General features: G+C 44.7%; 3 protein-coding genes and 6 non-coding genes across 14 annotated transcripts; 4 read left to right on the top strand and 5 right to left on the bottom strand.

The window, feature by feature from the left end:
* Nucleotides 1–37421: 37421 nt before the first annotated feature.
* On the top strand, nucleotides 37422–56478 carry TNFRSF9 (TNF receptor superfamily member 9). The gene is made up of 7 exons (XM_038746996.1): nucleotides 37422–37551; nucleotides 44016–44141; nucleotides 48362–48499; nucleotides 49768–49834; nucleotides 53993–54120; nucleotides 55226–55360; nucleotides 55927–56478. The coding sequence occupies exons 1-7, from the start codon at nucleotides 37458–37460 to the stop codon at nucleotides 56067–56069; spliced, it is 831 nt and encodes a 276-aa protein (XP_038602924.1). The 5' UTR covers nucleotides 37422–37457; the 3' UTR covers nucleotides 56070–56478.
* Nucleotides 56479–190716: 134238 nt separating this feature from the next.
* Nucleotides 190717–203366, bottom strand: VAMP3 (vesicle associated membrane protein 3). Its single transcript, XM_038746924.1, has 5 exons — nucleotides 203221–203366; nucleotides 195664–195745; nucleotides 195146–195304; nucleotides 193242–193293; nucleotides 190717–192649 (listed from the first exon to the last, which is right to left on the bottom strand). Coding segments are annotated over exons 1-5 (315 nt in total). The 5' UTR covers nucleotides 203223–203366; the 3' UTR covers nucleotides 190717–192629.
* Nucleotides 203367–220854: 17488 nt separating this feature from the next.
* CAMTA1 (calmodulin binding transcription activator 1) lies at nucleotides 220855–1089780 on the bottom strand. Of its 6 annotated transcripts, XM_038747474.1 has the most exons (22): nucleotides 1089717–1089780; nucleotides 935714–935849; nucleotides 689840–689911; nucleotides 423701–423854; nucleotides 386183–386323; nucleotides 379217–381072; nucleotides 367205–367331; nucleotides 360577–360711; nucleotides 275029–275180; nucleotides 267764–267960; nucleotides 267193–267271; nucleotides 264082–264397; nucleotides 263197–263720; nucleotides 255167–255354; nucleotides 253423–253669; nucleotides 252475–252546; nucleotides 248363–248383; nucleotides 246000–246193; nucleotides 245088–245162; nucleotides 241150–241180; nucleotides 236195–236220; nucleotides 220855–224239 (listed from the first exon to the last, which is right to left on the bottom strand). In XM_038747474.1, the coding sequence occupies exons 2-22, from the start codon at nucleotides 935831–935833 to the stop codon at nucleotides 224176–224178; spliced, it is 4791 nt and encodes a 1596-aa protein (XP_038603402.1). In that variant the 5' UTR covers nucleotides 935834–935849; nucleotides 1089717–1089780; the 3' UTR covers nucleotides 220855–224175. The 6 variants fall into 6 exon arrangements, with proteins under 6 accessions (XP_038603402.1, XP_038603404.1, XP_038603403.1 ...); XM_038747476.1 differs by lacking the exon at nucleotides 236195–236220; XM_038747475.1 differs by lacking the exon at nucleotides 248363–248383.
* On the bottom strand, nucleotides 523407–523544 carry LOC119928988. The gene has a single exon (XR_005451132.1). It is a non-coding gene; the product is annotated as a small nucleolar RNA SNORA7 (small nucleolar RNA).
* On the top strand, nucleotides 537050–537181 carry LOC119929398. The gene has a single exon (XR_005451524.1). It is a non-coding gene; the product is annotated as a small nucleolar RNA SNORA7 (small nucleolar RNA).
* LOC119929051 lies at nucleotides 556635–556826 on the top strand. Its single transcript, XR_005451196.1, has one exon. It is a non-coding gene; the product is annotated as a U2 spliceosomal RNA (small nuclear RNA).
* LOC119929388 lies at nucleotides 995669–995807 on the bottom strand. Its single transcript, XR_005451514.1, has one exon. It is a non-coding gene; the product is annotated as a small nucleolar RNA SNORA7 (small nucleolar RNA).
* On the bottom strand, nucleotides 1021905–1022046 carry LOC119929362. The gene has a single exon (XR_005451489.1). It is a non-coding gene; the product is annotated as a small nucleolar RNA SNORA7 (small nucleolar RNA).
* Nucleotides 1089781–1122890: 33110 nt separating the features above from the next.
* LOC119929318 lies at nucleotides 1122891–1123022 on the top strand. The gene has a single exon (XR_005451448.1). It is a non-coding gene; the product is annotated as a small nucleolar RNA SNORA7 (small nucleolar RNA).
* The last annotated feature ends 30411 nt before the right edge of the window (nucleotides 1123023–1153433 follow it).

The raw sequence follows: 1153433 nt of genomic DNA, 5'->3' as shown, positions 1-1153433 counted from the left end.
GGTGATCAGGTTTTTTTTTTTAAAAATTTAATGGCATTTATTAAGCGCTTACTATGTGCAATGCACTGTTCTAAGCGCTGAGGTTACAAGCTGATCAGGTTGTCCCATGGGGGGGCTCACAGTCTTCATCCCCATTTTACAGATGAGGTAACTGAGGCCAAGAGAAGTGAAGTGGCTTGACCAAAGTCACACAGCTGACAAGTGGTGGAGCAGGATTAGAACCCATGACCTCTGACTCCCAAACCTGTGCTCTTTGCACTGTCACGCTGCTTCTCAATAGGGGTCCTGCTGAGGATTTTCACCACCAAGTTGTGAGTAGAAAGTTTAGTTTAATCGTAGTTTGAAGGACTTGGGGGCGAACCCTAGACTGTGAGCCCATTGCTGGGTAGGGACCGTCTCTATATGTTGCTGACTTGTACTTCCCAAGCGCTTAGTCCAGTGCTTTGCACATAGTAAGCACTCAATAAATACGACTGAATGAATGAGAAGCAGCGTGGCTCAGTGGAAAGAGCACGGGTTTAGGAGTCAGAGGTCATGGGTTCAAATTCTGACTCCACCCCTTGTCACCTGTGAGTCACTTTACTTCTCTGTGCCTCAGTTACCTCCTCTGTAAAATGGGGATTAAGACTGTGAGCCCCACATGGGACAACCCTGATTGCCTTGTATCCCCCCCAGCGCTTAGAACAGTGCTTGGTACATAGTAAGCACTTAACAAATACTACTACTACTACTAATGGCATTTGTTAATTGCTTACTACATTCATTCCGTTGTATTTATTGAGTGCTTACTGTGTGCACAGCACTGTACTAAGCGCTTGGGAAGTACAAGTTGGCAACATATAGAGACGGTCCCTACCCAACAGTTGGCTCACAGTTTAGAAGCAAAGCACTGTTCTAAGCACTGGGGAGGTTACAGGGTGATCAGCTTGTCCCACGTGGGGCTCACAGTCTTAATCCCCATTTTACAGATGAGGTCACTGAGGCCCAGAGAAGTTAAGTGACTTGCCTGAAGTCACACAGGTGGCAATTGGTGGAGCCGGGATTAGAACACACGACCTCCGACTCCCAAGCCCGTGCTCTTCCCATTGAGCCATGCTGCTTCTTATTATTAATTATTATTAATGAACTCCGACACTCGAGACTGTAGTGGGTACAAAGTATGGAGGCGGGGAGGGACCGTGCCATTCGGGCCTGAATGTTGGGTTCGCCTCTCCTCAGGTGATTCATTCATTCATTCATTCAATCACCTCCTCCAGGAGGCCTTCCCAGACTGAACCCCTTCCTTCCTCTCCCCTTCATCCCCCTCTCCATCCCCCCATCTTATCTCCTTCCCTTCCCCACAACACCTGTATATATGTCTGTACATATTTATTACTCTATTTATTTATTTATTTTACTTGTACATATCTATTCTATTTATTTTATTTTGTTAGTATGTTTGGTTTTGTTCTCTGTCTCCCGCTTTTAGACCGTGAGCCCACTGTTCGGTAGGGACTGTCTCCATATGTTGCCAACTTGTACTTCCCAAGTGCTTAGTCCAGTGCTCTGCACACAGTAAGCGCTCAATACACACGATCGATTGATTGTCAGCACTCAATAAATACGATTGGATGAATGAGTGATGGTATTGACGCCTGTCTACTTCTGCTTTGTTGTCTGGTTCCCCCTTCTAGGTTGGGAGCCCGTTGTTGGGTAGGGACCGTCTCTATGTGTTGCTGACTTTGTACTTCCCAAGCGCTTAGTACAGTGCTCAGCACACAGTAAGCGCTCAATAAATACAATGGAATGAATGAATGAATGAATATTTATTACTCTATTTATTTATGCTGACCGTCTCTATGTGTTGCTGACTTTGTACTTCCCAAGCGCTTAGTACAGTGCTCTGCACACAGTAAGCGCTCAATAAATACAATTGAATGAATGAATAAATGAATATTTATTACTCTATTTCTTTATTTATGCTGACCGTCTCTGTGTTGCTGACTTTGTACTTCCCAAGCGCTTAGTCCAGTGCTCTGCACACAGTAAGCGCTCAATAAATACAATTGAATGAGTGAATGAATGAATATTTATTACTCCATTTATTTATTTTACTTGTACATATCTATTCTACTTATTTTATTTTGTTAGTATGTTTGGTTTTGTTCTCTGTCTCCCCCTTTTAGACCATGAGCCCACCGTTGGGTAGGGACTGTCTCCATATGTTGCCAACTTGTACTTCCCAAGCGCTTAGTCCAGTGCTCTGCACACAGTAAGCACTCAATAAATACAATTGATTGATTGATTGATTGTCAGCGCTCAATAAATACGATTGGATGAATGAGTGATGGTATTGACGCCTGTCTACTTCTGCTTTGTTGTCTGGCCTCCCCTTCTAGGTTGGGAGCCCGTTGTTGGGTAGGGACCGTCTCTATGTGTTGCTGACTTTGTACTTCCCAAGCGCTTAGTACAGTGCTCTGCACATAGTAAGCGCTCAATACCATTGAATGAATGAATATTTATTACTCTATTTATTTATTTATGCTGACCGTCTCGTGTTGCTGACTTTGTACTTCCCGAGCGCTTAGTACAGTGCTCTGCACACAGTAAGCACTCAATAAATACAATTGAATGAATGAATGTTTATTACTCTATTTATGCTGACCGTCTCTATGTGTTGCTGACTTTGTACTTCCCAAGTGCTTAGTACAGTGCTCTGCACACAGTAAGCGCTCAATAAATACAATTGAATGAATGAATGAACGAATATTTATTACTCTATTTATCTTCCTTGTACATATCTAGTCTATTTTATTTTGTTAGTATGTTTGGTTTTGTTCTCTGTCTTCCCCTTTTAGACTGTGAGCCCACTGTTGGGTAGGGACTGTCTCTATATGTTACCAACTTGTACTTCCCAAGTGCTTAGTCCAGTGCTCTGCACACAGTAAGCGCCCAATAAATACGATTGATTGATTGACCTCCGACTCCCAAGCCCTTGCTCTTCCCATTGAGCCACGCTGCTTCTTATTATTAATTATTATTAATGAACTCCGACACTCGAGACTGAAGTGGGTACAAAGTATGGAGGCGGGGAGGGACCATGCCATTCGGGGCCTGAATGTTGGGTTCACCTCTCCTCAGGCGATTCATTCATTCATTCATTTATTCAATCGTATTTATTGAGCGTTTACTGTGTGCAGAGCACTGTACTAAGCGCTTGGGAAGTGCAAGTTACACTGCTCTGCTTAGAACAGTGCTTTGCACATAGTAAGCGCTTAACAAATGCCATCATTATTATTAACAGTTGGCTCTACTGTTAGGGGAAGGACCCCGTTGGCCGACCACCCACACCTCTCCTCAGGTCGGGTGAGGCGTGGGGAGGGCCTTCTTTGACACCTTCTTTAACACCCACAGCGATCTTTAATGATCGACCTTCTTTAACACCCCCAGCGCCCTTCAGACGCTGCGCAAAATGGAGGCGGGCGGGGAGAGGGAACGTACTGCCCCACCACCTCCTCCTTCCCTCAGGTGGGCGGGCCCTACGTCATCGGGCGAGCCTAACGGCCGCAGCGCGCGCCCCGACGGCCAGCGGGGTCCCCGTGACGCAAGAGCCGAGGGCGCCTCGGGATTGGCTGGATCCGGCTGCAGTGGGCGGGGCCGGAGAGCGCGCGGGCGCGCGCGCCCCTACAGCCAGCGGGGTCCCCGTGACGCAAGAGCGGAGGGCGCCTCGGGATTGGCTGGATCCGGGCTGCAGGGGGCGGGGCCTGAGAGAGCGAGCGCGAGGCGGGGGCGGCGCGCGCGGAGGCGGTTGGCCGCCTCACCCGCCTTTGCGCGGGAGGTGTGAAGTCAGGCCTGTGGCGGTCGTTCGTCTTTTGACCCCGAATAATAATAATAATGATGGCATTTATTAAGCGCTTACTAGGTGTTAAGCACTGTTCTAAGCACCGGGAGGGGGATACAAGATAACTAGGTTGCCCCACATGAGGCTCCCAGTCTTCATCCCCATTGTACAGATGAGGTCACTGAGGCACAGCGAACAATCAATCAATCAATCGTATTTATTGAGCGCTTACTGTGTGCAAAGCACTGTACTAAGCACTTGGGAAGTACAAGTTGGCAACATATGGAGACAGTCCCTACCCAACAGTGGGCATACAGTCTAAAAGGGGAGACAGAGCAAAACCAAACACACTGATGAAATAAAATAAATAGATATGTACAAGTAAAATAAATAGAGTAATAAATATGTACAAGCATATATACATATATACAGGTGCTGTGGGGAAGGGAAGGAGGTAAGATGGTGGGGATGGAGATCAATCAATCGTATTTATTGAGCGCTTACTGTGTGCAGAGCACTGTACTAAGCGCTTGGGAAGTACAAGTTGGCAACATATAGAGACAGTCCCTACCCAACAGTGGGCGCACAGTCTAAAAGGGGGAAACAGAGAACAAAACGAAACGCACTGACAAAATAAAATAAATAGAATAGATAGGTACAAGTAAAATAAATAAATAAATAAATAGAGTAATAAATATGTACAAACATATGCATATATACAGGTGCTGTGGGGAAGGGAAGGAGGTAAGATGGTGGGGATGGAGATCAATCAATCGTATTTATTGAGCGCTTACTGTGTGCAAAGCACTGTACTAAGCGCTTGGGAAGTACAAGTTGGCAACATATAGAGACAGTCCCTACCCAACAGTGGGCGCACAGTCTAAAAGGGGGAGACAGAGAACAAAACCAAACACACTGATAAAATAAAATAAATAGAATAGATAGGTACAAGTAAAATAAATAAATGAATAGAGTAATAAATATGTACAAACATATATACAGGTGCTGTGGGGAAGGGAAGGAGGTAAGATGAGGGGGACGAGGGGGAGCGGAAGGAAGGGGCTCAGTCTGGGAAGGCCTCCTGGAGGAGGTGAGCTCTCAGCAGGGCCTTGAAGGGAGGAAGAGAGCTAGCTTGGCGGATGGGCAGAGGGAGGGCATTCCAGGCCCCGGGGAGGACGTGGGCCGGGGGTCGATGGCGGGACAGGCGAGAACGAAGTACGGTGAGGAGATTGATAATGACGGCATTTGTTAAGCGCTTACTATGTTCTAAACGCTGGGGAGGCTACAAGGTGATCAGCGTGGCTCAGTGGACTGAGCCCCCTCCTTCCTCTCCCCCTCCCCATCCCCCCCCCCGCCCTACCTCCTTCCCCTCCCCACAGCACCTGTAATAAATAAAAAAATAAATAATTATGGCATTTGTTAAGCGCTTACTATGGGCAAAGCATCATCATCATCATCAGTCGTATTTACTGAGCGCTGTGTGCAGAGCACTGTACTAAGCGCTTGGGAAGTACAAGTTGGCAACATATAGAGACAGTCCCTACCCAACAGTGGGCTCACAGTCTAAAAGAAGCGCTGGGGAGGGGGGGATACAAGGTGATCAGGTTGTCCCACGGGGGGCTCACAGTCTTAATCCCCATTTTACAGATGAGGTCACTGAGGCTCAGAGAAGTTAAGCGACTTACCCAAGGTCACACAGCGGATGTGGTGGAGCCTGTATATATGTTTGTACAGATTTATTACTCTATTTTACTTGTACATATTTACTATTCTATTTATTTTATTTTGTTAATATGTTTTGTTTTGTTGTCTGTCTCCCCCTTCTAGACTGTGAGCCCGTTGTTGGGTAGGGACCGTCTCCATTTGTTTCCAACTTGTACTTCCCAAGCGCTTAGTAATAATAATAATAATAATGATGGCATTTGTTAAGCGCTTACTATGTGCAAAGCACTGTTCTAAGCGCTGTACAGTGCTCTGCACACAGTAAGCGCTCAATAAATACGATTGAATGAATGAAAGAGCCTGGGCTTTGGAGAGTGAGGTCATGGGTTCGAATTCCAGGACTCTGCCACATATCTGCTGTGTGACCTTGGGCAAGTCACTTAACTTCTCTGAGCCACAGTTGCCTCATCTGTAAAATGGGGATTAAGACTGAGCCCCACATGGGATAACTTGATCACCTTGCATCCCCCCCAGCGCTTAGAACAGTGCTCTGCACATAGTAAGGGCTTAACAAATGCCATCATTATTATCAGGTTGTCCCACGGGGGGCTCACAGTCAATCCCCATTTTACAGATAAGGTAACAGAGGCACAGAGAAGAAGTGACTTGCCCAAAGTCACACAGCTGGCAATTGGCGGAGCTGGGATTTGAACCCATGAACACTGACTCCAAAGCCCGTGCTCTTTCCACTGAGCCACGCTGCTTCTCAAACAAGTAGACAGGTGTCAATACCATCAGAATACCATTTGTTAAGCGCTTACTATGTGCCAAGCACTGTTCTAAGCGCTGGGGTAGATGCAAGGTAGTCAGGTTGTCCCACGTGGGGCTCACAGTCTTCACCCCCATTCTGCAGATAAGGTAACCGAGGCACGGAGAAGTGAAGTGACTTGCCCAAAGTCACACAGCTGGCAATTGGTGGAGCCGGGATTTGAACCCATGACCTCTGACTCCAAAGCCCGTGCTTTTTCCACTGAGCCACGCCAAATGATCTTTTGGTTGTAGTGTTCGCCCAGAGTTTTGGAAAAATGTACAGCGGCCCCGGCCCCCCAATGGAACGCTTTCAAAGCTCTCTTGGTCAGAAGCAGCGTGGCTTAGTAATAATAATAATAATAATGGTATTTGTTCATTCATTCAGTCATATTTATTGAGCGCTTAATGTGTGCAGAGCACTGTACTAAGCGCTTGGGAAGTACAAATCGGCAACATATAGAGACGGTCCCTATCCAACAACAGGTTCCCAGTCTAGAAGAGGGAGGCAGACAACCAAACAAAACAAGTAGACAGGTGTCAGTACCATAAGAATGCCATTTGTTAAAGCACTTACTATGTGCCAAGCACTGTTCTAAGCGCTGGGGTAGATACAAGGTAGTCAGGTTGTCCCACGTGGGGCTCACAGTCTTCACCCCCATTTTACAGATGAGGTAACTGAGGCACGGAGAAGTGAAGGTACTTGCCCAAAGTCACACAGTTGACAAGTGGTGGAACCGGAATTGGAACCCATGACCTCTGACTCCCAAGCCCGCACTCTTTCCACTAAGCCACGCTGCTTGACTTCGGGCCTGGGAATCCGAAGGACGTGGGTTCTAATCCCTGCCCTGCCACTTGTCTGCTGGGTGACCTGAGGAAAGGCACTTCATTTCTCTGGGCCTCAGTTACCTCATCTGTAAAATGGGGATTGAGACTGTGAGCCCCGCATGGGACAACGGACTGCGTCCAATTGCTTGGATCCACCCCAGCACTTAGTACAGTGTCTACATTGGCACATAATAAGGGCTTAATAAATACCATAATAACAATAATAATAATAGTAGAAAGAGCAGGGGTCTGGTTGTAAGAAGACCTGAGTTCTAATCTATCCTCTGCCAACTTGCTACGTGACCCTGGGCAAGTTACTTAACTTCCCTGTGCCTCAGTTTCCTCAACTGTAAAATGGGGATTCAATTAGTGATCTCCCCACGACTTAGGATTGTGAGCCCCATACCAGTCAAGAGTATTTATTGAGCGCTTACTGTGTGCAGAGCGCTACATTAAATGCTGGGAAGAGTACAGTACGCTTGCAGGAGAAGCAGCGTGGCTCAGTGGAAAGAGCATGGTCTTGGGAGTCAGAGGGCACGGGTTCTAATCCAGCTCCCCCACATGTCTGCTGCGTGACCTTGGACAAGTCAATTAACTTCTCTGAGCCTTAGTTACCTCATCTGTAAAATGGGGATTAAGACTATGAGTCCCATGTTGGACAACGTGATCACCTTGTATCCCCCCCAGCGCTTAGAACAGTGCTTTGCACATAGTAAGCACTTAACAAATGCCATCATTGTTATTACAGTATAACAATAAATGGATATATTCCCTGCCCGCAACGAGTTTATAGTCTAGAAAGGAAGACAGACAATAATATAATGTATAACGGTCACCCAGCAGACAAGTGGCAGGGCAGAAATTAGAACCCACGTCCTTCAGATTCCCAGGCCCGAAGTCAAGCAGAGTGGCTCAGTGGAAAGAGCGCGGGCTTGGGAGTCAGAGGTCATGGGTTCCAATCCCCGCTCCACCACTTGTCAGCTGTGTGACTTTGGGCAAGTCGCTTCACTTCTCTGTGCCTCGGTTACCTCATCTGTAAAATGGGGGTGAAGACAGTGAGTCCCACGTGGGACAACCTACCTTGTCAGGAGGCCTTATAATAATAGTAATAATAATGGCATTTGTTAAGCGCTTATAAATGTATATATGTTTGTACATATTTATTACTCTATGTATTTATTTTACTTGTACATATCTATTCTATTCATTTTATTTTGTTAATATGTTTGGTTTTGTTCTCTGTCTCCCCCTTCTAGACTGTGAGCCCACTGTTGGGTAGGGACCGTCTCTATATGTTGCCGACTTGGACTTCCCAAGAGCTTAGTACAGTGCTCTGTGCACAGTAAGCGCTCAATAAATACGATTGATTGATTACCGCCTGTGAGCCCACTGTTGGGTAGGGACCGTCTCTATATGTTGCCAACTTGTACTTCCCAAGCGCTTACTACAGTGCTCTAAACATAGTAAGTGCTCAATAAGTACGATTGATTGATTGAGCCCCCTCCTTCCTTTCCCCCTCCTCCCCCTCCCCATCCCCCCACCTTACCTCCTTCCCTTCCCCACAGCACCTGTATATATGTACATATGTTTGAACGTATTTATTACTCTATTTATTTATTTCTTTATTTTACTTGTACATATTTATTCTATTTATTTTATTTTGTTAATATGTTTGGTTTTGTTGTCTGTCTCCCCCTTCTAGACTGTGAGCCCAGTTGGGTAGGGATCGTCCCTATATGTTGCCAACTTGTACTTCCCCAGCGCTTAGTACAGTGCTCTGCACACAGTAAGCGCTCAATGAATACGATGGAATGAATGAATAAACAAATAAATAAATAGGATAAAGGACAGTGTCGAACCTGATTAACTTGTATCTGCCCCCGTGCTTAGAACAGTGCTTGACACATCATCATCATCAATCGTATTTATTGAGCGCTTACTATGTGCAGAGCACTGTACTAAGCGCTTGGGAAGTACAAATTGGCAACATATAGAGACAGTCCCTACCCAACAGTGGGCTCACAGTCTAATAGTAAACACTTAACAAGTATCAAAAAAAGAAAAAAAAATCTGGAATGTGCTTGAGGCAAATGTGCCCATGAACCAGCCAGCAGGTATCTACAGTTGTCATCTCCACCCTCGTATAACCTTAGGTGGTCAAACATTTTTGACAGTGGTTTTGATTTTTGAAAACAAGATTTTCCATGTGGAAAAAATGAAGGGTAACAGACCAGAGTTGGTTGCGGCGTAGACTTGAGTCTGATGGCCTCAGGCTCCCACCCATCCAAGGGGGGGCACAGCAGCTATCAATCAGTGCTATTTATGGAGCGCTTACTATGTACAGAGCACTGTACTAAGGGCTTGGGAGAGTACAACAGAATTAGCAATGTTCAAATCAACCTGGGTATGTGAGCAAGTAACACAGCGTAAGTTTTTCATTTGCTCTGCTGACTGACAAAGCACTCAATTATTCATTCACTCAATTTTATTTATTGAGTGTTTACTCTGTGCAGAGCACGGCACTAAGCGCTTGGAAAGTACCATTCAGCAATAAAGAGAGACAATCCCTGCCCACACCTGGCTTACAGTCTAGAAGGGGGGAGACAGACATCAAAACAAGTAAACAGGCTTCAAATATCCTGTATCCTAAGGAAAATCCCTAAGCATTTTCTATGTTTTTATGGTATTTGTTAAGTAATAATAATAATAATAATAATGGCATTTGTTAAGCGCTTACTATGTGCAAAGCATTGTTCTAAGCACTGGGGGGGTACAAGGTGATCAGGTTGTCCCACGCGGGGCTCACAGTCTTAATCCCCATTTTACAGATGAGGTAGCTGAGGCTCAGAGAAGTGACTTGCCCAAGCTCACACAGCAGGCATGTGGCGGAGCTGGGATTCGAACCCACGACCTCTGACTCCAAAGCCCGTGCTCTTTCCACTGAGCCTCTCTGCTTCTCATAAGTGCTTCCTATGTGCCAGGCACTGTAGTCAGCAAGTTGAACACAGTCCATATCCCACATGGGGCTCATAGTCTTAATCCCCCTTTTACCATCATCATCATCAATCGTATTTATTGAGCGCTTACTGTGTGCAGAGCACTGTACTAAGCGCTTGGGAAGTACAAGTTGGCAACATATAGAGACAGTCCCTACCCAACAGTGGGCTCACAGTCTAAAAGTCTCACAGTCTCACAGCTCACAGTCTAAAAGATGAGCAACTAAGGTACTGAGAAGTTGAGTGACTTTCTCAAGGTCACACAGCAAACAAATGGCGGAGCCGGGCTTAGACCCCAAGTCCTTCTGATTCCCAGGCCTCTGGTCTATCCACTAGATCACGCTGCTTCTTGACACTTGTATTTTGGTGACGGAGTGAGGTCTCTATTTGCCATAACAAGGGAAGGGCTAGGAAAACTGAAGTGTCCATACACTTTCATGTAGAGGAGAAAGTGGATGGTTTCATTCTTGAGCAGAACTCCAGAGTCGTGGCCCTGACAAAGCTCCGTAGATGGAAGGAAAGTTGCTATCACCAAGTTTTTTTCAAGGAGAAAAGGATTCCAATGGAAACTTCCAGCGCCTCAAAAGCTTCCAGAATGAGTGAGTGTGAGAAAAATATTCATTTGATATTTATTGAGTGCTTACCGTGTGCAGAGCACTGTACTAAGCACTCGTTTGGATTCCTTAGTGTTTTTCCTCTGAAGGTGTCGAACATATAAATTCTAATTGGTGATCGGTGTGCCATGCAAAATCCTTTTTTAACGTTTAAATTGGCTTTCAGTTCTGGGTGTTTGTACAGGTAGAGGAGACCAAATGAGATCTTTGATATTTTACCCACATCTCTGACGTTATTTCATTAACTCGCAAGCCACGGGTTCCTGTAACCTCAGAGCTCAAATGTACTCATCAATAAAGATGAAATACATTTTGATTTATTCATAATGAACACCTTTATCTTAATGGAAGATCATGTCTTTTTTTTTCTTTTTAAAAAACATTTGTTAAGCGCTTACTATGTGCCAAGCACTGTTCTAAGCACTGGGGTAGATACAAGGTTATCAGTTTGTCCCGTCTGGGGTTCATAGTCTTAGTCCCCATTTTGCAGATGAGGTAACTGAGCCACAGAGAATAACAATAATAATAATAATAGCATTTATTAAGTGCTTACTATGTGCAAAGCACTGTTCTAAGCGCTGGGGAGGTTACAAGGTGATCAGGTTGTCCCATGGGGGGTTCACAGTCTTAATCCCCATTTTACAGGTGAGGTAACTGAGGCACAGAGAAGTGAAGTGACTATCCCAAAGTCACACAGCTGACAAGTGACAGAGCAGGGATTCAAACCCATGACCTCTGACTCCCAAGCCCATGCTTTTGCCACTAAGCCATGCTGCTTTTTGGTCAATGTAAAACCAAAGTACTATTAAAGATTTTTAGAATGTTGTCAATTAATATCAAAATCGGTAGAATGAAAGTTTCATGTGGGCAGGGAATGGGCTTCGAACTCTTAGTACTTTTCCAAATGCTTAGTACAGTGCTCTGCACACAGTAAGTAGCTGGTTGATTGAAAACCTTTCTAAATTAAATGGAGAATGAGAGGAGGGAAGACTGTGTGTTAGATACCACCCCCTCTAGACTGGAAGCTCAATGTGGGCAGGGAACTTGTCTGCCAATTCTGTTAGATTGTACTCTCCCAAGAGTCTCGTACAGTGCTCTGCACATAGTGAGTACTTAATAAATACCACTGATGATGATGATGATGATGACGATGCTCAAATCAGGCCACTGGTATGCCAGGAAAATGGCAAATTTGTTGGACAATTCTGAATAACTAAATGCCAAATTTTAGTATTCCTTTCTTCCTCTCCTTAATGACTTTTTCCAGGTCTATCACAATTTCTCAGTCTACTAGAATAGGCAAAAATGGGGTTGTAATATTATTGTTGCAATATTGTCTATTCATCTGATTTATTACTTTGTTAATGTGTCCCCAGGCATGCAGATACTGGATAGAACCTCAAGATAAATGTTTAAAAGTACAACTCTAAGTTGTAAGAAGTTACGTTGCCAACTTGTACCAAGTGCAGTGCTCTGCACACGATAAGCGCTCAATAAATACGATTGAATTAATGAATGAATGAACTCTATGGTATTTTTAAACAAAGGCAGGTAGAACTCAGAAATCCAAGCATGGAGTAGGTTGAAGTTCTAAAAAAGTTATTCACTTTGTACACTCAGCCAAGCTCCCTCTATGGAGACTATAGGTGATGATCTGTGTCTAGAAATCACTATACTCATCTGAAGATTTTCATCAGTGCTACAGTGCTTAATGTTGTTATTGAATTCTGCTCTGTAAGAAGCAAACCATCCACAGATGCACAAATAGAAAAAAAAATGTAGAAAATAGAATCAAGAAAGCTAGTATATCTTTCGGGCTGGATAGTGTGTCACCAACAACCTTTAAATTTTGCACCAACTACAATGCGTGGAATTGGAATTGGTCAATCAGTGGTATTTATTGAGCGCTTTCTGTGTGCAGAGCACTGTACTAAGTGCTTGGGGGTACAGTAGAAGATAGCTGGTAGGCACATTCCCTGCCCAAGAGGAGCTCCCATTCTAGAGTAGGAGACAGATATTAATATAAATAAATAAATAACGGATATGAATAAGTGCTGTGGGGCTGAGGGTGGGATGAATGTCAAGTGCTCAGAGAGTACAGATCTAACTGTTACAAACATAACTGATATGTTTGTACATATTTTTTACTCTATTTATTTATTTATTTTATTTGTACATATCTATTCTATTTATTTTATTTTGTTAGTATGTTTGGTTTTGTTCTCTGTCTCCCCCTTTTAGACTGTGAGCCCACTGTTGGGTAGGGACTGTCTCTGTATGTTGCCAATTTGTACTTCCCAAGCGCTTAGTACAGTGCTCTGCACATAGTAAGCGCTCAATAAATACGATTGATGATGATGATGATAACTGCATAGGCACTGAATGGAGAGGAGTCAGGGAAAAGAGGGCTCAGTCGGGTAACGCCTCATGGGGAAAACTTGAGCCTCTGCCATATGACATCTATAACTTATGGAGTACACCTGACTGACCATCCTTACATAAAGTATGATATTTTAGCCTTCCTTTACCTCATCGTCCAAATTTACTGAGTCCTTATTATGGTTCATTGTCCTGCTCTTCCACTCATCCTCTGATCGTCCTTCTCCTTCCTCGAATTGGCTCGTTCCCCCATCTGCCTTTAACCAGTATTTTCCTCAATCAGTCAACGGTATTTATTGACCACTTATTGTGTGCAGAACACCGTACTACACGCTTGGGAGAGTACAGTACAACATGTTGGTAGACTGTATCCCCGCCCACAAGGAACATTCAGTCTACCACGGGAGACAGACATTAAAATGAATTACAGATAGGGGAAATAGTAGAGTATAAGAATATGTACAATAGTGCTGTGGTGCTGGAGTATCAAAGTGTTTAAGGGAACACAGCCAAATGCATAGGCATCGCAGAGGAGAAGGTGGGTAGAGGGATTTCTGCATAATGATAATACCCAGTGCTTTGTTTAGCACTTACTATGTGCCAAGCACTCTGATAAATATAAGACAGTCAGGTCGGACAGAATCCCTGATCCTCATGGGGATCACAGTCTAAGGGGAATGGAGAACATATATTTAATCTCCATTTTACAAATGAGGAAACTGAGACCCAGGGAAGTTAGGTAACTTGCCCAAGGTCACAAAGTAGGCAAGTGGCAGAGCTGGGATTAGAACCCAGGTCCTCCTGACTCCCAGCCCCATGCTCTTTCCACTAGGCCACACTGGCTGGGGAAATTGGGGCCTAGTAGGGGAAGGGCTGTTGGAGGAGATGTGATTTTAATAAGACTTTGAAAGTGGGAAAGGTGGGGTGAGTGTCCGCCCCCCACCTCCCCAATCGCTTGACCCCAATGATTTGGCCACCTACTTTATTAAGAAAATCGACACTATCAGGTGTGAGCTCCCTAAAATCACCCCTGCCCTTCCTCAGTCCTCCCCGTCCCAACCCCCTCTTCAACCTTCCCAGCAGTATCTTTAGAGGAGATCTCCTGCCTCCTCTCAAAATCCACACCCTCCACTTGCACATCCGACCCCCTTCCTTCACACCTTACCAAAACTCTTGCCCTTCCTTTATTCCCTCCCTAGCAGCCATCTTCAACTCCAGTGGTTTCTTCCCCAGTGTTTTCAAACATGCCCATGTCTCCCTTATCCTAAAAAAACCCTCTCTTTACTCCACAGCTCCTTCAAGTTATCCCCCATCTCCCTCCTACCATTCCTCTCCAAACTCCTTGAGCGAGATGTCTAAACCCGCTGTCTCGAATTCCTCTCCTCCAATTCTCTACTCGACCCCCTGCAATCTGGCTTCCGTCCCCTTCAATCCACAGAAACCGCCCTCTCAAATGGCCTGTACTCCATTCTAATCCTCCTTGACCTCTCAGCTGTCTTTGACACTGTGGACCACGCCCTTCTCTTGGAAATGTTATCCAACCTTGGCTTCAGTGACTCTACCCACTCCTAATTCTCCTCTTATCTCGCTGGCAGTTCATTCTCAGTCTCCTTTGCCGTCTTCTCTTCCTCCCACCCCCTGACTGTGGGGGTCCCTTAAGGTTCAGTTCTGAGTCCCCTTCTATTCTCCAACTGCACCCACTCCTTTGGAGAACTCATTCGCTCCCATGGCTTCAACTACCACTTCTATGTGGATGGTACCCAAATCTATATCTTCAGCCCTGATATCTTTCCCTCTCTGCAATCTCGCATTTCCTCTTGCCTTCAAGACATGTCTACCTGGATGTCTTCCTGTCACCTCAAGCTTAACATGTCCAAAACAGAACTCCTTATCTTTCCACCCAAACCCTGTCCTCCCTCTGACTTTCCCATCACTGTACATGGCACCACAATCGACCCTGTCTCACAAAACCCGTAACCTTGGCAATATCCTTGACTCCTCTCTCCTATTCAACTCACATATCCAATCCATCATTAAATCCTGTCGGTCCCTTCACAATATCACTAAAATCCATCCTTTCCTCTCCAGCCAAACTGCTACCACGTTAATATAGTCGCTCATCCCAACCTGCCTGGATTACTGCATCAGCCTCCTTGCTGACCTCCCAGCCTCCTGCCTCTCCCCACTCCAGTCCTTACTTCAATCTGCTGCCCGGATCATTTTTCTACAAAAACGTTCAGGACGTGTCACCTGACTCCTCAAAAAACAGCAGTGGTTGCCCGTCCACCTCCACGTTAAATAAAAACAGAGAAGCAGCGTGGCCCAGTGGAAAGAGCATGGGCTTTGGAGTCAGAGGTCATGGGTTCAAATCCCAGTTCCGCCAATTTTCAGCTGTGTGACTTTGAGCAAGTCACTTAACTTCTCTGTGCCTCATCTGTAAAATGGGGATTAAAACTGTGAGCCCCCCCGTGGGGCAAGCTGATCATCACCTTGTAACCACCCCAGCACTTGGAACAGTGCTTTGCACATAGTAAGCGCTTAATAAATGCCATAAAAAACCCCAAACTCCTCACCTTTGGCTTTAAAGCACTCCACCATCTTGCCCCCTCCTACTTCACCTCACTATTTTCCTATATTCAACCCAGCCTGCACACTTTGCTCCTCTAATGCTAACCTTCTCACTATACCTTGATCTCGCCACGGATCCTTCGCCAACATCCTGACTCTGGCCTGGAGTGCCCTCCCTCCTCAAATCTGACAGAAAATTACTCTCCCTCTCTTCAAAGCCTTATTGAAGGCACATCTCCTCCAGGAGGCCTTCCCTGACTAAGCCCCCCAACTTCTCCCAATCCCTTCTGCACCACCCTGACTCCCTCCCTTTGTTCTTCTACCCTCCCAGCCCCACCATACTTATGTAAATATCTGTAATTTATTTATGTTAACGCCTGTCTCCTCAACTCAAGACAATAAGCTCCTTGTGGGCAGGGAATGTGTCTATTGTTTTATTGTACTCTCCCAAGCGCTCAGTACAGTGCTCTGCACACAGTAAGCACTCAATAAGTACAATCGAATGAATGAATGAATTTATGAAGGTGAGGGAGTTACTTTGGGTACACTGCTGACATCCATTCTCCTCTCATGTCTCCCTCAGAGAAGCTGTATTGTTGTGTGACCTTGGGCAAGTCACTTAACTTCTCTGTGCCTCAGTTCCCTCATCTGTAAAATGGGGATGAAGACCGTGAGCCCCCTTTGGGACAATCTGATCACCTTGTATCCTCCCCAGCTCTTAGAAGAGTGCTTTGCACATAGTAAGCGCTTAACAAATGCCATCATTATTATTATTATTATTATTATCCACAAAACAGGGATTCAGAACTCAATATCTGTGCTCCCTCCTACTTAGAATGTGAGCCCCTTGTAGGACCTGATTATTTTATATCTACTCCAATGCTTAGTACAGTGCTAGCCACAAAGCAAGTGCCTAAAAATATTATTATTATTATTATTCATTCATTCATTCAATCGCATTTATTGAGTGCTTACTGCATGCAGAGCACTGTACTAAGTGCTTGGGAAGTACAAGTATTATTATTCTGCACTGACTATGCACTTTGATCCGCACCCTTTAAACACTTTAAACACTTGATATTCACCCAATCCTCAGCCCCACAGCACTTCTGAACATAAGCATAATTTATTTTAATGCCTGGTTCTTGCTTCCCAAGACTGCGAGCTTCTTGCGGGCAGGGGACATGTCTACCACCTCTGTGTCCCAGTGCTTGGCATGTAGTAAGTGCTTAACAAATACCATAATTATCATTGTGTTATATTCTCCCAAACGCTTAGTACAATGCTCAATAAAGATCGCCGACTAATTGATTGAACTGCTGGGGCATCTGAAGTGGAGAGAGTCCATGAAAGGCACATAGAAGAAATGTTATAATGGTAAAAGCTATGCCAGGAGATAAAACATAATTAAGGCAGGTCTGTGGCAGTCAGGGATGGTGCCGTTCTTTTAGTGGAGAGATTGCCAATAGATCAGAATAAGAAGAGGAGCTTATTGTGGGCAGGGAACATTTCTACCAACTCTGTCATATTGTACTCTCTCAACTGCTTAGTAAACTGCTCTGCTCCCGGTAAGTGCTAAATTTATATGATTGATTCATCGATATGGAGGCCTTCCCAGACTGAGCGCCTTCCTTCCTCTCCCCCTCGTTCCCCTCTCCATCGCCCCCATCTTACCTCCTTCCCTTCCCCACAGCACCTGTACATATGTATATATGTTTGTACATATTTATTACTCTATTTATTTATTCATTTTACTTGTACATATCTATTCTATTTATTTTATTTTGTTAGTATGTTTGGTTTTGTTCTCTGTCTCCCCCTTTTAGACTGTGAGCCCACTGTTGGGTAGGGACTGTCTCTATATGTTGCCAATTTGTACTTCCCAAGCGCTTAGTACAGTGCTCTGCACACAGTAAGCGCTCAATAAATACGATTGATGATGATGATGATGATGATGAGTGAACGCAAAGCCAAGTACTGCCATAGCAAATGTGAGAGCCACGCAGTTTCTTTTTGATGCAAGTGAGGAAACGACTGTCGGTTACGCAGCAATCTCTACAGCCAAATTCGCACACTCAGATAAATCACACAATCATCTTTAAACCCATAGGACAGAGTCTGTACAGTTCCCTGAATATGTATTTAGAATCAACAGATCACCGAGTTTGATTTAAAGTATTACTGCCAGGCCACTAGCCAGTGGGCAAGTTAGATGTTTTCCAGGGCCCAGGTCAGAAGGGGATTTCCTCAAGATATCTTCAAGAGGTCTCCCATGACAATCAGGAGGGCATCTGCTGCTGATCTGTCTAGTGCTGGCCTGTCTACACATCCATTCAATTATTCAATCGTATTTATTGAGCGCTTACCGTGTGCAGAGCACTGTATTAAGCGCTTGGAAAAGCACAATACAGCCATAAAGAGAGACAATCCCTGCCCACAACGATACACATGCCATTACCTCCTCCTCCACCACCTAGTTGCCTCTACCTAGTTGCCTGCCCCGTCTCAAAGCAGCCCTTGAAAATTCCAGGTTGTGTAGGGTGTGGATGGAGGAACTAGGGGAATCAATCAATCAATCGTATCTATTGAGCGCTTACTGTGTGCAGAGCACTGTACTAAGTGCTTGGGAAGTACAAGTTGGCAACATATCAAGACAGTCCCTACCCAACAGTGGGCTCACAGTCTAAAATGTATATTAATAATATCTATGGTATTTGTTAAGCACTTAGTATGTGCCAAGCACTGTTCTAAGCACTGGGGTAGATTCAAGGTTATCAGGTTGGGTGCAGTCTCTGTCCCACGTGGGGCTCCCAGTCTGTCCCTGTCCCATGTAGGTGATCATTTTACAGACGAGGTAACTGAGGCCTAGAGAAGTGAAGTGACTTGACCAAAATCATACAGCAGACAAGTGGCGAGCTGTGCTCTATCCACTACACTACATTCTTTCATTCAATCGTATTTATTGAGCGCTTTACTGTGTGCAGAGCACTGTACTAAGCTCTTGGGAAGTACAAGTTGGCAACATATCGAGACGGTCCCTACCCAACAACGGGCTCACAGTCTAGAAGGGGGAGACAGACAACAACTGAGAAGGACTGGAATTCAGCGGAGTCTTATTGATAATAATAATAATCATAATATTTATTAAGCACTTACTATATGCCAAGCACTGCACTAAGCCCTGAAGTAGATACAAGATAATCAGATCCCACATGGAGCTCACAGTCTAACTAGGGGTATTGAATCCCCATTTTACAGACGCGGAAACTGAAGCGAAGAGACGTCAAGTGATGTGCCCAAGATCGCACAGCAGGTAAGTGGCGGAGCCGGGATTAGAACCCAAGTCCTCTGGCTCCCGAGCCTGGGCTCTTTCCACTAGGCCACACGGCTCCCCTTCTTAAATGATCCCTGAATGAAAGATATAATAGCTGAATCATCAATTAAACTGGATTCTAGGAAGGGAAAGGCCTGATGGAGCTGGGGGTTTCTAGTAGGCGGAAGGAGGAGGGTCATGATATGTTGGATAGGAAATAGTTGGGAATTCTTTGCAGGAGAGTTAGTATGTGTGATTTGATTTTGAAGGGAAGTGTAACAAAAAAATACATCCATAGATCTAGAAACACATGTAAAATGGGGATTGAGATTGTGAGTCCCATGTGTGTCCAGAACCATGTGGGACAGGGAACTGTGTCCAAAACCAATTTGCTTGTATCCACTCCAGTGCTTAGAACAGTGCCTGGCACATACAAAGCGCTTATCAAATACCATTATTATTATATGAACTCAGTATTGAATTAAGATTCAGTTGACAAGGGACTATTACAATCTTCTCATCAGATATTCATAAAATTAAACATTACCAATATTAACGCCTTTCTAGAATAGTTGATTCTATCTCATTTTTTGACTAGCCAAGTCGATCTTAGTAAACCATGTTGTGGTCTAACTAGAAAGGTATGTTAAATATAGTACTGGGAAAACCTGATGACATCTCTTCAAAGGCGGTAAGATTACAGCCCACAGAATGTCAGAAACTTAGATTCCTGGTGTTTAGCTCAGTGAAAATTTGCTAAAATGTCACGGTGACCATGGGTTGATAGTATAGGACTGAGTTTAATTAGGGCATGGCTTAGAGAGATGATTTTCAAGCAGAATGAAGGGGGCAGTAAGCCGCATAATATTATGGTGTAACACTCCTACACTACATTTGCTGCGATGAACCCGGGGGGATTTCCAGTTACTATAGCTATTTAATTTGCTCTTAGTCACCCCGGGGACATTTCTGCAGCTGTGGACTACCCAGGATTGCCTCTCGCAGACCGAGTTCGACTTCCATCCTGGAAGCAGGCAAGGAAAATTTTCCCAATGCCAGGTCATAGGAAGGGCGAGGCTGTGAGGGGGGCAATCTCAGTAATAAACCCAATCTTTTCATTCATTCATTCAATCGTATTTATTGAGCACTTACAGTGTGCCTTCTACCTCACCTCAATTCTCTCTTTCTGCAACCCAGCACGCACATTTCACTCCTCTGGTGCTAACCTTCTCACTGTGCCTCCATCTCGCCTGTCTCACCGCCCACCGCTGGCCCATGTCCTGCCTCTGGCCTGGAATGCTCTCCCTCCTCAAATTATCATCATCATCATCATCATCAATCGTATTTATTGAGCACTTACTATGTGCAGAGCACTGTACTAAGCGCTTGGGAAGTACAAATTGGCAACATATAGAGACAGTCCCTACCTAACAGTGGGCTCACAGTCTAAAACAGACAATTACTCTCCCCACCTTTAAAGCCTTATTGAAGGCACATCTCCACTTTTCCTCATCTCCCACTCCCCTCTGCGTCACCCTGACTTGCTCCCTTTGCTCTTCCCCCCGCCTCCCAGCCCCACTGCACTTATGTATCTGTCATTTTATTTATTTGTATTGGTGTCTGTCTCCCCCTCCTCTAGACTGTGAGCTCGCTGTGGGCAGGGAATGCCACTGTTTATTGTTGCATTGTACTTTCCCAAGCACTTAGTACAATGCTCTTTACACAGTAAATGCTTAATAAATACAATTGAATGAACAAATGAATAATAATAATGGCATTTATTAAGCACTTACTATGTGCAAAGCACTGTTCTAAGCGCTGGGGAGGTTACAAGATGATCAGGTTGCCCCACAGGAGGCTCACAGTCTTAATCCCCATTTTACAGATGAGGTAACTGAGGCACAGAGAAGTTAAGTGACTTGCCCAAAGTCACACAGCTGGCAACTGGCAGAGCCGGGATTGAACCCACGACCTCTGACTCCAAAGCCCGTGCTCTTTCCACTGAACCACACTAAGCACTTGGCCCTAAACTTTCCTCCTATCCCTAATCACCAGGGAATTCCCAGATATTTCTCAAAGCCATAGCAAAGGCTCAAGACAGTCCCCAGGTTCTGTTTTGATCAGTCTATGTCTGGTTTGGAAGGCACTGGATTCCTCCAGTAACCTTCCCCGCCTCTTTAGAGCTGGGTCCAGGTAAAAATAGTAATGATAATGATGATGGCATTTTTTAAAAGCTTACTATGTGCCTGGGGTAGATAAAAGATAATAATAATAATAATAATGATGGCATTTGTTAAGCGCTTACTATGTGCAAAGCACTGTTCTAAGCGCTGGGGAGGATACAAGGTGATCAGGTTATCTCCCGAGGGGCTCACAGTCTTAATCCCCATTTTACAGATGAGGGAACTGAGGCACAGAGAATTCAAGTGACTTGCCCAAGGTCACACAGCTGACAAGTGGTGGAGCCAGGATTAGAACCCATGACCTCTGACTCCCAAGCCCGGGCTCTTTCCACTGAGCCACTCCTCATGGGGCATCACAGTCTGAGAAGGAAGGAGAACGGGTATTTCACCCTCATTTTATAGATGAGAAAACCAAGGCACAGAGAGGTTAAGTGATTTGCCCAGGGTCACAGAGCGGGTAAGTGGTGGAGCTGGGACTGGAACCTGAGGCTACGTCTGACTCCTCTAGGCTGTAAGCCAGTTGTGGGCAGGAAACATATCTACCGTCTCTGTTATACTCTTTTGTTGTATTCATTCATTCATTCATTCGGTCAATCGTATTTATTGAGCACTTACCGTGTACAGAGCACTGTACTAAGCGCCTGGGAGAGTACAATATAACAATAAACAGACACATTCCTGTCCCACAACGAGCTGACAGTCTGGAGGGGGAGACAGACATTAATATATAGTGGACTCTCCCAAGAGCTTAGTATAGTGTTCTGCACATAAAAAGCACTCAATAAATACAATTGATTGATGGATCGACTGATTGATCTCAAGTGATCTCAGTGTGCCATTTAGCGTGTTGATGTAAGTGCAAGCCTGGTGCATTTACACTGTGGTACTTGGGCTATCAGAATTACAAACCACTGTGAAGGCATGACAGGAATCCCCTTCACCGTGAAAGTACGGTCTGGACCTAATCCTGGCCCTGGCCAGCTCAGGATGAACCAGGATGCTTCAAGTGTCCTACAGCGCTGACTGTAATTGAAGTTTAATAATAATAATAATAATAATAATAATAATAATAATAATTCTTGTCGGTGTAGACTCTGGTTTGCACCCCTTTGGCAGGTTGGTTGAAGTTGAGGCATACTCTAGGTATCATGAGTTCAGATTTCACGGGAAGAGGATTTCAAGGCTGGGGCAGAGGAAGATGTAGGGTGAACTGTGCAGGTAAATGGAGAGGAAAAGGACCAAAAGGTGGCTGGAATAAAAACAAAGAAAGACGTGATTCTGGAGTAAATTAATAACCTTGACCTACCCTCAACAGTGGACCAGTCAGTCAGTTGTATTTATTGAGCACTTACTATGTGCAAAGCACTGTAGGAAGTACCTGGGCAAGTACAATACAACAATAAAGAGACGCATTCCCTGCTCACAACGAGATGAAAAATACTGTCTCCCTACAGTGCTGTGAGCCAAATGCCCAGGGAAATAATTCCTGGCACAAAGAAAATCTTCTCTCTGTCACAGTGGACTGGCAGACTACTAACTTTCAGGAACTAATGCCGGACTGATCAAAGCAATTAGTCAATCAGTGGTATTTATTGAGCACTTACTGTATGCAGAGCAATGTTCTAAGTGCTTGGGAGAATACAATACAGCAGAGTTGATAGACACATCCCCAGTCCACAGGGAGCTTACAGTCAAGAGGGGGAAAAGAGAAACACAGCAGAATGTGAGCTGGTTCCTAGGTATATATATGTATTTATAAATACAGTGAGCTTGTTGTTATAAAATTGTGTGGAGATAGCTAGCTGTGTCCTAGGGGATATATGTATTTTATGGTATTTGTTAATCACTTATGTTCCAGGTACCATACTAAGCACTGGGGTAGATACAAGCTAATCAGGATGGACATAGTCCATGCCCCACATAGGGCTCACAATCTTAATCCCCATTTTACAGATGAGGTGACTGAGGCACAGAGGAGTTAAGTGACTTGCCCAAGGTCATACAGACAAAGTATGGAGCCAGGAGTAGAACCCAGGACCTTCTGACTCCCAGATCGGTGCTTGATCCACTAGGCCACGCTGCCGCAGGAATTGTTGAAGTGTCAAATACCAAAAGAAAGTTTGCAAAATAAAAATGACAAATGCATATAATAATAATGATGATGATGGTATTTGTTTAAGCGCTTACTATGTGCCAATCACTGTTCTAAGCACTGGGGGTAGATACAAGGTAATCAGGTTGTCCCACATGGGGCTCACAGTCTTAATCCCCATTTTACAGATGAGGTGACCGAGGCCCAGAGAAGTTAAGTGACTTGCCCAGAGTCACACAGCTGACAAGTGGAGGAGCTGGGATTAGAACCCACGACCTCCGACTCCCAAGCCCGGGCTCTTTCCACTAAGCCACGCTGCTTCTCTATCCCTCTTGTACAATGAAACAAATTCTGTAAGCCACAGCAAAGAGCCAGAAACAGATATCTGAAGATGGGTCAAGCCACAGAGCATCAACAGAGTTCTCTCTCACTAACTGGATGCCGTCCAAGAGATTCAGAAGGAGAGAATCTCTTCAAAGCTTTATCGTCAAATATCTGGGGTTTCTTAGTTTTAGCTAACGTGCTAGGAGCCTTCCACCAATTTGTTTCTTTTTTACCTAACCGTGATCAGTTCTGACTCGGCCCCACAGCCCCTCTCCTTTCGTAACTATTGTTGCATACATAACAAAAAGGGAAACAGTACTTTCAGACGCTATATTTCACTGGGCTCAAAATGAATTTATTATGAAAATAGCTGTATTTTATTTATTTGTATTATTATTATTGTCTCTCTCCCCATCTAGACTCTAAACTCAGTGTGAGAGCTTGTCTACCAACTCTGCAGTATCACACATTCCCAAGTACTTAGTACAGTGCTCTGCATCCAGTAAGTGCTCAATAAATCCCATAGATGGATTGATTGATTCCCAGAGGACTCACAATCTCGCTGTCTGTGTGCCCTTCCCTCCCTAGCATTTCCGGGGCTATTTTTACTCAAAGCAGGTGGCTTGATAGAGTAAGAGCAGTGGGCTTATAATTGAGTCATTTATAGAGGGTCTCCTGAGAGCAAATGGGGGTTGGGAGGCTGCGGGCTTATTTCTGGGGTTCCTGTCTGTGCGAAACCTCAGGCGAATGCTCAGTTCATTGAATATGAATACTGTGAAGCAGCGTGGCTTAATGGAAAGAGCACGGGCCTGGGAGTTGGAGGTTGTGGGTTCTAATCCTGGCTCCACCACTTGTGGACCTTGGGAAAGACGATTCACTTCTCTGGGCCTCAGTTCCCTCATCTGGAAAATGGGGATTAAGACTGGGAGCCCCACGTGGGACAACCTGATTACCTTGTATCTACCCCCGCCCCAGGCTTAGAACAGTATTTGGCACATAGTAAGCGCTTAACAAATACCATCATTATTCCTCTAGACTGTAAACCCATCCTCTAGACTGTAAGCCCGTTTGGGGCAGGGATTGTCTCTCTTTATTGCCGTATTGTAATTTCCAAGCACTTAGTACAGTGCTCTGCACACAGTAAGCGCTCAATTTAATACGATCGAATGAATGAACTTCTTGACTTGTCTGCTGTGTGACCTTGGACAAGTCACTTCTCTTTGCCTCAGTTACGTCATTGGTAAAATGGGAATTAAGACTGTGGGACATGGACTATGTCCAACCTGTTTTTTTAGTGGTATTTGTTAAGCGTTTATTATGTGCCAGGCAATAAACTTGGCGTTATATTCCCGGATAGAGGCAACAGTGTTTCCGTGAATACAAAGGGCATGAAGAGAAGTGGCATCAGGAGTCAGGGGAAAAGAATGTGGGATGGGGCTTGGGAATGGAGGCAGGCTTATAAAAGCTAACAAAAGACCCAATCTGGGATCTACTTAGCCCTGCTCAGAAACTCAGCCCTTCTCTGATGCTTTCAGATCTTGTTGAAGGCCAGGAATGAATAAGGCCAGCCCAGAGAAGCGGGGTGGTCTTATGGAAAGAGCACTGGCCCGGAAGTCAGAGGACCTGGGTTCTAATCCTCCCTCTGCTACTTGTCTGTTATGCAATCTTAAGTCACGTAACTTCTCTGTGCTCCAGTTCCCTCATCTGCAAAAATGGGGAGTCAATACCTGTTCTCCCTCTTCCTTAGACTCTGAGCCCCATATGGAATCTGATTATCTTGTATCTACCCCAACGCTTAGTACAGTGCTTCAGTCACATTTATTGAGCACTTACTGTGTGCAGAACATTGTACTAAGGGCTTGGGAGAGTTCAATATAACAGAGTTTGTTCAATCGTATTTATTGAGTGCTTACTGTGTGCCGAGCATTATACTAATCACTTGGGAGAGTACAACAATAAACAGATACATTCCCTGCCCACAATGAGCTCACAATCTAGAGGAGGAGACAGACATTAATATAAATAAATAAATCACTGAAGCATTCATGGTTCAGCTAACCGGTCCTGCAATCAGTCAATCAATCAATTGTATTTATTGAGTGCATACTGCGTGCAGAGCACTGTACCAAGTGCTTGGGAGCGTGCCATGCAACAGGGTTGGTAAACACATTCAGCGCTTAGTACAGTGCTCTGCACACAGTAAGCGCTCAATAAGTACGATTGATTGATTGATTGATTCCCTGCCCACAATGAGTTTACAGTCTAGAGGGTGCTTGTAGTGTAGAGACTGCAGGCCAGCTGTTAAGATGCCAAATTCCCTGTGTCCTTCCTGTGATAGACGGTCTATTGGAATTAGCAGGTTCACCCCACTCACACAACACTTCCCTCTTTGGTTGAATCAATCAATGGTATTTACTGAGTGCTTACTGTGTGCAGAGCCCTTGGAAAGTACAATATAACAGAGTTGGTAGACACGTTTTCTGTCAAGGAGCTTACAGTCTAGAGAGGGAAATGGACATTAAAACAAATTACGGATAGGTACATAGAGAAGCAGCATGACCCAGTGGATAAAACACGGGGTTGGGAGAGACAGGAGGATCTGGATTCTAATCCCTGTGCTGCCACTTCTCTGCTGGGTGACCTTGGGTCAGTCACTTCACGTCTCTGTGCCTCATCTGTAAAATGGGGATTAAGACTGTGAGCCCCATGGAGACATGGACTATGCCCAATCTGATTAATTTATATCTAACCCACTGCTTAGTATAGTACCTGGCACGTAATAAGTGCTTAATAAATACCATTAAAAAAACAAAAGTATTGTGGGGTTGAGGATAGGGTAAATATAGGGTACAAATCCAAGTGCAAGAGTGATGCAGAAGGAAGAGGGAGACTGCTTATTGTTATATCTTACTCCAAGCACTTAGTACAGTGCTCTGTACACAGTAAGCCTTTAAGAGCTATGATTGATTAACTATAGGAAATGAGGGCTTAGGTCGGTTATATTCAGATGAATGAGTATTTTCTTGGTATAAAAATTGCATCAGTAACGGTAACTGTAGAATGGTACTTAAACCGAACCAGGAATAAGTACACTCTCCTGGGTGTTATGTATTGGTCTAAACACCAAGCCAACCTTGTTCACTTTAAATTAATCCTTTCCCGCCTTAACTCTGCCCTCTCCTCTGCTAGGCAAAACCATTTTTTCTCCCTTATTGACACCCATGCCCATCACCCCTGTCAGCTGTTCTGGACATTTAACTCCCTCCTCAGGCTTCTTGATCCTCCCCCTCCTCCATCCCTCACCCCCAACGATCTGGCCTCCTACTTCATTAGTAAAATTAACACCATCAGATCTGAGCTCCCCAAAGTCACCCCTCCCCTTTCTTCATCCCCCCAGCAGCTCTCAACCCTCTCTGCTACTCTCCCATCCTTCCCAGCAGTATCTTCAGATGAGATCTCCTCTCTCCTCTCAAGTGCCACTCCTTCCACCTGTGTTTCAGACCCCATTCCCTCTCATCTTATGAAAACTCTCACCCTTGCCTCCTCCCCTCCTTAACTTCCACCTTCAACCGCTCACTCTCCACTGGCTCCTTCCCCTCTGCCTTCCAAGCATGCCCACATCTCCCCCATCCTAAAAAAAACCCTCTCTTGACTCTTGTTTTGTTATCTGTCTCCCCCTTCTAGATTGTGAGCCTGTTGTTGGGTAGGGACCGGCTCTATATGTTGCCGACTTGTACTTTCCAAGAGATTAGTACAGTGTTCTGCACACAGTAAGCGCTCAATACATAAGATTGAATGAATAAGTAAATGAATTTATTCTAGACTGTGAGCTCGTCGTGGGCAGGGAATGTCACTGTTTATTGTATTGTACTTTCCCAAGCACTTACTACAGTGCTCTGCACACAGTAAGCACCTAATAAATATGACTGAATGAATGGATTTATTCTTCTAAACCCAGGACTTCCCAATTCTCCTTAATACTGCTAAATTCCCTTAGCAGCTCACTTGGGGGAGACACAGTGCACAGGTTCTTCCTTGGTAGTTTCATTTTCTTCTGGAAGTTACTTCCTGGTTCCAGACTTTTTCTCTACTTTTCTACCTGACACTTACTTGGCCAATACCTTCTCTGCAATTGGCTGACATCCAGCTTGATGTCATCAGGTGAGTGATAGACTGCCCCTTCTAGTTATCGCCCCATCTCCCTCCTAACCTTCCTTTCCAAACTCCTAAAATGAGTCATCTACACCCGCTGCCTCGAATTCCTCAACTCCAACTCTCTCCTAGACCCCCTCCAATCTGGCTTCTGTCCCCCTCACTCCACCAAAACTGCCCCTCAAAGGTCCTCCTTCTTGCCAAATCCAATTGCTCCTACTCTATCCTAATCCTCCTCAACCTCTCAGCTGCCTTCGACACTGTGGACCACCCTCTTCTCCTCAACACGCTAACCAACCTTGGCTTCACTGACTCCATCCCCTCCTGGTTCTCCTCTTATCTCTCTGGCCGTTCATTCCCAGTCTCCTTCGCGGGCTCCCCCTCCCCTCTCCCATCCCCTTACTGTAGGGGTTCCTCAAGGGTCAGTTCTTGGTCCCCTCTATTCTCCATCTATACTCACTCCCCTGGTGAACTCGTTCACTCCCACGGCTTCAACTATCATCACTTCATTGATGACACCCAAATCTACATCTCCACCCCACTCTCTCTCTCTCCCTCCCTCCAGGCTCGGATCTCCTTCTGCCTTCAGGACAGCTCCATCTGGATGTCTGCTCTTCATCTAAAACTCAACATGTCCAAGACTGAGCTCCTTATCTTCCCTCCCAAACCCTGTCCTCTCTCTGACTTTCCCGTCACTGTGGACGGCACTACCATCCTTCCCGTCTCACAAGCCTGCAACCTTGGTGTCATCCTTGACTCCGCTCTCTCATTCACCCCAGATATCCAATCCGTCACCAAAACCTGCCAGTCTCCCCTCCACATCACCAAGATCCGCCCTTTCCTCTTCATCCAAACCGCTACCTTGCTGGTTCAATCTCTCATCCTATCCCAACTGGATAGCCTCCTTTCTGATCTCCCATCCTCCTGTCTCTCCCTGCTTCAGTCTATACTTCACTCTGCTGCCCACATTATCTTTGTAAAGAAACACTCTGGGCATGTCACTCCCCTCCTCAAAAATCTCCAGTGGTTGCCTATCAACCTTCGAATCAAGCAAAAACTCCTTATTCTCGGCTTCAAGGCTCACCTCGCCCCCTCCTACCTCACCTCCCTTCTCTCCTTCTACAGCCCAGCCCGCACACTCCACTCTTCTGCCGCTAACCTCCTCACTGTGCCTCGTTCTTGCCTGTCCCGCCGTCGACCCCCGGCCCACGTCCTATCTCTGGCCTGGAGTGCCCTCCCTCCACACATCCTCCAAGCTAGCTCTCTTCCTCCCTTCAAAGCACTACTGAGAGCTCACCTCCTCCAGGAGGCCTTCCCAGACTGAGCCCCCACTTCTCCCCTCCCCATCACCCCCACTCCCTCCCTCTGTCCTACCCCCTTCCCCTCCCCACAGCACTTGTGTATATTTGTTCATATTACTCTATTTATTTTATTAATGATGTGTATATAACTTTAATTCTATTTATTCTGATGGTATTGACACCTGTTTACTTGTTTTGTTTTGTTGTCCGTCTGTCTCCCCCTTCTAGACTGTGAGCCCGTTGATGGGTAGGGACTGTCTCTATATGTTGCCGATTTGTACTTCCCAAGCGCTTAGTACAGTGCTCTGCACACAGTAAGCGCTCAGTAAATACGACTGAATGAATGAATGAATGCTCTGCACACAGTAAGCGCTCAATAAATATGAATGAATGAATGAATGAACGAATGACAGCCGATGAAAAATCTCTCTCACTGAAAAGCATCCTGGGGAGTCAGCAGATTGCCAGTTTGGGAGGTTTCTGGGAATGTCTGGGAATTTCCAATTGTCCTGTTGCATTGTGCTCTACCAAGCACTTAGTTCAGTGCTCTGCATATAATAAGTACTCAATAAATACCATTGATTGATTGATTGATTGATTAATCTTTGTGCGGGGCTTGACTTCTCATGACACCAGCTCTTCTCATCATACCTTACTTTTGACTTTTCTGCTACTTCCTCCTCCCCAGCACTAATATACATATCATAATTTATTTTATTGTCTGTCTCCCCCCTAGACTGTAAGCTACTAATTGGGCAGGGAATGTGTCCACCACCACTCTCCCAAGTGCTTAGAAGAGTGTTCTGCACACATTAAGCGCTCAAGAAATAACATTGATTGATCGATTCTGACCCTTGGCTCATTCCCTTCCGGTCTCCCCATCTTCAAAGCCCTCCTCCTCCAAGAAGCCTTCCCTATTTAATTTTCTTCTCCCCAGATCCTATCCTCCCAATTACCACATTGGTATTTACATCCCCGCAGCCACCCATAACACTTTTGTTCTTATGGGTTTGTATAACTGTACTATTTAAGTACTTTTATGTTTATCCATCTCTCTTATTTTGTACCTATCACTAGACTGGAAGCTCATTGTGGGTAGAGAACATGCCTACCAACTCTGTTATTATGTACTCTCTCAAGCACTTAATACAGTGTTCTGCACACTGTAGGTACTCAATAAATATGATCGATTGATTATTAGACTGTAAATGACTTGACGATGGGAATTGTGCCTTCTACCTTTATAATACCCAATTTCTCTTCATACAGTAGGTGCTCACGAAAATGCTATTGATTGATAGATTGATAGAAATACATTCAACCCTTTACCCCTGTTTTTGTTTTTCTTTCCTTGTTTGTAGTTTGGCTCACTGCTCTGCTAAATGCGGAACTGCCCTTCCTCAAATTCCTTCCCTTAGTTCCCACAAATTCCTTCCATAAAGTTCTTTTTATGGGAAGCTTTCTGCCCTTTTCTTGTCACAAATCAATCAATCAATCGTATTTATTGAGCGCTTACTGTGTGCAGAGCACTGTACTAAGCGCTTGGGAAGTACAAGTTCAAGTCAATTTCATTTCATCTGAGATGAGTCCACAGCAGCCAAATAGTCTTTGGACGCTGACAGGCGGGTATCATCAGTCGTATTTATTGAGCGCTTACTGTGTGCAGAGCACTGTACTAAGCACTTGGGAAGTACAAGTTGGAAACATATAGAGACAGTCCCTACCCAACAGTGGGCTCACAGTCTAAAAGGGGGAGACAGAGAACAAAACCAAACATACTAACAAAATAAAATAAATAGAATAGATATGTACAAGTAAAATAAATAAATAAAAAGAGTAACAAATATCATCATCATCATCATCAGTCGTATTTATTGAGCGCTTACTATGTGCAGAGCAGTGTACTAAGCGCTTGGGAAGTACAAATTGGCAACATATAGAGACAGCCCCTACCCAACAGTGGGCTCAGTCTAAAAGGGGGAGACAGAGAACAAAACCAAACATACCAACAAAATAAAATAAATAGAATAGATATGTACAAGTAAAATAAATAAATAGAGTAACAAATATCATCATCATCATCATCAATCGTATTTATTGAGCGCTTACTATGTGCAGAGCACTGTACTAAGCGCTTGGGAAGTACAAATTGGCAACATATAGAGACAGTCCCTACCCAACAGTGGGCTCACAGTCTACAAGGGGGAGACAGAGAACAAAACCAAACATAGTAACAAAATAAAATAAATAGAATAGATAAGTACAAGTAAAATAAATAAATAAATAAATAAATAAATAGAGTAACAAATATCATCATCATCATCATCAATCATATTTATTGAGCGCTTACTATGTGCAGAGCACTGTACTAAGCGCTTGGGAAGTACAAATTGGCAACATAATATGTACATAACATAACATATAACAAATATGTACAAACATATACATATAGACTGTGAGCCCACTGTTGGGTAGGGACTGTCTCTATATGTTGCCGATTTGTACTTCCCAAGCGCTTAGTACAGTGCTCTGCACATAGTAAGCGCTCAATAAATACGATTGATGATGATATATGCAGGATGGGCTAAGTGCATGTGGTTTGGGGATTCACCCAAGTTTTGGGGAACCAACCCTTGTCTTTTAGGAATTTAAGTGGTGTATTCCGCAGATCAATCTAGATTTTAACCCTTACCAACTTTTAACGTCGAAACAAAAAATTCCGGACAGAGGACTCCAGTGACTAGAATTAAAGGGATGTCATGTGGCTAACGTATTAGTAGTCCTAGTACCGAAATGTAGTTTCACTCAAGCCTCGGAAGAGCTGAGGATGATCCATGGGATTCCTTGAAATGATTCAATCCTGTTTTTTTTTTTTTTTCCCGAAGAAAGCTGAGTGTCTTAAGGGGTCACAAGTGACTTACCAGAAAGCAGTATTGGTGGTGTTACTGGGGATTTTGGGGGGGTGTTCTAAGGCACGTTTCGACTCCCCTGTAATAAAAAAAAGTCATTTTAGGGGGATTTCCCATAGAGGCCCCTCCCCCGCTGACTCACGAGCACTGGAGGAGATGAATGATGAGCAGAGATAGAGTCGCTGGGGACCCAGGAGTTCGAGCCCGGGACATCGCCTGCATCACTGCAACCTAAAGGTTTGATTTGGAGGATTTTTTCCTTTGCTCCTTTCCTCATTTCCTTTTCCATCCGAGCTTCCAGATCCTGAGCAACAGGCAGCCCCCTCCCCCCTCCTGGTCCAGCCCCCAGGGACGTTGTGCTAAACGATCCCCCCTAATTTGGCTGGCAGTTTTAGGACGGGCCCACGGGGAGAGGTTGCAAGAGGTGGGATGGAGGGAAGCCACCCCTTGTCTCCTGGGAATTGCCTGGTGCCCAGTGGATGTGGAAGCTGGATCTCTTTCCCTATCAATCAATCAATCAATCGTATTTATTGAGCGCTTACTATGTGCAGAGCACTGGACTAAGCTCTTGGGAAGTACAAATTGGCAACATATAGAGACAGTCCCATCTTACCCTTCCTTCCTCTCCCCCTCGTCCCCCTCTCCATCCCCCCATCTTACCTCCTTCCCTTCCCCACAGCACCTGTATATATGTATATATGGTTGTACATATTTATTACTCTATTTATTTATTTATTTTACTTGTACATTTCTATCCTATTTATTTTCTTTTGTTGGTATGTTTGGTTCTGTTCTCTGTCTCCCCCTTTTAGACTGTGAGCCCACTGTTGGGTAGGGACTGTCTCTATGTGTTGCCAATTTGTACTTCCCAAGCGCTTAGTCCAGTGCTCTGCACATAGGAAGCGCTCAATAAATACGATTGATTGATCGATTGATAAAAGGGGGAGACAGAGAACAAAACCAAATATACTAACAAAAGAAAATAAATAGAATATGCCCCCAAGCCTTTAAGGGAACGGTCGGGGTGGCCTAAGAGGCCGGGGGCGGAGGGGAGATAATCCTATAATAATAATGATGATGATGATGATGATGGCATTTATTTATTTTATTTACAAGGTGGTCAGGTTGTCCCCCGTGGGGCTCACAGTCTTAATCCCCATTTTATAGATGAGGAAGCTGAGGCACAGAGAATAATAATAATAATGGTGGCATTTGTTAAGCGCTTACTATGTGCAAAGCACTGTTCTAAGCGCTGAGGGGGGGGATACAAGGTGATCAGGTTGTCCCACGCGGGGCTCACAGTCTTAATCCCCATTTTCCAGATGAGGTAACTGAGGCTCCGAGGAGTGAAGTGACGTGCCCAAGGTCGCACAGCAGACGTGGCGGAGTCATCATCAATCGTATTTATTGAGCGCTTACTATGTGCAGAGCACTGGACTAAGCGCTTGGGAAGTACAAATTGGCAACATATAGAGACAGTCCCGACCCAACAGTGGGCTCACAGTCTAATCACAGTCGGGATTCGAACCCACGACCTCCGACTCCAAAGCCCGTGATCTTTCCAGTTAGCCAGGCTGCTTCTCTGATGGTATTTGCTAAGTGGCTCAGTGGAAAGAGCCCGGGCTTTGGAGTCAGAGGCTGTGGGTTCAAATCCCAGCTCTGCCAATTGTCAGCTGTGTGACTTTGGGCAAGTCACCTCGCTTCTCTATGCCTCAGTTGCCTCGTCTGTAAAATGGGGATTAAGGCTGTAAATCCCCCCGTGGGTCAACCTGATCACCTTGTAATGGCCCCAGCAATTAGAACAGTGCTTTGCACATAGTAAGCGCTTAATAAATGCCATTAAAAAAAACACCAAAAAGCCAGTGCTTTGCACTTAGTAAGCGCTTAATAAATGCCATTAAAAACAACAACAACAAAAAAACAGTGCTTTGCACGTAGTAAGCGCTTAATAAATGCCATTATTATTATTATTATTATTGCCTATGTGCCAAGCACTGTTCTAAGCGCTGGGGGAGATACAAGCTAATCAGGTTATCCCACGTGGGGCTCACAAATCTTCATCCCCGTAATAATGACGGTATTTAAGCGCCTTTTATGTGCCAAGCACTGTTCTAAACGCTGGGGTAGATACGAGGTAATCAGGTTGTCCCATGCGGGGCTCACAGTCTTCCTTCCTCTCCCCCTCGTCCCCCTCTCCATCCCCCCATCTTACCTCCTTCCCTTCCCCACAGCACCTGTATATATGTATATATGTTTGTACATATTTATTACTCTATTTATTTATTTATTTTATTTGTACATATCTATTCTATTTATTTTATTTTGTTAGTATGTTTGGTTTTGTTCTCTGTCTCCCCCTTTTAGACTGTGAGCCCACTGTTGGGTAGGGACTGTCTCTATATGTTGCCAATTTGTACTTCCCAAGCGCTTAGTACAGTGCTCTGCACATAGTAAACGCTCAATAAATACAATTGATGATGATGATGATGATGATGATCCCGGCTCCGCCACTTGTAAACTGTGTGACTTCGGGCAAGTCACTTAACTCCCAGCTCCGCCACGTCTGCTGTGTGACCTTGGGCAAGTCACTTCACTTCTCTGAGCCTCAGCTTCCTCATCTGGAAAATGGGGATTAAGACTGTGAGCCCCACGTGGGACAACCTGATCACCTTGTATCCCCCCCAGCGCTTAGAACAGTGCTTTGCACATAGTAAGCGCTTAACAAATGCCACCGTTATTATTATTATTCTCTGTGCCTCAGCTACCTCATCAGGAAAATGGGGATTAAGGCTGCGAGCCCCATGTGGAACAATCTGATAAACTTGACTACACCCGGTGCTTTGAACGGTGCTTGGCACAGAGTAAGCGCTCAGAGGTCATGGGTTCAAATCCCGGCTCTGCCAACTGTCAGCTGTGTGACTTTGGGCAAGTCACTTGACTTCTCTGGGCCTCAGTTCCCTCATCTGTAAAATGGGGATGAAGACTGTGAGCCCCCCGTGGGACCACCTGATCACTTGTAACCTCCCCATTGCTTAGAACAGTGCTTTGCACATAATAAGTGCTTCATAAATACCATTATTATTATTATTATTATTAACGTCTCTGTGCCTAAGTTACCTCATCTGTAAAATGGGGATTAAGACTGCGAGCCCCCCGTGGGACAACCTGATCACCTTGTAACCTTCCCAGCGCTTAGAACAGTGCTTTGCACATAGTAAGCGCTTAACGAATACCATTATTATTATTATTCATTCAATCGTATTTATTGAGCACTTTCTGTGTGCAGAGCACTGTACTAAGCGCTTGGGAAGTACAAGTTGGCAACATATAGAGACGTTCCCTACCAGACAGTGGGCTCACAGTCTAGAAGTATTATTATTATTAGTGCTGTGCACATAGTAAGCGCTTAACAAATACCATTATTATTATTATTATTACTTCCCAAGCGCTTAGTACAGTGCTCTGCACACAGTAAGCACTCACGTGGCTCAGTGAAAAGAGCCCGGGCTTTGGAGTCAGAGGTCATGGGTTCGAATCCCGACTCCACCACATGACGGCTGTGTGACCTTGGGCAAGTCATTTAACTTCTCCGAGCCTCAGTTACCTCATCTGTAAAATGGGGATTAAGACTGTGAGCCCTACGTGGGACAACCTGATCACCTTGTAACCTCCCCAGCGCTTAGAACAGTGCTTTGCACATAGTAAGCGCTTAATAAATGCTATTATTATTATTATTATTATTATTATTATTATGACGGCTGTGTGACCTTGGGCAAGTCATTTAACTTCTCCGAGCCTCAGTTACCTCATCTGTAAAATGGGGATTGTGAGCCCCACATGGGGCAACTTGATCACCTTGTATCCCCCCCCCCCCCCGCAGCGCTTAGAACGGTGCTCTGCACATAGCAAGCACTTAAATGCCATTATTATTATTATTAATAATAAATACGATTGACTGATTGACAGTCTTTTAGACTGTGAGCCCACTGTTGGGTAGGGACTGTCTCTATACGTTGCCAACTTGTACTTCCCAAGCGCTTAGTCCAGTGCTCTGCACACAGTAAGCGCTCAATAAATACGAATAATTGATTGATTGATTGATATGATTGCGACTAGTTACACGACCCCCCGAAGACTGAGCCCCTTCCTTCCTCTCCCCCTCGTCCCCCCGCATCCCCCCACTTACCTCCTTCCCTTCCCCACAGCACCTGTATATATGTATATATGTTTGTACATATTTATCACTCTATTTATTTATTTATTTTACTTGTCCATATCCATTCTATTTATTTTATTTTATTAGTATGTTTGGTTTTGTTCTCTGTCTCCCCCTTCTAGACTGTGAGCCCACTGTTGGGTAGGGACTGTCTCTCAATGGTGCCAACTTGGACTTCCCAAGCACTTAGTCCAGTGCTCTGCACACAGTAAGCGCTCAATAAATACGACTGATGATGATGATGATGACTCCACCACATGACGGCTGTGTGACCTTGGGCAAGTCATTTAACCTCTCCGCGCCTCAGTTACCTCGTCTGTAAAATGGGGATTGATTGTGAGCCCCACGTGGGGCAACTGGATTCCCCCCCAGCGCTTAGAACAGTGCTCTGCACATAGTAAGCGCTTAACAATTGCCGTCATTATTATTATTAATAAATACGATCGATTGATTGACAATCTTTTAGACTGTGAGCCCACTGTGGGGTAGGGACTGTCTCTCTATGGTGCCAACTTGGACTTCCCAAGCGCTTAGTCCAGTGCTCTGCACACAGTAAGAGCTCAATAAATACGATTGATTGATTGACTGTCTCTATATGTTGCCAACTTGTACTTCCCAAGCGCTTAGTCCAGTGCTCTGCACACAGTAAGAGCTCAATAAATACGATTGATTGATTGACTGTCTCTATATGTTGCCAACTTGTACTTCCCAAGCGCTTAGTCCAGTGCTCTGCACACAGTAAGAGCTCAATAAATACGATTGATTGATTGACTGTCTCTATATGTTGCCAACTTGTACTTCCCAAGCGCTTAGTCCAGTGCTCTGCACACAGTAAGAGCTCAATAAATACGATTGATTGATTGACTGTCTCTATATGTTGCCAACTTGTACTTCCCAAGCGCTTAGTCCAGTGCTCTGCACACAGTAAGAGCTCAATAAATACGACTGATTGATTGATTGATTGATTGACTGACTGAGGAAGGTCTGTTGGGTTCGCCCCCCGCAGGACTGACCGGCAGAGGCCTCCTGAGGGCGCCCCCTCCTGGATGGGCAAGGCGGGCCCCGCCCCTCGAGCCCACGTGACCGACGAGGCCACGCCCACCAGCACCACGTGACCCTCGGTTCGGGAGTCTTCGGCGGACCACGTGACCCCCTGGGTTCGGGATTCTTCGGCGACGAGGTCGGGCGAGCCGCGAGGGGAGGGGCCTGCGAGGCTGCGACACCGCCCCCTCCCGGCGGAGGGCGGAGCCGCGGCTTGGTAGCCCAGCGCCGCCGGCCTCGGCGGGCGTCACCATGGGAACGGCCTGCTGGAAGCAGGCCGCAGCCATCCTGCTGCTCATCCATTTCGTGGGGACGAAAGCCACCCAAGGCTGCAGCTGTCCGCCAGGTAAGGACCTAACAATCATCATCATCATCATAATGACGGCATTTGTTAAGTGCTGTGTGACCTTGGGCAAGTCACTTAACTTCTCTGAGCCTCAGTTCTCTTATCTGTAAAATGGGGATTAAGACTGTGAGCCCCCAGTGGGACAACCTGATCACCTTGTATCCCCCCCCCCCAGCGCTTAGAACAGTGCCTTGCATATAGTAAGCGCTTAACAAATGCCATCATTATTATTATATTATATCTCCCTTTGCATATAGTAAGCACTTAACAAATGCCATCATTATTATTATATTATATCCCCCTCATCCCCCTCTCCATCCCCCCCATCTTACCTCCTTCCCTTCCCCACAGCACCTGCATATATGTTTGTACATATTTATTACTCTATTTTACTTGTGCATATCTATTCTATTTATTTTATTTTGTTAGTATGTTCGGTTTTGTTCTCTGTCTCCCCCTTTTAGACTGTGAGCCCACTGTTGGGTAGCGACTGTCTCTATATGTTGCCAACTTGGACTTCCCAAGTGCTTAGTCCAGTGCTCTGCACACAGTAAGCGCTCAATAAATACGACTGATTGATTGATTATTATTATGTGCAAAGCACTGTTCTAAGCCCTGGGGGGACACAGTGGGATCAAGTTGCCCCACGTGGGGCTCACAGTCTTAATCCTCATTTTACAGATGAGGTAACTGAGGCTCAGAGAAGTCAAGTGACTTGCCCAAGGTCACACAGCAGACATGTGGCGGAGCCGGAATTCGAACCCATGACCTCTGACTCCAAAGCCCGGGATCTTTCCACTGAGCCACGCTGCTTCTCAATCAATCAATCAATCAATCAATCAATCGTATTTATTGAGTGCTTACTGTATGCAGAGCACTGTACTAAGCGCTTGGGAAGTACAAGTCGGCAACACATAGAGACAGTCCCTACCCAACAGTGGGCTCACAGTCTAGAAGGACTTTCATTCATTCAATCATATTTATTGAGCGCTTACTGTGTGCAGAGCATTGTACTAAGCGCTTGGGAAGTACAAGTCAGCGTGGCTCAGTAGAAAGAGCCCGGGCTTTGGAGTCAGAGGTCGTGGGTTCAAATCCTGGCTCTGCCAATTGTCAGCTGTGTGACTTTGGGCAAGCCACTTAACTTCTCTGTGCCTGTTACCTAATCTGTAAAATGGGGATTAAGACTGTGAGCCCCCCGTGGGACAACCTGATCACCTTCTCAGCACTTAGAACAGTGCTTTGCACATAGTAAGCGCTTAATAAACCCCATCATTATTATTACCGTGTGCAGAGCACTGTACTAAGCGCTGGGGAAGTACAAGTCAGCGTGGCTCAGTGGAAAGAGCACGGGCTTTGGAGTCAGAGGTCATGGGTTCAAATCCCGGCTCTGCCAATTGTCAGCCGGGTGACTTTGGGCAAGTCACTTAACTTCTCTGGGCCTCATCTGTAAAATGGGAACTAAGACTGTGAGCCCCATGTGGGACAACCTGATCACCCTGCATTCCCCCAGCGCTTAGAACAGCGCTTTGCACATAGCAAGTGCTTAACAAATACCATCATTATTATTATTATTATTATTATTACAAGTCGGCAACATAGAGAGACGGTCCCTACCCAACAGCGGGATCACAGTCTAGAAGGGGGAGACAGACAACAAAACAAAACATATTAACAAAATGAAATAAAGATGCCCCTCGGCTTTCTTTTGGACTCCGACTTCCTTGACCGGTTTTTAACCCCTTTTTTTCTTGTGTGTGTGTGGTCCTTACTGTGTGCTAGGCGCTGGGGTAGATACAAGCTAATCAGGTTCATTCATTCATTCAGTCGTATTTATTGAGCACTTACTGTGTGCAGAGCACTGTACTAAGCGCTTGGGAAGTACAAGTTGGCAACACATAGAGACGGTTCCTACCCAACAGTGGGCTCACAGTCTAGAAGGTTGGACACAGTCCATATAATAATAATAATTGTGGTACTTGTTATGCGCTTACAATGTGCCAGGAACTGCACTAGGTGCTGGGGTAGATACAAGCTAATCAGGTTGGACACAGTCCATATGATAATAATAATTGTGGTACTTGTTAAGCGCTTACAGTGTGCCAGGAACTGTACTAGGCGGTGGGGTAGAGACAAGCTAATCAGGTTGGACACAGTCCATATAATAATAATAATTGTGGTACTTGTTAAGCACTTACAGTGTGCCAGGAACTGTACTAGGCGGTGGGGTAGAGACAAGCTAATCAGGTTGGACACAGTCCATATAATAATAATAATTGTGGTACTTGTTAAGCGCTTACAGTGTGCCAGGAGCTGTACTAGGCGCTGGGGTAGATACAAGCTAATCAGGTTGGACACAGTCCATATAATAATAATAATTGTGGTACTTGTTAAGCACTTACAGTGTGCCAGGAACTGTACTAGGCGGTGGGGTAGAGACAAGCTAATCAGGTTGGACACAGTCCATATAATAATAATAATTGTGGTACTTGTTAAGCGCTTACAGTGTGCCAGGAGCTGTACTAGGCGCTGGGGTAGATACAAGCTAATCAGGTTGGACACAGTCCGTATAATAATAATAATTGTGGTACTTGTTAAGCGCTTAGAGTGTGCCAGGAGCTGTACTAGGCGCTGGGGTGGATACAAGCTAATCAGGTTGGACACAGTCCGTATAATAATAATAATTGTGGTACTTGTTAAGCGCTTACAGTGTGCCAGGAACTGTACTAGGCGCTGCGGTAGAGACAAGCTAATCAGGTTGGACACAGTCCATATAATAATAATAATTGTGGTACTTGTTAAGCGCTTACAGTGTGCCAGGAACTGTACTAGGCGCTGGGGTAGGTACAAGCTAATCAGGTTGGACACAGTCCATATAATAATAATAATTGTGGTACTTGTTAAGCGCTTACAGTGTGCCAGGAACTGTACTAGGCGCTGGGGTAGATACAAGCTAATCAGGTTGGACACAGTCCATATAATAATAATAATTGTGGTACTTGTTAAGCGCTTACAGTGTGCCAGGAACTGTACTAGGCGCTGGGGTAGAGACAAGCTAATCAGGTTGGACACAGTCCATATAATAATAATAATTGTGGTACTTGTTAAGCGCTTACAGTGTGCCAGGAACTGTACTAGGCGCTGGGATAGATACAGGCTAATCAGGTTGGACACAGTCCATATAATAATAATAATAATTGTGGTACTTGTTATGCGCTTACAGTGTGCCAGGAACTGTACTAGGCGCTGGGGTAGGTACAAGCTAATCAGGTTGGACACAGTCCATATAATAATAATAATTGTGGTACTTGTTAAGCGCTTACAGTGTGCCAGGAACTGTACTAGGCGCTGGGGTAGATACAAGCTAATCAGGTTGGACACAGTCCATATAATAATAATAATTGTGGTACTTGTTAAGCGCTTACAGTGTGCCAGGAACTGTACTAGGCGCTGGGGTAGAGACAAGCTAATCAGGTTGGACACAGTCCATATAATAATAATAATTGTGGTACTTGTTATGCGCTTACAGTGTGCCAGGAACTTTACTAGGCGCTGGGGTAGATACAAGCTAATCAGGTTGGACACAGTCCATATAATAATAATAATAATTGTGGTACTTGTTATGCACTTACAGTGTGCCAGGAACTGTACTAGGCGCTGGGGTAGATACAAGCTAATCAGGTTGGACACAGTCCATATAATAATAATAATTGTGGTACTTGTTATGCGCTTACAGTGTGCCAGGAACTTTACTAGGCGCTGGGGTAGATACAAGCTAATCAGGTTGGACACAGTCCAAATAATAATAATAATAATAATAATAATAATTGTGGTACTTGTTAAGCACTTACAGTGTGCCAGGAACTGTACTAGGCGCTGGAGTAGATACAGAGAAGCAGCGTGGCTCAGTGGAAAAGAGCACCGGCTTTGGAGTCAGAGGTCATGGGTTCAAATCCCGGCCCTGCCAATTGTCAGCTGTGTGACTTTGGGCAAGCCACTTAACTTCTCTGTGCCTGTTACCTAATCTGTAAAATGGGGATTAAGACTGTGAGCCCCCCCCATGGACAACCTGATCACCTTGTAACCTCCGCAGCGCTTGGAACAGTGCTGTGCACATAGTAAGCGCTTAATAAATGCCATCATCATCATTATTATTACAAGCTAATCAGGTTGGGCACAGTCCATATAATAATAATAATAATAATTGTGGTACTTGTTAAGCGCTGTCAGTGTGCCAGGAAATGTACTAGGCGCTGGGGTAATTACAAGCTAATCAGGTTGGACACAGTCCACATAATAATAACTGTGGTATTTCCCCCTCTCCATCCCCCCCATCTTTCCTCCTTCCCTTCCCCACAGCACCTATATATATGTATATATGTTTGTACATATTTATTACTCTATTTTACCTGTGCATATCTATTCTATTTATTTTATTTTGTTAGTATGTTTGGTTTTGTTCTCCGTCTCCCCCTTTTAGACTGTGAGCCCACTGTTGGGTAGGGACTGTCTCTATATGTTGCCAACTTGTACTTCCCAAGCGCTTAGTCCAGTGCTCTGCACACAGTAAGCGCTCAATAAATAGGATTGATTGATTGATTGATTGAAGCACTTACTGTGTACCCGGCACTGTACTAGGCACTGGGGTCGAAGCAAGCTAATCAGGTTGGGCACAATCCCTATAATAATAGTGGTGCTTAATAATAATGATGGCATTTGTTAATCGCTCACTATGTGCAAGGCACTGTTCTAAACTCTGGGTGAGATACGAGCTAATCAGGTCGGACACAGTCCATATGATAATAATAATGATGATTGTGGTACTTCTTAAGCACTTACTATGTTCCAGGCACTGTTCTAAACTCTGAGGTAGATATAAGCTAATCAGGTTGGACACAGTCCATGTAATAATAATAATTGTGGTACTTATTAAGCACTTACTACGTACCAGGCACTGTTTAAACTCTGCGGGAGAGACAAACTAATCATAGACACAGTCCCACATGGGGCTCACGGTCTTCATCAGAAGCAGCGTGGCTCAGTGGAATGAGCACGGGCTTTGGAGTCAGAGGTCCTGGGTTCAAATCCCGGCTCCGCCAACCGCCAGCTGTGTGACTTTGGGCAAGCCACTTCTCTAGGCCTCGGTTACCTCATCTGTAAAGTGGGGATTAAGACCGTGAGCCCCACGTGGGACAACTTGATCACCTTGTCTCTTCCCCAGCGCTTCGACCATTACTTGTACATATTGTTATTGTTATTACTTACTACTTGTACATATCTATTCTATTTATTTTATTTTGTTAGTATGTTTGGTTTTGTTCTCCGTCTCCCCCTTTTAGACTGTGAGCCCACTGTTGGGTAGGGACCGCCTCTATATGTTGCCAACTTGTACTTCCCAAGCGCTTAGTCCAGTGCTCTGCACACAGTAAGCGCTCAATAAATACGATTGATGATGATGACCAGCGCGTGACACATAGTAAGTGCTTATCAAATACGATTATTATTATTATCATCTTCTTTTTAAAGATGAGGTAACTGAGGCACAGGGAAGTGAAGGGACTTGCCCGAGGTCACACAGCAGCCAAGTGGGATTAGAACACAGGTCCTTCTGGCTCTCCCAGCCCTGGGTTCTAGTCACTGCGTTGTGCTGCTCCTCAGCAAAGCCTTTGCATTGGCCTCTTTTTAGATGTGGAGGGGAATAATGTACCCGGCAGATGGAAATTCTCTTTTGCCCAGATGCAGCCATTGGTTCTCTCAGCTCTTCTGTTCTATTCTAGTTGCACGACCCCACTAAAATCACATCTCCTCCGAGAAGCCTTCCCTGATTAACCTCTCTTCTCCCCACTCTAGTCTCCCTCCCTCATGGGGTGTCTTTGCCTTCGGGTACCAAAGCCCTACAGCGCTGATGTACATACTTAACTTCTCTGTGCCTCAGTTACCTCATCTGTAAAACGGGGATTGAGACTGTGAGCCCCACGTGGGACAACCTGATCACCTTGTAACATCCCCAGCGCTTAGAACAGTGCTTTGCACATAGTAAGCGCGTAATAAATGCCATCATTATAATTATTATTATTATTATATCCTTATATTCTGCCACTTCCCCTCCCTGTAATTGAACATCTGTCTTTCCCACTAGATTACAAACTCCTTGGTAGGAATTGTGACTACCAACTTTTATCACATTGTACCCTCCTAAGCACTTTGAACAGAATTCTGCACAAAGTGCTGGATAAATCCCACTGACTGATTCAGCCATGTTCCCCAACTTGGATTTTCTTTCCATTACCTTAATTCCGGGTTTTGCCCTCAGGGATCTCGAGCGAAAAACTCATCTTAAAATCAGACTGACGATGATGTTGCTGATGCTTATTTCTTCCTGTTGACTTAAATGCTCTACCATGCGTGCATATAATACAAATAGGATCGATGGCTCTTGTCTTGATTTTTGTTTGTTTTTTCCCCAGGTACTTTCCTGAATGACACAAACTGTGGGAAAAACAAGCCCCAGGCTTGCCTCCCTTGCCCTCCAAACAGTTTCTCCAGCGCAACCGGCCAACAGACAACGTGTGACAGATGCAAGAAATGCCAAGGTGCAATGACAATTTGCAATCAAATGGGGGTTGATGAACTCTGCATTTGTTCCATAGGGCTCTAGTGTGGGCCTGCGGATGTTACTGATTTTTTTTAAGGAAAAAGTCAGACAAGTGCAATCTGAACTATTACACGTGGTCATTTTTCATTTAAAGCAAGGCATGTATCCTGCCTGTGAACTGTTCAATCAGTCAGTGGTATTTAGTGAGGGCTTAGTATGTGTTTGGTCTCTGCTTGTGGCCCGTTTCAATCGTGCAGCTGGTTCCTTTCTGAAACCAGGCCCTATTTGGAAGCTTTTCGAGTCCATTTTCCCTCCGACCGCAGCAGAGAGCCTCTACTTCGGGACTGGAAGTCCAGAGTCTGGGAGATGCGGACTTCTTGGTGGGTGGCAAAGGTGTCTAACAACTCTGTTGTACTCTCTCAAGTGTCTTAGCATGGTGCTGTGCACACAGTAAGCGCTCAATAAATACCCCTGATTGATTGGCATTCCAAGTGGGGCTGGGAGATGGTACCTCCTAGCATTGGTTATTGCAGTCAGTTTGGAAAGCAAGGTCCCGCCAGCTTCTTGGGCTTCCAGCTAAAGTATGGTTAAATATATTCTTTCTTATGCAACCTACAATGAAACTTGAGTTGTACACCTTTGCCCTCATCGGAGCTGATCACTCCCCAGTCATTATTAATAGTATAACATTATTAACTCTATAATAATTAAAGAGTATGTTTAATCATCCTTTAGCTGGACTCCCAGGAAGCTGCCCGGACCTAGCTTTCAGCACTGACTGCTGTAGCAATGCCAGGAGGCTCTGTTTCCCGGTTCTACTTAGAATGTTAATCAATCAATCAATGGTATTTATTGATATTTTGGTATTCTTTCAATAAATAACCGGTTTGTATTATTTTTAGTAATAATAATAATATCCAGCGCTTAGAACAGTGCTTTGCACATAGTAAGCACTTAACAAATGCCATCATTATAATAGGAGAGTGACCTGTTCCAGTTAGGGCAAAAGTGCACGACTCAAGTTTCATTGTATTACTATTAGTGTCATTATTAGTGTTATTAATATAACTATAATAGCATAGCATACAATATAATAATTATATAATAATAATGATGGTATTTGTTAAGCACTTACTATGTGCCAAGCACTGTTTTAAGCGCTGGGATAGATACAAGGTAATCAGATTGTCCCACATAGGGCTCAAATTTTTAATCCCCATTTTACAGTTGAGGTAACTGAGGCCCAGGGAAGTGAAGTGACTTGCCCAAGGTCACACAGCAGACAAGTGGCAGAGTCAGGACTAGAACCCACGTCCTCTGACTCCCAAGCCTGCGCTCTTTCCGCTAAGCCCCTATAATTAATAATATAATTATAATAATACTGTCGATGGATTGATAAAGACTTCTGGATGATCTTATTCTGATCTTTTCTTACAGTCATGATAAGAATATAATAATGCATTATTATAGATTAAGATAGTAATATAATTATCATCATCAATTGTATTTATTGAGCGCTTACTGTGCTTAGCACTGTACTAATTATAATAATACCGCTTTACGACAAAGACTTCCAGACTCTCTCATTCCTATCTTTTCTTTTCTCTCACTATACCCAAGCTAAGGCTCTTCCCTTGCCTTAGCAAACCGTCTATCTGTTGATGGATTGATAAAGACTTTTCTCATTCAATAATACTGTCGATGGATTGATAAAGACTTCTGGATGATCTTATTCTGATCTTTTCTTACAGTCATGATAAGAATATAATAATGCATTATCATAGATTAAGATAGTAATATGATTATCATCATCAATTGTATTTATTGAGCACTTACTGGGCTTAGCACTGTACTAATTATAATAATACCGCTTATCGACAAAGACTTCCAGACTCTCTCATTCCTATCTTTTCTTTTCTCTCACTATACCCAAGCTCAGGCTCTTCCCTTGCCTTAGCAAACCTTCTATCTGTTGATGGATTGATAAAGACTTTTCTCATTCAATAATACTGTCGGATTGATAAAGACTTCTGGATGATCTTATTCTGATCTTTTCTTACAGTCATGATAAGAATATAATAATGCATTATCATAGATTAAGATAGTAATCTAATTATCATCATCAATCGTATTTATTGAGCGCTTACTGTGCTTAGCACTGTACTAATTATAATAATACCGCTTTACGACAAAGACTTCCAGACTCTCTCATTCCTATCTTTTCTTTTCTCTCACTATACTCAAGCTCAGGCTCTTCCCTTGCCTTAGCAAACCTTCTATCTGTTGATGGACTGATAAAGACTTTTCTCATTCAATAATACTGTTGATGGATTGATAAAGACTTCTGGATGATCTTATTCTGATCTTTTCTTACAGTCATGATAAGAATATAATAATGCATTATCATAGATTAAGATAGTAATATAATTATCATAATCAATCGTATTTATTGAGCGCTTACTGTGCTTAGCACTGTACTAATTATAATAATACCGCTTATCGACAAAGACTTCCAGACTCTCTCATTCCTATGTTTTCTTTTCTCTCGCTATACCCAAGCTCAGGCTCTTCCCTTGCCTTAGCAAACCTTCTATCTGTTGATGGACTGATAAAGACTTTTCTCATTCAATAATACTGTTGATGGATTGATAAAGACTTCTGGATGATCTTATTCTGATTTTTTCTTACAGTCATGAGAAGAATATAATAATGCATTATCATAGATTAAGATAGTAATATAATTATCATAATCAATCGTTTTTATTGAGCGCTTACTGTGCTTAGCACTGTACTAATTATAATAATACCGCTTATCGACAAAGACTTCCAGACTCTCTCATTCCTATCTTTTCTTTTCTCTCGCTATACCCAAGCTCAGGCTCTTCCCTTGCCTTAGCAAACCTTCTATCTGTTGATGGATTGATAAAGACTTTTCTCATTCAATAATACTGTTGATGGATTGATAAAGACTTCTGGATGATCTTATTCTGATCTTTTCTTACAGTCATGATAAGAATATAATAATGCATTATCATAGATTAAGATAGTAATATAATTATCATCATCAATCGTATTTATTGAGCGCTTACTGGGCTTAGCACTGTACTAATTATAATAATACCGCTTATCGACAAAGACTTCCAGACTCTCTCATTCCTATCTTTTCTTTTCTCTCACTATACCCAAGCTCAGGCTCTTCCCTTGCCTTAGCAAACCTTCTATCTGTTCTCCGCTCTTGAGCCTTCTGCCTCTAATTACTCATATCGTCCCCCCAGAGTGAATCATGCTGCCCATTCGGTACTCATACACCCATATGTTCGTTATTGAGGTATTTCACTTCAATTAATGCCTACATCTTCATTTAATCGTAAGCCACTTGAGGGCAGGGATCATGTCTTTTTACAGAGACGGGTTCTATTTCTCTCTTGTATATTATTTCCCACTGCCTAGTGCAGTCCTCAGCACACAGTAAGAACGTAATACTAATAACTCTATTAGGAGAAGCAGCGTGGCTCAGTGGAAAGAGCCCGGGCTTTGGAGTCAGAGGTCATGGGTTCAAATCCCGGCTCCGCCACTTATCAGCCGTGTGACTTTGGGCAAGTCACTTCTCTGGGCCTCAGTTTCCTCATCTGTAAAATGGGGATGAAGACTGCGAGCCCCCCGTGGGACAACCTGATCACCTTGTTAACCTCCCCAGCGCTTAGAACAGTGCTGTGCACATAGTAAGCGCTTAATAAATGCTATCATCATTATTATTATTATTACCACTTTTACTTTGTAGGTCCTTCAAGTTCCTGGTGTACTGCTATAAAAGGCATTCGGTAATTGCTGATGATAGTAATGTTTAGAAGAAAGTATGGATTTAGAAGCAAGAAAACTGTCCCAAGAGCTTTTAAATGGCCTGTCTATAAGCCCCTCTATTTGTGGGAAGGTTCTCTTATAGTCAAAATCATGGCCTGTACTGCAGAGGCAATGGAGTAAAAGACTAGCTGAGTTAAATTTAGCGTGTGTATGGCCAAATTTACTCAGATTGATTAAAGTGAAAGTCATTCCCATTGAGAATCTCAAGACGATAACAGGGACCTCTATCCTCTACAAACTTGAGCTAACCTAGCGTGTAACTCTCAGATATGGTTTTTCAAAGCAGAATCTCAAACTAGGAAGGGAGTATCACTAGATTTGATCACCAGATGTTAATAAAACCCTTTCTTCTTTAAGGTATTTTCCAACTTAAGAGGGCGTGCACTGCAACACAAAATGCAGAATGTGTCTGCATAAACGGATATCATTGCTCCGGGAATGAATGTTCAATGTGTGAAAAAGACTGTAAAGAAGGTCAAGAACTAACCAAAAAAGGTAGGATTGCATTTTTAAGTCCTGGGCCTGGGGGTCAGAAGGTCACGGGTTCAAATTCCAGCTCCCCCACTTGTCTGCTGTGTGGCCTTGGGCAAGCCACTTCACTTCTCTGTGCCTCAGTTACCTCATCTGTAAAATGGGGATGAAGCCTGTGAGCCCTGTGCAGAACAGGGACTGTGTCCAACCTGATTTGCTGATATCCACCCCAGCGCTTAGTGCAGTGTCTGGCACAGTGAGTGCTTAACAAATATCATAATTATTATTATCATTGTTATAACCTATCATTAGTACAAGATTCCAGAATACACATGCCTTAAAAAGATGCTTATGACTTCCCTCTAAACTATAAGCTCGTTATGGGCAGGGAACATGACTGCTAATTCCATTGTCTTGTGCTCTTCCCACGCGTTTAGTACACTACTCTGCACATAGGAAGCGCTCCATAAATACTAATATTGATTGATGGATGCCAAGTGACAAGCGCAAGAATCCCTGAAACGGCCTATTATCACAGAAGGGATCTTCCAGTAGACAAACATGTGAAACACTTTCTTCTTAAAAGGGCACAAATTTTTATTTAAAACCTGGCCAACCTAAATGGTTTAATCAAATAACAAGGGATAGCAGAAGAGGCCAGAGGTGCAGTGATGCAGAGGGGCATCAGGGGTGGCACCTGACCTGAGCTAGAAACCAAAGCTAGGTTCTCATCATCATCATCATCATCAATCGTATTTATTAAGCGCTTACTGTGTGCAGAGCACTGGACTAAGCGCTTGGGAAGTACAAGTCGGCAACATATAGAGACAGTCCCTTCCGAACGGTGGGCTCACAGTCTAGAAGGGGGAGACAAAACCAAACATATTAACAAAATAAAATAAATAGAATAGATATGTACAGGTAAAATAAATAAATAGAGTAATAAATATGTACAAACATATATACAGGTTCTCCCCATGGCCCCTCGACTCTCAGACCTCTTCTCTTTCTCTCTCATCACTCCTCTTTGAAGCTCCCTCTGGCCATCCCGATTATCCAGGACCTCCTGATCTATATGCAGGAATTTCCTGTGATCATCCAGGTTTCTTGCTGCATTAACATAGTAGATAATCTCCTATTTATGTTCAGCTGAGCAGCGTTTTGATCGTCTCACAGTTAGACACCAACCTGGAGTTTTGTTATTTTGGTTGCTCTTTAAAATCTGACTCAGGAGGTGTTTTAAAATGATGAAAGTACTGAAGTTCTTCACTGTTTTCTCGTTCTTGTGAAAGGTTGTAAAGATTGTGGCTATGGGACATTTAACAATCAGTCATATGGGATGTGCAGAGAATGGACAAAGTAAGTATCCTATTCATTCACTTTTTAACCAGTTGGATTTAACGTGTGGTTTAAATGTATTGTAAAAAAATATGCATGCTTTGCTTGTAAAGTATTCTTGTTTTTTTTCATTCATTTATTCAATCGTATTTATTGAGCGCTTACTAGGTGCAGAGCACTGTACTAAGCGCTTGGGAAGTACAAGTTGGCAACATATCGAGACGGTCCCTACCCAACAGTGGGCTCGCAGTCTAGAAGGGGTCTCAGTCTAGACAGAGAACAAAACAAAACATATTAACAAAATAAAATAAATAGAATAAATATGTACAAATAAAATAGAGTAATAAATACGTACAAACATATGTACAATTAATCAATCATATTTATTGAGCGCTTACTATGTGCAGAGCACTGTACTAAGCACTTGGGAAGTACAAATTGGCAACATCTAGAGACAGTCCCTACCCAACAGTGGGCCCACAGTCTAAAAGGGGGAGACAGAGAACAAAACCAAACATGCTAACAAAATAAAATAAATAGAATAGATATGTACAAGTAAAATGTAAAATGTACATATATCCAGCAAGTGCAGGTGGATTAAACTAAGCTTTCATTATAACATGGTAGGGTCAATCCTCACTGATAGTCAGGCATCAGCGTGATCCCGGCTGCACTACTTGTCTGCTGTGTGGCCTGGGCAAATCACTTCACTTCTCTGTGCCTCAGTTACCTCATCAGTAAAATGGGGATTAAGACTGTGAGCCCGATGCGGGACAGGGACTGTGTCCAACCCGACTTGCTTGTATCCACCCCAGCGCTTAGTGCAGTGCCTGGTGCTGCCCAGATACCATAATAATAATTATTATTATCCTAGCTTTTGATGATGGTGGTGTTTCCCACTGTAAATGGCAGCTGAGCCTTGATCCAGTCAGACTTTGGGATCGAAAGCCCATGTGAAGGAATTGATTTGAGGAATTGATTGATTGATTTTGATTCGATTTGAGCTTAGCTTCGGACATTAAATGACCCCTACCTCACCCCGCTATGTTCCACTGGACACTATCACATCACACTGCATACTGGACGTGTTGATATTACGTCCCCATATACACACAGTGGATAAGGCAAGGGATGGGGAGTCAGAAGGTCACGAGTTCTAATCCCAGCTCCTCCACTTGTCTGCTGGGTGACCTTGGGCAAGTGACTTCCCTTCTCTGTGCCTCAGTTACCTCCTCTGTAAAATGGGGATTGAGACCCGATTTGCTTTTGTCCATCCCAGCACTTAGGACATAGTAAGTGCTTAACAAATATCACAATTATTATTATTATTATTATTATTACATCCAATAAGGTTTTGCTGTTCTGAATCCCTCAACATTGCAGGTGGCAAGACTCTGATTTACACTCTGCTAACAGATCACATCTGCCTCGCCACCAGTGCTTAGAAAAGTGCCCAGCGCTTAGAACAGTGCTTGGCACATAGTAAGCACTTAACAGATCCCATCATTATTATTATTATTATTACTAAGAAAGGCAGGGCTTAACTCTGGGCTTATTTATTTATTTTACTTGTACATACCTATTCTATTTTATTTTGTTAGTATGTTTCGTTTTGTTCTCTGTCTCCCCCTTTTAGACTGTGAGCCCACTGTTGGGTAGGGACTGTCTCTGTATGTTGCCAACTTGTACTTCCCAAGCGCTTAGTACAGTGCTCTGCACACAGTAAGCGCGCAATAAATACGATTGATGATGATGAGGGTTATGGACATAGCCATATTTGAGAAAAGCCAAGCGGCGACCTCATCATCATCGTCAAAATCATCCGTGGTATTTATTGGAGAAGCAGCGTGGCTCAGTGGAAGGAGCACGGGCTTGGGAGCCAGAGGTCATGGGTTCAAATCCCTGCTCCTCCACTTGTCAGCTGGGTGACTGTGGGCAAGTCACTTAACTTCTCTGTGCCTCAGTTACCTCATCGGTAAAGTGGGGATTAAGATTGTGAGCCCCACATGGAACAATCCGATCACCTTGTATCCTCCCCAGCGCTTAGAACAGTGCTTGGCAGATAGTAAGTGCTTAACAAATACCAAAATAATAAGAATAATAATAATAACTTTTAGACTGTGAGCCCACTGTTGGGTAGGCACTGTCTCTCTATGTTGCCAACTTGTACTTCCCAAGCGCTTAGTACAGTGCTCTGCACACAGTAAGCACTCAATAAATACGATTGATGATGATGATGATCATCATCTCATCTCCCTTCAAGGCCCTGCTGAGAGCTCACCTCCTCCAGGAGGCCTTCCCAGACTGAGCCCCTTCCTTCCTCTCCCCCTCGTCCCCCTCTCCATCCCCCGCATCTTACCTCCTTCCCTTCCCCACAGCACCTGTATATATGTATATATGTTTGTACATATTTTTTACTCTATATTTATTTATTTTATTTGTACATATCTATTCTATTTATTTTATTTTGTTAGTATGTTTGGTTTTGTTCTCTGTCTCCCCCTTTTAGACTGTGAGCCCACTGTTGGGTAGGGACTGTCTCTATATGTTGCCAATTTGTGCTTCCCAAGCGCTTAGTACAGTGCTCTGCACATAGTAAGCGCTCAATAAATACGATTGATGATGATGATGATGATTATTGAGTACTTACTCTGTGGCAGAGCACTATACTAAGTGCTTAACTATCTTTGAGGTTACAACAGTTTTTGGCACATAGTAAGCACTCAACAAATGCCGTCATTATTATTTGAGAAGGGACAAGTGGCTGCCACCTTATGGAGCGCCTCACCACTTGGTACCCTGACAGTTTACCTCAGTTTCCATCTGAAGAAGGTCCGAATGTTAGTAGTTTGCAGAGCGCCTCTTGCCCCCTTATCTCCTGTCAGTCATGTCCCTGCTGGGGCAGTGGTTGAAACAGGCAACTAGGCATGCAGGGCTGGAGCACCTTGCAATAGGCACCCGAGCCTTTTATGTACAAAATCCATTTCTCATCATCAATCGTATTTATTGAGCGCTTACTATGTGCAGAGCACTGTACTAAGCGCTTGGGAAGTATTTCTCGCTGCGGTGACCACAGCATGGTAGTCCTGTTCTCTTTAGAACTAGATTTTACCCCCGTCCCCTACTGGATTTAGGATAATGTTGGAAAATCTTACCTAAAATGTGAATGGGCTTGGCCACGTCCCTTACCCTGCATGCACCATATTTACATTTTCCACCTATTGCCATCGTTTGTACATATTTGTTACTCTATTTATTTATTTATTTTACTTGTACATATCTATTCTATTTATTGTATTTTGTTAGTATGTTCGGTTTTGTTCTCTGTCTCCCCCTTTTAGACTGGGAGCCCACTGTTGGGTAGGGACTGTCTCTATATGTTGCCAACTTGTACTTCCCAAGCACTTGGTACAGTGCTCTGCACACAGTAAGCGCTCAATAAATACGATTGATGATGATGATGATGACTTTATTTTGTTAGTATGTTTGGTTTTGTTCTCTGTCTCCCCCTTTTAGACTGGGAGCCCACTGTTGGGTAGGGACTGTCTCTATATGTTGCCAACTTGTACTTCCCAAGCACTTGGTACAGTGCTCTGCACACAGTAAGCGCTCAATAAATACGATTGATGATGATGATGATGACTTTATTTTGTTAGTATGTTTGGTTTTGTTCTCTGTCTCCCCCTTTTAGACTGGGAGCCCACTGTTGGGTAGGGACTGTCTCTATATGTTGCCAACTTGTACTTCCCAAGCGCTTAGTACAGTGCTCTGCACACAGTAAGCGCTCAATAAATGCGATTGATGATGATGATGATGACTTTATTTTGTTAGTATGTTTGGTTTTGTTCTCTGTCTCCCCCTTTTAGACTGGGAGCCCACTGTTGGGTAGGGACTGTCTCTATATGTTGCCAACTTGTACTTCCCAAGCGCTCGGTACAGTGCTCTGCACACAGTAAGCGCTCAATAAATACGATTGATGATGATGATGATTCCCCCAAAATAGGAAACTAAGAGAATACAACTACCTGGCTTTATTTTTATGCTCCTGCAAACCTTAATAGAGACAATTATTTTTCAGTTTTTATTAACTGTGCAAATCAATTATTATATACAGTTATAATTATAGCAATTGCATTCACCTATATGCATATCAATTATTAACTTCCTTACCCAATTAAGCTGTTCCCTGGATGGAAAGGTTGTACTCGAAAACGGAACACAAACGAGCGATGTTGTATGTGGAAAAGTTTCAACGGACTTCTCTCCGGACACATTCTCAGTCACCATCCCATCTGTCTTTGTAGCAGGTGAGCTGCTGTTCATTATTTTCTAGTTAAAGTGAATTGGTCTCGGATGGGGTTCTTGGGGGGCTTAGATAAAAATGAGGGAAGCATTCTGGAGGAACCCCGATGTTTTTGAAAACTTACATTGCGTTCACGCTGCGTCCGCTGTGCACTTGCGCACAACCATGCCTTCTGACGCAAATCTCATTCTCTCCCGACAGACACAAGTTGTCGGAAAAACATTCCCTAATTTTGCTATTTCATTTGATTCAAAACCCATTTGGCAGAGTTGACTGGAATGACCAATGAAACAGTAATAAGAGGAGGCGATAAGTAGTGATTGCTCTTTGAGGGCAGGGAACAGGAGTCTTGCTTTTTTTACACTATTTCAGCTCTTTAGTATAGAGCTTAGCACACTGGTGTTCTACATATATCACTGGTAGTGGCTTCTACAAATCCCTCGGAGAACATCTTTTTTAGCTTTGTGCTATAAAACTTCTCTCACTGCCCCAGTACTCTGACCATCTCTTTTATTATTATTATTCTTACTATTCTAAGCACCTCAAAATGTTCACTGATGGAAATACAAGATAAACACTTAAGCACAATCCTGTCCCCCAAAGGCCTATAAGATATTTAAAAGGCAGGTTCCCTGGCCATACTCAGTTGTTTTAAAAGGCAGAATGGGGTTTGAGCAGGCCAGATAATCAAATTATTGTTATCCCGTGTCAAGGAGACAAACTCCAGCCACTATTTCAAAATCTCAGACTGGAAATCATGGGTAGGAGCTATCTAGTTGGCCCACCTACAGGATCGCACCAAAACTATTACAGCAAGTTGGGCATCTCTTCTGTTTCAGATCTTTCTATGAAAAGCATACAATTTCCATGGGAAACAGTGACTTGGCTAGAAATGACAAACCATTCTACTGTTTAGGGGATGAGGAAAACCATGTATTTTTCATTAAATTCTTTGTTTTCCATTGTTTGCCCAAGTACCTTACTCCCAAAGCTAGTAGGGGGAAACGTGTCAAAATATTTTTTGTAGCTCGTTCCTGTGATAGCATGTTTCCCCATTTCAGGGATAGTGCACCTTTTGCTTATTTCCTGAATCTGTTTTTGTATCGCAGACAAGGATATCCAGGTATTCACCATTACCCTCGCTCTCATCATGGCTGCAACAGTGTTCTTAGTTCTGCTCATCACGTTTTGCTTCTGTATCACAGTGTGGAGCAAAAAGAAGCTACCAGATATCTTCAAGCAAAGTAAGATCAATAAGTCCTTTTCCTTTTTTGAGTGGACTCCGTCCATGGATTTAAAGATTTCTTTAAAAATCTACCGACGTTGATTTTAGACCTCTCTCAAAATGGGAAGAAAGTTCACAGATTTCGGTTTAAGGATTTTGGGGGGCTACCTTCATCAGGAGTTTATTTTCTCCCTCCAGTACACATCAAAATCTAAGGGACTGTAGTGAAATACAACACGAATCTATCAGCAAAAATGCTGTGAAAAATGCCAACAAGCACTGTTCACACTTCCTAGTCTGTGACAATATATTGGTTTTGGGCACACAATTTTGAGAATAGAGAGCTGGCAAAGTTTGGAAAATAGAATTAAAGATGAAAAGATTGATAAGTTGTACTTATGAAGAAAGTTTACATTAATAGATATCAGTTACTTTTATTCTAAATAACGAAATATAAAATCACAAAGTGAGGCAGCCCGGGGCTGTCATGTAGTAATGCTCTCTGGAAACGTGTGCTGCGATACTCCAGATTAGGGAAGGGCATTAACGAGAATCAAAAACTCATGATATTCTTTTCCGTTTTAGCGTTTATAAGACCAGTGCAAACTGCACAAGAAGAAGATGCCTGTAGTTGCCGCTTCCCAGAAGAAGAACAAGGAGAATGCAGTGACTGCAGTGAATCCTTAAGACTGAAATCAGACTCGCAATTAAAGCTTCCGGATCCTTGAAGACTAAACTTCTTTTAGGAAATGGGACAGAAGTATTACAATATTTTCAGAGAGAATGGGACATTCTTACCATTTTTCTTCCTAATGTTCATTCCACCAGTCTTCATCTGTGGCTATGAACATTGCTAGTTTAGTGTTATAAAGTATTTTACATGATTCATTTTTTTGTATACGAATTTAAGGCATAGTGTAACTGATTTTTAGCAACAAAAGCAGTATTTAGCACAAGTATTTTTTTAAGAACTGTCCAGCAAGCAATTGGACTTAATATTTCCATTTAGTTACGTGTTCAATGAAATGTGTTTAACCTTTTGAACTTTTAAATGGGCTAGTTTGATACCTTGTAGAGGTTTAATATATTAATATAGAGTAGTAGTAAAAGTATTTATTAAGCACTTACTGTGTGCAGGGCACTGTACTAAGTGCCAGGGGTGAGGGGGAAGGGGGGAAACAGGGACATGGGAAGGGGGGAACCCATCAATGAGTTAGAATATAATATAAAAACTTGGATTAAAAATGCATGAATTATTTTCTATAAATGTCTTTGTGTATGGTTTCTTACTTCTTCACTTAATTTTGTAATACCAAAAACTGAAATGGATTGCAGCAATTTAGTCTGCTTTCTCAACTGACACTCTCTCTGTGTTCTATCTTTGTAGCAACTTGATTTTTTTCTAGAATGCTTAAATGGAACATGGCCAATTTTTCCCTTAGATTGTTAAAATTGGTAAATAAAACAGTCAGGTCTCACAACTGTGAAATGAATATGAAAGCCAAAGTGAACTTCACAGCCTCATCTATTTTCTGGATGGCTTCCATCTTACCGAATGCAAATTAATTTGCACTGGAATGGCTTTGAAAGGAGCCAGTTATTTTTCTAATTGTCAAAGAAAAATAACCGCACGCAGAAACTCTTACACGTAATTTTATTGAAGAGTAGCACAACCATGCTACATAGATCAGGAAAGCTCAAAACCTTCAAGCCTTTTCTAAAAGGAACAGAACTTGACAAAAAACAAAAGCCAGAAGAAAATTAAGATACCAAAAGAGATGGAAGAAGAGTAAAATGACAACAACAGCAGAACAACATAAAAGAACAAGAACCATTAGGTAAGCAACCATTAGAGGAGCAGCGTGGCTCAGTGGAAAAGAGCCCGGGCTTTGGAGTCAGAGGTCATGGGTTCAAAGCCCGGCTCCGCCAATTGTCAGCTGCGTGACTTTGGGCAAGTCACTTAACTTCTCTGTGCCTCAGTTACCTCATCTGTAAAATCAATCAATCAATCGTATTTATTGAGCGCTTACTGTGTGCAGAGCACTGTACTAAGCGCTTGGGAAGTCCAAGTTGGCAACACAGAGAGACAGTCCCTACCCAACAGTGGGCTCACAGTCTACAAGGGGGAGACAGAGAACAAAACCAAACATACTAACAAAATAAAATAAATAAAATAGACATGTACAAGTAAAATAATAGAGTAATAAACCTGTACAAATATGTATACATCTATACAGGTGCTGTGGGGAAGGGAAGGAAGTAAGATGGGGGGATGGAGAGGAAGGAAGGGGCTCAGTCAGGGAAGGCCTCCTGGAGGAGGTGAGCTCTCAGTAGGGCCTTGATGGGAATAAATATAGCACATAAAACAGCACATAAATATAGCACATAAAAAATGTACATAGTAAGCGCTTAATAAATGCCATCTTAAAATGGGGCTTAAGACTGTGAGCCCCCCGTGGGACAACCTGATCACCTTGTAATCTCCCCAGCGCTTAGAACAGTGCTTTGCACATAGTAAGCGCTTAATAAATGCCATTATTATTATTATTATGGAGAGTATCAGGAAGTGCAAAACATATTTACTTTTCACTTAGGGAATGGCTCCACCTTCTCTTTCAGTGTTTAGAGCACTGCTTGGAACATAGTAAGCGCTTAGCAAATATCATTATTATTAAAGAAAATAAATTACCCAATGGGAATTGAGTCTCTCTCAAAGTGACAATCCCTCAGGCGTAGTTTCCCCTTGTGGGTGATCTGTCCACCTTTAAGGAATAAAATCCCTGGTCACGGGCAGACTAAGATAGACCCATTGCAATACCAGCAAAAGTCCCCGTTGGCTACATCTAGAATTTCAAATCTCCATCCCTGCTCTCCAGTGTTTACCCTGGGATTTCCCAGGCGTGATTTGAGTCAGTCTTGTCCTGTTCAGAGGTCAAATTCTGTGTAACAAGCCTCTCTCAAAAGTACCTTGGCTACCATATGTGCCACACTGGAGCTATGAGGAATCTTTGTTTTTAAAGGTCTCTGAAAGCCTCAGCCCTCCTCAGAATGGCCTGAGAGAACTGTTAGGGGGAAGGTTCAAGCCGTCTTAGATAAGAACAGGGAGAAGGTTGAAGGCAAGGGCAAAAACTGTAAACTTTTAGTACACTGGACAGGTTATGCCTGTTGGACTGTGGACTGGCTTGCAGAGACACAGTGACTGGGTCCAAAACTGCTCCACTAACCTTAACTGTACTTTGGCTCTTATTGCTTACCTAATCAATCAATCAATCAATCAATCGTATTTATTGAGCGCTTACTATGTGCAGAGCACTGTACTAAGCGCTTGGGAAGTACAAATTGGCATCACATAGAGACAGTCCCTACCCAACAGTGGGCTCACAGTCTAAAAGGGGGAGACAGAGAACAGAACCAAACCTAATGGTTCTTGTTCTTTTATGTTGTTCAGCTGTTGTTGTCATTTTACTCTTCTGGGTAACCAATCCGTTGAAAATAATAATAATAATAACAACAATAATTACTATGGTACTTGTTACGTGCTTACAAGGTGCCGAGCACTATCTTACCTCCTTCCCTTCCCCACCAGCACCTGTATATATGTATATATGTTTGTACATATTTATTACTCTAATTTATTTTACTTGTACATAGCTATTCTATTTATTTTATTTTGTTAATATGTTTGGTTTTGTTCTCTGTCTCCCCCTTTTAGACTGTGAGCCCACTGTCTTTGTGTATGGTTTCTTACTTCTTCACTTAATTTTGTAATACCAAAAACTGAAATGGATTGCAGCAATTTAGTCTGCTTCTTCAACTGACACTCTCTCTGTGTTCTTTGTAGCAACTTGATTTTTTTCTAGAATGCTTAAATGGAACATGGCCATTTTTTTCCCTTAGATTGTTGGGTAGGGACTGTCTCTCTATGTTGCCAATTTGTACTTCCCAAGCGCTTAGTACAGTGCTCTGCACATAGTAAGCGCTCAATAAATATGATTGATGATGATGATGATGTGCAGGGGAAGATATGTTATTCATTCATTCATTCAATCGTATTTATTGAGTGCTTACTGTGTGCAGAGCACTGTACTATCAATCAATCGTATTTATTGAGCGCTTACTGTGTGCGGAGCACTGTACTAAGCGCTTGGGTACTAAAAGTTGGCGACATATAGAGACGGTCCCTACCCAACAATGGTCTCACAGTCTAGAAGGGGGAGACAGACCAAAACAAAACATGTAGACGGGTGTCAAAATAATCAGAATAAATAGAATTATGGCTGTATGTGCATCATAAACAAAATAAATAGAATAGTAAATATGTACAAGTAAAATAATCAGGTTGGACACAATCTCTGTCCTACATGGGGCTCACACCATCCCCATTTTACAAATGAGGTAACTGAGGCTCAGAGGAGTGAAGTGACTTGCTCAAAGTCACCTAGCAGACACCTGGCAGAGCTGGGATTAGAACCCAGGTCCTCCTGACATCTAGGACCAAGCTCTATCTACTAAGCCATGCTGCTTCAGGGCTTGAGGGTTCTGCAGAGACCTGTATTAAATAATAATAATAATAATGGTATTTGTTAAGCACTTACTATGTGCAAGGCACTGTTCTAAGCGCTGGAGAGATACAAGGTGAGGGATACAAGGTTATCTATATGTAACTATACTGTTAAGGAGAGTATAATAAAGTAAATCCCATCCCTGCCCTCAATCAATCCATCATATTTATTGAGTGCTTACTTTGTGCGGAGCATTGTATAGAGGGATGCAAGAGAGTTTAAAGATTTGACCGTAAGTTTTAAGGGGACGAGTATCCATATGCATAGGTGATGTGATATTTAGTAGGACTTTGATGGGGAGCGTAATGTCACAGATATGAAGGGGAAGGGCAGGAGGTATGAGGAAGGGCAAAAGAAAGAGATGAGAGCAGGTTGGCAACAGAGGAGTGAAGTGTGTGGGTTGGGTTGTAGTGAGAGAGGAGTGGAGGCTCTCCCCTGCTAGACTGTAAGCTCATTGTGGGCAGGGAATGTGTCTCTATTATGATATTGTACTCTCCCAAGCTCTTAGTACAGTGCTTTGCACACAGAATAAATACAACTGAATGATAAGTAGGGAGGAGAGACCCGACTGAGTGATTTAAAGCTGATGGTCAGGAGTTTCTGCTTGATGTAAAGAGGAGCAGTGTGCAAACATTGGAGGTTTTTGAGAAATGGGAAGACATGCACAGAATAGTTTCAGGAAAATGATTGAGGCAGCAGGATGAACTGTGGGCTGGAGAGACAAAGAGGCTGATAGAGTAGTTAAGGCAAGATATGATAAGTGCTTGGACCAGAATGGTTGCAGTTTGAGAGGAAGGGATGGATTTTGGAGACATTATGAAGATGGAATCAATGGGATTTGGTGACTGAATATGTGGGTTGAATGGGAGATAGGTTGAGGATAATGCTAAGGTTCTGGACTTGGGAAACAGGGAGTGCGGTGGTACTGTCAATGGTGATGGGAAAGTCAGGGTGGAATGCTTGGAAGCGAAGACGCGTTCAGTTTTGCACACCCTGAGTTTGAAAGGTGTGCAGCATATTCCTGTAGAGATGGAGAAGGAAGATTGCAATAAAGGAGAGAGACTGGGGCTTCTGACGTACATGTGGGAGAGTCAGGGTGGAATGTTTGGAAGCGAAGACGCGTTCAGTTTTGCACACCCTGAGTTTGAAAGGTGTGCAGCATATTCCCGTAGAGATGGAGAAGTAAGATTGCAATAAAGGAGAGAGACTGGGGCTTCTGAGGTAGATGTGGGAGTCATCTGCATAGAGAAGATAGTTGAAGCCCTGGGAGCAGATGAGCTCTCCCAGGGAACGGGTGGATATTGAGAATGGGAGCCCATAATTGAACCTTGAGGGATACCCCCCACCCGCCGCCCCCCACCTCAGAGTTAAGGGGGTGGAAGGCAGAGAAGGAACTGGTGAAAGCAGAGAGGAAGAAGAATCAGGAGAGGACAGTGTCAGAGAAACCAACATACACGGCCAATTCCTTCTTACTCCTTAGATTGTGAACTCCCTGAGGGCCAAGCATTCATTCAATCATATTTATTGAGCACTTGCTGTGTGCAGAGCACTGAACTAAGCACCTGGGAGAGTACAATATAACAATAAACAGACACATTCGCTGCCCAAGTGAGCTTAGTCTACAGCATCATGTCTGACCCTTCTCTTTGTACCTTTTCCCAAGGTACATAACCCTCTCTTTCTACAAAGTATACCACAAACACATTCAATTCTTACATAACACAAGTTTTCACTACGCATTCGGGATAGAACGTGTTAGTCAAATTATAGAATGGTCTTCCGGCACACTTATCTAACTGGATGCAGTGTGAAGTGGTGGTGAATATTACAATGTGAGCTTCCCTTAATGCGGTGTTCTGAAAAACAGAACTCCTGCATTTTAGAACTCTTCCTCACTATATATATATAGTGATATATATATATATATATACCTAATTATATATGTATTTATAATATATATGTATCTTTCCTACACAGACACATATGTATATACGTGTGTGTGTGTGTGTCTGTGTGTATATATGTATATATAATACATCTCAATCAATGGTATTTATTGAGCCCTTGCTATGTGCAGAGCATTGTAATGTGTGTGTGTGTGTGTGTGTGTGTGTGTGTATGCACACATTACAATGCTCTGCACATCATCATCATCAACATCAATCGTATTTATTGAGCACTTACTAAGTGCAGAGCACTGTGCTAAGCGCTTGGGAAGTACAAATTGGCAACATATAGAGACAGTCCCTACCCAACAGTGGGCTCACAGTCTAAAAGGGGCTCACAGTCTAAAAGCATAGCAAGGGCTCAATAAATACCATTGATTGAGATGTATTATATATATATATATATATATATATATATATACACACACACATATATATATATACACACACACACATATATATATATATATACATACACACAGACACACACACACATATATACATATGTGTCTGTATAGGAAAGATACATATATATTATAAATACATATATAATTAGGTAAGAGAGATATATTAGTCAATCAATCAATGGTATTGACTGAGAGCTTACCACATGCAGATCACTATACTAAGTGCTTGGGAGACTAAAATAGAGCAGAATTAGCAGACACATTAGGGAGAGGGAGAGATGGGTGTCTGGCTTGCAACCTCAATGTCCTAAGCGTCTTTTTTTTTTTTTAACTAAAAAGCTACTCTCTCATGTGATTTTTTTTTTTTAATTTTGGAAATCCTTTACAGAAATATCTCTATATCCAATTCCAAAGGTTCCTCCTAGAGAATGCACTGAAGTAATTATATTATGAAATACTTGATGCATTTTGCACACAGAAGTAAAATGGTCACAAGTTTTCTCTGGAACTATACTAGGCATTAATCTAGAAAATGCAGAGAAACTAAATTTTATTGGTAAGGCAAAATGCATAGGACAATTCAGTAACACAATGTTTCTATATAATAGCAGCTATTTCCCTTTATTTTCATTACATTTTCCCTAAATCCTTAAACTTCCAACTCTATATGGCGACCAGAGCATCAGGTTCATCCTTGCCTTGTACCATATGACAGGTTACGCATTATTTCATTCGAAACCATCATAATTTCAAAAACCAGGCCTATCCCAAATCATTTTTAAAATTATACTTCTCTAGTCTAGTCTACAATGACTTGGAGGGAAAAAAAATGGAAGCAAAGTTAAGGAACCGGCGGGATATACATTCAGTTTTCTGATGAGAAGCAGTGTGGCTCAGTGGAAAGAGCCCGGGCTTTGGAGTCAGAGGTCAAGGGTTCAAATCCCAGTTCCGCCAACTGTCGACTGTGTGACTTTGGGCAAGTCACTTAACTTCTCTGGGCCTCAGTTACCTCAGCTGTAAAATGGGGATGAAGACTGTGAGCCCCCCATGGGACAACCTGATCACCTTGTAACCTCCCCAGCACTTAGAACAGTGCTTTGCACATAGTAAGCGTTTAATAAATGCTACTATTATTATTATTATTGTTATTATTATTATTATGGAGCAACTCACTGTTGCTTGCAGGCTTCCTTCTTGTCTCTGGATTTCTGGCGCCCAGACTTTTCAGATTGACTTTTCGTTGGCGAAATAAAAGTAGGCTCAGTATTTTCTTCTGCATACTCAGAAAGACCTCTGAAGGGAACAGTACGTGAGGGTCACTATGAGAAAAAGAGATTAATGGCGGTTATACTGAACACTTGGATCTGTGACCTTTGGGCATTTAATATTCACTGTGGGCAGGGAACATGTCTGTTTATTGTTATATTGTCCTCTCTCAAGTGTTTAGTAAAGTGCTTTGCACACAGAAACTGCTCAATAAATACCATTCAATGAATGAATTCACCCCACCCTCAACATCACAGCCCCTATGTATGTATCTTTAAATAAATTTATGATGTCTGTCTCCCCCTCTAGACCTTAAGCTATCTGTGGGCAGGGAACATGTCTGTTTATTGTTATATTGTCCTCTCTCAAGTGTTTAGTAAAGTGCTTTGCACACAGTAAGTGCTCAATAAATACCATTCAATGCATGAATTCACCCCACCCTCAACACCGCAGCCACTATGTATGTATCTTTAAATAAATTTATAATGTCTGTCTCCCCCTCTAAACCGTAAGCTATCTGTGGGCAGGGAACATGTCTGCTAACTGTTGTGTTGTAATCTACCAATCAATTAATCAATCAGTCGTATTTATTGAGCGCTTACTGTGTGCAGAGCACTGTACTAAGCGCTTGGGAAGCTTAATGCAGTGCTCTGCACATAGTACGCAGCATGGCGTAGTGGATAGAGCATAGGCCTGGGCGTCAGAAGGTCATGGGTTCTAACCCCAGCTCCACCACTTGTCTGCTGGGTGACCTTGGGCAAATCACTTTACTTCTCTGGGCCTCAGTTCCATCATCTGTAAAATGGGGATTGAGACTGCGAGCCCCATGTGGGACAGGGACTGTGTCCAACCCGTCTTGCTCGTATCCACCCCAGCCCTTAGAACAGTGCCTAGCACACAGTAAACTCTTAACAAGCAGCGTGACTCAGTGGAAAGAGCCTGGGCTTTGGAGTCAGAGGTTCAGAGGTTATGGGTTCAAATCCCGGCTCCGCCAATTGTCAGCTGTGTGACTTTGGGCAAGTCACTTAACTTCTCTGGGCCTCAGTTACCTCATCTGTAAAATGGGGATTAAGACTGTGAGCCCCCCATGGGACAACCTGATCAGCCTGTAACCTCCCCAGCGTTTTGCACATGGTAAGCGCTTAATAAAACTCATTATTATTATTAACAAATACCATAATAATAATAAAGTACTCAATAAATATCATCGATTGAGGAGGACAGGAAACTAGCCAATGGTTAAAATCTTGTTCCTGAACCAGAACAATGGCCAATCCCAGGCCACAACCTTGACATCATTTTGACTCCTTACTGTTTTTCAGCCCTCACAACCAGTCATCTTTAAAATCCCACCGATTCTTCCTACATAACATCTCCTGGCTCTACCCCTTCCTCTCCATTAAGCCAACACCCTCACTCACTTCGGATTAACCCTCATCCTTAACACTTGAACATTTCAGTCCTACCCTACCTACTCTTGAAGCTATGAATAATTTATTTAAAAATTCATTTTATACTTTCTGAACATTCACTTGAACTACATCTTTTTCTACTCTGTGCCAGGCACTGCGTTAAAGAGACAAGCTAATCTGAGTGGACACAGTCCCTGTCCCACGTGGGGCTTGCAGTCTCAATCTCCGTTTCACAGATGAGGTAACTGAGACCCAGAGAAGTTAAGTGACTCACCAAGGTCACACAGCAGACATGTGGCAGAGCTGGGATTAGAACCCAGGTCCTTTGACTCCCAAACCCATGCTGTTTCCACTAGGTCACACTGCTTCTCTGTTACATCATGGTATGTTTATAGCTCTTCTTGCTTTATGTTTCCCCTGGACTTCACTATCTGTAAATTATTTTTGTCTATTTCCCCCATTAGATCAAGAGCCCTTTAAGGACAGGGGACTCTGTTGCCGAATTGTACTTTCCAAGCGCTTAGTGCAGTGCTCTGCACACAGTAAGTGCTCATTAAATACCATTGAATAAATGAATGAATGAATACATACCTGACTATTGCTCTTCCACATGCTCAGGACAGTATCTGGCATTAAGCAAATGCCGCTGGTTAATTTATTGTAGCCACTTTATTGTAATTTTAAAAAGATGGCTGGCAAAATTTAGAATGTGATTCTCTATAAGCAGTTATAATCCTTCAGGACAAAGATTTTAATGTCATTTTTTTTCTCTCTAAGGCAACAAAACCCGACCTCACGGGGTAGCGCTCATAAATAATAATAATAATAATGTTGGCATTTGTTAAGCACTTACTGTGTGCAAAGCACTGTTCTAAGCGCTGGGGGGGATACAAAGTGATCAGGTTGTCCCATGTGGGGTTCACAGTCTTAATCCCCATTTTACAGATGAGGTAACTGAGGCTCAGAGAAGTTAAGTGATTTGCCCAAGGTCACACAGCAATACTAATTCAATCAATCAATCATAGTTATTGAATGCTTCTTGCGTGCAGAGCACTGTACTAAGCAGTTGGGAGAGTAGAATATAACTCTATGACAGAGTTGGTAGACACTTTCCCTGCCCATAATGAGCTAATTGTACAGGGGACGAAGGAGAGATATAGGGGCAATGGCTATATAAGTAACTATCTGATGTCACATTGGATCAATGTCCTCTGAAAATCCAAATGTCAGAAGCTGTCAGTCTTTATGAATTGGACCTTGTCCAGGGGATCCACAGGAAGGCTTGCCTAGTAAAGAGATGAACTAATATGTGACATTAAAAAAAAAGTTTAGTGAGTGTTGAGCCTGCCAGAAAGGAATTTTGGTTTGGTTTTATAGCCCATTTGGTTCCTTGATTTTAGTTGTTACTTGATATGAGTTAAGAGTTTCTCTCTGAGACCCTCTAGAAAAATTCCCTTGCCTAGATTGAGTTTCGAATATTAGAAAGTACCGGGAAGCTTTCCAAATCTGAGTTTCTCCTATTTGCTTTTATTTGAGAAGCGGCGTGGCCTAGTGGAAAGAGCACGGGCCAGGAGGCCAGAGGATGTGCGTTCTAATCCCTGCTCCACCACATAGCTACTGTGCGACCTTGGGCAAGTCACTTTGCTTCTCTGTGCCTCAGTTACCTCATCTGTAACATGGGGATTAAGACTATGAGCTCCATATGGGACAGGGACTGGGTCCAACCTGATTACCTTGGATCTACCCCAGTGCTTAGAACAATGCTTAGTACATGGTAAGTGCTTAATAAATGCCACAATTATTATTATTATTACTATTGCTATTATTATTGGCAAAACTATACCACTCAAGTCTATTTGACAAAGGATTAATAGACTACATTTGTGGCATGTTTAGTATTAAACTAAAGCATCCTGCAATAAAGTGTCACCCCTCTAAGGGCCGTAGTCAGAGGAAAACCAAACCCCATAGAAAACCACTTGAAGCGGAACCAGGATCCTATTCATGCCATTATCATTATGAACAAGGAATGTGTCGGTTAATTCTTTTATATCGTACCATCCCAAGCACTTAGTGCAGAGCTCTGACCAAAGCATGTACTCAATAAATACTGTTGATTGTTTAATTATGGGGTTATCACATTTCCAAATGAACATCTCACAATAGAAATGGACTCCAGTTTCCAACTCCCCAAATATAAATGCATGGTTGTGAGATTAAATACATCTTTAGGGATCCTCCCCTGAAAAAGGCATTTAAATGGTAGTAATAATAATTATTATTATTGTGGTATTTGTTAAGCGCTTACTTTGTGCAGGGCATTGTACCAAGTGAAGGGATAGATATGAGTCAATTGGGTTGGACACAGTCCCTGTCCCATGTGGGGCTCACGCTCTCAATCCCCACTTTACAGATCATCATCAATCGTATTTATTGAGTGCTTACTGTGTGCAGAGCACTGTACTAAGCGCTTGGGAAGTACAAATTGGCAACATATAGAGACAGTCCCTACCCAACAGTGGGCTCACAGTCTAAAAGATGTTACAGATGAGGTAACAGACACAGAGAAGTGAAGTGACTTGTCCATGGTCACAAAACCAGAGAAGTGATGGAGTCAGGATTAGAACCCATGACCTTCTAAGTCCCAGGCCCATGCTCCATCCACTACGCCAAGCTACTTCTCTAATGCTATAACTATTGAAATACATAGTAAGCACTCTATAAATGCATTTGATGGTGGTGAAACGACCGCAGTTTGCTTCGCCTGCTTCACTATAATAATGGGGGCCCTACTCCATACTGAAGTACGGTTAACACAAGTATTACCTTGTGACAGACTCCAAACTCTTCCAAAGCTGGTTCTGCCCTCTTTGGTATAAATGTCGGGTCCAAATCTTCAGCAATATTCTTGAGAGAATGGTCGTCTGCAAACAATTTGAACAATACAGAAGAGGCTACAGGTTTTTAAAACATTCAATCTGATTTGAACAGAGGGCTAGTGATAATGGAGGACGTGATTGGAAAGATTATCATAATTTAGAAAGATGAGCACACTCCGAGCTGCTTCTTTGCTTAACTTCTAACCCCTCTGAACCTGGTCATTATTATTCGAAAGACTGAATAATGGGTGGAGAAAACCGCCCTAGCCGAGAACGAGCTTTCTCACAAGGAAATGTAAAAATATTCCTGGATGGAAGTGTGGAAGGGGGAGGGCGATAACACCTCAGACAGATGAAGGAAACTTTAGAGTGAGTAAAAATACCTACTTCGTAAGGTTCAGAGTAGATTCTGGAGTCTGATTCCTAGCAAGGGACACATCCTTATTAGAATCCAGCTGCACTTTGCTCTGGTCAGAAAAACAAGACTTATTGTCCTCCTTGGCAAACAAGAAGAAAGAAATGGAGATGCAGCTGCTTCGCTAGCGGATTTTGAAAACCAGGGTGGTTCTTGGCACTCTTCCTTTTAAATCCCATTTGGTCCCCAGTCTAAGAGAAACATTTCATCTGCACTTTGAATTAACCAAGAGCTTATTTTTATTTTTTATTGTTTGGTATTTGTTAACCACTTGCTATGTGCCAGGCATGGAACTGAGCACTGAGGTGTAGAGACAAGATAATCAGACTGGACACGGTCCATGTCCGGGGCTCACGGTCTTAATCTCCATTTTATAGATGAGGTAATTGAGACACAGCAAACTTAAGTGACTTGCCCAGGGTCACACAGCAGGCAAGTGGCGGAGCTGGGATTAGACCTCAGGTCCTCTGACTCCAAGGCCACAAACAAGCCACTTCACCAACAATTACCAGGGAAACTCCACAATTACTTGGCTATTCAGACTAAGGAGGCAATTGGTCATAAGCTCCTTGTGGGCAGGGGATGTGTTGGCCAACTTTATTGTATTGTACTTTCCCAAGGGCCTGGTACAAGCGCTCTGCACACATTATCTAAATAACATTGATCGACGGATTAATTGATTGCTCCTGGGACTATAATGGAGCTCATTGTGAGGAGGGTACATATTTACCAACTGTGTTATGGTACAAGTGCTCTGCACACATTATCTAAATAACATTGATCGACGGATTAATTCATTGCTCCTGGGACTAAAATGGAGCTCATTGTGAGCAGGGTACGTATTTACCAACCGTGTTATATTGTACTCCCATTACCATAATAATAATAATAATAATGATGGCATTTGTTAAGTGCTTACTATGTGCAAAGCACTGTTCTAAGCACATCATTATTATTATTATTACAACTCTCCCAAGTACTTAGAACAGTGCTCTGCCTACAGTATGCACTCAATAAATATGATTGATTGATTCACTTAGCATCTTAATAATAATAATGATAATAATAATGGCATTTGTTAAGCACTATGTGCCAGACACTGTACTAAGTACTGGGGAGGATACAAGCAAATCACGTTGTCCCATTTAAATCATCCTAATAAAGACGAAAGTTTGGAAATACTGGAAAATTATTGGCAGTCTCAAAATGGCAGTCTAAATTGCCATTTTACAGATGAGGTAACTGAGGCACAGAGAAGAGAAGCGAATTGCCCAAGGTCATGCAGCAGGCAAGCGGTGGAGCCGGGATTAGAAACCATCTCTTGGTTTAATGAGAAAGTTATAAATGGAAAAAAACATGGGCTTTAGAGCATATCATCCTTCCTCAAGAATATTAGTCAAAAGGTAAAAAGGAACCAAAAGACTCGCCCTATACGCTAAGATAATTTAAAAGACCCAAGGAGTTTTTTTGGAACAAATATTTGGAACAGACAATTTGAGGAAACATGAATCTGGCTCTACTCTGAATTAGGTTCCCCAATACAAAGTCTTTGAACTTTTAGACTGTGAGCCCACTGTTTTAGACTGTGAGCTCACTGTTGGGTAGGGACTGTCTCTATATGTTGCCAACTTGTACTTCCCAAGCACTTAGTACAGTGCTCTGCACACAGTAAGCGCTCAATAAATACGACTGATTGATTGATTGATTGAACTGTTTCTTCTCCAGTGAAATAGAGCCATCTAGAATGGAAATTACAGAGGGCTGCCTTTCCCCACACCTTTTTGAATGAGGGGGTTTGACTACTCAGTGGGTGTTGCTCAACAGCAAAAATGATTAAATATTTCCGTTTGTGTGTGGGATCAGGCATACGCAGCTCGTCTAATTGCCACAACTAAAATTAGCCCAAGCATTTGAGGGGCTGCCAAACCACCACCCTGATGACATCGATTCCAGACCTCCATTTTACACTGCAATAAAAGTCCTCCAGCTAGAGGCCCACAGTCACAACATGCGTGATGCTGCAGAAATCGAAAAATGCGGCCAAACACTGTACAAGAAAAGATCCACGGATTTTTGTGTAATGTGTGTTGACTAACAGTATCTTTTTAGGGCATGGGGGAGGTGGAAGTACAGCAAAGAAACTCACGTGATGCTGTGAGCTCAACCTAATTTTCCAGTATTTCCAAACTTTCTTCTTTATTAGGATGATCTCAAAACCACGTCACATGTCGTATCTGAACAGCTTAGAGCCAGAGCAGAAATTGAGAAGGTTGCCTAGGCACTAGGGCACCAGGGCAAGGGGTGGGTTGGTGCCCAGACAAGGGAAATCCCAATACTTTTGTAGCCTCGCTACAACTAAAGAATTGCTAAAGTTGGGCAACAGGGAAGATCAGCAGGGAAGGAAAACAAACACCAGCCATGACAGCTGGTTTCTTATTTTTATTCCCCCTGTAGGAGCTTTGTTTGCTCTTGTGACCCTATTCTACTGCATAGCTTGCTTCAAGACCCTGATGCAAAGAGATTAAATCTATTCTTTTCAGAGAGAAGTTACAACACTACCTGCGGAACGTGTGTGACAATCCTTGGAGCAGAATTTTATTACTACTATTATTATCTGAGTATATCTTTTAAAACGGTTGACTGTGCTCTAATGCGGTCAGTCCCTAATGGGAGCCAGTGCCACCAAACTAGGATAGTTTCCCTTGCCCAAAGGAGAAGGTTTTGGGCTTCTTCCAGGCATTCATCTGGAAAAAAACTTGATTTTCTGGTGGCCGGTTGTAAGGCAGCACCTTGAGACTATGAAGAGTCTTTTTGCCTTTGTTCCCAATAGAAAAATGAAAAGCACTTGCTAACCAACCTGCTTTGAAATAAATTGAGGAAAGAAAGTATATTATCTCTAGCATTTGAAAGAGTTTCATATATGCACTTGAGGCAATGCCTAAAATCAATTTAATTTTCCTGGGCGATGCTTGGCAAGGTCGCTAGTTGTCCTTATTAGTGTCATGAATAGGACCCAATAACATCCTAAATTTGCCCAGAAAGTAAAATTAAAGTCGGTCAGTTTTCAGCACAGACGCCTTCATTATTGAGAAGCAGCATGGCTTAGTGGAAAGAGCTTGGGCTTGGGAGACAGACATCATGGGTTCTAATCCTGGCTCTGCCGGTTGTCTGCTGTGTGACCCGGGGCAAGTCGCTTCACTTCTCTGGGCCTCAGTTCGCTCATCTGTAACACGGGGATTAAGACCGTGAGCCCCACGTGTGGGACAACCTGATTACCTTGTATCTAACCAAATGCTTAGAAGAGTGCTTGGCAGAGAGTAAGCACTAAATGTACTTCCCAAGCGCTTAGTACAGTGCTCTGCACACAGTAAGCGCTCAATAAATACGATTGATGATGATGACTTAACAAATGCCGTCATTATTATTATAATAATAATGATAATTATGGCACTTGTTAAGCACTTACTATATGGCAAGCACTGTTCTAAACTCGGAGGTAAATACAAGTTAATCGGATTGGACACAGTCCCTGTCCCACACAGGGTTCACACTCTTGATCCCCATTTTACAGATGAGGTAACCGAGACTCAGAGAAGTTAAGCAACTTGTCCAAAGTCACACAGCGGACGTGTGGCGGAGCCAGGATTAGAACCCAGGTCCTTCGGACTCCCAGGCTGGTGCTCTATCCACTAAGCCATGCTGCTTCACTAGCAAGCAATGGAGAATTTACAGCTTTTTTTCTAATGTACTTATTATTCAATCATATTTATTGAGCACTTCTGTATGCAGAGCACTGTACTAAGCACTTGGAAAGTACAACTCGGCATCAAATAGAGACAATCCTTACCCAACAATGGGCTCACAGCCTAGAAAGGGGGAGGCAGACAACAAAATAAAACAAGTACACAGGCATCAACAGCATCGATGTAAATAAACAGAATTATAGATATATACACATTATTACTATTCTATTTATTCTGTTAATGATGTGCATTTAGCTTTAATTCTATTTGTTCTGATGACTTGACACCTGTCCACATGTTTTATTTTGTTGTCCGTCTCCCCCTTCTAGATTGTGAGCTCGCTGTTGGGTCGGGACCTTCTGTATATGGTGCCAACTTGTACTTCCCAAGCGCTTAGTACAGTGCTCTGCACACAGTAAGTGCTCAATAAATATGATTGAATGAATGAATGAATCCAACTTGTACTTCCCAAGCGCTTAGTACAGTGCTCTGCACACAGTAAGTGCTTAATAAATACGATTGATTGATTCATTCATTCATTAATAAAATAAATAGAATAATAAATAGGTACATATGTAAATACGTAAAGGAGCCATTTTGCTTCTTTATCATCTATCATTTGCATTTATTGAGGTTTCACTTCAAATCAATTACCTTTAAAACCCTTAAAATAGTCATTTCATTCATCCAATCATATTTATTGAGCGCTTACTGTGTGCAGAGCACTGTACTAAGCACCTGGGAAGTGCAATTCGGCAACATATAGAGATGGTCCTTACCCAACAACGGGCTCACAGTCTAGAAAACATGTATACTTTGGATATAATATCTTTAACCATCTTATTATGAAAATCCAATCCAGATTGGCTTTTGGAAGCCAGAATACTAACCTCTGGCATCTAAAGCAGTTTTAAGACTTACCTGTTAATTTTGGAGAATTACAATCGTTCAGAATCACTTAAATCATCATCATCATCAATCGTATTTATTGAGCGCTTACTATGTGCAGAGCACTATACTAAGCGCTTGGGAAGTACAAGTTGGCAACATATAGAGACAGTCCCTACCCAACAGGGGGCTCACAGTCTAAAAGGGGGAGACAGAGAACAAAACCAAACATACAAAATAAAATAGAATAGATATGTACAAGTAAAACAAATAAATAAATAAATAAATAAATAAATAAATAAATAAATAAATAAATAGAGTAATAAATATGTACAAACATATATACATATATACAGGTGCTGTGGGGAAGGGAAGGAGGTAAGATGGGGGGATGGAGAGGGGGACGAGGGGGAGAGGAAGGAAGGGGCTCAGTTTGGGAAGGCCTCCTGGAGGAGGTAAATGAAATGTCAGATTCATCCAAATCACTTCAAATCATAATGATAAAATGACTTCTGAGATGGGGAGGCTGAAGATCAGACAGGGTGTGCCCATAGTCCCCCAGAGAGGCCATGGCAGAAGAGGAACTGGGAGGACGGGGCACATACTCACTTTGACCCCTCTTCTCTATTGTTTTTCGTTTCCTCAGTTAGATGCAGGCTACCCTACCGGGGCATAAATGTTATGAGCACAGGCCTGGGTGTCAGAAGGACCTGGATTCTAATCCTGACTCCGCCACGTTTGCTGCGGGACCTTGGGCAAGTCACGTAACTTCTCTGCGCCTCAGTTACCTCATCTGTAAAATGGGGATGAGGAGCATGAGCACCATATGGGACAGGGACTGTGTCCATCCTGTATAACATGAATCTACCCCCGTGCTTAGAACAGTGCTTGGCACTTAGTAAGTGTTTTACAAGTAATATAATAATAATAATAATGATGATGGCATATATTAAGTGCTTACTATGTGCAAAGCACTGTTGTAAGCGCTGGGGTGGATACACGTGGGGTGTCCCACGTGGGGCTCACAGTCTTAATCCCCATTTTACAGATGAGGTAACAGAGAAGTGAAGTGACTTGCCCAAGGTCACACAGCAGACATGTGGTGGAGCCGGGATTTGAACCCATGACCTCTGACTCCAAAGCCCCTGCTCTTTCCACCGAGCCACGCTGCTTCTCCCGAGCCACGGCCTCGTGGATAGAACACAGGCCTGGGAGTCGGAGGTCATGGGTTCTAATCCCACCTTGGCCACTTGTCTGCTGTGTGACTTTGGGCAAGTCACTTCACTGGGCCTCAGTTACCTCATCTGTAAAATGGGGATTGAGACTGTGAGCCCCACATGGGACAAGGCTCGATTTGCTTGTAACCACCCCAGGGTACAATGCCTGGCACATAGTAAACACTTAACACATACTATTATTATTATTATTATTAGTATCTCCTCAAGTAGGGGGAACCGGCTTCCTTACCTCTCTGTTCTTGCTTTGCCTCATCTCAGAGAAAATGCTATTTTCAATGCTCTTTTCAGTCCCATGGTCTGTTTCTTGGATCTGTCTTTCACGGGACTTCAGCTCTTGATCTTGCATATATCTGGCAATCTCCTGCAGAGGAAACCGTTCATTTGAACTCGGAGTGGCAAGGGTGTCCGGGGAGGCCAACGATGGAGAGATGTGATGAAGAGATTCAAAAGCAGTTATTTATTCGAAGGATAAGCAGTCTTCTTTATGGTGCTACATCTTTGTCTCCTGGATCTCCTCATCCTTTCTGAAATCACATCTACCCTAAGAGGGCTTCCCTGACTTGGCCCCCATCTCTCTTCTGCATCACCCTCTCATCTGGATTTGTTCCCTCGATTCACCCCACCCTCAACCCCACAGCGTTTATATACGTACCCCAAATTGATTTTAATGTCTGTTTCCCTCTCTAGACTGCAAATTCCTGGTAGGCAGGGAACATATTTACCAACTCGGTTATACTGCACCCCCTTCAAGTGCTTAATACAGTGCTCTGAACATAGTAAGCATTCAATAAATACAACTGATGGATTAATAAAGGATTTGAAACTGAAACTATTCATTCAGTTGGCATCTCCCTTACCAAGAAAAAGAATGTGTGCATTTACTTGGGCCCTAGGTCAATCAAGTACGAAAGGGGGCTTTAGAACTGCTTAGTACAGTGCTCTGCACATAGTGGATGCTCGGTAAATACCATAGATTGATTTAACTGGCCAACCCGGTTCCCTCTGGCTCTCCTCTCCCTCTCCTGCTGCTTCTGTGGTCAAGGGTGCGGTGGAAGGCCCGGGGTGGGGGCCCGGCCGCTCCCACATCTCCTCCAAGAGGCCTTCCCTGACTTCCCTTCCTCTTCTCCCACTCCCTTCTGCATCACCTGGACTTGCTCCCTTTATTCATCCCCCCTCACAGCCTCTCGGTCCTTAAGTACATATCTGTAATTTATTGAATTATATTAATATCTTCCTCCCCCTCTAGACTGCAAACTCACTGTAGGCAAGGAATGTATCTGTTATTGTTATATTGTACTCGGAGTCCACTGCTCTGCACACAATAAGCGCTCAATAAATACGATTGAATGAATGAATGAATACTTCAGTTAAGGAATAACTGATCAAGCCAGTCTTTTAATGCTTCTCAACTATTTAAACTCCACTGCGGTGTCTGAAAGGAGAAAAGCTGTTGGTTTACTCTTTTTCGGTTGGGGGGTGATGTGCCAGGAGGGTGGTAGGCCTTGGGGGTTCTCAGGGAGTGAAAGCATTTATGGGTTGACTAGATCAATCAATAGTATTTATTGAGCACTTACTGTGTGCAGGGCACTGTACTAAGCGCTTGGGAGAGTACAACACAATAACAGACACATTCCCTGCTCACAATGAGATGGTAGGGTTTCCTCACACAAACTGGAATTCTGGCACCCATAAGCTCAGCAGTGGCCCTCGGGCTCCAAGGAAAGGAAGTACGGAATAAGTCTAAAGAGAGCTGATACCCGTAGTTGATGACCTTACCTCATCCTGAGCCACTGCGCAGCCTGATAATCATCACTGCGCTCCCGAATCCGTCTTGTTTTCTGCCAAAAACATCAGAAACTTCCCGGAGTGTGGAGTCCCTTTTAATTAATAGCATCCCATTTATAAAAGATCAGAAATGAATTTCACACTTGTGGCAAACAATCGCCTTATCATCTTCAATTTGGACTATTGTGAGATATGACCTCTCTAAGGTCGGCTAAGTCGACGACAGTTTGGACACACGTTTCCTTGGATAGAGGGGCAGTTGGACAGTAGGAAGCTTCTAAAAGCTGGATTCCTTTGTTACATTACTCCTCCGTGGGGAATAATCAATTGGCCAAGACCTCTCAAGATGCAATATTTGTTTCACAGATTAAGCTAATAGATATCTTGTCTCAGTTCTCAGGTGTTTCCCTTGGTTTAAATGAGAGTTCAGCCGTTGCTCTGGGAGCCTAGAGTTGGACATTTGGATCCCTTGCCGTGTTCCATATAGGTAGCACTTAATTATCTCCTCAAAACTTGGGTTGGCCTACGAGATTACTACATTAGGGCATCTGTCCTCCCAATTGTCTCAAAATATTTTTCTCATTCAGTAATGATGGCATTTTCCCAACATTTTAAGATGACTTTGGCACGTTGCCCATTTTAGTGGGTGGAGAGCACCAAGAGTTTAATTTCATACCTAAGGACAAAGACCTCCAACACCTCATTTCTTCCCTTGTCCAAGGGTCGGGCTTACACGCCGAAGGCGATGTCGAATTTCACCAGTAACGGGTTACTGGGAGATGACTGTCTAAGTGTGGTAAATCGTCTCTATCCTCTGGAGTCTCACTTTGAATCTGAAATGCCAGTGATGAAGTACGCTCATTAAGACTTTTGTGTCTGCGTGGCTTACTCCTTTAGATGGTGGGCAAAGATTTCACTTTTCACACACCTCAGTAAAAGCACTGATGACTGCTTTGGAGATCTTCTTCTGAATGAGCGTACAACTATGGTATCGTCAGTTCATTGCAAGTCAGTGACTAACTGTTGTTGGTTATAGCTCAAAACTGGCTGTGGCTATAAGTCGCACATCTTAGAAAGCAATCTTTGGGAAGGCAAATGTGTCCGTTTACTGTTATAATGTACTTTCCCAAGCACTTAGTACAGTGCTCTGCACACAGAAAGCACTCAATAAATCTGAGGGAATGAACCTTACAGGAGCTACTGTTTCCTAGCTCCAAAGCAGGATGCACAAAGGGCCGGGTGTGACCACGAGGCGACGGGAATAACGCCTGCACACCTGCTGAGAAAGATGCAAAAGGAAGGGTGAGGATTGTGTGAAGATCTTTCCTCCTGCCTCCTATTTGCACATGTCACAGCTGAAAATCCAAGAGAGGCCTATAAGGGAAGCAGCATGGCATAATGGCTAGATCATATCCTGGGAGTCAGAAGGTCATGAGTTCCAATCCCAGCTCTGCCACCTGTTTGCTGTGTGGCCTTGGGCAACTCACTTCACTTCTCTGTGCCTCAGCTAGTTCGTCTGTAAAATGGGGATTAAGACTGTGAGCCCCATGATGGACAGGGACTGTGTCCAACCCGATTTCCCTGTATCCACCCCAGCACTTAGTACAGTGCCTGGCACACAAATAGCATTTAACAAATACCATTATTATTATTACTATTATCATGTCATCACCGGTACCAGATTTAAGACTTTAGAATGAATAATAATAATAAAAAAACCCTTCATCCTCTCCCATACCTATCCCGGTCTTTTTGTGTTACAGTGTTTCAATATTCCAAGCACATTGTCAGTATTACCACCTGACAATGTGGTAATACTGACAACGACCACCTCAGACTGAGCCCCCTCCATCCTCTCCCCCTTGTCCCCCTCTCCATCCCCCTGTTTTACCTCCTTCCCTTCCCCACAGCACCTGTATATATGTATATATGTTTGTACATATTTATTACTCTATTTATTTATTTTACTTGTACATATCTATTCTATTTATTTTATTTTGTTAATATGTTTGGTTTTTTTCCTCTGTCTCCCCCTTCGAGACTGTGAGCCCACTGTTGGGTAGGGACTGTCTCTATATGTTGACAACTTGTACTTCCCAAGCGCTTAGTACAGTGCTCTGCACACAGTAAGCTCTCAATAAATACAATTGATGATGATGATGATGCTCTGCACACAGTAAGCGCTCAGTAAATACGATTGATTGATTGATTTAATGCCGGCATGGCCCCTGTCCAGATTGAATGCAATCAACAGTGGAAACTGGAACCCGTGTGCAGAAGGCAGGGGCGTGCACGTGGATAGGAGGAGGCAACCACTAGTGGTTTTCGGGGTTCTAATCCCGGCTCTGCCACTTGTCTGCTGTGTGACCTTGGCCAAGTCACTTCACTTCTCTGGGCCTCAGTTACCTCATCTGTAAAATGGGGATTAAGACTGTGAGCCCCATGCTGGCCAGGGACTGTGTCCAACCTGATTTCCCTGTATCCACCCCAGCACTTAGTACAGTGCCTGGCACACAATAAGCATTTAACAAATACCATTATTATACTATTATCATCTCCTCACTTGTACCAGATTTAAGACTTTAGAATGAATATTAATTAAATAAAAAACCTTCATCCTCTCCCATATCTATCTCAGTGTTTTTGTGTTACAGTGTTTCAATATTCCAAGCACATCATCAGTACTAATCTCCAAAACCCCTGCTGACTGCCCCATGAAATATCACTGGACTTGCGCTTTCTCTGTCCTTTCACCTCAGCCCAGTGAGGCACTTGATGGCTCTTCCCAAGAGCTTAGTACAGTGCTCTGCACACAGTAAGCGCTCAATAAATACGATTGATTGATTGATTGATTTAATGCCGGCATGCCCCCTGTCCTGATTGAATGCAATCAACAGTGGAAACTTGAACCCGTGTGCAGAAGGCAGGGGCGTGCACACGGATAGGAGGAGGCAACCACTGGTTCTTTTCGGAGTACTAATCCCGGCTCGGCCACTCGTCTGCTATGTGACCTTGGCCAAGTCACTTCACTTCTCTGGGCCTCAGTTACCTCATCTGTAAAATGGGGATTAAGACTGTGAGCCCCATGCCGGACAGGGACTGCGTCCAACTTGATTTCCCTGTACCCACCCCAGCGCTTAGTACAGTGCCTGGCACATAATGCTCGGCACATAGTAAGCGCTTAACAAATGCCATCATTATTATTACCTAACCCAGCTATTATTACAGTGCCTGGCACACAGTAAGCACTTAACAAGTATCACAGTTATTATTATTGGGGTTTTTTGGTATTTGTTAAGCACTTATACTATGCCAGACACTGTTCGAAGTGCTAAGGTAGATACAAAGTAACCAGGCAGGACATAGTCCATGTCCCACATGGGGCACACAGGCTTAATCCCCATTTTACAGATGAAGTAACTGAGCCACAGAGAAGTTAAGTGACTTGCCCAAAGTCACACAGCAGAAAAGTGGCAGGGCCAGGATTAGAACCCAGGTCCTTCTGGCTCCCAGGCCTGTGCTCTATCCACTAGTCCATGCTGCTTGTTGAGACCTGCTTCTACCTGCTTGCCATGCCCTGGCTAGGAAAGGGACAAAAGGAATGAGAAATGAAAGCTAGTCCTAAAGAAAGAGAGGCATCCTGAAGACCCAGACAGACTCCCTCTCTATCCCATCTAACTAACCTGGGCAAAAATTAGTGTTTTGTTGATAATAATTTAATAAACAACGGTTCTTCATTAGAAAAGGGATTCCCTACTGTGTTCTTTCATATAATCTAGACTGTGAGCCCACCTTCTAGACAGTGAGCCCGCTGTTGGGTAGGGACCGTCTCTCTATGGTGCCAACTTGTACTTCCCAAGCGCTTAGTACAGTGCTCTGCACACAGTAAGCGCTCAATAAATACGATTGAATGAATGAATGAATGAATAATCTTCAGTTTCACCACCATAGGGTGTACTAGGATAAAGTCACGTGAAAAGAAAAAGAATAGAGAAACAATACGGCCTAAGTGTATAGAATTTGGGCCTGGGGGTCAGAAGGTCCTGGATTTTAATCCCGGCTTTGCTGCTTGTCTGCTGTGTGATCTCGGGCAAGTCACTTAACTTCCTGTACCTCAGTTTCCTCATCTTTAAAATGGGGATTAGGATGGTTAAGTCCCATGTGGACTGTGTCCAATCTGATTATCTTGCATATACCTTGGCACCTGGCTTATAGTAAGTTCTTTACAAATACCGTAAAAAAAATCTGTAGAAGCATTTTGAATTTACACTTTTCTCAAAAAGGTCATTTTCTATACTGATTAATTCACATCTCTTACAAAAATTGAGAAAAGGGAAATTGAATATGCTTTGAAAAGATAAATACAGAATCTGGATAAGGTATTTTAGAGAGAAACAGATTCTGTAGGAATCTACAATATTCTGGTGCTATGCTGTAGTTTTTAAGCATAAGACTGAGTTCAGGTAGAATGGATGAAAGCAAGAGTATTTTTGGAAAATCTATTTTACAGGGGGACTGATTAGCTGGATATTTATGCATTTCCCATAGGTGGCCTTGCTCTAGAATATAAATGGTGTGACTAATATTCCACTATCTGTATATGGAACTCCAATTCTCCATATTTTGTAACTGGGGCAACCAAGAGAAGTTGTGACTTTCGTAGGTTAGAGAAAAAATGAACACTGTTCGCGCATTGTTTCAGAAATAGGAGCTATTAAAGCAGATTTCACAAAGTTACACTTCTTGACATCTACATTAAAACTATATAGGCTCTAATGTGCACTTAGCAGCAGAGGTGACATGCAAAGGCAGGAGAAAGAATGTGTTTATTATAAAAGATTGCTGGTGAAGGATTTTTAACATTAAACTTAGCCTGTAGGGAAGTATTTGCAGGGCAAGAATTTTTCTGCACTTACTATGGGAGACTCCTCTTAACCTTGAAGCCTCCAAGCCAGTTCTTCATCTTGCAGGAGTTGTTCATTCTGGAGTTTCAGCTCAGCTACCTGCATGGCTAGAGAATCACGGCTGCCGAGCTGTAGGGAATTAGATTCTGGCAGAACCACAAATATCACTAATGGAGTTTCAAAGGAGAAAATGCACAGGAGATCAGCAACACTTCCTGATTTCAGTGCTATGACTATAGGAACACATGACCCAAGACTTCTAGGGAAAGCTTTCAACTGTTCGAAGCAATTTTATGAAGCTTAGAAAAGGATTCCAAAGTAATTCCCTTTGTCTTAAAAGGAACTTCAATTTCAGACCTAGAGCTTGTCTCGTAAACCCTTGCATAGTAAAGGAAAGTTTCCACCGAAGAAATGCATTCAGCAATGGCATTCTTGTAAATGGGCTATATCACCAGAATTGTAATCCCTCTCCCAACACCCCCTCCTCCAATTACTAAAGGAAAGAGAAAAAGATCTTTTAAAATATATCATTTTTCTGGTAAGGTTTGGTCTGAGTGTTTAACCTACTCTTCATAAATGCTCTGAGAAGTTAAAAGATCATTCATTCTTCTTCTCCTCCTTAATTCTTGCCTAGAGAAAAGAAAAGCAATCTTTAGGAGGCAAAGATTTTCCATGTCAATAATCAGACATGGCAACACCTATCAATCAATCAATCGTATTTATTGAGCGCTTACTGTGTGCAGAGCACTGTACTAAGCGCTTGGGAAGTACAAGCTGGCAACATATAGAGACAGTCCCTACCCAACAGTGGGCTCACAGTCTAGAATGAATTTGAGCTCAAAAACTGAGGCTCACTCCGAAATTTTTCAACCTAAATTACAGTATTAATCAATCAAAGGTATTTATTGAGCATTTACTGTGTGCAAAGCACTGCACTAAGTGCTTGTCAAGTGCTTATTTATGTACCAAGCCCTGGGGTAAATACAAGATAATTAAGTTGGACACAGTCCCGGTCCCACATGGGGTTTACGGTCTTAATCCCACTTTATAGGTGAGGTAACTGAGGCACAGAGACGTGAAATGACTTGCCCAAGTTCACACAGCAGACAAGTGGCCAAGCCAAGGTTAGAAGCTAGGCCCTCTGTCTTCCAGGCCCTTGATCTTTTTTCCACTAGGCTACACTGCTTCTCAGTTATTAGTGAGAAGCACTAATAACTCTCTCTTCCTCCCTTCAAGGCCCTACTAAGAGCTCACCTCCTCCAGGAGGCCTTCCCAGACTGAGCCCCTTCCTTCCTCTCCCCCTCGTCCCCCTGTCCATCCCCCCATCTTACCTCCTTCCCTTCCCCACAGCACCTGTATATATGTATATATGTTTGTACATATTTATTACTCTATTTATTTATTTTACTTGTACATATCTATTCTATTTATTTTATTTTGTTAGTATGTTCGGTTTTGTTCTCTGTCTCCCCCTTTTAGACTGTGAGCTCACTGTTGGGTAGGGACTGTCTCTATATGTTGCTAATTTGTACTTCCCAAGCGCTTAGTACAGTGCTCTGCACATAGTAAGCGCTCAATAAATACGATTGATGATGACGATTAGTGAGGGTACTCTCGTTGAGGTTTCAGTTTCAGTTTTAGAAAGCAGAAGTCAAAATCTAACATAACTAGCATCTGATCCAAACTTGGAGGAGTGACGGGAGGGATGTGTCCTGTTAGGACTCGGGAACACTACCAAAAGTCTTTGAAGCCTTTTGCAGGACCAGACTGAGCTCTCCCTGCTCACTGACAGGAGAAGTAGAGAAACGAACCGGGGAGTCAGAAGGACCTGGGTTCTAATCCCTGTTCTGCCACTTGGCTGCTGTGTGACCTTGGGCAAGGCACTTCGCTTCTCTGTTCCTCAGTTCCCTCATCTGTAAAATGTGGATTAAGACTGTGAGCCCTATGTGGGACAGGGACTACGTCCAACCTGATTACCTCGTATCTACCCCAGTGTTTAGAACAGTGCCCTGGCACATAGTAAGCACTTATCAAATACCGCCATAATAATAATTATAATTATTAAAAATGTACCATAGGTGCCTTTTCCATCTGGGTTGTACTATGTCTTGATCTACGATGTTCATCATCATCATCATCATCATCAATCGTATTTATTGAGCGCTTCTGTGTGCAGAGCATTGTACTAAGCGCTTGGGAAGTATAAGTTGGCAACATATAGAGACAGTCCCTACCCAACTTTCCCATAATAATTTTCGAGTCTTCGGTTCAGAAACTACTCCAAATTCTTGAGGAGTCTCCTGAGTGCCTTACTGCTTGGATTCCTGTTTACGGCATAGCAATAGTTTACCTTTCAAAGGCTCTGCCAATTGTTAGCTGTGTGACTTTGGGCAAGTCACTTAACTTCTCCGTGCCTCAGTTACCTCATCTGTAAAATGGGGATTAAGACTGTGAGCCCCCCTGTGGGACAACCTGATCACCTTGTGCTAAGGGACAACCTCCCTTAGTGCTTAGAACAGCGCTTTGCACATAGTAAACTGTACGCTCTTTCAATCCAGGAGAAAATCCATAGGAATGCATAGGAGTGTCAGTAAGTAGATAAGTGTCATCATTATTATTACTATTATTATTATTAAAAGGCTTTGAGTTTCTGTTATTTATAGCCCCCCTTGACTATTTCTTACAAGATCCTTGCCATTTTGCCCAAATAAGCAAGAGTCTTGCTGTTAAGGTTTGGGCTGCTGGTGCTAGCTTTAGATTAGAAGCAAAATTCTTTCCCTTTGCTGTCCTTTGCTCCCACAATTTATCAATAAAATTGATAAGAAGCTCACATTTCTACCTCTTCAACAGTGCCACCATCTGTTCTTCACTTCAGTGTTTTAAGAGATTAGCTTGTCTCAATGATCTTTTAGCCTTGTGCTAATTATACCGGGAAACATGGACAAGGCCTTGATAAACTAATTCGTTTATTAGTTCAAATAAACTAATATTTGAATTTAGTTCTTAAAAAAAAACTTGTTAGACACAGACTAGAAGATTTAAAAGAATGAGTACTATTTCTGTTAAAACAGCACTAATGTCACTTAATTTGCCTGGTACACAGAGTGGAAAGAACATCCCAGCTCTGCCAATTGTCAGCTGTGTGACTTTGGACAAGTCACTTAATTTCTCTGTGCCTCAGTTACCTCATCTGGAAAATGGGGATGAAGACTGTGAGCCCCCCGTTGGACAACCTAATCACCTTGTAATCTCCCCAGTGCTTAGAACAGTGCTTTGCACATAGTAAGCACTTAATAAATGCCATTATTATTATTATTATTAACATGGGCCTGGGAATTGAGAAAGACCTGCGTTCTAAAACCCTGGCTCTGCCACTGGTCTGCTGTGTGACCCTGGGCAAGTCACTTAACTTGTCTGTGCCTCAGTTACCTCATCTGTAAAACAGGGATTTACACTGAAATCTCCATGTGGGACATGGACTGTGTCCAACCTGATTAGCTTGTATCTATCTCAGTGCTTAGAACAGTGCTTGGCACATAGTAAGTGCTTAACAAATACCATTTAAAAAAAAAGTCACTAAAGTTCTCTGAGCTTCTATTCCCCACATGTAAAACAGGAATATCTGCTCTCCCTCCCTCTCCCTCTCTCTCAGATTGGGAGTCCCATATGGGACAGTTTTTCTTGAATCTACCCCAGGACTTACCACAGTGTTTAATAAATAGTACTACTACTGTTAATATTATTATTGTTATTATTAATTTTAGGGTAGCTGAAGGGTTTCCATAAAAATAAAATTTAAGCATTAAGTACTAGATATATTTTAACCCACAATATGCAGTATCTCTTGTTGTGTAGGAGCTGTGAAGAACCTAGGCCTGGCTCTGAATTTTCTCTTCCAACTTCTGCAACCGCTTAGTCATTTCCTGAAATGAGAAAAAGAGAAGGAACTACTCAAATAAAATCTAAAAGTTGTAAACTGAAACAATATTGATTTAGGAAACATTCTGAAATCAAAACTATGGGGAAAATCTTCTAGTACTAAGTACATTTGATTTTTTAGGAATGAAGGCAACTTAACCTAGTCTAATATTTCTGTTTCAGAGCTATGGAAACCAGGGTCACATGATCTAAAAACCATGCATATAGTATAATAATAATAATAATAATAATAATAATAATGGCATTTATTAAATGCTTACTATGTGCAAAGCACTATTCTAAGCACTGGGGAGGTTATAAGGTGATCAGGTTGTCCCATGTGGGGCTCACAGTCTTAGTGCCCATTTTACAGATGAGGTAACTGAGGCACAGAGAAGTTAAGTGACTTGCCCAAAGTCACACAGCTGACAATTGGTGGAGCCGAGGTTTGAACCCATGACCTCTGACTCCAAAGCCCGTGCTCTTCTCCACCGAGCCACGCTGCTGCAATACTGTTAAGCTTCCATAACCCAAATCTTTCCCAATGATAATTTCATTACCACCTTGTTGCAAGGCAGTATCAATGGTTATGGCATTTGTGTTACTTTTCAAAATAATGTCTCTATGAATGCTGTTTCTTAAAATCAAAATTTGGAGAATAATAATAATAATAACTATGTTATTTGTTAAGCACTTACTATGTGCCAGGCACTGTTCCAAGGGCTGGAGTTGATACAAGGTAATCAGGTTGGACACAGTCCCTACCCACATGGGGCTCACAGTCTCATTCCCCTTTTTACAGATGAGGGAACTGAGGCACAGGGAAGTGACTTGCCCAAGGTCACACAGCAGATAAGAGGCAGAGCCAAGATTAGACTCTAGGTCCTTCTGAATCCCAGGCCCGTGCTCTATCCACTAGGCCACACTGCTTCTCCAGCTGGGGAGCCTATCACCCTCCAAAGCCCAGATCATCATCATCAATCGTATTTATTGAGCGCTTACTGTGTGCAGAGCACTGTACTAAGCGCTTGGGAAGTACAAGTTGGAAACATATAGAGACGGTCCCTACCCAACAGTGGGCTCACAGTCTAGAAAGGGGAGACAGAGAACAAAACCAAACATATGCCAGGAGAGATACTGAAAAGGCCTTCTGGAGTCAAACCTCACGAATATAAGATAGCCACTCAGAAATAACCATTCATTAACACCCTTTGACTTTGTCTTGCATCACAGTCATCGTCATCATTTGATCTGATGCTGCAAACTAGTTATCTCTGCAGAACTTCATTATGAATAAAAAGATTACGCCAAAAGAGAGTCAGTTTTTCCACCAACACCCACTTTCACTACATGTTTTAGACAGAAGGCGATGGGAGAATTCAGAAATATTCCTTTGACAGTGTGCAGCTACAGGATACAGAAGGGACAGCCGTGCATCTGTGCCTAGCGTTGGACACAAGGGTTTTCCTTAAGAGGGATTCTTATTGCAACCCATGTATTATTTTAGACTGTGAGCCCACTGTTGGGTAGGGACTGTCTCTATATGTTGCCAATTTGTACTTCCCAAGCGCTTAGTACAGTGCTCTCCATATAGTAAGCGCTCAATAAATACGATTGATGATGATGATTGGAGAACTGAATGTATGCTCACCAAAAAAAACCCAAACTAATTTACCTCCTTTTACCATAAGAGGGCAGTGAAAACGAATCTGATCTCATTAAGACATTCTAGAAGCCTTAATGCGCATAAAACTAAAATTCAACAATGCAAAATAAGGTATAAAGTTGGAAATATTTTCATAAATTATTACATAACAATGATACACAGCTCCTCATGTAGTGCAGGTTTATTGGGCCTTTTAATGAAAACAAAGGGTGGGGGGTAGCGTGGCTCAGTCAGTGGAAAGAGCACGGGCTTTGGAGTCAGAGGTCATGGGTTCAAATCCCGGCTCCACCACATGTCTGCTGTGTGACCTTGGGCAAGTCAATTCACTTCTCTGTGCCTCAGTTCCCTCATCTGTAAAATGGGGATGAAGACTGTGAGCCCCCCGTGGGACAACCTGATCACCTTGTATCCTCCCCAGCGCTTAGAACAGTGCTTTGCACATAGTAAGCGCTTAATAAATGCTATTATTATTATTACTTTCTTATTTTCTAAGGGTCTTTATTTTTATGGAACTAGAACTGCTTATTTTGAAAATTTGTGTGATCTGATACAAAAAAGATAGCATATTATTCATTTAAACAATCTGTTCTCATCGTAGCTTTTAAGAGCAAATCCACTCTGAGGTTTAGTAAGGCAAATCCAATCACCACCTCCATTGATACATTTCTTTTCAAGTTAACTAGCCAGCTAGAGTCTAATCATCATCATCATCATCAATCGTATTTATTGAGCGCTTACTGTGTGCAGAGCACTGTACTAAGCGCTTAGGAAGTACAAATTGGCAACATATAGAGACAGTCCCTACCCAACAGTGGGCTCACAGTCTAAAAGGGGGAGACAATAATTCTGGATAATTCCTAGAAAAATAATTATAAAATTATAATTATAATATACAATAATAATATATAAAATAATATTATAATTATAAAATAATTATTCCTAGAAGAATAATTCTGGATAATCCCTAGAAAAAATATATCAGAAAATAGTGAGAATTACCACCTGCTCATTGATTCCCCTACCCTTGAATCACTAAAACAGCACCAGAGGAGAGGAATCTGAGATGACAAATATTAAGTAATTCATTCAATCATATTTATTGAGTGCTTACTGTGCACAGAGCATTGTACTGAGCACTTGAGGAAGGACAATATAACAATAAACAGATACATTCCTTGCCCTTAACGAGCTTCCAAGACTAGAGGGGGAGAGATGGGTTGAGAAGCAGCTTGGATTAGCCGGTAAAGCATGGGCCTGTGAGTCCGAAGAAGCTGGGTTCTAATCCCAGCTCTGCTACTTGTCTGCTGTGTGACCTTGGGCCAGTCACTTAACTTCTCTAAGCCTCAGTTACCTCATCTGTAAAATGGGGATTAAGACTGTGAACCCTATGTGGGACGGGGAATTCGTCCAAACTGATTAGCTTGTACCTAGCCCAGTGCTTTGAACGGTGCTTAACAGATAGTAAGTGCTTAACAAATACCATCACTATTATGTGTTTAGTGACTTCGTAATGGGTGGTTGGAGCATCAAACAGTGTCTAATAGTTATTCATTTCAAAAACCACAGTGGAATTTTGTAACAAAAGTACAACATTCTGAGTGGAAACCACAACCCTTTACCCCTTTTAAAGGGGTGCATTCTGAGCTGACTCACATACGAAGTTAAATTTACTATCAAAAGGTTAATAAAGCCAAAGGTTAATAAAATCTTCTGTGATGACATAATTGGGCATTAGGGGTTACTCACAGTCCTAGGTAAATATGTCTTCATTCCTATTAGACTAACTGCTGATGCTCTCTTTCTGGACAAAACTTTCTTTTGGAACAGCTAATTTTGTATTTTTAGGGTTTTCACTAAAAACTTAATTACTTTCACTTTTCCTTTTTCAGATAAAAGTGATGTGTTACGAGCTACAGTCTTTCCAGGAAGAGGAAGTTCATGGGTAGTGTTTTGCAAAGGATAAAAAGATTAAAAAGTTTTTTTTATTCCCACACAGAGGTGAAGTAAAATACAAATGCACTCAACACTTGTGAAGTAGAAATCATATATAATCACCTAGCAGTCAGAAGTAAAATTCAAATGAAAAATTTTAGACACATATAGTTAATATACCTTCCTTCTTGAGTGTCTATGTTCTCTGGTGAAACCCAATCCACCTCACAAGGAGAATCTGAAAGGATACAAATCTAGTTCAAACAGGGTTTTAACTCTGTAGTTCTGTACACCTGAACCATCATAAGAAATGCAGGTTTGACAATTACAGTCCTGCTTCTCACGAGTAGTAGTTCACACTGGGTTCGACCAAACGACAAGGATGTTTCAATTAATAGTTCAGTAACAGCTGACTAGTAACTGAGGCATACCTGGTCATTTTCTTCCCTCTGCTGACGCCCCTATGCCTTCCTATGGATTTTCTCCTGGATTGAACAAGCAAGTTCTGAGTCACTCTCATCCCTTAATGTAAAAATGGGGAAGGTGTAATGAGGAGAATCAATAAATATTATTTCCTGATCACTTGACTAAAAGCTTGGGGGAGTAAAGCAGAGGAAGAAGAAATGAGCTCTGCCCACAGGGATCTTAACGATCAAATTGAGCATTCAAATTCCTATCCCGGCAGCACACTTCCTTAGTCCCAGTAGTGGAGGCTATACCCAAAGTAAAAACAGGGTTATTTATAAATAACAACATAAAATATAGAAGACAGCTAGTAAAGAGTCACATAGAATGCTCAGATTGAAGTGTATAGTGTCTTCCTTAAGTACATGCCTAGCAATTGGGTTTTAATATTCAAATGAACAGATTTCACAGTTATCTACTGAATCATTTATATGCAGTTCCACTTCTACATTTTTTTCCTGAAATAACTAAATTGGGCTGGTTAAGAAGTGACTAATTTCAGGAAATTGTCATAAAATAGATTCCTACTGTGCTTCAATGATTTTTTTCCTAATCTGGTAAAGGTATAGAAGGGTTGGACACTGAATCAATTAATCTACTAATCAATCATATTTATTGAGTGCTTACGGTGTGCAGAGCACTATAATAAGTGCTTGAGAGACTACAATATAACAAGGGTTGGCAGCCATGTTCCCTGACCACTCCAGCTTACAGTCTAGAGGGAGACACAGACATTTATATAAATAAATACATAATAGATATGTACATAAGTGTTGTGGGACTGAAGGAGGGGGGAATAAAGGATGCAAACCCAAATGCAAGGGTGATGCACAGGGGAGTAAGAAACCCTATTTAAGGGGGTGGGGGAGAGGGGGCTATGGAGCTGTTAGTCTCCAATCCTTAAGTTTATAATAAGAATTAAAGTTAATAATATTCTAAAAACTCTTCCATAACTTATACTATTGCAAATTCTGAAGTATGACAAGTGCTTAATATAATGCACTCCACCAAATGGGCACTCAACAAAAGCTACGACTACCCCTCTTAAGTATGACAAATCCACTTTATAAGTGGTGAAACCCATTACCGTCATTCATTCAATCGTATTTATTGAGCGCTTACTGTGTGCAGAGCACTGTACTAAGCGCTTGGGAAGTACAAGTAGGCAACATATAGTGACGGTCCCTACCCAACAGTGGGCTCACAGTCTAGAAGGGGGAGACAGAGAACAAAACAAAACATATTAACAGAATAAAATAAATAGAATAATAATAATAATAATAATAATGGCATTTATTAAGCGCTTACTATGTGCAAAGCACTGTTCTAAGTGCTGGGGAGGTTACAAGGTGATCAGATTGTCCCACCGGGGGCTCACAGTCTTCATCCCCATTTTACAGATGAGGTAACTGAGGCCCAGAGAAGTTGTGACTTGCCCAAAGTCACACAGCTGACAATTGGCAGAGCCTGGATTTGAACCCTTGACCTCTGACTCCAAAGCCTGGGCTCTTTCCACTGAGCCATGCTGCTCCTCAATTAGAATAAATCAATTAGAATAAATACGCACTTTTAAAAAAATGGTATTTTAATTTTTTTTATTGTTAAGAGCTTACTATATGCCAGGCCCTGAATTCAGCACCAGGGTAGATACAAGATAATCAGGTGGGACACAGTTTCTGTCCTACATAGGGCTCACAGTCTTAATCCCCATTTTACAGATGAGGTAACTGAGGCCCAGAGAAGTGAAGTGACTTGCCCAAGGCCATACAGCTGACAAGTGGCAGAGGCAGCACTAGAGCCCAGGTCCTTCTGACTCCTAGGCTTATACTTTAACCATTAGGCCACAGTCAGTCAATCAATCAATCGTATTTATTGAGCGCTTACTGTGTGCAGAGCACTGTACTAAGTGCTTGGGAAGTACAAGTCGGCAACACATAGAGACAGTCCCTACCCAACAGTGGGCTCACAGTCTAAAAGGGGGAGACAGAGAACAAAACCAAACATACTAACAAAATAAAATAAATAGAATAGATATGTACAAGTAAAATGAATAAATAGAGTAATAAATATGTACAAACATGTATACATATATACAGGTTAACGGCAAAATTCTCTTCCCTCCTCTCACCAGCATTACCATGCTACTGGGTATCTGGTTTATTTTGTTCTTGTAAGTCCCTGCCCACTGTTGGGCAGGGACTGTCTCTATATGTTGCCAATTTGTACTTCCCAAGTGCTTAGTACAGTGCTCTGCACACAGTAAGCGCTCAATAAATACAATGAAGATGATGATGATGATGAAAGAACACAGGTCTGGGAGCCAGAGGATCTGAGTTCGGATACCAGCTTTGCCACTTATCTGCTATGTACCTTGGGCAAATGACCTTGGGTTGTAGAAGGAGAGAAGTGAGGGGAGGTAGGAGGGGGCAAAGTGATGGAGTGCTTTAAAGCCAAAGGTGAGGAGTCTTTGTTTGATGCAGAAGTGGATGGGCAACCACTAGAGTTTTTTGAGGAGGAGGGTGACATGTCCTGAACGTTTTTGTAGAAAAACGATCCAGACAGCAGAGTGAAGTATGGGCTGCGGTGGGGAGAGACAAGAGGCTGGGAGGCCAGCAAGGAGGCAGATGCAGTAATCCAGGCTTGGAGAGGATGAGTGGCTGTATTAATGTGGTAGCAGTTTGGATAGAGAGGAATGGACGGATTTTAGCTATGTTGTGAGGATGGGACCAACAGGATTTAGGGATGGATTGAATGTGTGGGTCAAATAAGAGAGAGGAGTCAACGATAATGCCGTGGTCACAGGCTTGGGAGACAGGAAGGATGGTGGTGCCATCTACAGCGATGGAAAAGTCAGGGGAAGGACAGAGTTTGGGTGGGAAGACAAGGAGTCAAGAAAATGGAGTTAGAAGAAAATGAGAGAAAAATTTGAAATATTAAAAAAAAAATCAGAAAAACAAAGTTTACTCAGAGATGCTTACATTTGTTTCTGTTGGTTAGGGTTACAAAGGTTCCTTTCCTGGTTGCAGCTTCCTGCCTATTTGAATGTCCTTCTGAACAAGTTGGTAGTTCTTGATGTTAAAGACATAATGCTCTAACTGTACCAGGAATTAAAAAAATAGACAGAAAAAACACTTATTGTTTAAATAGTAAATAACCAGTTTGTTAGCCTGTGGTGGCCCCACAAGGGCCAGACAAACTCTTGTGGGGCTGGGGTTGTTCAATTTTGCTTCAGTTTTGGGCCCCCATAAGAGATGAATGACTCCATTACATCATGTTCTAATTCCCTGTGAACTCACAAAAAGCAGCAGATCTGGAAGCTTAACAGTTTAGATTCCAAAGATTATTTGGGCAAGAGGAGTCCCCCGCCCTTCTGGACTAGGGGTCCAGGGTGGGCACACATTGCATTTTCAATTCTGGGGGGGAGGTCTGGGGTCGGAGCACCCGGTCCTGAGAGGTGAGTCGCACAAGTGTCCCTCTGCCATACATCCAAAGAGCCCTCAGAGTAGAGTCACTGTTTCTCAGGTTAAAAAAACAAATACATAAAAATAATGGCTCCCTCTATTTCTCCTTCTCCCCAGGGGATGGAGGCTGTAACCTCTCACTGCTGCAGGTTCTACAGTGTCAACGTGTAATAATATTTTTCTTAGCCAGGTCCCCATAAATCTGTCCTGTTTCCCCACAGAGACCTTCGAGCTTCTGACCCCATCCAATTTTCTCAAGTCATAATGCTCCATTTAGCCTTCATACCTAAACTACCTTCTCTTGTTGACCAAATTGACACTCTCAACACCCACCTCCCTACTGGACTCAACTCACTCTCTCCCCTATCCCTTCGTCGATCACGTACCACTGACCTCACAGTCCTGGATCACCTCCACGGTCTGCTTCTTTCACTCCTGTGCACAAGCCACAGGAGCTAGTAGGAATACTGATATTGGACGAACCTCGTCCACTTCAAATCCATCCTTGTCTGCTTTAACTCTGCCAAGAAACATTATTTCCCCATCCTTATTGACTCCCATGACCATTGCCCTTGCCACTTGTTTTAGACTTTTAACTCCTTCCTCAAACGCCCTGTCTCCCCTCCTCCCCCATCTCTTGCCCCTAATGACCTGGCCACATACTTTATAGAGAAAATTGAAACCACCAGGTGTGATCTCCCAGAATTTTCTCATGCTCCTCTCCAGTCCCTCTCCCTCTCTCCTCCTGCCCTTTCTTCTACTCTCCCATCTTTCCCAGCAGCACCTCAAGTGGGGATAGCCTGCTTCCTCTCAAAATCCACCCGCTCCATAACCCCATCCCTTCGCATCTTCTCAAAGTGCTTGTCCCCTCTCTTCTTCCCTCCTTGCTAGCCATCTTCAATTATTCACTCTCTAATGACTTTTTCCCCCACTGCTTTCAAGCATGCTCATGTCTCCCCTCTCCTAAAAAAACCCTCCCTTGACCCCATGTCTCCCTTCAGTTATCGCCCCATCTCTCTCCTTCCGTTCCTCTCCAAACTCCTTGAATGAGTTGTCTACACCCACTGCCTCCAGTTCCTCTCCTCCAACTCTCTCTTTGTCTCCCTCCAATCTGGCTTCCCTCCACCCCCAACCACCCTTTAACTGGGAGAATCCCTCAAAGATCAGTTCTGGGCCCCCTTATATTCTACATCTACATCTACTCTCTTGGAGAACTCAATCACTCCCATGGCTTCAACCACCATCTCTATGTGGATGATTCCCAAATCTACACCTCTAGCTCTGATCTCTCACCTCTGTACTTTTGTATTTCCTCCTGCCTCCAGGAAATCTCTCCTTGGATGTTCCACTGATACCTCAAATTTAACATGTCCAAACAGAACTCTTTATCTTTCCACCCAAATCCTGTCCCCCACTTTCAATTTTTCCATCCATGCTTACTGCATCACCCTCCTTGCTGACCTCCCTCTCTCCTGTCTCACTCCATTCCAGTCCATACTTCACTCTGCTGTTCAGATCATTTTTCTACTAAAAATGTTCAGTCCATGTTTCTCCACTCCTCAAAAACCTCCAGTGGTTACCCATCTACCTATCAATTGATTGTATTTATTGAGCACATATTGTGTGCAGAGCCATGTACTAAGCGATTGGCAGAATACAATATAACAGTTGGTAGACACATTCCCTGCTCACAAGTTTAATGTTTGTCTTCTGCTGTAGACTGTAATTTCAAGAAATAAATTACAGATAATAATTTTGGTATTTGTTAAGCGCTTACTATGTGCCAAGCACTGTTCTAGGCATTGGGGGAGATACAAGGTAATCAGGTTGTCCCACGTGGGGCTGACAGTCTTAATCCCCATTTTCCAGATGAGGTAACTGAGGCATAGAGAAGTTAAGTGATTTGCCCAAAGTCACACAGCTGATAAGGGGCGGAGCTGGGATTAGAACCCATGACCTCTGACTCCCAAGCCCCTGCTCTTTCCACTGAGCCACACTGCTTATCTAAGGATATGCACCTAAGTGCTGTGGGGCCAAGGAAGAAGTGAATAAAGGGAGAAAATCCAAGTTCAAGGGGGATGCAGGAGGGAATGGGAGAACAGGAAATGAGGACTTAGTCACGGAAGGCTTCTTGAAGGAGATATACCTTCAATAAGGCTTTAAAGGTGGGAAGAGTAACTGTCCACAGAATTTGAAGAGGGTGGGGGTTCCAGGGTTGCAGGCAGGGCATGGGCGAGAGGTCAGTCAATCAATCAATCATACATATTGAGCACTTACTATGTTCAGAGCACTGTACTAGGTAATAATAATGGTATTTGTTAAGTGCTTGGGAGAGTCCAAAACAATGGAATTAGCAGACACATTCCCAGCCCATAATGAGCTTGCTGCCTAGAGGGGGAGGTAGACACTAATATCAATAAACAAGTAATTTATAATATATAATTTAAAGATATGAATATAAATGCTGTGGGGTTGGGGGGTGGGACAAATATCAAACATCCAAAGGTCACAGATCTAACTGCATAGGTGACACAGCAGGGAGAGCAAGACAGTGAGAAAAGGGCTTAAATGTGGAAGGCCTCTTGAAGGAGATGTGACCTTAGAGAAGCAGCATGGCTCAGTGGAAAAATCACAGGCTTTGGAGTCAGAGGTCAAGGGTTCAAATCCCGGCTCCACCAATTTTCGGCTGTGTGACTTTGGGCAAGTCACTTAACTTCTCTGTGCCTCAGTTACCTCATCTGTAAAATGGGGATTAAGACTGTGAGGCCCCCTGTGGGACAACCCGATCACCTTGTAACCTCTCCAGCGCTTAAAACAGTGCTTTGCACATAATAAGCGCTTAAAAATGCCATTATCATTATTATTATTAATAATGATGCTTTGAAGATGGAGAGAGTGCTGGTCTGGCATATATGGAGCAGGGAGGGAGTTCCAACCTGGGGGAGGACGTAGGAAGGGGGTTGACGGTGAGATAAACGTGTTGGGGACACTAAGTAAGCTGGAGCTAGAGGAGCAGAGTGTGCGGACTGGGTGTAGTAAGAAAGTATTGAGGTAAGGCAGGGTTGGTGAGTTAATTGAATGCTTTAAAGTCAACGGTAAGGAGCTTCTTTTTGATTTGGAGGTGGATGGGCAGCCACTGGAGATCTTTGAAGGGTAGGGAAACCTGGACTGAACATTTTTGTTGATAAATGATCTGCGCAGCACAGTGAAGTGCAGACTAGAGTGGGGAGAGACAGAAGGCCAGGAGGTCAGCAACAAAACAGATATAGTAGTCATGACAGGATAGGGTAAGTGCTTGGATCAGCATGGTAACAGTTTGGATGGAGAGAAAGGGCAGATTTTAGCCATGTTGTGAGGGTGGAACCAACAGTATTTAGTGACAGAAAATGTGGGTGGAATGAGAGAGATGAAGAATATGTGTTTGTGAGATAGGGAGGATAGTAGTGTTGACAACAGGGATGGGAAAGATAGCAGAAGGACGGGATTTGGGTGGAAACAAAAGGAGTTCTGTTTTGGACATGTTAAGTTTGAGGCGTCAGCGGAACATCCACAGAGAAATATCCTGAAGGCAGGAGGAAATGCGAGACTGCAGAGAAGGAGAGAGATCAGGGCTGGAGATGTAGATACGGGAATTATCTGCTTAGAGATGGTTGCTAACCTCCCCCTTTTAGACTGTGAGCCCACTGTTGGGTAGGGACTGTCTCTATATATTGCCAACTTGTACTTCCCAAGTGCTTAGTACAGTGCTCTGCACACAGTAAGCACTCAATAAATATGATTGATTTGATTTGATTCAAGGGAACAAATGAGTTCTCCAAGGGAGTGGGTGCAGACGGAGAACAGAAGGGGACCAAGAATTGAGCCTTGAGGGACTCCAATAATTAGGGGTGGGAAGTAAAGGAGGAGCCTGCAAAAGAGACTGAAAATGAGCACCCAGAGAGAGAGGAGGAGAACTAGCAGAGGACAGTGTCAGCCAGGCCAAAGTTGGATAATGTTTCCAGAAAGGGATGGTTGACAGTGTCAAAGGCAGCTGAGGTTCAAGGAAGATTAGGATGGAATGGAGGCCACTGGATTTGGCAAAAAGGCTATCATTTGTGACCTTTGAGAGGCTGGTTTCTGTGGAGCAAAGGGGAGGAAGCCAGGTTGGAGGGGGTCAAGGACCAAGGGTCACCTCCTCATCATACAGAAACTCCTTGCCATCAGTTTTAAAGCAATCACCTTGCCCCCTCCTACCTTAACTGGCTGCTTTCCTACTACAACCCAGCCCACCCACTTTGCTCCATTAATGCCAGCCTACTCACTGTACCTCAGTCTCATCTATCTCACCCCCAACCTTTTGCCCACATCCTGCCTCTGGCCTGGAACATCCTCCCTCTTCATTTCCAACAGACAATCACTCTCCCTCCTTCAAAACCTTATTAAAAGCACATCTCCCCCAAGAGGCCTTCCTCTATTAAGCCCTCATTTCCTCCTCTCCCACTCCCTTCTGCCACACCCTTGCACTTGGATTTGCATCCTTTATTCACCCCTCCCCCGGCCCCACAGCACTTATACATAGTCATAATTGATTTATTTATATTAATGCCTGTCTCCCTCACTGGACTGTAAGCTCGATGTGGGCAGGGAATGCATTTATCAATTATGCTCCATTATACTATCCCAAGTGCTCAGTACAGTGCTCTGCACACAAAAACACTCAATAAATACGACTGATACAGGGGAACTCAGCTCCGGCTGCCATAGGTAGCATCCCTGGCCAGGCTGTGACTGTGGGGCAGCTAGGCTCCAGTCTCCCTTTAAGTAGGGGTGCCAGGATCTCCAAGTTTGTTTTAGAGAAGCAGCACTGTGTAGTGGATAGAGCATGAGCCTGGAGTCAGAAGGTCATGAGTTCTAATCCAGATGCTGCCACATGTCTGCTGTGTGACCTTGGGCAAGTAATTTTACTTCTCTGTGCCTCAGTTACCTCATCTGTAAAATGGGGATTGAGACTATGAGCCCCACGTGGGACAGGGACTGTGTCTGACCCAATTTGCAGGTATCCGAGCTAGTGTTTAATACAGGCTCTGGCACACAGTAAGGGCTTAACAAATACCACTGTTATTATTGTTATCATGAATCCCATTGGAAGGCAAACCTTGGGAAGGCCACTCTATTTGTTACCACCAGATGACACTGGACTTGAAAATTTGGAATTATGAGAATCCCAGAGAGAAATTATCTTCTAAGGGTAGTCATTTCAGACTAATGATTTTTCCTTATAATATCATCTTGTGGGCATGGAATGTGTCTGTTTATTGTTATATTGTACTCTTCCAAGCACTTAGTACAGTGCTCAGCAAACCATAAGCACTCAATAACTATGATTAACTGACTGGTTGGTACTTTTTTAGTAATGTGCAGAGCACTGTATTAAGTGCTTGAGCGAGTACAATACAACAGAGTTGGCAGCTACATTCCCTGTCCACAAGCTTAGTATCTGTATTATCATTATTATTATTATTATTATGGCATTTATTAAGCACTTACTATGTGCAAAGCACTGTTCCAAGAGCTGGGGAGGTTACAAGGAGAGCAGGTTGTCCCACAGGGGGCTCACAGTCTTCATTCCCATTTTACAGATGAGGGAACTGAGGCACAGAGAAGTTATATGACTTGCCCAAAGTCACACAGCTGACAATTGGCAGAGCCGGGATTCAAACACCTGACTCCAAAGCCCGTGCTCTTTCCACTGAGCCACGCCGAAACTGTCCTTGAAATGTGATATTTTTCAAAGTGATTTTTTTGTGTATTTGCTAAGCACTTACTATGTGCCTGACACTGTACTAAGCCCTGGAGTAGATACAAGCTAATCAGGTTGGCTACAGCCCCTGCCCTATATGGGTCTTAAACCCCATTTTACAGATGAGGTAACTGAGGCACAGAGACGTGATGTGACTTGCCTAGGGTCTCACAGCAGACAAGTGTTGGAGGAGGAATTAGAACCCAGGTCCTTCTCACTCCAGGCCAATGCTCTATCCACTAGGCCATGCTACTTCTCGGGGAGATTCAAACTCGGGGAGCCCAATGGGGAGGTTTTGCTTAAAGATTTGTCTAACTCGTTGAGCAAATGATCTGTATGTCTTTCATATATCCTAAATTTTGAGTCATTACATCCCAATTGGTGACATGAAGAAATAAAGGATGTTTCTATATCATTTGGAATATTCATCCGGTTAAAGTTTTTTAATTCCAGCATTTCTCTGCGTATTATTGTTAGTTAGTGGACATCTTTGAGGACTTTACATGTACTTCCTACATAGCATTGTGGACTTGCATTAATAACCAGATGAAAGTTAACATTGTCTTTAAGATTTAGTTTAGCATAATAGAGATCGGGTCAGGTAAGTAAATAATAGTTTGAAAATCCTCCTTTCAATTACTAGGAAAATACCTGAGGTTTTGAAATGCCAGTTGTTCTCTGCAACAATTAAAAGACTATGCAGAGAAATTATTTTTCATCCGGCGGTAGAACAGCTACATCCCAGTGACCATTTTTAAGACTTTTGCATTTGTCATGGGCTCTGGTCCAACTATTGCCTCAAAACCTCTTTACAATTAGCTCTAAATGCATCCCAGGCTAACACAGTACTTTATTCCAAACATCAACTATAATGGAGTTAGAGAGGAGCAACAGAAACATTATTTGATCAGAAGACAGATTTATAAGGAGAAGTTTAAAGCTTGTCTATGCTAACAATTCAGGAAGAATTCAGGAGAGGCTAAATGAATCACTCAATAAAATCTTGTGAAGGCCCCTGACTTACTTTGAGCCATCGGGAAAAAAGACAATACTAGCAGCCGTACAGCTTAGGTTCTTCAAGTGTAAAACGGAGATACTAATTGGGATTATCCCTGGGATAATACAAATACTGAGAGAATGAAGATAATGTTTATGAAAGACTTTAAGCTACTAAAGTATTTTATTGTCAGTATTTGAAGGCTGTGAACACCAAAGATGGACAAGAAGAATTTAAGGCAGAGTGAGGATATAAATTCACCTATGATTATTCCTGTCACCATGATATCCAAGGTGTGAGCAAACAGCCTGCGATTAGGAGAAATAGGAGATGCACTGCTCAGAGGACAGCTTCTGGGTTAATTAATCAATCAATCGTATTTATTGAGCGCTTACTGTGTGCAGAGCACTGTACTAAGCGCTTGGGAAGTACAAGTTGGCAACATATAGAGACAGTCCCTACCTAACAGTGGGCTCACAGTCTAAAAGGGGGAGACAGAGAACAAAACCAAACATACTAACAAAATAAAATAAATAGAATAGATATGTCCAAGTAAAATGAATAAATAGAGTAATAAGTATGTACAAACATATATACATGTTAACTGCAAAATTCTCTTCCCTCCTCTCACCAGCATTACCATGCTACTGGGTATCTGGTTTATTTTGTTCTTGTGAGGGTGTTTTACTGGTAGAATTAAGTCTAAGCTCTTACTTCCTTGTTCCTATAAGCAATGAGCCAAGGCTCCTTCTTCCAGAACCGCAAAATCTTGCCAAACTGACAAAAAAAAGATAAAAAAGCTATTAACCCAGGAATGAAACCCCTGTTTTTAGTAAGTACCACCAATTTTCTTATAACCTGGGTATTACATTACTGATGAACCCCGCATTAAGGAAAACATGTATTACTGCTTGCTTGCCTTAATCAGTGCTGCATGCATGCACGTCTATTTCTTTTCAGACCACATCATGTACTATCCAGGTAAGGCAAACATTTTTGGATGAACATTCCCTAATTTCGAACAGAATTTGAGCCAAAACACAGTGTGAAAAGCGTTTTAAAGACAACTGACATAAATAGGGAAAATGATTGGGATTTGTTTAACCCCTGTCTACATTACTATCTTTGACCATTAAAGACAGCAACGTATGTTACGTCTGTACTAAATATTGAATCAGGATGAAATAAACTTTGGAAATTCTGGGAAGACAACAGCTGCTTCCAAGCCTCTTGAGCAAACTGAGCTTATTTGATCTTTTCCCATTTATCAGCCTCAGTACTAACAATTTTTATTGAACACTCACTGTGTGCAAAATGCTGTTGTAAGCACAGCAAAAACAGACCATCTACTGTGGAAGAAGAGCACTTGTGAGTTGATGAATATACAACAGTTAAAATAATGGGAGACTAGGGGAAAAAAAATGGATAGATTAATAAAAAGTGAACATAAATGAGTGCTGAGGGGGCTGTGGAAGTCATAACTGGGAATGTGGCATGGATAAATCAGGGAATTTCTTCTGAAGAAAGCAGTTTTTCGGAAGGGCTCTGAAGGAGGAGTGAGTTGTTCAAGGCAAGAAGAATGGTGTGAATGTGGATTGGGGTGGGATTTGAGAGCAAGTGAGGATAGGAGATTTTTTGGGGAGCATTATAGCAGGTGGAGAGAGAAATTCAGTCCATTCAATCATATTGATTGCATGCCTACTGCGTGCAGAGCACTGTACTAAGCCCTTGGGAGAGTACACTCTAAAAATAAACAGACACATTCCCTGCCCACAAGGAGCTTACAATCTAGAGGAGGTGATGCATGAAACCAACGATTCAGGGCTTTGGCGGGGACAAGATTCAAGGCAGGGAATATTGTACCTCAATTGTTGTTTTGCTAACACGATAAGTAAATGACTGAAAGTGGAAGAAAGTAGAGGCAAGAAGACCAATAAAGAGGCTTTCATAGTAGTTCTGCTAGGAGGTGATGAGGGATATTAGCAGGTTGGTAGTTGTAAGGGTGAAGAAGAGGGGATGCATCAAGGAAATATTACTAAGGAGGAACTGGCATATTTTAGAGTTAAACTGAGAAAGTCGAAGAAGTCAGGAAGTCAGAAGTTATGTAGTTGTGGTCAGAAAAGATGGCGTACCCTTCACCTTCAAAGCTGATATAACTGATGACCTCTAGCCCATATAAAGTTGTTTCTGAAGGCCAATGATCCTTCCACAAGGCATATGCAAAACAAACCAAAAATTATAGCTAATATTTCTAGTACATTTTCTCAACCTCCCTCCACAGTTTGCAAAGGAAAACCAAAAAAAGTTTTGCCCACCTTTTACACCACTTTGTAAAAGCACAGAGATTGTCACAGTTCCCTGTATATATATTTTTAATGTTATTTATTAAGCGCTTACTATATGTCAAACACTGTTCTAAGCACTGAGGTAGATAGAAGCGAATTAGGTTGGTTACCGTCCCTGTCCCACATGGGGCTCACAATCTAAACAGGAGTGAGAACAGGAGAACTGAGGCAGGGAGAAGTTAAGTGACTTGCCCAAGGTCACACTGCAAGCATTTGACAGAACTGGGATTAGAAGTCAGGACCTCTGTCTCCCAGTCCCATGTTCTTCCCACTAGACCATGCTGTTTCTCTTTTTTAAGACCCATTCAAGCAGAATGGGTCTTTAAAAGTTTCAACAACTATCTATTCTCTTCTATCCTCCATCTACACCCACTCCATTGGAAAACTCAATCTGTCCTACTACTTGAATCAATCACTAAATCATTCATATTTATTGAGCACTTACTATGTGCAGAGCACTGTACTAACTACTTGGGAGAGGAGTACAATACAACTACCATCTCTATGTGGATGATTCCCAAATCTACTTCTTTAACCCTGACTTCTCTCCTCGGCAGTCTTACAATTCCTCCCGCCTCCAGGACATCTCTACTTGTATGTCCCACCGACTCCTCAAACTAAATATATCCAAAACAGAATTCCTCATCTTCCCACCCAAACCTTTCCCATCACCACAGACAACACCCCTATCCTCCCTATCTCCGAAGCCCATCTCTTGGCATTATCCCAAACTCATTTCTCTCATTCAGCCTGCACATTCAGTCTGTCACCAAATCCTGTCAATTCTACCTTGAAGACAACTGTAGAATCTGACTTTCCCTCTCCATCTATGCTCATCGAAGCACCTCCTCCAGGAGGCCTTCCCAGACTGAGCCCCTTCCTTCCTCTCCCCCTCGTCCCCCTCTCCATCCCCCCATCTTACCTCCCTCCCTTCCCCACAGCACCCGTATATATGTATATATGTTTGTACATATTTTTTTACTCTATTTATTTATTTAATTTATTTGTACATATCTATTCTATTTATTTTATTTTGTTAGTATGTTTGGTCTCTGTCTCCCCCTTCTAGACTGTGAGCCCACTGTTGGGTAGGGACTGTCTCTATATGTTGCCAATTTGTACTTCCCAAGCGCCTAGTACAGTGCTCTGCACATAGAAAGCGCTCAATAAATACGATTGATGATGATGATGATCGAAGCACATAACCTAACCCGCCTTGACTACTGCATCAGCCTTCTGGGTGACCTCCTATTTTTTCTTTCCAGTGACATTTGCTAAGCACTTACTATGTGCCAGGCACTGTTCTGAATGCTGGGGTAGATATAAAATAACCAGGTTGAACAGTCTTTGTCCCACGTGGGACTTGCAATCTAAATCCCCATTTTACAGATGAGGTAACAGGCCCAAAGAAGTGAAGTGACTTGCCTAAGATCGCAGTTGCCTCCGCTCTCTCCCTTCCCCAGTCCCTACTTCAGTCTGCTGCCTGGATCGCTTTTCCAAAACACCATTCAGTCCATATTTCCCCACTCCTCAAAAACCTGCATAGGTAGCTCATCCACTTCTGCACTGAAAAGCAACTCCTTTCCATCGGCTTTCAGGAACTCAATCAGCTCTCCCCCTCCTACTGATGGCTGATCTCCTACAACAACCCTAATCCAAACCTCTAATGCCAACCTACTCACTGTACTTCATTCCCACCATTCCTGCTGCTGATCCCAAGCCCGCGTCCTCTCTGGAAGCAAGGTTCTGCATTTGCCCACCTTTCCCCCTGCCTAGGCACCCGCTTTGGGTGTGCCTGATGGGTTAATTGACTCCAGCCTTGGTTACTTGATTCAATCAAGTAAGCCCAGCAGTTTGATTAGCCCAGACTACATCATTACTTGATTTACTCAAAGCCACGCCCAGACATTTGACTAACTCAAAAAACTTGGTCATTTGCCTGACTCAAAATAACTTGGTTTCATAACTGACTCAAATCGAGTAGCCAAGCTCAATCTGAGTCAAGCACATTATAACATGGTAAAACCATGTCCTTGAACTAATCGAGCCCCGGCCCTGCTTATCACCGTATCAAAGGAGATCCAGGGCTAAGCAGAAAACACCCCAGGAATTCACTGCTTTCTATCCTAAAGTATTTTTAATAATAATAACGATGACATTTGTTAAGCACTTACTATGTGCAAAGCACTGTTCTAGGTGGTGGGTGGGGTGGGGGGAATCAGGTTGTCCCACGTGGTGGCTCGCAGTCTTAATCCCCATTTTACAGATGAGGTAACTAAGGCTCAGAGAAGTTAAGTGACTTGCCCAAAGTCACACAGCTGACAAGTGACGGAGCCAGGATAGAACCCAAAACCTCTGACTCCCAAACCCGTGCTCTTTCCACTGAGCCATGCTACTTCCCTAATTTTTCTTACTGCATTGTTCTGAACATTATAAATGCTGTACTAATGGTAAATACAAAAACTGTGTATTGCTTGAAGTTGAGCCGGCCTTGACTAATAATAATAATAATAATGATGGCATTAATTAAGCGCTTACTATGTGCAAAGCACTGTTCTAAGCACTGGGAAGGTTACAAGGTGAGCAGGTTTGCTTGAAGTTGAGCTGGCCTTGACTAATAATAATAATAATGATGGCATTAATTAAACGCTTACTATGTGCAAAGCACTGGGAAGGTTACAAGGTGATCAGGTTGTCCCACAGGGGGCTCACAGTCTTAATCCCCATTTTACAGATGAGGGAACTGAGGCATAGAGAAGTGAAGTGACTTGCCCAAAGTCACACAGCTGACAATTGGCAGAGCTGGGATTTGAACCCATGACCTCTGACTCCAAAGCCCGGGCTCTTTCCACTGAACCATGCTGCTTCTCAAATAGCAGGGGAATCTCTGCTCCTCAACGTCTCTCCCTAATTGTGCTGGAGGAAGCGTTAGTAGTAATAAAACTGGTCTCTGACATACCCTTTTCTAAACACAACACAGTGTGTAAAATTTTTTTCTTCCACATCCCTCTGGCCTGGAACTTCCTTCCCTCTGACCCAGCCCCTCTCCCCACTGACAAAGCTCTACGAAAAGTATAACTCCTCCAAAAAGGCTTTTCCTGACTAAATTCCCTTTCCCCCTATTGCCCACCTTTCTGCATCTTGGATCTATATCCTTTGTGCACCTGACTGTCACCCCACCCTCAGTCCCACAGCACTTATGCACATATCTTCACTTTCTGCCATTTCCCCTATCTGTAATTTATTTTAGTGTTTTGTCTCCCCCTCCAGACCTTAAGTTCCTCACATGGAGGAACTGTGTTTATTGCATCATAGTCTCCCAAAGTGCTCAGAATAGGGCTCTGCACCTGGTAAGTGCTCAATAAATACCACTGATTGATTTGATCCCTTCCACTTACATAAAATGGAATTTTACCCACAATTTTGCCTATTTGCATATTCTAGGGAGAAAATACTCGGTTTTAAGTTTAATTCAATTTACTGTTAGTGTTTTTTAATTCCAGCATTTCTCGGCATAGTCTTTTAATTTTTGCAGGGAAAAACTGGCATTTCAAGACCTCTAGCATTTTCCTAGTAATCGAAAGGAGGATTTTCAAACTATTATTTACATACCTGACCCGATCTCTATTATGCTAAACTAAATCTTAAAGACAATGTTAACTTTCTTCTGGCTGTTAATGCAAGTACACAGTGCTATGTAGAAAGTACATGTAAAGTCCTCAAAGATTCATTCATTCATTCATTCAATCGTATTTATTGAGCGCTTACTGTGTGCAGAGCCCTGTACTAAGCGCTTGGGAAGTACAAGTTTGCAAAAGATGTCCACTAGCTAACAATAATAATTATGGTAGAGAAGCAGTGTGGCTCAGTAGAAAAGAGCATGGGCTTTGGAGTCAGAGGTCATGGGTTCAAATCCCGACTCCGCCAATTGTCAGCTGTGTGACTTTGGGCAAGTCACTTCACTTCTCTGGGCCTCAGTTACCTCATCTGTAAAATGGGGATGAAGACTGTGAGCCCTCCGTGGGACAACCTGATCACCTTGTAACCTCCCCAGCGCTTAGAACAGTGCTTTGCACATAGTTCCAATTGTCAGCTGTGTGACTTTGGGCAAGTCACTTCACTTCTCTGGGCCTCAGTTACCTCATCTGTAAAATGGGGATGAAGACTGTGAGCCCTCCGTGGGACAACTTGATCGCCTTGTAACCTCCCCAGCGCTTAGAACAGTGCTTTGCACATAGTAAGTGCTTAATAAATGCCATCATTATTATTATTATTATTAAGCACTCACTAGGTGCCAAGCACTGTATTAAGCACTGGGGCAGATACAAGATAATCAGGTCAGATATAGTTACTGTCCACATGGGCTCACAGTCTAAGAGGAGGGGGAGGTCTGGTATTTAATCCTCATTTTACAAATGAAGAAACTGAGGTACAGAGACATTTAGTGACCTGCTCAAGTGACAGAACTGGGATTAGAACCCAGGTCCTCTGACTTCGAGGCCTATATTTTTTCCACTACGTCATGCTGCTTCTCACACGGCTAAATAGGAAGTGACAAAGTACATGCACCCTGAATAGCAACTCTTTAATGGAAATTATTATTGGGACAAAAAGCTGTTGAGATGTTGCCTTAACTATGGCAGTTACTGCTAAGATGACCTATGGTGATAAAGAACCGTGTGACAGGAAAGAGAACTTGTACTATCAAGGGGAGAAACTGGTAGAAGTTTCCCACCAATTTGAAGTTATTTTGGAAAATTTCTTCGGCTAAAATTGTAGAAGTCCTAGATGAGTTGTTCTCTAATGCCCTGTTTTGATTGCAGGATAAGGTAAAATATCAGTGACATCAGATCCCCAGTGGAAAAGAGTTATGCTCTAGGTTATAGTCAGAGTCCTGAAAACCCAATTTATAATTTGACAATTACTTCAATAAGCCTTCTGCTCTCTTCCACCTGCCAAGACAGCTCTCCCAAGCTCTCCAGAAGCCCAGCTACATTAAGAGGATAATGTTCTAGTCGGTTATCTAGTTCCCTGCATCAATTATTTCCCATTGGAATGGAAAATATAAAAACCCACACAAGTAGTGGAAGAGACCTTGTGATATCAATCCATCATTTTTCTTCTGATAAAATTGTAAAAGTCCTAGGTGAGTTGTTCTCTAATGCCCTGTTTCGATTACAGGATAAGGTAAAAGATCAGTGGCATCAGATCCCCAGTGAAGAGTTATGCTCTAGGTTATAGCCAGGGTCCTGAAAACCCAATTTATAATTTGACAATTACTTCAATAAGCCTTCCGCTCTCTTCTACCTGCAAAGACAGCTCACCCAAGCTCTCCAGAAGCCCAGCTGCATTAAGAGGATAATGTTCTAATTGGTTTTCTAGTTCCCTGCATCAATTATTTTCCATTGGAATGGAAAATATAAAACCCACACAAGTAGTGCAAGAGACCTTGTGATATCAGTCCATCAATTTATTGAGCACTTACTGTATGCAGAGCATCGTACTAAGAGCTTGGGAGAGTACAATATAATAATGATGGTATTTGTTAAGCGCTTACTATGTGCCAAACACTGATCTAAGCACGGGGTAGATACAAGATAATCAGGTAGGACACAGTCCCTGTCCCATTTGGGGCTCACAGTTTCATCCCCATTTTACAGGTAAGATAACAGAGGCAGAGAGCAGTGAAGCATCTTGCCCAAGGTCACATAGACAAGTGGGGGGGCAGGATTAGAACCCATGACCTCCTGACTCCTAGGATCTTGCTCTATCCACTACGCCATGCTGCTTCTCAATATAACAGAGTTGGTAGACACGTTCTCGGCCCACAAGGAGTTTATGAGTCTAGTGGGGTGGGAACGACATTAATATAAATGAATATAAATGAATTCATTTCATTTATTAATATAAATGAATTATGGGATAGGATAAGTGCTTGGATTAATGCAGATCCTGAAGAAAAGCAGCGTGGCTTAGTGATAGAGTACAGGCCTGGGGAGTCAGAAGGACCTGGGTTCTAATCCCAACTCCATCACTTATCTGCTGTGTGACCTTGGGCAAGTCTCTTCACATCTCTGTACCTCAATTACCTCATCTGTAAAATGGAGATTGAGACCGTGAGTCCTATGTGGGACAGGGACTGTGTTCAACCCGATTATCTCATATCTACCCCAGTGCTTAGTAGAGTGCCTGGCACATAGTAAGCACTTTACAAATACCACAATTATTATTATCATTATTATTGAGTTACAATAAGATCCCTGCAACTAGGACTCTTTCCCCAGTACTTGCTACCTATGAGTAAGATAGTTATAGTTATATGGGGCCCAAAATGAATGGGAGGGTGTTTGTTTGACCTCTGATTGACTCACAAGCCTCAGCCTGGCCCAGCCCATGGAAAAGGCTAGACAAAGTTGGACTGAGTAGGGCATACTTGGACCAGGGGGGTGACAGCCGTGGGGCCGGGGCTCATTTATAAGTGTGTGGTCACACAGAAATGGGTCATGAGGAAATCGTGCATGCACAGAAGTACCCCCAGATGTGTTTCCTATGGAAATAATTTAAGATACTGGTAGCTCCAGCTGGGTGTTTGAATAAGCCAGTCTCTCCTTCCAGCCCCCAAATTCTGAGACCCAGTCAGAGCTTCACACTGGGCTCGTGTGTGTATATAGGTTGGGAAACACGTGGAAGAGAAAGAAGGAAAATAAGCCTCAAAATTTAGTAGAAAGATTTTTGCTAGCTCCTGATGGAAGACTAGACCCTCAATAGTCCATACAATTGATTTAATCCATTTATTCTTTTTTGGGGGGCTGGGGTCCTAACCAGTTTGGATTATGTCTGTCTTGCCCTCTAGACTGCAAGCTCGTTGTGGGCAGGGAATATGTCCATTTATTATTATATTGTAGTCCCCCAAGCACTTAGTATGTGTTTTGTACACAGTAAGGGTTCAATAAATATTATTGAATGAATGAATAATAGCTCTTCTTAATATTCTAATTGACATTTGTTAATAGCCTCCACATTATCAGGTCCTGCAAAAAACAAATAAAAAAAATGACAACCATCCTAAAGAAACCTGCATTTTTTTTTCCTTTCAGGTTGTTAGAGATTTCTGTTTCCTTCCCAAACTTCCTCTGGGGTGCATCGCAGCTTGCTCCCTTCCTGGCCACTATAAAGACGCTGAACTAACAATTACATTCACGCTTGTCAACAACTTGCCTGGTTACTTGTCTTTTTTTATTTTGTGAGATTCCCAAATTCCTGAACTACGTTTTGCTCTATGAACAAAGGAAATTCATGAGTGGAGACGAATGCATCTGACCAGTTTTCTTATTCCTTTCATATTTTTCCACCAGTAGTGCATGCGTTTGGAATCAGTATTTACACAGCAGCGTTCTGTATTCTGAATCAAGCATTCAGTGGTATTTACTGAGCACCTACACGGAGCAGAATACTGTACTAAGGACTTGGGAGAGTAAGCAGCAGGAAAACACAGATTTCTTGCCCTCAAGGAGCTTACAAGCTAATGGGAGAGACCTAAAGCAGCAGCAGCGTGGCAAGAAGCAAGAAGCAGCAAGAAGCAGCATGGATCAGTGGAAAGAGCAAGGGCTTTGGAGTCAGGGGTCAGGGGTTCGAATCCCAGCTCCACCATATGTCTGCTGTGTGACCTTGGGCAAGTCACTTAACTTCTCGGAGCCTCAGTTACCTCATCTGTAAAATGGGGATGATGACTGTAAGCCCCACACAGGACAACCTGATCACCTTGTATCCCCCAGCGCTTAGAACAGTGCTTTGCACATAGTAAGCGCTTAACAAATGCCATCATTATTATTATTATTATTAAAGGAGTGGGAGCAGAAAGAACTAGGGTGAGATAGATAGTAGTGCAGATGTCAGAATAAAATAGCTGAATAAACAATTGAATGTACACACCAACACACACATAAGTACTGAGGATGGTTATAGATTATTAAATGCAAAGGGTGACTGTTGGATTATTAGGAATCAACTGGTAAACGTTTCCTGGGGAAGGAGGGATTTTAGAAAGGGTTCGAAGATGAGGTGTGTAGGATGTGAAGTGGGGCGAAAGTTTCAGGCCAAGACAACCATGGGAAACAGGGGGTCAAAGGTGAGGGAATTGAGCCCAAAGTACAGCTAGAAGATGAGTCTGGGAGAAGCAAAGAGGGCATGCTGGGAAGCACTCAATATATTTGTGCATTCAATGATTTATTCAACATATATATATGCATATACATATATCTATAGTCCATTCATTTATATATATTAATGTCTACCTCCCCCTCTAAACTGTGAGCTCATTGTGAGCAGGGAATGCATCTGCGTATTGTTATACTGTACTCTCCCAAGCACTTAGTACAGTGCTTTGCACACAGTAAGCGCTCAATAAATATGATTGAATGAATATGTCTGTTTCTAACTGTGCTGTTATTCTTCCTCCTTTCGTAAACAAAAAAATTTAATTTATCTTTCGCGGTAAACCGAACCTCCCTGAGGTCAGGGACTGTGTGTATTGCTACAGTTGTACTCTCTCAAGCAGCCAGTGTTGTGCTAATCACTCAGCAGGTGCTTGATAAATACCACAGATTGATTGGGAGTAGTGGGTGAAATATAATAATCATAATCATGGTAATAGTATTTGTTAAGTGCTGTGCCAAGCACTGTTCTAAGTACTGGGGTAGATACAATAATCAATCAATCGTATTTATTGAGCGCTTACTGTGTGCAGAGCACTGTACTAAGTGCTTAGGAAGTACAAGTTGGCAACATATAGAGATGGTCCCTACCCAACAGTGGGCTCACAGTCTAGAAGGGGGAGACAGAGAACAAAACCAAACATACTAACAAAATAAAATAGAATAGATATGTACAAGTAAAATAAATAAATAAATAAATAGAGTAATGAATATGTACAAACATATATATATATATACAGATACAAGTTAATTGAGTTGGATACAATCCCTGTCCCACATAGGGCTCACAGTTTTAATCCCCATTTTACAGATGAGGGAACTGAGGCACAGATAAGTGAAGTGACTTGCCTAAAGTCATGTACTAGATAAGCGGTAGAAGTGGGATTAGAATCCAGGTCCTTCTGACTCCCAGGGCTGTGCTCTCTCCACTAGACCATGCTGCTTCTCTTAATGAGGGGTGGAAGATGGGGAAAACTGATGGAAAACCTGGAAGCCCACGATAGGATTTTTGGCTTAATGCAGAGGAAGAAGGGTAGCTCTTGGAGGCTTCTGAGTGGGAAGAGAGGTGATGAGAGACAGTTCAGGAAGATGGCCAAGGCAGCAGCAAGAAGTATATATACACTGACGTGGAGAGGGGCTGGAAGAAGAAAGACCAGAGAGGAAACTGATTCAATAGTCTAACATGGCAGGAGGTGGGCTTTGGCCAAATTTATGGCTGTTTGGGTGGAGAGCATGGGGCGGATTTGGGAAATGTTATGGAGGAAAAACCAGCAGGGTTTAGCAGTTACATAAATGTGAGAGCTGAACGATTGTGAGGGGTTGACGATTACACCAAGGTTGTGGAGAAAGAGGAGGAGGGAAGATGAGAAGTTCAGTTTTAAAGATCATATTTCTCTTATTTAACACTCTTTTGTAACTCTGCCCTGAAAATGCCTGCTTTGCTCGGTTTATGATGTCACCTGTATACGGTTTCATTATATACTTTCGATCTGTGACCTTTGGACATTTGATTGTTGTCCAACCCCACAGCACTTGTGTGCATATCTTTAAATTATTATAAATTATTTATATTAATGTTTGTCTCCCCCTCTAGACTGTAAGCTTGTTATGGGCAGGGATCTATCTGCTGATTCTGTGGTGTTGTACTCTCCCAGGTGCTTAGTACAGTGCTCTGCACACAGTAAGCACTCAGTAAGTAAAGACTAGAAATGAAGCCAACCATCACGTTTTCCAGAAATGGAGTCATTTTGACCTCCTTTTCCAGCAGAGAGCAATAAAGGAGGCTTTGATAGTTAGGAGCAGCTGTCGCAGATGAGGAGAGATAAGGAGAAAGGCCACCGGGACAAAAACACATTTCCAAGACTGAAGTTATGAAGCTGATGTCATGGAGTTGCTTCAAAGTTTACATTCCGAAAGGAAATTGGACAATGACTCCTAAATGGGTTTTTAGAGGGAAATCTTTTATGATCAAGAGGGTTTAAATAGTTTCATAATTACATTCCAAGACAGGTTATTAAAAGGAAAAGTTATGGACGTTAAAGGGATCAAGAAGAAATTAATAATGATAGTCCATGATGCGCTATTAGATGGAAAAATTGGGGATGTTAGATGGTTGGTTCCTTATCAGGAGGATGGGATCAGACTCTTCCTTTGGTGTTACTGTCGGAGATGGAATGCTGGGATAGATGGAGTATTGATTTAATTAAGTATGGCATCGTCGTTATGCTTAGGAAATCCTATAGGGTAAAATGAAGATGTTATAGGGCAAACCAAACTTCATTTTTTAAAGTTTTATTCAGCAACTCTGGAGTGTCTGATGTACACCTGTACTATAGAATAGGAGATAAAAAAGGCCTTCTTATTAGCAGTATTTACAATCAAATCTAAGATCAGTAATGACAGAATAGACCCGTATAGATTAAAAGTTGCCTAGAGTTTGAAGATGCTAGACAATATGCCATATGCTATGTGTCTAGATGCTATGCTTGATGCTAGATAAGATGCTAGATGCTAGACTTTGGACAAGTCACTTCACTCCTCTGGGCCTCAGTTACCTCATCTGTAAAATGGGGATTGAGACTATGAGCTGTGTGACTTTTGGTAAGTCACTTTACTTCTCTGGGCCTAAGTTACCTCATCTATAAATTGGGGATTAAGACTGTGAGCCCCACGTGGGACAACCTGATTACCTTGTATCTATCCCAACTCTTAGAACAGTGCTTGGCACATAGTAAGCACTTAACAAATACCATAATTATTATTATTATTATATTACGGCAAATAAACTGATCTGCTATGCTTCAGCGTATGCACTGGAACCAGTTTAGATATGAAGTCACATCTATTTTCTAAAAGGAAATAAATCAATTTTTGTGGTGTCCCAACTCTTGTACTGGAAACAGTCCCAGGCACTGAGGTTTTCCCGTGGAAATGTGGCACTGAGTTACCCACCGTGAAAGAAAGGATCAGGCTATGGGGTTACAGTTTGGTTTGCAAACGGTCTTGACTTTGGTGACCATGAATAGAAACATCTTTTTAAGTATCTATTCCTATGGGGGAAAAATGGAAAGATATCAAGGTCAAATACTGCATCATAATTATGGCATTTGTTAAGTACTTACTATGTGCCAAGCACCGTTCTAAGTGCTGGGGTGGATACAAGGTAATCAGGTTGTCCCATGTGGGGCTCACAGTCTTAATCCCCATTTTACAGATGAGGTCACTGAAGCATAGAGAAGTTAAGTGGCTTGACAAGTGGTGGAGCCAGGATTAGAACCCACATCCTCTGGTTCCCAAGCCCAGGCCCTTTCCACTAAGCCACGCTGCTTCTCTATTTCTGCTGCTTCTTTACTGCATCAGAAAGAAACAAATTAAAAGTGGGAGTGTACATATTCCTAGAGATTTCCGTCACTCATTTCGAACAGTCATACAGTAGGAAATCTATCTAAAAAATCTGTGTTCAAAATTGCGGCAGGGGGGGTCAATGTATTTTTAAAAGAAGTCTGAAGGCAACGTGCTGCAAAAGATTAGAGAAGCAGCATGGTTTAGTGGATTAAGCACGGGCCTGCGAGTCAGAAGGACCTGAGTTCTAATCCCAGCTCTGCCAATTGTCTGCTGTGAGACCTTGGGCAAGTTATGTAACTTCTGTCCCCCATTTACTTCATTTGTAAAATGGGGATTTGGGGATTAAGACTGGGAAGCCTCACATGGGACATGGACTGTGTCCAACCCTATTGGTATCCATCTCAGTGCTTAGAACAGTGCCTGCACACAGTAAGCACTCAATAAATACGATTGATTGAATGAATGAATATAAACACAGGGTATCCCCACCATCCTATTCGGCAAATTCAAAGCCTTTCTAATATCCCACCTCAAATAAGCCTTACCTGATAAACTCCCAACCCTCCAGGTTACACCAACCCATATAATACATAATTAATTTATATGCTCCCAAATCTCTTATGTATATGTGTATACTTGTACAGTCAAAGTACTTATACTGATTACCCTAGTTGTAAATATTTCTTTGTCTCCAATAGAGTGAAAGCTTCCTGTGGGCAGGGGCTGTGTCTCATGTTTCCTCTTGTACTTTCCTGAATGCCGAAGTACAGTACGTTGAACTCAGTGGATGCTTAATAAATACCTTCATTACTATTCCTACTATCAATCAATCATTCATATTTTCTGAGTGCTTACTGTGTACAGAGCACTATACTAACAGCTTGGGAGAGTACTACCGCTAAGCATTCCTCTGTATCTACCCCACTAGGATAAGGGGTAAACCAAATCACAAACAGTGAATGGAGGAAAGAGAGGAGGAGAGCAGAGAGAATAAGAGAGGGAAAGGTCATCTTTCCCAAGTAAAGATCGGTTATTTCTGCTAAATTTACTCAAGAATATGGTCTGTGTGATTTCGCCCAGGAATATTTTGCTTTTGGTACACCAAACTTTCTCTTTCTCTCTGTTAACATGCTTGCTTTTTCCTCTTCTGTTATTTTGAGGTTAATTATAAATACAACATTTTCCCGAGAAAACAGTGCTTCAAACTATCTCCCGACTGATACTTCAGTAACTTCATTTGTTGGATTTTTACATTTCACATTGGTGTAACCACAGCATGGGAACTAGCACATACACAAAGCATTTTTTAGCTTAGCGTTCTTTAAAACACATTCTTATTGCTGAAAAACCTGTCTTTCGTACAAGTGCCCTTTGACAAAGCATGAATTTTCTCTTCCCATTTCTTTAAATTTATATTCATAGGACATCCGTTTAGCAATATTAGTTAAATACAATAGTATAGTATAATGTCAGAAAAATCTCTGTAAAAAGCAACACGTGCATCTCCCATTCCGTTCTCTAGGGAACATTAGTATGATTTCGTTTACCTTCTTACTCATATAACAACATCATTAGTAACTATTAGTTCTGCTAGCCAATTTCTGTTTGGAGTCAAAAAAGAACTCGCTAAGTAAATACCTAAAATTGAAAAATTAAGTGCCCTCTTCTGTTCTGCTTCAGCTTTTTGCACTACAGTGATGAATTAGGAAAGCATCTGACAAATTCCCTGTGGGGTGGGATTATGTCTTCCAACTCAGTGCTCTATATGCAGTAAGCACTCCATAAATATTACAAATTAAAATACCATTGATTTGCTCAGTTTAACATTAGTTTTGAAGTAAGCGCAACTGAGATCTTCACAGCTTTTAAATCCATTAAAACAGGCTGCATTAAATTCACTTATGCTCACCAGAGAATATGAAAAAACTCAAGAGATGTCATTATTCTCATCTCAGCCCCACAACACAACCCATTAGTAGTTTCCACTGTAAATACCCATGGGACAAAGTTCTCTTAGTTTGGATTTGGAAACAGTCTATTATAGGTATTAATACCCTTCAAGAAATTGGAGTTTTCCATACAAGTTAAATGGAAAGGGCTTTTTCCATTCATTCATTCATTCATTCAGTTGTATTTATTGAGTGCTTACTGTGTGCAGAGCACTGTACTAAGCGCTTGGGAAGTACAAATAGGCAACATATAGAGACAGTCCCTACCCAACAACGGGTTCACAGCTCTTCAGTCTGGGCAGAGTTAGGTAGGTTAGGTGCTGCCCTGCTTTGAGGCAGGGGATGGTGTAAAATCGGTACCTCTTGAAATGGCTGAAGGGGATACTCCAAACTATCTTTTCTGGGTTATTTATTTTAATGTGAATGCATTAGGAGGCAAAGGAAACTATTAGATATACTTAAAATAATAAGAAAATAATAATAATTGTGGTATTTGTTAAGCACGGACTATGTAACAGGCACCGTTCTAAGCGCTGGGGAGGATACAGGGTGATCAGGTTGTCCCATATGGGGCTCACAATCTTAATCCCCCGTTTACAGATGAGGTAACTGAGGCACAGAGAACTTAAGCGACTTGCCCAAAGTCACACAGCAGACATTTGGCGGAGCCGGGATTTGAACCCATGAACTCCGACTCCAAAGCCCGTGCTCTTTCCACTGAGCCACGTTGCTAGGTACAAGATGATTGGGTTTGGGTTGGATGCAGTCCCTGTTCCACTTAGGGCTCACAGTCTTAATCCTGTTTTACAGATGAAGTAACTGAGGGACAGAGAAGTGAAGTGATTTGTCCAAGGCACACAGCAGACAAGGGGTGGAGCGGGATTAGAACCCGGGTCCTTCTGACTCTCAGGCCTGTGCTCTATCCACTAGGCCATCCGCTTCAAATGGTCACCCCAGAACCGGCTGCAGCAGATACTGTGATGGTGACAGGTAGTGGTGGGGGCTTTGAGGGTATGAGAGAATCTAAGAAATGGGTGGATTGGATGGAAAAGAAGCAATGAAGCCTACAGGAAACATTTCAGGCCTGGGACACAGAGAAGGGTTGTTGTCCGGGTCTGCCACTTGCCTTCTGTGTGCTCTTGGGCAAGTCACTTAACTTCCCTGGGCCTCAGTTTCCTCACCTGTATAATGGGTATTCAATACCCGTTCTCCCACTTGGACTGTGTGGCTCAGGGGCCGTGTCCAATCCAATTAGCTCGCATGTACCCCAGTTCTTAGAAGCACATAGTAAGTGCTTAATACATCATCACGGCCTAGTAGATAGAGCATGGGCCTGCTAATCAGAAGGTCATGGGTTCTAATCCCGGCTCCACCACTTGTCTGCTGTGTGACCTTGGGCAAGTCACTTGACTTCTCTGTGCCTCTGTTCCCTTGTCTGTAAAATGGGGATTAAGACTGTGAGCCCACATGGGACAGGGACTGTGTCTAACCTGATTAGCAGATATCTATCCCAGTGCTTAGAACAGTGCCTAGCATATAGTAAGCACTTAACAAATACCATTATCATTATCATCATCATTATTATTACTGTTATTATTGTTGTCTGCTGTGTGACCTTGGGCAAGTCACTTCACTTCTCTGTGCCTCTGTTCCCTCATCTTTAAAATAAGGATCGAGACTGCAAGCCCCATGTGGAACAGGGACTGTGTCCAACTTCATTAGCTTATATCCACCCCAGTGCTTAGAACAATGCTTGGCACATTGTAAGCGCTTAACAAATGCCATCATTATTATTAAGGGAGGGGGTCTGATGCTGGGGGTGAAGGAGGGACTTCAGACGGGGCAGGGCAGAGGGTAGAAGGCCAAAGCTGGGGCCCAGCACAGGCCCGGAGGGCAGGTGGAGAGGGGAGAGGCCACTCCTCACAGGATGCTGAGAAACTGGACGGGAGACCACGTCAGCTCTGGTCTTTGCCTTGGGTCAGGGGATTTTTTTTTTCCACCTGAGCTATAAGGACGCCCCTTAAAACACACACACACACAGAGAGAGAGAGAGAGAGAGAGAGAGAGAGAGAGAGAGAGACCCGGCCTACATTCATTCATTAAATCGTATTTATTGAGCACTTACTGTGTGCAGAGCACTGTACTAAGCACTTGGGAAGTACAACTTTGCAACATATAGAGACGGTCCCTACCTAACAGCAGGCTCACCTACAGCCCTCCCTGGACCCCTCGGGATTTCAGCTGGGCAACTTGGCAAACGGGCACTTGGGCAAAAGGACAGGTGTGACAGCGGGCCCTGTGGGTGGGTGACCCGAGCCGCTCTTACCCTCCTGCAGTCTGCTCATCCTGCCTCAGCTGCCGGGAGGGGCCCAGTCCTTTCTGCCGGGCCGCTGGATGGGTTTGGCTCCGTTCTGCGAGCTCGGGTCCTCCGGGCCACGGGCCCGGCTCTGCCACTTGCCTGTGTGTGACTCTGGGGAAGTCACTCACTTCTCTAGGCCTTAGTTCCCTCATCTGTAAAATGGGAGATTGAGACTGTGAGCCCCACGTGGGACGGGGACTGAGTCCAACCTGATTAGCTTATACCCACCCAGCGCTTAGTACAGTGCCTGGCAGAGAGAAAGTGCTTAACAAATATTATTATTATTATTATCATTATTATCCTTCCTTTCCATCTCACAAGCCCACATCCTGCCTCTGGCTTGGAACGCCTCTCTCAAATCCAACAGAAATTACTCTCCCCCTCTTCAAAGCTTTATTCAAGGCACATCTCCCCCACGAGGGCTTCCCAGAGTAAGCCCCACTTTTCCTCAACTCCCACTTCCTTCTGCATCACCCTACCTTGTTCCCTTTGCTCACTTTCCCTGCCTGCCAAAACCCCACAGCATGAATTTACATATCTGTAATTTTATTTATTTGTATTAATGTTTGTCTAGACCGTGAGCTCTTTGGGGGCAGGGGTTGTCACTGTTTATTGTTGTATTGTTTTTTCCCAAGTGCTTAGTACAGTGCTTACACAGTAAGTGCTTAATAAATATGATTGAATGAATGAATGATTATTATTTCTCCCTCTGCCCCACCTCAGCCCAGCAGAACTGGCCGCCCGCTGCTGCTACTCTTCAGCCCAAAGAAGCCTCTTCAGCCAGGCGCCTTTCTCCTGCCCCGCCTAATAGGTGTTTTTTAAGGATAGGAGAGACATAGACATGTTTGAAAGCAGTGGGGAAGAAGCCATTGGAGAATGAACAGATGAAGAAAGTGCTAAGGGAGGGGGAAAGTATTTTGATAAGGTGCGAAGGGATGGGGTCGGCTGCTCAGGTGGAGGGGGTGGATTTTAAGAGAAAACAGATTCCCTTTTGAGATACTTCTGAGAAAGATAGGAGAGTTGAAGGAGGGGCAGGAGAGAATTTAGGGAGATCATGCCTGAGAGCTCTGATTTTCTCAATTAAGTAGGTGGCCAGGTCATTAGGGATAAGAGATGGGGGGAAGAAGGGTCGAGGGGACTGGGGTTTTAAGGAGGGAGTTAAAAATCTGGAATAACTGGTGAGGGCAGTGGGCATGGGAGCCAGTAAGGATGGGGAAATCATTTTGCTGGGCAGAGGAGAGAGCAGAGTTAAAGCACACAAGGATAAACTTGAAGAGGACAAGTTCCGCCTGATATGTGGATTTCCACCAGCAGCGCTCTGTGGCCCGAGCACAAGAGTGAAGGAAACAGACTGTGGATTTGCCCATTGAAATTTTAATGAAAACAGAACCAAATGAATTTCAGATTCTCATTTTGGGGCCGGCGTGGGGTAAAATGAAGCAAACTAATGAATAATCAATCAATCAATGGTATTTACTGAGCACTTACAATGTGCAGAACATTGTACTAAGCACTTGGGAGAGTAGACTTCAACAGATTTAGTAGACACGTTTCCTGCCCACAATGAGTTTAAGCTCTGTTACTGCTCTGGGGGCAAACAGGTCATCATTCTTAGGTGCCTGGGCTAGGAACGTCCTTTAAGAAAACCTGATGTAAGCAAAATCATGCACAGTTACTTTTAGACCGTTTTCCAGTTATGTAACATATATCACTTTTCTGGGGTTGGATTTTAAATGGGATTCAAGTCCAGAACAAAAGCAAACTGGCAGGATATGTCTATGATAGAAAGGAGACAGAACATTGCTTGTAAAAATTAGCCAATAAAATGGTTAACTATTCAACTCTATACACAGGATCAGCCTCTGTTGTAAAAGCAAATTTTTCCATCCCCTTTTAACTTTACATACAGAATTCTCCAGACAGTAGAGTTCTTTGTTTCAGAGGACTTTCTTTAATAGCGGTTCTTTATGGCTGCTTTCAAGCTGCTCATGACAAAAGCAGAAGGTAGTTATACAAATGAAGTTTGTCATTCCCTTAATCTCCTCTAAAACAGTGTACTGCATTACTTGATTAATCAAATCAATTTATAGTTCGGATGTCAATATTTTACCCTTCTTCACCCACTCATCGTTATTCACTTGATGTGTGATGCATCAATTCATGGATGAAATCCAAGCCCTGAATGTTTTTTTTTTCTTTTCTAACTCATCTTTCTTGGCTGAAATGACCTTTCAGTCACCATTTTCCATTAGAAAAATGATTCGCTGGAAGATCAGTGTCATCACCTGAGAATTTGCAAAGAATCTGTCACTTTAAAAGCATTTGTATGGAATTTCATATTTGCAAAGATCTGGGTTTTTTTCTTAATAATTCAAAGGGAAGCCAGAAGGTAAGGAGAAATCTTCTTCTAAGTGGGACAGAAAGCGCCTTTCTCTTCTGGCAGACCTCAAGCAGTGTATTTATTGAGCACTTACTGTGTGCAGAGCACTGTACTAAGTGCTTAGGAGACTAGCGTATTGGTAGAAACATTGCCTGCTTAGTTATCTTACAGTTTTAGAGCTACAGTCTAGAGCTTATGGTCTACTACTCCTCGAAATCTCCAGTGGTTGCCAATCCCCCTCTGTATCAAACAGAAATTCTTCCCTGTCAGCTGAAGGCATTCAATCACCTCTCCCTCCCCTAACATACCCTTTTACCTCTCCTCTACAACCCACCCTTTTAGACTGTGAGCCCACTCTTTTAGATTGTGAGCCCACTGTTGGGTAGGGACTGTCTCTATATGTTGCCAGTTTGTACTTCCCAAGCGCTTAGTACAGTGCTCTGCACATAGTAAGCGCTCAATAAATACGATTGATGATTGATGATGATGATCCTGCACAGTTTGCTCCTCTAATGCCAACCAATTCACTGGGCTTCACTCTCATCTCCCTGGCAACAACCTCTTGTTCACACCGTCCTCCCTCTCTGGAATTCCCACTGCCTCCACATCTGACAGACCACCACTTTCTCCATCATTCATTCATTCAATCATATTTGTTGAGCACCTACTGTGTGCAGAGCACTGTACTAAGCACTCGGAAAGTACAATTCGGTAACAGGTAAAGACAGTCCCTACCCAACACGAGGCTCACAGCATCAAAGTGCTACTTAAAATACATCTCCAGAAAATCATCCTTGACTAATCTCACTTATCCCCCATCCTATTTTCCCTCCCTACTGGTCATCTTTGCACTTAGGTATTTATCATCATCATCAATCGTATTTATTGAGCGCTTACTATGTGCAGAGCACTGTACTAAGCGCTTGGGAAGTACAAATTGGCAACATATAGAGACAGTACCTACCCAACAGTGGGCTCACAGTCTAAAAGGGGGAGACAGAGAACAAAACCAAACATACTAACAAAATAAAATAAATAGAATAGATCTGTACAAGATAAATAAATAAATAAATAAATAGAGTAATAAATATGTACAAACTCCTTAAGCACTTGGGGTACTCACCTCACCCTTACCCTCCAACCCTCACAACACCTACATACATGTTTTTATACTACCTGTAATTTATTTTACTATTTGTCTCTCACACTAGACTGAAGCTCCTTGAGGGCAGGGTGGTGTATACTTACCCTACTGTACTCTCCCAAAAAGCAGCATGGCTAGGAGAAGCAGCGTGGCTCAGTGGAAAGAGCACGGGCTTTGGAGTCAGGGGTCATGGGTTCAAATGCCAGCTCTACCAACTGTCAGCTGTGTGACTTTGGGCAAGTCACTTCACTTCTCTGTGCTTGTTACCTCATCTGTAAAATGGGGATTTAAACTGTGAGGCCCCCGTGGGACAACCTGATCACCTTGTAGCCTCTCCAGCGCTTAGAACAGTGCTTCGCACATAGTAAGCATTTAACAAATACCATTATTATTATTATTCTGCACACAATAAATATCAATCAATCAATGGTAATTATTGAGTGCTAACTCTGGGCAGAACTCTGTGCTAAACACTTGGGAGAGTACAAATATAATAGAGTTGGTAGACATGAACCCTGCTCTCAAGGAATCTAATGAGGGAGACAGGTGTTAAAATCAATTACAGATTGAGGAAGTGGCAGAGTATAAGGATTTGCACATAAGTTCTGGAGGGCTGGGGGTGGAGAGAGTGTGAAAATAAGAAGCAGCGTGGCTCAGTGGAAAGAGCCCGGGCTTTGGAGTCAGAGTTCATGGGTTCAAATCCCTGCTCCGCCAATTGTCAGCTGTGTGACTTTGGGCAAGTCACTTAACTTCTCTGTGCCTCAGTTACCTCATCTGAAAAATGGGGATTAAAACTGTGAGCCCTATGTGGGACAACCTGATCACCTTGTATCCTCCCCAGCGCTTAGAACAGTGCTTCGCACATAGTAAGTGCTTAACAAATGCCATTATTATTATTATTATTATTATCAGTCAATCATTCAATGGTATTTATTGAGCATTTACTATGTGCAGAGCATTGTGCTAAGCACTCAGGAGAGTATGATACAACAGGATTAGCAGGCATATTCCCTTCCCATCACGAGTCTCATGGGAGAGATAAGACCAGCATAAATATACAACAAACATACACAAATGTGTTACACAAGGGTAGGGACTGTCTCTATATGTTGCCAATTTGTTCTTCCCAAGCGCTTAGTACAGTGCTCTGCACATAGTAAGCGCTCAATAAATACGATTGATGATGATGATGATGAAAGAGATACAGAACATTAAAGATCTTTAAGGACATATAAAAAATATAATAGCTGTATTGGAGTCCATTCATTCGTTAAATCATATTTATTGAGTGCTTACCTTGTGTAGAGCATTGTACTAAGCTCTTGGGAGATGACAACATAACAATAAACAGGCACACTCCCTGCCCACAATGAGCTTACAGTATTCACTTTAATGTAACTATATCTTGATTTCCCTCCCTCTGTCCCCCACAGTTCTTAATGCCTGTTACCTGGGCATTTCACAGTCTGTTTCACAGACTTTTGATTTGAGTGGGTAAGTTTAGGGGTGGCCTCCCCAAAATCTCTCCCTCACCTCCCCAGCTCCCCCTTAAACCTGCCTCAACATCCACTCACTCATCCTTTTGGGTGGTCTCTCAGTACAGACTGGTCTCTCAATAGAGACTGCGGCTCCAAACCTATCCCTTCACAACTCATAAAAACTCTCCTTCCCTCACCGACCATCATCCTTCAATTCCTGTGTATCTGAGGCTACTTCCCCCTTACCTTCAAACATGCTTTCAGTTCCCCATCTAAAAAAAAAAACTACCCTTCTTTGTATCCCATTGCACCATTAAGATTTAGCCCCATCTCCTCCTTCCAATCCTGTCCTAACTCCTTGAACAGGAAGTCCCTTTGGGGAGGGAACGTGTCAACCAACTCTCATATTCTATTCTCCCAGGTGCTGAGTGCAGTGTTTTGCACACAGTAAGCACTCAATTAACACTATTATTGATTTCCTCTCCTTTCCTCTCCATCCAAACCGCTGCCTTGCTGGTTCAATTTCTCATCCTATCCCGACTTGATTACTGCATCAGCCTCCTCTCTGATCTCCCATCCTCCTGTCTCTCCACACTTCAGTCTATACTTTATTCTGCTGCTCGGATTATCTTTGTGCAGAAACACTCTGGGCATGTTACTCCCCTCCTCAAAAATCTCCAGTGGCTGCCTGTCAACCTATGCATCAAGCAAAAACTCCTCACTCTCGGCTTCAAGGCTGTCCATCACCTCACCCCCTCCTACCTCACCTCCCTTCTCTCCTTCTACAGCCCAGCCCATACCCTCTGTTCCTCTGCCACTAACCTTTTCACTGCACCTCCTTCTCACCTGTCCCGCCATTGACCCCCAGCCCACGTCCTTCCCTTGGCCTGGAATTCATTCATTCATTCATTCAATTGTATTTATTGAGCGCTTACTGTGTGCAGAGCACTGTACTAAGTGCTTGGGAAGTACAAGTTGGCAACATATAGAGACGGTCCCTACCCAACAGCGGGCTCACAGTCTAGAAGGGGGAGACAGACAACAAAACAAAACCTCCCTCCACACATCCGCCAAACTAGCTCTCTTCCTCCCTTCAAAGCCCTACTGAGAGCTCACCTCCTTCAAGAGGCCTTCCCAGATTGAGCCCCCTTTGTCCTCTCCTCCTCCCCATCCCCCCCGCCCTACCTCCTTCCCCTCCCCACAACAGTTGTATATATATTTGTACAGATTTATTACTCTATTTATTTTACTTGTACATATTTACTATTCTATTTATCTTGTTAATGATGTGCACATAGCTTTAATTCTATTTGTTCTGACGACTTTGACACCTGTCTACATGTTTTTTTTTGTTGTCTGTCTCCCCCTTCTAGACTGTGAGCCCACTGTTGGGTAGGGACTGTCTCTATATGTTGCCAGCTTGTACTTCCCAAGCACTTAGTACACTGCTCTGCACACAGTAAGTGCTCAATAAATATGATTGTTTGATTAGTACAGTGCTCTCCACAGAGTAAGCGCTCATTAAATACGATTGAATGAATGAATTAATTTATTTATATACATATGCAGCCTTCACTTCTCCAACGCTCTCCTTGACCTTCTTTAATCTGTCTATCACCCCCTTCTCTACACTGAGACTCCTCTCTCCAATCAATCAGTGGTAGTTTATTGGGTGTTTGCTATTTGCAGAACACTGTATTAAGTCTTGGGAAAAGACAATACAACAGAGTGGGTAGATGTGATCCTCACAAGAAGTGTGCAGTTTACAGGAAGAGACACACATTAACATAGATTAAGGATAACATAAATAACAGGGTATAACAGCGCTTTGCACATAGTAAGCGCTTAACAAATGCCATTATTATTATTATTATTATTATTATAAGAATAGTTATGTAAGTATGGTGGGGCTGGGGTGAGTATCAAAGTGCTTGAGGGGTATACAGCCAAGAGCATAATCGACACAGAGGGAGGATGAATAGGTGAAATAGAGGGCTTAGGCTAGGAAAGCCTCTTGGCAAAGATGTGATTTTAAGAGGGTTTTAAAGCTGGGAAGAGTGGTGGATTGATGGATAGAAAATAAATAAATGATGGTACTTGTTAAGTGCTTATTATGTACCAAGCACTGTTCTAAGCGCTGGTATAGATATGAGTTAATCAGATCATCCCACATCGGACTCACAGTCTGAATCCTCATTTTACAGATGAGGTAACTGAGGCACAGAGAAGTTAAGTGACTTGCCCCAAATCCCACAACTGATGAGTGGTAGAGTCGACATTAGAACTCACAGCCTCTGACTCCCAAGCCCGTGCTCTTTCCACTAAGCCACGCTGCTTCTCAAGGGGGTAGGGAGTTCCAAGCCTGTGGGAGATCATGAGCAAGGGGTCAGTGGTAGTATAGACAAGATTGAGGTACAGGCAGTAGGTTGGTGTCAGAGGAGTGAAGTATGTGGGTTGGATTGTAGCAGGAGATCAGTAAGGTCAGATAGGAGGGAGATTGCTGAAGGATTGTCTTAAAGCTGATGGTAAGCAGTTTGATACAGAGGTGGTTAGGCAGTGAGTAGATATGAACTGCTTTTAGGCTATGAGCCCACTGTTGGGTAGGGACTGTCTCTATATGTTGTCAATTTGTACTTCCCAAGTGCTTAGTACAGTGCTCTGCACATAGTAAGCGCTCAATAAATACGATTGATGATGAACTGTTTTTCAGAAAAATGATCCAGGCATCACAATAAAGCATGGACTGGACAAGGGAGAGATAGGATGGAGGGAGGTCAAGCAAGGAGGATGATGCAGCAAAGGCGGGATCAGTATGGATCAGTATGGAACCAGTTTGGAGAGGACAGGGTGGATTCTCGAGATGCTGAGAAGAGAAAACTAACAGGATTTTGTGGCCCCTCCACTATCCCCAATGACCTCCTTGCCAAATCTACTGGACTCTACTCTGTCCCTAATCCTCCTCGACCTCTCAGCTGTCTCTAACACTGTGGACTCCTCCTTTTTCCTGGAAACAGACTCTGGTTTTTTGACACATTTCTCCCTAGTTCGCTTTCTACTGCTCTGGCTTATCCTTCTCTGTCTCTTTTACAGTTTCTTCTTCTGTCTCCCATTATGGGCATCCTTCAAGGCTTAGTTTCTGATTCTCTTCTCTACTCAATCTACACTCACTCCTTTAAGTCTTGACCACTAGGTTTAAAGGATTCAATCAGTTCTCTCCCCTCTACTTTATCCTCACTTTTCTCCCATTACCCTTCAGTTTGCACTCTTCGTTTCTCTAAAGTCAACCTACTGACCGCGCCTCATTCTCATTCATGACTGCTCGTCCCATATTCAGAGTGCTTCTGAAAATACATCTCCCCTAGGAGTACTTCCCTAATTCACGTCTAATTAGTCCACCTTTTATTCTCCTTGACAGACCCCAAAGCATCGGCCATATATTGGGCCATTCCCACAGACCCCCTTAGCCTTATTCTCCATTGCATCCTCCTACTTCTAATTAATTTTAGTGTCTGTCTCGCTTACTAGATTGTAAACTCCTAAATGGTGAGGTTCATCTCTACTAATTCTATTATACTCTCTCAGCATTTAGTACAGTGCTCTGCACAAAGTAGGTGTTCAATTAATTCTGGAGGCAAAAGTATATACTGAGAAGCAGCATGGCCTAGTGGAAAGAACACGGGCTTGGGAGTTAGAGGTTGTGGGTTCTAATCCCGGCTCACCCACTAATCAGTTGTGTGACATTGGGCAAGTCACTTAACTTCTCTGTGCCTCAATTACCTCACCTGTAAAATGGGGATTGAGACTGTGAGCCCCACATTGGCAAGCTGACAACCTTGTATCTACCTCAGTGCTTAGAATAGTCCTTGGCACATAGTACGCACTTAACAAATACCATTATCATTATTATTTTTATTATTATTATTACTGAGTGTAATCTCAGTCCTAAATTGAAATAGTCATACTTTGTTACTTGATGAAACGGCTTTAGGTTGACATATTAGCCTCTGCTGTAACTGATGTGTTCTGTGAATTGAATGTCAGGATTAGCCACCTTAAAAATATCAAAATCTTCTAGTGGTAGGCAATTTGCTTCTAGTCTTGAAACCTGGGCAGCCACAAATGCAAGAGCGGTAAAAACATTATGCCCAGATCTTTCTTTTCTCTTATTCTGTCCAGTCCTTTCTGTTTTATTTGGCACCATTCTTCCTGTGATTCATCATTATTTTACTACCCAGGTCTCAAGATGTGGCACAGGGCAAGTCATTTAAGTTCTCTGTGCCTCAATTACCTCATCTGTAAAATGGGAATTAAGACTGTGAACCCCATGAGGGACGTGATTTTGTTCAACCTGATTAGCTTGTATCTACCCCAGAATTTAATAGTGCCTGGCACACAGTAAATGCTTTACAAATACCATTAAAAAAAAAGATGGAAGACCTTTTCCCCTAATTTGAATAAATGAGCTTTCATTTACGGAGTTGTGCTTCCTGATAAGCATTTCTCAAAAAGTGTTTAACTTCTCCAGGGTGGTTTACTTCTCTAAAAGAACAGCAATCTAGTGACATTTTATGTGAAGCAAGTTTCAGTAGTCTCAGTGAGAGCTGGTCTCAGGCTAAATCTCAAGATCTAGTTCTTCATTTGATTCCTCCTAACGATAGAATCTGAAATCCCTAGTGGGTAAGGCTCTACTTGGGTTATTATAACTAATAATAACAATAATTATAATGGTACTTATTAAGGCTTATCAGAGAAGCAGTGTGGCTCAGTGGAAAGAGCACGGGCTTCGTAGTCAGAGGTCATGGGTTCAAATCCTGGCTCCTCCAATTGTCAGCTGTGTGACTTGGGGCAAGTCACTTAACTTCTCTATGCCTCAGTTCCCTCATCTGTAAAATGAAGATTAAGATTGTGAGCTCCCCCAGGACAACCTGATCACCGTATAACCTTCCAGTGCTTAGAACAGTGCTCTGCACATAGTAAGCACTTAATAAATGTCATCATTATTATTATTATTATTATTATTATTATTATTATTATTATTATTACTAAGCACTGGGGAAAATACAAGATAATCAGGTTGGTCACAGTCGTTGTCCCACATAGGGCTCACAATCTTAACCCCCAATGAATTTTGCAGATGAGGGAACTGAGGCACAGAGAAGTTATTAGACTGCCCAAGGTCACCCAGCAGACTAGTGGCAGAGCCAGAATTTGAACCCAGGTTCTCTGACTCCTAGGCCTGTGCCCTTTCCACTAGGCCACAATGTTCTTGTACTCATAGGGCTGCAAACCCTGCGATGCGTACATGAAAGCACTCATTTATGCAAACCATTTCATCCTTCGGTGAATGGAAGAAACTCAGCCTTATCCTTTATTACGTTTGCATACATTTCTGGAATTTGCAAATGAAAAACACTTCACTACTCATTTAAACACAATATATTTTCACTTACTGCATCTTTTCACCTCTTATGCAATGGACTGGCTCGCTCTACTGTCTCTTTCTCAAGTCCAGAGCATTTGCACTCACTCATGTTCACAGGCATTCTATCTTTCTGAATCATCTCATGCCTCTGACTGCTAGATGTTTAATATCAAATGTCCTGGACTCTGCCCATGGGTAAAATACAGGAACTAATCTGAATCTGTGCCGCCTATAGCATCTACAGTGGGGAGCGGATTGAAAGTGGCAGTACCCCAATCCTTTACTACTACTTCCCTGTACAATCTTGTGTTCTTGGAAAATGGTGTGTTTTATAGAATCTCAATAGTGATCAAATTCCAGTCAAACTGACTTTAGTTGCCCAGTGATACCAGAGAGGTTGGCAACAGTTGGAATCTGAGAGGCAAAAACTATTTCTTCTTCCAAAACTATTTCTTCCAATTCCAAAAACACCGTTCTAGGAGAAGTGGCATTTTCCAAGTATGTGACTTCACTCTTATGTGGGGTTTCACTGCTTTGATTGAGGGCCCATAGTCTGCAAAACATTGTGCTAGGACCCTGAGGCGATCAGAGAAGAGATGGTTCAGAGGAAATCGGAGCCGTGCGGGTCCGGGGAGATCTGACATTTAGTAAGAAAGAAAAATGCTGAGAGAGGAACTGATGGGAAGGCAGCTGTGTGGGGAGGCAGCAGTTCATCCAGAGGAAGAGGAGAACTGGGGATGTCCGGCTAAGGATCAGTGAAAGATAAACTGGGAAGTTCTGAACGGAGACTCACCTTGACTTCCCAAATAGAATTTCTCCTTTGCCCTAAGTAAATTGCTATAATTCAAAGTCCTATGCAAATGACAGGGTGGTGTGGTGGGCCTGGGGTCAAAAGGTCATGGTTTCTAATCCCTGCTCTGCCACTTGTCTGCTGTGTGACTGTGGGCAAGTCACTTAACTTCTCAGTTACCTCATCTGTATAATGGGGTTGAAGACTGTGAGTCCCAAATGGACGGTGTCCGAACTGATTATCTTATATCTACCCCAGTGCTTAGAACAGTGCCTGGCATATAGTAAGTGCTTAACATGTACCATTATTATTATGACATCTGGAAAAATGGTGATAGGCAATAAAACATTTAGAATAAATAGACTATTTTTCCGCTACTTTGGCCTCTAGATGAATTCAATTCTATGGAATTGCATGAGGCAAAAATAAGCACTACATTACAGTTAACAATACAGGAGTCCCACCCAATTATGTGTCTTCAAGAATAAAAAGAGAATCAGATTTCATGAAACTGAAAAACTATTTCCTACTGAATCAGTAGGCTTTTAAGTTGATCGCCTCTTTGTGTAGCTACTTCAGTATAGGTTCTTCTACTCAAAGATACCCATAAACCCATGAACACAGGCACCCATAAATTTAATCTGTGTTCTTTTGATTAATTGATTCATTCGGTCAATAGTTATTTATTAAACATCTACACTGTCCAGAGTACTGTACTAAAGGCTTAGGGGAGTACAACGGGGTTAATAGAAACAATCCCTGCACTTAAGATACTTCCAGTACAGCAGGCAGATGGACACAAAATTATTTACAGAAAGAAGAAAAGGAAAATGAATCCCTAGATGAGTAAGATCTTAAATAATAAAGTAAGTTAAGTCCATAAGTGCTATAGTGCAAGCGTACTGAGATGGTAGAAGGGGATATGATCTGGGGAGAAGATAACTGATCAGAGCTAAGCGCTTAGTACAGTGGTCTGCACACAGGAAGCGCTCAATAAATACGATTGATTGATTGATTGATTGATCAGAGAAGACATGCTGAAGGACACATGATTTCAGAAAGACTTTGAAGATGTGACTGACTGAACTGTGGACCGACCGATCTGTAGGGGAGAGACTTCCCGCCTCTGATGGGGAGAAAGGAGCTATGGGAAAATACGGAGGGTCTTGGAGGGAAAATGATTAGATCTAGGGAAAGGCAGTGGGGACTGGATTTTTGTTTGATTGTAATAATACTTGCAAGAAGACTATTAAACATTATCAAGATCTCTGATCGCGGTGTCCGCCTGCGGTAGGGCTGGAGGAGAAGATCTGGGTGCTGGGGAGATGTGGGGACTGGGAAAACCGTCAGAGGGAATGCTTCTTCCGCAAGTTTCCTATAACTAGCCCTGGAAGGGGAACTGTAGTGGAGGTCTTGATGATCCCCCTAATCTTCAAAAGGGTGCCTGGGTTTAAGAAGGGGGTGGTGGCAGCAATGGAGGTGCAGGGATTTGGGGAAGGGGGGTGTTTGGCAGAGATCCCCAACCCTACAATCCCACTAGACTGCAACTTCAGTTTGGGCAGGGAATGTGTCTATTGATTCTGTTGTATTGTACTCTCCCAAGAGCTCAGTACAGTGTTCTTTACACAGTTAAGCACTCAATAGATACCACTGATTGATTGACTGAGGTGAGCTTGTTGTGGGCAGGGAATCATCATCATCATCAATCGTATTTATTGAGTGCTTACTGTGTGCAGAGCACTGTACTAAGCGCTTGGGAAGTACAAGTTGGCAACATATAGAGACCGTCCCTACCCAACAGTGGGCTCACAGTCTAAAAGGGAATGTGTCCACCAACTCGGTAGTACTGTACTCTCCCAAGTGATTAATACAGTATTCTGCACACATCAAGTGTACAATAAATAAACGAGAAGCAACGTGGCTCAGTGGGAAGGGCACGGGCTTTGGAGTCAGAGGTCATGGGTTCGAATCCCATCTCCACCACATGCCTGCTGTGTGATCTTGGGCAAGTCACTTAACTTCTCTGGGCCTCAGTTCCCTCATCTGTAAAATGGGGATGAAGACTGTGAGCCCCACCTGGGACAACCTGATCACCCTGTATCCTCCCCAGTGCTTAGAACAGTGCTTTGCACATAGTAAGCACTTAACAAATGCCAATTATTATTATTATTATTAAATATGATTGATTGATTGATGAGGAAAGGACTGTAGGGCTCTAGGACCCAGCAGGGGCTAACTGGGGCCTGAACAATCCTTAAAGGATTCCAAACCCTATTTAGCCTGAATTTAGGGCTGAGAAACCTTGGTAATTTCACAGTAAAAGTTAGGGCCAGGCTCAATATAGGGGATGAAAGCGTGGAAGGAGCCCAAGGAAATGCCAAGATTGTAGACTTCAGGGACAGAAAGGATGATGGGGTTGCAGTGTGGCTCAGTGGAAAGAGCCCGGATTTGGGAGTCAGACTGGGTCATGGATTCTAATCCTGGCTTCACCACTTATCAGCTGTGTGACTTTGGGCAAGTCACTTCACTTCTCTGTGCCTCAGTTACCTCATCTGGAAAATGGGGATTAAGACTGTGAACACCATGTGGGACAACCTGATTACCTTGCATCTACCCAGTGCTTAGAACAGTACTTGGCACATAGTAAGCGCTTAACAAATACCAAAATTATCATTACTATTGTATTGATGGGCAAATTAGGTGGAAGAGAAGATTTTGGAGGAAGGACGAGGGGTTCGGTTTTTGTCATATTGAACTAAAGGTAATCAATCAATTATATGTATTGAATACTTACTGTGTGTAGAGCACCGTACTAAGCACTTGGGAGAGTACAATATAACAGAATTGGTGACATATCCCCTGCCCACAACGAGCTTACCATGTAGAGAGGGAGACAGATATTAATTCAAATAAATAAATTATGGCTATAATAATAATTATCCTGGTATTAGTTAAGCACTCACTGTGTGCCAAGCACTGTTCAAAGCACTGGGGTAGATACAAGGTAATTGGGTTGTCACACGTGGGGCTCACAGTCTCAATCCCCATTTTACAGATGTGGTAACTGAGGCACAGAGAAGTTGAGTGGCTTACCCAATGTCACACAGCACAAGCGGCAGAGCTGGGATTAGAACCCACGTCCTCCTACTCCCAAGCCTGTGCTCTTGCCTCTAAGCCACACTGCTTCTCAATGTATACGCATATAACTATACATACATAAGTATATACATAAGTATAGGGATATGTATATAAGTGTTGTACGGCTGAGGGAAGGATAAATAAAATGTGCAAATCCAAGTGCAAGGATGATGCAGAGGGAGTGGGAGAAGAAGACATTTGGGGTTAGTTGGAGAAGGCTTTTTGAAGGAGATGTGCTTTTAATAAGGCTTTGAAGGTGGGGAGAGTCAGCCATTCGGTGGTTGTATTTACTGAGCACTTACTGTGTGCAAAACACTGTACTAAGCCCTTGAGAGAGTACAATATAACAATAAAACAGACACATTCCCTGCCCACAACCAGCTTTCAGTCTAGTCATTCAATCATATTTATTGAACACTTACTGTGTGCAGAGCACTGTACTAAGCGCTTATACTGTACTAAGTCTAGTGATCAGTATCGGGGAACAATCATGTAGAAATGTCCTGGAGGCTGAGGGAAATGCAAGATTGTAAAGGAGCTAAGAAGTCAGGGATAGGGAGATAGATTTGATGGTCATTTTCATGCAAGTAGTGATTGCACCCGTGGGAGTGGGTTAGCTTCCCAAGGAAGTGAGTGAAAAAGTGGGAAGAGAAGAGAATCTTGAGAGTAAGAGATGGAAGAAGAGCCAATGAAAGTGACTGAGAAAAAGTGATCAGAGAGGTAAGAGGAGAGTCAAGAGAACTGTGGTAGTAAAAGCGTAATTAGAAAGTGTTTCCAGGGGAAGGGAAATTATTTATGATATTTTAATCAATCAATCAATCAATCAATCAGTCGCATTTATTGAGCACTTACTGTGTGCAGAGCACTGTACTAAGCACTTTTGAAGTACAAGATGGCAACATATAGAGACAGTCCCTACCCAACAGTGGGCTCACAGTCTAAAAGGGGGAGACAGAGAACAAAACCAAACATACTAACAAAATAAAATAAATAGAATAGATACGTACAAGTAAAATAAATAAATAAATAGAGTAATAAATATGTACAAACATATATACATATATACAGGTGCTGTGGGGAAGGGAAGGAGGTAAGATGGGGGGGGTGGAGAGGGGGACGAGGGGGAGAGGAAGGAAGGCGACCTCTCATCAAACTTTTGCAGCATTTAGTAAGAATAAGATCAGTGACCTAACAGAATAAGAGTGGATGACATTTACTGTTGAGTGAGGTCACAACCTCACAACTAAATGCAGACAGAAAATCTCTCTGTCTGCCTTGGACTTTCAAGGTCCCTCCAGACGGTCTCAATGACAAAAGTGAAACAAAGGATAGCAAGCTAACCTGTTACAGTCAAAGCTTTCATCTACTGTCCCTTATCATGATTGTTGCTTAGTGCTTACTGATCATCAAACAGGTAACAAATGTTCAACACAACATTGCATTATTATCCTCATCAACTATAATTTATATGCATTAAGCACGTAGACAGAAAACAGCAGAGAACAGGTAAACAGAGAACATAAGAAAGTATGGTCATGTACTATCAATTAGTGGTGTTTAGTTAGTACTTACTGTAAGTTCTAACTTAGTATAGTTCTCTGCACATAGTAAGCACTCAATAAATGCCATTGATTCATCTATTGACTTTGCAGAGCACTGTATTAAGACCTTGAGAGAGTAAACACAACAGAGTTTATTGACACATTCCATGCCCCCAACAAATCTGCAGTCTAGAGGATGAGGATGAGAGGAAAGAGAGAGTGGAGGTGAGACCCAAGTGAATTATTAGAGAGATCTGGCAATCCTGAGGAGTCAAAAAAAATTGGGACATTTCATGTGTTTTTCCCTTCTCCATAGTCTTTTGTCCATTAGCAAAGGTATTGCAGAGTGAATTAAAAATATTGCAAATATATTTTTTCTTCTTCTACATATCTCACTATAAAAGGAGTTTTTAGTGGGTAAAAAGACTTCTCTCCTGTGGAAGGGAATCATTAGAAGTATATTCTTGAACTGTTTTAAGACGGTGTGTCTCAGCAAGGGCTTGGGATACTGGGGTTAGTGTGCAGATTTATGGGACGTGATGGTTGAAGTGCACATTTTGCTAGGCAAAGCATTCAGCACCAACTGAAGTCGTTAGAACAGACAATAATATCACTAATTGGGGTCTGGAGTCCCCACTGCTTTGAGAAGCAGAAGATCCATGAATAACTTAAATAGGAAGGCCAAGTGTGGCAAATTGCGCTAATAGGAGAGAAGACAAAGGGGATTACATGAGTAGAGAGAAAATCAGTGATGCAGACAAATAAGTCACCGTCTTTAAACCAAAACTATGCAACCTGTGGTTCAGAAGCTCTTCCCCACTCACTTTCCTTCCCCCTCTTTCTTCTCCCACTGGCAGCAACAGCATTTATAATGAGGCTTGAGTGTGGTGCAGTGACATTGTCACCTGCTGCCATGAACACCCTTTGTCTTGTCAATCAATCAATCAATCAATCGTATTTATTGAGCGCTTACTGTGTGCAGAGCACTGTACTAAGCGCTTGGGAAGGACAAGTTGGCAACACATAGAGACAGTCCCTACCCAACAGTGGGCTCACAGTCTAAAAGGGGGAGTCAGAGAACAAAACCAAACCTACTAACAAAATAAAATAAATAGAATAGATATGTACAAGTAAAATAGAGTAATAAATATGTACAAACATATATACATATATACAGGTGCTGTGGGGAAGGGAAGGAGGTATGCTGTTGAGTCATCTCTCCCTCTCGTCCCCCTCTCCATCCCCCCATCTTACCTCCTTCCCTTCCCCACAGCACCTGTATATATGTATATATGGTTGTACATATTTATTACTCTATTTATTTATTTATTTTTTATTTTACTTGTACATATCTATCCTATTTATTTTATTTTGTTGGTATGTTTGGTTTTGTTCTCTGTCTCCCCCTTTTAGACTGTGAGCCCACTGTTGGGTAGGGACTGTCTCTATGTGTTGCCAATTTGTACTTCCCAAGCGCTTAGTACAGTGCTCTGCACATAGTAAGCGCTCAATAAATACGATTGATGATGATGATGATGATCTCTGACCCATAGTGACTCTCTGGACACATCTCTCGCAGAATTCTCTACCCCCACCTGCAATCATTCTGGTAGTGTATCCATAGAGTTTTCTTGGTAAAAATACAGAAGTGGTTTGCCATTGCCTTCTTCCACACAGAAAACTTGAGTCTCCACCCTCTACTCTCTCCCATTATACTGCTGCCCAACGTGGGTGAGTTTTGACTTGTAGCGGATTGCCTTGCAATTGCTAGCCACTGCCCAAGCTAGGAATGGATTGGGTATACCTCTGTTTGACTCTCCCTCTCGTAGCCGAGACTGGAAGAGTACTGGAAACTATCCAGATGCTATCCCGAGAGGGGGATGAATAGCCCTCCTGAAGGCACATCTCTAAGAGCCCTTCCCTGCCTAAACCCTCATTTCCTCTTCTCTCAATCTCTTCTGCATCACCCTTGCAGTTGGATTTGCTCCCTTTATTCATCCCTCCCTCAGCCCCACAGCACTTAAGTACATGTTCGTAATTCCTTTCGATTAATGTCCGTCTCCCCTTCCGGACTGTGAAATCGTTGTGGGCAGGGAAAGTGCAAACCAACTCCGTTATATTGCTATACTGTACTCTCCCAAGTGTGCTCTGAACCCAGTAAGCGCTCAATAAATTTGATTGATTGATTGAACTTTTAGACTGTGAGCCCACTGTTGGGTAGGGACTGTCTCTATATGTTGCCAACTTGTACTTCCCAAGCGCTTAGTACAGTGCTCTGCACACAGTAAGCGCTCAATAAATACGATTGATGATGACTAAACATTGTCACGTGTCACATGGGGAAGCCAAGAAACTCAAGGAAACAATCCCTTCTCCCCCAAGTTGGTTATCTGGTCCAGTTGCTTCAAACCACTACTACTACTAAAAATAACGATGGTATTTGTTAAGCGCTTACTATGTCCCAGGCATTGTTCTAAGTGCTGGACCATGCAGGGTGGGAGGTGGAGCATTTTAAACCAGTGATTCACAATGAACTCTGTTAATAATAATAATGATGGCATTTGTTAAGCGCTTACTATGTGCAAAGCACTGTTCTAAGCGCTGGGGAGGATACAAGGTGATCAGGTTGTCCCACGGGGGGCTCACAGTCTTAATCCCCATTTTACAGATGAGGTAACTGAGGCCCAGAGAAATTAAGTGATTTGCCCAAAGTCACACAGCTGACAATTGGCGGAGCCGGGATTTGAACCCATGACCTCTGACCCCAAAGCCCGTGCTCTTTCCAATGAGCCACGCTGCTTCTCTAATGTGTATTGTTATGTGTAATGTGTAATGTTAATGTGTTAATGTGTAATGTGTAATGTTAATGTGTATTTTAATTGTACGTTAGGTTCTTTAGCACCGACTGAAATGTTTCATTGTGTTCGGCTCTTCTGCACAGAAAGGTTACTGACCCCTGGCCTTAGCATTTATACTAGTCTTTTTACAATTGAAAATATAGTCAGAAATAAGATTTAGGATTCTTTTTAATGTCTTATTGGGATCTTATGCAGTATTCTTAACACTGACACTCGGAGAATATTTACTGTACCTGTGTCTTTGTGCTTTCTTGTGTCCTCCCCGCCCCCCGCCCCACCTCCTCCCAACTATATTTTGTTCCTTGTGGGTACAAACCACATATTAATATTCCTTTGTAATTCTCCTCAGCATCTAGTACCACACTTTGCACAAACAGACATTCAACTACATAGTGTTGACTGTGAAAATATGAGAAGAAAATCACACCTTTGGAAGGACAAAGAAGATAACGTCTGATTATACCCTGCGCTGATTTTGGAATGCTTTGGTTTTCCCTGGTTCAAATTAGAAGTGGAGAGTGTGCAAGGGGCAAGAGTGAGGGAGGCCCTCCTTATTTTCTGTTTCAGTTTGTTGGGACTTTCCATTGTCTGGGGCCCAGGAAACAGATGAAATGGTGAATGAACAAGTGAATGAATTAATCAATATTATTCATCAGGCTGCTAACCCTTCGGAGAGTACAGTGGCATTAGAAGGCACAATCTTTCTAATGGAGAGGCAGACATAAATTTACTTACAGAGAGAAGAAAAGGAAAAATGGATATGTAGAAAAGTAAGTTCTTAAATAGTTGGGTAAATTGATACGTATGGTGGGCTTCAGGCTGGTATGAGTGCACTTAGAGAAGCAGTGTGGCTCAGTGGAAAGAGCCTGGGCTTTGGAATCAGAGGTCATGGGTTCAAATCCCGGCTCCCCACTTGTCAGCTGTGTGATTTTGGACAAGTCACTTCACTTCTCTGGGCCTCAGTGACCTCATCTGTAAAATGGGGATTAAGACTGTGAGCCCCCCCGTGGGACAACCTGATCACTTTGTAACCTCCCCAGTGCTTAGAAAAGTGCTTTGCACATAGTAAATGCTCAATAAATGCCATTGTTATTATTATTATTATTAGTGCATAGCTTGTACAGAAGGGCTGAAGTGATCATTGAGGAGAGATGACCTAAGGAGAAGAAAAATTAATCAGGAATGGCCTCCTGGAGGAGGTGTAAGCTCCTGGAGGGCAGGGAATGGTTCATTTCATTATCTGTATTTCCCAAGCACACAGTACAATGCACCACTCCAAGTAGATGCTTGAGAATCTCTGACCAAGAGTATTTGAGGGGAATATGTTTATTAGAAATGCTCACTTTTACCGAGAGTCCTAGTGAGACACTTCTAATTCTCAGGGAGAGGGCTTTGCTGACAGGAAGTACTTTAACTTGAAGAGGTTATGTACTGTTAGTCCCACCACAGATTTTACCTCAGGATCATGTTTCCTTCATGAACAGGGAGAATTCTGAACTTATCCAGCCCCGTAGCTATCCGTCCGCCCCACGGAATTCCTGCAGTCCAGGAAGGCTGGCAGTAGGAAGAGAGCAGCAACAAGGAACTACCTGTGCCCCCAAATAAGTGTGGTATTTGTTAAGTATTTACTACGTGCCAACACTGTACTAAGCACTGGGGTAGATACAAGATCGTCGGGTTCCCACTTGGGGCTCACACTGAAAGTGAGGAGGGAGACCAGGGATTGAATCTCCATTTTACAGATGAGGGAACTGAGGCCCAGAGAAGTGAAGTGTCCTGCCCAAGGTCCCACAGAAGGTGAGTGTCAGAGCCAGAATTAGAACCCAGGTCCTCTGACTCCCAGTCCTTTGCTCTATCTACTAGGCAATGCTGCTTCTCAGCTGGACTTTCAGCCATTCAGAAAGCCCACAAAGACACCCTTCTCATCTCATAGGCCTTCTTTGTAAAATCTCAAATAAATATATTTAGATATGACAAAGACAACCATTTGCTAATACACTCTGGAAATTAAAGTGTCACTCAAACCACATCGACTCAGGAAATTATTATTATTATTATTATTATTTTTACTTTTCGAGCATGCATTGGTTTTGCCTAATCTAGGCCCAGACATTGTGAAAATGCAGCCTTCCAGAGTGTTTGGAAAGGGGAACTTTAACACATGTATTTGCTTATCGGGCCTGGGAATCAGAAGGACCTGGGTTCTAATTCCTTCTCCACCACTGTCTGCTGTGTGACCCTGGGCAAGTCACTTCACTTCTGTATGCCTCAGTTCCCTCATCTTAAAATGGGGATTAAGACTGTGAGCCCCATATGGGACAGGGACTGTGTCTAACCCAATTACTTTGTATTCCCCCCAGGGCTTAGTACAGTGCCTGGCACATAGTAAGCACTTAACCAATACCACATATTATATATATGTACATTTATATATATATACATGTATATATATATACATACACACACATTGTATACATATGTATGTATATATGTATACATATGTATGTATATATGTATACAATGTGTGTGTGTGTGTGTGTGTGTGTATATTAGAGAAGCAGCGTGGCTCAGTGGGAAGAGCACGGGATTTGGAGTCAGAGGTCATGGGTTCAAATCTCAGCTCTGCCAATTGTCAGCTGTGTGACTTTGGGCAAGTCACTTAACTTCTCTGGGCCTCAGTTCCCTCATCTGTAAAATGAGGATTAAGACTGTGAGCCCTACGTGGGACAACCTGATCACCTTGTAACCTCCCTAGCGCTTAGAACAGTGCTTTGCACATAGTAAGCACTTAATAAATGTCATCATTATTATTATTATATGTGCACATGTACATATATATATAGTGTGTGGTATTGGTTAAGTGCTTACTATGTGCCAGATATACATGTGTGTGTTCATGTGTATATATATTTAAGGGATAGCTGGTTGAAAATTTTTATCTCCATCTTGTTATTCTCCCAACTTGGGAGCACTGAACAGAACGCAACATGACAATTCATTTATCTACCTCATGAAATTAAAAAAAACAGAGCATCTCACATTATGTTTGGCCTTAGTTCTGCTAGGACTTATAAATCATCTGTCTCACTACTCTGGTCATTTTAACCAATATCTGACCCTTTCTTTAACTCATAATTTATAACTGGGAGTGACTTTTTTTGTTCTGGATTTATAAACTTTACAGTGTCCCCTTAGACATAATTTCTACTTTGTACACCAGGCAATGAGACAGTAAATTTATTGTCTATGAACTGTTACCTTGAAAAATTACATCAATGCAAAGTGGTTTCCATTTAGGCTCTCTGAGTTATAAAGTCATTTGATTGCGGGGGGTAGGGGGGGAATGATGAGGATATTTATGAGTTCATGAGAAGATATATAAGGGGTGATCTGAGAATAAGACCCACTGGTGAGTTAGGAGTTCTCAGCTATAGGAATCAAGACAGTGTACTTATATTTCTACAGCAGTCATGAACAAACCAATATACTGTTGCTTGATTTTCATTAGCTTCTTTTTTTCTCTCTTTTCTCTCCCCATCCTGGACTCCAGCGAGACATCCTATCAGCTCTCAGGTAAGACACATTTTGAAAAATATTGGTCAAGAGTCCTTCTAGGGTCCCCAAAGATGAGTAGATATCATGGTACCCAAGAATTTTACCCATTACTAATTGTCGGCTACAAGAAATCGGTTTCTGTGTCAGTTTAGAGTCAATAATAAGAACAGTTCCTTGTCCAGATGAAGGAGGTGGGAGGTATCATGAGGTAACGGGACCCATCTTCAGAACTGAAGCCCTTTGTTTTATATAACACCAAAATGTCATTGGCAGTGAATCTTTCGGTTTTAAAAGTTGTTCCTTTTTTTACTGTAAGGCTTAGGTAGTAGATTGTAGGATCAGCTGCTCCCATATTATGTTTTTTTAAAAAAATGGTATTTGTTAAGCTCTTACAATTTGCCAGGCACTGTACTAAGCACTGGGATTGATACGAGCTAATCAGGTTGGACACAGTCTATGTCCCATGTGGGGCTCACAGTCTTTATCCCCATTTTGCAGATGAGGTAACTTAGGCACAGAGAAGTTAAGTGACTTACCCAAAGTCACACACCAGAAAAGTGGTGGAACTGAGGTTAGAACTCAGGTCCTTCTGAATCCCAGGCAAATGCTCTATTCATTTGGCCACACTGCCTCTCACAATATGTTAACATAATATGTTCATTTGTGCCCTTAGTACAGTGCTGCTGGCACAAAGGAAGTGCTCAATAAATACCATTGATTGATTTTAGAGTTAAAAATTCACTTTTGGAAGGTTGGAACCTTTCACTACTTCCAATTCAATCCACTTAAGGAAATCAATCAATCCATGGTACTTATTGAACACTTACTATGTGCAGAGTATCAGATATCAACATGAATAAATAAGTAATTTATGATCTATAATTCAAAGATATGTACCTAAGTGCTGTGGTGTTGTGGGTGGGGAGAATATCAAGTGTCCAAAGGTCACAGATTGAAGTGCGTAGATGACGCAAAAGGGAGAGCGAGCTGGGAAAAAGAGGGCTTAATAGGGAAAGGCCCCTTGGGGGAGATAATAATAATAATGATGGCATTTATTAAGCGCTTACTATGTGCAAAGCACTGTTCTAAGCGCTGGGGAGGTTACAAGGTAATCAGGTTGTCCCACGTGGGGCTCACAGTCTTCATCCCTATTTTACAGATGAGGTAACTGAGGCACAGAGAAGTTAAGTGACTTGCCCAAAGTCACACAGCTGACAATTGGCAGAGCTGGGATTTGAACCCATGACCTCTGACTCCAAAGCCCGGGCTCTTTTCCATTGAGCCCCGCTGCTTCAGGAGATGTGACCTTAGTAATGCTTTGAAGGTTGAGAGAGTAGTGGTCTGGAATACATGGAGGGAGATGAAGTTCCAGGCTAGGGGGATTACTTGGGAAAGGCGTCAGTGGTGAGATAGATGAGACAGATTGAATATGTAGGTAGAATGAGAGAGATGAGTTGAGGACAACGTCAAGATTATGGGCTTGTGAGGTAGGGAGGATAGTGGTGTTGTCTACAGGGATGGGAAAGACAGGAGGAAGGTAGGGTTTGGGTGGGAAGATAAGGAGTTCGGTTTTGGACGTGTTTAATTTGAGAAGTCGGCGGGACAACCAAGTAGATCTATCTCGAAGGCAGGAGGAAATGCGAGAATACAAGGAAGGAGAGCGGTCAAGGCTGGAGATGTGGATTTAGGAATGATCTGCGTAGAGATGGTTATTGAAGCCACGAGAGCGAATGAGTTCTCCAAGGGAATAGGTGCAGAGGGAGAATAGAAGGGGATCTGAAACTGAGCCTTGAGGGACCCCTACTTAAAGATTGGGTGGCAGAGGAGGAGCCAGCGAAAGAGATTGAGAAGGAGCAGAGAGATAGGAGGAGAACCAAGACAGGACAGTGCCAGTGAATCCAGGGTTGGATAAGGTTTCAAGGAGAAGCGGGTGGTCTACAGTGTCAAAGGCAGAGTCTGACCTTTAGGTCCGGTCTGAATAAGGGAAAATTGCATTATGCTCACCGGGGCATTACCTCCTTCCCTTCCCCACAGCACCTGTATATGTGTATATATGTTTGTACATATTTATTACTCTATTTATTGATTGATTTATTTTACTTGTACATATCTATTCTATTTATTTTATTTTGTTAGTCTGTTTGGTTTTGTTCTCTGTCTCCCCCTTTTAGACTGTGAGCCCAATGTTGGGTAGGGACTGTATATGTTGCCAATTTGTACTTCCCAAGCGCTTAGTACAGTGCTCTGCACATAGTAAGTGCTCAATAAATACGATTGATGATGATGATGATGATGGGGGCTATTAACATGAGCAAAATGTTCTTAATAATGAAAATGCGAAGACCTAGATATCAGTGTTGCTAAGAAGATTAAGTGCATATTCTTCTGATGGATTTCCGTTATTTTTGACACCATTTTCCAAAGCATGGCATCTGTAGAAACTCAGAAATGGCAACCACCTGCCTGAAACCACAATTTATCTAAATTTCTAAACTTTTAGGACAGAATAATATATGTTGCCAATTTGTACTTCCCAAGCGCTTAGTACAGTGCTCTGCACACAGTAAGCACTCAATAAATACGATTGATGATGATGATGATGAATACCTGGGACACAGTATCGAATGATACCCAATAGCTGCTAACCCCTCAATCAACATTCATCAGCTTCTCTAATTACCGAGCTCATACATGGCAGTAATTTTAACAGTCTGAGATATCCATTAAATTATTAAATCTCCACTGATGAAAAGAAACCATCGAAGAACAAAATTCTAAATCAAGAAACCATCTTGAAATGTAATTGTCATTCTAAACCAAAGATCAACATTTAAAATGGTAGTTAGCCCGCACCCAAGCAAAATGGGACTATTGTCATTGATAAATTCCATGTCTTTGTCCTTCATGAGGAAGTTTTTTCTGTTTCTAGTATCCTTGTGTTTCTCTCTGAGCTGTCCATCAAGAGTTTATCCTCATTTACATTCGGTGAAATTTTGCAAGTCGCTATCAGTATCCTTCAGAGATACTGGGAACATGCTAATAGAGTTCTAACAATTTTAATTCCAGGAGTCTACCTGTTGCCAAGATTTGGGGTAGTTTTTCACCATTAAAGCCGGTTCCCAAGCAAACTTCCATTACCTTACTGCAATTGTTACTTCTGCCTCCAGAGAATTCTTTTAATATTGTTATAAGCATGCTTGTGGCCTACTTCTATTTGTATTTTCTAAATCTTACCATGTGAAAATTAGATTGCCTGAAATGTTTATTACATAACTTTCGAAAGACATTGGTACCTGACTATAATTCTGAATAGTGTTTGGAACTTTTTCTAACCTTCATCCTTCTACATATCCAGTGAGGGAACATGATTTAGGGAAAGGCATCACAGAATAAAAATGAATTTGGAATAGGAGTTTTTAACTCAACCCTGCCCACACAATTCAACTCAGCCCATGTAATTTGCTCTTCTAAAGCCAACATCCTCACTGTACCTCAATCTCATCTTTCTTGCCACCAATTCCTTGCCCAAATCCTCCCTCTGGTGTGGACCTTCCTCTGTTTTGTTTAAAATGGTTTTTAAGCACTTTAAATAGTATTTAAGTGCTTCGTATGTGCCAGGCACTGTACTTAGCAGCAGTATTGATACAAGGTAATCAACTTGGATGCAGTCCCTGTCCCACATGGCGCTCACAGTCTTAATCTCCATTTTACAGATGAGGCACAGAGAAGTGAAATGAGTTGCCCAAGGTCACACAACAGATAAGTGGCCGAATCAGGATTAGAACTCAGGTCCTTCTGACTTCCGGGCTTGCGGTTTCCACTAGGCCACGTTGCTTCCTCCCCCTTCATATCTGACAGACTACAACTATCCCCACTCTCAAAGCCTCATTAAAATCACATCTCCTCCAAGGGGCCTTCCCTGACTAAGCTGAATTCTACTTTCCAAGTGCTTAGTACAGTGCTTTGCACACAGTAAGCGCTCAATAAATATGATTGAATGAATGAATGAATAAGCTCGCACTTCCCTGCCTAAGCCTTTCACTGCGTCATCTATGCATTTGAGTCTGTACCACTTGAGCATTTTGCTATGCACCCCATCTCCAGCCCCACAGCACTTAAAGTAAATGTTCATCTCTATTTGATTTTCATTCATTCATTCAATCGTATTTATTGAGCACTTACTGTGTGCAGAGCACTGTGCTAAGCGCCTGGGAAGTACAAGTCGGCAATATATAGAGATGGCCCCTACCCAACGACAGGCTGACAGTCTAGAAGGGGGAGACAGGCAACAAAACAAAACATGTAGACAGGTGTCAAAACAGAATAAATAGAATTATAGCCATATGCACATCATTAATAAAATAGAGTAGTAAATATGTACAAGTAAAATAGAGTAACAAATCTGTACAAATATACACAAGTGCTGTGGGGAGGGGAAGGAGGTGGGGCGGGGGGATGGGGAGGAGGAGAAGAAAAAGGGGGCTCAGTCTGGGAAGGCCTCCTGGAGGAGGTGATGGACAGCCTTGAAGCTGAGAGTGAGGACTTTTTGCTTGATTCATAAGGTTAACAGGCAACCACTGGAGATTTTTGAGGAGGGGAGCGACATGCCCGGAGCATTTCTGTACAAAAATAATCCAGGCAGCAGAGTGAAGTATAATTTTAATGTCTGTCTCCCCCTCTAGTCTGAAGCTCCTTGAGAGCATGGATCGACTCTAACTACTCTAGTACACTGTATTTTCCTAAGCACTTAGTACAGTGTTCTACACACAGTAAGCACTCAATACCATTGATTGATTGACTGAACTGTTCTCCTGGCCTTCTGTATAGCCGCGGATGAAGATGCAAATTTAAATTTGAAGGAACTGGACAGAGACTCCCTCTTGCAAGCACTCTCAGAGCTTCTGGATACAAAGAAAGATGATGGTCTCAGGAAAACAGGTAAAATTCCCTTGTCCTGACTTCTTATTGCCAATATCTCCGCTCCCCCTCCCCCCGACTGTGAGCCTGTTGAGGGCTGAGATTGTCTCTATTTGTTGCTGAATTGTACTTTCCAAGTGCTTAGTACAATGCTCTACATACAGTAAGCGCTCAATAAATACAATTGAATGAATGAATAAATGAATGAAATTCTAGACTCCTCTTTCATCCCACTTAATTTATTTATATTAATGTCTGTTTCCCCCTGTGCAATGTAAGCTCACTGTGGACAGGGAATGTGTCTGTTTATTGTTACATTGTACTCTCCCAAGTGCTTAGTATGGTCATTCATTCATTCAATCATATTTATTGAGTGCTTACTGTGTGCAGAGCACTGTACTAAGTGCTTGGGAAGTACAAGTTGGCAACATATAGAGATGGTCCCTACGCAACAGCGGGTTCGCAGTCTAGAAGGGGGGAGACAGACAACAAAACAAAACATATTAACAAAATAAAATCAATAGAATAGTAAATATTCTATTACTGTAATTATTTATTACAAAATAGAGAAGCAGCATGGCTCAGTAGAAAGAACCCGGGCTTTGGAGTCAGAGGTCATGGGTTCGAATCCCAGCTCCACCACGTCTGCTGTGTGACCTTGGGCAAGTCACTTAACTTCTCTGTGTCTCAGTTACCTCATCTGTATAATGGGGATGATGACTGGGAGCCCCACGCGGGACAACCTGATCACCTTGCATCCCTCCCAGCGCTTAGAACAGTGCTTTGCACATAGTAAGTGCTTAACAAATGCCATCATTATTATTATTATTAAATATGTCCTCTGCACACAGTGAGTACTCAATAAATAGGATTTAATGAATGAATGAATCCCACATTGCTCAATTCTAGATGAGATGAAAATGCATTCCAGAAAAATGGGCATTCCCCTGCTTGGCGCTTCTCTGGCTCTCAGCCTGCTATCCTCCAGCTCACCTCAGTTTCTGCATTGATCAGATCATCAGACGGGCTTTGGAGTCAGTGGTCGTGGGTTCAAATCCCGGCTCTGCCACTTGTCAGCTGTGTGACCTTGGGCAAGTCACTTAACTTCTCTGGGCCTCAGTTCCCTCATCTGTAAAATGGGGGTTGACTGTGAGCCCCCCGTGGGACAACCTGATCACCTTGTAACCCCCCAGTGCTTAGAACAGTGCTTTGCACATAGTAAGTGCTTAATAAATCCCATTATCATTATTATTATTATTATTATTATTATCTGGTCTGCCATCATTGAGAAGCAGCATGGCCTAGTGGATAGAGCAAGGGTCTAGGACTTGGGTTCCCAGAAGGACTGGGGTTCTAATCTCAGCTCCACCACATGTCTGCAAGTCACTTCACTTCTCTGGGCCTCAATTACCTCATCTAGTCACTCATTCATTCATTCATTCATTCATTCAATCAATCATATTTATTATGATTCTGTACAAAGATAATCCGGGCAGCAGAGTGAAGTATAATTTTAATGTCTGTCTCCCCCTCTAGTCTGAAGCTCCTTGAGGGCATGGATTGACTCCGTGCCCTTAACAGCGGGCTCAGTAAATATATCCTTTGCACACAGTAAGTGCTCAATAAATAGGATTTAATGAATGAATGAATCCCACATTGCTCAATTCTAGATGAGCAATCTAGAATTGATATGCATATTGATATACATATTTGAAATTTATTCATTTATTCATTTATATTAATGTCTATCCCCCCCTCTAGACCGTGAGCTCATTGTGGGCAGGAATGTGTCTATTTGTTGCTATACTGTACTCTTCCAAGTGTTTAGTACAGTGCTTAGCACAGAGTAAGCTCTCAATAAATACAATTGAATGAATGAATTTGCTTGCATTAATCCCAGCGCTTAGTACAGTGACTGGACTAAGTCCAGGAAAGTGTCTATTTGTTGCTATACTGCACTCTTCCAAGTGCTTGGTACAGTGCTTAGCACAGAGTAAGCTCTCAATAAATACAATTGAATGAATGAATTTGCTTGCATTAATCCCAGCGCTTAGTACAGTGACTGGACTAAGTCCTTGGGAAGTACAAGTCGGCAACACATAGAGACGGTCCCTACCCAACAACGGGCTCACAGTCTAGAAGTCACAGTCTCCCTTCAAAGCCCTACTGAGAGCTCACCTCCTCCGGGAGGCCTTCCCAGATTGAGCCCCCTCCTTCCTCTCCCCTTTCCCATCCCCCCCACCCTACCTCCTCCCCCTCCCCACAGCACCTGGGGGGTAGGGGGATAGACATTAATATAAATGAATAGATGAATAAATTTCAAATATGTACATATGTGCTATGGGGATGGGAAGGAAGATGAATGAAGAAGCAAGTAAGAGCGGCACAGAAGGGAGTGGGAGAAGAGGAGAGGAGGGCTGGAGGGCTTATTAAATGATGGCATTGGTGAAGCACTTACTATGAGCTAAGCACCGTTCTAAGGGCTGGGGTACAAACAAGGTAATCAGGTTGTCCCACATGGGGCTCACAGTCTGACACCCATTTTCCAGCTGAGGGAACTGAAGCCCAGAGAAGTGAAGCGACTTGCCCAAGGTCACACAGCAGACAAGTACATATACATATGTACTTTTTTGTACATATGTACATATTTATTACTCTATTTATTTTAGTTGTACATATCTGTTCTATTTATTTTATTTTGTTGGTACGTTTGGTTTTGTTCTCCGTCTCCCCCTTTTAGACCGTGAGCCCACTGTTGGGTAGGGACTGTCTCTATATGTTGCCAACTTGTACTTCCCAAGCGCTTAGTACAGTGCTCTGCACACAGTAAGTGCTCAATAAATACGATTGATTGATTGATTGATTGATTGATTGATTGATTGATTGAAGTAGCGGAGCTAGGATTAGAACGCATGACCTTCTGAATCCCAGGCCTGTTCTCTATCCACTATGCTCCACTATGCCATGCTGCATGGGAGGGAATGTATCCAACATGACTGACTTGTTTCTACTCCAATGCTTAGAACAGAGCTTGGCACACAAGGAGCACTTAACAAGCATCGTAATTATTATTATTACATCGCTCTGCTTTGCTGCACTGTCCCTGGTACATCCTTAATTCTTTTCTCCCTGATTAGTCTTCTATCACTTTTCTCTGGAGTTATCAAATTGCACTTTCCAAGTGCTTAGTACAGTGCTCTGCACACAGTAAGCGCTCAATAAATATGACTGAATGACTGACTTGCCATACAAAAGTGCAGTAAGTTCAGAATAATTTAAACCCGATATTTTGTCCTTTTAAATATTGGCACAGATTTTAGGATTTCCCGGAAATTTTTGGAAAAAAAATCAAAACGGAAACATTTTTCCTAAAGGAATGAATAACAGAGAAATGGCTGAGAACTTGAAATCAAATTCCGCTAAGCAAAGTCGTCCTTCTGCGCTCATTACACTGTATACTAGAATAATGCTTTATTATCTGAGGTCATTGCTGCCTTGTTTCAGAGTTCCTGAGCAAGAATATCTGGATCGAAAGGGTTGGTAAGTCCCTGCAGAAGATCATGGGTTACTGGAGTGGATCAATAAAATACCTGAGACTCTATAAGTCATTTCTTTTTTTATGTTTTGAAGAAGATATTCAGGAAACAGTGGCAATTCAGTTTAAGAAAATAAAGTCGTATAGAGCCTCCATTTCTAAATCAGTATATATATTTTTTTTTCAGATCTTGGATCCAGCATTTATAACCCAAGAGAAAGTACCAAAGAGGTAAGTTATGGAGTAGGGAAAACCAGGTGGTGTGTTAAAAAGGAAAAGTTAGGCATTTAAGACACTTTCTTCTGTATCCAACCAGCTCAGTTTCAATACACATCCAGGTTTCAATCAATCAATCAATGGTATTTGTTGAGTGCTGTGTGCAGAGCACTATACTAAACACTTGGGAGACAACAATAAAACAGAGTTGGTAGAATGTTCCCTGCCCTCAGTGAGCTTACCGTCTAGAGGACGAGTTTAAATCTAGAACTTATAGTCAAGGCCAGAAAGTCTTGGTAATAACACACAAAAAGGGCACACACAGATGCCACCAGCTACTCAGCACAATTTCTTAACTGCTTTATTGTTAAAAACATTGGAAGTCAAGTCGGATGTACTCTAGAAGCAACAGTCCACTCCAGAAAAGAACATCTCCAAATTCAATGAGACTCACAGTCTCAATCCCCATTTTCCAGATGAGGAAACTGAGGCCCAGAGAGGTGACTTGCCCAAAGTCACCCAGCTGACAATTGGAAGAGCTGGGATTCGAACCCGTGACCCCTGACTACAAAGCCTGTGCTCTTTCCACTGAGCCACGCTGCTTCTCTAAGCCACTTAGAGAAGGCTCTATTTATTTTATTTTGTTAGTATGTTTGGTTTTGTTCTCTGTCTCCTCCTTTTAGACTGTGAGCCCACCGTTGGGTAGGGACTGTCTCTAGATGTTGCCAACTTGTACTTCCCAAGCGCTTAGTACAGTGCTCCGCACACGGTAAGCGCTCAATAAATACGATTGATGATGATGATGATCTCCAAATTCAATGACCTCGGTAGGGAGCCAAATGCTACTTATCCTCCAGACTGTAAGCGCGTTGTGGGCAGGTAACATATCTGCATATCTGCATAACTATGTGCTACGCACATAGTAAGTGCCCAATAAATACCACTGATAATGATAGTGCTCTGCACACAGTAAGCGCTCAATAAATACTATTGATGATGATGATGATGATATGGTATTCCCAGAAAGCTTCCTTTACTTTCCCAGTCCCCCCTTCCAGTTTCTGTTATTGACCCATCTCCCTGAATTGAACATAACTTTATATAAGGCAAGTAGACATGCTTCCTAGTGAAAGGTTCCTGTTAAGAGGAGGCCTGAACTGAAATTTACTTTGCCTGCTTCGTGCATCAGAGTTTAATTTTCTTATGCAAATGGAACACAAGGGCCATATTACCACACGAGCCAGCCCAGAGTTAATGCCTAGCTATACCTCCGAGAGCATTGCATGCTGAGATTTTCTGGAACGATCTGGATGAAGAGAGCCTTAATACATCCAATTATGTTTTGTCTCAGACTTTCGATGAAAAAGACCCCACCGCCTCACTGTTGAGTCGTCTACTAACCCAAACCAGGAAACAATCTAAGAAACATGTGACCTCCTCCAACTGCTTCTGGAAATACTGCGTGTAGAGTGAGACTTAGCCTTTCATTTCGTTGTGCAGCTTCCATTTCGACTCGCAACCAACCTGAAGAGATGGGAATAGATTTGCTTTATTGAAAGTAACAGCATAAAAGTGAAAAAGCTACAGTACTGACTGTTGGGAAACAAATAAATCCTCTATGTTTGGCAACTGTGATACATGTCTTGACTATTTATTTATTTAAAGCAAATAACACCCTCTCCCAAGGCTTACTTTCTGGTAATTTCCAAGGAAAACAATTTTTATTAAAATATTGAAGATTACAAAATATGTAACATGGATCTATTATATTTTTAAAAAAACAGGAAAATAGCTTAAGAACCAGTATTATCTTTTAATGAATACCATTAAAAACCAGTGAAACAAAGGTGCTGGACAATTTCTGGACAGGTAGGAAGACCGCAGATAATCTAGACGGAACAAAAATACTTCCAAAGACTACAGGAAACATCATTACTGGGTTAGGCCAATGACCCACCCAGCCCAGTGTTTAGTCTCTGATAAAGGGACCAGACAGTTCATTCAATCATATATATTGAGCACTTACTGTGTGCAGAGTACTGTACTAAGTGCTTCGGAAAATACAACAGTTAACAGACACGTTTTGTTGGCTGGAAGAACATTCGGTTGGAAGAACAGTATGATAGTTCCCGTCCTGGTCAAAAATATTAAAGTTTCTCCATGGACCATCTAACATCTATTCCCCCCCTTTTAGACTGTGAGCCCACTGTTGGGTAGAGACTGTCTCTATATGTTGCCAATTTGTGCTTCCCAAGCGCTTAGTACAGTGCTCTGCACATAGTAAGCGCTCAATAAATACGATTGATTGATTGATTGATCTATAACATTTCCTCTCTGCCAACCCTAACTTTCCTTTTAGTAGCCTCTCACCATCTGGTGTGGCTGGAACAGAACAAACCCTGTGAAGCCAGTGAGCCCTCCCTGAACTGATGCCTCTGCTAATAATAGTAATAATAACAATAATAATACTTGGCTTACTATGTGCCAAGTACTGTTCTGAGCTCTGGGGTAGATACAAATTAATCAGCTTGGACTCAGTCCCTGGCCCACATGGGGCTCATACTCTTAATCTCCATTTTACAGATGAGGTAACTGAGGCCCAGAGAAATGAAATAACTTGCCCTAAGATCACACAATAGGCATGTGATGGAGCCAGGATTAGAACCCAGGTCCTCCTCACTCCCAGGCCCGTGCTCTATCCACTAAACCATGCCGCTACTTCCAACTAACTTTGTGGTGTTTGCCAAACTGTGATAAACAGAGGCTACCAGACTCTCTCCTGGAATTTCATTTCTCTAGAACAGTACCTAGTCTCCTTACCTGGAGACAAACCAGGGTGCATATGGTAGGAGAAATTGCCACCATTTCTTCAGGCCTAGTCTTTATCCATAAACAGTCCGATACTGAAGTTAAGCACTAAGATCAATTGGATTTAATAGAAAGAGTTAAGATGAGAACATGACTGTGAAATATGCCATTTATTTTTATTATTATTAATAGTAGTAATATCATCATCATCAATCGTATTTATTGAGCGCTTACTATGTGCAGAGCACTGTACTAAGCGCGTGGGAAGTACAAATTGGCAACATATAGAGACAGTCCCTACCCAACAGTGGGCTCACAGTCTAAACGGGGGAGACAGAGAACAAAACCAAACATACTAACAAAATAAAATAAATAGAATAGATATGTACAAGTAAAATAAATAAATAAATAAATAAATAGAGTAATAAATATGTACAAACATATATACAGGTATATATACCCGTATACATATATATATGTAACAATAACAATGGTATTTTGTTAGGTGCTTACTATGTGCCAAGCACTGTTCTAAGCACTGGGGGAGATACAAGGTTATCAGGTTGTCCCAGGTGGGGCTCACAGTCTTAATCCCCATTTTACAGATGAGGTAATGGAGGCACCAAAAGCACCCGGCTGGCAAGTGGCAGAGCCGGGATTAGAACCAAGGCCCTGCTGAGAGCTCACCTCCTCCAGGAGGCCTTCCCAGACTGAGCCCCTTCCTTCCTCTCCCCCTCATCCCCCTCTCCATCCCCCATCTTACCTCCTTCCCTACCCCAAAACACCTGTATATATGTATATATGTTTGTACATATTTATTACTCTATTTATTTATTTATTTATTTTACTTGTACATATCTATTCTATTTATTTCATTTTGTTAGTACGTTTGGTTTTGTTCTCTGTCTCCCCCTTTTAGACTGCGAGCCCACTGTTGGGCAGGGACTGTCTCCACATGTTGCCAATTTGTACTTCCCAAGCGCTTAGTACAGTGCTCTGCACATAGTAAGCGCTCAGTAAATACAATTGAGGATGATGATGATGAAGTGGCAGAGCCGGGATGAGAACCGCCACCTCTGACTCCCAAACCCGGGCTCTTTCCACTAAGCCACGTGAAGAAATCTATCATGAGGGACAAAGTTGGCCCTTCCAGAAACACCCTTCCTTTGAGCCTTTCTGCATTGTATTTGTCTGGGGATTCAGTCACCTAAACTGAGAGGAGGCAGCAGGTAGTTGTGAATCAATCAATCAATCAATCAATCAATCGTATTTATTGAGCGCTTACTATGTGCAGAGCACTGTACTAAGCGCTTGGGAAGTACAAATTGGCATCACATAGAGACAGTCCCTACCCAACAGTGGGCTCACAGTCTAAAAGGGGGAGACAGAGAACAGAACCAAACATACCAACAAAATAAAATAAGTAGGATAGAAATGTACAAGTAAAATAAATAAATAGAGTAATAAATATGTACAACCATATATACATATATACAGGTGCTGTGGGGAAGGGAAGGAGGTAAGACGGGGGGATGGAGAGGGGGACGAGGGGGAGAGGAAAGAAGGGGCTCAGTCTGGGAAGGCCTCCTGGAGGAGGTGAGCTCTCAGCAGGGCCTTGAAGGGAGGAAGAGAGCTAGCTTGGCGGGTGGGCAGAGGGAGGGCATTCCAGGCCCGGGGGAGGACGTGGGCCGGGGGTCGATGGCGGGACAGGCGAGAGCGAGGTACTCTGGGCAAGAAGGGCTGAAAACTACAATGAAGGTGACCCCCTTCCACTCCCAACCCCTGCCTCCAGTTAAAAGGTACCTTTCTCTGAGGCCAACTACCCCTTCCACTCTTCAGATCTTCCGCATGAACGTGAAAATCCTCCCTAAACTTGGATATTATACATTATTATAGAACATTAATAATATTGTAATTATTGTATTGTGATATTGTAATTATGTATTATAAATTACATATTATGTACTATGTAATATAATATGTATATAATATTATGTGATATAATAATATTACATATAATATGTAATATAATGTATAAATTACATATTATGTAATTTATGCATTATGTATTGCTGTCTGCCTCCCCCTCTAGACTGCAAGTCTGTTGTGGGCAGGGAACGATGTTGTAGTCTATTCTCCCAAGCACTCAGTACAGTGCTCTGCATCCCGTAAGTGCTCATTAAATACCCTGATAATGATAATCTCAGCTCCGGATAGGCCACTGACTACAGCTTAGTGACACAAACATGGCAATAAGGCTCCTCTACCTCAGTAATACTTTAGATCAATGTTCATTCGATCGTATTTATCAATCAATCAATCAATTGTATTTATTGAGCGCTTACTGTGTGCAGAGCACTGTACTAAGCACTTGGGAAGTACAAATTGGCAACATACAGAGACAGTCCCTGCCCAACAGTGGGCTCACAGTCTAAAAGGGGGAGACAGAGAACAAAACCAAACATACTAACAAAATAAAATAAATAGAATAGATATGTACAGTGCTTACTGTGTGCAGAGCACTGTACTCAGCACTTGGGAGAAGCAGCGTGGCTCATTGGAAAGAGTCAGAGGTCGTGGGTTCAAATCCCAACTCCGCCAACTGTCAGCTGTGTGACTTTGGGCAAGTCACTTAACTTCTCTGTGCCTCAGTTCCCTCATCTGTAAAATGGGGATGAAGACTGTGAGCCCCCCATGGGACAACCTGATCACCTTGTATCCTCCCCAGCTCTTAGAACAGTGCTTTGCACATAGTAAGCGCTTAATAAATGGCATTATTATTATTATTATTATTACAGTACAACGATAAACAGAAACATTCCCTTCCTACAGTGAGTTTACCATCTATTTGACCTGCGGGAATAAAGAAATGTTGGGGCAGGATTCAGTGTGGAAAACTAGGAATCTGAAAGGCCTTCTGATGAGAGGCTCTTAAAGGACAAGAAAAGAAGAATTGTGGTCTAGTGGCTAGAACATGGGTTTGGGAATCAAAAGGACCTGGATTCTAATCCCAACTCTGCCACTTGTCTGCTCTGTGACCTTGGGCAAGTCACTTTACTTCTCTGTGCCTCAGTGACTAAAACTGTGAGCCCCATGTGGGATGTGGACTTACCTCCTTCCCTTCCCCACAGCACCTGTATATATGTTTGTACAGATTTATTACTCTATTTATTTTACTTGTACATATTTACTATTCTATTTATCTTGTTAATGATGTGCATCTAGCTTTACTTCTATTTATTCTGATGACTTGACACCTGTCCACATGTTTTGTTGTCTGTCTCCCCCTTCTAGACTGTGAGCCCGTTGTTGCATAGGGACCGTCTCTATATGTTGCCAACTTGTACTTCCCAAGCGCTTAGTACAGTGCTCTGAACACAGTAAGTGCTCAATAAATACGATTGAATGAATGAATGAATGAATGAATGTGGACTTGTATCTACGCCAGTGCCTGACACAGAGTAAGTGCTCATCAAATACCCTAAAAAAACAGAGAAGGAAAGGCCTGCCTTTTTTTTTCAAAGTGCTGGCAATAAGCTATTTACAAGCAGTCATAGTGCTTATGAAGTTCATTTGAGCCTTGTTCAAGTCATCAATCATTGAGTCAATACAGCAATATATTTGTTTTGATCTTACCAGTTTCATATGCTCATCACTTGCATTATGAAAATGACTCCTGTTTGTCAGAATTTGGAAGGTTGTGATTCCAAAGAATATGAGTCAACCTTATGGCACACTCTAGATACTTGATCATAGAAAAGATCACAATAATGATAAGAATGGGCTATGCTCACCCAGATCAACAGAATATGCTTTGCCAATAAACCGGCATAATATCCTAGATAAAACTGGGATTGTAGAAACCATCATATCATCATTAATAGCATTTATTGATCACCCCTCACATCCAAGCCGTCACCAAAACCTGCCGGTCTCAGCTCCGCAACATTGCCAAGATCCGCCCTTTCCTCTCCATCCAAACCGCTACCCTGCTAATTCAAGCTCTCATCCTATCCCGTCTGGACTACTGCACTAGCCTTCTCTCTGATCTCCCATCCTCGTGTCTCTCTCCACTTCAATCCATACTTCATGCTGCTGCCCGGATTATCTTTGTCCAGAAACGCTCTGGACATATCACTCCCCTCCTCAAAAACCTCCAATGGCTACCGATCAATCTGCGCATCAGGCAGAAACTCCTCACCCTGGGCTTCAAGGCTGTCCATCACCTCGCCCCCTCCTACCTCACCTCCCTTCTCTCCTTCTACTGCCCAGCCCGCACCCTCCGCTCCTCCACCACTAATCTCCTCACTGTACCTCGCTCTCGCCTGTCCCGCCATCGACCCCCGGCCCACGTCATCCCCCGGGCCTGGAATGCCCTCCCTCTGCCCATCCGCCAAGCTAGCTCTCTTCCTCCCTTCAAGGCCCTGCTGAGAGCTCACCTCCTCCAGGAGGCCTTCCCAGATTGAGCCCCTTCTTTCCTCTCCCCCTCGTCCCCCTCTCCATCCCCCCCGCCTTACCGCCTTCCCCTCCCCACAGCACCTGTATATATGTATATATGGTTGTACATATTTATTACTCTGTTTATTTATTTATTTATTTATTTTACTTGTACATTTCTATCCTACTTATTTTATTTTGTTGGTATGTTTGGTTCTGTTCTCTGTCTCCCCCTTTTAGACTGTGAGCCCACTATCGGGTAGGGACTGTCTCTATGTGATGCCAATTTGTACTTTCCAAGCGCTTAGTACAGTGCTCTGCACATAGTAAGCGCTCAATAAATACGATTGATTGATTGATTGATTATTATTGTTATTATTATTATAAACAAGTAGCGAGATCCATTAGTGGAAAGAACTTGGGCCTTTGGAGTCAGAGGACCTCGATTCTAATCGCATCTTCGTTGCTTCCCTTCTGTGTCACCTTGGGCAAACCCCTTCCCTTAATACAATATAACAATAAACAGACACATTCCCTCCCCAGAGCCCTATAATTTCAGATTGTGAATGACCTTGTATCTACCCAGTGTTCAGAACAGTGACTGACATAGTGATTAACAAATACCACAATTATTATCATTATTATTATCAGGAGGAATCGTGCCTACCTATGATAGCGTGTTCTCCCAAGTACTTAGTCCAGTGCTCTTCTAACAGTAATTGCTCAATAATAATAATAATAATGGCATTTATTAAGTGCTTACTATGTGCAAAGCACTGTTCTAAGCGCTGAGGAGGTTACAAGGTGATCAGGTAGTCCCACGGGGGGCTCACAGTCTTAATCCCCATTTTACAGATGAGGTAACTAAGGCACAGAGAAGTTAAATGACTGGCCCAAAGTCACACATCTGCCCACTGTTGGGTAGAGACCGTCTCTATATGTTGCCAACTTGTACTTCCCAAGCGCTTAGTACAGTGCTCTGCACACAATAAGCGCTCAATAAATATGATTGAATGAATGAATGACAGTTGGCGGAGCCAGAATTTGAACCCATGACCTCTGACTCCAAAGCCCACGTTCTTTCCACTGAGCCACACTGCTTCTCTAACTACCACTGATTGATAGGTCATTCTGCCCATTTTTAAGTCTTAAGGAAGAAGAAATCTGAGAAAGCTACTTCCTTTTCTTGCCCTTCTCACATTTTAGACTGAATGATTAGCTCTTGCCCAAAGGGTGCCACATGTTTAATATTCTAACTATTTCACAGATTTCCTTTCAATTCATATATGACAACACTGTACCTCAGTCAGTAAGCTCGCTAAAGCTTTTTACTCTAAATGCAAAAAACTTCTTTGAATAGAGGTCTGAAAAAAATAGCCGAGAAGAATCCCGGCTATCGTCCTTTTTTATTAGGTTTATTTCACATTTCATTGGCGCTTCTCCTCAAAATTGAGTAAGCAATTTTACAATATGTTAATATCTAATAAAGTCAACATAAATCCCTAAAGATTCCATTATAGCCCTGATAAAATGTTGCCACTATTTTTTTTACTTCAGTTAAAACGGAATAAAACCAGATTTAAACTAAGATCATTTCTACAAAACAGAAGTTTCAGTATGTGGAGTTAGATTAATTTCAGCATCCCCTGACTTGAAGTAGTCTCAGAGAATAGACTCAGAAATGAATATGGGGGAAAATGATCAATGGAATGCAAAGCATTCCTTCCTGCGGCTCTGGACTTAGGATCACAGCTTGTCCGCTTGGAAGTTTGGCTCTTGAATCAATCAATCAATCAATCAATAAATTGTATTTACTGAGCGCTTACTGTGTGCAGAGCACTGTACTAAGCGCTTGAATCAATTTATTTATTTATTTAATTTATTTGTACATATCTATTCTATTTATTTTATTTTGTTAGTATGTTTGGTTTTGTTCTCTGTCTCCCCCTTTTAGACTGTGAGCCCACTGTTGGGTAGGGACTGTCTCTATATGTTGCCAATTTGTACTTCCCAAGCGCTTAGTACAGTGCTCGGCACATAGTAAGCGCTCAATAAATACGATTGATGATGATGATGATGATGTAAAGCTGTTGACCCAAATTCTCTTTTGACATTGGCACAGACCTGCTGCCATGTCCCCCTACAAAAGAGGAAGGAAACGAAAATGGCACAATGTGTCCGGAAAGGACATAGGTGGACAAAACAACACATTTGTAAAAGTGAGGCTCCAAATAATGCATTCAAATTCTCCTCTACTATAAATTGTACTTTCCAGGTGCTTAGTACAATGCTCTGCACACAGTAAGCGCTCAATAAATACGATTGAATGAATGAATACTATGACTTCACTAAAGGACACAAAATAGTATTTTATTCATTTCATCCATTCATAATAAAGTAATCTTTGGACAGTGCCGATATAGCAAATACATGCTTTCTGCAAGAGAATGAACTGTAGATGTGCTTTGGTTAGTATATACACTCAGTTCTTTCAGGATGCATGCTTTAAAAAAATGGTATTTATTAAGCGATTACTATGTATCAAGCACTGTTCTAAGTGTTGGTGTAGGTACATATTAATTAGATTGGACACAATCCCTTACTTGCATGAGGCTCACAGTTTAAATAATAATAATAATAATAATGATGGCATTTGTTAAGTGCTTACTATGTGCAGAGCACTGTTCTAAGCACTGGGGGTGGATACAAGGTGATCAAGTTGTCCCACATGGGGCTCACAGTCTTAATCCCCATTTTACAGATGAGGTAACTGAGGCTCAGAGAAGTTAAGTGACTTGCCCAAGGTCACACAGCAGATGTGCGGCGGAGCCGGGATTTGAATCCATGACCTCTGACTCCAAAGCCCGTGCTCTTCTCCACTGAGCCACGCTGCTCCTCCAAGTAGCCACGCTGCTCCTCCCTCCTCCTCCTTTAAGTAGGAGGGAGACCAGGTATTGAATCCCCATTTTACAAGTGAGGAAACTGAGGCACAGAGAAGTTAAGTGACTTGCTCAAGGTCCCATAGCAAGCATTGGCCTAGCTCAAATTAGAACCCAAGTCCTCTGAGTCCCAGGCCCGTTCTCTTCCCACTAGGCCATATTGATTTCACTACCTGTTTGGGATAGCGCTCTGGTAAGAAATTAGGGAGCGTTCTTTGGACCACACGAGCCATCTCTCTGCGTAGAACATGAGATGAGAAACTGGAAAAATCAAATGTAAGCATTCACACAGCATTAAACAAGGCATACCGACTGGAAAGTGAGATTTATTGAAGGTGGAATTCATTAAGGAAATAACAGCTGTGTTATAGAGGAGCTGAGCATATTTGTTTATATAAGCAATTTGGACAACTTTGTTGGTTTTTGAAAAGAAAGCACTATAAAGATGAAACTCCATATTATACGTCCCATTATAACTTTAAAAATGGCAGCATTTGTAAAGTGCTTACTATGTGCCAGGCACTGTACTAAGCGGTGGGGTGGATGCAAGCAAATTAGGTAGAACACAGTCCCAGTCCCACATGGGGCTCACAGTCTTAATCTCCATTTTCCAGATGAGGTAACTGAGACCTAGAGAAGTAAAGTGACTTGCCCAAGGTCACACAGCAGACAAGTAGCAGAGTCAGAATTAGAACACATGACCTTCTAACTCCCAGGCCTGTGTTCTATCTGCTACGCCATGCTGATTCTCTATTATTATTATTTTTTATTTTTTATTATTTTATTTATTATTATTTATTATTTTTTATTTTTTCTCTATAATTTATTTATTTTACTATTTTATTTATTTATTTTATTTATTAATTATATTTTATTTATTATTTATTATTATTATTTATTATTTTTTATTATTTTTTATTTTTTTCTCTATTATTTATTTATTTTACTTGTACATTTCTATCCTATTTATTTTATTTTCTTGGTATGTTTGGTTCTGTTCTCTGTCTCCCCCTTTTAGACTGTGAGCCCACTGTTGGGTAGGGACTGTCTCTATGTGTTGCCAATTTGTACTTCCCAAGCGCTTAGTACAGTGCTCTGCACATAGTAAGTGCTCAATAAATACGATTGATTGATTGATTGATTATTATTATTATTTAATGCATTCTGCAACTCCCTTATTGTATTGAATTCTCTTAGGCACTTAGTACAGTGCTGTGCACACAGTAAACGCTCAATAAACAGAGAAGCAGCATGGCCCAGTGGAAAGAGCCCGGGCTTTGGAGTCAGAGGTCACGGGTTCAAATCCCAGCTCCGCCAATTGGCAGCTGTGTGACTTTGGGCAAGTCACTTAACTTCTCTGTGCCCCAGTTACCTCATCTGGAAAATGGGGATTAAGACTGTGAGCCCCCCATGGGACAACCTGATAACCTTGTAACTTCCCCAGTGCTTAGAACAGGGCTTTGCACATAGTGAGCGCTTAATAAATGCCATTAAAAAAAATAAATAAATACGATTGAATGAATGAATGAATGAAATGGGTCAGGAACAACTCAAAGGCAAAGACAAGTTGCTTAACAAAAACGAGGTTCAATATTGAAATGATTAAGGTTATCTTGAATTTCGATCTCATTAGGGAAGATGTGGCTTCGACATAAGTAACTGCCAAGTTGAGTACTTCTTTTATTTTGGTATTTATTAAGTGCTTACTATGTGCTAAACACTGTGGTAAGTCCTGGGGTAGGTGAAAGTTAATTAGGTCAGACACAGTCCCTGACCTGCTAAGGGCTCACAGTCTGAGGGAGTACACGAGAGAGAAGTACATGAGAGAGAAGCAGCGTGGCTCAGTGGAAAGAGCCCGGGCTTTGGAGTCAGAGGTCATGGGTTCGAATCCCGGCTCCGCCACATGTCTGCTTTGTGACCTTGGGCAAGTCACTTAACTTCTCTGTGCCTCAGTTCCCTCATCTGCAAAATGGGGATTAAGACTGTGAGCCCCACGTGGGACAACTTGATCACCTTGTATCCCCCCCAGCGCTTAGAACAGTGCTCTGCACATAGTAAGCGCTTAACAAATGCCATCATCATTCTTATTATTATTATTACACATATTCCCAATTTACAGTTGAGGAAACTGAGGCACAGAGAAGTTAAATGACTTGCCCAAGGTCACACAGCAAGCAATTGGCAGAACCTAGAATTAGAACCCAGGTCCTTCTGACTCCGAGGCCTCTGCTCTCTCCACGAGGCCAAGCTCCATTCCTATTCCATTCCAAGTTCACAAACCTGTGTCCAACCAGATTAACTTGTATCTACCCCAGAGTTTAGAATAGTGCTTGGCACAGAGTAAGGGCTTAACAAATATAATAATAATAATAATAATAATAATAATTTTATATGCAATCAAGGCAATGCAATAATCACCTCTAAAAAAAGGCCAACCCACTTTCAGAATTCTGTACACAGTAAGTGCTCAATAAATACGATTGACTGAATGAATGAACTGATTTAAGCAATTTATTTTTTTGAATCACAGAGTAGCTGGCAAAGCAGAAAGTGTGTCAGGCACTGAGGAGCTGCCTGGCTTAGTGGCAAGAGCCCAGGCTTGGGGGTCAGAGGTCGTGGGTTCTAATCCCAGCTCTGCCACTTGTCTGCTGTGTGACCTTGGGCAAGTCACTTAACTTCTCTGTGCTTCAATTCCCTCTTCTGTAAAACGGGGATTAAGACTGTGAGCCCCTCGAGTGGCAACCTGATTACCTTGTATATACCCCAGTGCTTACAACAGTGCTTGGCACATAGCAAGCCAACTATATGTTGCCGACTTGTACTTCCCAAGCACTTAGAACGGTGCTCTGCACACAGTAAGCGCTCAATAAATACGATTGAATGAATGAATGAATAGTAAGCACTTAATAAGTACCATAATAATAATTCCAGATGCCAATTCAACCTCATGTAAAGCATTCATTCATTCATTCAATCATATTTACTGAGTGCTTACTGAATGCACAGCACTGTACTAAGTGCTTGGGAAGTACAAATCAGCAACATATAGAGGTGGTCCCTACCCAACAACGGGCTCACAGTCTAGAAGGGGGAGACGGACAACGACAAAAAAAAATCAGTAAAAGCGGTAAGGAGTAATTGTTTGTCCACAGAATGCTCATTAATTGAGAATGTTCATTAGTAGCAGACTACATAGAGTAGGCCAAGGAGCTAGCACACTATTAATCTATATCAGTTTGATTTTCATTCAGTTAATCAATCAATCATACCTATTGTACGCTTACTGTGTTCAGAGCATTATACTAAGCACTTGGAAGAGTACAGTATAATAGAGTTGGTAGAAATGTTCCCTGCCTATAATGAGCTTACAGTCTACAGGGGGGGAAAAACTGTAATATAATAATAATAATAATAATAATAATGACATTTATTAAGTGCTTACTATGTGCAAAGCACTGTTCTAAGCGCTGGGGAGGTTACATCTGGTCGCTCTTGGCCTTGCCCTCCTGCTCCATCTCTCCCTGTCACTGTCCATCAGTCCTCCTGCTCCCTCTCCAAAAGCTGCCTTTTTTCAGTGGTATTTGTTAAGCACTTACTACGTGCCAGGCACTGTACTAAGTGCTGGGGTAATAATAATAATAATAATGAAGGCATTTATTAAGTGCTTACCAAGTGCAAAACACTGTGAGCCCCACTTGGGACATCCTGATCACCTTGCATCTCCCCCAGCGCTTAGAACGTGTTTGTACAGATATGTTTGTACAGATTTATTACTCTATTTTACTTGTACATATGTACTATTCCATTTATTTTATTAATGATGTGCACTTAGCTTTAATTCTATTTGTTCTGACGACTTGACACCTGTCCACGTGTTTTGTTTTGTTGTCTGTCTCCCCCTTCTAGGCTGTGAGCCCGTCGTTGGGCAGGGACCGTCTCTATGCGTTGCCGACTTGTACTTCCCAAGCGCTTAGTACAGTGCTCTGCATGCAGTAAGTGCTCAATAAATACGACTGAATGAATGAATGAATGAATGAATGAATATTTATCCCCATTTTACAGATGAAGGAACTGAGGCCCAGAGGAGTTAAGTGACTTGCCCAAAGTCACACAGCTGACAAGTGGCAGAGCCAGGATCAGAACCTGTGACCTCTGAATCCCAAACTCATGCTCGTTCCACTAAGCCACGCTTGCTTCTCCAATGATAAGTGCTTGGATCGGCATAATAGCATTTTGGATGGAGAGGAAAGGGCAGATTTTATTGATCTTGGGAAGGCAGAGCCAACGGAATTCGGTAACACTGAATATGTGGTTTGCATGAGAGAGATGATTCTAGGATAATGCCAAGGTTACAGGTATATGAAGTAGGGAGGGTAGTGGTGTTGTCTAAGGAGAAGGGAAAGACAGGAGGAGGACAGAATTTGGGTGGGAAGATGAGGAGTTCCGTTTGGGACATATATAGTTTGAGGTGTGGGTGGAAGATGCAGAAAGAGATGTCCTGAAGGAAGGAGGAAATCAAAGAGTGCAGTGTTCAGGGCTGGAGAGGTAAATGCGAAACAGCATGGCCCGGCTCTTCCACTCCTCTGCTGTGTGAACTTGCACAAATCATCATCAATCGTATGTATTGAGCGCTTACTATGTGCAGAGCACTGTACTAAGCACTTGGGAAGTACAAATTGGCAACATATAGAGACAGTCCCTACCCAACAGTGGGCTCACAGTCTAGAAGGGGGAGACAGAGAACAAAACAAACATACTAACAAAATAAAATAAATAGGATAGATATGTACAAGTAAAAAATAAATAGAGTAATAAATATGTACAAACATATATACATATATACAGGTGCTGTGGGGAAGGGAAGGAGGTAAGATGGGGGGGTGGAGAGGGGGACGAGGGGGAGAGGAAGGAAGGGGCTCAGTCTGGGAAGGCCTCCTGGAGGAGGTGAGCTCTCAGTAGGGCCTTGCGATTTGTGATTTGCACAAATCACTTCACTTCTCTGTGTCTCGGTTACCTCATCTGTAAAATGGGTATTAAGACTGTGAGCCCTGTGTGGCACATAGGTTGAGTCCAACCTGAATACCTGGTATCTGCCCCAGTGCTTAGAACAGTGCTCAGCATGTAGTAAGGGCTTAGTTAATATTATAATAAATAATAATAACAACAACAACAACAATAATAAATCTGGGAATCATCCATGTATCTTTGTTTTGTTTTGTTTTGTTGTCTGTCTCCCCCTTCTAGACTGTGAGCCCGTTGTCGGGTAGGGACCGTCTGTATATGTTGCCGATTTGTACTTCCCAAGCTCTTAGTACAGTGCTCTGCAGACAGTAAGAGCTCAATAAATACAGTTGAATGAATGAACGAATGAATGAATCTTTGCCAATTTCTCTGATCGCAGGTGTAGTTTACCATGAATTTTAAGATATAGGCATTTGGACATTTTGGGGGCTATCTGTCGAGAAAATTCCATTCTGTTTGGCCATTATTGTGAAAAGACTCAAATTGCTTTTCTTTAAGAAAATTAAATAGCTACCCAAGTCACAGGCATTCCATTCTGGAATTTGGACACCTAGGCTATGTGTGAGTAGAAGATATTCACATACTGAGGGGAGGATTTCCATTTTTTAAATATAATTTATGATAAAATCTCCCTGTTCAGAAACATGCAACATTCTCCCAGACAGAAATTTAAAAACTGGCACAAAGGTATCCTTCAGAGCCAAAGACATTTTAAAATGTCAACATTCAACTCCTTTATAAGCAACATTTACTTAAAGATCACTCTCCTCTAACAAGATCAAATGGCTATAAAATTACAAGAAAGCTATAAAATCACAACAATTACAATTTACAAAAGGTAAATTGTTTATTCATAAACAGAAATTCTGTAATGACATACACAATGTCGATTTCATTTTCCTTGATAGCTTGATGTTCCCTCAAAATTTGCCTTTTCTATCAGGTTAATCCAGGGGTAATAACTTAAAATAGGTACTGTGAACAATAAGACTATTACTAGTACTATTGTTGTCATTATTATTGTTATTATCAAAGATGAATATGCACAGAAAGGAAGGCCTAAGATTATTTTTCCAAATGAAGGCAGGTTGAAGAGAAGTGCAATATTGTACTCAAGAACACTTGAGAGGCTGTGAAATGCATTCTATATGAAATAATCACATTTTCCTTTGCTACTGATCTAGGAGCTACAAAAATACATTTTTTAAACACATCCAAGAGGAAACTAGCCTGAGATCATAATGTTTCAACCAATGTTAGAGAGAAAACTGAAATCTTTCTGTGGTTTTGGAAGTGTGTTCTGATTCAGTGACTGCCCTTTCCTCAAGGCTGTACATATTTACAACTGTCAGATGTGGTTCTCTTCGACTAAGAATCTGGAAGAATAACTGTTTGCTGAGAAAGATAAGAAAATAAATTAAAAATTCAATGACCACAGTGCTTTCAAAAATAATGCTTACAACCTATTACTCTGAACAACATTTTACTTATTTTGGGAGGAGGATCATTCGGAGTCATACTGAACTAGACTCATGTGAACTATAATACTTTCAAAATTATATTAGATGTTTTTATGTTACCCAAGACTTTTTTGGGTGTCTTCATTAGAGACTTTTCTTGGTAAACTTTACAGTTGAACAATCAGAAATAGAAAACACACTAACATTTACAAGATCAACCACAATGTTTCCAGAGAAGTGAGTATTCTAACCAAAATCTAAAGGTCAGGCTGAAGAAATCTGCAGAATTTCTGATGTTTGAGCTAGATAAAACAGCTATCTAATTCTAACTTTCCTCATCCTAAGGTACACTAAATTCGTGATTTTTACTAACTTTGTTGTACTGTACTCTCCCAAATGCTTAGTGCAGTATGCGGTAAGTGCTCAAAATACCAGTGATTAGTTGACTAATTTATGAGTACCTTCCAAAGCACACTAATCCGTAGTAAGTGAGGGGTAACGGACACTTTCACAGATCATTTAAGAGAGAAGCAGCATGGCCTAGTGGATACAGCCTGGGAATCAGTAGGACCTGGGTTCGAAAATCATGGCTCTGCCACTTGTCTATCGTGTGACCTTGGGCAAGTTATTCCACCTCTCTGTGCCTCAGTTACCTCATTTGTAAAATGGGGATTAAGACTGTGAGCCCCACGTGAGACACGGACTACGTCCAACCTGATTAGCTTGCGTATTTACCCCCGTGCTAAGCACAATGCCTGGCACATAGAAAGTGCGTAATAAATATCATTTTTTAAAAATGGATAAAACCTTCTAGACTGTGAACCCACTGTTGGGTAGGGACCGTCTCTATATTGCCAACTTGTACTTCCCAAGCGCTTAGTACAGTGCTTTGCACACAGTAAGCGCTCAATAAATACGATTGAATGAATGAACTTTCACCCCCGGAGCTCCTGCATGTATGTGTGCACACATGAGCATAGTTATACACATTCAGTTGAATTCAAATATATGTACTGCATGTCTTGCCATGAAAACTTGTCACATTACACATATTTCACAATGCAGTACTGAGAAGCCCTAAACTACAGAACACATTTACTTTGGGAATAAACGTTGAAAGAAAAGATAGGCGAGGAAAGAACAAACACTAGAATGGTGACACATTTCGTTCGTTTTAGAGTATGAAAAGAATCATGATAAATTCTTAATCTGGCACTTTACTAAATATGTCTTTTTTAAACATCGATTCTAGGAAGTCAGTTTCATGGCAAACTAGATGATTCACAGAAACGAAATCCTTGTTTAAAGCCCAGTCTTCTTTCATAAATCAGACCGGGCACTTCACGCCTGCCATCACACCGCGTGGCCCCCGCTGCTCCTGGAAGGATCCTCTTCTCAGATCACCCCTATAGAAACCCCCTGCTTCCCCCCCCCCCCCCCCACTTAAGCGACCTTCCTTAAAGTGCCCCCCATCCCCACCTTCCCGGTCCGGACCTGACTGACTCTCCCCCCCCTGCCTCACCCGGGAAAAAGGCCCTTGTTATCACCAAGGTACATTAACGACAACCTCATTTGCACCTCCTCAATCAATCAATCAATCAATCGTATTTATTGAGCGCTTACTATGTGCAGAGCACTGTACTAAGCGCTCCTCAGCCCTCCCATGTTATTTGGCTGTTCACTCCTCTCCCCAGGTATCTCTGCTCCCTGACCCCCTTAACAGGTCCACCCTACTCCAGCACATAATACTTTGCATCTGCTCTCTGTGACATCATTATCTGCCAATTTTATTATTGCCATAGCATGTTAATCGTTAACTATCCCCTGTGATGCCATTGCCTACTTATATCATTGCTACTGTTTTATCGCTTCTGCATCTCAATTGTTAACCTCCCGCTGGACTGTCACTCGCCCTGCTGACCTCACCATGAACTTTCAGTTCCCTTGCTCCCAACTGCCATTCCCATTCCTCACCTTCCCCTTCCCCTCTCCCACCCAGCTGTTTCCCTCCCTCTCCCCCACCAAGACCACTCCCCCTCACCCCCTACCAAGGATCCCTCTGTACCAGCGCAGGTCCTCCGCCCCTCCCTCCCGGCCCTCCCCGCCCCCACCCCATCCCAGTTCTCCTTTCCCATCGCCACCCCTCTTCCCATTCTCCCCGCCCAGGCCCCCGCCAACTCATCCCAATCCAAACCCTCCCCACCCCTCGCACCCTTCCCCCTCCCTCCCCTCCCTCGACAGCTACTGCCAAGTGTGGCCTCTGGAACCCCCGCTCTGTTATAAGTAAGATCCCTTTCATCCTGGACCTATTCCTTTCCAGCTCTCTACTCCTCCTTGCCCTAACTGAAACATGGCTGTCTCCGGATGACACAGTCTCTTCTGCTGGTCTCTCCAGTGGAGGCCTCTTCTTCTCCCACTCCCCCAGACTCACCGGAAAAGGAGGAGGTGTCGGTTTCCTCTCGTCCCCCAATGTCGCTTTCGCACTATCCCTCCTCCCCCTTCCCTTTCCTTCCCTTCCTTTGAAGCCCACATTATTTGCCTCTACCATCCGCTCCAGATTCTTGTAGCCATCATCTACCGCCCCCTCGGCCCCACCTCCAACTTCTTTAACGATTTTGACCCCTTCCTCACCTTCCTTCTCTCCTTTTCCATGCCCACTCTGATCCTCGGAGACTTCAACATCCACATGGATATCCCTGTTGACTCCTCTGCCGCCCGCCTTCTATTTCTCCTTGACGCTGCCAACCTCTTGCTCCACCCCACCTTGCCCACTCACCAACTTGGTCATACCCTCGACATCATCATCTCCTACCGCTGCACTGTGTCCACCCTCACCAACTCTGAAATCCCTCTCTCTGATCATAATCTTCTCACCTGCCTCCTCACTCACACTCCTTTCCCCTGTAAGTCCATATTACTCCCTCACAGAGATCTCCACTCTCTTGACCCCATCCATCTTTCTGAGCACCTCATACCCCACCTCGCCTCCCTCTCCTCTCTACCCAATCTTGATGATCATATTACTGCTCTCAACTCTACCCTTTCTAATCAGCTAGACTCACTCACTCCCCTTTCCCTTCGCCGCTCTCGTACCACTAACCCACAGCCCTGGATCACTGCCACTGTCTGCCTCCTTCGCTCTTATGCTCGAGCTGCCAAACGCTGCTGGCACAAGTCTAAACACCATGCCAACCTCGTTCACTTCAGGTTTATCCTTTCCTGCCTTAACACAGCCCTCTCCTCTGCCAGACAAAACTATTTCTCCTCCCTTATTGACACCCATGCCCATCATCCCAGTCAGCTCTTCCATACATTCAACCCCCTTCTCAGGCCCCCGGTTCCTCCCCCTCCTCCTTCCCTCACCCCCAACGATCTGGCCTCCTATTTAATTAATAAAATTAAATCCATCAGGTCTGACCTCCCCAAAGTCACTTCCCCCCCTTCTCCAGCCCCCCGGCTCTCAACACTCTCTGCTACTCTCCCATCCTTCCCAGCAGTATCCTCAGAGGAGCTCTCCTCCCTCTCTCAAGTGCTACTCCGGCACTTGCTAGTCTGGCCACCTGTGCTTCTGACCCCATTCCCTCTCATCTCATGAAATCTCTCGCTCCGTCCCTTCTCCCCTCCTTAACTTCCATCTTCAACCACTCACTCTCCACTGGTTCCTTCCCCTCTGCCTTCAAACATGCCCATGTCTCTCCCATCCTAAAAAAACCCTCTCTTGACCCCATCTCACCTTCTAGTTATCGCCCCACCTCCCCCCTACCATTCCTTTCCAAACTCCTTGAACAAGTCGTCTACATGCGCTGCCTTGAACTCCTCAACATCAACTCTCTCCTCGACCCCCTCCAGTCTGGCTTCTGTCCCCTACATTCCACGGAAACTGTCCTCTCAAAGGTCACCAATGACCTCCTGCTTGCCAAATCCAATGGCTCCTACTCTATCCTAATCCTCCTCGACCTCTCAGCTGCCTTCGACACTGTGGACCACCCCCTTCTCCTCAACGTGCTATCCAACCTTGGCTTCACAGACTCCGTCCTCTCCTGATTCTCCTCTTATCTCTCCGGTCATTCATTCTCAGTCTCTTTTGCAGACTCCTCCTCCACCTCCCATCCCCTTACTGTAGGGGTTCCTCAAGGTTCAGTTCTTGGTCCCTTTCTGTTCTCGATCTACACTCATTCCCTTGGTGACCTCATTCACTCCCACGGCTTCAATTATTATCTCTACACTGACGACACCCAAATCTACATCTCTGCCCCTGCTCTCTCTCCCTCCCTCCAGGGTCGCATCTCCTCCTGCCTTCAGGACATCTCCATCTGAATGTCTGCCCACCACCTAACACTCAACATGTCCAAGACTAAACTCCTTGTCTTCCCTCCCAAACCTTGCCCTCTCCCTGACTTTCCCATCACTGTTGACGGCACTACCATCCTTCCCGTCTCACAAGCCCGCAACCTTGGTGTCATACTCGACTCCGCTCTCTCGTTCACCCCTCACATCCAAGTCGTCACCAAAACCTGCCGGTCTCAGCTCCGCAACATTGCCAAGATCCGCCCTTTCCTCTCCATCCAAACCACTACCCTGCTCGTTCAAGCTCTATCCTATCCCGTCTGGACTACTGTATCAGCCTCCTCTCCGATCTCCCATCCTCTTGTCTCTCCCCACTTCAATCCATACTTCACGCCGCTGCCCGGATTGTCTTTGTCCAGAAACGCTCTGGGCATGTTACTTCCCTCCTCAAAAATCTCCAGTGGCTACCAATCAATCTGCGCATCAGGCAGAAACTGCTCACCCTGGGCTTCAAGACTCGCCACCCCCTCACCCCCTCCTACCTCACCTCCCTTCTCTCCTTCTCCAGCCCAGCCCTCACCCTCCGCTCCTCTGCCGCTAATCTCCTCACCGTGCCTCGTTCTCGCCTGTCCCGCCGTCGACCCCGGGCCCACATCATCCCCCGGGCCTGGAATGCCCTCCCTCTGTCCATCCGCCAAGCTAGCTCTCTTCCTCCCTTCAAGGCCCTGCTGAGAGCTCACCTCCTCCAGGAGGCCTTCCCAGACTGAGCCCCCTCCTTCCTCTCCCGCTCTTCCCCCTCTCCATCCCCCCGTCTTCCCTCCTTCCCTTCCCCACAGCACCTGTATATATGTATATATGTTTGTACATATTTATTACTCTATTTATTTATTTATTTTACTTGTACATATCTATTCTATTTATTTTATTTTGTTAATATGTTTTGTTTTGCTCTCTGTCTCCCCCTTCTAGATTGTGAGCCCACTGTTGGGTAGGGACCGTCTCTATATGTTGCCAACTTGTACTTCCCAAGAACTTAGTACAGTGCTGTGCACACAGTAAGTGCTCAATAAATATGATTGATTGATTGATCTTTCAATTATATAAGTTACTCAACATTGCTTAGTTCAGATAATTATCATGCTATTGAAATCTGAGGGAAATGTGCTCATTTAGAATGATTTGAGGTTTTTTGCAAAGCTCAAAGTAAGACTTCATCTAAATTAAAGCAGTGACAGGATATTAATTGATCATATTTACTGAGAGCCTACAGTATGCAGAGCTCTGTACTAAGGGTTTACTGAAGTAGTAAAGTTGGACCTATTAACTAGGCTAAGGTGTTTCAAGTAATGTATCCTAGTCAGGATACCTAGATCACTGAGCACACCATGACTGTAATCTCGCTGTGGACAGGGAACATGTTCCCTGTCTACCAACTCTGTTGTATGAGAAGCAGCATGGTGTAGTGACTAGAGCACAGGCTGGGAGTCAGGACATGGATTCTAATCCTGACTCTGCCACTTGTCTGCTGTGTGACCTTGGGCAAGTCACTTCACTTCTCTGGGCCTCACTTACCTCATCTGTAAAATGGGGATTGAGACTGCGAGCCCCACATGGAACAGGGACCGCGTCTGACCCGATTTGCTTGTATCCCCCCCAGCGATTAATACGGTGCCTGGCACAAAATAAGTGCTTAACAGATACCACAATTATTATTACTATTATTGTACTCTCCAAGTGCTTAGTGCAGTGCTCTGCGAACAGTAGGTATTCAATAAATACCACTGATTGATTAATTGATAATTGAGGGTATCAATAGTATTGGCTTTACGGTATCATTCTGATGGGAAATATTGCTTTATTTCCTGGTCCACCATCATGAATATTCCAATCTTCCTGAGCCCTCCCCGTCCTAGACTATGAGCCCGTTGTTGGGTAGGGATTGTCTCTATATGTTGCTGACTTGTACTTCCCAAGCGCTTAGTACAGTGCTCTGCACACATTAAGTGCTCAATAAATACGATTGAATGAGTGAATGAATGAATGAACATGGCCTAGTGGATAGAGCACAGCCCTGGGAGTCAGAGGACCTGGATTCAAGCTCCAACTCCACCACTTATCTGCTCTACGACCTTGGGCAAGTCACTCAACTTCTCTGTGCTTCAGTCACCTCATTTCTAAAAATGGGGATTAAATCTTACTCCCTCCTACATAGACTGGGACACTTATGAGTGACAGGGTCGGTGTCCAATTGTACTGTCTTGAGTCTACCACAGCGATTAGACCCATAGTAAGTGCCTAACAAGAATCAAAAAACAAAAAAGGCAAAGATTTCATTTTCATAAGAAACATGAGCCTTGCCCTGGATAGATTCTAATGAACAATTATGCTTCTCCCGATCTTCCCATCAATGCATTAAGAAAAGTGAATTTCAAAATTTTCCATTATTCCATTATTCTATTTTGATAATCCCTGGTTATCACTTTTTACATATTCTCTGTCTCCCCCTTCTAGACTGTGAGCCCACTGTTGGGTAGGGACTGTCTCTATATGTTGCCAACTTGTGCTTCCCAAGCGCTTAGCACAGTGCTCTGCACACAGTAAGCGCTCAATAAATACGATTGATTGATTGATTGATTGATTGATTCTGGAGGAACATGATTGACTGGGACAAGAGAGTACAAGTGGTGTTGCACAAATCACATGCAGTATAATTCCTGCAACCAAGTTCTTTATCCCGAAGTTTTACTTCAGGAAAACTTTCCTATTTTTAGGGTACAAGCTCAAATTTCTTTTTTTTTTTAAATCAAGTCTTCTTCCCCTTTTCTATACAGTTCTCTTGGGTGGTGAAGACAGCAAAATCTTTCATTTTTCAAAATCATCCTGAGAATTATCACCTGTGCTGCAACCTAAGGATTTGTTTTACTTCCTGAAATTTTTGCTCCTTTCTCTTTCAGACTTCTGTACATGAGAATCAATCCCACTAGATTGTTTTGGTTCAAATTGATTTTCAATGGAATCACACTTATTAAAGTGCCTTTCTAGATCTTCCCAGAAGTCCTTTTGTGGCTTCCCCATATTGAAAAATGCTATACCACTTTGTTGGACTATTCTTTATTTCCCCACACTTGTTGTGTGCAAGGAATGTATCTGTTTATTATTGTATTGAACCATTGCTCAGTACTTGTTGCTTAGTACAGTGCTCTGCACACAGTAAGCACTCACTAAATACGATTGAATGAACTGAAATCTATTTCTTATTGCAGGTCATCATTTGGTAAATTTCAGTCATAGCAGATTTGTGAATATAAGAGAAGCAATTCCACTTTTCTAAAAAATGAAGCGATTACATCCCATTTATAGACAAGCTTCTTACCCTGATCACAACCTTCCACAATACTTAAATTTCCGACTCACATGGAATAAAAACTTCAATCGAGAAAAAAGGGGAAAGTTAACAAATGTCAAGAGAAGAATCTGTTTAAAACTTGTAGTTCTGATTTAAATATCAGATTCCTATCAGACATATACAGTAATCTCTCAAGAACTTTGCTTTGCCACAGATACAAACTTCAAAGGGGTACTGATTTTATATTTGTTTTGGGGTTCAGGGACGTTACGAAATTATTCATTTTGCAAGGAAGTGATCAAGTCAAATTTTGCGGTGGACTAATCTAAATTTATCTTTTCGTGAGAGAACACCCAATGCCCACAATGCAGAGATAAATGGTATTTTGTGAAAAGGGTTTTTCCCCCCATTCAAAAATTTTTAAGTATCCCATGAAGACACATGGTTAAAGTAAGTTTTCAAAAATATCCTTAGGTTTATACCACAGACCACGTGGGAGGGTGTAGCTAAACCTCAAATTCACACATTCTACTTGTAGGCAATAGAGTAACTCAGTCCTTTCTTCTGGGACAACACTTTTTCTCCCCACCTATGTGGCAAAAAACTTAATTAGGAGTACTCCTCCTAATTAATCTTTTGCTCTCAGGCAGAATTTTCCCTAAGAGCAAGCGAAGGCTTAAGCGCTGAGGGGTTTTGAGTGCTAACTTCTCTGCATTGCAATGTCCCAGATGCCATATACATATTTTTAATGGTATTTATTAAGTGCTTACTATGTGCGGATCAAGACTGTGAGCCCCACGTGAGACAGTCTAAATGCAATTCTATTTATTTATATTGATGCCGGACTACTTGTTTTGTTTTATTTTGTTGTCTGTCTTCCCCCTTCTGGACTGTGAGCCTGTTGTTGGGAAGGGGTTGCATCTATCTGTTGCCGAATTGTACTTTCCAAGTGCTTAGTACAGTGCTCTGTACATAGTAAGCACTCAATAAATATGATTGAATGAATGAATGCGCCAGGCACTCTACTAAGCATTGGGGTAGGTACAAGTTAATCAGGTGGGACACGGTCAATGTCATCAGTCAACCGTATTTATTGAGCATTTACTGTGTGCAGAGCACTGTACTAGCACTTGCCAGAGTATAATATAACAAAATAACAAACACATTCCCTGCCGACATGGGGCTCGCATTCTTAACCCCCATTTTACAGATGCCATTGTCTCCTCAAACTCAACATATCCAAAAGTGAACTTTTCATATTCCCACCCCAATTCGCTCCTCCTGATTTTCTCATCACTGTAGCCATCACCACTCTTCCTCTCTCACAAGCCTACTACAAGCCTAAAGAGGCAGCGTAGCTCAGTAGGAAAGAGCCTGGGCTTTGGAGTCAGAGGTCATGGGTTCAAATCCCAGCTCCGCCAATTGTCAGCTGTGTGACTTTGGGCAAGTCACTTAACTTCTCTGTGCCTCAGTTACCTCATCTGTAAAATGGGGATTGAGACTGTGAGCCCCATGAGGGACAACCCGGTAATCTTGTAGCCTCCCCAGTGCTTAGAACAGTGCTTTGCACATAGTAAGCGCTTAATAAATGCCACTATTATTATTATTACCACCTTGACATTTTTCTTGGCCCATTTTTCTTCTTCAACCATACATGCAGTCACTATATTACGTCGATTCTAGCTCTACAACATCTCCAGAATTCTCCCCTTCCCACCTACATCTCCAGTCCTCATCTCTCTTCCTCTCTGCAGTTTCACATTTCCTCCTGCCTTCAAGACACGTCTCCTTGGATGCCCTCCCGTCACCTCAACCTTAACATGTCCAAAACGGAATTCCTTATTGTCCACCCAAGCCCTGCCCTCCCCCTGACTTTCCCATCACTGTAGATAGCACCGCCATCCTTCTAGTCTCACAAGCCTGTAACCTTGGCATTATCCTTGACTCCTCTTCTCTCTCATTCAACCGCATAGTCAATCCATCACAAAATCCTGTCGGTCCCACCTTCACAACCTCACTAAAATCCACCCTTCCCGCTCCACCCAAAACTGCTACCATGTTAATCCTATTACTCATCCTAATCCGCCTGGATTACTGAATCAGCCTCCTTGATGATCTCCCAGCCTCCTACCTCTCCCCACTCCAGGCCATACTTCACTCTGCAACCTGGATCTTTTTTCTACAAAAATGTTCAGGACGTGTTTCCCTACTCCTCACAGAGACTCCAGTGGTTGCCCATCCATCTCTGTATCAAACAAAAAACACCTCACCATTGGCTTTAAAGCACTCCATTATCTTGCCCCCTCCTACCTCACCTAGGTGATCTCCTATTATAACCAGTCCGCACACTTTGCTCCTCTAATGCTAACCTTCTTACAGTGCCTCGATCTCATCTATCTCTCATCTGACCCCTTGGCCATGTCCTGCCTCTGGCCTGTCCTCCCTCCTCAAATCCGACAATTACTCTCCCACTCCTTCAAAGCCTCACTGAGGGCACATCTCCTCCAAGAGGCCTCCCCTAAGCCCCCCTTTCCTCTTCTCCCACTCCCTTCTGTGTTGCCCTGACTAGCTCCCTTTATTGATCCCCCCTCCCAACTCCACAGCATTTATCTACATATCTGTAGTTTATTCATTTACATTAATGTGTCCCCCCCTACTCAAGACAATAAGGTGCTCTGCACACAGTAAACGCTCCATAAATACAATTGAATGGATTAAATGAAAGAGGGAGCATCACTTCAAAACACTCTGCTATACCTAGTACTAACATTTTTAGGGATCAAAAAATGAAAGAGGGAGCATCACTTCAAAACACTCTGCTATACCTAGTACTAACATTTTTAGGGATCAAAAAATGAAAGAGGGAGCATCACTTCAAAACACTCTGCTATACCTAGTACTAACATTTTTAGGGATCAAAAAATGAAAGAGGGAGCATCACTTCAAAACACTCTGCTATACCTAGTACTAACATTTTTAGGGATCAAAAAATGAAAGAGGGAGCATCACTTCAAAACACTCTGCTATACCTAGCACTAACATTTTTAGGGATCAAAAAATGAAAATCACTTCTTTTCCAAAAATTGATAAATATCAATCAATCAACAAATCATATTTATTGAGGGCTTCCTATGTGCAGAGCACTGTATTTAGTGCTTGGGTGAGTACAATATAACAGAGTTAGTAGTAATAATAATTATTATTATTATTATTATGGCATTGGTTAAGTGCTTACTCTGTGCCAGGCACTATACTAAGCGCTGGGGTGGATACAAGCCAATCAGGTTGGACATAGTCCCTGTCCTGCAAAGGGTTAGCAGTCCTTACTCCCCAATTTACAGATGAGGTAACTGAGGCACAGAGAAGTCAAGTGACTTGCCCAAGGCCACACAGCAGACAAGTGGCAGAGCTGGAAGTACAACCCATGATCTTCTGACTCTCCATATCCACTATGCCATGAAACACAGTCCCTTCCCACAAGGAGCTTGCAGTCTAGGTTCCTACTTTATTTCAGCTTCTCGTCCCAATTGATAGTTACAACTAACTAAAAAGATGAAAACCTCCCCATAAGCTACCCCTTGCCTTGAGCAGCAGCACTTTCTGCTTTTGAAACATTGTTCGCTTCAGGAAGATATAGAAGGGACACCCAAGAACAGTGTCCCATAAAGTGAGAAGAGCCACCCAGATATTTGCCTTTCCCCCCCAAACTCCCACCTCACCCATGTGGGACAGGGGAACCAAGTTCAGCAGGAACATCGCTTCTCCTGAGCCAGCAGGCCGAGGCACTGGAAATCAATCAATCAATCAATCAATCAATCGTATTTATTGAGCGCTTACTGTGTGCAGAGCACTGTACTGAGCGCTTGGGAGGTACAAGTCGACAACACGTAGAGACAGTCCCTACCCAACAGCGGGCTCACAGTCTAGAAGGGGGAGACAGAGAACAAAACCAAACATACTAACGAAATAAAATTAATAGAATAGATATGTACAAGTAAGATAAATAAATAGAGTAATCAATCAATCAATCGTATTTATTGAGCACTTACTGTGTGCAGAGCACTGTACTAAGCGTTTGGGAAGTACAAGTTGGCAACATGTAGAGACAGTCCCTACCCAACAGTGGGCTCACAGTCTAAAAGATTGATTAATTGATTGATTGATTGACTATGTACCAACATATATACATATATACATGTATGGAAAGGGTGCAGAGGAGGCCGCAGGGACCAACCCAAGAGCGGCTTTGCTGAACTCGGCCGGCTCCACGGACACAGAGCCTTGGGGAAGCGGGGGCTCGCCTCTTTACCAGGAGAAGACCTGGCTCAGGGGGTTTTTCATTCACTGTCTCTATATGTTGCCAACTTGTACTTCCTAAGCGCTTAGTACAGTGCTCTGCACACAGTAAGCACTCAATAAATACGATTGATTGATTGATTGATTGAGTGCAGGGCACTGTACTAAGTGCTTGGGAGAGTACAACATAACAATAAATGGACATACTCCCTGCGCTTGCAGTCTAGAGGGGGAGACAGACATTAACATAAATAAATAAATGACAGATATGGACATAAGCGCTGTGGGGTTGGGATGAGGGATGAATAAAGGGAGCGAATCAGGGTGATGCAGAAGGGAGTGGGAGAAGAGTGGCCCATCCGCCCAGCTCGCTCTCTTCCTCCCTTCAAGGCCCTACTGAGAGCTCACCTCCTCCAGGAGGCCTTCCCAGACTGAGCCCCCTCCTTCCTCCCCCCCTCGTCCCCCTCTCCATCCCCCCATCTTACCTCCTTCCCTTCCCCACATCACCTGTATATATGTATATATGTTTGTACATATTTATTACTCTATTTATTTATTTTACTTGTACATATCTATTCTATTTATTTTATTTTGTTAGTAGGTTTGGTTTTGTTCTCTGTCTCCCCCTTTTAGACTGTGAGCCCACTGTTGGGTAGGGACTGTCTCTATGTGTTGCTAACTTGTGCTTCCCAAGCGCTTAGTCCAGTGCTCTGCACACAGTAAGCACTCAATAAACACGATTGATTGATTGATTGATTGATTGAAAGGGGTGCTTAGTGAGGGAAGGTCTCTTGGAGGAGTTGGGCCTTCAATAAGGCTTTGAAAAGGTGGCGGGGGGGGTCATCGTCTGCTGGATTTGGGGAAGGAAAGAAGGCAAGAAGCAGGACATGTGAGAGAGGTGGGCGGAGAGATAGATGAGTGTGAGGTACAGTGAGAAGGTTAGCGTTAGAGGAGCGAAGGGTGAGTTACTGATTACGATTGATTGATTGATTGATTGATTGATTGCAGGCTGGGTGGTAGTAGGAGAATGGCAAGGTGAGGTAAAAGAGGGAAGGTGATGGGGCTCCAGGGGGGCCTGGGGAGCCCAGCCCTGAGGTAACCCAACCCGTCAGTCCCCGCCTGAGAAGCAGGGGACGATAATAAGACTAATAGTAATGATGGTATTTGTTAAGCACTTACCATATGCCCAGCACTGTTCTAAGCGCTGGGGTAAACACGCTGTCATCGGGTTGTCCCACGTGGGGCTCCCAGTCTCAATCCCCAGTTGACAGATGAGGTACCTGAGGCCCAGAGCAGTGAAGTGACTTGCCCAAGGTCACACAGCAGACAAGTGGAGAAAGCGGGATTAGAACGCACGACCCAAGATGCGCCGGGAGGGAGGGAAAGGGAATGACTCCGGCCGGCCCCATAGAGGCGCGCCCACGGAGCGAGGAGGTTGGGCCTTGTTCTCACCTGTCAATCAATCAATCAATCAATCAATCGTATTTATTGAGCGCTTACTGTGTGCAGAGCACTGTACTAAGGCCTGTCCCGCCTTTAACCTCCAGCACACATCCTAATCCTGGCCTGGAATGCCCTCCCTCCACACATCCACCAAACTAGCTCTCTTCCTCCCTTCAATCAATCAGTCAATCAATCAATCGTATTTATTGAGCGCTTACTATGTGCAGAGCACTGTACTAAGCGCTTGGGAAGTACAAATTGGCAACACATAGAGACAGTCCCTACCCAACAGTGGGCTCACAGTCTAAAAGGGGGAGACAGAGAACAGAACCAAACATACCAAAGCCCTACTGAGAGCTCACCTCCTCCAGGAGGCCTTCCCAGACTGAGCCCCCTTTTTCCTCTCCTCCTCCCCATCCCCCCGCCCTACCTCCTTCCCCTCCCCACAGCACCTGTATATATTTCTACATATTTATTACTCGATTTATTTTACTTGTAAATATTAACTACAATATTTATTTTGTTAATGATGTGCATATAGCTGTAATTCTAGTTATTCTGACAGTTTTGACGCCTGTCTACATGCTTTGTTTTGTTGTCTGTCTCCCCCTTCTAGACTGTGAGCCCGTTGTTGGGTAGGGACCGTATCTATATGTTGCCAACTTGTACTTCCCAAGCGCTTAGTACAGTGCTCTGCACACAGTAAGCGCTCAATAAATACGATTGATTAAATGAATGCCTCCCCTATCTAGACAGTGAGCCCGTTGTTGGGTAGGGATTGTCTCTGTTGCTGAATTGTACTTTCCAAGCACTTAATCCAGTGCTCTGCACACAGTAAGCGCTCAATAAATACGATTGAATGAATGAATGCTGAATTGTACTTTCCAAGCATTTAGTCCAGTGCTCTGCACACAGTAAGCGCTCCATAAATACGATTGAATGAATGCCGAATTGTACTTCACAAGCACTTAGTCCAGTGCTCTGCACACAGTAAGCGCTCAATAAATACGATTGAATGAATGAATGCTTAATTGTACTTTCCAAGCGCTTAGTCTAGTGCTCTTCACACAGTAAGCGCTCAATAAATACGATTCAATGAATGCCGAATTGTACTTCACAAGCGCTTAGTCCAGTGCTCTGCACACAGGAAGCGCTCAATAAATGCGATTGAATGAATGCCGAATTATACTTCACAAGCGCTTAGTCCAGTGCTCTGCACACAATAAGTGCTCAATAAATACGATTGAATGAATGAATGCTGAATTGTACTTTCCAAGCGCTTAGTCCAGTGCTCTGCACACAGTAAGCGCTCAATAAATGCGATTGAATGAATGCCGAATTATACTTCACAAGCGCTTAGTCCAGTGCTCTGCACACAGTAAGTGCTCAATAAATATGATTGAATGAATGAATGCTGAATTCTACTTTCCAAGCGCTTAGTCCAGTGCTCTGCACACAGTAAGTGCTCAATAAATGCGATTGAATGAATGCCGAATTATACTTCCCAAGCGCTTAGTCCAGTGCTCTGCACACAGTAAGGGCTCAATAAATACGATTGAATGAATGCTGAATTGTACTTTCCAAGCGCTTAAGTTCAGTGCTCTGCACACAGTAAGCGCTCAGCGTGGCTCAGTGGAAAGAGCCCGGGCTTTGGAGGCAGAGGTCATGGGTTCAAATCCCGACTCTGCCACTTACTGGCTGTGTGACTCTGGGCAAGTCACCTAACTTCTCTGGGCCTCAGTTCCCTTATCTGTAAAATGGGGATTAAGACTGTGAGCCCCCAGTGGGACAGCCTGATCACCTTGTAACCTCCCCAGCGCTTAGAACAGTGCTTTGCACATAGTAAGCACTTGACAAATACCATCATTATTATTATTAATAAATACGATTAAATGAATGAATGAATGCTGAATTATACTTCCCAAGCGCTGAGTCCAGTGCTCTGCACACAGTAAGCGCTCAATAAGTGCGATTGAATGAATGCCGAATTATGCTTCCCAAGCGCTTAGTCCAGTGCTCTGCACACAAGCGCTCAATAAATGTGATTGAATGAATGCCAAATTATGCTTCCCAAGCACTTAGTCCAGTGCTGTGCACACATTAAGCGCTCAATAAATACGAATGACTGAATGAATGAATGACTGAATGACTGACTGAATGAATGAATGAATGACTGAATGACTGACTGAATGAGTTAATGAATGACTGAATGAATGAGTGAGTGACGGAGTGAATGAATGACTGAATGAATGAGTGACTGAGTGAATGAATGACTGAATGAATGAATGAATGAGTGAATGAGTGAATGAATGACTGAGTGAATGAATGACTGAATGATTGAATGACTGAGTGAATGAGTGAATGAATGAGTGAGTGATTGACTGACTGAATGAATGAATGAATGAATGCGTGAGTGACTGACTGACTGACTGACTGAATGAATGAATGAGACAGTGGGCAGACGGCAGGGCGGCCCCCTCCCCCCGGCCTGACAGGGCCGGGCGGAGAACCCGACTAAGCCCCGCCCCTCCCACGCCATTGGCTGCCGGACCCCACCGCGTCTCCCCATTGGTCCGCCATTCGGGGCGGGGCGCCTATCGGAAGCCTGCTGCGTGATTGACGGGCGCGCTCTCGGCCTGACCCCGCCCATTTCGTCAGAGAAAGGGCGGGCCTCAGGGCGGGCCTCAGGGCCGCCATCAACTCCTCCTCATTCATTCATTCATTCATTCATTCATTCATTCATTCATTCATTCATTCATTCAATCGTACTTATTGAGCGCTTACTGTGTGGTGATGATGATGATGGCATTTATTAAGCGCTTGCTACGTGCAGAGCACTGTACTAAGCGCTTGGGAAGTCCAAGTTGGCAACACCTAGAGACGGTCCCTACCCAACAGCGGGCTCCACAGTCTAGAAGGGGGAGACAGACAACAAAACCAAACATATTCACAAAATAAAATAAATAGAATAAATACGTACAAGTAAAATAAATAGAGTAATAAATACGTACAAACATATGCTTCTCTGCGTGAGAAGCAGTGTGGCTCAGTGGAAAGAGACTCGGCTTTGGAGTCAGAGGTCATGGGTTCAAACCCCGGCTCCGCCAACTGTCAGCTGTGTGACTTTGGGCAAGTCACTTCACTTCTCCGTGCCTCAGTTACCTCATCTGTAAAATGGGGGTGATGACTGTGAGCCCCACGGGGGACAACCTGATCACCTTGCATCCCTCCCAGCGCTTAGAACAGTGCTTTGCACATAGTAAGCGCTTGGGCAAGTCACTTCACTTCTCTGTGCCTCAGTTCCCTCATCTGTAAAATGTGGATTACAACTGCGAGCCCCAGGTGGGACAACCTGATCACCTTGTAACCTCCCCAGCGCTTAGAACAGTGCTTTGCACATAGTAAGCGCTTGGGCAAGTCACTTCACTTCTCTGTGCCTCAGTTCCCTCATCTGTAAAATGTGGATTACAACTGCGAGCCCCAGGTGGGACAACCTGATCACCTTGTAACCTCCCCAGCGCTTAAAACAGTGCTTTGCACATAGTAAGCGCTTAACAAATATCATTATTATTATTAAAATAAATAGAATAGTAAATGTGTACAAGTAAAATAGAGTAATAAATATGTACCAACATATATACATATGTACAGGTGCTGTGGGGAGGGGAAGGAGGTAAGGCAGAGGGGATGGGGAGGGGGAGAAGGGGCAGTTGCCCTCACACATGGCTCGGTGGAAAGAGCCTGGGCTTGGGAGGCGGAGGGCCTGGGTTCTAACTCTGCCACTTGTCAGCTGTGTGACCTTGGGCAAGTCATTTCACTTCTCTGGGCCTCAGTTACCTCACCTGTAAAATGGGGAGGAATAATAATAATGGCATTTATTAAGCGCTTACTATGCGCAAAGCACTGTTCTAAGTACTGGGGTAGATACAAGGTAATCACGTTATCCCAGGTGGGGCTCACAGACTTAATCCCCATTTTCCACATGAGGTAACTGAGGCCCAGAGAAGTTAAGTGACTTGCCCAAAGTCACACAGCTGACAATTGGCGGAGCCGGGGTTTGAACCCATGACCTCTGAATCCAAAGCCCGGGCTCTTTTCCACTGAGCCACCCTGCTTCTCTGCTATATATGCTACTTCTATATATTCTGATGACTTGACAGCTGTTCACGTTTTGTTTTGTTCTCTGTCTCCCCCTTCTAGACTGTGAGCCCATTTTTGGGTAGGGACCATCTCTATATGTTGCCAGCTTGTACTTCCCAAGCACTTAGTACGGTGCTCGGCACACAGTAAGCGCTCAATAAATACAATCGAATGAAAAATGAATGAATAAGCACTTAATAATAATAATGGTATTTGTTAAGCACTTACTATGTGCGAAGCACTGTTCTAAGAGCTGGGGAGGATACAAGGTAATCAGGTTGTCCCATGTGGGGCTCACAGTCTGGGGATGTTCCTCCCCTCCTCAAAAATCTCCAGTGGCTACCAATCAACCTACGCATCAGGCAGAAACTCCTCACCCTGGGCTTCAAGGCTCTCCATCACCTCGCCCCCTCCTCCCTCACCTCCCTTCTGTCCTTCTCCAGCCCAGCCCGCACCCTCCACTCCTCCGCCACTAATCTCCTCACCATACCTCGTTCTCGCCTGTCCCGCCATCGACCCCCGGCCCACATCATCCCCCGGGCCTGGAATGCCCTCCCTCTGCCCATCCGCCCAGCTAGCTCTCTTCCTCCCTTCAAGGCCCTACTGAGAGCTCACCTCCTCCAGGAGGCCTTCCCAGATTGAGCCTCCTTCCTCTCCCCTTCCTCCCCATCCCACCTTACTTCCTTCCCTTCCCCACAGCACCTGTATATATGTTTGTACCTATTTATTACTCTATTTATTTTACTTGTACATATTTATTCTATGTATTTTATTTTGTTAATATGCTTTGTTTTGTTGTCTGTCTCCCCCTTCTAGACTGTGAGCCCGCTATTGGGTAGGGACCATCTCTATATGTTGCCAACTTGTACTTCCCAAGCGCTTAGTACAGTGCTCTGCACACAGTAAGCACTCAATAAATACGATTGAATGAATGAATGAATGTATGTATGAATAGTCCCCATTTTACAGATGAGGGAACTGAGGCTCAGAGAAGTTAAGTGACTTGCCCAAGGTCACACAGCAGACATGTGGGGGAGCCTGGATTATAACCCATGACCTCTGACTCCCAAGCCCGGGCTCTTTCCACTGAGCCATGCTGCTTCTTTAATAATAATGTTAGTATTTGTTAAGCGCTTACTATGTTCTAAGCACTGGGGGAGATACAAGGGAATCAGATTGTAGGGCTCACAGGCTTCCTCCCCATTTTACAGGTGAGGTAACTGAGGCACAGAGAAGTTAAGTGACTTGCCCAAAGTCACACAGCTGACAAGCGGCTGAGCTGGGATTAGAACCCACAACCTCTGACTCCCAAGCCCAGGTGTGGGACAACCTGCTTACCTTGTATCTACCCCAGCTTTCAGAACAGTGCTTGGCACCTAAGTACTTAATAATAATAATAATAATAATAATAATGGTATTTGTTAAGCGCTTACTATGTGTGAAGCACTGTTCTAAGCGCTGGGGGGATTACAAGGTGATCAGGTTGTCCCCCGTGGGGCTCACAGTCTTAATCCCCATTTTACAGATGAGGTCACTGAGGCACAGAGAAGTGAAGTGACCTGCCCAAAGTCACACAGCTGACAAGTGGAGGAAGTGGGATTAGAACCCATGACCTCTGACTCTCAAGTCCAGGCTCTTTCCACTGAGCCATGCTGCTTAACAAATATCATTATTATTATTATTCTTATTATTATTCTTCTTATTATTATTATTATTATTATTCACAGCCTGAGAACGTGAAGGCCTCAAGAATAAAAACGGTGGTATTAAGCGTTTGCTATTTTTTTTAAATGGCACATGTTAAGTGCTTAGTACATGCCAAGCGTTGTACTGAGCGCCAGGGTAGATGCTAAACAATTGGCCTGGGCACAGTCCCTGCCCTACATAGGGTTCACCGTCTTCATCCCCATTTTAAAGATGAGGTGACTGAGGCTCAGAGAAGCGGAGCCCAAGGTCATATAGCAGATGAGTGACAGAGCCGGGATGCTGAACCCGAGTAATAATAATAATAATGATAATAATACTTGTTAAGCACTTACTGTGTGCCAAGCACTGTGGCAAATACAAGATAGGCAGGTCAGACCTAGTCCCTGTCCACATGGGACTCACGGTCTAAATGGGAGTAGGATTTAATCCCCATTTTCAAAATGAGGAAACTGAGGCACAGAGAAGTTAAGTGTCTTGCCCAAGGTCACACAGCAGATAAGTGAGGTATTCTGTCTGTCAGGCCCATGCTCTTTCCACTAAACCATGCTGCTCCTTTGCCAAAGGACTGTAGTAAGCCCTGGGATAGATGAGAAGCAGTGTGGCTCAGTGGAAAGAGCCCGGGCTTTGGAGTCAGAGGTCATGGGTTCGAGCCCCGGCTCCACCGTGTGTCTGCTGTGTGACCTTGGGCAAGTCACTTAACTTCCCAGAGCCTCAGTTACCTCACCTGTAAAATGGGGATGAAGCCTGTGAGCCCCATGCGGGACAACCTGACCTTGTATCCCCCCCCAGCGCTTAGAACAGTGCTTTGCACATAGTAAGCGCTTAACAAATGCCATTATTATCATTATTATTATTATTCAACATAATCAGGGCAAAAACAGTCTCCCAGGGCCCACATCACGCTCCCAATCCAAGTAGGAGGGAGGACAGGTTTTCAAGAACTAGGCCTGCCTACTTATAAGGAAAACCACTACACCAATTTTTAAATATAAAAGGTAGGGTAGTTACAAAACAACAAATTCAACAAAGAGAACAGAAATGGGTACTTAAAACAGAAGAAACACATTTTATAAAGCGCTACGTTACTTGAGTCATTAGTGTGAGAAATTAATCAGTATTGAGAACCTACTAGATGTACAGTACGGTGCTCTGTACATAGTAGGCTCTTAATGTAGTTGATTAATTGGAGTGAATTCTCTACAAATTCTGAATGCAGTACCCGGAATCTGATTTGGGAGGTTTAAAGGGGAGGGTTGTGGGGAGGAGTCAAGAATAGTGTTATGGCTACACGCCCAATAAATATAAAAAGGTAGGGTATTTACAAAACAAATTCAACAAAGAGAACAGAAATGGGTACTTAGAAGAAACAAATTTTGTAAAGCGCTACATTACTTGAGTCATTACTGTGAGAAATTAATCAGTATTGAGAACCTACTAGATGTACAGTACGGTGCTCTGTACATAGTAGGTTCTTAATATAGTTGATTAATTGGAGTGAATTCTCTACATATTCTGAAGGCAGTACCCGGAATCTGATTTGGGAGGTTTAAAGGGGAGGGTTGCGGGGAGGAGTCAAGAATAGTGTTATGGCTACGCGCCCAATAAATATAAAAGGTAGGGTATTTACAAAACAACAAATTCAACAAAGAGAACAGAAATGGGTACTTAGAAGAAACAAATTTTGTAAAGCGCTACATTACTTGAGTCATTACTGCGAGAAATTAATCAGTATTGAGAACCTACTAGATGTACAGTACGGTGCTCTGTACATGGTAGGTTCTTAATATAGTTGATTAATTGGAGTGAATTCTCTACATATTCTGAAGGCAGTACCCGGAATCTGATTTGGGAGGTTTAAAGGGGAGGGTTGTGGGGAAGAGTCAAGAATAGTGTTATAGCTACATGCCCAATAAATATAAAAGGTAGGGTATTTACAAAACAACAAATTCAACAAAGAGAACAGAAATGGGTACTTAGAAGAAACAAATTTTGTAAAGCGCTACATTACTTGAGTCATTACTGCGAGAAATTAATCAGTATTGAGAACCTACTAGATGTACAGTACGGTGCTCTGTACATAGTAGGCTCTTAATATATTTAATTGGAGTGAATTCTCTACATATTCTGGAGGCAGTACCAGGAATCTGATTTGGGAGGTTTAAAGGGGAGGGTTGTGGGGAGGAGTCAAGAATAGTGTTATGGCTACGCGCCCAATAAATATAAAAGGTAGGGTATTTACAAAACAACAAATTCAACAAAGAGAACAGAAATGGGTACTTAGAAGAAACAAATTTTGTAAAGCGCTACATTACTTGAGTCATTACTGTGACAAATTAATCAGTATTGAGAACCTACTAGAGGTACAGTACAGTGCTCTGTACATAGTAGGCTCTTAATATAGTTGATTAATTGGAGTGAATTCTCTACATATTCTGAAGGCAGTACCCGGAATCTGATTTGGGAGGTTTAAAGGGGAGGGTTGTGGGGAGGAGTCAAGAATAGTGTTATGGCTACATGCCCAATAAATTGGGAGGCAGAAACTCCTCACCCTGGGCTTCAAGGCTGTCCATCCCCTGGCCCCCTCCTACCTCACCTCCCTTCTCTCCTTCTCCAGCCCAGCCCGCACCCTCCGCTCCTCCACTGCTAATCTCCTCACCGTACCTCGTTCTCGCCTGTCCCGCCATCGACCCCCGGCCCACGTCATGCCCCTGGCCTGGAATGCCCTCCCTCCGCCCACCCGCCAAGCTAGCTCTCTTCCTCCCTTCAAGGCCCTGCTGAGAGCTCACCTCCTCCAGGAGGCCTTCCCAGACTGAGCCCCTTCCTTCCTCTCCCCCTCATCCCCCTCTCCATCCCCCCATCTTACCTCCTTCCCTTCCCCACAGCACCTGTATATATGTATATATGTTTGTACATATTTATTACTCTATTTCACTTGTACATATCTATTCTATTTATTTTATTTTGTTAGTATGTTTGGTTTTTTTTCTCTGTCTCCCCCTTTTAGACTGTGAGCCCAATGTTGGGTAGGGACTGTCTCTATATGTTGCCAATTTGTACTTCCCAAGTGCTTAGTACAGTGCTCTGCACATAGTAAGCGCTCAATAAATATGATTGATTGATTGATGGACGTTGGAATCTAGGATGAGAAAATTGGGTTGCCCATCCACCTCCACATCAAACAAAAACTCACCACTGGCTTTAAAGCACTTCATCACCTTTCCTCCCTCCTACCTCACTTGCTTATTTCCTTCTACAACCCAGCCCGCACACTTTGCTCTTCTACTGCTAACCTTCTCATAGTGCCTCAGTTTCATCCATCTCGCCGCCGACCCCTCGCCCATATCCTGCCTCTGGCCTGGACCACTCTCTCTCCTCAAATCTGACGGGCAATGACTCTCCCCCGCTTCAAAGCCTTATTGAAGGCACAACTCCTCCAAGAGGCCTTCCCTGCCTAAGCTGCCCTATCCTAGAGAAGCAGCGTGGCTCAGTGGAAAGAGCACAGGCTTTGGAATCGGAGGTCGTGGGTTCAAACCCTGGCTCCGTCAATCAATCAATCAATCAATCGTATTTATTGAGCACTTCCTGTGTGCAGAGCACTGTACTAAGTGCTTGTCAGCTGTGTGACTGGGCAAGTCACTTAACTTCTCTGTGCCTCATCTGTAAAATGGGGATGAAAAATGTGAGCCCCCGGGTGGGATGACCTGATCACCTTGTCACCTCCCCAGCGCTTAGAACAGTGCTCTGCATATAGTAAGCACTTAATAAATGCCATTATTAATATTATTATCCTCTTCTCCCACTCCCTTCTGCTTTGCCCTGACCTGCTCCCTTTTTTCTTCCCCGCTCCCGGCCCTACAGCACTTATGTACATATCTGTAATTGATTTATATTATCTGTCTCCCCCGCCTAGACTGCAAGCTCAATGCGGGTAGGGAATGTGGCCTGTTTATTGTTCATTCATTCAGGCATTCAATCATTTCAATCGTATTTACTGAGCGCTTACTGTGTGCACAGCACTGTACTAAGTGCTTGGGAAAAGTACAACAATAAAATGACACTCCCTGCCTACAACAAACTCACGGTCTAAAGTGGGGGAGAGACATCAATACAAATAAATGAAATTACAGATATGTCCATAAGTGCTTTGGGGTTGGGAGGTCAGGGGGAGAGCAAAGGGAGCAAATTAAGGTGATGCAGGAGTGGGAAATGAGGAAAAGGGGGGCTTGCCGGGAAGGCTTCTTGGAGGAGATGTGACTTCAATAAGGCTTTGAAGCAGGGGAGAGGGGTTGTCTGTCAGATAAGAGGTCCCAGGCCAGAGGCGGGATCATCATCATCATCATCAATCGTATTTATTGAGCGCTTACTATGTGCAGAGCACTGTACTAAGCGCTTGGGAAGTACAAATTGGCAACATATAGAGACAGTCCCTACCCAACAGTGGGCTCACAGTCTAAAAGGGGGAGACAGAGAACAAAACCAAACATACTAATAAAATAAAATAAATAGAATAGATATGTACAAATAAAATAAATAAATAAATAGAGTAAAAAAATGTGGATGTGGGCGAGGGGTCAGCAGCGATACAGGCGAAGTGGAGGCACAGTGAGAAGGTTAGCACTAGAGGAGGAAAGTGTGGAGGCTGGGTTGGAGGAGGAGAGAAGTGAGGTGAGGTAGGAGGGGGCAAGGTGAAGGAGTGCTTTAAAGCCAAAGGAGAGGAGTTTTGCTTTGATACAGAGGTGGATGGGCAACCACTGGAGTTTTTTGAGGAGCGGAGCGACGTGTCCAGGACGTTTTTTTGCAGAAAAATGATCCAAGCGGCCGAATGAAGTTTGGACTGGAGTGGGGAGAGACAGGAGGCCGATGCAGTATCTAGGTGGGATAGGATGAGTGATTGTCTTAACGTGGTAGCAGTTTGGATGGAGAGGAAAGAGCAGATTTTATTCATTCATTCGATCGTATTTATTGAGTACTTACTGCGTGCAGAGCGCTGTACTGCTTCGGAAGTACAAATCGGCAACATATAGAGATGGTCCCTACCCAACAACGGGCTCACAGTCTAGAAGGGGGAGACAGACACCAAAACAAGTAGACAGGTGGCAGTACTGTAGGAATGGAATTATAGTTATATACACATCATTAATAAAATATAGTAAATATGTAGAAATAAAAGTCATAAATATGTAGAAATATATACAAGTGCTGTGGGGAGGGGAAGGGGGTAGGGCGGGGGGGCGATGGGGAGGGGAGGAGAAAGGGGGGCTCAGTCTGGGAAGGCCTCCTGGAGGAGGTGAGCTCTCAGTAGGGCTTTGAAGGGAGGAAGAGGGAAGAGGGAGGGCATTCCAGGTCAGAAGAAGGATGTGGGCCAGGAGTCAACGGCAGGATAGGTGAGAACAAGGCACGGTGAGGAGGCTGGCGGCAGGGGAGCGGAGGGTGCGGGCTGGGCTGTAGAAGGAGAGAAGGGAGGTGAGGGAGGAGGGGGCGAGGTGATGGACAGCCTTGAAGTCGAGAGTGAGGAGATTTTGCTTGATTCGAAGGTTGATAGGCAACCACTGGAGATTTTTGAGGGGAGTGATATGCCCAGAGCATTTCTGTACACATTTGGGCAGCAGAGCAAAGTATAGACTGAGGCAGGATGACAGACCAGAAAGGAGGCTGATGCCGTAATCCAGTCGGGATAGGATGAGAGATTGAATTAGCAAGGTAGCAGTTTTTGACAGGATTTAATGAGGGATTGAATTTGTGGGTTGAACAAGAGAGAGGAGTCAAGGATACTGCCAAGGTTTCAGGCTTGTGAGACAGGAGGGATGGTGGTACCATCTACAGGATGGGAAAGTCAGAGGGAGGACAGAGTTTGGGTGGGAAGATAAGTACTATTTAGGACATGTTAAGCTTGAGGTGATGGGAGGACAGCCAAGTAGAGACGTCTTGAAGGCAGGAGGAGATGCGAGACTGTAGGGAGGGAGAGAGAGATCAGGGCCGGAGATGGAGATTTGGGTATCAACCACATAGAAGTGGTAGTTGAAGCCATGGGAGCGAATGAGTTCTCCAAGGGAGTGGGTGTAGATGGAGAATAGAAGGGGACCCAGAAGTGAGCTTTGAGGGACCCCCACAGTTAGGGGATGGGAGGCTGAGGAGGGGCCTGCGAAGGAGACTGAGAATGAACAGTGAGAGAGATAAGAGGAGAACCAGGAGAGGACCGAGTCAGGGAAGCCAAGGTTGGATAGCGTTTCCAGAAGGTGGTGGTTCAGTGTCGATGGCAGCTGAGAGCTCGAGGAGGATTAGGATTGTGGTATTGTACTCTCCCAAGTGCTTAGTACAGTGCTCTGCTCACAGTGAGCGCTCAATAAATATGCCTGAATGATGAAGCATGTCGAGGTGGGAGAAAAGGGTGTACCTGGTGGAGCTTGCTCCTGTTGGTTCTTGTTGTGAAGAAGGTTGTGAGGCTACTACTGGCAGGGATGTGTGAGGACAAAATGAAATAATCCAAATGCCTTTTTGGCAGGGGGAGGTGTCATACAAATTCAAGGTTCTACTTAAGGAGTTGGGAGGTAAAAGGACTGAGAGTTTAAGGAAGGAGCTGACTTTTGAAACCGGTAATGCGAACTGGAAGCCGGGAAATCAATAAGCGCGCAGGCACCGAGGTAATGTCCACAAACATTTTATTCAGCGCCTTATTACAGTAGGGGTTGGGAGGTGAGGCCCAGCAACACATTGTCAGAGACCAGTGGGGTATGACCGGGGGAACGCGACAGTTGGAGGGCTACATGGGGCTGGTGACAAGGCCACGGAGAAAGCACCACAGTTTCAGAATTACAACCAGGTGGGGAGGTGGGTGATGCCCGTTTCATGGGCGGCTCTTCTCCCACTCCAGCTGTATCCACTGACTGGTTTCCATTCAAGCATATATCATTTTATTGGTATTTGAGGAACAGATATTATCATGAAACCAAATCCACACCTTACTCTCCAGTTTGAAAATGGAATAAATTACCTAAATAAAACCTTAAGGTTGTTCCAAGCAACAGGTGACAACGGTATTTGGGGACTGCAGTATTTCTCTCTAACTACTCATATGGCCTTTATGTCTAGATGATGTACTTTTTCTTTCTCAACCCAAGTGCCCTGACATACATGCAAACAGCCTCCGCAAACTTTGGAGGAGCAGACAAAATGACAAAATAGTTACTGCTAAAGACACACTTTACACACAAAGCCAAATGTACAGGAAAAAAAAAGTGCAGTTTCCTTTTTTTACAGCTCTTCTGTATGAAAAGTGCTACCCCTTTAGGGGCCCAAAAACAAAAAGACAATTAGAGAAGGCTCCACTGGCAAGTGGAAGTCAGAAAACAAAAGAGAGATGGGAGAGTGGAGGTGCGGGTTGGTGAAGGCATAGTCGACAAGGCATGGTGGTTGAATTTGGGTGTCAAAATTATTTTCCATACAACCCATAGCGACACACCGAAATTGATACTTGATCCTCGACAAGCTATAGGATAATATGTTTTCTACCTAAGGAGTGGAAGGAGGAGGAAGAGAGGGAATGGGAAGTGAGACTGTTTTACAGGCTTTCATGTCACGCCTCTCATGGCTAAGTAGAAAAACCAACAAACAACGGATTAAGAGGCACAGGGAGAGATCTATAGTATTTCAAAGGGGATAAAAAGGCCTGTAAAGGTATACAAAGTATGCCCTCAATATTGAAATTTTCATTTCCAGAGGACCCTGAATTCCATTTGGCACTTTAATCTGATGCAACAGTTGACAGAACTAGCTGGAACAAACTGAACGAGCTTTCTCGGGGCTTTCACTTTTTGGCAAAATAAGAAACTTTGGTAAACGTCCACAGTGTGAAAACAACCAAGCATTTAAAAGGTTCTGTTATTTCTGAGTAATTACAAGTCACAAATCAGAAAACATAAACATCTCGACATCTTCGATTTAAATGACCTGGCAGAGTACGGCCTCTTACCGCAGGTTTTAACTTAGGTCTGTCTTATTTAACCAGCCTCATCTGGGAAATAAAGTGGAAAAAACTCAAGAGGGCTTACCAAGGAGAGTGGGTTCTTTTACAAAGAATAAGAAAAATATCAAAATAAGGCACAGATGTGCTAGGCAATAGTGTTTTTCCAAGAAGGCACAAGTTAGAGATCTGATTACTCATCAGTTTACAAATCGGGGTGAGGGATCAGTACAAGAATAAAAAAAGCATTAATAAATCTTCTAAATTCTGTGTCTAGAAAAGTTACTAGCAACTTCATTTCTATGCCGAGAAACTCTGGAACATAAGAAATCCTATTCACCAGCCCAACTGTACGCTTACAGAGGTGCTAGGCAAAATGAAGGCTGTGCTCATAGCATTTTAGTTAGGAGTGTATTAAGAATCAAAAACAAGAAAACCAAAGGCACGTTTCCTACAAACCACATTTAACATTAACTAACAAAAATAATTTTGCTTTAGGTATACCAGTAGGAGAGCTTGATAATAGAGCAGGATCAAAGTCAGAAGACTGATCGAAGTTTCTAGTCCAACTGCAGGTTTGAATTTCTCTGGTTGTTCATGAAGAGACATTCCACACTGTGACAAACCAAGAGTTTGGGGGTCGGGGTAGGGAGGGGAGGTGAGGAAGAAGAGTGCAGAAAGAACAAAAAAAATGTTTTAAAATTTCAGTGCAAATCTAAAAATGCTATTTGGACAACAAAATTCGATTCTAAGATATGTTCGCTGCTTAATGTAAAGTTGTAAGCACAAACAATGGTGCTGGTTATGGAGGAGTGGGAATTTCCGGAGGAAAGATCTCAGTTCCCTTTCTTCTCACTACAGGACTACAGGAAACATCCACTGACTGTAACATAATAAAGAGTTCCTCTGAAACCTGATTTTCTAAACAGATCCAAACCACAGGCTAAAAACAATTGCAGTTCACCTAGTAAAACAAAGAGACACTAGCCTTAATGTAAATAAGTCCAAAGAAGTGGGGGTGCCTGGTCGGATCCAGGGAGCATATCTGGTTGCAAATCATTCTTCTGTCAAATACCCAGAACATAAAAACTCAATCCCATAAAACTGGAGAGGTTATATAGCTAAGATTCATCAAATACAGTTCAATACTTCTACTTCCTGTAGCAAAGTTAATTGCAAAAGATTGCCAGGGCACCCATATACTCACCAATTATGATGATGATAATGATGACCACCACGGCAATCAATATAGCCCACATCTGTAAAGAAACATATTCATTCAATCGTATTTATTGAGCGCTTACTGTGTGCAGAGCACTGTGCTCTGCATACATATATGTATATGTTAGTACATATTTTTTACTCTATTTATTTATTTATTTTATTTGTACATATCTATTCTATTTTATTTTGTTAGTATGTTTGGTTTTGTTCTCTGTCTCCCCCTTTTAGACTGTGAGCCCACTGTTGAGTAGGGACTGTCTCTATATGTTGCCAATTTGTACTTCCCAAGCGCTTAGTACAGTGCTCTGCACATAGTAAGCGCTCAATAAATATGATTGATGATGATGATGATGATGTGCTAAGCGCCTGAGAAGTACAAGTCGGCAACACATAGAGACGGTCCCTACCCACATGCTCTCATTCATCAATTTTCCCCCCCGAACGAAGACAATGTGTAACCTTAGCTTCTCAAGGGAAATAAGAGCATGCTTTACTCACAGAATTGAAAACTACTGGTTAGTACCTGAGCATTCAAAACCACTGCAATTTTACTGTTCACTACAATTTAGAGCTAACGCCGTGTAGCTCAGTAAACAGGAAACCAACTGTTCCCAGCAAACCAGTGTTCATTGAGTTTTTTCCCTACGGGATTAAACAAACCCACGCCCCGTCCGGCTATAAGGAGTCACCACTTCATTTCCCGTAACCCATCTCTGTCCTCGCTCCCGGGGGCAGCCGGGGAGGAGAAGGGTAGGGATGCATGGAATTTTTCACATCAGTGCCCTCTTTCTTCACTGAGGGCAACCTGTGAGGTGTTGGATGCAGGGGTGAAGGGATGGATTCCAGCCAAAGGCACTTCACTTCAACCCTCCACAAATGGTTTAACCCTGTCAAGCAAGAGCAGAGAGGACACGCGAGACAGACGGGGAGACGAAGGTCGACAGAGGTGGAGGGGACGGAGGGCTGCTGGGGAAAGGAGAGAAAAGTAGCTGCAGATCCTTAAAGTTTATCATATTTTGTCCTTATTCTTCTTCAAAGATGGCCCGAGACTGCAATTAAGACAACAAGCATTTTGGCTGAAAATCGCCTCACTGTTCTTTAAAAGTAACCTGTCTTACTTGTCGTTTCCAAAGACTAGAAAATGAGCTTCTGAGGCTGGTGAAAAGGAGCTGTGTTTCCAAGAAAGGACAAATCCAGGGATGTGCTAAAACTGTGGGTTTCTAGGATGAAACTCATTCAGAAAAGACTTGCAATAAAATTTTGGCTCAATCTAGTGATGGCCACATCCAATTCATTCATCCGGTCATTCATTCATTCACTCAATTGCATTTATTGAGTGCTTACTGCGCACTGTGCTAAGCGCTTGGGAAGTACGAGTTGGAAACATTTAGAGACGGTCCCTACCCAACAAAGGGCTCACAGTCTAGAAGGGGGAGACAGACAACAAAACAAAACGTGGACAGGTGTCAAGTCATCAGAACACACAGAATTAAAGCTAAATGCACATCATTGACAAAATAAATAAAATAGTAGATATGTACAAGTAAAATAAATAGAGCAATACATCTGTACAAACATATATACAGGTGCTGTGGGGAGGGGAAGGAGGTAGGGCGGAGGGATGGGGAGGAGGAGAGGAAAAATTCATTGAGTCATATTTATTGAGTGCTTACTGTGCACTGTAGTAAGCACTCGGGATTGTACAATACAATAACCAGACATTCCCTGCCCACAAGTTCACAGTCCAGCGGAGGAGAGGGACATTAATAAAGTGCAATGACTCCAAACTTAATTTACCCAGGAGTTGTCTAGCAGGGTCCGCATCTATTCCCTAGATGTACTAGAAAAAACATGCGTAGAAAAGTTTTTCTAAACAATCGATTTTACCTTGCAATTCTTCCACCAGTATTTTCTCTTCAGTTTGGCGGCACTTGTCTCGAATTGGGACGCACCCGCTTGCAGCGCATCTGCTCGGTCATCTAACTCTGCCAGCTTCTGATCTCTCTCCAGGACCTTGTCCACGTTCACCCTCATAATGTCCACCACCTAAACGACCATATTCACAGTGAGCTTCACCAATATCAATCAGTGGTACTTAATGAGCCCTTACTGTGCGCAGAGCACTGTACTAAGTTCTTGGGAGAGAACAATATAACAGAGTTGGTAGACATGTTCCCTGCCCTTAGATGACTGCCCTTCTCTTATTTTTGCCCTTTGTAAATGAATTGCTCATTTAAAAACCAAACACAAAAAGCCCTCTCTTTCAGGATTTTCATTCAATCACATTTTATGCCACATGTCTTCTGATTCAGTCTTATTTCCAGAGGATGCCCGAGCCAGAATGGCTGGCTGAAGGTTCTTATTTCTGTGACACAGTTGCAGTTTTCAGGGAACCAGAGTCATACCTCATCTACTTGGTTTTGAGCCTGCTGAAGTCGGCGATTACTGCCAGAGGCAGCGCTTGAGCTTCCAGGCCCGCTTGCTGACCTGCAGAAGTCAAAGTTATTAAAATCAGTTTCAGATGAAGGCACCAAGTTAAAGACTAGACTCTCCAGACACCGCAGCTACAGCAGTAGTAATAGCAATGCTATTTACTGAGTGTCCATGGTGTGCAATGTACTCTACTAAGTGCTTGAGAAAATACAATAGACAAATGAGTCATCACCTGCCCATAGGGAGCTTAACTTTACAAAAATGTTTACAAATAGGCAGTCAGAATAGATAATGGACTGTACAATTGATTATACACAGAGGCAAGTACTGAGGAAGGTGATAAATATATGTAGGTACTAGAGGACACTGGTGGGTTGATAGGACTCAGTACTGAAAGTTAATTGGGGACGGCTTTTTGGAGGAGGTGAGTTTTTAGGAGGACTTGGAATGCGAAAAGGGCTTTCTGGCAGATTTTTAGGAGAGGGGGCTGCAGCCAGAGAAGCAGCGTGGCTTAGTGGCAAGAGCCTGGGCTTGGGAGTCGGAGGTCGTGGGTTCTAATCCCGGCTCCGCCACTTAGCAACTGTGCGACTTTGGGCAAGCCACTTAACTTCTCTGTGCCTCAGATACCTCATCTGTAAAATGGGGATGAAGACTGTGAGCCCCATGTGGGACAACCTGATTACCTTGTATCTACCCAGTGCTTAGAACAGTGCTCAGCACACAGTAAGCACTTAAAAGATACCATCATTATTATTTTTATTACTGTACTAGTGAGGAGGCTGGTGGGAAAGTCGAGAGAGAGCTGGGGAGAGTGAAGAGAGGTGTTATTTCCGGGGCACATTGTTGTTGGAGAGCCTTGAAGCTCATCACTGAGGAATTTTTGCTCAGTGCATATGGAAATGGGAGGCCACTGGAGAGTTCTGAGGCAAGGAGATATGTGAAATGATGATCCATATTTACTGCTGTGCGTATTTATGCTATATTTACGTATTGAGAGAGTGAGAATGAGAGAGAGAGAGAGAGAGAGACTGCATGCATAATGCAGCATATAATAGAGATTGGAAGGGAGGGAGGCTGGAAGCCAGGAGACAAGTAAAAGTCTAACTGCAGTATGACCAGATATTAGACCAAGTTGGCAGCAGTTTGGGTGACGAGGAAATGCTGAGCAGGCAGAACCAGCAGAATTTTAACACAGGCTGAAGGTATGAGCTGAAAGGAGATAGTGAGGATTCAAGAATTACACCAAGGTTGCTGAGCCAGGGATGGAGAGGATGGTGGGCTCATCAACAGAGGTGGATAAGAGCAGTGGATTTAGAAAGGAAGATGAATAGTTCAGTTTTAGACATGCTCATGAAGATGTCCTGGAGGCAAGAGATAAAGAATTGTAGGTTGGGGTTGCAGAGATAGATCTGTAAGCCAATCACATTAAGTGTAACAGCTGAAGCCAGGGGAATAGATGAGCTCTCTGAGTGGATGCAGAAGAAGAACAGGGGCCCAGAAGAGAGCCTTGTAGGGCACCAAAGTTAAGGGAGGAGGGGTGGGAGAAGAACTAGTGAACTAAACTAACAAGGAGTGGTCATAAAAATAGGAGAACCAGGTCAGCAAAATACCGTCAGCAAAACTGAGGCCTTATAGTGTTACCAAGAGGAGGGAGCAATCCAATGTACACGGCAGCTGAGGAGTCAAGAAGAATTACAAGTGTAGAGTCCACTGAACTTGGCTAAAGATGGTCACTGGTGACCTCAGGGAGTGGAAATTTTAGTGAAGGGAAAACATGATTGCGGGTTAAGAAGGGAACTGGTGAAGGGGAAATGAAGGTAGTGGATGTAAATGACCTCTTCCAAGAGTGTGGAAAGGATCTGGAGGAGGGAGCTCCGGAAACAACTGAAGGGGGCTGAGAAAATGAGATGGGGCTTTTTTACAATGGGGAAGGACTGAGCATGTTCTAGAGTTTAACACCTAATAACCCTGAAATGGGAAGGAAGAGAAAAATGGGAATTGAATCTTGTAGTATCACAGTGGAAACATCTGATTTGGCCTCGGGAGTTTTTTTCCTACTTGCCTTTGGGATCAAGAACATTGGTTAACATACTTCTTTCCCTCACTGATGTTTTTGAGCTTAAAACAGTATATAGGATGCTCCTGAAGAAGTTAACTTTAGGGAAAAACTTTCCTGAAGCACTTCCTCCCTAACATTTAACACCAAAGTCAATAAATAAATCCTTCATAAAGGAAGACCCAGAACACAGTTCTTGATTCATGGATTACCTTGATAAATAAATGAAGCAACACACAGATCCTTGGAGAGAGTTTCCCCACCCTTTTACCTTCTTGCCCAAGTTTTCAGTCCCATAAACAATTCCTACCAATATGCAACTGGTACTGGCTCCACTCATATTTACATATCCCCCTATCTTCTACAGTTGTGTAATCTGTGTCCTTTGTCCAACTAGATTAAGAATACAGGCATCCACCTGCTGCAAATTCACTCAATTCCCTGGCCCACACATCTATCCAATTTCTTTCAGGCTTAGGGTACACAGGGTACATACCTGAACAATTAGTTCCTTCACATTATCTTTCCCAATCCAAATCTGAATGCACCTGCTGACTATAAACAGTAAAATGGCTCCAAAATTGAACCCTGAAGTTAAGGCCCAAAGGAAGCACTCTTTCTATGGAGTTTAGTATTCAAGTCATTCAACCACATCACCTCAGCTATATTAACATTTAGAAGTTCACTTTTTTAAAGAACTTGTAAAGGTTGAAAGTAATTCCTGAGAGACAACAGACATTTTCATCCGCTCTAATTTATCATGCCATTTTAGATGCAGCCTTTTCAAACTGTCAAGGCATAAAGTCCCCTTTATAACCCACAAATCCCCTGAGAAGTCAAGACAAGATACTGAAGCAGCATGGTCTAGTGGATAGGGCACAGGTCTGGGGGCAGAAGGACCTGGGTTCTAATCCCGGTTTTGCCACTTGCCAGCTGTGTGACCTTGGCCAAGTCACTTAACTTCTCTGAGCCTCAGTTACACCTGTACAATGGGGAATGAGACTGTGAGCCCCATGTGGGACAAGAACTGTGTCCAACCTGGTAAGACTATATCTACCCCAGCACTTAGTACTGTGCCTGGCACAGAGTCAGTGCTTAATGAATACCACATTATTATTTATTGTTATTAATACCACATTAATATTATTATTAATATTTGAGGCAGGGGCTCTCAAAGTCATCCACTGGACAGCTGCATGGGGCAAACCGCTTCTCCGGTCCCCACCCCCAGAAATTTATTCCTCTCCACAGAATGCAGGTGGGAAACAAAAGGGAAATGTAGTTGTGTGCTGATGATTGTAATTTAGCTTCTTTTGCCCCTCTGCCCACCAGATTGCACACAAGGGAGATGGCGATTGGGGGAAAGGCATAGGGCAGAGTGTGAGGCTGGATTAATAGTAATAATGATGGTATTTGTTAAGCGCTTACCATGTAACAAGTACTGTTCTAAGCGCTGGGGTAGATATAAGGTGATTAGGCTGTCCCACGTCGGGCTCACAGTCTTAATCCCCATTTTACAAATGAGGTAACAGGCACAGAGAAGTTAAGTGACTTGGCCAAAGTCACACAACTGATAAATGGCGGAGCCGAGATTAGAAGCTATCGATCACCAGGATTACATCTCTTCGGGAAGCCCCCCCTAACTAATCTTTCATCACCTCAACCTATCTTCCCTTCCATACTGTGCCACCCATGCACTTGAACCTTACCCCACCACCCAATCTCACGGCATTTATGTACATATCTTTAAACTTGGTTGCCTCCCCTACATGTAATTTATTTTAATGTCTGTCTTCCCCATTAGAGTGTAAGATCCTTGAGTGGGGATTGTGTCTACTTACTCCATTATACTCTCCTGGGAGGGTGTTCTGCACAGTACACACAATCAATTACTGATTACTGAGTGCCTACTATGTGCAAAACACTGTATTAAACCTCTGGGAGGGTACAAGAGAATCATTAGACACGATCCCTACCCTCAAGGGGCTTACAATCTGGCTGGGTAGTCAGGCAATTTAACACATTTCAGATGGGAGAAAAATGGAGTACATCCAATAGATACATCGGGGGCTGTGGGAATATCATCAATGATACCTATTGAGCACTGTACCAAGCACTTGGTAGTGTACAATACAACAGACTTTTGGGTGGCACTTGGGGCCTGACGTGGGAGTTGGGGGATGTTAGTCAATCGCATTTATTGACCGCTTACTATGTACAGAGCACTGTACTAAGAGCTTGGGAGGGTCAGCCAGCGTCAATCGTATTTATTGTGTCCTTACTGTGCGCAGAGCACTGTGCTAAGAGGTTGGGAGAGTACAATACAATGATAAACAGATATGGTCTCTGCTCACAATGAGTTTACAGTCTATACTATATTATTATGTTATAAAGCAGAGATTATTTGAGGAAGGTCTCCTGGAGGAGATGAGATGTCAGAAAGGCTTTCAAGACGGGGTTGCTCTCAGCTTCTTGGGCTCTGAAGGGGGAGGGAGGCCCCCATGGCCCCCGGGTCGCCCCAAGTTGGGCGAGGGAGGAAGAGGTCGCTGGCAGGGCTGAGGGCGACTGTGAACAGGATGGACAAGCCCAAATGCCATAAAAGTTCTTGCAGCCTTACTTCCCAGATGCCCTCTCCCCCTTCTAGACTGTGAGCCCACTGTTGGGTAGGGACCGTCTCTGTATGTTGCCAACTTGTACTTCCCAAGCGCTTAGTACAGTGCTCTGCACACAGTAAGCGCTCAATAGATACGACTGATTGATTGATACAAGGTGATCAGGTTTCCCATGTGGGGCTCACAGTCTTAAAACACATTTTACAGATGAGGTAACTGAGGCCCAAGGAAGTGAAGTGACTTGCCCAAAGTCACACAGCTGACAGGTGGCGGGGCCGGGATTTGAACCCATCAATCAATCATATTTATTGAGCGCTTACTGTGTGCAGAGCACTGGACTAAGCGCTTGGGAAGTACAAGTTGGCAACATATAGCGACAGTCCCTACCCAACAGGGGGCTCACAGTCTAAAAAGGGGAGACAGAGAACAAAACCGAACATACTAACAAAATAAAATAAATAGAATAGATATGTACAAGTAAAATAAATAGAGTAATAAATATGTACAAACATATATACAGGTGCTGTGGGGAAGGGAAGGAGGTAAGATCATTCAATCATTCATTCAAAGAATTGAATGAATTGAGCACTTCATTCAATGAATGAAGATTCATTCAATCAATAAATACGATTAAATGAATGAATATGCTTTGTTGTCTGTCTCCCCCTTCTAGACTGTGAGCCCGCTGTTGGGTAGGGACCGTCTCTATATGTTGCCAACTTGTAATAATAATAATCATAACAATGGCATTTGTTAAGCGCTTACTATGTGCAAAGCCCTGTTCTAAACGCTGGAGAAGGATACAAGGTGATCAGGTTTCCCATGTGGGGCTCACAGTCTTAAAATCTTTTAAGGTTTTAAGTCTTTTAGATTGTGAGCCCACTGTCTTTCAGACTGTGAGCCCACTGTTGGGTAGGGACTGTCTCTATATGTTGCTAACTTGTACTTCCCAAGCGCTTATTCCAGTGCTCTGCACACAGTAAGCGCTCAATAAATACGACAATGAATGAATGAATATGTTTTGTTTTGTTGTCTGTCTCCCCCTCCTAGCCTGTGAGCCCGCTGTTGGGTAGGGACCGTCTCTATACGTTGCCAACTTGTAGTAATAAGAATAATAATAATGATGGCATTTGTTAAGCGCTTACTATGTGCAAAGCACAGTTCTAAACGCTGGAGAAGGATACAAGGTGATCAGGTTTCCCATGTGGGGCTCACAGTCTTAAAACCCATTTTCCAGATGAGGGAACTGAGGCCCAGGGCAGTGAAGTGACTCGCCCAAAGTCACAAAGCTGACAAGTGGCGGGGCTGGGATTTGAACCCATCAATCAATCGTATTTATTGTGTGTGCAGAGCTATTCTATTTATTTTATTTTGTTAGTATGTTTGGTTTTGTTCTCTGTCTTCCCCCATTTAGACTGTGAGCCCACTGGTGGGTAGGGACTGTCTCTATGTGTTGCCAACTTGTACTTCCCAAGCGCTTAGTCCAGTGCTCTGCACACAGTAAGCGCTCAATAAATACGATTGATTGAATTAATGAATGTTTTGTTTTGTTGTCTGTCTCCCCCTCCTAGCCTGTGAGCCCGCTGTTGGGTAGGGACCGTCTCTATACGTTGCCAACTTGTAGTAATAATAATAATGATAATAATAATGATGGCATTTGTTAAGCGCTTACTATGTGCAAAGCACTGTTCTAAACGCTGGAGAAGGATACAAGGTGATCAGGTTTCCCATGTGGGGCTCACAGTTTTAAAACCCATTTTCCAGATGAGCTAACTGAGGCCCAGGGCAGTGAAGTGACTGGCCCAAAGTCACACAGCTGACAAGTGGTGGGGCCGGGATTTGAACCCATCAATCACTCACATTTATTGAGTGCTTACTGTGTGCAGAGCACTGTACTAAGCGCTTGGGAAGTACAAGTCGGCACCATACAGAGACAGTCCCTACCCAACAGGGGGTTCACAGTCTAAAAGGGGGAGACAGGGAACAAAACCAAACATACTAACAAAACCCAAGCCCGGGCTCTTTCCACTGAGCCATGCTCCCAGGCGCCTAGTACAGCGCTCTGCATCATCATCATCAATCGCATTTACTGAGCGCTTACTATGTGCAGAGCACTGTATTAAGCGCTTGGGAAGTCCAAGATGGCACCATATAGAGGCAGTCCCTACCCAACAGTGGGCTCACAGTCTAAAAGGGGGAGACAGAGAACAAAACCAAACATACTAACAAAACCCAAGCCCGGGCTCTTTCCACAGAGCCATGCTCCCACCATCATCATCAATCGTATTTATTGAGCGCCTACTATGTGCAGAGCACTGTACTAAACGCTTGGGAAGTACAAGTTGGCAACATAGAGAGACAGTCCCTACCCAACAGTGGGCTCACAGTCTAAAAGGGGGAGACAGAGAACAAAACCAAACATACTAACAAAATAAAATAAATAGAATAGATATGTACAAGTAAAATAAATAAATAAATAGAGTAAAAAATATGTACAAACATATATACGTATATACAGGTGCTGTGGGGAAGGGAAGGGGGTAAAATGGGGGGGATGGAGAGGGGGACGAGAAGGAGAGGAAGGAAGGGGCTCAGTCTGGGAAGGCCTCCTGGAGGAGGTGAGCTCTCAGCAGGGCCTTGAAGGGGGGAAGAGAGCTAGCTTGGCGCCTAGTACAGCGCCCTGAACACAGTAAGCGCTCAATACGACTGACTGACTGAATGCTGAATGAATGAATGAATGAATGAATGAGTGAATGAATGAATGAATGGGAGTGGGGAGCTTCCTGCTGCCCTTTGACCCCGGCGAGGATGGGAAGGGAGGGGAGAGGAGGGGAGGGGAGAGCCGGGCCGGTGACACTCACATGTCGGCGGTGTAGGGGTCTGTATAGGGGTCGATGTAGGGTCTGTATAGGGGTCGATGTAGGGGTCTGTATAGGGGCCGGTCCCGGGCAGAATCAGCTGACAGGAGCAGAGCGGCTCGCTGAGGAGACTGACAGGGCAGGGCGGGGCGGGCGGCACTCCCTCAGGCCGCGGCCCCTCGGCGCATGCGCGGCCCCCTCGGCGCATGCGCCCCCCGACGCCGCCGGGCGGGGCCGGCCGGGCGCACGCGCACTCGGAAGGAGAGGCGCGAGGCCGGGCCGAGAACGCCCGCCGCGCATGCGCACCACCCTTTCGCGCCTCACGTCAGTAACGGCCGACTGAGGCCCGCCTGTCCTGGCGGCCTTTCAGTTCATTCATTCAGTCAGTCGTATTTATTGAGCGCCTACAGTGGGCGGTGCACTGTACTGAGCGCTTGGGAAGTACAAGTTGGCAACATTATAGAGACGGTCCCTTCCCAGTTAAATAATAATAATCATGATGGCCTTTGTTAAACACCCACTGTGCGCGAAGCACTGTTCTAAGCGCTGGGGGGAGGGATACAATCAATCAATCGTATTCATATATGTATAAATATATGTATATATATTTATAAATAAGTACAAACATATATATGTATATATCATCATCATCAATCGTATTTATTGAGCGCTTACTGTGTGCAGAGCACTGTACTAAGCGCTTGGGAAGTACAAGTTGGCAACATGTAGAGACAGTCCCTACCCAACAGTGGGCTCACAGTCTAAAAGGGGGAGACAGAGAACAAAACCAAACCTACTAACAAAATAAAATAAATAGAATAGATACGTACAAGTAAAATAAATAAATAAATAGAGTAATAAATACGTACAAACATATATACATATATACAGGTGCCTCCCTCCGAGCCCACGGCCAGTGAGCCCCGTGTAGGCCCTCATAATAATCACGGTATTTGTTAAGCCCTTACTATGTGCCGAGCACTGCTCTAAGCGCTGGGGAGGTTACAAGATGATCAGGCTGTCCCATGTGGGGCTCACAGGCTTCATCCCCATTTTACAGATGAGGGGACTGAGGCCCAGAGAAGTGAAGTGGCTTGCCCCAGGTTGCCCAGCGGACAGGTGGCGGAGGGGGGATTAGAACCCACATCCTCTGCTTCCCCAGCCCGGGCTCTTGCCACTAAGCCATGCTGCTTCTCATCCTCATTGTCAGCTGTGTGACTTTGGGCAAGTCAGTTAACTTCTCTGTGCCTCGGTTACCTCATCCGGAAAATGGGGGTTAAGACTGTGAGCCCCCCGTGGGTCTAACTGATCACCCTGTAACCTCCCCAGCGCCTAGAACAGTGCTTTGCACATAGTTAGCATTCAATAAATGCCATCATTATTATTATTAGAACAGTGCTTTGCACATAGTAAGCACTTTATACTTATTTATTACTCTATTTACTTAGAGAAGCAGCGTGGCTCAGTGGAAAAGAACACGGGCTTTGGAGTCAGAGGTCATGGGTTCGAATCCCGGCTCCACCAATTGCCAGCTGTGTGACTTTGGGCAAGTCGCTTAACTTCTCTGGGCCTCAGTTACCTCATCTGTAAAATGGGGATTAAGACTGTGAGCCCCCCCAGGGGACAACCTGATCACCTTGTAACCTTCCCCGCACTTAGAACAGTGCTTTGCACATAGTAAGCGCTTAATAAATGCCATTATTATTATTTATTTATTTATTTTACCTGTACATATCTATTCTATTTATTTTATTTTGTTAGTATGTTTGGTTTTGTTCTCTGTCTCCCCCTTTTAGACTGTGAGCCCACTGTTGGGTAGGGACTGTCTCTATATGTTGCCAACTTGGACTTCCCAAACGCTTAGTCCAGTGCTCTGCACACAGTAAGCGCTCAATAAATACGATTGATTTAATCGTATTTATTAATACGATTAAATTAATAGGGGTAATCAATCAATCAATCAATCAATCGTATTTATTGAGTGCTTACTGTGTGCAGTGCACTGTACTGAGCGCTTGGGAAGTCCAAGTTGGCAACATTATAGAGACGGCCCCTACCCAGTTAAATAATAATAATCATGATGGCCTTTGTTAAGCACCCACTATGCACGAAGCACTGTTCTAAGCGTTGGGGGGGAGGGATACAATCAAGCAATCAATCAATCGTATTTATTGAGCGCTTACTGAGTGCAGAGCACTGGACTGAGCGCTTGGGAAGTACAAGTTGGCACCATATAGAGACGGTCCCTACCCAACAGCAGGCTCCCAGTCTAAAAGGGGGAGACGGAGAACAAAACCAAACATACTAACAAAATAAAATAAATAGAATAGATATGTACAAGTAAAATAAATAAATGAATAAATAGAGTAATTAATATGTACAAACATATATACATATATGCAGGTGCTGTGGGGAAGGGAAGGAGGTAAGATGGGGGGATGGAGAGGGGGTATTTATTGAGCGTTTACAGTGTGCAGTGCACTGTACTAAGCGCTTGGGAAGTACAAGTTGGCAACATATAGAGACGGTCACTACCCAGTTAAATAATAATAATCATGATGGCCTTTGTTAAGCACCCACTATGCGCAAAGCACTGTTCTAAGCGCTGGGGGGGGGGGGGGGGAGGGATACAAGGTGAGCAGTTTGTCCCCCGTGGGGCCCACAGTCTTCATCCCCGTTTTACAGATGAGGTCACTGAGGCTCAGAGAAGTAAGTGACTTGCCCAAAGTCACACAGCTGACAAGTGGTGGAGCCGGGATAAATAATAATAATGGCCTTTGTTAAGCACTTACTATGTGCAAATCACTGTTCTAAGCGCTTGGGGTGGGGGGGGGAATACAAGGTGATCAGGCTGTCCCCCGTGGGGCCCACAGTCTTCATCCCCGTTTTACAGATGAGGTCACTGAGGCTCAGAGAAGTTAAGTGACTTGCCCAAGGTCACATAGCTGACAAGTCCAAGTTGGCAACATATAGAGACGATCTCTACCCAACAGCGGGCTCACAGTCTAGAAGGGGGAGACAGACAACAAAACAAAACATATTAACAAAATAAAATAGAATAGAATAGTAAATATGTACAAGTAAAATAGGGTAACAAATACGTACAAACATATATACAGGTGCTGTGGGGATGGGAAGGAGGTAAGGCGAGGGGGAGGAAGGGGTAAATAATAATAATAATAATAATGGTCTTTGTTAAGCACTTACTATGCGCGAAGCACTGTTCTAAGCACTGGGGGGGAGGGATTCAAGGTGATCAGGTTGTCCCCCGTGGGGCCCACAGTCTTCATCCCCGTTTTACAGATGAGGTCACTGAGGCTCAGAGAAGTTAAGTGACTTGCCCAAAGTCACACAGCTGACAAGTGGCGGAGCCGGGATAAATAATAATAATAATAATGGCCTTTGTTAAGCACTTACTATGCGCAAACCACTGTTCTGAGCGCTGGGGGCAGGGGGATACAAGGTGATCATGTTGTCCCCCGTGGGGCCCACAGTCTTCATTCCCATTTTACAGATGAGGTCACTGAGGCTCAGAGAAGTTTAATGACTTGCCCAAAGTCACACAGCTGACAAGTGGCGGAGCCGGGATTCATTCATTCATTTATTCAATCGTATTTATTGAGCGCTTACTGTGTGCAGAGCACTGTACTAAGCGCTTGGGAAGTACAAGTTGGCAACATATAGAGATACTCTCCACCCGACAGCGGGCTCACAGTCTAGAAGGGGGAGACAGACAACAAAACAAAACATATTAACAAAATAAAATAAATAGAATAAATTTGTACAAATAAAATAAATAGAGTAATAAATACGTACAAACATATATACATATATACAGGTGCTGTGGGGAGGGGAAGGAGGTAAGGCCAGGGGCATGGAGAGGTAAGACAGGGGGGATCATCCCCGTTTTACAGATGAGGTCTCTGAGGCTCAGAGAAGTTAAGTGACTTGCCCAAAGTCACACAGCTGACAGTTGCGGAGCCGGGATAAATAATAATAATAACAATGGCCTTTGTTAAGCGCTTACTATGCGCGAAGCGCTGTTCTAACGCGGGGGGTGGGGGGAGGAAGGTGATCAGGTTGTCCCCCGTGGGGCCCACAGTCTTCATCCCTGTTTTACAGATGAGGTTTCTGAGGCTCAGAGAAGTTAAGCGATTTGCCCAAAGTCACACAGCTGACAACTGGTGGAGCTGGAATAAATAATAATAGTAATAATGGCTTTTGTTAAGCACTTACTATGCGCGATGCACTATTCTAAGCACTGGGTTGGGGGGATACAAGGTGATCAGGTTGTCCCCCGTGGGGCCCACAGTCTTCATCCCCGTTTTACAGATGAGGTCTCTGAGGCCCAGAGAAGTTAAGTGACTTGCCCAAAGTCACACAGCTGACAAGTGGCGGAGCCGGGATAAATAATAATAATGGCCTTTGTTTAGCACTTACTATGCACGAAGCACTGTTTTAAGCGCTGGGGGGGGGATACAAGATGATCAGGTTGTCCCCTGTGGGGCCCACAGTCTTCATCCCCGTTTTACAGATGAGGTCACTGAGGCTCAGAGAAGTTAAGTGACTTGCCCAAAGTCACACAGCTGACAAGTGGTGGAGCCGGGATAAATAATAATAATAATAATGGCCTTTGTTAAGCACTTACTATGCGCGAAGCACTGTTCTAAGCGCTGGGGGGGATACAAGGTGATCTGGTTGTCCCCCGTGGGGCCCATTGTCTTCATCCCCATTTTCCAGATGAGGTCATTGAGGCCCAGAGAAGTTAAATGACTCACCCAAAGTCACACAGCTAAGTGGCGGAGCCCGGATAAATAATAATAATAATAATGGCCTTTGTTAAGCACTTACTATGTGCAAAACACTTCAAAGCACTGGGGGGATACAATAATAATGATGGCATTTATTAAGCGCTTACTATGTGCAAAGTACCATTCTAAGCTCTGGGGAGGTTACAAGGTGATCGGGTTGTCCCACGGGGGGGCTCTCAGTATTAATCCCCATTTTACAGATGAGGTAACTGAGGCACAGAGAAGTGAAGTGAGTTGCCCAAAGTCACCCAGCTGACAATTGGCGGAGCTGGGATTCGAACCCATGACCTCTGAGTTCAAAGCCCGTGGTCTTTCCACTGAGCCACGCTACTTCTTGATGAGATTGTCCCCCGTGGGGCCCACAGTCTTCATCCCCATTTTCCAGATGAGGTAACTGAGGCCCAGAGGAAGTGGAGTAACTTCATTCATTCTGTCAATCGTATTTATTAAGCGCTTACTGTGTGCAGAGCACTTGGCTAAGCACTTGGGAAGTACAAATTGGCAACATATAGAGATAGTCCCTACCCCACAACAGGCTCCCAATAGCGTGGCTCAGTGGAAAGAGCTTTGGAGTGAAAGGTCATGGGTTCAAATCCCGGCTCCTCCAATTGTCAGCTGTGTGACTTCGGGCAAGTCACTTCACTTCTCTGAGCCTCAGTGACCTCATCTCGAAAATGGGGATGAAGACTATGGACTGTGGAAGGAGCATGGCTCAGTGGAAAGAGCACGGGCTTTGAAGTCAGAGGTCATGGGTCATTCCTCTGGGCCTCAGTTACCTCATCTGTAAAATGGGGATTAAGACTATGAGCCCCCTGTGGGACAACCTGATCACCCTGTAACCTCCCCAGTGCTTAGAATAGTGCTTTGCATATAGTAAGCACTTAATAAATGCCATAAAAATAATAATAATTATTATTATTATTACAAGGTGATCAGGTTGTCCCACATGGGGCCCAGTCTTCATCCCCATTTACCAGATGAGGTAATTGAGGCCCAGAGAAGTTGACTTCATTCAATCATTCATTCAGTCGTAATTATTGAGAGCTTACTGTGTGCAGAGCACTGTACTAAGCGCTTGGGAAGTACAAATTGGCAACATATAGAGGCAGTCCCTATCCAACAATGGGCTCACAGTCTAGAAGGGGGAAAGCCCAAAGTCACACAGATGACAAGTGGGAGAGCTGGGATTAGAACCCATGACCTCTCCTCTCCCCCTCGTCCCCCTCTCCATCCCCCCCATCTTACCTCCTTCCCTTCCCCACAGCACCTGTATATATGTATATATGTTTGTACATATTTATTACTCTATTTATTTATTCATTTATTTATTTTACTTGTACATAGCTCTTCTATTTATTTGATTTTGTTAGTACGTTTGGTTTTGTTCTCCGTCTCCCCCTTTTAGACTGTGAGCCCACTGGTGGGTAGGGACTGTCTCTATATGTTGCCAATTTGTACTTCCCAAGCGCTTAGTACAGTGCTCTGCACATAGTAAGCGCTCAATAAATACGATTGATGATGATGATGATGATGATGATGACCTCTGACTCCCAAGCCCGGACTTTTTCCCCTCAGCCACACTGCCGGGTTGGCCCACCTTCCGAGGCTGAGGGTGGCGGGACGGGTTCCATGGTTTTTTAGCAGCCAGGGCAAAGTTGGTGTCCAGGCCACGTAGCCATTGGACACTTTTATTTCATTAGAGAAGCGGCGTGGCATAGCGGAAAGAGCCCGGGCTTGGGAGTCAGAGGACATGGGTTCCAATTCCGGCTCAGCCGCGCGTCTGCCGTGTAATCTTGGGCAAGCCACTTCAACTTCTCTGTACCTTACCTCATCTGTAAAATGAGAATTGACTTTGAGCCCAACATGGGACAACCTGATTACCTTGTATCTACCCCAGAGCTCAGAACAGTACTCGGCACTTAACAAATACCATAATTATTATTTTCCAGCTCCCCAAAGTCGCCCTTTACTACATTAGTGCAGGGGTTACTAGTAATAATAATAATAATTGTGGTATTTGTTAAGCGCTTACTATGTGCCGGGCATTGCTCTGAGTGCTGGGGTGGATACAAGCAAGTCAGATTGGACACAGTCCCTGTCCCACGTGGGGCTCACAATCCCAACCCCCATTTTACAGGGGAGGGAACTGAGGCTCAGAGAAGTCAAGTGACTTGCCCAAGGTCACATAGCAGACAAGTAGTGGAGCTGGGATTAGAACCCATGACCTTCTGACTCCCAAGCCCGTGCTCTATCCACTATGCATGCTGCTTCTCATTAGTCATCATCATCATCATCAATTGTATTTATTGAGCGCTTACTATGTGCAGAGCACTGTACTAAGCGCTTGGGAAGTACAAATTGGCAACATATAGAGACAGTCCCTACCCAACATTGGGCTCACCGTCTAAAAGGGGGAGACAGAGAACAAAACCAAACATACTAACAAAATAAAATAAATAGAATAGATATGTACAGGTAAAATAAATAAATAAATAGAGTAATAATTCATTATTAGTCATTATTTTATTATTCATTATTAATTCATTATTATCATTAATTCATTACTAATTCATTATTAGTCATTATTAGTCATTATTAGTCATTATTCATTTATTAAATAATATTTATTGAGTTCTTACTGTGGGCAAAGAACTGTCCTAAGCGCTTGAGAGGGTACAATATAGCAGCAAACAGACATATTCCTGCCCACAGTGAGCTCACAGTCTAGAGGGGGAGACATACATTGATATAATTTAATATATTTAATATTTAATATATTAACTATTTAATATAATTTAATATACATGTGTGCTATGGGTGGGGGAGGGAGGATGGACAAAGGAGCAAGTCAGAGCGGCGCAGAAGGAAGTGGGAGAAGAGGAGAGCTTAGGTAGGGAAGGCTCCTTGGAGGAGATGTGCCTTCAAATAAGGCTTTGAAGTGGGGGAGAGCAATTATCATCATTAATCGTATTTATTGAGCGCTTACTGTGTGCAGAGCACTGCACTAAGCGCTTGGGAAGTACAAATTGGCAACATATAGAGACAGTCCCTACCCGAGGGAGGGCCTTGCAGGACTGAGGTGGGATGTGGGCCAGAGGTAGGCGGCGAGATAGACAAGATGGAGGTACAGTGAGAAGGTTAATATTAGAGGAACCAACTGTGCAGGCTGGGTTGTTGTAGGATTATAGGAAGTCGGTAGTAAGGTTATGCCATCTGTCTGCCAGAGTCAGGGGCTATGCCATCAGTCGGACAGGTTTCTGACCAAAGAATCAGTCAATGGTATTTAATAATAATAATAATGGCATTTATTAAGTGCTTACTATGTGCAAAGCGCTGTTCTAAGCGCTGGGGAGGTTACCAGGTGATCGGGTTGTTCCCCCCCGGGTGGGGGGTGGCGCTCACAGTCTTCATCCCCATTTTACAGGTAAGGTAACTGAGGCACAGAGAATCAATCAATCAATCAATCATATTTATTGAGCGCTTACTGTGTGCAGAGTACTAGACTAAGCGCTTGGGAAGTACAAGTTGGCAATGTATAGAGACAGTCCCTACCCAACAGTGGGCTCACAGTCTAAAAGGGGGAGACGGGGAACAAAACCAAACAAAATAACAAAATAAAATAAATAGAATAGATATGTACAAGCAAAATAAATAAATAAATAAATAGAGTAATAAATATGTACAAACATATATACATATATACAGGTGCTGTGGGGAAGGGAAGGAGGTAAGATGGGGGGGATGGAGAGGGGGACGAGGGGGAGAGGAAGGAAGGGGCTCAGTGTGGGAAGGCCTCCTGGAGGAGGTGAGCTCTCAGTAGGGCCTTGAAGGGAGGAAGAGAGCGAGCTTGGCGGATGGGCGGAGGAAGGGCATTCCAGGCCCGGGGGATGACGTGGGCCGGGGGTCGATGGCAGGACAAGCGAGAACGAGGTACGGTGAGGAAGTGAAGTGACTTGCCCAAAGTCACACCGCTGGCAATTGGCGGAGCCGGGGTTTGAACCCATGACCTCTGACTCCAAAGCCTGTGCTCTTTCCACTGAGCCACGCTGCTTCTCTTAAGCATTTGAGGGCACTTACTGTGTATAGAGGACTGGGCTAAGCACTTGGAAGAGTACAGTACAACAGAGTCTGTGTCATGTTCCCTGCCCACAGTAAGATGCTAAATAAATAAACCCCTGGGAGGCTCATCATGAAGGTAGCAGGCTATCCTGAGTAGCAAAGCGTGCAGCAGAGTCCACGCACCAGCGTGGCTCAGTGAAAAGAGCCTGGGCTTTGGAGTCAGAGGTCATGGGTTCAAATCCCGGCTCTGCCAATTGTCAGCTGAGTGACTCTGGGCAAGTTACTTAACTTCTCTGTGCCTCAGTTACCTCTTCTGTAAAACGGGGATTAAGACTGTGAGCCCCACGTGGGACAACCTGATCACCTTGTAACCTCCCCAGTGCTTAGAACATTGCTTTGCACAGAGTAAGTGCTTAATAAATGCCATTATTACTATTATTACCCAGTTAACAGCTGCTGGCCTATGATGCTATATCAATGATACTTATTTAGTACAGAGCACCGTACTAAGCAGCTGGGTGAATACAAAGCCATGGAGTTTTTTCACATGTTCCCTTCCCGTAAGAGCTTATAGCATAGCATTGGTTCTAAGTTGCAGTTGTTTCGACTATAATAGGTTCATTGTGTGCATTCTTTTTTTTTTTTTGAGAAAAATCGTCTGTATATCAGAGTGAATTATGGACTGGAGTGGAGGAGAGGCAGAAGGCAGGTGCAGTACTCAAGATGGGATAGGAGAAGTATTTGGATCAGCATAATAGCTGTTTGGATAGAGAGGAAAAGACAGATTTTAGTGATGTTGTGAAGGTAGAACTGATAGGGCCTACTTAGGCAGAAGTTGCATTAGTGGGAAGCAGCTTGGCTTATTGGAAAGAGCTCAGGCCTGGAAATCAGGGGACCTGGGTTCTTATCCCAATTCTGCCACTTGTCTACAGGGTGACCTTGGACAAGTCACTTAATATCCCTGTGCTTCAGTTTTCTCATCTGTAAAATGGGTTTAGATCCTACTCCCTCCTATTTAGACTGAGAGCCTCATGTGGAACCTGATTATCTTGTATCTACTTTTCTTTATTTCTTTATGGCATTTGTTAAGTGCTTACTATGCTCCAGGCACTGTATTAAGCTTCCAGTTGGACACACCCCACGTCCCACGTGGGGCTCACAGCCTCAATCTCCATTTTACAGAGGAGATAACAGGTACAGAGAAGTGAAGTGACTTGCCCAACGTCACACAGCAGGTAGATAAGAGACCTGGGATTAGAACCCAGGTTCACTAACTCCCAAGCTATCCACTAGACTATGCTGCTTCTATACCCCAGTACAGAGTTTGGCGCATAGTAAGCACTTAAATACCATTATTATTGTTATAATTAAGTAAACACTTGTTAGGCCTCAGGATAAGACCTTGTGAGGGAGGTTGATTTATAAATGTCCCCCTTCCCCCAACAACTAGGTCGCTAAGAACAGTGCTTGGCACATAGTAAGCGCTTAACAAATGCCATTATTATTATTATTATTATCTGTGAGCAACATCAATCAATCAAAGGTATTTGAGCATTTACTGTGTATAGAGCACTGAACTAAGCACTTGTGAGAGTACCATACAACAAAGACATGTTCCCTGCCCACAACAAGTGATTTTCAAAATCCTGACAAGGGTGAAGGGGACTGTTTAAATCCCTGGAGGATAAAGATCTTTCAACCTTTGTCATGGATCAAGTTTCTTGTTTATTCACTTAGTTGCTTTAATGTTTTTACCACAGGTAATCAGGCTTCGGTTACTAAGAGCTTGGGAGAATACAATAGAGTAAATCAATGCTATTTACTCAGCACTTACTATACTAATAATGACATTTGTTAATCACCTACTATGTGCAGAGCAGAAGCAGCGTGGCTCAGTGGAAAGAGCACGGGCTTTGGAGTCAGAGGTCATGGGTTCAAATCCCAGCTCCATCAGCTGTCAGCTATGTGACTTTGGGCAAATCACTTAACTTCTCTGGGCCTCAGTTCCCTCATCTGTAAAATGGGGATTAAAACTGTGAGCCCCCTGTGAGACAACCTGATAATAATAATAATGATGGCATTTATTAAGCGCTTACTATGTGCAAAGCACCGTTCTAAGCGCTGGGGAGGATACAAGGTGATCAGGTTGTCCCATGGGGGGCTCACAGTCTTCACCCCCATTTTACAGATGAGGGAACTGAGGCCCGGAGAAGTTAAGTGACTTGCCCACAATCACACGGCTGACAAGTGGTACAGCCAGGATTTGAACCCACAACCTCTGACTCCAAAGCCCGGGCTCTTTCCACTGAGCCACGCTGCTTCTCCTCTTCTTCTCCTCTTCTCTCCTCTTTTCTGATCACCTTGTTGTAACCTTCCCAGCGCTTAGAACTGTGCCTTGCACATAGTAAGTGCTTAACAAATACCATTATTTGTAGTAGTAGTAGTAAGTGCTTGGGAGAGTACAATATACAACAGAACTATTATTAACAGATACATTTCCTGACCAAAAGGAGCTTCCAGTCTAAAACCACTGCATACTTCCCCGACTGTTTGCCTTTTAGACCCTGTTAACTGGTAGAACCCTTTCTTTGAACAGATAGGGGAGCTGAGGCTAACTGGAGTGTGAGAGGGGAAGTTTAATAATCGGGTTTCACCGTGTTCAGAATCTGAGAGCTGCTGGTAAGCGGTTTCTGTATCCATTCTTGGACTGCGATACCCTGGAGGGACAGGGACCGAGTCCAAGCTGATGCTTCCTATCTGCTGCAGCAGCTTTGGAACATAGAAAGTGTTTAATTATTAATTAGAGGGGCCTGCGGGTCATTTCCATTAGTAGGTTTTCTCTGAAGGTTAGGAAGGTATTCTCAAAGACCCAGAGGAGGCCTCTCAGGGAATCTGAACTGGTTCAGATTCAACCAAATGTGAGAACAGGGCCAACTTTTCTTTCGAAGGCTAAAAGCTGGGTTAGCTTTCTTTCGAAGGCTAAAAGCTGAGTTATTGCAACCGACAGTGGGCTGGGCCTTCACGTTTAATAATAATAATAACGTTGGCATTTGTTATGCGCTTACTATGTGCAAAGCACTGTTCTAAGCGCTGGGGGGCGGGTACAAAGTGATCAGGTTGTCCCACGTGGGGCTCACAGTCTTAATCCCCGTTTTACAGATGAGGTAACTGAGGCTCAGAGAAGTTAAGTGACTTGCCCAAGGTCACACAGCAGGCATGTGGCGGAGCCGGGATTCGAACCCATGACCTCTGGCTCCAAAGCCCGGGCTCTTTCCACTGAGCCACGCTGCTTCTCCAAGGGGAACCACAAAGCCTTAACCCTGCCCTGGGTGTACCCCCTATGTTACCCCCTACCCCACAACACCTGATAGCAAGCAAACCCTACATTGCAACTTTGAACTCAGATTACCACGGACCCATTTAGAAAATTGCTGTACGTTTAAGCCATCCATGCTATAGCCTCAAGTGGTTTTAAAATTGGCCCATTCTATTATCCAAAGTCTTCTGCTTCCCCATGCACTACACTTGCATTTCTAAAATGTCACAGTGGAATTGGAGATATAAATTCTCTTAGAAAACAAACGACTAAGACACTGAACAATCAATATTCCAGAATATAACTTTGAGCTTTCAGCTGGAGCTCCTGGAGCCAATCTAAAGATTTAGTTAGAGTCTGGGGCCTCTATTCCAAACATCTGAAATCTAGGAAAGCTTTATGGGTTATTTTAAAATGGTTTTTAAGTCCCTGGTGTGTGCCAGGCACTGTACAAAGCACCAGGGTAGATAGAAGCTAATCAGATTGGACATAGTCCATGAACCATGTGGGCCTCAGTCTTTATCTCCATTTTACAGATGAGGGAACTTAAGTGACTTCCCAAGATCACACGGCGGGCAAGTGATGGAGCCGGAATTAGAATCCAGGTCCTCTTACTCCCAGGCCCGTGCCCTTTCCACCAGGCCACACTGCTCCTCATAACAAGGAGGGTCACGTTTCCTCCTTGTGGCTCCCTTAAGAGGTGAGGAAAATTCTGATATCTCTGCCCTCTCACCCACCCAGCTTCTGTACTTCTCCATCTTTATTGACTCCCATGCCCATTGACTCCGCTGGCCATCTCAGACTTTTAAATCTCTCCTAAAACCCCCTCCTCCCATGCCCTTCACCTCTAGCCCCTAATGACCTAGCCACTTTCTTTCATTCATTCATCCAATTGTATTTATTGAGCACTTACTGTGTACAGAATAGTGGACTAAGCACTTGGGAAGTACAAATCAGCAACATATAGAGGCGGTCCCTACCCAACAACGGGCTCACAGTCTAGAAGGGGGAGACAGACAACAAAACAAAACAAGTAGACAGCGTAAATATCATCAAAATCAATAGAATTATAGCTATGTATGCATCATCAATAAAATAAATAGAGTAATAGATATGTACAAATATACACATGTGCTGTGGGGAGGGGAAGGGGGCAGGGCAGAAGGAGGGAGGGGGCAGTGGAGGTAGGGCAGATAACACTGAAAGCATTAGGCATGGTCTCCTCAAAATTTCCTTTGCTCACCTCAAGTTCCTTCTTCTTCCCATCCTTTCAACTCACCCATCCTTCGCAGCAGAACCTCAGGAAATTACCTGTTTCCTCTCAACTTATATCCCTTCATCTGTGCCTCTAACCTCATCCCTTCCCACTTCATCAAAACATGCCTCTTCCTTTTCCCCCTCCCTCACCACAATCTTCAACCACTCATTTTCCAATGGCTTTTCCCCCCACCTCCTCTAAACACGTTCATATATACCTTATCCTAAAAAAAACCCGTTCCTTGACTCCCCATGTCTCCCTCCAGTTATAGCCCCATCTCCCTCATCATTATCATCACAATTAGTATTTATTGAATGCTTACTGGGTGCAGAGTACTAAGTGCTTGGGAGAGTATAAGGCAACAGAGTTAGTAGATATATTCCCTGCCCACAGTGAGCTTACAGTCTAGAGGGGGAGACAGACATTAATAAAAATTGAATAATTTATAATATACACCTCCTACTGTTCCTCTCCAAACTCTCTGAGCAAGTACACTGGCTGCCTCCACTCCCTCTCTTCCAATTCCGCGGTCCCCTGCAATCCAGATTCTCCCCCCACACACTCTTCATATCGCGGAAATGGCCCTTTCACATCATGGAAATGGCACAGAGGAGTTGAGTGGCTTGCCCTAAGGTCACATAACAGACAAGTGGCAGAGCCGGGATTAGAACCTATGTCTTCCGACTTCCAAACCCTTGCTCTTTTGACTGAACCACTTTGCTTCTCTGTCATTCTTCTCTGACATTCAACCTGTCACTAAATACTGTTGGTTCTTCCCTCACAAGATCTCCAGAATTCACCCTTGCCTCTCCATCCAACTGCTATCGTGCTGATCTTAACATTTACATCCCATTTTAACTACTGCATTGGCCTTCTCACTGACCTGCCTGCCTCCTGTCTTTCAATGGAGAGCCCCATCGTCTGGCCGCAACACTTCTTCATTGAGGTACTGAATTTTTTCAAAGTGAGAATAGCAGATCTGAGTTGCGAGAGAGGACCTCTGGAATAGAAAGATCTGGCTTTTAATTCCCTTCCTCAGCAACCTGCCATAAATCCAAGCTAAGCATTTTCAATCAATCATATTTAATCATTCATTCAATTGTATTTATTGAGCACTTACTATGTACTGAGTTTTTTCAAAGTGAGAATAGCAGATCTGAGTTGCAAGAGAGGACCTCTGGAATAGAAAGATCTGGCTTTTAATTCCTTTCCTCAGCAACCTGTTATAAATCCAAGCTAAGCATTTTCAGTCAATCATATTTATTCATTCATTCAATTGTATTTATTGAGCACTTACTATGTGCAGACCACGGTACTAAGCGCTTGGGAGGGTTCAGTACACGTGAACTAGAGGGGCAGCCTGTAACTGCCATCCCACAGATAATCCTGGGAATTACAGGCTGGTGTATTTGTACTCTCCCAAGTGCTTAGAACAGTGCTCAGAAGAACCCGAGTTCTAATCTCGCTCCGCCACTTGTCTGCTGTGTGACCTTGGGGAAGTCACTTTACTTCCTCTGTGCCTCATTTACCTCATCTGTAAAATGGGAATTAAGACTGAGAGCCCAACGTGGGACAGGGACTACGTCCAACCCACTTTGCTTGTTATCTACCCCAGCACTTTGTACAGTGCCTGGCACATAGTAAGCACTTAAATATTGTGATTATTGTTATTATTATTATTATTGGTGCTCTGCATTCAGTAAGCGCTCGGTAAATAGGATTGATTAATTGGTGAGTCTCATTGCACACCTAGCACATAGAAATCAAGTTTGGGCCCGGGGAATTCTTAGATTCATACATACTCTGACTGGTGCTTCTCTAGGGGGAATTCAATCCTAATTTATCTTCTAGGGTTCTTTGATATGGGGGGATGGAGGAAGGGACATGCAGATCTTGGAGAAACAGTGAGTACTGTTTATATTTTTAAGAACCTTTTTTTTTTTTTTAAATCAGGTTCCAAACCTGAGACTTTTTTTAAGGGGTGAATAATCTTGGGACTGGAGGGAATGTTTTGTCATGAGTTGAATACTATCTTGGAGAGGAAGTAAAGCTTAGTGGTAAACAGCCAGTTCTTAGGATGGGAGTGTAAATAGGGTCTCCCAGTTGTAACTTTGTTTTACTGATCGGTTTTGTTTAATGTTTTCATAAATCAACTAGAAGAGGGAGTGTACCCAGATATAGTCCAAGTTGACATGAAATTCTAAATTCTCTGGGCAGTGCAATGTGGTACGGCAGGGCAGAAATTAGGAAGAGCTCAGAAAGCTGAGTGTGTAGTTAGAAGAGTGCCAGAAGGGTTTCATTGGGAGGAACGGCAGTAATACACTGGGGGAACATGATCATGAACATGATCATTACATGATCACAGGATAAGAGCTATCCTTTCAGAATTCAAGAAAGAGATGGTAGTAGTAATAATAATAATAATGATTGTGGTATTTAAGTTCTTACTATCTTCCAAGGACTGTACTAACTAGCACTGGGGTAGATAGGGAAGCAGCATGGCCTAGTGGATAGAGGATGGGCTTGGGAGTCAGGAGGACATGGGTTCTAATCCCAGCTCTGCCACTCGCCTGCTGTGTGACCTTGGGCAAGTGATTAACTTCTCTGGGCCTCAATTTCCTCATCTGTAAAATGGGGACTAAGCCTGGGAGTCCCATATGCGACAGAGACTGTCCAACCTGATTAGCTTGTATCTACCCCAGCACTTGGTACAATGCCTGGCACATAGTAAATGCTTAACATATACTGTAAAAAAAATACAAGATCATCAGGTCCCACCTTGTTTCTCCGCAGGCCCAGTGCCACTGGTGTGTCTTTGTCTGTGCACTTGGATCTCTACCCTTTGGGCGTTTGGTATTCGCCCCACAGCACTTGTGTATGTTTCCTGAATTATTTATATTGACATCTGTCTCCACCTCTAGACTACATTCTTGTTGTGGGCAGGGAACGTGTCTGCCAGCCCTGTTGTACTGTGCTATCCCAAGCTCTCAGTACCCTGCTCTGCACAGAGTAAGCACCCAATAAATGCCATTGATTGACTGACTGTTGGAGGCAGAGCACAGTGCTGAAGTGAATTGTTCTGAGGCAATACGTACATTTTTTGAGACACTAATCTGCATCTCCAGACTGAAAGCTCCTTGTGCCACCTTTGTGTTGTTTTCTCAGAGTAATTGTATTCATTGAGCACTTAATACAGTGCTCTGCATACAGTAATTGTTCAATAAATAACCACTGCTTAAAACCAAAATCAGAGACGCCCACTGTCTTCCTTCTGCTGGAAAACTATGGAAACCACCTGGTCTGTTGCGCTTTTTTTCCTCCTGAAGTTCAAATTATCCTCCCAGAGCTCTCAGCCCAAGGCCATTCTCAAGGAGGAGCAGTCATCTTGTAAGGTCTCTGTGGGCAGGGAACAGGTCTACTAACCCTGTTATATTGTACTCTTCCAAGTGCTTAGTACAGTGACCTGCACACAGTAAGCATCGATAAACACCATTTATTGAAGGACCACAATGGTAACTGGCAGGTAGCAGGGCCTCAGATGATTCGCATTCAGATAAAGATGGCAAATTTCTGGACAACAGGTTATAATGTATAAATTGGAAGGCCAAGGGTGTAAAATGTACCCCAAACTGCTCCTAAAGCTCTATCATCCTTAAAAACCTGAATGTAAACTAGCATCCGACAGCTGCTTGAACTTCTAGATTGTGAGCCCGCTGTTGGGTAGGGACCGTCTCTATATGTTGCCAACTTGTATTTCCCAAGCACTTAGTACAGTGCTCTGCACATAATAAGTGCTCAATAAATACGATTGAATGAATGAATGAAGTATTTGGTGGATTAACACAACCTCCTGGGAAGCATTCAGGTAGGTAGCATAGATCAATCAATCAGTTGTATTTACTGAGTGCTTATTGGGTGCAGAACACTGTACTAAGGGCTTGGGAGAGGACCATATAGCAGAGTTGGTAGACACCTTCCCTGCCCACGATGAGCTTACAGTCTAGAGGGGAATCATGGGCTTAATGAGCTGGGTGTGGACTTGGCATACCTTTTTTTCTTTATCAATGCAAACGCATTGTTTTGAGCCAAATCAGAAGAAATTCTGCAAGGCTATTTCCGATTTTACCTCGGATCGAACTGGCAAAGTTCATTTGGGCAGAGGGGATTTTAAAAAAGCACACACACCCTTAGTATGGGGAAATTTTCTTCATTTTTAATTTACAGCAGAAAGAATATAAAGCATTCAGAAAACATTTTCCATATTTTAAGGGCAATTCAAAACATTTTGCATGGTTCCAGCAGCTGAGTTCTTCAACAGATCCATTGATTCAGTGATGCTTTACATGCACAATTACAAAAATAAAACTTACAAAAAGGAGACATCTAGACTAGTTTTACATGCAAGTCTTGGGGACCCCCCGTTGGGCGCCAACTACTGTGTGGAACTGCCATAAGCGACCGTGCAACCAGAGAGGGGGTTCATGTTATAGTCTTTATTTCGTTCACACAGTACAGCTGATTTCAAATGTGTAACAAGAATAGCAATTCGATTTTCAGGAGACAGAATAAGATTAGCTATTAATTTTATAATGAAATCCTACTCCTGGCACTTGGGAATTCAGATTATCCAAGAAAGCTGCGCTTACTTATCTTCTACTCAAAACTAAGATCCACCACCGAGGAAAGGGCGATCAGAAATGCTTCGTTGCAGTGGAAGTGCGTTTTTAGTTCACTCAGCTGTCGCTGTTAACACTACCGAGGGGGTACGCCGGCAGGCCTCGCGAGGCCTACCTTCTGTCCCTTCCACGAGGACCCACCGAGCTGGAAGAGTAACATTAAATAGTTTTACATCTTATGGAATCTTATAACTTATCCATCTTAATAATGTAGTATGTGAAATTTCTCTTTTTTCCTTTTGTAGAAACGTGAGGGTTAAAACATGTCCACTGAGGTCATTACTCTTGTTTAAAAAGATCAGTTCTTTTCATCATAACAAATGGAATTAAACATGTCTCTTCAGGGTGCTAATACCGACCGTTCTAAAAGAGCTGGCTTTCCCATTCCATTCCCATTTGCGTGTAAATGTTTGAGTGTGTGTGTTTTTGTGTGTCTGTGGTATGTGAGAGCGTGTCCGTGTGTGTGTGTGTTTGTGGCATGTGAGGTCGTGTGCGGCGTGTGAGATTGTATGTGTGCGTAAAATACTTAGAGAAATACTTTTTGAAAGACATTTTGGGACTGCCACCGCTGCAGCACACGGCCCAAACGCTTTTCCAAAAATTGAGTTGTCAGGTCAGTTTACAAACGGACTAGGTGTGGGACTGTCACTGGTGACAGAGCTGATCCAGAGCGAGCGGTAAAGACATAAGACTGTACAGTCATTCAAGGTTGGCAGTGAAAGGAAGGAATTAAAAAACAAGTACAATTATAGAAAAGGCACCAAGAGCACTGACCCCAGTTCTACCACACTTCTTACTCTTTCTTCTATCGACACCAGTTTAAAAGCTTCTGATTTTGTGAATATTTTTAGGCTTCACAACAAGCCTTGCATTTAAACTTCCAGTTGGTGGCCGAAATCAAGTAAGCATAGACCATTTGCCGCATAAACTTTACACCAACTGCTCTTCAGACTCAGCTTGGAAATTTTAAACTGGCATCAGCAAACACACACTTACCCTCCCATAATTTGACATTAGTAGTTCATATTTGAAAACGTTATCTGATTTCTTTGGCTCCTCATTATGTGGAAATAGTAATATACCATGACACCCCTACAAGACCAGTTTGCATCTTTTTCATTTTTAGATTTTTTTTGTTTTTTTTTGTGCAATTTTTATAACATTTTCTGACTTCCAGCAGGAGATATGAAAATGTGAAACGTATTTTTCTACTTTCATACTATTTCTTTTGTCAGTTTATGTTCATTCTAAGGTGTTCTTTATTGGAGTGAGTGGATGGTGTTAAGCTATATACTGGTTTGTTTTCTTATGATTATCTGCTTTGCAAAAGTAACTTAATTTTCTTAAGCAATATTAGCATTCACATTACTTGGCACCATTGGCAAAAAAAGTGAAAAATAAAATAAACTAAACTCCTGGTAGCCAAAATTAAATGTAAACATATCCTTTTTTTTTTTAGTAATGTTACTCTGCCTTTTTTTTCCTAAGTCTAAATACAGTAGCTCTTTTTTTTTGCAGTTTAGTCATGCTTTAGCAAAATGTTCTTCTAAAGAACATTTAAAATAAAGTACTCTTATAGTGAAATAAAGTTTTTGTTTCATTTTACAGACCATAGCCACTAATGCTTTGCTTTTTTCATTTCTTTTTTCTTGAATTCATGCACATATCTCTGTTTTAATATATACAATATGTACAAACAATACATCCACACTTCTCGCTCATTCAGACAAAACTATACAAATAATAATTTTATCTTGCCATGTTATTGACCCTTTGTGAATAAAATATTTAGCAATTAATCAATATAATCCCTTTCAAATATTATTTCTCATTTTCCATTTCTACCTTCTATATATACAGAAACTGCTCAGTTTTGATGAGATAGAGCCAAAAATGGAATTTACTGGCCAGAACGCAGCACCACACTGATCTTTCGGTGGTATAAATGTCCAGGCAATGCTTGTGACCCTCAGAATGACTAGAGTTTCCAAGGTTACTAAAACCCCCCCCCTAAAATAAAAACAAAAACTACATGCTTTATCAATTACTTGACGTAATTCTCATCATGAAAGTAAGGCAAAAAATAAAGTGCTGACCATGATAAAAAGGACATGACAACTGATATACTTGCAGGTTCTAGAAAGAAAAACACTACAAACTTTTTAAAACTCTCCTCTAGCTGCTCCTCATATTTCCCATGCGTTACCCGTTTGCTTCCCACACCCTCCCCTTTGCAAATTTCCGTAAGACATATTAAAAACCTGCAGATTTAAAAAGTTGCATTAAGTGTGCTGTAGAGCGATTAAAGGAAAAAAAAAATGAAGAAAAGAAGAGCAAAGGAAATGAGAACACATGGACCCAATAAAGATTTCTATGATCTAAGCCCTCCACCAAGAATCCCAAAGATTCAGCTTCTTGGAAATGATTGACAGGTGCAGGAATAGCTTTTTTTTGTTGCTTGTGCATTCCCACCTTTTCTTTACTATATTTTTGGTATAATATTTGTACAGTTCCACACGATGTTTGTTTGAATACAGCCCTATATGAGAAGGATAACTGCTTCGTCTGGAGAATGAAGCATCTCACAAATTCCTCCTGGTGTCTTGTTTTCCCATGATCCAACAGAAGATTGAGTTCCAAGATGTCTTGCTGAACAAATTAAAAGTTGTCCATGAAAGTGCAAATGCAATGACCAAACCATTACTGTTAAAATCCTGCAGCTGATCTTCCGAAAACTGCAGTGGGTTTTGTTTTTTTTTGTTTTTTTTTTTTGTTTGTTTTGTTGTTGTTGCATGTCTCTGCTAAAAACAGAAAATGAAAACAGTCTGAAAAGCAATGTCACATTGCTACGGGATGCTGCTGTGTATCTTCAAGTTCCTTGGCCTTTTTCAATTCTTTCACTCTGTAAAAACAAGAGACAATTACATCACTTATGCTTCTGGAGGGGAAAATGTCAAGAGTCACCGCCACGCTCTCTAACTTAAAACACTTAGCAACACCCGGAGGCTTGGATCAACAATTCAAGGTGATCTTTTAAAAATAGTTGGGAAATGTGTGTGTGTGGTGCATCTGAACTGCTGAAAATTGAGAGAGAAAATTACATTCAAAAGGAAGAAATCACTTCTTGCGAACTTTCTGCTTATTTTGAAAATATCTCACTTCACTTAGAGTGCTATTATCCATTCTGGATTGATTCATCTTTAAAGTTCTTCCTTTCAGTATGTAGCTGGATTGTGGGGATTTCACATTCTGGGGTCGCTTTGCAAATTCTTACTCCACTGCTCTCTACTGCAGTACATACATATAACCCCAGTGATGCTATTGGAAAGACTGAGGTTGTTCAAGGAGATTTTCCACTCGCTTGGTGGCCCCTCATACTTCAAACTCTCCACACCCAGGCAGTCAACCAATGTTACATTTTCACTAGTGGTGTAAGCCAGCGGATTAAACTAGTTGTTTAATCCGCTAGTTAAACATGTCCCTAAAGATTGAACTACTTTCTCTCCCCAGTGGTCCTCACTGCTTTGTCTGTACTTTTCTGTCTTAAACACAAGGTCATAACTGCCACAACATTAGTGGTCTTTGGCGCACATGACGTGCTCTCTGTTATGAGACTCAGTTGAACTTTCAACCCATGAGTTACAGAAGGAAGATGGGGATTTTAGGGCTATGCTAATTAGCAGTGACATCTCTCTGTTTTGGCTCCCACAGACCTCTAAGCCTCCTTCCAAAATGCTCATATTTGGGCAAGAAAAAATTAAGTTATCCCTCCTTTCAAACACTTCCTAAAATCCAACCACCTTTAATAAACATTTCCTGATTAACTTCCCAGCCCCCTGAGCTATATCATCACTTCGGCCAACTTTATGAACTAGTTTACAACCTCAATCATTTTTATTGAGCACTTACTGTGTGCAGAGCACTTGGCAGAGTACAATATAATGGAGTTGGTAAAGATGTTCCCTGTCCACAAAGAGCTTACCTTGGCATTCATGAATATATATATCTGATCAATGCATTTATTGTGATCATTCTAGTTACAAATATTTTTATGTTTGTCTCCCCCACTGGAGTATATGCTCCTGCTGAACAGGATACATAACCCTCGATTATTCTGAATCTCCCAAGTGCCCTAGTATAATGGACTCAATAAATGTGACAACTGGAAGTTTTAACACATTTGTAGTGACCATTTTTCCTCTCATGGGATCGATAATCAATAAGGGAACTAGTAGTTGAGAAATATGCCGAAGAGTAACTTTAGGAAGACTTGCCTTGAAGAGCCTGGAAAAAAATCATGAAATGTGCTAATGTAACAACTGTCACAAAAATACAAACTGTCAATTCAATGGTGTTTCCAGTAACAGTGTATGGCACCGAAAGCTGGGCAGTGGAAAAAAACAGGATAAAAAGAGCATCGATTCTTTTGAAATGTGGTGCTGGAGAAGGCTTTTGCGAACACCACTGACTGCCCGAAAGACAAACAAGGGGATTTTGGAGCAAATTAAGCCAAAGTCTCCTTGGAAAGCCAAATGACTCCACTTAGACTAGCATATTTTGGATACATGATCAGGGGGACTAATTCTCTGGAGAAGACACTAATGCTAGGAAAAGTCCAGGTAAAACATGGAAGAGGCAGACCAGCTGCTAGATGGAGAGATACCATAACAATGATAATGGAAGAACTGTTAGAAAGGTTACCGATTATGGCAGAAGACAGAGGATGTTCTGGAGAAAATATAGCCATAGTGTCACTGTGAATCAGAAACGACTTGACTTAGTGGAAGGAGCACAGGCCCGGGAGTCAAAGGTCCTGCGTTTTAATGTGGGTTCTGCCACTTGCCGGCTGTGTGACCTCGGACGAGTCAACTTCTCTGTGCCTCAGTTACCTCATCTGTCAAATGGGGGTTAAGACTGTATCCAACCTCATTATCTTGTATCTACCCAAGTGCTTAGTACAGCACTGGCACGTAGTAAGTGTTGAAGAAATGCCATAAAAAACCCGAAAACAAAACAACCGACATGGCAGCCAGAGAGTGTCACTGTGGCCTTTTCTCAACTGCAAAAGCAGAGAGGGGAGTCCTATCTAGGTTTCCAGGCTGCTAGCAAAGTATGGAATACATGGAAATCACCAAGGAACAGGCCCTGTTTACATCCATGCTCCGGGGCTGAGCAAATGTGTTAATTGGGTCTCAGTCAAAAGTGGGTCTGGAGGAAATGCTAAGGGCAACTAGCTAGTGTGCCCTTAGCTTGACGCTATCGACACACTAGCTAGTTGAGCATCCTAATTATGGAATTTTCATGCACAAAAGCTGCCTATTCATTCATTCAATCGTATTTATTGAGCGCTTACTGTGTGCAAAGCACTGTACTAAGCGCTTGGGAAGTACAGGTTGGCAACATATAGAGACAGTCCCTACCCAACAGCGGGCTCACACATCCACATTCTTACAATGTCTTAGTCATCGAAAGCAGCTGCAAATACAATGGTGGGTGGAGGGAACAGGGACCATTTGTGGTCCTCAGATGCCATAAGGAGAGGAGAAGTATGAAGGGCCCAGTTCTCTTCTTAGAAAAGCCCCGGATAATTTATTCAGGAGAGGAGCTGGAACATGAATATCCAACTAGTTTTGAATCATGACACCTTGATTGACCTTTTCTCCCTAATAGTAATAATAATAATAATAATAATGATGGCATTTGTTAAGCGCTCACTATGTGCAAAGCACTGTTCTAAGCTCTGGGGACGATACAAGGTGATCAGGTTGTCCCACGTGGGGCTCACAGTCTTAATCCCCATTTTACAGATGAGGGAACTGAAGCACAGAGAAGGTAAGTGACTTGCCCAAAGTCACACAGCTGACATTTGGCGGAGCTGGGATTTGAACCCATAACCTCTGACTCCCAAGCCCACGCTCTTTCCATTGAGCCACGCTGCTTCTCCCTACCTGAGATCGATATCTATCTTCCCAGGCTAAAATGGGAAGATTTCACATTAAAGCCTCCTATTGTGGGGTGGGGAGGCACAGTCTTCGAAAATAAGGAACATAGCACATGCCTTGGCATGTGTTGTAGCAGTGTTTGACTAAAGAGATGGGTAATTAAGATTGTTTGACTGTCTTTCAGCTAGCCCTGGAAGGTCCAACTTCCATAATCAATGTCTGGATCTTAAGATCCATATTTTTTTATAAAACATTCCATTCAAGAACACTTTCAGCCTTAGGCTTTTCTTGATTTAAAAAGAGTGATGATTAAATGGAATGGAAACTGCACTTTTTCAGAACCTACTACGTTCCTCCACCTAGCAGAAAGTCACGATCTTCTAGAAATACACCTGTGCACGGGCTAGCGGATACATTTGGAGGTTTTCCTCATTTAATTATAAGCACGATCATTTTCCTGTCACGAAGACCTTTGCTCTCTTCGGGAGGCAGGTTGTTTCCAAATTTTCAAGGATCAATCAGTGACTGGAAGTTTTATGAGTGCTTACCATGTGCAGAGCATCGTACTAAGCACTTGGGAGAGTACAAATATGAAAAGAGTTGGCAGACAATTTCTCCTCCTACCAGGAGCTTACATCTAGAGGAGGAGATACACAATAAAATAAATTATGGATATGTACCGAAGTGTTTTGAGCCTGAAGGTGGGGTGAATATCAGGTGCATAAAGGGTTTTGATGTCCCGGTGGTCATCATATCCCAGTTGGAACACTGAGGTGGCTTCCTTACTCATCTCCTTGCTTCCAGCTTCTCCCCTACTTTTTACACTTCACTTTACTGTTCAGATCATCGTTCTCTAACATTGTTCTATACAAACCACTCCACACATCAACAAAGTCCAATGGCTATGTATTCATTTTCACTTCAAACAGAATCTCCTGACCATTGGCTTTAAAGATACTCCATGAAATCTCTCCTTCTTACCTGGCTACTCTTTCATTCATTCATTCATTCATTCAATCGTATTTACTGAGCGCTTACTTTCATCATTATTTTATTTGTTAAGTGCTTACTGTGTGTCAAGCACAGGTCTAAGCACTGGGGTAGATACAAGTTAACCAGGTTAGACACAGTCCCTGTCCCACATGGAGCTCACAGTCTAAGTAGGAGGGAGAACAGGTTTTGAATCCCCATTTTACAGTTGAAACTGAGGCACAGCAAAGTTAAGCAACTTGCCTAAGGTTACACGGCAAGCAATTGGCAAAGTTGGGATTACAATCTTGACCCTCGGATTCCCACGCCTATGCTCTTTTCACTAGGCCATGTTGCTTCTATCCTTTCTTCTATTAATCTCTAGATCACGCCCTCTGTACCTCCCAAATTTACCAGCTTAATGTGTCTCATCATCAACTGCTCTGCCTTTGACCCCTGGCTCATGCCCCACCTCCCTCCCGGAACTCCCTCCGTCTTTGAATCCATCAGCCTTCTTATTAAGGCCACACCTCCTCCAAGAAGCCTTCCCTGATTTATCCCTCTTTCCCTCACTCCCCTTTCCTTCTGCATCGCTGGATCTGAACCAATACGGCACTTGACAGTCACTTCAACTCCACAGAACTTATGACCGTATCAGTCACTAATTTATTAATATTAATGTCCCCCCCCCCCCCCCCAATGTAAGCTTGTTGTGGGCAGGGAACATGTCTACCCACTGTTTTACTCTTCCAGGTGCTTAGTACAGTGCTCTGCACATAGTAAGCGTGCAAATCAGCATCAGCATTTGTTGAACACTTATGTGGGAGCACTGTACTGAATGCTTGGGAGAGTGCAATACAACAGAACTGGAAGACATGTTCCCTGCCCAAAACTAGTTTAACATCTAGAGGGATATCATTGTTTGACTGATCTCCAAAATCCTACTTACTCCACTCAATTAATTTCCCCTTCTTCCCAGGTCCCCTTTACTGTCCGTTTAACATTTGCATGTATTGTTTTACTTACTCTTCTATTTGAATGCTTCTTTCTCCTAATTGTAAATGACTTTATGTCTTTCTCCCCCAGTAAATATAAGCTCCTTGCGGGCAGGGAATGTGTCTGCTAATTTGTTGAGTGTACTCTCCCAAGTGCTTCGTTTAATGCTCTGCACATGGTAAGTGCTCAATAAATATAATTGATTAATTGACTCCTTCTCTATTGTGCTCTTTCAAGGCTTAGGACAGTCCTGTGCACACAACAGGCAATCAAAAAAATGCTTGATTGCTTTATAATTTTGATTACGATTGCTTCTAACTAGAGCTATTTGGTGCAGTGCTTGAGTGTTGTCAGTTTAATTACAGGACATGAAAAAATAAATCATATTTATTGAGCGCTTACTCTGTGCAGAGCACTGTACTAAGCACTTGGAAAGTACAGTACAGCAATAGAGACAGTTCCTACCCACAACTGGCTTACAGTCTAAAGGGGGGTGGAGACAGATATCAAAACAAGTAAACAGGCATCAATATAAATAGAATTTTATATACACACACATACATAAGTGCTGTGGGGCGGGGAGGGGGGGAAGAGCAAAGGGAGCGAGTCAAGGCAATGTGGAAGCGAGGGGGAACTGAGGAAAGGGGGCTTAGTCTTTGAAGACATATCATTTACTGAAAGATAAAATGATAAAATAATCTATGTCCCTGGTTCGTCAATGGACTCTACAAAGATCTTTCAGTTGTAATAATAATAAAAATAATGGTATTTGTTAAGCACTTATCTGGTCAATGGCAACAGTAGTAGTAGTAATATTGCTAATTAAATGCCCAGTGTGCGCAAAGCGATATACTAAGAGCTGGAAAAAAGTTTGGATGAGGTGAATGACCTCATCTATTTCATGATCAATCCCTTTCCCATGACCTCCCTCTGTCCCATGTCCTCCCTCTGGCCTGGAATTCCCTCCCCCTCCATACACACCAAATCGCCACTCTTCCCGCCTTCAAACCCTTATTAAGGTCACATCTCCTCCAAGAGACCTTCTCCTGTCAAGCCCATTTCCACTGGCTTCCTCTCCCTCTTCCTCCTGTGTTGTCTACGCACTTGGATCTCTGAATTTTCAGCATTTCTGGCAGTTGATATTTGCCCCACCCTCCGACCCATAGTACTTATGTAAAAATGAACAACTTATATAAGTTATTTATATTAATGTCTGTCTCTCTTTCTAGACTGTAAGCTTGTTGTGGGCAGGGAACATGTCTACCCACTCTGTTATACTGTGCTCTCCGAAGTACAGTACAGTGCTCTGCACACAGTAAGCACTCAATTACTGATGATAATGGTGACTAATGACCTTCTTCTTACAAAATCCTATGGCCTCTCCTCCATCCTAATCCTCCTTGACTTTTCACTCTTCTTAGACACTGTGGACCACCCTTTCTCCTTGAAACATTATCTATCCTTAACTCCTGGTTTTACTGTCTCTCTGATCACTCCTTCTCAGTCTCTTTTGCAGGCTCCTCCTCTGTCTCTCACCCTTTGACTGTGGAAGTCCTTCAGGGCTTAGATCTGGGCACCATTCTATTCTCTTTCTACAACCATTCCCTTGGAGAGCTCGCTTATTCCCATGACCTTAACTACCGTATCTATGCAGGTGATTCCCAAATTTATCTTTCCAGCCCTGTTGCCCACAACTAGTTTACCATCTAAAGGGATATCATTGTTTGACTGATCTCCAAAATCCTACTTACTCCAGGAGGCTCTCCTCAATTAATTTCCTCTTCTTCCCAGGTCCCCTTTACTATCCGTTTAACATCTGCACGTATTGTTTTACTTACTCTTCTATTTGAATGCTTCTTCCTCCTAATTGTAAATGACTTTATGTCTTTCTCCCCCAGTAGATGTAAGCTCCTTGCGGGCAGGGAATGTGTCTGCTAATTTGTTGTAGTGTACTCTCTCAAGTGCTTAGTATAATGCTCTGCACATGCTAAGTGCTCAATAAATACAATTGATTAATCGATTCCTTTTCTATTGTGCTCTTTCAAGGGCTTAGGATAGTCGTGTGCACACAATAGGCAATCGAAAAATGCTTGATTGATTCATAATTTTGATTACGATTGCTTCTATCACTCTCTCTCCTCTCTACTTCTCTACAGTCTTGCATTTCCTCCTGCCTTTGGGATATCTCTACTTTGTTGTCCCACCAAAGCCTCAAACTTAAAATGTCTAAAGCAGAACTCATCTTCCCACCCAAATCCGAGCCTCCCCATGTCTTGCCCATCACTGTAGACCACACCACCACCCTCCCGTTTCACAAGCCTGTATCCTTGGCGTTATCCTCAACTCATCTTTCTCATTCAGACCACATAGTCAATCTGTCATCAAGTCCTGTTGGTTTTATCCCTACATCTTGTCACTCCACCCGTTCCTCTCTATCCAATTTGCTACCACGTTGATCCAAACTTTGTAATATCCCACCTTGACTACTGCTGCAGCCTCCTTGCTGACTTCCCTGCCACCTGCCTCTCCTCACTCCAGTCCATACTTCACTCTGCTGCCTTTTTTCTCAAAAAGCGTTCAGTACATCTCTCCTCACTCAAGAACCTCCAGCGGTTGCCCACCCGGCTCTGCATCAAACAGAAACTCCTTATCATCGACTTCAAAGTACTCAATCAGCTCTCCCCACACTACCTTTACCTCACCGATTTCTTATTGCAACCTCTAATGCTAATCTCATTCTTTTTTTTTAAAAAAAGGTATTTGTTAAGTGCTTACTATGTGCCAGGCACTGGGGTAGATACAGCCTGACACAGTTCATGTTCTACATGGGGCTCACCTTCTTAACCCCATCTTACATATGAGGAATCTACAGTGCTTAAATACCACAATTAATATTATTTAAGGCACAGAGAAGTTAGGTGACTTGCCCAAGGCCACACAGCAGACAAGTGGCAGAGCCAGGATTAGAACCCAGGTTGTCCCATTCTCAGGCTCATGCTCTTTCTATTAGGCCACGCTGGGTCTGCCACACTACTTATTGAACCTTGATCTTGTCTATCTCACCAGTGAGGACTTGTCCAAATCCTGCCTTTGGTGTGGAACACCTTCCCCTTTCACATCCAACAGACCACCATTTTCCTCCCCTTTGTGGCTCAGTGGAAAGAGCCTGGGCTTTGGAGTCAGAGGTCATGGGTTCAAATCCTGGCTCTGCCAATTGTCAGCTGTGTGACTTTGGGCAAGTCACTTCACTTCTCTGTGCCTCAGTTCCCTCATCTGTAAAATGGGGATTAAGACTGTGAGCCCCACATGGGACAACTTGATTACCTTCTAACCTCCCCAGTGTTTAGAACAGTGCTTTGCACAAAGTAAGCGCTTAATAAACACCATTATTATTATTATTATTATTATTACTCAAAGCCCTACTAAATTACATTCCTTCCAATCCTTCCAATAATAACGTTGGTGTTTGTTAAGCGCTTACTATGTGCCAAGCACTGTTCTAAGCGTTGGGGTAGATATAAGGTAATCAGATTGTCCCACGTGGGGCTCACAGTCTTCATCCCCATTTTACAGATGAGGTAACTGAGGCCCTGGGAAGTGAAATGACTTGCCTAAAGTCACACAGCTGATAAACGGTGGAGCCGGGATTCGAACCCAAGACCTCTGACTCACAAGCCCGTGCTCTTGCCACTAAGCCATGCTGCCTCCCAATCCTTCATTTCTCCTACCACCTTGCCCTTCTGCATCATGAATTCAATTGGAGCCATACTTTCTAAGCATTTGATAGTCACCCCTCCCACAGCCCCACAGCACTTATGAACATATCCATAATTAATTAATTCTAGGTTCCCCTCTAGACTGCAAGCTTTCCGTGGGCAGGGATCATGTTTACCAACTCTATTTGTACTCTTCCAAATTCTCTGTACCTAGAATGCCTCAATATCATTGATTGATTGAGAATTAGATGCTGTTCCTCCCCCTGTTTGCAGGGGACTTCACAATCTAAGAACAAGGGGGATGGGGTGACAATAAATGCACAAGTAAAAATGATACAATATCAGAAACCAGGATGACAATAAATATGAGAGAAGGGTACTGTGGTTCGAGGAGCAGAGTTTCAGGGTCCTTGCCTCGGCAATGTCAAACAATTTATTTCCAGAACAGTTAAAACTCAAGTTCATTTCACACAAGGAAAGTCCCGAGAATATTTCTCCCTGTAACTGCGGTTGATTCAGATTTAATGCCAAGGCTTTTTAAATTCACATTTATCGATACCAAATGGCAACTTCTGTATGTTGTGAAATCAGAGATCCTGTACTGGTCTCTCCTTCTAGTCATGCACATTTGGATCAGTTTTTTTGGTAACTGTAACATGCCAAGTAGTGTTCAGTACTTCATCATGCAATGGTCCACTACACTACCAGATATTTTAGAAAAGTGCAAGGCATGCATGGCTGCCAACTCTTACCCAAGAACATGCATGATCTGTACTAGAAAAGAACTATTTGCTAGATTTCTGTAAAATACATGCAATGGCAAGTTAATTAGGCATTGCGTGATTCCTCCTCTGGTACAGATCCTGTTCAATAATATACAATATTTGCCTGGGCCACGTGACTCTTTAAAAGACCACAAGACTTCCAGGATTTTAAGAACCCTAGAATTAGAATCTGGGAATAACATGAACAAGAGATGTGCCATTAGTTACTTTATCCCTAATGGCAACAGCAGTTTAGCAAAAAAAAGAAACCCCCAAAACCCAAAAAAAACAGTGACAAAAAAACCCCTACTAGGTTTATCACTCAGAAATGCTAGAGAACAAAGCTCATTTTAAATTAAAAACCACTTTCCAACTACTATGCCACAGATATAACATGAGGAGAAAATGTCTAACTTTGTTTTGCTTAGTTGAACGGTTCACTCTTTGGGGCATAAGCTTTTTACCGTCCCTCTGATTATCTCTTTAAATGTTGAATAAGAGTTTGTTGCCGTGAGTTGAATCACATGATACTTTTTGTTGTGACAACCATACAAATCGGGGAGTTAAATGTTAGCTGTAGTATACATAAACATGTACACACACGCTTCAGAGACTGACACAAGAAGAGGAGAGATCACCGTTTTTCAGTTATTTTTCTAAGCTTTTTGTAATGTAGGGTTATGTCACAGAATTAACGAGACAGGAAATTTTGGTCCTTTGTTACATGTACCTAAAGTTTGTAAAAACTGTACACTAACACATTTTCTGCTTCATATAACCTAGGGGATCTTGCAGAATGAAAGGGAGAAAGAAAGGAAATGAAAAACACCAACCTAAGAATACCTCCACTGGATCCAATTTGGGAAATTTTTAAAAAAACATACAGTATGACTAAAAACGGTTATTCTCTATATTCACGAATTCCTCTGAGATGGCTATTCATTCCCCGACAGAAGATCCTTAGCACACAATTCAAGTCTCCTGAAATGCTCTTGGAAATTAATGGCTGCTAACACAATACGCTTGAAAGGTTGCCAGATAAATACAAGCCCTTTCTCTATCAAATATCATTTTTGCAAATGAGATTTTTACACCCCCAAATGAACGAGTCTTACCATCTGCCAACTCATTTCTGAAACATTTCGTAACACTGAATTCTAGAACGATACCTTGGCCAAGTCACAAATCTCTAGGAACAGATATCCTAAACGTAAAAGTTGACGACGGCTTTCTAGGTAGCGACAGAGTAGGGCTGAATTTTGGCAAATCACACGCAAACCCTACTTGAATCCTCTTTGGAGCTCTGACGGGCGGCTACGACCCAGGCATGTTTTTCCAACTCTTGCTTCTCCTTCTGAGAGCTCGATAAGAGCTGGGTGGCAGGCTGCTTCTAAGGTGGGTTAAGGCCTAACACATCACTGAACGGTTCAGTGTTTCAGGACATGCACCGCTCTGCAGGGAGGGCCACTGCAAGGCTGATGCCCATCCTAAAGGGCTTCGCCGTCAACATGCCTCGTGACTCGTGACATGCCTTTGCGTAAATGGAACCACTGCAGCTGCCCTCCCATTTGAGGTTTCAGCATGCAATGCAGAGAGAGAACCCCAGGTCTCAGCAAGCAATGCACCACGAGAACATTAGATGCTGGGAACTGCAGTTTCTGCCAGTAGATGACAAGAGTAAGGATGGAGGTAGCACGGGGTCACATTTCTGAATCACATTTTTGGTAACTACTGGAACACAGTATCGTTTCTTTCCTAGAGAGAAAAGGGGAGCTGGCTGAGACGGTCTAATCTAGTTTCATTTTTAGTCCCGGGGCTCCGTCCCCTCCCCCTGCCCCCTTCCCTCCCCCCTCAGGGCAATTAGGTAGGAAAGTAAATCCCTTCAAACTGCGACCATTCAACGGTTAAAAGTACAAATAATCCCAGAATTCCCCAAGCGTTCCAGACGGAAAATGATCGCATCGTTGGGAACTCTGTTGCAGTGATCACCAACCACGTTGCATTTTAATGCACTAAAGCGATGTAGTAAGCAACAGCACTGAAAGCCAGCAGAAGCCCACGTGGTGTTACTTCCCTTAGACGTCCAATGGGAGTTTATGAACACATGAAGTAGGCCTAGTTTGGAAACTTGAGGCAAACAATGGTTTCATGATTAAAGCATAAGGCAAAGCTGCTTCATTACATTTACTCAGGAACGCTCAGCCAGGGAGATGTTTAATGAGTCAGTGAGTTTCAGCGGGTAGGTTCTCGCAATGCTGGACGTCAGTAAGTAATATATGGGGCAAGCCACACGCGGCTTTCTATAGTCAGTTACCTGTTGCTCTGAGAGCTGAAATGGCTTGTGGGAAATTTAGGAAATGGGAGATCTTGCCATTTTCCAGAAATCTCATTTGGGTTGCAAAACAAAAAAGACAGAAAGGCCCAATAAGAATGACACCCCAGAGCATGCTGTCTGCAATTTAACACACACCTCTGTGTTCCAAAAACTTTCAGTCCCTGCAAGAGGTAAATGAAACAGAATTACTTCGGAAACCTTCGTCGCACCCACACTGACGCATCCCACATCCGTTTGTATGCGGGGTCAATTGAAATCCGTTTAGGGTCTTCTATCTGTAGGTTTCCTAACTAATCCCAGACTTAATTGAAAGAAGGACTGTGGTGGAAAAGAAATGTGGGAACTTGGAATACTGTTTATTTTGCCACTTAAAAAAGCTCCCTTCCAGGTATTGTTGGAACACTGTTCCCAGAAACACGTGACAGTGGGAAGGCAAGGATTTGGAGCTCATCTTCTGGACACTGGGACAGACCATCTGAGAACGTTTTCAGGGGTTGCTCTTTGTGCAGAAAGGAGTAGGTACTTACCACGGTAACTGAAGGCAACTAGCCCCGATCCTCGTTCAGAGGCAAGGTAATACCCTGGACCGTCATTAAGCACACTGTGCCCCTCTCACTGATTTAGATGTCGTAGGTCCCTGGAGGTATTTGCAAACCCCACCTCCAACTCATTGCTGGTGCTTGTTTCCGGGGCTCATTCTGTTCTATGGGTGGGGAATGTGTCTGCTCATTCTGTGGTACTGTACTCTCCCAAGTGCGTAGTACAGTGCTCTGCACATAGTAAGTGCTCAATAAACACCTCTGATGGATGTTTGCGGCACCCATCTTTTCTGAAATTGCATCGGCGCCAACTGCCCGGGAGCGATGGGGGAGGGTGGCCCTCAGGGGTTTGGGAGCTGGACTGTCAGCCTCACTTTAACAAGACCTGAGAGTTCCTAGTCAGGACTGAAAAAATTCAAAATGGTGGCTTTCCCATCTGTTGGTTCTTTGGAAGCTAAAAATCCCAGGGTCTTCCTCTCCCATAGAATCCCTGGCCCTTTCCACCCGGGCACCTAAAATGAAAAGTTGGCACCTGTGGTGACAGTGAAATGAGGATCTGAATGATCCCCCTTAACTCCAGGCTGAAGGGAGATAGGAATAATTCTGCGACTGATCTCTCCAACCCCCTTCTCGAGCTTACTCCTTAATGCCCAACAGGTCACTCTAAGAGTGTATACGGTGAAGGATGTGGAGACGGACTGGGGAAACCGCTTATCTCTTCAGAGGCCAGGGTAGAGTCCCAGGCCAACTGCTATCTTGGTACCTTCAGGATAAAGAGGGCTGTAGAATGCATATTAGGTCCCATTGGTGGAGATTTACTTTTTCTTGATGTGGGTCTGTTAAATTCATGACATTTTATTTATTCCGCGTGGACCCCTAGAGTTTCTGTACATAAAGAGAAGCAGCATGGCTCAGTGGAAAAAAGGCCGGGCTTTGGAGTCAGAGGTCATGGGTTTGAATCTCGGCTCAGCCAATTGTCAGCTGTGTGACTTTGGGCAAGTCGCTTAGCTTCTCTGTGCCTCAGTTACCTCATCTGTAAAATGGGGGTTAAGACTGTGAGCCCCCCGTGGGACAACCTGATCGCCTTGTAACCTCCCCAGTGCTTAGAACAGTGCTTTGCACATAGTAAGCGCTTAATAAATGCCATCACTATAAAGTATCTTCTAAACCTGCACATATTCTGCTCAGAATCACTTAACTCCCAGCTCAGCCTCCTAAGAGAAAAAAAACCTAAGAGTTAAAGAGTTTTCCTGTTTTACCTAAAAAGTACTCTTAAGAAGACTCAGTTCTGAAACTGGGATTCAACTTATATTTCACCTGGTGAAAAAAAAAAAGTCTTTATGATTGACTAGAGTCTTCTTGGAAGACCTTTGTATCTGGAATCGACCCTCTCATATACACTGGAGATATGTTCTGTTGGTCTTCAGCTACAAGGGCTGAATTTTAGGGAGTCTTTCGTTTTGCCAAAGGCAGATGCAATCAGTGACAATTTTCAAACCCAATTACTTAAATATTTTGTAAATACTGCTTTCCAGTGAGTGGGCCCTATGTTTCTTATCCACAAGGTAGAACAAATAAATCGGAAAGGATAGAGATTTTTATTTCAGAGCAATGGCTCCTTCATAGAGAATAAATATCCCGTCTTCAAATTCGAATTTCATCCTAGGAACCAAAATCAGATCTCGGGGGTAACCAGCCCTAGCCCCTGATGAAAGTTGTTCTCTTATTCGCAGATTTGCTTGGGTGGGGAACCAATGGGCTAAATTCTCTTTAGAAACTAAGGAGTCCAAGGTACACAGATGCTACAAAATTCCAAATTTCCATGCATAATTGTTTTTGGAGTTCACAACAGAATGCAGCAGGCAATAAAGAGAGTTTTTCAGTTGGTACTGATAAGCATTTCCAGAATGTTCATTCTTCATGATGATCATTAACATACCAGATCAGCAAGCTTCCAAAATGCATCTGCAACCCCATTAGATGTTGATTTTTTTTTGCAACAGCCTCCTTCAACTGCATAGACCATGCAAAACACTATCAGTACCAGCTCAACTGAATATTGTAGCATGCATCTGTCCCCTTGGAGTCCCGCTCTTAAATGGAAATGTGCTCTGCCATATTTGATTTGAAAATTTCAGCTTCAGGCCACTGTGACCTAAACAGCCAGACGCCCGATCTAAGCAGTATGGATGTAAACAGGAGTGCAGTGTCAAGCATTTGGCACTAATGCTTCACAAGATAGACTGTAACCTTGTTATGGACAGGGAATATGTCTGTTTATTGTTATACTGTACTCTCCCAAGTGCTTAGTACATTGCTCTGCGCACAATAAGTCCTCAATAAATACGACTGACTGATTTACTGCAGCCCTTCTTAGGTATCACACAGGTAAGAGGGATCATGTTTCTTTTCTGCAGTCTGCTTAGACCATCTTTTCCACATCACGTGAAATGTAAGGGCCTGAGGCTTCCACTTTGCATCAGAGTAAATGTGGGCTGGCTGGTAATTCCATTTCCACACAAGAAATTCCCTAAAATTTAGCATCCAAAAGCCTGTTCATCTGAAATTTTAAAGTGGTTTGGTAAAGATATTATACTTTCCCAAGCACCTAGTACAGTGCTCTGCACACAGTAAGTGCTCAATAAATATGATTGAATGAATGAATGAATATAGCCTTTCTGGTTAACATAAAGAAGGGCCCAGATCAGTGTTTTGAAAGGTAATACATAAAGATAAATAAATAAGAAGCAATGTGGCCTAGTGGAAAGACCAGTGGGCCTGGGAGTCGGAGGACCTGGGTTCTAATCCTGGCTTCACCACTTGCCCACTGTGTGCTCTTGTGAAAGTCACTTAATTTCTCTGTGCCTCAGTTTCCTCATCTGTAAACTGGGGATTAAGTACCCGTTCTTTCTCCCATTAGCTTGTGAGCCCCAAACGGGAGAGAGACTGTGACCACTCTGATCATTTTTCATCTATTTCAGCACTTAGTACCATGTTCAGCACACAGTAAGAACTTAAATGCCATTATTATTATTATCATTTATTATAAAGAGTAGAAAATAAAATGGGAATAAATATCTAGTTTAAAAGGCTTTAGTTTCCCCCCACATGTAGGATCATCATCATTTGCACTGGGACTCAATGTGCTTCAGTTCTGGATTTCATCTGAGTCTTGGTAACAATTTTTTGATGAAAGGAAGGCCATTGATGTTTATATTAATTCAATCAATCACTTAATGAATGGCATTTATTGAGCGCTTACCATGAGTAGAGCACTGAACTAGGTGCTTGATTCAAATAGGATTCAAAGAATGAACTCCTAAATTCATTTTGAATTAATTTTGAAAATAAATTCATTTTGAATTTGAAAATAAATTCATTTTGAAAATAAACTTTCAACCCACTAAAAAAATTCCATTCAGATTTTGGTTGATCCTATTTTCATTCAAAAAATACCATTTTACTGATCAGCTGTCTTACATTAACTGAATCTTAATATCTCTGAAGTCAATTGTATTCTCTCTGGCTGAAAGCTTTTCATTCATGTGTGTTTTTAAAAGATATTAATGTTGTCTGTCATTTCCGCCTTACTGGCTGTCTCTTTCAATCTAAATATCCTTCCTCATGTCACACACCTGTTCATTTCATGGTTCACTAAAGTAGTATAAAGCTCTGCACAGAGTAAGAGCTCAACAGAGTCCATCGTTTGATGACAACAATTATTGGAATATTTTTTCTTTAATAACTGAAGGAACCTAAAGCGTGTGTGTGTACAACATTTATTCAGAGGTTCTATTCTTGGATCCTCTCAGTGTATTTTAATGTAATTTTAAAATGGAAGTCTCATTCCTTCATGTTTTAACAAGTCTGTTGAGCTCTAGGGAGCTATTTTTGAAAGAGCTACTAGATGTGTTGACTTACCTCATACTGCAAGGGAAAGCAGAGAGCTAAAGGATGCAAGGCTTCTAAGTACAGGGAAATGGGGAGACTAATTTGGGTCGCAATAATTCTGAACAAGGAAAAAAATTAACAGGAAAATTTCTTCATAACTTTTGGGGACATAATAGGATGTAAACATTAAACGCGGTAGCTAAAGTTCTTATAACAAATTGCCACTTAGCATTCTTTTGGAGCAGACCCATTAAGTTCCCAAGACCTACTTGTATTAAATCAGCCATTTTTTATACTGAAGGTTCCTACCACCACTTTCTAAGCATGCCTAGCGGTGGTTTCAGAAAGTCCCTTCTTACTTATTCATGCATTGTAACATCTACTGCATGTGATCTTTTCCCCCTGTTGTATAGAAACAGCAGTGTTAGTAATTGCAGTAGGGTTAGTTTTTTTAAAAAATTTGTATTTCACAGAATTAATGGATGTGAAACTTACTGGCATACCTAGGCTGCAGCCCCATGCAAGCAAGCAGAAAGCAAAGTATTTAAAATGGAAGAGGAAGGGAGAGAGAGAGAGAAAGAGGGAGAGAGGGGGGCAAGAGAAAGAGGGGGGAGAGAGAGAGAGGAAAGGATAAACTGGCTAGCAGGCAGCTAAACTCACCCTTTTGTACAGCCTATGGTCCACCAGAGGGCTTTAGATAGCAAAACAATACCAAACAGCTATTAGCACACAAATGTCACAACAGAAACCTTTACAAATTGCTTTAGTTCAACAAAGGGAATACAAAGTAGTTCCATTTTCTGAGGAGGGGAAAAAAAAAAAGGGGGAGAGGGGAGGGGAGACTCACCAGCTGCCAAGAACCAGGAAGGAACATTTTTTTTCAGCTTCCTAATTTATCCAGGGAAAGGAGCAGTTTATCTTAGAGTTGAGGACATATTGGGCTGGAAACCTCCATTCCTAATGAATGTTTGAAAGACCACTTCCTATACAGTTTCCAAAGCCACCTCAGAACCTTCTGCTTATTTTTCTCTTTTGGTGTGGAATGCTTTCCTAACTCAGAATAATTTTACTGGCTGCTGGAAGAATAAGCACAGCACTTTCTCCTGAATAAAGGTAACCCACTAAGACAATGGATTTAAAAACAACGGTGAGTAAAAAAACATCTGGGTAGATGCAGTAACATTTTTCCAAATTTCCAGTGCCAAAATATAGGTGGACAGAGTCTCAAAAACAGTAAGTGGTATCTGATAAGCACTTAGTATGTACCGGGTTGTCACACCTGATTCTGTGATTCCTACCTCTTACTAATTAGCATCGGAGCACCTAAATATGAATATATTGGCCAAACTAGAGAAGTGACCTGAAGTGTCAAACACATCACACTACTGAATATTGGAAACCAATTCCCCACTGTCCCACTACAAACAGAGAACAGGCATTTAGAGTCAACAGGTTACTGTGTCCCTTTTCCGGGGCTGGGGAAGACACGATTATTCCTATAAGAATTCCTTTGATATTTATAATTACTTGGGATGTAGGTTCCTCCTGCCTATTGGTAATTAATATAACTCCAAAGAAGAGAGGAAATGATTCTACTGTCCAACTCTACTTGTACTTGTGAGGTCACTTTTCCTCTCTCAATTCAGGTTGAGCAGCAGATGCATTTTTCTATTTCTTCGGTATTTCATCATCACTCTCTCAGTCTTGCTAAGGTTCAGTCACGGGACATATCATGGGCAGAAGCAAAACTGAATGAGGGACATTTAAGGGTGGGATCAGCTGCCTTTCCTTTGAGGTCTGAGAGAGAAATCCAGCCTAAAGTGAAGGGGAAAGGGAAGTGCATTTTAATGTGTTAAAATGCTAGTCTGAAAACAAGCATTGTTAGGCAAGTCACATTACCCTAAAAGATATCGAATATGGTCACATAAAAGAAGAGCATGTGATTTCATTTAAGAAGATGCACACCTATAATTTTCCATGCCCATATTGGAACTGAGAGGGAATGAAGGTGCCTTTAGTAGCTGTAAGGAAAGGGCCAGTACAACAAAACCTCAGCAAGATGAGATAATAATGGTTTCACCAAACTGAGGAAACATTTTTAACGCAAAGTCTCTTTTAAGACTTTTCTCCTTTTAGTATCAAAATTGATCTCTCATTGCTTCTCTCACTGTGTGGCACTACAACACAAACCACACTTGAAAGAATATAAAGATTTTCAGAATAAACAGATCACAGTTAGGGCAGTTACAGAAGCTAACCAACTTTGTATACAACAGACCTGCTGGAAAATTGAATGGATTTAAAATACTCAGGGTTTCTGGGCCTTCTGCATCAGAAGTGTCAAGTAGTCATTAGAAAGATTGGCCCCACTAACAGTACGTAAAATAAATTCCAATGGGATTGAGAAAGACTGAGCCTTAATCTCTAGGCCTGGTTCTACATGTTTTCGGGGGCCAAGGAATTCTTTATTCTCTGATGAAAATAGAATGATGCCTGGTTGGAGCAGAGAACTCTTGTCAAAGCTCAGGAGCCTCTCCAGCTGACAGCAATATCTTCCAGCTTGCTTCTCAAAGATTGCATGGACCATTTTAGGGGCAACACAAATAGATGTATAGGGGCCACCATAGGAACTGTGCTGCTGCTGACATCCTATCCCCAGCACTTCTGCATGCTAGCATTTCATCCCAAGTAGCAAAGCACTTGGGAATTCTTTAGGATTTGTCCTCCTGTGCCAGGCTCCTAGAATAGGGCCTCACTTCCATGCAAAAGTAAATCCCTCCTGTAAAGCTACTGAAGGATACAATTAAAAGCAACCCCAATCAGACAAGCTCTACCGCGTAGCTGCTAGATCACTAGAATCAGGATCTCAAAAGAAAAGTTTCTTGAAGGAAATAAAATGTAGATCTTCCAGGGCCCAACCCAAGGGGGATTTTACATAACTGACAGTGAAGCGGAACAATTGTCTCTGGGCCTCAGGAGGAGTAAAAACCTATGGGGGGGAGGGGGACCACAATCGATCAATCGCTGATTGATGGGGGACACAGTCACCCTTTTCACCTGCCAAGCCTTCTCTATGCAACTGAACCTACCCCTAAAACCTAAACTGACCAGGCTTCTGACTTGTTCAGTTTGACAATAACAAGTCTTTTTCATCTCAGGGAAGCAGCGTGGCTCAGTGGAAAGAGCCTGGGCTTGGGAGTCAGCGGTCGTGGGTTCTAATCCCGGCTCCACCACTTGTCAGCCGTGTGACTCTGGGCAAGTCACTTCAGTTCTCTGTGCCTCAGTGACCTCATCTGTCAAATGGGGATGAAGACTGTGAGCCCCCCGTGGGACAACCTGATTATCCCGTATCTCCCCCAGTGCTTAGAACAGTGCTTGGCACATAGTAAGCGCTTAACAAATACCATCATCATCATCCAGTGAGGGGAAGAGAGTTTGGATCAAGGATCCCCAGCGTGGCCCGCTGCCCTCTCAGACCCAAAAGTCTGGGCCGCACCAGACCAGCTGTAGAAAGGCAGTGAAGTGAAAAGCTAGTTCAGATCCCTGCATTTCAGTTATCTTTTTGTACCCCAGCCTTTAAGCTTTAATTGACCACACACTGAGCAACTCAGATATTTTATCCAGCAGGGGTCAGCTGGACACCGGCTATTTCAAAGTAAATCACTGTCAAACAATAAAAACAAAAAAACTGGAAACAAAACAAAAATTAGGATGGCTCCTTCTCTCCTTACCTGGAAACTGGAGAATCTATGTACTATTCTACTACAGTGTGGGTACCAGTTAGGGAAAAAAGGTGTGTAGTTGGGTGTGAACAGGAGGAAAAATGCTACTTGGGAAAAAAATTTGGGCCCAGCTATGGGCTGCCGGGTTGTGGCACAGAGAAGGCTCACACTCATTTCTGGGAATAGTGGGTAGTAGAAGGGAGAGGAGAGAGTGGGACAGAAGAGGAGTTATGGCCCAATCACTGGGATGAATTCTTCCATGTGCATTATTCCTATGGGCATTTGGGATACAACAGACACTCGCCCTGGCTGGGGAAAAGCAGTGATAGCCTATCCTTAGTCCAAGCCATGCCTGTTTCTCTTTTGGATATACTAGCTCTAGCCTCTAACCCGAATCCAAGCCCGCACAGGTATTTGAGGTCTCTCCCCGTTTTAGACTGTGAGCCCACTGTTGGGTAGGGACTGTCTCTATATGTTGCCAACTTGTACTTCCCAAGCGCTTAGTACAGTGCTCTGCACACAGTAAGTGCTCAATAAATACGATTGATTGATTGATTGATGTGCGAGCAAAGTACATATAAACAGCAAAATGAAAATACAAAGTCAGGTCAAGCAGCCTAAAGCCTCAGACCTAATTTAAGCAGCAACACAGGAGTCGATGCTCAGGCCTTACTGTTCTCCTCTCAGCTAAGCCTAGAGTTCCCATCTTTTTAGTGAAGACACTTACTCCCTACCTCAACACTTCAATTCTTCCAGTGTCCTGGAAAGAGCTCAGCCCAAGATCTTCCGGGAGGGTTAAGATAGGGGTTGGGATTAAAGGCTGAGGTTGTTCTGCTGCTTTTGATCTGTTAAATGTGAGGATGAGAGTCACTGTACCTGTGGCGACAGCGGCGTAGAAACCTCATAATCTTGCGAGCAGCTTGATCCTGCTTCTTGGTTAGCAGACTGCTCCTGAAAAAAACAAAGCTTTGGGTGATGGGAAGCACACTGCAGATTGTGATGCTCAGTGTTTACTAAAAAGCAGAATCGATCAGCAACAAGGCAGCAATTTTAAAGATGAGGACACAGTTCCAGGGTTGGCATGTGAGATGAACTAGAGCCCAGGCCTGGGACCGGGAAAAGGAAAAAGAGGACTCTCCAAGTAACTGAAGTCTCAAGGAGAAACTAAAGAAGTGATTGTTCCTAGAGGATTTCTTTTGAGTTCGTTTTGCCACAGAGAACAATGATCCGCTCTTTTCAGTAAGTCTGTATCTTTGTTTGGAAATTCTTTTAAGTTTCCGAGAACCCTTGAAGTGTTCAATTATCTTCTCTAAACCGACAGGTTTCATTTCCAGCTGACAGGATAGCCTTACTGACCATTTTTCTCAATGCTTGAGATCAAACTGTCAAAGCCTAGAAAACTCCAACTGAGATCTTATTTTTCTGGCTCTTTGTGGGCAGGAATTGCGCCTATCGACTCTACTGTATTGTTATTTTCCCAAGAGCTTAGTACAGTGCTCTGCACCCAGTAAATGCTCAGTAAATAACTTGGATGGCAGTTTGATTATTAAGGAGTAACTCATCGGATTCGCTCAGGAAGCTTGGCGATAAAACATAAATTAAAAAAATCAAAAGCACTCAACCCATCCTTGTAAATTCCACACACCCAAAAAATAAGTTTGGAGGGAGAAAACCCAGGAAAATGTGTATTGGGTCATTCTCCTTGATTAAGGAAGCTTTTTGCTCCACACTCTAGCCTGGTTCACACCTCCTCTTTGGGGTCAAGGACAGGGACCTCTTGGCACCCACCTGAGTTTCTGTTGTACAATTGCAGCTGCTCGGCGGGTTTGCCTTCTTTTGCCACACTCCTTGTAACTCCGGTAGTACTGTTGGATCAGCACAGCGGCCCGTCGGCTCTGCTGGAATTTTTTCTGCTCGTAATAGCTTCGGAATTTGCTCTGGATGAGGATTGCAGCCTGTGTCATCTTTTTATAAAGTGCATACTGCAGGGAAAATGAAAAGAACAGTTAAGACAAGGCTCACTACCATACAAAGCAACTGGAATAATGATAGGCTCCCTACTTTACCAAGTAGAGCTTTGTTCCTTGTTCCCCTTAAACAGGGATATTGGGGGGAGAAATACTGCCATTCTACCTTCATTTTGCAAGTTGCTCTCTTCTTGCATTCATCAATGCCAAAGTGAAAGAGGGGGCTTTTCATCTAGTTTTCTGAAACCCAAATCCACCAGGTGGTAACTCTCCCCACCTTCAGTGCCCTCCTGAAAACTTGCCTTCTCTAGGAGGGATTCCCTGATTCCGTTCCAACAACCCAGGTCATGCCCAAACCAAAGGCACTCGGGTTAGAATGTATGAATATTCTTGAATTGATATTTACCGGTTTACCCATCAGTACTTTTACTTACAACAGCAATAGCATTTTGGGACTAGCTTGCCTTCTGTAACTATCTCCCCCTGTTAGGTTGTAAGCTCTGTGAGGGCAGTGACTCATTCAACTGAACTCTCCCAAGTGTTTAGTACAGTCTTCTGCATGCGCTAGGTGCTTGGTACATACATTTGATTGATTGACAGACCCAATCAAGATCCATGTATTGTTTAAAATGGAGTTTCCCCAAAGTCAAAGCTGTAACACATCAGTCTTAACAGTCAATCAATCAGTCAGTGGTATTTATTGAGTGCTTACTAGGTGCAGGGCATGGTTCTAAGAGCTTCGGAGAGGGAATTAGAATTACAAGAGAATTAGCAGACACTTTCCCTGCCCATAATGACGACAAGGTAGGGCATTTATTAATTTTTGAAATGACACCCAGAAGGAAAACAAATTCTAAACATTAACATTTGAAAAATTTAGCAACCAAATTTTAATTTCAACCTCTCCTTCCTGCTAGGTTTTCTGTTTCCCAACAATTCACACAGACACAATCAACTCCTCATGCATCACTTAGTTTCTATCATCCTACCCCGAGAAATTCTGTTGGCTGAGTAACAAGGTCCCACATACAAGGTCTTATCATGAAACGCTGACACCTTCAATACAGCCATTTGTACCTGCAGCCATTGATATCTATAACAGCACTTGTAGGGGGCTGCCCTCCCTTCTTGCTGTGGGCTTACTAACAAGGGCAAGAAGTGGATACAAAGGGGAAGTTTTCTTTACTTTAAAAATGCAACCCCTGGTCATTTCAGGCCAATCTTTAAAGGATGCCACTATGAAACTTTCTTTCTACCAAAATCCAACCCTACATTGCAAGCAAAGCAAATCCGTATTAGAAAATCACCTAATAATTAATAACTTAAAACAAGAATAACTGTGGTACTTGTTAAGTGCTTACTATGTGCCAGGCACTACTGTACTAAGCGCTGGGGTTGATACAAACAAATCGGGTTGGACACAGTCCCTGTCCCACGTGGGGATCACAGTCTCAATCCCCATTTTACAGATGAGGTACCTGAGGCCCAGAGAAGTGAAGTGACTTACCCAAAGTCACACAGCAGACTAGTGGCAGAGCCGGGATTTAGAACCCATGACCTCTAGGCTCGCAGGCCCGTGCTCTACTCACTACCCCATGCTGCTTCTCAATGGACCAGGTCTCTCTAAAGTTTGCTAAGGAAGGAGGAGGAGGAATAGGTGGAGACAGGCTTTTGAGATGTCAGGAATATTCTGAAAGACCCTTTTCAGCTCCAGATATAATGTTGGATCTACTCTGACTCAGGGCCCAATTCCGGTTTCTTTAGAGCAGAAGTCACTTTTTATTGTTCCGGTTTTGTCATTTTATTGCAGTCCACACTGTGCACTGTTTTACATATTTAGAAGCATGAGGGTAGGAAATAATTTACACATTTAATTCACAGGTGAGGCAAAGCTTTCTGAATGGCTCACTGAGATACCAATCAAAGGCCCCGAAGAACCTTATGGACAGAGAATCCCCTTCATACAACATCAGTCTATTTACAGATTCGTCGGAAGGGCCACGTGTATCCACAAAAGAGGTATGGTTACTCTGAGGGGGCCTGTGTGGAGCAGTGGGACTACATCAGGCATGCTATACTTCTATTTGAGCTCACTCAGTAACTCCTTTTCTCTAATCGATGATGAATGTGAAGTTTTTGATTCAGGTGGGATGATTGGTAAGAGTATTTGGGTTCGTTCATTACCTTCAAGGCTATCCATGTCAGCTTGGAGGAGAAACAGAAAATACAAGATTAAAGTTAGGTATGTGAATAGGAATAAATGAAAAAAAATCAGAATAACCTCTCCCTCCCAACAGAGGCAGTTTCAGTTGCTCTCAGAAATCACGTGTTCAAAAATTGTATGTAATCTTCTTTAACATCTTTAGGAAAGTCACCTTGAATTTTAAAATAAATGTTTCCGAAACAAATACGGCTATGCACTTTCAGAAGGCGTCAGTTTGGAAAAACAGTGCAGTCACAATTCTAGGGTGCTACAGGTTGAATGGTGTCAGCGTTTACACAATAAACCTTTATTTCCTGGGATTGTGAACTCAGCGGGAATATCGGTTTGAGACTGGGGTTTCCAAAATGTCTCACCCTAGGATAGTCTGAAATAATAGCCACTGATAGCAGAAACCAAAACATGGGACTGAAGCTATTTAGATCTTCAGGAGTATTCACCAATTTCTGATATCAAGCAAAAACAGAAGCACACACTAATGCCCAATTCAATCACCCACCTAAGCCACAGCACTTTGCTTCACAGGAAGAAAGGCCTAGCTAGAATAAACAATACATCTGAGCTTTACAACTACCTGACATCATAAAAGGCCTAATCTTTATCTACTTCAGTGAGTCTCAAAGTCACCAAGTTGCTTCACAAGGAAATTCTTTGTCAATTAAATAAAGTTAAGATTGTAATTAAAAGAACAAAAATCATTAGTATGGACTTCACTTCGGCGAGCTCGGGCTCTTGTATCCTCTCCAAGGGGACCAGTAAAGGATTAGTTCTAGCTTACAACTCAAATTAAACAGCATATTGGAGTTTCATTAAGCCTCTTCCAAAAGCTTTTAGGAACATAAATGGTGTATAGAGGGAAGATAAATTTGCTGCTTCAGCAATGGATTATTCGTGGCTAAATGTTAACACCATTTGATTTGCTTTATGGGTGGACAGCAAAGCCTAACGAACCCTGAGCAAAAAGCTGAATTTCTCCCTTTTGGGGAGGGTGAAACAACACACTTTCTGAGGGTCAGATGGGAGAAAGGAGTACGGTGCTTTGCACACAGTAAGCACTCAATAAACACGATTGAATGAATGAACTGCCCTTCCACTCTGGTCCCGGATTCTCTTCTAGAACTAAGTTTAAGCAAGGGCCCGGCAAGATTTGCAGCTGAAGGAATCAATAACCTTCATGCTCTCTGGGATTATAGCTCCCTTATGCATCTCCAACACGTGTAAGGAATTGCCATTGAGGCAGAAAGGCAGAAAAAGAAGCAGTGTGGTCTAATGGATAGTGTATGGGCCTGGGAGCTAGAAGGACATGGGTTCTAATTCTGACTCTGCCACTTGTCTGTTGTGTGATGTTGGGCAAGTCTCTTCACTTCTCTGTAAACTCGTTGTGGGCAGGGAATGTGTTATACTATTGTGCTCTCCCAAGGTCTTAGTACAGTCCTTTGCACACAGTAAGTGCTCAATAAATATGATTGATTGACTGATTGTGCCTCAGTTTCCTCACCTGTAAAACAGGGATTAAGGCTGTGAGCCCCAAGTGGGACATGGACTATGCCCAATGTAATTAGCTCCCGTGGTTTAGTGGAAAGAACCCGGGTTTGAGAGTCAGAGGTCGTGGGTTCTAATCCCAGCTCCGCCGCTTGCCGGCTGTGTGACTTTGGGCAAGTCACATAACTTCTCTTGGCCTCAGTTACCTCGTCTGTAAAATGGGGACTAAGACTGTGAGTCCCACATGGGACAACCTGATCACCTTGTATCCCCCCTCCGTGCTTAGAACAGTGCTTTGCACATAGTAAGCACTTAACAAGTTCCATCATTATTATATTTACCCCAGCACTTAGTACAGTGCCTTGTTCATAGTAAGCACTGAACAAATCCATTTAAAAAGACCAAAACAGATCAGTAGAACAGTGCTGCCAGCATCACCTTCAAATGGTGATGGCCAGTGACAAACCCTCATTTACAAAGGTGACCTAAGGCCCTGTTGCTCAACTTTAAACTTCCATTGTAGCGAGCGAGGCATCCTTCTCTACCACATAAACCCAGTCTTGAACGGGAGGCTATGTATTACATGAAAATGATGGATTTTCTTGGCAGTTACAGATCAAGGAGAAGCAGCGTGGTCTAGTGGAAATAGCATGGGTCTACAAGTCAGAGGACCTGGGTTCTAATCCCAGATCTGCTACTTGTCTGCTGTGTGACCTTGACAAGTCACTACTCTGGGCCTCAATTCCCTCATCTGCAAAATGGGGATTCAAAACCTGTTCTCCCTCCTACTTAGGCTGGAGGCCCCAAGTGGGGACCTGATGATCCTGTAACTACACCAGCGCTTAGTGCAGTGCTTGGCACATAGTAAGCGCTTAACAAATACCACAGTTATTATTATCATAGCATTCAGGCATGTAATACTGGATGCCACTGACCTCACCAAAGGCTACAACAATATACCCAGGGCCTTATCTCCAAGCCAATTACAAGAAAACAGAAAAGATGCACATAATCAAATCTCTCTGCTGAAACTGAGTTGCAGTGTTCACTTTGGGCAGGCATGAGATTTCTCTCAAAGACTGCTTTTCAGTATCTATTCGGAACAGGAAGAAAACTCTGTTTGGAAAAGCAGAGCCCATCTACATTACAGGGTAGTGAAACAAAGATTACTTGGAAGGAGTCCATCAAGTCATGGATTAAAGTAAATAATGATGATTATTTTAGGGTTCATTTTCTGATCAAGTGCTCAGAGGAGAATCTCTTCTCTCTGAATGGTTAGTTTGCACATTTAAAAAATGCTGCACTTCTGTGCAATCCTAAAATACAACAGTATATCTGTTTATCTATTGAAGTGACAAGATTCTGGAGCAGAAGCCCTCCATTTCTGAGTGAAATGATCTCTGACTTCATACTTTGAGGGTTTTGTGGCTAAAGGTTGCTTATTTCACTTTGAAGATACCAAGCTGTTCTTCCAATTCAGATGAATTTCAGGTAATTATCACATGTTTAGAGCTGAAAGGATTTTCGGTTCTGCGTAACAGCACCCTACTGCACCATTTGGAAAGAGTTACCTGTGGAACAGAACCACTGCACTCGATATTAATCTTGTGCCTTTTATTCAAGAAATTCAAAGTACTTTGAGACCTTCGAGCCATGAATTCTCACAAAACCCACTTGAGGCTGGTAGAAAGCAAGCAATAATATTTTCATTTTGTAGCTGGAGGAACTAAGAAGGAATGTGTGCCCAGCGTGAAATATACCAGTGTCAGTGCTGGCGACAGTCCTTCATCTCATTCGACAGACTGTAAGCTCATTATGGACAGGGAATGTGTCTGCTAATTCTGTTGTAGTGAACTCGCCTGAGTGCTTAGTACGATGCTCTGAACGTACATAGTGCTCAATAAATACCATCGATTGATTGACTTCTCTGCAAATTCTTGGGCTAAAAGTCAAAGTACAGAGTTCTCTTACTATTAATTAGAATTCACTGAGAAAGCTGAAGCTCTGATTCCTTCTCTAATGCCTCACTTTATATCCAGAGCTCCACACACCAATTTTTATTAGAGTTAAGGTCTAAAGAGATGCAAATAGAATATTTGCTATTATTAAAAACTACATTAAGGAGAATGAAAATGATCTTGGAGAAAGAGTTTGAAGATGAGACATTTTTATTTTCCCTCTTTATATCTGTCTAGACAGTGCAAATGACGTTTTCATTTTTTTTTGAAGGTTTTTTTTTTTAAATGGCATTTGTTAAGCACGTTATGCCAGGCACTGTACTAAGCATTGGGGTAGTTACAAGCTAATCAAGTTGGACACTGTCCCACGTTTCATTTGGGACTCACAGTCTTAATCCCCTTTTTACAGATGAGGTAACTGAGGCCCAGAGAAGTGAAGTGACTTGCCCAATGTCACACAGCAGACAAGTGGTAGAGCTGGGACTAGAAGCCAGGTCCTCCGATTCCCAGGCCCATGTTCTTTCCCCTAGGCCACAATGCTTCTGAATTGGAAAATAACACCACTCTCCTGGACCTTCTTAGGTGGCTTGAACTCAGATTTCATTTTCCATTTGAAAACAAACCTTCCACTTTACCTGTTTGTATTTTCTGTAACAACGCTGGATGACAGCAGCAGCAACTTCCTGCTGTTCGCGCAAGGGCCGACCCTATGTAAAAAATGCACAGGAAATGAATACTGATGAATGTAGATCAGAAGAAAGGTCTCAACTTCAAAGTCTCCTGCAGACTGATGTGGGCTTTCCTGAGTAGGACTGGAATTCTCCATCCATTTCAAGCCCCAATAGAGCCAGGGTAACCAAAGTCTTGAAAAACTGAGGAAAGGTAGTTTGCAAACAGAATTTCCATCAACTCTTAAAATGGAAACACGAGTTTTGGCTGGTGGAAGATATGGAAATAAAGACATGCTTTACACAAATTTCAAAAGATTGAAGAAGGGTTTAGGTAAACTCATGGAAGGCAGGATCCTGAAATATTTCTGGAGGGAAGTCAGAGAAGTTGGAAGGCCCACTCCTGACCATGAGGACAACGTACTATTATACTGTTCCTTGGAGGCTCCTTGGTGTTTACTAACAGATACGGAACACTGGTCTAATCCAATGCAGCAATTCAAATATTCCACATATTTTAACAAAATGTGTTCCAATTTCAACCAAAAGTTTTTAGAATATCTGATCCTAAATGTCCTTCTTCCTAAAGCTTCGAGGTCTCTTCTGAATTTGGATTATGAGACTTCTACGAAGGCCCTAGGTTTTCATCTGGCTTTGTACGGAGTCCTCACTCATTATATGTCTGTTATTCTTAACCACCTGGAAAATACCATTTCGGGAATAATTGCTTATTTTCCATCCTACAGTTCAAAAATACGATCCCTAAACTGAAGAAGAACAAGGAGGAATGGCTCTATTTTTGGTTATAAAATGTGTCTATGGCAAACATTTGCATCCAAGAACACTGATTCGAAGGACCTCCCACCACAACATTCTATTTTAAGGACAACTGGTTTACCTTTCAGTTTATATTACCTTATATTTCCGGAAAGCTGTCTGGACGAGTTTGGCAGCTTCATAGAGTTCTCTCTGTTCGTGATCAGACAGAGTTAGCTGAGCAAACTCGTTTTCTACCTTCTCACTGGTGGATGCACTCAGAAATTCAGACCAATCTGCTGCTGAGGGAAGGCTAGGTTTCTCAAAAGCTATTTCACTGATTGGTGAGCCTACAGGGCTCAAGCTGGTGTTAGAAGAAGGGGTCAGGGGTTCACTATACAGACTTCTGAAACAAGAGGCAAAGAGAAGCGGGAGGTGAAAGAGGAGAAAAGGGTGATTTATTCATTTCTCTGCATTTTCACTTGGGAGAGTCAAAGATCTGAATGGGTAAACATCACTGAGCCTTTCAAAGTTCTATAGTGGGTTGAAAATGTGGCTAATTGAACCTGAATTGAACCTCACCTAGGTATGAGGAATTCTGTATTCTATATTCATGGCTAGACATGGACATCTCTCCTTGGATGTCCCACCAACACATTGAACTTATGTCTGAAACAGTACTTCTTGTCTTCCCACCTATACCTTCTCCTTTCTCTGACTCCCCCAAGACCATAGACATCACCACCATCCGTCCTTTCTCCCAAACCCATAACCTTGGCTTTATCCTAGACTCATTTCTCTCACTCAACACACATATTCAATCTGTCACCAGATCCTGTTGGTTTGATCTTCACAGCATCTCAGGAATCCACCCCTTCTTCTCCATCCACTTCTGGGCTGCTCCATGCCCTTATATTAACCTGCCACAACTACTACATCAGCCTCCTCGCTGAGCTCCCTGCCTCCGGTCTCTCCCCACTCGAGTCTATTCTTCACTCTATTTTCCAGATGATTTTTCTAAAAATTGGCACAAATCTCCCCTCTCCTCAAACACCCCCAGTAGTTGCCAACCCATTTCTGCCTCCAACAGAAACACCTTACCATCAGCGTTAGGGCACACAATCATGTCTCCCCTGCCTTCCTAAGCCTCACTAACCTTCTACTATCACCCAGTCCATACATGTTGCTAGGCTACACCAACCTACCTGTGAACTGATCTCATCTCTCTTACAGCTGACCTCTTGTTCACATCTCCCACTGGCCTACCTCCCCTTTCATGCAAAACAGACCAACATATTCGATATTTTCAAAGCCCTACTGAAATTATGTTTCCTCCAAAAAACTTACCTTGATTAACCTCGTTTCCCCACCCTTTTGGGTCACCTCTGCCCTTGGGTCTGTACTTCTTAAGCACTCTGTCATGCCCTCCCACCCTCAACCCCACAACATTTGCATACATCATTGTGGGCACGGAATGCTTCTGTTTATTGTTGTATTGTGTTGTACTCCCCCAAGCACTTAGTACAGTGTTCTGCACACAGTAAGCGCTCAATAAATACCACTAAATGAATGAATGAATACATCATCTTTATACTCTGCTGCTTTCTCTATTTGTAATTTACTTTAATGTCTGTCTCCCTCACTAGAATGTAAGCTCCTTGAGGGCAGGGATCGTATCTACCAACTCTCTTGTACTCTCCCAAGTGCTTAGTAAATTGCTCTGCACAAAGTAAGTGGTCAGTAAATACCATCGATTGACTGGATTTACTCTATCAACCATTTGGTCCTGGATTCTAGTATTTTCATTGATCCTCTCTGAATTTGTTCCAATATTAGAACATCCTCTGACACATTTCCTGCCCCCGACGAGTTTACAGCCTACAGTCTAGTGAGTTTTAGTCACCTGATCTGTGCAGCACTTGGTAAGTGATCGACATCAGCAAGGTAACTGGCCAGCCAGCTCATTGTGGTGCTAATGGCAGCAGCATCTGTCCTTTCCACCAGTGTGGACTCCAGGGGTACAAAATTCTCCCGCTTGATCCGGTCAGGCGTTGCTTCAATAATGTGTTCTGCCAGGGTCATCATGTTCACCTTGGAAGGAGAAGACAAGAGAAACTTGGTCCTTATATACACCTGTTTAAGGGACTCAAGCTACATTTTAAATGATTTTACTGGAAGCAGCCTGGTCTAGTAGAATCAGAGGAACTGATTTCTGATCCCGCTGTATGACTTCGGGCAAGTCACTTAACTTCTCTGTGTCTCAGTTTCCTCATCTGTAAATCAGAGATTCAATACCTATTTCCCTCCTATTTGGACTGTGGGTCCCACGTGGCACCTGATTATCTTATATATACCCAAGCGCTTAGCACAGTGCTTGGCACATAGTAAGCGCTTAACAAATAGCCCAATTTGTTTTTTTAATGTTCAGTGGTGCCAAAGCCCGGCACGTTCCAGGGCCAAGAAAATTAGCCGAAATCTGATCCCGCTATCAGACTGGGTGGTCACTACAGACTACTTTCTTCAGAGGACTACTTTCCTCATCAAAGAATTAGTGGATGTAAAGGAGGGGATTAAGCAAAACAGGGGATTCTAGGGAAATTGCAAGTCAAAGTCTAGGTAAAGAGCATTAGTAAAGAGTAGGTAAAGGTAAAGGGTCTAGGAATCAGCATGGCCTAGTGGATAGAGCACAGGAATGGGAATCAGAAGGACCTGGGTTCTAGCTCTGACTCCACCCTTTGTCAGCTGTGTGTCCCTGGGCAAGTCACTTCACTGTGCCTCAGTTACCTCAACTTTAAAAACGGGATAGATACCGAGAGCCCCAAGTAGGACATGAACTGTGTCCAACCTGATTACCTAATTAGCTTGTATCTATTCCAGCACTTAGTACAGTGCCTGGCACACAGAAAACGGTTAACAAATACCATAAAAAAAATAGACAGTCAGTAGGCAAAGGGGGCCCCAAGACCAAGCAAGACCCCGTCCCCTGAGCAGCAGGAACAGAGTTCAGCTCCCTTCCAAAGAAAGAGGAAAGACACATGAAACTTGGACCAAGTACAAAATAGATAACCACCTCGCAAAAGAGTTCCTCCACATGAGCAAGAGAAGATTCCTCCCTTCAAAATGGGGTAGAAGATCCCCTTCAATGGAGGAAGGACAGAGGTGAAATCATATAAGGATTGACCAACTAGCAATGAAAGGCCAAGGTGTGGTAATGACAGAAAAATTGTATAAAAATAGCCCAAAACGCCAAGATGCAGCTCCAGAACTCTGTTCCTCTGGAAAGATTAACGCCGGCCTCGCATGGCTGAAAACGCAGCGTTCTGGGCCTCGGCTGCCCATGCAGGTTAGTGAAACTCCTGGGAACTGGGTTATCCAGTCTGTTTCCTGCAGCACCTACTGCATGTTGGGTGGCCTGTGTGACCAATCTCCAATAAAGTTTGCCCTACGATGACAATTGGTGATGATTTTTGATGTTCCTTGAGGTCAGTGTGGTAAGCATACCCGGGACTTGCACTGGTGGAGGGGAGGCAGGCCAACAGAGAGGTTCTCCTTAGGGGCTGGATGTAGGCGGGAACTAGACACCCCTGGACACAGTCACTGAAAATGGGAGTTTGGAGTTGGCCACAGGCAAGGCATGAATTAAAAGGGATCAGACAACTGGACTAACTCTGGTATGGACAGTTGAGAATGTGGAAACAGAGTGGTCTAGGACTTGCATTAGCCCCTTTCTCAACCAACCGTTCCCTCTGAGGTGTTTTATTTCTAGGCCCCTTTGACTGTCTCCTAACACCTCTTTTAAGTGAACAAGAGTAACCTTAGTGACTAGAGTCCCTAGGAGTGGGAGAATATCAAGGGATGGATCGTGATGGACTGGACTCCATTTTGCTGGCCGAGCCTCCATTTACTCAAAGCGGGCACATCACTTATCCTCCTCTCGCCTGTTTCTTCCTAAGTGTCTTATCGGGAAGTTTGGTATGTCAAGGTCTTGAGAGAGGATGAAGCCAGGTCAGGCTTCCTAACCTGCTTATTGATAGTGTTTACCCACCAGATCCCTATAAAGGAGAGAACCAGGCAGAACCTAGTAATTACCCCAAGTAGCATTTATTGCAGTTTGTCTTAAGGCACATACAATATATCGGGCTCCTCAATCACAGGTAAAGGTGGGATGATGTGTCAACTGTATATAAAGCAACTTGGTACTGCTTCAAATCGAGCTGGCCCTGCATAGTAGGAGAAACTCTGTCTGTCAATCACCACTCTGTACAAGTACTAGAAGAAGCATTAATACTAATAACTTCTCTGTATGTCAAGGACAAGTTGAAGTGACTCGCCCAAGATCACATGGCTGCTGTGGGACCCGTTAAGGGCAAGTCACTTAATTTTGCTAAGGGCAAGTCACAATTTTTCTGTGCCTCAGTTACCTCATCTATAAAAAAATGGGGACTAGGAATGTGAGCCCAGTGTGGGACGGGGATGGTATTCAACCTAACTTGTACTTCCCAAGTGCTTAGAACAGTGCTTGGCACATAGTAAGTGCTTAGCAAGTACCATTATCATTATTACTCTTTTGAAACAACGCAGAGTCTGCGAAATTTTCTTTCACAAGAGCAATATCTTCTCTCAACTCATACATACCGGCTGTTGGGTAGGGACTGTCTCTATATGTTGCCAACCTGTACTTCCCAAGCGCTTAGTACAGTGCTCTGCAGACAGTAAGCGCTCAATAAATATGATTGAATGAATGAATGAAATACTACATACTGATACTACACTCGGAAAGTTACACTCTACCAACGAGTTACAGTGTAGGGTCTGATTTGAGAGAGATACTTGCTAAATATCGGGATAATGACAAGGGAGCTGTGATAAAGGAGGATTCTGTACAGACAATTGTAGAGTACGAGTCAAATAAAACACCAATACAGTCAAAAATACTGCTTGCGTTGGCTAATTGCGTGGCTCGGTCTGAACCCAGTGACCTCGCGGTCACTCCTGACTCAGCTTGGACCAGTTCAACATGTGAGATGATTCCAGCAGGATGGGAGAAAACTCCCTACATGGATGGCCTCAGAGAGGGCGGAGGGATCTATGATTGCAGCTGATAATCCTATTGCCTGGCTCAGAAAGAAGAGGCAACGACAAAAGGAGGCCATTTGAGTGAACTGGACCTCAGAAAATCAATCAGAATAACCATAGAACAACTAGAGGCAGCACTGCCTAGTGGCAAGAGCACGGGCTTGGAAGTTGAGGACAGAGGTTCTAATCCCGGCTCTGACACTTGTCTGCTGCGTGACCTCGGGCAAGTCACTTAACTTCTCTGTGCCTCAGTTATCTCATCTGTAAAATGGGGATTAAGACTGTAAGGCCCATGTGGGACAAACTGATTACCTTGTATCTACCCCAGGGCTTGGAACAGTGCTTGGCACATAGTAAGTGCTTAATAAATATTATTATTATTATTTACAGTGGGTGGAGGTGGGGGATACTGATGGGATGTGTAAAAGACAGGAAAAGGAATATGTCTTTCAGTCAAGATGTGACTTGCGACCATGCAACCAGAACGGCTGTATAAAGAGCCCTTCCCTTGACCTCCCGATAAAACTTCTGGGAAACCTAACACTGATTAATATTACCATGTTTTCCACATATCTTGCTAGGTTTTTTTTGTTTGTTTGTCTTTCTACTACAAACTCTGTCTGACCTACTTTCAGAAATGCAGCCCTGGCCTAGAGGAAAGAGATTGGAGCTGGGGGGTCAGGAGACCCGATTCAACTTCTGGCCTGCTGGGAGACCTTGGACAACTCACTTAACCTCTCTGTGCCTCAGATTCCTCATCAGCAAAATCGAGATAAGATACCAGCTCTTCCTACCTCTTTGACTGCTGTGAGGGACAGTGACTATCTGATCTGATAATCTTGCATGTACCCAGAGCTAAGAATAGTGCTTTGGCTTAATACCATAACCATTTTTTAATTACTCCTGTGCTATCTGGCCTTTCTGGTTTAAAACCAAAACACTACAAAAACTTCCCTTTTGCCAAAACCTCTTGCAAGTTATCATTTCCTTAAAAACACCCCAAAGTGCATACTTGGATGGTAGGATCATTTTCTAGTCAGTTCCAAGGATATTTTCTACCAATTTGTAAACTGAAATATCAACATCACAGTCACTAAAAACAAAACATCTTGATGCTGAAGTGAATCCATCTCGCTGGGAATTACCAAGGTTCCAGATGGCATATTGTATCAGCCCCTGACACAAAATGGCCCTGATTTTCCCCAGGCTTTTCATGCCTTAACTATGAAAGGCATTGAAACTGAAATGGCTCCACACAAAGGATATTCTAATAAGACATTCTCATGAAAATTTGCTCTCACAATGTTCTCTTACAGTTTTCCAACTTCACTTCCAAAGACTGGTGAAAGAAGCATTTCCTATAGTCCAAATTTTTAGGTGCATTTTTAAAATGGCATTTGTTAAATACTTATTATATGCCAGGCACCGTACTAAGCACTAGGGTAGATACAAGCTAATCAGGTTGGACACAGTCCATGTCTTACATGGGGCTCACAGTCTTAATCTCTGTTTTATAGATGAGATAGCTGAGGCCCAGAGATATTAAGTGACTTGCCCAAGATCACAGAGCAGACAAAAGGAAGAGCTGGGATTAGAACTTACGTCCTTCTGACTCAGGCCTGAGTTCTATCCACTAGGCCATACCGCTTCTCTGGTTCATTCCCACCAACTGTACTCCCTAATACACTTGATGGTGCAATCCTTCAGGAAAAACACTGGGAAGAGGGAGGAAAACTCCCCTCTTCCTTTTATAGCAAATAATAATAATAATAATAATAACAGTATTTGTTAAGCGCTTACTATGTACCAAGCACTGTTCTAAGTGCTGAGCATTAGACTCCCGCCAAGGTGCCTTTAGGGTAAACTTTGCCTTTAGGTGCTTCAGGAACTAGTAGAAAGAGCAGGGACCTTGGAGTTGGACAACCCTGGATTCTAGTCCCATTTCTGCCACTTCTCTGCTGTTTAGCCTTGGGCAAATCACTTAACTTCTCAATGCCTCCGTTTCCTCATCTGTTAAATGGGGATTAAATATCCATTTTCCCTCATCCCTAGTCTGAGGGCCCCGTGTGGAGCAGGGGCTGTATACAACCTGAGCATCTTGTATCTAATCCAGCATTTAGCACAGGGCTGGCACAAAGTAAACACTTATCAAATAATTATCATTATCATTATGACATTATTATGATCATTCTCCTGATCTGTGACAAGAAGCAACAAGACAGAAACTCTTCTATTCCCTTCACTAGGTACCATGGATTTTCCAATTGATAAGCTATTCATTTCATTTACTCAGAAAGAAAAGAACTGGGTAATGAAGCTGCCTCATTTCCATTAAGCTGCAAATCAAGCTGTGCAGAGAGTAAATGAGCCCTCGGGCATGGGTATTGCTTTCTTCTGCTCTTCAAAGTTTCCTGGACTTGAAAAGCAGGAAAGGTCACCCAGCTTATTAGGAGCATAATGTGTTTAGTCCTTGAACTGCTGGGGTTCTCTTCTCTCTTGTCTTAGAGGGTGGCATTGCAAACTTATTAAAGCCTACCAACACTCTCTGAACTCTTATGGCATTTTCAACTTCTCTGCCACCTCTGAAAAGGATGATGAAAAAAAATCAGTGACAGTCTGTTAAACACAGAAATAAAAGGGAACACGTAATCCTTCTACAGGGTTTTAACAACAGACCAAATCCACAGCTGATTGTTTGAGCATTAGACCTGGAGTACATTTTCAACGCATTTAAAGGTTTCGACAATTATAAATCGCTGCCCCTGACCACCAGAACTCAGGCTTGCTACACATATGTTAGGCTAAATAAGAGATAAGCATGACCGCCAGTTAAACAAATAGTTCAAGACTGAAGATATTAGTTCAAAAATAAACTTTTTGTAAACTGCAAACTCACAACCTATGGTTCACAGCAAAAATATTCTTAATGCAGTATTATAACGAGGTGTGGGGTAATGAGATTCACATAATGACATCCTGTAGCTATGGAAGCCGGATTTAATAGTCTTATATCCCATTACCTGCAGTCTTAAAATATACTCCCTGGGACTAACAACAACCCTACAATAATACTTTGAGTTTATGTACCACCTTTCACCCAAAGTGCTCAAGGCACTTGGCAAATAATAAAACCATTAACATCTAGGTGGAGGGCATCATTCTCCCAAATGAACTCTTGGGAGATCATAACATTGTCATTAGGAAAAAAAATAACTTGGCTAGCAAAATAAGCCAGAGATGTGAGTGAATATTAGGGAAGTGACTAATGTTTTAGAGAGCACAATGCATTCTTACTCTCCCACATGTTGGTCCCCAGAAGGCTTTGTTAATTTGAGTGATGCTTGTTTCATTGTTCTCTCTCAAGAACTCTTTAACAACAAAAAAAATTAAAATCCAGAGCACGCAAAATTTGAGAAACTGAGACCGAGGTCACTTCATTAGATGAATTTTCACCTCCATCATTTTTTCATTTAAAAACAAGACAATCTTCTTGAAAGCCACCCACCTGCTGGTTCACATTTGTCCAGATTCCCAGGACCCCAGGAGGAAGTTCGGGTATTGGCTGGATTTTTGGTTTGCTTAGACTCACTGTCAGAGGAGGAGTTCAGCATTGGCAGCAATAAATCCTATAATTCCTGCTCTGACAGATTGGACTGCCCTCCTCCTCCTTTTACAGTGGCTAGATGACAACTGCACCATTTAAAGCCAATAGCTAATTCAAACTTACACGGATTTTTACACCGGCACGAAGACTTCCTGTTATTTATTTATAGCTTTCCCCGGGGCTGCGACCTTAAAGTAACTTGCGGTCAAGTGCCCGTTACTATGAAATCAGATGTGCTGGCGGCCGCCCTACATCTCTGTCAGAAACGTTCTGCGGCATTGCTTTCAGAGAAATTAAGGGGCAGACGCAGGCACGTGTGAGGCGCTGCAGGAGCTTAAATGGTGAGAGGGAAGAGCTTCTCGGAAAACTGCATCAGTGGCATTAAGGCACCATCTGGAATGCTCAACTCACAAAGTGCAGCAAAAAAAAAAAAAAAGAATCTCCATGGCAAGAACCAAAGGAATGTGTGGACCCTCCCCAAGTGCTTAGTACAGCACTCTGCACAGCATTAATATCAATCAATTCCATCTCTTGAGCACTTACTGTGAGCAGAGTTATGTACTATGTGATTGGGAGACCAATCATTCATTCAAATATACTTATTGAGCGCTTACTGTGTGCAGAGCACTGTACTAATAGAGTTGGTAGAAAGCTTCCCTGCCCAAAGCAATCTTACAGTCTAGAGGCAGAGACAGACATTAATATAAATAAATTACGGGTCTGTACGTAAGTGCTGTGGGGACTGCCAAATACGATTGATTGAGTGGACCGTAAGTCTGATTTCATCATCATCAATGTTATCTATTGGTCTCTTACTCAGCACAGAGCACTGTACTAAGCACTGTTCTCATATACCCAAACCCACTTGACCGCTAGAATTTCCCGCCTGGAAACCGCAGCACGGCATAGTGGATACAGCACGAGCCTGGGAGTCCGAAGGCCATGGGTTCTAATCCCAGCTCCATTTGCTGTGTGGTCTTGGGCAAGTCACTTGACTTCCCTGTGCCTCGCTTACCTCATCTGTAAAATGGGGATTACGACTGTGAGCCCCAGGCGGGAAAGGGACTTTAGCCAATGTTGGATTCACTCCAGCACCGTGCCTGGCACATAGTAAGCGCTTAACAAATACCACAATTATTATTATTATTAATAAATACATGACACTGGTGAGCTGGATGGAGTGGGAGTGGCATCCAGGAGGGCACTTAGCCCTGGTCTTGGCAGGCCACTGCTCCTGACCTGGCAGTGTTTACCTGTAAATCATCCATGTGGTGTAAGCAGTCCTCGTTCTCCACACTGTCTCTGTAGGACAGCAACTCCGCATCCACCATCTCCCTGTCGGCCACCATCAGGACACTCATCTGCTCTCGTGAACGGAGCCGGGATGCTGCCGGGTCTTTCCCCAGGCTGGTCCCCTTCTGGCTTCCCGTCACCTGCACTGCAGACACGCCAATATAAAGGTCTTTGGGGCTCCACTTCACTCCGCCCTGAGCCCCAGAGCCACGGAATCCTGCGGCCTCTGGAGTGTGCGGGGAGAAATCCTGGCTGTAGTCCCTTATCCCTTCGCTGGGGCTGATTGTCTCAGGGATGGATTGCTTGGAACTGGGATTCTGTTTCCTGGCACTGGGCTGCTCCAGACTCAGCGCTGTGGAAAGCAGCTTTTCCTGCCTCGTCTGAAAGTACTCGGGGTTCAACTTATGTTTCTTGGGCGCTGGGTAATCTTTGTGGGTCTCACTGCTGTAGTAACTGGAAGGCTCAGATCTAGGTCTTCTCAACTCTGCAAGTCAAATCAAGAAGCCAGTGAGGACAGAGAAAGAAGAGATCAGAAGAGTTCCAAGCCACCCTCCTTGGGAAGCTCAAATCCTGAGACATTTCTCCCCGCTCCCCACATAAATCTCAACTGCCCCCTCCCTTTGGAAACTTGAAATTCCCACATCCGGGGAGTGTGGCTTCCTGCTACCTTTTGGATGGTCCCAATAGCTATAGGGAAGACAGAATCAGAAAACATATGAATATTGGAGAATAATTCAGAGTTGCTTGACCACGACAGGAAAACTGCACAAGGGAGGAGGAGGGGAATAGCGAATTCGGAGAACTAAGGACTTGAATCGGAGCGAGGGGACGGTTTTGTTTCTTACCTGGATTTGAACTTGATATAACAGTGATTCCCTTTTGTGACTCTGGAGAGGTAAGTGCTTCTCCATGCCACTGGGCTAACCAGCTGTCTGGGTTGGGCTCACCGCTTGCAGGGCAGTGGATCCTGGGGTTCTGTCCAAGCTGGGCCTGCTCATCTCTCTGCAGTTGCTCCAGACACTCTGCCAGTTTCACGTGACCCCTTGACCGGGCGATTGCCAGGGGCAACCTCCCCAGGGAGTCAGGGATTGAAATGGCTCGGCGGTCCCACTTATAGAGCACGACAGCGGCCTCCATGTGCCCCAGAGCGCAGGCCCACATCTAGGAGAATGACAGAACGATGCTTTTTCAAATGGCATTCTGGCCCCTGTTTTATTTCTATCAGGTCATCAGCAGCCTGGTCAAGACAAACAGCATTTACTGAGCACCTTTTCTGAAATGAGCACTTTATGAGGCAGTGACAGAGTTGCTGAAGAACAAGTTACTGGGGAAGCAGTGTGGCCTTATGGAAAGAGCAAGGGCCTGGGGGTCAGAGGACCTGGGTTCTAATCCCAGCTCTGCCATTCGTCTGCTTCTCTGGGTCTCGGTTACCTTATCTGTAAAATGGGGATTAAGACTGTGAGCTCCATGTGGGACATGAACTATGTCCAATCTGATTAGCTCAGACTGATAATCTTTTAGACTGCGAGCCTACTGTTGGGTAGGGACTGTCTCTATATGTTGCCAACTTGTACTTCCCAAGCGCTTAGTACAGTGCTCTGCACACAGTAAGCGCTCAATAAATACGATTGACTGATTGATTGATTGATTAGCTCGTATCTACTGCAGTGCTCAGTACACTGCCTGGCGCATCGTCAGCATCATAAAAAACACACCCAAAGAAACAAAAACAAAAAACAAGACACTGTCCTTACTTCTGTCATATCTTTCTCCCATTAGACAAAGGAAAAGACACAAACCTAAATTAAAGACTCCCTTTTAGGTCCCAGTCTCCTCTATGCTTACAGAGAAATAGCTTTTATTTGACAACTTAATTTGACCAGAAAACATGTGAGGGCCTTGAGCTAACTTTTAAAGGTAGCGAGTATTTGGAGGCAACGAAGACTACTGTCCCCAAAGGTTTCCAGCTGTGGGTCAGTGCCTTCAGAGATTTTTGGGATGACTCCCGGGATCACCCATCCCAACTATCCAGGGGGACCAGAGAATTTCTTCACAGGACTGAAGAACCAGGCTGGGGGACTATCAACATCAGAACTACCATCTGTTCCTTGCCAGGATATGAAGGTCCCTGGTTTGAGGTGAAAGTATCAGTTGTAGCCCAGAACCCAGAGCCCTAAACAACCGGTCCAGGGATTATCAACACTGGTACCACTGTCAAGATGGTTGCCAGGACACAGAGATCTCTCAAACACAGAGATTGCTGGGACATGGATGCCTCTGACCCCAAGGTGCTGGAGTATTCTTCAGCCCCTAACCCTGCCCCCCTCTCCACGGAAGCTCCCCTCTCCAAATTACCAATGATCTCCTTGTTAACAAATCCAATGGACTCAACTCGCATCTGCCTCTGACACCATGGACCATCCCCTGATCCTGGAAACCCAATCTAACCTTCGCCAACACCTCAGACTTAACACACGTCCATTACAGAACTCATCTTCTGCAGAGAAGCAGATAAAGAAGTAGCGTGGCTCAGTGGAAAGAGCATGGGCTTTGGAGTCAGAGGTCATGGGTTCAAATCCCCACTCCACCAATTGTCAGCTGTGAGACTTTGGGCAAGTCACTTAACTTCTCTGTGCCTCAGTTCCCTTATCTGTAAAATGGGGATTAAGACTGAGCCCCCCGTGGGACAACCTGATCGCTTTGTGACCTCCCCAGCGCTTAAAACACTGCTTTGCAAATAGTAAGTGCTTAATAAATGCCATCACTATTATTATTATCTTCCCATCCAAACTTTCTCATCTTCACAACTTTCCCATTATCTTTGACACCACCACCACCATCCACCCAGTCTAAAATGCCTGCAACTTTGGTATTATCCTTGAATTATTTCTCTTTCCACCCACATATCCAGTCAGCCACCAAATCCTATCAGTTTTACTGTTACAATATCTCTAGAACCCACCTCTACACCCAGCTGCCACCAGGCTGGTCCAAGCACTTGCCATATCCCGCCTCGACTATTGCATCAGCCTCCTCGCTAACTTCCCTGCCTCCAGCCTTTTCCCTCCCCAGTCCATGCTTCACTTTGGTGCCCTGATCGTTTTTCTAGTCTGTGCATGTCTCTCCGCTCCTTAAAAACCTCCAGTGGTTGCAATTCCATCTCTGCATCAAGCAGAAATGCCTCACCACCACTTTTAAAGCATTTACACAGCTCTCTTCTTCCTACCCACCCCTGCTCATCTCCCACTACAAATTAGCCTGTACACTTCGCTTCCCTAACACCAACCTACTTACTGAGCTTCAGTCTCACGTTTCTAGTGACCCCTTGCTTGTGTCCTCACTCCTGCCTGGAATTCCGACCCCCTTCATATTTGAAGGGTCATCACCCTTCCCATCTTTAAAGCTCTACTAAAATCATATCTCCTCCAGGGAGCCACCCCTGACTAACCTCTCATCTCCTCCTATTCTCCCTTCTGTGTCACCATTGCACTTGCGTTCCTTGGGCAAGTCACTGCACTTCTCTGGGCCTCAGTTACCTGGTCTGAAAAATGGGGATTAAGAGACTGAACCCCATGTGGGACAGGGACTGTCTCTAACATGATTATCTTGTATCCATCCCAGCACTTAAAACAGTGCTTGGTGCACAGTCAGTGCTTAACAAGTACCATTACTATTATTATTTTTATTAATAATGAATACCACTAATTGGAAAGACCTAAGAGCAGTTCCTGGAAAACTCCAACGTTCAGCCAGACCCATTGGCTCTTTGAAGCCTGCTTTACCATGGCAAAGTCCCATTTTACTTGCTTCCCTCTGAAAGCCCACTTTTCCCAAAACTAAATAAAATGTCAGCACCTATGATAGCTTTACTAAATGTGAAACTCGACTGAATTCCAATTGTGGAGAACTGAGCAAATTTCTCTTTATTAAAAGTAATAAGAGAGTCCATTTCCTACCAGAGGTGTGCAGGAGAAGTGATCCACATTCAAAGGGTCAACCTCCAGTTCCAAATCAATGCTGTCTGCATGTTTCGTGCTGTAAAGGCAATCAACCACACATTTGCAGTTTATTCGGTGTGGTTAAACCAAATAAAAGCTTTAACAAAGTATCACAAAAAATGAAATTGGACCGGCACCTAACATCCCCGGAATAAACGAAGGAGAAACCAGGGATTCCATAGCTTTAGTGGTGTGAGCTCTTTTGCAGCTGGCTAGTGGTTCCTAAGAAATTGGAGAGTTCCACCTTAGTGCTTCAAAGAACCTTGAAGGTCACTTGAAGGTCTGTTGCGTTGTACTCTCCCAACCGCTTAATACAGTGCTCTGCACATAGTAAGCGCTCAATAAATCGCACTGATTGCTTGACTAAGAAACTGCCCTGGGCTCCAAGGCTGGAAAGTTTTACGAGCAGCTCCAGATGGAGCTCTCTCCCTACCCTCCGAGAAGATCAAGGGAAAGAAATCTACCAAGTCGCCAGGACCACCCGAGGTTCCCTCTCCCCCCGATATGTACCTTGGGCTCAGGGCCTTACCGCCATTTGATGAGGGTCTGGATCAGGGTGGCATAACCCTGGGCAGCAGCCAGGTGCAAGAGGGTCATTCCACGAAAAGTCTTTGAATGGATCAGATGCTTGGACTTTGCCCAGCAGGCCCGGCTCATCATCTTTTCACACACAACCACCACACGGCTTTCAAAGCAGCTCCCCATTGTCCCAGTCCCGGTTGCACACTATGACGAAGACACACACACCGGTTAGAACCTGGCATGGCACAACACGTGGCGGGAGTCGTGGACCCCGGTCTGGCTCTCTGCAGCACAGCATTTCCACTCAAAGGAAATGCTTAATGAGGAGGAGCGAGGTGGGGGAAACGCAAAACTGGAAATAAAAGCATTGTCAAGAACCAAACTATCGACTTGGCTTGAGCTCAGTAACATTTCTCTGCAGGAGTGTGCTCGGTAATTTTCCATATCACCAAGTCTGTCAGAATCAATTACATCTGACACTCTATGAAATCACAGCCATTCATTTCAGGGAGGAATTCCACTACAGCCCTCCTAGGTGAGGTACACATGATAATGGACTTTTCTGAGGAAGAAGAGTGTAGCAAGTCTTCCTAATGATCTCTGTAGTGAGGATATGTAGGACTTCAGTCTCTTCTCGTTTGAAGAACAATTACAACATTTTGATCAAGGCTCCTTCCGTGATGAAACTCTAGGAAGGACACACAACGGGATAGCTCTCCATTCCCCTAGACTGTAAAAGCTCATTGTGGGCAGGGAATGGATCCACTAATTCTGTTGTATTGTACTCTCTCAAGCATGTGGTACAGTACTCTGCACACAGTAAGTGCTCAATAAATATTAGTGATTGACTGATTGACTGAATGATGAACAGGGGTGATAATACCATGTAAAGCAACAGGGGCCCTGAAATGTAGAATAGCCCTCTAGACTGTAAACTCTTTTTTATAAAAAATAGTATTTAAGCACTTACTATCGGTGCCTCAGTGGAAAGAGCACGGGCTTGGGAGTCAGAGGTCATGGGTTCTAATCCCAGCTCTGCCACTTGTCAGCTGTGTAACTTTGGGCAAGTGACTTAACTTCTCTGTGCCTCAGTTACCTCTTGTGCAAAATGGGGATTAAGACTGTGAGCCCCACGTGGGACAATCTGATCACGCTGTATCCCCCCCAGGGCTTGGAACAGTGCTTTGCACATAGTAAGCGCTTAACAAATGCCATCATTATTATTATTATGTCCCAGACACTGTACTACTACAAGCTAATTTGATTGGACACAGTCCAGGTCCCACATGGGGCTCACATTCTTAATTCCTATTTTACAGATGAGGTAACTGAGGCCCAGAGAAATGAAGTGACTTGTCCAAGGTCAAAGAGCAAACAAGTGTCAGAGCCAGAAGTGGAACTCTGGCCCTTCTGACTACGAGGCCCACGCCCTAGCCGCTAGACCACACTGCTTCTCAATAAGCAAGTTGGACACAGTCCCTGTCCCACAAGGGGCACAGTCTTAATCTCCATTTTACAGAAGATATAACTGAGGCACAGGGAAATTAGACTTGTCCAAGGCCACGCAGCAGCCAAGAAGCAAAGCAGGGAGGACAATCCAGGTCCTCTGACTCCCAAGCCTGTGCTCTTTCCGCTAGGCCAGGCTGCTTCTCGCTGTGGGCAGGGAATGTTGTCTACCAACTCTGTTATATTGTACTCTCTCCACCTCTTAGGATGGTGCTCTGCACACAGTAAGCGTTCAATAAATACGACTGAATGAATGAATGATGGTGCTCTGCACACAGAGAGTGCTCAATAAATGTGATCGATCGATTGAAGAGTCATCAGTAATGAAAAGGGAATTCGGAAACACCAGGGACTGCCTATTTCTAGAATCGGTTTGAGGACTAAGAAGAGCAAAAGCAAATTGGGATCTGAGCTGCTTAGCAGCAGCTTTGAGATGCCACTGCAATGCAAAATGCTCACAAATTACTCGGCCATGCCACCCTAGTTTCATTCCTCAGTTGTTTTAAAAATACTTTCTCAGGGGCTGAACTTCACAAATTGCAATTACTATCATAATACTGCTTCTCTTTAGTCTCTTGACTGAATCGTTTGAAAAGAATTTGTCTCTGAAGAAAGGCTTAAGATAATGAATGCAATGTCATCTCCATCAGCACCGTGAAAGCTTCATTAAGAAACTCAGCTGGGTGTCCATAATCTGCAGTGCCTCGAACCCCAGACTCAGGGACAGTCATCTCCTCCTTGTCTTCTCCTCCCAAAGGAGAGATGGATCTGCTTATGCTCACGGAAAGAGTTTTCATTCTCACAGCAACTGGAGAAGGCTTTCCCTTGCTATTTGTTTTAGAGTTTCACCATCAGTGGCGTCTTCTTTGGACATGAAGTACAACTAGATATTAAGGTAAGATTTTCAAAAATGAATCACTCACCAGTGTTCATCGTACAAGATGGACAGATCCTGGCTGGTCCTCCTAACTACCAGCAATTTTAAGTGGTTGTTAAATCCAAATGCTGGGCAGCAGGAGGTCAGACTGACTCCTCTAGACTGTAAGCTCATTGCGGGCAGGGGATGTGTCTGTTTATTGTTCTATTGTACTCTCCCAAGCATTTAGCACAGTGCTCTGCACACAGTAAGCGCTCAATAAAGAGGGTTGAATTGAACGAATGACTCCTGATTTCTAAAGTTCCAGCTGACGCAGCTGCTTGCAGTGCCACCAAGACTAGGCAACCTGCTACACGATTCAGTGGGTTAGGCTGAAGGTGAGCACAGTTGCCTCTTTTATAATAATAATGATTTTTGTGATATTTGTTCATTCATTCAATCGTATTTCTTGAGCGCTTACTGTGTGCAGAGAATTTACTAAGCGCTTGGGAAGTACAAGTTGGCAACATATAGAGACGGTCCCTACCCAACAATGCGCTCACAATCTAGAAGTGCTATGTGCCAGGCATTGTATTAAACGCTGGGGTAGATATAAGGTAAACAAGTTGGACACCGTCCCTGTCCCACGTGGGGCTCACAGTCCTAATCCCCATTTTACAGATGAGGGAACTGAAGCACAGAGAAGTTAAGTGACAAGTGGCAGAGCTGGGATTAGAACCCAAGTCCTGATTCCCAGGCCCGTGCCCTATCCACTAGCCCACACTGCTTCTCTACCTGAGCATTTTCTCCAACCTGAGCATTCAGAGTACTTCAGGGTGTGTGCAAAAGATGATTTCCAGTGCTTAGAACACTGCTTTGCACGTAGTAAGCACTTAATATATGCCATGATTATTATTATTATATTATTTCCTCCAGTCAATTCTGTAAAACAGACAGGAAATTAGGAAAACAGAACCATACTGGAAATGTGAGGTTAGGATTTCTTGTGTACTCTGTTCTGTTTCGTGCCCATCTATTATTTATAATGTTAGTGGTACTAATGACTCTTGGTATTTAAGAGATCTAAGGATCTCAAAGTCCCTACTTCATAGATTGAGTTTTCCATGGGCAAAGAACCCCTGTTCTCTCATTATTGAAAGGAAATGGACACAGAGAGGTGGAATGAATCGTACCACCATCACCGATTTAAGTGGTTATGGAAGGCTCATTAGACGCCTAGTACTGTGCCAGGTCCTACAACTGAATTTATTCAAATAGGGAATCGGTGCTATTGGAAACACAATTCGGGTCCCTACACCCAATTTTATTATCTCTTTGCTCACCTGTGTTGCTTCCCTTTACAAGCTTTTTACGAAGCATGAAAATTCATGGTTAGGGACACCAAAAAGTGGATTATTTGATCAGGCAAACCCTTGTCAAAAAAGGGGTTTAAATGCAGTATTTTGTTTTCCCCTTCCACTTGGTATACCATCATTTCTGGAATTTAGGAAAATGCAAATCGAGCAGCAGAGTTAAATTCCACAAAGACTAATTATTGAACATTTTCTGCAAGCAATTTCTATGTTTAACACCTTGGGGGTGGGAGGGTAGTGACGGGGGTCTGGGTGTGTTTTAACAAATGAATCAATTGCCCTATAATGGCTTGCACTTATATTTGAAAAAGATAGGACTACCCAATCTGGAAAGAGTCTAGATTAAATCTCAATTATAATAAAACAGTGAAGCTATTTAACTTCTATTTTCAGTGATTCTCCAAATTTTGGCTGCTGTGCCCAACCTGATCCTTTTGTCTCTACCCCAGCACTTAGTACAGTGTTTACCACATAGTAAGCACTTAATGGGACCTCAACTAGTCTAAAATGAAGGGACCCACCTTTTCACAGGAATGAACTGCCCAGAGTATATTACATCCATGCTTCAGAATCTCATTTACTTTCAGCTACAGTACAAAATTCTGCCTTTTGGTTATACACCCCGCTATGACACGGGTCATAGCTACCACAGAGAGTTTTAAGGACAGCCGATCTAAATAGTTACTTTAAAATCTTACCAAAGTAGTTACTGACTTTGGTACTCTTTGAAGGGAGCTGCATTAACCCTTTCAGAAGACAACGGCATTACATAAATAGCTGACTTTCATATCTGTAGGCACCATCCTTGATAATGAATTTTACCCCTGGCTGAAAAAGCCTAATAGGGGTCTGACAATTTCTATCCCTCTAGACTCTAAGCTCATTATGGGCAGGGAACATGTCTACCAACTCTGTTGTATTATCCTCTCCCAAGCTCTCCATCCAGTGTTCTGCATACAGTAAGCATTCAATAAGTACAATTGATTGATTGATTGAAGCAATGGAGACCCTTAATTGGATGAAGCGCTTTGCTGGTTGTGGTGCTTGGCCTCCTCTCGAAGTTTTGGCTCAGAAAGAGCCACTTCTTGATGACAGTGTGAAAGGCTACTCTAAGTCACAGTTTCCCCCACATTGTGTCATCTGGCCTCATTGTCTGGATTGGCATCACATCCTTGAAGCATTTCTTCTGTTCCCTTTGCTTTTGGTTCTCCCATTTAACACATCACAAGCAGCAAACTGGGTATCTTTTCATTCATTCTCTGCTCGGGTTCCATCCAATGGAGTTGAGCTGAGTTCAGCAAAGTTTCAATTCAGTAAGACTGGCTGCTAAAGCGCTTTAATGGAGAGCGAGCACAGGATTGGGTTCTAATCCCAGCTCTGCCACTTGTCTTCTAGATGATCTTGGGCAAGTAACAACTTCTCTTACCTCGGTTACCTCATCTGTAAAATGGGGATTGAGACTGTGAGCCCTAAGTGGGACAGGGACTATTTCCAAGCTTATTAGCTTGTATCTACCCCAGCGCTTAGTACAGGGCCTGGTACACAGTAAGCACTTAAATACCACAATTATTATTTAATGTTGCTGATCCAGTGTTGCTATTTAGGGTTGAATTTGGTTCATGGTGACCTCTGGAGCAGCTCAAGAAGTCAGATGTGGTATGTGTGGTACGTTTTCTACATAGTGCAAGGTCACGAATGACTCACTCATGTTAATTCGGGGACCAGAAGCATTTGTGTACAAAATGGTCTTCAGTGACCTGGAAGAGATTATGCAACTCCCCAAAGCACTGAACTTTCAACCGGAAAAGATGAGACTTCATCTGAGGAGAATTCAGCTCAAAATGTTTTTTTTTGTTAGTGTTTCCTACAGTTTAATATCTTAGGTTAGTGTTTCCTACAGTTTAATATCTTAGGTTATGTTCTATGATCTATTAAATGAATTATCTTACTCCATGCCAAATATTTAATTGCCTTTCTTTTTAAACCAGGGCAGGAAGGAGGGATTCCTAATGATGAGTGCATTCTTACTGCTTTTACTAAGGTCACAGTGTTGCTCAATGTTGCTGACTTCTTCCATAGGTCTTTCTGGTCTCATTTCTCCAGCACGGGAAAGCAGCGTGGCTCAGTGGAAAGAGCACGGGCTTTGGAGTCAGAGGTCATGGGTTCAAATCCCGGCTCCGCCACCTGTCAGCTGTGTGACTTTGGGCAAGTCACTTCACTTCTCTGGGCCTCAGTTACCTCATCTGTAAAATGGGGATTAAGACTGTGAGCCCCACGTGGGACAACCTGATCACCTTGTAACCTCCCCAGCGCTTAGAACAGTGCTTTGCACATAAGAGCTTGATAAATGCCATTATTATTATTATTATTTCTCGTGTGTTGGAGTTTGCCTCCTTTATTCACCCCTCCCTCAGCCCCACAGCACTGATGTACGTATGCACTCTTCTAGACTGTGAGCCCACTGTTGGGTAGGGACCGTCTCTATATGTTGCGAACTTGTACTTCCCAAGCGCTTAGTACAGTGCTCTGCACACAGCAAGTGCTCAATAAATACGATTGAATGAATATGCATAATTTATTTATTTATGAGAATGTCTCCCCCTCTCACCTGTAAGCTCGCTGTGAGCAGGGAACATTTTTACAAACTCTGTTATACTGTACTCTCCTAAATGCTTAGTACAGTGCTCTGCACACAGTAAGCACTCAAGAAAAACGACCGATTGAGTCACTTATTACATGACTCCATACCTGAACAGCTCCCAAGTGCTCTCATTAAGCACTCAATAAACACAATCGAGTGATCGATTGTTTGATAGTCGCCTATTACACAACTCCATAACTCAGCAGCTCCCAGGTGTTTCCATTAAGCACTCAATAAATACTATTGATAGATCAATTAATTGATTGAGTCGCCTTTTACATGAATCCGTACCTGAGCAACTCCCAGGTGTTCCCAGTTACTCAACTCCAAGAGTAATAGACCCAACCTACAACTAAAGAGTCACTAATTCAGGAAACTATTTAAAGCCCTTATTGGGTGGCACACCACTGAAAGGCCCAAACTGTCTTCTGTTTAGAGCCCCGGTATTGACCGAGGGGAGCCCACTCCTCCAATGTCCTCTCCATTTCAAGCCTCATCAGTCCAGGCTGGGAGATAAACTGCTAGCCACGGCAATGGCTACTGCTGAAATGTACACGTAGCGACTCAGACATGGGCTGAGACTACGCCTCCCAGTAGTCCACAAGGACAACTACACAAATATAGCCTTACTCCCCTCCCCTCTGAAGGACAGGTTCGTCCTATTAGGCCTAGCCAGATTTCAAATTGGGCACACGGGTCCATACTTGGATCTGACTGGATGGGTTCCCAGGATTTTGCCCCGAGGCCTTAGAACTCATCCTAATATAGAGGCTGGTTTGTACTTCTGCCCTATTTTAGGGTCTCCACCGCATCATGTCGGCCTTGAGGGGAGGTGTTGGTGATTAAATGCAAAATGGATGGAGACAGAATGATTCAGTGTGTGCAGGGGTTCATACTTGGGCCTGGCTTCCTCCATTTCCGCTCCCGTTGCCACCTCCACTGCCCCCTCCTCCAACGCCCTGTTTGTGCTGCTGGGATCCCGTCATCTCAGCCATCCTCCTTTCCATCTGCTCCAGTCGTTCCAGGATGGACATCCTGAACTGGTTATCTAGGGTAGAACAAGACAGATCATGAGGTTGCATCCGAAGGTAGCAGCAGTCAAATGAAACTCCTCGGACTGTCGGGAACGAGGGAGGGGAAAGATTTCCTCAGTATCACTTCGGCCCTTCGCCAAATATTTCATATTTCCCAGGACAACACAGACCCCACAGAGGTTCTCCCCTTTGCTAATAGGACTGCCATATTATCTCCCATCTATGCACGCTGGGTTATTATTCAAACGTTTAAAAATATGTTTGACCCAACCTTTAGGATCAAGGTATTGCTTTTGCTACTGAAACCCACTGTGATGATACTAGTGGCAGAACTAGGAGGGAAGCAAAGAGATAAAAGGTTCACTATTAAATATTACTGCCTTAACGTATGATATATATATATCCATATACAGTATGGTACCTGAACATATTGTATGGTTTGCTTTGAGCTAGACTAGAAACGTTTTTCTACATTTGGTGAAATAACTTCTGTCTGATGCCTTCTACATTTCCACTCGGATGTCCCGCCGATACCTCAAACTCAGCATGTACATAAGTGAACTCCTCATTTTCCCTCCCAAACACATTCCTTCCCGTGACTTTCCCCATCACTGTATATAACACCATCATCCTCTCTGTCTTACACACCCACAACCTGGGCATTATCCTTGACTCATCCAGCTCCTTCAGCCTTTATATTCAGTCAGTCACCAAATCCTTTTGGTTTATCTTTGCAACATCTCCAGAATCCACCCTTTCCTCAAGCGGTCACTGTGATTGTCCAAGCTCTTGTCCTATCCCACCTCAACTACTGCGTTAGCCTCGTCACTGACCTCCCACTCTCCAGCCTGTACTTCAATCTACTGCCTGTGCCATTTTTCTAACATATCGTTCTGTGGAAGTCTCCCCACTCCTCAAAGACCTCCAATGGTCGCCCATACACCTATTCTTCAAGAAGAAATTCCTCACCATCAACTTTAAAGTCTCAATCGGCTCTCTTCCTCCTACCTACAATTACACTACAACTACTACAACCACTACCTCCCACTACAACTCAGACCACACACTTTGTTCATCTAACATCAACATACACACTGTGCCTTGATCTTCTTCTCTTTCATAATAATAATAATAATGATGGCATTTGTTAAGCGCTTACTATGTGCAAAGCACTGTTCTAACTGCAGAGGAGGTTACAAGGTGATCGGATTGTCCCACTGGGGGCTCACAGTCTTGATCCCCATTTTCCAGATGAGGTAACTGAGGCACAGAGAAGTTAAGTGACTTGCCCAAAGTCACACAGCTGACAATTGGCAGAGCCGGGATTTGAACCCATGACCTCTGACTCCAAAGCCCGTGCTCTTTCCACTGAGCCACGCTGCTTCTCATGCTTTTCATGACTGAGCCCTGGCTCACATCTTCCCCCCCACCTCACAAATGACAGACCACCAGTCTCTCCATCTTCAAAGCTCTGTTAAAAATCACATCTCCTCCTAGAAGACTTCCCTGACTAATTTCTGCTGAATGATCTTTCTTCTGCATCACTTCAGCACTGAAGTCATCAATGTCTAAGTCCTTAGGTACTCACCCTAACCTCTATCCCTACATCACTTCTGTACATATTTTTATACTCAGTTGCTTCCCCCACATGAAATGTATGTTTAATGTCCATTTCCCGTTAGACTGTAAGCTTCTCGAAGGCAGGGTTGGAGCCTAGTTCCTCAGCTGTGTTCTCTACACAGCCAAGTACCGTACTCTGCATAGAGTAAGTGCTCAGTAAACACCGTATTTGGATTGAATGATCAATAACTTAGTTTCCATCACCTTAGATACAAGTTGAATAGCGAGGGCTACCACTTTTCCTCAAAGGTAGATAACATTTGTTGAGTCATTTCAGACACTGAATCGGTGTGAATTAACATAGAAGAAAAGTATTTTATTAGCTTTTAATAGTCCTGCTGTCCAGAGGTTATCCTGATTTGGGTCAACCCCAGTTATAATCTGGCTCTGCTTCTTGTCTGCTCTGTGACTTTGGGCAAGTAACAACTTCTCTGTGCCTCAGTTAACTCACCTGTAAAATGGGGAGTAAGACCCTGAGCCCCAGTTGGGACAGGGACTGTGTGCAACCGGATTAGCTCATCTCTACTCCAGTGCTTAGTACAGTGCCTGGCCCATAGTAAGTGCTTGACAAACACCATAAAAAAAAATCAAACAATGCAGGGGGAGTGCACTGGAGTCAGAGGTCAGGGGTTCAAATCCCGGCTCCGCCAATTGTCAACTGTGTGACTTTGGGTAAGTCACTTAACTTCTCTGTGCCTCAGTTCCCTCATCTGTAAAATGTGGATTAAGACTGTGAGCCCCACGTGGGACAACCTGATCACCTTGTTTCGTCCCCAGAGCTTAGAACAGTGTTTTACACATAGTAAGCACTTAAATACCATTATTATTATTAATATTATTATTATTATTATGACGCTTGTTTTGCTGGTGTTAAATGTGATCTTGGTCTTGTCCCAGGAACATAATCAGCTGATATAAATTGTGGGCAGGGAGAAAAATGGGAGGGGAAAGTGTGTTAGCAGATTTACCCAAGAAAATACAATGCTCAAACTCTCTAGGAATTGTATCAGTACAATTTCTCTATTCTCTATTTCTCTAGTACAAATTACTCTATTTATTTATTTATTTTACTTGTACATTTCTATCCTATTTATTTAATTTTGTTGGTATGTTTGGTTCTGTTCTCTGTCTCCCCCTTTTAGACTGTGAGCCCACTGTTGGGTAGGGACTGTCTCTATGTGTTGCCAATTTGTACTTCCCAAGCGCTTAGTACAGTGCTCTGCACATAGTAAGCGCTCAATAAATATGATTGATTGATTGATTGATTGATTGAATTTCAGGGCATGATGTTAACATGACCATGTTGACCGTTTTCCAGCTTCCCTACCACTCCAAATCACTACTAACAGTGGTTTTTGAAGACTCTCAAGGCTCCTTTCTAAGCTATCAGTTACGTGTAGCAAGGAAAAAATTATTCTTTCAGCAGAAAGATGCCAAATCCCTATTTCTCTGCCCACTTCAGATGAATGACAGATGTGCATGTCTGCTGAGTGTGCTGCCACTACGGAGCAAACACAAGGAGGCAACGCTCCTCAGGACGGCAGTAAAACTGAACAACAAGCTTACCGTTTTTGCTAAACTGAGCAAAAGACGATTTTACACTTGCCGATCAAGAATGAGAAGTGCAAAATAATTAGCTAGAATGTTAATTCTCATGTTTATAAAACAAAATTATCCTGTCAGTGGAAAATTGTCTGAGCCTTTAAAAAGAATGTGGGATTTCTCTGACACCTTCTTGAAGAGGTGTCAATATTTAGAATCAGCAGTAGAGCTCAGTTATCACTTAGAACTCTTCTGCTTATCCCATACCCCGATAGGTATGGCCACCCATTCACCTCTAAATCTGCCTGACCTCCTTTTTCTTTTCCAGAACAGGTTTGCTCTCAAGATTAAACCTCCATCAATTCATTTCAAGCCCGCAAAACTTACATGCGTACAATTAGAGGCTCGGTAGCGATTTCACTTGTTTCAAATCATTCCAAACCCTCGGGGCTGGGAATTAGTATCATATGAAATGAGACGCATGTTCTGATAATGCTCCCCCAACCCTGATCAGTGCAGAGTGCCTATTGCAGTCATGTTTTCCTACCAAGTCTTTGTTCTGGCAGTGCTGCAGTGTGCTGCAGTGCAGTCGGTGTCATTCCCTCCTCCCGGCCCATTACCATGCCGAGCACGCACACTGCAGAGACTGACAAGTCCCTGACATCACTGAGCCAGCCCCTTCCCGCGGCGTCCCCGTGTCAAACATTACAATGTCTACAGCCCTCTTGCTCTGAAAAGGAGCCACATATTTGCCGCAGAGGTTAACGGCTCTCCCTCTGTTTGCGCGTCCAACACCATTCCCTAGCGCCGAACTGTGTCAACTCTTTCATATTATTAAGCCGCTCGGTGAAATGGCCTCGTGAAGATGCTCAGGAGCAATTATTTGCCTCTTAACAAAATGATATCATGCTTAATAGCATCTCGGAGTCTCTCACTTCTATAACGGGAAAGTAATGACAATTAAAAGGAGAAAACACTGATAAATACACACTGAAATGATTGAGCCGGGAGCCTTCTGAGCAGCCCAGACTGAGAAGGGTCTACTAGAAATCAAAGTCATTCTTTCTTAGCCCCACTTTCTTCTTTGCAAGGACAATTTATAGTGGGGTGAAGCAACTGTTCTTCTGCTTGTTACTCAGTTGGATGGAAGGTTCACGTTCCTCTCTCAGTAACTGACAACGAATTCAAAAGAAAAGTGACAACTGTACTTGCTTAGGTTTGACAGCTTTATCACGCTCACAGATAAATGCTATTGTCAGACACATTCAAACAAATTCAAAGTAATACGACGCACGCATCATCAGTAATGAAGATTAATCGGTTGTGGGGCTAGTAACTGTTTTTAACAACAAAAAAACTAGATCACTTCACACTAGCCTACAAAGATAGAGATATCCTATTTGCCACAAAATAGCTCTGTTGGAGTAATGGGCTATGGTCCCGGGAGGCTGATGGATTTTGACCCTAGTTTTGCTCCATTGCTTTTTCTCCCAGCATTTTCTTTGCAAAACGGTATTTACTTTGGGGTCAGAAGTGCCAAGAGACTTTGGGCCTCCTCAACTGCTCTTTTCCTAAGGGAGGACATAGCTTGGAACAAGGGCAAAAATTAAAATGACCACAAGGTTTGTGTGCTATTCTTTGGGGTGATTTAAAGTCAAAGCACCCTGAGATTGGCTCATCGCCAGCAGCAGTCTTACTCTGACCAATACACAAACATAATTCCTTGGCTACAGTACTTTTTTAGGTTCCCTCAGAGGGGTCAAGAAATACCAAATAATCTGTAAAATACACTACTTCTTTGCCACATAATAGTGAATCTTAATCTGCTTTAATAAAGGTCTTTTTACAGGGAGTAAAGTCAGTGCTGGACTGAAAGCGTTGAGAAGAAAGATGCTAGAGAAACCAGAGGCTTTGGCTACTGGAATCATGCTGCTTTCTCACTGATGATAAACAATCAGCAGAGAAATTGAACCTGGTGTCCCGAGAAAACCATCCTAAGCCTTTAGCTTTAGTAACACAATACAGAACTTTAAAAATGGCATTATTGTTTCAGACCCCTAAAAATGGCATGGAAAGATTAAGTCAAAAACGGTCAATTCTGCTCTAAAAATGACCAAAAAGGGAAATAAAAAAGATACAATAACAATGTTAACTCCTCTTTTACTTAGAAAAGAGAGTATTTTTTTTAGCCTAGAGATCATGAATATGCATACTGTGCATGTAGGAACTTAACTTCTCCATTTCCATGACTTAAAACTTGCATATTTTAAAAATGATGGGGGGGGGGGGGTATACCATATATCTGAACAAAGGCAGATCACATAATAATGATAGCATCTATTAAGCACTTATGTGCAAAGCACTGTTCTAAGCGCTGGGGAGGTTACAAGGTGATCAGGTTGTCCCACGGGGGGCTCACAATCTTAATCCCTATTTTACAGATGAGGTAACTGAGGTACAGAGAAGTTAAGTGACTTGCCCAAAGTCACACAGCTGACAACTGGAAGAGCCGGGATTTGAACCCATGATCTCTGACTGCAAAGCCTTTGCTCTTTCCACTGAGCCATGCTGCTTCTCTTTTCATTAGGCCTCACTGCTAATCCACCTTAATCCAACAGCGGGCAGGAAAACTATGCAACCCACTCCCCAGTTTCCATGCTTCCTGTCATCCCTCTCTCTTCAATCCAAGAGCTCCCTTTACTGTCTTCTGCTGAGACCTGGCAAATCCCCATCCCGCTGTGGACATATTCTATCTCTCAGTCCGCTTCCTCACAATTAAACCTTTATCTCTCCAAAGATTACTGGTGTTTTTCTCCATGGGAGTGCTCCACTCACAGCCTTCAGCCCTAGGGAAGTGGCAGGGGTGAAGGACCGCTTCATGTCTAGCCCCACCATGCCACTTCTTCACCCTCATATAGTTCCCATTTCTTGTGTTCTCATCATCTGAAACGGCATGGCCTAGTGGAAAGAGAAGAAGACAGGGTATCAGGAAACTAAGGTTCTAGTCCCAGCTCTGCCACTTGCGGTGTGACCTTATATAAATCTTTTAACTTCTCTGGGCCTCAGTATCCTCATCTGCAAAATGGGGGTAAAATATATTTCTACCTTCACTCACACTCTGAGCCCTGTATGTCCGATTTGTTTGTTTTGTTACTATTACAGGGCACAGCACTTGGCATGTAGTAAATGCTTAATAAACTCTCATTATTTGAATCATTATTATGCTTCTTCGGAATCATGCCATCTACCTCTCTTGTTTCCCACAGATTCTGCTGTCTTTTGCCTACCAGTCAGGGGATCTACCTCCATCTTTCTGCATGACCAAGGCACTTGGTTTTCCTTCTTTCTTTCCAACCAGTGACCACATTCCTCTTCCATAATGTAAATAGTCAACATCAATAATCCCACGGACATTTCTTCCTCCAAATTCCTCTTTATTGGCTTATACTTCCACCTCTTTTCTATCAATAACATATACCGAACTCCAACTGAGGGCAGAACAGGTTACTACACAGTGGGTTCATCAGCATGGAAATTCAGTAGTGTACTTTGGAGCCCGTTATTATCAATGCTGCCCTGGCCTTGAGCTGATCAAGAGGATATCCACCTCCAGTTCTTTTCCAACCACAAGCCCCTCTCAATCCCACATCATTTCACTCCCATTAAGCCTGCCACATTCCTTTTATCAATCAGCCAATCAATGGTATTCATTGAACACTATGTGCAGAGCACTGCAATAAGCACTTGGGAGAGTACAATACAACAGAATTAGCAGCCACATTTCCTGCTCGTAACAAGCTTTACCCCAACTTCCATTACCTTTCTCTTTTCACACCTGACCTTCCTTGGCATCCTAGATTCGAGAGTCAGTTCTCTCTCATTTTAGTCATCACCAATATCCCAAACTTCTTTATTCCCCTCTCAGTTCCCTGCATTTGGGTCCATAACCTCCACTCTTGGTTCATCCCTGGAACACTTTTTCTTTTCTCATTCAATTAATTAATCAGTGATATTAATTGAGCATTTACAGTTTGCAGAGCACTGTATAAGCATTTGGGAGAGTACATTGGGGTCATTCATTCTCAGTCTCTTATGCAGGCTTCTCCCCCCTCCCCCCCCCCCATCCCCTTACTGTGGGGGTTCCTCAAGGTTCAGTTCTTGGTCCCCTTCTGTTCTCGATCTACACTCACTCCCTTGGTAACCTCATTCACTCCCATGGCTTCAGCTATCATCTCTACGCTGATGACACCCAAATCTACATCTCTGCCCCTGCTCTCTCCCCATCCCTCCAGGCTCGTATCTCCATCTGGATGTCTGCCCGCCACCGAAAACTCAACATGTCCAAGACTGAACTCCTTGTCTTCCCTCCCAAACCCTGCCCTCTCCCTGACTTTCCCATCACTGTTGATGGCACTACCATCCTTCCCGTCTCACAAGCCTGCAACCTCCGTGTCATCCTTGACTCCGCTCTCTCGTTCACCTCTCACATCCAAGCCGTCACAAAAACCTGCCGGTCTCAGCTCCGCACCATTGCCAAGATCCGCCCTTTCCTCTCCATCCAAACTGCTACCCTGCTCGTTCAAGCTCTCATCCTATCCCGTCTGGACTACTGTATCAGCTTCCTCTCCGATCTCCCATCCTCTTGTCTCTCCCCACTTCAATCCATACTTCACGCCGCTGCCCGGATTGTCTTTGTCCAGAAACGCTCTGGGCATGATACTCCCCTCCTCAAAAATCTCCAGTGGCTACCAATCAACCTACGCATGAGGCAGAAACTCCTCACCCTGGGCTTCAAGGCTCTCCATCACCTCGCCCCCTTCTACCTCACCTTCCTTCTCTCCTACAGCCCAGCCCACACCCTCCACTCCTCTGCTGCTAATCTCCTCACCGGGCCTCGTTCTCGCCTGTCCCGCTGTCGACCCCTGGTCCACATCATCCCCCTGGCCTGGAATGCCCTCCCTATGCACATCTGCCAAGCTAGCTCTCTTCCCCACTTCAAGGCCCTACTGAGAGCTCACCTCCTCCAGGAGGCCTTCCCAGACTGAGCCCCCTCCTTCCTCTCCCCCTCCTCCCCCTCCCAATCCCCCCACCTTACCTCCTTCCCTTCCCCACAGCACCTGTACATATGTTTGTTCGTATTTATTACTCTATTCTATTTGTACATATCTATTCTATTTATTTTATTAATATGTTTTGTTTTGTTCTCTGTCTCCCCCTTCTAGACTGTGAGCCCACTGTTGGGTAGGTACCGTCTCTATATGTTGCCAACTTGTACTTCCCAAGCGCTTAGTACAGTGCTCTGCACACAGTAAGCACTCAATAAATATGATTGATTGATTGATTGACTGATTGATACAAGGCAAAAGAGTTTTCTCTGCTCTTGTGCCCTTAAATCAGTATGAGAGGAGAAAAACCTGAGAACTGTGGCGTGCTAGATCAGCCTATTACAAATTCATTCTTGGACGCCTCAATGATCACTTAGATCCTGAGCCCCCACAAGGGTCAGGGACCATATCTAATTCCCACTTCTGTATTCTTTCCCAAAACTTGGTACAATGCTCTGCACACAGTAAATGCTTAAAAAATACTATCACTACTATGACTATTTTCTTCTGCTGACCTCTCCGCTATTATGTTCTTCCTTTTTTTATTGATTTTCTAGTCCACAATTCATGCTGGGTTTTTTTTTGGCACTCAGCACCATCCTAAAGTTCGCTATCCTCTCCTCTGCTCCCTTTCAAGTGTTGAGGACCCCCAAACTACTGAGTTGATTGTATCCTTTCCAACCCAGACAACAGTCTCTCTCTCCCTACTCATTTTCATCTATCCCACAAACGACCACCTTGGGCCAAATCTAAAAGCTTCAATCAGTCTTGTCTACTTTACATTTACTCTTCTTGTTGATATGCTCAAACTATTTCCCGCCATAGCCACCGAAGCCCACTATTTGTAAATATTTTTTTCTCCATCTCCCCCTTTAGAATGTGAGCTCCTTGAGAGTAGCTCCTTCCCCCTCTCCATCCCCCCATCTTACCTCCTTCCCTTCCCCACAGCACCTGTATATATGTATATATTTGTACATATTTATTACTCTATTTATTTATTTCACTTGTACATATCTATTCTATTTCTTTTATTTTGTTAGTATGTTTGGTTTTTTTCTCTGTCTCCCCCTTTTAGACTGTGAGCCCACTGTTGGGTAGGGACTGTCTCTATATGTTGCCAACTTGTACTTCCCAAGTGCTTAGTACAGTGCTCTGCGCACAGTAAGCGCTCAATAAATACGATTGATTGATTGATTGTGAATGTGGGTTTTGTTTCTGCTCTACTCTCCCAAGTGCTTAGCACAGTACTTCACATTCAGCAGATGCTCAATACCACCAGTTGACTTTTGTGTCCAACCTGATTAGCTTGTATCTAGCCCAGCGCTTAGAACAGTGCTTGACACATAGTAAGTGCTTAACAAATACATTATTATTATTATTATTATTATTATTATTATTCTGTATGTCAGGTACACTTCCATGATTATTTTTATACATCTCAAGCTTCTTTGTCTCCTTTTCTGATTAATCCATTTTCTCCCAACCAATAACCGTGGGGTCCCTGAATACATGCTCTATTCTACCAACTTTCCAATAAATGATAGTGGTAACAATCATAGACTGGGAGCTAGGAAACACAGGGTAGTTTGGTTCTATAAATTGCTTTTGGTCTTTCCCCCTGCCAATATTATTCATTCATTCATTCAATCAATCGTATTTATTGAGCATTTACTGTGTGCAGAGCAGTGTACTAAGAGTTTGGAAAGTACAATATAGCAATGGAGACAATTCCTGCCGACAACAGGCTTACAGTCTAGAGGGGAAGACAGACATTAAAATAAGTAAACAGGCATCAGTATAAAGAGAATTATAGATATATACATATATACATAAGTGCTGTGGGGCAGGGGGCGGAGAGCAAAGGGAGTGAGTCAAGGTGACGCGGAAGAGAGGGGGAGCTGAGGAAAGGTGTCAGTCTTAGAAGACATACCATTTACTGATCGATAAAATGATAGTCTTTATGTCACGGGTTCATAAATGGACTCTACAAAGATCTTTCAGTTGTAATAACAATAATAATAATGGTATTTGTTACACACTTACTATTTACAAGGCACTGTACTACGCACTGGGGTGGATACAAGCAAATCGGGTTGGACACAATCACTTTCCCATGTGGGGCTCACAGTCTCAAGACTCATTTTACAGGTGAGGTAACTGGTCCCCAGAGAAGTGATTTGATTTGCCCAAGGTCACAGAGCAGACAAGTGGCAGAGCCGGGATTAGAACCCACGATCCTTCTGAGTCTCAGGCCTGTGCTTTATTTACTATGCCATCACAGTTTTGAATCCTTTCCTCATCACTACATTTAGCAGACCTGGCGCTTGAGCCAACTCAGGTCTTACAGCCTCCTTTTGGACACGGTGGTAGTAAAGAAGCATGGCTTAATGGAAAGAGCCCGGGCTTGGGAGTCAGAGGACACGGGTTCTAATCCCAGCTCTGCCACTTATCTGCTGTGTGACCATGGGCAAGCTACTTCACTGCTCTGGGCCACAGTTACCTTATCTGTAAAATGGGGATGAAAACTGTGAGCCCCACGTGGGATTTTGATGGCACTGACACCTGTTTACTTGTTCTGTTTTGCTGTCTGTCTCCCCCTTCTAGACTGTGAGCCCGTTGTTGGGTAGGGACTGTCTCTATTTGTTGCCCAATTGTACTTTACAAGTGCTTAGTACAGTGCTCTGCACACAAGCGCTCAATAAATATGATTGAATGAATAAATGAATGAACAATTTGATTACCCCGTATCTAACTCCAGCCCTTAGAACAGTGCTTGGCACATAGTAAGCGCTGAACAAATACCATAATTATTATTATTTAAGAGGAAAACTGCTCTGAGCCCCACAGTACAGACAGAGCCCTTTATAGGCAACTCTATGGGAAACAGCGTGGCCCAAAAGATAGAGCACAAGCCTGGGAGTCGGAAGGATCTGAGTTCTAATCCCGGCTCTGCCACTTGTCTGCTGTGTGGCCTTGGGCAAGCCACTTAACTTCTCTGTGCCTCAGTTACCTCATCTGTAAAATGGGGAGTAAGACTGTGAGCCTCATGTGGGAAATGGACTTTGTCCAGCTGGACCAGCTTGTATCTACCCTAGTGCTTATTACTGTGATGGGTACATAGTAAGTACTTAAATAACCATAAAAAATATCAAAACAACAACAACAAAAAAACTCTACCCCTCCTGGAGCTCAGGTGTGACACTTCTGGCCTTCTCTCCTCTGCCACAACAATCATGAGGAGGAGGGTTGCCATGCCAATAAATTTGGAACCCATTGCTTTATGTCTTATCTAATACATTTCTTATAAAGTTAACAAAGACATGTTCAAATTATTGTCTGTGAAACTTCTGTACCTGAAATAGTAAAAACAACCACTTACTGTTGTATTTTGTTAAGCACTTACTCTGTGCCAGGCACTGTACCTATTAAAACCAAAACGCAGTAAAAGGAACATATCACCACCTCTATCTACTTTCTTTAAATTCAAGTTCTTATTCTATGGTGACAGTCTCTTGAAGGGTTATAACTCTTTACCAACTCCTTTGTGGGTTTTGAAACTAACAAATCCAGACCATCATAATGAATTAGTGTTTCCTGGGCAGTGCATTTCAAATTTTAATCACGTAAAAATGGTGAAATGTTTGCAAAATCAAGAAAACTGTTTTAAAATATTTGGTTAGCCAAACCTGAACCAGAGGTTACTCAACACATTCATGGCAGGCTGGGGGTGGAATACTGCTTAAAAGGACTAAATATCATTGAATGTGTCTAGAAGAGGCATGATAGCATGCTAGGCTTCTCGTTTTCCCCCTTCACTTTTCATACAACAACAACAACAACATATTAGCTCAGTGGAAAACATGCTCATCCATCTCAGGTTCCAGCCCACTTCTCTTCTGGTACCCCTTTACCTCATTTTCTGTTGTATACACATAAGCGTGAAAGGATTGGAAATGGCAAAAACTCAAATTACCTTCATCTCCATTTCCCTAACATACCTAAGCCAAAAGAAGTCAGTTGGAGGGAGTGGACCAAGAGAAGGAAATATTCTTTTATTATAGAAGCTAGGGACCAAGCGTATCAGCAGAAGCCATTAGACTCCCCCTTCTTGAAAGATGGATGCATCTCCCAAGTGTTGAGAGGTGGGAAACAAACACGACTTTTCCCTTGGGATGTATTTTCTAGTTGGATCTCAGCACTCACCTGCCTCTGTTCTATCCTCATGACAATTTATGCTCCTCATCCAGCTGAAAGTCTTACCCGACTAATTACCAGTTAATTCTTATGGCTCCTCCATGCAATACCTGGAAGGTCTCCATTTTCCTGCCCTGGGAATATCTTCTGTTGCAAACTCATTTCTTGGATAAATGGAATGAACTCTAAAACTTGCCACAAGACTTCTGAGAGGCTGCTTCAGCCTTCCACACTGTATACTAAATGGGCTCTCAAGTACTAATTAGCAGTCGCAGCATCCTTTTAATGAAGAAATGATCTTTAGGATGATCACAATCCAATGGAGCAAACTTGAAAATAACTGGGAAACTTAGCTCATTGGGGCTCTCTTGGATGTTTGCCATTTCCTGTCAGACCAGGTATGAAATTATGAAACTACAGTATGCGTGTGAGGGAATCTGGCAGAAAACCTGTGAGGAAATTTGATTTCTTCACAGGCATGGATTTAATTTTCACACCTAAGTAATGAGACTCTTCTTCATCCACTGAACATTACATATAAAATGGGATTCACTGAATAGAAAAGTTCCCCCTTTACTTCCCCACAACACAGCTGATCATCTGGACTCTACATGTCCAACTCTACAGCTTTATTATAGGAATGTGTAGGGACCGTCTCTATATGTTGCCAACTTGTACTTCCCAAGCTCTTAGTACAGTGCTCTGCACACAGTAAGCGCTCAATAAATACAACTGAATGAATGAATGAATTCAGAAAGAGACTGTTTTCAACAAAGATGAACTTTGATCAAAAGCGATAAATGATCAAAACATTCAAAAGTTCTGACCAGCATAAGACTGTAAGCTCGTTATGGACAGGGAACGTGTCTGCTTGTCTTGTTGTATCGTACTCTCACAGGTGTTTGGTACAGAGCTCTGCATGTAATCATGTAATAAGCGCTCAATAAATATCACTGATTGAGCCAACACTGGAAAAATCAGTCCCTTTATTTTGCTCATCAAGGCCTGAGCCCCTGACCTTGTATTCACAAATGGTCGGTGCCAATACAACAATCCAAAAGACCAGGAAACTGATCTCCTTCAGGTTTAGCAATAACTGTGACTGTTGCCAAAGAATGGGGAAAATGCAGACCTTGGCCGGTAAATGACTGATTGTCAAACATCATCTGGTATTTTAAAACCAGTTTATTTGTAGCTAAGTGCATATGTGCCCTCCTGCTACTCTCTGGATGAGGAACTGGAGTCTTTCTCACATCCTGTTTTGCAGCCCTTGACTGCCCAGGCAGGAAAAGTTGGTGAGGAAAACGAGGGCACCATTTCAATTATTTCTGTTAATAACTGTAATCACTGCTTAGGAAGCCTCTTGAAATTTTCAGGAAGTTCCAAGAAAAATCCTGGTAAAGCCACTTCATTCTTTCTTGGAATGGTCATGGCTTCAGGAGAGCTAATTACACCAATTGGAAAGAAGCTGTCACTCCTCTTTCAAGTCCTTCAGGATGCCGGAGAGGAGAGGTACAAATAATAAGAAGGCTGAGAAAAGTATATCTTCTCTCCTTTCTCATCATTCTAAAGCAAGACTGAGTTTACACCTGAAACACACCTTTTCACCTACTCATTTGCCAGACCTTTCTCTGAACACTGACATTACAAATTCCATCCTTGGAGAACTTTTTAGGGGGTGGAGGATAATTAAATAGCTCTGAGCAATGTCTTTTCTGGGATGCACATGCTTGTCTCTCTGTCTTTGCCAAAAGCCACTCAGAAACTCAGAGTCGGGATGTTCCGTTGCAGAGGAAATACCTTCAGCAAATGGTTTATGATGCCAGCAAGGTGCAATCCGATACCAGCATTATTGTTAGGGTGAGCTACTCAGGAGGGGACAACAAATTGAGAAGCCCCTGCAGAATCATTTCTAGAAGTAAGTGACATTGAGAAATTCAGACAATCTCCAAGGACACTAGGACACGTAATTGCAAAGCCACTGGAGAGGTGAAGATAACCCAGCATTAACGAGGTAAGAGGATTCCAAGTTACTAAGATGATTTGCTTGTATTATTGCATCAGCCTCCTTGCAGACCTCCCTGCCTCCAGCCTCTCCAGTCCACACTTCACTTTGCTGCCCAGATCATTTTTCTAAAACATCAGTTTTTGTTATGTCTCACACTTCTCAGACACCTTCAATGGCCCATTCCTCTCTGCATCAAGCAGAAACTCCTGATCATCAGCTTTGAGGTACTCCATCGGCTCTCTCCCTCCTGCCTATTCTCATACTTCTCCAGCACCTCCCAGCTCACTCTCCTCACTCTCTCACGCCAAGTTACTCACTGTGCCTTGTTCTTGTCTCTCTTGCCTCCAACTTCTTGCTCACCCTGTCCCTTCTGCAAGATTCATATCAGGCAGACCATGGCTCTCCCTATTTTCAAAGCCCTTCTGAAATCACCTCTCGACTAGGGGGTCTTCCCTGACTACTCTCTCATTTCCCCACATTATTTCTCGCACTACTACCAGCACAGGTGCTCATCCCACTCTTCCCACTATCTTTAAATGTTGTTGCTCCCCTCTATCTGTAATTTATTTTAGTATCTGCCTCTCCCACTAGATCGTAACTCCTTAAGGGCGGAAACCATGTACATTCGTTCTATGGTACTCTCCCAGGTGCTTAATGCACTGCTCTGCACAAAGGAAGCACTCAATAAATACTATTGGGATTGACTGATTGTTGATTCCTCAACAAGGATTTCAATTTACTGCCAGGAAGAGGAATCATATAGGGAAAAAAGCAGATTGGTCCAGCATTAGCCCACTGTTGGGTAGGGACTGTCTCTATACGTTGCCAACTTGTACTTCCCAAGCGCTTAGTACAGTGCTCTGCACACAGTAAGCGCTCAATAAATACTACTGATGATCATGAACTAACAGGAAGAGTCTACACAGCCCAGTGTTTCAAGCCAAATTAGCTGTCAAGAAAGTAAGTTTGGGAGAATTTACCTATCTTGTCAGGATAGTCTTTAAGAAAATAATTAAAATACACAAGTGTAGAAAAAAAAAAACAACCTTTGGGACCTTAAGGAATACAAGCACAAAGAATAGTGGATTACAAGTCTGGAAAGAAAGGAAAGGAAAAACCACAAAACCACCAATAAGGAATAAAAAGGAAGGATGGAAACAATTAAAAATGTCCAGCAAAGGGGAATGAAGAACAGAAAGCTCGATATTAAATTAGTAATGAAAATATTTCAAAGATTGCTACAGACAAAAAGTATAGCAATGCTCAGAAAATTTGAGGAATTTCATCAACAAATTATTCCTTGGACAGCTAAGGACATTTTCAGGTAAACATGTTAAGCCACTTAAAAATATTTTCGAAGAAACTCTGCATACTGAGGGTCAGCACAGAACGTTAATAGGAGAGCCACTAAGGGTGGGAGGGAATAGACAGATGACTCTGGAAAAGTGTCCAACCATGTTAACAGTTATTAAAATAAAGAAACAAATGTTAAATTAAAAATACTAACAACATGATTGCTCTTAAGAGCTTATGCAGAACAAATCATTCTCCACCCCCACCCCCACCTCATTTTTATGATATACTGATTTGCGTCTTGAGATGCTGATAGCGACTGCCCCATCCCTTCAAGTCCTGAGATTTATGAAGGTCTGTGAGGAAGGAATGTCAAGATCAGATTGGTGCATGATGGACAGCGCCCAGGTAACACATACTCGGGATCAGCACGAGAACAGAAATGAACAAGAATCTGAAAGAAGAGAAATTCTGTGCATTTGGTTAAAATGATGAGTGCCAGAAAATATTCACAGCTTCTAATAATATTAAAAGAGAGTAGAGCTTCCAAGCTTTTTCCTCCACAATTTTCCTGGAATTACGGGAAGTGAAACACATGGTGATAGGGTTACCCACACCATTCATTACAGACTGACCATGAGAGGGAAAACTGCCATGTCTTGTGAATTCTGATGGACAGCAATATCTATCTGCTTGGGGAAAATCAGTTTTAAATATTAGGACACAAATGACAATTTTGATCCGAACTGGAATGGATGGAGTTTAAACTATGGTTTCTGTATCCTGGAAGAGAAATATCCTAGCGTGCTCCACAACAACATGCAGCCTTCTTTTCAAAAATTGAAAATAAGTAAGCTTTGTTCTTTAAACAAAAATCAATTGAAAAGAATTGTGCATGGATAATTAGGCAGTGAAGATAATTTCTTCCTTTCCATTCTGCTTTCGCTTTTGAGCAAGCAGCCAATGGATACCACGATTCTGCTTCTATATCCTCTGTTGGAAGACTTCTTCAATACAAACATGTTTATGGTTTCAACTTGTCCAATTAAACTACTGTCATGGAAAATCTTACCAGGATATCAGTGACTATTAAATGACATTTTTACTTTCATTTTGACAAGTCCAAGGCACAAAAAAATGTGTGTGTTTAGGCTTACTCTACAACGAAAACAACCTCTCAATCTGTCAAATCAATTTGGCTGCCACGAAATAAGCCTAGATAAGAACCCTAGACCATCTGAGGGAAAAGATACAGCGAAGCTGTTGGCCCTGGAAGTTAATATCCCTTTAAACAATATTTATGCTGGTCTCAATGGGAAACAGCCACTGACAAAATATGTAGCTGTCTAGAAATGAATGGCTAGAGGAGTGAAGCTGAAAGAAGTCTGACGGACAAAAATGATGGTTACTCAAAATAGAAGGGAGAGTGTGTGATGATGAGTCAAGTGACGCCTTGAGTTTACAATCTGGCTCAATCATTAGAGGATCCCTTGCTTACATCCTAATACACCCCAGTCCACAAATCTGATTCATTTCTCCACAAATGGCAGAAAGCAAAGTGGGGGTCTCCTCCCTGTCTCCCACTCACCCCTTTACTCTCAATCCCGTTTTAGGTTCCAGTTCTTCAAGCAGGACACGGTCAAAGAGATGAAGCTGACACAGAGGCTCTTCCTTGAATTGTCATCTTTTTACTTAATCCAGGAGAGGCCCATCACCAAAGGGGGTCATCATACCACAGATTTGTATACCATGCGTGCAGGCCCCAGTTTATTGGGGATGGGTGTCTTGATCCATTAGTGGGTCTACATACCTCAGGCAGCCTAAAGGGCAGAGTTAATGTTGTCTCATGAAATGAGAATTATCATGAGCTTCCACTGAAGCTCTTCCTTCCTTCCAAACACCAGGTGACACTCGGGAAGTTCTTTCAGGGAGGGAAGGAGGTTCTGATTGTTGCAGCAGTGTCATTGGCGGCTGCCTCCATTTGCAACATCTGAAATCTATTGGGGTCGTCATCACCATTTCCACCATCTAACACGGAGGCAGTGCAAGTGGTGGTTTTTACACCAGGTTATCTTCCCGGGAGAAGACACTTAACCTGCCTCTGGGCAGGGCAAAGGAAACAGAAAAGGGCAGGGCAGGTCGGGGCGAGCTCAAAACCAAACCAAAATCCAGGAACTCTCTTCTAAGGAAAGGTTACATGGTACCTGAAAAGCGGATGTAAAAATAATCCTGGCTGCTGGCCTTATTGCAACTACTATCCATAATAGATGTTATTTGCCTGGGTTATTGGTGGCCCAGACAGACAAAACCCAGGCTTGGGCTGCAGTCTGGAAAGGACCCTGACAATGAGTTGCTGCAGCACTCACTTAACCATCCATTATTTAGAGGATTGTGTTGGCACTGTTTTGCTCTTAAAGCTAATTGTAAAAATTCCATCTGTATAGATGGTCACAACTGTTTTGCTAACTTGTCAGGGAGTCGCGGTCTAGGATAACCCAGCAGAATTGATTTTCTGAGAAATGGGTCCTGTTTGTAGAGGCTCCAGTTCTTGCATTTGAACCTGAGCCCTGAGATTTCTCCTTAATTGTGTAATTAGTACGAACGAAATCCCTTTGCACTCACTTGCTAAAGTAACTGAGATGGTACAGAATCTTCCTCTCTCTAGGATTTAGGAACTAAGGTATCTCAAGTGATAGCCACCAAAGAGTTATTTTTAACAGGCCTTGGCAGGGAAGAAAGTTAGCCACTTAGCAGTTAATAATCTCCTCCTGAGGCTGCAATACAATGACCTGTCCTAATCAAATGACTGGTTAGTTGTCTATTTACATCTTGGCTATTAGAATACCTTAGGGTAATACGGAGTCAGTAAAAGGGGCTTTAGGAAGCATGCTGACTACCATTTTCCAGTGGCTAATAATGTATCATTCCTACAAAAGAATAAATTACAACTCTGGTAACCTGGAATGATAAAAAAAAAACACAATGTTGATTGCTGATCTTTGAAGCTCTACAAAGCTCCTTTCCAGTACTCTGTTTTTACAAAGAGAACTTCCCTGCATTAAACAACAGCAAAAAGCCCTGACGGATAGCAGTCATCCTGGCCAGGATGTAGCTCTTCAGTTTGCCATATGGGAAAATAATCCAGAGAACCGTTTCACTAAGAGAAATGCATACTTTAATCTTTACTGATTAATTTCAATAGGATAATAATAATAATAATAATAATTTTGGTATTTGTTAAGCACTTACTATGTGCAAAGCACTGTTCTAAGCTCTGGAGAGGATACAAGGTGATCAGGTTGTCCCATGTGGGGCTCACAATCTTAATCCCCATTTTGCAGATGAGGTAAGTGAGGCACAGAGAAGTTAAGTGACTTGCCCAAAATCACACAGCTGACAAGTGGCGGGGCAGGGATTTGAACCCATGACCTCTGACTCCAAAGCCCGTGCTCTTTCCACTGAGCCACACTGCTTCTCTACTTTCTGGAATCAAACAACCTTCCCCAAACCCCGATCTGGGAATTTAGCTATTAGTCGGTGTTCAATCAAAAAGTTAAATGAACTTTGTGGATTTTTCTAGTTCTATATGTTTTCTTAACGAGAAAAATTAGAGGTGCTGAAATGGGATATAAGCCAATTTATTTGAGCCTGTAATTTCTGGGTGGATGAAGTTGTAATTTAGTAAAACTGGCTAGCTGCAAAGACCAATCAATAACATGACAACAAAGCCCCAACATCAAAACTTAATCATAAACACCATGCTAGTATCCACTTTGTGTTCAAGTAATAATAACTGTGGTATTTATTAAGCTCTTACTATGTGCTAGGTAGTGTGTTAAGCACTGGAGTAGATACAAGCAAATCGGATTGGACACCATCCCTGTCCCATGTGGGGCTCAAGATGTCAGAAGACAAAAATAATAATGACATTTATTAAGCACTTACTATGTGCAAAGCACTGTTCTAAGTGCTGGGGAGGTTACAAGGTAATCAGGTTGTCCCATAGGGGGCTCACAGTCTTAATCCCCATTTTACAGATGAGGTAACTGAGGCACAGAGAAGTTAAGTGACTTACCCAAAGTCACACAGCTGACAATTGGCAGAGCCGGGATTTGAACCCATGACCTCTGACTCCAAAGCCTTTGCTCTTTCCACTGAGCCCCGCTACTGCTCCGAAGAATGGAGAAAGGTATACTGAACCTAATTCTTCTCCAGAAGAATGGAGAAAGGTATAATGAACCCAATTCTCCCTAGAGAAAGGTAAAATCCCAGCTGAAAGCGAGGCACAATTTTGGAAACTGGATAGAAAGTGGATAGGATTTTATAGTCTACTCCTATGTCAGACCTATTACTTATCTATTCCATTATTAGCCTTTTCTCTGCTAACATATTTCTTGACAAGTTCTTTTCATTTTTGCCTTCCTTATGTCTGCTGGCATACATTTTCCAAACCAAGTTAATTTCATTATTCTCTCTCATCTTCAGGACCTCTTGAATACCTTATCATTAGATTAGAAACTTCTCAAGGGCAGAGAGCTTATCTTTTAATTCTTTTTGATAATTCTCCAAGCATTCAGTTTAGCGCTCTGAACACAGTGAGTCTCTGATGGATGATGTTGATACTTCTGAATAAGACTTCTGATGCCTGCCAAATTTCAATAATTTACCACAACACCATTTCCATTTCATTAATGAAGATTTTTAAATATGTCTATTATTAATACAAATCTTTGCTCAACTCAAACAAGTATCCCCAAAGCAGATACTTACTTCTCCCCTCCAGTTGCAGTCTATAGACTACAGTTCAAGTCGAAAGAAATTCTCACATACCAAGCCGGGCTATAATTACCTCAGGTGCATGATGGCAGTTCTCGGGTTTGTGAAGAATATTCTTTGTTTATTTATTCTTAATATTCAAAGAAAAAACATTCTATATTCAAATAAATATTCAACTCAACGAGATAAGACAAAACCCTTCAAAAGTGAGAGAACACAGCACAAAGAACCGAGGGCCAGGAAAATGCACATTGTATGGAAATAACTATTCAGAGTGAGCAAAAGGATTTCTGGAAAACATATTTCCACTGCACCAGTTCTAGGACAGTGCCAAGTTTGATAGTTTTTAAATATGGTCTTTGTTGGGTTCCTTCTGCAAAGCCTGTGTATAACTGAAGGTGTATTTCAAAGAGTTGTTTTTATCAACTACCCCTTTTTATTCTAGAAAAGGTTCCTTTTAAAAAGATAGGGTATCAGCAAAACAAAGTAATGGCAAACGAGGACAGTTGCACCTTCTGAAAAATATTACACTTTCCAAGATTCACAACTGGAACAGTGACAACAAAGAAAACTACCAAGATGCTACCTAGAGGAGAAATAGGGTGCTCAAACATCTACATTCTGCATATTCCTGAAAACCAACTGGGTACTGAACTGAGCCTCAGCCACTATAATGAAATGTCCCTTACAAACATATTCCTGTATAGGAAAAAAAAGTCTCTTTGTATAGGCCCTACATTAATCCAAGACCAACTAGCCTGAACTTTTAGCCTTGCTCTCTAAATTCATCATTTTACCTGATTTGGCTTAAGTCAAGAGTCTTTTTTCTGTGAGTTACAGCTCTATACATTATATCCATATGTCCCCATATAACCAAGTACTAATGTAATGACAGATGTCACAGAGGTAAAGGGAATGCAGTACTAGCTTAAAGGAACCCCATACTGTTAGAAGTTACCTTGAAAGATAGAAACATATAGAAAAAACAGACACTGCATTCAGACACTCATTACTTCTTTGGTATGTCACTTCCTCACTCAATTTTAGTTAATATTCTCTTTCAAGAGAAATATCCACTTGAGATGCTATTTTCAGATTTAAAAAAAATCCAAATTAGACATTATGATCATCTGCGATTTCAAGACCCTTTTAACTCCAAAGGCTCCCTGCTTGCTCACAATGGTAGATGAATTTTTATTTGGAAAAGGAATGTCCTGCTAATAAATACATTTCCTGTCCAGGAAAGGAACTCCCCAAACTCAGGACTACTAAATCAGCAATACGCCTGAACGAATTTGCTAAACAGAACCAAATTCATCTCTTAAAATAAGGATTTTCCTCTTAAAAATACACCACGAAACTGTTATTGCTATAAACATATCCATTCATTCATCCATTCGGTCTATTTACTGAGTGCTTACCGTGTGCAGAGCACTGTACTAAGTGCTTGGAAAGTACAATTGAGCAATAGAGACAAACCCTGCCCATATGGCTGTCCACAAGGTTACCAGACAGTCCTCATTCCACATAACGGTTGTTGTGTGGGAAGAATCCGACTGATTCTATCAGAAGGTAAGAGAAAAGGGCTCATTTGTACAATACAAATCTCATTCTCTACTATATGACAAAATATATAATAATATATTTATAATATATGACAAAATTGACTTTTACGGCCTTCCTGGTGAGACAGGATGCATTCATCAAATACAACACAGGAGTCATTTCTTAACTTACAACCAGTTTGAGAGTATCTCCTGTACCAGCTTGTGAACTCCTTATTCTGAGTCCCTTCTTTAGAGTTAGAAGCGGAATTCATAAAACATAAAATAGAGGGAATACTTAAAGAGTGGGGGGGAGGGTTTCCAAAATGCCCCTTTTCCCTAGTGAAATGATCACTGAGGATGGTGATTTGCAACAGTATGTGAGCCCGCTGTTGGGTAGGGTCTGTCTCTATGTGTTGCCGACTTGTACTTCCCAAGCGCTTAGTAGAGTGCTCTGCACACAGTAAGCGCTCAATAAATACGATTGACTGATTGATTTCGGAACTAAGTTTTTGCTCCCGGACAAGCAAAGGAAAAAAATCCTCCAACAGTTCCGGTGGCATCAGAGCTGCCTCCACAGCACAACTGGGGAGTCCGAAAAACCAAGGAACACACCAGGGGAAAAAATTGACAGGAAACAACAAAAGAGAGCATTTAAACTTGAAACGGCGCAAAAGTGGTGTCTGCCCACTCAATAAACCTCAACCTCCTAAGGAAGTTCTCCCAAACATTCAATCGAGCCCAGAATAATACTAATGATGGTATTTGTTAAGTGCTATGTGCCCAGCACTGTTCTAAGCCCTGGGGTAGATCAGTTTGGACACAGTCCCTGTCTCACATGGGGCACACGCTCTTAATCCTCCTTTTATAGATGAGAGAAGGGACTTGCCCAACTCACACAGCTGAATGAGGTCACTGAAGCCCAGAGAAGTGAAGGGACTTGCCCAAAGTCACACAGCTGAATGAGGTCACCGAAGCCCAGAGAAGTGAAGGGACTGGACCAAAGTTACACAGCTGAATGAGGTAACTGAGGCCCAGGGCAGTGAAGTGACTTACCCAAGGTCACCCAGCAGACAAGTGGTGGAGCTGGGATTAGAGGGGCGGCATGGTTTAGTGGCAAAATCCCGAGTTTGGGAGTCACAGGTCGTGGGTTTTAATCCCAGCTCCGCCACTTGTCAGCTGTGTGACTCTGGGCCAGTCCTTTCACTTCTCTGGGCCTCAGTTGCCTCATCTGTCAAATGGGGATGAAGCCTGGGAGCCCCACGGGGGACAACCTGATTAACCAGTATCTCCCTCAACGCTTAGAACAGTGGTTGGCACAAAGTGAGCGCTTAACAAAGACCATCATCCAGCCAGGTCCTCCCAGGTGCCAGTGAGCCCGTAGTTGGGTAGAGACCATCTCTATCTGTTGCCGACTTGTACTTCCCAAGCGCTTAGTCCAGTGCTCTGAACTCAGTAAGCGCTCAATAAATACGATTGAATGAATGAACCTCGGCTCTTCCCAACCAAGTGGGCCAACTTCGGGGGACGGCTCTTGACCGGCGATGGACAACGAACTTGGGAGGCTTGGGGGGTCGATGCCGGCGGCAGCGGAGAGGGAGAGATGCCGGGGTATCCGGCGGGGCGGGTGGCTGGGGGTACCAGCCGGTGGGCGCGAGCACACACATTCATTCACTCAATTGTATTTATTGAGCACTTACTGTGTGCGGAGCACTGTCCTAAGCGCTTGGAAAGTACAATTCAGCAACAGAGATACTCCCTGCCCACATTCATTCATTCAATCATATTTACTGAGTGCTTACTGTGTGCAGAGCACTGTCCTAAGCGCTTGGAAAGTACAATTCAGCAACAGAGATACTCCCTGCCCACATTCATTCATTCAACCATATTTATTGAGCACTTAATGTGTGCAGAGCACTGTCCTAAGCGCTTGGGAAGTACAATTCAGCAATAGAGATACTCCCTGCCCACATTCATTCATTTAATTGTATTTACCGAGTGCTATGTGCAGAGCACTGTCCTAAGCGCTTGGGAAGTACAATTCAGCAATAGAGATACACCCTGCCCACATTCATTCATTCAATTGCCTTTACGTAGCGCTTACTATGTGCAGAGCACTGTCCTAAGCGCTTGGAAAGTACAATTCGGCAGCCGAGAGAGAGACCACCCCTGTCTACATTCATTCATTCAATTGTATTTATTGAGCGCTTACAGTGTGCACAGCACTGTCCTAGGCGCTTGGAAAGTACAATTCAGCAATAGAGACCACCCCTGCCCACATTCATTCATTAAATTGTATTTATTCAGCGCTTACTGTGTGCAGAGCACTGTACTAAGCGTTTGGGAAGTACAATTCAGCAATAAAGATACTCCCTGCCCACATTCACACATTCAATTGTATTTATTGACCGCTTACTATGTGCAGAGCACTGTCCTAAGCGCTTGGGAAGTACAATTCAGCAATAGAGATACTCCCTGCCCACATTCGTTCATTTAATTGCATGAATTGAGCGCTGTGTGAAGAGCACTGTCCTAAGCGCTAGGAAAGTACAATTCAGCAATAAAGAGAGATACTCCCTGCCCACATTCACACGTATTTATTGACCGCTTACTGTGTGCGGAGCACTGTCCTAAGCGCTTGGGAAGTACAATTCAGCAATAGAGATACTCCCTGCCCACATTCATTCATTTAATTGTATTTATTGAGCGCTGTGTGCAGAGCACTGTCCTAAGCGCTTGGAAAGTACAATTCAGCAATAGAGACCTCCCCTGCCCACATTCATTCATTCAATTGTATTTATGGAGCGCTTACTGTGTGCAGAGCACTGTACCAAGCTCTAGTTGTCCCCGAGGGTCTCTCAACCCTGACACACACACACACACAAAAGCACACAACGAGTCACACACACTCCACATCCCCCCTGCCCCCACCGCTTCACACAACACCCCACTGACACCCCACTCTAGTGCTCCACGTTCATTCATTCATTCAATCGTATTATTGAGCACTGACTGTGTGCAGAGCACTGTACTAAGCGCTTGGGAAGTCCAAGTCGGCAACATATAGAGATGATCCCTACCCAACACCGGGCTCCCCGTCTAGAAGGGGGAGACAGACAACAAAACAAAACATGCAGACAGGAGACAATACCATCAATATAAATATTAGAATTATAGATTCATTCACTCAATCACATTGATTGGGCGCTTCCTGTGTGCACAGCACTGGATTAAGCGCTTGGGAAGTTCAAGTTGGCAACATATAGAGACAACCCCTGCCCAACACTGGGCACCCAGTCTATAAAGGGGAGACAGACAACAAAACAAAACATGCAGACAGGAGACAATACCATCAATATAAATATGAGAATTATACACATTCATTCAATTGGATTGATTGAGCGCTTCCTATGTGCAGGGGACTGGACTAAGCGCTTGGGAAGTACAAGTCGGCAACATATAGAGACAACCCCTTCCCAACAACAGCCTCCCAGTCTAGAAGAGGGAGACAGACAACAAAACAAAACATGCAGACAGGACATGCAGACATGCCGACAAAACATGCAATCCAATTCAATCAATTGGATTGATTGAGCGCTTCCTATGTGCAGGGCACTGGACTAAGCGCTTGGGAAGTACAAGTCGGCAACACATAGAGACAGTCCCTGCCCAACAACAGGCTCCGTCTAGAAGGGGGAGACAGACAACAAAACTAAACATGTAGGCAGGCGTCAATACCATCAATATAAATTCATTCAATCGTATTTATTGAGCGCTTACTGTGTGCAGAGCACTGGACTAAGCGCTTGGGAAGTACAAGTTGGCAACACAGTCATAGAATTATAGATTCATTCAGTCATATTTACCGAGCGCTGATTGGGTGCAGAGCACTGGACTAAGCGCTTGGGAAGTACAAATTGGCAACATAGTCATAGAATTATAGATTCAGTCAGTCGTATTTACTGAGCGCTGATTGTGTGCAGGGCACTGGACTAAGCGCTTGGGAAGTACAAGTTGGCAACACACAGAGACAACCCCTGCCCAACAACGGGCTCACAGTCTAGAAAGGGGAGACAGACAACAAAACTAAACAGGCAGGCGTCAATACCATCAATATAAATAACAGAATTATACATTCATTCAGTCGTATTTATTGAGCACTGATTGTGTGCAGAGCACTGGACTAAGCGCTTGGGAAGTACAAGTCGGCAACAACGGGCTCACAGTCTAGAAGGGGGAGTCAGACAACAAAACAAAACATGCAGACAGGCGTCAATACCATCAATATAAATAACAGAATTATACATTCATTCAGTCGTATTTATTGAGCGCTGATTGTGTGCAGGGCACTGGCCTAAGCGCTTGGGAAGTACAAGTCGACAACAACCCCTGCCCAACAACGGACTCACAGTCTAGAAGGGGTAGCCAGACAACAAAACTAAACATGCAGGCAGGCGTCAATACCATCAATATAAATAAAAGAATTATAGATTCATTCAGTCGTATTTACTGAGCGCTAATTGTGTGCAGGGCACTGGCCTAAGCGCTTGGGAAGTACAACGGGCTCACAGTCTAGAAGGGGGAGACAAGAAAACTAAACATGCAGGCAGGCAACAATACCATCAATATAAATAACAGAATTATAGATCCATTCAGTCGTATTTACTGAGCGCTGATTGTGTGCAGAGCACTGGCCTAAGCGCTTGGGAAGTACAAGTCGGCAACAACGGGCTCACAGTCTAGAAGGGGGGAGCCAGACAACAAAACTAAGCATGCAGGCAGGCGTCAATACCATCAATATAAATAATAGAATTATACATTCATTCAGTCATCATCAATCGTATTTTTTGAGCGCTTACTGGGTGCAGAGCACTGGACTAAGCGCTTGGGAAGTCCAAGTTGGCAACATAGAGAGCCAACAGTCCCTCCCCAACAGTGGGCTCACAGTCTGAAAAGGGGGAGAGGGAGAACAAAACCAAACATACTAACAAAATAAAATAAACAGAATAGATAGGTACAAGTAAAATAAAAGTAATAAATCTGTACAAACATATATACAACTCAACATGCAGGCAGGCGTCAATACCATCAATATAATAGAATTATACATTCATTCAGTCGTATTTACTGAGCGCTGACTGTGTGCAGGGCACTGGCCTAAGCGCTTGGGAAGTACAAGTCGGCAACAACGGGCTCACAATCAACCAATCAATCGTATTTATTGAGCGCTTACTGGGTGCAGAGCACTGTACTAAGCGCTTGGGAAGTCCAAGTTGGCAACATAGAGAGCCAACAGTCCCTCCCCACCAGTGGGCTCACAGTCTGAAAAGGGGGAGACAGAGAACAGAACCATACTAACAAAATAAAACAAATAGACTAGATACGTACAAGTAAAATAGAGTAATAAATATGTACAAACAAAAAATAAACAGAATCGATATGTACAAGTAAAATAGAGAGTTATAAATCTGTACAAACATATATACAACTCAACATGCAGGCAGGCGTCAATACCATCAATATAATAGAATTATACATTCATTCAGTCGTATTTATTGAGCGCTTACTGTGTGCAAAGCACTGGACTAAGCGCTTGGGAAGTCCAAGTTGGCGACATATAGAGCCAACAGTCCCTCCCCAACAGTGGGCTCCCAGTCTGAAAAGGGGGAGACGGAGAACAGAACCAAACATACTAACAAAATAAATAGAATAGATATGTACAAGTAAAATACAGAGTAATAAATATGTACAAACAAAAAATAACCAGAATCGATATGTACAAGTAAAATAAACAGAGAGTAACAAATCTGTACAAACATATATACAACTCAACCTGCAGGCAGGCGTCAATCCCATCAATATAAATAATAGAATTATACATTCATTCAGTCGTATTTATTGAGCGCTTACTGTGTGCACAGCACTGGACTAAGCGCTTGGGAAGTCCAAGTTGGCGACATATAGAGCCAACAGTCCCTCCCCAACAGTGGGCTCCCAGTCTGAAAAGGGGGAGACGGAGAACAGAACCATACTAACAAAATAAAATGAATAGACTAGATATGTACAAGTAAAATAAAGAGTAATAAACATGTACAAACAAAAAATAAACAGAATCGATATGTACAAGTAAAATAAACAGAGAGCAATAAATCTGTACAAACATATATACAACTCAACATGCAGGCAGGCGTCAATCCCATCAATATAAATAATAGAATTATACATTCATTCAATCGTATTTATTGAGCGCTTACTGTGTGCAGGGCACGGGCTTGGGAAGTACAAGTCGGCAACAGAGAGAGACGGTTCCTATCCGGGAAAGGGCTCCAGGTTGACACAGCTGTCCAGGCCGGCCCCCACAATCAATCGTATTTATTGAGCGCTTACAGGGTGCAGAGCACTGTACTAAGCGCCCCCCACGCCCCCAGGCGGTGCCATCGCCTCCCCGCTCCCCCCGCCCCGTCCGTCCCGCTCACTTTCCGCCCCCCAGCCGCGGCCGCGCGCGCGCGCGCGGACCGGGCGCGCGCCCCCCACTCCGGCCCCTCTTTCTGGCTCTCGGCCGCGCGCGCCCGCGCGCGCCCGCACTCCCCGGGCTTCCGCTGCGGGCCAATGGCGGAGCGCGGCGGTGACCTCACCCGAACAAGCCACGCCCCCCGGGCGGGCCCGACCAATGGTAGAGCGTGACGTCACCGCCCCCTCCCGGGCAGGCGGAGAAAGGCGCGCCCCCCAGCCGCGGCCGGACAGCAAGGCGCGGGAGCGCGCGCCCCGGGGAGGGTGGGAAAATGATGATGATCAATCAGCAATCAATCAGTCGTATTTATTGAGCGCTTACTGTGTGCAGAGCACTGTACTATTAATCAATCGTATTTATTGAGCGCTTACTGTGTGCAGAGCACTGTACAATCTATCAATCGTATTTATTGAGCACTTACTGTGTGCAGAGCACTGGACTATCTATCAATCAATCAATCGTATTTACTGAGCGCTTACTGTGTGCAGAACACTGTACTATCAATCAATCAATCAAATGTACTGAGCGCTGTGTGCAGAGCACTGTACTATCAATCAATCAGTCGTATTTATTGAGCGCTTACTGTGTGCAGAGCACTGGACTATCTATCAATCAATCAATCGTATTTACTGAGCGCTTACTGTGTGCAGAGCACTGTACTATCAATCAGTCAATCAATCATAATTATTGAGCGCTTACTGTGTGCAGAGCACTGTACTAAGCGCCCCCCACACCCCCAGGCGGTGCCATCGCCTCCCTGATCCTCCCGCCCCGTCCGTCCCGCTCACTTTCCGCCCCCGTGCGCGGACCGGGCGCGCGCCCCCCACTCCGGCCCCTTTCTGGCTCTCGGCCGCGCGCCCCCGCGCGCCCCCGCGCGCCCGCACTCCCCGGGCTTCCGCGGCGGGCCAATGGCGGAGCGCGGCGGTGACCTCACCCGGCTAGGCCACGCCCCCCGGGCGGTCCCGACCAATGGGAGAGCGTGACGTCACCGCCCCCCGGGCCGGCGGAGAAAGGCGCGCCCCCAAGCCCCGGCCGGACTGCGCGGCGCGGGAGCGCGCTCCCCGGGGAGGGCGGGAAGATCCCTCCCGGGATGATGATGATCATCAATCAGTCAATCAATCGTATTTATTGAGCGCTCACTGTGTGCAGAGCACTGTACTATCAATCAATCAATCGTATTTACTGAGTGCTTACTGTGTGCAGAGCACTGTACTATCAATCAATCAGTCGTATTTATTGAGCACTTACTGTGTGCAGAGCAGTGGACTATCAATCAATCGTATTTATTGAGCGCTTACTGTGTGCAGAGCACTGGACTATTAATCAATCAATCGTATTGAGCACTTACTGTGTGCAGAGCACTGGACTATCAATCAATCCATCAATCAATCAATCGTATTTATTGAGCGCTTACTGTGTGCAGAGCACTGGACTATCAATCAATCAGTCGTATTTATTGAGCGCTTACTGTGGGCAGAGCACTGTACTATCAATCAATCAATCAAATTTACTGAGCGCTGTGTGCAGAGCACTGTACTATCAATCAATCAATCAATCGTATTTATTGAGCGCTTACTGTGTGAGAGCACTGGAATATCAATCAATCAGTCGTATTTATTGAGCACTTACTGTGTGCAGAGCACTGTACTATCAATCAATCAATCGTATTTACTGAGCGCTTACTGTGTGCAGAGCACTGTACTATCAATCAATCAATCAATCGTATTTATTGAGTGCTTACTGTGTGCAGAGCACTGGACTAAGCGCTTGGGCAGTACAAGTCAACACATAGCGACAGTCCCTACCCAACAGCAGGCTCACAGTCTAGAAGGGGGAGACGGAGAACAAAACCAAACATACTAACAAAATAAAATTAATAGAATAGATATGTACAAAGTCAGATAAATAAATAAATAAATAAATAGAGTAATAAGTATGTACATACATATGTACATATATTGGGAAGTACAAGTTGGCAACATAGAGAGACAGTCCCTACCCAACAGTGGGCTCACGGGCTAGATGATGATGGCATTTGTTAAGCGCTTACTATGTGCAAAGCACTGTTCTAATAATAATAATAATAATAATAATAATAATAATGATGGCATTTGTTAATCAATCAATCAATCGTATTTATTGAGCGCTTACTGTGTGCAGAGCACTGGACTAAGCGCTTGGGAAGGACAAGTTGGCAACATATAGAGACAGTCCCTACCCAACAGTGGGCTCACAGTCTAGAGGATGATGCTGATGGCATTTGTTAAGCGCTTACTATGTGCAAAGCACTGTTCTAATAATAAAAATAATAATGATGGCATTTGTTAATCAATCAATCAATCAATCGTATTTATTGAGCGCTTACTGTGTGCAGAGCACTGTACTAACCGCTTGGGAAGTACAAGTTGGCAACATAGAGAGACAGTCCCTACCCAACAGTGGGCTCACAGTCTAGATGATGATGATGATGATGGCATTTGTTAAGCGCTTACTATGTGCAAAGCACTGTTCTAATAATAATGATAATAATGATGATGGCATTTGTTAATCAATCAATCAATCAATCGTATTTATTGAGGGCTTACTGTGTGCAGAGCACTGTACTAAGCGCTTGGGAAGTACAAGTTGGCAACACAGAGAGACAGTCCCTACCCAACAGTGGGCTCACAGTCTAGAGGATGATGCTGATGGCATTTGTTAAACGCTTACTATGTGCAAAGCACTGTTCTAATAATAATAATAATAATAATGATGGCATTTGTTAATCAATCAATCAATCAATTGATTGTATTTATTGAGTGCTTACTGTGTGCAGAGCACTGTACTAAGCGCTTGGGAAGTACAAGTTGGCAACACAGAGAGACAGTCCCTACCCAACAGTGGGCTCACAGTCTAGAGGATGATGCTGATGGCATTTGTTAAACGCTTACTATGTGCAAAGCACTGTTCTAATAATAATAATAATAATAATGATGGCATTTGTAATCAATCAATCAATCAATTGATTGTATTTATTGAGTGCTTACTGTGTGCAGAGCACTGTACTAAGCGCTTGGGAAGTACAAGTTGGCAACATAGAGAGACAGTCCCTACCCAACAGTGGGCTCACAGTCTAGATGATGATGGCATTTGTTAAGCGCTTACTATGTGCAAAGCACTGTCCTAATAATAATAATAATAATAATGATAATGGCATTTGTTAAGCGCTTACTATGTGCAGAGCTCTGTTCTAAGCGCTGGGGGGGGGACACAAGGCGATCAAGTTGTCCCACGTGGGGCTCACAGCCTTAATCCCCATTTTACAGATGAGGTAACTGAGGCTCAGAGTAGTTAAGTGACTTGCCCAAGGTCACACAGCAGACATGGTGGAGTCGGGATTCAAACCCATAACCCCTTACTCCAAAGCCCGGGCTCTTTCCACTGAGCCACGCTGCTTCTAGGCGCTGGGGGGGATACAAGGTGATTAAGTTGTCCCACGTGGGGCTCACAGTCTTAATCCCCGTTTTACAGATGAGGTAACTGAGGCTCAGAGAAGTTAAGTGACTTGCCCAAGGTCACACAACAGACATGTGGTGGAGCCGGGATTCGAACCCATGACCTCTGACTTCAAAGCCCGGAGACCTTCACTGTCCCTGCCTGCTCGAGTCCTGCCTCGCCTTGCCCTCCAAGACCCATTCGTTCATCCAGCCAGCCAACAATCAATCAATCAATCGTATTTATTGAGTGCTTACTGTGTGCAGAGCACTGGACTAAGCGCTTGATAAGTGCAAGTTGGCAACATAGAGAGACGGTCCCTACCCAACAGTGGGCTCACAGTCTAGAAGGGGGAGATAGAGAACAAAACCAAACATAGTAACAAAATAAAATAAATAGAATAGATATGTACAAGTAAAATAAATAAATAGAGGAATAAATATGCACAAACATATATACATATATACAGGTGCTGTGGGGAAGGGAAGGAGGTAAGGTGGGGGGGATGGAGAGGGGGAGGAGGGGGAGAGGCAGGGAAGCCATCCACCCATCCATCCATTCTTCATTCATTCATTCCTTCAATCATATTTATTGAGCGCTTACTGTGTGCAGAGCACTGTACTAAGCCCTTGGGAAGTGCATCCATCCATCCATTCATTCATCCTTCATTCATTCCTTCAATTGTATTTATTGAGCGCTTACTGTGTGCAGAGCACTGTACTAAGCCCTTGGGAAGTGCATCCATCCATCCCTTCATTCAATTCATTCATTCCTTCAATTGTATTTATTGAGCACTTACTGTGTGCAGAGCACTGTACTAAGCCCTTGGGAAGTGCATCCATCCATCCATCCATTCATTCAATTCATTCATTCATTCATTCAATTAATTAATTCATTCCTTCAATCGTATTTATTGAGTGCCTACTGTGTGCACAGCACTGTACTAAGCCCTTAGGAATTGCATTCATCCATCCATCCATTCATTCTTCATTCATTCATTCAATTCATTCATTCATTCCTTCAGTAGTATTTATTGAGCGCTTACTGTGTGCAGAGCACTGCACTAAGCCCTTGGGAAGTGCACCCATCCATCCATCCATCCATTCAATTCATTCATTCATTCCTTCGTATTTATCGAGCGCTTACTCTGTGTAGAGCACTGTACTAAGCCCTTGGGAAGTGCATCCATCCATCCATTCATTCATTCTTCATTCATTCATTCACCCAATTCACTCATTCATTCCTTCAATTGTATTTATTGAGTGCTTACTGTGTGCAGAGCACTGCACTAAGCCCTTGGGAAGTGCACCCATCCATCCATCCATTCAATCATTCATTCATTCCTTCAATCGTATTTATTGAGCGCTTACTCTGTGTACAGCACTGTACTAAGCTCTTGGGAAATACATCCATCCATCCATTCATTCATTCTTCATTCATTCATTCACCCAATTCATTCAATCATTCAGTCATATTTATTGAGCACTTACTGTGTGCAGAGCACTGTACTAAGCCCTTGGGAAGTGCATCCATCCATCCATTCATTCAATTCATTCATTCATTCATTCAATTCATTCATTCATTCCTTCAATCGTATTTATTGAGCGCTTACTGTGTGCAGAGCACTGTACTAAGCCCTTGGGAAGTGCATCCATCCATCCATTCATTCTTCATTCATTCATTCATTCATTCATTCAATCGTATTTGTTGAGCGCTTACTGTGTGCAGAACACTGTACTAAGCGCTTGGGAAGTACAAGTTGGCAACATATAGAGACGGTCCCTACCCAACAATGGGCTCACAGTCTACAGTGGGAAGACAGACAACCAAACAAAACATGTGGACAGATGTCAAGTCATCAGAATAAATGGAAATAAAGCTAGAAGCACATCATTAACAAAATAGTGTAGTAAATATTATCACAGTTATTGTTATTATTGTTCATTCATTCATTCAATCGTATTTATTGAGCGCTTACTGTGTGCAGAGCACTGTACTAAGCGCTTGGGAAGTGCATCCATCCATCCATTCATTCTTCATTCATTCATTCATTCAATCGTATTTATTGAGCACTTACTGTGTGCAGAGCACTGTAATAAGCGCTTTGGAAGTACATTCATTCATTCATTCAATGGTATTTATTGAGCGCTTACTGTGTGCAGAGCACTGTACTAAGCGCTTGGGAAGTACATCCATCCATCCATTCATTCTTCATTCATTCATTCAATCATATTTATTGAGCGTTTACTATGTGCAGAGCACTGTACTAAGAGCTTGGGAAGTACATCCAACCCACAGCACCTGTATATATGTTTGTACATATTTATTACTCTATTTTACTTGTACATATTTACTATTCTAGTGACTTTATTTTGTTAATATGTTTTGTTTTGTTGTCTGTCTCCCTTCTAGACTGTTAGCCCGCTGTTGGGTAGGAACCATCTCTATATGTTGCCAACTTGTACTTCCCAAGCACTTAGTACAGTGCTCTGCACACAGTAAGCGCTCAATAAATACGATTGAATGAATGAATCCAACCATCCATTCATTCTTCATTCATTCATTCATTAATCGTATTTATTGAGTGCTTACTGTGTGCAGAGCACTGTACTAAGTGCTTGGGAAGTACATCCATCCATTCATTCTTCATTCATTCATTCAATTGTATTTATTGAGCGCTTACTGTGCACAGAGCACTGTACTAAGCGCTTGGGAAGTACATCCATCCACCCATTCATTCATTCATTCAATCGTATTTATTGAGCGCTTACTGTGTGCAGAACACTGTACTAAGCACTTGGGAAGTATTCATTCTTCATTTATAAGGGAAGCAGCGTGGCTCAGTGGAAAGAGCGCGGGCTTGGGAGTCAGAGGTCAGGGGTTTTAATCCCGGCTCCGCCACTTGTCCTCTGTGTGACTTTGGATGAGTCACTTCACTTCTCTGGGCCTCAGTTCCCTCATCTGGAAAATGGGGATTAAGCCTGTGAGCCCCCCATAGGACAACCTGATCACCTTTTTACCTCCCCAGAGCTTAGAACAGTGCTTTGCACATAGTAAGCGCTTAAAAAATGACATCATTATTACTACTATTCATTCATCCATTCTTCATTTATTCATTCATGGAAAAGCAGTGTGGCTCAGTGGAAAGAGCGCGGGCTTTGGAGTCAGAGGTCATGGGTTCAAATCCCGGCTCCGCCACTTAGCTGTGTGACTTTGAACCAGTCACTTAACTTCTCCGTGCCTCAGTTACCTCATCTGTAAAATGGGGATTAGGATTGTGAGCCCCACATGGGACAACATGATCACCTTGTATCCTCCCCAGCTCTTAGAACAGTGCTTTGCACATAGTAAGCACTTAACAAATGCCGTTATTATTCTCCATTTATTCATTTATCCATCCATAGAGAAGCAGCATGGCTCAGTGGAAAGAGCCCGGACTTTGGAGTCAGAGGTCGTGGGTTCAAATCCCGACTCTGCCAATAGCCAGCTGTGTGACTTTGGGCAAGTCACTTAACTTCTCTGGGCCTCAGTTACCTCATCTGTAAAATGGGGATTAAGACTGTGAGCCCCCCGTGGGACAACCTGATCACCTTGTAACCTCCCCAGCGCTTAGAACAGTGCTTTGCACATAGTAAGCGCTTAATAAATGCTACCATTATTATTATTATTATCATTATCCATTCTTCATTTATTCATTCATTCATTCATCCATTCTTCATTTATAAGGGAAGCAGCGTGGCTCAGTGGAAAGAGCACGGGCTTGGGAGTCAGAGGTCATGGGTTCAAATCCCAGCTCCGCCACTTAACTGTGTGACTTTGGACCAGTCACTTAACTTCTCCGTGCCTCAGTTACCTCATCTGTAAAATGGGGATTTAAGATTGTGAGCCCCACATGGGACAACATGATCACCTTGTATGCTCCCCAGCTCTTAGAACAGTGCTTTGCACATAGTAAGCGCTTAACAAATGCCATTATTATTCTCCATTTATTCATTCATCCATCCATCCATTCTTCATTTATTCATTCATTCATTCATCCATTCTTCATTTATAAGGGAAGCAGGGTGGCTCAGTGGAAAGAGCACGGGCTTGGGAGTCGGAGGTCATGGGTTTGAACCCCGGCTCCGCCACTTGTCAGCTGTGTGACCTTGGGCAAGCCACTTAACTTCTCTGGGCCTCAGTCCCCTCATCTGGAAAATGAGGACTAAGACTGTGAGCCCCACTTGGGACAACCTGATGACCTTGTCCTTGTATCTACCCCAGCGCTTAGAACAGTGCTTTGCACATAGTAAGCACTTAACAAATGCCATTATTATTATTATTATTTATTCATTCAATCGTTCATTCATGCAATCATATTTATTGAGCGCTTACTGTGTGCAGACCAGACTAAGCACCTGGGAAGTCCAAATCGGCAACATATAGACTGTGGACCCATTGTTGGGGAGGGACCGTCTCTATATAATGATGGTATTTGTTAAGCGCTTACTACGTGCAAAGCACTGTTCTAAGCACTGGGGAGGTTACAAGGTGATGAGGTTGTCCCACCGGGGGCTTACAGTTTTAATCCCCATTTTACAGATGAGGGAACTGAGGCCCAGAGAAGTGAAGTGACTTGCCTAAAGTCACACGGCTGACAGTTGGTGGAGCGGGGATTTGAACCCATGACCTTTGACTCCAAAGCCCGGGCTCTTTCCACTGAGAGTATGTTGCCGACTTGAACTTCCCAAGCGCTTAGTCCAGTGCTCTGCACACAGTAAGCGCTCAATAAATACGATTGAGTGAATGAATGGAGACGGTCCCTAACCAGCAACGTGCTCACAGTCTAGAAGGGGGGAGACGGACAACAAACCAAGTATCGTCTGTATTGAGTGCTTGCTGTGTGCAGAGCACTGTACTAAACGCTGGGAATGTACAACACAGAAATAAAAAGAGAGACGTTCCCTGCCGATCGATGGCAAGGCCCCTCGGAGTCCGACTCCCACATCTGGGAAGATAGGGAGTCCTGGTCCGGCCCGGCGCTGGGGTCAAAGGGCGGTCAGGGGCGCTTGGAACAGCGCTTGGCACAACGTAAGCGCTCAACGAATACCATCATTATTAGTATTTATTATCATTTCGGGTCACTCCGGGATGAGGACCCGAGCCAGCTCCACTCCCGTTCCGCTTCTCCACCTCTCCCAAGTCCCTCCGGGTTCAAGCCCTACTGAGAGCTCACCTCCTCCAGGAGGCCTTCCCAGACTGAGCCCCTTCCTTCCTCTCCCCCTCGTCCCCCTCTCCATCCCCCCCATCTTACCTCCTTCCCTTCCCCACAGCACCTGTATATATGTATATATGTTTGCACATATTTATTACTCTACTTATTTATTTTACTTGTACCTATCTATTCCATTTATTTTCTTTTGTTAGTATGTTTGGTTTTGTTCTCCGTCTCCCCCTTCTAGACTGCGAGCCCACTGTTGGGTAGGGACCGTCTCTCTATGTTGCCAGCTTGGACTTCCGAAGCGCTCAGTCCAGTGCTCTGCACACAGTAAGCGCTCAGTAAATACGATTGATGATGATGTTGATGATATTTATTACTCCATTTATTTTACTTGTACCTATCTATTCTATTTATTTTATTTTGTTAGTATGTTTGGTTTTGTTCTCTGTCTCGCGCTTCTAGACTGCGAGCCCACTGTTGGGTGGGGACCGTCTCTCTATGTTGCCAGCTTGGACTTCCCAAGCGCTCAGTCCAGTGCTCTGCACACAGTAAGCGCTCAATAAATACGATTGATGATGATGATATTTATAACTCCATTTATTTTACTTGTACCTATCTATTCTATTTATTTTATTTTGTTAGTATGTTTGGTTTTGTTCTCCGTCTCCCCCTTCTAGAGTGCGAGCCCACTGTTGGGTAGGGACCGTCTCTCTATGTTGCCAGCTTGGACTTCCCAAGCGCTCAGTCCAGTGCTCTGCACACAGTAAGCGCTCGATAAATACGATTGATTGATTGATCCCCAGTTCATTCATTATTCAATCGTATTTATCGAGCGCTTACTGTGTGCAGAGCACTGGACTGAGCGCTTGGGAAGTCCAAGTTGGCAGCATGTAGAGACGGTCCCTACCCAACAGCGGGCTCACAGTCTCCCGTTTGATTCTTCCATCTCCCTTTGTCTCCGAAGACATTCCTTCTTCTCCCCCGTTTCCTTCGCTCGCTACTGATTTCCATGCCAGGGGCTCCGGAGTCGCTCCGGTCCCTCTGGGGCCTTTCCCCCCCCCGCCCCCCGTCCCTTGGCGCCCCCATTCTTCCCCGCTCCAGGCCCTCGGGCTGCCCGGCTCCGGGCCTCCCCGCCCGGGCCCGGGCTCCGGCTGCGGGAATCCCCTGGGCGGCTCGGCCGCCCTCCTGCCCGGGCCCGCGACGCCCGCAATGCAGCCGGCCGCGGGAGGAGCCCGCCGCTGCGGGCGGGGGGGGCGGGATGGGGGCGCGGGGGGGGCGCGGGCACCGACGGGGAGGGAAGTGGGAGGGAGGGAGGGAGGGAGGGGGAGAGAGAGAAGGGGGAGAGAGAGGGACGGAGAGAAGAGAGAAGGGGGAGAGAGAAAAGGAGAGAGCGAGGGAGGGAGGGAAAGAAGAGAGAGAAGGGGGAGACAAGAGAGGGAAGGGGAGAGAGAGAGGGAAGGACAGAAGAGAGAGGGAGGGAGGGAGAGAAGAGAGAAGGGAGAGAGAAAGGGAGAGAGAGAAGGAGGGAGAGAAGAGAGAGAAGGGGGAGAGAGGGAGGGAGAGAAGAGAGAAGGGGAGAAAGGGAGAAAGAGAGGGAAGGAGAGAAGAAAGAGAAAGGGGAGAAAGAGGGAGAGAAGAGAGAAGGGGAAAGGGAGAGAGGGAGGGAGAGAAGGGGAGAAGGGGAGAAAGGGAGAGGGAGGGGGAGAGAGAAAAGGGGGAGAAAGAGGAAGGGAGAGAAGAGAGAAGGGAGAGAGAAAAGGAGAGAGAGGGAGAGAGGGAGAGAAAGAAGAGAGAGAAGGGGGAGACAAGAGAGGGAAGGGGAGAGAGGGAAGGAGAGAAGGGGAGAAAGGGAGAAAGAGAGGGAGGGAGAGAAGAGAGAGAAAGGGGAGAAAGAGGGAGGGAGAGAAGGGGAGAAGGGGAGAAAGGGAGAGAGAGGGGGAGGGAGAGAAGATAGAGAAAGGGGAGAGAGAGGGAGGGAGAGAAGAGAGAAGGGGAAAGGGAGAGAGGGAGGGAGAGAAGAGAGAGAAGGGAAGAAAGGGAGAGAGAGAAGAGAAAAGGGGAAATGGAGGGAGAGGGAAAGAGGAAGGGAGGGAAAGAAGAGAGAGAAACGGGAGAAAGGAAGAGAGGGAGGAAGAGAAGAGAAAGGAAGAGAGAGGGAGAGAAGAGAGAAGGGAGAGAGAGAAAAGAGAGAGAGCGAGAGATGGAGGGGGAGAGACAGAAGGGGGAGAAAGAGGGAGGGAGAGAAGAGAGAAGGGGAGAAAGGGAGAAAGAGAGGGAAGGAGAGAAGAAAGAGAAAGGGGAGAGAGAGGGAGGGAGGGAAGAGAGAGAGGGAAGGACAGAAGAGAGAAGGGGGAGAAAGGGAGAGAGAGGGAGGGAGAGAAGAGAGAAGGGAGACAGAAAGGGAGAGAGAGAGAAGGAGGGAGAGAAGAGAGAGAAGGGGGAGAGAGGGAGGGAGAGAAGAGAGAGAAAGGGGAGAGAGGGAGGGAGAGAAGAGAGAAGGGGAAAGGGAGAGAGGGAGGGAGAGAAGAGAGAGAAGTGGAGAAAGGGAGAGAGAGAGGGAGGGAGAGAAGAGAGAGAAAGGGGAGAGAGAGAGGGAGGGAGAGAAGAGAGAAGGGAAAGTGAGAGAGGGAGGGAGAGAAGAGAGAGAAGGGGAGAAAGGGAGAGAGAGAAGAGAGAAGGGGAAAGGGAGGGAGAGAGAAAGAGGGAGGGAGAGAAGAGAGAGAAAGGGGAGAAAGGGAGAGAGGGAGGAAGAGAAGAGAAAGGAAGAGAGAGGGAGGGAGAGAAGAGAGAGGGGGAGAAAGGGAGAGAGAGGGGAGGGAGAGAGAAAGGGAGGGAGAGAAGAGAACGAAGGGGAGAAAGGAAGAGAGAGAGGGAGGGAGAGAAGAGAGACGGGGGAGAAAGGGAGAGAGAGGGGAGGGAGAGAGAAAGGGAGGGAGAGAAGAGAGAGAAGGGGAGAAAGGGAAAGGGAGAGAGAAGAAAAGAGAGAGAAAGGAAGAGAGAGTGAAAGGAAGAGAGAGGGAGAGAAGAGAGAAGGGAGAGAGAGAAAAAGAGAGAGAGTGAGAGAGGGAGGGGAGAAAGAGGGAGGGAGAGAAGAGAGAAGGGAGAGAAGAGGAGAGAGCGAGAGAGGGAGGGAAAGAAGAGAGAGAAGGGGAAGACAAGAGAGGGAAGGGGAGAGAGAGAGGGAAGGACAGAAGAGAGAAGGGGGAGAAAGGGAGGGAGGGAGGGAGAGAAGAGAGAAGGGAGAGAGAAAGGGAGAGAGAGAAGGAGGGAGAGAAGAGAGAGAAGGGGAGAGAGGGAGGGAGAGAAAAGAGAAGGAGAGAAAGGGAGAGAGAGGGAGGGAGAGAAGAGAGAAAGGGAGAGAGAGAAGGAGGGAGAGAAGAGAGAGAAGGGGGAGAGAGGGAAGGACAGAAAAGAGAAGGGGAGAAAGGGAGAAAGAGAGGGAAGGAGAGAAGAAAGAGAAAGGGGAGAGAGAGGGAGGGAGAGAAGAGAGAAGGGGAAAGGGAGAGAGGGAGGGAGAGAAGGGGAGAAGCGGAGAAAGGGAGAGAGAGAGGGAGGGAGAGAAGAGAGAAGGGAAAGTGAGAGAGGGAGGGAGAGAAGAGAGAGAAGGGGAGAAAGGGAGAGAGAGAAGACAGAAGGGGAAAGGGAGGGAGAGAGAAAGAGGGAGGGAGGGAGGGAGAGAAGAGAGAAAGGGGAGAAAGGGAGAGAGGGAGGAAGAGAAGGGAAAGGAAGAGAGAGAGGGAGGGAGAGAAGAGAGGGGGGGAGAAAGGGAGAGAGAGGGGAGGGAGAGAGAAAGGGAGGGAGAGAAGAGAGAGAAGGGGAGAAAGGGAAATGGAGAGAGAAGAAGAGAAGAGAGAGAAAGGAAGAGAGAGGGAGAGAAGAGAGAAAAAGAGAGAGAGTGAGAGAGGGAGGAGAGAAAGAGGGAGGGAGAGAAGAGAGAAGGGAGAGAAAAGGAGAGAGTGAGAGAGGGAGGGAAAGAAGAGAGAGAAGAGGGAGACAAGAGAGGGAAGGGGAGAGAGAGGGAAGGACAGAAGAGAGAAGGGGGAGAAAGGGAGAGAGAGGGGGAGAGAGAGAAGAGAGAAGGGAGAGAGAAAGGGAGAGAGAGAAGAGAAGGAGGGAGAGAAGAGAGAGAGGGGAGAAAGGGAGAGAGAGGGGAGGGAGAGAGAAAGGGAGGGAGAGAAGAGAGAGAAGGGGGAGAAAGGGAAAGGGAGAGGGAGGAAGAGAAGAGAAAGGAAGAGAGATAAAGGAAGAGAAGGGGAGAGAGAGAAGAGAGGGAGGGAGGGAGAGAAAAGAGGGGAGAAAGGGAGAGAGAGGGGAGGGAGAGAGAAAGGGAGGGAGAGAAGAGAGAGAAGGGGGAGAAAGGGAAAGGGAGAGGGAGGAAGAGAAGAGAGAGAAAGGAAGAGAGATAAAGGAAGAGAAGGGGAGAGAGAGAAGAGAGAGAGGGAGGGAGGGAGAGGAGAAGAAACAGAGAAGAGAGGAGGAGGGAGGGTGAGAAAGAGGGAGAAAAGAGAAAAGAGAGAAAGTGAAGGAGGGATAGAGAAAGAGGTTGGGGTAAGGGAGACAGAGACAGAGATAAAGAAACAAGAGAGAAAAGAGGGAAGGGGAGGGAGTAAGAGAAAGAGAGGATGAGAGAAATGAGAGGAAAGAAAGGCTTAAGCCAGTCCTCTAGACTGTAAGCCTGTTGTGAGCAGGGATTGTCTCTCTTAATTGCTGTGTTGTACTTTCCAAGCGTTTTGTACAGTGTTGTGCACACAGTAAGCGCTCAGTAAATACGATTAAATAAATGAATGAAGTGGTGGGCTGTAACGGGAAATGTCCCAGCAGCGAATTTAGATAATTTCAGGACCTTGGGCAGCGCACGGAAGGCAGGCACTAGACCGGAAAGTTTAGACGTCGAGACAAAGAAACCATCTGATGGGCCACGCCCCAGATATACTGCTACCCTCTTGAGTCTTAAAGGGAAGGTAGGGTGGAGGCAGAGCCCAGAGAGAAGTAATAAAGACATGCGGCCTTCTTGCCGACATGTCTAGTTTGATGTTTTAAGGAGCTTTATCCTAGTCAAGACCCTGGTTATCCCTGTGTATTAATACGCAACAATTTGGCCACTTTTCCATAAGGCGACTATAGAATCTTCAGTGGCAGGGAGCCAAGACTCTGTCAGTTGCAACTCTCTCCAAATGAGATCTGCAATCCTTAGATTATGGGATTGTTAACAGGGGGAGTTGAACCAAGTCTTTTGGCTTCAAAGCTCTCCATCACCTTGCCCCCTCCTACCTCACCTCCCTTCTCTCCTTCTACAGCCCAGCCCGCACACTCTGCTCCTCTGCTGCTAACTTCCTCACTGTGCCTCGTTCTCTCCTGTCCCGCCGTCGATCCCTGGCCCACGTCCTACCTCTGACCTGGAATGCCCTCTCTCCTCACATCTGCCAAACCAGCTCTCTCCCCCCCTCCTTCAAAGCCCTACTGAGAGCTCACCTCCTCCAGGAGGCCTTCCCAGACTGATCCCCCCCTTTCCTCTGCTCCTCTTCCCCTCCCCATCACCCCTACTCCCTCCCTCTGCTCTACCCCCTTCCCTGCCCCACAGCACTTGTGTACATTTGTATATATTTATTATTCTAGTAATTTTATTAATGACATGCATATATCTATAATTCTATTTATCGATTTTGATGCTATTGACGACTGTCTACTTGTTTTGTTTTGTTGTCTGTCTCCCCCTTCTAGACTGGGAGCCCGTTGTTGGGTAGGGATCGTCTCTGTTACCAAATTGTACTTTCCAAGTGCCTGGTACAGTGCTCTGCACGCAGTAAGTGCTCAATAAATATGATTGAATGAATAAATGAATGAAGTCTAGAGAACCAGCCTCTTGTTGGGACCTCCCCCGAACACACACACACACACACACACACACACACACACACACACACACACGTGTGTAAATATATATATATAATCTGGGATGGGATTTAGTTAGACTAGGCTCCTTGCAAAAACCCAAGAATTAGCCAATAAGGTCCTCAATCTATCCTATGGGAATCCAACATTAACAGGAGAAAGTGGCCCAGTGTAGCTCATAGATTGAGAAAACGTTGCCCAACAGATCCTGGAATGTTATTCTGCAATTTGAGGACCACTTCTAGAGGATTCAGGGACTATCTCCAGAAGAGGCGGCTTCTTTGGCCATATTTTAAAGAGGACTTTCCCCCCTTCATTTTGCTCCGAAGGTAGTGCAGTGTTTGGCACTGTCCAAACCATTTCATCATTCTGAAGGTCATTTCTAGGGACTATGCCTAGTGACACTGGATTAGAGAACCCCCAAAACTCCTGAATCTTGTCCTCTCAATTCCGGGGTGACTGCATCAATTTCTGTTCATTCATTACAGGGGTGTCTGCCAACAGATCCTGCTCTTACTACTTCCACCTGCCAAATCCATGAACAATCTTTATCTTCTAATTGCACAGGTATGGTAGAAATTATATGATAATTCACTACAATCATTTGCTTGAATCCCCCAGATACCTTTATGGTCATTTACTATCTGTTAAAAACTTTTCTAGCAAAAAGATCAGAAAATAACCTTCTAATTTCAAGAGATGTCTGTGAAAATACACCATCATTAGGAAGCAGCATGGTCTCGAAGAAAGAGTACAGGCCTGAGGGTCAGAAAGTTATGGGTTTTAATCCTGCTTCCACCACTTGTCTGCTGGGTGACCTTGGGCATGTCACTTCAATTCTCTGGCCTAGTACAGAAGCAGCATGGCCTAGTGGAAAGAACATGGGCCTACGAGTCATAAGTTGTGGGTTCTAATCCTGGCTCTGCCCCACATCTGCTGTATGACCTTGGGCAAGTCACTTAACTTTTCTGTGCCTCAGTTACCTCATCTGTAAAATGGGGATCAAGCTTGTGAGCCCCATAAGGAACATGGCCTGTGTCCAACCTGATTACCTTATATCTACCCCAGTGCTTAGAACGATGTTTGTCACATAGTAAGTGCTTAACAAATACCACAACTATTCTTCTTCTTCTTTGTGCCTCAGTTACCTCATCTGTACAATGGGAATTAAGACTGTGAGTGCATGTGGGACATAGACTGTGTCCAATCGGATTATCTTGTCTCTACCCTACCCCAGAGATTAGTACAGTGCCTGGCATGTAGTAAGCGCTTAACAAATACCGTAAAAATACTGTGATTAAAAGGCTTCACTCAAGCCTTGTCCGATTGCCTTCTGCTCCCCCTTCTCTCCAGGACAGTCAAGCCACCTGAGGAATAGACATAATGGATGGCTGTCCCTGCAATAGTCATCAAAATAACACTAACAATAATCATTATTAGAATTGTATTTAAATATCATGTCAGTTGTCTAATGATAAAACTGCATCTGTAGAGGAGTGTATGTTAATAAACTTAGTTAAGGCAGCTGGTCATATAATGCACCTCTACACAAACAACTTGAATTAGTCACAGACGCTCACTTTATTTCTTCTTTCAGTGCCATTAAATTTCTAGAGCAGACAGCAAATAATGTGGGGATCAACAACCATTTAGAAACCATTTGTTTAAGATACCAGTATGGAAAATTCCCTTAATTGTTTGTTTTTTTTTTAGGATGACCATTTAATGTCTGAGACACACCACAGAAAGTCCAAATCAGGTCACCATGGCTCATTACATAGAACGCTCTAAAGATTGAACTCTGGATTTGGAGAAGAGAGAGCAACAGTTTTCAAAACAAGCAAGTTTGTGAAATTGTAATGTCTGGTAAATAAATCTGTTTCACTATTAGAACACCAAAACCTTGATTCGTTAATTTATCAATGCACCCACACAAAGCAAAAACAAGATATAATTGCAATAATTGCAGTATTAAAAAATGCTTACGATGTTCCAACCACTGTTCAAAGAGCTGGGGTAGATACAGGATAATCAGGTCAAATATAGTCCCTGTCCCACACATGGTTGACAGTCTAAGAAGAGGGAAAACATGCATTGAGTCTACATTGTACAGATGAGGAAACTGAGGCACCAAGAAGTTAAATGACTTGCCCAAGGTCACTCACAGCAGCCAAGTGGTGGAGTCGGAATTAGAACCCAGGTCATATGATGAGAATTTCTCAAAATGTGGGACAGTAAAGTAAAGGAGGACAATCCAGTCCTATGTACCATTAGAGCCTAATTAAGGAATAGGGAAATCACATATTACTAGGAGAAGTTGAAAAGTACACTTTAAATAAGAAGAATGGTAATGGTTTTAGGATTGCAGGGTGAGAAGGAAGGGAAAGGCAAACAAACAAACAAACAAAAAAACCCAGTGGAAATACTGAGGCATTATTCAGTTTTGTTTCTGAACATACTTCGTGTAGGGCACAGTACTAGGTGCTTGGAAACGTACAATATGATGGAACAGCACGAACAGGGAAGGGCCTGTAAGGTTAGAAAACACATTACCAGAGAGCTCAAAAGGGAAAAGTTATCTTTTTTTTCCTTTATCTTTTTAATGCTTTTTACAGGTTGGCCCAAGATAAGCAGTGTGGCTCAGTGGAAAGAGCAAGGGCTTGGGAGTCAGAGGACTCTGCCACTTGTCAGCTGTGTGACTTTGGGCAAGTGACTTAACTTCTCTGTGCCTCAGTTACCTCATCTGTAAAGTGGGGAATAAGACTGTGAGCCCCATGTGGGACAATCTGATCCCCTTATATCCCCCCAGCGCTTAGAACAGTGCTTAGCACAAGTAAGCACGTAACAAATACCATTATTATTATTATTATAAAAGCTCTACTTGGTTTTTCATTGCTCGGGAGCTACTCCCTTAGACTGTAAGGTCCTTGAAGGTAAGGATCACATTCACCAACTTTACTTGATTTGCCCAAGCTCTTAGTTTAGTAGTCTGCACAAGTGCTCAATAAATGCCACTGTTTGATTAATTGATTGACAGCTGCATAATAAAACACTGATCCTTAATGCATGGCATTCACAACCCAAATGAATACTAGATGCAAAATAACCAAACAGACTTGTTTAATCTTTACACTTGTGTAAACTTACGCTCACCACTTCTGAGTTTCTGAGTTGTATTTCTTTTTTCTTTTTTCCAAAAAGTACCCAAATGAATGGGATTTCTTGGGTTATCCTGACCCTTCTGGACTTTGTCAGAGGAGATCAATCAATCAATATTTATTGAGCACTCACTCTGTACCGAGCACTGTCTGAAGTGCTAAGGAAAGAATAATACAGTAGAGTTGATAGATGCATTCCCTGCCCACAGGGACCTTACAGTCTAAAGTGAGGAGGTGAATGAATTGAGGCTGAGCTGTGTCCATTAATTCTTGAATGAGACGAGTCTCTCAAGCAACAGGCATGGACGTTGGAAGAAGAGTTCTTGGGATCTGCTCTCAGTTGTATTCTCCCAAGTGCTTAGCTCAGTGCGCTGCACACAGTATGCACTCAACAAATACGATTGACTGACTCGTTGGTGAGAATTGCGGGGAGAGGATCTTCCTGGACAGGCCCCTCCACAAAACATGTATATTAGATTCTCCCAACCTGGAGGCTCAGACCTAGAATTAGGATGTCCTGCCTTTCCGGGAAATTAACTGTTTATTTTTTATTCAAATGAGTGAGTGTATGCCTCCTATTGAAATCAGGGGACTGCGGTTGCATCAGACTTTTCCTTTGACCTAATTAGTGACAAACTGATTAAGGACAACAGCTTTTTTCACAGAGCCCCAGAACGGTAGCAGGTAGAGAAGCAGTGTCGCCTAGTGGAAAGAGCACAGGCTTGGGAATCAAAGGACCTGGGTTCTAATCCCAGTTCCACCACTTATCAGCTGTGTGACCTTAGGCAAGTCACTTAACTTCTCTGTGCCTCAGTTCCCTCATCTCAAAAAAATGGGAATTCAATATATCTTTTCCCTCCTATTTAGACTGCGAGCCCCATGTGGGACCTGATTATCTTGTATCTACCCCAGAATTTAGTACAGTGCTTGGCACATAGTAAGGACTTCACAAATACTACTGGAATCATTATTATTAATAGTAGTAGTACTAGAGAAGCAGCATGGCCTAGTGGGAAGAGTATGGATTTAGGAGTCAGGTGACATGGGTTATAATCCCAGTTCTGCTACTTGTCTGTTGTGTGACTTTGGACAAGTCATTTTAACTTCTCTGTGCCTCAGTTTCCACACCTGTAAAATGGGGATTAAATCATACTCCATCATAGTTAGACTGTGAGCCCATGTGGACAGGGACTATGTCCAACCTGATTATCTAGAATGTACCCCAGTGCTTAGTACAGTTATTGGCACATAGTAAGCATTTAAGAGAAGCAGCATGGCATAATGAATAGAACACAGGCCTGAGAGTCAGAAGGTCAAGGATTCTAATCCCGGCTCTGCCACTTGTTTGCTGTGTGACCTTGGGCAAGTCACTTAACTTCTCTGGGCTTCAGTTACCTCATCTATAGAATGGGGATTGAGACTGGGAGCCCTATATGGGACAGGGACTGTGTCCAGCCCGATTTGCTTGAATCCACCCAGTGCTTAATATAGTGCTTGGCACATACTAAATCCTTAACAAATACCACAGTTATTATTATTAATAAATACCACCACTATAATTTTTATAAGATTAAAAATGGAAGCTCCTTGTTCTTGCTTCATTTGATCAAAGGAAAATAAGTGATAGGGTGGCCGCTTTCTCTTTTAAAGACCCTTACCTCAACTTTTGCTCCTTACTGTCTGCCAAAATAATAATAATAATAATAATAATAATAATGATAATAATGTATTTGTTAAGTGCTTATTATTTGCCAAGCCCTGTTCTAAGCGCTGGGGTAGATACAAGATAATCGGGTTGGACACAGTCCCTGTCCCACATGGGGTTCCGGGTCTTAATCCTCATTTTGCCGATGAAGTAACTGAGGCACAGAGGCATTAAGTGACTTGCCCAAGGTCACACAGCAGACATCTGTCACACAGAGTCAGGATTAGAACCCATGATCTCTTACTCCCAGGCCCGTGCTCTTTCCACTAGGCCATGCTGCTTCTCTACTAGGGGAACTCAGCTCATCTTCACCAGAAAGCTCTTGTCCTGACCTCTATCATGGTAGTTTTCACTTTCCCTGAACTGATACTGCCAGATCCTGCTGGTCTGAGGAGTAAGGGTAGATCATTGGTACTATGCTGTGGTTGCTTTGGTGGTACATGGGTTTTTTTGACTTCATGATGTGCTGTCACCTTGGCAGCCTACTTGCCCAAGATACCCATTGCCCCATAGTGTACGTAACTGGCAGGGAGGAGAGCAAGCAAGAGGTACTTCCAAACCACTAACACTATAATTAGTTGCTGTGTGCAGGGCCTCAGTCCCAAAGTCTTTGCGAACAAGGCTCATCAGTCATTTGTGATGGAAGATGCTATTATCATCATCTGCTCAATAATAATGATAATTATAATAATAATAATTGCATTTGTTAAGTGCTTACTCTGCACCAGGCACTGTGCTAAACTCGGGGGTAGATATGAGACAATCGGGTTGGACACAGTCCCTGTCCCACGTAGAGCTCACAGTCTTAATCCCCATTTTAGAGGTGAGGTAACTCGGGCACAGAAATGTTAAGTGAATTGCCCAAGATCACAGAGCAGACAAGTGGCAGAGCTGGGATCAGAACCTAGGTCCTGAGCAACTATCCACCGTTCCCCCCAATCCTGCCGGCACTTGGAGGACATCATGGAAAAAACATTCTTTATACGTTCTGCTCCACTTCAACATGCCCCAAACTCATCTACCCTTTGCTGACCATCACTGCTCATATGTTGACTCATAGACCTACTCTTTTGGAGAGTATAGCCTAGGTGATCTCCCCAGTGATCATTTCTCTGACAGGGACAAGCTTCCATTTAATTAGTAATGTAATCAATTATATTAATTAAGCAATTACTCGGTGCAAAGTACTTACTAAGTGCTTGGGAGAGTACAGTAGAATTAGTAGTCATAATCCCTCCCTTTAAGGAGCTTACAAAATAGCAGGGAGACAAACACTAAAATATATTACAGACAGGAAGAAGTAATAATAGAGTAATAATGAGAATATTGATGGTATTTATTAAGTGCTCGTTATGTGCCAAGCACTTTACTGAGTTCTGAGGTGAATACAATGCAATGAGATTAGACTCAGTCCCTGTCCCACTTGGGATTCACAGCCTTAGGAGGGAGAACAGGTGCTTTAGCCCCATTTTCAGATGAGAAAGTTGAGGCCTAGAACAGTTAAGTGACACAGAAGACAATGGGGCAGTAGGGACTAGAACAGTATCTCCTGAGTCCCAGCGTCATGGCTTAGTGGATAAATCACAGCCCTGGAAGTCAGAAAGACCTGGGTTCTAACTCTGCCACCTGTCTGTTGTGTGACTTTAGGCAAGTCACTTCAACTCTCTGTCCTCATCTGTAAAATGGGGATTAAGAGTATAAACCCCATGTGGGACAGGGACTGTGTCCAATCTGATTAACTTGTACCTACCTCAATGATTAGAACAGCGCTTGGCACATAGTAAGTGCTTAATAAATACCATAATCATTATGAAAATAACATTTCTTCTAGGCCACACTAAATGCAATGGGAGTGTGAGTACCTAAGTGGTCAGGTGACACTGATGTGTTTGATGGGGATATAAGCAATTGACCAGTGATATTTATTGAGCACTTACTAAGAGCAGAACACTGCACTAGGGGCTTTGGAGAGTACGATGCAAGAGAATTAGCAAATATGTTCCCTGCTCATAATGAACTTACGGTCTAGAGGGTAGAGGATGGGAAGATGAGAGATTAGGTCTGAGGTATATTCTGGATCCCCAAAATAACTTTTAGAGTAAGACAAGGCACAGTGAGGCACCATCCAGTCTCAGCTCCTCAGCTCCAGTTTGGGTAGTGCCTGATTTGCCACTGGCTGGGAACTAAGCACATATTTCTGAGAGGAAACCCAATCCTAGAATAGCAAGTCTGATGCATATTGCCCAGACTCATGAGGAATCCAGGGAAGCAGATGAAAGATCCCCTCGCCAAATATTTGGCTCCAGCTTGCTCCAGATTCAGAAAAGGTGACTCAGAAAGTTCCATCACAGCAACGACGTATTAGAGAAGATGATAGCCAGGCTTCCAAAAACTGCAAGAGGAAGCTGACAGTCCCTGAGTTGCTAAAATGTCCACTGACAGGGAGTGCTCCTGGTGAAAAATACATGTGAAGCTCCTTTCGCATCAGCGCAATACCATACAAGCTGATAGAGGGTGAATAGTTCCTGGAACACACGGTTGTGACAGCTGAGTCTCCATCACAGGAAGCCCCTCAAACTCAGGGTAACTTTGATTCTGAAAGCTGCCACTGATAATAACTGTGGTATTTGTTAAGGGCTTACTATGTGCTAAGCTCTGTACAAAGTGCTGCGGTAGATACAATGCAATCTGATCAGATACAGTCCCTATCCCACATGGGGCTCACAATCAAAGTCGGGGAGGAAAACAATGTTAATACTCATTCTATCCCACCTGGATTAGTGCATCAGCTTCCTTGCTGACCTCCCAGCCTCCTGTCTCTCCCCACTCCAGTCCATACCTCACTCTGCTGCCTGGATCATTCTTCTACAATAAGGTTCAGGACATGTCATGCCGCTCCTCAAAAAACTCCAGTGGTTGCCCATCCACCTCCACATCAAACAAAAACTTCTCGCCAATGACTTCAAAGCACTCCATCACCTTGCCTCCTCCTACTTCACCTCGCTTCTTTCCTACAACCCAGCCTGCATACTCTGTTCCTCTGGTGCTAACCTTCTCACTGTGCCTTGATCTCGTCTGTCTCGCCACTGATTCCCAGCTCACATCCTGTCTCTGGCCTGGAACTCCCTCCCTCCTCAAATTCAACAGACAATTATTCTTCCCTGCTTCAAAGCCTTATTGAAAACACATTGCCTTCAAGATGCCTTCCCAGACTATGTCCCACTTTTCCTCATCTCCTACTCCCTTCTGTGTCACCTTGACTTGCTCTCTTTGCTCTTCCCCCCTCCCAGCCCCACAACACTAATGTACATATCTGTGATTTTATTTATTTGTATTGATGTCTTTCTCCCTGGCTCCTAGACTGTGAGCTCGTTGTGGGCAGGGAATGTCACTGTTTATTGTTATAGTGTACTCTCCCAAGCACTTACACAGTGCTCTGCACACAGTAAGGGACTCGATAAATATAACTGAATGAATGAATGAAGGCCTTTAGATCCTATCCTATTTTACAACTGAGGGAACTGAGGCACAGATAGGTTAAGTGACTTACCCAGGATCATACAGCAAGCAAATGGAGGGGCTAGGAATATAACCCAATTCTCATGACTCACAGTTCTATGCCCTTTCCACTAGGCCTCACTACTTCTGAAACCCTTCAGTCAATCAGTCAATGGTATTCATTCAATCGTATTTATTGACTGCTGTACTGTGTACAGAGCAGGGTTGGAGAGTACAATACAATAGCATTGGTGTATGTGATTCCTGCCCACAAGACGCCTACAGTCTAGCAGGGTAGAAGGCATTAATATAAATTCAGATAGGGGAAATGGCAGGGTACAAGTATATGCACAAAGGTGTTGTGATCTGAGGGTGAGGTGGCTATTAGAGAAGCAGCGTGGCTCAGTGGAAAGAGCACAGGCTTTGGAGTCAGAGGTCATGGGTTCAAATCCCGGCTCCGCCACTTGTCAGCTATGTGACTCTGGGCAAGTCACTTCACTTCTCTGTGCCTCAGTTACCTCATCTGTAAAATGGGGATTAAGAATGTGAGCCCCCCATGGGACACCTTGATCACCTTGTAACCTCCCCAGAGCTTAGAACAGTGCTTTGCACATAGTAAGCACTTAATAAATGCCATCATCATTATTATTAACCACTTCAAGGGTACAGATGAAAGTACCCATAGGTGACACAGAAGGGAGAGCAAGTAGGGAAAATGAGGGTTTAGTTGAGTCAGAGGTGTAATTTTAGGATGGCTTCAAAGGTGGGGGGAGTCATAGTCAGATATCAGAGCTTTGCACATAGTAAGCGCTTAACAAATACCATCATTATTATATGAAGGGGGAGGGAGTTCCAGGCTAGAGGGAGGCTGTGAGCAAGGGGTCAGCGGGGAGATAGATGAGATCAAGGTACAGAATTAGGATGGTGTTAGATGAGCAAAGTGTGCAGGCTGGGTTTATAGTAGGAAATCAGCAAGGAAGGTAGGAGGGGGAGAGCTTATTGAATACCTTAAAGCCAATGATAAGGGGTATCTGATGTGGCGATGGATGGGCAACCATTGGAGATTTTTGAGGAGAGGGGAGACATGGACTGAACTTTCTTTAGAAAAATGATATGGGCAGCAGAGTGAAGAATTGACTGGATGGGGGAGAGACAGGAGGCAGGGAGGTCAGCAAGGAAGTTCATACAGTAGTCAAGGCAGTGCTTGGATTGGTGCTGCAGCGGTTTGAATGGCGGGGGGGAAAGAGCAGATTCTAGAGATGTTGAGAACGTAGAAATGACAGAATTTGGTGACAGATTGAATACGTGGATTGAATGAGAGAGATTAGTCAAGGATAATGTTGAGGTAATGGACTTGTGAGATGGGAGATGGTGGTGTCTACAGTGTTGGGAAAATCTGGAGGAGGACAGGGTTTGGTTGGAAGGATTAGGAGCTCTGTTTTGCACATGTTAAGTCTGAGGTGTCAGCAGGACATCCAAGTAGAGATGTCCTGAAGGCAGGCAGAGGTGTGAGACTGCAGAGTAGAGAGGTCAGGGCAGGAGATGTAGATTTGGGAATCACCAGTGGAAGAGTACAATACACAAATAAACAGACACATTCCTTGCCCAAAACTAGCTCACAGTCTAGAGGGATGAGCTTAGAACAGTGCTTGGCATGTAGTAAGTGATTAATCAGTATCATAAATATTATTAATTGAAGAAGATTTCCTGGAGGATTGGGGTTTTGAGAGGGCTTAGTGGTAGTGGTAAATGCCATTTATTCAGCACCCACTGATGTTACATACTGTAATAAATGCTTGGGAAATCACAACAGAAGCACAAATTAAGGGGCTTACACTCTAAATGGGGAGGTAGTCACAAAAATATTTACAAGAGTGGATTCAGAATAAATGATTGCATATACATGTATCTTCCAATTCCAATTCTGAGGATGGGTAGAAATGAACCCAAAATACAAAAGGGGACCATCTATGCTGCACCATAGCTGGATGCACCTAGACACCATCCTCAGGTTAAATGGTCAGAGATACCAGTAGGGGCTCATAAAGGGTGACATACTAAGAATCAGGAGAAGGCCAAGACAGGCTATGAATCCCCATGATCAACAACGTCACATTAGAGGATATAATCTGCTGGATTCTAGTCACAGAACAGTGTGTCTATGCACTGATCTAATAATAAGAAATATTGTGGTATTCGTTAGGTGCTTACTATGTGCCAAGTACTTTATTAAGCCTGGGGGTAGATACAAGCTAGTGAGGACAGACACAGTCTCTGTCCCACAGGAGGTTCATAGTCTCCTGGAGTAACTGGAGATTGCATTCTCTACATTGAAAACAAATAAACAAATAAAAGAGAAACCGTGTGGCCTAGTGGAAAGAGCACAGGCCTGGGAATCAGAGAACCTGTGTTCTAATCCCCACTCTGCCTCTTGTCTGCTATGTGACCTTGGGCAAGTCACTTCACTTCTCTGGGCCCCTGTTCCCTCACTTGTAAAATGCGGATTCAATATCTGTTCTCGTGCCTTCTTAGAATGTGAGCCCCATGTGGGAGAGGGACCATGTCCAATCTTTATATCTTGTACCTACCCCAAGTGCTTAATAAATACTATAATTATAATCTTTATTATTACTTAGACTGTGAACTTCTTGTGGGACAGGGACTGAGTTTGACCCTATTAAGTTGTCTCTACCCTAGTGCTTAGTACAGTACTTGACACTAGACATTACAGTCCTAGATTGTGAGCCCGTTGTTTGGTAGGGATTGTCTCTATTGCTGAATTGTACTTTCCAAGTACTTAGTACAGTGCTCTGCAAACGGTAAGCACTCAATAAATATGACTGAATTAGTGAATTGACACATAACAAATGCTTAGCAAATACCACTGTTATTATATGTACAGGCCTAAAAAAAATTTGACCACTATAATGCCGAAGAGCCTGGAATTCTATTTGATCTCAACCAATGGTGCATTCACCGTATAGAGTACAATATACTCTACAACGTTTCTGCAAACATTATTAAAGATGCGGCCTTCACCTGTTCATAGCTGTTATGGCCATCCAAACCCTACAGAAAATAATACTGGTAAGGATAAAACACATCCTTCCAATATATTTCATATAAGAATAACTATCTAAGCCATTCTGTGTGCTATAAATTAGCACTTATATCTGAAAGGACCTTAATACATACCTGAACATTCATTTTATTAAGACTGTCACTCCCTGGTTTTTTAATCTTCTTATCTGTATTCAAGAATGAATGAGTAGTACTCCTTTTTATTTAGGGATTTGATTGAATAACAAAAAGGAGTGGATTTGTCTCTCCTAGATGCCAGGTGACACTGAAGCCCCAGAAGTATACACTGAAAACCCTTTTCAAATCCACCCACTTGACAGAGGCCGTCTATCAAAACCTGAAGGTCAAGCGCTTGTGTAAATGAATCACTGAAATTTCCCTTTTCAAGGAATTGAGTAGCTGTGATCTACGAATAATAAAAGCTGTGGTCATCATGAATGGAATTATACCTATCAAGTCAAAATTGTTTTCCTTTCTGTCAGCGTTTAAAAGGGGAAATAGAAAGGAAAGCACAATCATCTTCAAGTGTTTCTTAAAATTATAAACATTGTGGGCATTCCGCAGATGGGGGAATCTAACACATTCAGCTCAGAGCAAATTGTTATGCGGTGTTTCTTTTTTTTTTCTTTCTTTTGGTCTGGTACAAGCACCAACGTGCTACAGATGCCTTTCTTTCCCAGCATACCCAGTATTGAATGCCACTGGGTCACCTAGTCACGCGATATTAAAACTAGATCTATAAAAGGTCAATAACTCTGGGCTCCTAAAATCATACGTTTCACTTTACTGTCTATGCAGCCACAAGGAATTTATTTAATAAACAAGTGTGAATAACCCTGCTGGATTTTGTTTTTCATTTATTCCCAAATGCATTATTCATTAAAATTGACGAACACCACTCAAAGAACATTTCCAAAAGAGGATCAAGTCAATTGAGACAGTTTGTAGTTTGTTTATGAATTCAACTTCAAGGAACATGGATCAACATTAGGGATCTTTTCTGACTAGCATGAAGCAAACGAGACTGAAAAGGAATGATTTTTTTGTGTTAATTTTTTATATGCTCAAAGGCTACCTGTCACTTCTTGAGTCCTCCAGAAGTGTACACCCCACCCCCAATCATCCTTTACTTTGGTATGATATATCACGAGTTTCTGGGATCCATACAAGCTGGGCTTGGACCTGTTATTATCACCATGTTGCAGTAGTGGTTTTTGCTCTTATCTCCTAGAATTTGCATTCTACTTGAATATTTGGAAACAGCCCTAATCGGTGCCAGTTTATAGGCCCTGCTGAAGTTTGCACCCTTTCTTTCGCTGGTCTTGTCAAGATTCTGGGTTACCTACACCCAGGTCTTCAGGTGTGCCAGAAAACAGGTTCTAGTGTATAAAATAAGAAAGCTCATGCATTTTTTATACCATAAGAATTATACTGAATTATTAATGCCTTGAATGACACGGCTGCAAGTTGTCTTCCATTTTTCATATCTTTAAAATTTAAATGATTGCTCTCTACGCTCTTGCCTCAGCCTCCATTTTCACATGGAGCCGTATTTCCCCTGGCAGAATAGTTCCGCTTCCATTCCAAGAGCCGGGCAGGGCCTTTTTGTTCAGGCAGGCAAGAGACCCCCGTGGTAATTAGCACGGTGTAGTGGATAGAACAGGAGCCTGAAAGTCAGAAGGTCACTGGTCTAATTCTGACTCCGCCACTTGTCTGCTGGTGACCTTGGGCATTTCACTTTACTTCTCTGTGCCTCAGTTACCTCATCTGTAAAGTGGGGATTGAGACTGTGAGCCCCACGAGGGAGAGGGACTATGTCCAACCCAATTTGCTTGTATCCACCCCAGCGCTTAGCACGGTGCCTAGCATATAGTAATAATAATAATAATAAGTAAGGGATTTGTTAAGTGCTTACTATGTGCCAAGCACTGTCCTAAATGCTGGGAGAGATACAAGTTTATCAGGTTGTCCCAAGTGGGGTTTACAGTCTTAATCCCCATTTTACAGGCAAGGTAACAGGCATAGAGAAGTTGAGTGTCTTGCCCAAAGTTACACAGCTGACATGGCAGAGGTGGGATAAGATCCCACGACTTCTGACTCCCAAGCCCACACTCTTTCCACTAAGCCACGCTGCCTCTCTAGTAAGCCCGTATCAAATGCCACAATTATTATTATTTATGTCCGGCCTGGGAGCGCTGCCCCCGGCAATACAGCCTGGACCTAAACAAGGCAAAGGGGTAGAGGACAAGGCTTGGGCTACTCTGAAATGCCCCTTCTGCCTTCAGAGTCACTTACAGTTCTGATCATGTGAACATGAAAGACACCAGGAGAATGCTCCTCTGTCTTCAGCAAAGAACATTGCCTGAGTCAGGGGGGCAGTTTGCTAGATGGAGATTGGAAGCAGTTTAGTTTTTCTAGAGCTCCACAATCAGGAGCAGAAGTGAGTAATTTAACAGGGTAATTGAAATAATATTTTAGGGTGACAACCTGAGCGGTCTAGTTCACTTGGAATTTCTCATTTAATTTCACATCCTATTGGACTGATCCTCAATCCAGTCAATTTAATACCTCTGCCCAGGAAAACGTGAGCGGAACGCAATGTTCTTAGTCAGAGATGAAGCATTTCCTCAAACCATTTTTCATAATAAAATGTGTTTTTTTCTGACACGAAGAATTACCGAATAGTTAACAAGACACCTTTAGAGGGTTGGAGAAGCACCCCCCAAATCTTGTTCCTTCTCTCTGACTAAGGGTCAAAGCAGGGAGGGTAGGCATCAGAGGTAGGGGGATTCCAAGTTAATCAAGCAACACAGATATCTAGTCTTCTCATAACTATAATAATAATAACAATAATAATGCTGGCATTTATTAAGTGCTTACTATGTGCAAAGCACTGTTCTAAGCACTGGGGAGGTTACAAGGTGATCAGGTTGTCCCAGGGGAGGCTCACAGTCTTAATCCCTATTTTACAGATCAGGTAACTGAGGCCCAGAGAAGTTAAGGGACTTGCCCAAAGTCACACAGCTGACAGGTGGCAGAGCCAGGATTCAAACCCATGACCTCTGACTCCAAAGCCCATGCTCTTTCCACCGAGCCACGCTGCTTCTCATAATCTCATAATGCTTCTCATTATGCTTCTCATAACTATCAATATTTGCTATAAACACAGGCTGCCCAGGGAACTCTTTGTGAATAATAACTATGATATTAATGATGGTTTTTTGGAAGTGTTTACTATGTGTCAAACACCGTTCTAAGACTGTGAGCCCGTTGCTGGGTAGGGACCGTCTCTATATGTTGCCGATTTGTACTTCACAAGCACTTAGTACAATGCTCTGCATACAGTAAGCGCTCAATAAATACGATTGAATGAATGAATGATAGGATAGATACAGGCTAATCAGGTTGTGAACCCTCCAGTAACTCGTCGGACAGAAGCAGGTAGGCAACAAATTACTTTGGTGGCCTGTAACGACTTTCCTGATTTGGAACAATTAAAGAGGAGGGGCCGGAATCTCTCTTCACTCCCTGCCCTGCCCCTAATAACAGTGGTGGTATTTGTTAAGCGCTTACTGTGTTCCAAGCACTGTGCTAAGCGCTGGGGTGGATACGAGCAAATCAGGTTGGACACAGTCCCTGCCTCACATGGGACTCTCACTCTCAATCCCCATTTTACAGATGAGGCAACTGAGGCACAGAGAAATGAAGTGATTTGCCCAAGGACACACAGCAGACAACTGGCAAAGTCGGAATTAGAACTCACAACCTTCTGACTCCAAGGCCCGTGCTCTATCCACTATGCCAGGGGCAGTGTAGGTTAAACAAGAATCCCTCACACATGCCATGACATTTCTTTCTTTAATCAATAAATCATATTTATTGAGCACCTCCTAAATGTTAGGCACCATACTAGGTGCCTGAGAGAATACAACAGTAGCAAGAGACATTTTTCCTGACCTCAGAGAATATACAACCTAATGGCTGGGGCAGCAAAAAAATATTTTATTTTCCTTAGATTGGGAGCTCCGTGTGGGACAGGGACTGTGTCCAATCTGATTTGCTAGTAACAACCCCAGTACTTAGTATAGTGCCTGGCATACAGTAAGCCAAATACCATTATTATTATTAAATACCATTGGTGATGATGATAATGATGATGATAACATCAACAGACATAATGGGCTTATTATGTGAGGAGCTAGTATGCTAGGACCTATTGCCCTGGAAAAAACAGAAAACCTTGGAGGTCCTTTCCCCACATTAATGACACTGAATCAGCAAAGAGAAATGTTTCTAAAAAATGAGATGTAAGCTCCCTCAGAGTGAGAGGTCAGAATCCCATTCTTATTGCCCCCTGGTGAGGTTCAGAACCCTAACTCAAACATCTGGGTGACTGAGAGAAGCAGCATGGCCTAGTGGCAAGAGCACGTGCTTAGGAGTCAAAGGTTATGGGTTCTAATTCTGGCTCTGCCGCTTGTCTGCTGTTTGACCTCGGGCAAGCCACTTCACTTCTCTGGGCCTCAGTTACCTCATCTGTAAACTGGGGATGAAGACTGTGAGCCCCCCGTGAGACATCGTGATTATCTTGTATCTAAGCACTTAACAAATACCATAATTATTATTAATTATTACTGAGAGGTAAAGGAGTTATAGTCCTCCCTTAACTTAAGGGAACTTCTCCATACACATATATAGCTATTAGGCCAATCACTGGGTGCATAGCAACTGTACTAAGCACTTGGGAGACTATAATACATTGGAACCAAACATGATGCTAGCTGTCCCTTCATCCTCGGACAAACCTGTAAAGATGATGATTATCGCATTTATTCAGCATGCCTGCTGTGGGCTGAGTGCTTTAAAAGGTGCTGAGCTTGATAGAAATGAACAGTTCAAACACACTGAGCTGTCACATCTCCTACCTCAAGGGACGGGAGTTGCTTTCAATTTTGCATTTTGCTTCCAAGATCTTCCGAATAGAGCCACCTGATTTCTGATAGCTGCAGGCCAGACTGGTCTCCCCAGTGTCGTCTGCCGACTATTCATTTGAGGTTATGCTTCATTGCATTTTTTCCAGGACTTCTTCTGCCTTTCTTGCTTATTCTGGTCATCTCCTCCCCTTAAAATCATTCCACAGCTTCACCTTATCAACTCTGCTCCTATGTGCCCTCATCTTAATAATAATAATAATCATCATCATCATAATTGTGGTATTTGTTAAGTGCTTACTATGTGCCAGACACTGTATTAAGTGCTGGGGGAGATGCAAGCAAATCAGGTTGGGCACAGTCCCTGCCCCAAATGGGGCTCACAGTCTTCATCCCCATTTCACAGATGAGGTAACTGAGGCCCAGAGAATAATAATAATAATACTGTTGGTATTTGTTAAGCACTGTTCAAAGCGTTGGGATAGATACAAGGTTATTAGGTTGTCCCACTTGGGGCTTACAGTCTTAATCTCCATTTTACAGATGAGGCAACTGAGGCACAGATAAGTTAGGTGACTTGCCCAACGTTAAACAGTTGACAAGTGGCGGAGCTGGGATTAGAACCCAAGACCTCCGACTCCCAAGCCTGGGCTCATTCCACTAAGCCACGCGGCTTCTCAAGAAAAGTCAAGTGACTTGCCCAAGGTCACCCAGCAGACAAGTGGTGGACCCAGGATTAGAACCCAGGTCCTTCTGATTTCCAGGTCTGTGCTCTATCCACTAGGATATGCTGCTTCTCCATCTTTTTTGAAGATGGATGGTGTCAAGCATCATTTTGATGCTAGTAAAATGACCAAATTCCAGGGCAGAATTCTTTGCGACCCCATCATTCCAGCTGACAATAGGTATGGCACATAGGGGATGCTGATGAAACTGCTCAAAAGGTGGGTTCTTATGTCCGTGGTGGGTCCGGGTCTTCAGGTCACAAAGGAAGCAAACATATCGCCGGCTTCCCAAGTCTTCCTTTTGTTCTAAAACGTGACACTTGGTTGGCACCACCCTCTGCCTTAGTTTCCCGAAGGGCATGCTGGTCTCCTTAGACAATAAATGAAAGGTGATGTCACACCGCCCCAGAAGCACCCGCAGGCCTTCAAGCTTAAGACGACATTTGATAAATGTCACAGCTCATCTGAGGACGGGGAAGAGCTGCTGAGCTGCTCAGAAGGGATCGGGATCAAATGTAAAGTATTTGTCCGTCCTTGTGAAGGGAGAACCCTAACCCTTCCCACCAAGCATAATGGTTTAAATGGCCTCAGCTTGGCAGGACCTGGAGCTGGTGCTGTGTCCACCTGTTCTCTGGTGTGAAGCTGGAAACAGACTGTGAGCCCACCGTTGGGTAGGGACTGTCTCTATATGTTGCCAACTTGTACTTCCCAAGCGCTTAGTACAGTGCTCTGCACACAGTAAGCGCTCAATAAATACGATTGATGATGATGATCTCATGGGTCAAGGGAGGAAATTTCAGTGAAGAGGTCTATTGGTAGAAAGGAGCCTTTGCCCCTCCTCCACTCCTATCCCATCCAGAAATGAGCTTTGACCTCCAGCTCTCTCTCGTTTCCTGAGACTTTTCTCTCTTTCATGGGCCTGTTCAAGAGAGGACACTTTTCTTTTTCCTTTGCTATGGAAACAGGCTCAATTACCACTCCCTCCAGGAAGGGTGTCTAATAAATTCCCTTCATCAAACGTCTGGTTTCCAAGAGGGCTCTGGGGTTGGATCCCAGAAGTCATGACCCACCAGAGCTTCTTGGGGTGAAAACACAGGCCCCTTCACCTCATCCCTAAGACTGTAAGCTCCTTGTGGGCAGGGAATGTGACTACCACCCATGACAGACATCGGAGGCCACCTTTGGAGCGGTTTCATGAGAAGTAGCATGGCGTAGTGGAGAGAGCAAAGGCCTGGAAATCAGAAGGCCATGGGTTCTAATGCCGGCTCCACCACTTGTCTGCTATATGACCTTGGGCAAATCACTTCACTTCTCTGTGCCTCAGTTACCTCATCTGTAAAATGGGGGTTGAGACCATAAGCCCTCCATGGGATAGGGACTGTGTCCAACCCAATTTGCTTGGATCCACCTCAGCTTTTAGTATAGTGTCTGGCACAAAATATGTGCTCAAAAATACCACAATTATTATTATTCTTATTACCAACTCTGCTATATTATGCTCTCCCCAGTGCTCAGTACAGTGCTCCCCTCACAGAAAGCACTCAATCAATATGATTGATTGGCTGATCCTGATTTGCAGAGGGCTTTCTTGGGATCTGTGGTCCCTGATTAGTTACAGTCCCAAATCACAGTGACGCAGGCAAGGATAATTAGAGTCAAATTTAATTCACTTAGGAGCTAAGGCATAATTACACAGACTATGTCTTTTAGGCAGGGGTTCCTGCCCTTCTGGACTCATCCCTTTTATTCCTTATATTAGCAACCAGTAATTAGTGAGCACAGAAGCCCATCTCTCTTGTATTTCTCACTGATACATCATTCTGGGATGAATCACAACTTGCTCTTCTCCTGGAAGCATGTTTCCAAATCCACTGCATTCCCATGAGATACAGTGGGGACTCTGTCCCAGAACATAGAGCTGAATGAGGGCAAGCTGTAATAATGGTGGTGGCATTTATTAAGTGCTGACACTGTGCCAAGCACTGTACTAAGAGTTGGGGCAGATACAAGATCATCAGGCCCCACTTGGGGCTCACAGTCTAAGTCAGAGGGAGAACAGGTATTGAATCCCCATTTTGCAGATGAGAGAACCAAGGAAGAGAGAAGTGAAGTGACTGGACCAAGGCCACCAAGAGGACAAGCGGCAGGGCCGGGATTAGAATCCAGGACCTGTGACTCTCAGGTCAGTGCTCTTTCCCACTAGGCCACGTTGCTTCCCTATACCAAGGATATGGCAAGCCCAGCCGCTGCCATTGGGAGTCACAGTCACTAATCCTCTCCCCAGCTGCTACAACAAGAAGGGACAAGAATGAGCAAATGTCTCCCCACTCACTGTCAGTTCCTATCCTGTTCCTTGACCACTTCTCCTTAAGTCATCATCTGAGCCCTGGGGAAAACAGAGGGCTGGGAAGAAGGGAGTCAGGGCCAGTTTTTTCTATAAGCCCAGATGGGCCAGGTTTATGGGCCCCTTCCGGAAGGGTTCACCTCACGGGAGAGGCCACAGAGGAAGATGGTGCCTTAGGGCTGTCCCCTTGTGCAGGAAATAATAATCATATTTATGGTATTTGTTAAGCGCTTACTGTGTGCCGAGCACTGTACTAAATGCTGCGGTGGATACAAGCAAATCGGGATGGACACAATCCCTGTCCCATGTGGGTCTCACAGTCTCAATCCCCATCTTACAGATGAGGTAACTGAGGTGCAGAGAAGAATAATAATAACATTTGCTAAGTGCTTACTATGTGCTGAGCACTGTTCCAAGATAATCAGTTTGGACACAGTCCCTGTCCCACGTGGGGCTCGCAGTCTTAATCCCCATTTTACAGATGATGTAACTGAGGCACAGTGAAGTGAACTGATTTCCCCAAGGTCACATAGCAGACAAGCGACAAAGCTGGAATTAGAATCCTGGTCCTCCGAACTCCGGGGCCCATGCTCTCTCTACTAGGCTAAGATGCTTCTATGGGATTAGAAGTGTCCTTTTATGGCCATTCAATTCCAAGCAAAGTGCTTCTCTTTCTGAACCATCTCAGCCACCTGAAAATATGGCACAGACCAAGGACTTCCCGCCTTCACACGGACAGGTCATACTCTTTTATATGGCTAGATAGAGTAAGGTTGAAATCATCATCATCATCAATCGTATTTATTGAGCGCTTACTATGTGCAGAGCACTGTACTAAGTGCTTGGGAAGTACAAATTGGCAACATATAGAGACAGTCCCTACCCAACAGTGGGCTCACAGTCTAAAAGGGGGAGAAAGAGAACAAAACCAAACATACTAACAAAATAAAATAAATAGAATAGATATGTACAAGTAAAATAAATAAATAAATAGAGTAATAAATATGTACAAACATATATACATATATACAGGTGCTGTGGGGAAGGGAAGGAGGTAAGATGGGGGGAGGAGGTAAGATGGGGGGGGAAATGACTTGCCCAAGGTCACACAGCAGACAAGTGGTGGAGCCAGGATTGGAACCCATGACCTTATGACTCTCAGGCCTGTGCTCTATCCACTATGCTGGGCTGCTTCTTGAGAAACAGATATGAGAGTCGGGCACCTGATAACTTCAGTGTGGGGAAGGGTCACTTTGGGCCCCAAGCCGGATGATCCCTTTAGCTTTGCGCAGGAGAACAGGATGCCTCTAAATTAAACTTCTAATAATCCCATCTAAATTCCTTGGAGGCTTTAGGTGGCCCAGGGCTTTTCCATTTCCCACCTGTAAGCTCCAGGAATGGGAATTTCACTAGTACTCTAACCCTGCCAAAGGGATTCAAGGACTAAGCAGTCTCTGGCAGCATGGCTTAGTGGAAAGAGCCCAGGCTTGGGAGTCAGAAGATGTGAGTTCTAATCCTGGCTCTGACACTTGTCTGCTGTGTGATCTTTGGCAAGCCATTTCACTTCTCTGGCCCTCAGTTACCTCATCTGTAAAATGGGGATGAAGACTGTGAGCCCCATGTGGGACAAACTGATTAATCAATCAATCAATCAATCGCATTTATTGAGTGCTTACTGTGTGCAGAGCACTGTACTAAGCGCTTGGGAAGTACAAGTTGGCAACATATAGAGACAGTCCCTACCCAACAGTGGGCTCACAGTCTAGAAGGGGGAACCTTGTATCTTGTATCTACCCCACACATAGTAAACACTTAACAAATACCATTATTATTATTATTATTATTACTAATAGTAAATATCTGCTGGAGAGTTTTACCATTATTTGGTTTTTCCTTCAGTCAGTCAATTGTATTTACTGAGCACTTACTGTATGCAGAGCACTGTACTAAGTGCTTGGGAGAGTACAAAATATAACAACAGACACATTCTACAGCATGGCGTAGTGGAGAGAGCAGAGGCCTGGGAATCAGAAGGTCATGGGTTCTAATCCTGGCTCTGCCACGAGTCTGCTGTGTGACCCTGGGCAAGTCACTTCACTTCTACGTACCTCAGTTCCCTCATCTGTAAAGTGGGGATTGAGTCTGTGAGCCCCATATGGGACAGGGACTGTGTCCAACTCGATTTGCTTGCATCCAGCCTAGCACTTAGTACAGTGCCTAGCACATAGTAAGTGCTTAACAAATACCACCATTATTATTATTATTATTATTATTATTACAAAAAAAATCGTTTCTGAAGTCGACCTTCAGATTTCCCATTGATGTTCAGCCTCCCTTCAGTCTTTATGGGCACCTTTTTCCACTACAAGAAAATTCTTCCTACAGCCATCATCTTGGTTCTGCACTGGCTCTGAGGTTGCACTGCCTGCTAAACAAGAGTCGTGGATGGAGGGATCACACCTCTGAACCCTAGACCCATCTCCTTCACCTTTAGTACAGGCATATTTTATTCCTATTCTCAGCATTTATGCACATACACACACATGTATATACTTTTCTATTTGTATATTCAATTATTTTTTTATTCATTCAAGCATTACTTGATTATTCGTGGAGCTATTCATTCTGATATAGTTGAACTGTATGAATAAGCCCTCATTTTCCCTTCTCGGCCTCCCTTCCTTGTCATCTGTACTTTTTAAGCACTTGATATTCACTCTACCCTCTGTCCCATTTCCCCTACCTTGCCTTGCCATTTCCCCTACTTTTAATTTATTTTCCTGTCTGTCTCCCCCATTAGACTGTAAGTTCCTTGTGGACATGGATTATGTCTACCAACTCCATTGTCCTGCACTCTCCCAAGTACAGTGCTCTGCACACAATAAGCGCTTAATAAATACCATCAATCGATTGATTGAATTATTTCCTGTTACATCCTTCTTATTATTCTTGCTTTCACTGTCTGTAAATAATTTTTTACTGGCTTCCCCGATTATGGCATAAATCCTGAGGACAGGAAATATTTGTATTGCTTCTGAGGCACTAACTCAACTGCTGAGTACAATGCCTCGAACATGATAGGCCCTCAATAAATACCACTCATTGACTGAGCCACACAAAATACTTTTATCCCCAAGGCTTATTCCCTTTGCTAAGGGTAAATAGTTGCTGATGCTGACCATGGCTTGCTTGAAGTTTTTGGGGATCCAGAAAAGCCAATTCAAGAGTCCTCAGTTTTCAGTAAAAGACAATTAAAAGAAGTATCAGCACCACTTGGATGGTGTAAAACAATAATTTGGTCCTGTAATCACCCAACGGTCTGATCAAAGAAATCACCCATCCCTAGCAGCCTTAGTCCTAAATGAACTCACTGGAAAACTTAAATTGCTTCCTATGGTCTGAGGGATATCTGGCTTGGCTTTGGACTCTGGGGGAACTATTTGGTTTCAAGTCATTCATTTAGACTGTGAGCCCCATGTGGGACAGGGACTGTGTCCAACTTGATACACTTGTATCTAACCCAGCGCTTAGAAGGGTGCTTGGCACATAATAAGTGCTCAACGAACACTGTAATTATTGTTCCCTATGAGATCATTTGCCATTTTTCAGGGCAATAGCTTCATTCACAGTTTTCCCACTGCTGGGCATCCGTCTGAGCCTGAATATCAGTGACGAGTCAGGGAGGGCAAGAAAAGGAAAATTTACAAGCCATCCAAACTTTCAGCAGTGGTTGTCTCTGCAGAGCTACCTAAATGACAGCAGGAAGGAAGCTGTAGGTGTTACAAACTCAAATAAATCTGAATTTTGAGCCACCTGTGGGTGCCACCTCTGGGCTGGCTACACAGATAAGTGACAGCATTTGGCCAGAAAAGGGGAATTGATTTAATAATAATAATAATGGCAATTATGGTACTTGTTAAGTGCTTACTGTGTGTGAAGTACTGTTCTAAGAACTGGGGTAGGTACAAATAAATCAGGTTGAACACAGTCCCTGTCCCACCTGTGGCTCAGACTCGTAATCCCCATTTTACAGATCCTTCCTCTCCCCCTTGTCCCCCCCTCCATCCCCCCGTCTTACCTCCTTCCCTTCCCCACAGCACCTGTATATATGTATATATGTTTGTACATATTTATTACTCTATGTATTTATTTTACTTGTACATATCTATTCTATTTATTTTATTTTGTTAATATGTTTGGTTTTGTTCTCTGTCTCCCCCTTCTATCAATCAATCAATCAATCGTATTTATTGAGCGCTTACTGTGTGCAGAGCACTGTACTAAGCGCTTGGGAAGTACAAGTTGGCAACATATAGAGACTGTGAGCCCACTGTTGGGTAGGGACTGTCTCTATATGTTGCCAACTTGTACTTCCCAAGCGCTTAGTACAGTTCTGTGCACACAGTAAGCACTCAATAAATACGATTGATTGATTTTAGATGAGGTAACTGAGGCCCAGAGAAGTGAAGTGATTTGCCCAAGAACACAGAGCAGACAAGCGGCGGAGTCAGAATTAGAACCCAGGTCCTTTGGACACCCAGGCCCGTGCTCTATCCATTAAGCTACACTGCTTGATCTGACTGCATCTCAGATGAAGTCATAGAAGAAACAAGTTTAGCTTTTCTAGAAAGTGTCTACGTCATCCCCCGGGCCTGGAATGCCCTCCCTCTGCCCATCCGCCAAGCTAGCTCTCTTCCTCCCTTCAAGGCCCTGCTGAGAGCTCACCTCCTCCAGGAGGCCTTCCCAGACTGAGCCCCTTCCTTCCTCTCCCCCTCGTCCCCCTCTCCATCCCCCCAACTTACCTCCTTCCCTTCCCCACAGCACCTGTATATATGTATATATGTTTGTACATATTTATTACTTTATTTATTTATTTATTTATTTTACTTGTACATTTCTATCCTACTTATTTTATTTTGTTAGTATGCTTGGTTTTGTTCTCTGTCTCCCCCTTTTAGACTGTGAGCCCACTGTTGGGTAGGGACTGTCTCTATTTGTTGCCAACTTGTACTTTCCTAGCGCTTAGTACAGTGCTCTGCACACAATAAGCGCTCAATAAATATGATTGATTGATTGATTGATTGATTGACTTTGGATGACAGAGATTCTGACCAAGAGGATGGGAGAAGAAATGGAAAGAATTGGAGATAGAGAGGTGGCAACCTGATTGCTTACCTGAGGGAGTCACCTGGGAAAGTCAACATATCTATTTTATTTCAAATGAGGTGAAAAAAACCCACCTAAGCTATCAGGAAACCTCTCTGACTCAATAAAATACATTCTCCCTCCCACTTAGACTATGAGCTCCTTGTTGTTCAGGGACTGTGTCCAACCTGATTATCTTGTAACTCCCTCAGAATTTAGTACAGTGCTTGGCACATAGTAAAAGCTTAGCAAATACCATTATTATAATGGTACATTAATGCAACTAAATTATTCACTCCTAACATTGAGCATGCAATTCTGGAAAATTTCTAGAGCTGTGTGCCCCGTAATAATGTCTTTAATATTTATTAAGTTTTTACTATGAGCCAAATACACTCCAGTGCCAGGATTATCTTTATACAGACACATTTAGAGCATGTTATTACGCACCTCCTCAAAAATCTCCAGTGGTTGCCTATCCACCTCCATATCAAACAAAAACTCCTCACTACTGGCTTTAAAGCCCTCCATCACCTTGCCCCTTCCTACCTCATTTCCCTTCTCTCCTTTTACATAATTCTATTTGTTCTGACCATTTTGACACCTGTCTACATGTTTTGTTTTGTTGTCTGTCTCCCCCTTCTAGACTGTGAGTCCGTTGTTGGGTGGATACCGTCTCTATCTGTTGCCGACTTGTACTTCCCAAGCGCTTAGTACAGTGCTCTGCACACAGTAAGTGCTGAATAAATACAATTGAATGAATGAATGAAAGAATGAATCCCAGCCCACACACTCCGCTCCTCTGGTGCTAACCTCCTCATTGTGCCTCCATCTCAGCAATCTCACCATTGACCCCTAGCCCACATCCTACCTCTGGCCAGGAACACCCTCCCTCATCAAATCCAACAGTTACTCTCCCCCAATTCAAAGCCTTATTGAGGCACATCTCTTCCCCGACTAAGCCCCCTCACTCCTCTCCTCCCACTCCCTTCTGTATCACCCTGATTTGCCCCCTCTGTTCTTCCCCCATCCCAGCCCCTCAGAACTTACGTACACTTCTGAAATTTATTTTCATATTGATAATAATAACAATAATAATAACTGTATTTGTTACAATGTGTCAGGCACTGTACTAAGCGCTGGGGCAGATACAAGCAAATCAGGTGGAAAAAGTCCCCTGTCCCACTTGGGGCTCGCAGTCTCAATCCCCATTTTACAGATGAGGTAACTGAGACAAAGAGAAGTTAAGTGACTTGCTCAAGGTCATACAGCAGACAAGTGGTGGAGCCACTTAAATTAGAACCCATGACCTTCTGACTCTCAGCCCCGTGCTCTTTCCACTACACCATGCTGTGTCTCGCAATTATTAATATCAATGTTTGCCTCCACCCCTCTAGACTGCAAGCTTGTTGTGGTCAGAGAATATGTCTGTTTATTGTTGTACTCTCCCAAATGCTTAGTACAGTGCTTTGCACACAGTAAGCGTTCAATAGATATGATTGATTGAATGAATGAATGAATGCATTTTCAGTTCAAGAGCCATTGCCCCATTTATGGCATTGTTTCTATGATAAACTTACTTCCAATTCACAATGTTTGACTTTAGATTCAGGGATTGACTGAATTGTAAGTCTGAGGACAGCCTGTATTTTTGAAATGGTTATTTGCTACAGATACTATGGCTCTATGACAGGCTTAATGCCACACAGCTTCAAGCCCCAAGTGCAAGTAGAAGGCCATCTTAACCTGGAAGACTGTGTGGCCTAGTGGGAAGAACATGGGACCTGGAGTCAGAAGACCCAGTTCTGGGTCCCAGCTAGCTTTTCCCAGCTCTGTTATTGGCCTGCTGGGTGACACTGGACAAATCGCTTAGTGATAATAATAACAATAATGATGATGGTAATTGTTAAGTGCTTACTATGTGCCACATTCTGTACTAAGTCCTGGGGTGAATACAAGTAAATTGGGTTGGACACATTAGCCATCCCTCATGGGGCTCACAGACTTGATCCCCACTTTACTGATGAAGTAACTGAGGCGCAAAGAAATGAAGTGACTTGTCCAAGGCCACACATCAGACACATGGCAGAGACAGGATTAGAACCCACGACCTTCTGACTCTGAGCCCTATCCACTACACCATGTTGCTTCCAGCTTCCCCTAATCTCTTTGGATCTGTTTACTCATTTGCTTTTTCTCAGTAAGCCAAAATTCCCAAATGTGTCAGTGGCAGAGCAAGTCCCTAGTGGATAGAGCACCAGCCTGGGAGTCAGAAGGAGCTGCGTTTGAATACCGGCTCCACCACAAGTCTGCTGTGTGACCTCGGGCAAGCCATTTAACTTTTCTGGGCCTCAGTTACCTCATCTGTAAAACAGGGATGAAGAGTGAGAGTCCCATGTGTGACAGGGACTCTGTTCAACCTGATTAGCTTGTAACTATCCCAGCCCTTAGAGCAATGCTTGGCTTGCCTGTAAGTGCTTAACAGGTACCAAAATTATTATTATCAGCCTCATCAGTCTCTTTCTCAATAGGAAGGCTTCTCTCTTCTCAAGCCAACCTCCTCTCTGTGACCTCTTGCTCAGACCCTCCCTCCTGCCTGGGACTCCCTCCCACTTCACATCCATAGAACCCCTCTCTCTTCATCCTCAAAGCCCTTCTGAAATCGCAACCCCTCTGGAGCCTTGCTAATCTCTCAACTCCCCATCGTATTTCCCTGTCAACCACCACTGCAGCAGTCTGCATCCCCCCCTCCCCTTTAGCACATATGTACAAATCTTTAAACTCTTGTGCTTCTCCCTAGCTGTACTTGATTTTAGTGTCTGTCTCCCCTGCTAAATTAGAGGCCCCTTCCACTGTTCTAAACACTTGAAGGGTACCACAGAATTAGTAACTGTGAGCCCTGTCTTCAAGGAACTTAAATCTACTAACTCTATTGTCCTCTGCCATACTCTTAGAACAGTGTTGATGATGATGATGATGGTATTTGTTAAGCACTTACTATGTGCCAAGCCCTGTTCTAAGCTCTGGGATAGACATAAGGTTATCAGGTTGTCCCACGTGGGGCTTACAGTCTTAATCCCCATTTTACAGATGAGGTAACCGAAGCACAGAGAAGTTAAGTGACTTGTCCACAGTCACCCCGCTGACAAGCGGCAGAGCAGGGATTAGAACCCATGACCTCTGACTCCCAAGCCCATGCTCTTTCCACTAGGCCATGCTGCTTCCCCATCTACCCAGTAAGTGCTCAATAATGATCAACTATTGATTGAGTCCTTCTGCTGAATGTGTCACAACTGGGTCCCTGCCCAGCTGATTTCCAGTAATTCTGAGATTTCCAGGGAAAAGAGCTTTGGGGAAGCTGGAGTGTGGGAAAGTGTAACATCACTGAAACCTGGGGCTCAAAGGACACACTTCTCAAAGGAGACTAGGAGGCAGCTTGGCACACGGAAAAGAACATGGGGTTAGGAATCAGAAGACTCAGACTGTCATTCCAGCTCTGCCACTGGCCTCTTGTGAGACCTTGGCTAAGTCACTTAATCTCCCTCCACCTCTTAGACCATGAGTCCCCTATGAAGATCACTGTGAGCAGGACCGTGTTTAGCAACTCTGTTATATTGCACACTCCCCAGTGCTTGGTACAGTGCTCTGCACATAGTAAGTGCTCAATAAATACAATTGATTGATCAAACAGGGATGGTACCTAATCTCTCTCCCCCTCTAGACTCTAAATTCGTTCATTCATTCATTCAATCATATTTATTGAGTGCTTAATGTGTGCACAGCACTGTACTAAGCACTTGGGAGTACAAGTTGGCAACATACAGAGACGGTCCCTACCCAACAACGGGCTCACAGTCTAGAAGTTCGTTGTGGGCACGGAATGTGTCTACCATCTCTCTTATATTGTACACTCCCAAGCACTTAGGATAGTGCTCTGCACACAGCATTTGCTCAATAAATATGGTCGATTGATTGTTATCTTGTATCTACCCAAGTGCTGAGCATAATGCCCGGGCCATAGTAAGTAATTTATAAATGGAGTAACTAGTGTCTGACTGCACTGTCAAACTGCCTCCTAAATTCATCTTTACTTTTAAACAATTTCCCCAAGAAAGGCACCCAAAGTGTCCCAGGATGGCCAGTACAAGACCAGGCACTCCAGTGGATGCATTAAAAGCTCACTGGTGGCAGTCCTGGGTGCCAGTGAAGGGCAGCCATGCCACAAGAACCTGCTGTGCCTAGATTCCAGCAGGTTGATGTACCTGGGATGTACTCTCCTGAAGTGCAGGCTGTCCTGATGGCCAGGTTGTCCCTCCAGGAAAGGGATAGGAGAGCCATGAGAAGCAGTGTGATTAGTGGATAGAGCATGGGCGTGGGAGTATGAAGAACATGAGCGCTAATCCCGCCTCCTTTATATGTCTGCTGTGTGACCTTGAGCAAGTCACTTAACTTCTCTAGGTCTCAGTAACCTCATCTGTAAAAGGGGTATTAAGGGTGTGAGTCCCATGTGGAACAGGGATTGTTTCCAACATGCTTAACTTGTATCAACCTCATTGCTTAAAACAGTGCTTGGCACATAGGAAGTGCTTAACAAGTACCATAATTATGAGGCACCCCAACGGCAGGTCCTGAGCAATCTTGTGGTCCGAAGGTGAAAGCAGAATTGGGCTGCAAGAAGACCAAGGAGAGTGAGCCCACTGTTGGGTAGGGACTGTCTCTATGTGTTACCAACTTGTACTTCCCAAGCGCTTAGTACAGTGCTCTGCACAGAGTAAGCACTCAATAAATACGATTGATTGATTGACTGATTAGTGAGCCTGTAGCAGAGGGTTTTCTCTGACCTTGGCAGGGTTGAGCGCATTAGGGTTGGGGACATAAGGAGCATTCCAAATCAAGCAGCTAAGTGTAAGCTTCTTAGTGAGGATCTGGGCAGAGAGGGATGCAGAGCTGGGGGAGGGTGGGTTGGGAAGGAAGACCTGGGATAGTCTCCTCCCTAAGTCATCAAATAAGGCTGGGTTGGGTTTTTTTTAATGGTATTTGTTTTGAGCTCACTATGTTCCAAGCACTGTTCTGAGCACTGGAGTAGATATAAGTTAATCAATTTGGACACAGTCCTTGTCCCACAGTCTTAATCCCCACTTTACAGAAGAGATAACTGAGGCCCGGAGAAGTTAAGGGACTTGCCCGAGGAAACACAGCAGACAAATGGCAGAGCCGGGATTAAAACCCAGGTCCTTCTGACTCCCAGGTATGAGCTTTAATCACTAAGCCCCACTATTTCTCAACAGCTGCTAGGCTGGCCTGTTTGGAGGAACAGGCTACAGTAAGCATGAGAGCTCCCCATGCATTTATCTGCCAAATTCTGTTCCTGAGGAGTCTTGGGGAGACCTCCCTGTCCAACCCCCATGAGCCTTGGGGCCTTCCAGACCAAACCGTAGTCCTATGAAAGGGGAATGTGGTGAAAAGAACCATTTGCAGGGTTTTTCTTTTTCCATTAAACAAAGTAACCGATCAGAAAGTCTGACCGAGAGCAGATGGTCCCTGCCGCTCAGTGCTGTTTGGCTTCCCCATCCCTGAGGTCCACCTCAGGATAAAGTGACAGTTATCAGGTCCTAGTCCCAAAACAAGATCCAGACCAGTGCCCAGATGCTCCCTACATAGCACAGAGTTTACACGGTGGCTTGATGGAGGTGGGGCATGCTGGGCAGAAATGGGACAGTATCAGACCCAAGATCAAATTAGTCCCTGTTCTCCTGACACCTTCCTCTCAACTCTAGTTTCTTCCTCTGGCCACGACATAGGTCCTGCCCTATGGAACCATACCTTCTCTTACTTTTCCCATCTTCTAAAAGAGGAGGTTGACAATGATAATAATATTGGTGATGATAATTTTGGTTCTTTTTAAGCATTTACTATGTGTCAAGCATTAAGTCCTGGGGTACAAGTTAGTCAGGTTGGACACAGTCTGTGTCTCACATGGGGCTCAAACTCTTATTCCCCATTTTACAGATGAGGTAACTGAGGTCCAGAGAAGTGAAGTGACTTGCCCAAGGTCACATAGCAGACATGTGGCAGAGGTGGGCCCAGGGTCTTCTGACCCCCAGGCCCGTGATGTGGTTCTTAGCTCTCTGGGCACTTTGTGGCCCTTCTTCAGGTTGAATCCTTCTTTCAAACAGCTCTGGGCAGGAAGGAGCCCAAATATTTCCAGGGATGTACCCGGTATTTCTTGGGAGCAGCCATTTATGTTTATAGGTGGTGCCCTTCCATTCAATTATATTTATTAAGCACTTACTGTGTGTGCAGAGCACTGTACTAAGTGTTTGGGAGAGTACAATACAACAATAAATGGACACATTTCCTGCCCACAATAATAATAATGATAATATTAATATTAATGGCATTTATTAAGCACTTATTATGTGCAAAGCACTGTTCTAACTGCTGGGGAGTTTACAACGTGATCAGGTTGTCAGGGCTCACCGTCTTAGTCCCCATTTTACAGATGAGGTAACTGAGGCCCAGAGAAGTTAAGTGACTTGCCCAAAGTCACATAGATGACAAGTGGCGGAGCTGGGATTTGAACCCACGACCTCTGACTCGAAAGCCCGTGGTCTTTCCACTGAGCCATGCACAATGAGCTTACAGTCTAGAGGGGGGAGACAGACCTAAATATAAATAAATAAATTACAGATATGTACATAAGTACTGTGGGGCTAGGAGGGAGGATGAATATAGGGAGCAAGTCAGGATGACAGAGAAAGGAGTGGGAAAAGAGGAAAGGAGGACTTAGTCAGGGAAGGCCTTTTGGAGGAGATGTGCCTGGTATCTGTGCATTGGACAGAGCAGAACAGAGACTGTAATTTGTCCCCCACTGAGGGGTCCCCAAAGATCACAATGGATACATTCAAACAGTCTTGATTCAGAGAGACTCCAGGAGCACTGATCTAGGTCAAGACATGTTTTTCTGGACTATGGGAATCATGTGAGCTTCTCACTGGACATGGGCAGAGCCATTGGAAAAGAAACACCTATGAAGGAGTTTTCTTCCTGGGGCTTTGGAGATGAAAATGCCAAAATTCCAGTTCCCCAAAAGTTGCAGCACAGTCTTGGGGGCTGAAACTCCCAGAAAAAACAAAGAAACTTGAAATTACTTCCCTTCCATCCCCCACCAGTATAGGGAACCCTGGATCATGCGATAAAGGAAGGTGGAGAAACCTTTCCTGTGGTTGGTCAGAATTGGGAACACAAATATCTGGGAAATTTGGGAACATCCCTACCTGGGAATGAAGGGATGGACATCTTAAGGTCCCTACCAGCCTGATAATACAATTAATTTGCTACTACTACTACTATTACTACAGCTATTACAATTAAACTTTATAACTGATTAAACAAGAACAAAGGCCAAGGTACAGGTCACATTTCCTCCAAGAGGTCTTCCCTGATTATGCCTTCTTTTCCCAGGCTCCCTCTCCCTTTTGTGTTGTCTACGCACTTGGATCTATGACCTTTGGACATTTGCTATTTGCCCCAACTCCACAGTATTTATACACATATCTTTAAATTATATATTATACATTACTTCTTTATATTGATGTCTGTCTCCCTCTCTAGACTGTAAGATCACCGTGGTCAGAGAAACTGTCTGCTAACTCTGCTGTATGGTACTCTCCCAAGTGCTTAGCACACTGCTCTGCACGTAGTAAGTGCTCAGTAAATACCATTGATTGTTTGATTGCTTAATATAGGGGAATCTGGGAGCTGTTTTTTCCTCTCACCCTGCTTTCCCACCAATGCCATAATTGTAGTAGAGCGGTACTTCGGTTCAAAGATGATGCTACTGATGGTGGCCATTAAGACTCGGGTTCCTGAGAATGGCTACCCTTAGCCCATGCAGAGGGTTCCAGGAATGTGAAAAAAAGCTGCTTCTTTACCAGATCGGCTAACTGCCTAGTCCCAGTTCTCAGAATGCTGGTCCCCAGGCTGGATCTGTGGAGCTTCCTTCCTCACAGCTATGTGGATCCACACCTTGTGTGGATCCAAAGCCCCATGGTGTGTTCACTGAGAATTGAATGGAATTTGAAAATCAAATGAGCCAGGCTAAACCAGGTCTTCTCTTTGAAACTGCTTTTCCTTTTCTGCCTATGTGGAAGGCAGAGAGATTCAAGGATTTTGAGCTGTGCACAGTGAATGAAGAAGAATGTAAAGAAATGTTCCAAGCCCCAAAGATACAGACCAGATTCTAAAACCATTTAGTTTGCCCTGGGAAGAGATACTGGCCCTTTAAATAAACTGGTGTTTTGCTACAATCGGAGTTCTGTGCATGAAGGTAGAGACCTCCGATAAGCCCGGGTTAGTACAATTATTCAGTCTTGTTCCCTGAAGGGCCTCTGCATTGCAGCTGTCCTTTTTTTTTTTTTTTTTTTTTTTGCTGTTAGCAATGCCCTAGTTTGGTCTGTGCTGCAGTCTCCCATGTCTTCTCCTCCTCTTTCTCCTCCTCTTCCTCCCCCTTCTCCTCGTCCCCACCGCCCCCTGCCACCACCTCACACCCATTTCACTCTGTAATAAGCTCTAATTGAGAGTTTGCCCACTGAAGAGCAGCCTGGACTGAAAGATGGGCGGCAGGGATGGGAGAGTCTGGATTCCACCAGCGCTGCGATGGCAGGCAGCATTTCTTCCCTGCGGACAGAGTTTAGTGGCAGTCGAGGAAGATGGGGCAGGGGGCTCAGGAAACCCCTTCCCTCCCCTGAGCTCGATGGAGAGGTACTTAGTGTCTGTGGGAGCAGCAGCTTCTGCCTGCAAATCCCTGGGCAATCCTCACACCACAGCTGGGCATTCAAATCTTCCCTCAGTCCTCAGGGAACCATCTGGCTTTATACTTCAGCGTCAGCAGTACTATTGGCTGAGGTAGCCCACAAGGGACCATTTCCCATTGCTCAAAGGGGGTGTGTGGGAGGAGGGAATGAGGGGAGGGGTGGGTGAGAAAGTGATGGTCTGTGTGGGACTGGGGAAGCCTAAGGGGATGAGCTCGATTTGCTGTGCCCAAACCAAGAGATGATTCAGATTTTCTACTCAGCCAGGGTAGGAGACGGGGTCCTCTGCCTGGCAAAGCTAGTTCTGTTTCTGTGGCTTTGTGTTCCACTTTCTTCTCGCGACATGTCCCGAGGGACTTGTTGGGAGAGGGAATGCTCATCCCAACCCTAGAATGGGCTTTCTCTTCTCTCTCTTCCAAGAGAATCACTCTCCCTGTCTGGGGAATTGAGGGTATGTGGTTAGGGCTTGGAAGGTCCACTGTAACCTAATGCCTGCCCTATAGGAACTCAGAATCACTGTACACCAATGGAGGTATGAGGACGCTCTTTGACGCAGAGGCTGGTCTCTCTTCTTGGTAAAGGGATGGGAGATTGCAGTGGGGAAGTTTGTGGAGCAGCTCAAAGCCCTGTGCCGGGCTTTGAAGGCCATAGTTTGGGCATCTGGTACTTACAAAACCCATGGTAAGTAAGAGGACCTAGCTTAGTCTGGCCATGTTGTTGAAGTAGAATCAATCAATGAATCAATCAGTTGGTATTTACTGAGTGCTTACTATAGGCAGAGCACTGTACCAAGCACTCTACCACAGAGTTGGTCGACAGGTTTCCTGCCCACATCAATCAGTCAATCAAATTTAAAGAGGACAAACTGTGTGCAGGGTACTGTACTAAGTGCTTGGGAGAGTACAACACAACAGACACAATCCCTGCACACAGTGAGATTACAGTCTAGAGAAAGAGACAGACATTAATATAAATGAATTACGGATATATACATAAGGGTTGAAGGGGTTGGTGAGTACAGCGAGCAAGTCAGGGTGACAGAAGGGAGTGGAAGAAAAGGCAAAGAGGGCTTAGAGAAGATCTCTTGGAGGAGACATGCCTTCAATAAGGCTTTTGGTGGGGAGAGTAATTGTCTGTTGGACATGAAAAGGGAGGGCGTTCCAGGCCTGAGGCAAGACCTCAGTGAGGTCACTCACTCTGGGTGAGTGATCAGTGGCGAGATAGACAAGATTGAGGTAAAGTGAATGTTAGCATTGGAGGAGCAAAGTGTGTGGGCTGGGTTAGCAAGGTGAGATAAGAGGGGGCAAGGTGATTGAGTGCTCTTTGATATGAAGGTGGAGGGACAACCACTGGAGGTTCTTGAGGAGTGGGGAAACATGGGCTGAATTTTTTTTGTAGAAAAATGAACCGGGCAGCAGAGTGAAGAATGGACTGGAGTGGGGAGAGACAGAAGGCAGGGAGGTCAGCAAGGAGGCTGATTCAATAATCAAGGTGGGATAGGCTAAGTGCTTGGAATAACGTGGTAGCAGTTTGGATGGAGAGGAAAGGGAGGACTTTAGTGATGTGGTGAAGGTTGAACCGACAGGATTTAGGGATAGATTGAGTATGTTCATTGAATAAGAGAGAGGAGTCAAGGATAACTACAGGGTTTGGGCTTGTTTATTCATTTGAACGCATTTATTGAGTGCTTACTGTGTGTAAAGCACTGTACTAAGTGCTTGTGAAACAGGAAGGGTGGTGATGTTGTCTACAGTTATGGGAAAGTCAGTGGGGTGACAGGGTTTGGGTGGCAAGATAAGGAATTCTGTTTTGGGCATGCTAAGTTTTAGGTGATGGCAGGACATCCAAGTAGAGATGTCTTGAAGGCAGGAGGAGATGTGAGTCTGGAAAGAGGGAGAGAAATCAGGGCCGGAGATGTAGATTTGGGAATCACCTGCACAGAGGTGGTAATTGAAGCCATGGGAGTGAATGAGTTCTCCTAGGGAGTGGGTGTACATGGAGAATAGAAGGGAATCTAGAACTGAATCTTGAGGAACACCCATAGTCGGGGGTGGGAGGCAGGGGAGGAGCTCATGAAAGAGACTGAGAATGAGTGAGCAGAGAGATAGGAGGAGAACCAGGAGAGGACAGTGTCAGTGGACAGTGAGCACACATGGAGCTTACATTCTACAGGAGGAGTTTACAATGTAGAGGCCTAACTTCTGATTCCCTGTTTCAGGGTTCTGAAACTCCCCGAACCCACATATCAGTGCCACATGATTCAGTCTCACCTCTGGACACCATAGGTGATGTTACCGGGAACTCTCAGGGTTGGGATATCTAGGAGGTGAGGTGCCTCTGTGTGGGGCAGCATATCAGAATAGGTCACACTGGGGGTGAGGCAGCAGTTTACACTTTCTGCAGGACTCTAGGCTCCAGGTTCCACCATCTGAAAATCTCCAGCTGGGCCAAGCACAGCCCACTATGATCCCAGGCCCTGTCTGATCCGAGCAGAGCCCTGAACTGCAGCATCCAAGGCCAGACCTGACTGCAAACAGGATGGGAAATGAACCGGTTGGATCAAGCAGAAACTCTGGCCTTGCTTCAGGGCCTTTCCAGGTGTGCACAGGCCCCCAGAGGCCACAGGTATTGTAGTTCCTAGCAGCTCAGGGCAATTGGTGCATATGCAAAATAGTATATGCAACTTACAGGAGCCTCTGGAAGTGTGGTCTGAGACACCATTTGGGCTAGAGCACACCAGAGGCTCACATTCTGGGTTGGTACAGGAGAATCAGGGGGACAAGTAAACCAGGCCTGAGGCCATCTTATCTCAGCTTTGTTCTGGGCCCCTTGGCTCAGGTCCTGGATGATGCGACCAACCCAGTTCCTCTTTACAATGTGGCAGTTCAGCATGCCCTAGTGTATCCAGTCCGGGCCTGGTAGTGAGAAGGACCTGGGTTCTAATCTCAACTCCGCCACTTATTTGCTATGTGACTTTGGGCAAGGCACTTCACTTCTCTGTGCCTCAGTTACCTCATCTGTAATATGGGGATTAAGACTGTGGGACGGGGACACTGTCCAACCTGATTAGGTTGTATCTACCCCAACTCTTAGAACAGTGTTTGACATGGAGCAGGTGTTTTAGAAATACCATTATTACTATTATTGTTGTTATTATTATTATCCCTTCATTTACACTCTTTGACCGCAGCCTCTGTTCTCTCCCACTTCACCAATAGTTTTGTCAGCTTCCTAACCTGGGGAACTAGGGAACAGTATCTCAACTTCCTATCCAGAAGTGAATTAGATTCTTCTTGTCCAGATTCCAATGATCACTTTCAATTTCCTCTTGAATTATTCATGAGGATGTGAGATGAAGGCTAGTCTAAATGAAGCACCGAACACCCCTGGGATGCACAGCAATGTAGTAGATGAATGATGCACTAAACACACATGGGATGCACAGCAATGTATTAGATGATGGCGGAGCAAGAAAAAGAATAGACACTGTCCCTCCCCCAGGTAATTTAAATCCAGATACTCAGGGTGACCAGATTTCCAGGTAGCAAAACAGAGATACTGAGGTTCTTGGGGCTAAGGCTTCCCTGCCCAGGGGAAGGCAGGAGAGGAATGAAGAGGGAGAGAGGGAGGCTGGCCTCAGTAGAGTCCTGCACAGATCTGAGCTACTCCAGAGGTGCTGGTCCTGACCAGCTGGTGGTTCAGATCCATCTCATATCCAGCTGGGTCTGGAGTAGCCTTCAAATTAGGTCTGGACTCAGGAGATGAAGGGCCACCCTCATAACTCCACAGTCCCCACTTAAAAGCCTTGAGGGTTGTAATGGCAGCAGCTAGGGCTGCCATGTATGAATTCCCAACAGTCCCAGGCAGGGCTGCAGATGTATAGATGTATAGAGAAGCAGCGTGGCTCAGTGGAAAGAGCACGGGCTTTGGAGTCCGAGGTCAGAGGTTCAAATCCCGGCTCTGCCAATTACCAGCTGTGTGACTTTGGGAAAGTCATTTCACTTCTCTGGGCCTCAGTTCCCTCATCTGTAAAATGGGGATGAAGACTGTGAGCTCCCCGTGGGACAACCTGATCGCCTTGTAACCTCCCCAGCACTTAGAACAGTGCTTTGCACACAGTAAGTGCTTAATAAATGTCATTATTATTATTATTATTACAGATACACCACACATATGGGGCTGTATCTCCCGTGAGACCTGAAAGTCACTTTCAATGTAGCCAGGATGCTGGGCCCCGGCTGTGTAAACTGGAAGAGTTTGTGGTTCTCAAGAACTTTCTTCAGACCATAACTGGGAAAGTTCAGACATACCCCCTGGAGTGGAGGTCCAGTTTCCAAAATATGATCAGGGGAGAGAGGGGAACAAGAGATGACTGGGGTGCAACCCTTTCTGAAACCTACCGATGGGATCCTCTTCCCTCAATATTCCATGAAACTCACTCTGCTTGGGTTACTTACAGTGGTGGCTTCAAGAGCACCCCATGACTCTCAGGTCTGTGCTTTTGAATAACCACTTGAAGAATGTACCTCCCCAAGCAGCTAAGAGCCAGAGGGAACCATCAATCTGTATTTGGCATTTGGCAGTGACCAAATCGCATAGCTTTTATCTTCCCCCCAAATCCAACCAGCAATTCAAAGCTGGTGAGCAGCTCCGACAAATCTCATTAGTGCACCCCAGGTTTGACCAGGAGCACTGCCTTAGCAACCCTTCTCAGTTCCACCCTCCTGAATTTTTCCAGGACACTTAATTTCTGATTATCTTTCACAGGAGAGTTCAGGAGCTAGAACTCTCCAAAGACTGAGTGTTTGGCTACTTTGTGAACAGATGCTAAACCTCTTTAGGATCCTTACCAGGGGAGAAGCCTGTCAATAGCCAGTGAAGCAGGACCTGTGTTCAAAGGGATGATGCATTTTTATTGACACAGGAAATGGCTATCCTCCCCTACATCTGTCTCTCACAGGCCCCTCAAAGGCTCTTTCCTAGAATCCTCACAACTCCCTTTCCTTGATTCTGTCATTCAGTCATTCAATCATATTTATTGAGCACTTACTGTGTGCAGAGCACTGTACTAAGCACTTGGAAAGTACAAGTACAGACAACTATCCTGTTCTCACACTTGCACTTTGACCTCTAGGTTGAGTTTGCCTCTGTGGGTTTTATTAGCTCAGCATTTTTATGTAGAGAAGGATGAGAGAGTTTCTAACTGCTAGTCCTTAAGTTCCTCTCTTTTAGGGACATCAATCTGATCGAGAGATGACATGCCCAAAGAAACTTCAAAAGGGAATCAAGGCCATCAGGAAAGGACCCTCTCTCTCCCACTCCATTTCCAAGAGTTATAAGAAATTTAAGCTTCCTAACCATCTGGTTGAAGTGTTCTTGCAGGTTTTCATCCTGAACATATGAAATCAATATCCTGTCTGGCTCACTCCCTTATCCGAGGCCACGCTCATTCACATGTGTCTGGCCCCTCTCATTTCCTCAGGCTGGAGCATCTTAGCAAACCTGCCCCAAATCCCTTGCTATGTCCTGAAAATGCTGGTATTGTGCAAGAAGGCTGGAACAGCCCAGGGACAGTCTGAGAAATGAGGAAGAGGAAAAGTTCATCTTGATATGGACAAGTAACCTGAGGGCTCATACCAGATCCCAAATAACCCAAAGTCACTTTGAGGGCTCAATGAGTCCTGGACAGTCTCACCTCAAATCCCCAAACCATGTGGCTCCCCACTTTCAAAGATTCCTAAAATGTGGTTCCAACAAGAAGACCTTACCTGAATAATTTCCATCTTCCAAGACATATCAACCCAGGACATCTTAGCATTTATATGGCATCTATTCATCTAATTATTTAATTGTTTACTCTTTTTATCATTTGTAAGTATGCTCTTATTCTTTCCGTGATATCATCATCAAACGCAGTCAAGTCATTTCTGATCCATAGCGAATCTATGAACATATTTACTTACTCTTTTTTACTGCTTGTCTCCCACATTTTATTTTAAACTTCTTTAGAGCCGGGATCTAATCTTTAACATCTGTTGGATGTTTCCAATAAAAGTAATATTGTCTTTTTTTAAAATGGTATTTGCTAACGGCTTACTATATGTCAAGCACTGTTCTAAGCACAGGGCTAGATACAAGTTAATCAGGTCAGCACAGTTCCTGTCCCACATTGGGGCCACGGTCTAAATAGATGGGAGAACGGGGTTTTCATCTCCATTTTACAGTTGAGGAAACTAAAGCACAGAGAAGTAAAGTAACTTGCCCAAGGTCCCACACTGCAAGCAAATGGAGGAGCTGGGATTTGGATGCATGTCCTGTAACTTCCAGACCAGAATTCCAGCATATGGTTTCCAGCTCAGCAAATTCCAGACCACATCGGGCACCTCTAACGGTGCCTTTGGTGCTTACCCGACTTGGGATGAGCGAGGCCCATGAGCCAACATGAAACACATCTATACTCTCATTGTGGATTTTAGGCCCTGCCCACTACACTTCTCCTCCCTATCCAGCAGTTTACCCTTTCCAAACCCTAAACAAAAAGAGTAGCATCCTGCCCCAGGATTGTTAACCAGGTAGCACATGGGTCTACCAATCAATGAGCAGCTGCTGTGACCACAGCACCTACTGAAGAAGCAGCATGATCTAGTGGATAGAGCAGAGGTCTGGGAATCATCAGGACCTGGGTTCTAATCCCGGTGCTGCCACTTGTCTAGTGGGTCACCTTGGGCAAGTCACTTAATTTCTGTGTGCCTCAGTCTATCTCATCTATAAAATGGGGATTAAGATTGTGAACCACATATGGGGTGTGGACTGTATCTAAGCTGATCAGCTTGTATCTAGCCTAGCACTCAGTACAGTGCCTGGCTCATAGTAAGCACTTAACAAATACCATTAAAACAAATAAACAAAACAGAGCTCCGTACTAAGTGCATGTGAACTACGTTCTCAGTGTTTTGTGGTAAAAGCGCAAATGTTCCCAGATTCACAGCCTCTGTACTCATAGAGCTGTTAGTTTTGGGACCTCATCTGTCTGGCTAAACAATAATAATAATATTAATGGTACTTGTTAATAATAATAACAATAATGGTGGTATTTGTTAAGCACTTACTATCTGCAAATCACTGTTCTAAGTGCTGGGGGGGATACAAGGTGATCAAGTTGTCCCAGGTTGTCTGTTAAGAACTTACTATGTGTCAAGCACTGTTCCCAGTGCTGGGGTACAAGTTAATCAGGTTGGACACAGTACCTGTCCCACATGGGGCTCAAACTCTTAATCCCCATTTTATAGATGAGGTAACTGAGGCCCAGAGAAGTGAAGTGGCTTGCCTAAGGTCACACAGCAGACAAGTGGTGGAGCCAGAATTAGAACCCAAGTCCTTCTGACTCCCAGAAACATGCTTTATCCACTAAGCCACACTGCTTCTCATGACGTAGCCCTTCCCATCTCTGACCAGACTGGGGTCACATTACTTCTCTCAATATTATCGGAAATGCTAAATTTCCGTGTTTTGAGATGCTAGGCGATTGCAGTCATGAAAAGTCAGCCCACCCTGAAGCCAAGATAGATTTCAAAATCCAGACTCTACCTGCCCTTCTAGAAAAAGGGGAAAAAACCATGCAGAGTTGGAATTTGGACCATTCCCAAGCTGCCACCACTAACACAGATCAGACACTCTTTTCGGCTGTGTGGAGAGGTTCAGCTCTCCAGCCATAACTGATAGTGAAAGGCTGCCCTACTGGTTAACTCCAGTGTTAGGTCTGATGCTGAACTCTGTCCGTGAACCTCTAGTCAGCAATGTTCTACCTAAATCACCCAGCCCAAAGGGGCTGCAGAACTTGAAACCTCACCCTTTCCTCTGAAAGGCAGAATCCTGGTCACTCTGTCTCAGCTCTTTCTGCTTCTATGGCCATTAGTTCATCATTCATTCATTCATTCATTCATTCAATTGTATTGAGCGCTTACTGTGTGCTGAGCACTGCACTGAGCGCTTGGAAAGTACAATTAGGCAACAAAATAAAGGCAATCCCTTCCCAACAATGGGCTTACAGTCTAGAAGTGGGGAGACAGACAACAAAACAAAACAAGTAGACAGGCATCAATAGCATCAATATAAATAAAAATAATTATAGATATATACACATTATTAATAAAATAAATAGAATAATAAATATGTACATATATACACAAGTGCTGTGGGGTGGGGAGGGAGGTAGAGCAGAGGGAGGGAGTAGGGGTGATGGGGAGTGGAGAAAGGGCAGAGGAAAAGTGGGGGGGGCCCAGTCTCCAAATGCCCTTTTTCAACTTCTGCAAACCCTGGGGATGAGCACTGAAAGGAATGCTTATCCTGAAGGGCTGGCTACAATATTGTTCTGTTGTGGTTTCCTTTCTGAAAAACATTGCTGATGGAACTGGAGAAATCAGGGAAATCCAAGGGGTAAAAGCCTACATTTCAGGAAATGGCTGACAATTCATCACCTCCAAAAATAACCCAGAAAACCCCCTAAGTAAAAAGAAGGTGGCCAGATACCTTCTCTTCTTTATAACAAGACAGAACTGAGAGGTGGTGGCAGCCAAAATGATGACCACATTACAGCACTGAACTGCACAGATATCAACCAACTTCTGAACCAGAGTGCATCCAATGAAAGGAAAGGTCCTCCCCCAAGAGGAGAAGACATAATCACAGATGCCCAGTCTCAGTCTCTCCATCTTGAAACATTTCTGTTTTCTGAGAACCAACTAAAGGTTAATCCCTGGATACCTGCTCCCAGAGCTGAAGCATCAACAGGACAGCCCCAAACCGACCCCTCCATCTCCCTCACATGGCCCTGCCCTCCATGCCCCAACCTTACCATCCAATGACAGCCAGTCGTGCTGGGAGGACGGGAGCGTGGGCAGAGCCCGAGCTTTGTATTCAAACACCACGGAATTGGAGATGATCTGGTTGTTGAAGGCAACTTGCAGGGTCACAAGGCCAGTGTCATGAGCTGAAAACAAAGAACAGTAGGTCAGAGTCAGAGGTTGGAATTGAGCACATTTCAGCCCGGGACCTACGAATTTTCATGTATGCGTCGTTCTCTAGGTTAGATATAAGGGCCCAGATTCCTCTCCAGCCCATTAGAATCAGGGCCGAGTTTCACCTCAGGGACTGTTCGTTGTTTGTAGAATTGCTGGTCCATTGGTAAGGCCACTGGAGTTCACTTGTTCACTGGAGTTCGCGCAAGAAACGCGTCATCCACCACAACAATAGAGACCCCTTCTGTGTGCCGACGGCTCTGCTTTTGTTTCCCAGTGAATTGAGAGATGTCCAAAATGGGTCAAACATATTGTCCTCAACTACAATCCCTCACTTTCCACCTTGTCCTTTTGGCTTTCAGACTTGAGAGTTTTTCGGGCCAGGGGAGGTGTCTGAGTCAGCTAGCCCTCCGACTGAGACGTTTTTTCAATTTCCCTCTGTCTAGACTCTAAACTGATCCCATTTCCAACTTTGAGACTAGCGGGGGGAAAAGAATCCCCAAATACCTCACTCAACTGTGGAGTCTGTCTAGACCATTTAAATGGAGTAAAAGCAACAGCTCTGGTTCCTGCCAGAAACTCATCTCCTACAGGTAGCCCTGGGTTCAATCTGCACTGCTTGCCTTGTCCGAGGTACTGATACAGAAGACCCAAAAGGGAGTCATCCAGCCAATTGAAAACCACTGCTCTCAAAGCCTTTTTGTTTTTAAACTGCCTAGGGACCACTCCTCAGCTCTCTCCCTGTGGACATGGGGAACTCCTCTCCTGGGTTCTTTCTAGGGAGTTCAGAAGGTCTCCTTCTTTTTCCAAGGCGTCCTGGAAAGTCACCTAGAGTTGGAAATGGGATCAGTCACCTAGGTTTCTACTGATTCAAAGAAAGAACCCCTGTCTTCAAAGGAATTGGAGATGGAAAGGACCCATCATCATTATTCTGCCCTGCTGACTGTCTCCACAGGCCAGAACTTCCATTGCAATAGCAGCAGGGCTATTTTTGCAAAGGGCAGGGCTCTTTGATCTTGTTTTGGTTTTTAATTTTATCTTTTGCCTTAATGTCCTCCTGGGAATCTTGGCTCCTGATAGCAGCTTGAAAGGCTGAGAAGGAAAAAGGCTTCTCCCCACCCCATCATCCCAATTTTAACTTCCCTCCTTTAGGCATCTCTTGATGTTCATGGAGATTTTATTCTTAGCTTAGTAAGTATCCTTTACTGTGTCAAATCCCTCTGTGACCTTTCAACATCGTTAATGTCTTTTTAAAGTCTCTTTCCACTTGCTGTGCGTGTGTTTTTATACCCCTTAGTTCCATGCCCTGTTTGGAAGTTTGTATTTTAAGTCACTCGTATAGCTGTATTTTAAATCATTGCAGGCACTGCCCATTTAGAATATTTGCAGTATACACACAGTCTGCTTTCTATTGTCAGTTTCAAATCGTGGCCCAGTTAGAGTTCACTTAATTCCTTGGAATTCTTTTTAATCTGATATTTTGGTCTATTCCTGCTTGAAATCAGATCGAGTGAACTCTGGAACATCCTGTATTTACTTTCGGAGAAAACCAGAGATTGGGCTGCACCTCTATTTATCCACCTCAGTCTCTTCTCAGGGAGAGGAAGGAGCAGACTGGATCCTTATGTGGAAATCTGCCTCCGTATGTTTATCAAGGGCCCTGGTCAACTGTCCACTTTCTGCGTTGTTTATTTCCCATGGTTGACCCCACACACCTCCAATGCAGCCTCCATCCCCGACCAGCAAATCCCTTTTAAAATTCTCTCATAACGCCTGCTTCTATTTTATGTTTACAAATATTTATACATGATTGTCTTTGCCCCCCCCCCCCCCCCCCCCCCAGGCCTACTAGAGTGTAAATTACCAAGGGCAGGAACTGGGTATGTAACAAATGTTCTGTGCTCCTAATTCAGTACTCTGCATTATGGGAGGTGCTCCGTTAAGGCCCATTGACTGGAGGATCACTGGGACCATCCATCAGTGCAACAGGAATGCCATGGGGGGTGGGGAGTGTTACTGGATGGGCTGGCCAACACTCACTAAACCCACTGGAAGAAGAGCGGAAATCCTTCAGCAAGGCAACCTCGGTTCCCAGTGACTGGAGGAAAGGATCAGTGGGTAAAACCTTGCCAGGAACACCAAATGAGGGTTTAAGAGCACAGAGTACCCCAGGAGGGCTTGAAAAGATAGGTGGCTTGTTTGGGATACAGAGATGTGACCAGCCAGGGTCTGCGTTTTAAATCAGGAAAAAAAAACAGACCAAGCAAGCAGCTTCTATTAATAGTGCAAGCAATATCCGTTCCAGCAGCAGGTGATAAGTAGGTAGTTTAATAACAGTGCAGCAGTCAGGGGAGAGGATCAGGGCAGCTGCCCTCATCCCTGATTTCCTAGAGCCACGCACCCAGGAGCAGGCATGGTTGAGAACCAAGCATTTGCAGGGCTGTTTGGAGCTGCCTGGGGATAGGCTAACCTGAAAGGATTTAACTGGGTTGACCCATCCCAATAATAATGATAGCATTTATGAAGCGCTTACTATGTGCAAAGCACTGTTCTAAGCGCTGGGGAGGTTACAAGGTGATCAGGTTGTCCCATGGGGGGCTCACAGTCTTAATCCCCATTTTACAGATGAGGTAACTGAGGCCCAGAGAAGTGAAGTGACTTTCCCAAAGTCACACAGCTGGCAATTGGTGGAGTCGGGATACGAACCCATGACCTCTGACTCCAAAGCCCGTGCTCCTTCTACTGAGCCACGCTGCTTCTCTGTGCTAAGTGCTTACCGTGTGCAGAGCACTGTACTAAGTGCTTGGGAAAGAACAATATAATTAACACTAACAATCCCTGACCCCATCGAGCTCACAGTCTAGAGAGGGGGAAACAGTCATCAATACAAAGAAATAAAATTACAGATATATAAGTAAGTGCTATACGGCTGGCAGGGGCGAGGTGAGTAAGGGCAAAGGGAGCAAATCAGGGCTACTCAGAAGGGAATGGGAGATGAGGAAAAGTAGTGCTTAGTGTGGGAAGGCCTCTTGGAGGAGATGTGCCTTCAATAAGGCTTTGAAGGAGGGGAGAGTAATTTTCTTTAGGTGTCAAACCATGAGCTAAACAGCCTGAAAGTGTTTATGCCAAACTTATTAATCAGAATAGACCTGGGTCCTGAAAGTCAGGGTTTATTTTAAAACTAAACCTCAGAAGTGGTGCATCATTTAATAACTGAAAATATGCACTTCTGATTTCTTCACTTTCATCCAAACTTCTTAACTTATAGATATGAAGGAAGGGATGTTTCAGCCTTTAAAATGAAATCATGTTTAGAATAAGGAGGACTGCGTTGAGATGAAGAACTGTGTCAAATCCTTCTAACTCTAGCCTAAGGATTTCATCAACTAATTCAGCAGATTTGCCATAAAGCAGAGGAGTCACTATAAGACCAATGAAGGCCAACAATTAGCATTTCTCTTATTTCTGCACGTATTATCCCAATGGCTCTGAGGTATGGCACAGTGGATAAAGAACAGGCCTGAGAGTCAGAAGGTCATGGGTTCTAATCCCAGCTCTACCACTTTTCTGCTGTGTGACCTCAGGCAAATCACTTCACTTCTCTGTGCCTCAGTTACCTCATCTGGAAAATGGGGATTGACACTATGAGCCCCAGATGGGACAGGGACTGTGTCCATCCTGATTTGCTTGTATTCACCCCAGTGCTTAGTACAATGTCTGGCATATAGAAAGCGCTGAACAAATATCACAATTACTTTTATTATTATTCCTCTTTTCTGTAATGGCACTTGCCCATGATCTTGCTGAAGGATCGACTGATTAATTAATCACTTGTACTTATTATTATTATTGTACTTGTAAACACTTAGTATGTGCCAAGAACTGTTCTAAACACTGGGGTAGTTACAAGCTAATCAGGTTGGACAGAGTCTTTGTCCCACATGGGACTCACACTTTACCGAAGAGGTAATTGAACCACAGAGATGTTAAGTAACTTCCCCAAGGACAAACAGCAGACAAGTGGCGGAGCTGGGATTAGAATTCAGATCCTTCTGACTCTCAGGCCGTGCTCTATCCACTCAGCCATGCTGCTATGTGCTGAGCTCTGGACTAAGCATTTGGGAGAGTATAATACAACAGAATTAGCAGATACGTCCTCTGCCCATAATGACCTTACAGTCTAGAGGGGGAGACAGACAGTAATATGAATAAGTAATTTATAATATATACTTTCAAGATATATGCATATAAGTACTGTGGGGCTGAGGGTGTGGAAAATATCAAATGTCCAAGGGTCACAAGATCCAAGTGCCATAAGGGAGAGCAACCTGGGATGCATGTAAACACTCAATAAATACCACTGATCAATTTTTTGATTGATTGATTGAACAGGTGTAAGTTTCTGTGTGGGCATGGTTTCAGTGGTTGTGGGGCAGGAGGGGGAGTGAAGCAGAGAGGGATGCGGAGAGTAGGAAGAGCTACCCACCCCTCCTTAATTCCGTTTAATTCAATCACATTTATTGAGCGCTTACTGAGTGCAGAGCAGTGTACTAAGTGCTTGGGAGAGTACAATACAACAATAAACAGGTACATTCCCTGCCCACAATGAGCTTATAGTCCAGAGAGGGGAGAGACAGACATCAATACAAATAAATAAATTACAGAAATGTAAACAGGTGCTGTAGGGCTGGAAGAGCAAAGAAAACAGCTTGGTCTCAGCAGGCCCAACTGCCAGACTTGACCTCTCTGGGGATATTTCTGAGTAAAGGGGAGCCAACCGGCTCCAGGGGAAGAACAAAGCAACTGCAGTAGCTCTGGAGAGAGGAGGAGAGGTATACCATGAAAATAAGGTAAGAGCAGTTTCCAGGAATGGAAGGGCACCTGGCCCAGATGGAAGTTTAGAGAAATACTTCCAACTCCAAGTGGACTCAGTTTCTTCCTCTTTATTCCAGTAAAGCATCTTGCAATCTCACCAAGGGACATATCTCCTCCAAGAGGGATTCTCTAAGTCCTCTTTTCCGCTCTCCCCCCTCACTTCTGCATCATCTGTGCATTTGGAGCTGTGTGGCTTAGTGGAAAGAGCATGGGCTTGGGCGTCAGAGGATGCGGATTCTAATCCTGGATCCAACACTTGTCTGCTGTGTGATTTTGAGCAAGCTGCTTAACTCTCTGTGCCTCAGTTACCTCCTTGGTAAAATGGGGATTAAGACTGTGAGCCCCACGTGGGACAACCTTATTATGTTGTATCCATCCCAGTGCTTAGAACAGTGCTGGGCACATAGTAAGTACTTAACAAATACCATAATAATAATAGTAATTATTATTATCTGTATCCCTTAAGCAGTTGATATCCACCCAGCCACTGGCCCCTCAGTACTTATGGACAAATCCATATACTCTGCATCTTCGCCATCATTTTTAGTTTATTGTCTGTCTCCTCCTTTATTCTACAAGCTCCTCATGGGCAGGGGTTATGTCTATCAACTCTATCGCACTGTAATCAATAAATTAATGGCATTCATTGAAAGCTTACTCTATGTAGAGCGGTGAACTAAGTGCTTGGGAGAAAATAATACATTAGAATTAGTGGAATTAGTTCACTGCCCATAATGAGTTTACAGTCTAAAGGGGGAGATGGACATTAATAGAAATAAATAATTTAAAATATAAAATTTAAAGATACATACATAAATGTTGTGGGGATGGGGTGAATATCAAATGTCTACAGCACACAGAGCCAAGTGTGTAGATGATGCAGAAGGGAGAGAGAGCCAGGGAAAAAGGGCTAAATTGTGGAGATGTGACCTATGCTCTCTCAAGCACATAGTACAGTGCTCTGCATAAAGTAAGCATTTAATAAATGCAACTAATTGATTTACTGATTGATGACTGATCCCTTGATTTCCTGCCCTATGGTCCGGAAGATTTTGTTGCCATTCAGAGAATTTAATTGGCTGACTGCGGGTGTGCCCTTTTATATCATGTCCCTCGTAGCACCTAGTTGCTTGAATACCAGACAATTGAACTGTGCCATGAAGAGAAGCAGAGTGGCCCTATAGATAGAGCACAGGCCTGTAGGTCAGAGCCTGGGTTCTAATCCCGGCTCTGCTGTTTGTCTGCCGTGTGATTTGGGGCAAGTCACTTTACTCCTCTGGGCCTCAGTTACCTCATCTGTAAAATGAGGATTAAGATAAAATGGTGATTAAGATTGTGAGCCCCATGTGGAACAGGGTCTGTGTCCAACCTGATTAGCTTTTATCTACCCCAGCGCTTAGTACAGTGCCTGGCACATAGTGCGTGCTTAACTAATACCACAAAAAAACCCGGCCTTATGACCCTTACGTCCAGCCCCGGCTGGCCTCAGGGCAGTTTTGGTGGACACTGTGGATTCTTGGCTGTGGGAGGTGGGGGGGATGGAGGGGTGGGGGCAGAGGTGCCGGGCTCTCCAGAGAGACCACTCCTTACCTGGACAGTAGCAGCGCAGCACCCCTGGCTGAATCAAAGACGCAGGCACTGAGATCTGATCAAACAGGCAGCTGTAGTTATTGCTGGCTTCTTGCCATGGACCCGTGATCAGGACTTTCACTCCTCCCTGGAAGAAAGAGACAGAGGGGAGTCCCAGGGAAGCCAACACCGAAGAGGACACTGAAGATCCCCAACTTTGAGGTGAGGTAGGTTTGAGGGGTCACCCGGAAGCCTGCGGTGATAATGGGAGGTTGAAAAGCAGATAGATGTGGTTGCCTCAGGTTGGGCTTACAGTGGGAGGGTTGGTGGATCAGGGCCCCACCCGCAGCCCTGATCCGGGAGAGACGTGACTGGTGGGTAATGGGGACTCTGGTTCCCAAACTTATATCATATCATATCATAGAGAAGCAGAGTGGCTCAGTGGAAAGAGCCCAGGCTTTGGAGTCAGAGGTCACGGGTTCAAATCCCAGCTCTGCCAATTGTCAGCTATGTGACTTTGGACAAGTCACTTAACTTCTCTGTGCCTCAGTTACCTCATCTGTAAAATGGGGATTAAGATGGTGAGCCCCCTGTGGGACAACCTGATCACCTTGTAACCTCCCCAGCACTTAGAACAGTGCTTTGCTCATAGTAAGCACCTAATCAATGTCATCATTATTATTATTATTATTATATCACACTGTTCAGGGACGTTTCTCCTGGTTCTCATGGAGGCCAGGGGAGCAGGGCCTGCCCTCTGGAACCTTCCTTGGAGGATTAGCTGGATCGGGGCTCCCTGCTCCTCCGGCAGGTCAGGTCCGGGTCAGGGGTCAGGCCCGGGTCAGAGGTCAGGCCCGGGTCAGAGGTCAGGCCCCAGGCAGGCCCCAGGCCACTGATCTTTTAGACTGTGAGCCCACTGTTGGGTAGGGACCGTCTCTATATGTTGCCAACTTGTACTTCCCAAGCGCTTAGTACAGTGCTCTGCACACAGTAAGCGCTCAATAAATATGATTGATTGATTGATTCCTGATCATCCCCGCTCTTCAGCCCATAGTCCATCTCCCTCTCTCTAAGAGGTCTAAAGTTATTCCTTCTGCATTCCTGCCTCCCTGCCCTGTCTCTCTGGCTTGGGCTGTCCTGCAGATAACAGGCAGAGTGGGGCGATTCTCCCCTTCCCTGACAAATGGAGAGCACCCTCAGGACACTCAGCCCCTGCTCTGGATGGTGGCGGGAGTGAAAGAGCAGGAAAGCGGGGACCGATGTAGGTCCGGGAGTCAAACACAGTTGTTTCTGGATCCCTACCTGTCCCCGCTGCCTCTGAGCTGGGGAGAGTGGGGGACAGGGAGGAGGGTTGGCTCCAGATCCAATCATCCTCATGTCTCGACACTTTTGGGAGCTGCACCTGGGCTCTTGGCTTCTGTCAGCCAGATGGGGTCAGACACTGAGCCACATCAGAAGCAGCGTGACTCAGTGGAAAGAGCATGGGCTTTGAAGTCAGAGGTCATGGGTTCAAATCCCGGCTTTGCCAATTGTCAGCTGTGTAACTTTGAGCAAGTCACTTAACTTCTCTGTGCCTCAGTTACCTCATCTGTAAAATAGGGATTAAGACTGTGAGCCCCCTGTGGGACAACCTGATCACCTTGTAACCTCCCCAGTGCTTAGAACAGTGCTTTGCACATAGTAAGTACTTAATAAACGCCATCATCATCATCATCATTATTACTATTGTTATTATTATCATTTATGGCTGACAGAGGTCCCCTGGGGTCTGCGGCTGCTATCCCAACCAGGCCGGAAGCCTGCGCTGATCTCCCTGGGAGAGGACTCAGACGAGCCCCAGCCCAGGCAACAGTGTTGCCGGGAAAGTGATAGCTTTTTGTTGCGTCAGACAAAGTAATGGCAGCGGGACTGCAGGAGTGAACCCTCATCAGAGGTCCAGGAGACCACCCTGAGATTGGGATCTGAGACAGGACTGGGTTGGATGGGGGTGCAGAGGGGAGGCCTGGCAGAGAGAGTCTATGACTGGGATGAGATTGAGTTTAGGGGTCCCAGGGGCAGCCTATTCTGGGTTGTGCTGCCTATAGGGGGTGAATTTATCCTGGTATCTCCCATAGACACCAAGCATAGTACCTCCCCTAGGCATTATGGCCGCCCCTTCGATTATTAAGAACAAGTATCTCATAAGTATTCACTCATCCTACTCCTAAAGCAAGCACACATCTGGACCCCTGCGGTCATACAATGAAGCCCACCGCTCTGCGCCCTACAAACTATCTGGGTTACAATGAGCTTAGATGGTTTGTAGGACACAAACCACAATGGAAAAAACACCGACAGGTGCCTTGACTTATTAATGTAAAGGCTTTTAGTTCTCCCCCCCCCCCCCCCCCGGAAAAAACTGCTCCCCCATTTAGCCCTCCCCACAGTTTTGCCTCTCTAGGCTGGGTCCTTTAGGGAAATCTGCTAACTGTAACAACCCCATTCTCTGCTGACACCTCTCTCCCCGGGAGACAGGGTGGGGTTGGGGCACACTCCCTTGAATCCATCCTGTCCCCCAAAAGTGGGGGAAAACGCACTGCTGGCGGTGACTTAGATTCGGCGACGTCTCGGGGGGTCTTAGACCCAGCAAAAGATCTGAACAAGGCGATCTTCGGGGACTAAAGAACCCCTCTTATTACAAGGCCCAAAACCTGACAATATCAGAAGTTGAGTCCTACGTCAAAGGGCATCCCGGGCCCACATATCCGGTGCTTCCTGCCTATGGTCAGCAGGAAATTCAAACTTTTCGCTATTCCCGGTCTGCAAATCTCCAAGGCCCAACAGAGATAAATCTGGTTCAAAAGCTGGGTGAGATCACCATCTAGTGCTCAAGCTTCAAAAAGCAGGCCACAGTCCCCCTGTGGCTGCTTAAAACCTGTTCTTTCATCATAATAATAATAATAATAATAATAATAATAATAATAATAATAATAACATGTCAAGCGCTATGTGCAAAGCACTGTTTAAAGCGCTGGTGATACAAAGTGATCAGGTTGTCCCTCGGGAGGCCCACAATCTTACTCCCCATTTGACAGATGGGGTAACTGAGTCACAGAGAAGTGACTTGCCCAAAGTCTCACAGCTGACAAGCGGCCGAACCGGGATTAGAACCTCCCAAGCCCGGGCTCCTTCCACTGAGCCATGCTGCTTAAACCTCCAGGGCCTAGGAACTTTCTGGGGGTGGTCTGTTGGGTCTAAGCCGGGCAAAACTCCTGTTTTAATCTGGCAGAGCTAGATATTTTAGTTCAGCTTTGGTGGCACAGTCTGCACTCCCGGAGTAAGGTCGGTCTCTCTGGAGAGCAGTGACATGGCCCCGGTTCTTTCTTCTCTTGCATGTTCCTCATGGAATCCCTGGCCTTCCTCCGGAGCTGGTCTGACTGAACCTCATGGACAAAGGCTGGGACCCCTGACACCTGGACAAGGCCACATGGAACCACAGTTGTCTGGGCCAAAATGGGGCTTTGGAGCAACTTCTCTGTGCAATGTTCCCACAGTCCCTGGATAGGGACCCTAAACCTACCGTTGCCCCTGGGTCCTTCACCCTGGAAACAACTATGGCATATATGTATATATGTATATATGTTTATACATACTTTTTACTCTATTTATTTATTTATTTATTTTATTTGTACATATCTATTCTATTTATTTTATTTTGTTAGTATGTTTGGTTTTGTTCTCTGTCTCCCCCTTTTAGACTGTGAACCCACTGTTGGGTAGGGACTGTCTCTATATGTTGCCAATTTGTACTTCCCAAGCGCTTAGTACAGTGCTCTGCACATAGTAAGCGCTCAATAAATACGATTGATGATGATGATGATGATGGCATCTTCTGCTCCAAGGTAGCCCTCCGCTGTCCAGTGCAGCGGGGTCAGGAGACTGACTGAGAGCAAAGCTCTGAGGTTAATAATAATAATGTTGGCATTTGTTAAGCGCTTACTATGTGCAAAGCACTGTTCTAAGTGCTGGGGGGGGGGTACAAAGTGATCAGGTTGTCCCACTTGGGGCTCACAGTCTTAATCCCTATTTTACAGATGAGGTAACTGAGGCTCAGAGAAGTGACTTGCCCAAGGTCACACAGCAGACATGTGGCGGAGCCGCTATTCAAACCCATGACCTCGGACTCCAAAGCCCGTGCTCTTTCCACCGAGCCACGCTGGGCCTCACTCGAGAAGCAGCGTGGCTTACTGGAAAGAGCTCAGGCTTTCATTCATTCTTTCAATCGTATTTATTGGTGCTTACTGTGTGCAGAAAATCAATCAATCAATCGTATTTATTGAGCGCTTACTGTGTGCAGAGCACTGTGCTAAGCGCTTGGGAAGTACAAGTTGGCAACATATAGAGACAGTCCCTACCCAACAGTGGGCTCACAGTCTAAAAGAAAACTTTCCTAAGCGCTTGGAAAGTACAGTTTGGCAACAGATAGAGACAATCCCCACCGGTAGTGGGGTCTAACCCAGGCTCTGCCACTTACCAGCTGTGTGGCTTCGGGAAAGTCACTTAACTTCTCTGTGCCTCAGTAACCTCATCTGTGAAATGGGGATTAAGTCTGTTGGCCCATGTGCGACAACCTGATTGCCTTGTATCTACTGCAGTGCTTAGAACAGTACTGGGCACATAATAAGTGCTTAACAAATACCATTTTTATTATTACTATTATTGTTACCCAGAAGTCACATGGCGACCCACAGAAACAGGGCTGTGTGTGTGTGAACGCGTACAGCATGGCATAGTGGATGCAGCACAGGCTTGGAAGTCATAGGTCATGGGTGCTAATCCTGACTCTGCCACTTGTTTGCTGTGTGACCTTGAGCAAGTCACTTTACTGCTCCGTGCCTCAGTTGGCTCATCTGTAAAATGACGATTGAGACTGCGAGCCCCAAATAGGACGGGGACTGTGTCCAATCTGATTTGCTTGTATACACCTCAGTGCTTAGTACGGTACCTGGCGCACAATAAGAGCTAAGCATATACCATAATAATTACTATTTTTATTATTCCACTTGTGTGTCGCCGTAGCAGGAATAACAGCTGGCTCCAGTAAGCAGCTTGAGAAGGCACCAGGACAACCAAATGGTCAGTTTATGGGCAGCACCTGAACTTTCTTCCCCGGCTGCCCTCCTCAGGGCCCAGATCTACAGAACTGGATTATACGTCCAGAACTTGCTACAGAGAAGACTGTGAAGACCGGTCTGGTGTAGCTCCCTGGAGGATTTGATTTCTGGGAGGGTCCCAGTGGGCACCCAATCTCCCAGGGCTCACGGATTCAGAGATGTCCGGGATTTTATTCCCATTCCTCTTTTCTGCTCTCTCCTGATTTCCCCCGCAATGGTGAACATGAGAGTGTTCATTCATTCATTCAATTCATTCAATCGTATTTATTGAGCACTTACTGTGTGCAGAGCACTGTACTTAGCGCTTGGGAAGTCCAAGTTGGCAACATATAGAGACGGTCCCTACCCAACAGCGGGCTCACAGTCTAGAAGGGGGAGACAGACAACAAAACAAAACATATTAACAACATAAAATAAATAGAATAAATTCATTCAATCGTATTTATTGAGCGCTTACTGAGGGGGCTCATTCATTCATTCATTCCTTCAATCGTATTTATTGAGCGCTTACTGTGTGCAGAGCAGTGGACTAAGCGCTTGGGAAGTCCAAGTTGGCAACGTAGAAAGACGGTCCCTACCCAACAGCGGGAGCCAGACAACAAAACAAAACACATTAACAAAATAAAATAGAATAACTATGTACAGGTAAAATAGAGTAATAAATACGTACAAACATATATACAGGTGCTGTGGGGAGGGGAAGGAGGTAAGTTATGTTGCCAACTTGGACTTCCCAAGCGCCCAGTACAGTGCTCTGTACACAGTAAGCCCTCAACAAATACGACTGAATTAATGAATGAATGGAGAGGGGGAGGAGAGGGAGAGGAATCAATCAATCAATGGCATTTATTGAGCGCTTACTGTGTGCAGAGCACTGTACCAAGCGCTTGGGAAGTCCAAGTTGGCAACATAGAGGGAGGAAAGAGGGGGCTGAGTCTGTGAAGGAGAGTGGGAAGAAGAGGGCTGGGAGAGAAAGAACCACAGCACTTAGGCACATATCTGTAATTTATTTATATTAATGTCTGTCTCCCCCTCTAGACTGTAAACTCATTACTGGCCAGGAATGTGTCTGTTTATTGTTATACTGTACTATCCCAAGTGCTTAGTACAGTGCTCTGCACATAGTAAGCACTCAATAAATATGACTGACTGACTCCCAGAAGGTTTATTTATTTATCAAGTGCCTTCGTGTCATTTCTGATTCATAGCCACTCTATGGAGCGACTCAGAGAGCAGTGTGACCTAGTGGATACAGCATGGGCATGGGAGTCAGTAGGTTATGGGTTCTAATCCCAGCTCCACCACTTGTCACTTCTCTGTGCCTCAGTTACCTCATCTGTAAAATGGGGATCAATCAATCATATTTATTGAGTGCTTACTATGTGCAGAGCACTGTACTAAGCGCTTGGGAAGTACAAATTGGCAACATATAGAGACAGTCCCTACCCAACATTGGGCTCACAGTCTAAAAGGGGGATCAAGACTGTGAGCCCTGTGCAGGACAGGGACCGTGTCCAACCCGAATATCTTGCATCAAACCTAGCACTTAGAAGAGTGTCTGGCTTATAGTAAGCCCTTAACAACTAGCATAATTATCAAGTATCATTATTCTTTTATGGATCTATTTTCTCCAGAACGTCCTACCTTCTGCCATAACCCGCAACTTTGCTAACGGTTCTTCCGCGATTGTCGTTCTGGTTTCTATCAATCTAGTGGCTGGTCTGACTCTTCCACATCTTCCCTGGCCTTTTCCTAGCATCAGTGTCTTCTGAGAAGTATCCAATTATGTATCCAAAATATGCTAATCCAAGTCGAGTCATTTGGCCTTCCAAAAACCCACCCAGAGGGTTGTCCCGGGGCTAATGTGGCCCCTGCTCAGTGCTCAGCCCTCTGTGAGTTTTCCTTATGAGGAAGCCACCCCAGCAGGAGCCTGATTCCGTGATCCCTGGCTGGCCACTCTTCCCTCCTGAGTGAGTTGTGACAGCACAAGCCCAGGCCCACAGTCCAGGGTGCTCTCCCTGCATATCTGGCTGACGGCATAGCTGGCCTACAGCCAGCGTCCTTCTTTGGAAGCAGAACAGGGCTGATCCTTCCAATGGAAAGGAGCCGGGTTCTCCAGGAATCTCACCTGACTGGAATTGGACCTGGAAGGAACCTTGCCCCCCCCCCTCAGCGCTTGGGACAGTGCTTGGTACATGGTGAGCGCTTAACAAATACCATTATTATTATTAATAACAAATAACACAACTCCAGTAGAGTAAGCAGAGACGATTCAGAGTAGTAATATTTATTGATGCCTCAATCAATCAATCAATCAATCGTATTTATTGAGCGCTTACTATGTGCAGAGCACTGTACTAAGTGCTTGGGAAGTACAAATTGGCAACACATAGAGACAGTCCCTACCCAACAGTGGGCTCACAGTCTAAAAGGGGGAGACAGAGAACAAAACCAAACATACCAACAAAATAAAATAAATAGGATAGATATGTACAAGTAAAATAAATAAATAGAGTGCCTCCTTCCTTGGGGTCTAGACATTTAATTGAACCATGGGCAAAGTAGACTGTGAGCCCACTGTTGGGTAGGGACCGTCTCTATATGTTGCCAACTTGTACTTCCCAAGCGCTTAGTCCAGTGCTCTGCAAACAGTAAGCGCTCAATAAATACGATTGAATGAATGAATGAATGAAGTCACGGCCTTTCCCCTCCTTGTTCCTCTGCTGCCCCCCTGTGGTAAAATGTGAATTAATCTCTCCAGGATTGAGCACCATCCTGATAGTTTTCAGAGCCTGATAAGGGAAGAAGGGGAGCTCCGTAGGTAATAATAATAATAATAATGATAATAATAATAATAATAATAGCATTTATTAAGCGATTACTATGTCCACAGCACTGTTCTAACCACTGGAGATCCTGACCACCCTGCTCCTAAGTCATTAGACTTAGTAATGACTAAGTAATGTAGTAGTAAGAGTAAGAGTAAGTAAGTAAGAGTAGCTCTCCCTCTTTTCAAGGCCCTACTGAGAGCTCACCTCCTCCAGGAGGCCTTCCCAGACTGAGCCCCCTCCTTCCTCTCCCCCTCTCCATCCCCCCATCTTACCTCCTTCCCTTCCCCACAGCACCTGTATATATGTATATATGTTTGTACATATTTGTTACTCTATTTATTTATTTTACTCGTACATATCTCCTCTATTTATTTTATTTTGTTAGTATGTCTGGTTTTGTTCTGTCTCCCCCTTTTAGACTGTGAGCCCACTGTTGGGTAGGGACTGTCTCTATATGTTGCCAACTTGTACTTCCCAAGCGCTTAGTACAGTGCGCTGCACACAGTAAGCGCTCAATAAATACGATTGATGATGATGATGATGATAATGACTTAGTCCCCTTAGTCTCCCGGGCTTGGGAGTCAGAGGATGTGGGTTCTAACCCTGGCTCCCCCACTTGTTTGCTGTGTGACCTTGGGCAGGTGACTTCACTTCTCTGTGCCTCAGTTAACCTCATCTGAAAAATGGGGATTAAGACTGCGAGCCCCATGTGGGGCAACCTGATTCCGTGGCTCAGTGGAAAGAGCACGGGCTTTGGAGTCAGAGGTCATGGGTTCAAATCCCGGCTTCACCGATTGTCAGCTGTGTAACCTTGGGCAAGTCACTTAAAATTCTCTGTGCCTTGTGGCTCTGCCAATTGTCAGCTTTGTAACTTTGGGCAACTCACTCAAACTTCTCTGTGCCTCAGTTACCTCATCTGTAAAATGGGGATTAAGACTGTGAACCCCACAAGGGACAACCTGATCACCTTATAACCTCCCCAGTGCTTAGAACAGTGCTTTGCACATAGTAAGCGCTTAATAAATTCCATCACTATTATTTTTACCCCAGTGCTTAGAACAGTGCTAGGCACATAGTAAGCGCTTAATAAATACCATTATTATTATTGTCCCTTAGGCAGAAATGGGTCTCACTGCCTCCCTCCAGAGCTAACCTAGCGGGGAAAAAGCGCTTAGTACAGTGCTCTGCACACAGTAAGCGCTCAATAAATACAATTGAATGAAGACTGAAGAGAAGCCAAGTAGTTTGGCCTAATGGAAAGAGCACGGGTCTGGGAGTTGGAGGATCTGGGTTCTAATCTCCATCTGCCACTTGACTGCTGTATGTCCTAGGGCAGGTCTCTTAACCTTTCTGTGCCTCAGTTTCCTCATCTGTAAAATCCTGCTCTCTCCCAGCTAGATTGTGAGCTCCATGTGGGCCGGGATCTGTGTCCAAACTGATAATCTTGCATCTACCCCAGGACTTAGAATAGTGCTTGGCACATAGCAGGTGCTTAACGAATACTACTGCTATAATTAATATTGTAATATAATAGTAGTGATAATAGTAGTAGTATTGTACTTGTAATACAAGTATTTGAATAGTAATAATGAGGAACAAGGAAGGAAGGACCTTTCCAGCCACCATTTCCTGGTCATCGTGTCACTCTTTTTGAATTCTGCCCCCAACCCTTGACCCTTGGGTTCTCTGATTGTCCCCTTGAGGGGCCCCAGCTCTTTCCCTATAAAAGACATGATCCAGAATCTCACAATCCTTGTGCTGGGAGGGACCTGGAGAGACCACCTGGTCAAGCCCTCTTCCATCAAGCAGGTGAATCCGTAAACCACCCAAAATGCTACTAATGAGTCACACTCTTCTTATGATTTGGATTAGGAGATCAAGAAACACATTTTCTGGGCCAAACTGCTCCTCAGATAACAGATTGATGGAGAAGAGAACAGGAAGCAATGATCTTACCCAGGGAATACAACTGCCCCATAGAGAAGAGGCTCCTAGACCCCTGGTAGCCCAGAAGGCCGACCCTAAGGTGCCAACCCCACGGTCACGGAACTCAATCTTCAAACACTGTAGAGCAGGCAGTACTGGAGGAACAATCCCTCCCTGGCTAATGAGGTGGATGGATGAAGGAGCCTCATACAGATGCTATCTTCACAACATGCACTGAAGTGCAGGAAGATGGTTTCCTGGAGTCTGGGTCGTCACTTCTGAGGTGCTAAATGTTGGGGAGAGGAAGCCCAGCTCCCTCTCTGGCTCATTGATCTGTTCCCTTGATTTCTGGTTTCCTCTGAGATTTGGTGGTATCCCTAACTCAGCTAACCAGAGCCGCCTGGTAATAAATTACCAATGGCTCCTGTGACTGCTGGGCTTAGGAGGGAGACTAAGTTATGAGTGGGTGGGCTGGAGTGTGAGATTTCAAAGGCTCAGCTGCAATGCCAGGAGTTACTAACAAAGCTTTTGGAAGGCAGGATTCTCAGTCCAGGTCCTGTCTGGTTGTCACCAAAAAAAAAAACCCACTCTAGTGTTCTATGCCCCCTTTCTTCTGGACTGTCACTCGTCTGTTCCCCCTGGCTCCCCACTGCCACGTCTCTCCTCAGACTTGAAGTGTTCTCACCCTTCCACCTCCCCAGGCAGCTTTCTCTTCAGCTCTTCTATATCTTCATCATCATCAATCATCAATCGTATTGAGCGCTTACTATGTGCACAGCACTGTACTAAGCGCTTGGGAAGTACAAATTGGCAACATATAGAGACAGTTCCTACCCAACAGTGGGCTCATAGTCTAAAATATCTTCTCAGGAAGTAGCATGCACCAGGAATTTGGGATGACTAACCGAATCCCTACTTTGTTAATATAGTAGATCCCCATGAGGGAGGAACAGGTATGATTCTCCCCATTTTCCAGGTGGGAAAACAGAGCCGGGGAGACTAAGAAACAAGCCGAAGTTCACAAAGCAAAATCAATGGGAGAAAGGAAGATGAAACTGATCTGGTGGCCTGCCTTCGAGGACCCTCGCTGTTCCCCTTCCATGACAGCCCACCTAAGGGGCTCTCGTATGGTGGCATCGTGACAGCCGGATTAGAGAAAGGGGGGTTGGAGGGGGAATGTTCCTGCCACAGGACCACCCGTAAAAGCGGTGGAAATGGACGGGAGCCATGAGCACTGCTTGTTCTTGGCGCAGGAGGAAATGGTCTCAGGGAAGTCGAAGACATGAAAACCAGCGTGGAGAGAAACTGCTTCCCGCCAGACAAACTGCTCAGTGATAGTCACAACAAGACATTCCTCGGGTCCCCACCTTTCTGGGTTCTGCCGATGAGCTGGTGGAGTCAGGGACTCCAGAAGGTGAGCTTCACAGGGGTGAGTCCTTGGGTTGGCCTGGAGCCTAGTTCTACAGCCTGGGGAATTTAAGTGTGGCCAACATTCCTGGACAGACAACTCAGTCTGGGCAACAACTAGAGTTGCTGGAAGCTTGTCCCTGCTGGAACCAATGACAGGGAAGCACTGCTGTCTGTGCTCAATAGGACGGCATGGAAGGGCAACAGAGGGAAACCCTTTAGGTGTGGGAAGGCCTTGAGCTATTGGAGATCAGCTCTCTCAGGACGGAAGAAGATGTAGCATGGCACAGTGGATTCAGCACAGGCTGAGGAGTCAGGAGTTCATGGGTTCTAATCCCGGTTCTGCCACTGTCTGCTGTGTGACTTCGGGCAAGTCACGTCACTTCTCTGACCCTCAGCTCCCTCATCTGCAAAATGTAAGCCCCACGTGGGACAGGGACTGTGTCCAACCTGATTTTCCTGTGTCCACTCCAGGGCTCAGTACAGCACCTGGTACGTAGTAAGGGCTTAACAAATACCTCAATTATTATTAAAGAGCTTCAGGCCAAGCACCCACCCACCCACCCGCCAGCAGCCAAGCCCCACAGCCGCTTGCCCGAGAAAAACACGGCCGGAGTCCCCAGCAGGCTGACCCAGGAAGGTGCCAAGCGTTGTGCTACGACAAGGCCATAGGCGCTGACCCGGTCATCGGCGATGATCGGGAGGTGAGAGCTTACCTCCGGGTACGACCACTCCGGGGAGTAGTCGGTGACCATGAAGACCCGTCCGCTCTGCTGCAGCATCCCCAGGGTGCCTTGGGCCGCGGCGGCCGAGACCACCTCGGCCACGTGCATGTACGCCATGGTGTTGGCCCCGTTCTCGGCACTGCCGAGCTGCAGGGTGCCTTGCTGCGGGCTGCAGCAGGGGATGCACATCTCGGCCTGGTTGTAGGAGGCCCGGTTGCCATCTTCGGCCTGCGAGAGCCCCGCGCTGTCCCCCGACACGAGCTGGTGGCCGTAGATGGCACTGCTCCCCCCTTCTACCGATATGAAATCGTTAATAAGGTCCGAGAACTGGTTGCTAAAGGAGATGTCGAAGTGGTCGAGGTTGAGCTCCATGTTGGAGGAGTTATTGAGGCTGGGGTGGGCCACGGGGTAGAGTCCCTGCACCATATTGCCCTGGAGGATGGGGAGGTTGGTCCCACTCCTGATCCCTCCGTTGGCCTCGGGGGGCATGTAGTGCTCCGTGCTGCAGGCCTGGAGCTCCCCCGACTTGAGGAGGCCCTCGCTCCCCTCGGCCGGCTGGGAGGTCTCCATGGGCACCTCCGCCTCCGCGGTCATGGCCTGGAAGTTGGCTTGGAACTGCATGAGCTGGAGGGAGGAGGTGGACTCTATCCGGGTCTCCACGGTGCCGTTGCAGTTGGAGGGGGTCTGGGCTGAGGATTCCGTCTTCACGGTGGGGACCCCCAGGGGGTTGCCAAAGGAGCTGCCGGAGTCGCTTAGGTTGCTGTGGGCATTCGGCTCGAGGGGGAGAGGCTTGCTGGCATCCTGCAGGAAGAAGCTAGGGGAGGGGGTCTGGTGGACATGGGGGCTCTGGACGGCCTGGCTGAACCCAGAAGAATAGTCCTTGTTGGAGTCGATCGCGCTGAAGTCCATCTGCTCCAGGGTGGTGCTGGGACTGAGCCCTCCGCCGGACGGGAGCAGGCCGGACCCCGCCGTCAGGGTGAGGGAATTGGACGTCGAGGAGGAGGAGAACGCTTCTTTGGACATCTGCTGCTCGAAGGACGTGTCCTCGGTCTTGATCTCCTTCGTCAGCGTCGTGCCGAAGCCGAAGCCGCGCTCGGCGGTGGGCGACTGCCGGATGTTGGTGCCCACCGAGTCCCCCTTCAGGCCCCCGCCCCCGTAGGTCTGCCCCTGCTTGGGGTTGTTGAGGAAACAGTCCGGGTCGAAGTTCATGGTGGTTTCCGGGATCTTCCGGCCGCCGTCGAGGGTGGTGGAGAGGACCAGCTCTTCGGAGACGTTGGCGGGCAGCATGGACAGGCTCTCCGTGCTTCCCGTGGTGGGGAAGGCGAACTTGTGCCCGTCGGAGCTCACGGCCAGGACCAGGCCCTGGGCGGTGGCGTCGGACGAGAGGAGGTGTTGGTTGGGCCCGGCGGTGGGAGACATCGTGTACACGGCTTCGTTGGTGACTTCCGACATGAACACGGTGGCGCTCTGCGACAGGCTCCCCATCACGGAGGCGACCGCCATGCTGGACACCCCGGTCACGACGGGGCTGTCGGCCATATCCGGGTCGCTGTTCAATCCGCTGCTGATGGACACCGGAGAATTCTGGGTGGTGTCCGGCACCTCCACCTGATTCGTGGAGGAGACCTCCGTGCTGTTCTGATGCAGCAGGACGGGCTTGGCCACTTTGCCGTTCCTCTTCTCGCGGCTCGAGGTCTTGCCGTGGCTGTGGTCGTTCTTGCCTTCAGAGACATCGTTATTTTGTACCTCTGAGTGAGCGCTGTACCCACCTGTCCTTGGTTCGACCTTTGGAGATATGATGCGGTGTTTGGCACTGTTACACTTGTGATGCACACTGCTACCTGCTCCTGTGGCAATGACAAAACGCAACACAAACACCAAGAGGGCGATTAGAATTGCGACGCTTGGTGGGCTACATTGATCACGCTAGTGTGTGAAACCGACCTGGCCCTCAGGGAACATGTCTGCTAATTCTGTTGCATTGTACTCTCCTAAGCACTTAGTACAGTGCTCTGCACGTAGTAAACGCTTAACAAAACCCATCGTCATTACTAGTAAATGCCACCGATTGATTATTTCCCCTTTAGTTGACTGTTACGGACATGGTGCCTTGCTGCTGCGGGATGGTCATTTCACAGTAATATTAATAATAATAGTTAAGTGCTTACTAGGTGCGGAGCACTGTACTAAGTGCTGGGGTACATACAAGATAATCAGGTCCCATATGGGACTCACAGTCCAAGTAGCTGGGAGAATAGGTTTTGAATCCCAATTTTACAGATCAGGGAACTGAGGCACAGAGAAGTGTAGTTATTTGCCCAAGGTCAAACTGCAGACAAAAGGCAGAACCAGGATTAGAACCCAGGTCCTCGGACTCCAAGACCTGGGCTCTTTCCATTTGGCCATACTGCCTCTCAGTAGAGATTCCTTTTTGGTTTAATAATAATAATCTATAATGACATTTATGTTTAAATACTATATCTATAATTGTAATAATAACTCATGATCTAAGTTAGCCTGACTTGGCAGGGATGATCTTTAAAACTGAAAATTCTTACACAACCCAATCCCGAATGCTTTTAATGTCCAATGGGATAGAGAATCCTTTCATTATCCTTTCACTAGATAACCTCAGGGGAATGCATCCTTTCTTAGGTTCACCCCATTCACCTTGATATCAATCAGTGCTATTTACTGAGTGCTTATTGTGTGCCGAGCACTGCACTAAGCGCTTGAGAGAATACAACAAAGTAAGTAAACACATTCTCTGCCCACAAAAAGCTTACAGACTATAGGACAAGCTTACAGTCTAGATACTCGCTGTCGTCCAAGTGGGCGGCCAAAACTGGCAGCTGATTGGCATTTGGCTGCTATTTTAGTCCGGCTGGATGCTGAGGGGGTACGGTCTGGCTCTTTTTAACCCTACAGCTCAGGTCGGAATCAATCTGTTCTGGAGCTAGTTTGGCCGGTGCGGTGAATCCATACCTACAATGGTGAATGCTAAGAGGTCTGGATAAATCCAGGTGCTGAGGACCTTTGTGAAAGAAGGGTGATTCCTGGTCCCCTTGGCAGGGGGTTGGAATGGTTCCACTTCCATAGGCCTGTGGTTGTCTTGTGAGAGGATGCTGAGGGATCACGTGGACTGAATTGGGAAACTCTACTGAGATGCCCGGGGGTGCCTAGAATCACTAGGAGACTTCAGAGTGTTTGAGTATGGTGTCTCCTGCGAGGAGTCTGGATTCCCAGAATCTGGCTTCTCAGGAAATAAGCTCATTGGCTTTAAGGCACTAGATCAGCTCTCCCCCTTCTACCTCATCTCGCTGATGTACTACTACAACTCAATCTGCAAACTTCGCTCTTCCAACGCTCTGTATCTCAGTCTCATCTGGGTTGCTACCAATTTCTTGCCCATGTCCTACCTCTGGCCTTGAATTCCCTCCCCCTTCATATTTGGCAGTCTACTACACTCCCCACCTTCAAGACCTCCTAAAATCTCTTCTCTTCCAAGAAGCCTTCCCTGACTAAGCCCTGATTTCCTCTACCCACCTGCCCCTCTGCGTCACCTATACACTTGGCTGTTTACCCCTTAAACTGCTTTGATACTCACCCCAGCCCCGTAGCACATAAACTCTATTACTTCCCTCATTTGCAATGTCATTTAATGTCTGTCTTCCTGAGTAGACCATAAATTCCTTCTGACAAGGTATCATAACTAACCACTATATTGTATTGTACTTTCCCAAGTGCTTAGTACAGTGCTCTGCACCCAGTAAGCACTTAATAATTACCATTTATTGATCGACTGATTGATTGAATCTGAAAATCCAGGGCTATTTGCTCCCTGGTTCCAACTTGAGGAATGTTTGCCACTCATTTCAGGCCCCAACCAGCAAGCTCAGGGAAAGACAACTGCCACTGGCTGTCCCAATCCCCTGAGCCTCTTCACCCTTTTCCCATTCTGCTTGTCTGTCTTCAGGTTATTGCTCATTCTTGCCTCAAAGCAAAATAAAAAAGCGGGTTTGAAAGGAATATTTAATCCTTCATTTCAGCTCTTCGCCATTTTCTTTCACATGAGGACCGCCACTAACCTATTTGATTACTTGAACTGGCTCCATTCTCAAAGAAGTCCCCTTGCCCTTTTCAAAAGGCTGTCTCTCTTGAAACAGCTTTTCTGATAGGATCGATTTTCCATGGCCCTGGAGAAATGCCCTCCCACACCTGAAGAGCAATCACTGTCAGTAGCATCTCTTTAACTTGAAGGATGGTTATCTATTTCCATACTGAGGTCCCATCATAGTGATGTTACCATTTAAAGACACTCCCTTCGAGAAGAAGGGATAATAGAACCAGAATTAGAAGATGGTCCCTAAAATGGAGGAACAAAAATTAGCCTTCTGTAATGAAGGCCACTACATGCAAGTCTCAATTAAAGTTGTGGCTCTCTCATCATAAGCGTCTGTGATTACTGAACCCAGAGATCATTACACCAACCTTCATTTTGAGGCAGTTGAGTGATCAAATAGTAGCACAAACCTCTCTCTGCAGTGAATGAGGGCCATTAGAGCTGCCATTTTCTGGGCACCAAAATGTAGCAGGAGAGTTGTGATAATGGACTAAGGGTTTTTTTTAATCTTTTATTTCCTGGCCCTGAATAAGAACTTTGCTAATGCAAGTTTAAGATCTGAATCGGTTCTCTTATGTTCATTTGGGAAAATTCTTGGAAGCTAAATGTTGCTATTTGAATTTATAATTGCACAATCTATAGGCTCAGCAATTGCAAATAATGATCATTTCCCCAACTGTCTTGAAATTGAACATCCCAGAGCAGAACAGGAGATGCTTTGCCCTTCCTTTAAAGCACAAGTGAAGCCAGTAAAAATAGTACCTTTCCTCCCGGAGGCCTGAATCAGGCAGCCTTCCCCAGGAAGACGGTGACAATGATGGCTCTATACTCCCATTTGGGCACTCAAAAAGATTGCTGATCTTTCTGCATGGGATTTTAAACCAAACCACAGTATTTCAGTTGCCATCTGTTTCAGGCTTAAACAATAGGTGAAAGCACTCTCAAAGAAAGTGCTGGAGCCTAGGAAGGGTTTGCTTTTGGGGATCTTCTCTATGTATCGTGATACACAACTGGCATCTTTCACAGCCTGAGCATTGAAAATGATAGGTTTGGGCTGGAAAAACTATGAGGGGGAATCCTGGGTATTCTCTGTATTACGAAAAGTCTTGACAGCAATTTATCCGATCTTGCTCTTCCAAGCAGGGAGGACCAAAAATAATTCAGGAAATCCACTGCCATTAGAAAGCCAAGGTCTATCTGTCATGAGGAATCCTGCTTCCCTAGTGGGGCACTGTGCCCAGGTGGAATTTGAAAGAGGAAAGTTGGGTGGCATATAATAATAATAGTAATGTACTTGTTATACTCTTATTGTGTGCCAAGTGTTCTTAGAGCTGGGGTACATACAAGTTAATCAGGTTGGACACAGTCCCTGTCCCACAGGGGGCTCACACTCCTAATCCCCATTTTATAGATGAGGTAACTGAGACCCAGAGAAGTGAAATGGATTGCCCAAGGTCACACAGCAGGCATGGGGCAGAGCTGGTATTAGAACCCAGGTCCTTAAGACTCTCAGGCCTGTGTTCTATCCACAAAACCACATGGTCCACTCTGGGTGTCAACGTGCAATTGTTTAATGCCCGCCCAAGTTCCAGGGGGAAATGGACCTGCTAGATCCGGGGCAAGGTCTTTGTCTTGACTTGTGGGAGCCGATAGGAAAAGTGGGTATAAAATCCAGACAGCTCTGCCCTTTGACCTTGACCAAAAATTTTGACCGGCTACCTGAGGATTAGCCAGCCACTCATTTGGTGGCAAAAGACCTTGAACTGCAAAAGCTTCATCCAAGCCTAGAGCAGGGACAAAGCTGCAACCCACAAGCTCCCAGGCAGTTAAGAAAAGAATAAGGGAAAGTTCAGCATTTCAGAGGTTTTAAAGTCTCATTTAGAGATTTCCCTCCAAAGACTCTGGACTCAGCAGGAGGGATGACTTCTTTCCCCCATCCAGTCATTATTTTTATTCCATCAGATAAGGGTCACTTTACTTGTGAGGAAAGGGTGAATTCTCACAAGATTTAGTAACAGTTTTCAACATCAAGACTCCTAAATTCATGAGGACTGAACAGATAAGTGACAAGACCCTTTAATGAAAATACCTAATTAAGGCAGCGAAGGGAGTTTAGCATCCCCATTTCAAAGAGCAAATACGATTATGCGAAAACCAGACCCATTAGAAGGAGAGCAGCATACTTTACATTCTTGAAGGAGACAAAGGTTAAAACGGAGGTTTTAGCTTGGCTCGTCAAATTTACTCTCTGTTTGATCTTTCTACAAAACTGCAGAGCTCCAGGGCTGGGTCTCCTTTCATTATTGTTTCTTTTCCGTGATGGGTGGCTGGTGAGCCTATTGTGGGGGTGGATTGTGGTGGTGGTGGGGAGGAGTGAGGAGGCAAAAAAAGGTAGGTGAGAAGACAGGGCTTGGAGAGGGGCCCAAGAAAGTACTGCAGAGCCCTCCACTCTGTCTGAGAGCTCCGACATCCTGCCTCCCTCTTCAGAGAACGCACCTGATGAACGAAGCAGGCTTTCTAGAGATTACGAGACCTCTTTATAAAACACTTGGCTTGATCCGTGGGATCACATTCTGTGGGCAGGGAATGTGTTTGTTTACTGCTGTATTGTACTCTCTGCAGCACTTAGTTCAGTGCTCTGCACACAGTAAGCACTCAATAAATATGACTGACCGACCCTCCGGCTAATTCCCTCCCTCTCACTGGAAAGGGATGCAGAGCCGGATGGAGCGAGGAGCAAGAGGGCCATAAGCCACTTACCTAACTGGTCCTTGGCAGGGTGAGGAGACAGTGGCCCCCTCTGTCCACCCTTGGCCTCCCCTCACCCCACTTACCCAAGTTGCCAGTGCAGAGGCAGTTGTGTGTCCGAGGCTGGGGCTTGGTCTGGTGACTGTCCAGAATCTGCTGTACGAGCTGCTCTACGGAGAACCCTGAACTGCTGTTGCCATTGCTGCACGTCCACTTGATGCCATGGACTGTGGAGAAAGAGAGAAGCAGATTCGCCCATCAGAGGTCGGGAGGTACTGGGTGGGATTCTGGACCTCCCCGCGGACCCCTAGGGCAGGGGCCGCTGGGTCTCCTTCCAGTGACCAGTCCAATGGGTGAACAGAATCAATCGATGACATTCACTGAGTGCTTAATTCATTCATTCATTCAATAAATCATATTTATTGAGCGCTTACTGTGTGCAGAGCACTGTACTAAGCGCTTGGGAAGTACAAGTTGGCAACATATAGAGACGGTCCCTACCCAACAGTGGGCTCACAGTCTAGAAGGGGGAGACAGACAACAAAACAAAACATATTAACAAAATAAAATAAACAGAATAGTAAATATGTACAAGTAAAATACAGTAATATGTACAAACATATATACAGGTGCTGTGGGGAGGGGAAGGAGGTAAGGTGGGGGGGGATGGGGAGGGGGAGGAGGGAGAGAGGAAGGAGGGGGCTCAGTCTGGCCCGTGCACTGTACTAAGTGCTTGGGAAAGTACTATACCACAGAGAAGTAGACACAAACCCTGCCTGGAGGGGCTTACAGCCTGAAGAAAATGACATGAGGGAGAGGGAGAAGATGGAAGCCAGGTATAAATGCACTCATTCCCTCATAGAGGATAGAGGCAGGTCGCTCCACTGTTGCCCCAAGTCTCTCTGGAAAGTGGGTGGGCAATGGTACCCTCACTCACTTCAATGAGGTGCTTGAATACCAGGGTAAGGGAGGGTTACTGAAACGTGGTTTCTCTCCATGGGAAATTTCTCCCATCGGGATCTCCTACACTCAGGAAGCATTTGAACATCGGCAGTGCTGTTCTGTAGGCTTCCACCCTACAACACCATCCCACAGCCCTCCCTCCACATAGCATGGTGGAGTGGATAGACAACAGGCCTGGGAGTCAGAAGGTCATGGGTTCTAATCCCAGCTCCACTGCTGGGTGACCTTGGGCAAGTCACTTCCCTTCTCTATGCCTCAGTTACCTCACCTATAAAATGGGGATTGAGACTGTGAGCCCCACGTGGGACACATGTCCAACCTGATTTGCTTGTATCCACCCCAGTGCTTAAGCGCTCAACAAATACCACAGTCATTGTTATATTCCTTGGACTTCTCTCCTGATCTGTCTGGAATTAATAATAATAATAATGTTGGTGTTTGTTAAGCACTTACTATGTGCCAAGCACTGTTCTAAGAGCTGGGGTATATACAGTGTAATCAGGTTGTCCCACGTGGAGCTCACAGTCTTAATCCCCATTTTACAGATGAGGTAAATGAGACACGGAGAAGTTAAGTGACTTGCCCAAAGTCACACAGCCGACGAGTGCTGGAGCCCCCTCTCCATCCCCCCAATCTTACCTCCTTCCCTTCCCACAGCACCTGTATATATGTATACATATTTGTACATATTTATTATTCTATTTATTTATTTATTTATTTTACTTGTACATATCTATTCTATTTATTTTATTTTGTTAGTATGTTTGGTTTTGTTCTCTGTCTCCCCCTTTTAGACTGTGAGCCCACTGTTGGGTAGGGACTGTCTCTATATGTTGCCAATTTGTACTTCCCAAGCGCTTAGTACAGTGCTCTGCACATAGTACGCACTCAATAAATACGATTGATGATGATGATGATGACGAGTGGCAGAGCCGGGGTTAGAACCCACTACCTAATTGTGGGTTCCCACGGCTGGGAAAATTGAACATTGACAGCACGCCACCTCAGAAGTTTAGACTGTTGGGAAGGGTGTTGCTGTGGCTGTGGCGGGGGACCATTGTGAATTTTGGGCTCTGAACTGTGAGGAGCCTGTAACTCCATTCATCTAGCCATAGTACCACGTTGCTCTTGTGCTTATCTTTATCCTTGTCTTCCATGTTGTTTTTGTGTTTTTATTGTTTCATCTTCCTTATGTGTCGGTTGCCAACATGCCCTCACTCTTTCTTAGATTATAAACTCCTTGGGGGTTAAGGACTATGTCTAATTCTCACCTACTTATTTGTTCCAAGTACTTAGTAAGGTACTTAATACTTAATAAATACTGTTATTACTACTACTAGAAAAGCCTGAGGGGGTGCGGTAGACAAGGCAAAACCAAGTGGACTGAGCTTTTTCCACTGCTGAAAGGCTTGTGGGGAAAGTAACGTTTGTAAAACGAGAGTATTTCCAAGGACTCCTCTGCTTCACCCAAATGCCATCTCTCCCTTGGCTTTTTCCCACAGTAAAGCAGAGAGAAGCATCATGGCTCAGTGGAAAAGAGCAGGGGCTTTGGAGTCAGAGGTCATGGGTTCAAATCCTGGCTTTGCCAATTGTCAGCTGTGTGACTTTGGGCAAGTCACTTCACTTCTCTGTGCCTCAGTTACCTCATCTGTAAAATGGGGATTAAGACTGTGAGCCCCCTGTGGGACAACCTTATCACCTTGTAACCTCCCCAGCGCTTAGAACAGTTCTTTGCACACAGTAAGCGCTTAACAAATGCCATCATTATTATTAATAAGGGACACTTGAACAACTCTGCCTTTTATCTCCACTCCTGAATACATTCAGTTGTTCATTTGTTCATTCATTCTTTCATTCATTCATTCAAAAAATTTCTATAACTACTGTATGCAGGGTTCTATACTACACAGTTGGAAGAACAAAGTAGATGAGAGGGCCCATGGAGCTCACGGTCTGTGGAGGAGACATAATCCCTGTTTGGTCAGTCAGTCAATCATATTTATTGAATGCCAACTGGGTACAGAACACCCTACTAAGTGCTTGGGAGACTACGATACAAGGGCATTCTAGGCCAGCAGCAGGCATCCCAGGAGTTCCAGACATTTGCAAATGAGGAAAGTGAGGCACAGGGAAGTTAAGTGACTTGCCCGAGGTAACAAAACAGACAGGTACTGGAGTAAACACTAGAAATCAGGTCCTCTTAATTCCAGGCCTGTGCTCTTTCCACTAGGCCAAGCTACTCCTTGCAGATTGTATAGAGCCTGAGGTTGATTGCGAACTGCCAGCTTCCCAAGGACCTTACTGCCAAGGTCTGGGTTGCCTTGGGAAGAGACTGGGTCATGTCTAGGTTGTGAGTTAATTGTGGTATTTGTTAAGTGCTTACTATGTGCCAGGCACTTCACTAAGCACAAGGTAATTGGGTTGGACACAGTCCCCATCCCACATGGGGCTCACAGTCTTAATTCCCATTTTACAGATGAGATCACTGAGGCACAGAGAGGTGAAGTGACTTGCCCAAGGTCACACAGCAGACAAGTGGCAGAGCTGGGATTAGAACCCAGATCCTTCTGAACCCCAGGCCTGTGTTCTATCCACTAAGCCATGCTGCTTCACGATCTGGATTGCTCAAGAGTAGGAGACTCAGAGTACACAGACCCATTAGGTCCCTACTTCGAGGTGTAAGTGCTAATGCCCTTAAGCCTTCCTTTGGGGCTTTAATGGTTACAGAAAGAGTTCCAGATTCTGCCCTAGGAGAGAACTGCCTGCCTTCTGTGCCAACACAATCCACCTTTTATCAGAGCTGTCACTACAAAGCACCAGCTCTTCAGGTATTAGATCACGTTCCTCACTCTGCTCTGATACTAGTATTTATTTTGGCTGGATGACTCCTGCTAGCATTACTCTTACAATTCCCCCAATCTTGTCATTAGTCATTTGTTCACTCCTTTGGCAGAAACCTGCTCATTGGATCACACACTCCAGAGAACATAGACCTTGGACCTAACTTTGAATATTCGAATGCTAGAGGGAATGTAAAGGGAGACTGAACCTCTAGGCTCTCAATGCTTTGAAACCTGCCATTGGAGTAGCACTTAGTTTTCTAGAGCCTTTCTAGATGAACTGGAAGGCTTTTGTGGTGCTGTTAAGATGCCACCAGCTTCTGCTGGACAACGTCTCCAAGCCATCTGGGCAAGTGAAAGGCAATGGAGCAAGTGTCACTGCTGCCCCATTTTTTCCACAGTGGATCATCCGACATTTTCTGGACTCTGTGCAAGGCAGAACCTCCTCTCTGCCCTCTTCTGTAGTAATGATGATGTTTATTGTGTACCCACTAGATGCAATGCTTGGGTAAATCAAAGTACAAGACATGTTCCTGACCCCAAGGAGTTTATACTCCAATAGGGGACGCAGACATAAAAGCACTTACAAATAGAGAAATCAGAATAAATAAATTGAATGGGCAGTTGATTATACCAATATACATAATGGCTGAGGAAGGGTATAAATAAATATGCAAAGTTCTTCTGCCAGGAGAAAATTTGGAGAGGTACTTCCCCATCCTCTATAGCCTGGGTTTTCTCTCTGCCATTTGGTCCAGTGACTCCTGGGCATCTCCTCAGAGAATTCACAGCAGGTTTTTTCCTGAGCTTGAATACAGAAACGAAGTGGTCACCTCTGAATACAGTTAGGTCCAAGTTGTCCCAGTAACCTAGCCATTTTCTCATGAGCAAAAAACAAGCCGATGGCTCTTGCTTTTATCTGTGCCTGTTTTCTTTAGGAAGGCTTGGGAACTTAGTCCCCAGGAAAAGATTCACAATTCAAGGTAGCACAGGAGAACAGATTCATTCAATCGTATTTATTGAGCACTTACTGTGTGCAGAACACTGTACTAAGCGCTTGGGAAGTACAAGTTGGCAACATAGAGACGGTCCCTACCCAACAGCGGGCTCACAGTCTAGAAGGGGGAAGATCCCTAGGAGATCAATCAATCAATCAATCGTATTGAGCGCTTACTGTGTGCAGAGCACTGTACTAAGCGCTTGGGAAATACAAGTTGGAAACATATAGAGACAGTCCCTACCCAACAGTGGGCTCACAGTCTAGAAGGGGGTGACAGAGAACAAAACCAAATATATTAACAAAATAAAATAAATAGAATAGATACGTACAAGTAAAATAAATAAATAAATAGAGTAATAAATATGTACAAACATATATATATATATATATAGGTGCTGTGGGGAAGGGAAGGAGGTAAGAGGAAGGGAAGGAGGGAAGGAGATGAAAGGGGAAGTGGAGGGAGGTGGGTTTTTAAAGGAGTCACCAGTTCTAGCTGCTGGCACCAACGTAATTGAGCTGAATTTCAATCTTCAACAATTAAGGGACAACTTTGATAATAAACAAGAATTTGGATAAAGAACATAAGATCATAAGCCAGCCCATATCGGGTCAGGTCCATAGTCCAGCCAGACAGGTATTGAGCGCAAAGGATCCCGGGAGAAGCAGTGTGATGGGAACTCATCCTGGTTTTGGAAGCGCTAATAACTTGCTTCTTCCTTTGTGTTAGCATCCACTGAGTGCTTATGTTAGAATGCCCGAGCGCTTAGTTCAGTGCCCTACCCACAGTGAGCACTCAATAAAAGCTACTGATTGATCGCTCCAACTACTCCAAGAATACTCTCTTCCCTTACCACACCTCTGTTTCAGAGTGTCCCTGTCACACCAGTCCCGCTCCCTGCAGGGTGCCCCTACCCCCTTCCCTTGGGGCAGTGGTTGGGGGAGGCGAGGTGATTCCGGGGGAGAGGGAGGATGGACCATCTCCCTGGTCAGTGGAAGTTGGCAGTTCTCCAACTCGATTCTGCTCTCGCTGGGCTCTCTGACAAGGTTATTTCTCCAGGCCCCCTCCGCGGGTTGCGATGGTGTGCTTTCTGCTGCTTGTTCTCCTCCTTATGTTGTGAAGGTTATAAAATGAAAACCCAGTGAAGGGTGACAGATTGCAAGCAGAGAATTTCTGGATGCTAAATGCAAATTACCTACTGTCTTGGCACATCCAATATGCAGATTGCCTCCCTCACCCCTTTAAAGGAAAAAAAAAAACCCTTCCTATGAGCTGGTGCGTTGTTAGTACTGAATATCAAATACTATCAAGACGGCTTTTAACATGTCACGCTCTGCTTCCCGACACATAATGAATCAGCGGGAAAAGAGATTTCTATAGGGAAAAAAACTGCATTATGAAGGGAAAGGTTAACAAACATCCCCCTCCAGACCCCTCCTACCTTTTGTTAAAGTCTGCAGAAGTGAAACGGCTTTAAAAGTACATTTGATTAAATTTAAGGTCATAACCCAGAACTAAAAAAAGTGGAAGATAAGAGGGAATTCCCGGTAAGAATCATCTCCTGAATGACTCTGCTTAGCAGACTCAATGATCATCTGCCCTTCTGCATACACACGCACACTTGTACACTCACACACACACACACACACACACACACGACCCCTTTCCCCCTTACCTTACACACACTCAGACACCAACAGAACTCTTACTCTCAAGCAGACAGACTCTCCTTAGCAAATCCAAGACTTCTGGTTGCTTTCCAGACTTTCTGAGGGAGGCTGACTGAGGACCTGTGATGGACCCAAGAAGATTCCTCTCCCATGAGCCATCAACATCATTTGGTCCCCACTTTATCATCCCTCACTAAAGTTTCCCAGGGCCTCTGGCAGTCACAGCATAAGGGGGCTAATCTGGCAGTCACAGCACAAGGGGGCTAAAAAGGAGCCAGGGAAAATCCCTGGGGAGAAATGAGACGTACAAAAGTCACCACAAATGAAGGACAGTGGGGCTGTTGTTCTTTGGACGAGAGCTGGGCAGGGGGAAAATGGAGGGGAGATTGGGTTGAGGACCTCTTGACGGTTTATGGGAACCAGATGTCCTCCCTCCTCAAATCTGCCAAACAATCACACTTCCCCCCTTCAAAGCCAGACTTCTGACTAAGCCTCCCCTTTCTTCTGCTCTGCTCCTCCTCCCCTCCCCATCACCCCAACTTGCTCCTTTTGCTCTACCACCCCCACCACAGCACTTGTGTATATATGTACATATTTATAATTCTACTTATTTATATTAATGATGTGCATATAGCCTTAATTCTATTCATTTATATTGATGCTATTGATGTCTGTTTACTTGTTTTGATAACTGTCTCCCCCCTTCTAGACTGTGAGCCCATTGTGGGCAGCAATTGTCTCTACTTATTGCTGAATTTTACTTTACAAGCGCTTAGTACAGTGCTCTGCACACAGTAAGTGCTCAATAAATACGATTGATTGATTGATTGATTGATTTACTATTCTATTTTGTTAATGATGTGCATAGAGCTTTAATTCTATTTGTTCTGACAATTCTAGACTGTGAGCCCATTGTTGGGTAGGGACTGTTTCTATATGTTGCTGACTTGTACTTCCCAAGCGCTTAGTACAGTGCTCTGCACACAGTAAGTGCTCAATAAATACAATTGAATGAATGAATGAATGCTCTGTACACAGTAAGCGCTCAATAAATATGATTGAATGAATGAATAGGAAGTCTGGGTCAGTTCAAACTTCATAGCTGAGTCCTCGCACATGAACCTATGTGTCATCTGAAATTAGAAAGAGGAGACAGAGAGAGACGCAGAGGCACACATAAAAACACACACAGGAAGACCTAGGCTCCACTGAGCCTTTTATCCTCTGATAGCAGAAAGTGGAGACAGAGAGAGGCTTGCGTGTGCGCGTGCACACACACACACACTCACATGTCTTGGGCTCTACCTGGGCCTGTGTGTCCTCTGATAATAGAGAGAAGAGACAGAGAGAAGCAGACACACACACAAAAAAACCCACACAGAAGTGCACACTGAGAAAAAGAGAAAGTCCTGGGGTCCACTGGAACCACTCAGCAGCTACATGGGAAGTTGAACATGAGGAAGGGTACAAGGGTAGGGATGAGAGGCACAAAAGCGAGGGAAACTGGCAACAAAGGAGGCCAGATTTCTGTTTTCTTCCAGAAAATCCTCTCTGCCAACTCTATGTGGAGCATCCACTGCTCTTGGACAAAACCTGGCTTGATGCTCTAATCTTCTACTGCCAGGATGCTTGGGATGTGTACTTCAGGGTCAGGGCGGCCTTTAGTGAACAGAAATGAATGGGAGGATGAAGCACGCTTGGCGGGGAGGGGGCTGCTGTGGGTGGCAGGCGCCTCCGCCGAGCCCAGCTCCGGGCCTGACCTCACATGTAGAGGATCTTTATCCTAATTATCAGACCTAGCAAAGCAGCGGCACTTTCAGTAATATGAATAATCAGAATCAAATTGATGACACCAGCATGAGGCCCAACCTTCAGAGAGCCGCTTCTGATGGACAAATTAACCATGAGTGAGTCCGAGGCGGCCGGCTGCCGGAAGGATGGTAATTGGGATCCAGAGGAGGCTCACGGCTCAGCCCGCATGCTGTTTAGGCCAGGGAAAGAGAGGCCTGGGACCTCCGCAGACTCTCCGCTCGCTGAGGACAAAAGCTGAAAGAGGAGAGTGGAGTCTTCTTGTTACTCCTCTTGGGGGAGTCTCCTCTGGAGGTGGAGATTCTGTCCTCTTGACCAGAGGGGAGGAGGGTGCATGGATCAGTGGAAAGAGCACAGGCTTTGGAGTCAGAGGTCATGGGTTCAAATCCCAGCTCTGCCAATTGTCAGCTGTGTGACTTTGGGCAAGTCACTTAACTTCTCTATGCCTCAGTTACCTCATCTGAAAAATGGGGATTAAGACTGTGAGCCCCCTGTGGGACAACCTGATCACCTTGCAACCTCCCCAGAGCTTAGAACAGTGCCTTGCACATAGTAAGCGCTGAATAAATGCCATCATTATTATTATTATTAGCAAGTCCAGGCCTGAGAGTTTCAGAATTAACTGGGGTGGATTTAAGCTCACTGTGGGCAGGGAACGTACTCTCCCAAGGGCTTAGTACAGTGCTCTGCACACAACAAATACTCAATAAATATGATTGATTGATTGATTCCATCACCAAACTGCAAAGGTCGAGGCTGGCCTCAGAACAATTCTTCCAACCTGCTCCATCCCCTCATTTCCTCTACTCACTCTCCCTTCTGCATCACCCTTACCCTTGGATTTGCAGGCTCATTCACCCACCCTCAGCCTCACAGAACTTATGTGCACTTCCATAATTTATTAATTTATATCAATGTCTGTCTCTCTGGACTGTAGACTCCTTGCGGGCAGGGAATATGTCTAAGAAATCTGTTATACTGCATTCTCCCAAGCGCTTAGTATAGTGCTCTGGACAATAAGTGCTCAATAAGTTTGTTATGGGCAGGGAACGTGCCTGCTAATTCTCTTGCACTGTACTCTCCCAACTGCTTAACACAGTGCTCTGCACATAATAAGTGCTTCATAAATATGGGTGACTGATTGAACGTTCTAACGACTTGACACCTGTCCACACGTTTTGTTTTGTTGTCTATCTCCCCCTTCTAGACTGTGAGCCCGTTGTTGGGTAGGGACCATCTCTATATGTTGCCAACTTGTACTTCCCAAGCGCTTAGTACAGTGCTCTGCACACAGTAAGTGCTCAATAAATACAATTGAATGAATGAATGAATGATTGATTGAATTCAGTACAGTTCGCTTGTTGAATTCAATTCAGTTCACTGTAGATTCAAAAGTTCTGGATTCAATGAAAGAATATTCAGAAGCGCATTCAGCCATTGAGACTCTCCGGGGATAGCCCGAGACACCCAGGGAAAAAGGGCAGATACTGGGGCCAGACTACCCATGGAGCTATCTCCATCCACTGGAGAACCGCTTTTGCTCCTGCAAGTCCAGGGGAAGATGCAAAAGAATCAGAGGAACTGGAATTATGTGTTCTTAGCGGGAACCTAGGAAGGGTCTTGCTTCCCCTCCTTGCCGGTTGCCCCAAACACACCCTTTATTTTCTGGAAAGATAAAGAGACAGACAGAGGAAGAGAGAAAGAACAAATGAGCCCTGCAGTTTCCTTGCTCTGTTTTGTGGCTGCCTTGGAGCCCTGAGCTGACTGGGTCATTTTGGGGCACAGCTGGGCCCCCACATCTGGTTGGCTGTCAATCCATCAATCAATCAATCAACTGTACTTATTGAGTGCTTACTTTGTGCAGAACGCTGTATTAAGCACTTGGGAGAGTACAATATAACAGAGTTGGTAGACACATTCCCTGGCCACAAGGTCTAGTGGGAGAGACAGATAGACATTAATATAAATATAATATTTGTCAAACAGGGATAACTATCCAAATCTAGCAGGCAGGTTTGGGTTCATGACCTCAGGGGACTGACTGGCAAAGGATAGTCACCAAGACAAAACAGTAGGAAACAGAAACTAACCCATCTCTGGCCCCGGAGGTGGAAATCTGTTGAGGTTTTCAAGCAGGCTTTAGGAAAGGGGAGCAGGAAGCAGAAGACCTCTCCCTTGCCCAGGGCTAGAGGTGTGGGAGAGGGAGAGGAGCAGGAGGGGGACTGGAAAAGTAGGAAAATCTCTTGCTAGATAGTCCCTGTGAATTGGAGGGGGGAATAATCACCCACTCTTCTAATCAGTCAATCATATTTATTGACCGCTTACTGTGTGTAAAGCAGTGTACTAACCTCTTGGGAGAGTACAATATAGCAATAAACACATTCCCTGATCGAGGGTGCACTGGGTATAAAACTCTAGACTGCAAGTGCAGTATGGGCAGAGAACATGTCTGCCAACTCTATTGTATCGTAATAATAATGATGGCATTTGTTAAACACTTACTATGTGCTGAGCACCGTTCTAAGTGCTGGGGAGGTTATAAGATGATCAGGTTGTCCCACAGGGGGCCTCACAGTCTTAATCCCCATTTTACAGATGAGGTAACTGAGGCACAGAGAAGTTAAGTGACTTGCCCAAAGTCACACAACTGACATGTGGCAGAGCTGGGATTTGAACCCATGACCTCTGACTCCAAAGCCCGTGCTCTTTCCACTGAGCCACACTGCTTCGTACTCTCCCGAGTGCCCAGTACAGTACTCGGCACATAGTAAGCGCTCAATAATACCACTGATGATGATGATAAGACTTCAGGAAATGTTGGCCATGGCCGCGCTGCTCCATGTCACAAAGAAGAGGGGGCTCATCCCTGAGACTTGGTGGGCCAGCGCTCTCCTGGAAAAGGGAGGTATAGGGGCCCAGTGGCTTCTGAACCACTCTCAGCGGGCAAGGAGGAAGGAGGGGAAGGGTATGTTCCACAGATATTTTGCTTCACTGGCAGCATTCTAGCCTGGAAGTCCTCCACCAAATCCCTAAAGAACTCCCTGACTCACAGGAGCTTCCATTATGGGGGAGGAAGAGGGTGAGAGAAGAGGAGCAGGGGCATCATCATCATCATCATCAATCGTATCTATTGAGCGCTTACTGTGTGCAGAGCACTGTACTAAGCGCTTGGGAAGTACAAGTTGGCAACATCCCCTCCCTCACCCCCCAAGATTTTTCAGCATCAGTGGCTATACCCTGGATCCCAAGCATCTCTGCTCCCTCACCCAGCTCTTGAGCCCTCCTGCCCCTTCAGCAGCTCCCCAGGCCCTACTGGATGTCAAAAACCAGGCCAGAAGCATGAGTGTGTGTGGCTGCACAACCTGTGCACAAACTGACGATCAAAAATTTCTAGGAGACAGCTGAGTGAGGTAGTGAGAGGCAGGACTGGGAGCTGGGACTGGGTCTGGGGGCCTCTGAGGTAGCTCACTGGCCACGGGCACCCTTGGGGACTGGATTGGGGCACCGACCTAAAGAGCAAAATGGAAGAAAGAACCAAACTTTTCTCCCGGCACAGATGGTTGCCTGCCCAGGATATGTTGAAAAGCAGCTTTTCCAAGGCTGCTCTAAGGGACAGGCACCTGAACCCAGGAGAACATAATCATTAGTGATTAGTAAGAGGAGCGGCATGACCTAATGTCCTTGGGAGTCAGAGGTTATGGACTCTAATTCCGGCTCCACCACTTGTCTGCTGTGTGACCTTGGGCAAGTCACTTAACTTCTCTGTGCCTCAGTTACCTCATCTGTAAAATGGGGATTGAGACTATGAGCCCCACCTGATTACCTTGTATTTACTCCTGTGCTTATAACAGTGCTTTGCACATAGTAAGCATTTAACAAATACCATTATTATTATTATTATTTGTGATGAAGTTTGGAGAGGAAATCTAGAGAAGAGTCTTAGTTTAATTTAAAACATGCAACGGGGCTTTACTAGGAAAAATAGGTGGTATCTAGGGCAGGGAAGACAAGAAGGGATGGAAGGGAAAGTCCCTGTGGGGATTCCCTGCTCAGGAATGGTGGCCAAACTCCCAGCTCTGAAACATCTTCCGGAAACAGGAATCCAAGCAACAGCTTCCATCGACTAATTGTCTGATTGGAGGAATGGGACGGACAGGTCTCCCAAGCACTTAGTACAGTCTCTGCACTCAGTAAGTGCTCAATAAATATGATTGATTGGAGGAACAGGATGGACAGCGCTCCCAAGTTCTTAGTATGGTGCTCTGCAGGAAGCGCTCAATAAATACCATTGATTGACTGATTGGAAGAACGGGATGGACAGAACTCCAAAGCACTTAGTACAGTACTCTGCACGCAGTACACACTCAATAAATACCACTGATCGATCGATTTAGTCTTTCTCATCTCTGCACTCCAACTTGGTGACCCCCGGGGGGAAGCTTGGAGGCTGGAAGGCACAACAGTCGCCAAGGTAACAGTGGATGGGCCCCTGCAGGAATCGCCACTCGGCCTTCCTTAGCAAGGAAAGATTTCTCGGAGCTGCGACTGACAGGAATAATGAGAAATGGGGGCGGGGGACAAGTCGGATTCGTAGGTTCAGGGGTCTGGCAGGCCTCTCCGGTTACGGCGCTGAAGTCAGACCTGTGTTAAACCGAGGTATTATTGAGCCAGGTATTGTTTGTCGGCTACTGAACACCCACAGCTGCTGCATGACCCTTGAGCCCCGTTGTGGAGGCAGGCGGGGAGCAGCAGCGCCGCTCTCTCGCTGAGTGAATAAAAGCCCCCCTTGGTTTCCTTCGTCCTACTCTACAAGTTGTTGACACAAGAAGCCTGTCTCCATAGAAACCGGGTCAATGGGGAATGGCAGCCTTGTGGGTTTAATTTTCACTGCATTCTTGACGTCGGAAATAAAGCCCCCTCTCACCCCCCGCCACACAGGCACACACACTTCTGATTCCTTGTTTCAACTGGGAGAAATTTTCATTGGCTTTATCTTCTCCTAACCAGACACCCACATACTATTCGATTTTCTAACCCACCACTCTATTCCATTCTCTTGTTGGCTCTGAAGACAAGATTTTCCCGAAATTTCATTTCTAAGATTGCTGAGGTAGGGGAGGTTGGCGAGGGGTGGGGGCGGGTGTGTGTGTGTTTCTAAGTCACAGGCCTGAGTCTCTTTAATTCTGATTATTTTCTGAGAAGAGGTGTAATGGTTTCACCCTCTCTGAGGCTAAGTGTGTGGCGTCTTCACTCCAGCATTAAAAATTCCCTTGAAAAGCAGGCGTAACAGGGAATTCAATAGAATGCTGTGTGGTTGAGAAGTCAATTTTAGTTGTACTATGTTCAGGAGTATCAGGCAGAGAATGGGGAGATGGGAAATTCTGGAATCTCAAAATCACCCAGACAATTTTGACATTTAACTATCTGAGCCTCAGGAACATCTCACACACGTGAAAGCCTGGCATCTCAGATAATTCACTTAAACTGTCTTCATAAGCAATCTCCAAGACACTTAGCTATAATAAAAAGTAGCTCTCACTGAGGATTCCTGCCTTCATCCATGCTAATCAGGACAGAGCCATTGCATCATTGGGTCATTCCCTAGCCCTCCGAATCTCTTATCTGATTTGCTAAATGGCCTGGTTATTGAGTTCGGGAATTGTGTGTACTGTAATAAAAGTGTAAAGGTGCTTGACTCTGATTGTATTTCAGCTAGGTAGTGTCTGAAACATGATTTGGCAGGGAGAGAATGAGGTTTTAACATATAAGGAGCCATGTGCACTCTTGAATATTCTCACTGAATCTGGAACTTTGGGTTTACAGCAACAAATGAACCAGAATGAATTCAATCTATCAAACGTATTTATTGGGCACTTACTTTGGGCAGAGCATGTACTAAGTTCTTGGGAGTGTACAATGCAACAGAGTTGGGAGACACGTTTCTTTCTCACAATAAGCTGAATTCCTTCTCTTGCTGTTTCTCTTGAGGAAGGAAGGGAGCCCAGGGCTGGGGAAGAATTAGATTCTCTATCATAAAACTGATGAAGCAGCATAGCCTAATGGATAGAGCATGGGTCTGGGAGACAGAGGCCCTGAGTTCTAATTCTGCCTTTGCCACTTGTCTGCTCTGTGACCTTGAGCAAGTCACTTAACTTTATACCTCCGTTACCTCAGCTGTAAAGTGGGGATTAAGACTGTGAACCCCAAGTAGGACGGGAAGTGTGCCCAACCCGATTATCTCGAATCTATCCCAGCGCTTAGTACAGTGTCTGGCACAGAGTAAGTACTTAACAAATTCCATAAAAAAAAAGAAGCACTTGGGTTTAGGCCTAAAATCTCTATGGTGTTCCTCTGAGGCTGAAAGCTTTGGATAGAAACAGGATTTTGCACCAGCAGAGAAAGCGTGGAGCAACTCAAGTTCTGAAGAAGGAAATCACAGGAAGATTTAGTCTTTCCATTTGCTTTTTGGGGGCCATAAAGGTTAATTGGAATTAGCCCAACGGGGAAAGATGCATTTGCAAAAACAAACTTGGATCCTTCTTACCAGGGCAAAGCAGCAATTCCCTTAAATTAAAGTGAACCCCTTCCCACCTCCCCAGCTGCTCTCCTGCGGGCTCTCGGCCAGGAGTTGCTGAGCGGAAATTGTGGTCAGCGCCCAGGGCTACAAGCCCACAGTGTCTGAAAAGAAGCTGCCCGTGCCCTCTCTGCCCCTCAGAATTAACGGGAAACATCAGCCTTGAATGGATTCAATTACTTAAACTTCCTGGTCAAAGCGGAGCATAACCAGTGATAAGGGAGGAATTCCCATGTCGTCTCCCAACCTTTGAAAAAAGCATTTTTCTCCACCTCCTGAAGGGATTCTGTATGGAAGAGTAGAATGTTTTGGACCCCACAGAGGCCCTGGTAGTAACAGAGGTTTCCTAGAATGTCACCAGTCATTACCCTGCAGTCTTTTCATTCATTCAATCGTATTTGAGAGCTTATTGTGTACGGAGCACTGTACTAAGTGCCTGGAAGGTACAATTTAGCAATAGAGAGGCAATCCCTGCCCACACCGGGCTTACAGTCTAGAGTAGGGGGAGACCCACATCAAAACAAGGCAGTCTTTGGCTTTTGGTGGAAGCAAGAGTGCTCCCCTCAGTATTCCTCAGTTGTAACCCTTGAGCTCATGATGCCTCCAGATTGAACAGGCTTTTCCTTCAGGTATGCTTAGTTCTTTCTCACAAATGCAAAGGGGCCTGGAGGCCGCCTCTTTCTAGCTCTCTGCTGGCACTACACAAACACAAATCAAAGGGCATATCTTTGTCTCTTTTATGGGAACTGTACCACTCTTAGCCCCACAACCCTTCTGTGCATATGCTTACCCTACCATTTCCCCTATCTACAATGTATTTCAATGACTGTCTCCCCCTCTAAACTATAAGCTTCTTATGGGTAGGGATGGTGTTTGCCAACTATATTTTACTGTATTCACCCATGCACTCGGTAAGTGCCCCGTAAAAACCATTAATCAAATGACAGCACTTACTACGTGCAAAGCACTAGTACTCGGAAGAGTTCAATACAACAGAGATGGTAGAAACGTTCCCTGCCAGGAGCAGGCAGTTTTGAGAAGGAGCATACAGCCTAGAGAAGGAGCTTACAATCTAGTATTCAGCAGTATTTACTGAGCACTGTGAGCACTGCACTGAGAGCTTGGGAGAGTACAAAGGAGTACACAATCTCTACCCTCAGGATCCCATACTGGGAGGGGGAAACAGACACTGAAATAAATCATATGTAGGGGAAAGCAACAGTTTAGAGGTCTGTACACAGGTGCTATGTTGGGGCGGAAGGCTCTGAGAGCCCAAGTGCTGAGAAGATGCAAAAGTGCTTAATTGGGGGGGGGGAGGGGGGGATAAGCTCCACAGACTTTGCCCCTCATTAATGAGAGGGTCTTAAATGAATTTGGCCACAATTGGACTGCCTGGACTGTTTCATCACAGGGTGAAACTGCACTCTAGCATATCTTAAGCAGAGAAATGCCCACATGGAATTTGGAGAGGTTTGGAATAGGCAACTGTCCCTCTTAAGTCTCAAGTCTTTTATTATGGTGAAGGTGGGGATAAACCATTCTGGTTTTTCCTCTCTCTCCTCACAGCCTGCATTCAGGCCCCTCAGAAAATGGCATCAATGACTTTCTGACCTTAATCCCTTTCACCAGGTCAGAGATCCTGTGTTCTAATCCCGGCTATGTGTCTGCTGTGTGATCTTGGGCAAGTCACTTAACTTCTCTTTGTCTCAGTTCCCTCATCTGCAGAATGGGGATTCAATAATGGAAAGAGCATGGGCCTAGGAGTAAGAGGAACTGGGTTCTAAACATGGCTCCGCCGCCTGTCGGCTATGTGACCTTGGACAGGTCACTTTACTTCTCTGTGCCTCAGTTCCCTCATCTGCAAAATGAGGATTAAGACTGTGAGCGCCAGGTGGGACATGGACCGTGTCCAATCAGATTATCTTTTATCTTTGCCAGTGCTTAGTACTGAGCTTGGCACCCATAGTAAGCACTTATCAAATACCACAATCTGTGCCCACAAAGCCGACAGACTTGCTTTGGAGATCTCTGGTGATGACGCAAAGTCAATCAAATACGATTAAATACGACTGAATGAATCACTGGGCGATAAATATGACCGTGGTGTGAAGACCTCTTCTGTGTGTCCCACACAGGGACAGCTTGCCTTGGCTATGTTGGGAGGGTGAGAGAAGTCTGGAATATCCCGGGGATGGCTGTCCCTGACTGGGAGAGACCCCCGTTAGAGAATGGCACTCGGCATTTTTCCGGGACTGATTCTCTTATGGAATTTCTATCCGGGGTCCTTCCCTGAGAAGGACTCGACTTTTCCCTGGATTGCTTCTTAAAAGAGGCCTCACAGAACGAGCCAACTTTTTAATTTCTCCCGTCCTCAGGTGTGATTTCCCCCACCGCCACCAGGTGGCGATGGCTGACCAGGAAACCGGTGGCTGAAGCAAAATGAAAGCCTTTGTTGATTTTTCTCCTTGATATTCTATAATCACCAAGATTACAATCTAAGCAAAAAAGCAAAACAAACAAACAACCCGCCCCCCCCCAGCCCCCCAAACGGATCGTTGGTCTTTGTCTGAATAATTAGGAGAAAACAAAAGGCTCATCTGAAAACACAGCTCAGAGACTGAGTGGCAACAGGGCCTTGCAGGGGCCAGCATGGCTGTCAAAGTGGGTAAGGGATCTACCCACAGCCGAGGGGAGTCAATCGTAGGTTTTTCGGCCCTCAGAGAGTGACCAATCGCAACCAGTGGTCCAGCTGGTTCTCTCCCGCCTAAGGAAGTCCATAAAACGGAAAAAGGACAAAAGGTAGCTCTGGATGGCCCAGTGGGTCCCTGGTCCCCAGCTCTGCGTGACCCCAGGGTTTAAACTATACAGGCCCTCAGCTGGTTGCGCTGTCCACTCTAATCCGGGAAGCACCGAGCACTGAGAAATGTTTTCAGGTCGCAGGCCATTGGTAAGGCACTGAAGGGGCACTGAAGGGGCATTCCTATTTACTGAGTGCCTACTGTGTGCAAAGCACTGTTCTAAGCTCTTGGAAGAGTACAATATAACAATAAACAGACACATTCTCTACCCACAGTGAGCTTACAGTCTCCAAGATGCTAGTTGCCTTTGGCTTCCTGGATGAGAAAAATGACCCAGAGAGGGAAGGAGGCCCCTTGGGCTGCCAAGGTTATCCTGGCTAGGGGGATTTTTTCCCAATTTCCGCTCTAGAAGTTCACCCTGGGCCTTCTACCAAGGGGAAGCCTTGGTGATACATCCCTTCTATCCTCCTCTCAGAGTAGGTGTTCAAAAAATACTGTTGACTGATTGAATGACCTCAGCAAAGGCAGCATGGCCTAATGGAAAGAGCATGGGCTGGGAGTCAGAAAGAACTGGGTTCTAATTCCAGCTCTGCTGCAAGTCTACTCTGTGACCTTGGGCGAGTCACCCAAGTTTTCTGTGCCTCAGTTACCTCATCTGTAAAATGGAGATTAAGACTCTGATCCCCAGGTGGGACAGGGACTGTGTCCAACCTGATTAGCTTGTATCTACCCTAGTACTTAGTAGAGTGCTTGGCACATAGTAAGCGCTTAACAAAATACCATATTAAAAAAAGCCCCAGGGCCCCATGTCCTGTTCAGTTGAGAAATGAGATTCTGTTACCTAAGAAGGGAGAAGCTCGCCACATGCTGTGTACTTGTGGGAATGTCTGGTGGGGATGCCTTAGGAAATCTGTCGGATATATTAAGAGCTTACTGTGTGCAAAGCACTGTACTAAGTGCTTGGGAGAGTACAGTACAGTTGGTAGAGAGCACATATGCTTAAAAGTAGTTTACAACCTAGTGGGGGAGATACATTAAAATAAACTTCAGAGAGGGGAAGCAGCATAGTATAATATATACATAAGTGTTGGGGGGAATGGGGATGAGTATCAAAGTGCTTAGAAGGTAAAAGAAATATTTGATAGAAATGCTAGTTTGACCCATTCATCATCCCGAGGATAGAAGTCAGGGATGATAACCACACAGTTCTTCTACAGGTCCTGTTGTCACTCCCAGGGACAGAATATTGGACTGGTGGGTCCACAGGCCTGACCCAGCGTGGTACTGCATATGGCTTTTTGTCTCTGATCACGATAGTTCTCTAGGCCACCACAACCTATTAAATAGACTGCTCAGAACACAACTGCTCAAAGGGCTTTGGCCTCTTACCATGTGCTTTCCTAGAGAAAGCACCACAGAGGAACAGGGAAGCCTATGGGTATTAACAATGAACGTGTGCTCACTTCCTGCCCTCTAGTAATAATAATAATTGTGGTATTTGTTCAGCACTTAATATGTGCCAGGCATGTACTAAGCACTGGGGGAAAAATACAAGAAAATCAGGTTGGACACAGTCCCTGGCCAACACTGGGCTCACAGTCTTAATTCCCATTTTATAGATGAGGTAAATGAGGCTCAGGAAAGTGAAGTGAATTGCCCAGGGTCACCCAGCAGAAAAATGGCAAGCCAGGATTACAACCTTGACATTTAGGTCTTCTTATAAATAATAATAATGATAGCAAGTATGGTATCTGTTAAGTGCTTACTATGTGCCAGGCGCTGTACTAAGTGCTTGGGTATACGAGGCAAGTGGGTTGGGTCTAGTCCCTGTTCCATATTGGGCTCACATTCTTAATCCCCATTTTACAGATGAGGTATTAGAGGCACAGAGAAGTGAAGTGACTTGCCTAAGGTCATACAGAGGTTGTGAGGTCTCAATCCCTGATGCTTTTTCAGTGTAGGATGGACAGCTCTCTTCTAGGTATGGTTGGAAAGCAGTCCTGCCTGGAGGATGAAGGATGGATGAAATGACCTCTCAAGACTCTCGGCTAAACTCCTCACTCTCGGCTTCAAGGCTGTCCATCACCTCGCCTCCTCCTACCTCGCCTACCTTCTCTCCTTCTACAGCCCAGCCTGCACCCTCCGCTCTTCTGCCGCTAACTTCCTCCCTGTGCCTCGTTCTCATCTGTCCCATGGTCGACCCCCGGCCCATGTCTTTCTTCTGGCCTGGAATGCCCTCCCTCCACACATCCACCAAACTAGCTCTCTTCCTCCCTTCAAAGCCCTACTAAGAGCTCACTATGAGGCCTTCCCAGACTAAGCCCCCCCTTTTTCCTCTCCTCCTCCTCCTCCCCTCCCCATCACCACCCCTCCCTCCCTCTGCCCTACCCCCTTCCCCTCTCCACAGCACTTGTATATATTTGTACATAATTATTACTCTATTTGTAGATATTTACATTTATTTTATTAATGATGTATATACAGCTATAATTTTATTTATTCTCATGGTATTGACACCTATCTACTTGTTTTGTTGTCTATCCCCCCGCCCTTCTAGACTGTGAACCCGTTGTTGGGTAGGGACTGTCTCTATATGTTGCCAATTTGTACTTCCCAAGCTCTTAGTACAGTGCTCTGCACAAAGTAAGCGCTCAATAAATACGACTGAATGAATGAAGATCTCTTTTCAGTACGGAGACTGTACAGTCCTGGTAGAGCTAAAGGGAATGATAGAGTCCCTCCTAAGAGAGCAAGGTCCACAGGGTGAGCATCAGGGAGCCACAGAGGTCATCATCATCATCATCAATCATATTTATTGAGCGCTTACTATGTGCAGAGCACTGTACTGAGTGCTTGGGAAGTACAAATTGGCAACATATAGAGACAGTCCCTACCCAACAGTGGGCTCACAGTCTAAAAAGGTCATTTCTGAGAAGTAGCATGGCCTCTTGGGAGTCAGAGGACCTGGGTTCTGCCACTGGCCTGCTGGGTGACTTTGGGCAAGTCACTTAGCATCTCTGTGCCTCAGATTCTTAATTTGTAAAATGGGAGAATAATACCTTCCTCTCCCCACCTCACAGGGATGCTGAGAGGATAAAAGAGCTCTGGAAAAATAAAAGCATTCTACAAAAAAACAAAATATTATTATATTACATAATGTGTCTGAGGAATGTATCTTTGGCTGCCTTAGCCACTCTGACATTTTGCTGGGCCATGAGGTTCTGGTCCTCTCCAAGCAGTGGAAACCTGTGACTATTCCCCCCTCTCCTCCCCACCTCAGCTCTGGGCCGGGGAAAGGGTCCTGTGGGGGCTGGAAAGGTGGAGAGTGAATTCCACCTTCTATCTGGGAGGGTTTGGGGTTGTCCAGTGAAACGGCTTGACAGGGAATACCTCTGGATATCCCAGATTTTGCCGGGCCCTGCCTGAGTCCTTGGGGCCTTTTTGCTCCAGGGTAAAATCAATAAGTTCATCTTGAAAGGAAATCACAAACCAACCCTCATTGAAATGTCAAACAGAACACTGTGTGGCTCACTGGCATAGGCCGGGCTGGAACGGTTTGAGAGGAGCTAGAGTTTCCTGCCTAGGTTTCTAATGGGATAAGATTGTGAGCCCTATGCTGGGCAAGGACTGTGTCCAACCCGACTTGCTTGTGTCCACCCAGTGCTTAGTACACAGCCTGGCACATATAGTAAGCACCTAACAAATGCCACAGTAATTATTATTTGTTCCAGTTGAGGAAGGGTGATGCCGGGACTTTTAGACTGTGAGCCCACTGTTGGGTAGGGACTGTCTCTATACGTTGCCAACTTGTACTTCCCAAGCGCTTAGTACAGTGCTCTGCACACAGTAAGCGCTCAATAAATACGATTGATGATGATGATGATGATGACTGGGAAACAAGTCACCTAATCATCCTTTCCCGGTTGTATAGAAGTAGCTGCTCCTCACTCCCCTCAATAGAGACTGATGGCACATTCCAGGGAAGCCCCAAGAGGGAGGGAATGTCAGGAATAATACTTATAATACTGCTACTAGTATTGAGAAGTAGCGTGGCTCAGTGGAAAGACCACGGGCTTTGGAGTCAGAGGTCAAGGGTTCAAATCCTGGCTCTGCCAATTGTCAGCTGGGTGACTCTGGGCAAGTCACTTAACTTCTCTGTGCCTCAGCTACCTCATCTGTAAAATGGGGATTAAGAGTGTGAGCCCCCCGTGGGACAACCTGATCACCTTGTACCCTCCCCAGCGCTTAGAACAGTGCTTTGCACATAGTAAGTGCTTAATAAATGCCATAATTACTACTAATAATAACTGCGGTATTTGCTAAGCGCTTACTATGTACCAAGCACTGTACTAAGCACTGGGGCAGTACAAGATAATTAGCAGCACGGCCTAGTGGATAGAGCGGACCTGAAAGTGAGAAAGATCTGGATTCTAATGCCAGATCTTTCACTCGTCTATTGTGTGGCCTTAAGCAAGTCACTTTATTAATAATAATAATGATAATAATAATAATTATGGCATATGTTAAGTGCTTACTATGTGCCAGGCACTGTACTAAGTGCTGGGGCGTAGACAAGCAAATGGAATTGGACACAGTCCCTGTTCCATGTCGGGCTCACTGTCTCAATCCCCACTTTACAGATGAGGTAACTGAGGCACAGAAAAGTGAACTGACTTGCCCGAGGTCACACAGCAGAGAAGTGGTAGAACCGGGATTAGACCCCATGACCTTCTGACTCCCACATCTGTGCTCTAGTCACCACGCCACGCTGCTGCTCCATTTCTCTGTGGCTCGGTTACCTCGTCTGTAAAATGGGGTTGAAGACCGTGAGCCCCATGTGGGACATGGACCTCGTCCTACCTCATTGGTTGGTATATACCCCAGCGCTTAGTACAGTGCCTGACTCACAGTAAGCACTTAATAAACACTCTAAAGAAAGAACAAACAAGTTCCACATGGGGCTCACGGTCTAAGTAGGAGGGAGACCAGGAAGCTATCTGACCCAGCCTCCTAGAAAGACCTCACTTCCCGAAGATAAGAGAAAGCCCCTCTAATACCCAACATCACCAGGGAAGGAATGCCCACCCTCGTCCAAGGAAACCCGTGCCAGGGACCCAGTGGCCCCTATCTCTGGGAAATCCTCCCACAGGCCTCCTGCAAAGATAGTTCCTGCTGCAATTGTGGGCCCTTTCCCCACTTCCTGAAAGGCGCAGATACGGTTTGCTCTGGCCAAAGCAAAAGCTGTTTCAGCTTGCTGTTTATGTCTCACTGCTAAGCCAACAGAGCCATCTCCGGGGCCGGGTGCCATGTGCTCACCACAAAGTCCACGGATTCTGCTTCTATCGGCCTGCTGAATGGTGGGGCCATCTGCTTTTAGGCACTGGAGTTAAGTGTCCCAGCTGGGAACCTCTCAGGAGGGACCTTTGGGCAAGCAGGGGAAGGGAAGAGGAGGAAACCCAAAGGAAGGAAGCATCAAGATCCTTTTGTAGTGAGCTGGTTCCGTGCTTCCCGACCGAACGGTGCAGAGAGGCCAGCCCACCTTGCCCACAGATGCCTCTGACTGCATCTGATGCTCTGGGCCGAACAGACTGGGGGCAAGGAGAAGGGGGCCGGGGGCAAAAACGGTGATGGGCCAGGGAAGCCCAGGGCCAGCCCAGACAGCAGGAAGGGGGGAGCTGGTTCCAGGTCCCCGGGAGATGGAGGTTTTAGGGAAGGTGTTCCCGCTGAAGCAGCTGCAGGAACAGCTGGTGTGCCCAGGACCGCCAGAAGGAAAATCCCCCGCAATGACCCTGCCAGGGCTGGAGGGGGATGTGACCTGGGCAGGGATTATTATGGAAGCTGAAATGATGGCTTAAAGCTTAAGCAGCGTGGCTCAGTGGAAAGAGCACAGGCTTTGGAGTCAGAGGTCATGGGTTCAAATCCCGGCTCCACCAATTGTCAGCTGTGTGACTTTGGGCAAGTCACTTCACTTCTCTGGGCCTCAGTTCCCTCATCTGTAAAATGGGGATTAAGACTGTGAGCCCCCCATGGGACAACCAGATCACCTTGTACCCTCCCCAGCGCTTAGAACAGTGCTTTGCACATAGTAAGCACTTAACAAATGCCATTATTATTATTATTATTATTATTATTATTATTATTATTATTATCACCTGAGGGGACGCTTAAGCCCCACTCCACCTCACCAGCCTAGGGTGGCATTGCCATTCTGGGAAAACAGCTACTGAGTGTGGCCCCTAGGTCACAATCTTTTAGATTGTGAGCCCACTGTTGGGTAGGGACTGTCTCTATATGTTGCCAACTTGTACTTCCCAAGCGCTTAGTACAGTGTTCTGCACACAGTAAGCGCTCAATAAAGACGATTGATGATGATGATGATGATTCTACAAATTCTAGAAAATGGGACTTGTCCCTGGGCCCTGTTCTCTCCTTCTTCTTCCTTCTGCTCCCACTATTTGTAAATCATTTAAATCAATGTATCAGTCATATTTATTGAGCACTTAATGTGTGCAGAGCACTGTCCTAAGTGCTTGGGAGAGCACAAGAGTTGGTAGACACAAGGAGCCCACAAGGAGTTTACAATCTAGAAAATGGGTTTACGATCAGAGGAGGAGCTTACAGCATAGAGGAAGAGTTTACAGTCTAGACGGCCTGGGCTCTATAGATCGTTTCTGTCTGTCTGCTTCTCCCATTAGATTGTAAGCTCCTTGAGGGTTAGGAACATATGCCTCACTTCTATCGCACTCTCCCAAGTGCTGAGTACAGTCCTTGGCACTCCATAAGTTCTCAGTCAATATCACTGACTAATTGTTCTTTAGTTCTCCCTCTAAATGCCTTTTAGACTGTGAGCCCACTGTTGGGTAGGGACTGTCTCTATATGTTGCCAACTTGTACTTCCCAAGCGCTTAGTACAGTGCTCTGCACACAGCAAGCGCTCAATAAATACGATTGATGTTGATAAATGCCAGACAGCAGGAGTCTATCTCATGATTCCCAGGCTCAAACAAATTTCCCATTAGTAAGCATGGTCTAGTCAATAGAACATGGGCCTAGGAGCCATAAGGACCTGGGTTCTAATTCCAGCTCCACCACTGGTCTGCAGTGTGACCTTGGGCAAGTCACTTAAACTTCTCTGTGCCTAAATTTCCTCATCTGTAAAATGGGGATTGTGACTGTGATCCCCAAGTGGGACAGGAACTTTGTTCAACCCAATTTCCTTGAATAATAATGATGGTATTTGTTAAGCGCTTACTATCTGCCAAAGCACTGTTCTAAGCACTGGGGTAGATACAAGGTAATCAGGGTGTCCCATTTGGGGCTCACAGTCTTAATCCCCACTTTACAGATGAGGTAAATGAGGCACAGAGAAATTAAGTGACTTGCCCAAAGTCACACAGCTGGTAAGTGGTGGAGCCGGGATTAGAACCCATAACCTCTGACTCTCAAGCCCGTGCCCTTTATGCACGAAGCCATGCTGCTTCTCAGACTGCTTAGACAGCTTCTTAGACTGCTTCTTGTATCTACTATAGCACTTAGTATAGTGCTTGGCACAGAGTAAGCACTTAACAAATACAATGATTATTATTATTATTCATTCATTCAACAGTATTTATTGAGTGCTTACCATGTGCAAAGTACTATTATTGAGTGCTATTGGACAGGACTAGCTGGATGATTTAATGATTCACCCCAGCTCCACAATACTTCTGTAAATATTCTTATACTCTATTAATGGGAGTCTACTTTAATATCTGTTTTCCCCTGAGGACTGTAAACTTTTGGTGGGCAAGGATTATGCCTATAAATTCTGCTGGATTGTACTTTCCTAAGCACTTATACAGTGCTCTGCATGCAGTCAGTGCTCAATCAATCAATCATATTTATTGAGTGTTTACTGTGTGCAGAGCACTATACTAAGCACTTGGGAGAGTACAATATAAGAGAGTTGATAGATATGTTCCCTGCCCACAGCAAAATATTCTTGATTGATGATTGATTTAGCCATTAAAAAGGGAATGACGACCGTAGCCAATCTGGCTGTGCTCCTGTTTACAGCTCCATCTTGGCAGCTTTAATAGAGGGAAACCAGCTAAAAAGTTTTCAGTATGACTTGGCAGGCACTTCCTCAGAGAATTTGCGTGGAGAAGCAGAATGACTTACTGGATAGAGTGCAGGCCTGGGGCTCAGAGGACTTGGATTCTAGCTCTGGCTCTGCCATTTGCCTGTTATGTGACCTTGGAAGCATCATTTAACTTCCCCGTGCCTCCATTTCCCCATCTGTCAAATGAGGATGCAATAATTGTTCTCCCTCCTTCTTAGACTGGGAGTCCCAGGAGAACAGGGACCATGTCCAACCTGATTATCTTGTACTTACTCCAGTGCTTAGTACAGTGTTTGGCAATTATAAGCACTTAAATACCACAATTTGTATTTGCAATCCATCAGTGGTATTTATTGACCACTTACTATTTTCAGAGCACTGTTTGGGAGGGTAGCTTGCAGTGAGTGTTTTGGCCTTCATAAATGTTCACTCAGTTTTATTTCAGTTCCCGGAAGGAGGAGGAGGAAGAGGGCCATGAGGGGAAGCATTCCAAACTTGACCACACACTGAGTATAGTGCTCTGCACACATTAAGCACTCAATAAATATCATTGACTGACTGATTCCCAAGAAGCATGGCCTAGTGGGTAGAGGCACGGATTAGTGCCACCTTCACAACATCGCTAAAATCTGCCCTTTCCTTTCCATCCAAACTGCTACCACGTTAATACAATCACTCATCCTCTCCCACCTTGATTACTGAATCAGCCTCCTTGCTGATCTCCCAGCCTCCTGTCTCTCCCCAGTCCAGTCCCTATTTCACTCTCCTGCATGAATCAATTTTCTACAAAAACATTCAGTTTCTCCACTCCTCAAGAAACTCCAGCTGTTGCCCATCCACCTCCACATCAAACAAAAACTTCTTGCCAATGGCTTTTAAGCAGTCAATCACCTTGCCTTCTCCTATCTCACCTCACTACTCTCCTACTACAACCCAGACAGCACACTTTGCTCCTTTAATGTTAACCTTCTCACTACACCTCAAACTCGTCTGTCTTTCCACCGACCCCTCACCCACATTTTGCCTCTGGCCTGGAACGCCCTCCCTCCTCAAATCCGACAGAAAATTATTCTCCCCACCTTCAAAGCCTTATTGAAGACAAAGTTCCAAGAGCCTTCCCTGACTGCGCCCTCCTTTCCTCTTCTCCCACTCCTTTCTGCATCACCCTGACTTATTCCCTTTATTCACCCCCCCTCCCAGCCCCACAGCACATATGTCCACATCTGTCATTTGTTTTTATTAATGTCTCTCTCCCCCTCTAGACTGTAAGCTCGCTGTGGGCGGGGAATGCGTCTATTTACTGTTATATTGTACTCTCCCAAGCACTTAGTGCAATGCTCTGCACATAATAAGTGCTCAATAAATATGATTGAATGAATGAATGAATGAAAGAGGAACCTACTTTCTAATCCCGACTCCCTCACTTGTCTGCTGTGTGACCTTGGTCAAGTCACTTAATGTCTCTGTGCCTCAATTTTCTCATTTGTAAAATAGGGATTAAGACTCTGAGCTCTATGCAAGATAGGGACTGCATCCAACCTGATTACCTTGTATCTACTCCAGTGCTTAGTACAGTGCCTGGCACACAGTAAGCACTTAAATATTTTATTTAAATATTTATTTACATACTTATTTTATTAATGATGTGCATATATCAATAATTCTATTCTGTTCATTTATATTGATGCTATTGATGCTTGTTTACTTGTTTTGATGTCTGTATCCCCCTTTCTAGACTGTGAGTCTGCTGCTGGGTAGGGATTGTTTCTATCTGTTGCTGAACAGTACTTTCCAAGCTCTTGGTACAGTGCTCTGCACACAGTAAGTGCTCAATACATATGACTGACTGAATGAATTAGCACAGTTACTTTATTATTATTATTATTACCCCTGTGTCCTGGCCCAATGGAGGTTGGTGGGGAAAGGAGGCGTGGGGGGGTGGAAGATGCGTCACGCTGGGCCTTGAGAATGTGTAGCAAGATGCAGGCCTCCCAGCTGGCAGGGGCCAAATCAATCAATCAAGTGTATTTGTTGAGCAGTTACTGGATGCAGAACATTGTACTAAGTGCTGGGGAGAGTACAGTGCAATCTAATTGTCCACTAGGTAACCCCATTTTGCTCCGTAAAGGGCTCATTCATTCATTCAATCGTATTTATTGAGCACTTACTGTGTGCAGAGCACTGTACTAAGCACTTGGAAAGTACAATTCGGCAACAGATGGAGACAATCCCTACCCAACAATGGGCTCACAGACAACAAAACAAAGCAAGTAGACAGGCATCAATAGCATCAAAATAGATGAATAGTGTTATAGATATATACACATCATTAATAAAATAAATAGAATAATAAATATGTACAAATATACACAAATGCTGTGGGGTGGGGAAGGGGGTAGAGCAGAGGGAGGGAGTCGGGGCAATGGGGAGGGGAGGAGGAGCAGAGAAAAAGGGGGGCTCAGTCTGGGAAGGCCTCCTGGGGGAGGTGAGCTCTCAGCAGGCCTTTGAAGAGGGGAAGAGAGCTAGAGCAAGTCACTTAACTTCTCTGGGCCTTGGTTTCCTCATTTATAAAGTGGGGATTAAATACCTATTCTCTCCCCACCTTAGACTGTGAGCTTCATGCCGGAACAGGACTGTGTCCGACCTGATTAACTTGTATCTATCCCAGCACTTAGAACAGTGCTTGATGTATAGTAAGTGCTTAATAAATACCATAGTAATAATAATTGTGCCAAGAACTATGTCAAGTGGTGGGGCATATACAATTCTGGGTTTTTTGTACTTTCCCAAGCACTTAGTACAGTGCTGTGCTCACAGTAAGCACTCTAGAAATACCACTGATGGATCGACACAAGATAATCAAGTTGGACCCAGTCCATGTCCCAAATGGGGTGCACAGTCTAAGGAGGAAGAACACACATTTTCATGCCCATTTTACAGATTAGGAAACTGAGAAACAGAGAAGTTGAGTGACTCACCCAAGGTCACACATCAATCAGTCAATCAATCACATTTACTGAGCATTTACTGGGTGCAGAGCACTGTACTAAGAACTTGGGAGGGTATACCATAACGGAGTTGGCAGAAACATTCCCTACCCACAAGGACCTTACAGTTTAGAGGAGCGGCAGAGCCGGGATTAGAATCCAGGTCCTCTGTCTCCCAGGCCCGTGCTCTTTCTGCTAGGCCACACTGGAATAAAGAATTCACTTCTTTCAGAGGAGGAGACACCCAAGAAGGCCAGTGGTGGTGGACTTGATTTCTTTGGCCTCAAGGCCAGACTGTTGCAGACAGAGCATCAAGTAAGTGCGGTGGGGTGGTTATGATTGGACTGAATGTGGGATTCTCAGGGAATCAAAATCTGGCTTGAAAGCCAGGACTCCCAAAGATTCCGAGGAATTAGACGATGAGCGCTGCATTATGCAACAGGTGAAAAGATGACTGCAGATTAGAGTTTCACTTCACCACTGATATGCACAACATTTTGATTAAATCACTGACAAATCTGCTGCAGGGCAGAGAAATTTGGAAACATCAGGAAATCAAACTGTGAAGTCTGAAAGAATGTGATTTATGTGAAAATGTGATGGAGCTAATGTGTTTGGCTCCAGAGCTTAGTGGCAGGCTTGATTTTGGAACCAAATCTGATGCCTTTTTGGCTTCCAGAGAACCTCCTTTTTCCCCAAATACGGTTAGCTTGTGTCCTATATGTGTTCCAAATCTGATCGGAATCTAAAGCCTTTATTTGAGTGATCTTTCCAGAGATGCACATCTATAAACAGAGGCATGTACGCGCATACACACTTTGAATAATTGTGCAGCTCTCCACTCATCCCTCCTGAGGCAGGAAAGAGCCAAGTGTTAGTAGATTTATGGGTAGTTTGTTGTAGTTTTACATAATTTTCTTGATGCACTGCAGATTTTTGAGCAGGCCTACTCATTCTCCTCCAGCTGCGCATCAGAACACCTTCCTGATCTCTGTCCCACCTTCCCCAACTCAGATTTCACTGGGATTAATTGGTCAGGTTGGAAGGTCATATGGATTTACAGGCTGCCTAGGGATCTCTCTTTCTCTTTTTTTAATGGTATTTCTTAAGTGCTTACTATGTGCCAGGCACTGTACTAAGTACTGCGGTAGATACGTGTTAATCAGGTTGGACACTGTCCATGTTCCACCAGGGGCTCACGGTCTTAATCCCCATTTTACAGATGAGGTAACTAAGGCATAGAGAAGTGAAGTGACCTACCCAAGGTCACACAGGAGACAAGTGACAGAGATGGGATCAGAACCCAGGTCCTCTAACTGCAAGGCCCATGCTCTATCCACTAGGCCATGCGATTTCCATGCTCTTTTCCCCTTCGTTTTCCGTATTGGGGGCAGATGTGAGGGAATTTTCATAGAGAGAAGGAAGGGAGGTGGGAGGAAGGAAGATGAAAATGACACTAAAAATGAGGGCAAATGGGAAATGGGGAAGAGACCTGGCTTCTAATCCTGACTTGACCACTTGTCTGCTGCGTGACCTTGGGCCAGTCTCTGGGTCTCAATTTCCTCACATTTTTCTCTGCTCAATGTGCGGGACTGTAGATCGCACATTGGCCCTTTCAGCCATACCCATACTGCCACAGGTAAACTTCACTGGAAGTGGTGGCTTCTTGTAGTATGAAGGACAACTATATGCCTGCAAAATGGTGTTTTTTTTTCTCCCCCTTAGACTGTGATCCTCATGTGAGCAGGGACTTTATCTGGCCTGATCATCTTGAATCCACCCCAGCTCTTAGTATGGTGTTTGGCACTTAGTAAGAGCTTAAGTTATGAAAAGCAGACTGCTGAGTTCCCTGGAAATTCTGGACAAGGGAAGAAGAAGTGTTACCAGGCCTGAGAGGTGCTCAGACAAATCTTGGGCTGAGCAGAAGCTGCCTCTTCCGTTGAATGAGTTTTCTTTCGTAATGTCCCTGGCCACAAGCTCTAGGGTCACTGAGCCTCACCCTAGGATGGCCAAGGACACACACTCGCCCCATCTGAATACGGGCCATCTCCCTGGGCAGCTAACATTTCCGAGTCAGCACGGGCTGCCAGATTTCTGGCCAGACCAGGCCAGGACAGAAGCAATCACGCAGCTTGTGGTTGTTGTATTTGTTAAGTGCTTACCACAAGCCTCGCACTATTTTAAGCACCAGGGAACATACAAGTTAATGAGTTTGGACACAGTCCCTGTCCCATATGGGGTTCACAGTCTAAATAGGAGGGAGGAGGGTTTAATCCCCATTTCACAGATAAGGGAACAGAGGCCCAGAGAAGTGAAGCGACTTGCCCATGGACATACAGCAGGCAGTGTGGCAGAGCCAGGGTTAGAACCCAGGTCCTCTGACTCCCGGGCTTGTGCTCTACCCACTGGGCAACTCTGCTTCTCAGCTGTCTGTGATGGTCCAGTGAGAAGACGCCTTAAAAGGTTAACTTGAGAACCGCTCCTCGGCCAGATTCAGTTGTTGGTTCCTGGGAATTCCACTACAGAATGCGAAACCAAATTCAAAACTTAATCCATACATTGGGAAGCTCACTGAAAAGGGATGTTGGGTGTCAAGCTCGAAGGAGAGCAGAACAAAGGCAGCGGGGAGACACTAATTCTCTTCTTGAGATCAGAAACCCTGAGAGTTTGGGAAGAACCCAAAGGGGCCAAGATCTCTGTCAACAAATATCTCTCAAAGAGCACGGAACGCGGAAGGTCCTGAGTTCTAATCCCAGTTTTGCCAATTGTCTGCTGGGTAACCTTGGCAAGTCACTTCACTCCTCAGTGCCTCAGTTAGCTCATCTATAAAATGGGGATTAAGACTGTGAGCCCCATGTACGACATGGTCTGTGTCCAACCTGATTAGCTTGTATCTACCCCAGTGCTTAGCACAGTGCATGGCACATAGTAAGTGTTTTAAAAATACCTTAAAAGTAGAAGAAAGAAGATAAGGCTGCGTCATGAGATCTTTGATCAAAGTAAAAATGTCATCTTACATGCTCAGCTCCCATGATACGATTCACCAAGTCTGATTCAGTCCAGACATCAATCCGGAAGGAGTGAAGGAGCAGAATGGACCCAGATTCTTGCTAGGAAAGTGGTGTCCTCACTTCTTCCCCAGGTGACTCCACACATGCATGCCCCATATCAGTAGGAAACAAAATAGCCTAATTGTCCCCTACTGAGTCAGCTATTAGTTGCTAGTCTTTCTGTGTTGACAGGTGGGTTCATGTGGCTATAATAGTAATTATGGTATTTGTTAAGCACTTACTATGTGCCAAGCACTGTTCTAAGTGCTGAGCACTGTTCTAAGCACCGTGGTACTGCAGTAGTATTGCATTCTCATTTCTGACTGCAAGTAAGATGTTCGAACGAATATTATGATGAGAGTCAGAGGACCTAGGTTCTAATCTCAGCTCTGCCACTTGTCTGCTGTGTGACCTTGGTCAAGTCATTTAACTTTGCTGTACTTCAGTTTCCTTATCTGTAAAATGGGGTCTAAGTTCTACTCCCTTCTACTCAGACTGAGCCCTATGTGGACAGGGACTATGTCCAACCTGATTATCTTGTATCTACCCCATCACTTAATACAGTACATGACACATAATAAGCAATTAACAAATACCACAATGATTACTCTTTTTATAATTGTTATTATTGGCCTCCAGTAAGCTCCTAACAAAACCCACCACCATTATCACTTCTTGGCTTCATTGACTCTATCTTCTCCTGGTTCTTCTCTTATGTCTCTGGCTGCTCATTCTCAGTCTCTTTCATAGGCACCTCCTCTGCCTCCCACCCCCTAAATGTGGGGGGCTCCCTCGGTTCTGGGTCCCCTTCTATTCTCCATCTACACCCACTCCCTTGGAGACCTTATTTGCTTCCATGGCTTCAACTACTACCTCTAAGCAGATGACTCCCACATCTACATTTCCAGCTCTGATCTCTCCATCCTCTCTGCAGTCACACAATTCCTCCTGCCTTCAAGACATCTCTACATGGATGTTTTGCCATCACCTCAAATTTAACGTGTTCAAAACAGACTCCTTATCTTCTCACCCAAAACCTGTCCGCCCCGTGACCTTCCTATCACTGTAGACAGCACCACAGTCCTTCCTGTCTCACAAGCCCGTGACTTTGGCGTTATCCTTGACTCCTCTTTCATTCAACCCGCATATTCAAACTATTACTAAATCTGGTTGGTTCAGCCTTCATAACATCGCTAAAATCCATCCTTTCCTCTCATCCAAACTGCTACCATGGTAATCCAAGCACTTTACCCTATCTCACTTTGATTACTGAATCAGTCTCCTTGCTTACCATCCAGTCCATACTTCACTTTGCTGCCTGGGATCATTTTTCTACAAAAACATCAGGCCACATTCCCCACTCCTCGAGAACCTCCAGTGGGTGCTCATCTAATAATAATAAAAGAATAATGATGGCATTTATTAAGCGCTTATTATGTGCAAAGCACTGTTCTAAGCGCTGGAATCTACCTCTGGATCTACCTCTGCATCAAACAGACTCCTTACCATCAGCTTTAGAGCACTCAATCACCTTTCCCCCTCTTACCTCCCCTCGCTACTCTCCTTCCATGATCCAGCCCACACACTTCACTCCTCTAATGCTAACCTTCTCACTGTACCTCGATCTCGTCTATCTCGCCTACATCCTGCCTCTGGACTGGGACACACTCCCTCCTCAATTACTCACCCCGGACTTCAAAGTCTTACTGAAGGCACATCTCCTCCAAGAGGCCTTCCCTGACTAAGCCCTCTTTTCCTCTTCTCCCACTCCCTTCTGCATCACCCTGACTTATTCCCTTTATTCATCCCTCCTCCCAGTCCCACAACACTTAGGTATTTATCTGTAATTTATTTATTTTAATGTCTGTCTTCCCCACTAGACTGTAAACTCACTGTTGGTAGGGAATGTGTCGGTTTTATTGTACTCTCCCAAGCGCTTAGTGCTCGTCACACAGTAAGCGCTCAATAAATATGACTGACCAAATGACTGACTAAAGAAGATACCATGTTTCCTGGGGATTGAAAGAACTGGGCCTGGCTGAGGTCAGTCTGCGATTGCAAACACGCACGCTGTCTTTGCACTGTCATCCCCTAATAAATATTCAACAGCTCCTCCGGTGTAATCTCGGGTGTCAGGCAGCTCCAGCACTTCGGCGGACACGAGATGTTATAGGATCTGACTGGCAAACACACACAACTCATTTTGAACAAATCTGTCCGACGGGAAGGAACGAGAACGGTTAACTCCTTTTCTGCTTCTGGGGAGCTGAGGGTCTCTGTGAATTAGGAACAATCACGGGGCTGCTTCCTGGGGAAAGGCTCCCCTGACTCACTTGGGGTTTTGTGCTCGGTCGCTTCGCACCTGACAGATGCTTCAGGAAGAATTGCTTTGCTGACCAAATGAAATTTGACTCATTTACAGTCTCCTGCAATTGCCGGCTCCTTAGCGCTTAATGCATATTCTCGACATGTCAACACACGCTGTCTTATTTATCCAATTTCTCTTTCAGGCTTGGGTCCCCAAATCCATAGCATTTTGTGAATATTTCACATTTGTCAGTGTACCTGGATGGAGTGTAAACTCCTTGAGTAAGTCAGTCAGTCAATCGTATTTATTGAGTGCTTACTGTGTGCAGAGCACTGTACTAAGTGCTTGGGAGAGTACAATACAACAATAAACAGAGACAATCCCTGCCCACAATGAGCTTAAAGTCTAGAGGATTTGGTTGTCCTCTAGACTATCCTTGAGGGCAAAGACAATCAATCACTCAACTGATCCACAGTCTTTGTTGAGCACCTATTGCATGCAGAGCACTGTACTAAAGGTTTGCAAGAGTAAAACAGTTTAGGAGCAAGGGCCTCAAGGAATTTACAGTCAAGTGAGGGAGACAGACACAAATAATTTAAAGTTAGGAAAAAGATAACAGAAAGATGCAAATGTGCACGAGTAGGTGATAGAATAACAGATATGTAAGTAGCTATGCACAGAAGTGCTACCGTTGGTTAGGAGTGCATAAGTGGTGCATATGTGCTGAGGTGGTAGTTAGGAGAACATTATTATTAATAATAATAATAATAGGAGAACATGTCCTGGGGAGAAATAAACTAATGTGGAAAGGCCTCCTAAAGATGGTGAGGTTGCAGAAGAGCCTGGCCAATGGGGAGAGCTGAATTTGATGAATTTGAACCTAGATTGTAAGCTTGTTGTGGTCAGGGAATGTGTTTACCAACTCCATTGTATTGCACTCTCCAAGTGCTTAGTACAGTGCTCTGCACAAAATAAATGCTTAATAAATACCACTGATGATGATGATGATTTGAAGGGGGAGGGAATTTCAGGCAGGATAAAGGACTTCAAAAATAATGATGTCATTTGTTAAGCACTTACTATGTGCGAAGCACTGTTCTAAGCACTGAGAGGGATACAAGGTGATCAGGTTGTCCCATGTGGAGCTCCCAGTCTTAATCCCCATTTTAAAGATGAGGTAACTGAGGCTCAGAGAAGTTAAGTGACTTGCCCAAGGTCACACAGCAGACATGTGGCAGAGCAGGGATTAGAGCCCATGACCTCTGACTCCCAAGCCTGGGCTCTTTCCACTTAGCCACACTGCTTCCTTCAATTGGAGGGTGGAAAGGTGAAAATGAGGCACAGGGAGAAGGTGAGCTTGAGAGGCTCAAAGATTGTGAGCTGGGGTCCAGTGGGAGAAGAGAGTGGATAAGGTGGAGGGAAAGAGCTGATGGAGTGGCTCACAGTTAACAAACAGAAGTTTCTGTAGGAAAGAAGAATGGGTAACCACTGAGGGTTTTTCAGGAGAGGGGAGATGTGTAGAATGATGTTTTAGAAAAATTCACCTCGAGCAGCAGGAAAAATAATGCGGAGGCTGATGCAATAGTTTATTCAGGATATACAGGAATCTGGACCGGGGTGGCGGCCCTCTGAATGGAGAGGAAGGGGCAGTTCTGGGAAATGATGTGGAGGAAAAGCCAACAGAATTTAGCCTCAGACTGAATGGGAGGGTTGAAAGAGAGGAAGATGAGAAAGGAGTCAGAACTACTCAGGGAAGAGGAAGTGATGCTATAGGGGTGGTAGGTAACAGCAGCTAATAGTCAAAGTGTGTGGTAGAGGGGGTTAACAAAGACTTCAAAAGAGGTGAGAGGTGGAGGGCATGGGACAGTACAAAGGGGACTCTGTCTGACCCTATTTGTTCTCATCTCCCTCAGAGCGTAGAACAGTGCTTGACACTATAGTAAGTGCTTAACAAATACATTAATAATAATAATGATAATGATAATAAAGTGGTACTGAGGAGGAATCTCTTTTCCCCTTTCCCCCAAGTCCCTTTCCCCCTGATTCAGGTGTTGGGGGGAGGGATAAGGTGAGGTCCCCTTGGCAGAGAGTGATGGGAGACATGGTATCTTTTGGAGGGAGCCAGGTCTGGGTGACAGTGTAGAGCTGGACTGCATAGGCCAGATGGTGGTTGGGGATGAAGGGAGTTGGCCCATAATGGAGTGGGGGTTCCCCAGGTGGCATGTAGTTGAGGTTGTTGAGTGGGAGATTGGAGAGAGGCTGGTGTGAGGGGCAGAGGCTGATTGGATAGGAGCGATCCAGGAGCAATGATGAGGGTGGGTGGTTTCAAGTACCAGCGTGAGAGGAGCAGTGCTTAGTCATGTATACTGTAGGTGCTCCATCAATACCATGGATTGAATGATTGATTGACTGAATACTCGCACATCCCCCAGTTGGCACGGGGCAGTCTGGGGCGACTCAAACAAGTACTGGAGCCAGCAGTGGTAATATAGGGCTGGAGCAAGAGAAAGAGGAGACTAGGAAGGAAAGGGGAGAGAAGAGGGGTGGGGAGAAGGGTAAGAGCCTGGGTGGGACAGGAGGCCCCAGAGAGAGAAGCCCAAACTGGCACTTGAGAACCCACCCTGGGATTAGGTTCATTCACTTTCCACGTTTCCTCTCCAATCTAATCTCCCAACCTCAAAGACCACAGCATGAATTAGTAGATGGGACTGGGAGTCCGAAAGTCATGGGTTCTAATCCCAGCCTCGCCATTTGTCTGCTGTGTGGCCTCGGGCAAATCATTTCATTTCTCTGTCCCTCAGTTACCTCATCCGTATAATGAGGATTGAGACCGTGAGCCACATGGAACAGGAACTGTGTCCAACCCAATTTGCCTGTATCCATCCCAGCGCTTAGTAATAATAATAATAATAATGATGATGGCATTTATTAAGCGCTTACTATGTGCAAAGCACTGTTTTAAGCACTGGGGGGGATACAAGGTGATTAGGTTGTCCCACATGGGGCTCACAGTCTTCATCCCCATTTTACAGATGAGGTAACTGAGGCCCAGAGAAGTTAAGTGACTTGCCCAAGGTCATACAGCTGACATGTTGTGGAGCCGGGATTTGAACCCATGACCTCTGACTCCAAAGCCCATGCTCTTTCCAATGAGCCATGCTGCTTCTCCAGTGCCTGGCACATAGTAAGCACTTAACAAATACCACAGTTATTATTCAATACTACCCCAGAATGGGAGGACCAAGTTTTACTCAACTGACTGGCTGCTCTGTATTGGAGAGCCACCTGAAATTCACAACTGGTGTGCTTCTTCCTCATTAATTCGTTACCGAGGGCAGAACTGGCCTTTGGCTTTGGGGCCAGCCATGCCAACCTGACCAAACGGCCATATAGATGAGCCTGGTCCTAGCAGCTGTGACTCCTCCTACGGGGAGCCACTCACACCCCACACCACCTCTTCCCCTTGAGGCCGTAGCAGAGCCCGGATGGGCCTGGTCGATACTCACACATCGGCTTTAGCTGCCCGATCAGCTCCTCTTTTGTCCATTTTGCCCACTCCTTCTTGTCGGTGTTGATGGAGCAGAGGATAGGGCCGCAGGGCTTGCCGCAGTCTTCGATGGCCGGGACGTTCAAGTAGTGCACCAATACGATGTCGGGGTTCTGGGGAGACAACACAAGGAGAAGCCGTGAGGCACCCACAAGCCGGGCAACACCCCAGCCTGGTTTGCAGCCCCAAGTTCCTTCCTTACTTTGAGGGAGACCCTACTCCTTGGTACCGCTTCAAAACATGGTAGCAAACTTCCAGAAGAAGCAGCATGGCCTAGTGTAAAGAGCACAGGCCTAGGAGTCAGAGGACCTGGGTTCTCATCCCAGCTCTGCCAATTTCTGGCTGGGTGACCTTGGGAAAGTCACTTAACTTCTCTGTCCCTCAGTTCTCCTTTTCTCCCTCCTACTTAGACTGTGAGCCCCATGCGGGATGAGGACTGTGTCCAACAAAATTAACTTGTACATAACCTTAGAACAGTGTTTGGCATAGTAAGCACTTACTGATTACCGTTAAAAAAATAAAATAAAATAAAATAAAAATGGAGAGAAGCAGGTCGTAGAGACACCTCTCTCCCACTGGCTTCTCCTTAGCCCCTTTGACTTGGATTTCTTCTAGGTTCTGGGTTAGGTTGGTACTAAATCCCTTTGACCTTGCCCCTGCAGTGACCCTTCTGGACACATGTACAAGGCTCCAAAATATCAACCATGACAGGGACCCTCTTGGATTGAAGGGAGCCCACTCTCTATGCCTGGCTCAGCCTTTTCAGCCCCTCAGGTCCCTAGAGATACAGTCTCTCCAAGGAGCAGAGGGGCCACTGGGCAGCCATCATGAGAAGCAGTGTAGTCTACAGTGTACAGTGTACACTGGCAGTGTACAGCCCAGGCTTGGAAGTCAGAAGGAACTGAGCTCTAATCTTGGTTCCGCCACCTGTCTGGTGTGTGACCTTGGGCGAGTCACTTAACTTTTCTGTGCCTCAGTTCCCTCATCTGTAAAATAGGGATTAAAACCGTGAGCTCCATGTGAGACAGGGACTGTTTCTACCGGATAAGCTTGTATCTAGGTGCTTTTTAAAGTGCCTGACACAAGGTAAGTACCTAACAAATACCATAAAAAAAATCACGGGGCTCCTTTTTCTGAGTTAGTAGCTAGGCAGTGGGAAGCCTGGCAAGAGGCAGCTTGAAACCCAGAAAGGAGTCTCCCAAAAGGGTCTCTCTGGACCAGACCTATCCTCTGCCAAAAGTGGGCAACAGAGATGGGAAATTTGCTCACCAAAGGTGCTGCTGAGTTCCTGTTATTTGGGGCATATCTGGAAACCCTCTCCCCCCATCCCGTAAGGAACTCCTTATGCTTTCCAAACGTTTTCCAGATAAGAAATGGACAAGAAGGCAATCTACACCTGGGAACAAAATTTATAAAGACCTCTGTGGAGGATGGCCCTTCCTCACCTCCATGGCAAGGACTTGGGAATGGGTCCACTAGTCTTCTCCCAGATTCCTGGCCTCTGGTTCTTTCCCTACTAGCCTTTTTAGACAGCTATGTCTCCCTGCTCTCATCAGCAAGTCCTGCCCTGGCTCTGGGGTCTCTGCCCTTCCCCCTGACTGATATGCCCCCTGCTCCTGCTAGAGCATGTGACCTGAATGGAGGAGCAGACTCCGCCCTCTTACAGGAGCAGATGGCACCCACCAGCTTGGGTTGACAAACGTCCCTGGGACACGAGCTATAACACTGCCCTGTCTTGGTCGAGAGATTTCACTTTTCCAAAATGTTTTTACTTCGATGGTCTCATTTCATCCTTACAACATTCCCTGGGATGTAGGGACAGGGAGGTTTTATAATTCCCATTTCATAGATGAGGAAACTGAAGTACAGTGCTCTGCACATAGTAAGCGCTCAATAAATACGATTGATTGATTGAAGCCCAGAGAGGTAAAGGTACTTGCCCGAGGTCTCACAGCAAGACCAGGACCCCCACCTCTGGACTCATTGGCCCATGCTTGAGGAGACACTTCTTTTCCACTTGAGGGTCCAGCCTGCCAGGCCTGGGAACTGCAGTGACATCAACCAGCAACTGCCTAAGTTTCAGAAGCTCAACCCAAATCCCTTCACCCAAGAGAGACCCCTTTTCCCTTGGGTTTTCCATGCTCTCCTCAAATTCCCTGCTACCCACACATCTTCCATAGAAACAAGAAGATTGTTTGCTTTAATCAAGCTTCTTAATTATTGTTTTTAATAATTACATCGACTCATTTGTTCAGGGTTATTGTGACCCAAACGAAGCAGCCGTCTGCTTGTCCTAATGGAACTGATTGAGTTTAATTTAATTTCATCTCTGAGGAACACACATTTTTTTCTAGGTAAATTAGGGTCGGCCCCACACTTCTAAAGTTGTCTGACCAATGACCTGGTTCAAGGGCCGTAGGTTTCAACAGAATATTTTCTAGGCATTTGGGACAGAGACCAGGTTTTACAAAATGTAAAACCTGTTCAAAATGGAATTTCATTGGTATGCTTCAGTTAACTGCAATCACATAATTAAGAGAGAGAGAGAGAGAGAGAGAGAGAGAGAGAGAGAAGGAGGAAAAGAGGGAGGAAGAGGGATGGAGAGAGGGAGTTGGGAATGGGAGGGTGTGGAAGAGAAGGAAGAGTACAGAGGGAGAGATGGAGGGAAGGAGAAGGAGAGAGAGAGATGCAGTGAGGTAGAAAGGGGGCAAAGGAGGCAGAAAAAGAAAGGGGGCAAAGGAGGGAGAAGAAAAAAGGAGAAATGAAGAGAGAAAGGGAGGGAAAAAGAACATGAAAGATATGGGGAGAGACTAGCAACTCTGTTCTACCGTTCTCTCCCAAGTGCTTAGTACAGTGCTCTGAATACAGTAAGTGCTCATCATATACCACACTGATTGACTGAAAGAGAGGGAGAGAAAAAGAAAAGTGGAGGAGGCAATAGTGCATCAGCAAGTGTCAGTTCTCTGCATCTCCTCCACTCCCATTTTAGGGAAAGCGTGGTTTTGACACATGTTCCCTCAAGATAGACAGTCAAAGGGCAATATTTACTCATCATTAATCTTGATTTTAATAGTTTGGAATCAGTCTCAGAGACAGGATTTTTTTCAATGTCCCTATTAGCAATTGTTACAGTTTGCCTGCAAGTGAACTTCAACCTCCTCACTCACTCCCAAGCTCTTTCTCACAGCTGGACCTCTAAGCACCAAAGAAGATAACAAGAATCACATCCCCAACCCAGCCCAAAAGGCACGTTCTATTATCACTCCTTCAGAATGAATCAAGCTTGTTTAGCTTTTTATCTTCTTATGTTTCCCATTAAGTTCTCCCCTTAGCCTGGAACTCCCTCTTTCTCCAAATACACCAGACCACCACTCTCCCCACCTTCATACCATTAATTAAGGTCACAGCTCCTCCAAGAGGCCTTCCATGATTAAGCCCTCTCTTCCTTGACAGGCATTTCCTTTGATCGTGGATCTGTGACTTTTGAACATCTGATATTCACTCCACCCTCAACCCCACAGCATTTATGTGCATATCTTTAAAACATATTTTATAAATGCAGAAAGAGCTCAGGCTTGTACTCAAAGGACCTGAGTTCTAATCCCACCCTTGTTTCTTGCCTCCTGTGTGAACATGGGCAAGTCCCTATAAACCTTTCTGTGATTCAGTTTCTTCAGGTGTAAAATGGAGATTAAATGCCTGGTTATTCCTACCCCTTAGACTGCCAGATCCACTTAGGGTCTGGTCTGATCTGATTGTAACTGCCCCAGTCCATAGCACAGGACTTGGTACATAGTAATCGCTGACCAAACACCACAATCATTATTATTATTATTATTATTATTATTATTATTATTATTATTATTATTATTATTATTATTTCTCAGTCTGCCCTGGGAAACTTCAGGGAACAAACAAGAATTCCAGAACTCTAGAATCTTAGAGCTGTGAGAACCTTCAGAGTTGATAATCCATTCCCCTGCCTCCACACAGGACCCCACATGCTCAGAGAGGGAGATATGCCTCTGTGTCACCCAAAGCTGGAGGACACCCAGCAGCCCATGCCTTCCTCGAGCACATCTCCCTCATGCTTCCTGAGACTGAAAGCTTGTTTTGGGCAGGGAATGTGTCTACCAACTTGGTTGTATTGTACTCTCTTTAGCACTTAGTAATAATAATAATAATAATGATAGCGTTTATTAAGCGCTTACTATGTGCAAAGCACTGTTCTAAGTGCTGGGGAGGTTACAAGGTGATCAGGTTGTCCCACGGGGAGCTCACAGTCTTAATCCTCATTTTACAGATGAAGGAACTGAGGCACAGAGAAGTTAAGTGACTTGCCCAAAGTCACACAGCTGACAAGTGGCAGAGCCGGGATTTGAACCCATGACCTCTGACTCCAAAGCCCGTGCTCTTTCCACTGAGCCACGCTAGTACAGGGCTTTGCACACAGTAAAAGCTCAGTAAATACCACTGATTGATTAACTGATGACAGATCTGATCCTTGCCATGTTGGGAGCCAGTTCCAGATGAGCTGCCCAGTTTCAGAAGCCCAGGGTAAAGATCAAGATCAAATTATCCTATTAGGAAAGGACTGTTTGCTGTGATTAGTCAGAACACAGCAGGCTTGCTCCTGATTCCCTATGATTCCCTCCCTCCACAGGCTCCAAGGCAGCAGGGAGCAGGGTGTCAGACATCTCTGGAGATGAAAGTGAGGCAGTAGGGTATCTTCTAGACCACTGAGAGCAGCCACTACAGCTTAGGAAAATCCAGTTTTGGAGTTAGGCAAGAAACTTGTCAGAGCAGGATTTGGGGAGAATGCAGCTTCCAGGTCAGTCTTTGGGATTTGGATGCCAGGGCTTAGAAATAAACCATCAACAGAAAATGGTAATTTTTGGCATTCATTCATTTATTCAATCATATTCATTGAGCACTTACTGTGAGCAGAGCACTGTACTAAGTGCTTAGAAAGTACAATTTGGCAACAGAGACAATCCCTACCCAAAAACGGGCTCACATTCTAGATTTATTGCATGTTTACTGTGTGCAAAGCACTGTATTAAGCTCTTGGGAGAGTACCATACAAAAACACACACATTCCCTGCCCACAGTGTTGTCCTGAAATGACTCTACCCTCTTCGTTCTTCCTGGGGTCTGTTTTAATCTCTTCCAACATTCTCTTGGGTTTAGGAAAGCTCTATACCATCAGCCACTTTGCATTCTATCATCAATTCCCTAGGGATTCTTTGGATAGGGATCCTCGTAGGTTTCAGCAAGATGTTAGGGTTTTTCTAAAACAAGCAGCAACGCCAATAGTGGGTCATATTAATAGTCCATTCAGCCCAGGATTCTATCTTGGACAGGATGTTTGGAGGTCAGGAAGAGAACTGTTCTGAACAACCATCCCCATCATTTTACATTGTACTCTCCGGAACACTTAGTACAGTGCTCTGCACATGATAAGCAATCAATAAATACCACTGATTGATCGATTAATCATTAGGGATGGACAACCTAGCATCCCTAACTTATCCTCTATCCTGTATTACGGTTCCTTCGACGATGAATCTCCTCTGAGGATGAAGATGGGGATACGTGGCAAAGAATTGCACTATGCTTTCTTTCCACTCTGAGGCTTCCTGAGACAGCCTAACTTCTGAAAAGTTGATCCAATCCCAAGGTCTGGTGAATTGGAGCAGTTTAGCTGGTGGAGCTTTGAGCAGCACTTTAAATAACTGCTGAGTGGCCCAGAACGGATCGCAAGATGTACAATGATTCAAAGTAATTTTGGAAATTTGGGGCATCCATCACTTCTTGGCAACTTTGAGCTTTTATTCATTAGCTGTGAGTTTTACTGGGTCTTGCAGAAACATTTATTAGCTTTAAATTTCTGATTTATCAGCTTCATGGAAGTGTCAGAATAGCATCCCTAGCCCTCAAAATCTATTGCTCTGTGGGTTACCCAACTCACAGGCCTCTCAAGGTGGAGGATGAAGACTGGAGGTGGATGCCAGGGATGCAGCAGGCTTCGCAAACAGACTCCTCTCCATCTGTGGCTTCCCTCAGGGGGCACCTCCCCGAAAACCCCAGGTTAGGTACAGTCGAGTGGGCACCTATTTTTTTAAAATGGTATTTGTTAAGCACTTACTGTGTACCAGGCACTGTACAAAGCACTAGGGTTGATATAAACTAATCTGAATGGACCCAGTCCCTGCCTCTCCCACATGGAGCTCGCAATCTTAATCCCCGTTTTACAGATGAGGTAAATGAGGCATAAAGAAGTTGTGACTTTTTAAAAAATGGTATTTGTTAAGCACTTACTATGTGCCAGGCAGAAACTCCTCACCCTGGGCTTCAAGGCTGTCCATCACCTCGCCCCCTCCTAACTCACCTCCCTTCTCTCCTTCTACGGCCCACCCCGCACCCTCCGCTCCTCCGCCGCTAATCTCCTCACCGTACCTCGTTCTTGCCTGTCCCGCCATCGACCCCCGGCCCACATCATCCCCCGGGCCTGGAATACCCTCCCTCTGCCCATCCGCCAAGCTCATTCTCTTCCTCCCTTCAAGGCCCTACTGAGAGCTCACCTCCTCCAGGAGGCCTTCCCAGACTGAGCCCCTTCCTTCCTCTCCCCCTCGTACCCCTCTCCATCCCCCCTATCTTACCTCCATCCCTTCCCCACAGCACCTGTATATATGTATATATGTTTGTACATATTTATTACTCTATTTATTTATTTATTTTACTTGTACATATCTATTCTATTTATTTTATTTTGTTAGTATGTTTGGTTTTGTCTCCCCCTTTTAGACTGTGAGCCCACTGTTGGGTAGGGACTGTCTCTATATGTTGCCAATTTGTACTTCCCAAGCGCTTAGTACAGTGCTCTGCACACAGTAAGCACTCAATAAATACGATTGATGATGATGATGATGCCAGGAACTGTACTAAGTGCTGGGGTAGATACAAGCAAATCGGGCTGGACACAGTCCCTGTCCCACACGGGGCTCACAGTCTCAATCCCCATTTCACAGATGAGGTAACTGAGGCACAGAGAAGTAAAGTGACTTGCCCAAGGTCACGCAGAAGAGAAGTGGCTGAGTCAGTATTAGAACCCATGACCTTCTGACGCCCAGGCCCGTGTTCTATCCCCCACCATTTTTCCTCTCCTCCTCCCCTCCCTCTGCCCTACCCCCTTCCCTCCCCACAGCACTTGTATATATTTGTACATATTTATTACTCTGTTTATTTTATTTGTACATATTTACTATATTTATTTTATTAATGGTGTGTATATAGCTATAATTCTATTTATTCTGATGGTATTGACACCTGTCTACTTGTTTAGTTTTGTTGTCTGTCTCCTCCTTCTTGACTGTGAGCCTGTTGTTGGATAGGGACCATCTCTATATTTTGCTGACTTGTAGTTCCTAAGCGCTTAGTACAGTGCTCTGCACACAGTAAGTGCTCAATAAATACGAATGAATGAATGAATGAATCCACCATGCCATGCTGTTTCAAGTGACTTGCCCAAGGTCTCACATAGCAGACAAATGGCAGAATCCAGGTCCTTTTGACTTCAGGCCCGTGCTCTGACCATCAGTCAATTTAACAGACTGATTGTTCGCCCTGCCTGAAGAATTCTTAGAGGTGGCCCATGGGCTATTGAACAGGAACAAGGCAAAATCTTTTTTTTTTCTGTAGGAACCCTCTGAAAGGGCTTCCCATTACTTTTGTTATCTTTGTTACTATAGAGGTGAAGAGGGGACAGAAAAACCCAGGACAGGGGCTCTAGAAATGTCAACAGGAGCAGTAAGAGGGCAAACATGGAGGCTGGGGAAAGATACATTTGCAGAAGAAAGGACTTATAACAAGCTCCTTGCTCTTGACGGTCCATAGCAGTGGTTCAATGTTCCCTGACTCTAGTCTTCAGGCCAAATGGGAAGCAGACACTGTCGAATGAGGAGTAGTCAAGAGGAGAGAGGGAGAAGGGGGAATATTAAGAGGATAGAAAGATCACAGGTCAATGAAAACTTCCAGAAAGCAACAGCGGGTGATCGGTTCCCTGTTGTATTTCCAGAATTGTGTCCTTCAGAAGAAACACTGGCAGAAAAAAGGCCCTAAAGCTGCCCTAGGCAGGGCCTCCAAGCATCGTCTGGCACATTTAGAGTTTGCCCCAGCTCATCCTCTGCCACTTGTCTGCTATGTGACCTAGGGTAAGTCACTTAACTTCTGCGTGCCTCAGTTAACTCGTCTGTAAAATGGAAATTAAGACTGATCTCTCTGTGGGACATGGACTGGGCCCAACCTGATTATCTTGTATCTTCCCCGGCGCTTAGGACAGTCTCCGGGACACAGTAAGCACTTAACAAATATCATAAAAAAAGTCCAAAGGGCAGGATGTCTGCAGGGAGAAGAGAGCACCTCGGCTGGAGAGAGAGGCTGATGATGATCCTTAAAGATATCGGACTCACAGGCACAGGTGACATCACAGGCGTTATACCAGACCTGCAGCATGACATAATGATGTCATACCTACCATTCTGTAGAACATCATTCAAGGCCACCCAGTCCTGGAGTGCTCCTCTAGGAGCATCCTGACCCCCTCCCTCCCTCAATCCAGAACCAGTGCATTTCCTTCCCAGGCCCTGATCATCATCATTATCATCATCAATCGTATTTATTGAGCACTTACTGTGTGCAGAGCACTGTACTAAGTGCTTGGGAAGTACAAGTTGGTAACATATAGAGACAGTCCCTACCCAGCAGTGGGCTCACAGATCTCCCACAGTGTTCTGCTCAGTCCCAGGCACTTGAGTTGGGCATGGGTTGATGCTACCAATGGGGACAACCAGGAGGAGAGAGGAGATTTTTCCATTTCTACTGTAAAGGACACAGGCCTCCCCAAGTCCCAGAGAGCTCCATCTGGGAGGAAGTGGCCCAGCTCATTCCCTCCCTTAGGAGCCATCAGTTTTCCTCCCCGGCCAGAGGAGCAGAGGGGCAGGAGCTGCCTGAGAGCCAAGTGCCTCAGTGTGATTTAATTTTCCTAATTACGAGGGACTGGGGACTTGAGAAAATAAAATCACTTTCAACAACAAAGTAGCACCAACTCAATGAGTGTTCCTATTTGTTCAAATCTTTGACAGCTGCAGGTGGAAGGAGAGCGGAATGCCAAGGGCAGCTGGCCTCAGCCACCTGTGATCTGGAAGGATAGACAGCGGCTTCCACGGAAAGCACTACCAGTTTATGGAAATTTGGTGCCTGGGGCTAACTCAGCTGAAAATAAGAGGCATAGGAGCACTGGAAAGGATTTCCTTGTTTTGCCGAAGTAAGCCTCTTCTGTTCCAAGAGTGGGGAATCTCTCCCAGTCAGACTCCAGAGAGCTCATGGAGACAGCTCACTGCCACCAGGCAACAGCAAGAGGCAGAAAGAGAGAGAGAGTGTGCACAGTGCATGTGTAAGTCAATGTGTGTGTATGTGTGTAGGGTATGTGTGGGTCAAAGGTTGTGTGTGTCTGGTTGGGGGGTGGCAGTTATAGTTTAGGGGGACCCCTTGGAAATTTCCCCCACTTAACTTGCCCCTCTCCTTTTGGATCTCAAAATACAATCTGGTCAAGACCGTCAGCAAGGAATAACTGAGAGTTCATAGGGGCCAAGCATTGGAGTTGGGATACCCCAGAAAGAAACTGGCAGAGGAATCAAGATCTCTCTCTCTCTCTCTCTCTCCTCTCACTCCCTCCTCTCTCAAGCTTTTAGTGGATGAGAATGTGAAACTAGGAGAACAAAACAAGGCCATTCTTGGGTCAGACCATCCATCCCAATATTGTGCCTTGGATGCTTGGAGGAACAGTGGGATGACTGTCTTACTGGATATTCACCCTCATCGTTAGGGACAGACCAGCTAACATCCCTAATTGTCCTCTTGACAACCGTCATGGACTGCTCAACCATTAATTCACCCACACCCCCTTCTACCTGCTCATATTTCTGATCTGCAACCATCCTGTCTGATCCACCTGTTAGAGAGGTGTTGTCTTTCGTTTGTTCTTACCCTACCACCCTCAGGTTACAGTGATCTCCCTGTGCACATGTCCTGACCACCCCCTGGCCAGGGATTTGGTGAGAAGCAATTCCCTCCTCCTCCTGTCTACTTCAAGGGCTCCTCCTGCAATGCTAGGGAGCCAGACAAGCCACCTCCTCTGTTCTTAGGGTGAGAAGTCAGAGTGGCCATGGATCAATGACAGTCCTCTGGAGCCCATCCAGAACAATAATCCAGCACTCCCAGCATGCCACCCTGGGTAAGCTGGGGAGAGTGGCAACCAGCCAGAATACGTCAGCTCCCGTAGTCCTCCCGTCCACCCCAGTTGGGAAGTCACTAGCATCAAGAGAGATCAGCAAGGTTTCGTAGATGACTATGAAATGCCCTACTTTGGGGTGGGAGTTGGGCACACCTTCCTCATGGGTCTATAGCACCACTCCCTCAGGAAGCCTGGAGCAATCTGCTGCCAGTTTCCTGTTTCGTGGAGTAAGCAAGACTTTGGGTCAAGAAGTGGTTAAAAATGCAAAAAGCTGCTAGTTTTGATAAAGAAAAATGCAGCTGCAACATCTGTTTGACTCTTGTTTGCAGCTTCATCAACGCTAAGTGGTCAATAAATCAGACTGGCATGGCGTTCCGTTTCTTCTGGGGCTCGGTCATTAATCTAGTGCCAGTTCTCATGAAAAATGAAGGAGACAGGCCATGTGATAGTGAAAATGTATACATTATCCAGAAAGTAATAATAGCATGTAATAGTGCCGTGGACCTCCCTATACGCAGCCTGAAAGAGAGGTCCAGCATTCTACGCTGCCAGTTATATAAAATGTAAATTAGCCAAGTAAATCAGCTATTGTTTGTGTCATCAGCCTATTTTATTATTGTATTTTTCATATTAGCACCATTTATGCAGATTCTGAAGGCTGCCACAAGCCGCGCTGGAGCCAGCCAAGCTTTCCTGGTACCTGGGTTTTCAATCAACAACGAGGGCAGGAGCACATGAAACAGGAGTGCAAAGCTGGCAGAAAAGGCAGGATTTATTAGAGAATGAATAAATGATGGCGACAAAAGCAGTTCAAAGCTATCTGTGTCATAGGCCCGGGAGAGAAGGAGAGAAATCTCGCCTCCCAACCACCTCCCTTCTCGCCCCTCTGAATCCCACCCCAAACGCGGGCCCTAGTTTGCTCTGGTCATGTTGCTCATCAGACCGACTGACCATCAGGATAAATACATGAGGTTGGAGGCTCTAGGCTCCTCAGAGAGGGGATCAGAGCTGTTTGGGGAAGAAGGAGCAGCAGAAATGTCTTCTGACTGTCCCCCAGATGCCATGTGAGAGGCTTCTGAGAGGCCTCTGTGATCTGAGAGGCTGCCTCATTCAATCCTCCTGCCATGCTAAGACAGCCAGCATTCTTTGGATCAGGGTCAGCTGGTCTCTGGCAGTAGAGTTGAGCTGGAGGGGAGAGTGCTGCTTTAGAGAAGATGGGGGATCAGCATAGTTCAGTGAAAACAGCATGAGATTGGGAGTCAGAGGACCTGGGTTCTAATCTTGGCTCTGCCAGGCGCCTGCTCTGGGAATAATAATACTAATGATGGCATTTATTAAGCGCTTACTATGTGCAAAGCACTGTTCTAAGCGCTGGGGAGGTTACAAGGCGATCAGGTTGTCCCACGGGGGGCTCACAGTCTTAATCCCCATTTTACAGATGAGGTCACTGAGGCCCAGAGAAGTTAAGTGACTTGCCCAAAGTCACACAGCTGACAATTGGCAGAGCCGGAATTTGAACCCATGACCTCTGACTCCAAAGCCCGTGCTCTTTCCTACTGAGCCACGCTGCTTCTCTGATAATAATGGCGATAGTAATAATGATGGCATTTATTAAGCGCCTACTATGTGCAAAGCACTGTTCCAAGCGCTGAGTACAGTGCTCTGCACAGAGTAAGTGCTCAATAAATACAATTTGATTTTGTTAATTTGTTTTGTTGTCTGTCTCCCCCTTCTAGACTGTGAGCCCGCTGTTGGGTAGGGACCGTCTCTATGTGTTGCCAACTTGTACTTCCCAAGCGCTTAGTACAGTGCTCTGCACACAGTAAGCGCTAAATAAATACGATTGATTGAATGAATAATTGACTGGATGAAGGAATGAATGAATGAATGAATGACCTTGAACGCCAGCACTTAGAACAGTGCTTTGCACATAGTAAGCGCTTAACAAATGCCATTATTATTACTATTATTAACTTCTCTGGGCCTCAGTCTCCTCATCTGTAAGACGGGGATTCAATGTCTATTCTCCTTCCTACTTGGCCTGTGAGTCTCATGTGGGACAGGGATTGTGTCCAATCTGATTATCTCGTATTTAGTGCTTAGGATAGCGCTTGACTCACAGTATCATCTTAGTCCTCTGGACTGAAAGCTCCTTGTGAGCAGTCAGTCTATCAGTAACATTTATTGAGTGCTTACTACGCACAGAGCACTGTACTAAGGACTTGGGAGAGTAGAGTATAACAATATGTTGCCCACTTGTACTTCCCAAGTGCTTAGTTCAGTGCTCTACACACAGTAAGCGCTCAATAAATACGATTGAATGAATGAACTAACACACTCCCTTCCCACAAGGAGCTTACTGTCCAGAGGAGGAGACAGACACTAATAAAAATAATTTACAGATTTAGGGAACATGTCTGCCAACTCTGCTGTCACTGGAAAGAGCCCGGGCTTTGGAGTCAGAGGTCATGGGTTCAAATCTCTGCTCCACCAGTTGTCAGCTGTGTGACTTTGGGAAAGTCACTTCACTTCTCTGCGCCTCAGTTCCCTCATCTGTAAAATGGGGATGAAGACTGTGAGCCCCTTGTGGGACAACCTGATCACCTTGTAACCTCCCCAGCGCTTAGAACAGTGCTTTGCACATAGTAAGTACTTAATCAATGCTATTATTATTATTATTATTATTACTCAGGTGCTTAGTAATAATAATAACGGCACTTATTAAGCGCTTACTATGTGCAAAGCACTGTTCTAAGTGCTGAATAGTACAGTGCTCTGCAAACAGTAAGTGCTCAAAAATATGATCTAGTGATCAAAAATACAATAATAATAAAGATATTAATAATTATAACAATAATAACAACAATAATAATGATGATGAGTGCAACTCCCAGCCAGGACAAGCACCAATGAGGCCAGTCCCTTTGGGAAGGATGGAGCCCGATTTTGGGGAGAAGCCTGATTCATTTCTTGCTGTCTTTGGGTGGGCTGCCCTTGCTTCTGAGCTTCTCTAAGCTGGTCTAGGTTTCTCTAGGATGCATTTGGGTTTGTGACCTTTGGGCATTTTGTATTTGTTCCACTCTCAGCCCCAGAGCATTTATACATAAATCTATAAATTATATTATAAATTACTTACTAAATGTCTGTCTCCCACAATAGATTATAAACTCGTTGCAGGCAGGGAACGTGTCAGTTGACTCTGTTGTACTCTGCTCTTCCAAACACAAACACTTAGAATAGTGCTCTGCACACAGTAAGCACTCAATAAATATCATTGATTGATTGATTGATTAGTCCCAAGATCACTGGCTACCCCTTTCTCACACTGTGGTGTCTTCTGCTCTCCCTCTCCACATAGAGGTTTTTTGCTTCTTTCAAAGTGGTAGTTGTTAATCTTCAATTGGATTAATTCTTTGGAGAAGAGATTAATGCTAGGAAAAGTCCAGGGAAAACGTGGAAGAGGCAGACCACCAGCTAGACGGACAGAAACCATAACAACAATAACGGAAGAACCGTTAGCAAGGTTATGGATTTTGGCAGAAGATAGGACGTTCTGGAGAAAATTTATCCATAGAGCTGCCATAAATCGGAAATGACTCGATGGCATTTGATAATAATAATAACAATTTGTTAAGGAGTTATTATGTGCCAAGTACTGTACTAAGCACTGAGTTCTCCTACCCTTCTCCTTCATCAAAATGGAGAATGTAGAACAAAACAGGGCAGATGCCACCTAGTCTGCTGTGGTCAAGTATGTCTGGTCAGAGACATCTCCTCTGGGGACAAAGCTTCCATCTGCATGTTATCCACCTTAAACACTCCTCCCCTCTTGCTATGTATCAGATGGATCCTCAGTCCATAGCTATCTGTTGCCAGATTACATGATCCTGCCGCTCTGGGCATGGTAGTACTCAACTTTTACTTAAGACTATTGCTACTACTACTCTATTAATAATAATAGTGGTATTAGTTAAGCACTTACTATATGTCAAGCACTATACTAAGCGCTGGGGTAGATATAAGTTGAAAAGGTCCCACATGGGGCTCAAAGTCAAAGTAGGAGGGAGAACAGGTACTGTAGTCCCCATTTTGCAGATGAGGGAACTGAGGCACAGAGAAGTTAAGTGACTTACGCAAGGTCACACAGTTGGTAAGTGGTGGAGCCGGTATTAGAACACAGGTCCTCTGACACCCCAGCTCACGCTTTGCCCACTTGGCCATGATGCTTCTCAAAGCCACATTACCTCCAAAATCCCAGCAGGATTCAGAAAGTGCTGCTCTTCATTCATTCATTCATTGACTCACTCACTGTACTCACTAACTCTCTCATCATTCATTAATTCATTCAAGTCATCCCATTCAAAATATATATCGAGCACCTATGTGTCAAGCACTGTTCTAGGAAGTTGGGAAAAAACAATAAAAGTAAAAGACAAAGTCCCTGCCCTTGAAAGTTAACAATTTAAGGGTGACTATTCCTTTAGCCATAGTCCCTACTGGTTGACACTGGAAGGATAGTACAAGACCCTGTATCCTGGGAATGTAAATTTAGTCATCATTGCCATCAGTGGTATTGAGCACTTAAAAAAGAAATGGGTATCAACTGCTCCGAATTCAAGCTGAGATCTGAAGTTCAGATCTGTCTTGTAAATAGCCCCCATTAGTACTGAGGTTGGAATTTCAGCCTGTTAAAAAAGAATGTTGAATTTCTTTCCATTATTCCATGAGTTTCTCAAAAGGATAATAATAATAATGATGGCATTTTTTAAGCGCTTACTATGTGCAAAGCACTGTTCTAAGTTCTGGGGAGGTTACAAGGTGATCAGGTTATCGCAAAGGGGGCTCACAGTCTTAATCCTCATTATACAGATGAGGTGACTGAAGCACAGAGAAGTTGTGACTTGCCCGAAATCACACAGCTGACAATTGGCGGAGCTGGGATTTGAACCCATTACCTCTGACTCCAAAGCCCGTGCTCTTTCCACTGAACCGTGTCACTGGAGGGCAGGAAGTGGGGTGGGGTGGAGGGGAAGAGGAAGAAGAGAGGAAAAGAAGAGAGAAAGGGTGGCAGGATCATAAAACTGATAACCGCTCTGTCCTTTTAGGTCTAACCTACAATCCTCTGAGAGTTGATATGCAAAATGTAAATGAGCAACACTATTCACTGGTCCTAGATTGGAAAGTTACATGCTCTTTAAGTATTTATTTTCTACCTCCCATGGACACAGAGGCCACACTTGCTCAAGTGGCAGCCGAGGACACCGGATAAACAATGGGGTCTCCCATGAAAGTCAGTACAGCAAGATTCTAGGGGAACCAACAGCACTTAACTCCCTCCCAGGGAGGCTGGAAGGGCTAATTAGTTAATCCTGGTAAAGTGCTCTGAAGATGAAAAGCCTTAGATAAGAGCCTAGGGTTGTTATTGTCATCATTACCTAATTACCACAAATTTCCAAATCCCCTGGAAATGGTTAAAGAGTTTCCACTAGGCAGGAGGCACCAGGTGGGCCTTGAGAGGCCCTCAACCCAGGCCTCACTCAGTGCAACTACTGAAAGGCTCAATCAAAGGGGCAGGTAGAGAATTGACTCAGGAGGCTGGTGAGAAAGCAGAAAGTATTCCCCCAGAGACACCTGCTGCTGCTGCTTTGGGTTCTGGTTTAGGTTCTAATCCCAGCTCCACCACCTGTGTGACCTTGGGCAAGTCATTTAATTTCTCTGTGCCTCAGTTTCTTCATCAGTAAAATGGGAATTCAAAGCCTGTGCTCCCTCCAACTTAGACTTTGAACCCCATGTGGCACAGGGACTATGTCCAACCTGATAACTTGCATCTATCCCAGTACTTAGAACAGTGATTGTCACATAGTAAGCACTTAACAAAAGAATAACAATAATAATAATAATAATAAAATGATAAATAGAGTTCTTGGGTTCTGGCGGGTATCTCAAAAGACTTGTTCCCTGTAGGCAGGAAAAGAAATGAGGGTAGAGAGGCAGTCTTTATCAATCAATCAATTGTATTTCAATCAATTATATTTATTTAGAGCTTACTGTGTGCACAACACTGTACTAAACCCTTGAGAGACTGCATTATAACAATGTAACAGAGTTGGTAGAAGCTTTCCCTTAATGTATCTCCATTCCTGCAGACACACCAGAGGGGCACTATTTCACCTTGGCTGACTGTGCCCTGGGTTTGGATGTGAGCTTAGTACAGTGCCTCTGCGTACTTGGTAGAAAGTCAATAAATATCACTGGTTGAATGACAGATGGATTGGTTGAGTGATGCCTGGATTGGATGAATGGAATTGCTGATTTACATCTATCCTACATCTGACTTTAACCTGGAACTAATTTTCATGAAACTGTCACTCCAGAGAGTCATCTGGCCTAGGGCCTGTCTTCAAAGACCCCAGATCTTTCTCTGACCTGGAAAACAGTGTGTCCCTAGAAGTCACCATGGTTCAAACATACATAATATGTGCCTGGCACATATTAAGCACTTTAACCAATACAGCAATTATTATAACAGAGTCGGTATACACATTCTCTGCCCACTAGGCCCACTCCTGATCTGTGGGTGTCAGAGAGAGTCCAGATGTTTTCAGGTGGGAGAAGCAGGAAGGAAGAAGTAGAGCTGCTTTGTGGTCTGGGGTTGGCCTAGGGATTGTTTTTATTAGGTGGAACAGAGAGAGAGCAACAGAAAGGGAGAGAGTGAGGGAATACGGAATACTAGCCCTCAAGAGGCTGCACTGCTTGCTTCAATATTCAGAGGAGCCAGAGCAACATCTAGAAAAGAGGCAAGGTGGTGAGAACCAGCATGGCCCAATGGAAAACGCCCAGCCCTAGGAGTCAGGGACCTTGGGTTCTAATCCCAGTTCTGACACTTGCCTGCTGTATGACCTTGGGGAAAATCACTTAATTTCTCTGGTTCCCCGTTTCCTCCTTTGTAAAAATGAGGTTTAGAGACCCTCCTCCTTAAAGTGTGAGCCTGTGTGGGCCAGGGACTCCATCCCACTTGATTACCTTGCATCTACTACAGCGTTTGGCACAAAGTAAGTGCTTAATGAAGACCACAATTACTACTATTATCCTTATTGTTGGGGGTTGGGGTGAGGAGGCGGTGGGTTTGAGGGATCAGTTTTCTCTCAGTGGATGTTGGAGCATGTGAACTTGCTCCCTGTCTGGACACAGAGAGGGCCACTGGGTTGGGGTGGTGGTGTTGTTCTGCTAAAATCCATCCAAACCCCAGTTGCTGGGCCCCTCACACCCCTGGCAGATGGCCGGACAGCCATTGCAGCAAAGGATGAGTTGTGTCGCGCTTAGAGGGCCTCTAACGGATTTTTATGCTACAGGAATGGTATCGTGGAAATCCCCAGCAATTGTTTTAGAGGGAATCATGATTAAATTGGGCTGTACATTTTTTTAATGTGTTCCCTCGCTTCTCTTTAATACCTTGGTAGGACAAGATAAAGTGTAATCACTAAAGTAATTGTGGCTCGCTACATTTTATATCTCCAAAGACTGATTGGGGGTTAACAGAGACACTGCGGGGCAAGGTTTGGATTAGAAAATACAGTTTTTCTTTTTGTTATTTTCGTTTTAAATCCTTCTATATCTTTTTCCATTCTCCAGCGACTCCTGGTGCACACTGATAACCTGAAAGACTCTTTCAGTAATAACCGTACCTGTTCCGCTAATGACAGGGGGATATTCCGGAGACGCCTTCCAGCCCAGCTCCCCCGGTTCCATCCCTCTCCCCAGGCGGGGAAACGGCAAAGCTGTGTCCTTGCTGTAAAGACCGAGTTGTCCCCCAAACCCGCCTGGGTTGACAGGCTGAATATCAACATGAATCAAGTCTCAATCTTCCCCGCTTCATCCTCTGTGGCTGTAAAGGCAGCGGCAGGCGATCAGACGCCCCGCAGCCCCTCCTGACGGCCCAACAGAGATGACAAGGGGGATCGGGGAGAGGTCTTGAGTTCTCCACTCTCCTTGAAACTTTCCGGGCAGATGCCAAAGGCACAGCGCCGACGGGAGCTGGTCCCCGCCAGAGAGACAGAGAGGATGTTTTGTCACGTGCACATTGCCAGGAATTTTAAGTCCCTGTGGGTCTGATCAGGGACTACGAGCTTTGTCTATCCATCAACCAACAGGTCTACCAACTCCGTCGTAATGTATTTCCCCCCAGTGTTTAGCACAGTGCCTGGTACATAATAAGCATTTAACAAATACCACAATTATTATTATTATTATTACAGTGCTCTGCACACGGTAAGCGCTCAGTAATAATAATGAAAATAAGCGCACAGTAATAATGATGGAATTTATTAAGTGCTTACTATATGCAAAGCACTGTTCTAAGCGCTGGGGAGGTTACAAAGTGATCAGGTTGTCCCACAGGAGGCTCACAGTCTTAATCCCCATTTTACAGATGAGGTAACTGAGGCACAGAGAAGTTCAAGTGACTTGCCCAAAGTCACACAGCTGACAATTGGCAGAGCCGGGATTTGAACCCAAGACCTTTCATAAATACAATGTATTGATTGATTGGGACTGCCTTAGGTCGCCTTGAGCCTGAATCCACCCCCATGCCAGGGGAAGTTACCACATCCAGAGGAGGAGGGGGCTGGAATCAGAGTCCAACGCCTGATCAGCATGCATATCTGTGAGCTGCTCATGGCAGCCTTGCAATCACATGGTCAGCAGAACTTGCAAAATAAGGGCACGTTTAATTTAAACCCAGAGGTCTGCTGAGGTTCTCTGCCCACCCCCAGGCCCACCAGCCTCTCCATGAGGTCAGAGAGAGGCGTGTGTTGTATTATATTTTCCTAAGTGCTCATCTCATCTATCCCCCGCTGACCCCTTTCCCATATTTTCCCTCTATCCCGACCTCCCTCCCCCTCTATATATGCTAGACCACTTTCAAAGACCCATTAAGGTCACATCTCCTTCAAGAGGCCTTCCCCATTTGAGCCCTCTTTTCTCAGCCTCCTCTCCATTCTGCTTTGTCTATGCACGTGTATATTTATTCATCATTCTTTCATTCAATTGTATTTATTGAGCACTTACTGTATACAGAGCATTGTACTAAGCACTTGGAAAGTACAATAAAGAGGGAGATAATCCCTGCCCTCCCTGGGTTTACAGACTAGAGAAGGGAAGACAGACATCAGAACAAGTAAACAGACATCAATATAAATGAATAGAATTATAGATATATACACATCAAAACAAGTACCCTTTGGACACTTGGTATTCACCCACACTCAGCCACACAGCACTTCTGTACATATCTGTCATTTATTTATTTACATGAATGTCTGTCACCCCTTCTAGACTGTAAGCTTATTGTGCACAGGGAATGTATCTTTCAACTCTGCTGTATTATAACTCTCCCAGGCACATAGAACAGTGCTCTGCATGCAGTAAGTTCTCAATAATAGTAATAATAATAATGATAGCATTTATTAAGCGCTTACTATGTGCAATGCCCTGTTCTAAGTGCTGGGGAGGTTTCAAGGTGATCAGGTTGTCCCACGGGGGGCTCACAGTCTTAATCCCCATTGTACAGATGAGGGAACTGAGGCCCAGAGAATTTAAGTGACTTGCCCAAAGTCACACAGCTGACAATTGGCGGAGCTGGAATTTGAACCCATGACCTCTGACTCCAAAGCCCCTGCTCTTTCCACTGAGCCACGTTGCTTCTCAATAAATACTATTGATTGATCGAGTGCACATATAAAACACTAAATAAATACCATTGACTGATCCATTGATTACACACTGTAAGTACTCAATACATACCACTGATTGACTGATCGAATGTACACAGTAAGAGGTCTATAAATACCATTGATAGATTGAGTGAGTGGCATAGCGGGAGGGGCCAACAGAGCCCTGGAACCTAAGTCATATCTGCTCAGTGGGGTATGCAGTCCGCAAAAAGCAGCATGGCCTAGGGGTTACAGTATGGGCTCAGGAGTCAGAAGCACCTGGGTTCTAATTCCGGCTCTTCCACATGTCTGCTGTGTGACCTTGGGCAAGTCACTTCACTTCTCCGGTCCTCAGTTACCTCATCTGTAAAATGGGAATAAGAGTGTGAGCCCCATGTGGGGCAGGGACTGTGCCCAACCTGATGACCTTGTATCTACTCCAGGGCTTAGACTAGTGCCTGGCTCATAGTAAATGCTTAACAAGTACCATGATTATTATTATTTGGATTGAGCCACTGCCCTGCAGGACCTCAAACTGGAGGGGGAAATGGAAGACACGGAAGGAGGGGCAGGGAGTGTTTTAGCAGACCTCTGGATCAATCAATCAATGGTATTTATAGAATAGGAAGACACATTCCCTGCCCATAATGAGTTTACAGTCTAGATGGTATGTAGATGTCCCGGAAACCCTCCAACGGGCCTGGAGCTCAGTGTTATTCACATTTACTTTGTGGTGGTCCTGGTCTTCTCTTTTGCTAACTGACATTCTCTACTATTTGTGGTTTTGTGAGACTGAGTGATATCAGCCTTTCTGCCCGATGGACACTGATTTCCCAACAAAGCCCCGGGGACTCAACACTGGCAACATCCCTTCACATGACTGGCTCTGGCAGACAGTTCTCTTTTCCCCCAGCTCACCCCAGAGTACACAGTTTCTCTGAAAGGAGTCCATCCCTTCCATTCTCCACCGTGGAGGTATTCCTGGCCACAGCTGGAAGGGAAGGGGAAATAATGTGACCTAGTGGATAGAGCACAGGCCTGGGACTCTGAAGGACCTGGGTTCTAATTCCAGCTCTGCCACTTGCTTGCTGTGTGACCTGGGGCAATTCACTTCACTTCTCTGTGCTTCAGTTACCTCATCTGGAAAATGGGGATTAAGACTGTGCACCGCATGTGGGACAGGGACTGTGTCCAACTTGAATAGCTTGTATCTACCTCAGTGCTTAGTACAGTGCCTGGCATAAAGTGCTTAAGTGCTTATGAGAAGCAGCATGGTGTAGCATGAGAAGCAGCATGGTGTAGCATGAGGAGCAGCATGGCATAGTGGATAGAGCAGAGGCCTGGGGGTCAAGGGTTCTAATTTCAGCTCCACCATTCATTCATTAACTCATTCAGTCCTATTTATTCAGTGCCTACAGTGTGCAGAGCACTGTAGTAAGTGCTTGGGAGAGTATAATACAACAATAAACAGTCCCTGCCCACAACAAGCTTACAGTCTAGAAGGGGGAAGGCAGACATCAATACAAATACATAAAATCACATATATGTACATAAGTCCTGTGGGGTTAGAGGCAGGGGAAGAGAAAGGGGAGGAGGTCAGGGTGATGCAGAAGGGAGGGGGAGATGAGGAAAAGTGGGGCTTAGTCTGGGAAAGCCCTTTGGAGGAGATGTGTCTTCAATAAGGCTTTGAATGGGGGAAGAGTTTTTGTCAGATTTGAGGAGGAAGGGTTTTCCAGTCCAAAGGCAAGATGTGGGCTAGGGGTTGGCAGGGAGACAGGCGAGATCAAGGAACAGTGAGAAAGTTAGCACTAGAGGAGTGAAGTGTGCGTGCTGGTTTGTAGAAGGAGACAAGCGAGTTGAGGTAGGAAGGGGAAAGGCGGTGGAGTGCTTTAAAGCCAATGGTGAGGAGTCTTTGATGTGGACATGGATGGGCAACCATTTGAGTCTTCTGTGTGGTCTTGGGCAAATCACTTCACTTCTCTGTGCCTCAGTTACCTCATCTGGAAAATGGGGATTGAGACTGTGAGTCCCATGTGGGACAGACCTGTGTCCAACCCAATCTGCTTGTATCCACCCCAGAGCTTAGTATAGTGTCTTGCATAGAGTAAGCATTTAACAAATGCCATTAACAGTACTTATGATGGTATTTATTAAGCACTTATTATGTGCCAAGCACTGTTCTAAGCACTGGGGTAGATACAAGGTTATCAGGTTGTCCCACGTGCGGCTCACAGTCTTAATCCCCATTTTACAGATGAAGTAACTGAGGCACAGAGAAGTTAAGTGATTTGCCCAAAGTCACACAGCTGACAAGTGGCAGATCCAGGGTTAGAACCCACGACCTCTGAGTCTCAAGCCCATGCTCTTACCACTACGTCACACTGCTTCACTATTATCATTATTATTATTAACAAATACTATTAAAACAAAACAGAAAGGAGGGCCTTAGTTCAGAAAGCTGTGAAGGATTTGATACGCTAGGGCTCCAAGTCAGCAGGGAAGGACAGGTGTTTTGCCCCAGAAGAAATTAACTGTTTCAAAGAGTTTTTGAAGTTTCTCACTTTGGACTGCTTTTTGTGTAAGTTTTATGTTGAATGTTTTCCACATCATCTCTCCTCCCAACCTCTAGGGTGTAGCGTCCTTGACGGCTGGGATCTTTTTGAAGATATTCCTGATTAACATCTCCAGCGCTTCCCACAGTGTTCTACATCAAGCAGTGCACTTGCACAGAACTGCTTGAGGAAGAGGGCAGTAATAGGAGGAAGTTATGAAGGGGAAGGTGGTTGTTCTGCTCTCCCTTAGGAGAGGCAATCTACAGCACAAGCTTTGAATTCCATCTTTCAGGACCTCAACCTCAGAAGGGTAGATCCCTGGAGAGTGGAAAGAGAACAATACACCTTCTAGTTCTCACCTGCAAGAGGAGCAGCGTGTCCTAGTGAGGAGCAGCTTAGCCTAGTGGACAGAGCCCAGGTCCGAGAGTCTAAGGACCTGGGTTCTAAATCCGGCTCCGACACCTGCCTACTGTGTGACTTTGGGCAGGTCACTTCACTTCTTGGTGCCTCAGTTGCCTCATCTGTAAAATGGGGATTCAATACCTGTTCTCCCTCCTATCTAAATTGTGAGCCCCGTGTAGAACAGGGACTGTATCCAACTTGATCACCCTGAATCCTCCCCAGCACTTAGAAGAGTAGTTGACACGCAGTAAATGCTTACCAGATTCCACAAGTGTTATTATTATCATCTCCCCTCTCCACCTCGGGCAGTTTCTAAGTTTCTCCACCTCAAACATCTGAGGGCATTGTTCCAGTGTCCCAAAGCAGGAAAGGTGCAGCCCCAAGCCCTGCTGGTCCCTTTCAGGCCCCGGGGCACCCCCAACGGCATAGGAAGTAGGTGAGACGTCTCCACCCCAAAGAGATTCAGCCTCCCTAGTTTTCTTCTGTCCTCCAGCCATTAGGAGAGTCCAGCTGGGCCAAGGGAACCTGTGGAAGCTTTTGGAACTTGCATTCCACACAGGGTGAGGGGAAACTACCAGAGTGACCTTCCAAGAATAGCTCCTTCTGGGAAAATTCAGCATCAGCCCCCACCCTACCCGTCTCCCAAGCCTTATCATCCACTACTTCAAAGTCCTGCAAGCCAAACCCATTTCCAGTAAATACAAAGGAAGGGTTGGCACTACACTTGGCATCAATTTAATTCCCCTCCCTTCTTTCTTTATTTAAATGCACTAAGGATGGCGACGAACAGAGGGCCATCACTGCTGGATACGGACATGTGACAGGAAATTAATTTCTTCATTTCTTATTAACTTAGAAGGAAGGATTGCCCAAGCCTTGAGTGACTACAACAAGGTTCAGCGAGACTTCCAGCAATTTTAATATTGGAAATTGGAGCCACAACGCAACACAGGGAACTCTGCTGCTTTCCCAGGCTGGCATCTGCAAAGACTTCAGCAAAAGGAACTTTCCTTTCATCTGTGTCAGTATCCCCAGTTGGAAACGCTTGCTGACACTGATGGGGGACGGCGACAGGCTATTTTTGTTGCAGTGTGTAATTGGAAAGGGCCAAGAATGGAGGGCTCGGCGAATGCCCATCTCTGTGGTTCCCAGAGGCCTGCTGTGTCTGGGGCTGGCCTCCGCCCAACCACAATGCTCCTTTGTGTAGTCAACAGAGACGCTTCCTTTCAGCCACTTGACGGTTCCTCCTTCCTCATTTTCTCTGACCTCTGCTCAGTCTCTGTGACTGTCCCCTTTTCCTTCCGTCTGGACCAACTCCAGAGCCGAGCAGGTGTCTGAACGCCGTCATGTCATCCGGTTCCTTCCAAAGTCATTGAGCTTTGTTCGGCTTCTGGCGACGGCTCTCCTTCCTCATCTAGATCCAGTGCTTCAGGAAGTTCAGTTTCTCGCAGTGGATGCCTTCTTACGTTCCTGGCCTGCATCTCAGTGGCTTCATTGATGCTATGTAGACACTTTATTTTATCTGCTGAATCCTCTATTATCTTCTCTCCCTCCATCTCTCTCCCTGTCAGTTACCCCAGGGCCTTGTCAGAACTACTATCTCCTTGATGTCCAGAATTTACGGAGCATCTTTTAGCCTCTTCTTTTCCTCCTCCTGCTGATCCTCAACAGCAGAATTTATTGAGTGACTGTTATGTGCCAGCACTGTACAAAGAAGCTGGGGGTTGAGGTACATAAGAAGTAAAGGATGCAATCCCTGTTCTTAAGAAGCTTTGGGTGGAGGTACATAAAGAATTAAAAGATGTGATCCCTGTCCTTAAGAAACTTCCAACTTCCATGTGTTCCATGCTTGCAAATGTCCATCACCCCTTTTGCCTAGTGGCTACTATGGGTCTCTTTCATAACGGCATCTTGATTCTTCTCTACAGTTTCCCCTATTCCTGGCAAAGAACACCGCACACTTTGGACAGACATTAAATGCCTAGGGGAATGACGATGACAAGACCATTGATTCTATGTCTGGTCTTCCTTTCTCCTGTATCTCCTGGGATGCAGATTCCCACAATTCCCCTCACACTGTAGGATGGTTCCTGCACAGAGCAGCAGGAACAAAACAGCATATTGGGAACACAAATCCCACTCTGGAAAGTTGTGGATCACTCTGGGTGATCAGCACTCCAAAAGCCTTCCTTTAGGAAGGTCTTTGGTTAGAGGAAACAAACTCCCTCCCATTCACTTTCCAGCCCACCAGTTATGCATTGTGTCTTACAAACCTGAGACATAAACAAGGCTCAGGGGAGGCAGAGTCTGTTCTTGGAAGATTTTTAATAGTCCTCGGTCTACAGTTGGTAGAAATCTCAGAAAATCATTCTTCAGCAGCTTGATTGTCACTGCAGGATGGGTTCAAGGAAGGGGAGGTAGGAAGGAGAAAGGGCTGCATTTCTCTTCCTCCAAAATGTGATCTTTAAACCAACTCATGGTATTCTGCTAGGACTCTTTGCCTTTGGGGGGTACTGGGTACCCCTTTTCAATCAATCAATCAATCACATTTATTGAGCATTTACTGTGGGAAGTGCTCTGTATTAAGTGGTTGGGAGAGAACAATATAACAATACAACAGATACATTACCTGCTGACAATGAGCTTACAGTCTAGAGTGGGAGACAGACATTAATATAAATAAATTATGGATATGTACATAAGAGCTGTAGTTCTGGGAGATGAATAAAAGGAGCAAGTCAGGGTGACACAGAGGGGAATGGAAGAAAAGAAAAAGAGAGCTTAGTCAGGGAAGGCCCCTTGGAGAAGATGTACCTTCAATAACACTTTGAAAGTGGGGACAGTAATTGTTGTTCAGGTATGAAAAGAGAGGGTGTTCCAGACCAGAGGCAAGACATGGGTGAGAGGTCAGTGGTGAGATAGGATTGAGGAACAGTGAGTAACTTGCCATTAGAGGAGGGAAGTGTTTGGGCTGGGTTGTAATAGGAGAGTAGTGAGGTGAGGTAGGAAGAGGCAAGGTGATTGAGTGCTTTAAAGCCAATGGTAAGGAGTTTCTGTTTGATGCAGAGATGGATGGACAATGACTGGAGGTTTTTGAGGAGTGGGGAAGCATGGCCTGAACGTTTTTGTAGAAAAATGATCCAGGCAGCAGAGTGAAGTATGGACTGGATTGGGGAGAGACAGAAGGCAGGGAGGTGACCAAGGAGGCTGATACAGTGATCAAGATGGGGTAGGATAAGTGCTTGAATTAACATAGTAGCAGTTTAGATGAATGGACAGGGCAGTTTTTAGCAACGTTGTGGAGATTCAATATGTGGATTGAATGAGAGAGAGAGGAATGAAGGATAACACCAAGGTTATGAGCTTGTGAGACAGGAAGGATGGTGGTGCCGTCTACAGTGAGGGGAACATCAGAGGAAGGACAGGGGTTGGGGAGCAAGAAGGTCTGTTTTGGACATGTTAAGTTTGAAGTGATGTCAGGATATCCAAGTAGAGGTGTCTTGAAGGAAGGAGGAAATGCAAGACTTCAGAGAGGGAGAGAGATCAGGTTTGGAGATGCAGATTTAAGAATCATCTGCATAGAGGTGGTAGTTGAAGCCATGGGAGTGAATGAGTTCTCCAAGGGAGTAGTGTAGACAGAGAATAAAAGCAGACCTAGTGCTGAATCTTGAGGTACACCCACAGTTAGGGGGTGGGAGGTAGAGGAGGAGCCCACAAAAGAGGATGAGAATAAGCGGCCAGAGAGATAGGAGGAGAATCAGGAGAGGACCGTGTCAGTGAGGCTGAGTTCAGATAAACATGTCCAGGAGAAGGGGGTGGTCAGCGGTGTCAAAGACAACTGAGTGGTCAAAGAGGATTAGGATGGAGAAGAAGCCATTGGATTTGGCAAGAAGGAGATCATCTGTGACCGTTGAGAGGGTGGTTTCTGTGGTGTGAAGGGAATGGAAGCCTGATTGGAGATGGTCAAGAAGAGAATAAGAGGAGAGAAACTTGAGAGACCAAGTGTAAGCAATTCACTCAAGGAGTTTGGAGAGGAATGGCAAGGAGGGAGATGGGGTGATAACTGGAGGGAGCTGTGAGGTCAATGGAAGATTTTTTGTTTGAATAGGGGAGACATGTGCATGCTTGGAAGCAATGGGGAAGAAGCTGTTGGAGGGCAAACAGTTGAAGATGACTGTTAGGGAGGGAAGAAGGAAGGGACCAAGGGTTCTGATAAGGTGTGAAGGGATAGGGTTGGATGCGTAGGTGGATGGGGTGTATTTTGAGAGAAGACAGGAGATCTCCTTTTGAGATACTGCTGGAAAAGATGGGAAGGTTGAAGGAGAAGTGGGAAAAGGGAGGGACTGGGGATGGGCAGGGGAGATTTTTGGGAGATCACACCCAATAGTTTCAAATTTATCAATAAAATAAGCAGCCAGGTCATTAGGATCAAGAGATGGGGGAAGAGGAGGGATGGGGTTGAGGAGGGAATTAAATATCTGGAACAATTGGCAAGGGCAATGGGCATGGGGGTCAATAAGGATGGAGAAATAATTTTGCCAGGCAGAGGAGAGGGCAATGTTTAAGCATGTAAGGACAAACTTGAAGTGGATGAGGTCAGCCTGTTACCTAGATTTCTACCAGCAGCACACTGTGGCTTGTGAACAGGGCAAAGGAAGTGAACTATGGAGGTGATCCAGGCTTGGGGGTTAGTGGTACCAACTTATGTTATATGTTGCCAACTTGTACTTCCCATGCGCTTAGTACAGTGCTCTGCACACAGTAAGTGCTCAATAAATACGATTGAATGAATGGTACAAGATTGACAAGGGGTAGGGAAGCCAGTGAGTTGAGTTCAGTAGAGAAGGTGGTGTTGAGAGCATCAATTTGGTCATCCAGTCTCTGTGGCTACCTGACTTGGGTGATTTATAGCGTCCGCCAACGTCAGGCTCAATGCAAATTTGCTGACTGAGGCTGAACAAATCCCTCACCTTCGACCTCCGGCCCCCGAACCTCCCATCTCAGGATCAGGAGCTGAGAAAACGAGTAACCTTTAAAAAGAAATGGGAGGCCTTACCCGGCACCTCTGATAACTGAACAGTTTTCACGATGGCATATGCAGCTGGGCTGAGCCCAGGTTAATTCCATATCCCAAGGAAACGGGAATGTTTTAATTATCTCGTTCTGGTAATGGGCAAAGCAACTGGTTCCATGGGAGGTAAGCACCCTAAGCCACAAGGTTTTCATGTAAATTACAATGCTCAACTTGAGCTGACAGGGAGAAAGGAAGTTTCTTCGTCTTTGATGGCATTTCCTGATGTGTGGCCTTTTACTACAGTCATAAAGAGGCAGTAAATTAGGAAGGCGCTGTAAAATACCAAAGGAAACTGCTGGAATCAGCCATAAGGAGCCAAACTTCCAGCAGAAGCACTTCAAATGAGGGAGAAGTAAACATGATAATAATGCCAATCCTGGGGGCAGAGCCTAGAGTCACTGGAAAGGCAAGGAACTTTCTCCCTGAGGGCTGCAGAACAGGTGCTGGCTATAAATCAGGCTGAAAGGTCACCACTGACTTTCCCAGGGCCCTGTAGTACAGAGGGTTTGAGATTTCTAGTGGAGGTCAGCAGAAGCTCAGTGATGAGTTCAGTCTGACTCAAATATTGCAGAGTTCATCCCAGACCCAGATTAGGGTTTCTCTTTCCTGCTTTGGCTTTCACCCACACATAATAATAATAACAACAACAATAATATGGTATTTGTTAAGCGCTTGTTATGTTCCAAGCACTGTCTTAAGTGCTGGAATAGGTAAGAGATAACCAGGTCCTTCATGGGACTCGCGGTCTAAGCGGGAGAGGGAACAGGTACTGAATCTCGATTTTGCAGATGAGGGAACTGAGGCACAGAGAAGTTAAGTGGCTTCTCCAAAATCATACAGCAGGTATGTGATGGAGTCAGGATTAGAATCCAGGGCTTGTGACTCGCTGGTGCTTGCTCTTTCCACCAGGCCACACTGCTTCATCTGGGAGTGGTGTGGCCTACTAGAAAGAGCATGGGTCTAGAAGCCAAGAGGCCCAGATTCTAGCCCAGCTTCTAGCCTTCTGTGTAATGTTAGGTAATTCATTTAACCTCTTTGGTTTCCTCATTGGTATAATGGGGACATGATACGATCTCCCTCTATTCCTTAGATTATGAGCCCCATAAGGAACAGCATGGCTTAGTGGAAAGAGCACGGGCTTGGGAGTCAGAAGTCATGGCTCAGTGGAAGGAGTATGAGCTCTGGAGTCTGAGGTCATGGGTTCGAATCCCGGCTCCACTTGTCTGCTATGTGACTTTGGGCAAGTCACTTAACTTCTCTGTGCCTCCGTTACCTCATCTGGAAAATGGGGATTAAGACTGTGAGCCCCATGTGGGACAACCTAATCACCTTGTATCCCCCCCCAGCACTTAGAACAGTGCTTTGCACATAGTAAGCGCTTAACAAGTACCATTATTATTATTATTATTATTAAAATGGGGATTAAGACTGTGAGCCCCACTTGGAACAACCTGATTACCTTGTATCTATCCCAGTGCTTAGAATAATGTTCAGCACATAGTAAGCACTTAACAAATGCCATTATTATTATTATTATTATTATGGGATGGAGACTGTGCCCATTTGGATTATTTTGTATCCAACCAATGTTCTACTATTTAATAATCATTCAATCAATCAATCAATTACATTTATTGAGTGCTTACTGTGTTCAGAGCACTGTACTAAGCTCTTGAGAGAGTACAATAAACAGAGTTGACAGTCACCTTCTTTCCAACAAGGAGGTTTCAGTCTAGCTGATTAATGAAATATCAATTAATTAAATATCAAACAATCAATGGTATTTATTGAGCGATTACTATGTGCAGAATATTGTACTAAGCACTTGGGAAAACATAAAACCATAGAGTTGGTAGACCTGGTCCCTGCCCACAAGTAGCTTAGGATCTATCAATCAATCAATCAATGGTATTTACTGAGTGATTACTATGTGCAGGGTACTGTTCTAAGTACCCGGGAGAGTACAATACTAGAGAAGTAGCAGACAGGTTCCCTGCCCATAATGAGCTTACTGTCCAGAGAGAGAGATGGCCATTGAAATAAATTAGAGGTTATAGGCATTATTATAAGCAGTGCGACTGAAGATGGGATGAATAACAAGTGCTTATTGGGAGGCCTTCCCAGACTGAGCCCCCTCCTTCCTCTTCCCCTCCTCCCCCACCCCCTCCCCCTGCCTTACCTCCTTCCCCTTCCCACAGCACCTGTATATACCTATATATGTTTGTACATATTTATTACTCTATTTATTTTACTTGTACATATTTATTCTATTTTATTTTGTTAATATGTTTTGTTTTGTTGTCTGTCTCCCCCTTCTAGACTGTGACCCTGCTGTTGGGTAGGGACCTTCTCTATATGTTGCCAACTTGTACTTCCCAAGCACTTAGTACAGTGCTGTGCACACAGTAAGCGCTCAATAAATATGATTGAATGAATGAATGAATGAATGAAGTGCTTAAATGGTACAAGGCAAGGCAGAAGGGAGAGTAAGTAGGGGAAACGAGGCTCAGATGGGGAAAGCCTCTTGAAGGAGATGTGATTTTAGGAGGGCTTGGAAGATGGGGAGAGAGGTGGTCCGTCAGATATGAAGGGGGAGGGAGTTCTATCTCAGCATTGATATAGATGAGATCGAGGTCCGGTGAATAGCTTGGCGTTAGAAAAGCAAAGTGCGTGGGCTGGGTTGTGGCAGGGGATCAGCAAGGTAAGACAGGAAGGGAAAGAAGAGCTGAGTGAGTGCTTTAAAGGTGATGGTATCTAGTCAGTGCTTTGACACAAAGTAAAGCATTTAATAAAAACCGTTGTTATTATATATGTTTGTACATATTTATTACTCTATTTTACTTGTACATATTTATTCTATTTATTTTATTTTGTTAATATGTTTTGTTTTGTTGTCTGTCTCCCCTTTCTAGACTGTGAGCCCGCTGTTGGGTAGGGACTGTCTCTATATGTTGCCAACTTGTACTTCCCAAGCACTTAGTACAGTGCTCTGCAAACAGTAAGCGCTCAATAAATACGACTGAATGAATGAATGAATGAATTAATTATTACATCTCAAAGTCCCAAACCTGAGGTGAGACCAGGTTTCTTTGGGAATACAAAGTTCAGCAACAGTCACACCCACTCCTCATCCTCAACACTGACTTGCTTCCTGACTTGTATTTGGACTGTTTTCCCAATCTGGAATAAGGGATCCAATAAGCGATCCAATAAACCTCATCTCCCTGCTTTTCTGCAGGTGGCAGACATTCCTTCATTCATTCAATCGTATTTATTGAGTGCTTACTGTGTGCAGAGCACTGTACTAAGCGCTTGGGAAGTACAAGCTGGCAACATATAGTTGGCAACAGACAGTGTTCTGCAGTTGGCAATGGTCACAAACAATGACTGTGACTTAGCAAGTAGCCGTCTGCCCACTTGCTGGTGGCAAATGATTGTGTTTGCTGGGTGGGGAGTAAAGGACTCTGCATTCATTTCCACGGAAGAGTGACCTGAACGATGAAAGTAATTGGGATTGTTTAGCTCTGGGAAGTGGTGGTTGAGGAGGGGCTTAATAATGGCCTTCGAGAGCAAGGAGTATTTTATGGGGCAAAATCCACTGAGCCTTGAACAAAAAAGAGGAAAGGGGCTACAATTAAAGGAGAGCTTTGGGTTGGACAGAACGAAGAACTTCCTGGTTCTCAGAGAAGCAGTATGGCCCTGTGGATGGCTGGAAGTCAGAGGTTGTGGGTTCTGATCACGGCTCTGCCATTTCTCTGCAGTGTGACTTTAGGCAAATTACTTAACTTCTCGGTGCCTCAGTTTCCTCAAGGGTAAAATGGGAATTAAATATATTCCCGTCCTCTTAGTCTGTGAGCCTCATGGGGGTCAGAAGCTCCGTCCAATATGATTATCTTGGAGCTACCCCAGTGCTTAGGACAGTGCTTGGCATATAGTGTTTAAAAATACCAAAATCATTATCAATAATTCTAAGAGTAGAGTAGGGTTCCAGATGAAGTTGTGGAGTCCCCTCTCTCTGGAGATCTTTGAGAAAGAACAGACTTCCTTCTGTCCTGAAAAGTTCGGTCATTCCCCATCTTGAAGGCAGGAGGCTTTATAATTCTCTGATTAATTTTTTATTTTTTAAAATTTATGATACTTAAGTGCTTACTGTGTGTCAAGCACTGTTCGAAGAGCTGGGGTAGATGCAAGTTTATCAGGACAGAGCCCCCGTCCCATGCAGGGCTCACAGTCTAAGTAGGAACTAGACCATTCATTCATTCATTCATTCATTCAATCATATTTATTGAGTAGGTATTGAATCTTCAGTTTCAGTTGAAGAAACTGAGGCACAGAGAATCAATCAATCAATCGTATTTATTGAGCGCTTACTGTGTGCAGAGCACTGTACTAAGCACTTGGGAAGTACAAGTTGGCAACATATAGAGACAGTCCCTACCCAACAGTGGGCTCACAAAGTTAAGTGATTTGCCCAAGGTCACACAGTCGGCAACTGGCAGAGCCAGGATTAGAATCCACATCCTCTGATTTATGGGCCCGTGCTTCTTCCACCAGGCCACGCTGCTTTCCTTAGCCAGGTCCCTCCCGGGGAAGAGGGAGAGCTGGTAAACATCTTGTACTTATATGAACAGGTGATTTAACAGCAGCCAGAAAATAGGGCGTGACCACCGGGTCAGAGAAACCATGGGACGCACAAATCCTCCATTCTCTGCCTCCAGGAAATTGGTGCTTCTCCATAGGACCTTGGGGATGAAGATGTCACATGTTTGTTTGATAACTCATCTCTAGTACCGCACCCCTCTTATTTGTATAGTCAGGGGGTTCTCAATCTTACGAACCCTGATCGAGCCCTTCACTACCCCCCAAGACCCAGAAATTGGTAGCAGAGCCCGCCCCCCAAGACCCAGAAATTGGTAGCAGAGCCCAGATCTCAAAACACAATTCAGGCCTGCTTCACTCGCTTGCTTCCCAGCAGCAAACAGTCACCCAGGGGGCTGTACTATTTATAAAACAGAAATAACAGCTAGAACTGCACTTTACCTCAGGAGCTAAACTTTCTAGGTCTTGTAGGGACAACTTCACTGCAGGTGTCACCTGCATGTCCTTTTCTGGAGACAGATTGATCATAAACAGCCTTATTTTATAGAGCCCCAAATATTTGCACAAAAATGAGCCCTTCACATAACCTGCTCCATGTATCTTCCTGCTGTCACCTGCTGCATCTTTCTATTTTATTACTTTATTTCCCTGCCCCTCCAGCTTCAACCCTCCCTCGTCTGCTCTCATTTCAACCGCAGCTGTCACTTTGTTCAACCTTGACTTTTCTCGCCTCTTCCTGTCACCCTCTTGCCCGGCTATCCTGAGGCTGAACTCCACCCCGAGGCCCCGGCTCTTCTAAACACCAGCTCCTGAGAAAAGTATAGTGGCTTTCTTTCCCCCACAGCCCCCACAAGACTGCTGAGGGCCAAGTTTGCTACTTTCTGCCAAGTGATGGACTCCTTTCTCCCACCCCCTGCCCCCACTGACCCCCCCAACCCTGCCCCTTCCACAAGGATCTTATCAAACCAGAGCCCCTAGACCACACCTCTCTCCTTAGAACCCACAGGGAAATCTCTATTAGCTACGCTGTCTGGAATAAAAACCCGCCGTTCGGAACCATTCTGATAGACACAGATAAATTCAAAATATTTCCACTCTTCTACTCGCTTAGAATTTCTAACGTTATAAAGTTTGTCCCAAGTGGATTCTCTCCTTCCATGACTCACCCAAGACACAGACACAACAGTAGAGTGAAGAGTGTATGAGAAAGGAGCTATTTTAATTTCAAAGCTAACTGACATTCACCGTGTGCTCTCAAGGTTTATATCAACAGAATTTGTGGCTTGAAATATCACTTTGGATTCAGTTTGTGCAATCTCTTTTCTAATATGCTGCTGTTTTTGTTTCTCTCAGAATGTTAACCTTTATATTTTAATATTCAGGGACATGAAGAAGCATCAACAATGCTGATAGAGATACTCTCTTTCTGCCCTCCCCTGCCCATGTCAAACCCAGACAAAAGAAGAGGGGAGCCAATTGCAAATGAAAAAGGAGAATCACAGAGGCTTGGCACATAGCAAATGCTTAACAAATACCACAATTATTATTCCCTCTAGACTGTAAGCTCATTATGGACAGGGAACGTATCCACTAATTCTGTCATAATGCACTCTCCTAAGTATTTAGTACAGTGCTCTGTACCTCGTAAGCACTCAAATACCATTGATTGATTGATTGATAAATTCAAATTAATTCATTAATATTTTCCATAGGGCCAGGGTGAGCCTGTGGATGACACAAGCCTGCCCTTCACAATTACAGCAATTCAATTGTAAAAAATAATGGCATTCTCTTGTGCATTCCCCATTCATTCCCGAACTGAAACCCACATCATTAGAGGAAAGGGGGATAGGAAACTGTTCTGGTACCTGGTGTGGGCAGATCTGGCTAGAGACATTTGATGATAATGATAATAATAATAATGAAAATAATAACAATAATGGTATTTATTAAGCAGTTAGTATGTGTCAAGCACTGTTCTAAGTGTCGGGGTCAATACAAGCTAATCAGGTTGAACACAGTCTCTGTCCCAAACAAGGAACCATAGTCTTAATCCCCATTTCACAGATGATGTAACTGAGGCACAACGAAGTGAAGTGACTTGCCCAAGGTCACACAGCAGACAAGTGGCGGAGCCAGGATTTGAACCCAGGTCCTTCTGAATCCCAGGCCCGAGCTCTATCCACTAGGCCACGCTGCTTCTTCCAGGTATATGTCCTATGGTGTGACCCTGGGTAAGTCACTTAACCTTCTTTGTGCTTCTGTTTGCCCATCCGTAAAATGGGCTTAAAGCCTGCTCTCTTCCTCCTGTCAGCCCCAGCTTTGTCAGTGAGCTCCAAATGGGACAGAGACCATGTATAACCATGCCTTTTTTATGGTATTTGTTAAGTGCTTACTATATGTCAAGAACTATTCTAGGTGCTGGGATAGATGCAAGACAATCAAGTTGGACACAGTCCTTGTCCTGTACAGGTTTCACAGTCTAAATCAAAGGGAGAAGGATTTAATCCTGTTTTATGGATGAGTTAACTGAGGCACAGAGAAGTCAAGTGACTTGTCAAGGTCACACAGCAGATGACAAGTAGCGGAGCCAGAATTAGAACCCTGGTCCTCTGACTCGTAGGTCTGAGCTCTTTCCATTAGGCCATGCTGCTTTCCTGACCTGATTATCTTGAATTTATCTCAGTGCTTGGACCAATCCTTGGAACATTGTAAGCATCTAACAAACACCACAATTATGATTATGATCATGATTACAATTTAGATTATAATATGCTTTTTAAATCCCACCCCTCCCTATTTGAGACCCTGACACATTGGTTCCGGGGACCCGTCTCGCTGTTTGGCTCCTGATGGGTAGCCTCTTACGACTGATGATCCCACAGCTCACCCACCCCTAAAACCAGTCAGCCTCTGGGGTCCTTCGGACAGAGAAGACCAAAATGAGCTATTTATCCCCGCAACCCTTCATTTATTATTATATGAGAAGCAGCATGGCCTACTGGATAGACCACCAGGCTGGGAGTCACAAGGACCTGGATTCTAATCCAAGTTCCACCACTTATCTACTGTGTCACTTTGGGCAAGTCAGTGCACTTCTCTATGCCTCAGTTTCCTCATCTGTAAAATGGGGATTAAGACTGTGAACCCATATGGGACAGGGACTGTGTCCGACCTTATTAATTTAGATCTACCCCAGCACTTTGTACAGTGCCTGGCACATAGTAAGGGTTTAACAAATACCATTAAAAAAAATATTGAATAAGGGGTTTAAGGACAGCTGGGGAGAGGGACAGAGGGGCATTCAACACCTCTAATTATGTTAGCTAGCACTGTTTGTGGAAGCCAAGTACCTGGGTGCCTGTACCTTGAGAAACCGAGGAACTGAGGACCTGGGAGAGGATGGCCTATTGGATAGAGCACGGGCTTGGGAGTCAGAGGACATGAGTTCTAATCACTGCTCTGCCACTTGTCTGCTGTGTGATCTTAGCAAATCATTCGTTCATTCACATTCAATCATTTATTGAGCGCTTACTGTGTGCAGAGCACTGTACTAAGCGCTTGGGAAGCACAATTCGGCAACAAATAGAGATGATCCCTACCCAACAACGGGCTCGTAGGGCCGGGGGTGACCTCTCATCCCTCCAGGGCCCCACACCCTCTGCCCATGCTCCCACTGTGGCCGCCGGTCCCAATGGAGTTTATCCCAGCTCCCTCCTACTGCACCGGCCCCGAGCACCTCACTTCACTTCTCTGTGCCTCAGTTACCTCATCTATAAAATGGAGATTAAGACTGTGAGCCTCATGTGGGACAACCTGATTACCTTGTATCTACCCCAGTGCTTGGCATGTAGTAAATGTTTACAAGTATCATAATTATTTGGCTGCTGGGAAATCCACCCAGCCTGTCAGTAAGTGAGAGCTCTGTGGCAGATGGTTCCTGAGAAGTCTATTTGTGAGATACCCTGAATTAACCTGCTTTAGCCTCTGCTGCCTGGCCTTCTATGCTGGGAAACCAAAGGAAAAAATGTTTATTGAAGATTTTCCCACCAACCTCCATCCAAATCTGATCTCTTGTCCCCAGCTGTCTCTATTTTCTAGATTCATGCTTTAGGTCTGATTTACTCATGGGAAGTTTGGGGAAAATCGTCCCAAGAAAATGAAATATCATGGCCTAGTGGAAAGAGCCCAGGCCTGGTTTTAATCCTGGCTCCACCACTTGTCTGCTATGTGACTTTGGGAAAATCATCATCATCATCATCATCAATCGTATTTATTGAGCGCTTACTATGTGCAGAGCACTGTACTAAGCGCTTGGGAAGTACAAATTGGCAACATATAGAGACAGTCCCTACCCAACAGTGGGCTCACAGTCTAAAAGGGGGAGACAGAGAACAAAACCAAACATACTAACAAAATAAAATAAATAGAATAGATATGTACAAATAAAATAAATAAATAAATAAATAGAGTAATAAATATGTACAAACATACATACATATATACAGGTGCTGTGGGGAAGGGAAGGAGGTAAGATGGGGGGAAGGAGAGGGGGACGAGAGGGAGAGGAAGGAAGGGGAAAATCACCTAACTTCTCTGTGCCTCAGTTACCCTTATCTGTTAAGTAGGGATTACGACTAAGAGCCCTATGTGGGATAGGGACTGTGTCCAACCTGATTGTCTTGTATCTACCCCAGCACTTAATATGGCCTGGCACATAATAAGGGCTTTTTTGCTATTGTTTGGTGTTTTTTGAGTTTTTTTCCCTTTTTTTATGGTGTTTACTATGTGCCAGGCACCGTACTAAGTGCTGGGGTAGATACAAGCTAATCAGGTTGGACACAGTCCATGTCCCTCATGGGGAACACAGTCTTAATCTCCATTTTACAGACAAGGTAACTGAGGCACAGAGAAGTTAATACCGTTTCAAAAAAAGTGCCATGAGAAAGCCAAAGTTTTGATGGTTAGAAAGAGTGTGCAGTTTACCTAAGTGTCAGATCGCAAGTGGGGATCTTAAGTCCCGGGAGAGTATGTCTCAGTTTAGCTCCTATCTGGTTTGCTGACTTCTAATAAGGCTCTGAGGAGGGAGTCAATCACATTTCATGTGGTAGTGAGTATAGGGAAAGTGTGCCTAAGGAAGTTGAAGACACCTAAGGTAAAAAGAAAAGAAATGCTCAGATGCCTCTCAGACCTGCTCACCTCACTCATGCTTCCTACCCTGCCCATCCAAGATCATCCATTCCTGGTCCTCCATTCTGTCTCAGAAATCCTTGGGAATAAAATGAAACCAGATAGCACATTGTCTGGACTTCCAGGGGTTCAAGGTGACTGCGAAGAAGGTGCACTTCTGAAGAGGAGCCCTGGGACCCATCAGATAAACCTCTTTTGATGTTTATTATTCCCCTTGCTGTGTACCACAAGACAATGCACCATTGTTCTGGGCTCTATCTCTCAGGACCATGTCATTTATGGGTTCTTTAAATTTGTTACTGTTGATATCAGTGACTAGTCATAAAAATCCGCAAGTGGAGGAATGTTAATAACAAGGGAGACATTTTTTAAATGGTGGAGCTTTTTGGGAGTCTTCTGAGTGTCAGTTCCAATAGGGTAACGTTGTCACTGTCATATATCTGGGAAATTATTCTGGGAAGGTCAGACGGTGACTCCATTGTCATTATGCACAAAATATTTCAATTTTCCAGAATAGAATGGGTTCTGACATCGATGAATCTTAATCTGTTTCTCTGTTTATAAACCTTCTCTGTTTGTCTTGAGGGTCCAGCCTCATGTGAGCAGGAGAGAAGTAGAGTGATAAACACCCTGGGGTTTTGGGACCTGTTGAAGGAGCTGCAGGGAACTATTCATTAGTGGCTCACCTGAGCAATTCCCAGCTTGGGAGGCCCAGGTGGTGACAGACAGGGGAGGCTGAAAATCCTTCTAGTCAAATAGCCAGCAGAGGGTTTGTGGGGAGCCCATTCAACCTCTCCTCACTGCTGATCCCAGCCCTGGCTTTGTAAGTTCCCCATCATCATTATGGTGTTCATTAAGTGCTTACGTTTTGTCCAACACTGTGCTAAGTGATGGGGTAGATCAAACAATCAGTGGTATGTATTGATTACTTACAGTGTGCAGAGCACTGTACTAAGCATTTGGGAGAATACAATACAGGAGTTGTTAGACACATTCCCTGTCCACAGTGAGATACAAGATAATCAGTTCGGACACAATCCTTGATCTAATAATAATAATGATGGCATGTGTTAAGCGCTTACTATGTACCAAGCACTGTTCTAAGCACTGGGGGGGATACAAAGTGATCACGTTGTCCCACTTGGGGCTCACAGTCTTAATCCCCATTTTACAGGTGAGATAACGGAGGCTCAGAGAAGTAAAGTGACTTTCTCAAGGTCACACAGCAGACATGTGGGGGAGCCGGGATTAGAATCCATGACCTCTGACTCCTAAACCCGTGCTCTTTCCATTGAGCCACGCTGAGGACTCTCAGTTTAAGAGGTAGGAAGAGCTGAAATCTCATCCTCATTTTACACAGAAGGAAACGGTGATAAATAGAGGTCAAGTGACTCACCCAAGGTCACACAATAGGCCAGTGGGATTAGTTGGGATTAGAACCCAGGTCACCCAGGCTGACTCCTAGTGCCACGCTCTTTCCTCTCTTTCCATTAGCCTACACTGCTTCCCACACAGAGCCAAGCACTAAACACTTGGAAGAAAATGTAAGAAGCAGAACTCACTTCCCTGCCTTCAAGGAGCTGATAATTTAATGGGGGGAGACAGGCATTATTTTACATATAGTGGGAGGAGGAAGAACAAAGATGTAACAAATAGTAGCACAAATGTGTCAGGGTGAGACAGCTGAATAAAAAATTGAATGTGTAACTGAATATGCATAAGTGCCAAGGATGGATATAAATACAAAAATGCTAAGGGTAGCTGTTGAATTGACACGAACTGGGGCGTTGAAAATTAATCAGAGGCGGTTTGTGGAAAGGTGGGATTTTAGGATGCCTTTGAAGATGGGAAGATTTGTGGCATATTTGAAGGGAAAGGGAATTGCAGGCAGTGGGAACAGTGTGAAAAACAGCTGGCCTAGTGGAAAAAACCCAGACCTGGGAGTTGGGGCACCTGGGTTCTAATCCCTGCTCCCCCACTTGCCTGCTGTGTGACAAATCACTTAACTTCACTGTGCCTCAGTTTCCTCATCTGTAAAATGAGGATTAAATAAGTGTTCTCTCTCCCTCTAAGACTGGGATCACCCTTGTGGGTCAGGAACTGTGTCCAATCTGATTATCTTGTATCTACCCCAGAGTTTAGAACAGTGCTTTGCATATAGTAAACACCTAACAAATACCACAATTAGGGAGAGAGTGGTTAAAAGTGGGAGGGTCAAAAAGTAGAGTTCAGTTAGAAGGTGAGGTTAGGAGGAACAAGAAGAGAGATCTGGGGAGAGTAGGTAAAAAGAACTGATTTTCAATGGAGAAAGGTGGTAAAGAACATGGATGCCAACAGTAAGAATTTCCTCATCCTCCTCTGAATATAAAACCCACACTAGTAGGGTGATGGTGGTGGTGGTTGTGGGCTGTGGGGGCTGGCAGGGGAACCCCAGCTCATTCAAGGGGCTGGGTTGAAAAGCAAGAGCAAGGCCTGGGGGGAAAGGTGGAAGAGAGGAAAGATCACTCTGCCCCGAAATCTAGAAACCAGGCCTCACCAGGATGACCAGTTAAGCCCTTTAGGAGAGCAAACAAAGCCAACGCCTCCCCATCTACACAGCCCCCTTCCACTCTCTCTACAGAGTGCTTACACCCAATTCCACTCACATCACCACTTCCTTGATATTCTATTTACTGTAAACCAGATTGTCCAGTCAGGGTGACTGCCCAGAGGTCCTTCTCCCCCAAGGTGATGCCCTAACTACCCAGGGAATGATGGGATGCAGGAATTCAGTTTGGGAAAGCTGAGAGGGTCCCCTCCCCCACCACTTTGGCAGCTCAATCCCCTGGATCTGATGCTCCAATGCGGCTTTGATTTTCTGTTAATAACGAAAGTCGAGCGGGGTCCTTATGAATGATTCACAGAGGCGGCTCGAGCAGGATCATTATTTTGGGTGGCGCGTGTCAAGAAAACAGCATCTGACTGGTAAACACGATTTCTGATGACAGAACCGACAACGGGATGACCTGGCAGGCAGCCGTCATCCTGCTGGAGTGAAAGTTGAAACTTGAAATTAAAAAAAAAATCAAACTGGGATGTACCAGCACACGCTAATCAGAAAGGCAACTTCTGGTTACCCAGACTGAGCTTTATAGGAGGGAGGGAGAAATGATCAGCTGTCTCTGTATTCTTGGACCAAAGCAGAGAATAGGCCCGGGAGTCAGAAGGTATTGGGCTCTAATCCCAGCTCTGCCACTTGTCTGCTGTGTGACCTTGGGTGAGTCACTTAACTTCTCTAGGCCTCAGTTCCCTCATCTGTAAAATGGGGATTAAGACTGTAAACCCTATGTGGGACAGGGACTGTGTCCCACCGGATTATTTTGTAACTACCCCAGTGTTTAGAACAGTGCTTGGCACATAGTAAGTGCTTAACAAATACCACAATGATTAATTGTTATTATTCTGTCTGCCTGACAACTGGCACAACTCCTAGTTTGGGGTTCAGCTATTGTGTCAGGGGTCTCTCCGCCCCCATCACCCAAGCATTCTTAGGTGATGCTTCCAGGCTTAATCCTGTTTGAGGCAGAAACAGGATTGATGTGATTGCTGCTACTCCCCCACTAGGTTGTAAAATCCCGGAGGGCAGGGACTGAATCTGTTTATTGTATTCTCCCAGGAACTTAGTACAGAGCTCTGCACACAGTAAGCATTCAATAAATGCCATTGATTGACTGATTGATTGAAATTAAATAACATTTGAGTATGAGGTCAATTGTGCCAGCCAATTTTTTTTGGCAGGTCAAACTCGAGTGGGCCTTTTTCTCAGAGGTGTCCCCCATAGCCATACCACATGGCATGTGGGTGCAGTGTTACTCCAAAATCAACAAAAAGCTCCCATCATTGGGGTGCAAAATAAGAAGATTTTTTTTTATTTCACCTCCAAGCTTTCAGGCCCCCATACAATTGAGATTTAAGGTTGCCTCCAAGTGTGTAACACAAAGCAGCATGATCTAATGGAAAGAGCAAAGGGTCTCCTGACTCTGGGACCTAATCCCAGATCTGCTGCGTAACTCCTCTGGAATCCTGAGCAAGTCACTTCTCTGTGCCTTAGTTTCCTCATCTGCAGATGGGGAGTTAATACTTGTTCTTCCTCCCCTTTAGACTGTGAGCCAAATGTGGAACTGGGACTGGTACTCTGATCTGAATGCATCACATCTTCCCTAGAGCTTAGCACAGTGCTTGGCACATAGTAAGTGCTTAAGAAATACCACAATTTTATTATTGTGGGTGTAGCATCACCTCAGAACCAATGAAACCCAAAATGCCTCCACTAACCAGAGTCAATAGTAATTATGGCACATATTAAGTGCTTACTATATGCTAAATGCTTGGGATAGGTACAGATAATCGGATCCATGTGGGACTCAAAGTCTCCCTGTCTTTTCCAGCCTGAGGCAGACCTGGGATGACCGTCAGGGTGAACTCAAGAACCCCGGGCCCCCTTGCTGAGGGGCCCAGGCAGACAGGAGGCATCGTTGTCCTCCCCTCCCAGCGTGGGTGATGATTTTCTATCCCACCATCAGCTCTTAGTGAGCAGCAGCCGGGGAGGGGTTCTTGCCCTTCAGCAAGTTCTCCTCGTCCCCAGCCCATCACGGGGAAGCAGCATGGTAATTTTCTAACAGATGACAGGACATCAATAGCCTTGCTACCTGCATTATTTAAGCAGAACAAGGTGAGCCTCTGTTTAGCCCTTGAGCTGAGATCAAATTGATGGCCAGCGTGGAAGCCACAACCAATTAGAGTTTTTTTTTTTAAAGAGAAAGAGAATCCATCTGGGCTCGTCTGGAGGTGACGCCCTGCCAGTTCGGTCTGCGGCAGGATGCCACCTGCCTGTTCCTCCTCCTCTTCCCCTTGCATGTCTCTGACCCCTGGATTTCTCCTGGGGAAGGTGGGAGTGGGATGTTTCTTCCAGCACCTTCCGCCATAGGTGAATCCAGCTGCCCCCACTGACTTGCTCCAGGTTGACGATGCCATTACTGAGAAGGGATTCCCAGGATTTTTGTCAGTGGGGACAGATGGAGTGAGCAGCGAGTGTGTCAATGCTCCAGACTTGAGGAATGTACCAGATTCTGCCCTCACAGTCAAGTAGCCCCTTGCCTCTTTCCGTTGCTCGGACAGGACTTGCCTACCTAGCATCTCATCATTCCCACGCCTCTGTGGTCTTTCCTTCTGCCTTATATATCCTTCCCTCACTGCCAACTGATAGACCCCTGCCACAGTCATCATTGGCCAAGGTCAGAGGCCACAAGGCCTGATTGGTTCCTACCCCGCCTGAGCTCGACTGAACAAATCAATCAATCAATCAATCAATCGTATTTATTGAGCACTTACTGTGTGCAGGGCACTGTAATAAGCGCTTGGGAAGTACAAGTTGGCAACATATAGAGACAGTCCCTACCCAACAGTGGGCTCACAGTCTGAACCAGCATGGCTTAGTGGATCGAGCACAGGCCAAGGAGTTGGAAGGACCTGGGTTCTAATCCTGGCTACCCCCCCTTGTCTGCTGTGTGACCCTGGGCAGGCCACTTCACTTCTCTGTGCTTCAGTTACCTGATCTGTAAAATGGGGATTGAGACTACGAACCCCGTGTGGGACAGGGACTGTGTCTACCCTGATTAGATTGTATCTATCCCAGAGCTTAGAACAGTGCTTGGCTTTCATTCATTCAACTGTATTCATTCATTCAGTCGTATTTACTGAGTGCAGAGCACTGTACTAAGTGCTTGGAAAATACAATTCAGCAACAAATAGAGACAATCCCTGCCCACAGTGGGCTCACAGTCTAGAACGGGGGAGATAGACATTAAAACAAGAAAACAGGGATCAATAGCATCAATATGAATGAACAGAATTATAGATAGATACACATCATTAATAAATAGAATTATAAATATGCACAGATATACACACTAGTGTTTAGGAGCGGGGAGAGGGGTAGAGCAGAGGGAGCAAGTCGGGATGATGGGAAGGGGAGGGGGAGCAGAAGAAAAGGGGGGTTTAGTCCAAGAAGCCTCTTGGAGGAGGTAAGCTTTCAATAGGGACACACAGTAAGTGCTTAACAAATACCATCGTCATTACTATTATTAACTGCTTCAGAGGCAAGACAGGAGTCTCCCAAATTTCCTTTGGCCACCCTACCCCTGATTTTCCTGGTTTTGTTTCTTTTTCCTTTTCTCTAGCATTTCATTCCAGGGGCAGTGAGGAAGGAGTATTGGCTGAATGCTCAGTGGTGGTGGTGGTGGGTTGCTTCCCCTTGTAAGCATGAAGTAAGAAAGGGCTTGGGCAACACAAACCTTATCCCTGGGTTTTGCCTTTCTGGCCTTCCTCATGGCTCTTTGCATTCCCTGCTCTGAGTCTGTTTATTGTTGACTGTACTTTCCCAAGCACTTAGTACAGTGCTCTGCACACAGTAAGCACTCAATAAATATGAGTGAATGACTGAATGAGTCCTCAGTAGTAGCTCAGATGGAGCAAGGATAGGTGTCATGTACTTTCTGTTCTCCAGGAGAGTCTGTGTCTGGTTGGCTGGCAGCCTAGGCTGGATTGGAAGGGAGACTCTCCGCATGGAAGTTTCCACTCAGTGGCTAAACTTCCAATAGCCTCCTCCCCATCCAGCTCCTTCCCCCATTGCCGGGCCTTTGATTTTTCAAATGTTTATCTCTACCCAGAGATGAAGCAGTCACTAATGCCTGGTCCTGACCAGTCTGGGAGTGATTGAAGTTTAACAAAGACTCTTTTGAAGTTGACAAACACTAAGGGAATGGAGAGGACATCAAATGCCCAGACTAGCTAGGGAGTCACCAAATCTGCAGAGCAAGGGAGCACGAGGGCAGGGGACGGGAGATGCTTGCTGATGGAGGAGGGGAAGGAGGAACCCAACCGATCACTTTCCATTGATAGGTGGGCTAGAGGGAGATGGCAAGCACAGATGGCCCTTTCCTTTAGGATCACCCCGGTGGTCATTAGCTCTGCAGGGCTCCTTCCGTTCTCAATCCTCACCACGACTGCAAAAATGGGCTGGGAAAACCCACAGAAAAGTGTTCGCCAGGGAAGATCTTCTAAAATCCCCCAGCCTGCTTTACCCCATTACATTATTTTTTAAATGATATTAGTTAAGCACTTATTATGGGGTCAGGCACGGTACTAAGTGCTGGGTTAGATATCAGCTAATCAGATTGGACACAGTTCATAATCATTCATTCATTCCATCATATTTACTGAGTGCTTACTGTGTGCAGAGCACTGTACTAAGTGTTTGGGAGATTACAATACAGCATTAAGCAGACACATTCCCTGCCCACAACGAGTTTACAGTCTGGAGCGAGGGAGACAGACATGAATACAAATAAATAAAACTACAGATAGGCACATAAGTTCTGTGGGGCTGGGAGGGGGGAAGAGCAAAGGGAACAAGACAGGGAGATGCAGAAGGGAGTGGGAGTTAAGGAAATGCGGGGCTTAGTCTGGGTAGGCCTCTTAGAGGAGATGTACCTTCAAAAAGGCTTCGAATAAGGCTTACTGTGTGCAGAGCACTGTACTAAGCACTTGGGGGAGTACAGTATAACAATAAACAGACACATTCCCTGCCCACAACGAACTTACAGTCTTGAGGAATGATTTTACAGTCCCACATGCGGATCAAAGTTTTAATCCCCATTTTACAGATGAGGCAACTGAGGCACAGAGAAGTTGTGACTTGCCCAAGGTCACACAGCAGACAACTGGGTTCTTCTTTCTCCCAGACCTGGGCTCTTTCCACTAGGCCACAGTGCTCCTCAAGCTACATTCTTCTAACAGGGCCAGAAATGGGGTTCTCTTAGAAAACGGAGGAGGACTGAGAAAAACCAATCAATCAGTCAATCAATGGTAGTTATTCATTCATTCAGTCATTCACTCAATCGTATTTATTGAGCACTTACTGTGTGCAGAGCACTGTACTAAGCGCTTGGGAAGTACAAGTTAGACTGTGTCTCCCCCTTCTAGACTGTGTCTCCCCCTTCTAGACTGTAAGCCCGCTGTTGGGTAGGGACCGTCTCTATATGTTGCCAACTTGTACTTCCCAAGCACTTAATACAGTGCTCTGCACACAGTAAGCGCTCAATAAATACGATTGAATGAATATAGAGATGGTTCCTACCCAACAACGGGCTCACAGTCTAGAAGGGGGAGACAGACAACAAAACAAAACATGTGGACAGGTGTCAAGTCATTAGAATAAATAGAAGTAAAGCTAGATGCACACCATTAACAAAATAAATAGAATAGTAAATATGTACAAGTAAAATAGAGTAATAAAACTGTACAAATATATATACAGGTGCTGTGGGGAGGGGAAGGGGGTAGGGCAGGGGAATGGGGAGGGGGAGAGGAAGGAGGGGGCTCAGTCTATTGAGTGGTTACAGTGTGCAGAGCACAGTGTACTAAACACTTGCAAGAGTTTAATACTACAGAGTTGGTAGACATGTCTCCTGTTCACAATGAGCAGCACTGTCTAGGGAAGCGGTGTGGCCTAGTGGATAAAGCATGGGCCTAGGAGCCAGTGGTTCTAGGTTCTAATCCTCACCCTCGGCTTCAAGGCTGTCCATCACCTCGCCCCCTCCTACCTCACCTCCCTTCTCTCCTTCTCCAGCTCAGCCCGCACCCTCCGCTCCTCCGCAGCTAATCTCCTCACCGTACCTCGTTCTCGCCTGTCCCGCCGTCGACCCCCGGCCCACGTCATCCCCCAGGCCTGGAATGGCCTCCCTCCACCCATCCGCCAAGCTAGCTCTCTTCCTCCCTTCAAGGCCCTACTGAGAGCTCACCTCCTCCAGGAGGCCTTCCCCTTCCTTCCTCTCCCCCTCGTCCCCCTCTCCATCCCCCCCATCTTACCTCCTTCCCTTCCCCACAGCACCTGTATATATGTATATATGTTTGTACATATTTATTACTCTATTTATTTATTTTACTTGTACATATCTATTCTATTTATTTTATTTTGTTAGTATGTTTGGTTTTGTTCTCTGTCTCCCCCTTTTAGACTGTGAGCCCACTGTTGGGTAGGGACTGTCTCTATATGTTGCCAATTTGTACTTCCCAAGCACTTAGTACAGTGCTCTGCACATAGTAAGCGCTCAATAAATACGATTGATGATGATGATGATGATGATAATCCCAGCTCTGCCACTTGCCTGCTGTGTGACTTTGGGCAAACCACTCAACTTTTCTATGCCTAAGTTTCCTCAACAGCAAAATGGGAATTCAATACCTGTTCTCCCTCCTACTTAGATGGCCAGGCCCACGTGGGACAGGGACTATATCCAGCCTGATTAACTGGTATCTACCACAGCTTGACACAAAGTATGCGCTTAACAAATAGCACAAAAATGAGTTTACTGTATAGAGAGGGAGACAGATATTAATATAAATAAATAAAACCCTACATTTCCTCCCACGGACTGTCATTTTAATCCTCCACCCCAATCCTCCTCTTGTGGAATCTTCTCTTCCCCACGCTCTGCCAAGCATCTTCCTCACTGAGCCCTCTGTCCTGGAAGGTGGTAAGGATAACCTGGGTGAGGGGGGTGCGGGGTGGGGGGGGGGGAGCAGATGGATCTCTAAGTCCAGTTTTTTTTTTTAATGGTATTTGTTAAGTGCTCACTATGTGCCAGGCATTGTTCTAAGCGCTGGGGTTGCTACAAGATAATCAGGTTGGACACAGACCCCGTCCCACAGTCTTAATCCCCATTTTACAGGTGAGGTAACTGAGGCCCCGAGAAGTGAAGTGACTTGTCCAAGGTCACCCAGCAGTGGGCAGGGAATATGTCTCTTATATTTTTATACTGTACACTCCCAGGCACATAGTACAGTGCTCTGCACACAGTAAGTGCTCAATAAATACAATGACTGACTGATTGAAAGTGGTGGAGCCAGGATAAAAACCCAGGTTCTTCTGACTTTCATGCCCATGCTCTATCCAGTAGCCCACGCTGCTTGAAAAAGAAAGCCTCAAGAAGAAGTCCCATAATCTGAGGGCCACAAATTGAAACCTCCAATCTCTTCTCCCAATGTATGTCCTTAGATTACTAGCCTGCCGAGGTACAGGGACCGTGTCTAATTCCTACCTGTGTATTCTCTCCCTGTACTTTGTGCAGTGCTCTGCACACAGTAAGAGCTTAAGAAATACGATTACTGCTACTCTTCCCTGTAGCAGTGGAAGGTGCAGAAAACCAAGAATTCAGGGTGAGTCCAGCAATTTCACTATCAAGATCAATCAACCAGTAGCACCTGTTGAGTGTTTACCATATGCAGAGCACTGGATTAAGGATTTGGGAGAGTTAGTAGACATGATCCGTCTTCAGGGAGTTTACAATCTAGCAAGGGAGTCAGACAGATAATAGTAACAGTAGTAATAATAATAAAAATGGTAATCATAATAATAATAGTGGTCTTTGTTAAGTGCTTACTATGTGCCAGGCACTGCACTAACTGTTGAGGTAGATATAAGCTAATCAGGCTGGACCCAGTCCCTGTCCCGAATGGGGCTCACAGTCTTAATCTTCATTTTGCAGATGAGGTAACTGGGGCACAGAGGAAGTGAAGAGACCTGTTCTAGGTCACACAGCAGACGAGTAACAGAGCCACAATTAGAACCCAGGTCCTTCTGACTCCCAGGACAATGCTTTACCCACTAGGCCACGTAGACAGATGCAATTGAGTCTAAAAAGAAGTACTTAAGTGTCACAGGTGTGGGGGCTTGAGTAACCAAGAAGAAGAGAAAACTCTTACTGCTTTAGTAATGGGAAATAACCTGCTTCAACTCCCAATCAAGGAGTCGTTAGATCTTCTAGGTGTTGGAACCTGAGAATGCTTCAAACTAGTCCCCATAGTGTCTGGCTGGAAAGGTCTGACCCCCCAGACTCTGACTGTGCCGCAAGCCAGCCGTAATTGTTCCAGAAAATCAAATGAAAGCAGATACAGCAAGTTTCTGGCTATTTATCAGCAGTGTATATGGGGCCACTTTTCCTCACGCTGAGCATCAAGAAAAGATAAAAGCAAGAAAATTGATTTGAGCCTCTATTGTTAAGAGTGTCACCCGTTTCTGGCATATGAATTACCTCTTAAAGGCACCGTTCCCTCGCCACGTGACTTTTCAGACCTAGAAGAGTGGGTATTCAGACTCTAGGCCAGTCACCGTCTCATCCCCTTTGTGGGTGAGATCTGGCCCGGTATAGATGGTGTCTGGCTTTTGTTCATCTTTGATCTCTCCTTCCATCACTCCCCCGGTCCAATCGAAGGCTATTGTTTGTCCCGGGCTGTGCAGGGTGTATTTGCATTTATTGTAACTTGGAGAACAAGTGTCAGGGCTGCTTATGGGTTTATCAATTCCCTCCTCTGGCTAAATTGCCCACTTATCTCCCCAGACAACTGCTTTGTTGGCAGACACGTGGTCCGCCCCTCCTGTCTGTTTTCCACAGCTGGCCTCCAAAATCGCCAGCCGCACATCCCAGAATCCCACCCGCTCCACAGACGGTGGGTGTCCAGATGGACTGACTCAGCCCGGAGGGACACGATAATTATACTTAGGGTATTTGTTAAATGCTCACCAAGTGCCAAGCACTGTTCTAAGTGCTAGGTTACACAGTCAAGTCCAGCCTGATTATCTTGCATGTACCCCAACACTTAGAGCCGTGCCTGTCGCAGAGTAAGGGCTTAACAAGTACCATTAAAAAAATAAATAAATGAAAGGTTGGGCATAGTCCCTGTGCCACATGGGGCTCATAGTCTAAGTAGGAGGAAGAACAGTTATTTAATCCCTGTTTCACAGATGGTGGAACTGAGAAACAGAGGATAGAGCCTGGGGGTCAGAAGGTCATGGATTCTAATCCTGATTCCTCCGCTTGTCTGCTGTGTGACCTTGGGCAAGTCACTTAACTTCTCTGGGCCTCAGTTACTTCATCTGTAAAATGGGGATGGGGACCATGAGCCCCTTGTGTTTTACAGACTGTGTCCAACCTGATAAACTTATATCCACCCCAGTGCTTAGTACAGTGCCTGGCACGTACTAAGTGCTTCACGAAAATCACAATTATTATTACTATTTTTGGGACATGCCCAAGGTTACACAGGAGATAAGTGGTGGAGCTGGTATTAGACCCATGACCTCTGACTCTCAGGCCTTTGCTCTTTCTACTAGGTCACATCACTTCTACCAGAGGTGGCATGAAGTTTCCATGTTCAGTACATCCAACTCTGGCTGAAGCTGCCATGATTAAAACTGAGCTGGGTTTGGGTGAATGGTCAGGGTGGGAGAGGTTGGTTGAGGTCTCCTTGCTTCAGTTAAGTCAATCAATGGTAATTAGTGAGCACTTACTCTGTGCAGAGCACAATATACTAAACACTTGGGAGAGAGTACAATACCATAGAGTTGGTTGAAATGATCCCCGCCTCCTAGGAGCTTATTGAGTGAGCCCGAGCTGGGCTACGCTCATCATTCATTCATACGATCGTATTTATTGAGTGCTTACTGTGTGCAGAGCACTGTACTAAGTGCTTTTGGAAGAAAGGCAAACAATGTGGTGACTCAACCCTCCCCTGATCTGTTCTTCCTTGTGCTGGGTTGGCCAGCAGTGTCCTTCAGAGGAACAAGCCCAGAAAGTCAGAGGCAGAAGGCTGGCATCTGACCCGACCCCTCTGCTACCTTAAGGGCAGGAATCACAGAATGAGCTGAGAGAGACTTTTCTGCAGCTCTTCCAAAAGGAACCATCTATCCTCCAAACCCTGCTAGGCTACCAGAAGCAACTGGCAGCCTGACGAGAGGCAAAGGGACTCCAAGGGGTTTCAATGGCTTGGTGCGTCTGGGCCAGCGGAATTCTTCAAAGGAAATTTTCCTGTTGAAAATTCCACTTTGGGCCTGAAAATCCTGGCCCCAAACCCTAAACCGCAAACCAGGCACCAACTTAACAATGGAAGGTTCACATCTTCTGGACAGGAAGTCTCCTCCCTCCGGCTCTGTCTCCAAACCACTATGGGGACACTGATGGCAGCTTACCCATCTGACTGACAGTTGGGCTTTCCCACCCCCTAGCCCTGTCTCTTCACTCAGCTGTTGCTCTAGGGGCCTCTCAGGGCAGCAGGCAAAGGAAGACGTCACTGAGGAAATTTCTAGGGGCAATCAGGAGGATGCCCAAGATCACCATTTGACAGAAAAATCACTCTGCCTGCATTTTAATCTTTCCATTCCTTGCGGGTTGAACTGCACCAGAAAGTGCGGGGTTCCAATTTCCCTGGTGCCAGGTGGGCTACGGGTCCGATGTTGATTTGTTACGATTCCACTTCAGCTTAGTCCATGAAGACACAACCAATGTATCTTCAGTTCTTCTGTTTTCCCTCTCCAGTGCCTGGGGTGAGTGCTAAACCCCCCCGCATTGGTCCTTGCTGGTGAAAGCCCAGCCTGGAGCCATCTCTTCGGGGAGTTTTGTAGCTGGAAGTAGGCTCTACCTGCTCTTTTTTTAAACGGCATTTGTTAAACGCTTATTATGTGTCAAACAGTGTTTTAAGTGCTGGGGTAGACACAAGTTAACTGGGTTGGACACAGTCCCTGTCCTGCATGAGGCTCACTGTCTAAGTAGGAGAGAGAACAGGAGAACTGAGGTGCAGAGAAAATAAGTGACTTAGCCAAGGTCACACATAAGCAGTTGGCAGAGGCAGGATTAGAACCCAGGTCCTCTGACCCACAGGCCCATGTTATTTCCACGAGGTCATGCTTCTTCTCCAGCAGCATGTCAGATGAGCACAGGGAGGTGTATTTGTCAGCCCGTCTCTGCCCATCCACCAACTGAGAGAGATGTTGAAATCACAGTAGCAGAAACGGCCACCCAGGCAAGCTCCCACCACCCCACCCCTCCCCCAAGGACACAACACACATCCACCAAACTAGCTCTCTTCCTCCCTTCAAAGCCCTACTGAGAGCTCACCTCCTCCAAGAGGCCTTCCCAGACTGAACCCCCCCATTTCCTCTCCTCCTCCCCATCCCCCGTCCTACCTCCTTCCCCTCCCCACAGCACCTGTATATATGTTTGTACAGATTTATTACTCTATTTATTTTACTTGTAGATATTTACTTTTCTATTTATTTTGTTAATGATGTGCATCTAGCTTTATTTCTATTTGTTCTGATGACTTGACACCTGACCTCCATAAGAGGAGATGTCTCCCCCTTCTAGACTGTGAGCCCACTGTTGGGTAGGGACTCTCTCTATATGTTACCAACTTGTACTTCCCAAGCGCTTAGTACAGTGCTCTGCACACATTAAGCGCTCAATAAATATGATTGATTGATTGACTGATTGTCCACATGTTATGTTTTGTGGTTAAGCGCTTAGTACAGTGCTCTGCACACAGTAAGCGCTCAATAAATACGATTGATGATGTTGTCTGTCTCCCCCTTCTAGACTGTGAGCCCGTTGTTGGGTAGGGACCGTCTCTATATGTCACCAGCTTGCACTTCCCAAGTGCTTAGTACAGTGCTCTGCACACAGTAAGCACTCAGTAAATACGATTGAATGGAAATGAATGAATGACTCTCCTGCATCAGCCGCCCACTCTACCATTTGCTCTCTGGGCTATAATGAGGACAAAGGTTCTGGAGCGGGGAGGTAAGTTAATAATAATAATAACTGTGGTATTTGTTAAGCACTTACTATGTGCCAAGTGCCATACTAAGCTCTGGAGAGGATGGGCTGTACACAGTCCCTGTCCCACATGAGGCTCACAGACTCAATCCCCATTTTTACAGATAAGGTAACTGAGGCCCAGAGAAGTGAAGTGACTTGCCCGAAATCACACATCAGACAAGTGGCAGAGCCGGGATAAGAACCCCTAATCTTCTGACTCCCAGGCATGTGCTCTATCCACTAGGCCACGTTGTCAGGAGCTGTTCACCTAGTTCGTTGTGTCTCCTTGCTACTCTTTCCCACAGATAGAGACACAGGGGTAAAAAATGAAATCTAAAAAGTATTGTCAATTTGAGTGATTCTCCAGCCAGCAGTCGCCCCTCTGTGCTCTGAGAAAGGCAATAAAACCAATGGGACCAATAAAAGCAAATAGCGCAGGACTTGATGGATCCTGGCTGTCCCTGGCGGGTGACAGCCAATTCCACCAAGGGGGAAAATTGACACCACATCCGACGTGTCTGGGGAGTGGGTGACCCTGAGGAAACCAAGACACCCATAAAGGCTTGATTCAAAAGGCATTTATCTACCCAAACTGGGCAGGAGAAACACCAAAACACTGAAAGACTCAAACAAGTAAAATAAAACCTCAAACAATGTGCCCTAGCTGAGGATGACCAGCAGACAGTTCTGCTTGGTGAACGGCAGCAGTGTAGCCTAATTCTGGGTTCTAGTCCCGGCTCTAAGACTTGTCCGCTATGTGATCTTGGGCAAGTCACTCCACTTCTCTGTTCCTCAGTTACCTCATCTGCAAAATGGGGATTAAGACTATGAGCCCCATGTAGGACTGGGATTGTGTCTGACCTGATTACCTTGTAACTACCCTAGCCCTGAGACAAGTGTCTGGCACATAGTAAGTGCATAACAGATACCACAATTATTATTATACAGGATGGGTTAGAATTTAATGGGAATGATTTGGAATGGATTGTTTACGGTTTGATCTTATCCATATGATTCATTCATTCACTCATTCGTATTTATTGAGCACTTTCTGTGCGCAGAGTGGTATACTAAGCACTTGGAAAGTACAGTATAGCAATAGAGACAATCCCTGCCTACAGTGGGCTCACAGTCTAGACGGGGGGGCGGGCAGACATCAATATAAGGAAACAGGCATGACTATAAATAAACAGAATTATAGCTATATACATGTACACATAAGTGCTGTGGGGCCGGGAGAGGGGGGAAGACCAAAGGGAGTGAGTCAGGGTGACATGGAAGGGAGGGGGAGTGGAGGATCACCCAGACCAAGCCCACCTTTTCGTCAGCTCTCCCTCCTCCCCACTGTCCCAACTTGCTCCCTTTCCTCTACCCCCATCCCCGCCCCACATCACTTATATATATATGTACATATCTATAATTCTATTCATTTATATTAATGCCTGTTTACTTATTTTTTTTGTGTGTATATATATGATTCTACTCATTTATATTGATGCCATTGATGCCTGTTTACTTGTTTTGATGTCTGTCTCCCCCTGTTCTGGACTGTGAGCCCGCTGTGGGCAGGGATTGTCTCTCTTTGTTGCTGAATTGTACTTTTCAAGCACTTAGTGCATGCTCTGCATACAGGAAGTGCTCAATAAATATGACTGACTGAATGAATGAATGACCCAGGCCCGTGATCCTTTACACCTTCACAGTCTGAGGCAACACACAGTGGTGGGTGAGGTGCTACAAATGGGTAGTAGCACTGAAATGGCTGGAGGGCAAGGCTGTCCCAGGAACAACTAGTCCTAATGGTACATATCAAGTTACAATGAATGGTCCTTACACCATTTCTAAATTTACACCCTCTTGCAACGTTAGAACATTTTGCTTACACTACTGGCCTCATTTACACCGCTAGTTTGGGTTGCCAGCTACCTTATTTTGTTGGGGATGAGGGGGGCACACAGGAGCCCCAGGGAATGGGGGAACAACTTTAAAAGTTGGGTTGGAGGGTAGAGAAAGAGTGCAGCGGTGAATGGAGGGAAAGGATGAAGGCTGGGGAAAGGGCAGAAGTGAACTGTGGGAAAGGATCAAGGTTGGGGAAGGAGGGCAGAGGTACATGGTGGGAAAGGAGAGAGGGTAGGAGGTATTACCTGATCTTCAGGTAGGTTGTAAGCAAGTACAAGTTGACTCTTCTGTAACCTCTCTGACTCAATATCAATTCATTAACAGTTATATTTCTCAACTATAATTGATGGAATAATTCTAGGTAACTTTGATAAAAATTGGGTATGTGACCTAGGTTCACAAATCAAGCGCCATTTATAATACCGCTGCCAAGAGAAAATTGGTTCTGACTTAGGATGCTTCCACTTAAGCTGCAGTTTTCAGGAACCAATTTTGTGAAAAGTCTAGGACAGCCTGTAACATGAATTTCGTTAGCCTAAGCCTGCAGTTAATGCCCAGCAGGGCTACACTGTGTGGAAGCCCGAGGGGCAGGCAACCTAGATGTATTTAGTACTGGCTCCAAGACTAAATTTTTCGACCTTGAATTGGAGCAGAAAATATTTCAGCGGGTCCAAAGGAAGAACTTCTTGTCTGTAAGGATGAGAAAATGCTGGAATGAGCCAGGAAAAGATGGTTCTTTCTCCTTGAACATGAATGGAGACAGGGGATTGGATGAGATGATCTCTCAAGGTACTTTCCAATTCTAGGATTCAGATTCCAAGATTCCTTGTACAAGTCATCTCATCCAGAGCTATTTCCATAGTGAAAGATGTCCAACTTATTCCTCCTTGCTGATTTACTCTATTACATCTCTATAAACTACGTTCATGTTTAAATTTCATTTTTATTATTATTAATAGTATTTATTGAGCACTTACTGTGTGTAAAGAACTGTACTAAGCACTTGGGAGAGTACAATATAACATGAGACAAATTCCTTGTCCACTACGAGCTCAAAGTCTAGAGTTAATGATGGCATTTATTAAGTGATTATTATGTGCAAAGCATTGTTCTAAGCACTGGGGAGTTTACAAGGTGATCAAGTTGTCCCACGGGGGGCTCACAGTCTTAACCCCCCATTTTACAAATGAGGTAACTGAGGCTCAGAGAAGTGAAGTGACTTGCCCAAAGTCACACAACTGACAATTGGCGGAGCTGGGATTTGAACCCATGACCTCTGACTCCAAAGATGAGCTCATAGTCTAGAATATATACATGCACGCGCGCGCGCACACACACACACACACACACAGAGCATATATATGTATAGTTGTCCTTTGTCTTCAAGAAAATGCCATTGATGGCAAAGTTCCCCATTACAGATGTGAGATATACTGCTCTCAGCAGGAATTGAGCTTGAGTTGCCTTTCATTAGTGGTGGTGGTTTGCACTGTCATCAACATGCTCTTTCCTATTCCCCTCTAGGCAACAGTTGGTTAGAGTATGGGCACAGAGCAGCCGATCTCTATGTGCCCTCTCAGCAGCAGGACTGGCTGTGCCCTCACCTGATTTTTTACAAGATTGCTGAGTGAGACAAATCTCCCATACCCCTTTCCCATCAGACTGTGGCCAAGGGACCTGCTGAAAATTACTGCTACTGGGAAGGCTGTCATTTCTTGATTTCTCCCCCAACCACTCCTTCTTCCTCATCCATCAACATCAGCCCAGATCCCGTCCACCAGAGGCTTCTGACAGAGTGAGGAGTCCCACAGAATCTGGGATGAGGGGTGGTGGGACCCCAATGTGTTACCGCTACTTCAATCTGGAGAACCCAAGTTTCACCTCTCCCGATCTCAATTTCTCTCCCTGAGAGGTTGAGAATGCATCAGCTTCCCTCTGCTTACCTCATGAGGAATGCAAGGCAGATAAGTGTGCTAATAATGTGAGCGGTGCTTTAAGCTTTTAGAAGAAAGGTGCTACATAAATTCAGGGGGTTATTAGTGCTGCCTGACTGGTCCTGTGCTCGCCTGGTACATGTGTCTTCTAGGAGACGGAATAGCCAACTATTTATTAAAACTGGTGTCTGTTTAAAATCCATTGATAAAATACTGCCCTCTCCTCTATGAACTGTCTTCTTCCAGGGGTATCTTTTGAGGTGACTTTGAAAACATCCGACTGAAGGCCTCTCCTGTCCCTGAACATGGAAGCGTTTCTTTGTAACTCTGGGTAACTTGGGAATGTGTCCAAATCCTGTTCTGTTTTCTTTTTTTCTGGAATTCTGCACAGTGACAATCTGTGAATCGCCAGGTGGCTGAAGCAGAGATCCACGGCTTCTCTGGACTCCCAGCACCCGCTGCAGCTCTGTAATTCCCAGGCCAGGGGCTATGAATCACGCAGTTATTGATGAAGGCAAACGGGCACCATAAAAAGGGGCAATAATACCTACAGGTATTTGGTACCCTAAGGTGTATGTTATGGACACTGGCCAGCTGTTTGGAAGCTATTAAATCTGTTAGTTATAAGAAAAGAAAGAATTATAATGAAAAAGAATGATAGCTATTCATGGATGACTGGGAAATCACATAAAGAACTAAAAATGCACATAAATGCTGAATTTAAAACTGTGAAAACAAGAGGAAACTATACATCAACCAATCAATACTTTTTATCAAGCACCTACTGTGTGCAGAGTACTGTGCTAAGTGCTTGGGAGAGTACAAAAGAGTACAAGACATTCTGTGTCCTCAAGAAGCTTACAATCGAATCAGGAAGCTAAACTTAGTTACCACTTAAATAAAAAAACACATACACAAACACACAATCCCCTCAGAGTACTGAATCTTGTAGGCATCTCTGGTTGCTACACCTCAAGGAGGATTCAAGGAAACTCAGGACAAAAGTACCGAAAACAGCAACCACAATTTCTAATGGACAAAGGATTGCTTCAGTTCAAGAAGAGAAGGCTGAGATGGGGCCTGGCACTGTTTGTTACATCTTGAGAAGGAAGACAAACTTTCTCCAGCACTCCTGAGGCTAGATTGCGGGAAAATGGGCTGACATTGCCACTATAATATCTTACATGGTGACTCCGCTGATTAACCTCAAATTAAATTGCAGTCATCAATTTCCATTCATTCTCCAAACAGTCCTGGAAAGAGGGCAGGGTATTCTCTTCTGTCCCATTTTACAGATGGGAAAACTGACAGTAGAGAGAAGAGTCTTGCTCAAGATCAGCAGTGCCACTGATACTGCTATCAGGGTCTTTTCACAACTGTGTCCACACCAGTCTCCATGAGCCAATGGTATCCCTTTTCTTTGGGAACCCATAGAATGTCTGTCTCCCCCTCTAGACTGTAAGCTCTTTGTGGGCAGGGAGCATGTCTGCCATCACTGAAACATTACATTATCCCAAATGCTTAGTACAGTGCTCTGCCTATCCACACACAATAAGTGCCCAGTAAATACCACTGATTGAATGATAGGTTCTTCCCTGCCTGGAGATAGTGGGGAGGGATGAAGTGACCTCTGGAAGTTCTTTCCTCTGCAAGATGTCTACTGAAAAGGAGAGAAAGGTAAGGAAGGTTTGTTCAGCTCAGAATGCCCAATTGTATCGGGGGAACGGATCAGCTTGAAAGATCTAAGCCCCGGGCCTTTGAGTCCCCCTCTGAGATGGCCTAGTGACACAAGAAGCAAGAGCATTCTCGAAGACCATCCAGGTCTGGGATGTCATTGGCTCCTGCAGGATCCAGAATTCAGTGCCTGATGGAGAGACCCAAAAGGAAATAGTTTTCCTGCTTCTTATTTTAAAGAGGAACCAATTAAAATGCTAAATTTATACATTAATTTTGTTACAGACTGGAGGATTTAAATAGCTTTCTAAAAGGTATTTTTTTTTATAAACAGCTTTTCTCTGCTTCATTAGAGCTCTCTTCCCCTTCTCTCTTCTGCCTTGGATGGAGCTTTCCTCAGCAGCAAAATACTATGAAAATGACTAAAATTGAACCAACATTGGATCCAAAAGGGTTTTCTTCCTGACTTCAAAATGAATCTCAAATGAAGCTGCATCTGATCTGAAATAGAAATCTTTCTTCTCCTTTCTCCTCTTCCAGATGGGTTTCCCGGCTGGGAGGGTCAGAGGCTTTGAAATAATTGAGCTCAGGGTTTTCTTTCCAAGGAACCTGATGGGTTGGTACTCTCGGTGACATCTGCCAGGCACTGGGCGTGAAGGTCGCAGGGGGCAGGTGGGGTGGGGAGATGAGATGGAGTCAACGTCTACTGCCCTTCCCCTAGTTAGAGGGCACATCGTTGTGACTTGGCTGGTCAGTCCCAGATAGGCCATCAGAGGTCATTCTCTGAACCCCAATCTGGCCTGGAATAATTTTCTTAAAAGGCCCCAGGGTGCCCAATAAACCCCAGACACCATCCAGAGTTAGGTCTCTCATTGCATGGGCCAATTTCAAAATGGTGAAATGTCGTGATCCCCTCAGCCTGTATGCATCCAGGGGAACTCTGGACCTCCCAACTGGAGTGCCCTTTGCCAACCCAACTCCAAATCCCTCCTTCGCTATTCACGTTTCTTTAAACAATGAAGAACTGATTAGAAGTTTTAATTGTTTCTGGAAACTTTGAAGTCTTTAAGCTGTATGAAAGGCCTACTTTAAATGTTTTACAATAACAGTCTGTTAACAAATTCCAGACTTAATTTATCCAAGAACTTGTTAAAATTCCCTCTGTGCAGTCACTGAACGAATGCGCTTTTGAAGTCATTTACTTACCAATAAATTACAATGGTCTGAAATCATTAGCAACAAAGTAAATTGTTTTAATTGATCTGAACTTCGTTACGACCCAGGAACTTCGTTTCTATGCAACTGCTCTTTCTAAAGGTCTAAAATAACAGATGAATCCAAAGGAATCCCCTGGAAGAGTTTAGACCAATGTTGGCAGGGCAGGGATGCCTCTGTGGGGATGCCATTTCTCTGGAGCTGATCAATATGTTGCAAATCGCCCCCTCATTAAGAAAGCTGCTGGTAAGGAAGAATGGTAGCCAGTAGCTCCTATCTACCTCAGCTCCCAGTACAGTTCCTGACACATCCAAGCCGTCACCAAAACCTGCCGGTCTCAGCTCCGCAACATTGCCAAGATCCGCCCTTTCCTCTCCATCCCAACCGCTACCCTGCTCATTCAAGCTCTCATCCTATCCTGTCTGGACTACTGCATCAGCCTTCTCTCTGATCTCCCATCCTCGTGTCTCTCTCCACTTCAATCCATACTTCTTGCTGCTGCCCGGATTATCTTTGTCCAGAAACGCTCTGGCCATATCACTCCCCTCCTCAAAAATCTCCACCAATCAATCTGCGCATCAGGCAGAAACTCCTCACCCTGGGCTTCAAGGCTGTCCATCACCTCGCCCCCTCCTACCTCACCTCCCTTCTCTCCTTCTACAGCCCAGTCCGCACCCTCCGCTCTTCCACCGCTGATCTCCTCACCGTACCTCGCTCTCGCCTGTCCCGCCATCGACCCCCGGCCCACGTCATCCCCGGGCCTGGAATGCCCTCCCTCTGCCCATCCGCCAAGCTAGCTCTCTTCCTCCCTTCAAGGCCCTGCTGAGAGCTCACCTCCTCCAGGAGGCCTTCCCAGACTGAGCCCCTTCCTTCCTCTCCCCCTCATCCCCCTCTCCATCCCCCCCATCTTACCTCCTTCCCTTCCCCACAGCACCTGTATATATGTTTGTACATATTTTTTACTCTATTTATTTATTTATTTTATTTGTACATATCTATTCTATTTATTTTATTTTGTTAGTATGTTTGGTTTTGTTCTCTGTCTCCCCCTTTTAGACTGTGAGCCCACTGTTGGGTAGGGACTGTCTCTATATGTTGCCAATTTGTACTTCCCAAGCACTTAGTACAGTGCTCTGCACATAGTAAGTGCTCAATAAATACGATTGATGATGATGATGATGATGATAAAGAGCTATCTTTTAGGGACTGTCTCTATTTGTTGCCCAATTGTACTTTCCAAGCACTTAGTACAGTGCTCTGCACACAGTAAGCGCTCAATAAGTACAACTGAATGAATGACCAGGCTTGGCCACCTCTGCTGCCCCCCATGGAGACTGAAACATCCAGCTGCTCCAGCATTTCCATGTAGGGTCAATCAATAGGTGGAATTTATTGAGCCTCTAATAAGTATTTATAATAATAATGATGGTATTTGTTCAGCGCTTACTATGTGCAAAGCACTGTTCTAAGCGCTGGGGGGGATACAAGGTGATCAGGTTGTCCCACGTGGGGCTCACAGTCTTAATCCCCATTTTACAGATGAGGGAACTGAGGCACAGAGAAGTTTAGTGACTTGCCCAAAGTCACATGCCCACTGTTGGATAGGGACTGTCTCTATATGTTGCCAACTTGTACTTCCCAAGCGCTTAGTACAGTGCTCTACACACAGTAAGCGCTCAATAAATACGATTGATGATGACGATGATGACAGTTGGCAGAGCCGGGATTTGAACCCATGACGTCTGACTCCAAAGCCCGGGCTCTTTCCACTGAGCCATGCTGCTTCTCTATTAGGCACTGTAGTCAGTGTTTCGAGGATTGCCAGGGGCAAAAACTACATTCCTCACTCCCAAGGAGCTTCAATCAATTGTATTTATTGAGCACTTACTGCGCACAGAACACTGTACTAAGCACTTGGGAGAGTACAATAATTTTATATTGTTAAACGGCCATTGTTGGCATTTACAGGACGACTGCTGACAAAGCCAATGAATTCCAGACACCCTTTGCCAACCCAGTAACCTAACATACACAAGTAACGGTGTCACAAGGACAAACACAAGAAAGTTCTTTGTAGATGTTTGCAAAATCTACAGGGTAGGTGAATTTATCCCTAGAGGGACCCTTGATTCCCTCCTTTGCTCCAGAGCCATTAGATTGTGCTGTCAAACTCTGACCAATCAAGTCTCATTCCCAACCTCTATCAAATAAGACATAAATTAGTGGGGAAACTGGAAGTCCCCATGAGTACCTTGCTGGGGGTGAGGGGGACACAGCTTCCCTAGTAAACTTCCCGCATCCTGTATCTCTCATGGAACGGGCCACAGAGATGGCTTCACTGGAGTGAGACTCTGGCACAGCTAGTAGACTGAGGAGCTGGGGTTGGGTCTTTCAATTTTTCAATCATTCATTTATTCACTCGTATTTACTGAGCACTTACTGTGTGCAGAACACTGTACTAAGTGCTTGAGAGAGTACGATTCAACAATAAACTGACACATTCCTGCCCACCTTGAGTTTACAATCAATCTAGAGGGGAGATAAGTGGGTTGGACACAGTTCCTATCCCACATGGGGCTCAGAGTCTCCATCCCCATTTTGCAGATGAGGGAACTGAGGTACAGAGAAGTGAAGTGACTTGCCCTAGGTCACATAGCAGACAAGAGGCGGGGCTGGGGTTAGAACATGGGTCCTCCAGACATAAAATATTCACCAGGGACCCATTTGCCCTGGAGGGGGTCACGTTGAATTTTGGGCCCTGAACCACCCCCGCACAGTTATAGCCCCAGGATCTGTTTGGGCACGGTTCCACCTAGTAGTCTGAGCCAGGGCCGCACCAAATGCCAGGCCCAAACCTGTTCAGGTTTTTTGCCCTGGGACATCTCCTGGGACAGCCTTCCTGCAGCTGGGCTTGCTGCCGTTACTGTCCAAGGGAATTTTCTTCTTCGTTTTTAATGTGTTGCTCCTGCCTTATGGTTTACAGTGCTATGAAGGCACTGTGACACCAGGCTCTGCAGACAGTACCTGCCGAGATGGTGATGACTATATTTAAGTTTCTGTGTTCATTCCACTCTGTCTGTTTATGACCAGAGCCTGTCAAGCGTGCTTAAATCCTCTGAAATAAGCCATGCTTTTCTGGCAGGACCTGCAGGGAAGGGGAGCTGGGAGACGGCAGCCTCTGAACTTGGGAAGCATACAATTTGGGGAGTCAATGAGGCTGGAAAGGGGGTGATTCTGCATGAGATGGAAAGGAAGAGGGCTTGGGGAGGGGTTCAAAGGTGGGGAATTTGAGCAGAAGCCCAAGTCTGGACCGATTTTTCCCAGACTCTCCTTGGGCAGGGTAATCTCATGACAGAAATCCCATCCGCACCCAGTAACAGAATAGCACCAGAGTTTATCTATATGGCACTTTTAGAGAGTACCTGGAAGCAAATGTTTGTGGATGTCAGAATGCCGTTGGCATCTTTGGCTGATCTTTAGGGGAAAGATTGTGAGCCCCTTACTTAGCTATATCTATCCCAGCGTTTAATACCGTGCCTGGCACATAAGTGCCTAACAAAAGCCATAAAAAAAAAGAGCCAGGGTAAAATTTCTGGATTTGGGAAAAATTCAGCTGCCTTGACTTGGAAACCAGACACAATCTGACTGAAAGCAGTAAATGCTTTGTCCTCAGAACAGACACAAAGTCACAGGTTGGGGGAACTCATTCATCCCAATGGGAGCAAATCAGAAAAAGGCACAAGGATTCATAGGGGTGCAGGTGAGACAGGAATCACATTGTATCCAGTTAGTCAGTCAATTGTATTTATTGAGTGCTTACTGTGTGCACTGCACTGTACTAAGCACTTGGGAGAGTACAACAATAAACAGACACATTCCCTGCCCTCAATGAGCTTACAGTTTAGAAGAGAAGATAGACATTAATATAAATAAATAAAGGACAGATAGATACATAACTGCTGTTGGGCTGGGGCGGGGGGATGAATAAGGGGAACAAGTTAGGGCAACTCAGAAGGGAGTGGGAGAAGAGGAAAGGAGGGGATAGCCAGGGAAGGCTTGAGCCTCTTGACGGAGGCAGAGAACTAGACTGTGCCCATGTGGGGCAAGGACAGTGTCTTGTTTATTTGTTTGATGATACTTCTTAATTGCTTACTATGTGCAAAAACTGTTCTAAGTGCCAGGATAGGTACAAGTTAACTAGGTTGGACACAGTCCCTATCCCACATGGGGCTCACAGTGGAAGGAAGAATAGGTATTGTATCCCCATTTAGCAGTTGAGGAAGGTGAGGCCCAGAGAAGTTAAGTGATCTACCCAAGGTCACACAGCTAACAACTGGCAGAGCAGAGATTAAAACCCAGGTCCTCTGACTCCCAGGCGCAAGCTCTTTGGCCACGTTGCTTCCCAGTGTCCAACCTGATTACATTGTATCTACCCCAGTACTTGACACATAGTAGGCATTTAACAATTATAAAATTATTATTGTTACTAATAATGATAATATTAATAATGATATTATGTAGATGGATCAGTAGACCCTGGGCCCTGTGCTCCAGAGCCACCCAGCTCCAGCAACTTGGGGGTCAAATGATAGCCTCTAGAAACAGCAGAAGGAAAGACGATATGCAGGTGGGGTGGAGGGGCTATTTCACCCCTCTCCCCCACTCTACCCTCCCCTTCCCAGTTCATTCCACTGACACTAGCTAAGAAAATCATTCTGGCCATGCCTGGAGGGAAGGAATCCCTTCTCTTCTGAGGAAATGGAAGCCGAATCCCCCCAGCCAGATCCACTAATCTCACAGAGGAAACACATGCTAATGGACAGCACTTAAAATGGAGAGGGAGTCTATTTCTCCTTAACTGTCTCTTGCTGCACAAAATTCTGAGAAGCTATTGAAGGTAAATTGCTTGGTTTTCAATTTTAAAGCTGCACTTATCCAAGCACAATCAGTCTTTGCCTATAGTGGCAGAAAATGACAAGAAGCTGATGCTGAGTTGCAATAGTGTGTGATAGAGCTGGGGCCACAGCACCCCCCCCCCCCCCAAACCCAAATTTCCCTTGCTCCACTGCATTTTGGGAAGGGAAAATACATGTGAAACACATTTCTTGGTAGAGCAGGTTACCCCAATCACTTCCCTTTGCTTGAATCCCCTTTGGACGTAGTATTTAACCCCGGAAATTCCTTCTCCATTTTCCCAAGAACTGGGAGAATCCTGAGTTGTCAAAACAAGGAATCGGATAATGACTATGGTATTTATTAAGGGCTCATTATGTGCCAAGCACTGCACTAAGCACTGGGGATGATCCAAGACAACCAACTTGGGCACAGTCCCTGCCCCACGTCGACCTCACAATCTAAATAGGAAGGAGAACAGCTATTGAATCCCTGTTTTACAGATGAGGAATCCGAGGGTTAAGTGACCTGCCCAAGGTCACCGACAAGCAAGTGGTAGAGCTGGGTTTAGAACCCATGTCCTCTGACACCCAGGCTCATGCTTTTTTACCAGTAGGCCAAGCTGATACATGGTGAATAGGAGACAGAGGAAGGTGGGGAGTTTTGTCTTTTCAGTTCCATTCCAGAAGGGAACAAGACATTCAGGGAAATGAATAATAATAGTCACTGTGGTATTTGTTCAGTGCTTATTGTGTGTCACATGAAGCTCATGGCCTAAGGGAAAGGGAGAACAGTTATTTAACCTTCATTCAGATCCTTAAAAACGTGGCGTGTGAATCAGAGCCTCAGAAAGGGACTCGAAAAACTCCCTGCACACTGGCCAATTTCTCCCAATCCCCCTCTGCCTTGAAGGGTCTCTGGTAGAGACTCAGCAAAGCACCCCTTTCTCAGATTGTTCATCTGTCAGACTGTCAAGGGAAGGTATTTAAACCACTGTCCCTAACCTCTGTCTATCTGGGAGGCGGTTCTCAAACATATAAAGCAGCCTGCTGGAGTTGGCCCAAATCTCCCTCCCCTCAAATTCATCCCATTGTCCCCCTCATCCCCTCTGGAGTACTGAGGCCTAGGACATAGCAGAGGGATCACTACCTTCTCAGAAAGCCGTGGTCCGACAGGATTGGGCCCGACCAGTTCCTGGAGGCTGGAAGGAGGATTCCCAGAGAGTGTACTGGATACATCAGGAGAGACTGTTCCGATTTTCCAGGCTCAGAGAAGTCTGAGCCCGAGTTGCTGAAATTCGAGCCCGGAAGATTCCCAATTCTCCTCAACACCACCACAATCATATTTGATTTTCAAGTCACCCGACTCCCTCCCTGTTGACATGAACACTTAGCCCCTTGTTTCTACAGCCCTGACTCCGTGCAAGGAGCAGTGGGGTTGGGGAAGGGGGGGAGGGCATTGCCAAAGTGTGATGTGGAGCTTGTCATGGCCAGAAGATTTTATTTCTTGTTGAGGAAGAGACACGTCTCCAAAATGAAGATGACAGGTGGCACCTGCTGATTCAAATGTGGCTGGTTTGCTGAAATGGTGCCCGGTAGGACATGGAAACGGACACACACACACACACACACACACACACACACACACACACGCGCGCGCGCGCGGATACATATAGACACACTACTCTGGGGTAATAAGAGGGTGCTGAGACACCAGAAAAATGAATAGCATAAACTCTCTCTGTCCCGAGCCTTGGCCTCTCTCCACCCATGCGGCCCTACTGATCGGAGTGGGAGCGTCGGGCGGCTGTGGTGCGAGTCACATGGCAGGGCCCACTGGGGTTGGAGGGCTCAGAGAGGGGACTCTGGAAATGAACAGGCCTGCTAAGGGCAGAGAAGGAGGCTAACACTTTCCCACCTCACCAGAAAGACATTTACTTGCTGGTTGCAAACCATGTCGGGAGAAACATCACCCTTAGACCAGTTATAGCAACCGCGTCTGTGGCTTGGCCCCATTTCGGAAATCTCTGCCTCCCCAACAGAGGGATCATTTGTACAGATTTATATAAGAGAGTCAGATTTCCAGCCAGTTTGTCTTCTGATTGGTATCAACATAGTGCTGGAAGCCTTTGTTTCCAGAATTTTGATTTTCAGCACCCAGCCTGCCACTCGGTCCTGCAATTTGGAAGAGGTGTCTAGGTCTACAGGGATTTGGGAAAGGGGATTCCACAGTTCTGGAATGAGGGAGAGTGTCATTGAATGAATGATACATTCTTGGGTCTGTGGAGTTCCACTGTGGGTTCCGTTTTGACATCTCTATGTTATGTTGCATAACCTTCATAACACTTCATCTAAAACACCTCTGTTATTTCTAAGTCAGAAAAGTCACATCTGGTATTGACAAGTACTCTCAGGGACAACCCTGCTCCTCCTCTAGATTGTAAACTCCGGGTTGGAAGGGATCATATCTACCAACTCCTTTGTACTGTACTCTTCCAAGGACTTAGAACAGTGCCCTTCACATGGGAATGCGCTCAGTAAATACCAATGATTGATTGAATGATTGATTAATAAGGTGTGTTCTGCAGCCTGCTCTCTGAGTCGGAGGGACTGGCGTGAGTCAAAGTTATAATAATAATTGTACTTGTTAAATGCTATGTGTCAAGCACTGCTCTAAGCACTGGGGTAGACACAAGTTAATCAGGTTGGACACAGTCCCTGTCCCACATGGGGCTCACAGTCTTAATCCCCATTCTACTGATGAGGTAACTGAGGCCCAGAGAAGTGAAGTGACTTGCCCAGAGACACATAGCTGACAGGTGGCAGAGCTGGGATTACAACCCAGATCCTTCTGACACTCAGGCCCGTGCTTTATGCACTAAATCACACTGCTTCACATGGGTATGAGCCAAACCCAGAGCAGGCCTAGCTGAATCCAGCATGGGGTGGCTAACCGGAGCAGGAGACACATCCACGGAAAGCGTAGATTGCAGGGAGAACAGGGAGCCCAGGTGTCCCTATCACGTCCGTGGTTTTCATCTCTCAACACTTAGTGTGAAGATAAATGGATCTGAAAGGAGCGGTTCCCCCTCAACCATGTAAACATGAAGCTGCAGACAAGTAAGTAACATTAGGTCTGACACGGAGAAGCTGCGAGGCATTACTCACCCTGATAAGTTTAATGTATAATTTAGAAACATATCATCAAAATGGAAAAAAAGGAGAAGAACCTCTTAAATAACTCTGAAGGATATTCAGCTCTGAAATCACAGGCATTTACTGTTTAGGATGGGCGGCTAGCCCAACGACAGGAATTTTCCCCACTCTTTGAATAATTTGATTTAGACACATTTTGGAGCTGAAGCACTTTAGTGAGAATGCAGCCGTTCTCTCTGATCACATGGAGGGCTTTTAGTGACAGAGGAGCAGGCTGGCTGCTTGCTTCTCCGAACAAAGGGAGGCCAGGCCCTGAGAGGGCCTCTCTCCAGCCATCGCTTGATATAGAGAATGGAGGAGGTCAAAGCCCCTTCACAGGATTATGAAATCAAAGGCCAGAAAGCACTTGACAAAAATCATTTTAAGCCTCCGGGCAGAGTCAGACCTAAACCATTCCAAATAAAAGGGACTCTTCTGTGACCTTCCGGGGAGCTTATTTTAGTTCTTCTCCTTTCCCCCTGGGAAGTTCTTCCTCTTATCTATCCTTATTCCATCCTGTTGAAGGGGTAATCCTTCACCTGATATCGCCTTCAATAGTTGGACTGTGTCCAACCTGATTAACTTGTATCTATCCCAGTGTTTAGAGCAGTGCCTGGCACGTAGTAAGAACTTAACAAGTACCATAATTATTATTATTATTACGGACTCCCTGTATTTACCAAGTCACCGTGTGGGGAGCCGAGAACTTTACTGGAGCTGGTTGGACTGAATTCTGGTTTGGCAGAAGTTTAAGGAGGTGGGAAGCCAGAGGAGGACCCCATAGAGGCTTTCGTGCCAAAACCCTAGAGGGTCATGGCTGAAAGGGCGACTGAGAGACCTCGGCTTGGGTCTGGGGACTCAAACTGTGTGCAAGGAATTCATTCTGAGTTGACAACTGAAAGCATTTCCAAGTAGCCCATAGCCTGGAGGGGCTAGGACCCAGGGATTAGGGCAACCACCTTGAAGATTTGGGATATTACCCCTGAAATGGTGAAGCCCAGAGAAGTTTCCTTCTCAAGTTGTGGTGAGCAGTCTTGTCGTGGGCTCAGGACCCTTCAGATTCAGTCTAACTGTGGAAGGTGGGACACCCTTGTTGGGGCCAAGGGATGGAAAAAAGGTTTGGAATGCATAAAGGGAAGGAGAGAAGGGGGAGAGTAGAAAAATCACTGTCCAGGGCAGGTAGTGGTAGTAGTACTGGTAGTAACAGAGTCCATCCTTGCCCCCTGCTCGAGCAATTTCGTGGCATACTGGATAGAGAACAGACCTGGGAATCAGAAGGACCTGGGTTTTAAACCCAGCTCTGCTACTGTCTGCTGTTTGACCCTGGGAAAGTCACTTAATTTCTCTGTGCCTCAGTTACCTTCTCTGTAAAATGGGGATTCAGATTGTGAGCCCCATTTGGGACAGGGGCTCTATCCAATCCAACTAGCTTGGATCTACCCCAGCACTTGGCACACAGTAAGCACTTAACAAATATCATAAACAAACAAAACCTGAAACTGAGTCTAAATTCCCACCAGTTTATTCTTTCCCAGTACTTAGTACAGTGCTAAGCACACAGTGTGCACTTAATAAAAACTACTGCTATTTATTAAGCACTTTCTATGTGCTTAACACTTCACTAGTAGTAAGCAACAATCGTGGTGAAGTGGCAGAGATCCGGACTAGGATCCAGAGGACCCATGTTCGAGTCGACCTGTGCTCCTAACATGCCATGTGACTGTATCTCAGTTTTCCCATCTGTAAAATGGGGATAATGATGATACCTGCCCTCTCTCCCTAAATCACAGGGTTGTTGTGAGGGCTGAAATGAACTAATTAATGTGAGAACACTTGGCAATAAAAGTGCTATAGAAAACCAAAGTATGATTAATAGTTGTAATGATATTTATTGAGTACCTGTCACTCCCTTCTGTGTCACCCTGGCACTTGGATTTGCTCCCTTTATTCACCCCTCCCTGAGCCCCGCAGTACTTATGTACATAGCCATAATTTATTTATTTGTATCAACATCTGCCTCTCCCTCTAGACTGTAAGCTCACTGTGGGCAAGGAATGTGTCTATCAACTGTTATATTGTACTCTCCAAAATGCTCAATACAGTGCTTAGTACACTGTAAGCGCTTAATAAATATGATTGAGGGCAGGGAACATGTCTACCAAATCTGTTATATTGTACTTTTCTAAATGCTTAGTACAATGCTCTGCACACAGTAAATGCTTAATAGATTTGATTGACTGATTATCCCCTTATCCCCTTGTTTCTCAAGGATATGCCAGGAAGATTCAAGATCACTGATAAAGCAAGAAAACCCTAAAAGACACAAGCAAGAGAAGAAGGAAGAAGAGAACTAAGAGAGAGAGAGAGAGAAACGTGCTGTGCTAATGGTACTCTGATTTATTGAGTCCAGTGAAAGCTTAAAGGGAGAAGAATCCAGGGGCAGGGGAAGGAAGACAAAGAAACAGAGACAGAGACAACCTACAAAGAGAGACAGAAGGCAGAGTGAATTCAAGAGACCCACAGCAAGAGACAGATGGAGTAAGAATATGAGAGAAAGGCAAACAGGTAAAAAGAGGAAGAGATCTCTTAGGCCCCAAATCTTGTTGGACTGAGGCCGGGAGTGGTGGGGGCCCTGAGATATGGGGGATTGACCAGATTGATGCTGGGCTACCAGCATGGTCCTGGGGTCAGGGAGCTGGTCATTCATTCATTCAATTGTATTGAGTGCCTACTGTGTTCAGAGCACTGTACATAGTACTTGGGAGAGTACAATATAACAATAAACAGACACATTCCCTGCCCACAATGAGCTCCCTGTCCGTAGAAGATGAAAATGTCACAGAGACTCAACGAGCAGGGAACCCCGATCAGCTGCAGCTCTGGTCACGATGGCTGGGAAAGGGACACTGACTCAATGTGGTCCACTAACCTGCTACAGACCGGGCTCAAACCAATGAGTCACAGGAAACCTCAGGGTCTGGGGGACAGGGGCGAGGCGTGCACCCTCCAGCAGTGGCTACCACTTCCCCTTCCTGCAGGTTTTCAGCTGCGGTAGAGAAAGTCAAGTAGAGACCAAGTCCAGGAGAGACTCCCAACAGGTGTTCTGGCTGGGCTGAGATTCCAGATAACCCAGGCAGGAAACCAGCCTGCTTCCTCCTACCCTGTTAGTAGGGAGCCAGCTGCTGTGGACAAAGGGCCTTCTTTCCCTGAACTTTCCCAGAAAAGAGATGCTGCCGGGTCCAGGCTCTCCTGGTCTCTGGGGTTCCCCGTGAGATGGGCCCTACTCCCACTCCTTCACTTTTTCTGTGCTTCAGGATTTCCTTGGTCTAGAAGCAGCATGGCTAGGGAATCTGGGACCAGGACGGGCACTGTCCCTGTCCCTGGAAGCTCCACGGGAGGGTGGCCCCTTTCTTGGCCACACTGTCATAGGGAAGGCTCTGAAATCCAAAATAGCAACTCTGCTGGGGATGAGCACTCATCAGCTTTCTGCTCTATCCATCAATCAATCAATGGTATTTATTAAGAGATTACTGTGTGCACAGCATTGCAATAAGCACTTAAGTACAATAGAACAGAGCTGGTAGACTCTTTCTCTGTCCACAGCAAGCTTACAGTCTAGAGCTTACACTCTTGATGCCAAAGCAACTCTGGTGGCAGCGCCTGGGGATTCAGACCATCCTGATTGGTGGTGATGGGTCAAAGTCACACTGAGAATGAGCCCCGGGGGGATGGGCACTGTGACCCGATTATGTTGCGTTTATAAATAATAATAATAATTTTGGTACTTGCTAAGCATTTACTATTCATTCATTCATTCAATCGTATTTATTGAGCGCTTACTGTGTGCAGAGCACTGTACTAAGCGTTTGGGAAGTACAAGTTGGCAACATATAGAGACGGTCCCTACCCAACAGTGGGCTCAAAGTCTAGAAGGGGGAGACAGAGAACAAAACAAAACATATTGACAAAATAAAATAAATAGAATACATATGTACAAACAAAATAAATAGAGTAATAAATACGTACAAACATATATACATATATACAGGTGCTGTTGGGAAGGGAAGGAGGTAAGGTGGGGGGGATAGAAAGGGGTAGGAGGGGGAGATGAAGGAGGGGGCTCAGTCTGGGAAGGCCTCCTGGAGGAGGTGAGCTCTCAGTAGGGCCTTGAAGGGAGGAAGAGAGCTAGCTTGGCGGATGTGGGGAGGGAGGGCATTCCAGGCCAGGGGGATGATGTGGGCTGGGGGTCGACAGTGGGACAGGCGAGAACGAGGCATGGTGAGGAGATTAGCGGCAGAGGAGTAGAGGGTGCAGGCTGGGCTGTAGAAGGAGAGAAGGGAGGTGAGGTAGGAGGGGGCGAGGTGATGGACAGCCTTGAAGCTGAGGGTAAGGAGTTTCTGCCTGATGCGTAGGTTGATTGGTAGCCACTGGAGATTTTTGAGGAGGGGAGCAACATGCCCAGAGCATTTCTGGACAAAGACAATCCAGGCAGCGGCCTGAAGTATGGATTGAAGTGGGGAGAGACAGGAGGATGGGAGATCGAAGAGAAGGCTGATACAGTAATCCACACGGGATAGGATGAGAGCTTGAACAAGCAGGGTAGCGGTTTGGATGGAGAGGAAAGGGTGGATCTTGGCAATGTTGTGGAGGTGTTACTAGGTGCTAAGCACTGGGGTAGGGACAAGTTAATCAGGTTGGACACAGTCCCTGTCCCTCATGGGGCTCACATTCTTATCCCCATTTATGGATGAAGTAACTGAGGCACAGAGAAGTTAAGTGACTTGCCCAAGAAGATATGAGGCAGAGTCAGGATTAGAACACAGTTCCTCCGGACTCCCAGGCCTGTGTTCTATCCATTAAGCCACACTGCTTCTAAGAGCTTAGCACAGTGCACCTGGCACATGCTCAATAAATACTAAGAGTACTACTGAGGTGCCCTGAGAGTCCCTCGGTCTCATGTGGCATTGCTCACCTATTTGGTGCTTCACAAATTTGACATTCTGCCCAGTGTTGCCTAGCTGGTCACGCCAGGCCTTTAGATTGCCACACTGAGCCCCCCTAGCCTCAAGGCGATTCCTGACCTTTACTCTCATGACCCAGCCAGGGTGGCATGTACTACATGCCACCTTTTAGACTGTGAGCCCACTTTTGGGTAGGGACTGTCTCTATATGTTGCCAACTTGTGCTTCCCAAGCACTTAGTTCAGTGCTCTGCACACAGTAAGTGCTCAATAAATACGATTGATGATGATGATGATGATATGTGGGTAGGAACTCTTCCATCTTGTCCTTACAGGGGCACATGATGCAATTCAGGTTTAGGTTTTTTTATGGCATTTGCTAAGCGCTTACTATGTGTCAAACACTGTTCTAAACACTGGGATAGGTACAAGCTAATTAGGTCTGACAGTCTGGGGCTCACAGTCTAAATAGGAGGGAGGCTGGGTACCTCCATTTTACAGTTTAGGAAATTGAGGCATAGAGAAGTTAAGTGACTTGCCCAAGGTCATGCAGCAGACAATTGGCAGAGCCAGGATTAGAACCTAGGTCTTTCTGACTCCCAGGCCGTGCTGTATCCAATAGGCCTTGCAAGTTCTCCAGTTGGTAGTTCACACAGCCTGATTCCCTGTCAGACGAAGCTGTGGACCAGCTCTTGACTCCCTTGACCTCCCACCTCCCCTGTCCTCTATGAGGCAATGTCAGCCATATTATAGACCCTGTTGTTGTCTCTCCGGACAACCAATCCTGGAAATAACCTTCCACTTCCTTGTTTCCCTCCCTCTAGGGGCACGCTGGCTCTGCTCCCTGGGACCTTTCGGGAAGGAGACAGAAGCTATTTGCCGCTGCTTTGCTTAAGTGCATTTTAATAATACATCTCGCCTGGCAGAAGGGCCATGGGAGGGAGCTGGCTGAGGTGGAGGCTCGCTCTGAAAACAGGCGGCGAGAGGAGGGAAGCATTGCAGCCGAAGATTTGAAAGACCCTTTGTTACCGCAGTCTTCCTGCTCTGGTGGTTGGGTTTTAATGAGAAAACGTCCCTTCTGCTGGGTTGACGGGGTTTAACTTTCAAGGAGCCTGATCAATAGTGGCTGAGGCCAGCTAATTTATTAAACTGGGCAGTTCACGCCTTCCATTCGTGCCCACTTCTCTCTCCTCCTCTGTTTGCCTTAAATTTTCAGTCTTTTTTTGGCAGGCAGGATGGTGCTGGATGTTATGCTGAGTTTATCTTCACTTTTCCAGGGAGAGATGGAGGAAGCAGCAACATTTTTTTGGATGTTTTTTCATGTTTTTTAAGCACTTACTATGTGCCAGGTATTGTACTAAGCATTGGGGTAGATACAAGCTAATCAGGCTGGACCCTGTATATGTCTCACTTTCATTCATTCAATTGTATTTATTGAGCGCTTACTGTGTGCAAAGCACTCTACTAAACACTTATGAGAGTACATTACAATTAAGAGACACATTCCCTGCTCACAATGAGTTTACATGGGGCTCATGGTCTTAATCACCATTTTACTGATGAGGTGACTGAGGCACAGAGAAGTGAAGTGACTTGCCCAAAGTCACACAGCAGACAAGTGGTTTAATCCAAGTCCTTCTGACTCCCAGGCCTATCAACTAGACTACGCTACTACACAACATCACTGGCTTGTCCTAATCACACCTAATGATGTCACAAAGGATGTCACCAAGCCTCAGCTGCCCTGCCCCTGGGAGCTCCGCCCAGTTAGGCAGAGGATCAGTTCCATTAAGAAATATTCCTTGGAACATTTGGCTTGCCAACCAAATGACCAAATTCAGCTTCCTAGATTTAACTGGATGAATAAGGAGACTAAGAATAATCACATCCTCCCCCTACGCTGGAACTCCTTCCTCCTTCATATATGCTAGACTATCACTCTCCCTACCTTCAAAGTTTTATTAAGATCACATTTCCTTCAAGAGGCCTTCCCTGATCAAGTTCTTTTCCTCAGCTCCCTCTCCCTTCTACAACATCTCTGAACTTGAGTCGGTGTCGTTTGGGCACTTGATATTTGCCCCACTCGCAACACCACAGCACTTAAAATTTTTTGAAGATTATAAATTATTTACTCATATTAATGTCTGTTTCCCTCTCTAGACTGTAAACTCATTATGGTCAGGAAGCATGTCGGACATCTCTGTTATATTTTCCCAAGTGCTTACTACAGTGCTGTGCACACAATAAGTGCTCAATAAATACTATTGATGATGGAGACGATGAAGTGCTTACTATGTGCCAAGTTCAGTATTAAAGGCTGGGATAGAAACAAGATAATCACCCTTCCCCACATTTGGCTCACAGTCTAAGTGGGATGAGGATTGTTCTTCCTGATTTGTAAGTTCCTTTCATTAATCAATCCATCAATAGCATTTATTGATCACTCACTGTATGCCGAACACTGCACTAAGCACTTAATGAAAAGAAGCTATACATCCATACATCTTGAAGGCAATTTGCACATATTGAATGATGATATGGAAGAGGAAGAGCAGAAGCAGAAGAAAAAGCACCTACGCTTTTGGAAACCAATCAAATAATCAATTATATTTATTCAGCACCCACTATGTGCAGAACACTACACTAGCAGCTTGGAAGAGAGCAATTAATATGAGATTCAGTCTCCAACCTCAAGTATACAGTGTAAAGTGGAGCGGGGGCAGGATGGGACTGACAGACATAAACCTTTCACAAACATAGTGCTGAAAAAGTGTGGAAAGACAACTAAATAAATACCATAATATGCCAGACTATGTACAAGGGCAAAGATGCATAATTATAAATGCTAAGAGTGACTGTTGGATAGATGGGACTTGGGAAGATGAAGCCTAATCAGGGAATGCCTCCTGGGGGACGTGGCATTTCAGGAGAGCTTTGGATTTGAAGGGTAAGGTCATTAACAAACCACCAAGGGGAGGAGGTAGCCTATGCTTACTAATCAAAGAGCACCTGCTTTTCCACAGATCCCACAACCCTAATCCCGTTGACCAGGATGGGGAGAACTTTATCGATTGCCACGTGAAGATTTCAAGGAGAAATACACTGATGGGAGAGAATAACTTCAGGAAAGAGAAAAACTCCCCAGTGAAAACACTTCCTACAGACTATGAAAACAAGCACTGCCCAAAGAATCTGAAAACAAAAAAAAAATCAGGCCAGGCCTAATGAAAATTAGACAGACAGCCAAAAGGAATTCAACTTTACAAACCCCGCATGGATGTTGATTTGGTCATCAGAAACTTGGCATTTATTGAGCATTTACTGAGGGCAAAGCACTGTACTAAGTGTTTGGGGGCTACAACAATAGAGCGAGCAGACCCGATCCCTGACCTTGAGGAGCTTATAGTCTAGCAGGAGAGACAGACATGAAAAAAGAATTACAGGCAGGAGGGATGTCAAAAGCAAGGAACTCAACCGCTATCCACAGGGAATTTACAATGTAACCACTCTCTCTCTGAGTCTGAAGAAACCTGCGGAGGAATACCAAGAAAAAGGGGAAAAGCCCACAGGGGAAAGCTAGCTGTAAGGAGCTGGGGAAAGGCTAGCCCATCACTTCTGCCCCCAGTACTTGACCGAGCACAGTTATCTGTTTCCCCTTTTGCATTGGTTTTGCTGAGGATTTGTGCTTATGAGGGATTGAAGAGGATGGACTTTGCCTGGATCTTCCACAAGTATTAGTTCTGTTTTTTGCTGTCAATATATCCTACTGCTGCTGATGAGTAAAAATTGTGGCATTTGTTAAGCACTTACTATGTGCCAAGCATTGTAGAACAGTGATCGGCACATAGTAAGTGCTTAACAAATACCATTATTATTAATAATAATAATAATTGTGGTATTTATTAAGAACTTACTATGTGCCAGGCACTGTTCTTAGTGCTGGAGTACGCACAAGATAATGAGGTTGGACATAGTCCCTGTCCCTCATCGGGCTCACAGTCTTAATACCCATTTTACAGATGAGGGAACTGAGGCACAGAGAAGTTAAGTGACTTGCCCAAAGTCAAATAGCTGGCAAGCTGTGGAGCTGGGATTAGAACCCAAGCCCATGCTCTTTCCACTGAGCCATGCTGCTTCTCACTTCACTGGGAATCAAACCCAGGCCATGGCAGTGAGAATGCTGCACTTTAACCACTAGACCACTTGGGAAGCTATTAATAATAATAATATTAATGGCATTTGTTAAGCGCTATGTGTGAAGCACTGTTCTAAGCGCTGGGGAGGATACAAGGTGATCAGGTTGTCCCGCATGGGGCTCACAGTCTTCATCCCCATTTTACAGACGAGGTAACTGAGGCACAGAGAAGTGAAGTGACTTGCCCCAAATCACACAGCTGACAAGCGGCGGAACCGGGATTTGAACCCATGACCTCTGACTCCCAAGCCCGTGATCTTTCCACTGAGCCACGCTGCTTCTCAGCATTGTATTATACTCTCCCAAGCACTTCAAACAGCACTCTGCACAGTGGGTTACTGGAAACTGCTTTGTTCTTGGCTCCTTTCCTCAAGCAAAGCTAGGGGGGAGAGGGGAAGGCCAGTGTAATATATTCAATCATTCATTCATTCATTCAATCATATTTATTGAGCATTTACTGTGTGCAGAGCACTGTGCTAAGCACTTAAGAGAGTACAATAAAAGATTAAATGGACACATTCCCAGCCCACAATGAGCTTAGAGTCTATGACCTTCAGTAGTTCCAGTGGACTTTGTCCAGCCCAGGAGAGGACTTCCTGTCTGAATGAATCTCTTTCAGGGGAGATTCTAAGCTCCTCCTCATGTAAGGTACGGTCTTTTACCCCTATTGCTCAGTACAGTGCTTTGCACATGATAGATTCTTAGTGCAATGCTATTGTTGGTATGATGATGATGATTATGATGGGATAAGGGACCGCAGGAGGGGGATTCTGATTCAACACACTCATTATGAAAAGGAAAAAGAAACAAACACTCTTTAAAGACAGAGGATAATTAGAAGCCAACAGCACAAGCTTCCTGAATGGATATGAAAGAGCCCTCTATTCCCCAGACACATTTGATAATTCAGCAAACCAGAATGCTAGGAAGATTCTCCGTAATTCTGGATGGGGAGGGATGATTCCCAAGGAGATATCCTTCAAGATGAACTGAGCAAACCACTCATACATAAGGGGGTTTGGAGCTACCTTTCCCGAGAGGAGGCCCAAGTTGCCACTCTCGGACAGTTGAGCAACTCAAAAGATTGAAGGAAAGAAGAACATGGAACTGGGTCTCTAGAAAACCAAACTTATAAGCAATCTGTCAGGGGGAGGCTCACCCCAAGCAGCCTGGCTCAGTGGATAGAGAGCTTGGGAATCGTAGGTCATGGGTTCTAATCCCGGCTCTGCCACATGTCTGCTGTGTGACCTTGGGCAAGTCACAACTTCTCTGAGCCTCAACTACCTCATCTGTAAAATGGGGATTAAGACTGTGAGCCCCATGCGGGACAACCTGATCACCTCGTATCCCCCCAGCGCTTAGAACAGTGCTTTGCACGTGGTAAGCACTTAACAAATGCCATTATTATTATTATTATTATTATCAACCCCCTTCTAGCCCAGGCCTTGTCACCACTGGCCGCGGTGATAAATAACCCGCATTGGCAACTCCTGAGAAAACTGGGTTCTGATACCTTTGGGACACTGGGGCAATTTGCCCAGGACAGTACTTGCCCATCCATGCCCATTCTTGGCAAATGCCAGCCGTGCTCCAGGCTCGCCTGCCACAAGCAAGGTTCCAGAAAGATACTAGGGTTTCGGCGCTCTCCAAATTAAAAACAAATCCCGGCGTGTTCCTAGGTAAAAAGAGTTAATTTTCAATTCAAACGTGTGGGAGGGTGTCCCTGGGGAACCGAGTAATGAAGCCACTAGTGCTAGTTGCAAAACAAATAGATAAATCAATGTTTCAATTTGCTCCATGTGAGGGAATGGGCTGCCGTTGCTTAGCAATTCAAAGAACATTACTGCAGGCTCCTCATGCACAGCTATAAATGCTACCAAAGTTACCGGGTTTTGTGCCATCTTAGAATGACAACAAAACTTACATTCTAATGACGGCGGCAGTTTGAGGGCCAAAGAATGATGTGATTTCCACGATAAATCCTTTCAGATCCTTTCGGGCCACTCTGCCAATTCCCAGCTACCAGAATTATAAATCTGTGTGGCTGGAGCAGTGCGGGAAAACTACTGAGGGGATGGGACCTCCACTCCCTTGCTACAGGTGTCTGCCAGGAGGGGGGAGATCCAGCCATTTCCACACCCTATTTGTCCTCTCATTCATTCATTTATTCAATTGTATTGATTGAGCGCTTACTGTATGCAGAGCACTGTACTAAGTGCTTGGGAAGTACAGGTTGGCAACATATAGAGACGGTCCTTACCCAACAATGGGCTCACAGTCTAGAAGGGGGAGACAAGACAACAAAACAAGTGGACAGGTGTCAAGATGTCAGAACAAATAGGATTAAAGCTAAATGCACATCATTAACAAAATAAATAGAATAGTAAATATATACAAGTAAAATAAATAGAGTAATAAATCTTTACAAACATTTATACAGGTGCTGTGGGGAGGGGAAGGAGGTAGGGAGGGGGGATGGGGAGGAGGAGAGGAAATAGGGAGCTCAGTCTGGGAAGGCCTCTTGGAAGAGGTGAGCTCTCAGGAGGGCTTTGAAGGGAGGAAGAGAGCCAGCTTGGTGGATGTGTGGAGGGAGGGCATTCCAGGCCAGGGGGAGGTCATGGGCTGGGGGTCGAGAGCGGGACAGGCGAGACATGTCTCTTATGTGACATCTATGCACTTAGGCCTGTGCCCCCTTAAGCACAAAGAAGCAGCATGGCGTTGTGTACAGAGCATGGGCTTGGGAGTCAGAAGGCCATATGTTCTAATCCCACTCTGCCACTTGTCTGCTGTGTGGCCTTGGGCAAGTCACTTCACTTTTCTGTGCCTCAGTTCCCTCATCTGTAAAACAGGGATTAAGACTGTGAGCCCTAAGTGTGACAGGGACTGTGTCTAATCCAATTTACTCATATCCCCCCAGCGCCTGGCAAATAGTAATTGCTTAACAAATACCATAATAATAATAATTATTATTATTATTATTAAGAAGCACTCTGATACCCTACCCCCAGCCCTATGGCGCTTATATACTCCACTGCTTTCCCCTAACTGTAATTTATTTTAAACTCTGTCTCCCCAACTAGATTGCAAGCTTCTTGAAGGAACAGAATGTGTCTACCAACTCTATTGTATTGTACTTTCCCAAGTGCTCAGAATAGTGCTCAATAAATACAACTGATTGAATGTCTGCCTCTGACCTCTGACCCAGCATCACCAGAGCCCTTGGGGATGGGGTAGTGATTGAGAGGCTGTTGACCTGGAACGAAACTGGGTAACTGGATTGTGAGTCTTATCCGCGGCTGCAAGGGTTGAGTCAGTTTGGGGTGCTCAGTATTGGCAAAATGCCAGTCTCCTCCTGGGCCCTCTCCAGGAAAATCTTCTGAATCTTTTTGCTCTCGCAAACTCCAGTTTGCATCCGGACCCCATCCCAGTTGCCCTTGTCATTCCCACTTCACTTCCTTTCCCATAAAGAGGAAAGCTGGAGTTTCCCTGGGAAGGGACGTCATCACAGACACTTAACATGTCAATGGGGTTAAGATAGTAACTATTATCCTGCAATTAATAATTAGTGCCCTTTAGCAAAACTCAAAAGGGGAAGGGCAGAATAAGGGCATGGTGGCAGGAGTCTTCCAGTTGAAGCGGGAAGGGAATGAATGGGGAGAGGGCAAAAAGCCCATTGTTGGGTAGGGACCATTTCTGTATGTTGCCAACTTGTACTTCCCAAGTGCTTAGTACAGTGCTCTGCACACAGTAAGCGCTCAATAAATATGATTGAATGAATGAATGAATGAAAAGGACAAAAGGGAAATGGGAGTCTGCGGCATCAGCTTAGGAAATGGGTTGTCCCATGATGGCCTCCCCCCACCAAACAGACCCTGAGTTGCATGTGACACCACACATCTGACATTTTTGTAGACGATGGACCGATTCTGTACAAGTTCTCTCAAACCTAGAGCTTTCTTCCCACTCACCTCAAGTTGCTCCAGAGCCATTTTGTTCCCTTCCCGGATATGTAAGAACCCAGGCGCTGTGTCTGTGTGCGGAACCTGGGGGTGGGAGCTGTGGGGGCAGGGGGAAGGGACGGCAGTGAGAACCACACAGCAACAAAGCTGAAACTGAAAATTAAAATACAAGACAAAAAGGCATCTGGTTCTATACCCATACCAGCCAGGGGATCGTTGCAAAACTGGACAACTGGACACCCTACCAGAAAGTCAGGAATTCTCTTGATTGCACCAGGAGAGAAAGGGGCAAAGAGTGGAACATGAACCAGGGACTCCATAGTCAGTGCATTAAGGGGCAGAAATGGGTGTTCCTGTGTCAGTCCAGGGAGATGGGGAAGATTCATTCATTCATTCATATTTATTGAGCGCTTACTGTGTGCAGAGCACTGTACTAAGAGCTTGGAAAGTACAATTCCGCAACAGATAGAGACAGTCCCTACCCAACAATAGGCTCACAGTCTAGAAGGGGGAGACAGACAACAAAACAAAACAAGTAGACGGGTATCAGTAGCATCAAAATATATAGAATATATGTTCCTAGAAGGTAAACCCCAGTTTATAGTAAATAGAAGATAAACCCCAGTAACCAGGAAAAAGGAACCCCTTAGTTATTTGCATCTCATGGGTATGTTGGAGCCCTTCTAGGGGGAGCGAAAATAAACAAGGCTACTTCCAACTTATACCTGAGTGAATACCTTCCAGAATTGGCTCTGATAATAGTTTAGTCTTGACACTGTCCCTTGTTTCCCCATTTCAGAATCCCAGGGACTTGATTGGCGTTCCCTCCTGCTTCAGGGCACTCCTAACCACACTTGGGCCCCCTCCCACCTCAGACCCATCGGCCTCCCCAGCAAATGAGCATTCCCCTTCCCCTCATTCATGGTCACTCTCCTCCTCATCGGCTCCTAGGCTTGGGAGAGCCTAGGCTTGGTCTTCAGTGATTTCAAAGATAATCCTGATGGATGACCAGCCCTTTAAGAGCCTAGCCAGACTCTTCCCGTTGCCCTATCATTTCCCCTAGAATTAGGAGATGTCCCTTTCCATTTCCTCCCTGCAGGAAATGGACTCTCCGCCCTCCTCCCCCAAGCTGGGCCAGATTAATGCAGTGGCTTTAGGTGCTGCAGTGCAGTGCCCGGGCTAAGAGGGCCCCCCCTGGCAAAAATAAATCCATAATTACCTACATGAAAAAAATACGTATAAAATGTATGCTCTATGGTCTGGAGTAGAACAAATCTATTTTCCAGCATATATTATTAAAACAACTTCCTGTGATGCCCAAATTGTTATCATTTTATTTGAAATTATAAAAAAAGACGTATACAGGAACCCTCGAAAATCCAAGAGCCTGGGCTTCACAGGAGAGTTAATTTGATGCTACCCCCACAGGGGTTGAAGACCTGTCCCAGGAGGAGCAGAACCTAAGGAATGGCAGGTAGGGAGTTTGTCTGTTGATTGCTATATTGTAATAATAATAATAATGATGATGGCATTTATTAAGCACTTATAGTGCAAAGCACTGTTCTAAGCACTGTGAAGGTTACAAGGTGATCAGATTGTCCCACAGGAGGCTTACAGTCTTAATCCCCATTAAGGTAACTGAGGCCCAGAGAAGTTAAGTGACTTGCCCAAAGTCACACAGCTGACAATTGGCAGAGCCGGGATTTGAACCCCTGACCTCTGACTCCAAAGCCCATGCTCTTTCCACTGAGCCACGCTGCTTCCCCAAGCAGCATACTCTCTCAAGCCCTTAGTGCTCTGCACACAGTAAGTGCTCAATAAATACAACTGAATGAATGGAAAGTGCCATCTCTCCCATGAGCTCACCCTATTTCTTCTAGAGCAGGTGGCCTACTCAACAGTTCAGATGAAGGGCAGCACCTTTCTTATCTTAAAGAGCTGCTCTGTGGTTCCCTGGACTCACTTATGCCTCCCCTGGTGCCTCAAGGCCCTTCCTGGCTCTACCAAGGGGCCTGGGGCTATGAGCTGTGCCCCTTCCTTCCTCTCCCCCTCGTCCCCCTCTCCATCCCCCCATCTTACCTCCTTCCCTTCCCCACAGCACCTGTATATATGTTTGTACATATTTATTACTCTATTTATTTATTTTACTTGTACATAGCTATTCTATTTATTTCATTTTGTTAGTATGTTTGGTTTTGTTCTCTATCTCCCCCTTTTAGACTGTGAGCCCACTGTTGGGTAGGGACTGTCTCTATATGTTGCCAATTTGTACTTCCCAAGCGCTTAGTACAGTGCTCTGCACATAGGAAGTGCTCAATAAATACGATTGATGATGATGATGATGATGATGATGATGAGCTGTGAGCCAAGGTTGCCACCGGTCACCCCACAGGGATCTCGCATGAACTAGTTCCCGGGGCTGACCAGAGTGATTTCCTCTTTGAGGCCTGAAAGGTTAATCCCGGGACTATTGGAGGACTGGGGGTCATAGAGGAATCTGTGCAGCGGGCTTCGCAGCAGTAGTTGAAATTCCCTTCTGGGAAATGGCTGGGGCCTGAGCCTGCAGAGAGGAGCAGAAGGCTAACCAGCCCAACCCGGGCTGTCTGTGAGCAGCCAGGATGTGGGGGGAACAGGATAGACTTCCAGCTCCTGGAAGGGACCATGTCACAACCACTATCATCCCGAGGACCTGGAAGCCAGAGCACAGGGTGTGTGGGACTCACAAAAGGGATGGCCTGGTGGTTAGGGTCTGGAGGCCTATGCTTAGAAGGCCCATCACTGACCATTCATTCATTCATTTATTCAGTCACATTTATTGAGCGCTTACTGAATGTGGGCATTGTACTAAGCACTTGGGAGAGTACAATAGAGAGTACAATTAGAGAAGCAGCATCGCTCAGTGGAAAGAGCATGGGCTTGGGACTCAGAGGTCATGGGTTCTAATCCCGGCTCTGCCACTTATCGGCTACATGATTTTGGAGAAGTCACTCAACTTCTCGGTGCCTCAGTTACCTCATCTGTAAAATGGGGATTATGATTGCGAGCCTCATGTGGAACAACTTGATCACCTTGTATCACCCCAGTGCTTAGAACAGTGCTTTGCACGTAGTAAGCACTTAACAAATACCATCATTACTATTACAATACAACAATAAACAAACACATTCCCTCCCCACAACAAGCTAGGCTGCTCTGTCAGCTCGGTTCCTAAGAGCAGGTCAGGTTCACTGGCTGTGGTTTTGGGAGCTGGATTGTAGGGGCGGGTGGAGACGGACCATCCATCACAGGGACAATTTTAAGCCCTCTGCCCCATTTCTGTCGCTCTGACATCTGTTGCCATGGAAACAGGGATAGCACCGGCAGCCAAGTTGCTAGCCTGCTTGTAAATTTCAGTGGTGGCGGCCGGCCGAGCCGACGAGGGCTTCTGGCCCAGCTGGGACCCTAGCAGTGCCACGTGAGTCACGGGGCCTCAGCTGAGAAGAGACACCTAGGAGCATCACGGCATTGGGAGACACGGCCATATCTAGGCAGGACCGTTGATTCACCTGGGGCTGTAAACAACTCAGCTGCTCTTTCCCTCAGTTTCCCCCCCTGCACAATGGCGCTTTGGCCCCGCTGCCTCTTCCCTTCCTCATTAGACATAAGGGAGAACCAAATGGGTGAGGTGTGATAAAAATTACAAGGATAGTTATGTTTTTGTTAAGCATTTACTATGCACCAAGCACTACACTAGGAGCTGGGATAGATACAACATAGGTTCCACATGGGGCTCACATTCTAATTACATTCTAATAATAATAATAGTGTTCATCATCATCATCAATCGCATTTATTGAGTGCTTACTATGTGCAGAGCACTGTACTACGCACTTGGGAAGTACAAATTGGCAACATATAGAGACAGTCCCTACCCAACAGTGGGCTCACAGTCTAAAAGGGGGAGACAGAGAACAAAACCAAACATACTAACAAAATAAAATAAATAGAATAGATATGTACAAATAAAATAAATAAATAAACAAATAGAGTAATAAATATGTACAAACATATATACATATATACAAGTGCTGTGGGGAAGGGAAGGAGGTAAGATGGGGGGATGGAGAGGGGGACGAGGGGGAGAGGGGGAGAGCTAAGTACTTGCTGTGTGTCCAACACTGATCTAAGCGCTGGGGTAGATATAAGTTAATCTTATCGGACACAATCCTTGTCTCATGTGGGGCTCACATTCTAAGTAGGAGGGAGAACAGGGATCGAATTCCCAATTCACAGGTGAGGAAACTGAGGCACAGAGAAGTTAAGGGACTTGGCCAAGGTCACATAGCAGGCAGGTGGTGGAACTGGGATTAAAACCCAGGTCCTCTAACTCCCAAGCCCATACTATTTCACTAGGGCATGCTCCTTCCCATTTCTGATGAGTCTGGAGCTTTTCCAAAAGATACCTTACTCATCTGAATATACAGGCTGCTGTTTAGAAGTGTAATGAGCACCTAGAATACCATTCTGATGCAGGGGTGGAGACTGGACTTGGAAGTCAGGAAACTTGGGTTCGAGCCCCTGCTCTGCCATTGGACAGCTGTGTGACCTTGGGTAAGTTAGTTAACCTCTCTGGGCCTCAGCTTTCACATATTTAAAATTGGGATGTTACCTGCTCTCTCTACTTTAAGATAGAAAGTACCAGGTGGGACAGGGATTGCATCTGCTCTGATTACCCTTTTTATACCCTAGTCCTTAGCACAGTGCTGGGCACATAATAAGCACTTAATAGATACAATAATAATAATAATAACAATAATAATTATAATGCCTACCCCTTTCTCTACCCAATCTCTTCAGACTCTTTCTAAAGTTATTTCCTCGCCCCTTCCACCCAAAGAGATTTTCTGCCCTTTTGTAGGAGATGGCTAAGGCCCAGATCACCAGTAACAGGTTGCTTGGTGGGCGCTAGCCGAAGGGACTAAGTAAAGGGTGTTTCCCCTCCATAAAACTCACTCTCTAATCTTGGAGTTAAAAATAGAGTGGTGTTATTGATTGGGTGGGGTCTGTATAAGCAGTCAGGTTATCAGTGCTCCATTGGCAAAATGACTAGGTTCAAGTCAATCCCTCAGATAATTAATTTTTCCACGGCCTGGAGACCAGGCACTGCTGAAAGAGGGGTACAGACCAGCTCCAAGCACCGGCCTGCATGGTGCAAATGACTCACAGTGAGTTTTACAGCACCGTAATTCATCTGCCAATCAAGCCCTAACCCCCGATACGCCATTCCCTCCAGGTTCGGTGAAAACGCTGAGCCGTTCCCCGGGTAATTAATAATGTATGCAAATGGACTCCTCTGAAGGAATATTACTGTGGTTTACATGACAAGCTCAGGGTCCTAATACTCCACGTGGTCCCCAGCCCCCAGCTCAGACCAGCCACGCTCCGATTCACAGTAATTACATACCTGGAAGTGGCCAATTCCTTGGGGCTTCCACCCACCCACTCCACGGCCCTCACCTGGGCTCAGCACATAGCGACAGTCAGAGTTAGCTTCCTGCTTTCCCGGGGAGGTTGGTGGGGAGGGGGCTTCCCACCCTTGGGTTAGTGCTTGGGGAAGGCCCTATTGCCTAAGGACATGCTAAGAGCTGGTATCCCCTCTGCCCCAAGAGCTCTCCCTGCTCTGTTATTATTATTATCTTCATTATTATTAATAATACTTATAGCTGCTATTATTATTATTGCATCTGTTAAGTGCTCAGGCTCCATTCCCACTCGGTGATGCTGTGAGTCAGCCAGAAGGAGTAATGATGATAATAACTGTGGTACTTGTAAAATGCCTACTGTGTGCCAAGCACTGCATTAAGCACTGGGGTAAGGTGATCAGATCTGGGCATGGGCCCTGCCCCACACCGGGCTCAAGGTGGAAGGGCTTGGAACCTGTCCGGACTCCATCTGCGGCAGCAGCAACAATTCCTGGCCTGGCTGGAAAGCACATCTCAGAAGTTCCTGGGCTGGTGACAGGCTAGGCTGGTGACAACCTCCATCGTCACAATAACTCGGGGGCAGGATAATTCCTGCTCTTGTTAACGGAAAGTTCTTCTCACTTTGCGACAGAATCAGAATCATCGGTATGTTCCATATTTAGGGAGGCAGTGTGACCTAGTAGAAAACGCATGTGACGGAGTCAGGAGACCCAGATTCTAACCCAGCTCTGCCAAAAGACAGCTGTGTGACCTTGGGTAAGTCCCTTAACCTCTCCGTACTTTTGTTACTCTTCTGCAAAATGAGGATAAGATACCTACTCTTGCTACCTCTCAGATTGTTCCCAGGTGTTACAAGGGCTATGCCCAGTCTGACAATCTTGTATCTGCCTCTGTATTCAGCACAATATTTGACATTAAGGTAAGCCCTTAATAAACGCCATAATAAATAAATCTTTGTACTGAGTGTTACATAGATGTTGGAGAAACACATAGAAGGATAAAAAGTTACAAACCCTGCCTTCTAGGGGTTTGCAATCTAAGGGGTGAGACAGTGCTTTTTTATAGTATTTGTTAAGCACTTACTATGTGCCAGGCACTGTTCGAAACTCTGGGGTAGATACAAGCTAATCGGGTTGGACACAGTTCCTGTCCCATGTCCCATGTCCCAGTCTCATACATATATATATATATGAATATATATATTCACTCACATAATATTTATATATTTATATATGATTCACATAATATATATGATTGAAATTGTGAGCCCCCCATGGGACAGGGACTGTATCCAATCTAATTTGCTTGTATCCACCTCAGCACTTAGTACAGTGCCTGGCACATAGTAAGTGCTTAACAAATACCATAATTATTATTTATATATATATATATATATATGTATATACATATTCATGAGTGCTGACAGGAATAAAGTACACAAGCTCTAAGGGCAGGTGATGAACTGATGTAACTGGGATTTTGTGAATTAATTGGGAAAGGTATACTAGAGGAGGTGGTTTTGTAGGAGATGCTTTGAAGATGGGAACATCCTTCTGAAGGATTTGGTGGGGGATAGAATTCCAGATTGGGGGAACAGCATGAGTAAGGAGGTTGAGGAGGAAGAATCAAGAGCAGGTAGGCCTAGGAGGAGTGATGGGTGAGAGATGGGAAAGAACTTCTGGTGCCTTGAATCAATCAATCAATCAATCAATCGTATTTATTGAGCGCTTACTATGTGCAGAGCACTGTACTAAGCGCTTGGGAAGTACAAATTGGCATCACATAGAGACAGTCCCTACCCAACAGTGGGCTCACAGTCTAAAAGGGGGAGACAGAGAACAGAACCAAACATACCAACAAAATAAAATAAGTAGGATAGAAATGTACAAGTAAAATAAATAAATAAATAGATAAATAGAGTAATAAATATGTACAACCATATATACATATATACAGGTGCTGTGGGGAAGGGAAGGAGGTAAGACGGGAGGATGGAGAGGGGGACGAGGGGGAGAGGAAAGAAGGGGCTCAGTCTGGGAAGGCCTCCTGGAGGAGGTGAGCTCTCAGCAGGGCCTTGAAGGGAGGAAGAGAGCTAGCTTGGCGGATGGGCAGAGGGAGGGCATTCCAGGCCCGGGGGAGGACGTGGGCCGGGGGTCGATGGCGGGACAGGCGAGAGCGAGGTACAGTGAGGAGATTAGTGGTGGAGGAGCGGAGGGTGCGGGCTGGGCAGTAGAAGGAGAGAAGGGAGGTGAGGTAGGAGATCAGAATAGCTGATGCAGAGGATCATGGATAATTTAATATGTACAAAAGAGTTACCAGTGATTGTAAGTCCATAAATGTTGTAGCGGCACTTAAATGTAGAGGTGGTAATTGGAAGACTGTATCCTGGGTTAAAGAAAAATGAATCAGATAAATCATACGGATTTCAAGAGGGCTTTGAATATGAGCAGATTGGTGATATGGTGGATTTGAAGGGAGGAGAGAGTTCCAGGCAGGAGGAAGTGTGTGAAGAAAAGGACAGGGGAGAACAAGAATAGGGCACGGTAAGATAGGGAGCCTGGAAGGAACAAGCTGGAGTGTAGTAGAAGAGTGTGGTGAGGTAAAGGGAGAGAGCTGGTGAAGTGCTTGATGCTGAAGAGAGCAGGCAACCATAGCAGATTCTGGAGTAGTGGAGAGACATGTGCACACACAGATTTAGAAAGAAGATCAAGGTAGCAAAGTGAATTATAAACTGGAGAGGGAACTGGCTGGAGGCAGGCAGACCAAGGGAAGGAGCTAATAAAGTAGTCTATCCAGAATATGATGAATCCCTGGACCAGGGTGGTGGTCATTTTGATGAGGAGGAAGGGGTTGGAGGAAACTCCTGCATGATTTAATGACAGACATTATGAGAGCTGAAAGAGAGCAAAGACTCAAAGCAGGGTTGGGAGTTTGAGAGACAGGGAAGATGATGGTAGTGATGACTGTGATGGAAAATTTACTTGGAGTGGGTTGGGAGGGAAGTTGAGGAGTTCAGATTAAGACATACTGAGTTAGAGAAGCAGCATGGCTCAGTGGAAAGAGCACAAGCTTTGGAGTCAGAGGTCAGGGGTTTAAATTCCGGCTCCGCCAATTGTCAGCTGTGTGACTTTGGGCAAGTCACTTACTTCTCTGTGCCTCAGTTACCTCATCTGTAAAATGGGGATTAAGACTGTGAGCCCCACGTGGGACAACCTGATCACCTTGTATCCCCCCAGCACTTAGAACAGTGGTTGGCACATAGTAAGTGCTTAACAAATACCATTATTATTATTATTATTATTAGGATGTTGGCAAGGCATCATGATTATTATTATTATCATCATCATCATATTTGTCAAGTGCTTACTATGTGTCAAGCACTGTTCTAAGTACTGGGGTAAATACAAGCCAATCAGGTCAGACACAGTTCCTTTGGCCCACTTGGGCTCAAAGTTTAAGTAGGAGGCAGAACAGGTATTGAATCTCCATTTTACAGTTGGGGAAACTGAGGAACAGAGAAGTGAAGTGACTTGCCCAAGGTCACAGAGCAAGCAACTGACAGAGCAGGAATCAGAACCCAGGTTCTCTGATTCCCAGGCCTGTGCTTTTTTCACTAGGCCTTGTTGCCTCTCATATGCAGATGCCCTGGAACTAGAAGAAATGTGAGATTGCAGAGGAGGTGAGAGGCTGGGGCTAGAGAGGTAAATTTGGGAGACATCCACATAGAGGTGATAGCTGAAGCCATGGGAGTGAATGAGCCCTCAAGGGAGTGTAAATTGAGAAGAGTAAGGAACACAGAAGAGACTCTTCAGTGATACTCTCCACTGGGGGATGAGAGGGGAAAGTCAATTGAGAAAAGAGACTGAAATGCAGTGGCCAGAAAGGTGGGAAGGTAATCAGGACTGTGTCAGTAAAACCAAGGTTAGAGAGCATTTCCAGAAGGGTGTAGTTAATTATGACCAAAGTATAAGATTAGGACAGGGTAGGGTTTAGGGTGGAGACTCAGGTTTACTGCTCAGAAGGAGGCAATGGTAAATCACTTCTGTATTTTTACCATGAAAACTCTGTGGATACACTACCAGAATGATTGCAGACGGAGGTGAGGCATTCTGGGAGAGATCCATCTATGGCGTCACTAAGCGTGGGAGATGACTGGGAAGCATAAAACAAGACAAGAGCTTATTAGATAGGGCAAGGAGAGGGGTCACCGGTGATCTTGGAGAAGGTGGGCTCAGCAGAGCGAAGGGGCCAGGAAATCAGATTGTAGTGGGTCAAGAAGGGAGTGGGAGGGAGGAATTGGTACCGGTAGCCCTCTTTTGGAGGAGTTTGAAGAGAAGTGGGAGCAGAGAGATGGGGCAGTAATTGGAGGAGGCTGTTGGATCCACAGAAGGCATTTTTAGTAGAGGGGAGACAAGCACGCTTGAAGATAGAGGGACTCATTCATTTACTCATTCATTCATTCAATTGTATTTATCGAGCTCTTACTGTGTGCACAGCACTATACTAAGTGCTTGGGAAAGTATGATAAAACAATAAACAGTCGCATTCCCTGGCCACAAAAAGCTTACACTCTAGAGGGCTCCGCAGTCACCTCCACAATCTTGCATTATCTCTTCATTTCATTCATATCTATTTTCTCACTCATAACTATGGGATATTTGTCAGTTTATGACTACTCTGTTTCCCATTCAATGGTAAGTTCCTTGAGGTCAGGGGATCACACATTTTCCTTTTATCGAATGTTCCCAAGTGCCTAATTCAGTGCTCTGCACACGTGTCCAATCAATACTCTTGTTTATAGAAAATACATTCCATTATCAGTGAGCGGCCACTGATTTGAGAAGCAGCATGGCCTAGCGGCCACTTGTAGATTCCCATGAACTTGCCAAAAAGAGGGGTTCCCCGAGGGTCAGTTCTTGGTCCCCTTTTGTTCTCTATCTACACTCACTCCCTTGGTGAACTCATTCTATCCCACGGCTTCAACTATCATCTCTACGCTGATGACCCCCAAATCTACATCTCTGCCCCTGCTTTTTCTCCCTCCCTTCAGGCTCGTGTCTCCTCCTGCCTTCAAGCTCCATCTGGATGTCTGCCTGCCATCTAAAACTCAACATGTCCAAGACTGAACTCCTCATCTTCCCTACCAAATCCTGCCCTCTCCCTGACTTTCCCATCACTATTGACGGCACTACCATCCTTCCCGTCACACAAGCCCGCAACCTTGGTGTCATCCTTGACTCCATTCTCTCATTCACCCCTCACATCCAAGCCGTCACCAAAACCTGCCGGTCTCACCTCTGCAACATTGCCAAGATCCACCCTTTCCTCTCCATCCAAACCGCTACCCTGCTCATTCAATTGCTCATCCTATCCCGACTGGATTACTGCATCAGCCTCCTCTCCGATCTCCCATCCTCCTGTCTCTCCCCACTTCAATCCATACTTCACGCCGCTGCCTGGATCGTCTTTGTGCAGAAACGCTCTGGGCATGTTACTCCCCTCCTCAAAAATCTCCAGTGGCTACCAATCAACCTACGCATCAGGCAAAAACTCCTCACCCTTGGCTTCAAGGCTCTCCATCACCTTGCCCCCTCCTACCTCACCTCCCTTCTCTCTTTCTACAGCCCAGCCTGCACCCTCCACTCCTCTGCCGCTAATCTCCTCACTGTGTCTCATTCTCGCCTGTCCCACCATCGACCCCCAGCCCATGTCCTCCCCCTGGCCTGGAATGCCCTCCCTGCGCACATCCACCAAGCTAGCTCTCTTCCTCCCTTCAAAGCCCTACTGAGAGCTCACCTCCTCCAGGAGGCCGTCCCAGACTGAGCCCCCTCCTTCCTCTCCCCCTACTCCCCCTCCCCATCCCCTCCGCCTTACCTCCTTCCCCTCTCCACAGCACCTATATATATGTATATATGTTCGTACGTATTAATTACTCTATTTTATTTGTACATATTTACTCTATTTTATTTTGTTAATATGTTTTGTTTTGTTGTCTGTCTCCCCCTTCTAGACTGTGAGCCCACTGTTGGGTAGGGACCGTCTCTATACGGGAAGCAGCGTGGCTCAGTGGAAAGAGCACGGGCTTTGGAGTCAGAGGCCATGGGTTCAAATCCCGGCTCCACCACTTGTCAGCTTTGTGACTTTGGGCAAGTCACTTCACTTCTCTGGGCCTCAGTTCCCTCATCTGTAAAATGGGGATGAAGACTGTGAGCCCCTCGTGGGACAACCTGATTACCTTGTATCTACCCCAGCACTTAGAACAGTGTTTTGCACATAGTAAGCACTTAACAAATACCAACATTATCATTATTATTATTATTATATGTTGCCAACATGTACTTCCCAAGCGCTTAGTACAGTGCTCTGCACACAGTAAGCACTCAATAAATACGACTGAATGAATGAAAAAGAGAGGTCTGGAAGAGGGCTTACGGTGGGGAAGCAGAGCAGGCTTCCTGGAACAGCAGGGATAGATGTAGAAGGGGACGCACTCGAAGCTTTGTAAGTCCTTCTCTCCTTCCCACTTTTCCAAAAACCAGCAGCCCTCGGCTTAGTGTCAGAGATTTTTAGACGCAGTCACAGTCACCTAGGAAATTCCAGGCTGTTCCCAGGGTTGGCGAGGGGAGTGGGAGGCAGGGAGAGCATCCTAGTCGGAGACACCCAGGGAAAAAGGGTCACCAAGGCTCGCTTCAGTGTTTTTCAGGAGGATCCTGGGATTTGAGAAGCAGCATGGCCTAGTGGCAAGAGCGTGGATTCGGGAGTCAGAGGATGTGGGTTCTAATTCTGGCTCCGTCACGCGTGCTGTGTGACCTTGGGCAAGTCACTTCACTTCTCTGAAAATGGGGATCAAGACTGTGAGTCCCAAGTGGGACAGGGACTGTGTCCAACTTGATTACCTTGTATTTATCCTACCGCTTGGAACAGTATGTGGCACCTAGTAAGCACTTAATACCATGATCATTGTTATTATTATTATTATTTGACTCAGACACTCAAAGGGCTAATTATAAATCTGGATTACTACTGCCTCAAACCTCCTAACCTTCCCCCTTTCTCTCATACCCCTACCTGTAAAACCATCCTCTCCCTGTCACAGAGAGCTGCATTGTCAATGCATTGCATTGTCCGAGGCCATCTTGCCCAATTTGGACTCCCAACCCAACCTCCCCTCTCTAAATGCACAGCAATCAGCCCTCAACTCTGCCTTCTTCCCTCCCTAATCCCATCTCTCCACTGATCTCTCAGCACCTAATCCCCAGCCATGGATCAGATCCGCAATACACTTCCTCCGCTCCTCGATTCTTGCCACAGAGAACTTGGGAAGAAGAATCTTGGGAGGTAGACAGAGGGGACAGGTAAGAGAGAGCTGATCGAGAGTTGATAAAGCCAACAGTCAGGAGTTTCTCTTGATGGGACTGGGCCACCCTCTCCCTTCATATCCAACAGATCAATCAATCAATCAATGGTATTTATTGAGCACTTACAGTGTGCAGAGTACTGTACTAAGCACTTGGGAGAGAACAATATGGAGGAGTTGGTAGTCCCACCTTTTCTCATCTTCAAAGTCCTTCTGAAATCATATCTCCTCCAGTAGGCCTTTCCTGTTTAATTTCTATTCTCTCCATCCCTTAAGTACCCCAATTTCACATCACCATTTTCATGCTACCTAAATACTTTCACAACCAAGCACTGTTCTAAGCACTGGGGGAAATACAAGTTAATCAGGTTGGATACAGCCCGTTCCACGTGGGGCTCACATTCCAAGTAGGAGGAAGAACAGGAATTGAATCCCCATTTTACAGTTGAGGTAACTGAGGCACAGAGAAGTTAAGTGACTTGTCCAACATCACACAGCAGGTAAGTGGCAGAGTCAGGATTAAAACCCAAGTCTGCTGACTTTCATCTCTCCCCACAGACTGCAAGCTCTTTCAGAACATTGTTCAGGTCTACTAATTCTATTGTACTCTCCCAGGCGCTTAATACAGTGTTTTGCCCAGAGTGGTCACAGTAGGAGCATTTGATTAGCTGGTCCTTACAGATTTCCACCTTTCAGTTTCTGATAGATCTTCAAAGCAATAATCATCTGCTGCTTTCAGGCCTTCCATTAAGCTTGCTCTGATAACAGTTTTTGAGACTTGATCAGGAATTAAGTCCTGCCAGAAATTACACTTATGAAAAGAGTTTAAAGTGAGGACATTGATTCTTGGCTCTAGGTGATCAGTCAGTATTGGAAGGAGAACCCAAGCCTAGATCAATCAGTCAATCAATTGTATTTATTATGTGCTTACTGTGTGCTACATACCCAGCTACTTAGTTCTTGCAAAGATGTAATAATAATAATAATTGGGGTATTTGTTAAGAGCATACTATATGCAAGGCACTGTACTAAATGATGGGGGGAACACAAGTAAATTGGGTTGGACACAGTCCCTGTCCCACATCGGCTCATAATTTTACAGATGAGTTAACTCGAGACACCAAAAACTAAAGTGATTTGCCCAAGGTCACTCAGCAGACACATGGTAGAGCCAGGACTAGTATCCATGACCATCTGAATCTCAGGCCCATGCTCTATCCACTAGGCCAAAACATGATCTGTTGTTACCTGCAACCTTAAGAAAAACCTGTTCAGGTTCATGAGCAGAGATCCAAATTCATCTTCAAGTGAGACAATCTCACACATTTAATGTTTCCCTCCCTTTAATGCTATTAAACACCAAGGCAAGATGATGCCTGGTCTCTTATTGATTCTGATGACTTCTCTTCCCCACTCCTGGAATGCTGACATCATAGCCTGTTTCTATGGCAACAGCTGTGATATCACCCAGTGGATGAGTTTCTGGAAGAGCAGCAGTATATGAATATCTTGCTGCTAAGAGGTTAGTTAGATTTTCTCAGCTTGTTCTCTCAAATCCCAAAGAATCAAGTGGTCAAGAATTGGCACGTTTGAGCATCAGAAAGGAAGTAAAGGAAGTCACCAGCCCATCAAAAACCACTTAAGCCAATTACTGACGTGTGAAGGCATTGATCATCAAGCTTGTTATTTTGCTGTTGGGAAAAGCTAGAGCACTGGACTTCTTGGAAGTCCTACGGCTGCAGGGCGTGGGTCTTCTGGTGGGTGGGGGAGACAGACTGTTAGTTTGGGTCGCCACATTGGAAAGGGGCTGTTCTGGGTGACTGGAAGGTCGGGATCCCCCAGGTTTTACTAATAATAATGGTATTTATTAAGCACTTACTATGTGTCAAGCACTATTCTAAGCACTAGGGTAGATACAAGTTAGTCTGATTGGACACAGTCAGCCCCTGTCCCATATGAGGCTCATAGCCTAAGCAGGAGTGAGAACACGTATTGAATCCCCATCTTGCAGATGAGGAAAATAAGGCACTGAGAAGTTGTGACTTGCCCAAGGTCACCCAGCAAGAAATTGTTAGAGTGGGGATTAGAACCCAGGTTCTCTGAGTCCCAAGCCCTTGGACCTTCCACTAGGCCAGGCTGTTTCTCACCATGGTTTTGAGCAAACAGTGACATGACAAAATAATAATAATGATGATGATGATGGTATTTGTTAAGCACTTACTATGTACAAAGCACTGTTCTAAGTGCTGGGGGGGTACAAAGTGATCAGGTTGTCCCACATGGGGCTCACAATCTTAATCCCCATTTTACAGATGAGATAACTGAGGCCCAGAGAAGTGATGTGACTTGCCCAAAGTCACACAGCTGACAAGTGGTGGAGCTGGCATTTGAACCCATGACCTCTGACTCCTAAGCCTGGGCTCTGTCCACCGAGCCACACTAACATGCCTGAAGCTCCCCAAAGACAAGGCCTGGAGCTTGTCTTCCCTCTCCTCTGTGTCTTAGTTATCTCATCTATAAAATGGGGAATAAGACTGTGAGCTCCAAGTAGGACAGGGACTGTGTTCAACTTGATTAGCTTGTGTCTCCCAGCACTTAGTACAGTGCCTGACACATAGTAAAGCACTTAACCCAGGCCATAAAAACAAATTGGGAGAGTACTTTATAATGGAGTTAGTAGATGAGTTCCCCGTTCAAAAGGATCTTACATTCTAGCGGGGGAGACAGACATTAAAATATATTATAGTTACGGACATAAGTGCTATGGGCCTGAGGGTGGGGTGAATGAAGGGTACAAATCCAAGTGCAAGGGGGACACGGAAGGGAGGGAGTAGGGGAAATGAGGGCTTAGTCAGGGAAACTGCACAGTGAAGTGGATAGAGCATGGGCCTGGGACTCAGAAGGTCATGGGTTCTAATCCCAGCTCCACCACTTGTCTTCTGTGTGACCTAGGGCAAGTCACTTCACTTCTCTGTGCCTCAGTTACCTCATCAGTATAAAATAGGGATTAGGAGTACGAGCCCATTGTGAGACAGGGACTGTGTCCAACCAGATTAGTTTACATCTACTTCAGCGCTTAGAACCGTGCTTGGCACATAGTAAGCGCTTAACAAGCACCATAATTATCATTATTACCTGGGAGGAGATGTGATTTGAATAAGGATTTGAAGGCGGGGAGAGTGATCGTGTGTTGTATATGAAGTGGGAGGGAGTTCCAGGCTAGAGGGAGGATGTGGGCAAGGGGTTAGCAGTGAGATAGATGAGATCCCGGCTCCGCCAATTGTCAGCTGTGTGACTTTGGGCAAGTCACTTAACTTCTCTATGCCTCAGTTACCTCATCTGTAAAATGGGGATTGACTGTGATCGCCCCATGGGACAACCTGATCACCTTGTAGCCTCCCCAGTGCTTTGAACAGTGCTTTGTACGTAGTAAGCGCTTAACAAATGCCATCATCATCATCATCATCAAGGTACAGTGGGGCCATGGTGGGACTCCATAGAGGAAGTGATCCAAGGATACACTCACTGCCACCAAACTGAAGTCTCTACTCATCACTTAAAGATGCTCCATGGGCCCCAACTACACTACTAACGGCCCAAAGGACAATGCTAATGCCATCGCCCAGGTAAGGCCAAAGAGGGATTTCTACCCATAGGGAAAGAGCATTATAATGAACTCCCCCAGAGTCAGTCAATCTCCCCCGCTGTGAGGAGAAAAATACAGAAAAGCATTCTGAGCCAGTGGTTGGTATGTCTGTCATCATCATCAATGGTATTTAATGAGTGTTTACTGTGTTCAAAGCACTTCACTAAGCACTTAGGAGAATACAGAGGCTGTCAAACATTTTATAAAGCTCTGACAGACTGGTTTTGGAGCCATTTCTTTTCAGCACTGTCTTCGAGCTACATTTAACATCAAAGGGCAGGACAGGAACACCAGAACTGAGGTTCTGGAATCAATCGATTGACGATATTGTTGAGCACCCACCGTCATGTCAAGTCACACCCCGTCATGTTAAATCATGGGAAAGCACAACACAACCGAGTTGGTAGATGTGATCTTGCCCACAGGGAATTTACAATCTACAGGGCAAATGGAGTCTGGGATTGAGTCAGCTCAGCAAAGGCACTGACAGCAACTGACTATAAGCTCAGTGTGTGCAGGGAATGTGACTGCTATATTGTTATAGTGTACTCTCCCAAGCGCTTAGTACTGGCATACTGGATAGAATATGGGCCCTGGGAGTCAGAAGGTCATGGGTTCCAGTCCTGGCTCTGTCACTTTCATTCATTCATTCATTCAATCGTATTTATTGAGCGCTTACTGTGTGCAGAGCACTGTACTAAGCGCTTGGGAAGTAGAAGTCGGCCACATATAGAGACAGTCCCTACCCAACAACAGGCTCACAGTCTAGAAGGGGGAGACAGACAACAAAACAGAACATACTAACAAAATAAAATAAATAAAATAAATATGTACAAATAAAATAAATAAATATTGTAATAAATACGTACAAACACATATACATATATACAGGTGCTGTGGGGAGGGGAAGGAGGTAAGGCATGGGGGATGGGGGGAGGGGGAGGAAGGGGGGGACTCAGTCTGGGAAGGCCTCCTGGAGGAGGTGAGCTCTCAGTAGGGCTTTGAAGGGAGGAATCAATCAATCAATCGTATTTATTGAGCACTTACTGTGTGCAGAGCACTGTACTAAGCGCTTGGGAATTACAAGTTGGCAACATATAGAGACAGTCCCTACCCAACAGTGGGCTCACAGTCTAAAAAGGAAAAGGAGGAAGAGAGCTAGCTTGGCGGATGTGTGGAGGGAGGGCATTCCAGGCCAGGGGGAGGACGTGGGCCGGGGGACGACGGCGGGACAGGCGAGAACGAGGCACAGTGAGGAGATTAGCGGCAGAGGAGCAGAGGGTGCGGGCTGGGCTGTAGAAGGAGAGAAGGGAGGCGAGGTAGGAGGGGGCAAGGTGATGGAGAGCCTTGAAGCCGAGGGTGAGGAGTTTTTGCCTGATGCGCAGGTTGATTGGTAGCCACTGGAGATTTTGTCTGCTATGTGGCCTTGGGCAAGTCACTTAACTCCTTGTGCCTCAGTTACCTCATCTGTAAAAAGACTTTGAGCCCCATGTGGGACATGGACTGTGTCCAACCTGATTTACTTGTACCCACCCTAACTCCTGGCACATAGCATTTAACAAATACCATAATTATTATTGATTATTATTACAGTGCTCTGCCCAGAGTAAGCACTCAATAAATACAATTGACTGACTGCCTGACTGACTGACTGACTGACCTAGGGTCGCTGGGGAGCACATGTATGGAGAATGGGTGGAGGCAGAATATCCAAGCAGTTTCTGTATGGGGCATGCACAGCCCAGAGAGCAGGAAACAATTATTTAGAGACACAGCAGCATGGCAGGGGACAGACCAGCTTGGACAGAAGCAATCAGAAGAAGGATTGCTCTTCTCAAGGAAATGCTCTGTGAAGATTAGGGTGTCAGGAGGCATATTCAAAGACAGGCCCGGTGGGGAACAAACCCATTAGTAAACTGCAGATAGCGTGGGAGGCAGCATCAGCCTGGCTTTTCAGTTCCGCTGGCACAGACTGGTGGGATCTTACCGTCGGTAGCATCATCTTGGCAAACCAAGAACAGTCATCTCAATCATCATCACTATTAGCAAAAAATAATTTCCAAACAAACCACTTGAGGGGATCAAGTTTAACAAAAACCTCCCAACAAAAACCTCCCACGGCTACCCAAATGTGTGCAGCAAACTGAAACTTTGACTACCCATATCTCCTGTAGATTGCAAACTCCTTTTCCTTTTTTTGATGGTATTTGTTAAGCGCTTAATATGGACCAGGCACTATACTAAGCGCTGGGATAGATACAAGCTAATCATGTTGCACACAGTCTATGTCCCACATGAGGCTCACAAACTTGATTTTACTTTTTCCTCTCCCTACCACTTCATTCACTCACTGATGACTTCTTCCTCTCTGCCTTCAAAAATGCTTGTCTCTCCTGTACTAAAATTAATACTTTTGATATTTGTTAAGCGTTTACTATGTGCCAAGCACTGTACTAAGATCTGGGGTGTATATAAGATAATCAGCCCAGACACAGTCCCTGACCCATATGAGGCTCACAGACTAAGTAGAAATGAGTTTTGTCTTGTCTTATGCTGTCGAGTCATCTCCGACCCAGAGCAACGCCATGGACACATCTCTCTCGGAAGACCCCATCTCCATATGCAATCATTCTGGTAGTGTACCCAAAGAGTTTTCTTGGTAAAAATACATAAGTGGTTTACCATTGCCTCCTTCTGTGTGGTAAACTTGAGTCTCCTCCCTCGACTCTCTCCCATGATATTGCTGCCCAGCACAGGTGAGTTTTGACTTGTAGCTGATTGCCTTCCACTCGCTAACCACTGCCCAAGCTAGGAATGGAATGGGTATGCCTCCGCTTGACTCTCCCTCCTTTAGTCGAGACTGGCAGAGTACTGGAAACTCTCCAGGTGCGACCCTGAGAGGGGAGGAGGGAGTATAAGTATTGAATTACCATTTTACAGAAGAAGAAACTGAAGCACAGAGAAGCGATTTGCCCAAGGTCACACAACAGGCGAGTGGCAGAGCTGGGATTAGAAGCCAGGTCCTCTGACTTCCAGGTTTCAGTTCTTTCCATTAGGCCTTCCATGGGCCTTCTCCCTTTCCACTTCTCCTTCCAGCTAAAGGCCCATTACCTTGCTCTCATTCAGGACCAAAGACCCCTAATGAACTTGCATACTCATAATACCTCCACTTCCTCTCTCCCAACTCTCTTCTTGCCCCACTACAGTCTGATTTCCACCACTTTCAGTCCACTGATGCAGTAATCTCGAAGGTCACCATTGACCTCCAAGTCTCCTTTGACATCAAAGACCACACCCTCCCTGTGAGAGGCTTGCTATTCTAGGTTTCATTCATTCATTCATTCATTTAATCACATTTATTGAGCACTTGCTGTGGGCAGAGCACTGTACTAAGCGCTTGGAAGAGTACAATCCAACAATAAACAGACACATTCCCTGCCCACAGTGAGCTTACAGTCCAGTGGGGGGTGTTGGGGAGATGGACATTAATACAAATAAATAAATTACAGATTTGTACTTAAGTGCTGAGGGGCTGGGAGGGGAGAAGAACAAAGAGAGCATGTCAGAGTGATGCAGAAGGGAATGGGAGAAGAGGAAGGAGGGGCTTAGTCAGGGAAGGCCTTCTGGAGGAGATGTGCCTTCAATGAGGCCTTGAAGTGTGAGAGAAGTAATTGTCTGTTGGATGTGAGGAGGGAGGGCATTCTAGGCCAGAATCTACACAGTTTCCACCTGATTTGCCTCATACTTGGCAGACTGCTGTTTCTCAGTTTATTGTGCTGGCTGCATTCTGGTTCCTAGCCTTCTCACTTTATACTCATGCCTTCGGAGATGCCAGGGCTTCAGATTCCACTGCTAAGCAGATGATCCCTAAATCTATCTTGCTAAACCCGGCCTCTCAACTTCTCTCCCCATCTGTTTGCCTGAATTTCCTCTTTCATTTTTTTTAAATGTTAAGTGCTTACTATGTGCCAAGGACTGTACTAAATGCTGGGGTACATACAAGATAATTTGGTTGGACATGGTCCATGTGTCACATGGGGCTCACAGTCTTAATTCCCATTTTATAGATGAGGTAAGTGAGGCACAGAAAGTTAAATGACTTGCCCAAGGTCACACAGCAGGCAAGTGGCAGAGCTGGGGTTAGAATTCAATTAATCAATCAGTGCTATTTATTGAGCACTTACTGGGTGCCGAGCTTGGGAGAGTAGTACAGTGCTCCGCACATAGTAAGCGTTCAATAAATATGATTGAATGAATAATAATAATTATATTTGAGAAGCACTTACTATGTGTTGAAGACTGTACTAAGCACTGGGAGTACAACAAAAGAAATTAGGTAGACATGATCCTGCCCACAAGGAGTTTACAGCCTAGAGGGGGTGACAGGCATTGTTCACAGTTGGGTGTGAACATTAGGGCTGTTTGGGGTGGGATGAAAATTAAAGTGCTAAATAATAATAATAATAATGATGGCATTTGTTAAGCACTTACAAAGTGCAAAGCACTGTTCTAAGTGCTGGGGACTTGATCACCTTGTATCCTCCCCTGTGCTTAGAACGGTGCTTTGCACATAGTAAGCGCTTAACAAATGCCATCATCATTATTATTATATAAGGTGATCAGGTTGTCCCATGTGAGGCTCACAGTCTTAATCCCCATTTTACAGATAAGGTAACTGAGGCACAGAGAAGTTAAGTGACTTGCCCAAAATCACACAGCTGACAATTGGCAGAGCCGGGATTTGAACAGACCCAAATGCAAAGGTGACACACTTTCACTTCAGTATAGACGTTCCACCAGGACCTCAAGTTGAACAAGTCAAAAACTGAACTCCTCATCTTCCCTCCCAAATCCTCTTCTCCACCTAACTTTCCCATTAAAATTGACAACACCACTATCCCACAACTGCGGCGTTGTCCCTTGACACCTTCTGCTCTTTTAGCTTTCACATTCAGTCTGAGGATAAATCCTATCTTTTCCCCCCAGATTATTTCCCACATCTGCCCCTTCCTCTCCATCCAAACAGCCACCACCTTGTTCTGGTCACTCAATATATCCTAGCTTTTCTACTGCATCAGCCTCCTCACTGATCTCCACGCCTCCAGTCTCTCCCCAGTCCAGAACATATTTCATTCTGCTTCTCGGTTTATCCTCTAGACTAAGCTCACTGTGGGCAGGGAACACGTCTACCAACTCTGTTATGATGTACTCTTCCAAGCTCTTAGTACAGTGCTCTCTACACAGCAAGCACTCAATAAATACGATTGATCTTGCTAAAATGTCACTCTACACCTCAAAAACCTCCATTTACCTATTTTTCATCACATTAAGAGGAACTCCTGACCATCTGCTTAATCACCTCTCTCTTACCTATCCAATCTTCTACCACCCTCTAGCTCACACTTTCTGTTCCTCTCTCGCTTACCTTCTCCTTGTGCCTTCCCAATTGTGTTCTCAATTCCCAATTCTCTGGGAATTGGGATTCATTCAATCACATTTCCCAATTCCCAATTCTCTGGCCTCTAACCCTCGGTGCATGCCTTTCCTCCATTCCAGAACACCCTCCTCCTTGAAATCTACCAGACTACTAATCTCTCCATCTTCAAAGCCCTTCTAAAAACCTTACCTTCCCCAGGAGGCCTTCCCCAGTTTTCTTTTTCCCAGATTCTAGCCCCACCAGACTGTAAGCTCCTTGCAGGGAAGGATCATGTCTACCAACTCTACAGCATTGTATTCTCCCAAAGCACTTAGTACAGAACTCTGTACACAATAAGTGCTCAATATATATCACTGATTCATTATCCTCTCAACTACAAGTTCAGCACTTTTGCCTCACATTCTCATTTTCGCACCGACAACCTCTCGCCACACTATTGTTAATGATATTCATAATAATATCAGTAATTATACTGATGGTATTTGTTAAGCTGGGGTAGATGCAAGGTAATCAGGTTGTCCCAGATGGGGCCCACAGTTCTTAATCCCCATTTTAGAGATGAGGTAACTGAGGCCCAGAGAAGTTAAGTGACTTGCTCAAAGTCACATAGCTGACAAGTGGCGGGGCCGGCATTAGAACCCAAGACCTCTGACTCCCAAGCCCGTGCTCTTTCCACTGAGCCGCACTGCTCCTTGATTTACCATTCTTTGCTAAGTGAGCATTTTTTCCTTCTGTCTTCCCCTTTAGACTGCAAGCTCCCTCTGGGCAGGGATAATTCTGTCTACCTTTACTGTACTTTCCCAAGCATTTAGTATACCATTCTGCACACAGTAGGTATTCAATTAATACTACTGATTGTCTGAGGCATTGCGATTTAAAAAGATAAAACCAAAACTCTGAATTAACCTTCACAACATCCTGGAGACGAGGTAGGAGTCTGTCTTTCCTTGTTATAGACAGGGATCCTGAGGCCCAGCCAGAGGGAGCTCGCTGTCCACTCTGTGCATTCTAATTGATCAATTTCCTGTCAAATATAAGGGGATTGGTCATCTTTCAAAACTGGTTTTGCCCCCAGCAAACTTCCTTGGTTTCAATTCATGGTATGAGTTGAGTCTCCACCCCTTTATCAGCAGCAGGGATTCATGAACTCCTGTTGATCTTTTCCCACATTCCGAGGGAGCAGATGGGGCGAGACACCTCGAGATGAGGGGTGGGAGGGTAGGGGGAGCTTGGTGTCAGAAAACTTACAGCTGTTTTCTTGCCATGCTCCAGCCTCATCACCTGCCTCTCTTCCAGCCCTGGCTCCCACAGTGCTACTTCCATAATCACTCAATATGTGCACATACATGCACAGACAACACACACACACCCGCACCAGCTTGAACAGTTCTTGCCCTTATCCTCGTATGGTTCTAAGCAGAGCCCTCTCCCCGACCCCCAATCTGCTGAGGTGGTGGTGTTGCTGCTCTGGCACCAGAGAGGGTGGGGATTTACAAAAGTCACACAGCAATGGAATGAATGAGAAAACGGAGAGCACGTTGGTGACTGGGTGTAATCAGAACTCAGGTCTCTTGATTCCACCGAGCTAAGGAAAAAAAAAAAGTCTTTGTTTCCTGGTGAGATTCTTGAAGGCAAAAGGAAAGCAAGAAATGGGGCCTCTTCTCTCAGAACCCTTGCCCTTCCATCTCAGAGACTCTCAGGTATGGCAAAGAACAACAAAGAACAGTTCCTATTTCACCCTTGCAAGTGAATTCCACTAGACCCTCTAGGTCCTCTTCTAGCTTGTAAGCTCCCCCTCTAGACTGTCTCACCCCGCTTTAGACTGCAAGTTTCCCCCACTAGACTGTAACATCCCCCTTTAGACTGTAAGCTTCCTCCACTAGACTGTAAAGTCCACTTCTCGACTGCAAAGTCCCTCTTCTAGACTGTAATCGTCCCCTCTAGTCCACAAACATCTTGAGGGCAGAGATCGTATCTACCAACTCTATTGTACTGTAGAGCACTTAGTTTAGAGCTCTGCACATAGCAGGTGTTCAAATACCATTAATTGATGGACCCCCGTCAAACCCGCTCCAAGTCATTTTGTCCCCCTCCCTCATCCCAGAGGTTGTCATTCAACAGGTGTGGGGCTGAGGGCCTTTCACACCTTAGCTAAAGTGGTGGAGGTAGTCTTGGCTTCTGTGGAAAATCGTAACCCTCAGTCATTCAATCACTGATATTTACTGAGCACCAAATGAGCGTGAGGTACCTTAAATACTTGGGAGAATACCGCTGTAGCAAGACATCTGTTCCCTGACTAAGGAGCTTACATCTAATTATCATTATCAATAGCATTTATTGAGCATTTAATGTGTGCAGAGCACTGTACTAAGTGCTTGAGAGAATTCAATACAACAAAGTAGGTAGACACTTTCCCTGCCCACATCGAGCTTACAGTAATGAAAGAACACAAATGAAGCAGGAAACAGTACAACACAAGAAGAAGAAGCAAGTGAACAAATAATTGAATGTATAGCTATAGATGAATACCATAGTAATAAAAATATGCACATGCACAAAAATTGGACTATAGGACTGGAGCACTTGAACGGTCAGTGAGAAGCAGCTTGGCTTAGTGGATAGGGCACAGACCCGGGAGTCCGAAAGACCTGGGTTCTAATCCCAGCTCTGCCATGGGTCTGCTATGTGACTTTGGGCAAGTCACTTCACTTCTCTAGGCCTCAGTTTCCTCATCTGTAAAATGGGGATCAAGACTGTGGTCCCCAGGTGGGCCAGGGACTGTATCCAACCTGATTAGCTTCTATCTACACCAGTGCTTAGGACAGTGATTGACACATAGCAGGAGCATAACAAATGCCCTCATCATCATCAGCCCAGGTGCCAGAGTGCTGGAATTGGCACCTTCTTAGGGCCAGCTAAAAGACAGAGTCCCAAGATGAGTCATCCTGCTGGAGAAAGCTCTCATTTCCTCCCCAGGGTTTATCATTCATTCAATCGTATTTATTGAGCGCTTACTGTGTGCAGAGCACTGTACTAAGTGCTTGGAAAATACAATTCAGCAACAGATAGAGACAATCCTACCTAACAACGGGCTCACTGTCTAGAAGGGGGAGACATTCATTCATTCATTCAATCGTATTTATTGAGCCCTTACTGTGTGCAGAGCACTGTACTAAGCGCTTGGAAAGTACAAGTCAGCAACGTATAGAGACGGTCCCTACCCAACAACAGGCTCACAGTCTAAAAGGGGGAGACAGACAACAAAACAAAACATGTAGCCAGGTGTCAAAATCGTCAGAACAAATAGAACTGACCTGAGAGGAAGAGGGGGTATTTCATTCAATCAATCAATCAATCGTATTTATTGAGCGCTTACTGTGTGCAGAGCACTGTACTAAGCGCTTGGGAAGTACAAGTTGGCAAAATACAGAGACAATCCCTACCCAACAGTGGGCTCACAGTCTAAAAGGGGGAGACAGAGAACAAAACCAAACATACTAACAAAATAAAATAAATAGAATAGATATGTACAAGTAAAATAAACAAATAAATAAATGAGTAATAAATATGTACAAACATATATACATATATACAGGTGCTGTGGGGAAGGGAAGGAGGTAAGATGGGGGGGATGGAGAGGGGGACGAGGGGGAGAGGAAGGAAGGGGCTCAGTCTGGGAAGGCCTCCTGGAGGAGGTGAGCTCTCAGTAGGGCCTTGAAGGGAGGAAGAGAGCTAGCTTGGCGGATGGGCAGAGGGAGGGCATTCCAGGCCGGGGGGATGACGTGGGCCTGGGGTCAATGGCGGAACAGGCGAGAACGAGGTACGGTGAGGAGATTAGCGGCAGAGGAGCGGAGGGTGCGGGCCGGGCTGTAGAAGGAGAGAAGGGAGGTGAGGTAGGAGGGGTCGAGGTGATGGAGAGCCTTGAAGCCGAGGGTGAGGAGTTTCTGCCTGATGCGCAGATTGATTGGTAGCCACTGGAGATTTTTGAGGAGGGGAGTAACATGCCCAGAGCGTTTCTGGACAAAGACATTCATTCATTCAGTTATATCTACTGAGTGTTTACTGTGTGCAGAGCACTGTGCTAAGCGCTTGAGAAATACAAGTCAGCAACATATACAGACGGTCCGTACCCAACAACAGGCTCACAATATTTGGGGTCCCAACTGCAGACCTAGATCAGGCTAGAGCTGGGAACTGCAGTCAGAGCGCACCCACCACATAGGAAGGAGAAAATCCAGGCAGGTAAACCTGGGAGCTGGGCAGCTTTTTCCTCCTGCAGGTATTTGAGGAAGGGGTTTCCCCTCCACTAGCTCCATCTCCTCCGTGTTGTACTTTCAGGAGGCACACAGGGGCAGTGTCTCCAAATGGACACCAGAGGGCGCTGCATCTTCTCTTTCCCGACAAGCTGGGAAAGAAAAGGTTTTCCTTTTATTTATTTATTTTTGGACACATAATGGCACCTTTCTAAAATGAAAAAAGACAGAAAGATTTCCCTTCTTGCCTGGCTGAAGAACGCCTGGCAGAAGGCCGGGGTGGCCTGTCTCAGCTTGCTCCTTAGGTCACCTTGAGGCCGAGATGGTGCACAGTTCTGCTCCTGATGGAATTGGATTTCCCTCAAACCAGCCAATCTCAATCTCCCTCTCTCCGCTTATTTCTCCCTGTGCTTCTTCCCACCTCTCCTCTTTTCTTCACTCTTCCTCCAAAGACATGGACGTTTTAAATCTTGAATGGACAGGAAATGCGTCTGTTATGCTGTACTCTCCCAAGCACTTAGTACACTGATACACACACAGTAAGCACTCAATAAATGCAATTGATTGAATGGGGCTGGAAAAGAGGAAAGGGCTTTTGGCTGCTAAATTAGTTTGGAAATTATATATTTTTTTAATTTGTTGAAAGTTCTGGGGCTCATTAAACACACTGGAAAACAGAATGGGATGCATGATGACGATTTTAGTTGGTGAACAGTCACTACTGGTTCTTCTGGGAATCCTTTGGGTGCCCTGCTGGAGATTGAACACTGGGCTGTACAGGCTGATGGATGGTGTGACCAGGGTGGCAGCACCCACAGTCTTAGATTAGGAACTAGTGAAATCCTGGAGCCTGGCATTAGGAATTCACTCTCACACCCAGGAAGTGAGATCCTTAAAATTCAAGCTTTAAGTTTCCTCCCCACAGCCCACTCTGGTTCCCCTCACAGAATCACATTCGCTGCCTGAATCCGACACAAGCTATCAGATGCAGAAATGAGAAGGTGGCTAATAATAATAATAATAGTATGCACAGTCGAACCCAGGATTTCCCAGGGGAAATGTGAGGCAGCATTGCAGGCCAAGAGGGGCTGAGTTGAGGTGGGGAGGGACACTGGGCTGATGGGACTGAGCTTGAAGACCTGACACCTTGTTTACTTACAAGTCACTCAGTTCCACAGTGGCCACAGAGCCCAGGGCCAGACCCTGCCCAAAGCTGGCATTGAACAGATATGGTAGGTAACAGGGATAATAATAATAATGATATTTGTTAAGCGCTTACTATGTGCCAAGTACCGTTCTAAGTGCTGGAGTAGATACAAGGTAATCAGGTTGTCCCACATGGGGCTCACAGTCTTAATCCCCATTTTACAGATGAGGGAACTGAGGCACAGAGAAGTTAAGTGACTTGCCCAAGGTTACACAGCAGAGAAGTGGCAGAGCCGGTATTAGAACCCATGTCCTCTGACTCCCCAATCTGGGCTCTTGCCAATAGGCATGACGAAACTATGAGGCACAAAGGGAATCCCAGGCCTGAGGAGGAAAACTTCCATCTGAGGAGGCCGAGAACTTCTGGGTGGCCTTCTCCTTTAGCTGCTCATCTCCCAAGATGGAGGTTATCCACACACATCTATCTGCTTTGGTCCCCTGAGAGGGGCCAGACTGCTTCTAAAAGGCCTCTTTTGAAACTAACCAATAATGAATTCCATCAGAGCAGTTTGCAGCTTCTCCCTTTCTTACTTAGCCTGGGTTACCCATGTGTCCAACCTAATTGTCTTATAAGCTCGCTGTGGGCAAGGAACATGTCTACCAACTCTGTTATAGTGTACTCTCTCAAGTGCTTAGTACCAAGCTCTGTGCACAATAAGCAGTCAGTAAATACCATTGATTGATGAACTGACTGTACCTACTTCATCACTTAGTATCGTGCTCGGCACACAGTAAGCACCGTGAGAAGCAGCATGGCCTAGTGGATTGAGCTCAGGCCTTGAAATCAGTAGGATCTGGGTTCTAATACTGACTTCACCTCTTGCCTCTTGTGTGACCTTGGGCAAGTCACTTAACTTCTCTGTGCCTCAGTTTCCCCATCTGTAAAATGGGGATGAAGACTATGAACCCCATGTGGGACATGGTCTGTGTCCAACCGGATTATCTTGTATCTACCCCAGTGCTTAGTACAGTGCCAGGCACAAAGTGCTTAACAAATAGTATTATGATGATGGTGATGCATTTAAAGTTCCATTAACAACAGCATATGCCAACCCTGGGTGAGGGGGTGAGTGATAATAATTGTGGTATTTGTTCAATGCTTACTGTGGGACAGGCACTGTCCTAAGCACTGGGGTGGAGACAAGCAAATTGGGTTGGACACAGTCCCTGGCCCCACATGGGGCTCACGTTCTCAATCTTCATTTTACAGATGAGGTAACTGAGGCACAGAGAAGTCAAGAGACTTACCCAAGGTCAGGCAGCAGACATGCAGTGGAGCCGGAATTAGAACCCATGATCTTCTGACTCTTAGGCCTGTGCTCTATCCACTACGTCACGCTGCTTCTTTCTCGTGCTCTACCAAATGAGAAGAGCTGCAGAGCTAAGGAGACCTACTGCCAGAGTTGCGGGGGCAGCCAGAACCCCACTCATGGGCTTCCTGCCAGCCTCTGTGCACTGGGTCTTGATTGGCACGTTGGCACGTTGGGGAGGAGGGAGATCAGGCAGCATCCTGACCAACGACGCAAGGAAAGACAAGGAAACAGAAAAACAAATCAAGAAGGCCAGCACTTCTTTTGGGATACTATCGAATAAAAGGTAGAGCTTTATGGTATCAGATTCCAGGATAAACTAAAAATCTACAGAGCTGTAGTGCTGCCCAGTCTTCTCTAAGGCCAGGAGACTAGGACTCCCCAAAGACCCCTTGAGCAGTTGGATTTTTTAGTGGTAATTTTTCAAGAGCTATGTGCCAGGCACTGTATTAAGCGCTGGGGCAGATACAAGCCAATCAGGTTGGACACAGTCCATGTCCTACATAGGACTCAGTCTTTATCCCCATTTTACAGATGAGGTAAATGAGCCCCAGAGAAGTTAAGTGACTTGCCCATGGTCACACAGCAGACACATGGTGGAGCTGGGATTAGAACCCAGGTCTTCTGATTCCCAAGCCTGTGCTCTTTCCATTAGGCCATGCCGCTTCTCAAGCAGTTTCACCAGGGTCACTCCCAGGTCATATTCAGTATCTAATGGCAAGGCAGGACTACATATGATGAAGTTCTGGAATGAACCTATGCTCGCCACAAAACAGCTACACTGGATGGGATATGCGAGGAATGGGTGAGAGCAGGATATCGAAAAAGCTGCTCTAAGTTGAGCTAAAATTGAAAAGCAGGCAGCAAGGAGGGTAGGGGACACTTCTTGAGGATAGAGTAAAACAAAGCCCCAGACGATGTTGGATTCCAGCTGGAAACGGAGAGTCGATTCCTGTAGGTAGATCGGCAAGGTGCACTACCAACATGAAAAAAGGAACCCTTTTCAAAGACACCTTTCTTAAGGATTGTGAGACAAGGAAACCAAAGCAAAAAAAGCAGCAGACACCACAAACCTCAAACTCCCTGAATGGTGGACAGGCCACCTCCTGCCCTTTGGGGGGTGGCCTTGAGGACAGGAAGAATTAAGGAAGCAGAAGTTGGCATCTTGGTTCTTCTTCAGTTTACAACAGGATGTGCTTCTGGGAAAAAAAAAATAGATCATCCTGTTGTGAAGGACAAGGTGCTGGCTTCCTCAAGCGCCGGGGGGTTCCAAACCAGTTTGGCATTGCTAGGGTGCTCTCCTCTTTCCTGGGGACTCTGTGGACTCCCAAAGCCCATTGACAAGACTCCAAGCAATACATTCAACAGGATGTGAGTGGCACCAAGGGAAAACTGGCCAGGAAGTGGGTACCTCAATATTCCCCTGGTCTTCTCTTTTCCCTGAGTCGGGGGTGCCCACAGCACACCCTCTTTGGTCAATCCTGGGCTTCCATTTGTCCAGGAGCCCTTAAAAGGCAAATAAGAGGTTATTTTCATTAACCCTCTTGCTAAGGGGAAGAAATCAGCCCTTCCTGGCCAAACCTAGACAAAAATAGGGATCCAAAGAGAGTTCCCAGAGTCCCTTTTTCCTTGCTAAATCTACTTTTCTGGCTCTGCCACTTGTCTGCTGTGTGACCTTGGGCAAGTCACTTAATGTCCCTGTACCTCAGTTGCCCCATCCGTAAAATGGGGACTAAGATTGTAAGCCCTGTGTGGAACAGAGCCTGGGGTCAACCAGATCAGCTTATTTCTACCCCAATACATTGCTGGGCACTTAGTAAATGCTTAACAAATACTTTGCACATAGTAAGCACTTAACAAATACCATCATTATTATTATTATTTAAAAAAAATTCTAAAAAAACCCCCAAAACCCTTGCAGGGAGGCTGGGCTCTGACATTAAGCCAGCTGGTCTCCCCTGATTGGAGGACTTTCAACAAAAAACCCTTTCAGGGAGAAGTTAGTGAGACATTCACGGGTAAATGGTAAACTGCAGAAAAATCAGGTTGGTCTCCACAGGCATGGAGTCCCAGTGCCAACCGAAGTTAGATAAGACGTCTAAGTAACATCGAAGAACAACTCGGATATCTTTTCAAATGACTGTAGGTGACATCTCAGAAAGGAAGTAGATAACATTTCTGGAAAGTGTAGGGAACATGACAGAGGGATTACAGCAACTTGTCAGTCTAGTACAGGTAGCTGTCAGAGCTCCCAAAGAGAGGCAGGGACGGCACTCCATAGCAGAGCTAAGCAATTCGGCTAACTTGCTGGATGAATGTTGATACTGCGGCTGAAGTTTCTGTGTCTGTAGCAAACAAAGCTTAAATTACCCAAACTGCCACGGCTTTCCCATGCTCTTGATCCATGCAGCTGAAATCAAACTGAGTTATGCCTTTGGACTATGCAGAAAAAGTGCTGAATTAAACAGCTTAGTGTCTTTATATATTCAAACCAAGGCAAAATACCATAAAATATGCTGAGTAACAGTTGCCTAATGTACATTCCTTAAAAAAAATGGCTAAAACAGCAGATCACTGAGAACCCAAAACCCAGGGTTTACTTTCCCAGGTCCGCGGGTAGCTCCCTCATCTAAACAAGGACGTGGAGACAAACAGACTGTAGATGGCTCGGGAGGAGCTTAGAAGCTCTAGTCGGCTTTTTATGGTTTATTCAGTGTTATGTCCTGAGGCATAAAAGCTTCCTGTTCCTCTACAGGGTGGGTGTAGTGGTTGCAATCGTACTACTTTTCACACTGAGAGAAACAATAACAATAACTGTGGTATTTAAGAGCTTACTATGTGCCAAGCCCTGAACTAAGCCCTGGAATAGATACAAAATAATCGGGTTGACCACAGTCCCTGTCCCTCATGGGGCTCAGAGTGTAATGGGAAAGGAGAACAGCTATTGAATTCTTGTTTCAAAGATGATACAGAGGCACAGAGAACTGAAGTGACTTGCCCAGGATGACACAGCAGGAAAATGGCAGAGATGGGATCAGAATCCAGGTCCTCTGACTTTTAGGACAGTGCTTTTTCCATTAGACTTCTAGACTGTGAGCCCGCTGTTAGGTAGGGACCGTCTCTATATGTTGCCAACTTGTACTTCCCAAGCACTTAGTACAGTGCTCTGCAAACAGTAAGTGCTCAATAAATACGATTGAATGAATTAGACCATGTTGCTTCTCCCCCACACTCTGCATGCTTTAGGGAAGTAGCAGTCTGACAGTGGCAATCAATCAATCAACCAATGGTATTTACTGAGTGCTGACTGTGTGCAGAGCACTATACTAAGTGCTTGGAAGAGTACAGTACGAGAGTTGGTAGACATATCCCTGCTCACAAGGGGCTTACAGTATAGAAGGGGAGAAAGACACCATTATAAATAAATCAGTTATGTACACAAGTACTGTGGAGTTGAGGGTGGCATCAATATTAAGTGCTTAAAGACTACAGATCCAAATGCATAGGCAATGCAGAAGAGAGAGGGAGTAAGAGAAAAGAGGGGCTAGTCGGGGAAGCCCTCTTGTTAGAGATGAGATTTTAACGTGGCTTTGAAGGAGGAGAGGGTTTTAGTCCGCAGCATATGGAAGGAGAGAGAGTTCCAGTCTATTGAAAGGTCATGCGCAAGGGGTTGGTGGTAAGATAGATGAGAATGATGCACAGCAAAATAGGTTGGCTTTGGAGAGGGTTGAAGTAGGAAATCAACAAGGTAAGGCAGGAGGGGACAAGCTGATTGAGTGCTTTAAAGCCAGTGGTAAGGACTTTCTGTTTGATGCGGAGGTGGATGGGGAACCATTGGAGGTCCTTGAGGAGTGTACGTATCCTTAACTTATGTATTTATTTATATTAATGTCTGTCTCCTCCTTTAGACTCTAAGCTTGTGGTAGGGAGGGAATGTGTCTATCATATTGTTGTATTGCACTTTCCCAAATTCTTAATACAGTGCTCTGCACACAGTAAGCACTCAATTGATTGGCAAGATATGAACTGAACTTTTTTTAGAAAACTGATCTGGCCAGCAGAGTGAAGTATGGCCTGGAGTTGGGAGAGCTTGGAATGGAAATCGGGAAACCTGTGTCCTAATCCCACCTCAGCCAGTGATCTGGTCTGTGGCCTTGGGCAAATCGCTTCAGTAGTAGTAATAGCAGTAGTAGCATTTACATTGTCCTCTCAGGGTCACACCTGGAGAGTTTCCAGTACTCTACCAGTCTCGACTACAGGAGGAAGAGCCAAGCAGAGGCATACCCATTCCATTCCTAGCTTGGGCTAGCATGTGGAAGGCAATCTGCTGCAAGTCAAAACCCCCCTGTGCTGGGCAGCAGCGGCAAGGGAGAGAGTCTAGGGAGGAGACTCAAGTTTACTGTGTGGAAGGAGGCAATGGTAAACCACTTCTGTATTTTTACCAAGAAAATTCTATGGATACACTATAGGAATGATTGCAGATGGAGGTGGGGCATTCTGGGAGAGATGTGTCCATGGTGCCACTATGGGTCGGAGACGACTCGACAGCGTAAGACAAGTAAAAACATTACTCGCTCACTCATTTGGTGAGGTGCACTGTACTATGCCCACAAGGATGTTGCTTTCCAACAAGGGAGACAAACGTAAAAATCTTCACAATTTAGAGAGGTCAAAAATACATGAACCCAACCTATATCAAGCAATCAATCAAATATTCATACTTATTGAGTGTAAAGGCTATGGAGGGTGTAACCAAACAATCAATAGTATTTACTGAGCACTTGCCATGTGGTAATTATAATAATTATGGTATTTGCTAAGTGCTTGCTATGTGTCAGGCACTGAAGAAAGCACTAGGGTGGATAAAAGCAAACCGGGTTGGCTACAGTCCGTGTCCCATATGGGACTCAGAGTCTTAATCCCCATTTTAAAGATAAGGTAACTGAGGCACAGAGAAGTGAAGTGACTTGCCCAAGGTCTCACAGCAGATGAGTGGCAGAGCCACGATTAGAACCTATGCTTTTCTTACTTCCAGTCCTGTGCTCTATCCACGCGCTTCTCTATGTGCTCTCCACCTCTAGACTGTGAGCTCGTTGTGGGCAGGGATTATCTCTATTGCTTTATTGTACTTTCCCAAGCTCTTAGTATGGTGCTCTGCACACAGTAAGCACTCAATAAATACAATAGACTGAATGAAAGAATGAATGAATGAATGCATAGTAATAATAATAATAATGATGGCTTTTGTTAAGTGCTTACCATGTGCCAAGCCACTGTTCTAAGCGCTGGGGGGGGATATAAGGTAATCAGGTAGTCCCAGTCTTCACCCCCATTTTACAGATGAGGAAACTGAGGCCCAGAAAAGTTAAGTGACTTGCCCAAGGTCACGCAGCACACAAGTGGCGTACCCGGAATTAGAACCCATGACCTCTGACTCCCAAGCCCGGGATCTTTCCATTCAGCCACGCTGTACTAACTACTTGGAAGAGTACAATATAACAGAGTTGGTAGACATGTTTCCTGCCCACAATAAGTTTGCAGTCTAGAGAGTGAGCTTAGTACTTTCAGAGTGCTGTGTCTTTTCTGTGCCTCAGTTTCTCATCTGAGGCAGCTGGGATAGCTCTTTGATTGTGAGTACCAGATAAGACAAAGACTGAATCTGATCTGATTATTTTTAATCTAACCTAGTGTTTAGTAAGCACAGTGCTGGGCACATAGAAAGAAAGCACTTAATGCCATAATAATTAATAATAATAATGGCATTTGTTAAGTGCTTACTATGTGGAAAGCACTGTTCTAAGCACTGGGGAGGTTACAAGGTGATCAGGTTGTCCCATGGGGGCTCACAGTTTTAATCCCCATTTTACAGATGGCATAACTGAGGCACAGAGAAGTGACTTGCCCAAAGTCACACAGCTGACAATTGGCAGAGCAGGGATTTGAACCCATGACCTCTGACTCCAAAGCCTGTGCTCTTTCCACTGAGCCACACTGATTATTAGTATAGTCATCAATCGGTGGTATTTACTGAGCACTGACTGAATGCTGAGTCCTATACTAAGCACTTGGAAGAGTACCAGAGAAGAAAACACACATATTCCCTGCTCTCAAGGAGTTTACCATCTATAGTAGTAATATTCATCTGCCTGGAGGCGGAAGGCCAAGTGACTGAGTTCTAAAATTCTGAGATTCTACTCGATAAGGGGAGAAGGAAGGAGACTGGTGGGAATTTGTGCCTAGGGTAGGCTGCTTGGGCTTGCACTTAACCAAACAAGGCAGCTTCACCCTTGAATGGGATGGGGATGAGGAGCAGAGTCTCTCAGTGTTGGTCTCGGAGAGCAATTTTCTCTCATCAGCTTGTGTCTCTTCCTCCTCCCATAAATCACAACGTTCCCTGGACCCGGTAGATGAGTTATCATGCCAGGAGTCCCTTTTTTTCCCCCCCCGGCTTTTATCCTAGAAGATGCAGAATGTATTAATACTGTTTGTGTGCTCCCTGCAGATGACGGGAGCCCCTGTGCCATCCATATGCTGGATTGCTCCCGTAAGAGGAGAATTAACGTTCCTGCCTGTTGCTGCCAGCCCTGCTCTCCATTCCCCAGTCCCCAGCTTTCATCACGCTGATAGTAGGATCTCTGGAGCCACTCAGATGGAGCTCCCAGCACTGGGGAATCCCCAGGGGGAAGTGGGGAGCTGGGGAGGGGTCTGAGCTCAAGGCTGCCTGGCTAAGAGAATGATTGGGTAACAGGAGCTGAATCCCCTTGGCCATTAGTAGCCACTGCTGACCCCCTTTGACACAGACAGTCCCACTTCCTCCCACTCATGCTATGCAGGATTTGTGTGTCTAATGCAGTATTTTTACATTAATATGTACCAAAAGAACACTCTGGGTGTCCCTGTCTTACACTATATGCTCCTGTTCTGGAAAAGCAGGCCCTGGTCACCCTCACCACACCCATCCCCTGTCCCCCCTGCCCCAAAGAACAGCTGAGGCCTCCGGTGGAGGGTGGGGAGACCACCCCAACCCCCTCAGTGGGTGTTTTGGTGGGGACCACTCCCACTCCCTACTGCAGTGCCCTGACTTGCTCCCTTTGTTCTTCCCCCATCTCAGCCCCACAGCTCTTATGTGATCTGTAATTCATTTATTTGTATTGATGTCTGTCTCCCCATCTCTAGACTGTAACCTGGTCATGGGCAGAGAATGTGTCTATCGTTGTATTGTACTCTCTCAAGCTTTTAGTATAGTGGTCTACACACAGTAAGTGCTCAATAAATACGATTAAATGAATGAATGGAGGGCAGACATTTGCCTGGTGAGTTTGGGCATGGTTTAATAACTTCAAGCAGCAGTGCACTTTATGCCCTCAAAGACCTGACTTGCAACCATATTCAAACATGCATACACCATCATCTCCCTATAAACACACACCCCTCCTCACATACCTCCCCACCAAGATTCAGGAGCTTCCCCGCCCGACGGCCCCCGGCTTCAATTCCTCTTGCCTAGACACTCCTTTCTCCAAAGAGAATTTTCTGCCAGAGAGAGTATCTAGATTGACAGCCCCAGAGACAGAAGGTACAGCGGTGGCGGTGACAGTGTGAGCTGTGCCAAACATATATCTGTTGTCAACACAGATTTCTCCATCCAATGTTTCATTAGGGTTCTCTTTTCTTTCTTTTTCTTTTTTTGGAACAAGAAACAAAGAGTCCAAGTGATTCCCGGCATGCCTGATTGAGGGAGGGACCCGGGTCCAAGGGACCCTAACAGCCAGGCCTGGTGTCTGTGCCACCATTTCACCCAAGCAAAATTCAAATTGGAAAATGCTGAAAAACGCAAGGCCCAGCCTGATCCCCCTCCCCACTCCCAACCCCCCGCGACTCTCCCTGGCAAACCCCAGGAAGCTGGGAAGTCTCTGCCCCTTCCAGCCATGCCAAGTGAGGAGGGCCCTTCCGTCTCCAGCGAGGCTTGCCAGCGTCAGAAGGATCCAGCACTGACAAGGCCCCCTGTGGCCGCATCACAATGAATTCACTTATTACAGATGCAAGATTTAAATTCTCTTGTAGGAAGCCAAGGGTGAGCGTGTTGAAGCGGCTTGTGAAGCAGGTCGTGGGAGCCACTGATTTCAGCTTCTCCATGGTGCTGCCATGGGATGTACCTGCTGAGGACAGAGCCAGGGGAGTGGGGAAGAGGGGAGATGGAAAGTAGAGATTCTGCCATCCCACTAGCCCCTAGACGCCAACAGCAGGGATGCCCTCCTTCTTTTATTGGATCATTTCCACAGGGAAGTCCCCAGTGGAAGGCAGTGTACCCTAAAGGAGAGAGCACGAGACCAGGAGTCGGAAGACCTGGGTTCTAAAGCCAGCTCTGCCACTGATCTGCTGTGTGACCATAGGCAAGTTTCTTTACCTCTCGGAGCCTCAGTTTTCACCTTTGTAAAGTGGGAATAAGATACCCACTCTCCCTCTTCGACTGTGAGCCCCATGTGAGACAAGGGCAGTGTTCAATATGATTATCTTGGATCTATAATGCAGTGCTTAGTGTGGTGCCTTGCCCTCGTAAGCTTTTAATAAATACCATAACTGGGGGCCTGGAAATCTGGTTCTTCCTCCGAATTCACCTATTTATAAGCAGGTTTCAGCAAGCTGTTATCTACTTACATATTGTCCCTGGCACTTGAAAACCTGGAGCTTTGAGAACAGCTGAGAGAAAGGATGGCAGAGAGGCACTTGGCGAGGGGAACCAAACTGTGGAAGGGGCTTCCATAGTTGTGTCTAATCCTGGCTCCCCCAATTGTCTGCTGTGTGACCTTGGATTAGTCACTTAACTTTTCTATGCCTCAGTTACCTCATATATGATATGAGAATCAGCATGGCATAGTGGATAGAGCACTGGCCTGAGAGTCAGAAGGTCATGGGTTCTAACCCCAGTTCCACCACATGTCTGCTGTGTGACTTTGGACAAGTCACTTTATTTCTCTGTGCCTCAGTTTCCTCATCTGTAAAGTGGGGATTAAGACTGTGAGCCCCATGTGAGACAGGGACTATGTCCAGCCCAGTGCTTAGTACAGTGCTCTGCACATAGTAAGCACTTAACAAATACCACAATACGGGGATTAAAGCTCTGAGCCCCACATGGCACATGGGCTATCTCCAACCTGATTATCTTGTATCTACCCCAGCTCTTAGTCCAGTGCCTGGCACATAGTAAGTACTCAGCAAATAGCATAAAATGTTTGGGGGGCAGTTGCATCTGGCCACGGATGGGGTGTTTCTGAGTCTATGCATCTAATTAGCTGTCCTTAGTGTGGTATTCCTAGTCTCAGGATTTATAGTTATAACATATATTGATTTATTTGTACATTCAATTACTTATTCAGCTATTTCATTTGGGCATACGTATACTACTGTCTCTTAGATCCTTATTCTTTCTCCTGTTCCCTCTGTAGGTAAAGAACACCTGTCCTGGACCAGGGGTCTTTTTTAATGGTATTTGTTAAGCACCTACTATATGTCTGGTTTGGTATTAAGTGCTGGGGTGGATTACAAGATTGAACCCAGTCCATGATCCTCTTGGGGCTCACAGTCTTAATCCCCATTTTACAAATGAGATAACTGAGGCACAGAGAAGTTAAGCGGCTTGTCCAAGGTCAAGCAGCAAACAAGTGGTGGAGCCAGGATTAGAATCCAGGTCCTTCTGACGCCCAGGCCCATGCTATTTCAACTAGGCCATGCTGCCTACTGTTGGGGTCTTGTTCCTGTTATCCTCTCAAGAGCTTATTATAGCACTTCACACATCAATACGATTGATGACAAGGATAGTATTTAATGTTCTATTCATTTTGTTAATGATGTGCATCTAGCTTTAATTCTATTTGTTCTGTCGACTTGACACCTGTCCACATGGTTTGTTTTGTTGTCTGTCGCCCCCTTCTAGACTGTGAGCCCGATGTTGGGTTGGGACCGTCTCTATATGTTTCCAACTTGTACTTCCCAAGCACTTAGTACAGTGCTCAGCACACAGTAAGCACTCAATAAATACAATTGAATGAATGAATGAATTGACAAGATGTACCTCATTCAGTTGCTGAGGCCTATTTAGCCTTGACACATATTTACTGCATACTACTGAGCCTCAGTCACCTCATCTGTAAAATGGGGATTGAAACTGTGATCTCCACATGGAACAGGGATTGTGTGCAACCCTATTGGCTTGTATCCACCCCAGTGCTTAGTACAGTGCCTGGCACATAGTAAGTGCGTAACAAAAACTACAATTATTATTCCCCACGGCCACTGGAATACTGCTCCGGTGTCTCAGCCACATGTTCAGGATAATTTCTCTGGTGGTGGCCGGTCCCTGGGGACCAGAGATGAGAGTCCCACTGTGACACTCAGGGTGAAAGACAGCTTCAGCTAACAGGTAACTGGTAACCCACTTCGTTTCTCCAGTAAAACCAGCTGAAGAACAGAGGGGTGCCGAGATCCAGCTGCAACAGGGGGTCACCCCCACTCACAGCTACGCCCTGGTCAGTGTATTAAGCTGGAAGACAACAGAGCCTGCATGCTGCACCCCTGCCCTGGCTGGCCACCCATTACAGGTTTGAGGGAGACTTTTACCTGGTCAGAAAACTGACAGCCAGACTCAGGGATTCCCACTACAGGCCCAATCTATCTTAAGCTTTCTGCTGGCAGGGTCAGTCTGTGGAGGTTGGGTGGGAGGGAGTGGGTGCGAGGGGATGAAAAGCACTGATTCATAAAATAATCCCCCAAATGATTGAAAGATCACGTTTTCCTAAGACCAGAGGGGAATTAATCTCTCCACAAAGACCCAAGCCGTGTCGTTCAGGATGCAGCTGGTCCACTCTCCGGTCATCCTGCTCACCACGGTATCCTTCTGAAACCCTTTCCCGGTCAGGAACAACCAAGGGACGTGGCAGGGAATAAGACTCACTGTGGCAAGTGCTGGAGGTCCCAGTTGGGGGGATTCTGGGGGGATGCCACCCTCATTGCTGATGCTCAAGCAAATATTCAGTCTCCAGCACAGCTCCCCTGGCTCTCCATTTGGGATCTCCATTTCCTCTCAGGATGGTCATCTGGAGGCCTGGAAGTGGGTAAGCCACATCCAAGTGGGCATTACAGCTGTGGGCAGGCTTCTGCTGCCAATGGAGGTCTGTGCTACCCAGTGAGCTTTCTAAACTGGGCTCACCCGGAAGCGCTGAGGCTCTGAATGGGCCCTGGCTAAATTATTATAAATTGTGAGCCCACACTTGACGCACACTACAAAAGCCAGAAACAGCCTTTCCGGACCCTTTGGCTCTCTGATCCTTTAATCTGAGACTATTAAAACTTCATTCCATTCCTATTGGTAAACCATCCATCACTTTCACAAGCAGCCCCAGAGCTGGAAAGGGATTGGCAGGAAAGAGCGGCGAGTGAGGGGGGGTGGTGGGTGAGGGAGAGGAGCTTGGGATCTGGTTGGCAGGGGTCGGATTGAGGAAGCATATTCCACAGCCAAGGCTCCTCTGATCACTAGGGAGCAATGGAGGTCGGGTGAGGGGTCATGGGAGGTGGGAGCGGGAGGAGGGTTTGAGTTGGGCAGTGGCAGGGGGGAACTTGCCTGCTCTAGTGAGATCTGCAGAGACCTGGTAAAGTGGGGGATCATGCCACAGGGCACAGGAGGGAAGGGATGGGAGGAGGAGTATCTAAATCGGTTCCTGAATGGGAAGCAGCATGGCCTAGTGGATAACACACAGGCCAGGAAGGAAGAAGGACCTGGGTTCTAATCCCAGCTCCATCACTTGTCTACTGTGTGACCTTGGGTAAGTCACTTCATTTCTCTGTGCCTCAGTTACCTAATCTGTACAATGGGGATTAAGGCTGTGAGCCTCATGTGGGACAGGGTCTGTGTCCAACCTGATTAGCTTGTATCTAACCCACTACTTAGAACAGTGCTTGACACATAATAGGAGCTTAACAAATACCATCAGCATCATTATTATTATTGAGTCCTGCTGAGGTTCTGGCTGGCATGATGGGAACCAGGAAAATGAGGGCACGCAAGCAAGTTTTCTGAATACTTTGAATCCTTCCCGATCTTTGGCCTCAGTTAAATAGATATTTCCAGGGGGTAGAGTTACTTGGGAATGAAAAGTCTGGAAAATTCTGGCTGAAGGGCATTCCTAGCCTTCACTCATTGGTTAGATTTACATTCTCCTACCCCCAGGCCCCCAACTGATTCTGGTTTGGTGCCTGAGGAACAAAGTTTAGATGCGGGAAGGGACTTCTGGGTTGGCTCCTGAGCCAGAGCTGCCAATGCCCATTCCATGCAGCAGGACAGGGGATCTGTGCCAAGGGTGCCCATTAACCAGTTAATAATGGGGAGTGTTGCCAAATCATTCATTCATTCATTCAATCGTATTTATTGAGCACTAACTGTAGGCAGAGCACTGTACTAAGCACTTGGGAAGTACAAGTTGGCAACATATAGAGACGGTCCCTACCCAACAGCGTGGTCACAGTCTAGAAGGGGGCGAAAGACAACAAAACAAAACATATTAACAAAATAAAATAAATAGAATATGTACAAGTAAAATAAATAAATAAATAGAATAATAAATACGTACAAACATATATACATATATACAGGTGCTGTGAGAAGGGGAAGGAGGTAAGGCGGGGGGACGGGGAGGGGAAAATGTGCAAAGCACTGTTCTGAGTGCTGGGGAGGTTACAAGGTGATCAGGTTGTCCCACGGGGGGCTCACAGTCTTCACCCCTGTTTTATAGATGAGATAACTGAGGCACAGAGAAGTGAAGTGACTTGCCCAAAGTCACACAGGTCAAAGTCTCACTGCCGGGGAAGCCTGCTCTTTCCCTGTATTGCTAAACCCAAAGGGGAAACTTTGCTCCTAGACTATCTGCATCATGTAGAGCAAAGATGATCTGGTCCCCTGGTCTGCCACAACCCCTGAGACTCTCTTTCCGAGGTGATGATCTCGCTGGCACCAAAAACTGGCTCCCTTAAGACTAGGGGGAGAAGAGCTGAAACCAACTCAATGTTCGCAGGATTAGGATTCTTTTTCTTAATTAAAAAAATCCAATTAAATTAAGATATCAGAACTAAATAACATTCTAGTCATTAACACGACTTTTATCTTAATGACTACAGCTGCTAAAATTATTCTTTCATTCTGACTGCACGATTCCACCGCCTTTTGCTGTCCCAGGAAACATTTATTTCGCCGGGTGACAATAAGTGCCCCGGGCGGCTCTTGAGACGGGCACGGTACAGCACAGCACGTGGCCCTCACTGATATCCCAGCCACCTGGAAGCCATTCCTGGCTGGAATTGGGGGAGGGGGAGAGGCGGGGGCTCCAAGCCTACCCCACTCCCAGGCAGGCTGGACGTGCCCCTCTATCTCTGAATGAGAAGCCTCTTATCCTAGGGCCCAGATGGAGTTAATGCCATATGGAGGAGCAACTGCCCCTAAATATATTTTTATGAGTTTCCTTAAAGGAAAGGAACAGCAACCTAAATTTGAGAGGCAGAAGGACTGAATTCATTGCTCGTGTCTTAGTAAAAAACAGTTCAATCCATTTCTGCTTGGTGCCGGCTATCTCTTCCAGAAGAGAGGATAAGGAGGAAAGAAAGGCTTTATTTCACAAGGATGAAGGTGAACATTTCTTAAAGCCACACACACCTACACCTACTCACATCCACACCCACACACATTTGCTTCTCCTTTAAATCCTCAAGCTTAAAAATACAACACGTCCAGAGTGAATCTATCTCCCCCGTTCTCCGCTGCTCTATTGCAGGAAGCAATGGAGAAAGAGCTGGGGGCACAGAGAGAAGCTTCCTGGGTCCTGAATATGAACGATCCACATACAGGCCTCGAGGAGGGGCCCGGCTCCACAGAGGGAAAACAGAGTTCTGGGGTGTTGGCGATAAGCCACTGCCTGAAAATGAAGGGGTTGATGAGAGAAATCTGGGTGCCCACAGGTGTCTAAGGGAGGCAGCCAAACAGACCAAGTGAGGCGGTTTTACCCGACACTGGTTATCACCGCTATTCAGAATTAATCATGAATAGAAAGTGAGAGATACAGAAATTCAAGCCCACACACTTCCGCCCACACAATGGATGTTATGGGAAATATAATTAGGATTGAGGGAAGGATGAGGCTCAGCTTTCCAAAGAAGCAGCATGGCCTAGTGGAGAGAGCATGGGCCTGGAGTCAGTGGATCTGGGTTCTAATCCTGCTGCACCACTTGGTTGTTGTGTGACCTTGGACAAGTCACTTTACTTCTCTGAGCCTCAGTTTCCTTAACTGTAAAAAGAGAATTCAATACCTATACTACCCTACTATTTAGACTGTAGCCCCAGGTGGGACAGGGACCGTGTCTGACCTGATCATCTTGTGCCTACCCCAGCGTGTAGGACAATGCTTGGCACATAGTAAATCTGTAACAAATACTATTATTACTATTGTTGTTATTAATGAATAATGTTTTCCTTCCTATTTGTTCCTAATCTCCTGGATGAATCGAATCATTCAATAGTATTTACTTAGCACCTATTGTGTACAGAGCACTGTGCTAAGTTACAACAGAACAACAGAAGAGAGAGAGAACAACAGAATTAGTAGACTTGATCCCTGACCTCGAGGAGTTTACAATCAGTCAATCAAATGTACTGGGAGTTCAATATATGCAGAGCACTGTACTGAGCAATTGGGAGAATACAATACAATGGAGTTGGTAGGCACAATCCCTGCCTACAATTCTCACTCTTTATTGCTATACTGTACTTTCCCAAATGCTTTAGTACAGTGCTGTGTACCCAGTAAGTGCTTAAAAAATAAGATTGAATGAAGCAGCTTCCATTGTACTGGAAGAAACAGACAATAAAATTAATTACAGGTAGAAAGAAGCAATAAAGTATAAAGATATATACGTAAGTACTATGGGGAAAATGGGAGAGAGGAATCTATCTTTGTTGGGAAAGGGGAGATAACACTGAAATACTCCATCAGATCACCTTAGATTGTGAACTCCCTGTAGAACAGGGACCATCTATCAGTGGCTTTTATTGAGCACTTACTGTGTGCAGAGCACTGTAGTAAGTGCATAAGAATAACAATAATAATTATGGTATTTGTAAAGTGCTCACTATGTGCCTAGCACTGTACTAAGTGCTGGTGTAGATACAAAGTAATTCCGTTGAACCCAGTCCTTTGTCCCACATAGGGCTTACAGTCTTAATCCTCCCTTTACAGATGAGGTAACTAAGGCAGCGAAGTGAAGTAACTTGTCCAAGTTCACACAGAAGACAAGTGGTGAAGCCGGAATTAGAACTCAGGTCCTTCTGATTCCCAGGCCTGTCTTCTATCCACTAGGCCATGCTGCTTGCGAGAGTACAGTAAACAGAGTTAACAGACATGTTCCCTGGCCACAATGAGCTTACAGTCTAGAGACCATATCTAATTCTCATCTATATATTCTTTGCCAGGGCTTAGTACAATTCTCTGCACAAAGTAAGTGCTTAATATAGTCTATTACTATTAGATCTGTGAGGTAAGGCATTCCTGGTCTAGCCATTTAGCCAAGCCTATTTCTGAAAGGATTTTCCCAGAAGTCTACAAATGATGAAAGTAACATGACTCCAATAGGTCTTCCAGAAATGTCTACAGTCATGGAGGTAGGGCCAACCCTTAGGCTAAGGAAAGACCAACTGAGGGAAGGGGGCTTTCAAGACCCATCCTGCCCCTGCTGACATTAAACAGTGTGGAAACCTCAGTCCTGAGATCCAGGATAAACAGGAATTTTCCAGCCTCTCCACTCCCTCCTCCAACCGCGTGACCAGATGAGGAAGTGGAAATCTAGTCCATGGAACTTTTTTTTTGGAAAATGCTACAGATCCTCAGTACTCTCATATTTTGTTATCATTCTCATTAGAATGTTCTGCTTCTAGACATGACTGACCTGACTCGTTACTGAGAGCTCCTCAATCTTGTTTCCTTAGGGAACAAATACTGCTCCAAGGCAAGGGGAAGAGCTGGAATGCTACTTTAAATATATAAGAGGTTTCTTGACCCTTACGTTTGTCCAACACCAGAATGGGATATTGAGGGAGGCTTTATTTTGCAATTCCCTGCTTTGCCCCCCCTCCCTGAAGAATTTCAACTCCTCTGACAATGGCAGTGTCCTCTCACACTTGCAATCTGTTGCCCTGGGGATTATTAAAAATAAGATACATTTTCATCTATCTGTGATGGTTCTGGGGGATGGACTAAATGACTTCTTAGGGTCTGTCCTTCTGGAGGGCGATTCTCTGACTACAGGAAGAGTTCCACCAAGCCCCAACTTCCATAGGATCCTCTGGAATCAGCGAGAAATGAGAGACCATATGGTAGTGGGAGTGTAGCGGGGAGCTTTGGGAGAAGGAATAATAGCAGTAGCTGCAAGAAAGATGGAGAGAGGAAGTGACAGGGAACAGACAGGAGAGCAGGGAATGCTGAGAGGCTTTCTTTTGGGGTTGGAGATGCCTCGGTTTGGGGGAGGAGGTTGACAGACACAGATTGGTGGAGATGGAAACCCAACCGTGGAGTGACACTAGCTGAGATGATGAGGGGAAGGCGGTGTGTCATTCTGACACACAGCAGTTCTGACATCAGACACTAAGAGCTGACACTGTGACTCCTGACTTTCTCATGCTATCCCAGCTCCGGCCCCACTGAAGAGGTTCAACGATTCTAAGGACGGTGGCCTTCTCCCTGTTGCTTCTCCTGGAACAAAGTGTCAATCAAAACAGACAGGTTTCTGCCATTCTAAATAAGTGTATGTCTTTTTTATCGTCCTTTAAATAGAAGTCTAAGGCTGGTTCCAGAACAGATTTCTGGCCCTTGGCTGGCCAATAGAAGGTTTCCTAATCAGAGCTCCACTCCTGGCTCCATCACCATTTGCTAAGGTTCACAGTTTATTATAAGGTGAGATCTTTTCCTACAACATTATCCAATGTTGACAGAGGCGGCTGATGATACTGTAGTCCTCATTCTCAACTCAGAGTTTCCAGATTGCTTGATAACCATCCCCTTTCTCCCCCAACAAAATGAAAAGCTCTCCTGAAAATGCAGCTCAGAAATCTGGTGCCAAAACTCAGACTAGGAGCCAAGTTTAAAAAACCTAGAGTGCACTGGGAGCAGAGGGTGGGCTCTTCTCTGAAAAGACCAGAAGCACCAGATCAACACCAACAAATGAAGGTGAAATCTGACTGGTGTTAGCCCCTTGAAGGTAGGGATTTGCTCAGCGCATACCAACTCTTCTAAAGACAGTCCATCATGACTTTTTAATGGGGACTCACCCAGCTTGCCACTTTCTAGCACTAGATGACATTACTACAGTGATGTTTCCCTCTCCAGGAGGCTTTGAATGAACACTCAGTTTGGCCATGCAGGTTTTCATTGTTTGGGGTAAAAATGTGTTGCACAATGAGGCAACATTCTTCTGGTGTAGCGGATGGAGCCCAGTCCTGGGAGTCAGAAGGTCATGGGTTCTAATTCCGGCTCTGCCACATGTCTGCTTTGAGACCTTGGGCAAGTCACTTCACTTCTCTGGGCCTCAGTTACCTCCTCTGAAAATAGGGATTGAGACTGTGAGTCCTACGTGGGACAGGGACAGTGCCTGGCACATAGTAAGCCCTCAACAAATACCATAATTATTATTATTAATGCTGTGCACTTGTCTGGTTATGATGCAGTGTGATGTTGGAAGAGATGGCTGGGCACATACGCCCAAGGAGACAGACATAAAGGGAGAAATACCTGGTGAGTTTTCACCACTGTGAGGTTCTTCAGGGTCACAAACTCCATGTTATAGAAGAATTGGGTGTTTAATCAAGACTGGGGAAGCTAGCAAACCTGTCTTCTCTCTGTCAACTAGCAAACATTTGGAGCTGCTAACAGACCAGAGCAAGATCAGTCAATAGCATTTGTTGCCTGCTTACTGGATGTAGAGCATTGTAATAAATGCTTGGGAGAGTACAATACAATGATCCCTGCCTTCAAGGAGCTTACAGTCCAGTGGAGAAGACAGACATTAAAATAAATTGTGGCTAGGGGAAGCAACAGAGTATATATATACTCTATATATACTATAAAGATATATATATATATACACACATGCATACATATATATATATATATATTTACATGCACACTGTGGGGCTTGAGTGAGTATTAAAATCTTTAAGTGATGCAGACCCAAGGGCATAGGTGAAGTAGAGAGGAGGGAAAATAGGGAGGGGAAATAACAGGTTAGTCAGAGAAGGCCTTTTGGAGGAGACATGATCTTAGCAGGGCTTTGAAGATGGGGTGAGTGGTAGACTGGTGGATAAAAAGGAAAAGGGAGTTCCAGGCTAGAGGGCATTAGAGGATCCTAAGCAGGTCAAAGAGCCAAGGGTCACTGCACAGGAAGAATTTTCAGAGCCCGAGATGTGACTGGGAAAGGATCTGCTAGCAACCTCTCAAGAAGCAGTGCGGGGTGTCGTTCTGACTTCACGTCTGTCTGGGCGGCTGATTTTTCTTCCTTCCCTCCTGCTATCCTATTGACCAGTTCCGTGCATGGATCCCCCCGTCGCTTATGTCACTCCCCCAGAGTTGTCAGGTTACACTGGATCTGCTACTCTATCAAAAGCGAATTTCAGTCTGAGGGCCCAGCGAAGAGAAGCACACTTCACAGAAATTATTGACTGTTTCAAGTGAAAAATACTGGAGGCTGCTCTCTGGAGGGTTGGGGAAATTGGGCCATTATTTGCCTGCCTTTCTTTGATGGACACCCTACATGATTTATTTTACGCTGCAGAAGGCTCCGGCCTTGTATCCTGCTGCAGGAGTTGGCTGGGACGGCAAAGGGGGCTCATGGGCTGTTCTCATCAACACCTTGAGGCTGATGCCAGATTTATGGAATCTTCAGTGGCCCCAGGAATGAAAGAGGACAACCCCAAATTTTCTCTGAGCCTTTCTTCTCATTGGCTGTCACCATACACCAGCTGGCAAGGAAATTCATCACTGAGGACCATGCCATAATAATAATAACTATGATGATTATTTTGTGGTATTTATTATTCATTCATTCAATCAATCATATTTATTAAGCACTTACTGAGTGCAGAGTTCTGTACTAAACACTTGGGAAAGTATAATACAGCAATAAAGAGTGAAAATTTCTGCCCACACCAAGCTCACAGCTCTGTGTAAGATCTAGGAGAGATACAAGATAACTGGATGTGACATAGTCCATATCTAACGCACATCTCATACTTTCAGAGGAAGGGAAAGCCAATGTGTTACTCCTCTTACAGATGAGAAAACTGAGGCTTAGAGAGGGTAAGTGACTTGCCCAAGAGCATACAGCAGCTCAAGTGCAGAGCCAGAATTAGAACCCGGGTTTCCTGACCCCCAGCCTGTGCTTCTTCCACTAGTCCAACACTGTTTCCCATGGCCATAGTTAAGCCACTGCTTAGGACTCCTGTAGACTGTACGTTCTTTGTGGGCTATTAACTCTGTTTTACTATACTTTCCCAAACATTTAGTACTGTACTCTGAACACATTAAGGACTCAATACCATTGACTGATTGTCTCCTCTTTCCAGGTTCGACTCCCAGGATGATGCCAAGAGTCTAGATCCCAGGGCTGGGGCCTTTGAGAGGAAAGTAAGGGGAGGGGACACAGAAACAGCCCAGGAAAGGCCAGCCATTGGGAACCCAATGGGTAATCCTGAAGTCTAGACAGGCAGGTGGGCTCAACTCCAACTGTCCTCACGACTACCGGATCTTCAGACCAGTCTTCAGGCCAGAGGGACTGGGCAGCGTTGGGCCGGGCTGTGGGGAACACTAGACTCGTATTCAACCAAGCAATGGTATTGGTATTTATTGAATGCTTACTGTGTGCAGAACACTGTACTCAGCACATTGGGGAGTTCAGTAGAATTGGTAGACACCTCCCCTGCCCACAACAAACGTAGGATGCTCTTTTAAGGCTGTGTCAGAGTGGCTGAGCAATTCCTGGGACCCACATTGCTCAGTGACCCTAGCCCCAGAATAATAATAATAATAATAATAATGGCATTTATTAAGTGCTTACTATGTGCAAAGCACTGTTCTAAGCACTGGGGAGGTTATCAGGTGATCAGGTTGTCCCATGGGGGGCTCACAGTCTTCATCCCCATTTTACAGATGAGGTAACTGAGGCACAGAGAAGTTAAGTGACTTGCCCAAAGTCACAGAAGGGACAATTGGCAAAGATTTGAACCCATGACCTCTGACTCCAAAGCCTGTGCTCTTTCCATTGAGCCACGCTGCTTCTCTGCAGCTGGCTCAGGAAGAGGCTGGCTAGGATGGCTGTGGATCCTTGCAGCTTGGACAGAAACTTCCCACCATCAGCTCTAAGGCATTCAATTGGCTCTACCTCTCCTATCTTCCCTGCTAATCTCCTACTACAATCCAACCCACACACTTTGCCCAGCTAATGCCAACCTACTCACTTGTGCCTCAATCTCAACTGTCTCGCCACCAATCCCCTGCCTATGTCCCCCCTCTGGCTTGGAACTCCCTTTCTTCATAGCCAAGAGTCTAACACTCTCCCTGCTCCCAAAGCCATCCCAAAATTGCACCTCCTCCATGAAGCCTTCCCTGGCTGACCCCTATTTCCCCTATTCACACTTGTGTCTGTATTGCCTATCAATCAATTGTATTTATTGAGTGTCCATGCACTCAGGTCTGTACCCCTTACACATTTGATATTCACCTCCCACTGCCAGCCCTGCTTTACATACATATTCTCTTACTTTATCTATCTATCTATCTATCTATCCTCTTTCCCAGAAGTGCTCCCATTCTCCTATCAGTAATTTATTTTAATATCTGTCTTCCCCTCTAGAATGTAAGCTCTTTGTGGGCAGGGATTGTGTGTACCAACTCTGCCGCATTATTGTTTTCCAAGCACTTAGTAATCTGTAACGTACTCAGTAAGCACACAATACATACCATCTATTGATTGATGGATTTAATGTTCTCATTCTGCCGGTGGTGGTTGTGGGGGCACGATGGGGAGTGCTGCTTTACTTTTTGAGCATACTGGGATTGTTAGGCGAGTTCAGCAGCTGTCAGCAGGGTTTTTACTACCACCAGACCCAGACTGCCCATCGAGGCGTCCACTGAGACTGACTCCATCTTCCCTTCATGACCCAAATCCTGTCCCAAACCAGCACCAACACAGCCAGAGATGGAAAGGTGGGCACATTCATTCAATCAATCATATTTATTGAGCGCTTACTGTGTGCAGAGCACTGTACTAAGCGCTTGGAAAGTACAATTAGGCAACAGAATAAGACAATCCCTACCCAACAACAGGCTCACATGCCCTCTTAGGAGAGGTGAAGGAGGGGGAACTCTTTGATTTTGGGGTCTACCACAACTTAAAATGGTCTGTTCCTCCTCCTTGCCCTGGTCATGTCCCTGATCCTGGCCTAACCCATCCTTGCCCCTACCTTTAGCCTGTCCTTGCCTCTGCCCCTGAACTGGCCTGGCTTGTCCCTGCTCCTGGTCTTTCCTGTTCCTGGCTTGTCCCGCCCTTGCCCCCGGATTTTCATTTGAGAACTGGATAAGCACCCCCACTCAGCTGGGGCCAGAGCTGGATGAGGAAGTACCAGCAGGACTGATCAGGAGGAAAAGAACACATTAAGATATTGCCCATTACTAATTATACCTTGATGTTTTTCACCATTTAAGTGTTTAAATCACAATTGACATTTCCACATCAATCCTACTCTTTCCTGGAGACCTTTAAATGAAATATTCAGGCTCAGACAGCACTTGCATTTATTCTGATTGGTAATTTGACAAGAATTCATTAAAAGGAACTGGGGGGTTGCCGGAACCCCTGAGGACTTCGTTTAGTCCAAGAAGTGTTTTTTTTTTTTTCCCATTCTTCAATCTGGAGTGAACTATACATGGAAACTTATTTTGGAGGCACAGCAAAAAGCATAATTAGCTAGCCCCAAAATGCTAATTGCATTCGGCACTGTTTTGCATACACCTAATTACATGCCATTCTCTGGACTCTCAAAGGAAGAACTGCTTGGCCAGTTCTCCTATTTCTAGCCTGCAGAGAGACTTCCCTGCAGAGAGATTTCCCTCCCCTGAGCCCTGAGAACCACAATACCCTTCCCCCGTCCATGCCAGCTCCTCTGGGAGCTGCAACACCGATCTTTAGCACCTTTTTACCTTGATTTTTTTTCTTTAGCACTTATGTACATTGGCAATGATTTATTCAGCTATTTCCTCCCAATATATCTGTTCCACTTCCTGTTATCTCCTTGTACTTCTCACAGCTCTCCCCCTTTATAAACAATTTTTATCTATCTTTCCCCTTAGATGGTAAACTCCTTTAGGGCAGGCATCATGTGTCAGAAGCAACATGGCATAGTGGATAGAGAACAGTGCTTCACACATAGTAAGCGCTTAACAAATACCATTATTATTATTATTATTATTATAGAGCACAAGCCTGGGAGTCAGAAGGTCCTGGGTTATATGACTAGCTCCACCACTTGTCTGTTCTGTTATCTTGGGCAAGTCACTTCACTTCTCTGTGCCTCAGTTACCTCATCTGTAAAATGGGGATTGAGAATGTGAGCCTCATGTGGAACAGGGACTGTGTCCAACTTGGTTTGCTTTGATTTGCTTGATTTGATTTGCTTGTCTATCTACTTGTTTTGTTTTGTTGTCTGTATCCCCCTTCTAGACTGTGAGCCTGTTGTTGGGTAGGGATTGTCTCTATCTGTGGCCGAATTGTACTTTCCAAGAGCTTAGTACAGTGTTCTGCACACAGTAAGTGCTCAATAAATACAAGTGAATGAATGAATTTGCTTGTATCCACCCCGGCACTTAGTACAGTGCCTGGCACACAGTAAGCTCATGACAAATACTATTATTATTATTATTATTATTATTATCATTATTATTATTATTATTATTTTCTCCCAAGTTCTCAGTTCAGTGCTTGGCATTCAATATGGTGATCATCAAATACCACTGGTACTGAAAATAATGCGGACAATGAAATCAATCAATCAATCGTATTTATTGAGCGCTTACTGTGTGCAGACCACTGTACTAAGCGCTTGGGAAGTACAAGTCGGCAACACATAGAGACAGTCCCTACCCAACAGCGGGCTCACAGTCTAGAAGGGGAGACAGAGAACAAAACCAAACATACTAACAAAATAAAATAAATAGAATAGATATGTACAAGTAAGATAAATAAATAAATAGAGTAATAAATATATACGGGGCTAGAAGTCAGGAGACCTGACTTGCCCCACTGTGCTACTGGTTGCTGTATGACTTTGGGCAAGTCATTAAACCTCTCTGGGCCTCAGCCTCCTCATTTGTAGAATTGGTAAAAGATCCCTATTCTTCCAACTTCTTAAATTGTGAGCCCCTTGTGGAACAAGGACTGGTTCTGATCTGATTCTATTATTCTACCCCAGTACTGAGCAAAATGCTTAACACCAAACCTAATACATACCACAGGTAACTGCTAGACAGCACCCCTGAGTTCCAGTCCCAATTTTAGCCCTGGTCTGCCTTGTGACAGTGAACCATATGTCATGTGACAGACTGAAGAATAAAAGCAGCATGGCCTAGTGGAAAGAGCACGGGCCTGGGACACAGAAGGACCTAATCCCGGCTGTGCCATATATCTGCTGTGTGATCTTGGGCAAGTCACTTCACTTATCTTGGCCTTTTGGCTAAGATCAAGTGTAGTATCTGTTCTTATCAGTTTAATATCTGATATGTCCTCGATGTGAGGATGCTGTATTAATCGCCTTTTTGGAGTAGGGAGGTGGGTTGGGAGCTTGCTCAGTCCCCTCCATGTGTCAGCCTGGTATTGCAGTGCTTCCAGGACAGGTGACTTTCCCCCACTGAAAATTGGGTTCTAGTGGCTTAGTGAAAAGAGTACGGGCTTGGGAGTCAGAGGTCATGGGTTCTAATCCCAGCTCCACCACTTGTCAGCTGTGTAACTTGGGGCAAGTCACTTAAATTCTCTGTGCCTCAGCTACCTCATCTGTAAAATGGGGTTTAAGACTGTGAGCCCCGCATGGGACTACCTGATTACCTTGTATCTACCCCTGAACGTAGAATAGTACTTGGCACATAGTAAGCGCTTAACAAATAGCATCATTATTATTATTATCTGTGCCTCAATTCCATCACCTGAAAAATGGGGATTAAGATTGTAAACCCTATGTGGGGCAGGGATCGTGTCCAATCTGATTACCTTGTATCTACCCCAGGGCTTAGAACAGTGCTTGGCACGTAGTAAGCACTTAATAAATACCATTTATTATTATTATTATTATTAGTGGGCAAATCACTTAACCTGGGCTTTGGTTTTCTCCAGTGCCTTTCTTCACCACACATGTTGCAAGGACAAAATGAGCTAAATGATGTGAGCGTGCTTCAGAAACATTTAAGCACCATAGCCAACCAAGATCTCATCCCCTTCGTTATGATTAATTTAGTTAACTATTATTATTATTATCACTAATAATAATAAGCATGCCTGAGAGGCGAGACCAGGGCCTATTCAGTCTTTGCCTAGTGGGCTAGAGGGCATGGATCCTGACAAGCAAGTACACATGTGGAGATTTGCCAAGGTGTGGACGGATATCAGGCAGCACTGACCCAGTGCTCACAAGTAGAGAAGCACATATTTAACACATCCGGATGTCATTTCCACCATCTGGCATAGAAAAAGAAGCCCTGTGAATTTCCCCAAGCAGCAGGAACTTTCTGTGGTCTAACCTCCACAAGACGTGTATTGATCCCACTTCTCACTTTAACTATGATCCATTGGCAAGGATCATAGAGTAAAGGGACCCAATGCAAGTCCCTTTGGATGGTGCGGAAGCTGATCTGGAGATAAGAGAATCAGTAGCCTGATGGGAAGAGGGTGAGGAAAGTGAAAGAATTAGGAAGGTCTTGGGTGACCTTTTGGACTGATTTATGAAACATCCACTGGAGCGGAGAGGCACGTGTTCAGGACGACACAAAATAATACTAGTTATTTCTGCTGATGAGAATGATGCTGATGATTTTATGGTTGTACTGCTGCTGCAGTAGACCATTCAGGACCAGGGAATTTAGTTATTTTATTGACCACTTCATGAGGGATTGGGAGAATTTCTTAGACAAGCAGAACTCATTGGAGAACCGATTACAGCAAACAACCACCGGGACTTGAGAGACGAGGGGCTGGACGCATGGAGAGATGTGGTAACAATGTGTATATAGTCCCCCTCTATGGATTTCATTGGTGTGCAAAGTGGAAAATATTTGTTAAACATATTACCCATTAATAAAATATCACTTAAAAAGCAATGGCAGGTTCAGAGTAATCAATAACCCATTGTAATAATTCCTAGCAAAAGGGGATTTATATTCCGTTCACCTCAGACTGCAATTACTTTATTCTTCTAACACACTTGCGAACACTGCTCTATTCTCACTTAAACCAATTTGCTTTATTGACTAGATCCAGTCCTGTGGCCCAAATATCCACCCTTCTCCCATCCTCCAACTCAGCACATTCCCAGTCCTCATCAATAATTATGACAAGGGTTGTGATTTCTCCCTTAAAGGAAAGATGGTTACTGATCAGGTGGCCCCAGATGGATCACTTCATTTGGCCAGAGAGTGGCCAGAGAGATAATAATAACAATAATAATCATGGTATTGGTTAAGCGCTTACCATATACTAGGCACTGTACTAAGCACTGGGGTAGATACAAGATTATCAGGTTGGACACGGTCCCTGTCCACATGGGGCTCCTAATCTCGACCCTCATTTTACAGATGAGGTAACTGCGGCATAGAGAAGTGAAGTGACTTGCCCAAGATCACACTGCAGACAAGTGCTGGAGATGGGTTTAGAACCTTTGGACTCCCAGGCCAATGTTCTACCCACTAGACTACACTGCTTCTACAGCTACCTGCAGGGGGGCTGTCCCTGGGTGGGAGCACTTCCCTAGTAGCCAGATACAGAAACCAAAGGAAGGAGTAAATCGGAATTTTTGAGCACAGACGGCCATGTCCCTTTGAGGGCTCCGGCGCTGATTCCTGTACTTTGATTTGACCCAGGTCCCGGGGCCTCTTCCGCCCCAGATTTCAAAGGAAGATCATTCCAAAACATGCTTTGTAGAGGTTGAATCTACGCTGCTCACGGAGGCCTGCTGGTTTCTGCAAGACCAATGACCTTCTTCCTTTCAGTGGAAAAACAACTTCATGCAACTAATCAACTAATTCATTAAACTTCAGAGAGGTAGGTCAAAGCCTCTGTGATCTCTTCAATTAATCAAGTCGCTATGCTTCCACTTGAGTCTAGGTCTTACCGATAGTTTTCTTGACCTTCCTGGACTTTATAACTATCCCTTGGAAGCCGCTAACCCACTGCATTGTTCATTTACAACTGACCCACTGGTTGTCACCAGCTCAGTATGGATAGCCCACTGTTAACTCTGTATACTCAAATTGGTGCTGAGGAGATCTGGAACCAGAGAGGAATCCATTGACTGGGGCATGGATTTACCATTACTATGAGATTTTTTTTTTCATGGTACTTGTTAAACCCTTATTATGTGCCAGGCACTTGTATGAAGCGCTGGGGTAGTTACAGGCTAATGAAGTTGGACACAGTCCCTGTTCCACATTCATTCATTCAATCGTATTCATTGAGCACTTACTGTGTGCAAAGCACATGGAAGAGTACAATATCATAATAAACTGACACATTTCCTGCCCACAATGTGCCATATGGAGCTCACATTCTATATCCCCATTTTACAGATGAGGTAACTGAGGCACAGAGAAGGTAAGAGACTTGCCTAAGGACACACAGCAGACAAGTCATAGAGCTGGGATTGGAACCCAGGTCCTTCTGACACCCAGGCCCGGGCTCTATTCACTAGTCCATGTTACTTCTCTATAGCTACCTCTAAGATAGCTCAAGCCTCCCTTACTGCTGCCCTGATCAAATCACCAACACTGTACTTTGTGACCCAGAGAGTACAGCGGCGTGGACCTAAAACATGAGGCGGGCAAGCACAGCTCCTGGGATCTAATCTCAGCTTAAAGGAGAGGTGGAACTGCTCATTCAAACAGTCACTGATATTTATTGTATGCTTCCTGGCTGCAGAGCACTTGGGTGAGTACAATCCAATCCAATCCCTGCCCACAAGAAACTTAGAATTCAGTGCTTCTTTCATTTTTTAGCTCACTGAAACTTCCAATACCACAAAACCTCCATTGATTCACTGATCTTGCTAAGATTTGCATTCCAGAAGGGTACCCTGTAACAGGAAGAGGCTCTTACTTTAATTTTCAGATCGATGCTCGTGAAATCCTAAACACTCCCTCACACAGACAGGTTGAGTATGTCCTTTGGATTGACTGTAGGAAGAGGGCACACTGCCTACGTTCCACATTTATGTAAATGGAGGGTCTCTTGAAACAGCTTTTTTCACTGCTGAGGCAAGGGTCAGAATCAGGCTCAATAGTTTTCACTTTGAACCTGCAACAATCTGGTGGTATGATCACTTTCTCTTGGACCTCCTCTTCCTGCGGCATGCAAGTGCTTAGCACCGAAATCCACATCCCATCCAGCCAGAGCCTAGCAGCTTCTCGGGTTGTCTTATGACCTCACCAGAAACACAAGTCATGTCCAGGAACTTCCTTTGGGAATACAAGAGCCAAAAGACCCTTCTTTCATGCCTGGAAGCAACTCCTCTCCCCAGGTAACCTGTCAATTAGTAGAGGGAGACAGTGGGGCCTAGAGGATGTGCCTGGGAGTAAAGAGATCTGAGTTCTAATCCCAGCCCTACCACTTACCTGCTAGGTCACCATGGGCAAAGCACTTAACTAGTCTTTGCCTCAGTTTTCTCATCTGCAAATTGGGGATAATAATGCTTGCTCTCCCTGTCTCAGTTTGAGAGCCCCATGTATGATGGAGACTGGGTCTGATATGAATCTACTGAATCTAACCCCAGTGTTTAACACACAGTGTGCACTTAATAAATCCCACTGTTGTGAAAGGAGATTTGATCATCTAGATCACTAAAGGAAAACTTTCTGAGACATCACAGACACCAAAATGATAATAACTGTGGCACTTGTACAGTACTTAGTATGTGTCAGTGCCATACTAAGCAATGGGGTAGGTTCAAGATAGTCAAGTTGGACACAGTCACTGCCTCATAAGAGGCTCACAGTTTCAGTAAATGGGAGAAGAGGTATTGAAACCCCATTTTACAGATGAAAAAACTGAGGTCCAGATAATAATAATAATAATAATGACATTTGTTAAGCGCTTACTAGGTGCCAAGCACTGTACTAAGCACTGCAGGAGATACAAGGTTATCAGGTTGTCCCATATGGGGCTCACAGTATTAATCCCCATTTTACAGATGAGGTAACTGAGGCACAGAGAAGTTGAGTGACTTGCCCAAAGTTGCACAGCTGACAAATGGTGGAGCCAGGATTAGAATCCATGACCTCTGACTCCCAAGCCTGTGTTCTTTCCACTAAACCACACTATTCTAAGCACTGGGGTCAATGCAAGCTAATTAGGTTGGGCACAGTCCTTGCCCTACATTGGGGCTCACAGTCCTAATCCCCACTTTACAGTTGAGGTAACTGAGGCACAGAGAAGTTAAGTGACTTGCCCATGGTCACATAGCAGTCAAGTGTCAGAGTCGGCATTAGAACCCAGGTTCTTCCAACTCTCAGGTCCATGCTCTTATCCACTAGGCCATGCTGAAGTGACTTGTCCAAAGTCACATAGTAGGGAAGTAGCAGAGCTGGAATTAGGTTCCAGATCCTTTGACTCCTGGGCCCATGTTTTTCCACTTGGCCACATTGTTTCCCCTAAATCCAGGCCCTTTCAGTCAAAGTGGGTCCAGGATGTGATGGGGCCTATAAAGGTAATGCAGGCTAAAAATCCTTGTGGGTTGAAACTATCCAGATAATGACAGCTCTGGACTACTAAGATTCATGGAGTCCAAAAATTTAAAGTGAGACAGTCAATCCATTTGTCTCCTACCCTTTCCTACCACTGAAACACTTGTGTTAATCTCCAGGAAGCCGATGCCCTGGCCTGGCCACATCAAGGTTCTGGGTTCCTTTCATTTTTGAGCCTGGGAGAGACCTGCCGTTTCTGCTATCGGCCTCTTTAATAAAACACTACCACCTCATCATGATAAATTCATTTAGCAGAAAACCACTGTAGGGTAGGGGAGGGGAAAAAATCAGAATGGTTATATCAAAGCTAAAATACGTGACTTTTTTTCAGACAGGGTAGAGAATTTCTTTGGAAAATAGGAAACGATTCTTCTGAGGGGATAAGGTTTTTCACTCTTGGTTTCAGCTGAAGAGAGGGGAGGAAGAAAAAGATTTTTTTTCTATTCCCAAAGGGTTCGAGCAAATCTGCAGTTGCCTTTTGAAAAGTGCAAGGTTTTGGGGCATTTGCTGAATAAAATCATCCAAATTAAAATCTCATTTCTTTCGCAGGGCTGGAGAATGTGTCTATTTGTCTGGGAATAAAGTGTTTAAATTCATTTTAAGTGATAAAATTCATCAAGGAGGACAGGTTGAAAAGTTTAAGGCGAAAGAATAGGACTAACCGGTGCCTCTTGATGCCCTGCAGCAGAACTGGGGTCTGCATCTCATCCGTCTTTGACAGGGAGCTGGGGAGGGTGGGGATGTGGGGAAGATGTTCAGGAGGATGCAAACATTTTCCTAAGGATGCGCCAAAGTTCAAACTGCTGAAGCTTCTTCACGAAGCTCATTAGCATAAGGCAAAGCCGTATGCTGCCTCTCAGGCCAGGCTGGGCTGGGCCGAACCGGGCCAGGCCAACTCTGTGCGGGGAGCCAGCCTCTGTGCGGGGACTCTGTTTATCAGCCCCCCAGATTCAATGCCAGGGGGCACAATCTTGAGCTTGAAAATGTAAATACTTACCCTGGTCCTCCCTAGAGTTTCCAGAATCAGGGCAGATGGTAATAATAATAATAATACTGCAGTACTTACTATGTGCCAAATACTGTTCTAAGCACTGGGGTAGATACAAGGTAATCAGGTTGGACACAGTCCCTGTCCCACCCGAGGCTCACAATCTTGATCCCCATTTCACAGATGAGATAACTGAAGGACAGAGAAGTTAAGTGACTTGCTCGAGGTCACACAGTGGACATGTGGTAAAGCTAGGATTAGAACCCATGTCCTCTGACCCCCAGGCCAATGCTCTTTCCACTAAGCCAAGCTGCTCTCTGACCTCTCCTCTACTGACACCTGCAGGGGTGCCCAAAGCCACAAAAAGGAATAGAGTTGGCTTCCCTGAATCCCAGCTCACCACTGAATTCAAAAGCAGGGCTTCTGGTTGCCTGCTTTGCTTGTGGGAAACCGCATGGCCTAGTGGAAAGAGTACAGGCTTGGAAGTTGGAGAACCTGGGTTCTAATCCCAGGTCTACCACTTGTCTGTTGGGCTAGTCACTTCACTTCTCTGTGCCTCAGTTACCTTAGCTGTCAAATGGAGGTAAAGACTGTGAGCCTTCTGTGGGACGGGGACTGTGTCCAGCCTGCTTACCTTGTATCTACCCCAGTGTTTCGTACAGTGCCTGGCACATAGTAAATGCTTAAGAAATACCACACACACACACAAAAAAAAAAATGGTCAGAAGAGGAGACACATCAACTCCATGAATTTTGGAGACAACATGCCTGCCCAAATGGCCCCCTGGCTTTCTCACACACACACACCCCACAAACACTCACACTTATTATGGGCAGGGAATGTGTCGTCATTTACTGTCATACTGTATCCTCACTGGAGTTTAGTACAGAGCTCTGCACACAGTAAGCATTCAATACAACTGACTGACACACAACTTAGATATACACCATATACTGTATATTCTATACATAACTTGTAAATTAAGAATTCAGGATTGGGAGTCAGTGGATGTGGGTTCTAATCCTGACTCCCCCTTACCATTCCACTTCCTCAGTTACCTTATCTGTATAATGGGGATCCATTCACTCATTCAATCGTATTTATTGATCACTTACTGTGTGCAGAGCACTGTACTAAGCGCTTGGAAAGTACAAATCAGCAACAAATAGATACAATCCCTGCCCACAATGGGCTCAGTCTAAAAGGGGGGAGACAGACATCAAAACAAGTAAACAGGCATCAACAGCATCAATATAAATAAACAGAATTATAGATATATACACATCATTAATATAAATAAATAGAAAAATATGGAACGCTTCAAGAATTTGCGTGTCATCCTTGACTGTGAACCCCATACGGGACAGGGACAGGGAGGGGGAAAGACCATTTCTGCTGACTCCTGACTGACATATGGGCCCCTCTTACAACACTGCAAATGAAATCCATCTGACTCAACAACAACAAAGCATCGCCTAGAGCCCGTATGACTCAGCCCCTCATCCCACATGCTCCCTTGCATCGACTTCACCTTCTTCACCGAGCATCTCCCCACAGTAGGGAGCGAGGGATTAAACTCAGAAAACCCGGTCGGCTTGGCGACCCTGAGTTCCGGGCAGCAAATTAGCCCAATGGCTGTGAGCAGGGGGAAAAGCCGAGTGGACACTGCAGGATAATTGCTCGTTCAGCTCTCCTGATCGGGAAGTCCGTTCTAGGGTCATTAACGAGCAGCTTCAGGGAACCAATTCATGAGTTCTGCTCAGGAGCAGATCTGGGACTCACCTGTGCTCAAGGTGACTTGTCGAAGGGGCTGAAATTCTTTGATGCCTTCTCTGGTTAGGTCAGATAGTTGTTTTAGGGGTGAAGACACCAAAGTGTATGATCAGTCTCTCCTTATTTCCAAATAGATTATACACAATGAGCTCCTTTCTGGCACGCTGTACATATATTTCAGCAGGCAGAAGGGGATCTGTCGAATACTAGCCACATTTGTGTATAATAATAGAATCATCTTTAAAACCTCAGGGCAGATATATGCCTAGTAGGTAGTAAATATCTAGATATTTAAGGTAGACAGTGTATTTTTATAAATGGTATTTGTTTAGTTTTACTATGTGCAAGACACTGTACTAAGTGCTGGGGTAGAAACAAAATAATCATGTGGGACACAGTCCCAATCCCACATAGGGGTCACAGTCTTAATCCCCATTTTACAGATAAGGTAATTGAGGCACAAAGTTACTTGCCCAAGATCACATAGCAGACAAGTGGCAGAGCTGGGACTAGAACCCAGTTCTTCTGACCCCGAGTCCTTTGCTCTTTATTTACAAGAGATGTAAGTACATAACTTGTATATAGTGTATATCTAGCAAATCCAGTAGATATCCAGTAATGTGTGTATATATATATACCATATATACATATATATGTATATGTATATATGGTATATACTGTGTGGGCATGTGTTTGTGTGTCTGAGACTTAGTGAGAGTAGTGTACTAATTTCATGGTCAGTGGTGTCTTCTTCAAATGCGAAAGACACACACACACATATGGTGTGATAGTGGAATAACTGCCAATTTGTACTTATATAGCTCTCTGATCCTTTTTAAAGAAAGTATTGCCTAAGGCCTGATGCCAGAAGATAGGAATTATAGGAGACTTGGGAGAATTTATAGAACTTGCAGTAGGGGAAGGGAGGGAGGGAAATTTCTCCAGTTTTTCTTTGATGGAATATAATTCTCTGAATCATCAGTTGCAGTGTGAGTCTGGTTTCTCCTCCAGAAAACAGATCCTGAGTTATGTGCATTTTTGCATGGCCCTTTCTATAAAAATGGACAGCCTGCACAAGGAATTGTCATACAATGTAGCCATAAATTGCCCTCTGTGTCTTGCAGAGGAAAATATTCCAGCATATGACAACAAGATCGCTCCATGGAAATCACCACTCAGCATTTTATCATTTAAGAAAAGATTTGACAGACTCGCCTTCCAGCAGGACGCTGCAGCCTGACAGCCAAATGCAAACTTGGAAGAAAAAGAGCACAAAAGCCCTCAGAAGCTAAAGTTAGGAAGTCAGAGGGCTAATCTTGGGTGATGATCAGAAAGGCATACAAGGGCAGATGAGCACCTTAGTTCCTGCTCCCAAGTGTTTATGAGGGTACTTTGCCCTCGGGAAAGGCTCAATCAATACCACTGATTGACTGAGTCACTATTCTTTTTTTATGGTATTTGTTAAGTGCTTACTATGTGCCAGCCACTGTTCTAAATGCTGGGGTAGATACCAGCTAATCAGGTTGGACCCAGTCCATTGTCCCACGTGGGGCTGACCATCTTGATCCCCATGTTATAGATGAGGTAACTGAGTGATAGAGAAGTTACTTGTCCAAGGTCATTCAGCAGACAAATGGCAGAGTCAGGATTTAGAACCTAGGTCCTTCTGAATCCCAGGCCCACGCTCATGCTCATACAAAACTGACAAGAATTTGGGTGGCAATTTTAAGGGGAATAGGAAGGGAGAGGAATGGGAAAGACACATTAAAATTAATAATTAATAATGGTAGCTGCTAAATGTTAATCCAGCCATATACAGTTCCTATCTCACATGGGATTCCCAGTCTAAGGGTGAGTGGGAATAGGTACTGAATTCCCATTTGATGGAGGAGGAAACTGAGGCACACAGATGCTAAGTGACTTGCCCAAGGTCATGAAGCAGGCAAGTGGTGGAGCAAGTGTTAAAACCCAAGTCCCCTGACTCCCAGGGCCATGCTCTTTGAACGAGGCCTTGGATATCCCCAGGACTCTCCATTCCCCCCTCTGTGAAGGAGGAAAACACAAAGCGATGCTCTGCAAGGACTGGACAAGGTCTTGACAGAGAGCTCCTTGTGGGCCAGGATGGCATCTACCAACTCTGTTGCACTGTACTCTCCCAAGAACTTTGTACAATGCTCTGCACACAGTAAGCACTCAGTAAGTATCATTGATTGATTGAAGAAGAGGCCAGACCCCAGACACCACACCTCAGGAAACCACAGGGCCCTGACTATGGCACTGGGAAGGCCCAATCTATGGGTCTGCCTGTGTGATAATACCGTATTTCCAACCTGTGGGGCTGAGGAGACCCGGGCTTTAATTGGTGGATAACTCTTCCAAGCTTGGAGGTCCCAGTTGGGTTAATCAAATTGCGTTTCTTGCATACATTTTATAACTGCAGCAGGTGTTAGACTGAGGTACATATTTTATTTTCTCTATGCACATTATGGCGGTGTGGAAATTCTCCCTGGAGGGCAGTGAGAAGCTTCGGCCCAATTAGCTAGCCACTGGTCATCTCAGTCCTGAGACCATCTCCACCTGGGGTGTTTTGGCAATAGAGGGGGAGGGAGAGAGGAGGAAGGCAGGATGGGGGGAGCCATGTGCATCCAGAAAACATCCTGGGGGCCGGCGAGGAAGGCGGAATTTGATCAGCGTTCCCCATCTCGGACATTCACCCCCAGTGCTCTCCCTTCTTTCCTCTCACCACCCCCCACGATTCTGAGCCATCGACACCATCTTCCTAAGTCGTTCTCCCACCCCCTGAATCAGCATTTCATTTAATACCACATGGAGGTTCTCGAAGCCAAAGTCTATAAATAAAGGATTTGCCATTAAGGTTATTAGCACCAGGTGAAATCCAAAGCAGTAAAACCCACATTTCACATTCAGAAATGATCACCAGGCTGGAAAGTTTCTCTTCATAAAAACAGAAGCAGGAAAAAAACCTCAAGTCCAAGTCAATGTGAGAAACTAAAATCTCAGTGCAGACGCAGCAACCTCCCTTTATCAGCATAACAGGATCTTTGAAAATAGCTGTCAGGGGGTCTCCAATAATTAATTACTTATTGTGGCATCGTTAGCCTTGTGCCTAGGCAAGTTAAGTATAAAAAGAGTGTAAGTCATTGGGTAATTAAGGGATGAAACTGGCATCAATCTTTCGGCACTGAAACCTGGCACCTTCAGCGGGGACGGCCTCTGCCGACTCAGCTTCATTAGGTATTGTCTAGAGCCCAAACCTCATTTGTTTGCATCAATAATACATTCAAAGGATTTATCTAACTTGCAAATGTGAATTCATTTATCGGTCCCATAAACAAGAAAGCCCTGTGACCAGAGATGCGTTGCTATTCACAGGTTGGTTGGTGATCTGGGGACAGCTTACTGAAATCTGGACAATTAAACTTCATCAAAATTGTTTACATTAGTATAATTTCTTTAAGCAGGCCGTGTTTTCCATAAATTTGGATGTCAAAATCAGTCGACAGTGGCAACAACGTGCATCTCTTTAGAAAAATGATTGGCACGTGAATGCAAAGAGAACATTCTCTTTCCAGAATCCATGCAGACCCTCTCCCTTTCCAGTGAACAAGACACCTCGATTCCCCACAAGGCTAAGATGACAAACTCTGGTTTCCCCAGGCTTCTTGGCAAGGCTTAGGCTATGCGACGGGGACTGATGATGGAGGTGGAGTCGTCCATCGAGAACAACAGATGACTCTCAGTTCTGAGACTTCAGGACAGAGAATCTGCACTAAGGACATGCTTATAGTTCTAGTCCCTCCTCACATCCGACAGGCAATTACTCTCCCTCCCTTCAAAGCCTTCTTTGAAGGCGCATCTCCTCCAAGAGGTCTCCCCTGAATAAGCCCCCTTTACCTTTTCTTCCACTCCCTTCTGTGTTGCCCTGACTTCCTCCCCCTTCCAGCCTCACAGCACTTACATACATATCTGTACTCTATTTTTTCATACTACTACTACTAATAATGATGATGGTGTTTGTTAAGCGCTTACTATGTGCCAAGCACTGTTCTAAGCACTGGGGTAGATAGAAGGTAATCAGGTTGTCCCACATGGGGCTCACAGTCTTAATCCCCATTTTATAGATGAGGTAAATGAGGCACAGAGAAGTTAAGTGACTTGCCCAGAGTCACACATCTGATAAGTGGTGGAGCCGGGATTAGACCCCATGACCTATAACTCCCAAGCCGTGGTCTTTCCACTAAGTCATTAATGTCTGTTTGCCTGTCTAGACTGTAAGCTCATTGTGAGCAGTGAATATGTCTGTTATACTATACTCCCCCAACCACTTAGTACAGTGCTCTGCACAGAGTAAGTGCTCAGTAAATACGACTGACTGACTGACTGGCTAGTGGTTTGGGGAGGGGCCCCTCACTCTCTCACTCAGTCACGCTCCTGCTGTGGTGTAAAGTTCAGCGAATTAGTTCTTGCAAAGATTTCTTTAGACCTTAAGTTCGTTGTGGGAAGGGATCATGTCTGTCGACTCTCTGAAGTGCCTAGTTCAGTGCTCTGCACACAGTAAGCATTCAAAAAATACCATAGATGAGAATGATGATATGTAGGACCCATTTATGATTAAAGTGACTTCAGCACAGTGATGATGATGATGATAGCATTTATTAAGTGCTTACTATGTGCAAAGCACTGTTCTAAGCGCTGGGGGAGGTTACAAGGAGATCAGGTTGTCCTACAGAGGGCTCACAGTCTTAATCCCCATTTTACAGATGAGATAACTGAGGCCCAGAGAAGTTGTCACACAGCTGACAATTGGTGGAGCCGGGATTTGAACCCATGACCTCTGATTCCAAAGCCCATGCTCTTTCCACTGAGCCATGCTGCTTCTCAGCATGCTGACACTGTGCCATGAAGCCATGACCCAGGAGGTGGTTGCCTTGGTAGCCACTCTAGTCTCTGCTGCCCATGTTAGCACCCTAATTTTTAGGATTCTTACTAGGCTTGTCCATTTTGCACAACAGCTTGAGAGCAGGAATTCATCTCCTTGTACAGCTGGGACTAAATTGTGGGTCTCCTGATTCTCAGAGCTGTGCCCTTTCTACTGAAGGTAGACTATCACTACTTAAAAGACATTGAACTGTACAGGCAGTGTGATTTAGCTCTTGTAGATTATGAAAACCCATTAACTTCCCCATTCCACCACCTCCCACCTCTTCCAGGATGTTAATTTTGAGCTTGGATTTGGACTCCAGAAATAGAAATCTGCATTCTAGCAGTCTAAGGGCTCTTGATTGTGAAGGGTTGGATGCTTGCAATTGGGAAAGCACTATATGGATTTGTTAGTGAAGTCCTTCTCGAATCTTCAGATAATCAAGATCTCTGCTTCCGCTTCCAAATTTTCCTTTGGGTGCATCTGTGTGGGTGCTGGTTGGGGAGAGGGTAGGCCCTGGGAGTTTGGAGCCATCATCCCTTACCACTCTCTTCCCTCCAACTCCTCAAAGGTACTGTGGAAGGTGTAAGGATGGGCATCTCAGAACTAGCCTGCACCTTTTCTAATGTAGTGAAGCAGAGGAGCCTAGTGAATAGAACACAGTTCTGGGAGTCAGAAGGACCTGGGTTCTAATCCCAGCTCTGCTACTTGTCTTCTGTGTGACTTTGGACAAGTCACTTCACCACTTCTCTGTGCCCCAGTTACCTCATCTGCAAAATGTGGATTAAGACTGTGAGTCCCAAGTGGGACAACCTGATTACCTGGTATCTACCCCAGCGCTTAATTCAGCACTTGGCACATGGTAAGCGCTTAACAAATACCATCATTGATATTCTCTGTGCCTCAGTTCCCTCATCTGTAAAATGGGGATTAAGACTGTGAGCCCTGTGTGGGACAGGGACTATATAGACTGTGAGCCCGTTGTTGGGTAGGGACAGTCTCTATATGTTGCCAACTTCCCCTTCCCAAGCACTTAGTACAGTGCTCTGCAAACAGTAAGCGCTCAATAAATATGACTGACTGACTGAATGAATGATTACCTTGTATTTAACCCAGCACTTAGAACAGTGCCTGGCACATAGTAAATGCTTAACAAATACTATGATTATTATTATTATCATTATTAAGTGTAGAAGCAGTGTGACCTAGTGAAGAGAGCACTAGATTGGGAGTCAGGAATCCCAGGTTCTAATGCCTGCTGTATGACCTGGGGGCTGTGGGACCTCTCTGATGCTCAGTTTCCTCATCTGCAAAAGGGGGATTAACTATCTATTCTCCCTTCCATATAGACTGTGAGCCTGAGCTGGACAAAGACTGTGTCCAACCGGTATCTACCCCAGCACTTAGCACAGTGCTTAGCACATATAAAGTGCTTAACAAATACAACTGCCCACATCATTAAGTGCTACAGGTGGCTGTTGGTTTGAAGGTTTAGTTTAGTGATAAATCACTGCGGACTTTGGTTTAGTAGAGAAGTGGTTCAAATCGAAGTGATTCTCAAGCAGGGAAAAGGATTTTGGTCTTAATTTACAAAAAATCTGTGAAAAACGATATATCAACCTCTGGGAGAATAAACTCCCAAGTTACACACCTCTGACAGTCCCTGGAACTTTAATATTCTTCTCCTTCTTATTCAGCATTTTAGAGTACCTGTAACCATTGTTGGATAGGCAAGTGATGTCAAAACTCACCCCCGAAAGCCCCTCTAGTGGACTGGGTTTCACCATTAGCCAGGTTTCTTTGATTTGGGATACAAAGCACAGCTCATGACAGAGAATTTCCAGATCCCATCTGCAGTGACCATCAGCTGTCATTACCACAGGCAGCTGCTGACATTTAGGGGGAGAGACAGCTCTGAAGCTCTCTGCCACAGACACGAGGCTTAAATGAAGATGGAGGTCGGTAAATTACCAGTGAGAAGAGCTGAGGGATTTCCTACCAAAGGGGCAGGAAGGCGAGCAGTAGTGAGGGAGCAGGCAGGCATCCAGGGGAGTCCAAGCTTCAGATCTGTTCAGCTGGTTAGAAGGGTGATGACTGGAACTTGTTTGAGAGGAAATGGATTTTGCTAGAAACGTGACACAAATTCATCGGCACAATTAAAATGCCATTTTAAGGCTGTGCTCCCCTGCCTGTGGCCCTTGGCTCCTTTCCAACCCAGGCTGGCAGAACTTGGGGATGTCTGGGATGATCCAATTCCTACCCATCGAAAAGGAATGCTCTGAGCTGGACACTGGTGCAGTCTAAAAATAGCACCAGGGCTCTCAGCCTCGGAATCCACCCAGCTCATGTTTTGCAGAATATTATGATTATTCTCACGTACAGGAAAGACTAATGGATTTCTTCCTTGAGGCAATTAAAAAGTGATTTGTCACACACCAAGATGTATGGCTTTGTATTGGCAGATATTACTCTGCTGAGAGGGAGGAGGCCGGGGAGTGTGCGTGGGAGGAGGGAAGAGGGATGATGGAGGTGGGAGGATGGGGGCCTGCAAGGACTTTGGGGAGCTCTGCTTGGTCTGAAGGGGAGCAGATTTTGACTGGAGGGCCACAACTCTCTTTGAGCCTCCTTTCCCACAGTTTCAAGGATCGTTTTTCAAAAAAAACATTCAGTTCATAACTCCTCACTCCTCAAAACCCTCCCAGGGGTTACCCATCCGCCTTCATATCAAACAAAAACACCTCAGCATCAGCTTACGATGTGCCAGTACTGTGTTAAGCGATCGGGTAGATACAAAATAATCAGATTGGACACAGTAATTGCTCTACATAGGGCTCACAGTCTTAATCCCCACTTTACGGATGAAGTAACTGAGGCACAGAGAAGTTACGTGCGTTGCCAAGGTCACACAGGAGATGAGTGGCAGAAGCCAGGATTAGAACCCAGGTCCTTCTGACTCCCAGGCCTGTGCTTTCCCCCTCGTACTTTACCTCGCTGATTTCCTACTGCAACACAACTGGCACAGTCTACTCCTCTAACATCAACCTAGTCTCTGGGCTCTGCACACAGTAAGCGCTCAATAAATACGATTGAATGAACGTTCCTTGATCTCATCTATCCAGCCACTGATCCCTTGGCCTACATCCTCCCTTGGACCTTGAATCCCTTCCCCTTCCTATCTGGCAATCCACCACTCTCCTCACCTTCAAATCTCTCCTAAAATCACAACCCCTCTTAGAGGCCTTCCCTGACTACGCACTTAATTTCTCCTATCTATCCTCCCCTCTGTGTCAACCATGCACTTGACTGTGTAGTTCCATAAGCACTTTGATACTCACCCCAAACCCACAGAACTTATTTAAATATTATTATACCTTACTAACTCTCCAATCACTAATCTATTTTAAGGTCCACCTCCCTCAGTAGATTGTGAGCTCCCTGTGGGCAGGGATTATGTCTTCCAACTCTGCTATAGTATATTTTCCCAAGGGTTAAGTTCAGAGCTCTGCATACAGTAAGCATTCAATGAATATCACTGGACTGTAAGCCCATTGTAGGCAGGGAATGTATCTGTTGTACTCTCCCAAGTGCTGAGTATAGTGTTCTGCACACAGTAAGTGCTCAATAAATACGACTGACTGCTTAATTGATTGGCATTCATGTGGGGATCCCGAGAGAGGGGAGGTAGGGAGTAACTGAGTTTGAGAAACCTTGCAGAGACAGGTTTACCATGATGGTTATGGAGGTTTCTGGGACTTGCCCACTCCCTGGGTAAAAGCTAAACCCAAGGGATTAGATGGTTTTGCCAGCCATCTCTGCCCTCATCGATTAGGTAGGGAGAGAGAGACTACAGGGCTGGGGAGAAGGCTGTGGACATCAAACATTCAGTGGTATTTACTGAGCACTTACAGAGTGAGGTACAGTGAGTAGGTTGGAATTAGAGGAGCCAAGTGTGGGGGCTGGGTTGAATAGTATATTAGTGAAGTAAGAAGGGAAGAGCTGATTGAATGACCAAGGTGTTGGTGAGGAGTTTGTGTAAGCTCTCCCTCTAGACTGGAACTCCTGGTGCGCAGGGTATGCGTCAACCAACTCCGTTGAATTGCATTTTTCCAAGTGTTTAGCATGGTATTCTACACACAGTAAGTGCTCAATAAATATGACTGACTGATGCAGAGATGGATGGTCAACCACTGGCATTTTAGAGGACTTGGGAGACATGGCCTGAACAGTTTTTAAGAAAATGATGCAGGCAATAGAGTGGACTGGAGAAGGAGGGAGGCAGGGAACAGAGGAACAGCAAGGAGGCTGATGCAGTAGTCAAGGTGACATAGGATAGGTGCTTGGATCAGTGAGGTAGCGGCTTGAATGGAGAGAAAGGGGTGGATTCAAGAGACAGACAGGTTTTGGTGACAGACCAAATATGAGGGTTGAATGAGAGGGATGAATCAATGGTAATGCCAAGGTTATAAGCTTGCAAGAGAGGGAGGATTATGGTGCTGTCTACAGTGACTGAAAAGACAGGGTTCTGGGGAAAACATAAGGGATTCTGTTCTAGACATGTTAAGTTTGGGGTGTTGGGGGCACATTCAAGTAGTATTTATTGAGAACTTAGTGTATGCACAGCACTGTACTAACAGCTTGGGAGAATACAGTACAGAGTTGGTAGACACAGTCCCTACCCCCAGTGAACTTACAGTCTAGAAGGGCAGACAGACATTACTATACATGATTTATTAATTTATATTAATGTGACATCAGAGGTTACATTTATTTCTATTAGAGTGACTTCAGCGATCACAATAACCTAGTACAGAAGCACCAGCACCAGAAGGTAAAGAGGAGTGAAGTGACATGTCCAAGGTCACACAGCAGATAAGTGGCGGAGCCAAGATTAAATCCAAAATGTTCTGATTCCCAGGCCCATTCTCCTTCCACTAGGCAATGCTGCTTTGTAAAGAGATGACTATCTAAAATGATGCCTGATAATTGGTCAGGTGGGGGGATTAATCAGGGAAGGCTTCCTGGATGTTACCTTTAGGAGGTTTGAAAAGCAGAGAGGGAGGTGGTTTGACAGAGGGAGGGAGGGTGTTCATGCAGGGAAGAAGGTATGAGCAATGAGTTGGAGACTGGAGAGTGAGGGGTAGTTTTGATGATTTCTTGCAGGGAATAAAGAACCTCAGCTGGGATGTGGAGAAAGAAGGGAGAAGGTAGTTGAGGGACCCAGCTGATGGATGACTTTCTCTCTTTGTGACTCAGTTTCTTCCCCTCTAAAATGGTCATAAAACCATTTGACTTTATCCACCACTCTGGTATGGTGTGTGGGCTGGCCAGACAGGGTCCGAGAATCATTTTCTGCTCCCTGGCAAAGAGCACTTATAAATAAATGTGTATCATCTACATCTCGTAAACAAACATATCTCCTCTTCTGTCAGTGACCGGAGCACTGCTTTGCATCTAATCAATGGAGTAAATATTTAATAATAATCTGCTGAAAGGCACTTTGGTCAGCTCAACGTACCAGCACCACACTAATAACAAATTACTTCTTCAATTATTGGGCCCTAGGCCTTTCCAGGGCCTCTGGTTAAGTTTATTATGATGAGAAGGATCAACTCGGGGGCTTCTGGATGCAAGTCGTCAGTGCCTTGTGTTCATTACACATTCACTCAGTTCCGTGGGCCATTATTTGGCAGGTGACTCCAGCCTTTCCCAGGAGCATGGTCTGGCAGCTATAGCATGGGCTTGGGAGTCAGAAAGACCTGGGTTCTAATCCCAGCTCTGCCAGTTTGCTGTGTGACCTTGGGCAAATAACTTTACTTCTCTGTGCCTGTTATCTCAACTGTAAAATGGGGATTAAAATGGTGAGCCTCATGTGGGACATGGACTTTGTCCAACCTGATTACCTTGTATCTAACCCAGCACTTAGAACAGTACCTGGCACATAGAATGGCTTAACAAATACCATTAAAAATAAATTTTAAAAAATTAAACAAAGGAGCTGCCATGCCCTCTGTGACACTGTAGGCACAAATGGCAGGTTGATAAACCCCAGCAGGATCAACAACTGCTGATTGTTAATTGACAGAAGGGCGATCCCCAACCTCCTTCCTGTTTAAACCAGGATGGGAGGTAGCAAAGGAAGCACTCTTCCTTATGGAAAATGATCCACCTGCCCTGTTTCCTGGGAAGAGAGGAATACTTATGGGGCCAACCAAATAGTGCCCCCCACTCAGGCATCTGAAGGGCATCATGTAGAGTGATGGCTTTTTTGTCTGTATCATTTTGGAAATGCTCTCAGATGTCTGAGACAGCACTTGGGAACAATAACCAATTTATTGAATTTGTTTAGCCTGTTGCATCAAAGGGCTACCTGGGAAGATGGGAAAGAGCCAACATGGCATTTCCCATTGTCCATTTGGAGAAATGGGGGGTGGGGGGGGGAAAGAAGAAGGGAGAAGGGAAGAAATGTTTTGACCACAATTTCTCCAGCAACTGGGAGACAGAGACTAATTCAAACTTGGAAGCTTTGACTTTTGAGGGAATGCCAAGGGGCTGGACCAACTCTGAAGGACCTGTCCAACTGTTGCATCCCATGGCACCATCATTCCCATGAGGAACAACAGGAGGAGAAAATACCGTTCTGTGAAGAGAACAGAGATTGTGAAACCAGAGTCCTTTGGCTTTAGTACCAAGCCCACCTGATGGCTCATTGGGTGACCTTGAGCAGGTTTCCTGATCTCTCTGAACCAGTGAACTGATCAGTGTCTCAATCCCTCTGGGTAGCTGGGGGGAAATGCTGTGGTATATAATAGGAATCAAATCCAGAGTCGCTCACTGAAAGTGGGACCCTAAAACAATTGCTGTTTTTCCTGTGCCATTTTCACAACAGACATTCAGAATTCCAGGAGAGGGTTCCCAGAGACCGAGACAAAAACACTGGCCAAATTCCCCAATAAAGAAAATGCACCCATCCCACTCCGATAACTTCCCCTCCCCCTTCCATACTCCCTTTTTTCACAACGAAAAGGATAAAGAAACCGAGGAGAGTTACCTTCAACAGGCTGGGTTGAGAATTACAAATCTCAACAGTTACTACTCCCATTCTATTATCCTCAGACCAGGTCATTATACTGATATCTCGGATTATTGATAGTACATTTGTGGCATTTTTATAGCATTAGAACATTGTATCTTAACTGCTGCGCGTGGAAACCATTATACTCTATTACTCTACCTAAGGCTTCCCGAGTTAAATAAATAATGGTAAGGACTCAAGTTGGTCCTCTCTGGAAGTTGTATAAATATAGCTTGTCAGAATGAGACTGAAAGGTAGACCAATTTGGGGAGGTGGGGAGGTCACAGGGAGGGAGGGTCTGTTCTCAGTTTAATTATAGTTGAGAACTGAGCCGTTGAAGCCAGGCTGATGATTCTAGTAAGGTGCAATAGGAGCCTGGAAGGTCATGGGTAGACGTTTGTTTTGATCTTAGGGTGTTGTGTATACTTAATCAGTTCATGCACCAGGAGAGTTTCTCTCTGGTAGGCAGGCCCAGGCCTGCCCAGAAACATGGGAATGGGAGAGTCCAATTTGTTCATTTTCATTTTCCCTGGGGGATTTTGTCCTGAACCGGAGTTACAGCCCGACATGAAAGCTCTCCACATCCTGCCTCCTCCTCCCCTTCCTTAATTCTCAGAGAGCCCCTTTACCTCACTCCACTCCTGGGGATAATTTCAGCATTTCTGCTGCTGACAAACCCTTGGAAAATTTCAGAAAGAGAGAACTTCTGGGGCATGTTGGGAGCTGCCAGGGAAGGGTTAAACTGCACAGGCAAAACTTTAAACGTGATTTAGTGCCTATATAATTTTAGGTTACCCATTAAAGTATACTAATCCCCTTAAGTGCTCTGGGGTGTTCAGCATATGTCTAACGGAGTGGAACTCTTCGGGCCCCATGACATATGCTGAACATTATACCATCCCACTCGTTTTAATGGCTCCATCTAAAAAACTCTGTGGCCCTGGGCATGCCAAGGACCATCACACTCAAGAGCTTAATCATAAACACAATAATGAAGTGGCAATTCATCGATGCCATGGAAGCCAGGCACAGGCAGAATGCTGGCCTCTAAATACGAGAGAGACGGGCGGTATAAGCAGGCAGCAATCTTCCAGTTGCCTCCCTCCTTTAGTCTGGAGCCTCACTGATTACTGCCTTCAGGAAGGTGGCCAGGGAAGGGTCAGATCTCTTGCTCCCCTTTCCCCTTCCAGGAAAACTCATCTTTTCCCCGACTCTCCCCCCACCTGCCAGCCCTCTGAAGAAGGACCCAGCAAGAGCAGCCCATTGGTTGAGTGGTGGAGAGACTGCCCCCAAAGTCACTCTGGCCTTGATTTTGACCATTGTTCTCTTCCCAAAGGACAGACTCTGCTTTGTATTTTTGCTTAGAAACATGTTGTTTTAAAAGGAACACAGTGCAGAGAGAGGAAGTACACCACTTTTTCACTGCAGCAATAGGCACTTCATGCATAATTTATAACTTGGAAACCACGAGTCTCTGGATTTGCTTGGTAGTCTTACTCTCTGTTTTCCTCCACTCACCTGGCCAAAATGTTCTGTCCTGTCCATCATTAGCAGAATGCTTTACCCCCTTGCCACTCACTGTTATATGACTATGTCAAATACCATAAAGCTGCAAAAGCACTAAAGCAGCACTAAGTAGTGAATCGGGGAAGTGTAGCCACAACGTGCGTGGCCTAGTGGATAGAACACAGGCCTGGAAATCAGAAGGACCTAGGTTCTAATCCCAGCTCCCATGCTTGTCTGCTGTGTGATCTTGGGCAAATCACTTCACTACTCTGTGCCTCAATTACTTCATCTGTAAAATGGAGATTAGGATTGTAAACCTCAGGAGGGAGAGGGGTTACACCTGGCACATAGTAAGCACTTATACAAATACCTTAAAAAAATGCCTCCACTCACCCTACATGCACCCACAAAGATTTTTTCCTACAACCAATTTATCTACCTGAAACAGTGGATTTTATCATACTGGAACATATTTGTATTGCCTGAAGAACTTTCCTTACTTCTTCCATTGTGCAGACAACTCCAGAGGATTCTGGCTCTGTTCAAAAGAGGCCCCTGGATCATCTTCCTTTTTCTCTGATTTCATACTGATCCAGCCCCTACCCACGAGCTGCCAACTAATAATAATAATAATGATGGTACTTGTTAAGCACTGTTCTAAGTGCTCTGTGCATGGATGATTCCCAAATCATCTCCTCATGGTGGACAGGTAATCTCTGTTTCAATTCTGTTTTGGGTTTTTTTTTATGGTATTTGTTAAGTGCTTACTATGTGCCAGGCACTGTTCTAAGCACTGGGGTAGATACAAGGTAATCAGATTGGACACAGCCCACGTCCCACATGGGGCTCACAGTCTTAATCCCCATTTTACATATGAGCTACCTGAGGCACAGAGAATTGAAGTGACTTGCCCAAGGTCACACAGCAGACAAGTGGTGGAGCTGGAATTAGAGCCCAGGTCCTTCTAATTCCTAGGCCATTGCTCTAACCACCAGACCACTTTGTTTTCCCAGCACTGTACTCTCCAAAGCATTAAGTACAGGATTCTTGACACAGTAAGCACTCAATGAATACTATTATTCGATTGACTGATTGCTGTGACCCAGAATCCATGAGTAGAGGTCCTAAAATAATAATGACAACAACAATTGTGGTGTTTTTTAAGTGCTTATTAGATGCCAAATAGTTTACTAAATCCTGGGGTAGATACAAGATCATCAGGCCCCATAGGGGCTCCTTGTCTATGTAGGAGGGAGACTAGGTACTGAATCCCATTTTACAGAAAAGGGAACTGAGGCACAGGAAAGCAACATGGCTTAGTGGACAGAGCATGGGTCTGGGAATCAGAAGGACTGGGGTTCTAATTCTGTTTCTGTCACTTGTCTGCTGTGTGACCTTGGGTAAGTCATTCAACTTCTCTGGGCCTCAGTTATCTCATCTGTAAAATGGGGATTAAGACTGTGAGCCCCATGGGGGACAGGGACTGTGTCAAACCTGTTTAGCTTGTACCTACCCCAGTACTTAGCACAGTGTCTGGCACATGGTAAACACTTAACAGAGACCATAAAAGAAAAAGTGAAGTCACTTGCCTTAGGTCACACAGCAGAGACACGGTGGAGCCAAGATTAGAACCCAGGTTCTCTGATTCCCAGGCCCATGCTCTGTCCACTAGGCCATGCTAGTGTATCTGGGCTAGTGCATCTGCACACCCAGGGTCCCTCTTGCTGCATGGAGGCCTCGGCATTCATTTCAGCTGAAGTTCCCTGCCTCTACCTCCCATTCCATGACATCTATTGCTTCCAGTCTTGGTCCGAGCTGTCATCAGAGATGGTAAGCATCGAGCAGCTCCCAAAACTTCCCCAGAAGTTTTAGTCCCTTTTGATTAATGCATTTCACGAATCTCATCGCAGCTGAGTTGCCATGCAAACCCTTCCCTGTGGCCCCAGGCATTTATGAATGGCCTGAAATAACGAGTACTCTCATTTTCTCCATGAATGAACAGGTCGGGCAACACTTCTTTCTTGGATGTGGGGAAGCACAGCTGAGTGGGCCTGGCCAGGAGGTGCTGTCCAGAGGGTGACACTGTGTGACATCCCTCACTCCCAAGACACACGGCCCCTCCTTCCTGGGAAGGAGACCATATCAGCAATCTGGGGGAATGGACAGGGATTTCAGCTGCTAGGCACACTTTCCATAAAAGCCACATTATTTTTTAATGGTATTTTTTAAGAGCTCACTATTTGTCAAATGCTGTCCTAAGCGCTGGGGTAGATACAAATTAATTAGGTTGGACAAAATCCCTGTCCCACATGGGGCTCACAGTCTAATACAAGACAGAATAGGAGAACTGAAGCATAGAGAATTTAAGGAACTTGCCCAGGCTCATATAGCAAGCAATTGGCAGAGCTGAGATTAGCTCCCAGTTCCCCTGACTTCTAGGCCCATATATTTTCCAATAGGCTAGGCTATACTGTTTCTAACTTAATTTCTTGCTGCCCTGGCCCCTGGTCATACCTCTACTGTCTCTGAGCCTTTACTCAAGTCATGCCCCCACCTCTATCCACCCCTCTAAATCAGTCCTCAAGGACACTTCCTCAATCAATCAGTGCTATTATTGAGTGCTTACTGTGTGCAGAGCACTGTACTAAGCACTTGGGAAAGGCAAAATGGCATAATGGGTACAGCGTGGGCCTGGGAATCAGAAGGACTGGGGTTCTAATCCCCATTCTGCCATTTGTCTGCTGTGTGACCTTGGGTAAGTCACTTCACTTCTCTGGGCCTCACTTACTTCATCTGTAAAATGGGGATTGAGATTGTGAGCTCCACGTGGGACAGGGACTGTGTTCAACCTGATTGGCTTGTATCCACCCCAGCGCTTAGTACAGTGTCTGGCACATAGTAAGCACTTAACAAATACCATAATAATAATAATATAATGCAATAGAGTAGGTAGACATGAGTCCTGTTCTCAAAGATCTTTAAATTCAGCAGAGGAGACAGACATTAAAATCAACTGTAGATAGAGAAAATGGTAGGGTTTAAGGAAACAAACATAAATATCGTGGGGCTGAGGTTGGGGTAAGTAGCAAAATGCTTAAGGGGTACAGACCTGAGTCCATGGGAGAGGCAAAGGGAGGGTGAATAGGGGAAGTGAATGCTTAGTCAGGGAGGGCCTCTTGGTGGAGTTGTGATTTTAGGTGGGCTTTGAAGGTGGGGAGACTGGTGGTCTGTCAGATACAAGTGCAGTGCGAGTTCCAAGACAGGAGGGAGAATATAAGCAAGGGATCAGTTTTGAGACAGATTGCATTGAGTGAGGTACAGTACATACGTTGGTATTAGAGGAGTCAAGTGTGGGGACCGGACGGAAATAGAAGATTAGTGAGGTAAGTAAGAAGGGGAGAGCTGATTGAGTGACTTACAGTTGATGGTGAGGAGTTTCTGTTAGCTCTCCCTCTAGACTAGAAGCTCCCGGTGGGCAGGGAATGTGTCAACCAACTCCACTGAATTGCATTTTCCCAAGCGTTTAGTATAGTACTCTGCACACAGTAAGTGTTCAATAAATACGACTGATTGACTGATGCAGAGACGGATAGGCAACAATTGGTGGTTTTAGAGGACTTGGGAGATGTGGCCTGAGCAGTTTTTAAGAAATATGATCCGGGCAACAGAGTGAAGTATGGACTGGAGAGTGGAAGAGAAAGGAAAGAAGGAGGACAACAAGGAGGCTGATGCAGCAGTCAAGATGACATATGATAGGTGCTTGGATCAGTGAGGTAGAAGTTTGGATGGAGAGAAAGGGTGGATTCAAGAGATGTTGGGAAGGTAGAACTGGCAGGATTTAGTGACAGACCCAGACTAAGCCCCCCTTTTCCTCCTCTCCCCTTCCCCTCCCCATTGCCTTGACTCTCTCTCTTAGCTCTACCCTCCCTCCCCTTCCCCACAGCACTTGTGTATATATGTACGTTACTATAACTCTATTTATAGTAATGCCTGTTTACTTGTTTTGGTGTGTACATATCCATAATTCTATTTATTTGTATTGTTGCTATTGATGTCTGTTTACTTGTTTTGATGTCTGTCTCTCCCCTTCTAGACTGTGAGCCCATTGTGGGCAGGGATTGTCTCTCTTTGTTGCTGAATTGTACTTTCCAAGTGCTTAGGACAGTGCTCTGCACACAGTAAGTGCTCAATAAATATGACTGAATGAATTGAATTAATGAAATATGTGGGCTGAATGAGAGGGATGAGTCAAAGGTAATGCCAAAGTTACAAACTTGTGAGATAAGGAGGATGGTGTTACTGTCTCCAGTGATGGGAAAGTCTGGAGGACAGGGTTTTGGGGAAAACAAGGGATTCTGTTCGGGACATTGTAAGTTTAAGGTGTTGAGGGCACATCCAGGTGGAGATGTCCTGAAGACAGGAGGAAATGAGAGACTGCAGAGAAGGAGAGAAGTAGGGTCTGGAGAGGTAGATTTGGGAATCATCTATGTAGACATTCATTCATTCAATCATATTTATTGAGTGCTTACTGTGTGCAAAGCACTGTACTAAGTGCTTGGGAAACACAAGTCGGCAACACATACAGACATATATGAAATAAATAGACATGATAGTTGAAGCCTGGGTTCTAATTCTGGCTCTGCCACATGACTTCTCTGTGACCTCGGGCAAGTCCCATCACTTCTCTGTACCTCAGTTACCTCACCTGTAAAATGGGGATTAAGACTGTGAGCCTTATGTGGGACAGGGACTGTGTCCAACCAGATTACCTAGTATCTACTCCAGAGCTTAGTACAGTGCCTAGCACATAGTAACCACTTAACAAATACAATAATTAACAACAACAACAAAAAATCCATGGGAGTGAATAAATTCTATACAGGAGTAGGTGTAGATGGAGACTAGAAGGGCACCCAGAACTAAATCTTGGGGGATTCCCACAGTTAAGGGGTGGGAGACAGAGGAAGACTCTGAAAAGGAGCAGCAGAGTGATAGGAGGAGAATTAGGCAAGGTCCATGTCAGTGAAGCCTCGGTTAGTTTTTCCAGGAGAATGGAGTGATCCATAGTGTTAATAATAATAATAATAATGGTATTTATTAAGTGCTTACTATGTGCAAAGCACTGTTCTAAGCACTGGGGAGGTTACAAGGTGATCAGGTTGTCCCACAGGGGGCTCACAATCTTAATCCCTATTTTACAGATGAGGTAACTGAGGCACAGAGAAGTGAAGTGACTTGCCCAGAGTCACACAGCTGACACAGTGTTGAAGGCAGTTAAGCAGTTGAGGAGGATTATGAAGGAATAGAAGTCACTGGATTTGGCAAGAAGGAGGTCACCAGTTAGCTTAGAAAGGGCAGTGTCCATGGAGAGGAGGAGGAGGAAGCCAGATTGCTGGGGTTCAAGGAGAGAATTGGAGGTATTGGAAGTGGAGTCATCAGGTGTAAACAGCCTACTAGAGGAGTTTGGGAAGGGATGGTAGGAGGTAGATGGGGTGATAATTAGATGGTAAACATCTTCAGATTGTAAACTCATTATGGGCAGGGATCATATCTGTTAATTCTGTTGTATTGTACTCTTGCAAGAGCTTATTATATGGTTTAGTGAATAGAGCCCTGGGCTTTGAGTCAGAAGGTTCTAATCCCGGCTCTTGTCTGCTGTGTGACTTTGGGCAAGAAACTTCACGTCTCTGGGCCTCAGTTCCCTCATCTGGAAAATGGGGTTGGAGACTTGAAGCCCCATCTGGGACCAGCACTTAGTACAGTGTCTGGCAAATAGTAAGTACTGAACAAATACCACAATTATTAATACAGTGATATGCTCATAGTAAGCACTCAATAAATACTGTAGACTGATTGATGACTTGAGGGTGCCATGGGGTCATGGGAGAGTTTTCAGGATAAGGGATTCGTGGGCATATTTGAATGCAATGGGGAATGCTAAAATTGGAAAATTGAAGGAGGTAGAGAGACTGGAAGACTCTGTGGGAGACTAAGACAGGTTTGTGGGGAAGGGGTTTGTGGTAGAGAAAGCAGGCGAGAAGGCTGTGATTAGAAAGTGGAATTTCAGAGTTGGTGAGGTTAGAGATTTGTACAGTGACTAAAGTTGATGAGATCAAGCGTGTGTCTGTGATGAATGGGTGAGGCAGGGTGGAGCAGAAGGTCGGTGGAGTAGAGGAGTGAGAGGAAGCATGCAGCAGGAAGGTCATCGGAAACATCTGCATGGATGCTGAAGTCCCCGAGGATGAGTGAGGGAATGGAGAAAGAGAGATGGAATGCGAGAAAGTGCTCAAAATGGTTCAGACAGATGGAGATGGAGTCTTCAGGGTGGTAGATGATGACTTCCTCCAAGAAGTTTTATCTCCACAACCCCACCTATCTGCCAAACCAATCTGTAACCTTGCTAGATAGTTCCTACATGGCAAAGATCATATACACTAATTATGTTGTACTCCCCAAAGTGCTTAGAACAGTGTTCTGCACAAAGTATGGGCTCAATTAATATATAAAATGATCTCATTGTTACCATTATTATATTAAAGGAGTCATCAATGAGTGAATGAATGAAAGAATGAAATTCACTGAAACTTTTGAGCATTCGGTGTGCAAAGAGCTAATCATACAATTTAAACATAGACTACGGTAGTTTACTTCATCGTGAATCTAACAGTTTTAAATGCCTTGTCCTCCACCCCACACTGCTGGTTGGCAGTGGCTCGACTGGATTAGCAACGTGGTCCTCCACTAGGCCAAGGACCACTAAATTTTATGGAGCTCCTTTTTGGTGCATGACATCACTGGATCATATTGTGCACAGCACAATGTGATGACACTATTGTGCCACCTGACTGCTTCATAACAACAGCAGGTGCTGCCAGCAGGAATTGAAAGTGGGAAAAGGAAGGGTACAATAGGTAAGGGAAAGAGTAGGGGGGAGAGGAGCGAAGGGAAAAGAAGGAGAAGGGAAGAAAATGTGAGGGAAGAGAAGGGGAAAGGAAGGAGGAGCAGGGAAAGGACAGAGGGGGAAGAGAGGGGAAGGGACAGGGAGAGAAGGGAAGGGAGGAGAAAGAAGAGAAAGGAAAAGAGGAAGGGAAGGGGAGGGATGAATCAGAAAAGGAAGGGAGAGGAAGTGAAGGAAGGGGGTGGGACTGGGAGAGAGAGGTAGAGATGCAGTGTTATGTTTATTTCTTCCCCCTTCCAACCCCTCTCCTACTGTAAAAGATGCAAGAGGCCATTACCCATGTGTCTGGGCATGGGCAATAGTGGAGAGGCCCCTCCCCTTCAGCCTGCAGCAAGGTCTCTGGGCACAGATGGGTCTCTTTCCTTGCCTCACAGCCAGAGACAGATTTCGGCTAAACTGCTTGGGTGAGGATGGCGGGTAGTGGGTGGGTGAGAAGACAGAAGGCTTCCCCAGCTGTGTGGAAGGTGTCCAAGACTAGCTCCTATTCTTGTCCCACCTTCGGTTCCTTCCAAAAGCCCACCCCTCCCTGTTTCCTGCCCATGGGAGCTTCCATGGTGGGTGGGGATTCCCCATTGCAAAGGGACAGGGTCTCCCTCCCTCGGTCAGTCAATGAACGATGATGGTATTTGTTAAGCACTTACTATACAGGCATTCTTCTAAGCTCTGGGGTAGATTCAAGGTAATCAGGTTGGACACAGTCCCTGTCCCACATGGGGCTCGCAATCTTAATTCCCATTTTACAGATGAGGTACCAAACACAGAGAAGTTAAGTGATTTGCCCAAGGTCACATAGCAGACAAGTGGTGAAGACAGGATTAGAACCCAGATCCTCCTGACTCCCAGATCTGTGCTCTATCCACTACACCAAGCTGCTTCTCAACTGGGTAGTGGGTGAAGAGTCCCTGGTCCAAACAGTGAAGGGCGATCAGCCCGAGCTGCCAGGAGCTGGCCCTACCCCGTACCTTTGGCTCCAGTGGCTACCAATCAATCTGCGCATCAGGCAGAAACTCCTCACCCTGGGCTTCAAGGCTGTCCATCACCTCTCCCCCTCCTACCTCACCTCCCTTCTCTCCTTCTCCAGCCCAGCCCGCACCCTCCGCTCCTCCGCCGCTAATCTCCTCACTGTGCCTCGTTCTCGCCTGTCCCACCGTCAACCCCCGGCCCACGTCATCCCCCTGGCCTGGAATGCCCTCCCTCTGCCCATCCGCCAAGATAGCTCTCTTCCTCCCTTCAAGGCCCTACTGAGAGCTCACCTCCTCCAGGAGGCCTTCCCAGACTGAGCCCCCTCCTTCCTCTCCCCCACCTTCCCCTCTCCATCCGCCCCGCCTTACCTCCTTCCCTTCCCCACAGCACCTGTATATAAGTATATATGTTTGTACATATTTATTACTCTATTTATTTATTTATTTTACTTGTACATATCTATTCTATTTATTTTATTTTGTTAATATGTTTTGTTTTGTTGTCTGTCTCCCCCTTCTAGACTGTGAGCCCGCTGTTGGGTAGGGACCGTCTGTATATGTTGCCAACTTGTACTTCCCAAGCGCTTAGTACAGTGCTCTGCACACAGTAAGCGCTCAATAAATACGATTGATTGATTGATTGATTTGGCTGGGATCTGAAATCCCCTGGGGTCCCTCAGGCAAGGAACCCAAACGGAAGCCTTCTGGAGGGACCCCACCCATTCACCGAGCCCCAGGCCTGCCTGTGACTAACTGGTGCTGAGGGCTGCCTGTTCTCTGATTACCCCCAACCCTCCTTTCTCCAACCTCTGCAGCCCAATGCCATCTTGTCTTGCCTTATGCTGCTGAGTTGTTCCCGACCCACAGCGACGCCATGGACACATCTCTCCCAGATCGCCCCACCTCACCTACTGGAGAGAAATTCTCTTGATACATGAACCGATCAAAATAAATTTCTACCCATGACCTTCCAGGCTCCTATTTCACTTTTCTAGAATCATCAGCCTGGCCTCAATGTCTCAGATTTCAACTATTACAACTTGGCTTCAAAGCTCTCCATCATCTTGCTCCCTCCTACCTCACCTCCCTTCTCACCTTCTCCATCCCAGCCCACACACTCCGCTCCTCTGGTGCTTTCTCACAGTGCCTCGTTTTCGCCTGTCCTGCCATCGACCCCTGGCTCACGTCCTACGTCTGGCCTGGAATGCCCTCCCTCCTCAAAGCTGCCAAACAATCACACTTGCCCCCTTCAAAGCCTTACTGAAGCCTCACCTCATCCAAGAGGCCTTCCCAGAGTAAGCCCCACTTTTCCTCAGCTCCTCCTCCCCTCCCCATTGCCCCGACTTGCTCGCTTTGCTCTACCCTCCCTCCCCGCCCCATAGCACTTGTGTATATATGCATTCATATCTGTAATTCTATGTACTTATATTAATGCTTGTTTACTTGTTTTGATGTGTACATATTTATAATTCTATTTATTTATATTGAAACTACTGATGCCTTTTACATGTTTTCATTCATTCATTCAATCATATTTATTGAGTGCTTACTGTATACAGAGCACCGTACTAAGTGCTTGGGAAGGACGAATCGGCAACATATAGAGACAGTGATGTCTGTCTCCCCTCTTCTAGACTGTATGCCCAATGTGGGCTGGGATTGTCTCTCTTTATTGCTGAATTGTACTTCCAAGTGCTTAGTACAATGCTCTGCACACAGTAAGCATTCAATAAATTGAATGAATGAATGAACTATTATTCATTATTGAGAAGCAGCGTAGCTCAATGGAAAGAGCACGGGCTTGGGAGTCAGAGGTCATGGGTTCTAATCCCAGCTCCTCCATTTGTCAGCTGTGTGACTTTGGGGAAGCCACTTAACTTCTCTGTGCCTCATTTATGTCATCTGTAAAATGGGGATTAAGACTGGGAGTCCCATGTGGGACAATCTGATTACTTTGTATACCCCCAGCTCTTAGACAAGTGCTTGGCACACAGTAAGCACTTAGCAAATGCCATTATCATTATTATTGTTATTATTATTCATAAAGTGAGAACAGTCCCTCTCTCCCTCCGACCCACCTACCTCCCCAAATTGGTCTGCCTTGCAGTCCCATGCTGACAAGCTATATTTATACAACTTCCAGAGAGGATCAACTTGGGTGTTTACCATTATTTTACTCGTTCTGGTAGTGTATCCACAGTAGTGTATCCACAGAGATTTCTTGATAAAAATAGAGAAGTGGTTTACCATTACCTCCTTCCTAGTAGTAAACTTGAATCTCCACCTTTGATTCCCTCCCATGCCGCTGCCCAAGCTAGGAATGGAATGGATATGCCTCTGCTTGACTCTCCCTCCTGTAGTCGAGACTGATAGAGTACTGGAAACTCTCCAGGTGTGACCCTGAAAGGGAACCATGCCATCTACCACTGCTTTTAGGCAGGTTTCAGCAGGGGTGTCATGCCTGGTGGCAGCACCCAACCCAATACTTTGGTCCACAGCCATAAGTGGCAGTTTTAATAATAATAATAATGGTATTTGTTAAGCATTTACTATGTTCCAGGCACCGTACTAAGCACTGGGATGGATACAAGCAAATCGGGTTGGACACAGTCCCTGTCCCACGTGGGGCTCCCAGGCTCAATCCTCATTTTACAGATGAGGTAGCTGAGGCCCAGAGAAGTAAAGTGACTTACCCAAGGTCACACAGCAGATAAGTGGCGGAGCCGGGATTAGAAACCAACCATGACAGTCTGACCCCCAGACCCATGCTCTATCCACTACGTCATGCTGCTTCCCTGTCTTAGATACCTCACTGTCCTTGTTCCCACCTGGAAAGTCACATTTGGTTCCAAGAAAAGTCAGAGAGAGCTCCCAAGCCATAGATGGCCAATCTCTGCTATGCAATCCACTGTAATTACTGAGCATTTACTGTGTGGAGAGCAGTGCACTAAGGCTTGGAAGACTACAATATAACCAAGTTATTATTATTGCTATATGCTGTTTGTCCTATCTCCCCTTGAGGGCAGGAGCTGTGTCTATTCTCCATACTGATTCCCTAATAGAGTACTCTGTAATTAATCAGAGTAGGATTTACTGAGGACCTTTTGTGACAGAGCAGTGTTCTAAGTGCTCAGGAGAGTTTGTGTTAATCTAAGTGTTCACGAATGATCATGTGGGAGAGAGGTGCCAAGAGGAGTACTTCCCGAGTGCTTAGTACAGTGCTCTGCACACAGTAAGTACTAAATAAATATGATTGAATGAATGAAGAGGAGAGGAGGACTTTGGCCTAAGGGTGTGCTCCAGCTCTCTGCCAACATTCCTTTTGCAAACACTGGGTCTTGGGCCTTCCACTTGGCAGTGTGGGTTGGGGGGCAAGGGACACTCTACCATGCTCCCTCATGTGCGGTTGGGAAAGTGGCTGACTTAGAGCTGGCCCCAGTCTGAGCCCCCTTTTTCCTCTCCTCCTCCCCCTCGCCTGCCCTACCTCCTTCCTCTCCCCACAGCACCTGTATATATATTTGTATAGATTTATTACTCTATTTATTTTACTTGCACATATTTACTATTCTATTTATTTTGTTAATGATGTGCATTTAGCTATAATTCTATTTGTTCTGATGACTTGACACCTGTACACATGTTTTGTTTTGTTGTCTGTCTCCCCCTTCTAGACTGTGAGCCTGTTGTTGGGTAGGGACCGTCTCTATATGTTGCCAATTTGTACTTCCCAAGTGCTTAGTACAGTGCTCTGCACATACTAAGTGCTCAATAAATATGATTGAATAAATGAATGAATGAATGAATGAATGTCTGCTTTCACCAGCTTCATGGACCTGGATTTTGCGAAGCGGCAATCTATAGCAAAATTGAGGTGTGTGGAGGGAGACGGTGAGAGTCCAGGGTGTCTGAACTGTTGTCGTTGGCTGGTAGTTCTGGAAGGAAGGACTAAAAGGGAGTGGGAGATGACATCTTAGATACCTCCCCACCTCTCTCCAGCTCACCACAGCTTACTTTTGCTCCCAGGAGGAGCAAAGAAAAGAAAAGAGGCTTTGGAGCAGGGCCTGTGCTGACAGGGAGCAGGAGGAGCGGGTAGAGAGGAGCAGGGTCTTTCCTGGCATTTTGAGCCCCCATCCGAGAGCCTGGTTTCTGGGAAAGACGGGCCCAGGTGGCTGAGGAGGAAGGGAAGCTTTCTTGCGCCCAATGCTGGAAACTGGGTGGATGGTTCACAAACAGCTCATCCTGGTGGAAGCCAGCCAAGACCCCGGAGAATGGAGCCAACTTGACGACTGAGGCAGACGATGGAGGGGAAGAGGGGAGGGAGAGCCGGGGGGGGGGGGGGGGGAGAGAGAGAGAGAGAACACAACAAATCTCCTAAAAACTGGGAATGCTCTTTGCTGGGGACAAAGACTCCACAAGTGTTGAGTGGAGGCACTCAGAAATCAGAAGAGAAGCATTTTCAGGCTGTTGCTTCCCTCCTTCAGGGGATTGATTGATTTGGTGGATGGTTGGGCCAGGAGCATCACTATTGTCCTGAGGCCTTTCTGGCATGTCCTGCCTAAATTGCCACACTTTTGGAGTCTCCCAACCAGAGTGCTATGGCTGGACACACCCTGTAGAAGGCATTTGGAGACACTAGGGCAACTTCCCAGAATGCAAGTGGATGCCTCACTCAAGCCCGCTGGGTATACCACCAAAGTGATTGCTTTGTGAGGAGAGAGTAAGAGAAGTTTTTTCACTGATTTGCTATAGATATGCTGAGGCTCCTCAGAAGGGGGTTTATTTTCTGTTAAGGCTTGCTATGTCCCTGTAATTATTGTTTTGGTTCTCCATTTGGGTTCTACAAGTTGTTTCTCCCACTCACTGTAGGGCCTTGAAACACTTGAACTAAATTCTCAAAAAACCTGATGAAAAGCACTGATGTATTCATCATCAACATCATACATGGGACGCTGACCTTGGAAAGCACTTGGAAACATAGAACAGAAGTATGTGTCATGGTCTTTGCCTCTGAGGAGTCTACAATGTAATGGGGCCACCAAGCAGACATAAACTGCCACAAATTCAGGAAGTAAAAGAGTGTGGGTAGAAGAGACAGCCAAAAAAGAAAGCAATTCAGTATAATCAAGTTAACAAATAAAAGAGTGAGCAAGGAGATATGAGAAGCAGCATGGCTTAGTGGAAAAAGCATGGGCTTGGGAGTCAGAGGACATGGGTTCTAATTCCAGGTGTGCCACTTGTCTGCTGTATGACCCTAGGCAAGTCACTTAACTTCTCATGGGTCATGGTCATGGATTCAAATCCCGGCTCCGCCAATTGTCAGCTGTGTGACTTTGGGCAAGTCTCTTAACTTCTCTGTGCCTCAGTTACCTCATCTGTAAAATGGGGATTAAGACTGTGAGCCCCCCGTGGGACAACCTGATCACCTTGTAATCTCCCCAGTGCTTAGAACAGTGCTTTGCACATAGTAAATGCTTAATAAATGCCATTATTATTATTATTATTATTATTATTATTATTATTATTATTATTCTCTGTGCCTCAGTTACCTCATCTGTAAAATGGGGATTAGGACTGTGATCCCCACGTGGGACAACCTGATTACATTGAATCAGCATTTAGAACAAACAGTGCTTGGCACATAGTAAGTGCTAAACAAATACCATAATTGTCATTATTATTATTACATGAGGGAATGCTCCCTGGAAGAGGTGTCTTTCTAGGAGGGCTTTGAAGATGGGGAGGGAGGTAGTTTGACAGATGTGAAGGAGACAGGCAGGAGCAACGGTTGGGAAGCAGGAGGATGGTAAGCGAGGTGCAGTCAGTGAAAAGCACAAATCTTCTGACTAGCTGGCTCACAATTCTTCTGGGAAGAATTGGGGAGGAGCGGGACGAAAGAGGGAGATGCTGGTGGGGAGCACCCTCAGTGTTATTGAAAAGTTGGGTGCAAAATAGGTTAACCAGTGTAAATCGGCCACAGGGTTCGAGAACCCAAGGTGGTGATGCAGATAGGAAAAATGACTCAGAGACATGAGTTCAGATACAGCAGGAAAGGTAGGAGGGTTGACTACCTGCCCGTTCACTTCCTGGGAGAGGTATGAGTGTTAGGCAGCCCCAATCCCAGCCACACAAAATGAAGGGTTACTGTTGGTATGCACAAGATGGAGTCAGTCATGCCAAGTTCGCTGGTGGACAACACTCAGCCATCAAGCTGCACCTGAGCTTGGCCATAAGGACAGTTACTGTATTTATGAAGGCTCCTGGAAAGGAGCAGCCTGAAATTTGAGATCCGCATCCTGTGTCATCCTTCTCACCTGGGACCCAAGAACCCCAGCAACTTAGAAAACCAGTGCAGCCTAACAGAAAGAGCATGGATCTGGGAGCCAGGGGACCTGGGTTCTAATCCCCACTTGACTATTTGCTTCCTCTGTAACTTCCGACAGGTCACAACCTCTATACCTGTAAATTGGGGATTCAATACCTATTCCCCCTCCTACTCAGACTGTGAATCCAGTGTGAGACAGGGACTGGGTCCAACTTGATTATCTTGAATCTACCACAGCACTTAGTCCAGTGCTTGGCACATGGAAAGCATTTTATAAATACCACAGTAGTTGTTATTGCTATTATTGTTATTATTAAGTCTCAGGCTCCTGACAACTGACTCAACTTGCAAGGGCAACCAAGTCCAGACTGGGCATGCTGGGGATTGCCTGAGATGGCCAAACCCAATTCTGTCCGATTACCTGAACCCCCAATGAGACCAGACCTGCCTGGACAATTGGCTTCCTACTGAGCAAGAGCTTGGTAAATCAAGACCCAGTACTCTCCAAGTCAGGCTAATTTGCACATCTCCCTAGGGTAACCAAGGAGCACTGTGAGCTCCAGTGTACTTCAGACTTTAATTATTTGTTACCCCCAACACGTCTAGTTAATAAATGAGCTCAAAATATGAATTAGGTATGAACAAGTACAAAAATCAATGCACTGAAAGTATACTTTAAGTAACTAAAATTGATATACAGTGCCACGCTTTGGGTAAACGACTGTAAATTTATACACTTTTAATAAGCCTGGGATCTGTTTTTTCATTTTTCTTTTCTACGCAAAATGTCAATGCAGGGATATACAGTTGGTCTCTCAAACATGCAGCAGCTGGAGAGTACCAGACCTGCTGAATTGGGCCCCCAGAATGAAAATCCAGCTAGCTCGACCACTCTAGGGAAAACGAAATCCTGGCAATGTCACAGGGAGAGCTAAATCGGGGGAAATCTGTCCCCTGCCAGTCAAGAAAATCCCTGGCAGTCCCCTCTCCCCACTGCTGTCCTGGCCCACATCGGTGACGTGGTTAAATGCCAGAGATTACCAAAGAGCAGTCCTCAGTGAACTCAGGATGGATCAGGCTCTGCCGTATGAACTCTAGACTGTAAGTTTAATGTGGACAAAGAATGTGTCTGTTCACTGTTATATTGTACTCTCCCAGCACTTAGTACAGTGCTCTGCAGTAAGTGCTCAATAAATACGATTGACCGACTGACTTCAGCAAGACTTTAGGCCAGAAGTCCCTTGGAAAGGCAATTTCAGAAGCCAGATATTTTTTTAATGGTATTTGTTAAGCACTTACTATGTGCCAGGTACAATACAGTTGTATTGGAGTAGATACAAGCTAGTCAGATAGGACACAGTTCATGTCCCATGCGGGGCTCACAATATTAATTCCCATTTTACAGATGAGGTAGCTGAGGCACAAAGAAGTTGAGTGACTGGCCCAAGGTCATACAGCGGACAAGTGGTGAGAAGCAGTGTGGTATAGTGGATAGAGCACAGGCCTGGGAGTCAGAAGGTCATGGGTTCTAATCCCAGCTCTGCCACCTGTCCGCTGTATGACCAGTGCCTCACACATATGGGTGTCCCTCAACAGTGCTTGGCACATAGTAAGCGCTTACTATGTAGAGAAGCAGTGTGGCTCAGTGGAAAGAGCACGGGCTTTGGAGTCAGTGGTCATGGGTTCAAATCCTGACTCTGCCACTTGTCAGCTGTGTGACTTTGGGCAAGTCACTTAACTTCTCCGTGCCTCAGTTTCCTCATCTGTAAAATGGGGATTGACTGTGAGCCCCCCGTGGGACAACCTGATCACCTTGTATCCCCCCAGCGCTTAGAACAGTGCTTTGCACATAGTAAGCGCTTAATAAATGCCATCATCATCATCATCAAATCCCGGCTCCACCAATTGTCAGCTGTGTGACCTTGGGCAAGTCACTTAACTTCTCTGGGCCTCAGTTACCTCATCTGTAAAATGGGGATTAAGATTGTGAGCCACCTGTGGGACAACCTGATCACCTTGTAACCTCCCCAGCGCTTAGAACAGTGCTTTGCACATTGTAAGTGATTAATAAATGCCATCATTATTATCATTATTATTATTAATAATAAATACTATTAAAAAAAGTGGTGGAGCTGGGATTGGAACCCAGGTCCTCTGACTCCCAGGTCCCATGCTCTATCCACTAAGCAACAACACTTCTCGGTGCTGCCCCTCCTTTGTCCCCCCCACCTTCCTCCGCTCCCAGCTTCTATTCCATCTCACCCTGGACCAGGTAAATTCAGCATTGAGGATCCTGTTACAAAGATGACAAAGAGGAGAAAGAAGAGTGGGGGCAGAGGAAGAGAAGTAGGAGAAAGAAGAGGAAGATGAGGAGGAGCAGGGGGATAGCAGAAAAAATGGTCAATCTGGCCATGTGAGAGATCAGAATATGGCCCTTGCTGCAACTGTAATAATAATGATGTCAAGAATTTCTGTGCGGAAGCAGGGGACCCATCCACTTGGGCATCACAGCCTCCAGCTGAGCCCCAGGGAGACATTTGGGAGACATTGGCTCATCCAGCAACATCCTCATGCCCCTTACTCCCGTCACGCAAATATGCATACCTATATGCACCTGCCCTCCCCACTTTCTCTTCGCTAAAGCCAGGGGAATCCAGTGACTCCAAGCCTGTTTAGAGGATTTTCAAATCCAGACTCCACTCCCAAATGGAGCCCGCTCAGGCTCGATTTTCCCCAGAACTCTCCATTTGGTGTTTCTCAGGAGCCCTGATGGGAAAACTAATTAAAAGTTCATTCATTCATACAATCATATTTATTGAGCACTTACTGTGGGCAGAGAACCATACTAAGCACTTGGGAAAGCACAATATAACAATAAACAGACACATTCCCTGCCCACAACGAGTTTACAGTCCAGACTGTAAATCCAATCATAATCATTCCTGGAACATGAGAGTCTGCAAAGCTCAAACTGAACAGCTCAGTGTTTCTGGGATTTCTTTTTGTTGTGATTAAGCACTTTCTAGGTGCCAAGGACAGTGCAGTCAAAGATCATCAGACTGGATTCTGCCCCTGACTCCTCTCAGAAAAATTATTTGTCGCTCCTTATTGACTCCCATGCTCACTACCCTTGCCACTGTTAACTGATGTTTAACTCCCTCCTCTAGCTCCCTGTCTCCCTGCCTTCCCATCTTTGCCCCTAATGGCCACGTACTTTATTGAGGAAACTGAAACCATGAGGGGCAATCTTCCTAAAATCTCCCCTGCTCCTCTTCAGTTCCTCCCAGCCCCATCTTCAACTCTTCCATTTTTCCCAGCAGTATCTCAAGAGGACATCGCCTGCCTCCCTTCAAAATCCACCCCCTCCACCTTCACTTCCAATCTTATCTCTTCACACCTTATCAAAACACTTAACCGCCCCCCCATTCTTCCCTCTCTGATTTCCATCTTCAACTGTTCACTCTTCAGTAGCCTCTTCCCCATTGCTTTCAAACATGCTCAGGTATCTCCCTCCTAAAAAATCCCTCCCTTGACCCCACCACTCTCTCCAGCTATTAACCCATCTCCTCCCTCCTATCATTCCTCTCTGAACTTCTTCAGTGCATTTTCTACACTCACTGCCTCCACTTCCTCTCCTCCAATTTTCTCCTTGACTCCCTCCAAACTGGCTTCCACCCCCTTCACTCCACCCAAACTGCCCTCTCTAAAGTCACCAATAATATCCTTCTTGCCAAATCCAATGGCCTCTACTCAATTCTAATCCTCCTCAATCTCTCAGATGACTTTAAACACTGTGGCCCACCCCCTTCTCCTGGAAACATTATCCAACCTTGGCTTCACTGACACTGTCTTCTCCTGGTTCTCCTGCTATCTCTCTGGCTGCTGATTCTCAGTCTCTTTCACAGGCTACTCTTCTTCATTTCCCTCCCCACCCACCCAACTCTGGGTGCCCCTCAATGGTAAATTCTGGGTCCCCTTCTATTCTCCATCTACACCCACTTCCTTGAAGAACTCATTCGCTTCCATGGCTTCAACTACTGTCTCAGTGTGGATAATCCCCAAATCTACATCTCCAGCCCTTACCTCTCTCCTCTGTCATCTCATATTTCCTCATTCATTCAATCATATTTATTGAGCACATACTGTGTGCGGAACACTGTACTACGTGCTTGAAAAGTACAATTCAGCAACAGAGACAACCCCTGCCAACACAGAGTTGACAGTCTAAAAGGGGAGACAGATATCAAAGCAAGTAAACAGGCATCAATATAAATAAATGGAATTATAGATATATGCACATCAAAACAACAGGCATTAATACAAATTAACATCATTAAAGATATGGACATATATACACAAGTACTCTGGGGCCGGGAGGGGAGGGGGAGCTGAGGAAAAGGGGCTTAGTCTGGGAATTTTTATTTGGATATCCTGCTGACACCTCAAACCTAACATGTCCAAAACAGAACTCATGTTCACACCTAAACCCTGCCCTCCCTGTGACATTCCCATCACTATAGACAGCATTACAACCCTCCCTTTGTCACAAGCCTGAAACTTTGGTGTCATCTTCAACTCATCTCTCTTTCAACCCACATATTCAATTTGTCACTGAATTATGTCCATTTAACCTTCACAACATTGCTAAAATCCTCCCTTCTCCATGTAAACTGTTACAGCGTCAATCCAAGTACTTATCCTATCCCCCCCCTACCCCGCTGACCTCCCTACCTCTTATCTCTCCCCACTCCAGTGCATACTTCACTCTGCTGCCCAAATCATTTTTCTGCAAAACTGTTCAGTCCATGTTTTTCCACTCCCCAAGAACCTCCAGTGGTTGCCAATCCATCTCCACATCAAACAGAAACTCCTTACCATTTGCTTTAAAGCACTCTATCACCTTCCCCCCTTCTACCCTACCTCTCTAATTTACTACTACACTACTAATTCACTACTACAACCCTCTAATGTCAACCTACTCACTGTACCTCGATCTCATCTATCTCGCTGCCAACCCCTCACCCAACTCCCACCCACTTCATAACAGACCACCACTCTCCCTACTTTCAAACTACTATTAAAAATCACAACTCCATCAAGCGACCTTCCTTAAGTCCTTATTTACTCTTTTTCCACTCCCTTCTGAGTCATCCTCGCACTTAGATTTGCACCCTTTATTCACCCCATCCTCAATCCCAAGGACTTTAAGTACATATTTGTAATTTATTCATATCTATGTCTGTCTCCCCCTCTACACTTGTAGCTCCTTTTGGGCAAGGAATATGTGTACCACGTCTTCTACACTGTAGTCAGTCAAGCATACTTATTGAATGCTTACTGTGTGCAGAGCACTGTACTAAGCATTTGGGAGAGTACAATACAACAATAGAACAACACATTCTCTGCCCACAATGAGCTTACAGTCTAGAGGGGGAGACCAATGTTAATATAAACACATATATTACAGATATGCACATAAGTGTTGTGGAGCTGGGGGAAGGGATGAGTAAAGAGATAAAGTCAGGGTGAAGCCGAAGGCAGTTGAAAAAAAGATAAGGGCTCTTAATCAGGGAATGCCTCTTAGAAGAGATATGCCTTCAATGGGAACTTGGTTGGGGCAGCATAGAGAGTCCCTGACTCAGAAAATGTCATGCCCTAAGTAATCAATCAATCAATCATATTTATTGAGCACTTACTGTGTGCAGAGCACTGTACTAAGTGCTTGGGAAGTACAAGTTGGCAACATAAGTAAGGCCATAAGTAAATATGATTGATTAATTGGACCAGACCCTTGCCCCACCCAGGGCTCAAGATCTAAGAGATAGAGAAAACAGATGTCTTATCCTAATTTACAGCTGTGGAAACCAAGACTTGTCTCATAGCGGCCATTAGAAAAAAAACTAGATCTCATGATAACCAGACTAGGGCTTTGACGACTAGACCACACCATCTCCCAACCCACCTGGCCTGCTTTCAAGCAGGAAACAAGAGAGGGGAAATCCCAAACCCTCCAGCTACTAAAGGGGTCATGAGAGCTATTAAAACTTTGTTTTGTTTGTTTGGTTTTATGGTACTTACCAGTACTTACTATGTGTCAAGCACAGTTCTAAGCTCAAGTAGGTTGGACACATTCCCTGTCCCAGATGGGGCTCACAGCCAGAAGAATTATTATTATTATGGTATTTGTTAAGCGCTTACTATGTGCCAGGCACTGCACTAAGCACTGGGGTAGACAGAATGAAATCAGGTTGGACACAGTCCCTGTCCCACGTGGGGCTCACAGTTACAATCCCCATTTTACAGATGAGGCAACTGAGGCAGAGAGAAGTGAAGTGATTTGTCCAAGGTCACACAGCAGACAAGTGGCAGAGCTGGGATTAGAACCCATGACCTCCTGACTCCCAGACCTGTGCTGTATCCACTACTCCATGCTGGGGGAACAGGTATTGAATTCCCATTCTACAGTTGAAGAAACTGAGGCACAGAGAAGTTTAAGCGACTCGCCACAGCAGGCACAACAATCGGAAAAGCCGGAATTAGTACCCAGGTTCTATGACTCCCAGCCCGTGCTCTTTCCACTAGGCCACACTGCTTCTCAAGGCAGGGGGTCTTCATCTGTGAGCCTCAGAGAACCCAACTCCATTCAGGACCAGCCCAGCAGATGGAAAGACTGAGGCAATTTGCTCTGCTCACCCCACGTGCTTAGCACAGGGAGACCCTCTCACCCTCCACCATGGAGGAAAGACCTGTCTGTGAGTTACCCTGGCAGGAGGTCGACATCCCTCCCGCTTCCCTTGTTTGCAAACGGGAGCTCCAGGTAGAGCTCTCAGGACTAATATAGGCTCAGACCTAAAAGCATCCCCATGCAGCGTTCATAAGCTGAAAGTGAATTGAAATCTCTAGTGAGCTTTTCACTGGAGCTCTTATAAAAAAAAAAAATCCATTTTAATTTTAAAGCCACAGCGGTAAGTAACCCAGAATCTCACACAGGGGAGGGAGGCGAGAGGGCAGGAGAGGGAAGCCATTTATAGACACTAGTAACCTCACGGACACTGACCCCCCTCCTCCCCACAATGAGAATTCCCTTCTTTCCGGTATTGGCTGGCCACAATAGCTAATGCTGTTTTTTAGGATTGCCTGGACCTGATAGTGTGCTGGGCTCTGCACAAAGAATACATATGGCCTGTATCGTGCTCTTAAGGGACAGGTACAACTCTCCATATCCTTTCAGCACTTATGTACAGATCCGTATATTAATGTCTGTCTCCCCCTCTACACTGTAAGCTCATTGTGGGCAAGGAGTAGGGAACATGCCTACCAATTTTGTTGTATTGAACTCTTCCAAGCTCTTCGAACAGTGCTCTACATATATTAAACACTCAATAAATGTAAACCCCAACGACTGATTAATTGATTCCACTCTAATGTGACCTACTGCTCACCACATGCACAGAACATAAAATCAACAAACCTGGGACACAAAGCATGCCAACAAAATTACTAAAAAATCTCTCTAGTCGAAACAATTCTCTGACAATACGAGTCCCTCATTAAAGGAACTACTGTTATAATTTTTACAAATATTCTGTTAGGACTTTTTCGGGGGTGAGGGAGGAAAGCAGCTCTGTCAGTGATTTCTCTTTGCTAGAGAGGCAGCATGGTTTACTGGAAAGAGCATGGTATCAGGAGTCAGGAAAACTCTGCTCTAATCTCAGTATTTTTTGCCATCTTTATGGTATTCGTTAAGTGCTTACTATGTGCCAGGTTTTGTAGTAAGTGCTGGGGTAGATGCAAGACAATCAGGTTGGATACAGTCACAGTCCCACATGGGGCCAAAGTCTTAATCCCCATTTTACAGATGAGATAACAGACACAGAGAAGTGAAGTGACTTGCCTAAGGTCACACAGCAGACAAGGGGATAAACTGGAATTCGAACCCAGGAGACCTGGGTTCTAAATCTCAGTTGTTTTGTTTTTTCTGCCCCTGTCCTCCTGTGTGACTTTGGTCAGAAACTGCTTGGGAGGCCAAGCAGTTGTGGAAGGAGTGAATAGGAGTCACCACCAAAGATTCACAGAGAAGCAGGCAGGATGGAAAGTGAATGATAACAATGGTATTTATTAAAGTGCTTACCATGTGTCAAGCACTGTACTAAGCACTGCAGTAGATACAAGATAATCGACTGAACACAGTCCCCATCCCACACAATAATAATGATGATGGCATTTATTAAGTGCTTACTATGTGCAAAGCACTGCTCTAAGCGCTGGGGACGTTACAAGGTGATCAGGTTGTCCCTCGGGGGGCTCACAGTCAATTCCCATTTTACAGATGAGGTAACTGAGGCACAGAGAAGTGAAGTGACTTGCCCAAAGTCACACAGCTGACAATTGGTGGAGCCGGGGTTTGGCATGTGGCTGACAATCCAAAGGTGGAGACAGGAGGAGGCACTGAACTAGTAAGGAGCTACCGCTCACTAAAAAACAAAAGCTAGTGAGTTTCCACAGGCCAGGTGATTGCTGGGTGGGTCTCTAATCGGGATGAAAAGACACAGTCTGTCCCTCACAGATTTAGAAGCTGAAGTCATGTTCACATCAAAGAGAGTTTGTTACCCAAGCCAGACAGAGCCCTGGACTGTGGCCTCTAATTGAGGAAGAAATGAATGACTCGGGCACTATTTCTACCCTTTTGTACCACAAATTGGCTCCCATTTATTTAATGGTAATTAGTTAAGCATTTACCATGTGCCATGCACTGTACTTAGCACCAGGGTACATACAAGCTAATCAGGTTGGATCCAGTCCAACAAAGGGCTCACTATCTGAATCTCCATTTTACAGTTGAGGTAATTTAGGCACAAAGAAGTTAAGTGACTTGTCCAGGTCACACAGCAGACAAGTGGCTGAGTCAGAATTAGAACCTGGGTTCTTCTGACTCCCAGTCCCATGCTCTATTCATTAGGCCACACTACTCCTCCTTTTCCAACCCCATCACGTCACTTATATTCAAGGCAGGGCATTTACATTTCAAAATACCACACATATCTTATTCCAGTGCCATGTCAGTACCAGCCAGATGATCCAGTACAAAACCAGACCAAGACCTTCTCGACCACCTGTTTTAGGTGGGGAATCCAAAGAAATGCAGACCAGGAAGTGTTTTGGGGAGTGGCAATTTAGGACAGAAAGGTCACAGGTTCAATCCCAGTTCTGCCACATGTCTGTTCTGTGGTCTTGGGCAAATCACTTCACTTCTCTGGGCCGTAGTTACCTCATCTGTCAAACAGGGATTAAGACTGTGAGCCCAGTGTGGGACAGGTACTGGTCCAACCTGACTACCCTGTATCTCCCCCAACGTTTATAACAATGCATGGCACATAGTGAGTGTTGAACAAGTACTATTATTATTATTATCATTAATAACAGGAAGGGCATGGGACTGAAATGGTACTCTCTCCCTTCCCAAATCCAACAGACTACTGCCCTTTTCAGATTCAAAATCTTCCTAAAATCCTACATCCTCCAACAAGCCTTCCTAGGTTGATTTCCAAGACCCTTATAACCCTATCAGACAACTTTAAAACTTATGAATTCATTTACACCCATCTTCAACCCTCTTACCCATTCAATTGTACATTAAATTATTTATTTTGAGCACTTAAAATATTTTTGTGTTTGCCTCCGCCATTAGAATTTAAGCTTGTATTAGGGAGAGAATGTATCACTTCTTTATTCTATATTTGGCCAGCATCTAAGACATTTCACTGAACCTAGTGGGTAGTAAATAAAACACTACTCCTGCTACTGCTAGAAAAGGAAATGCTTGTGGCTGTGGCAGTGCAGAATGGAAAGAGATTGGGTGAAGACCCTGGGCTAGTGGAAGTTTTCTCTCTGGCTTCTGGTCTGTCTGAGCTGGCCTGGAAGGGTTTGGATATAGACAAGGTCCAGGGCAGGCCCTGTAGACTGTAAGCTCATTGAGAGCAGGGAATGTGTCTGCTTATTGCTGCACTGTACTTTCTCAAGTGCTTAATACAGTGTCCTGCACACAGTAAGCACTCAATAAAAATGATGGAATGAATGAGGGCAGGACTCTACATTTCTGATCCATGCAATGTTCCGTGGGGAGGTGGAGCTGTGAAATAGGCATCAGAAAAAGTGGTGAGAATAGGGATAGATTTAAAACTAATTTATTTTAAAGCAAATGCAGTAGTGTCACAGATACCTACTCCCCTCTACCCTTTTCTGTATTTTGCAGGAGGATCCCCATGAGATTCCCTCTTTATCATGAATATTTTTCTACAGAGATTAATTGTTTGAGATTGTGTGGGAAAGAAATCTGGAAGGGGGTGTGAAAGGATCTGGAGGAAGACAGAGAAAGAACGAGCTAGAGAGACAGATCATCCTCAACTTCAGGGAATCTCTCATTACACAATGCTGTGTCTTGTTTTATAGTCATTATAAACTAATCTAGACATGCCACTATTATTTTACATTACTCTTTACATTACTCTTCCCCAGCACAAGTTTAATTAGAATGTAACTTAAACTAATGTTTCCTCCAGAGACCTGGGGTCAATGTGTGCACGTGGGGAATTTATGAGCTGGTTAGTCAGGAGGGAGTGAGAACTATTTCGAGTAGTTGGGCCTGTGTGGGAAGACACAATAATGTCCTTGCTCCACACCAGCTGCGAGTGGAGAAAGGAAAAAGTGTCACGTTGTTAATGAAGCTAAGTGCACCAAATTGTCATAACAGTAGGAAGCTCTGTCCACCCAGCTAATAAGCAGCAGGAATTCCACTAACAGGCTGCCATCCCATACTGCTCTGAAGCAGAGCAGCCTCAGGAAATGAGGAAGGACTCGGAATGCAGTTCCACAGGGTGCCCTTTGGAGTAGTGGATTTCACATTTCACAATGGGAGGAGAGTAGGGGTTTCCCCTGGCAGCCACTGGGGAAAGGATTCTGCCAGTACCAGTGCAGCTCTGTCTGGAAAAAGGGTTGCCAGCAGGAGGGCCTTTGGGTAGTTTCTCAAGAATCACAATAGAGGTAAAGACAATGGCCCAAGCCACGACACTGATAATAATAATGATGGCATTCATTAAGCGCTTACTATGTGCAAAGCACTGCTCTAAGCACTGGGGAGGTTACAACGTGATCAAGTTGTCCCACGGGGAGCTCACAGTCTTAATCCCCATTTACAGATGAGGTAACTGAGGCACAGAGAAATTAAGTGACTTACCCAAAGTCACACAGCTGACAATTGGCAGAGCCTAGATTTGAACCCATGACCTCTGACTCCAAAGCCCATGCTCTGTCCATTGAGCCATTGGGGAAGGGCTCGGCTGAGACTAGAACCAATGGATCAATCGATCAATCATATTTATTGAGCACCTACTGTGTGCAGAGTACTGTGCTGAGCATTGGGGAAGTACAGTATAAATCAACCCGATCTTAGGGACACTATCTTGTCTACTCTGGTTTGGTTCTTACACAGGAGGTGTAAAGAAAGCCAGCACAGGGAGACTATCAAATAGAGTGCGGTCGGCAATGTAGAACAAATTCAAGATAATAATAATAATAAGAAGAAGAATAGTGGCATTTGTTCAGTGCTTATTTTGTGCCAGGCTTTGTACTAAGTGGCAAGGTGGTTACAAGCAAATCGGGTTAGACACAGTCCCTGTTTCACACGGAGCTCACAGTCCAAATCCCCATTTTACAGCTGATGTAACTGAGGCACAAAGAAGTGATATCACTTGCCCAAGGTCACATAGCAGAGCTGTATTATTGACCCACCTTACCCACCTTCTCTATGGCTGTGAGATCTGCACTCCCACACAGGAGCCACATCTGGCTCCTTGAGCAGTTCCACTGACATCATTTGTGGGCTATAATCAATATCAAATGGCAAGACAAGGTCACGGGCAATGAACTACTGGAATGAGGTCAGTCTTCTAGCATCGAAGTTATGCTCGCCTCAACCTGGCTTTGTCGGATGGGAATGGGAGGAGAATGAGTGATAGCAGGATACCCAATGGCTGCTGTATAGAGAGCTGAAATTGGGAAATGGAAAGCAAGGAGAGCAGAGGACGTGTATTAAAGTCATGGTAAAACAAAGCCTCAGACAATGCTGCAACTCAGCCGAAAACTAGGAGCCAGTTGCTGAGAACAGATCAGCACAGTGCCTTGTCATTGAGAAAGGAGTGGCTGTCTTTAAGCAAAAGCTTCCTATGGAAAGAGAGACAAGGAGGCGAAAGAGAAAACTGTAGAAGGTAAAACAAACAATAAGCACCACCATACAGCAAGAGACAAACTTTTCATGAGCCCAGTGTGGCCAAGACTGGGGATTCATTTAGTCATTCAATCATATTTTTATTGAGCACTTACTGTGTGCACAGCACTATACTCGGCATCACCAAAACCTGCCGGTCTCATCTCCGCAACATCGCCAAGATCCGCCCTTTCTTCTCCATCTAAACCGCTACCTTGCTGGTTCAATCTCTCATTCTGTCCCAACTGGATTACTGTATCAGCCTTCTCTCTGATCTCCCATCCTCCTGTCTCTCCCCGCTACAGTCTATACTTCACGCAGCTGCCCAGATCATCTTTCTGCAGAAACGCTCTGGGCATTTTACTCCCCTACTCAAAAATCTCCAGTGGCTACCAGTCAATCTATGCATCAAGCAAAAACTCCTCACTCTCGGCTTCAAGGCCCTCCATCACCTCGCCCCCTCCTACCTCACCTCCCTTCTCTCCTTCTACAGCCCCACCCGCACCCTCTGCTCCTCTGCCACTAACCTCCTCACTGTGCCTTGTTCTCGCCTGTCCTGCCGTCAACCCCGGCTCACGTCCTTCCCCTGGCCTGGAATGCCCTCCCTCCACACACCTGCCAAACTAGCTCTCTTCCTCCCTTCAGAGCCCTACTGAGAAATCACCTCCTCCAGGAGGCCTTCCCAGAATGAGCCCCCTTTTTCCTCTCCTCCTCCCCATCCTCCCACTCTGCCCTACCTCCTTCCCCTCCTCACAGCACTTGTATATGTTTGTACAGATTTATTACTCTATTTTACTTGTACATATTTACTATTCTATTTATGTTGTTGATGATGTGCATATAGCTATAATTCTATTTATTCTGACAATTTTGAAACCTGTCTACATGTTTTGTTTTGTTGTCTGAGCCCGTTGTTGGGTAGGGACCGTCTCTATATGTTGCCGACTTGTACTTCCCAAGCACACACAGTAAGCGCTCAATAAAATACGATTGAATGAATGAATGAGTACAACATCACAACGAGCTTACAGTCTAGATGGGGGCTTACAGTCTAGACCATTGGCTTTTTCAGCCCCACATGTGCTCCTAGGTGAACTGCATCATCAGTGGTATCTTTGAAATTGAAAGGCAACTCTTTACACAGGAGGGACACTATGAGCCTATACTGGGGAAACTGGATGTCAGATTGGAAAAGGGTCATGGATTTCATGGCCTGAATCAATAGCAAGCTAATAAAAGGAGACTGGGTAATTGGCATAAGAACCAGCTAGGGCTAGCCAGTCCTAGGTAGGGCTAGTGGAGACACACAGAGGGGTCCAGGATTACATGCTCAAGTGGGGGTCCTGATTGGTTCATCCTCCCAATTGACAGGTGCTACCTCTTGTCAGCTGTCATTACCTGAGTGATGTGGTAAGGGCAGGGCTCCTGGAGTGGGTTTAGAGGTTGGATGAGTGGCCTATGGCTGGGCTGATCTTGGTTTAGTCTTCAGGGCTCAACATTAATAGTCACTTCACTTCTCTATACCTCAGTTACTTCATCTGTAAAAGCCTGTGGTGGGCAGGGATTGTCTCTCTTTATTGCTGAATTGTACTTTCCAAATGGTTAGTACAGTGATCTGCACTCAGTAAGCTCTCAGTAAATATGACTGAATGAATGAATAAATGAAAATGAGGATGAAGACTGTAAGCCCCACGTGGGATATGGACCTGATTATCTTATATCTACCCCAGTGCTTAGTACAGTGCCTGGCACGTAGTAAACACTTAACAAATACCGTAAACAAAACAAAACAAATGTTTCTCATGATACAACCTTCAGGCTGATGGCTTTGCCCCTGCATGCATACCCCAGAATAGAGTGAAATGGAAATGTAGATAGCTAGTCCAGACCATTTGGGATTTTTCTGGCTCTCTGCAAGGCAGCACATTAGCCAGGTAATTGACCAATCCTCCACTTTGTGGGTGAGGACCAGGCCACAATATGGGCATTGAGGGAGTCAGGGGAAATGGAGGGTGGGAAAGGGAGTGCAATAAGAGAAAGCTTTCAAAGGCATTCAAATTAGAAATTAATAGCCAGGTAGCTTTTTATGCTTGTTATCATGTTCCTGGGTTCTCATTGTTCCAGCGTAAACGAGTCTACCTTTCCTCCTTGGAGCATGTACTGATGAAGCTTAAATCCATTATGCTGAAAACTATAAAACTAGCTCCTCTCTGATTCAGCTCGGATGTGCCTGAGGCCAGACTGATAATAATATTATTATTATTATCGAAGACGTTTGCATAAGAAGAAATTGTTCCTTTGATAAAAAGGGACTTTCAATATTTTGTCACTTCTTGGGGAGAAAAGAACTCTAGAGGTTTCATGACTATGCAAATTGCTCTGACAACAGAGACTTGCACCCAGGGAGCCAGTAGGGAATCTTGTGACAAAATTAACAACACTCCTACGGCACCGTTCAGGGCTCGGGGAAAGCACCATAGTCGACCACAAATTGTCTGCTGGGAGACGGCCCAAATATCCAAGGATGGATAATAATAACAATAATAATGATGACATTTGTTAAGCGCTTACTATGTGTGAAGCACTGTTCTAAACACTGGGGGGGATACAAGGTGATCTGGTTGTCCCATGTGAGGCTTATAGTCTTAATCCCCATTTTACAGATGAGGTAAATGAGGCTCAGAGAAGTTAAGTGACTTGCCCAAAGTCACACAGCTGACAAGCGGTGGACCCCGTGAAAAACTAGGGGAGGCTCTCTTTGCGCCAGAAAGATACAGAAATTCAGCCAGTCGGTCTATCGGGTCTCCGCTGGTTGCAGAGGCAAGTGATGAGGCTCTTGGGGTTCAGGGTGTAGAATCGATTCGTTGCCTGACCTTGAGAGTATTACAGATGAATAGTGGAGTCCTTGAGAGAGATACATATTATTATTATTATGGTACTTGTTAAGCACATGTTTTGATGTCTGTCTCCCCCCTTCAACACTGTAAGCTTGGTGTGGGCAGGGATTATCTCTCTTCATTGTTGAATTGTACTTTCCAAGCACTTAGTACAGTGCTCTGAATACAGCAAGCACTCAATAAATACAATTGAATGAGTCAATGAATTTATTAATTGATTGATTGATTTTTACCAACCCACCAGAAGCTGAACCTGGAAATCTCTCCCAACTCCCTTCTAAACTGTGAGCCTGTTGTTGAGTACGGACTGTCTCTGTATGTTACCAAATTGTACTTTCCAAGTGCTTAGTACAGTGCTCTGCATACAGTAAGCGCTCAATAAATACGATTGAATGAATGAATGAACTCAAGTACTGTTAGATGAAGAAGAGATCAGGTGGTGTTAGACAAGGAAGGGAGAAATCTGTCCACCTAATCAATTTAGAATGTGGGCCCTCAGAGACTGGGGATCAGGCTGGCCCCAGTCAGTGGGTGCTCAGAAAATGTTCATCACCCAAGATGTCGTTCTCCATACGCTCCACCGGGGCTGGGAATCCAATCTGCAGCAAGAACCCCAGCAGTGTGCTTTCACATTCTGCTTCGCTCTGCCCTTTCCCTCTCCCAAAGCCATGAAGAAGCTTTCAGTTAAACCACTTTGCTGCATCTCTATACAATCACCGCAGCTACCTCCCACTACTCCGGTGATTAATGGCCCGATTTGATTGAAAACCTGGTGCTCTGCCCTGTTCTCTCCAACCTCACTGTCAAGAACTCCTTATTCGGCTCTTTTGAGAACGGGCCCTCACCTTCCCGCCTGGGCTATTAATTGAATAACTCTCAGCTCCAATTTATTCCATTTGGCTAGGAATTAGATTTCGGCCAGCTATTTCTAGGCCCCATTTCAACAGAACCTTATAAAGAAGAGCCCGTTGGCCGACGCCACTGCAAACCTGCATCTGTTCCTAGTGGTCTGACAGACAACAAAGCCGGACGATAGCCCGTCTCCCAGCCAACAGAACACAGTGGATGTGCCTTCACTCTGAAGTAACTGTCACTCTAATGGAAGTGCCAGAAGTGGTTTTCTCCTGCCTCTCTATCTCTTCATTTAGAAAAGGCACAGTAAAAGGGTGTACCTGAGTCCTGGGGCTCGGACCCTGTTTCCTGGGCATGGAGTACCCAAGATATAAGCAAATTTGTCCCAAATGTTTGTAGTGTTTCTTTCTCCCACACTGGGAGGCAGGCTGACCTTCTCCCTAACACCCAAACCTGAAAAACCCAGAACGTCCCTTGCACTGATGGCTGGTGGGAGGAAGGAGGAGGATTGGAATAAAAGCTCATTAAAACTCCCAGGACACATGGCTTTACAAAGAGCTGCTGCTCCTCACACCTTAGCAGGCACAAGATTCCAAGACAGGATTGTCTCTTTGGACCAGCAGCACTCTCATGGTACATCAGTTGTCTCCCAGTCACAACCGTAATTCTTTTAAGGGGCAAAAATCCCAGGGGACTGACCCTTCCATCTCATAACATCCACATTCATCCTGTCCTCCTCAAGGATAAAGATTCTGCCTTTGGCAATCCCCACATTTAGGGCTCTGCACACAGGGAGCACATAACATGCTTAGAACAGTGCTTTGCACACAGTAAGTGCTCAATAAATATGATTGATGAATGAAAGAGAGCACTCAATGTATTGTCAAATGCCTATCCATTCTTTTGAATGACCATTGAGAGATACAAGTTTTCTTTGAGATCTGATCTGCCCCAGACGGAATTTACCTACCAGTGTTTGCACCCTTGGTGGGCTCTCAGCAGAGGATAGGCTTCCAAAAGGGATGACAGGAAAATCAATTAACCAATCATATTTATTCAGTGCTTACTATGTGCGGAGCACTGTACTAAGCACTTGGGAGAGTACAGTACAACAAAATTAGCAGAAAAGGAAGGAAGCTGCGGATTTCCTTCCTACCAACTGCTCTTGAAGTGGGGATGGGGAATTCGGTTGAACATTTTTTTTATGATATCTGTTAGGCATTTACTAGGTGTCAGGCACCGTAGTAAGCATTGGGGTAGACACAAGCTAATCAGGTTGTACAGTCTTAATCCCCATTTTACAGCTGAGGTAACTGAGGCACAGAAAAATGAAGTGACTTCCCCAAGGTTACACAGAGGACATGTGATAGAGCCAGAATTTGAACCCAGGTCCTTCTGACTCCTAGGCTGTGCTCTTTCCACTAAACTATGTTGTTTCCCTAAATGAGCCCTGTCCTCTCGGGCCTAGCTTAGCCAGAAGTAGACCAGACACCTTCTGCTGAGAAAAGGCCATCCTTCATCCCAGGGATAGTGGGTGCACCCACCCAACTTGCAAATCAAGATGAGGATTCCATTAAAGAAAGCGCACATCAAATCTTCAGGAAGTGAAAGTTCTAGGAGGGAGGAAGCCTGATTAAACCTGAAACTCAAACATAAGAACGTAGAAGACCACTCTGTACACTGAGTGCTTGCTGTGGGCAGGGAATATGTCTGCCAACTCTGTTGTGTTGTAGTTTCCCAAGCATTTAGCACAGTGCTCTGCATATAGCAAGCACTCAATAAATACCATTGATGGTGACGATGATGAGAAGTTCCATTATTGGGTCTGATAGATGCTTCTCCATTTGGGCTGTAGGATCTTTGTGGGCAGGGCATGTGTCTACCAACTCAGATGTATTGTATTTTCCCAAGTGCTTAGTACAGTACTCTTCACAGAGTAAGTGCTCAATAAATACCATATCAATTGATTGATTTATTCATTAAGTCCAGGATTGTTTCTGGTAATGGCAATGGGAGACCTGAAGGATCAGTGGATTGGCGAGCCTCCTTGTCATAGTAATAAAAATTGGGGTATTTGTTAAGCACTGATTATGTGTCAACCACTTGGGTGGATATAAGATAATCAAGTTTTACATGGGGATCATTGTCTGAGTAAGAGGGAGTACAGGTACTGAATCCCCATTTTTCAGATTAGGGAACTGAGGCACAGATAAATTAAGTGATTTGCCCAGGGTCATTTAGCAGACAAGTGGTGGAGGTGGGATTAGAACCCAGGACCTTTGACTTCTGGGCCCACGCTCTTTCCACTAGACCATGCTGCTTCTCATTTCCACAGTTTCCCCTTTCACTGTTTCAGATGTTTCATTGAAAATCCCCACGCTTTACCTTTAGTAACCCACCATGGACTCATAGACTGGGCTTCTACGTAACCCATCACATTTCTGTTTTATCAGGTCTGAAGCTGAAACCTATGGAAATCCTAGCCTCTCCTCTAATATCTCTAGCATTACCTCTAACAATCCATTCCAGAGTTCTTGTCTTTGAATTTATCCAATCCCTACTGAAATCCACTGACATGTTCTTTCTGGACAACTTCTTGAGGGAATGAATTCTGTATGTTTAGCTCTCACTGGGTGAAGAAGTGTTTCCTTTTGTTTGTTCTGAAGCTACTATCTTCAGGCATTAAAGTTGGATTTGGTGAAGAACAACTCCATGCTGACCCTGCCTACACTTTTCATAATTCTGCAGATCACAATCATGTCTCCTACTCATCTCTGTCTTCTCAGATACTTTTCATCTCTTTCTAGTGTATTCATCCTCACCACCACCAACATCATCAATATTTATCAAGCTCCTTGTAGGCAGAGATGATATTTACCAACTCTATTACAGAGTACTCTCCCCAGGGCTCGGTATGTGCTCTTGACACAGTAAGCTCCCGGTAAATGCCATTGATTCATTGATTATCGAGGCCCTAATGCAAAAAAAAAAAAACCATTGGGCTAGGTGGGTGAGAACTACAATAATACTAAAAAAAGAAGACACATGGTCCCAGTCTTTGAGAAGCCAACAGTCTAGTAGAGGAAAGAGGTAGCTACAGATCGTGTACAAACTATTGCTACAACTGGTAGCAACAGTAAAAGCAAAAAATGATTACATGAGGGAATCTTAATAATCACTGTGGTGTTTAAGTGCTTATTCTTTGTCAAACACTGTACTAAGCACTAGGGCAGATACAAAATAATCAGGTTCCACATGAGGCTCACAGTCTGAGTAGGAGAGAAGAGGGATTGAATCCCATGGTGCAGATGACAGAACTGAGGCACAGAGAAGCTTAAGTGAGTTGCCCAAGGTCACACAGCAGGCAAGTGGCAGAGTTTGGCTAGAGAGGATAACCTGATCTAGGAGGGGAGAATTAGTAAGGAAGTAACATTTGGAAGGAGTGAGGTTTTTGGAGAATTTTGAAGAAGAGAGGGACATGGTTTGGGGGACTTGTAGAGGGGAAGTGTGCACAGGGGTTCTCTCATGGAAGCGTCTCCATTTCCCCTGACAACTTGGTTGTCCCTTCTCTGTATAATAATTAATAATGATAATAACAATAATAATAATGGTATTTGTTAAGCACTTACTATGTGTCAGGTATTGTACTAAGCACTGTAGTGAATTCAAGAAAATCAGTTTGGACACAGTCCCTGTACCACGTGCGGCTCACAGTTTCAATCCCCATTTTACAGATGAGGTAACTGAGGCCCAGAGAAGTGAAGTTACTTGCCCAAGGTCACACAGCAGACAAGTGGCGAAGCTGGGATTAGGACACATGACCTTCCGACTCCCATGCCTGTGCTCTATCCGCTTTGTCTTCTCCAGCTCCATTATGTCCTTCCTCAACTGGAGCAGCACCCAGAATTCCAGGTGTGGGCACCCCAATAGTGTCATCCAGAGAAGCAGCGTGGCTCAGTGGAAAGATCACGGGCTTTGGAGTCACAGGTCATGGGTTCAAATCCCATCTCCGCCAATTGTCAGCTGTGTGACTTTGAGCAAGTCACTTAACTTCTCTGTGCCTCAGTTACCTCATCTGTAAAATGGGGATTAAGACTGTGAGCCCCCCGTGGGACAAACTGATCACCTTGTAACCTCCCCAGCATTTAGAATGGTGCTTTGCACATAGTAAGTGCTTAATAAATGCCATTATTATTATTATTATTATTATCCATCCAACCATCCAGTTGTCCTATGTATTCCAAGTGGCAGAACTCTGCCTTTGGTTTTGTCTTCTCTTTGCTTCCCAATGATACCCAGCCCCCGACCCTGTCCTATTCCAAAAAGAGGCAACCCTGTTCTGATGGCTTTTTTGATTATGGTGCAATGCCATAAATGCTAAATCTGGATGCCACCCTGCTGTGCACTCTCCTCACTTCCACAGAGCTAAACGCCGTTGGAACACCTCTGGCATATCACCTTCTAAATGAGCTTTTGATGATTTGAGGAGACTTTTAATTAAAGCATCTGTTTATTATCTCAACTTTAATTACATATTAACAATTTTTCTTCATTTTCGTTTTTCATTTAGAGCAAAGCTTGTCTGGAGCTGCTGATGGGCTTAAGAGGGAGAAACAAAAACTCACCAAAAAAAACCCACTCTCATTTCTATAAAGGTAGTCTCCCGTGTAGGTACTGGAGTTCAAGATGATCAAATAGTAAGGAGGAGAACTGAAATTGAAATCTAGTCTACTCGTTGCTCTGAGCCAGTCAAGGGTCCTTTCACAGGCACCAACACATCTCGGCTGCCCCAGCTCAGGCAGCGAGATCACTGGCTGTTTTTCTCCTACATTTAATGAGTGTTTTGCCGAGTACAATACCAGAAAGGAGATTTGTATTCTCACCGCTCTCTGAAGCCAATGGGATGCTCGTTTTTTCATGAATTTTTGTAACAACATTTGGCTTCCAAAGAGTAGGAGACAAAGAGTAATGGCGTTTGAATCTTTCCATTTAAGGGAGAACAATCTGGAGGGAGCTGGTGCCTCCTTGTTAATCCCCCTCTGCTTCTCTGAGGTAAAGTGCCAAAAGTGGTTGTTTGTGGACCCACAGTCACCATTTTGCTGCTCCTTTCTCCTCTCCCTTGGGGAATTCAGAATTCTAGAATTCAAACTGTCTCAGAATCACAGTCGTCTGTCCTTTTTTTGAATAGCTTGAGAAGCTCCACCCTGTCCCTCCTTGTGGGTCCCAAGTCTTACTGAGGGGAGACAGAATACCAGGCCGGGTGGATTTTTGTTCCAACCTAGGAAATTCTTTCTGTTGTTCTCTGCCAAACCCTTCTGCTGCTGTTGATACATATTCCCTCTTGCACCTTGAGTGGACTTGAGCAGCTTCCTCCCTGCCCCTTTCAGACAGCCAAACACCGTTTGTAAATCCTTCCTGAGCTTTCTCACCTTCAGGTTGCCAGTATCATGGGACACTCTAAATCCACCATCCTAAATTTGGATGTTTCTCCAAGAGCTCTCATTCTGAGCTTGCCCTGCTATGTGGGGTTGTGGGAAAGCAAGTGTCTCAGTCTCCACGTGTGCTGGCTCCACTGTCATTCGATCCCCTTCCCCACATTTCGTTTGTCAGGATTGACCCCCATGGGCCCTAGGTGAGCTCTCTGGAAACTTGACTAGGCCTAACTCTGGACATTGGCAGAGGTTAGGAGTTAAAGGGAACAAATCCATTCTGATGGCTCCTGCCCCCAAATATCAGCTCTTTCTCACCCAGAGCTCAAACAAGAGGTTCTGTGACTGCAGAGCAATCCAACTCCTATTACAGTATAAAAATTAATAACATTAAAATCTCATGATCATCCCACACTAATTATGCATCTAATGAATAATTAGCTGTGGACACATTGACATTTTTGGTCATTAATTTGAGCAAGTGTTTTTGGTGCCGAACAAAACTCCTCTGTGGCTATGCCTGCAACTTTGTGTTAAATGGCAGAGACTTACAGAATCAACACTCGTTCTGAAGCCTGTCGGGAGAATTGGTGTTGAATGCATTAGGAGGGGAGCTCACGTCCGAGCCCTGTCGGCCAGAAAGCAATGAGTCGAGCTCACTAAACCTCACGCACCTCATCTCCCCAGTCGGTGAGACCCCGCTTGCCAAACCGCAGACGAAAGGGGCCAGGAAACTCCTCCATGTCACCTGCATTCATTAGCACCGTAAAAAATTTGGAAAACAAGTAATATCCGCTTCATAAACTGCTCCGTTCAGCTCCGTGTCAACTGTTTAAATTAGGTTGCTATAACAACATGAATCATCTCTGTCACCTTCTCAACCATCTACAATTGTTGCCCCATTTCTGTCTGTGGCAAGGATCTCACGTGAAAGGAAAATCTCATCATTTTAAGAAAAGGTAAGGAGCCGGGCCTGGGAGTCAGAAGACCTGGGTTCTAATCCCTGCTCCACTACATGTCTACTGAGTGACCTTGGGCAAGATATTTAACTTCTCTGCGCCTCAGTTTCCTCACCTATAAAATGGAGATTAAATCCTCCACCCTTCAACTTAGATTGGGAACCCCATTTGGGACAGGGACTGTGCCCAACCTTATTTTCTTCTATCTACCCCAGCACTTAGTACAGTGCCTGACAAATAGTAAGCTCTTAACAAGTACCATTTAGGGGGTAAAAAAAGGAAAAACAAGAATTCTATCTTTCTCAGGAGGGGCAGCTTATCTCTTGGTAGACCTGAGCCAGAATCCATGGTGAGTCTGTCATTCAGGGTCATAAAAATTTGGGACAGGAATGTTTGGGTAGAGGAATGAATACTGAAGAAATGAATTTCAGCTTCTATTTGGGAACATAAATAAGAGTTTTAACTAGTTTATCAGTAGAGACTCGAGCTCCATGGAACCATCCCCCTAAAAGCTCTTACAGCTGACCTTCAGGTCTTCCCCCAGAGAGGAAAGGGGAGAGGCACTTACAAGCGAGCTTATAGCTCTCTCCTGTTATATTTCAGGGGCGGCAAAATATCCCTTGACATCTCATTTGCTTTTGAATAATCAACGTTCTGAAAATAATCAAACTCATCTATTTCCTGGGTTTTTACAGGACTCTGGGGAGCCCCTAGGAAGAATGGGAAGGGGGTTTGTGGCAGGATGGCAGAGACCAGAGTTCAGATCGGAGATGGGAAATTTATTCCTAGCTGCTGCCCAACCCTCCCTAAGACTGGCTGTGTCTGCTGATGGCTGGAGGCCCCTGAAATCGGAGGCCTCTTTCCCAATGACAGGGGTGATCTCAGAGCCAGGCCAGACAGAAGGTGCAGTGCCATAGTCATTAGTGGACAAAACCTGACTAATATTTCAGACGAGGGGACACAGAGAAGGGCAGGGAGGGTGGCAATTAACACCAGACTGAGCACTAAAACAAAGACAGAAAGCAACAGATGTTTCTCTCTTAATTTACTCCTTTAGGATCTTCTCCAGATTCAAGACAAATCTGCCAGCTAATGAAACATTTCCATCTCTTTGCACTACAGCCCATAAATGAGTATCCCCAAGGCCTGAGACCCACCGCAATGTAGGGGGTCCTGTTCTCTAAGCTCGCCTGGCAGGCAGGATGCTGAGTCCAGCCAGGTCAGTCTCCCGGCCTCACAAATTCTGCCCCAGCGGCACTGTGGCTGTGGCCTCGGCTTCATTTTTCAACCTGTTTCCCAACTAAGTGTCCCATCTGCACTGTGCCATGTTCCCAAGGACATTCTCATAGTTCTCCTTCCCCTGGTAATAATGAAAAGGGTATTTATTAAGACCTTACTACATGCCAAACATGGTGCTAAGCACTGGAATAGACAATAATAATGATAATATTGGCATTTGTTAAGTACCAAGCACTGTACTATGTACAGGAGTAGATACAAGATAATCAGGGCCCTCACAGGGTTCACAGTCTAAGTAGGGGGAAGAACAGGTAAGAAATCTCCATTTTGCAGATGAACTGAGGCAAAGAGAAGTTGAGTGACTTACCCAACGTCACACAGCAGACAAATGGTGGAGCAGAGGTTAGAATCCAAGCCCTCTGAACTCCCAGGTCCGATCTCTTTCCCCTAAGCCAGACTACTTCAGTATAATACAGTATAATCAGTTTGGACACAGACCCTGTTCCATACAGAGTTCACAATCTAAGGGGAAAGGAGAACGGGGATCTTATCTCCAAATGACAGCTGAGGAAACACGCAGGGCCAGAGAGGATTGGTGTCTTGCCTTAAGTCATACAGCTGGCTAGGGGCAGAGCTAAGCCTAGACCCCAGGTCTGCTGATTTTTTTTTATGGTATTTCTCAAGCGAATGCTAAGCACTGGGGTGGATGTGAGATAATGAGGTTGGACATAGTCCATGTCTCATGTGGGACTCATCATCTTAATCTCAATTTTACAGAGGAGGTAACTGAAGCACAGAGAAGTGCTTCTCCAAGGTCACACAGCAGACAAGTGGCTGAGCTCAGATGAGAATCCAGGTTGTTCTGACTCTCAGGCCCTTGCTTTTTCCACTAGGCCTTGCTGCTACTCTGATTCCTAAAGACATGCTCATTCAACTAAACCATTCTGCCTCACTAATTTCAGGTGGTTCCTAATATGTCCGGATCCTGCTGGGCTTATCATTTCAAGCCCAAGGAATCTTGCTTTCTTCACCGACTTAGGTCACCTGATGAGACTCCCCCATCTTTTCTAGTGAGTATCAAATCAGACCTCCAGCACCGAAAAGCTTTGTTAAAGGGAATGGAAGACCCCAGCAGGATTTAATAACAGGACAGGTGAACTGATAAAAAGATTCACAGCTCCAATTCACCTTCAGGAGGATATGGGTAAGATTAACATGAGTGACATCATCATAGGTAGGTGTTGTGTCTAAGAGTCTACCTTTGGGAACATGAGTAAGGCCAAGCTAGGCCAGAGATGAGAAACCCTGGGTAGTCAGAGAGGATAAGAAAAAGAGGAGGGAGAATTCTACTCCTCCCAGAATACAATCCACTTTGGCATGTGAAACAAAATCCACGTCATATGTATTCTTGGGACTGTGGTACTTAGAGATCTTTACCGGGTCCTTCTTTTCAGAAGAGGTTTAGGGGAAACACTGGAGGCACAGCAGGAATGAGAAAATGAAAACTATTTTTCCCGATTGGTGCCTCAGCCACAGCCAAAGTTGTGCCACATCTGGGTCTCAGGGTAGTTGTCCTCCCAAAAATCACCACCCAAAGAGAAATATTAAGGTCATAAGATGGTTCTAGGGAGACAAAGAGCAGCAGAAGCAAGGAGTGAGGGGGAGAGACAGCTCAACCGTGTCATTTTCTGAGAGTTTGTTCGATGGGTCACTGGGAAATGTGTAGGCCAAAGCTGACATGGTGCTTCCTCGAAGTCCTCTCCCTAGTATCCATTTTATTCTGATTTCTTCAAAGACCAGAGGAAGGAGAGGAGAAGAGAACGGATGAGGAGAGGAGCATACTAGAAGTGCTCGCCTCCCAAATACAACAGGGATTTTCTGAACACTTCTCCCAGACAAGTGGATTGCCACCTCAATTTGGAGAGCTTTGTGGAAAATAACCTAGGACTTTGAGGGATATTCAAAACCATGTGTGGTGGCCTAAGGGGAAGGCCCAGTCTTCCCAGACCCTGGGCAGTGAAGCCTCAGCTTTTCAAATAAGCATCTTGCATTGTATCAGCGCCCAAAGGCACCGTGGACCAGCAAACACATAAAAATTTATCATGTGCAGTAGGTCGGACCTCAACTGCCTAGTTGGTGAAGAGATTCATCCCTGTATCCCCATAAAAAGCACTTTTGGATTCATAAATATATAACCTGGGTGTCTGCACCACCTTAACTCTGACAAGATAGTCTGAACACACAACCAGGCCACATGATGCCCTAGAAAGGGACACCCTGCAGCAGCACGTGGTACAGTCTGAACTCCAGTCCACAGTGAATTTTTATGGCCATGATATAAACCTCTGAGAAATGGGGTTTATAATAGAAACTCTGACACCACCGAAAATATAGCTACCCTTTTGGGTGCTGCTGCAGTAGGGGCCTAATTTATAAACCACTCAGGATTCCTGTTCCATTTTGAAGCTGATAGACAATAATCCAGAAATAGAGTAAACTGGGAGAAAAAAAATGGTACAAGTGTCCATGGACCATAAAGCTTAGTCTATCTAACAGTTCAGAAATCAAACTAGATGTCACAATGTTTGGTCTTTTCACTGAATCCTGGGCCCCCACAAAAATAAAATCCATGGCAGCTCATGGCATGTTCGTATTTTTCATACGGCTGCGTGCCTGTTTATTCACCTCACAGCAGTATTTTTAGAGTGGAGATTTGATATAGGAACAGAGCAGGGGGGAAGAAACCCACTATTTGGTTTGACATAATAGATGTTTTTGCAAGAGGGCTCCAATGTACTCTCGTTGAAATTGAAAAAAGTGGTAAAGGAAGCAAATTGTTTACTCACTGGAGACAAAAGTTTATCACTAAATGTTGGTAAAAAGCTCTCAATGTTTGCAGCCTGCAGCTCTGTGTTAAGATGTATTGAAAAGACAATAACTCATGGAAGCAGCTTTCCATCTCGTTGTTCAGGACCCAACACATCATATTACTTTTGGGAACAACAAAATCAGTTTTTCTCACACACCGTATGAGAATCTGGTTACAGATTTAAAAATAAGACACATATATACACAGATGAAGGATAATGTTATTTATTAACATCTTACCAAAGCACTGTGTTAAGCACTGAGGAAAATACAAGACAATTAGAGTGAACACAGTCCCTGTCCCTCATGGGGGACACAGACTGAGAGGAAGGGAAAGGAGACATTATCCCTGTTAGATAGAGGAGTAAACTGAGGCCCAAAGAAGTCCTATGACTTGCCCAAGATCACTCAACAGAACACTGACAGAGCTGAGTCTCCTGGATCTCAGACCTTTGCTCTCTCCACATGAGATCTGGGTTCTCATCCTGTTATGTGACCTTGGCCAATTCACTTAACCTCTCTGTTCCTGTTTCCTCCTTCATAAAATAAGAACTAAACACCCTTCATCAGTGCGCCCAATGTGGGAAAGGGACTATGCCCAATCTACCCCAGTGCCTAGGACAGTGGTTGGCATAGAGTGACTGCTTAACAAATACCACAAATTATTACCGTATTATTATTATTACTATGGTATGCTGCCTGTCATGAACTATGTCATTTCTAAAAGATTTTCATCCAACAATCAACTTGCCTCATACTGTATCACTATTTTTCACTCTGCTACTTCTCAGTCTTGTGCATTCCAGAACCCCAGGTTGACACTAGGTTCCCTAAATGGCAAGAGATGCAAAACGATTGTGCCATGGAGGAGAAATGGATGGGAGAAGCAGCATGGCATAGCGGATAGAACACAGGCCTGGGAGACAGAAGCTCGTGTGTTCTAATCCCGACAAAAGCTCATGGGTTCTAATCCCGACTCAGCTACTTCTCTGCTATATGTCCTTGGGCAAGTCACTTAACTTCTCTGGGCCTCAGTTACCTAATCTGTAAAATGGGGATCGAGACTGTGAGCCCCACATGGGACAGGGATTGTGTCCAACTCAATTTGCTTGTATCCACCCCAGCGCTTAGTACAGTGTCTAGCACATATTATGGCATCATAATAAATGGATGCCTGCTTTCTTTCTGTTTGGGGGGTAAATGTTTATTTCCCTCATGTTTCTTTCCTGCTCAGAAGCCTGTGACGGTTTTGCTGGGAAATGGCCTTAAATCAACATCTCAACTGGGTGGGATATTATGGGAATGTAGTGGCAGGTACCAGGTGGAGCCTGGCCAGTGCACTGAACTGAATGTTTCTGTCTTGGAGGCTGGAGGAATTACACATACACATACACACACATATACATACACACACAGCCAGACACATACACACACACATACCTTCCCTCCACCTCTCCTTTCCTCTCCTTCCCTCCCACCCTCCAACCTTTTTTTCTCCTTCTTGGAAAATGTAATGTGAGTCAAGCCGCTTTCAATTCCCTCCACGCAATGTTCGAAGCCTCCGGTGTAATGCAAAGGGCCCATCTTCACTTGCTGGAATGTTTAGCGCTTGCCAGAAGCATAAAGGAACAGAGATAAAAGATGAAGCTGTGTTATTTTAAAGCACAAGAGGCCCTGAGATAGGATGGCCAGTCAACCAGTTTTATACCAGATAGTCCAGCTGTCAGATGTCCCGTCCCCTCTCCGGTACTGATATGGCACGGGACAACTTCCTATCTGGTATTTATGTTTTCAGCACCCAGCTTCTCCATCTTAGTTCTTGCTGCTGAGTTTCATGGCTTGGACATGGTGTTGGTGTCCATACAGACCTGGTCTCCCTCCAGGGAAATTCTCTAGGATAGGGTGAATCCAGTGTATTTCAGCAAAATGGCACAGATGATGTCATTACATTACACATGTAATGTGTGTGATTTTTTGTCTTACAGATCTGTTTAGCACTTACTATGTGCCAGGCACTGTACTAAGCGCTGGGGGTAGATACAAGTTGATCAAGTTGGACACAGTCTCTGTCCCACGGGGGGCCCACAGTCTTAATCCCCATCTTACAGATGAGGTAAATGAGGCCCAGAGAAGTGAAGTGACTTGCCCAAGGTCACACAGCAGACCCGTGGCAGAGCTGGGATTAGAACCCAGGTCCTTCTGACCCCCAGGTCCATGCTGCATTCACTAGACCACACTGCTTCCCCTCATCTTGGGTGATGTCACCTGAGTCTGCTTATTTAGAATCCTCAAGGATCATCGGTGGCCATCTTACATTGAGATATAGACCAACCAGGATATTTCATGCTCGAGGCACGACAGGCACGTTGGATGTCAACACGATTCGGGGTGCAGCTGCCTTTTGCTATGGAGTGAACACAGAAGCGGCAGGGAACTACATGCTAAAATAACTCTAGGCAGCCCAAAAACCAGGGGAAACAAAATCTTCAGAAGGTGCCTTCCCTAAAAATTCACTCTTCTCAAGTAGGCATAGGTAGTTTTGTAAAACAATGATAAGTTAGGTGATATGGAAAATGATAAATGACACAGAAACAGAGAATGTATTGTACTTTCTCAAGTGTTTGGAACAATGGTTTGCACACAGTAAGTGCCTAATAAGTACCACCGATTGATGGATAGTGGTTCGCTTATCCCAAGTACCCCATTGAAAGCTACTCCTGCTTCATAGGGTTTTGGGACAAGGGATAGAAGCAGCTGGCAGGACCTCCATGGATCCAAACCCTTAATAGAACAATAAGCACCTGAGAAAGGAGAAGACTGGATGATGAATTAGATGAAGCACACACATCCGGCTCTCTGCTGCAAGGACTGAAATCTTCCCTTCCCTAGTGAGCCACATAAGCGCACATTAAGATTTCAACTTCAACTATGAAGGGCAACAACATAAATATACGAATATAACCATGCTTACTTTGTGCCAGACACTGTCCTAAATGCTGGGGGAGATACAAAAGTGACTTGCCCAAGGTCACACAGCAGACAAGTGGCAGAGGTGGGCACCTGTATAAATGTTTGTACAGATTTATTACTCTATTTATTTTACTTGTACATATTTACTATTCTATTTATTCTGTTAATGATGTGCATTTAGCTTTAGTTCTATTTGTTCTGACGACTTGCCACCTGTCCACATGTTATGTTGTCTGTCTCCCCCTTCTAGACTGTGAGCCCGTTGTTGGGTAGGGACCGTCTCCATATGTTACCAACTTGTACTTCCCAAGTGCTTAGTACAGTGCTCTGCACACAGTAAGCGCTCAATAAATATGATTGAATGAATGAATAAATGAATTAGAACCCAGGTCACTTTGACTCTCAGGCCCATGCTGTATCCACTAGGCCATGCTGATACTATTGACAGAGAGAGTCTCTCTACTATTCAGTGAAATCAGTAAGCCCTCAATAAATATTATTGATTGTGCGTGTGTGTGTGTGTGTCTGTCTGTCCCAAGAGATAAAGATGTGCCAGCTTCCCAGATATGCATGTATACGGGAATCAGCATGACCTAGTAGAAAGAGCATAGGCCTGGGAATCTAAGGTGTGGGTTCTAATCCCAGCTCTTCACTTTCCTGCCCCGGCGGAGTAGCTTAACTTCTTGGTAGCTTACTTTCCCAATCTGTAATGTGGGGGATTCAATACATGAATCCTTCTTAGAGGGCTTCCTCAACTAAGCCCTTAGTTTCTCTTCTCCCCACCCCTCCCCTTCTGCATTGCCCTTGCACTTGGATTTCTACCCTTTATTCATCACATCCTCAGCCCCACAGTGTTATTCTTATCATTCTATTTGTAAAGCACTTACTAGGTGTCAACCACTATTCTAAGCGCTGGGGTAGATACTAGTTAATCACATGAGGCTCATCATCTAAGTAGGAAGGAGAACAGATGTTGAATCCCATTTTTTACAGTTGAGGAAACTGAGGCACAGAGAAGATAAGTGACCTGCCCAAGGTCAAACAACAACCAATTGGCACAATCGGAATTAGAACATAGGTCCTCTGACTCCCAGACTCCCTGCAGTGTGAGCAGGGAATGTGTCTGTTATTATGCTGTACTCTCTCAAGTGCTCAGTACAGTGCTCTGCACATGGTAAGTGCTCAATAAATTCGACTGACTGACTGGATGTGCTTCTTCTCAATACACATCCCTAATTTACTTATTCATATTAATGCCTGTCTAGCATGGCTCAGTGGAAAGAACATGGGCTTTGGAGTCAGAGGTCATGGGTTCAAATCCCAGCTCCGCCAACTGTCAGCTGTGTGACTTTGGGCAAGTCACTTCACTTCTCTGTGCCTCAGTTACCTCATCTGTAAAATGGGGATTAAAACTGTGAGCCCCCCATGGGACAACCTGATCACCTTGTAACTCCCCAGCACTTAGCACATAGTAAGCGCATAGCAAATACCATTATCAGCGCTTAGAACAGTGCCTCAGCGCTTAGAACAGTGCCTTGCACATAATAAGCACTTAATAAATGTCATCATTATTATTATTACCCTTCTAGGCTCTAAGCTCTCTTTGTGGACAGGACAGGGACCATTTTACACACGTTGAGTTTGAGGTGTCAGCAGGATAGTTCACTGCTGACCCCTTTCCCATATCCTCTCTCTGGCCTACAGCTCCCTCCTGTTTCATCCATGACAGACCAACACTCTCCCCACTTTCAAAACCTTCTAAAATCATAAGTCCTCCAAGAGGCCTTCCCCTTCTAAGCCCTCATCTTCTCTACCCCCTCTCCCTTGTGCGTCACCTATACATTTGGCTCTGCCCCCTTTAAGCATTTGATATTCACCCCACCTTCAGCTCCACAGCACTTATGTACAGATCTGTAATTTATTTTACTATCTCCATTTCTAGAGTATAAACGTCTTGTAGGTAGGGAATGTGCCTGCCTACTCTGTTGTATCATACTCTCCCAAGTGTTCAGAACAGTGCTCTGCACACAGTAAGTGTTCAATAAATATCGGTCATTGATCGGTTGAGGAGGAATGGACTTAAGTGGGAAGATAAGAAATTAAGTTTTAGACATTTTTGGTTTGAAGGGCCAGTAGGGCATCTAATCAGAGGGAAAAGAAAATGTGGGAATGTGGATTAAATGAGAGGGAAGAGACTGAGTCTGCGAAAGCCCATCCTATGCTACCCTGCTCCCGGCCAGCTCCAGATTGGACAGGCTCTGACCTCTTCTTTCCTTTCAACCAATAGGCAGGCAGGTGTCTGGCAATCCCAAGGCCACATACCCAAAATCTCTCCCAAAGTCCACTTGCATACTGACCATATAAGCTGGGATGGAGGGGGTGTCTCGCTCTTGCTTCTGGTTCTTGGCTTTAACATTAGATGACAACTATTGCTTTGCTGAACAGTGAATGAAGCTGAATTAATGAGATAGCGTCCTATGTGATCACCAAATCCAAAGCCCCCATTAGATTGGTAATCGAAATGATCATGGGAGGAGGTGAGTAGGGGAAATGGGAGGTCAGTCAGTGAGTTGTCCCAGTCCTGCCCTGGGGCCAAGCTGTGATCCCCGTGATATCACCGTCCTCTCATGGCCAATGCGGCACTGTGGAAGGTCACTAAGGGTGCTGGAAATCTAGATTACTCCTCAACCACATTTTTTAAATGGTATTTGTTAAGTACCTACTAGGTGCCAGGCACAAAGCGCTGGGGTAGATATATAAGCTAATCAGGTTGGACACAGTTCCCATCCCACATGGGGCTCACAGTCTTAATCCCTATTTTACAATGCAAAAAAAATAGCACCTGGGGCTGATCACGCAATCCAGCCAATAGGCTAGATCTAAAGCCAGAGGTTGCGACCAGGGAACAGACGTCTGTTGGTTGTAACAGGGCTGTAAATGAGGATTTTGGGGTACTGTTCTTGTCATGGCCTAAGGAAGCCACAACCCATCCAAACCCTTCCAGCCTCCCACACAACCCAGCTTACTTTAGGTGTTTGGGGTGAGTAAGGAGAAGCTTTGAACTCCATCCCTGCGGGCATGAGCCAGACAGCCCTGGCTGTCTGGGGATAAGAATAATAATTGTGGTATTTGTTGAATGCTTATTATATGCCAGGCACTGTTCTCAGTGCTGGGGTAGGTACAAAGTAATCAGGTTAGGCACAGGTAATGGAGGTAAGGAGAAGTGACTTGCTCAAGGAGACATAACAGACAAGTAGTAGAGTCAGGAATAGAACCCAGGTCCTTCTAACTCCCAGACCTGTGCTCTATCCATTAAGCCACATTGCTTCTTTAATGAGTGACAGACTCCCTTTTGCCCCCACTCTCCCTTCTCTCCTCCCACCTCTCCTATCCAGGTTCTCTTTATTGACGACTTGCCACCTGGCAGCTTCCTTGGAATAAAAGTGGTTGGCAAGGAAACGCCTGCCCAGAGCAGATCAATAATCTAATTTACTTTGGAAATCTCTGCAGACAGGGCAAACCCAATATGCCAGCACACCCTGCAGTCCCAGAGTTATTTTAGGAGAAGGGCAGCAGGGCTTTCTAGACCTAGACCTCCTCTAGCCCATAAATGACCGTTCTTCTTGGAAACAGGCTTCCTACAAGACTGAGGGAGCCTTGTGGCCCTCCCACTTCTGCCAGGCCCATTTTCTCTCTGAAGAACTATCTCCCGAGAGAGACACCTGCTCCGTGCTTTGGAAAGAGCAGTGATGTGGTCTGGAAGACACAGGGTAACAGCATCAAACTTGGATAAGCCCTTGGGGGAGGCGGTTTCCACTCCTCACATGACCCTCTCACCAGTCCACTATCCCACTATTCTTACAACATGGAAGCCATGTTCCAACATGGGCAAATTCTCCTAGATCTTTTACTCTCTTTCTAACACAGCCCCTACAGCTCCTCTCCATTCCTGAGGCCCGACTCCCTCTGGGGGATATTGCTTTTCTTGCCACTGTCCCCCAAGAGGGCCCCACCTTCTCCTATTCCTTGTGACACCCAGGGAAAAAGAAGGAGTGGGCCTGATCCTTACCCCCTTAATGTCACTGGACCCTCCATCCTCCACCTTCTCTTCTTTTGAAGCCCATGTCATCCAACTTCCACCTGCCCATTTCAATTACTGGTTTCAGTTATTTTCTGCCACCCAAACCCCAGCCCCTACCTCCAATTTAGGGTGATTCGGATGTTTCTCACCTTTCTTATCTCCTTCTCCTGTGCCTCATTATTTACTCACTATGCCTTTGTCATTTCCATCTCTTTTACTTTTCCCTCCCTCCTGTCTGCAATGCCTTCCTGCTTTGCATCCAGGAGACCACCCCTCTACCCTTCTTTAAAGCCTTTCTTAAATCACATCTCCCCCAGGAGGCCTTCCGTGACTAATTTCTCATCTCCCCACCATATTTCCCTTCTTGACATGTATTTTCTGAAGTTGTTGGAAGCCTCTTAGTCAATCAATCAATGGTATTTATTGAGTGCTTACCATGTGCACAGCACTGTACTAAGTGATTGGGAGAGTACAATATAACAGAGTTGGTAGATACATTCCCTAGAGGCAGGGTAGGGTGGGTTGAGGTGAGGCTGGAGGAGGGAGGTCACTGAGGATTCCTGGGGTCAGCTGACTGCAGCCCCATAATAATTGTGCTATTTGTTCAGCTCTTACTGTGGGTCAAGCACTGTACTAAGCACTGGGGTAGATGTGATATAAGCAGATTGGTCACAGTCCCTGTCCCACAAGGTCTCAAATTCTAAGAGGGAGGGGGAAACAGGTATTTTATTCCCATTTTACAGATGTGGTAACTGAGGTAGGGAGAAGTTAGGGAAGCAGCATGGCATAGTGGAAAAAGCATGGGCCTGGTAGCCAAAGGACTTGAGTTCTAATTCTGGCTTTAACACTTGCTTGCTGTGTGACCTTCTAGACTGTGAGCCTGTTGTTGGGTAGGGACCATCTCTATATGTTGTCAACTTGTACTTCCCAAGCGCTTAGTACAGTGCTCTGCACACAGTAAGTGCTCAATAAATACGATTGAATGAATGAATGACCTGGGACAAACCCTTGATTTCCTTATGCCTCAGTTTCCTCAGCTTGCAAAATGGGGAGTCAATTTCTGTTCTCTCTCTTTAGACCATGAGTCCCATGTGGGAGAGGGACTGTATCCAGCCTAATTAAATTGTATCTACCCCAGTGCTTAGAACAGTGCTTGACACAAAGTAAGCGCTTAACAAGTACCACCCATATATGTATTTTTTAAAAAGTTAAGTGACTTGTCTAGGGTCACATATCAGAGATGTGGTGGAGCCCAGATTAGAAACCAGGTCCTCAGGCTCCTTGGTCCATGCTCGATCCATTAGGCAACACTGCTTCTCATAATAAAAATAATAATAATAATAATGGCATTTATTAAGCACTTACTATGTGTAAAGCACTGTTCTAAGTGCTGGGGAGTGTACAAGGTGATCAGGTTGTTCCACGTGGGGTTCACAGTCAATCCCCATTTTACAGATGAGGAAACTGAGGCCCAGAGAAGTGATTTGACTTGCCCAAAGTCACACAACCGACAATTGGCGGAGCTGGGATTTGAATCCATGACTTCTGACCCAAAGCCCGGGCTCTTTCCACTGAGCCACGCTGCTTCTCATCCTTCCGGATCCCCGGGAATAGTACCTGCACAAACAAGGGGCCCCCACCACAGCAGGGAAGGAAGCTGTGATACTGAGAGCAGTGGGTTTGGCCAGAAGACTATTTTCAGACTTCCCTTGAATTCCTGAAACTTGGTCCGGACCCAGAAACTCCTGAACCACAGCTGTGCATACCAAGGACCACACTAAGGACCCCATAAACTGAACCACACCCAGAATCCCAGGGCACCCATGTGACAGGAAAAACACAACCCTGGTTTGGGGAACATCCTTCCAGGACCTTGACCAGCATGGCTCTCGACTTACCCTCACACCTGAAAATTCTCTGAAGGAGCCTGGCCTTTGATCAATCAATCAATGAATGGATTGTCAGGCCCATTTGGGACAGGAACCGTGTCCAACCTGATTAACGTGTATCTATCCCAGCACTTAGAACAGTGCTGGCTCAGTGGAAAGAGCATGGGCTTTAGAGTCAGAGGTCATGGGTTCAAATCCCGGCTCCGCTACTTGTCAGCTGTGTGACTTTGGGCAAGTCACTTAACTTCTCTGGGACTCAGTTCCCTCACCTGTAAAATGGGGATTAAGACTGTGAGCCCCCCATGGGACAACCTGATCACCTTGTATCCCCCTAGCGCTTAGAACAGTGCTTTGCACATAGTAAGTGCTTAATAAATGCCATTATTATCATTATTATTGACACAGTAAATGCTTAAGAAATATTATTATTATTATGTTATGTGCTTACTGAGTCAGTCGTATTTATTGAGCGCTGACTGTGTGCAGAACACTGTAATAATGACTTGGGACAGTATGGTACAACAGAGGTGGTAAACACAATCCCTGCCAACAAGGTGCTTACAGTCTAGAGGGGGAGACCAGGACTCTTGGGTAAGCAGGTTAACAGCTTGGGCTGGGGGTGCAGAGGATGTCCGGGAGAGGGGATTAGACTGTAAAATCATCCCCTAGACTGTACACCCGATATGGGCATGGAACATGCCTGCTAATTCTGTTTTATTTTACTCTCCCAAGCACTTAGCAGAGTACTTGCCACATAAAAAGTCCTTAATAAATACCCTTAATTGATTGATAGGGGAGAAAAGTGAAAGGCAGATGCTATGCTTGCCTGAATTCCCCAGGCTGGTTCCTGCAGGATGAAGGTTTCCAGGATGTCAACTCTCTCCCCGGGGAAAGGAGATAATAATAATAATGATGGCATTGTTAAGCACCGAGGAGGCTACAAGGTGATCAGGTTTAGACTGTGAGCCCACTGTTGGGTAGGGACTGTCTCTATGTGATGCCAATTTGTACTTCCCAAGCGCTTAGTACAGTGCTCTGCACATAGTAAGCGCTCAATAAATACGATTGATTGATTGATTGATCAGGTTGTCCCACGGGGGCTCACAGTCAATCCCCATTTTACAGATGAGGTAACTGAGGCACAGAACAGTTAAGTGGCTTGCCCAAAGTCACACTGCTGACAATTGGAGGAGCCAGGATTTGAACCCAAGACCACTGACTCCAAAGCCTGTGCTCTTTCCGCTGAGCCATGCTGCTTCTCTAATGCTTCCTCTAGTCTGGGAAGGGATGCATCTGTCCATTTTTACCACCACTCCATTTCACCCATCACAATCCCAGAGACTTCCCATGTGAACCAGGAGCCCAGGAACCCCACCAGCTCTTGGGGAATTTAACCGTCAGGCTGGGGCAGGGTGCAGAAATCCAGACAAACTTCATTTCCCTCTTCTCCACTGAAGAAATCTCATCCTGATGAAGGTCTGCTGGTGCAGGGAAATTACTCTGTGCATAGGGACCTGAAAAGCCAGTCTGCCAGCACACCTCTCCCTTAAATAGTTGTGTCTTCTCACTTTACAATCTGCATTGTTTTTTGAACAAGGACAGCCAGGGTCAAGGAATGGTATGCAAATGAGGGTCGGCTTTCTAATCTACAAGGAATGTGTCAAATAGGAGGATCGCTGTTCATAAAGTTGGACTAATTTCATGGATTCCTCTGGGAGACCTGAAGAGTTTCTGTTTGTCACCTTCCAACTTCATCCCCATGACCAACCTCCTTCCTGCTGCTCCTCCTCCTCTTCCTCCCAGATTTCTTCTTGACTGTAAGCTCCTTGAGGGCAGGGAATGTGTCTACCAACTCTGTTGTACTGTACTTTCGCAATCAAATAGTCAGTGCTCAATGTACGGTAAACACTCAATAAATACCATTGATTGATTGATTGCTCTGCGCACAGTTATTTCTTATATCATCGATTGATTGAAAGGAGTAAATATATCAGCTCCCAGGACTGAAGGGGTTTGAACTGAGCAGCTGCAAAGGACCACTCAGCTAAGATCATCATCACCATCATCATTGTTAATGGCATTTATTGAGCACCTTCTGAGAACAGAGCAAAGGGCGAGTACAACAGAAATAAGCAGACATTCCCTGTCTTCACGGAGCTTACAATCTAATAAGAGTAGACAGGCTAGACAGAAACTATTTACAAATAGTGGGAGTAGGAAACAAAGCCTGTTTCCTGGCCTGTGAGATCTGCTGCTCCGCTCCGGTCTGGTCTGTTCTGGAATTGTATGGAGAGTGTCACCCGTGACTGCTTAGAGAAGCAGTGTGCCCTGGTGGAAACATCCCAGATTTGGGAGTTAGAGGACCTGGAGGACTAAACTTCTCTGGATCTCGTGGAGAGAAGCGGCATGGCGTAGTGGATAGAGCATGGACCTTAGTTCTAATCCTGCCTTCGCCACTTCTCTGCTGTGTGACCTTGGGCAAGTTACTTCACTTCTCTGTGCCTCAGTTACCTACTTCATCTCTAAAATAGGCATAGGGACTGTGTCTAACCCAATTTGCTTGTATCCACTCCAGCACTTAGTTCAGTGCCTCACACGTAGTAAGTGCTTAACAAATACCATAACTATCATTATTATGTTTTCTCCTGATATTAAATTGTGAGCCCCCTGAGGGACAGGGACCATGTCTAATTCCCACATCTGTACTCTCCCAGAGCTTAGTTCAGTATTCTGCACGCAGTAAGCGTTTAATAAATATTACTACAACTAGTCCTGGTGTTGAAATCGGAGGTTTATGTGCTCTCCTTGTAGCTCAGACTTGTTACCTCTGGATCCATATTTCTGAAGGAAATAGGGGGAAATCCCAGGGATCATCCATCCATCCATCAATTAATCAACTGAGTGCTTAGTGTGTGCAGAGCTCTGTATTAAATGCTGTCTTCCCCATCAGGAGACTCCAAGCCTTTCCAGGCATGAACAGAACTATATTAGCATTCTCAGGGCAGAGAAGCAGCATGGCTCACTGGAAAGAGCCCAGGCTTGGGAGTCAGAAGTCATGGGTTCAAATCCTGGCTCCACCGCTTGTCAGCTGTGTGATTTTGGGCAAGTCACTTCACTTCCCTGTGCCTCAGTTCCCTCATCTGGAAAATGGGGATTAAGATTGTGAGCCCCACATGGGACAACCTCATCACCTTGTATCCACCCCAGCACTTAGAACAGTGCTTTGCGCATAGTAAGCATTTAACAAATACCAAAATTATTATTATTATCCCAAGGAAATGCAACTGAGGATGCAGGATCCAGCTTCCCATGACTTGACACAATTGGTCAATTCTCTGCAGTCCAGGACACACTTTCAGCCTCCTGGGCTGAGGGATTTTCCACAATCAGCAAAGCTGGGCAAAACCAGTGGCTCGACCAGGGCTGCTCTTGATGCCTTAACTGTTCCTTTGCCATGTTTCAATATGTATTTCATAAATACAAATGAATGAATGAATGACAATGTCTCCACTCCCTGATTCCAGTTGCTCTGCCACGGAGGAGGAGAGGAGGGTGACCTTAAATGAATCAGTTATATTTATTGAGCACCTGGTGTGTGCAAGGCACTGCACTAAGATTTCAGGCCTCAGTTTTCCCCTCTCCACCGAACACACTTTTCCCTAAAACTAAAGTTCAGTTCTGGGGCTAAACATCTGGCTCTTTGGGAAGGACTGAAAGGGCTGAACACTGTGAGCCCATTGTTAGGTAGGGATTGTCTCTATCTGTTGCCGAATTGTACTTTCCAAGTGTTTAGTACAGTGCTCTGCACACAGTAAGCTCTCAATAAATACGACTGAATGAACAAGATGAGAAGAGGAGAAGGAGCAGAGAAAGAAGAACAGAAGGGCTGTGGTTACTCAACAGACATTCCAGTAAACAATGAACAGCTGAACAGTTCCTTGTGTCCTCCAGAGTTGTACATTAGTGGCAGTAAGCTCCTTGAGGACAGAAAACTTGCATCTTGCTTTTGTCACACTCTCTGAAATTCCCTGCCCTCAATAGGCACTTTACAAACACCACTGATTGATACATGTTGCCAACTTGTACTTCCCAAGCGCTTAGTTCAGTGCTCTGCACACAGTAAGTGCTCAATAAATACGATTGAATGAATACATCAGTGTCTTGCTTCTGTCACGTTCTCTGAAATTCTCTGCCCTTAATAGGCACTCAGTAAACACCACTGATTGATATGTCTAATTGATCACCACAGGACCCCAGGTGGATAATCCAGAACAGCAACCAACCAAACATCAGAGGAAGAGAAATAATAATTGCAGTATTTGGTAAGTGCTTAATATGTGCTAAGCACTGAACTAAGCCGTGGGTAATAATAATAACAATAGTATTTGTTAAGCGTTGTTTGCCAAGCACTGTTCTAAGTGCTGGAGTAAAGACAAGGCAATCGGGTTGTCCCATGTGGGGCTCACAGTCTTAATCCCCATTTTACAGATGAGGTAACTGTGGCAAATAGAAGTGAAGTGATTTGCCCAAGGTCACACAGCAGACCAGTGGTGGAGCCGGGATTAGAACCCACGTCCTCTGACTCCCAAGCCCGTGCTCTTCCCACTTAAGCCACACAATTAGGTCAGACAGTTCCTTGCCCCACATGGGACTCACAGTCTAAGTAGGAGGGAGAACAGGTACTGAATTCCCAATTTACAGATGAGGAAACTGAGGCCCAGAGAAGTTAAGTGACTGGCTCAAGGTCATACAGTGGAGAAATCTGGATTAGAACCCACATCCTCTGATTCCAAGGACCAGGCTCTCTCCAACTGCGAACACTGCCTTCTTATCTCCTTCCCCTCCCCACAGCACCTGTATATATGTACATATGTTTGTACATATTTATTACTCTATTTATTAATTTTACTTGTACATATTCTATTTATTTTATTTTGTTAATATGTTTTGTTTTGTTGTCTGTCTCCCCTTCTAGACTGTGAGCCCGCTGTTGGGTAGGGACCGTCTCTAAATGTTGCCAACTTGTACTTCCCAAGTACTTAGTACAGTGCTCTGCACACAGTAAGTGCTCAATAAATACAATTGAATGAATGAAGGCCTCTCTAAGTAGTCACAGGTGGCACTCTTCTGCCTGTTCAATAACAGATCCAGCTAGAGGGAAGCAGCTTATCACCTAGGCCACTGCCCTTCCATTCAAGCCAATTGAGCCAAAGAATGTGGAGAAGATGCAACCTCTCCTCCCCACCAGACACAAATTGGGTTTTGGGGCATTTCAGAAAGCCAAATTTGGGGGGATGATGACATCTGTGCTCCTGGTGGGCTCAGGCTTCTCTAGAGTCCAAGAGACATAGGGAGTGTTGCCTTGGCTGGATTGGGCTTCCCATTTCCAGCCTGGCCCCACTCAACCCGACCCTCCCATCCCTCCACATTTCAGCCAATGCCTCTCCCCCGCATACCGATCTCTGCTTTTCTTTGCCCCTGGTTGGCTTGGCATTTGCATGCTGAGCGAATGAGAGCATCAGAGGATAATAAATCAAAATTTACTGCACTTTCCATACTATAACTTGGTAAATCCATTTCTATTTCTCTAAAGACTTCACAACTTAATATAAATCAAGTGCCCTGTCGTCTCAGGGCCCCAGCACTGCCCACCAAGTTGATAGCATTTTACTAATGTCCTAATTCACTCCACTCCAATGAGCACCAAGACCCCATGGCCCTCATTAGCGCACAGGGTGAAGGGGTTGGTAGCCCAACTGTGGCTCTCTCTTTGCATCTGTGGCTTTTCTCAGATGCTTGGCGAAGCCCCAGACTCCAGAAACACCACTCAGAAGAGGGCCATTCAGGACAATTTATAGGTGAGGGCGACTCAGCCTTTCCTCCAGGAAAGGGCCAGCAGGATAATGAGGACATTTGCAGAGAGAAGGGATACTCAAATCACAGCCTGCGCCTGAATGAACACTTGGAATTCTTAAGAAGATTCTGCTGTGCTACTGTAGCCCATCAAATTTTTACTGAATACATTTTCTGCCAAGAACTTGTGTACTAAATCCAACCAGAGTTGTGCTTGAGGAATAAATAGTCCAGGTGGAGATTTCACCCCAATTTCCCTTTTCTGCAAGGGGGACCGGCAAGTTTAGAATTTACCTACTTTCTAGGCTTGGGGCAACCCCAGGCCCGAGTCTGCTCTGGACCTAAAGGCAGAGAGAATGGCTATTTCAGGAGCTGGTGCCCCTTCTGGGTCACAATCGGGTAGCAAGATGGCCTAGTGGATAAAGCACAGGCCTGGGAGCCAGAGGACTTGGTTCTAAACCCGGCTCTACCACTTGCCTCTTGTGTGACCTTGGGCAAGTCACTTAACTTCTCTGTGCCTCAGTTAGCTCATCTGCAAATGGGGATTCATTACTTGTTCTCCCTTCTAATTAGACTGTGAGCCCCATGTGGGACAGGGATTGTGCCTGACCTGATTGACTTGTGTCTACCCCAGATCTTAGAACAGCACTTGACACATGGTAAGCATTTAAATAATAAAAGATGAAATTTAAAAAAACCTGGGGCTTGGTCTGAGATGAAGGTCAGAGGGTGTGGAGCTCAGAGGGACCCTGATTCTATTCCTGTGGGTGACAAGACAGTGGTGTCTGTGGAGGGAGGCCCTGAGCTGAAACTGTCTCAACAGAACCCAGGGATGACATTGATGCCTTGGGTGAGTTGGTAACTGCTACCTGGTGCAGTTCACAAGGGGCACAAAACAGGGCTTCATGGACTACCCCCCAACTCCTGCCAAATAATAACAACAATGGTGGCATTTGTTAAGTGTTTATTATGTGCCAAATACTATACGTTGGGGTGGATACAAAATGATCACGTTGGACAGTATCAGTGGGAGAAAGTTACTCTGGTCTTTATCATTTGAGGAGAAAAACTAGGTTTTTCCCACAGTCGTTGTTTCAGTCCAAACCCTTCTTGCTCATGTTAGCTGAGATCACCCATGCTGTGTAAATGGATTCCTGCCACATTGTTGTGGTTCAAATTGTACTTTCCAAGCACTTAGAACAGTGCTCTGCACACAGTAAGCACTCAATAAATACGACTGAATGAATGAGTGAAAGTTCTAAATTATAATAATGGTGGCATCTGTTAAGTGGTTACTATGTGCCAAACATTAAACTAAGGGCTGAGGTAGATAAAATTCAGTCACATTAGACGTAGTCCCTGTCCCACATAGGATTTACAGTCTAGGATTGGAGGGGAGAGCAGATATTTGATCTCCTGGAAACTGAGGCACTGAACAGTTGTTTGATTTAACCTTGGTCACACAGCAGACAAAAAGAGGAGTTGGAATTAGAACTCAGGTTTCCTATCTCCCAGTTGTGTGCGTTTTCCGAGAGACCATGCGGTTTCTCACTACTATTCTGATGAGAAGTTGGAGACTTGGCTGCAGGCGTCTAAGCAGAATGAGGCAGGGCATTTAAAAATTAAAACACAGGACATAAATTCGCCCAGTGGTGAAGTCATACTGATCAGGGGCCAGACCACATGACAACTGAATGGGCAGCCTGTACGTAACAGGGACTCAGGAGAACAACCCAAACATCAACTTCATCCCTTATTAGAAGCCAAAACTTTTTTTTAATGGTATGAAAGTAATAAGTAATAGGCACTGTAATAAGTGCTGGGGCTGATTCAACATAATCAGGCTGGACACAGTCCCTGTCCCACATGCGGCTCACAGTCTAAGTGAAGAACAAGTATAGTCTTAACAGACTTCACAATTTATATAAATCAAGTGCCCTGTCCACTCAGGGCCCCAGCACTGCCCACCAAGTTTACGGCATTTTACTAATGTCCTAATTCATGCAACTCCAGCAAGCACCAAGACTCTGTGGCCCTCATTAGCACACGGGGAAATGAGGTTGGTAGCCCATTACTTGAGAAAACTAAGGCCTAAAAAAGTGAAGTTCCCAGTTTCTCACTGCAGACTAGTGGCAGAGCCGGGATTAGGATCCCGGTCCTCTGATTCCCAGGTTCTCACTCTTTCCAGTAGGCCATGCTTCTTCAGTCCCCCTTGACTCATCAATGCCATTTAGAGGAGAGCTTCTATAACCTCCCCCAGATGGGAATATCTTCCATGTGATTCCTTCCCTTTAGGGGCCCCTGGATCCTGCAGATACTATCCTAACAGCTCTAGAAGGTGAGATGACCCACTTGGGAAACAGACTTTAATATTTAGGACCCTGAATGATGGAAATAAAAAAAAATCAGCTTTCTCATTTTAATTCCATCAACCCTCTGATACCCCACCCCCATTGACAACTCCATAAAGTTTGGGGTTTTTAAAAAAACATAATCCTTGTTTTGTTATTTAAACCACCTCTCAGAAGATTTCTCAACAACAGGAATCTGAAATAGCAAAGCAGAAATCAAACAACTGGAAGGGCACATCTGGTCAGGTGACATTTGTAACAAATCACAGTGCTCAGATCTCTCCTTTCATCTTCTGCTCCAGACACATTGGGCCTGGGCTTCTAATTTACTTCAACAAACAAATTTACACTTTTTTTTCCCTCTGTTAACCTTTTCTCAGATTGATGCCCGCCTCCGGAATTATTGCTGACTGCAAAGGTAAGGGCGCAGGGCGGCGTTCCAGGGAGACACCCCCAGCTCTAGCCAGGGAGGGTCTCACAAGGACGTCTGGGATTTGTTTATTCAGCTCCTTTGCCATCTAACAGCTCTAGGGGCAGGTAAATCTGCCCACATCAAGGACAGACAAAAGGACACGGAAACAGGTGGGTAATAAGTGGCTATATAGCCGCCAGGGTCACTTATTCCAGAAGCCTTCTCTCTGGGTGTTGTTTGTTAGAGGTCATTCTGTTTGGGAGTGGGACATGGCAGAGTCTATATTTTTGAGGAATTGGCTCAAAGGCTAGCCTGAGTTATTCATTCATTCATTCAATCATATTTATTGAGCACTTGCTGTGTGCAGAGCACTGTACTAAGCACTTGCGAAGTACAAGTTGGCAACATATAGAGACGGTCCCTACCCAACAAGAAAGACAACAAAACGAAACATGTAGACAGGTGTCAAAGTTACCACCTCTTCCTATCAGATCAGAAGGGGTCCAAGGAGTTAGCATTGCCCCTGCGGACACATCAGTTAATCCACCAATCAGTAGTGTTTATTGAGCACTTATGATGAGAAGCAGCAAGCCTAGTGGTTGGAGCACCGGCCTGGGAGTCGGAAAGATCTGGGTTCTAATTCCAGCTCGGTCACTTGTTTGCTGTGTGACCTTGGGAAAGTTTCTTCACTTTTCTGTGCCTCAATCTCTTAATCTATAAAATGGGGATTAAGGCCTTGAGCGCAATGTGGGACATGGACTATTTCCAACTCATGGCTTAGTGGATAGAGCATAGGTCTGGGAGGCAGAATAATAATAAAAATAATAATTACAGTATTTTTAAGTGCTTATACTTTGTGCCAGACACTGTACTAAGTGTTGGGGTGCTTACAAGCAAATTAGGTTGGATATCATCCCTGTCCCACTGGGGCACATGGCCTTAATCCCCATTTTATAGATGATGTAAGTGAGGCACAGATAAGTGAAGTGATTTCCCCAAGGCCACACAGGAAACAAGTGGCAGAGATGGGATTAGAACCCATGACCTTTGGATTCTGAAGCCCATGTTTTATCCACTAAACCATACTGCTTCTGGACCTGGGTTCTAATCCCGGCTCTGCCCCATGTCCACTGTGTGACCTTGGGCAAGTCACTTAACCTCAGGTACCTCAACTGTAAAATGGGGATAAGAGTGTGAGTCCCATATTGGATAGGTACTGTGTCCTACCTCATTAACTTGCATCAACCCCAGTGCTTAGAACATTGTTTGGCATATGTTAAGTGCTTAACAAGTACCATTATTATTATTATTATTATTATTATTAGCATGTATCTACCCCACTACTTATTATTATTATTGTTAGCATGTATCTACCCCACCACTTAGTACAGTGCCTGGCACATAGTAAGTGCTTAGCAAATACCATAAAAAAAAAGCACCTGGGAAAGTACATTACAACAGGGTTGGTAAACACTTTTCCTGCCCACAAGGAGCTTACACACCCATTCCTGCAGGTCAGAAGGGCTTGGGAATTCCCTGAATTAATAAGTTAACTGGTTCCTTTAGGGATCAATATCTGACTTGCTCCTGAACCACTAGCCACAAATGGTTCAAGAGCCATCCTCTCTCCTGGAGGATGGGGAGAGAGAATTCTTGGCCTCTGCGGTCAGATTCTGACCCATAGCTGACGGCGGCTAGCCCCAAAGGGTTCTGGGAGTCATCAGTGGGCATTGAAAGGGCATTCCCAGGATGAAGAGCCCTGCGCCATGCAAAAGGGGTGCACTTGGAAGGACAGCTGGTGATCCCCATCTGCAAGCAATTTACAATTTAATAGAACAGAAGAACTTGCTTAGCCCTGTAGAATGTCCCAGGCAACAAGACACATGCAAAATCATTAGCAATGCCTTCACTGAGTCAAACCCACCCTGTTCCTGTCCTCTGGAGTGTCTTTGCCCTCCTTGAAGAGTCTCTTTTGAGATGTGTCCAGGCTTCCTAGGAAGGACAGTAGAACCAAAAGATTTCAGTGAGGTCCTGAGAGGGACAGTTCCGGGCCTTTGGCTGCTGGACGGGGCACACCCATGCATTGCCCTCCTCCTCCTGGTTCCCCTCTTGCTCTAGTGAAGCTACTCAAGTAGGTGACCTTGAAGGTTATTGCCTTCATTTTCCTTCCTCTGTATTTTTGGTGATGGATTGATCACCCAATAAAGCTGAAGGGGCAGACACATTTGTAACCCAAGCTATTTGCACAGGTGTTCAGGGCTGCTCAGAAGGTTTAAGGTGGATTTTTTCACCATGCTTGTTCTATCTGCAGCAAAAACCATACTTAGGGGCAGAGTCCTCCTGGACTCACCTACTGAAGGGGCTGATGGGACATGCGAGGCACAAGATATACATCCTGCTTGTAAGCAGCGTGAGGATAAGGGGTTTTGTTTTTTTATGGTATTTGTTAAGAACTTACTTTGTACCAAGCACTGTACTAAGCACTGGGGTAGATACAAGGTAATCAGGTTGGACACAGTCCCTGTCCTACATGGGGCTCACAGTCTTAATCCCCATTTTACAGATGAGGTAACTGAGGCCCAGAGAATTAAGTGACTTGTCCAGGGGCACACAGCACGCAAATGGTGGAGCTGAGATTAGAACCCAGGTCCTCCTGACTGCCAGGCCCGTGCTCTATCCACTAGCCCACGCTGCTGAGTGGGCATCACCCTCTTTGGAGAGGTGGAAGAAAGGCGTAGACAGTGGTGGTCTGAATGCCAGCCTCTCTGGAGCTCCGAGAAGGATGACCTTGATGACCTCTGGAGTTCCTTTGCAACTCCAGGATTCTATGGTGGATAAGAACAGTCAACAGAAGAGGATGCAGCAACATACACGAGGCTTAACTCTTTCCTTGTTTTCCGATACGACTCCTTTCTAATTACTGTCGGAAAAAGATGGGCAAGACCTGACTTCAGATGGATGACAATTAAATCCCCCAAGAAAATGCTGCTTTAGCAGCAGCATTTAAGATTGGCGGCCGGTACCAGTGATATAAAGCAGCTGATCTAGGGATTCTGTGCACAAATCTCTTCCACACTACTGAAGAGTTTCTCTTGTTTCAGTACACACTCCCACCTGCACCTCAAAAGCATTGAAACACCTTTTTCTGCAAAACCTTTTGTTGTCAGTGGAAAGTGAAGTTATCAGTCATGTCACAAAGCATCAGCCAAATAGAGTTATGGACATATCTCAAAACCGCACCGCCTTCGGCCTCAAAGAGACTATCCTAACATGGAAATGGCAGACAACAGAGATGCTTCAGCTCTGCTTAAAGGAAAATGAAAAAGACGTCCCATGTACCTGGGGTTAAATCATGGCAAGCTTGCATCCTTGTATGAGGCGAATGCAACCCAGAAAATGGGAATCTTAACAGGGAAACAATCTGAACTGCAACACGAATCCTCTACATTGGTGATATTCTCTGAGCTAGCAGATGCTGGTTGAACAGACTCTGGGGGCTCTCAGAAAAATGCTCGGTCAAACTAGCCACCGGGGTTACTGGAATAGCCATTTCAGAGAAGCAGCATGGCTCAGTGGAAAGAGCCTGGGTTTTGGAGTCAGAGGTCATGGATTCAAATCCTGACTCCACCAATTGTCAGCTGTGTGACTTTGAGCAAGTCACTTAACTGCTCTGTGTCTCAGTTACTTCATCTGTAAAATGGGGATTAAGACTGTGAGCCCCCTATGGGGCAACCTGATCACCTTGTAACCTCCCCAGCGCTTAGAACAGTGCTTTGCACATGGTAAGTGCTTAATAAATGCCATCATTATTATCAACAAACACTATGAAATATGAAACATCCCAGCTGCCCAAAGGGAAGGCACTAAAAGGCTCCTTCCTTGGAATTTTGGGAAATGGAGAGACATTCACCTGTCCTGGATGGGTTGGGTGTAATCCTGCTGAGAGGCAGGAGATGGGTCAAATGACCTCTGCAGAATCTGGGATCTATGGCAAACCCAGTGGACACTTTGCTCTACGAGGACTAGTGGACTCCACGGAAAATAATCTAAGCAAACCCAGGCCCAAGCTTGATGCATCTGCAGACTCAAACATAAGCGCCATACAGCTGCAGCACACCTGCAGCGGTCTGTGGTGATGGCCAGGCTGAAGAACTTCCATAAGAATTTGCACCGTGTGCCAACAACCTGGAATTTGGACCCCAGCTAAGCCTCTGACAGTCTAATTCATTCAGGAAACCCGCCCCTGGTGAATGATTCAAATGGACAGGGCAGGGTGGTAGTTCAAGAACAGTGTCCAGCCCATAGCAAGCCATTCTGTTTAATTTTTTTTATGGCATTTATTAGGCACTTACTACATGCCAGGCACTGTACTAAGCACTGAGATAGATAATAATAATGATGACATGATGATATGATGATATTTGTTAAGAGCTTACTATGTGCCAAACACTGTTCTAAGCACTGTGGGGGCGATACAAGGTAATCAGGTTGTCCCACGTGGGGCTCACAGTCTTAATTCCTATTTTACAGATGAGGGAACTGAGGCACAGAGACGTTAAGTGACTTGCCCAAACTCACACAGCTGACAAGTGGCGGAACTGGAATTAGAACCCATGACCTCTAACTCCAAAGCCTGTGCTCTTTCCATGGAGCCATGCAGCTTCTCTGAGCCACGCTACTTCTCTTAGATGCAAGCTAATCAGGTTGGACACAGTTCTTGACCCACATGGGGCTCACAGTCTTAATCCCCATTTTACTGATGAGGTAACTAAGGCAGAGACAGTAAGTGATTTGCCCAAGGTCACACAGCAGAGAAGTGGCAGAGTTGGGATTAGAACCTAAGTTCTTCTGAGTCCCTGGCCCATGCTCTATCCACTAGACCACACTGTGTCTCAGTATTAATAAAGAATTCCCCCCAAACTCCTTTATCCCTGAAAGCCCCAAGCCGCAGAACCCAACTGCAGGAACATGCAGAATCGTAATTACAATTATCAGGGAATGAGGAAAGAGCTAAATAACGGATTTTCAATACTGCTCAATGAAACCTGCCCCAAATCCTCTGCCATTCACAAGCCTGGGAGCTAGCCATCTGGGAGGAAACAATTATTAGATTTTCAATTATTTATAAACCTATATCTTTCCCTTCACTGCAGCAGCAGCAGAGTAGAAGTACAACAAGTTTTTTTCAGGCATCTTGAAAGAGGGGACAGGAATTCTATTTGACAGGCTCAGAAAAGCGCTATAAAGGCATAACCCAGCTTACAAGCACCCCATGTTACACACATAAAACACAAGGACACTGTCTATGCTATTTTTTAAGTGCTGCTTAAAATCAGGCCTGCTGATTTCTTTTTTGTGGTATTTATTAAATGCTTACTATGTGCTAGGCACTGCAGTAAGCACTGGGGTAGGTCCGAGATAATCAGGTTGGATGATCACAGTTTTAATCCCCATTTTACAGATGAGGTAACTGAGGCACAGAGAAGTGAAGAGGCTTTCCCAAGGTCCCACAGCAGACAAGTGGAGGAGAGGGGATCAGAATCCAGGTCCTCTGATTCCCAGGTCCGTGCTCTCGTTGTGGACAGGGAATGTGTCTGTTTATTGCTATAATGCGATCTTCCAAATGCTTAGTACAGTGCTCTTCATGCAGTAAGGGCTCAATACATACGATTGACTGACTGACTGTTCTGTCTACTAGGTCATGCTGCTTCTCACTCTGCTGTTGGATGATTCACCCCAGGGCATGTACACTCCACCCAAGCCATCACATCCAAATCTATTCCCTCCCTGACCCCTCCTCTCCTATTCTCCTTGGCTTTTTTGTCCCATCTGCATTTTGGGTTTTCTTTAATTTTAACACTGAGTTGGTGGCTGTCACAGCCCCACTTCTACTCTCCTCCCACCCCACCGCTTCCTATTCAGCAGGCTGGCTTCCCCACCGAAATCCATGGGGACAAAGATTGGGTCAGATCAGGGTGGGATTATAGCAGGGACAGAGTGACAGGGACTTGGGAGGGAAAGATCTTACCCCCAGCTTCACATTTCAGAAAGGCCGTAGAGGTTGGAGAAGGTACAGAGGGACCAGGAAGGGGAAGGCAGGGGCTAGTGGTTCTATTTTCCAAAAAATTACATGAGGAGCTTCCTCTGCAAAATCTGGTTCACTCTTGTTCTTTATAGATTGAGGGTTGATGGTGAGAATTCAAACTTCAGCAGGAAAAAGAACCCAGGAACCCTGGCGTCTAGGGTCACAGAAACCTGTCTGACCCTAAGTGATGAACAGGCGTGGTAAGGAGCTCAAAGGTGCTGAGGTGTTTAGAAGAAGTTGGCCAGCTTCGAGGTACTTTAGGGAGAAGAGAAAAAGGCAGCTGTTCAAACTAAGTTGGACAAATTTTTCACTAAAGTAGAAAAAGCACTACCAGTCAGCTAAATAAGCTTCTCCTACTGCAGCCTCCTGCAAAGACTCAAAATCATATTATAATTCTCCATTTAGTTAATGTAGGGATGTTATGTTTGAAATTACTTTAACGAGGATTAAACAATAGTTTAGTGATGCCTACCGTTAACAGTATCAAGCACGTAAAGAAGTATCCTATTATTTTTCCAGGGGTTCTGGTTTGCATCCTAAATTACAACGTCCCACAGTATATATAGTCATTCATTATACCACTACAGTTTCAAGGAACATAAATAACCCCATTGTAATGTACTGTCTGTACCTAATTATGCTCCTATCCTCTTCTTCCCGGATTTTTGAAGCTTCCTGGATTTTTTTGGTACTTGAGGTATTATTTATTTAGCACATCCTGTATGCCACGCACTAGTTGCCAACTTGCACTTTCCAAGCGCTTAGTACAGTGCTCTGCACACAGTAAGCACTCAATAAATACGATTGAATGAATGAATAGAAACAAGAAAGAGGATGAGTAGATGCAGATGGTCTCTGTCCCACAATCTAAGAAGTTCAGGACATAGATCTCTTCTCTGAATTTTATTGATGAGAAAATTGAGGCTCAGAGAGGTTAAGTGATTTGCTGGAGATCACAACAGCAGGCCAGTGGCAGAGCTAGATTTCTCAATAACCAGTCCCATGGCCTTTCCACTAGCCATTCTGTCCCTGCTGAAATGTGCTGTCCACTCAGACTCCAAGATTCAGACTAATTCATAGTTGCAGCTGCTGAATTTCCTAGAACATCATGCCCTACAGGAATGAATATTTCTGACCTAGAGCAAATGTTTCTTTTCTTTAGCCAACATCTTGATCAGTGAGTACACGGATCCTCCAGGAAGTCTGGGAACTGAATATTAAGCAGCCTTTTTTTCCAGCAAATTAAAGTTTCAATAGCTTTTGCAAAGAGTTTTTTTTTTTAATGAGATCGGGAGAAAAATCCCACTCACTTAAAACTGCAGTGAATGGAAAGCTACGCAGTGACTGGGTGGCTGGGCCAAGCTGAAGCTCTGGAGATGTGTGCCACCGGGTCACGCTGCTTTCCTACATCACACACACAAAAAACTCCTTAGAGAGAGGATGTCCCTGGAACCGAAGTAAAGCAGCCACCTCACAAACTCTTCAAAGTCCTTGATGATCCTGGATCTCCTTCATCTCTCTGCCAGATGGGGGACAGAGAAGGGGCCAGCTTGGCCAGAGAGGCACTCTTAGGGAGCATCTGGGCAGGGCAGGAAGGCCACAGCTCCTCCTCAGAGGAGATTTCCCTCAGGCCATTCTAACCCAAGTGCAGCTAAACTTCAAATGTGGTGGGGCAACCGGCTAGGTGACCTGCAAAGCTGCAGCTAGGAGATGATTTTGGAAATCAGGACTGGAGGTCTAGCTGGTAGCTGACCAGAGACTGGACAGGGCTGTCCAAGACCATCACCTCATCTGTTTCTTGGCACGTCCCGGCCCACTGAGTTGGCCTATTGGTCAGTCAGCTCAGTGAGTATGAAATGCTTTCTCTGGGTTTGCCTGGCATAGTTCTCCAATTAGACAGGATTTCTTTACTTGATTAACCCAAATTGAGGGTGGTGAGACAGATCAAACATATTCAGAACATTACCTCAAGTTGTTTGTTTACTTTCAGGCACAAAACACAAATCACATTTCTCTTCATTTATTCTAGACAAGGGGGTTACTGCAAAAACAAAAGTATCATCATAGAGACAGTCTCTGTAAGAGCACAGAGCTGTCAAGACTATGAGTCCCATCCTGGGCTTTTCAGTCACACACTCACCCATAGGTGAGATTTCATCATATGTAGCCCAGTGGGAAGAGCTTGGGTCAAGGAGTCAGAAGACCTGGGTTCTAATCCTGGCTCCATCACTTGTCTGCTATGTGATCTTGGGCTAGTCACTTAACTTCTCTGTGCCTCAGTTCCCTCCTCTATCATTTGAGGATTAAATTTCTGTTCCCTCTTCTCTTTAGACTCTGAGCCTCATTTGGTATAGGGATTGGGTGTCTCCTATTTTTTTTTTTTTGTATCTAGCCCAGAGCTTAGAAAAGTGCTTGGCACATATTAAGTGTTTTACAAAAACCACAATCATTTCTCTCCAAGTATGAAGGACATCTTATGTATACAACTCCACACAAAAAATGAAAGAGAAAAAAAACTAGCTCAGGGAGCAATAGTAATAATGACTGTGGTATAAGTCCCTACTATGTGCCAAACTATATATGAAGCACTAGGTTAGACACAAAATAATCATGTCAGACAGAGTCCCTGTCCCACATGGAGCTCCCATTCTAACAGGGGAAGGCTAACAGGTATTGAATTACCATCTTAAAGATGAGGAAACTAAGGATAAGAGAAGTGAAGAGACTTGACAAATAATAATAATAATGATGATATTTGTTAAGTGCTTACTATGTGCAAAGCACTGTTCTAAGCACTGGGGGGGATACAAGGTGATCAGGTTGTCCCACAGGGGGCTTACAGTCTTAATCCCCATTTTACAGATGAGGTAACTGAGGCACAGAGAAGTTAAGTGACTTGCCCAAAGTCACATAGCTGACAATTGGAAGAGCTGGGATTTGAACCCATAACCTCTGACTCCAAAGCCCGGGCTCTTTCCACTGAGCCATGCTGCTTCTCTATAGTATTCATTGAGTGCTTACCATATGCAGAGAACTGTACTAAGTGCTTGGGAGAGTATAATACAACAGAGTTGGTAGACATTCCCTGCCCACATGGAGCTTACAATCTAGAGGGGGAGACAAATATTAATATAAATAAATGAACAATTTATAGATATGTGCAAATGTGTTATGAGGCTGAGGGTGGAGTGACTACCAAATGCCCAAAGAATATTGATCCAAGTGCAGAGACAATGCAGAAGGGAGAAGGAGTAGGGGAAAAGAGGGCTTAATCTGGGAAAACTTCTTGGAGGAGATGTGGTATTAATAAGGCTTCAAAGGTGGGGAGAATGGTGGTCTGGAGTATATGGAGGAGGAGGGTATTTCGGGCCAGATGGTGGACTTGGGGAAGGGGTTGGCAGTGAAATAGGCGAGATCGGGGTACAGTGAGCAAGCTGGCACTAGAGAAGTCAAGTGTGTGGACTGGGCTACCAACAGGAGATCAGTGATTTAAGGTAGGAGGGGGAAAGCTAATTGAGTGCTTTAAAGCCAATGAAAGGGAGCTTCTGTTTGATGTGGAGGTGGATGGAGAACAACTGGAGATTCTTGAGGAGTGGGGAGATTCTTGAGGAGTGGGGAGATTCTTGAGGAGTGGGGAGATGTGGACTGAACATTTTTCTAGAAAAATGATCCAGGCATGTTTCCAGACAAGTGACAGAGCCAAGATTAGAGAGCTCAGGTCTTCTGATTCGCAGATGCATGCTCTTTCCATTAGACCAGACTGCTTCTTTAGTACCCATTTACACTCCTTCACACCTAACCTGACCTTTATTTCCTCATCAAAGGGGCCATATGCCCCAGAAAAAGCTATAGCATTGGGAAATTTGGAAATAAACCCCAAGGAAGCATAGCCTGTTCTGGAGAATCAGCTGGTAGTCAAAGACACAGTGGGGCTCATCCAAGATGCTTTGCTTTGTCTTAATACAAAAAGCTTCACTGAGGCGATCCTATTAAGTTTGCATTTTCCCTTGTGGAGCAAACAAATAAACCTAGAGGAAGCACTGCCCATCACGGGGCTAACTTCCACACAGAAAATCACACGAGTGACTTCTCTTTTAAACATTATTATCCTCTCGAATGCTAAAGATAAAAGACCGATACGTGCAGCCAAATTGCTCTGGCTCAAAAATCGTTTTAAATCCCCTTCCCTTTAACAAGCCTCCTTCCTGGGAGACAGCTCAGCACTATTCATTTTAGCCCCTGCCGGTTTTAGAAAATCACTGAAGTGCTTGCCATTATTTAGCTCCCCCTACCCGCCCCCACAAGATACGTCGAGTAATGGCCAAAAGCAACATAACGCCCAAGTAGCATTTTAAATAATTGAAAATTCAATACTATACACCCAAATTAAAATCAACTAGCTTTCCTAGTTGTCTACTGTAAATTAGAACAGTGTGCCCTAAAATTGGAAGCTGGGCTGAATACACTGAGCATGGCCCAGGATACAATTTAGGGACATTATCCAATGCTACCTGATTATCACTCCTTTTTCTCCTTCCAGAATAAATGAACATTTGTGAGTTTTCTTGCCTTGGAGGAAGGCTTTACCGAATCTGGATTCTCAATGGCCTCGGCTGGATTTGGTGTGGTACCTTCTGAAGGTTCCTCTAGACTTATCTAGCCTCTATCTTCTACCTCCTCTGGACAGTAAGCTCCGCTCTAGATTGTAAGCTCCTTGTGAGCAGGAAACATTTCTACCAACTCTGCTATATTGAACTCTTCTACTACTAATAATAATTGTGATATTTGTGAAGTGATAGGTGCCAGGCACTGTACTAAGCACTGGGATGGATACAAGTAAATTGGGTTGGACACAAGCCCCTGTAGTCTCAACCCCCATTTTACAGATGAGGGTAACTGAGGGACAGAAAAGTAAAGTGGCTTGCTCAAAGGCACACGTCAGACAAATGGTGGGGCCGGGATTAGAACCCATGACCTTCTGACTCCCAGGCCTGTGCTCTAACCATTACACCATCCTGCTTCTCATACACCATGATGCTATGCACTTAGTGCAGTGCATAGCACACAGTAAGTTCTCGATAAATGCAATTGATTGATTGATTGATTGGAGGTAGGGAGAGAGACAGGAAAATTTCCACAAGACCTTCTGGGCTTCCCTGAAAACACCCTCAAGTCCTTAGATGGTGATCATCTTCGGGGTCAAATTTCTTTTGATGCTTATTCCCTCCGAGCATTACTCAGTTAATTGGTTTCAACCATCATCTCTCTGCAGATGGCTCCCATGTCCCAAGCAGAGGTATCTCTCTCATGCTACAATCTCTTATTTCCTCTTGCCTTCTGGACAACTCCATTTGGAGGCCCTCCTGATGCTTTCAATTTAATTTGTATAAAATTGAACTCATCCTCTTCTCCCCTAAATCCTCTCTTCTTCCTAACTCTCTCATCCCGTCTGACCCAGGCCTATAAGCTCACATCTTTAGTGTCATTTTTTTAAATTTGTTTTCCACATTCAATTCATCTTGCGCAGAACTTCACCAACCCATCTTATTCCCTGCCTTCAAAATCCTTTTAAAATGACACCTTTTCCTAGATTGTGGTTCCCTACATTCTGGTTGATTTATCAATTTCTCCATCATAGCTGTCATTTCTTATAAGTTTATTTATTCATTTGTGTTTGGTAACTTCATCTGTGCTCTCATGCTCCTGATGACTGTATATCAACTAATCAATCAAATTTATTGAGTGCTCACCGTTTGCTGAGCACTGTACTGAGCACTTGGGAGAGTACAATATAACAAAGTTGGTAAACACGTTGCCTGTCCACAACAAGCTTGCAGTCTATTGCGTGCTACTGAGTGCAGTTATAAACATTTGGGAATATATAACAGAAGCAGAAGACATCCCATCCCCACAAGGGGCATACACTCTAATTGGGGATCCAGACATAAACATATTTATTAGTATTATGATGCAACATAACAATTTACAAACGATTGTTCATACAAGAACTAAAGATGGATGTAAACATATAGGTAAGAGGTAGAGGTGATTATTGACTTCCCCATTGAACTGAATCTCTTAATTCAATATTAGGGGACTTAGTCTTAATATTTTTGTTGTCTTTCCTTAAATGTCCAATGTAGTGCTCTCCACATTGCATTCACTGAAATACTGTTGTTGATGATATTAATGATGAATGAAGTATTTAACATGTATATTCTTAATTAAATGTAGACACCAACCCTAAATGATATGACTTTACTCAGTTTCCAATTTATTGCTTTGAAACATGGTTCTAAGTCTTGAGGAGAGGGTTCTAATTGAGAAACAGAAGCCCTAGTAGAAAGAGCACAGGCCTGGGAATCAGAGGATCTGGGTTAATCCCAGCTCTGTCACTTGCCTGCTGTGTGAGACCTTGGGCAAGTCACTTAACTTCTCTACCTCAATATAGCAGGGTGGATAGAGCATGGGTTGGACAGGAACAGGGAGTCAGAAGGCCATGGGTTTTAATCCTGGCTCTGCCACTTGTCTGTTGTGTGACCTTGGCCAAGTTACTTTACTTCTCTGTGACTCAGTTACCTTATCTGTAAAATGGGGGTTGAGACTGTGAGCCCCACATGGGAGAAGGACTGTGTCCAACCTGATATGCTTGTATCCGCCCCAGAACTTAGTACAGTGCCTGGCACATAGTAAGTGCTTAACAAATACCATGATTATTATTATTATTAAAAGGGGAAAAAGGGAAAAAAACCTGTTCTCCAAACTATACTGTGGGCCTCATATGGGCCAGGGACTGTACCTGACTTTATCATCTTGTATCTACCCTAGGATTAGTGTGGTGCTTGGCACACAATAAGCACTTACCAAGTACCATTATTATTAGAATTGAAGGTCTGTGTCCAGTAGATTTAGTTCTGCCATAACTCCCAATTTCAATGTGCAGTGGGAATAGAACATAATTATGGAATTTCTGTCCAAAAATGCTATTCTGTGGTGCAGAAAGAAACAGTTTGAGGATGTGCACTTGTGTGCCTGCACAGGGCTTAGAAATGGGAGAGTACTGCAGTGCGAGTTTCCCTTTAAAACAGGGGTTTGCAAGCACATAGCCCCTGCCTGATAGATCTGTGAATCTCTGATTTGGAAAGAAGCTCTCCCCTCAACCAAACCCAGCCACAAGCAGCATTATCTTTCAACCTGGAGGCCAGTAAGCAATTTGACTTTGTGATCTCAGAAGCATTCTTTTTCTTGGTGGCATCAGTCACCTGACTGATGCAGGATCATGTTTCAATTTCAGAGCTGTTAATCATGGTGTCGATTCTGCAGAAGCCTAACAAACGGGTTTCCTAGGCAAATCGATACCCAAAGCAGTAACCCTGCATTTTTTATCAGGTCTCCTAAGGCAGGGATTCTGGAAGCTACGCGAAGATAAGCTATTAAAACAGGCACCAATCTGGGGAATGTTTGGCTTCGAGAGAAATCTATGATGAGAAATGTTGAGGGCTTTTTGCTTGCGTCAGAAAACTACGCCCTTGGGCCCACTGCCCAGTCTGGAAGGAAAACCATCCACTCCTTTCTCTTTGCAACTTTTGCCCTTAACCTGGGACAGTACCCAGAACATTCACTCTCCCTCTGGAGGATTAAGCTGGCACGTGGATTTCAGAGCCAAGGTGTGAACCAAGAAGGCTTGATTTCTGTCTACATTTGTTGAGCAGAAGGAGGCCTGGTGAGTGAGATAAAGAATTCAACCAGGTGGGGATCCTTATGTTTTCTGGTCATCACTGAAAGTCACACAGAACAACTGAGCGACCAAACCACATGATGGCTATAATGACTTACTGCCATGTCTCTGACCAAGGAACGGTGTGGTGAGTCTGCTTTGGGAATGAGGAGTTTGAATTATCAATTGATCAATCAATGGTATTTATTGAGCCCTTACTGAGTGCAGAGCACTATTCTAAGCACTTGGGAAAGTACAAGAGTTGGTAGATGTGATCCCTGCCCACAAGAAGCTTACAGTCTACAAGGGTAGTCAGGCCATTAAAAAAGATTTCAGATAGGGGAAATAGTAGTGTGTTAGAACTTTTACAGAAGTGCTGTGGGGTTGGGGTGAGAATCAAAGTGCTTAAGGGGAACACAGCCAAGTTCATAGTTCATTCATTCAAGCGTATTTATTGAGTGCTTACTGTGTGCACAGCACTGTACTAAGCGCTTGGGAAGTACAAGTTGGCAACATATAGAGACGGTCCCTACCCAACAGCGGGCTCACAGCCTAGAAGCTCATAGTTGACACAAGCTGGGGGCTGGGGGTCACCCCCCGGGGGAGGAGGGGGTCGCCCGGGGCCTGGGGGGTCTCCGCCCCCCGCCTCCTCCGAGCTCCAGGCTGAACTCCCCAGCTTTGATGCCCCCAACCCTAAGCTCGCCATCACTGACCCCCCCCCAACTCCAAGCTCCCACATTCGACCCTCCCGAGCTCCTCATCTTTGACCCCTCCCCAGTCTGAGTCCCCCATCTATGACCCCCCAGCCCAAGCCCCCCCATCTTCGAGCCCCTCGGTCCGAGTCCTCCATCTTCGAGCCCCTCATCCGGAGTCCTCCATCTTTGATTCCCCCCAGCCCCAGTCCCCCGCCTTTGCTTCTCCAGCCTGAGCCCCCCACTCTTTGATTCCCCCCCAGCCCGAGTCCCCCATCTTTCACCCCTCCTGCCCAAGCTCCCCATCTTTGATTCCCCCCAGCCCCAGTCCCCCATCTTTGAGCACCTCAGTCCGAGCCCTCCATCTCTGATTCCCCCCAACCCGAGTCCATCTTTGACCCCTCCAACCCAAGCTCCCCATCTCTGATTCCCCCCAGCCCCAGTCCCCCATCTTTGAGCCCCTCAGTCCGAGTCCTCCATCTTTGATTCCCCCGAGCCCGAACTCCCCATCTTTGACCCCCAAGCCTGAGTCCCCCATCTTTGATCCCCATACTCCGAGTCCTCTATCTTTGAGCCCCTCAGTCAGAGTCCCCCATCTTTTATGACCCTCCCAATTCAGAGCTGCCCATCTTTGACCCAGCCCTGCCCCTCCACCATTAAGTAGAAGGGGCCAGGCATTAGGGATTCTGGGTCCGTCGCCCCCCAACCCAACGCATTCCTCTTGTGCAACCCCTCAGCTGGCTAGTGGGGATAGAAATGGTCCCAGACTGAATGCGCTGCCCCACATCCCACTTCTTCCCCCTTTATATGCTTCCCTTGCCTCAGTACCCCATGTGAACCCCGCTGTTGGGTAGGGACCATCTCTATATGTTGCCAACTTGTACTTCCCAAGTGCTTAGTACAGTGCTCTTCACACAGTAAGCGCTCAATAAATACGACTGAATGAATGAATGAATGAATGAGAGGGAGGATAGCGGAAATAAAGGGTTTAGTCTGGGAAGGCCTCTTGAATACCACATAACTCATAGTGGAAAGCTAAGGGCACATATAGCCCTCCCTTGGCCTGATTTCATTTCCAAATGTTGGCGCCCTCTCTAAATACTAGCTGAATTTTAAGTCTAGGATCACTTCCACATTTATGAACAAAGGAGCAAAACAGAAAGCAGCATAGTCTAGTGTAGAAAGCACACGCCTGTGAGTCAGAGAACCGGGCTTCTAACCCTAGGCTCGCCACTTGCCTGTTATGTGACTTGGGCAAGTCACAGTGAAGTTAAATGCTACTCCTCTGTGCCTCAGTTACCTCAACTATAAAATGGGGATTCAATAGCTGTGCTCTCTCCCACTAAGACTGTGAGCCCCTTGTGGGTCAGGGACTGTGTCTTACCTGAGTAACCTGAATCTACCTCAGTGCTCAGAACAGTGCTTGATGCATAATAAGCATTTAAAGAATACCATAAAAAAAGAGAGAGATGGATGCCTGCAGATGATGAGTGGGAAGGACAGGCTCCCAAATTTGGTGGCAGAATTTCAGAATAGAAGATTTGATCCTCGCCCTTCATCGCAACACTTAGCAGTTTGATCCACTTTACATACCTGCTGAGCATCACTGGCTATTCTCCTGCTCCCCACTCTTCCTTCCTCCCAAATGCAATTCCTAACTGAACCACACTCTCAACTCACCTACCTCTGGCCCTTTGCTCACACTGTGACTTGGCTGGGAATTCCCTCCCCTTTCAAATCTGTCAGTCAGCCAATCATATTTACTAAGCACAGAGCACTATACTAAGCACCAAAGACATTGTTATATATTGTTATAACAACATAACAGACACATTCCCTGACCACAATGAGCTCACAATATAGAGGGGGAGACAGACATTAATATAAATTATAAATATGTGCATGTTATATAGTGGTATTTATGGTATTTAAATGCTTATTATGTTCCAGGCACTGTTCTAAGTGCTGGGGTGGATACAAGCAAATCAGGTTGGACACAGTCCCTGTCCCATGAGGGGTTCACAGTCTGTGAGGCTGGGAGAGGAGGATGAAAAAAGGGAATAAATCAGGGTAAAACAGGAAGGAGTTGAAGAAAAGGACCAGAGGGCTCCCTTCAAAGTCCTTCTAAAATCCCACCTCCTCCAACAAAAGCCTTCCTTGACTATCATCACCCCAAATCACATCAACCAAGCAGACACATCTAGTATTCATATATTTATACTCCTCCTCTGCATTTGTTTGATTTGTTTGTATATATCTAATTTAATTTTCAGTTAATGGATTCTTATTCCACTGCTTATACTATTTTTATGCCTGTCTGTCCCACTGGAGTCTAAGGTTCTTTTAGATTGGGCATGTGTCTTGTTCTTCTGTTGTAACTTGTTAAAGCACTTATTACAGTGCAATCATCATCATCAATCGTATTTATTGAGCACTTACTGTGTGCAGAGCACTGTACTAAGCTCTTGGGAAGTACAAGTTGGCAACATATAGAGACAGGCCCTACCCAATAGTGGGCTCACAGTCTAAAAGGGGGAGACGGAGAACAAACCCAAACATACTAACAAAATAAAATAAATAGAATAGATATGTACAAGTAAAATAAATAAATAGAGTAATAAATATGTACAAACATATATACATATATACAGGTGCTGTGGGGAAGGGAAGGAGGTAAGATGTGGGGGATGGAGAGGGGGATGAGGGGGAGAGGAAGGACTGCAATCTACTCAGTAGGCACTCCATTAACACCTTGACTATCATTACAGCTTCCTTTTACTGCATCAGACGAATTTACCAGCAAGCACCTCAGAAACACCCAGATAGAAATGAGGAGTCCCTGTGCTAGTTCTGAGAGCTGCAGAGAAAAGGAATGTCTAAAGCCAGTCTTCCAGACAAGGCTATGAACCTGAGCAGTTTTTTGAAACTTTGATGAGAAAAAGGCTGAGTCAAATGAACCTGAATCTCTTTTCTACCCCTAAAGTTTCTTGACCTTCAGGTTCTATGCACAGACTATTGATTCCTCTCCTCTTGGGGCAAGGCAGCTTTGAGAAAAGCACAGGAAAACCATCTGATTTGCAGAATATGGAATCCACATTCAATTTTTAAAGATTTTTTTGTAGTTTATATAAAGGAAGAGGCAGGAGGGGAGAGGAAGCAATTTGTGGCGTGATAATCAGACTAGCTATTAAAAAAAATCCATCCTTCGGTGGACAAAGTGCTGGGTAGACCCTGCAGGGGGTGTGGAAGGCATGATTTCTTCCTTTTAGTCCAATTATAGAGAACTGTAACTGCTCGAAGTGGAGGTGGGTGAATATCCTTGGTGGGTTCTCAGAATCCTTGGCCAGGAGCAATATATGGTGGGGTGGCTTGCTGATTATGGGGGCGGTGAAGTCTCCTCAAAACCCGTGAGTAGGATCCCAGGAGAGTCACCTTCCTGCCAAGTCTCCCCCAAGCCAATAATGCACTTCGAGATTTCTGATTTGTCCCTGCGCTGTAGGCCGCCAAAAAGACGTTATCATTAGCAAGTTTGAAAAATGTCCAAATGACTTTACACAGCTGAGTTAAGCCAGTTTGACTGATTGGGGTGTGGTGGGGCTGAGGGGGTTGAATTCATTTCTAGGAGCCTAGGCTGCTGGTCTGGCTCAGACCAAGCCCTGGTGCTTAGAACAGTGCTTGGCACGTAGTAAGTGCTTAACAAATACCATCATTATTATTATTATAACCCTGCTGGAAGTCCCCCCACCAGAGAAGATGGTAGCCAAGGGCTATGGTGATCCTATTGGTTTGACGGTAGGGGATGCTGAAGTGCAATTGATGCAGGGGGAGTCAGGAGACCTCAGGTGACTTCAAACGTGTCAGAGGCCAAACCCTCCTCCTTTGAGTCACTGGGAGTGGTAATAATAATGCTAATATTATTTGTTAAGTGTTTATTATGCACCAAACACTACGCTAAATGCTGGGGTAAATGCAAGATAATCAGGTTAGACACAGTCCCTGTCCCACCTGGAGCACACAGTCTATATAGAGGGAGAACAAGAAGTGAATTCCCCTTGGATAGATGAGGAAACTGAGGCCCAGAGAAGAGAAGTGACTTGCCCAAGGTCACACAGCAGAGAGTTGGTGAAGCCAAGATTAGAACTCAGGACCTCTGACTCTGAAGTCTTTCCATGAGGCCATGCTGCTTCTTAACAAAATACAAATATAGTAATCTTCTTTCCAAAGCCCCCTCACATTACATGGGTGGGCTCCTCATCCCTGGGGACTACCTTAAAATGCCTTTCATGTGGTGACCAGGAAACCCTCACTTCATTCCCTATGGGGAGCCGGGCCTGGGGAACCGAGGCAGAGGAAGGCCAGTGAAGCTCATTCTGGGCAGGACACAGGGCAGACGCCAGATCTGTTGTATGGTACTCTCCTAAGCACTTATTACAGTGCTCTGCACATAGTAAGCCTTCAATAAATGCCATTGATGATGAAGAGGAAAGTAAGGCCTTGGCCACCCCTCCTTCATGTGCTGAGGGAGCACAGACATCCTCCTGCCTGGATCAGTGTCTCTTCCAGTCACGTCCACGATGCAGTCAGCCAGCCGATGACTTTTGCCGAGCTCTTTCCCCAGGCAGGGCCAGGACCTGCTCCGCAGGGAGGCCATTCCTCCGGAAGAGTCAGTAAACAGAGCCCTCCCGATCGGTAGTCCCAGCCCCCTCTGGCACGATTGCAATCTGAGCTCTTAGGATTCTCCACCTTCATCCGGTTCTCCTGACAAAGCTGAACGAATCCCGTTTCCTGTTCTCTTCACGGCCACCAAATCCAAAACGCCGTGAGATAATGTAGGTGTTCACGGTGTGAGTTACTGAAAATAGATTCGGAGCAGCCTGCATTCATGAGGCCAATGTCAAATCTCTCCTACCAGAATGCTAAACTAGCTCCTGTCTGGTGGGCTTTTCCTGCCTTCTCCCTCTCTCGTCTTCTGCCCCCCCACACCTCTCTCTCTTCTTTTCTGTCTCTGGTAAATTCCCATTCATACACAGTCTTACTCTGTAGCGTTAAATGGGCCAGCGGCACATGGCAACATTACAGTGCCTATAAAGTGACAGACATGCTGCATTCAGTCCCCCAAGTCCGATTTAAAGTGTAAATGGGGCATCATTACCACAAAAAGCCAAAAGCATAAAAAATCCTTTCTCCAATTTTGTCAAAATGGGCCACATTTTGGACCCTTTTTTATAATAATTTACCTCCATTAGTAACAACCACACGTCCAGAAGCAGTTTGCTAAATTTGTCTCTTCTTCTATAAATGCCTCCAGATTATTTAAGCCTCAGCTAAAGCACTTTGATTGCTTTTTAGTTTGCTTGCATTAATGTCCGTCTTCCTCGTATTTCTCAGCAATGAATCGTCGATTTAGAAGAAAACACAGGGAGTGAAATAAAACTAGCAGAAAGCCTCAGTGAAATAAAGTTTGCATTTTCGAAAGAGCTAGAACTTGTTTTATAACCACTGAGCCAGCCTCTCCCCCCATCAATGCTGCACTGGGCCCCACCATACATTTGAGTTTTTCTAGCCTATTTCGGAGAAAAATGCCACCCGTGTATTAATAAATAATTTATAAAAAGCATTACAAAAGATAAAGCACTTGCTCTCTGAAATGCTTCCAGTCTTAGAGGTAACGGTTCATTTGTAATCCTCTCTGTCTCCTCTTGGCTGGAAGATCAGAGAGGGTTACTGCTGAATTTCTTTGCTGTCCCAATTTCACTCATCCTAGAGGTGTCAACACTCATCTGGTACTGGGGAAGAATTGTGATTTATCAAAGGTTGGGGCTCTGCACAGCTGAATTGCAAGTCCTGCTGTATCCAACATTCACTGGATTGGACAACAGGGTACATGTAACTCTTCTCAGGGGCCTGCTCCATTCCCAACCACGTCTCAGACCCTAAACTTCCATGCTTTCACTTCTGAGTTGGTTGATGTCAAGCATACAGTAACCAGAATCCTCCAAGGGCATTGCAACCCTGGCTAACCACGCCATAAACAATGGATTCTCAAGTCAGTCAGTCAATCACATTTACTGAGTGCTTACTGCGTGCAGAGCAGTGTACTAAGTGGTTGGGAGAGTACAATACAACAATAAATAGACACATTCCCTGCCCAAGAGCTTACAGTCTAGAGGAGGACTTTACATTGAGTTCCTGGAGTTGGTCTAACTGAGGATGCTTAATGCTAAGGAATATATTAGGTAATACTAAGGTATTCATTAGGCACTTACTCCATGCCAAGCATTATGCTAAGGACTAGGGCAGGTACAAGATAATCAGATCAGATGCCATCTCTGTCCCTTGGAAGACTTACAGTTTAAGAGAGATAGACAGAGTTTCTATCTTATCTCCATTTTACAGGGATGGAAGCTGAAGCACAGAGAGGTTAAGTGGCTTCCCGGGTTTACACAGCAGGTCGGTGATAAAGATGGGATTAGATCTCAGGTCTCCTGACCCCCAGTCCTATGCTCTTTCCACTAGGTTAGATATTAACCAAGTACCTATTGTATGCAGAGCACTGTACAAATCCCTTGAGCAAGTTAAAGAAGCAGTGTTTGCTTAGAGGAAAGAACATGGGGCTGGGAGTCAGAGGACCTGAGTTTCAGAAGTTTCTAGACTGTGACTTCTAGACTAGAAGTCTAGACTGTGAGCCCGTTGTTGGGTAGGGACCATCTCTACATGTTGCCAATTTGTGCTTCCCAAGCACTTAGTACAGTGCTCTGCACACAGTAAGTGCTCAATAACAATTGAATGAGTGAATTCCAGCTCTGACAGTTGTCTGCTGTGTGACCTTGGGCAAGTCAATTAACTTCTCTGTGCCTCAGCTACTTCATGTGTAAAATACGAATTAAATCCTTCTTCCTCCTACTTGGACTGTGAGACCCATGTGGGACAAGGACTGTGTCCAACCTGATTATCTCATATCTACACCAGCGCTTTGAATGGGATTTGGCACATCATAAGCACTTAATCGTTCACTGGATGGTATTTATTGAGAGCTTATCTGTGTGTAGAGCACTGTACTAACATAACTAATGTTAAGAAGTAGTGGCATTTAAAAAATACCATTAAAAAAAATTGAAATAGAGGTTAAAGATCCAGTCCCTGCCTCTAATGGGGAAGACAGGCATACACAGATAAATTACAATTAGTGAGAGGGAGAAGGAGGATGAAGAGCCAATTGGAAAAGAAAGAGTAAGAAGAGATGGATAGCAAATAATTAAGGGAATTGAATGAGAGAACACAGACCACATCAATCAAGCAATGGTATTCATTAAGCACTATGTGCAGGGCACTGTACTATGCGCTGGTAGAGTACAATCCAATAGACTTAGTGGAAACATCCCCAGCCCAAAATGAGCTAATAGTCTGGAGGGGGAGACAGATGCTAATATGAATGAATAATTTATAATATATAATTTGCATAAGTACTGAGGTGGATGTTGGGGTGATATGACCTGTGGTGGTGGAATTCAATTAGGTAATATGTGTGTTAGCTACCTGTGAGGCTAAAGAAAATGGAAAAATAAAAAAACACAATATTCATGTAGGTGTCTTTGGGAAAATGCCATGTCAACCCCACACAATAAATAATAATAAACCAGGCCCATTCTATCAGTATTCCGTACGATATGTTTTGGGTAGGAAAATCCAGATGGAGAAGAGCATTTTGTCCGAACCGGAGTCTGGGAAAACTAGAACACTTGGCTACTTCAAACTCTACCATCAATCTGACTTTTGAGGGAGTTCCCCCTCTCCCAAAGCCAGATGAGGTGGTAAACCTGCCGAGATTTCCAAGCAGGTTGGGGGTGCACCCTACTCCCTCCTACCTCACCTCCCTTCTCTCTTTCTACAGCCCAGCCCACACCCTCCATTCCTCTGCCGCTAACCTCCTCACTGTGCCTCGTTCTCGCCTCTTCTGCCATCGACCCCCGGCCCACGTCCTTCCCCTGGCCTGGAATGCCCTCTCTCGACACATCCACCAAGCTAGCTCTCTTCCTCCCTTCAAAGCCCTACTGAGAGCTCACCTACTGAGAGCTTCAGGAGGCCTTTCCAGACTGAGACCCCTTTTTCCTCTCCTCCTCCCCATCCCCCCGCCCTACCTCCTTCCCCTCCCCACAGTATTTGTAGATATTTGTACAGATTTATTACTCTATTTTACTTGTACATATTTACTATTCTATTTATTTTGGTAATGATGTGCATATAGCTTTAATTCTATTTGCTCTGATGATTTTGACACCTGTCTACATGTTTTGTTTTGTGGTCTGTCTCCCCATTCTAGACTGTGAGCCCGTTGTTGGGTAGGATCATCTCTATATGTTGCCGACTTGTACTTCCCAAGTGATTAGTACAGTGCTCTGCACACAGTAAACACTCAATAAATACGATTGAATGAATGAATGAATACCCAAGAACACTGAGGAAATGCCACAAGATTTCAGAGTTGCCTAAATCAGAACCGTGTTCAATCAGCCAATCAATCAATAGTATTTATTGAGTGCTTACTATGTGCAGAGCACTGTACTAAGCGCTTGGGGGACTACAATACAATCAATCAATTGTATTTATTGAGTGCTTACTGTGTGCAGAGCACTGTACTAAGCGCTTGGGAAGTACAAGTTGGCAACATATAGAGACAGTCCCTACCCAACAGTGGGCTCACAGTCTAGAAGGGGGAACAACAGAGATGGTACACATGATCCCTGTCTTTAAGGGGTATGCAGTCAGTGCAGTGGGGAAGATAGACATGAAAATAAATTACAGATAGGGAAAGCAGCATAGCCTAAATACATGTACATATGTACATAAGTGCTATGGGTAGGGTGAGTATCAAAGTTCTTAAGGGGAACAGACCCAAGTGCATCGGTGAAACAGAAGGGAGGGCAAATAGGGTGAGAAAAACTTTAGTCAGGGAGGTCTTCTTGGAAGAGATTTGATTTTATTAGAGCTTTGAAGATGGGGAGAGCTGCGGTCAGTTGGATATGACTGGGGAAGGAGTTCCAGATCAGAGGGAGGATGTGAGCAAAGGGTTGGTGACAAGAGAGATGAGACTGAGGCACAGTGAGTAGATTGGTGTTGGAGGAGTGAAAGGTGCAGGCTCACCTGTAGTAGGAGATTAGTGAGTTAGGTAGGACAGTGAGAGCTGATTAAGTGCCTTAAAGCTGTTGGCGAGGACTTTCTATTTGATGCAGGGATGGATGGATAGCCATTGGAAGTATCTGAGGACTTGGGAGACATTTCATTCATTCATGTCTGCCGAGCAGGGCAGACAGGCCAGCCAGATGCACAGCAGACCCAAAGACTGAAGTGGCTTTAAGAAGATCCTGATGGCTGTGAGAAAGACCCAAAAATAGTGGATCCACAGACAGACACGTGTTTATAATCTGCTCCAAGATTTCCCAAGGCCACAGGATAGGGCAACTGGAGAGGCAGCCTTGGCATTGTCCACCTAATCCCTGCTGTCGAATCAAACGGATCATCAGCCACTCAACAGTAGTCCTTGGGCACTTACTGTATGTAAAGCGGAGAGTATTACTGCTATTACTACAAAAAACAATAATAATCATAATAATAGTGGTATGGGTTAAGCTCTTACCATGTGCCATGCACTGTATTAAGCACTGGGATACAAAATAGCCGGGTTGGACACAGTCCTTATCCCATATTCAATTCATTCATTCTTTCAATCGTATTTATTGAGCACTTACTGTGTGCAGAGCACTGTACTAAGTGCTTGGGAAGTACAAATCAGCAACATATAGAGATGGTCCCTGCCCAACAATGGGCTCACAGTCTAGAAGGGGGAGACAAACAACAAAACAAAACAAGTAGACAGGTATCAATACCATCAGAATAGGGTTATAGCTATATGTACATCATTAATAAAATATAGTAAATATGTACAAATAAAATAGAGTAATAAATATGTACAAATATATACAAGTGCTGTGGGGAGGAGAAGGGAGTAGGGCAGAGGGAGGGAGGGGGGAGATGGGGAGGGGAGGAGGAGGAGGAGAGGAAAAGGGGGGGCTCAGTCTGGGAAGGCCTCCTGAAGGAGGTGAGCTTCCAGCAGGGCCCTGAAGGGAGGAAGAGAGCTAGCTTAGGTGGATGTGTGAAGGGAGGGCATTCCAGGCCAGTGGAAGGACGTGGGCCAGGGGTCGATGGTGGGACAGGTGAGAACACGGCACAGTGAGGAGGTTAGCGGCAGAGGAGCGGATGGTGCAGGCTGGGCTGTTGAAGGAGAGAAGGGGGTGAGGTAGTAGGGGGCGAGGTAATGGAGAGCCTTGAAGCTGAGAGTGAGGAGTTTTTGCTTGATTCGAAGGTTGACAGGCAACCACTGGAGATTTTTGCAGGTTACCTCTGAAGACCCCAGAGCTCTCTCAGAGCTGCCTGGTGAGGTTTACAATCTACGTAGGAGGGAGAACAGGTATCTTTGCTTTAAAGATGAGGAAACTGAGGCACAGAAATGTTAAGTGACTAGTTTAAGGTCCAACAGCGGGCAAATGGCAGAAGTGAGATTAGAATCTGGGTCTCCTGACTCCCAGGCCCCTGCTCTTTTAACTTTGCTTCCTTCCTCCTGAATAAGTAGACACAATCTCTGTCCTGAAGGAGACCTGACCCTCAGCATATCTCTACTTGGGTGTCCTGCCATCATCCTACATAAACCCTGTCCTCTCAGGACTTTCCTCTCACTGTAGACACCACCACTACTCTCCCTGTCTCATAAGCCCGCAACCTGGATATTATCCTCAACTCATCTCTCTCATTCAACCCCGACACTCAATCTGTCATGAAATCCTTTCGGTTCTACCTTCACAAAATCTCTAGAATCTGCCTTTTCTCTCTATTTAAATTGCTATCTCACTGTTCCAAGTGCTTATTTCCTAACTTGAGTACTGCATCAGCCTCCTTGCTGACCTCCCTGCACCCCATCTCTTCCCTCTCCAGTCCATACATCACTGTGCGGCTCAGGACGCTTTACTGAAAAAAATCACTCAGTCCATATCTGCCCACTCCTCTAAAGCCTCCGATCATTGTCCACCCACCTCCACATCAAACAGAAACTCCTATTGACTTTAAAGGATAAGAAACAGCATGGCCTAGTGGGAAGAGTATGGGCCAGAAAATCAGAGGACCTAAATTCTAATCCTAGCTCTGTCAATTGCTTGTTGTACGACCTTGGGAAAGTCACTTAACTTTTCCTTGCCTCAGGTCTCTTGTTTGCCCTCCTTCAGACTGCGAGCCCCATGTGAGACAGGAACTATGTCCAATCTAATTAACTTGTATCTACCCCAGCGTTTATAACAGCTTTTGACACATAGCAAGCTCTTAAAAAACACCATTAAAAAAGCACTCAATCAGCTCTCTTCCACACAAACACAACCTACACAACCTTAACACCAACTTACTCTCTGTACCTCTATCTCATCTATCCACCACCAACACCTTGCCCATGTTGTCCTTCAGGCTTGGAACTCCTGCCCACTTTATATCTGACAATCCACCACTCTCCCCATCTTCAAAACCCTCCTGAAAGCACCTCTCTTTCAAAAGGCCTTCCCATCTTATGATTGTTATTATTTTATTATTATTATGGCATTTGTTAAGTGTTTACTATGTTTCAAGCACTGTTCTAAGTGCTTGGGGAGATACAAGTTAATCACAATGGACACCAGTCCCCATCCCACATGGAGATGAGTAGGAAGGAGAATGGGTATTTAATTACTATTTTATAGTTGAGGAAACTGAGGCACAGAGAAGTTGAGTGATTTACCCAAGATCACACAGCAGGCAATTGGCAGAGCCAGGATTATAACCCAATTCCTCTGACTCCCAGGGCAGTGCTCTTTCTACTAGGCCATAAAGCTTCATTATTTCTCCTATCCTCCCTTCCTTTTGCATTAATTATGTGCTTGGCTGTGAATCCCTTGAGCAATTGGATACTCATTCCAGGCCCACAGTACCTTTATAAATATTATTATACTCTACTATTTCCCCTACCCATAATCTTTTTTTAATGCCTATCTCCCCCTGTAGACTGTAAGCTCCTTGTGGAGAGAGATCACATTGATCTTAACCTTGTATTTTAACCTTATTAACCTATTAACCTTGTATTTTACCTTCCTAAGCATTTAGTATAGTGGCCTGCATATAGGAAGCACTCAATAAATGTGATTGATTGATTGAATAAATACCATTAACTGATTGCTTGAATGAGTATACAGTATAGTGGGAGAAACAGATAAATTACAGGTAGGAGATATAATAATAATGATGGCATTTGTTAAGCGCTTACTATGTGCAAACCACTGTTCAAAGCACTGAGGGGATACCAGGTGATCATGTTGTCCCACGTGGGGCTCACAGTCTTAATCCCCAATTTACAGATGAGGGAGCTGAGGCCCAGAGAAGTTAAGTGACTTGCCTAAAGTCACACAGCTGACAATTGGCAGAGCCGGGATTTGAACCCAGGATCTCTGGCTCCAAAGCCCAGGCTCTTTCCACTGAGCCATGCCGCTTCTCTAAGATATGTAAGTATCCAAGTGCTTGGGGGACACGGACGTGCTGAAATGGCAGTAGGGGGTGAAATAACAATAATAATAATAGTACTTGTTAAGCACTTATTCTGTATCAAGCACTGTTCTAAGCACTGGGGTAGATACAAGATAATCAGGTTGGACACAGTCCCTGTCCCACATGGGGCTCACAGTCTTTATCCCCATTTTACAGATGAGGTAAGTCAAGTGACTTGCCCAAGGTCACACAGCAGACAAGTGGTGGATCCAGGATTAGAGCCCATGGCATTCTGATTCCCAGGCTCATGATCTATACATTACGTCACACTGCTTCTATGACATATAAGATAAGGAGATTAGAAGGGTCACTGTGAGACAGATCTGGGCTAAGATCAAGGTGGCTGTGATGGGAATTCTAGACTTCTAGACTCTGAGCCCACTGTTGGGTAGGGACAATCTCTATATGTTGCCAACTTGTACTTCCCAAGCGCTTAGTACAGTGCTCTGCACCAGTAAGCGCTCAATAAATACGACTGAATGAATGAATTCCCTCTAGGGCCTATGACTAAAAAGCCATCTCAATCCCAGCCAGAAAATTGGACTCATGGTTTTGGGCATGAATACATGTCTTTGTACAGCCAGTGACCCAGATCAGCCTAGAAGGTTGGACTCAACCCCGTGGACAGGATTGCTAACCCACCAGTGGGGAATACTCATCCACTGATGGGGACCTCTACCCAATGGGTCAGGAAGGCTATCCCATTGGTGGGGAACAATAGCCTGCAGATTGGGAAATCTAAACCACTGGTCAGAAACCCTACACACACTGCCTCACTATGTATGACCCATGTCCAGTCTAGGACAGGTCAAGGAACTGCTCCTCCCAATCAAAAAGGCCAAGATGAGCTGTGGGGGTGGGTGGCGGGAAGATGAGCTGTGTGTTGGGGGTAAGGTGGTCCCAATTCCTGTGTGCCCAGCATGGTCAGAGGTGGCCCTGGGCACCCAGTCCCCTCCAGACCTGATGGCTGCCAAATCCTCTAGGCTGCCAGCTCGTTGTGGACAGGGAAAGTCACCACCAATTATTATATTGTTCTCTCCGAAGTGCTTAGTACAATGCTCTGCACATAGTAAGTGCTCAATAAATCCAATTGATTGATTGAGATTCCCCAGGCAGGAATTAGGAGAGCTAATGACCAAGAGAAGAGGAGCTGTTGTTGAAGAGGATGGACTCTACACCAATTAGGAGGCGTTGGCCAAGACAAGGCACCTTCCTTCCTTATCATTCTGTCCAGAGCTGCGATGGCTCTGACTCACCTAGGGGAGATAGGAGATGGGGTGGAGAGGGAGGATGACAAACAGCAGCCATTCTGCTGCTGAATCTTTTTATGGGAAAGGCATCAGTTTTCCTCTCTGTCTGTGCTTATGGCAATTGTAAGCAGGGCTTTGGGCCTGGGAAGGGGGTAGAGGGTGGGAGAGTGGGAGAGGAATAGGGTTGAGCTTCAGGTTTTATTTTTAAGCTACTTGGTGGGGAGCGATGATCCAGCAAAGCACAGTCCTGCCAGGAAATATCAGTAGAGATAGAGCTGATATGGGATGGACACAAGATTCCCTGCCTCAGCACCTTTTCTCAACCTCAGGATGACCTCCCTACAGCCCCGCCCCTCTCCCACTTCTCAGGCTGCTGAACTGAGCCTGAAGACTGGAGGTGCCTAGAGGGAAAAGGGAGAGGAAATCCTGGAACACTCCAAGGCATGTCACAAATGGGCAACTCAAAAGCAAAAAAGGCCAAGTGGCAGAGTACTAGTTCCTTGATTCTTTTTTCCCCCAGGGAATTCTTCCAGAACCATCCATCCAAGACCCAAAAGCAATTGTTCTCTCTCCCTCTTCCTCCTACCTCCATTCAGGTGGAGGCATTCCCACTGTCCTGCCCTTTCCTCTCCTCCCTCAGGAGCAAAGTGAAGAATGTTTTTGTCAGAGTGGAGGAACCTCCCACTGAGCGGCCCAGAGGCCTTGGCCAGTCCAATCTATGGCTAGGAGGTAGTGGAATACAAAGCTAACTAAGCAAACTAATTGGGTCTGAGAGTAGTTCAGCTCATCAAAGGTTTGCACAACTGAACCAATATGGGTGTACTCAGTCTACCCTGCTCCAGCTGGGAATAGCACAAAACCAGTTGGCTCAGTTTACCATGTGTGGATTGCCAGGCTTCCACCAAAGAAAATTAAGGAGGCAACCAGCTCTTCCAAGCTCCCAGTCCACTGTGGACACAAATTCCAACTGAGTGCTAAAAGCTATGCTAAGCACCTGGAGAGTACAACACAAGTAAGAAACAGGTTCTTTGCCCTCAAGGAGCTAACAATGTATTGGCTGTTAGGAAGTACCACTGCTCAGGGCTTCAATACCAGGGTAAATCCTTGCTGTCTCATTTCATTCATTCATTCAGTCATATTTACTGTGCATTAACTGTGTGCAGAGCACTGTACTAAGCGCTTGGGAAAGTACAATACAACAATAAATAGTGACATTCCCTGCCCACAACAAGCTCACAGTCTTATTTCTCCTATCTGCCCTCACCCCTGCATCGATTAGGTAGTTGGCTGGGTACCCCTTAAGCACTTTGACACTCATCCCAGCCCTATAGCTCTTATATGTACATATACATCCTTATATTCTACTATTTCCCCTATGTGGAATTTATTTTAATGTCCACCTCCCCCTGTAGACTCTAAGCTCCTTATGGACAGGAACCGCATCTACGAATTCTATTGTACCGTGCTTTCCTAAGCGGTTAGTACAGTGCTCGCTCTGCACACAGCAAGCACTCAACAAATACCATCGACTGATCGATCAATTGTCCCTGCCACCAGGAAGTCCCTTGAAGTGGGGGGTGAACTTTTCTGAAGCTTAGCACAGTGCACTGCACTCAGTAGGCACTCAATAAATACCATTACTGGAGGAGCCATGCTTAGGGGCGGATGACCCAAACTCCACTCCTCCTCAGAACGTGAAGGGGTTACCAGCCCCAAGTAACAGCCCTTGCTCGGGCTAATACATTGCACCTCTCAGGCTCTCTTGTCATTTGTGTACATTTCTAGATCGTGAGCTGCTGGAGGGACATGGACCAAGCCTTATTCTCACCTGTGTATTCTCCCCCAGCACTTAGTACAGTGCTCTATGTGCATTAAGTGCTTAATAAATACTATTACTACTACTACTGAGCTACAGGAATGCATCTCACCTGGTCCTGGGCTCACAGTCATTGTCATGGGGCCCCAGAGTTTGCTGGCTTTTGGAGAAGCTTCATCTCTGCCCTTGTCCTCAAAGACAGCAGCACAATTTCTCTTTAAAAAAAAAATCCACAAACTCAGCCTTTCATTCCCTGTCCCTGGGAGTATTTTTTGAGATCTAGTTTTCTCTTATCTTTCTGCTTATGGAAGCTTTTATGGTTAATCAAGGGCTCAATTTCACCCTAATTCCCTCTTTTCTTCTCTAGCTGTGGGACTCTGCACACCAATGATCGCTGCCATTTTCACTTGGTATGTTCAGAAACTCACCATTGGCTTTAAAGCATTCAATCACCTTGCCCCCTTCTACCTCACCTTGCTACTCTCCTTCTACAAACCAGTCTGCACACTTTGCTCCTCTAATCCTAGCCTTCTTGCTGTACCTCGCTCTCTTCTATCTCACCACTGACATCTTGCCCACGTCCTGGCTCTGGCCTGGAATGTCCTCCCTCCTTATACCTGACAGATAATTACTCTCCTCCCCTTCAAAGCCTTATTGAAGGCATCCTTCCTCCCAAAGGCCTTTCCTGACTAAACCCTCCTTTCCTCTTCTCCCACTCCTTTCTGCATTGCCCTGACTTGCTCCCTTTATTCACCCCCACTCCCAGCCCCACAGCACTTATGTACATATTTGCAATTTATTAATTTACTCATATTAACATCTGTCTTCCCTTTGAAACTCTAAGCTCATTGTGGGCAGGGAATGTGTCTGTTTATTGTAATTTTGTACTCTCCCAAGCATTTAGTACAGTGCTCTGCACACAGTAAATACTCAATAAATATGATTGACTGACTGACTAACTCAACTAAACCATTGAACCTTCTCCTGCCCTGGCTCACTGGGTTACTTTTCCTGGGTGTGGTGGCCACAGACAAAAAAATGCCTCCTTCGGGTTGGATTTAGAGCTGGTGCTTGCCTCTGAATTTGGATGCTGACATGAGCCATTACTACTTGAGACACAGGCTGAGTGATTGTTGCCCTGGGGCAGGGATGTCCTGGGCTGGCACTGGCACTGTACTAAGCACTAGGGTGACTACATGCAAACTGGGTTGGAAGAAAAGGGGGGTGTGAATGGAAATATGTCATGCACCGAGGATCCTGGGAGTGCCTCTCTGATGCCCAGTGAGGGCTATCTGGTCACATTTTCTCTCACCTGAGCTGCTGCTGGCACCCTGTTGAAAGAGCAAGGAAGAGGGAAAAAGGGGTCTTGCGGAGAATATGGATTTGTGGTGTCAAGTACAATTTTAGTTCAGATCATCCTCATCATGCATTATCAACGCTCCAGCCCAACAAAGAGGAAATAACTTTTTCCATTCAGAAATGAGTGATGAAAATAACCTTTATCCTTTAATCTCGCTTCAGAGTTTAATCCATATGAGCAACCCTGAGAACGCGCCTGCCCAATAAGACCCTCATTGTGCCTTTCATTCCAATTTCAGAGTGACAGGAAGCAAAATTGAGGCTGAAATTCGACCGTGCTTGAACTTGGGAGCTTTTTGTCTGGTACAGTAAAGTACCTAGGATTTTCACTTCAAAGGTAGGAACACCCAAGGAAGCTGGAAAGTGGTAGTTTCCAAATAAACAAAAGGTGGAAAGCAGACAGAATCCGTTATTGCACAAAGTAGCTCAGGTAGTAAATAACAATAGGCTAAGGAAAGGAACAGATAAATTCAAGGATGAGAGATCCATAATGGGTTATTAATGGAAAAGATAGGGATTGATCAATCGATCATATTTACTGTGTGGTTACTTTATGCAGAACACTGTACTAAGTGCTTGGAAAAGTACAATAGAGTTGGTAGACCCAATCCCAGCCTTCCAAGAGCTTGCAGTCTGGAGGGGAAGACAGGCATGAAAATAAACTACAGATAGGGGAAGCTGCAAAGTATAAGGATATTGACCTAAGTGCCCGGGTGCTGGGGGTGGAGTGAATACCAAGTGTTTAAGGGGTATAGGGATGGCAGAAGCTCCATTTTCAGTCACAAGGATGAATGTCTATACTTTACTCTGCTGCCCAGATTATCTTTCTAGAGAAATGCTCTGGGCATGTCACCCCACTCCTCAAAATTCTCCAGTGGTTGCCTATCAACCTTCACATAAAGCAAAAACTCCTCACTATTGGCTTCAAAGCTCTCCACCCCCTTGCCCCCTCCTTCCTCACACCTTCCTTCCCTCCTTCTACAGCCCAGCCTGCACACTCCGCTCCTCTGGTGCCGCTAACCTCCTCACTGGGCCTCGTTATCACCTGTCCCACCCTCGACACCTGGCCCACGTCCTACCACTGGCCTGGAATGCCCTCCCTCCTCACATCTAGCCAAACTAGCTCTCTTCCCCTCTTCAAAGCCCTACTGAGAGCTCACCTCCTCCAGGAGGCCTTCCCAGACTGAGCCCGCCTTTTCTTCTGCTTCTCCTCCCCTCCCCATTGCCCCATTCCCTCCCTCTGCTCTACCCCCTTCCCCGCCCCACAGCACCTGTGTATATTTGTACTTATTTATTATTCTAATTATTTTATTAATGATGTGAATATATCTATAATTCTATTTGTCTATTTTGATGCTATTGATGCCTGTCTACTTGTTTTGTTTTGTTGTCTGTTTCCCCCTTGTGGACTATGAGCCCATTGTTGAGTAGGGATTGTCTCTATCTGTTGCCGAATTGTACTTTCCAAATGCTTAGTACAATGCTCTGCACACAGTAAGCACTCAATAAATACGATTGAATGAATGAATGAATGTCAAGGAGAGAAACCATAATACAGTCTTCCAAGCACGCTCGCCACTGTCCAAGGTAGAATTCTGGGATGGGTCATCATTGATTGGATCCATATATATCATGTGTAAATCTCCAAAATGAACAGATGAATACACTAGACAGCTCATCGGTACAGAACTATATCCCTATCTATCTATAAATAGATTACAGCTATAGAGCTATTCTTGGTTTCAAAAATGATGCTACTGACAGTGAGATTCGATCCATGTGTATGTGAGTGTGACTGAAAAGGCTGATGTGTGACTGACACTTCCTTCCTCATTGTTTGTAGGTAAAGATAGATTCCCGCTGTGCTAATGGGTTTTTCCCACACACAGCTTGTCTCCCAATCTTCTTGAAGCTTTTGCTCGAAGAGAGCAATTTTTCTCCCAATTCTAGCCCCAGGTTCATCAGCTCTGAAGTCACTAACAGTTGAGCATCTTTCTTCACCAAACTATCCTCCCTGGGTCAAGATGATACCCTCAATGTTTCCATCAAATAGAAAGGTTCCGTTCCCCTCCAATGAGTCCAGCCTCAGGGATCATTTTCCATGCCCTTATCAGGGTAGCAACAGGCAGAAGGGGACTATAATCCAGTCTGAGCTTGAAGAACAATTAGGGTCATGAGGCTGGGCAGACCTGGAGTGGAAGACAGGGCCATAGAGTGGGGATGCTCCCCCAAATCAGCCAACAGAGAGCAGCCGGAACCTTTTTTTTCATTTCAGTACTCTGACCTTTTATTAGCAGTAGTATTTGTTAAGTACCTACTATGGGCCAAGCCCTGTAGAAACAGAAAATTACTCACGTGCTTCAAAAGCCTTATTGAGAATGTGTCTCCTCCAAGAGGACTTCTCAGACTAAGCCCCTCCTTTTCTCTTGTCCCACTCCCTTCTGCATTGCCCTGACTTGCTCCCTTTATTCTTTCCCCCTCCCAGCCCCCACAGCAACTATGTACATATCTGTAATTTATTTCATTCATTCATTCCATCATATTTATTGAGTGCTTACTGTGTGCAGAGCACTGTACTAAGCGCTTGGGAAGTACAAGTTGGCAACATATAGAGATGGCCCCTATCCAACAGTTGGATCACAGTCTAGAAGGGGGAGACAGAGAACAAAACAAAACATATTAACAAAATAGAATAAATATGTACAAATAAAATAAATAATCAATCAATCAATCGTACTTATTGAGCACTTACTGTGTGCAGAGCACTGTACTAAGCACATGGGAAGTACAAGTTGGCAACATATAGAGATGGTCCCTACCCAACAGTGGGCTCACAGTCTAGAAGGGGGAGACAGAGAACAAAACCAAACATATTAACAAAATAAAATAAATAGAATAGATATGTACAAGTAAAATAAATCAATAAATATAGTAATAAATATGTACAAACATATATACATATGTACAGGTGCTGTGGGGAAGTGAAGGAGGTAAGGCGGGAGGGATGGAGAGGGGAAGGAGGGTGAGAGGAAGGAGGGGGCTCAGTCTGGGAAGGCCACCTGGAGGAGGTGAGCTCTCAGTAGGGCCTTGAAGGGAGGAAGAGAGCTAGCTTGGCGGATGTGCAGAAGGAGGGCATTCCAGGCCAGGGGAATGACGTGGGCCGGGGGTCGACAGCAGGACAGGCGAGAATGAGGCAGGGTGAGGAGATTAGCAGCAGAGGAGCGGAGGGTGCAGGCTGGGCTGTAGAAGGAAAGAAGGGAGGTGAGGTAGGAGGGGGTTAGATGATGGAGAGCCTTGAAGCCGAGGGTGAGGAGTTTCTGCCTGATGCGTAGATTGACTGGTAGCCACTGGAGATTTTTGAGGAGGGGAGTAACATGCCCAGAGCGCTTCTGCACAAAGATGATCCGGGTAGCAGCGTGAAGTATAGATTGAAGTGGGGAGAGGCAAGAGGATGGGAGATCAGAGAGGAGGCTGATGGAGTAATCCAGTTGGGTAATCAAGCCCTTAGTACAGTGCTCTGCACACAGTAAGTGTTCAATAAATACAACTGAATGAATGAATGACCCTTAGCACAGGGGTGGGAACAAGATAATCAGATCAAAAACAATCTCTGTCTCAGTCGGCAAGCAAGCATCTTATTGAGAACAGGTTCTAGTGCCGGCTCTGCCACTTGTCTGCTTTGCAACCTTGGGCAAGTCACTTTATTTTTCTGCACCTCAGTTACCTCATCTGTAAAATGGGGATTATGACTGTGAGCCGCCTGTGGGACACAGACTGTGACAAACCTATTTACCTTGTATCTACCCCAGCAGTTAGAACAGTGCCTGGCACATAGTAAGTGTTTAACAAATACCATTTTTTTAAAAAAAGGTATCTAATCCTCAATTTGAAGTTAAGCAATCTTCCCAAGGTCACACAGCAGGCTAGGGGGAGATCTGGGATTAGAACTCAGGTCTCTTGACTCAGTCCCATGCCTTTTCCACTAGGCTACACTGTTCCATCACCACTAGGCCTTGATCCCCTCTGTCCCTGGAAAGGACTTGTCCAAGATAGACTCATGTCACCCTTGCGTTCCTCTGCTAGCCATGCAGCTAATGTAAATAGCTTTTCTTCTCTCTAGTCGTAGCTGGGGAAGAAAACTGTGATGGGAGGAAGACTTGATCCCCACCTAATATTTGTGGTATTCGTTGAGTGCTTACTATGCACTAGAAGCAGCATGGCTCAGTGGAAAGAGCATGGGCTTGGGAGTCAGAGGTCATGGGTTCAAATCCTGACCTCGCCAATTGTCAGCTGTGTGACTTTGGGGAAGTCACTTAACTTCTCTGTGCCTCAGTTACCTCATCTGTAAAATGGGGATTAAGATTGTGAGCCCCCTGTGGGACAATCTGATCACCTTGAACCTCTCCAGTGCTTAGAACAGTGTTTTGCACATAGTAAGTGCTTAATAAATGCCATCATTATTATTATTATTACTGAGCACTGGGGTAGATACAGTTAATCAGGTCAGGCACTGGCCTTATTCCAAATGAGGCTCACAGGCTAAATAGGAAGGAGTAGCAATTAATCCCCATTTTACAGATAAGGAAACTGAAGTACAGAGAAGTTAAGTGACTTGTCCAAGGCCTCCAGCAGGCAAGTAGCAGATCTGGGATTAGAATCCAGCTCCTCTGACTCCCAGACCGGTGCTCCTTCCTCTAGGCCACACTGCTTCCCACTTGCTGAAGGAAAGGAGGGAATCTAGCCTAATTGACCTAATATGTATTCTCTAGATGCTAAATAAACATTGAAACACGGAAACTAAGGATAAGACACTTCAGATATTGAATTGTGTTTTGGTTTTTTAGTTCACGTTGGCACAGAAAAACTTCATCAGCACAATTGCAATGAGAAGAAATGTGCTAGATTTCTACATTTACATCAGGAGTTATTCTCCCCAAATGCATTTTCCATCATAATATATCAAATTATATCTGAATTTCATTCCTGGCACTTTCAGATTCTTCAGAGGCAAAACAAAAGTGTTTCCTTGAGGCAAACTTTTGTCTTTTCCTCTGAAAATACCACTTTCTCCTTTGGTCTAAAGGAGATTATGATATTAGGGACACAAAGTCAGCCGAAGATTACATGAAAAGGATAATTACACCAAAGCCCCACATTATAAGCAATCTAGAAGGGAAATTAAGCAGCTTTTGCATTCTTTCTGGCTTTTAAGGATGTCATGTACAAGGGGAGCAGGGATTTGGGACTTGATAAATAAAGATTGTAACTAAACCGTGTCCCTGACTGTTCTTTTATATTAAAAGCAATTGTTTAGCCAATCTGACAGCCCCTACCTTCAGAGGCATTAAACACGCTGCATATGGCAGGACCAGGAGACTGACAAGCCCTGGATAATATGACTAATTAATAATTTCCATCTCTAAGGAACTCCGTCCCTTTCAGCTTCATCTGTCTTTTGTCTTCATCTCCGGATTTACCAGCCAGGCCCTGTAAATTATGAAGGACGGTGGCACATTTTTGCAGCCCAGGCTGAGAACACAGACGGCCCATCTCATAACTTGTCAGGAAGAATGGTGGGAGAGGAGGATGCCCAAGGCGGTGTCTGCCTCCACTGTGTAGGGAGGAGATTTTGAAGGTGTGGAGGTTTCCTTTTCAAACGGACATGAATAAACCAGCAGTGCCAGGGCTTTTCAGGCACTTGGAGAAGGAAATCCAGAATTGAGAGGGGGCGGGGGTGCTCCTCAGAAGGGTTTCATGAAGTGAGCCAGTCTTGGCAGTGGAAAGCCAGTGGAACCATAGCCAGATTCCTGCACCACCCAGGGATCCCATCCCTTGCCCCGCCACCCCCCAATTAATACACTTTAACTGAGACAATATAGTTGAGAAGCAGTGTGGACTACTGGAATGAGCACGGGCCTGAGAGTCAAAGTACATGGGTTCTAATCCTGGCTCTGCCAGGGTTTGTTTTGTTTTTTAATGTTTTTGTTAAGTGCTTATTTTGTCCCAGGCACTGTTCTAAGTGCTAGGGTAGATACAAGATCATTGCATTGGAAACAGTCCCTGTCCCACCTGGGGCTCACATCAATCCTCATTTTACAAATGAGGTAACTGAGACACAGAGAAGTGGAGTGACTTGCTCCAGGTCACACAGCAGACAGGTGGCAGAGCCAGGATTAGAATGTGACCTTGGGCAAGTCACTTTAATTCTCTGTGCCTCAGTTACCTCCTCTGTAAAATGGGGATTAAGACTGTGAGCCCTACTTGGAACAGGGACTATGTCCAACCCTATAATTTTGTATCTAGCCCAGCATTTAATACAGGGCCTGGCATATAGCAAGTGCTTAACAGATGACTTAAAAAAACCAAAACTGCGGCTGACAGCTATTGCCTTTCTGGTTTTAGAGCTGGCAAGGATGTTCTAAAGGGAGGAAGGATTCAAACTCAAAGATTACAGATATACAGCTCTGTGACTCTTACTGTCTGATCGAAGGTGACACCACACAATGCTAGATCCTGGAATGATGCTGGGAGAGAAGCCCAGGTTAGTGAGATGCTAGGAGCAAACCTCTGCCTGCCCAAAACACTAAAGCAAGCAAGTCTCCCACTTCAAGTCCACAAGACCTCTGATCTCCCCATTCTCAAAGCCCTTCAGCAATTCCACCCCCTTGGGGAGGTTTCCTCAATTGAACTTTTCTTTTCCTCAAGTCTTGTCCTACCAATTACCACTTCAGCAACTCCTCACCATCTCAGGATTTAGGCACTCACAATCACTCATAGCACTTCTGTTCACATTGTTCACATTCTTGGTTATTTAAGCATTTAGTCATCTACATATCTATCTTTCCTTTCTCTTTTTTCTCCTCCGTTTAAATCATTTTTTGTCTTTCCCCTCCACTAGACTGAAAGCTCTTTAGGGACAGAGATAGTGTTTAACCCCAGTACACTCTCAAGTGCTTAACAGGGTGCTCTGCACATAGTAGTTGTTCGATCAATATTAACAATGGATAGGTTCAGCACACTGACCTAGAATTACAATGGACAAACAAGAACTCTAGATTGTAAAATCCCCAACTAAATTGTAAAATCCTCCACTAGACAGTAAATTCCGTGAGGGCAGGAATCATGTCTACCAACTCTTTTGAGTTGTTCACTACCAAGTGCTTGGAACCGTGTTCTGCACACAGTAAGTGTTCAATACTATTGATTGATTGACTGATGATTGCCTGAGGCATTTTAAGAAACAGCCCAGTGACTTTCCTCTTAAAGGTTCAGAGCCCTCTCTGGGTGCAAAACTGCATTTCTCTGAATGCTTCAGGTGAGAGCAATGGCAGACTTTGTGCTTTAAATTGCAATCAAGAACAGATGCATAAGACGATGGAAATAATATTGGTCATGCTGAGGAGGCCTGGCGAGCATCCTGAAATCTTAATGGGATTGAGCAAATTTTCTGCCTAGCTCCATAAATTTCTAGTGTCTCCTGTATCTTCTCATCGTGTTATTCAAGGGACATTAAATAGAGAAAGAAGTAGAAGCTGTGATGGGAGGAAAAAAAACTGGCTCATGAATGTAGCATAAGTATTAACTCAATCAATTGTATTTATTGAGAGCTTACTGTGCGTAGAACGCTGTACTAAGTGCTTGAGAGAGTACAATATAATGGAGATGGTAGACACATAACCTGCCCTCAACGAATTTACAGTCTAGACGGAGCTTACAGTCTCTGCCCCTCATGAGTCCCTGACAAATTTCTAGTTTTGTTTTGTAACATAAAAAAAGATAGCAACACCAAAGCGAATACCCAGAAAGTGGAGAAGGGGTCTAAAAGGTCTCCAGTTCCTGATTTTCTTAGTGAGACAATCCATCTGGTCTGACCAGGTCTTGCTGCTTTCATTCTTACACTAAAATCAGCATTCAATAAATCCCCTTTGCACCACCCATGGACACCCTATCATCTGGCTTCGGAAAGCGACAGAGGTTAAAATGCGCGTGGCTTCAAGTGAGAGAACATATGCTCATCTGGACACGGTCAGTCACCCTAGCCCCGATGCCCAAACCAGAAACCCCATACATTCTTGGATGGTCTTGTTCTCCCAGCCGTCCCCATTTCAGCCAACCTTCTTCTGCCGGCTTCGGGGAACGAAGCCGTCCACACGTCGGCTGGCGGTGGGGGCATATGCGGTCTGGTGCTGAGACTCTTCCTTAGATCCTGTTTCCTGTCCTCTTTATCTGATCATAGAGGTCAAAACGTGCACCGAGGGAAAACCTGTTAGCTTAATGGCAGTGGTTTTCATTCCTCTAACCAAAACGCAAAGCTTCATTATATGGGGAGTTTCACGGGGTCCCTCACCATTTCCATTAATGTACGGCATACTTAAAGTGCCCACATCCAGAACATGTTCTTTAATGCTTTATTGCCCTGCCTACTCTATTTTACCCCAATGAAACATAAAATCAGTTCCTGAGCCAAAAGCCTCGGGTGTTTTTATGAAGTCATAATGCTCCCCTTTTAAGAAGAAGAGGAAAGAGACTCACTAAACTGCCTTTTGTTTCTCAGGATGGCAAAGAGTAAGTAGGATGCTGCTGTTTGCTCAGCACGCAGGAAGCTCTAATTATAATTATGGGATATTCATTTGTGAGCACTCCAAGCTATAGATGGAGGTATCGATCAGTGGCTCATCTCCAAGGTGCTGGGACGGGGGGACCCGATGCCGATGTGGTGGGGGAAGCCAGATGAGCCTTTCCAGGAGGGAACCAGCCACTGACTTCCCAGCCTGGGTCTCCCGGCTGTGGTGGCTCAGCTGACACCAGGGGAGGTCCAGAGGGAGAACAGAATGATCCCAGGAAAAATGCACACTCAGTCAAAGGCGGGAGGAGGGGAGGAGAAACAGGTCACAAAATGCTAATTTAGAGTTTCCCCAAATTAATTAAAAACCCATTAGCACTATTACGGGTGGTTGATAATGACATTTGTAATGGGAGGACCCCGGGATGAAATAGTGTTGTTTGGATGGCATTCTGCTTCCTCAACAGCAGCCCTTCTCAGAGCCTGGACTAGGGTAGCCCCCAATTCCCAGGAGACTCCACTGCTGGGCTCTCCGTAAAACTGCCTACTCCTGGCAGGGGAGGGGAGGAGGGAAGAAAGGAGGAAGGGAGGGGCTGCCCCTTCACAGAGTGAGTCCTCATTTTTCCAGCCATGGCCGGCAAAAAAATGGATCCATGCCTCTCCCATAGCCACCTTAATTTTGATAAACAGTGTGGACTCACACGCACAGGCCTGTAAGTCAGAAGGACCTGGGGTTAATCTTGGCTCTTCCAACTTGTCTGCTGTGTGACCTTGGGGAAATCACTTTACTTCTTTGTGCCTCAGTTACCTCATCTATATAATGGGGGATAAGACTGTGAGCCCCAGGTGGGACAGAGATGGTTTCCAACCTGATGAGCTTGTATCTACTCCAGGGCTTGGTAATAATAATAATAATGATGGCATTTGTTAAGCACTTACTATGTGCCAAGCACTGTTCTAAGTGCTGAGCACTGTTTTAAGCAAGTGCCTGGCTTAACAAATACCATGGAAAGAAAAAAAAACAGCCTGGAGACCTTACCCAGTGGGGAAGGGCCAGTAAACTCCTGCTCTTCTTCCCTTGTTTTTCTCATTTTGTTGTTTTTTAATGATATTTGTTACTATGAGGCAGGCACTATTGGAAGCATTGGGGTAGATACAAGATAATCTGGTTGAACACACTTCCTGTCCCACATGGGGCTCACAGTTTTAAACCCCATTTTTACAGATGAGGTAAGGGAGGCATAAGGAAGTGATTTGCCCAAGGTCACGCAGCAGACAAGTGGCAAAGCCACTATCAGAACCCAGGTCCTTCTGACTCCCAGGACACGTTCATTCATTCATTCATTCAATTGTAATTATTGAGTGCTTACTGTGTGCAGAACACTGTACTGAGTACTTGGGAGAGTGCAATATAAAAATAGACACATTCCCTGCTTTATCCAATAGGCACACTGCTTCTCCACGTTGTTATAAGAGGAAATGGGGAATTACAGGTGAAACAGAGTTAAAATTGAGATCTTGAGAGAACCCCCTATTGAGATTTTGAGAGAACCCCCTATTGAGATCTTGAGAGAACCCCCTGGGCCTGCCACTGCTCCCTGATGCCTGCGTCCTTCCCTGATTTATTTATTTTATTTTGTTAGTATGTTTGGTTTTGTTCTCTGTCTCCCCCTTTTAGACTGTGAGCCCACTGTTGGGTAGGGACTGTCTCTATATGTAGCCAATTTGTACTTCCCAAGCGCTTAGTACAGTGCTCTGCACATAGCAAGCGCTCAATAAATACGATTGATGATGATGATGATGTTGAACATGTGGCCCTGACTGTAAACACAGGGGAGCACTGAAGCTGGGGTGACAGAAAACATACCACAGCCTCAACAATTCCAACGGGACAGGACTACCCACACAGGAAAGAGGGAGAGGAAACAGAACCCTGGAAAGGAGCACCGGGAAACACTTCCAGGCTTCCAAAGACTCCCGCCAGGACCCAGGAAAAGTCTGAAAGGAAAAACCTGGCAGGGCTGGTCACTGCGACGCAACTCCCTTCCGAGAATGTTTTCGGGTAGGTGCTTGCCACAGCCAGCCCATCCAGAAACAGGCTTCAAGTTTCCGCTGATGAGTCCTGGCTTGACGGGAAATAATGCTATAAACCAGCCCACTCTGACAGCAGTTGTGCTTCTACACATCTCCTTTCAGGTCCATTAAAACATGAGTACTGTTACGTGTCAAAATCTTGCCAGGGGTGAGGCAGGGGCCTGATGTCTGATTTCAGGCTCGGGGAGAGCTCCCAGCCCTCTGTTCGATGAACTGAGAGCAGCTGGGATTCTGATGCTCTCAGTGCACCAAAGGGCACTGCCAGGGAGTGATTCATTACAGTCTTGGGGGAACCCATCTTGGCATGCAGAAAGCTAAAAGCTGTGAGGATGGTTCTGAGGAAAGAGAGCAGGGCTCTGTGCAAGATCGGACAGCATTTCTCACAGAGCCTCACCCAGGCCGGGTGAATTTCCAGGAAGGCCTCCAGGAAGGGTGGCCACCAATGGCTGTGGAAAACTGAGGACAGACAATCACTCTCCATCTCTTCCCTAAGACATAGCTCATCCAAGAGGCCTTCCCTAAGCCCTCCTTTCCACTTCTACCATTCCCTTCTGCATTGCCCGACTTGCTCCCTTTATTCATCCCCCCCCGCAGCCCAACAGTACTTATACATACTTGTAAATATTTATTTATAATAATGTCTGTCTCCTCTGCTAGAATGTCAGCTCGTTGGGGGCAGGGAATATGTCTGTTGATTGTTCTATTTTATTCTCCCAAGTGCTTAGTACAGTGCTTTGCACACAGTAAATGCTCAATAAATATGACTGACTGACTGAATGAATGAATCAAAGGCCGGCCCCTTATTGACACTGGTTATGTTACGTAAGAGCACCAGTGAGACAACATGAAAAGTTCTGGGCAGAAGTTGGCAGAATCTCCAAAATTGCTGTGGGCCTTGATTGTGTGGGTTCTGATCCCTTCCACAGTTACCGAGCCATTACATTCCTCTCCAGGGTCTCTGGTTCCTGTGAAACCTGGCAGCAGGGAGGAGATGGAGTGGGGCTGAAGATTTACAATAAAAACCCCAAACAAAAAGGCTCCTGGTATCATATCAGTCAGGGAGAGTGGACACCTAGTGTAAAATCAGGCAAATGGCCAGAGCTTGCAGGACAGTCTGGTCTGAGGTTGGATTTGATGGCTAAGGATTCTCTCAGGTCCAGCACTTGGCTAGCTTTTCCGGGTCAGCTTCACACTGCTTCACAAGGATGAATCCCCTCAGACAGACCGTAACCCCCAGAGGTAGCCCAGGAATGAGAAAAATGCCCACCATGGAAAATCTGTGGGTTTTCACAGTTCCCTTCCGATTACATAAGGAGCAGTTGTGCTCTCAAACTGCAGGGTACCAAGGGTTAGCTCGAGCATAACTGGGTCAAAACTCAGTTGTCTTTCTTGTGCCCCAAACTCAGCAAGGCTGATTTGTTTTCTTCTCCCTTTTGGCACCAGTAGGCCGGATGAGGCTGCGGGGTCTAGCAAAATTTACTTTAATGTATGTTGCCTCTTGCAGGCTGTAAGTTCCTTTGGGCAGGGATCAAGTCTACCAACTCTATTAATACTGTACTTTCCCAAATGCTTAGTACAGTGCTCTGCACACAATAAGCACTCAATAAATACCATTGACTGATTTGTTGGAAAGGCACTGGTCTGCAAATCAGAAGTCCCAGCTCCCAGTCGCAGCTCTACCACTGATCAGCTGTGTGACCTTAGGCAAGTCATTTTACCTCCCTATGCTTCAATTTCCTCCTATATAAATCCAGGTAAATGCTCTCCCACCCTCTTAGACTGTGAGCCCCATGGGGGACAGGGACTTTGTCTGATTTGAAGTAGTATTGGTATGTGTCTGGTTATTGTTATATTGTACCCTCCCAAGCACTCAGTACAGTGCTTCGCATACAGTAATTGCTTAATAAATAAAATTGAATTTATTCTGTGTCCACTGGGTGCAATGCACTGTAGTAAGCTGATGAGCCTGAATCTGTCCCCAGCATATAGCACAGTGCTTGGGCACGTAGTGTTTAAAACCACTATTATATTATTGTTATTATCATTAGAATTATTATTATGAGGGGGCTGCAGAGAAGGCAAATATTTTGATTCCCTTTCCCTTTATGCTGCTTCTATGTATTCCATCAGAAAAATTGAAATTGCAGCAGCAGGACCCACTGGGCAGGACAGGTCAGAGAACTGGGGAGTCAACAGCTGCTTCTCTGAGTTTGTTTTCCAATCAGAAATCTGCCATTTAAAAATGATGGCTGGAGTGTCGGGGGTAGTGGGGAGGTGAGGGGGGAGATGAAAAACCTCCGAATTCATTATCCCCAGGAATTCTTATAATCTGCGGAAGGCAAAGTTTGTTCCTGTCGGAACCAGGAAAAAAAAAGAGAGAGAAAAGCTTTGGTTCCAAGCTGAGTATTTAATCGGCAGCGATTGCGGGAGACAGGAGCACCTGCTCTCGCATTCATTCCAGGCCATTTTATAATAACAAGGCAGTTTCCCTGAAAATAAGCAGGCGCCATATCTCCTGGGCAAACAGCTACCGCTGAAAACATTTGTTAGGAGGAAACTGCTGGACTAGCTCAGGGGAGCAAATGCCCAGGCAGATGAAACAGACTCGTTTGCTAGGATTTTATTCAGTTTAACATCACTCATCCTTCCGTTTGGAGCTTCCTGCCACTCAACCCTGCAGGTTCCCTGGAAAGTTCCAGTCACAGACAAATGCCCGCTCCCAGCTTCGATTTCTATTCCTGCCCAAATCCCACATACCGGGCACCTGGAGGTTGGGCCTGGACAGGGCCAGAGCGTTGGAAGCAACCCCCAGAGGTCATCTGATCTAGCCCCCTGTTTCCAGTTAGGTGGGTGCCTCTGTGGTCCAGGATGGACATCTGTCAGTTATTTTCCCTCAAAACTCCTGGGATGAAGGGTGGGCCTAGGATAGACTTGGGGCTTCAGAATGAGGGGTGTTCCAAACAACATGGGAAACAAAGGGAGGGAATGTCTCTGACTGAGGAACAGGAGTGGCTGAGCAGGAAGTCCCTTTCAGAGCGCTGCCTCCAACAGCGATTGGGGTCCCACCACTCCTCGGGGATTCTCTCCCAGATGAGAGGAACAGTTGCTTCTGGGGCTACATTCTGATTCAGTGTATAGCTGCCTCACTCCCCTCCTTGCACCCCTCCTCCCCCACCACCATCTCCCTCGACAGGTAGGATAATTCTCTAGGCACATAAGGACAAGAGGAAGAAGGAACTTGCTAATTAGAAGGAGAAAGGGTTTCAGAGTCGGTTAGCCAACAAGGACAGATTGTGCACTAATGGCCAGGAGAGCACTGTGCCTAATGCTGGGGCTTAGAGAACAGACAGGGTCCTTACCCTCAAGGGGCTTACAGTTCAATAGTGGAGACAATAAAAGCACAACACAAATATGTCAATCTAAAGAGAATGTTCCCCGCAACACACCAGGAAGCCTAAGATATAGCAGGGGGCTGGTTTTATTCCACTAATGCACCCCTGACTTCAGGTATGTGGTGCTGAGGATGGGTGTTTGGGATGGTGTGTGTAGGAAGGGGGCAGCTGGGGAGGATCAGGGTAAAATTGGCGGGGAATGGTTATAGGTGGGAGTTTATGAGAGTTTTCAGAGGAAACACAGGTCAGTGTCCACTCTCCCTGTCCTTTAAGAAGGGGAGTTCTATGAGGACTGGGGCTCTGCTCTCTATGTGAAGGCTACATCACCAGGAAACCAAATCAAGCATCTGTCTGGTAATGATGATGATGGCATTTGTTAAGCGCTTTTATGTGCAAAGCACTGTTCTAAGCGCTGGGGAGGATACAAGGTGATCAGGTTGTCCCACGGGGGGCTCACAGTCTTAATCCCTATTTTAGAGATGAGGTAACTGAGGCACAGAGTAGTTAAGTGACCTGCCCAAGGTCACACAGCTAACAATTGGTGGAGCTGGGATGATGACAGTGATGGTTCAGGATCTGTGTTTGCAGGGCTAGGGCATGTTTTACTCTGTGTGTGTGTGTGTGTGTGTGTGTGTGTGTGTGTGTGTGTGTGTGCACACACACGCACATTTGGGTGTGTGGCTGGGACTCAAGGTCTCTGGTCCAGCATCCTGCTGCACACCACCAAGAATCACAGGGGCTGTGAGCTATGGCAGGCCTGCTGGAGCGTGGGAGGATCAGCTACCCTCAGGCTATGCCGTCTTCAACACTCTCTGTCGAGGGGGGATTTTCATCCTCATTCTTCTCGTTGAGCACTCCATCATAAAATATTTATCAGCAGCAGGCAAAGAGAGATAGAAAGCAGCAGTGTCCTCCGCTGAGGACCGAATGACTTTGAAACTTTATGTTCCAAGTGCATGGCCTCGTTTGTCTCCCTAGACTTTCTAAGCAGGGGGCCCACTGTCTCCTACGGCTGATGAATTGCACCCAGAATAACACCAAATCTAAAGGGAAGAACTCCCTGAACAGAGGAATTTCCAAATAGGCCATGCCTCCAAACAGCTCTCGGCTCCAGCCTGCACATCTGGGACCTCTGAGCTGCCCACAGGACCCTCTGAGCCCCAAACACAAACACCTCTCTCAGCCCACAGCAAACACAAACGTGTATGAGCCGATGTAGATTGTAGAGGGCAGTACTGAGAGGTCTTGGCAATGTCTGCAGGAGGAAGTTAGTGAAATGGCGCATCCCTCATGCACATTTGAGACTTGGAAGAGGTGAAGTTTCCGAACAGACGGGCTAGCCCAGCCTGGCCCTCCCATTTGATCTCAGTGGAAGGGCTGGTGATTGATTTAATCTTCTCCCTTCCAAAGGTTCATGCTGAGAAAATCTCCTGCTGACAACAGACTCCACCTGCTGAGCCATGGGGACAATAGAAGTCAAACAACAACATATCACATACCCTTAGAACCTCAGGAACAACAGTGGGGGCAGGAACTGCTGGCCCTGGAATGGGTTGGGATCAGGGCCTAACAGTCTCATCTCAAACCAAGCTTCTTCCTCCTCCTTCACTGCTCCCACCCACCTAGAACCTCCCACCCAGCCAAACCTTCCTGCCCTCACCCCTGCCAACAATCTCCTTCTGTGTGCCTGGGGTAGGGGAAAGGGCTGGGTAGAGAGCAAAGGGCAGCTGCTCCATCCCAAGGACATACACAGTGATACTCCCCCTGACCAGTTCAGTATAACGGGTTTCAATGACGGGTGCCAGGTCAGAAGGTCACTACTCTGGGCCAGAAGATAAGAGGCAGCACGGCCTAGTGGAAACAGCCTGGGGCCTGAGAGTCACAGGAGCTGGGTTTTAATCCCAGCTCTGCCACCTGCCTGCTGTGTGACTTCGGGCAAGTTACCAAACTTTTCTGCACCTCAGTTTCCTCACCTATAAAATAGGAATTAAATTTAGTCCCATTTAGACTGTGAGTCCTGTGTGGGACCGGGACTGCATCCAACTGGATTATCTTGTATCCACACCAGTGGTTAGTATGTTGCTTAGCGGCTAGTAAATGCTTCACAAAAAACACAACTATATTGGCACCCTTGTTCCTATAGAACAGCCCCCTACATTCCCACGCTGAATCCAGCTCTATTGGTGGTCCCACAGGAGAGACCTCCAGCAAACAGTCTCGACTGCAATTCATTCTTATTCTGATGGCGTCCCAAAGGAAGACATGAATGTTCGTAAGTAGAGTTGAGATTTTAGAATTGATTCCCACCTCTGATCTCTCGGCCAGTACTTGGTGACCTCTTTCAAATCCAATTCCAATGTACAGAAAGTCTCTTTGTTTGCGACTGGTGCTAAAGACAAACTTTTACCCATTTCTATCATGCTCGGGTCTCAGGACTTCTCTCCTCTTTAATATCAAAGAAATTAAACCTGGCCCCACAGTAATTTATTCTTGTGCTGCAATTAGCACCCTAACAAATTGCTGTGTGCCTGCTGCCTGACTGTAGCATTGGGTCCTTGGGCTCCTGTGTACGAGGTTGGCTGCACTAATTGTTTCAGCTCCTGCTCCTTAACCTTCTCTATCAAAGCTGTTAGAGGGAGCAGAGAAGCCCACCAACTTTCCTTTTTCATCTCTTCCCATAGTGAAAGGAGTCATATTTCAGGGAATTTGTGTGACGGGATGAGACGGATCCATCCAGGATTGGGATATTCCCAGAAAGAGCACGGGGCTGGAAGTCAGAAGACCCAGGATCTAATCCCAGCTCCATCACACAACTTTGTGTGACCTTGGGCAATTCACTCAACAACTGTGGATTTTAGTTTCCTCATCTGTAATATGGGGATGAGATTCCTCATCTTAGATTGTGAGCACCTTGTGGGCAGGAACTATTTTCAAATTGATTATCTTGTACACACCCCAGTATTTAGCACAGTGCTTGGCCCATAGTAATAACTTACTAAATACCATAGTGATAATGATGATGATGATGATTCATTCATTCATTCAATCGAATTTATTAAGTGCTTGCCATGTGGCAGAGCACGGTGCTAAGATCTTGGGAAAGTACAATACAACAATAAAGAGTGACAATCCCAAAACAGCCACCATGAAATTAGCTCATCTGGGAATGGATGATCTATCTTATACTGGTGGGAAAACCCATGGGAAGGGAAGTGAAAGGAGGACCCAGATGGGAAAAAGGAACAAGAGTGAGGAAATGAAAAAGGAAAATGAGCAAATAAAGAGGATGTCAACTATAGTATAAAGAGGAGCAGCATGGATGCCCCATTTCAAACACAGAAGTCAATTTTCTGAAAAACTGTGGATGGCAAGCCAGAGGTGTAATGTGGCAAAGGGAGTTAAAACTCCTCAGTTTCCTCCCTGATGGAAGATACTCCACCCTGAGGGGCAGAGAGGGGATGTGACAGCCACAAATGAGTGTTTTAGGCCTGCACAAAACACCACAGTTATGAAAAATAACACAGAGGGTGAAAGTCAACTTAACTTGTCCTTAATTTGGTAAGTGTGTTTCAACACCAGCACACCTTTTCTAGATACATTAAAATAGCATCACTGTTAAATAAGTTCACTCTCCTTTCCCTCTTCACAAATTGCTCCCTAATGATTTTGTGCTGAAGCCAGTATTACGGGGAGAAAAACTAAAAGAATTACAATGACCTTTGGAGAAAACTAGTGGAGGTCTGAGATTGGCTCATAATGACCCGAAGCATAATGTGAGAAGACTGTGTGTTCCCCAGCGTTTAGTACAGTGCTCCTCCCTCAGAGGGCACTGAATACATGTTTCTGTTAATAATGATGGCAGGCACCTCCATGGGAGCTGGATCGACTCAGAAGGTCCATCTGATTTTCACTGTGGGAGATGAGGGGGCTGACCGTATGGGCGATCTGAAACATCAGACTGATGCACCCCAAGAAAAGTTGTGGCTCTTCAAAATTGCACCACGGTAGCCAAAATAGCATTCAATTCTTGAGCCCAGATACTCAAAACCATTGCCAGGGGAGGAAAAACAGTGTGCCCTAGTGGAAAGAGCACAGGCCTGGGAGTCAGAAGACCTAAGTTCTAATCCCAGCTCTGCCACTTGCCCGCTGTGTGACTTTGGGCAAGTCACCTAACTTCTCTGTGCCTCAGTTAATCTCATCTGTAAAATGGGGATTAAGACTGTGAGCCCCATGTGGAACAACCTGGAAACTTTGTATCTATCCCAGTGCTTAGAACACTGCTTGGCATATAGTAAGCACCTAATAAATACCATTATTATTATTATTATTCTCTGTGCCTCAGTTCCTTCATCTGAAAAATGGCGATTAAGTCAGGTGAGCTCTTTGTGGAACAGGGACTGTGTCCAACGCCATTATCTTCTATCTATTCCAGCACTTGGTAAAATGACTGGCACATAGTATGTGCTTCACAAATACAATTTAAAAAGCAGTATATTACCTAGTGAGAGGAGAGGACATTGGAAAGTCAACAGACCCACGATGGGTGAAGGGTTGCTGTATTCATACTCAATCTGTCACCAAATCTTGTCAGTTCTACCTTCATAAAATCTCTAAAATCCACCCTTCCGTCTCTATCTAAACTGCTACTACACTCATCGAAGCACTTATTCTATCTCACCTTACAAAGGCATCAGCCTCCTTGCTGACCTCCTTGCCTTCTCTCTCTCCCCACTCCAGGCCTTACTACACTGATGTCCAGATCATTTAAAAGAAAAAAATTCAGTACTTGTCTCTCCATTCCTCAAGAACTTCCAGTGGTTGCCCATCCATCTCTGCATCAAGCAGAGATTCCTGACCATCAGCTTTAAAGCGTCTAAACATCTCTGCCCTTCCTACATTACTTCACTGATTTCCTTAACCCAGGCTGCACACTTTGAGCCTCCAATGCCAATTTATTCAATGTACCTCAATCTCATTTATCTCACCACTGACCCCATGTCAACCCTCTGCTCTGGCACGTCCTCCCCATTCATATATACAAGACTGCCGTCCTTCCCACCTTCAAAATCCTTCTAAAACCACATCTCCTTAAAGAGGCCTTCCTCAACTAAGCCCTTTTTTCCCCTACTCCCTTTCCCTTCTGCATCACCTATGCATTTGGATCTGTACCCTTTAAGCAGTTGATATTCAGCCCCTCTTCAACCCTACATTACTCATGCACATATACATAATTTATTTTAATGTCTGTCTCCCCCTTTGGACTGTACGCTTCTTGTGGACAGGGAATGTGTCTACCAGCTCAGTTGTACTGTACTTTCCCAAGTGCTTAGTACAGTGGTCTGCTCACAGTAAACATTCACTAAATACCACTGATTGACAGATGGATTGATCAACTGCAGGACACTTTGATTTGCTATGTGCTTTCCTATTGGCCCAAATTCATTCATTCATTCAATTATATTTACTGAGCATTTACTGTTTGCAAAGCACTGTACTAGGTGCTTGGAAAGTACAATTTGGCAACAGATAGAGACAATCCCTACCCTTGCACCCTGCTGAAGTCTAAAAGCCTTTTTGAAATACCTCCTGAAATCTATGGATCGCTCAGTCAATCAATCAATGGTATTTATTGAGTGCTTACTATGTGCAGAGCAGTGAATTAAGTGCTTAATATGAATAAGTATTGTAAAAGCATTTTATCTGTTGTAGAAGCAGCATGGCTTAGTGGAAAGAGCCTGGGCTTGGGAGTCAGAGGTCATGGGTTCTAATCCCAGCTCCGCCACTTGTCTGCTGTGTGACCTTGGGCAAGTCATTTAACTTCTCCGTGACTCAGTTCCCTCATCTGTAAAATGGGGATTAAGATTGTGAGCCCCATGTGGGACAACCTGATTACCTTGTACCTACCCCAATGCTTACAACAATGCCTGGCACATAGTAAGTGCTTAACAAATGCCATCATTATCATTAAGATAATATATATTTTAAAGATATGTACATAAGTGCTGTGAGATCAAGGGTGGAACATAGATCAAATGCCCAAAGGTCAAAGATCCAAGTGCATAGATGATAAAATAATAATAATAATAATGATAGCATTTACTAAACGCTTACTATGTGCAAAGCACAGTTCTAAGTGCTAGGGTAGAAACAAGGTAATCAAGTTGTCCCACATGGGGCTCACAGACTTAATCCCCATTTTACAGATGAGGTAACTGAGGCCCAGAGACGTTCAGTGACTTGCCCAAAGTCACACAGCTGACAAGTTGGGGAGCATGGTTTTGAACCCGTGACCTCTGACTCCAAAGCCCGGGCTCTTTCCACTGAGCCACACTGCTTCTCCAGTAAAAGGGAGAGCGAGGCAGGGAAAAGAGGGCTTAATTAGGGAAGGAGGAGATGTAACCTTAATAGTGCTCTGAAGGTGAGGAGAGTGGTGGTCTACCATATATAGATGTGGAAGGAGTTCCAGGATGAAAGTATGGCTGAAAGGAAGACAAATCGCAGCCCTTCACAGTGATGATGGGGTCAGTAAGCTTCCCAAGTCTGAACTCTGAAACTGACCCATTCCCATTGCCAGAAAAGTTTTTCATCAGAAAACCCAGCTTGAGCTATTAGAAAGAGAGAGAGTTCCACGTCACCACCAAATGGAGATGGTGTAAAGGGAGCTAGTGATAGAGAGGGGACTGAAGGGAGCAGGCAAATGGAATATATCTGCACATCAGACTATCTTGGGACAGTCATGGGAGTTATTAGTTATTAGCTAATGAATTTGATGAACCACTGACAATTATTTTTGGGAACTCAGGGAGAACCAAAGGGGCTGGGGAGGGCCACAGGGGAGGACAGGCAAGCGTGACAGCGGCGGCATACACCAAGTTAATCCCGGAGCTTTTTGGAATTCTATCTCAGATATGAGACCCTCCCAGTAGAAATGCTCTGCTGCTCATGAAGATTCTACTGACTCCCACTGGCTTCCCTCTATATCAGCAAGTGTCTGCAGGGTACCTCACCCCATCTTGACCTGATATTTCTGGTGGCTTTCTGCTCTCCCAATCCATAAACTGCCATTTTGTAGGTTTAGTCTTCTGTTCTCACAACAGCCACAAATTCCAACCAGTGAGGACACCCAGAACTTCTCAATCGCTCTTCAGGGCAGTCCATATTCAAAGTCCAGCTCTCTGACACAAATGAGGCCTGATGGAGCCAACACAACCATTCAGGTGGAAGGAGTTCAGTTCCTAACTTCCATAAAGTTCCATCCTGACAGAAAAGGAGACACAGACCGAGCATTCGAATGGTAGGATTCCTTGCCCAGAGGGACCCTTCTGAAGCAAAGGAGCAACCTTCTCAACCTTCCCTCACAAGTTCTGCACCAAATGACTTTCCAAAAGGAAACCTGAATCTAGGAGCCTGGTGTTTGCCTGCTGAGGCATTTCCAATGCACAGGACATCTGGTAATCCTTTGTTTTTTATTGCGTGAGAATCCCTTTTGAGTGTGGAACTGTACAAATTGCCAGAAAACCTATTCCTTACATATAACTTTGGGTGGTAAAAGAACGGAAAACAAACCTGTCCAGGATCCTATCGCTGCTCAAGTCATCCCGACTAAAAACCAACAAACCACATCCCTGCACAAATCCAGCAAGACATCCTTGGATTCTTCAGAAAAAATCTCACCCAAACCACTCAGTTTCCAACATACTGAAGTAAAATCTCCATTAAACTGTAAAAATAGAAAAAAATCCAGATCCTTACCTGAAGGAGCCAGTAGCACCTCCGATGGAAGGTGGGGATGATAGAGGAATGGACGTAACAGCCGTACAAGCACTAGGGAGAGAGGAAAACAAGAAAACCTGGTTGAAACACAGAAAAATCACAAATAGGCTTGGAGTAAGGGCACAGTCACACTTAACACAGCACCATATCTGACCTTCCTGAGTCCATGCAACTGTACATGCCAGGAAAAAAAGAAAAAGCATGTTCTCATCTACACTCCATGCTAACAAATTTATGAGTAGGAATAAATCCACATTTTTTTCAACCTTATCCAGGAACCCATAGTTGGCTGAGTCCTGTAACTACTTGGTTTCAAGGGGCATTTTTGTGGGATTTGATGTTTTTGTTTCATCTGAAGGAAACAGTTCCGGTAAGGTAACTGAAATTCTGGAGGGCATTAAGAGAATTGAGTTGGAACCCTGATTACTGCAGAGCGGAAATTCAGATCTTAATCCATATTGAACATTCATTCATGTCATAACATGATTCTAAAACCCTTTCTGGGGGAGTCCAGAATCTGGAATAGTGTGGGATCAGAATAGAGGGGGGAACTCTGCATGGGAGGGGTTTTGGAAAGGTAGCAGGGCAGCTGGTTAGGAGTTGGACGGCACGACACTCATATTGAGGGTTGCCCGGGCAGAAGCTTGAACATACTTGGCACAAAACACTCTGCCTTTCAATTTCTGGGCACCCCACCTCTCAACCACCCAGCTGGAATTCATGCTTAGGGAAAGCCAACAGCAAAGACTGTCAATCAGGTTCTCCCAACAGCTCAAGAACAGAAACCCCTGTCCACCTGTGGTAATTGTTAATGGAGACCATTCAAATGTCAATGCGAACTCAATCACAGTCACAGTCAATCTATAGTATCACTGAGCCTCCAACTGACTGCATGCAGAGCACTAGAATGGATGCCTGTGTGCCAAGCACTGTACTGGACACCTATTGTGTACAGAACACTATACTAGAAGCTTAGGAATGTACGATAGAAAAAAAAAGAGGCAGACCATGCCCTCAGGAAGCTTGCAATCTATCGTGAGCCCCCCACTATCATTCTGGTCATCAGCTCCGCCAAAATCATTTCACGGGCACTGACTTTGTATGAAAATCTAAACCCATCATTTAATCAACCATATTTACTAGGCGCTTACATGTGTGCAGTGTACCATACTAAGGGCTTGGGAAAGTATGATATAACAGTTTTGGTAGACACGTTCCAGGCCCACAACGAGCTTACAGTCTACAGTCCGCTAACCTCCTCACTGTACCTTGTTCTCTCCTGTCCAGCTGTCGACCCCGGCCCATGTCCTCCCCCGGCCTGGAATCCCCTCCCTCCACACATCCGCCAAGCTAGCTCTCTTCCTCCCTTCAAAGCCCTACTGAGAGCTCACCTTCTCCAGGAGGCCTTCCCAGACTGAGCCCCCTTTTTTTCTCTCCTCCTCCCCATCCACCCACCCTACCTCCTTCCCCTCCCCAAAGAACTTGTATATATGTTTGTACAGATTTATTACTCTATTTATTTTACTTGTACATCTTTACTATTCTATTTATTTTGTTAATAACGTGCATCTAGCTTTATTTTTATTTATTCTGGTGACCTGACACCTGTCCACATGTTTTGTTTTGTTGTCTGTCTTCCCCTTCTAGACTGTAAGCCCGTTGTTGGGTAGGGACCGTCTCTATATGTTGCCAAATTGTACTTCTCAAGCGCTTAGTACAGTTCTCTGCACACAGTAAGCACTCAATAAATAAGATTGAATGAATGAATGAATGGAGGGGGAGACAGACATAAATATAAATAAAAGATATGTACATAAGGGCTGTGGTTCTAAATGAGGGGTGAATAAAGGATGTAAATCTGGCTCTGACCTCAAAAGAAGATGACCTCAGGTGTAGTGGTGATTTAGTCCCCAGTACTACCCCCATTCTCCCATTGTTGACACCATATCTATTTACTCCTTAGCAGGGGTTCAGTATGGAGGTATGGGTTGTCAAGTGGCTGCCCTTTCAGCTCCCAGGCGACCAGTTCCAAAGCCTTTTCGATGTGGGCTACTGGAACCTTTTCCTTCCAAATCCATTGCTTCAGAGATTCTCTGATTGGCTGATTGTTTAATCTCCATGCCCAACCCTCACTCCCAGCCCCAAAACATCTTCCCCTGGCTCAGCCTGGGGGCCGGAGATTCCCCCCTCTGCCCCCCCCCCCCCAACAACCAAACGGCCAAGCAGTTAATGAAGAGGGCCACGTACTTTCCGTCTTCCTCACACAATCTCTCATTTTAATTTAATTCATCCTCCCTGCCTCTAAATCCACAGAGGAGAAATGTTCATCGGCTTTAGATTTAAAGGTTTGATTAGATATTATTTACGCCAAAAAAGGTCCAAATACGATTTTGTTAGAGGAGTCGATTTGAACCCTGCCTGTCTGATTAGCGGGGCTGAAAGAGAAATCATTCTGGGCTATGGGATTTCAGCTGCAAGAAAATCAGATTTCCAATATGTTAGAACTTTTACAGACTGCTGTCAGCTGGGATTTAAGCCCAGGACAAACCAAACAAACAAAGCTGAAATTAATTTAAACGATCCCCTTGCAATTCCTGCCCACAAAATGTATTTATTATTAAGAAGGCAATATTCTTTCCTGACTTTTTTGGTTTCCAATATACTGTCTGTGTTCTTGATAATTCACTCTCGCTTACCAAAGTAGATTCCTGCACAGATATTTTCCGTAAGTGCTTGGTTGCAATAGATGAGCAACTCACCTGCAACTTTAATCAGCTCCTTTCCCCTGGAGTTTGTTCGCTCTCATTGGTCATTTCATTACTTTCTCCATTCCGATGAGAAAAATCTTGGGAACCACAAATGACTTAAAGGGAGGCATTTGTTGAGTCACTTAAAAAAAAAGGCAGTGTGCCTTCTACTTTTCATTGTTTATTAAGCCCTTTTAAATGTTTGCAGTGATTTCTTATCTTCACCAATCTCTTTTTTCTATTGCTTCCTCCCAGGCTTGAAATAAATAAGGCCATTCTGCTTACAAGAGAAGAGCCTCGAAGATTCCCCCCTCCTCACCTCTATTATTCCTTCTTAATTTAGGGTGCAGAAACACAGCTGTCAGTGTTTGCGTGCGGTTAACTGGAGTCATTTAGACACCCAAAACAGGACTTCGGGGTTGAAGACCACATTTGTTTCAGTTTGGTCTTCAACCACAACAAAGCAGCTTGGCCAGAGGGAAAGGGCACAGGCCTGGGAGTCGGAGGACCTTGGTTCTAATACTGCTCTGCCACTTGTCCACTGCATGACCTTGGATAAGTCACTTCTCTGTGCCTCAGTTCCCTCATCTGCAAAATGAGGATTCAATACCCAATCTCCATTTTACATGGACTGTGAACCCCACATATACAGGTACTGTTGTCCAACCTGATTATCTTGTGTCTACCCCAGCACTTAGTACATACTAGGCACACAGAAAACACTTAAAAATTGCCACCATTATTATTATTATTATTATTCTTTCAGAAGGAACCTTGCCTCTGGCTCTGTCAAGCACACTGTTTCCCTCACTAAACTCTTTGCCACCTAGACAGATTATGTTCTACTGTTTCAGGAGACTGGTGACGTAGGACATTTTGTGCAGAGTGTGCCCAATCATTCACATGGCCCTCATGACTCCTTCTTGAGTTTTCCCTCCATTGTCAACACTTGCAGGGACGTTCTAAAAAATTACCAGTCTGTGACATGGCTCAATGGAAAGAGCCCGGGCTTGGGAGTCAGAGATCAGGGGTTCTAATCCTGGCTCTGCCACTTGTCAGCTGTGTGACTTTGGGCAAGTCACTTAACTTCTCTGTGTGTCAGTTACCTCATCTGTAAAATGGGGATTAAGACTGTGAGCCCCATGTGGGACAACCTGATTACCTTGTATCCCCCAGTGCTTAGAACAGTGCTTGGCACATAGTAAGCACTTAACAAATGCTATTATTATTATTATTATTATTATTATTATTATTATTATTATTTTCTCCAAATGCTTTTCTTTTATGAGTGTCCCAGTGATGCTGCAGGGAACTCCAGGGAAAGAAACTAATGATGGTAGTTGTATTTGTAAAGCTCTTACTATGTACCAGACACTGAACTAAGCACTTGGGTGGATTCAAGCAAAGCAGGTTGGACACAGTCCCTGTCCCACACTGGGCTCACAGTCTCAGTCCCCATTTTACAGATGAGGTAAATGTGGCAAGAAAAGTTAAATGACTTGCCCCAGGTCACACAACAGAGAAGTGGTGGAGCCAGGATTAGAACCCATGACTTCTGACTCCCAAGTCCATGCTCTATCCACTACATCATGCTGCTTAGTCATCTCCTTCACTGTTTCTTCCTTGCAGCCTGATTTCCTTCGGTCTGGCCTAATTTCTTTCAGCTTGTAGTGTATTTGCCTAATTCACTCTTCAAGGAGAGTTTCTACTCATTCTCAAAATGGTGCAATTGAGCGGGAATGTCACGGAATTCCAGATTTTCCTCCCTTCCCTATTAATAATTGCCATGAGTCTAAATCTACCTCGGACATCTTCAGCAGCCAACCAGGAAACACCCCCCAATTCAGTTCATCGCTTCTTAGCATCACTCTCACTTTGCATTCTTTCAACCCGTTTTCAATCCATAAGACAATATCATTACCACGCCATTTGGGAATTCACTGTGCAATATTTCATGAAGCAATGTATCAAATCCATTCTCTTCACCTACTAATCAAAAAAGCAATCAAGTTTGTCTGGTGGCGATTTGAGCTTTACAAACTCCTGGTGCTTATTGATCAGGATTCTGCTGCCCTCCAGGTGTACAGGGGGGTGTCCTCTGGATATTTGCAAGACTGGAGAACAGAACCAAGATATGTGTTTTGTACAGATCATCGAACCAATATGTGGGGTAGCTGCGATCTCTGGGCCAACCGGGCCTTGCCCTGTGCCCCTTAATAAGTGCATTCCTTCTTCACCTCACCTGCTGTCTCTGGGGGACCACTGAAGACATAAGGAGGCCCATCAGGGCTGATATATTGACAACCTTCCTTCCTATCCCACACCCCATCCTGATCTTCCCTTCTCAATACTTCCTGCCAGATAAACTGGCAGAGAGGGTAGGGAATGCCAAGAATGAGGGGGAGCATTACTCCACCAAAGGCAGAAAAGGGGAAAACTTTGGTCCCCATTAAATTGTGAACTTCTTGAGGGTACAGAACATGTGCACTGCTTCTTTTGCACTTTGCCAGGTGCTTAGTACAGTGCCTAGCACTCAATAGGCTCTCAACAAATACCACTGATTAATTGATTTGGCCTGCCAGAACAAGAGCCCACCAGAACCTTGTACTGACCCTGCCCTATTTGTTTTAGCTCTCAGCCCTGCAGTTCCAGATCAAAAGTAAAAGGAAACGAAACAAAGTAGGTATTTACCAAAGACTCAGGAGAACACTCCTGATCAGATGGAAGCAACTTTCAGATCAGTCACATCTGGGGAATAAAGGCTTGACAGCCTCCCTTTAACATGACAGTAGAGCAAGGAAGATTTTTTCTTTAACAAATAAATACTCAAAATTGCTTTTGTGGTGCTGTGGGGGCTTTCATTTAAGGAAAAGAGATACAATTACAGGGAAAAACGGGCCAGCTAGAGCCCACTTCAATTCTAAGGAAATGTATCAAAGTGATAAAAGCTAAGCAGTAGCAAAAATGATCACCCAGATTGAAAATGAAAAAAGGTTTAATCCCTCAAACTTCTCCAGCTGATACAACTCCCAGTTTCCCAATGAACCTGAGGGCCAGTCATTAGAATAAAACCCTGAGTGGGTACTGCAAAGGCCAAATGTTTGTGCTTGACATCCCAGGGGGCACTTGGGGGTCTCAGAAGGCCAGTCTCATAGGAAATAAGATTCCCAGGTAGGTAGGGTAATCCAAGGTCAGAGGTAAAGGGGAAAACTCAGACCCAGGGGGCTCTCATCCCTACTCCACCTGTGGTTTGGTGTGTAGTGGAAAGAGCAGGGTCTTGGGAGTTGGGGGACCTGGGTTCTATTCCAAATCATCATCATCATCAATGGTATTTATTGAGTGCTCACTGTATACAGAGTACTGTACTAAGTCCTTGGGAGAGTACAACAGAGTTGGTAGACATGCTCCCTGCCCACAAGGAGCTCACAGTCTAGACAGGGAGAAAGACATTAATATTAATAATAAATTAAGGCTATATACATAAGTAATAATTATGGTGCTTGTTAAGCACTTACTACGTGCCTAGCACTGTTCTAAACACTGGAGTAGATACAGGGTAATCAGGTTGTCCCACGTGGGGCTCACAGTCTTAATACCCATTTTACAGATGAGGTAACAAAGACACAGAGAAGTTAACTGGCTTGCCCAAGGTCACACAGCAGATAAGCGGTGGAGCCGGGATTAGAACCCATGTCCTCTGACGCCCAGGCCCATGCTCTTTCCACTGAGCCACGCAGCTTCTCAAGTGCTGTAATGCCGAGGATGGAGTGAATACCAAGTGTTCAAAGGGTACAAATCCAGGTACATAGATGACACAGAAGGGAAAAGGAATCAGGGAAAGAGAGCTTCTGGAGAAGATGTTACCTTAATAAGGCTTTGAAGCTGGGGAGAATCTTGGTCTGGCCTATATGGAGGGGGAGTGAGCTCCAGGCAAGAGGGAGGACATGGGAAAGGGGTCATCAGCAAGATCGGGGCACAGTGAGCAAGTTGGAGCTAGAGGATTGAAATATGCAGTCTGGGCTGTAGTAGATGAGGGAGGTAAAGGAGGAAGGGGCAAGCTTATTGAGTACTTTAAAGCTGATGGTGGAGTTTCTTTTTGATAAGGAGGTGGATGGACAATCACTGGATATTCTTTAGGAGTAGGGAAATGTAGAATGAACCTTTTTAGAAACATAATCTGGGAAGCAGAATGAAAAAAAATTACTGGAATGGGGGAAGACAGGAGGCAGGGAGGTCAGCTAGGAGGCAGATGCAGAAGTCAAGTTGTGATAGGATAAGTGCTGGAACAGCATAGTAACCACTTGGAAGAAGAGGAAAGGGAAGATTTTAGTGACTTGAAGGTAGACTTCACAGGGTTTGGTCACAGACTGAATATGTGGGCTGAATGGGAGAGATGAGAGGAGGATAACACCAACGGTTTAAACTTGTGAGATAGGGAGGATAGTGGTATTGCCTACTGAGATGTGAAAGAAAAAGAGAGAAGGGTTTGGGTGGGAAAATAAGGAGTTCTCTTTTGAATATGTTTAGTTAGAAGTGTCAGTGGGACATCCAGATAGAAATAACCTAACAGCAGAAGGAAATGTAAGACTGCGGAGAAGGAGAGTGGTCAGGGAGTTTGGAAACCTGTCCCCTCCCCACAGCACCTGTATATATGTTTGTACAGATTTATTACTCTATTCCTTTTACTTGTACATATTTGCTATTCTATTTATTTTGTTAATGATGTGCATCTAGCTTTATTTCTATTTGTTCTGATGACATGACACCTGTCCACGTGTTTTGTTTTGTTGTCTGTCTCTCCCTTCTAGACTGTGAGCCCGTTGTTGGATAGGGACCCTCTCTATATGTTGCCAACTTGTACTTCCCAAGCGCTTAGTACAGTGCTCTGCACACAGTAAGTGCTCAATAAATATGATTGAATGAATGAATGAAATTACCCGCATAAAGATGATAGTTGAAACCATGGGAGTGAAAGAATTCTCCAAGAGAGTTGATGAAGATGGAAAACAGAAAGGGGACCCAAGAACTGAGCCTTGAGGGACTCCCAAACTTAGAGGGTGGGAAGAATTAGAGGAGCCCACAAAAAAGAATGAGAATGAGAGGTCAGAGAGACAGGAGGAGAACCAAGCAAGAAAAGTGTCAGTGAAACCAAGGTAAGATAATGTTTCCAAGAGAAGGGAGTGCTGAACAGTGTTGAAAGCTGCTGAGAGGTTGAACAGGATTGGATTTGGCAGGAAGGAGATCACTGGTGACCTCAGAGAGGCCAGTTTCTGTGGAATGAAGTGGGTGGAAGCCAGACAGGAAGGGATCGAGGAGAAAATTGGAGGAGAGGAAGTGGAGACAGTGGGTGTAATAAATTCTCAAGGAGTTTGGAGAGGAATCAGCATTGATTCATGGAGTGCTTACTGTGGGCAGAACACTGTACTAAACTCTTGGGAGAGTACAATATAACAATATAATAGACATAGTCCCTACCCACAGCAAGCTTACAGTCTAGAGGGGGAGACAGATATATACATAAGGGCTGTGGGGCTGGGAGGGGGGATCAATGATGGGAGCAAGTCAAGGTTATGCAGAAGGGAGTGGGAGAAGAGGAAAGGAGGGCTTAGTCAGGGAAGGCCTCTTAGAGAAGAGGTGCTCAGCGAAGGCCTCTTGGAGATATGCCTTCAGTAAGGCTTTGAAGGTGGGGGAATCAGGAGACCTGGGTTTTAGTCCCAGTTCTACCATTTGCTTGCTGTGTACCCTTTGCCAAGTCACTTAACCCCCTGACTCTCAGTTTTTTCATCTTTAAAATGGGGATGTTACCTGCTCTCCCTCCACTTAGATTCTGAACCCCATGTTGGACAGGGACTGTGTGATCTGACTGTCTTGCTATCTGCTCTAGGGCTTAGGACAATGATTGAGACTTAGTAGGTGTGTAATAAATACTAAATATCATATTAGTTAAATGTATTCTTCCAAGCCCCTATGAACACTGCTGAGGATGAAGGAGCGGGTTCTAAATACCCACGTCTTCTCATTCCTTTGCCTGTGATACGTGACCTTGGATAAGTCACTTAACTTCTCTGGGCCTCAGTTACCTCATCTATAAAATGGGTATTAAGAGTGTAAATTCAATCTGAGACAGGGACTGTGTCCAACCTGATTAACTTGTATCTACCCCAGTGCTTAGAACAGTACTTGGCACATAGTAAGTGATTAACAGTACTATCATTATTATATTCTCTGAGGAGGCTCTACTTGGAAAATCCTCACAGTCATCTAGCTGTGCCCTTCCCTTGGCCACAAAAAGACAAGGTGAGACTGTCCCAGGTCGCACCCAGAAAATGGGAAGATGAACAAGGGGTTTCCTAGGCACTCCCTGCGAGGGAAAAGTAGTTTCAGGCACGACTCTCCCCAATTCCTGAACTCGCCTATAGATGGGAAGAGGAGGGAACCTGAGTTCAATCATAACTGAATCTAAAATTACTCTGGTGTGACATCTGCATATTGTTGTATTGAACTCTACCAAGCACTTAGTACAGTGCTCTGCACACAGTAAGCTTTCAATAAATACAATTGAATGAATGAACATCAGGCACGCTGCCTTTCCAAGCATCAGAGGGCTAGGTTGGTACAGTGTAGCTGGCCACCATGAGCTCGGAATAGAGATGACAATGCACCTAACGGCCCTTTACAGGTCAGAAACAGTTAACACTCTTTCAAAAGGACTTGACTTCCGTTACAGAACTTGAGCACTAGGAGAATTGAAAGTACAATAATGATGATGACAACAACCATAACAATAATAGTCTCAGTAGCCTTATTTAAGTCATATTTCCTCTGAGAGGCACTCCCTAATTAAGTCCCCTCTTCCCATCTCCCTTTCCCTTCTGTGTCATCTATGCACTTGAATTTATACCCTTTGAGCATGTGGTATTCACCCTACCTCCCGCACCATGGCATTTATGTACACAACTATAAATTGTGTGGTATAAATTATTTACTTATATTAATGTCTATCCCCCCTCTCTAAGACTGTAAGTTCATTCATCATCATTATCATAATTTATATCATCAGTGGTATTTATTTAGTGCATACTATGTCCAGAACATTGTATTAAGCACTTGGAAGACTACAATGCAAAAGAGTTGGCAGACACATTCCTGGACAACAATGAGCTTACAGTCTAGACAGGGAAACAGTCATTAATATAAAAGTGTTTAGCAATCTGTTGTACTGTACTCTTCCATGTTCTATGTGCCAAGCACTGTACTAAGCACTGTGATAGATACGAGATAAGTCAAACAATGTTCCTGCCCCACAGTGGGACTCACAGTCCAAGACGAAGGAAAAAACAGATATAGAATCCCCATTTACAGATGAAAAAGCTGAAGCAAAGAGAAGTAACTTGTCCAAGATCACACAGCAGGCAGACAGCAGAAGAGAGATTAGAACCCAGATCCTCTGACTCCCAGTCCTGTGCTCTTTCCACAAGGACATGTAATAATAGAGATTATTAGTCCTCTGATGGAATGAGACTTGAAGAGTTTGTGAGACTCTCTCAGAGGCCTTGCTCTAGTGCAGCAACACTGAGCTCCCTGTTCACTTGCAGTGAGACTCATTTCAGTCGCATATAAATGGATTTTAATTCCACGAAGGAAAAGCACCTACCTGGACAATGATGCTGCTTCTTGGAGAATCCCTTAAAATTTGGCGACCATAATAATAATAATTTTCGTAGTTGTTAAATGCTTATTATTGCAAAGCGACCATGAGGCTGGGATAACAGGCTAATTCAACCTTTGCCCAGGTCAGGTTTCTTAAAATATGAATAGTGGAAACTTTTCAGTCCAACTTGTTGTGGGTGGAGAACTAGCACCGTTCTGACTCAAAGCTCATTTCCAACATAGTCCATTTAACCACATTCACAGTTTAGCAAGGCACAAACTTCTCATACACCTTCTATTTTCTCTCTAAATATGTTTTATAGAGAGAGATGTCTTTTGTAGTCAAAGAACACACTGCCGGTGTTCACCAGTGAATGTAGGCGTAACTGTGGGAAGTCCACAGACCTGGCCTCATCTCGAGACACAAAATAGCCATCCTATGCCAATGAGAGCCACCCAATTTGGCCAAAATTGGCCTGAAATTAGAGTATTTCTCTGGGGGGACACTGACTCCCACAGTGCTTCTGAGTCATTGTCTTCTCCCAGATATCTGTGAAGTCAGAGGGCACACCTGTGCCTTGGGATATGGAAGCCAGAGCTTCAGCAGAGGGAAGTTGGATGCTGAAAGTTTGCAGATGGAAAAGCATCTGGTACCAGACAAGGAACAGGCTGACTGAAAACCAGGCTTTCTCGTACCTTGAAAGCAGGGATTGGGCATGCCAATCCAGGGTCAACCTCAAGCACCTGACAATAAACCCTTCATGATTTCTCTCTTCCCCTCTGTCCCCAAGACCTATTCTCTCTAAAACATAACTCTACTTTAGAGAGTTTGAGACAAGTTACTATTTTTATTATTATTATTGTTGTTGTTATATTTGGTAAGCATTTATTATGTACCAATGTCAGTACTCACCACTGCGGTAGATGCAAGTTAATAATAATAATAATTATAATGGCATTTGTTAAGTGCTTACTATGTGCGAAGCACTATTCCAAGCACTTGGGGAGGGGGGGGATACAAGATGATCAGATCGTCCCACATGGGGCTCACAGTCTTAATCCCCATTTTACAGATGAGGTAACTGAGGCACCGAGAAGTTAAGTGACTTGCCTAAAGTCACACAGCTGACAAGTGGCAGAGCCGGGATTAGATCCCATGACCTCTGGCTCCCAAGTCCGTACTCTTTTTCACTGAGATAAGGTGCTTCTCGGACACAGTTTCTGTCTCAAATGGGCTCACAGTCTTAATCCCAATTTCCAGATGAGGTAACTGAGGCACAGAGAAGTGAAGTGACTTGACCGAGGTCACACAGCGGACAAGTGGTGGAGCCGTGTCCTTCTGACTCCTAGGCCTATGATCTAGGCAACACTAGGCAACACTGCTCCTGTAGATTTTAGAATACTGCCCACCCCTGGCCAAGAAGAGGCTCCCTGACACACATCAATCAATCAATCGTATTTATTGAGCGCTTACTGTGTGCAGAGCACTGTACTAAGCGCTTGGGAAGTACAAGTCGGACACATGAGTTCAGCCATCATTAGCAAGGTATGAAACGGGTTTATGGTGAGCCAGATGCCCACTGTTCCACGTGGGCCACCGGCCGTGCTCCCTAGTCGGCCACCATCCGCCCCTCCCTGCCTCCCTGCAGCTCTCTCTGTAGCGAGATAATCATTCTCACAAGGTCGACTTGAATTAGAAAGGATTTTCAGGGCTGTTGGTTTCCATCACACACTCATTTCTGAGACACAAATGCCAAAGATTAATAGTGCTAAAAAAAATGTGTCAAGGGTAAATTTGACTAAGGCAGGGGGAGAAAGAGAGAGGAAAAGAGAGAGAAAAGAAGAAAAGAAAAATTGTGCCAAGAAAATAATCCAAGGAAAAGCTTAGCATTTTAATCCTGCTATTCAAGGGGACAATGAAGCAGATACTGCTTATTCATAATAATCTCCACCAGCTAGTTCAAAGAAGTGTTAGAGTCCCGGGTGCTACCAGGAGGTGTTAGATAGGAAGTAAAATGGTGGCTCTCACAGAGTTTGGGAGAGTAGCAGACGGGTATGGCAGGATTGCAAAAGGCTTCCTTAATCAAAGGCATTCTTTTGAGCACTAACTGTGTGCAGAGCACGTTAAAATGCTTTGCCCACCTAGAAATGCTCTCTATCATCAGTTGGAAGGAAAGGGGAGAGGAGCGGTCCACTACTGCCTCTCAGACACTTGTCTGCTGTGTGAATTTGGGCACGTCTCTTAATTTCTCTGTACCTTATTTACCTCATCTGTAAAATGGGGATTGAGACTGTGAGCCCCATGTGGGACAACCTGATTACCTTGTACCCACCCCAGTGTTTAGAATAGTGCTTGGCACATAGTAAGCACTTAACCAATATCATCATTATTATACCAAAAGGGTTTGAGAAGTCCCTCTCAGCGGACCAGTTTGCTCTCATGGAGATGGTGGTCCTGCTAGTCCAACCATTCTGAATGATGGGGGCGTTGGGGGCGTCTCAATCTGGGTTCCCAGTGACTCCTCCAACTGCAATACAAACAATACAATACAATGGCATTTGTTAAGTGCCTGACTATATGTCAGACACTGTAATAAGCGCTGGAGTGGATATAAGCAAATCGAGTTGGATGTGGGGTTTACAGTCTCAATCCCCATTTTACAGATGAGGTAACAGGCATAGAGAAGTGAAGTGACTTACCCAAGGTCACGCAGCAGACAAATGGCAGAGTGGGATTAGAACCCATGACCTTCTGACTCCCAAGCCTGTGCTCTATCCACTACACCATGCTGATTCTCACACGCGTTGGGTACCATCCGACGACACTAATGCTCACCCTTGAGGGATCGTGTCCACCAACTCGTGTCCACCAACTCTATTGTATTGTACTCTCCCAAGTGCCCAGTACATGCTCAATACACATAAAGTACTCAATTTGCTCTTCCCCCGACCCAGCCCCACAACACTTTTGCACATATCTGTAATTTGTTTGTTTGTATTGATGTCTGTCTCCCCTCCTCTAGACTGTAAGCTCGTTGTGGGCAGGGAATGTGCCTCATTGTTGTACTGTATTCCCCAAGCATTTAGAACAGTGTTCTGCGCACAGTTAGTGCTCAATAAATTTGATTGAATGAATGAACGAATAAATGCCATTGATCAAGTGTTGATTGGAGACCATTCCAGGAAGCCCACAAAGCTCCCTCCTTTATCTGCACAGATGCTGATAGGGTTGTCCAACACCAAGAGTGAAAGTAAACATTTTTGATAATAATAATAATTATAATGGCACTTATTAAGCGCTTACTATGTGCAAAGCACTGTTCTAAGCACTGGGGTACATACAAGGTAATCAAGTTGTCTCATGTGGGGCTCACAGACTTAATCCCCATTTTCCAGATGAGGTAACTGAGGCACAGAGAAGTTAAGTGACTTGCCCAGAGTCACACAGCAAACAAGTGGTGGAGCTGGGATTTGAACCCATGACCTCCGACTCCAAAGCCCAGGCTCTTTCCATTTATCTCCCCAAGATGGCAGACATTTAAAACTTCTTCTGGGTGGGTGGGGGACGGTGCCAGAGCTTCTCCAGCTCCTTTAATAGTGTTAAAAAAACGTGTCAAGGGTAAATTTGACTAAGGCGGGGGAAAAAAGGAATAACTATGGAAATTTCACTGGTCTCCTGACCGGGCCAGGGGCCATGTTCTGCCAACCTATAGAGTTGGAAGAGCTGGAGCAGTTGGAGCAAAGTTCGACTTTCTCACCAGCCTCCACCCAAATGCCCACATGTGCCATGGGGAGCCAGGCCCTCGGCCTAACCAGGAGTGGAGGGAGGAAGGAGGGGTGCAGATAATGGCTTAGTGGATAGAGCACAGGCCTGGAAATCAGAAGAACCTGGGTTCTAATTCTGGCTCTACCACACGTCTGCTGCGTGACCTTGGTCTGTAAAATGGGGATTAAGAGAGTGAGTCCCATGTGGAATAGGGACTTTGTCCAACCTGATTAGCTTGTATCTACTCGAGCACTTAGAACAGCGCTTGGCACATACTAAGAACTTAAACTTATCAAGTACCATAATAATTATTATTACTATTATGGTGCTGCTAGTGGACAGCTGACCTTGGCATTCTGCCACCAGGCCCCAAAGCAGGGACCTCAGGTAGAGCCTCTACCATGACAGGGCCGATGCCACCTCAGGACCAAATCCACTCCCTAGGAATAAAAAACAAAAAGTGTTTGCTTCAAAATCATTCAGCCTGGAGTGATCGCACCTGCACTTATTTGCTATTCTGGTGTGTAGCTCTGGGTGGGCTGGCTTACTCGGTCCAGTGAGCGCCTCAACGAGACCAGCATTGCTGCTTCTGGGGCATCCACCCAGGGACCTCTCCCGCCCGGCTGGGTTCCCAGATCGATATCACTTGCATAAAGACCGGCCCTGCAGTCCTGCCATCATCACCGGTGGAGGAGTCAGAGGGCTGGGAAAATGGGAGAAGAGGAAAAAAGGGCAGGCAAGCGAAAATCAAAGAACCACAGCTTTAGTCAATGAATTTGGTTAGTGTTAACCTGAGATTAGACAAACTGATTAAACTCGAATTTTCCCAGCAAAGAGACCAGTCCTCAGAACTTGTTAAATAGCAAATTGCTTTAAAATTAGTTTGAACTAAATGGATTGCAATCTGATTCTGCCTGGGGTGTTCAACGATAGCAGTGATTCCAAATATTAGCCCATCCACTGACCAAGGTTTTGGCAAAGAGCTTATCTCTTACAGATCATGTGAAATAGCTCCCACGGCTGCCCACTCTGGGCTGAGGAATGGATGTCTGAGCCTCAGAATGAAGCAACTATATCTGGACTTCTAAATGTCCTGAGCCGTCTCTTCCAGAGCAACGCTTTGTCGGTTAGAACAGCTCAACTTTGCCATCTCTTTAAGGAAAATCTTGGTTCTGAAGAATCTTGTCTCTTGGTACGATGCCTTCCTTTGGGTGATTATGGGGCATAATTCCCTTGAATAGCTCATTGAAAAATTCAAATAACACAGAAGAATCTGAAATGACCACAAATATAAGAAAAGTGGGGCTCACAGGCACATCCAGGACCTGTTTCAGATGACAAGTCAAGTAAGCTGTCACCTCAGGTCATCATGCAGCCGGAGGAGGTCCTCAGGGACTTTTTGTAGATGGCAACTGCCCGCCCTTCTCAAAGATGGGCACGGGTGGCAGTGATCCATTGATTGATCGTAAATCAGGGTCTCAAAGCCGAGCTCCCTGGGGTACTCGATCAAAGGCCAGGAGTGAACCATCATCAGAAAAATGCTCCTTTGTAAAATGTTGCCTTTGATGTCATTATGTTATGCTGAGTGCACAGAGAGCATGATGTAATGGCAGCATGTGGAACAACAGTAATTATAATCGTATTTAAGTGTTTATTCTGTGCTAAGCATTGTGCTAAGTGCTTTGGTAGACACAAGATAATCAGAACTAGACACAGTCCCTCAGAGGAGCTCCATAGCTCGGTACGAGGGAGAACGGGTATTTAATTCCCATTTTACAGATGAAGTAAAGTGACTTGCCCAAGGTCACTCAGCAGGCAAGTGACGGAGGTGGGATCGTAACCCAGGTTTCCTGATTTCCAGCCTTGTACTCTTGGCACCGGCCAACTTTGGAGGGATAGGCCTCCTGGCCCTGCTTCTGCAGCAGAGAAGAGCCAAATGCAAATAGTAGGGTTCATGAAATGGCCAGAGCACCCACCTGGGCTAAGGATGGCAAGGAAAGAGGGAAGGGGATGGTGGGAGGTCAGACTCCTCAGGAATGTTCGACCCCCGAAAATGGAGCCAGCTGGGGGAGGTATAAACCATTGCTGCATGGTCAGATGAGACTCCCACAGGCTGGCTCTTGAACGCACCCGGACTAAGGAAGGCAAGGGGAGGGAAGAGGTTTTTTCACCTCCAGGTTGGGGCCTAGAAGTCAATAGCTTGTGGGCCTTTTGTCGAGGCTGACAGCAGTGACTGAGACCAGGGAAAGAAAGCTCGCAGAGAGTAATCTCGGGATACGATTGAATAAATTATATCTTCTGGACGTTTGGGCCAGAGCCAGATGAAGGCTTCAAAGCGCTCCCTGTTGTCAGCAGACTTTCATCGAGCCAGCTGCGGACTCGTCACCGAAGCACCACCCACGCTCAACACATTCGCTTTTCCAGGGAAGAATTCCAGGAGCGAGAGAGAATCCTAAGGGCGTCAAGCCCTGAGAACGGGTTTGCCAAGCTCTCTGGGTAACTCAGGCCTGGCTCTGGGATGAATCCGGTACCTCGTGGATGTGGGGTGCTGTGGGGTAACCCCCCACCCCAACCTTGGGGCAAACCTCACTTTTCTGCAGAGGTTGGAGGCTGTGCCAACAGCGGCCCTCAACAGCCCCAGCTGGGGCACCCCTCCGAACTGGAAGCTGCCCAGGAGAAGGAGAAGCCCCTCTGAATGAATTCAATTGCCAGCGTAACGATGACATGAGTGAAGGCGTCCATAAAAATTAAATGAATTTTTAGATAAAAAGGCATAAAAATCAGGTTTAAAGAGATAAATAAAAAGCTTTTATTGTTTTTGGGGGGTTCCAGTGTTAATAAATTAGATGCCATAAAATGGAATAATAGCTAAAAATTGATAATAAGGTAAATTTAGATTTAGAGTGGGCGGGGATCCAGGCCATGAATCTCAGCCCAGAAAAAGATGGAATCATCCAGAGAAGACGATTTTTAACTGATTGTGGTAAGGGAGCCTCTTCTTAGCCCACTTGCAGTGGTTGAAAATGGGACCAGTCCAAGCTGGCTTCCACTTCTTTGTTCTCTTGAAATGGTTTTTGCCAAGATCATCATCATTATCATCATCAATCATATTTATTGAGCGCTTACTATGTGCAGAGCACTGTACTAAGCGCTTGGGAAGTTCAAATTGGCAACATATAGAGACAGTCCCTACCCAACAGTGGGCTCACAGTCTAAAAGGGGGAGATATCCAGTAACAGCCAGGAATGAAATCCTAAGGCCTGACCCTCCTCATTCTTCTCTTCTCTTGATAGGCTTTTGGACCTTGAGCCCCTAAATAATTGCAGTTTTTGTTGAGCACTCACTATGTGCCGAGCACTGTATGAACTGCTGGGGTAGGTACATGATAATCAGATCCCACACAAGGCTCACAGTCTAAATAAGAGGGAGAACAGGTACTGAATCCCCATTTTGCCCATGAGGGAACTAAGCCACAGAGTAGCAAAGTGACTTGTCCAAGGTCACCCAGCAGACAAGTGATGGTGCTTGGATTAGAACCCAGATCCTCTGACTCCCGGGCCCATGGTCTTTCCACTATCAATCAATGTTATTATTGGGCAGTTACTATGTGCAGAGTAGTGTACTACACACTTGAGAGAGTACAGTACCATCTCCTCTCCACCTTAAATTTCATGTGCGCAATCCTTGAAACCCATAGAGCACTTTGTTTTTCCAAAGTTCATTCACATCAGTAATCTCAGTTTACCCCCCTTCCACAAGGCTGTGAGGAGGGAGGGACAGGTGTTATTCTCCAACCATTTTACAGATGAGAAAATTGAGGCATCAAGAAGTTAACATCATCCAGGGAACCAGTAACAGAACTAGAGTCTAGAGAACCCAGACCTCCCGACACTCTGGCCAGTGCTATTTCCACGATACCAAGCTGTAGCGCTATCTTTCTGTGGGCCTGCCATGTCCAACCCTCCATGTCTCTTTCTGTGATTTCATCTCCACATTTCTTTGGAGTGATTCCCAAGGCTCTGACCTGCTTGCCACACTTTTCTCCCTCAAAACTGCTCTGTCAGGAGCTCTTGATTTCTCAGATGCTTTTAATTATCATCTCTTTGTGGAAGACTCTCAGCTCAACTGTTCTCCAAACTGTCTCCATCTGTTCTCTCTCTCTCTCTCTCTCTCTCTCTCTCTCTCTTCCTGACTGGGTGTCTCACAGTTACCCCTCTTCGCAATCTTTGGCATAGCTTCAGCTATCACCTCTGCAAAGACTGCCAAATCTACCTTTTGGCTCTCAGGCCCGTGATCTACCCTCTAGGGCATGCTGCTTTTCTAACATATAATTTATAGATATGCTTATGGGTGCTATGGGGTTGAGGGTAAGGCGAATTCCAAATCTCCAAAAGACACAGATCGAAGTCTTACAGAATAAACCCAGTTCTACCATCTTGGCATGCAGCTTCACACTTTACCCCACTGCTCCCCTGCCCTGCCTCAATCTCGCTTCTCTGCCACCTCAGGACTCATCCTGCCTCCAGGACAACTCGCTATGGATGTCTTGCTGGCACTTCAAGCTCAACTTGACGAAAACTGAACTCCTCATCCTCCCTCCTAGATCCTCTTCTCCGCCTAAACTTTTCCATCAAAGGTGACAACACCAACCCTTCCCAACAAAACTTCTCTTCCCTAGCATTGCAGAAGATATCAGTCTCTCCCTTGTCTTCCAAGATCATCATTATCTCCTCATGCCCAAAACATCATCAATCTTGTAGCTTCCTCCTCCATATTATTTCTAAAACTCATTGCTAGGTAAAACAAAACAAAGACACTTTCTCTACACCAATCTCCTGGCCTCTGGGCATCAGGAAGTTTGATGCATAAAAGTAAGTTTAAGTACTCAGCTGGGCTCCATTTATCTCACCCCAACCAAGGTTTCCAGGGTTCACACATTCAACTCACCCTTTCCATGGTTGCAGGCTCTAGGTTCCCCCGGAATCATGTGACCTCACTGAGTGAACATGCCATCCTTGCCCATCTTAGTCTTAATCAACAAATATATGGTATTTATTGAGTGCTTAGTGTGTGCAGAGAAATATACTAAGCGTTTGGGAGAGTCAAATGCAACAGAGTTGACAGACACATTCCCTGCCCACAGTGAGCTTACAGTATAGAGAGGACAGATATTAATTTAAATGATTTTTTTAAAATGGTTTTCTTAAGTGCTTACAACATGCCAGACACTATACTAAACAATAGGGTAGATACAAAGTAATGAGGCTGGACACAATCCCTGTCCCACACAGCGCTCACAGTCTAATCCCCCTTTTATCTTAATCCTCATTTTACAGATGAGACAACTGAAGCACAGAGAAGTGAAGTGATTTGCCCAAGGTCACACAGCAGACAAGTGGCAGAGCCAGATTAGAATTCAGGTTCTTTTGGTTCTCAGGCCCTTGCTCTATCCTCTAGGGCATGCTGCTTCTCTAACATATAATTTATAGATATGTATATGGGTGCTATGGGGTTGAGGGTAAGGCAAATTACAAATCTCCAAAAGACACAGATCGAAATCTTATAGAGGAAACCCAATTCTACCACCTTGGCATGCAGCTTTACACTTTTCCCCATTGCTCTCCTGCCCCTCTCCTGCTTCACCAAGCAGACAGGCATGCATTCGAGGAAGCACACTTTCTCCCCTCTTCCATCCACACGCCAACGGGGATTCCGTTCCCTGGTGCCTCGGGGACCCAGGTAACAATGACAGGTTTAGCTCCCTTAGTTCGATGGGCCTTGAAAAGGAATTCTTGCTTAAAACACGTAAAGGCAGTTTCATTAACCGTTCCTTTACTGGAGTAGTAGAAAAGAAAAATGCCAAAGCCTGTGTCTGTGGCTATGTTAATGCTGGGCTGGGCTCCATGCCAACACATTAAGTGAAATCGAATTCCTGAAACCAGCTTTAATCAGCAGATTTTTAAGGTTAGAATTACTCTCTCCTCTAGAAGCCTCGTCAAGGTTAATTCAGTCCTGAACACGCAGAATTAATGGGCTGGACGGAGGGAACCAGCTTTTGCCTGGTTCTTCTGAAAGTTTACAGAAATGCCCCCTAAATAGGAGAAAGAGACCATGGAGCTGGGGCCCCCGACAGAGGGAGAAGCCCTCTCCAGGACATCAGCAATTTCTCATGTGGAAGGTGAATGCAGATGTGAAAACATGGACCTGGAAATTGGCTGGAGAGGAGCTCTATGAGGTAGCAATTCTAGGGGAAGGCCAGGCGGTATCCTCCAGGGCACAAGGCTGACCTCGCCAATCCCCATATCATCCCAGGAGGGTCACAGTTAGGGCTATGCTGATCACAGGAGCTCCAGAGCCCACTGCTACTGGGGTTTCTGCTCATTCCATGCAAGAATGGGGTGAGAGAGGAGACGATTTTGGTGCCGGGAGAAGGAGCTGATTCATTCTCAGTCTCCATCGTGGGCTCCTCCTCTGCCTCCCACCCCCTAACTGTGGGGGTCCCTCAAGGTTCAGTTCTCGGTGCCCTTCTTTTCTCCATCTACACTCACTCCCTTGGAGAACTCAATCGCTCCCATGGCTTCGACTACCATCTCTATGCAGATGATACCCACATCTACATGAGAAGCAGTGTGGCTCAGTGGAAAGAGCACGGACCTGGGAGTCAGAGGTCATGGGTTCTAATCCCGGCTCTGCCACTTAGCTGTGTGACTTTGGGCAAGTCACTTAACTTCTCTGTGCCTCAGTTCCCTCATCTGCAAAATGGAGATTAAGACTGTGAGCCCCACGTGGGACAACCTTGATTACCTTGCATCCCCCCCAGCGCTTAGAACAATGCTTGGCACATAGTAAGCGCTTAACAAATACCAACATTATCATTATTATTACATCTCCAGACCTGATCTCTCTCCCTCTCTCCAGGCTCGCATCTCCTCCTGCCTTCAAGACATCTCATCTTGGAAATCCTCCCTTCACCTCAAGCTTAACATGTCCAAAACAGCTCCTTTTATCTTCCCACCCAAACCCTGTCCTCTACTGTACTTTTCTATCACTGTGGACAGCACCGCCACCCTTCCCATCTCACAAGCCCATACCTTGGCATTAGCCTTGACTCCTCTCTCTCATTCAACCCACATATTCAAACTGCCACCAAATCCTGTTGGTCCCACCTTCATAATATCCCTAAAATCTGCTCTTTCCTCTCCTTCCAAACTGCCACTACGTTAACATAGTCACTCAAACTATCACGCCTAGATTACTGTATCAGCCTCCTTGCTGACCTCCCAACCTCCTGCCTCTCCCTACTCTAGTCCATACTTCACTCTGTTGCCTGGATCATCTTTCTATAGAAACGTTCAGGATATGTCTCTTGTTCCTCAAAAATCTTCAGTGGTTGGTTGCCTATCCACCTCTGTATCAAACTAAAACTCCTCACCATTGTTGTTAAAGTACTCCATCTCCTTGCCCCCTCCTACTTCATCTCATTTCTCTCCTTCTACAACCCAGTCTGCACACTTCGCTTCTCTGGTGATAATCTTCTCACTGTGCCTCCATCTCACCTGTCTCGGCACCGACACTTGGCCCACGTCCTGCCTCTGGCTTGGAACACCCTCCTCAAATCGTCCAGACAATTACTCTCCCCCCCTTCAAAGGCTTACTGAAGGCATATCTCCTCCAAGAGGTCTTTCCAAACTAAGCCGCACTTTTCCTCATCTCCCACTCCCTCTTTTGTCACCCTGACTTGCTCCTTTCCTCCTCCTCCTCTACCAGCCCCACAGCACTTATGTATATATCTGTAATTTTATTTATTTGTATTGATGTCTGTTAATTTCTATTGATATCTGTCTCCACCCATCCACCCAGACTGCGGGCTCGTTTTGTGGGCAGGGATTGCCATTTTTTATTGCTGTATTGTACTTTCCCAAGAGTTTAATACGGTGCTCGGCACACAGTAAGCACTTAATAAATATGATTGAATGAATAAAAGGGACAACAGTGGACTCTTCCAAATACTCTGGCTCAAAAGGGCAGATAATTCCAGGAACTGAAAGACCCACTTTGAGATGGTTTGGAATCACATTGACCCACATCCTTCACTCTCTACTCCAGCCTCCTCAGTCAGTCATGTTTATTGGGTACTTACTGTGTGTTGAGCATTGTACTAAGCATTTGGGAGACTACAATACAATAGAGTTGGTAGGCACCATCATTACCCTCAAGAAGTTTACAGTCTAGAAGGACAGCAGCAGTAGCAGAGGCTGGAAAGGCAAGAAGGAGAAAACTACAGGAGACCAGAGAGGCAGAAGCAGGGATTCCAGCCCTTTTAATAATGATGGTATTTGTTAAGCGCTTCTAAGTGCTGGGGTAGACACCAGATTATCAGGTTGTCCCATGTGGGGCTCACAGTATTAATCCCCATTTTACAGATGAGGTAACTGAGGCACAGAAAAGTTAAGTGACTTGCCCAAAGTCACACAGCTGACAAGTGGCGGAGCCAGGATTAGAACCCACGACCTCTGATTCCCAAGCCCGTGCTCTTGCCACTGTGCCATGCTCCTTATCTGTGCATGATGACTCCAAGGGGCTCACAGATGGTATCAAATTACACAAATTACCCAGAAAATCAAGTTCCCAAAATACACTTTGACCAGATTTCTATGACCTTTCAGTAAGGGCTATTTTGGGCTTGAAATTCTCAGTCCATTCAGGCCAAAGAGCGACAGGGGGCCTAGTGGAAAGAACATACAACTAAGAACCAGAAGACCAGGGTTTTAGATCTAGTTCTTCAACTGGCTTGCTGTAATAATAATAATAATGATGGCATTTGTTAAGCACTTACTATGTGCAAAGCACTGTTCTAAGCGCTGGGGAGGATACAAAGTGATCAGATTATCCAAAGCAGGGCTCACAGTCTTCATACCCATTTTACAGATGAGGTAACTGTGGCACAGAGAAGTTAAGTGATTGCCCAAAGTCACACAGCTGACAATTGGCAGAGCCGGGATTTGAACCCATGACCTCTGACTCCCAAGCCCGTGCTCTTTCCATTGAGACACGCTACTTCCCTAGAATAATAGGCAAGTCATCTAAGCATGCAATATTTAAGAACAGGTAAATAATGATGATGATGAAAATAATAATAGTAATATTATTATTACTACTACTAATAATAAAACAAATAAATAAAAATATAAAATGATTGAGGTATCTGTTAAGCACTTACTATATGCTAAACACTGTACTGAGAACTGAGGTAGGCACAAGTTAATCAGGTGCCCCATGGGGCTCCCAGGGCCAACTTGTACTTCCCAAGTGCTTAGTATAGTGCTCTGCACACAGTAAGCGCTCAATAAATATGATTGAATGAATACCCATTTTGCAGATGAGATAACTGAGATGTCAAGTTCAGTCACTTGCCCAAGATTACACAGCAGCAATTGGCAGAGTTAGGATCAGAACCCAGGTCCTCTGACCCCCAGGCCTATGTTCTTTCCACTAGGACACATTGCTTCTCAAATATTTTCAAATATTATAAATATCTTGTGCTCTACTTCCCCTATCCATAATCTATTTTAATGTCTGTCTCTCCTGCCTAGATTTGCAAACTCCTTGTGGGCAGGAATCACGCCTACCAACTCTGTGGAATTCTACTTTCCCAAGGGCTAAGTACAGTGCTCTGCACACAGTGAGTGCTCAATAAATGCCACGGATTGGTTGACTGAAATTTAACTTCTCTGGGCATCAGATTTCTCATTTGTAAAACTGGGATAAGACACCTGCTCTCCCCATCTCTTTAGTTGTGAGATCTGTGTGGGTTGGGAAACTGCAATCTGATGATCTTGAATCAACCCGGAGTTTAGTATAGGGCTCAGCATATAGGAAAATCTGATAACTACCACTAAAAAGTGTACTTTTTGGTTCCAAATTTCCATATAATTTCTAAGTATGGGCCCAGACAGAGTGATTATGACATCATCACTACAAGGGTTATCAGAGATACACTCCTATGAGTTTCTAGGTTAAGAATCCCTGCCCTCTAGGAATCCAGACATTGCAGAAGCCATTTTGCTTATCAACTTCCTCTGAAATCTTGCAGCTGTTGAGGGAGAGACTTTCCAGAAAGGCAGGGAATTTGCCCACAATTAGAACCCTTTCTCTCGACCTCAGTAGCCCTCCCAAGCACAGCTCTGAATAGGAGGGACGAAACTTTCAAGTACTGGGTGACTTCTCCCCTCCCAACCACCTTTCGTCTGAGCTTCTTAAAGTTTTTGTGGCTCATTTAAAAATAATCAGATGCTGTCAAGGTGCTCTAAGACTGCTTCCTGAATGTAAATGATAAGAGAGAGAATCAAAAACCTCTGGCTAGGGTTTACGAGCTTTGAAATTCTTCTCCCTGCTGAATTACTCCTGAAGAGATTTAAAAATAAATAAAATCCTTCTGGATTTGGTTCAGGGTTTTTCCTTTTTTTCCATTTTTTTTCTTTTCCCTACATCAAATTCCCAGTTTGCCTCATAAACAGCCAAATCAATCTTTAAAGAACCAATCACATAAAAACCCAGGACTATAGAACGTTAAAAATAGACGCAGCTGATTTTCCTGGCACCCAGCCTGCCTTGGGCTCTCACCCAACCTAGGCTGAGATTCTCCCAAGGCCTAGGAGGTAAGGGGGTTAGGGGGGAAGGGAGTGGGAAGGGGAGGAGTGGGTTTCTGTAGGAGGTGTTCATGGAGATGATTCACCCAGACTTCTGAGGAGGCCACAGAGGGTCCTGGTCAGGAGCAATATTCTCCTGATCACCAGTGGGCAATTTCTCTCCACATCCCATTCCTTCTAACTGGCCATTGATTGATTGATTGATTTACTGATTTGCCTGCTTGGCTGCCTCTACCCTCCTCCAAGACTAGGATGGGGAAGAAGAGAGAAGGGGGTGAGGTCACCATCCCCATACTACCAAGAAAGGGATTTCCACAGAAGTCCTCCCACAAAAAAGTCCCACCAAGGGGAAACATCTCTGACTGGCTAGAGAGCAACAAGGCCAAGGCAGGTTGGGGCATTTTGGTGCAGGTGCCACACCTGAGAAAACTCCAAGTCAGATGAACAAACACGCAGAAGAGGTAACCCAGGAAGAATACCCGCGTAGCCCAGGTACCAGTAGTAGTAAGAGTAGTAGTTGTAGTAGGAGTAATGGCATTTATTGAGCATTTATTAATAATAATAATTATTATTATGGTACTTGTTAAGCACTTATTATATGCCAAGCACAGTTCTAAGTGCTGCAGTAGATACAAGGTAATCAGGTTGGACACAGTCCCTGTCCCTAATAGAGCTCATACTCTGAATCCCTATTTTACAGATGAGGGAACCGAGGCCCAGAGAAATGAAGTGACTTGCCTAAGGTCACACAGCAGACATGTGGTGGAGCCGGGATCAGAACCAATGACCTTCCGACTCCCAAGCCTGGGCTTTAGCCACTACATCATGATGCTTCTCCATACCGTGCACTGTACTAAACACTTGGGAAAGTACAACAGAAGCACAAGATGTTTTCCTGCCCACAAGGATCTTACATTCTTTGTGAAATAGTCATCTGGGGCTTTCTCAATTATATAGTAATGATAATAATAATAATACAATAATTAAGGTATTTGTTAAACACTATGTGCAAAGCATTGTACTCAGCATCAGAATAGACACAAGACAATCAGGTCAGACACAGTCCGTGGCCCATATGGGGCTCACAGTCTAAGGAGGAGGGAGAACAACTTTTAATGCCCATTGTGCATATAAGAAAGCTTAGTACAGAGTCACAAAGCAGTGAAGGGACTTGCCTAACGTCATTTAGGATGCAAGTGGCAGAGCTGAGATTATAACCAGGTCCTTTGACTCCCAGGCTCTTTCTACTAAGCCATGCTGCTTCCCCAATCAATGAGCACTTACTGTGTGCAGAGCAATACTATACTAAACACACCTGCATATATGTTCGTACAGATTTATTACTCCATTTCTTTTACTTGTACATATTTACTATTCTATTTATTTTGTTAATGATGTGCATCTAGCTTTATTTCTATTTATTCTGATGACTTGATACCTGTCCACGTTTGGTTGTCTACCTCCCCCTTCTAGACTGTGAGTCCATTGTTGGGTAGTGACCGCCTCTATATGTTGCCAATTTGTACTTCCTAAGCACTTAGTACAGTGTTCTGCACAAAGTAAGCACTCAATAAATACAACTGAATGAATGAATGAACGCTTGGAAGAGTATAAGAGTAGATATGATCCCTGCCCATAAGGGATCTACAATCCAGGAACAGAGAGCCAAGAAGGAGAGAGGAAAAGGGAAACTGAGATATGAGAAAAAGCTAACTATACCTAAGGGACCCCTTTATGGTGCTTAGAACAGTGCTTGGCACATAGTAAGCACTTGACAAATACCGTAATTGGGTTTTTTTAAGGAAGCTTTAGAAACAGAACAAAGTAGATGGCATTCTCCAGCCCAGTGAAAGATGAATAACTGTGTTTATACCTACCATTTTTTGTCTAAAGCTATCCAATCTCCAATGGCAAGTGCCACTGACACTGAATAAATGGATAATATGGATCAGAGAGGTCAAGTGATTTGGCCAAGGTTGCACAGAAATTCTAGCCTGGATTTCCTCAGTTCTAATTTTCTTCCTTCAACCCCGCTCCACACCTGCTTCTGGGAGAAAATCACCTAGATTTTCCATCTGGACTCTATTTCTGACAGTTTCAACGTCAAACCCACTCACCCAGTCCTAACAGGAACAGACGAAAATGTCTTTATGTAAGCTGGGGAGGTGGGAGACCAAGAGGTGAAATACAAGTAGCAGTCTCCACTATCAGGTCTTTCAACATCTCTAGCCCTACCCCAATCATGTTGTGCTGTATTCAGGTTCAGAGGTTCTCTTTAGTAGTAGTAGTAGTACTAGTAATAGAAGTTGGGGCATTCATTGAATACCTTTTGAATACAATGCACTGCCCTCTTCTTCCTAACTTTCCCTTATCGGTCAATAATTCCACCATAACTCCCTATCCCAGAAGCCTGCAACCTCAACATCATTTTCAACCCCTTAATCAACCAATGTAATTTTTTGCGCATTTACTGTGAATGGAACACTGTACTAAGCACTTGGGAGAGTATGATACGACAGAGTTGGTAGACAAGTTTTCTGCCCACCAGGAGTTTACGATCTACAGGAGGAGGCAGACATTAAAACAGATTAGGGATAGGGGAAATAGAAATAGTTGAAATAACTTTCAATTCTCACACCCAAACATCTGTCAATTCCTTCCAGTTCATCTTACAGATCTTTCTGATCTGGCCCTTCTCCATTTGAACAGCTATCATCCAGAGCCAAGTTGTGATCAGATCATGGGTAGATAGCCTCCATTTTGGTCTCCCTGACTCCAACCTCTTCCCATTCCAATCAATATTACGCCACACAGATTATTTTGAAATGTCACCCAGCAAACATCTCTCCTCAAAACTCTCATTGGCCTGCCACATTCCTCCACATCAAGCAGAAATCTCTCATGACTGGCTTAGTGGCTGTCCACCAAAGCCACTCCAACTGATCTATCTGCTCTCTTCACCCTCTACATTCCAGCTAGCTCTCTTCATTCCTTCCAAGCCAACCTTCTAACTGTACCTTATTCTTGCCTCTCCTGCTTCCATCCTCTAGTTTAATCAATCACTCATATTTATTGAGCACTTCCTGTGGGCAGAGCACTTTACTAAGTGCGTGGGAGTGTACAATATAATAATAATAATAATGATATTTGTTAAGTGCTTACTATATGCAAAGCACTGTTCTAAGCACTGGGAGGTTACAAGGAGTTCAGGTTGTTCCATGGGTGCTCACAGTTTTAAATCCCCATTTACAGATGAGGTAACTGAGGCACAGAGAAGTTAAGTGACTTGCCCAAAGTCACACAGCTGATAGTTGACGGAGCCGGGATTTGAACCCATGAGCTCTGACTCCAAAGCCCATGTTCTGTTCACTGAGCCACGCTGCTTCTATAATAATGATGGCACTTATTAAGCATTTACTATGTGCAAAGCACTGTTCTAATCGCTGGGGAAGTTACAAGGTGATCAGGTTGCCCCATGGGGGACTCACAGTCTTAATCCCCATTTTACAGATGAGGTAACTGAGACACAGAGAAGTTAAGTGACTTGCCCAAGGTCACACAGCTGACAACTAGTGGAGCCGGGATTCGAACCCATAAGCTCTGACTCCCAAGCCCATGCTCTTTCCATTAAGCCACAATGCTTCTCAATATAGCAGAGTTGGTGGACATGTTCCCTGCCCATAATGTGCTTACAGTCTAAAGGGGTTCACACTTTTTCCCTGGCTTGAAACGTCCTCCCTCCCCAAATATGACAGACAGTAGCTTTCAACATATTCAAAACCCTCCTAAAATCCCCCCTCCTTCAATAAGCCTCCCCTGAATAATTCCCAGCACCTTAAGTAGTATAAGCCAATCAGCCACCTCTGGAAACTATGTTCTTATTATACTCATCCTCAGCACTTTTGTCTACGTGCTTTTTCCCTTGTACACAATTATTTATTTGGATTCTGTTTGAAAGTATTTTAATGTCTGTCTCTCCTGGTGGAGTGAAGCTCCTCGAGGGCAAGGAATGTGTCACTACTTTGTTCTTTAATTCCCAAATGCTTAGCACAGAACATTGCTCCCAGTGGTCGCTCAATAAATACTACCACTACCACTACTACTACCACTATTACTAAGTTGGGAAGTTTAACAGAGCCCAAGATGCATTCCCTGCCCACTAGGTGCTTACACTCTAATGTATGACGGACATTGAAATATTCATAAGCGGGGAATTAACCCTCCAAAATGATTCCTAGTTTTGGATTCCCAAGTGAAAAGTTTAAAGGGCAGATTCAACCCAATTCAAATGTTTCAGGAATGGGGAACAGGGGAGCAGTACAGAAGCAGCGTGGCCAGAGAAGCAGTGTGGCCTAGTGGATAGAGCATAGGCCTGGGAGTCAGCAAGACCTGGGTTCTAGTCTTGGCTCCACCACTTATCTTCTGTGTGACCTTGGGCAACTCACTTTACCTCTCTGTGCCCCAGTTCCCTCATCTGTAAAATGGTGTTTAAGACTAAGCCCCTTGTGAGACATGGACTGTGTATAACCTGATTACTTTGCATCCACCCCAGTGCTTAGAACAGTGCATTGCACACAGTAAGTGCTTAACAAATACCATAAAAAAAAGAAGAAAAAGAGGAAGGGCAAGACCAAAACCTAGTGGAAAAAGGATGGGGGCTGAGAGTCAGGGGATTAAGGTTTAGGTCCGGGCATCGCACCTTGTGGGCTGGGTGCCCTTGGGCAAGTCACTTAATTTGTTTAGTGCCTCAGCTTCTTCACCTGTAAAATGAGGTTGAAATTCTTGTCCTCCCTCTACAACTGTGAGCACCATTTTGGAGAGTGACTGTGCCCAATCTGATTAACTCCTATCTATCTATCTCTCCCAGTGCTTAATACAGGATTTGGCACATTAGAAGCATTTAATAAATGCCATCATTAGGAAGAGGGTACAGGGAAGCCTCATCGCTTTGATGGCTCCTTGCAAAATAAAAACATGGATAGACACCCTTCTTGGGCCTCATGATGCTCAGCGATGTGTACTTAAGCCTAGCAACTAATCATACTTCCATTAAACAACTGCACTGAATATCCTTCTTTAATTATACCTGCATTTCCTGAGCTCTTCCTCAGTCATGCATCAGGGAATAACGTCTGGCCTCATAGTCATCGCCAAGCACAATCCTCTCAGGTGAAGAGTGGAGGGAGAGACTGAGGCTCTAAACTTTATTTTAATGATAGGCTATGTGTCTCTCAAACTAACTGCCCTATCTGGGTCTAATCTCCCCAGCGCTTAGAACAGTGCTTTGCACATAGTAAGTGCTTAACAAATGCTATTATTATTATTATTATTATTATTATTATTAATCAGTTGCTGCTCTTCACCTCTGCCCTGTGTTTTATCTACTTTGCTCACTACCAGAACCCGGGAAGATAGAATGCAGTATTTTAAAGCATGTAATGACATGCAGGCTGCATGTGGTACAAATTTTCAGGATGCATAAAATAGGAAAGAAACAGGCTTTCTGTCGCCTGCAACTATTCTGCAGCTTTAAAATATGAGCAGTCAGAATCCAATAGGCCGCTCACTTGCACGGTGCCGGTATTGAACCTCGCAGGCAGAATGTGAAAGTTGGGCAGCTCCAAGCCCTCAGGCACCTTAGGCTAATTCAATCCAGCCTCCCTCGAATTTTGAAATTCCGTGATGTTTACCCGAGAGGCTGGTCCTTCCCTCTCCCCACTTCCCCGCTCTCGGTCTCCTCAGATAGGAACAGGAGGGGGCCCGCTGAGTTTCCATTATTTCAACTCTTTCATTTGGCTTTGAAGTACAGCGCACTGACCTCTAGTTTGAAGTCTCCCTCACTAAACCTCAAGAGAAACCTCCCCACAGCCTTTTCCAATCCTTCAAATCTTTTGTTTATCCAGACCTGGCCTGTTTTTGTGTTTATACCCATCATGGCCACTCCTGGTTTTTAATTGGTGTCTGTGGAGTTGTTTCCCTTCAGATCGACGCTCCCCCGCACGTACCCCCCAAGCCAACCAACCCACCAACCAATGCCAACTGGAGCAGCATGACAGAGATGGCCACCCAGTGCCAGTCTTCTGGATGCAGCAATCTTCCGACCAAAACTCCCGGACCACATGCTTGGTCCTGTTGATCAATATTCACAACAGGTTGCCTGTTGTTTGCAGTAAAATTTTTTTGGTTTTATACCTAGGAGCAATTTTCCATCTGTGTTTGCAGAGTGAGCCGGGGAAGAGCAGGCGAGCAGATCGTGCAGGGAGGCAGTGGGGTTAAAATGCGGTTGGACACAAGCCCACCAACGACAGAGACAACGGCCATAATGAAGTGCCAGTGGGGTGGGGGTGGGGGAGGAGGGCATCTGAAGGTAGGCTACCATCTCCTCCCAAATTATCAAACATTAAAAACACCCTGAACTCTATAGAAGTGTCATCTGCCTTTACAAACAGATCTGAAATAAGTGCCCTCTGAGATCAGGTTATCTTGGAGCAGATGGTCTTTCCTTCAGGACACAGAGGCTAAAACCACAGACACGTTCCAAATCCATTTAAACATCAGATTACTCTCATTCCTGTCAGCTAAAGGAGCTGGGAGACATCAGCAGTTCCAGCTTGCTCCATTAATCAAAATTCAGCGCGAGAAGCCAGCATGCTGCTATAAAATCCCTCGACTCGATGCCAACACCATACACCAGGAAGGTAACGCCATCAATCTTGCTTCTTTTCCCCCCCTAACAGTCGAATGTGCCTCAGGCACTGGGGGCACCTAAAGGGGTGGGAGGGAGGGAGGGGGCAGCGTGGCAAAGGCAAATACTACAACAGGGGCTTCAAAGCACCACTGAGAGGCACAGTCACTAGACCGTATTTATTGAGCTCTTACTGGGTGCTGAGCACTGTACTAAGCTCTGGGGTAGCAGAGAGGAACACTACTGGGTTGGTGGAGAGAGGCCATTTGGGGGCTTGGTTTGTGGGGCCGTGGGGCACCCTGAAGATTAGGGAAACAGTGTTGCCCGGGCCTGGGAGTCAGAAGGACCTGGGTTCTAATCCCAGCCCCACCACTTATCTGCTGTGTGACCCTGGGCAAATCATTTCATTTCTTCTGTGTCTCAGTTACCTCATCTGTAAAATGGGGATTAGGACTGTGAGCTCCAAGTGGGAAAGGGACTGTGTCCAACCCGATTTTCTTGTATCCACCCCAGGGCTCAGTACAGTGCCTGGCACATAGTAAGCACTTAATAAATACCACAATTGTTATTATTATTATTCCATTAGGTCCCTTTGGGAGCCTTTGGCTGTACCTGAAGAGCTGATCCTTCTTCAAGGTCTGAGTTGGGATCCCCTCTCACCAGGGCCTTTCTAGCATTGGACTCTAGAGGGATGCACATACCCAATCCACGTCAGTTCCCACCACAGGCCTGCAATGATGGTTGTCTTTCATTTAGAGTTTGAAGAAGATACCAACAATGGTGGAAGCAGCTTGGCTTAGTGAATAGAGAATGGGCCTAAGAGTCACAAGACCTGGATTCTAATCCCAGCTGCGCCAATTGTCTGCTGGATGATCTTGGGCAAGTCATTTCTCTGTGATCAGTTACCTCATCTGTAAAATGGGGATTAAGACTGGGAGCTCCATGTGGAGCATAGACTGTGTCCAATCTGATTAACTTGTATCCACCCCAATGCTTAGCAGAGTGCTTGGCACCGGGGGCTTAACAAATATCAGTATTATGAGTGCGTGTGTGTGACTGAAAAACCAATGCAGGATCTGGAGTTCTGGCCACAATGGAAACACAAAATAAGTTGTGTCTTGTAGTAACATTGTACTTGATGCTTTTACTGCCTGGCATTGTTTTTGCTTTTCTCTCCTGTCTTTTTTTCCATAAAAAGCTTTTGCTCCAGGAGACCCTCCACTACAATCAGACAAAACTACTTCATATGCTCCTCGCTTTCCATGCTTCAGTGTTTTTCTTTTTTCTGATGATATTTATTGATTGCTTAACTGTGTGCGGAACACTGTGCTACGCACTAGGGGAAGTGCAGTACAACAGAGCTGGTAGACACATTCCCTACCCACAATGAGTTTACAATCTAAAGGTGAGTTTACAGCCTGGAGGGGTGTTCTTCTCAATCAATCAATAGATGATGGTATTTAATGTTATCAGGGGTATCACACAAACCCTCTACTCCAATATTTTACGCTCTTCCAACCTCCTAGAACATAGTTAAGTCTCTCCCTTCCAGGATGTATTTTCTGATTAATTTATAACTACCTATCCCCTTAACCATCAATACACCCAACCTACTCTCAATCATTCATTCGATCATATTTATTGAACTCTTGTGTGCAGAGCACTGTACTAAGCACATAGAGTATGGGACTAGGAGCATGGGACTAGGACTATGTTGCCAATTTGTACTTCCCAAGCGCTTAGTACAGTGCTCTGCACACAGTAAGCGCTCAATAAATACGATTGATTGATTGATTGAGTCAGAAAACCTGGCTTCTAATTCCAGCTCTGCTATTGACTTTCTGGCTGATCTTGGGCAAGTCACCTAACCTCTCTGAACCTCAGGTCCCTCATCTGTAAAATGGGTATAAGAAACCTGTTCTTTCCACCCCTTAGATTCTGAGACCCATATAGAGCAGGAAGTGGGTCAGATCTGACTATCTTTACTTACTCCAGTGCTAAGCACAGTGCTTTGGCACATAGGCAGCACTTAATGAATACTATGTGTTCTCAGATAAATCCTTCAGAAAACACTCATTACATCTCTGAATCCAATATTTATGTTTCTCTTGTTTGTTCTTTTGTGTGTGTCTAAGGGGGAAAGAGAAGACGTTCTTACAGATGAGGAAAATGAGGTGAGGCACAGAGAAGTGAAGTGACTTGCCCAAGGTCACACATCAGGCAAGTGGCAAAGCTGGGACTAGAACCCAGGTCCCCTGACTCATTCATTCATTCAATCTTATTTATTGAGTGCTTACTGTATGCAGAGCACTGTACTAAGCGCTTGGGAGAGTACAGTACACAACAAATGACACATTCCTGCCCACAGCGAGCTCCCAGTTTATAGGGGGAGAGAAACATTTATATAAATAAATAGATGAATAAATTACAGATATATACAGATGTGCTGTGGACCTATGGTCATCGCACTAGGCCTTGCTGTTTCTCTAACCCGGGTACAGCTGCCAGTGGGGAGGACTAAACTCCAAGGAGTTTGGGGGTTATCAGGGCTCAGTTTGGATGGACCTCTGAGACTGTACCAGCCCCAGCCCCACTGATGTCATTTTTTCATCTCCCACTCTGGGAGAAAAATCAATCTCCCCCGTTGTGGCTGAAGTTGAGCCGGAGTTTCCGACCAAATTTTACCACTTATAAGTCTTTGTCAGAGAGAGCAGCTTTCGTTATCAAATATTGCTATATTTACCTAAGGATCTGTTAGGAAGCAATTTTTGAAATGATTAATATTTAATGAAATATTTAAATCTTTAATGGGAACTTTTTCAAACCCGACTTAATAATCCATATCATAGGAAGAGGAAACCAGGCATGGCATTCTAACTTTTTAACTTGCCCTGGTATCAATAATTTTCTTTAAACAGCAGAATTTTAATTATACTCAATTTTCCAGATCGAAATCATTCTCTCATTAAAACTTCGCTTCTTGCCAGTAGCAGGATAGGCACACATCACAGGGGAAGGACACGTGTTCCCAAGCTTCAGGCTGCAATCCTGTTCACAGCCAGGTGCACAGCAGTGAAGTTGCACCCATGAGGGCCCCTCATTCCTCAGATGACTCCAGGAGGGAGAGGAAAGGAGTCAGAGCCGGGTCGAGGAGAGGAACGTCGGGACTACACACCACCTCAGGGAAGCATCTCTCTCTCTCTCTCTCTCCTCAGACAGTGGAGGCAATAAGAGTTTTGCCTTGATGGTTTTGAACATTTCAAAGGGAGTTTCCTATGCCCTCGGGTTTCCAATTTCCAAAGCAAGAGCTGGATCACTGACTTGGATAACTAAACCCAAGAGGAACTGCTAAGGCGCAGCACTGTTCCCTTTCCCTCTCCCCCTCTCCCACAGACACATACACATTCCACGGTCCATTCTATCTCCAGCCCGAGGTGACGGCGGCACTGCAGATGTCTAATCGCAGAAGGCCAGAGGGTTTTTCAGCAGTATTCTCTGGTTGGCCGGAGGGGTTGCCGAGACAGTGGTGCTCTTGGCATCCCAGGCACCAGTTCCCAGAGTCAGTGTCACTAACAGAGACTGAGAGGGTGGCAAGGCTAAATAGGGAAAGGATCAGGTACTGGGAGGGAAGGGGACACATTATGGGTAAAATTTTGAGTGCCAAACTGTGGGGAAACTGCCAGAGATCTTGGGGGAAGGCCTTCCTGAGCAGGCTCACTGGATTTTCTTTCTCCCTTGCCCTATTCCTTGGTTTTCTTTTCTGTTTCAGAGAACCAGCTGGCTTTTCCCAAGCTCAAGGTAGCTAACTGATTTCCTTTATGCAGGCTTTGATCTGCATTCACCCCAGCACTTAGTACAGTGCTTGGCACAAAGTAAACACATAATGAATACTACACATTTCATTTTTTTAGGCCCCCACCTCACATTCTCAGGGCCTTAAAAAAACTGTCTGTCTTCCCCACTGGATTGTAAGCTCCTTAAGGGCAGGTATCAAGCATTTTAATTCTATTTCATTTTCCCAAGTGCTTAGTACAGTGCTCTGGACAGAGTGGGCACTCAACCAAAGATTGATTGCTAGGACAGGCCTATACACAAGAGTAACAGACCCACCCAGGGGGAGGCAGAGAGATACTCAGAGAGGGACAGATATGCATACCACCAAAGACATGGTTTTGGTATTTCTCAAGTTTTTACAGTGTGCTAAGTACTGTACTAAGCACTGTGGTAGATACAGGATAATCTGGTTGGACAAAGTCCCTGTCCACATGGGGCTCACAATCTAAGTAGGAGGGCATAGGATTTAATCCCCATTTTGCATGTGAGGAAACTGAGGCACAAAGAAGTGAAGTGACTTGCCTCAGAGAGAAAGCAGGATTAGAACCCAGGTCCTCTGACTCCCAGGACCATGGTATTTCCACTGGGCAACACTGCTTCTCTGGGTGTAGAAGGCAGTAAGAAACAACACAGCCCAGTAGTTGCCAGTGGCTTCCCAGAGCTCCCAGCACAGCTGCCCCTTTTCAGCCTATAAACATCCTGTTACTGGGGCCCACAGAGGTGGGAAATTGGGGTATGGTCTCTGAGGAACCAGCAGACTCAGCTATCTCTCTTCCAATTTGCTGTAACTTACTTTCTCTTGCTGCTGGTACCTGGCTCTTTGCTGCCATTGGTACTTGCTGCCACCATCACCGTGGTAACAAAAAACAGGACATCTTCCTGACGCCATCCTCAAACCCCACTGGGCTGCTGTGCATGGTAACTGTATTGAGAGTGGGACATCTGGTCACCCTATCCTTCCTGATCCCTTGTCTCCCATCACTTCTCTTGTTCTTTCACTTCTGCCTTTTCTTGCTCCTCTCTGCTCTGCCTCCCCTTCCATTCATCCACTCGTCCTCCCTGTTCCACTTCCTCTTTTTCTCCAGCTCCTTGGTTGGTCATAGTTTGCCTCCTTCTTTGCCCCCTCTACTGGGATCCCTTCCTGGATAGGGTGGGGAATAGAGCTCAAACTGTTTAAGAATGAGTCTTCTTTGCATCTTTAAGGCTTCTTCCCTTATCCTCTCAGCAGAAGGCACTTTTCCCACCTTCTTCTCCCAGATCCACCAGGAAATGGCTCCAAAGCTGGGATATCTTACTGGGGTCCCACACCTCACCGGTGGATCCAGAAAATGGAATAAAACTGAGGGATGGGGTGGGCAATGAATGAGCAGACTGAGGGGAGTGCCATCCCCAGACTGCTAAGGAAGCAGCTGGCATGACCTAGCCCAGCACCAAGACTCCAGGAGAGGAGACTGATATCCAGGGGGTGGGGCTGAAGATTTATCAGAAAACAAATCACAGTCACCAAGAAAGAGGGGTTTTGACGACCCATTTTGTATCCAAATCCGCACCCTCTCTTTGACCAGGAGAGCTCGGGAACAAGAAGGAACCATTACAGTGTTTAGGACGAGATCCATCAAACTCTTAAATGTTTATGATGGTAATTCTTTTAATAAGAGTTCTTTAACTATTTACGAAAATGAAGTAAGAGGCCAGTTCCCCCAAGAAGTGATAGTTTTAATCTCACCAAGCACCAGAAAACCTCCTTGGGAGCTGGGGGCCAGTTTTTAAGAGGTAGGATATCTCACTTCCTGGTGGAACCAAAAAGGCCAACTCCACAATTTCCGGCTGAGGGAAAAAGCCACTTGTTTTCATGCCCACAGCCGTTTGGGCTGGGCTTCCAGCCATGCTCATCCCAAGTGTCCGACAAAACCTGAGAGTTCCTGAGGAGGATTGAGCAGACTGCAAGAACCACACATCTGGACTTGATGTCTCTGTAGTTCAAAGCCCACTGTGAGCAGGGAGCATATCTACTAGTGCTTTTATATTATACTCTCTGAAGTGTATAGTAAAGTGCTCTGCACACAGTAAGCACTCAATAAGTACCATTGATTGATTGTCACTCCCAAGCCCTGGCCCAAGGCTCACAACACCACTCACACACATGGCATCATCTGTGAACAAGAAGAGTGAGGTGCTTTAACTACAAGCTCCACGAGGACATATACCATGTCTTTCTCAAATGCTCTCCATCAAGCACTTAGTATGCATTGACCTAGAAGAAAGTGCACAGGCCTGGGAGTCAGAGGACCTGGGTTCTAATCCTGCCTCTGCCACTTGTCTGCTCTGTAGTTTTAGGCAACTCACTTCGCTTTAAACAATTACTCTACCCTCCTTCACAACTTTATTGAAGGCACAGCTCCTCCATGAGGCCTTCCTTGACTATACCCTCCTCTCCTCTTCTCCCACTCCCTTCTGCATCACCTTGACTTGCTCCCTTTATTCAACCTCCCTTTGGTCCCCATAGCACTTATGTACATATCTGTAATTTTATTTATTTATATTAATGTTTGCCATCCCTCTAGACTGTAAGCTCATTATGGGCAGGGAGTGTGTCTCCCACTTAGTACAGTGCTCTGCACACAGTAAGTGCTCAATGGTAAAAGTTGACTGACTTCTCTAGGTCTTAGTTTTCTCACCTGCAAAATGAAGGTTCAGTGCCTGTTCTCCCACTTAGACTACAAGCCCCACGTGGGACAGGTTCTGTGTTCAACCTGATAATCTTCTTTGTACCTCAGCCTTAATACATTGTTTGGCACATAAATGCTTAAATACCATAATGATGATGATGATATTTGCTAAGTGCTTATGTTCTGAGCACTGTTCTAAGCACGGGGTATTCATTCATTCATTCAATCGTATTTATTGAGCGCTTACTGTGTGCAGAACATTGTACTAAGCACTTGGGAAGTACAAGTTGGCAACATATAGAGATGGTCCCTACCCAACGATGGGCTCACAGTCTAGAAGGGGAAGACAGACAACAAAACAAAACATGTGGACAGGTGTCAAGTCATCAGAATAAATAGAAATAAAGCTAGATGCACATCATTAAGAAAATAAATAGAATAGTAAATATGTACAAGTAAGATAAATAGAGTAATAAATCTGTACAAACATATATACAGGTGCTGTGGGGAGGGGAAGGAGGCAGGGCTGGGGGGGATGGGGAGGAGGAGAGGAAAAAGGGGGCTCAGTCTGGGAAGGCCTCCTGGAGGAGATGAGCTCTCAGTAGGGCTTTGAAGGGAAGAAGAGAGCTAGCTTGGCGGATGTTCAGAGGGAGGGCATTCCAGGCCAGGGGGAGGACGTGGGCCGGGGGTCGACCGCGGGATAGGTGAGAACGAGGCACAGTGAGGATAGTGGCAGAGAAGCGGAGGGTGTGGGCTGGGCTGTAGAAGGAGAGAAGGGAGGTGAGGTAGGAGGGGGCGAGCTGATGGAGAGCATTGAAGCCGAGAGTGAGGAGTTTTTGCTTGATGCATAGGTTGACCGGTAGCCACTGGAGATTTTTGAGGAGGGGAGTAACATGCCCAGAGCATTTCTGCACAAAGATGATCCAGGCAGCAGCGTGAAGTATAGACTGAAGCGGGGAGAGACAGGAGGATGGGAGATCAGAGAGGAGGCTGATGCAGTAATCCAGTCGGGATAGGATGAGAGATTGAACCAGCAGGGTAGCGGTTTGGATGGGGACAAAAGGGCGGATGTTGGCGATGTTGTGGAGGTGAGACTGGCAGGCTTTGGTGTTGGACTGGATGTGAGGGGTGAACGAGGGAGTGGAGTTGAGGATGACACCAAGGTTGTGTGCTTGTGAGATGGGAAGGATGGTAGTGCTGTCTACAGTGACAGGAAAGTCAAGGAGAGGGCAGGGTAGATATAAGATTATCAGGTTGGACACAGTCCCAGTCCTATGTCGAGCTCAGTCTCAACCCTCATTTTACAGACAAGGTAACTGAGGCACAGAGAAATAGTGGCATGCCCAAGGTCACACAGCAGACAAGTGGTGGAGCCAGGATTAGAACCCCGATACTTCTGACTCCCAGGCCTTGGCGCTATTCTCTAGGCCTTGCTGTTATTATGTGCTCTCGAAATGTCCCTGATTGAAGAATAGACTGATTTGCTAGATCCTATGTATGTATATATATATATATATATATATATATATATATATATATATATATATAAAATGCTGCAGAAAACATGCTTAATAAATAAGCAATTCCTGGTATTTTTCATTTGCTTAAATTATGATTACTATTTGTGTTTTTCCCCTGCGTCAGCTGCCTAGAGAAGAACATCTGGCAAACATGTTCGGAGAACCGAGGATGTGAAGGTGTAACATTCGAACCTGCTAAGTCAAAGAAGGCTTACAGGAGGAGATGGTATGGGAAATGTTTGAATGAGAATGAAAGGAAGGCAGTGTGTCTTAGTGGAAAAAGAATGGAACTGATTATCAGGAAATCTGGGTTCTAGTCCCCACTCTGTCCCTGACCTTGCAACCTAGAGTAAATCACTTAATTTTTCTCTGTCTCAGTTCCTGCATCTGGTGGAGAAGCAGCATGGCTCAGTGGATAGAGAACGGGCCTGGGAGTCAGAGGTCCTGAGTTCTAATCCCGAGAATGCCACTTGCCTGCTGGTTACCATGAACAAGTCACTTAGCTTCTCTGTGCCTCCGTTTCCTCACCTGTAAAAAAGGGATTCAATACCCATTCTCCCTTCCTTATTAGACTATGAGCCCCATGTGGGACAAGGACCTTGTTCATTCTATTTATGCTGTATCAATCCCAACACTTAGTACAGTGCTTTGCACATAGCAAGCACTTAACAAATAACAGTATTATTATTACTGTTGTTATTACTACTTTAATAATAATAATAAAAATGATGGCATCTTTAAGCGCTTACTATGTGCCAAGCACTGTTCTAAGTGCTAGGTTAGATACAAGGTAATCAGGTTGTCCCATGTAGGGCTCACAGTCTTAATCCCCATTTTACAGATGAGGTAACTGAGGCACACAGAAGTTGTTACTTGCCCAAAGTCACACAGCTGACAAGCAGCAGAAGTGGGATTAGAACCCACGACCTCTGACTCCCAAGCCTGGGCTCTTTCCACTAGGCCATGCTGCTTCCCCAACAGAGAAGCTACTTATGAAACAGAGATAAAATACCAGTTCTCCCTTCCTCTTAGATTGTGGGTCCCATGTTGGATAGGGATTCCCTTGGATTTGATGATCTTTTATCTACCCCAGTCCTTAGCACAGTACTTCGGCATATAGTAAGCATTTAACAAATACCAATGTCATTTTTATGAATCGTGGAGTATCTCAAGATAAAGGAATTGGGAAGGAGAGCAGAAGATAAGAGGGATGGAGTAAACTTCAGCTCATGCTGCGGGCGCTCAGATATTTAGACTTCCTTGGTCAGGTCTTCTTCTCCAACATCCCTTTGCAGCATCGTCTCCTCAGCCTGTCAGCCCTCCCTGACCCACTCCCCATTCTCAGATAAAAGAAACAGGTCCAATCCTAGACAGCTCAGGCCTTCTCAATGGCTTGGGGATGTGGAATGAAGAATGTTCTTGTGATGAAAGAGACAAACCTCTTCTACCCGCCCCAGTGTCATGAGTATCATAGTGTCATGAGTATCATAGCTGGCAGTGCCTCCGCCAACACCATCACCACTAAGAGCCAAAAATCCATTGGCATGCAAACCTGTGGCCTCACCTCCAGTAGCTGCCCATTCTTAAATGAATATTTCTTTATTAAAATGGGGGATACTTTAATCTCAGCCTAATTTTATCTTCAAGGAAACTAAATCTCCAGACTGCCTAAAGCTAGAGGCCTCTGGATGCATCACTGTGATTGGTATTCAGACCGGCAGGCCTATCTGTCAACATGTTTGTCTCCTGTATCTGCCATCTCTTATTTATAATCCCGCTCAGATTAATGAATGACAGTAGTTCTCATCACAGGAAATTTGATTAATCAATTTAAGTGCTTAATCACCAGAGCCTTGGTGAGAACAGTACATAAGGGATCTCACTTTGATGTAGATGAATTTAGAAGAAGTGGGAAAAAAAACGAGAGAGTTAAAAAGGAATAAAGGCAGAGCTTCTCCCCGAGAATGACGAGAGACAGAGAACACAGCCTGAGGGAATCCAAACGGGGTCCCCGCGAGGCATGGCGGCTAAAGGCTGTTCTCCCCAGAGGTTGCTGGGGCTGGCTGATAACGTGCTAGCTCAGAGAGCCCTTTTCAACTCCTTAATCTAACCCAAGTGTCCTCAATCGCCTCCTAATTTTGTAGCAGGTTTCCCTGTCACCCATGGTATCTGAGCCGGCAGGTTTGATGTCTGTGTTACAGTTGATTTCGCTCCAAGAGCCCCGGAGGGGCAGAGAACTCATTAGCTAAACTCCAGCCGGCCCAGGGCCTTCCTCCAGCACTTCCCAAAATCTGCCATCAAGTTCCCTTCCGACTAATCCATCCTCCTGCTTGGTAGCTTGAGATAGATGGGGCTGTTCTTACCTCCTAGGCTCGATTCAGAGACAACATGGCCACTGATCTCATTCAGACATTCGACAGGGAGATGTCAAAGGGAGTAGGAGAAAAGGAAAAGAGGGCCCAGTCATGGAAGGCCTTCTGGTGGAGATGCGCCCCCAACAAGGCAGTGAAGGTGGAGAGAGCAATTGTCTGTCGGATATGAAAAGGGATGGCATTTCAGGCCAGAGACAGTGGGTGGGGAGAATTGGCAGTGAGTTAGATGAGTACGAGGTACAGTAGGCTGGCATTAGAGGATCGAAATGTGAGAGCTTCGTTGCAGTAGGAGAGTAGGGAGATGAAAGTGGGAGGGGCCAAGATGACTGCGTGCTTTAAAGCCAATAGTAAGGAGTTTCTGTTTGATGCTGAGGTGGATGGGTAACCAATGGAGGTTCTTGAAGAGTGGGGAAATATGGACTGAACGTTTCTGTAGAAAAATGATCTAGGCAGCAGAGTGAAGTATGGACTGGAGTGAGGTGAGAGAGGAAGCAGGGAGGTCAGCAAGAAGGCTGATACAGTAATCTGGGGAGGACAAGACAAAAGTTTGGATTAATGAGGTAGCAGTTTGGATGGAGAGGAAAGGATGGGTTTTAATGATGTACTGAAGGTTGAGCCAACAGGATTTAGTGATATACTGAATATAAGGGTTGAACGAGCAAGAGGAGTCAAAGATAACGTCAAGGTTATGGGCTTGTGAGACAGAAAGAATGGTGGTACTGTCTACAGTGGTGGAAAGGTCAAGGGGAGGACTGATTTGGGTGGGAAGATAAGGAGTTCTGTTTTGGACATGTTAAATTTAAGGTGACCACAGGACATACAAGTAGAGATGCCTTGAAGGCAGGAGGAAATGCAGGACTGCAAAGAGGGAGAGCGATCAGGGCTGGAGATGTAGATTTAAGAATCATCTGCATAGAGGTGGTAGTTGAATCCATGGGAGCAAATTACTTCTCCGAGGGAGTGGGTGTAGAGGGAGAATAGAAGGGAACACAGAACTGAACCTTGAGGTACACCCACAGTTACGGGATGGGAGGCAGAGGAGGAGCCCAGAAAAAGGACTGAGAATGAGCAACCAGAGAGATAGGAGGAGAACCAGGAAAGGACAGTGTCAGTGAAGCTGAGGTTGGGTATTGTTTCCAGAAAAAAGGGGTGGACAACAGTGTCGAAGGCAGCTGAGAGGTAGAGGATTAGGATGGAGTAGAGTCCATTGGATTTGGCATTTAGGAGATCATTTGTGACCTTTGAGAGGGAGGTTTCTGTGGAGTGAAGGGGAAGGAACCAGATTTGGGGCCGGGGGTGGGGGGGAGGTCAAAGAGAGAAATGAAGGAGAGGAACTTAAGAGAGTGGGTGTAGACAACTCCCTCAAGGAGTTTGGGGAGGAAAGGTAAGAAAGAGGTGGGGCAATAACTGGAGGGAACCGTGGGGTCAAGGGAGGAATATTTTAGGATAGAGCAGACATGAGCATGTTTGAAAGCAGTGGGGAAGAAGCCATGGGACAGTGAACAGTTGAAGATGGCAGTTAGGGAGGGAAGAAAGGAGGGGACAAGCGTTTTGATGATGCTCTGGTGGAGGGGGTGGATTTTGAGAGATGGTAGGAAAACTTGAGATACTGCTGGGAAGGATGTGCATAATATATAACTATTATTATTATTACTATTATTTCCCGCCACATTGTTCTGGCCTGATGAGTTTTCGGAAATGGAACATAACACAGGACTGAACCAGTATGGGGGTGGCCCTACCCAAATGAAAATCATCTCCAGGTTGTCTGGACACGATTGAAGACACAGATTTCCACAATGATGGTCTCCACCCCCTGGTCTTTGGTGTTCAAAGTTGCAATATCTTAGACATGTTGTGCTAGTGTTCTTGCTCTGCACGCAATAAGCACTCAAATACAATTGATTGATTGATTGATTAATTGATAGAAAGCACTCCAGCCCCCCTACTGGTCAGTCAATGAAATGTCTTTGCATTGGCAGTACTTCCCTTGATCAAGACGGCTTGCATCAATCAATCCATGGTAATAAGAATAGTAATAATAATGATGGCACTTGTTAAGCGCTTACTATGTGCCAAGCGCTGGGGGGATACAAGGTAATCAGGTTGTCCCACATGGGGCTCACAGTCTTAATCCTCATTTTCCAGACGAGGGAACTGAGGCACAGAGAAGTTAACTGAATTGCCCAAAGTCACATAGCTGACAAGTGGCAGAGCGGAATTAGAACCCATGACCTCTGACTCCCAAGCCTGTGCTCTTTCCTCTGAGCCACGCTGCTTCTACAGTGGTATTTATTAAGCCCCTAGAGTATGCCAAGCACAGTACTAAGTGCTTAAAAGAGTACAGTTATAAGAACTAGACATGATTCCTGCCCTCAGGGAGCCAGGATTTTTAAAAGGAAAGGGTTGACCAACCAATATCCTCTCTTCATTGAGGGCAGATGTGGGAAAGAGCTTGCAAAAGCCTGAGAGGCTTGAATTACCCCAAAGGAATTCCTAGACCTTCCCAGTTGTGACCGCATTGTGATGTGGAAATGATTAATGTGTGAGAGGGGGATGGATCTGGGAGTTTGAGTTGGCTCCATTACCAGGAATTTTTAAGAGCAGGACCCACCTTCTCAATACCTTCTTGCCCTTCTCCCTTTCCCTCCCCCATAAAGTGGGGTTATTCTTCACAAACCCCCTAGTTGTTTGGGGAGCCTCCTTGCAGTTTCTCCTGTGGTCTCTTTAAGGGGGAAAAATAGTAACAGATAAAAGGGAGCCCTTCTGATCCTGCTTTTGGTGGTGAGTGTACAGATAAATTCTAATTAAAATAGGAAATAATCATTCAAAGATGTATCTACTCTGAGCAGGGTAATTAATCAAGCACTCATAATACATATTCATATTCTGTTGTATTCAGAATTCCGGTTGGGAGGGGGAACCGTGGGGTAAACTCTTGTTCCGAACTGAGCCAGGGCTAGGCAGCCCTGTCCTGGGCCCATCTCCAAATGAGCTTGGCTTTTCCTAGTTTCTCTTGAACTCTAACGGTCTGAAGTCCTAAGGTGGTGGGAGGCAGCCACTTTGATCCTTAGAAGTCCCTCCCTCCCTCCTGAGAGGGGGCCATCATCGTTATTATTATTATCATCATCACCTTCCTGTTTCTTTGTGCTAAGCCCTCTGCACACATGTACTGGTTCACTAGATTAAGTTTAGAAATGACTGAGTCAGATTTTTAAGCATGAATAACATCTCTTCCCCTCATTGCCCTTTCCCCCACTCCCTCCAATCTCACTCCAACCCACCAGCTGCTCTTGGTTGAATATAAAAACCTCAAATGCCGGCTGGAGCCTAGGGAGGGGACAGAGGAGTGTTAGGAGTTAAGGATGAAAAGATAGATCTCTGGGTAGAAGTGATTCCGGTTCACATGCCCATAGGAATGCAAGCCTGGAAAATGCGGCTGACCAGGCTTCAGACACCCAGAAGTCACTTAATAATATTATAATAGTAATGATGGCATTTATTAAGTGCTTACTATGTGCAAAGCACTGTTCTAAGCGCTGGGGTGGTTACAAGGTGATCAGGTTGTTCCACGGGGGGCTCACAGTCTTAATCCCCATTTTACAGATGAGGGAACTAAGGCTCAGAGAAGTTAAGTGACTTGCCCAAAGTCACACAGCTGACAAATGGCAGAGCTGGGATTTGAACCCATGACCTCTGACTCCAAAGCCTGTGCTCTTTCCACTGAGACACACTGCTTACAGTAGTACTTGTTAAGCACTTTCTATGTGCCAAGGACTGCATTAAGTGATACATTAAGGGATTGATAGGACATTAGCAAGACTAAAAGAGAGGGGAAATGTGCATTTTATCCTCATTTTCTAGATGAAGAACCTGAGGCACAAGGCAGTCAAGTGAATTGCCCAAGATCACACACAGGCAAGGGGGGCAGAGCAAAGATTAAAACCCTGGTCCCCTGATACCCAGGCCCATACTCTTTCCACTAGGCCACTCTTCTTCATGAACAACAGCAATAATAATAATAATGATGATGACAGTACTTAAGTGCTTACTATGTAGCAGGCACTGTACTAAGCACTGAGGTGGATACAAGCAAATCGGGTTGGACACAGTCTCTTGTCATTCATTCATTCATTCAATCGTATTTATTGAGCGCTTACGGTGTGCAGAGCACTGTACTAAGCGTTTGGGAAGTACAAGTTGGCAATATATAGAGATGGTCCGTACCCAACAACAGGTTCACAGTGTAGAAGGGGGAGACAGACAACAAAACAAAACATGTGGGCAGGTATCAAGTTGTCAGAACACGTTGGGCCACTTGGGGCTCACAGTCTCAATCCCCATTTTACAGATGAGGTAACTGAGGCCTAGAGAAGTGACTTGCCAATGGTCACACAGCAGACAAGTGATGGAGCTGGGATTAGAACCCACGAGGAAGAGCAAGGGCCTAGGACTCATTGGACCAGGGTGGTAATCCTGGTTCATTCATTCATTCATTCAATCAATCATATTTATTGAGTGCTTACTGTGTGTAGAAAGCACTGTACTAATGGCTTGGAAGAGTACAATAGAATATTAAACAGACACATTGCTGTGTGAACTTGGGCAGGTCACTTCACTTCTCTGGGCCTCAGTTTCTTTATCTACAAAATGGGGATTCAATATCTGCTCTCCCTCCTAGACTGTGAGCCCCATATGGGACCTGATTATCTTGTATCTGCCCCAGCACTTAGTATGGTGCTTGGCAGGAGCACAGATACCATAATAATTATTATTATCATTACTTCTAGGCCAAGGACCATCAAATGCATCCTATGCCAAGCTAATTCCTGCCTTCTGTGGGTTTACCCTAGCACAGGTCCTACTCCTACAACATCCCTATCTCTTAGGTGCCTTTCCTAAATCACCTCCAGATCATTCAGTGCTATCCTAACCATTCAATGCCACTGCATGTTTGTAATCCCCTGACACAAATGGACCCCCTGAAGGGCTTACTATGGTGCTCTGTACTAAGATGTGGGATGGTCTAATGGAAAGAGCATGGAAATGGGAGTAAGAGAACTTGGGTTCTAATCCTGGTTCTGCCACTGTTCTGCTGTGTGACCATGAACAAGTCACTTAGCTTCCCTATCAATCAAATCAATGGTAGGATTGAGCACTTATTATGTGCACAGCACTGTACTAAGCACTTGAGAGAGTACAATACAACAGAATTAGCAGACACATTCCCTGCTAATAATGAGCTTACAGTATTGGGTGGGGGGGGGACAGACACTAATAATAATAATAATGATGGCATTTATTAAGCACTTAGTATGTGCAAAGCACTGTTCTAAGAGCTGATAATACATAATTAAAAGATATCTACATAAGTGCTGTGAGGTTAGGGGTGGGGTGAATATCAAATGTGCAAAGGTTACAGATTCAAGTGCATAGGTGACGCAGAAGGGAGAGTGAGCCAGGAAAAAGAGGGCTTAGCTGGGGAAGACCACTTGGAGAAGATGTGACCTTAATAATGCTTTGAATGTGGAAAGAGTGGTGGTCTGGTGTATATGAAGGGGGAGAAAGTTACAGAGAGTGGTGGTCTGGTGTATATGAAGGGAGAGGGAGTTACAAGCTAGGGGGAGGATGTGGAAAGGGGGTCAGCAGTGAGAAAGACAAGATTGGGGCACAGTTAATAAACTGGTGCTAGAGGAGTGGAGTGAGAGGGCTGGGCTGTAGTAGGAGATTACTGAGATGAGGTAGGATGTGGCAAGCTGATTTGGTGCTTTAAAGTCCATGGTAAAGAGTTTCTGTTTGATACAATGGTGGACGGGAAGCCATTAGAGGGTCTTGAGGAGTAGGGAGACATGGACTGTGCCTCAGTTCCCTCATCTGCTAAATGGGAAATCAATACCTGTTCTCCCTCCTACTTTGACTGTGAGCCCCAGGTCAGGGCTGATTTTCTTGTACTTACCCCAGTGTTTAAGTACAGTGCTTGACACACAGTAAATGCTTAACAAATACCACAATTATGATGATGATGATGATGCTCTGCCCGGAGTAGATACTCAACAAATATTAGTGAGAAGCAATTTTGACTCCCTGGATTACCTGCTGGGTGACCTTGGACACATCATTCAACTTCTCTATGCTTAATTCCCTCATTTGCAAAATAAGGATTCAATACCTATGGTCACTCCTACTTTTTTTTTTAGTGGTATTTTTTATGACATTTGTTAAGTATTTACTATGTGCCAGGCACTGTACTAAGGGCTGGGGTAGACATAAGCTAATCAGATTGGACACAGTCCATGTCTCATATGGGGCTCACAGTCTTAATTCTCATTTTACAGATGAGGTAACAGGCACAGAGAAGTTAAGTGATTTTCCCAATCCCACACAGCAGGTTGAGTCCAGAATTAGGACCCGGATTCTTCTGTTTCCCAGGCCCATATTCTATCCACCAGGCCACACAGCTTCTTTTAGAAGCTGGTTCTACTTAGAATGTGACCTGATTATTTTGTATCTGCCCCAGTGCTTAGTGTAGTGCTTGGTACATACTAAACACTTAAATATCACAATTATTAGCATTATTATTATTACTAATCATTACACCCTCCTGCCCAAGGGTGCTTGTTTTTCCTTTCCTCAGTTTGGGGTCTCAGTTCTTCTGAATTTAGGCAGTGAAAGAACACAATGAAGTAGGATCTGGTTCTGTCCAGCTCACAGAACTGTATCTGTGCTCAATAGGTAAGAGATAAGAAACCAGTAAACCTCATCTAAAGCAAGGGAAGCCCATCATTGCAAACGGTGAGCAATAAATAGGTAGCCCACATGTTCCTACTGAATGACATATAATTAGTAGGGGGTGCTTTTGCAAGGAACCACTGGAGAGCTCTGCATAACTCTGAAATATCTAGACAAATGCTAAGAAGCAATTAAGAAAGCAAACAGTATTAGGCTCTATCACTGCAGCCAGGATGGTGAAGCCGGACACCCGGCAGTTGTGAAGGTGTTGGAAAGAAAAGCCAAATTAATCCCTGGATTAAGTGCTGAAAACTAGGAGGAGAGCCTATTAGAATGTTTTATCTACACATCTCGAATAAAGGACAAAATAGGAAAGATTTAATCAGGCGGAATCAATGTTACCTCAATTGCTTTTTTTGGATCCTGGCAGAGATTCACGGGGAAAAAAAAAAAACAGTCACAGGTCAAAACAAAAGGTCTGATTAAAGATTAGGTCACAAACTATCCTGGTTTTGGACTAAGGTAGATATGGTCAGACCTGACAAAGCCTGTGCATTGAAATGGTCCAGGAAAGGAAAAGAATAAGAAGAAGAATAATTATGAAGTGGATGAAAAAGATTACTAAATGTCCAAACTTTGCCCTTTACATGAAGCACCTGGAGAGGTGGAAATGGAAATGCTCCCGGTGCCATTTTTGCACATGGCAATGGCCCAAAGGCCCAAAGAGTCGTCCATAACCCTTACAGCCCCAAAGGTTTGATTAATGAGACTCAGGCCACCATTGCTTGAGCTACAGATGGAACCACTGGTAGGTTTTCTACCTTCTTGGCAATGATGCAGTGTAACCTAAAGGGTTAGGTGAATGGGAATAAGATCTGGGAAGGAGAAACGATCCCAACCCAATGCACTGTTTGCAGGTTCACTGGGCCTGGTCTTTTCTGCCCACTAGGGAAACACTGATGGCAATGACAGATCTTTGGTCACGGGGTACTCTAGTGATTAGGATGGATAAATAACTTTGAGAGATTGAGCTATGCAAATCTCCATCTCCCATCACTCCTAGCCTGGCCCAAGATCATAATCTAAAATTAAAACTTGGCTTCCTCCTTCTGCATCAGCAGGCTCCACTCAATGGCATCTGGAAGGCCTGGAAGGAAGTGGTTCAGAGTCCAGGACAGACTTAACCTGCTTTTGCTTAAAAGATGTGTTTATATCCCAGACCTCTAACCTGGGAAATTTGGGCCAGTCCTGGAGTCAGTGGCATCTCTGAGGGTCTCATATTGAGTTCTAGAAACCTCACGGGATCTTAGGGGACTGAGACTGTGGGGAGCCCAAAGGGATCAGTGCAGTTGGTGGAATCAAGATTGGGCTTGATGTTCACCAGTTTACCCATTCCTTTCACTCAGGGGCGAGATCTGTGGGATTTTCCTGCCATTTGCATTCTTCTAAAGTTACCTTCCAGCTCATTAGCCTTTTCCCTTCTCCTCTAAATGGAATGACAGCAGAGCTCCTCATGTGTGTATGTGTGTGTGTGTGTGTGTAGGGTGGGAGATGGGGGTGAGGGGGAAGGGGATTTTAAAAATCAGTATTCCTCCCAGTGCACCACTTGAGCTGCCAACGAGCTGTTAGTCTCTCCAATAAATAATGTGCCGAAAAAAGCCAGAACATTCACTCTCTGGATTACAAATTGGGAAGATTCCCTGCAGTTACAAAGGTCCCCATCAGCAGCTCAGGGTGCTGGCTTCGGCACCAATGCACCTTTAAAAAATGTCATCAAAAAACCAACAATGAGGAAATTTGCAGGAAAGGATAAGGCAAGAGAGACTCTGACTGAGTGTGTGATTGTGGAAGGTCGGGGGGAGACATGGGGGAGGCTTGCGGGCATGAGGCTGAGAAAGCCAGGCTGACAGAAAATGAAAGGGTAAGGACACTTCACCTGCAATGCCCTCTGAAACCCTGGGCAGAGCCGGAAAGAGCAGGTTAATGGAGGTTTGGAGCCCAGGGTGGGAATGTGGAGTCTCTCTCATCCTCTATGCTGACTCTTCCCCTTTAGGGGAAAGGAAAGGGCAAAGGTTCCAGATGACTCTTCTCAGGGACACTAGCGAGAATCAAACAGATTGCAAGGTGTTTCCCAAACAGCACTGGCAATTAATGGGCTGTTGCTGAATAGCAGGAGGAAAAGCAGAAAGCAGGAAACCTGAAAGAGGGAGCCTGGTGTGGAGAAGTCTTGGGGCTGGGAGCTGGGAATCGGGAGCTGTACATGCCAGCCCTCTCACTGGCTACCTGGAGCACAAGAACCACGGGAGGCACTTCTCTCCCAGAAGCTGGGGGAGAGAGCAGTAGTGATATCAATCAATCAATCATATTTATTGAGCGCTTACTGTGTGCAGAGCACTGTACTAAGCACTTGGGAAGTACAAGTTGACAACATATAGAGACAGTCCCTACCCAACAGTGGGCTCACAGTCTAAAAGGGGGAGACAGAGAACAAAACCAAACATACTAACAAAATAAAATACATAGAATAGATATGTACAAGCAAAATAAATAAATAAATGATATGATCTGTTTTTCAGAACAACAGAGTAAGTTAAGCAATCACTCTCCTCGTCCCTTCCTGAAAGGAGAGTCAGTCAAATCAGCAGTATTTACTGAGAGCCTACTGTATGCAGAGCACTGTACTGGGTGCTTGGAAGGGTTCAAGATGATGATGATGATGATTATGGAATTTGTTAAGTGCTTACTATGTGCCAAACACTGTACTAAGCACTGGGGTGGATACAAGCAAATGGGGTTGGACACAGCCCCTTGTCCCACATGGGGCTCACAGTCTCAATCCCCATTTTACAGATGAGGTAACTGAGGAACAGAGAAGTGAAGTGACTTGCCCAAGGTCACACAGCAGACAAGTGGCAGAACCGGGATTAGAACCCATGACCTTCTGACTCCCGGGCCCGTGTTCTATCCACTAACACCATGGAAGAGGGCAGGTAGACATGACCCCTGCTCTCAAGGAGCTTACGATCCAGTGGGAGTGACAATGCTAAAATAAATTACAAATGGGAAAGAGAATGGTGTATGCGCTTAGAGCTTAAGAGGATTTGGAATGCACCACCAAAGCACCAGGGAAGCTGTCAACCTTGAAGTGTGGAGAGGCAGTAGAGGGAGGGGGCAGATATAAACAGGTGACATTAGAAATAATCAGGGAAGGCTTTGTGGAGGAAATGATATTTCGGGAGAGCTTTGAACATAGAGATGGGACTGTTCTGTTGGATTTGAAGGGGGAAGAAGTCCCAGGAAGCAGGGCATAAGCAAAAGATTGGCAGCAGAAGAGAAAATAACGAGGCACAGTGAGTAGTTAAACTTGATTGGAACAAAGGTGGGAGCTCAAGTGGAGTGAAATGAAAATGGAAAAGTAGGGAACGGAGAATTTATTGAGTGGTTTAAAGCCAACGAGTTTCTGCTCGATGAGGGGAAGAATGAGCTTTTTTGAAGGGTGGGCAAATGTGCAGAACAAGGTTTTAGAAAAATGATCTGGGTAGCAGAGTGTACAATGGACTGAAGAGGAGAGACTAGAAGCATTTCCTCTACTCCCTCCACCTTCTGTGTCATTTTTGTACTTGGATTTGTACCCTTTATTCACCCCACCCACAGCCCCACAGTACTTATGTACATATCCATCATTTATTTTAAAGTCTGTTTTCCTCCTCTAGACTGTAGCTCTTTGTGGGTAGGGAACATCTCTAACAATTCTGTTGTACTCTCCCAAGTGCTGACAATAAGCCCTCAATAATACAACTGATTTATTGATTAATCAAAATGGATCTTATCCTTGTCCCACACAGGCTTTATTTTCTTTGGGGAGGGATAATAGGTATTTTCCCCCATTTAACTGATGAGGAAACTGAGGCACAGAGGTGTTAGGTGACTTCTCTGGGATCGGACAGCAGGCAAGTAGCAGAACCTGAACAAGAACCCAAGTCTCCTGACTCCCAGGCCCGAGCTTTTTCCACTGGGCTATGCTGCACCTCTTTGAAGAAGACTTCCGTATCTATCTTGCCAGCCCTGATCTCTCTCTCTCCTATGCATTCTTGCATCTCTTCCGGCCCCCAGAACATCTCTGCATGTATGTCCTGCTAGCACCGAAAACTCAGTTCATAACTGAGCTCCCCATTGTCTTTCCAAACTATATACAGTCTTGTACCTTCCCCAGTGTTTAATATAATACTTGACACAAAAGAAGTGTTTCATAAATACCATTATTATGTTACAGTGATGAGTTCCCTATGGGGGTGAATGTAAAGTGAGGAGAGACGAGGACCCAGAAAGGGCCTTGACAGACAGCCACAGTTAGGGAGTGGGACCAAAATTGCTCATCCATGTCTCTAATCTGCTTGCCTCGCTTTCAGGGGTGCGCTGCAGTCATTAAAATATCCCCAATCCACCCTGCACTAGACTTCACTGAAGCCAGGTTACTTCTGAAGAGAATCAGGTGGTGGGCAAAATGAGAGACTGTACATCTATCTGTTTTTCCTTTTAATTTCCCTTGATTGTGGTTTTCCTGAGGATCTAGGTTTGTGGGGGAAATTCTTGAGAGCATTTGTGGCCAGCAGATACTTGGGACCCTTATGTAGACTGAGGGGGTGGGTGAAAGAAAGAAGGGTGGTTAGGAGGTGTAAGGGGCAAAGAAACATGTGGGAAAATTTTACAAACCTGAGGAACGGCCAAAATATTTGGGAGATAGGGTGACCTGTGACAGCTCTTGTGTGCATTATGTCAGGTACAGTGTTGCATAATCATGTCACAGGGAACATTGTGCAGAAGTTCATCCTAACCTAGAATATTTCTCTGGTGGCAGCTCTAACCATGTTCCCAGATTCCTACCCTCACCCCAGAACCACTGTGTTCCCCTCCCAGGTCAGAGGAGGAGAACTGGCAGCAGGAGCCAAGGTGGAGCAAGGTTGGGTACATAAAATACAAATTACAGACATAATAAAGGCTCTGGTACTGTATCCAGTCCCAGAAGGGAAATGTACAGCTGAAAATGGCATAAAATCAGACAAATAGCCACCCTGTTGACAGAAATGCCTTGCATAGGCTTGGATTAACCCAAGGGGCCTGCAGTACATGAGTCTGAACAGCCAGGTACTAAGATGAGCCCAAAATGGCAGGCCAGACTCTGGCAGATTCCCTCAAGATTAATCATTCAATCTTAGCCCTTCCTGTTGGATTGCAGGTTTTCAGTCATTGGCATTTATTGAGTGCTTACTGTGTACAGAGCACTGTACTAAGCACTTGGAAGAGTGTAATACAAGAGAGTTGGTGGCTAGGTTCCCTGCCCATACCAACGGGTTTTCAAAATGGAAACACTCAGGGCATCTTAAGGCTACATCAGCCAATTGGAAGGCAAGGAGGGGCAATGCATTCTGAGGTTTTTTAGTTGTAGCCAAATTCATAGAGTTGGCAGACAAAGCAGCGTGGCTCAGTGGAAAGAGCCCGGGCTTTGGAGTCAGAGGTCATGGGTTCAAAGCCCGACTCCGCCAATTGCCGGCTGTGTGACTTTGGGCAAGTCACTTCACTTTCTCTGGGCCTCAGTTACCTCATCTGTAAAATGGGGATTAAGACTGAGCCCCCCGTGGGACAACCTGATCACCTTGTAACCACCCCAGTGCTTAGAACAGTGCATTGCACATAGTAAGCGCTTAATAAATGCTATCATTATTATTATTATTATTATTATTATTATTGACTCTAATGAAGATGGTAGCAGAATGTTTTAGGCTGGGTGCACTGCTAGCGCTGTGTAGCAGACATTCGAGGGGCTGCAGGCCTCTTCAGGGAGTCAGCTATGCTACCTCAGGTGCTGAAAGTCCTCTAGAAATTCTGGGTTTCAGGCAGAATGAACTCCAGATTTTACCAAGACTGTTGGGTTTGGTGCGGGAAGCGATAAATGGGCCCTAAAAATCTAGCCCATGTAGAGCTCCACCTTGAATTTGCACAGCACTTTTGTTTCATTGGCTTCAAGACTCCCCCCTGCCTTCTAACTTATCTATTGTCTCTCTTCACCCACTACTTCCTAGGTAGTACTCTCATCCCTCATCTCACTTTTGGCTCACCCTTCCTCTCGCTCATGTTGTTCCCTTTGACTTGAATTCCCTCCTCTCTCAATCAACCAGACTTCACCTTTCCCATCTTCAATGCCCTCCCCAAATCCCATCTCCTCCAGGAAGTCTTCTCTGAATAATTCACAGTCCCCCAGGCATGCCAGCCCAGCACCCAACCTTAGCACTTCCTTATCCTATTCTTTATTCCTAGCCTCAGCACTTATGCACACATGTATATTTTTACTTATTTGTATATTAAATTATTCATTAAGCAATTTCTTCCCGATATATTTGTATTACTTCCTGCTCTCCCAATTGCAATAATTTTTTTCTGTCTATATTCCTGTAAGAAAGGGCAGGAGATTGTCTTCCTTCTGTGGTACTTTCCCAAGTGCTTAGCACAGTGCTTTACAATCAGTAGTCTCAGTAAAAACCACTAAGTGATTTTCTTTCCCCAGCATTTTCACATGGGTTACCTCATTTCATCTTTACAATATCCCCTTGAAGTCGGGAGAGACGGGTATATTATCCCCATTTTAAAGATGAGGCCCAGAAAGGTTAGGTAGCTCAGCCAAGATCACACAGCAGGCTAGGGGCAGAGGAAGGGTCGGAACCCAGATCTCTTGATCCTTGCTCTTTTTGCTAGCCCACACTGCATCTCATACCCATTGGTGTTCAAGGAAGAGGGTGTGCTGCTCAGTCACCCTTGGGTGAATCCAAGTGAGCGAAGGGCAGGGCGGGAGTATTCATTCATTCATTCATTCAATCGTATTTATTGAGCGCCTACTGTATGCAGAGCACTGTGCTAAGCACTTGGAAAGTACAATTCAGCAACAGAGACAGTCCCTACCCAACAATGGGCTCACAGTCTAGAAAGGGGAGATAGACAACAAAATAAGTAGACAGATGTCAATATCTGTTGAGTTACCTCCTGGTAAACAACCAACAGGGCAACAGCCTAGTAGCCAGAGGAAGGCAAACTCGACCTCCACTACTGGGAAACACCTAATTGAGCCAATGAGCCCATCATTCTGATCTGCCTGGCAGATCCCTAGAAACGGGCAAAACCTGTTAGCCAAAGTGAAGCCCTGTGAAGCAGTAATGGCCTTCTTGAATGGCTTGAATCTTTTTTTTTCTATTATTTTTTATGATGTTCATCAAGCACCTATGTGCCAGAAACTATATGAAGCACTGAGGTAGATGCAAGCTAATCAGATTGGACACAGTCCATGTCCCACGTGGGGCTCACAGTCTTAATCCCCATTTTACAGGCGAGGTAACTGAGACACAGACAAACTGATTTGCCTAAGGTCACACAGCAGACAAGGGGCAGAACTGAGATTAGAACCCAGGTTCTTCAGACACCCAGACCCATGCCCTATCCTTGCTGCTTTTAATCTTGCCCATATCCTCTTTCTTCCACTTTTTTTTGTTTTAAATGCTATTTTTTAAGCACTTACTCTGTGCCAGGCACTGTACTAAGTGCTGGGGTAGATAAAAGCTAATCAGGTTGGACACAGCCGCTATCCAATGTGGGGCTTCCAGTCTTAATTGCCATTTTACATATGAGGTAACTGAGGTTCAGAGAAGTGAAGTGACTTGCCAAGGTCACACAGCTGACTTATGGCAGAGTTGGGATTAAGAATGAAGTCCTTCTGACTTCCAAGTCCATGCTCAATCCATTAAACCATGCTGCTGCTCCCTCTAATCTTCCACCCCACCAACTAGGGATGCCCATTAATTGGGGGCTAACTTGCTGGCCAAGGTTTATTCTGGGGTAAAGCCTGTAAATAAACAAAATACAGCCAGATCTCCTACAGTTCCACCTGCTCGGCAGCTACCTGTCTCCCCAGTGGCTCTGTTTGGGCACTTTCAGCAAAGAATGGAATAAACAACGTAATAAATAATTCTCTCCTGGTAAGCTGAAAAGCTGAAGGGCCCTGGATAGAGATAACAGGAGATGCAGAGCCATGTGGGAGACAGCAAATTTTGTTTCGCTGAGTGGAACTTGAAACCACAGAAAGTTTGGTGTTTTATAGGAGTTTTGTAGCCCTTCTTTGTTGGTATGTTTGGTTCTGTTCTCTGTCTCCCCCTTTTAGACTGTGAGCCCACTGTTGGGTAGGGACTGTCTCTATGTGTTGCCAATTTGTACTTCCCAAGCGCTTAGTACAGTGCTCTGCACATAGTAAGCGCTCAATAAATACGATTGATTGATTGATTGATTGATTGATTGATTAAGGACATTGTTTCCTTTTCTTCCCCTATGATAAAATTCTGTAGTGCCACAAAAGAAAATAGAAATGTTCTAGGCTTCAGCAATACACACTCTCAGCTGCACAGACAGGCACACGCAACCAAAGTGACCGCCTTCTACATCGCACCGAGCTGAAACTGGGCCAAGGGTACTATCTGGAGGGAATGAGGCAGATTATAACTGCAAACCTCTGAAGGATAGTTAGTGCACAGTGGAATTCCTTCTCCCAGTAAAATCCTCCAAAGCCACTTACCCAATTCAACCCTATGGTAGCCACCAATCCCAACCAGATGAGAGAGGAATCCTAATTTAATTTAATTATCAGATGGAGTACATCCTGGGGTCAGGGCAAGCTTCGTGGGGTCAGTGAGGTGGCTGACCATAGGTTATGTGCCGAGACCAGAAAACTGAAGCCACATGGAAGGGGCCTGGGAATATGTCCCAATGTCAGGCTTTTCTCAGAGCTGCCCACCCCGGCATGTTCTCAGGGGAGAGATGCATCGTGTAACTTTCTACAGGGGGAGAGCAGGACTCCCGACAAAATGCGCCGAGTTGCCAGTAACTCATTGATCGGTACATTTTCCCGAGACTGAAGATTTCTTAACTGTCATCACAAGGTTAGAAGAATTGTGAGTTGGAAAATCACCCAGCATATTAAAGTCAGACTGAAATATTGCCCCAATACAGAGAAATATTTTATATTTATTCTCTTTTAGAAATTGTTATAAAGGGAACGTAATGAGAATGTTGCATACGAGTCGACTGTTTTATTCTAACCTGACAATAAAAATATGTCAGGGGGCTGTCTGGAGCCCTAATAGGAAACAACTGATGGATCTCAGATGTGCAGGGATTTAACAGGGATTTGGTTGGGCGGCTTTAATCGTTTCCTCAGAGAATGTGGAAAGAACCATACGAACTGACCAGAACCATGAGGATCTGCCTCAAATGGAAGATATCGGGCAGGAAATCGAAAGGGTCAGCAGAGGGCATAACTAGGAGAACAGGAGGTCTTGGGGGTGGGAGGAGGGGTGGCCCTCACTTAAGGCACTTTAGCAAAGGCTAGGGACTTTGAAACCTAAGAAATAGGAGGAATGGCAGCAGGGATCTGATTTAGACAAAAGCAGGGCCAGAGAGAATCCTTATGGCGAAGACCTTTAAAAATAAAGCAGAATGCCCTTCTGACCCTACTGAAGGTAGGAGAGCTGGTCTGAATGACCTCTCGAGGCCCCCTTAAGGCTCAAGGACTTTCAAGTAGGATAACTGTCCCACTGCCATGGTGACCCATTAAGGTCTCTTAGGTCTGAAGATCTCTGGCTGGCCCAAGCCCTTACAGCCTTTTAAAATTCCAAGTGTCATTATTGCTATAGCAACTATTAAGCTAGTCTCCCTCCTCCAGCACCAAAATCCAGAGAGACTCGGGAGCCAACTCCAGGGGGATGTAACTGAACTCAAAGGTCATTAAATTGCCCAAAACCCTCCAGGCTTTCAAATACAACCTCCTGGGGTGGGCGTGTCAGCCAGAAAGATCATGGCAACTCCTAGGTCTTAAAGGGCTGAACCATTTTATTGCCAGTTACATCCCCTGCATCTGGGAAAGGGTTGCAGAGTCCGGCTTACTGTTGCTATGTGGCATCTCATTGCTTTGAGGATGGACGGACAGCCCTGGGGCAAAACTTGTGGGCTGATGAGATTTCTCTGAAGCTTCCTGCATGGCTGACAGTGAGAATCCCAGGCCTTGGCTTCGCCTGCTCACAAAAGCAGCAGGGCAAGTGACAGACTCCTTGGCTAGAACGTCAGCTCTTTGAGGGCCAGGATCACATCTACCAACCCCACTGCCCACTTCCTCGGTACAATGATCGGCCTGGAGTAAGCATCTGACAGATACTAATGATTGAGGAGATGGCGAGAGGCAGGGTGGCCTCAAGGAAAAAGCATGGACATGGAAGTCAGGGGACCTGCTTCTGCCACTGGTCTGCTACGTGACCTTGGGCAAATCAAAACCTCTCTGGGCCTCAGTTTATAAATCCGAGAAACACGGAAATTCCTGCCCTTCTTCTTCCTCCTTAGATTGTGAGCTCTGGATAGAGAAGCAGTGTGGCTCAGGGGAGAGAGCACAGGCTTTGGAGTCAGAGGTCATGGGTTCAAATTCCGGCTCTGCCAATTGTCCGCTGGGTGACTTTCGGCAAGTCACTTAACTTCTCTGGGCCTCAGTTACCTCATCTGTAAAATGGGGATGAAGACTGTGAGCCCCCCGTGGGACAAACTGATCACCTTTTAATCTCCCCAGCGCTTAGAACAGTGCTTTGCACATAATAAGTGCTTAATAAATGCCATTATTATTATTATTATTATTATGGGGAAGGGACAGTCTGGTTTAGTAGATAGAGCATGAGCACTGGAGTCAGAAGAACCTGAGTTCTAACCCCAGTTCTGCCACATGTCTGCTGTGTGATCTTGGGCAAGTTTGTACATATTTATTACTCTATTTATTTATTTTATTTGTACACATTTATTCTATTTATTTTATTTTGTTAATATGTTTTGTTTTGTTCTCTGTCCCCCCCTTCTAGACTGAGAGCCCACTGTTGGGTAGGGACTGTCTCTATATGTTGCCAACTTGTACTTCCCAAGTGCTTAGTACAGTGCTCTGCACACAGTAAGGGATCAATAAATACGATTGAATGAATGAATGAATGAATGAATTTACCTGGGTTTCAGTTACCTCATCTGTAAAATGGGGATTAAGAGTGTGAGCTCCATGGGGAACAGGGTCTGTATCCAACCTGATTAACTTGTTCCTACCCCAGCACTTGGAACAGTACTTGGCACATAGTAAGCACTTAACAAGTAGCATAAAAATAATAATAATTATCATTATTATCCTGGCTCTACCTCAGAGCCTGGTGTGTCTAAGTGCTTAAGACCATAGCACTTTGCTCCACCTACCACCTCAATGAGGAGCAAAGATGATCATTTCCAGATTGAACTCCTTTATAGTGACCCAGCCCACTAAGTGACAAGGGTCAAGAACAATGACACAGCAGTCCAATGGGAGAGGAGGAGGAGGAAATGGAGAGGAGAAAGGATATGGATCTGGATCTGGCTAACTTCTAACCTGGATCTGGTTCTGGAATCCTAGGGCAGGGGTCCCGGGCTTCTCCCACAGAAGACCAGGACTGTGGGCCCGTTGTTGGGTAGGGATTGTCTCTTTCTGTTGCCAAACTGTACTTTCCAACCACTTAGTACAGTGCTCTACACACAGTGAGCGCTCAATAAATATAATTGAATAAATGAATGAATGAGGAACCTGAAGCCCCGGAGGAAGGAAACAGAAGTGATGACAGCAAGGCCAGTGCGTGAAGAAGACTCCTCTGAGGGAGGGAGGGGGAAGGACAGGAGGGGGAGAGCAGGAGTGAGGAATTTCGTGGGAGGGCTTCTCAAATTGACATCCAATTTCCCAACACTAAAAAATATTCCAGCTGTCGAGCCACTCAGGATTAGAAAAGAGACCTAAGACTCTGGAAATTAAATACAAATGCACTCAAAGTTGGAAGGATCTGACCTTCAAACCTCCTTTCAATGAATCCCTGAATAAAATACTATTTATACAGCTTAAAGCAAATTATTGTGTATACCAGTACTAAATCTTCCCTTTCCAATTTAAAATCCTGAGACCTTCACCATAGCTCATACGCAACGGCAGAAAATACAGTAAGTATGAATTTAAGAATGTCTTTCTGAACGAACTGTTGTAGAAATATCAAGTTTGTATTGCTCACAATCAATTTATAAATATTACATTCATGTCCCCAAAACCTGTGCGGCCCGGCATTAATCTCTGAAGATTAGTGTGGCTAAATTTGCTGAAGTTCAAATGAGCAAACAGAGCTGGGCTATTCTGACATTCACAGGACACTCAATAAGCAGCCAAAAGGTCGACATTTTACTTGTATTAATTTTTTATCAAAGATGGAAAAGCTCATTTTTAAGGGCCAATGATAAACCCAGAAGGGGATTTTCTGAACAGGACTGACCGCATCTCCACACTATACCACCAGGATCTGTCTTGTCTTGCAAACATGACATTATCTTCTAAGATCTCTAAGTTTCTGCTCTGCCCTCCAAAGAGTTGCCAGAGTCCTTCTGAGAGTTCATGATGCTTTGAATTTGCATGAGGGAAAATACGAGACTAAAAGGCATCCAGGAGGGTAACTCTCATTGCTGCCCTGACAACTGACAGTCAACGTGGGCAAGGATTAAAGATCAAGACTAAATTTACTCTTGGGCCGACTCCCTAGAGAAACACAATATGGGCCCTTTCCTCCTCTAATTCTTGTAATTTTATGATTTGCCTTATTTATAAATCACATTTAAGTTAATACACTCCAACTAAACACAAATCTGATTAAATTCCAAAGACCCGTCTCTTCAAATCCCAAATTTCCACGATACAAATGGGTTGAGTGAGGGAATTTTCTCCCTTTTTTCGCCTTTACAGGGCTGTCACTGGCATCCAATTATAGCGTCTCTGAGCTTGGCTGATTAATTATGGATTACCCAAACCTTGAAGCTTTCACTAAAGTTAATCTTTCAAACTCTTTCCATGCACATCAGATCTTCCCCAGCTCTGTTCGAACCCTTATGTTTTATAAACTCGGAGGGAGAAAACCCAAAAAATAGTATCAATTGAATCAATACAATTATTTAGCAGGGAATGGGCTGCCGGGCAGAAACCTCCATGTCTGCAGTTCTCGGTGTATCACCGCAGCTCTTCAGACATCAGAGTGGAGGTGGGAATCGATACTGCATGGAGCTGGCCTGCTGGTCTGCCTTCCTGCTCTCTGGACTGGCTGCTTCTGGCAGCCCTGAATTCTTTCCACCTAGGAAGGGACAGGCAAAGAAACTGAGGAAGGAGCTTGCCTCTTCTGACCTGAAGCTACTGGCCAGGTTCTGACCAGAGTTGAAATATGTGGTCAGTAGATTTGTTTGAGAGAGTAATGATTAATAATGGTATTTGTAAAGCACTTACAATGTGCCAGGCACTGTACTAAGTGCTAGGTGGATACAAGCAAATCGGGTTGGGCATAGTCCTTGTCCCATGTGGGGCCCACAATCTCATTCACCATTTTACTGATGAGGGAACTGAGACTCAGAGAAGTGATCTAATAATAATAATAATAATAATGTTGGTGTTTGTCAAGCGCTTACTTATGCCAAGCACTGTTCTAAGCGCTGGGGGGATACAAGGTAATTAAGGTTGTCCCACATGGGGCTCACAGTCTTAATCCCCATTTTACATATGAGGGAACTGAGGCACAGAGAAGTTAAGTGACTTGCCCAGTGTCACAGACAGACAAGTGGTGGAGCTGGGTTTAGAACCCATGACCTTCTGAATCCCAGGCCCATGCTCTACTATGCCATGCTGAACAGTCGGGGAAGAAGCATCTGCTCCCAGGTGCAGAACCAGGACCACATAGACCTGGGTGGGTCTGGAATATGCCTGAGGGAATATGGACATTTTTTCAGAGATTGTGAAAGCATCTGATTGGGAATAGCAGTAATAATCACAATGTTATTTGGTAAGAATCATATCAGACACAGTCCTTGTCATATTTGGGCTCCCAATCTAGGAGGGAGGGGGATCAGGTAACTTATTTTCATTTTACAGATGAGGAAACTGTGGTGCAGAGATGTTGTAGGGGATAGAGCACAGGCCCGGGGGGTCAGAAGGCCATGAGTTCTAATCCTGGCTCTGCCACTTATTTGCTGTGTGACCTTGGGCAAGTTACTTCACTTCTCTGTGCCTCAGTTACCTCATCTGTAAAATGGGGATTGAGACTGAGCCCTACATAGGACAGGGACTGTGTCCAACCAGATTTGCTTGTATCCACCCCAGTGCTTAATAAAGTGGCTGGCACATAGTAAGCACTTAACAAATGCCATAATTATTATTATTCAGTGACTCAGTAGAGATCACACGGCAAGCTAGGTGCAGAGATGGGAATAGAACCCAAGTGGCCACACCAATGTTTTCCAGGGGATAGTTACTGGGTAGGACCAGAGATTCCTGATGACTATCTTTCAGTGATATTTACTGAACACCTACTGTGTGCAGGGAATGGTATTAAATGCTTGGAGAGTCAGAAGCAGCATGGTCTAGTGTGAAGAGTATGTGCACAGGGGTCAGAGGACTTGGGTTCTAATCCTGGGTCCGTCACTTGTCTGCTGTGTGACTTTAGACAAGTCAGTTCACTTCTCTGTGCCTCAGTTTCCTCATCTTTAAAATGGGGATTCAATACTGTCCTTTGTTTTACTTCAATTGTGAGCCACCGGTGGGACAGGTACTATGTCCAACCTAATTAATTTGCATTTATCCCAGCACTTAGAATAATGCTTGGCAAGTAGTAACAGATGCCATAAAAAAAGCAAAAGACATGTTACCTCTCCTCCAAGAGCTTACAATCAAATGGGAGCCAGGCAATCACAAATTATTTGCAAATGTTTTGTACTGGAGAAAGAACAGGGATATAACAGATTAGGCATTTCAGCATGTAAGGATGGCATTGTTGAATAAATAACTGAATGTATAATTGACTAAATCTATGTACATAAGTGCTGAGGAATAGGGAGCTTAAAGGCTAATGCTTCTAAGTGCCAAGCCCACTGATCTGGTCTTTTGAGAATAAACCGGAAGCATCGTTGGTCTGCATGGGGCTGAGGACCAGATCCCAAATGCCACCATGGTACCTCTGCTCCAGTCTGTATGAGCCCAGTTCTCCAGGGACGATAGGTGCCAGTCAGTCAATCCCCCATGGTATTCACTGAGCATATGCTAAGAGCAACATACTGTACTAAGGACTTAGGGAAGAAAAATAGAAGCAAACCCCAAGATCCCTGCCCATAAGGAACTTACAGTCTCAGTAAGCACCCTATAAACACCACTGATGATGATGATGGAGTGTAAGTGGCACGGGTCTTGCCCCTCTCCTATCCATCTCCTATTGGGCAAGTAATTCAGTCTGGCTCCCACAGACCCCAGAGAAGGGGAGCTGAGTTCTCTCCCATTGGCCCCTTCTCACCTTGATGCAACTTTATTAAGAGGCAAGGATGGAGGAGCACTCCCTTTCCTAAACCTATTTTCAGCAACCTTGGAAGGGGCTCTATTCACAGCGGCTCAGGGCCCAGCCCTTACTGACAATCCTCTTCCCCTCCAAACTTTTCTAACAGGCATCCCTCCTCCCTTTCCTTCTGCTAGATCACTCCCACCTTGTCTACTAACAATACTCCTAAACATAGTTTGTCCCTAGAGGGCATCTGGCTCATCCACTTGTCAGCTGTGTGACTTTAGGCAAGTCACTTAATTTCTCTGTGCTTCAGTTACCTCATCTGTAAAATGGGAATTAAGACTGAGAGCTCCACGTGGGACAGCCTGATAACCTTGTACCTACCCCAGTGCTTAGAACAGTGCTTGGCACATAGTAAGCGCTTAACAAATATCATCATTATTATTACTATTATATTTGGAAAGCTCTTTAGCATTTAATTTTGTCCCCAGAACATCCCTAGTGGGGCAGGAAGGAGGGTAGAATAAGGATTACTCCTCCCCGCAGGGAAACTGAGGCCCAATTTCTAGATTGTGAGAACAGTGGCAGAACCAATGATGGGAGTTGTCGCTCCTGGCTCCCAATAATAATAATAATGATGGTATCTGTTAAACACTTACTATAAGTCAAGCACTGTTCTAAGCACTGGGATAGACACAAGGTAATTGGGTTGAACACAGTCCCTGTCCCACATGGGGCTCACAGTCTCAATCCCCATTTTACAGATGAGGGAACTGAGGCTCAGAGAGGTTAAGTGACTTGCTCAAGGTCACACAGCAAACAAGTGGCAGAGCGGGGATTAGAATCCACGACCTTCTGATTCCCAGCCCCGTGCTCTATCCATTAAGCCATGCTACTTCCAACCCATGCTGCTCCCAACCCAGAGACCTTCGCTCTTCTTTTTTTTTTAATGGCATTTATTAAGCACTTACTATGTGCAAAGCACTGTTCTAAGCGCTGGGGAGGTTACAAGGTGATCAGGTTGTCCCACGGGGGCTCACAGTCTTAATCCTCATTTTACAGATGAGGTAACTGAGGCACAGAGAAGTTAAGTGACTTGCCTGAAGTCACACAGCTGACAATTGGCAGAGCCAGGATTTGAACCCACGACCTCTGACTCCAAAGCCCAGGCTCTTTTCCACTGAGCCATGCTGCTTCTGCTCTTTCCACCATGCTGCTGCTCCCATTGCTACTGAGGACCTTGGGCAACTCCAAACCCAAACAGGCTATTCACCATGCTCTAGCATCCTCAACTGTACAATTCTCCTCTCCAGAATGACAGAATATTTTCCAAACAGATTTCCAAACCAAAGTCCTGTTTCTACAGTTCTGCCATTCCAGTAATCTTGAACTCAACCCCACTTCTACCTGCAGCTTTAATCCCTCTAAACCTCCTCCCAGCCTCACACTCTCTGCTTTCCTGACTCCTGCCTTTACCTGGAATACTCTCTTTCCACCTTGATCAAAATCTGTCCCTTCTCCAATTTCAAAATTCTCCTAAAATATCATCTCCTCTATGATCTGTTTATTTGTAATTGATGTATTTGTTATTATATTTACCCTCTAGACTGTAAGCTCTTTGTGGGCAGAGTCTACTAACTCTGTTATACTGTCCTCTCCCAAGCACTTAGTTCAGTGCTCTGCACATAGTAAGCCCTTAATAAATACAATTGATTGATTTGTCCCTGACACTTTTATTCATTCAATCATATTTATCGAGCACTTACTGTGTGCACAGCACTGTACTAAGTGCTTGGAAAGTACACTACAGCAACAGAGACAATCCCTGCCCACAACGGGCTTACAGTCTAGAGGTGGGGAAAATATTGTATCTTGTTCTATTTGTGTCTTCCCCATTTGATTGGGAGCTCTTTGAGGGTAGGGATCTTGACGAAAATGTCTTCTAAATGTACACCTCCTACCCCCAAGCACCTAGAGTGGAGCTCTGCAAACATCTCAGTAAAGTCTTGCTGGAGTTGGTAGTAGTGATGATGAGGAGGAGGACAATTATGGTGATGATGGGGACAATGATTGCCCTGGGGTTTAGGGAAAGATGTGCATTTGCAAGTTGAGTATTTTCTTTTTTTTTCTCTGAAAAGAGCAGTCTATCAGGATCCAGGGGAGAGGAAAGAATATCTACTCAAATACTCTACCGTCAAGTGAAAATATTTTATTGAGATGGACCATGTCCTGAGCTTTAGTTAGGTGAGCCACAGCAGTAAATCAAAAAGCAATATTTTTTTTGTCATGAAAATCATCTCACATAAGGTGGAGAGGGAGTTTCTGGTGGGGGGATGGGAAGACACGGGGGCATTTCTCCGGTCAAATCTAGGCAGGGGAAGATAAACAGGATGCCAAACCCCAAGGGGACGATTCAAGATGGCTCCTCAGGGAGAAATCAGAGGCCTATTCCTCTATTCCTCCAGTTCATCAATTGATTCCCATTGGCCGCCTGCAATTTTTCAAGTCACAGGGAGTTCCCAGGCCTGCTTTCATATTAACAGACGTTGAACTGGAACCTTAGCATAACTCAATCCTGGCTCTGAGCCTCTTGTTCCAGGCTCTGTCCCAGGCACTGCCCAACATGAGATTCGTTCCTGAGCTGCCTAGGACTCAGAGGAAAAAGTGCTCACCTGGAACATTCTTCCTGCTGAAGTCCCATATCCCCCTCAATCCATCAATCAGTTGTATTTATTGAGTGTTTATTGAGAAGCAGCATGGCCTAGTGGCAAGACCCCGGGCTTGAGAGTCAGAGATCATGGGTTCTAATCCTGGCTCCATCACTTGTCTGCTGGGTGAACTTGAGCAAATCACTTAACTTCTCTGTGCCTCAGTTACCTCATCTGTAAAATGGAGATTGAAGCTGTGTCCAACTTGCTTACCTTGTATATCTCCCAGCATTTAAAACAGTGCTTGGCACATAATGCTTAACAAATACCATCATTATTATCATCATCATTATTATTATCATTATGCAGAGCACCATACTAAAATGCTTGGGAGAGTAAAATATAACAGAGTTGGTAGATATGGTCCTGCCCACAATGAGCTTACAGTCTAAAGGGGGATCCAGACATTAACAGCAGCCTTTGGGGTGCAGGGATGGGGTCCCAGCTCCTAGGATCAGCCGCTTCCACTCTGAATACATCAAGACAGTTCTGAGGGATGTTCTTGGGGAGAGCTAAAGATAGATGGCAGGGAATTCTGCAAATTCCTCTGATTTGCCTTCCCCATCTGCCCTGAAGATCCCATAAGGAAATAAATCTGTGGACATGGTCTAGTGGGAAGAACATGGGACTGGGAGTCAGGAGACCTAAATTCCAATCCCACCTGTGCTACTTGCCAATTGGATGACTTTGGGCAGGTCATTTGATGTCTCTGTGTCTCAGTTTTCTCAGCTACAAAAATGGGGATAAGATACCTATTCTCCCTCCCCATTAGACTCTGAGCCCCATGTGGGACAGGGTCTGTGTTAGATCTGCTTTTATTCTATTTATCCCAGTGCTCAGCACAGTGCTGGGCACATAGAAAGCACTTAATATAATCATTATCATCATTATCATCATTATAATTAGAAAAATCCCATGCATGGGGATCAGCTCTGTGACTTCGGCTGGCACACAGTAAGCACTTAAATTTTTTATTATCAAAGACTTAAAAATCAAGCCACCTGTGGCAAGCAGTGTGGCCTAGTGGAAAGTACATGGGCCTGAGAATCAGAGGACCTACATTCTAATCCCATCTCTGCCACATGTCTGCTGTGTGACCTTGGGCAAGTCACTATGCCTTAGTTACCCCATCTGTAAAACGGGGAGTAAGTCCTACTCTCTCATACTTAGATTCTGAGCCCCATGTGGGACAGCAACTGTGTCCACCTGATTAAATTGGATCTACCACAGTGCTTAGCAAGTACAATAATCATCATCATAATAATGATGGTATTTGTTAAGAGCTTACTATGTGCCAAGCACCGTTCTAAGCACTGAGCACTGTTCTAAGCACCAATCATCAGGTTCATTCAGTCACCCAGTGAGTGGCATTTGCTGCCAGTCCATGGTGTGCAGGATGTGCACTTGGCAACATGGGGAGATAGAAAGACAGAAAGAACAAGTTACTGTCTTTGTCCTTGAAGACTAGAATGACCCAATAGATATTATACAGTAGGAGTAGAAGTAGCAATAGCTCCTATAGCAAGGACAGACTAAAAGGAATAGTAGCATTCATTGAGGATCCCAGTGGGAACTAAGCACTAGATTAAGTGCTTGGGTAGTACAAAACAAGCAAGTGGTGGGATTAAAACTGTGAGCAACACAGCTGTATCCCACCTTACAACCCTGTACCCACCCCAGCGCTTAGTACAGTGCCTGGCACATAGTAAGGCCTTAACAAATACCATAAAAAATGCACCTGTAAAAGAGGGAAAGCAACAGGAACATGAAAATATACAATTTACAGAGACCAACATTAGGGTTTGGTTTTCCCTGGAATCAATGGAGTGGCAGGAGCCAGGCAAGCTTCATCTCAAAAGGCTTCTTGGAATCTGCCACTGAAATACAGTCTGAAGGAGGGAGCATGATTTCTTCTAACACAGAGGAGTGGAGAGGGACAGTCTGGGAGGGACAGAATGACATTACTTCCTGGGTGAGGAAGTCCTACAGCAGGTACATATTGTACTCTCCCAAGCATTTAGCACAATGCTCTGCATACAGTAAGCACTCAGTAAATACTTTTGACTGACTGATTAACTGCCATGCCTGAGAACAACAACCTTGAAAACAGGGATTTCTGGCCTAGGAATTATGAAGCTGCATTTGCATATATCAGTCTAAATCCTGCAGGTTGTTGTTGTGGCTGCAAACAGTGAAAAGGTCCCCTTTGCATTCCTCTAATAATAATAATTATAGTACTTGTTAAGCACTTACTATGTGCCAAGTACTGTTCTAAGCACTGTAGTTGATACACACTAATCAGATTGGACACAGTCCCTGTCCCACACGGGGCTCACTGTCTCAATCTCCATTTTAGGGATGAGGTAACTGAGCCCCAGAGAAGTTTAAGTGACTTGCCCAAGGTCACACAACAGACATGTGGTGGAGCTGCGATTCAAAACCAGGTTCTTCTGACTCTCAGCCCATGCTCTATCCACTAAGCCACACTGCTTCTCTAGACACCTAGGAATCCCTGTTTTCTTGGAAAGAAAAAGAAGAGGGGTGAAGGTTGCAGGGAAAGAGCCCCCCAAAACTAAATATTTGTGAATCAGTTCTGAACTACTAAACGTCATTATGTATCTCCCTGGAAATAAGATGGCTGACAGACCTATCCTCTCACAGGAGCCTGGGAAAACTGAGGCCCAGTTCCTTCTCGCCGTGCTTTTGCCTGAATAATAAAACATATTCATTAGCCTCATTGGCAGTAATCTGCTACTGATTGAGATTAATAGAGAAAATATTTTCTAAACACTTAATCGCGCATTTTCATTAATCTGCATTCAGAAAATTAATCTTCTGGGGTGACCTGCAAAAGGTGTTAATTGCAGTTTCAGGTACAAATCTATCAAAAGTTTGAAGAGGGGCAAGCCTGATGGTAAACAACCTTCAGAGTTTCCAGGGAAATCTTCTCTGGTTCCTTCCAGGAAAGGGGAAAGGAATACCTAAGGGTTGACGAGGGGAGAAACATCTAAGCCAGGACTGGATCCCCTAAATCATTATGGTCCCTAACCTTGTTAGCCTGCTAATCGGAGTAGAAGTATCTGCAGCTCATGTAGATTATTTTTGTCCCTTACAGAGGGAAGAATTCAAAAGTATGTATGCAGGTCTGAGTAGGAGCAGTGACTTTTGGTGATTTAGATTTGGCTGGACATTTCAGGGAGAATTTAGCAATCAATCACTGGTATTTATTGAGTGCTTACTGTACTAAGCGCGGGAAAGAGTATATAATAGAATCGGCAGGCATGATCCCTGCCCTCGAGGAGTTACAAGCTAGTAGGGAAGACATTCAAATGAACAACAGATAGCAGAAGGGGTACAGTATAAGGGTAAGTACATAAGTGCTGGAGTTGTGGGGTGCATATAAAGATGATTAGGGGGTACAGTCCCAAGTTCACAGGCAATTTAGAAGAGAGGAAGAATAGGGTGGGGAGATGAGAAGCTAGTCAGGGAAAGCTTCTTAGAGGAGATCTGATTTTATGAGGGCATTGAAGATGGGAGAGCACTGGTCTGTCAGATAGGAATGCAGAATGCAAGACAGTGGCACAAATGTCTAGACTGGACTAAATGCATAGGCTCCCTCCCACTGGTTTCCCCTGAGAGGGAGTCGAGTTTCTGGAAGCCACACGGGGTCTTCTCAGTGGTCTCTGCCTCCCAGGAGCCCCCTGTTGTAGAGGATGCACTTCTGTGAGAGTGGATCCCTTTATTGAGCTACAGAGCAAATAAAGAAGTTGGTCATGCCCCAGCTGGAGTCTGCAAGAGGATGAGGTGACCTTGACTCTGGTCCAGCGGAGGGTGCAAAGCGAGAGCTCAACACTGGAAATCTGTTTGTGTTCCAAACTGCTCTTCCCTGGCAACTCGTAGGCCCTGAACAAGTGTCCATTGCCAATGACAAAAATGAGAATGGATTTGCTGGCAAAAGGTCCCAGATCCAGATTGGATGACGTGCCCTATAATCAGCACAGTTAACTCTCAACAGACAGAGGCATCTTGGAAGAGCCTTGGTTAGAGTCTCTCTTTCTACCTCTGTGCATCCCATCTTCCTTTCCGTCCCTCTCCAACCCCCCACCCCCAACACACGCACACGCATACCCTTTCTGGGGACCTGCTAACATCACCTGCTCTGAGATGAGCTTCCTCTTGGTCCTTAGAGGACACCAGAAGAAGTCCTGCTGTAGAACTATTTTTTTAAAACTCTATGGTTTTGCCTCCTCTACCACCCAACTGGGGATTTTGGTGTTAAACTGAAGCCTGGGAAACACCGATATCTGGACATGTCAGACACTGCAGGCAGTATTGAACGGACAGGCTGGGGAGCATGTTCACAGATTTTTGATGTCCAGCAGACACAGTGGCCGATAGCCCATTTCGGACCCGTCATAATTGGGGCATTAAAAGCTTTGTGGGGTTCTTAGCTTCCAAGCAGCAGCCATGTCTGGCTGGTGCCGGTTCTCCCCACCTCCTCAACAACTAGTTTTCTTAACACAGCTCCCCGGAAGACAGGATGCTCAAAGTACTTCATTTTCTTAAGCCTTGGTGTCTCCTGACAAATCTGCCCCAGAGAAGCCAAGTGGACTGGTGACCTGTTCAGGGAGGCCGGGAAAAGAAGAGATAATGATACTGCCAACCCATAACTTATAAACGAGAGAATGCCAAGCAGATTCATTTTTCTGAATTATTTTGGAGGAGGGAGGGTGGCATAGACGCTACAGGCTCTGTGAATCTAGCCCTTAAGTGGCTGCCTAAAAAGATTCTGACTTGTTATCGCCCCTGCACCAATTCTGAATTGCTATTGCACTGCCAAACTCTTAGGATTCATTGTGGTATAATGGAAACTGAGATCTCGTCTGCCAGAGTGAAATATGAAGGGCTTTCTTCAGAATGACTGAAATTACTGTCATCGGGTCACAGACTTTGCCCCTTATGAATGCTTATTGATTGCTTAGACAGCAAAGAATTTGAGAGATCTGTTCTTAACCAGAGCTGTCCCCTTATCCTGATGAAGAGAACAAGATAAACTTCTTAGAAAACCAATCTTATGTTGTGAGCATATATCACGGAGTCTCGATAAAACAAACACAAGTGCAAACACCCACCCACTCTGAATTAAGGCTCAAACTCCTACAAGATACTGAAAAAGGTTCTCATTTGAATACCGGGCACAGCAAACTAGCGAAGGCCTCTCAGCGGGGCATTCTGTTATGGTTTGGACATGCAACCATATTTTACACAAAATCTATGATTCTGTGACATTAAGGAGCCTGCCACCTCCCGAGTACCCTTATTTATAGTAGCCCGACTCTGTCCATAGAAACACAGCAGAATGTCACCCAGTCAAGGACTCTCAGGACTTGAGTTCCCCAATCTGTGCTGAATAATAATAGTCATAATAACAATGGTATTTATTAAATCCTTGCTTTGTACCAGGCACTGTACTAAGTGCTGTGTTAGATACAAGCTTATTGAGTGGGACACAATCCATGTCCCACATGGGACTCACAGTTTTAATCCCCATTTTACAGATGAGGGAACTGAGGCATAGAGAAGTGACTTCCCCAAAGTCATGCAGCAGACAAGCAATGGAGCCAGAATTAGAATCCAGGTCCTTCTGAATTCCAGGCCCAGTTTCTTTCCACCAGGCCATGCTGCTACCCTTCTGTGTCTGTATTAGAACAATCTGGTGTCTTCACTGGACACCAGATCTTTTACAATAACATTTTGAAGGGAGTTTAATATCTTACCTCTTCCAAGCTTTCACTTAAAGGACTGGGACGATGGGGCTATATTCCGTGAGTGATCAAGTAAAAATTTCACTTTTAGGAAGTAAATCTTTGGCAATTTCCCTGTTCTTCCTTAAGAAAGACAGTATCCGATTGCCCGGCTCACTTTAAAATCAATTGTAATGTTTCCTTAATACTTTTAAGGGAAAGGGAGAGGAGTAGGATAAAACGCACACACGGCATCGCCTGCCCTTTGTCTGGAACACAAAGCTGTACCCTTCACTGTACCCTTCAGAGCACCTCACCCTCCCCAGCTGACAGCAAACAATTACAGTGCTGCCCAGCTTCCTCCGTGGTGATGTACCTGTCCTAGTACAGTTACCCTGAGCCAGCACACGGCTCCCACATCCACAATGAAGGCTTTCTTTAGCTCAATTCCAACAGTGCTGATTTGATTTGATACCCAAGCAAGCTGCATGGCACTGACCTGACTCCAATTCTGTGGGAAGAAACATGCTTCGCTCTCCCCTCAGAAGGGGGCTTAAAAAAATGAAGCAAAAAGAAGCAGGACTGCACATTTTCCCCATACCTGTGGGTCACAGCTCCACGTATAACAGGCTGAGAGATGAGGTAGTGGAAGAACTGCATTCACTGCCCTCACTCCTCTCTACCTGCTCCAGATTATTATTAACAATCATCATCATTATTATTATTAATCTGGTAATTGTGAAGTACTTACTAGATGCCAAGCACTGTGCGAAGTGCAGGGATAGATGCAAGATGAACAAGTCAGACACAGTACCCATTTTACAGATGAGGAACCCGAGGCACCCAGAAGTTAAGTGAATTGCCTTGAATCACACGTGATGGAGCCAGATTTAGAACCCAGGTCCTCTGACTTCCAAGCCCGGGATCTTTCCACTAATGATAATAACTGTTGCATTTGTTAAGTGCTTAGTATGTGTATTAGCTCTGAAATAGATTCAAGATAATCAAGCCCCAAATGGAACTTACAGTTTAAGTAGAACGGAGAACAGGTATCGAATTCCCATTTTACAGATGAGGGAACTGAGGCACAGGGAAGTTAAGTGAGTTGCTGAAGGTCACATAGCAGACAAAAAGTGGCAAACCTGGAATTAGAACCCAGGTCTTTTGTCTCTCAGGCTCTTTCCACTAGGCAACATTGCTTCTCAGAATCCCCTCTGATGGCCTCCATCCCCAATCTAAAGAGTTAGCTGCCAAGGTAATGATGATAGTGATGATGATAATGATGATGATGATGATGATGGTATTTGTTAAGCGCTTACTATATGCCAAGCACTGTTCTAAGAACTGGGGTAGATACAAGGTTATTAGGTTGTCCCACGTGGGGCTCACAATCTTAATCCCCATTTTACAGATGAGGTAACAGGAACAGAGAAGTTGTTACTTGTCTAAAGTCACACAGCTAACAAGTGGTGGATCAGAATTAGAACCCATGCCCTCTGACTTCCAAAGCCTGTGCTCTTTCCACTAAGCCATAGGGAGTTAATTTTGGAGCTCCCATCAGTAACAGCAGGAGTGAAGGGCCAGCCTATCGCTTTCTCATATCCCTCACTCAAATTTGTCATTTGAGATTCACTGAAGCTTTTGTCCTTCATCCTTCATCAAAGAAAGGATAAAGCAGAGATGGAGATCCAGGTTCCAGTTCCAGCTCTAGCTTTCTGCTGTGTGACTTTGGGTAAGGCACTTAACATCTCTGTGCCTCAGTTTCATCATCAGTAAAATGGGAATAAAATACCTGTTCTCCCTCCCCCCTTTGACTGTGAGCCCCCCGTGGAACAGACAGGGTGTCAGATCTGATTATCTTGCATCTTACCCAGCCCATAGCCCAGAATTTGGCACACAGTAAGTGCTTAATAAGTTATAATCATCATTATTATGATGATAATTAGAAAAACCCATGCAAGGGGATCAACTCACTGCTCTTAGCTGGCAGATAGCCCAGGGCACCAGGAGGGGTCTCTTACTAATTAACACTGAGAATGTGAGGGCAGAGGTAGGCATCATGGATGCTCCAGAGGGCCACCTTTCACCTGACAATCCCAAAGGGCCAAATCAACTTGGATGTCTGATCTGTTAACTCCTGCTGTTTGTTCAGTGATAACCAACACAGCTTGAGAAAAGTGCCCCAGAGAAGGGGAAAAGAAGAGACAAGTACGAAGAAATGGGGGTGGAGGGGAGAGGAGGGAGAGGAGAGAGAGGGGAGAGAGGAGAGACACTGATTGATTCCATACAAATTCAGGAAATTTTGGTGGTTCAATCCCTGACTTGCCCAGAACCTCACCAGGATTAACTTGATTTCATTTCCTCCACAATCTGACGAGAAAGGTACATAAACCATGAACAGGGCTGGGTCTTGAGAGATTAAAAAAATCTCCAGTGGCTACCAATCTGCGCAGCAGGCAGAAACTCCTCACCCTGGGCTTCAAGGCTGTCCATCACCTCGCCCCCTCCTACCTCCCCTCCCTTCTCTCCTTCTACAGCCCACCCCGCACCCTCCGCTCCTCTGCTGCTAATCTCCTCACCGTACCTCGTTCTCGCCTGTCCCGCCATCGACCCCCGGCCCACGTCATCCCCCTGGCCTGGAATGCCCTCCCTCTGCCCATTGGCCAAGCTAGCTCTCTTCCTTCCTTCAAGGCCCTACTGAGAGCTCACCTCCTCCAGGAGGCCTTCCCAACCTGAGCCCCTTCCTTCCTCTCCCCCTTGCCCCCCTCTCCATCCCCCATCTTACCTCCTTCCCTTCCCCACAGCACCTGTATATATGTATATGTTTGTACATATTTATTACTCTATTTATTTATTTTACTTGTATATATCTATTCTATTTATTTTATTTTGTTAGTATGTTTGGTTTTGTCTCCCCCTTTTAGACTGTGAGCCCACTGTTGGGTAGGGACTGTCTCTATATGTTGCCAATTTGTACTTCCCAAGCGCTTAGTACAGTGCTCTGTACACAGTAAGCGCTCAATAAATACGAATGATGATGATGATGATGATTAGAACCCAGCGGGAGACAGCCTTCTGAGGAGGGAATTTCCCATTTCCCCAACAGATTTCTTCCCCTGGCCCACGCTCTCCCCTATTCACTAGTTCCTACCCAGCTTGTGTATCTAAGAGATCTGAGGAGACCGCAGTCAGAAGGGGAAGCTGGAAGCCACCTCTGTCAGAAAGCACCATCTCCCTTGCTCAAAGTAAAGCCAGCCACCTCTTTATACATCAGTACAATAATGAGTTTTCATTTCTAGGTGAAACCATCCAGACAAGAAAGGCTTTTTCTCTCAGATCTCATGGCCAGCTAAGCAGCTGAAACTTGAGGTCCCTGGCCTTCTGTCCAATTCTACAGACTTGAAGTATCTTATCTCCTTTGAATAAATTAGTTCTTCCTGTACACTGATTATTTCTGGAAGGTCAGCATTGTTACTTTAAAACTACCGCAGCTCCTTACAACCATAAATGTCACTGCTTCCCAAACAGGTGCTTTGAGGAGCCCCTAATTATATCACCCGACTGACCTCGGAACTCTCTTCCAGGGGTATCCCTAGCTGTCTTCCCTGCTGCAGCAGCCTTCTTTCTCCTCATGACTAACTAGCCTGAACCAGCTGCTGCCAAAATGCTCAGTCCCTCTGGAGAGGCAGGAAAACAAAGAGAGACAGAGCTCTCCTTCCCTAAATTTGCGGTTAGTGGCATCAGCTACAGATTTTCTTTGCTGGTAGAAAAAAAAAAACTCACCTGCCCCTGGGGGGAGGGGGGCGCAGGGGATGACAGGGAAGTTTAATGCAATAGACTCATTGAGGGCTGCCAGGTTTCATTAATGTCAAGGTTTATTCGGAGATGTTCAGTTCTTTGGGGGATTTCAATGGGTCATTAGCAGGTAAGAAAACGTGAGCAGGGGGCAACTGAAGGCTGTAGGGATGTGGGGGAGAGGAGGACAGAGGCTCTAGTGGGGACTCTTCATTGGCTTGTCAGCCTGGCCTGGAGAAAGAGCAGGATGGTGGTCCTGACTTCAGTTTCACTGGATCTATGCACGGCTAGGTTGGATGGAGGGCAGATAAAGGGTAACTGCTATGTGACCTTGGGCCAGTCACTTCATTTTTCTGTGTCTCAGTTCCCTCACCTGCAAAATGAGGATTCAATATCTATTCCCCTTGCTACTTAGATGAAGAGCTCTGTGTGGGAACTGATTATCTTGGGAGGCAAAGGGGGGGGGGGTTATAGTTATTTAGTAGTATTTGATAGGCACTTACTATATGCCAGGCCCTTTACTAAGCACTGAGGTAGATACAAGTTCATCAGGTTGGGCACAGTACTTATGCCCCATGGGACTCACTGCTTTAATCCTCATTTTACAGATGGGGTAACTGAGGCACAAAGAAGTTAAGTGACTTACCCAAATTCACACAGCAGAAATGTGGCAAAGCTGGGATTAGAACCCAAGTCCTCTGAATCCCAAGTCCGTATTCTTTCCATGTGGCCACGCTGCTTGTATCTTGTATCTCCCCCAGCACCAAGAACAGTGCTTAGCATATAGTAAGTGCTTAACAAATGCCACAATTATTGTTAATATTAGTACACCTCTCCCCACAGAGGGAATGGGTAGGTGAAATCTGTGATGATCACTCCAGCCTCTTCCAGTACTCTTTGTACTTCTATTGAGAAGCAGCATGGCCTAGTGGAAAGAGCTTAGGCCTAGGAGTCGTCAGAGGAGCTGGGTTCTAATCCTGCCTCCTCTACGTTACTGCTGTGTGACCTTGGGTGAGTCATTTAACTTCTCTATGCCTCAGTTACCTCATTTTTAAAATGGCAATTCAGTATCTATTCTCCTTCATATTTCACGTCCTCAATGTTTTGTAGAAAAATGATCCGGGTAGCCAAGTGAAGTATGGACAAGAGTGGGGAAAGACAGAAGGCTGGGAGGTCACCAAGGAGGTTGATGCACTAATCCAGGTGGGATAGGATGAGTGATTGTATTAACGTGGTAGCAGTTTGGATGGAGAGGAAAGAGTGGATTTTAGCGATGTTGTGAAGGTGGGACCGACATAATTAAGTGATGGATTGAATATATGGGTTAAATGAGAGAAGGGTGTCAAGGATAATGCCAAGGCTATGGGTCTGTGAGACATGAAGGATGGTGGTACTGTCTACAGTGATGGGAAAATCAAGGGAAGGACAGGGGAGGACAGGAGCACTCACCCACATCCTACCTCTGGACTGATATCCCTCCCTCTTCATATCTGACAGATGATCACTCTCCCCACCTTCAAAGCCTTATTAAAAGCACATCTCCTCCAAGAGGCCTTCCCTAAGTGCTCATTTCCTCATCTCCCGCTCCCTCCTATATCACCCTTGCACTTGGATTTGTACTCTTTATTCACTCCACCCTCAGCCTCACAGCATTTATGGACATATCCCTAATTTACATTAATGTCTGTTTCCCTCTCTAGACTGTAAAGCTCCTTGTGGATAGAGAATATGTCTACCAATTCTGTTCTCCTGGACTCTCCCAAGAGCTTAGAATAATGTTCTGCACACAATAAGCACTCAATAGCTATGATTGATTGATTCATTGATTGGATGTCCTCGCACAAAGAATGGGATCTGGCCAGTTCTAAGGGGGCTCACTTTCAGGGATGAGGTTCATAAGTGATGAGCACCTACTTCTAGTCCTAGAACACCAGAGAATATGACAGCAGCAGTAACCGAGATCTGAGTCAGACTACTGGAGCCTGAGTTTTTGTGTTGGGTTTTTAGAGCCCTAAGGGCCACGGTAAAGGTGAAACCTGCTACTGGCACTCAAGAAGATAGGACAAGTTATTCTAGTCACTTGTCTGCTGTGACCTTGGGAAAGTCACTTTACTTCTCTAGGCCTCAGTTTCCTCACCTGTAAAATGGGGATGGAGACTGTGAGCCCCATGTGGGCTAGGGACTGCCTCCAACGTGATTTGCTTGTATGTACTCCAGTTCTTAGTACAATACTTCCAAGAGATCTTCCCAGACTAAGCTCCATTTTCCCTCATCTCCCACTCCTTTCTGCATCTCACTGACCTTCTCCCTTTGTTTTCATCCTGCCTCCCAGTCCCACAACACTTATGTATATGTCTGTAATTTTATTCATTTGTATTGATGTTTGTCTCCCCCACTCTTGACTGTGAGCTTGTTGAGGGCAGGGAATGTCACTGTTCATTGTTATATTGTATTTTCCCAAGTGCTTAGTACAATTCTCTGCACACAATAAGCGCTTAACATGTTTGAATGAATGAATGAATTGAATGAATGAATGATTGGCACATAGTAAGTGCTTAACAACTACCACAATTATTATAATTACTGTTGGTGCCTTCTCTCTTGGGACTGGAGAGGCTGAAAACAACCTCCCCCTGCACCCCTCTTTCACTGTACAACTCCACCAACAATTCAGAACTACTTCCAGATAACTTGGCAATAATGGTGTCCTCAGTCTTTCACCTCCATTATTACTGCAGAAGAAGAAAGTCCCCCTCAAGTTATCATCTCCAGAACCACTGCCAGCAGACATGTCCCTTTATGGTAATTAAACATGAGCGTATTATTGAAAACCTATGCATTGGGATTTAGCAGCACTGTCACAGAAATCCATTTCAGGAGGTTTTGCTCAACCAATCTGTCTTGAGTTAATCGAATGGTGTTTAGCAACCATATAATAACTATCTTACTAAATGCAAATTGAATGCCTTGCTGGGTGGAGGGCACTTGGTTTAAAGTGGATCCCCTAAGCCCCGGAGATGGCTGGTTTGAGATTGAGGTATGAAACTGATGAGGGATTCTAATCAAGGTAGAACTCTCCCTGCCTGTTTCCATATATGCAGGAAATGTGTAGATTCCTAGAGCTCAGAAATGAAATTGGGAAAAATTCCAGGTTAAGAAAAAGCCCAAGTATGTATATCCATACCCCGAGGGAAAGTCAGTCAATCGTATTTTTTGAATGCTTACTGTGTGCAGAGCACTGGAGTAAGTGTTTGGAAGAGTACAATGTAACAGGTACATTTTCTGCCCACAATAAGCTACTAGTCTAGAGGACTAAAGGCTCCACAGAAGGGTTCTGGGTAGAGCACCATTCATTCATTCAATCATATTTATTGAGCGCTTACTGTGTGCAGAGCACTGTACTAAGCACTTAGCACCAGCAGTGTAGCGAAGGCTCCTCCTTGCCCTAGATAAGATCTGCATCAACCAAGATGAAAGACACCCTCCTGGATCCTTGGAAAACAATAAGGAAAGGAAAATATCCAGGCATTGTGGATCCCTGGTCAGTTCATGTCATTGCAAAACCAACTGAATGCTGAGAGGAACATGTTAAAAAAAAAAGTAAAAATCACCCATCAAACTTTTTGAACTGCACTTGGTCTTAGCCAGGGATCAGGTAGGAGCAGGAGTTCCCATCAACAAAATCAGAATTTATTGAGTGCCTATTGTGCGCAGAGCACTGTACTGGGTTGCTACTGTGTGCCAAGCACTGTATGGGGCATCTACTATCTGCAGAGCATTGTTCTAGGAGGTACTATGTACAGCAAAGTACTGGACTGGGCATTTACTGGTTGCAGAGCACTTTACTGGGTGTCTACAATGTGCAGCATCTTGTATTTGGGATCATCTGTGTGCAATGCTCTAAATGAGGAATTTGGGAGCAAACAGTAAGAATTTTGCCATGTGGCTTGCAGTTGAAATCTCTGCCTTCCCTAAACACAGTCACCTGCTCTTAGAAGCCTCTCAAATTAGGAGTTGATTTCCAAAGGATGATCTAAAACAGCCTCATCTTGGGTCTTGGTGCTTCAGTCCCTGACTTTTGAAAGACTGTACATTCTCATTGCATGGGAAAGAAGATAGCCTGAATTGCTCTACAAAGGGAGAAGCCTGGGTGTCACAGTTGAAGCACAAAATTACTGACCCTCAGTGGATTAGCACCCCCCTGCCCTACCACCCTGGATGTCTGGACCTCTGCTTTCCCTCTCTGCTAGAACATTTTCCGCTCACCCAGCATCTGCATGGCACAGCAGGAGGGAGCCAACTGAGGTAGAATTGGCCAGACTTTCTGCCCCTGCTGATAATCTTCTTCCTGCCAAACCAATGGCTTAAGCCAACATAGTCCCAGGGATGTAGGGTAGAGAGCATGGGTGGTAAATAATAATTATTATTATGGTACTTGCTAAGCATTTACTATGTGTCAGGCACATCTAAACACTGGGGTAGATACAATCTAATTAGGTTGGACACAGTCCCTGTCCCACACGGGGCTCACATGCTTAAGCCCCATTTTACAGATGCTGTATCTGAAGAACGGAGAAATGAAGTCCTAATCCTCCTCGACCTCTCAGCTGCCTTCAACACTGTGGACCACCCCCTTCTCCTCAACACGCTATCTGACCTTGGCTTCAGAGACTCCGTCCTCTCCTGGTTCTCCTCTTACCTCTCCGGTTGTTCATTCTCAGTCTCTTTTGCAGGCTCCTCCTCCCCCTCCCATCCTCTTACTGTGGGGGTTCCCCAAGGTTCAGTGCTTGGTCCCCTTCTGTTCTCGATCTACACGCACTCCCTTGTGACCTCATTCGCTCCCACGGCTTCAACTATCATCTCTACGCTGATGACACCCAGATCTACATCTCTGCTCCTGCTCTCTCCCCCTCTCTCCAGGCTCGCATCTCCTCCTGCCTTCAGGACATCTCCATCTGGATGTCTGCCCACCACCTAAAGTTCAACATGTCGAAGACTGAACTCCTTGTCTTCCCTCCCAAACCTTGCCCTCTCCCTGACTTTCCCATCTCTGTTGACGGCACTACCATCCTTCCCGTCTCACAAGCCCGCAACCTTGGTGTCATCGTTGACTCTGCTCTCTCATTCACCCCTCACATCCAAGCCGTCACCAAAACCTGCCAGTCTTGGCTCCGCAACATTGCCAAGATCCGCCCTTTCCTCTCCATCCATACCGCTACCCTGCTCATTCAAGCTCTCATCCTATCCCGTCTGGACTACTGCATCAGCCTTCTCTCTGATCTCCCATCCTCGTGTCTCTCTCCACTTTAATCCATACTTCATGCTGCTGCCCAGATTATCTTTGTCCAGAAACGCTCTGGGCATATTACTCCCCTCCTCAAAAATCTCCAGTGGCTACCAATCAATCTGCACATCAGGCTGAAACTCCTCACCCTGGGCTTCAAGGCTCTCCATCACCTCGCCCTCTCCTACCTCACCTCCCTTCTCTCCTTCTACAGCCCACCCCACACCCTCCGCTCCTCCGCCGCTAATCTCCTCACCGTACCTCATTCTCGTCTGTCCCGCCATCGACCCCCGGCCCACGTCATCCCCCGGGCCTGGAATGCCCTCCCTCTGCCCCTCCGCCAAGCTAGCTCTCTTCCTCCCTTCAAGGCCCTGCTGAGAGCTCACCTCCTCCAAGAGGCCTTCCCAGACTGAGCCCCTTCCTTCCTCTCCCCCTCGTCCCCCTCTCCATCCCCCCATCTTACCTCCTTCCCTTCCCCACAGCACCTGTATATATGTATATATGTTTGTACATATTTATTACTCTTTATTTATTTATTTATTTTACTTGTACATATCTATTCTATTTATTTTATTTTGTTAGTATGTTTGGTTTTATTCTCTGTCTCCCCCTTTTAGACTGTGAGCCCACTGTTGGGTAGGGACTGTCTCTATATGTTGCCAATTTGTACTTCCCAAGCGCTTAGTACAGTGTTCTGCACATTGTAAGCGCTCAATAAATACGATTGATGATGATGATGAAGTAACTTCCCCAAGGTCACGTGGCAGACAAGTGGCAGAGCTGGGATTAGAACCCAGATCCTTCTGACTCCAAGGCCCATGCCCTCTCCACTGAGCCACACAGGTAAAGCCTCCAGGAAACCATCCCTGCAACAAAAGTCGTCCACCCCGAGGCCCTGCGATGCAGAAGAGTCCAGCCCTTTTTAGGGCCCCCGTTCACCGTGTCCCTTTTCAAGGACAATGACATAAAACGCCCATTACACTTTCCAATTACAACGGTCTCTGAGGCCTCTAATGGGACTGTGACTTTCCCCGCGGGCACACCAGGCAATGAGGCAGCTCATGTTTGTTATCACATCTGGCAAGCACGGGGAGGGTGCGAGCAGAGTCGGGGAACACCCCCTCGGCACTCATAGAGAGCTGAGCGGTGGGCCCCAGTGATCCCCTCAAAACAAGCTTGAAATGGCAAATTCTTATCTCTTTTGCACAGAGTGCACCTGGTACAATAGGGATAAAGTTTAATGCTGTCCCCATCTTAATGATATTTTCACTTCAACTCAACTGTAAAATTAACTGAGAACTTATAGTTATACTAAAAAGACCTTTATTTTATGCTGATCATTAAGTAAGGAGGGTTCATGCTAGAGACTGGTTATATTAGAGGGAACTAAAATTGCTTATATCAATTTCCTAGTTCTGTATGGACCAAATTTCTTATCAAATATTAAAATTGTTTCCCAGCTGCAAAACAAAAGGAAGGAATCCTACACCATCACCTAGAAAACGGAGGTGGTGCTAAGCCTTCCTGTTGATGCCGTGGGCCAGACTGACTATGCTCCCTAGACTAGCTTCACCTGATACCCCAGACTGGAGACTGGGGATTGGAGTTTTTGACCTGAAGAGAAAAATCCAAACAGACCCTAATAGAATCTCCCCAGTAAGGCAGATAAATTGGCACTGGACAAACAGAATCCTATTTAGACTGTGAGCCCCATGTGGGGCAGAGATGATGTCCAACCTGATTTTCTTGTATAATTATAGTAATAATAATAATTGTGATATTTATTTAGTGCTTACTAGTATTAAGCACTGGGGTTGATCTAAACAAATTAGGTTGGACACAGTCCCTGACCCTCCTGTGGCTCATAGTTTCAATCCCCATTTTACAGATGAGGTAACTTGGGCACAGTGAAATGACTTGCCTAAGGTCACACACCAGACAAGTGGCACAGCCAGGATTAGAACCCATGGCTTTCTGACTCCCAGGACCATGTTCTATCCACTATGCCACACTGCTTCTGTAAGTCCTGCTGCTTCTCTGTATCTATCTCAGTGCTTTAGCACACAGTAAGTGCTTACTAAATAACATAATTATCATTATCATTAGGAGAAATTGCTACCTCAGCTAGAGGGGTTAAATAAAGGGGTTAAAGCTGGCCAAGAGCTTGAGGTTCCAGCCACTGGCATCAACAGTATCAGTGGAGGACCTCCTGTGCAGCGATGCTCAAAGGAAAGATCACTGCTCAGGGAACCTGGAAATCTGGGCCTGCCTACTCAATTGCTACATTCCAGACCTCAGCAAGAATGCAATTGGCTGGGGCAAGAGAAGATGAGTGTTGTTGGTCAAGCCATTAGCACTATAATCAATTCCTCTGCATGGGTTCTTGGTCCTGAAATCTCCGGTCTGAAGCTCGTTCACCCATCCTGATGGGAAACTTTGAGCAAGTCACTTAACCTCTTGGTTCTTTGCTTTATTCATCTGTAAAATGTGGTTATCTGCTTTCCCTACCTCTTAGACTGTGAGCCCCAGACAGGACAAGGACAGGAACTGTGTCTGATCTGATTATTTTATATCTACCCTAGCTCTCTGCATAGTGTTTTCCGTGCAAAGCTTTGGTTACCTGACTCTTCTCCTGGATCCCTGGACTTATTCTATCTATAAAATGGGCAGAAAAATTTAGATCTGGGTGATCTCAAGATGTATGACATCTTGGGCTATTGGAAAAAGCACTTGGCTGGCAATAGCAGGCCTATGGGTTACAGGCATGTCACCATCCCACAGATCAATCAGTGGTATTTACTGAGCACAACTGTGAGCAGAGTACTGTACTAAACATTTGGGAAAGTACAATACAACAGAGTTGTTAGAGGCAATTCCTGCCCACAAGTAGCAATGCTGCCTAGTGGTTAGAGCAAGAGCCTGGGTATCAGAAGGACCTGGGTTCTAATGCCGGCTCTGCCACTTGTCTGTTTTCTGACCTTGGGCATGTTATTTAACTTCTATGTGACTCAGTTACTTCATCTGTAAAATGAGGACTAAGTCCTACGTGAGACATGGACTGCTTCCAACTTCATTTAGCTTAGTGTTTAGTACACTGCCTGGCACATAGGAAGAACTTCACAAATACCATACAAAAATAGTTCAGAATCTACAGGGGGATAGGGAAAATAGTAGAGTGTATCACTAATTTCACTAGGTGGTCTTGGGAAAATCACTTATTCCCCCTGCCCAGGATAAGTTCTTTGGTCCACCTTTACATAGAATGAAGTGAAAGGTACAATTTTTGCCCACAAGATATTTACATTGTGGTGGGGAAGGCAAACAGACCTGAATGATAAGCATTATTCTTAAAGTATTTCCTATGTGGTAAATCATTGTGCTAAGAGCTAGAGTAGATATAAAATAATCAGAGCAGACCCAGTTCCTGTCCATGCCTGTCCTTCCTGAGGGTCACAATCTAAGGAGGTAGGAAGAGCCAATAACCACACTTTACAGATGAAGAAATTGAAGTCCTGTGAGGTTAAATTACTTGCCCAAGGTCACAAAGCAGGCCAGTGATGGACCTGGGGCTATAAACCCAGGTCTTCTGATTCCCAGAGCCATGGTCTTTCCACTGGGCCCCACTGCCTCTTTGTGAAATGCTAATGTAGATGACTAAAAGAGTGTGGGGAGATATAAATAGTAAAAGCAAGAGGGTAACTAAATCAATAACACATGAGCAGAGAAACACATAAGAGGACTGAGATGGTGGATGTGCCTGAGAGGGTGGAACAACTACGAAGAGGAGAGGATTGATCTGGGAATGAGATGTAAGAATATGAGCAAGGCCATTTCTAGGTCAGTCCAATGGTTCATCGAACCCAATAATCTGACTCTGACAGTAGCAACAGGATGCTCAAATGAACTGTGGGATGGTTGCTCTTTTAGACTCTGATTAGGGATGTGCTAAATAACATCCCTAATCAATTGTATTTATGGAGAGTTTACTAATATCTCCTTATCTACATTTCTAACATTCCCAGATGGACTACTCCTCCATAAATTAATCCCAACTCTTTTAAACCTGCCTTGGGGAGAGGTGAGGAGCAGCATGATTTATTTTTATTATCATTATTATTATTATTATTGTTATTATTATTATTATTGTACTTGTTAAGTGCTTACTATGTGCCAAGCACTGTTCTAAGCACTGGAGTAGATACAGGATAATCAGGTTGTCCCATGTGGGGCTCACACTTTTAATCCCCATTTTACAGATGAGGTAATTGAGACACAGTGAAGTTAAGCGACTTGCCCAAGGTCACACAGCAGACAAGCAGCAGAGGCAGGATTAGAACCTATGTGCTTTGACTCCCAAGCCCTTGCTCTTTCCACTAAGCCACGCTGCTTCTCAGCATGGAAAGAGCACCGATTTAGTGGAAAGAGCACAGGCCTGGGAGTCAGAGGAACTGAGTATTAATCCCAACTCTGCCAATTGCTTGCTGTGTGACCTTGGACAAGTTACTTAACTTGTCTGTGCCTCAGTTCTCCGGTGTTCCCTCCTACTTAGACTGTGAGCCCCATGAGGGACAGTGACTGTGTCTAACCTATTCAATCAATCAATCAATCGTATTTATTGAGCGCTTACTGTGTGCAGAGCACTGTACTAAGCGCTGGGAAGTACAAGTTGGCAACATATAGAGACAGTACCTACCCAACAGTGGGCTCACAGTCTAAAAGGGGGAGACAGAGAACAAAACCAAACATACTAACAAAATAAAATAAATAGAATAGATATGTACAAGTAAAATAAATAGAGTAATAAATAGGTACAGACATATATACATATATACAGGTGCTGTGGGGAAAGGAAGGAGGTAAGATGGGGGGATGGAGAGGGGGGCGAGGGGGAGAGGAAGGAAGGGGCTCAGTCTGGGAAGGTCTCCTGGAGGAAGTGAGCTCTCAGTAGGGCCTTGAAGGGAGGAAGAGAGCTAGCTTGGCAGATGGGCAGAGGGAGGGCATTCCAGGCCCGGGGGATGACGTGGGCCGGGGGTCGATGGCGGGACAGACGAGAACAAGGCACGGTGAGGAGATTAGCGGCAGAGGAGCGGAGGGTGCGGGCTGGGCTGGAGAAGGAGAGAAGGGAGGTGAGGTAGGAGGGGCGAGGTGATGGAGAGCTTTGAAGCCCAGGGAGAGGAGTTTCTGCCTGATGCGCAGATTGATTGGTAGCCACTGGAGATTTTTGAGGAGGGGAGTAAAATGTCCAGAGCGTTTCTGGACAAAGACAATCCGGGCAGCGGCATGAAGTATGGATTGAAGTGGGGAGAGACATGAGGATGGGAGATCAGAGATAAGGCTGATACAGTAGTCCAGACGGGATAAGATGAGAGCTTGAATGAGCAGGGTAGCGGTTTGGATGGAGAGGAAAGGGCGGATCTTGGCAATGTTACAGAGCTGAGACCGGCAGGTTTTGGCGATGGCTTGGATGTGAGGGGTGAATGAGAGAGCAGAGTCGAGGATGACACCAAGGTTGCGGGCTTGTGAGACGGGAAGGATGGTAGTGCCGTCAACAGAGATGGGAAAGTCAGGGAGAGGGCACGGTTTGGGAGGGAAGACAAGGAGTTCAGTCTTGGACATGTAACCTATTTGTCTTGTATCCACCCCAGTGCTTAGAACAATGTATGACATCTAGTAAGTGCTTAATGAATACCATAAAGTCAGAAGACCTGTGTTCTAATACCTGCTCTGCCATTTGCCTGCTGTGAAAACTTGGGCAGGTCACTTTTCTATTTCTCAATTCCCTCACTGATACAATAAGGATTAGATATTGATCCTTACTTTTACCACAGAGTAAGAGACAGCCACTGTGTCTAAACTGATTATTTTGTATCAACTTCAGTGCTTAATATAGTGCTTGGGATACAGTAAGGGCTTAACTAAAGCTATTATTATTATCAGGTGACTTTTTGGATGGGCTTTGGAGGAGGGGAAGGACATTGTTAGATGATACTGAGAAGGGGAAGACATTTCTACAAGGGAAAAATCATGAGCAATGAGTGAGAGGGAAGGAGAGTTGTGTATAAGGAACAGTTAGGAGGTCCTGGTGCTGGGGAGGAACCAACAGTGTTAGCTGGAGCGAAAAGGAAGAGTAGAGCAGATAGTTAAGGAGTTGATAGGGAGTGAGATAGCAAAAACCCAGGTTAATTGGTGGCTGAAGAGAAAAGCACTCCCTCTTCCTTCTTCATCTCCTGTGTACTTGGATCTGTACCCCTTAAGCACTAGGTATTCACCCTAATCAGTCCCATAAAACATAGGTGCATATCCAAAATTTATTACAATATCTGTCTCCCCCTGCAGACTGTAAGCTCTCCATGAGCCGGGATCATGTCTACCACCTCTATCGTACATTGTCCTCTCCCAAGCTCTTAATACAGTGTTCAGCATACAATAAGTGCTCCATAAATGCCACTGATGATGGACAACTGATGGACACCCTTGAAAACTGATATTCAGGAGTTTCTGTTATATGCAAGGAGTAATGGAGAGCCGTTTGCTGAAGGTTTTTGAGGAGGGGGTGAGGTGCCTAAGTTTGACATTTTAGAAGGGAAATACATGCAATTGTATGAAAGATAAACTATTTGCCCTGACCCAAGGTTGGGATAAGAGTTGGCCACTTTCAGCACTGTCCAACCCTCATGGCTCATTCTCAGCAATGCTGGGAGGGTCAGGAGGGGGAGAGAGGGGATTTCTAGTTTCCAGGTGGGGAGATCATGGTCCAGCTGCATTAGATGTCTTCCTCAATATGACTAAGTAGCAAGGAGTTATCCACACCCAAGTTCTGTCCCTAGACCCAGCAACTCACACAGTGTGAATAATTGCATTGAAAATGAAGATGATTCCCCACAGCCCCATTGCAATCTGGGTGCCCCTGGGAGTCGGGCACAGGGTTCTGACACCCTCCCTGCAATGACATCCAAGAGGAACCACCACCTTAAGAGGAGGGGGAAGGCTGGCCTTTGATCTGGCCTCCTGTGGACAGTGTCTGGCTTTGCGCCACCCAATGACCCCAGCAAAGCCACATGGGTCTTCCTAGCCTATCTTCTTCCCATTCTTTGGTATTCCAAGTCCTTCCATGCCAGCACCAGCCATGCTCAGGACAAGACTGCCCGCTGGTCCATCAGTCAGCTGGTCAATCATATTTATTAGGTGCTTGCTGTGTGTGGAGCAGTGTACTAGGCGCTTGGGAGAGTACAATATAGCAGTAGATACATTCTCTGCCCACAGTGAGCTTACAGTCTAGATTGGGAGACAGGCATCAATACAAATAAACAAATCACAGATATGTACATAAGTGCTGTGGGGCTGGGATGGGAGAAGAGGAAAGGAGGGCTTAGTCAGGGGAGGCCTCTTGGAGAAGATGTGCCTTCAGTAAGGTGTGGGGGGGAGGAGAGAGAGAGAGACAGAGAGAGAGAGAGAGAGAGAGACAGAGAGAGACAGAGAGAGAGACAGAGAGAGAGAGAGAGAGAGAGAGAGAGAGAGAGATATCATTCTCATGCATATCCAGGCTCAGGAGCAATGGATGCTCCCCTTCCCATTCACTTCCCCTGCGTGCTAACTCAATGCTTCATCTCATTCAGTGCCATCCCCACCAGAAGAGCCTGCTGGTCACACTGCCATGGCTCTCATTTCTATTGCCTCCTGAAGGCTCGCCAGCTTGAGGCTGCCTCAGAGCAGAGCTCTTGGGAGGGCACGGGTGGGAAGTCACTGCTGCACCTTTCCTTGGGCAATTAAATCAGAGGAAGAGCTCAGTGGTGGGGAGAGTCTCTACCTGGTCCCTCTGGGGTCCTTCCCTGTCCCAGCTGCTGTGTGGAAGCAACGGGTGAACAGTTATTAAATCACAGGACTGCAGGCAAGGGATATGTCCATAAAAGTTATTATATAGATAATAAAATAGCGGACAGTAATAAATACTGTGGAAGTGCTAAATTAATTCCTTGCGCTGGGAGTACACACCTTGTAGCCTAGATCAAATCCCAAGGCTCACCTCATCTGACCCTACTCCAGGCTTCCACGCTGAGAAGCAGTGTGGCCTAGGAGAAAGAGCATGGTCCTGGGAGTCGGAGGGCCTGGTTTCTAATCCCAGCTCCACCAATTGCTTGCTGTGTGACCTGGGGCAAGTTACTTAGCTTCTCTGTTCCTTAACTTAACTGTAAAATGAAATTAAAGACCTGTTCTCCTTCCTACTTAGACTGTGAGCCCCAAGCAGAATGGGGACTGTGTCTGACCTAATTGGCTTGTAATAATAATAATAATAATTATAGTAGTATTTGTTAAATGCATACTATGTGTCAAGCACTGTTCTAAGTGCTGGGCTAGATCCAAGCTAATAAGGTTGGACACAGTCCCTGTCCTACATGGGGCTCACAGTATTTCTCCCCATTTTACAGATGACAGGTAACAGAAGCCCAGAAAAGTTAAGTCATTTGCTCAAGGTCACAGAGCAGACAAGTGGCAGAGCCGCAATTAGAACGCAGGCCTTTCTGATTTCCAGGCTGTGCTCTATCCAGTAGGCCATGACTCCAGCACTTTAAACAGGGTTTGACAAGTAAAAAGTGTTTAACAAATAGCATTAAAAAAAATCTTGTCTCCTCCACCTGGGCCCCTCAGAGGAGAGCAAAGAGCTAGCACATAATAATCATAATAATGATGGCATTTGTTAAGCGCTTACTATGTGCAAAACAGTGTTCTAAGTCCTGGAGGGGGATACAAGGTGATCAGGTTGTCCCATAGGGGGTTCACAGTCTTAATCCCCATTTTACAGATGAGGTAACTGAGGCACAGAGAAGTTAAGTGACTTGCCCAAGGTCACACAGCTGACAATTGGTGGAGCCTGGATTTGAACCCATGACCTCTGACTCCCAAGCCCATGCTCTTTCTGCTTCTCTTTCTTCCCACAAGCCACCTACTCTGCCTCCCAGGCTCCCACTCACACCTTCATTCCATATCTCATTCCCAAACCCCCTCCTCTGTAGGTTCCTATTCCAGGCTGGCTGTACCAGCAGGAGAGAGTAGGTGCCACCCGCAGACTCTCTGGGATGCTACTCCACTCCCAACCAAATTGAAATTCTTTCCCAAATCCCAGCTGGCTCCAGGAGCGAGGCAAGCTTCAGCTGCATGCTTCTCCACACACTTCTTTCCCTTCCCTTGTAGCAGTCCTAATAACTAAGATAAATCACCTGCATGCGATCTGCCCATGCAGAGCTACCGTTGAAGCCCCAACCATTTTCAGAGCCGCCTATGTCTGTGTCTGAGGGATCACTCAAGGGTAAATCAGTGGAGCAAGAGGTGCTCCTTGCTTATTAATAACCATCGCCGAGCCTCCCCCTGAGGCTACCTTTCTCTCCTGGGCCAGGGAGCAGTGCCTGGAGCCCAAAAAGAGCAACTTGGGGATGCTGGGTGGGAGAGGGGCCTGGGTGGGCTGGTGTGGGGCTGGTCTGGAGACTCCTGGGCTGGAAAGGAAGGTCTCCAGGACCTCCAGGTGGTGGGATGAGGGAGGAACCAGACCTTCCTGAAAGTATGGGAGCTCAAACTATTTCCAGGGTGGAGGGAAGATAATAATAGGACTGGGGAGGTTACAAGGTGAACAGGTTGTCCCACGTGGGGCTCACAGTCTTAATCCCCATTTTACAGATGAGGTAACTGAGGCGCAGAGAAGTTAACTGACTTGCCCAAAGTCACACAGCTGACAAGTGGCAGAGCCGGGATTTGAACCCATGACCTCTGACTCCAAAGCCCGTGCTCTTTCCACTGAGCCATGCTGCTTCTCTAAGATGCCAAGGATGGGCCCAGCGAGGCAGACCTGATTTCACATTAGGGCTGAGAATAAGCTGGTTTGACCAGCTCTAGACCTTAGACTGTAATAATAATAGCAATAATAACTGTGGCATTTGTTGAGTGCTTACTATTTTCCAGGCACTGTACTAAGGGCTGGTGTGGATATGAGCAAATTGGGTTGGTCAGAGTCCCTGTCCCACATGGGGCTCATAGTCTCAATCCCCATTTCCCAGGTGAGGCAACTGAGGCACAGGGAAATGAAGTGACTTGTCCAAGGTCACACAGCAGGTAAGTGGTAGAGCAGGATTAGAACTCAGGTCCTTCTAATTACCAGGTTTGTGCTCTATCCACTAAGCCACACTGCCTTCTAGACTGTAAGCTTGTTGTGGGCAGGGAATGCATCAGTTATACTGTTATTGTATTTTCTCAAGCAGTTAGTACAGTGCTCTGGACACAGTAAGTGCTCAATAAACACGATTGACTGGTATCCTCCCAGAATTTCTCTTCCAGTGGAAAGGATCATGCAGAGCATTGTACTAAGCACCTGAGAAAAATCCAAAATGATAGAGATGGTAAACATGATCTCTGTCCCGAAGGAGCTTATAGTCTAGACATAAAGGAGACTGTAAGCTCCTTGTGGGCAGAAATCACATCTCCCAACAGTGGGGCTTTTTTAAGGCATTCGTTAAGTGCTTACTGTGTGCCAGGCACTGCCCTAAGCTCTGCAGTGTATTTTATACTGTTATATTGTATTTTCCCCAAATGCTTAATACAACACTCTGCACACAGTAAGTGCTCAATAAATACCATTGGCTAATGGACTGAGACATAAATACGTATTTTCTTTGCTGGAAAATAGCTTTTACCACCTCTCTTTTCAAACTGATTTGAAAGAACAAATTAGAAATTATTGATGGGGGAAAGATGGATACATAATTCTAGTCTGCCCAGCCTGAATGCATCCGTTAATTGTCAAATGGCTGCTCAGGCATATTTAATGAAACTTTGTTTTAACCAAGGACACCACCACCCTCTGCATCCTCCCCATCACAGCAACAGATAAGGGAGCTCTGCCAATGGAGCCGCCAGCAGTAATGGGAAAGTGACAACATGGGGACACATTTTCAGCTTTACTGCTCTCATTCATAGACTCTCCAAGACTAACAAGTCATAAACAAACTCATCTCTCTACTCTGACCTGGGAGGGAGGAGAAAATTAGGATTTGCATGAACTCTGAGTGCCCTCCCAGGTAAATCTGAATGGAAAATTGTGCCAATAAACAGCTACTCTCCATGCACTTCCTCCACGGGAAAGGTGGAGGAGAGGAAAAAAAGCAATAAAAGAGAAGATCAATTGTGTTGAAAACATGTCAGGAAGACAAATCAACGTGGAAATTCCATCTGACTGGATTCCGTCTGGATCGGAGGATTTTTCACTCAAAGATTAAGCAGAATCTTTCTCAGTCATAACCTCCTACCCATCTGTAGCCAATCTCTTGCTATCATTTTTACACCATCCACATTTTAAAATCTATTTTGCAATTTTCTTCCCATGTGCATTAGCCGGTTGACGCTGCCTCAAGTTTGAAGATGAGAAAAGAAATATATGAGGCAACAAAAAGCTTATTACTGTGGGAGGAGGGGTCTCGGAGCCAGAGAATCACAGCAACAAGAAGCTGCCCGCTAAAGTCAGCAGTGTAGGAGTGTTGCGGTTCCCTGGGCCTTTGGTCACTGAGCACTGAGACAAGAGAAGTCTTCCCTCAGTCCCAAGATGGGCAGTAAGATTCGATGAACTGGAGATAAGCCCATAATACTGGACTGGGCAGAATCACATTTTCCCACACTCAGATCCCCATCATCTGTTTATACTATTTCCTGCCCTGCTAGTGGAAGAACTCAGCAGTGATGAAGAACTAGACTGGTGACCAGAGGGAGGCTGTGTGAATTCAGGAAAAGCTGGCCACCTTTCTCTGGGGATGAACAGGAAAGCTTAATTTTAGAAGTCTCCACTCCATCCCCAATTTACAGAACTACAAATTATAAAAATCCAGAGGGCGAGGGGTGGCCCACTTCAGTTTCATAAGTGTTTCAAAGTCTTCCCCGTGCTAGGAAGGAAATTCCATTGTACCTGGCACACTTTCTCTGTTCTTGCAACCAAACCCAAGGCCAGGGAGTTGGGGACCTAGAAGCCCAGTTATTTCTGCACCTATGTGGGACTATAAAGCTCACTGTAGGCAAGTAATGTGTCTGTTTATTGTTGAATTCTCCCAAGCACTTAGTACAGTGCTCTGCACACAGCAAGCACTCAATAAATACGTCTGACTGCCTGACTGACAAAGCAGGATCTCCAGGGAGCGACACATAACCACTGATATTCAAACTACCATACCCACCTGATGTATACACCATCCCCCCCGGCCCCCACCCCCAATCGGTACTGCTGCTGGCGTCACTGCTGCCCACACTGTAAATATTACTGGTGGGGCTCTAGGTAAGTGACAGTGACTAACAATAATAACAATTATAGTATCTTTTAAGTGCTTACTATGTGCCAAGTGTTAGGATAGATGCAAGGTAACTAGGTTGGACAAGTCTCCTGTCCTACAATCTAAGTAGGTGGGAGAACAGGTATTTATTCCCCATTTTACAGAGGAGGAAACAGAAGCACAGAGAAGTGACATGACTTGGCCAGGCTATCCTGGAAGCAACAACATGGGGACACATGTTCAGCTTTACTGCTCTCATTCATAGACTCTCCAAGTCTAAGACATAAACAAACTCATCTCTCTGACCTGGGGGCAGGAGGAATTAGGATTTGCATGAACTCTGAGTGTCTTCCCAGGTAAATCTGAATGGCGCCAATAAAGAGGTACTCTCCATACATTACCTCCATGGGAAAGGTGGAAGAGACAAAAAAAAAAGTAATAAAAGAGAAGATCAATAGTGTTGAAAACAACGTCAGGAAGACGAATCAACATGGAGCCAGAATTAGAATCCAGGATGTCTGATTCATGGATCTGTCTTATTTCCACTGTATCACACTACCTCCATGGTGGCTCCACTGAAAATTACTAAGAAACACTTTAGGAAGGTCCAGATTGGCTATGGGGAGAACAATCAATAATACTGATGAGTGCTTACTCTACTTACTCCAAGCCTGGGAGAGTATAATAGAGTTAATAGACACAATCCCATGTGTCCAGAAGTCTCTCCCTCCTCACGTGAGCCAGACCACTGCTCCCCTTGATCTTCAAGGTCTCCCTGAGATCACATCTTCTCCAAGAGGCCTTCTCTGATTATTCTCTCATCTCCCAATCAATGGTGTTTGAGCACCTACTGTGTGCAGAGAACTGTACTAAGTGCTTGTGAGAGTACAGTACAACAGAGTTGGTAGACACATTCTCTGCCCACCAGGAGCTTACAGTCTTGAGGACTCCCCACTCTATTCCTCCCATGTCAACTAAGCACTTGGGCAGTCACCTGCCAAACACTCCCATGATCACTCATGTCCATATCATTTTAGCCTACTGTTTCCAATATTGCAGTCGCTCTCCTGCCCAGACTAGCCAGTGGAAAAGAATGTCAAGTATACTTATTGTACCTCTCATTATGCTCCACTGTTTCCTTCTATCTGAAATTCCTTTTAGTTTCTGCCTTCTCCACCAGACTGTAAGCTCCTTAAGGGCAGGGATCATGTCTACTAACTGTTGTACTGTTCCCAGTTCTTAATTCAATGCTCTGCACAGTTTAAGCACTCAATAAATAAATACTGACTAATTTACCTTGAGGCAGTCCTCAGACTTTACAACCACAGAGCAGGACTGATGTATTGGCTTCTGATTTTTTTTTTTTCTTGGCCTTGCTCACTGGGGGACGAGTGCCATTCCCTTGTGGAGCATTTTTTTCCCAGGATGTCTGTCTCACTTCACTTAGAGACTTGGCATGTGAGCAGAAAATCTAAATGCTCCAAACATCCCTACGGAGATGCTGTTCAAATATGAAAGTTGAAATGAATATATTCAAACCGAAAAGTAAAAATCCTAAAGCAAATGTCTAGTCAGCTTTATTTGCTCAGGAAATATTGTTTTCCATTGCTCAGCTAAGATTAAGCAACCTATTAATAGCCAACAAATAGGAAGTAGCAGAGTGGCTCAATGGAAAGAGCACGGGCTTGGGAGTCAGAGGTCATGGGTTCAAATCCCAACTCTGCCAATTGTCAGCTGTGTGAGGGCAAGTCACTTAGCTTCTCTGTGCCTCAGTTACCTCATTTGTAAAATGGGGATGGAGAATGTGAGCCCCACGTGGGGCAATCTGATCATCTTGTATCCTCCTCAGCATTTAGAACAGTGCTTTGCACACAGTAAGCACTTAACAAATGCCATTTTTTAAAAAAAGTAATGCTGCAACCGGGTGGGGGAGGGGCGGGGGCAGATCTTATCCAGAGAGGCCTGGTCTCCCCTTCCACAATGAGCCACTTTCTCTCCATGAGGCCACCAGTCACCATCTGGAATGCCTGAGCACCCCCCTTCACTCCCCCACCCCACCCGCCCACCGGCATCAGAACTGGGTTTCAGAATCTGACCTGCCACAGAGGTGAGACCTGCTGGCACTTGAACCCAGCCCCCCAGGGCCAGACAAATCAGACTAAGGTCAAGGAAGAAATTGAGTAGAAACAAAAACGCTGATCTAGCATATTTGGTTTTAGATATTGTCAGGCTACGGATAGTCCCATCTGGCTAATGAGTCCATGTTAAGACCTGAAAGTATAAAATGGTTAGAGCCTAAGAAGTAACCTATTGGGTTAGAACCAATGGTTCATTTGGCCTAGTATTCCACCAGTCAGAGGGGCACCAAAAAGATGCCTGAATTGAACTCTCCCCATGTCACGTGCTTGAGTGTTTCCTCTCAACGCTGCACAAATGAATAGCATCGATCGACTGATAGATATATAGGAGAATGGTTGCCAGTTGTCCTTCTGTACAGTTGAGCATGGAAATGGGCAAAAAATATTTAACAGTGTCTTAGCCACACAGAGTTATAGATATCACATTGCCTCCAAGAGCCCTTCTCTAAGCCCTTATTTCCCCTAATCTCTCTCCCTTCTGCATCACCTATGCACTTGAATCAGAACCCTTTAAGCACTTATGTAGTCATCTATTCATCTATCAATAGTCATCTATTTTCATGTCTGTCTCCTCCTCTAGACTTTAAGATCCTTGTGGTCAGGAACATGTCTACCAACTCTGTTGTATCTTATTCTCCCAAGGACTTAGTAGTATTAAGAATACTACCAACAGTAATTATGGTATTCATTATGTGCCAAGAACTGTACTAAGCAATGGGATAGAAACGAGATAATCAGGTCCCACATGGAGCTTACAGCGTAAGTAGTTGGGAGAACAGGCATTGAATCCCCACTTTGCAGATGAGGGAACTGCAGAGGCAGAGACACATCACATAGCACGTATGTGGTAGAGCTGAGATTAGAACCTAGGACCTCTGACTCCGAGGTCTGTGCTCTTTACTAGGTCATGCTGCTTCTCACAGTAATAATAATAATGATGGTATTTGTTAAGCGCTTACTACACACAAAGCACTGTTCTAAGTGCTTAGTAGGTTACAAGGTGATCAGGTTGTCCCACGGGGGGCTCACAGTTTTAATCCCCATTTTACAGATGAAGTAACTGAGGCACAGAGAAGTTAAGTGACTTGCCCAAATTCACACAGCTGACAATTGGCAGAGACGATACTTGAACCCATGACTTCCGACTCCAAAGCCCAGGCTCTTTCCACTGAGCCACGCTGCTTCTCTGCACACATTAAGTACTCAGTACTCATTGATTAATTGATTTATTGATTGCCCCTGCCAAAACAGTACTGGAGCTCAGAACCACCAGCTCGCCAAAGCCCAGGGGAGCCTGGAAGCTCTTCCTGGCCAGGTCAATCAATCAATAGAATTTATTGCATGCTCACTATGTAAAGTGCACTGAACTAAGCACTTAATAATAATAATAATGATGATGATGGTAATTGTTAAGCGCTTAATGGGAGAGTATGACATAACAGAGTTGGTAGATATGCTTCTTGTCTACAGGAGCTTAGATTCTAACTGGAGGAGACACATTAAAATAAAATATGGATAAGGGAAGTGGCAGAGAATAAGGATAAGTATAAGGATTGGGGGTGGGGTGAGTATCAAAGTGAATTAGAGAACTGGTCCCTTCACACTTATCCTGCTAGGGACATTTGGGAGTTTAGTACAGTGCATGCCATATAGTATACACTTAAAAAATACCACAGTTATTATTAGTAGCAATAGCAGTAGTATTTGTAGTTTGGTTGAAGTTTCAGTTGGATTTTCTCTGACTCACCCAGAGCAGTGAGCTGGGGTAACTGCTGGGCCACCAGCCAAATGAGAGGTGGGTCACATAGAGAAAGGGGCAGATCCAGTGCTTAGAACAGTGCTTTGCACATAGTAAGTGCTTAATAAATGCCATTATTATTATTATTAGAACTCGGACCTCCCATCCTGGAACCTGGGAACCAGCCACCTTTCCCGATGAAAGAATGCTCCACGAGCCAGATGAATTGGTGATCTACTGAGTTTTGCTGTGTGTTATTTAAAACACCTAAAATTGACGATCACCTCTATTCTAACTGAATTAACAAAAATTAAAAGTGACAAAGAGCCGATGATTCACAAATTCCATCCACCGCTCCGAACCCTGAGTGAGAAGCTGCGGCGCAGCTCCACATCACATGTCCCTTCTTCTATTTTAGGGGAAATTAAGGGGGCGATTGGGCACTTTATCTGCTATTTGCCAAAAAATATTAATAATTGTTTTGCCGAAGACCTGTCAGGCAGGAAACATTTGCTTTTATAAATCATCGTTCACAAGTGCAGTTGGGTTGCTAGGCCCTTCACATTAAGAATTTGTGATGAATAGAACTAAATTTATATTAATTAGAGTGTATCCGAGCCTTGTCCCCTGGAATGCCAGTAGACATACTTTCCCCCTTTTTAAGGGGATTCTTTGCATCAACCCAGAATGACACACAGATCAGTCTTAAAGCAATTTAGGAAAACACAAAGAACTGATGTAAGCAAATATAAAATATTCCTGATGTATTATTAAGCTGCCACCGCTTTAAAAGCTCCACAAGAAGCAATTAGAACAAATTCATTTGGAGGTGGCTCTACCAGAAGGTCTGACGGAATGGCTACCCCTCCCTTCAATCTGTTCCTCCCTTTCCCGAGATTATTTTCAGACAATGCCTTTGCGCTGAGATTTTCATCAAGAAGAGCTGAGTGACGTGCCTTGGTCCTCGCACCCCTCCCCATGTCAACCAGCTCTTCCCTGCCCTGCAGACGTCACTCAGCGAGTCGGCAATGCATTTGGGGCAGCTGACAACAAGAAGGTGACTGTGCGAGACAGAATGGGTAGGCAGTGGGGCCAATTGATCAACCAATAGTACTCATTTACTGATTTATTTGTACAGTATTTGTTTACTCTGTGCCAGACACTGTACTAAGCACTGGGGTAGAGACAGACAAGGAAATCAAGTTGGACCCCGTCCATGTCCCACATGAGAATCACACTATTAATCCCCATCATACAGATGAGATAACTGGGGCACAGAGAAGCTAAGTGTCTTGCCCGAGGTCTCACAGCAGATAAGTGGAGGAAGCCGGGATTAGAACCCAGGTCCTTCTGACCCCCAGACCTTTGCTCTGTCCACTAGGCCATGATGCTTACTGAGCATCTACTGAGTGTTAACCACTGTACTGGGTGCTGGGGAGAGTACAGAAGAGGCAAGATACAGGGTCCCTACCCTTAAGGTGCTTACAAACAATTTCAGGAGTCTTCCTTAGCTTCCTTTGCTCCAACATGGCTCATCTTGCATATCTAAATCCCCTGCTTTTGGTCTGGGCTCTTTTCGTTTTGTGAATAGACTCAAGCAGGTCCTCTCCTCCACCTCACATTCCCATCACTGTTGACGAAATTATCATGCTTTCTACCTCAGGCCCATAACCTTGGCATTACCCTTGAATCCTCTCTCTCATTATGTCACCAAGTCTTGTCAGTCTTCCTTCACAATGTTTACAGGATTTGCCGATTCCATGTCCATCCAAACTGCTACCATGCTGGTCCAAACACATACAAAAGCTCATCCTAACTACTGTATCAGTCCCCTTGAAGACCTCCCTGCCTCCAGTCCATACTTTGCTCTGCTGACCATATCATTTCCCTAAAAACTGACCTGCACATGTCTACCTACTCTTCAAAAACATCCAGTAGTTGTCCATTCCTCTCTGCATCAGGCAAAAATTCCTGACCATTGCCTTTAAAGTACCCAATCATCTCTGGTCCCCATACTTATCCTGATCCCTCTCCAGTAGATTCAGGCTTGCCTACTTCATACCTCTCTTGTCAACCTACTGAGAGAACCTCAATCTTATCTCTCTTGCCATCAACTTCTTGTAAGTGCGCTTCCTTCTGCCTATAAATCCCAACTCCTTCACATTTGGCAAATCACTGCTCTCTCCGTATTCAATGCCCTCCCTCAGGCCTTCCCTGATTAATCTCATTTGTTCACCCTATTTCCTCCCCAATAGCCAGTTCAGCAACTAAGCATTTGGGTGCCCTGCTCCATTCCCCTACTCCATTTTATATACAGGTTTTTTTTACACTCTATTGCGTTCTACTACTTGTAATTTTAGTGTCTGTCTCCCCAACTGGACAATAAGCCCCTTGAGGGCAGGGATGTCTACTAAATCTACTGAACTTTCCCAAATATTTACTTCATTACTTTATACAGAATAAGCACTCATTAAATCCTATGATTGAATGGAAAGATGAAGATTGAGAAGGGACCTGATTCGGGTTTTTTAAAGAAGTAAGGGTTTTACGGGGTATATTCAGAATTGTTGTACACAGGATAATAATAATTATAGTATTTGTTAAATGTTTATTATATGCCAAGCTCTAGACTAAGCGCAAGGGTGGATTCAAAATAATCAGGTAAGATACATTCACTGTCCTACATGGGGCTCCCAGTCTAGGGGGAATGGAGAATGGATGCTTTTATCACCATTTTACAGATGAGGAAACTGGGGCACAAAGAAGTTAAATGACTTGCCCAAGGTCACACAGCAGGCAAGTAGCAGAGCTGGGATGAAGGAGTGCCCAATGAATCTGGTAGATGGTAGCTAAAAGCTAACAAAAGAAAACCCTTCACACAGTGAATGGAAATACATGGCATCAGTTACTTCAGGAAGCTGTGCTTATAGCAAAAATTGGTAGACTGAAGAGGGTTTGGGATATGTTCGTCAACAAGCAGTCTGCAATGGGTTATTAGAAGGAAAGTTGCAGATGCAGTTGGGATGTTAGAATACATATCAATCATCATGAGGACACTACCCAGGATTGAGGGCAGCATCACACTGAGTTGTGAAGCACCATATTAAGGGCTTGGGAAACTACAACAGAAGCAAGACAAACATAACCTGCCTTCAACGAGCTTAAAATCTACTGGGAAAGAAATACAGACCAATTTTTTAATATAATATTATTACAAATATCCCCTCTAACACAACACAATTCATACACTCACACTGGAACATCCTCTTCTCTAACTTTCGAGTGAAATGCTTATCTCTTAGGAACCTCTTTAGAAAAAGCCAGATTTCCATATAAATAATAGACTTGTCAAAACATAAGATGTCAGGATTTGGTATTTATTCTACAAGTAGCGCACACAATTTCTAATAATTTCCTTAAATTCCAGTGTAACTATGCCAGGTTCCCTCATCGGCACCGGCATTATTCAATTAATTAAATTACCATTCTATTTACTGAAGTTATGACTACTGATTAACAACTGCCCTTTTCAGCTATGCATCTTTTCTGCATCCCATTTCAGTCTTGCCTCGGCTAGTAACTTTTCTCCTTAGGCAGAGTAGGTCTTCCTTGTCCTTCAGCACAGCAGCTGGAGAATGGACACACGGGAAAGGAATTCTTGAAGAGAAAGAGGGGGAAACCACTGGAGGCAATCACATAAAAGAGCAATGACTCACAGAGCAGAGCAGAATTAATATCAACCTCTTTTCTACGTCCCGCCCCCCCAGCCCCTCAAGGTATCCTTCTCTTGGATCCCATTCCTTCCAAGAGAGAAAGAAATTCAGAGTCTCTGCTCAGAAGAGTTCAGGGTTCCTCTGGAAGCCTCAGAGGAACATCGGAAAGGAAATGGTCATATAGAGCAACTCTGTCATCCAGTGTCCATGTGGTTTCATCTTTTCTGACTACTACTAGAAATGTGATCAGTTGAGTGTTTTTTGGGTTTTTTTTTCCAGCTCCTTGAATTTAAATTACATCACCCAAGAAGAAGCTTCCTGGGGGAAACTAATCTCCATAGATAATGATCCCCCACAATGGATTTCAAATTGTAATAAAAATATAACCTGAATGTTAAAGGTGAATTTCAATTAGGGATTCCACTGCACATATTGCTCCACACCACAATAAAAAAAAACTTATTTCACTGCCAACAGCCAGTCTCCTGTGATTTCCCCTTGAAAACAAACTATTTCTGAAAGCCAAGTTAGAAAAACACATGTGCTCTAGGGTATAAAGAAAGCAGCATTGTGTATAAAATGTAATGCTGAGCGGTAGATCTTAGTATATTGACATTATAAAAACTGGGGAGCGATGGGAAATAATATTTTTACAAAGGTTGCAAACATAAACATGAGACCTAAAGGAAATGTTATAGCTGCTGCTGCGTAACCTGCCATTTACAGTTGGCCAGGAGACTGGGACATTAAAGAGAGTCAAGACCTGAGGGCATCTGCTAACTCTCCTTGGGATAGAAGACGAGCATCTGGCTGTTGCTTGGAAAGTGAAATGTTGGGCTGATGGAGCTCTGGGATCTATCCTGGAACCGAGAGACCGTGGAGTGTAAATACCCAGCATCTACTGTTATTGGTACTGGTTGAATATGTAAATTCAGTTTCTAAATTGGTCTTGCCTGTTAGAGGGTAAGCTCCTCATATCTTGTGTTTCTGTGTGTACTTTCTCAAGTGCTTAGTATGATGCTTGACAAACAGGGTATGGTGGTAGCAGTGTATTAGGCTCCAGCAGCATGGCCTAGTCAATAGAGCACGGGTTTGGGAAATGGAAGGACCTGGTTTCTAATTTCTGCTCCACCACTTGTCTGCTGTGTGACCTTAAGCAAGTCACTTGACTTCTCTGGGTCTCAGTTACCTCATCTGTAAAATGGGTATTAAGACTGTGAGCCCCATGAACGACGTGGACTTTGTACAACCAGACTGAGCCCCCCTTTTTTTCCTCTCCTCCTCCTCCCCTCACCATCGCCCCCCCACCCTACCCTCTTCATCGTCCCCACAGCACTTGTATATATTTGTACATATTTATTACTCTTTATTTTATTTGTACATATTTATTGCTCTATTGATTTTATTAATGATATGTGTATAGCTATAATTCTATTTATTCTGATGGTATTGATGCCTGTTTTGTTCTGTTGTCCGTCTCCCCCTTGTAGACTGTGAACCCGTTGTTGGGTAGGGACCGCTTCTATATGTGGATGATTTGTACTTCCCAAGCACTTAGTAGAGTGCTCTGCACACAGTAAGCGCTCAATAAATGATTGAATGAATGAATGAATGGTACCTACCCCAGCACTTACAAAGTGTCTGACACACAGTAAGTGCTTAACAAGCACCATTATCATTATTATTAGATGTTGGATTAGATTAGCCTGTGAGCACCACGTGGGGCCTGATTATCTTGTCTCATAATTACTACCCCACCACTTACTAGAGTGCTTCACATATAGTATGCACTTAACAAATACCTCAATTATTATTATTATTATTATTAGACCAAGCTGAAGGTCTACAGAGATCGAAGTGTTGTCCAACTTCCTCTACAACTGAGACCCAAAATCCACACCACCGACTCCTTGAGCAGTTCCTCCAGATTCAGCTACAGGCCAAACAATATCAAATGGCAGGGTAAAGTCACAAACAATGAAGTTCTGGGACATAGTCTCCTAGCATCGAAAATGTGCTTACTATAACAGAGCTAAGCTGGGTGAGACCCATAAAGAGAATAAGACTCAAACAGCGGCTGTAAGGAGAGCTGAAACTAGGAAACCAAAAGCAAGGAAGTATAGGAAGTGTTTTAAGGACACAGTAAAACAAAGGCTCAGGCAATGTTGCATCCCAGTGGAAAACCAGGAGTCAGTTGCCGAGGACAGACCCGTACGGCATACTGCCATTGAGAAGGAGGTGGCTCTCTTGGAGCCAAAGCTTCGTGTGGAAAGAGATTCGAGGAGGCAAAAGAGAAAACAGCTGCAGGTGCTGCAAGCATTAAGCACAGTAACAAAACAAGCAGCAACCATTTTGTGTGCCCAGTGAGGCCAGGACTGTGGATTTCACGTGGGCTTTTTCAAGCCCCTCATACACCTACAGACTTGTACATATTTACTATTCTATTTATTTTGTTAATGATGTGCATATAGCTTTAATTCTATTTGTTCTGACAATTTTGATACCTATCTACATGCTTTGTTTTGTTGTCTGTCTCCCCCTTCTAGACTGTGAGCCCGTTGTTGGGTAGGGACCGTCTCTATATGTTGCCAACTTGTACTTCCCAAGTGCTTAGTACAGTGCTCTGCACATAGTAAGCGCTCAATAAATACGACTGAATGAATGAGTGAATGAACTTCACTATCAGTGGTGTCTTTGAATATGAGGGACAACTATTTACATACGATATGATGCAGTGCATTTCATTGAGTAAACAATGAAGCAGCATGGCCTGGTGGAAAGAGCACAGGCTTGGGAGTCAGAGGACCTGGGCTCTAATCCCAGCTTTGCTACTTGTCTGCTGTGTGACTTAGGCAAATCACTTGCCCTCCCTGTGCCTCAGTTACCTCATCTGTAAAATGGAGATTAAGACTGTCAGCCCCATGTGGGACATGGCTGTGTACAACCTGATTAGCTTCTTACCAACTGACCTTGGAGGAGGGGCTTCTAAAGACTGCCCTGTGGGTCCAACCTCCCCCAACTCTCCCGTCCCTCGGTAAGGGTTCAGTGAAGCTGCATCTAATGACTATGAGGCAACAGCAGAGCATCAAGGACACCAAGTCATAGCCTTTGTTTTTATTATTCATTCATTCATTCAATCGTATTTATTGAGCGCTTACTGTGTGCAGAGCACTGTACTACGCGCTTGGGAAGTACAAGTTGGCAACATATAGAGATGGTCCCTACCCAACAACGGGCTCACAGTCTAGAAGGGGCTCACAGTTTATTATCAGTCCTACTTTCCCACGGCCTGCTTTCTTTTCATCTGGATCTAATACATTTCAGGCCCTGACCAAGACACCCATTCCATGAGATCCATCATCTGTCAGGAGGTCCGAAAAACCTGCAGCACCACCGACAGAAGGACAGCTTTATGCTTCCCCACCTCCTCAGGAAGATGAGAAAAATCGGGCTCCCTCGTGTGAGCAACCCACGTCCGTATTTTGAGGAACTGACTGAAATGCAAAACCCCCAGGGGCTGCCTGCTCCGAGTGGCGATCGCGGGTGCCCGTTCACACTTCCTGGCAGCAGCTCGCACGCTTCGCACCCCTCGGCTGCCTCTCGCACCTCGCACCCGCGCGTGGAGCCTGGGAGTGTCAACACCGCTCCATCTGGGCCGAACGGGAGCCTCGGCAGATGGCTGCATGCAAACTGGCGGCAGAGTGATCGGCGCGCCTGACTGCGGCGGGTTCGTTTGCTAAATGTTTGTGCCCAGGCAAATCTGGGCACGCACGCTGGAAAACAAAACAAAATCCAAAACAAACCGGAAAAAATGTCTGGGTTTTTGGTGTTTCTTACTCCTCGCGTGGGAAACCCTGGGAGTCCTGGGGGTGGCCGGAAGATGGGAAATGAACAGGCTCCTCAAGAGTGCTCCCGTGACCTTAAAATATTTACTTGCTTCTTCTATCAACTTGCTAGCTGCCTCAATAGCTAGAAGGACAATGGGGGTGGGGGGTGGAAAAGGAGGAGTGAAGTCGGGCTCCAGGCGAGGCTGTATCTCTGTCCAGTGCCCCAGCTAGTTCATGTGTTTTGGGGAGCAGGCAAAGGCCCAACTTCAAGGGCAAATGAGATGCTTTGACCCCAGCCTGATTGGGAGGGGTCTGGGTTGATCCCAGATCTGACTGACACAGGGTTTGATCCCATCAGGCCTCGGGGCCCCCTGCCCATGTAACAGTACAAATCCTGGCTTTTTTCACTCCTGACCAGGGTCTCCAGGTCTTCTTAGAAGTGGGGCAATCAATCAATAGAAGGCATTTGTAGAACATCACCTAAGCACTATGCTAAGTGTCTGGGAGAGCATGACAGAAGCAAAGCATATATGTCTCCTGCTCTCAAGGCACTTACAATCAAATGGGAAAACAGACAGGATTTACCAATAGTGGGAGCAGGGGGGAAAAACAAAGGGAGGGAGCTGGCTTGACAATGTTCTATCCAGTGGTCTAACCTCCAGAAAATCAAGCACATGACTGAGTGCCACTGGAGGAAGTGCCCCAACACTGGCTTTTAGAGCTGGGTCTAAGAGGAGTCACCTCAGCCCTAGTTCTTTACTCAGAAACAGCTCATTCTTGTACCCCTCCAACTCCAGCCATGCCAGAAACACTTCCCACCCTGTCTCTACCTGCTCTCCTGCCTGAGCCATTCACCATTCCTCGCTACCCTCATACACTGGTGTTTGGGCTGACAAAGGGGAATCTTGCAGGGGATCAACTGTATGAATCTTCTATGGTTGGCTTAATCAATTGAAGAGCCATTATAACAGGAAGCATCAGCACCCCAGGCAGCAAAGCACATTGAGGTTTCTCTGCTCTCCTGCCTGGAATTGGTGCTTGCCCATCATGCTCCAGGTATTTATAAGTTTACCTCACGCTCCCACCACCCAACCACACACCTCCATGGGAATGTCTAAAACCATCTAAGCCAGAGTCGGTTCAGGATCCAAGAATCTCAGGTAGCCCATCTTGACAACTAAGTCTGAAGTGGAAAGTAAGCAGGGGCCCCCACAAAGTCCTAATGCCCCTTCTGTGTGTGTGTGCGTGGAGGGAGGTGGTGTAGGAGAGGAGACAGCTGGTGACTTTTCCTCACCCTCTCCACAAGCTCACGCGAGCTCTGACTTAGGCCCATAGGTGCCAGGTTGGAAGCTCCTATGTCACGGTTTCCATAGCAACAGTTACTCCTCGCAACAGATTTCTCTTCTGCCCATTGAGGTGGTCAAAGTTCCCCATTAGAAGCTACTGTGGGGTCTCAGATTTGTGGTGGGTAGTGGAGCTGGCCGAATCAGTGAGCAAGTCCGCACACACGTGCACACACACAAGCTCATACTATTCCACCAGCTTCTCTGAACAGGTTTGGAAATTGTTGGCACCAGCAGCAGAAGCCTAAGTTTGCTTACAAGTTAGAATTATTGTTAGAACCCCCGGGGTTCTGAGCAAGATCTTGCAGAAAATTACTCCAGATATGAACTGCTCCCCGAAAGTCACCTTTGCAATCTAGTGCTGAGGCAGAAAAATCAGTCAGTTGTATTAATTGAGCACTTACTATGTGCAGAGTACTGTACTAAGCCCTTGGGAAAGTACAATTCACAGAATTAGAAGGTTCCCTGCCCAAACAAGCACCTGGTACAGTGCTTTGCCCACAGTAAGCACTCAGTAAGTACGAATGAATGAATAACAAGCTAACAGTCTAAACCAAGGCCTCTCTGTGTACTGACTTTTCTCCGCTTCTCAGTTATGAGTAGATTTACAGGATTTACAAATGTGCAAGGGAAAGAATGCCCAGTTTACCCAACTCCTAAATGGAATACTGCTAGTAAAATGAAGAATCAATCAATTAACAGTATTTATTGAGTGCCTACAGAGCTCGGTAGGCACTTGATAAATACTACTAACTGATTAATTGTACTAAGCACTTGGGAGAGTACACTAGAATTAGTAGACATGATCCCTGCCCTTAAGGAACTTACAATCTAGTCAGGAAGACAGATATTGAAATAAATTTTCAGTTAAGAGAAAGAAATGGAGTACAGAGATATGTATAATAAGTAAAATTTATATTCTTTTCCACTGGCCTGGCAGGACAGGAGAATGACTGTTTGCAAGGCAGGTTTAAAATGAGGAAGCAATGATTTAAACCAGGTGTAATGAGGGGCTCTGGCTTTTTATCTGCATCTATGTCACCTGTTTTATGTGCTGAAGCCTCCAGAGAACCTAGCTCCTTCCCCAATTCCCCTCCCACATCTTCCATCCTCTCAATCCTCATCTCAATTGGCCGCAACTATCTTCTGATGTTTGACTGTTTTCAAAAGCTAATTTAAACAGTGTGTCATCAGTGCCCCCCTGATCTCCATAGAGATAAGCCAAGCCAAAAGGCATTCCAAAAGAGTTTTAAAACCATCCAATGGGCATAAGGCTTTCGTGGATACAGTGTGACTGGTCTCCGAGTTTCTGCAGAGCAGCTATTTAGGTTATATTTTACTACCCACCTAGCTCTCTCATTATACAGTCACATATTCTATTTGGCAATATAACGTCATCTGCATTCCCCCCCAAATGGCCAACAATTTCCTTTTATGTCTAAAGGGAAACTTTTGCCTTCCAATTTCAGACTCCCACTCTACTTCCACCCTTCTGAGCTGTGTGCAAATTTTCTAAAACTAAGTTCTCAAAGGGAACATAGGCAGAAGGGGCATGCACATACACAATACTCTCCCCTCCTTCAAGCCCTTATTTAAGGCACAGCTCCTCCAAGAGACCTTCCTTCCCTAAGCCCTCCTTTCCTCTTCTCCCACTCCATTCTGCTTCACCTTGACTTACTCCCTTTATTCATCCCCTTTCCCATCCCCATAGCACTTACATACATATCTGTGATTTTATTTATTTATATTAATGTCTGCCTCCACCTCTAGACTGTAAACTTGTTGTGGGCAGGGAATGTGTCTGTTATACTCTCCCAAACGCTGAGTACAGTGCTCTGCACAGAGTAAGCAACCAACTTCTAGACTGTGAGCCCACTGTTGGGTAGGGACTGTCTCTATATGTTGCCAACTTGTACTTCCCAAGCGCTTAGTATAGTGCCCTGCACACAGTAAGCGCTCAATAAATATGATTGAATGAATGAATGAAATACAATCGAATGAATGAACAAATGTGATTGACTGACTGACACATCCACCTTCTCTCTTTTCATGCTGCAGTACTTCCCGACGGAGACTCTCGAACCTCTGTACAGGAACAATCGGTTGAGAGAAGTCGAGCCGCCGCCATTGAGGAGGGCTGCTTTCCATCCCAGGCAGAGAGGCAGCTGCTTCCCCTAGCAATTTTTACATTACGTTGGTTAACTTTTGAGCTTAAACTGCCGGCCAGCGGGGAGTCCGACGCTCCTCCTGAAGCGTCTCCTGCAGCTAGAGTCTGTTCTCTCTCCGCCTCTGCCAGGCAGAGGGCAACCATTCTCCCCCATTCATTTCATCGGTGTGGGAGTTCTTTATTACCCAAGGAAATTGAGGATGTCCAATAGTGAGGGAGGAATAAATCATTGTTCTCAGCTAAATGGAGTAGGGCAGATCCGCTAAAAATGCTGCCTTTTATCAACAGTGCGGATAATGAAGATTCCATGCGCTGAGGGCAATGAAATGAGCCGATCTACTATTGATGGGGTATTTGTACAACTCCATGAGTTATGTTTCAAAATCAGGCTCTATTAAAGATGCAGAACCCTTTCTCAGAAGCAAAAAGACTAATATTGCTCTCCAAATAATTCATGTTTCCCCACAAGGCCTAATGGGCAGAGAGGGCTAAAAGCCAAAGGTGGTGGTTTTATTCTTCTGGAGGCCCCCCAGACCATCTCTATCAACTGGCCTTAAAGTCTCCTAGGCAACAGAGTTTCCCTAGACTCAAAGGAGCACAACATCATCACCATCTTCACCATCATCATCATTAAAATTGACTGGATGGGACCACGGCACTGTACTTGATGCTTGGGTATACTACAACAAAAGAGAGGTGGTCCTCAACCTCCAGAAGCATATAATCAAACTCATGAGAGCAAAGCTGAACCTGAAGAGTATTTCAGTGTTGAAGGGAGAGAGATGCATAAATAAGGTGAAGGTTTCCCATGGTCTGAGTCCCTCATTCTATAGAATAACTGGTCTTGGACTCTGGAGCAGTCCATCCAACTAGCCCCCAGCCTCAGGATGGGGAAGAAGAAGCCAGGAGAGTCACTCTGGGGTGCCTCTCCCTGAAAGAAGTGTAATTAACACTTTATATGACAATATTTGGGCCAAATCACTCAGAGGAAAGTTTTGGGAAGGAGGTTGGGGGGGGCCAGGTAGTTAGGAACGAAGACCCTTTGGCCATCTTGAGGTGAGAGGTGATCAGCTGTGTACCTGGGACAGCTCGTTGCTGTCATCCTGGACAAACTCAGGGCTCAGTGAGGGATCGGAGATGATCCTGGCTGAGAGTTTGAATACACTGAAAATTCAGGGTTCAGTGGCTAGGACTCCAGAAGGGTGAAGCTCTTAGTACAGTGCTCTGCACACAGGAAGCACTCAATAAATACAATTGAATAAATGAATGAAGCTCCTGCTCCTGAGAGAGATAAAAAAAGGATGCAGAGACTCTAGCAGCCAAAGGAGTAGCAGCATAGCACAGTGGATAGAGCACAGGCCTGGGAGTCAGAAGGATCTGTGTTCTAGTTCTAACTCCACCATTTGTCAGCTGTATGACCTTGGGCAAGTCACTTAACTTCTCTGTGCCTCAGTTACCTAATCTGTAAACTGGGGAATAAAACTGTGAGCCCCACAGGGGACATGGACTGTTGTCCAACCTGATTGTCTTGTACCTACTCCAGTGTTTATTAAAGTACCTGGCACATAGTAAGCACTTACCAAATACCAGAAAAGAAAAGACTCGGATACGGTGCGGCTGGAAGCTAACAGAGTGCCCTAAGGGAAGAGAGGAAAGGACCAGTGGAACGCGAGACCCAAGATGCCTACAGGAAAGTACTAAGGTACCTGGGGTGAAAAGTGTTAGAGCTGGGGAAAGGTGGTTTGAAGTGGAACTCTTTACAGTGTTACCAAATTAAGAATACTATCAAACTTAATGAGGTTTCCAATCTTGGTATCTGCCGGTGGTAGGGGCTGGACGAGGAGTTCTGGGTGCCAGGGAGACATGTGCAACTGGGAAGCCATGGAAGGAGAAGGAGAAGAAGAGCTTTCTCTGTAGCTTCCCACATTCAGCCCCAGGATGGGCCAGGTAGACTAGTCTCCATTGACGCCCTCACCTTTAGGGAGATACTGGGGCTTCTTAACTCTTGAACATTAAGAAGATGAAAATACAAGGACTCTCGGAGGAACTATGTGATGTTTGTCTTTGTTGGCTTCGTCGCTAATGATTAGGTTTGGACCAGCTAATTTATTTAGCATTTCTTTCTAAGCCTCAGAGGAGTCTTGTCTGTGAGTTTAACTCAGCCCCTTTTGATTCTTATCTATGTATTTTGGCCAGCACCTTTTTTTGTGGTAACAAATTCCATTGATCTAACATCTGCTATGGGAAGAAACGTTTCTTTGTCTTGAATATCTCATCATTTTGCTTGTTATTTCTTCTGTTAGGCTGTAAGTTCCCCAAGGAAATACATCATACTTATACTGACCAGTGTGCCTGGTACAGTGCTCTGCCCAAAGCAGAAGTTCAATATACTCAATGTTGGTGATCTTAAAGCCAAGAGAGACAAACACTGTTACCGCTGAATTCTCTGCAGCCATTTCTAGATGCGGATGCCATTGAGAAGATTTGATTAGGGTTGTGGTGAGCCGTCAAGAGCAGAATAATAAAAAATAGAGTGATAAAGCTCACTCCTCCACTACATTTTTCTTCCTAACTTTGCATTATGTTAATCCTTGAACAATAACACGTGTCAATAAATAACCATCTATGAAACATGAAATGTTAAAAGCTTTTCCTGTAATGTGTCTCTTCCCTCGAATTCGACCTGAACTATAATGGATTCTTTTATTCCATTTCCGTATATGCACGTTTCTTACATATATTTTAAAACCCTTGGGTTCAAATGTACCTTATTACATTTTAAAGCCTTTGGATTGTAGCAGAAAAATGTTCTGCACTATAAAACATAGAGCATAGTTGAGGTTTGATGGGTCTGCTTCTATTTTCTACCCCACAAAACGCTTTCTAAATGCCATTAAAATTTAGCATACACCATAATAACCAAGCGGCATTTGTTCCATGTTTAAGTCAATTGACTTCTGAGTTTTATCTCTTCATATACATCAAATCAAATAAAGTTGTTTCTGCAGCCCAAGATAAGAAACAGGGAAGCCCTCCTACTACTGAGAGATTAGCACCCCACCTTGTGAGGTTTGGGGGGATGGGGGGGGACAGGAAGTGCCTTGGTTTGTTTTAGAGAAGTCGATATGGATCAGAGAGAGAATAAAGGCTCCAGAAACCAATCAGCTCTTCCTTCTAGTCAAGTAGAGATGGCACATGGGTGAGAGAAGCAAGGCATGATGGTAGAGGCACTCAAGGAATGATTCAGCAGCCTCCTGAAGACAGTGCAAAAACTCAATTAAGTGAAGTCTTTTTTTCTGCATTCAGTTTGCTCCCACAGGCTTAGGGTCAGTAGCTTCTTCTTGCTACCCGGAGAGCAGGGCTAACATCTGGCTCTGTGCAGTCCTGCTTTGAAGGGTGGCAGAGCCGTCACAGAGATCTGGACTCTGGCTGGCTTGGCTGCTATGGTGGGGTTTTGGGCCTGAGGAGGTGGCTCAGTCCCTGGGGAGGTGATGTATAAGAGAAGCCAATCCAGGGAGCCATCTGAATCTTCCTCAAACTGCTCAACCCTCACTTCTGCACACCTCTATCTGAAAAAGCAGACCATCCAAAAGGCACAATGTTGGTAACAGAGCTTGAAATGAAATGGTACCCAGGGCCCCGGCAATTATGGAATTTTACATTTTTAATTTGCAATGACTTTGAATGGGTGGCTGTATTTTTGCCGTTATGTCCAAGGATGATCATTTCCCCACACATTCAGCCATGACACATTTACTTTAAAGAGCCGCCTACTAATATCTTCCTGTATTTGTCAGTTAATCGTATTTATTGAGCGCTTATTGTGCTCAGAGCACTTAGATGTTTAAAAACCAAAAATTTAGATTTTGTTTTTACACTCGGAGCTGAAACAATAATCCCAGAAGTGCTAGGGCTCAGTCTTGGCATGAATTGAGTCCACTGGTAACCTGGGGTTTAAAGAACAGCTTTAGCCTCTAAACTGCTTTTCCTCTATGTCCTCGAATAGAATCACTCCATCAGGTCACTCCTTTCACCTCCCCCAGTTGGCTTCTGTGCCTCGGATTCCACTGACTATTTGTGGTGGGAGAGAGGGGACTGCAGGGTGGGAAAGGACGGAAGTCTCCGTGGTTTCGCTCAGTGAGAATTCTGCGCAGTCAAGGTCGTGACCCAGGCCCAAGGGTCAAGCTGTGGCCTAGAGCCTGGGGGCTAGGATTCAAGGACCAGTGTTGTCTACAGTTCTGCAAATTCTGCCCCGGTGAACCACAGAACCTCTAGCCTAGAGTGTAAACACCCTAATGTGATCTGACAGAGGGGGCAGAACAAACAAACATAATAAATCAGACTGAACAGCTATTATGATGTAAAGTCTGAACTGAGGTTGGGGGGCGGAGGAGGGGGCTGGGGAAGGGTTGTGCCTCATGTCAAGGGAGCTTACAGCTCGCTCTCTCATTTTACCTGGGGCTCTGTTCTTTACAGCAAATTGGACCTTTCGCTCTGAAAGAAATAATTACTCTCTGAGGAGAAGGGAACTGGCCATGAATGCTGATATGACACACAATGTCACCTTGCCAGTCAAAGGAGGGCTATAGCTCCTCAGCTTGGGCCTCGTCCAAATTCCCATTTCTTTCTCATAATGGAGGTCACCTCTCTATAGAATTTGTTGATGATCTCCAAAATGACAAGTCAGAAAGCTCCTGTCAGCAGTTTGTTTTTTTTTTAAGAGGGCAGGATGGCAAAGAGACAACCAAAATGGGAGGGGGGCAGCGGGGAGCAATGCCTGGGGAGGGAGAGAAGGAGAAGGAGGGGAGAGACAGAGGCAAAGGTCACGTTTGGAACAAACTGAAACATGGACAGATGGGTGGCTACCGCCCAAATTAACTACTGGAGCCACTGAGCCAGACAAGATCAGTTGCATCAAAATATAGATTCTCTCCATTTTCCATTTCAGGGAGGGAAACCTGCAGATAAAGTTCAGTGATCCGGCAGCTAAGCTGGTTGGACGTCACGGTCTAATTTCATCACTAAAAAAATTGCAGTCTGTGTACTGTGAGTAGCTTATACTCCAAGAGCCTTTATTTTTAAATCAATAGACTCAGAGCCATCTCACCTGAGAAAATAAAAATATCCACTCTGACACAATTTAAGAAACATATTGGTGGGGGGTGGGGTGGATGAGGGATGGCGGTTTTCTTTTCTGAGCTGTAAAGCTGAATATTGTAATTGGCTCATGGTGAAGGACGTGGCAGCTTGGAATCACCTGCTGCAAGACGCCTGAGCAGCGGGGAAATATCGGAGTTCGTTATTGTAAATAATTCCATGTAACAGCCCAGAAAATAAAAATGTGGCTGTGAGAGCACCCAACCAGAATCTACTGGTGAGGGGGGCAAAGGGGGGCAGTTGATCCAGCTTCTTTCCCTGAGGTAAATAGAGAGACTTTCCCAGCCATAAAGAGGCTGGAAGGCAGAATTCACCATCAGCATCAATCAATCAGTGCTATTTACTGAGCACTTACTGTGTGCTGAGCAGTGTATTAAATGCTTGCAACAGTACAATAATGATGGTGTTTGTTAATCACTTACTATGTGCAAAGCACTGTTCTAAGCACTGGGGCAAATAGGCCTGATCTTTGCCCTTGAAGTTCTTAAAACCTAGTGGAATATTGTGGTATTCGTTAAGTGCTCATTTTGTGCTGAGCACTGTGCTAAGCACTGGGGTAGATACACAACAGTCACGTCAGACCCAGTCTCTGTTCTATGATAGGGTTTGCAGACTAAGGATCAGCCTAGGCAAGGAAATTTTGTGTCCCCCAGCCCTCCCAGTCAGTCAGTCATTTAGTGAGTGCTTACTGTGTGCAGAACACTGTACTAAGAGCTTGGAAGAGAGCAATACAATAATAAACAGACACAATCCCTGGCCACAATGATCTTACAGTCTAGAAGGAGCTTAGAGTCTAGAGTCTCCAGACCATCCCCTGGAACATTCCATCCACCCCTTTTATCATCATCATCAATCATATTTATTGAGCGCTTACTATGTGCAGAGCACTGTACTAAGCGCTTGGGAAGTACAAATTGGCAACATATAGAGACAGTCCCTACCCAACAGTGGGCTCACAGTCTAAAAGGGGGAGACAGAGAACAAAACCAAACATACTAACAAAATAAAATAAATAGAATAGATATGTACAAATAAAATAAATAGAGTAATAAATATGTACAAACATATATACATATATACAGGTGCTGTGGGGAAGGGAAGGAGGTAAGATGAGGGGGGTGGAGAGGGGGACGAGGGGGAGAGGAAGGAAGGGGCTCAGTCTGGGAAGACCTCCTGGAGGAGGTGAGCTCTCAGCAGGGCCTTGAAGGGAGGAAGAGAGCTAGCTTGGCGGATGGGCAGAGGGAGGGCATTCCAGGCCCGGGGGATGACGTGGGCCGGGGGTCGATGGCGGGACAGGCGAGAGCGAGGTACGGTGAGGAGATTAGCGGCGGAGGAGCAGAAGGTGCGGGCTGGGCTGTAGAAGGAGAGAAGGGAGGTGAGGTAGGAGTGGGTGAGGTGATGGAGAGCCTTGAAGCCCAGGGTGAGGAGTTTCTGCCTGATGCGCAGATTGATTGGTAGCCACTGGAGATTTTTGAGGAGGGGAGTAATATGTCCAGAGCGTTTCTGGACAAAGATAATCCGGGCAGCAGCATGAAGTATGGAGTGAAGTGGAGAGAGACACGAGGATGGGAGATCAGAGAGAAGGCTGATGCAGTTCTATCAAGCTCGTGGACTATTTCTGAGGCTCAGCCCACATCACCTGAGGTCTGCCATAGCATCGAGTACAGGGATCATGTTCAATAGTGTCGGGAAATGGATGGCCAGAAAGGCTCTCCTTGGCCAAATGGTGGTGGCGCCACATCTACAGTAATAATAACACCATTTACTGAGCACACACTAGAGGAAATGCACCTTATTAAGCACTTGTGAAAGTAAAATCAGAACACAAGTTATGTTCCCTGCCCACAAGGAGCTTACACTTTAAACATAATAAGATTCAGGTGCTGGCAGGACACCTAGATGGAGACGTCCTGGGGACAAAGGAAGATGAGGATTATTTGTGATAACTTGTGAACTGTGTTTTACTAAAATAGCCGCATGGTAGGGTAAGAAAATGGCATAACACGCGTATTGTGTAATATCCGAATTGCATAATGAAACACTGGTTATAAAAGGGAGAATTTGGGGGTCACAGAGGACAGGGAGGAGCATGAGCTCCTCGAATTCCTCAACACCAGCTCTCTCCTCGACTCCCTCCAATCTGGCTTCTGTTCCCCTACATTCCATGAAAACTGCCCTCTCAAAGGTCACCAATGACCTCCTGCTTGCCAATTCCAACGGCTCATACTCTATCCTAATCCTCCTCGACCTCTCAGCTGCCTTCGACACTGTGGACCGCCCCCTTCTCCTCAACACGCTATCCAACCTTGGCTTCACAGACTCTGTCCTCTCCTGGTTCTCCTCTTATCTCTCCAGCCGTTCATTCTCAGTCTCTTTTGTGGGCTCCTCCTCCCCCTCCCATCCCCTTACTATAGGGGTTCCTCAAGGGTCAGTTCTTGGTCCCCTTCTGTTCTCTATCTACACTCACTCCCTTGGTGAACTCATTCGCTCCCACAGCTTCAACTATCATCTCTACGCTGATGACACCCAAATCTACAACTCTGCCCCTGCTCTCTCTCCCTCCCTCCAGGCTTGCATCTCCTCCTGCCTTCAGGACATCTCCATCTGGATGTCTGCCTGCCACCTAAAACTCAACATGTCCAATACTGAACTCCTTCTCTTCCCTCTCAAACCCTGCCCTCTCCCTGACTTTCCCATCACTGTTGACGGCACTACCATCCTTCCCGTCTCACAAGCCCACAACCTTGGTGTCATCCTCGACTCCACTCTCTCGTTCACCCCACGCATCCAATCCGTCACCAAAGCCTGCCGGTCTCACCTCCACAACATTGCCAAGATCTGCCCTTTCCTCTCCATCCAAACCGATACCCTGCTCGTTCAATCTCTCATCCTATCCCGACTGGATTACTGCATCAGACTCCTCTCTGATCTCCCATCCTCCTGTCTCTCCCCACTTCAAGCCATACTTCACGATGCTGCCTGGATCATCTTTGTGCAGAAACACTCTGGGCATGTTACTCCCCTCCTCAAAAATCTCCAGTGACTACCAATCAACCTATGCATCAGGCAAAAACTCCTCACCCTCGGCTTCAAGGCTCTCCATCACCTTGCCCCCTCCTACCTCACCTCACTTCTCTCCTTCTACAGCCCAGCCTGCACCCTTCACTCCTCTGCCACTAATCTCCTCACCGTGCCTTGTTCTTGCCTGTCTTGCCGTCGACCCCCGGCCCACGTCATCCCCTGTCCTGGAATGCCCTCCCTCCGCACATCCGCCAAGGTAGCCCTCTTCCTCCCTTCAAAGCCCTACTGAGAGCTCACCTTCTCCAGGAGGCCTTCCCAGACTGAGCCCCCTCCTTCCTCTCCCCCTCCTCCCCATCCCCCACCTTACCTCCTTCCCCTCCCCACAGCACATGTATAAATGTTTGTACGTATTTATTACTCCATTAATTTATTTTATTTGTACATATTTATTCTATTGATTTTATTTTGTTAGTATGCTTTGTTTTGTTGTCTGTCTCCCTCTTCTAGACTGTGAGCACGCTGTTGGGTAGGGATCATCTCTATATGTTGCCAACTTGTACTGCCCAAGCGCTTAGAACAGTGCTCTGCACACAGTAAGTGCTCAATAAATATGATTGAATGAATGAATGAATGAGCTCGGCAGGATGCTCTTTGCCATAAATCAGTCAGTCAATCATGTTTATTGAGCGCTTACTGAGTGCAGAGCACTCTACTGAGCACTTGGGAAAGTACAATATAACAATAAACAATCTCATCTCGGCAATAACAGATGAATTTTTTTGAGTGATACAATCCTCTTTGGTTAGCAGTTGATATGCCATTAAGTTACCTCATCTATAAAATGAGAATAAGGGTATGAGCCCCTTGTGGGACAGGATCTGTGTCCAACCTGGTTAACTTGTATCTAGCCCAGTGCTTAGAACACTGGCACAAAGTGCTTTACAAATACCATAATTATTATTATTATTATTATTATTATTATTTCAGCTCTCCCTCAAATTGCTTTAGCCATATGCTTTAAATTCCACCTATTTTATAGAGAGCTAATGCCCAGGCTGAAGCACTACAGCCCAGGGGAAAGCACACCAATCCAGGAGCCAGGGGACCTGGGTTCTAATCTCAGCCCCCACTCTTACCTGCTGTGTGGACTTGGTCAAGTCGCTTACCTTCTCTGTGCCTCAGATTTCTCAATAGTAAAATGGGGATTTAATACCTAGTTCCCCTCTTACTTAGACTTGTGAGCTCAACGTAGGTCAGGAACTGTGTCTGTTCTGATTATCTTGCATCTACCCCAGTGTTAAGTAGAATAATATCTGATAAATAGTAAGTGCTTAACAAATACCACAATCATCAAATGATATAACCAGGATTCCTGTAGAAAGAGGAGCCCACCAGGGCTAGAAATGTTAACTTTGGACTATGCAACTTATTTGGCTTGTACAACTGATCTATTTATTTTATTTTCTTAATATGTTTTGCTTTGTTGCCTGTCTCCCCCTTCTAGACTGTGAGCCCGCTGTTGGGTAGGGACTGTCTCTATATGCTGCCAACTTGTACTTCCCAGTACAGTGCTCTGCACACAGTAAGCTCTCAATAAATACGATTGAATGAATGAATGAATTTGGGGGCTTCACTTCCTCTATGGGGCGGGCGATGTTCTAAGCAAGCAGTGATGAATCAATCAATAGCGCTTATTTTGTGCAGAACACTTTACTGAGCGCTTGGGAGAAAAAAACACAACAGAATTGGCAGGTATATTACAGTCTATATGGGAGGACTAACATAGAAATAAATTATGGATATGTACATAAGTGCTGTGGGGCTGAGGGTGGAGTGAATGCCAAGCACTTATAGGATACAGATCCAAGTATGCAGAGGGAGTGGGGGAAAATGAGGGCTTGTTTGGGGAAGAACTATTGGTGGAGATGTGATTTTAGTAAGGCTTTGAAGGTAGATTTATCGTATATGAAGGGGAAGGGAGTTCTAGGGTACAGGGAAGGCATGGGCAAGGAGTCAGCAGTGCGATGGATGAGACTGAAGTACAATGAGTAGGTTGGTGTTTATGCTATTATCCACACAACTCCCAGAGGGAATTAATCCACAGTATGTATTGAGTGTCTATTGTACTGAGTGTTTGGAAGAGTGCAACAGAATTGTTATACAATATCCCCGCTTTCAAGGAGTTTACAATCTAGAGTCACCTAGATAGACACTAGGGGACTAGGAGCAGAATGGCCTAGTGGCAAGATCCTGGGCTTGGGAGTCAGAGGTCATGAGTTCTAATCCCGCTCCCCCACTTGTCTACTGTGTGACCTTGGGCAAGTCACTTTATTTCTCTGTGCCTCAGTTACCTCATCTGTAAAATGGGGATTGAGACTGTGAGCCCGACGTGGGGCAGCCTGATTACCTTGTATTTACCCCAGTGCTTAGAACAGTGTTTGGCACATAGTAAGCAGTTAACAAATACCATAATTATAATTATTATTACACTAAAATGAAATAAAATACAGATAGAAGAGAAGCAGCACAGCATAGTGGATAGAGCACAGGCTCAGGAGTCAGAAGGTCATGGTTTCTAATCCTGGCTCTGCCACTTGTCTGCTGTGTGACAAGTGAAGTCACTTCACTTCTCTGTGCCTCAGTTCCTCATTTGTAAAATGGGGACTGAGACTGTGAGCCCCATTTGGGACAGGGATGTGTCCAACCCAATTTTCCTGTACCCATTCCAGCACTTAGTACCGTGTACAGAGCACTGGACTAAGTGCTTGGGAAACCACAATACAGCAGTAAACGGTGACATTCCCTGCCCACAATGAGTATTTGTCAAGCGCTTACTGTTTTCCAGGTCCTGTACTAAGTGCTGGGGTAGATAGCGTGGCTCAGTGGAAAGAGCATGGGCTTTGGAGTCAGAGGTCATGGGTTTAAATGCCGGTTCCACCAATTGTCAGCTGTGTGACTTTAGGCAAGTCACTTAACTTCTCTGTGCCTCAGTTCCCTCATCTGTGAAGTGGGGGTTAGGGCTGTGAGCCCCCCGTGGGATAACCTGATCACCTTGTAACCTTCCCAGCACTTAGAATAGTGCTTTGCACATAGTAAGCGCTTAACAAATATCATTATTATCATTATTATTATAGTAAGTGCTTAACAAATACCACAATTATAATTATTATTAGTATAGTACAAAGATTTGTATATGTGTGCTATGTTGGGTTATTGTTATAATATAGTATTTGTAAAGTCCTTACTGTTTGACGGAGTACTAAGTCCTGGGTTAGATACAAGATAATCAGGTCGATACAATCCCTTTCCCACATGGGACTCATGGTCTCAGAGTTTCACCCCCCTTTTAAAGATGAAAAAGCTGAGACAGAGAAATTGAGTGACTTTCCCAAGGTCACCAAGTCAATTTTAAAATGAGAGATGGCATTCTAGAGAGATGCAGGTTCAGGTCAGATTGCAGGAGCCTGAGAAATCCACACTTTTGCCCATAAGTGCTTAGGGGGGGGCGTGAAAGTGCTGTGGTGGCAGATGGGGGATATAAGATGGGGAGGTGAGAAATTAATCAGAGAATATACCTCTAGCAGAAGGTGTAATTTCAAAAGGGCTTTGAAGATGGGGAGAACAGCAGTCTGTCAAATGTAAAGGGGGAGGAAGTTCCAGACAGGGGGGAGAGCATAGGGACGGTTTTGGTGGTAAGGAAGATGAGAACAAGGCCCAGTGGTAGGTTAACTAGGGAGAAAGCATTCCCTGACTAATCTCTCATCTGCTCACCCTATTTTCTCTCTCTTTTGTGTCATCTAGGCATTTGGGTCTGTGCTGTTTAATCACTTTGATAGTCACCCCTCCCTTACCCCCACAGTAATTATGTTCATATCCTTAAACTCTGCTGCTTCCCCTACCTGTAATTTAGGGGAAGCAGCATGGCTCAGTGGAAAGAGCATGGGCTTTGGAGTCAGATGTCATGGGTTCAAATCCTGGCTCTGCCAATTATCAGCTGTGTGACTTTGGGCAAGTCACTTAACTTTTCTGTGCCTCAGTTACCTCATCTGTAAAATGGGGATTAAGACTGTGAGCCCGCTGTGGGACAACCTGCTCATCTTGTAAATTCCCCAGTGCTTAGTACAGTGCTTTGCACATAGTAAGCACTTAATAAATGCCATTATTATTATTATTATTATTATTATTATTATTATTATTTCCATGTCTGTCTCCACAACTGGACAACACTATTGAGGGCAACAACCCTGTCTACCAACTCAATTGTACTGTACACTCCTAAGAGCTTAATACAGTGCTCTAGACAAGGACTTAAGACAGTGCTCTGCACACTGTAGGCATTCAGAGAAGCAGCATGGCTCAGTGGAAGGAGCACGGGCTTTGGAGTCAGAGGTCATGGGTTCAAATCCCAACTCCACCAATTGTCAGCTGTGTGACTTTGGGCAAGTCACTTAACTTCTCTGTGCCTCAGTTACCTTCATCTGTAAAATGGGGATTAAAACTGTGAGCCCCCCATGGTACAACCTGATCACCTTGTAACCTCCCCAGCGCTTAGAACAGTGCTTTGCACATGGTAAGCACTTAACAAATACCATTATTATTATTCAATAAATAGCATTGATTGACTGACCGATAAGAACAGAAAGTGTGAGCTGGGGAGTAGTGGGAGAAGAGAGTGGATAAGTAGGAGGGAAAGAGCTGCCTGAGTGACTTCAAACAAAAGCATCTAGGGTCTGTAATTTTATTTAGTAATATCAATGTCTGTCTCTCTGGTAAGTTTGTTGGGAGGAGGGACTGTGTCTGTTATATTGCACTTTCCCAAGCACATAGTACAGTGTTCTGTACGCAGTAAGTGCTCAAGAAATATGACTGACTGACTGATGGAGAGCAGAGATCAAAACCAGTACAGCATTCAGGTGGGACTGATTTTAAACATTTGGCAGCCCTGAGGGTGAGGACAAGTGGTTTCCCCTCTTGTCCTGTATGATGTTGCATTAACTGTACACATACTACAACCTGGTGGTGTCTTTCAATTTCCCCAGTCCCCCCATTTCTCCAAGGGGATCTCTGACTCTCCTCTGTTGCTTCAGATCTACAGTACTTCCTTCTGGGTCCGCCAACATATGGGCAGCTCCGATGACTCGGGAAGAAAGAAGCAGGGCACTTTCAGATGTTTTAAAACATCTGAATCCTGTCTCCCAAGCAAGTTCCATCTCCATTCATTCATTCATTTGATCATATGTATTCAGAGCTTACTGTATGCAAAGCACTGTACTAAGCACTTGGGAGAGTACGAAATAACATTAAACATACACATTCCCAGCCCAAGCCACTCTGCCTGTGTCCCACCACCCCAAAAACCAGAGGAGTTGGCAGGTACAAGGATGTTCACTTGAAACACCTATTTTCAGGAAAGAGGGAAGGTCTGAGATGATGCTTTAACATGAAACAGGATGTTTTAATCAGAGAAGATGATAGGTATTTCTTTCTAGTAGTAGTCCAGTAATAGCACTCCCTAAAGTAATGAGATTTCAGTATTCAACAATAAAATGGAAATTCTACAAGGAGCTAAGAAAATACAACTCTGCAGATTGTGCTGAGGTGATTCTCTGGGTCTCACAAGGCACTGAACATTTAATCCCAGTCAAATCTAGTGCTGCTAAAGCCCCAGAGTCTCAGCTGACAGAAAGTCCAGAGACTTGAGGGCAACAAAAGCGAGAGCACCGTCCCCTCATTTCTGCTTGGAAGCTGTGATCCACACAGCTGCATCCTTTCCCTGGGCCCTGATGGTTCCCAACCCAGAGAGGAGCTCCCTGCCACCGATACCCCAAATCCACCATTCATTCATTCAATCGTATTTATTGAGCACTTACTGCACACTGGTGGTATCCAGGAAGGACACATCCTATAGGAAGTGGCATTAGCCCATGGGAAACATCATGGTCTGGTGGAAAGAGTTCAGGCTTAAGAGTCAGAGGATCTGGGTTCTAATTCTGTCACCACCACCTGCCTGCTATGGGACCTTAGACAAGTCACTTATCTTTGTTGGGTCTCAGTTTCTTCAACAATAGAATGGGGATTCTATCCCTTTTTGCCCGTCTACTTAGACTGTGAGCCCCATGTGGGGCAGGGATAGCGACCAACTTGGATCTTCCCCAGGGTTTACAAAAGTGCTTGACATTTGGGACACCAGTGTCAAAAGTGCTTGACACTAAATTATTGTTGTTGTTATGTAGGTTGTAGTTCCCCTGGGGGCCAAGCTGCCACTTACCCAATCCTAGTTTTGTGTTTCTCTCCTTTCACTGACAGCTCCATCCCTGGGTGAGATTCCCATTTGATCTTCCCCATTTCTTTCATTCATTCAACTGTATCTATTGAGCACTTACTGTGTGCAAAACACTGCACTATGCGCTTGGAAGAGTACAATATAACAATAAACACATACATTCCCTGCCACAACGAATTTGCCCACCACAGTGAGCCAGGTCCCAAATAAAAATAATAATGGCATTTATTAAGCACTTACTATGTGCAAAGCACCGCTCTAAGTGCTGGGGAGGTTACAGGGTGATCAGGTTGTCCCACGGGGGGTTCACAGTCTTAATCCCCATTTTACAGATGAGGTAACTGAGGCATAGAGAAGTTAAGTGACTTGCTCAGAGTCACACAGCTGACAATTGGTGGAGCCGGGATTTGAACCCCTGACCTCTGACTCCAAAGCCTGTGCTCTTTCCATTGAGCCACACTCAATGGAGTTATTCTCCAAAAAACTAACCACTGCCCTCAGAACACCACTTGTCAGGACTCAAAAACACCAAGGGCATGTCTAGACTGCAAAACAACCAAATGTCAGTAGAGCATAGTGTCTGAAAAGGTCACGGCAGCATTTACCGAGTACCTCATGTGTGCTGAGCACTGTACTAGGACAAAGAAACTGCAAGACAGGGTCCCTGCCTTTGAGGGGGCTACAGTCTAGGATTGGCTATTCTGAGAGATCCTAAATTCTTAGGACAAGGTTAGTATCACTTCCTAGGCTTCATACACACAAACCTTCCTTTGGGCCGCTGAATTAAGTCACTTGGAGGAGAAGACTGGAGATGTGGGTTGGAGGAAGACGTGCGGGCCTGGGGGTGGGAAATAAAGGAGAGAAATCAGCCATCTCTGCGCTACCTCACTCAGCAGGCCCTAACAGACCTGCTGATAATAATTGTTAAAACTCCCTGAGGGGCACAAAGAGATGATAATCGCCTTCGCTTGACAGTTCATACCTCACCCATTCCTCTAAAATATTGCTCACCAGCAAGAGTAAAACCACCTGGTCTGAAACCACAGTATCCTGAAAGCTAGAAATCAACGTAAAAGAAAAGATCAAGTGAAGCTCTGTTGACAGATGGTGTTCCACGAAAGGTCAATCCTTGGCTCTTTCTTCTATTCATTATTTATTAACAATCTTGGAGACATTAGCGTTATATCAAGTGTCCAGCATCATGAAGATGATAAAGTAATATTTTATAGCTCCAGGCCTCTTACAGGTGTTAACAAAAACGCTTACAAAGTGATTTCAGGATGATACAAAATAATTTATTAAGAATTTGCTGCAGCTGAGCATTAAAAATGATATTAATCACCACTTGAAAGTGAGTCAAGAAAAACAGCCCACTATGCCCCAGTAAGGAATGCAATGAGTGAATATGCTGCTTGCATTGATTTAAAGCTTCCATTGAGCAAGGTCAGTTTACACAGTCAACACAATGCAGCTTGACTTCGAACTTGGCAATACTCTCTAAATCAAAAACCCTCCTCAATCCCCCACTGGCAGGAAGCCTTCTCAGATCAGATGGGCTGGGTGACAGCTCACTCCAATCCCAAAAGGACAGGTTTAGCAGTGGACTTCTCCAGATCCTAGAACTGTTGACTTTCACCAGGTTAATTGTATCCTGAGAGATGGGTGGCTGAGACAGAGGAAAGAAGGAATGGAGAGCAATAAGATTCCTTAATTCAGGACCAGAATTGCTCCATACAGCTACTTCATGGTGGCAAGAATACCTTATAAACTCTCCATTCTCAGTTTCTTCTAAGGGTTTGTCCTATGACTGTTTGTATTTATTGAGCACTTGATTTTTTTCTTTTAATCTCCCCAATTCCTCATGTTTCTATCAATCATTCAATCTATGATATTTATTGAGCGCTTACTACATGCAGAGCACTGTCCTAAGAGATTGGGAGAGTACAATACAACAGAATTAGCAGACACATTCCCTGCCTAAAACGAGAGTCCTGATCTTTACCAATAATTTACATAAAATCAACTGAGGAAAGAAATGAAAACAATGATAGAAAAGCTCAACCCGAAACAAAATGCTAAAACAACCATTAAAAAAGGCCACTTTGTCATCTGATATTTGTATTTTGTTCTACACAAATAGGTTATACCACCCTGAAGTATTATCCTTAGAAGAACCAAGTTTAAAGACTACTTAATCTTGTGGATATGCTTATACTGGTCTCCATCTTTTCAAGCTAGGCTTTCACATCAGTGCAAAGTAATCCAAGTTTTACACTGAAAAATGAGGTTAGGATCCAGATCGCTCTGGGTTCCACTGAGCTAACGGCCACTAAAATGGAGAAAAAAGGTAGAACCTCTTGAACCTGAAGACCACCTCACTGTACCTATGCCATCAGTTGAGCTGTTACTTGGAGTTAACAATAATAATAATCATCGTTGTTGTGGTATTTCTTATGCACTTACTATGTACCACACACTGTACTAACTCCTGGGATAGGGAGAACAGGTACTTAATCCCCATTTTACTACTGAGATACTGAGGCCCACAGAAGTTAAGTGACTGGCCCAAGGTCACAAAGCAGGCAAGAGACAGAGCTGGGATTAGAACCCAGGTCCCCCAACTCCCAGATCTGTGCTCTTTCCACCAGGTCTTATTGCTTGTCTCTAGAGATCACTTAAGAGCCCTCCCTCATTTCAGCAACACAGCAGATTAACACTAATAAACCCACTCAGTCACACAATCCATCTCTCTGAGCTGTAGTCAAATGTCACTCTACTGAACTAACCTCCTGGATATGTCTTGCAGGAGAAGCCACTTAAAATGAGAGGAATCCAGCCAGTACTGTAGAAGGGAGAGGTGGAGAAAGTGTTTATTTCCTGAGATACATTATTGATATACATAACAGTGTTTTGTCCTCACCCTTTTTAAACTAACATCTCAACAATACATGCCCTCCCCCAAGTCTTGCCCATTAGAAGGTAAGCCCCTCAAGGACAAGGATGATGGCTTGTTGGTCTACTGTGCATTTCCCCTCGCCTTTAATAATGGCTCTATCCCAATAATTGCTCAATCAGTACTGTTGATGATGAAAGAAACCACATGATAAATGTACATAGATCAGCCTGGAACCTGCTTCTCTCTCATAAGTGTACCCCCCTGCCCCCATCTTGGCAGCCTTTGGTAGGGCCCAGGGCCAGATTTCCCATCCTATCTATTTTCCCTCAAATTAAGACCAGTGAGTTCAGAGAAGACAGATCCACCAACAAACCCAGGCCACAGCCAGCAAACAGACCTTGAGGAATGAAAGCAAACTCTCCTCATAAAATCCTCCTTTAAAATAACCATCCTGAATCCTCAGGGGCTTTAGTCCATTCTCAGCAAGATAAGAAATGCCCTCACCCACGCATTCCCATTATTCAGGGGCCCGGTCCCATTAACAATGGTTTCTGCTCCGGCCGGCCGAGAACCTCAGCAAACCACTGGCAGATTTATGTGCTGGAGCAAACGACCCTATTAAGTTCAGCAGTAAACTTCCTCCAACCAAACCCTCGTGTGCCCGGACTGCCAAGTGACTTAAAACAAATACAGCAGAAAGAAGTCAGAGCACCAAGCAGGATTCAGTGTGACCTCAAGTTTCTATTCCTACCTTCCTACCCTCAGGGTGAGCCATCCCACCCAAAATTTGTAGAGTGTTGCCTAGTAGAAAAAGCATGGGTGGCGGTGTCAGAGGACCTGGGTTCTAATCCTAGATCTGCCACTTGTTTCTTGTGTGGCTTTGTGGAACTTCTCTGGGCCTCAGTTTCTTCATGCAAAATGGGGGCTCAATACCTGGCTTCCCTTCTATTTAGACTGTGAGCCCCATACAGAACAGGAATTTTGTCTGACCTAATTATATTTTATTTGCCTCAGTGCTTAGTTTAGTGCTTGGTACATTGTAAGCACTTAATACCATAATAATAGGAGTTTTTATTATTATTCATTCAATCATATTTATTGAGAGCTTTACTGTGTGCACAGCACTAATATAAGCTCTTGGGAGTGTACAATAGAATAATATAAAAAACCCATTCCCTTCCCACAATGAACTTACAGTCTAGAGGGGGAGACAAACATTAATATAAATAAATTACAGATGCGTACATTATTATTATTAGGAGACTCACCCAGTACCTCAGCTTCCTGCCCCTCATCTATCTGGGGCCAAGGACATAATAATAATAATGATGACGGTATTTGTTAAGCACATATTATGTGCCAGACACTGTTCTAAGCACTGGACATGGGACTAGTTGATCATAAGAAGGAACTAGGTTGCTGCTCCACCCAAGTAAGGAGCTGGATAAAGCTAGGTCAGAATGCCACCTGCAAGACTCAAGCATCATTCGAGTCATGGATTTTTGGATTGATTTGAATTTCCTCCCCCAAAGCCCCTCAATCCAATCCCTGTCTGAGGGGAGCATTCAAACAGTGGCATTTCTCTCTGGCCCTCCCTACTCAAATGCCTTTCCAGCCCCTGCTTTCTTCTGAATTAGCTGCTCCACTGCATTATGTCTACCTGTCTGATTTAGCCCTGTAACACATTAACAAGTAATAATAATAATAACTGTGGTATTTGTTAGGCGCTTACTATGTGCCAGGCACTGTTCTAAGCTCTGGGGTAAATACAAGTTAATCAGATTGGACACAGTCCCTGTTCCACACAGGGCTCACAGTCTTAATCCCCATTTTACAGATGAGGGAACGGATGCCCAGAGAAGTGACTTGTTCAAGGTCACACAGCAGACAGGAGGCAGAGCTGGGATTAAAACCCAGGTCCTTCGGACTCCTAGGCCAGGGCTCTATCCAATAACCATGCTGCTTAGTCTTACAGACATTAAATGGGAAATGATGGATGGAAGATGGAGGGATGACCAATCTCTGCAAATCCCCAACCCACTACTTGCAGCTTGGAACAAGGTCTTTAAAGCTCCCTTCAGAGAGATTCACAACTCAAATCTGGAAGATGCTATCCATGGCCTAGAGGATATAGCACGGCCCTGGGGGGTCAAAAGCACCTGGTTTCTAATCCCTGCCCTGCCACTGGTCTGGTGTGTGACCTTAGGCAAGTCACTTAACTTCTCTGTGCCCCAGTTCTTTCATCTGTAAAGTGGGGATTAAGACTTTGAGCTCCATATGGGACAGAGACTGTGTGCAACCTGATTAACTTGTAACAACCCCAGTGCTTAGAACAGTTCTTGACACATAGTAAGTGCTTAACAAATACCATTATTATTATTATTATCATCATTATTACAGTCTGAGTGTGGGCCCAGCAGAACTTCTATGGCTTTCTGGGGAGTCGGAATTCAAGTCCTTCATCTGTCTTTCTGGTGTGTATCCCTTTAAGAAACAACATGACTGTAAGCTCCTTGAGAGCAAGGATCAGGAACTACAGAAGGACTGTGTCTCATCCGATTATCTTGAAGTTGGCATTTGAGAAAGCATGACAAAATAAAAATACAGATGACATTCTGTTCACCTGCCTATAGAAGAACTTTTCTGTGAAGTGAAGTGGTGGGAAGAGAGAGACCGTCTGGTCAGCCCTCATGACATATTTTGCAAGCTCGAGAAGATGGCTCAGTCTAGACTCTGTTTATTGTGATTAAACAATGGCAGGAGAAAAATAGAGAGATATTAAGACATTAAAGGGACAATTGTGCCACGAGTTGGAATATGAACTCGGCATTATAAACGATTCCACATTTGTGATTTTAAATGATAGCTACCTAAGCATGACTACATCAATAAAAAATATAAACACTGTAAAAAGTAGTCAAGCGGAGATAAGTTTATTACTAATTATGAGCAGCTTGACATGCTCCAAGTCCTAGTAAAATAAATGAAGTCCATTTTTAATATCTGCTTCCGTGACTTCTAGATAATAGGCGAATTTACTTCAAGGTCACATCTCATTTCTCAAGTCAGGTTTTTAGCTAAACGTTCAGAAGACCACAAAAGGACCCAGATCCTCTGGAGTGGGATAGTCGATAGATTAGAATTCGCCTGCCCTGTTCCCGTGACACTCTGTCCCGAAGCTTTTCAATTAGACACACTTCCTGGAGGCTGCAAGGGGTTCGAGGAGCCCCTGGAAGGGAAGGAGACCTTGCTTTGTGCCTGCTCAGCTCTTTCAAGACCTCAGGCGCTCTGATGTTTGCCTTCGAATGAGCTAATTGGCCTTTATTTTGGGTATCTTTCAGCTCAGGAAAGGGCACCTCAAAAAGTTTGAAAGTCCAGCACTTTTTCACAAATAACTCCAAATGTTAGACCCCATTTCTAACCAGCTATCAGAAAACCTAGAAAAATTCTTTTGAGAAGTCTCATAAGCAAAGCCCTGGAGTTACAGGCCTTCTTACAGAATGATGCTTTCTTGAGTTAGAAGCAAACAGTCTCTGATATATCTGAGCTAGTGCTCAGGATCATGAATGAAAATCTTACCTGGGGAGGCACACATTAAGGAGTCAAATGATAATAACAGTTGTAGAATTTCTGAAGCTATCGTGATGTACTAAACAATGTATTAAGCTCTGGCGTAGATTTAAGATAATCAGATAGGAAACAGCCCCAGTCCCAGTCTAGTAGGGAGGGTGAACAGGTACTGAATCCCCATTTCACAGGTGAGAAAACTGAGACACAGGAAGTGAAGTGATTTATCCAAGTTCACACAGCAGGCAAGTGACAAAGCTCAGATGAGAACTCAGGTCTCCTGACCCGTGCTCTTTCCACTAGAAGGTGCTGCTTCTAAAGGGTCACACTAACTCACAGGGCCCTAAGGACTTGAAAGAGGATAAAATCAAGTCTGCTTTTGTGAGGAGAGGACCGCACGGCCTTGCGGGAACTCTATGTGATCATTTATTATTAGCTCATTATTAGCTCTATTATTAGATATTAATTATTATATTAGATTATTAGATTTATTATTCTATTATTATTATTATTATTATTTGAGAAGCAGCATGGCATAGTGGAAAGAGCCCAGGCTTTGGAGTCAGAGGTCATGGGTTCAAATCCCAGCTCTGCCACTTGTCAGCTGTGTGACTTTGGGCAAGTCACTTCATTTCTCTGGGCCTCAGTTACCTCATCTGTAAAATGGGGATGAACACTGTAAGCCCCCCGTGGGACAACCTGATCACCTTGTAACCTCCCCAGCACTTAGAACAGTGCTTTGCACATAGTAAGCGCTTAATAAATGCCATTATTATTATTATTATTATTATTTATATGAATGTCTGTCTTCCCCTGTGGACTATAAACTCAATTTGGGCAGGGAACATGAATACTACCTCTGTTGAATCGTACTCTCCCAAGCGCTGAGTACACTGCTCTGCACACAGTAAACACTCAATAAATACCACTGATTGGTGGATTGATTATCTTGTACTTGCTCTAGTGCTTAGTCCATAGCTGATGCTTTATAAATACAACACTGATAATTATAAAGGTCCAAAGTACCAAACAGGAAGCCCCAGATCCCAAACACGCATCAGCATTCTTCACTAGCAGAGGACTGTGGCTTGCTCTCTTCAAAAAGAAGAGATGGGTTCCCATTTGGGAATCAGAAAGCAGAAGTGCCTTTGTGGAAGATGACATTGGACTGTCTTCCCTGGACAAGTCTGGAAATAAGATAGCAAAACAGGCACGAGCCTACACAGGGATCCATGCCGGGCGTGTGAGGTTGCGAGTATATGTGTGTGTATGTGTGCGTGTATACCTCCCCTATCCTGGCCACGCACGCACACACACCTACTCCATAATAATCCAGGGGTGAACAAATATAGGCACCACCCTTCAATTTCTGATAATTCCTCTGCCATTGCATTTACTCAGCACGTTTATGTCAGTCACTGACACATAAGGAACATTTTTTTTTTAAGTTTATCTCATTTAGACTCAGCTTTGTAAAGTGCCTTCTTTCTTTGTGACTGGGTTTACCTAATCGTAGGTGACATGTTTACTTGCCCACACAGTCAGTCACTTGGAAGAATAAGGCATCAGTGGCTTGTACGGAATGCAAAAATCGCCAGGGCTGAGCAAAAAAGAATGTAAAATCAAACAACAATATTTATTGCTTTTTGTGTGCACAGCACTGTAATAAACTCTTGGGAGAGTAAAATACAACAGTGTTGGTAGGCACATTCCCTGCCCACAACAAGCTTACAGTCTAGAGAAGAACCTGTACTTGTCCTTGAGAAGCTTTTACCCTGATGCATTCACACTTGGATCCAGGCCTGATTCAAAGGACAGAAATGGGGCTTACTGGAAGGAATTTGCTCCCTTTGGAATGCAGCTGATAGGTGATTATATCTTTGGCAGGTGATTACTCTTTCCCAGTTTGGATTCATGGAATGCACTCCCATCATGACATCATAAAGCCACATTTCCCTGCAGCCAGCAAGTATCCTTCCAGACCAGGCTGCAATGGCACCTCAAAGCAGTATCCTTTACCTGGACTCAGAGGGAACCTCATAGGAACCATTCTTGTTAAAGCAACAGGAAACGGAAAACATCCTGGATAGATTCCATCAGAACTAAAGCTCGCACCCAAATACGCCCCATTTTCTTCACCCAAACTTCTATCACCCAGCTCCAAGCTCTGGTCTTGCCAAAGCTAGAGTACTGCATTAGCCTTCTCATTGATCTCCCAGCCATCAGCCTCCCCCCACTCCATCTATGCTCCATGCTAATGCACAAATCAAGCACTCAGTACAGTGCTGTGCACACAGTAAGCACTTAATAAATGATTGAATGAATCTCTCTGAAGTATCACTTGGCCCACATCTCTCCCATCCTTAAAAACTCTCCCCTAGCTTCCTGTGTCTCTTTACATCAGACAAAAAAATCACAATAGGCTTGAAGGGGGTACTTGATAGGTCTGTTACTTGCTTATCTACTACTCCCCAGAGAAATTAAAGCCTTCCGGAAAAACCTTGTTGTCTGGATTTTTCCAATTAAAATACTGTTTTACGTTGTGCCTCTCCTGAACCCTACTCTGATTGCTTCCCCCAGGCAGGATCTGAATGGTGGGCTAATATGCCTGTTGAAGGTTTGCCATGATTTGATTGATGTGAAAATCTGCTAATTGAGTCCCTTTTGCCAATCAGTCAATGGTATTTATTGACTGTTTATTGTGTGCAGAGCACTGTATTAAGTGCTTGGTAGAGTGCAATACAGTAAAGTTATCAGGCACGTTCCCTATCCATACAGGGGGAGACAAACATGAATATAAATAAATAATATAAAATATACAATTCATATGTACATAAGTGCTGTGAGAATGAGGGTGAGGAGAATACAGATTGCTTACAGATCACAAACAGATCCAAGTACATAGATGATACAGCTGGTAACCCCCTAAGCCTGAACCCGAGGCAGTTTGGAAGCCATCTCTGGAGTTTGGGATGGAAGGGAGAAAGGTGATTTTTCTCCTCTTATAAACCTGGAGGAGTTTCAGTACCTTTTGAAATCCAATGATAAACTGCAAACAAGTAAGAGGGAAAGCAGAAAATATTCTTTTCTCCCGTTTTCCCACAAACACTGGCAGCTTTTTTCCTTGCTGGAACCAGGGACGTGGGAGACAGGGAGAGGGGAGCAAACAAACTGCAAACAAGTAGGAGGGAAAGCAGAAAATATTATATTTTCCTGCTTCCTTGAGAATCTTCACAAGAAATCTGGGCAGAACACTGATCCAGCCTACCTGCTTCCCCTGCCCCCGACCCACTCTTTATGAGTAGTACCAAATCTAAGCCTTAGTGCACTTGAGAAAGGCAATAATTGCTCTGAAAAGCCATCTCTACAATGGTCAATTTGGGGGAACTTTGCCAAACAGGAGGATCTCTGTCCATAAAGTAGAATCGGCTTCGTGGTGCCCATTAAGCCTCTTTACCGATTGGCCTCACTATACCCATTCCTCCCTACTCCCAGCCCAACAGAACTTCTGTACATATCTGTAATCAATTTTTTTTTATTATATTAATGTGCATCTTCCCCTCTAGACTGTAAGCTCATTGTGGGCAAGGAATGTGTCTGTTTACTGTTATATTGTACTCTCCCAAGTGCTTAGTAACAGTGCTCTGAACACAGCAAAAGCTAAATAAATATTATTGAGCGACTATCTGCTCTCTTCACCCACTGTTCTACTACTCAAGAATGTACTTTGCTCTGGATCTCCTGCCTCCATCACCTTGGCTTACACTATTCTCCAGCTTGGAACACCCTCCCTCCCCATATCAAATAGACCCCCATCTCTCCCCACCCCAAAACCCTCTTCAAATCTCACCTCCAAAAACAAGCTTTCTCCAATTAATCTTCCAGCACCCTGAGCCATATCATTCCTTCAGCCATTTGTAACACTTACAAATTTATTTACACCCTCCTTAATGTCCATACATTTTTGTCTACTCAATTTTTTTTTATTTTGACGACTCATTGTAAATATCTTTATATTTGTCTTCTCTATTGAATGCAAGCTCCATGTGGGCAGGAAATGTATCACTTGGTCATTCTGTACTTCCCAGTGCCTAATACAGGATAATTCACCAACTTCTTTCTTTCCAATTTGACCTAACATTAAATCCAGTGTGTCCTTGTGGAAAGAGCACGAGCCTGGATGACAGAGGACCTGAATTATAATCCTGGCTCTTCCACTTGTCTGCTGTGTCACCTTGGGCAAAATGCTTAACTTATCTGTGCCTCAGCTTCCTCATTTGTAAAATGGAGATTCAAAACCTGTTCTCCCTAATAGAAGGAGCAGCATGGCTTAGTGGAAAGACCATGGGCTTGGGAGTCAGAGGACGTGGGTTCTAATCCCAGTTCTGCCACTTGTCCGCTGTTGGAGCTTGGGCAAGCCACTTAACTTCTGTGTCCCCCGGTTAACTTATCTGTAAAAGGGGATTAAGACTGTGAGCCCCATGTGGGACAACATGATTACCTTGTATCTACCCCAGTGCTTGGAACAGTGCTTGACACATAGTAAGCGCTTAACAAATTGCATAATTATTATTATTATCATTAACAGCTAGACCACATGCCCCATGAGGGACAGGAACTAGGTCCAACCTGATTATCTTTTATCTATCCTACAGCTTAGTTCCGTGTTTGGCAGCAAGGCTTAGAGGAAAGAGCACAGGATTGGGAGTCAAAGGATGTGGGTTCTAATCCCGGCTCCACCACTTGTCTGCTGTGTGACCTTGGGCAAGTCACTTAACTTCTCTGTGCCTCAGTTACCTCATCTGTAAAATGAGGATTAATACCGTGACACTGATTACCTTGTATCTACCCCAGCACTTAGAACAGTGCTTGGCACATAGTAAACGTTTAACAAATACCATTGTTATTATTAGTAGTAGTAGTACTTAACAATAATAATAATGATTGTTGTTGTTGTCATTATCATTATCATCATTATTCATTTGGGGAAAGGAAAAGAGTTAGAGGCCTAAAGATGGGTTTGCCCTGAGCCAAGAATGGGACATTCCAGCAACCAACTGATAAGCAGAGAAGGTGGAAAAACCAGGCAGGATTTTGAGAAAGTTGCAGCCCTCACTGTCATCTAGTTGGTAGGCAAGAAGTAGGGCCAAAAATCATCTGGGTGTCCCTCGGACACAGGAGAGCTTTAGAGGGCTGGAAGTAATGGTATTTTCTGAATGATCACTGGTAGTAATACACTGTCCGGCGCACTTAAGGAAAGTCCAATTGAAGTACATTCACTGCTGACAAGTAGCTTACAAGTACTTACAAGTACTGGGGGAGACAGAAATAAAAGTATTTACCAAAAGTGTGGCATCGCAAGAAGTGAATTAATGTTCAAAATGAATACATATTCACATCCAAGAGCTGAGGAGGGGTTAGTGCCAAAGCTGATGCTGGGAATTAGTTGGGGAAGGCTTGTTGGAGGAGGTAGAATTTTGGGTTGGCGTTGAAAGTGGGAAGGGGAGAGGACTGGCTGATTTAGGGGAGAATGAGTCCCACATCACAGCTGAGTTCCAGATGAGGGAACCACCAGGTCTAGGATTCCATTATGCAGTTTCTTGTGGCAGCAGGACTCCACCTTCCAGGTAGCCCCACTGCTCCGGGAGGGTGGGAATGTGGATGGAAAAACTCCCCAAGCCTCCTTGTTCAAGCTGTACTCCCAGCACAGAGCCTGCTCTGAAGATGGGCAGCCAAGTACGGACCACAGGAAGTCAGAGATTAATTCCAGGGTTTGGGGCTCAGGGAAGGGGTGAAGCCTGCATTCACAAATCCTGAATCCCAGTAGAAAAATCCCTCAGCAAGGGCAGGGGATGGCCTACAGCCACACCTCTGTTTTTTGATATCCTGCTTAATTCAGTACTTGAGAAGAAATGGTCGGAGCTGGCTGGAGCCAAGGGTACTCTCAAGGTCATTATGCCCCCACTGGGAAAGGGAGATGAATGGATGGTAAGAGTGGAGAATCGACCTTTTCCTATTTGGTTGTAGACCAGCGAGAAACTGTCGGGGAGGAGCAGGGCCTGCTTCAGGCCCTGGAAGATGCAAAGGAAAAAAAAAAGCAGCAACCCAGCCAGGGGGAGAAAAGGATGCTTAGGGATTTGACCCCAGCCGGTTGTACCATTCTGCCCCTCCAATCCAGCACCTAACTGGAAAATGGGAATTCAAAACATCTTCTCCCTCCTCCATAGTCCTTAGACTGATGAGGGACAGGGATTTGGTCCCACCTCATCATCATCAATCGTATTTATTGAGCGCTTACTGTGTGCAGAGCACTGTAGTAAGCGGTTGGGAAGTACAAGTTGGCAACATATAGAGACAGTCCCTACCCAACAGTGGGCTCACAGTCTAAAAGGGGACTGATCATCTTATCATCTTATATCACCCCATGTGCTTAGTACAGTGCTTAGCACATAGTAAGTGCTTAACAAATACCACCATGTTATTATTACTACCAGGAAGAACTTATCAAGCTGAAACAGGCTTCATAGCCCCGAGAGCGCTGAGTCTAATAATAAATACATGAACATGCCTGCAAAGAAACCATCAAACAGCTAGTCAAAGACCATGTCCTCCAGGTCTTGTTCTGATAGCCTGCAGCTCTCTGGATTCTACTCAATTACCCTTTTTAAGAGGTGTCAGTTCACATGTGAGAAAGAACCTCTGAGATAACCAAAAGTCATGTTCCCTCCCCATTAAAAGGACCCAGCAAGCCCAGGTTTGCAGTAACCCTACAACACAATCGATATTGACAGAGCTCACCGCGCTAACCCCATCTTCTCTTATGCCTTTCCCCCACGTCTTCTTGCCAGAAATCACATGCTGATTCATGGTATTGAGAGTCAGCACACCGATCTCATCAGCGAAGACTTTTGTCTCTACTGCCCCTGGTCCTGTCACTTCCATGATGGTTTCAATTTTCTGCTCTTCGCTTTTCTGTTTTATAGCCGGTAGCATTAAAAGCTGGGGCACATCACTTTGTTCTCTTTTGTATAAAAACTCCTCTCTCACTTGCGTGTGCTCTCAACTCTGCTTTTTTCTTGGTCTAAGCCTGATGATTTGGCAGTAATAACACTCTGTTTATACTTGCCATAAATGTCAACCCCAAACAATACACCACAATCGCATTTTATCCCGCCACATGAGGATTTATTCTCCACTCTAGATGTGGAGTTAAAAGGCTCCCCAAATGATGACAGTTCTCGGTATCCCTAAGACAGCTCCACGCTGAATGGACAAGTGTTTGGGAGCCTGGGGCAGGAGAAGAAGAGAAGGAAAGGAGAAAGAAGAGGAGGAGGAAGAAGAAGAGAGAAGTGGGAGGAAGAATGGGTTCATCTGGTAGAAAAACAAGCATGGCAGTGTCTAATTTCCAATTTTCCAGTTCACCCCAGGCAGAATGGATATTGTTCACTCCAGGGAGAACGGATACTGAAGAGGGTGAAGTCCCATCCATAGCCAATGGACAAGTGCCATAATAATAATGATGGCATTTATTAAGTGCTTACTATGTGCATAGCACTGTTCTAAGTGCTGGGGAGGTTACAAGGTGATCAGGTTGTCCCACGGGGCGTTCACAGTCTTAATCCCCATTTTACAGATGAGGTAACTGAGGCCCAGAGAAGTTATGTGACTTGCCCAAAGTCACACAGCTGACCATTGGTGGAGCCAGGATTTGAACCCATGACCTCAGACTCCAAAGCCCAGGCTCTTTCCACTGAGCCACGCTGCTCTCGTGGCCACCAAACCAATGCTTCCGATCTGCCCTCTGACCTGGCTATTGTGCAGCGGGGGGTTTGTGCCCCTCATTGAAGAGGGAGACAATCGTGACAAAAGGCATTTTAGCTTCTCATGAAAAGTGCAGACCTGGGTCACATCAGAGTTTGGCTCAAGTCAGCTGGTGTGAAAAATGTTAAAAATGGGCAGGGGGAATAACCCCCTAGATTATCAGAAAGATGCCCCTCATGCCAATTACGTCTTTGTCAAAGCAGGGGTGGGGAGGAGATCCTGACTGTAATTCTGGCGACATGGCTGGAAGCTCATAGCTGGCTATTCTGAATTCCCAGAATGCATAAGCCTTCCTCGAGGTTAAGGAGATGGCCCTAATTACCAAGCGCTGCACATTTTCCACATGGAAGTGATCTTTCAGCCACCATAATTCATGTCTGTGGAAATTTAATGATATATGGATCTTCTCCCTGAGAAAATACTAGCTTTGGCAGGTACCTGTCCTGAATTAGTCCAGAAGTTTGCATAGCACAGAGTTGTTCCTTCAATTGTGTTTACTGAGTGCTTACTGTGTGCAAAGGACTGTACTAAGCACTTGAGAGAGTACAATATAACCACAGTTACATTCCTTCCCACAACCAGCTGACAGTCTAGAGCAGTGTGGCTCAGTGGAAAGAGGACGGGCTTTGAAGTCAGAGGTCATGGGTTCAAATCCCAGCTCCACCAACTGTCAGCTGTCTGACCTTGGGCAAGTCACTTAACTTCTCTGTGCCTCAGTTCTCTCATCTGTAAAATGGGGATTAAGATGGTGAGCCCCATGTGGGACAACCTGATCACCTTGTATCCCCCCAGAGCTTAGAACAGTGCTTTACACATAGTAAGTGCTTAACAAGTACCATCATTATTACCTATGCAATTTCTGGCTTTCCTAAGACTTAGCTGCTTGACAATTCTCAGATATATATGAAAAGAAACATAAGAATACCAAGTAGAGAGTGAGCATTTTTGCCTGCATGACATTTTGGAAAATCTACTGTGCTGCTTTCATAGAATTACAACAATTACAGAAACAATTAGTCGACATGTCAACACTGATGCAAAAAAGAAGTGTGATGTCTGAGAGGAGGCAAATGAACTGATTCAGAGTCAGAAAACATATCTTTCAAAGAGAATGATCCACCTACCTTGTCATCTCAGAGCTTGCAAATCCAGATCGATTCCTAAAATTTGGTTCTCCAGAGAAAAATCATCCCCTAAATTCTCAGCCCCAACCTCGGCCCTTTTTAAGGTTGATGGAACCTCAAAATACCTTCCTGCCTCCCCATCTCTGTCCCTGTTTGAGTCTCTCAGAAGCACAGTCCTATCCCCATCTACTCTGTGGAAGATCTGAAAACAAGCATAATGAAAAGTCCACAGGTAGAGGTTGATTGAAACGATGAAGAGTTCAATCTCTTCAAGAAAAAGGAATCAGAAATCAATCAGGAATCAGGAATCAAAAAAAAAGGAATCAGAAATTTCTGGGGTTCAGTTGTGGTTTCCTAATAACATGGTCTAGATGGGGAGGCCTATAAGCCTTTATCCCAATTCCTCCTTCCTCCTCTGTCCACCCCCAGCCCCACCCCTCACTGCCCACACACAGTGAGGGGAAAGTTCTGAAATCACAAGATCAACACAGAGCTATCTTGCAGGCCTAGAGGGCAACATCAAGGGATTTTGGAAAAAACAGTCACCATTGTGAAGAGTATCTATTGAACATCTGCCATGAATAGAACTCTCTACAAGGTTCAGTCAATCCATCAATGGTATTTATTGAGAGCTTACTATGTGCAGAGCAAGACATGGTTCTTTCTCTTAGGAAGCTTATAGTTGAATGCCTGACAGTCTACACTTCTTACAGATCAGCCAACAACTGGAGACAGAAGCAGCTGCTGCACCCAAGACCAAAACTACCTGTGTGCTAGTTGAATGTTCCTCTCACTGTTTGTGCCATCTTCCTCTCACCAGATCCCCCTGCTTCTCTGGCATTAAGCTCAGCAATAAGACCAGCTGGACATTTCATCTTAGTCATTTAGAAGGAAAACTAAGGTCCAAGACAGGGAGTGATTTGGCTTAGAAAACACAGTAAATTGAATGTGGGAATAGGATTAGAACTCAGAACCTCAAGCATCCAGGCTGCTCTAAAAACCACTGAATCCACCTAACATCGCCCTTCAAATCCAAACCACCGTGCTAACTCAGTCTTAAAGAAGCACATCTGTCCCTGGGGAAAAATCAAAGTTCCTTTCCCTATGCTCTGATGACTTTCTATCAACCTGATGGCGGGGAGAATGTGATGGAATGAAGCATGTTCCTCACAGCCTAGTAATTCACTCCATCTGACTCAAGTTCTCGACTGTAAAAGCAATTCTGAGTCCTCAATCAATCAATCGTATTTATTGAGCGCTTACTGTGTGCAGAGCACTGTCCTCCATGGTAAGACCTCAGGAACTCAGTCAGACAAACTCAGGTCACTGAAGGGAGAAGCTGTTAGACACCCACCCCCCTCCCCTTTCCCCTCCCCAGCCCTCACCTTCTCCACTTTCCCAGGACTTTCCACCAAACATTTCCGACAGGACCCATGGCTCTGCCTAATTCTGCCAGATGCCTGGGGGTAGAGATCCGACAGACAAAGTCATAACAGTGAAAGCTTGGAGGAACCTGTTTCAATAACTGTGGTATTTGAGAAGGGCTTAAGGTGTGCCAAGCACTGTACAAAGCCCTGGACAATCAGATTACAAGATAATTAGGTTGGACACATAGGGCTCACGGTACGAGGGAGAACAGGCACTGAATTCCCATTCTACAGATAAGGAAAATGAGGCACAGAGAAGTTTCGTGACTTGCTCAAGGTCACACCAACAGCAAGTGATGGAGCCAGGATCGGAGACTAGGTTCTCTGACTCCCAAGCTCGAGCTCTCTCCACTAAGTCACATTGCTTCCCCACAGCAAGATGGAAATAATAATAATAATGATAATAATAATAATAATAATAATGATAATGGTATTTGTTAAGCCCTTACTATGTACCAAAAACTGTTCTAAACGCTGGGGTAGATACAAGGTAATCAGGTTCTCCCACGTGGGGCTCACAGTCTTAATCCCCATTTTACAGATGAGGTAAGTGAGGCACAGAGAAGTTCAGTGACTTGCCCAAAGTCACACATCTGATAAGTGACAGGTGCAGGGTGAAGCCAGACAAAACAGAACTGAGAGAGACTGGAAGACTCAGATTTGCTAATGGGCTTCTCTCTCGGTAGACCTGGAGGTCAGCATCGTGGATTAGAAAACTCATAAACCAATAATTAACAACCATGGGATATTCCACTTATCAGATGCTTTGGAATAGTTGACGTACCGGCTGCTTTTCCGAGTTTCCATTTTGCTGACTTTAGAGAAAAGAATGGCATATAAATAAATGTAAAGTACACTGGTGATGATGGTAAATGATGCTTCATCTAATTATCACTATTCCATGGTGTCATTAACATGCACGCAAAGAGAATGGTAATGACTTTTAAGTTGATATCACAGCTCAGATTTGTTGTTGAAAGCCCACAGCATGTGAACCCAATCAATCTACCAAAGGATACGGCGACTGGCTAGGCGGGGGTCAGATTACCAAGGACTCTAACCGCTACTTCAGCCCAGTAGCGACGGCTAGTCCAAAAATGGTTTAAAAAAATATGAAGCACCACGTCCAAACCCTAGCTTTGAACACCCTCCCCATTCCACATGTGCCAGGCTCCCCTGGAAACAGCTGTTCTAATGAGGATGGTGAGATGATAGAGTGGATGAATTCTAGAACTCTTTCTTACAACCATTAGCAGCTTATTCTTAATTAGCCCGTCGCTCTTCTCACTGAGGAATATTACTCATAATTAGTATTAGAAGGTAATTGAACATTTCCTGCCATAAATAGCTCTGAGTCTTTTCGCCAACTCCAGTTCTTGGAATTTGGGGAGGGGAACCTGGCTGAGGCACCCATTTTAAATTTTGTGCTGCGACCACTCACCACAGATTCCATTTTCAGAGTTCAATTTGGAGCAGAAGAAACAAAATCCTTTGGGTTTTGGATCAGAATCCTACACAAAGTATCCACAGCAGGTCCTGGCCTCCAACATTCAATAGGGAGACTTGGATACAGTACTTTCCAGCCCACTATTTAGAAATAGTATTAATTGAGCTCTTACTGACTGTGATTCACTGAACTCTCACACAGCACATTCTTTTCAGAGGATTATGGATTTCAGGATCACCTTGCTCCTATCCCGAGGCATTCAGGTTGGGATTACGGGACCACTTTATTTCTGACTCTCATTTCACAGTCTCCATTTTTAACCCCCCCCCCCCCAACCGCTTTTTAAATGGCATTTATTAAGCACTTACTATGTGCCAGGCACTGTACTGAGGAGCTGGAGTAGATACACGATAATCAGGTTAGACACAGTCCATGTCTCACATGGGGCTCACAGCCTTAATTCTCATTTTACAGATTAGGGAACTGAGGCACAGAGGAGTTAAGTGACTTGACCAAGGTCAAGCAGTAGACAAGTGGCAGAGCCAGGTATTAATCATTCATTCATTCAATCATATTTATTGAGCGCTTACTGTGTGCAGAGCACTGTACTAACTGCTTGGGAAGTACAAATTGGCAACATATAGAGATGGTCCCTACCCAACAATGGGCTCACAGTCTAGAATAGAACTGACTCCCAGGCCAGTGCTCCTTTCATTAGGCCAAAATCTTGTGATTGGCAATCCTTAAAATCATTTTAATTTCAAAAACCCCTAATTTACAGATTGAAAGCCCAACTTTAAGATTGAAAGGTCTTAGTGGGCAGGGACCCTATGTCTTGTTTCTATGGCTCTCTCAAAGACACTTTGTGTGGTTCCTCTAGACAGTGAGCTCATTGTGGGCTGGAATGTGTCTGTTTATTGCTATTTTGTACTCTCCCAAGCAGTTAGTACAATGCTTTGCAAACAATAAGCTTTCGAAAAATACGATTGAATGAACGAATGAAGTGCCTTGCATACCATAGGTGATGGACTGAAATGAGAGCTTTTGACTGCATACAGAATTGTCCAAGGGTTAGTAGATGACACGAAGGATAGTGACACTTTATCTGTGAGCATGGGTGTTCATCATTCATTCATTCATTCGTATTTATTGAGCGCTTACTGTGTGCAGAGCACTGTACTAAGCACTTGGGAAGTACAAGTTGGCAACATATAGAGACAGTCTCTACCCAACAACGGGCTCACAGGCTAAAAAGGGGAGACAGACAACAAAACAAAACATGTGAACAGGTGTCAAGTCATCAGAATAAATGGAAGTAAAGTTAGATGCACATCATTAACAAAATAAATAGAATAGTAAATATGTACAAGTAAAATAAATAGAGTAATAAATCTGTACAAACATATACACAGGTGCTGTGGGGAGGGGAAGGAGGTAGGGCAGGGGGGATGGGGAGGGGGAGAGGAAGGAGGGGGCTCTAGACTTGTAAATTCCTTATGGGCAGGGAACATGTCTACCAACAATACTGCACTGTACTCTCACAAGTGCTTAGTGCAGTGCTCTGTGTACAGTCCTGAAATAGTAGGGATGCACATAGGTTATAGACAAAATTGCTATGGTTGACTGTGCGTACCTAAGTACTTAAGGGTGAGGAAAATTTTTTGGAGAGGGCCTCTTGGAAAGTGTGGGATTTCAAGAAGGACTCAAAGATGGAGAGAGCTGTGGTTTGTTACATTTTAAAGGGGAAGGAGGTCCAGGCAAGGGGCAGGGCATAACAAGAGGCTGGAGGTGGGAGAGGGAGAGTTAGAAGGGTCAGTGAGAAATTCACATGGGAGAAGCATAAATCATGAGCTGAAGACTACCAAGGCAAAAGCTGGCAGGTAGACTTGAAGCTAATGGTCAGGAGGTTTTCCTTGATGTGGAGGGAAATGAATAGCCACTAGAGGATTGTATGTAGGAGAGAAATATGAGCAGAATGCTGTTTTAGGAAAATGACTCCTAGTATCTCCTATTACAGCCCAGCCTGCACACTTCAATCCTCTAGCTCACTGTTCCTCCATCTCATCTACCACGCTACTGACCTCTTTTCCACCCCTTCCATATATGCCAGACAACCACTCTCCTCAATTTCAAACCATTATTAAAGTCACATCTCCTCCAAGAGGCCTTCCCTGATTAGCCCTTCCTTTCCCTGACTCCTTCTCCCTTCTGCCTTGTCTTTGTACTTGGATCTATATCTTTTGGGCACTTTTTTTTATCACATTTGTTAAGTGCTTACTAGATGTCAAGCACTGTTCTAAGTGCTGGGTAGATAAAAGAATCAGGCTGGATACAGTGCCTGTTCCACAAGAGGCTAACAGTCTAAGTAAGGGGGAGAACAAGTATTGAACCCCCATTCTGCAGTTGAAGGAACTGAGGCACAGAGAAGTTAGATGAAGTCTCCAAGGTCACACAGCAGACAAGTGGTGGAGTCGGGATTAGAACCTAGGTCTTCAGGCTCCCAGGCTCAGGTTTTAGCCACTAGGCCACACTACTTCCTCAATGCAATTCTCATGTTGTAGAACTGGGTGAACCTAATAATTACAGCATAGCCTCTGAATATCAGTGACCTTCCCCAGAAAGAAGATAATATTAAAATAAAATTCAAATATTGAAAAATGCAGAAACTATCACATAAAGACCTCAGGGGTGAGTGGTGGACAGAAGGCACAGTCCTAAGCATAAATCCACATTTTCTCTAGATGTATACCAGAACACCCTTTATCCCTCCAAAAATATTAATGCTATGTATTGAGTGTGATGCAATTTATTTATATTGGCTGTCTCTCCTTATAGACTGTAAGCTCACTTTTGAATCATACTCTCCCAAGTACTTAGTACCGTACACTGAATACAATAACGGCTCAATAAATACGACTGATTGATGATCCAAACTGTAGAATGTGCTATACAGTGAAGAGGAAAGTGGCTTGCAAGAGAGATGTTCCCCAATGGCAGGGGTCTGGACCTGACTTCCCCGATGTTTCTTCCTTTAAACCCAGTGCAGAACCACCAAACCTGTATTAAACCAAGATCTGGACCTTGACTAACTTTGTGATGGGCCGGGGGAAGGAGGAGAGAAAAATTCAGTTCTAGAACACCTGTCAGCTAGCCTCTGCTACTTCTGCAGACACGAATCAGAAGTGTGGCTCAGTGGAAAGAGCACGGGCTTTGGAGTCAGAGGTCATGGGTTCAAATTCCGGCTCCGCCAACTGTCAGTTGTGTGATTTTAGGCAAGTCACAACTTTTCTGGGCCTCAGTTACCTCATCTGTAAAATGGGGATTAAAACTGTGAGCTCCCCGTGGGACAACCTGATCAACTTGTAACCTCCCCAGCGCTTAGAACAGTGCTTTGCACATAGTAAGTGCTTAACAAATATCATCATTATTATTATTATTAAATCGGATGGTGTTGTCTGCATGGAGGCATTCCTGTCTTTCTCTACATACTCAAATCATCATCATCATCATCATCATTCATTATGGTATTTCTTAAGCGCCTACTATGTGCCAAGCACTGTACTAAGTGCTGGGGTAGATAAAAGGTAATTAGGTTGTTCCACTTGGGGCTCACGGTGTCAAATCCCATTTTACAAATGAGGTAACTGCGGCACAGAGAAGGTAAGCGGCTTGCCCAAGGTCACACAGCAGATAAGTGGCAGAGCAGGGATTAGAACCCACAACCTCTGACTCCCAAGCCCGTGCTCTTTCCACTAAGCCATGCTGCTTTTCCAGAGACAGGGAGGTTGGCAAAAGCTTTTCACGCTTCTGATTTCAGGCTCCAATGGCATTCTGGGGATGGCTTGAACCTTCATATAAATGCTCACTACTTGGCACTAAATCTTGGTCTTTAGACGTCAGCCTAGTTTCATTTGTTTTTTTACTTTCTGCTTGCTCTGGCATCATTTGTTTTTACTTTCCGTTTGACCTTAGAGATCAAGAGCCCACCATTTCTTTAAAATCACCTCTAAGGCTAGTGTTCTGTGATCAATACTTGCACTGTGGAGCCTGGTGATCACTGCCTCATATCTGTCAATATTAATTAATGGAAAGCTTTGAGAACCCTTGCCCTCCCCACCCAGAGACATCTTCTTCATAGAATCGATGAGGTTGGGTGGAGGGGAGGGGCCAGGCCCAACTGAATAACATAGAGACCACTTAACTCAAATGGCAGACACACCAACACATCCAGAACTTATTTGAGGAAGGACGGTATGGTTCTCGAGATGCTGAATAGCCCAATGCTTACATGTAGTAGTAACAGTAATACTAGTAGTATTTGTTAAGTGCCTACCTAATAATAATAATAATAATGGCATTTATTAAGCGCTTACTGTGTGCAAAGCACTGTTCTAAGCGATGGGGAGGTTACAAAGTGATCAGGTTGTCCCACGTGGGGCTCACAGTCTTTAGGAGGCCTTCCCAGACTGAGCCCCCTCCTTTCTCTCCCCCTCCTCCCCTTCTCCATCCCCCCGCCTTAACGCCTTCCCTTTCCCACAGCACCTGTATATATGTATATATGTTTTTACATATTTATTACTCTATTTTACTTGTACATATTCTATTTATTTTATTTTGTTAATATGCTTTGTTTTGTTCTCTGTCTCCCCCTTCTAGACTGTGAGCCCACTGCTGGGTAGGGACCGTCTCTATATGTTGCCAACTTGTACTTCCCAAGCGCTTAGTACAGTGCTCTGCACACAGTAAGCACTCAATAAATACGATTGAATGAATGAATGAATGAATCCCCATTTTACAGATGAGGTAACTGAGGCACAGAGAAGTTAAGTGAATTGCCCAAAGTCACACAGCTGACGAGTGGCAGAGCCAGGATTTGAACCCATGACATCTGACTCCCAAGCCCGGGCTTTTCCCACTAAGCCATGCTGCTTCTCTACCTGTGTAGAGCACTGTATTAAGCATTGGGAGAGAATCCTCAAGTGGAAATTAAACATGGCCTCTGTCCCTCCTGGGCCTCATGATCTCAAAAAAAAAAAAAGGAGGGAGATGGAGAGGAGAGAGGTATCAATAATACTTGTGGTATTTGTTGAGGGTCTACTACTTGCCAATCACAAGGACAGATGTAATACATACAATCAGATCTAATGCTGCCTGTGTCCCACTATAGGAAAGAATTGGATCAAAGTGCCAAGTTTCCATGGCAGAAATAGGATCCCCCTCCCTGCCCCTGGGCCAAGGTTGAAAGAGGTTAACTAGAGCAGAAAGCCTCTACTCATTTTATCAACTGCCTTGACCCCATGACCAAGCGTCTCACAAAACAGACAGCACTTGGATCCAACACCATCCTGGTCATGCCATCCCATCAGCCACCTCAGCACTCTCTTCGCCTGGCTCTATTATTTATAGTTACCCTCTCACTGTTTAAACTTTGGCACAGTCATTCATTCTCATGTCTCCTCCTTTAGATTGTCAGCTCCTTAAGGGCAGGGCTCATGTCTTTTACTTTTTTTGAATGTTTCTTACGTGCCTGGTAGAGTACGCTGGCACAGAGGAAGTGCTCGATCAATAATGTTGGTACTTATACAGACACTCTTCCACATTTGATTCAATTCCTTCACCCTGTAGTTTCATCAACAATACTTACCGATTCCTTGCGGGCCTCGCTGTCAGCCCATCTGTACCGATTACAGCCACACTCTGCCGCCATCTCCAAACCACCCTCCCTGCATTCCATTCTGTCCACGCAGCTGGATTTTATCTCAAGATCCGTCCTAATGGATTGAGGCTTTACAGGCCTTCAAGAGAAATAATGAATTGGGTTGTCTATTACTTTTTAGCTGGAACAATGAAGTTGAACAGAGAAAAAGAATCTGCACCCAAGAAAAAACAACCTCCAGGAAGGTATCCTCGATCAATTCACAGCACCCAGTGGCATTATGCTAACACCCAGCCCTGAGCAAGTACTGTTTGTTTGTTTTAAGGAATTTCTTAAGTGCTTACTATTTGTCAAGGATTGTTTTAAGTTCTGGGGTAGATACAAATTTATCAGACCAGATACAGGTCCTGTCCCATTTAGGGCTCACTGTCTAAGAAGGCAGATAACAGGCACTGAACCTCCATTTTGCAGCTGAGGAAATGAAGTCCCAGAGAAGTTAACTCACTTGCCCAAGTTCACATAGCAGGTAAGTGATGGAGCTGGGAATAGAACACAGGTCCCCTAGCTCCCAGGCCCCTGCTTTATCCACTAGGCCATATTGCCTCCCAATGTATGTATTTTATTCCTATGAAAATATCTATATATATATATATATATATATATGCATACACACAATGAGCACTGACTGTTGGCAGAGCACTGTACTAACTGCTTGGGAGCTAACAATTCAACGGAGCTGGTAGACACGTTCCCTGCCCACAGTGAGCATACAGTCTATAGGGGAAGACAAAAGATGTAAATAACTTAGCAAATTCGGCTGCCATGAAAAGTTTATCTTGGGTATGAGACTACTTCTCATACCTTCCTACCTCACCTCCCTTCTCTCCTTCTACTGCCCAGCCCGCAACCTCCGCTCCTCCACCGCTAATCTCCTCACTGTACCTCGTTCTCGCCTGTCCCGCCATCGACCCCCGGCCCACGTCATCCCCCGGGCCTGGAATGCCCTCCCTCTGCCCCTCCGCCAAGCTAGCTCTCTTCCTCCCTTCAAGGCCCTGCTGAGAGCTCACCTCCTCCAGGAGGCCTTCCCAGACTGAGCCCCTTCCTTCCTCTCCCCCTCGTCCCCCTCTCCATCCCCCCATTTTATCTCCTTCCCTTCCCCACAGCACCTGTATATATGTATATATGGTTGTACATATTTATTACTCTATTTATTTATTTATTTATTTTACTTGTACATTTCTATCCTATTTATTTTATTTTGTTGGTATGTTTGGTTCTGTTCTCTGTCTCCCCCTTTTAGACTGTGAGCCCACTGTTGGGTAGGGACTGTCTCTATGTATTGCCAATTTGTACTTCCCAAGCACTTAGTACAGTGCTCTGCACATAGTAAGTGCTCAATAAATACGATTGATTGATTGATTGATTGATTACTTCTTGACAGCATGGCTAACTGGGTCTGGACTGTGGGGGTCCTGTCCAATCCATTCTCCGTTGCCAATGGAGAAAAGCAGGAAAGAATAGTTGGTCCAGTGCATTCTATGCAGCCCTGCTGGCAGGTGCGACAGGAGACATAGATACACCTCTGGGATACCATTTCACCTCAACAGACTTTGAGCATCGTCTAGAGTCCTAGAGATAGTCTTTGAAGAAAACATGCAAATATTGTGAAGTGCTTCACCAGATCAGTCAGGGATCTTGGCTGATGATCAGATTAAACAGAGTCAATGTATTGGCGTACAGCAGAGAAGCCTTTCCCACCTGCAAATATTTGCATTGGCACCACAGAGAAAAATGTTGTGACAGAATTCTGTTTCCTAGACAGCACACTGACCGATGATAGAGAAGGAAGTAGAAAATTCAATCATGAAGGCCCGGACATTCTTTGTCCGGAGACTATAAAACTGAATGGTGGGCACCTGGTATCAGGCTATATAAAGTTATAGTGCTGGCCAACCTTTTCTACCCCTGTGAGTTCTGGCCCCTTAAGAAAGTCCATCTACTTCTTTTTTTGAGCATATCAAACATCAGTAACACACGGTAAAACAAAATAATAAACCAGGAATTTCTGGAATGAAGTCAGTTCCCTAACATTGAAGCTATGCTCACCTAAAATCAGCTACACTGAATGGAACATGTGAGAAGAGAGAATGACAGCAGTAAACCCAAACAACTGTTGTATGGTGAGCTGAAACTGAGAAACTGAAAGCATGGAGAACAGATGAAACATCTGAAAGACAATAAAACTAATGCACAGACAATGCTGCATCTCATCTGAAAAGTGGGAGTCAGTTGCCAAGAACTGACTAGCATGGAGCATTGATAACAAGTTTTTAAGAAAAAGGGAAAAGAATGTCATATGCTGCAAACAGCAAAAATTATTACCAGACAAGGTGCAGGCAAACATTATGGCCAGGACTGTGGATTCCACATTGGCCTTTTCAGTCACACACACAGTCACTTGGGAGTTTTATTGTCAGTGGTGCCTTCCTTGAATATGGGTGTGTGTGTGTGTGTGTGTGTGTGTGTGTGTGTGTGTGTGTGGTGTGTAAGAAGAAATAAAATATGAAGGATGGTTATATATGAAGAAATACATATATAAATTTTAGTGTCAGTGGTGTCTTTGAATACAGAGAGCTATATAATATACATGTGTATAAAAAATAAGAAATAAAATACAGAGAGCTATATTATATAACTGGCCTTCACATTTTATTTCTTGTATTTTTTTAATATATTTTCCTTGTACAGTCAATTCTTTATTTAGCTGTTTCATCCTGATATATTCTTATCACTTGTGCTAAATATTTGCTCTTCCTCCTGTTTCCACTATTTGTAAATAATCTGATAGTCTCCCCCATTAGATTAGAAGTAGCATGGCTCAGTGGAAAGAGCGTGGGCTTGGGAGTCCGAGGTCATGGGTTCTAATCCCGGCTCTGCCATTTATCAGCTGTGTGACTTTGGGCAAGTCACTTAACTTCTCTGTGCCTCAGTTCCCTCATCTGGAAAATGGGAATTAAGACTGTGAGCCTCATGTGCGACAGCCTGATTACCTGGTATCTCCCCTAATGCTTAGAACAGTGCTTGGCACATAGTAAGCGCTTAACAAATACTAAAATTATTATTATTATTATTGAAAAACCTTTGAAGGTGGGAAACAACATTTTACTGCTGTCATATTCTCCCAAGCACACAGAACAGGGCTTAGCACTCAGCAGGTACTCAATAAACACTATTCAATAATGGATTGAGCAGGGACTTCTCGCCCTGGATTACTGTCCTTTTTTATATCCGACAGACGATTGCTCTTCAGGATAGTTTCCCTGACTGGGCCCCCATTTCATCTTTCCTACCCTTCTGCATCACCCAGCCCCATATCACTCATGTTCATATCCATAATTCATTTATATTAATATCTGTCTCCCCCTCTAGACAATAAGCTCATTATGGACAGGGAATGAGTCTGTTATATTATTGTGCTGTACCCTCCCAAGCACTTACTACAGAGCCCTGCATACAGTAAGCACTCATTAGTCAATGATTCATTGACTAATTGACATATACTACAGGAAGCTATGAGGTTTGGGAAGTAGCAATAGGTTGAAGAGGACCTTGTTTGGATGGGAGGTTATCAGGTCACTAGAGGGAAAGTTTGGGATGAACAGAGGCAGGATATGGTTGGCTGTTAAACTGCCCATCCCCAAACAGGAGGATGAGCACCTGTTACATAGCTCCACCAGGCATCCAGTTGCCACTGTCGAAGACAGAGCACTGGGACGGTTGGGCCACTGATCTGAACCAGGAATAAAATTCCTTAAGGTCTGATGTCCTTAGTTTTAAAAAATCAGGAAGAACTCTCTGACCATGAGAGCAGGAACGGGCAACCCTCTTCATAAAACCCAAAGACAACAGCCCAACGTGAAACCTCTCCCAGCTTTGAGGCACTGAGGCTCACTTTTTTATTTCACAATTGTGTACAAACCACTTAACGTTGAAAGATATTACTTATAAAGGATGATTCCTGAAAGGAAAGTTGGGGGTTTTATTATACCTCTGGGCTAGATTGGCCGATCTTTGAAGAAATAAGGTTGTACCCTTTTCATTTCCTATCCACAGGACAATATTTTAGCAGCATGCGGGGTCAGGGAGAAGAGAGCCGGAGGGTCAATACCATGTGATGCATAGCTTCAGAACCGGAGCCAGGACCAGAGAGCTCAAAGGGCAATCGTTACCGGTCTTAATAGCAGAGAAGAGATCGGCATTTGATTGATTGCCCCTGGTGAGGTGAGAAAATGCCACTCGAAGGACACGGGAGGAGGGAAAAGCAATCAGGGAGACACACAAGAAAGATCGAGTCAACTCTTGTTGGACACGAGAAATCAGGTGCTTTCTGGCTTTGGGGAGCCCCCCTTGGGGAGAGAGACACTTACTCTTTTCGAAGACTCGACTCAAGTCACATCAACCATCCACTGCACTTTGGTATTTATACCCACCTGCAGTATTTGTGTATATATGTCTATGCAATTATTTATTCCAATTTATTCTGCTGTTTCATCCTGGTACATTCACTCCACTCCTTATTTTTGTTCTTCCTACTGTCCCCATGTTTGTAAATATTTTGTCTATCTCCCCCCATTAGAATGCATTCTCCTTGTGGGCAGGGAGTGTGTGTTTTACTTCTGTTAAACTTTTGAAGTAATTCCTTTTGTATCTGATGCCAATCCTCTCTCCTTTCATTCATGCATTCATTTATTCAATCGTATTTATTGAGTGCTTACTGTGTGCAGAGCATTGTACTAAGCGCTCAGAAAGTAAAGTACAATTCAGCAAGAAAGAGGGACAAGCCCTGCCCATACCAGGCTTACAGTCTAGAAGTGGGGAGACAGACATCAAAACAAGTAAACAGGCAGCAATAAAAATAAATAGAATTATATACATATATATATATATATTATATATATATAATTGTGTGTATATATATATATATATACATATATATATATACACAAGTGCTGTGGGGTGGGAAGAGGGGGGTACAGCAAAGGGAGCTAGTTGGGGTGGAGTGGAGGGGGAGCTGAGGAAAATGGGGGCTTAGTCTGGGAAGGCCTCTTGGAGGAGGTGAGCCCTCAGTAGGGCTTGGAAGAGGGGAAGTGTGATTGGCGGATTTGAGGAGGGAGGGAATGGGGCATGGGGCAGGGGTCGATGGCGGGACTCCCTTTAGTCTTAGACTGTGAAACCCTGGAGGACCAGTGATCAGATCTACTTTCATCTGTATATTTTTTTCCTCCAGACGAAGCTAAGTACAGTGCTTGCAAACAGGTCAGTCAATGTTATTTATTGAGCGTTTGCTGTGTGCAAGCAGCGTGGCTAAATGGAAAGAGCACGGGCTTTGGAGTCAGAGGTCATGGGTTCAAATCCCGGCTCTACCAACTGTCAGCTTTGTGACTTTGGGCAAGTCACTTAACTTCTCTGTGCCTCAGTTACCTCATCTGTAAAATGGGGATTAAAACTGTGAGCACCCCGTGGGACAACCTGATCACCCTGTAATCTCTCCAGTGCTTAGAACAGTGCTTGGCACATAGTAAGCGCTTAACAAATACCATTATTATTATTATTATTACTAGGCACTTGGGGGGATACAACAGAATTGGTAGACGCATCTTCTGCCCACATCGAACTTACAGTCTAGAGAAAGTTAAAATGCTTAATATATACTATTACTACTTCTACCATTACTGCAGCAGGAAAACCACCAGGGTAAAGATATTCAGTCAAGCTGAAAGGGGAGCATAATGGAGCACAGAACACCCAGCTCTGCGCAATATACTGTATGAAGAACTGGAAGAATTTAGCAGTAGAGTGAATGAGAGTGTTGAGGGACAGTGAGAAGCCAAAGATAACACCAAGATAGCATTCTTCTGGGACAGGGAAGATGGTGGTACTGATTGTGATGGGGGCATTAGGAAGAGGAGAAAGGGGAGATTTAGGAGGGAAGATGAATAGTTCCATTTAAGACGCGGTAAGTTTGAGGTTTCAGCGGAAGGTGTCCTGGAGGCCACCTGTCTACATGTCCCACCTGTCCCCCTTCTAGACTGTGAGCCCGTTATTGGGTAGGGACCGTCTCTATATGTTGCCGACTTGGACTTCCCAAGTGCTTAGTACAGAGCTCTGCACATGGTAAGAGCTCAATAAATACGATTGAATGAATGAATGAATGAATGGAATCCAGGACTGAACGTCAGATGGAGAGATAAGAGGTTGTACTTCCCAAGCGCTTAGTACAGTGCTCTGCACACAGTAAGAGCTCAATAAATACGATTGAATGAATGAATGAATGAAGGCAGTGTCATCCACACAGAGATGGTAGTTGAAGCCATGTGAGTGGATCAACTCCCTGAGAGTGAGTGTACAGCAAAAAGAATAGGGGGTCCAAACAAAGCCATTCCAGGGACCCACATTTAGGGGATGAGATGAGAAAGGGAAGCCAGTGAATGAATTTGAGATGTACAGCCAGGTGTAGGAGGAGAACCAGGTTAGTACTCTGTTAATAAAACAGATAATGTTTCTAGGGCCGTGTCCGACCTGCTTTGCATCTATCCCAGTGCTTGGCAACTTGTAAGCACTGAATTCCACTATTATTATTATAATTGAGTAGGGGGGAGCCAAAAGGTCAAGAAGGGTTAGGGCAGAGTAGAGTTCACTGGTCTTGAACATAAGGATGTTATGGGTGATCTTAGAGAATGCAGAGGTCAAAAACCAGAGTGTAGAGGTCAAGGAGAGAGTGGGGAAGAGAAAGTGAAGGCAACGGCTGCAAATGATCCTTCCAAGAGATTGCATAAATATAGGAACAGGGAACTAGATTGATAGCTGGAGAGGGGATTTTGATTTTTGGTATGAGGAAGATATGGGCACGTTTATCCTCCTGCTTCAGAAAGGCCTAATGGATAGAGCACAGGCCTGCGAGTCAGAAGGACCTGGGATTTTATCCCAGCTCCACCTCTTGTCTGCAGTGTGACCCTGGGCAAGGCTCTTAATTTCTCAGTTCCTCAGCTACCTCACCTATAATATGGGGATTAAGACTGTGAGCCCCATGTGGGACAGAGACTGTGTCCAACAGTACTAGTTTGTTTCTACCTCAGCACTTAGTATAAGGCCTGGCACAGAGTAAGCATTTAATGAATTCAATTTCAAAAAAGCCTACCACTAACCCTCTCCCAACCTAAGCAGCATGGCTCAGTGGAAAGAGCACAGGCTTTGGAGTCAGTGGTCATGGGTTCAAATCCCAGCTCCTCCAATTGTCACCTGTGTGACTTTGGGCAAGTCACTTAACTTCTCTGCGCCTCAGTTACCTCATCTGTAAAATTGGGATTGGCTGTGAGCCCCCTCTGGGACAACCTGATCACCTTGTAGCCTCCCCAGTGTTTAGAACAGTGACTTTGGGCAAGTCACTTCACTTCTCTAGGCCTCAGTTACTGCATCTGTAAAATGGGGATTAAGACTGTGAGCCCCCCCATGGGATAACCTGATCACCTTGTAACCTCCCCAGGGCTTAGTACAATGCTTTGCACATAGTAAGGGCTTAATAAATGCCACCATTATTATTATTATTATAGTAAGTGCTTAATAAATGCCATTATCATTATTATTATTATTATTACCATGGTACCCCCACCATGTGAATAGCTGAAATTCCCCTCTGGTTTTCTCCAGCAGGCCTCCAGAAGAGCCTGGGGAATTGAGATGGGCTGAGCTGTACAGTAGGCCAGCCGACTCCTTGGCCAGGCCAAAATAAAGACCCAGGCCATCACTCTCCTGTCTTCCAGCACAGTGTTAGGCAGCTGCGACTTCAGGGGGCACAACAAGCTAATGAAGTCGACAGAGGTGCCCTTCCTCCCTCAGCTTCCCATCCCCTCCCTGGAATCAATCAGCTGGACCAGGCTTTCCCAGCACCTCTGCTGGCCTCCTCTTCCTCAATGTGAGTTGGCTTTCCTGCATGGGCCATGGATTCCTTGTCTTTCTGATCCCGATTCACCCTACAGAGAGTGCCCAGATAGAGACAGTCACGATTTAAAATTCTGCAGAGACGGCACTGGACGCGGGCCAAGCGGCTGAACTGGAGCTGTCTGGAGATAATGCATGCAGATGATGCTTATGACAGGGAGAACAATTGCACATGCATTAGGGGCATGGCTGTTGCTGTGGCGCTTCTGGAAATTGGTTCTGGATGTGATCTCCCCGTCACTGCTAATACCTCCTGAGGTTTCCCTGGTCCTTGACTGCCTGGATAAGGTCTCTCAACTGGGTGACGGCTTAATCCGAAAGGTTTGTTCTCCTAACAGCAGGCATTATTTTTCCTCGCTGAAAACCATCCCCACTCTGTTCCATCGGGTGTGTTCCTGGGTCCGGAAGAGGCTGTTTGAGTTTTCGTTTGATTGGATGTTCCACGACCTGGGCCTGGCCCTATCTGAACTGTTGACTATGGGGCTGGTTTGGGGCCACTGTTGCTTGCCACAATTAAGCTTCTCTCTCCCCCAGGGCCTGGTGGAAAGAAAAAGCTTTTAAAGGAAAGAAAGCTACCTGCTCCCCTGTGAAGGCCACAAGCAACACGGCCTTTTCCAGTGAGTCTTCCATTCCACCACCCCTGGAGTCCTGACCGAGCCTGGGAAACGTGACCAGTTCATCAGCATACTTAATATCACCATGCTGACTGAAGGTCGAACATGTGCAGGGCACTTTGCTAGAGGCCTAGGGGTTGAGTACAGTACTAGGCACACAATATATGCTTAAATACCACAATTGTTAACATTACTTTTAGGGGACATCCAGAAGAAATGACAGGATGATCCCTGCCCTTGAGGAATTGACAATCTAAGGAAGAAGATCTCATACATGGACAAAGCTATAGTTAAAAGAGGATGAGAGAACAGAGTAATAATAAGCCCAAATGGGTAAAAAAATCAGGCACAGAAATGGACATAAGGATGCTAAAATGGCTGAAGAGAAGGCGGGAGGATTAATCAGGGAAGAACCACTGGAGGAGGTGGCATTTTAAGAATCTAAAAGAGGGGAGGGATGAGGCCTGTCAAAGCTGAGTCTTCTTCACAGAGCATACTCTATTGTGGCCCAGGGTAAGTGGGAGCTGAACCTCTTTGGGAAGTCTAAAAGCTCCCATCTTCACCTACTCCCTCCAAAGAAGCATAATCCCCAGGGGCCACTGAGTAGTCGCCCTAGTGGCTGGGGTCCATCTGGTCCCAGACCCTGCAGCAATGATTTCCACTTGGCTTAAAAAGGGAAAGTAGGGGATGTAAACACTATGAGAAATCACCCCAGACCCACATGGAGTCTGCCAATCCTTCAGGGCATAGGGCCACTGTCTGAGCAACCCTCGCTTCGGTCAAAGGGATGATGGAGGGTCAAGATGCTTCCTTTGGTCTCTCCTCTGGAAACCCTCTTAGCCCTCTCCCAGGGCCCCGCTCCCAGCGGGCACCCCATACATTCTTGGGGATGACTTATTTCCTCTTTTAAAATGTTGTTTATCAAGCAGTTACCCCTCCCCTACCACATCCCTAGAGACGTGAGCTTTCCCTGCTTGGGGGCCTGGAGAGGGGGCGGATCCTGTACCTTCCTCACTCTTCTCCCCAGGATTCCCCCTCCATTGCTGATGGTTTTATGTTCCCCTTGAGAAACCTGGCCTGAAAACATAAGAATGAGGCAGAGGTCTATTCATTCATTCATTCAATCATATTTATTGAGAGATTACTGTGTGCAGAGCACTGTACTAAGTGCTTGGGAAGTACAAATCGGCAACATAGTCATCTATGCACTTGGATCTGTGACCTTTGGACATTTGATAATCCACCCCACCCCCCCAACCCCACAACACGTATGTACATATGTCGAAATTATATATTATAAATTACTTATTCATAAAATAATAATAATAATGGCATTTATTAAGTGCTTACTATGTGCAAAGCACTGTTCTAAGTGCTGGGGAGGCTACAAGGTAATCAGGTTGCCCCACGTAGGGCTCACAGTCTTAATCCCCATTTTACAGATGAGGGAACTGAGGCACAGAGAAGTTAAGTGACTTACCCAAAGTCACACAGCAGACAAGTGGCAGAAACAGGATTAGAACCTATGACCCCGACTCCCAAACCTTCATTCTTACCACTAAGCTATGCTGTTTCTCAAATGTCTTTCTCCCACTCCAGACTGTTAGCTCATTATAAGCAAGGAACATGTCTCCTAATTCTGTGGTACTATACTCTCCCAGCCTTTAGTACAGTTCTCTGAACACATTAAGCGCTCAATAAATACTATTGATGGAGGTAACGTGGCCTCTCTCTCCTAGCAGCCCGGGACGCCTGCAGCAGCCAACACTCTCCTACTAACCCTGCGACAAGAAAACTGAGCTCCACCCTTGTTCTCAACTCCCCACCCTCCAAATGTCCCTACAAAGGGCCAGCACAATTCAGTCTTCTGGTTGGTGAGCTGGGGGCAGAAGGCACCGAGAAGTCAGAATCCTCTGCTTCTCTCTCCTGTCACAGAGAGCCCAGCGCTGCCCAACTGGCCCAGATCCCAGCCCGCTTGGAAGCACCCAAGGGGTCGTGGCGTTGCCAGCACGCTGCTCCGTAACCTGGACCAATCTACATAAACAAGTGACCCGGAGAGGTTGAATCGTTAGGAATTTACTTGTTGTGTCACCACTGGATGCGGTAACTCATCCAACAGGCGAAACATCTTCAGTCCCAAGTGGCTGGAATGCTCTCTTCTGCAGCCCGAGGGGCGCCAAGTGCCTGCTGGCTGATGCAGTGGATAGTACAGGGAAAGGCGACCCCAACCCAGCCTGGTCTTCCCTTATGCAGCATGGCTAAGTGGATAGACCATGGGCCTGGCAGTAAGCAGCACCTGGGTTCTAATCCCAGCTCTGCCACCTGTCAGCTGTGTGACCTTGGGTAAGTCACTTAACTCCTCTGGGCATCAATTACCTCATCTTAAAATGGAGATTAAGAGTGTGAGCCCCAGGAGGAACAGGGATTTTGTCCAAGCTTGCATCTACCCCAGTGCTTAGAACAGTGCTTGACACATAGTATGCGCTTAACAAGTACCATAAATATTTATTATTATTATTATTATTATTTATGCACACCCTGCGATGCAGCAGGACACCAGGGAATTGGGAGAGATGAAGTACTGCCTTCTCCGGAGTAGGTGGGAGGGTTAAGGTAAATAGTGTTGTTCTCCTTCTCTCTCCCGCAGTGGCCAGTAGGAAACCACTGATAACCAGGAAGATGGAACAGGTACAGTACAGAGATACACTTCTATAATTCTATTTATTCTGACGGTTTTGACACTTGTCTACGTGTTTTGTTTTGTTGTTTGTCTTCCCCTTCTAGACTGTGAGCCCGTTATTGGGTAGGGGTCGTCCCTATACATTGCCAAATTGTATTTCCCAAGCGTTCAGTACAATGTTCTGCACACAGTAAGCATTCAATAAATATGATTGAATGAATGAATCATACACTTGAGGGAGTCAGAAAAGCAAGCGGAAATCAACCTCTGAAAATGAGTGAAGGTGTCAGCCAGCCTTGGTCTGGACACCTTTCTTACACCCTCATATTTTGCCACTGTGACCTAACCAGGTCTGCTGCTCGCCCACTGTGGGATTTCAGGAAAGTTATTTAACTTCATGTCTCAGTCTCCTCATCTGTAAAATGGGGATCTGATACCTTTGCTCTCTCTAAGACTGTGAACCCCATGTAAGACAGGAATTGTGTCCATCCCAATCATCTTGTTTCTGCCTAAGCACCTAGTACCATGTGTCAAATGTGGAAAGCACTTTAACAAATATATTATTATTATTATTAATGTATAAGAAGCAGCATGGAAAAGTGGATAGAGCATGGGCTGGGTAGTAAGAAGGACATGGGTTCTAATCCCAGCTCTGCCACTTGTCTGCTCTGCGACCTTGGGCAAGTCACTTAACTTCTATGTGCCACACCTCATCTGTAAACTGGGGATCGAGACTGTGAACCCCATGTGGGGCAGGGACTGTGTCCATCCTGATTTGCTTGTATCCACCCCAGTGTATGGTACAGTGCCTGGCACAAAGTAAGTGCTTAACAAATATCATAATTATTATTAGTGTTGTGGCAGTTTTGCCACAAATGGCAACCTCCCTGAAGAACTCCCCTGCAATAGTGTTTTCTTCTAACATACTTAGTGCTGAGGTTTTTGAACTTTTGAGCATCACTATTTTTCTTGTAGACTGTACTATGGTCTCACTGATCTGTGGGCCTGTGCTCCCCCTTTAGATGGAGAGTGCCTTATCGGCCAGGTCTGGGTCTGAATTGATTTTTACCGAATCACTTAATACAGTACTCTCTGTACACTAAAAGCACTTAATAAACATTACTAATAACAATAACTGCATCAGGGCAAGACTAGAATCCAACACTCCAGAATCTCAGCTCCACGCTTTCGCTCTCAGGTCACTCTTATTTCCTTAGGTGCACCTGGTTCAATTAATAATAATAATGATGGTATTTGTTAAGCACTTACTATGTGCAGCAGCAGCGTGGTTCAGTGGAAAGAGCACAGGCTTTGGAGTCAGAGGTCATGGGTTCAAATCCTGGTTCCGCCAATTGTCAGCTGTGTGACTTTGGGCAAGTCACTTAACTTCTCTGTGCCTCAGTTACCTCATCAGTAAAATGGGGATTGACTATGAGCCTCCCATGGGACAACCTGATCACCTTGTAACCTCCCCAGCACTTAGAGCAGTGCTTTGCACATAGTAAGTGCTTAACAAATGCCATTATATGTGCACAGCACTGTTCTAAGTGCTGGGGTAGATACAAGGTAATCAGGTTGTCCCACGTGGGGCTCACAGTCTTAATCCTCATTTTACAGATGAGCTTATTGAGACACAGAGAAGTTAAGTGATTTGTCCAAAGCCACACAGCTAATAAGCGGCGGAACCAGGATTAGAACTCGTGACCTCTGACTCCCAAGCCCGTGCTCTTTCCACTGAGCCACACTGCTTCTCTGAACTTCTCTGTGCCTCAGTTTCCTCATCTGTAAAATGAGGATTCAATGTCTATTCTTAGATTTTAAGCCCCATGTGAGACAGGGACTGTGTCTGACTTTATTAGTTTGTATCTACTCCAGCACTTAGAACAGTGCTTGACATATAATAAGTGCTTAAGAAACATAATAATAATAATGATGAGGATCAGACAAGAGTGCCAGTAAAATGGATCTCCCCACCATTATGGATGGTGAGACATTTTCTTCCCAATACCTCATTGTGTGAGGTGATGTCTCCTCTGAAGGGGAAAAGTGTGTGTTCTTTCTGGATGAATGAAAGGGCTTAATCCTAACTGCCAATTCTAGAAGACACTTTTGTCCTTCACGGGAGTAAAGCACCATAAGAAAGATCTGCCCAGTTCTTCTATGATGATTCACTAATACTAGATCTTCCTGGTTATAGTCAGGGCTTTTTCTGTCATGGAGGAAAGGGGCCTTCTCCCTGTCAATCTTGGTGGGGGGGATCAACTGGACTGGCAGGACCATTTTCCCTCTGGTCATGCACCAAGCTACGGTGGGAGTTGCAGGAGCTTGCAGTGGGCAGGGAATGGGTCTGTTTATTGTTATATTGTACTCTCCCAAGCATTCAGTACAGTGCTCTGCACACAGTAGGTGCTCAATACGTCTGAATGAATGGATCAGCTGATGGCTTGTAACAACTAAGTATAAAACTTACACTTCTCTAGACTGTAAGGTCCTTGTAGGCAGGGAACAGTTCCATCACCTCTGCTGCACTGTACTCTCCCAAGGGCTTAATATAGCACTCTGCATAGAGTAAGCATTCAATAAATACCATCGACCGATTGATTGACAGAACACTGAAGTAAATATTCAGGAGAGTAGAGCAGGAACAAGTACCATGCCCCTTGCACTCAAAGATCTTAAATCTAATGGGAGAAACCAACAAAAATTATTTATGGAGAGTGGGAACAAGAGGAACAGAGATAAAATAGGGAGTGAAGCTAATATGTCAGCATTAAATACTAGAATAGATAACCAAATGTGCAATTAAATATACAGATTTTTACATAAATGCTGAGGACTGGGGCTTACCGTTCATTGGGGATCATTTCCAGGAAGGCAGCTGAGCCTGCTCCCCCAGCGTGACTATGCAAGAAATCACCTGTCCAGGCCACATCCACAGGCCAGCAGCTCAAACCACACTTGGCTCTGGCTGGGCGTGACTTCAGTACAATACGATTTTTCAGCCCATTTCCCTGGGTCCTTTTTTGAGCCATCCATTCCGTAAAGCCTCCCATCGGTATCTGAGGTGCAAGGTGGCCATCCTTACTTTAGGAGCCCCTCAGCACCAGTTCGACAGGATAATAAAATGGCCATAAAACCTCAGGTGCCTAGCTAGCATATGACTGCCCACAGCTTCTGGGGCAGAAAGGCAGAGCTATTCACTGTCTGTGACTGGGTGATAAATAATCATTCCTGTGGGCCCCCAATCTCTCCCACATGGCCCTCACCCATGAAAGATTCAGTTTTATTTAACTAAGTTTGATTTATTGGAAAGAACCCACCCTGCGACTTGGAATCGCCAAGACTTTAGAAGGCCTGGTGTTCCAGTGTTATCTATAAACCCATCTACCTCTGCTGACTAGCAGAATTACTGCCTCATGAATCAATCTCTACCTCACCCATCTGGGTAACGTATACATTCGAGCAGCATTCACACACCCTCTATGAATCCAGATTCTCTTTCTCTCAGTGAAAGACCCAGTCATTTTTTTTCCCAGGGCCTGATATATATGACTCCCAGGTGCAAGAAACATATTTTCATTCAAAGCGTCGAGCAGCCATACGCTTCTAGCCCAAGCTCAAAAGATACCGGTGTCATAAGGCTGGCAGAGACCAGAGTTGAAAGCGCTCGGCTGCACTGTCTCCAGCTGCAGGAACTTTTGGAGATCCTAGGGTATTGGCAGGCGGCTGCTAGTTTAACTGTAATTTAACCTATAAGTTTGCTTTGATAAATGTGCCAATAGGAATCTGCTGCCTATAAATTGCTATCCTCAGGAAAGAGAGTCCATTCATTCTCAAAGAAATTGATTCTGGGGCCACTGTATTCCTCATCACTCAGATTTCCAGGGCAAAACAAGGTTTGAAGAGCTGTTGGAGAGCTAAGTCCCTGAAAACTTAATACTAACTCTGAGGAGAAAAAGCCCTCATGGGCGAAGGAATATCTACCCCAGGGCCAAAGCAGGCTGTTCCCCGGCAACGGGAGGGGCTGATCATAACTCGTCCCTGACATCATGCCTTGGCCGCTGCCCGGCTTGTGACCTTGGGCAAGTCACCTGTCCTCCCTGGGCCTCATTTTCTCCTCTGAAAGAATAGGGAGAAGAAGTCCTGCCTCTCCCTAACTCTTAAGGATATGTGAGGCAGAAGGAAGGTGGGGAGGAGGGTAGAAATAAATAGAGCACAACAAAATCCCGGTGATAGAGGATTCCAGGCCGATCAGCGGAGAGGAGTGTCAGAGAACGAGATTCAGCTTAAATAAGAGTCTGTCCTATCCAGAGTTGTATTAGCTTTCAGTAAGCAGATCCATCAGGCAAAATAGCCTGCAGACTGCCAAGTCAGAGCCTCCTCCTAAGTCATGATATGACATGTTCTAGTTAGAAAGTGAGTTTTCCCCAGCGCTCCAGATGCCAGGTGATAAGAATTACTGATGCATTGCTTTCAAAGCAGTTGGTTTTATGGCTTGGTAGGTCTGGCTTGGAAATTCAGCTGTGCTTCATTAGCATAGAGAATGACAGCCTACAAAAAGGTTACATTATGGCGCTGAACACGGATGGCCTTTTCAATTTCGATTGCCAGGGAGAGGTCATTTAAACCAACATCTGGCAAGGGTACTTTTAAACTGCATCTGGAGTTTTAATTAGGTATCTCCCAGGCATACTGGAGGGAGGGAGGGGACAACTTCTCTGGGAGGTGGGGAGGGGGTTCGCAGGGATAGATAGCCGAGCCAGCGACGCAGGCTAGGCGAAGCTGACTCGGCTTGTTTTATGAGATTGTACCATCAATAGCGATGTGAGAACCTTTTTCACGAGAGACATTTAATATGAGCTACATGCTGGGATGAGCAGATCTTCCTTGTCGATGACATGGATGAGGTCTAACGACCTAAGAGAAAGCAGTGTCTTTGCACCGAAACTTAAATAGGATTTTGCCCTCTGAGCGAAATGGAAAACCACTAAGTGTTTCTGAACATACCACGGAGTCTGGAATGACTTGGTCCCTCTGTGTAGCTGCTGCCATTTCTCCTCATCTACTCTATAACCCATCTATCATTCAACCTATCAATATGCAAGCCGATTTTGTCCTGGCAAGAGTTAGTATCCAACAAGAGTGAATACTTCTCTTTTTTTCTCCTTAAAAAAATACTAGTTCACTAGGAAAAAGACAGACGTGACACTCTGCTGAGGCCATCGAGATTTAATACCTTCTAATGGGGATTTTTTTCTTGGGATATTTGGATCTCGGGAAGTTGCCGGGATAAAAATGTACAAACACGGCCCACGCCTTCGACCTCTTTTAGCCCTCGGCTGTGGCTGGGTTTGGTGCCTCCCATTGGCGTGGAGTTCAGCATAGAGTCAGCAGGGCATTCTCTGCAGAACTGCAGTGGTACTTTCCCTCCAGTCATCCCCGTTTCCCCCTCCCGGCCTCCCCCCCCCCCCCCCCCCCCCCACGGACTGATAAATGCAAGTCATAAAAAAAATCCTCTATTTCACGGGAAGGCCCATTAAAATGTAAAGGCAGCAAAAGGATTTTGAGTAGGCAACAAAAATGCTTTATTCAAGCGATTGCAGGAGGCAAAGCAAGTCTAAGGCTGATTTTAAACTTAACACTGTGTATGTAAATATATTGGGCTCTGTGCTCCACTAGAGGTCAACAAAATGTTTATGTATTTATTGAAAATACTGATATGGAGAAGCTGAGTGCTACTAAGAATTCCTGAGCCTCGGGATTCTGCACTTACTTCTTTGGGTATTAGATAAATCAGAATTACTGCACGTTTCCTTGCTTGTTATAAGGCTCCTAAAACTCACCATCATACACTTCAAGAACTCTGCTGGATGGCTAGCCTACAAATTAGACACAAATGCAAAATATCTACCCACACACATACTCTGAAGGTGTTTCCCCCTTGTCTGCAAAGTCTGGATGGAGGAGCCGGGAAGGAGATGAGGTCAAGAAGTAGCTGCATCAATACAAATGGAACATCCTTGACCTTGGCAGCGTGCACAAGATGGAGGTTGACTCCCCCTCCTCACTTTTGCCTTCGGCATGGAACTTGAAATCAAATAGAAAGAGGATTGGTCCAGAATCTTTTTCAAGGTGACAAATCATCAAATCCCTTTCTTTTTAAATAGAAAGTGAGGGTGGGATTAGCCTCATTCATTCATTCAGTCGCTCAATTGTATTCATTGAGTGCTTACTGTGTGCAGAGCACTGTTCTAAGCACTTGGAAAGTACAATTCAACAACAAAGAGAGACAATGCCTGCCCACAAAGGGCTCACAGTCTAGAAAGGGGCAGACAGACATCAAAACAAGTAAACAGGCATCAATAGCATCAATATTAACAGCCACTAAGGACCAATAGTTTTCAAGACACTACCTAGGACATCACTCAGAAGGATTCTAAGTCTGATCATCATCATCATCATCAATCGTATTTATTGAGCGCTTACTATGTGCAGAGCACTGTACTAAGCACTTGGGAAGTACAAATTGGCAACATATAGAGACAGTCCCTACCCAACAGTGGGCTCACAGTCTAAAAGGGGGAGACAGAGAACAAAACCAAACATACTAACAAAATAAAATAAATAGAATAGATATGTACAAATAAATTAAATAAATAGAGTAAAAAAAAATATGTACAAACATATATACATATATACAGGTGCTGTGGGGAAGGGAGGGAGGTAAGATGGGGGGATGGAGAGGGGGGCGAGGGGGAGAGGAAGGAAGGGGCTCAGTCTGGGAAGGCCTCCTGGAGGAGGTGAGCTCTCAGTAGGGCCTTGAAGGGAGGAAGAGAGCTAGCTTGGCGGATGGGCAGAGGGAGGCCATTCCAGGCCAGGGTGATGACGTGGGCCGGGGGTCGATGGCGGGACAGGCGAGAGCGAGGTACGGTGAGGAGATTAGCGGTGGAGGAGCGGAGGGTGTGGACTGGGCTGTAGAAGGAGAGAAGGGAGGTGAGGTAGGAGGGGGCGAGGTGATGGAGAGCCTTGAAGCCCAGGGTGAGGAGTTTCTGCCTGATGCGCAGATTGATTGGTAGCCACTGGAGATTTTTGAGGAGGGGAGTGATATGCCCAGAGCGTTTCTGGACAAAGATAATCCGGGCAGCAGCATGAAGTATGGGTTGAAGTGGAGAGAGACACGAGGATGGGAGATCAGAGAGAAGGCTGATGCAGTAGTCCAGACGGGATAGGATGAGAGCTTGAATGAGCAGGGTAGCAGTATGGATGGAGAGGAAAGGGCGGATCTTGGCAATGTTGTGGAGCTGAGACCGGCAGGTTTTGGTGACGGCTTGGATGTGAGGGGTGAATGAGAGAGCGGAGTCGAGGATGACACCAAGGTTGCGGGCTTGTGAGACGGGAAGGATGGTAGTGCCGTCAACAGAGATGGGAAAGTCAGGGAGAGGGCAAGGTTTGGGAGGGAAGACAAGGAGTTCAGTCTTCGACATGTTGAGCTTTAGGTGGCGGGCAGACATCCACTACTCACTCTGGGTGCAGGTGGACACAATGTGTTGGGGACTGGGTGGATTGGAGCCAATATAATTTAATAATAATAATTTAATATAATTTAATAATTGATAATTTAATAGGCTTCATGGCTCAAATTTCACCCCTATGTGAAATTTCACCCCTGCTCTCACCCTGGAGAGCAGGAACCCTCTGTCCAGTTATGCTTTTCTGCCTCTTCAAAGTGGGGGCTATTTGAATCCCTTCAGACTGTCAGGGAGATGGGGAGTGGGTCACAGAGTAGCCATCTGTCCAGTTCTATACCATTCATTCATTCAATCATATTTATTGAGCACTTACTGTGTGCAGAGCACTGTACTAAATGCTTGGGAAGTACAGGTTGGCAACATATACAGTCCCTACCCAACAACAGGCTCACAGTCTAGAAGGGGGAGACAGACAACAAAACAAAACATGTGGATACGGTGCATTTTTAATTTTGTTGATTTTAATAGCATTTGTTAAGTGCTTTCTATTGCCGGGCACTCTATTGACTGCTGGGGGTAGATCAGTCAATCATTCATATTTATTGAGTGTTTACTTTGTGCAGAGCACTGTACCAAGTTCTTGGGAGAGTACAATATAACAGAGTTGCTAGACATGTTCCCTGCCTACAATGAGTTTACAGTCTATAGGAGGAGCAGACATAAATACATTATGGATATGTACATAAGTGCTGAGGAAGCGGTGAATGTGAAGGGAGCAAATCAGGGTGACACAGAAGGAAGTGGGAGAAGAGGAAGGGAATGAGAGACGAGAAAAGAGGTAGATACAAGTTAACTGGGTTGGACACAGTCCATGTCCCACAGGGGGCTCATAGTCTTAATTTCCATTTTACAGATGAGATAACTCAGGTACAGAGAAGCCCAAGGTCACACAGCAGACAAGTGGTAGAGCAGACATTAGAACCCAGGTCCTTCTGACTCCCAGTCCCGTGCTCTATCCATTAGGTCACGCCGGCCAGCAGATGGATTGTCCCTTTGCCCACTACTGTGAAATTGTGTTGGGGTGGGGGTGGGGGTGAAGGGGAGGTTTGCAAAGGGATGCTTGTTATTCTGTCCTTGAGTGTCATTAGTGGCCATTCCATTTGGAAGGGCAGTGCGGGGGGGAAGCCACTGAACTGCTAGTACAGTGCTCTGCACACAGTTAGTGCTCAATAAATATGATTGAATGAATGAATGAACTGCTAGCCACTCAAGATGTTGGGCCTAGGTAGCTCTCTCTTTTGCCCATTGGCTACAGCATCTCTAGAGGCAGAGAGATGGTGACCTTGGATGTTTCCTCTCAGTCCAGAGTTGCAGGTGTGCAGGTGGGGAAGAGGAGGGAAATGCGGAGCCTCCTTATTTTACTTCAAACTTCCAGAACGCCAGGAAACCAACCCAAAGACATTCAATAACTGGAATTCACCCCAAAGGTGTTCAGGAGCTGCAGGAGTTACCAGTCACAGACAAGACTTGGGGCCCCAGGAGGCAGATGTAAATGTCTCATAAAATACGGCTTCAGCGAGCGACTGCTATACATCACGACGGCTAAGCTCACAGTCCATGCACCAGAGGTTACAACCCCGTTAATGGGTATTATTTTTGTTTTTACGGCTTGCTCTCCTCCAACTGCAGACAATCCAGTGCACATCAGCCTCATCTTAAATTATGGATTGGCTCACAAAGTACATAGTGTCACTCATTATCTACATCATTTTCCAGGTTCGCATGACAATAAATTAAATAATACCTCGGCTGCGGGAAAATTAGGTGAATAATTCCCACATTAAACTAAAAAGTTGTAGCTTTTTTTTTTCCAGAAGGCTCTTAAATTACACTGTGTATTGTGTATGCCAGACAGCCGGGGCTCTAAATTCCAAAGGTACGATTCTTCACAGCAAGTTAGGTGTGGTTTCCATTAAAAATAGAACAGACTCCTACAAACAGACTTGTATTTATATAGAATGTTGCGACAACTGTCATTTTCCATTACTCAGAGAAATCCCCGAGGAGGGGTGTAAGTATTAAATGTAGCAATTTTTTTTGTTTACCGACAAAATATAATAAATAAAAAAAACAGTCTCCTGGATGGCACTGTGGCTGATTTTTTTTTCCCCTCTCCCTAAAGTTATTCATACAATAAACATTTCCTCCCAGCCCCTGCATAGATGCTTTCTATTTGGATGCTACAGCTGGGAAATCTGGAATCATTAGGGTGGTCAAAATGTTAAGACACCAAACGTAGCATTTTGGGCTCATGCTGGACAGGGGAGAACTATCAATTGTATTATTTTTAAGAACTAATTAGAAATAAAACCTTCAAAGGCAACCTTTCTTTAATATTCTTCCAGATTAATCCAGTTCACTGCTCCCTTCATGTGTCTCCACTTGTGCATATTCCTGTCTAAAATGTTGGCATGTTTCTGTTGTTTCTCATCAATCAATGGTTCTTACTGAGCACTAACCATGTGCCGAGTTCTCTTCCTGGGGATTGCTTATGAACATAAATTTCTGTCTACCTTTGCATAACTCTCACATTGTTTTTGCATGACTTTTTTGTCTCATCTCTCCCAATAGGCTCCATGAGAGAAGATACTGGGTTTTGTTCTTGCTCTATAGCCCATTTGGCACCTGGTCAAGTGGCCTTCCCTCAGTAGGTATTCAGTCCACACTTCCTTATTATAACTGAATGAATCTCTCATTGGTCAATTGGATCCTCATTTTTCAATGCTGCAAATTTTCCCTTATACAAAAAAAAATACCCTTGCAATAACTCCAAAACAATTCAAACTGTACACTATACCTTGATTGGGTTGCAACCTTTGTAGAATTAAGGGGACTTTTTTTCTGTCTGCCTGATCAACATGGCAACTGGAGTTTGCTGAATTCCTCCACCGACAACCAATAACAGATGGTAAGCAAGGCAAGTCAAAATAAAAATTGTGGTGTTTGTTAAACAATTACTGTGTACCAAACACTGTACTACGTGCTAAGGTAGATATCAGATAATCAGGTCCCATGTAGGGCTCACAGTGTAAGTAGAAGGGAGAATGGGTATTGAATTCTCATTTGGCAGATGAGGAAACAAAGGCACAGAGAAGTTGAGACTTGCCCAAGTTCATACAGCAGAAAAGTGGCAGAGCTGGGATTATAGCCCTAGTCCTCCCAGGCCTATGCTCTTTCCACTAGGCCACCCTACTTTTCATGGAACCATGTGGCTGGCTGCACCTGATCTCCCAAATATGGTAGCAGTCAAGGCCCTTCCAATGATGGGGGATTCCTGCTCTTTCATAAGGATGGTGGCTTTGCTGAAGCTGCCAAAGATGGTGACTGTATGTCTTCTTTCCAATATGGCAGCACTGCTACCCTTCATAAATATGGTGGTAGGATGGAAGTGATTCATTAGTGGGGTGAAAAGGCAAGCTGCTTTGGGCATTCTGCCAGGAGCAGTGGCAATGTGCTAGAGCAGAAATATTATTCCACAAACTTTTGTGTATGATGTCATTCTGTTATCTTGTGTGGGCACAGAGCCCAATGAAATGACATCATACAGAATGGTCAGGATGGCCAGGTTTTCCCCACCTCAGGCCCTACATCCATGCCTCAAATAAAGTCCTACATTTTAGGAGAGTTTGCAGTACTGAAAAGTGGGAAACCACTTGGGCAACAATAGATACTTCAGTTAATCAACACTAAGTGTCTATTGTGCTTAGAGCAAGTGAGAAGGTTCCCTTGGGTGGAGCATAGAGTGCTGTCTGGTGAGGGATGGGTGAAGAGGGCAAATAATAATAATAATAGTAATAATAATAATAATAATAGTAATAATAATAATAATAGTAATAATAAATAATAATGGCATTTATTAAGTACTTACTATGTGAAAAGCACTGTTCTAAGCACTGGGGAGGTTGTCATATTGTCCCGGGGGGGCTTACAGTCCTAATCCCCATTTTACAGATGAGGTAACTGAGGCACAGAGAAGTTAAGTGACTTGCCCAAAGTCACACAGCTGACAATTGGCGGAGCTGGGATTTGAACCCATGACCTCTGACTCCAAAGTCCGTGCTCTTTCCACTGAGCCACGCTGCTTCTCATAAATAAATAAATATGAAGGGTCAAACGGAGGCAAGCTAATAGGAGCTTTGCTTCAAGTAAATGGTTATGGGAAATGGGTAGACGCTGGAGGATTCTGAGCAAGGAAGAGGGATGAGCAGAATGGCATTTTAGGTAGGTGATCTGGGCTGTAGTGTGCAACATAGGCTATAGAGGGGAGAGGTTGTGGGTAGGGAGACTGGTAAGGAGGCCAATACGGTAATTTAATCGAGAAATGACGTGAGCATGAACCGGGGTGGTGGCCGTTTGGGTGGAAAGGAAGAGAAGTATTTGGAAAATACTGAGGAGAAGAAACCAGGGGCAAATACAGAGAAGATCCCTGCTTTTAGATGTAGGATAGAATCAGCTAATGGCCACCTAAAAAAAGAACTAGCACCCATCTCCTGCTTCTCCTCATCCCCCCTCCTAGTCTCCCAGGCCCGATTCCAGGTGGAAAAGGCCAAGGAGTGGATGCCCTGTGAACCAGCAGCCGAGTCATTTTATGCGGAGTGAGAAAAGTTCTAACTTGGGTCTCTGGTCTCGACACCAAACTCGATGCTCCACACAAGATTCCAGAACTGCTGACTGCAGAGTCAGAGGTCTCCTTCAACCCCTCCTTTCGCTAAGCTCCCCCCTCCCACTCTCTTGGCCTCAAATCAGCAAGAACATCATGGGAACACGGCCTCCGATTAGAGTTCCAGCATATGATCATGGCAGGGGAAATGCCTCACGATACGGCTAACACCAGGCAGAACCATATTGTTGTCCTGGACACCCATCTTGGGGGCCCTTCTTGACTTCCAGCTTCCAAACTAGGCTTCCCCTAATCCCATGTTAAATTTCTCATTCTCAGGGTCTTCTGGCCTTAATGCTCCTCTAAGCACAATTCCTAACCAGCTTCCTTCTAACCGTTCTGCTCCATTCCAGAAGAATAAAAACACCACAGAATGTACCCAAGGATCTAATACTATTTCTTTTCCCTTATAGCCTAAACAGCCAATTAGCACAAATCAACACGATTAAATAATTGCTTTATATTTTCCAGCACTTATTCACTTGTCCTAGGTGCGATTAAATATGTCCTCATTTAGGATTCAAATTTGCAGCAAGAAAATGAGATGGGAATCAACTTGAATGCACAGAATGAACTATCATAAAAAAAGGATTAAATTAGATGGCTCACCAAAATCCCCTTGCTGCTATACATACCAGCGGCCCCCTCCTGCCCTCAGTAGTGCTTAGTACAGTGCTCTGCACACAGTAAGCACTCAATAAATGATTGAATGAATAAATAAATATTCATTCAATAGTTAATAGGTTTACTTTCCTAATTACTGTGTTTGTTATATTTGCGGAATACCCCCTAAATTCCCCCACACAGCCCACTCTGGAAAGCAGATTTCTGTAAACTCCTCATGGGCAGGGATAATGTCTGCCAATTGTACTGTATGTACTCTCCCAAGTTCTTAGTACAGTGCTCTGCACATAAGTGCTCAGTAATTACCATTGATTGATTGATTAGAGAAAATTCAAGTGTATAAAATATCTCAAATGGATGTGGGGAGAGGGAGGATGAGCAAAATATACTTAAGTGTAGGTTTTTTTTCTTTTTTATGATATTCGTTAAATGCTTACTAGGTGCCAGACACTGTACTAAGAGCTGGGGTAGATTCAAGCTAATCAAGTTGGGCACAGTCCATATCCCATGTGCGACTCACAGTCTCAATCTCCATTTCACAGATGAGGTAACTGAGGCCCAGAGAATTTAAGTGACTAGCCCAAGGTCACACAGCAGAGCCAGGATTAGAACTGAAGTGCTCTGACTCCCGGCCCATGCTCTATCCACTAGGCAATGATGCTTCCTGTGAATGAGTCCTTGGCATTCTGACTCTACATGCTCTGAGGACATGGTTTCTAAAGATTTTGTCTTCAAAATTCCCTGTCCATGGCATTTCCAGCCCCTGCTTCCAAGAGCCTTTCCTGTCCTGCCTGCAAGAGAGCAATATCTATAAGACAAAGAACATAGATAGGAATTTCCCATTAAAATGAATGAACCTCCAAACCGGTAAGGAAACGTGAGAGCACACTGAGTGGCTGGGAGCAAGGCAGAGATGATTTGGAATTAGAAAGCCTCCATAAATAAACCAGCCCACTTTTAGCATCTAAATTGGTCCAAAGATATAATAAGAAATCCAGGATTTCTCCCCTTAATGCAAAAACCCCTTTCTCTAAAAGGAATGGAAAAAATAATAATTATGAAAGCAACTGTAAGGTTCTAATTATTAAAAATATTATATTTAATTATTTAAAAAACACTTAGTCACAGTTTCTGTTCATCTAGGAAAGGAGACTTTCAAGCCCCCAACACAATTAAAAATTCCATCAAGGTATTGATGTATCGGGTTTGAGATTTATCATTCAAAATGTTTCTTTGACCCTTTCCGATCAGAAACCTTCCGCAAGCAAAGGCCTTGGAACCTTGTTTTCTTCCCTGAGGACAGATCTGGGAGGAGGAACATTTGGAGTTTCCTTTTTTGGGCTGTTTTATTGGATGGAACCCAAATGAAGCGGTTTTCTGTTCAACCTTTCCATGCCCTGATCCAGTATATCATCCATCTTAGATCCCAATTTCACTGGCATCCCAATTCTCATTACTTCAGTGCACAGCGTTTGTCTGACCCTGAATTAGATGCTTTAGGGTCTTATTTTATCAATCTGTCTCCCCACTAAACTGTAAACTCTTTGAGGGAGAGGTAAATGTGTTTAATTTCTGTTACATTCTCCCAAGTGCTTAATGCAGTAGTCTGCACCCTGCTCAAATAATACCACCAATGGATTATTGTCGATAAGAAGAAGCGGAAGAAGAAGAAGAACTATGGTATTTCTTAAGCACTATGTGCCAAGCACTGTATTAAGCGCTGGGGTAGATAAAAGATAATCAGGTTAGACTCAGCCCCTACGCCACATGGGGCTCCTAGTGTAGGTAAATTAATTGGTTATTGGTTGTCTTTATGGAACTATGGATCATCAGAATCAGTAATTGAGTATGTTAATGTATGTGGAACACAGTCAATAATATTAATAATAATTATGGTATTTGTTGAGCACCTACTATGCGCCAGGCACTATACTAAAGTCCTGGAGTGGATACAAGCAAATAGGGCTGGACACAGTCCCTGTTCCAAGTGGGGCTCACAGTCTCATTTCCCACTTTACAGACGAGGTAACTGAGGCACAGAGAAGTGAAGTGAATTGCCCAAGGTCACACAGCAGACAAGTGGCAGAGCTGAGATTAGAACCCATGACATTCTGACTCCCAGGCCCGTGCTCTATCCACTAGGGGTGCCTACAACAGAAAAAGTGCTTAGTACAGTGCTTTGCACACAGTAAGCCCTCTCCCCCTCCTTCCTCGTCTCACTGATCTCTTCCTACTATAACCCAGTCTGCACATTTCATTCCTCTAACACCAGCTTTCTCATCGAAACTCCATCTTGTCTTTCTTGCCGCTGACCCTTTGCCCACATCCTTCCCCTGGTCTGGAACACCCTTGCTCTTCATATCCACCAGAACACATCTCTCCCTATCTTAAAAGCCATTCTAAAATCATATCTCCTCCAGGAGGCTTTCTCCAACTAAGCACTCACCAGTCTAAGCCCTGCCTTCAGCGTCACCTACCCACTAGGGTCTGTTCCCCTTAAGCACTTTAATATTCACCCCACCCCCAGACCCACAGCACTTATGTACATATTTATTTGCAAATCATTTTAATGTCCGACTCGCCCTCTAGTCTGTAAGCTCCTTGTAGGCAGGGATTGTCTGTACCTATTCATTTGTATTGGACTCTCTCAAGTGCTAAGTACAGTGCTTTTCACACAGAAAGTGCTCAATAAATATCATTGATTATAGCAGTAAGAATTCTATATTTTATGTATAGCGCTTTTCTTCCCCCAAACCTCTTTGACGTAGTTATCTCATTTATTCCTCACAACATCTTTTGTGTAGTGGGATGAGATAGGTATTAGTATTCTCATATTTCAGATGAGGAAACTGAGGCCTAGAGAGGTTAAGTGACTGACCCGAAGTCATGCAACAGGCCAGTGGCTGACCTGAGACTAGAACCCAGGTCTTCTGACTCTGCCCCAGGCTCTTTCCACTACACTATGAACTACACTATTGAACACTATTGATATGGTGCTGTTGATACCTATCTACTTGTTTTGTTGTCTGTCTCCCCCTTCGAGTGTGTGAGCCCATTGTTAGGTAGGGATTGTCTCTGTTGCCGAATTGTATTTTCCAAGCGCTTAGTACAGTGCTCTGCACATAGAAAGCGCTCAATACGATTGAATGAATGACTACAATTGAATGAATGAATGAGAAGACGGTCCCTGCCTTCAAGGAGTTTACAGTCTAAAAAAGATGAAAAGAAATTGGAAGCACAGCTGACAATAGACTCCAATTCAAACATCTGCAACTTGATCATCAGGAAAGTGGCTCTCCCTCAGCAGGCAGAGCAGACTGCTTTTCAGGATTGTGGGTTTAAAAAACATTCTCTCAGCCTCTGCCTAGGCCAGGGGTTGGGTTAGCTCTTCGAGCAGGTGGAAAGGAACAGGTGGGAGATTCTTTAGCCTAACTTATCGTGCAGCATGTCTCCTCTCCCACCCTCCGCCTGTGCTTAAATGCAAGGCCCCCAGCCAAAGCTACGGATTCCTAATTTCTAAGTGAAATGATATGGGATTGGTTGAAAGGCCTCAGGATCTTTACCTCAGATGGATGTGATCAATCCCAACCCCATCTCAATTCCTGGGCCCATTGCTCCTTGACTAGCATCCAGAGAAAGGAGAAGAAAATAGTTCATACTTCTCTCAGGTTTGTCATGACCAATAATTCCTCTGCACGGAATTCCACTTTAGCTATTCTCTCTGCTGAATGTTCATCCAAGGAAATCCCATTAATATAGCAAGATCCATCTGGCTTAGATTAATTTAATACCATATTGTAGAAAAAAAATTAAGGATACTTAGTTTGGATCACATGAAAACTTTCAAAATTAAGGTGGTTTCCCAGAGACAAATAAACCAGGGTTACTTTGACTCCAGAGAAACTCCACCTAGTGCTGATTTTCTTCTTCTTTTTGTGAGGTTAAAAATGATACTGCATACTAACATGAGATCATCAGCAGTGTTCAGAACAGTGGTTCATTCGGCCGAGGATTCTGTTTCACACAGTGATGGGGGGATGTTTGGAGTAGCCCTGGGCCAGCTTCCTGGACACCCATCCATCCATCAATCAGTGGTATTTATTGAGTACCTACAGTACGCAGAACACAGTACTAAGCACTTGGAAGACTACTACCAGAGACTAAGATAATATGATCCCTACCCTCAAAGAATTCATAATCTAGGAAGGGAAATGATCATTAAAGTAAATTAGGGGTAAATTACAGGTAGGGGAAGCAATAGAGATTAAGGATATGTGCATCCATCCTCGCCATTTGCTAGCAATCTGGCTTGCAATTCATCCCTTGTTTTTCATGGTGTAGTGAATTCTGGGCAGGGCAGGGTATCGCTCAGTTCAGGCCTGAATTCAACAAGGCCATTTCTGATGCTAACATCACCACTGGACCTTGGCTTCGGCTTGAATGAGGATCAAAACTCATCTTCAGGGTATATGCCTCACATCCCTAGACTACCTTTTAGAGCATTCTAACCCTCCAACAGATTTCACAAACCCACATCCCAAGGCTTGATGCTTCCCGGGATCACCTTCTGCCTGAAGCCCCCGCCTCGCTGGGCTAAGAAACCCACCCTTATTAGTTGATTGTTCCCTCTAGCCAACCTGGTTCTGAAGGAAAATATATTGTAAATGAAATTGCTCATTAGGCCCGAGTATCTCCTGGATGCAGAACTGTATTCTTGCAAAGCCCCGGGTTTAAGAGCACTCACACTGTAGAATTGACACTGTACCCAACAGCATACCTACTTGCATGACTAATTATTACAAACACTGTACCCAACAGCATACCTACCTGCATGACTAATTATTACAACACTGCATTGCCCTGAATTAAAATGGCCCTGTGACCCCTAATCCTGCAGTCATGCTTTGTTCATAATAATAATTGTGGTATTAGTTGAGCGCTTACCATTTGCCAAGCGATGCTCTAAGCACTGGGATAATCAGGTTAGACACAGTCCCTGTCCCACACAGGGTTCACAGTCTAAACAGGAAAGTGAACAGGTATTGAGTCCTCATTTTGCAGATGAGGAAACTGAGACATAGAGAAGTTAAGTGACTTGCCCAAGGTTACACAGCAGACATGTGGCAGAGCCTGGATTAGAACCGGGGTCCTCTGACTCCCAGGCCGGTGCTCTTTCCACTAAGTCATGCTGCTTTAGGCAGAATGCATAGTGGGAACCCAAGGTCTGACAGAACTAAGTGAAAGAATGTCATGTTATCGGCATGGAATCGGTGCATCGAGATGCCACAGTTACTGGTTCTAGGTTGCCACAGTATTCCCATTCCCCAAGTCTCCAGCCTTCTCCCCATATCCCTAAAAGGACTTCTCTGCTCCTGACCCTTCCACATCCTGGGGAAGCTCTTGATCTCTAAGTCTCTGGCATTTTTCACCATGCAAAGTGAGAGCAGCAGAGTGGCTTTCCCAGCTCATTTCAGGGTTTCAGGACTTTTCTCTCCACAATTTACAGTCATCCCAGAAGGGGCTAATCAGCACTTCAAAGACACTTCAACCTTCAGCAGAATTGAGGCTCTTTGTCCCCAATGTGGCTCTCTTCCTAGGACCTCCTGTGGTTGGCAAATTGGACTTCTCAAGCCACACAGTGCGCTCCGACTGTGAGCTCATTTTTGGGTAGGGATTGCTGAATTGCTGAATTGTACTTTCCAAGTGCTTAGTACAGTGCTCTGCACACAGTCAGTGCTCAATAAATATGACTGAATGAATGTATTAATTAATGAATGATGGGGGGGCTGCTGGGGGCAACTGTTCAACTTTTCTGCCTTCTCCTCCCCATCGATGAGGTCCAAAGGCCAGCCCTAAGTCTACCAAGAAAAGAGAAAGTGACCGTCAGCCTGACTGCAGGAGGGAATATTTAAATAGTTGTCCTTTCCCAGTCCTCTTCTGAGGCAGGGGAGAGAGAAAAAAGTGAGGCAGGCACAGAGGGAAAGAAAATATTCCTCTTACCCAGTCTTCTGGGACTCTTAAGACTTTCTGCACACACAAGAGGCAACAAACTCTTTGCTGACTTTCATGCTGTGGGTCACTGGTGAACTCTGGACTCTCCACTTTCAAAAATGGCTCAGACTGACAATCCAGGGACCAGTGGCCTCTCAGACCCTGCACTCCCATCTCCTGTTCCCCTTCCCCAAAACCGGCCCAGGGTCTAATGAGAGTTGGCAGATTTTAAGTCAAGTGCCTTACTAAGTCAGGTCCGAGAGCCAAAAGCCGCCAACTGCTTCCTAGGGAAGGCGAATTTAGAATGACATGCAGACACGTGCCATCTCCTTTCCCATTGGGTCCTACACCTCTCCAGCCCCTTCACCCAAATCCAGCCCGTTTCTTTTCAAAAGTATAGGCACACATAAGGCCCCTGCCTGCCTCACCTCTGTCAAACTCGGTTTTAGTCTTCTAGACAGACAGACTCTGGGGTTCTGGAAACCTCTCTGACCCCTTTGGAGGCCTGACAGGGAGATTTTGCTCCCTGGTGACATTTTATCAGAGCAGCTGCCATGCTTGAGACTTTGTCCTCCTCTGGCTCCAAAGGCGCGCTCACTTGCTCCAGGAATGATTCTGGGTCTCTGGACAGACTGTTTCCCGACAACTGACTTCTTCCAAGGGAAACCTACGTTGCTGAGACCTCCTGATTGATCCGAGAAGTCGTCCAGAGACTAGTCTCCTCCAGGCTACAGCTGCCCAGAGGATACCCATGGCCCCATCTTTTTCTGCATATAATAATAATAATAATAATAATAATAATGGCATTTATTAAGCGCTTACTATGTGCAAAGCACTGTTCTAAGCGCTGGGGAGGTTACAAGGTGATCAGGTTGTCCCACGGGGGCTCACAGTCTTAATCCCCATTTTACAGATGAGGCAACTGAGGCACAGAGAAGTCAAGCGACTTGCCCAAAGTCACACAGCAGACAATTGGCGGGGCCGGGATTTGAACCCATAACCTCTGACTCCAAAGCCCGTGCTCTTTCCACTGAGCCACGCTGCTTCTCATATGCCCTGCATATGCATATGCCCTGTGTCCTCTCCTTCACATCACATGGCAGATTGCTCTTCCGTCCCCCAATGTGGATATTTTTAGTTTTTGACCGTGTAGCTCCATTGGCTTTCAAAAGGGCGTCCTGATCTCCCTGATTACCGTGACTACTTAACCAGCCCCAACCTGCCTCTCCCCCTTGCGGTGTGAATCTTCCACCATTTTCCCACATTGCCCTTGGATGCTTCTGCAGGGCAATTACTTCTGAAAGTAATTGGGGGGGGGGGGGCCTCTGGTTCACTCTTGAGACCCTTCTCAACCCTCTCTCCTCCTTGACAGGCCCCTGTGCAGCATGTCCTTCTCAATCTCAGCCTCTCAGTGCCAGTATAAGGAGGATGGTCCCCAACCCAGAACCTGGTTCTCTGGCACAGGCAAATTCAGAGCAGTTTTCTGGCCAGTTTGACATTTTCCAGGTTCCGCTGGAGATTTTTCAGTTTGGTCTCCTGCCTCCCTCACCAGGTCATTTTTTTTTTTCCAAATGGAACCCTCGGATGGCATGGTCTGGAATTCCCAGACTGGCTGTCACATCCATCCCCTCCCATCCAATATGACAAGGAAAATACAGTGGCCCCCAACAGATCCAGGCTAATGTTTATGGACAGGCTCTCTAAGTGTATACATCATCTCTGGCCAAGGCTGGCAAGAGCACCCAAAACAGATCCCAGGGTGATCCTGCCAGAAGATGCAAAACAGTCAAAGAGCCAATTGAGGAAACTTAGCAATCTTTTCTGGACTGCTCCCATTGCCCATCAATATCCCCCACCCTCCCAAGAGCCCCATTTCCTCATTCTGTGTCGCTAATGACACACAAACAACTCAGGTTCTAGTTTGAGACTGATGAAATCCCCCACCTCCAGCTTATTTATAGCTTGTGCATTTTGAATTACAAGCCTTAGAACTGCAATATTTTAGTAGCATATTTCATTTCTCAGCACATTACATATTTATAAGTGAACACGGTGTAGCATTCACAGAGGTGCAACTAGGGATGGGTTAATGATGTTGGGTCACACGTGTGACCCTTGACATACCACAGGAATGTGATCTGGAGTGAGGTTGGTTAAAAGATGATGGGGGAGGGGGAGAAAAATGGGTTAGGTGCTGTTGGGGAATGAAATTGTTGCTGGGTAATCAGTCTTGGGAGCAGACCCAAGGGAAAGAAGTCAATGCAGCAGCCTGTTTTGGCAAATATGTCATCTTACTAGGGAAAAAACCAACGTATCCTGACTGTCCAAAACTGAATCCTGAAACATTTCCCTCTCAAGGCAGGGGTCTGTCAATCAATAGTTTCCTTCATCTGGGGCTGTAGAGAAGCAACCAGAGGAGCTGGGGGTGGGGGGGAAGGCTGATGGAGTGCGGCATCAAAGGCATAATAATAATCATTATTATTATTATGGTAATAATAATAATAATTTTGGTATTTGTTAAGTGCTGTGTGTCAGGCACTGTATTAAGAGCTGTAGTGGATAAAAGTAAATCAAGTTGTATACAGTCCCTGTCCCACATGGGGCTCACAATCTTCATCCCCATTTTACAAATGAGGCAACTGAAGCACAGAAAAGTGAAGTAACTTGCCCAAGGTAAAACAGCACACTTGCAGTGGAGCCACAATTAGAACCCAGAACCTTCTGACTCCCAGGCCCATGCTCTATCCACTAGGCAACACAGCTTCTCATAGTACCCATGTGTTAAAAGCTTAATATATTCCATAATTTAAAATATATATATATATTTTGGGGACATGACCTCAAACAGCTCAAATATATATATAGTATGGGGACAAGACCTCAAACAGCTTTCTCTCAGAGTAAAAACCCAAATAGGAATCAAATCCAGGACTGTACCTTCGATGACAACCTATGGTTCTATCTCTCACTGCCCCCAAGTACAGAGCTAAACACCTTGAAAGTCTGTGCCTTGGTTTTCTTTGTTTGTTTGCTTTTGGGTTTTTTAAATAATATTTGTTATAAACTTATGTGTCAGACACTGTACTAAGCACTAGGGTAGATACAAGCTAAACAGGTTGGACACAGTCAATGTCCCACATGGGGCTCACGGTCTTTATCCCATTTTACAAAGGAGGTAACAGGCACAGAGAAATTAAGTGACTTGCCCAAGGTCACACAGCAGACAAGTGCTGGAGCTAGTATTAGAAGGCAGGTCCTTCTGATTCCCAGGCCTATGCTGTATCCACACTGCTTCTCGGCATACTGTTGTTAACCCAAGGGATACAGTGCCAGAAGGCAGACTATGAGTATCACTATATCTCTTGTGGACAGAGAACTCAACTCGGAAACTGCAGGCAGCGTACTGTCCCGAGAAACGACATTATTGTTACTATAATTTTTATTGTACATTTTAAGGGCTTCCTTACCTGATATACACTATGGTTAGATACAAGATTATCAGCTCACTCTATACTGTAAGAGGTGCTTGGAGCATGCAAAGCCAAAGTGAAAGACATAAACCTTGTCCACAGAGAGGTTACAATCTAACAGAGAAGATGTAAACCCAAATGGATTGATATATGCTAGACAAGTATGAGAGTAATGGGAGATGGGCTCCATATGATTTAGGAACTGTTGAGGACCCAGCTTCTCTGTGTAAGAAGCACCCAGAGATAGAGAGCTAATTGCCTCTTTCATCTGATTTGGGGGTCCTGGGCTAACAGCAGCCTTGAAACCAGACAGGGATTATTATCAATCCATCAATCAGTGGTATCTATTGAGCACTGACTATGCACAGAGCACTGTTCTAAGCAGCTGGGGCAGTACAATACAACACAATTAACAGGTATTTCCTGCCCAACTTCACTCCCTGTGTTCAGGGATGCCGATGTACCCCAAAAATAAGAATACTTTGACTGTGGCCACAAGGTTTCCCTTTGACTCTCTTAGGGAATGTATATCCCTTTCCAAAAGAATGAGAAGAAGAATGACAACAATGGAATGTATTGTTTACCTTGTGCCAAGTACTGTGCTAAACACTGGGGTAGGTACAATGTAATCGGATCAGACATGGTTTCTGTTCCACACGGGGTTCACCGTTTAAGAGGGAGGGAAGACAGGTATTATACCTCTATTTTTCAGATAAGGAAACTGAGGCACAGAGATGCTAAATGCCTTTCCAAAGGTCCCACAGCTGACAAATGGTGAACCCAGGACAAGAATCCAGGTCTCCTGACTCCCAATCCAATGCTCTTGCCACTAGGCTACGCTGCCTCTCCAAAAACTGAGTCAAGAAGTTTATTAAACATCACCATTTATTTCCACTTAGCAGCACAATGAAAGAAAATCCATCTTTCTAAACCATCACCCTGAACAAGTCAAACTGCACTACATATCAAAAAAGAATAATTAAAACCTACACTTCGCGCAATACCACAGAGTAAGGCAATTATAAGGCACTTCTAATGAGCAATTTATGTAATTAAAAAAGTGAGACGCAGAGAACGTTGTGAATGAGTTATTGCTGAGTAACTGCATGCACTCTGATCCATACTGCTCTGGCCCGTGCACAGTCTAGGCCCACCGTCTCCTGCTCAGAGTTCCGGGTGACCAGAGCTCAGCGGAGAAAGAATTTTGTTTGCCTAAACTCAGGCTGAGCCCCAGATTTAGAAAGTGCATTTAAGACTGACTCATATAAAGGATGGTGGGTAATTGCTGCTAGAATCCAATGTGTGAGCTGTATCTCATCTATGATATGCAATTTAGCGGCTATATTCTAGTAAGAGAACTTTATGACTTGCTGTCATGATAAATAAAAGTTTATGGCATAATGGAATTAATATTTACTCTGAGTGCAACATAGACTATTCAAATAAAGTTGCAGTACATTCAAGTTAAGACCAGGTCATTTTTAAATGTTAAAAACGGAAATGAAACCTCCAAGTAGCCACTGTCCTCTACCGCCCTCCAGTTATTAATAATGCTTTGGATTTCTGGTTTTAATCACAACTGCAGCTGATATTTCTTTTTTTCCCCCAACAATCTGGGCAACTCAAAAGGCAATCATAGGAATGGGTGATGAATTAGAGCTGGGGAAAAGCACAAGTGTTGGGAGACTTCTCTCCTACTTCATCTTCCCCTTCATAACCAATCTTCAGGGCAGAGCAGTGTGTGCCCCAGTAGGTTAGGTGTATGAAAGGCCCGAGACTACTGAAAAAAATGCTTTGAGGCACGGCAAGGAAGTACCACTGCAGAGACACCATTTTTTTTTCCTTGCAATAAGTGCTTATCGATCAGGAAGGTAATGGTTGACGTAGAATCCCACCCCAAACCTAAATTACAGAGACTGCCTTCTGAATTCCAGAACTGATTGGAAACAAGTCATTTTCTGATTTTTCTAGCAATTATGGTTTTCTACCGGGGCTGAGAGCCACCAGTCTGTAATAAATACACTGGTGTCTCAGCTTCGAGAACCAATGTGCCTGCAATGTTTGCCAAGTGAGCAAAAAGAAGTGACCCTCAACCCTCTAGGTCAGGAGAGATGATACTGAAATGCTCTTCCCCAGAGAATGATTCCCCCCCAGTCCCCCCACAGCTGCACAGGAGGGGTTCTGAGTTTCCATCCACTCCCAAAATTCCCCAAAGTTGTTTTTCAAAAAACCCCAAGTATCATTTCTAAACACAATTTCAAACCCCCAGGAATGTAATGACTTTTGTCAGGTGAGTAGCAAAGTGAAAAGAGTCCATTATTTAGGCTACCTATGTGCCTCTCTACAGGGTGAGAATGGCAATTTGGTAGAGCATTTGTGGGGCGGGGGGGGGGGGGGGGGGGGGGGGCAGCAAAGCAAAGCCCCTAGTTGCAAGCCTATTTAAAATGATGACTAGAGCCGCTCCATAGACTTAGCACAAATTGACTATGGGGAGTCCCTGAAATGCTACAACCCCAGGGAATATGTGCAAGGGAGTGGAGAGGGAGAGGAGGAGGAGAAGAAGGAAGAAGAGGTAGTGTCTAAGACTCTCACCCTGTAAGTGGAAAGTGTCGAGGAGAAATCAACAGGCCTGGGAGTCATAAGGACCTGGGTTCTAATTCCAGCTCTACCACCTGTCTGCTGTGTGACCTCGGGCAAGTCACTTCACTTCTCTGTGACTCAATTACCTCCTCTGTAAAATGGGGATTAAGACTGTGAGCCCCATATGGGACATGGATTGTGTCCAACCTGACTAGCTTGTATCTACCCCAGTGCTTAGCATGATGCCAGGCACATAGTAAGCACTTAGAAAACACCATGAAAAAAATGGAGAGCGTTAATAGTAGTAATAGTATTTATGAAGTGCTTACCGTGTGCAGAGCACTGCACTAAGCACTGGGAGAAAATACATAGGTGGGAATTAAACACGAACCCTGTCTCTCATTGGGTTCACAATCTAAAAGTCTGGGCACTTGGATTTGTATCCTTTATTCACAGTACCCTAAGCCCCAGAGCATTTTTAACACACAACTGTAATCATCATCAATCGTATTTATTGAGCGCTTACTATGTGCAGAGCACTGTACTAAGCGCTTGGGAAGTACAAATTGGCAACATATAGAGACAGTCCCTACCCAACATTGGGCTTAATTTATTTTCATGTCTATCTCCCCATCTAGAGTGTAAGCTCTTTGTGGGCAGAGAACTTGTCTACCAACTCTGTTACAATGTACACTCCCAAGCACCTAGTACAGTGCTGTGCACACAGAAAGTGCTCAATAAATAGGATTAACTGATTGGAATGGAAAGGAAGAGAGGTTTCATTGCAGCAACTCAGTTTCTCATTTCTCAAAAGTTGGGGCTGCATGATCAAGACCACTGCCAAAAGAATGGGGTTCCCCAATATGCAGAATATAGTGCAGTCACCTAAAGAATTAGTGCCCTTAGATGGTTCTGGAAAGAGACATAAGTAAATATCCATAAGTGGAAGAGACAGTGAGAGGAAGGTGGGGAGCCTTTCTTTTCGAAGATGATGCTAATTCTCTTCTCACTCTGTATTCAGTCCCTTGGAGAGCTCATCTGCTTCCATGTCTTCAGCTACTACCAAATCTACTTTATTAGTCTCAAGCTCTCTCTCTCCTTCTCTGCAATGTTGCATTTCCTACTGCCTCCATCGATGTTCCACCAGCATTTCAAGCTCCATACTTCCAAAAGAAAGCTGCTCTTCTTTCCTCCCGAATTCTCTCTTCCACCCAACATCTCCATCCTCCTCATCTCTGAAGCCCAAAACTCTGGCAATATCTGTGACCCCACCCTCTGTTTAACCCCAATATTCAATGTCACTAAATCCTGTCAGTTTATCCTCCAAATGACTCCAGGATAAACCACCTTGCTCCCTATCTAAATGGCCATCACACTAGTCTAGGCACTTAGCACAAACCAGCCTGACTGCTGCTTCAACCTCCTCACTGTCTTCCTGACTCCAGTTTCTCCCCTTTCCAGTCCACAATTCACTCTGCTTCCTATATGATTTTTTTGAAACTTCATTCTGCACACCTTCCCACACTCCTCAAAATCCTGGTTACCCATTCCTCTGAATGTCAAGCAGAAACTCCTAACCACTTAAAACACTTAGCAGTCTCCCTCCTACTTATCCACTCTATCCCACAACACCCCAGCTCACACTCTTCACCCTACTCACTATGCCTCTTTCTTATCTCTCCCATTCCCAACAACTTGCCTACGTCCTTCCTTCGGCCTGGAACTCCTTCTTCCTTCAAATCCAACAGATCATAATCTTCCTGAAATCACATTTCCTCTAGAAGCCCCCCCCCACCCCGAATAATTTCTACTCTCCTTAGATTATATCCCACCTGCTATTTCACAGCATTTATGCCACACAGTATAGTCTTAATCTCCCATGGCACTTCTGTACATATACACCCTATTACTTATGCACTTCTCCTTCTTCCTCCTATCAGTGTTATTTTATTTTCTTGCTCCCCTGCTTGAATGTTAAATTTCATGAAGGCAGGGACCACGCTAACTAGGCTGCATTCTTCCAAGCATTTAGTCCAGTGCACTCTGTAGAACAGGAGCTCAATAAGTACTATTAATCAGTTGAAATTATACTGGCAAATGTGGGCGTGACTGAAAAGAGCAACGTGCTGACAATCCATTAGATGTCATGTGTATGCGAAGATACTTCCTTGCTCTACTGATGGACATGGTGCTGTTTTCTAATCTGTCTTCCAGCACCCTGATCTTCCTGAATTCACTCCTCAAGGGGTACAGGCCATCTCCTCTACATTGTAAGCTCGTTGTGGGCAGGGGATGTGACTGGCTATTGCTATACTGTACTCTCCCAGTCTCCAGTGCTCTGAACACAGAAAGCACCCAATAAATACAACTGAATGAACTGAATGAATGAATCTTCTGCATGCTGGCCACTAGACTGGTTTTGCCTCCACGGGAGTCCTCCATTATTCCCCTACTCTGTCACATTGTTTGAGCATGCACTTTTCTATAATAATACTGATAATAATAAAATTGCATTTCTTAAGTGCTTACTATATGCCAAGCACTGTTCTAAGCGCTAGAGTAGATACAAGGTAATCAGGTTGTCCCACATGGGATTCACAGGCTTCATCAGCAAGAACAGTGCTTGTCACATAGTAAGTGCTTAACAAATACCGTCATTATTATCCCCATTTTACAGATGAGGTAACAGGCACTTTGCTCAAAGTCACAGAGCTGACTAGTGGCAGAGGCGGGATTAGAACCCATGACCTCTGACTCCCAAGTCCATGCTCTTTCCAGTTCGGCTCTCCTGGTTTGCATGTGCCTCAGCCCAGATCCCCCTACAACATCTGCTTGGGAATCCAGTTTGTTGGGGAGTTTTTAATGGTATTTCTTAAGCGCTTTGTGCCAGGTGCTGTAAAACCCTCCTCAGCTGTCCCACCTGGTGACACTGTGGTACCATGAGCATCTCCCTCTTACTAAGATTGGGAACCCCATGTCTGATCTCATTATGTTGTATATACCCCAGTGATGCAGAGAGTGCATGGTACCTTGTAAACCCTTAAAATGCACCTCATTTATTATTAAATTATTTCTTGAGCATCAGATCTGGCTGTGTTCCAGGACCTCAATGTTGGCACCTTATCTTGTTGTCAACAAAGATCCAACATAAATTGGAGTACCTTTCACATGGTTCCAACAAATATGCCTTCGGAAGACAATTTCATCAACACCCAAAGAAGAGTCATGAGGACCTGAACGAAAAGGGTCAGAGCAGTAGAGAGCTTGGACTCGGTATAGGCTTCCTTAGGAAAGCCTTGCTCTGGCCTTCAAGGCTCACAACCCTGTGGTCTCCTCTTCTTCCACCCTACAGGGAAGGGCTTCCAGACTTAGGCAGTGTGCTCTCATTAACCCCACACATCCAATCCGTCACCAAAACCTGCCAGACTCACCTCCACAACATCACCAAGATCCACCCTTTCCTCTCCATCCAAACCGCTACTCGTTGGTTCAATCTCTCATCATATCCTGACTGGATGACTGCATCAGCCTCTTTTCTGATCTTCCATTCTCCAGTCTCTCTCCACTTCAGTCTCTACTTCACTCTGCTGCCCGGATTATTTTTCTACAGAAAGACTTTGGGCATGTCACCCCCTTCCTCAAAAATCTCCAGTGGTTGCCTATCAACCTTTACATGAAGCAAAAAGTCCTCACTATTGGCTTCAGAGCTCTCCATCACCTCACCCACTCCTACCACACCTCCCTTCTCTCCTTCTACAGCCCAGCCCTCACCCTCCGCTCCGCTGCCGCTAACCTCCTCACTGTGCCTCATTCTCACCTGTCCTGTCGTTGATCCCCAGCCCACGTCCTTCCCCTGTCCTGGATTGCCCTCCCTCCATACATCTGCCATGCTAGCGCTCTTCCTCCCTTCAAAGCCTTACTGAGAGCTCACTTCCTCCAGGAGATCTTTCCAGACTGAGCCTCCTTTTTTGTCTCCTCCTCACCATCCCGCCCGCCCTACCTCCTTCCCCTCCCCACAGCGCTTGTAGATATTTGTACAGATTTATTACTCTATTTATTGTACGTATACATATTTACTATTTTATTTATTTTGTTAATGATGTGCATATAACTACAATTCTTTTTGTTCTGGCAATTTTGACACCTGTCTACATGTTTTGTTTTGTTGTCTGTCTCCCACTTCTAGACTGTGAGACCGTTGTTGGGTAGGGACCGTCTCTATATTTTGCTGACTTGTACTTCCCAAGTGCTTAGTACAGTGCTCTGCACACAGTAAGTGCTCAATAAATACGATTGAATGAATATTATTATAAATAAGTACTTTATTAATGTCCATATTAATGTCCATCTCTCCCCCTAGAATGTAAGCTCATTTGGGGCAGGGAACATGTCCGATAATTCTTTTGTACTGCACTCTCTCCAGCAGGTAGCACAGAGCTCTGCATACAGTAAGCACTCAATAAATATCATTGATTGATTAGAACCCCTCTGACTCCTAGGCCCGTGCTCTTTCCATTAGGCCACACTGCTTCAGCTCCCTCCCTTCTGGTGTTCAGAATGAAAGCAGCTGTGAGCCCCAAACGTTAGGTCCTGAGTGCCCCAGATCCCAAGTACGCAGATGTCATGTCAGTCAGCCCAGCCCTACCTCTCTCAGGAGGGCATGGGTGGAGGCAGGAGCCCAGCCTCAGTGAGCCTCTCACCTGACTGAGAAGACTTGCAGGCCCGACCTTTTCCTCAACTCAGGCTTTGTGGTTCTGAGGGAGTGGGGGACCTTTAGTCTTAACAAGAGGGCCCCAGGATAACTCTTCCCCAACTGAAAATGGAGCTTTCCCCTCTCTGGCCAACCTCGGTGAGCCTGAATGGAGTCCCAGGATGGTATCATATGGTTTGGGACTAAACCTGATTGGAACTGGAAAGCGGCCTAGGCCTCATTTCTGGAGGTGGAATTAGAGGTACTGCCATTCCTACTGGGATTAATGAATTTCCTCTACCCACAGAGATCACCATCACATTGCACAAAACACTGATCATCCCTGGCAGGAACAGTTACCGTCTTGTGGCTCCTGGCCCTCTTACAACCTTCAGTAGGAGCTCCATATAGGCCACTCTGCCTACTCTAAGCCAGTAGAAACTGAGATGCTGCAAGGCCTAGTGAAAAGAACCTGAGACTAAGTTTCAGGACACAGACTCCAGACCCAGCTCTGTCCCTGCCAGCTATGTGATCCTGACCACGCTATTTGAATTCCCTGGGCCTCAGTCTCCTCATCTGTAAAATGAAGAAAAGATACCTGACTCTCCCTAATAATAATGGCATGTGTCAAGCACTTAAAATGGGCCAAACACTGTTCTAAGCACTGGGGTAGATACAAATTAATCAGGGTGGACATAGTCCTTATCCCACACAGGGCCTACAGTATAAGGAAAAAGACAGGTACTGAATCCTCCTTTTACAGATGAGGAAACTGAGGCACAGAGCGGTTAAGTGACTTGCCCAAGGTCACACAGGAGGCAAGAAGCAGAGCTAGGATTAGAACCCAGATCCTCTGACTCCCAGGCCCATGCTCTCTCCACTACACCACACTGCTTCCCCTTCCTCTTAGACTGCGATTTCTATGTGGATCAGGGACTGAGTCCCATAGGATTAGTTTGTATCTATCCTAGCATTCAGCATAGTCTTGGGACCTAGTAAGTGCTAAATAAATTCCATAATTCATTCACTCACATTTAGTAAGCGCTTACTATGTGCAGAGCACTGTACCAAGTGAATGGGAAAATACAACAATAAACAGCGACATTCCCTGCCCACAATGAGCTCACAGTCCGGGGGCGGAGGGACAGGGTGATAGACATCAATAAAATTACAGATACATACATAAGTGTTGTGCGCCTGAGAGGGGAGAAGAGCAAAGGGAGCAAGTCAGGGTGATGCAGAGGGGAGTGGGAGATGAGGAAAAGTGGGGCTAGGTCTGGGAACCCCCGGCTCACGTCATCCCCCGGGCCTGGAATGCCCTCCCTCTGCCCATCCGCCAAGCTAGCTCTCTTCCTCCCTTCAAGGCCCTGCTGAGAGCTCACCTCCTCCAGGAGGCCTTCCCAGACTGAGCCCCTTCCTTCCTCTCCCCCTCGCCCCCCTCTCCATCCCCCCATCTTACCTCCTTCCCTTCCCCACAGCGCCTGTATATATGTATATATGTTTGTACATATTTATTACTCTATTTATTTATTTAACTTGTACATATCTATTCTATTTATTTTATTTTGTTAGTATGTTTGGTTTTGTTTTTTTTTTCTCTGTCTCCCCCTTTTAGACTGTGAGCCCAATGTTGGGTAGGGACTGTCTCTATATGTTGCCAATTTGTACTTCCCAAGCGCTTAGTACAGTGCTCTGCACACAGTAAGCGCTCAATAAATATGATTGATTGATTGATTGATTGGGAAGGTCTCTTGGAGGAGATGTGCCCTCAATAAGGCTTTGAAGGTGGAGAAAGTAATTGTCTGTCAGATTTGAAGAGGGAGGACGTTCCAGGCCATAGGCAGGACGTGAGCCAGGGGTTGGCGGCGAGACAGCCAAGACCAAGGCACAGTGAGAAGGTTAGCACTAGAGGAGTGAAGTATGTGGGCTGGGTTGTAAAAGGAGAGAAGGGAGGTGAGGTAGGAGGGGGCAAGGTGATGGAGTGCTTTAAATTATCATTATAATTACCACTTTGTGGGTTTATCAATCCAGTCTATGGATTAATACCATTGATTGATAGTGAGGTTCAGGACCTCTGCCCTAAATCCAACCCCATACAGGAGTTGATGTTATGAGACTAACGTTCAGAAGTCATAGACCTCTCTCTACCCCAGCAGGAAAAAGCTCTGAGGGAGAAGACTGGCCTGAGTTACAAAGTCACTGTACAAGGACCACTCTCCAAACTGGAAAGAAAATAGGTGGGGTGATGGCAGTAATAAGATTTATAGTGAGTCTAACCCTAACTCTTATGAGCTCAGACCACTTTCACAACAAATGCTTCATTTATCTTTACAACTGCCCCAGGGGCTCAGCAAGGGCAGGCATCATCACCCCTATTTTACAGATGGAAAATCAGAGAGGTTAATGGATTGGCCCAAGGTCACTCCAGTAAGTCAGTGTTAAAGCTGAAACTCATCTAGATCCCCGTCTATGAGATAACCCTACCTCTCCAGTCCACTCTCCTTAAATCTAATCCCTAGCTGGGCAGCCCATACCACCAAGACTCATCTCAGGGAGCTGTTGGGCTAAGTGCTGGAGAAGGCAACAGGGAATGAATCCATAAGATGCATAATAAAGAACATGGAAAATTTTCCAAGAACATGGAAAATTTTCCAAGTACATTTCCATACCAGTGCAGAGCTTTGGGACTGGGAAAATCTGCAAAGAAGAGTCAACAGTCTTAAAATTACATCTATTGCTGTCCCCGTGGAGAATCATCAAGCCACTCTGGCCAGGCAGATGGCATAATCCTTCCAACAAGATCGATGTTACTAGAAATGGAGCAACCTTTGGTAGTGCCAGAACATTTTAGAAAAAAAGCCTGCATTTTTGTTGTAATAAGTGGCAGGAACAGTCCAAGAGCTGAGGGGAAGAAGTGTTCCAGGAAATATAACTTGTGCAAACAAAGTCCTTAGAGATGTCACTATATCAGTGAAGGTCAGGGAGAGTTAAGAGCTCAATTTCAAGACACAGTTTCAGAAATGGCAATCACTGTCACAGGGAGCACTGAATACATTCACCGGGACCCGGGGAACAGCCTTGTGCAAAACCACGTGAATACCCTCTCAGCTGAGAGTGGCTGAGGCTTCTCCTTCACTGGCCTCAACCTGAATGCCCTGCTTGTTGGAGGGAAGATCTGGCATTCAATGTGCAGGTGCCAGGACAGTTAGACCAGCCTCACAGGCTACCAGGGAGATGTCCAAAGTCCCATTAGAACTGACTTAGCAGGTGTGGGGAGAGGACGTTCCCTTGGCCAGCTCTCCTCTGCCCTTCACCAGATGCAGCACTTCTGCAGAGAGCAAAGCAGCCTTGAGTCTAGATGAAATGCTCTTTATGCTTCATTCATTCATTCATTCAATCATATTCACTGTGTGCAGAGCACTGTAATAAGTGCTCGGGAAGTACAAATCAGCAGCATATAGAGACAGTCCCTACCCAACAACGGACTCACAGTCTAGAAGGGGGAGACAGACAACAACACAGAACAAGTAGACAGGTGTCAATACCATCAGAATAAATACAATTATAACTATATACACATCATTAACAAAATAAATGGAGTAATAAATAAGTACAAATATACATGAGTGCTGTGGGAAGAGGAAGGGGGTAGGGCGGGGGGTCGATGGGGAGGAGGAGGAGAAGAAAAGGGGGGGCTCAGTCTGGGAAGGCCTCCTGGAGGAGGTGAACTCTCAGTAGGGCTTTGAAGGGAGGAAGAGAGCTAGTTTGGAGGATGTGTGGAGGGAGGGCATTCCAGGCCAGAGGTTGGATGTGAGCCAGGGGTCGACTGCAGGGCAGGTGAGAACAAGGCACGGTGAGGAGGTTAGCGGCACAGGAGCTGAGTGTGCAGGCTGGGCTGTAGAAGGAGAGAAGAGAGGTGAGGTAGGAAGGGGTAAGGTGTTGGAGAGTTTTGAAGCCAACAGTAAGGAGTTTTTGCTTGATTCAAAGGTTGATAGGCAACCATTGGAGATTTTTGAGGAGGGGAGTGACATGCCCAGAGCGTTTCTGTACAAAGATAATCCAGGCAGCAGAGTGAAGTATAGGCTGAAGCGGGGAGAGACAGGAGGATAGGTGATAAGAAAGGAGGCTGATGCAGTAATCCAGTCAAGATAGGGCAAGAGATTGAACCAGCAAGGTAGCGGTTTGGATGGAGAGGAAAGGGCGGATCTTGGTGATGTTGTGGAGGTGAGATTTGCAGGTTTTGGTGTTGGATTGGATGTGTGGGGTGAATGATAGAGCAGAGTCAAGGAAGACACCAAGGTTGTGGGCTTGTGAGAAGCGAAAGATGGTACTGTCGTCCACAGTGATGGGAAAGTCAGGGTGAGGACAGGGTTTGGGAGGGAATATAAGGAGCTTAATCTTCAAAATGTTGAGTTTTAGATGGTGGGCAGACATCCAGATGGAGATGTTCTGAAGGCAGGAGGAGATACGAGCTTGGAAGGAGGGAGAGAGAACAGGGGTGGAGATGTAGATTTGGGTGTCATCAGCATAGAGATTATAGTTGAAGCCGTGGGAGTGAATGAGTTCACCAAGGGAGTGAGTATAGATGGAGAACAGAAGGAGACCAAGAACTGACCCTTGAGGAACCCCTATGGTAAGGAGATGGGAGGGAAAGGAGGAGCCCGTGAAGGAGACTGAGAATGAATGGACAGAGAGATAAGAGGAGAACCAGGAGAGGATGGAGTCTGTGAAGACAAGGTTGGATAGCATGTTGATGAGAAGGGGATAGTCCACAGTGTCAAAGGCAACTCCCCCATTCACATGCAAGCTCCTTGTGGGCAGGGAACATGTCTCGTGTTTCTACTGTACTTATCAAGCAATCAGTTTATGGTATTTATTGAGCACTTACTGTGTGCAGCACACTATACCTAGAACTTGGGAAAGTACAGCACAACAGAGCTGGTATACACAATCCCTGCCCACAAGGAGCTGACAGTCTACAGATGCAGTGCATTCAGCAGGTGCTCAATAAATATCATGATTATTAGTGCTAATAAATCAATGGTATTGAGGGCTTACTTTGTGCAGAATACTGTACTAAGTACTTGAACGAGCACAATACAGTTAGTAGATACTATCCCTGCACTCAAGAAGCTTAGAGTCTAACTGGGGAGACAGATGTTAAAATAAATTGGAGGTAAGGGAAACAACTGAGTATATGTACGTAAGTGTTCTGAAGGTGAGATGCGGGGAGGACCTAAGTGTTTAGTGAGTGGGACTATGTCTGAGAGAGACAGTAAGTGGGGGAAAGCGGGTGGGGGGTTTCCTGTTTCCCTGTTCTCCATTTCTCTGTGCCTCAGTTACCTCATCTGTAAAATGTGGATTAAGACTTTGAGCCCCAAGAGGGACAACCTGAATACCTACCCCTAATATCTACCCCAGCACTTAGAACAGTACTTGACACATAGTAAGCACTTAACAAATACCATAATTATTAATTACTACTTCCCTGACAATACAGTCGAGCATCTGAGACTCTGTCCCCAATAAGTTACACACCCCGATGCCCATTCTAAGCACATGCATACTTAACTCTTACCCTCAGTTATGTAAATATACATATCTTTACTTATAATTTATCTGTACATTCAGTTATTTTTTCAACCCATTTCATCTTGATCAATCAATGGTATTTATTGCACACATATGATAAGCAAATCACTGTACTATGTATTTATACTTCTTTTTCCTCCAGGTTGCACACTCTGTAAATCATTTCTGTCTGCCAACTCCATTCAATGAGGGAGGGAACATGGGTCATGTAACCTCTGTATCCTCCCATGGGCTTATTACAATGCTTAGCACTCAAAAGAGGCTCAAAATATGCAACTGAGTGATCAACAATGTGTTCTTAAAATGCCAATTGCTCAAATGTGCTGGATTTAATTTCACCAAGATATCTTACCCTGTAAAGTACCACCAACATCCACAGAACTGCAAGAACATTGACAATCTCATGTTAGGAAAAGTCAGGTAGCCAGAAACAGTTGGAACTGGAACTGAAGTGATCAGCAACAAAGTGCTATTTTGAATGTGTTTGTTGAAGGACACTCATAAATTGCCAATACATCATGCACTTCCAGTAGGCTGCAACTTGATTCAAACTCCAAGCTGGAAAATTTTCAGGGTAAGAATAGGGTGACTTTTTGATGCTTTTTGAATCTCCCAGCTAGATCTGGAATGGCTACACACCGTGAATGTGCAAAACCACCGGCCACCCAAATGACACTGATGGCATCTGTACCTCATGGATAACTCTCAGATTACACCCCAAAGAGGTACAATAGGGCTCACTTTCATCATGGGTAACATTTCCTGAGTGCCTGCTGGGTGCCGAGTACTGTACTTAACATCTGGAAGCACTCAGATTATAATAATTATGGCACTTGTTAAGAGCTTATTATGTGCCAGGCAATGTTCTAAGCACTAGGGTGGATACAAGAAAAGCAAGTTGGACACAGTCCCCGTCCCATGTGGGGCTCACAGTCTCAATCACCACTTTACAGATGAGGTGACGGAGGCCAGAGAAGTGAAGTGACTTGCCCAAAGTCACCCAGCAGACAAGTGGCAGATTCAGGATTAGAGCCCATGATCTTCTGACTCCCAGGGCCTGTGCTCTATCCACTATGCCATGCTGCTTCTGTGAAGAAGAGTCAGCCCCTGCCTTAAAGAAACCTCCAGCCATGTCATTGCCACTCTGTCCTAGTTGGCTCCATGGTGGCACTGGAATTGCTTTTCAGAATCCACCTGGGAAAAACTGGGAAATCTACTGCAATTCAATGCCATCCCAAGGTCCACCCTTCTTGTGTTGATTCCTTCCTCTGGTTCCATTCTGGGCAAGCTCAGATCCATGTCATCTGCCCGTGCCCTTCCCGAGACCTATTAGGGAAGACCCCCCCCCCCACCCCCCGGTCCCACATAATCCAGCAAGTAGGCTGGTCCCCTCAAACGAGAAGCAGCATGGCTCAGTGGAAAGAGCCCAGGCTTGGGAGTCAGAGGTCATGGGTTATTATCCTGGCTCTGCCATATGTCTGCTTTGTGACCTTGGGCAAGTCACTTAACTTCTGTGTGCCTCAGTTACCTCATCTGTAAAATAAGACTGTGGTTAAGACTGTGAGCCCCACATGGGATAACCTGATCACCTCATACCTCCCCCAATGCTTAGAACAGTGCTTTGCACATAGTAAGCCCTTAACAAATGCCATCATTATTATTAAACTGGTGCATCAAACAAGTTTAAAACTCAGTCGAGTTTCCCCCCTCCCAAAAGATGAGTTTATGGAATTGGATCTTCCTGCCAGTTAGTGAAGGGAATCACTGGGGCAGCTAATGGGCAGGAGGGCAAATTAGCAGATCAGAACGACCACCCACCCTACACTTCTTCAGGGAGCCTCAGATCAATCTACCTTCTGGAGCGTCTTCCCGACGAGGTTGTTACCCTTGGGCAGACACCGGGTGGCAGTACCAATATTAAAAGACCCTCTTGTTCGGGGCTGCTTTCCAGGGCATTAACTCTTTTCAAAGGTTGCATGCAAAAATGAAACTGTCCCTATCCCTGATTCCTTTGAAAAAGTGACTGCTAGAGGGGAGAAAATAGTTTCCCTCCCATGTGTAGCACCTCAAAACATGGCCATTAAATTGCAATGGTCAAACACCTACGCATGAAACTAGTGTGGAAAAAAACCTATTCAGCTTAGGTCTCTTTTAGAAAAATTAAAAACAAGTCAGGGCTTGGGATTCTCAAATACTTTTATCTTCCCTGCAAATTGGTAAATCTCACATCTGACCTCTTTAACTTAAAAATGAGCATAAGTGCACTTTGAAAATATAAATTTCTGAGGAAACGACAAACAGTGGTAATCATTTCCAGGTGCAGGTGGCAATGATTTTCTTGGCTACAAAGAGAGCGGTGACAGACATTTTCTAGTGGCTGTGCTGGATGAGGGATGGGCATCTCTTTGAAACAAGAATCCTCTGAATCCGGAACACTCTGCATATGGGCACAATCCATTCTTAGATACATCTGCAGAAATCTTGACGTCTGACTTTCTATAGTCTAATATTTATCCAACTTAAAAAAAAACCCGCCAGCAAGGCTGAGATAGAAATAGCAACCTTACAGATCAGCACGTGCTGTGAAGATCTGAAAGAAATTAGTCAGTGGCCCTAAAGTTCTCTGGTGATCTTGCCGCTCTTTACTCAGATCTTTCTTTGAATTTTCATGGTGGGTTGGGGGCAGTCTCTCAGGGCCTGGAGTGCAGGCAGTCTGCTGCTTTCTTGCCAGAAATCTTGTGTTATGCAAGATCTTGTGTTAGCTGTTTTCCACATCCCCTAACCCCCTGGTTATCCACATCCCGATTGTAGTTTCATACTCTATGTCTTCCTCCTACCTGTAATTTATTTTAATGACTGTGAGTTCCACAGGGGATAAGGACTGTGTCCAACCTGATTACCTGGTATCTACTTAGTATATAGTAGATAGTAGCATACTGCCTAGCACATAGTAAGCCCTTATATGCCATTAAAAAAACCCTAGATTGTAAACTCCTTGAAGGCAGGGATAATATCCACTAAATGCTGAACTCTCCCAAAGCCTTAGTGCAATGCTCTGCACAAAGTAGCCTCTCCATAAATACTGTTGATTGGCTGACTGTGAGACATATTCCCTGATCTGAAGCACCTTACAATACAAAATGGAGGAGTGTTGTTTGGGAATTAGGTTTTGCAGGCACATCCACTTAGGTAGAGACATCAGGAGCATCATCGTTGAAAATGGAGAACAGCTACATATCAGCAGTATTGACTGAGTTTGGCACCAGGGGCTAGGGAAATGTATAGCAGCAGTTTAATTAAAGGTCCCACTATAGTCCACGAGGTTTCCAAAAATATTATTTGGCTTCACATATGTTTTACTCTCTCCTTTTTATTGGTTTCTCTGGAGTTCAAGAGGGTGGTAGACAAATGGCTAAACATAAGATAAGCACCTGGAAAGCTGATCAGAAGTGGCTGATTCAGAGCCAATTGGGGAGTTTTTCTGGAAAACTCAAGTAAGCTAAAGCCAACTAGGGGAACAGAAAGGGTGGATCCTGACTCCTTAAGACACTGCTCCATCCCTAAACATACACCAAGATTCATTCTCCATCCAAATGTTTCCAACTTCAGGTAAGGTATCAGGTCACCTGGATTCCTTCATCATTATCAGGGCAAGGGAAAGGAAGGACAGAGGCATTTAAACTCATGGAGTTATGAGCTGCTGGAGATGACCTTGCAACCCCCTGAGAATGTGGTGATGAGGATGAGGACTCTGTAGGTCCTGGGACTGGGTCAGAGGCCACCACCTGCTGGCTGAAAGTGCTGGAGAGCCAGAAGCATAGATAGGCCGGCTTTCTCCCCTTCCCATCCTGAGACCAGCCGACTCACTGAGGGAGCCAACAGCACTGCTGGTGGCCACTGGGATGCCAGGCACAACACAGTTCAGGCCCTGGACCATGGGCTCAGGAAGGACTGTGGACTGCAGTGCAGCCCCCAGGGAGAGAAAGGCGTCCCTGGTCCAGGCAGCTGGGCTCAGGACCAAAAAAACAAGTGTCAGCTTTGAAATAATTCCTACTGGGTCAAGGGCTTCAGAATTTGTTTACCAGTGTCCCATTCAGGATGCCTCTGGTTCACGTCCATCCCTGTGGGTCACATTCCTAAATGTTCAAAAAGGGAATCCAGGGTCTAATCGGGGAATTTCTCAGGAAGGAATTGCAGCTTCAACTTAAATAATCAATCTAAAAAAAACTGCATTTTTAGTTAATGGGTGGGGGTCATGAAGAGGGTTTTAGGCAGTTCAACACATGCAGATATTATAGCAATAAAATCAACAATCCCTCAGCTAATGGTTAAGCATTAAACAGTGAATCAATGCACTTCAAGTCATCAACTCACCACTTGTCTTGAGAACAATCGATGGACTGCTACCCCAAACTTCGGGTGGTCCAACCTGTGGAACTTAGCACACTGAATCTTGGTGGAAGGCAGAGGGGGAGGTGGTTTCCATTGCTACTGAGCTAAAAGTGGATGAGGAATGAAGGAGGTTTACATTCTCCCAGGGCTTACAGCTTCCACCACAGACTCTGCCCTGTTTCAGAGGGCTGTTGGGGCATGTGAGCCTTCAAGGAAGGGACTTAAAGTGGAAGAGGCCATGCCGTTTAGAGGTTGGTCCTAAGCCTATTTGTTCCTCTTGTCCACAAACCGAAGCTAGTAGGAGAAAAGGAAAAGGAAAGGAGGGATTTGGGAAGGAGGCAATCAATTAATCGAAGGTATTGATTGAGAACTTAATGTAGGTAGACCACTGCACTAAGTGCTTGGGGGACTATGGCACAATAGAATTGAAAGACATGATCGCTGCCTTCCAGGAGCTTAATATCAAGCAGGAGAGACAAACATGAAAAATGACAGGTAAGGGAAGCAAAAGAACATAACGATATGTGCAGAAATAACTATGGTGGTAGGGTGAGTATGAAAGTGTTTAAGGGGTACTGACTTAATGGCAAAAGAACCATTGAAGGGAGGGAGATAGGTTGGAAGAAATAAGAGATTAGTCACAGAAGGATTCCTGGAGGAGATTTGATTTTAGTAGGGCTTTGGAGATTGGGAGAGTGGTGATTGTCAGATATGAGGAGGGAAGTTGTGGGCAAGGGGATCGATGGTGGGATAGGTGAGATCAAAGTACAGAAAGTAGCTTGGTAGGTTGGTGTTAGAGGAGGGAAGTGTGAAAGTTGAATTGTAGTGGGGGAGGAGGGAGGATAAGTGGCGGGGAGAGAGCTGACTGACATAAAGCGAATGGTGTGGAGTTTCTGTTTGATGCAGAAATGGATGGGCAACCATTGGAAGTTTTGAGGAGTGGGGAGTTGTGCACCCAACTTTTTTTTTTTTTTAGAAAAGTCAACCAGGGTTGTTGGGTGAAATATGTCCCTGAGAAGGGAGAGGCTGGAGGCAGGGAGGAAAGCAAGAAGGCTGATGCAGTGGAGGAGACAAGATAAGACAGGGACTTTTTCATTCATTCATTCAATCATATTTATTGAGCACTTACTGTGTGCACAGCACTGTACTAAGCACTTGGAAAGTACAATTTGGCAACAGATGGAGACAATCCCTACCCAACAATGGGCTTCCTGTCTAGAAGGGGTGACAAACAACAAAACAAAGTAGACAGGCATCAATAGCATCAAAACAGATAAGCGCTCAATAAATGCAATTGAATGAATGAATAAATGCTGTGGGACAGGGAAGGGGGTAGAGTAGAGGGAGGGAATAGGGGCAATGAGGAGGGGAGGAGGAGCAGAGGAAAAGGGGGGCTCAGTCTGGGAAGGCCTCCTGGAGGAGGTGGGCTCTCAGCAGGGCTTTGAAGGCGGGAAAGAGAGCTACTTTGGAGGATGTGAGGAGGGAGGGCAATTTAGGCCAGAGGTAGGACATGGGCTGGGGTGGATGGCGGGACAGGCGAGAATGAGGCACAGTGAGAGGTTAGCGGCAGTGAAGGGGAGTGTGCAGGCTGGGTTGTAGAAGGAGAGAAGGGAGGTGTGGTAGGAGAGGGTGAGGTGATGGAGAGCTTTGAAGCCAATAGTGAGGAGTTTTTGCTTCATGCAAAGGTTGATAGGCAACCACTGGAGATTTTTAAGGAAGGGGGTGACATTCCCAGAGCATTTTTGTACAAAGATAATCTGGGCATCAGAGTGAAGTAGAGACTGCAGTGGATAGACACAGGAGGATGGAAGATCAGAAAAGAGGCTGATGAAGTAATCCAGTCAGGATAGGATGAGAGATTGAACAAACGAGGTAGCGGTTTGGATGGAGAGGAAAGGGTGGATCTTGGTGATGTTGTGAAGGCAAGGCTGGCAGGTTTTGGTGACGGATTGGATGTGTGGGGTGAATGAGAGAGCTGAGTCAAGGATGACACCAAGGTTGCAGGCTTATGAGACGGGAAGGATGGTAGTGCAGTCCACAGTGACGGGAAAGTTAGGGAGAGGAGAGGGTTTGGGAGGAAAGATAAGGAGCTCAATCTTGGACATGTTGAGTTTTAAGTGGTGGGCGGACATCCAGGTGGAGATGTCCTGAAGGCAGGAGGAGATACGAGCCTGGAGGGAGGGAGAAAGAACATGGGAGGATGAGGACGGGGGGCCTGCCGTGTGGGGACCCCGGGCTGCACTCCTGCGTGCTGAAGGAGGACAGGGGGCCCGCCGTGTGGGGACCCTGGGCTGCACTCCTGCGTGCTGAAGGAAGACAGGGGGCCTGCAGACTGAGCCCCTTCCTTCCTTTCCCCCTCCCCATCCCCCCTGCCTTACCTCCTTCCCCTCCCCACAGCACATGTATATATGTTTGTACATATTTATTACTCTATTTATTTTACTTGTACATATTTAGTCTATTTTATTTTGTTAGTATGTTTTGTTTCATTGTCTGTCTCCCCCTTCTAGACTGTGAGCCCACTGTTGGGTAGGGACCATCTCTATATATTGCCAACTTGTACCTCCCAAGCGCTTAGTACAGTGCTCTGCACAAAGTAAGCACTCAATAAGTATGATTGAATGAATGAATGAGGAGACGTAGATTTGGGTGTCATCTGCGTAGAGGTAATAGTTGAAGCCGTGGGAGCGATTGAGTTTACCAAAGGAGTGAATATAGATGGAGAACAGGAGGGTACCAAGAACTGACCCTTGAAGAACCCCTACAGTTAGGGGATGAGAGGAGGAAGAGGAGCCCGCTAAGGAGACTGTGAATGAATGGCCACAGAGATAAGAGGAGAACCAGAAGAGGATGGAGTCTGTGAAGCCAAGGTTGGATAACACATTGAGGAGATGGGGATGGTCAACAGTGTCAAACGCAGCTGAGAGATCGAGGAAGATTAGGATAGAGTAGGAGCCATTGGATTTGGCAAGAAGGAGGTAATTGGTGACCCTTGCGAGCACAGTTTCAGTAGAATGGAGGGGAGAGAAGCCAGGTTGGAGGTGGTCCAGGAGAGATTGGAGTTGAGGAATTCGAGGCAGTGAGTGTAGATGACTCGCGATAGGAATTTGGAAAGGAAGGGTACAAGGGAGATAGGGCAATAGACCAGTGATGTAACAGTTTGGATGGAGAGGATGGGGGCAGATCCTAGAGGTATTGTGGAGATAGAGCTGACAGGATTTAGTGAATGACTCAGTATGCATATTTAGACCAGTGACGTAACAGTTTGGATGGAGAGGATGGGGGCAGATCCTATAGGTATTGTGGAGATAGAGCTGACAGGATTTGGTAAATGACTCAGTATGCATATTGAAGCAAAGAGATGAGTCAAGGATAATATCAAATATGTAAGTTTGTGAAACATGTAGCAGGGTCTTGTTGCCAAGAGTGATGGGAAAGGCTATGAGAGGACTGGGTTTTTGGGGTAAGTTGAGGAGTTCAGTTTTGTACAATGATACTGCAAGCTATCTTCCTATCTCATCATCCCTCCCGCTGCGGTCCAGCTCCACAGCAGTAATGCACTTACTTTTTTGTTTATGTTAATGTCTGTCTCCCCTCTAGATAGTAAGCTCATTGAGGGCAGGGAAAGTGACTGTTATATTGTTGTGCTGTACTTTCCCAAGAGCATAGTACAGTGCTCTGCACATAAGTGCTCAATATATTTGATTGATTGACAATCAAGTGGAGATATCTTGGAGGCAGGAGGAAGTGTGAGACTGCAGAGAAGGGAAAAGGTCAGGGCTGGAGACATAGGTTTAGGAGTCAGTCACGTATAGATGGTAGTTGCAGATATGAGACTGGGGTCCTCAGGGCTTAAGAGGCGACCCACAAGGCTCAGTGGGTTGCACCCTGCCCTTGTGTTTGTTCTTGGAATCCTCTGCCTTTTAAGTAATTACAGCCTGGATCCCAGTCTTGGCCCTGATGTTTTTTTAAAAAAAATCAATCAATGGTATTTATTGAGCATTACTATGTGCAAAGCACATTTGGGAAAGTTCAGTGTAAGAGTTGGCAGACATGTTTCCTGCCCACAAATAGCTTACAATCTAGAGTTTTTAATGATGTTTGACCATTTTTGACTTTGTGAATGAAATGTACTTTTTGACCCCGAACCACTAGTTACTTGCTTGTCTACCTTTCCTCATACCTCTATAAAATAATGTTATCCTCCTGAGGGGAAGAGTAGAATGTCCTTGTATACCGATACATATGCACAGAGACAGTCTCTCATTCACACATACAAACATATTCACCAAAACTAAAACACAATGGCTTCCAGAAAATACAGGCTACAGACTACCAAAAAAGTTCTTTAAAATAACTTCATTTTCCAAGTGCCAGAATGCAAAGGCATTTTAGAAACAGTCCCAAGAGGAAGCTCTGTCCAATAAACTACTTCTAGCTCAAATCCCAGGCACCCTCAGCACAGGACACAGCACCTGCAATCCAATCTCCATACATTTTCTTCTCAAAATATTTCATTTCTGGCCACCATTCTTTAGATTGTCAATTTGATTTGGTTTCCATAAGTGGATTTGCTCGTAGTATAAGTGGAAAGTATATTTAATTTCAAATTTCTTCAAACTGAAATATTCAATATAAATGTCAGAGTGTGTTTGTGCCTTCTATCCTTCTTCACAACACAAGAACGCAGGTCGGAGATGGGCAAGCAGTGCTGTTGGTTAATAAAACCTGTGGATTCAGTCTACAAAGTCAATCAAAAGTTGGGAGCCTGGGGCCAGCAGTGGTCTTTCTTCTGCTGCTCTGCAGCCTCCATTTTGAGCCTTGAAACTGCTGAACCAGAAGCTTCCCTCATGAGGACCTGCTAGTTGTCTCTTACACACCAAAGGTCACACCAATCAAAATATCATCTTTTCCCTCACCCTTCTCCCCATCCTCTACCTCCTTCACGGAAGCCTGGCTGGTTGAGGTGAGCATGGGGCTGGAGAGAAGAAGGGAAGAGCTTTCCGGACCAGGACTCTTAATACTCATTTTGCCACCTGCCATAATTTGGAGGTAGAGGTTGGGTGGGAGCATAAGGATTAGATCAAGCACAGAACCTAGGACAAAGGCAGATTTCTGAGCATGATGTGCTCCAAATCCTCCCCATTCTCAGGGGTCTACCAGCTCAGCCCTCCACATAAAACGTCTTCCTAGAAGAGAGCTGTCCCCTTCTTGATTGAAGTAGGCCACACTAGTTTATCTGTAGCAACTGAGTCCTAGTTTTCAGCTGTGCTATTCTCTACCATTTTGTTTTGCTGGGTCCTTAAGATGCTTGCTTTCCATTTTCCAATTTCAGTTCAGCCCACAGCAGCTAATACCCTGCTTCTGTCACTGCGTGACAGTTTCCTAAAGGATATATTGGACTTTTTAATATGATTTTCGACTTACTTGTCTACTGTTGCATCACTCAACAGTGTCCTGGCTAGGTATCAAGAATTCCGTGACACCATTTAATGCTGCTGTGTCAGTAGAGATTTTTAGTCATGTGTAAGGCTTCCTCAGTGCAGACTGATATTTTACCTTAGTTTTCTTCAGGGGAAGATTAACAAGCCAAGAGCATCTAGTTCATTAGAGGAGCAGTGTGGCTTAGTGAAAGGAGCACAGGCCTGGGAGTAAGAGGACCTGGGTTCTAATCCCAGCTCTGCCACTTATCTGCTGGATGACCTTGAGCAAGTCACATAACTTCTCTGTGCTCAGTTACCTCAACTGTAAAATGTTTATTAAATCCCCCTCCCTCTGACAGACTATGAGTCCCCCCGTAGGACACGGACTGTGTCTGACCTATTTATCTTTCATTTACCCCAGAATTTACTATGTTGCCTGGCACATAGTAGGCACTTAAATATCATTAAAAAAGTCCTTGGAAAATATAAGAAATATATCACCATAAGACATTATTCTCATATGTAGTAACATATGGTATGCACATCAAACAGCATATACTATTGCGTATCTATTACAGTACTGCCATTGATAACCTTAAAACTCACCCCTCTCACGATGCCATTTAACCCACAGATTTATTGGTGTAATTTCCCTGGGGACTCAGCTGTTTATTTTAGGTTCAGCATTAGAAACATTCGACCTTCCCAGTTCTAGATTATTTTAGTACAAGGAGATGGGCGGCCATCCTACTCTCGGCATTACTGATGAAGGGGTGGGGGGGGGCGGGTTGCCTCCATGCCCAAAGAATTCTAACAGAATTAGAAATGTAGATGAATGCAGGTATCAAGAACATTTTGATGGCTCTTGATTGAGTTCAGCATTAGGGAATTCTCAGCTGATTTGTAGCACTCAGAACAGACGATGCATAATTATAGTGGCAGCCACATGTGCGTCTGTCATTAAGGGCTGTCTGGTTTTTTTCTGTGCTCCCTGTTTTTCCAAGAGAAGGGAGGCCTTGGAAAGAGCCTTGTTTATTAACAACACTGACAAAGTTGGAAAAAAAAACAGGCTGAACCTAATGAATTTTGCTTGAAAAACTGGCAGTTCATTCAAAAATGAACCCAAGCTCCAGAGACTTAATTTCTCCATTGGAAACACCAGGGATTTAAGTGTATTACCATTATTAGTGTGGTATTTGTTAAGCATTTACTATTGTGTCAAGCACTGTTGTAACTGTGGGGTGGATATAAGTAGATACAGACTGGAAACAATCACCATTCCATATGGAACTAACAGTCTAAATGAGGAGGAGAAGAGGCACGGAATCCCCATTTTACAGATGAGGACACCGAGGCAAAGAGGAGTTAAGTGACTTGCCCAAGGTCACAGAACAGACAACTGGTAGCACCAGGATTAGAACCCAGGTCCTCCGACTCCCAGGCCCATGCTCTTTCCACTACAGCCCGGTGCTCCTCGAGCATCTGAGCTGATGGCATAAGTATTGCCTTCTACAGGGAACAAGGAGCCCAGTTTTGTCACATTCTACAGGGCAGGTTGATTTAGGGACATAGCCAGAATAGCACCAAGTGTTCTGTGCCACACTACTGAAGTGAAAATCCTGGACCCTGAAAATCCTGCAGGGCCAGTTAATTAGTTACCGTATTTGTAAAGTGCTTACTGTGTGTGAAACACTGGTCTAAGCAATAGGGTAGATATAAAAGAATCAGATCGCACCCAATGCCTGTACCATCAGGGCTCATAACCTAAGAGGTAAGACAAGTAGTCCTCTTACCCCCATTTTACAGACAAAGAATCTGAGACAGAGAGGTTAAGTGACTTGGGCAAGTTTGCACGAGAGGAGAGTGGCAGAAGTGTCGACCACTACGTCTAGAGACTCAGATTCCCAGTCATAAGCTCTTCTCACTAGGCCATGTTCCCTCCCATTCTTCAAATGTGATGGCAGAGCAGACCAAATTTCTGGAGGAGTTCCAGCAAGGGTGATGAGACTGCCCCTTCCTTCCAGAGATCTGTTTCATGTCGGGGCTAAAACACTTTGCTAAATTCCAGAGAGCTGGGATTTGGGCTGACTAGGTCCCATCCAGACCAGCTATGATAGATGAGTAATGCCATCCCACCAAACATCGCGAGGAAGACCTCACAATTGCAGATTGCATTAGGTAGGGTCCAGATGCATGCTTGCACACCCTTGGTTCATTCAATCATATTTTTTGAGTGCTTACTGTGTGCATAGCACTGTACTAAGTGCTTAATAATAATGATGATATTTGTTAAGCGCTTACCATGTGCAAAGCACTGTTATAAGTGCTGGGGGGGGCGGGGGATACAAGGTAATCAGGTTGTCCCACGTGGGGCTCACAGTCTTCATCCCCAATTGACAGATGAGGGGACTGAAGCACAGAGAAATGAAGTGACTTGCCCAAGGTCACACAGCTGACAAGTGGCGGAGGTGGGATTAGAACCCATGACCTCTGACTCCCAAGCCCAGGCTCTTTCCACTAAGCCACGTTGTGTTCAGGAAACGACAGCAGGAGGTATCAGCTAAGTCTCTATAAACCACAGGGATCAAGAGGAGACTGGGTGAGTAGGTGGGATCTGGGAAGTTGAATTTAGGAGCCCCATGCTCTCTCTTGGAGGCCAGCCAGAGCTCTGATGATAATAATAATGACAATTGTGTTCTTTGTTAACCCCTTACTTAGTTCCTGGCACTGTACTAAATGCTGGGGTGGATACAAGCTAACTGGGTTGGACACAGTCCCTGTTCCACATGGGGCTCACAGTCTTAATCCCTATTTTACAGATGAGGTAACAGACACAAAGAGGTTTAGTGACATCTCCAAATGGTGATACAAAGAAGATCTGAAGCAAAATCTCATCGAGGTAAGCAAACAGTCAGTGGTAATTTCTGATCACTTACTGTGGGCAAAGCACTGTGTGCAGGGGTTCCCCAAGGTTCAGTGCTTGGTCCCCTTCTGTTCTCAATCTACACTCACTCCCTTGGTGACCTCATTCGCTCCCACGACTTCAACTATCATCTCTACGCTGATGACACCCAGATCTACATCTCTGCCCCTGCTCTCTCCCCCTCCCTCCAGGCTCGCATCTCCTCCTGCCTTCAGGACATCTCCATCTGGATGTCCGCCCGCCACCTAAAGCTCAACATGTCGAAGACTGAGCTCCTTGTCTTCCCTCCCAAACCTTGTCCTCTCCCTGACTTTCCCATCTCTGTTGACGGCACTACCATCCTTCCCGTCTCACAAGCCCGCAACCTTGGTGTCATCCTCGACTCCGCTCTCTCATTCACCCCTCACATCCAAGCCGTCACCAAAACCTGCCGGTCTCAGCTCCGCAACATTGCCAAGATCCGCCCTTTCCTCTCCATCCAAACTGCTACCCTGCTCATTCAAGCTCTCATCCTATCCCGTCTGGACTACTGCACTAGCCTTCTCTCTGATCTCCCATCCTCGTGTCTCTCTCCACTTCAGTCCATACTTCATGCTGCTGCCGGATTATCTTTGTCCAGAAACGCTCTGGGCATATTACTCCCCTCCTCAAAAATCTCCAGTGGCTACCAATCAATCTGCGCATCAGGCAGAAATTCCTCACCCTGGGCTTCAAGGCTCTCCATCACCTCGCCCCCTGCTACCTCACCTCCCTTCTCTCCTTCTACTGCCCAGCCCGCAACCTCCGCTCCTCCACCGCTAATCTCCTCACTGTACCTCGTTCTCGCCTGTCCCCCCGTCGACCCCTGGCCCACGTCATCTCCCGGGCCTGGAATGCCCTCCCTCTGCCCCTCCGCCAAGCTAGCTCTCTTCCTCCCTTCAAGGCCCTACTGAGAGCTCACCTCCTCCAGGAGGCCTTCCTAGACTGAGCCCCTTCCTTCCTCTCCCCCTCGTCCCCCTCTCCATCCCCCCATTTTACCTCCTTCCCTTCCCCACAGCACCTGTATATATGTATATATGGTTGTACATATTTATTACTCTATTTATTTATTTATTTATTTTACTTGTACATTTCTATCCTATTTATTTTATTTTGTTGGTATGTTTGGTTCTGTTCTCTGTCTTCCCCTTTTAGACTGTAAGCCCACTGTTGGGTAGGGACTGTCTCTATGTGTTGCCAATTTGTACTTTCCCAAGCGCTTAGTACAGTGCTCTGCACATAGTAAGTGCTCAATAAATACGATTGATTGATTGATTGCAGATACATTAACTGACCGTCACAAGGTCACAGGGCAGTGCAGAGCACTGTGCTAAGCATATGCAGCTCTTCTGGGAAGATATGGTGCCTCCATCCCTGGGGGGCTTTTTGAATATGAAGCAACTGTTTGGGATGTGTTTGGTATTGGCCTGTCTGGAGGCAGGGGATAGGATCAGTAGACCTCTCAAGATCTCCTCCAGCTCCAGGAGCCCACAAACATTGACAATTAAGATGGCATAACCCCAACCTCTTCACAATTACTCAGCTTTTGGCTGGGAAATCCACTGGGCCTTTTTAGGTCAGGCACAGACCCTGTCCCACAAGGGGCTCACAGTCTAATTGGAGGGAGAACAGGTATTGAATCCCCATCTTACAGATGAGGCAACTGGGATACAGAGAAGTTAAGTGACTTGTCCATGGTCACATAGCAGGCAAGTGACAGTGCTAGGATTAGAACTCAGGTCTTCTGACTCTCAGGCCCAGTCTCTTTCCATTAGGCCACACAGCAAAATGGGACATGTTTCCCTGGGTCTCTAGCCTCGAACGCCTTGAGAACAACTTCCACCAACACTTGCTCAAAGATATAATTATCCACAGGGAGTAATTTGTCTATCTTCCCATTGAAATTGAAAGGGAAACAAAGAACAGGAAATTAGATCACACCTGGAACTCTGGAGTCTGTTTTCTCTGTCTGCATACGCCTCAGAAGGAGGAGGAGGCAGCTTCACAGAGAAATTCCTCAGGCTCAGAGGAAACCCTCCTCTCCAGCAATTCAGATCCCATCCAGGACTGCAGCTGATGATTCTTCTTGTTAATTTTGTTTTGTTGTCTGTCTCCCCCTTCTAGACTGTGAACCCGTTGTTGTGTAGGGACCGTCTCTATATGTCGCCAACTTGTACTTCCCAGGTGCTTAGTACAGTGCTCTGCACACAGTAAGTGCTCAATAAATACGATTGAATGAATGAATGAATGAATTTTAGACCTTCAACCCTGACCTCCCCAGCATGGAGACATGAGGTATGAGCAATGGAGAGCGCTTTGCACTTCCAGGCCAGGAGTAATAACCCCATAACAAAAGCTTTAGAGACCTGGCGTAGTGGATAGAGCATGGGCCTGGGAATCAAAAGGTCATGGGTTCTAATCCCAGCTTTGCCATATGTCTGTTGTGTGACCGTGGGCAAGTCACTTCACTTCTCTGTGCTTCAGTTACTTCATCTGTAAAATGGGGATGGAGACGGTGAGCCCTGTGTGGGACAGGGACTGTGTCCAACCCAATTTGCTTGTATCCACCCCAGTGCTTAATACAGTGCCTGGCACATAGTAAGCACTTAACAAATACCATCATCATTATTATTGTTATTATTGTTATTCTCTGTGTAGCACGAGTTTCTCCCCAACTGGACTGTAAGCTCATTATAGGCAGGGAACGTGTCTACCATTTCTGTTGTATTACACTCTCCCAAGAGCTTAGTACTGTGTTCTTCACTCAGTGAGCGCTCAACAAGTACCATTGATGATGATGGTGCTGATGAGTCAAAGAACTCTTCCCTCAACAGTACAGCAGGCCAGATCTCCAGCATGCTCCAACCACACACAATTCTTCCACGATTGGAGAATCCACTGATGGGGGAGAAATGTGCAGTAATCGCAAGCTTCTGGAGCACAGGCATCGTATCTACCAACTCTACTGTACTCTCCCAAATGCTTAGTATGTGGCTCTACATACGGTAAGCCCTCAATAAGTATCAGTGATCAATTGATTCATGATCCAGGTCACTCAGATATTGGCCTCCTTGGGATTAGCAGTGCACAAAAGAGCTTTCATTCATTCATTCAATCGTATTTACTGAGCGCTTACTGTGTGCAGAGCACTGTACTAAGCGCTTGGGAAGTACAAGTCGGCAACATATAGAGACAGTCCCTACCCATCAATGGGCTCACAGTCTAGAAGGGGGACACAGACAACAGAACAAAACATGTAGACAGGTGACAAAATCGTCAGAACAAATAGAGGTTTTACACGTATTTACAAAGGCTGGACCAAACTTCCAAAGGAAGTTGCATCCTCTTTGTGCCTGCCACTCCCAGGAAAATAATGGGCCAACAAACCCTCTTTCCTGGATGGTGAGACATTCATGACTTGGCAAGGTCTGGAATTCCTGGATCCTATGCTATCGGTTCCTACTTCTGGACAGCCCCGTAGGATTAAGATGATATATGCTTTGCTCTCAGAGCTGGCCCTTGTAGCTTCCTACTACACTTGGTAAGATCCATGTACTTTAACCTTCTCAGAGTATTGATTATGAGCTGGGGAATCCAGAGTTAGCCTCAGCAATGAGGAAAGACCCCTACAGATCAGTGTATGCATCTCTTTTTCCTTCCACAAACAAAAACATCGATTTTGGAGATTTCTTTCAATGAGAATTACAAAAACCACTTAATACACCATGCAATCTAGGCTAGCAAATTGAACGGACAGTGATAATAAAATATATAATCTGAAGTTTTTTATGCCAAATTAAGTCGCTACAATTACATTGATATTAATAGTCTGCTTTAACCTAAAATTATTTTTAATACTTTTCTAAATTAGCATGATTAATTTTATCATTTAAAAAATGCAGTCATTTTCAAGTTTTTGATTGTTTTAATACTTCAGTGATTTGGTTTTTCTTTCAATAAAGTTTTACAAATATAGAGGGCTCACCCGGAGCTTACTGGAGTAGAGATATTCTAGGCCGGTGAACTGTCTCAAAGTTTATAAATTTCAATGCCTAACCTGACATTTCCCTTATAATGAGAGATCTCCAAGACACAAGGCAACAGGTGGAATTGGAAATAGTCCCAGTTCAATACATCAATATGATCCTAAGGGATGGAGAATTCCTTTTTGAAGCAGAGATGATATTTTAACAATATTGAGAGATAAAATTTGGGATTAATATTCCTCTTGTCTTTAGGGAAATAGCCTCTGAAATAGTTTTTTAAAAATCAGTCCTGTGTAAATATCTTTTGCTAAAATAATTTCAGTCCTAAACTCCAGATAAACCTTGCTGAAATCGAGGGATGATGTGCTCAATATGAGGACAGCTGACTGTGTCAGAAAAGAAGAGCTATTTCTAGGGTAGCCATGACTCGAATAACTTTTCTATTAAAGTCCATCGAAGGCATAATGAATATTGACTTAATAAAGGATTTGGATCTTTAAGTCAAAACAAACATGTCACGTTGCTTTGAGTGCTTGCTACGAAAATATTCTTTTTTTTTTTTTTTGCTTTTCAAGCAGTTCCTTCCCATTTCTGCCTTAATAGAAAAGTGTACAAGTTCCATCACCAATTTCTTTTTCCAAGATACACCGTGCAGTTGTAGTATCAATTACTCAGACTATTTCAATCCATCCGGACACTAATGTCATTAGTCCATGGAGATCCTTTTGGAATAATTTACATAGAAACTGCCTGTCCACGTGAAATGAAAAATGCCGGCCCCGGTCAATGGTATTTGAATTCCAATCCCACCACATGCGGCTCAGTTTTATTCACGCTATTTATTAAACAGGAAAAAGGTGAGGCAGTCAATTACAAAGCAATTACCTGAACAGTTACAGCAAACGTGGGCCACACAGCAATTATGGCGCTTCTACCAGAGAAGCAGTGTGGTTCAGTGGAAAGAGCACGGGCTTGGGAGCCAGAGGTCATCGGTTCAAATCCCTGCTCCACCACTTGTCATCTGTGTGACCTTAGGCAAGCCACTTAACTTCTCTGTGCCTCAGTTACCTCATCTGTAAAATGGGGATGAAGACTGTGAGCCCCACATGGGACAACCTGATCACCTTGAATCCCCCATTCATTCATTCATTCAATCGTATTTATTGAGTGCTTACTGTGTGCAGAGCACTGTATTAAGCGCTTGGGAAGTACAAGTTGGCAACATATAGAGACGGTCCCTACCCAACAGTGGGCTCACAGTCTAGAAGGGGGAGACAGAGAACAAAACATATTAACAAAATAAAATAAATAGAATAAACATGTACAAATAAAATAGAGTAATAAATACGTACAAACATATATACATATATACAGGTGCTGTGGGGAGGGGAAGGAGGTAAGGTGGGGGGGATGGGGAGGGGGACTTGCCCAAAGTCACACAGCTGACAATTGGCAGAGCTGGGATTTGAACCCATGACCTCTGACTCGAAAGCCCGGGCTCTTTCCACTGAGCCACGCTGCTTCTCAGAACCTGCATGGACTAGAAATCTGGTAGCAAGCCACAGCAGCAGGCGTGCCACCAACCTGGAAGTGAGCTGGGACAAACCTCAAGTGGCCCAATATGCCCCTACAGGGATTTCGTATGCATCAATAGTTGCCCTAAGGGCCCAGAAGGCCACGGGTAGCTCCTGGGCATCTCAGCCCTGCCAAAGTGAATTTCCGGCCACTTCTGGCTTGGTTCGACTCCCTTGCAGTCGTCGGCCCTGGGCCGTCCATGTATACTGGGAGCTGACTGGGCTGCTTAAACCTGGCCTCAGTGGCCAGGCTGGATTTCTGGAATGCTCCCAGTAGGAGCCTGCTCTTTCACTCTGTGGCTAATAACCACCACTTTGCTTCCAAATACAATTTAGAGTGCTGACTGCAGTCTACAAAATCCTATGTGTTTTGGGCCCTGGCTTCCTGAACGAAAAAATAGTCTTTCTATACCTCTTCATGATGACTAAGATTGCTCTCCTGTGCTCTCTTGTCACCTCAAGGTTTCCATTTTGGAAAACTGAAGGTAGGATCAACAATTTCCAAGTAACGCATTCAGCTCTGGATTTTTCTGACCTACCATGAATTAACAAAACCTAAGGCTTTTCTCAATGAGCTGGCCTTCTCCAAAAGAACAACATACAATGACCTATATGCTTACTTTAGACCATTTATCATTACTGATGCTAATCAGGAATTTAAATATTTTTATATATGCTCCTACAGATGCTTTAGAGCAAAGCAGGATTTATATGATAACTTACACAAAAGCTTATTGGAAGGGGAAAGGTGGCAAATCCTCTGAGGTTCTACACATGATCATACCTCCCTTTCCCCAACGAAAGACAGAAGTACTACTCAAACTTCTCCAAATGCCTTGTCAGCTGAGAAATGCTAAAACAATGCTCCTGAAATTCCGAATATCTCAAAAGGAGTAATTAATCATGAAATCAACAGCAGTATATGATTAGCAAATGGGTCTGTTTCTTGCCTCACTCAGCAAACTCCATCGTCAGAAGTAAGTCAATGAACACATCTATGTTGGGATAGGGAGATAATTAGAGCAATACACGACCAAAGAATATATTCAAAACACATCTACTCAAACTTTGGGCACCAAGTGAGCTGACATAATATGAAACTCTGGAAAGGTACGTTTAAATGGAAAAAGAAAAAAATTAAGAGGAGGTGGGGAGTAAAAGATGTGAAACAAGTTAAGGAATGCAGTGTCAAGATTGCGATAAGACTCAACTGCAGTTCTTTCACTTGAATATATGCTGGGAAGGTCCCCTTTTTTAAAAAAGAAAAAGACAACTATCTGCTTCTTCCCACTGAATATGCCTTCACATAAAATACCAAGGAGAAGGTGAAAGGTTTGAGGAGAAGGTATACTACTCCAGCTTTTTTCAAACGGATTTACTGAAGAAATCATGTTAAATATTTTCTCTAGCATATTAAAAAGCAAAACATGTAGGAAGCCTCTATCATATCAGTGTGCGTAGACACCGATCATTCAGTATTCAGATATGAATACTTTTTCTAGTTAGAGCACGTGTCTAAGGTGGCATTAATGACGGGCTTCTGAGACTTCAAAGATTCCACTTTCCTCAGGCCCACCATCCTCCCCATGACAGGGGCACAAATTCATTCATTCATTCATTCATTCAATCATATTTATTGAGAGCTTAATGTGTGCAGAGCACTGTACTAAGCACTTGGGAAGTACAAGTTGGCAACATATAGAGATGGTCCCAACCCAATAACGGGCTCCCAGTCTAGAAGGAGGAGACAGACAACAAAACAAAACATGTGGACAGGTGTCAAGTCATCAGAATAAATAGAAATAAAGCTAGATGCACATCATTAACAAAATAAATAGAATAGTAAATATATACAAGTAAAATAAACAGAGAAATAAATCTATACAAATATATATACAGGTGCTGTGGGGAGGGGAAGGAGGTAGGGCCGGGGGGATGGAGAGGAGGAGAGGAAAAAGAGGGCTCAGTCTTATCACGACTCTATAAGGAGGTAGCCCAGAAGGATCAAGGGCAAAATGCAGACTTGCCCAGAATTGCCAAACATCCACACTTCCTGGGTCACTGAGGTGAAGAAAAAGAGGAAGAAAGACAGGGACAGATCCTCAGGGAAAGGGAGGCCCTGGACGGTTATGTGGTCTGTCCACCTCTGTAGCTGGTGTGCGGTTCTGGGAATGTTAATTCATTAATGATGGTATTTATTAAGCGCTTACTATGTGCAAAGCACAAAGTACATAGCGTTGGGGAGGTTACAAGGTGATCAGGTTGTCCCATGGGGCTCAGAGTCTTAATCCTCATTTTACAGATAACTGAGGCCCAGAGAAGTTATGTGACTTGCCCAAAGTCACACAGCTGACAATTGGCGGAGCCGCGATTTGAACCCATGACCTCCGACTCCAAAGGCCGGGCTCTTTTCACTGAGCCATGCTGCTTCTCTAATGTTCAAGCACCTGGGTACGCTGCTCCACATACCGGCAGCTCAATAAATACCACTGACTGGATGTTAGCCTTTTTTTTTTTAACAACTTACATTAGAGACAGTGTGACACCTGTTAATGGTTGTGGTTTTTTTTTTTAATTTCCTCCTCCCCACCAAAACCCTCATGATCCCAAAGTCAGATCTAGAACAGTGCTTCGCACATAGTAAGCACTTAACAAATACCATTATTATTATTATCCTACCAAAGAGAATCTTCATCCCCTGATTTTTGCATGGCAGATCACCACAATCCCACTTAAAATGTGTCCTGTCCCCAGTGGGACTCAACCCATCTAATTCTTTCTCTCCCTTTTTGAAGGCAAGTCTCTTTGGGTTACCTTGTTTTCCATGGGCTTCTCACCAGAGTTCAATCAATCAATCAATCATATTTATTGAGTGCTTACTGTGTGCAGAGCACTGTACTAAGCGCTTGGGAAGTACAAGTTGGCAACATATAGAGACAGTCCCTACCCAACAGTGGGCTCACAGTCTAGAAGGGGGAGACAGAGAACAAAAGCAAACATACTAGCAAAATAAAATAGAATAGATATGTACAAGATAGAGTAATAAATATGTACAAACATATATGCAGGTGCTTTGGGGAAGGGAAGGAGGTAAAATGGGGGGGGATGAAGAGGGAGACGAGGGGGAGAGGAAGGAAGGGGCTCAGTCTGGGAAGGCCTCCTGGAGGAGGCGAGCTAGATGCCAGAATCAGTTCCCCAAAGGTATTGGCCTTAAGACTACTTGAAAAGCAATGTGGCCTAATGGATAGAGCTTGGGCTAGGAGTCAAAATGACCTGGGTTCCAATCCCAGATCCACCACTTGTCTGCTGTGTGACCTTTGGCAAGTCACTTCACTTCTCTGTGCCTCACTTACCTCATATGTAAAATGGGGATGAAGACTGTGAGTCCCATATGGGACATGGACTGTGTCCAACCTGATTATCTTGTATCTGCCCCAGCATTTAGAACAGTGCCTGGCACATAGTAAGTGCTCAACAAATACCATTTAAAAAAAAACAAACTGAAATTCTAATGAAAGGAGTGATACCTAACTTAAATCGATCAATGGTGTTTAACGATCACCTACTCAATACACCAGGAGCAAAACACATCTTCCTTGCCCTCAGAACACTTAAAATCTACTAGGAGAGACAAAATGCACTTATAAACTGGAAGCAAGAGGAAGAACGAATACGTTTCAGCACTTAGTACAGTGCCTGGCACATAATAAGTGCTTAACAAATACCATAATTATCATATAGCAGATGCTATCATTGCAAGTACAATGATATTGGGATGCAATAGCTAAATAAATTATTAAATATATGAATAAAAACCATTTTGTGTGGCTGCATAACCTGGGCTCATGCAGACACCATATTTGGGGCAATTCTATCAGCATTACCTATGGGTCTCACACTGTATCAAGTGGAAAAGACAGAATAACTGATAAAAGTCCTGAAGTCAAATTGGTTTACAAGCATTAAAGCTCTGCTAACTACAACACAGTTTAACTTGATGGGCAACATTGAAGTAAGCATTGACAGCATAATACCCAAACAACTCCCATGCTTTGACCTGAAATAAGGAAAGCAGAAGCACAAAGATAAAGACCACATTTTAAGGATGTAGTGACGCCCGGTCTGAGACAATGCAGTCTTGGAGCTGAAGGTGGGCAGTGCTGGAAGTAAGCTAGAATGGGCTGGATCGCTGTTCAAGTAAATAAATAATTTTAAAAAAACCTAAACAGTTCCAGAAGAACCACTCTAATATGAAAACTGAAAACTCTTTTGGCTAGCCGAGTCACCAGCAGCCAGTGCCACAAACTGGAAGGGGCGAGGATGGGTTGGAAATGGAGACAAAATGGTAGCTCGATCCCTTGACCTTTGCTGGCAGAACACAGCCCCAGGCTGGTTTGTGAAGGGACTATTTGGGCCCTTCCTCCTGATAGCATGCTGACCTACCCCTCCTAATCTCTGCTCGCTATACCAGCATTCCAATTTGAAGAATGATTTTACTTTCAGTTGTGAAGCCTGGAGACAACTGACACAGACTGACCAGCCTAATATGGTGGAAAATGAGAAAGGAGTGGATCTTTGGGAGAAAAAACTCCAATAGCATCATGAGATGAAAATACAAAAAAAACCCTGAAAAGTCAGAGGCCAAAATTGTGTGGGCGGGATTTGAATAGTCTCTTCATTCGGGAAGGTGATTATGGAGTCATTCAAAATGCTTTGGGAACACCTAAGAAGCATTCTTGTTGGATCAGTCTACACTGGCTGTTCTTGCAAGAACACCTGGAGAAGACCAGCAGACTTCAAACTTGGAAAGCCAGAAGGCCTGCAAGCCAACCCAAACTTCAACAATAAGTGTAATTTGAAAGTTCCACAAGGGGAAAAGTTTTGTGAATATCTTTCAAAGAGGAAAGTTGCTATTTTAGAGATTGATTACTCCTAAAACATGTGGCCAAATGGTGGAATGCAATATCTTTCAAAGGTATCCTCTGGTTTTATTGGTGAAAAAATGGTATTCCCTCTGCCAAGGACAGAGAAGATTTTCCCCAGTGACACTGGAAAGGGAACTGTTCATAACTGCTCGGTGGGCAGAAAAAGAGGGAAAAAGCAAGGAAGAAATAGGGGAATGCCTTTTGGGGTTGTGCCAGGAATGGTGCAAACAGCTCACCCAAGAATCACCTTAGGCATTTCGCATCATAAGCAGGTTCAGCAAGAATCTTGGAAAGATTCAGCTATCATGGGCGGTGAAGACTGGGGCATCAATTACATTTCCTCCAAGAGGCCTTCCCTGATTACGCCCTCATTTCCCTATCCATCCCCCAGCTTGTTTTTTTATGGTATTGAATGGTATATATCTATCCCAGTACTTAGTACAGTCCCTGGCACACAGTAAGTGATCAACAAATACCATTAAAAAAAACAACAAGGTGAAAACATGGCCCAGGGCAACCTCCAAATGTATGGTAAGTGCAATCTTTTCAGAAACCTGATCATTTTGTTTACGTCGTCACTCAGTAAAGGCGCAGAGCCGCCCGGAGCAGCTGCACTTCATATCTCCCTGTATGAAGCTGCTTTGCATTCTGCCATAGCCCTAGTGGAATGACTTGTGACAGCTTTCTGAGCCGCCAGCCCCATGGCCTCATGGCTCTCAACAATCCAAGACCCAAGCCATCTGGATCCAGTCACTTCAGTAGCCCTGAGGCCCTGACTGTTACAGCCAAAAAAAAAAGTATAAAGGAAAAACAAAGAAAATCCGCCAACAGTCCAGTGTTGCACATAAAAAGTGAAGGGCTTTTATCAGAAGTTCAGAAAAAGCATTTGATGAGGGGAAGTTGAAGGTTCAGAGGGCAAACTGCTTCAGGAACCACGGGTCTTCCCAGAACAAGAACTAAACATTCTCATCTCTAACTCACCTTTTTCCCAGCTTGGAAATCCCTTCCACCTCAGCTTTGCAAACCTTCACTGCCACTCCTCTAAAAGCTTTCAGAAATGCCACCACCTCCATGTCTTCCCCAACTGGAGGAACTGTCACTCCATCCCTCCCCCCCCACCCCCCCCAGGCATTTTAGGACTCATGTATCCACTTATTTGATATTTGTCTATGCATTTGTGCTTATTTACATCTACCCCAACTTTTGAAACTATTGAATTTTACCAATTTATCAATTTGTCTATTTTTGTTTTTATCAATTTTATCCATTTTTTTCCTGCTTCTCCTCAATCTACTGCTCCAGTTGCCTTGAGTGCCTACTAAATGTAAAGCCTTCCTTACCCACAGGGAGCTTGCTTACAACCTAACAGGGGAGATTGAAACATAATCCATTACATTGGAAGTGCCTTGAGGGCTGGGGTCATGTCAAATACTTCCTCCATGTGTTTACCAACCACCTAGTACACCTGGCTTAGGGAATAGAGCACAGGGCTGGGATTCAGAAGGACCTGAGTTCTAATCCCAGATCTGCCACAAATTTGCTGAGTGATGTTGGGCAAGTCACTTCATTTCCCTGGGCCTCAGTTACCTCAACAGTAAAATGGGGATAAGAATGTGAGCCCCATGTTGGGCAGGGGCTGTGTCCAACCTGATTAACTTCTGATTAACTGCTTAGAACAGTGCTTGGCACATAGTAAGTGCTTAACAAGTACCATAATTATTAATTATCATTATTATAATGAGTCCTCAATCACTACTAATGCTGACAAACTAGAAATTATCACCTGCCAGACTCCCTTGGAAATCTTCAGTGCTCTCGGGATAAAGTCCTGGGAGATGGGCAGAGGTCCAGGTGGGTGGGGGGGGGAGGCCCTCTTCCTGAGAAAGGGAGCCAAGGAAGATGGTGGCTAGTTAGTGTACCACCACTTCCTTCCCCCCGAGTCCCATAACCCCACACCTCCTCCACCTTCTGGGCACTCTTAGTAAATAATAAAGACTATAAGAAGGAGATAGGAGACCTGGAAGGCAGGCAGTCAAGACTTCTCAAGTGCCAATGAGATTTACTGAGTACCAAGTACCAAGAGAAGCAGCATGACTCAGTGGAAAGAGCACGGGCTTTGGAGTCAGAGGTCATGTGTTCAAATCCCGGCTCTGCCAATTGTCAGCTGTGTGACTTTGGGCAAGTCACTTCACTTCTCTGTGCCTCAGTTACCTCATCTGTAAAATGGGGATGAAGACTGTGAGCCCCCCGTGGGACAACCTGATCACCTTGTAACCTCCCCAGCACTTATTACAGTGCTTTGCACATAGTAAGTATTTAATAAATGCCATCACTAAGCACTATTATAAAAACTTGGGAAAGAACAACAGAAGTAAAACCCCTGCTCCCTGCCAACTAGGCACTTATAATCTAATGATAACTCCACTGACCTCAGAATGGATTTCAAACCCTTCCCAGTTTACAGTCTACATCACCCTGACCAATTCTTCAGTAAATGGAATCTCCCGGGACCCAGGTACATCTGTGCCTGCGGCCCTAAGAAGCTTTAGCTATTAGGAACCTAGCAAATAACTGCATCGATGTCTGTATAGGGTCGTTCTCTCTATAAAAACAAGGTCATGGCCAGAACTGACAAAAAAAAATAATAATAATAATATTTGTCAAGCAATTACGCTGTGCCAAGTACTTTACTAAGTGCTGGGCTAGATACAAGATTATCAGGTCTCACATGGCGCTCACAGTCTAAGTAGGACAAGACCAGGTATTGAATCCCCATTTTGCAGATGAGGGAACGGAGGCACAGATAAGTTAAGTGATTTGCCCAAGGTCACAGAGCAGACAAGTGGTGGAGCCAGGATTAGAACCCACATCCTCTGACTCTTTTTTGAGTTGAAGTGTTAAAGGATGGGATTATTGGACTAGCACCCTTTTTTAATGGTATTTAAGTGCTTACTATGTGTCAAACACTGTTTTAAATGTTGAGGTAGATACAAGTGAATTAGGTTGGACACAGTTCCTGTCCCCCATGGGACTCACAATCCAAAGTACATGTTTTTACCCAGAGGAGTTGCTGGAAACATTCAGGGAAAAGTTGATTGTTGCCATCTTGAACTCAAAGTGATCTAATTTTCTCCTGGACCTCCCCACAAAGTCACATATGGCCCCAATAAAGGGAGTGGGTGACTCTGCTTTCCTTTAGAATGGTCCCAATCCCAGCTCCTTCTTGAAATGAAGTGACAGTGGCTAGGTCTCAACTGTTTGACCGAGGTCCAGGCTTTTGGAGCTAAATTGAATAACTTCTAAAAAAAAAAATTGGACAAAATAAGAGCAGGACCAGTCTCCTCATGAGTCACTGTCAAGCCAATAAACACAACAATAGCCACATGGCAGACTTGAACATTTTGGGAAATCCTTTGTAGAAAACCTCCAGCTAACGATTTGTAGGTGATATCCAACTGGACCCTGGCTACTTGAGCAAAGTTATAAATTTTCCTTCAGAAAATTTTATGGTGAAGAAAAAGCCATACGAGAAGGACATCAAGAGAAGAAGAAAGCTAGGAGAGAGAGAGCTAAGAGTGCCTGGTGGAGATTAATTTGAGTATCTGTTTTGGTTGCTCTTGGGCAGCCCAGAAGTGGAGAGAAAATGGTGTTTAAAGAACAGAATCATATTATACCTACCTGATCACCACTAAAAGCCTCTCTCTATATAGGAAAATCCCTTTAAAACCAACAGAGCCTCTTTTATCCAATCCCCAAATGACTTCTTCTAAATCAACTAAATCCTTTAAGTGGGCTCCAACACAGCCCCAAAACAAAATCTCCCTGTAAAGAGAGATTATGCAGAGATGACGTGAAGCCTTCTTCTGGGAGCACAGACTCCTGCCCATGATGATTAAAGTATTAAACAAGAGTCTGAAAAGCATCACCCCCTCCAGCAGGAACTCACACAAGCCCAGAAACTCAGATATGCCATCCTCTAACCATCCTTAGAACCCCTGCATCGGGGGCCCAGGTGAGAGAGTGAGTTGAACGTTTCCCTAGAATGTGTTGGGGGAATGAAAAGGTTAACATTGAGGCTAGGAAACCGTGCCTATGGAAAAGAGGGAATGAGAGAATGGCAAAACAAGACAAGGGAGAGAGGTGAGGATAGGAAAGTAAAGGCATGTATCGAGGTCTAGAGATATAATTACATAAAAATATAAAGCTGGCACATGGGTACCAATGGGTAGTTGTGAGAAGTGCTTAGTACAGTGCTCTGCACACAGTAAGTGCTCAATAAATACGATTGAATGAATGAGCCAGCACAAGCACAGTGGAGAACCTACGACAAAGGTTGTCCACCCTTCCACTCCTAAGTCATAGGGCCCACTGGGCACAGAACATGGCCCAACATACGAGCAATAAAAGGATGTCTAATAATAATAATAATGGCATTTATTAAGCGCTTACTATGTGCAAAGCACTGTTCTAAGCACTGGGGAGGTTACAAGGTGATCAGGTTGTCCCACGTGGGGCTCAGTCTTCATCCCCATTTTACAGATGAGGGAACTGAGGCCCAGAGAAGTTAAGTGACTTGCCCAAAGTCACACAGCTGACAATTGTTGGAGCTGGTCTAGAAAAGGATGAGAGATGAGGAGTCAGAATGACGGTGAAGGAGCTGACAAAGACAGCTTGGAACCATAAAGGGTATGTAAGGGAAGAAAGAGTCTGAAACTTTGGTATTAAAGCCTGAATAAGCTCTGATACTGAATGTAGTCTGCTGGTGAACTCTGGTAATAATAATAATGATTATTACTATTATTTGTTAAGTGCTTACTATATGCCAAGCAATGTACTTGCAATGTACTAGATTCAAGATAATCAGCTCTCACAAGGGGCCCACATTGTCTAAGTAGGAGGGAGCACAGGTATTGAATCTCCATTTTGTAGATGAGGGAACAGATGCACAGAGAAGTTAAGTGACTTGCCCAAAGTCACACAGCAGGTAAGTGGGGAAGCCAGGATGAGGACCCAGGTCCTCCAACTCTCAGGTCCATGCTCTTTCCAATAGGCCACACTACTTCTCCTGAATAAAACTCCGCTCACCCAAAACCAGGACTCCCTTCACTGACTAGGGGGAAGCCTAATTGGGGATATGACCTAACAGAATGGGATCATAGCACGGGGACCCACAGTGGGAGTTTGGGTTTTCAATATGGATTACTTCACTCCTTTTCAAACACCCAAGCAGCCAGGGTTGGAAAGCCAACAACTGGGAAGGTCTTCCCAGACTGAGCCCCCTTTTTCCTCTCCTCCCTATCCCCCACCCTACCTTCTTCCCTTCCCCACAGCACTTGTATATATTTGTACAGATTTACTACTCTATTTATTTTACTTGTACATACTATTCTATTTATTTTGGTAATGATGGCATATAGCTTTAATTCTATTTGTTCTGATGATTTTGACACCTGTCTACATAATAATAATAATAATAATGGCATTTGTTAAGCACTTACTATGTGCAAAGCACTGTTCTAAGCACTGGGGAGATACAAGGTGATCAGGTTGTCCCACATGGGGCTCACAATCTTAATCCCCATTTTACAGATGAGGTAAATGAGGCTCAGAGAAGTTAAGTGACTTGCCCAAGGTCACATCAGACATGTGGCGGAGCTGGAATTAGAACCCATGACCTCTGACTCCCAAGCCCAGGCTCTTTCCACTAAGCCACGGTGTCTGTCTCCCCCTTCTAGACTGTGATCCCGTTGTTGGGTAGGGACCGCTTCTATATGTTGCCGACTTGTACTTCCCAAGCACTTAGTACAGTGCTCTGCACACAGTAAGCGCTCAATAACTACAATTGAATGAACTCAGAAATCACAATTTCTTCTTCTTAATGGAGCATCCTCATAGTTAATATAATCAATCAACAGTATTTATTCAATACCGACTGTGTAGAGAGCACTATACTAAGTACCTGGGAAAACAGTGTTCGAAAACATGATCCTGGCCCTCAAAGGGATAGTAGAAAGAGTGTCAGTCTGCCACTAGCCTACTGTAATACTCTACTGCCTTGGACAAGTCAATCAATCTATCAAACTATAGAATGTATTGAGCATTAATTGCATGCAGAGCATGGTGTAAAGCACTGATTGGTTGACTGCAGGGTAGGAGCAAGAGAAATGAGAACAAGGCCCAGTGACTAGTTTGTCTTGACAGAAAAGAAGTGTGTGAACTGCAGTGTAGTGGGAGAAGAGCAAGGTTAAATAGAATGAAGAGAGCAGATTAAGGACCTTTGAGCCAATGGCGAGGAGTTTCTGTTTGATGTAGAGAGGAGTGGGCAATCATTGCAGGTTTTTGAAGAGTGGAAGGCCTGCACAAAATAATGTTTTAAAATAATGATCCATGCAGCAGAGAGAGTTATGGACCCGAGAAGGGGAGAGACTGGAAACATGGAAGGCTGTGAGAAGGCTGATGCAGTAACAAAGTCGAGACGTGCCCTGCCGGATCAGCGTGGCGGTGGTTTGGATGGAGAGCAAGGGATGGATTCTGGAGTTGCTGTGGAGGAAGAACTAACAAGTTTCCTCATTTGTAAAACGAGGCTAGCAATCCTGCCTCTCCCTCCTTCACAGAGTTGTTGAAAGGACCAAATGAGATAACTGACAAGAAAGCACTTTGGAGAAGGGAAGCCCGATAGTCATCCAAGGTATTGTTAGTATGAAACAAGCTGGGGAGGCGGGGAAGGTGGGGGAATTGCACTGCTTCTCCGATGCAGGGTCAGAGAAGTCATGACTCTAGTTCCACACTTTCCATTCCCTTGCATTCATAACTCACTGAGGCTTGGAGTTGCCTGTTGTTCTATGGGCACATCAGTGCACATCAGAGACGCTCCCTGGGTGTTGCATTAGAGAATGGGATTCCCCATTGTGAACCTCTGATCCTTGGTCAATCGGTTTCCCTGCCTACTCAGCATCGTCTGCCCGCCTAGGTACTCTGGCTCTTTCTAAAGATCATCATAAGAAGTCAGGGAGCTGATGAGGATGGGAAACAACGGTCCGAAAGAAATTTCAGCAAAAGGAAGCGAGTCCCAGTGTCAGGACCGATGATGTGGATTTCAGGTTGGGATTTGGATCAAACAAGAAATCCATTTTGAAAACCCAGCCCCTCCCAGGGGGCACCAGAGAGAGGAGCACCCCTTGTGGCTCAGTGGAAAGAGCATGGGCTTTGGAGTCAGAGGTCATGGGTTCAAATCCGACTCCACCAATTGTCAGCTGTGTGACTTTGGGCAAGTCACAACTTCTCTGGGCCTCAGTTACCTCATCTGTAAAATGGGGATTAAAACTTTGAGCCCCCAGTGGGACGTGATCACTGTGTAACCTCCCCGGTGCTTAGAACAGTGCTTTGCACATAGTAAGCACTTAACAAATACTATTATTATTATTATTATTATTACCAGGACCAGCCCTAAAACTGCAGGTCCATTCCTAGATCCACAGCAACAGCATAGTTTAGTAAACAGAACACAGGCCTGGGAGACAGAAGGACCTAGATTCTAATCCCTGCTCAGCCACCTGTCTGCTCTGTGACCTTGGGCAAGTCATTTAACTTCTCTGTGCCTCAATTACCTCAACTGTAAAATAAGGATGAAGACTGTGACCCCCATGTGGGACAGGGACTGTGTCCAACCTGATTAACTTGTATTTATCCCAGCACTTAGAACAATCCTCGGGACATAGGAAGCAGCATAAGCAGTATGCAGTAAGTAAGCAGTAAGCAGCACAGTAAGCAGAGAAGCAGCGTGGCTCAGTGGAAAGAGCATGGGCTTTGGAGTCAGAGGTCATAGGTTCAAATCCCGGCTCTGCCAATTGTCAGCTGTGTGACTTTGGGCAAGTTACTTAACTTCTCTGTTCCTCAATTACCTCATCTGTAAAATGGGGATTGACTGAGCCCTCTGTGGGACAACCTGATCATTTTGTAGCCTCTCCAGCACTTAGAACAGTCCTTTGCACATAGTAAGTGCTTAATAAATGCCATTATTATTATTAAGCACGTAACTATTATTATTATTATCATTATATCATTATTATACTGCTTAATGATTCACCCATCAACTCCCTCTACTGGATTTCCAGTTCTTTTTTCCATCAGGGTTGCACCAACACATGTGAAACTCATGGAATCAGTGAACCAGACATCCTGGCACCTGACAACATACACATTTTCCAACAAAACTGAAATTGCCATCTTATTTTCTCTTCCTCTTGCTTGTCTAATGAGAACAATTCCAACTCCATAGACATGCCACTAGGAAGACCTTTAGTATTACAATTCAAAATTTATCTCCATCAATTATTCAGAAACATTTGGAGTTTATTTATTTGCACACTGGTAGAGTCTAGCATGCTGGACTGCTTCAATCCACAGGCATGGACTTTAATATTTAAACCAAGAAGCAAAATTCAATCACTGCTGAGAGAAAAGAACTCCGTTTTCTTGGTTGTTGTTTTGTTAAGTGCTCTTTGGATTTAAAATGGAAAGAAATGGAGGGAGAGAAAAACAAGCTCCTCAGGATGAAACTTTTGATCAGCTATATTGACTTTCCTTCGGTCAAAGGGCTAGAACTCTGTACAGCATGGTGACAGAATTTACAATGACTTGGATCAGAGAGATTGGCACGGAGGAGCCCAAAAGCCCATGCTATCACCCAATACTATTAACAACTACTCTACTTCATTTTTGTGGGTCCGACTATTACATTATATCTATGCCAGCATTTAGTACAGTGCCTGGCACATAGTAAGCACTTCACAAATAGCAAAATTATCAGTATTTTTGCCCCCACCAAAGGATCCCAAAGCAGAGAGTAGACCGCAGTACCTGCTCTCTTAGTGGTGACCGAATACTTCAAAATGTCCCTGTTATTGGTGTAAGGAGCATACAGCAAATTAAAAGGAAACCAAAGCAATAGCTTAAGCTTTTTCTTGTGGCTTAGATTTGTTCATATTTATTTTGCTTCTATAAACAAAAGTCAAACTTAATGCATTCCATTTATCACAAGGAAAGGGCGGCCCTCCTTGGGGGATCTGTCAAACAGACGTTCTTTCTGTAAATAAATAAAAAGGTGAATATGTGGTAAAAACAAATTATACTGATCGGAAGTCTGAGGTTTTTTTTTTTCTTTGAGCATCCATGAGCCAAAATATTGCTAAAGCTTTTTATAAACAAAGATAATGAGTTGTATAATTTATGTAAATTACCTAATGCTGCTGCATTTTCTAGAAGTAACATAAACTGCATTATTTATTTGATGTGCTTTTTGAAGTAAAAAAAAAATGGGCTATTTTACCTAACAAGTTTCTACTATTTTTTTCTTACTTGTATTTCTGGTTTTGAAGAATAAACTCAGGGTGGCTATATAACTATATTTGCAGGCTTCGCATGCTAGAAACAAAAAAGATGGATTCTATTTTCAAGAGGCAGGAGTTTCACTGGGTGTCCTGGTCCATCACTTCTAAACACAATGCAAACTGTGAGCTGGGAATGTGTTTACCAACTCCATTGTATTGGAATACCCCCAAGTATTTAGTACAGTGCTCTGCACACCGTAAACACTCAATAAATACCATTGATTGATAGATAGGACAAAGAGGCAAAAAACAAAGACAGCACTAAGCACTGCAGAGAGCAAATGCATCAGTCCAAGTAAAGATGGTCTGTGTATGTCTGTGGTGTGCTGGGGATTATCTTTCCCACCTTGATCTTTTCAACTACCGAGGGTAAACTTCCCCAGCAGTGGCATCATCTTCCAATATGAAGAATGATATATCTTTTAATGCTTTATTGTTCATTTATTAATCCCCCTGAAACAAAACGAATTTTGCTACCCCTACACAGTATCAAGGAACTGGACTTTGAATAGCAACTTCCCGCTTTTTCAACAGTCTCTTTTTCAGCAATCAACTGAGCATGTGCAAAACAAAAAGGTCATGTATAATAGCCTGCATATCCTCTTCAAAAATCAAGTTCTCCTTTCAAACGCCACATATTAAAATGTGTTATCCATCCCCACCATACAACAATTTGTAATATCATAGTAGGAGAATTAAAAATGCAAGAAAGAACAATTAAGCCATATAAATTAAAAATCTTGAAACACAGCCTCAGAAATACTTCTCCAGGTTATGTGTTCCCTAACATCTGTCGCCTTCTCATACTTAGGAAGCTTTTCTGAAATCCTGGAATTCCCAAATATGGCAAAATGGCAAATGTAAAGTGCTCTTTTTCTGAACCTTGTCTGTGCAACCAATGATGCTGTCAAAATAAAAGAAGGAGCTATATTGAGAGGACATCATTCTTGGGAAAAATCATACTTCTTAGGGACAGAAATTTTGCTATGTCCCAGGACAGAGCGAGGATAAAAAAAATACCCTCTCTCAGAAAATGGCACAGGATCAGCAGCAGGAATGAAATAGCTAAAAAAAATAAATAAATAAGAAAAAGAAATGAAAAAGAAAAAGAACAGAGGGTAATTTACTGAATTTATTTCATCTCATCTCCCTTAATCATGTAAAAACAAAACCAAAAAATGTTCTACATTCTGGTTTGTGTCCAACACAATGTGCAAACTAATTGAGTGTAAAAAGCGTTGCTTTGCATTATATCAGTTAAAGTAAGTGTAACGATTTGTTCTTTCTACCCTGGAGCTCTGTTTCATTTCTGTTTTTGTTATAATTCAGTCCATTCACAATATGTCATTGGAAACGCTATTTGCAAAAGAAAGTATAAGAAACAGATTCTTTATTTCTTGGTGAATTTATTTTCATTTCCCCTTTGAAGGTTTGTCACATTCGCACGACTCTTCCATCTGGTGGGCTTAAAAAAAAGTTATAGACTAAGTTACTATACATAATGAAACCCAAACTCATCTGGTATTTAGCCTGAGAAATTTTATCACCAGGTGCTGCAAGAGAGGGAAAAAATATGACAAAAATACCGTACGGCAGCACATTTCCCCATTTCATAAAATTCCTACAAATATTCATTAATTTCAGTTGGAAGGCTGCTTCAGGAACGTTTACTTCATCGCCTTCCAAAAACAAACAAATACATTCCGCTCTGACTGCCTGAACAGTATGTCGACCAACTCATTTCAGGCTTCGATGTGACTGAAAAACATCACCTTGGCCCAAAGTTCTGTAATTCCATCTCATTCTAGCCCACTTGAAAAGCAGTGACTACTCCACTGATCTGTCCTGCTCTCGCAAGGATCTGAAGATAATGCTTGTTGGCAACCAACAGAACAAGTGCCACTTGTGGTACTTCACAGAACTCCAGCGGGGGCCAAGACCCTTAGGCTAATCATTGTACTAGTAGCAGTGGAGCTGCTCTTCAGTTCGAAGATGACCCTGCTGACAGTGCAACTGCATCTATGAGCAGGAGTGTCATTGAGAGACAATCTCTTAAAGGAATAAAGGAATACCCGTTCACTGTCTCCTTGGCATTTGGATGAGCGTGGCTCAGTCACCAGCACTGAAGAGGGGAAGCGTAGTGCTCTGCACTGAGTAAACAGTCAATAAATACTGTCGACTGATCACGGGCAGGACACGCACTTGGGGTGTCTGTGTGTTAAGTGGTGGTAATAGGAGTCAATAGGATTTTTTTCAACCCCTACTAGTACATATCTAATTTTTTTTTTATATTACTGTATGTCTCCCCTGCTCTAGACTGCAAGCTCGTTTGTGGGCAGGGTATGTGTTTGCTCACTGTTGTACTGTACTCTCCCAAGTGCTTAAAGATAAAGTGCTCTGCACTCAGTAAGCGCTCAAATACTACTGAATGAATACTACTACCAGTAATTGCGGGAAACCGCTTGGTACAGTGTACTGCAAAAAGTAAGCAGTCAACAAATATGATATATTGATTGACTCTGGCGTTTGTTAAGCACTTACTATTTTCCCACACACTCAGCACTAAGGTAGATACATTGTAAGCAGTGAAGTCACAGTCCCTTTCCCACTTGGGGCTCACAGTCTAAGTTTATTATGGGGAAGGAATGTGTCTGCTAATTCTGTTATATTGTAATCCCCCAAGCACTTAGCACAGTGCTCTGAACATAAGTGGTCAAATACAATTAATTGATTGATTGGGGGAGGGAGAACTGGTAATCAATCATTTTACAGATGAGAAAACTAAAGTAGAGAGAAGTTAAGTGACTTGTCCAAAGTCACACAGCTGGCAAAGTGGCAGAGTTGTGATTGGAACTCAGGGCTCCTGATACCCAGGCCTGGATTCTTTCCACTAGATCCCAAGGGCATCTACTAAGAACATCTACTAAGTGCAGTGCCCTAGGCTAAGTGCTTGGAAAGTTCAATAGAGAACAATAGAGGTTCCCTAACAAAAAGGAGTTCATACTCTAATGGAGGGGGTAGCCAGAGAAATACTCACAAAGAGAGACATCAGAATAAATAACATGGAATGGTTATGTAAAGATACATGTAAACCCAAGTGCATAAGTAAATACATAAGAGCAAGAGGCAGCAGAAGAGATGTGAGGTACCAATAATTAAGTCAGGGAAGGCTTGTTGGAGGTAGGATTTGGGTAGGGGCTTTGAAGGTAGGGAAAGGATTGAAGTCTGGTGGATTTGGTGGGAAGGAAGCTCTGGGGTCATAGAGACAACCTGAATGAAAGGGTCGAAGTAGGCAAGATGAGAGCAAGGTACAGCAGCCAGGTGAAGCTAAGGGTGTGACCCGGAGAGCCCATAATACAGTAGAGAGAGTGGTCCAGCTGGAGGACAGCTCTCATTATCTCTACTAGTGGTGATGATTTGCAGTGAGCCATCCACACACTCTCACCTTGTCTCCCTGAGGCCAGCAGTACACAGTGCAGGGAGAACAGAGACTGAAGGTAATCTCAAAAATCTCCAGTGGCTACCAATCAACCTATGCATCAGGCAGAAACTCCTCACCCTCAGTTTCAAGGCTCTCCATCACCTCACCCCCTCCTACCTCACCTCCCTCCTCTCCTTCTACAGCCCAGCCCACACCCTCCGCTCCTCTGCTGCTAATCTCCTCACCCTGCCTCATTCTCGCCTGTCCCGCCATCGACCCCCGGCCCACATCATCCCCCTGGCCTGGAATGCCCTCCCTCCCCACATCCGCCAAGATAGCTCTCTTCCTCACTTCAAGGCCCTACTGAGAGCTCACCTCCTCCAGGAGGCCTTCCCAGACTGAGCCCCCTCCTTCCTCTCCCCCTCCTCCCCCTCTCCACCGCCCCACCTTACCTCCTTCCCTTCCCCACAGCACCTATATATATGTATATATGTTTGTACTTATTTCTTACTCTATTTTACTTGTACATATCCTATTTATTTTATTTTGTTAATATGTTTTGTCTTGTTCTCTGTCTTCCCCTTCTAGACTGTGAGCCCACTGTTGGATAGGGACTGTCTCTATATGTTGCCAGCTTGTATTTCCCAAGTGCTTAGTACAGTGTTCTGCACACAGTAAGCACTCAATAAATATGATTGATTGATTGATCTGCTGTCAACAACGGCTGGGCAACAAAGTAAAAGGGTTGTTACTTTATCTTGTTATATTCCTGAACTAGACTGCAAGCTCCTTGAAGGCAGGTGTTGTGTCTACCTATTCATTGAAAGGATTGCTTTAGTTCTCCATCCTAGCTTTGGCCCTGCTTTCCCTCCATACTGAGGAACTTCATAGATGAAGTCGCTGATCTCTCAAAAAAGGTCTGAAGATCACATCCTAAGAGAGGAGTTTGATGAACTCTTGCAGTGACAGTCTCTGAACCAAATTCTATGGCTCTAAAGAGGTCTAAGTTTACTACAGTATTGGGACAAGAAGCAGGGGACCTTACTCTGCTTTCCCATCTCAAGGAGGCCCGAATCATGGGAGAGTATGCCAGGAATGAAGGTGTCCCGATTACCAGACCAGTAACTGCCATGATTAGAGATGCAAGCACCGAGTTACTCTCAAACTTTTATTTATAGGTGTTCTGGTATGATTCCTTCCAGAGTTATTCGGTAATTAAAGGTCAGATAATAAAACCCACTTCCTTATGAGACTGATTAGTCCTGGGGAAAGCAAATCACACTCTTTTTGTAGAGACTAGCTGAATAGTCCAGCATGTATCCTTTTGGGAAACTAAACTTAATACAGCATTATATTGACAATTAGGTCTAATTCTAGCCATGAAAGCATGAAACAAAATGATGGATTTAAGTAAAACATCAGAGTGCCAAAGCATTTCACCATGTAAACAGGATTAGAAATTCATTTCCACTGTATTTTTAATTTACAAATAAGGAGCCCTGGGGGGTTTATCCATTTGCTTTCCTGTTAATCACAGACAAAATGTGATGAGCTAGACATTCGGCCAGACATTTTGGCAAAAGGGACCCCCGAAGTCTCTGAACACCCCAACTAGCTGGCAATGATAGCACCCGCTCAACCCCTCCCAAAAAGCATTAGCAAGAAAGTCTCCAGATAATGTGAATTTCAAGGAGTTGCAACCTCGATGGCCTTGCTACATACGGAATTAAAATTCATATCAGGGTGTAGTAACGGTGGTAGTTATTGAGTGTTCACTGGATGCCAGGTTCTCTACTAAGTTCTTGGGAAAGTACAACAGAAGTGTGAGACACGTTCCCTGCCCATAAGGAGCTTATACTCTAATAGAGGATGGGGAGGTGAGAAGTTGGGGAGAACACGTGTAAAATTTTATACAAATACAGCAATCAGCATGTGTCACCAGAATCAGTTAACATTTCAGCAGATTAATGCTTTCCTGGGGCTCCTGAAATTGATGGCCTCTACTTCAGTCTCACTGGGCCTCAAGAATATAGTTGTCATGGCAAGCCACAGATTCAGACCAACAGCCAAGCCAAGAAATCATTCATATGATTTTTAGAAGAGTCCATTGTTGGGCCCCTTGGCAAATGCCGTTTGCCCATCTTGGTTGCAGGCCTACTGCTGGAATAATTTCCTTTGATTACAAACCCGGCATCATCCATCCCATATTTCTCTCAGGACCTCTCCTCAGAGCAGAACTCCTGGAGTCAATAATCACCCATGATCTCTTCCAAGGCCCAAATAAATCCGTTCCAGATATTCTGAGAAAAAAATGCCATGTACAAATGAATCATTCTAATCACCTATAGGATCACGGGTTCTGAAATACACCAACATGAGCAAAGCTTTTCCTATTAAAAATTATAAACGGCAAACAAGCTCCAGTGATTATAGGATTATGAGTGCTATATTCTTGCTCAAGGATAAAATAAGATCTTCCACGATTATAGGGTGTTCTGAAAAGCAGCCCCAAAAATATAACCATTTTCTTGGAATTTATGTCTCCCTAAGTGAATACATTAGAATCCCCACACAGAAAAGGAATTATTGATATGTGTGTTCCCTTCAGAAGATATTCTCCAGAGACCCATTCCGGATTTAATAATAATCCATATTCTCCTTCAGAAACTGCAAACCCTCTCTGATTTCCCCAGCTCTGCCTTAGACACATGAATCATTAAGACTCCATAATGAACATAAGTTCAGTATATCATATGCCACCTAGAATATTTAATAAAATAAATTCTAAATAATCAATTCATGAAGAGTCAACATTTTTTCACACTTTTGTAATAAATGTCTGCCTCCTGCATCCATCATTAGAGGGGGCATAAATTGTGGCAGCAGAGATTAAAGTAGCAGACCCCCATTTTCTCATACTGTCATGTAAATACTTAAATATGAAAAAATACTATATGCATCATCTCCTCGATAACTATTCCTGGGGGACCTTGTTAAATTAAATCTGCCGGGACCTTTTTTCAAATCATTTCACACAAAGCTGCTGACAGTTCAACCTCTTCCTCTTCCAAAGGCTAATGAATATCTTCTCCCATTTGACCTTCTATAGACTGTTCCCCCTATTCATCCTGCCCCCTCCCACCCTCTGGACTAGGGTTGGCCTAGCACTCTGAGGTAAAGTCATGACTTTCAGTTCTTTGGCATGAGAGTGGACGGAGTAGGGTGGCTGAAGAGCTAGATGCAGATCCTTCTGGTCCACTTTCAGTGCAGCAGTCCCTCTGAATTGCTCTGGGAAAAGGCTTATGGGAAACTCCTTTGATGGATCACGTAAATAATAATAATAATAATAATGATGATGATGGCATTTGTTAAGCTCTTACATTCTAAGCGCTGGGGGTGGGGGGATACAAGGTGGTCAGGTTTTCTCACATGGGGCTCACAGTCTTCATCCCCATTTTACAGATGAGGTAACTGAGGCTCAGAGAAGTCAAGTGACTTGCCCAAGGTCACACAGCAGACAGGTGGTGGAGCCGGGATTAGAACCCATGACCTCTGACTCCCAAGTCTGTGCTCTTTCCACTGAGCAACACTGCTTCCTTGGTAAAAAAAAAAATGGTAAAGCCAACAGCCTTCTGTGTTTTGGAGTCTGCGAATGGGAGGGAGGGAAGGAATGAAATACCAGAGTTAACCACAGGCAACCAAAATCAATATTTGTATTTTTTTTGGTATTAAATGCTTACTATATGCCAAACACTGTACTAGGCACTGAGAGAAATACAAGCTAATCAGGTTGAACACAGTCCATGTCCTCCATGGGGCTCTCAGTCTTAATCCCCATTTTGAAGATGAGGTAACTGAGGAATGGAGAAGTTGTGACTTGCCCAGGTCATACAGCAGACAGTAGTGGAGCTGAATTATGAACCCAGATCCTTTCGACTCCCAGCCCTGTGCTCTATGCACTAAGCGACGCTGCTTTTCCATTTCCAACCCAATTTGATACAAACCAGGGCTCAACATTATTAGCCAACTTATAGTAGTCTCTCTCCATCTCTTCTGTTCCCCAGTCCCCGCTTCTGTCAGCAGGAAACTACTGATGTGAAAGGATTGGGAGGTGGGACCCATCAGGAAAGGCAGAAGACAGGAATAGTTCCCCTGTAGAAGACTTAATAACTTCAAGTCCACGAGGAGTTATTATTCTGAGGAGGTAACCAGCCTTTACTGTTGTCTACTGAGGGTAGATTAAGAGAACATAGGCTTGAAATGAAAATGGCTTGAGTGATGTCACCTAGAGAAAGGAGAAGATGAGTCGGCCAATAAGGACGGGAAGAGCCCAGAATCTAGTCTGAGAGAAGATGGTTTCCATCCCAGCAGAATTTTAAGAAAATGGTAGAAAGCTTCCTTCCTGGGCAGTTTCAGTACAGAAACCAGGGGATGGATTTGATGATCTCTAAAATTCCTTACAGCCTGACAAGTCCAATAAATCCAGAACAAAGGAGGAGCCTTTCGGAGATAGCTGAAAAAATTCCCTGGTAGAAATGATGCGTGATATTACTGGGCAGGAGATCAGGAAATTCAGAGGAAATTAGCAAGTTTTTCAGATGCTCAAAGTAAGCTAGAGCAGAAACTCCCTCAAATGAATGCCTTGCTTGCGAGCAGCTAGAGAAGGTGGTGTTCGCAGTGCGAGTCCCTCCAGAAGAAGCAGGAAACCAAAACTGGCCTCGTAAAATGCAACAGTGAAAATCCATGACCAGTGCCAGCATCTGAAGGGCACTTCCCCCCTCAATTTATCGGCCCTGTTCTCTGCTGAGGAGCAGAAAAGTCTTTCACCTTCGGCTCTATTTTCAACTCAGCCTTTTCCTGGCATGCATTAAGCCAGCTGGCTGAACAAAGGGAACCTAATTAGTTTGCAAACTCTATAGCTCACCTCCGATGGTGACTAAAACCCATGTAAATTAAAGTGAATTGGATCAGGCCTTCCGAGGAATAAGCTTGGAGATTAGCACTGCCTGAGCGATGGATCTCACAAGTGGTTGCTGACTCCAGTAATAATAACCTGCTTGCTGATGACAGGAGCAAATTCCACCAACAATATCAGGGAATTGAGAGATGAAGACGATCAATATTTTACGATTCAGGCAAGTGAAGGCCTGAGATATTCTTTACCCAACGCAAACAAGCTCGTCTGGTCATTTACAGAGACGGGGGAAAATGTACAGTATTGGGTTCTTTAAGATCCATTCCCAGTTTCTAGCTAGGATCAGAAATTATGCTTTCCAACATCAAGGTTGTAAATTTGGGGAGTTTCTAACTTGTTTCTGCCACCTAACAGTGTTTTAAGCAGAGCAGAGTCCTTGGTGAGTTTTGACATTGGTGTTCAAGGGTTTGTGTAGTAATTGAATACGTTAAAATTTCCATACATGTCCTTGTGGGCTAATCTGTGATAATGTTAAGGGACTGTTATGATAATAATTAAGTACAAGTTCTGCATACCAAATTGATATTCTGCAGCTTTACTTTCACAGGGGAGTTCCTATCTTAATAAGGCTCAAATCAAGTTTAAAAGAGGAAATCGCAAAATATTTTACATATTGTAATCTGCAGCAAAAAAAGGGAAGGGCAGAAGGTGTAAAGACATTTCTGTACAAGCTGTACATCAACAAGGTCCATTTAAGATATCAGTGGGGCAGTCCACAGGGATATTGTCCGGTTCAAGATGTTGGTCTATAGACGCTCTGGTGGCAGACCAACTTCAGTGGTCCCCGAAGAGATTTAGGATCCAATGTAGGCTCCAACCCTCATATTTTACAGGGTGGGTGGGGGAGGGGGGGAGGAGGACATGGTGGGGGGGGTGTAGGAGATAACTTCCAAATTTTACCAAGGGAGAGGAGTGTAGGATCCAAGTTCCAAGTTTTATAGATGGGGTATGGGATCCAGCTTCCATATTTTACAGGGGTCAGTGTAGGATTATTATTATTATTATTATATTACTCTCCCAAGTGCTTAGTACAGTTCTCTGCACAAAGTCCTCAATAAATACAACTGAATAAATGAATGATCTAACCTCTGTGATTTATAGAAGTGGGTATGTGGGATCCAGCCTCCACACTTTATAGGGGTGGGTGTAGGATCCAACCTCCACATCTCCTCACTGTGCCTCGTTCTCACCTGTCCTGCCATCGACCCCCAGCCCACGTCATCCCCCGGGTCTGGTATGCCCTCCCTCTGCCCATCCGCCAAGCTAGCTCTCTTCCTCCCTTCAAGGCCCTACTGAGAGCTCACCTCCTCCAGGAGGCCTTCCCAGACTGAGCCCCTTCCTTCCTCTCCCCCTTGTCCCCCTCTCCATCCCCCCATCTTACCTCCTTCCCTTCCCCACAGCACGTGTATATATGTATATATGTTTGTACATATTTATTACTCCATTTATTTTACTTGTACATATCTATTCTATTTATTTTATTTTGTTAGTATGTTTGGTTTTGTTCTCTGTCTCCCCCTTTTAGACTGTGAGCCCACTGTTGGGTAGGAACTGTATACGTTGCCAACTTGTACTTCCCAAGCACTTATTACAGTGCTCTGCACACAGTAAGTGCTCAATAAATACGATTGATTGATTGATTGACTGATTTCACAGAGGGGAGCTGTAGGATCCACCACCTTTTACAGATAGTGGGGTGTGGGACCCAACCTTTACATTTTATAGAGGGAGGGGAGTATAGGATCCAACCTTCGTGCTTTTCAAAGTGAGGGGAATGTAGGATTTAACCTCCACGTTTTACAGAGTTGGGGGGGCTACAGAATTCAACTTCTACATTCTGCAGATGGGGGGTTTAGGATCCAGCCTTCAGGACTCAGCCGGGGGGGTGGGGGGGAGGTGGGGGCGTAAGGTCTAATCTCCACATTTTATGGATGGGTGGGGATGTAAAATGCAACTTTCAATTTTTACCAAATTGAGGGAAGGGGGACACGTAGGATCCAACCTCCATGCTCACACCAGTCTTACTGATAGGCAAAAACAAAAATCAGTTTAATGAAGCATTTTTTCCAATCCACCAACTTTCCACTCATCCTTCAATCAGTAGTATTCATTGCCTTCTGAAGCAAAGCACTCAAGCAGCTTGAGTACGAGACACGAGACATGACCTTGCCCTGAAGCTGCTTATACTCTAATGGGGAGAACCTGAGACAAAATTATGTGGAGAACAGGATAAGGAGAATTCACAAAGACGGATAGGTGAAGAAAGAAATGCTTAAATACCAAGTATGTAAATCAATAAATACAAAACCACTATAGGTGATTGAGTACAAAAATGCTGAGGAAGTAGTTAGGAGGATATGACCTGGGGAGAAGAAAATGAATTAGAGAATACCACGACAGGGGAGAGGATTTGGGAAAGGCTTTGAAGATGGGGAAGGGCTCTGCTCGGCCAGATCTAAAGAAAGAGGGAGTTTCAAGCAGGAGGAAGACCCTGAGCAGTCATGTACATTTGACAATAATTACTATCAGAAACTTGTAGAAATATAGTACTAATGCTGTGGCTTGGATTTATCATTTTCATTAAAATTCTTACTGGGTTTAGTCTCAGGCTCATGTTTTCAGGCCTTGTTACCATTTGCATGATTATTCTATTGCTCTGAGACTTGGTTAGTAACAAGAAAAGGCAATACTTTGAAAAGAAAATTGTTCAACATGGTTTTATTTATTTATATTAATGCCTGTCTCCCTCTCTAGACTGCAAGCTTATTGAGGGCAGGGACTATGTCTATCAGCCTCCTCTCTGATCTCCCATCCTCCTGTCTCTCCCCACTTCAATCTATATTTCACGCTGCTGCCCGGATCATCTTTGTGCAGAAACACTCTGGGCATGTTACTCCCCTCCTCAAAAATCTCCAGTGGCTACCAGTCAACCTACGCATCAGGCAAAATCTCCTGACTCTCGGCTTCAAGGCTCTCCATCACCTCGCCCACTTCTACCTCACCTCCCTTCTTTCCTTCTACAGCCCAGCCCGCACCCTCCGTTCCTCTGCTGCTAACCTCCTCACTATGCCTTGTCCTCACCTGTCCCACTGTTGACACCCAGCACACGTCCTCCCCCAGGCCTGGAATGCCCTCCTTCCGCACATGCACCCAGCTAGCTCTCTTCCTCCCTTTAAAGCCCTACTGAGAGCTCACCTCCTCCAGGAGGCCTTCCCAGACTGAGCCCCCTCTTTCCTCTCCCCCTCCCCATCCCCCCCACCCTACCTCCTTTCCCTCCCCACAGCACCTGTATATATGTTCGTACAGATTTATTACTCTATTTTACTTGTACATATTTACTATTCTATTTATTTTGTTAATGATGTGCATCTAGCTTTACTTCTATTTATTCTGATGACTTGACACCTGTCCACATGTTTTGTTTTGTTGTCTGTCTCACCCTTCTAGACTGTGAGCCCGTTGTTGGGTAGGGACCATCTCTATATATTGCCAACTTGTACTTCCCAAGTACTTAGTACAGTGCTCTGCACACAGTAGGCACTCAAATACAATTCAATGAATGAACTCTATTGTACCGTACTCCTCCAAGTGCTCAGTACAGTGCTCTGCACCTAGTAAGTACTGAATAAGGACCATTGATGATGATGGTGTTGCAGGGTAATATAAAGAGCGCTTGCACCCAAGAGTTGGGAAGTTACCCTTTCACTCCATTCATTCAATTATATTTACTATGTGCAAAGCACTGTATTAAGTGCTTGGGATAGTACAATATATTCCATATCCACAAGTGTCTTCATAGAATGTGTGTCCAGTTATGGTAATGGTTCTTTGTAAAGGTTATAGAAAAACTGGAATGGGTCCACAGAAGTCTATCACAAATGACCAAAGGGAGGGAAGACAGCTCCTGTGGGGTAAGATGACAGGAATTGGAGGATTGTATAACGTAGAGAAGGATGGCTCAGTGATGAGGTAATACCTCTTTCCAAGTGGATAACTACTTTTCATGAGAAGGCAACTGACCAGAATTTTTCACTGGCCACTGAGGAGTGAACAAGATGTCACTGACTAAAATAATAACAATAATTAGTATTATTATTATTATTATGGTATTTGTTAAGTGCTTATATGTCAAGAACTGTTCTAAGCACTGGGGTAGATACAAGGTAATCAGTATTAATCCCCATTTTACAAATACGGTAACTGAGGCACAGAGAAGTTAAGTGTCTTGCCCAAGATCATACAGCAGATATGTGGTGGAGCCAGGATTAGAACCCATGTCCTCTGACTCCCAAACCCAGGCTCTTTCCACTAAGCCACGTGGGAGAGATTTCAGTTGGATATAAGAAAAAGTTCCTGACCAGCAGAATGACTGAATCTGAAATGGCTCTGCCCAGGAAAGTTGTGGAATCTCCATTTTTGGAGATTTTCAAGGAAATTAGAAACACCCATCTATGCTGTATGATTTGGTTGTTCACTTTCTTGGAGGCAGGAAGCTGGATCAGATGACCTCCTGAGGTTCTTCCCAGCTCAGGGGTCCCCAACCAAAGGTCAGGGCTTTAGGTAACAAGGCAACACCAAGGGCTTATATAGCATGACTTCTCCAGCTTCCCTGCCAATCAGAACTCAAATTTTCAACTGAAAAAGCCACTCAATCCTCTAACGGAGACAACAAGCTCTCTTGGGAGTGTCCTGTCTTAACCAAACTTCAGCTCTTGATCTTTGCTGTACACAGCACAGTGTGATTCTGCTAGGGGGGCATCCACAAACTGAAAAACTAATAACCCATCTTCAGGTGGATCGATTTAGATCATGAACTCAGACAGCCTGTTCTCTTCTGCTTGGGCAGCTATTACATGGGGAAGGTCTTGCGAGACTGGAAAGGATGTTGAAAGTTTTTTCCTCCACCTTTCTTCAGTCCCCTCCTTGCTAGTCTAGAGTACTTCAAATCTCTTTTCTCCAGAGCATTCAGAATTATTTAGTTTCACTCTGTTGTGGAGAAGTCTCCTAGGAATTGAAACTTTCTTAAACTCATAGGAGAAGATGATTATATGAGAAGAGGAAAGCAAGTCCATTTCACAGCCAACCATGCAAAAAAACATACAGCAATAACAGACATCCATGTTGACGCTGCTGGTTCAAAATGCTGCTTACTGTTATTTATTAGTTAAAATTTTAATTATATGAATTGAGTAGGGACACGTCACCAGGGATACTAACTAATTAGAGTTTAAGGAAGGGACTATGGATTGGAGATCCTGCATTGATTCCACAGCCACACATCTAGGTAACAGGAAATTAATTTCTAACTTGCCAGTTTACTAGCTGGGTTGTTTTTTTCAATTACTTCAATGATTAAAGATCCAGAAGACCATCACAGAGCAGAATCTTGGTGCAACTCCACTCAACCATTCCCTCCTCAGTAATGTTTTGTGTCCAGGAGAAGGGGAGGATATGGGTGCTTTGCAGGGAAAAAGAACATTTCCTCCAAAAATTGTCCACTCACCCCATCTAGGATTTGGCCAACAAACAGCAGTTAGGAATCATTGAATATTTTCAAGACAAGCAATTATTGTTCTAAATTCATTTATAAATAGGCTTCCAAGTTAAAACCAGGAAATATGTGAATTCTTTTTTCATTCCTTCACTGAATTTGGCTGCTTTAAAATTTCGTTAGCCAAGTTAGTTCCTCCTTGTCTATTAATTGCTGTTTTCAGAACTTGACTTGGACATTATAACTGTTCTTGGCTGGCTATTTTCTAAGTATTTTTCCATCAGCTACGAGTATGATACCTATTTATCTTCGGGCAGCAAGCAGAGCTGAAATGATCTGGCAGTGCCACAAGGCAGACAGTTATTTCATGCCCTGTTAATTCCTAATGCGGTAACTACAATATCATTCCAACTTTAAAAAGAGTGGTTTTTTTTTCCAAAAATCTGCTGTTCAAAGCCTAAATAAAGAACGTCACTTCTAATTAGATGAAGTTCATAAACATAAACTTGATCTCTTTCTTATTGTAGTTGTGAAGAGAGGTGGAGGTTAAGACAATTAGCGAAGAACTAATGAAAATGCTTTTATTTTGGTGGAGAGGGACAATCGGAGAGGTCTAGAGAACAGAACTGGACCTAGTCTATTGGACTGAAAAATACAGTTCAAAAGTGGTTTCAGTGATTTCTTTGAAATAGATGGGCTGGGATGGCATAGTGGCGGGGGCAGAGAGGCGGGAAGGGGCTGATGAGATGTCTGTCTCCATTAGCTCTGGACCTATCAGAAATTTACTCTCCTTCCATGAGGCCAGAGTGGTGGCTCCAAAGAGCTTTTGGAAGGAAGGTGGAACCATCTTCCATTAGACAAAGATAAAAGAGATTCGGAAGGCAAAACAGACTCCCGGGTTTGTATTCCTAAGGTGACTGTCCTGTCTGGATACAGATGGGGAAGTTAAATTGGACTGTCTGCTTTGGTGGGGAAATGCCATTTCTTCCCCACTTGAGCTGCCGGAAGCCGTCTGCAATTTTTAAACAGGCCCAACGACTTTTCGATGCGGAGGAGAAATAACAGGTTGATTCTGCTGGCCCATGTCAGGATGGGTGTGTTGACTCTGAGCTGCAAATATGCCAACAACAATACGCTTCAGTTGTGCAGTGGGGAGGGAGTCAGGTTTGGCAGTGTGTTATGAGGCTCTGCTATCAATTTTGGGGTTTTTTTAATGGCATTTGTGAAGCACTATGTATCAAATGCTGTTCAGAGTGCTGGGATAGGTATAAGTTAATTAGGTCAGACAGTCCCTATTCTGCATGGGGCTTACAATTTAAAGTAGGAGGGAGAACAGGTCCTGGAGGTCCATTTTACAGTTGAGGAAACTGAGGTACAGAGAAGTGACTTGACCCAGGTCACACAGCAAGCAAATGGCAGAGCTGGGATTAGAACCTAGGTCATTCTGATTTCCAGGTCCGTGCTCTTTCCACTATGCCACGCTACTTGTAGAACAGACCTGAGAAAAAGAACCCAAGGTTCATGGCGATGCAACTGTTGACCCCCCAGTAAACACAAATGGAGACTCTTCCAGCTCAGCTCAAAGGCAAACAATTTTTGCCAAGGCACATCAGACCATTAGACCATATGGTTGCAGCGATGTGGGGATGCAGGCTGTTTTATAGCTTGCCTCCTGCTATCAGGAAAACTTGCAAAGCTTCCACTCAAAGTGCCTCGACTACAACAGGGCAGCAGAAGAATTTCTAGTCAGGCCACGATTTCTTCTTCAAAACACTTTGACATAGAAACTCCCTCTCTCCTACCTACCTGCCAACCTTTCTAATCTTAGACCTAATGACCACAGCACTACATGTAATTGTAAACCTTTTAGAGCCATCTTTTCTTTTGTATAAAGAAAATCCAAACCAAGAGAGGAGCTAGCAACTCCACCAGCTTCAACAGAGAAGCCCCCTATCCTATCCCAGTGCTCCGCTCTGAAAAATCAATGTGCTTCGGAGCAACGGCTTACACAAAGCGCTCAGAGGTTTAACAGAATAAAAGAAAAATGCTCTGCTGTGGAGTGGAGTTGTTGGGATTTTAAAGTTTTCCTGGCCTGGGGGAAGACACTTAGCAAGTTATATGATAGTAGGTATAGCTGAAAATCTTTATAATGCCCTTGAATGGGAACACAGGGCCTGCGTGGCTCAGAGAATCATGTGGCCAAATATTGCAGCCTATCTTGCTCTCTAATCAATTGTGGCTTTTTCAATCTAACCACCACCTGCAGCTAGGGGCAGGATATTGAACACAAGATGGTTTTTGAAATTCTCATGTCTGCGATCAGAAGTGCAATGCCCCGGCTCTCCAGGGATCAATATCCTTGGCGAGAAGACACACCTAGGTGGGCTTCCTGGCTGAGGACCCAGGTCAGATGTGTGGGAGCAAGCTCTCATGGCACAGAAACTAGGGCAGCAGTACATCTGCTCTGAGAATGCCCTGCACCAGGCCTTGCTGTGCTTCCTGAGTGAGATTAGCCAGGCAAACCCCATCATGGGATGGGTGGCCACCTCCTTTGCCAATTCCCCTGAATGTTTTATTAATTTTGGAATTAATTAAGCCTTCATTATGTGGCAAACCCTGTGCTTAGTACTGGGATAAATCGGATTGAACAGAGTGCCTGCACCACTTAGGGTTCATTATCTCGAAGGTACAGAGAACGGGTACTTTAGTCCCATTTTACTGATGAAGGAACTGAGGCACCAGTGGCTTAGTGGAAATAGCACTAAGTGGGAGTCAGAGGTCACGGGTTCTAATCCCAGCTCCACCACTTTCAGATGTGTGACTTTGGGCAAGTCCCTTAACTTCTCTGTGCCTCAGTTACCTCATCTGTAAAATGGGGATTAAGACAACCTGATTAACTTGTATCTACCCCAGTGCTTAGAATAGTGCTTGGCACATAGTAAGCACTTAACAAATACTATCAGCATCATCAAGTGACCTGCCCAAGGTCACACAGTGGGCCAGTGTTGGAACTGAGATTAGAACCCAGATTTCCTGACTCCCATGCCTATATAATTTCCATTACAGAATTCCTCCGCTGAACTAAGATTTCCACAGATGGGGAGCATCTGTCCAAGTGAAAGAGCATGGGATTGGGAGTCAGAGGATGTGGGTTCTATTCATGACTCCACTACTCACCTTGGGCCGGTCAACTTCTCTTCACCTAAGTTGTCCAGCAGCCCGTCCTCCCTCCTACTTAGTTTGTGAGCCCAATATGGGACAAGGACCATATCTGACCTGATGATCTGACCTGATGATCTTGTATTTATCTCAGTGCTACGAACAATGCTCAGTACACAGTAAGTCCTTAAAAAATGTCATTACAGTAACAATGATAATAATAATAACGGTATTTGTTAAGTGCTTGCTATGTGCCAGGCACTGTACTAAGGGTCGGGGTGGGTACAAGCAAATAGGGTTGGACACAGTCCCTGTCCCACATGGGGCTCATGGTCTCAATCTCCATTTTACAGATGAGGTAATTGAGGCACAGAGGAGTGACTTGCTGAAGGTCACAGAGCAGACAAGCGGCCGTGACCTTCATGACTTGGAGGTCCATGATCCATGCACTACCCCATGCTCCTCCTCACTAGCAGTGTCATCGTCTCCCATTGCCCTCCATTCTCCTTCCTTAAAAGTGACAAGGCCGACAAGAGAGCCATTTTGTCCCCCAAGCTGATTCTCTTTCAGCTTGCAAACCCAAGTCTGCTCTCCTCCCCGGGCCAGACATTTACCCTGTGGGTATTCATGGAAATCGTATGGAAGCCGTGTGGATTTCCCTCCTACATGGTCTGCAGGCACCAGACTGCCTCTGGAACGTGTGTCTACACATTTGTGTGGGAACCACAAATAACCCAAAACATAAACACTGCCTAAAAATAACCAGAAATCATTTGGAATCCGATCTGTGATCATTCTAATTTATTGCAAGGGGGAGAAAATAAACTCTGTGGCTTTCTCAGGCTCCTGAAACCTTCCATAAACTTACGAGAGAATAATATCTGATTCTCACCTAACGAAAGGTGAAAAATTCCACGGAGCTACACAACGAGAGGCCGTTGGCCCGTGCCTCATTCAGAACTCTGAAGCCTGATGCCCTCCTACTGCTGAAGGAGCTCAGAGCTATGTGATCAAAAGAATTCTCAGCCTTCTCTGGCCCAGTAGACTCATTCTCCCTCTTCCCCACTGGGACCCTCTTTCTGTGACCCTCAGCCTAAAAGGATCTGTTCAGACTGGCATTGACAGCACCTCTGAGATAACCCCCACCCCCTACTTAGTTTACTATAACAAATGACAAACACCACATTGCTTTCAATATTCATGAGCATGCTAATATATTTGTACAATCAATGGTCACAGTTCTATAGGTGGGCTTCGGAGCCGTGTGTCTGTGGTAATCTGCATTTTAATGTTCCATGCAGTCAATTAAATCATGCTGTGCAAACAGAGAAGAGGAGAATTCAGGGAGTAGGAATTTCTCGTTCAGAGGATTTTCTTTGTTCATCATCATAAAGCATTGTTATTAGGTGTAAAAAAAAACATAAAACAAAACTTATCTCTCTCTGTGGGGTAATATAATAAAAGCCATTTGATGCTATTTTTAACAGCCATAAAAGCACATGATTAATGTACAAAAAGTCAGAGTGACAAAGTGGAGAATGGAAAACTTCAGCCTATAAGGACGATCCATTGAATTCAAGTGGTCTGCTACTCCAAGCTATTAATCTCGCCACACAACAACTAAGGCCCGAGTGGAAAACACACCCAGCTGCTTACCTTTACCCAGGGATTAGAAATCCCTTCTGCTGAAGTCCTGACTAGACATGACTCCATACTCCCTTCATATCCCTGCCCTGAGAATGCATTTGAGATACTCATGGTAAAACTTCAAGCACCACTCGTTTAGAGATAGAGTGAACCTTGGGTTCCTGATACCAGATCTAAGCTCCCTGGTATTTCCACGCAGCCCTGGCATTCCCCCGGGCCCTGATGAACCCTCGAGGAAATCAGATGTAGGAAAAGCAACTAAACCCCAGGGTCCTGGATGTGGCCTCAGTGTTCAAGACACAGCAGGGCACTCGGGGGCTGAGCCCACCAAGCCCTGGCTCCCACTGAATGCCAGATAAAAGGGTTTGCAGATGCTCCAGGTCCTGAGTTTCCAACTCGCATTTACTCCTAGGGTCCTCAAAGCCTTTTCCAAATGCAAACGGCCAAAGCCACGGGGATTTTGGTCACCCTGCACTCCCGGCAGCTGGCACAGCACTGGGAACCTAGGAAGAACATCTAGAGGATTTGTGCTCCCGTACGTAACTAGCTCCCAGAAGAGGCTCCTGGCCCTGGAAAAGATTGATTAACCCAACCTCAATTCTCCAACAGCCCAAAACTGTAAACCCTCCCAGAGGCAATACAGCAAGAAATACTATGCCACTCTGGCAAATTCCAAACTGGGCACTAGTAGGGCTCTGAAAACAAATGCAATTTGGTCAGGTTCAGGCAGCCCAGATCCACTCAACTAGGAACCTGCAGGGGGGAAGTGTCTAGAATCCCAGCATACACAAAATTCCTTTGCACAAAGACAGGAATCCCACATTCCTGGGAAGCCCTCAAATTCCCCACAGCAGCCAAGACTTGGATGAGGGGAAACAGCACCACCTCTCCGAGCTTTTACCTCTACTCCCTGGACCTTCAGTTTCATGTGATCCTCCCGAGTGGTTTTCCCGTCTTTCCTCTTTTTCCAGCAATATCCATCTTTCCTGTATTTCACCTTCTTCCTGTTGTAGAGTATCATCGAACCATTCTGGGGTCTGAAAACACCAAACAGTTAAATTACCAAGGAGAAGTTTATTAAGAAAGATATCATAGGCTAGTAAAAGTCTCTGCAGAAAAGCAATATTCTACATTTGCTGTAACATAATTTTTCACCTTTTATTGCAGCGCCTTGGATTAACCATGTTTTATGGCCCGCAAAAATTTGCTTGTGGATTTTGTACCTAATGAATTAAATGTGTCAATGATGGGTTTAGAAAACATCCTCTTAGTAATACCCACCATCTAATCAAGATATATGATGTCGGGGCTGCTGAGCTATGGACTGCGAAGTAGACAAAACAGCATGAGAATGAGAGAGATGCTTCTGGTACTTTGGCAGATTGCAATATCTTATCTCTTTGAGAAGAATTTTCTACACATCTATTAATCCATCAACCAGTATTAGGAAATAAATAAGCTTAAGAGAGAAGACGGATGACTCGGTTAAGCGCAAACAGACAAACCAGTCTCCAAATGCCTAGATTCCCCTCCATGCATTCAGGCTTGAACTGCGACAGAAAGAACATTCTTGGTCCGCCTCCATAGCATTTAATCTCCTGATAGTTCCCATTTAGGCTTCAGCTGGCAGAGGCCCGAGTTATTGACAGGTAAATATGTTGGGCCAGGATACAGTCATTAGCATCTTTATTTTTATCTTCCCGTCTCTCAAGACAACATTTTGCCATATGCTAAATGGAAAGGGTAGGATTGCGGTCCTTGTGTTACATTTTTAAAACCTGAATTTGCTAAAAAAGACTCCATGTATCACTGGCAGACAGCATTACTGTAGATGGCTACAAAAATTTACAGTGCTACATTAGTCACAGTAATTTGACTTTGGAACACCAAGACCTGAAAGAAATACAACACACAACACTAGCAGCAGCAGACACCATAAACAACCACCCAAGTCAGGTTTTAGCGGGTGACAGCTGATGAACTCAATGTCTAAACTCAACCAGAGTAAGGAGAAATCAGGTATTTTTCCCTCCTTCTGATTTCTGACACTCTCTTGGGCTGTCTGGACTGCCAGGGAGGTTTGGACCAGCTAAAGGACTAAGCTCCACCAGTAAAGGCAATTCTGTCCAGCCTCCAGCCAAGACAAGAATCTCTTTAAGGAAATGAGTCAGAGGAAGGTGTCCATCCTTTAGTAATAGTAGTAGCAGCAGCACTTAGGCAGATGTGCCCTACCCCAAAGAGTTTATAGTCTAACGGTGGAGACAGACCTAATAAATATATTTGAAGTCTCTATCCTAATCAAATTCCTCTATCTGACCACAACCTCCTCACCTGCCTTCCCTCCCACAGACTCCCTCCCCACAAAGCTGGCCTGTTCCCCCCCAGAAACCTCTGATCTTTTGAACCCCTCCAGTTCTCTAAAATCAACTTGCTCCATGCCCGATCTATCTTCTTGATGCAAATCTGCACCCTCAATACCATCCGCTCAAACCAACTCAACTGCCTCGCTCCCCTGTTCCTTCACTGATCTCGTACCACTAACAGTTCTGGATCACCTTCACAATTTGCTTTCTTCACTCTCATACAAAAGCTTCAGATCACTCCTGGTAGAAATCCAGACTCAGGCCAACCTCATCCATTTTGAATGCATCCTCACCTGCTTTAATTCTTCCCCCTCCTCCACCTGGCAACAATACTTTTCAATCTTTTTTTTATACTCCATGCCCATTTCCTGTGCCAGCTGTTTCAGATGTTTAACTCCCCTTTAAAACCCTTCCCCCATCTCTTGCCCCTAATGAACTGGCCATATACTTTATCAATAAAATTGAAACCAATGATGAAATCTCCCCACAATCTCCCCTACATCTCTACTATTCCCTCCTCTTCCTGCCCCTTCTTGGTCTCTCCCATCTTTCCCAGCAGTATCTCTAGTAGATATCTGCCTCCTCTCAAAATCTACCCCACGTATAGATTTTGCTGCCTTTGCCCTTTATCATGACACCTGTCCCCTCCCTGACCTTAAACTGTTCACTTTTCAGTGGCTTCTTCCCCACTGCTTTAAAATGTGCTCCCTTATTCTAAAAAAAACCCCTCTGATCAACCCATGGCTCCCTCCAATTACCACCCCATCTCCCTCCTACAATTCATCTCCAAACTTCTTGAGGGGGTTGTCTACACCCACTGTCTTCATTTCCTATCCTCCACTTCTCTCTGACTCCCTCCAATCTGGATCTTCCCCTTTCACTCTATGAAAATAGCCTTCTCTAAGGTCACCAATGATCCCCTTCATGCCAAGTCCCAGTGGCCTCTACTCCACCCCAATCCTCCTTCATCTTTTGGCTTCCTTCAATACTGTGGACCACCTTCTCCTAGAAACATTATTCATCCTAGGTTTCACTGACACTGACCTCTCCTGGTTCTCATCCTAGCTCTCTGGCTGCTCCTTTTATTATTATTAATAATAACAATAATAATGGTATTTGTTAAGCACTTACTATGTGCCAGGTGCTGTTCTAAGCAATGGATAGATACAAGGTAATCAGGCTGTCCCACGTGGGGCTCATAGTCTTAACCCCCATTTTGCAGATGAGGTAACTGAGGCACAGAGAAGTTAGTGGTTTGCCCAAGGTCACACAGCAGACTAGTGTTGTAGCTGGGATTAGAACCAGCATCCTCTGGCTCCCAAGCCCACGCTCTTTCCACTAAGCCACACTATTTCTTTTTCAGTCTCTTTCATGGGCTTCTTTGACTCCCACCCTCTAACCGTGGGTGTTCCTCAAGACTTTGTTCTGTATCTCTTATCCTCCAACTATAGACACTCCCTTAAAGAACTCATTCACTCCCACAGCTTCAATTAGCATTTCTTCGTGGATGATTTCCAAATCTACCTCTCGAGATCTGCCCTCTTTGTTTTTCTGCAATCTCACATTTTCACCTGCTTTCTGGATATCCCTACCTGCCTATGCCACTGACACCTCACACTTAACATGTACAAGAAAAAACTCCTTATCTTCCCACCCAAACTCTGTTCTCCCCATGTCTTTCCTATCACTGTAGACACCACCACCCTTCCTGTCTCACAAGCTCTAATCTTCATATTATCCTCAACTGAAACCCCTCCTTTAACCCACATATTCAATATGTTACCAAGTCCTGTAAGCTCTACCTTGAGAACATCTCTAGAATAAGCCCTTTGTTTATGACCCCAAACTGCTACTTCATTGTTCCAAGTACTTATATTCCACCTTGATTACTACATCAGCTTCATTTCTGACCTCCCCGCCGTCTGTCTCCCCCCACTTTAGGAAATATTTCCCTCTGTCCAGATCCTTTGTTTTTTCTGGAGGGGGGATGGTATTTGTTAACTGCTTACTTAAGCACTGTACTAAGCAGTGGGGTAGATACAAGATAATCTGGTTGGACACAGTCCCTGTCCCACATAGGAATCATAGTCTTAATTCCCATTTTACAATGAGGTAACAAGCACAGAGAAGTTAAGTGACTGGCCCAAGGTCGTACAGCAGACAAGTGGCAGAGCTGGAATTAGAAGCCAGGTCCTCTGACCCCCAGGCCTGTGCTCTTTCCACTCAGCCACATTGATTCTCCCCACTCAAGAACCTACAGTGGTTACCCACTCACCACCACATCAAACAAACTCCTTACCCTTGGTCTTGAGGCACTCAATCATCTCTTCCTCTCCTACCTTATATCAGTGATTTCCTACTACAATAATAATAATTATTATTAAGGTATTTCTTAAGTGCTTACTATGTACCAGGCACTGTACTACAACCCAACCTGCACACTCCACTCCTATCCCCAATCTAGTTAGCGTACCTCAGTCTCATCTATCTCACCACTAACCCCTTGCCCAGAGCTGGGCTGGAACTACCTCCCCTGCCATTTAGACTGTTGCTGTGGGGGAATTAGCTTGCCAACTCTGTTGTATTGTACTTTCCCAAGTGCTTAGTGCAGTACTTTACACATGGTAAGTGCTAAAAAAAATGCCACTGATTAATTCATATACATCACCATCAATCTCCCCACCTTCAAAGCCTTACTAAAATGATATCTCCTACAAGAAGTCTTCCTTGAGCCCTCATTTCCCCTACTCCCTCTCTGTTCTGGGCCATCTATGTTCTTGAATCTGTACTTTTAGCCCTGGATAGTCACCTCACTCTCAACCTTACAGAATGTATGCACTTATCCATAGTTAACTTTAGTGCCTGTCTCCCCATCTAGACTGTAAGCTCCTTGTGGGTGAAGAATTTGTCTATGAACTCTGTTGTATTATACTCTTCCAAGTGCTTACTTCAGTGTTCTGCACATGGTAAGTACTCAATAAATACCGTTGATTGATAATACACACATACATAAGAGCTGAGGAAGAGTACAAATAAATACATAAGCCCAAAGTGGCTGGATCTTGGCTTGGTTCTCCTACAGCTCTTTTCTGTAGAAGCTCGGTGGGGAGAGGAATGACTTTTTTTTTATAGCATTTATTAAGCACTTACTATGTGCAAAGCACTGTTCTAAGCGCTGGGGAGGTTACAAGGTGATCAGGTTGTCCCACAGGGGGCTCACAGTCTTCACCCCCATTTTACAGATGAGGGAACTGAGGTCCAGAGAAGTGAAGTGACTTGCCCAAAGTCACAGCTGACAACTGGCAGAGCTGGAATTCGAACCCATGACCTCTGACTCCAAAGCCCAGGCTCTTTACACTGAGCCATGCTGCTTTTCCATGCTTCTCTTCTGACTTTGCTGCTGCCATTATGCTAGAGATTCACCCACAGCAGGTACCCCCTACACATTAGATGCAGTTGTTCTCTGCACTGGAAGACACCGCCATTGACAGTGACAATACACTTTAGCAGTTGCGGCAAGGGAGCAAACCCCTCGGCCAGAGAAAACTCAAGAGAGAGGGAAGGGCTTTTAGATAGTCACCATAGCCACCGCCAAGCCGCCGTTCATGAAACTCTGCAGCTCTTATTAAGCAATCAACTATTTATTGAGCGCTTACTTTGTGCAGAGCAGTCAGTCAGTCAATCTTATTTATTGAGCACTGTACTTGGGAGAATACAGTGTAACAGATCGAGGACCCTAACTCCTCCCACACCCATGGATTCTTAAACAGATGACCTGTGATCCATCAGTTCCAGGGATCTTCTGGTGGGGAAAAAAATGTTCTGGTGATTCCAGACTCAAGCACCCACTAATGTCATTTGGAGAGCAAGGAAAACATCAGCTTTTAAAATTGCATTTGGGGCCGTAAAGAAGTGGTGGTTCTAGAAGGTAATTCCTAGGGACAACCCATTAATAATGCTTTTGTTTTCCTTTTTTGGCTAAAAACACCACCCAAACACTCCATCTAAAAGACAGGAACTATATGCCGCATCCATTCAATTCATCCATGTCACCCAGCTATGACGTGGGCCTTTCACAATCAGTCCATTAGAAACCACAGTCATCCTCTAGCAACACACAACCCCTTCACTGTTTCACTGGGCCTGATGCCACTGAGTTGTGTCACTGCTAGGTGACATATCCTTCCAGCCCCTAAGTTACCTAGCAACTGAAACCATCAGGACTCAGGAACATTACCCCCGCCACAGATCTGCTCACTAACACTGGTCATTTGTTTCTCGAAGGCCATGCTCAAAATGATGGCCACTCTCCTTCACTGCCCTACTTGGGCCTTGGAAATTCACAAAACCAAATTTGGAGACTGGACAGACCACTAAGCTGCCCCACCATGGATCAGCCATGGTTCCAGAAGGGATAGGAGCTGGACCATAAGACTCAGCCATTAGCAAGAGATCAGAACTGGAAATGAAGCTGCCTGGGGCATTCTCTCCTGGGTTGGGAGAGAAAAGAATAAAGATTATTGAAGAATCCATGAAAAAAAAAATACTGCCTAAAATAGGGTGGAAAACAGATGAGAGAGAAAATAGGGAAGAGGGAGTGGGTGAAAGGGGAAGAGGCTAAGAACTGTAGGTCCTTGACAGAAAGAGAATGGGAATTATGATTATTACTACTATTTATAATAATAATTCTTATCATCATTACTAGTACTATTATGGTATTTGTTAAGCACTGTTCTAGCACCGGGGCATATACAAGATAATCAGGCTGGAAAGAGTCCATGTCCCACATAGGGCTCACAGATTTAAACCCCATTTTACAGATAAGGGAACTGAGGTACAGATAAATGAAGTGACTTGCCCAAGGTCACACAGCAGAAAAGTGGTGGAGTTGGGATTAGAACCCAGGCTCTTCTGACTCCCAGGCTTGTGCTTATCCTCTAGTCCATGCTGTTTTAGGATGTGGCAATGATGTGGCATTTCTTATGCACTTACCATGTGTCAACACTGCATTGGGATGACAAGTCAGACACAGTCCTTGTCCAATACAGGGCTCACAGTCTAAGTAGGAGGGAGAAAGGGTTCAATCCCCATTTTACAGAAGATGAAACTCAGGCCCAGGTAAGTTAAGTGAGCTGCTCAAGGTCACACAGCAGGCAAGTCCTCTAACTCCTAGGTCTGGGCTCTTTCCACTAAGCCACACTGACTCAGTCACTGAGGCTCCCAAAACTGGGATCTCCACTGGAATTTTCTTCATGGCCAAAGTGCTTGAACTAAGTTAGAAAGGCTACAAAGGACTTTGAATATTTACATAGATAGATGCTTCATATTTCCAGTGTATAAGCTGAACGTGGGTTGGCCTCCATGATCCATGTACAGTACATTCCCAAAATATGAAGTCTGTTCATCTATTACTGGCTGTGAAAACCCCCACATATCCATTGATAGATAAAATTATGCATCCGTTATATATACATTTCAATAGGGAAAGAATACAGACTTTGTTATTCTGCACCTCGCCACTTGGAAAAGCTCTAGAATCTGATGTCTCTGTCTCTAGAAATCACTGTCTCTGAGAATCGCTATACAGAAAAAATGCAGTGTGGCCTAGTACCGGCCTGGGAATCAGAGGAACTGGGTTCCAATCCCAGTTCAGTCACTTGTCTGCTGTGTGATCTTAGGCAAGTCACTTCACTTCTCTGGGCTTCAGTTATCTCACCTGTAAAATGGGGATTCAATCCTACTCATTCATTCACTCATTCAGTCATATGTATTGAGCGCTTACTGTGTGCAGCGCACTGTACTAAGCACTTGGGAAGTACAAGTTGGCAACATACAGAGACGGTCCCTACCCAACAATGGGCTCACTCTCCCTTCTACTTACAGTGTGAGCCCCATATTGCAGAGGGAATGTGTCCAACCTGATTAACTTATATTTACATGTGGGACAGGGATTATGTCCAATGTGATTAATTTGTATTTACCTCAGCGCTTCGAAAGTATTTGGCACAGAGTAAGTGCTGAACAAGTACTTCTTGTTCTATTTATTCTATTTATTTTGTTAATGATGTGCATTTAGCTTTAATTCTACTTGTTCTGACAACTTGACACCTGTCTACATGTTTTGTTTCGTTGTCTGTCTCCCCCTTCTAGACTGTGAGCCTGTTGTTGGGTAGGGACCGTCTCTATATGTTGCCAACTTGTACTTCCCAAGCACTTAGTACAGTGCTCTGCACACAGTAAGTGCTCAATAAGTATGATTGAATGAATGAAAAAGTAGCATAATTGTTATTTTTATTGATCCTTTGTGGAGCAGGAGTTTGCAGTTCCCCAGTGAGTTTCAGATTTGGGTTGTAGAGGCTTTCTCTAACAAACCCCTAATTATCCCATCTTGTCCTCATCTTGGCACTTGTCTGCATGCCCCTTAATGACTTTGATACAGTGTATCAGAGTACAGTGCTCTGCACACAGTAAGCGCTCAATAAATACGATTGATTGATTGACTGATTGATACTCACTCCTGCCCCACAGCATTTATCCCCTGGAAGTGAATTTCCTGCCACTTAGTTTGGTGTTAAGCAAGGCTTTCCAGTCTAGCCAGATCTGGGCAGGAAATTGGGCAAACCAGGTCAGAGCTCAAGTTTCTGATCTACTTAAGTCTCTGCACCCCTCTTTCTGAATGGTTCTGAATGGATGTAGACTCCTTCCAACAATTGCATCTTCACGAAATCTATTTTAACATCATCCCCCTTTGCAGCTCCTTGTGGTCAGGGATCACGTCTACTAACTCTGCCTTATTGTACTTCCCAAGTGCTTAGTGCAGTGATCTGCACACAGAAAATGCTCAATAAACATCACTGATTGATCCTTATATTTTACCATTTACCCTATTTGTAGTTTAGTTTAATGTCTGCCTCCCCTTGAACACTGCAAACTCCTTATGGGCAGTGATCATGTCCACCAACTCTATTGTACTGTACTTTCCCAAGTGCTTAGTACAGTGCTCTGCAAATAGTAAGCACTCCATAAGTACCACTGCCTGATCTCCTAATTGGATCAATAAATAGTCCGCAAACCTCCTTAGGATTTCAGGAGGGACTTTATTGAGCCATCATTATGAACACGTAACAACTTCGTCTATTAGACTGCAAGCTACTTGAAGGCAGAAAATGTGTCTTGCTTCTGTTGAGCTCTCCCAATCTCAATCAATCAATGCTATTTATTGAGTACTTACTATAAGCCGACAACTGTACTAAGCACTTGGGAAAGTACAATATGACAGAGTTGGGAGATGTGATATCTGCCAACAAACAGGCCCTTAACAAACAAACAAGCCCTTAAGGTGAGTCAGCTCACCTGTCTTGAAGCAATGCTTACAGGACAAAGATCCCCTGGGTGAGACACAGATCGCCTGGTGAGACATATAAGGAGAATGTATGACAACAGGATACCTAAATAGTTGCTATATGGGAAACTGAGAAGGAGCACATGGAGCCTCAGAGAACAGAAAAAAATATCTCCAAGACATTGTGAAGCAGGTTCTCAAACAATACAACATAGTAGTGAAATTTTGGAAAATCACTTCTGCAGAAAGATGAAGCTGGTGGTCAAATGAGAGAGATTGCTTGCCTAAAGCAAAGGCTTAATGAAAATACAATGTAAAGCAGTAAATGGTATTAACTGAGCACTTACTGCGTGCAGGGCACTATATTAAGTGCTTGGGAGAGTAAAATGAAGTAGGTATACACAATCCCTTCCCTCAAGGAGCTTACAATCCCGTGAGTCAAAAGCAGAGTCATAAACACAAAACCCAATATGGGACAAACCCACCTGTACTTTGTACAATGCTTTGCACACAGTAAGCACTCAATAAAGATCACTGACTGAGTGAATGCAGCAAGGACGTAATCTTATTTGCCGGAGCGTGTACCAATCTCGCACCAGCCTTTTCAGTCACATTCACAGGCTTTAGTAGGACCTCACTATCTATAGTTTGTCTCCAAATACTAGGCTCTTTCCTCTAGGCCAAGCTACTTCTCAAACTGAGTGTGCAGATTGAACGAGAGAGATGAGTTAAGAATAATGCCAAGATTATGGGCTTGTGAGACAGGGAGGATCGTGGTATTGTCTAGGATGATGGGAAAGTCATGGGGAGGACAGGGTTTGAGTGGGAAGATGAGGAGTTCTATTTTGGATGATTTAAGTTGGACTGGTAGGTGGGACATCCAAATAGAGATGTCCCAACTGTGAGCCTGCAGAGAAAGAGAGAGGTCAGGGCTGGAGAGAAAGATTTGAATCAATCCATAGCATTGAGAACGAACCATGTGCAGGGCACTATACTAAGTGCTATACACCACAGAAGATGTGGGACATGTCTACTGGAACGTGCATCTTACAGGAGAAGTAGACACAAAATGATGTTGGGAGGTCGGGAGAGTCAATTTTTTAGAGATCAGTCCTGGCTCACTGGGTGAGTTCTAAAATAAGTCATCACAGTCCAAGACTTAACTTGAAGCGGGTGGCGAGACTGGCCAAAGCTGCTCTTTCTTGTAGTGTGGTGGGGTTCTCCCTCAGTCTTGTTGCCCTTGCCTGTTAAAAAGGAATACTACGAGGGTTCTTTTGGGTTTCTCTGTGGAAGACATTTGGTTGAATTCTCTAGACACCGGTCCAGGAGCAATAGGAATGTTCTCAGGGCCCTCCCTGTACTCCCTCCTATTTATACTCTGAGCTCCATGTGGGACAGGGGTTTCATCCAACATGATTAACTTGTATTTACTCAAGCACTTAGAACAGTACTTGATACATAGTAAGGGCTGAACAAATAATACCAATAGAAGCACTTAGTACAGTGCTCTGCACACATAAGTGCTCAATAAATACTACTGAATGAAAGAAGGGTGGCTTTGGTCAATAACTAGGCTGACCACTTTATTTTTAATTATTGTTTTGGGGGAAGTATGTCCAGACTCCAGTGCTTGGGAGTCAGCTGTGTGACCTTGAGCAAGTCACTTAACTTCTCTGGGACTCAAGTTCCTCATCTGTAAAACAGGAAATCAATCCCTGTTCTCCCTTCTACTTGGACAGTGAGCCCCATATGAAACAGGGGCTGCATCCAACCTGATTATCCTGTATCTATCCAGTGTTCAGAACAGTGCTTGACTCATGCTAAGTGCTTAACAAATATACTACTACTAACTACTACTAATAATAACAATAATAATAATTTACAGATAGGAAGAAAGAGAGACTGGAAAGATAGCTATGTGAATGCCTGAAATAGTACAGTATGTAAGTCAAGGGGATCAGAAAGGATACATTTATTTTGATGGCATAAGTGTGGAGGTAGTACAAAATTGGTGAGGTGGTATTTGGGAGGATATCAACCAGGGAAGAGAAAAATTCATCAGGAAAGACATCCTAGAGGAGGTGGAATTTCAGAAAGGTTTTAAAAATGGGGAGAGCTTTGGTCTGGCAGATTTGAAGGGTGAGACAGGAAGAAGGGTAAGATGAAGGGCCAGAGGCTGGGGAGATAACAGTGAGGCCCACTGAGTAGCACAGCTACTCAGCTAGGAAAGAAGAAAGAAGCAGCATTTGGGAGACTACCATAGAACTAGGAGACAATCCCTGCACTCAAGTAGTTTAACATCTATAAGACTAGATATAAACACAGCAGTTGAGTAGAACAAGGAAGAAGCATCAGGGCCTAGTGAACAGAGCACATGCCTGGGTGTCAGAAGACCTGGGTTCTAGTCCCGGCCCTGCCACTTGTCTGCTGTGTGACCTTGGGTAAGTCACTCCTCTTCTCTGGGCTTCCATTCCCTCATCTGTAAAATAGCGATTAAAGCTGGGAACCCCATGTGGTTCAGGGACTGGGTCCAACCTGATTACCTTGTTTCTACCCCAGCACTTACTACTGTGCCTGACACATAGTAAACACAATACAATAATACTGATAACAATAATAATAATAGGAGGAAATAGACTATGTGGATGCTCTAGAGTATGTAAATTGACATATACCAAAATTGCATAACTTGAGCGCATAACTGCTGAGGGGATATAAAAGTGCTGAGATGAGAAGCTGGGAGAATGGAACTCAGGGTGAGCAATAATGACTTGGGGAAAGCCTTCTAGAGGAAGTGATATTTTTAAAGGTTCTGAAGAAGGGGAAAGCTGAGATCTGGCAGATTTTTAATAAGCATGAATTCCAGATTACATGAAGGCATGAGCAGGGGTTGGAATGCAGGAGGACCTAGAACAACTCACAGTGAGAAATGTTACCTAATGGAAAGAAAGAGCACGGACCTGGAAGTCAGAGGACCTGGATTCTAATCCCAGATCTGCCACTTGCCTGTTATATGACCTTGGACAAGTCACATACTTCTCTATGCCTTAGTTCCCTCATCTGTAAAATGGGGATTCTTGTTCTCCCTCCTACTTTAACTGAGAGCCTAATGTGGGACAAGGACTGTGTTCAACCTGATTATTTTTCTATCCAGTGCTTGGCACATAGTAAGCACAGGAAAAATTCCAATCAATCGGTGGTATTTATTGAGCGCTAATTATGAACAGAGCACTGTACTAAGTGCTTGGGAGAGTACACCAGAATTAACAGACACGTTCCCTGTCCATAATGAGTTTATAGTCTACAGGGGAAGACAGACATTTTAATGAAAGACAGATAATATTCCATTTTTATTAGTATTATTATTAGGGGAGCTCAGAAGGAAAGGACAATGCCAGCTGAAGTGTAGTATTCCCAAGCACCCCCAAAAGAGTGCACACACCTTTGTTCCCAGAACCCAGAAAATCCCTTTCCTTTTGCCCATTATAAAACTGCCCCGGCTGCCTGACATTTTTGGCAAGGCACACCCCTAGAGAAAACTCAAGAACGAAGCTTAAATGGCTTTAATGAAGGTAATGATCATTTTAGATGGCTTAAATAGAAATAATGAGCAATTTAATAATATTTAATCTCCAACTCTGATGCTGTTAGAACTCGCATAGCTTCTGGCTTTGGAGGTTGGATCCGGCCTCCTGCCTTGTAGGGGAAAGTGGGGGGCAGGGAGGGGGCTGAGGCCAGGCAGGGTTGTTAACAGGAAGGTCAGTTATGTGATCCATGCAGAGGGAGAGAAGCCCAACAGCCACTTAACCTTTGCAAAATGAATTCTCAAGAAGTCATGAATCAAGGGCCTGTCCGAGTTCAGAGGAAGAACCAAGAAAAGAGAAATCTCAACATTCAAAAAAGTCCCTGAAAGACCATGCAGGGGTGCAGCCCTTTAGTAATAATAATGATAATAATAGGAACAGTTAACAGTAAATGATAATTGTGGTATTTGTTAAGTGCTTACTATGTGTCAGGTATGGTTCTAAGTGCTGGGGTAGATACAAGATCATCAGGTTGGACACAGTTCCTGTCCCACATAGGGCTCACAGTCTTAATCCTATTCTACAGATGAGGAAACAGAGGCATAGAGAAGTTAAGTGACTTGCCCAACGTCACAGCAGACAAGCGGAGGAGCTGGGATTAGAATCCAGGTCCTTCTGACTCCCAGGCCCAAGTTCTATCCACTAGACCATTATGCTTCTCTAACAGGCCCCTAAAGAATATAAGGTAAGAATGACAGAGAAAGGAAAGTGGGCCAGATACTCAGTGGTATGGGTATTTTTCTAGACAAATATATTATTAAGTGCTTACAGTATGCATGGTAATTAATCATATTCATTAAGCACTTACTGTGTGCAGAACACCATACTAAGCGCTGGGAGAGTACAATTGAACAGAGTTGGTAGACACATTCTCTGCCCTTAAGGAGCTGAGAGTTAAGAGGGGGAGTCAGACATTAATATAAATTACAGATATGTACTTAAGTGCTCTGGGGCTGAGAGAGGGGTGAATAAAGGGTGCAAATCCAAGTGCAGTGGTGACCCAGAAGGGAGTGGGAGAAGGAATCAGGGCTTAGTCAAGGAAGGCCTCTAGGAGGAGATGTGTTTTTTATAAGGCTTTGAAGATGGAGCGAGTGATTGTCTGTCGGATACAAAGAGGAAGGATGTTCTAGGCCAGAGACAGGATGTGGGTGGGAGGTTGGCGGCGAAATGGATGAGCTTGAGGTCAGTGAGTTCATTGGCATTAGAGGAGTGATGTGGGTGGGCTGGGTTGTAGGAAATCATGGAGGTAAAGTAGGAGGAAGGAAGATGATTCAGTGCTTTAAAGTTGATGGTAAGGAGTTTCTGTTTGATGAGGAGGTGGATGGGCAACCACTGGAGATTCTTGAATGGGGAAAACATGAACTGAAAGTTCTGTAGAAAAATGATCCAGGCAGGTGAGTGAAGTATGGAATGAAGTGGGGAGAAACAGGAGGCAGGGAGGTTAGCAATGAGGCTGATGAAGTAGTCAAGGGGGACTAGGGCAAGTGCTTGGATTAACACGGTAGCAGTTTGGATGAAGAGGGACGGGTGGATTTTAGTGATTTCATCAGGGTTGAACTGACAGGATTTGGTGACAGATTGGGTTGAATGAGAGAAATGAGTCGAGGATGGTGCCAAGGTTACGGGTTTGTGAGACAGGGAGGATGGTGGTGCAGCCTACAGTGATGGAAAATTCAGGGGAAGGATAGGATTAGAATGGGAATATAAGGAGCTCAGTTTTGGACATGTTAAACCTGAGGTGTCGGCAGGACATTCAAGTAAAGATGTTCTAAAGGCAGGAGGAAATGCAAGACAATGAGGAGGAGAGAAATTAGGACTGGAGATGTTAATTTGGGGAATCATCCACAAAGAGATGGCAGTTGAAGCCATGGGAACAAATGAGTTTTCCAACGGAGTGGATGTAGATGGAGAATAGAAGGGGACCCAGAACTGGACCTCGAGGGACTTCCACAGTTAAGGGATGGGAGGCAGAGGAGGAGCCCATGGAAGAGAATGAAAATTAGCTCTGCACAAAGAGCTCGGGAGAGTACGACACAATAGAGTTGGTGGACGTGTTCCCTACTCATGAGGAGCTTATAGTTTACAGGGGGAAGCAGGCATTAAAATAATTTACAGGCAGGGATTGATTGACCCCCCCTAGTCATATCAGAAACAGTCTATAAACCACCATAGGTCTTAAGAAGGGATTTTATTGAGCTACCTGTATAATAACCTCTTTAAGCTCCTGTATTAGAGTACAAGCTCCCTGAAAGAAGGAAATAGGTGTCTGGTTTCTGTTCTACTCTCCCAAGATCAATCATTCCATCAATGGCATTTATTGAGTACTTACTGTGTGCAGAGCATTGTATTAAGCGCTTGGAAAAGTACAATATGGTGGAGCTAGTAGATGTGATCCCAGTTCACAAGGATCTTACAGTCTGTGTGGGGAGGCAGACGTTAAAATAAATTACATATAGGGGAAATAGTAGAGAATAAAAATACGTATATAATTGCTGTGTAGCTGAGGTGAGCAACAGAATGCTTAAGGGATACACAGCCAAGTGTATAAGTGATGCAGAGGGGAGTTTGGATAGGGGAAATGGGGGCTTAACAGTGGAAGAGCTAGTGGAAAGATGAATGTTGGAAGCCCAAGGCAAACCTACAATATGTTGTGTAATTCTAATACCCACTGGTGATTGGTTTGTTTTTCAGAATTGGTGCTGACCTATCCATCTTGGCAACTTTCTCAGGGTGGAGGATGGGGGGCGGGGGAAGGAGTACAGGGTCACTGCCCCTCTGATGGTGTATGAAGTGCAGAAGCTGAAACAGGAAAGGTCCCATACCTGACTATGGAGTAGTATGGAATGTGGGGGTAGGAGGAGAATGCAACTTGCCCTTCGGTCTTGGGTGAGTTTACACACCAAATGGGGCCACTAGGACTCATTACTTTTGTGACTACTCATATTAATGGGGTATTTGTTAAGTGCTCACTCTGCACTGGGCTGAACATTGGGATAGATACAATATAATCCCATCGGACACAGTCCCTGCCCCACACGGGCCTCGTAAAGCTATCCAAAGATGGAAAGTAGTTGGTTAAGGAGTATGGTTTTTTTATATTTTACAGTGGCAAACTAGAGTCTGGGTGGTTAACTGCACCAAAGTGGCACCACAGAATCTGCACTCCAAGAGATTCCCAGAAACAATGCAGACATTTAGTTGAACCTCCATTATCCACCTTAATAATTAGACTGTGAGCCCCATGTGGGGCAGGGACTGTATCTGGTTTGATTAACTTGTATCTACCCTATCACCCTATCAGTAAGATCTTAGCAAATGTCACAATAAAAAAAAGAGGGGGTAAAGGGTCAGGGGTAACAGATAAATTCACAAATAATCCCAAACTTTCTTGTAGACTTTAGCTCCCCTTTCCTTCACCCCCAACAAATCTTTGACCAGGTCTCCCAACAAGGGCCAAAACGGCTAGTTCAAGTTTCAGTTCATTTTAGTTCCCTTTCCTACCCACCAGGAGAGGGGAGGGTTAACTGTGAAATGGTCTAAAGAACATCTCTGTGAGATTGTGAGGGGGAAGAACAGGACCTGGTTCATTTGTAAACTGAATAAGTATCAGGCCAACCTTATTCACTTCAAGTGTATCCTTATGTGCTTTAACTCTGGCCTCTCCTCCACCTGGCAAAATTATTTGTCCATTCTTATTGACACCCATGCCCACTGCCCTAACCAGTTGTTCCAGACATTTAACTCCCTCCTCAAATCCTCTGACCACCCCCGCCATCTCTTGCCCCTAATGACCTGGCCACCTACTTTATTGAAAAACTTGAAACTAACAGGGGTGATTCCCTAAAATCTCCTCTGCCCCTCCCTCCTGCCACTTCAACACTCCCATTTTTCCCAGCAATATCTCTAGAGGAGATCTCCTGCCCTCTCAAAATCCACCCATGCATCTGACCCCATTCTTTCTCACCCTGTCAAAATGCTTGTCCCCTCCCTTCTTCCCTCTCTATCCACCATCTTCAACTGTTTGCTCTCCAATAACTTCTTCCCCACTGCTTTCAAACATGCCCATATCTCCTCTATCCTAATAAAAAACCTCCCTTGATCCCACAGCTCCCTCCAGTTATCACCCCATCTCTCTCCTACCATTCCTCTCCTAACTCCTTCAGTGAACTGTCAACATATTGCCTCAAGTTCCTCTCCACCAGTTCTCTCCTTGACCACCTCCAATCTGGCTTACATCCCCTTCATTACACAACCGCCCCCCCCCCCCAAACGTCACAAATTATTTTCTTCATGCCAAATACAGCGACCTCTACACAGTAATAATAATGATGAAAATGGTATTTGTTAAGTACTTACTATGTGCCAAGCACTGTACTAAGCGCTGGGATGGATTCAAGCAAATTGGGTTGGACACAGTCCCTGTCCCACATAGGCTTCACAGTCTTCATCCTCATTTTACACGTGAGGTAACTGACGCACAGTGAAGTGACTTTCCCAAGGCTACACAGCAAAGTGGCAGAGACAGGATTAGAACCCATGACCTTCTGACTCTCAGACCCTTGTTCTGTCCACTACGCCATGCTGCTCCTCTAATCCTAATCCTCCTCAAACTCTCAGATCCCTTTGAAACTGTCGGCCATTCCCTTCTCTGGGAAATATTATCCAACCTCAGCCTCACTGACACTACCCTCTCCTGGTTCCCCTCCCATCTCACTGACCACTATTTCTCAGTCCCTTTCATGGGTTCCTCCTTTGTCTCCCCCATCTAACTATGGAGACCTCTCAAGGTTTAGTTCTGGTTTGCCAGCTCTTCTCCATCTACACCCACTCACTTGAAGAACTCATTTGCCCACATGGCTTCAACTACTACCTCTATGCATATGATTCCCAAATCTACATCTCCCGCTCTGATCTCTCTCCCTCTCTGCAGTTTCGCATCTACTCCTGCCTTCAAGACATCTCTACATGGATATCATGCCATACCTCAACATGTCAAAAACAGAACTCCTTATCTTCCCACACAAACCCTGCCCTTCCCGTCAGTGTAGACAACACTATCAACCTCCTGTCTCACAAGCCTGTAACCTTGGCATTTTGCTTGACTCTTCTCATTTAACCCACATTTTCTATCACTAAATCCTGTTGGTTCAACATCACTAAAATCTGCCCTTTCCTTTCAATCCAAACTACCACATTATTCCAAGCACTTAGCCTATCCTACCTTGATTACTGTATAAGCCTCCTAGCTGACTTCCCTGCCTCCAGTCCCTCCCTACTCCAGTATATTCTTCACTCTAATGGCCGGATCATTTTTCTACAAAGAAATTCGGTCCATATTTACCCACTCAAGAACCTCCAGTGGCTGCCCATCTACCTCTGCATCATACAGAAATTCCTACCATCAGCTTGCCTCCTCCTAGCTCACCTCGTGGCTCTCCAAAGTTAGAGAAGCAGCGTGGCTCAGTGGAAAGAGCCCGAGCTTGGGAGTCAGAGGTCATGGGTTCTAATCCTGGCTCTGCCACAAGTCTGCTGTCTGACCTTGGGCAAGTCACTTAACTTCTCTGAGCCTCAGTTACCTCATCTGGAAAATGGGGATTAAGACTGTGAGCCTCCTGTGGGACAACCTGATCACCTTGTAATCTCCCCAGAGCTTAGAACAGTGTTTTGCACATAGTAAGCACTTAATATATGCCATTATTACTGTTACTACAACTTGGCCCTCACACTTTGCTCCTCTAATGCCAACATATTTACTATACTTCAGTCTCATCTATCTCACCACTGATAGCCCACAAACTGCTTCTTTTCAGAAACACCCTCCATCTTCATATCTGACAGACAATTACTTTCACCCCACTTCAAAGTCTTATTGACAGCTCATCCCCTCCAAGAGGGCTTTCCTGATTAAGGTCTCTTCCTAGTCTTCCACTCCCTGCTGTGTTATCCTGACTTGCTCCCTTTGTTCATCTCCCCTCCCCTCAGCCCCACAGCACTTATGTACATATCCATAATTTATTTATTCATATTAACATCTGTCTCCCCCTCTAGACTGTAAACTCATTGAGGGTAGGGAGTGTGCTTGTTTTATTGTACTCTCTCAAGTACTTAGTACCATGCTCTGCACACAGTAAACATTCGCTAAGTATGATTGATTAATTGAAAAATCAAGTGTTCACTCTCTTGGGCACCTGTGTTGTCTCCCCATTCACAAGTACCCAAACTCCCAAGCAGACAAAATTCATCACCCATTTTCGAGGCAAGATGTGTGGTACATTTTCACACCACAGAGGCTCATTCTTGGGATTTTCAAATATGAAATTTGAACTTTAGAGGACTGCAGGAAGCTGTATGTACCCAGAACTGAAGCCTGAAAAACAAGAGATCCTTTCGATCTTTCCACCACGCCTCTGTCTAACTTAAGGAAATCAATGTTCCAACAAATAGGGCTGGTTTATAGCAGTTCCTCCTTGAACACCAACATCCCCCGTCTCCTAACCGATCATTTCCAGAACTTCTACAACAACATAAACCCCTGGATGGACAATCAATACTCAGTCTTCTATTCCGGAGATTCATAGACCTCCCTCAGGCATGTTCTTTTCCAAATCCACTTTGCGGGGCCACTGCCTGAATTCAGACAACCCCGTCACAAACCGAGTTAGTGATGACCAAGCACAGCTCCGGTGATTTCCAACTCCAATACATCACAGCAGGCCTTTAGGGAAAAGACATATCCACGAACTGAATAATACAATAGTACTTGTGGGGAGGAGAGTGACATAACTGGTCATAATACCCACCTAGAAGGAAACATTCTGGCCCCTCATCCAGTGGGGAGAAGGCCAGTGACTGGGCAGAGGTCTAGACTGTAAGCTCATTGTGGGAAAAGAACATGCCTACCAACTCTGTCACACTGTACTCTCCCACGTGCTTAGGACAGTGCTCTGCACACAGTAAGTGCTCAATAATGCAATTGATTGAACTGAAGAGGGAGACTTCCCAACATCTACATCTCTGGTAAGATCAGCTTTCCTTTCTCCTTCCATCACCTGAAAGAGCAGAAAGTGCCTAGAACAGAAGCAAAGTCATCTCCCAACAGCAGTGACTCCAGAGGGACCTGAAACCACCAATGCTGACCTGCACAGGTAAAACCTGCCTCCAAATTGAGAGAAAGTTTCTTTCCTTTATCACTGTCTCCAAAAAGGCAGGGCGTGAAGTAGTCACCAGAAACACCATCCCCCCCAGAACCAAAACCAAAATTACACTGCAAAAGACAACCACAGGAATTCCTGAATGGGCCTATGTCCTTGTTGTTAATCCTAAATCATGCAAATTCCTAGAGGTCAGTTTCATGTGCTCAGTCTACCATGTCCTTGGCGGAACCAAGGCAGCAGCGAGCAGTACATTTGCTTTGCCTTTTCATTTTCTCTCAAACTCGGAAAATCAAGCCCTTGAGTTTGAGCAACTTGCTTCAGTTAAAATGCCCACCTCATCCCTCCAGTCTCTTCCCAGGGCCACTATGTAAAGACCCCTTATGTATCTCACACCCTCTTTTCCTTTGGTCTCAATCTCTCAAGGTGTTTTAGTGCTGCCCAAGAGCAGCTGATTTCGGATATTGTCATAAAAATAAGGGGCAATTTTAACCTGACGTAAATTGCTCCCGTATTTTTTCTTCTCGTGGTAAGGGGAAAAAAATCCAGAAAAGGTATGTCTCTTGGGCTTATCTCTTTCACGCACAAACTCAGCTGAGAGTAATAAATTGAGAGTTATAGCAAGGCAGAGGAGATGGAGCTGTGATAGGAACTCGAAGAATGTACAATTATGAGCCCAAATCTCACCTAAAGGACTTTGTTTCCAAACTTTCATCCTGACATTTTACACTTTGATGGGGTCTGTGAGATTTGACGGGTTTGGGGGAGGGAGCCCCCCAGAAAGGATGCTGAAGCCTGCTGCTAGATTTCTATTTCCTCTGGGGTCACCCCTACTGTTGATGGGGCATTGGTACAGACTGCTAACCCAGCCTGAGCTGCAATGTGACAGCTATGAAAACCAATTGCTTTTGATAATAAATTCCATCTAGAGCCATAGAAATAATCAGGGGGGCTAGAAAGGTAACACCAATTTGCTTTATTTGATTAGCTTCGAGTTGGGATCCCTAGCTCTGTCTTATTTTCATTGAAATCAGTATAAATTGAAAATCATAAAACAGGTTGCAATTTTGGAAGGGTTGTTTTGGAAAGCGATGTGGAGAAGTAAAACTAAAAGACTGACAATTTCTAAGATGTTGGGCTGCATTCATTCTCTCTCTCTCTCTCAGCTGTTTAATATATGTACTAAACAAACAAGCAGAATCACTAAGAAGCCAGAAACCTCTGACAGATAATGCTTGATCATTAGAGGGATATAATGGGGTCCATTTTTCATTTTTCCAAATAAAAGCCATTCTGGATTTTGAAAAAACAAGAAGTAGGGAAACAGCAAATAGCTTGGGCAACAATTAGTGGATCCATTTGTAGATCGGCTCTTCCGTGGAGCACAACTATGTTTAAACCCACATCTGCTGTACCTCTTTCCTATTGGTACTAGCCCCTAGCACCCCCTCCATTTCTTCCCACACCATTTGTCTGTTCTCCACATTTCTGTTCCAAATTCCTGCAGCGTTGGCTCCCGCTTGAGCCCGTGGGCAGACAGGCATAACCTAGCTCCTAGATCTTCATTTATCTGGCCCAAATGCACCCAGTAAAAACCCAGTGAAAATAGGAGGGGACCAGCATGTCATGCACTTTCATTATCTCCCTTCTTTTGCCAAACACTTCAGGTTGCTCACAACATTCTTCTCATGGGAAGAGAAATGAGACAGGCAATTCCCAGTGGCTTCTGGTCAGGGACAGGTAAAGTTTCCAATGGATACAAGGTAGCGAAAGCCACAGGAAGTACCATGTTCCATTTTCTCCTTTGTGGCTTCCTGCAGCATGAGTTCTCCCCCGCCCCCACCCCTTTCGTCAAAAAATGCTATTTGTTAAGCACTTCCTATGTGCCAGGGACTGTACAAAGCACCAAGTCAGTCATGCAGGCGATCATATTTATTGAGCACTTACTGTGTGCTGAGCACCGTGCTAAGCGCTTGGGAGAGTACAATGTAACAATATAGCAGACACATTTCCAGGCCCACAGAGAGGCTAGAGGACTGAGGCACAGAAAAGTTGAGAAAATTGCCCAAAGTCAAACAGCAGACAAGTGGCAGGGCTGGGTTTAGAATCCAGGCCCTTCTGATTCCCCTCACTGCCGGGGTTATTTTTAGTCCTGAGCAGAAGTCGTAGTACAAGTAAGGTGCCAGTGGGTGACTGTTGTGGGCTCCCATTGCTCCCACTGACAGCTGAAGGGCTCCCATGAGGGCATCACTGCCAGGAAGTTGGTCAATCATGATCATGGCCAACATCAGACATAAGGTGATGATTGTTATTCCACTTTCACTTGATTGAGGGTTTGGAGAACATCTAACAGTGGATTTACCGGCTTGTTCAAGAGGTAGTTTAAGAAGCTATATGTCCCCAGGGGGCCAGAGGTTTTGTTGGTATGTTTGGTTCTGTTCTCTGTCTCCCCCTTTTAGACTGTGAGCCCACTATCGGGTAGGGACTGTCTCTATGTGATGCCAATTTGTACTTCCCAAGCGCTTAGTACAGTGCTCTGCACATAGTAAGTGCTCAATAAATACGATTGATTGATTGATTGATTGATTGAGTGGAGTTAGAGGAAAAACTCCAAATCTTCCATGATGTAAGAGTCCTGTCCAGGACAGCAGTTCACAACTTAAGACACTTTGCTTTACAACACATGGCACTTAATATTAATCAGAAAGGTGGGAGAAGGAGAGAGGGGCAGAGTTGTTTTGAGTGGTCAATTAATATCTAGCATTATTCTTTCCAAGAGAGATCAATTAAAATGGTAAGATTTTGAATCCGGTAGAAGTCGCTCATCTTAGGGGCCCAGCCCATAGAAAACCCAATTTTGTTATGTATTTTAAGGCAGGAGTTTATACTGAAAGCAACCTACTGTCAATGAGTGAAACAGATGGACCAACCCTGGGCTTCAGAGATAAATAGATAACGATTTCCTTTAGAATGTACGGACTGAACAAATGCCACCTCTCTAAATTGGAGCTAGAGAAAGCTATATTCAGGAAGGGGACCATCTAGAAGCCAGTTATTTGCATTTTTTTTGGCCTGACACCCTGCCTGATTTGGCCAGAACAAAGGTAGCTCCTCAAATAGAGAACTTCTCCTCCAGGATGACATGCAAGACATCAAATCACTACCGAATCAGGAATCGGGCCTGCAATCAGCACACCAGTGGAAAGCTAGGAAAGACAAGAGACAGGTAGGCATTTCCTCTCTCCCGTGACCTGCAGTCAAGGTGAGTCTAGATCTTGGTAGAATTTGTGGCTACCAGACACCCAGGCACACGTAACATCGCATGCCTGGCACACAACATACTGTAACGCTATCATACAGAATATTTTGAAGGAGATCCACAAACATGGGCCCAAGCAATATAATAATAATAATGGCATTTGTTAAGTGCTCACTATGTTTCAGACACTATATTAAGTGCTGGGGTAGATAAAAGCAAATTGGGTTGGACACAGTCCCAGTCCCACATTGGGGCTCACAGTCTCAATCTCCATTTTACAGATGAGGTAACAGAGGCACAAAGAAATGAACTGACTTGCTCAAAGTCACACAGCAGACAAGTGGCAGTGACAAGCCAGGATTTAGAACCCATGACCTTCTGATTCCCAGGCCCTTGCTCTATCCACTTCCCCATGTTACTTCTCTATGTCAAGAGAAAAATATATTAAAAAGGATCCACCATTCCATGACCAGAGTTCACCAGGGGGACTCCTGACCTCCCCTATTCACCACTGAATAGCAGCGTGGTTTTGTGACAAGAGCACGGACTTGGAAGTCAGAGGTTGTGGGTTCTAATCCTGACTCCATTTGTCAGCTGTGTGACTTTGGGCAAGCCTATTAACTTCTCTGTGCCTGAGTTACCTCATCTGTAAAATGGGAATGAAGACTGAATCCCAAGTGGGACAACCTGATAACCTTGCATCTATCCCAGAGCTTAGAACAGTGCTTGGCGCATACTAAGCATTTAATATCATCATCATCACTGCCAGAGCCACTGGCTTCCTCTCCCAGAGTCCTTTGACTAGGAGAGCTGTTTCAGCCGTGAGAGTCAAACAACCAATGGTATCTATTGAGTGCTTATTATGTGCAGAGCACTGCACTAAGCACTTGGGAGAGTATAATACAACAGAGGTGGTGTATTAATTCCCTGCCCAAAAGGAGTTCACAGTCTAGATGGTGGGAGTAGGGGGGGATGGAAATTAAAATGAATTATGGATATGTACATAAGTGTTGTGGGACTGAGAGTGGAATGACTATCAAGCACTTAAATCAGCATGGCTTAGTGGAAAGAGCCCATGCTTGGGAGTCAGAGGTCGTGGGTTCTAATCCCAGCTCCACCACTTGTCAGCTATGTGACTTTGGGCAAGTCACTTAACTTCTCTGTGCCTCATTTACCTCATCTGCAAAACAGGGATTAAGACTGTGAGCCCAACGTGGGACAACCTGATTACTGTATATCTACCCCAGCACTTAAAACAGTGCTTGGCACATAGTAAGTGCTTAACAAATACCATCATTATTATTATTAAGTAGTAAAGATCCAAGAACATAAGTGATGTAGATGGGAGGATTAAGGGTTATGATGGCTTAATTAGGTAAGGCCACTTGGAGATGTGCTTTTAGTAAGATTTTTTATTTGGGGAGAGCAGTGGTCTATCGTCTATAAAGGGGGAGGCTAGAGAGAGGATTTGGGCAAAGGGTCAGCAATGAGATAGACAGATAGAGGTACAGAGAGTAGGTTGGCATTAGAGGAGTGAAGTGTGAGGGCTGGGTTGTAGTAGAAATCAGCAAGGTAGCTAGGGAGAGAGATGAATGACTGCTTTAAAGCTGGTGGGAAGGAGTTTCTGTTTGATGCAGAGGTGGTTGAGCAATCACTGGAGGTTCTTGAGGAGTGGGAGTCATGTACTGAATTTTTTTTCCAGAAAACCTATCTGGGCAGCTGACTGAAGTAACATTAGAGTGAGGAGAGACAGGAGGCAGAGAGGTGAGTGAGGAAGCTGATGTAATATTCAAGGTGGGATATCAATCAATCAATCGTATTTATTGAGCGCTTACTGTGTGCAGAGCACTGTACTAAGCACTTGGGAAGTACAAGTTGGCAACATATAGAGACGGTCCCTACCCAACAGTGGGCTCACAGTCTAGAAAAGAACAATCTTCTACTAGACTTGAACCCCGGACCCTCAGATTAAAAGTCTGATGCTCTACCGATTGAGCAATCTGGGCTTCAAAGAGAAGCAGCATGGTATAGTGGATAGAACACAGGCCTGGAAGTCAGAAGGTCATGGGTTCTAATCCTGACTCCACCACTTGTCTGCTGTGTGACCTTGGGCAAGTCACTTTACTTCTCTTTGCCTCTGTAACCTCATCTCTGTAAAACAAGGATTGAGACTGTGAGCCCTGTATGCAACAGGGAATTTGTACAACCCAATTTGCTCCTATGCATTCCAGTGCTTAGTACAGTGCCTGGCACATAGTAAGCACTTTACAAATACCATAATAATCATTATTATTTTTAGTATAAGTGCTTGGATCAACGAGGAAACAGTTTAGTTGGAGAAGAAAGGGTGGATTCTAGAAATGTTGTGAAGGTAGAACTGACAGGATTTGGTGACAGACTAAGTGGGTTGAATGAGAGGCGTCAAGGATAATGCCAAGATTATGCACTTGTGAGGCAGGGAAGATAGTGGTATTGTCTACAGGATGGGAAAAATAGAGGTAAAACAGGGTTTGAGAGGGAAACACTTAGAATAAAAATACCATTGAAGGCATCCGGTACTGTAATCACAAACAGTTGACAGAAAAGATGACAACTAGGCTGTCCTGAATAAAACTGGATGCATGGCCACTATTCCTCAGGGAAGCCAGCAAATCAGGGAGCACATGGAATCAGAAATCCAGAGAGAAGAGAAGTGCAGGCCATCTGGCTTTGACTGAGTCACCGTTGTGGAATTCTCAGATTGTTTAGCTTAAATAAGGTTTGACTCTCAAGAAGGAAAAGATTATACTGGAATTATGTTTTATGCTCTTTTGTCCTTGTACTAACTGGAGTTTAGTAAGACTGTTGGATGTGGTGTTCCTACTAGTTGGGCTTTCCTAATTCCCTAATCTACCTTTAGTTCCCAGTAGAACTCTTTCATCCCTTTTTCAAAGGGGAACTGCTGTGTGTACTGTTTCTGGGTGGGCCACCTCCTTGCTCTCTCCTCATTGCCAGGTGGTAATATCCAAGAATGAAGCCGAATTACCCTCTTCCTTCAGACTGAAGGATAATTGAAATGAACACATAACAGACAGGAGAAGCAGTGTTACCTAGTGGAAAGAGCACAGAAATCAGAGGGTCTGGAAGTCAGAGGACATGGCTTCTAATCCCGGCTCCGCCACCTATCTGCTTGTGTGACCTTGAGCAAGCCACTTAACTTCTCTGTGCCTCAGTTATCTGCATAATGGGGATGAAGACTGGGAGCCCCATATGGGACATAGACTGTGTCCAACCTGATTACTTTGTAGCAGTGCTTAGAACAGTGCTAGGCACATAGTAAGCCCTTAACAAATACTACAATTATTATTATTATTGATACCCCGTGTGGAGAGCCAACCTCATCAAGCCCTACCACCCGGCGGCCAGCACCTCCCACCGACATCTGTGGACAAGAGATAACGTAATGGAGCCAAGCCTCATATTCTTACAACTCAACTCGGTTTGTCAAAAAGCCTGTGTTCCCAAAACAGAGACATGGCATTTCCATGGTCCCTCACTTGTCACATCCCAGCACCGATATTTTATTAATAATCTAATGTAAATCTGAAAGAAAATTAATGTGTCATCTCCTAGCAGTGAGGACTAAACATCTCAATGTGATGGTCTGTTCTGTCATTTATCATTAGCAGACAATTCAAGTGAAGTTCCCCACATTCTGGTGGGAGTTTTTGAGATGATGCACATTGGGAATTATTTTCTAGTCCAATTATTCCTGATTCTTTTTTTTAAACCAATGAGATCAATTCTCACTCAGGGAAAGTGATCAAAAAAAAGTATCAGCTTTTCTCTTTGCTCCTGGAAGCCATTTGTTCTCAACCAGTTAATCGATCATTCGTATTTATTGAGCACTTACCAAATAAAGAGCACTGTACAACAGTGAGAATACAACAGCAAACCCATTCCCTGCCTATAACTAGCTTAGAGTCTAGAGGGGGAGACAGATATTAACATGAATAAATAATTTATACTACATAATTAAAGATAGGAGCATAAGTGCTGTAGGGTTGGGAGTAGGGCAAATATCAAATGTCTCAAGGAGATAGGGCAATAATCACCAGGATGGAATGCAATGATCATCAATGGTATTTACTGAGTGCTTACTGTGTGCAGAGCACTGTACTAAGTACATGAAAGAGTACAGAGTTGGTAGATATGTCCCCTGCCCCACAATGAGCTTACAATCTAGAGGGGAGCTAAAGACCAATAAACACAGCCACCCTGATGAAAATTCCTCATATCAAATATAAAGGAATCTCACGATGCACCTTTAAAATCCCTAGGTGTTGTTCTAAAGATCTACCAGAGTCACAGCAAGAGAAAGGTTTGCAAACATCTGGTTATCTGATTTCCCCATTTAAGACTGGGCCATTACCCAATCCTTAAAACAATAGAATGTTGAGTTTGAAGTGATCACTCAACAAACCTTAATGCAACAGGCAAGAAGACATCAAAAGAGTTGAAGAAGGCTACTCACCACCACCTCCAAAAACACACCGCACTTTTAAAAGAGCATTTTTAAAAAAGGTTTGGGCCCTGACGTTACCAGTCCCTTTTTAAAATCAACCAGCTGAGGGTAGTCACAAGGTCACTGGGCCTTCAGCTACTTCGGATGGTGGAGGGACGGGAGGTCCTTGTTAATGCAGGCAACGTTTCCCCTTGAATTTGTTGCCACCATCTCAACACCCTTGGATTTGAAACCACCATCAGTCTTTGAAGTTTTTCTAGTCAGTCCTGCACTTTCAGCGCTGGCTGCTGTGGTATTCATTTATTCATTCAATCGTATTTATTGAGCGCTTACTGTGTGCAGAGCACTGTACTAAGTGCTTGGTAAGTACAAGTTGGCAGGGTATGGAGGGATGCACAATACTCATTCCCACCTGTGAGAGACAGACCCCAAATAGGTTGGTTAAACACACACTCTGATCCAAGGTAACCAGTAATTTAGCGAATTTCCACAGAAGTTGTACAAAAGTATCTTGAACTGGATCCATCTAGACTGTAATTTCACTGTGGGGAGAGATCCTGTCTACCAATTCCGTTGTACTGTACTCTCCCAAGTGCTTAGTACAGTGATCTGCACCCAGTAAGCACTCAATAACTCTAATTAATTGAGCAGAAATAACCACTTTTATCTGATACACGTTCAAAACAGAACTCCTGGACTAACCATGCCTCTACTTCCATTAGCAGCTCATCTGTGGGTCTGCAGTCCACAGATCTTTCCTGATACTTTCCCAGCTGAAACTTCAACCTGTGTGACCCACACCAAGCTCCAGCTGCTCACCTCTAGCAAGCACTTAATAAGGATCTCTTCTTCCCATGCCAAATCCCACTGGACCCCTAAAATGGATCCCCCTCATAGGTCTTACAAGCTTCTCCCCCAGTCTGCTATCCCTCTCTCCTCCTTATCCAGTTCTTCCTCTGAAACTGGTTGGGCTCCAGCTGAAGTCCCTGGGTGAACCACTGATGTGCCAAATGAAACACCTTTACCTTGGAAAGGCATCCAAAGAAATGAGCAGTCTCTCCATTGTTGAAATGTCAGGGCTTTTCCCCCTGACCTGTGTGTGTGTGGCGGGGTATGGGGGAATGGGGGTAGCCTTGCTTGAACCATGAGATCCTACCTCCAAGAGAAGGTAGCAAGGGATAAGTCAACCACCCATATGCCCTGCACAGGTGAATCAATTACTATCAATAGTATCGTATGCTTACAATGTGCACAGCATTGCACTGATGCTTGGGAGAGTACAAGAGAGTTGGTAGACATGATCCCTGTCCACAATGAGCTTACAGTCTAGAAGGGAAGGCAAACACTAATATAAATAAATGAATTACAGATATGTAAATAAGCGCTGTGTGGCTGAGGGAGGGGTGGAAAAAAAGGGGGCAAATCCAGGTGCAAGGGTGACAGAAGGGAATGGGAGAACAGGAAATGAGGGCTTAGTTGGGGAAGGCCTCTTGAAAGAGATGTGCTTTTAATAAGGGTTTGAAGGTGGGGAGAGTAATCATCTGTCAGATATGAAGACGGAGGGTGTTCATGGACAGAGGCAGTTTGTGGGCAATAGGCTGGTGGCAAGATAGGTAAGACTGAGGCACAGTGAGTAGGTTGGTACTAAAGGAGTAAAGGGTGCAGGCTGGGTCAGAGTAGGAAATCAGGGAGGCAAGGTAGGACGAGGGAAAGGTGCTTATGAATGCTTTGAAGCTTATGATAAGGAGTTACTGTTTGATGCAGAGGTGGGTGGGCAACCGCTGGAGGTTCTTGAGGAGTGGGAAAACAAGGCCTGAATGCTTTTGAATAAAAATAATCCAGGCAGCCGAGTGAAGTATGAACTGGAGTGGGGAGAGACTGGAGGCAGAGAGGTGAGCAAGGAGTTTGATGCAGTCATCAAGAAAGCAGTCATTTCAAAACCCAAGACAAGAGCAAGCCTCTATGGCCTTTGGAAGCAGATTCCATCACCTGGAGGTCCCTACTGAACACCCTTCAAAACACAGTAGAGGATCCAGGGAAAAGAAACCTGGGACCAGGAGAGGAAATGGAAAATAAGAGTCAGAAATTCAAAACTCTTGGCTAAAACTCTTCATCGTCTGGTTATCCACGTTAGAGGGACTTGGCAGCAGCTTATGGTAATTAAACTTTGAATCTCAATTTATTCCAGGAACACCAGTCTGAGAGGAATGTGGGTCCCCGTGAGTTGCCAAAAGCAGTATCAGAAAAAGGAGTAAAAATAAAAGTCAAGGAAAAATGAAGGCACCAATGTCCTTCCCTTGATGGACTGCCAGAGACAGTTCATGACTTGGCTGATACAGAACAATGAGAGGACAGTGTTTGGGCAGAGGTTATCAAGAGACATTGTAAATTCCCACCAGAGAACTTCAGGCCAAGATTAAATCTTCCCTCCTCTGGGTGAGCTGATTTGTGTGCCATCCCTCCTGGAAGGAAGAACTTGAGGTGAAGAACTCTTATTCCTCAAAGTTCTAGGACTCTGAGTCTATAAAATTGTAAATATTGGTATCTACTGCTACCTTTTCTCTACTTGGTCTTCCTCCTGATCCCACTATCTGTAAATACATTTTTTCTACCTGTTTTGTCATTGGATTGTAAAGTCCTTGAGGGCAGAGAATGGGCCTTGCTTCACTTGTACTTTCCCAAGTACTTAGTACAGTGCTTTGCACTTAGTAGACAAGATACCTCAAAATGTCATCGATTTTCTGAAACCTCCTCCCCTGAATGGACTCCTTTTAGTCAGTCTCAGTGGTATTGTTAAATACCATTCTACTTGCACATAATCTTGAGGGAAACCAGAACCCAAAGCTAATGCTCTTACGTCTGTAGGAGGCCAGGTGACTATTTCAGAGTGAGGGGAGAAGTTGAAGACAAATACACATATTCTCTGTAGTTTAACCTATCAGGACTGGGATAAATGATAACAATAATGATGGTATTTGTTAAGTGATTACTATGTGCCAAGCACTGTTCTAAGTGCTGGGGTAGATGCAAGGTAATCAGGTTGTACCATGTGGGGCTCACAGTCTTAATCCCCATTTTTTTTTTCAGACGAGGTAACTGAGGCCCAGAGAAGTCAAGTGACTTGCCCAAAGTCACACAGCTGACAAGTGGTAGAGCCGGGATTAGAACCCATGACCTCTGGCTCCCAAGCCCAGGCTCCTTCCACTAGGCCAAGATGCTTCTGCCACATGACCCTATGAAAACAGCACAGGCTTGGGAGTCAACAGACCTGGGTTCAAATCCTGGTTCTGCCACTTGCCTGCTGTGTGACCTTGGGCAAGTCATTTCACTTCCCTGTGCCTCAGTTTCCTCATCAGTAAAATGGGAACCAATACCCCTTCTCCCTATTTAGACTGTGAACCCCAGGTGAGACAAGGACTGTGCCTACCCTAATTCACTTCATTTATTCAATCGTATTTACTGAGCACTTACTGTGTGCAGAGCACTGTACTAAGCGCTTGGAAAGTACAATTCAGAAATAAAGACAATCCCTGCCCACAACGGGCTTACAGTCTAGAAGGGGGGAGACAGACATCAAAACAAACAGCCATCAATAGCATCAATATAAATAGACAGAATTATAGAAATATACGTATACACATCAAAACAAGTAAACAGACATTAATATAAACAGAGTTTTAGATATGTACATATATACACAAGTCCTGTGGGTCCCAAGCACTTAGAACAGGGCTTGATACCTAGTAAGCACTTAAATATGATGGTAATTATAATAGTAATAATTATAATAATTTGGGCATAGGCTAATTCTGGCTTCACTTAAAGGACTCAAGAGATAGCACCTTCCTGGGTGAGGGCTTTTTGTTCTCCTCCAACAGGAAACCTGGACAGTACATGTCCTTGCCCCACTGCGGGCTTGCCCACCTCAGCAAACTGATGGAGAACAACTTGCCAGCCACTCCCGAGCACCAAGAAATACAGGGACTATTCTCCAGGAAATTTCTGCTCAGGCATAGGCACTGTCATCCAAGGTGGAGACCTGCCCCCTTCACCCAAGTTTAGAGCTGAGACTTCGGTTTTTGTAAAGTGTGAGAACGTAAACTCTGGAAAATACCGCAGGGATTAATAACAGAATCAGTGAAATGACCTTTAATACAGATGGAGGGTTGATGAGGCAGAGAGATACAGGAAGATTGTTCCAGATGGCAAGAGATACAGGGGAAAAAGCTGTTATACAAAGAATGGTCAGGCCTGTGAAGGGACAAAAAGGAGATAAGGGTTAAACAGACAGAGGGAGAAGGCAGAGGGAACCATTCCAGAACAATGAGGCAGTTGAGGCTACATCTGTGAACCCAGAGATGGGTGGGGGTTCCACCACATAGTCCACTAGGGCCTTGGCCTAGATTTCCAGGGGGACTCCATCCCCTTAGGCTTCATCCCTGCCTCCCTCTCTCTCCATGAGAACACCCATAGCCCTCAAGAACCTCTATCTTAATTAACAAGGGCTTCATTTAAAGGGCATATTCCTGGAATAGAAGCCAGAAAATGGAAAGAGTAAATAATAATGTGCTTACAATCTAAAGACAGATATTTATTTCAATATCTGCCTCCCCTTCTAGACTGTAAACTCACTATGGGCAGGGTTTGTGCCTACCTATTCTATTGTATCATTGCATTGTACTCTCCCAAGCTCTTAATAGATGTTCTGCACCCCATAAGCATTCAACAAATACCACTGATTGATGCAACATACTAGGTAGACATGATTCCTGCCCACAAGGAGCTTATATTCTAGAAGAAACATTAAAATAACAGGCCCAAAATGGCACACAAACAAAACTTGAAAATGAAAGTGGCCCCATGTTTGACAAACCACTCAGAGAGACAGCAGAGCTGCAGCCCCACAATCCCTGGTTTCTTGTCTTTCCATCGGGGAAGCACTATGGTGCAGTGGAAGAGCCCAAGCCTGGGAGTCAGAAGGTAATGGGTTCTAATCCTGACTCCTCCACTTGTCTGCTGTGTGACCTTGGGCAAGACACTTCACTTTTCTGTGCCTCTGGTACCTCATCTGTAAAAGGGGGATTAAGACCATGAGCCCCACAAGGGACACAGACGGTGTCCAACCTGTTTACTTTGTATCTAACCCAGGGCTCAGAACAGTGCTTGTCCTTCTAACTGCTTAAATACCATCATTATCATTATTATCATCATCATCCCTGGGCCTGATGCGCCAAACTATTTTTCCCTGCCCACCATCTCTGGGTTGATGCCCACCCTGCTGAAGATGCCAGCCTGGCTGGGACTCCTAGACTAGGGATGACCGTAGTGGACTGGTGAGAAGCCTGAAAACAGTTTCTTCTCCAGGAATGACTGCAGCTCTTATTTTCGCTCTTCTCTAGATTGCAAGCTCAATATGGGCAGGAAACAGGTCTACTGATTCTGTCGTGTTATACTCTCCCATGCGCTTAGTATAGTACTCTCCACATCGTAAATGCTCAATGAATATCATTAATTGATTGTCATGACTGTTCAGTATCTGTTTGCTTTTTTTAATCTCTTGACTTTCCTTGTGTGTCTGTTGCCAGTCCCTCTTCCCTGTTTTTGATGGTGTCTGAATCATTCCCTGTGTTCCATTTCCCAGTGTTGAGCACAGGGCTTGATGCCAAGTGCTCAACAAATGCACTAATAAATAGCACTAGATAATAAGAGGTGTCTTAGCTGCCTTTCTCAGGCAGAAAATTCTGGAAGGGCAGAAGTGGGTCATTTTTGCCCCTGTGTCTTCAGAGCAGCTAGAGAAGCAGCGTGTCTCAGTGGAAAGAGCACGGGCTTGGAAGTCAGAGGTCATGGGTTCTAATCCCAACTGCTCCACTTGTCAGCTGTGTGACTTTGGTCAAGTCACTTAACTTCTCTGTGCCTCAGTTACCTGATCTGTAAAATGGGGATTAAGACTGTGAGCCCCACATGGGACAACCTGATCATCTTGTATCCCCCCAACACTTAGGACAGTGCTTCGCACATAGTAAGCGCTTAACAAATACCATCATTATTATTATTAGCAGAGTACCCCATGATGAGGCAGCAACAAGCTGCTTTTTCCAATTCTGATGTCTAATTGCTTGTTAGGACTTCCAGTTTACTTCCATACTCAGGCCCCCAAAAGTAAGATTGCACACTCAAACACACCGGAGGCTGAAAATGCAAAATGAAGGCCTTCAACACCACCTGACTCTGCACACACTGCATTATCCAAGAGGGTATTTTCTGTACCAAGTTCATTACCGCATGAATTGTGCTGAAGGTATTTTGGTCAATAGAGACTTCATCGCCTCCTCTCTATAGAGCTCATAAATTAGAGCCCTATGGTCTAACGGCCATGATGTTCCCCTAATCATGTTACTGCAATATTAATAAGGCTGCTTAATGCAACCAGTTCCTTCTAAATTGTCACATAAAAATTTGGTAAATGTCAGACACATCATTTAATGGAAAACCTTGTTTTACTGCCGGGGGAACTGGGTGGCTCAAAGGGTATGGGGAAAAGTGCAAAGTTAACAGCCGCACAAGCTTTTGTGGGGCAAATCAGAGAGGTTAGGAAGAGTCTCCTGCTTCAATCTTCTAATTGTCGGTCTTCTCTGGGGCCTATGAGAGGTCCAGTCTTCACTGGACTGAAGAAGTCCAAATTGGGGCCTTGGTTTTTACAGAAATGCTCAGAGTCAAGAGGGCCCTAACTTACTAGGAAGTAATTTTCTTTCTGCACAAAATAAAAGCTGCTTGATGCTCCAAACCAAAGCCTGGTGGCTTTCTCTTAAACCAATCTCTTCTTTGTCCTTTTCCCCATCTATTGAAAGCCCCTTGTGGGACAGAAACTGTGTCCATCCTGATTGCATTCTATCTGCCTCAGCACTTACTACTTCAGATATAGCACTTTAATAAATACCACAATGACTGGTATTATTATCATTTTCATCAAGATTACTAGACTGTAAGCTCACTGTGGGCAGGGAATATGCCTATTGTTATGCTGCACTCTCCCAAGTGCTTAGTACAGTTCTCTGCACACAGTAAGCACTCAATACGATTGAATGAATGCATGACGAGAGTTTTCTGTGTGTGAAACACTTTACTAAGAACTTGGGAGAGTACAAAAGAGGAGGTAGATATGATCTCTGCCCTCAGTGAGCTTCCAATATAGTAGGAAATATAGACATTACAATAAAATGCAGGTAGGGGGAAGCAATACAGTATAAGAATATGTACATAAGTCCTGTGGGAATGGAGGCAGGGAAAATATCCAAGTGAAGAGGGGTACAGACTTAAGTGCATGCAGAGGGAGGGAAAATAGGGTGGGGAGATGAGCGATTAGTCTGGCCAGACTTCCTGGAAGAGATGTGATTTTAGGAGGGCTTGGAAGCTGGAGAGACTAGTTGTCTGTCAGGCATGAAGCAGGGAGGGAATTCCAGGCAGGAGGGAAGGTGTGGGCAGTGGGTTGATGGCTAGAAAGGTGAGACTGGGGCACAGTGGGTAGGTTGGTGTTAGAGGAGCAAAGCGCACAGGCTTGGGTATAGTGGGAGAAGGGCAAGGATAAGTAGGCTTTGTACAAAACCCTAGATGATCTTGGGCAGCTCAGAACCCTGATCGTGCCCAGGGTACAGCAGATGTCTCCAAAATGCTGAGGCAGCTCCACCTGGGCCCAATATGCTTTGGTGTCAACACAGCAGGAGAAGATGCAGGATCCCAGAAACTCCATCACTCCTGCAGGACCCCGCCCCCTTCACCCCCACCACCAATCTGTTTAATGAAGCACAGCAATTCCATTGGCGGGACAGAAGGCACACCAGAAGATGTAACAGGTTTCGTGCTGCCATCCCAAATCATGGTGCTGTTTAAAAATAAACCCATCCCACGGCATATTTTACAACCGTTAATTTTAGCAAAGGGAAAGGTTTTTTTGGGAAGCTGTTTTCCCTCTTGGATCTCATTATGGATCTTATTATATCCTATACTCCACTGACTGCCAGATCCTCCCTCCTCTTTCCTTCGAGTCCAAGAATTTAAGACACGTCAAGTGATGTAATCTCGCTTTGTGGTAGGACGATAGGAAGCCTGACAGGGAATCATCATCATCACCAGACAATTCACACATTTTACTTACTTAACCAGAAAAGCAACATAGGAGTTGGTGAGAGAACAGGCCAGATCTAAGGATCAAGAGACCTCCTGGACTCTGGTCTCAGCCCTGATTGGACATAATCAAATCGATACTATAGTTAATTAAGAAGTCCTTATTAGGTGCCAAAGCACTGTGCTAAATGCTGGAGTGGAAGATGCACTGTCATCATACTGAACACAGAACATGCCCTCGGTCTATCAATAGTACCGATTGAGCATTTACTGTGTGCAGAGCACTTTACTAAGCACTGGGTGAGTACAGTACCACAGAGTTGGTAGATATGATTCCTGCATAGATCAGGAATCTTTTCCCTGGTTTTCAGATGAAGAAATAGACATAGAGGGGATATGTGACTTGCCCACGGTCACACAGCAGAGCAGTGGTATAGTAAGGAATAGAGCCTGAATCTCCTAACTTCTAGGTCCCTGTTCTTCCCACTTGGCTCTACAGCCTTCAGTTTCTTCAACTGTGTCAGGGAGAGATTACCACGTGTTTTCTGACATCAAAAGATGTAGCATAAGGGTGAAAGAGCTAAAACATAAGGAGCGGTGTGGCCGAGTGGAAAGCACATTGGCCAGGGTGTCAAAGGACCAGGGTTCTAATCCCAACTCAACCAGTTGACCTTGGGCAAGTTACTAAACTTCCCTGGTCCTCAGTTTTCTCATCTGTAAAATGGGAATTCAGTGCCTTTTCTCCCTCCTACTTAGACTGTTAGCCCCATTTGGGACAGGGACTGTGTCCAATCTGATTAAAATACCTACCCCAGCACTTGTGACAGTGCTTGACATGTAATTAGTACTTAAATGCCACATTAATAGGAATGATAATGTGTTTTGAGACCATGAACCAATATGGTGGATGTGGTGGTGATGAGGAAAGTCGTAGTAATGTTTGTGGTGATAATACTATAGCCTCAATGAAACATGGGTCACGGGTTGGTCCAGTGATCTAATGAGTTTTAAATGAGGCTATCCCCTTGAAGAGTCTCAACTTTTCTGCTTTTCCACGTTGTTCCCAAGAAAGAAGAAACAAAAAGGTTCCCACATACCAGAATCATTAAAATGGGTTATCTTACCGAAATAAAAACTGAAGGGAAAAGTAGTGCTCGGTTGCATATTCATGAGCTCGGCTTAAAAACAAAGCTGATTTCTTTCAACTTCTTATTAGAGAGGAGTCAGAGAGCTAATGTGTGCTGGAGATAATTCTCAGCCAATCTGTGCCAGGGACATGTATCTGCAAACTCTTGGAGGGAATCAGCTGTTCTCCCGTTCACACAAGAGGCTGCTGGCTGCTTTCTGGGTTCCTCCTGCCATCCCCTAGGCCTCGTGCCTGTTCTCACTCCCTCCATCCCCTGTGCCTATTGTTACCCTCCCCACCCATCTCAGTTCTCCCCCAACCCGGAAGTCAGGGAGGTGGTAAGTGGCAGCAGTTGGGCCCATAACAACGGCTGTAAAGCTGGAGTCTGGGGTAGATACAAGTTAATCAGGTTGGACAATGTCCCTGTCCCATATTGGGCTCACAGTCTTAATCCCCATTTTACAGATGGGGGACCAGAAAAGTAAAGTGACTTGCCCAAAGTAACACAGCAGACAAGTGGCAGAGCCAGGATTAGAACCCATGCCCTTCTGACTCCCAGTCCCATGTTCTATCCACTAAACCATTCTGGTTTTAGACAGGGAAGGCCTCTTGGGGGAGGTGTAATTTTAATAAGGCTTTGAATTTGGGTGAAGGGCAGAGATCATGTCTACCAACTCTAATGTACTGTACTCTCCTAAGTACATAATACAATGCTTGGCAGACAGTAAGCTCTCAACAAATACCACTGATCGACTGAGAAAGAGGGAAAGAGAGAGAAAAGAAAGACAGGAAAGAAAGGAAAGAAAAGAAAGAAAGAGGGAAAGAGAAAGAAAGGAAAGGAAGGGAGGGAGCGAAGGAGGGAGGGAGGAAGGGAGGAAGGAAGGAAAAGGAAGGAAGGAAGGAGAAGGAAGGAAGGAAGGAAGGAAGGAAGGAAGGAAGGAAGGAAGGAAGGAAGGAAGGAAGGAAGGAAGGAAGGAAGGAAGGAAGGAAGGAAGGAAGGAAGGAAGGGGGAAGAAGGAGAAGGAAGGAAAAGGAAGGAAAGAAAGAGAAAGGAAAGAAAGAAAGGAAAGAGGAAGGAAGGAAAGAAAGGAAGGAAAGAAAGGAAGGAAAGAAAGGAAGGAAGGAAAGAAAGGAAGGAAAGAAAGGAAGGAAAGAAAGGAAGGAAGGAAGAAGTGTGTCCAATAAACAATCACTGATACTGTGGCTGATGACACCTTACTAACTAAAATGTTATCCTGCAGTTGATGGAGTCAGACAGAAGGAGAAAAAAAGAAAAGAAAAACGCTGGGAGGATTTAGTGTTCTCATAAGGATAAAATCTCTGCCTAACCCTGCCAGTGCATTAAGACGTAAAGCACACATCCTCTCAGCCAAAGGGGCCTGAAAAGCAAGCAAAGCATTGGCTATGCATAATCATATCGAATGAGGATAGAAAAAGACAACCTCATGTACTCCCGCTGCTTCCATCAGGCACAGCACTCAAGGGATTTTCTCAAAAGCATCATCTATTTAGTTTATGTCTCCGAAGTGTTTCATTTAGCTGGAAATCATGTTTGGTCCATTTCCCAGATATATCTGACATTATAAGAACTCTGTACAGTTCATCTAGCAGCAAAATCGTTCAATAAACTAGCACCTACAGTCTGATTCCTGCCATTTCCCCTGCCCCATCTTTACTTTGGGTGTCAGGAAAGAAGATTTCTTGTGAAAACGTCACGTGTGAAGGTGGGAGAGGAGGGGAAAAAAAGGAAAGGGAAAATGTGGGGACTGCTAATAATGGTCATTCTCCAGATCTGGTTTTGTGGTAAAATTTGGAGGCTGGACAAGAGGGAGAGGAGGGAGGGAGAGGAAGGAGTTGAAGGAAGAGGAAGAGAAGGGGGAGGAGGATGGGAAGGGAAAGGGAAGGAGCTGTGACTGAGAAGAGAGACACAGCAGAGGGAAAAGGATCCCATATCTCCCACCTAAAACTTGCCCTTTCCCACTGAATTCAATGGAACACAGTCATTCTCAAGGAATTCCTCTCCCTCTGAAGGGAATCAAATCCTCCAGATGACAGATCTTTTGGGAAAGCCACTTGTCAATTTCCCCTTCTGGATTTGACGAGGGCTTTTAAAACCCACAGTCTTCACTTCTTACACTCAGCCAGCTCTCTGAAGCCAGTCCTGGGGTAGTTGACTGTGATGCTTTCTAACAAGATTTTTGAGTTATTACACGTTCCCTGCATCTTACAGGAATGGTGGGGGGAGGGGGGGGATGGAAGAGGGGGAGGAGATTTGTGAAGGGGAGAGGGAAGAGGGACAAGCTGATGACAGAATTCACTTATCCTCAGAGCACTGCCCTTCCATAAGTCTTCATTTTCCTTGACATTTTCCTCACTATATCATGGGCTTTATCAGAAGATTAAAATCCAAAGTTGATGTTGTGACTCCATGTCTCAGCTGGAAAATTGAAAGCTGGGCTTAGGCACTTCTTCACAGACTCTCCCCTGTACCCGACACCTATCACCTCCGTCTTTTCTCCCCTTCTCCCTCCTCCAGACCCTTCCCTAATTTCAGGCTGACTCTGCTACTGGGTAAATGATCATTCAATCACATTGCATTCTAAGCACCTGGGAGAGGATAGTAACAGATTTGGTAAACATTTTCCCTGCCCACTGCCACTTATCTGCTGTGTGACCCTCGGCAAGTCACCTCACTCCTTTGTGCCTCAGTTTCCTCATCAGTAAAATGGGGATTAAGACTGTGAGCCCCATGTGGGACAGGGACTGTGCCCAACCTGCTTCGTGTATATCTTCCCCAGTGCTTAGTACAGTTCCTGGCATATAGTAAGCGACTGAATACCAGAATTATCATTATTATTATTAAGGAGTTTACAGTCCAGAGGACCAAGAGGGATTTCTCTCTCTTTCTAGCCCTTCAGCCCAGCTTCCCTGATCAACTTTAGCCAGTCAGGGAAGGATGCAATGGCTCTTCAGGTTCATGGGTTTGTCCAAACTTCAGGTCAGTCCCAGCAGGCATTTATTCTTGCCGCACTAGAGCGAATAATTCAGCCTGTCAAATCCAAGAAGAATAGAGAGTACGAACCATCTTTGAAGAGAGAAAAATTGTTTCCAATGATTTAAGAATGCTATTGTGTGTGTTCTCAGTGCACCAGGAAACTGAGATATTGATTGTTGAGGCCACAGCTCTCCCTCCTGGGAAAACAGGACATGGAGACAGGCAACCCAGGATCTGCATTCCAACTGGGGTTTCGTAACAAAGTAGCTAGCTCTTTGATGTCTAAGTTTCATTGGAGCTTTTCTTCAGAGATGGTTTTTAAAATGTATTTGAACTACAATCTTATCTCTCTTCCGTCATCTCTCTCCCCTTTCCCTGACCAACTCCCTCTCCCTCCTGTCTCTATGTCCCTCTAGTCTCCTCAACACTCTTCCTTTTCTCCTCCTCCACCCCCCTCTCTCTGTAAAATCACATTAAAAAGTTTTTGGCTTTAGGGACAGGTCTTTATCTTTCATTTTTGATCTGTTCCCTTGAGTATAATAATAATAACAATAATAATTTGGTACTTAAGCACTTAACATTCAATTGTATTTACTTAGCATTTACCGTGTGCAGAGCACAGTACTAAGGGCTTGGGGGAGTACAATACAACAATAAACTGTCACATTCCCTGCCCACAACGAGCTTACAGTCTAGATGGGGGGAGACAGACATCAGTACAAATAAATAGAGTTACAGGTATGTGCATAAATGCTGTGGGGCTGGGAGGGAGAGCAAAGAGAGCAAATCAGGGTGATGCAGAAGGGAGTGGGAGGAAAGGAAAGTGGGACTTAGTCTGGAAAGGCCTCTTGAAGGAGACGTGCCTTCAATAAAGCTTTGAATGGGGGGAGAGTAATTACCTGTCAGATTTGAGGAGGGAGGGCTTTCTAGGCCAAGCATTTTTCTAAGTGCTGAAGTAGATTCAAGTAAATCAGGTTGGACACAATCCCTTGTCCCACATGAGGCTCATGCTCAATCCCCATTATTTTCAGGTGAAGTAACTTAGATCCAGAAGTGAAGTGACTTGTCCACGATAACACAGCAGACATGTAGTGGAGCCTAGGTAGTATTAGAGCCTAGGTCCTTCTGACTCTCAGACCCATGCTCTATCCACTAAGCCATTCTGCTTCTTTTTAGCATATTTTTGCATATTTTGCATATTTTTAGATGGTGGCCAGTTTTCAGAAAAAAAAAAAAGTTTGGTTATTAAGGGGTTTTTTTCCCCCACAAACTGGATTGCTCCAGTAGTAGTAGTAAAATCAGTAGTATTTAAGCTCCTCCTTTGCACTAAGTGCATACTAAGTGCTAAGAAAAAATATGCAGATGAGAATTACCTCACCCGAAGGTCTCTGGCTCTCAAGGGGCTCAGACATAAGGCTTCCTTCAATAAACAGAAAGAAATGTTTCTCTTAGGTATTCTGAGTGTTTAAATAGTGTCAGTGGAGCCATGTCAGGGATAGAAAATGTCCAAAACAGAACTTCTCATCCGCCCACCCAAATCCTGTCCTCCCCATATTTTTCCCCATTACAATACACAATGCCATGAGCCTCCCTGTCTCACAAGCTCATAACCTCGACATTATCCTCAAACTAATCTCTCCCATTCAACCCACGTAGTCAATCTGTCACCAAATCCTGTTGGTTTTACCTTCACAACATCAGTAAAATCCATCCTTTCCCCTTCATGCGAACTGCTGATGCTAGGACTTATCCTATCCTGCTTGACTACTGCATCAGCTGCCTGGCTGACCTCCCTGCCTCCTGTCTCTCCACACACCTGTATAAACTTCACTCTGCTGCCTGTACCTTTTTTTCCTAAAAAGCTGTTCACTCCACGTCTCCCCACTCGATCGATATTTATTGAGCGCTTACTATATGCAGAGCACTGTACTAAGCACCTGGTAAAGTACAATATGGAATTAGCAGACAAGTTCCTTGCTCATAATGAGCTTACAGTCTGGTGTGGGAGACACAATATGATGAAGTAATTTATAATATATAATTTAAAGATATGTATTTAAGTGCTGTGGAGTTAGTGGTGAGGTGAATATCAAATATGCAAAGGTCACAGATCCAGGTGCACGGATGATGAAGAAGGGAGAGAGAGCAGGGGAAAAGAGGGCTTAATTGGGGAAGACCTCTTGGAAGAAATGTGCCCTTAATAATACTTTGAAGGTGGGGAGAGCGGTAGTCTGGAGAATATGGAGAAGGAGGAAGTTTCAGGCTAAGGGGAGGTTATGAGAAAGAGGTTGGTGAAGATACAGATAAGACTGGGGCTCAGTTAGTAAGCTGGTGCTAGAGGAGGAGAGAGAGGGCTGGGCCATAGTAGGAGATTAGTGAAGAGCGGGAGGATGGGGTGAGAAGATTGAGTGCTTTAAAGCAAATGGTAAGGAATTTCTGTTTGATGCAAGGTAGATAAGCAGCCTTTGGAGATGCTTGAGGAGTGGGGAGACATGGACTGAACACTTCTGTTGATAAATGATCCATGTGTTGCCCAGGTATTTGGGTCTGTAATAATAATGATGGTATTTGTTAAGTGCTTACTATATGCCAAGCATTCATTCATTCATTCATTCAATTGTATTTATTGAGTGCTTACTGTGTGACAAGCACTGTACTGTTTGGGAAGTACAAATTGGCAACATATAGAGATGGTCCCTACCCAACAACAGGCTCACAGTCTAGAAGGGGAAGACACACAGCAAAACAAAACATGTGGACAGGTGTCAAGTCATCAGAACAGATAGAATTAAAGCTAAATGCACATCATTAGCAAAATAAATAGAATAGTAAATATGTACAAATAAAATAGAGTAATAAGTCTGTACAAACATAAATACGTGTGCTGTGGGGAGGGGAAGGAGGTAGGGCGAGGGAGATGGGGAGGAGGAGAGGAAAAAGGGGGCTCAGTGTGGGAAGGCCTCTTGGAGGAGGTAAGCTCTCAGTAGGACTTTGAAGGGAGGAAGAGAGCTATCTTGGCGGATGTGTGGAGGGAGGGCATTCCAGGCCAGGGGGAGGACGTGGGCTGGGGGTTGACAGGGACAGGTGAGATTGAGGTACAGTGAGGAGGTCAGCAGCAGAGGAGCAGAGGGTGCGGGCTGGGCTGTAGAAGGAGAGAAGGGAGGTGAGGTAGGAGGGGGCAAGGTGATGGAGAGCCTTGAAGCCGAGAGTGAGAAGGTTTTGCTTGATGCGTAGGTTGACAGGCAGCCACTGGAGATTTTTGAGGAGGGGAGTAACATGCCCAAGCACTGTTCTAAGCACTGGGGTAGATACAAGATTATCAGTTTGTCCCGCGTGGGGCTCACAGTCTTAACCCCCATTTCACAGATGAGATAACTGAGGCATAGAGAAGTTAAGTGACTTGCCCAAAGTCACACAGCTGACAAGAGGCGGAGCCGGAATTAGAATCTATGACCTCTGACTTCCAAGTCCATGCTCTTTCCACTAAGCCACGCTACTTCTCTTTAAACACTTGTTACTCATCTCATACTCAGTGCCTCAGAGCATTTAAGTACATATCTGTAATATATTTGTTTATATTAATGCCTGTCTCCCCCTTTAATCTGTAAACTTATTGTGGGCAAGTAAACAAGTCTACCAACTCTGCTGTATTATGTTTAGTACCCTGAGCATGGTAAGCATTCAATACATACCAGTGACTGACTGACAGAGCAGCAGTATATCTTTCTTTCAACACCGACCAAAAATTGTCTAAAGATCCAGGAATATTGCAGCAGTTTACCATCTATTGAGCATGGAATGTGCTAGGGATTGAAACTTAAAACATCTGCAATCCTGCCCTCAAGAACTTACACTCTTTGGAGACATGAATGATAAACAGAGATCACTCCTTTTATGAAAGAGAGGGAAAAAAATTTACAAATGTATCTTGCATAGAAGATGTTAAGAAGTCTGGCATCCTCTAAGAGAACGAATGGCATAACTAGCACCTAGAAATTTAGATAACACCTACTCCTCCCCTGCCTTGAGCCCACATCGACACTGGTAATTAAGATGCTAGAGGTAAACTCTTCTTCCTTATATTGGGTTAGATATAAGTCCAGCCCAAAGTGTTAAATACATCGAGTGTCATCTCTGATTCCAAAAGCTATTTGTATTCAAGATAAAGGAAAATTTATTCTCTATCTGCAATATTTCAAAAGCTAAAGTCTAAAATAACAGATTTAGCAATTTTTCCCGAGTAGCAGTTAACACAGTGACTAATCCCATCAAGGAAACATTAATTGGTGTCTAGATGCTCCTTCTCATAGCAGCAGTAGGCCGTAAAACTTAATCCTTACCTCCTCTTTCCAGCATGTAGTCTCAGTGTTCATCAATAAAACTAATGCTATTCATTAAGCACGGGTATAATTACCTACAGCTCAAACAAAAAATGCCCAAGCACCAAACATCAGTACAAGTTTAGTGTTCGTGCCATTGCTAAAGACTGTTTACACCCTGCCAAATACACCCAAACTGGAGGATTTGCCTAGAGGTCTCTCAGCAGTTAGGCCTGTTCTAACCAGGACACTAGTGAAAACCTGGTAGAGTTAAGTTTTTCCCAATATGCTTCATTCTTACCCAAGGAGAGGTGCCTCCCCCAAGCAGACCCCGCTGGCAGTTGCACATTCTGAGAGCTCACTGGGAGTGACTCACTTTACCGGGAATCGAGAGTTTACTAGCTCCATTTCTGGGGAGTTTGGCTGCTGGAAGCTAGTGGACAATGGCAGGCAGCATGGCTTACTGGAAAAAGCATAGGTCTAAGAGTCAGAAGACAGAATTTAATTCCTGTTCTGCCACAGGCCTGATGAGGAAATACAGACATGTCACTGAACAGCTCTGTGCCTCAGTTTGTGCTACTGGGGACAAAATATCTGTTTACTCTTTCTCTCTCTCTCTGCCCGATGAGACAGAGACTGTATATGATCTCATTACCAGAAAAATGCAGATATCTACTGTCCCCACCTCTTCCGAGTACGAGTCTCATGTGGGACACGGATCGAGTCCAATCCGATTATCTTCTATTAGCACGTAGAGTGGTACTTGGCATATAAGCAAGCACTTAATAAATGCAAAACTAATAATGCTATTATTAGTAGTAACAATAAAAACAATAAGAATCCAGACTATTGCTGTTTCTGCCAACTTTGCTCAGTGACGTCAAGGACTCAGCAGCAGAGTGAATCATCACCAGACATGGACTGAAAGGTTGCTGTGACCCCTTTAAAATGATTGAAATGAGCACACCGCAAAGGCACAAGCCACATCTTTAACAGAGGTAAATGAGCTGAAATCTTATTGGCTTTCTTTCTTTTTCCCCCCATTTTCCATAATGAGTGATACCTGTAATACAACTCAGCAAATAGTCAATATTTCAGTGGACCATCTCTCTGGAGAATGTACAGTACAAAATCTATTTTGGTTAAGTGTAATTTATATTAAAGTTCTTGTGATGTAGAGGACTTGGGAGGTACTTCCCTAGTGCTTAGTACAGTGCTCTACACACAGTAAGCACTCAATAAATATGATTGAATGAATATGGAAAGAAAATGTGGCCCAGAAGGAGGGGCAGCCAAAGGGCACAAGAGATTTCCACGGGCAGTTGAGTGTTTTGGGTGGCTTAGGACATACTCCAACACACACACACACACACACACACACACACACATCCTCTACCTCCCCCACTTTGTACTCACAGAAGATGCCACTATCAGATAAATTCACCGAACGGTGCATTTGTCACCATACAGGCTAATGCAGAATCCACAGCCCCACGTGTACTTTGTACGCACAAACACAATCCTTTGTTGTGTTACTGTGTTTGTTACTGCAATGCCCGGGATTGTTTCAGCTTTTGCCTCATCTCACTAACCTTATGAAGATGAAGGTGATGATGATGGTATTTAATAATAATAATGGTATTTGTTTAGCGCTTACTATGTGCCAAGCACCGTTCTAAGCGCTGGGGTAGATACAAGGTAATCAGGTTGTCCCACTTGGGGCTTACAGTCTTAATCCTCATTTTATGGGTGATGTAACTGAGGCACAGAGAAGTGAAGTGACTCGCCCAAAGTCACACAGCTGATAAGTGGCAGAGCCAAGATTAGAGCCCACAACCTATGACTTCCAAGCCTGTGCTCTTTCCACTAAGCCACGCTGCTTCTCGTAGTCTTGCAGTATTTGTTAAATGCTTACTATGTGTCATGCACTGTTCTAAGCACTGGGGTAGACACAATCCAATCAGGTTGGACCCAGTCCCTCTCCCACATGGGGTTCACAATCTTATTCCCTAGTTCACAGATGATACAACAGGCACAGAGAAGTGAAGTGACTTGCCCAAGGTCACAGAGCAGACAAGTGGCAGAGCCAGGATTAAAATCCAGGTCTTTCTGACTCCCAGGGCTATACTCTACTCACTAGGCCACACTGCTTCTCTGAGCAGAGTGCTGTTGTCTGCTTGAAAAAAAGAGTTCAGTTTTGGTAGCCATGCCCCATTCTGGACTACTGGAGCCAATCGACTCCCAAGTTTTAGCTAAGAGGCAGCACTATCTGAGACTTTGACTATAGTCTTAAAACATTTCCTCCTATCTTTGCTATCAATGAGGCAAACAAGCCATTTTTTTCCTGCGTGGCCACTGAATTTTACCACCGGGAAACTGGCCAAGCTAGGCTTGGGGAAGGACTCTGACAGATATAGCCAGAAGCCACCAGGCTCAGACTTTGCTGGAGGAAGATTTTCAGGAACAGTACATTTTGCTCCATATTGCTGCTAGTCCATGCCATTCTGTTACTCCTTCCCATGGCCCTGCTCCAAACCTCTGCTGTCTCTTGGCCACACTATCCCATAAGGAAGCTAGGAGCATATGTGGAAGTGCAGGGGCTTCTGGGTGTTGTAATCTGGGTATTGAGCAGTGGTCTAGAGGGGGCAAATTTGTAGATCTGCTCCTGGGGAGGTAGCAAGGAGCACAGGAGTTCACCATCCTCTGGATCAAGGGGCAAAGAACATAAAGCATAATTTACAACTTCCAAGTCCCACTGGTAAACAAGGTGGGTCCAAGTGTTACTCAAAGGACTAAAAGTGATCCACGCCCTCCCTGTTTATGGGGAGTTTGGAGACAGGGGTAAGGTCATTATGGGTGGTGAATGTGTCTGTTTACTGTTGCACTATACTCTCCTAAGCACTTAGTACACTCTGCACACAGTAAGTGCTCAATAAATACCCCGACTGACTGACCAATTGCCTGATGTGTGTTGGACTGGATTATGGATGTGTTTTGGGGCCTCTTTCTGATCTTCTACCCAGCTGAAGTAGTTTATTTACAACCCACTAATGAGCCGTATCCTCTTATTGGTTCCTCCACACAAGATCTGATTGAACCACTACAGAATTTGGCTCTGTCCTAAGACTCCACCTGTTTTTCCTTCTAAGGGTACCTAAAGATTCATTCATTCAATCGTATGAGCACTGTACTAAGCACTTGAAAAGTACAATTTGCAACATAGAGAGACAGTCCCCACCCAACAACAGACTCACAGTCTAGAAGATAATAATGATGGTATTTGTTAAGCGCTATGTACCAAGTAATAATAATAATAATAATGGCATTTATTAAGCACTTACTATGTGCAAAGCACTGTTCTAAGCACTAGGGGGGTTACAAGGTGATGGGGTTGTCCCACAGGGGGCTCACAGTCAATCCCCATTTTACAGATGAGGTAACTGAGGCACAGAGAAGTTAAGTGACTTGCCCAAAGTCACACAGCTGATAAAGTGGCAGAGGCTAGATTAGAACCCATGACCTCTGACTCCCAAGCCCGGGCTCTTGCCACTAAGCCATGCAGGCCTGGCGCAGAGCTGGGATTAGAACCTAGTTCTCCTAGCTACCAGTCCCATGCCCTTTCTACTACGCCATGCTGCCACCTCAGTCATTTAATTTTCTTTCACTCCTAACCTGCTCTCCCTGATTTAGATTTTAGCCACCAGAAAACTCTGGATGATGACCATCACAATGGAGGATACTTGGTTAGATCAATTGGCTAGGTGTTGGGGGAAAAAAAAAGTGGGCTCAGCACCTGGTTCCCCCACAAAACCTGTTACTTTAAGGAAACAACTCCTGTTTATCTCCCCAACAAACGGGAATAGCTACTCCCTGCTTCATTTTCAGATTTAATGTTGGTGTGGCATTCTGTGAATGAAATGTGGAAATCATCCCACCCCGAGGTGCATTTTGGGGAGCCAGCAAGTTTTCAGACTGGCAAATGACTACCCACTAAATACAATAATTTCACTCACCTCTTGTGAAACTTCATTTGCCAGAAAACAACTACCACCCTCTTCTACCTGTGGACTAGACATTCTAGTTACATGGCCAAGGTCACCTATTTTAAAAATATATGTGATGAAGGGAAAGTAATCCCTTTAGAAGAAGGAAGGAAAGTTGGAAAAGATCCTATAAGAAGTAAAATCTCAAAAGCTCTCAGGATTCTGCAGCAGAACTTAGAGGGCAATGGGGAGTGAGTAAAGAGTGTGGAAAGAGAAGCCACTGGAAAACTTATCAGGGATAATGACTAGTGGAGAGATAGAACCAATGCAGTGCCACAAATATAAAAAAAAAACCAAGAGAAGCATCAGAAGATACTAAAGACCCTAAAACATTTAGGCCATGTTTCCCCACTCCTCAAGAAACTCCAGTGGTTGCTTGTCCACCTCTGTAACAAACAAAAACTCCTCACTACTGACTTTAAAGCATTCAATCACCTTTCCCCCTCCTATCTCACCTAGCTGCTCTCCTACTACAACCCAGCCCACAGATTTGCTCCTCTAATGCCAACCTACTCACCGAACCTCCATCTCATCTATCTTGCCACTAACTTCTCACCCATATGCTGGCCTCTGGCTCAGAACGCCCTCCTCAACTCTGACAGACAACCACTCTCCCCTGCTTCAAAGCTTTATTGAAGGCACATCTCCAAGAAGTCTTCCTGACTAAGCCCTCTTTCCTTCTGTCACACCCTGACTTGCTCCTTTTATTCATCCCCTCTCCCAGCTCCACAGCACCTATGCACATATCTGTAACATTTATATTAATGTCTGTTCTCCCTCTAGACCTTAAGCTCGATGTTCGCAGGGAATGAGTCTGTTTATTCTTATACTGTACTCTCCCAAGTGCTTAGTAAAGTGCTCTGCACACTGTAAGTGCTCAATAAATGCTTATGATGATGATAATAATAAAAAGAGTATTAAGACTTTACTATGTGATAAGCACTAGGGTAGATACAAGATAATCAGATCAGAAACAATCCAAGGATTGTTTCATGAATCCATGAATTCATGAATCCATGAATCCCTGCATGGGGTTCACAGCCTAAAAGAGAGGAAGAACAGATATTTACGTCGTATTCTGAAGATGAGAAAGATGTAAAGAAGTTAAGCAATTTGCCCAAAGTCACACAGGAAGCAAGTGGCAGTTGGGATCAGAAACCCAGGTCTCCTGTCTCTCAGGCTCATGTTCTTAACATGTTCCTAGGCCATGCTTCAGGTCTCCTACGATTTGAAACAACTGAAGCATGTGAATTAGAGGCACCCACCCAGGAGTGGTAGGCAGGGTACATCTGGAAAGGTTTCAGGGAGGAAATGGCAGGGTATATAGGAGTTCTGGCTAAGCAGTCAAGAACATCCTAGCCACGTATTTGCCAAAACCTCTCTGGAGCCATTCCAGTGTCTGACCAGGCTTTTCTTCCCAGATGTGACCCAGACAGGCACTGAGTGTTTCTTCTAAGCCGATTTTTTATTTTTTTCAGGGGTGGGGACAGGAGAGAAGTGAGGAAGCTGTGAGGAGGGAGGAGAGCTTGCTCCATAGTGTGGGACTCCATTTATCAGAAATGTTCCTTTATCAATCAGAAGAGACTGCAAGTCTATTTATTCCCTTGTATTGTACTCTCCTGAGCACTTAGAACATAGTATGTGGTCAATAAAAACCTCTGATTGATAGATATATACCCCCACCACTTCTTCCATGATAGCTTCCCAGATTTATCCTGTCTAACACTCCTGGGCGGGTATCTTGAGCCACATACAGCATGACCTGCAACAGAGTCATTTTTAGTTTTAGAACGTTCAGCCATGGGGGTGTTCTGTATGTGTGTCTAAACTATTTTAGTTCTGGGGATGAGCCAAGGCTCAGAGAGCTGAGAACATCTCTTCCTCATATCATGAGGAGCCTGCCTGTTTGCCAAGTTAGTGCACTTGAGGTAACTCCAAACATTAGTTATATGCTCAAGTCCAAAAGAAATGTGGGGAAAAAAAGCAGAGAAAAAAATGTGTCTGAGATCCAGAAAGCCCAGCCCTTGCACACCATTTTAACTCCTCCCAACCACATTTGATTCATTGATATTGCTTATTGAATGCTTATCAAGAGCAAAGCACTATTTTAAGCACTTGGGAAAGTACAGTAAATTTGGTAGACCCTAACCATTGCAATCCGAGTAAAAGCGATCCTTTGGGCATGGTCATCCAAGATGAGTACTTAAGTTTTCAAGGAAGGAAACTCCCCATCCAATGGCTGGTTTCCAAGGTGACTTTTATGCAGGGTCAGTTTGAACTGCCCAAAAGGAATTATATCCCATCTCTGATCCCTACCAAGGAGGTCCACAGATCAACAAAGTCTCAAAAACATGGCTTTTCTGCTTCCAGTCCTTAAAAGCTGGTCCTTCCCAGGTCAGGATGTGTTTTGTGCGATTTCATTGCCCTCTCTTGCTGTAAACCTAAATGATTGGCCAGGAAAGTTAGCCCCTTCTCCCCAAGCCCCAAGAAGTAAATTCAGTGAAAAGCAAAGTGTCTCCATGGTTTTTGGGGGTTTTTTTTACAGATATTTGTTAAGCATTTACTATGTGCCAGGAACTGTTCTAAGTACAGAGTCCATGTCCTATGAGGGGCTCAAAGTCTTAATCCCAGAGTCTTATCTCAGCTCCACCAATTGCCAGCTGTGTGACTTTGGGCAAGTCACTTCACTTCTCTGTGCCTCAGTTACCTCATCTGTAAAATGGGGATTAAGACTGTGAGCCCCCCGTGGGATAACCTGATCACCTTGTAACCTCCCCAGAGCTTAGAACAGTGCTTTGCACATAGTAAGCGCTTAATAAATGCCATTATTATTATTATTATTAATCCCTATTTTACAAATGAGATAACAGGCACCGAGAAGTTAAGTGACCTGACCAAGGTCACACAGTATTCAAGTGGTAGAATTGGGACTAGAATCCAGGTTCTTCTGATGCCCAGGTCCGTGCTCAATATTTATAACATCCAAGACATTACTGTTGATCTATAATATGTACCTATATATTTTAAATATATTATAAATTACTTATTTCTTATGTCTGTCTCCCCCTCTAGACTGTAAGCTCATTAAGGGAAGGGAACAAGCCCACTAATTCTGTTGTACTGAACTTTCTCAAGAGCTTAGTACAGTGCTCTGCACATAGTAAGTGCTTAATACATACAATTAATTTATCAACCTTATGTAAAATTGAACAAAGACAATTCTGCCGGAGGTATGAGATTCGAAATTCTTTTCTAGAAATACATTTTTTTATGTGCATCACAAGGAACCGAGGCACTGAAGCCTTTTCATTACAATTTAGGACTGAAACCGGAATATTAAAATTGCCATTAAATGGAATGTGCATGAAATACTGAAAGTCTTCTGGTGAATAATTTCTGGGTATAATGACATACTATAGTCCTAAATCTTAGTACTAGACATGAAAAAAGACAGTTAAATCAACTTTGTCCATTTAAATATAATTTTAAGATATCTAGAACCCATCTCTTTATTGCTCAACAACTCTTAGCAATTTCTTTTGCCCTCATTTATTTCTGGTTCCCATGGGGATGCTGTTTGATTTATTGAAAATTAGTTCTCACCGCTCGTGAATGCTTTAAACTGTTTTCATATAAATCACTCAAATATCTGTTAGTGCACCTAGGAGAGTCCCCTATTTGATCTCTTTTTTCAAACATAGCTACAGGGTTTCCAAACCACCTTTTGTGTTAACAGCCATTTCGATTTATTGATTGGGGTCTCTGTGGAAACAGGTCATTATCTCTAGGACCTCCGGCTCCAATTAATTTTTTAAGCTTATTTTAACAGGTTTCAACTTTATACCTCATTTTGCAGGGGAGGGACATTATTTGCTTTCCTTTTTAGAAAGTCTTTAGTGTTGTTGGTGGATGTGGAAGGGCTGGGGAGAGAGAGTGAGGAGAAAGAGTGTGTGTAAAGAAGCAATCTGGAAACTTTTCTCATTAAATATTCAACTTGTATACATATCTTTAAAATAGATTATAAATTTTGTATTTAGGATCAATGTCTGTCACCCTCCTCTAGACTGTACGCTCACTGTGGGCAGGGGACATGCCCATTGCACTGTACTCTCCCAAGCATTTAGTACAGTGCTCTGCACCCAGGAAATTACGATGACTCAACTGCAGTACGATACTTATCCATTGCTGGGTATTTGAGACCTGTCAAATGATGGCAATATTTAAGGCCTTGTCCATTCCTGGTTTTGCTTAAAGCCCTGAATCCTTCTGCCTAGGAGGTACACAGGCACTGACTTGGCAAAGCTTGATGGCTTGCCACATTTCAAAAACCAAAATAGACCACAGGTGCCCCACACACTCAACAACGTAAATGTGCTCCAGATACGACTAATTGTGCTGTGAATCAATCCGTTCAAATGGTCATTAGGTAGACAATTGCTGGAATGGGGAGAATCATGCTGGATTGGGCAAAGCGACGAGGACTCAAAGATACAGTGGGAGCATAAACCCACATGGCTCTAACAATATTTCTTTCTGGGGGAAGCGTGGAATCTTTCCGCTAGGGCAGCTGTGTTTGCAGCAGTGAGATGCTAGGGGCAAATGCAGGAAGGCTGCTAAACCAAATCTGTGTGCCACTTTGCATTCCTCTTTCCAGTGCCCTCGAGGAAAATGAAGCTAGGCAGGTGGTTTTTTTGTTGTTGTTTTTTTTTTTTCCAATTTGCCTCCAGTCCAAAAATTCCTGGTACACTTTTGTCAGAAGAATTCCTCAAAGCCTTGCTCTAAAACAGTGGGAAATTATACTCACCAGAGTAATAAATGTATACAAGAGATCTCATGCAGAATCCTTTTTAGGTTGCAACAGCCTTCACAGGCAGAAATGATAGGAATGCTGCAAGACACTGTTCATAAATCTTTGGAAAAATGATAGGGTATTATTCAATGATTTAGGGAACAGCATAGTAAAAAAAATGATCCCACATAAATATTTAGATATAGTTTATGATATTCAATACCTGTCTAAATGTATCCAACGTATACATCATTTTCAAAAGTGTTCATTCTTAGCCTGCTAGAATAGGTGGAATCCAAGACTAGCAACTCCAAATCTTGTGATGTATTTGGTAAATATGCAGCCCAAGAAAGGCCAGAAGGAAAATGCTTACTGGGGAATTTTAAATGAGCAATCTTTGTAACTCAGAGAATTAGCGTTGAGCCACTGCTGTATCAATCCTGAAGCAGCATAATAATGCTAATAATGATAATATTAAAAATAATAATGGTATTTGTTAAGCACTTACTACATATCAAGCACTATTCATTCATTTATTCAATCATATTCACTGAGTGCTTACTGTGTGCTGAGCACTGTACTAATCACTTGGAAGGTACAATTCCTGATGCAGTAATCCAGTCGGGATAGGATGAGTGATTGTACTAACATGGTAGCAGTTTGGATGGAGAGGAAAGGGTGAATCCTGGTGATGTTGTGAAGGTGAGTGCAAGGATTTGGTGATGGATTGGATATGTGGGGGGTGAATGAGAGAGCGGAGTCTAGAATGACACCAAGGTTGCGGGCTTGTGAGATGGGAAGGATGGTTGTGCCATCCACAGTGATGGGAGAGTTTGGAATAGGACAGGATTTGGGAGGGAATATAAGGAGCTCTGTCTTGGTCATGTTGAGCTTTAAGGCTGGGATAGATGTAGGATAATCAGTTCCCCTACGGGGCATACAATCTAAGTAGGAAGGACAACAGGTATTGAATCCACATTTTGCAGACAAAGGAACTGAGGCACAGAGAAATGACTTGCCCAACCAAGGTCAAACAGCAAACAAATGGCAGAGCCAGGATTAGAACCCAAATCCTCTGACTCCCAGGTCCAAGCTCTTTCCAATAGGTCACACTGTTTCTCGCATCACTCTGTAAGGCTGGTAAATGCATAAAGGGATTCTGGAAAACTGGCACACTAGTCATCATTTTTTCATGTCCAAAGATTTCCTTTCAGCCCACTTAGAAAGCTGGCTTAAGACTTAACAGAATAGGTTTTCTGCATTATCTACATATCTTTTCCAGAAAAGTCTAGAATACTGAGTGTCCTTGTTTCAACAAATATTTTATTCATTTATTCAATTGTATTTATTGAGCAGTGACTTTGTGCAGAGCACAGTAGTAAGTACTTGGGATAGTACGCTATAACAATAAACATACACATTACCTGCCCACAGTGAGTTTACAGTCTAGAGCAGGAGACAGACATAAAATGGGGATTAAGACTGTGAACCCCATGTGGGACAACCTGATTACCTTGTATCCCCCAGTGCTTAGAACAGTGCTTGGCACATAGTAAGCACTTAAATACCATCATTATTATTATTAATATAAATAAATTACAGACACAAACATAAGTGCTATGGGGCTGGGAGTGGGGATGAATAAAGGGAGCAAGTCAGGGCAACACAGAAGGGAGTGGGAGAAGAGGAAAGGGGGTTCTCCCAGTAAACCCTCATCCCACCTAGAATTTAGCAACAAAGATCTCATATCACACACACACACACACACACACACACACACACACGCTCCCCCCCCACAATGAAAATAAGCGATTGGCCATAGTTCTGGGGTCTCATAGTGCATGTTGAAGGAACTCAGTCAATACCAAGTCACTGCACAGTGTGATCAGTTAATGTACAGACAAAAGCACATTCTTTTTCCAGTTTATTTTTTAATGCCATCAGTACATATTTTTCATATACATGCAGTATGTTCTCTGACTTTATGAAAAGGAATTTTGCCAAACACAAGGTTCGCCAAGAACATGATCCTAGAGATGAATAAGCCTCTTCCATATTGGAACCTCTTGAAGAGTAGGGGGCCAGGTCTTTTATTTTTATTCTACTTTTCCAAGAGACTAATTCAGTGCTGGGCCCACAGAAGCCACTCAATATTCATGACTAAGCCCTCATTTCCTATTCTCCCACTCACTTCTGCGTCACTCTTGCACTTGGATTTGCACGCTTTATCACTCCCTCAGCCCTACAGTGCTTATGCATATCTGAAATTAATTAATGTCTGTTTCCCCCTCCAGACTGTAAGCTTACTGTGGGCAGGGAACATGTCTAGCAACTCTGCTATACTGTACCCTCCCAAGCACTTAGAACAATGATCTGCCCATAGTAAGCACTTAATACGATTAATGAATTAATCCACCCAATTCTCCTAAAACATTGGGATAACATTCTTACAGAACCTCCTATTAAATCAAACTCACGCTATAATCCTAGCCCCATATTTGACACTGCAGACGTGAACTCAGTCACTTTTATCTGATACTGCAGCACACTATCGTGATGAATGCTGTCGGAAGAATGTTTGCCTAATTCTGCCACTGCAATTCAAAAGAAATGCGTAGTGAAAGCGCGCATTCTAGCAGAACTGAGCAAACTGTATTGCAGGGAATCTGCAGCCAACGGCTTTCATTTGCACACAAAGAGTTTTACATGCATGAGCTACAAGCATTAGTTATTGTTTCCAGAGTGAGGACTCACAGGACACTAAGGAATCATCAATAATCAAACAATTAGTGGTGAAGCAGCACCACACCTAATCATTTAAACATTAAATCAACATCACACTGGGAGTCTACCAAACTGCTTACCAAATTCTCCTCAGCCCTAACCCTACCTTTCCATGACTGTTTGTCAAAAAATTGAAATTATAGAGTTTTGACACGACATTTAGTCAACACCTGACCACTGAGTCTTTGATTTTTGACCATTTGTCACCTAGCAACAAAGGAGGCCCTAATTACACCATGAGTGCCTGTTTAGTTGTATTTCCCAGCACCATTTCCTCTTAAAAAAAAAACCCTCTTCCTACATCAAGCTCAACTTCAGGGGACTCCATTCCTCCTATCCGTGACATCAACCATTTCAGAATCAAGTTGGTGTCAAAGTGAAGTAACCTAGTTAAGTACCATAAATTCCAGCGGGCTCCTGGCTTTCACTAAAGAAAAGCAACTTTAAAAACAACCTTCTTTCCAGTGAGCAAATGATGACTTCTAAGGAAAAGCCGACACTGCTGGGTTCCCAGAAAAGCCCAGGAATTAGGGGATGATGGGACCGATGTTCTGTGAGGGAAGGGAGGGAGCTACCGATGACACATGCAAATACCAGGCAGGCTTTGCCAACTCTGAAGAAACAAGCATGTGTGATGCAAATCACACCCCACAACGTCATAAGAAGCATTCCACGGAAATCCTCAGAACAGAGTGGTTTCCCCCGGAAAATCCCTGATCTCTCCCGTAGTTTAAGAGCTATTGTTCACCTCCCAGGTATCGGTTACAAGCTGCTTGGCTTGGTGGTAGGAGCCAAAGCAGAGAGTGGCTGAGCATTTAAAATAAAAATACCAGCTGTAAAGACATATAGTTTTGAATCAATTGGACATGTGGCAGAGAAGCAGCACTGCCAAGTGGTTAGAACACTAATGGGTCTGGGAGTCATAAGGAACTGGTTTTAAACCTGGCTCTGCCACTTGTCTGTTGTGTGACCTTGGGCAAGTCACTCCACTTCTCTATGCCTCAGTTACCTCATCTGGAAAATGGGGATTAAGACTGTGAGCCCCTTGGGGGACATAGACTGCATCCAATCTGGTTATCTAGTGCAGCGCTTAGTACGGTGCCTGGAATATAGTAAGTTCTTAAATGCCATTAAAAAAAGATCAGCTGAAATAGGACTTCCTGGTGTAAAACTATCTGAACGGTCACCTCAGTACTGCAATGAAAGTTTCTTTGGAGTCAGAGGTCATGGGTTCAAATCCCAGCTCTGCCAATTGTCAGCTGTGTGATTTTAGGCAAGTCACTTAACTTCTCTGGGCCTCAGTTACCTCATCTGTAAAATGGGGATTAAGTCTGTGAGCCCCCCGAGGGACAACCTGATCACCTTGTAACCTCCCCTGCGCTTAGAACAGTGCTTTGCACATAGTAAGTGCTTAATAAAATGCCATCATTATGAGACCCCTCAGTTAGATTGAAGGCCCAGCACAGCATGATTGAACCCAATGACTACATTGTTACAATCTTTATTTTGAACACCTAACAAATCTAAAATTGAATCGAGCATCCTAGTTCCAAGGGATGGTTTAGTGAGAAAAGCCAGGAGATCTAGATTCTCATCTCAACTCTGCCACTCAGCAGGTCACAACTTCTCCAGGCCTCAGTTGTCACATCTGTAAAATGGGAATTATGCTACATACTTTTCCCAAACTCTCAAGGACGGTGTGAGGAACAAATGAGATCAATCATATTTACTGAGTGCTGGTAGCATGGCGGTGTTCTCTACAGTGATGGGAAAAATCGGCATGGGGATCAGGGAGAAACGGAGTATAGGTGGGAAGATAAGGAGTATACAAGATAAGGAGATAATGTAGGAAGGAGCTTTGAAAACAATAAAAAAAAGTGCTAAGCAAAAAGCAAGGAACAATTATTAGTAATGGTTACAGCTCAAGCATTTTACAAAACCAAGTGACTCTCCTCCAAGTCAATTGTGGATAAAGCTCCTAGCCTCTGGACTTTACCCCCAACCCATATCTGAGATCCTGTTCCTTAAGTAATAATAATAATAATGGCATTTATTAAGAACTTACTATGTGCAAAACAGTGTTCTAAGCGCTGGGGAGGTTACAAGGTGACCAGGTTGTCCCACGTGGGGCTCACAGTCTTAATCCCCATTTTACAGATGAGGTACCTGAGGCACAGAGAAGTTAAGCGACTTGCCCAAAGTCACACAGCTGACAATTGGCAGAGCTGGAATTTGAACCCATGACCTCTGACTCCAAAGCCTGTGCTCTTTCCACTGAGCCACGTTGCTTCTCTACCCAACTTCATCATTGCCTCTTCCTTGAGCATGTTTATCAGAGGACATGCCTCTGACATTTGCATTCTGCCCGAGCTGAATATTGCATAAACCTCTTCCCACTTTAAGCCATGAGAACCAGCCTGTAATCTGTGTGCGATCATTTTCGGCACACACCATTCATCCTCCTGTCTGAGGGTAGTGAACAATGAATGTGTCTACTAAGGCTTTGATATTGTAATAATAATAATGCTACAAATTGTTAACGGCTTATTATGTGCCAAGCACTATTCTAAGCATTAGAGTACATAAAAAGTAACCAGGTTAGACACAGTCCTTGTCCCACATGGGGCTCACAGTCTTAATCCTTATTTTACAGTGAGGGAACTGAGGCACAGAGAAGTGAAGTAACTTGTCCAAGGTCACACAGCAGACAAGTGGGCTTAAGCTGCATGGCATAGTAGGTAGAGCACAGACCTAGGAGTCAGAAGGTCATGGGTTCTAATCCCTGCTCTGCCACTTATTTGCTGTGTGAACTTGGGCAAATCACTTCACTTCTCTGTGCCTCAGCTACCTAACCTGTACAGTTGGAATCAAGACTGGGACAGGGACTGTGTAGAACCCAATTTGCTTGTGTCCACCCCAATGCTTAATATAGTGGCTGGCACATAGTAAGCATTTAACAGATTCCATAATAGGAAAGCAGCATGGAGTAGTGGATAGAGCAAGGGCCTGGGAATCAGAATGTCATAAATTCTAAACCCGGCTCTGCCACTTATCTCCTATGTGACCTTGGGAAAGTCACTTCACTTCTCTGGGCCTCAGTTCCCTCATCTGTAAAATGGGGATTGAGATTGGGAGCCCCACCTTGGACAGGGACTGTGTTCAACCCAATTTGCTTCTATCCATCCCATCACTTAGTACAGTGCCTGACACTTGGTAAACGCTTAACAAATACCATAATTATTATTGTTATTACAAGTGGCAGAGCCAGGATTAGAATTAGAACCCTTGTCCTCTGATTCCCCAGCCCATGGTTCTTTCCACTAGACCATGCTGCTTCCCTACTGTACTCTCCCTTAGGCTTAGTACAGCACTCCGCACACAGTAAGTGCTCATTAATACAACTGATTGATGGATTGTTTGATCTGTATGTGGTCTGGTCTTCCTAGAGGAGTTTCTCGTGAAACTGAGCCAGCAGAAAGGAATACCTTGAAATTATTTCTAAGGGAAAGGGATGGATGGCAGTAATAGCAGTTTCAAGAATTTTGAAAACTTCACCTCATTTTGACAGTATTTTCTACTTGCTTACTCTGTGCCACATGCTGCGCTAATCACTAGGACGGTAACAAGATCATCAGCTTGGTTACAGTCTCTGTGCCATTTGAGTTCATGGGCTAAAAGGTAGGGTTTATCTCCATTTTACACGGAGGAAGCTAAGACCCAGAGAGGTTAAGTGACTTGCCCAAGGTCCCAATGGCTGACATGGGATAAGAAACCAGATCTCCTAATGGCCAGTCTTGTGCTCTTTCCACTAGGCAACACTGCCCAGCAAAATAAAAAAAAAGAGGAGTAGGAGTTTGTTGGCCTGAGTCCTCAAGGAAGAGAACACAATAGGCAGAGAGAGGGTGTTTGTGTTCAAAGAGAATGAAGTTCCTTAAGGGCAGGGATCATTTCTACCAACTTGATTGCTCAGTAGCAATTAATAATAACAACTATGGTACTGGTTAAGTGCTTACAATATGTAAAACACCTTCCTAAGCATTAAGGTAGATACAAGCTAATCAGAAGGGACACAGTTTTTGCCCCATATGGGGCTCACAGTCTAAACAGGAGGGAGAACAAGTATTCGATCCCCATTTTACAGTTGACGAAACTGAGCCACAGAAAAAGCTAAGTGACTTGCCCAAGGTTACACAGCAACCAACAGGCAGAGTCAGGATTAGAACCCAGGTCCTATCACCCAGGCCCCTGCTCTTTCCTTTGTCTTGTCTTATGCCCTTGAGTCATCTTCAACCGATAGCAATGCCAAGGATACATCTCTCCCAGAATGCCCCACCTCCAGCTGCAAACATTCTGGTAGTGTATCCATAGAGTTTTCCTAGTAAACTGGTTTACCATTGCCTCCTTCTGCATAGTAAATTTGAGTCTCTGCCCTCAACTCTCTCCCATGCCAATGCTCCCCAGCACAGGGGAGTTTTGACTTGAAGCAGATTGCCTTCCACTCACTAGCCACTGCCCGAGCTAGGAATGGAATGGATATGCCTCTGCCTAACTCTTTCCTCCCATAGTCGAGACTGGTGGAGTATTGGGAACTCTCCAAGTGTGACCCTGAGAGGGGTTCTTTCCTCTAGGTCATGCTATTCTACCCAATCAGTATAGTGCTCTGCTCAAATACCATTGCTGGATTGATTGATTGAGACTCACAGGATACCCAAAATCAGGGCATCTTGTCCTTGCTCAGCAGCTCTTTCCTGGAGTTGATTGTCCCATTGCTACTTGGGAAGTAGAAAGCGAGTGGGGGCCAGACCCTTGTTTTCCAACCACTAGCTGACCTTCTACACCTTCGGATAACACCATCGCTGCTCTGGGAGGGAAGCGGACGTTTCTTTGGATGCTCTGCTGAGCAGATTACTCCCTGGGATTGTAAACTAGTGATGCAGAAACAGTCAATGACAGAGTGTTTCCTCACAAGCGTTGGTATTTGTTATTGCCACTTCTGTCCTCATCCCTCATGCCTTGCAGCTGTAGCAGATGTGGAGAAAATTACATGTTCCCTGAAACTTAATGACCAAATTTAAACCAATTTTGAACTAATCAGAGTTCTGTTAAACTGAGTTTATTAATTTAACAGTTTGAAGAGTTTAACCAAATGATGTTCTTGGAAATCTTTGTTGTGGAAGCTACTCATTTGGGGGGTTGAGGGGAATGCCACCGTCTGGGATCCGTCTTCCTCCAAAGAAAAGGGCAATTGTGAGGTAACTAAATAATGGTTATAGGCATATAATTATTGATAATGCTGCAGCAGGATACAGTACCCACCATTTAGGCAATTACAAACAATTTGTCTATCGTATTTGTGCTGAAGATAAAATAATAATAAACCTCAATCTCCAAAATTAGAGAATTCAATAGCACTCAGAATAATCCTACTCTTCTGTCAAGCTGTCCCTCAAATCTGAGATTCTGAAGAGCGCTACATGCTTCTGTATCTATTAATCCCTTTTATTCAAAATCAAAACAAAGGAGTGCTTGCCTCTGATCCAGAGGAAAGAAAAGTTCTCATTTCTGGTTTGCATGTTTCCCATGATAAAAATGTTATTATTAAAAACATGGCTTGATTTAAATTAAGTAAAAAAAGGTTAAAAAAAAACCTGAGTTCTGCCAATGTTCTTCGAATCTTTCAAAACGCAGGCCAAGAATTGAACAGCACAGCCCTAGAAATAGCCACCATTGCATGACAGGTCTTTTTACATGTTGGATGTGAGCCAAAGATTACAGGTTTGACAAGTCTTTGAATGTGTGTGTGTTTCAGTGTGGGGCCAATCTGGTACAAAATTTTCTGGGCTGGTGAACATTTCTGCTTATTTACAAGGCTGCCAACTGAATCTGTTTACCTCGTAATTAGTCCAGATTCCAAGGAACTTCACACATAAACACCTCAAAAGTACCTTTTCTCAATAGGAAAAGAGTTAAACATGGGAATCTTGACTTCATCCAGATTCTTCAAATAATCTAGGAGTATAAGACTGAACTGTGATGTGTGTACTGGTCTGATGTGTGTACTGGTCTGTTATAGGGTCAAGTTGCTATGCACACCGCAAAGAGTGAGAGAAAACAAAGTTGGAAGACAAAAGGAAAAGTTATTGATAATAACGGAATTCAATTGGCAAACACTGGGTGCAGTGCACTTCTGCCCAAGGCTGTGAGTTCGGAGATCCAGGTTCTAATCCTAGGTCTGCAAGGTGACCTTGGGTAAGTCACTTAATATCTCTGTGGCTCCGTTAACTCACCTACCAAATGAGGATAAACTGTTGTTTATCCCCACTGTTGTACTGTACTTTCCTGAAGCACTTAGTACAGTGTCCTACACACAGTAAATCCTCAATAAATACCAATGATGGATCACCTGACCTCCTTCCTTGGAATATCACCCCCACAAGTGGGACAGCAACTGTGTCCCATCTGATTATACTATATGGCCCCAGCACTTAGTACACAGTAAGCACTAAATACCACTATTAGCAGTAGTAGTAAGTGCTTCGGTAGTATGAGCCCCGAGATTTATTCCATACCCTAAAGGACCTTACATTTTAGTGGGAGAGACAAAGATATTTAAAAATTAAGTATCCAAACAAAATTTTACTCTGTATACTTGATTGTGCTTATGTATGCAAATGCTGCTGAAAGGGGGTAATAAAGATAGCCAAAGGGAATTATTGGTTGGAAAATTAGTGTTGGAAGTTAAGCTGGGCCTTGGGTTGGGGGGCTTGCTGGATGAAATGGGGTTGTTAGGAGAGCACAGAATGGTTTCAAGAAGCTGTCTGATCCTCCTTGCTAGGTGAGGTCAAGAGAGCTCATAGATATCTAGATTTTATGGTTTACTGATGCTTCAGACCTCACCACTAAGACAGGGCTGCCCTAACCCAGATCAGAGGTGGGGCAATCGCACTTAGAACAAAAAGTGTCTGGGGAAGGATACAGTCATCACCTAGGCAGGAGGAGAGAAAATTCAACCTCTTCTAGCCAAGATTCCCCATCTGCCATGAAAGAGCTGAGAGTAGGTATCTCCATTTTATCTAGGGAAGAAATCATGAGTATGGCATGACTTAGTGGATAGAGCACAGGCCTGGGAGTTAGAAGGTCATGGGTTCTAATCCCAATTCCGCCACTTGTCTGCTGGGTGACCTTGGGTATGTCACTTCACGTCTCTGTGCTTGTTACTTCATCTGTAAAATGGGGATTAAGACTGTGAGCCCTATACGGGACAGGGACTGTGTCCAACCTGACTGGCTCATATCCAACCCAGGATTTAGTACAGTGCCTGGTACAAAGTAAATGCTTAAAAAATACCACAATAATAATAATAATTATTATTATAGATTGTAAGATCATTGTGGGCAGGGAATGTATCTGTTATACTGCGCTCTCCCAAGTGCTTAGTACAGTGCTCTGCACAGAGTAAGTGCTCAGTAAATAAGATTGACTAACTGTGGAAGGTAATGAAGGGAAGAGGCTGCAGCAGTGATGGAGAAAGCTGTTACAGCACACATGTACACACACATACACAAAAAAAAGCCCACAATTCTTGGGTGAGGGAGGGAAAGGAAAAGGAAAAATCGAACTCCTCTCTGAACCACCCACTGAGTCTACAAAGCATCTTTCCCAGCATGCTCGAGCCCCTCAAAAGTCAGTTAGGTTTGTGTTTTTGTTTTAAATCAGAGCACGTTCTGCCAGGCTGCTCAAAGTCAGGCCCGGCCAGTCTCTGGCTCCCGACGGGTGCGGTGGGCAGCCTCCCCAATCAGCCTGCAGCTCACGGGCTCCTAAAAAGCAGCAGCTGTCAGAAAACGGATAAAAACACTTGACCCAACTTGGTTTCGGGAGAAATAGAAAAAAAAATAAAAATAAAAAATAAAGTCAATGAGGTCATGTCTTCCCAGCAGCTTGTCCTGTTTCGCTGAATTAGGGCTGTCTCCTCCACTGAGCGTGATAGTTTGATGGTCTGGGTTACTGGAGCCCGAACCCACGGGGAACTCTGGGAAGATAGAGCTCTGGCTTTGGGTCCGATGAAATCACAATGCTTTGGTTGCAAATTGCGAATCAAGATAACTTTTTCATTCCAACCTCTGCCCAACACCGATTTTTTTTTCACACCCCATTCCCCCCTCTCCCCAACCCTATTCATTCCCAGTTCATTTTAGAAGCTGCTTTTACTCCAGTAGCCAGCTTGGGAGAAGTCTATTCCGGAAAGCAAAGCATTTTTACAGAAAATATCTCGGTGAGAGTCATGTCAGTATGCAGAAGAGAGGAGCGAGAGTCAAATTGTCCTGATTAGTGAAGCACAACGCAGCAGAAAATGAACCCGTGGTTAATCAGAAGGCCGGGAGAGAACAGGGTTTTTGTTCAACATCATTAATGTACTTCCCCCGCACACGCAGTCAAAAATATTTTACAGAACCTATCAACCTAATTAAAAATGCTGATTTACTAGAGGACTCTCATTTGACTGCTGATTAATACTAATTATAAACATAAATCTAGACAGATCTACAAACAGGAGATGCTCCAGTCCCCCGCATAAATCAGTCCCAGAAGGACGGCGAGTTTATCTCATCGAGCCAGGCTACCTCTTGATAATGTGTGTGACCAGCTCAATGGAGAAGGATCTGGGATTTGCCCTCAGTGTTCCTGCTTTGTTCCTGACAGAGTTAGACAGCTTAAACATACAGCCTGCTGCTTAAGAAGGTCTAGGTTGAGGCCCCAGAACTCAAGGAATGCTTGGTTTGATGAAGATTTGTCATCAAAGGATTTCTGACCCAAGTGAAATGGACAGACAAGGGGTCTACTCTTTAGGAGGCTTCCCACGATACCTGACTCCTGGGAAAAGCCCCTCAAAACAATACATTAACTCTTTCCTCCTTCCCTCTGAGACGCATCACCACCTCTGTGTGGGAGTCACGAGACATGAATTCTAACCTTGGCTTCGCCAGTTGCCTGGTGCGTAACCTTGGGCAAGCCGATTCACTTCTCTGTGCCTCAGTTTTCTCATCTGTTAAATAGGAATAGAATATCTCTTCCCCCTCCCCCTTGGACAGTGAGCTCCCCAAGGGACAGGGACTGTGTCCGACCTGATTATCTTGGATCTACCATAGGGCTTAGTACAGTGCCTCTCACAAAGTAAGCACTTAACTACCAATTATTATTTTGCCAATTGAGGAGTAGAAAGAAAGAGCAGTTGGGTATGATGTGCCTCTCTGCCCATGCACCTGTGGCCATCAGAACCAGGCAGAGGGCTCAGACAGACTGGACCGGGGCTACTGAATTAGTTTACCAATGAGAGCTAGAATATATTCTCTGCTCCTCCCACCCCATCTTGCCACAGCCACATATTTTGAAAGCACCTACCCAAGCACAAGCCACAGGCTCTAAACACTTCAGACTCAATCATATATATATATATATATATCGAGTGCTTACTACTAAGCAGAGCACTGTACTAAGCACTTAGGAGAGCACAATACAACAGAATTAGCAAACACACTCTGAGCCCATAATGACTTTACAGTCTAATGGCGGGGGACAGACATTTATATAAATACTTTATACTATATAACCTAAAGATATGTACATAATGCTGTGGGGTTGGGGTGAATATCAAATGTCCAAAGGTCACCGATGACGACGCAGAAGGGAGATTGATCCGGAGAAAAGAGGGCTTAAATCGGGGAAGGCCTCTTGGAGGAGAGGTGACCTTAGTAATGCTTTGAAGGTGGGGAGAGAGGTGGTCTTCCACTTACACACTGCCTTCAGAATGTCGTCCATCTGCGATCTCGTCAATTAGGCTTCAACAGCAAAAGCCACATCCCTAGAAAAGCCTAGGGATTCCACATTTTAATTCTGATGGCGGCTAAATACAATACCTAGCCCATTTGGCATGACGCCCTCCCACTGAATGTATGAACATCTTAATGGAATTGTGTTATCATGCGAATGTGACCAACTGTTCAAACAAGATATTGTATCTAGGTTTTCTTGAAGAGCTAAGCAGTTTCTGGTCACACTGGAAACACTGCACTAGTAATTTCAATATTTAACTTTTATGTATTTGCAAAAATTAATAATTCCTAATATTATTGATATGGATCAAATGTCTCCATCACAAACTTATAGTGATTAAAAATGTCACCCACATTATAACAGCTGCCAGGCAGTTCCCCAGGGCTTCCTGAGCCCTGAGAGAAATTCCTTTGGCTCAAGAACATTCTCTTCTTTGGGACTTGGACTGAAAAGCATAATGCAGCCACCTGCCAAATGCCTTAGCCAACCCCATATGGGATTGACACACTCACCCTCCACCCCCATACAAAAGTCTTGGGGCTCTCAGACAACTTTTAGACAGAAGCATTTCAACAGCATCAAGCAGAACAACCTTCTAACTATACCTCACCCCAGACTCTCCTGTCTCCATCCCCTCATTTTCTCACTCGGAACTCCCTCCCTTCCCTAATAAATAATAATAATTCAAAGTGCTTTACATATACCACAATAAATGGCAGGAGGAGAGACTGCAGAGGAGAGAGTTAGATTTGGGAATCACCAGCATAGAGATGGTAGTTCAAACTATGGGAGCAAACAAATTCTCCAAGGGGTGGATGGAGATGGAGAATAGAAGGGGACCTAGATCTGAGCCTTGAGAAAGCTCCACAGTTACAGGGTAGGAGGTAGAGGAGCAGCCTGTGAAAGAGACTGAGAAGGAGCAGTCAGAGAAAGGTGGAGGACCAAGAGAGGATAATCTCAGGAAAGCCAAGGTTAGACGATGTTTCCGAGGGAGGGAGGTAGTCCACACCATGTTCAAGAGAGCTGAGAGATTGAGAAGCCCTCTGAAAATCACATTTCCTCCCAGAAGCCTTCCCTGACTAAACCCTCATTTCCCCTACTCACTGTCTCTTCTGTGTCACCTATGCACTTAGATCTATACCATTTAAGCACTTAGTACAGTGCTCTGAACACAGTAAGCACTCAATAAATACGATTGAATGAATGAATGTAAGTACTTGATATCCATCCTACTCTCAGATTCCAGCACTTAGGTACATATCCTCAAACTGAGATCCTTATATGAAGAAGCAGGATGGCATTGTATTCAACCTCATTTATTGAGGGCTTAATGTGTGCAGAGCACTGTACTAAGCATTGGAAAGTACAATTCAGCAATAGAGACAATCCCTATGCACAACGGGCTTACAGTCTAGAAACGGGCTTACAATAGTAGATAGAGCATGGGTTTGGGAGTCAGAAGGTCATGCGTTCTAATCCCAGCTCTGCCACTTGTCTGCTGTGTGACCTTGGGCAAGTCACTTCCCTTCTCTTTGCCTCAGGTACTTCATCTGTAAAATGGAGATTGAGACTGTGAGTCCCATCAGCGCTTAAAACAGTGCTTTGCATATAGTAAGCGCTTAATAAATGCCATTATTATTATTATTATTATTATTATTATTACATGGGACAGGGCCTGTGTCCAAAACAATTTGCTGTGTCCACCCCAGGGCTTAGTACAATGCCTGGCACATAGTAAGTGCTTAACAAATACCATAATTAGTATTGCTCTTATTATCATGCCTTTCTATCTGTATTCATCTTAGTATCTGTGTCCCTTTCCAGCTCCTTGTAGGAAGGAACTGTGCCCACCAACTCCATTATACTGTGCTCGACAAAATACCTGGAGGAATGCTCTGCACACGGTAAGTGCTCAATAAATATCATTTGTTGACTGACTGTGTTCCAAGCACTATACTCTGGACTGTAAGCTCTTCGGGCAGTAGGGAACGTGTCTATCAAATCTGTTTTATATTGTACTCTCCCAAGCGCTTAGTATAGTGCTCTGCACACAGTGAGCACTCAGTTAATATGATTGATTTACTAAACACTGGGGTAGATCGGAAAGAGTCCCTGCCAAATTCAACTCCTACTCAAAGTAGGATGGAGGACAGGTATTGAGTTCCCAGTTTACAGATGAGGAAACTGAGGCACACAGAAGTTAAGTGACTTACCCAAGGTCAGGTGGAGAGTTGAGATTAGAACCCAGGTTTTCTGACTCCCAGGCCTTTGCTCTTTCTCTAAACTGTACGCCCCTTGTGAGCAGGGAACATGTCTACTAACTGTTCTATTGTAATAATAATAATAATGGTGGTATTTGTTAAGCACTTACTTTTTTCCCCAGACACTGTACTAAGCACTGGGGTGAATACAAGCAAATTGGGTTGGACACAGTTCCTGTCCCACATAGGGCCCATTTTATCCCCATTTTACAAATGACATAACTGAGGCCCATGGAAGTGAAGTAGCTTGCCCAAGGTCACAAAGACAAGTGGTGGAGCCAGATTTAGAACCCATGACCTTCTGACTCCCAGGCCCGTGCTCTATTACACCATATTGTACTTTCCCAAGTGCTTAGTATAATGTTCTGTACATAGCAAGCACTCAAATACAACTGACTGACTTCCACTAGGCCACTGCTTCGGAAAAACCACAGCCCTCTCCATATTCAGAGCCCCTTTGAAAACCCAACTACTCCAAAAGGTCTTCCCTGATAAACTTCCAAATCATTTAAACCCACTGGGCACCTCTAAACCTTCCTTACCTATACCATCCCCAGTCCTTAAGTACATATATGAATATATTTATTAATTCAATTGTACTTTTAATTATTTTGTGTACTCTGTAAATAATTATCTTTGTCTCATCATTAGAACATAAGACACTTAATAGTAGGGAACATGTTACTTGCTTTTTTGGAACTTCTTAAGCTTTCAGTACAGTGTCTTCAACTCAGTGGACACAATAAATATTATTACTACTATTAAGCAATCAATTGTATTTATTGAATACTTACTGACAAGTACAACTTAACAGAGTTGGTAAAAACATTCCCTGCCCACAGTGAGCTTACAGTCTAGAAGGGGAGACAGACAGTAATATAAATTAGTTATAGATATGTACATAAAGGCTGTGGGGCTGAGGGTGGAGTGAATAAAAGGTACAAATCCAAGTGACACAGAAGGGAGAAGGAGAAGAGGAAGAAAGAACTTAGCCAGGGAAGGCATCTTGGAGGAGGTGTGCTTTTACTACCATTACCATTAAATACTACAAAATCCTACTAAGTGCTTAATAAAACCACATTTACAATAAACTGCACCAAGCTCAATGCTAAGAGCAGTGGCTAATCTGATGCTGTGTATCTACTCCTACAGGTCAGCACACAGTAAATACTTAACAAAAACCACTATTATTTTACAACCTAATGAGACCCAATTCCTGTCCCACCGGAGACTCCTAATCTAAGAGATATGAATCTTATCCTCATTTTACATTTGCAGAAACTTAAGTCAGAGTTGTTAAGTGACTTGCTCAAGGTCACATAGCAGGCCAGGGAAAGAGCGGATATCAGAAAGGAAATTTCCTGACACTAGGCATTTTTACATTACCTCCAGAAAGAGTCTCTCATTACTGAGACTCCTAGGGAATCACTGATAGAGAGACATTAGGTAGGAGGAAGGAAGGGTTGGGGCTACCTTTTGGCCGAGGAGACCCTCCAGGCAGAACTCAGACTCTGGCGAATCACTTGTCCCAACAAGAGGGATACAATTCAACTGTGTCTCCTTAACTAACTCCTGGACACATCCAGTTGCTCCTACAGGCTGCAAACCACTGTTCTCACAGACTTTTATACCTCAGGACTTTCATGGTAAAGCAACGTGACCTAGTGGATATAGCAGGGGCCTGGTAATGACCTGGGTTCTAGTCCTGACTCTGTCACTTTTCTGCTGTGTGACCTTGGGCAAGTCACTTCACTCCTCTGTGCCTCAGTTACCTCTTCTGCAAAATGGGGATTAAGACTGTAAGCCCCATGTGGGACTGGGACAGTGTCCAACATGATTGCCTTGTATCTACTCCAGCCAGCGCTTAGAACAGTGCTTGGCACATAGTAAGCGCTTAACAAATATCATTATTATTATCTACCCCAGTGCTAAGAACAGTCCCTGGAACATAGTAAATGCTTAATACCATAAAACATTCCCAAGAACAAATACTACTCATGAGGATAGTTCCATATATGGAATAGCCCCAGCCTCTCAGCACTTACGTACATATCCTAATACTCTGCCACTTCCCCTACCTGTAATTTATTTTAAAGTCAGTCTTCCCCACTAGGCTGTAAGCTCCTTGAGGGAAGGGATCACTTCTATCAACTTTCTTCTATTGTACTCTCCCAAGCATTTAATATAGTGCTGTCTTGGCACAGAGTAAGTGCTCAATAAATATAATTGAATATTTTTTTCAGGTCATACAAAGGCCATTCATAGTTGGGTAGCAAGGCTGGAAAGGGGGCACCCCCATGGGTTATCAAGGTCAGCCCCCCTTTCCTCAGTGAATCTCTACCTCCCTTTTTCCAGAGAGATGGGCTTGCCGAAGCCTGGCCCATCAGATGGGTCTTCTTTAGTTCTAATTTAAATCCCTATCGTGTGGTTTAAGCCCATTTCTCTCTGTTCCATGCTCAGGTAAGACAAAGCTGGTGGCCACTTTGCAAACAATAAATCTCCTCCTACTCAAGAGATCAAATGTATTTATGATCAATTGCATCTCTTGAGTGCTTACTGTTTGCAGAGTACAAAGTATTTGGGAAACTAAAGAGTTGGTAGACATGCTCCCTGCTCACAGGGGGCTTACAGACTAGAGGGGGAGACATGCATTTGAATAAATTACGGATATCTACTTAAGGGCTGTTAAGCTGCAGATGGAGTGAATAGCAAGTGCTTAAAGGATAAAGATCGTCTCAAGCCATCTCTTCCCCTTCTTTCCTCCAGGATAAATCATCACCACTCTCCTAAACTTCACTCCGGCCAAGCTCAGCTACCAACTGGGATTCCCCAGGCCCGGTTAAAACACACCTGGCTCCAATCTGGTCTGTTCAGGATCCCAGATGTTCAGTCCTGGCTGGGGTATTTTCTGGAACGTGACAGCACAGAGCATTTCACTTTCTTTGATTTTCTGTCCTGATAGGACTTGGAATCATCAGTGCTTGGAGGAGTGGGGAGAAGTCTTGGAACCACCCAGGCCTCTGTTCTCAGGGAAGAAATTTAATTTGCCTTGGGGAAAAAAAAATAACCCATTGGGTTGTTGGTGTCTGTGTCAGCCAACACCATAGATTCACCCTGATTGGGTATTATTCATGCTGAAGGCTCACGGACTCGCTGGCCTGCCAAAATCGCATAAGGGTAATGTGCTTTCAATGCAGCTCACTGCATGGCATACTACCTTCAAAGCCTTCCAGGTCCACAAAAGGCTTCCCTGCCTCCCTTCCCCCACTACCCAGCTCTTGTAAACAGTGACTTTTTGAATAAGGGCCTTGTGTATTTTTATGTACATAAGATTTATGGAAATAATTAAGAAATTTGATTACAATTCCATTGTGGCTGTTTACTCAGAGAACAAACCTTTCTCTAGAATACTTCCTTACACTGACTAATGCACTCAGGTTTCTTTTCATTTTTAAAGCATAAATTTTCCTTGTTGATGGTGACTAGGTAGAACAGTTGGAGCTGGGACTGTTTTCACTAAGTTTCAAATCTAATAAGAATGGCAGAAAAATAGAATGGAGTTTTGTGGCTTCCCAGAGAGGCTCTGACAAGAGCTTTAGCGGTGGGAAAGGTTCCTCAGTACGGTGGGGAAGCCCGTTCTCTAGGACAGAGTTTTTTCTGCGGGAGAAGTGGACAGAATTCAATTACATTTAGATTATATAACCTCGTTTTGGGCAGGGAACTTCATTCATTCAGTCGTATTGGAGCACTTACTGTGGGCACAGCACTGTACTAAGCTCTTGGGAGAGTACAATATAACAATAAATAGATATATTCCCTGCCCACACTGTGTTGGCCTCTCATAAGTGCTCAGTTCTTTGTTCTCAGAAGGCACTCCATAAATACCATTCATTGACTGAACCAGAGGACGTCTTCAAGTGGGGAAGGTGAGAGCCCATGAAAGGCAAGACTTCTTCACACGGTGGGTGGAAAGCATACAGTTTACTTATAATTATGGTATCTGTTAGTATGTGCCAAGCACTGTACTAAATGCTGGGGTAGATACAAGGTAATCAGATAATAATAATAATAATAATGGCATTTATTAAGCGCTCCCAACTCTGTTGTACTGTACTCTCCCAACTGCTCAATACAGTGTTCCGCACTCAGTAACTGCTCAATAAATAGCATTGATTGAATGATAAACATGAGGCTGGGAGTTGCCGCAATCTAATCTATCATTTCCTCAACCTCGTCTGTCTCGCTGCTGACCTCTGGCCTGGAACACCCTTCCTCTTCATATCCTACGGACAATTACTCTCTCCACCTTCAAAGCCTTATTTAAGGTACTCCTCCTCCAAGAGGGCTACTATGACTAAGCTCTCCTTTCCTTTTCTCCCACTCACTCCTGTGTTGCCTTGACTGGCTCGCTTTATTCGTCCCCTACTTCCCAGCCCCACGGCATTTGCATTCAAAGCTGTAATTTATATTAACATCTGTCTCTCCCTCCAGACTGTAACCTCCTATGGGCAGGGAATGTGTCTGTTAGAATGTTGTATTGTACTCTCCCAAGCACTTTGTACAGTGCTCTGCACACAGTAAGCACTCAATAAATAAAACTGACTGAGTTATTTGGATCTAGTTAAAACACTTCTGCTTTTCCCAGTACTGTAATTATAATTGTTAAGCACTTACTGTGTCTCAAGCACTGTTCTAAGCGCTGGGGTAGACACAAGCTAATTGGGCCCCTGTCCCCTAGTTTTAATCTCCATTTTACTGGTGAGGTAACTGAAGCACCGAGAAGTCTAGTGACTTGCCCAAGGTCACACACCAGACAAGTGGCGGAGCAGGGACTGGAACCCACAACCTTCTGACTCCCAGGTTCACTATGTATTTTTACTCTATTTTATTTGTACATATTTATTCTATTTATTTTATTTGTTAATATGTTCTGTCTTGTCTGTCTCTCCCTTCTAGACTGTGAGCCTGCTGTTGGGTAGGGACCGTCTCTATATGTTGCCAGTTTGTACTTTCCAAGCGCTTAGTACAGTGCTCTGCACACAGTAAGCACTCAATAAATATGATTGAATGAATGAATGAATGAATGAATGAACACTAGGACAAGCAGCTTCATGCCCCAGTCCCACCCTCACCCCCGCACATCTGGATAAAACGGCAAATACCATTTCACTCCAGGCTCCAGAAGCAGGAGTCCAGATAACTGCTGATGGCCATCCATGAGCAGCTTCATGAGTCACGGCAGGGACCACCTCATTCAAGGGAACCTGACTCAGGAAGCCCGGGCCAAAGCAGGCCAGGAAATGAAAGCTTCCTAACCTTCCAATTAATAAAGCACCGGGCTAAGGAGAAATGCCAGCTCTGACACAAGTCACGTTGGCAACAAGCCGGGTACTGAACAAACCCTTCGCCCTCTGATTGGCTCATCCACACAAACAAATACTTGGCAAAAAGACCTCTGGCAAAACAAGAATAAACTCCACTCAATCCCTACAGCAAACTGGCAAATACTTTCTACTCTCTGGCCCAATCTGTCTGCCTCGACTTCCAAATCACTGGTAATGGGACCAGCTGGGAGCTGGGATCTCTTATTTCAAGCTCAACATTCAATGGCCCGATCTTTGCCAAAACTCGGGGGCAAAGGACGGAAAAGAGTAATCAGCATTTTAATCCTCTGGCTGCGGGTATCAGGGTCAGACATTCAAAGTGGAGGCAGTCACATTCAGAAATCTTGGGAAAGTCCCCTAGGAGGGGGACCCTGTTTACCCTACCTTCATTCATTCAATCACATTTATTGAGTGCTTACTGTGTGCCAAGCACTGTACTAAGCCCTTGGGAGAGTACAAAGTAACAATAAATAGAAACATTCCCTGCCCACAGTGAGCTTACAGTCCATAGGAGGAGACAGACGTTAATATAAATAAATTGCATTACACCAGACACCAGCCACACTGCAAGACTGGTCTTGGAAAACAACTCCTTGCTTGTCCATTCAATGGTACTGATTAAGAGCTTACTGAATGCAAGGCACTGAATTAAGCACTTGGGACAGTACAATCAATGGTATTTAAGTGCCTACTGTGGGTAGAGCACTGTATTACAGACTTGAGTGCCTCCTGAGGAACAGGGAGTGTGTCTCATTTCCAATGTGTATTACTATTATGGTATTTGTTAAGCACTTACTATGTGTCAAGCACTGTTCTAAGCGCTGGGGTAGATACAAGGTAATCAGGTTGTCCCACATGGGGCTCACAGTCTCAATCCCCAATTTATAGATGAGGTAACTGAGGCCCAGAGAAATAAAGTGCCTTGCCAAAAGTCACACAGCTGGCAAGTGGTGGAGCTGGGATTAGAACTCATGACCTCTAACTCCCAACCCCAGGTTCTTTCCCGTAAGCCATGCTGCTTCTTTTTCCCAGCGCTTAGGACAATGCTCTGCACATAGGAAATTGTAAATATTACTACTACTACTGTAACAACAACAGAAGCCAAGCAAATGTTCACTGCCCTTGAGGAGCTTACAGTCAAATGGGGGAAGGAAACAGAGCAAAGTCATTGGCAAATAGAAGGGGCAGGAGGGAGAATTAGGAAGTAACATATAGTGATGATGGAGTCTCCCATCATAAGCAACAAGCTAGCTTAGGTCTGGTCACAAAAACCTCAACCCCTTCTGGGTCAATCAGTGGTATTGCTTGAAAGTTTACCATGTGCAGAGCACTGTCCTAAGAGCTTGGAAAAGTACAGCAGAATTGGTAGAGGCAATCCCTGCCCACAAGGAGCTTAGGGTCTACAGGATGACAGGCTAGATGTTTGCACAGTGCCACTGGTACTCGCATCACTGCCAGCCATGCTCCCATTGGGTTAGAGTGCAACAAGTCAGTCTGCGGTGAATGGCACACAGGACTTTTAAATACAAAACGCATTTACAGCCGAAGTGACTGCAGGATAATGCTGAAGCTGGTCCACAGTACAGTAGACCATCAGGCAACTGATGAGGAAGCCCCCTGGGCTGCCACTGGGGTCTCTGCTCCTGATGGAGGGCAGCTGTTTTCAGCTGGTGGCACAAACATGTCAGGCAGAATTCCTACCTCTATCGTAACAGATGGTACCTATCTGTAATTTATTTATATTAATGTCTGCCTCCCCCTCTAGACTGTAAACTCCTGTGGGTAGGGAATGTGTTTATTATATTGCTATGTTGTACTCTCTTAAGCTCTTAGTAGAGTGCTCTGCACACAGTAAGTGCTCAATAAATATGATTGACAGGTGAATTCATTCAATCTTATTTATTATTCATTTACTCAGTGGTATTTATTGAGCACTTACTGGGTGCAGACCACTGTACTAAATGCTTGGGAAGTACAATTCAGCAATAGAGACAATGCCTGCCCACACTGTGCTTACATTATTTATTCATTCATTCAACTGTATTTATTGAGCACTTACTGTATGCAAGGCACTGTATTAAGCATTTGAGAAAGTACAATATAACAGATACATTCCTGCCCACAGTGAGCTCACAGTCTAGAGGAGGAGATCGACATTAATACAAAGAAATAAATACATTATAGATATATAGAAATATATACATATGTGCAGTGGGGGTGGGAGGGAGGATGAATGGAGGAGAAGGTAAGAGTAGCACAGAAAGTCGTGGGAGAAGGGAGAGGAGGGCTTAGTCGGGGAAGGCTTCTTGGAGAAGATGTGCCTTCAATAAGGTTTTGAAGTTTGGAAGAAAAATTATCTGTCCGATATGAGGAGGGAGGGAGTTCCAGGCCAGAGGTAGGATGTGGGCAAGAAGCGGGGAGATAGACTCGACAGAGGTATAGTAAGAAGGTTAGTATTAGAGGAATGAAGTGTGCGGGCTGGGTTGTAGTAGGAGAGTAGCATGGTGAGGTAGGAGGGGGCAAGGTGATTAAGTGCTTTAAAGCCAATTGTGAATGGCTCCATCTCCCTACTGCATCTCCTAGGCACTTGAACCTGTACCAATTGATATTCGCCTCACCCTCAACCCCACAGCACATATATATAACCATAATATATTTTAAATCTGTTCCCCCCATCTAGACTGTGAGCTCCTTGAGGACAGGAACATGCCTACTAACCCCTTTGTATTATTCTCCCAAGTGTTAAGTACAATACTCTGCACACAGTAAGTGCTCAATAAATACCATTGATTGACTGAGGAAAGTGGCTGGATTCGCAGTCTCTCTGGCTGTGCTTTGGGCTCTAAGATGAACCATTAAAGAAAACACCAGTCAAGAACTACACCATCTGTGAGATGTGCTCCTTCCATAACACCCTTCCTGAAGTTAGTCTGGCCCTATGATTAATGCATTCTTGTTTCATCCCTGCGGATACCTATGAGTAGAGGTGGCAGGTCAGACGAGATCCTAATACAAACTAGCAGATCCTCCCGTCCGGACTGTAAACTCTAGACTGTATATTCTGTTGAAGTGTATTCCCCCAAGCACTTAATACAGTGTTCTGCACACTGGAAGCACTCTATAAATATCATTGATTGCCTGGTGTGGGCAAGTCACTTTATTCTGTGAGCCCCATGTGGGACAGGAACTGTGTCCTTTCTTATAATCTTGTATCTACCCCACACTTCCCCTCTCAAGGTCGCACCTGAAGAGTTTCCAGCACTCTACCATTCTCTATTATGGGAGGGAGAGTCAAGCAGAGGCAGACCCATTCCATTCCTAGCTTGGGCAGTGGCTAGAGAGTGGATGGCAATCTGCTTCAAGTCAAAACTCACCTGTGTTGGGCAGCAGAGGCATGGGAGAGTGCCAAGGGCAGAGACTCAAGTTTACTGCACTGAAGGAGGCAGTGGTAAACCACTTCTGTATTTTTACCAAGAAAACTCTATGGATACACTACCAGAATGATTGCAGATGGAGGTGGGGGCATTCTGGGAGAGATGTAGAGATGTGTCCGTGGCATCGCTGTGGGTCAGCGATGGCATCGCTGTGGGTCAGCGACGACTCGACAGCATAAGACAAGACCCCATACTTCATACAGCCCTTCGCCCATTGTTAGCACTGCACATCAGTTTCCTCACTTGTAAAATTCATTCATTCAATCATATTTATTGAGCGCTTACTGTGTGCAGAGCACTGTACTAAGCGCTTGGGAAGTACAAGTTTGCAACATATAGAGATGGTCCCTACCCAACAGCGGGCTCACAGTCTAGAAATGGGAATTGAATGCCTGTTCTCCTTCCCTCAGACTGTTAGCCCAACCTGATTACACTTGTATCTACACTGGTGTTTTGTACAATGCTTGGCATAGAATAAGTGCTTAAATACCATTATTTAGTGCTAAATACCATTATTCAGTGCCACCATTATTTAGTTCTTAAATACCATTATTTAAATACCATTATTTATTTAGCACTTAGAACAGTTCTTTGCACATAGTAAGTGCTTAATAAATAATAATAATGGCATTTATTAAGCGCTATGTGCAAAGGACTGTTCTAAGCACTGGGGAGGTTACAAGGTGATCAGGTTGTCCCACGTGGAGCTCACAGTCTTACTCCCCATTTTACAGATGAGGGAACTGAGGCACAGAGAAGTGAAGTGACTTGCCCAAAGTCACATAGCTGACAATTGGTGGAGCTGGGATTTGAACCCATGACCTCTGACTCCAAAGCCCGAGCTCTTTTCCACTAAGCCATACTGCTTCTCTACCATGGCATAATAATGGCAATAAATGCCATCATTATTATTATTATTATTATTTACAAACATATTGCTATACCTTACCTGAAAATTTTTTTTAGCATCTGAATTCCCTTTAGATTGTAAACTCCCTGAGGGCAGGGATTATTTCCACAATATTGTACTCTCCCAAGTACTTGGTACAGTGCTCTGCACTGAGTAAGCAAGCAGTCAATAAATGCCATTGACTGGATGATTGGCTAGCGACAGCACTCAAAATAACTGGACCCCCAGAAGTACATGACACAGTAAGATGCACAAGACACAGAATGACATGACAACATCACCCAGACATGGCTTTGTAAAAGTCCGCCCGAGCCTGGTGTGCTTCCTGGGGGTTCCTCCCTATCCCTGTGGCTCCAGAGCTTCGGCATTCCTCTCCCAGGTCCCTCTGAACCCAGCTATCATTTCTGGTTTGCACAGCATGGTAGGGCAAGAGTGGAGGGGTAGGGTTGCTGGATGCTGAAAAGAAAAATACGAGACTTAAAAGCATCCACTGTCCAATCTGTACTGAAAGGAGCCAGACCACCTGAAGGAAAAGAAAAAAAAAAGGAAGGAGACTCCCCGGTATAAGATAGGATAAATGGCTACCTATCCACATCTCTTGGCTGGGAGAGGAACCTCTCTAGTGGAAAATCAAGATGTTAAATATCCCAGTGCCCCCGAATCTTTGCAGACATAAGCTCAGAGGACACTGTGTAAAATGGAGGACGGAGTTTGAAATAAAATTTCCATCCCCCAAAGCTCCGTGTTAGAGAAGATGCCAACATTACGCTGTTTGATACCCACCTCCATCTCCAAGCAGGCGAGTGTGTCTTATTTACTTTTGAAAGGTTAATTTCCTTTCTGCTTCCCTGGTTGCCTGCTCTCTCCCCACCTGGGCATTCAATGTTAATGGTGCCAGCCCATGCCACATACAGCAGTCCGCTCCGCTCTCGGTGACCTTTCCGCCTTGGGGATGCTTTCATGCCTCTTCAGGCTCACACACCGTGATATTTCTCGGCATTAACATTTAGCTTTGTACGTCTCACCCACCGGAGCTGGGAAAAGGCCTGAATCAGAGCAGAAATGCAAACTGGGGGAGTAATTAGCTCCAACTCCTAATAAATTTACCTTACACAAAAGGTTTTTATGTTTTTCTTACTCAGCATGTCTTATCACTTGGCTCCCAGTTCCCAAACCTTCTAATCCGATCTCATCACAAGAAGGGTCCGGAAAATCAACGATCCTGATTATGATGCACTTTTGGCTTTCTCTTCCTCTGGCAATCTAACAACCTCCTCGGGGGAAGGGGAGAGGGGCATCAGAACAACAGCACAGAATAGCTGAAACTCCCTCCAAACACCTCCTCACATGTAGAAATTTTACACCTCCCTGTCTGAAATGTTCCCTCTTTGGTGGTTAGGTCCGGGAAAGGGATAAAGTTGGGAGTGGTACAGAAAGAGCTGGATCTCTTCGAATGTATCGTGGCCTAGTGGAAAGGACTTGGAGCTGTAATTCCAGTTCTGCCAAGGGCATGCTTCAGTCAATTGCAGTCAGTCAATTGCATTTATCGAGTGCTTACTGCACGCAGAGCACTGTACTACGTGCTTGGGAGAGTACAATATAACAATGAACAGACACATTCCCTGCCCACAGCGAGCTTAAAGTCTAGACGGTGAGATGGACATTAATATAAATAAATAAAACACAGATATGTACATAAATGCTGACGGGGAGATGAATAAAGGTAGCAAGTCAGGGTGACTCAGAAGGGAGTGGAAGAGGAAAAGAGGGCTTAAGAAAGACTTCTTAAAGGAAATGTCGTCAATAAGATTTTGAAGTGAGGCAGATTAATTATCTATTGGATGTGAGGAGAGAGGGCATTCAGACAAGTCACAACCTCTCTGAGCATCAGCTCATTTACTCATTCATTCAATCAATCAATCATATTTATTGAGCGCTGTGTGCAGAGCACTGTAGTAAGCTCTTGGAAACTATAATTCAGCAATAGAGACAATCTCTGCCCACACCAGGCTTACAGTCTGGTGGGGGGTGGAGCAGAGGCAGACATCAAAACAAACAGGCATCAATATAAATAAATAAAATTATAGATATATACATATGTAAGTGCTGTGGAGTGGGGAGGTGGGGGAGAAGAGCAAAGGTAGCACGTCGAGGTGATGCAAAAGTGAGGGGGAGCTGAGGAAAAGGAGGGGCTTAGTTTGGGAAGGCCTCTTGGAGGAGGTAAGTCTTTAGTAGGGGTTTGAAGGCCATGTGCAGGGGAAGAGTGACTGGCAGATTTGAGGATGGAGGGCATTCCAGGCTAGAGGTAGGACTGGATTCGAGGAGTCGACGTGCCGGAGTTTGGGGGCTGGGATGAAGAAGGAGAGAGGGAAGTGAGGTAAGAAGGGGTAAGGTGAAGGAGAGCTTTGAAGACAATAGTGAGTAGTTTTTGTTTGATATAATATAAATTCATGAATTATGAAATAAGGCAAATAACACCTGTTTCTCTGTGCCTCAAAGGGATGTTGTGACATTAAAATGAGATGAGAAAGTGAAGGCACTTTGAAAAAAGTACAATTGCACTGCAAATACCAGATATCTACCCTGCTAAATTATAACTCCTTGAGGGCAGGATGCATGTCTACTGGCTCTGTCATTCTCCCAATTGTTTAATACAGTGCTGTGCACACAATAAATGCTTAATAAATACTGTTGATCTACAGATTATATCACCATTCAGTACAACATATTGTATTCAGGGTTTTGGGATTGGCTTTTTTTTAGTATTTCTTAAAGTGCTTCCTATTTTTTTGTTATTTGTTAACTGCTTACTATGTGCCAATCACTGTTCTAAGCGCTGGGGTAAATACAAGGTAATCAGGTTGTCCCACGTGGGGCTCACAGCCTCAATCCCCATTTTACAGATGAGGTAACTGGGCCCAGAGAAGTTAGGTGACCTGCCCAAGGTCACACAGCAGACAAGTGGGGGAGCTGGGATTAGAACCCATGACCTCTGACTTCCAAGACCGTGCTCTTGCCACTAGGCCTGGCACCCAAATACCATTACTACTACTACTACTACAGGTAATTATATTTGTTAAGTACTTACAGGCACTGTTCTAAGATAATCAGGTTGGACATAGTCCCTAACTCATATAGGGGTCACAGTCCTAATCCTCATTTTACAGATTAGGTAACTGAAGCCCAGAGAAGTTAAGTGAGTGACCCAAGGTCACACAGCAGACCTTCAGCTTCTACTAATACTAATATTACTGCCACTGGTGAACTTGTTCCAACTTTTTGGACAATCCCACAAGTAGCATTCTTGTCATGCCCATCAACAAGGGCAGAAGCTCAGGAATTGTATAGGCCTAGGTCTGGGAAAATCTTGGAGAGCAAAATTTATCCATCCCCCTGCCTTCAAGCAAGATGGCACATGACTACAAGCAGCGAGGCTAAGTGGAAAGAGCCCGGGCTTGGGAGTCAGAGGACATGGCTTCTAATCCTGGCTCTTCCGCTTGTCAGCTGTGTGACCTTGGGCAAGTCACTTCACTTCTCTGTGCCTCAGTTAACTCATCTGTAAAATGGGAATGAAGCCTGTGAGCCCCACGTGGGACAACGTGATTATCTTGTATCTACCCCAGCACTTAGAACAGTGCTTGGCACATAATAAGCACTTAACAAATAACAAAAAATAGTAAGCACTTTAAGAAATATAAAAAAAACACCCAAACTCAAAACCCGGAATACAATATGTTGTACTGGATGGTGATATAATCCATAGATCAATAACATTTATTAAGTACTTATTGTGTGCAGAGCACTGTATTAAACAATTGGGAGAATGATAGAGCCAGTAGACATGCATCCTGCCCTCAAGGAGTTATAGTTTAGCAGGGTAGATATCTGGTATTTGCAGTGCAATTTCACTTTTTTCAACTTGTATCTACCCCAGTGCTTAGAACAGTGCTTGGCACACAGTAAATGTTTAACAAATACCAATATTATCATTATTATTATTATCATTGTGATGAATAGCTATTTTGGCTCATTTTGGGGCTATTTTACAAGGCCATTTGCTTTGTAAAACAAAACATTACATCCACCAATTCCTTCTATTCCACTGATTTCCCCCCCCCACACACACAAAATAATACTACATCCACCAATTCCTATTCCCCTCCCCCCAAAAATATGCCTAGACTCCTTCTTGTTAGGAAGAGTTGTTCATGGCTAGAGTTGCAGAGAGAGGTTGGGGTGGGGAGGGTGGGGATTCTGCAGCCCAGAAAGCTGCACCTTCAAGTGGTGATCTTAAGGAGGGCATATCAATCAATCAATCAATCGTATTTATTGAGTGTTTACTGTGTGCAGGGCACTGTACTAAGCGCTTGGGAAGTATAAGGTGGCAACATATAGAGACGGTCCCTACCCAACAGTGGGCTCACAGTCTAGAAGGGGGAGACAGAGAACAAAACAAAACATATTAACAAAATAAAATAAATAGAATTAAAATAAATAGAATAGATATGTACAAGTAGAGTAATAAATGCATACAAACATATATACATATATACAGGTACTGTGGGGAAGGGAAGGACGTAAGGCGGTGGGGGGGGGAGAGCGGGAGGAGGGGGAGATATAGCCATATCAGGCTACGGGTCAAGGCCCAATCCTATAGGGACATGCACACAGGTTACTGTTTGGCATTTAAAAGCTCCTTCTCCAATTTAGGAGAAACTAAAAGTGAAATATAAAATGTATGATTTGCTTACAAGCCTTAAATGGGTTCCAAGCAACTCTCTTATCTAAGGGGGCAGTAAGCACAGGGAATGCCACAGGGCATTCTGGGAGTGATCCATCCCCTTCCCGAGCCCTTCTAACCAAAACCCTGGACTTGGGCTCTCCCCACCTTAATTCTCCAAGACTCTTCTCCTTGCTCACTTTGCCTGTGCCAAGTTAATTTACACTGGTTCTTCGGAAGGGTCACCTACATAGCGGCTTGTTTCTGAGCTACTGTCACTAACGCTAGGGCAAGCAAACTGTCTGGGGGAAGAGCCCGCCAGAAGATAATGAAAATTGTGAATCACACTCTCTCCCTCAGGAGACTTAAAAAAAAAATTGAGCCTCCATTAGGACATAAGGTCTGTGCACTTGAGCCAGCTGGGAGAATCTTAAAATCCTTCAAATACAACTTTTAATTTTTTTTTTCCCTACAGTAAGTGACAGAAGGTCACACTGCTCTTGATGTATTTATTCAGTTTTACATTGCAACCAAGTTTTCTAAGTAGCAGGGACTTTGTCCTTTTCATGAATATAAAATATTTCCATTAAAGGTCTGTGTTTTTTGCATTCCAAATTCAGAGGGAGACTGAGAAAGGTTCAAGACATTCATTATGTATCTATCACAACACCTACAAACGGCAGAAGTCTGATAAACTATGGTGATTCAATATTGCTCTATCCATCCCAACTTGTTTCAAGTGTATATGAAATGACCTTTGAGTTCACACAGTTTCTGCCACTGATGCAGTATGCAGATTTTTCAAACAAGATTCAAGCTCTCAGCTGGTTTTCCAAACAGCTTAGAATAAAAAATTCATAGCACAGACCACCACAAAGGAATTTTTATCAAAATGTCAAAATCTATTTTCCTGGAAAATTTTTGCCTGAAAACAGCTGTGTAAAGACTGGGGTGGGAGACTCGCTATTTCAAATTCACCAGAACAAGCAAAGCATGACAAGGCATCTGATGCTACAATCAGACCACATGCATAACGGGCACAAAGGGACTTCCCTGTGGTGACCTAAACTAAGGTCGTCTAAAACTAAGGTCAACTAATATCCAAACCTCCCTGGACAAACAAGAATTTCCCTATCCGAAGTTCACTGACAAGGAGTATTCCACAGGTACCTACCTTATCCTTGTAGTTCAAAAGCCTTCCCCTCTGAAAGGCCTTCCTTACAGCCCAAAGAACCTCAAATAAACTACCTACCCTGGGGGAGGAGAGCCTCTTCCTCACTCCAGAAAGGCTGTACTTCCTCTCTGATGGGTCAGGAGTGAAGAGTCTAGACTCACCTGAATCAAGGAGAGGGTGATGAGCACCTCCCTCACCAGCTGTTGTGAGGAGCAATACCATACTCGTCAAGCCTTTCTGCGAAACTAACGTCCCTTCTCAATGCTTGCCAGCCTGAGCAACCCCAGTGTTTAAGCCTCTAACATGGGGGATGAAGACACTCATTCTGTCCTGAAGGAAACCCTTTTTAGCCTGGTTTCACTTTGTGTCTTTGCACATGGCCAGAGTGGTCTATTGGAAAGAGCCAGGGTTTGGGAGTCAGGAGACCTGAATTCCAATTCCAACTCTGGCCCTGGCTTCTGTGGGACATAGGGCAAGCCACTTAACCCTCTTGGGCCTCAGTTTCTTCTTTGTAAAATGGGAATTAGATACCTGTTCTTGGCATAGTGGATAGAACACAGGTCTGGGAGTCAGACAGTCATGGGTTCTAACCCTGGCTCTGCCACTTGTTTGCTGTGTGACCTTGGGCAAGTAATGTTATTTCTCTGTGCCTCAGTTACCTCATCTATAAAATGGGGATTGAGACTGTGAACCCCATGTGGGACAGGGACTTTATCCAACCCGATTTACTTGTATCCACCCCAGTGCTTAGTACAGTACCTCACATATAGTAAGCATTCTACAAATACCACAATTATTATTATTATTATTATTATTATTGTTATTACCTCAGAGAGGGAGAGCCTATATGAGTCATGGACTGGGACTAAAGAGGATACTTTGTGCTTGGCACCAAGTTCCTAAAAAATTCTCTACCTAAACTCCACAGAGGACTGTGATGATGTTGTGATAATGTGATAACTTAGACTCTGAACCCTATTAGGGACAGGAACTCTGAGCTGATTGTCTTGTAATAATAATACTGTACTGTGCTATATTAAGCGCTGGGGTGGATACAGCCTCCCCTTTCTAGACTGTGAGCCCACTGTTGGGTAGGGACCGTCTCTGTATGTTGCCAACTTGTACTTCCCAAGGGCTTAGTACAGTGCTCTCCACACAGTAAGCGCTCAATAAATATGATTGAATGAATGAATGAATACAAGCAAATCAGGTTGGACATAGTCCCTGTCCCATGTGGAGCTCAGAGTCTCAATCCCCATTTTACAGATGAGGTAACTGAGGCACAGAGAAGTGAAATGATTTGCCCAAGTTAACACAGCAGCAGGCATATACTTCAGGGCTTAATACAGCACCTGGCACATAGTACACACTTAAATGCCACAATTATTGTTACTATGATGTTGTGAGCCCACTGAGTACAGAGATCATAATTAACCGATAATCTTGAGTGTACCCTATTGTTTAGTGCAGTGCTAGGCACATAATATATTAATTCAAAATACTAGAAATAATCATGATAAGAGTGAGATGTCAACAGTGAATAACAATATTTAATAATAATAATTGTAGTATTTGTTAATTGCTTATTATATCCAGGCACTGTATTAAGTGAATGAATTCAGTCAGTCAACCATTCATTAGGTGCCATCTGGGTGAAGATTCCTATTCCAACTAGGCTTTGGAGAATTGTCAGGGAAATGCCAATAAAATTATTTGCTCTCAAGAAGCATAATCTCTGAGGAAAAAGATACTGAAAAGAAAAAAATTCAGTCCTCATTTCTCTGCCTCCAAAGATTTGGAAATCCTAAGACACAAAATCATCTAGGCATCCCACTATGCTTGTGGTGGGCAGGGAACATGTCTATCAACTCTGTTACACTGTATTCTCTGAAGCACTTAGTACAGTGCTCTGTACCCAGCAAATGCTCAATAAATATGATTGATTAATTGATTGACTGTAAGCTCCTTATGGGCAGGGATTGTGTCCACCACTTCTATGTTACTGTACTCTCCAAGTGCTTGGTACAATGCTCTGTCCACAGTAAGTATTCAATATATATTTTTATGGTATTTGTTAAGCACTTACTATACACCAGGCACTGTATTAAGCCCTGGGATAGGTATAAATTAATCAGGTTGGACACAGTTCATGACCCACACGGGGCTCACAGTCTTAACCTCCATTTTACAGATGAGGGAACTGAGGTCCAGAAAAGTTAAGTGACTTACCCAAGGTCACACAGTAGACAAGTGCCAGAGCCAGGATTAGAACCAGGTCCTGACTCCTAGACCCGTGCTCTATCCATTAGGCAACATTAGGCAACACTGCTCCTCAATAAATACCATCTATTGATTGATTGTAAAACAATCTCTATCTCTCCCAACTAGGGCCTACCTCTGGGCCCTGCCTGAGCATTCTGTGAGAAACGTTCTGTTCTGTTCTTGGGTTCTGTTCTTGACTACCCTCTATCCTAATTCCTCTCCATGTGGTGAGCATTCTGTCATGGATGAGGAAACTCTAGTACAGAGAGGTTGAGTCACTGGTCTCCAGGCAAACAGCAAGGCGGATTACTAAATGAACTGATTACTGGGCTTTTTTCATATTTTTAATGGTATTTGTTAAGTGCTTACTATGTGCCAGGTACTGTACTAAGCACTTGGCTAGACACAGGATGATCAGGTTGGATACAGTCCTTGGTCCCACATAGAGCTTAGTCTTAATTCTGATTTTACATATTAGGTAACTGAGGCCTAGAGAAGTGAAGTGGCTTGCCCAAGGTCACACAGCAGAGAAGTGGAGGACCCAGGATTAATACCCAGGTCCTCTGACTCCCAGATCTACGCTCTTTCCACTTCTCTGGGCCTCTGGGCGACTGAAGTTAAACTGAAGGATGATTAAGAAAGAGTTGCTCTGAAAGTAAGAGCTGGCCTGTATAAGAGTGGAGCTGATGAGGAGCTCTCTCCAGCACATACAGTTTTTTTCTTGGCTAGCCAAAGAATTTGTAGCAGATTGCCTTCCACTTACTAGCCACTGGCCAAGCTAGGAATGGAATGGGCAGGCCTCTGCTTGACTCTCCCTCTTGTAGCCAACACTGGTAGAGTACTGGAAACTCTCCAGGTCAGGAGCAACTTGAGAGAGTCGAGGGCGGAGACTCAGGTTTACTGTGCGGAAGGCGGCAATGGTAAACCAACTTCCATATTTTTACCAAGAAAACTCTATGGATACACTACCAGAATGATTGCAGAGGGATAGCGGGGCATTCTGGGAGAGATGAGTCCGTGGTGTCACTATGGGTCGGAAACGACGGTGTAAGACACACAGAAAGAATTTGAGGGAAGAGGCTTATCGTACACTCCCCTTGAGTCTAATTTTTCTTCCATCTCGTGAACCTCTGGAAGGCACTGAATGGGGGATAGGAGGACTGGGTGTGGGCCAGATTAATGAAGCATAAAGTGCTTCGGTGTAATCCACCTTTGCCAAGCACCCACCACTCCAACCAGTGGAGAGCACTGAGGTTCAAGACCGCTGGGTCCCTCCACACTGACAAACTGTGAGAATTTGGACAAGCCACTTAATCAATCAATCAAGCATATTTCTTGACAAATGCTTTGTGCAGTGCATTGCACTCAGTGGGTGCTCAATAAATTCAGTTATGAATACTATAATCTGGGTTCAATTTTTCAATCTCTAAAACAGGAATAAAAATCTCAACTGGCTAACCTCCCCTGCTTCCAGTCTCTCACCTCTCGTAGCCATACTTTACTCTTTTACCTGGATCCTTTTTCTAAAAAACATGTTCGGCACACATCTCCCCACCCCTCAGAAACCTCCAATGGTTGCCCATCCATCTCTGAGTCAAACAGTAACTTCACCGTTGGCTTTAAGACTCTCAGTAAGCTTTCCCCTTCCTGCCTTACCTCGCCGATCGCCTTCCATAACCCAGTCCACACACTTCATTCCTCTAATGCCAACCTACTGACTGTACCTCAATCTAATGCCTCTTGCTGCCAACCCCTTGCCCACATCCTCCCTCTGGTCCAGAACTTCCTCCCTCTTCAAACAGAACACCACTGTCCCCATCTTCAAATCCCTACTAAAACCATATCTCCTCCAAGAAGCCTTTCCTGACTAACCTCTCATTTCTCCACCCATTCACCCTTCTGTGTCATCTATGCTCTTGGATTGCTACTGCTTAAACACTTTGATAGATTCTCCTCTACCCTCCAAGCCCCAACCTCACAGCACTTATGTCCATATCTTTGCTGCTTCCCCTATCTATAATTTATTTTAATGTGAATCTCCCCCACTGCATTGTAGGATCCTTGAGGGCAAGATCAACTGTACCAACTCTATTGTATTGGACTCTCCCAAGCGCTTAGTACAAGACACCGCACATTGTGAGTGCTCAATAAATACGACTGATTGACTGACTGATCAATCTGTCACTTCCTCGCTTGGATTCTGGGAGGATAAATGAGATGATAAACCTGAAAGAACTTTGTGTTCTTTAGTGGAAAGATGACATAGATCAAAGGAATTTATTGCCTGCTGTTATTATTGTCACTAGTTGAAGCGATCAGACCAAACCCTAGGAAAACACACTCAGAATTTCTACAGAAGATAGTGCAAGTAACGAACATGCAATCTTCATCACCTCATCCTCATCAATGGTTTATCTTGAGGTCAGAGCTAATTACTGATTCTAATTTTTTTCACTTCAGACAGAATCATAATACTATTAAAATCTAATACATTTATTACTGTGATTCTCAACCGGGCAGCATTAAAACTTGTGAAAGTGACTTTGCAAATTACCAAACAGTCACCAAGTTAATGAAGCAGGACTTTTAAAGTGACTGCGAAATAATTCCTGTATTATAAAGACAGCAATCTGCAAAGGGAGATTTGGTTGAAAAAAATGCATTACAATGTATAATGGAAAATGTTAATCCATCGTGAATCCAATCAGAACCAGCAAAGAAAGAAAATGTGGGGAAAGGGAAAACATAAATCAAGGATGGCCCAGGGAAATGCCACTCCAATCCAGAGGAAGGAACTGGTCCCAGATGGGGCTAGGATCCCCAGGCAGCTGTTTCCGTAGACCCTAGCTCCAGAGTTTCATTTCCATGGACTGTGACTAGGACACACTTATTCCTGCCATGGGGGTCTTCAGGAGCTCAATTAAAGAGGGAATCATTCTTTTCCTGAATGGGAGGCAGCATGATTGAGTAGATAGAGCAAGAGCCTGGGAGTTAGAAAGACCTAAATTCTAATCCCAGCTCTGCCGCTTGTCTGCTACATGACCTTGGGAAAGTCACTTCTGTACCTCAGTTATCTCAACTGTAAAATGAGGATTAACACTGCCAGCCCTATGTGGGACAGGGACTGTGTCCAACCTGATTAACTCATATCTATCCCAGTGCTTAGTACAGTGCCTAGCACATGGTAAGCACTTAACAAATACCATTTAAAAAAAAGGGAATTTCACTAGGCGTCAGGAGACCTAGCTTCTAATCACAGCTCTGTCACTGGCCTGCTTTGTGACTTTGGGCAAGTCACTTCACATCTTTGTGTCTCACTTTCTTCATCTGTAAAATGGAGATATTCTCCCTACTTTGTGGACTGTGAGCCCCGTATGGGACAATGCCTGGGAGTGATCTGCTTATTTTGTACTTAATACAGTGCTCATCATACAAGTGCCTTAAATATATCATAATTGTAACACCATAATTATCTGGGATTGGTGCATTAAAAAGTTATCTGAATCTCTGGGCCTCAGTTTCCTCATCTTGGCAATGGGGATTCAGTACCTGTTCTCCCTCCTACTTAGACCATAAGCCCCATTTTGGAAAGGCACTGTTTCCATCCTGAATATCTTGTACTTACACAAGTACATGCTTTGCACAGAGTAAGTGCTTAACAAATACTACAATTATTATCATAATCATTATTATTATTATTACAGTCAATGGGCTCAACTCTAAACCTTGAGCCTGCATCTCACATTGAGCTAGATAATAGAGGAGAAAAGTCATATTTGGGAGAAGGACACTTGCCCTAACCCAACAGATTGACTTTTAAATCCACTGGACTCTTCAATTTTGACATCGAACTGGGTGACATACCTTGGCTGGTGGGCTCTAGCTCCAATTTTCAGGAAAGGGGATTTGGGGTTGGGACCCGACCTGAGAAAGAGGCCTGAATTATTCCCCTACCTCCAAACTGCCCAAGATGGGGGTCTAGCCAGCTCGGCAGAGAGGAGTTGGGCCAAATCTTCAGGAAAACCTAGTTTCAGTCACTACCTCATTCTTGGCTCATTGTTCAAAGCTCCTGTAAAGGGGAAACGTTGATGAGGAAGCTGCTACAAGCTCCCTCTCTTACCCAAAACCTCTATGAAAAGACCCTTCCCACCAAGGTTTTTCACTCGGGGAGCAGAATAATTACAACTGTGGTATTTGTTAAGCACTTACTATGTGCCACGCACTCTGCTAAGTGCTGGGTGGATACGAGCAAATTGGGTTGGCTACAGTCCCTGTCCCACATGAGGCTCACAGTCTCAGTGCCCATTTTATTCATTAATTCATTCATTCAGTTGTATTTATTGAGCACTTACTGCATGCAGAGCACTGTACTAAGTGCTTGGGAAAGTACAGTACAGCAATAAAGAGAGACAATCACTGCCCAAAATGAGCTCACAGTCTATAGGCAGGGAAACAGACATCAATACAAGTAAACAGGCATCAATATAAATAAGTAAAATTAGAGATATATACATAAGTGCTGTGGGGCAGGGAGAGGGGAAAAGACCAAAGGGAGAGAGTCAGGGTGATGTGAAAGGGAGTGGGGGATGAGGAAAAGTGGGGCTTATTTTGTGATGGCCTCTTGGAGGAGATGCGCCTTCAGCAGGGCTTTGAAGGTGGGGAGAATGATTGTCTGGCGGATTTGAGGAGGGAGGGCGTTCTAGGACAGACGTAGAATGTGGGCCAGGGGTTGGTGGCGAGACAGGAGAAATCGAGACACAGTGAGAAGGTTAGCACTAGAGAAGCAAAGTATGAGGGCTGGGTTGCAGAAGGAGAGAAGGGAGGTGAGGTAGGAAGAGGCAACGTGATGGAGGGCTTTAAAGCCAATAGTGAGGAGTTTATGTTCATTGATACGGAGGTGGATAGGCAACCACTGGAGACTTTTGAGGAGGGGGGTGACATGCCCTTGAACATTTCTGTAAAAAGACAACCCAGCCAGTGAAGTGAAGTATGGACAGGAGTGGGGAGAGGCAGGAGGTTGGGAGGTCAGAAAGGAGGCTGATGCAGTAATCCAGTTGGGATAGGATGAGTGATTGTATTAACATGGTAGTCGTTTGGATGGAGAGGAAAGGGTGAATCTTGGCGATGTTGTGAAGGTGAGACCAGCAGGATTTCGTGATGGACTGGATATGTGGGGGTGAATGAGAGAGCGGTGTCAAGAGTGACACCAAGGTTGTGGGCTTGTGAGATGGGAAGGATGGTTGTGCCATCCAAAGGGATGGGAAAGTTTGGAAGAGGACAGGATTTGCGAGGGAAGATAAAGGAGCTCTGTCTTGGACATGTTGAGTTTTAGGCTCTAAGGACTGGGGTAGATGTAGGATGATCAGTTCCCCCATGGGGCACAGAGTCTAAGTAGGAGGGACAACAGGTATGGAATCCACATTTTGCGGATGAAGGAACTGAGGCATAGAGAAATAATAATAATAATAGTATTTGTTAAGCACTTACTATATGCCAAGCACTGTTCTAAGCACTGGGGGAGATACAAGGTAATCAGGATGTCCCACATGGGGCTCACAGTCTAAATTTTACAGATGAGGTAACTGAGACACAGAGAAGTTAAATGACTTGCCCAAAGTCACACAGCTGACAAGTGGCAGAGCCAGGATTAGAACCCATGACCTCTGACTCCCAAGCCCATGGTCTTGCCACTGAGCCATGCTGTTTCTCTGAAATGACTTTCATTCATTCATTCATTGAGCGCTTACTGTGTGCAGAGCACTGTACTAAGCACTTGGAAAGTACAAATCAGCAACTTACAGAGACGATCCCTACCCAACAACAGACTCACAGTCTAGAAGACTTGCCCAAGGTCACACAGCAGACAAATGGCAGAGCCAGGATTAGAACCCATGACCTGATTCCCACCATCTCAGCCAGTCCAAAGAAACAGTGAGCAAAGGCAAGTGAGCACTTGCCTGTTGTGTGACCTTGGGCAGTCACTTCACTTCTCTATGCCTCAATTTCCTCATCTGTTCTCCCTCCTACTTAATAATAATAATTATGGTATTTGTTAAGTGCTTACTATGTGCCAAACACTGCTCTAAGTGCTGCGGTAATCAGGTTGTCCCACATGAGGCTCACGGTTTTAATCCCCATTTTAGAGATGAGGTAACTGAGGCACAGAGAAGTTAAGTGGCTTGCCAAAGTCACACAGCAGACAAGTTGCGGAGCCAGGATTAGAATCCACGTCCTCTGATTCCCAAGCCTGTGCTTGTTCTACTAAGCCATTCTGCTTCTCTGAGAGCCCAGGGAATGTGCTTGACCTGATTATCGTGAATCCACCCCAGTGCTTAGTATGGTGCCTGGAACACAGTAAGTATTTCAAAGTAATATCATTATTGTTATTATTATTATTATCTAAATAATTTCATTTGGACCATTTCTTCTCTCTCTGTTTCTCTCCTCTGCATCTGTTTGGCAAGAATTAACTGAGCCGCTCAGAATCATCAACACAATTCCGGCAGGAGAAGCAGAATTGGAGCAGTTGGCCCTGGACACCTTGGGAATGACCAGAGCCAAGCACTGGGTCCCAATGGATATGGCTGACCTATGCTAAGTGAGTCAACCATGCCAAGCGGCAAAGAACCACCCTCCTGAACCACCGAGTCAAAAGAAAGGAGAGGTCACCGGCAGGTAAGCCAAAGGCCCACCCTCCATGCTAATGATGGGTTCATTAGTTCATTAAATGATCAGTTCATTAGACTTGTTCTCTCTTTCATGCTAGACTCCCTCAATAATGAAAACACTTTGGGGTTTGACACATTCAAAAACACTGCAGAATGAAAAGAGTGAGTCAAGTATGAAAACCAAACATGGCCAAAAGGTAAAATAGACCCATGTTTCTTGTTAGCATTTGACAGCAAGAACTGTGTGTTACTTAGTGAACCAAATCCTTCTTTATGCGAAAGTGTTCTTCTCTTTCCTAGCCCAATGGTTTCTCTACTTTTTTTCCCACAGATTTCAAATCCTATTATACAGTAAACATCTGTGGCATTAATTTTCACCCTGTAAACAAATGCAGACAGCTGAGGCAGATCATTTGATGAGTCAATCAATATATCAGAGGCAGCATAAATTTTCTGACTTTGCTCACCCACCATGTAATGGTGCTATCTACGAGGATCTGCTGCACAGAAGTCCAGTGCTCATTTTAGGGGGGAAAGCCAAACACACACTATCCCCTCATGATCCTAACCAATTCTTGTTTCCTCTGACTCCAATTAGGTATTAAATGTCACCTCCGAGGGGGAGGGAGGACAGTCATTCCAAGGGCTTCAGTAGGCTACTGACCCTCCATCCTAGAGGCAGAGAAATCAAGCTTGGATTTCTTTTTTTCTTTTCTGCGGTGGGAGGAAGGAGTTGTGCTAATATATTTTTATTTTTGAGGAAATGCCTCATAACTTCTAAGTATTGGCAGCTCTCTGCCTGAGATGGAGGCTCAGGGAATTCAGATCAGATCCTTCCCCGTGATTTTCATGGCTCTCTCTGTGACGATTTGACAGTCAGAGAGATAGTCGCATTCCCCGCTTGGTTAAGCCCGCGCTGAGCCTTGCCACACGAACCGGTTAGAATGGGGGACATGTCCCCCTGTTCACTGGTGCCTAACTGGAAAGCAGGTCACCGGCTCCCCAAACAGGGCTGTGAAGGGCACAGGCACAGGCCGAACACACCGGGGTGAGGAGGGATTCTATGACAAGGACAGTGTGGCATCTGATAGGTCCTGCAGATCTGCTTGAGGGAGGGAAACGGCAGAGATGAGTTGCCAGGATCCCACCTAGACTGGAGAAGGGATCAAGTTCGGCTGAAAAGCTGTTCCCCTAATTGTGCTTTTTTTGGTGATTCCTGGGCCCATGCAGTAGGGAGGCACTAAAATAGCCACGGCCTTCTCTGATGGGCCACTGAGCCCTCAGTGACTACAGCCATCACCCTCTCCGGGCCTCCATCAACCCAGCCTCACGTCTAACCCACAGGGCCCGACCCCGGCCTTCGACAACACTTGGGCTGGGCGTTTCCGAGAAGCTGGGGCTGGAATTTCACCACTGTCTGTTTCACCAATGACTTGAATGCTCAAAACCACTCTTCTCTTCAGGCCTATGACCTCATCACTGGCGCCGGAAGAATGCTGGAGCCATTCTGGACCCAATCCCTCCCTCTCTAACTGTTCTCAGAAAGCAATCACACTGGACTAATCATCTACTGCCTCCTGTCTCCTCCCAATTCAGTCCTTACTTCACTTAGCCGTCTGGTTCATTTTTCTAAAAAAAAATCAGTCCACATCTCCCCAGTCCTCGAAGAACTTACAGTGGTTGCCCATCCACGTCTGCATCAAATAGAAACTCCTTACCATTGGCTTTAAGGAATTCAATTGGCTCGTCCCCTCCTACTCTACTTTCCTAATTTCCTAATATGACCCAGCCCACAAACTTTGCTCCTCAAATGCCAACATACTCATCCAACCTCAACTCATCTATCTTACCACTGACCCTTAGCCCTCATCCTCCCTCTAACCTGGAACTCTCTCACACTTCATATACAACAGACAACCACTCTCCCCACATTCAAGTCCTTATTAAAATCCCATCTCCTCCAAGAGCCTTCTCTGAATAAGTCCCCTACTCCCTATCCCTGCTTTTTAATGGTATTTGTTAAGTGCCTACAATGTGCCAGGCACTGTACTAAGCACTGGGGTAGCTAAAAGACAATCAGGTTGGACATAGTCCATGTCCCACATGGGGCTCACAGGCTTAATCCTCATTTTACAGATGAGGTAACTGAGGCACAGGGAAATTAAGTAACTTGCTCAAGGTCACACAGCAGGCATGAGGCAGTGCCAGAATTAGAACTGGGGAACTCTGACTCTCAGACCCCTGCTCTTTCCACTGGACCACACTGCTTCTCAACACAATAAGTTCTGCACCCAATAAGCACTCCATAAATACTACTGATTAACTGATTGATTCCTGGTGGCTGATTTATTCAGGTTCATTCTTCCTGTGAGCCCTCAATACAAATTTGTAGTGTTGCTCTCAACTGAGTTATCTGAAGCTTATGAGAGAATTGTCAGGGCCAATCAATCAATGGTAATTATTGAGCATTTACTATGTTCAGAGCAATATACTAAGCGATTTGGAGTGTACAGTACGGCAGAATTGGTAGACAGTTCCTGACCATAACAAGCCAAGAAATTTATCAGGAAAAAAGGAATCAGGGACCGAGGTAGAAGAACAAGGGAAGAAAATGCTTAAGTCCAAGGGAAAGAAATAAGAACTGGCTGCCATTTTGGGCAGGGAAATACAATAACTCGAAGTGGGTAGGTGGTCTCTCTTCCACCAGGCAGGGCCAGCCTCAACACTAGCTGTCACCGGGCTTGTAAATGCAATTTTTTCCCCCCTCCCAGTAATGACCACACTCCTAGCTGTGGCGGGGTGGCTCATAGGTGAGTCAGTCTGGGATCCCTCGGTGGACAGGGCTACTGGATGATTGTCAACAGAATAACCATGGTATTTGTTAAGTGTTTACTATGTGTCAAGAACTGTTCCGAGAGAGAGATGCACGTGTTGCAAGTATGTAATGTGGGAAGCGGCAGGGCCTAGTGCAGAGCCTAGGCCTGGGAATCAGAGTAGCTGGGTTCTAATACCAGCTCTGCCATTTACATGCTGTGTGACTTTGGGAAAGTCACTTAACTTCTCTGGATCTCAGTTTCCTCAACCGTAAAATGGGGATTCAATATCCATTCTCCCTCCTACTTAGACCGTGAGCCCTATGTGGGAAAGGGACTGTCCAATCTGATTAATTTGTAATCTACCCATCACTTAGAATAGCATTTGTCACAGAATGAATACTTCAAAAGTACAAAAAATTCTGATTGCTACCATCTGCCCTTTTAAGCCCTCACCATCTCAGCTGAAAAGCCTCCCTTCCCTACTGCACCTCTCCTGGATACCAATCAATCAATCAGTGGTATTCATTGAGTGCTTATTGTGAGCAGAGCACTGTACTATGCACTTGGGAGAGTACAACAGAATTGGTTGACACATTTCCTGTCCACAATGAGCTTACCGTCTAGAGGGGTGAAGGCCACACTACCTGACCAAGTGTGTGAGAGGCAGTTGGGTCTGTTTACCAGTGCCTTCCCAGCTTCCCCTGTCCCTGGCAGCTCCCCCTCAGAATGGCAGCAGCTACCACTGTTCCCTTCCTCTCTCTCCTTCACAACTGGGAGCTCCAGTGTAGATCTGCCTCCTGTTGCAGATCCCAAGAAAGAGGAAAGAAATATCAAAACAGCCCATTATCCAGGCAATTTCCATGGGCCTCAAGCTTGGCATTTCAGCAATCATGGGAGCCTGGGGAGGTGAAAAGCATTTCCTTTGAAGGTAACTGATTGCAATAGGGAGAGAATTGCCTGATGGAAGATGAGTAAGCAAGCGGAGGAGAGAGCCAGCCTCCCCCTTCCCAGGAGTTCCTGGGAACAGGCTGATGGGAGGACGACAGGAGTTCTGCTTTGCAACCCCATGGTAATCTTTTCCTCCGGATGCCCTCTGGGGTGGCACAGAAACTCAGTTTGGGAACCGGCCGATCCAATATGCATGTAAATCTTCAGAGGTTGTCAGGGGATTGGGGGAGTCCTCTCTGCCAGGTCATTAGGAAACAGGTGTTGCCTGGGCCACTGCAATCTGGAATGTGTATACATTGTTTAAATTATACAATATAAATTATTTATTTATATTAAAGTCTGTCTCCCCCTCTAGACTGTAAGCTTATGATGGGCAGGGAACATATCTGCTAATTCTGTTGTATTGTACTCATCTAAGTGCTTCCTAAGGTACCATTCATGGGATAATGGATAGAGCACAAGTCTGGGAGTCAGAAGGTCTTGGGTTCTAATCCCACTCCACCACTTATCTGCTGTGTGGCCTTGGGCAAATCACTTCACTTCTCTGTGCCTCAATTATCTCATCTGTAAAATGGGGATTGGGACTATAAGCCCCACCAGCGACAGATATGATGTCCAACCCAATTTGCCTGTATCCACCCCAGAGCTTAGTAAAGTGTCTGGCACATAGTAAGTGCTTAACAAACACTACTGTTATTATTATTATTATTATTATTATGACCATTGATTGAGGGAGACTGGTTCAGAGTTAGTCTACTTCCCAGAGATGTGGGGCTTCACTGAGCAGCCACACCAGGGAGGATCATGGGATTCCTGATTGCTGTTTCCTGCCCCCCAAGGATGGGGTTCAACCACCATCCTCAGAACTGTGTCTTCTTCCTCTTAGGTATGTCAGGAAGAGAATCAGATACCCCATCCCACCAATCCCACAGAGATCCCAGTCCTCCAGGACACACCTCCATCATTATAATTCTGTGACTTGACAGGACAGTGAGTGGGCCAGCCAGCGATTCACTCAGGTCATTTGCTGGGCCACTCTGGCTTGGCATAAAGTGAGGAGCAGCACTGGGAACAAATGCCCTCCCTAGCATGGCCAATGATGGTCCTAAGGAACTCTGGACATCCCTTGGTCATCCTGGAAATCCAGTGTACATCACATAGACTACGGGGTGTAACTTAATAGCATTATAAGGGCATATGGAAAGGTTGTTTACAGAAATCTGCAGAACTTATACTGTGCTTCCAGGGAGACTCCTGATCCCATCGACCCTGGGCTCCAGAGACTTTCTATGCACTCCCTTCCCAGGTCTCTGGGAATACTGATGCCAGTTCTGAGCCTTGGGATTTGGCAGCGGGAGCCATCCTATCCCGACTGGATTACTGCATCAGCCTCCTTTCTGACCTCCCAACCTCCTGTCTCTCCCCACTTCAGTCCATACTTCAGTCTGCTGCACAGATTATCTTTCTACAGAAACGTTCTGGGCATTTCACACCCCTCCTCAAAAATCTCCAGGGGTTGCTTATCAACCTCCATATCAAATAAAAACTCCTCACTGTTGGCTTCAAAGCTCTCCATCACCTTGCCCCTTCTTACCTCGCCTCCCTTCTCTCCTTCTACATCCCAGCCTGGACACTGCACTCCTCTGTGCTAACCCCCTCACTGTGCCTGGTTCTCTCCTGTCCCACCATCGACCTCTGGCCCACATCCTACCTCTGGCCTGGAATGCCCTCCCCCCTCAAATCGGCTAAACAATCACACTTCCCCACTTCAAAGCCCTACTGAAGGCTCACCTCCTCCAAGAGGCCTTCCCAGACTAAGCCCCCCTTTGCCTCAGCTCCCACTCCTCTCCGTATCACCTCGACTCACTCTCTTTGCTCTACCCCCATCTCCCCACCCCACAGCACTTGTGTACATATCTAGAATTCTATTTATTTATATTGATGCCTGTTTACTTGTTTTGATGTCTGCCTCCCATCTTCTAGACTGTAAGCCTGGTGTGGGCAGGGGTTGTCTCTATTGCTGAAATGTACTGTCCAAGTGCTTAGTACAGTGCTCTGCACACAGTAAGCACTCAATAAATGACTGAATGAATGAAAGATGGAAAAGGGCTACGTGCATCATATGAAAAACCCCAAATATAAAGGTATCTGATGTCATATCACACCAGCTGAAGACTGGAATTTCTGTCTGGCACAAAGAAGAGCCAATGACCAGCCTGACCTTCACCTCAAGAAATGATAACCAACTTTATCTCCAAGCAAAAGCACACAATTATTCTCTGGATGGTTAACATGTACCTATCAAGCCAAGTGTTACTGTTGCCTTTCTCAGGCAGAGAGGAAAGGCCCGAGCTGCTTCCACCATGGAGCGGGCACTGTCCCTGCCCTCCACTTTCCCATCCGCAGTTGTGCTCTCCGCCCACCCCGAATACCAGGGACTCCCGTGCCAAGAACATCTGCTGCCGCAGGGCATCCCTAGGGTGCCACAGTGGCTCTCCTCATTCCCTCTCTTCTCCTTGACTCTAAACCATGGTCTGAGTTGAGCTCCGTGGTGCAGAGGTGCTCTGAGCTGCTTTTTAGGCTCAGCAGTGCAGAGAAGGATATCCAAGCCATTTTGTCATCCTCGGTGTCCAGGGTGAACCCTGAGGCACGGAAAAGGAACTCCGAGCTGCCTCCACGGTGTCTCTCTCCCCACGATTCCCTGTCCTCTCTCAAAATGCGTCGCAACCCGAGGAATGGAACTGGCACCCGCTATGGACCACCTCCACAGTGCGCCAGAGCCTCCGTGCCCGGGAGGTGCCCTCCACTCCCTCACTAGTCCCAGCTCCCAGCTCCAGCAGTCCAGGCCTGCTGCCCCCTTCCCACACAGATGCTCTGATGCCACGGGTACCATGGTTTGTCTCTCAGCCCCTACCCCAGAACACAGCCCGTGGCATCTCCTGGATCTCCTGCCATTGCAGGACACCTCCAACCCCCAACCCCTCATAGTTTGGGATTGACCCTTGTGCCCCATATTTTCCCAACACCTTGGTAATTCAGGGGTGCTCTCCACCCTATCACCTCTGGCACACCATGGCTCCAAAATGGCAGATGGAGTCACAAGGTGGAAATCAACGGTAACGTTGGAAGAGGTACCAAGAGCGATGAATCACTACCACTAGAGGCTGAGGCATCCCAAATTCCTGCTCAACTGCCAATGAGAAGCCTCAAAACCTGACTGACAGTATTGGAACTAATGATGGTTCAAACCCTCGGGATCATCTTCAGGAGGACCACCAGGAGCTGACTTTGTCTGCTAGGGGTGGGCTTATGCAAATGAAAGCTCAGTACCTGGAAGGGCAGACTAACGCTGAGACCACCTGAGAGGGAGAGGGGTTAAAAGTGCCTGATTTGGAACGCACTGTTGTCCCTATCTTTCACTCATTCATTCATTCATTCATTCAATCCTATTTATAGAGCACTTCAATAAATATACTAAGCACTAAATATACAGCACTATATGAAGCACTTGGAAAGCACAATTCAGCAACAGAGACAATCCCTGCCCACAATAGGTTCACAGTCTAGAAGGGGGAGAGAGGAATCAAAACAAGTAAACAGGCATCAATTACTCAATATCAATAAATAGAACTATAGATATGGAGAAGCAGCGTGGCTTAGTGGAAAGAGCCCAGGCTTGGGAGTCAGAGGTCGTAGGTTCTAATCCGCCACTTGTCTGCTGTGTGACCTTGAGCAAGCCACTTAACTTTTCTGTGCCTCAGTTTCTTCCAGGGGACAGAAAGAATGAAGACTAAGGCTGTGAGCTCCATGTGGGACAATCTGATTACCTTGTATCTACCCCAGCGCTTAGAACAGTGCTTGGCACATAGTAAAAGCTTATCAAATACCATCATCATCATACATATCATTAATATAAATATAATTATAAATATGTACAAAAGGGGGCAGAGCAAAGGGTGCAAGTCGAGATGACGCAGAAGGGATGGGGAGCTGAAGAAAAGGGGGGCTTAGTGTGGGAAGGCCTCTTGGAGGAGGTGAGCCTTCAGTAGGGCTTCGAAGGGGGCAAATGTGATTGGTGAATTTGAGGAGGGAGGGCATTCCAGGCCAGAGGTAGGACATGGGCCAGGGGTCGAAGGCAGGACAGTTGAGAACAAGGCACAGTGAGAAGGTTAGCAACAGAGGAGCGGAGTGTGCGGGCTGGGATATAGAAGGAGAGAAGGGAGGTGAGGTAGGAGGGAGCAAGGTGATGGAGAGCTTTGAAGCCAATAGTGAGGAGTTTCTGCTCGATATCTTTTCTTGCAGCATCTTTCTGGGAGTGACAGCACTGGGCATTTCAAAGTCCTACTCTTCAGGCCCTTCAAACATGAACTTAATCACAAAGACACATTCACACATCTCCTGGCCACCCACAAGACAATTAAGGGCCTGAGTTAAATTTGTCCAAAAGTGTTCCCATTCCAAATCCCAACACCTCCATCGATGTCACTCCCAAACCTCAGGTAGGGTTCCCCAGACCCCTCTACCAGGAGGCCTAGTTGACTCCTGCAGGAACCTGCTCCCCTGCCCTGCAGCTCTCAGGGCCCTCGGGGTCATCCTCTACCTGACGGCCATGCTGCCTCCCTGTAACCCCACATTGGCTCTCCTCTGCATCACCAATAAGCCTCCATCCCAACATGCTGTACCAGAAAGAAGCAGCTGCACCATGACCCTGCCTCCACAGAATCTCAAACAGTCACTGTGGCAGCAACGGTGATTGTAGATTCCCACCTGCAAGGAGCCTGAAATTCTGCTCCTCTAACCACAGGACTCTGCTGAGATTTGCTTTTCATCTTTATATTAGTTCTGTGTTTGTTTCAGCTTTCTGTATTAGCTGTTGTCAGGCGACTCTCCCCATTTTTAATTTTAGATTGTGAGCCCCCCAAGGGACAAATATCGTGTCTAATTCCCAACTGTGTATTCCTTCCCAAAACTCAGTACAGTGTAATAATAATAATTTGGTATTCGTTAAGTGCTTACTGTGTGCAAAGCACTGTTCTAAGCGCTGGGGAGGATACAAGGTGATCAGGTTGTTCCACGTGGGGCTCACAATCTTAATCCCCGTTTTACAGATGAGGTAACTGAGGCACAGAGAAGTTATGTGGTTTGCCCAAAGTCACACAGCTGACAAGCAGTGGAGTAGGGATTTGAACCCATGACCTCTGACTCCCAAGCTCCTGCTCTTTCCACTGAGCCATGCTGCTTAATAAATACTATTACTACTAGAGCACAGGTTTGGGAGTCAGAAGGACCTGGGTTCTGATCCTGGCTCTGCCACATGTCTTCTGGGAGACCTTAAGCAAGTCACTTCATTATTTTGTGCCTCAGTTACCTCATCTATAAAATGGGGATTAAGACTGTGAGCCCCACATGGGCCAACCTGATTATCTCATATCTGTCTCAATGCTTAGAACAGTGCTTGGCAAATATTAAGTGCTTAGCTAATACCATAATTATTATTAATTATTATTCTCTGGGCCTCAGTTACATCATCTGGAAAATGAAGATTAAGATTGTGAGCCCCATGTGGGACAGGGACTGTGTCCAATCTGATTAATTTATATCTACCCCAGCCTAAGTACTTGGCACATATTAACAATGTTCACAATTACCATAATAATAATAATAATAATTAATACTACTATTACTACTACCTCTACTTCTACTATTACTACTACTACTACTTCCCCTATTACTACTATTCATTCATTCAATCGTATTTATTGAGCACTTACTGTGTGCAAAGCACTACCCTCCCCTCTCCTCCACTCTCCAGACAGTGAGATAAGAGCCCAGATCAGAAGCCTCAGGGGAAGCAACATGGCCTAGTAGAAAGAGGTCTGGAAATCTGGGAATCTGAGGTTCTGGGTTCTAATTCCAACTCTGCCACTTGTCTGTTGTGTGACCTTATGCAAGTCACTTAACTTCTCTGGGCCTCAGTTTCCTCATCTGTAAAATGGAGATTAAATACCGGTTCTCCTTCCTACTTAGACTGTGAGTCCCATGTAGGACAGGGAATGTGTACAACCTGATTATCTTGTATCTACCCTAGTGCTTACAGTAAGTGATTAACAAGCCTTGTCTTGGGGTATCACAATAAAAAAAAAAGTCCCCAGCCTCAACCCCAGCCTCAAGCCGCAGCAGAAGACCAAAAACGATCCAGTCACATGCATAAGAGCTGACATTTCATTATGAGTTTGAGGAAGGAAAGGAGGCAAGAATTTTAGGGATTATGGAGGGGGGAAATGGGGGTTGGGGAGGATAAGTCTTCCCAGAGCTAACAGGCCAGAAAGCCACCATTGGGGTCCCATAGAGAAGCAGCGTGACTCAGTGGAAAAGAGCCCGGGCTTTGGAGTCAGAGGTCATGGGTTCAAATCCCAGCTCTGCCAATTGTCAGCTGTGTGACTTTGGGCAAGTCACTTAACTTCTCTGTGCCTCAGTTACCTCATCTGTAAAATGGGGATGAAGACTGTGAGCTCCCCGTGGGACAACCTGATTATCTTGTAACCTCCCCAGTGCTTAGAACAGTGTTTTGCACATAGTAAGCACATAATAAATGCTACCATTATTATTATTATTATTATCTGGAAACTCTCACAGTACTTTCAGAGACCTATACAAGGCAAACAGGAAGCCCAGCTCAGAAAGCTGAGGGGATGATAGTCCCTGTTGCCCCCACAGAGTAGGCACAGGCCTGGCTTTCAATGAGCATCTAGAAATACCCAGCCACTAGCCCCAACAAATGTTGTGGCTTCTTTCCGGGAGGACATGCGAGAATCGGTTCCTGCTGCTCAGACCTGGGGTAGGGGCAGGTTGGCTGCACCGCACCAAAGCCCATTTTTGCTGCATTCCTTCCTCTACAGCATTAGCTCTGCACAGAATAACAATGACCTCCTTCTCATTAAACAAATGAAACAGATTCTCCCAGACAAGACACTTGACTGAACGAATTTCTGCCTTTCTTAATTGAAAGATAACCTTCCTACATTTTCTTATCTCTTCAGGTTTCTTTTTTTTTCTTTTTTTTTTTTTGCTATCTGTGAAAAATTAACTCAGGACATCCACCTTGGCCCTGTAGATTCTGAGAAGGCAGCAGGGGGTTGGACTTGGGAGTGAAATCGTGTCAGGCTCGGGAAACAGACCCTGAGAGCACACCCTTAGAAGCAGCTGAGCTAAACCTGGCCAATTCCTCCTAAGTATGTCTTCCTAAGCAGGGGAGGCACAGCGGCCAGGCCTCTGTAATCTCTCTGCCTTTTACCCCAGACTGTATGCAAACTGTGAGCAGGCTATGTGTCTACCACCTCTGTTACACTACACTCTCCCAAGCACCTAGTACAGTGCTCTGAATGCAGCAAGTGCTCAATAAATACAATTGATTGATTGATCTGTAGAACTGGGACTTTTCTTCTGACCCACAGAGTCATTTCCCCAAACTCTGATCAGGTAAACAAAGAATGCTCTCCTTGCCCCTCCAAATACTACAATAGGGTGGACATTCAACAGGTTTTCAGTTGGTCTGTCTCCTGTCCAGTACAGATATGGCCACACATGGCTTTAGATCTGGGATTTATATTTTCAATGCCCAATTGCTCTCCACTTTGGCCTCAGCTGCCGAGCTCTGCAACTCACAAGTGGTGTTGTGTTCTCTGAGATCAGGGAGGGGAACACATTAAGTCTGGAATATGTGAGGGGCCCAGACTGAGCCCCTTCCTTCCTCTCCCCCTCGACCCCTCTCCATCCCCCCATCTTAACTCCTTCCCTTCCCCACAGCACCTGTATATATGTATATATGTTTGTACATATTTACTACTTTATTTATTTTACTTTCACATATCTATTCTATTTATTTTATTTTGTTAGTATGTTTGGTTTTGTTCTCTGTCTCCCCCTTTTAGACTGTGAGCCCACTGTTGCGTAGGGACTGTCTCTATATGTTGCCAACTTGTACTTCCCAAGCGCTTAGTACAGTGCTCTGCACACAGTAAGCGCTCAATAAATACGATTGATTGATTGATTGATTGATGTGAGGGGAGTCGGAGGTCCCTCTGGAGAAATGCATTTTGTTCCAGCAGACTTCTGCAAAATGGTATGTATGAGGTCATTAGGTCATTCTGCATGCCCAGCATAACACATATGACATCAGTTGTGTTGGGGTGATGGGTATTCCTGAGGGCCATCAGTGTCACCCTATACCACAAGACCCAAGGAATTCATTCCCCAAACTAGTGGGGTCCACAGGCCCCACTTCGTCAAGTTCCCCAACCCTGCGCTGTTATCATGATGATGATGATTATATTTCTTAAGCACTTACTATGTGTCAAACACTGTTCTAAGTGCAAGGATAGATGCAAGTTAATCAGGCCAGACATAGTCCCTGCCCCACAAGAGGATCCCGGTCCAAGAGAACAGGCATTGAATCCCCATTTTACAGATGAGGAAATTGAGGCACAGAGAAGTTAAATGACTTGCCCAGGATGACACCGCAGGCAACTGGTGAAGCTGGGATTAGAACCCCGGGCCTCTGACTCTCAGGCCTGAGTTCTTTCCAAGGCTGCCCAATGCTATTACCGATGCCATGGTATATACCCTCCCAAACCAGGTTCCACTCCTGCAATAATAACACCCACAGCGGCCATGTTCCTCTTCCACAGCCTCCACACTAGTTCAGCTAGCCAGTGGCATCCAGGATGAGAGATATTCTCTACTCAGGCCCAGCTTTGCTTTGGATTCAATTCCCCTTAAATCACAGAGCACTCTGGGCGTTACTAATACCTCCTGTCTCTCCCTCTATTTTCTTCTGTAAGTTATGGGACAGCTCGGCGGCTTCTCTTCAATAAAAAGTCCAATTTTCCCTGCGCTATTAAACAAATTTCTTTAAGGATGGAACCTCATGTTGAATTAAACCAGTTTTTTGAAGCCTTTAACGTTTTCCATAAATACAGTAGATGAATAAGCTGGCAGCCCAATAAAACCCTTATTAAAAGCAAGATTAAGCAGCTGGATGGACACCTCAGATGCTCTACATGAGGCAGCACAGGTGGCAGTGGGAAATGTCTTGGTTGTCTTCCTACCCCTTTCTCCAGTTCACTTTGAAGGTTACCCTCAGGGACCTCTGCCCCAAATTCATTTTTTCCTGGCAACACTTCGGCCAAGGTTTCTCGAAAAGGACACTGGAGATTAGGCCTGGCACCTGGAGTGACTCATCCATTAACTTGCCATCTGACCTGAAGGAGACCTCTTAACCGCTCTCATCCTTTGTATTCTCATCTGTCAAATAGGGAGCAGAATCCCTATCCCATTATGATCCTCCAGGTGTATTAAGAATGAAATGTAGACAAAAATATGATTGGAGTTCCTTGGGGAAAGGAAAGCACTTGTATTCAGAGGGCTAATGTGGTTACTCTCTCAAAGGTCCAAAGAACCCGTTTCAGCTCTAACTACAGTATCTGAGTGAACAAAACTACCCCCCATTCCAACAGAGCCTTATTGACCAGAAGAATAATCAGATCCAAAAACTCCATTGACATTCAACACCAGACTAGAACTGGGTGTTTATGACACTTAGGAGCTCAATTATGTGTGTAAAATGGAATTAATTTTCATTTCACATATCTAAAGTGGCTTGGAACATCAATGGTGCTGGGAGAGATGGGCATGCCTCAGGCAAGTTTTGATTTCCCAGGCTGACCCCTCCCCTTGCAGTCTCTGTTGGGGTGGCATTCTAGGGTTCACTACTTGTTGATAATAATAATAATAATAATAATAATAATAATAATAATAATAATATTTGTCTACTATCTGCCAAGCACTGTTTTAAGTGCAGGGGTAGATACGAGTTAATCAGGTTGGACACAGTCCTCGTCCCATGTGGGGTTCACAGTCTCAATCCCCATTTTACAGATGAATTAATAATAATAATAACTACTCATTATGGTATTTGTTAAGCGCTTACTATGTGCCAGGCACTGGTCTAAGCGCTGGGGTGAATACAAGTTAATAGGGTTGGACATAGTCCCTGTCCCTCGTGGGGCTCACAGTCTCAATCCCCATTCTACAGATGAGTTAATAATAATAATTACTAATGATGGTATTTGTTAAGCACTTACTATGTGCCAGGCACTGTTCTAAGCACTGGGGTAGATACGAGATAATTGGGTTGGAAACAGTCTTGTCAATCAATCAATCAATCAATCGTATTTATTGAGCGCTTACTATGTGCAGAGCACTGTACTAAGCGCTTGGAAAGTACAAATTGGCATCACATAGAGACAGTCCCTACCTGATAGTGGGCTCACAGTCTAAAAGGGGGAGACAGAGAACAGAACCAAACATACCAACAAAATAAAATAAGTAGGATAGAAATGTACAAGTAAAATAAATAAATAAATAAATAAACAGAGTAATAAATATGTACAACCATATATACATATATACAGGTGCTGTGGGGAGGGGAAGGCGGTAAGGCGGGGGGGATGGAGAGGGGGACGAGGGGGAGAGGAAAGAAGGGGCTCAATCTGGGAAGGCCTCCTGGAGGAGGTGAGCTCTCAGCAGGGCCTTGAAGGGAGGAAGAGAGCTAGCTTGGCGGATGGGCAGAGGGAGGGCATTCCAGGCCCGGGGGATGACGTGGGCCGGGGGTCACACTCGGGGCTCACAGTCTCAATCCCCATTTTACAGATGAGGTAACTGAGGCCCAGAGAAGTGAAGTGACTTGCCCAAGGTCACACAGCAGACAAGTGGCAGAGTCAAGATTAGAACCCATGACCTCCTGACTCCCAGGCCCATGCTTTATCCACCAGGCCATGAGAAGTGAAGTGACTTGCTCAAGGTCACAAAGCAGACAAATGGCACAGCCAGAGGAAGCAGGATTTAATGCCCATTTTACAGATGAGGCTACTGAAGCACTGACAAGTTAAGTGATTTGCCCAAGGTCAAAGAACAGGCAGGGGTCAGGCAGGATTAGAACCCAGGCCTGTGCTCTTTCCACTAGGCCACACTGCTTCTCTATTTGTTGATCCAATTCAGTTTCCCTGCTCACCTCTCCTCAGGTTCCCTTGGGTCCAGGGCCCTCTGGCATTCATTCATTTCATTCATTCAATCATATTTACTGAGAGCTTACTGTGTGCAGAGCACTGTACTAAGCGCTTGAAAAGTACAAGTTGGCAACACACAGAGACGGTCCCTACCCACTTTCCTCCATAATTTTACCCCAAATCACCTGTTTTTCATATGCTCTGCTTCTGAACCCACTGCCTCCTCTCTCCCTTTATTTATTATGGATATTTGTGAAATACTCATTATGGGTCATCATGCACTGTTCTAACTTTGACGTAGAAATAAATTAATCAGGCCAGATACAGTCCCTGTCCCACATGACGCTAGTGGTCTAAATAGGAGGGAGAATGGGCATTTAATTCCCAAGTTGCAGCTGAAGAAACCAAGGCACAGAGAAATTAAGTGACTTGTTCAAGGTTACACAGTAGCCAAGTGGTGGAACAAGAAATTAGAACCTAGGTCCTCTGGCTCCCAGGCCTGCACTTTATCCATTCAGCCATGCTGCTCCCCCTTCCCTCTCCATCGACTCTACTCACTCCCTCTGCTCTACCCCCCTCCTCGCTCCACAGCACTTGTGTGTATATACGCACATATTTATAATTCTATTTATTTTATTAATGATGTGTATATATCTACAATTCCATTTATTTATATTGATTCATTCATTCATTCATTCAATCGTATTTATTGAGCGCTTACTGTGTGCAGAGCACTGTACTAAGCGCTTGGGAAGTACAAGTTGGCAATATATAGAGACGGTCCCTACCCAACAGCGGGCTCACAGTCTAGAAGGGGGAGACAGACAACAAAACAAAACATATTAACAAAATAAAATAAATAGAATAAATATGTACAAGTAAAATAGAGTAATAAATATGTACAAACATATATACAGAACAGTGCTTTGTACATAGTAAACGCTTAATAAATGCCATTATTATTATTATTATTATGTACAGGTGCTATGGGGAGGAGGAGAGGAAAAAGGGGGCTCAGTCTGGGAAGGCCTCCTGGAGGAGGTGAGCTCTCTCTCAGAACAGTGCTTGGCCCAAAGTAAGTGCTTACACAAGTACAAATATCAGTATTGTTATTATTATTATTATTATTATTATTATTAAAAGGGGGTGCCATTATTATTATTATTATTATTAAATATGGATGCTATTGATGTCCCCTTCTAGACTGTGAGCCCGCTGTGGGCAGGGATTGTCTCTGTTGCTGAACTGTATTTCCCAAGCGCTTAGTACAGTGCTCTGCACACAGTAAGCACTCAATAAATATGATTGAATGAATAAATGAATGCTTCTCCTTTTCAGCTCAGGAGAGAAGAGCAGACCACCTCATTCTGAACTTGTCCTTTGGGGACCAGGTCTAAAACAAGGTTGTGGGACTATTTTCCACTGGCAAATTTTCCACAGGCTGAAAATTTGTGACCTAAGGAAAGACCACTGCTTGGGAACGGTGTTATAACCCCGTTGTTAGGTAGGGACACTCTCTATATGTTGCCAACTTGTACTTCTCAAGCGCTTAGTACAGTGCTTTGCACACAGTAAGTGCTCAATAAATACAATTGAATGAATCCTGTCCCCACAGTCACCCGGGGAAATGCCGTCTACCTCACCTAGATCTAGACTACATCTCCCGGCACCCCCTTCCCCAACGTCTCCACCTCCTCGTTTCTCTAAATGCATCCCTTCCCCTACACTCAGGCTTGTTGGGATGGATGCTGGGACTTAACTTCAAGGTGGCAAGAACTGAAATTTGTTACTGGGGCCTGGAGTTTTCAGCGTGAAAAGACCAGGTGCAATCTGAGCCCTCTTGGAGCCCTGTTAACTGCTGGAGCCAATACAAGGAAATGAGATCCCAGTCCTTATCCCTCACAGGGCACATGTTCTGGGAGGGAAAGCAGGCATTTAATTGTCATTTTACAGCTGAGGAAAGTGAGGTCTGGAGAGAATAAGTGACTTGCCCAAAGTTACACACAGGCCACTGGAAGGACCAGGATTAGAACTCGGATCTCCTGACTCTCAGTCTCATACTCTTTCCACTAGGCCACACTGCCTTCCCCAAGCCCTCTGTCAGTGAGGGGCAACCCTGCACTTGAAAGAGTGGTACAATTTGGCATCTCCATCAATATCAAGGTAGTTGGACCAATAAGGCAACTGCCAAAACTTGAATCACAATGGTCTCTGTCCACTGTAACTCAAAGTGAGGCAGGAGTTCATTGCTTATATTTACAGTATGAATGACAATACAACCTGATTTCACTCGTAAATAAACTGTCCTTCTGTCTCCCACATCATTCAAAGTCAACCTTCTCCAACCAGCGCCCCGCCAAGTCACAGGTAACGTTTCCAAGCCAAGGCTTCCTTGGGCCTTCTCAAGCCTCATTTTCTACCCAAAATAGTGATTTACCCAGAAGATAAAGGGGAGCGAGCTGATTGGTTTGCTGGGAGACCAAGGGGACCCTCACCTGGGATATTCAAAATCATGAAATCCTGAACTAAAACATACAACTGATTGATGGATTGATTAATTGTCTGCCCTCAAAGAATGGGACTGCCAGAAAGAGAAAAAAAAAATTTATAAATAATGGGAAAAGCGGGAAGAGCAAGGATATAACAGACAGCAACACGAATGTCAGGATGAATTAGCTAAAATAAATAATTGAATATACAGTTGATTAGATGTACACTGGTAAGTGCTGAGTTTTGCAGGAAAACATATGCACCTATATCTGTGAGAAGCAGCGTGGCTTAGTGGAAAGAGCAGGGGTTTGGTAGTCAGAGGTCATGGGTTCTAACCCACATGTCAGCTGTGTGACTTTGGGCAAGTTACTTAAATTCACTGTGCCTCAGTGACCTTATCTGTAAAATGGGGATTAAGACTGTGAGCCCCACATGGGACAACCTGATTACCTTGTATCTACCACAGCACTTAGAACAGTGCTTGGCACATAGTAAGCACTTAACAAATGCCATTATAATTATTATTATATCTCTCTCTATATAAACTATATATCTATAACAGCTTCCCTTATATCTATATATAGATATACATATCTATAATTGTATATCAACATAACAGCTTCCTTTATATCTATATGGCAGTATTTAGATATACATACAGCTATATAGATAGTAGGGAAGTTGTTGGGTTGAAATCATTTAGGGTCTGTAATATCTGAAATTTATTTATTTATATTAATGTCTGTCTCCCCCTCTAGACTGTAAGCTTGTTGTGGGCAGGAAATGTGTCCGTTTATTTTTATGCTGTACTCTCCCAAGCACTTAGTACAGTGCTTTGCACACACTAAGCACTCAATAAATACAATTATATGAATGAATGAATGAATGAATGAATGAATGAATGTGGTGAAGTAACTGGGGAAGGCTTCGTGTAGGAAGTGGGGTTTCAGAAAGATTTTGAAAATAGGGACGTGGCTCAGTGGAAAGAGCATGGGCTTTGGAGTCACAGGCCATGGGTTCAAATTCCGACTCCTCCAATTGTCAGCTGTGTGACTTTGGGCAAGTCACTTCACTTCTCTGTGCCTCAGTTCGCTCATCTGAGAACGTTGACCCGAGGCCCTACCAAAAATGGTTTGAAAAAAAAACCCAGCACCAAAGCAGCTGAAAATGCAGCCGGCCCATTCCTCTCACAGTGAACTAACTAACTCCCATCAAGAGAGATCTCATTATTATATTAGGTCGCCCTTCTAAAAGCATCCTGGGGCTCAGAGGGTGCAGGGCTGGGCTGCAGTTTAGGTGGAAGGAGTTGGGGGCGTTTTATGTGAATGACGGTTGTAATTTCCCTGAACTTTTCAGGCCTCTCACCGGGGTCATAAATCTTGTTTTGGGGAGGGGCGGGATGGCCATGGGTTCTAATCCCTGCTCCACCACTTGTCATCTGGGTGACTTTGGGCAAGTCACTTATCTTCTCTGTGCCTCAGTGACCTCATCTGTAAAATGGAGATTAAGACTGTGAGCCCCATGTGGGACAACCGGAATACCTTGTATCCCCCCAGCGCTTAGAGCAGTGCTTGGCACATAATCAGCTCTTAACAAATGCCATTATTATTATTATTATTATTATTATTATTATTATTATTATTATGTAGCTTGACATCCATTAATAAAGATGGCGTCTGTTCTGGGGAACAATGAGGACAATCCAATCACACATCCCTTCAGGGTCGCCTGCTTGCCAAGAAACTGTCCCTGCACAGCTGAGCTCTCCTCCTTCCCCATCAGATGGGTTTGGCAGGAAGCATGGACCAAATCTACAACATCATGGTCAAGGGAGGTTGGAGCCCAAGGGGGCAGTGTCCTAACCTGGCAGGACCAACTTTCTCCTCAAATGGATACCCAAATGAACAAAAAGTGATTTTCCACTCCAGAAGCCTCAAGTGTTTGTAGACCCCCTCGATTCACTTATGCTCATGTGAGTATGTTTTAAACTTGTGCACGGGGGACGTAGGTGGTGGGGGGGGGATGGTTCAACTTTAAGGTACATTTTTAATTAAAAGAAAAAGAACGAAAGCTGTGATGCAGAATCATAAAATAGACCATTTTACAGCTGGATAGTCTCCCTCTGATGTACTTGAAAACCATTTTCAAGCGACATAAAGTTTAACATACCGGTACATCTGCCTACCCACTAGATTCTACATGGAATTTAAAATTTAATTATATTAAAGCATTGTTACTGGGCAAGTATGCTCACCAAGCATGTTAACCAAGGGTAACTTTAACAGAATCTCTCCTGCTGGTTTGGTTGGGTTTTGCTCTGTGCCTCGCAAGACTAAGGGATAGGTTTGACACACGAGTGTTGGCTTCATCCAATGGGTTTATGTAACAAGCCATTGGGGGAACCAAGAATGTTTATTCCTTTCCCTGCGGTATTGTTAGCGAGAGACTATCTTCTGCTTCCTTCCTCATCACCAGCCCGAGACACACTGGTAACAAGAGAGCTGTGTGAGTTTGCCTTCTGACAGCAGTGCAAGAAATAAAAACATTACCCTGGAGAGCATCTTTTCACCTTGAATTTTATGTACAAATTAGAAAATGGCGTGCTCAGTCAGGGGGGATAAGAGGCATTCTTACAGTCACCTGGGTAGGTGATTCTCTTATGAAATCCTGGAGTTTTCAGAATGGGGAAATTCCCCTCCCACAACACCCAACTTGGGGTTTCTGGAAAGATGGCTCTATTGTACTCTCCCAAGCGATTAGTACAGTGTTCTGCACACAGTTAAGTGCTCAATAAATATCACTGATGAGGATGAAAACTGCTCCCTACTGCAAACAAGGTGTCTCCTTCCCCCTAGCTTCTACTCCCTGATCTACCTTGGTCTCCAGAGCCATCCCTTGGAGCTGAGTAAGCTCTGTCATTAAAATACAGAGTGGCACTGAGTAGCTTAACTGTAGACTGTAAGCTCCTGGTGGCCAGCAATTATGTCTGCCAACTCTATTATAGGGAAGCTGAGAGGTTGAGAAGGTTAGGATGAGAGAATAGAGCCCGTTGGATTTGGCAAGAAGGAGATAATTTGTGACCTTTGAGAGGGTGGTTTCTGTGGAGGGAAGGGGCCAGATTGGAGGGAGTCAAGGAGAGAAACTTGAGACAGCAGGTGGAGATAACTCGCTCAAGGAGTTTTGGAGAGAAATGGTAAGAGGGAGATGGGGTGATAACTGGAGGGAGCCATGGGGTCAATGGAGGGGTTTTTTAGGATTGGGGAGACATGGCATGTTTGAAAACAGGGGGGAAGAAGCCATTAGAGAGCAAACAGTTAATGTTTAAACAGTTAAAGCCATCTCCCCCTTCTAGACTGTGAGCCCGTTGTTCAGTAGGGATTGTCTGTTGCTGAATTGTAATAATAATAATGATGGCATTTGTTAAGCACTTACTGTGAGCCAAGCACTGTTCTAAGCGCTAGGGGGGATATAAGGTAATCAGGTTGTCCCACGTGGGGCTCACAGTCTTAATCCCCATTTTACAGATGAGGAAACTGAGGCCCAAAGAAGTGAAGTGACTTACCCAAAGTCACACAGCTGACAAGTGGCAGAGCTGGGATTGGAACCCACGACTTCTGACTCCCAACCCCGGGCTCTTTCCACTATGCCATGCTGCTTCTCAAGCACTTAGTACAAGCACTTAGTACAGTGCTCTACATACAGTAAGCGCTCAATAAATACGATTTAATGAATGAACTGAATGAATGAATGAATGAATGAATAATGGTGGTCATGGAGGGAAAAACTGGGGGCAGGTGTTTGATAAGGTGCGACGGGATGGGTCAGATGCATAGGTGGAAGGGGTGGATTTTGAGAGAAGGCAAAAGATCACAACTTTAGATACTGCTGAGAAAAATGGGAGAGTTGAAGAAGAGGCAGGAGGAGAGAGGCCTGGAGAGGAGCAGGGGAGATCTTAGTCACACCTGATAGTTTCAATTTTCTCAATAAAGTATGTGGCCAGTTCATTTGGGGCAAGAAATGGGGGAGGTGGGAGGGGAGGAGAGGAGGTCAGGGGGTTTGAGGAGGGAGTTAAACCTTACCTTACTAATCTCCTTCTACAATCCAGCCCAAACACTTTGCTCTTTTAATACCAAACTACTCACTGTACCGCAATCTCTGTCTCATCACTGACACTTCAGTCTCACCCTCCCTGTGGTCTGGAACTCCCGCCCATTTCATATTCTGCTGACCACCACGCTTTCTACCTTCAAAGCCCTACTAAAATCATATCTTGTCCAAGAAGCCTTCCCTGACTAACTGCTATTTCCCCACTCAATTCACCCTCTCTTCTTTGTCAACTAGGCACTTGGATCTGTACTCATAAAGATCTTTACCACTCACCCCACCCCCAGCCTCACAGAACTTTTGTACATATCACTGCATTTTGATATTTCCCCTATCTGTAATGTCTGTCTCTCTCTCTCGACCATCAAGTCCTTGAGGGAAGGGATCATGTCTACCAACTCTACTGTACCATACCCTCCCAAATGCTTAGTGGAGTGCTCCACACAGTAGTGTCTTGTCTTATGCCGTCGAGTCGTTTCCGACCTATAGCGATACCACAGACACATCTCTCCCAGAAAGCCCCGCTCTCCACCTGCAATCATTCTGGTAGTGTATCCATAGAGTTTTCTTGGTAAAAATACAGAAGTGGTTTACCATTGCCGCCTCCACGCAGTAAACTCGAGTCTCTGCCCTCGATTCTCTCACATGCCGCTGCTGCTCAGCGTGGATGAATTTTGATCTGTAGCGGACTGCCTTCGAACACGCTAGCCACTGCCCAACCTAGCAAAGGAATGGGTAGGCCTCTGCTTGATTCTCCCTCCCATAGCCAAGACTGGTAGCGTGCTGGAAACTCTCCAGGTGCGACCCTGAGAGGGGCCACACACAGTAGCACTTAATAAATACCATTGATTGATTTACTGATGATAGATAATCAAGCATCTTGAAGGAGAGGGTCAAGGAGGATCCCTGAGGATCATCCTTGCTGTGTCTTTTTCATCTGTTATACTCTCCCAAGTTCTTTAGTGAATTATTTGTCTCACAATGGGTGCTCAGTAAATAAAATCAGCTCTCCTATAATACGGGGTATTGATACTACACACCACCACAAGGATCACCCTCCAAAGCACCGTTCACTCTGCAACAGGGGAAGACACATGTTCTAGTGGACAAAGCTCAGGCTTGGGAGTCAGAGGACCTGGGTTCTAATGTTGGTTCAGCCAATTACTTGCTGTGTGACTGTGTGCAAGTCACTGAACTTCTATGTGCCTCAGTTCCCCAACTGTAAAATGGGGATTAAATACCTGTTCTCCCTCCTAATTGGACTGTGAGCCCATGTGGGACAGGGACTGTGTCCAATCCAATTAACTTGTACCGACCGCAGCACTTAGAACTGTGTTTGACACATAGTAAGTGCTAAACAAATACCATGAAAAAGAATCAAAACTGTCCTCTCTTCAGAACCCTCCACTAGCTTCCCAAGTCTTTCTGTGTCAAACAAACACTCTTCACTATTTTGGGGCAGGGATTGTGTGTGCTTATTGTTGTATCGTACTCTCCCAAGCACTTAGTACACTGCTCTGCACACAGTAAGCACTCAATAAATATGAATGACTAACTAGCAGACTGACTGACTCTTCAAGGCTCTTCACCATTTGGTCCCATTGACTTATCTGCTCTACTATTCTCCCAACTGGCTCTCTTGTTTCGTCCCAAGCCAACCTTCCCACTAAACTCCATTCTCAACTCCCCCACCTCCACCCCTGGCACACATACTGTCCCTAAGCTTGGCACTCTCTCCCCCTCCTCCACATCAGACTGCTCAGAGATCTCCCTAAATTCAAAGTTCTCCTAAAATTAAATTCCTCCAACAAGCTTTTCTGGATTAATTTCCCAACATCCTGACTCTTCAGCAAACTCTAGCACATATTTATACCCTTCTGAGCACTCATGTATATATGTGCACTTAATTTACAGCTCTAGATGTTAACACTTTTATGGCTGCCTCTGGTAAAGGTATATGCTCCTTGTGGGTAGGAAAAGTGTTATTTCTTTATTCTGTACTTCCCAAGTATGTAGTACAGTGCACCACACCAAGTGGATACTCGATAAATGCTACTGCTACTATAGCTCCTATGGTTACTACTACAACTACTACTACTACAATTACTTTTACTACTATTACTTAAGGAAAACTCAGGTCATCATCAACCACATCATTGGTGGTATTTATTGAGTGCTTACTATGTGCAGAGCACTGCACTAAGTGCTCGGGAGAGTACAATACAACAGAGTTGGCAGGCACTTTTCCTGGCCACAGTGAGCTTACAGTCTACAGGACCAATGATCTAGACATTGCACATAACTATTTCTTCCTAAATCCCATTGTGTTCCATCTAGATATGTCTACATTGGTGGAAGAATGGTCCTTTTTGTTGGTTTTTTTCTTTTGTTTTGTTGCTATGGTATTTGTTAAGCAATTACTATGTGCCAAGCACTGTTCTTAGTGCTAGGCTGGATACAAGGACATCAGGTTAGGCACAGTCCATGTCCCACATGGGGCTCACTATCTTAATCCTCATTTTACAGATGAGGTAACAGGCAATTTATTTATTTATATTAATGTCTGTCTCCCCCTCTAGACTGTAAATCATTGTGGGCAGGAAATGTGCCTGTTTATTGTTATATTCTTATACTGTACCCTCCCAAGTGCTTAGTATAGTATTCTACACATGGTAAGTGCTCAGTGAATACGATGGGATGAATGAATGAATGCACAGAGAAGTCAGAAGACTTGCCCATGGTCACACAGCAGACAAGTGCAGAGCTTGTATTAGGACCCAAATCCTTCTGATTCCCAGGACCATGCTCTATCCATAAGGCAACACTGCTTCTCAATGGCATGGCCTAATTCCCTAACAGCATCCTAACCAAAATGTGTAGTGAAAACACTCATATAGGAGGACTGACTGTACTGCTGATGACAAGCATTCTTAGAGATACCCATGGTTCCCTGAGAACCAAGAGCCTCAACTGAAAGAGGCAGAGGTCATATGCTAGCCTTCACACTTTACCTCGATCTCATGTGTCTCACCGCAGACCTCTTGCTCACATCCTATCTCTGGCTTGGAACGCCCACCTTCCTCATATCAGACAGATAATTGCTCTCCCAGACTTCAGAACCTTATTGAAGGCACAAGTCCCCCAAGAAGACTTCTCTGACTAAGCCCTCCTCTCCTCTTCTCCCACTCCCTTCTGCACCGCTCTTGATCCTTCATTCATCCTCCCTCCCATTCCCACAGCTCAAATGTATAAACCTGTAATTCATTTGTTTATTTATCTATTTATTTATTTATATTAATGTCTGTCTCTCTTTTAGACTGTGAGCTCGTCGTGGGCAGGAATGTGTCTGTTGTTATAGTGTACTCTCCCAAGTGCTTAGTATAGTGCTTTGCACACAGTAAGCGCTCAATAAATACAATTGAATGAATGAATGAATGAATATTTAAAACAGGTAGAGTAGTCAAACTGAGAAACCTTAGGAGCAAATCTGTCCAGCCAAGATTCCTAATGTCACCTCCCTAGAATATGGGGGTGGGAGGTTTTGGGGATTTTTTTTATAGCATTTGTTAAGTGCTTACTATGCGCAAAGCACTGTTCTAAGCACTGAGGGGATACAAGGTGATCAGGTTGTCCCACATGGGGCTCACAGTCTTAATCCCCATTTTACAGATGAGGTAACTGAGGCTCCGAGAAGTTAAGTGACTTGCCCAAGGTCACACAGCAGACATGCGGTGGAGCCGGGATTCAAACCCATAACCTCTGACTCCAAAGCCCATGCTCTTTCCACTGAGCGGTTGGTGGGGTGGGAGCGGGTCTCAGTTATGGCTGCAATCAAGGACAAGTTAAATCCCCTGTTTTGCCCAGCTGCTCGGGACCCAAGGAGGGGCAGTGTTTTACTTCCCGGGAGAGGGTCAACCCATCCCTCTCACACCCCGGACACTTGCTTAATCCGGATTTTCATTTGGCTTCTGAGGAGATTTTAATTGGGCAGCAGTTCTCCTGTGGATGCCTCAGATGTGCAAAGAACATCAAAACTCAGGCAGCAGCCAAGAACACTCGGGTGATTTTATAAAATTTGATGCAAGCTACATGTCAGCTCTTGGGCATTGGAAGTAAAAGAAATTAAAAAGAAAAAACCCTTATTGTTCTAAACAGTATTCAATTTTTTTAATATAAGCAGATACTGGGTAATCAATACAAATCCCTGTGTTTTTAATGTGGATCGTTATTCAAAATATGTCACTGCCAAATCAATGCAAAAGTTAAAATTCATCAATATTTAAATTTTTTCAATTGGCATCTTATCATTCTAGCTAAGAGAGAGCATGGCAGATCACAAAATCCATTATTTAATCTTTCAAGTTTGCAAAGTTCATAATTAAATGCTATTCCGTTTCCCATGCTGCCTGAAGGAGGACACCAGCAGCTTGTCTGCTGGTGGATGGGAAGTGCCGATCCAGGCGTCCAGGTGAAGGCTGACAGAACAAGGGGCCTTTTTTCCTTCCACAAGACCTGTCAATCTGAAGCAGGGCAGACCAGGTCCTGACCCTAGCTGGAACTCCTCCACGTTCATATCCGACAGACAATTACCCTCCCCACCTTCAAAGCCTTATAAAAAGCACATCCCCTCAAACAGGCCTTCCCCGACTAAGCCCTCATTTTCCCTTCTCCCAGACTGTTCTCTGTTGCCCTTTCACTTAGATTTGCACCCTTGATTCGCCCCTCCCTCAGCCCCACAGCACTTTCCATAATTCATTTTAATGTCTGTTTCCCCTTCTAGACTTTAAGCTTGTCGTGGGCAGGAAACGTATCTACCAACACTGTTGTATTGTAACAATAATAATAATGATAGTATCTAAGTGCTTACTATGTGCCAAGCACTGTTCTAAGCGCTGGGAGGGGGATACAAGGTAATCAGGTTGTCCCACATGGGGCTCACAGTCTTAATCCCCATTTTACAGATGAGGTAACTGAGGCACAGAGAAGTTAAGTGACTTATCCAAAGTCACACAGCCGACAAGTGATGGAGCTGGGATTAGAACTCATGACCTCTGACTCCCAAGCCTGTGCTCTTTCCACTAAGCCACGCTGCTTCTCTGTTCTCCAAAGTGCTTTGTACGCAGTAAGCACTCGATAAATCAATCATTAAATGATTGGCTGAGGAGGAGACCCGGCCACAGAGCGGGAAGAAGTTTTTCCTCCCCTCCCCTCGATTCACCAAACCACATCCCTCTCATCCTTCAAATCCCTCTCTAAAGGTTGCTTCCCTCTGTCTCTTCCCAATCATGTCATCTATTAGTCACGTTGAACAGCATCAACAGTACTGTACTAAGCAGGTATTTTGTGTGGCCCTGTGGAAAGAATACAGGACTTGAAGACAGAGAACTGGGTTCTAATCCCAGCTCCACCACTTGCCTGCTGTGTGACCTTGGGCAAGTCACTTAACTTTTCTGTGCCTAGGTTCCCTCCTGTGTAGTGGATACAGCACAGGTCTGGGAGTCAGAAGGTCATGGGTTCTAATCCCGGCTCCACTACACGTCTGCTGTGTGACCTGGGGCAAGTCACTTCACTTCTCTGTGCCTCAGTTACCTCATCTGTAAAATGGGGGTTAAAACTGTGAGTCCCACGTGGGACAGGGACTGTGTCCAACCTGATTACCTTGTATCTACCCCAGTGCTTAGAACAGTGCTTGGCACATATAAGCACTTAATAAATTCCACCAATATCATTATTATCAGTTGCTTTTGACACTGTGGCCCACTCCTTTCTGATTCCCAAATTACATCTCAGCTCTGACTTTACTCCTGCCCTGTAATATTGCCTTCCTTCCAGCTTGCAGGACATCTCTACCTGGATATCCTGCCGACACCTCAAACTAAACATGTCCATAACTGAACTCCTTATCTTCCGACCCAAACCCTGTCTTTCCCATGTCTTTCCCATCATTCTAGACAACATCACTATCCTCCTTATCTCACAAGCCGGTAACCTTGGCGTTGTCCTCAACTCATCTAATTCCACCCACATATTCAGTCTGTCACCAAATCCTGTCGGTTCTACCTTCACAACATTGCAAAAATCCACCCTTTCCTCTCCATCTAAATTGCTACCTTGCTGATCGAAGCAGTTATCCTCTCCTGCCTTGACTACTGCATTTGTCTCCTCGCTGGCCTCCCGACTTTCTGTCTCTCCCATTCCAATCCATACTTCACTCTTTGATCTGCTGTGTAACAACAACAATAATAATAATAGTAATGATAAGGCTTTCTATGTGCCAAGCAGTGTTCTAAGTGCTGGGGATGACATTCTCTCTGCTGAAGAAAGAGTTGTGAGAGGGCTGTAGGGACATTTCTGCCTGTAGTGGGCTGTATCAATCAGTCAGGGACATTTACTGAGCACTTACTCTGTGCAGAGTACTGTATTAAGCACTTGGGAAAGTACAATGCAACAAAGTTGATCTACATCATATCTACCCACAAGGAATTTACAGTTTACAGGAGAGACAGAAAACTAAATTACAGATAGGGGAAATAGTACGGTATAAGAATATTACCTGAGTATTATGGGGCTGGGTGAGAATCAAAGTGCTTAAGAGGCACACAGTCAAGTGCATCATTGATGTAAAGGGGAAGGAGGATAGGGAAATAAAAGGCTTAGTCTGGGAAGACCTCTTGGAAAAGATCTGATTTTAGGAGGGTTTTGATGGTGGAGAGAGTGCTGGGCTGTCAAATATAAAGGGGGAAGGACCTCCAGGCACAAGGAATAATATGGCCAAGGGATCAGTGGCAGGACACATGAGATGGAGGTACAGAGAGGAGATGGTGTTAGAGGAGCAGAGCGAGAGGGTTGGGTTGCAGTAGGAGATCGGCGAGGTTAGGTAGGAAGGAGAGAGCTGATTGAGTGCCTTAGAGTCAATGGTAAGGTTTCTGTTTGATGCAGAGGTGTGTGGGCAACTATTGGAGGTTTTTGAGGAGTGGGGAGATAAAGACTGCAGTTTTTTTCAGAAAAATGATCTGGGGCGCAACGTGAAATAGGGGAGGAAGCAAAGAGGACAATAAGGAGGCTGGTGCAGAAATTAAGATGGGATATGATAAGTGCTTGGGTCTGTGGGGTGGCAGTTTGAATGGAGAGAAAGGACGGAATCTAGAGATGTTGTGACAGTAGAATGAACAGGGACTTGCTAACAGATTGAATATGTATGTCAAAGTCATTCATTCATTCAAACATTTATTGAGCATTCACTGTGTGCAGAGCACTGTACTAAGCATTTGGAAAGTACAATTCAGCAATAAAGGGAGAAAATCACTGGCCAAAACGGGCTAACAGTTTAGAGGGTTAGGGAGGGTTAGGCGTCTAGAGGGTTAGGGGTCAAATGAGAGAGAGGAGACAAGGATAATGTCAGAGTTATGGGCTAGCAACATAGGGAAGATGGTGGTGCTGTCTACACTGATGGGAAAGTCTGGAAGAGGATACAGTTTTGAGGGGAAAGCTGAGGAGTTCAGTTCTGGACATGTTACATTTCAGGCAGTAAATAGTGGTGACAGGTAATTGGAGTGAGTGGTAGAGGCAGATGGTCTGGGCTTCAAAGGAAGGGAAAAAGAGGGATGGGGAAGGTGGGATGGTGCAGAAGTTGCCTTGGGGAGCGAGAAGAGAGCCAACTTCTCCCCCTTTCCAAGTGAGTCTTGGGGAATGGAAGATGTGACCCCCCGCTCTGGAGAGAGCAGTAGGGTAGATAGTGTCATTTGGGGAGAAGCAGGTTTCAGCGACTACAAGGAGAAACAGTGACTGGGTCAGGAACAGGTCAAGGATGAAAGGAAGTTTCCCATGATGGTGTGGGGGTTCTACAGATGGCAGTTGGCTGAGGCTGTGAGGGGGAGATGGAGGGAGGGAGTGGCCCAAGGGATAGAAAAGGGTTGGATGGGAGTGAGCTGATGAAAGATGGCATGGAGGGAGGGGAATGAGGGGTGGCAGTGGGAAAGGAGGAAAGGGATAGGTTGGGGGGGGGTGAGGAAGGGTTAGAGAGGAATGATATGAGGGTGGGTGTTGGGCGACAGGGGCAGGGATGAGATGACCAGAGAGAGGCCTTGGGGAAGCCAGGACATTCAAGAAAGCCCATATGTCTGATGGTGTGTTTCTGGAACAGAACCAGCTCAGTGGGGAGCAACTGTTGTGCACCCCATCTTGCAGCATGGCCTAGTGGATAATGCAAAGGCCTGGGAGTCAGAAGGACCAGGTTTCTAATCCCGGCTCCGCCACTTGTCTCCTGTTTGACCTTGGGCAAGTTCCTTCACTTCTCTGGGCCTCAGTTACCTCATCTGTAAAAATGGGAATGAGAACAGTGAGCCCCATGTGGGACAGGGAATGTGTTCAGCCTGATTACCTCGTATCTACCCCAGTGCTTAGAACAGTGCTTGGCACATAGTAAGCACTTAACAAACACCATAATCACCATCATCATCATCCCGATAGGCCTGAGGGATTATGGGTACTTCAGAGAAATGGCAGCCACTGCAGCCGTTCTGCAATGACCCCTGCACTGGCTCGGTAACCCCTGCCACGCAGAACCATAGGAAAAGCCAGGCTAATTGCTAAGTAACATGGGGAGGGGCCGGTGAAGGAAGTCTTTACCCTACTGCATCAAGCAGAAGCTGCAAGGACTCAGCCACAGCTGGGGTGTGAGCCCAAGGGAGCTCCCTCCTCCACCAACAAATTGCATCGCAGCAGGAGAAGGGCAGCCGGGATGCAGCCATCATAAATCACCATTATTTTTCACATTGGCCTATTCCCTGGGCAGGCTGATGGGAGTTTTCTCATTGCGCTGCTCGATCCAGATCTCCCTGGAGGAGAACGGGACTTCTCTGTAACAGACTCTGTTGCAATAAAGGCCCAGACAGGAGGAGAATAAAATACAGGCACCAAAGGGCCAGGTCTCCTGATCGGGGAGGTCCCACCATCTCCTCCCACAGCATCACAATGCAGGCAAGAGAGTAAAATGTCTTTCTCCCTGCTGCACAATTTCAGGCGGTATCACTCAAAAACAGACTAGATCCGGGGCCACGTTTAACCATTTTCCCAGTACCTTCCAAGCCTGCACGAGCTACATTTTGCTCATTCATTCATTCATTCAATCGTATTTTTTGAGTGCTTACTGTGTGCAGAGCACTGTACTAAGCGCTTGGGAAGTACAGTTCAACAACAGAGACAATCCCTGCCCACAACGGGCTCACAGTCTAGAAGGGGGAAGATAGACCTCAAAACAAGTAAACAGGCATCAGTAGCATCATTATAAATAAATAGAATTAGAGAATTAGAATGAATTACACATCATTAATAAAAATAAATAGAATTATAATTATAAATATGTACATATATACACAAGTGCTTGGGGTGGAGAGGGGGGTAGAGTGAAGGGAGTGAGTCGGGGTGATGGGGAGGGGTTGAGGGGCAGAGGAAAAGGGGGGGTTAGTCTGGGAAGGCCTTCTGGAGGAGGTGAGCTTTCAATAGGGCTTTGAAGGGGGGAAGTGTGTTAGTTTGGCGGATTTGAGGAGGGAGGGCATTCCAGGCCAGAGGTAGGATGTGGGCCAGGGGTCGACGGCGGAACAGTCGAGAACGAGGCACAGTGAGAAGGTTAGCACCAGAGGAGCGGAGTGTGCAGGCCGGGATATAGAAGGAGAGAAGGGAAGTGAGGTAAGAAGGGGCAAGGTGATGGAGAACTATGAAGGCAATAGTGAGGAGTTTTTGTTTGATACAGAGCAAGTTTAGTGTCCTGGTGCACTGGTGGACTGCTGGTGATCCTGGTGAACTCTTCCCCAGGGCACTTAGAGAAGCCAACAAGTCACCGCACGCATGGCTTCACAAGAAGAAGAGGTGGATGGAGAAGGGCATCCCTCCAGCAGGGGCACCACCCACTTTTCCATACTTCCCTCAATCAATCAACTAATCAGTGGCATTTGCTTAGTTCCTACAAATGTTAAAGTACTGTACTAAGTGGTTGAGAGAGAGACACCTAGGCCCTGCCCTCAAAGAGCTCACAATCAATCATTCAAGCAATCAGGTGTATTTATCGAGCACTTTTTGGGTACAGGCACTCTGCTAAGTGCTTGGGAGAATACAATATAAGAGAGTTAGGAGATACATTTCTGGTCCACAAGGAGTTTACAATCTAGAGGGTTCTTTCCACTTGCCCAGCTGAGAAAGCCTTTGGCTCTGCAAGACGATGAGTCAGAAAACTCTCAGGGTTCCCTCACCCAATCTATTTTCTAAAGGTATTCGTTAAGTGCTTCCTATGTGTCAAGCACTGATCTAAGCGCTAGAGTAGACACAAGATAATGAGGTTGGACAAGGTCCATATCCCACATAGGGCTCACAGTCTTAGTCCCCATCTTACAGTGGGGGAACTGAGGCTCAGAGAAATTAAGTGGCTTGCCTAAGGTCACACAACAGGCAAGTGATGGAGCCGAGATTAGAACCCAGGCCCTCTGATTCCCAGGCCTGTGCTCTTCCATTAGGCCACGCCGCCTCTCTTGTTCCTCTTGTGTGACATAAGAAGCTCAGCCAAGTCCAAGGATGGGCCAAACTCTTGAACCCATCACCGGTGAGGTGCCCCAGGAATATGGAGACTCTTGAAAATGCAGTTCTCCTGGCAAATGGGCAGGGCAAGGTACGGAGGTGACACCTCGGCTATGGCATGATTCTTCGACAAAGAGCCCAAAAGGACCGTCCTAGTCAGAAGACATGCAGATACACTGTTGCCCTTGCTACATACTGGAGTATCCTGTTTCTTGCCCTCTTTGTTTGTTTTGATATTGTGCTCAATAAGGAGAAATCATCAGCCCTCCAAAGAGGCTTGTTTATGTTCTCAGACCCTGAGAAGGCAAATTATATTGCCTATTTCCCTCACCCCAAGTTACGATCAGTCAGCTTTTTCCACACACGGAAAATCCTGACATTGCCAGACTGCAGAAAATGGTTTAATTCCTGCCAGTTTTGTCTTGACGTCTCTCTTGGTGGTGAGTTACCTCTCTTAGAAGGGGAAAAAAAAGACACTATGAAATGTGCAGTAGAGTATTTATCTTGGGCATTAATCAGAAGTGTCTCTCTGAGGTTTTAATGTCCCTGATAATATCACAGACTTGAGAAACAATGAGGCCTCATCACTCATAAAGCATTCCACCCAATTAAACCCGACAGTTCAGCCAGACATCCAAAGACAGAATTACAGCTGGCCCACGTCTGAAAAGCCCATTCTCATTGGCTATTTGAAGTGAGCTGACTTTTGTTTGGTGAAGGGCAAATCCAGGAGGTTGGGCTAAAGTCTCCACTGGCCACATGACTGAAGGAGCAAGGGCAGTCCAATTTCACTGGAAAGCACCTTTCTAAACTGCAAATGAATGGCTGGCACTTCTGGGAAACATGGAATTCTACTGACTTTATGTCTCTACGATTCAAATTGGGGCCCAAAGCAAACATAACATGGTTGATCTCCTTTGTCTATAATAATAATAATCATAGTACTTGTTGAGGGCTTACTATTAGTAGCAGAAAAATGGTGGAGCCTGAATTAGAACCCAGGTTCTCTGACTCTCTGGCCTGTGCTCTCTCCACTAGACCACACCACACAGTTCTGTAATTACAAGTGTTTTCATGACACTCTTGGATGTAGAACGATTGAGGAACTGGAGAACATTTTCATACAAGATAAGTCTGTTCTGGCCTACCCTGATCCATGATTTGACACAAGTAAGTTCCGTGAAGGAAGAAACAATTGTGTACATGCCCAAGGTGTTATTGGAAGTGTCATGCTGATGTACTTCCCAGCCTCTGCCCTAACTTTGTGGTACTAAACTATACAATCAATACATGGTATTTACTGAGTGTTTACTGTGTGCAGAGCACTGTATTGAGCACTTGGGAAAGAACAACCCAACAGAGTTGGTAGAAATAATAATAATCGTGATGGTTGTTAAGCACTATATTAAGCAATGGAGTAGATAAAAGATAATCAGGTCCCCCATAGGGCTCACAATCTAAGTAGGAGGGAAAACAGGTATTGAATTCCTATTTTTACAGATGAGGGAATTGGGACACAGAGAAATTAAGTGACCTTCCCAAAGTCACACAGCCAATAAGTGGTGGAGCGGGGATTAGAACCCAGGTCCTGACTCCCAGGCCTGTGCTAATAATAATAATAGTGATGGCATTTGTTTAGCACTTACTATGTGCCAAGCACTGTTCTAAGCTCTGGGGTAGATACAAAATAATCAGCTTGTCCCACGTGGGGCTCACATTCTTAATCCCCATTTTACAGATGTGGTAACTGAGGCACAGAGAAGTTAAGTGACTTGCCCAAGGTCACATAGCAGACAAGTGGCAGAGTGGGATTTGAACCCATGTCCTCGGACTTCCAAGCCGGTGCTGTTACCACTAGGCCACACTAGGCCACACTGCTTCCCCTGAGACTCCTAGTCTGGGTTCTTATCTCACTGCCTGGAGGGTGGAGGAGAGGGGAAGATGGTAGTGGCAGTAATAATAATAATAATAATAATAATAATTATAATAATAATAATAATAATGATATTTGTTAGGCACTTATATGTCAAGCACTGTTGTAAGCGCTGAGGTAAATACAAGCAGATCAGGTTGGACACAGTCCCTGTCCCACATGGAGCTCAGTCTTCATCCCCATTTTTCAGATGAGGTAACTGAGGCCCAGAGAAGTTAAGTGACTTGCCCAAGGTCATACAGCAGACAAGTGGCAGAGTCAGGATCAGAACCCAGGTCCACCTGACTCCCAGGCCTATGCTCTATCCAATAGGCCATATAGTAGTAGTAGTAGTAGTAATAGTATTAATTAAGCATTTATTAATGAACTCCCTGTTTTTCCAAGGGTTTAAGCTCTTATTTTAAATATACATGCCTGCACAGGCATAGCAATGGTCTCAATGAGCGCCTCCCACCCATCACACTTTTGATTCATTTTCATCCTTGTGACTTAGTCTTTTCTAGCCTGGCTTCAGCCCTGGGTCTCTGAGAAGAAAACAGCCATATCACGAAAGAGGGGCCAACTTCCGGAATGTCCACGGCAGCTCCTGACTGGAGAGCGACAAAAGAGATGGTAGCAAAGGAGACATTCTAATAAAGTAGTTTGAATGCTGGCGTGTCTTTGGAGAAAAGCGAAAAACATTTAATTCTCTAATTCCTTCAATCTGAACTGATATCAGGGGTTCTTTAAGGGCTCAGTGGTGTTTAGCTACTGAGATGAGCACCAGAGCGCAGGCTGCATACCAATAGCATGGGTATCTGGGATATACACAAGCTATTGGCTTAGCAAATTATTTCTCATTCCACACCAAGATAAACTCTGTTCATTACATATGCCATGGTCTGCTCTTCGGCATAAAAATCAGCTCTGAAGTCAGCTCATGTTCTGACAAACAGCGCTTGTTATACAGATGTGTTTGTATTCAGGAAATCTGAACAGCAGGCTACTCCATTATGTTGAGTTCCCAGTAATCAAGGTCTCTGCCTGTGTCCCTGACATCCAGATAGTCATGGGGCCTCCAAGCCCTGGGCCTCAAGGACAGTGGTAAGGGTTTGATTACAAAAACAAACAAAGCCTTATTTATAGGGCCCAACTGTTTCTCTTCGCATAAAGCCTTCCATTCACTGAGTCCAACTCTGCTGGACCTTGGAGTCGTCTTTTGCAGGAGGTCAGCTACTTTGGGCTGCAAATTTGCCCTTTCAGACCACTGGAAGATTATATTGAGAAGCAGCATGGCTCAGTGGAAAGAGCATGGGTTTAGGAGTCAGAGGTCATGGGTTCTAATCCCAGCTCCGCCATATGTCTGCTGTGTGACCTTGGGCAAATCACTTCACTTCTCTGAGCCTCAGTTACCTCATCTGTAAAATGGGGATTAAGACTGTGAGCCTCACGTGGGACAACCTGATCACCTTGTATTCCCCCCAGCACTTAGAACAGTTCTTCGCACATAGTAAGCACTTAACAAATGCCATCATTATATTAGAAAAGGCTGCCCATCCCTTTTTAGGTCTTCAAGATTTCTTGTGATCTATCCCTTTCTCCTAACTCATACCTCCCTCTCATGAATGCCTCTCCTCCAAGTCTCACTCTGTCAACTAATCACCTCTTACATTCTTGCACACAAACACACCCACACATACACACATGCACGCAAAAACACATTGGTGTCAACTGGCACCACCGTTTACATAGGGGAGCAGCATAACTTAGTGGAAAGAGCACGGGGTTGGAGTCAGAAGTTGTGGGTTCTAATCCCAGCTCTGCCACTTATCAGCTATGTGACTTTGGGTAAGTCACTTAACTTCTCTATGCCTCAGTTACCTCATCTGTAAAATGGGGATTAAGACTGTGAGCCCCACAAGGGACAACCTGATTAGCTATATCTACCCCAGGGCTTAGAACAGTGCTTGGCACATAGTAAGTGATTAACAAATACCATTATTATTATTATTATTATAGTTTAGAGTTCAACTCTCTCACCTCTAACCTCTCACTCACACTGTTCCTCCAGCCTGGAGCACCCCTTTTGCTTACCATAATCCCCAAGGCCTCCATCTACGCTCATTTTCAGAGCCCTCCTAAAATCCCACCTCCTCCATGAAGTCTTCCCCAAATAACTGGCAACACCCTTATTGCGTTAACCTTACAGCCTTAGTATTTACATTTTGATTTGTTCCTATCTATCAATCAATCAATCACTGGTATTTATTGAGCACTTACTGTGTGCAGAACACTTCACTAAGGCCTTGGGAAAATAGAACTGAGATGGTAGACATGATCCCTGCTCTGGAGAAGCTTACAGTCTGCTGCAGGAGAAGATAGAAATCAAAATAAATTATGGAGAAGGGAAATGGTAGCATGTAAAGTTATTTACATGAGGATTGTGGGACTGGGGTGAAAATCAAAGTGATTAAGGTGGACAAGGACAAGTGCATAGTTGATACAGAGGACAGGGAAGATAGAGAAATGAGGGCTTATTCAGGGATGGCCTCCTATCTTCAGGATTTATGTATATAGTCCTTTCATAGTCACTTGACTATTAGTATTATCATTATTATATTTGTTAAGCACTTACTATGTGTCAAGCACTGTGATAGATGCAGTGCTGGGGCTCATAGTCTAAGTAGGAAGGAGACAGGCATTGAATCCCCAGTATGCAAATGAGGAAACTGAGGCACAGGGTAGTTAAGTAACTTGCCCAAAGTGGCACAGCAGACAACTGTCACAGCCGGGAGTAGAACCCAGGTCCTCTGACTTGTAGGCCCATTTTCTAATAATAATGATAACAATAATTACTAGGGTTTTTGTTAAGTGCTTACTATGTGCTGAGCACTGTACTAAGTGCTGGGGCAGATACAAGATCATCAGGTCCCCCAGAAGGCTCTTAATCTAAGCAGGAGGGAGAACAGGGACTGAATCCACATTCTGCAGATGAGGGAATTGAGGCACAGAAAAGTGACTTACCCAAGGTCACAAAACATACAAGTGACCGTGCTGCTTCTCATATGCAATTATTAATTCATTTAATTCATCCTCTTATATTTATGTTAGAACTTTCCAAGCACTTAGTACAGTGCTCGGCACACAGTAAGCGCTCAATAAATGCAGCGAATGAATGAACCTAGTATATCCTTGTTCTTCCTCCTACTTCCACTGCCTGTCCCCTCCCCTTGCCCCACCAATTGGACTGAAAGCTCCTTGTGGGCAGGGAACATTGTCTAGACTGTAAGCTCATTGTAAATAGGATATGTGTCTGTTACATTGCTGTGTTGTGCTCTCTCAAGTACTTAGCACAGTGCCCTGCACATAGTAAGTGCTCAATAAATACGAATGAATGAATGAATGAATTGATTGACTGCTTCTGCTGAACTCTCCCAAGTGCTTAGTACAGTGCTTTATAGGCACGAGGTGCTCAGTAAATACTGTTGATTGTCAGCTCCCAAAAGGCCAACCAAATAGCTCCTCGAGGGCTCAGACCCTTTCGCATTATCTGTCCTCACTGTCTGTCAAAATGGCTGCGTCACTAGAGGACTCCTGATCTTCACAGCCATTTGCAACCTTTGGTTTAGAGCAGTAGGATATGCCCACTGTAGACAGAAATGCACTGAACAGCTTCTAGCATTCTGAACAAACATTCCTTGAATTTGGAAGGCACTTTCGTATTTTTCCCAAGGCCCTTCTATGTCAACAATCTCATTTTATTCTCACATCACCAGGAGGGACACGTATCATGACCCTCACTTCACAAATGAGAAAACGGAGACAAATATTATGATCCCCATTTCACAAATGATAAAAACAAGGAACAGAGAGGCTAAGCAACTCGCCTGAGGTCATACGGTTGTATGATAGTGCAGCAGTGCAGTGTAAGAGCCCAGGACTAGAACCCAAATCTCCTGGCTCACAGATGCATGCCCTTTCCAGCTGATCCCACTGCTGCTTACAGAGCTAAGCTCCTTACAGAGGGTCTGATGTACTAGTGGCAATGGTTGTGTTGTAATACAGTCAGAGTTAGGGTTAGCACATTCCCCTGCTGTGACAATCCACTGTTACCCATCCTTCACTCATGAGAAGAGATGGGGCTTGTGTCCCTCAAACATAAGGCAAGGTCTTTGCCTTCCTGGTAGACATATCAGGTGAAAGGGAACAAGAAAATGCAACAAAGGGCCACCCTGTATTTCTGAGACACCAAACCCTACATAATAATTAAATAGTAATTATGTTACTTTTTATGTGCTCAGTATATGCCAAGCACTGTTCTAAGCACTGGGGTGGATACGAGGTAGTCAGGTTGGACACAGTCCCTGGCCCACACAGGGCTCTCACACTCTTCATCCCCATTTTACAAATGAGGTAGCTGAGGCTTAGAGAAGTGAAGTGATTTGCTCAAGGTTACACAGCAGACATGGAAGATCTGGGATTAGAACCCATGACCTTCTGACTCCCAGGCCTGTGCTCTATCCATCATCATCAATCATATTTATTGAGCGCTTACTGTGTGCAGAGCACTGTACTAAGCGCTTGGGAAGTACAAGTTGGCAACATATAGAGACAGTCCCTACCCAACAGTGGGCTCACGGTCTAAAAGGGGGAGACAGAGAACAAAACCAAACATACTAACAAAATAAAATAAATAGAATAGATATGTACAAGGAAAATAAATAAATAAATAAATAAATAGAGTAATAAATATGTACAAACATATATACATATATACAGGTGCTGTGGGGAAGGGAAGGAGGTAAGATGGGGGGGATGGAGAGGGGGATGGGGGGAGAGGAAGGAAGGGGCTCAGTCTGGGAAGGCTTCCTGGAGGAGGTGAGCTCTCAGTAGGGCCTTGAAGGGAGGAAGAGAGCTAGCTTTGCTGGGGTGGATACAAGTAAATCGGGCTGGATACAGTCCCTGTCCCACATGGGGCTCACAATCTCAATCCCCATTTTACAGATGAGGAAATTGAGGCAGAGCTGAGATTAGAAACTCATGACTTCCTGACTTCCAGGCCACTAGGCCACGCTGCTTCTCTACATAAACCCTAAACTCTGAAAACAATTGGAGGAGATCAAAATCCAATACTGCTACTAGATGACCCGTTCCTCAGATCATTTGAAAGAGAAAGCCACATAAATGTTTTGTTTCTTCACTCAGCTAAACCTCCCTTTCTCCAAGTATCTGGAAGCAACAAGGAGTCATCTTCCCTCTGTTACCGATGCTGATACATAAACTAAATGGCTAGAGTATGAGAATATCATTAAAGGTTAATTATGAGAAATTTAAAGGTTATTTTTGCATATCTCACCTCTTGGACAAAAGCCTCTTCCTCATTACCCATCCAGAATATAAATTAATCTGGAAAGCACTTAAAATGCCACAAAGACTTTTATTTTATGGCCAGGCTAAATATCATGAACAAATATGTGTTTCCCTGGTCCTTTTGTGGTGTTACCTGAACAGGATTATTTCTGTACCTCAGAGAGGATCTCTAATAAAAGTCATTTAGACTCAGTCCTCTCCTTATTCAGTCTGGGCCCTATGTTACCAAGAAAGGCGATAGGGAGTCAATGGCATTATCTACTTGAACACTGATCTTTTTAGGGCATTCAGTCAACGCTTACTATGTGTTAAACAGTTCTAAGTGCTGGGGTAGGTACAGGTAAATTAGGTCAGGCTCAGTTCCTGTTCCACATGGGAATATCAGTCTAATTAGGAGGGAGGGTAAGTATTTAACCACCATATTACAGTTGAGGAAGCTGAGGCAGAGAGAAATTAGAGTTGCCCAAGATCACACAACAAGCAATTGGCAGAGCAGAATTAGAACCCAGGTCCTTTGACTCCCAGGCTCATGCACTTTCCACTAAATTACCTTAATCCAACTCCCCACATACACACAAACACATATGTATACACTCCCCTTCAACCGTAAATTTCTAGAAAGGGTCCCCCTGCCAACCCAAACCTCAGCCCACTGCACTTTATCTCTGGAAAACCACAGCCTTCTTACTTCCCAGTCTTTGAGGTTTGTCCAATTCCCAGCAGCCCACCCTGACTCCGACTAGAGCTATTGATGGGGAGGAAGAATCCCTACCTTAATAAAGTTGGACTCTGTTTCACACTGAATAATTTACCTTCACACACTACATTTAAGAGTGTTGCCATTTCCGCTGATTCCACAGCTTCTGGGGTGAACCTGAAGCAAAATCGGGTGCAGAGGAGGCTAGGAGGAAAGGGAGATGTACTACTGCTCCCAGAGAATGGTTGCAGGGTGGATTTATGGGGAAGGTGAGACAAACAACCTACAAGTAGAGGGCTCTCACCCTCACACTAGTGCAGCTCATTCAAACTTGACTGGATTTCATTAAGAAAAAGATTTCATTAAGTTGGGTCCCATAGGGAGTTTCCTGGGAAGTAGCGTGGTGTAGTGCATAGAGTACAGGCTCAGGAGTCAGAAGATCATGGGTCCTAATCCCAGCTCCGCTACTTGTCTGCTATGTGACAAGTGCTTGTCTTCTCTGTGCCTCAGTTACCTCATCTGTCAAATGGGGATTGAGAGTGTGAGCCCCACATGGGACAGGGACTGTGTCCAACCTGATTTGCTTGAATCCACCCCAGTGCTTAGTACAGTTCTTGGAATGTAGTAAATGCTTAACAAATAGCATTTTTTAAAAACAGGAGGGACTGATCCCTTTGCAGCCAGCCTACCATCCCATGGGTCTTTTGGGGTCAGCCAAGTCTGGGGACAGGGTTCTAAATTCACCAGATCTCCCCCAGAATTGGTTTCTGAAACTCCAAACAACCCAATTACCTTGTATCTACCCCCAACACTTACTACAACACCTGGCACATAGTAAGCACTTAAAAAATACCACAATTAGTATTATTATTATTACATTGCTTAGTACACAAGAAATTCTGAATAAATACCATTAAAAATTACGTGAGGTGGAGAGGAGGAGACCAGGTAACAAACCAGCCTCCATCTTGCCCATCTTGCCACCAACCCCTGGTCCATGACCTACCTCGGTCCTTTAATGCCCTCTCTCCTCCAATTCGCTAGACAATTACTTTCTCCCACTTTAAAGCCTTCCTGAAGGCACATCTGCTCCAAAAGGCCTTCCAGACTAAGCCCCAGTTTTCCTCATCTCCCACTCCCTTCTGAGTCACCTTGACTTGTTCCCTTTGCTCTGCCCCCCTCTCCCAGCACTTATCTATATATCTATAATTTGTATTGATGTCTGTCTCCCCCCTATAGACTGTGAGCTCACTGTGGGCAGCGATTGTCACTCTTTATTGTATTGTACTTTCCCAATCGCTTAGTACAGTGGTCTGCATATAGTAAGCACTTAATAAATACCATTGAATGAATGAATGAATGACTCTAACCCTGCAGGAGTGGTTATTAGCACTCATCCAACGTATTAGGAGTGCTGTAGAAACAGTGTTTACCTCTAACTAACTAGCTCACAGTTACCTCAATCTCATGCTCACCTGCAAGCCTGGCTGAATAATTAATTGGAAACTTATTTGAATGAAGAGGCCAGAGACAGTAAACTCTTTTGGGTCAGGCCTACTGGGTGTTTGGGGAGTTCTGCTATTAGATCATTTTAAAACAAAAGGGATAAACTGCTGAAATAATTAATTATTGGTTTTTCAACTCTCCTGAACTATGGTGGCTAAAATTCATTGCGAATCAATGTCTACTAAACTGTCTCTATGTGCTCCGGCCAACAGGTAAAAAAAAAAAAGGAAAAAGAGAAAAAGAGAAAAAGAGGGAGAAGTCCCATAAATGCTAACAGAGCTAGAAGAAAGGGTTAAAAAGCTGCTCAGAAAGTATACTCTGCATCTCTTGGACAGGTTTGGAACCCTGAATAATCTGATGCTAAATGGAGAGTATCTGTGCATTCCTGAGACAAAGCACAGAGACTTTGTGTCTCCAGGACAGAAGCGAGAGTTGGGAGAGAGTGAAGGGGTGTGTGTACTGGGATGGTGGCTCACCCAAGGGAAGTCAAGAAAACAGAAGGAAGAAAAGGGAAAGGAATGCTTTCACAGTTCAGCCGGAGAGCTGGTTCGAAGACAGGAATATGGCGAGAGGGAATATGGCCCTGTTAAAACCCACAGAGAACTTTCAAGGCACTGAGGCAGAATGATCCTACCTGACCAGGTGCTAAGAAGAAGATTTGGGGCTCAGCTCATCCCTGTTTACAGCTGCACAACCTGACTTCGCTCTTTAACATAATAATAATTGTGGTACTCATTAAGCTCTTATATGGGCCAACCACCGTACTGAGCGCTGGAGTAGATTCAAGGTAACCAGATTGAACACTGTTGCTGTCCCAAATGGGACTCACGGTTCAAGTAGGAGGGAGAGCAGGCACTTCATCCCTATTTTACAGATGAGGAAACAGAAGCACTTAGAAGTTGTGACCTACCCAAGATCACACACAAGCAAGCAAGTGGCAGAGCCGGGATTAGGACCCTGGTCCTCTGACTCCCAGATCCCCAAGGCCATGTTAATTGTGGCATTGTCTCCCAAATGACATGTGTGGGTCTTGAAGTGAGATTGGAAGCTTTTCCCCCTTGTCTTATTTTTTTGTTAGAGAAAGTAGCATCCTCCCCTCTCCCTCTCAGTGCTCTGGTTTTGAATAGCTCAAATCCTAGGATGACTGGAAGAGTCATTTTTAGCAGCCGGCATTCTGCGGGTAGAGAGGACATTGGGGACCGATGGACGGGAAAGGGAACACTGAATCCCACTGGGAAACTGCAAAGTGCCACCTCCCACACTTCACTTCCCAGCCTAACTTTTCAATACTGTTCCCTGTTCCCCCAAAGCACCAAGCCTTCGGCAGTCTCCCCACCCCCTGTCAACGGTGGGCCTAGCCATCCACCCCTTTCATAATTTGATCGCTCGTGCCAAATATGCATGAACATTTGTCCTTCTGATTGTCAGTCCTTTCATAATGATGATTAATAATCTGCATAGTTGTTGAGCGTGAAACAAATATTTATACTGTGAAACAGGCATTTCAAAGAGAGCGTGGAAGTAAAGCTGGAAATAAATAGTAGGTCTCCCAGAACACAGTCTGTACTCCTCACTCCCATTCTGCCAGTCAGAGTAGAATTGAGCCTGGGATGCATTTTCTAGTGCACTGACCAATCTGCTCTCCCACCCTTTGGGTCTCTTCCAATTCCGCTGTCTTAAGTTTTTGACTTCCTGGTGAAAGGAAAGACATCTGAGATTTTGGGCAACTGAACTGCTGAGTGACCATGGGCAAGTCATTTACCCTCTGGGGGCCTCGGTTTCCTCCTCCCAAAATGGGATAATCATTCTTGGGGAAGCAGCATGGCTTAGTGGAAAGAGCATGGGTTTGGGAGTCAGAGAACATGGGTTTTAATCCCAGCTCCACCACTTCTCTGCTGTGTGACTTTGGGCAAGCCACTTAACTTCTCTGTGTCTCAGTTACCTCATCTGTAAAATGGGGATTAAGACTGTGAGCCCCACGTGGGACAACCTGATTACCTTGAATCTACCCCAGCGCTTAGAACAGTGCTTGGCACATAGTAAGCACTTAACAAATTCCATAATTATTATTATTATTATTCACTTATAAATAGAACCCAGGTCCTTTGGACTTCCAGGCCCATGCTCTATTTACTAGGCCACGATGCTTCTCATTGTGAGCAGGGAACATACTGGCCAACTCTGATTGCTGTACTCTCCCAAGTACTTAGTACAGTTCTTTGAACATAATAAGGATTCAGTAAATATCATCGATTGCTAAATTGCTAGATTGACTGAGGAGCGGGGCTGAGTTCAAAGTTCAGTATGTACAGTTCTCTGGTGAGCCAAGTTTGAGTTTGGTGAGGCAGGCAGTGTTTGAAGCCCCTTTTCTAACCCTTCCCCAATCTGGGATGAGCAGTGTGTATGTAAATAAAGTTACTCACACCTTGAGGGTGTCACCAACCTCGCTGCTGCCTCATAGGAGATCAAGCAGCCAGCACAGGACTGTTTTGCTAGAGGAAAGAAGAAGGAGTGTCCCATCACCAGTAGAAGATGCCTGCTGTGGCCAAGGAATGAGTCTAGCAACTCTGTTATACTGTATTCATCCAAGTGCTTAATAAGCACTCAATAAATATGATCGATTGATTGATTGATGTGCAGTTTTTCCAGAAGTGATGATGGTTTGCACAGATCCACCCCTGGAGTTCCATAAGGCCCCCTCATCCTGGGCCCTTCCGTGAAAACACATCTTCAGGACATCGCCTGGCTCTCAGCTTCTCATCTCCTAATGATCTGTCACCTCCAGCAAAGCTCCCTACAAATTCATAATGATGATGATAGTCCCAGCCCCAATCACCCACCCATTAGCAAAACTTCTGGGGTATTTTAGCCTTTTTTTAACCTCTCCTCATCTATCAATTCCTGGAGTCCTTTTTTTCCAGAGCCCTGCATTTCTCTGCTCTCCCTAGGAATGAGGGGTAATTGGATCCCAAGGTGCTGCCTCTTTTCCACAACAAGGATCGCCACCCCAAACAGCTCACTAGAAAGGCAGAAATTTTCTCTACTTATGTTGCTGGGCAATTGTTTACTTACATTAATGACTGTCTCCCCCTCTAGACTGTAAGCTTGCTGTGGGCAGGGAATGTGTCCATTATATTGTTATAGTGTACTCTCCCAAGTGCTTAGTACAGTGCTCTGCACACAGTAAACAATAAATATACTTGACTGACTGACTCATTTAACTGTATTTTATTTTTGCTGCTTCTCCACTGCCTGTTCCCCTGGGGGGAGGGGGGGGGGGGGGGGGGTCAATCACAGTGTTCTGCCTGACCCTCGATCTATCGATTCTGATTCCCCACAGACCCACGTGGGAGGGGTAGCTGGGATAATTAATGGGCCCAGAATCCCAAACCAACGTGAACCCCACTGCTTGACACATCTCATCCAGTTACACCTACCAAGGCCGGAGATTAAGCTATTCACTGGGTTTAAACCACTTTCCAAGTCAATTAGAGTGCACTGTGAGAAAGTAAGTTCACCTGACCCAACACTTCCTGCAAAAGCAGAGGCCTGGGGGGGATCAGTGTTTTAAGGATAAAGGATTTGTGACCTTTGGACACTGGATATTCACCCCAGCTGCACAGCACTTATGTTCTTATTTTTAAATTATAAATTACTTATTCATATTAATGTCTGTCTCCCCCCAGACTGTAAATTCGTTATGGGCAGGGTTACGGTCTGCTATTTCTGTTGTATTATACTCTCCCAAGCACATAGTACTTTGCACATAGTAAGCGTTCAATAAATGCCTTTGAATGGTTAATTGTTGAAATGGATCCTGCTCAAAAACGGTGGTGAAGGTTCAGCTTGGAAGAAACCTTCCCATTCTGAGTCAACCAGTGTCCACAGTGCCTCATTGTATTTAGGAAGGCTGCTTTGTCAGGGCTAAGAAACTTTAGTTTCATTATTCCCAGTTCTGAACCTAAAAGAAATTATGTAAGGAAGAGAGAGAAGAAACCAGACTGTGAGGAAGAAAATGGATAATTCGTGTAATAGTTAACCAAAGGCTGGGTATGATTAAAAAGTATGATATTAATAATATAATTATGATAGTAAGTGTTTACTATGTGCCAAAGTATTGTGTAAGGTCTGTGGAAAATTCAAGATATTCAGATCAAACATAGGGCTCACAATCTAAGTGGGTTTTTTTTTTTTTTGGTTTGGTTTGGTTTGGGCTTTGTAATGGTATCTGTTGAGCTCTTTCTATGTGTCAGGCACTGTACTAAACCCTGGGGCAGGTACAAGCTAATTGAGTCAGACACAGTCCATGTCTGACATGAGGCTCATATTCTTAATCCCCAAGGCAAAGAGAAGTTAAATGACTTGTCCAAGGTCATACAGCAGATAATTGGTGGAGCTGGGATTAGAACCCAGATGCTTCTGATTCCCAGGCCCATGCTCTATCCACTAGGCAATGCTCTTCAGAAAGCAAAAATCTTCCTCCCATTTTACCGATCCTGAGACACAGAGAGCTTAAGTCACTTGCCCATGGTCACAAAGTAGGCCAAGTGGCAGAGTTGGAATTAGAACTCAAGTCTTCTGATGTTCAGTTCCATGCTCTTTCCATCAGGCCATACCGCTATTATTTAAATAGCCAACATGAATCTGGGAAGCTTGCACAGGAGCGTGACCTGCTAGGGTTGTAAAATAATATTTCTATTAGGCTTGTCAGACCAAAACTGGAGTACTGGATCCCAAAATGGATGTAGAGAAACTGGGGAGGGTCCAGAGAGAAAAGGGACAAGAATAATTAAAGGGGTGGAAAACAGGATGCAGGTTTAATAGGGTTAGGGATGTTTATTCTGGAAAAGAGAAGGCACAGGGAAGACTTATTGAGTATCTCCAAGCCTAAACAAAGTTTTTATAAGGAGAAGAGCTCCCTGCCCAAAGTAAGCACTCAATAAATACAATTGACTGATTGAGAACACTGCCTAATCGTTTTCTTTGCCCACTGAGGTCCAAACAGTTAAATCAGGAGAGACTTTTATTGGATGTCAGAAAGAGCCTCCTGTTTGGTAAGGGTAATAAAACACTGGAAGAGACTACAGTGAAAGGTTTAGTCAGTCACCCATCCAGAGGCAGGAGGCTGGATCCAATGACCTCTCGAATTTCTTCCTGTTCTGGGATTCCAGGATTCTAACAGTCCAGATGTACTTCTCCAAACTCCGAAAGCTCCCTGTGTGTGGGGTGACTGGAAAAAAAAGTTTGTGGGCTGAGAGCATTTGTGACCTAACTTAAGGGCTCCTTCAAGAAGCTCAAAAACTCACCAAGGAAACAAAGTCCCAACTTTCTGGCAGGGGTGGAACTGGAGAAAGCTGCTTTTATTCTCGAGGCAATGACCTTAACACTGTAAATTAATTCTGAAGCACAATTGTTTTCAATCTTCATTTAAAACCAACCTTAGTTAATCTCGCTTTAATGACACAGGAAATGGAAATTCCCTTAATAAAATAAGTTATGAATATTTATTACCCCATTTTACCTGGAAAAATTGAATAATTCATCAATTAACTTTCCTATTAATTATTTAATGCAAAATTAATACACTGCAAAACTCTTACGTAGCTGTGCGGCCCCGTGGCACTAGATGCTGAAATTAAGCATCACCTGCCATGACATGAGTACCTACTGCATAGGGTATGTATACGGTCAGGACCATTCTATTTCTGTTCTTCAGGAAGGATTATATTCCTCCCACTTCCACCAGATTAAACAGCATCTGCAACACCATCCCACCCCAACCAGCCCTGAGTCCGGGGAGCCTGAAGACTTCAGTAGTTATGGCAGTTAAAATGAGAAGATATCTGCTCTCCCTACTTCTTCCTGTCTTGTCTTATGCCGTCGTCATGTCCGACCCATAGCAACACCATAGACACATCTCTCCCAGATCGCCCCACCTCCATCTGCAACTGTTCTGGTAGTGTATCCATAGAGCTTTCCTGGTAAAAATATGGAAGTGGTTTACCATTGCCTCCTTCAGTGCAGTAAACTTGAGTCTCTGCCCTCGACACTCTCCCGTGACATTGCTGCCCAACAAAGGTGAGTTTTGACTTGTAGCAGATTGCCTTCCGCTCGCTAGCCACTGCCCAAGCTAGGAATGGAATGAATATGCCTCTACTTGACTCTCCTTCCCCTAATTGAGACTAGTACAGAACTGGAAACTCTCCAGTTGCGACCCTGAGAGGCTACTTCTTCTAGTGAGTGCTTCATAAACACCATGATGAAGAAACTGAAGGCCAGAGAAAATCTCTCTTATCTTAGTCTCTTATCTTAATATCTTATCTTAATCTCTCTCTCAAGTTACTTAATCAGTAACTTGTCTGTAGTCAAAGAGCAGACCAGTATCAGAGTTGGGATGGGAACCCAGGTCTCCTGATTTCCAGCCCTATGCTCCTTCCTCTGGGTCATGCTACCTCCCAAAGAGTCATAAAGGACAGAACGAATCCAGAACAAAATGGCTGGTCACCCACCCTGCCCAGCCATACTCAGTATATTGTTGGTAATTTAGCAGTTACCATGATGTTTCCCTCAAAATTGCCACTCTACTTCCCTTGTCACATATAAGTGAGAAGCAGCATAGCCTCATAGATGGAGCACAGCCCTGGGAGTCAGAAGGACCTGGCTTCTAATCCTGATTCTGCCACGTGTGTGCTGTGTGACCTTAGGCAAGTCACTTATATCTATAATTGTATTTATTTTTATTGATGTCTGTTTACTTGTATTGGTATCTGTAGACTGTAGACCCCTCTCTAGCCTGTAAGCTCATTGTGGGCAGGGATTGTCTCTCTTTATTGTTGTACTGTACTTTCCCAAGCACTTGGCACAGTGCTCTGCATACAGTAAGTTCTCAATAAATATGATTGAATGAATGAATGAACTTCTCTGGGCCTCAGTTACCTCATCTGTAAAATGGGGATTAAGACAGGAACTGGGGACAGGGACCGTGTTCAACCCGATTTGCTTGCATCCACCTCAGTGCTTAGTACAGTGCCTTACACATAGTAAGTGCTTAACCAATTCCACAATTATTAACAAATGCCATAAAAAGTAAAAACTCAAAAAGGAACTGAACAGGGAGAAAAGATTTCCTCCAAATAAAGGCTCAAGGTTACAATAAAGATAGTCCTCTGTTCTGCAAGTATATGACTTTCCTGCCAAACAATATCTCTGGAGAACTCTCTATCCAATGCCCAGGCATGTACAGCCCTGAACTTTCATTATACGTGGAGAGCTCCGATATGATAAACCAAAAACAGATACATTTTACTGTTTCCAAGCCATTCAGAGACCAAGAACAAGTATATGTTCCTAAGCGTCCCTTCACATGCTTTCCAACTTCCTGTTTTCATTATTTTGTTTTTTTGAATGGCACTCTACTAAGAGCTTTACTAAGAACAAGCTAATCAGGTTGGACACAGTCCCTATCCCATATGGGGATCACAGTCTTAATCCCCATTTTACAGATGAAGTAACAAGTTCAGAGAAGGGAAGTAACCTTCTCAAGATCCCACAGCAGACAAGTGGTATAGCTGGAATAAGAGCCAGGTCCTTCTGACCCCCAGGCCTGTGCTCTCTCAACAAGGCCATGCTGTGTCTCAGCATGTGATGCAGGATAAGATGCTTGACCTCTCTGTGCTGAGGAAGCCAGGGAGATCTTCAGTAGGCCCTAGAGAACATCTTCCACAAAGTCCAGTTTCCTAATCTGGAAAACGGCCTGCCCGGGAGAGATATCATGAGTAACGATTACCAATAAAAAAAAAAATATATATATATATATATATATATGGCTATGTCGGTGCTAGGCTGGAGTTCTCATCCAGAATGTAACAAAGAATCAAGAAAAGTAAATTTCACCAACAAAATGTGTAGTATGGGCAACACTGCTCAATTTTAGCGTTTCCTGTTTTTAATAGGATTAAATTACTCAACCACTGGATATTTTCTGTAAAAATATATAGACGGTAAATTTCACTTCACCGGCAGAATGCACAGAGGGAGACCATCAGCTCCACATTTATTTTCATTTTTAAGTCATTATAGGCAAGCTTTGTCTTAGCAGTAATTTCATTACCTTACCCTGCTGCGTTCCCTCTACATCTCACTGTGACCTGCTTTCCTTGACACCTCATCTGGGCTCCAGCCCCCATTTTACATAACAAATCAAATTTCCCAGCCTCCTGAAAATTCCTGTGGATGAAGAGTTAAGAAAAACGATGATAGGCTGTGCGGGGATGATTCTGCCAAGAAAAGCAGCTCCTGTCCAGGCCTCCCAAAACCTTCTTCTGCCACTGTGAAGACTGTGAAAATCTCCACTCATCCCAAAAATCCAGGATGATGACAACAACGAGCCTCCATCTTCTTCAGAGACTAACTTGGAGCCAGGGCTCATTGACGCTTCCGTTTCTCGAAGGCCTTGGAACAAGACCTGTTCCCTTAGTAAGCTCTCTGTGAGCAGGGAACATGTCTACCAACTATTCAGTATCGTACTCTCCAAAGTGTTTTGTACAGTGATGTACAAATGGTAAGCACTCAATAAGTACCACTGATTGAGGGATAGCTGTCTGTTGGTGCCTACTCCCAATATCCATCAGAGTTAGCCAGAAAGGTCCCTCCTCACTCCTTACCAGCCCCTCCTCACTCCTTACCAGCTGAAAAGATTTGCCTCTTCCTATGTGTGCATTTTCCCCAAATGTTCAGGGCTGCTAGAGAGGAGGCTGAATGCTCAAGTCCAGACCAAAATGTCCAGGGCACAAGGAAAAACGAAAAACGTATCTTCCAAAACCCCATAAAAGAAGGGGCTTTCTCAGAAAGTCAAAGAAGTGCAAAGTATTTTTAAAGACTGTAAGCACCTTATGGGCTCCTCGTGCCTACCAACTCTGTTATGTTGTATTCTCCCCAGAGCTCAGTACAATGCCCTGCACACAGTAAGTATTCACTAAATAAGCAGCATCGTTTACTGGATAGAGCACAGGCCTGAGAGTCAGAAGGACCTGGGTTCTAATCCCTGCTCCACCACTTGTCTGCTGTATGATCTCGGACATGTCACTTCACTTCTTTATGCCTCAGTTACCTCATCTGTAAAATGGGGATTGAGACTGTGAGCCCCATGTGGGAAAAGGGACTGTGTCAAACCCGATTTGCTAGTATCCACCCCAGCACTTATACAGTGCCTGGCACATAGTAGGTGCTTAACAAATACCATAATTATTATTAATTATTATTACTTCACTTCTCTCTCTGACTCAGATACCTCATCTGTAAAATGGGGATTAAGACTAAGCCCCATGTGGTACATAGACTTTATCCAACATGACTACATTGTATCAGCCCTATAGCTTAGAAGAGTGCCTGGCACACAGTAAGCACTTGACAAACAACATAAAAATAAATAAATACCATTGATTGAATAAAAACAAAAAAGCCCCACTTCTTTCTTCAAATGGCACTGTCATTTGCCTTTTGCAAATCTGGAGTCTCGAGATCAGGGAAATGCAGGGAATGCTCCCCCTGTGAACTGTGGCCAACTAATTAGTGCTCCTTTAACGAGAGTGAGAATGGGCCCACCATTACCCAGCCTATTTGCCGATTATTCATTCTACATGGAACGGCAGAAAATTATGAATTGTGAAAAGTCGTTTACTCAGTGAACGACCATTCCCCACTTGAAATGCTGCTCTGCAAACTGCCCAGATCTCTTTCCCTAACACCTATGGTGATTCATAGGGCCAGAATTGGTCCCTGGGAAATTCCATGCAGACCTCTATCAAATGGAAGTGGTTCTCCTAACACAGGAGAGAGAGAAATGGAAAAGCCAAAAATAAACCGGTAGGTAGCAGAAGTGAAGCAAAATTACTGCCAAGAGACACTGACACAGTATGTAAATGGATATTGATTTGTGTGGGCCTATTGCAGCCGAAGGTTGTTATTCTCAGAAATATTAATCACTGCCAGATTTCCAGGTTTCAAGATCCCAGAAAGGGTCATTCTGCGAGGATAATTCTTCAGTCTGGGACCTTCCCCCTGCATCTCACATTTGTGCTCACCTGACATGAAAACCACAGGATCAGGGAGGGTATTTCTGCTGAATAGGTCAACCCTGGGTTCGACCTCGGATCTGGGTTCTAATGCCGGCTCTGCCACTTGTCTGCTGTGTGACCTTGGACAAGTTATTTCCCTCTCTGTGTCTGTTACCTCATCTCTAAAATGGGGATTAAGACTGTGAGCCCTATATGTCCCACGTTGGAATGAGACTAGGTCCAACCTGATTAGCTTATATCTAACCCAGTGCTTAGTACAGTCCCTGACACACTGGAAGCGCTTAACAAATACCATAAAAAAAACCCAAGAGGTCATTGTGTTTGGACTATGGGATCAAGGTTTCATTTCCCACTGGCTCACTATGGGTAGGGAGCATATCCACCAACTCTGTTGTATTATACTCTCCTGACCACTTAGTATAGTGCTCTGCACACAGTAAGTGCTTAGTAAATACTACTGATTAACTGATAGGCCACGGTCAGCATGGCCCAGCCATGTAACGAGTTCTACAGGAGGGATCACTTCAGAGGTGACCCTACTGCATCCACAGCCTTGGTATAAACACTCTCAGATCAAATACAATGTGGGGCTGCTGTAGATGGGTCCAGTCAGGGAAGAGGAGGCTGTGACCACTGTAAAGGAGTCGAAAAAAAAAAAAGAAAATGATCCCTCTGGGAACTCTGACTGAATCGCCATGTCCAGTTGGAATGGCAATGGAGCTCAGGAGTCCCGGGATGCTGTACCTGGATGCTTCCACCTCGATGGCCGGACAATAAGAGGGGAGAAAGCCAAACCAGGAAGACAGCCTCCCATCCCCACCTCCTCTGCTGTTCAGTGATAAAAGGGAGAGCAATTTCTGTCATCTCCAGCCTTCTCCGGTCATTTCCTCATCAGAAATGCCAAACTAAGGTGGAAGAGGAGGCAGTGTCTGCTGCGAGAGGCGCTCCCTTTATTCCACCCTCCTCAAGAAGCTGGGAGACAAAGCACTCAATAAATACGATTGAATGAATGAATGAATGAACTCCATCCGGATGAGAACCGCTCTTCCCACTCTATATGAGAGGAGTTCTTAGAGTGGCCTCCTATGGCCTCTTTGCTGATCCGGAAGTAATAAGCAGAAATTCTGTTCCGCACATAACAAAACAACAAAATGGAATCTTAAGCCCACATGAAAAAGGTTTTTGTGGAAGCCCACAGAACTTAGAGCGTGTTGCTGGGTGTATCAACCCCTAGTACCCCCACAACTCCCTGGATATGGACTCTTATCTTTCCCTTCACAGGCCCTAATAATCCAAGTGCTAGTTTTTAGCCCTGGGACGAGCGGGCAGCAACTGAGGTTGAGGGGGACTGGGTGCTGAAAATAAAAATACTATTGAGTACAAGACCAGACAATTGTCTGTCCTGAGTGTGCATGAGGGGAAGAGAGGCATGACTGGATAGCACGCAGACACCTCAACTTTGGACTAGGAAGGGATTTTTCCACTAAACAACTAGTTAGAGGCTGCTTTTACTAAGCTTATGTCTCTCTTCTTTAGATTCCTCACAGTCCCTCTTTTACAGTCCCTCCTGGGCTCTTCTTTGATGACTTCTCTGCCTCCTCTTTCTGCTCCAGTCCATATTTCATTCTGCTCCCCAGAGCCAATTTCACAAAACTGTTCAGTCCATGTTTCCCCACTCCTCAAGAACCTCCAATGGTTGACCATCCACCTCCTCATCAAACAGAAACTCCATACAATTGGCTTTAAAGGATTCATCTTGCCCCCACCTCCCCCCACGCCCCCTTAATTTACTTCACTGATTTTCTACTACAACCCAGCCAGCACACTTCGCTCCTCTAATGCCAGTCTACTCTCTTGTACCTCAATCTCATCTATCCCATCGTCAAATTCTCACCCATATCCTGCCTCTGGCCAGGAACACCTTCCTACTTCATAACCAACAAACAATCACTCTCCCCACCATCAAAGCTATACTAAAGCACATCTCCTCCAAGAGGCCTTCCCCAATTAAGACCTCAATTCCTCTTCTCCCACACCCTTCTGTATCATCCTTGCACTAGGATTTGTACCCTCTCAATCCCACACTACTTATACCCATAACGTATTTATTCATATCAATGTCTCTATGCCCTTCTAGACAGTAAGAGCGTTGTGGGCAGGACATGCATCTACCTGCTCTGTTATACTGAACTCTCCCAAGTACTTAGTACAATGCTCTGCACACAGTAAGCCCTCAATGAACACAACTGCCTAACATTCAGAGACTGAATTTGACAATAAGGGAATAAGAGGATATAGCATGTGACAGCAAATTAAAAAACAACAACATCACCCCTAAATCCACAGCATGTACCTCCCTGGCCTCCGTCTGCAGCCTCCAATAAGGATAGAGAGTAGATGGAGGAATAAAGGGTGAAGACCCATTAATGTACATTTGCTACTCTGGTAATGATGATGGGTTTTTGTGCCTCGTCAAGAATTTGCACTCTATTAGCTGAATGCTGAAATGTATGTTACATGACATATTATTATGTTAATTTCATAGCAGGTCCCAACTCAGCACAATGCAAAAGGTTACAACCACTTGTCAAGGAAAAAGCATCTACATTGTGCTTGTGACTGACCCAATTTCCTCAGAGTTCTGCCGTCAACAGTCACAGGAATAATCTTCCTGGAACACCTTTATCCAGGCTGCCTCTCCCCTCTTTCCCTCCCACCTCTTTCACTTGCTCTTCAAGCATATCTATTTAACCACCTGGGAAAGTCAGCCCCACATGGGACAAGCACAGTGTCTTTTCCGGGTTTGTTAAGCACTTACTATGTGCCAGGCACTCTGCTAAGCACTGGGGTAGATACAGGATAATTGGGTATAAAACAGTCTCTGTCCTGGGGTTCAAGGTCAATCCTCATTTTACAAATGAGGTAACTGTGGCACAGTGAAGTTACTTTCCCAAAGTCACACAACAGACAAGTGGGGAACCAGAATTAGAATTCAGATCCTTCGGATTCTTACATTCATGCTCTATCCACTAGGCCATGCTGCTTCTCTTTGTCAAGCCTGATAGACATTTTTGTATCCCAGGGCTTGACACATGCTAAGTACAAAAAAAAAAAAAAAAAAAAAAGAAAAAAGATCCTTCAGGTGGGAACCCATGATGATTTTGGCAATTTTCTTCAAAATCCCTCCTGGAAGGAGGACATAAAAGAACACCACATGGTACACACATTGTCCTAGCTGGCAATTTTCGAGAGGAGATGTATAACCAGACCAAAAACCTATTGAACAGAAAGAAAATATGTGGACCAAGCACTTGGGACAGTACTGGGTACGGCTGCTGAGAAGCAGCGTGGCTCAGTGAAAAGAGCATGGGCTTTGGAGTCAGAGGTCATGGATTCAAATCCTGACTCTGCCAATTGCCAGCTGTGTGACTTTGGGCAAGTCACTTAACTTCCCTGGGCCTCAGTTACCTCATCTGTAAAATGGGGATGAAGACTGTGAGCCCCCCGTGGGACAACCTGATCACCTTGTAACCTCCCCAGGGCTTAGAACAGTGCTTTGCACATAGTAAATGGTTAATATATGCTATCATTATTATTATTGTTGTTGTTTGAATATGCCTTGGTGCCAACCAGTCAACACGATGTTTGGGAGCTTCATTCATTCATTCAATCATATTTATTGAGTGCTTATTGTGTGCAGAGCACTGTACTAAGCGCTTGGAAAGTACAATTCGGCAACAAATAGAGACAATCCCTACCTAACAATGGGCTCACAGTCGAGAAAGGGGACTCCAGCCCCTGAGGGGGCATCGTCTCAAATTCTAGCTTGCCCAGTGGAAAGTTGCAGGTCCCAGGAACTCCCACATCTGTATTTCTCCATCTTCCACACAACCAAAAGGTCTTTGAGGAAAGGGACTGTGTCTTGCACTTCTGTGGTACTTCCCAAATGCTGAGTACAGAGTGTGTATTCAGGAGGCACTCAATAAATACCAATTCTACTTTTAGGGATCCTGCCTTTTGCAGAAGCACTCAGTAGGGAAATGCTCCTTATGTTTTGGCCTGCACAAATGAAACTCAGCTGAGAAACAGAGAAACAGCATGGTCTAGTGGAAAGAACACAGGCCTGGGGGCCAGAGTATCTGGATTCTAATCCTGGCTCTGCCAAGTACCTGCTGGGTGACCTTGGGCAAGTCACTTTATTTCTCTGTTCCTCAGTTCCCCTGCAAAATGGGGATTCAATACCTGTTCTCCCTCCTACTTAGATTGTGAGCCCCATGTGGGACCTGATCAACTTGTATCTACCCCAGTGCTTAGTACAGTACTTGGCACATAGTAAGTGCTTAGCAAATGTTATTATTACTATTATCATCATCATTATCATTATTATTATGGGAGGGAGGAAAGGATTTGCTCGATCCTAGTGGAAATCAAAATGGGAATCAATCAATGGAATTTATTGAGCATTTAGTGTGTGCAGAGCACTGTACTAAGTGCTTGGGAAAATATAATACAACAGAATTGGTGGACAAGATTCCTGACCTCAATAAGCTTACAGGCTATGGGGGAGACAGAGAATAAAATAAATTACAGATCAGGGAAATTGTAGCGTATAAGAATACATACATAATTGTCATGGGGTTGGGGTAAGTAGCAAAGTGCTCAAGGGGTACACGGCCAGAGGCAGAGCCCCACTAATGCTTGACCTTGGGACTATCCAAAAATGGTACATCTCCCTATTACCCTTCCCAGAATTAGCATTAGTGAGTTCAAATGTCAGGGCTACAACTCAGAGCATGGCCTCCCAGGCAAACCAGCTACTGGTTTTCCCCCCTACTTCTCTCCCTCCCACTTCAAATACAGCAGACCACAGCTCTCCCAATCTTCCAGGCTCTCCTAACATGCTGCATCCTCCAAGCAGCCTTCCCTGATTAATTCCCAAGAGCCAAAGTCACGTCAATAGAACAGCCATCCTTAGCACTTACGGATTTGAAATAATAATAATAATAACAATGGCATTTGTTAAGTGCTCACTATGTGCAAAGCACTGTTCTAAGCGCTGGGGAGGATACAAGGTGATCTGGTTGTCTCTCATGGGGCTCAGAGTCTTAATCCCCATTTTACAGATGAGGTAACTGAGGCACAGAGAAGTGAAGTGACTTGCCCAAAGTCACACAGCTGACAAGCAGCAGAGTTGGGATTTGTACTCATCATAAGCAATTAAGTATAAATGCATATTCAATTGTATAGTAAATCATTTACTCAGCCACTTTATCTCGACATACTCTTATTCCTACCTATAATAATAATAATGATAACTGTGGTACCTACTAAGGTTTTACAATGGACTGAGGTAAAACAATGTAAGTAGTTTGGACCCATTCCCTGTCCCACATTGAACTTCCAGTTTAAGTGGCAGGCAGAACAGATAATGTAATCTCCGGTTTATAGATGAAAAAACTGAGGCCTAGAAATATGAATTGAGTTCCAGGCTAAGGGGAGGATGGGTGGAAGGGATCAGACGTGAGATAGATGAGGGTGGGGCAAGTGAATAAACTGGTGCTAGAGGACTGAAGTTAGGCTGAACTACAGCAGATCAGTGAGGTAAGGTAGGTTGGAACAAGCTGACTGAGTGCTTTAAAACCGGTGGTAAAGCCACACGCACAGTCATAGGTGAATTTCAGTCAGTTGCGTCTTTTTGGATGTGAGGGACAACTATATGTAAACACTCCTAAGTACTCGGAACTCAGTTCTGAGTCAAGAATATTGAGCAGCATAATGACCTAGTGGAATGAGCACAAGCCTGGGAGTCAAAGGACCTGGATTCTAATCCTCGCTGCGCCACTGTCTGCTGTGTGACCTTGCCCAAGGTCAAGTCACCTAACTTCTCTAAGCTTCAGTTACCTCATCTATAAAATGCCATTATTATGCTACCGATTGCTGTCTACTTGTTTTGTTTTGTTTTGTTGTCTGCCTCCCCCCTTCGAGGCTGTGAGCCCATTGTTGGGTAGGGATTGTCTTTCATTTTTTGCAGAATTGTACTTTCCAAGGGCTTAGTACAGTGCTCTGTGCACAATAAGTGCTCAATAAATACGATTCAATGAATGAATAAAATGGGGATCAAGAGTGTGAGCCCCATGTGGGACATGGATTCTGTTTAACCTGATTAGCCTGTCTCTACCCCAGTGCATAGCACCACACGTGGCACACTGTAAACATTTAACAAATATGATTAAAAATCAATCCATGGTATTTACTAAGCACTTGCAGAACATTGTACTAAGCACTTGGGAAAGCCAAAACACAAGACAGTTGGTGACACGATCCCTGCTCACGAAGTACTTGTTCAATAAATACCAGCTACTGCTTGACTGATGGATTCCTTCCCCTGTTCTAATTTTCATTCCCCCCAGGTGGCCGATTCAACTCTCCCCTCTTGCTTCTCCCTCCACCTTTCAGTCGATTTGCCATTTGCCTTTCATGGATTAGGTGTGTAATGTTCCACAGGTGAAAGTTCTCAGTTTTTGTAGAGGAACCAACCCTGTAGAGTCAGGAAAGACTGCTTAGGAAAGGAGGAAAGCCTTTCCAGAAATCTAATAACTTGGAGAAATGATGTGCGTGGCCGAGGGGGTGAAAGGAGTTGCTGTGGGGTGCGGTGAGGAAAAAGGTGGCAGGAGAACAGAGACAGAGAATTTGAAGAGAGGAGGGTTGGGAGTCTGGGAAGCATCCCAGCCAAGGAAAACAGGAGAGTCTGGGTGTGTTGGTCTCTCCTGGGTGGCAAGGAATCCCAATCCCTGGGCTGGAGAGTCGGATCCTCTCTGGCTTCATCTCTTCCTGGCTCCCCACCATGCCTCCCCTAACTTTTTTTTATGGTATTTGTTAGGCACTTATTATATGCCAGCCACTGTACTACATGCTGGGGCAGATACAAGTTAATCTACCGCAGTCCCTGTCCCACATAGGGCTCACAGTCTTAATCCTCATTTTACAGATGAGGTAATTGAGGAATAAAGAAGTGAAGTGACTTGCCTGAGGTCACACAGCAGACAGCTGGCAGAACCAGGATTAGGACCAAGGTCCTTCTGACTTCCAGGTCTACCTGTTTCCTATCTATTAGGCCCACTTTCCTTAGGCTCATTCTCTCCTGGGGCCTTTGGGCAGCACAGAGGGTGGTTGCTTAATCGGAAACTCTTGGAACATGCCAATGTTTCCAATAACCAATTGAACTCCATGTTGGTTTCCAACAAAAACTAAACAAACCCCCAGAGGTCTCTCATCCACCAGTCTTGTCTGGTGAGAGATTCTCCAGGCTTCTCTCACCTCTGCAGTTAGATTTACCTGTCCCTGTTTCAAGATCCCTTTTGAACTCATAGGGAGTTCATTAACCAATGCCAGATTCCTCAAAGGGGCTTTCTGCATGGATTCTCCAATCTGGCATCCAAGGCCCAGGACTGGCACAACAAAAATTGGATGCCCATTGCCTTTCTCCAGCTTGTCGGGTCCCTCCCCTCAGTGCCAAACCCTATCGATGGCAGGAGTCCAGGTCTGGGATTGTGAATGAATGAGAAGTAGAATTATTTGGGGCTTAATGAATGAGAAAATGAAGGAATGAATAAATGAGGGAAGAAATAAATAAATGAGTGAATAAATGAATGAGTGAGTGAATGAATGGCTGAGTGAACGTATGAATGAATGAGGGCATGACTGGATGAATCAAGCTTTTCACTGCTGAGCTTACAAACAGACTTAATGAATTTTCATCAAGGTGCTATCTCGAGCTAAGGTGGCTCCTTGATTGGGAAACCTAGCATTCCAACTTCATGCCTGCATTTAGGAGAGGTCAAGACTGTCCCTAAAAAAGGCAGAGAACGTGATGCTGCAAAGATGCTATCCTGCTTGGGAGATTGATGATTGGAATGTGTTCCCACAGTTGGCTGTGGCCTCTGCTTCCCTGCAGATCCTTAAGACAGGTTGGTTAGGGGACAGTCCTTCCTGGCAACAGGAGGATTCAGCAGGTGGCCTCCAGAGGCCCTTTTTAGACCAAGTCTATGATTCTATATTGTACTCTCTCAAGTGCTTAGTAAAGTGCTCTGTACATAGTAAGCACTCATAAATGCCACTGTTGGATTGATGGTTCCCAGAAATATTTCCAGAACATCCTTGCATTAGACAGGACAGATTGTTCTTGCATTCCACATTCCTCAAGATGCTCTCCAAGGGCTCTGAACATTTTCAAAGTTACTCTAAGACACCTCATTATTCAAAAGGTGAGGCAGGGATCCTCCGGTCTTCAATATAATTAGAGGTGAGTCTGAGCAAGGGCTCTATTTATAACCTAAAGCCACCAGGAAGCCAGAGAGATAAGCAGGGGGTCCTTTCTAGGGCTCCCATCCCGACATCACTATGGAGGCTGATTATAACAATTAATTTAATAGGGATTCCTCCACACGAACAATGGATCATTTTATTAAGCAACTCTATAAATGTCAGTGGTGCGATTCGTTTTTATTAATTTTCTAAAATGAAATTAGCACTAACAGTTTTAGCAGCAAACAGAGGTTGTGGAACGTTCTCATTCAGCAGTGTATCGATGTCATTAATTCCTTAATTTCAGGAGGCCAGTTTGTATGAACTCAGCATTTAAACGCACCAATTAATTTCAATATCGGGGAAAAAAAAATTCACTGAAGTCAACCCAAATCTAATTTAGGAAGGTCCTTGAACAGCCGTGGCAACTTTTCCTCCTCGTGGGATGATGATCTTTCGAGTGTAAACACACATGAACAAAATAGAGAGCTAGTGATAGGAAAATGGTTGGTACCTCATGATCCTTTAGCAGATTGAGTACCACCTTCAAAAACCTTGGAAAGTCTCATCTGATCTGACATCTTTCATGATACAGTACATCTCTGCTTACATCACTTAACATGCCTTTTCAGACTAATTCCCCCCTCACATCATCCCATGGAGCTACAGGAGTCTGAGGAAGACAGTCTATCTGCCTTCCTGTTGGTAAACTCTCGAACAATCAATCATATTTACTGAGCGCTTACTGTGTGCAGAGGACTGTACTAAGCCCTTACATTAGAACCCAATATTTCTGATTTCAAAATAAGTAGATATATCTCAAATCAATAATCAATTAGTCAACAGTATTGAGCATCTAGTGGGAGGACAACACTGAGCTCTGTGACTTATCTGCTGTGTGACCTTGGGCAAATCACTTCACTTCTCTCTGCCTCAGTTACCTCATCTGTAAAATGGGGATTGAGACTGTGGGTCCCATGTGGGGCAGGGACTGTGTACAACCTGATTTGCTTGTATCCACACCAGTGCTTAGTACAGTGCCTGGCACATAGAAAGCACTTGACAAATACTACTATTATCATCATCATTATTATTATTATCATTATTTGCAGCAGGGTTGGGGGTTGGGAGAGGAAATTGAACTTTGGAAGGATGGAGGAGCTATTCATTCAACCGCAAGAATACAGTTCTAAAGGGCTCCAGTCACCTGTGCCACCCGCAACTCAACATCCATAATCTAATAAACCCTCTATCTTGCAACTTTACTCACTGAAAACAGCACAACCACACACACTAATGAAAGCTCCCCAGAACAGAAGACACCAAAAACTCAAACCTCATGGGTGGTAGGTGAGTTTTTTCCTTTAAAGGAAGCGAACAACTTCAGCTCCCTCAACATAATAAAAGGTCAGTTACACTCGAGGAAAACAGGTCGGCAATCTTTCAACCAACTGTACCTGCTCCCAAGTGAGCTGAGAAGTTAAACATTCATGGCAGACAAGAGGACTTTTACAGCATAATAAACTGCAAATCTGTCCATTACCACTGCTTTGGCGGGGGGATCTTCTCACTACGAACAATTGACATTAAACATGGAAAATGGGTCCCAGGCAAACATCTTCAGTTTCCCTGTGGTCCGCTACATTGCCTTTGAAAAATGGAAGAGTGTCTAGAGAGGAGATCGGGAACAGGTACGAACACCTGCTCAAAATCATAACCCCTGACTTCTCCCTCACGTCACTTCAAAACTGCCCCTTGGAAAAGATACAATTAAATGATTAAATGTTAAACCGTCAGATTAAAACTTTCAACTCGCATGACTGCGGGTGCTCTATTTTTTATCTATCTGATTCCATTCAATAAAACCCTCATTAAGTCAATTAATGAGATCTCAGGGTCCCATGCCACCAAGCATGACAGACTTTTCAATTCAGGGGCCGACGAATTGATTGGCAAAGTCGGGTAATCAGTGCAAATCCATCAGTGTACATTTTTGAAAAGCAACAATATCTGGAACGTTACCTTGTCTTAGGGGAGGTGGTTAGCCATTCTTCATGTTTTTCAAATGTTATTAAATAAGCTGCAATTTCCTGAAAAAGAAAAGGCACAAAGATAAATAGTTAACCTACACCGTGTCTTTGGAGGCCTGAAAGTTGAACGGGCGAAAACTTCCAGACTCGCTCTCCAACCCTTGCAAGACTAGGAGACCCACTGGCTGCTGTTGCTCCCCTCCTGTGACTCCAGTTTTTACAATCCTCTTTTCCCAACCTGTCACACAACTACAACCAAAGTTTCAGCCTTCAAAAGAGTAGTCTGTGGAAAGGACAAAAAAATACATCTCTCTGGAAAGGAAACAGCAGCTACGGTTTCATATGCGAAGAGTCATTAATTTGCAGAAGAAGAAAGGAAGGTTCGCATCACCACAGGTCTTGGTTTAGGTAAGGTCTTAATTTCAGAGTTGGGTCTGTCTTCTAAGGCTGGACTGATCTTTCATCATTGCAAGAGATGCCATTTCCGCGCAGCTTGATTCCCAGACCCTCTGAGCCAAGTCACACGAAGATTAAAAAGAAAAGATAAAACCAAAACGCCTCCAAAAACGAAAGAGAAATAGGTTAACCTTTTCCACCACGGAAGGCCTCCCGATAACTTAATCTATTGCTTCAGAAAGAAGAGCAATGTCAGCAGAGTTTAAGGCAGAGACGGAGGAAATGCGGGCACCTGAAGGTATATTAAATATTTATAAACACAACAGCATCACTGCAGATAGAATTACTGATTTATTAATAATTTCCAGAAAAAGCCAGTGGGTGACATCAACATAAGTCATCGCTCCTGCTTTTGGGCATGATACGGCCCATTACTTAGAGATCCGGTCTGATTTGCTAACATGGGATTGGCAGACTTTGCGAGGTAAATTTAAGGTTAGGGCAAATGTATATTTTCCCCTGAACTCTACAAGGTATCAAACACCAAACTCACATCTTTCCCTCTGAGTGGAAACTGGAGAAGATTCCTCAGGCAGAAGCCAAACGCATTCTATCTAATCAAGAGTCCGAGATGCAGGGTTGCCAGCCTCCCCTCTCCAAGAGCTAGCCGTTCTTCCCGAAACTCTGTTGAGCTGAGCTCGAGTTCCATAGAGTTCTATAGATAGCTAAACATGTGACTGGAAGGCCAAGAGCTCTTTTAGACTTTAGACAGAGTGTGATCGCTCTTGTGCAGAACAGATTCACAAAGATATCCAGGACCGGTTTCGCCCCCTCCTTAGGGCAGTTGCCGCAATACATACGTGATGCTGTTTGCATTACTCCAGGAACTCGAGGAAATATAACTCGGACTTGGAAAAGCACACTAGGGTGTTTCTCCGTGTCGACCCCAAGTTGCTGTATTTCTTTCCCATGGCATTCATTCATTCATTCAGTTGTATTTATTGAGTGCTTACTGTGTGCAAAGGCCTGTACTAAGTACTTGGGAGAGTACAATATAACAATAAACGGACATGTTCCCTGCCCTGTTTACATGGTGGCACTTCTAACCTGGGAAGAGGAGGGCCGAGAGCTGTCAAGTTTCCAACCACATGCCTGTCTACTTGTTTTGTTTTGTTGTCTGTCTCCCCGCTTCTAGCCTGTGAGCCCGTTGTTGGTAGGGACTGTCTCTGTTACTGAATTGTACTTTCCAAGTGATTAGCACAGTGCTCTGCGCACAATAAGCGCTCAATAAATACGATTGAATGAATGAATGTGCTCTGAGGCGGCTGCCTCACTTACCTATGATCTGAAGTTAGCCTTGGATATATCTTTTATAATCATTACCTGATCTTTCTGATGGGTGGTAGTACTGTTCTGTGAAAAATACTCCTCCGGTTCATTAAGAGCCTACTTCTGCCTCAGGACTACTACTTAGTGGGACTATTTTCCTCTAGCCAGATAACTAAATCCCATAGCCTAGGGACTTGTCTTGTTTTATGCTGTCGAGTCATCTCCGACCCTTAGCGACACCATGGACACATAGCTCCCAGAACGCCCCACCTCCATCTGCAATCGTTCTGGTAGTGTGTCCCTGGAATTTTCTTGGTAAAAATCCAAAAGTGGTTTACCATTTCCTCCTCTGTGCAGTAAATTTGAGTGTCCGCCTTCGAGTCTCACCCAAGCCGCTGCCACCAGCACAGGTGAGTTGTGACGTGTAGCAGATTGCCTTCCACTCGCTAGCCACTGCCCAAGTTAGGAATGGAATGGATATGCCTCTGCTTGACTCGCCCTCCTATAGTCGAGATTGGTAGAATGCTGGAAACTCTTCAAGTGAGACCTTGAGATGGGAGCTTAGGGACACAATCATTATTATTATTATAGTAATAATAACAATGGCATTTGTTAAGTGCTTTCTATTAGACAAGCACTGTACTAAGCACTGGGGTAGAGACAAGATAAGCAGGGCAGGTACAGTCCCCGTTCCACATGCCCCATTCCACATGTGCCTCCCAATCTTACATAGGAGAGACAGCGGGTGTTTAATAAGCGGGTGTTTAATACCCATTTTACGGATGAGGAATCTGAGACATAGAAAAGTTAAATGACTTGCCCAAGATCACATAGCAAGCAAGCATCTCACTATTCCAAATGAGACCCTTAAATACAAGAATGAAACTTGAAAAGAGAAGCAGCATGGCCTACTGGATAGAGCACAGGCCTGGAAAGCAGAAGGACCTGGATACTAGTTTTGGCTCTGCTACATAATAATAATGATGGCATTTATTAAGCGCTTACTATGTGCAAAGCACTGTTCTAAGTGCTGGGGAGGTTACAAGGTGATCAGGTTGTCCCACTTGGGGCTCACAGACTTAATCCCCATTTTCCAGATGAGGTAACTGAGGCACAGAGAAGTTAAGTGACTTGCCCAAAGTCACATAGCTGACAAGTGGCGGAGCCGGGATTTGAACCCATGACCTCTGACTCCAAAGCCCGGGCTCGTTCCACTGAGCCACACGTCTGCTGGGTGACCTCGGGCAAGTCTCTCACCTTTGCTGTGCCTCAGTTACCTCATCTGTAAAATGGGTGTTAAAGTTGCGACCCCCAAGTGGGACATGTACTGTGTTCAACCTGATTAGCTTGTCAATCAATCAATCAATCGTATTTATTGAGCACTTACTATGTGCAGAGCACTGTACTAAGCGCTTGGGAAGTACAAATTGGCAACACATAGAGACAGTCCCTACCCAACAGTGGGCTCACAGTCTAAAAGGGGGAGACAGAGAACAGAACCAAACATACCAACAAAATAAAATAAATAGGATAGAAATGTACAAGTAAAATAAATAAATAAATAAATAAATAGAGTAATAAATATGTACAACCATATATACATATATACAGGTGCTGTGGGGAAGGGAAGGAGGTAAGATGGGGGGATGGAGAGGGGGACGAGGGGGAGAGGAGGGAAGGGGCTCAGTCTGGGAAGGCCTCCTGGAGGAGGTGAGCTCTCAGCAGGGCCTTGAAGGGAGGAAGAGAGCTAGCTTGGCGGAGGGGCAGAGGGAGGGCATTCCAGGCCCGGGGGATGACGTGGGCCGGGGGTCGACGGCGGGACAGGCGAGAACGAGGTACAGTGAGGAGATTAGCGGTGGAGGAGCGGAGGTTGCGGGCTGGGCAGTAGAAGGAGAGAAGGGAGGTGAGGTAGGAGGGGGCGAGGTGATGGACAGCCTTGAAGCCCAGGGTGAGGAGTTTCTGCCTGATGCGCAGATTGATTGGTAGCCACTGGATAGTGCCTGGCACATAGTAAGTGCTTAATGAATGCAATAAACAAACAAACAAACAAACAAACAAACAAAAGAGAACTAACATGACCTAGTAGATAGAGCTTGGGCCTGGGAGTCAGAAGGACTTGTGTTCTCATCCCAGCTCCATCACTTGTCTGCTGTGTGACCTTGGGCACATCACTTAATTTCTCTGTGCCTGTTATTTCATTTGTAAAATGGGACTGACAGTGAGCCCCATGTGGAACAGGGACTGTGTCCAACCTGATGAGCTTGTATCTACCCCAGAGCTTAGTACAGTCCCTGACACATAGTAAGTACTTTAACAAATACCATAAAAAACAAACAAACAAACAAAAAAAAAACCAAATGAACGTGAAATCAGCAAACTAGCTGGCCAGAGCCACTAATGAGGTGTCTTACAATGACTCCCCCTCTGGAGTCACACAGTAACAAGAATAATCACTATGGTGTTTATTATGTACTTACTATGTGCCAAATGCTGTAGAAGATACCAGCTAATCAGATGATACACTGTCCCTGTCCTACATGGGACTAATAGTCTGTAACACAGAGGGCAGGTATTTTATTCCCATTATACAGATGAACAAAGTGAGGCTCAGGGAAACAGCATGGCCTAGTAGACAGAGCACGGGCTCAGGAGTAAGAAGGACCTGGGTTCTAATTCCTACTGTGCCACTTGTGTGCTGTGTGACCTTGGGCAAGTCACTTAACTTTTCTGTGCCTCGGTTCCCTCATCTGTAAAATGGAGATTAAGACTGAGCCCCATGTGGGACAGGGATTGTGTCCAACCGATTTGCTTTAATCTACCCCAGCACATAGTACAGTGCCTGGCACATAGTAAGCGCTTAACAAACACCACTATCATTATTATTGCATTAATAATAATATTATTATTATTCCCCCCGTCTTAGTTCCTCCTCCCCTCAACCTTGCCCCGACTCCCTCTAGGCTCTATACCCTCTCCCCGCCCCACAGCACTTGTGTATATACATACATATCCATAATTCTATTTATTTATATTAATGCCTGTTCTACTTGTTCTGATGTATATATATATATATATATATATAATTCTATTTATTTTTATTGATGCTATTTATGCCTGTTTACTTGTTTTGATGTCTGTCTCCCCCCTTCTGGACTGTGAGCCCATTATGGGCAGGGATTATCTCTCTTTGTTGCTGAATTGTACTTCCCAAGTGCTTAGTACAGTGCTCTGCACACAGTAAGAGCTCAATAAATATGATTGTGTGAATGAAAGCAGCGTGGCTCAGTGGAAAGAGCCCGGGCTTGGGAGTCAGAGGTCAGGGTTCTAATCCCGGCTCTGCCACTTGCCTGCTGTGTGACTTTGGGCAAGTCACTTAACTTCTCTGTGCCTCAGTTACTTCATCTGTAAAATGGGGATTAAGACTATGAGCCCCACGTGGGACAACCTGATTACCTTGTATCTATCCCTGCGCTTAGAACAGTGCTTTGCACATAGTAAGCACTTAACAAATACCAATATTATTATTATTATTATTACATGACTTGCCAAGGGTCACAAAGCAGACCAGTGGCAGAATGGGATTAAAACCCAGGTCCCACGACTCCCCGTTCCAAGCTCTTTCCACTAGGCCATTTGGCCTCCCGTCAGCATCAACTTTTCACTCCCACACTTAAACCTCTCTGATTCCTGAGCCCTCATGGGATTTAGAGGCCTGGAGGATGGAACTAACTAAATGAAAATGGTCCCTCTCCTTTATCCGCAAGAGACTGCAAATGAATGAGGGAGATGGAACAGACCTAAGAAAAGAAGTATTGAACCAAATGATGAAAAAGGAAACAAAAGCAATGAGCAATACGCAGGCATAGTCCCACAAGCCTGGGTGATAAGGAGGATCAACCAATCAGTCGTATTTATTGAGTGCTTACTGTGTGCAGATCACTGTACTAAGCGTTTGGGAAAGTACAATAAAACAGAGTTGGCAGACCCAATCCCTGCCCACAAGAAGTTCACCGTCTAATGGGGGAGAGAGACATTAAAGTAGCTTAGGGATAGAAGAAATAGGTGGACAGGATCATGTTTGCTGATTCTATTGTATTGTACTCTCCCAAGCGCTTAGTACAGTATTCTGCACATAGTAAGAGTTCAATAAATACCATTGATTTATAGTAGAGGGTGGTGGGGAGGATTACTGTCCCAGGGCATAGACAGGAAAGGCTTCATGGAAGATGTGAGTCTTGAGCTGTGTCATGGGGGATGGGTCATCCAGGAGGCTGGGTGAAGCTGGCCAACTCTGTTCATTCATTCATTCACTCAATCATATTTATTAAGTATTTACTGTGTGCACAGCACTATACTAAGCACTTGGGAAAGTCTCTTCCTCTCTATCCTCTTTCCCCTCTCTCCCCAAGGTATTAGCAGAGGGAAGAAGTATGGATGCAGTCTGCTCTTAGTAAATACCATCAATAATCAATCGATAATACCATTGACTGATTGAAATGCCAAGACTCGGCAATCTGCTCCCCTCCTTTGGGGATCCAGTCCACCTTAGGAAATTCCTTGGACAGAGCTCTCAATGGGAATCCCCGTGGCTCTAGGCTGTAAGCTCAATATGTGCAGGGAACGTATCTGCTAATTATGTTGTAATGTACTCTCCCAAGTGCTTAGTACAGTGCTCTGCACATAGTAAGTGCTCAATAAATACCACTGAGTGATGGATTCTGTTAGACCCTCAAGCCGGTGCCCTTGAGAACCTCCAGCTGGCAGGACCAGATCTCAAAGATTGAGGCTTCTGGACCCAAACCTGCAGGCAAAGGAACGGGCCACCTGCTCGTGGACCCTGCTTACAACAGTGGCATAAGGCCCACAGAGTCACCCAGTCAGCCAACAGAATCAGTGCTATATGCTACATCTCCTGGCTATTTTAGCGACACATCAGAGCTCTTCATTCATTCATTCATTCATTCATTCATTCAACCGTATTTATTGAGTGTTTACTGTGTGCAGAGCACTGTACTAAGCACTTGGGAAGTACAAGTTGGCAACATATAGAGACAGTCCCTACCCAACAGCGGGCTCACAGTCTAGAAGGGGGAGACAGAGAACAAAATAAAACATATTAACAAAATAAAATAAATAGAATAGTAAATATGTACAAGTAAAATAGAGTAATAAATATGTACAAACATATATACATGTGCTGTGGGGAGGGGAAGGAGGTAAGGTGGGGGGATGGGGATGGGGAGGAGGGGGAGAGGAAGGAGGGGGCTCAGTCTGGGAAGGCCTCCTGAAGGAGGTGAGCTCTCAATAGGGCTTTGAAGGGAGGAAGAGAGCTAGCATGGTGGATGTGCCGGAGGGAGGGCATTCCAGGCCAGGGGGAGGACGTGGGCTGGGGCCGACTGCAGGACAGGCGAGAACGAGGCACAGTGAGAAGGTTAGTGGCAGAGGAGTGGAGGGTGCAGGCTGGGCTGTAGAAGGAAAGAAGGGAGGTGATGTAGGAGGGGGCGAGGTGATGAAGAGCCTTGAAGCCGAGAGTGAGGAGTTTTTGCCTGATGCGTAGGTTGATTGGTAGCCATTGGAGATTTTTGAGGAGGGGAGTAACATGCCCAGAGCGTTTCTGCACAAAGATGATCCGGGCAGCGGCATGAAGTATGGATTGAAGTGGGGAGAGATAGGAGGATGGGAGATCAGAGAGGAGGCTGATGCAGTAATCCAGTCGGGATAGGATGAGAGATTGAACCAGCAGGGTAGCGGTTTGGATGGAGAGGAAAGGGTGGATCTTGGCAATGTTGTGGAGGTGAGACCGGCAGGTTTTGGTGGTGGTTTGGATGTGAGGGGTGAACAAGAGAGCGGAGTCGAGGATGACACCAACGTTGCGCGCTTCTGAGATGGGAAGGATGGTAGTGCCATCAACAGTGATGGGAAAGTCAGGGAGAGGGCAGGGTTTGGGAGGGAAGATAAAGAGTTCAGTATTGGACAAATTGAGTTTTAGATGGCGGGCAGATATCCAGATGGAGATGTCCTGAAGGCAGGAGACATGAGCCTGAAGGGAGGGAGAGAAAGCAGGGGCAGAGATGTAGATTTGGGGGCAAAGATTGGACTTCATGAATGAGTACTGCCCCCTGCCCCAGAGTGGAAAGAGAGGCTCTGGGGCGATGGAGCCTGGCTATCTCTCTAGACTGTAAGCTAGTAAGCAACTTTAAAGTGTTGGGGTAGATACAAGATAATTAGGTAGGACACAGTCCACATCCCATATGGGGCTCACAGTCTAAATCCCCATTTTACAGATGAGGGAATTGGGGCACAGAGAAGTGAAGTAACTTGCCTAAGGTCATGCAGCAGACAAGTGGCAGAGCTGGGATTAGAACCCAGATCCTTCTGAACCCCAGGCCTGTGCTCTATCCACTAAGCTATGCTGTCTTCCATGCCTCTTCCCTCCCCGCTCCTCTCATGAGCCCTCAGTGCTGACCTGGTGTCTCCTTCCTGGAGCCAAGCCCAACCAATTTCCTTCCAGGGAGGGATCATTCACCCCAGCTCCAATGGAAAGGATGTCCAATCTGCAAAATCTAAGTGCTTAGTTTCTCCTTTCCAAAAAGAAAAATGGCCTCTGCGGTGCATCTCCACAGTAGAGCAGCGGCTGGGGAGGGTGAATTTTCCTCCGAAGCAACCCTACAAATTCCCTTTATTGTGTCCTTGGCATCTGGCTCCTTCCCAGCGCAAGGCAGAGAGGCACCAACAGCAGCGGTAGAGACACGCATTCGATGCCTGCAAAGCTAACCGGGGGCACTGGGCCCAGCCCAGCAAGGCCACAGCCCAGGAGCACCACTTAATCCTTCACACCATTCAATCTCCATGTCTTGAATTCAAATCCCAACCAGCTCGGGGAACGTTTTGATTTTTGTACTCCCTTCTGAGCCTCCAGGCTCTCGAGTGGGTGGGGTGCTGGCATGGGACAACCTCACATTTAGCACAGACTTGAGGCTTGGGCAGGCCATTGGCAGCTGGGAAACATAGCCCTCGGAGGTGCCCCAGGGTGGGAATGAAACACTTCTACCTTTTTTCTTGCTTTTCTCCCAAGAGGCACTAGAGACTGCAGGCTCTCTTTGGATTTGGATTTAGAGAAGCAGTGTGGCTCAGTGGAAAGAGCACAGGCTTTGGAGTCAGAGGTCATGGGTTCTAATCCCAGCTCCACCAAATGTCAGCTGTGTGACCTTGGGCAAGTCACTTAACTTCTCTGTGCCTCAGTTACCTCATCTGTAAAATGGGGATTAAGACTGTGAGCCCCACATGAGACAACCTGATCACCTTGTAACCTCCCCAGTGCTTAGAACAGTGCTTTGCATATAGTAAGTACTTAATAAATTCCATCATTATTATTATTATTATTATTATTTGGCTCCTAAAACAGAACTCCAGGACCACACAGAGCTGTTATCTCGACTTTCCTCACTCCCAAAGTCAGGAATTGGCAACTCTGGGAATGATCCTCTGACAGAAACTCCAAGAAATTCTGAAAGCTCCCTTTACAAGCAGGCCTACTCTGGGGACCAGTTTCTGACAAGCAGCATGGTCTGGTGGAAAGAGCATAAGCCTGGGAGTCACAGGACCTGGGTTCTAATCCCAGCCCCACCACTTGCCTTCTGTATAATCTTGAGCAAGCCACTTAACTTTTCTAAGCCTCAGTTTCTTCACCTATAAACTGGGGATTCAATACCCATTCTCCCTCCTGTTTAGACTCTGAGCCCTGTGTGGGACAGGGACTGTGTCCAACTTGATTTACTTGTATCTAGAACAATGAATTAGAACAGTGCTGGAAACATACTAAGTGGATAACAAATATTCATATTATTATTATTATTATAGTTATTACTATTCCTTTACAGTGGGTGGAAATCCAGCCTTGGACTGGGCCTATATTCATCCCAACTCAAGCCTCTTTTAGTTTTTTTTTTTAATGATATTTGTTATGCACTTACTATGTGTCAAATACTGTTCAAAGAGCTGGGGTAAATACGAGTTAACTAGGGTAACACAGTCCTTGTCACACACAGGGTGCACAGTCTAAATAGGAGGGAGAACATCACAGAGAACTGAAGTGCTATGCCCAGAGTCACACAGCAAGCAATTGGCAGAGCCAGGATTTAGAACCCAGGTCCTCTGACTCTCATTGGGCCACACTGCTTCTCAGTTTGGATTCAGCTCCTGAACTTGAGGTAAGAGGCATCTTGATCATCAATCGTATTTATTGAGCGCTTACTGTGTGCAGAGCACTGTACTAAGTGCTTGAATGGGATGCTCTTTCCCCAAGGGTTGCTTTCCACCTGCCCCAGGGCGGGATGCTCTGGTTTATGTTCTCTCAAGGAAGGCACTTCAGGGAAATAGCTGCTCAAGATTTATGTACATATCCATCTGTAATTTAGTTTAATATTTGTCTCCCCCTCTAGTCTGTAAACTCCTTGTGGGCAGAGATTATGTCACCCTATACTATTGTATAGTATTCCCCAAGCACTTAGTACAGTGTTCTGCACACAGTAAGTTCTCAATAAAAACCACTGTTTAGCTGAGGGAGTAGTGTTGAGTGGGGTGGAGGCCATATGGGTTCTGGGTAAGCAACTGGAGAGTCCATCTCCTTTCAGTTATTCAATCCATCAATTAATCATATTTATTGAGTGCTTACTGTGTGTACAGCACCGTAATAAGTGCTTATAACGGAGTTCATTCATTCATTCATTCATTCAATTGTATTTATTGAGCACTTACTGTGTGCAGAGCATTGTACTAAGCCCTTGGGAAGTACAAGTTGGTAACATATAGAGACGGTCCCTACCCAACAACGGGCTCCCAGTCTAGAAGGGGCTCACAGTCTAGAAGGGACCCTCCCTCAACTCCACAGCCCTTTTATACACAGTAGTAATTTATTTATTTATAATTAATGTCTGTGTCCCCTCTAGACTGTAAATTTTTGTGGGCAGCGAACTTGTCTTCTAACATTGACTCTCCCAAGCACTTAGTATAGTGTTCTGTGCACAGTCAGCACTGTCAGATTGACTGGTTGAAGAAGCTCACGGTCTATAGGGGAGACAGACATTAATATAAATAAATAATTTCTGGATATGTATATAAGAGCTGTAGGGCTGAAGGGCGGGTGAATAAAGAGTGTAAATCCAAGTGCAAAATACTACCCCAGATCCAGCCTGGACTCCCTTCTCCAGCTGCCCTGCCCAGTCCCGGGAGCAAACTCTGGACAAGGCAGCCCAATTCCCACAGTTTATTCCCAAAAGGAACAGATCAGAGAGCTGACCACTAGCATTCCTTCCAGCATGGGACAACACCCCAAGCCTCTGTCTCCAAGAGATGGGGATGACGCTAGATGAGGGAGAGAAAGGTCAGCAGAGCTGGCTTGAATGTTTTATTGCCTCAAATTAGACTCAAAAAAAAACATTTGTTGTTTATTCTCCAGAGCCCTTATAATAAAAATCTCTACAGTCCACACAATCTCGGATATTATGTACACACAAAATAGGCCTTTCAACTATGAGATAATAAAAAAAAAGTTTTTTTATGAGAGTTCTATACAAGGGCTTTATCTGTACGGGACTAAAGCTAAGGAAAAAAAAAAGCCAAGGCTCTTCTAGCAGCTGGCCCCAGCATCTGCTAGAGCCACAAAATGCAATTATATTACTCCCAAACGAGAGGTAAAAATATCTTGTTTTCAATACTCTTGGTTTTAAGACTCATACTTAATGTCCTCTGGGTATTTCAATGGTGCCAGATCTCTGTGTTATGTACTTTATTAGAGTTGTGTGAATGTCATATTAATGACTTCTAACCAACATGTTTACACTGAAAATAATTTTTCCCAGAATCCATTGCACATCTCACTTTACAAACAATAATTGGACTGTATTTTTCAAACAATAAACATTCTGGGATCTGATGTCATGATGTCCCTCCGTCTCCCTTGAGGAGCAAAAACCTTGAAGTGATGCATCATCAGGAGGACACCATTCTGAAATCAGCACCCCAGTAACAAACTGGACATCCTGCAGACCCATTCTGGGGAACCCATCCCTGCAGGCAAGACAGTTCCAGTCAAGTCTTTTTTTTCATGGTATTCATTAGCGCTTACTATGGGTCAGGCACTATTCTAAGCACTGGGGTGGATGCAAGCTGAACAGGTTGGTCACAGTCCATGTCCCACATGGGGCTGACAATTTTGATCCTCATTTTACAGTTGAGATAACTGAGGTACAGAGAAGTTAAGTGATTTGCCCAAGGTCACATAGTAGACAAGTGGTGGAGTCGGGCCTAGAACCCCAGTCCTTCTGACTCCCAAGCCCATGTTCTATTCACTAGGCCACGCTGCTTCTCAATGTCTTAATAATAATTATTACTATTATCATGGTATTTGTTAAGCACTTACTACATGGCAGGCCCGTACTAAGCAGTGGACTGGATACAGCAAATTGGGTTGGACACAGGCCCTGTCCCACATGGGGCTCACGGTCTCAATCCTCATTTTACAGATGAGGTAACAGAGGCCCAGAGAAGTGAAGTGACTTGCCCCACGTAACACAGCAGACAAGTGGCGGAGCAGGGATTAGAACCTATGACCTTCTGATTCCCAGGCCCATGTTCTATCTATTCTTCATCCAGTCACCAACCCAGATGCAAGAGGGTTCCTCCCTTCTGGTTATACAGAAGTCCAAAGCCACAAAGACCAAGGGACGACTCAGTATCACAGGCTACAGGCACCTGATCTAGAGGAGACTTGTTTGGGTGCAGCAAATTCAACAGGCTGGCGAGCAAATTGCCATAGATACTTGCGGTGGGAGACAGGAGAGCAAGGATTCACCCTGACGGCTGTTCTTTTAGTTCAGAGTTGGCCACAACTCTCCCGGTGGTTTCTGACCCAATTTGGAGAAAAACTGGTCATTCCCCAGGGGAAACAGCCCAGGAACTGGTCCTAAAAAAAGCTGACAACAGAGAGAGGAGGACAGCGGGAAGGGAGTTTCTGCTGGGCAGAGATGTGCTCATACCAAGCGGGAGGTGATGGGCCGTGCAGAGGCAAAACAGAGCCAACTCTCTGGCACTTCAATGGAAGTCTGTCTGGGGGCTACTGACAGGCCCTTCCCCTGCTGCCACTTGCAGCAAATTCCCAGGAGCAGGGTTTTCTATAAAATAGGCACATTATTCAGCATTTTCATCAGGACGTACTCAAGCTGCTTCCTGTTAAATCCTTGTTTTCCCTTCAGCTCCCACTATTTGTAAATCACTTTTTGTCTGCCTAGGATTGTAAGCTTCTTGAGGACAGGCAATGTGTATCTGGTTGCTGTGGTACCCCCTCAAGGGCTTAATACAGTGCTTGGTAAGTGTTCAATACATACTTCAGATGGCTCCCAAGTTTGCCCAACCACCTCTGCGTCAAACCGAAACCTGACCATTGACTCTTAGGCACTCAATCAGCTCTCTCCTTTCGAATTAACCTCGCTGATCACCTAATAATAATAATAATAATAATGGTATTTGTTAAGTGCTTACTATGTCCTGAGCACTGTTCGAAGCACTGGGGTAGATCCAAGGTAATCAGGTTGTCCCACGTGGGGCTCACAGTCTTAATCCCCATTTTGCAGATGAGGTAACTAAGGCACAGAGAAATTACGTGACTTGCCCAAAGTCACACAGCTGATAAGTGGCAGAATTGGGATTAGAAAACATGACCTCTGAATCTCAAACCATTCATTCATTTAATCGAATTTATTGAGCGCTTACTGTGTGCAGAGCACTGTACTAGGAGCTTGGGAACTACAAGTCAGTAACATATAGCGACAGTCCCTACCCAACAGTGGGCTCACAGTCTAGAAGGGGGGAGACAGACAACAAAACAAAACACATAGACAGTTGTCATAACCATCAGAATAAACAGAATTATAGCTATATGCACCATCATTAATAAAATAGAGTAGTAAATATGTACAAGTAAAATAAATAAAGTAATAAATATGTACAAATATATACAAGTGCTGTGGTGAGGGGAAGCAGGTTGGGCAGAGGGAGGAACCATGTTCTTTCCATTAAGCCATGTTGCTTCTCCCACACCTACTACAACCCAACCCACACAGTCCACACTGTAACATTTATTCATTTATTTATATTAATGCCTGCTTCCCCCTTTAGCCTGTAAGCTCGATATGGGCAGGGAATGTACCTGTTATATTGTTATACTGTACCCTCCCAAGTGCTTAGTGTAGTGCTTTCCACACAGTAAATGCTCAATAACTACTTCTGACTAATACCAACTTACCCTCTGTACCTTGATCTTGTCTATCCCACTACCAACAACTTGGCCATGGTCTCCCTTGAGCCTGGAACTCCTCCCTCTTCATATCGGACAATCACTATTCTCCTCACGTTCAAAACCCTCCAAAAATCACATCTCCTCCAAGAGGTCTTTCCTGACTAAGCCCTTTGTTTCCTCTATCTGCTCTCCCCTCTGAATTAACTCTGCACTTGGCTGTGAACCCCTTAGGCACTTTGATATCTACCCCAGCCCCACAGTACAATGTAAATGTTTTTATATTCTACTATTTCCCCTATCCCTAATCTACTTTAATGTCTGTCTCCTCTGATAAATTGTAATTTTGGGGCAGAGATTGCATTTACCAACTTTGCTATATTGTACCTTCCCAAATGTTTAGTTTAGTGCTCTACACACAGTAAGCATTCAATCAATACCACTGATTGATTGATAGCGCAGGCAGACCTGAAATAATGAGTACTATTGATCAGTGGTATTTATTGAGCATTTATTGCATGCAGAGCACTGTGCTAAGCGCTCAGGAGAGTACAATAGAGAAGCAGCATGGCTCAGTGGAAAGAGCACGGGCTTGGGAGTCAGAGGTCATGCGTTTTAATCCCGGCTCTGCCACATTTCTGCTATGTGACCTTGGGCAAGTCACTCAACTTCTCTGAGCCTCAGTTACCTCATCTGTAAAATGGGGATTAAGACTGTGAGCCCCACATGGGATAGTCTGATCACCTTGTATCCCCCCAGTGCTTAGAACAGTGCTTTGCACATAGTAAGTGCTTAACAAATGCCAATATAATACAACAGAGATGGTAGATACATTCCCTGCCCCCAAGGAGCTTACAGTCCATTCATTCCTTCATTCAAATGTATTTATTGAGTACTTACTGGGTGCAGAGCACTGTACTAAGTGCTTGGGAGAGTACACTACAGCAATAAACAGACACATTCCCTGCCTGCAATGATCTTACAGTCTAGAGAGGGGAGACAGACATTAATATAAATACATAAATTACAGATAGGTACATAAGTGCTGTGGAGCTAGGAGGGGATAGAGGGAAGACAGACATTAATATGTCCTCTTTGTCCACAGTGTGGCTGCTCCCAACTGGGGGAGTCCACCACGTGTCATGAATGACCTCCATGGGCATGGGCTCGGTAGTCATGGGCCAAGTGCCCTAAGTATTTGGGGACTTTGCCTGGTAGCAAGACAAGATATATTGTTCAGGGCCAGAGTTAGGAGAGGTGGAAGTGTCTCAGAGGAATTGAGAACAACTCATTCTCATCTTTCATCACCTCAAGAAACTTTAAGAACAACCCGGCACCAGTGTAAGATTGTGCTTGCCTCAATTCCCTCTACTCCAACATCCTCCTGCTGACTCCAGGGAAGTGGCCATGGTTTTTTGTTTGCTTGTGCATTTGTTTTGATATTTTTCAAGCGCTTACTATGTATCAAGCACTGTTCAAAGTGCTGAGGTAGGTTCAAGTTTATCAGGTTGGACACAGTCCCTGTCCCACATGGGGCTCACAGTCTAAGTGGGAGGGAAAATAGCTATCGAATCCTCATTTTACTGTTGAGGAAACTGAGGCACTTCTCTGTGCCTCAGTTACCTCATCTGTAAAATGGGGATTAAGACTGTGAGCCCTAGGTGGGACAGGGACTGTGTCCAATGCAATTATCCTGTATCTACCCCAGCACCTGGCACATAATAGGTGCTTAACAAATATGACAGTTATTATTATTATTATTATTAGAGAAGTAAAGTGACTTCCCCAAGGTCACACAGCAGGTAAGTGTTGGAGCTAGGATTAGAACCCAGGTCTTCTGACTCCCAGGCCTGGGTTCTTTCACTAGGCCAAGCTGGTTCCCTCAGACCTGCCAGCAGAGAGATTCCTGGGAAGCACCCAGTTAGCTTCACTGGCATCAGCAGGAAAACTTACTCCCAAGATAGTCCCATTCAATTAATTCCGTGCACAAATGGAAAATGCATCTCTCGTCCACTGTGCCGGTAGGGCAGGCCCACAATGCTGAATGCAGAGTTCGTTAAATATAGCAATAGCCCACCCAAACAGCAACAGCAGCTTGGGAATTTGCCAAAAGTAGGTCACGGGACCAGGACCACATCACATGGGCAGACCAGTCTGACCTGATGGTCGCCTTCTGGTGCCTGCGGGGCTCCAGTCCCACAAACAAGGCCTAGTTCCAGTTACCGATCTCTTAGTTTCTTACATGTCTCTCACCCTACTAGACTGTAAGCTCCTTGAAGGCAGGGAGGGTGTCTACTAATTCTATTGTACTCTCCCAGGCACTTAGTACAGTGCTCTGAACACTGTACATGTTCCAAAATGCTACTGACTGATTGGTTGACTGCAGACACTGAGAATTTGGAGATGATGCCCGTTCATCCTGTGTGCCATCATTGCTGACAAGTACCACCACCAACCAGCCCATGGCTCCCCCTGCTCACCACAACCCACCCTCCCCCTCAGAACCAAACCAGGGGGTTCTCAGTCCAACAACACCCAGGATGAAAAATCTATAGCAGGGACATTTCCCTCTCTAGGGAATTCCAATAGTGCTGATGGCATTTCTGGCTCACTGCACTGTTGGTTGTTACTGCCAACTCTGCTTAGGAAGGGGAAGACTCGATAACACTGGGGAGGCTACAACGTGATCAGGTTGTCCAAAGGAGGGCTCATAGTCAATCCCCATTTTACAGATGAGGTAACTGAGGGATGGAGAAGTTAAGTGACTTGCCCAAAGTCACATGGCTGACAATTGGCGGAGCTGGGATTTGAACCCATGACCACTGACTCCAAAGCCCGTGCTCTTTCTATTGAGCCACGTTGCTTCTCTATGTCTCATGTCTCACATGATAAGATATGAGAATTAGACCTGTGTGCCACCTTGGCCATTACACAGTAAGGAGACAAACTGGGACACATTTCCCATCAGCATGGAGGGATCTGAGCAACTGGGAGCAATTCTCGGGGGAATCATCAAAAGATACGCCATAACCTGCAGTCTGGCAGGAGGGCTAGGTGTCCTGCTGAAAACTCTGAGGGCACAATGGTGAGATCTCTGCCCCATCCTGAAAACTTGAAGTTAAACTCTTCCAAGGTAAGAGCAGGGTTGGCTCTACCCAAACCCAACATCAAATAAGCCTGGTGATTAGAAGGGAATTCAACTGAAAGGGCTCCAGGTGAGTCCTGTGGTCTGACTGCAACTGGAACTGGAATTTCTGTATCTTTAAAATGGTATTTGTTAAGCACTTTCTACATACAAGGCACTGTACTAAGCCCTGGGGTAGATACAAGATAATCAGGTTGGACACTGTACAGCTCACAATCTAAATTCCCATTTTACAGATGGGGAAACTGAGGCACAGAGAAGTGACTTGTCCAAGGTCACACACTGGACAAGTGGCAGAGCCAGAATTAGAACTCAGATCTTCTGACTTCCAGGCCCATGCTCTTTCCACTAGGCTGTGCTGCTTCTGTGTCCTATCATCCTTGGGGAGATCAAGAAGTCGGCCCAGGAAATAGTATTCCCAGGAGGTGATGATGGGTGGCCCGTGAGTCAGCCACCTTGGATCTTGGTCAGGCAGAGGAGGACTCCTGAATCTAATTTCACTCTCCCCTAAAGAGAGGGAGGCCTGAGACAGGGTGGGTTGAACCCTCAGCTCCCCTCAATGCCTCTAGAACAGGGGCCCCAAGACCTCCAGGAACGGAAGGGGCTTGGCGCTTCCCAATCTCAGGGGATTACTTCCCCCCTTTGGAGAATGGCCACAGATGGCTCTGGTGAATACCAGGGCCAGGCACACAGCGTAACATGATGATGTCACATGGGCTATATTATGGAACTGTGCCAACTCCAAATCAATTCTATAGCATTCCTCGTTAGCTGGTGCCCCAGCTCCCCAGCTTATTCCAAAGCATTTGTGCTCCCTTCCCAGCTTCGTGAGAACTCAGGCACCGAGTCTGCGCCACAGAACTTGATGGCCGGCGCCTCATCAGGGGGTAAGGGCCAGCAGTATAAATGACATAGCGGACAAAAAGCAACTAGCTTTGAATACCTACTGGACGGCAGGGGCGTGTCACCTGAAGCAGTGTGGCTCAGTGGAAAGAGCATGGGCTTTGGAGTCAGAGGTCATGGGTTCAAATCCTGGCTCTGTCAACTGTCAGCTGTGTGACTTTGGGCAAGTCACTTAACTTCTCTGGGCCTCAATTACCTCATCTGGAAAATGAGGATTAAGACTGTGAGCCCCCCGTGGGACAACCTGATCACCTTGTAATCTCCCCAGCGCTTAGAACAGTGCATTGCACATAGTAAGCACTTAATAAATGCCATCATTATTATTATCTGAAAACCCAAATGTCTTTTGTAAGGCCATTCAAATGACCACCCTAACTCTGTGGCTTATGACAGAAGACCAAAGGAAAAGCAGAGGTGGCTGGGAAGAAACTCCCTGCAGCAGGAGTGTGGATGACAGGGGGCTAGAAAGGAGAGATCGATATCTCTCTCTCTCTCTCTCTCTCTCTCTCTCTCTCACACACACACACACACACACACACACACACACACACACTCCCCCCCAGCCAAAGCCGCTTAAAAACACTTCACCTGAAAAAAAATTCCTCTCACAACCCCACATCATGACAACCCCGAAATCCAATAAAACTAATAAAAACAGAGGCAACCCTCTCTCAAATGAACACATCCAAGATTCAAAAAGAAGCCATTGATCAAAACCCCCCTTGCTCCTCTCCAGAGACAGCTCTACAGCACCCTAACACCTCATAATGGAATCCAATTATCTACAAAGAACCTAATTCCAGAGGAGAGCCAGCAAACAAAGGGAGTATCAAAGGAAGCCCTAGAAGAAGGGGCCTCCACCTCCTCCCCTCTGCTCCACCAGAAACACGCAAGGCCTCTTCAGAGAGCTACTTGCAATTAGAAACACAGTTAAAGATGAGGAGTCAGTGCCTCAGAAGTTACAAACACTGAAAACAGAGAAGACACTGTCTGTGGACAATTGCAGGATGAAGCCCAAATCCCCACATCCTCCTCTTCTAGCTATGACAGGCAGGAAGGAAGTACTGACCATGACGTCAATCCTAAAGCAAGAAAAAAGTGTGAGTTGCAGTGTAAAAATCAGCTTCTTTCCAAAAATAAGTGTTCTGAAGAAGGTGAAAGGAGGCATAACTCTGTATCTACATGGGAGAAGTGCTGTAAACTGTGTCCAGCTGAGGATGTTTATGTGTGTATGTAAAATATGTCCACGCAAACACAGCATTAGCATCATCAACAATATTTATTGGGTGCCCATTAGCTCTTAAGGATTCTACAGGCAAAAAAAATTCCCAATGGCTTCAACTACCACCTCTCTGCAGATGACTCCCACATGTATCTCACTTCTTGCCCAGACCTCTCACCTCCTTTGCTACCTCACACTTCCTCTCACATCTGCACATGAATATCTGGCAGGCACCTTAAGCACAATGCGGCTAAAAATAATTATGGCAATCATTAAGTGTTTACTGTGTGCTAAACTCCGGGGCAAGTACAAGATTAACAGATTGAACATAGTTCCTGTTCCACATGGGGCTCACAATCTATCCCCATTTTAAAAGGAGGAAGTTGAAGCATGGAAGTTAGGTGGTACTTGTACCCTTTAAGCCTGTGATATTCATCCCACCTTCAGTCCCCTCAGTTATGTATATTATTTATTATTCATTTATATTAACATCTTTCTCCCCCTCTAGACTGTAAGCTCTTTGTGGAAGGGAAACACATCTACCATCTCTGTTATATTAACAATAATAGTAATAATACCATAATAGTTGTCATCATATTGTACTCCCTCAAGCACTTGGTACAGTGCTCTGCACACAGTAGTGCTCGATAAATACCATTGATTGATTGTCAAAGGTCACAGAGCAGGCCGGTGGTGGGCTAGAACTCAGGTCACCTGATCCCCCGTCCCATGCCCTTTTCACTAAACCATGCTGCCTCCCCAAACCTGAACCCCTCAGCTAGGCTGCCTCCCCAAAACTGTCTTCGGTCCCAAATCTACTCCTCCACTGATTTTCCCATCACAGCTGACAAACCTCCATCGTCCCTGTCCCTGAAGCCCTCCACCCTGATATTGTCCATGGCTTCTTGATCTCTTTCAACCCCCTCATTTAATCTTTTATTTAATTCTGGAAGATTTTCCTCCACAACATTTCCTGGATCTGCCTCATCATCTCCATCCAGACAGTGACCACTCTAATCCAAGAGTTCATCACACTCTGGCTAGACCCCTGCATTACCCTCCTCACTGATCTCCCCATCTCCCACCACTCCCCTTTCCTATCTAAACTTCCCTCTGCTGCCTGGATCATTTTTGTAAAATGACCTTCTGCACAAGTCTCTCAACTCCTCCAGACCCTCCAATGGTACTCTATTTCTTTCCTCATCGAGCAAAAACTTCCGATTATTGGCTTTAATATTACTACTACTACTAATAATAATAATTGTGGTATTTGTTAAGCACTTATAATGTGTCAAGCACTTTTCTAAACAGTGAGGTAAATACAAGGTAATCAGGTTGAGAAGCACCGTGGCTAGTGGAAATGGCATGGGCTTGGGAGTCAGAGGTCATGGGTTCTAATCCTGCCTCCGCCACTTGTCAGCTGTGTGACTTTGGGCAAGTCACTTCACTTCTCTGGGCCTCAGTCACCTCATCTATAAAATGGGGATTAGGACTGTGAGCCCCACGTGGGATAACCTGATCATCTTGTACCCTTCCCAGCACTTAGAATAGTGCTTTGCACATAGTAAGTGCTTAACAAATACCACAATTATTATTAATAATAATAATAATGATGGCATTTGTTAAGCACTTACTATATGTCAAGCACTTTTCTAAGCAGTGAGGTAAATACAAGGTAATCAGGTTGGACACATGGGGCTCACAGTCTTCGTCCCCATTTTACATATGAGTTCACTGAGGCACAGAGAACTAAAGAGATTTACCCAAGGTCACACAGCAGATATGTGGCAGAGCCAGGATTAGAACCCATGTCCTCTGACTCCCAGGCCTGAGCTCTTTTCACTAGACCATGATGCTTCCTAAGCTTTAAGGTGCTCCATCAAGAGCTTTATTTCTTTATTTCTTCCAAGCTCACTTTCTTCTCTAGAAGCCTTGTTTCAACTATGATAATAATAATAATTGTGGTATTTGCTAAGTGCTTACCAAATGCCAAGCACTATACTAAGCACTGGGGTAGATATAAGATAATCAGGTCGCACAGGGGCTCACAGTCCAAGTAGGAGGGAGAACAGGTATTGAATCCTTGTTTTGCAGAAGAGGACACTGAAGCACAGAGAAGTTAAGGGATATGTCCAAGGTCACAAAGCAGACAGGTGGTGGAGCTATAATTGGAACCCAGGTCTTCCTGACTCCGAGGCCTGTGATCTTTCCACTAGACCACACTGCTTCCCTGACATGCTAGCCACCTTGCTCTTGCCATTCAACTGCAAGAAACTCCCTTCCACTTGAAATTTACCAGACCACACCAGCTCCTTATCTTCCCTCCCAAACCCTGTCCTCTCCCAAACTTTCCCGTCACTGTAGACGGCACAACCATACTTCCCGTCTCACAAGCCCATAACCTTGGTGTCATCCTTGACTCTGCTCTCTCATTCACCCCACATATCCAATTCATCACCAAATCCTGTCGGTCTCACCTTCACAACATCACCAAGTTCCACCCTTTCTTCTCCACCCAAACTGCTACCACATTAGTACAATCACTCATCCTATCCCAACTGGATTACTGCATCAGCCTCCTTTCTCACTTCCCAACCTCCTGCCTCTCCCCACTTCAGTCTATACTTCACTCTGCTGCCCATATTATCTTTCTACAGAAATGCTCAGGGCATGTCACTCCCGCCTCAAAAATCTCCAGCTGTTGTCTATCAATCTCCGTATCAAACAAAAATGCCTCACTATTGGCTTTAATGCTCTCCATCACCTTGCCCCTTCCTTCCTCACCTTGCTTCTCTCTTTCTACATCACAGCCCACATACTCCAGTCCTCTGGGGCTAACCTTCTCACTGTGCCTCCATCTTGCCTGTCTTGTCACTGACCCCTGGCCCATCTCCTAACTCTGGCCTGGAACACTTTCCCTCCTCAAATCCACCAAAAATCTCTCCTCCCCACTTCAAAGCCCTACTGAAGGTGCACCTCCCTCAAGAGGCCTTCCAAGACTAAGCCCCCTTTTCCTCAGCTCTCCCTCCCTTCCACATCACTTCGACTCTCTCCCTTTGCTCTTTCCCCCATGCCACCACACAGCACTTATGTATATATGTATGCATCTATAATTCTATTTATTTATACTGATGTCTGTTTACTTGTTTTGATATCTTCCTCCACCCCTCTAGACTGTAAGCCCTTTGAGGGCAGGGATTGTCTCTCTTTATTGCTGTATTGTACTTTCCAAGCACTTAGTACAGTGCTCTGCACACAGTAAGCGTTCAATAAATACAATGGAATGAATGAATGCTCATCTTCAAAGCCCTCCTGAAATCAGACCTCCGCCAGGACTCCTTCCTTGCTTAGTTTTTCTTCTCCCCAGGTCATAGCCTTGCAATTATCACCTGGGCACTCACCTGGCACACTCTTCAACCTTTCAGTGTATGTGCTCTATTATTTATACACTAAATTATTTATCTACCTATCTTCTCTGTTTGTAAGTTATTTCATGTCTGCCTCCGCAGTTAGAGACTGTAAGCTCTCTGAGGGCAGGGATAAATTGTGCCTCTTACCATTATTGTACTCTCCCAAGTTCTTAGGGTTCTGCATTATAGTAGCTGCTCAAATCGATTCTATTGATTGACTTAGATATCATCGTGGCCCTTAAGGATCTTATCATCTAATGGGGAAAACAAGTAAATATCCAATTGAAGACAAAGCTAGCAGAGAGAAGCACTACCAGTACAATGGACTCAAAAAAATACAAACTCATATGAAGAGATACCTGAATGGCAAGGTGGGAACAGGGGTTGCATCAAAGAGGGAGTTTGATTAATCATGGAAGGCTTCGTGGAGGTGGTGACTTTTCAGAAGTCACCTACTGTAACTCCCAGGTAACAAGCGCTGGCAGTTGTACACCTGCTACAGGAATACCTGGAGGCAAATCAGCCCAGGATATAAGCAGGCACTATTTATTAAGCAACTTTATGCACCCAGCATGGTGCCAGACACCAAACAAAGCAAAGCAAAATCAACAGGCACAGTTACCATCGCTCACCAACTCTAATACCAGACAACATTTAAATGGACAGGCATACGGTAGAACATAATTAGATTTACACAAACCCAGCATAAAACATACAGAGACATGACAATACAAGTCTAAATCAATTTTCCCCAGGGCTTAGGGACCTAAACTCAGTCACTTTCAATTCCTCCTCCATCGGTCTTTAGAAAGATAAATACCGAGAGATTTCCTCCTCCGTCTCTTCATCCTTGGCCACATCAGCCAGTCAAATTGAAGATAGGAGCTTGGAAGCCTCTTTCCGTGGCACCTAGAGCTACTCTAACTGCTGAAAATGTAGTCCATCAAAGAAATCTTCCCCAGTAGCTTTTGATGTCATGCATATTATATCAAACATTTAGAAAGGAAGCCTGTTCTTCAAAAGGTTACAAGAAAGAGACATCAATAGGAAGAAAAATAATTTTATGTTCTTTAGAATCACATTAGAAAGAAAGCCATCCAAAGAGGTGAAAATGTACTGATTAATCTGATAAATGCCCAGGGAAAACTCCAAAGGGAATACTGGTTCTTAAATTAAACCACTTTTTCCATAAGGGAAGACGTGACTTACAACTGGGCAGAGACCTGGAGCACATCCAAAGGTCATCATGCCCAATGCAAATTAGTGTCTATTATTAAAATCAACCTTGCAAATAAGTTCTAAAGTTTATTAGCCCATAAACATGTTTTACCAGCACCTCCTTCCCCACACAGATTTCCCTGATCAAGAATGTATGGATTTTAGGAGACCTCTGTCTAACCATAAGGATAGATGTCATGAAGGAAACCATCGCCCAGTTCTTCCAAGGAATTTTTGTTTCTACTTTTGTTGCCACTGGCATTGGGTTCGTGTGGCCCACCTCAGCTTATCACCACTCAGCTACACTGGGTGAGATGTGAGGAGAATGCATGGCAGCCAGATACCCGAACAACTGTTGGGTGGTGATCTGAAATGGAGAGACTCAAAACAAGTAGGGCAGAGGAAATGTTTTAAGGACTTGGTAAATCAAAACCTTATGCAGGGATGGATTCCAGCTGAAAACTGGGAGTTAATTGCAGAGGACAGGCCAAATGGGTATACGGCCATCAAGAAGGAGTGTTTCTCTTTTAGTGAAAGTTTCGTAAGGAAAAAGAAACAAGGAGGGAAAGGTGAAAACAATGACAGGCGCTGGAACACCCTACAACACTTCAGGGTACAGGCTTTTTATGAAGCAACAGACCCTAGTGGAAAGAGCAAAGGACTGATAGCCTGGTCACCTGACTTCTAATTTGCTCTGCAACTTGCCTGCTGTGCGATCTTGGGCAAGTCAATTGACCTTTCTGGGCCCATGTGGGACAGAGCCTATGTCTGACCTGACCATATGTATCTACCCCTGTCAGTCAGTCAATTGTATTTATTGAGCTCTCATTGTGTGCAGAGCACTGTACTAAGCACTTGGGAAAGTACAATATAATGATAAACAGACACATTCCCTGCTCAGAGTACTTGATGGATTGGGACAGAGTAAGCACACAACAAATACCAAAGTTACTGTCATTAGTAGTAGTAGAAGTAGTACAATGTGGCTGGGCATATGGGTCTCTCACTGGCCTTTTCAGGCACAAAGGCACTCTTGGGTGAATTTCACCATCATTGGTATCTTCTTCGAATACGAAGGACAACTGCATTATATGAAATAAGCACACTGTGCATTTATTGACTATAAATCGTTGCTCTCCCTGGCCTTAAGGCTTGAAATCCTTAATGCTAGTTGAACAGTATTCCAAAATCAAGAAATGAATTTAAAGTGTTACCTCCAAGCAAAAATCACTTTCCTTTCTGTAAACAAGCCTGTAACAGAGAAGCCCAAGAATTCAGATAGAAGTATATTTAGCCCTAAAGATATCCTTAGGGTGGCAGCCCAGTTGTTGAAAACACATCACGTCTGGTTTCCTGTTTCCATACCCCTTTCCCTTGTTAATCCTCAATCAAGACTTTTGAGAGAAGTGAGCATCAGAACTGCAGGCCCCAAGGAGGCCTAGGAGAAGATTTCCTACAAGGAACAGCATCCAAAGCAGAAAATCAGGGAGTCTGCCACTATAGCTGCCTTCCACCTTATCTTCTGAAAGTGCCTGAAATACGTTTCTTGCCAGTTCTGCTGGGTTTTAAATAGTCACCCAAACTGATGTAACAGAAAGATGGATCCGGGTAGGGAGAAGAGACTGGAAGGAGTTAGTAAGAATGAGCTTGGCAGACTAAAGTATCATCAGGCAAACCAGAGTTCAAGTTTCACTGATGACCTCTTTCATAGCTAGATGAAGGGAGTCTCCCTGGATCAATGATATTTATTGAGCACTTACTATGTGCAGAGCATTGAAATAAGCACTCAGGAGAGTACAATGCAACAGATTTAGCAGAAATGTTCCCTGCCTATTACAAGCTTACAGTCTACAGTCTGAAGATGACAGTCAAGCCTTGGTTGTGGGCATGAGGATTTCAGGACTGAGAACATGTAACAAGGAGCAGATTTTTATGTCAGTGCTTAGCATGGTGCCACTCATACTCCCTTGTCCCTGTTAGCTGTGTTTCTTCTGGGGCAGTGAGTGCAATGAGCATAAGTGGGAAGGGGGCAGTACATTGAGAAAGACTGCACTTTTACATTTCAAATGCAAGTCAATGTTAAGGCCTCAAAATATGTGGGAATGGGCACTTGCCTCAAAGAGATGTAGTGACCTAGCTGAAGTACTAAGTAGAAGAGAGTCAAATCGGTCTAAAGCAGCTTTGAATTAAAGCCATTCATCAAGGGCAGAAGCTTCTGGCCGGTGGAAAGTAAAAACTGCCACTTGCATGCTGTGTGACCTTGGGCAAAGCAAGACTTAACTTCTCAGTGCCACAATTTCCTCCTTCGTAAAATGGGGACTCAATACCTGTTCTCCTTCCTACTTAGCCTATGAGCCTCATGTGGGACCTGATAATCTTGTATCTATCCCGGTGCTTAGTACACAGCTTGGAACATAGTAAGTGCTTAAAAAACCCTTATTATTACTACCCTTATTATTATTATTAAAAAACTACCCTTATTATTACTTATTAAAAAAGAACAAGTATTTTCCTCTAGACTATAAGCTTGTTGTGGGCAGGGAACATGTCTACCAACTCCGCAACTTGTCTGCTATGTGACCTTGAGCAAGTCCTTTCACTTCTCTGTGCCTGTTACCTGGTCTGTAAAAAGAGATTAAGACCGTGAGCCCCAGGAGGGACAGGGATTGTGTCCAGTCCAATTTGCTTGTATTCATCCCAACACTTAGTACACATAGTAACATAGTAAGTGCTTAACAAATACCACAATTATTATTATGATTACTCTCCCAAGCACTTAGTACAGTGTTCTGTACACAGTAAGTGCTCAATAAATACAATTGACTGATTGATTGTTAGGCATCGCTGCTTTTTGGGTAAGGCTGAATGCTCCAATTGACTCAGAAGTCACTCCAAGGCACTGATTGGCTAAGAGGGCCAGGCCACTGGAAGGCCAAAGGCAGGAGTGAGAGCAGAGGTTCTTGTGAATGAGATGAGGAACATGAGCTGGAAAGAGGAGGCATGTTTCAGAGAAGCAGTAAGTCTGGGGTCTGCTAGCAGAAAAGTAGGAATCAGTTTGGGAAGAGTAGGAATCAATCAATCAATGATATTTATTAAGCACCTACTGTAAGCACAGCACCATACTTGGGAGAGTACATCGGAAGTCTTCCTAAATCATCATCAGTCAGTTGAGGACACCGATGACTCACTGTAATTCTGCCATAACCACACAGGGAGGTCTTTGCAGTTCTGCTATAGTGAGATTAAGGTCCGATAGACCCCAGCACAACATCTTTAGCCTCAATTCATTTTCCCAAGCCTCCCCAATGGCAGGAAGATGCTGAGTGGTGGAGAGGAGAGAGATATTTGTGGCAATCCCAATCCTCCATTTCTCAGTTTTAACAGGCCCCTGCTCTTTTGATTTAAGAGTTCCCCCACTGCACACACTCACCCACCCAGTAGGGCTGGGAAAAGCAATCTCTCAGCCATCCAATGGGGCCAGGTAAACAGATAAGATTCTGAGGCTAATCTATATACATTTGTGTTTAATGGTTAAGATATTAATTGGCTTTTTAAAAAGTGTGTAAATCGGTCCATTTTCAGCCTTTCTAATCTGTTCGTTCTCATTAACGAAGGACCATATTCATCAACGGCACTGCTCTACACATCACCTTGTAAAACTACAGTCCATTCATTTAAAAAAATAAAATAGATTTATCACTATTTGAAATACAGAAAGTCATTAAAATAATAATTAAAAAACACAACTACAAGCACAATAAAAGTTCCATGATAATAAACCGCATTTTAATGTGTATTAATTCCCCTAATGATTTACTCTCTGTGTCGTACAGGGTCAAATCAATGTCTGCACCAAAAAAATTCAATTAAATCCTATTCACTGTATCTTTCAAGTGAGTCTATTGTTTGCTTTTGTTTCCTATCAGACCATTTGTCAATTGTTCTCAGTCCAAGATTACAAATAAAAGACGCATGTCACCATCAAGGTCGAGAGAAATAGGCCCGAATCCCATAAAATCCGTCAGTTTGATCTGATGCTTATTTGTTACCTGTGACCATGTTAAGTGTGTGAAGGGAGGAAGACAGGAGGATGAGGCGGAAGAGAAGGGGAAGGAGGAGGAGGAGGAACAAGAATATTAATGGCATTTATTAAGCGCTTACTATGTGCCAAGAACAATGCTAAGCATTTGGGTAGATATTAGATCATCAGGTTGGACATAGACATAGAGAAGCAGCGCAGCTCAGTGGAAAAGAGCACGGGCTTTGGAGTCAGAGGTCATGGGTTCAAATCCCAGCTCCGCCAATTGTCAGCTGTGTGACTGAGCAAGTCACTTCACTTCTCTGTGCCTCAGTTACCTCATCTATAAAATGGGGATGAAGACTGTGAGCTTCCCGTGGGACAATCTGATCACCTTGTAACCTCTGCAGCACTTAGAATAGTGCTTTGCACATAGTAAGCACTTAATAAATGCCATCATCATCATTATTATTATTATAGACCCGCATAGGGTTCACAGTCTAAGTTGGAAGTAGAACATATATTGAATCCCACTTTAGAGATGAGGAAATAGAGACACAGAGAAATCAAGTGTCTTGCTCAAGGTCACAGAGCAGGCAAGTGGCTGAGTCGGGATTAGAACCGAGGTCCTCCTACTCCCAGGTCCATGGTCATTCTACTAGGCCATGTAGCTTCAAAAAGAGGAAAAGGAGTCTGCACACTTCACTCCCCCAATGCCAACTTACTCACCGCACCTCAATCTCATCTATCTCACCACCAACCAAGCCCCTGCCCATGTCCTCCCTCTGACCTGGAACACCTTCCACCTCCATATACGACAGACCATCACTGCCCTACCTTCAAAGCCTTATTGAAATCACATCTCCACCAAGAGGCCTTCCCCATTAAGCCCTCTCTTCCCCTTCTCCCTCTCCCTTCTGCACCATCTCTGCATTTGGATTTGTACCTTTTTAGAGCTTGATATTTACCACACCCTCAGCCCCACTGCATATATGTGGGGCTTAGGCCCAATTAGCCCAATCACACTTACTAATGACAACCTACGCATTGTACCTCCATCTCATCTACCTCGCCGCTTACCCCTTGCCCACAACCTACCTCTAACCTGAAATTCCCTCCACCTTCAAAGCCTTATTATTAAAATCCCAACTCCACCAACAGACCTTTCCTGACTAAACCCTCATTTCTTCTACTCCCTCTCCCTTCTACATTGCCCTTGTTCTTGCTTTGTCAGCCCTACAGCAATTATGTCTGTATCTGTAATTTAAGTATTTATATTATTGTCTGTCTCTCCCTGCAGTCTGTAAGCTCCTTGTGGGCAGGGAATGTGTCTACCAACTCTGCTGAACTGCACTCCCTCAAGAACTTAGTACAGTGCTCTGCACACAATAATCACTAAATAAATATCATTCACTGATTGATTGGTAACCGACATTGCTGATCAAGGAGATCATCAGCACATAAGAGCAGCGGTCGATTCTTTCCTTTCTAGAAAGGCAGCATCTTCAAATTGGCTAGGGAGGGTGGTACCCCAGACTTGTTTCTGACTAGCTGTGTGAGCTTGGGCAAGGAACTCAATCTCTCTGTGCCCATTTTCCCAAACTGTCCATTAGGAATAAAAATCTACTCCCAACTTCAGCATCCCCTGGTAATGATATTGACGGTTGCCTTTGTAACAAGAACCTCAGTAAATTAGTAGGCTTCTCATTTTTTTTTCCTAATTCAGTAAAGCACCCCATTGTCCCAGTGGGGGGGAACTGAACTGCAATCAATCAGTCAATCAATGGTATTTACTGAGCAATTACTGTGTGCAGAACATTGTACTAAGCGCTCTGGGAGAGTTCAATACAACAGCATTTGTAGACACATTCCCTGCCCACCAGAAGTCTACATTCTAGAGGGGGAGAGAAACATTCAGATAAATTACTGATCTGTACATAAGTGCCATGGGGCTGAAAGTGGGGTGGATAGCAAGTGCTTAAAGGGTTTAGATCCATGTAAATAGGCTTTTCAGAAGTAAGAGGGAGTAAGAGTAAGAGGGGCTTAGTCAGGGAATGATGAAAAACCCTGGTTTGGAATTCAGTCATATTTATTGAGTACTTACTGTGTGCAGAGCACTATACTAAGCACTTGGGAGACTACAATATAGCAATAAACAGACATATTCCCTGCCCACAACGAGCTTACAGTCAAGAGGGGGAGGCAGACATTAATATCAATAAATAAATTACAGATATGTACATAAGTGCTGTGGGGCTGGGAGAGAGGAAAAACAAAGGCAGCAAGTCAGGCCGAGCAGAAGGGAGTGGGAGAAAAGGAAAGGGGGACTTAGGGAAGACCTCTTGGAGAAGATGTGCCTCCAGTAAGGCTTTGAAGGAGGGGGAGAGTAATTGTTTGTCGGATTTACGTGGTGAGGCTTAATATAGGAGTCCCAAACCCTAGCTCCGAGCTCTTTCCTCCAAGAAATTTGTTGCAGGCATTGCTGATCAAACCAGCTCTTCAGCCCTCCCCCAGCCAGAAAGTTTCTATGCTCTCTGCTCAACGTCACTGCACGTAAATGGGAAAAGTCATTGCATCAGAGCCAGAGTCTGGCCCCCGGGTTACACTGAAATGGGCTTGTCAAGCTGGGGAGAGAGCCCAGGGTTCAGGGAAAGGCAGAAAAAAGAAGCGGGAAAGAAGAAAGCCAGCTGTGGCTTTCCGAGGCTCAGCAGCACTGCTTCAGAAAAAATAGAGGTACATTTTTTGCCTGCGGTTCATAGTGTTTAATTTTAGGTTTGGACTAGGTAATATTTCCCAGACTAGACTCTAATTTCACTGACTTCAGTCTCACCTTAAATGCAACAATATAACCTAGATTCATCCTGAAGCATTAGTAATACTTCCTGTTATAGCTTTATTCTTCATACTGCCCCCACTCTCGGTAAATATTTTTGATTGTCTGCCCACCTCATTATATTGTAAACTCCTGGAGGGCAGTGACTGTGTCTTGTTTCAGTTGAACTCTGCTGAAGGCTTAGTACAGTGCTTTGCACTCATTATGTGTTCAAACATCACTGATGATGATGATAATGTTGATGATGATTACAACAATCCTAAACAGGAAGAGTTAATAACAGTAATTGGCATATTTGTTAGGTGCTTACTATGTGCTGAGCTCTGTACTGAGTGCTAGAGTAGAAACAGATCTGGCCACTATACCATATGGGGTTCATAGTCTTAGTAGAAGGGAAAGCAGATATTGAATCATCATTTTACAGATGAGGAAACTGAGGCACAGGAAGTTACATGATTTGCCCCAGGTCACACAGCAGACACTTGGCAGAACTGGGATTAGAAACCAGGTCCTCCGACTTCCAGGTCTGTGCTCTTTCCACTAGGCCATCCTGCTTCTGGAGTTGAAAACAAATGTTGCAGTTCTCCCACCTGACTTCCCTACTGACTCTATAGCTGAATCTCAGGGGGAAAAGAGGACTTCCCTGCCCCTTCCTCATCCCTGGCACCAACATGCTGACTTCATGGGGGCAGTGGGATGTTTTCCCCCCATAAGCTCCTTTGTTACGAGGATGAGTCTTTCATATTATGCCCATAGGTAGCAGGCTGCCCCGCCCCATGTAGAAAGCCGGCCTGCCATCTCCCCCCAGGGCCACAGCAGGTCACCCACATGGTTGATGCCAGCACAGAGCCACCAGCTAGGAAGCAGGAAAGATGAGACTGGGATCCATTCTTTCCCCCAGCAAACTGGGTATCAGGGGGTGGGTGGGAGGAGAGAAGATGCAGAGATAACTACTCCCCTAATCTCCCAACAAGAATGTCGACAGCCATATGACAGCTAGGGCACAGAAAGTGGGTGTGGTGGGAGAGTGGGGGGGAAGGTTTATTTGTTTGTTTCTTAAATGGTATTTAAGCACTTACTATATGCCAGTTACAGTAATATCTGTCTCCCCACCTCCAAATCGAAAGTTCATTGTGGGCAGGGAATGTGTCTGTTTACTATTGTATTGTACTGTCCCAAGTGCTTAGTACAATGCTCTGCACACAGTAAGCACTCAATAAATACAATTGAATAAATGAATGAATAAATAATAAGAAGCAGTTTGGCTTAGTGGAAAGAGCTTGGGCTTGGGAGTCAGAGGTCATGTGTTCTAATCCCAACTCCGCCACTTGTCAGCTGTGCGACTTTGGGCAAGTCACTTAACTTAGAACAGTGCTTTGCACATAGTAAGTGCTTAATAAATGTCATTATTATTATTATTATTATTCTCTGTGCCTCAGTTTCCTCATCTGTAAAATGGGTATTAAGACTGTGAGCCCCAAGCAGGACAACCTGACAGCCTTGTATCTATCCCAGTGCTTAGAACAGTGCTTTGCACATAGTAAGTGCTTAATAAATGTCATTATTATTATTATTATTATTCTCTGTGCCTCAGTTTCCTCATCTGTAAAATGGGTATTAAGACTGTGAGCCCCAAGCAGGACAACCTGACAGCCTTGTATCTATCCCAGCACTTAGAACAGTGCTTTGCACATAGTAAGCGCTTAACAAATACCAATATTATTATCATTATTATTGTCAAGATAATCAGGTTGGACACAGTTCCTGTCCCATACAGAGCTCATAGTCTCAATCCCCATTTTAGAGATGAGGTAACTGAGGCACAGAGAAGTTAAATGATGTGACCAAGATCACACAGCAGACAAGTGGTGGAGGCAGGATTAGAACACAGGTCCCCTGACTCCCAGGCCCGAGCTCTTTCCACTAGGCAATGCTCCTTCACTGTTTTGCGATTAAGGAATGAGTTTTCCCCTGGGTGGGCCAGGGAGGAAGGGATGAGTGAAGTCCCATGGAAAAGGTGGAGGAAGATGGGTCTTGGGTAGAGGGGAATCAATGAATAAATCAAAAGTATGTATTGAGCACTTAGTATGGGAGAAATTTCCCATCCTATACTAAACGCTTAGCACTGTACTAAGGGATGAGGCTAAGGACTGAGGTGGAGGAGTTGGGACACAGGACAGGAAACAAGGAATGGAGAGAGATCTCTGACTCTCTGTTCTGTCTCTCTATTTCCACAGCCTCCTCAGTTAAGCCTCTCTCCCTTTTCCAGACTGATGGGTGGGAAAGACACCTGCTCCAGCCAACAGGACGGAACAACATGGAAGGAAGAGAGTCAGAAGAGGAAGAATGTAGAGAGGAGGTCCCAGCAAGAAGCAGAAAATTTAGGAGTAGATATCAAATCCCCTCTCAGGGTCACAACTGGAGAGTTTCCAGTACCCTACCAGTCACGATTACAGGAGGGAGAGTCAAGCAGAGGCAAACCCATTCCATTCCTAGCTTGGGCTAGTGAGTGGAAGGCAATCTGCTACAAGCCAAAACCCACCTGTGTTGGGAAGCAGCGGCATTGGAGAGAGTTGAGGGCAGAAACTCGTTTAGTGAATGGAAGGAGGCAATGGTAAACCACTTCTGTATTTTTACCAAGAAAACTCTATGGATACACTACCAGAACAATTGCAGATGGAGTGGTGCATTTCTGGGAGAGATGTGTCTATGGCATCACTATCGGTCAGTCACAACTCGACAGCATAAGACAACAACAAGATATCAGATAGGGAAGGAGAGAGGGGATGTGGGAGAAAGTAGAAGACACGAGAGATCAGTGGAGCATAGGAAGAAACTGGGCAGAGGAGAGACTTGGAAGACAGGAAATTGAGTTAGCAAAATATGGTTTGGGGACAGGTGAAGGAAGAGGGAAGAAAGACATCAGCAAACAAATCACAAATTGCTAATCATCAGGGAATTATAGCTAAACCAATTTTATAGAGCTGCCCTTCATGTTTGAAGATGACCCTTTTGACAGTAAGATGCTCTCCAAGAATGCTTATGTGTGGCTAAAAAGTCGTGGTATTGACTGACACTCCATTTCACCGACACCTGAAACTGTTTTCTATTCTCCTCCTTGGTCCTTCCACTATTCTTCTGATCACACCCTGTCGGAATCTGTCTGCTCTTTTGTTTCCCAGCAGCCTAAGCCATTTTGCGTTGTTTTATATGAAGCCCTGCTCCTGGATTCCAGAGAATATGTAAGAACACCTTGAATCACTGTCTTAGCTGCCTTTTAATTATCGCTGTAATTCTTATTTTTCAGCTTCCATAATTTATTAATCCTCAAAGTTTCTGCACCATAATATTAATAATAATGGCATTTGTTAAGTGCTTACTATGTGCCAAGCACTATATTTAAGTGTTGGGGTAGATACAAGATAATCTGGTTGGACATAGTCCCAGTCCCTCATTTGGTCTTATAGTCTAAATTGGAGAGCTAACAGGTATAATAATAATAATAGCACTTATTAAGCGCTTACTCTGTGCCTAGCACTGTTCTAAGCACTGGGGTAGACACATGTTTATCAGGTTGGACACAATCCCTGTCCCAAATGGGCTCACACTCTTATCCCGATTTTACAGATGAGGTAACTGAGGCCCAGAGTAGTTTAGTGACTTGCCCCACCTCACACCACAGACATGTAGCAGAACCAGCATTAGAACCCAGGTCCTTCTGACCCCCAGGTCCGTTCTCATTCCATTAGGCCACACTGCTTCCCCATGTTGGGGTTATCACTTTCTGGAACCTGTGGCCACCAGAAACCCCATCCTAAACACTCCAACTACCTCTCCAAGCTGCTCCCACTGAAAGAGGAAAAAAAAAAATTCAGAACCCCGAAAGTCTGGGTGAGAAGACTGCTTCCATCTTTTCACAGCATCCATCCAAACTCACAGGAGGATTGCGCGATGCCTCGGGTATGTAACATTAAAGTCCCGATTAGGATAACAGGGTGTGTGTGGTGGTTTTTACCAGTCTTACAGAACCATGATTTTTTCTGAAACCCAATAAAGCTCCTTTTACTTTATTTGTCCAGATTATTTGTAAATGGATTTTTCAGTAACAAACTGAGAGTTTAGGACGCGTGATGGGTTTTCTCCAGCTCATCGAGCTGAGCACATTTATCTCTGCTGCAGCCCTCCCCAGAACAGGATTCCGGCTCCAAGTAGCCAGGCTCTTATTGCCATGCAGAGGCTTGGGGATCTTATCATCCTTCTGTCAAGTCCAGTTCCTTCTGGTAAGCTTTGCAGGGTGTGGAGTCCATGAAAGAGCCCTTAGGAACCCCCAAGCCCACTGTTCCTACAGTTTTTCTGAAGCCCAGAGAACACCCTCCCCTCATTTCAGAAAGCTTTACATCCATTTGAACCCAGAAATGAGATTGAACAAAATCTGCCTGCCACCATCTGTTAAATGGCAGGGAGAGGGTGATTCAGGACCCTCCATCCTGCTGGAAAAGGACTATGAGTGCTTCATTTAAGTGACACTGTGGACTGACAACTCTACTGTGTGGCCCAACAAAAAGATAAAATCCTCCTAAAATCACATCTCCTCCAAGAGACCTTCTCTGAGTAAGTCCTCATTTCCCCTACTCGCCCTCCCCTCTGCATCACCTATGCACTTGGCTGGTTATCCCTTAATAATAATAGTAATAATAATAATAATAATTGTGGTATTTGTTAAGCACTTCCTGTGTGCCAGGCACTGTACTAAGTGCTGGGGTAGATAACAAGCAAATCGGATCAGACACAGTCCCTGTCCCCCTTGGGGCTCACCGTCTCAATCCCCATTATACAGATGAGGTAACTGAGGCACAGAGAAGTGAAGTGACTTCCCCAAGGTCATGTAGCAGACAAGTGACAGAGTCAGGATTAGAAGCCATGACCTTCTGACTTTCAGGCCCATGCTCTATCCACTACACCATGCTGCTTTGATACTCAACCCAGCCCTTCATCATTTATGCAAAGAAATTATGGTATTGTGAAGTCCTTACTATGTGTCAAGCACCATTCTATGCACTAGAGTAGATACAAGTTAATCAGGTCAGTCACAGTCCCTGTCCCGCATGGGGCTCAACAGTCTTAAGTAGGAAGGAGAATAGGTATTGAATCCCTATTTTGCAGCTGAAGAAACTGAGGCACCGAGAAGTGAAGTGACTTGCCCAAGGGAAGTGGCAGAACCAGGATTAAAATCCAGGTCCTCGGGCTCCCATGCCCGTGCTTTATCTACTAGATCATGCTGTTTCCCTATAATTAGCCTTATACTCTACTATTTCCCTTATCTGTAACGTATTTCAATGTCTGTCTCCCCCTGTAGATTGTTAGCTTTTCGTGGGCATGGATCTTGTCTAAAACGCTACTGTATTGTACTTTCCCAAATGTTTTGTACTTTGCTCTTCAATCAATCAGTATTTAATAATAATAATAATAATAATGGTATTTGTTATGCACTTTTTATGTGCCAAACACTGTTCTAAGCAATGGGGGAGATGCAAGGTAATCAGGTTGTCCCATGTGGGGCTCACAGTCTTAATCCCCATTTTACAGAAGAGGTAACTGTGGCCCAGAGAAGTGACGTGACTTGCCCAAAGTCACGTAGCAGAAAAGTGGCAGAAGCGGGATTAGAATCCACGTCCTCTGACTCCCAAGCCCGTGCTCTTTCCACTGAGCCACGCTGCACTTACTGTGTGCAGAGCACTGCACTAAGTAAGCACTTGGGAGAGCATAATATAACATGGTAGTCATGTTCCCTGACCAAAATAGCTTATAACTGTAACACAGTAAGTGCTCAATAAATACCACTGACTGATTGATTAGACTGGTGGAGAGAGGGAACAGAGAGAGAATAGGAAATCATGCTCCACTAGACAATCTACCTCCTTGACAACTTGTGTGGCCAGTTGTACAGTTGTCCCAGGTCCAAGAAAGATTTGACACCAGATGCCTTTAAGACTAGTACTTTTTTAATAGTAATGATGGCATTTATTAAGCACTTACTAGGTGGAAAGCACTGTTCTAAGAGCTGGGGAGGTTACAAGGTGATCAGGTTGTCCCACGGGGGACTCACAGTCTTAATCCCCATTTTACAGATGAGGTAACTGAGGCACAGAGAAGTTAGTGACTTGACCAAAGTCACACAGCTGACAGTTGGTGTAGCCGGGATTTGAACCCCTGACCTCTGACTCCAAAGCCCGTGCTCTTTCCACTGAGTCACGCTGCTTCCCCAGGCACCTTCCGCATCAGCCATTGCAACCAATTTCTGTGGCTCAGAGGTGGCGCTCATGTTTACTTTCATTCATTCATTCATTCAATCGTATTTATTGAGTGCTTACTGTGTGCAGAGCACTGTACTAAGCACTTGGGAAGTACAAGTCGGCAACATATAGAGACGGTCCCTACCCAACAACGGGCTCACAGTCTAGAAGGCGGAGAAAGACAACAAAACAAAACATGTAGACAGGTGTCAAAATAGTCAGAACAAATAGAATAAAAGGTATATGCACATCATTAACAAAATAAATAGAATAGTAAATATGTACAAGTAAAATAAATAGAGTAATAAATCTGTACAAATATATATACAAGTGCTGTGGGGAGGGGAAGGAGGTAGGGCAGAGGGTATGTGGGGAGGAGAGGAAAAGGGGGGCTCAGTCTGGGAAGGCCTCCTGGAGGAGGTGAGCTCTCAGTAGGACTTTGAAGGGAGGAGGAGAGCTAACTTGGTGGATGTGTGGACACTGGAGCAAGAGAGAAAGTTATTCTCTAAATTCTCTGACTTCCAAAAGATATTCCCTATGGAATCATTGAGTTTTGTTGCATAATAACCTTGTACTCTACCAAGCGCTTAGTATAGTGCTCTGTACACAGTAAGAGCTCAATAAATCTGATTTATATCGATTTGTTGATTACCTGCCCTATTACACATAAGACATCCTTGTCTTCCCTCCCAAACCTTGCCCTCTTCCTGACTTTCCCATCTCTGTTGACGGCACTACCATCCTTCCCGTCTCACAAGCCCACAACCTTGGTGTCATCCTCGACTCCGCTCTCTCATTCACCCCTCACATCCAAGCCGTCACCAAAACCTGCCGGTCTCAGCTCCGCAACATTGCCAAGATCCACCCTTTCCTCTCCATCCATACCGCTACCCTGCTCATTCAAGCTCTCATCCTATCCCGTCCGGACTACTGCATCAGCCTTCTCTCTGATCTCCCATCCTCGTGTCTCTCTCCACTTCAATCCATACTTCATGCTGCTGCCCGGATTATCTTTGTCCAGAAACGCTCTGGGCATATCACTCCCCTCCTCAAAAATCTCCAGTGGCTACCAATCAATCTGCATATCAGGCAGAAACTCCTCACCCTGGGCTTCAAGGCTCTCCATCACCTCGCCCCCTCCTACCTCACCTCCCTTCTCTCCTTCTACCGCCCACCCCGCACTCTCCGCTCCTCCGCCGCTAATCTCCTCACAGTACCTCGTTCTCGCCTGTCCCGCCATCGACCCCTGGCCCATGTCATCCCCCGGGCCTGGAATGCCCTCCCTCTGCCCATCCGCCAAGCTAGCTCTCTTCCTCCCTTCAAGGCCCTACTGAGAGCTCACCTCCTCCAGGAGGCCTTCCCAGACTGAGCCCCTTCCATCCTCTCCCCCTCATCCCCCTCTCCATCCCCCCCATCTTACCTCCTTCCCTTCCCCACAGCACCTGTATATATGTATACATGTTTGTACATATTTATTACTCTATTTATTTATTTATTTATTTATTTTACTTGTACATATCTATTCTATTTATTTTATTTTGTTAGTATGTTTGGTTTTGTTCTCTGTCTCCCCCTTTTAGACTGTGAGCCCACTGTTGGGTAGGGACTGTCTCTATATGTTGCCAATTTGTACTTCCCAAGCACTTAGTACAGTGCTCTGCACACAGTAAGCGCTCAATAAATACGATTGATAATGATGATGAAGATGATGATAAGGTAACATATGTCTGCTACTTTCAGATTAGCGAAAGGTCAGCTGGTGTTTGTGAGTGTGAGCAGCAACCTCTCTACTGACATTTCCCACAGAAAGAACAGAACCTTCTCAAAAATGACCCCAAAGTATTACCCTACATCCCCAGGAGGCATTTAAATTGTCACCAGCACACAAAACCAACTGGGCAAGCAGGATACTGTTTTCCTATCTTTACCTGCTTGGAAGGGTGGAATGGTGTTATAATAATAACAACAGTAATAATTGTAGTATGTGTTAAGCGCTTATCAGGTGCCAAGCACTGTGCTCAGTTTGGGGGTGGATACAATGCATTCAGATCAGACATAGGGCTGCCCCATAGGGCTCACAGACTAAGGGGAAAAGGAGAACAGATCAATCAATCGATGGATCGATCAATCAATGGTATTTACTGAGCACTTACTATGTGCAGAGCACTGTATTACATGTTTGGGAAAGGGCACTACAACAGAATTGGCAGACACGTTCCCTGCCCATAATGAGTTTACAGTCTAGAGGGGCAAACAGACAATAATATGAATAAGTAATTTATAATATATAATTTAAAAATCTGTATATAAGTGCTGTGGGGCTGGGGGTGGGGTGAATATCAAATGTCCAAAGGTCACTGATGTAATACCCGTTTTGTGGATGAGGAAATTGAGGCACAGAACATGTATGTGAGTTGTCCAAGATCACCTGACAGGCCAGTGGCAGAGCCAGGATCAGAAACTGAGATTACTGACTCCCAGTTCTATGCTCTTTTCAGATTTTCTGTCCTATTTATAAGGCTGTTCACCAACATCCAATCTCTCTAGGGGCAACCCAAGGACAAAGGCAGAGGCATCCTTGGTAAAGATGAGAGGGGTTTTTATAAAGTTTCTTTTAAAGAGATCAAAGAGATTTTAAGAAGCAACCAGTATCCCTTTGAAGGCAGATCCTTTGACTTTAATACACAAGACTTTCTGGTTTGGTGTTTGTGTTGCCCTGTTCCCACAAAATATACAATTTTTATACCACATTTTTCATGAGCTTCCTTTTATTTATAGAAGTAGCTAATGTTAAGGCCAGAAACAAAGACCCTTTTATTTCAGAAGCAATACAATGCCTGATCTATAGGAATTCAAATCGAAGTGTTAGACTAGGACCAAATAATCCACTTCAAGTTGCTAAAATGATAGAAAATATTTATCAATAAAATATGTGTGTGTGTGCGTGTGTGTGTGTGTGTGTGTGTTTGTGTCCAAGAATGAAAAACAGCTATTTCTGTGGCAGGCAGAGGCATCGGGTGTAGAGCATTCTGGCAAGAACTACTCACAAAAAACCTAGGTTGGAATTCTAAGACAGGGAAGATGGGTGGGCAGGTGGGGCAGCCAAGGATCAACAGATTCAAGAGAAATGAGGAACTGTGCCATCTGGGAAAGGATTCAAGGAATGGCCAAGCCCCATCAAACAGCAAAATGTAGCGAGGTGATGGTGGGGCCGGGGGGAGGAGGAGGGGAAGTCCTCCCTTAGCTGGAGCCACAGTTGGAGTCGAGTGGACGAGGAGGCAGCTGGGGGGCAGCCAGATGTGCCCACCTGGGCTTCAGGCATCCTACTGCTCCCCTCCTTGGCTTGGCAGGGGCCGGGGTGGGGGGAATGTCACGTCTCATTCCGGAAAAGCCGACTTCAGGGTGTGCAAAGGGAGCATCTCTTGTCCCTCTTCCAGCTGCTAAATTCAAACTGCCTGAGCTCAGACAGTTTCTGGCTGGCTCCACAAATTGCAGAGCAGATCAAACCAAAGTGACCGCCTCCAACTTTTAATACACCACCTAAATACCACTTGCCCCTCAAATAACAGGGCTGTGGTGGTGTACAACTGCCTCTAAGCCCCTCTGGCTGTTGGTTGGGAGGTAGACAAATCACTTTGGGGGGTGGAAAAAAGGCACACCAAATTAACAGCTTAGCCAGGCAAGTGTTGGAGTCATCTTTCTGGTTGGCAAGGAGTTTTGACTTGGTTCTCACCGACAAGCCCAATCAAAATCACCACCCTCTGGCCCCTTCTCTCTTCCTGAGGCCCAGTCCAGAAGCTAAGGACATGACTCAGTTGCTGGCATGGGGAGAGGAGAGATGTCTATCATACAGAAAAGACAGAGAGCAGGGTTGGAGAAAAGGGGAGGTGATTTCTAATTCCAAAGTGTCTTTCTGAGGACCATAATGGTAGGTATTAGTAGGGTGTCAGGAATCTCCCAAAGAGGCCAACAACTGCCCAGAATCAGAGATCCCTAGTAGCAGTAGAGGTAGCTATTGAGCACCCAATGGATGCAGTGCGCTGTTCTGAATGCTTGGGAAAGTACAACAGAAGACTGAGACAAGTTTCCCGCCCACATGGATGTTACACCCTAAACAGGGCCACAGACACAAAAATATTTACAAAAGGGGATGCCATTGAAATTGACTGTGCTATTGCTCAAACAGATGTACAGAAGTACTGAAGGAGGGTATAAAGAAATACATAAATATGTAAGGTGGCTAATGGGCTGAAATGACATAGATTTGGGGAGATAATCTGGGAACATTTGTTGGAGAAGGTGAGATTTTAGGGTGGCGGTGGATGTGGGTAGAAGTGGTCTGCGGGAATGGGGAAGGGAGTTTCAAGGTGGTGGAATAATGTGAGTGAGGGAATACAGATGGAACAGGCAAGAGGGTGTATAGCCTGAAGGTTATATAGTCCTCTGCACATAGTAAGCTCTCAATAAATATGATTGATTGATTGACTGATGAACAAGGAGAGTGAGGTGGCGAGTAGAGGATGAAGACGAGGATGTAAGAAGGTTTAAACTTGAAAGCAGCTGTTTTGAGAGGACTTGTAGACCAGACTCCTGATTCTGGGAAGACTAACCCTAACTCTTCCAATATGGAACATGGCCTAGTGTACACAGCACAGGCCTGGGAGTCAAAAGGGCCTGAGATCTAACGCCGGCTTTGCCACTTGTCTGCTTTGTGACCTTGGGCAAGTTACTTCACTTCTCTGTGCCTCAGATGCCTCATCTGTAAAACAGAGATTAAGACTGTGAGCACCATGTGAGGCATGGACTGTTTCCAACCTGATTATCTTATATCCACCCCATGCTTAAAATAGTGCCTGGTACATAGCGCTTAACAAATACCTTTTTTAAAAAAAAAGCACCTCCTGTTCACTCAAGAGATCCCACCACCTCCCTTCCAGAGTTAACCTTTGTACCTTCCTTTCAAAGTTATCTTCTTCACAAATGAGGGTATCCACCTGCACTTGACCTTTACAGTAAGTTTAATATGCATCAACAATTTCACTTATTTCCAAGGGTGAAACACTCCTCTTCAGGCAATTAAAAGGATGGGTGTGTTGAGGAAGTTGCTTCTGCCCCACTTATGTGCGTAGGTGGAGCAAAAGTTCTGAAGTGCTAGTTGCAGGGATAAAAACAGGGGAGATACATGGCCTAGAGGAAAGAGCATGGGCTTGGGAGTCAGAGGTCATGGTTTCTAATCCCAGCTCCACCATTTTTTAGCTGTGTGACTTTGGGCAAATCACTTCACTTCTCTGTGCCTCAATTACCTCATCTGTAAAATGGGGATTAAGATTGTGAGCCCCACCTGGGACAACGTGATTACCTTATATCTCCCCCAGCGCTTAGAACAGTGCTTGACACATAGTACGTGCTTAACAAATACCATTATTATTATTATTGCTATGATTATTATTATTATTAATCAGGAAAAGCCTCCTGAAGGAGATATGGTTTCAGAAGGGTTTTAAAGATGTGGAGAGCTGAGCTGAGCCAGATGTTAAGTGGGAGGGAGTTCCAGGCAGGAGGGAGGGTGTGAGAGGTTGGCTAGGGAAGAGAAGGGGAAGAGGCACAGAGAGAAAGGAAGAGTGTGAGCTGGGATGAAGTGGGATGAGAGAATGGCTAAGTAGGAAGACTGCTGATTGAGTACTTTAAAGTCAATGGTCAGGAATTTCTGCTAGAAGCAGACAGGACTAGGCAAACATTGGACTTTTCTGAGGAGTGGGAAGAAATGCAAAAATGATGTTTTAGAAAAATGATCTGGGCAGCAGAGTGAAGTATAGAGCAAGAAGAGAGAAACTGGAAGCAGACTGGTGAGGAAACAGATGCAACAATCAAGTAGGGTTATTATTACAATTCCCTCAAGCAGCATGGTAGCTGTTTGGATAGAGAGGAAGGGGAGGAGATGTTGTGAGGGAAGACTGATGGTGTGAAGACTGATTGAACATGGGTGCTGAACAAGAAGGACAGGGCAACAGTATTAGCAAAGTGGCTGGCTTCAGAGGTGAAGACAATGGTGCTGTTGTTAACAGGGATGGGAATTTTGGGAAAGTAATGGGGCCTACTGGAAAGCATAGGCCTGGGAGTCAGAAGGACTTGAGTTCTAATCCTGGCTCTGCCACTTGCTCTCTGTGCGTGACGTTGGGTGAATCACTTAACTTCTTGTGCCTCATTTTCCTCATTTGTAAAATGGGGATTAAATCCTACTCTCTCCTACTTAGGCTGTGAGCCTCATATGGGATAGACACTGTGTCTGACCTGATTATCTTGTATCTACCCCAGTGCTCAGTAAAGCACTTGGCACAAAGTAAGCACTTAACAATTACCATTAAAAATTGTTAGAAAAAGAGGTTTGGGGAGGAAAGATGAATTCGGTTTAGACATACTGAGAAGGACAGTCATCTAGAGATGTACTGGAGGGAGAAGAAAATGCAAGATTGCAGAGAAGGAGAGAGAGTGGGGCCAAAGAGGCATATTTGAGAATATCTGCATAAAGATGATAGCCGGAGCCATGGTTGTGGGTAAGCTCCCCAAGGGAATGTGTGTGAAGTGAGAAGAGAAGGGGATCCAGAACAGAGCCTCGAGGGGCATCCACAATTAGCGTGTGAGGAAGAATACTCCCCAGTGAGATGTCTACCTGTGGAAGGATTGTAATATTCTGCAAAAGAATGAGTGTATGTTCTGAGAGTTGTTTCTTGGCTGTGCTTTAATTATTGGCAGGAAATGTAGGTGTTTGAGATCTTAAGAAGATTACCCGCCCTTTGACAGCCAGGATGAAGCCTGAAATGATGGCCTAGGGAGAGCAGCATTGTCACTTGATGGAGATTTAAATGACCCCTGACCTGGGCCCAGTGCCAACCTCAGACTCCAGCCTGAATTGGGACTACCGACTGAGCAAATCTGGACATCCCAGCAGGGTTTTGCACACAAACTGCAGCAACTCGCATACCAGCAATAAGTCTTATGGGTTCAGCTTTCCCAAGGATTCCTACACTGTCCCCTGAGCAGGCCCTGGAATGTGGAACATTCCCTAGAGAAATCTAGAAAATGCTAGATATGTCAAGTGCTCCCTTCCCTCTTCTCACCATCGATGAGGACTCCATTCAGGACATCCAAACTTCAGGGATACTTGCTGGGCTTCACCCACAGAGATGCATCGTATAAGAAACTGAGTGCCAATTCTAATTACCTTCACCTACCTCTGGGCTTTGTCTGCTTTTTTTAATGGCATTTATTAAGCACTAACTATGTGCCAGACACTGTACTAAGTGCTGCAGTAGATACAAACTAATCAGGTTGGGCACAATCCCTGTCTAAATAGAGCTTACAGTCTTAATCCCCAATTTACAGATGGGGTAACCAAGGCACAGAGAAGTGAAGTGACTTGTCCAGGGTTCACACAGCAGACAAGTGGTGAAGCTGGGATTAGAACCCATGTTCTTCTGACTCCCAGGACTGTGCTCTATTCATTCATTCAATCAATCATATTTATTGAGCGCTTACTGTGTGCAGAGCACTGTACTAAGCACTTGGAAACTACAATTCAGCAATATCCATTAGGCCACACTGTAACAGCTGCTTCTGCTGAGCAGAAAGAGCTCCTGCTCAGGTCCTTGGAATCACTTTCTCAGATCAGAGCAGGGGACATCCCTTCATTGATAATAATAATAGTCACTGGGGTATTTGTTAAATACTTATATCATGTGCCAAAAACTGTATTAAACTCTGGGGTAGAATCAAGATAATCAGGGTGATGAAGGACCCTGTTCCACCTGGGGTCCACAGTCTAAGTAGAAGGAAGGCCAGGTATTGAGTCCCTATTTTACAGCTGAGAAAACTGAGGCTCAGAGAAATTAAGAGACTTACTCAAGGTCACACAGCAGAGAAGGAGGTACAGCCACCTTCTCTCCTTACCCGCCTTTCCCCTTCCCTACTGGACAGAGAGAGTGTCCGTCTTGGCTCTATCTGGACCAGGAAACCAAGCATTAGGGAGACAGTTCAGGGTTCCCATTCCCAAGTGTCTGGGAGGACTTGCCAAGGGGCGATGGGATGACAAGAGAAGAACTGGAAGCTTGAGACTGAGCTCAAAAGGTGGAACCTAGAAATAAAGGTCAAAGAATTACTTGAACTGGAGGAAAGCCAGCAAGAGGGTTGAGCAGGGAGGGCTTCAAGTTTATAAAAGGTTTTGGGGTCATTTCGAGGATGATAATCAGTTGTTCTCCTACTCCAGTTGGTCCATCATTAACCATGAGGACAGAGGTCAAGGACCTGGGCAGTCATCACATGGTTCTTCTGAGAATCCTGATGTCATGGTCAGAGACAGAAACTTGGACCAGATGGACTACTGGTCTGACTCGGAAATGACATTGCTCATCGTCCCATTCATTCATTTATTCAATCAATCGTATTTATTGAGCACTTACTGTGTGCAGAGAACTGTACTAAGCGCTTGGGAAGTACAAATTGGCAACATATAGAGACGGTCCCTACCCAACAGTGGGCTCACAGTCTAGAAGGGGGAGACAGAGAACAAAACAAAACATATTAACAAAATAAAATAAATAGAATATGTACAAATAAAATAAATAGAGTAATAAATACGTACAAACATATATACATATATACAGGTGCTGTGGGGAGGGGAAGGAGGTAAGGCTGGGGGGGTGGGGAGGGGGAGGAGAGGGAGAGGAAGGAGGGGGCTCAGTCTGGGAAGGCCTGGAGGAGGTGAGTCTCAGTAGGGCTTTGAAGGGAGGAAGAAAAAAGCTAGCTTGGCGGATATGCGGAGGGAGGGCATTCCAGGCCAGAGGGATGACGTGGGCTGGGGGTCGATGGCAGGACAGGCAAGAATGAGGCACGGTGAGGAGATTAGTGGCAGAGGAGTGGAGGGTGCGGGATGGGCTGTAGAAGGAGAGAAGGGAGGTGAGGTAGGAAGAGGTGAGGTGATGGAGAGCCTTGAAGCCGAGGGTGAGGAGTTTTTGCCTGATGCGTAGGTTGATTGGTAGCCAATTTGAATGGCTTAAGTTGCAGGAGAAGATATTTGGTTTGAAGTGACTTGACTGTGGCATCAGACAATTACTCTCCCCACCTTCAAAGCCTTATTGAAGGCACATCTCTTCCAAGAGGCCTTCCCTAAGCCTCATTTCCTCTTCTCCCACTCCCTTTTCTGTCATCCTGATTTGTTCCCTTTATTCACCCCTTCCTGAGCCCCAAAGAACTTATTTCGATATCTGTAATTTATTGATATTAATGTCTGTCTCCCCTTCAAGACTGTAAGCTCATTGTGGGCAGGGAAGCACTGTGGCTCAGTGGAAAGGGCACGGGCTTTGGAGTCAGTGGTCATGGGTTTGAATTCCATCTCCGCCACTTGTCAGCTGTGTAACTTTGGGCAAGTCACTTAACTTCTCTATGCCTCAGTTACCTCATCTGTAAAATGGGAATGTGGACTGTGAGCCCCACGTGGGACAACCTGATCACCTTGTATCCCCCCAGTGCTTAGAAGAGTGCTTTGCACATAGTAAGCACTTAATAAATGCCATCATTATTATTATTATTATTATCTACCAACTCTGTTATATTGTTCTATTGTACTGTTGTATTGTACAGGGCTCTCCTAATCACTCAATAAATATGACTGATGGATTGATTGATCAGACTCCTGACTGACTTCTTTCCCTGCAGTCTCCCCTCTCCAGTCCATACTTCCCTCTGCTGCCTGGATCATTTTTCTAAAGCATCATTATTCATACATCTCCCCATTCCCCCATAGACCTCCAGCCATTGGCTATTCCTCGCCACATCAAGCTGGAGCTTAGCTTTAAGGTACTCAGTTAGCTCTCTCCTTCCTACATATCCTAACTCTTCTTACCCTTCGCCCCGGCTTGTGAGTTTTGTTTCTCTGAAGTCAACCTACTGACTGCTCTGAGTGATCGTTTTTTTGAAAAACTGTTCAGCCCATATCTCCGCACTTCTCAAAAAGTTTCAGTGGTTGCCCATCCACCTCTGCATTACACAGAAACTCCTTACCACTGGCTTTATGGCACTCAGCATTCTCCCTTCTATCTAACCTCACTGAACTCCTGTCACAACCCCACCCACACACTCGGCTCCTCTAACACCAAGCTATTCTCTGTACCGCGATCTCAACTATCCTGCTACCGACCTCTTGTTCGTGTATTCTCTCAGGCCTAGAACTCCCTCTCCCTTTATATCTGGCAGTCCACCACTCTCCCCTCCTTCAAATTCTCCTCCAAGAGACCTTCCCTGAATAAATCCTCATTTCCCCTACCTTTCTGCCCCCTTTGTGTCCACCACGGATTTGGCTGTGTACCCCTTTAGCACTCTGATATCACCCTAGCCCCAAAGTACTTACGTATTTTCATACTCTACCTGTCCCTAATTTATTTTAATGTCCATCTCCTCCTGTAATAACAATAATAATAATAACAGCATTTGTTAAGTTCTTACTATGTGTCAGGCACTGTTCTAAACTCTGGGGTGGGTACAAGCTAATCAGGTTGGATAGCTGTCCCACATGGGGCTCACAGTCTTTATCCCCATTTTACAGATGTGGTAACTGAGGCAAAGAGAAGTGAATCGACTTGCCTCAGGTCACACAGCAGACAAGTGGTGAAGCTGGGATTAGAACCCAGGTTCTCCTGACTCCTAGGCCCATGTTCTGTCATGCTGTAGACTGAGAGCTCTTTGTGGATAGGAATGGTGACCACCATCTCTCTTGCATTATACTTTCCCCAAGTGCTTAGCACAGTGCTTTATGGACAGTAAGTGCTCAGTAAATACTATTTATTGATTGTATCTTGTTCCTGGCTCTCCCACTGTTGACTTCTTGCTCCCATCCTCTCTCCTGCCTGGAACTCCCTCCTTCACATCTGGCAAGCCACTGCTCTCCTTATCTTCAAAGCCCTTCTGAAATCACATCCCCTTCAGGAGATGCTTCATCTTCTTAGCCTATTCCCCCCATCTTCTGCAATGTCAGGACTTCCACATTTCGTAGGTACCTGGGTACTCAAACCTGCCAGAAGTCTCTAATGCACATATAAGCAGTTGCTTTCCCCATCTGTAATTTATTTTAATGTCTGTCTCCCCGGCTAGATTGCAAAATCCTCGAGGGCAGCCACCATTTCTACTAACTCTATTTTGCTCTCACAAGCTTTTAGTACAATGCTATGCACCAGAAAGACACTCGATAATTGCCATTATCTGAGAAGGAATTTCTGACAATGGATTGTCAGATACTGGAATGGATTTCTGAGGGTGCAGTGGAACTATCCTTTTCTGGGAAGGTTTCAGAGTAAGGGAGCACCCCTCAATGTAGGTGGGGTTAGGTGCTGCAGACCTAGAGGCAGAGTAGAGGGGCATGGTGTCTTCTTTAGGGTGATCCGTCCATTCCAAATCCTAAAGTCAGTAGATCTCGGAGCATTCTCTCTCAGCTCAGAGCCAAGCCAGTAAAGTACCCAGCCCCAGAAGCTGACCAGTCCCTGCTAGGCCCAAAGATGAGAATTCAGAGGTGAGATTGGGGGTGGGATTCATCTTTCCTGTGAAATGGCTCTCTACCTGGCAGTCAGCCAACCCAAGAGGCGAGAGCCTAAGAAGTGAGGCTGGGGACGGAGGTGAGGTGGTAGGGCCCAGGGCACAGTGAAAAAGGAAATGAGTTAAAGTGCAATCCCTCATGAGCAGGAAGATGGAGCAGCCTGCTTATAAGGAGAGACTGAAATGATCAGGCTTTTTCAGTCTGAAAGGACACAGACTAAGAGAGAATTGGATGGACTACTACGAAAACATGAATTTTAGAAAAATAGAATTGTTGTTTCCCAAGTCGCACAACATCATGGTGAGGGGACACCATTGAAGCTTGAAGGTGGTAGATTCCAAACAAAAGGAAACACTTTTTCTTTAATGGCATTTGTTAAGTGCTTACCGTGTGCCAGGCACTGTACTAACAGCTGGGATAGATACAAGCTAATCATGTTTGACACAGTCTATGTCCCACATGGGGCTCACAACCTTAATCTCCATTTTAGATATGGGGTAGCTGAGGAACAGAGAAGTTAAGTAAACTTGCCCAAGGTCACACAGCAGACAAAGGGACAGACCCAGGATTAGAACCCAGGTTCTTCTGCCCCCCAGGCCCACGCTCTATCCACCAGACAACACTGCTTCTGTGCACAGTGGGCCATCAGTATATGGAATTCTCTGTCCCAGAAAGCCGTGCAGCTGGAATTATTAGCAGGTTCAAAGGGTGTTTGGGTCAGTTCACAGTTGGGCAGTCCATCATGGGTTGCTGGAGGGACAGCTAGGAATGTGAAAGGAAAAGAGAGTGGTGATCATTAAACACTGGGGTGGGCATCCGTGAGGACAGCCATTACACAGCTTCTCCTAGGTTCTCCTTATTGGAGACCGGATCCTTTTTCTTAATCATATTTACTGAGCACTTACTGTGTGCAAAGCACTGTACCAAGCACTTGGGAGAGCACAATACAACAGCAAATAGACACATTTCCTGCCCACAAAGAGATCCTGGGCTGGATGAAACAATGGACTTGACACAGCAGTGGCATCATAAAGGGTGAGCTCGTTATGGGCAGGGAATGTGTCTGTTTATTGTTATACTGTACTCTCCCAAATGCTTAGTACAGTGTCTTGCACACAATAAGCTCTCAATAAATATGACTGATTGAATGAATGAATGAATGAATAGTAATGATGGTATTTGTTAAGCGCTTACTCGTGCAAAGCACTGTTCTAAGCGCTGGGGCGGTTACAAGGTGATCAGGCTGTCCCACGGGGGGCTCGCAGTTTTAATCCCCACTTCACAGATGAGGCAACTGAGGCCCAGAGAAGTTAAGTGACTTGCCCAAAGTCACACAGCTGACAGTTGGTGGAGTCGGGATTTGAAACCATGACCTCTGACTCCAAAGCCCGGGCTCTTTCGACTGAGCCACGCTGCTTCTCTGAGGGTCTGCCATTCATTTGTAGAGATGGAGAAAGCCCCTGAATGGATCTCCAGAAAAACAAAAAGGGAAGTGTGCTGCCCTAATCCACACAACTCCAGCTATCAAAACGACACCAGCAATTTGCTCAGGAAATTGGGCCCACCTTTGGGAAACACAAATCCAAATAATCAGAGAGACCCACGTCAAAAATGGCCAGAAGGAACTGTGTCTGATCAGACTATCTTACATCTTCCCCAGTGCTTGGCATATAGAAAGCACTTAACAAATGTCATTTATTGTCACTATTACCATTATTACTACCCTTTGACATCCGATTAGCAGGACGGGTGGCTGGCTGGTCCTCTTTCACTCCAGAGTGTCAGTTGCAAGAGGCAGCACCTCAGGCTGAGCTCAGCCAAGAATCTGAGGAGAGACAGTTGTCCCTCCCACCTTCAACCCCAGGCTCTCTGGGACAAGCCCAGAGCATCTTACGTGACTTCAAGGCCTCCTCATGGACAGCGGATGTCTGGTCCCCCAGGGTGATCCGCTGGCCATCACCACCACCTCCCCTGCCCCTCTAAGGCAGTCCTGCTTTCCACGGGGCTGCGTGAGCTCTCAGCAAAACATCGAACTGAGCAACTAGCTTTTCTGAGGGCACAAGGTGCTGTTTGTGTTTTCAGAGCTATGTGAGATTTCCTTCCAGCCCCCTGACCCAGTCTCAAACCAAACGAAAATTGCACTGAGAATCTGTCCAGCTCTGGACGAGATTTTTATGGCCAGGTTATAAATAGGTCTCATAATAGAACCATTGACAGACCCGTAGCTTGGTTTGGACCAACAGGCTGGCTATCATAATGCCACGGCTGTATTTCTAGCTAAATGTTTTCAGAACATGCTACCAGAAGTCTTAAGAGGGAAAAAAAAACTCATTATATATCAGCAAACAACAAGGACAAGGAAGTCAGGCCCCACACTCCTGGAGCTTCAGCCTGTACCCTGCATCCTCTAGACTGTGAGGTCGCTGTGGGCAAGGAATGTGACTGTTCGTTGTTATACTGTACTCTCCCAAGTGCTTAGTACAGTGCTTTGCACACAGTAAGCACTCAATAAATATGATTGAATGAGTGAATGAATGCCCAGCCTGTAGCATAAGACTGAATTCCCCATCTGTGCTCTGCTACACATCTGGGGCAAAATGCTCCAGCCCCTGCAAAGCTGGAAAAAGCAGTATAGCCCAGTACAAATAATACATGCCTGGGAATCAGAATCAGTCAATCAATCATATTTATTGAGCGCTTACTGTGTGCAGAGCACTGTACTAAGCGCTTCGGAAGTACAAGTTGGCAACATATAGAGAAAGTCCCTACCCAACAGTGGGTTCACAGTCTAGAAGGGGGAGACAGAGAACAAAACCAAACATATTAACAAAATAAAATAAATAGAATAGATATGTACAAGTAAAATAAATAGAGTAATAAATATGTACAAACATATATACATATATACAGGTGCTGTGGGGAAGGGAAGGAGGTAAAACGGGAAGGATGGCGAGGGGGACGAGGGGGAGAGGAAGGAGGGGGCTCAGTCTGGGAAGGCCTCCTGGAGGAGGTGAGCTCTCAGTAGGGCCTTGAAGGGAGATCTTGGGCAAGTCACAACATCCCTGTGTCTCAGTTTCCTCTCATCTGCATGACCTAGTGGATAGAGAATGAGCCTGAGAGTCAGATGACCTGGGGTCTAATCCCAGCTCTACCACTTGCTGCTGTGTGATCTCTTTTTTCTCTCCTCCTCCCCATCCCCCCCCCCCGCCCTACCTCCTTTCCCTCCCCACAGCACTTGTATATTTGTTTGTACAGATTTATTTCTCTATTTATTTTACTTGTACATATTTACTATTCTATTTATTTTGTTAATGATATGCACTTAGCTTTAATTCTGTTTGTTCTGATGACTTGACACCTGTCCACACATTTTGTTTTGTTGTCTGTCTCCCCCTTCTAGACTGTGAGCCCGTTGTTGCGTAGGGACCGTCTCTATATGTTGCCGACTTGTACTTCCCAAGCACCTACTACAGTGCTCTGCACATGGTAAACACTCAATAAATACGACTGAATGAATGAATGAATGACCTCAGGCAAGGCATTTAACTTCTCTGTGCCTTAGATACCTCTCTTGTAAAATGGGGATAAAACGCCTGTTCCCCCTTCCTCTTAGACTGTGATCCCCATGCAGGACCACAACTGTGTCCACTCTACATCTTGTCCATTACTTAACATATGAGAAGCAGCATAATGAAATGGATAGAGAATGGGCCTGGGAGTCGAAAGGTCATGGGTCCTAATCCCGGCTCCACCACTTGTCTGCTGTGTGACCTTGGGCAAGTCACTTTACTTCTTTGTGCCTCAGTTACCTCATCTGCAAAATGGGTTTTAAGATTGTGAGCCCCACATGGGACAGGGACTGTGTCCAACCTGATTTATTGTATCTACTCCAGCACTTAGTACAGTGCCTGGCACATAGTAAGCACTTAACAAATACCATAATTAATTTATTAATATAGTAATTACTAAGCAAATACTACCATTATTATTATCATGATTAGTAGTAGTAGAAGTAGTACTTCTCATGCAGTGGGAAGCAGTGTGGCCTAATGGAAAGAGTCCAGGCCTGAGAGTCAGAGGGTCTGCGTTTTAATCTCGGCTCTGCCACTTACCTGCTGTGCGATCTTGGGCAAATCACTCAACTTCTCTGTGCCTCAGTTCCCTCATCTGTAAAATGGGGATTCAATACCTGTTTTTCCTCCTATTTAGACTGCAAGTCTCATGTGGGACCTGATTACCTTCTATCAACACCAGTACTCAGTACAGTGCTTGGCACATAGTAAACGCTTAACAGATGCCATTATTAGTAGTAGTAGTAATAGTAGGGTTGGGTCATTGTCCCCGGGTGATTATTTGTCAGGCCACATTTCTGTTGCCAGCCACTTCATTCCTTACAAGCCCTGGGAATGGGGAAAAGGGAAAGGGTTCTGGGTTGTCCTGAGACTGGCTAAGCATCATCTCCACTGATTTCATAATGGGTCAGAGTAGTCTAGGGAAATATCACAAGACTGGGAGACAAGAGTCAAAGATTCTCACCACCACTTCACCCCAAAACTGCTGTATGATCTCAGGTAAATCCTATAGCCTGACTGGGCCTCAATCTCTCCATCTGTAAAATGGGGTAAGTAATCCCTACCTCTAAAAACATAGAGCTTGCAGTCAGGAAACCCATGTTCCCACCTCAGCTCTGCCACTTGAGACCACAGGCAAGTCATTTGACCTCTCGGTGCTTGGGTTTCTTCATATCTCTTAGACTGTTTGTTCTCCCTAACTCATAATAATAATTAATAATAATAATAATGGCATTTGTTAAGTGCATACTATGTTCTCGGCACTGTATTAAGTGCTGGGGTAGCTACAAGGTAATTGGATAGGACATAGTCCCTGTCCCACATAGGCTCACAGTCTTAATCCCCATTTTCCAAATGAGGGAACTGAGGCATGGAGAAGTGATGTGACTTGCCCAAGATCATACAGAAGAGAAGTGGCAGAACCAGGATTAAAACCCAGATCCTTCTGACTCCCAAACCCATGCTCTATCCACTAAGTCACGCTGCTTCTCCCACTAGGCCTTGAGCTCTAGGGAACAAGGTTGGGACTATCTCTCCTAGCCTGGCATTTAGCATAGAGCTCCGACACAAAGTATATTCAGACGTCTTTCGTGTTCCAACAAGACACCATCGTCAGTACAATTGACGTCTGGGTATATGTGTGACTGAAAAATCCAATGCTGGACCCTCAGGCCCGGCCACATTGTGCACACAAAGGCTGGCCCTGGCAGTATTGTCATGTTTGATGTCTGCCGCATTTGACGCAGTTTTCTCTTTGGCCTCCTTGTCTCTTGTTCCTTATGAAGCTTTTGATCAAAAAGGGTGGCTCCTTTCTTGATAGCCGTATGTTATACGCTGGCCCCACCTCAGCAACTAAATCCCAGTTTCCAGCTGGGATGCAGCGTTGTCTGAGGCTTTGTTTTACCATGGCTTTAAAACCTTTTCTCTATCCTTGCTTTCAATTTCCCAGTTTCAGCTCCCGATTCAGTAGCGGTTCAGGTGAGACACCTACAGAACACTTAATAAATGCTTTAAAAAAAAAGGTAGCTGATACGAAAATGCTTTTTGGGGGGAAAGGGGAGGTGCGCTAGAGGAATTTACGGTATTATAATTACAGAGGGCAGCAACAGCTGGGTGAAGGAACATCACCATCTCCAGGGGTCTCCAGGAAGCTCGCTCCAGCTCCAAGAAGCCAGCAATGATCTGACAAGGCAGAATGGAAGCTGGCTCTGGGGACTGCTCCCTCCCAGCCACTGGTCTGCCCTGATAATCACCCTCACTCATGCTCCCACTTTACACTGCTGAGCCTACTGACTCCTGCCCATCGTTAAAAGGTTCAGCGTCCTGGGTTCTAATTCCAGCTCTGCCACTTGCCTTCTATGTGACCTTGGGAAAGTCACCTATTCGCTTTGCCTTAGTTTCCTCATCTATAAAATGGGGATTCAATACCTCTTCTTCATCCTTCTGAGACTGTGAGTGTCATGTGGGACAAGGACTGTGTCCAATCTGATTATGTTGCATCTAACAAAGCACTTTAGTACAGTGTTTGGCACGTAATAAGTGCTTAACAAAACCATAACAATAATAATAATAATTACTATTATCATCATCATCATCTTCTGCTCTCCTGAGCAGGTCATTTCTGACAAGTGGAACAAACAGGAAAAGGGAAGAAAAAAGGTATTCGAAAGAGATAAATATGAGAGAGATCTGAGATGGCAGTAATAAAATTCCAAATCATGCATCAATGTTGCCACCATTCCTCAGAGTGCAGAAAGCGGCTGCCAAATAATGAGACGTTTGCTTTTTGTGTATAATATATAGAGAGAGAGAGCTATGTAGATGTGGATATCCCTACAACCCTGCTTTTCTTTTCTTTCCTTCCTGAAATGGGAAAAGCATGTTCTTTGCCTAGAAGAGTCAAATTCAAACAAGCAGAGTGAAATGTGTTTTGTTTCTACCTGCAACTACCGCTTTGTGGTCACCCAATCGATCAATCTGTCAATGTTATTTACTGAGCGCTTACCGTGTGCAGAACACTGCACAAAGCAATCAATCAATGTCATTTATTGAGCACTTCATTCATTCATTCATTCAATTGTATTTACTGAGCGCTTACTGTGTGCAGAACACTGTACTAAGCGCTTGGGAAGTACAAGTTGGCAACATATAGAGATGGTCCCTAACCAACAGTGGGCTCACAGTCTAGAAGGGGGAGACAGAGAACAAAACAAGACATAGTAACAAAATAAAATAAGTAGAATAAATATGTACAAGTAAAATAAATAAATAGAGTAATAAATACGTACAAACATATATACATATATACAGGTGCTGTGGGGAAGGGAAGGAGGTAAGGCGGGGGCATGAAGAGGGGGAGGAGGGGGAGAGAAAGGAGGGGGCTCATGTAGAGCACTGCACAAAGTAATCAATCTATCATTCATGTTTACTGAGCACTTACTGTGTGCAGAGCAGAGTGCTAAGCACTTGATACAGTACAGTAGAGTAGGTTGACATGAGCCCTGCATTTGAGGAGCTTAACATCTGGGAAGGACTTGTTCGAAATATTCCCATATATCTGAGCTCTCTTCCTCCCTTCAAGGCCCTTCTGAGAGCTCACCTTCTCCAGGAGGCCTCCCCAGACTGAGCCCCTTCCTTCCTCTCCCCCTCGTCCCCCTCTCCATCCCCCCCATCTTACCTCCTTCCCTTCCCCACAGCACCTGTATATATGTATATATGTTTGTACATATTTATTACTGTATTTATTTATTTATTTTACTTGTACATATCTATTCTATTTTGTTAGTATGTTTGGTTTTGTTCTCTGTCCCCCCTTTTAGACTGTGAGCCCACTGTTGGGTAGGGACTGTCTCTATATGTTGCCAATTTGTACTTCCCAAGCACTTAGTACAGTGCTCTGCACATAGTAAGCGCTCAATAAATACGATTGATGATGATGATGATGATGAGTAATATAATATAATAATGATAGTACTGTGAGCTCCACAAGGAACACAGACCTTGTTTATTTCCCACATGTGTATTTTCTCCCAGCACATAGTACAGTTCTCTGAACACAGTAAGCACTTAAGAAATACTATTCCTACTACTACTGGTATTTGTTAAGCACTTGCTATATGCCAAACACTGTAGTAAATTCTGCAAAAGATACAGGATAAGCAGGTTGAACACATTCTCCATCCCACAAGGGACTCACAGTCTAAGGAGGAAGGAAAAGAGATATCGAAGGCCTATTTTATGGAGGAGAAAACTGAGGCCCAGAGAAGCTAAGTGCCTTGCCCAAAGTCACAGCAGGCAAGTGGAAGAACTGGGAATAGAACCCAGGTTCACTGCATCACCTCCCAGGCCCCTACTCTTTCTACTAGGTCACGCTGCTTCTCAAGTAAAAAAAAACATTCTGCGGGATTTCTCTTTCTCTGGTTCTGGAGCAAGTGGCACCTGAAGGCCATTTCAATTCACAAGGTTAAATGAAAAGGAAGGGAAAGGGGAATGAAAATAAGGCTTCATTCAAAATGTATTTTTATAATTGGATAAAAATGAGGCAAAGAGAGCTTTCTCTCATTAGATGGAAGCCCAAATTTATGATCAATATCTGAAGCAAACTAATTGAATCATTTACTCTCACTGCTGTATCCCACTTTATTCGTTTCCTTTCAGCACCAGGGGCCTTTTATATAGCCATTCAGAAGACCTGTTTGTCTTTATTTCTGGTGTCAAAAACACGCATTAGGTTGGGTCTCCTTATCCCCGTTTAAACAAAAGAGGGATAATTAGAAAACAAACCTAGTAGGTTATTATTCCCTTCATGTTCTAGGAGTTAATAGGAGTCTCCTCTTCACCAGAGACACAATAACCAGCAGGAACTTGGTCTCGGGAGCAGAAAAAAACTCTGCCTGTTGTTCCCACCTCCCTGCTGCCTAGTCCTGAGCAATGATGAAGATGGTGGGTCCAAGGGGTGGCCCGGTGGTCCTTTCTGAACACATTTCCTCTAGGTTGTAAGCCTATTGTGGGCAGCGAATGTGTCTACCAGCTCTGTTACAGTGTACTCTCCCAAGCGCTAAATACTGTGTTCTGCACTTGGTAAGTGCTCAATAAATCTGACTGATTGATTGACTGATATCCCAGTGGAGGTCAATCTAGCTTTCTGAGAGCCCGTGAGACACGTCTATGCTCCATGCGGGAATGAGGATCTGAAGAGCAGACAGCTGATGGCTGAGGGTGGGTGCTCCCAGCCCCTTAACTGTGTCCCCCTGCGTCCCACCCACCGTCCCCTGGAGGTAGGTTAGTCCAGGGAGAAGGAAAGAGCAGGGCTGGCTGGGGCCGGAGGAGGGACTGGCAAGGAAGCTTGATGCTCTTTACTAGGAGTTTGGCTTCCTCACCCCTACTTCAACATGTGTCCAGCTCAGGCCTCCTCCCAGCCACTAGCAGAGCTGGGAGGAGAAACCGGTGTCAGCTGGAACTCTTCCTCTGAGACCCTGACAAAGCATCATTTCCCCTACTGGGGGAAGTAATAATAATAATAACAATGGTATTTTTTAAGTGCTCACTAAGTGCAAGGCACTGTACTAAGTGCTGGAGTGGATGCAAGCCAACCAGGTTGGACACAATCCCTGTCCCACTGGGGCTCACAATCTCAATTACCATTTTACAGATGAGGTAAAATCTCATCTGAGGCACAGAGAAGTGAAGTGAGTCGCCCAAGGTCACACAGGTCATCACTTAACTTCTCTGTGCCTCAGTTACCTCACCTATAAAATGGGGATTAAGACTGTGAGCCCCACGTGGGACTACCTGATCACCTTGTAACCTCCCCAGTGCTTAGAACAGTGCTTTGCACATAGTAAATACTTAATAAATGCCATCATCATCATCATCATTATTATTATTATTATTATTATTATTATTATTATTATTAAGTGGCAGTGCCAGGATTAGAGAGGTGTTGCCTTTCTGGAGGAGGCTGCAGGGACGTCCCTGGGAGCTGCTGCTGGGATATGACTTGCTCCCATCTGCACTGCAAGGGTGGCCCAAAGCCTTCTAGAATGTGAGCCCACTGTTGGGTAGGGACTGTCTCTATATGTTGCCAGCTGGTACTTCCCAAGTGCTTAGTACAGTGCTCTGCACACAGTAAGCGCTCAATAAATACAAGTGATTGATTGATTGGATCCTATCCATCTCCTCCACTCTGGCAGCCTTAACCACCTGTAAAGGGTCTGTCCAGTTCCCTCAGTGAGTCCAATAAAGCACACTACTCTTACAGTTTCCAATTAAAATACCACCGGGTTGCCCAGCTGACATTTGGAAATTGAGAGTTCCCATTAGCTGGTAGGGTCACTCACCACTGAGGAGCTATCTCCACCAGGCCACAGATCCCAGAGTCCTGTCTCCCTGGACATGACAGCAGAACTCCTGTCAATTGATCCCCTCCTCCTGAATCTTTATCAGCCCGAGTCGCTCAACTCCCCAACTACCCCACAGGACTGAAGAAATCTATTTCTGCTCTTTCTGGGCCAGTCAATCAGTTAGTCAATCATATTTACTGAGCACTTACTATGTGCAGAGGAGAGTACAATATAACCATAAAGAGATACATTCCCTGCACATAATGAGCTTCCAGTCTAGAGGGCCAACAGGCCGAGGGAAGAGTCAGCTCCTTCCTCCCACCAGAAGATCCAGGCCAGACCCACGGGAGAAGGAAGAATAAAGCAATGGTGCTTTTTTTGAGACTTACTGTGTGCAGAGCACTGTGCTAAGTGCTGGGGTAAATATGGCACAACAGAGTAGGTAGACACATTCTCTGCCCACAAGGAGTTTACAGTCTAGAGAGGGAGACGGACATTAATATAAATAGATTATGGGTATTTACATGCATGCTGTGGGGCTGAGGGTGGGGTGAGTATCAACTGCTTATAGGGTACAGATCCAAGGGCATAGGCAATGCAGAAGGGAGAGGAACAAGCACAAAATGGGGGGTTAATTGGGGAAAATCTCTTAGAGGAGATGTGATTTTTAATTCCAGAGGGAAATCTCCTCTCTGTTTTATTCCTGATTCTGATTTCTGGGCCAAAACGTTAGTCAAGTAAAGTTTAAAAGCTTTTCTCCTCTTAACTTGTATCATCATCAATGGCATTTATTGAGCGCCTTCTGTGTCAGAGAGCACTGGACTAAGTGCTTTACAGAGTAAACACAACATAATCCCTGCCCTCAGTGGGTTTACCATCTCATCTCAAACACTGGTAAACAGAATAACAGAAAGGAACTTCTTGACTTTCTTAGGCAAGAGCCCTGGACCACATGGCTTTCAAATCTCTGCTCTGAAAGCCAGAGGCAGGGAAACCACAAGACATGCAGAAAGGACTGAAAGGGCTTGGGCCTGGGATTCAGAGGACATGGATTCTAATCCCAGTATTTCCACTTGCCTGCTGGGTGATCTTGGGCAAGTCACTTCGCTTCTCTGGTTCTCAGTTTCCTTATCTGTAAAATTTGATACCTGTCCTCCCTACTTCTTAAGCTATTAGGCCCATGAGGGATGGGGAACTGTATCTGACCTGATTGCCTTGTATCTATTGCAGGGCTTAGTACAGTGCTTGGCACATTGTAAGTGCTTAACAAATTTATTATTATTATCATTATTATTATTATTATTAGACACTAATGTGGAACAGTCCCTGGAGGAGAATAATTAAACCATTCTAAAAGAAAAGTTAGAGGGAAAGCAAATTCACAGGACACTCATCAGTTTTGTTTACTTTGGGGCCAAACACTAACCACATCAGATAGATCCTCCATCCCTCACCTCCTGCCCATCCTCTACACATCCTGCCTCTTGGGCTTCTGGGAAAATTACAGATGGCTGGACATTGGTTTCCCCATGCATAGTCCCAGCTCTCAAAGCCTGGAGAAGTTTTTCCCCCACTAGATTGTAAAGTCCATGTGTGCAAGGGATCATATCTACCAACCCTATTGTACTCTCCCAAGTGTAAAGAACAGTGCTCTGAACCCAAAAAGCATTCAATAAATATCACTGACTGATCAATTGGTTTCTCCCCAGGTATGGCAGAATCTTAACCCAGGCCTGTGAATTCTAAGCCAACACAACGTCTGAGGAACCTGGAGGACAAACCCTCGAGAGGGTTTCTGTAGACAGAGCACACTCAAAACTGTAGGAACAAGCCATCCCATATCGTGGGCAACAGCTGATGTTCAGCACTCAAGTTAATTAACTTATGTTCAGCAGCATTTTCCCATGTACAACATCAGTGAACTACATGTTAAAATGAAGCAACAAGCTGTAGTTGCCTAAGCCAGCCCCAACCCGCAGAGATTTGCCCCGTCTGTAACTTTCATTTTAAACTAATTCCTAAAGCTGGAGGAGATTTATGATCTGGTTTGATGGATAGTCTTAAAGCCCCTGGCAAATTCCCCTGGACACTCAAGACAGACACGTCACAAGAAAACCAGAGGAAACTGCCTAGCGACACCTCCCTCGGTTGCAAATGCTTACACACACACACACACACATGCACACATACACACACACACAAACACACTCACACACAAGAAACCAAGGACTGTATGTTGCTAAATGACTGTACATTTCAACCTCTCAAGCACCAAATGAGGCCTCCCTCTTCTGCCTCTGGAAGAGCCGCATAATCACAGCATCATATTGCAAATGGCCAAGGAATAAAGAGTGAAAAAGAAGCAGAGGATTCAGTTAAGGGAGGGCTCAAAATACTTAGCAAGGAACATCTGATCTTCCTAGAACTCAGGCAGGAGTAATTACTTGGGCTCACAGTGGGAAAGAGCCCCCAACATACACACCCATGCTCTCCCGCGAGCCCCAAGGGGTTCAACAGGAAGATGCTGGGTGAGGTAGATGCTGCCAAACTTGCCCTCCTTCACTACAGCAAACACGAACTTTCCCCCTCTCCTGAAAAGGCCCCTTTCCTACTCCTCTTCATTTGCTAATCCCATCAAAAATTAAACGTTTAATTGTATTTTGCTTTTCAAATGATACCCACTGTGCCCATCTAGTTAGTGTTTGTCTCACTTTGGTAATTACCTGGACTCTCAACCACCGCAGTTTATTTTACCTCGGAGCCTCTCTCTCCTTTTTCCCCCCAACACTCCAGAATCCCTGCTTGTCATAATAATTAATAGGTTCTGTTCCTAAAGCAATTATGGCTAAACCGTCTTAATAAAGTGCAGCTTCCAGTGTATCGCAACTCCACTGCACATCCAAAATTCCCATTCGGGCAAAGACAACTGCTGCCCGCTTTCCTAATACATCCCTTGCTCCTCACAGCCCGTTTCAGTCTGGACAGGGTTGTTCCTCTTTCCCAGCCCATCCCTCTGCCTAGTTCAACAGGAGAGTTGCTGGAAGAAGAAGCAGCTTACATTAGTAGTAGGGATACAAGGAGTAGTAATAGTGGTATTCGTTTAGTACTTTCGTTCATTCATTCAATCGTATTTATACTGTGCAGAGCACTGTACTACACACTTGGAAAATACAATTCAGCAATAAAGAGAGACAATCCCTGCCCACACTGGGCTCAGAGTGTTACTAAGTGCCAGGCCCTGAACTAAGCACTGGGATGGAGGCAAGCAAATCAGGTTGGACACAGTCCCTGTCCTACATGGGGCTCACAATCTTAATCACTATTTTCCAGATGAGGTAACTGAGGCACAGAGAAGTCAAGTGACTTATCCAAGCTCACATAGGAGGCAAGTGGCAGAGCTGGGATTAGAACCCATGACCTTCCAACTCCCGGTCCCATGCTCTATCCACTACACTATGCTGCTTCTACTAGTAGTAGTAGTAGTTGTAGTAGTAGTACTACACCTATTGAGGTAACTGAACCTATTGAGCACCCACTTGGTGCAGGACACTGCTGGATGCTTGGGATGGACACTCAGCTGTCATTCTCAAAGAGTGACTTTATCGACTAATGAAGGGGGCACAAACAGTGGGGCCCCATCTTCCATCTTCAATGCCACCACCCAATGAGCATTTACTGGGTGTCACACAATGCCCAAATCTGGAATACTTTCTCCCTCCTCAAATCCAAAAGACAATTACTATCCCCCACTTCAAAGCCTTATTGAAGGCACTTCTCCTCCAAAAGACCTTCCCAGACTAAGCCCCACTTTTCCTCATCTTCCACTCCCTCCTGCATCACCCTGACTTCCTCCCTTTGCTCTTCCCTCCTCCCAACCCCATAGAATTTCTGTACATATCTGATATTTTACTTATCTGTATTGATGTCTGTCTCCCCACCTAGACTGTAAGCTCACTGTGGGCAGGGAACGTGACTGTTCATTGTTGTATTGTACTCTCCCAAGTACTTAGTACAGTGCCGGGCACACAGTAAGTGGTCAGTAAATACGACTGAATGAATAAATGAATGAGAAGATGCACCGATGAAAGCTTCAGTTTCTAAACCCAAAGATCTTGTCAGAAGGAGGTGCCTACCCCAGGAAGCCAACCCAGGAACAGCACAGCCTGGCACCACACTCAGCTCCATGACCTCCATCAACAGGAAGTCCTCATTTAGGGGGGCACTACACATTTCTTCCTGGTGAAAGGCCCCCCGTGGATCCTTCACCCTCGTTCCTGACAAGCTTAAGGTACAGGCTCAGACCCAACATGACCTGCTGAATAAGTCTGTTTTTTTCTGATAAAGATTCTGTAAACCAAACAGCCTGGGGATTTTTATCCAAGCAGTTCAACCATGTTGCTCACTGCCTTATTAAATAAAGTAAATTAGGTCTCAATTATTTGCTTGCAACTTCAGACAGGAAATATGAAAATTCCAATTTAAAAAAATAATGTTTCTCTTAGTATGCAGAAGGGAAAGCAAACTGGGACATCTCCTCCATCCACCTTCTCAGAAAGGATAGGACAAGAGGCTATCGGGGACATCAGGAAGGTCCCAACCCTTATTTGCGGAGGAGAGACATCTTCAGTCACGCCATCACTACATAGTTTTGGGGTCGGGAGGGGAGAGGGGAAGAGGGGAGGGGCAGGGGTAGTTTTCTGAAGGAGTCATTTCAAATATCCAGCAAAATCAACTTAAGAAACAGCAGCAAGTGAAGCAAAATCTGCAACAGAAACCCACCTCTTAATTGAATCTCCTTTTTATTTTATTCAGATAGAAATACTCCATCACTGCCAACCGCATGCTGTATCAAAAATCTAAATTGGATGAATTTGAGATCTCTGGATTTACATTTTTTAATGGAAAGTGAGAATGGGTAGCAAGTGAGAAGGTGATTAACTTCAAACCATTATCATTACTATGATCCAACAGCAGACATTAACAAAAATCTTCGAAGAAGAAAAACCTTTACTTACACTAACTTTATTCAATCTGAATGGGTCCAGCCTATTGTAAAAGTAAAATTTTCTACCACACATGGAGAAAGAACTTGCTTTCATAATCTTCAACTGGGTCCCAGGCCTCTTTTTGCAAAAACGGTTTTCCCTGAAGGGCAC

This window comes from Tachyglossus aculeatus, chromosome 5 (genome assembly GCF_015852505.1).
Source record: "Tachyglossus aculeatus isolate mTacAcu1 chromosome 5, mTacAcu1.pri, whole genome shotgun sequence".
NCBI classification, from domain to species: domain Eukaryota; kingdom Metazoa; phylum Chordata; class Mammalia; order Monotremata; family Tachyglossidae; genus Tachyglossus; species Tachyglossus aculeatus.
This window is presented reverse-complemented; position numbering and strand designations above follow the sequence as displayed.

Bases quoted from the DNA above. Each gene is read 5' to 3' on its own strand.
- TNFRSF9 (XM_038746996.1), top strand. From the start codon at position 37,458: ATGGGAACGGCCTGCTGGAAGCAGGCCGCAGCCATCCTGCTGCTCATC. The intron at 37,552-44,015 runs GTAAGGACCTAA...TTTTTTCCCCAG, and splicing joins AGGCTGCAGCTGTCCGCCAG to GTACTTTCCTGAATGACACA. The intron at 55,361-55,926 runs GTAAGATCAATA...TTTCCGTTTTAG, and splicing joins ACCAGATATCTTCAAGCAAA to CGTTTATAAGACCAGTGCAA.
- VAMP3 (XM_038746924.1), bottom strand. The intron at 195,305-195,663 runs GTATGACTCTGG...ATGGTCGTTTAG, and splicing joins CTCAAAACCAAGTAGATGAG to GTGGTGGACATTATGAGGGT. The intron at 193,294-195,145 runs GTAAAATCGATT...GTTTCTTTACAG, and splicing joins ACTGGTGGAAGAATTGCAAG to ATGTGGGCTATATTGATTGC.
- CAMTA1 (XM_038747474.1), bottom strand. From the start codon at position 935,833: ATGATACTCTACAACAGGAAGAAGGTGAAATACAGGAAAGATGGATAT. The intron at 423,855-689,839 runs GTAAGGATCTGG...TTGTCTCCCCAG, and splicing joins GGTGCTACTGGCTCCTTCAG to AACCCCGACATCGTATTGGT. The intron at 255,355-263,196 runs GTAAACACTGCC...TCTCCTTCCAAG, and splicing joins ACCACATGGATGATTTACAG to GTGAACATGATGACCCTGGC.